The sequence below is a fragment of the Mustela erminea genome, chromosome 2, assembly GCF_009829155.1.
Source record: "Mustela erminea isolate mMusErm1 chromosome 2, mMusErm1.Pri, whole genome shotgun sequence".
NCBI classification, from domain to species: Eukaryota; Metazoa; Chordata; class Mammalia; order Carnivora; family Mustelidae; genus Mustela; species Mustela erminea.
Window position 1 is genome coordinate 68,973,490 of NC_045615.1, and position 961,687 is coordinate 69,935,176.

Below are 961,687 nucleotides of genomic sequence, written 5' to 3' on the forward strand. Positions count from 1 at the left end.
GTTTGCATATTTATTATCTGTTTTCCATTGGAAGGATTAATGATCTATTCCACTCTTGCTGAAAACATCTTCCCTTCTGCCCTGGCAAAATAACCCTACAGTGATTTTTCTCTTTCAAACTCTTAACAAAATCATGTTTCTTATGGAAAGAGGTAAGCCTCGGAGAGGTACCTAAGTCTAAATTCAAACGTGTGATCTGTAGGGAAATACACTCACTTCTTTTTTTTTTTTTTCTTTTTGAGAAAACTGTTTAAAAGTCCGGAGTTTGAATAGCTGCTTCTCAGTTGGAAAGGTCACTCCGAGTGCACTGTCCACAACATTAACTAGAAATGACCCTTGTCATCACTCTCAGCGTGTGGGACAGAAGAAACAAATGAAAAGACACACCCAAAAGATGGTTTCTAGAATAGGCCACTTGGATAATAGATGAGATGCTGTGCTCATGGGTCGCGTGGGCCTCCTGAGGCATTGTTCCCACTGAGCATTGTAGTGTGCTGGGTGGCTTCGAGATGACAAGGCCACAGGGAACCGCAGACTCTCAACTGGACCGCCATCACAGAGTGATGGAAACGCTGTCTACTTTCAAATCTCCCAGCTGAGAGCACTCCTTTAGCAACACACTTCAAGTTTTGGTTTTGCATTTTCCTGACAATGTATTCCTCTCTATGCACATTTTTTTCAGACAATAATTCAAGAAAAATGTTTTCATCAAATGATGTCCCCACAGTTTTCTCCCCCTGCTAGGTAACTGTTGTCAGGAAAGACTTCACTGAGCAGACTGTGCTTTGTCCTTGCCATGGGAAACAAAGAGTTAAGTGACAGAGCCAGCTGGTTGCTTGCCAGGGAGGTGAGAGAGGGAAGAGCAGCCTGCCTTCCCTTTTCTTCCCATGCCATCAAGCTTCATCTTCTACACTCCCATCCCCCTCTCCGGCCTCCTCCTGCCTGCCCCTTTCTACCTCCCTAAGACCAAAAACATACAAATTAAAAAGCAAGGACTTGTGACACTGAAGTTATTCATGAGGCTACCTACCGTCTGGTCTTTCCTCTTCTGGGCAATACTTAAACATCAACTCGTGGGGCACCTGGGTGGCTCAGTTGGTTAAGAAGCTGTCTTTGGCTCAGGTCATGATTCCAGGGTCCTTGGATCTAGCCCGGCTTTGGGCTCCCTGCCCAGTAGAGAATCTGCTTCTCTCTCTCCCTCTGCCTGCCGCTTTGCTTATTTCTCTCTCTGTCTCTGTCAAATAAATAAAATCTTTTTTAAAAAAAATCAGCTTGTGCTCAGTCCCTTCTGGTTCTACTTGCAGTCACTCTCATGAGGCCTCCTGGAAGAGCAGGGGGCAGGGAAATCACGGGAACATGCCCTAGCTCTGCTATGCACCAGAGAGTGGCCTCAGAGTTCCTGTAGGTGAAATAGGTATAAAAAGACACAGTTAGGGATGCTGTCGGGAGGACTAGAGACCATGCTTGTGAAGGACTTAGCGCCGTGGCCAGCACATTTTGGTGTTCAGTAAAGGATAGAGCTTTAGTATCATTATATCCACGCTCTTTCCCCAGGGCTGTCTGGAAGAATCCCACTCTCACCAACTTTGGCAGCCAAGACCTCTTCCCTGTGTGTAACCCCAGATTCTCCCCCAGACTCGGGACCAGTCCTCGTCTTAGGGACAAGTCATTTCTGATCAGGTTGGGGAGTGGAAAATGCAAATAACGGCACCAATGACAACAGAATTTCAGTCTGTTCGTGTTTACTGATGTTCATTCATCATTACCACGTCATCTTGAAATATCATTGAAACCATATCAAGTTGCTGTTTTTGAAGTCAAAATCATCTGATATTGGCAAGTTCGTATGATTTCAAATTAAATCATGCCCAAACAGCTTCCTCCTTTCTCCTCACGCTCACACACACACTCATGCATACACACACACGCGCGCACACACACACCAAGAGGCTCCATTATACCATCACAAACCTTTGAGGTGGGACCTCTGTTGTACAGGAACTTCTCATTTACGAATCTGCCTCCCCTATCAGATTATGAGCATGTGAAAGCAGAAATGGAACAGTCCCTTGAAGGGACTAGGCCTAGACCTGCACGTGGTTGTTAATCAGGCCTTGCTGAATGAAAGAAGTAAACCATTAAAAATCACAAGATTAATGAAGAGTTTAGTTTTATGGGAACGCCTGGGTGGCTCAGTTGGTTAAGTCACCGCCTTCAGCTCCTGTAGAGATCCCAGACTCCTGGGATCGAGTCCCATATCCGGCTTTTCCTGCTTTGCCGGGAGCTTGCTTCTGCCTCTCCCCGTGCTTGTGCTCTCTCTCTCTCCGTCAGATGAATAAATAAAATCTTTAAAAAAAAAAAAAAAAAGAGTGTAGTTTTATGATTGGCCCGTTGTGGCATAACTCGTGGCGGAATACAGTATTTAACGTTGCACCATGCACATAGCACGTGTTCCATAAATGTTTGTGAACTGAATGAATGATGGCAGGTGAAAAATCTCTTAATTAGATCCAGAGAGTCCTCTTTATTTGTACAATCCAAATAAGAAAGGCGTTCTCAGACACTGAAAAAGCTCTGCCGACATCTTTGTCTTACAAAAGACTCATCTGAATGATAATGAGTGTGGAAAATAGATTAGCTCTTGGGTGGACGGGGGGGGGGGGGGGGGGGGGGGGGGGGGGGAGGGTGGTGGTGTTTGTTTATTTGTTATTTGTTTTGGGGTTGGGTTTTTTTTTTTTTTGTCTGCATGCAAAAGTAAAAATGTTTGAGTGCCCCATCATTTAAGGAGATTAGGTCCCCTCTTATTTTTCATGATTTTGATTTTAGTACTTATTTAATTAAGAAAATTAAACTATCTGTGGGTTGCAAATTAAAATTGGCAAAAATTAATGGTTCCTTGTATTTATTAATGTTGATTTTTACTATTATTTTATGTATCTGCTAATTAGACAACTCTGGAGAATTGATTACCATCTGCTCTTGGACCTTAGTGATAAGGTATAATTATCATTACACGTACTCTACTACTGTGTAGCCAAAATGTGTTAGTAATCTAATTTTTTAAGATGATTAATTGGGGAACCTGACTGGCTCAGTCAGTAAAGCATGCAACTCTTGATCTCAGGGTCGTGAGCTAAAGCCCCACACTGGGAATAGGAGATTGCTTAAAAAAAAGATAATCAATAAACATTGCTAATTCACATTACATGTATTATATGATAGGCTTTAGATAAAGCATGAATTATCTTAGAAATACAGAAGGTCTAATTTATTGGTCCTGGCTCAGAAACCATCTGTTTTTAAGTGCACTAAGAAGGGTATTTTTCAAGGTGCATGAATTAAAGAATTTACCTCCTTCTTTAGACAGAGCAGATAAACATCATTAAGATTAAGGGCACATTATAAAACTGTAACAGACACTTAATTTTGCTGTATCAAAATGCTGCCACTGTTTCCTGGCTTTTTCCTGATTAACCTCAGGGTCAATCTTCATCACCCCCATGCAAGGGTTAAAAGAAGACTAATAGCATCAAACTCAAGATTTTAAGATCAGAAAAAGCACATGTGACGTCACTGCAGCTGTGTCTGGTGCAGAGTAAATACTCCATCGATGGTTGTTGTTGCTGTTGTTTTATCATCATTATTATCTACCACCATATTTTCATTTTCTAAACCAAAGCGGAGTCACAGTTACGCACAAAAGCAAAGTTTTGCTTTCCTCTTGAGCAAAAGCTACTCCTACTTGAATGCTCGTTGCTCTAATCCTTGTTTACTGATAGAATCTGCTTTCTGTGTCTTTATCTCGCGAGTCATCCAAGTGGTGTTTCTGTATTTTCCATGCTTCAGTCTCTGCTGTAAGTCCCTTCGACATCATGAGTCTTACATCCTGATTAGGAAAACATGTGTTTCCAAAGGCCTCCTCTTCCAGTAACATCACAAAATCGTTTGTGAACAGGGCTGCAGCACTTCAAAGTTTTGGGAGGGTTCTAGTCACCTGAAATCAACACATATTCATTTTTCTATTGCTGTGTAACAAATTACCACAAATGGAGCACCTTAAAACAACACAGCGTGCTATCTCACAGTTCTGTGGGTCAGAAATCCAGACTGGTGTCGCTAGGATCTCTGTTCAGGATCTCACAAGGTTAAAATGAATGTGTCAGCTAGCTGTGTTCTCATCTGGAGCTTAAGTTCCTTTTCCAGCCTCATTGTTACTGGCAGAATTCTGTTCCTTGCAGCTGTAAGAACTGCGGTCCCCATCTCCTTGCTGGCTTCTGGCTAGGGGATGCTCCCAGGTACTTGCGGCCACTCTCCAGTCCTTGCACAGAGCCCCCTCCACCTTCAAAGCCAAAAACAGTGCACCGAAATCCTTCTCATGCTTCAATTCTCTCTGACTTCTCTTGCTACCAGCTATAGAAAAACTTTCTGCTTAAAATAGAGTCACCTGAGTGAGTCAAGCTCACCTTGATAATCTTCAGATCTTAAGATCAACTGCCTGGGGATTTTACAACCGCAAAATCTCTTTAGAGCATTACCTAGAAAAGTATTTTGACTAACCAAGATGTGGGAACCTTGGGAGGCCATCTCTAAAATCCTCCCTACCACACACACAATGTGCATTGGGTTCTCCTGATTTTGAGATGTGGAGTTTCATGCACGTTTAAAAGTTTTTAATTGCAAGGAACAGACACTCTTTACATGTGAGATAGTAAGAGAAGTAGTTGCATGTGAAAATCCAAGAGCTGGAGCAGGCAGCGGACCCACAGCAGGTGTTAGTAAATTTTTGCCCTGGTGATTTTCCCCTGATTGACTCCCTCTGTCTTTCAAGTTTATATTTCCAGAGTTTGCTTCTATTTAGGATGTAGAATACCAGAAGAGAGACATGGTGCCTTCCCACCTTAGCAGCCAAAAAAAGCTAGAAAATCTACAAATTGTTCTTGAGCCCATATGAGAGCTGAGGTTACAAGGCAATCAAATAAATTAAATCCCAAATAATTGCAAGCCCCTCCAAGGAGAGATAGGAAACACAAACTCTTTTACTTTTGGCAAAACATAAAAGAAAGAGATGACCATCATATAAGTTAGTAAGGAGAAATTAACTAAACATATACTGAAGTCTTAAAGGATAAGTATATCGGTTTGGAAAAGCTGGGAGTTGAAGACACAAGGGGGCATTGCCCTAATCCACAAGTTCTTTTCCACTGGGGTCTCATGAGAAAAACTAGGGACAGAGTAAACATGGAGGAGGTGATCAGTTTTACAGGCATATAGGAAATTTGGGGCCATCACTGTGGCAAACGGATGACAAACCCACCCATCCAGCTGGGTCATTCTCTCATAAAAAGCAAAAAAGCCTGAGCCTACTGAAGGAAGGGGCAGACCTATTTTTTTCTAGGGGCTGAATAAAAGCAAAAGCCTTATGCCGATAGGCAAAAATAAGAAAAAAGTCTTAGGATACCGACTCTAGTATAAGAATAGGTGTATTAGGGCGCCTGGGTGGCTCAGTGGTTAAGCCGCTGCCTTCGGCTCAGGTCATGATCTCAGGGTCCTGGGATCGAGTTCCGCATCGGGCTCTCTGCTCGGCAGGGAGCCTGCTTCCTCCTCTCTCTCTCTCTGCCTACTTGTGATTTCTCTCTGTCAAATAAATAAATAAATAAATCTTTAAAAAAAAAAAAAAAAAAGAATAGGTGTATTATTTCTGGGAATGGATAAGAAACTCTTTTCTATCCATGACCTACAAATCAGAATTCAGCAGGCAAATACTGATAAAACCCTGTCCCTGAGAATCAGGCACAGAGAGGCATGTCCATATTCAGATTTAAGTGTTATTCAATCTTATATTACTTTTAAATGTTATTCAGCTTATATTACTATTCTACAAATGATGTCAAGACTTCATTGAAATGATATGAAATTTTGAACAGCATAAAAAAAACCCACTGTTAACAGGTAAAACAGTCAACAGAACTAATCATCAGACATGACTCAGATGGTGGAAGTATCAGTCAGAGATTTTTAAATCACTACGATTAATATTTAAAAGATTTAATAACAAAGTTGATAGCATGTATGAGAACAGAGAGGGAATCTCAGCAGAGACGTAAAAACTATTTTTTTTCAAGTCAATGGAAATTTTACATAAAGAAAAATAGAAACACATTATCAGGGTTGAAGAATTCCCTAGATGTGCTATCAGCCGACTGAGCACAACTAAAAAAGAGCCAGTAAATTTGAAGATAGATCAGTATATAATATATAAACTGGAATAAAAAGAGTTAAAAGAGTTAAAAAAAATGAGTAAAGCTACCAAGAGCTGTGTAACAATATCAAAAAAACTAACATACATGTAATTGGATTTCCAGAAAAAGAAGTCATTAGAGAATATGGCAGAAGAAATATTGAAGAGGTAATTTCTAAGAAACTTCCAAAATTAATAAAAAACAAAATTCTATAGGCCAAAAACCCAGAGAATTCCCCCAAAACATAAATACCAAAAGAAGCCACACTTAGATACTATAGTCAAAGTGCTGAAACCAAAAAATGCAGAGAAAATCTTGAAAGCAGCCAGTAGTCTGAGCTATGAAGGGGGTATTACGTTATTACATACAGAAGAACAGGGATAAGAAGTATAGAAGGTTTCTTGTCGTAAACTAGACAGGTCAGAAGACAATGGAGGAACATATTTGAAGTACTGATGAAAATCTCTTTTAAAAATGGAGACAAGTGGTGCCCGGGTGGCTCAATGGGTTAAAGCCTCTGGCTTTCACCTCAGGTCATGATCCCAAGGTCCTGGGATCCAGCCCCATGTCTGACTCCCTGCTCAATGGGGAGTCTGCTTCTTCCTCTCTCTCTCTCTGCTCCTCCTCCCTCTCATTCTCTCTTTCTCTCTCTCAAATAAATAAAATTCTTTAAAAATAGTTAAAGGTAGGGGCGCCTGGGTGGCTCAGTGGGTTAAGCCGCTGCCTTCGGCTCAGGTCATGATCCCAGGGTCCTGGGATCGAGCCCCGCATCGGGCTCTCTGCTCAGCCGCGAGCCTGCTTCCTCCTCTCTCTCTGCCTGCTTGTGATCTCTCTCTGTCGAATAAATAAATAAAATTAAAAAAAATAAATAAATAAATAAAAAATAAAAAAAAAAATAGTTAAAGGTAAAAATGAAGACAGAGGTTTTCAAATAAACAAGAGCTGAAGGATTTCTTCACAAGCAAAACTGTGCTATAAGAAATGTTTGAAGAATTTCCTCAGGAATCTATAAAAACTAAAGAAGAGTGGCAGAAATATTTACAATCAATTAATTAAGGAGAAATAAATAAATATAAGTGTATATGTAAAGGATGATTTTCTTATTTTCAGTCACTTAAAAAGATAATTGTGTAGAGCAAAAATTATAACAATGTATTATGGTAACACAAAGGGTAGGTAATAGTAGATATAACAAATATTGTAAGTTTCTTATACATAAAATGAAGTTATATTATTTGAAGATAGACAGTGATAAACTCATGGCAGATATTGTAAGCTCTAGATTAAGCATTATGAAAAAGTCCAAATGAGAATATAATTACTAATCAATAGCAAAGATAAAAAAGAATCATAAAAATAAATCAAAAACAAGACAGAAGTGTCTGTTCATGTCTGCCCATTTCTTGATTGGATTATTTGTTCTTTGGGTGTTGCGTTTGCTAAGTTCTTTATAAATTTCTGCAAAGAAGACATCCAGATGGCCAACAGACACATGAAAAAGTGCTCCATATCACTCGGCATCAGGAAAATACAAGTCAAAACCACAATGAGATATCACCTCACACCAGTCAGAATGGCTAAAATTAACAAGTCAGGAAATGACAGATGCTGGCGAGGATGAGGAGAAAGCGGAACCCTTCTACACTGTTGGTGGGAATGCAAGCTGGTGCAACCACTCTAGAAAACAGCATGGAGGTTCCTCAAAATGTTGAAAATAGAACTACCCTATGACCCAGCAATTGCACTACTGGGTATTTACCCTAAAGATACAAACGTAGTGATCCGAAGGGGCATGTGCACCCAAATGTTTATAGCAGCAATGTCTACAATAGCCAAACTATGGAAAGAACCTAGATGTCCATCAACAGATGAATGGATAAAGAAGATGTGGTATACATACACAATGGAATACTATGCAGTCATCAGAAGAAATGAAATCTTGCCATTTGCAACGACGTGGATGGAACTAGAGGGTATCATGCTTAGCGAAATAAGTCAATCGGAGAAAGACAACTATCTTATGATCTCCCTGATATGAGGAAGTGGAGATGCAACATGGGGGGTTAAGGGAGTAAGAGAAGAATAAATGAAACAAGATGGGATTGGGAGGGAGACAAACCATAAGTGACTCTTAATCTCACAAAACAAACTGAGGGTTGCTGGGGGGAGGGGCGTTGGGGGAAAGGGGTGGGGTTATGGACATTGGGGAGGGTATGTGCTATGGTGAGAGCTGGGAAATGTGTAAACCTGGCGATTCACAGACCTGTACCCCTGGGGATAAAAATATATTATATGTTTATAAAAAATAAAAAATTAAAAAAAAAAAAGACAGAAAAAGAGGAAAAAGGAGAACAAACAGAAAACAACTAGAAAGATGATAGATTTAAGCCAAACCATATCTTTAATAGTGAAAACATAGGGGTTGGGGGAATTCACCACCAAACATTAATCAAAAGAAAGCTGTAGTAGCTATATTAATATTAAAGTAGGCTTAAGAAAAAAATATTATTATTAGAAGTAATGAAGGATTTTGATTAGAATTAGTATTGAGTCTATAGATCAAATTGGGAATCTAAAATAGTGACTCTATTTTTTTTTTAAGATTTATTTATTTATTTTAGGAAGAGAGAGCTGGGGAAGGGACAGAAGGAGACACAGAGAGAGAGAGAGAGAGAGAGAGAAAGAATCTCTAGCAGACTCCCCACTGAGCACAGAGCCCGACATATGGGGCTTGATCCCATGACCCTTAGATGATGACCTGAGCCAAAATCAAGTTGCTTAACTGACTGGTTTGATTGTTGGCATCTGGAAGCCCCACCACTCTTTCTTACCTTTCTACCCCCCATCTGGTCAAGTGACCAGAAACCCCAGGTCCTTTCTCCTTTGACACCAGCAGGAAACTAAAAGTATGCAAATTTCAACTTACAGAAAAGGTTCTTAACCAGCCCCACCTTCTAATCACCATAAAAATCTAAGCCCATTCTTTCAAGCCATTTTAGACATATCTGGAAGCCTGTCTTGTTCTCCCCATAAAGTTTTCTTACGTGAGTGGTACTCTGTTCACACTCTTTTGGTGCATTTGTGGCATCATTAGTCTTCACATCCAAATTTTGCGGCTGCAGGCTGATCACAATAGGGGAAAATTAACTACTGTAACAACATAGAATCTTCTGTTCCATGAATACCATACATTTCTCCATTTATTTAAGTCCTCTTTAATGTTCCCATAAATGTTTTCTAGTTTGCATCAAGCACATCTTATCCATATTTTGCTATATTTATCTTTGAGTAGTTGACATTTTTCATGCTATTGCACAAAGTATTATTTACTTATTTCAAATTCCAAATGTTCTTTAATAGTTCATGGAAGCATAATTGAAGTGCCATCAGCAAGATGGCAAAGTAGATGTTCTCTGCCTTCAACCCTTCAACCTTCAACCCTTCAACCCTTCTATCTTCAACCACAGTGCACCGATTTTGACAGTCATCCACAGACAAAAGTCCATTCATAGGAGTTCAGGAGCCCAGGAGAGGAGTTGCACACCATTATAGCAGACGAGTCTGAGAATAGATGCATTGAAGAGGGTAGGAGAAACAGTACCACGTTGCTTCTGTCACTCTCACCCCAGGCAGGATGGCTCAATGTCAGGAGACACCTCTGCAGGCATGGTTTCTCCCACAGGGAAAACTGAAAATATGTGACTGAGAGCCTGGCTTTCCTAGCTATGCAGTATGCTACCCAAGACACCCACTTCTTTCTCACTGCACCCAAATTACTGAGGTGATTTGCAAGCCTAAGGGATTGGAAGAACTTAAGAGTATAGCAGCCAGGGCTCTGAACTCATTAAAGAGATCCTACTAATGGCTTCATGGTTCTTCTGTCTACAAACATATTCACAAACTCCATTAGGAAACCCACTCACCAAAAACTGTGGATGCTTCAAATATGGGGCCCCCAATTGCTCCCACATCCATTCCTAATGTTCCCCATGCATAACCCTACACTCCTTGGGCTCCTAACTCACAAGCATTTCAGAGCACTGCCCCAGGAGAAAACAGGAGACCCTCAGCACCTAGCCTGGTTTTGCAGGATTGAGAGAAGGTATACAATCCTAGTTATTTCCCCCAAGACAAGCAGAATGTGTGGAGTGGGTACACCCACAGAGGATGTCTGAAACCACTTCAGAATCCTAGCTGGACTAACATGTGAAGGTATCTCTGTCCAAAAACCTGTCAGTGAAGTCTGAAGAGGTACTGGCTCCTTCAAAAGTGAAAAAAGCAATGTAAGTCTTCAAGAAACCTGAAAAATCAAGGAAATACACCACCACCAAAGGAACACAATCTTCTAGCAACTCACCTGAAGGAAATGGAGATCTATGAATTGCCTGACAAAGAATTCAAAATGATTGTTTTAGGAAGCTCAATGAATGTAACTCAATGGGTACAGAGATAATGCTGTGAACTCAGTAAAACAATGCATGAATAAAGGGAGAAGTTCAAAGGAGATATAAGTTATGTAAAAGAGAAAGTAAGAAAGGAATCTCATTTACTATAGCATCAAAAAATAAAATACTTAGGAATAAATCTAACTAAGGAGGTAAAAAATTTGTATTTTGAAAGTTGTAAGACATTGATGAAGAAATTGAAGGCTCAGATAAATGGGAAGATACCTTATGTTCTTTAGATTGGAAGAATTAGTATTGTTAAAATGTCCATACTATCAAAATTAATCTATAGATTCAACGCAATCTCTATGAAAATTCCAATGCCATTTTTCATAGACATAGAAAAAAATTCCTAAATTTTTTCTGGAACCATAAAAGACCCCAAATACCCAAAGCAATCTTGAAAAGAAGAACACAGTTGGAGACATCACATTTCCCAATTTCAAACTATATTACATAATCATAGTAATCAAGGGTACGGTACCATTTTATGATTTTATGTCAGTACCATATATACAAACACATAGGCCATAGAACAGAATAGAGAGTGCAGAAATAAAACACAGTCAACTACTCTTTAACAGTGGTACCAAACATACACACTGGAAGAAGGATAGGCTATTCAATAAATGGTTTTGGAAAAACTGGATATCCACCTTCAAAAGAATGAAACTGGACCCCTATCTTATTCCACTCCCCAAAATTAACTTGAAATAGATTTTAAAAGCCTTCAATGTAAGATTTGAAACTATAAAACTCCTAGAAAAAAAAAAAACTATAGTAAAAGTTCCTTGAAATTGGTCTTGGCAATGATATTTTTGGATAAGAAGCCCAAAGTACAGGCAACAAAAGCAAAAATAAGCAAGTGGGCTACATCATACTAAAACGGAAAGGGGGAAAAATCAACAAAATGAAAAGGTAACCTGGGGCACCTGGGTGGCTCAGTCATTAGGCTCAGATCATGATCCCAGGGTCCTGGGATCAAGCCCCACATTGGGCTCCCTGCTCGTTAGGGAGCCTGCTTCTCCCTCTCCCTCTGCTGCTCTGCCTGCTTGTGCTCTCTTGCTTTCTCTGTCAAATAAATAAATTAAATATTTAAGAAAAAAAAAAGAAAAGGTAACCTAGTGAATGGGAGAAAATATTTGCCAACCATATATCCAATAAATGGTTAATATCCAAAATATATAAGGGACTCATACAATTCAATAACAAAAACAACAAACAAACAAAAAAGTAAAAAAATAAATGCTTTTTTTTTTTAAAGATTTTATTTATTTATTTGACAGACAGATCACAAGTAGGCAGAGAGGAAAGCAGAGAGAAGGAGGAAGCAGGCTCCCTGCTGAGCAGAGAATCGAATTCAGGGCTCTATCCCAGGTCCCTGAGATCATGACCTGAGCCGAAGGCAGAGGCCCAACCCACTGACCCACCCAGGTGCCCCAATAAATGCTATTTTTAAATGAGCAGAAGAACTGACTAAACATTTCTCCAAAGAAGTTACACAAATGGCCAATGAGTATATGAAAAGATGCTCAATATTACTAATCATCAGAGAAATGCAAATCAAACCAAAATATCATTTCATACCACTTAGTATGGCTAGGGTCAAAAAGGCAAGAGATACCAAGTGTTGGTGGGGATGTGAAGAAAAGGAAACCCTTGTACACTGTTGGTAGAACTGTAAATTGGTGCAGCCATTACAGAGAAGTATGGAAGCTCCTAAAAAAAATTTAAAATGGAATTGCTATATGGAATTGCTATAAGCAACCCCCACATCCGGGTATATATCCAAAGGAAATGAAACCAGTCTCTCAGAAAGATATCTGCACTCCCTTCTCCATGCAGCACTATTCACAATAGTGAAGATATGGCAACAACCTAAATGTCCGTCTACTGGTGAATGGATAAAGAAGATCTGAGACAGAAAATGCAATATTATTCAAGAAGCCATTTGGGACAACATAAATGAAACTGGAGGACGTTACACTAACTAAAATAAACCAGACAAAGACAAATGTTGTACAGTGATCACTTACATGTGGAGTCTTTAAAAAAAGGTTAATTTCATAAAAACAGAGTGTAGAATGGTGGATGCCAGGAGCTTAAGGGTAGGAGAAGTGGGGAAATGTTGACAAAAGTGTACAAGTTATAAGATGAGTAGGTTCTGAAGATATAATGTACAACATAGTGACTATAGTTAATAGTACAATATGCATATTTAAAATTTACTAAGAGTAATTCTTAAGTGTTCTCATCTCAAAAAGAGAAAAAGAAGGGTGACTGGCTTGCTCAGTCGGTGAACCATGAAACTCTTGATATCGGGGTGTGAGTTCAAGTCCCACATTGGGTGTAGAGATTACTAAAAGTATATATAATAAAAATAAATTTAAAAAGATATATAATTGACTTCTGTAGAATGTTCTTATCTCCTCTGGTCATACTCAATACTCTTGGTTCTAGTAGCTTTTTTGTAAATAGGTAATCTTGTCAACAGTGATTAGTGGTATTTTACTTCTTCCTTTCTAATCTTTATGCCTTGAATTTCTACTTTTAACCATTAGCACTAGGAATGCCAGTACAATATCGAATAAAAGTGGTGAGAGTAAGCATCCCTGCTTTGTTCCCAATCTTAAAAGGAAAACATATAGCCTTTTATCACTAACTATAATAACTGGAGGTTTTTTGTTGAGGTCCTTTATTGGGTTGCCAACATAATGTCTTTCTAGTCCTAGTTTTCTGGGAACATTTCTGATGAATTAATGTTGAATTTTGTCAATGGTTTTTTCTGCAATTATTAGTCATATGGATTTCCTTTTTTAATTTCTTAATATGGTGAATTACATTTCTTTTTTTTTTAAGATTTTATTTATTTATTTGACAGACAGAGATCACAAGTAGTCAGAGACGCAGGCAGAGAGAGAGGAGGAAGCAGGCTCCCTACTGAGCAGAGAGCCCGATGTGGGGCTTGATCCCAGGACCCTGAGATCACGACCCGTGCTGAAGGCAGAGGCTTAACCCACTGAGCCACCCAGGCGCCCCTGGTGAATTACATCTCTGAGGAATTAATGTTGAATTTTGTCAAAGGTTTTTTTCTGCAATTATTAGTCATATGAATTTCCTTTTTTAGTTTCTTAATATGGTGAATTACATTGAATACTCAAAAGTTGAGCCAATTTTTGCACACTTGGGATAAACCTTACTTGATCCTGATGTATTTTTTATATATATTGTTAGATTCAGCTTACTAAAATTTGAGACTTTTTTTTTTAAGATTTTTGTTTATTTATTTGACAGAGAGAGACACAGCGAGAGAGGGAACACAAGCAGGGGCAAGTGGGAGAGGGAGAAGTAGACTTCCTGCAGAGCAGGGAGCTAGATGCGGGGCTCAATCCCAGGACGCTGGGATCATGACCTGAGCAGCAGGCAGATGCTTAATGACTAAACCACCAAGGCGCCCCCTTAATTATTTATCTAATAAGCAAAATAAGTTAATACTTAATAAACTAAGCTATAAAAACTAGCTATCTAATAAAAAAATTTTTCTTTTATTATAATGTCTTTGGTTTTTTATCAGGGCAATCCCTGTCTCATAGAATGTGCTGAGAATTTTTCCAGTCTCTTTTATTTTCTGGATACATTTGTATCCAGAAGATACAAATGGACTGGACTTGGTGTTATTTCTTCCTTAAATGTTTGGAAGAACTCATGGGTAAAAACTAACTGTGTCTGGTATTTTCTTTTGTTTTTTTTTGTTTGTTTGTTTTTGTGGGTAGTTTGTAAGATGTACATTCAATTTCTTTAACAGGTTAGAGACCTGACACTAAGAGGAAAGTCGTCATGTTCTGGTATGGGTCATCTGGTACAAAGTACCTCCGCCATCAGCAGCTAAGGAAATAGAGATTATGCCTTTCTGCTTTGTTTTAAAGATTTAAAAGAGTGGGAATTTAACTGTGTTTAATGGGGATTTAACTGAACTTCTGTTTAGATGATGAACAAGTTCTGGAAGTGGGTAGTGGGGATGGTTGCACCATATTGTGAGGGTATTTAATGCTGCTAGTTGTACTTGAAAGTGGTTAAAATGGTAGGTTTTAGGGCACCTGGGTGCCTCAGTTGGTTAAGCAACTGCTTTTGGCTCAGGTCATGATCCTGGAGTCCCGGGATCAAGTGCCACATTGGACTTCCAACTCATGGGGAGTCTGCTTCTCCCTCTGACCTTCTCCCCTCTCATGCTCTCTCTCACTGTCTATCTTGCAATTAAATAAATAAAAACTTTTTTTAAAATGGTAGATTTTATGTTATATTTTACCAAAATAAAAAGTAATATGTGTTCAATGTTGAAAAATAGAAAATATCAAATAAACGAAAGTTATAAATTTTTAAATATTCATAATCCAAAGAGATTACTATTAATATTTAAAGTTTGAATGTCTTTGTCTATAAAACAAAAATAATAGTGCCTACATCAAAGGGTTATTGTGAGGTTTTTACACAATAATCCATGTAAAAAACTTAGCAACTGCCTTCACATGGGGTATGTTCATGATGAAACGTAGCTGTTATTTTACCTATTATGTGATAATTTTACACACATTATTATAAACTGCTACTTTAAATCTAATGATATATTGGGAGAATATGTCAACATGAATAAAAAGACATGATGTCTTATTCCTGTGCACTCTTCCACTTTAAGAAAATTAATGCCCCCACGTAGTTTAGTTACAAGGCTCTTATTTACTACAGCAATGTGTAAACTAAAGAAAAACTGGAAATAGTCTAAATATCCTGTGATTGGGAATATAGTTTACAGGTGTGGAACCAAGAGTTCAGAAAAGCTAAAGAACTTACTCAAAATTACACAGAGAGCTCGAACCCAAACCCAACCCTTTCATTACAAATGCTGTGCTTTTTCTTTCAATAGATTCCTTTTGATCATCAAACCATTAACCATTAGTATAGTATAGGCAAGAGGGTCTTTTGTTAGACCTTGAATATTTTGAGAGATAGAACTTTTTTCAGCTTGTAGGAATTCTCACTCTCCCCTCTATCCATTGCCCCAGCAAAAGACCATTGTTAGAACCTTCTTCTGACACATGCTCCTGCTTTATTTTCAAATCATCAACTGATCAGGAACCGTAAGCACACCAGAAGTTTTGAATACGTGGTCACTTTCTCCTGGGAGATCTTTGGCCAAATTACCCTCCATAGGCCTAAAGTCCCTTAATACTCAAAGTATATTTAATGACTTTTCCTTCTTTGCATAAAAAAAATAAAATAACAGGGGCACCTGGGTGGCTCAGTCTATTTAAACAACCGACTCTTGACTTTGAGCTCAGGTCATGATCTCAGCGTGGTGAGATAGAGCTCTGCACGGGACTCCACACTCAGCTCTGCCTTCTTCCCACTCGTGTGCACGTTTTCCCTCTCTCTCAAAAAAATAAATCTTTAAAGAAATGAAATAGGGGTGCCTTGGTGGCTCAGTCAAAGCGTCCACCTTTGGCTCAGGTCTTGATCTTGAAGTCCTGGGATCAAGCCCTGCATCGGGCTCCCTGTTTATCAGAGAGTCTGTTTCTCCCTTAGCCCATCCTGCTGTTTTTGTTCTCTCCCTCTCTCTCTCTCAAATAAATAAATAAAATCTTTTTTAAAAATGAAATAACACATTGTAAACTATTTTCTTTTCTTTTCTTTTCTTTTTTTTAGATTTTATTTATTTATTTGACAGATAGAGATCACAAGTAGGCAGAGAGGCAGGCAGAGAGAGAGGGGGAAGCAGGCTCCCTGCTGAGCAGAGAGCCCGATGCTGGACTCAAAACCCTGAGATCATGCCCTGAGCCGAAGGCAGAGGCTTTAACCCACTGAGTCACCCAGGCACCCTGTGAACTATTTTCACTTAAGTCACACCTTGATCACTGTGTATCTTTCTCAGAAAGAAAAAAAACTTTACAACACAACAAAAAATAGAATGGGATCTTTGTCAAGTTCCTTTGGGTAAGTTTTCTCCAGAAGTTACACCAGTTTACTATTTAATGTTGCCACCGAAAAAGAACCAAGCGTCACCTTGACTCAAACAAGGAAATGAAGTGAGGATTAGATGTTTCCATTGTCAATCTTATTTGCCTGAGCAGAAGCATTAAGATGACTATAAGGTGACTTTGAAGTAGATTCCAGGTTAAGGGCAAACCCAACTGGAGAGTCTAGATTTGCTTAGATAGATAAGAAAGAAAGAAATTTCCCAAGGAAGGAGCTGAAACTGATTGGATTAATCTACTGAGAGGCAGGAAATAAAAGGGCAGCAATTTACCCCATGACGGTCTCCAGATCCCTTGGTGTCCTGAAATTGCTACCCCTTTGTTTATTGTTAAAGCAAAGTAAAGCCTGGTTTAAAGAAAGGAGTCCTACCCCAAACTGGCAAGTGCCAAATATACACTCTGACAGAACTTTAGGTGGCTTGTCTTGACCATATTTCATGTGTTCATTGGTTATTTTTAATTACCGGGGTGATACAAACTTAGAAAATTTTATACCCTATTGTATATAGTATGAAGGAAAAGGGCCTCCCTTACTCCACCAATCCAATCCCACTCCTCTACAGCTACCGTTATTATTTGGTGCATATTCCTTCATATGGTTTTCCGTGTTTGTAAAAACAAGTGGGTATAGATTAAATATAGTGGGTATAGATGTAGTGGTTTTCCATGTTTGTAAAAACAAGTGGGTATAGATGTTGATATTTTAATTTAGATTGGATGACTCCGTGCCTGCATTGAACAAGGCATTACAATCCACAGAGTTAATTCTGCAGCAGCTTGAGAAAGTACTCGGCCTTCTAGCCACTTGTTCTGCTGGACAGTTCCAGCACTGCCCCACCCCAGCCCACCCCCACCTACTTGCCTTCTCAGCTGAGAAGGAAAGGCAAAGAATTACAGTTCTCACAGTTGCCCCTCAAGCAGAGTTCCTGGAGTTCAGTGCCAAGGGTATGAAGAAGGGATGCTGACTCCACTGACATCCAGGACCTGGAGAAATGGCTGGCTAAAATGGCCTGAGGGGCAGATCCAAAGCACAGGATGTGAATGTGTACCTGTGTGGCCAGCAGTTTTGGAAAGGGGCGTGATAGCTTGCAGTTGGTAAAGAAGGGGTATAGAATGTCATTAAAAACATTTTCTTGGGGGCACCTGAGTGGCTCAGTGGGTTAAAGCCTCTGCCTTTGGCTCAGGTCATGATCTCAGGGTCCTGGGATCAAGCCCCACATCGGGCTCTCTGCTCAGTAGGGAGCCTCCTTCCTCCTCTCTCTCTGCCTGCCTCCCTGCCTACTTGTGATCTCTGTCCGTCAAATAAATAAATAAAATCTTGAAAAAAATCACTGTCCTTGTGCTCTTAAAAAACAAACAAACAAACAAAAATACCATTTTCTTATTCTGGAAACACATTACTGTTGAAGGTAACTTGGAATTTTTTTTTAAGTGTAGTTCTCCCTCATTGCTTTCTAGTCACCTACTCAACTTGTGTGCCTTCCCTTTGCTAAGGTGTATGTCATGTCCTTTTTGTGTATGCTTGATGTAGGGTCAGGGTGTTTGTGACCATAATAGGTAGATCCGCATAGAGGGTATATTATCGTGAGGGTATGGTTATCATCTGAAACGGTTCTTATCCTCTACTTCTGTGCTTTGGTCCCTTTTCCTGAAACAAACTTGTCTATGTATGGAGCCAGTTGATTTCCAGTTCCCCTTGACATTCATGGGCAGTACGTCATCTGGTCCTTTGTGACTTTTCAGATGTGTGGTTATAGTTCCAAGTAGTCTCCCTACCTCTGGAAACAGGTAGAAGATAGCAAGGCTGTGTTGACAGTGGGTCTGTTCATCATCAGCTCGGTGACTTGTCCACACTCCAGACTCATAGCACTTAGGTTTCAAAAACGTCTTGAACCCTTGGACTCTTCCCAGATGATGGAACTGTAAAGGCTAAATCCTCAAATGCCAAGTGCCTGGTGTGTTCTAGTGGTCTCCCTTAACTGGGGAGCATAAGGAGATTTAGAAACTGTTCTGTTTTTCTGGATGGCCGGGGCTCCTGGGCTATATTCTTATGCCATTTGCCTAGCCCCGATGTACTCTTAGCTGGAAGGCTGTGGAACACGTGTGAATAAAAAGAGTTCTCCATTAAAAAAAAAAAAAAAAGATTGGATGATTCCATACATAATATTCTATAACTTGACATTTTCATCTACTAAAATATTATGGATAATTTACCTCTTCCCAGTTTTGCTTAAGGCAGACTTTCCCAGGAATAATGTACATGGGAAGCATGACCATAGCTAATTCAAGCCTCTTACCGAAGAACCCTCACAAATTATATGCACGTAGCTTAACCAAGGCCATCTGGAAATAATCCTTCATATTTGTATTCATTGTCTTACTCCTCGGTTCCTGAATGCCCATCCCAGACTAGTGCCAAACTGGCTGCATCAGAGTCAGTTTAGTTTGGAGGGGGGAACACCCGGGTGGCTCACTGTGTTGGGTGTCTGCCTTCCACTCGGGTCATGATCCCAGGGTCCTGGGGCTGAGCTCCACATCGGGGTCCCTGCTCAGCAAGGGTGACTGCTTCTCCCTCTCTCTCTGCCCTTGCTCATGCTCTCTCTTTCTCTCAAATAAATAAATAAATCTTTTTTTTTACAAAAAGGAATATATTCTGACCCCCTAACTTTTACCACATCCATAATACTTCACAGTATTGTTGCAAGTATGCTTTTCTCAGCTCTGGAAGATCCTAGATACAGCTTGAAAAGAAGAATTACTTGGGGTACCTGGGTGGCTCAGTGGGTTAAGCCTCTGCCTTCGGCTCAGGTCATGATCTCAGGGTCCTGGGATCGAGCCCTGCATCAGGCTCTCTGCTCAGCAGGGAGCCTGCTTCCTCCTCTCTCTCTGCCTACTTGTGATCTCTCTCTCTGTCAAATAAATAAATAAAATCTTAAAAAAAAAAGAAAGAAAGAAAGAAAGAAAAGATGAACTACTGTATGAGGAAGAAAAATTTTTATTTAGGCAGATCCATTTATGACCACATCTATGACAGAGGTTGGGGGAAAGGTTAACATTTGAGAAAAACGACTTTCTTCTTATCAAAGAAAAAGAAAGAGGGACACAGAGATGTATCTTCATCAAGTATGCATGTAAATAACAGATTTAGAACTGCCTGTTCTTTGTCTATAAAAATTACTTGATCAGCATTAGCATGACAAATATTTATTGAGCTCCTGCTATGTGGGAGGCAGCGTTACAGGTAATGGAGATAACACTGATCAAAGCGTGCACGCGCACACACACACACACACACACACACACACACACACTTGTCCTCCTGGAGCTTGTATTCTTTTTTTTTTTTTTTTTAAAGATTTTATTTATTTATTTGACAGAGAGAAATCACAAGTAGATGGAGAGGCAGGCAGAGAGAGAGAGGGAAGCAGGCTCCCTGCTGAGCAGAGAGCCCGATGCGGGACTTGATCCCAGGACCCTGAGATCATGACCTGAGCCGAAGGCAGCGGCTTAACCCACTGAGCCACCCAGGCGCCCTGGAGCTTGTATTCTAATGAAGGAAGACAATGTAAGCAAAACACAAAATACATTACTTGTTGGTGATAAGTGTAAGAAAAGTCAGGGTGGGTAAGTCGGTGCTAGGTGAACGCTAGCTCACAGGAGGGAAGTAAAAATCCCAGCTGCCAGGCTTGAGGCTGGCTCCTTCAGGTTCCACTACCTCTCCTCTGAGGCCTGCCTTCTCCCCTCCTCAGCAAACCAGACCATCATGTTAATAAGAGTTGATTTGTAAATAGCGTCTCCCTCACCCCATCTCTACCCCGCTTTGGCCAGGCTCCTACTTTTCTGCTCAATGGCACAGATGCGGCTTTGAGCTGACTGGGACCAGGCAGCTATTAGCAGCAAATCCAGTGAGGGAAATTAATGAAGGGGACAACTAATAAAAGACAGCTCAGGACAGCCAGACTAACTTGCTCGGAGCAGTAATTAACTTTTTTTTTCTTTTTCTCTCCCCCCCCTCCCTTTTTTTTCCTTAGCTCATGAAGGTAAATATGCCATCAGCCCTGGTCCAACTCTTCTTTATTAAAATGGCGAGAGCAGAGCTATTCATCGGGACCTGAGACTTAATCTGTTTTTGCCCCAAGAAGAACAATTTTAAATTACTTGTGGGATGTGTTTATAGATCCATGATGGCCAAATCAAGAGACGCCTTTAAAGATGAGAAATAAAGAAGGCAGATGAAGGAATATGAGTCTCTGAATAAAAGAAATAGTCATCCTCTGCCTGGAAGCAGCTTAAAAGACAGCAATCTTTTTGAAAGGTTTGCTTTTCTCCCCCACCTAAAATGACTGGCTTCTGTTCAGTGCAAGTGCTGAATGAAACACAAGATTGGATTCAAGGTGCGTGGCAAGTCTTATGCATCGATTTTAAATACTAGCCCAGCTTGAGGGACTTCTCAGTTGTCTTCCTCAAGCCTCTAGTTTCCATTTTCAAAGACACATTTATTAAAGGCATCTTAAAATTTGGTTCCCCCATCTATTTTTGGAAATCAATCTGGTTCTTTTTAAAGTAAATCTTTCTAAAAACATATCAAGATAAAACTGTTGGGGTGTGTCCAAAAGTGTTTCTAAAAGCAAATCTATTGTATCTTATAAGATCTTTGAAAATCGGAGCAAGAAGAGGCTTTGGACATACCCCGTCTTACCACAGGCAACTCAGGCTAAGGGACTTACTCATGGTCATGTAGTCACTCAGTAACAGAAAAGAACTCTCACCAGGAATACTGCCTCTTGACTCAATCCAGAACTCTGGCTTCTCCAAAATGGAAAAGCCTCATCACATATACTCTGAGTTAATAAGTTAATTACAGTACTTCAGTTAAACATGTTTGTTTAACCATGTGTCCCCTTATAGGGTTGGGTACAATAGGATCAAAAGACGTTATCACAGTGAGTTTTATCCGTAGCGTCCCAGGAATCACTCTACTTTTCAAAGGAACCTCCAGAACTTATCAAACCACCCGAATCATATTCTGGATAGAATGAGACAAAAACATAATCACCTTCAGGGCTCTCTCAAGAATAGGTGGCTTCATACAAGAGGGGCAGTTACCCCGTTAATGGGTACCCTCTTGCAAAATTGCCCTCAATCAGCCAACATTACACAAAGGAGAGTACAGCTCCATATCATTAATTATTTCCCACAACATAGCAGAAAAGGCAGGTGTGGTAAATGATAGAACTTTATACAATGTTCACTTTTACATCAGCAATGCGGAAAAATAAAATTAAAGTTTATTAAAATGAGATAGAGAAAAGTGGGGTCGGGGACAACACATGCTTCAAAAATGAAAATAGCTTTTATTACATAGGTATGTCGAGTAGTCAGATTCATGGAAAGAGATAGAATAAGTGGTTGTCAGAGTAAGGAAAATGGGAAGTTGTTGTTTATTGGCTACAGAGTTTCAGTTTTGCAAAATGAGAAGTTCTGGAGGGTACTTGCGCAACCATGTGAATATACATGAAACTATTAGACGGTACACCTACAAAATGGTTAAGGTGATTTTAAAAATCACTTTTAGGCTGCAGAGTCCAAGGAATGAAAACTTTTCTGCATGACCCAAAATTAAAATTAAAATGGCTTTTATAAGAGAATCTTCAGGGTGCCTGGGTGGCTTAGCAGGTTAAGCGTCTGCTTTCAGCTCAAGTCCTAATCTCAGGGTCCTGGGCCTGATCAGGTCCTTGCTTGGAGGGGAGTCTGCTTCTCCCTCTCCCTCCGCAGCTCCCCCGATTGTGCTCTCTCTCTCTCTCTCTCAAATAAATAAATAAAATCTTTAAAAGAGGGGTGCCTGTGTGACTCTGTTGTTAAGCAGGTGCCTTGGCTCATGTCATGATCCCAGGGTCCTAGGATCAAGCCCCGCATCAGGCTCCCTGCTCAGCGGGAAGCCTGCTTCTCCCTCTCCCACTTCCCCCTGCTTGTGTTCCCTCTTTCACTGTGTTTCTCTCTGTCAAATAAATAAATAAAATCCTTTTTAAAAAAAACCTTTAAGGGGCGCCTGGGTGGCTCAGTGGGTTAAGCCGCTGCCTTCGGCTCAGGTCATGATCTCAGGGTCCTGGGATCGAGTCCCGCATTGGGCTCTCTGCTCGGCGGGGAGCCTGCTTCCCTCTCTCTCTCTCTCTCTGCCTGCCTCTCCATCTACTTGTGATTTCTCTCTGTCAAATAAATAAATAAAATCTTTAAAAAAAAAAAAAAAACTTTAAAATAAGAAAAAAAAATCTTCCAATTTTTCAGAGATAAGCCACCAAATTTTAGTCAGCTAAAAGCATTTTTCTTGCTACAAATAAACTCTACAGGTCTCAAATAAACATACACCCATTTTAATCAGAGTGGGCTGTTACAATACAATAATAACCACCAAGTCCTGGTGGCATTTATTTACTTATCTATCTATCTATTTATTTATTTTTAATGTATATTTATTTGAGAGAGAGAGAGAGAGCAGGTGTGCAGGGGGCGGGAGAAGCAGAGGGAGGGAGAGCTCCTGAAGCAGGCTCCCTGCCCAGCGTGGAGACCGCGATGGGGCTCCATCAGAGTTCTGAGCTGAAGTCAAGAGTCAGATGCCAAACTGAGCCACCCAGAAGCCTCTCCTAGTGGCTTTTAACTCACAAGTTTTCCTCCCTCACTCAATACCCACTGTGACTTCAGGTGACTCTTGAGGACCACTGTTCTTTATATGGTCACTCAAAGCTGAACCAGCTTTAATATTTTGTCCTCACCATCTCAAAAGAAGAGGAAGATGGGGGGGCGGGATGTGAGGGTACAGCCAGCCGTAAAAGGCCTGAGCATGCCCAGTAGGGCTAGAGCATCAGTTAACAGTAAGGCTTGGACATCAGTTACTGGTGGAGAGTAGGCACATCCTCCACGATGTCTGGCAGCAGTGTTTTGTCAGATGGAAGGAAATGAAATGACAGGCTTTAAATAAGAGTTGCAGAGTAGTGTGAAGATAGTACCACTGAAACTGTGTTTCCTGGAACAGGCAGGAATAGTGGCCAGTGTATGCCAGAGGCACTGTCAGGACAAAAATAATTCTCCTCAAACAATGATACAATGTTGAAGGGTGCAGCTGGGAATGTTACAGTTTCTGTGAGAAGCAGTCAGGATGCTCTGTGGAATAATCCTTAGCTGCCTTGTTTAATGTTGCTTTGAGACTCCTAATCCCTTCAAACATACTATCGAAATTTCTAAAATTAAAAAAAAAAAAAATCTAGGATGCCTGGGTGGCTCAGTCGGTTAAGCGGCTGCCTTCGGCTTGGGTCGTGATCCCAGTGTCCTGGGATGCAGTCCTGCATCAGGATCCTTGCTAGGCAGGGAGCCTGCTTCTCCCTCTGCCTGTGCTCGCTCACGCGCTCTCTCTCTCTGACAAGTAAGTAAATAAAATCTAAAAAAAAAAAAAAAAGAAAAGAAAAAGAAAGAAAAAAATCTAAAATTCAAAACAGTATTGTGAATACCAAAAAGTTGAGAAGCCTAATGTTTATGAACAATTTCCTTCTAGTCCCCTACAAGGGGTCTTATAATATCACTTAATTTGCAGGGGTAGAAAAAGGGAGCCCTTGAAGAAAATTGAATTCTGGTCTCTTTTAGGTAGAAAGATACAGAAGCAGCAATTATCTAGAGAGCTATACCCAGCAGGTTCCACCCTAGAGGTTTGCTCCAGCCTGTTTTGTAATGTCTTATCATCATTATCATCTTACACATGTTACGGAAGACGTGAGTGTCCAAGACATTCAGAGCAATGTGAAGGTGTGGAGGGAACCACTGGCTAGGGCCTGCATCAGGTCAGTTTCATCTGCTATTGTTCAGAAGACTTTGACTTTGAAAAAGCTCTGGAAAGTCTAGAAATCTCTCCCCAGTATAGGAGAGCAGAATAGTCTACATTTCTAGAACAGTTTTACTCAAGTAGAACTGAATGAAGCCTTTTTAAAATTATTTGATCACACACACACATACAAAAAGCAAAAACAAAAACCACCTCACTTTTTACTGAACTCCTTCTGAACTTCCCAGACTGAAGACATTGTTGGATGGACTCTTCAGTTCCCCTGAAAAGGATAGGAATTTCTTTTGCAAATGCCAACAAGAGCTCAGTAAAGGCTTGCCTGTGCACATATCCACTGCATTGGACATGGTGACTCATTTTCTTCCAACTCAAGAGAAACACTAGGTTTGAACTCAGGGCATCAGGATGTTTTACTGCTCCACCAGCAAAATCATGTCTTCCTCCTTGTCTATTTCCAAGTTCCTGCCATGACAGTTTGAGAGTTAAAGAAAATAAAATTCGTTTGATTTTTTAAAAATTTCTTTGATCATGTTCTAGGCACTGTGATAGGAAAAGAAGAATGAATGCATTAATACCATACTTATCTAAAGTTATGGCTAGACTTTCCTCCACATAGTTTCAAAGGTATGTTCAAGGTTTTAGCAGCATTTGATTTCTTTTCTGAAATTATCTGGAAAGCAAGTCAAGAAAAAAATGAACCATATCCTCACACTCGATGAGTTTCCTTGTATTTGTTTGGATGTGGTGTTTCAGTAGATACAAAAGGTTGAAAAACACAAAATCAAATTCAAGTTATACCCAGAATCCCTCATTTTTAATTATTCAGTGCATACCGAGATTTATGTATTACAGAGAGAAAGCAACAGCAAGCCTGTGGGGTTACTCTTTTGTCACACTGGCACTAGTTGGGTTTCTTTCTGCTTTTCTTAGACCAAGGAGGCAATAAACCCCCTTGAGAGTCATAGAACTGCCCGCAGAGCCCTGACCATGCGGAGAAGCTTTTATGCCAAAATACAATGCACAAAGGGATCATAAACACGTTTGAAAAGGAAGATGACCTCTTTGTCACAAGGAATTAGGCTTTATTGCAAGCTGCTGCCATGGAAACCAGCCTGAGTCCTCTCTGCTTCTGTTGAAGGTTCCAGTTTCCATTTTACATGGACTCCAGCACTTTCACTTCATTGTTTCTAGATCAAATAAAATAGGTGAAAGTTTTGATTCTTTACTCCAGGGTTGAACATCTCCAGCTATGCCTCCAGGCACTGGAGTGAAGAGAAAGGAGAGAAGGTGATGATAGAATCATCAGAAAGAAAGGAGAGATGAAGAAAGATGTTGGTGACCCCCCCTGCTCTGTAATTCAACGTGATCAGAGAAGAAATACACTCGTTTCTGAATTTTTGAAACCCGGGTTACAGTCCAAACGGCCTCCCTCGGAGATGGGTCCTTGAAATAAATTTAACTTTTTGTATCTTGATTTCCTACATCCCTGGAATTCAATGTACACCTCTATCTACAGAGGGTATCATCGAACGTGAATCTAAAGCACTTTCCCCAAAGTCCAATCAAAGTTAAAAGTATGCTTCTTTGGGCAGGAACCTTACTTAGATCCTAAGTCCTTTTCTTTCTTAAGTAATACGATTTTTGTTTCGTGAGAATCTTGACATGAAATCCTAATGCTTACACAGTTACAGTCTTGAAAAGTAAAAGGGAAAAATAAGTAAAAAGAGAATTGATGATGAGCTAATAACCACCGATGAAGCTCTGAGTCCAAAAGCTTGTAGAACACCTGAAAAATGGCGAGGAGTCAGCTCGGTGAGAGGCGGGGGCTAAAGAGGGAGAGGAAAGCTCCGCAGATCCCGCTTTCCCGCCTGCATTCCCCACCCCCACCCCTGCTAGATTCCAGCGCTCAGATCCCAGGAGGCTGAGCGTCTCTCCCGCAGGTGAGACCTACCCATGCTGGAGCGCAGAGCTGGCGCCTGTCCGGGTGCTCAGGGAGCCCGGGCCTTTCACCGGGTGTTCCTAGTCAATAATCCAAGTTGACTTTCCCCTCTTTGCGCTTTGAGCTGCTGGAGAAGGCGGGTGAGAGCGAAGGCAGACAGGAGCACTCCCATCGCCCTCCCTCCTCCTCCAGCCCTGGCACCAAGGGGAGGGGTGGTGGGGGGAGTTGTAGTTTGTTGTAGTGCACACACCATCAGGACCCTTTCCCACTCCATCCTCCCAACTCACGCCACCTTGCAGGGAAATAATAGCTTCGGCCGCACCGGCTTTCCCGTTCTGCTTTCCGGATGACTGAATTTCTTTGCTCCTCTCTCCCATCGGGGACCATCTGAAACTGCCCCCAAGTTGCGTTCCCAGGAGACCCCCTCGGATTCGATTCCGGGACTAAAGAGCAAACTCACTTCAGCGTCCTCCGTAAGAGGAGCTCATCCAGGCTGGATAAACCAAACTGAGAAAAGAAAACCGTGGAAGTGGGGTGGGGGAGTGCAAGAGAACCCCTTCTGCAGTCCTCGCTCCTCCCTACCCGGGCGGACCTTGCGGGTGCCCACTGCGTGCCACGTGGGGGCGGCCCTAAGGAACGTGCATCCCCCCAACACACACCCCCAAAGGCTTTGAGGAAAAACTGCCGAGAACAATGAACCCTAAAGGACAGGGAGAAGTAGGGGGGGGTGAGAACCCTCGGTTTTCACTCCCCATTTTTTGACATTCCTTAGGTTTCATCATTAAAAGGGATCCTTTAAAAAAGGAGCTTAACGCTGCGGTTCCGACAATTTGCCCCACACACTGTTAGCGAAGTGAAAGATCTGGATCGAGCTTTGTTGCTTCGCTACCAATAGTAGACTTGGGGAGACCAAGCCTCCGAATTCTGGCCACATCAAAGCAGTGATTATGCAAATACCCCCCTTTTTTAAGGAATAAAATGGAAGGGGAATTATTTATCACACAATGAACCCCCTGCCAGGGAGGGAAACAATAGATCAGACCAGATAGCCCTTCTAGCCCCAGGCTGGGGGAGCGGGAAGGGGGGGTGCCGGAGCCCTCACGTTTTATTGGTCTAACCTAATTTCACTAATTCTCTTTTCACACATTTTCTTTTGCAGATTCGGAGGCCAGGACTTTCACGCTCCCGGGAGCGCCCTGCATCGGTTCGATTCAAGGGCTGCCTGCTTTATTTAATTAATACATTCAAAGCTCGCCTGGGAGCCCTAGTGCCGAGGGGGTGCGAGGGGCTGGGGGAGGCCGAGCACGAGGAGGAGGCGCTTTTAACGGGTTCCAGGTGTCGGTGCCCAGAAGTCACAACCTGCCCAAGGCTGTGCAATGCAGGGGGTGCACCAGGCGAACTGCAAGCGGAGGGCGAGGCGGGTGGGGGGCTCACAGCTCCCAGCCTCTCCCTCAGGTCTGGCCTGCCGCAGCCAGGAGCCACTGCCCCCTGGACCGGCTGGTGTGCGCAGCTACAGCGGGCCTCGGGCCCAGATGTCCTTCATGCGTAATCGGGCTAAACTCAGGGAAGGACCGACTGGACCCTCGCTTTCTGCGGGACAAGGCCGCCTGCTGCCCTCGCCTCAGCCCGGCCTGCAAGGCTCGGCCCGGGAGGGCGCCCACCCGACCCCTGCTCAGGTGCAGCCGGACTTCGGGATCCTCAACCCTGCGCCCCACTACCGCCTCCGCTGAGCCTGGGCCAGGGTCCCGCGGTGGGCCCAGCAGTTAACAGACCGTCTCTCTGCTGCTTTTTTTCCTCCTTGTTGGCCCTCAGCTGGATTTATTTAAAATCTGGTGAAGGAAAAATTAGTCCTGTAACAAGGCCTGGGGCAGTTCAGAACAAATAAATCAACCAGTGCGGGAACCCTGACGGCGTCGAAGCGAAGTTTCCAAAGAGGACAGGACAGATCGTCGCACCTCTCAGCCCTTAGGTAAACACGCGCAGCGCACTCGCAGGCACTGGAAAGATCTAGCAACTCTGGCGGTGCGGGGCTGTCATTGGAAGAACGTCTCCTTGGCCTTGTTTGAAACGTTCGCCACCAGAGAGCAACCAGAGAGGGAATGGCTGCTCAGCCGCCCACCAGCCCGCTCGATGCAGACCGAGCTCCTCCTGTCGTGGTCACAACGTGGACAGGAAATGGAAAAAATACAAGAGCGACTCTAATCCCCACTGCAGAAGCAGCGGCCTCAACCCTGTAATTCTCATTCTTACAGAGGAGGGGAAAGGACGGCTGGGCCTCCGCCCACGGGCTGTGGAAGCTGCTGCGCGACATCCAGCGCGAAATGAGGCAGAAAGATCATCCGTAACCGCGAAAAGAGATTGGGCGCCGTCGAAAATCATTGCACCGATTTAGTGTAAAATAAGGTCTGCTCTACAGGAGGAAGGGAGAGCCTGAGTATAGGTTACAAATGGTAGACGGAATTCCCTCCGTGTATGACATGCTGCGGATGTGTGTGGGGACCCACAAGCTCCTGCTAAACGTGTCTCGGGTCCTGTGTACGGGTGGCTGCTCGATTCAGCTAAATAGAGGGCTCAGTTGTTCGCTGTACTGCGCTTACTCAAAGCTGCGGTTACTGGACTGTCTCGCCATCCATGCCTCTCCAACTAAACAATTAGGGTCACCCGTTTACGGGATCACCCCACCAATTGAGGTTTTCCATAGTCTTGGGAGCCTAACTGCCCCCTGAGGGTTTGTCTCCACGGACCTGTGTCATGACATGTTTCTTTGGCAAATTTCCAAAAGAAGCACAATATATTGTCATAAGCATCATCACTAGAACAATTATTTGGTATTAAAACTCATGTTTTAAAACTACCCTACTAAAATTGCCTTACTTCCTGGCTTAGCTTTTTAAATATTAGAAACATAAATGTGAATATAAAAGATATAGCATTGCCTTCTCATATCACATCATGAAGTGAGGCTAGGAATAACAAGATCTTTAAATTAGAAGAGTTTTCCAACAAGTCTCTTTTATATCCAGCTATGAAATCAAGACAAAGCAAACCCTTGGCTTGGTTCTTCCTTTGATTAAAAAAATATGGTTATTAATATATTAAACACTTAAAATTTTGTACTTGGATAAAGAGGAGGAGTGGTTTCAGATAGTTATCTCAGGAGAAATTATCATTGCTTAATGCAGAGTGGAAGATTTAGCCCAAACCAGAAGCAAATATGAAGTTCATGGTGGTGCGGGGGTGGGGATGGAAGGCTGCAGGGAGGCATGAGCAACCAACATTTCTTTGCTAAGCTGATTTTTTTTTTTTAAAGCTTGTGTCCTCCAGTGGACACCCTCCACCAAGGAAGGGGCTTAACCCTAGGATGTGATCAACCTTCACTTGGTCATCTTTGACCCATGGTGCTATTCATTTCTGCTTTGGAAATTGAAGTACAAGTTGTTGAGCTATGTGTTTGGGAGATTAGGAAACCATTTTTGCTTTCCCTCTGAAGAAGTTTTGACTATGTGATTATTTTAACAAAAATGGAAAGCTTAGCTATTTCCCACAGACACAATTTTATCCCAGCTCACTCTGAATATATTTTCTCCAGGAGTTTGCATTTAAAACCAACAAGTTTGTTAAAATGGCTAATACAAAATCAGCTTCCAATAATGAATGATAAATACATCATAAATGTTAGAGTTGGAAGGGACCTTGGAAATCACTGTCCAGTCCCTACAATTTACAGGTGATAATTGAAACTCAAAGTGTAAGAACACATTTCTACACATTCTTACAAGAAACTTCAGCTCCACTTTTTTTTTTTTTTTTTTTACATCAAAGTTTCTGAACTTTGGAACTTATCATGATTTAATTATCTTCTAACTCTATCCCTCTTTTTTACTTATCTTGTTCACTCTTAAAAATCAAGTTTTGTTTGTATGCAGTTAACTCTGATGTCAGTATTAGTGTCTCAAATATGACTCAGCTTCTTGTGATCTCTTAGATTTTATATGTCAGTGAAATTCTACACACAAACACTGATGAAAAATACAACTACTCTATCTCAATCTGCTACAAGGAGAATTTCAGAAAAGCACAACACATTCTTCTAAAAACCACAAAAGAAGGAAAAAGTTAGAATACAGCACACGAAAATTATGAAAATTATATATTTTATTTATAGTTTAATCACAAGAACAATTTTTGTTCAAGGTGTAAATACATACTAGAATAAACTCTGTAAAATATACAAAAAATACATACTTTTCCCATGAAATTTTTCTTTATAATAAATAGAAGGGAACACGTGTGTGGCTGATCCTGATAATGCTCCGTGTCTGCTCAGGTTTTCAGTCTGTTGATTTATTTTTAATCTCTTGAAAGAATGGGGGAGTTCCTTCTCCCCTAAAAGGTCGAGATAAATAATGCATGAAACAATCCTCCCTCCCGATTTTTCCCTCTTCCTCCACATTTTTCCTTTTGATAGAGAGTTCAGCCTAAATTTCCACGCTTGCATTCAATCATTACAAAGCCTACAAATTATACAATGACTTCTAACCTGGCCCTCTAACAAAACAACTTTTTTCCCCCTTATAAATCATAAGAGACAGATGGCAAAATGGAGAAGAAAAAGGAAAGAGAAGAACGTGACAATAGGCATTGTGACGAATCTGGGAAACAGAACAAAGTGCACATCAGAGAGGGAAAGTTTGGTTTGACAGGTGAAATTCCCACAGCCCGCAGACAGCAATGGGAATAAAGCAGATGCCAGCCATTGCAAATCTGTGGATAATATTATTACCGGTAAAATCATTCAGATGCTAAGATACATTTGTTTCTACTCGACATTAACATCTCTATGTAGAAGCAAAGGTGAAGAGATCAGAGGAACCAGTTGCATTCCCCCTGGGAGATTCACACGAACCGCTCCGAGTCCCTCTGGTGTTAGAGAGGGGGAGGAGCGTCAGTCCACTCTGCAAACTCTTTAGACATGCCACCTTCGTCGCTTTCCAGCATCTTTCTAGCCGTAGAAACGCCCCCCCCCCAATTCTACCATCCTCTTTGACAATGAGCTCCAACACACCGTCAATAAATTAGAGACCATCTGAAGGAAGGAAACCCTTAGCCAAGGAATGCAGCAAACAGCCCAGGACTCAGAATGCCTACATCTGCCCCGTAAAGTGAGATGGTTTCCAGGGCATATAGAAGTAGGGACAGGAGAGGGGTGGGAGGAGGGCTTGGTCAGGGACAAGAACGGGAACCTACTAAGGCCTGGCGCGGGTAGCAAGGAGGGTAGTTCTAGATACAGTCCCTGACTATGGGGAGGTGAGGTGCGTAGCGGTGCTTTTCGGGAGGTGGGGGCTGCCAATAGTCCATGTCAGAACCCGCCGGGCTGGCAGGAGATAAAGTGCAGCTGTAGGGGGAGGTGGAGTTGGAGGACGCCGAAGAGGACGGCGCTGGGCTGTTGGTGCAGCTCCAGGTGGAGGCAGGCGACGGGCTGTCTCCGCTGCTGCTCAGGGAGGCGCTAGCGCCTCCCGGGCTCAGCAACACAGTCTCGGAAAAGAGCGCCCCCGGCAGGCCTCCGCCGCCGCCCCCGCAGTGGTCGGCCAGGCGCAGGGTCTCGGTGAGCGCCCAGATGTAATTGTGGGCGAAGCGCAGGGTCTCGATCTTGGTGAGCTTGGCGTCCTCGGGAAACGTGGGGAGGACCTCGCGCAGCGCGTCCAGCGCGGCATTGAGGTTGTGCATGCGGTTGCGCTCACGGTTGTTGGCCTTCAGTCTACGGGTCTTCTTGATGCGCTGCACCGTCTCGGCCGTCTTGGCGCCGCGGGAAACGGCTCGCGCCCTGGAGGGGCGCCGCTTGCACTCATGAACCAGACCCAGCAGCCGCGCGGGCCGGCAGCCCTCGGCTCCGGCCGGAGAGCCGCCCAGCCCCCCGGACCCGACCTCCGCTCCGCGCGGCCGGCGCGCCCCGCCCGACGCGCCCAGCTCCTCCTCTTCCTCCTCGTCGGCGCTGGACGACAACGGGGTGAGGGCAGCAGAGGCGGGGGAGGCCGAGCCGAGCAGCACCAGCACGTCCTCTTCCTCCTTCAACTCCAAGGTCTCGGATTTGACAAACATCCTACCGAAGAGAGCGGAGAGGGAGAAAGAACCAAACGAGCTGTAAATACAGAGGCCGAGGCACGTTCTCTGTGTCAGTGGGACCTACTCCTGCGCGCACCCGCGAGGACTGGTTCGGAACCGCGCCAAGGAAGAACGTAGTTAGGGAGGAAACCCCGCCAGTGCTCTCCAAACTCTTGAGAGCCCCTCGTTGTGATCCCGCCGCCAGCCAACCGGGCCCCCCCGCACTCGGCGGGCCGACTTCAGGGATGTGTAGAAGTCCGGAAAGGGACAGCGACCCCCGGGACATATTCTACGCGAGCAAAGGGCATTCGGACGTGGTGAAACCGGGTGCCGGAAACACCCGGGCAAGCTGGAAGCCACAGGGAGGATACTTACGTAGTTCGCTCCCTAAATGAGTCTCAGGGTCGCTAGTACTTTGGCGTGTGCTGAAGCGATTCTCCGCGCCGCCGGGAGCGCGGCGCTGCGTCCTCCTCCTCGCTTGAAAACGGCGGCTCCGGTGCGGCTCCGCGGGGGACCGGTCCGAAGGACGAGTTTGCCAAGAGCCCCGGCGGCCGCGGCGATCCGCCTGGGTCTCGTGTGTTGTGGTGGTGGTGCGTGTCTGTCTGTCAGTCAGTCCTCGGCCGTGCGGCTCCTGGCACGCGACTCCCGGGCACTCCAGTTAAAGCGAAGCTGCTTGTGGTTCAGTGGCTGCGTGTCTGGCACACGACTCTCCTTAAAACCCCTTATATACCACCAAGAAAACAATCAGATCTGCCCCCAGGGCCCCCAGCTCCCCCCCCAACTCCGGGCCGCCGCCTCCTCCTCCCCTTGTGGCGACCCCCCCCCCGTCTCCCCCGCTTTTCCCTCCCCCGGCTTATTCTTTTCATTGCATTATCATCATTCATTTCTTTCTCTTTCTTCACCCACTTCCCCCCTCCCCGGCCCTGCCATCCATCCTCCTCCTCCCATCGCCCCCGCCTCTTTCCCCCCTTTATCTAATCAGCATAAAATGGTTCTAAAGCTCCTGTTGGAGCTCGAGGCTGCGGTCGGAGCGGCTGAAGCCGCGGTGGCGGCTTCAGCTCAAGCTGCGGCTGTTGTCGCCGCCGCTGCCCATTGTGATTGGTGGCTCGCGCTCGGCTGGAGCGTGCCGCTAATTTATTAATGAATGGAGGTCGCGAGGCGCAGCTGGCCAATCACTGCGCCCCGGACTCCGGGAGGCCTGCGAGCCACGCGCACCGGAGCCCGCTCCCTTTCAGCCGCTCATTAGGGGCCGGGGCGCCGGGGGCCGTTGGGGAGACCCAGGCTACCGCCCCCGCCCCCGTCCTTGCGACCGCACCCCCCACCCCACACCCCCGCCCCGGCGCGCGCTCTCGCGCAGTACCCGGCGCTGCCCGGCCTTTCAGCTCCCGGACCTCGGGATCCGAGGAATTAGTTAATGGGGGTCAGAATGCCGGGGAAAGCAGCTACCTTCTGGTGCTGCCGGGTGCCTCTTGGCAAAGCCTCTTAGGAGCTGTATCAAATAGGAAATGGTTTTAAAAACGCAGTCATTTGGTTAAGGGGGGAAATACGCAGTAGGGGTGGCGAGTTGTGGGCACGTGGTGGGCACGTAGGTTCCAGAGAGACTAGAGTGCGAGGGTGAAGGAAGAGGACGGTGGCGGGTTCATCGAGGGCGTCTCGTAGGGAGAGAGATCGAGTGTGGGAGCGGTTGATGGGCTTTAAGAGGACGTGAGAATAAAAGCGCTCACGTGTTAGAGCTGAAAGGACTCTCCTCATTTTACCTTTAACAACTGGGTCTCCGGGAACTGACAGAGGTTTTGTTTGTTTAGTTTTGTTGGGGGAGGGTTAACCCCTGTTTACCGCAGGACCAGACAACCAGGTGACTCCCCGCGATGGTGGCAGCGAGCGGAGTGGGAGGAGCGGCCGACCTGCCGCTCCCGCGGGCGCCTGGGCCGCGCTGACATTTCCGTGACCTCTGCTCCGCGCTTGGGGGCGTTGTAGGGACAGGGGGCCCGTCCTTCCCATACTCCCGGCTTTTCAACGGGAAAATAGAACTGACGGTGACTGGGCTTCGGAAGAAACTTGTTCTACATTGCTTGTCAGCCCTCCCTCTCTCCTCCTCCCTGCGCTCACGCCCACCCTCCTGTCGACGCAGCGGACTTTTCTTAGAGACGGAGCCGAGTCCTCAGAAGTGTGTGCTGGGCCGGGCAGTAGACTATGCTTGAGTAGTGGCGATGGATCTGGACTCTGGTCGATGGGAGAGGACTCCATTAAGATCCCTTTTGCAAATTAAGTTTAAGCAAGGAGCATTTGGAATGTTGGGCGTTGAAAAGTGGCGAGACAAAAAGATAATTGTCTGCGGGTCTCTGTCTCATTCGGTCTGTAGGAATTGGAAACAAGTTTATTTGAGAAAAGGGCATGATGAAAATGGTTGTCCGTGTTTTGGCATGGTTTTAATTTGTTTGATATTTTCTGCAGGGGTAAGCAGGATTGGAAAGCACAAAGTAAAGAAAATGAAAATTAGAATCCCACGAAAGAGACTTTTGCCCAGCTCAGCTCTACAAACTCCAGACTTCCTTTTGTCTCAAAATGTTTTTAAAACTGCCACGATTTTCACTTTCCTCACTCATATTTGTGTTTTGCCTCTCCCTCCTTTTGAAAAACAAGTTCCCTAAATTTAAAAGCATTATTTCCTCCAGGTTACCTCCTCCATGTTTTCCGAGGAGCTTGATTTCATTTGTGAGAAGTGCAAAAAATTATCAAGAAGGGAGAGACACGTTCAGTCTCCAACATACAGTATTTGCCTCTCTGGCACTTCTTTGGGTCTCTGGTTCTAAATCATGACCCTGCAGAATCAGAACTTCATGAAAGAGTTGGATCAAGCAGAAGATGTGTCCGTGGTAAAAGTTACCAGAAGTGCCTAACGTGGTTGCATTTACACCTTAGCATTATTTCCCAGGTGATGCTCGCTGATCCCAAACAAACATGTAGATACTCTTCACAGTGCCCCTAAAAAAAAGCCTTCAAGACTGCAGTGGATGCCAATGTAACAGAAAACAAAGAAAGGTTTATTTTAGTATCAGTAGAAAGGTACCTCCTTGGACAGTTGTTTTAATATTTTAGTTTGGCTAGAAGTGCTGGTTTGATCTGATGAAAAGATATTGGGGGGGGGGGGAAACAGAATCAGAAACCAGTTAAGAAGAGGCTTAAAGGAAAGACTGATCAGTCTTGTATAACTGAACAGACACAGAGATCAAGCTGGGTCTAGTGCTTAGTGTGAGTGAAACACAATGGATTTCTTTAGTTGATTGTTAACAGCATTTGGGTGTATGACCCCCCAGTTTTTATGTTCTCCCACGATTTTATGTTTTTATGATGCACCCAAAGGGTACATGCTTTCTATTGTCAAAATCCAAACTTCCTATACTGTCTACGAGAAGTTGATAATGCATATTTAAGTGTGTCCTATGCAGATATTTAGAAAAATAAAATATTTTTAGGATAGATTTCACATTTATGATTACAGAAATTTCCTTCGAAAGGGAAAATTGTGCCAAGAAACTTAAGGTTGTACACATGTTCAAACACTGACATCAATCAACCTCTAATCCATGTAAATATAAAGATATCATGGGCATTACAGAATTTTATCTTTGAAATAAGGGCTTCTTTACTGTGCAAACTACAAGAGTTTCCAAAAAATTACCCTTTAGATCATCTTGGAATTCTAAGAATTTTGGTTGTATATTTGTATTATAGCTTTTGAGAGAAGCATTCAGTAATAGAACACTTCTGGAAAGATTTCTCACTATGAAGAATATTATTTTTAAAAAGAAAAGAAACAGCCCCAAGAACAGTCTAACAACGCTAGTGAAATTCAGAAGCCGGCCGTTCACACACAGTTGCAGAATTCTATTTGTTCAATATTTTGTTGGGTTTTGCTGAAAGAAAGAAATTTCGATTTGTACTCAGATTTGCGAGGACGTTACCAACGCGGAACATCCTTAGCTGGACTCTTCTAGCACTCTTTTAACTTAAATAAATTCAAGAGGCACTTGTGTGGTCTAAAAGATTGTCCAGATGAAACGAGGCTGAAATGTTATGCGAAGGGGGAGGGGAGAGCGTGAATAGCATCAGTGAGGTTGGTGACCGAGGGCCGCTCCTGTCCACTGCGTGAACTGTCCTGAAGGGTCAAACTGTTCATCTTCAGCCCTCTTTCAGTGTGCAATCCTACTTTAAGAGAACAAAAGCTCAAAGCAGGCAGTTATCAAGAAATGGGAGCACAATGATTTAAACTCATCCCTAAGCCTTCGAAAGAAAGGGGGTCGAATGCGTGTAGCCAGAGAAAAGTGAAGTAAGGGGAGGGGTGAAAGGGTGGAGATCTTTAGAAAGTCTTTGTTGCTTCTAAGAAGCTTGAACTTTAAGGCGACCCAAAAGCCCTAAAGTTTAGGGTAGGTGTTGCTGTGGGGCCATAGGCTACATCCCATCCACACTTCGACCTCACAAGTGGCCAAAGAGGACAATTGGTCTCCTCCCCAAACTCTTGCTGCGGCAGGTGAATGGGGGTGAGGGGGGTGGCGAGGCCGCGGCGGGGCGGGGTGGGGGGCGCTGTTCCCAGAGAATGCAAGAGGGAAAGTTTGCCTGCGCAACGGGCCTGTCCCCAGTTCCCAGTAAATCACCCTGCTTGCAAGGAGAGGGTGCGTCTACTCTCTGCTTAAAGGACAGGATGACATGCCTGCCAAGAGGGGTTTGTACCCTGAGTCCCGACCCTCCGAGTGAGCTCTCAGAAAGGCGGAAGGATGGCGAGTACAAGTTAGCCAATCCTGAACATCCTTAGTTTTTCCCTGGGGGGCTACCAACGCAGTTTCCGGGGCCGGGGGAGCCGGACTGGGAGAGATTAGCTTTCCCCGCCGAGGACTCCTTGTGATGCCAGAGTTCGTTATTTGTGCTGACAAGCGCTGGGAGCTAGGATGGGCTGGGATATTTTGGCGGTCCTCTTCCGGGGAGCCAAGGAAGCCCGCAGAAATAGCTGTGTAAACTCACGCCCCACCTTCATCGTGGACCGCTGCACGGAATTCTCGGTCTGCCCTGGTTTCCCCTCCGGATCGCGTCCGGGGAGGATTCCGCGTCAGCCTAGTCGGGGAGAGTTGCGAGCTTCACGGCGCCAGCCCTTCCCCCTTCCGTGCGCGCGTACCGCCGAGACATCCACGACACCGGATGCCAGGCGAGGAACACCGTCCCCCTGCCCCGGAGCCCCGCTGCCGAGATCCTTGCCCCAAGCCCGCACAAAGTGCTTTGATGTCTCAAACCAAATATTCAGGAAACCGGTCTTGACGCACAAGGCCGTCTTGGTGGTGACGAAATCTGCCCAGCAAGTGCCGTGAGGCTCCCCTTCTTCCGCCCCGGCCCTACCCTCTCTCTGCCGGCTCTGGAAAGGCAGCGCCCTGCAGGCTTCTCTTCATCCCTGATGCGACCCAAGTGCCCATCTTCTTTCCCAGAAGGAAAGAAATCACTGTTAGAAGATTTTGCCAATCCCCGCCAGCTTTCTGATTGTTTTCCTCAGGTAAGGGGAAAAGAACAGCCGGCGCGTGAATGGGGGCCTTGGGGGCCCACTAGTGAAAGAAGACTCCCCCACCCTAGCCCTCTGTGCCTGCAAAAAGGGACATTGGCTATCCAGGGGAAAGTGCAAGAAAGAGAGCACTAATCGCTGAACCAGGAGACAAACACGATTACCAGCTCCGAGCCTTGAGTCAGAAAGTCTCATAGACTTTAAGATGTTAATCCCCAGCATAATCCTTCCTTTGGCGTGTAGGAATAGTGCAGCCACAAGAGTTGTTTTGTTATTTATATTGGCGTTTAATAAAACTCAGCCAGTGGTGAATGGGCTGCCCACTCTCCAATGGTAATTAATTCCCTATTTCAGTGACCCAATTGTCCTGGGACAGAGCGTTGGGCCCGTCCCGGTGCCCCGGTCCCCCTTTGTGCGGATACACGGCCCTCGTGCTTCAACAGCTATGGAAACTCATTCTTTTGATGTCATTCAAGGAGTTTTCCTTGGGCATCTTCTAAACTTCAAGGACCCTTTTCTTTCTCCGTTTCATGAAAAGCAGTGCGAGCTTGACCACCTCTGTAGAATTTAATGATTTGGTGAAAGGGCCCTTTGGGGTTTGTATAAGGAGTTAGACTGAGAGAAAGGAAATTTGGCAGCCTGCTACCCAGCACGGACAGTACCAAACCTGGAAAACACAAAACTTATTCAGAGCAATGGATAAAGATCTGAAAGCTGATTTTTCCCCCTCTCCTTTACCCGCTAAAGAAAAAACAAAACCCCTCCAACACCGAATTCTCTTCTGGAAAGAAACGTATTCTTTATTGTGACTGATATAGATGAAAAGGGGGAGATTGCGGTAAATAGATTTGCATCTTTAGGAGTTTCTTTAATCGTATCTTTGGGGAATAGGGTATCAGCTTCCCACTTTAAACCACTCATGCAATCATCCCTCCCTCCTACGTTCAAAATATACTTAACGAGCACCCAGTGTGTGCCAAGCACTGTATCAACCTCTGGGAACAATGCGACGCGATTCCTACACCGTAAAGCTTGCATTCAAATTAGCAGGTAAAACAGAAAAAAAAAATACTTAAGTCAGGAGACCTTGTGTTATGTAGACAGTAAGACAGGGTAATAGTGTCAGGAGAGAGCGAGGCTACGTTTTGTTTGTTTTGCAAAGACCCATGGTATATTTTAAGAACCCAGCACCTTCGGGGTCGAGCCTTGTAGCTGATGTTATTCATGCTTTCATTCCCCCAAATAGTTCTCGAGCGCCTACTGTGTGCCAGGCGCCGTGCGAGACGCGGGGTACGCCCGGCGAGCGAACCAGACAGCTGCGGCCGGCTCGGTGGTTGGTCACGTCAGTGTGATAATGCCACCGCTGACACCGCGCAGCGCCGAGCGGCGACGGCCGGGTCTCCAGGCCGGGAGGGGGCGGCCGCGGCGCGCCCGGGCAGCGCTCCCTGCACAAGTAGCTCTTCTATGTCTTTATACGCACTTCCAAAAAAACTTCGCAAGTCACAGAAACAATACAGAATTCAACTAAGAAAATACAGAGTGAACCATATGGCCTGGGTGGCTCGAGTCGGCTGCATTTTCCTCCAAACAAAGAAGGGATTGAGAGTTGAAGGAAAGGAGAAAAAAACCAACTTTCCGGCTGATGAAGCTGTTGTCTGGAGGCAATGATCCCAAATCTGAAGGCTTTATTCCGGCTCCGACGGAGACGTGATATGTCATATGATTAGCATCTTTCATATTTACAAGAGTGGTATGGGCTGCCAGTCTTGAGAGAAAGGCCGGAGAAAGAAGGGGGCATATGCTGAAATGGATTTTGCATTTGAAAGAGAGAAAGGAGATCGGATAAATACACTTAAACGAGGATTTCGTTTTACTCCTGTTGAGTTCTAATGGATTGTTGATTGAGATTTTAGGGGCCTGGAACCGAGGTGTCAGCAGTAATTTAAAGAAGGCATTCAGTCCCCCAGCGCCTTTTTTCTCCATTTCCCCCTCCCACCCCTCCCACCGTCTCTCATTTACGCCTCCAAGCAGTACCGGGACGGAGGAGGCTTTTAAAACAAAACACAAAACAAGATCTCACTCGAGGGTGATATCCGAGGGAACCCGAACGCCGATGGGTTTGAGGAAGGCGCCCCCTACCGCCGGCCGCGCCCCCGGGGGTCATGCTCCCATCCTGTCACACCTAGAGTTTGCAGGTCGCGAGGCTGGTCCCGGAGAGCTGGGTGCGCGACGGGGTCCTGGCGCCCCCTGGCGGGACCACGGGGGACTACGACGGGGCCCCTGGTCCGCCGGCTGCAAACACGACTTTGGGCTGGGTATCAATTCGCAGTTCCTCGTGGTTCACCCTCTAGATTCTTCCATCTGGACTCGTGTTACAAACGCTTGGTACGGCTGCTTCGAACCATCAGACTCAAAATCGTCAGTGGTGTGGGCCTCGGAGTCGAAATAAACAAACAAGACACTCCCCCCCCCCAGCAATTGATAGCAGCCAAGTTTGAGAATAAGGGGGCCTAGGCCCCAAGACTTTTGAGGATTTCTCTATTCAACAGCTAGAAGTGATGCCAAGATGCAATAGACTAAGGGAAAGGCTTGGGTTCCAGACTGTTAAAAGTACTTCATATGCACTTACCAGGCATATGCTGTGTCTGTATATTATGTAATGTGTGTAGATCAATGTTTCTCCTCACACACACAGAGCCACTTGCCAGATTCCTTCTCAGATTGCTTGTCATTCCCCTGGTATGTTTTTCTCTTCCAAATTGATATTCCATACACATTTTACCCAGCTATCATGCATGAGGGGAGAAGGGGCTATGAGGTACATGGGGCCATTTGCCTTAAGCCTCATTCTCTGTATTCAGGTGCCCAAATTCCTATTTCTGCTCCCCATTTTTTTTTTCTTTTCCACTATAATTTACTTGCCCTTAACTTTGTCAGGCAAATTGTGCATTTCCAAGTGTCAATGATAACTTAAGGACTTATACTTTTACACTTCACCTGTGAATCTTATAAGCTTGCCCATATTTACCAATAATAGAGTCTGATTAATAAGTTATATTATTGTCACAATAATGAAATGTCATGCAGAATTTATAATATTTTGGACAGATATTTAATCTTTAAAATCATGATGTAATGCTTAGTATTAAGTCCAATTTGTAGACAACATGTATATCTGGATAATTGCAGGGAAATACAAACACATACATCCTGGAGAGAAAAATATTTATAGTGCAGTTTTTTTGTGCCATTGGGTAGTGTTTCCTTCTTTGTGTTTTCCAGGTAAATTTGGGGACATTTATAATCAGAAATTATTATTTACAAACCACTGGCCTTCTGGAGACCTCCTTTGCCTTTTGTAGCTATACTGAATTTGAGATCAACACTTTCTCAGGAAATGAGTCATTGGAAGGCTTAAGGGAATGTTTTAGGGCTAACTGCATTGGTCATTGGGATAAATTGCTAGCTGCTCCCAAAGAATCACGTAGTGTTTGATTTCTTCTCTGAATGAATATTCCTTTGGCCCCAGTATCATGAAATAGGCATCAACAGTGCTTACCTTCCCCCACAGCGATGCTTGGAAACAATTCTTTTGTTCAAAATAAGCTAATTAAGAAGTAATGTCTTATTAAAATAACAGCTTTTTCCTTCCCTCTTATTCCAATAGCTCAAAATGATTTTTCTTCTTCTCATAAAATAAAATGAAATCAAATAAGATATACAGACTTTTGGGGTAGGTGGGTGGCTCATCAGTTAAGCCTCTGACTCTTGATTTCAGCTCAGGTCATGACCCAGGGTGTGGGATTAAGCCCCATGTTGGACTCCATGCTGGGTGTAGGCGTGCTTAAGATTCTCTCCCTCTCCCTCTGCCCTTCACTCCCCCTCTAAAAAAATAAAATTAAAATAATACATAAAACATATTAAATAAAATGCATACAATCTAATAAGTCAGTAATACATTTCTTGGTTCTAAGCATTTGGCCAAGAAAGAATACCTAGTGATTTCAATCACAATTTGGTAATTGGAAATTTATGGAGAAAGAAATCTAACTAGAGAACACAGAGTAAATTTAATCATTGTAGAGAACCAAGTCAAAATTTAAGTCAACATAGCATTCACAGAGATGAGGGCTATTAGTCACTTTTCCTCCTCTTTCTTTTCGTCAGTCAGTATTGATTACATAGTACATAGTTTGTAGCTGTGCCATGGCTGTGTCAGATCAATGTCAGTGATCTTGGGGCGCCTGGGTGGCTCAGCGGGTTAAGCCGCTGCCTTCAGCTCAGGTCATGAACTCCAAGTCCTCTGTCGAGCCCCACATCCGGCTCTCTGCTCAGCAGGGAGCCTGCTTCCTCCTTTCTGCCTGCCTCTCTGCCTGCTTGTGGTCACTCTCAATAAATCTCTCTCAAATAAATAAATAAAATCTTTAAAAAAATATATCAGTGATCTTGACAAAATTATCTTCTAATGGAATTATTTCGTTTGCAGTTTTTTTCTCCATTTCATCTTACCCCATATTTTTACGTTGCAGTGAACAGCCAAAAAAAGAGACAGTGTTTTCTGGCTGATACTTGATGGAAACTGAGAAATTAGAAAATACTTCTTGTAGAGGGGTGGTAGACTTACAATGAGCTAGGCATTGTACCAGGTAACAACTTGAAATATATTATTTCATTTAGTGCTCACACAAATCCCAAGGAGGACATTATTGTTGTGACCATTTTCACAAACAAGGAAATTATTACCCAAAGGCACATATTAATTAAAAGTCAGGATCCCAGGCACAGAGTAGATCTGTCACACTGTGTATTCACACCTGAGGACTCCAAACCTACACCCTTTCCTTGAGAAATGAACAAAAGAACTATTTGAAACAATAATGACCGAAATTTCCCCCCGAATTGATACCAGACACCAGCTACAGATCTAGAAACCTCAGAGAATACCAAGCAGGATAAATACTCCACCCTCCCCCCAAAAAACCACATAGGCCTATCACTTTCAAATTACAGAAAATTAAAGATTTTTAAAAATCCTAAAAGGAGGTGGGGTGGGGCACACCTTACCGGTAGAAGAACAAAGACAGGAATTACAGCTGACTTGTCAGAAACCATGTAAACAAGAAGAGGGTGGAGTGAAATATTTAAACTGTTGAAATAATTGGGGTTTCTGAGTAGCTCAGTCAGTTGAGCTCCCAACTCCTGATTTCTGCTCAGGTGGTGATCTCAGGGTTGTGAGACTGAGCAGAGCATTGAGCTCCATGCTGGGTGTGAAGCAGGCTTAAGATTCTCTCTTTCCCTCTGCCCCATCCTTCCCCTGCTCACTTGCTCTCTCTTTCTCTCTCTCTCTCTCAAAAGGAAAAAAAAAAAAAAAAAGTGGACACACAAAAAAGCTCCACCCGCCTAAAATCCTGTTCCCTGAGAAGTTATCCTTTAAAAGTAAAGGCGAAAAAAAGACTTTCTCAGAAAAACAAAAATTGGAGGATTTTTTGCCATTAGGCCTGCCTGATCAGAAATGTTAAAAGAAATTCTTTAGAGAGAAGGAAAATAATACAGTTTAGAAACTCAGATCTACATAAAGTAGATAAGCATCAACTAAGGAATAAATGAAGGTAAAATGAAATCCTTTATTGTTCTTATTTTTAATTGAGCTAACAGATAACAATTTGTTCAAGCTAATAATAACAACAATGTATTCAGTTATGTATACTTATGTGTATATATATGCTTATGTCTGCTTATATATAAGTGAAATGAATAAAAGCAAAGATATAAGGCAGGGAGAAAAGAATTAGGATTATTTTATTATTATAAGGTACTTGTACTACCTTAGGGTTGGTATAGTGTTATTTGAAAATGGATTTGGATTGGTTGTAAATATCTATTGCAAACTCTAGGGCAATTACTAGAACAAGTAAAAAAAAAAAAACAAAAAGCAAAAAATAACAACAAAAAGAATACCTGATATAATAAGGAGGAGAAAATGGAGTCATATAAAATGTTCAACTAAAACAAAAAACAGGTATAAAAAGACAAGAAGACAAATATAGGAATAAAGATAAAGGGCAATGACAATAATATATATGTTAGATATTAATCCAGCTATATCAACAATCACATTTTGAATGTCAGTGGTCTAACTAAATGCACTAATTAAAAAACAGGGTTTGTAAGAGTGGATCTAAAAACACAACACAGGGGCGCCTGGGTGGCTCAGTGGGTTAAGCCGCTGCCTTCGGCTCAGGTCATGATCTCAAGGTCCTGGGATCGAGTCCCGCATTGGGCTCTCTGCTCAGCAGGGAGCCTGCTTCCCTCTCTCTCTCTCTGCCTGCCTCTCCATCTACTTGTGATTTCTCTCTGTCAAATAAATAAATAAAATCTTTAAAAAAAAAAAAAATAAAATAAAAAAAAAATAAAAAAAAAAATAAAAACACAACACAACTGTATATTGTTTACTGGAAAACCACTTTGAATATAGATAAATATAGATTAAAAGTAAGTGAAAGGAGAAAAATGTACCATACTAATACTAATCAAAAGAAAGTGGGAGCAGCTATATTAAGTTCAGACAAAACAGACTTAAAAGTAATGAAAGTTATCAGGGATAAAGGAGAGCATTATATAATGACAAAGGGGTCAGTTCTCCAAAAGACATAACAATCCTTAATGTGTATGCACTAACAACAGAGCATCAACTTAAGGAAAGCAAAAACTGATAGAACTCTAAGGAGAAATAGATGAAACTACTATTATAATTAGAGACTTCAATACCCTCCTCCCTCAGGAATAGACAGATTCAGCAGGCAGAAAATCAGTAAGAACATAGTTGAATTCAACAACACCATCAACATAATCAACATCTCTAGACTACTTTATTCAGCAATAGAATATACATTTGTCTCACATGAAAAGTTCATCAAGCTAGAGCAGATTCTGGACCATAAAACACCATAGCATAATAAAACATTTAGAAGTACAAAATCATACAATGTTTGTTCTTAGACCACAATGGCATTAAACCAGAAACGGAAAGATAAGAGAAGAATCCCAAAATATATGGAGAATAAACAACACTTTTTTTTTTTTCAGATCTTATTTATTTGAGAGAGAGAGAGAGAAAGCATGCACATGTGTATACATGAGGGACACAGAGAGAGGGAGAGTGAGAATCTCAGGCATACTCTGGCTGAGCATGAAGCCTGACTTGGGACTCAATCTCATGATCCTGAGATCATGACCCCAGCCACAATCAAGAGTTGGATGCTCAACCAACTAAGCCACCCAGGTACCCCTAAACAACACACTTCTATATAACATATGGGTCAGAGAAGAAATCTCAAGAGAAATATTTTGAACTAAATGAAAATGAAAACATAACTTATTAAAATTCGTGGGATGCAGCAAAAACAGTGCTTTAAGGAAATTTATAGCACTGAATGTACATATTAGATAAGAAAGAGCTAAAATCAATAACTTAATTTTCCACCCTAGGAAACTAGAAAAAGAATTAAATCCAAAGCAAGCAGAAAAAATATGAGAAGAATTAGAACAGAAATCAATGAAATTCCAAAGAGAAAGTCAGTAGGGTAAATAAATTAAACCAAAAGATGACTCTGAAAAGATCAATAAAATGGATAAGCTTCTATGCAGACTAAGAAAAAAAGAGGGCGGGGACACAAACTACTAATATCAGAAATGAAAGCGAAAACATCACAGATCTCTTATAAATGGGCCAATTCCTTGAAAGATACAATCTGCCAGAACTCATAGAAGATGCTCCACACCATATGTCACCAGTGTAATGTGAATTAAAACAACAATGAGATATCACTACACATCTACAAAATGGCCCAAATCCAGAACACCAACACCACCAAATGCTGGTGAGAATATGGAGCAACAGGAACTCTCATTCATTGCTGATGGGAATGCAAACTAGTATAGCCACTTTGGAAGACAGTTTGGTAGTTTCTTATAAAACTAAATATGGGGGAGCCTGGGTGGCTCAGTCAGCTAAGCGTCTTGTCTTCCGCTCAGGTCATGATCTCAGAGTCCTGGGATTGAGCCCCACCTTAGGCTCCTTGCTCAGTGGGGAGTGTGTATCTGCCTTTCCCTTTGCCCCTCCCGCTCCCCTGCTTGTGCTTTCTCATGGCTCTTGCTCTCAAATAAATAAATAAAATCTTAACAACAACAACAACAACTAAATATGCTCTTACTATATGATCCAGCAATCACACTGCTGAGTATTTATCCAAAGGAGTTGAAAACATGTCCAAACAAAAAACTGAACACACTGTTTATAGCAGCTTTATTCATAATTGCCAAAACTTGGAAGTAACCAAGATATCCTTCAGTAGGTAAATAGATAAATGACTTGTGATGCATCCACCAATGGAATACTATTCGGTGCTAAAAAGAAATGAGCTATCAAGCCTGAAAAGACATGAAGGAATTTCAAATGCATATTACTAAGAGAAAGAAGCCGAAATGAAGAGTACATAATTATATAGTTCTAACCCTACACATTTTGGAAAAGGCGAAACTATAAAAAAGATCAAAGATCAGTGGTTGCTAGGGTTGGGGAGATGAATAGGCAGAGCACAGAGGATTTTTAGGGCAGTGAAAATATTCTGTATGATAATATATGTCGTTATATTATTTGTCCAAACCCATAGAATTAGAAGTACAACACCAAGAATAAACCCTATTGTAAACTATAAATTTGGGTGATTATGACATGTCCATGTAGGTTCATCCTTGGTTAAAAAAAAAAAAAAAAAAAGGTACCATTCTGGCAAGTGATGTTGACAATGTGAGGAAGGTATCTGGGAAATATCTACACCTCCTTTTCAATTTTGTTGTTTTAAATGACTAAAAAAGTCATTAAAACAACAAAAGAGGGGCACTCGACTGGCTCCATCAGAAAAGCATGTGGTTCTTGATCTTGGGGTCATAGGTTTCAGCCTCAACTTGGGGATAGAGATAAATAAATTTATTTTAAAAAATTAAAAAACTAAAACAACAAAAGATAAATTCTAAGGAATCTCCTTGAATGTGGGGCAGGGGGCAAAGTCAAAGATATAGACAACATTAAGGATAAAATACTTAGAGGATCAGTCCAAGAGTCCATCATCTAACCGGCAAGTTTCAGAAAAAAAACAAAAAACAGAGAAAATACAGAAGGTGAAATTATCTCAGATGTGAAGGACCGGTGAACAGGTTCAAAACAACAAATACTGTATGTTCATAGAATATCACTCAGAATTAAAAGGAATGCTGATATACATAATAACATGTATATACCTCAAAAACGAGTAAAAAGAGTTCAAAGAGTAGCTTCTGTATGAGTTGATTTCTATGAAGTTTTAAGCAGGCAAAACTAATCTATAGAGACAGAGTAGATCAGTGGTAATATGGGCGGGGACGGATTGACTTCATGGGATTGTTGTATGTTAGAGAAATCATTCTGGTGGAAGAATGACTGGAGACAATGAGTTGAAGAGCTGATTAGGGACATGAACTTCTGGGCACATGGGATCTGTGAGATCAGTTATCATAAATGTGTTTTGGCACCCAGCTGCACATTAGTATAATTTTCTCTAGAGCACCCAGCAGCCCAGGTGTGAGATATGGAAAAGGATGTTTGGAGTAATAAATCCATGGTTAGAGTTTTATCAGGTAGAAAAAAAACTGCAGCAAAGAGTCAATGCACCAAGGCAGTTGAATGTAATTAAACACGATGTTGTCTGGGCAGACAGGAAAAGATCAAAAGAGACAAATAGATTGGCAGACCAGTAAGGAAATAGGAGGTGAGAAATCATGATGAAGCCAGGAAGTACATATTGGGGAAGTGAAGGAGAGGCTGTGGCCAGTTGGAGATTGAAGTCATTTAGGGTGATGATAAATTCTGAGCAATTTTTTAAAAGTATAGACAATATGGAATGAACTCTAAGGTAGTATCGTTCAGTGAAAAAGGCAAGGTACAAGAAAGTGTGTATAGTAAACTATCGTGTAAAAGGGTAACACCATTAATATTTATTTACTTTTATGTTAATAAAATATTTCTGGAAAGAAATATAAAAACCTTATAATACTGAATGACTCTGTGGAAGGAAACTGGGTAGCTGGGGGATACAAGGAGGTGGCAAAGTTTTCATTCTACTCCCTTTTGTTCCTCTTGAATATTGAGTCATGTGCATGTCATTACCTATTCAAAAATATATTTTAAAAGTAACAAAAGAAAGAAGGAAAAGGAAAACATAATGAATAAAAACAGAATACAAAGTAAGGTATGTATGCTTCAAGTATATAAATTAGGCATATATATATATATATATAATCTTACCATCTAATATTTGTGTATATATATATATACACAAATATTAGATGGTAAGATAAATAGGCTCAGTTTGATTTGTTTAAAAACATAGAAGAAAATGTTTAAAAACAAGAAAGGAAAATACATCACCTGGACATTCCAGATTTTCGATTACTCAATGGTTAAACACTGAGCACCTTTGTTCTGATGCTGGTCCCTAATTAGAAACGCAAACTATGGTTCTGAAGAGCCACTGACACTACAGTTATGAATGTAGTTCCTTTGTAATATGTTCTTTACTCTGTCCTTACTCCCTTATATTCAGTCAGCTTGCTTAGGCAGTATGCTTGGCACATGAAAGCAAGTCTTTTACAATAATGTCTAGATTCAGCTGTTACCCTCAAATGCTGTTCATTACACTTTGCCTGATGCTCTGATTTTGTACTCATGCGATATTTCCATGGGGTCTGGAAGGACATCACTATCCATTCAAAACACTGGTAGGGCCTGTGATACCTAAAAAGAGTCACAGACACTTGGAGATGTCTTCTGGTATACACATGTGTCCACACAAACACACCCATAACTCATCTATGATGAAAGATCTGGTATCTTTTCATGCTGCAGAATTTGTCAACCATGTGTCTTCCCTACTGGTTACAACTAGCCCTCTTCTATTTCTCAGTGCCTTACCTGGTCTTCAAAGATCTGGCCTCTACCTCACACCCCAAAGCCTGATACTGACTCTAGGGATAAGGAACCTGAAAATGTAGGAAATCATGTATCTGAGCTCCCAACATCATTATGGCCATGATAGTTCTTGGTTTATTTAGAAGCATACCCTCCAAAAGAAGGGTCAAAAGCGGCTGATTTTCTTACCTCAAGAATTCTGTCAAATTTCTCTATGAGGGAGAATTTTAGCTTGTCCCAGAGTGGTGTGTATAACTACTTCATCTCTACTCCATGCTTGGGCTGTGAAATGAAACAAGTTGCACATATACGTTCCAGAATATTGAACCAGAGTGCTCTCCATTGAATATAGGAGCAGCCACAGATGCTCAATGAGTACACTGACTTCAACTGGACCAAAAAATTCTTTCTATTCCCCAAAGCCACAAATCCATAATTCAGCCAATAAAATAAATGTACTCAAAATTTTTGTTTCAAAAGAGGTGACCTAAGACTCTCACTTAGGAAGTCTTCTCTTTACTGGCTCTTCAACCTGAAAGTTGACCACTTCCTGATTTTTCACATACACAGACACACACACACACATACACACACACACCCTCATTTACTCTAGTATCAGGACCAGATTTGCCTGTTTAGAAAGAAGAATAGGAATAAAAGTCAATAATTAAGAGACTAACAGAAGAGTTAAAAGATATCAACCTAAATATTATTTCAGGATGAAAAGAACTCAGAGGTTTGCAGAGATATTTGGATTGTATATTTCCTTTACTTTATAATCAACTCATGCTAATATAAACCAAAGATACAACTTGAGCTAAACACACATTTCACTCATGACTAATTACAAAGCAGGCATTTCAAATCAACATTGAGCTAATGTTTTTAGAATAATTATTTAGTTGTCAAGGTCCAATATCTGTCGAGTAAATCACCAATTTCCATTTCATTCTTATTTAATATAAAAAAATCAAATTAGTATAAAGCTATTTCACAGCTGCCTTTAAATTAAACCACAGTCAAGAGCATGCAGCATTTGGGGTTTGCATTGGCATTGCCAAACCAAACATTCGTTTTGTTCAAATATTAAAGAAACTTACTAAAAGTTACATTTTACTATGAAGTTTTAAGCTGGACTTCATAATCTCAGATTTTAACTTGTGCTTTTTCGCAAGTGACTCAAATACTAAAATGTATATTTCTAAGGACAGGGGTCAGCAGCAGAGCAGAATATGAACTATTCTTTCTAAATCAACTTTTGAGAATAAGAATTTTTAGAATCACTAGCTCAGCTCTTAAATTTTTTTGATGATAATCACTTTCTTGCATTAAGTAGCAAACTGGATCCTCTAGTAGCAATGTAGACCTTCAGAGACCTTCAAAGAGAAATCAGCAATCTCATTTCTTCAGAGTTTGGATGAATGCTTAAAAGTGCAATTGCTGTCACAATCAATACCACATTTGGGACAAGACTGGGCAAGTTATAAAACATTTTATTTGTTCGCTGGCTCTTTTTCCTCCCAAACATAAAAGAATAGTTCATAGAAGTGGGTTGGTCATTTTTTATTGTAAAATAATCCAAGTAAGCAATTTTCTTCATCTTTAAAATGAGTATTTAGTGACTTGGGTCACTGACATATTTTTTGAGTTGGCAAAAACAAACACTTCATTGCTGTTAATTATAATCAAGCCCTTGCCATTTTTCCATAGAGAATAAATAAATGGTACTTTGTTAATGTCAAAAATCATACAACAAATGGGTTAACATCCTAACTATATGGGTAACATCCTAACATTATTTACATGTTAGCAAAGATTGTGATCTCTGGGTAGTGGATCCCTAGGTGCTTTTAGTTTTCTATTGTATATTCTTTGTATTTTCCAAACTTTCTACAAAGAGAATGTATTCTTTTCATAATACAAAAATTCTTAGGGGTGACATCAACAAGTTGGTGATAGAGGTTGGTCCTGACTTTGCCCCCCCTCACAAAAAGAACTGTTCAAGAATAAGACACCACTGAGAGTCCTAGAACATAAAGGTAAGGCTGAAAGCATGCCTTGTACCACATGAAGAGGTCTTCTCTGAGCCTCTGAAGTTTCCAGGGAGGAAAAGAGACCCGTGGGACAACCCATCATCCCCAGTATTGTGGGTCATTTTAAGGGAGTCTCCGCTTTGATCTCACACCATGGGGATTGCAGGGGAATTTGCAGGGCCCAGCCACTGGGAATCTGACAAAGGGGAGAGGGGCTTACAACAACCAGCACAGGCAAACTGAGTCCATACCTACAGTGCTCAAGTCGTCATCCCAACCAGGAGTTTTGCTCATTTGTAGAACCAAGACCAGACCACATTCTGACCAGGGAACTCTGCAGTTTACAGATTGCCTGATTTGGTTCCTCACACAAGTTCTCCTTCCCCTTCCCTATCCCCTTCCCCTTCTCCTTCAAGATTTTATTTATTTATTTGACAGAGAAAGAGACACAGCAAAAGAGGGAACACAAGCGGTGGGGGAGTGAGAGAGGGAGAAGCAGGCTTCCCAAAGAGCAGAGAGCCCAACATGGGGCTCCATCCCAGGATCCTGGGATCAAGACCTGAGCTGAAGGCAGTTGCTTAACCAACTGAGCCACATCACATGAGTTGCCCCTCACATGAGTCCTGCCAGCCCTAAAGCTGGGCTTCCCCCCAAGCCCTGGCCAAGGAGCTGATCACAGGCCACTGGTGGAATGTCTTCTGGCCCCATCTTACCAGAAGCAGTGGCAACAACTCCTGGAATCTGTATGGTCCAACAGCCATAGAGCAAAGAAGTGGGCGGGCAGAGCTGACTGCTCCCAGAACAAAGCCAGTACTGGGAGTGAAGTGTCCTCACACTACAAATAAGGAGAGGGATTAATTCATAGCCAATATTGAAGGTAACTCCTGGCACCTCTCAAAGACAGAACCTGCTCAGGAAATTCAGAGTAACCTGAAGAAGCCCCCCCCTTCCCACCCAGACAAAGGAGCTTCAAGAAAGCCTCATCCCTCTGAACTGTGTGTTTCGACCCCATCTCATTATCAGGGTTGGTGACAACTCCTGGAAACTGCTGCTAACTGTGTGGCCCAGCAACACTCAAACCAAGAGGTATATAGCAGAGCCAACAGTTTGACAAGCAAAGCCAGTGGCCCTGTTCATTCAGGGAACTTTGAATGTAGGTTGGCTTAAGACACAAACAGCTTTAAAGCTGCTTCTCCCACAGCATGTGGGCATCTAATTCATAGCCACATCCATTGCTAAGTACAGCCTTCAGCCCATCTGACCAAAGAACCTAAAATATAGGAAACTACATAGTCCATTCAACAGCACTACTTACTCTAGGACTGGAACAGAAAGCACAGCTCAGGCTTCCCCCCATCTGCAGAGAAAAACCAGTGGCCTCACCTGACCAGGGAATTCAGTGTACAGACTGGCCTGATTTGGGTCGCTAAACAATGAGCAGTAGAGGGCCTGGATCCTGTCCTGTTGCCCTGCTAGAGCGAGGAAGCTAACTCACAGCGCTGTAACACTGAGTCTCAAACATGTAGTAAGCCTAACCTGAAAATCCAGGAAACCGCAGAGACCATCCTACAGTCTTACTTAGGTAGGGAGCCAAGCCAGCCATTTTATTCAATTGTTCTCAGCCAGTGGCACAAGCCCCACCAAATCCTCAGTGCTCAAACACTTACTTCACCCAAAAGTAGACAAGAGTATGCCCCACTTGCTCAAGGATAATATTAAGAAATCCAAACAGAGCTGACTGGTGAAGAATTATTTCTGCCAAAGCAGATCTGTAAAGACTAGAAGAGGAGCCTGATTACTAAATATACAGGTGCCAACATAAGGAGTCAAGGATCATGAAAAAAAAAAATCTTGAAAAATCAGGTAAATATGATAGCACTAAAGAAAATTAATAAAGTTCCAAAAAAAAGAAGATTAATAAAGCTCCAATAATTAACCCTAAAGAAATGGAAGTGTATAAATTGTCAAAGAATTGAAATAATCTTAAGAAAGTTCAGTGAACTACAAGAAAACACAGACAACTAAACAGAATTAGGAAAACAATGCATTAAAAAAAACAAGAGGTTTGACAAGGAAATAGCAATAACCATCCAATAAATATAGACTACCTCTAAACTTCTAAATGAGGATTGTTAAGTGAATTATGCACCATTATTACTATATTGTAGAATCTAACTATAACTATATATTCACCATTATTGGTGAGATTTATATTACCTGTTATTATGGTATTAATTAGCATTCTTTTATTTTTGCTCAAAGAACTTCCTTTAGGATTTCTTGTAACAGGTCTGGTGCTAATAAAGCCTCTGAGCTTTTGTTTGTTCAGGAAACTATTCCTTCATTTCCTTTTTTTTTTTTAATGATTTATTTATCTATTTGAAAGAGAGAGCAGAGGAGCAGAAGGGGTAGAGAAAGAGGGAGAGAGAGAACCCAAAGCAGACTCCATGCTGAGCATGGAGCCCAATATGGGGCTCGATCCCATGACCTGAGATCATGACATGAACCAAGATCATGAGTTGGATGCTTAAGTGATTGAGCCTCCTAGGCATCCCTTTACCCTTTTGTTTCTGAAAGACTTTGTTGGGTATAAAATTCTTGATTGCCAGGTCTTTTCTTTACATATTTTGAACATGTCATCTCATTTTCTCATGGCCAGTAAAGTTCCTGTTCAGAAATTTGTCAAAAGTCTTATACCAGAAGTTCCCTGGTATGTAACCTCTCTTTTCTCTTGCTGCATTTAAAATTGTCTTTGATGTTTGACAACTTAATTACAATGTGTCTCAGTGTAGCTCATTTGGGTTCAACCTATTTGGGATCCTTTGTGTCTCATGAATCTGAATGTCCATTTCTCTCCTCAGGGTCTCTGATTGCTTTAAATGTAGTTTCCGTCCTTTTCTCTTTCTCTTCTCCTTCTGGAATTCCCATAATGCGAACATTTTTTCTTTTCATTGTGTCTCATAATTCCCATAGGCTTTCTTCACTCTTTTTCATTCTTTTTTAGTTTTTGCTCCTCTGAATGGATAATTTTCAATATGCCTTTCAGTGTCCTCTATGTCACAAATTCTTTCTTTGGCTTGGCTAAGTCTACTTTTGAAACTCTCTACTAAATTCTTCAGTTCTATTTTTTAACCCTAGACTTCTGCTTTGTTTTTGTTTCAAAGGGTGCCTATTTATTTGCTGGACTTCTTGTTTTATTCATGCATTGTTTTCCTAATTTAAATGCACACTAAATGGATCATTTACCATGATCAAGTGGGATTTTATTCTTATAATGCAAAGAGGATTCAACATATACAAACCGATGTGATACACTACAATAATAGAATGAAAGAAAAGAATCATATGATAATCTCAATAAATGCAGAAAAAGCATATGGCAAAATTCAATATCCATTCACAATAAACTCTTAACAAATTAGGCATAGAGGAACATATTTCAACATAATAAAGGATATATATGACAAGCCCACAGCTAATGTCATACTCTAAGATGAAAGTAGAAAGCTTTTCCTCTAAGATCAGGAAAAAGACAAGGGTGTCTCCTATTATCACTCCTATTCAACATGGTACTGAAGTCCAGCTAGCAGAGTCAGGCAAGAAAAGATATTGGAGTTGGAAAGAAAGAAGCAAATCTGTCTGTGTTGCATGTAACAACATGATATACATGAAATTGTATATTAATCATGTATATCATAAAATATACATGATATACAGAAATTCTAAAGACTCAAAAAAAAACCCCTTCAATCTAATCAATAAATTCAGTAAAGCTGCAGAATACAAAATTAACATACAAAAATCAGTAGTGTTTCTATACACTAATACTAAATTTCCTGGAAAAGGAAACAAAGAAATTTATTTCACTTATTATAGCATCAAAAACAATGAAATACTTAGGAACAAAATTAACTAAGGAGGTAAAAGATCTCTACTCTGAAAAGTACAAGACACTAATGAAAGAAATCAAAGAACAAATAAATGGAAAGGCGTTCATAGGTTGGAAAAATTAATACTGTCAAAATGTCAAAACTTACTTAAAGCCATCCATAGATCCAATGCAATCCCTATCAAGATTCCAATGGTATTTTTTTTTAATCAAAGTAGAAAAAACACTCCTACAACTTACATGGAACTACAAAAGACCCCAAATAGCCAAAGAATTCCTGAGAAAGAACCAAACAAGAGGCATCACACTTCCTAATTTCAAGCTATACTATAAAGTTGTAGTCATCAAAACAGTATGGTACTGGCATAAAAACAGACAATTACACCAATGGAACAGAATCAAGAGCCCAGAAATAAAACCTAGCATATACAGAAAATAACTGACAAGGGAGCAAAGAATACCGATAAGGGAGAGACAATCTCTTCAATAAATGGTGCTGGAATAACTGGATGTTCACATATAAAAGAAGAAAACTGGAAACATACCTTACATGACTTACAAAAATTAATTCAGAATGGATTCAGCCATAAAAAATGAGAAACCCTATCATTCATGACAACATGGATGGACCCTGAAGGCATAATGCTAAGTAAAATAAGTCAGAGAAAGACAAATACTTTATAAGCTCACTTAAATGTTGCACATTTTTTTAAAGTTTTTTTTTTATCTGAGAGACAGAGTGAGGGCTTGGGCAGGGGGAGGGCCAGAGGGAGAGGGAGAAGCAGACTCCCTGCTGAGCAGGGAGCCCATCATAAGGCTTGATTCCAGGACCCTGGGATCATGACCTGAGCTGAAGGCAGATCCTTAACCAGCTGAGCCACCCAGGCACTCCTATTCATGGCATATTAAATATCAAAAAACCAATCTCCTAGAAAAAGAGATTGGACTTGTGATTACTAGAAGTGGAGGGTAGAGGGAGGAGGAAGTGAAGGAAGGTGATTAAAAGGTACAGAGTTCCAGTGATATCATAAATAAGTATAATGTACAACATGATGACTTTAGCTAACACTGCTATAAGATATACAGGAAAGTTGCTAAGATAATAAATCTTAACAGTTCTCATCACAAGGAAAATGCTTTTCTTTTTTTCCTTTCTTTTTATTGTATCTATATGAGAACATGGACATTAATTGAACCTGTGGTAATTCATTTCACAATATATGTAAATCAAAGCAACAAGCTATGTCTTAAACTTACACAGTCATGTATGTCAATTATTTCTCAATAAAACTGGGGGGGGGGGGAGTAGTATAGATAAGTGACCTTTAGGGCACCTGTGTGGCTCAGGCAGTTACGCATCTGCCTTCAGCTCAAGTCCTGATTCAGGGGTCCTGGGATCAAGTCCTGCAGCTGGCTCCCTGCTCAGTGGGGAACCTGCTATTCCCTCTGCCACTTCCTTCCCTGGCTGGTGAGCTCTCTCCCCCTTTCCTCTCTCTCTTTCTCTCATAAAAATAAAAAAAAAACTTAAAAAAAAAGATAAGTGAACTGTACAACTATAATTATTTTTAGAATGGAATATCAAAAGGAATGAGAATATTAAAAACTATCAATATTCAAACATGGGAAGGCATCTCATGAGAATATTTAATAAATCAGGTATAAAAGCATAATGTGATTCCATTTCTATAAAGTTGAAAAGTCTGCACATGATAACACACATTACAATTTTCTATGTTTTCTTAAGTTCGGATATCCTGAGGATGACAGTGTAGTAGCAGTAAGGGTACACAAAGGGGCTTCCTTGATGTTGATTATGTTCTATGACCCAAGTGCTGGTTACAAAGATGTATTCACTTTGTGAAAATTCAATTAACTGTATACTTGTAATTTATGCACTTTTCTATATATGTGTATTAAAAAATACTTCAAAATTTTTAAAAATTAAAATCCATTATATAATCTATCCATTACAGTCTATATGCCAATAGCTACCATGTAAATAAATGCACAGGAAAGAGACTAGAAGGGCATGAGCCAAAAGTATTCTCTCTTTCATTTGTTCACTCATCCAACAGATACTTATTGAGCACCTGCTATACCAGGTACGGTGCTGGGTATTGGCCATGGCCTGGTACCGGGCACTGCTAACTTCAGGAGTAAATTTCTAGTGTTTGTCTTCTTCTTTTTGTACTTCTAAAAAGTTTTACTGTGAATATATATTTACTTATAAAATAACAGGGCATCATATATATTTATTTTTAAAAGATTCTGATAGAAGGACAAGAACCGCATGTTCCTCTCAATAGATACAGAAAAAGCATTTGACAAAGTACAGCAGCCTTTCTTGATTAAAACTCTTCACAGTGTAGGGATAGAGGGTACATACCTCAATATCGTAAAAGCCATCTATGAAAAACCCACAGCAATTATCATTCTCTATGGGGAAAAACTGAGAGATTTTCCCCTAACGTCAGGAACATGACAGGGATGTCACCACTGCTATTCAACATAGTACTGGAAGTCCTAGCCTCAGCAATCAGACAACAAAAAGAAATAAGGCATCCAAATTAGCAAAAAAGTCAAACTCTCACGCTTTGCAGATGATATGATATTCCATGTGAAAAACTCAAAAGCCCCTACCCCAAAACTGCTAGAACTCATACAGGAATTCAGTAAGTGGGAGGATATAAAATCAATGCACAGAATCATTGCATTTCTAAACACCAACAAGACAGAAGAAAGAAATTAAGGAGTCAATCCCATTTACAATTGCACCAAAAATCATAAAATACCTAAAAATAAATCTAACCAAAGAGGTAAAGAATCTATACTCAGAAAACTATAGAGTACTCACGAAATAAACTGAGGAACACACAAAGAAATGGAAAAACATTCCATGCTCATGGATTGGAAGAACAAATAATGTGAAAATGTCTATGCAATCTAGAGCAATCTACACATCCAATGCAATTCCTATCAAAATATCATCAGCTTTTTTCCACAGAACTGGAACAAATAATCCTAAAATTTGTATGGAACCAGAAAAAACCCTGAATAGCCAAAAGAATGTTCAAAAAGAAAACCAAAACTTATGTCATCACAATTCTAGACTTCAAGCTCCATTACAAAGCTTTAATCATCAAGACAGTATGATACGGCACAAAAACAGACACATAGATCAAAGGAACAGAATAGACAGCCCAGAAATAGACCCTCACTCTATGGTCAATTAATCTTCAACAAAGCAGGAAAGAATATTCCATGGAAAAAAGACAGTCTCTTCAACAAATGGTATTGGGAAAATTGGACAGCCATATGCAGAAGAATGAAACTGGATGATTTTCTTATACCATACACGAAAAATAGACTCAAAATGGATGAAAGACCTCAATGTGAGACAGGAATCCATCAAAATCCTAGAGGAGAACACAGGCAGCAGCTTTTGTACAGCAAAGGAAAGAGTCAACAAAACCAAAAGACAACCGACAGAATGAGAGAAGATATTTGCAAATATCATATTAGATAAAGGGCTAGTATCCAAAATCTATAAAGAACTTATCAAACTCAACACCCAAAGAACAAATAATCCAGTCAAGAAATCGGCAGAAAACATGAACAGACATTTCTCCAAAGAAGACATCCACATGGCTAACAGACACATGAAAAAGTGCTCAACATCACTAAGCATCAGAGAAATACAAACAAAGCCACAAAGAGATACCACCTTATACCAGTCGAGAATGGCTAAAATTAACAAGTCAGGAAACAACAGATGTTGGTGAGGTTGTGAAGAAAGAGGAACCCTCCTACACTCTTTGTGGGAATGCAAGCTGGTGCAGCCTCTCTGGAAAACAGTACAGAGGTTCCTTAAAAAGTTGAAAATATGACCCAGCAATTGCACTACTGGGTATTTATCCCAAAGATAGAAATGTAGTGACCAAAGGGGCACCTGTCTCCCAATGTTTATAGCAGCAGTGTCTACAATAGCCAAACTATGGAAAGAGCCCAGATGTCCATCAACAGATAAATGGATAAAGAAGATGTGGTATATATATACAATGGAATATTATGTAGCCATCAAAAAAATTTTAAAAAAATCTTGGGATGCCTGGGTGCCTCAGATGGTTAGGTATCTGCCTTGGGCTCAGGTTATAATCCCAGGGTCCCAGGATCAAGTTCTTCATTGGGCTCCCTACTCAGAGAGAGTCTGCTTCTCCCTCTCCCTCTGCCTCTTACCCTGCTGTGCTCTCTCTCTCAAATGAATAAATAAAAATCTTTAAAATAAAATAAAATAAAATCTTGCCATTTGCAATGATGTGGATGGAACTGGAGGGTATTATACTAAGCGAAATAAGTCAGTCAGAGAAAGACAATTATCATATGATCTCACTGACATGTAGAATTTAAGAAACAAGGCAGAGGATCATAGGGGAAGAGAGAAAAAAATGAAACAAGATGAAACCAGAGAAGGAGATAAAACATAAGAGACTCTTAATCATAGGAAACAAACAGGGTTGCTGGAGGGGAATGGGTATTATATAAGACTGATGAATCACAGACCTGTACACCTGAAAAAAACAATACATTGTATATTTTTAAAAACAGTAAAAAAATTAAGAAAAATAAATTTAAAAAATATTCTGGGGGCGCCTGGATGGCTCAGTGGGTTAAGCCTCTGCCTTCGGCCCAGGTCATGATCCCAGGGTCCTAGAATTGAGCCCCATGTCGGGCTCTTTGCTCAGCGAGGAGCCTGCTTCCCCCTTTCTGCCTGCTGCTCTGCCTACTTGTGATCTCTCTCCCTTTGTCAAATAAATAAATAAAATCTTTAAAAAAAAATTCTGAGAGATCTATGGTTCAGAAAGGAGTGTTTTGATACAAGTGTGTAGCCATGTTCTAATAGATGAGTTTTTGAGATATTTATTTTTTTAATCGCTTCTCGGCCTTTTGGCTAATATCAGGTGTTGAGATATTTACTTATTTTTGAAGTAATACTGGTATTCCCCAGGAAGCCTTTTCTATGTCCTCTATAAAATCTATTCCTTTAGCAGACAGAAGCCATAATTTTAGAAAGAAATGTCTTTTTATTAGTAAGATTTTATATTGCCTTCAACATCTGCCTATCTAAATATATGTATTTTTTTTACATGTGGTTATTTAATGTTATTTAAATACTTTAAATAGTTTTTGATAACAAGGTTTTAGGATAATTAAAAAATATAAAAACTATATAGTGTAAAATGAATTTGGAATTCATATAAATACAAATTATCTATACCATGTCTTTTTGTGAATGAGATTTATCTTTAGATTTATCTTTTTCATTCTTTTTCTTCTGTTTTTCTTCTGCTTGTTTTTCAAAATAATCTTTAAGAAGATGGTTCAGCTGTGATTCATACTGGCTTGCATGTTGTAATCCATCTTCCCTTCCTTAAAAAGATGATACAAAACATGAGACAACAGTATTTCATAGTGGTCCCCTATTCTTTTAGTTATCTCCTACAGTGGCAAATCCAGAGCTTTCCTATCTGAACCACTCTAAGCGCTAACTCAAAAGTCAGTTTCAATTCAAAATGCTTGAATTAAACATATTTTTATTTTACCTTCACAGTGTTGGATAACACGTCCCCAGAGTCGATTTTTCCGTAAACAGGCTAAATTTCCCACGATCAATAAATGCCTCCTTCCTCTGGTCAATGCAACATTCATTCTTTTTTCTGAATCAATAAATCCTACTTGTCTTGTCCTTACACAGGACAGAATAATGATCTCCTTTTCAGCTCCCTGAAAAGCATCTACTGTGGATACCTGCACAGCTTTAATATCAGGATGGTCAAAGTCCGTAGCACTGAGTAAATGACAAAGCTATGGAGGAAAGAAGAAAGAGATCATTCAGGGCAGGGACTATGAAGAACTTAAGACCTGAACCTATTGACAGCAACCCTTTTTATTTAACTGGTAGTGGATAATTTTCATTTTCTTTTTTATGACTCACAAAGACTTAGTAGTTTCTAAAATGATACATAAATAACGAGAGGACAATATAAGTTAGGCAACAAAATCAAAAGTGTTGATTTATCTATTGCTGGGGAATTCATCTGGATATGCTAATTCAGAGTTGATAAATAATGAAACAGATGAAAAATATTTTTTTAAAAAAGCAAAAACTAGTTAGAAGTAATTAGCTTATGCGTACATTAATATCTGGTATCTATCTTTGATTAATAAAATGAAATGATAATGAAAGAACATTTTGGAAAACAAAGATTGAATCCCATCTGTCCCAAAACACAAAGCATACACTGTATTTTCTTCCCTCTAATTTGTTTATTTGCATTTTTGCCCCAACAGCTGTAAACTGAATTTAATTAAGCCTTGTTAGATTTACATTTAATTATACAGAAAAAAAGCCAGACCAGATAAAAATCAGAATTTTTTTAATATGTTAACTACAGTCCCAAAATTGTTTTTAACCAAAACAAACCACTACAAATGTAATATCAAATATTATAACATAAAATTATAATATTTAAGTATCATAATATGTAATACAAACCTTGTACATCTGGGATTTGTATAATGTTATCACCCCAATCATAGAGCCCACTATTCCACTTGCAATCAGTGATTGAATCAGTTTGAGTGTAAAAGCAGCTTCTGCCACATTATGAAAGCTGTTATCTCTTTCAATCTGGAATAAGAAACAGATCCTAAATTATATTTCCCAGAAAGCCTATGGAAAGACCAAGAAAACCATATAAACAACAACAATAAAATTAAAGCAGGAAACTAAACCATGTTGACTCTCATTAACATTAATGTCATTTACCTGTTCCAGTCCTTTAACGTTATAGAAACACAGGGTTGGGAGCCATTCCAATAAAGGGCTCCTCTCTGTTTCTGAAATGCCATTCATGAGGTTTCCTTCATAAAACAGATCATTAGAGATAGCACTGATCACAGGGTGACAACGGTATTGGGTTCTCAACAGAACTGGCTTATGCCCCTAAGAAATTTAAATGCACAAAAATAGAAAATTGAAGCATTTTTTTCCTTAAGGAAAAAAATAATATTTTAAAATTGGAAAGTATCACCATATTGTGCTCTTAGCAAGTGAATTACAACCATGATGAAACAGACTACAAATACAGTTTTCTTAATTACTAAAGATATTTTCATGGCAAACTATTATTATACCACAAAATTATAAAATATAAAACATGTCAAATCTTCAAATCATTACCTAATAAATATGGCACCTAACATTATGCTTTTATAATCTATGCAGAGTAGGGTGGACACTAAATTAAAAGAGAATCTTCAAAAAAAAATTAGAAAGTGTTGTTGATAACTCATTTAAGAATTTTCCTCCTTGGGTACAAGACATCTTTCATTTTGAATCTTAAAATAAGTTTTCAATTTTGTTAATGTATCATAAAATACACATTCCATGTACTTTAGGGGTCTCTGAAGCATACTCTTTCTTTGCAAAATGTTCTGTAGCACTGTTTGAACATTTTAAATAATACAAGGTACTCTAGTAATAAAAACACATAGGTAGGATTAATGGTCACATAGACAAGGTATTTTTTTTTTAAGATTTTATTTATTCATGAGAGACAGAGAGTGAGAAAGAGAGACGGAGGCAGAGGCAGAGGGAGAAGCAGACTTGGGAACGTGATGTGGGGCTTGATCTCAGGACCCTGGGATCATGACCTGAGTGGAAGGCAAATCCTTAACTGACTGAGCCATACAGGCACCCAAGAAGGTATGTTTTATGGGAAAAAAATAGTAAGTAAAAATCCAATCCTCAGTACTATTTAGGGCCTAAATTTGTGGATGAGTCCAAATCAGTGGGCATGTGGGTGTAGCATGCTACTCTTAATCTTGGGGTTGTGATTTCAAGCCTGAGGGTGGTCATGAAGCCTACTTTCAAAAAAAAATGCTCAAAGGACCATGCTTTAGAACTAGAAACAATGTTAGAGAAATGACTAAATTATGGTATATCCACATTACCTATTTGGTGATTAAACATATTTATGACAACAGTGATGATTACAAAGCTAGTTAGTAACATAGGGAAATGATTTATTATAATGCAAAGTTTAAAAAAGTTAGGATAGAAACTATATAGTATGGTCTCGACTATGTTAGAAAATATTTTTTTCCAGCTTTATTGTGATATAATTGACATATAACATTGGGTAAGTTGAAGGTGTACCAGGAGCTGACTTGATACACATATATTACAAACCGATTACCACCACAGTGTTAGCTAACAGCTCCATCACAGGACATAGATACCATTTCTTTTTTTATGGTGAGAATATTTAACATATATTCTCTTGGCAACTTTCAAGTATGTAATATAGTATTATTAACTATAATCAACATGCTGTTAATTAGATCCCTAGAAGTTATTCATACCCTATAACTAGAAATTTGTACCCTTTGACCAACATGACCCGTTTCCTACCTCTCTACCTTCCAGTTCCTGGTAACCATCATTCTACTCTGTTTGTACAATGTCAGCTTTTTTATTTTTATTTTTATGTTTTTTAAAGATTTTTATTTATTTATCTGACAGAGATCACAAGTAGGCAGAGAGGCAGGCAGAGAGAGAGGAAGAAGCAGGCTCTCCGCAGAGCAGAGAGCCAGATGTGGGGCTCAATCCCAGGACCCTGGAATCATGACCTGAGCCGAAGGCAGAGGCTTTAACCCACTGAGCCACCCAGGTGCCCCAGCTTTTTTAGATTCTACAAATAAATGATATATATTACTGGTCTCTCTCAGATTTATTTCACTTACCATAATGTTCTCAAGGTACATCAATGTTGTTACAAATGGCAGGATTTCCTTTTTTATGGCTGCATGATATTCCAATGTGTGTTTGCACATATCAAATATATGTATTTTTATAGTTTATATATATACATTTATCTGATATAAGCATATACCCCGAAGATAAAGGCTGGAAGGAACACTACTAAAATATTACAAAGGATTTTCTCTTGGGGGCAGTGAGGTTATTACAGTTTTGTTGTTGTCTTTTTTTAACCCTTTAGTTTTCTATAGTTTCTATACTTTTTATCATGATTAGTAGATATTATTTTTATTTCTTTTAATTAATTCTGAGGTAGTTCAAATACACAGAAAAGCAAAGCAATATAATACTCATGTATGTACTACACAGATGTGACATTAGTATTTAGTCCTTGTTGCCTCAGATCTCTCTTTTGTTAAGACATAAAATGTGACATATATAGCTAAAGCTCCCACCTCATTTCCTCTACCAGCTTCTCCAGAAACAGCTTCAAACTAACATTATGTATACATTAATATGTGGTATCTATCTTTTTTCTGAATCAATATCTTATGGCATTCCCATGGAAGTTCTATATGTTTACTACATAGGCATATACCTATGATTAATACATATTATTTGTTATGCTTTTGAAATTCACATAAATTGTGTTCTACACTATGTAACAGTTTGCACCTTGCTTCTCTATCCACTACGTTTATGAGCACTATCTATATGGATCAAGTTAATTCACCTTAACTGTTTTATATATTCCATTTTGTAAATTCTATTCCATTTTACTCTGTAAATAAATCACTTTTAAGTCCTTTATTTATCCTTTTAAAATCCCCTCTAAAAATCTACTTCATATTTTAAAAGTCATCGACAACAAATAAGTGAAAGAGCAAAGAGCATAACAGCATGCATACTATGCTAGCATTTGTTAAAACAGAGGGAAAATACTTTATGTATTTGCTTACACTGACATAAATTATCACTAGAAGGGTACAAGCAAAGGTGACAGTTGCTTTGTGGGAGAGAAACTGAGTGGCTGGGGGACAGGAGTAGAAGTCTTCACTGTACTTTCTGGTTCCTCTTAAATTCAAATCCCAAATCATGTGACAATGTTACCTATTCAAAAATGTTTTAAGAATCTAAATAATTTTGGGGGGCGCCTGGGTGGCTCAGTGGGTTAAAGCCTCTGCCTTCAGCTCAGGTCATGATCCCAGGGTCCTGGGATTGAGCCCTGCATCAGGCTCTCTGCTCAGCAGGGAGCCTGCTTCCTCCTCTCTTTCTCTCTGCCTGCTTCTCCGCCTACTTGTGATCTCTGTCTGTCAAATAAATAAATAAAATCTTTAAAAAAAAAAAGAATCTAAATAATTTTTTAATTAAGATTATTAAGAAGCCACTGGAAAGGTCTAATTCAAAAGAATCTGGACACTGACATTATGGAAGCGGTAGAAAGTTATGCAATTCAATTCAGTTACAATTAAAAGCTCAAGACCATTGAAAGCTTGAGTCTTCACAAATTAAGTACAACTCAACTCAAAACTTAAATCAACTTGAAACTCAGTGTATGGGGAAACTTCTGAAGAAAGTAGAATAAAACTGCCTTGCAGAATCCATTCTCTAATATCTAAAGGGACAACAAAAACACTAAAATAACAAAATAACTAAAAACAACAGCAAAGAAAAAATACAGTAGCCAGGCAACAAACGTTTATAGCCATCCCAATGTCATAAACGTTAAAAGGTTCCTGTCACCAAGAAAAAAACAAAATTTAAGTGGAAAGGAAAAATGCAATACAGATCTTCCTTGACTTATGATGCGGTAACATCCTGATAAACCCATCATAAGCTGAAAATATCATAAGTCAAGATGCGTTTAATACATCTACCCTGTGGAACATCATAGCTTAGCCTAGCCTACCTTAAACATGCTTAGAATACTTACATTAGCATACAGTTGGGCTAAATCACCTATCACAAAGCCTGATTTATAAAGAAGTGTCGGATATTTCTTGTAATTTAATACTGTACTGAAAGTGAAAAACAGAATGGTTGTATGGGTGCAGAATGGTTCTTACATGTATCAGTTGTTTATTTTTATGATCCTGATTGGGAGCTGAGGCCGAGCAACATGAGAAAGGATCTTGACACATATGCTAGCCTGGGTAAAGATCAAAATTCAAGATTCAAAGTATAGTCTCTACTAAATTTATCATTTTCACACCATCATAAAGTTGAAATTGGTAGGTCAAAACATTGTAAGTCAGGAACCATCTGTGTGGTGAGATTCCTAACTCCTCTAGAAGTCATAAAATAGAAATGGCTTCTAAGAATAATAATGAAACAGAGAAAGTGAAATGGGCAGTTTTTAGCGGAAGTGAAGGCTCTGAGGACTAAACATCAAACTGAGAGGACACGTGAAATCCAAGAATAGTCCTCATCTGGGAAAGGACAATACCTCCAACCATGTGGAGTGAATACTGGGACAGGATATTTAACAAAACCTTAGAATTGAGAGAGCACATGTAAGCTAAAAAAGACATTACACATTCTGATTTAGTTCTATTCCAGTCCCACTCCTACTCCACTTCCCTACCACCAGGATACTACAAAAGTAGAGAATACAAATCTGAGAGAGCTACTTAAAGATGAACATCAAGAAATCAAGTAGGAATGGCAACTATGCAAACATATGATGGCTTCTCCCCCAAAATTAACAAAATAAAGGAAGACAATGCAAACAATATGTATAGAGCCCAGCCTAGACAAAACACAACCAAGAATCAGAAGAAAATTTTCCTCAAGTATAAAAGCTTTAGAATATAATCAGAATATAATTGAGTGAAACAAAATCTCAAAGGTGAGATGATGAAAAGATAAGATTAAAAGGGAAATTTCAATCATAAAGAAAAAAACTAATTTCTAAAACTAATTTAAAGAACGGGTTCCCTCTCTTGCTGGGTCTCTCTCTCTCTGTCAAATAAATAAATAAATAAAATCTGAAGGAAAAAAAAAAAAGAAATTAAGGTAACATAAATGGAAGACAGATAAAGATACCCAATATCAGAATAACTGGGGAACCTCTGTTTTAGACTGAATGTGTTCCCCACCCCAATTACTATGTTGCAGCGTGGAACCCCAAAGTTATGGAATTTGGAGGTGGGGCCTTTGGAAGGTAATTAAGGTTTAGATGAGCATAAGGATGAGGTCCTCATGATAAGATTAGTCTCCTTATAAGAGGAAGAGGCCAGAGTTTTCTTTCTTTCCACCATGTGAAGATACAGCCAAGAACAGAGCTCTTATCAGGAACCAAATGAAGCTACCTTGACCTTGGCCTTCCCAAACTCCAGAATTGTGAGAAATAAATCTGTTGGTTAAGCCACCCAGTATATGGTATTTTGTTATAGCAGGCTGCACAGACAAGCTACTGACAGAGAATTCAACATGTGGAACAAAAACCTTTCCTGAAACAAAGAACGAAAAGAATTTCCACTTTGAGATAACATATTACAGAGTGATTAGTTACAGAAAGCTCCACACTAAGATATACTGTAGTAAGTTTATCAACTTTAAGGTTATAAAAATATTTTTTGAATCCAAGTAGAAAATATAAATCATTACAAGGGGAAAATAATCAGTTTGGCCCCCAAATTCACAGTAATAGCAACAATTCAATAAGCCAAGGTGCCATTTAACAATTTAAAGGAAATAGACACTTGAAACAAAAAGAACTCAGGAAAGTAGGCATCTATGAGCCATTCTGGAAAAAAAAAAAATGATGATGAAGTCCAAGGCACCCAGATGAATGAAAAGGTACTGAATTTTTTAAATATAAAACTGATTCTAAATAACTATACAAATTATGATTGTAAAACAAAAAGAATAATGATGTAATAACTAACAAAGACAGGAACATGGGAAGGGATAAAAAAAGGGGGGTAAAGCATGAGAGCACTAGTATCTCTATCATTTAGAGCAAAGAAATTAATCCATCTGTATAAAATCTGTTAGAGGATCTTTTAGAAAAACTCTCTCTTACGGATAAAGAAATATTTATTTGAGATTTAATTATATCTAGTTTCATTTCAGTTTTTCTCCTCTGCTAAGAAAGTACAGATTATTGGAAGTTCAAACAGCAAAATAACCCCCTAAATGCAATTTAAACTAGCAAGAATAGGGGTGCCTGGGAGGCTCAGTTGTTGAAGTGTCTGCCTCCAGCTCAGGTCATGATCCTGGGGTTCTGGGATAGTGTCCCACATCAGGGGGTCTGCTTCCCCCTCTTCCCCTGACCCTCCCCCAGCTTGTGCACACTCTCTCTCTCTCACTCTCTCAAATAAATAAATAAAATCTTTGAAAAAGAATAAGCTAGCAACAATGAAAATTAATTAATAATAAACTAGCAACAATGATAACATTTTTCTTTCGACAACAGATTTTCTATAACTCTTTTGGGTCATATTTTAATCTTCTGCTTTTAAAATAGCTCGATTTAGATTATTGCATCAAAACAATAGTAATAATGAATAGGTACAAAAATTATGGTATATACATACAATGAAACATTATTCAGCCATAAAAAAGTAATTAAATCCTATGCACCAATCAAATAGAATGGAGGATTTAGAAATAAACCCACACAAAGTCAACTGATTTTTAACAAGGGTGCCAAAACCATACAATGGGGAAAGGACTGTTTTTTCAACAAATGGTGCTGGGAAAACAGGATATCTGCAAGGAAAAGAAAAAAGTTGACCTGTACCTTATATACCATCTACAAAAAATTAACTCAAAAGGGATCAAAGAATTACATGTAAGAGCCAAAACTGTAACATTCTTAGAAGAAAACACTGGGGGAAGTCAGTATGACACTGGACTGGGCAACAATTTCATGGCTATGACACCAAAATCATAAGTGACATAAGGAAAAAATAGACAAATTGGACTTCATCAAAATTACAAACTTTTGTGCATCTAAGGATACTGTCAAGGGGCACTTGGATGGCTCAGTTGGTTAAGCACCCACCTCTTGATTTTGGGTCAGGTTATGATCTCCGGGTCATGAGACTGCACCCCATGTCAAACTCCACAGTGGCCTGGAGCCTATTTAAGATTCTCTGTCCCTCTGCCTACCCCCCAATTGACTTGCTCATACAAGTTCTCTCTCTCAAAAAAAAAAAAAAAAAAAAATTGTCAAGAAAACAAAGACTACCTAAGAATGGAAGAAAGCATTTGCAAATAAGGGTTTAATATCCAGAAAATATAAAGAACATACACAACTCAACATCAAAAAACCAAACATCCCAATTAAAAATTGGGCAAAATATTTCAATAAACATTTTTCCAAAGATAAGCACATGCAAAAATGCTTAATGTCCTTATTCATTAGGGAAACCACAATGAGAAAGCTTCTTCACATCTATTAGGAGAGCTATTATTTAAAAAGCCCCAAAAATATAAAACAAAAAAAACAAATATTGGTGAAGATGTGGAGAAACTGGAACATTTTGTTGAGAAATTCCTGTAGGGAATGTAAATGGTATAGCTGATATGGAAAACAGTTTGGCAGTTCCTCAAAAAGTTAAATACAAAATTATTGAGGATGTGGAGAATGGAGAAACTTCTTACACTGGGAATGCAAACCGATGCAGCCACCCTGAAAAACTGTATGGACATTCCTCAAAAAGTTAAAAATAGAACTACTATGTGATCCAGGGTATTTGCACTTCAATACAATACAAAATACAAATATAATACAATAAAATACAAATACAAAATAAAAATATAATACAAATAAAATACAAATGCAAAATATAAAAACACAAAAACACGAATTCAAAGGCATACATACACCCTGATGTTTACAGCAGCATTATCTACAATAACCAAACTATGGAAATAGCACAAGTGTCGACTGACTGATGAATGGAAAAAGAAAATGTGATATAGATATATATAGATATATATAGGTATATAGATACACACACACACACACACACACACACACACACACACAATGGAATATTATTACTCAGTCACACACACACAAAAAAGAATGGAATCTTCCCATTTACAATGACAGGGATGGAGCTAGAGAGTATAATGCTAAGCAAAGTAAGTCAGAGAAAGACAAATACCATTTGATTTCACTCATCTGTGGAATTTAAGTAACAAAACAAGCAAAGGGGAAAGAAAGAGAGGCAAACCAAGAAACAGACTCAACTACAGAGAACAAACTGATGGCTATTAGAGGGGAGGTGGATAGTGGGATGTGTTAAATAGGTGGTGGGGAGTAAGGAGGGCACTTGTGAGAAGTACTTGGTGTTGTATGGAAGTGGGGAATTACTATACAGTACATGTGTATTTTAACTAACTGGATTTGAATATAAACTTAAAAATAAAAAAGAAAATGGATTTTAAAAAACCATAAAATTATTGTATGACCCAGTAGTAACACTTCTGGGTACATAATCAAAAGAACTGAAAGCAAAGACTTGAATAGGTATTTATATACCAATGTTTATAACAGCATTATTCACAGTAGCTGAAAGATAGAAACAACCCACGTATCCATCCATAGATGAGTGAATAAATAAGATGTGGTATTACACATAATGGAATGTTATTTGGCCTTAACAAAGAATGAAATTCTGACACATACCACTACATGGATGAACCTTGAAAGTATTATGCTAAGTACATAAGCCAAACACAAATGGATAACTATTGTATGATTCTACTTATATAAAACACCCAGAGTAGGCAAATTCATAGAGAAAGAAAGTAGAATAGAGGTTATCAGCTCAGGAAAGAAGCATATTAAATAATGGGTACAAAGTTTCTGTTGGGATAATGAAAAAGTTCTAGAAATGAGCAGGGCAATGGCTGCACTACGTTATGAATATACTTTTTAAAAATGTAATATAGTACGGACATATGCTACAGTGTGGATGAACCTCAACAACACTGCTAAGTGACAGAAGCCAGGCACAAAAGGTCACATATTATATAAATTCCAAATTGTATAATACGAAAGTTGTAAGACTGTATGATATACAATCCCCTGAAGAGATAAATCTATGTAGACTAAAAATGGACTGGTGGTTGCCAGGGCTGGAAGAAGGAGAAAATGGACAGTAACTGTTCAAGGAGTATGGGATTTTATCTTGGGGTGATAAAAATATGTTGAAACTAGAGAGAGGTCATTACACAGTATTGTGAATGTACTAAATGTCACTGACTTATTTAGTTTAAAATGGTTAATTTTATGTTATGTGAATGTTACCTCAATTTAAAAATATATTAATAATTAATTTTTTAAAATTCTTTTAAATGTGAAGCAGCACTCTGCAACAGCTCTACAATAGGGGACAGGGACGATAGAGACATTATAGAGTTTTTTAAATTTTAGAGCAAAAGCAATGCATTTATTACCCACTACTAAAGTACATGGGGAAAAGATTAATTTTATAAAAGGGCATTCAAATTACAGGGTTCTACTTATCTTTAAGAGGGGTACTTTCTAAACAATTACAGTTAAAATTATTTTAGGGCATGGGGGTAGTTCTAATATCTTCATTATCTATCAATCTACACAGTGTATAATCAATAAATTATAATTTTGTATGAATTCAGCAGTAGTACCATTAAGCAAAGCCGATCAAAAAGAGTTTGTTCCAATCCTTTTTCATGAGCTGCATCAGAACCCTGAATAGTAGGAGGAAGCTGTTTGGGATCTCCAACAAGAATCAGCTTTTCACACTCAAACCTAAAAACAGAATTCCAAAAGTTAATCTAAGCAACAACAAAAAAGGATGCATTGATATCACTTATTGCACTATTTTTTTTTTTAAGATTAATTCATCTGAGAGAGAGAGAGAGAAAGGGCAGGGGTGGGGGAGCAGAGGCGGAGGAGGAGAGTGGGAGAAACTTAAGCACACTCCTCATTGAGCCCAGAGCCCAGTGAGGCTCAATGGGGCTCCAACTCATGACCCTAAGATAATGACTTTAGGCCCAAACCAAGAGTCAGAGGCTTAACCAACTGTGCTGCCCACATGCCCCTTATTGCACAATTTTCTAACATGTATTTCAAAAAACTGGAATATCACAAAGAGTTCTAAGAACTGGGGTACCTAGCTTGCTCAGTCAGTAGAATATGTGACTCTTGATCTCAGGGTTTTGAGTTCAAGCCCCATACTGGGTATAGAGATTACTCAAAAATAAAAAAATCTTAAAAAAAAAAAAAAAAAAAAAGAAGTTCTGGTAACCAACAAGGCTTGATAATGCTAATAAATGTATTAAAAGGATTTGAAGTTATTGAGTTAAAAATCCTTTACAACTTTTTTCCACATAAAACTCCCTTTATAAATGGGGCACCCGGGTGGCTCAGTGGGTTTAAGCCTCTGCCTTCGGCTCAGGTCATGATCCCAGGGTTCTGGGATGGAGCCCCACATCGGGCTCTCTACTCAGCAGGAAGCCTGCTTCCTCCTCTCTCTCTCTCTGCCTGCCTCTGCCTACTTGTGACCTCTGTCTGACAAATAAATAAATAAATAAATCTTAAAATTAAAAAAAAAAAAGAAAAAAACTCGTTAAATGTCTGCCTGCCTCTGCATGGAATTAGCATTTTGCAGAACACATTTTGAGAAACAATGACTTTTAAATTCTGTAAACTCAGAGGCTTTCTTAAAAGTCATTTGGCTTAAACTCTTGTTTTAGAGATGAAGTAAATTAGGCTCCTGGGGCTAAATGTCTTTCTAAATAGAGGTAGGATATCATGGGAAAATGTCTGGTTTTCATAGAAGAGTCTATATCAAAATCTCAGCTCTATTATATTCTATGGACATAAGTTATTCAACTTCTCCAAGCTTCATTATTCTGACTGGTAACTGGATGTATTAATACCTTGCAAAACTGTTATAAGGACTTAGTGAAGTATATAATGTGTTTAATGTACAGTAGGTGCTCCAAAGTATTACTCCACTATCCTCCCTGCAACGCCTTACTGTTCCTCCATTCCTCGCTCCTGAGTAGGGTGACCAACTCACCCTGGTTTGCTCAGGACTGTCCCAGTTTAAACTAAAATTCCTACAATTAAGGACCTCCAAGTCCCAGGGAAAACATACTAATTGGTACCCTGCTCCCTCATTAACCAGGGATAGAGCAAGGACTAGAACACAGGTCTACTGGGTCCAAGTTTAGCACTTTCTCTATCACCTTTAGGATCCCTCAATTAGAAATGTTTTAAAAGCATAATGTTTCAATTAGCTGATACAGCTTAGAAGATGTCATAGTCTTCTAAATTTTAGTACACGAATTTTTAACTTATTTTTCTTTATATACTTTATATCCTTTCATAATATAATTTTCAGAACCTAAACACTGGAATTTTAACAAAGTAAGTTATGGAAGAACATTCTTCAATAGCTTAGGTTCTCAAAGTAGGACTAAAATGGAACCTTTAATCTAGCTGGGAAATCTGTAAAGTCCTAGTAGAATCCTAGCACGAGAGCTATCAAGGCTTTGAAAATTATGTAATCTGGGGTGCCTGGGTGACTCAGTTGGAAAAGTGTCTCACTCTTGATTTCAGCTCAGGCCTCCTCCTGGGGTCCTGAGATCAAGCCCTGTGTCAGGCTCTGTGCTTAACGGAGAATCTGCTCTCTTCCTCTCTTTCCCCTAGTCCCACTATGTTCTCTCTTTCTCTTTTTTTTTTAAGATTGATTTTATTTATTTGTTTGTTTGACAGAGAGAGAATGCAATCTTGCCATTTGCAACAATATAGATGGACTAGAGGGTATAATGCTAAGAAAAGTAAGTCAATCAGAGAAAGAGGAATACCATATGATTTCATTCATATGTGGAATTGAAGAAATAAAACAAACAAAGGGAAAAAATAAGAAAGAGACAAATCAAGAAACAGACTTTTCATTATAGAGCACAAACCAGTGGTTACCAGAGGGGAGGCCGGTTGTGGGTAGGCTGGGGGGAGAGGGCTAAACAGGTGATGGGGATTAAGGAGGCACTTGCGATGAGCACAGGGTGTTACACGGAAGTGCTGAATCATTATATTTTACACCTGAAACTAATATTACACTGTATGTTAACTAACTGGAGTTAAAGTTAAAACTTCAAAAAAAGAATTACATGATCCAAATGTCTCAACTGTGATCTAACAAAATCTTGACACATTAACCAAATCCTCCCAAATTATCTTCTGCATTCTTTTAAATGAGTTTAGTACCTAAATTACTAAGAATTTTCACACAAGTTTAGTAAGAGTTTGAAGTGAGAAATTATTTGAAATAATTGTGAAATCTGTGTTTTTCAGAAATGTTTAGGTTACCTTGCAATAGGAAGGAGAGAGGCCGGTTCAGTTATTTGACTACACTCATCCAGCACAACTACAGGAAATTTAAGATCATTCATGCATGGGAATGGGCAGGCTGCACAGGTAATTCCAACTACTCGTACCTTTATTACAACAAGAATATTATTAATTAACAACTTTTTGAGAAAATAAGATAATGAATTTACCAAAGAACTTGTAAAGTTAAAATCAGAAATGAGCTGTCCTAATTTAATTACTGGCAATCAAGAATCACAAGTCACTTTACCTCCACATTTTTATTATTTCCACATAGGAAATGGAAATCACAGAACAAAGGCTACTTAAGCCACAAGTCCCTTAACAAGAACAAATAAAAGGCACACTTTGATATTTACTAGGAAGGTATTATATTATCAAGGATTTTAAAAATATTAAGGATGACATACAAATGTCATCCTTCTAGATGAAGCTGGATAAACACATCATCCATTACTATTATCAACACAGGCCAAAGTTCTCCACAAAGAGCACTGAACACGCTAATGAACTGTACTTTGCTTTACCTTCAAGCATGTTAGGATTTTGACTTATTTTAGAAAGTAAAAATGTCTAACTATTTCTAAACAACAGTAAATTAAAGTGTACTTGTGGTCTATAAGCATATTTGAATCTTATAATTCTCAAATATTATAGCAGAATACCATTATTCTCAAGGCAAAAAGCCTGATTAAAAAAAGCTAACATTTAATCTCTGAAACGAAATATAAACAAAAGGAAAATCACTGAATTTTCTGATTAGATGTGGTCAATTGCCCCTGTAATCTAATAGCTACATACACATACACACACACACACACACACACACACACTCACTCATACACACATACACACATGCATATATAATTTTTTTCCCTCTTAACAATCTGGAGAATAATTCCATTTCCTTTTTTTTTTTTTTTTTTTAAAGATTTTATATATTTATTTGACAGGGAGAGAGATAGTGAGAGAGGGAACACAAGAAGGGGGAGTGGGAAAAGGGAGAAGCAGGCTTCCCACTGAGCAGGGAGCGCAACGACTCAGGGATCGATCCCAGGATCCTGGGATCATGACCTGAGCAGAAGGCAGACACTTAAGGACTGAGCCACCCAGGCGCCTCTATAATTCCACTTCTTAGTAGCAAGGGCAGTCCACAAAAATGGACCATATTTTTTGTCAACAAACGTGACTGACAAAAATATGCTTTACAAATTAAATACTACCTCCATAGATCCCATAAAACAAGAAATATTATATACATTAATAATAACATTTATCACATATAATAGCCCTGTCAGTTAGATTTTCCTTTTGTTAAAAACAAGAACAAAATCATGAAGCCACATTTATGTTAGAAACTCCATACTTTTTAAATAGCTCTTTTAATATGATCCAGCAGAAGACACCACTGTAGCAGTATACACTGCTCATGTTATCACTTTCAAATATCATTCATTATTTAATTTCTGGAAACTATACCTGATAAAGACAACCTTAGACTAAGAACCTGAAAGTTGTGAACCAGGAAGCAATTTTTTTTAAAGAAATATCTAGTACAAAAACCTAAAGAACTAAGGTTTCTTTAAAATATTATATGATTTGTATCTTTAATTTGTTATATTGCTAAGATTCTAATCACAGAAGAAATTTTATTACTGATCTAGAAAATAGCAATTAAACTATGAAGCATTTTTAAAATTTAATTTTATTGTAAAGACACGTCACTTTAGAAATGTACTAGCTCTGAATGCCTAATTGGAGGTTGGAAATTTGCTAGACAAAATTTTTTTTTTTTAAAGATTTTATTTATTTATTTGACAGACAGAAATCACGAGTAGGAACAAAGGTAGGCAGATGGGGGGGGGAGCAGGCTCCCTGCTGAGCAGAGAGGCCGATGCGCAGTTCAATCCCAGGACCCTGGGATCATGACCTGAGTTGAAGGCAGAGGCTTTAATGCACTGAGCCACCCAGGTGTCCCTGTTACACAAAACTTTTTTAAAAATGTTTCCTTTAAAAGAGTTTTCACTGGGGCACCTGGGTGGCTCAGTCAGTTGTACATCTGACTCTTGGTTTCAGCTCAGGTCATGACCTCATGGGTCATGAGATCGAGCCCTGTATCAAGCTCCAAACTCTGCAGGGAGTCTGCTTAAAGACTCTCTCCCTCTGCCCCTCCCCTCACACGCATGTGCATGCAGACATGTATGCACTCTCTCTTTAAAATACATAACTCTTGGGGCGCCTGGGTGGCTCAGTGGGTTAAAGCCTCTGCCTTTAGTTCAGGTCAGGATCCCGGGGTCCTGGGATTGAGCCCCACATCGGGCTCTCTGCTGAGCGGGAAGCCTGCTTCCTCCTCTCTCTCTCTCTGCCTATTTGTGATCTCTGTCAAATAAATAAATAAAATATTTTTTTTTTTAAATAAATAAAATCTTTTAAAAAAAAAAAAAAGGCCTCTGCCTTTGGCTCAGGTCATGATCTTAGGGTCCTGGGATCGAGCCCCGCCTCGGGCTCTCTACTCAGCGGGGAGCCTGCTTCTCCCTCTCTGCCTGCTTCTCTGCCTACTTGTGAACTCTGTCTGTCAAATAAATAAATAAAATCTTTAAAAAAAAAAAAAGTAAAATACATAAATCTTTAAAAATAAATAAATAAAAGAGTTTTCATTTGTAAACAGATAATACCAATGAGCAATATACTATGCTATCTGGGCTTTCACATAGAAAATTATCAAAGAAATCATTAACGATTATTCTTACATATCAATATTATGTTGGATAAGCGAGTAAAATGATAATTTACATAAATGACTAATTTGCATGGATTGAACCCAGTCAAAATAAACCCTTCTGGATTTAGCTGGGGAAAAGGAAGTAGTTAACTCTATAACTCAAAATAACAGAAAGCTAGTCTGAAGTCTTCTAAGGACTTCTATAACCAAAACTTGTAGATTGGTTATTATTTGCAATTTCTCCCTCCCTCCCTGTGAGAGTATTACATATCCATACCCTTTACCATGTGACTTTGCAGAGAGAGAGAGATAGGGGGAGTATATTTCCACCTGAGAGAGATAGGGGGAGTATATTTCCCTGTCCCACTAAATGTTAGACTTGGCCATATGACTTGTTGCAGCAAGTGGAATATTAGCAGACATGACATGAACAAAAGTTTTAAATGTATTTGTGTAATCTAGGCTTCCTTCTTGAACTTCTGCCATCTGTCAGAAGAAGACCAACATACCATCGGCAGTTATTCTCAGAATAAGAGATCTGAACCAAAGCCTCAAGCTGGGCCTGGCCAACTGACCTTTAGAGTCATAATTTTGTTATCTTAAAGTATTGAGATTTTGTTTGTTAAGCAGCATTACTACTGAAATAGCTACACAATATGGGGACCCAAGTATGCTGATTTTTCTGAATCTCTTGCATAAAGTAACCAATGTCTACATGGTCCAAGAAGTCAACAACCCTCTTTTCTTCCCTTTCTCTTTCTTTTCCTCATGCTCTCCTTTCACTGGAGGAGGCTACTGACTGACTTCTTTCTCTTCAGCTACCAGCTGAAGGAAGCTGCCCACATCAAAAGGTGATAAAGGGCTGTGGCTACTTGTTACAGCTTGAGATCCTGTGTGTCCAGTCTTGGCTTCTAAAACTTAGAAGAAAGTATATGAACCTCCTAGATTCTCAGATATAGACAAACCCTGAAAGGCTTGGCTTTCTAGGAAGGCATTAAAGACAAATTTTGCACAGGGTCAGACCTTCTTTTCCTTCTCCATTTCACCTAGAAAAAACCCAAATTTCATTTAACTTGCCAGGAAATCTATTCCCATCTCTTCTCTTTCCTCTTTGAGCTTATAAAAAGATATACAAATACAGAAAAGGAGAAAGGATAACTCATTCATGGTTGGATCTGTTCACAAATTTGAAGAATGTTTTTCAATAAGATAAAACATCCACTGGATAGACATACACATACTTTTTATTTGACTCTAAGCTATCACGGTTTTATTTAAATGAAATATTCTTCATTAACAGGAATAAAAGAATTCTGAGTAGTATATACAAATTAAGAAACAAACTTACCTGCTTCAGCAGGGTTTTATTGGTCCCCAGTTTATGCTGTTCAATACTTTTTCTGACATAGACCCTTTCCAGAGGAGTCAAGTCTTCTTTCATTAGTGCATGTAGTTCTTTCAGTTGTTCATTTTCACTTTCTGAGCCAGCATGCAAACTAAAAAAAGAATTACATAAAAGAATACCCCTCTCTTTTTTTTAAATTAACATATAATGTATTATTTGTTTCAGGGGTTAGGAATATCCCTCTTTATCCCATTTTCACAACATTAGAAAAAAGTAAAATAGAGATTTTCTAAGTTAACAACGACAACAAAAAGATAAAGCTTTCTCCACTCTTTTTCAAAAACCAAACTTAAAATTATATAAAATTATTATACTTCTTTGAGCACTCTGACTTTTGAAAATCAGTATTCTTACCTATAAGGTAAAACTGGCTTGGCAATCTTCCTGACACTCCCAACTCTGACAAACTTTTCAAAGCCAAGACTGAGAAGCCTTGAAAGAAAACAAGATCAAATAGATTCTATTTAGAAGAATTTATAAAGCAAAGTTTCACCTAATATTTATGTTATTAAAATTATTTTTGTGTAACAGTGTATTTTATAGTTATAGAATTCAACCTGATGTGCCTAAATGAGAAAATGCAATGTAGCTAAAAGCTTTTTAATATAATGCATTTTATAAAGAATTTTTAAATTATACTGAAGGTTCATTAAATGTTTCTAAAATACTGATGTTGGGGCGCCTGGGTGGTTCAGTGGGTTAAGCCTCTGCCTTTGGCTCAGGTCACGATCTCAGGGTCCTGGGATCGAGCCCCACATTGTGCTCCCTGTTCGGCGGGAAGCCCGCTTCCCTTCCTCTCTCTCTGTCTGCCTCTCTGCCTACTTGTGATCTCTGTCTGTCAAATAAGTAAATTAAATTTAAAAAAAAAATTAAAAAAATAAAATACTGATGTTAGTATTTATCACAAATAAAACTGTCTCTGACATAATAATATGGAAATAATTATATGGAAAATAGCTACCATAGCATTTATTAGGAATGCGTGCCCTACTTTTACATACATTATCTCATTTAATACTCATTACAGCTCTGCATGATAGTACTCATTCTATAGATGAGGACTCCAAAGATGAGGTACTTTGCTGAGGCCACAGAGTTAATAAGTAGAGTCAGCCATGATTCAGCCTAGGCAAGTCTGTCTACCTTCGAAAGCTATGATCATTCTTCTACATACATCATCCCCAATTAGGGCTTTGTGAAGAAGCCACTCACTCTCACCTACCTTTCTGTCTCATTTATCTTAGAGCTCTGGCTCTAGGCTAGAAACAGAGTAGGGATCTCAATGAATATCCAGTTCTCTACAACATCTTCTGTCACCTCAAATGGGAATTTAAAGTGCTAGAAAGCTAAATAAACTATAGCTTTCCACACATAGTTTTCCTAAATAATTTGGAAGCAGTTTGTTTAATGTCAATACATGGATAAATTGCAACTTCTGCATATTTCATAGTCCTCATCTTGACAGTCAGTCTCAAAACACAGATTACATTTTTTCAATGCAATTTTATGTTAATTCTGTGATAACAGAGTATGCAGTATCCTCATCATACCACTAAAATAGGGTAAAAAGTATGTTTTTTGAGGGCACCTCGTTCACTCTGTCAGTTAAGCATCCTCTTGCTTTGGGCTCAGGTGATCTCAAGGTTATGAGATGAGCCTTACCTCGGGCTCTGCACTTAGCTGAAATCTGTCTGTCCCTCTCTCTCTGCTCCTCCCCCTACCTCGCACGTTCTCTTTCTCTCTAAAATACATAAAATCTTTAAAAAAAAAAAGTACATTTTATTTCTTCTCAAGAAACTCTTTGTCCCATCCTGTCCATTACTGTCAGAGTACATTGTCCAAATGTATTGCTAAATGTTATTTTAATGTGTGAGTCTAGCCTATATGCAGTTGAGGTGAATATCCTAATTATAGATCCATATTTCTCAGGTCCTTATCAGAGGCTTAAACATTGGAGAATTTCTCCTAAATGTTTTAGTATTCAGTACTTACCTTCCTTCTTCATTCTAACTTTATGATTTTTCTAACTTTTCTAACAGACTACAGTTAAATTTTCATCTCAAGCGGAGCAGTCTAAAGCTTTTTCCTGTTTAGCCCCCAAGTAACTCCTCATTTTCTTGAATCAAGAAATGTATTCAGGGTGCCTGAGTGGCTCAGTTGGTTGAGCAACTGCCTTCGTCTCAGGTCATGATCCTGGAGTCCCAGGATCGAGTTCCACATCAGGCTCCCTGCTTGGCAGGGAGTCTGCTTCTCCTGCTGACCTCTCTACTCTCATGCTCTCTCTCTCTCAAATAAATAAATAAAATCTTAAAAAAAAAAAAAAAGAAAGAAAAGAAATGTATTCAGTCTCTGTTTTAGATTACTTAGAAGACTGTACACTGGCAGATCCTTTCTGAAGGACAATTTTGAAAAATAAATTAGGAAGCTTAGAAAATATTTACATCTTGTGGTGCCTGGCTGGCTCAGTCAGTAAGCAAGCAATTCTTGATCTCAGGGTTGTGAAATTAAAAAAAAGAAAAAAAAATTTAGGGGCACTTGGGTGACTCAGTTAAGTGCTGACTGTTGATTTCAGCTCAGGTTATGATATCAGGGTCATGGGATTGAGCCCCACATCAGGCTCCTCACTCCTTGCTCAGTGTGGAGCCTGCTTAAAATTCATTCTCTCCCTCTTTCTCTGCAGCTCCCTCACCCCCCTGTATGCAAAATGTGTGTGCTCTCTCTCACTCTCTCAAATAAATCAATAAATCTTAAAAAAAAAAAAAAAGTTTACATCTTTTATCCTAGGCCTGAGACTGTTCTTTAAGGAAAGAATCAGAAATGAAGACAGATTAATATTTAAGGATCTTTACTGCAATATTACTTAAAATGGCAAAACTCTAAAAAAAAGTTTACCGATCAAAAATTGCTTGATTAGGAGTTCCTGGCTGGCTTAGTTGGAGAAATTTGGGACTCTTGATCTCAGGGTCCTGAGTTCAAGCCCCATGTTAGATGTAGAGATTACTTAAATAAAACTTTAAAAAATTGCTTAATTAAAGTGTAAGCATATCATTGCATTGCATATGACAAAGTTGAGAAAAATTGTTTTTTCTAAAAAGATGCAATAACATAAATAATCTTTTTAAAAAGATTTTATTTAGGGGCGCCTGGGTGGCTCAGAGGGTTAAGCCTCTGCCTTCGGCTCAGGTCATGATCTCAGGGTCCTGGGATCGAGCCCCGCATCAGGCTCTCTGTTCAGCGGGGAGCCTGCTTCCCCCTGTCTCTCTGCCTGCCTCTCTGCCCACTTGTGATCTCTGTCTGTCAAATAAATAAATAAATAAATATTAAAAAAAATAATAATAATAAATAAAAAGATTTTATTTATTCATTTTAGAGAGTGAGCAAGAGCGTGTGAGAGCAGAGGAGGGACAGAGGGAGAGGGAGAAAAATTCTGAAGCAGACTCTGCACTGAGCACAAAGTCCCATGTGGGGTTGGATCCCACAACACTGAGCTGAAACCAAGGGACAGACATTTAACAAACTGGGCTACCCAGGCGCCCCAATACTTTATCTTTATGTGAAAAAAACAGGACACAAAATACTACGTTATGTTGAATGCTAAGTATGGAAAATAAATGAGTATTTGTGTATACCTTAAAAATCTGTAAAGAAATATATTATCTGTATAGTCTGCATATTTTCCACCTTAAGCATTCACTTATGTAATTATAAAAGTTAATTTTTAAAAAGCCTACACATTTTAAAATGAGTTCTTTCTTCTAATCAAACTTTGTCATTTATGTCAAAATTATGTCAATATGTTATTGGGATATTGGTAAAATAAGTAATATTTTCTTTGCATTTAAAAAAAATTTTTTTAAGTATTGTATTTATTTTAGAGAGAGAGAGAAAGTGAGAGAGAGGATGCGTGACTAGGGAGAGGGGCAGAAGGAGGGAGAAGAACAAGCAGATTCTACATTTAGGGCAGGGCCCAAGACAGGGCTTGATCTCATGACCCTGAGATCATGACCTGAGCCAAAATTAAGAATCAGATACTTAACTGCTTAATTGACTGAGCCACACAGTACTCCTGTCTTTGCATTTTCAATAAAATTTTATACAATGACAAAAATTTTATACCTGCAAGACAGATTATGATTGCCTTCCTTAGATCCCTATTACTAAAATAAAAAATTAATTTGACTAAACTGATGAGCTATTTTACAATTATAGGTTCATAAAGACGGGTATTTAAGGACGACCTATAAGTTGGTTCAGCAATTTCAGCCCACTTCCAAGGTTCTTGAGTCAGGAACAAATGACTTTTATTCATGGCACTGGTAACAGCATAAGCAACCACAAATATGCACTGGTATCCCTTGGTCCCCAAGTCCAGTGGAAAGACACAGAAGGTCCAGATAGATTCTTGCACATGCATTGTGTTGAGCTGCAGAAAAGAAACACTGAACTCGGAGAGCCACTCTTCTTATAACAATCAGTAAGCAAATCGGCTCTTTGTCTTGGAGGGAGACACTACCTTGTCAATCAAGGCTGCTTGCTGCAAACATAACACTGAGAAATGTCTTGGGTAATCGTGGTCAGGGCTTTGCATCCTTAACATCCCAGGAGGAGTGCTCAGGGTCCTAGGGCAGATTGCCTCCCTCAACAATATACCCTTTAGCCCTACATGACCAAGCTTAATTTTTAGTGAGGATCCTGTCCTTGTGCCAACATGGTCAGGTTTGGTATTTGATTTTATCATATTTATAACCTAGTAATTTAGTTTATTACTCTTTCATTGATGCTCTCTCAGTCAGAGACTAAGGCCTTGAATTTTTGACATGCCCAGCAAAAATATGCATGGACACTCAGGGCCCAAGATGGATTGTCTCTCTCAACAATAACCTAAAATATTAACTACTTAGGGCCTCCTGGTTGGCTCAGTCGGAGGAGCATGTGACTGGATCTTGACGTCCTGAGTTCAAGCCCCACGCTAGAGGCAGAGTTACTTAAATAAATAAAACTTTTAAAAATTTAAAAGAGAATAAAATAATAAAATATTAGCTATTTATTTTCTTAAAGATTTTATTTATTCATTTGACAGAGATCACAGGCAGGCAGAGAGGCAGGCAGAGAGAGAGAGGAGGAAGCAGGCTCCCCAGTGAGCAGAGAGCCTGATTCGGGGCTCAATCCCAGGACCCTGGGATCTCTGCTGAAGACAGAGGCCTTAACCCACTGAGCCACCCAGGCATCCCCAATTAGCTATTTAAATATACTAGTCATACGTACCCAAGAAGTACTCTGTCCACAGCTACATTAGTGGAAGAAGAAATGAGAACTTTCCATGGTCTTGCATTTCCAACTGTAGGAACTTCACTCTTTTCAAACAGCTGTACAAGAAACAAAATCACCACTGCCAGCAAATAACTCTTTCCCGCTCCAAAAACACCTAATTATTTTGAAGGAAGGAGAAAAAAAATAAAGGCAATACTATAAATAAATTTCTGAAAGCACAAGAAACATTTCATCCATCTGCCCTCCTCTCTCCTTTGTTTAAATTAATTTGTTCAAAAAACATTCATTGAGTTACCACTATGTGCTTAGCAGAGGGGATAAGTAGATAGATAACCAAAGACCTCCATATTTAATGAGACCCTAGACAAAGTAAAGGAACAATGATAAAGTAGGGTAAAAAAAAAGAACATTTCTTCTTTTGCCATTCAAAAATTTATGGTATGTATAAAAGAACATTTCTTTCTGCTTTGGTGGAGATGGGAATGTTTCCTAAAAATAAGAAGTACAGAACTAAGTCTTTCAGCATAAGATATCTAGACTGCTTAAAGAAAGGTCACTCTAGGCAAAAGCATGACAAAGTATGTAGATGCTACCTATTTCTATACAGGCTATTGCAAATAGGCAAGAGATGAGGCTGACAAGATAGGCAGGAGGATAAATCACAAGGGTTCTGCGTGGTATGGCTAAAAAGTTCATTTTGTCTTGTAGGCCAGGGACAGTCCCTGGAGGATTTCAAGCAACAGAACTGACTTGGGCAGATTGTATTTTGTAAAAACTACTTGAGTGAAAATAATTACAAAAGGTAAAACTAAAGGTAGATCAATTAGAAAACTGACAATAATTGCTACAATATTGTTACAATACTTTAATACATGCTAACTTCCCTGAATGCCTCCCTTTCCTGAGTGCCTAAGCCCTTTACTAATCAGTTAAGTCATTTAATCTTCCAATCTAAAGAGACAGACGCTATTATCAACTCCATGTTACAAGGCAGGAAATTAAAAAGATAAGTAACCTACCCAAGATCATACAGCTAATAAATAAAACAGCCAGGATATAAATCCAGATTCTAGCTCAAGAACCCACTCATATATTACCAGTATATATGAAGGTATGATGAAGGCTGGGCTTAAGGGGATGCAAGTGATCTGGAGAGAAGAAAACTGGTATGAAAGAAAGGTAGACACTAGAAGGGAAACATCTCAGTAACTGATATGATGAGGGAAGATAAACAAAGAGTAGGAGGAGGATTAAGAGAGGCACTTCATCTAGGGAGAAAGAGTAATCAAGGATGACTCCCAGATTTCTAGCTTGGTCAACAGGGCGGTATGATGCAAATCCTCAAAGTAGCACAAAACTGCTCAGTGGAGATCTGTGAGAGGAAATGAGCTAAAAGGGTGACAATCTGGATAGAATGATTAGTTCTAAGAGGGGGAAAGTAAAGCTCCCTTACCGGGACAGAACCAAACGAGGTTAAAAATAGATTCAAACTTAGGTAAATTGGAGAAGAAGAGCAGGATATTGACAGGAGTTTCTGTTATAAGCTCTGTTTCCTGTTTTAGAGGAAAGATCAGTTTCAGAAGAGAGTGGGGGCAAGGGCAAGGAGGATGCCCCTTATATTCTTCATATAAGAATGAAGGTTTGGGGGCGCCTGGGTGGCTCAGTGGGTTAAAGCCTCTGCCTTCAGCTCAGGTCATGATCCCAGGATCCTGGGATCAAGCCCTGTATCAGGCTCTCTGCTCAGTGGGGAGCCTGCTTCCCTTCCTCTCTCTCTGCCTGCCTCTCTGCCTACTTGTGACCTCTGTAAAATAAATAAATAAAATCTTTTAAAGAATAATAAATAAATAAAATGTCAAATAAATAAATAAAATCTTTTAAAAAATAAAAGAATGAAGGTTTGGAATAGCTGCTGGGGGAGGATGAAAGAGTGAGCTGAGTAGGAATTAAGAAAAGGCTTTGCTGCTCAGAGTTGAAGTTCACTCTGATAGTACAACACATGGATACCTAGATCACATCTGGATGCTATAAATAATGAGTATATAATGCTACTCATTCATTAGATACGCTGCCTATTCTCCCTTTCAGGGTGGTCACTTCTACTCTCATCTAATAGTTTACTAAAGTAGGTTCAGATTCACAATAATCTATGTAGTTTTTCTGGAATCTTGTCTGACTAGGAAATTACAAACAGACTAAGTTACAAAAGCTTATATAACAGTATATTTACTAGAACTATTATCTTTCTTGCTTCTTACCATGTATAATCGTGATAGGGAGGGTATGGATTTGCAGTTCCTTCACTTCTTCAACATTTTCATGGGATGCCATCATTTGAGCTATCTGAATTAAAGCTGTAGCTTGATCCTTATTTAAATTGTGTGCCTGAATTAATTCACTAGCTAACCTCAATGTTGCTTCTAGGCTGAGAAGTTCAAATTTTGTGCTGACGTTTGAGAAGGCTGGTGGGATAAAATTTCTCTTATTGACTCTCTTGTTGCTAACTGTAGTTGATGAAGACCTAGTAAAAAGGCAGCAAAAAAGAGAAAAAGATTAAAAAGGAAAATAAGGGGTTTTTGAAATAAATAAACCTATTCATAGCTTAACCTTCACTGCATATGCATCACAAAGAACCTTTTCTTAAAGGTACAAATGGATATATGTCCCAATCTGAAGCGGGGGAAAGAGAAGAGAACTAACATTTGTTGATGACCAAATATGTGCAGGCACTATGCTAAGCATTTTATATATTATTGGACATAATCTTAAAAACAACATTAGGAAGTAACCACCCCAAATAGAGATAGAGAAATATTAATTTTTTTCCCCAAAACGCACACAGATAATAAGTGGTGTACTGATTTTAAACCCAATGTTCCACTATATAAGGTTGACTTAGATAATTAATATGGCCTCTATTTTAGGTAATACTACAATAAATAAATCGGTTTTATTTCTATTTCTATAAAGAATGAATTCATTTCAAAGATTAAATAATGATGATAGGATGCTTGGGTGGATCAGTCATTAAGTGTCTGCCTGTGGCTCAGGTCATGATTCCGGTGTCCTGGGATTGAGCCCCACGTCGGGCTCCCTGCTAAGCCGAAAAGCCAGCTTCACCCTCTCCTACTTCCCCTGCTTGTGTTCCCTTTCTCACTGTCTCTCTCTGTCAAATAAATAAACAAAAAATATTAAAAAAGGAAAAAAGTTAATAACATAATGGAACAGAAAGATTTTAATTATTTACCTAGAACTTCATTATGGTGAGAAAAATGAAACACCACAAGAGAGATCATAAAATTCCAAATTAGAAACTAGACTTTATCTACCATTTTAGTGAATTTAATAGACTATCACTTCCAATATCTTAAAAAGGGGGAATGGTTCTTGAAAAATTAGAAGTTATATGTTATGTCAAGAATAAAGTTAGTATCGATATACATTACTGAATTCAAACTATAAAAGGATTCTTTCAGATATTTAATAATTTGTGGCATAAAAATACAAATGCATAAAAAAATCAACATTCAAAAGATCCTTAATATATTATTCCTTGACAAACAGAAAAAAATTTTTATTAGTTTTTATTTTATGAGTTTTTATTTTTAACTATTGACAAGCAGTAATCTCATGGTCTCTGAAAGATAAGAAAAATAGTACTGGCAAAAATTTATGTACTGGGCTTTGACTGCATTTTCATATTCAAGTTTAGTCACACTTTGGAATACCAATGACCCAAAGGTAAAATAATGACTTACATTGTTAACAAATACTGTGTTAGAGGTAGAGTAGCTGGATTAAAGTTGTCCTGAATGTTTTTCAAAGTGGTCAGCTCTGTGCTAGCATTACAAACCAACAATGCATGGACCACCACTGTAGAAAGAATGCAGAAAATAAACATTAAATATTTTAAAAAATGGGTCATAAAAAAACTATCAAAACGTTCAGTTGGGTGGCTCAATTGGTTACGCATCTGACTCTTGATTTCAGCTCTGGTTGTGATCTCAACATTCTAGGCTCGATCCCTGTGTCAGGCTCTGTGCTGAGAGTGAAGCTTGCTTAGGATTCGCTCTCTCCCTCTTCCTCTGCCCTCCCCTCTCCCCAAATGTTCATTTAACTCAGAGCTCAGCTACTGAATTAATCACATGACATAAAATAAACCCTTAAGTACCTGTGGAGGTCCTTTCATCCATTAAATTATAACACTGCTTATACATACATTTTATATAGGTATTCATAAATTGCATAAGTTAAATCAAATTTAGCCTTCTATACATTAGCTAATGAGCAAGAACAACTGTTCTGAGTTAGTGCATGGTAACACTGCTCAACAGTTCCAACTAACAAGCATACCATCTTGTGCTGTATAGTAGGATTTGTGTAATTTCTGAACATTTTCTTTCATTTCTTCAACTATTTTATAGGAAAATACAGAAAGTCAGAAGGCTGATATGGGGGAACAACTGCAACAAATATGAAAATATGCATACGAAAGTGACAAATTAAGTAACAAATATTTACACAATTAGACTTTTACTGGACTCAAGCTAGTTGACTAGCTTTCTCAGTTCTTGAAAAAAATCAAAAGTTAAAAATGTATACAAAATACTTAAAATGGGGGGTGCCTGGGTGGCTCAATGGGTTAAGCCTCTGCCTTCAGCTCAGGTCATGGTCTAAGGTCATGGTCTCAGGTCCTGGGATCAAGCCCCACATCAGGCTGTCTGCTCAGCAGGAAACCTGCTTCCCTTCCTCTCTCTCTCTCTGCCTACTTGTGTTCTCTGTCACATAAATAAAATCTTTAAAAAAAAAATACTTGAAATAGGGACGGCTGGGTGGCTCAGTTGATTAAGCATCTGCCTTCAGCTCAGGTCATGATCCCAGGGTCCTGGGACTAAGTCCTATGTAGTCCCAAATTGGGCTCCTTGCTCAGCGGGGAACCTGCTTCTCCCTCTGCATGCCACTCCCACTGCTTGTGCTCCCTCATAAATAAATAAATCTCACAAATAAAATCTTTCCTAAAAAACTTTTTAAAAAATACTTGAAATGAATCATTAAATGTTGTGTCTCTAATTATAGACCAAATTGAACCATCAGGAATTATTCCAGAGATCAGGATATATCTGATCTCTGTAGAGAAATCTACAGATTCTTTGAACTGGACAGGGATTCAGCCCACTAAAACTTCCTTTATGAAAATAATAATAATAATAATGAGGCTAGTAGCCTACTATCTTATTAAAAATTTCTCAAAAATCATACCTTCCTATTCCACTGCTAGGAAAATCCCTACAAAATCTAAAAGACCTTCTCAATGTAAAAATAAATGATGTGTTTACTAAATGTACCCTATTAGAAAAATAAGCCAAAAGAATTAAAAAACCAAGAGAATCAGAACTTGATATGAGAAATTATTTGAGAAAATTCTTATTTTTTTTTTAATGTTTATATTTTTAAAAATTAGTTATATAAAAATCAACTTAAGGGGCGCTTGGGTGGCACAGTTAAGTATCCAACTCTTGATTTCAGCTGAGGGTCTTGGTCTCCCGGTCATGAGATCAAGCTCTGCACTGGACTCCGTGCTCAGTGTGGAGTCTGCTTGAGTTTCTCTCTCCCTTTTCCAATGCCCCCCACACCTCTCTCTCTCTCTCTCAAATAATAAATGGATTAATCTTAAAAAAAAAAAAATTCAACAAAATACTTAAGTGAGGGTTCAAGATTTTATTATATTGTTAGCTCTGTGACACTTGAACTGCAAAAATATATATTCAACTTTCATACCTATTTTCAGGAACACACTGCATACAATAGTAGGAAATAGAAATGGATACTTTTTCCTTTTTTGGAGAGAGTGTGCATGAGCTGGGGAGAGGGTTGGGGGAGGAACAAAGGGAGAGGGAGAGAGAAGATCTTAAGCAGGCTCCAAGCCCAGTGCAGAACCCCACGCTGACAACTCTGAGAACATGGCCTGAGCTGAAATCAAAGGTCAGACACTTACCCAACTGAGCCACCAGGTGCCCCGAGGTGGCTGGCTTTTTGTTCACCTTAATCAAATAATCCCACACAAAGTTAGCACCCTTGCTTACAATGTGTCTTATGTCTATCACTCTTCTTTTAATCTAAATTAATATGGGCATGATAACACTTACCATTAGTGGGCCAGTTAGAAGGGAAATAACCTTTCAAAGGTAGAAGCTCCACTTCATTGATAGATGATGGCCCAAAGAAAGCACTACATGCAATAAAAGTATCCAATTCAAAGTCCAGGGTTTTTGATACCACCCAAAGATCATCTGTAAAGATAAACATTTTTTAAAGAACTCAGAACTACACTCAATTCAAAAGTACTTTGGATTTCTTACATGCTTGGTCATATTATTTCTCAAAAAACAAAATTGGCTATTATCTACCAGAGTCTACCCAAACTAAAACCTGAATAAGTGACATTTTATTTTCATGTTTTAATGCAATTACTTTTATGTTTTTTTAAGTTATTTTATGATTATATTAAAAAACAATGTAAATAAAGTAACATAGCATCTAACTCATCTTTCTTATAAAACAACTTTATAGCTATATCAGACTTTCCCAAGGAAAAACATGAGTCTAAAAAGATGCTCTGCCATGTAATGGTTTTCATGCTCAAATAAAGTTGGCAATCTGTGGACAGAAGACAAGTTCTCTGAACAGCTTCTACTTAACAGATGCTCTAGATTAATTAATGTTCTTCTTTCTGTATAACACGCCATCTCCACAGCATACTGAGTACCCCTAGTAGGCTATTTCCCACGATACCTGTACATCATTTCTACCACCAGTTGAGCTGATACTTACAAAGAGTCAATTTTATTTTTTCTAAAATTTATTTATACCAGTTGGATTAGTTATAATATTATAACTTAATCAGGTATTATTTGAATCATTACGAATATGAAGAAAAATAATTGTTGCTTTAAGAAAATTAAATAATTCAGAAAGACTTAAGGATTTACTTTAAAAAGTCACAAAATACACAAGAAAAACTGCTCTTGACTCAAATATATTGAGACAAATGTAAAAGCTTAGAAAAGAAATTGAAAAAATCTGAATCACTCTCCACTTAGATTTCTTCACAAGTTCTTGCTTCATGTTTAAGAATTCTGAATGGGGGGCACCTGGGTGGCTCAGTGGGTTAAGCCTCTGCCTTCGGCTCAGGTCATGATCCCAGGGTCCTGAGATCGAGCCCCTCGGGCTCTCTGCTCAGCAGGGAGCCTGCTTCCCTTCCTCTCTCTCTGCCTGCCTCTCTGCCTACTTGTGATCTCTCTGTCAAATAAATAAATAAAATCTTTAAAAAAAAAAAAAAGAATTCTGAATGGTAATTCTTTATGGGTGGTGTATTTGTGGGTATGATTTATACAAGATAAAAAAAGATCACCAATCAAAACACCCAGTCTAAACAAAAGCCTTAATTCTTCATGAAAAGATTATTAAATAAAAATATATTCAAATATTTTAAGTTTCAATGTTTAATGTTCATGTGCATTATTTATTATAATCCCTAACTTAAACCAACTTTAAAAATTAACTGACAAATCACAAGTCTCAACCGCATCAGAAAAGATGATTGATTGGGCTACATTCCCATCTTGGAAAGTCCAATGCATATCAGCATATTTTAGGTTCTGAAAAATCTTAGTTAAGGTTATTTGCTTAATGCAGCATTTTCCAAATTTATTTAGCCACAGAATCCATTTTCTTTACATTGACTTTTATCAATATCCCCACAGAACTATTGTTTTAGAAAATGTTTATGCTTTAGAAAAATATATAAATTAGATATAGAATATGTAGTATTCTATATCTAATTTTTAAAAAGATATTTGCCAGGCACCTGGGTTGTTCAGGCCGTTAAGCATCTGACTCTGAATTTCAGCTCAGGCCATGATCTCAGGGTAGTGAGATGGAGCCTCACCTGGGGCTCTTCACTGAGCCTGGAGCCTCCTTAAAATTCTAGCACTTCCTCTCCCTCTGCCCTTCCCTTGTTCTCTCTCTCTCTCAAAAAACAAAACAAAAAAATGACCAACTGAGGTAACATAGAAATAATTTATTCCTTATTTGCTAATATTTATTTAATCCAACCATCACCATAACTTAAAAAGATCTCCAATTCAAGATAGTTGACAAAAAAAAAAAAAAAATTGTTTGCCTTTCCTTTCTCTCCATAGCCCACTGAAATGACAGGAAAAATTTGAAATACAAATCCAATACAATGTTAGAAAAGAGCCAGTGGGAATGACATGTCTACTTCAGAGCCCTGAGATTCTTATAGAAGCCACAAAGAGAATGAGAAAGGATTATGATAAAAAATCTTACAAAGCCAGGAAACTCCTGATTCTTTATAGGTGACAGAAAGGAATTCTGGGATTGGGGAAAGAGGAAGAATTTTCCCAGCCGATTCTCAGGATAACCCCAACCTCACCACCAAGGGGACAAAGAGGAATTGTGAGTCTTGAAGGTCAGCTGGGACATTAATTAATGGATGATGGCATAATCCTGTCACTCTTAGAGCAGTTGACTCCAGCATTTGTTCTGAGGCTAATTTAGTCTTTGGCTAAAACAAGACTGCCAGCTGGGGGGAGGGGGGTTGGGAGAAGGGTGGTGGGGTTATGGACATTGGGGAGGGTATGTGCTATGGTGAGTGCTGTGAAGTATGTAAACCTGGTGATTCACAGACCTGTACCCCTGGGGATAAAAATATATGTTTATAAAAAATAAAAATAAAATTTAAAAAAAAAAAAACAAAAAACAAGACTGCCAGAAGGACTTTAAGATAGAGAAACAGGGCAGCATACCCACTAACTACTGCCACCACGGATAGGTAAATAGACCAGAATCTATTAGCAGGTCATGTACCTAGGGGAATTTTTTTTTTTTTTTTAAATAAAATAAAAATAAGTCAGGGGCACTTGGCTGGTTTGGTGGAGCATGTGACTTTTGATCTTAGGGTTATATGTTTGAACCCCACATTGGGTGTTGAGAGGACTTAAAAAAATAAAATCTTAAAAACAACAATAACAAAAACCCCACACAGTAATACATATTATATTCTGGGTCAAAAGACATTTTAAATATCAAATAGATGTTATTATTATCACCATTTTATTGATGAAGGAAGAATGAGGCCCGAAAAAGTTAAATATATTATCCACAGATACAAGGACAGTAAATGGCAGATCTGGGACTAAACCCAACTCCCTAACCTCATTGAAGCTGACCATACTGGGGTCAGCCTTCACCCATAGGCAATGCCAGAAAGAGCAGCTGATACACCAGGGGAAAATTAGTTTAAAGGCCAAAATAATGAGACATTTAAGGAGAACAAAGACTTCAAAAAAAAACATACTGGATTACAGAGACCTACAGAAAAGGAAATACCAGAACAGATAGACAAAGAATTTAAATTTATCCTGAAAAAAGATTTTTTTTTATAAGAGATAAGAGATGATAGTAACAATGCAAACTATGACCAAGAAAATAATGAGAAAGAAACAAACAAAAATATTAGGCTGAAAAACATGGTAGTTAAAATAAAGTTATAACTGATGGGATAAAGAGCAGAATAGATACTTTTGAGGAATAACAAAGCAATTTAGAAGACCATATTGAGTATATTTCCCAGAAAGAAGAAAGGACAAAAGCCCAAACAATATAAAAGAAATGTTTAGAGAGTCAGAGATGCTAATATTGGAATAATAAAAGTTCTAGAAAAGAAATAAAAATAAAGTGAAGATTATATGAAGAAATAATGGAAATCAATTTTCCAGAATTTAAAAAATAGAAAAGATAAAAGACTTCAGTTTTTTTTTTAAGATTTTTATTTTTTCATTTGAAAGAGAGAGAGAGGGCAGAGAGAGCACAAGCAAGGGCAAGAGGGAGAAGCAGGTTCCCCACTGAGCAGGGAGCCCCACATGGGGCTCCATCCCAGGACCCTAGGATCATGACCTGAGCTGAAAGCGGACACTTAACCGACTGAGCCACCCAGATGCCCTGACTTCAGTATTTAAAACAAACACACACCCACACCCACACACGCCCCCATGGAGAGATGACTGACATACAAAAATCTATACATATTTAATGCCTATACTGGACGAGTTTAGAGATAGAAGACTTTATATTTAAAAGGCCAACAGTGTGCTCAAGAGGAGAAAATGGAAAAATTCATATGTAGACACATTATAGGGGAATATAAGACTATAAAAGTCAGAAAGAAAATTAAAATTCTAAAGCTTCCAACCAAAAAGAGCAAATAACATATAAAGAAGTAAGAATCATAATGGCATCAGATTTTCAACAGCAAGAACATAACCAAGTATATTAATACTTGGTTAACATATAAAATTGCTGCTTCCATAGGTCTAAATATTAAATGAAAAGAACTTATAACCTAGAATTCTAAATGTAGCAAAACTATCATTCAAATATGAATGTGTAATAAAAATATTCTCAAGTATTTAAGGCTTAGCAGGCTTACCATACAAAGACCTACATTCAAAACAGTTTTTGATGATATATATTAATAAGAGAAAAATCCAGAAAATGCTAAAAGGGAAACATGAAATAAATGTAATTAAATTACCTTGGACAAGTTTGTAGTCATTTTTTAAAAGGTAGTTATGTTCAAGGATGGGAAATAAATCCATATTAACCTAAAATTTATGGGTTTAAATTAGTGCTATTCAAAGTAGCCTATCTTAAATAGTTTTGTTATTGGTAAGCAACATGAAGTTTCTGCTAGAATGCAATCAACAAATCAACATTCCTTCATTCAGAAGGAATATATACTTATATAATGCTGAGAAGCTAGTATAATTTTTAAACAAAATTAAATAGATTTGAGGAGTCTTTAGTAAGGTTTTTTTAAAAAACTAAAATTTTTAAAAATGCTTTTTGGAAATGGTCCAATCTATTATATAATAATTCACAATACATGCTACTATTAAGCAGTATTTTATAAAACCTCTTTAATAGAAAGAATTTACAGAGCTGTTATGTAACGGAGATGCAAGGCTAGACATAGTCACCAACATGATCAATCAACTTACTTTTGCTAAAAGTTGAAGAATTTTCCTTCCGACTCAGCTTAAGATAAAGTTTGCTTTTAGGTTCACTATAAAATTCAGGATTTACAGTAGTAAACTTCTTTAGTTTGCCATACTGTTTTCTTTGAAAATCAAATCCTTTTCTGAAAAATGAGTAAAAAGTAAAAGTGAATTTAAGTATTAAGGGACAAATTTTTTACTGAGATATAATTGTCATATAACATTATAGTCATTTCAGGTATACAATAAAATGTTTCGATATATGCATATATTGTGAAACGATCACCACAATAAGGCTAGTTAACATCCATCACCACACAGATTTACAAATTTTTCTTGTGATGAGCACTTTTTAAAAAAGATTTATTTATGTATTTGACAATGAGAAGGGGCAGAGGGAGAGGGACTCTCAAGCAGACTCCCCGCTGAGCACAGAGGGGCTCGATCTCATAACCCTGAGATCAGGACCTGAGCCAAAATCAAGAGCTGGACGCTTAACTGATTGAGTCACCCAGGTGCCCAAGATGAGCACTTTTAAGATCTACTCTTTCAGCAACTTTTAAATATGTAATACATATTTATGTATTATGTATGTAATATAGTTACCATACTGTACATTATAATCCCAGGACTTAGTTTACAAGTGGGAGTTTAAAGTTACAGATCTTTTTCTTTTCATCTTTAACTTTTTTTTTTTAAGATTTTATTTATTTATTGGACAGAGAGAGAGAGGCAATGAGAGGGAATACAAGCTAGGGGGAGCAGGAGAGGGAAAAACAGGCTCCCCACTGAGCAGGGGCTTGATCCTAGGACCCTGGGATCATGACTTTAGCCGAAGTCAGATGCTTAACAACAGAGCCACCCAGGTGCCCCTTCTTTTCATCTTTAAAATACAACATTAAAAGGAAAGAACCAGGGTGAGTATATGTTTATATACTTTCATACATGTACACGAAATTAAAAAATATTGTGTCAAAGAAAGATAACAGCAACCATCACGGAATTATCAACAGTTTTAAAAGAGACTGAGATAGGAAAAGTATCCATGAAGTATATAAAAGATAGAGTACCTCAGTTTTGATAACTATAATATATTATCCCCTTTATTTCCATATTTTCTAAGTTATTGTGATGATTAAATGAAATAACATATGCAAAGTACTTAGAAGAGAGCACAGCATGTATAACCCCCCCAGAGATGTTATTAAATTACCATGCAAATGTTATAGCTACTTTTATAAGACATTTTTCCAAAACGCAGCATTCTATTATCCTACAAAACTACCTAGTTCAGCCTTGTGAATGACCACTATTATCTAGCTCTGATAAAAATTATTCTTGTGGTTTTTTAAGCAGGGTTTCCCTTAGGATTGTGTCCGTATATAAAAATGCTTGGAAAAATAGCATGCCTGCCAGTCACCTTCATGTTGCTGACACTGCTTGATGTTTAGAGGGGGCCAAAAATAGCTTTAGAAAATTATTCCCATTTTACAGTTAGAAAAACTGAGGTTTTAGATACTTTTAAATATTTTTCCTATCTCAATCTCTTTTAAAACTGATGACAATAAGGGCCCCTCAGTGGCTCAGTGGTTAAGCGTCCAACTCTTGATTTCAGCTCAGGTCCTGATCTCAGGGTTGTGGGAATAAGCCCCACATTGGACTCTGCGCTCAGCAGGGAGTCTGCTTGAGATTCCCTCTCCCTCTCCCATACCCCCAACTTGCTGTCTGTCTCACTCTCTCTCTAAAATAAATAAATAAGTCTTCAAAAAACAACAACAACAACAACAACAAAAAACTGATGACAATCATGTGAGGTTATTATCTTCTGATATAATTACAGGCATTATTTGGTACCAAGAAACATACCTCACCAAAAGTTGGCATTCCTCAAAGAGAGGTATCTTTTGACTTCTTAAGTATAGGCCAATACTCTTTATATCACTTAAAACCATGGTAGGTAGAGAGTCTTCTTGTGTTAAATATCCTGAGGTCACTTCTTCAAGCCACTTGAAAAATTTACATTGTTCAGCTTTGGGTCCATCACAGGTATAAAAGAGACGGCCCTAAGAGGAAAAAGATATTATAATTTAGGAAAAAAAATTTTATATTTTACTGTTTTTGTACTGTATTTGTCAAGACTTATATAAGACGTTGTTTGCCATTAATGTACTTTAATAAATTATTTATTATACAAGTTAATCTTCTTATTAATATCAATTTAAACAACACACTAAAATTTAAAACCACCTACTTTTCCATTTATTTTCTCCTCATCAAAAAATTACATTATTCTGAGAATATAAGCTTATTTGAAAAACAAAATTTATTGTTTTCCCAATTTAAAATGTTCACTATAGAAAACCAGAAAGAACTACAAGAAATATCTTGTGCATCTCTTTTTGGCCTTTTTTGTCACTCACATAAGTGTGTGCATATGCACACAAAAATATACATAGTATACTGTTTTTTAAAATAATAAAACTCAGATAATGATGGATAATGATGTATTTTCTACTCCATAACTTAACCTTTATACACAACATACTGGACACATGACAACAACGTCATCAAATTATCTTAAAAAGAAAAAAAGACTTTTGATGGTTCTATAATATTTTATTCTGTAGTTATATTTATGAATTCTTGCTTTTGACAACTGAATTTACATCTAAATATATATATGCAATACATAAACATTAGCTTGATTTCTCCGACTATAATACATTATCAGCAATGCAAATAAAATCACTATGCTTTTATATTCCTAAGGCCTTATCAGTTACTTGTACTGGGGATCCCATAATAAACTACTTAAACTTTCACTTCTTTCAGGCTCATCTCTGCATTCTCGAAGATCTCAGGTTGGGACATATTCCTTTCTCAGTGCTATAACTGTAATTTGGGCATATGCCTCCTACTATATCAATTACACTATTATACAAAATTTCCTTTTATATTTCTTTCTCCATCCACCACTATGTAGTAAGTTCCTAAGCAATGTGAAGGATGATCTTAACTCACACTTTTGCATCCTAGAACACAGATAATCTTTCAATAAAAATTTCCTGGGAATTTACTGTATGTTACTAACACCTCAAGTGGCTCCTAATCAAGACTTGCTCTTTAATCTTGTCATAAAGCAGTAGGTACCTAAACTTTTTACAAGTATTTGGTGGGGCAATAGGCAAGAAGAGGCAACAATACCTTATTTGGACCATCCTTTTTAACCATTACAAGTTTTGCAGGTTGATGATGATGGCAGAATGGCACATTACTTTCTACATTTTTCAGTTTCTCTCCCTTTAATGATGTGTAAAATGATATGTCAACTGTTGAAAGAGCTTTGTGTAACCTCTGTGCCAAGCCAAACAGCAATATATTTAGATGTTCTACCAAAAAAAAAAAAGAAAGAAAAAAGTACAAATGAAAATAAAATATAAAATAATTGTTTGTATCATGTCCACTGTTAGCTAAATTCAAAAAAGCCTTTTAACAGAGTAATCTATAATCTAATGCTAATATCCATTTTTTCAAAGGTAAGTTTTGTCCTTGTACAACCAAAAGAACTATCGAAACTAATCATGCTGGGGTGTCTGGATGGCTTAGTCAGTTAAAGGTATGCCTTTGGCTCAGATCATGATCTGAGGACCCTGGGATAAAGCCCCACATCAGACTCCCTGCTCAGCGAGAAACCTGCTTCTCTTTTTCCCACTCCCCCTGCTTGTGCTTCCTCTCTCACTGTCAAATAAATAAACAAAATCTTAAAAATGAAAAAAAAAAACCTATCATACATCATGTTTAAAATTTCTTAACAAAACCACTTGTAACACCTCTAGTTCAAAAAACATGAAAAATTATAACTTGAAAAAGATAATACCATCATTTCCCTCTTAATGAAACTCAATTTGACCTTAAACTAGCATATAAGTTACTGTTGAAAACTGGAGGAAACATATGGAAAATAACAAATCTCAAGTAGAGAATTTAATATGAAAATTCACAGTATAAAATATTATGCTTTCTATATTAAGCAGTGATCAATCATAATAAAATAGAAAAATAACAGTCATACCTATGAGACAAGATGTAAAAATCTGCTTATAATGAGCAGGAGACTGAAAAACAGCTGGTATTTGAATTTGCCTTTGGGGAAGATAAGCAGATTTTATTTTCTGTCCACTTGGGAAGCATAGCTCAGAGCCATTTATCTCCTGAAATTGAATAATTCAAGTTATTATAACAACTCCAGAAAAATACTGTTTATTAATAAGAAAGTTATTTTCTGTAGAGATGTATAACAAACACATTTTTCTTTTAATTTTCAGAATTCTTGAAAATCATTTGTTAATTCTAAATGAGACAGGGAATATAGCAAGAATGGCTATGCATGGCAATTTTAATCATATAAATAAGAATAAATGTTTCTGTCCCTTAATAAGTTTTTAGTTTTTGCTAGGAAAAACTTTGCTAATAAGAACAACACTTGTATGTTTCAATTTCCGGTTACAACTACAGTAATTGTGCAAAATCAATACATAATAAGATCTAACTTTACATTAACTATGGTCTGATTGGCAAAACTGAACTCATAGTGAAAAATCAGAACAATCACAGTAAGAACAGTAATCAAAGTGGAAATAGTTGAAGCTATAATTTATTAACTAGTTATTATGTGCAGATACTGCACCAGACACTTTCAAATATTTAAGTTCACTTAATGTTCACAACTACCAGGAAAGATTTTAAGTCAAAGAAGACATAATTATACCTAGAGTTCTGGAAAACTCAAAAAAGGAAAAAACAAAAAAGCCATCAGCTCCAGGAGTAAAATCATTGCTCGATATGATTTTGGTAATTCTTTTGTTAAAATTCAGACAACAGGGGCACCTGGGTGGCTCAGTGAGTTAAAGCCTCTGCCTTTGCCTCAGGTCATGATCCCAGGGTCCTGGGATTGAGCCCCTCATTGGGCTCTCTGCTCAGCAGGGAATCTGCTTCCCTCCTCTCTCTGCCTACTTGTGATATCTGTCAAATAAATAATCTTTTAAAAAAATAAAATAAAATAAAATAAAATTCAGACAATAACTATTGGAAAAAATGCACCAAGATACATCGGTACACTTCCTCACCTGTAAATCTGTTACACTGTAGATGTAGCAGGCAGACTCTCCTAAAATGTTTTGAATATTTTCAATCTTGGAAGTCTGCTTTATATTCAAACAGAGTGCTTTCTTTCTAGAAACCAAATCTTGACTGTTAAAATCCTGCTGCTGCTGATGGAGCATGCCTTTTAACATTTGCAAATGCATAGAGTCTAAAGAGATTTCATTCACAGTATCATTCTGTCTTTCACCTGTGTCACTAAAATGCGTCCCAGGAATAATCTCAGGAGAGAAGCCATCTGTTACTTTCATATCGACTCCGTTTGGAGTAGTCAAGTTGCACTGGGGTATGTTCTGATATTTCAGCCACTTGCTTTGAGTAGATATATTATTGAGAAGTAAAATGTCCCCTGGAGTCACTTCTCTAGATTCTTTAAAGAAAGAAGTTTCACTTTGGTCCTCAAGTGCAAAGCTAAAAGAACGAACTCCTGATTCTTCACACAAGTTGAATATGGGGGGGGGACCAGAAGATTCTTGCCTATCACAGTTGATCACATATGAATAAGAATCTAAATCAGGTGACCTTTCAGCAGGTGGCAAGGTAATAAGCGGAACTCGGGTTCTACTTACTAATGGAAGCTTTTGAAAGTTCTTATTCTCCAGAGAACTGGATTTTTTGATAACTGGAGGAAAAAAAAAAAAGTTGATTAAATAAAAAATGTATTACAGTCACCACCTAGGCCCTAAAAACCAGTAGCTATCTGTATAAAAAAGAAAAAGTACCAACTTGCCTTGAAAAAAAATCCTTAATTTTATTTCCACTTTCATAATATAAATATTTTAATGATTTTAGATTTCAAAGTTAAGAGACTCAAACTTTCTTAAGGTTGATGAACTTGCAATTCTTCTCTTTTTTCTTTTCCCCCTTAGCTAAGGCTTCCCTTCCACCACCAGTCACTAGATTATATTTACATAGCACTTAAGTTTTCAGAGTACTTTATAGCCAAGAAGGGATTTATTGTACTCATTTTATAGATGAGACTACCAAGACCTAGAGGTAACATGACTACTGATTGGCAGAGTCAGGACAAAAACCCAGAACTAATTGTTTGTTCTCAACTTTACATTCCTACTCCAGAAACTGAAGTTCATGGTTTATTTATCGGACCATACGACTCTAGCCTCCTTTTTATTTACTACACTCATGAATTAATATGTTCACTTTCAGGGTTACAAAGATATTTAGCTTTATTCTGATCTGTTGGTATGTGATAAGAGTTCAACTCTGGTAAACTCATGTAATGGCAGATTTTAGCTGAATTTTGGAATTCCTTCGGTGAGCAGTGTTAGTAATAGACATACTCCTAAAAATGTAAAAAGCAATGATAAATATTTTAGAATAAATAAGTGAATGAATAATACTACATAGGAAATATATAAGCTTAAAGTTTTTATCTGACAATCCTATGGTTTCCTATTTTATGATAATGTGCCTTCCTGAAAGACTTATTATTTGTTGGAAATAAACTATAGTGATCACTTGGAAAGGTAGTACAGCAATAGGTGAGCCAATGATATTCTTCTATAATGTTAGATTATAATTCTAAGAAGCCAATCAGCAACATTGACAGAAAAGTCAAAACTTCATTAAAGAGTAAAAGATTGGCATAAAAATAGACATACAGATCAATGAAAGCCAATAATAGTTCAGAAATAATTCCACGCTTACATGGTCAATTAATCTACAACAAAGGAGGCAAGAATATACAATGGGGAAAATCTCTTCAACAGCTGGTGCTGGGAAAACCAGACAGCTACATGTAAAAGAATAAAGCTGGATCACTTTCTTACACCATTAAAAAAATTAACTCAAAATGGATTAAAAGACATATGTGCGAGACCTAAAATCGTAAAACTCCTAAAGAAGTCAACATAGGCAGTAATTTCTTTGACATTTGCCAAGAAAAATGTTTCTACATATGTCTCTTCTGGTAAGAGAAACAAAAACAAAATTAAAAACTATTGGGACGACACTATAATAAAAAGCTTTTGGACAGCAGAGGAAATCATCAACAAAAGAAAAAGGCAATCTATAGAATGGAAGAAGATATTTACAAATGCTATTATCAGACAAGGGGTAAATATCCAAAAGATATAAAGAACTTCTACAACACAACACCAAAAAACCACAAGTAACTCCATTAAAGTGGGCAAAGGATCTGAATATACCTTTTCTTTTTTTCTTTTAAATTTATTTATCTTAGAGAGAGAAAGAGAGTGTGCACGAGCATGTGTACAAGCACGAGCTGGGGAGGGGCGCAGTGGGAGAAGATAGAATCCTTAAGCAGACTCCCTGCTGAGCATGGAGCCTGATTCAGCTTGATATCAGGACCTTGAGATTATCACCTGAGGCGAAGTCAAGAGTCCACTGCTTTATTGACAGCCATCTAGACATCCCTGAATAGACATGTTTCCAAAGACATACTGATGACCAACAGACACATGAAAAAATGTTCAACATCACTCATCATCAGGGAAGTACAAATTAAAACCACAATGAGATATTACATCTGTCAGAATGGCCAAAATAAGAAAAGACAAGAAATAACAAGTGTTGGCAAAAATGTGGAGAAAAAGAACCCAATGCACTGTTGGTGAGAATGCAAGTTGGTGCAGCCACAATGGAAAACAGTATGGAGGTTCCTCAAAAAATTAAAAATAGAATTACCATGTAATACAGTAATTCCACTACTGGATATTTACCCAAAGAAAATGAAAACACTAATTTGAAAAGATATATACATCCCCATGTCTACTGCATTAATTTCAATAGCCAAGATATGGAAACAGTGTCCATCCACAGATGAATGGATAAAGAAGATGCGGTACACATACACACACACACAGAGGGGAGGTGGGTGGGGGAAGGAGTGAAATAGATAAAGGAGATTAAGAGCACACTTATCTCGATAGGCATTGAGAAATGTATAAAATTCTTGCATCATTGTATTCTACACCTGAAGCTAATTAAATACTACATGTTTATACTTGAATAAAAAATCAAAAAATAAAAATTTTAAAAAATAAAGAAAGACCCATGGCTTAACTATGAAAATTATCTATTATTTCATTGTCACCTCACCTGTTTGGATACCCACTCCTCCCATACTGACTCTTCCTTACCTTGTTTTCTCTACTAACCATACCCACACCTAAACCTTTTCCATCACAACTACTCATTCACATTACAAAGTTTTTTTTTTTGTATCATCCACTCATGACCAAAAAAATTACCTACAACTTCACCTCTTACCCAACACAGCTTTGGAATCAGGTGCAGATCCGCTGGTGAAATTATAAGAAAAGAGAGAGAAAAAGAAAAGTTAAGGGAAAGAATCTACTTATCACAAAGTAGGAATTTACTCATAGGTAGGAGTTTAAAAAATAGAGACTTGAAAATGCAACTGCGGAAGCAGCAGCTGAAGAGACCCCTAAGCAAATCAGAGGAAAGAAAGAGGTTAGAACAAAGTCAACCAATGGTGTAGATGAGACATTGACAATGAACTGTTCCCCTGGAATGTGAATGGGCAATAGAGGGGCCTGGCTCTGGAGTTAGAGCTGTGAGAAGAACCGTAATGACAGAAGACAACTTCAGAGGTCCATAATGAGAAAATGACAGAAGAAAGAAGAAACCTGCAAGTTAGAAGGAAATACCGTATTTGGAAGTAAGAGCCATCTGGAATAGAAAAAGGGAAGGCTTGAGGGATACGACATAGAATCTGGTCCTAAGATACTTTTAGTTTAGTAACAATTGCTCAAATAAAAAACTTCATTTTACACAGAGAGGGATTAGAACACTTTGATAGTAACTAAGCTGAGGAAGTAAAGGTCACCAGGTAAAGTTCTTTCTTTCAGGGACTCCTCAGAGAATTCCAGCACAAAGTCTTCATTTCTTGAGTTCAAAGTAAAAGTAGAAACAGGGTTTAATGTAGAGATCTTTTGTTCTGGTGATATCGCCTATTCAGAAAGAAAAAACAAGACTACTGACCAAAATGTTATTACACTTTTTTCCCTATAGTTTGAATGAATTCTAGTAATCTACATTATAAAAATAATGCTTTCAAGCACATTATGTAGAGTTATAGCAGGACAAAGAGTCTTCCCAAAGGGGCAGGATAGAATAAACTCATTAAAGTCAATAATAATCATAAAAAGTAAAATAGAGAACATTAAAAACTATTGGATTTATGTTGTTCAGTCAGTTGGAGGCTCAGTCAGTTAAGTGTCTACCTTGGGCTCAGGTCACGATCCCACGGTCCTGGGATCAAGTCCCACATTAGGCTCCCCAGGTAGCCTGCTTCTCCCTTTGGCCCTCACCCTGTTTCTGCTCTCTCTCTCTCTCTCTGTGTCAAATAAGTAAATAAAATCTTTTAAATAAATAAAAAATAAAAACTCTTGGATTTATTTGAAATGGGTCAGATTCTGATTTCCTCTCATTAAAACTCTAATGGTTCCCAAACTCTCTCAAAGTACAAGAAGGTTCTGAAAATGTCCTGTGCAGCACCCCTGTAAGATGAGCCCCTTACTTCCACTTTGATCTAACTTCCTACCACTCTCCCCTTCATTCATTCATTCATTCATTCCAGGGCTATCTCCTTGTTATTCTATAAATTGGCCAGCATTCCCCATGCCTCCTTTGCATGGCATGTGCATGCTCTCCCTTCTTATTTATTCTAACAAACTATACTGATGTTTTATCACTAAAATAATGTTGATTATTGGTAAACTTTCTTGATCATGCTTAAAAAAAATCCTAAGATTTTTATCTTTTTAGTTTTTGCGGGATTCATTTCTTCTAAGATTACCGAAGATTTGTTTATTTATTTGAGAGAGAGAGAGAGTGAGCATGCATGAGCAGGGGGAGAGTGGTAGGAGAGGAGAGAGAATCTCTAGAGCAGACTCCCTGCCAAGCCAAGTGTGGCATCTGACTCGGCCCAATCCCAGGACCCTGAGATCATGACCTGAGTCGAAATCAAGAGTCAGCCACTTCACTGACTAAGTCACCCAGGCTTCCCAAGATTACCAAGGTTTTTTACTCTCAACCATTAAAATTCTCCTTACATTATACCTTATTTCCTTCCCATGAAGTCTTCTCTGCTGATTTAAAATTATAATCCAAATAATGATATGAACGTTCTGAATTTTTAGGAGAGAAATCTAAAATAACTGTGGAGAAGAAAAAAAAGCATGAATTTTTATGTAACAGTCTGTTCAATGTCAAATAAATTTCTAATGTTATATTTTACTTAGAATTTACTTACAGTCATTTTCAATTGAGTTCTTATTAGACTCAGCTCTCACTTGAAAATTATCTTCAATATGAAAGCCAATACCTCCTTTTGGAAAGTTTTCTTCATCTGGGAACTAGAAAACAGAGATCCATTCATCAGTTTATTTAGTAAAAAGATAAAGTGTGTGTGTGTACATATCTATATCTTTATCTACCTCCCTATATGCGCGCTCACACTCACACTCTCACACACACACATAGTTTGTGGTTATAATGTGAGACACAGAAGAACAGAAGCAGTACGTTATGAAGTCAATTCAGGGAAAGCAGAATACATTATATATCATCAATGCTTACATTCACATTTCTTATATCTTAACATCACTGAGATAAAGAATGCACCCTAACAGTGATGACCTTGTTACATCCCTATAGCACTGGCAATAGTCATAACACTGCTGGCATTACTATGCAAGTGAAACCATATGCACGTTAGTCATACTGTTCATACAATAATCACTTAAGCATGAGTTTGCATTAACATTACTAGTTATGTAATTTTGCCATTTAAACATCTTCAAAAGGATAACATTATCATTTGCCACTGAACAAAAGAGTATTGCATTCAGAGAGGGCAAGGAGGCAAAGCAGTGTGATATATCATTAAAATATCTACACCCAAATAAATCCAAGACTTCTTACAAGCAAAATATCAAAAATCTAAGTGGAAGTGAAAAAGTTCTAGAGATCTGCTTCACGACATTGTAAATACATTTCACATTACTTAACTGTACACATAAAAATAGGTAAGATTATAAATTTTATGATTTTTTTAACCATAATAAAAGTTTTTTTGTTTTTAAGTAGGCCCCACACCAAGCGCACAGCCCAACATGAAGCTCAAACTCACAACCCTGAGAGCAAGACCTGAGCTGAGATCAAGAGTCAGATGCTTAACCAACTGAGCCACCTAGGCGCCCCACCACAATAAAAAAGTTTTTAATAAAAAAGTCAAAGTGATGAAGCACAGTATAATGTTAACTGCTCTTCTTTATTAGTAGTATATAATGCTGTTTTTATTTTTTCATTTTTTTAAAGATTTTTAATTTTTTTTTTAAGATTTTTAAGATTTTATTTATTGGGGTGCCTGGGTGGCTCAGTTGGTTAAGTGGCTGCCTTCGGCTCAGGTTATGATCCCACGGGCCTGGGATCAAGCCCCCCATCAGGTTCCCTGCCCCGGAGGGAGTCTGCTTCTCCCTCTCCCTCTGCCTGCCTCTCTGCCTACTTGTATTCTCTGTCAAATAAATAAGTAAAATCTTCTTTTAAAAATTATTTATTTATTTATTTATTTATTTGACACAGAGAGAGTGAGAGAGCACAAGTAGGGGGAACAGCAGAGGCAGAGGGAGAAGAAGGCTCCCAGCTGAGCAGGGAGATGGATGAGGGATTTGATCCCAGGATCCTGGGATTATGATCTGAGCTGAAGCCAGATGCTTGACTGACTGAGCCACCCAGGTACCCCATAATGATGCTTCTTTTAATCAGTGATAGTACCTGGGAATTTGATGAAATACAGAATATTTTTTGAGGTTTAGAGACTACTATGTGCAATCTGCCACACTTAGGTAGGCCTGGTCATTTTGCCTTAAAATATATCTTATAGGGGCGCCTGGGTGGCTCAGTGGGTTAAGCCTCTGCCTTCAGCTCGGTCATAGTCTCAGGGTCCTGGGATGGAGCCCCGCATTGGACTCTCTGCTTGATGGGTAGGTAGCCTGCTTCCCTGTCTCTCTCTGCCTGCCTCTCTGCCTGCTGTGCTCTCTCTCTGTCAAATAAATAGATAAAATCTTTGGGAAAAAAAAAATGTTAATCTCTTAACCAGACACTGTTTTGAATATATGCGTATCATTCTTTTATGAACTCTATTTGGTAGCAATTGAGAGGTGAATAGTGTCATACTTTACAGAAGTGGGGGTAAGGATAATTTTTATTTGTTCAAAGATTTAAATATTTCTTCATAAAATTTAGTATTGATATAAAGACAATGATTTGGCAAGGTGCAACTATAAAAAATATTTTTACCTGCAAGAAATCAATCTGCATACAAGCACTAGTCAATTTGGGTGTCAATAAACAAGTGTCTGTCCTGTAGTTTTCATACTCAATACTATCTGGAAACTGACCGCATTCTAGCTGTGAGCTGTGTCCTCTGACCATCAGAGCACTAGTAGCTGATCCTTTCACTTGGTGCCCTTGAAACTCAACAGGCTACAAATAAATTATTAAAAATGAGTATTGCAATAAGTACATATTGATATATAGTCACAATGTATATATATACACAGGAAATAAATCACAATTTAGCTTTCTTATTAATATTAATGTAAATAATTATTTGGTGAATAATACTGAATAATACTGAAAACCAGAAAAACTCCTATTATCCTAACACATGCTAATTATAAAACACAATTTGGTTATTGATTTAATTGAATTCAAGTTCAACATTAATAAATATGAATTTTTTATAAGGAGCACAAAAGCTATAGTTATAATGGAGTAATTAAACCACAAAATACAGTTGGTCCTTTCTCTATGAGTGCCATGTACATTATACAACTTTCCATTATAGACTTACCACATTAAACTATAATGAAGTTTCTTTTCATCTATATCCTAACTGTACTATAAACTTCTTGAGGGGAGAAATCTGTTGCTTTCATCAGGGTACCATGTGCATTTAACACCATGCTTGGCATATCGGAAGCAGTCAATAAACATGTAATAGGAAGTAAAGAAAGAAATACAGAAAGCATTTTCCTTTGTTCAGGCATTTTGTAAACTATCAGGCTTCCCAGAAGAGGGATGGTGGGCTCTCTGCCTCCCAGAAGATCTGATCCTATTGCTCTGAGAACAAAGTCCTAAGAATATGCCAATACAGGGGCACCTGGGTGGCTCAGTGGGTTAAAGCCACTACCTTCGGCTCAGGTCATGATCCCAGGGTCATGGGATCCAGCCCCGCATCAGGCACTCTGCTCAGCAGGGAGCCTGCTTCCTCCTCTCTCTCTGCCTGCCTCTCTGCCTCCTTGTGATCTCTGTCTGTCAAATAAATAAATAAAATCTTAAAAAAAAAAAAAAAAAAGAATATGCCAATACAGGCGTGTACTTCAGAGAGGTATTGTCATGTCCTCAGAGACCTGATGATCTGCTCTCAGTCTTCAAATAGCTTTCTCTACTGCCCCCTTGAGGGGTTCTAGAATTTTTATTCCTCACTGGGTGACAAATCTACCCAGAAAGTGGAAAATTAAGATTGCTTGGAGCATCTGGGTGGCTCAGTGGGTTGAGTCTCTGCCTTCAGCTCGGGTCATGATCCCAGGGTCCTGGGATCAAACCCCACATCAGGCTCTCTGCTCCATGGGGAGCCTGCTTCTCCCTGTTTCTCTGCCTACTTGTGATCTCTCTGTCAAATAAATAAATAAAATCTTTAAGAAAAAATTAAGGTTGCTAATAGAATTTATTTCTAACTGATAAATTAACAAAATTATGATAGTAAATAATCTGAATATTCACTTATTTAAAAATGAAGATTCTAAATCACACATTTGAAAGGAAAATCAAATCTAAATATCCCTTATAAAGAACTTTTGTTGAAAATATTTTAAATTTTGTTTGTTTGTTTGTTTTTTTAAAGATTCATTTATTTATTTGACAGAAATCACAAGGAGGCAGAAAGGCAGGCAGAGAGAGAGGAGGAAGCAGGCTCCCTGCAAGCAGAGAGCCCGATGCGGGGCTCGATCCCAGGACCCTGGGATCATGACCCGAGCGGAAGGCAGAGGCTTTAACCCACTGAGCCACCCAGGCGTCCCGAAAATATTCTAAATTTTAAAACACACACAGTTCAACTAAAAAAGACTCACCTGTTATAGAGTCTATATAAATAGACTCTGTATATTTCTAATTTGTTTGATGGAGAATACACATTCTCCACAAGTAACAGACACCTTATTCTCTATGCTTCTATGTAGATCTCCTTTAAAGGTCTGTTGGGTATTAGGAATAAAATCAGTATTTATAAAGTCCATGTATTTATATGCTACTTTGTCTACAAATTTTTGATATGGAGTAGATGGCACTAGATAGAACTTGGGTTATATATACTTTTACAGAAGTAGGAGTGGTAAAGTAGCCTATATGTTGAAGGCTATAAAGATCTTCATTTTGTTCTCTGCAAAACATTCATTATTTACAGCTTATTTATCTTCCAATTTCTAGGGTATGCATCATATATATGCATGACGCATTATTAGTTCACTAGTAAAGAGAAAAGGCTCAAGTCAAACAAGGGGTACCAGTCATTAGTTTTTCTTGTTCCTAAAATCAGGTTAATTTACTATGCTCATTAACTTTCTGCCTATGAAAACTCTGAGAGTGGTATAAAAACAGCAGGAAAAGGCAGTGGATTAGAAAATCAAAGTTATTCACAAATTTTACCTTAGGGTCACAGGTTTTTCTCTCTAATTGTTTAGGGATAACATCTAGAAAAGCAGTCTCTTCATCTCCCAAGGAAAAGATCTAGAATAAAATATCAGTAAGTGTGTTAGCTAGTAGAGTTTTGTAGGCCGCTCATGAGTTTTATTGGAAAATACTCCCAAAACTTAAAGCTTGCTATTTCAAAGTACACTTGCCATTTCAATCTTACTTCTGTACATACAAACATATAACAAGCTACCTCTGGCAAGCAAGTTCTCCAGCAGGTAAGGTACATGCTAAGTAATTTTAAAACTCAGCAATAAAAAATTCTAATCCTAATTTTTTTTAAATTTATTTATTTTGAGGGGAGCCTGGGTGGCTCAGTCATTTAAGCGTCTATCTTCGGCTCAGGTCACAAGCCCCGTGTCCGGCTCTTTGCTCACTGGGGAGCCTGCTGCTCCCCCTGCTTGTGCGCTCTCTCTCCCTCTCTTTCTCTCTCCGTCAAATAAATAAAATCTTTCTAAATTTACTTATTTGGAGAGAGAGAGGGAACACACGTGCACACAAGAGGAAGGGGCAGAAGGAAAGAGAGAATCATTTTTAAGATTTTATTTATTTGAGAGAGAAAGAGAGAGCGCACTTGTGCATATGAGTGGTGGGAGGGGCAGAAAGAGAGGAACAGGCAGAACCCCACTGAACAGGAAGCGTGCCCTGGGACCTGAGATCGTGACCTGAGCTGAAGGCCGACACTTAACCAACTGAGCCACCCAGGTGCCTCAGGAGAGAGAAAATCTTGGGCGGAGTCCCCACCAAGCCTCGACCTCAGGGCTCAGTCTCATAGCCCTGAGATCAGGACCAGAGCTGAAATTAAGAGTCAGACATTTAACCAACTACGCCACCCAAGCAATCCTAATTCTAAAACTATAGCTGATTTTTTTTAAGATCGTATTTTATTTATTTGACAGAGAGACAGAGAGAGCACAAGCAGCCAGAGTGGCAGGCAGAGGGAGAGGGAGAAGAAGGATCCCTGCCAAGCAGGGAGCCCAATGTGGGGCTCGATCCCAGGACCCTGGCTGAAGGCAGACACTTAACCAACTGAACCACCCAGGAGCCCATAGTTGAATATTTTAACACTAGAAAAAATTATTGCGTACCTAATAATCACCCATCTAACCTAATACTTAATGTTAATGCAGATTATTTAATTCAAAAATTAGTTTGAAACCAAAAGAGGAAAAATTGTAAAAATCGTTATCAATTTAAAGAATGAATCAGGGGCACCTGGGTGGCTCAACTAGTTAAGCGTCTGCCTTCAGCTCAGGTCATGATCCCGAGGTCCTGGGATTGAGCCCCACATCAGGCTCTCTAGTCAGCAGGGACTCTGCTTCTCCCTCTATCCCTCACCCCGCTCATGTTCTCTCTCTCTCTTTCTCAAATAAATAAATAAAATTTAAAAAAAAAAAAAAAAAAAAGAAGAATAAAATCTGAGCACCTGGCTGGCTCAGCCGGTAGAGCATGTGACTCTCTTTTTTTTTTAGATTTATTTATTTTATAGAGAGCTCAAAAGTGAGGGGAGGGGCAGGAGGAGGAGAGAGAGAATCCTTAAGCAGGCTCCCCATTGAGCATGGAGCCTGATACAGAGTTTGATCCGAGTACCCTGGGATCACAACCTAAACCAAAATCCAGAGTCTGCCATTTAACTGACTGGCACCCAGGTGTCCCAGTAGAGCATGTGACTCTTAATCTCAGGGTCATGAGTTCTAGCCCACTTTGGGCATGAAGCCTACATTAAAAATAAGATAAAAAGATAAACCATTTCCTAGCAACCATTAAAACACAAGATATAGACAAGAGCAACTAGTCATTTTTAGTTCATCAAGAACTATATAATCATAATTTCTACTATGAATGAGATTTTAAAAAGGAAATTAACAGAAATAATTTTTATGTTTAAAAAGTATAGAGAAAACAATTCCTGAATAGACAAGAGGTAGTGCATTTCTTCAAATAATAGTTACCTTCCATTAATAACATATTTAGCACATCTGTCAACCAAGTAGTTCTTGAAAACATTCAACTCATATTTTAGAATTAGAATTTTCAAATATAGTGAGTTTAAAAAACCAATTAGCATAGCACGCTCTCTTCTGTTGCTATTTTAGCTAATTATAGAAATTAAATTAGCAGAAATAAAATAGCAGTGCCATTAAGTATATCCTTAAAGAGTACCCTAACTTTAAATTTTGAAAGTTTTTCTTCTTCTTTTTTTTCTTTTTTTTAAGATTTTATTTATTTATTTGACAGAGAGAGAGATCACAAGTAGGCAGAGAGGCAAGCAAAGAGATGGGGGAAGCAGGCTTACTACTGAGCAGAGAGCCCGTTTCGGGGCTTGATCCCTGGACCCTGGGATCATGACCTGAGCCAAAGGCAAAGGCTTAACCCACTGAGCCACTAAGACGCCCGCTGAAAGTTTTTCTATCACTAATGAACATGAAGAGGTTGCTTCAGAAAGTTATAGTATGAAAGGTATTACAAAAAGGCAAATATACTCCTATATTAATGCTAAAAAGATTGAAATAAAAAAAATTTTTTTACAAAATATTACAAGATCTTTTTCATTCCTATGAGATTACAACAGATTTTTTAAAAATATATGATATTTATTTTAAATGGCAACTCATAGGGATGCTGGGGTGGCTCAGTTGGCTGTGTGTGCCTTCAGCTGAGGTCATGATCCCAGGGTCCTGGGATCAATCTCCAAGTCAGCCTCCCTGCTCAATGGGGAGTCTGCTTCTCCTGCTGCTCCCCCTGCTCATGCTCCCACTCTTTTCCTCTCTAATAAATAAATAACATCTTTAAAAAATAAAAATAAATAGCAACTCATTGTGGAGAATGACAGTGTTATTTGCAGTTTATATTTTGTGATAACTGCCCTTGAAAAGGTTTAAACCCTATTTTTTCAAGTGAAGAAAAGAATTAAGAATGTGATCATTTCTAAGCTAAATATGTGGTTGTTCATTATTATTTTATACATTTGATTTTATTATATTAGGATAAAAAATGATTGAGCCACCCCTATATGAATTTTATTTGTTTTGTTTTGTTTAAGGCAACAGAGTTACAGGTACAGCTATAATTATCAATTACAATTCTTGAATTAAGTAATGATTACAAGTTTACAAACTTATTTGTGGGGGTGCCTGGGTGGCTCAGTGGGTTAAGCCTCTCCCTTCGGCTCAGGTCATGATCTCCGGGTCCTGGGACAGAGCCCCGCATCAGGCTCCCTGCTCAGGAGCCTGCTTCCCCTCTCCCCGACACCGCCTGCCTCTCTGCCTACTTGTGATCTCTCTCTGTCAAATAAATAAATAAAATCTTAAAAGAAAAAAACTTATTTGTGATAACAGATTTGTTACTTAACCAAATCCTACTGGCCACACCAGGATATTTGTACAAGACAGCAGGCTCATCTAAATAAGTTTACAAATGATACTGAAAACTGACAGGGGCGCCTGGGTGGCTCAGTGGGTTAAAGCGTCTGCCTTCGGCTCAGGTCAGGTCATGATCCCAAGGTCCTGGGATCAAGCCCTGCATCGGGCTCTCTGCTCAGCGGGGAGCCTGCTTCCCTCCTCTCTCTCTGCCTGCTTCTCTGCCTACTTGTGATCTCTGTCAATAAATAAAATCTTTAAAAAAAAAAACTGACAATATAAAATTATATGCCATATCTATAAATATAACTATAAATTCTGGCTACTTTATATTTTAAAAATTAACTCACCTGCCAAGACTGAAGTGGTTCACTTGGTTCAACTTCATTTTCTTTTATGATCTTAGGAAAAGAATACAAACAGAATAACTAAAAGGTACTAGTAAGTTATAAAATAAAATATAAATTTCTATTAGACATAAAAAATAGAAGAAAAAAGAGAATAAAAATTTAAAAATAAAAATAAAAAAACAAAAGAACACTATCACTAATAATCAAAGGAACAAAAACTATACATTAATTAAATATTATTCTGACTTAGCAAGAATTGAAAATATCTTTTTTTTTTAAAGTTTTATCAGGGCACCTGGGTGGCTCAAATGATGAAGCATCTGCCTTTAGCTGGGATCATGATCCCAGGGTCCTGGGATGGAGCCCGAAGTTGGGCTCCTGGCTCAGCAGGGGGTCTGCTTCTCCCTCCCATTCCCTCTGCCTCTGCTTCTCCCCCCCCTCATGCTCTCTCTCTCTCTCTCTTTCTCTCAAATGAATAAATAAAATCTTAAAAAAAGATTTACTTATTTATTAGAGAGGAAGAGAGAGTACGAGACTGAGGGGAAGGGAAGAGGAAAAGAGACAGAATCTCAAACAGCCCTCACACAGAGCAGAGCCCAATGCTGGACTTGACCCCACGATCCCAAGATCACAACCTAAGCCGAAATCAAGAGTTGGATGTCCAAGCAACCAAGCCACCTACATGTCTCAGCATTGAAAATATCTTAGTACTGGTGAATATGAAGTGAAATAAATATTCATACTATAAAAGAGGAAGATTTTTAGATTTGACAATATAAATCAAGAAAATTATTCTTAGGGGCACCTGGATGGCCCAGTGGGTTAAGCCTCTGCCTTCGGCTCAGGTCATGATCTCAGGGTCCTGGGATCGAGACCTGCATCAGGCTCTCTGCTCAGCAGGGTGCCTTTTTCCCCCTTCTCTCTGTGCCTGCCTCTCTGCCTACTTGTGATCTCTCTCTGTCAAATAAATAAATCTTAAAAGAAAAAAAAAATTGTTCTTAGCCTTTCAAGTTATCATCAATTCCACATGTGGGACTCAAATCTAAGGAAATAACTCAAAATGTAAACAACGATTTATGTGCAAAAACATTTGCTGAAGTTTTATTTATCCTAGCAAAATGCTAGAAATAATTTAAATCTTCAAAATAGGGCACTGCTTATCCAAAGCACAGACTATCCATAGGATAGGATGGTAAGTAACCTCTAAAAGATATTAAACTACTGATCTGTAATTAAGTGGCTAACGTGGTCTCTGTTCTGCAGGATGGCATTTGTTAAAGTTGTCAAGAATAAGTCTTACTTTAAGAGATACCAAGTGAAATTTCAAAGATGACGAGAGGATAAAACTGATTACTATGCTCAGAAACACTTGGTAATTCAGGATAAAAATAAACACAACACACCTCACTACAGGATGAAAATCTGTGTAACCAAAAAGAGATCTCATTTGTCAGATTACTCACACCCACATAGAAGGAGATATGATAGTTGTGCAGCGTAAGCTCATGAACTCCAGAGTATGGTGTGAAGGTTGGCCTGACAAATTATACCACAGCATATTATACTGGCCTGCTGTTGACCCACAGGCTTCTCAAGAGATTTGACGTGGAAAAGATCTCAGAAGCCGAAGTGGAGGTGACAAACACTGATGGTCAACCTGGTACTTTCACCTGCTATTTGAATGCAGAGTTTGCCAGAACTACTCCTGAAAATAAAGTTTTGGGGTTCTCGTGGGAGCTGTGAATGGAGGCTTGTCTCACATTACCAAATGATTTCCTAGTTATGATTCAGAAAGCAAGGAATTCAATGCAGAAGTACATCAGAAGCTCATCATGGGTCAGAACATTGCAGATGATATGCATTACTAATGGAAGAAGATGAAGATGCTTACAATAAATAGCTCTCTCAATACAAAAACAACAATGTAACTCCAGACATGATGGAGATACGGTTAAGAAAGCTCATGCTGCTATATGAGACAATCCAGTCTAGAAGAAGCCTAAGAAAGAAGTTAATTTAAAAAGATGAGGTGGAAGCTGGCCGGTTAGCTCAGTTGGTTAGAGCGTGGTGCTAATAAAAAGATGAGGTGGAACCATCCCCAAATGTCCCTTGCCCAAGAAGAAAAACTAGGTAGCTCAGAGGAAGGCAAGCTTCCTTAGAGCTCAGGAGCAGCCTGCTAAGAGCTAATACACCAAATCATAATTTTCTGTGAAGATTTTTCAGATAAGACAATAATAAGCTAACTTACCAAGCAGGTAAAAAATTAACTAAATAAATAAATAAGTAGAAGATATATTTAAGAGGTATCTTAATAAGGTAGGAAACATAAAATATTAAGGGGAAAAGACAGAAAACTGTTTACACACACAACAATCTAACCATATTTTTGAAAATGGGCCTAAAATGTTGTAAACATTAATAATAATTACCTATCAGTGATAGGGTGAGTTTTATTTTTCTTCATTTTTTCTGTATTTAAAAAAGGAGGAAAAAAAACAGTAACATGGACAATACAGTAAGATACAAAATGGGGGCAAAGGAAACATTTGACTTTCTTTTGTTTCAAACACGTCTTTTAGAAAGAGCAGTACCATATAATGAATATCCCTCCAAATACGTTAACCATCCCCAAGAAGAAACACTAATTTAGAGGATTTATTCTAGCATATCAATGTATTCTAGTAAGTACCATAATTTTTATAGTATTACCATGGTTCCTAAACTGCTCAACAAGGTACTTTGGGGTACCACAGTGAACTCAACAGGGGCTGCACAAAATGTTTTAAATTTAAGGGACGGGGTGTCTGGATGGGTCAGTGGGTTGAGCATCCAACTCTTGGTTTTGGCTCAGGTCATGATTTCAAGGTTGGGAGATTGAGCCCTTCAATGGGCTTTGCACTCAATAGAGTCTGCTTAAAAGACTCCCTCTCTCCCTCTCTTTACCCCTCTGTTCTTCCCCTGGCTTGTGTGCATTTTCTTTCTCTCTCTCTCTCTCTCCCTCCCTCTCTCTGTCTCTCAAATAAATAAATAAAATCTTTTAAAAATTATAAAAATTGGGGTGCCTGGTGGCTCAGGTGGTTACAGGTCTGCCTTCAGCTCAGGGCATGATCCCAGGGTCTTGCATCATGCCCTGCTTCAGGCTCCCTGCTTAGCACGGAGTATGCTTCTTCCTCATCCTCTGCCCCTCCACGCCATTCATGCTTTCTCTAGCTCTCTCTAGCTCTGTCTCTCAAATAAAATCTTTAAAAAATTATAAAAATTTTAAAATTTAAATAAATTTAAAGGGAAATACAGTTATCACTTGGCATTTGTTGATCAGTGAATGACTGTTAACTCAAGGTAGTTCAGTTCAACATCAGATCTTATGCCATCTCTTTCAATGGCATTTTATCTTTGTAAAATTGAGTTTTTAGAAACTGCTATGATGAAAATCAATTACCATGCAAGAATCAATGTGAACAAGAAAACTAATCTATTCTAAGGTTCTAATGTATGCCCAACAAGTGCAAACATTCCATTAGCAATTTTGTATATTTAAAAGTAAAATGCTTACATTGGGCTCTGTGCAGGGTGGAGCCCACTTAAAAAAAAAAAAAAGGCGGAATGAGGGACTGCCCCTGGGTGGCTCAGTCAGTTAAGTACCAACACTTGATCTCAGCTCAGCTCTTGACCTCAGCTCAGGTCTTGACCTCAGGGTCATGAGCTCATACCCCACACTGGGTTCTGAGCTGGGTGAAGAGCCTACTTAAAAAGTAAAATAAAATAAGGTAAGATAAAAGGCTCACAGTAATCATATATATTCACAATATATACATATGTTAAATCATTATGTTGTACACCTTAAACCAATACAACATTATATGTCAACAATACCAATTAAACGGGAAAAAAGTAAAAATAAAAAGCTTACTAAATTAGTAGGACATAATACTTACTTACTAAATTGCTTAATACTACTCACTACTTAATAAATGGAACTGCTAGACTTTCCCCCCCAAGAATATAATGAAAATAATTACTGAGATACAAGTTGGGGGCGGGCATGAGATAAGATATCTTGGGACCCTATATATAACTGCAGTCTCATCATAAAGAACAGTACAGAACATTCTATATCACAATAAAAGAATATAGGGGAAAAAATGTACCTGTTGAGAATCCTGGTTCAGATGAGGCAACTTTGGTAAAGCTTGTAAAACTCCTGCAGTCAATGGTTTCCTAACTATAACACATAAAATAAAATTATTTTATTCATCTCATATATAGTGTTTTAAACTTTTTAAAAACTTATTTCTAGGGGAACCTGGCTGGCTCAGTCAGTATAGCATGTGACTGATCTCAGGGTTGTAGGTTTAAACCCCACACTGGGTACAGAGGTTACTTAAAAATAATAAAATTAAAAAAAAAAAAAAAAACAGTGGCTCAGTCATTGGGCATCTGCCTTCGGCTGAGGTCATGATCACAGCGTCCTGGGATCGAGCCCCACATCAGGCTCCCTGCTCGGCAGGAAGCCTGCTTTTCCTTTCCAAGTCCTCCTGCCTGTGTTCCCTCTTTCGCTGTGTCTCTGTCAAATAAATAAATAAAATCTTTTTAAAAAAACAACCCTTACTTATAAAACTGAATGAAAGCAGGAATATAACTTAAACTTCAGGATGAGGTATTCTTGATAATTGTTGAATCTGGACTTTGGATATTTCAGGATTTAGTGACTATTCCCTCTGTATATCTATGTAGTATATGTGTAGTCAAACATTGTCAAGATAAAAATTCAAGAAAAAGGGCTGCCTGCGTGGCTCAGGCAGTTAAGCATTCACCTTTGACTCAAGTCATGATTGCAGGTCCTGGGGTTGAGCCCCACATCAGGCTCCATGCTGAGTAGAGAGCCTACTTCCCTGTCTCCCTCTGCCCCTCCCCCTGCTTGTGCTCTCTCTATATCAAATAAACAAAATCTTTTAAAAAATCTTTAAAAAAAAAAGTAAGAAATATGAAAATGTTGATTTTTTTTAATTCAAAAAAGAAAATTTTTTTGTTACTTTTTAATAGTAGGAATGCTTCTTTTTTTCTTTATTCAAACTAATTGAAAAATACCAACTCAATAGCCAATAACCTGTACTAAAAAATGCTAAAAATGAAATATTAACTGTTAGAATAAAGCCAAGACCATTACACTGCTGCTATGTGCAAACACAGATGAGAAAAAAGCACTTAATGCTATTTCTGAGTCTATCTTAAATGCATTTGACTTTGGTTTGAGAAAAAAACCTTCAATTATCTTCTAAGTACATTGTGCCAGGCACTGGGGAAACAGTAGTTTCTTAAAAAAGGAAGGCCACAGAAGATTAAAAAAAAAAAAAAAAAAACGATAAATTCAGATTATGATACAAAAGGGCTTCATAACAAAGGTTGATATGACAGAGAATAATGTTAGATAGGATGAATGGAAAGTTCTCTCACACGAAGTGACATCTAAATTGAGATCTGAATACACGAAAAAGCTACCAGCTATGCCAGAGGTAAAGATGTTCAGACAAAAGTCCTAACACATATAAAAAGAGTCTCCTGCCAACAGGAGAGTTGGCAAGTCTGCAGAATAGAAAAGAGGAGAAGATGGCCAGGCCATACCACCTGAGTATGTATTTAAAAATAGGATTTTTTTTCCTTAAAGAAAAAGGTACATATTCAATCATTTCAATTTCTCCTAAAGTCACCAGGAAGACTATAATTTTAAAGTGATTATTAGAAAGAAAGATTGGTTATAATTGTAAAAAAAAGATAATCAGAGGCACTTGGCTGGCTCAGTTGGGGGAGCATGCACCTTTTTTTTTTTTTAAGATTTTATTTATTTATTTGACAGAGAGAAACACAGCGAGAGAGGGAACATGAGCAAGGGGATTGTGAGAGGGAGAAGGTTTCCTACTGAGCAGGGAGCCCAATGCGGGGCTGGATCCCATGACCTGGGGCTCAACCCCAGGACCTGCTCAACCCCTGGGACCAAGACCTGGGCAGAAGGCAGATGCCCAAAGGCTGAGCCACCCAGGTGCCCTGAGCATACAACTCTTAATCTCAGGGTCATGAGTTCAAGCTTCTTGTTGGGTGTAGATTATTTAAATAAAAAAACTTTACTGTAAAAATAATCATAGCTAAATCTAGTGTAAACTTCATTTTTAGTTCATTGTCATTTCTGGTTTCATTGTTTTCCTGTTAAAATTCAGAATTAAATGAAATTAAAGTAAGTGGATTTTGGAACCTGATGCTATTTCTAAAACAGGCTTTAGCTGGGTGGCTCAGTGGGTTAAAGCCTCTGCCTTCGGCTCCCAGGGTCCTGGGATCAAGTCCCACATTGGGCTCTCTGCTCAGTAGGGAGCCTGCTTCCCTTCCTCTCTCTCTGCCTGCCTCTCTGCCTGCTTGTGATCTCTGTCTGTCAAATAAATAAATAAAATCTTTAAAAAATAATAAATAAATAAAAATTAAAAAAATAAAAAGGCATCTGGGGATGTCTGGGTGGCTCAGTCGTTAAGCATCTGCCTTCAGCTCAGGTCAAGATCCCAGGGCCCTGGGATTGAGCCCCAAGCACATGCTGCTCCCTGCTCTGCGGGAGGCCTGCTTCTCCGGCTCCCACTCCCCCTGCTTGTATTCCCTCTCTCACTGTCTCTGTCAAATAAATAAATAAAATCCTAAAATAAATAAATAAATAAAAAGGCACTTGGTGAAAATAGATGTGTTTTCCTTTACTGCATTCACTCAAGAATAAAACTCTAAATGAACATTTCTCTTTTTTTAATATTTTATTTATTATTTATTTGACAGAGATCAAAAGCAGGCAGAGAGAGAGAGGAGGAAGCAGGCTCCCTGCTGAGCAGAGAGCCTGATGTGGGGCTCAATCCCAGGACACAGGGATCATGACCTGAGCTGAAGGCAGAGGCTTTAACGCACTGAGCCAACCAGGCACCCCTAAATGAACATTTCTAAGATATATTCAATCATCCTACAAAAACTTCAGGAAATCTACAGGAAAAAAATCTACAATCTACAGGAAAAAAATCGTAACACTTTCACATATCCTAAATTGATAGTAAAACTGATTCTTACTCCATGAAGTCAATTGTTATATTCCAATAAATAGATTCAAGTTTCTCAGTGTCACAAGAAAACCAACTTACTCCTTTCTAGAGAAATCTATGATATCAGAAAACAAATAGTCAATCCTCATTACTCACAGGTCCTACCTACTTAATAAAATTTGTAACCCCGAAATCTGTACCCTGTGTTTTGGGGGTTATTTGTGGACATCCAGAGCTACAAAAAATGAGTTTCCTGACATACATTCCCAGCTGAGGTAGAACAAGGTGATACTCTGCCTCCTTGAGCTCTCACACTATGAACAAGTATCCTTTTTGCGGTCTATTTAGTACATTTTTTACACCTGGGGCTTCTTGTAAGTGACTTTGCTATTTCAAATGTTCCCTAAGCATACTGTCTAATGTTCCTAAGTGCAAGAAGGCTATGATGTCCTTTACGGAGAAAACGTGTGTTTAGGGAAGTTTTTTCCAGGAATCACTCATGGTGTAATTCACCATGAGTTCAATGTTAACGGATCAACATTAATTAATGCCTTTAAATAGAAACACTCATAAAAACAAGGTTTTGATCAATAGATAAAAATGCTCTGACCAGAGGTTTGATGGAAAATACCCCTAAAAACAATGACTCATTTTTCACTAATTCAGTGTTTCTGTTGATTCAATATTTTATTTATTTATTTGACAGAGAGATGGAGCACAAGCAGATGCAATAGCAGGCATAAGGAGAAGAATCAGGCTCCCCACTGAGCAAGGAACCCAATGTGGGGCTTGATCCCAGAACCCTGGAATCATGACCTAAGCCAAAGGCAGTTGCTTAACCAGCTGAGCCACCCAAGTGCCCTGTGTTTGTGCTGATTCAACAGAACATAACTACTGCAAATAATGAGACTCAACCATAATCCTCTTTCCAACTTGATGAGAAAAAAGATTTCCTAAAACTAAATTCATAATAGGAATCTATATCCTTATATATTACATAATTTCGTCTGCCCCTACTTATTTTTCATGAAAATTTTTTTCCTTTTTAATTTTTTGGAAAATAAACTATCAATTGCCATTAAACTTATCCTTCTCAGGAATCCCTTGAGATATTTAAATACGAATTCAATTTTTTAAAAAAAGAATTCAGTTTTAACTTTTGAGAATCTCCAAGTACACTGTTCACTCACATTTATATGTGTCTAATATTGATATTTACTAATATGTTCTATATTGGTTTTCTTTTTTTAAAAATGCTATTGGCAACATACCATAAGCAAAGTCAAAAGACCAGTGACATATAAAAGAGAGTATCTGCAACACACATCACCAATAAAGGGTTAGTATCCCCAATATATTAAGAAAAAAAACTCTTAAAAATCAATGAGAATAAAAATACCAACAGCCATTAAACATCTGGACAAAAAGGTAAAACAATTCATGAAAAAAGATGTACAAATGTTGCTTAAACATATGAAAAGATGTTAAATTTCACTTGTAGTAAGAGAAATACAAATTCAAAAACACTGAAATGCCATTTCTCATTTATCAGATTAGCAAAAATTCCAAAGCTTGGCAACACACTGGCAAGACTGTGGAGAAACAAGCACTCTCATACATTACTGGTGGGGATAAGACATGGAGAGAATTTTGAAGTATCTAATAAAGTCACACATTTACCCAGCAACCCTGTGGCTAGGAATCTGTCCTGAAGACACACCTCAAACAATATGCACACACACACAGGGAGAGCTAATTAATATAACATCATTTGTAATAGCAAAGTATTGGAGACAGGTTGCATAATGATGGCTCATACACACAGTGAAATATTACACAAAAAATGATATAAACAAAAAATGAGGATGTGTCTTATGAACTGATATGAAGCAAACTTCAGAATATATTAAGTGAAAAAATGCTAAAGAATATATAGAGTATACTATCTTTTGTTGAATAGGGAGGGAACAAGAATGTAAATACGGAGCACTTCTTTTTGCAAAAAGAAACACAGGTATGACATATTGGCTCTGTCTAGCAGGTAGGTAAGAACAGGATGAAAGGCACAAGGAAGGCGTCTGAGTTTATGTTGTTTTTTGTTTTTTTTTTTAAAGATTTTATTTATCTATTTGACAGAGAGAAATCACAAGTAGATGGAGAGGCAGGCAGAGAGAAAGAGAGGGAAGCAGGCTCCCTGCTGAGCAGAGAGCCCGATGCGGGACTCGATCCCAGGACCCTGAGATCATGACCTGAGCCGAAGGCAGCGGCTTAACCCACTGAGCCACCCAGGCGCCCTGAGTTTATGTTTTTATACAGCTTTGTTTCCTGAACTAGATTAATATTTTACATAATCAGAAATAAAAATAAATCAACAAAGATAGGCAAAAAAGTCCTCATACTGAATATAAACAGTGAATTTAACTATATTTACATCAAATTATAACATAACCACACTAAAGAAAATAACCCAAGTAACTTTTTAAAGATATTTATTTGAGAGAGAGAGAGAGAGTGCACCTGTGTATGTACACGAGCAGGGGAGGGACAGAGAAGGAACCTCAGACTCTCCACCGAGCACAGAACTGCATGTGAGGCTCAATTCCACCACCTCAGATCATGATCTGAGCCAAAACCAAGAGTTGGACGCTCAACCAACTGAGCTACCCAGATGTCCCACCCAAGTAACTTTTTAACTTAATACTCTATGTATTTTCAGTAAGATATATTGCAAAAACAAACCAAAAGAGGGGTGCCTGGGTACCTCAGTTAGGCATCTGCCTTCAGCTCAGGTCATGATCTTGGGATCCTGGGATGGGGCCCCACACTGGACTTCATGCTCAGTTGGGAGTCTGCTTCTCACTCTCCCCTCCCCACCATTCAGGCTCTTTCTTACTCTCTCTCAAATAAAATCTTAAAAAAAAAAAAAAAGAAAAGAAAAAAAGAAAAAGAATTTGTAAACTTTACACATTTGTAAAGGTTTTTTGTTAGTAGTAATACTAGTGTAAAAATTTGGAAGCCATTTGATGCGTATTATAGAATTGAGGAAGTAAACGTACTAATGTTGTTGGGAACCAGGGCCCCTTCTCATTTTGGTAGTAAAGAAATACAATTGTGAAACTGAGGAAGACAGGAAGAACCCAGTGTTTAAGAACTGGAATTAGAGAGATCAATATGAACTAATGATTATTTTTTAAAAAGTATCTCCTAACACATGTTCAAAAATGTCTGATTGGGGGCACCTGGGTGGCTCAGTGGGTTAAACCCTCTGCCTTCGGCTCAGGTCATGATCCAGGGGCCTGGGATCGAGCCCCACATTGGGCTCTCTGCTCAGCAGGGAGCCTGCTTCCCCCCTCCCTTCCTCCCCTCTGCCTCTCTGCCTACTTGTGATCTCTGTCAAATAAATAAATAAAATCTTTTTTAAAAAATGTATGATAGGAATGGATATTCACATACATACTTGCTTATATGTGCCTGTATATGCTTATTTCCAGAAGGATACCCTGGAAGGAAACTAGCTAATTCTTAGGAGTGCACTGAGGGACTATACTAGAAAGGTGATTTACTTTTCACCATTTTATCCTCTATTAGAATTGATTTTACCAAGTACACATATTGCCTATTTAAATACTATCTAATTCTTAGGCACCTGGGTGGCTCAGTAGACAAAACGTCTTTGGTTCAAGTCATGATCTCAGGGTCATGAGATCAAGCCCTGTGTCAGCTCTGTGCTGAACATGTAACCTGCTTAAGATTCTCTCTCTCCTTCTTCCTCTGCCCCTTCCCCTGCTCACACTCTTCCCCAGGCACACTCTTTTTCTCTTTAAAAAAAAAATTTTTTTTTTAATTTACTATGTAATTCTTTAATGTAGCCTCCAAAACAAATACTTTCCAACCTCTGAGCTATTCAGAAAACAATCCAAAACAAATATGCCAATCTAACCTTCAGGATTGTTATCTGGTTCATCAGTCATCTGGCTCAGAGTTCCTTGTTGTTTAAAGGTAGTACTTTTCTTTTTCAATATTTCCAAGCCTTCTAAAGCCGTACTGTGTTCAGACAATGACTTTAAAATGGAAATGTTATTTACTAATCCAGAGAGTTCTGAAGGATTTCTAGGACTATTGCAATATTGTTTGCTTTCTCCATCAGTTTCTACTTCAACATGGTCATGGTCTAAACTTCTAATCCTTCGCAAATCTTCAGATTCAGGAATATATGCTTCCATGTCTTTGGAAATAGGATGCTTTTTTCCCAGAGGGTAAAACAAAGAATTAGAAACTTGGGTACTTGATTTATCAAGAGCAACACATTCTTCAGAGTGATTATGATTAACATTTAATTCTTGGATACTGATGTCGCTGCTTGACGTTGACAGTAAAAGCCATTCATCATTTTTGTCTAAGTTACTTCCCATAATTAAAGGCTGAGGCTCAGCCTGTTCTGAGAATGGGCTGTTTTTAGGAGTCTGATCAGTGGCTATATGTAAATTTGAGCTTATATCTTTAGATTTATTCTGTAGTGAAGCATTATCATAGTTAATTCTGACTTTTTGAATAGATTTATTAGCATTTTCATTATTATCTAGAGATACATCATCAGTCCCCTCTAAAGATGAGTCAAAACTGCTTAATATATCACTACACTCTTCTATTTCTTTTCTAACGTTTCCAGTTTTCCAAGGTTCTCTGTCAACACCTACGCAAGCTTTATCACAAAACTCTGACAGCAGAGTCTCTTTAATAGGAAATGTCTCTGTATGTTTATCCCCAATAGATGTTAAAAGAGACAAATGTTCACTGCCAATTTTCTTACAGCTTGTATCTTCACATCTCTTCTGAACACTCGAACTGCTGTCATTAACCAAAGTTTCCTTTACCCAACCCTCTGAATCCTGGGAAATTTTGTTGTCTTCCTGTGATTCCTCCTCAGTGTCGCTGGTTTCAAAATTGTTCAGATTAAAACTCACCTCCACAAGTGGCTGTGTTACATTACTCATAGGTTCAGGAATACTGTTATGATTTCCATTATCAGTATTACTTTTAGAAAGCACATTGGTAAAGTCATCAGAGATCCTAGAATTGTTAGCTATAGAAGACTCAGTTTGCAGATGTCCAGATTCTGGCAGGAATGAGATTGGCCGTTCATACTTCTTTACCTCCTGAGCATTTTCTCTACCGAGAGTTGATCCTTTTAAACACATCTTGTCATTTTGACTAACAGGTATCTTATTATTCTTTTTAATGTCATATTCTGATAATAAGCCATCACACTCCACACTGCTACAAGTAACTGGTAAGCTGTTGCTTTTACAGAATGAAGGAATTTCCAATTTTACTTCCTGATCCAATGACTGATCACTATCATCTACTGGCTTGACTTCATTATACTTTTTACCTTTTTCAGCACATGTTTCAGAGACCTGTATCCTCTCTTGTACCAAAAGGTCTTTCAAATCTAAATTTGTATTGTCTCCCTGGGCCTTTGGTTTCCTTTCTATATTATTTCCATCTTCAGTAGAAGAATGTACAGGTGAGCTCTGGGAGGATAAATACATGGCCCATCGACTTTTATTTCTCATGGTATTTTCTGATTGATGCTGGTGGTGTGAACTGTCTGTGCTTTTCGTCTGAGCACACTTTTCTTGTTCAACTATGCACTTTGGTTTAATAGGAATGTTTACACTTCCTTGTAGTTGTATCTGAGGGAGATGTTCTGTAGTCCCAGAATTTAGTTCTTCAAATGTACCAGTTGATTTGGACTTCAGAAGAGCTAATATCTGTGCTTTGCTTCTGATGTTTTGTGAAACTCCGAAACAGTGAGAGGTCAAACCATCTTTTTTTAAGATCTCATTGGTCAGTCCAGAATCTGAATGCTTATTTACAGAATAGACAGGAGAGCAAAAGTAATTTTCTTCACATTTCATTTCTGGGTTATTCTTGAAGGATGGAGTAGAGACAACCGAAGAAAAATGTAAGCCATTTGTCTCTCTGTCTTTGTAAGTGACACTGTTCTCAGGGTCTCTTGGCATATTATTTATATCTTTCTTGCCAGCAGTAGAAAACAAAGGAGGTGCGCTATAGAAGGGAGAAAGAAAAATAGGGCCAGGTTTCTTAGCCTCAAGTGACTCTGTGGATTCACCATTTTCTGTAATAATCATTTTCTTTGGCACTTGACGTGGTCCTCGAAAACCCTAAAAATATTAAAACAATTATTAGCTGTTCCGTTATCTATAAAGAAACTTTGAAATGGACTGGCTTTTTTAAAAAAGGGAAAAAAAGAAGGGAAAGAAAAGAAAAAGGAATGGGTCTATTTTGCAAGGTAAAGTAATAAATATATAAAATTTGCAAGATTAAAATGTAAATACTCATTTGTATTAAGAGTTTTCTAATTAGGATTTACTTCCTCACTACCTAAACATTTATTATGAAATACCATTTTAATGATAGAGTACAATAGTTTCAAATTCACTACTTCTTGAAATAATATTAGAAATATATACTGATTTACTATTTTCAACAGAGAAACTTACAGTAAACTTTCTTTTTAGACCAGCAGGCTGACATCCAAGGGACCGGCCAGAGGATATTAATCTCCTTGGATTTAACTCTGATGCTTCCTTAATGACATCCTGTTTAACAGCTATGTTTCCAGCAACTTTAACCTCCTCAACTGTGATTAAGTATCGATCACTTTCTAGGTCATCTCCAGGCTTCACCTAAATTTTAAAAGAATAAATTTAAAATCACGTACATCTAATTATTTGTTCATGTGTTCTAGTAAGTCATTAGCACTAGCAAGGCACAAAAGATAATAGTTATTAAACATATGAATCAATATTTAAATCTTCATTTATTATTATAGACTAGTTAACTATCAATAAGCATAAAAAAGGATAATAATATAGCAAAATTAGAGCTATCAGGTATCCTGCATGGCTCAGTCGGTTGAGTGTCTGCCTTTGACTCAGGTCATAATCCCAGGGTCCTAGAATGGAGCCCAACATCAGGCTCCCTTGCTTAGTGAGGAGTCTGCGCCTCCCTGTGCCTCTCCCCACTGCTCATGGTCTCTCTCTCTCCTGCTCACTCTTTCTCTCTCAAATAAATAAAATCTTTAAAAAAAAATAAGATTATCAGCCTAGTTGGTAATACACGAAATCTGTGTATTATCACAGAAAATATGCTTAGTCTTTCCTAATGAAATAATTTAAAATGAAATAATAACAACAGTAGTTAGACCCAATTAACCATCTACTAAGATAGTGCTTTCTTATAGACTTTTTTGGTAAATACGGAAATACCACAACCACTATTAATTCCACAAAAAATTTTTTTAAAAATTTAACACCATGGCCAAAATCAACACAATAAGTATATATACACTAACACTTTTAAAATGACCATATTAAACTGAAGTTCACATAAATTATTTCTAATTTTTAGACCAACACAGTAAAGTCTATCCTATGGTCTATGTACTACAGCACAGAATTTAGACACAAGAGAAGCTAGGTTAGCTAGGAAGCATCTAAAAGTGGGATATGAACCCAGAATGACCAAACTTTAATATCCTTATTCTTTACACTAAAATATGCCTTCAGTTCCTTTTCTTTCTCCAAAAGGAAAAACAGAGTATTTGAGAAAATATTATATATAGGAATAATTTCTGAAAATATTACCCATTATAATTCTCAGCCTATTGAGACCATGTAATACAATTAGGTTACAGAGTCAGTTTCTGGGGTCCAGATCCCAGCCCTACCACTGCAATTCTATGAATATGGGCAAGTAATTGAATCTTTCAGTACTGTACTCCCAATCTAAAAAAAAATCACAAGAATTGTCTCAAGATTAAATGAAACAATATCTAAAAGTTTTTACCACAGAGGTGGCTAATAAATGTTAAAGAAGTACTAGCTATAATTAATACCATTAATACCATGACTATACTCTTTAACAATATTCATAAAGGAAGTAAAGAGATTTTTTTAAGTTAAATACAGAGATTTAAGTAACTTAAAAATAAGATAGAAACATTAAATACCTCAAGGCACTTAAGAAATATACTCTCCAAACATCCTCCTTTGTCATCATATAAAATTGCCTATATCAAAACAAAATAAATATTAAAAAATATATAATTCTGCTTTTCTTAAACATCTTCTTAAAAATCAAACACGGTTATATAAGTAAATCTTAAAATGAATGAATTACCCTCTTTGTTTTGCATTAGAAAGTACATCTATTTCGTATATTTCCTAAGCAACTCTTCAGTCAGTGGAAGACAGCAAAGGTTATGCATCAGAATTTCATGAACTTAATCTCTACCAGGAGGTTCCTGGAATGGAACTTGGAAGAAAACAGAATTGGAATGCCTGAGAGGGCAAAACAGGAAGCAAGATGAGTAAATGGGGTGCCTGAATGGCTCAGTTGGTTAAGCATCTACCTTTGGCTCAGGTCATAATCCCAGGGCCCTGGGATGGATCCCAGAGCTGGGCCCTCTGCTAAGCAAGGAGTCTGCTTCTCCCTCTGTGTGTGCGCACGCGCTCTCTCTCTCAAATTAATAAATAAAATCTTAAAAAAAAAAAGATGGGGCATGGGGGATAAGGGGAGATGATCAGTGCTTGAAATAAGTCATCAGCATTGGGATAAGAGACTTGTATAAAGTATAAGGAATAAAATTTGTTGAATGGAAGCTATAAGGGAGAAAAAGGAAGTTAAGGTAATTAATTTTCTGGCTTTCTCCTTGTATACTTAGCCATTTTTTATAGCAGTTTCTCCACCAGTCCCTTAAATATTGCTGTTTCCATCACTTTGAAGAATAGTTTGGCAGTTCCTTAAAAAGGTAAAGAGAGAGATGCCATGTGATCCAGCAAGTCCACTCCACTCTACATATGCAGAGAAATGAAAACCTACGTCTTCACAAAAATTTGCACACAAATGTTCATAGCAGCATTAGTCATAAACAGTCAAAAAGAGGAAACAACTTGATTGGATTATTGTGTATCAATTGAGGAATGGATAAATAAAATGTGATATATCCACACAATAGACTCCTACTGAGCAATAAAAGGAATAAAGTATTAAAGCATGCTTCAACACGAATGAACCTTGAAAACACGCTAAATGAAAGAAGTCATCTAATGAAAGACCACATATTGTACAATTCCATTTATGTGAGAAGTCCAGAACAGGCAAATCTACTGAGACAGTAAGTATACTAGTAGTTGCTTAGGACTGGGAGGTGGGTACCAAGGAGTAACCATAACCAGGTATAGGATTTCTTTTGGGGGTTACAAATGTTCTAAAATTATGTTATAGTAATGATTCCAAAATTCTGTGAATATACAAAGAAACAATGAACTGAATACTTTAAAGGGGTGAACTGAAAACCATGTGAATTATATCTCAATATAGCTATTTAAAAGATCAGCGTTTACAAAGGCTCTATCTTTTCCCCTCTATTCTTTATATTCTATATTCTCCATTTTTGTCTTTTAAGTAAGCTCCACACTAAGTGTGGAGCCCAACGCAGAACTTAAACTCACAAACCTGAGAGTGAGAACTGAGGTAGGATCAAGAGTTGGATGCTTAATGGACTGAGCCACCCAGGCACCCCTCTATACTCCATTCTTGAGTGATATCATCTACACAAACCAGACCATATCATTCTTCTGCTCAAATCCTCCCAATGTCTCCACAGCTCCCAAAGAATAAGAACAAAAGCTCTTACAATGACCAATAAGGCCTACATAATCCCCCTGATCTCCATTTTCATCCTTGCTCACTCTACTCCTTGTTGTCTGCCTAACCCACTAGACAAACATATTCATTTAGTTTACTGGTTTGTAACCTCCATATTTCTACGAAGTCGAAATATCAGGGTTCACATGTTGTTTCCTCTGTATCCCTAGAATAGTGTGTAACCCCTAACAGGTTAAAGGATTCATACATTTATTTCTTTAATAGAAATAAATGTATGAATCCACTCCAGAAGCTTCAAATATCATCTAAATGCCACATACTCCCAATCAGTATTAGTAGCCCAGAACCTTCCTGAGTTCCAGGTGTCTGAAGCCAATTACTTAGATGTTCCTATTACACTGTAAATTCATTAAGTTAAAAATAGAACTCAAAATCTTAATGTTGGGGTGCCTGAGTACCTCATTTGGCTAGGAATCCAACTCATTTTGGCTCAGGTCATGATCTCAAGGTCGTGAGATCATGTCCTGAGTTGGACTCTGCACTCAGGGCAAGGCCTGCCTCAGATTTTCCCTCTCCTGCACCTTGCCTCATTTGCACAAGTGCATGCATTCTCTATATATATACATGTATATATAATAAACAAATCTTTAAAAAAAAAATCTTAGAAGGATTTAATTGGGAGGTTTTGTTTGTTAGGGAAACTAAAATGCTAAAGAAAGAAACTTAGAGGCAGCTGTCTGGCTCAGTCAATACAACATGCAACTCTTGATCTTGGAGTTGTGAGTTCGAGTTCCAAGTTGGATGTAGAGATTATTTTAAAAGGAGGGGACAGGAGCATCTGGGTGGCTCAGTTTTTAAACATCTGCTTTCGGCTCAGGTCATGATCCTAGGGTCCTGAGACTGAGCTCCCTATCAGGCTCCCTGCTTGGTGGGAAGCCTGCTTTTCCCTCTCCCACTCTCCCGCCTTGTGCTTCCTCTCTCGCTGTGTCTCTCTGTCAAATAAATAAAACCTTAAAAAATAAATAAATAAAAGGAGGGGGCAGGGTAGCACTGGCTGGTTTGGTAGGGGCATTTGACTCTTGATCTCAGGTTTGTCAGTTCAAGCCCCATATTGTGAATGAAGATTATTTAAAAATAAAATCTTTGAAAAAAATCAAATAAATTTATAAATTTAAAATATTTAAAATGTTATGTTTGTTGATATTTTGATTATTAAAAGTATCTAGCTTGGGGCAACGAGATGGCTCGGTCAGTTGAACACCTGATTTTGCTTTTGGCTCGGTTCGTGATCTCAGGGTCATGATATGGGGCCCTGCATCAAGCTCTGCACTGGGTGTGCAGCCTGCTTGGGATTCTCACTCCCTCTCCCTCTCCCTCTGATCCACTCACGCTCACAACGCTCTCTCTCTCTCACTCTCTCAAAAAAATATATAAATAAAATAATAATAATAAAATAATAATTTTTAAAAAGTATCTAGTGGGGCATCTGGGTGGTTCAGTTGGCTATGTGTCTGCCTTCAGCTCAGGTCCTGATCCCAGGGTCTTGGGATTGAGTGCCACATTGGGCTCCCTGCTGAGCTGGGAGCCCACTTCTCCCTCTCCCTCTACCCACCCCCAACTCATGCTCTCTCTCTTCCTCTGCAAGCTCACTCTCAAATAAATATTTTTTAAAAAGAGTATTAGCTTGTTCAACTTAAGTTGACTGAACACTAAGCCCACTGAAAGTTAAACTGAAGTTAATCGGATTTGTAAAATGAACTTGAAGTCTTAAAGTAAAACTAGTTTTTCTTTTTCTGTTTTAATTGTTAATTCACAAATAAGTAGCCTTTCTACATTGAAAAGCTGCTCCTATTGATAACTTCACAGTGATAAATACATGGAGTAAGAACAGAATATGGAGTAAGTCCATCAGAGAAAGACAATTATCATATGATTTCACTCATGTGGAATTACGAAACAAAACACAGGATTACAGGGGAAGGGAGGCAAAAATAAAATAAGATGAAATCAGAGAGAGAGAGGCAAACTATAAGAGACTTTTTTTTTTTTGAAGATTTTATTTATTTAGGGGCTCCTGGGTGGCTCAGTGGGTTAAGCCTCTGCCTTCGGCGCAGGTCATGATCTCAGGATCCTGGGATCCAGCTCAGCAAGGAGTGTGCTTCCCCCCGACCCCACCTGCCTCTCTGCCTACTTGTGATCTCTCTCTCTGTGTCAAATAAATAAATAAAATCTTTAAAAAAAAAAAAAAAGATTTTGTTTATTTATTTGACAGAGAGAATGAGAGCACAAGCAGGGGGAACAGCAGAGGGAGAGGGAGAAGCAGACTTTCTGCTGAGCTGACAGCCCGACATGGGGATTGATCCCAGGGTTCTGGGATCATGACCTGAGCTGAAGGCAGATGTTTAACCAACTAAGCCACTCAGGCACCCCAAAAGACTCCTGACTATAGGAAACAAAACTGAGGGCTGCTGGAGGGGAGGCAGGTGGGAGGATGGGGTAACTGGGTGACGGGCATTAAGGAGGGCACGTGATGTAATGAGCACTGGGTGTTATATGTAACTGACAAATCACTGAACTCTACCTCTGAAACTAATAATACACTATGCCAATTAATTGAATTTAAATAAAATTTAATTATTTAAAAAATTTTACTTACTTATTTGTCTGAGAGAGAGTGCAAGCATGAGCAGGGGTAAGGGCAGTAGCAAAAGAGGCAAAGGGAGAAGCAGGCTCCCTGATGAGCAAGAAGCCCAACACCAGGCTTGATCACAGGACACTGGGATCATGACCTAAGCCGAAGGCAAACACTTAACCTACTGAGCCACCCAGGAATCCCTAAATAAAATAAAATAAAAATAAAAAAATAAATAAACAAGAATATGGAGATCTATAACTGCTGAGGAGTAGGGCTAATAAAGTTGTTCTTTCAATTCTGTAGTATTAAGAGAAACTATAATAGACTGGTTAGGATATGGGCTCTGGAGCCAAAAAGGCTAGGGTTAATTATGACTCCTCCACTCTCTAGCTGTGAGATCTATGGACAAACTACTTTATCTTTCTGTGTCTCAGTTTCAACCTCAGTAAAATATATACAAAAATAGTACTCTAAAAGTGGAGTTATGTAGACTAAATTGACACATTTATAGCATGTCTGGCAGATGACAATTTAAGCTTTTTAAAAAAATCGATCTGGGAGAGAGTGGCACTGGGGGTGTTGCTAAATAGATGAAGGGAGTCAAAAGATACAAAACTCTAGTTATAAAATAAACAATGTATAGCCTGATGACCATAATTAATAATACTGTATTGCTTTTTTTTTTAAAGATTTTACTTATTTATTTGACAGACAGAGAGCATGCACAAGTAGGGGGAGGAGCAGGCAGAGGAAGATGGAGAAGTGGGCTCCCTACTGAGCAGGGAGTCCAACGCAGGACTTGATCCCAGGATCCTGGGATCATGACCCAAGCCAAAGGCAGCTGTTCAACTGACTGAGCCATCCAGGTGCCCCACTGCATTGCATATTTAAAAGTTGCTAAGAGTACATCTTAAAAGTCCTTATCAAAAAATAAAAGAAAAAAATATTGTTAACTATGTATGGTGACAGATGGTGACTACACCTACTGGGATCATTCTGCAATGTATACAAATATCAAGTCATTATGTTGTATACTTGAAACTAATATTATGTTAAATGTCAATTATACCTCAATAAAAATAATAAGTAAATGGAGCAGATTGCTCTCCCTAAGTGGGTGGGCCTTATCCAATCAGTGTAAGGACTGAGTAAGAGAAAACTCCTGCCTGACTGTCCCTAAGCTGGGATATAAGTATTCTGCCTTTTGATTCAATCAGAAACACTGCCTCTTTTATACTGAAACTACACAATTGGCTTTGTTGGGTCTCCATCCTACCAACCACAGATCTTGGCACTTGTTAGCCTCCACAATCACATGACCCAATTCCCTAGAATAAATTTCTTTTTTCCCTTTCTCTTCATACACACACACACACACACACACACACACACACACACAGACAAACACACAGATTTGGGGATCTGAGTGGCTCAGTGAGTTAAGCATTTGTGTTTGGCTCAGATCATGATCTGAGGGTCCTCGGATAGACCAGGCTCCTGCTCAGTTGGGGGTCTGCTTCTCCCTCTCTGTCTACTCCCCAACCTCGTGCTGTCTCTCACTCTCTCTCAAAAAAAAAAATAAATAAAATCTTTAAAAAGAAAAGATTAAAAAAGAAAGATTTACATTTCTGTGTAAGTACATATATGGCTGAGTTCTAAAGAAAACTTCAAAGTTGGAGAAGAGAATGAGCCCACAGAAAATACTAAGATATCAGTAAGCAACCTCAGGAAAATGTGGTGTCACAGAAGTCAAACAAAGAATTATTATGACGAATGGAACAGCCAAGAGTGTTGCATAAGGTCATAAGAACTAGTAAGAGAAAATTACAATTTGGCGATACTTGGGATGAGAAAAAAGCACATAAAGAAGGATCACTATATCTAGTAAAGTGAAAGATCACCCAGGTAAATAATTCTCTCAAGACTGACAGGATCATATCATAACCAAAGTAAGATTCAAAGAAAATGTGAAAATAGAAGAATTCTACAAAATTTTTGGAAATTGGCAGCTTTCCTAAAACGGTGTGTCAAACTCTATATGTACCATCTCACTCTGAGCATTACAGTGTTTGAAATATATTTTAAAAGGTTTTTTGTACCATTAAACTCTTATTTTCTGCAAAGATAAAAATGTTTCAAAATACCTAAAAACTTTACAGAAAATCCATTTCAAATTTTAAAAATCAAAACAAAGTAAATACTATTTACTGAACTTTTACAAATTTTAATTTTAACAAATTAATCACCATAATGTGGCAATTATTGGACAACTTCTGTTTTCATACCATATCAGCTTATGGACATAGCCAACATTTTACCATCTACAGAGTCTTCTTAATATTCAATCAAAAGGCAAGAATCTAGCTTTTGAGTCAACTGCTTTGTACTTACTTTGTTTCCTAAGTGAGTGATCTTCAGAATTCCATCTTGCCATACTTTTGACTTCTTCATCTTTTGATGAGTATATAGTACCTTATTTCCAAAAGGACAAAAGAAATGGTTTCTACTTACATTTATTTAATGTTACATATTCTTATACCCTTCCTACATATAAAAAATATTTAGACATCCTTTATTGAAGTAAAAGTTACCATACGATAAAAACAAAACATTAAGGATCCTGCCCCAATCAGTTGGTAAAGCATGTGACTCTGATCTCAGGGTTTTGAGTTAAAGCTCCATACTGGGCATAGAGTTTATGGTTATTTTAAATTAAAAAAAAAAAAAAAATCAATCTTAAAAAAACTCGGTAGTAAAAGGCAAGGCAGGGTTGAAAGAAGTAAAATCTAAAGAGAAAACTGAAAAGTTAACTGAACAACAAAAATCATTTTGAGCTTTTCAGTCGTCAGTGGCAAGGAAAAAATTTGTTGGGTTACACAGAAATCATGATCTGTGCTCAAAATGTAGTCCAAAGATTCTTAGAGGTTCCCAAGACTTTTTCAAGGTTCTTGAAATCAAAACTGCTTCCGTGATGTTATTTGCCTTTTCACTCTTATTTCTTCAGACATGCATAGTGGTCTCCCAGGGTTATGTATGTATAATGTTGCGAAATTCAATTTCAGACTAAATGCAGAGGCAGATCTGAGAATCTAGCGGTCTATTAAATCAAATGCTAAGAGGACTTGCAAAAAAAACGTATAGCAATGCTACTCTTTTCAATGTGTTTTTTTCTGTTGTTGTTTTGGAAAATATACCTATTTCCATTTTTAAAAAGTAATTTATATTAAATGTAATGGGTTTTTTTTTTTAACGAATTAATAAATATTTTTAAAATGTCTGTTACAGGGGCGCCTGGGTGGCTCAGTGGGTTAAAGCCTCTGCCTTCGGCTCAGGTCATGATTCGAGGGTCCTATGATCGAGCCCCGCATTGGGCTCTTTGCTCACCAGGGAGCCTACTTCCTCTTCTCTCTCTCTGCCTGCCTGTTGCCTACTTGTGATCTCTGTCTGTCAAATAAATAAATAAAATCTTTAAAAAATAAAATAAAATAAAATGTCTGATACAAGTTCTCATATGAAAGACAGCAATAGGTATAAGCCCCATAATCAGAAACTCTCTGGGCTCCTCAATAATTTTTTTTTTTTAAAGACTTTATTTATTTGTTAGAGAGAGAGAGAAAGAGCGCGCGTGCGACCACAGGCAGAGTGCAAGGCAGAGGCCGAGGGAGAAGCAGGCTCCCTGCCGAGCAAGGAGCCCAATGTGGGACTCGATCCCAGGACGCTGGGATCATGACCTGAGCCGAAGGCAGCTGCCCAACCAACTGAGCCACCCAGGCGTCCCAATAAATAAAATCTTAAAAAAAAAAATTATTGAGGGGACGCCTGGGTGGCTCAGTTGGTTGGGCAGCTGCCTTCCGCTCAGGTCATTATCCCAACGTCCTGGGATCGAGTCCCACATTGGGCTCCTTGCTCGGCAGGGAGCCTGCTTCTCCCTCGGCCTCTGCCTGCCATTCTGTCTGCCTGTGCTCGCTCTCTCCCGTCTCTCTCTCTGATAAATAAATAAAATCTTAAAAAAAAAAAAAAAAATTAAAAAAAAAAAAAAGATTTTATTTATTTATTTGACAGAGATCACAAGTAGGCAGAGAAGCAGGCAGAGAGAGGAGGAAGCACTGAGCCACTCAGGCGCCCCTCCTCAATAATTGTTAAGAGGTTTAATAGCATCCTAAGACCAAACAGTTTAAGAATCACTGATCTAGGGGCGCCTGGATGGCTCAGTGTGTTAAGCCTCTGCCTTCGGCTCAGGTCATGACCCCAGGGTCCTGGGATGGAGCACCGCATCAGGCTCTCTGCTCAGCAGAGAGCCTGCTTCCCTTCCTCTCTCTCTGCCTGCCTCTCTGCCTACTTGTAATCTCTGTCTGTCAAATAAATAAATAAAATCTTTTCTAAAAATATTTAAAAATTAATAACATTAAAAAAAAAAAGATTCACTGATCTAGGGGTGCCTGGGTGGCTTAGTGGGTTAAGCCTCTGCCTTCGGCTCAGGTCATGATTCCATCGGGCTCTGCTTGGCAGGAAGCCTGCTTCCTCCTCTCTCTGCCTGCCTTTCTGCCTACTTGTGGTCTCTGTCTGTCAAATAAATAAATAAAAATCTCTAAAAAAAAAAAGGAATCACTGATCTAGATAGAAGAGGCATGGCACTTCTTCAGAAGAAATTATTTCCTGATCACAACAAAGAGCTTACAAGAATTTTTATATAACTAACGTGAGTAGTAGGCAAGAGATAAAATTGCCAGAAAAATCGAGGGCTATATTTGAGAAATACATACTTATACCAAAAAAATTATTCACTGTTTTTCTGATATTCAAATTTACCTAAGTGTCCTGCTTTTAGGTTTTGGGGTTTTTGTTTTTTGTTAAATCTGTCAACCCCAGCAAGACATCTGTGAAATGTGGAAGAAAGAAAAAAGGAAATAGTGGGGAGCCTGCCTGGGGGGCTCAGTCAGTGGAGTATGCAACTCTTAATCTCAGGGTTGTGAGTTCAAGCCACACTGGGTATAAAGATTACTTGAAAATAAAATCTTAAAAAAATTTTAAAATAGGGGACTTAAAAAAAAAAGAAAAAAGGAAATAGTGAAAACTGTAAGACTCACAGTAAATTCCTGGTTTTCCATTATTTCTTCTGAAATTAACACCAGTCAGGTCCAAAAAATAATGGTGCTTATTCAATTATTTATACAACCTAAAATGAAAATAGACAAAGAATATTTAACCCCGATGAAAAGAGTATCAAATACAACTGTTTCCCACAAACTCTTGACACAGAAATCTAAGAGTTCTAAGACTCTGTGATTACCAAATCATCTGATACCAATTACATAATAAAAGAGTGATCCCACCTAGTGGAAAAAGAATTTTCCAAGTAAAAAGACAGCCAAGTAAAATGTATAAAATAATTAATAGTATGCTAAGTTTTTTTCCAAGTGCCACAACATGGATCAGAAAATGATCCCTCTTTCCCCACATTTGAGTTTCTTATACAGAGCTTCAGCTTTCCATTTTCTGAATTGCTATGGCCACCACAAGATGGCCCCCTTGTGTTCTTAATGTTCCCTTTTATAGCTTAAAGTCAAGAAAATCAAAGTATCCAGGACCTAATACACAAATTTTCTATCTTAAAGTCAAGAAATCACAGGATCCAGGACCTAATACACAAATTTCCTCTGTAAGGAATAATCTTTTCACTATCACTACAATTAGGACTGTATTTATCCTATGCTACTGGATAAAACTGTTACTGTGGGCAAATTTGGAAATCTAAAATTACTGATGGTGAATTGAAGAAGTAAATAGAGATGTCAAAGAAAAAATCTTTTTTTCTAAAGGAGTGGTTCCAAAGGTATGATCCCTGAACCAACAGCATCAGCATCACCTGGTAAGTAGTTAGAAATTCAAGTTCCTGGGTCCTATCCTTGAACTTTTAAATCAGAAGGTCTGAGGTTGGACCCAGTGCTTCGTTTTAACATGCCTGCAGGTGATACGGATATATGCTCAAGTTTGAGAACAGAGGGCTAAAGACCTAGGATGATTAAATAAAACTATTATTTGCAATTCTGGATTCAATTCCCTCTTCATACATATAAGATAAACCACATACATATTATTTATAAATTACATGTATTTATTTAGTACATGCTTTAGTATTTGCCAGACATTGTTGGGTTGAGGTATTAAAATGAACAAATACTATTTCTAACCAAGGAATTTCCAGGACAGCAGGTTGATAAAAAGTAATTACAATAAAACATGTCAGAAATAAGCACAGGAGGGGCACCCAACTGGGTCTACGGCATCAAATAAGGTTTCTGGAAGAACATAAATATTTAAGCTATAAGCTGAAATAACCGTAACTGAAAGAAGATGCCAGGAATGTATTTCCAAACAAGAATCAATATATACAAGGGCCTGTAAAAGACAGAGCAAGGCATGACCAAGGAACTCAGTACAATTAAGGGGTCTATTTAAGACAGTGAACAGTGAGAGAGAAGACTGAAAAAAATGAGCAATAATAGGAGTCAGAGGAACTTCTATGCTATGCTGAGCTGTATAAACTTTATTCTATACAAGTGCAAAGGGTACAGTTTTAAGAATAAGATTACATAATGACTTGTGTTTTACAAAGATTACACTGGTTGCTGAGATAGGAGAGATAAAGGATTAGGCAAATGAGAGATGAATACTTGACCCATAACATAGTTCACAGGACAGGACACAGGCCTACAGAGAGAGGCACTGCCTTCCAGAGATAAAACTCCCATATCCCTCTAATCAAGCCCAAAGGAATTGCTAAATGCCTAATGAATGCCAAGAAAATAACAGAGGTCCAGCAAAATACATCATTCACTACTGCTTTTAGAGCAACTTGCTCCCAATACTGAATGTTTTGGACATTTTACATCTGTATGAGAATACAAGGTGTACAGTGCTTGGCATGTGGCAGTTATTGACATGAGATCTCTTTAATAAGAGTTATCACTTATTCAATGTAACTTTATGCTGGACACTTAACATGCTTTAAATGCTCACAATTTTATGATATAGATACTATTTTTTACATTTATTTTACAAGAAAGGAAACTTAGGTACATAATAGTAAGTAATTTGCTCAAGAACACAAAATAAGTAAATGGCAGATTCAGAATTCAAACTAAGTAGCCTAGAGGGCCCTGGCTGGCTCAGTCGCCAGAGCATGCAACTCTTGATTTCCAGGCCATGAGTTCAAGCTCCATGGAGGGCACAGAGTTTTCTTTTTTAAAAAAAAGAAGATGAATGAGAAATTTTTAAAACTAAGTAGTCTAAATTCTGGTGCTCCAACTCACAAATATGACATGACTGTTTATTGAGTACCTAGCATGTCAGGCAAAAATTGGACTATATTATATACATACTTGTCAATCTCAGAATCCTGAAGAGTAAATATTATCACCACAAAATACAGAAGAGTAATCCAGTGTTTACTAATTTAAGTTTACTTATAATCTATTTAGGAACTGCAAGATAAATTCCCCATTGTTTTCCTAAATTAGAGTTAATACTTCAGGACTTACAATTTAAAAGGGACTGTGAAGATCAATACCCTCATAAGTGGTAAATTAGATTATAACAAAACAAAGACAAGCTTTTTAAAAAAAAGGCTAACTTCATTTTTAAATATTTAGAAGAGGCCTAATTCCTACATTCGAAGTAGAGTCAACAGCCCCCCCTTTTTTTTTACATCAACTAGGAAATACGGCATTAGCTAACAAATGACGTATTTAAGTGAAGTGCAAATATAAAAAAAATTTCTGAACGTCTTCATCTAGCCACATCAAGTGTTACTGACCCATCTCCAACATGTGAAAGTTTAATGTACAAAGTTTTTAAGGCAGTATGGAGACCTCAGATGCTCTGGTAATTATATAACCACAAACACGCACACATACTCCCCCCAACATATATATTCCCATACGTCCTTACGTTGCTTTATACATTCATATATAAAATTCGGTGTTCTCAATAATATATGAGCCATTCCTCCTTTTAACTATGAGATGTTTTTGGTCTTTTTGTTTGGGAACAAGCAGGACCTTTGGAATCTCTAAACGGTTCATAGATTTAAAAGTTCCAGAGTCTCCAATCCAAGATCCTGTTAAGAAGCCATTCATCCAAAATAAGACAAGCCCACATTTCATTTGCCGAAATAATTACCATGATAATATGTAACCAAAAGGCACAGAGACTTAACCCTCTGTCAGTCCTAAATGCAAAAACCAAAACCCTCTCTGGTCTTTACATTTACGCTGGAACTGCAAAGCAGAGGCTGGGAAAAGCGGTAAAGACGAGGGCACTATTTAACAGAGATTCCGAGCAGGCTGTGACTGCCACTATCCAAACCTGGTTCCATAGAGCACCAGCAACGGTCCGCTTCTGGCGGAATAGATTCTTTCAACCTTTTGCCCTAAATTGCGACGCCGCCTCTCGCTCAAATCCCTTTCCCTAGCCACCCTCACCCGGGAGAAACAACTGACTTCACCTGTCCATAAAATCCACTTTCGAATTTCCCGGGCGAAAGTCTGTGACGTCATCAAGCGGGGACCACACCAGATCAGGACCCACCTCTCAGCCCGCCCACCAGAACTGGCGTTTTTAAACCGCCAATCAAAACTTTTCACTGTCTGCCAGCCTATTTGGCCAGCCGGGTAATCCGACGCACCGCCCTCTGCGCCAGCTCACGCCTGTGACGTAAACAACGGCGCACAGTCTCCGTGCTGGTCTTTTCCTAGGCGTGCCGGAGAACGGTGTCGCTCACCCTATGACGCGGAAATCAGGACTATAAGCATCTGGAGGCGACAAAGGTGAAGGACGGAATCACCGGCCCCGTATTTTGGGAATTGAACCGAGTAAGTTTCAGGTAGACCGTAGATAGTGTCCCAAGGGTTGACTGAGGTTTCAGTTCCTCTGAGTCCTTTCTAACCCAGTTCATTTTATCATCTTTCGTCCCTTTTACTTCGTCCCCTCCCACAAACCCATCAGTTTGCTTGGCCTAGTTCTCTTTGCGCACGCGCAGAAGTCCTTTGGCAGCCCTTGTAATTCCAGTTTTCAGAGGTTGGGGGCGCGTGTTGTCCGGCGATGGGAGATTGGGGGCCCGCCCGGCTTTTGGCGGCCCCTTTGGGAAAGGATGGGTGCCCAGGTCGGCCGCAGGCCAGGGTGAAATTGCCTTCGTTGATCTGAGCCTTGGCGGCCAAAAGATAGCGAATGTGAGGACTTGTTCTACAGTTAGTCATTTTCTTTTTCAGGATTCTAGTTTTTGTCATCAGAGAATCGAAAATCCAGGTACGGAAGGGAGCTAACAAATTTTAAGTGTCAAGTGGAGTGTACTGAGCGCCCCAAAAAATGTGCCTGAGGGAAAATGGATAAGGAGACAAATTAGGGGAGACATGGTGGTGGAAAGCTCCATGTAAGATGCCATTTCACGTGGGCCTTGAAAATTGAATAGGGGTTTTTAAAGCAAGTAAGACAAGACATTCAAAAAAGCAGAGGCATACAGGCAAGGGTGTTCTGGTACCGTTGAATGGTCAGCCATGACTAGAACAATGACTTAACGTTTTTGACACATCATTTCCTCTAAAAATGATGAAGGCTGTGGATGAGCTTCCCAGGAAGGTGCATACACATGTCAAGACATTATACATGTAATTTTGTTGGGAAATTGTGAAACACCTTGAAACGGCCAAAAAACGAGATACTGGATATCTTGTCTAGCTCACTCTTTCAGGTTATCTCTTTCATTGTCTTTGAGTTGCTTTACATTTGTGTAAGTTGTGGGAAATGATTATAATGGAAAGTAGTCTTGCAATTAATTAATTAATTTTGCAGTTATTGCTCTAGCCAGTTTTGCACCTATTAACGAATTTCTTTCAGTGTTCTTGATAGTTTTTTAATGGAATATTATTTAAATTATTAATTATTTATTTTAACTAGGCCTCACACCCATTTTGGGTCTTGAACTCACTGCCCTGGGACTGAGTCTCATGTTCTACTGACTGAGCAAGCTAAGTGCCCCCTCCCCAAACCAGTTTGCAATACTTAAACTAGTTCCATGATTAATTACTTAAATAAAATATCTGACATGTATTCATTTTAAATCAATTTATATTTAAATGCCTTTGCTTAAAATTTATCTTTTAACAGTTTCACAGAATTCACAGGAATGTTTGAAACACCTAAAATTCCATGGACTTTAGGTTGAGAATATCTGAGTCAGAACTAGAATGCATCATGACAGGCTGTAAAAGGTTCTACTAAAAGGTAGGCAAATATGAGGGAGTCAAACTTACCAGAGTTTATTTGCTTACCTGAGCTTGTTTTTAACTCAGCTAGTTTTGTCCAGTTCACTTAATCTTTAAGTCTCTGTAAAAAAAAAAAAAAAAAAGTTGGAAGACACCACCTAATTGTAATTGTGAGGATTTAAAACAATATATGTAAAGTAACTAGTAACTGGCATTTTTACACAGTACTTTTATTATTTCTTTAAAGCCCCTGTTTAGGGGCGCCTGGGTGGCTCAGGTCCTAGGATAGGGCTGGCTTTGGTCTCTCTGCTCCGCGGGGAGCCCGGGAGCCTGCTTCTCCCCACCGCCTGCTGCTCTTCCTACTTGTGAGCTCTCTGTCAAATAAATAAATAAGATCTTTAGAAAATAGATAAATAAAAAATAAGGCCCCTGTTTAAAAGCCAGTTAGATGTCCTTGATTTGTTTTTTAGACTTACATATTATGTTATAAATAGGCGCTGAGGAATTTTTAATCTTGAAAGTTTTAACATTAAAATCATAAAATTAGATCTGTGTTTTAGACAGGTTACATAGCTTATGAGAAGGATAAACGACCTCTAGAAGTGTTTATAAACTATTCCCATATTACAGTGACAGTTGTGGAAAATACTGGAAGGAGATAAAAGCCATTCCAGAAGTTGAATTGGTAGGACTTAGTGACAGATTTATAAATGATAAAATGGTAATAATGTTACATTTTATCAAGTGTGTGAGAAAGTAGACTTAGAGAAACTTGACTAACAAAAGTAACTTCTTGACTCCCCCACCCCCCACAGCCTTTGCATTGGAAAGTTATATTGTGCCATATCTTGTTGCTTTGTGTTAATCAGTATCTTCCTCTTATATATGTATGAACGTATATTTGTTTATCTACAGAATATATTTCTTAAAATCACAAATTGCAAACATGTTAGGTACACGAGGCAAGAGTTTTAGAACTTAATTTTCCAAGTCACAAAAATAATCCTTAGGTGAGGGTATGAAGGAAAGTCTCTGAGATGAGAATGATGAAAAAACTGATTTCAGGAAAATTTTTACTTTCTGCACTAATGCAGTTCCATCCTCTATTTCCTTAGATGGCGGTTCTAACAAGTAAAGGAATTGGAAAGCTGGTAGTCTGTCCTTTATGATTTGGAGTTTTTGCAAAAGGAAAAGTTAGCACTGGATCTTGCTGTATTGATAATTTGTAGTTTCCATTTTATTTTATTTATAAACCTACGTCTTTCGAAAGAACTTGAAATGCTAGGGTGCCTCAGATGGTCAGCCTTCTGCTCAGGTCGTGAACCTCCATCTGGGAACAAACCCCAAGTGGAGCCAAGGGCTCAGCAGGGAATCTGCTTCTCTTTCTGCCCCTGCCCCCTACTTGTGCACTCTTTTTCTCTCTCAAATGAAGATATAAAATCTCAAAAAAAAGAAAAAAAAAAACTTGAAATGCATAACACTTTGCTGTATGAGATCCTTTTAAATACATTATTTAACAAATGTTTTGGTTGTGGATCAAGCTAAAGTACTTGCCCTCATGGTTTTTGCATTCTAGTGTGTTAGACAGTAAAATTATAATTACAGGTAGGATACGAGGATACAAAGTGGTGACAGGAATGGGTAGGGTTAAGATTGTCAGGGCAGAAATGTTTTAGATTCAGTGAAAGAAAGGCCTCTTTGAGAAAATGACATTTATGGAGACCTGAATGAACAGAGAAGTAATCCCTACAGATGTAGCCGAGAGGGTAAAGAGAACTGTGAGAGTGAAGGCCTTGAAATGGGAATGGCCTTAGCATGTTTAGGGAATAGTATATCATAGTTAGAGTGAGCCTGTTGGGAAGAATTTTAAGGCCAGATGGAATAGTGCCGAATAGACCAGAGTAAGGACTTGGATTTTGAGTATGATAAGAAATCTCTGAAGGATTTTGTCCCAGGGATTGACATGCCCTGATTTAAATATTTAATGATTATTCTGACTACTCTCTGGAGAATTGATGATAATGGAAGAAGAGTAGACACAAGCACAAGTTACACTGTTCTTGCAGTAGTTCAGGCAAGACACAATAATAGTGTGGACCAAGAGGTTGTAATAAAAGAAATAAAAAATATTCTTATTCAGAATAGATTTTATAAAGGTAGAGCTAAAAAAAAGTGCTCCTGGATTTGTTGTGGTGTATGAGGAAAAGGATTTCAGAATTTGGGGCTCAGCAATATTGTGATTGTTGTGTTCTGAGATGGGACAACAAGGCAAAAATAGGTTTGTTAAAATTTGAGAGTTCAATTTTGTCATTTTCTTATAAAAGAAATACTTAAGGTAAATAAGTGGAGATGTCAAATGGACAATTGAGTATTGGAATGGGGGGAGCTAATGGGAGAAGTCAGCACTGGGAAATACAGGTTCATGAAACATCAGCATGTAGCTGAGGAGCTTAAAGCCGGAGACTCTCAGAAAAGATATTTGTGGAGTTAAGAAGGGAGCCCAGTATTGAATGCAATTGTGGGGAGCTTATAAGGGTAGAGCAAAGTAGAATGGTCCAGAAAAGGAAATTGAGAAGGAGGGGAACTCTCCTGGAAGCCAAATGAAAATGTCTTCACGGAGAGAGTTTAACTGCAGTTGCTGCTGAGAGGTCTAGTAGTCAGTGGAGATCACTGTTTTCAGTTTCCCTAGAAATGTTAGAAAGGAAAGCCTGACAGGATGGGTTAAAGGGAGAATATGGGGTGAGGAATGTGGTTATTCAGCACTAAATGACACCTAATTGTTTTTTTGAGTGATTAATTCAGACGAGTAGCTCCATTTTCTATGCATCTCAATAAATGTGTCTTTACTTACATATTTTCAAAATTGGCACTTAGTTAATCTACTGCAGCCTGTTTTAAAAGTGCCAAAATACTCTTTGGTTGGTTTTGGTGACAGTGCATGTTTAGTTGAAGTTTTGAAGTAAAATGCCTTAATGGCTTTGTACTCTCTTAACTGGGTGTCGCTTTGAAACATTTTCTATTTCTGTTCATCTCTGCAGGGTTGCTGCTGGAGTAACTGATTCTGACTGACAGGGTGAACAGATACAAATAGGCTTTGATATTATGTGTATTGAGTGTTAAAGAAAGGTATAAGGCAGGAACCCTTGGGTGGTTCAGTGGGTCCAGGGACGGCCTTCTGCTCCGGTCATGATCCCAGAGTCCTGGAATCCAGTTCCCCATCAGGCTCCTTGCTCAGCTGAGAGGCTGCTTCTACTTCTGCCTGCCCATTCTCCCTGCTTTTGTGTGTGCGCACTCTCTCTCTCTCCTTGATGAATATGACAAATAAATAAGATGTTTAAAAAGGGGGGAAAAAAAAGGCAGAAGAAGGAGGATACAAGGCAGAAGGGATAATAGGGATGGCATCTTCATGTCAGCTGGAGTCCCAGACCCAGCACTTAACCAAATTCCCCAATTAATCTACATCTACTTTTCCCCCCTTACCTATCACAGCATGTGTGATAAGGGCCCAAGTATTTTAGGTCACCTTGATATGTAAAAGCCTTAGCCCCTGTTTCCCACCTATCTCCAGTGTCATTCTTGTTGCATAGGTCCAAGGCCTTCATACCAACTAAGAGTGGCTCCCACCGGGGTGCAACAAAAGAGTCGGGAGAAAAACTCTCCCTGTACATCTTAACTCTCCTGTGTCCAAGAATACCATATCACGGGAGCCTGGGAAATATAGTATGGGAAAACCATGTTTAGGTGTTTTTCTCAGACAGGCCCGCACCATCCCACGCCCTATGTTAAGCCTTTGCTCATTTGCTTATTTTTATGTATGTACCTCTAGCAATGCAACGAAGATGACACAATTATTCAATAAATTTTTGAGCGACTATTCTGTGCCATGGAATGGCAATGCATCATAAACAAAACAGAAACCTGATTTCATTAATACTAAATTCTAGGAAGGAAAAAGAATAAAATTGTCTAATAATGTTAAAAGATAAGTGCAATGGGAAAAAAATAAGGCAAATTTGTCTGGAAATTTGCAGTTTTAAATATGGCTATGGTAGGAGACTTCATTGAGGTGACACCTGAATAAGACGTCAGCAAGTGGGGGAGTAAGCCATGTTATTTAGGCGTAAGTGAAAACGGCAAATCCAGAAGGCTCTCAGTTGAAGATTGGCAAGCCAAATTTTAGGAAAAGCCAAACACCAGTATCGCTGGAGCTGAGGGAACAAAGAGGCGTGCAAGGTTACTCAAGGAAGGAAGGGCTTGGGAATTGCTGTCCAGGAAGGAAAACATTGGAAAGGGAAGGTCCCATGGAAAAGAAAAAGCCAGTCCTGTAGCTTACCATTTGAATTCTGCTTCTAGTGAACAGAAATGAAGTTAAGGGAACCTGGCTGTCTCAGTAGAGCGTGGGACTTATCTTGGGGTTGTTGTAAATGCAAGGCGCACTTTGAGTTTACTTAAAAAATAAAACCTTGGGGCTTGTAGGTGGTTTTTAGGTCTTGATGCATCTGGCTTCTTGCTGAGTGGGGAGCCAGCTTCTCCCTCCGCCCCTCCCACTGCTCATGGGCTTAGCGACTGAGCCACCCAGGGGCCCCTGGAGACTTTATTTAGACACCTTTTTTGAGTTTGCAGAGATAAAGTGCATTAAAAAGTAAAGGTAGGGGCGCCTGGGTGGCTCAGTGGGTTAAGCCGCTGCCTTCGGCTCAGGTCATGATCTCAGGGTCCTGGGATTGAGTCCCGCATCAAAAGGGCAATTATAAGCAAATAGGTAAGAGACTAAATTCGATCAAAAAATTTAAAAACCACTCGCCAATGAAAATTATGTGTTATCCCAGATTTTGTCCTCAGCCAGCCAACTTCGTTGACCCCTCAGGCAATTTAAATACCAATCTGAATTAGCACTTGAGATTTAAATATTGGCCTTTTTCTTTTCAATTAACAGGAATGGAAACTGAAAGTGAAAATCAAGAGAAATCAATGGAAGAAAGTACTGAAAAGAAAAAAGAAGTAGAAAAAAAGAAAAGGTCACGAGTTAAGCAAGTGCTTGCAGATATTGCTAAGCAAGTAGACTTCTGGTTTGGAGATGCAAATCTTCACAAGGATAGATTTCTTCGAGAGCAAATAGAAAAGTCCAGAGATGGTTGTAAGTTTACTTGCCTTCACTATATACAGTGGAACCGGTTTTTATGTACTCTACCCCTAAATGATATGTAATACAATGTGGTACTACCATACTATGTACTACTTAACTGACATTGTTTTACATTTCCACGTGAAAAGCTCAGTTTAGCCTTAAAATAGTTAATTTCTATAGATTTTTGTGACGGAGCTTTTGGCAAGCTCAGGTATAGCATCTGACACTGCTAGGTCAAGTTTTGAGCCCAACCCTGGGGTTTATAGGTTTAATTCATCTGTGTTTCTAAGTTTAATTCATACAAGGTATTTTAATTCATACAAGGTATTTTATGGAGCCCAATTCAGAAAAATTTTTAAATTATAAAGGCAGTTTTAATTACATAAATACATTTGACACCCAGTTTAGTATTTATTTATATTTACATTAACTTTTGTTAGATGTTGACATATCACTCCTCGTGTCTTTCAACAAAATGAAAAAATTGACCACAGATGGAAAGTTAATAGCCAGAGCACTAAAAAGTTCATCTGTTGTAGAGGTAAGAATTGTTCATCTATTGTAGAGGGAAGTTAAAAATTGTTAAACTTATTTAACCAATAAATTAGTTTATTATTAACCTCATATACTCAATTTCAAAGCTGGACTTAGAAGGCACCAGAATAAGGAGAAAAAAGCCACTGGGTGAAAGACCAAAGGACGAGGATGAACGGACAGTGTATGTGGTAAGAAAAGCTCAAAGCTAGAGATCACAAATGACAAAAACATTTTTATATTAGGAGTGAAAAAATTTATTGACCTCGAGACAGTATTTATGTGTAATATTGCTTCTAATTACTACAGGAATTACTTCCCAAAAATGTTAATCACAGCTGGATTGAAAGAGTATTTGGGAAATGTGGCAATGTTGTTTATATCAGCATACCACATTATAAATCTACTGGAGATCCAAAGGGATTTGCCTTTGTGGAATTTGAAACAAAAGAACAAGCAGCAAAAGCTATTGAGGTAGGTCCAGAACCTAAAAAAGAAAGGCAAAAAAATTAGCAATTGTTTTAAATAGTAACAAAATTAAATGGCTTTAATGTATTGATTTTTCAGTTTCTTAACAACCCACCAGAAGAAGCACCAAGAAAACCGGGTATATTTCCTAAGACAGTAAAAAATAAGCCTATTCCTGGGCTTAGTGTATCAGGTAATTAAACTTAACATTAATATTTAAGTAAATGTAATGATATTATTAAGTAATTAAATAATAATATTATTACAGAAGAAAAGAAAAAGAAGAAGAAGAAGAAAGGCCGAATGAAGAAGGAAGACAATATGCAGACCAAAGAGTCAAATATGGACACAACTAAGGAGAGTGACAGTAAAATGAAAAGATCTAGGACAACGTCTGAGGGATCAGAAGTAGAGACAACTGAACCTCAAAAGCCGCCCTCAAAAAAAAAGAAAAAACGGGAAAGACAGGAAGTTTCCGGCTTACCTGTAGTCAGAACAGGGAAGAGGAAGAGAAGTAACTCTGAAGCAGAATACCCAACTCCCAAACCAAAAGTAAAGAAAACAAATCAGAAAGACAACATTAAAAAAGATACAGAAACTTCCAAAGAGAACAAAGGTACCAGAAGCCATAAGGTGTAAATGACCAAAAGGAAAAGTTGTTTTCTTAAACTTACATATGTTTTTTTTATATTTTAAGACTTGGAAGTCTCTACTGAAGAGGAGAAGGATACCGGAGATGTGAAAGATGGATCCCTTTTAAAAGCAAAAAGGAAGCATAAGAAGAAACATAAAGAGAGGCACAAAATGGGAGAAGAGGTTATACCATTAAGAGTCCTTTCAAAGTAAGGAGATTACAGTTCTGATGAAAATTGACGCTCTCCATCACCATTGCTAAAGTGCAATTCCAATTTGTATTGAACAGAGTTGCATATTAGCAACAGTCATGGCATGTAGCCAAGACCTGCAGATTATATAGTCAACGCAATTGAGGATTAAAAAGGAACCACCACACTAAAACATGGAAGCACTTATTTTTACCATGTCACAGCAAGTGCCTCCATGTTAAAGTAGAGGGCATTCCTTAACAGACTTAAACAGTTTAAATATACCCACAGTCCATGAAGTTTTCCCTAAATACAAAAAATGCAAAAGTAAGACTTACCATCACTAAAACATGGAAGCACTTACTTTTTTAGTTTCAAAGCAAGTACATCCACGTTTAAGTGGTGGGGAGCCCGGTCTTGAAAAAAATGTGAATCTGAACCTGTAAAGTAAGGTTTTAAAATTATGTCCGTTTGGAGACACCTCCACTGAAACATGGAAGCACTTACTTTTTGTTTTACACAGCAGGTACCCCCATGTTAAAGCAGAGGGGAATCCCCTTGGACTCTATAAATTAACCAGTTTGCCGTATTACATTCGGAGGCATAATTTGGGTTCACTTCTACTAAAACATGGAAGCACTTACTATTTTAAAAATAAAAGAAAGTATTTCCATGTTAAAGTTAAAGGGAGTCCAATTCAATGAAGGAATGAAAGCCAAGATGAAAAAAAAAAAAATGTAAAGTACTATACCTTTGAGAGGAAAGTGTTTCCTAGTTTTCCAGGCTTGTACTCTGGTCGCAACTATCCTCTTGAAGGTTAAAAGGCAAGGACTTCAGGCACTTGTATTTATACTATTCTTAACTGCTGAATTCCTTTTGCCTTTTTATCTCGGAGAATCATTACAAGAGGTTTTTGTTATTCTAATGTATCAGCTCTCAGGGAATGTATGATCCTGGGTGGGTCTGGATACTTTTTTTTTTTTTTTTGAAGTATACAGATGTCAATAATAACTGCTAAGACCATTACCACCAGATATCCTCCTCTTTAAAAAAAAAAAAAAAAAAAATCCCCTATCTGCTTGTTTGATGGCATAGATTAGAGTAACAATGAGTGCTCCTGTGGAGCCTTGGAGAGGCATTGTGTTTCTATCTGGAGGAGCTCTAGCTGTTTGAAGAAACATCTACATGTTAAAATGTATGTAAATAAATAAAATGCTTCCATGGGGTGTTTTTTTCTTCTTAGAAATTCCTTTTGATTCAAGTAAGTACTAAGGATTGTTATCTCTCAAATTGGAACCAGTTTAACAAATAATCTTTAAATTATAATCAGCCATTATTCCCTCAGAGATGACAAATTGTTGCTGTTTAATTAATTCAAAGCTTTTATTTTCATAAATAAAAACATTTGAAGCATATTCAAGAATTAAAATTGCCAAATTTAAAACATTTAATCTGAATGTTGAATCAGGGGAAACTCCCCTTTTCATATTTCCTGGATCACTTGGAACTCAAGAAGTAATTTGAATGTTATGTGTTTTAAAGAAGGAAAATACCAAAACTTAAAATACTTTTGGTATTTTAGAAGGAGTGGTTACAAGACACTGTGAATATATATTTAGATATTTTTATTTGCTCATCTCTGTTCACTACTTCAAAAGTACATTCTTTTCATTACAGGAGTGAATGGATGGATTTGAAAAAAGAGTATTTAGCACTGCAAAAGGCCAGCATGGCTTCCTTAAAAAAAACAATATCCCAGATAAAGTTGGAGTCAAAAATGGAAACAAACGGAGTACCTACTACATCTGAGATAAAAAATGAAAAAAGTAAACAAGCACTATGGATAGTTTTTGTAGCATTATATTGTATTTATATACTAACATACTAATTCTGATTTATTATAGGCTAAATCTTAAGTTTTAAATTTTAAGTTTTAAAACTTAAAAATGCAGTGGTAATTATTAGAACAATTACTGATTTGTCGTGTCCAAATGTGCTGTTTAAGCTTTTCATAAGAATATTTGAAGTGGTTGTTATAAAATCTGTTTTTTCGGGGCCCCTGGCTGGCCCACAAGATCATGCCACTCTTGATCTCAGGATCATGTGTTTGAGACCTACATTGGGTGTAGAGATGACTAAAAATCTTTCTTAATGATTTAAATTTGCATTCTTAATCAGATTTAGTAATGAGTAACTAGTTTATGAATTGGGCTAGTTTGTAACAGCAATAATTGTAATTTCTCATCTGTAATTTTATTCTAATATATTAAGATACAGTTTGAATTCTTATAAGTTGAAAATACAAATTTTCACATTTTAATCATTTTATAGATTATTTTACGTGTTCTCTTTTTATTTCTTTATCAAGTAAAGTACTTTATTCAGGTAAGGGAAAGGGGGCGGGTTTTTTTGTTTGTTTAAGGTTTTACAAGTGTTCCTCTAAAAGCACTTTGCAATTAGAGTGATAAAAGTTTTGGTATTTTATTTCATGGTAGTCTGCAATAAGCAGTATGGCAATTACCCTAATTACTTTACAGTTAAATTTAAATTAAGTAAATTTAAATTATTTAAATCAGCCTAAGAAATCATTGTTGTTTTCAAGTGGGCATACTAAGTATTAAATTAAGTGTAAGAGGCTTATTTCTGGTCTTTCCTTTTCAAATCAACAGCAAACAGTGAAGAGGGTTGTCCTCAGGAAAAGGTTAATGCAGCAGGACCACAGTTTGTGAGTGGCGTGATTGTGAAGATCGTTAGCACTGAGCCTCTACCTGGCAGGAAACAAGTCAGGGTAATGCTTTTGTGTGTCAAGGGTAGTTGTTGTCCTTTCCTCTTTAAAATGTACCCCTGTGAAAATGTTTTGCATTATAGAAAACAAAGCAAATCAAAATAGAATATATTCCTATGTGGAATAATACTTGGAGGATTTGATTCCACAGTAACTCTTGTGTTTGACTTGAAGCAAAATCTGAAGTCTGAAATTGAAATTCTTCAGTGGATTAGATTTGCAATGAGTACAGTTGAAACATCCTTCTATAGAACTGCACTTTGTGCTTATTTTTCTTGGTGCCCTTAATGGTTGATTATTGTATAGTTGAATGAGCAATCTTAACTGTAGACATTATAACTTTTAAGTTCTTAATATTCTTTTAAGAATAAAAATAGTAAGATGCTGTCATAATATTATTTCTTTAGGGGACATTGTCTGTTTTCAGAGAAAAAGGGTTTTAGAGAATACTTCCTGCCAAACCTTTTAAAGATTTGTTCAACATTACAGTTCATCTGAAATTATTTTAACTTTTAATCATCTGCTATTATTTGATTTTTGAAGCAAACTAGAGAGTTTGTAGTTTGTTTTCATTGGAGCTCTTAGCTTTCAGTAGGTTCTGAAAGATTTAGAATTGTATCTAAAAAAAGTCAGAACTATTTTCATATAAAAGAGTTAAACATGCTTATTTTTAACTTAACATAAACTCTTTTTGTCTATTAGTCTTCTTGGAAATTGAAATTTTTTCCTGGGAGAAATGCAGAATTTTTCTGGAGAAAAGAACGTTTGTTAATTTTATTTTTTTTAATGTTGTTATTACTTTCAGTCTGTGCTGTTTTAAAAATGTGAAACAGTTACAGGAGAGTTAAAATATATTGAAAAGCTACAAAAATTTTGCATACATATGCAATGTTTTATGTAATTTACAAATTATTATATCTACTGCTCTGCAATCTTTTTTTACTTCTGTATTTTATTTTTGAATGAGCAATAATCGCGCCTTGGATAAACCTCATTGGCTATGATACTGCCACTGCGCAAAGCTTGTATTTTATTTTTGAAAGCCTTTCTGTACCAACACAATATTTTTTTCTTATTGACAAATTCTGTGTAAAATGTCTTTGGCATAGCAGATATATTTGAAATTGTTACACTGACATGCATCATCGTGTAGTATGTTTACATTTTACATAGACTCTTACTAGTCACAGTTTTTAACTTGCATAAATGAGGTTGCTCACTGTAAGTATTTGTAAACACTCTTTATCTGGAATCCTGTTTCTATCCTGTAACATCCTTATCACTAACACATAAATTTAGTTTCTGTTTACAATATTGATGAGGTATTTGGCAAATCCCAAGTTGGTATTACCAACTTGAATTTCAGAGTATAGTAGCAATATAGAATTTCAGGTCAGAAGGCTTAAAAATTGAGGATGTAAATTATGCTGTGGCTAGTTAAGTTGCAAAAGATTTAAAAGTAAAATTAGGCAAGGTTTGCTATTTGGAATAATTGTCATAGACTTTATATTCATCAAAAACCTTTCTATTATCTAAATAGTAAGTATATCAAACATTCTTCATTTATTATCATCAAAATCATAAAAACAGGTTAGCAGTTGCTTATATTTTCCTGGAACAAAAACTGAGTTACATGGTGGTTACTGCTGTCTGACTTGCCCTTGTGATTACCAGGCTAATTTGTCTTTTAAAGAAGGGTTTTTAGTCCAGAGATTAGCCAAAGTTATAATGTGTATATCATAAATACCTTTTGAATTATAGTAATCTATCTGATAAATCAGTTACAAAACTTATTACCATTTAACACATTCAGATTTCATCAACTTGATACCAGTTATTTGTCTTGTGTTCTGTTTAAATTGAGTACTAGAGTATATAGAGAAATGGGAAGAATTGGCAAGTATATTTCTCTCCGGTTATCTTATTTTTTCATTAAATTAGCAATCATTTATTATGTGCCTATTTTGATGGGCAGTATGCTAATAGTAGGGATGAGTTAAGACTTAGTACCTGGCTTTGTAGGTTTTTACTGCTTATTCTTTATTATTAACTAACTTTTCTAATTTTATGATCAAATAATATTTTCACATATTACTCCGATTTTTCTGTAATTCAGACTTTAAAAACCAATATATGAAAGTAATCTAAATTCCTTGTGGCTTGAAATTTGCGTCAATAGGAAAGGAATCCAGATGGGTAAAACACTTTTATTTAAGCTGGGAACCTCCAGTAATTTCGTTAGCTTTCTGAATGGAAGTTGATGAATGAAGACTTATGTAACATTCCTGCATAATTGCATTGTTTACACCTCAGAACATGCTGGGGAAAAAATGATTAGAAATGCAGGAATCTTGTTAATTAGCCCTCACAGCAGGCATTATAGATAGAACTATTCCTTGCTGCCTGACTACTAGTTCAGAGGAGACCTGTTAGGTATTTCATCAGAAAGTATGAACTTTTGAGCTATATTACCAGAGATCTGCTCCGGAACCTAGGATTTTTGTGGGTTCCCATGGAAGTTTTTTTTCGTGAATTCGAAAAAGTTGAATGTTTATTTCATACATTTTAGGTCATGAGTGATTTTGTACAGATAAGTGTAAACACCTTGTCCACCAATCCATTGTGGATTTTTTGGTTTTTGATTCTATTCATTATTGTAACTACACCAAGACTTGCAACCTTTTTTTTGTTTGGGGATTGGCAGAAATTACTTGATACTCTCCTCTACAAATATGTTGTCCTTATGGAGTGTTCCCATTCTAGTTAATATTTTAGGATTGTGCTTAATTAAAAGAAAGTTATGATTAGCGTTCCCACTTTTGTTCAGATCAGTTTTTAAGAGTATCCATGTGTTTTACAGTGCCTGGCTGGCTCATTCAGTGGAGTGTACGACTGTTGATCTTAGGAATTTGAGTCCAAGCCCCATGCGAGGAGTAGATATTCGTTAAAAATAAAAAATCATTAAAAGAAAATATTTGTATGTATTTTAGAAGAAATGTTTAATGTAGGATAGTTACTCATTTTAAATTGTATATGGCTGACTTATAAACTACATACATTCTGGCACAACCATGGGAATAATTTTAGGATTATTGTGAAACATTTTTATTATTTATTTAAAGTCTTAAAATTTTAATGCAGGATACATTGGCAGCAATCTCAGAAGTTGTTTATGTTGATTTGCTAGAAGGGGATACAGAGTGCCATGCTAGATTTAAAACTCCTGAGGATGCTCAAGCTGTAATAAACGCATATACAGAAATTAAAAAGAAACACTGCTGGAACCTCGAGATCCTTTCTGGTAAAAACTCATAGATTTTTCTTTTTAAGTAGTTCTTATTGAAGGGTGATTGTATTCTATTTTCTTAGTTTCCTAGGAAAATTGGTTTAATTTTCATATTCTAATTTGCATAAAGTGGTATTAAATATAATAAGACAACTACAGTTTTTTTTTACTGAAATGTGATTAATGACTTGAATATGTTTCTTCATATGTATCAGTGATAATTGTGTTTGTTTGTTTTTAAGGTGACCATGAGCAAAGGTATTGGCAGAAGATTTTGGTAGATAGGCAGGCAAAACTTAATCAGCCTCGTGAAAAGAAAAGGGGCACTGAGAAGGTAATTCATTTTTCGGTTTTTGTTGTCATTGTCATTTTTCGGTAACCTAACTTCAACATTCAGTTGAATGTTCTCTGAAAGTGTAGCCTTAAAATAACTTTGGTTTTGCTAGACACAATAATGATTTATATGATATTTACTGCATTTTAGATTGTGGGAGAATACTTGTTTTTCTGGACTTTGAAATACATAAATTAGAGTTATTTTACCCATAAGGGTACATAATTTAGAGTCTTCTTGTTTTCCTTTCTTTATTCTAACAGTGGTGGCAATTTAATTTAAACAATATTTCTAGCTTCTGTGTTTTGTAGTTTAGTTGTAAATTATTATTTAAAGATTTCTTAATGGTAAAACACAATATATTTGAGAGTGTAGGGTTTTGGCGGGGTTTTTTTTTTTTTTTTTTAATTAAAGATTTCATATATATATATTTGACAGACAGAGATCACAGGTAGTCAGAGAGAGGGAGGGGGGAAGCAGGCTCCCCTCTGAGCAGAGGTCCTGATGTGGGGCTCCATCCCAGGACCCGGATCATGACCTGAGCTGAAGGCAGAGGCTTTAACCCACTGAGCCACACAGGAGGCCCAAGAGTGTAGTTTTTAAAGTTATGATCCTCCACAGATAATATTGGGAAACTTTATGCCTAAGGTTTGCTATAGCAATGATAAGCTTTATTCATTTTTCTCTAGAATACTCAAGAAGTGAAGCAAACTTAAATACATTAAATAATTTGAAGCAAAACTATCGGTAATTTTGCTTTAAATGACAGTAATTTGTCATACTACTGTTGCTTGTGAGCTGTAAGGTTTATTCTTTTAAAACAATTTATTAGGGGATGCCTGGGTGGCTCAGTCCGTGAAGGTGCTGCCTTCAGCTCAGGTCATGATCCCAGGGTCCTGGGATCATAAGGCTTCTCGCTCAGTGGGTAGCCTGCTTCTCTCTCTGCCTCTGCCTGCTTGTGAATGCATGTGTGCACACACTCTCGCTCTCTCGCTTTTTCTCTGACAAAGAAATAAAATATTTTTTAAAACAAATAAATAAAAGAAATTATATGTGTAAGGATTAGTACATCTGTAAGTACTTAGGACAAATTAAGACACATAAAAACTAATAACTATTACCAAAATTTTAAAATGCCTATGATGAGATAAAAATATGAAAAGTTTCACATTCTTCTATGAATCATTAGCACTTACCATCATCCTTCCTGTATTTTAGGTTTGTTGATTTGGGATTCTAATTCTATTTGTTTTAGTATATAAAAATCTAGTCCTTTTTCATCAGCGTTGCATTGCCTAGAATTCACTGGAATATAAGATTATTAGGGGGGAGGTTTCCTAATGGTCTTTGTTAATTCTGTTTGCATGAATACAGACTGAATTTGCTGAGAGGTGGGAAGGCCTTGTCTCTCTCACACCCCCCACACCCAGCCCCAGAGACTCTTTCAGGTCTATGAGGTGTTAATTTCAAGGCCTGCTTGAAATTATTTAAATGTTCAAATCATTGATCCAGAGCTCACAATTAAAATGAAATCACTTTGTTTAATAATAGTTATCCTTCTAATTGGTGTGAAGTTTCATTTAAGTTGTATATGTTTTTAAAAGTAGTAATTAGTCATTTGGTTTCCTTGAGAGATCTGAACTCCGTAAACTTAATTCAAGGCAAGGAAATAAACACTGACTAGGGAGTTTTATAAATTGTGTTGGAACATAATGTGTAGCTCTGTTACTCAGTTGGAAAGTTGTTTTCTGATCTCATTTATCTGTTGTACCACCAAGCTTTTTCTTAGCATGATTTGTTTCATAAATAGTACAGGATCCTAGTTGAAACTATGAAAGTAGCTAGTTGACTTCTATCACAACTTGAAAATAAGGTACTACACAAAGTGTGTATTGTACAGGACTTTTCAGAGGAAACAGTTAGTATGTCAGTTGACTTTTTTGATAATTCATTTAATTAATATTTTTTGATTGCTCATTTTTTTTGCCCACTATTCTAAGAACTGGAGATAGAGCCAACAGTAGCAAAATGCCCTGTTTTCATGAACTTTGCATATGACCAGTTTAGGTCAGGTGATGACAGGTGCTGTATAGAATAATCAAAGGGTATCATGAGATAGCTTTCCATCAGGTGAGGTTTTCTGGGAAGTTCTCTGAAAGTGACATGAACACAAACCTTAGGAAAGTGGAACAAGCAAGCAGGAGACTTCAAAGGCATAGCTTTCCAGGCACAGGCAGCAGAAACTGCAGAAGCCTTGAAGAGAAGGAAGAATACTGGGAGTAAGCACCTTATTAAAGGAAGTTAAATATTTAGAAAAAAATTTAGCAGCCAACCAAAAGTATGACATTAGTACTTTTCTCATATGGCAGCTTTACATTACTGTACATACAGTAATGTTACATTACTTGGTCCAAAATAGAATTAAAGAACAGCAATGGTAATAAACTTTGCTTCTTAATTTTCAGCTTATGATGCAGGGGAGACTGGGGACAGTTTCCTAAGCCCCAATCAGTTTATACAAAATTAAAAGACAAAAACAGGAGTAGGTGAAGGAAGAAGTTAGTTTTTACATATGGTATTTTCATGTAAAAATCAAATGTGGGTTCTCACAAGAGATCACTAAGATAAAGGAAATATGTGCCAGATAGGGTCTCACTCATTCTTGCTAAACCAAGCCTTTGTAGCCTTTCCTATCACTCTGAGCACATTAGTAAAATTAGATAACAGCTACCGGAGACAGAGTGAATCTTTTCTCATTTGTCTTTATCTTGTAAAGCATATTTGAAATGTTTTTATCACCAAGCTCTTTTCTTTACAAATTATCGGTGGTTAGATATTCAGCAGGTAAAGACAGAATTCACTATATCTGTGAGCAGAGTTATAAATAACTTACATTTTGACTCACATCTCAGATGAATAGGCTCTTAGTTTAATCAGCTAAAAAATTAAATAAATTAAAGTGACTCTCTGCCAGTGGCCGCAGTCACCAAACACTTGAATGAAACTCTAGTGAGTACTTAACTAGAATCTGTATTTTTTTTTTTAAGATTGGAGAAATTGCTTAAAAGTAAAATCTTTTGTTGGGTGCCTCGGTGACTCAGTTGGTTAAGGGACTGCCTTTAGCTCAGGTCATGATCCTGGAGTCCCTGAGCAAGTCCCGCATGGGCTCCCTGCTCAGCAGGGAGTCTGCTTCTCCCTCTGAACCTCCCCTCTCTCATGCTCTCATGTGCATGTGTGCGCGCGCTCTCTCTCAAATAAATAAATAATAAAACATTCTTTAAAACTTTTAAAAATGAAAATAAAATATTAAAGTATTTATGTAAGGGTGTAATAATAAGTACTTTTTAAAAAAGATTTTTATTTATTTGACAGAGTTCACAAGTAGGCAGAGAGGCAGGCGGGGGGGGGGGGGGGGAGCAGGCTCCCTGCTGAGCAGGCAACCAGATGTGGAGCTCCATCCCAGGACCCTGGGATCATGACCTGAGCCAAAGGCAGAGGCTTTAACCCACTGAGCCAGCCAGCCAGGTGCCCCAAAGACTCTCTTTCTGACCAAACTTTAGACAGACTTCTCTGAGCCTTCTTTTCCTCCAGGCCTAAAAGCTTAAAATTTGCCAGCATGGAGTGGCTGGGTTTGGGGGGGTTTTTTGTTTGTTTGTTTTGTTTGGGGTTTTTTTGTTTGTTTTTAAGAATTTATTTATTTATTTGACAGACAGAGATCACAAGTTGGCAGAGAGGCAGGCAGAGAGAGGAGAAAGCAGGCTTCATGCTGAGCAGAGAGCCTGATGCAGGGCTCAATCCCAGTACCCTGAGACCATGACATGAGCCTAAGGCAGAGGCTTTAATTCTCAGTGATGTGGAAGGAAAGTGGGAATGTTTTAGTAATTCTAAGATTTAAAATCTATCATACTTAATAAACCACAATCCTAAACAGTTCTCTCTGTAATTGATTTGGGCTAAGCTTAATTTATCTCATTTGTCTACCTTTCTCTCTTTTGAAACATTTTTATTCAAACTGATAGTTGTGAAACTTTTTTTACTCATAATTATCTTTTTGTTTTGTGTATCCAATACCTTATAATTTCTAATTTCTTTCTCCACAGTTAATCACCAAAGCTGAAAAGATTAGACTTGTGAAGACTCAACAAGCAAGTAAACATATTAGGTTTTCTGAATATGACTGAGAAACAGTTTTGGATCACCTCTTGAGATTTCATTGGATACTTGAACTTTTCGTAGTAAATCCATTTTATTTTGGTAGTAATAAATAGTGTTTTTCTGAATCCTATGTTAATTAGAAGAAACACCTTTGTTCTTTAACTTATAAGACTTTTTCTTTGGACAAGTACATTATATACCACAGTTTTTCATTAAACATTTTATTTGCTGAAATTATTTATACAAATCAACCTCAAAGTGATTCAATAAATATGTTTTGAACATTAATATTAATTTTGTTTTTATATTACAAAAACAATAATATTTGCAAAAATATTACTACATAGTTTAGAAAAAAATATTTGACAGTGGACGCACTGTACTTCTTATTTTGTAATTTGATTTTCCTTTTCAAATATTTTTTCATGTTGATTTATACAGAAACTTATGTGTGATATTTCATTCTGTTTATTGTACTTTCCTTATCTGAGCTTCCACTGAATGGGCCATATCAGCTGTTTCCAATTAAAATGTTAACCTTTAAAAGTATTGAGTTTGTTTCTCATAAATGAAGTTAAACATTTGATTTTCTCTAACCAAAATACCAGATACTGTGAACACGGCGAGGAAGAAATCTTCTAAGAATCAGCCTTAAGCATAACGGAACTCTCTTATCATTTTATTCAGAAAAATCTCAGACCTAGCATATTTAAGGCCTTCTTAGAACTGAACCTACAGGGTCTTTCATGACTGGCACCTTAATCCCTTATCAGAATATCAAAAACAGGGGCACCTAGGTGGCTCAGTGGGTTAAAGCCTCTGCCTTAGGCTCAGGTCATGGTCTCAGGGTCCTGGGATTGAGCCCCGCATGGGGCTCTCTGCTTAGCAGGGAGCCTGCTTCCTCCCTCTCTCTCTGCCTGCCTCTCTGCCTACTTGTGATCTCTGTCTATCAAATAAATAAATAAAATCTTAAAAAAAATATATATCAAAAACATACTCTAGACAGTCAAGGTGTGTATTTCCTTGGGCTATAAACCATTTGTAGTTCCATCAGCTTTGTCCAGAAGTAGGCCTAATTTTGGTGCCCTTTCTATGCATTGTGGAAGACAAAAAGTCAGGAAACTATTTCTATGGGCCAAGGATTTGAGAAGATTGGCTGCCTCAAAAGTAAGGGTGACACGGGCGCCTGGGTGGCTCAGTGGGTTAAGCTGCTGCCTTCGGCTCAGGTCATGATCTCAGGGTCCTGGGATCGAGTCCCGCATCGGGCTCTCTGCTCGGCAGGGAGCCTGCTTCCTCCTCCTCTCTCTCTCTCTCTGCCTGCCTCTCTGCCTACTTGTGATCTCTGTCAAATAAATAAATAAATAAATAAATAAATAAAAATTAAAAAAATGAAAAGTAAGGGTGACAATAGCTTATTACGAGTAAAGATTCTAGCAAGTTGCCACTGACTCCTTTTTTTCTTCATGAAGGAAATCTAACAGACACAGTCTAATGGAGGAAAAGAAAGATCTGTAAATAGTTGCTAAAGCTTACTATGAGGATTATGACCAAATATACTTCAGATGTTTCAGAATAATCAGAAGTTAGATATCTGTTTCAAGGATTAAGTTGAGATCAGTGAGGACTCTCTTTAGATGACTTTGGAAAGGTTGTCAAAATTTCAGAAATTTTCCCCATGGCAGTTTTTAAAACAATATAAGTGCTCATTCAGCAACTATCTTTGGCCAGTTTTAGCACTTGGGAGATACTAGTGAAGCAAATCAGATAAATTTTCATACATGGGCATTATAGTCGAACAGTAGATAGAGACAGTAAACAAAAATAAGTAAAGTTACATACTTCGTTAGGTAACTCCTTAGGACAAACAGAAAAGGTGAAGAAGGAGACACTCCATTTGTTTATTTTTGTTTATTCTTTAATTCATTTAATTAAAGGAATATTTATGTAGCCCCTACTACATATTAGACACTGACACTGTAGACTTTAGAGATAAAACGAAAAGGTAGGGTACTCTGCCCTTGAGGAGTATACAGTTGGGGAAGACAGACAAGCCAACGTAATTAGGATACAATGTAAATGATTTGACAAGTAGCCCCAGAAGACCTGGGATAGTTCTTGAAATGGAAGTCGCAGTTTTGAATGACCTTCCAAGGTTTTTCTGAACCTTTGGTCTTTTGGTAAGTTAATTTCCTTTTTATCTAACACATAGCACATATTAATTGCTTAATAGATACTGCTTAGTTGAGTTGAACTGAATGTATGTTTCAGGTGTTCCCCAAGGGCGGATGTTATGATTCCCTTGCATGAGGAATACTTTTCTTTCTATACTTTATGATTCTCCTATTCACATTTCTTTTTTTAAGTGCCTGCTTAGGTCCCTGTCTTTGTGCATTTAACTTCTTGTGCTTTATTAACTGCAAAACTTAATTTTATTTAATCACCTTGCATTAAATCAGTACCGCTAGCTTGTTGGCCATTGTCTGTTGTTACTAGTTGTTGAACCTAAAGCACTTATCAAAGGTTGTAATACATAGCTAGTCTGAGATTTAAGCAGTTTCTCTTACTCTAAAGACCACACATTTAACTACTATACCTCCTCTCTTCCTGGCCCTCCTGCCTGCCTTCCTTTATTCCTTATTTTATTCATTCCAGCCAATGTTTTGTATCTTATGGTAGTGATAGACTGTAGTTTACGTACCATGATTTCTGTGAACTTGTAGTTGTCTCCTCTTTTTTACTACTAAGAGCAATGCTGCAGTGAATATCATGTCCTCCTTTGTTAATGTGTGTGAGTGTATCTGTAGGATAGGTTTCTGGAATAGGAATTGCTGGAGCAGATATCTTTTTTAAGGCACCCGGCTGGCTCAGTTCATAGAGAATATGACTCTTAATTTCATAGTCATGAGTTCAAGCCCCACATTGGGCATGGAGCCTACTTAAAATTAAAATTAAAAAAAAAAAAAAAAAAAAAAAGTTACCTGATGTGGGACTTGATCCCAGAACTCTGGAATCACTATGCCAGCTGAAGGCAGACACTTAACCAATTGAGCCACTCAGGCACTCCAAAGTTATCTTTTACATAGTATGTCTGAAATAGTCCAAAATGGTATATAAATTATCATCACCAATAATTACATTTTGCTTTTTTTGTACCAAAGCCTTTTTTTTTTAATTTTTTTTTTATTTGACAGAGAAAGCATGAGCAGCAGGAAGTAGCAAGGGGAAAGGGAGAAACAGACTCCCCACTAAGCAGGAAGCTCGATGTGTGGGACTTGATCCCAGGACTCTGGGATCATGACCTGAGCTTAAGGCAGACGCTCAGCTGCCTGAGCCAGCCAGGTGCCCCTAGACTCATTAATACAGAATGTGGGATGTCAGGCTGACTCAATCAGTAGGGCATGCAGCTCGTGACTTCAGGGTCGGGAGTTGGAGTCCCATGTTGGGTGTAGGATTTACTTTAAGAGAAAAATACAGGTTCTAATCTGTCCTATTTTTTTTTTTAAGTCTTTCTTTTTTGCTGTTCTGAGAGGTGAAAATGTATCTCATTGCTGCCTTCATATTCATTTCCCTGATCACTCTGAGACTGAATACTTTTCACATGCGTGTTAAATATATATATATATATATATATATATATACACACACATACTTAGCAAATTGCTTCTCATAGATTTTATAGGATGGATAATTTTTTCTTAATAACTTATCTGCCAAACTTTTTTTTTTAAAGATTTTATTTATTTATTTGACAGAGATCACAAGTAGGCAGAGAGGCAGGCAGAGAGAGGGGGAAGCAGGCTCCCTGCTGAGCAGAGAGCCCTATACGGGACTCAATCCCAGGACCCTGAGATCATGACCTGAGCCGAAGGCAGTGGCTTAACCCACTGAGCTACCCAGGCACCCTCTGCCAAACTTTTTAAGTTAACATATCCTTGTAAATATTTTCTTCCATTCAAACACTTGCCTTTCAACTTGGTTTATAATACAGTCGTTATGTAAATATTTTATATTTTTACAGAGCCATATCTTTTAATTTGCTTTTAATAGGAAATTACTTCCCAGTCTGGGGCCTATGAGTCCTGTCTTATTTCTTACTCTCTGATGCCCAGAAGATTGACATATTAATAGGAATCAATCTTGAATTAACACAAGTGAGTTTGTTTGCAGCCAAATACAACCTCAATTAAAGTAATACCTTTCTTTAAAAAATAAATCACACATTTTATTTTTTAAATACCTTGGGAAGTTTAAAATATAACGAGCAATTAGGATAAAAAATAGGAAGGAGTTACACTAGGAAAGAGTCCACATTATCATTTTAACTTATTCCCCATGTGTCTATTGACTTATTTAAAGATATCACAATTAAGCTTGTCATTCATACAGTCCGCACACCATGCGTGACAAAACAAAACAAAAAGCTAACATTCATGTAGATTACCACAGTAGTCCAGGTCTGAGATCAATCAAACCTGGAGACGTGATTTTGTATTTACAGACTAGGTTGTCATTGAAAGAAGTACTTCGAGGACAGGAATTAAAACAGGGGTTTCTAGATGTTGTCTGTCACCCTGTGATTTTGCAACCATTATAGGAAAAACTTCTGTAACAATGCTTAAACCTATAATCATAACTATATTCTAACTACTGAAAGGTTTTAGAATTGCATTATCTTGCCTAACCAGGGCTTGGTCTTAAAAGTGTCTTGGGGACTTTGGTGGCTCAGTTGGTTGAGCATCTGGCTCTTGATTTCAGCTCAGGTCATGATTAGGGGTCATGAGATCGAACCCTGCGTTGGGCTCCATACTCAGCAGACAGCCTGCTTGAGATTCTCTCTCCTCTCTCCCTCAGCCCCTGCTCCCCCATGTGTGCATGTATACACTGTCTCTAAAAGAAATATATCTTTTTTTTTTTTTTAGTTGTGTTTTGGGAGCTCCTGGCTGGCTTTGTCTGTAGAACATGTGACTCTTGATCTTGGCGTCATGAGCTGAAGCCCCACATTGGGCGTAGAGTTTACTTAAAAAAAAAAAAGTTCAGGGGGACGCCTGGGTGTCTCAGTGGGTTAAGCCGCTGCCTTCTGCTCAGGTCATGATCCCAGGGTCCTGGGATGGAGCGCCCATCGGGCTCTTTGCTCAGCAGGGAGCCTGCCTCTCTCTCCGCCTCCGCCTACCTCTCTGCCTACTAGCGTGCTTTCGCCCTCTCTCTTTCCGACAAAAAAAATAAATAAAATCTTTAAAAAAAAAAAAAAGCTCTATACATAACATGGGGCTTGAACTCATGAGACTCAAGAGTCTCATGTGCTACCACTGAGCCAGCCAGATGCCCCAGGCATAGAGCTTACTGAAAAATAATGATAATGCTTTCATACTGAATAGCATGTTGAAATAATATTTTTTATTTATTGGGTTAAAATATAGTATTAAAATTAATTTCAGTTGCGTTTTTTTTGTTTTACCTTTAATGTGGCTAATAGAAAAATTGAAATTACTTGTGTGGCTCACATAGTCAGTTGGATAGCACTGACTTGGAGGAACCACAGTGTAACCGAAATCAACGATGGTATTTACAGTAACAACTAACACTGACTCACTGTTACTGAAAGATTCAACTGAGAATGTCTTTTTTTTTTTTTTTTTTTTTTTGAGCACACAAGAGAGCACAAGCAGGGGAAGCAGCAGGAGAGGGAGAAGTAGGCTCCACACTGAGCAGGGAGCCCAGTGCAGGGCTCAGATCCATCCTGGGACCTTGGGATCATGACCTGAGCCAAAGGCAGATGCTTAACTGACTGAGCCATCCAGGTCCCCCTCAACTGAGAATATCAAAACTTTTATTTTATTTTTTTTTAAGATTTTATTTATTTATTTGACAGAGAAAGAGCGAGAGAGGGACCAAAGGCCAAAGGCCGGGGGTAGGGGTGTGGGGGCAGGCGATGGGAGAGGGAGAAGAGGGAGAAGCAGGCTTCCGAGGAGCAGGGAGCCCAATGCAGGGAGCCAAAGGCAGACGCTTAATGACTGAGCCACCCAGGCACCCCATATCAAAACTTTTATAGCTCTACAAAAATACATAGCTGATACCAGGAAAGCAAAAGCTGTTTTATTTTTTGAGTGCATTTTATAAGCTTTGTTATCTTTTGATTGGAATAGATCTAAATTTATATTTCCTTAAATCTCTAGTGAGGTAACTTAAAAGTGTCTTGGGGACTTTGGTGGCTCAGTTGGTTGAGCATCTGGCTCTTGATTTCAGCTCAGGTCATGATTAGGGGTCATGAGATCGAACCCTGCGTTGGGCTCCATACTCAGCAGACAGCCTGCTTGAGATTCTCTCTCCTCTCTCCCTCAGCCCCTGCTCCCCCATGTGTGCATGTATACACTGTCTCTAAAAGAAATATATCTTTTTTTTTTTTTTAGTTGTGTTTTGGGAGCTCCTGGCTGGCTTTGTCTGTAGAACATGTGACTCTTGATCTTGGCGTCATGAGCTGAAGCCCCACATTGGGCGTAGAGTTTACTTAAAAAAAAAAAAGTTCAGGGGGACGCCTGGGTGGCTCAGTGGGTTAAGCCGCTGCCTTCGGCTCAGGTCATGATCTCAGGGTCCTGGGATCGAGTCCCGCATCGGGCTCTCTGCTCAGCGGGGAGCCTGCTTCCCTCTCTCTCTCTCTGCCTGCCTCTCTGACTACTTGTGATTTCTCTCTGTCAAATAAATAAATAAAATCTTTAAAAAAAAAAAAAAAAAAAAAATTGTCAGGGGTTCCTGGGTACCTACTTCTCCCTCTCCTTATGCCCCTCGTCCTTGCTTGTGCGCACCGTCTTTCTCTCTCTCTCTCAAGTAAATAAATAAAATCTTTTAAATAAATAAATAATGTCAGCGGGTGGGGGGAGGGGCACTTGGGTGACTCAGTTAAGCAACTGACTCCTAAGTTTTTGTTTTGTTTTTTAAAAGATTTTATTTATTTGAGAGAGAAGGAGCAAGAGAATATGAGAAGGGGGAGGGTCAGACAGAGAAGCAGACTCCCTGCTGAGCAGGGAGCCCAACTGGGGACTGGATCCAGGACTCCAGGATCATGACCTGAGCCAAAGGCAGTTGCCCAACCAACTGAGCCACACAGGCGCCCTGAGTCTTGATTTTGGCTCAGGTCTGGATCCCAGAGTCATGAAATCAAGCCACGCGTTGGTGTCAAGAGTCTGCTCGAGTTTCCCTTGCCACTCCTATTTGTGCTCTGTCTCTATCTCTCTCAAATCTTTAAAAGAAAAATTGTCAGGGGCACCTCATAGAACATGTGACTCTAGATCTCAGGATTGTGAGTTTACGTCCCATTTAGGCATACAGCTTTAAAAATGTCAGGATTTAAGGGATTTTTCCCCCCTATTTTTGAAGAACTTTTCATGGAATTACTTACAAAATAACCATTCAGACACACACCTGCCTAATCCTCATTTCAAATTAAGTGATATATACAAAAATTGGATGGATATATTAAAATTGATATTCTATGGGTTAACTAGCAAATTCATTATATGGTTGATAAATTAGATTTTGCCAATGGATATGGTCAAATAATAATGTATAACCCAAAGTAATAATAATGAATATCTTACAGTACTTAAGTATTACAAAATCCATTATTTGTGTTACAGTATAATCCACAAACTAAGGTGTGCAAGAAATACAACTTTATTTTCTTTTTTTTAAATTTAAATTTTATTTTATTTTTATTTTTTTAAAGATTTTATTTATTTATTTGACAGACAGAGATCACAAGTAGGCAGAGAGGCAGGCAGAGCTAGAGGAAGGAAAGCAGGCTCCCTGCTGAGCAGAGAGCCCAATGCAGGGCTCAATCCCAGGACCCTGGGACCATGACCTGAGCTGAAGGCAGAGGCTTTAACCCACTGAGCCACCTAGGCACCCCATACAACTTTATTTTCTTAAAATTCAACTTAATCTCTATTTCAAGCCTCACATCCCACAAAATTCTTTTTTTTTTTTTTTAAGATTTTTATTTATTTATTTGAGAGACACAATGAGAGAGGGAACACAAGCAGGGGGAGTATGAGAGGGAGAAACAGGCTTCCTGCTGAGCACAGAACCTGATGCTGGGCTTGATCCCAGAACCCCGGGATCACGACCTGGGCCTAAGGCAGCCGCTTAATGACTGAGCCACACAGGTGCCCCTACATCCCACAAGATTTTTAACCTCAGCCAATTTACGGTTCTCTTTCTTTTTCTTAGAGTTGAATCAGCATTCTAGGTACTTATGCAATACCAGATGAGAGGGGGCACCCATTTGTCTTCAGTCATATTATCTGAGAAGGCCACTATCTGAGTTAGTTCCAAATCATTCATTTATAGGTATCCCTGGTCCTGCATACTTAGCTCAACAGTTCTCATGCTACTTCTCAGGTATGCATAGGACTCAAAATGACAGAGCTTTTGTGCTGTGCTATAACTTGCCCAGTTCGGGCCAGTTCAGTTCTTCACCTGTCCGGGTAAGGATAGGTCCGTATGGGATCCAGCAACATGTTTATGGAAGTACGCAAGACAGGAAAAAGTAACAGAGAAAAGAATGAGTATTCAAGACCAAGTGAGAAGTTGTATTATTTACTTTTTTTTCTTTTTAAGGAGACTCTATACCCAATACGATACTTGAGCTCATGACCCCAAGATCAAGAGTTGCATGCTGTATCTACTAACTGAGCCAATCAGGCGCCCTTGCCCCTTTTATTTACCATTCTTTGTTGTTGCAAGAAATAGAAACTAAATCCACTAGATTAAGCAAAGGAAAAAATTATTGTAAATATGTGAGAGACTTGTGAAATCTGAGGAAGTGTATGAATAAGCCTCATGAAGTCCAGGAGCCCAGGCAGCTATGGGTTTCTTGACAGGACTTTTTAGAGAGGCTACTTCAGTTTCCTATTGATTCAGCAACTGTGATCCTCAGGCTCATGGACTCTCAGTTTAAAATTCCCATTTTCCTGAGGAGACAGACTCTGATCACCAAGCTTAAATCAAGTGCATTCTTGCATCAACCAATTATACTTACACTAGGACTACAGGTTTGGGATTTATTTTTTAAAAGGGCAAATGTCGTTAGCTGACCTTTGTTACCATCTAACCTACTAATTCTTTTATATCAGTAGAGTTAAGAAGACAGCAAGTATAAAAATACTAAAGGAGGAACTTGCCTGGTGTGTTTGCGACACAGCAAAAAAATCTCAGCAGCTGAAGAAAATTGGTAAAAAGAAAATGGGAGAACGTAAAGAATAGGATAGGTTGATAAGGATCCATCTGTAGAAATTTTTTGAGTGTCAGATTGCCCTGTAGCAACTGTAGATTTTAAATAAGGGAAAGATAACAGAAAGTATCAATCTAAAAAACAAAACAAAACAAAAAACAATAATTTTAAAAAAAGCATCGGGGGGCGCCTGGGTGGCTCAGTGGGTTAAGCCTCTGCCTTCGGCTCAGGTCATGATCCCAGGGTCCTGGGATTGAGCCCCACATCGGGCTCTCTCCTCAACAGATAGCCTGCTTCCTCCTCTCTCTCTGCCTGCCTCTCTGACTACTTGTGATCTCTGTCTGTCAAATAAATAAAATCTTTGAAAAAAAATAATAAAAGCATCAATATGTCAGCTATTGGAAGGAAAAAAGAAGACACAGATATCAGTGAATCAAGGTTAAAAACGACTAGAATACTTCAGTCATGAAGAAACAGAGTTCAGTGAAAATAAAAAAGATGCCGTGAATGCAAGGCCGGGGTCAGAGGAAGAGCTGACAATCCCTGGTGACTGATCAGATACAAATGTTGGTGGAAATGGAAGAGCAAAAGCTATTTATGATATTTTAGGCTAGGTAACCAAACACAGCAGTTAATTAAAAAAAAAAAAAAAGGTTAGGATGAGAGTTGAATTTTCAGGAGGTGGGCTGCTGGGGTGAGGATGGTAATTGTAAACTTTTTAGTATGTATTTGGTGGTGGGGTTCTTCATGAATATGTCCAACAAATTGTTGGACAAACAGAAACTATAATCAGATACTAGGAAGAGGCCAAATACAAGGAAGGACTTGGGTTTCTCCCTGTAGCTGTGCTGTCAAAGCCGTGATGCCGGAGCAATACTCTGGGAGTGTAAGGTTTTATGTCTTAGTCATATATTTGCAACAGTTCTATATTTAGTCATTTAAATATGCAAAATCACAGCTAAAATTCAGTAGAAGTAACCTAACTAATCACTATATGTTGCATAAATCACCAGTGTTTATGTCCTATAAATAGCAATTGCACGAACAACTACCTTGTCAACTTCTTAAATAGTATAGCATGAATAGAAAACTGAACTTTGGGGGCGCCTAGGTGATTCAATTAAGGGACTGCCTTCAAGGAGAATGGAGTTGGGAGAAATTGGAAAGGGAGGTGAACCATGAGAGACTATGGACTCTGAAAAACAATCTGAGGGGTTTGAAGTGGCGGGGGTGGGGTGGGAGGTTGGGGTACCGGGTGATGGGTATTATGAAGGGCACGGATTGCATGGAGCACTGGGTGTGGTGAAAAAATAATGAATACTGTTTTTCTGAAAATAAATAAATTAATTTATTAAAAAAAAAAGGGGGGGGGGACTGCCTTCAACTCTGGTCATGTTCTCAGGGTCCTGGAATTGAGCCCCATGTCAGGCTCCCCACTCAGCAAGGAGTCTGCTTATCCCTCTCCCTCTGTCCCTCCCTTTGCTCTCACTTTCATGCTCTGTCCCTCCGTCTGTCTCTCTCTAAAAAAAGCCAATAATCTTTAAAATAAATAATTTTTTTAAATGGAGTGGTGAAAATTTCTTTAAAAAAAAAAACCAAACTCTACTTTGAAGTTTAGTAAAGAGCAATGAAATTTTACAAAAGTAACTCATAGATAAACAGAAACATAAGCACCCTAGGAGCCCTCTTCCAGTCGCTCTTCCTCCTTCTGGAAAGGGAGGAGGCATAGATTAGTTTCACCTGATACTGTATTTTACATAAATAGAATCAAATGTTTAGATGTTCTTTTGTGTCATTGGTTTGCTCATTCCAGGAAAAATTCTAAATCATCAGAAAGAAACTAGTTCTTTACGTTGGCGTACATTTATGCAATTGAGTGCTCTGCGAAGGTTGAGATTGAAGTGGATGAAAGATGTTACAAGTCACTCATGAATTATGAGCCCATTTGGGTAAATACATTAATGTGTCCACATTACAGCAGCATGTATCCTATGTGTGCTGTTACATATATTAAACACATTTTGTTTTTAAGGTTTTTATTTCTTTGACAGAGAGATAACACAAGTAGGCAGAGAGACAGGCAGAGAGAGAGGGAGAAGGCCGGCTCTCTGCTGAGCATGGAGCCCAACGCAGGCCTCAGTCCCAGGGCTCTGGGATCATGACCCAAGGCAAAGGTGGCTGCTTAACCGACTGAGCTACACAGGCGCCCCTAAACACAGTTTAAATAATACACAGGAAATTGATAACTGATCTGTTTGGTGAAGAATTGAAGACAGACTTTTTAATTTTATGTCTTTGTGTCCTGTTTGCATTTTTTTTTTAAAGATGTTATTTATTTGAGAGACAGTGCCTGTGATCAGTGAGGGAAGAAAGGGGTTGGGCACAGCAGAGGGAGAGGGCCAACAGACTCTGTGCTGAGCATGACGCCCTGACTCTGGGGGTCCCATTCTGGGACCCTGAGATCATGACCCCAGCGGAAACCAAGAGTTAGCCTTATTAACCAACTGAGCCACCCAGGCACCCTTGTTTGCATATTTTAATAAACATGAATTTTATTCAATTTTTAAAATATGAATAGAAGTTGAAGAATCCTTCAAATACAATCCTCACATTTATTTGAGAACCCTTGTTGACAACTGTGCAATAAGACATTGGCCCTTGAACTTAAATTACAGTGTTGAAAATGGTCTGAAAACTTTAGGAGTAAGTGGTGACCCACTTAAAATTGTTGATTTAAACTATTAAAATTGTTGGTTTTAACTTTGAATCAGGCCATTTTCACAGTAATGATTTTCAAGCTCCCTAGAATAAAATCAGACTGTAATTAGTATGCATATCTATTACTCAGGAAATCCAAACAGTTTTAAAAGAAAGTAATGGAAAAAACAAAAAGAAGAGAATGTTTGGGAGCTTTAGCAGCTATTACTAAGGAAACCAACTCTATTTGCCCTGTCACTAGATTTTAAAAGAAAAAAAAAAAAGCCATAAAGGCAGCCAGAAACTCCAATAATTTTAAATTTTTATATTTTTAAAGTTAAAATTTATTTAAGTAATCTCTATACCCTACGTGGGGTTCAAACTCACAACCTTGAGATCAATAGTCAAATGCTCTACAGAAAGCCAGCCAGGCCTTTTGTTGAGGTTGTGGGTTAAAGCCTCCAGGTTGGGTATGGAGCCTAATTAAAAATGGAGGGACATCTGAATGTCTCACTTGGGCATCTGACTTTTGGTCTTGGCTTGGGTCTTAATCTCAGGGTCATGGGTTTGAGCCCTGTGTTAGGCCTACTTAAAGAAATTTAAAGAAAAATTTTCTAAGAAAAAAATTCTTCCTTTTTTTTTTTTTTTAAGATTTTATTTGTTTATTTAACAGACAGAGATCACAGGTAGACAGAGAGGCAGGCAGAGAGAGAGAGAGGGAAGCAGACTCCCTGCTGAGCAGAGAGCCCGATGCGGGACTCGATCCCAGGGCCCTGAAATCATGACCCGAGCCGAAGGCAGCGGCTTAACCCACTGAGCCACCCAGGCGCCCCTTCCCCTATTTTTATATTTGAGTTACATAAATAACACAAATTTACTAAGGAAAAAAACAGAAATATATATGAGAACAAAAAGAAAAAACAAGTCATCAGGGTTTTTTAAAAGTTTTTATTTACTTATTTGAGAGAGATAGAGAGAGCACAAGTGGGGGACAGGGGAGAGGTGGGTGGGGAAAGGGAGAAGCTGAGTGGGGAGCCCGATGTGGGGCTCCATCCCAAGACCCTGAGACAATGACCTGAGCCAAAGGCAGACACATAACCGACTGAACCCAGTCGTGACCAAAATTTTATACATGTTATTACACTGTTTCATAACTTCAGATGTTTACTGAAGAATATACTGTAAAGATTTTTCTGTCAATAGATACTATCTTGACTGAATTTTTTAAAATATTTTTTGTTTGTTTGTTTTATTTGACAGAGAGAGAGAGATCACAAGTAGGCAGAGAGGCAGGCATAGAGAGAGGAGGAAGCGGACTCCCTGCCGAGCAGAGAGCCCGATGCGGGGCTCGATCCCAGGACCCTGAGATCATGACCTGAGCCGAAGGCAGAGGCTTAACCCACTGAGCCACCCAGGTGCCCCTTGCCTGATTTTTTTTTTAATTCTTTTTTTCTAAGAGTTTTAATTTTAAGTAATGTCTACACGCAACAAGAGGCTCAAACTTACAACCCCAAGATCAAGAGTTGCATGTTCTTCCGATTAAGCCAGCCAGATGCCCATCCAAGGCAGGTTTTTAATCTGAATATATGGATAGTAGTAGTATGTACCATCTAGCACATTCTTGGTATATGGTAGTTGGTCAGTTGTGAATCTTTCAATAATAGCATCATTATTTTGAATAGCTACTCAGTACACCATTATGTTATCTACTATAGCTTAATATTTATTTTATTTTATTTTTAAATAATCTCTACACACAACATGGGACTCCAACTTACAGCCCTGAGATCAAGAGTCACAAAAAAAAAAAAGTCACTATTCTACTGACATGAGCCAGCCGGGTTAGCCCCCTGCTATAACCTATTAGTCAACTCATTATTGCTTGACATTTGGTTTTCTGATTTATTATTATTTTATGTGTGTATTTAGGCTAAATTCCTAGAAGTGTTGAGGCACCAGGGTGGCACACTCGATTGAGCAATCAACTCTTGAATTCAGCTCAGGTCACCATCTCAGAGTCCTGGGCGAGGGCCTGCATCAGGATCCGTGCTCCCTCCTTCTCCCTCTGCCCCTCCCACTCATGCTCTCAATCTCTCTCTAAAATAAATAAATAAATCTTTAAAAAAATTCCTAGAAGTGTTCACGATAGATAAGGGTTGGAATACAATGGAGGGTGTCCATGAATTCCTAAAAGACTGCTAAATACTGCTTTTTTTTTTTTTTAAGATTTGTTTATTTATTTGAGAGAGAACAGGAATGGGGAGAGGGGCAGGGGTAGATGGAGAGACTCTCAAGCAGACTCCCTGCTGAGTAGACAGCCTGAGGTGGGACTCCATCTCAGGACCCTAGATCATGACCTGACCTAAAGCCAGGGGTTGTAGGCTTAACCAGCTGCGTCACCTGTGTGGGCAGGACCTCAGAGAGGTCAAAAGTCTCTAGGGAGTGGCGCCTGGGTGGCTCAGTGGGTTGAGCCGCTGCCTTCTGCTCGGGTCATGATCTCAGAGTCCTGGGATCGAGCCCCACATCCGGCTCTCTGCTCAGCGGGGAGCCTGCTTCCTCCTCTCTCTCTGCCTGCCTCTCTGCCTGCTTGAGATCTCTCTCTGTCAAATAAATAAATAAAATCTTAAAAAAAAAGGAAAAGAAAAGAAAACTAAAAAGTCTCTAGGGAGTCTCATAATCAAATCCCATCCAGTTGGTTTGCCACTGGACACCGGATCATCTTCTCTCTCAGGTGGTAGGTCTCTCAGGAGCAAGCCGAAGTTGTGTGGTGGTACTCCAAGAGGATTGCTTTCATCACAAGGTTGTCTGAAGAGCTGAGGGATTGACATATGTGTCTCACACTGAAGTAATCAGGGCATGTCCCTCGCCTTCCACTTTATAGAACCTTATCCGCCATCTTCAGAATGAAATAGGAGAATCTGGAAGGTAGGAAAACATTAAACATTTTTAAGGCAGTATACATTTTTCATGTTCTGAATACATCTGTCGTGCTTCTGAGCACCACCTGAACTGTTGCTCTCTATCCATGCCAGCATAATAAATACTCATATGTGCTGTTTCTTTCCAATTATGGGTTCAGTATTTTGGTGGGCTGATAAGAAACACTGTCTCCTGGGGCCCCTGGCTGGCTCGGTCAGTGGAGCATGTGCCTCTTGCTCTCAGGGTTCGGAGTTCAAGTTCCACATTGGGCATAGAGCTTACTTTTTGTTTTATTTTTTAAAGATTTTATTTTACTTGACACAGAGAGAGAGGGAGATCACAAGTAGGCAGAGAGGCAGGCAGAGAGAGAGGGGGAAGCAGGCTCCCTGCCGAGCAGAGAGCCCGATGCGGGGCTTGATCCCAGGACCCTGGGATCACGACCCGAGCCGAAGGCAGAGGCTTTAACCCATTATATGATATAATATATCATATTTCAAATTCTCTTAGATTATTTTTAAAGGAGAAAAGCTGACCTCAGTGTCAATGAATAAATAGATTTTTCAGTTTAACAATGGACCATATTCTCTATTACATATTTATCCTCTCTAACCAAAAACTATCCACTTTGATTTTCCAGGTGGCCTGAAGTTCATCTCCCTATCCATATTTGGTTTTGAGTGTGTGGGAGGAGGGACCTAACCTATAGTGTATTTTATTTTATTCTTTAAAGATCTTATTTATTTTATTTGAGAGAGAAAGAAAATGTGAGCAGGGTGTAGGGGTAGAGCAGATGGAGAGGGAGAAGTAGGTTTCCACTGAGAGCAGGAATCCGGACACAGACCTCAAGCCCAAGACCCGAAGATCATGACCTGAGCTGAAGACAGACACTTAACCAACTGAGCCACCCAGGCGCCCCAAGTGTATATTTTTAAAGATTTTACTTTTAAGCAATCTCTACAACCAATATGGGGCTTGAACTCACAACCCTGAAATCAAGAGCTGCATGTTCCATTGACTGAGCCAGCCAGGCACTCCCCACAGTGTATTTAATCCTACATAATACATAGTGGGTACCATTTCTTTCTGACTGTAAAACAAGTGTAGTTAGGTGAAAAAACAAGTTGAAGAGTAGAATGATTTGACTTATATAAAACAAGTGTATACATACATACAGATATAAAATTTGTATATGTATACAAAAAATATGGACAAACATAAACCAAAATATTAACTAGATATATCTACAGAGTGGGCTGAGGTGTAGATTTTCACATTTAATTTGTACGTCTCTGTATTAATTAACACTAAAAACTAATACAGGTGTTTACTGTGCCAGACACTATAGCAAGCACTATAAATTTCTCAAGTCATACTTTCTTTTTTTTTTTAAGATTTTATTTATTTATTAGAGAGAGAGAGAATGAGAGAAAGCATGAGAGGGTGGAGAGTCAAAGGAAGAAGTAGACTCCCCACTGAGCAGGGAGCCCAAAGTGAGACTAAATCCCAGTACTCTAGGATCATAACCTGAGCCAAAAGCAGTCACTCAACTGACTGAGCCACTTAGGTGCCCCTAAGTCATACTTTCTTATAACAATCCTATGAGATAGATACATTTTATAGATGAAGAAACTGAGGATCAGAGAGATTAAGAAACTTGTCTAAGACCGCACAGCTAGTAAATGGCAAAACTGTAATTTCTTTCTTTCTTTTTTTTTTTTTAAGATCTTATTTATTTGAGAGAGCGAGAGTATATGAATGGGGGGGGGTGAGGGGCAGAAGGAGGAGATAAAGAGAGAGAAGCAGACTCTCCACTGAACAGGAAACTGGACTCAGGGCTCCATCCCAGGACCCCAAGATCATGCCCTGAGCCAATAACCAACTGAGCCCTCCAGATGCCACAGAACTGGGATTTCAAACCAGGTCTCACCAGTGCCTCAATAAGTGCCTGGTACATAGGAACCATCAAAAAAGAATATGTTTGGGGCGTTTCGGTGGCTCAATGGGTTAAAGCCTCTGCCTTCTGCTCAGGTCATGATCTCAGGGTCCTGGAATCAAGCCCCAAATCAGGCTCTCTGCTCAGCAGGGAGCCTGCTTCCCCCTCCCCCTCTGCCTGCCTCTCTGCCTACTCGTGATTTCTCTCTCTCTCTCTCTCTGTCAAATAAATAAAATTAAAAATCTTAAAAAAAATATGTTAGTCATCTCAAGAAATGCAGAAGTATTTGACAATTCAACATCTTTCATGATAACACTCTTAACAAATTAGGTACAGAAGGAATATATATCGATATAATAAACACTTTGCATGACAAGCCCATTGCTAACAATATACTCAGTGAAAAGCTAAAAGCTTTTCCTTTAAGATGTGGAACAAGAAAAAGGTATCCACTCTTACCACTTCTATATATACTGGGAGTCCTAGTTAAAGCAATCAGGCAACAAAAAGAACTAAAATGCATCCAAATAGAAAAGAAAGAAAGAAAATTATCAAGGCACCTGGGTGGCTCAGTCAAGTATCCGTCTTCAGCTCATGTTCAGGGTCCCAGGGTCCTAGGATCAAACCCCACGTTTCCCACATCAGACTATCTGCTTAGTGGGGAGTCTGCTTCTCCCTCTCCCTCTTCCTGCTGCTCCCCCTACTTGTCCTCTCTCTCTGTCGAATACATAAATAAATCTTAAAAATTATCTGTTTGAAGGTGCCATGCTCTTATGTATAAAAAGCACTCCACACTCCTCCGAAAACTGTTAAAACCCTTAAATGAATTCAGTAAAGTTGAAGGATAAAAAATCAACACACAAAAGTCAATTGCGTTTCCGTTCAGTAACAATGAACTATTCATACTTCCATGTACAGTAGCATCAAAAAGAATAAAACATGGGGTTCCTGGCTGGCTCAGAGAGTAGAGCATGCAAATCTTGATCTCAAGTTCGTAAGCTCAAGTCCCCCACTGGCAGTAGAATTTACTATAAAAAAAGTAAATTAAATATTTCAGAAGAAATTTAACCAAGGAGCTGAAAGACTTATATACTGAAAACTGTAACACATTGATGAAAGAAAACCAAGAAGACACAAATAAATGGAAAGATGCCTTATGTTTATGAATTGGAAGAATTAAAATTGTTAAAATGTCCTTACTAGGGGCGCCTGGGTGGCTCAGTGGGTTAAAGCCTCTGCCTTCGGCTCAGGTCATGATCCCAGGGTCCTGGGATCAAGCCTCGCATCAGCCTCTCTGCTTGGCAGGGAGCCTGCTTCCTCCTCTCTCTCTCTCTCTCTGCCTGCCTCTCTGCCTACCTGTAATCTCTGCCTGTCAAATAAATAAATAAAATCTTTAAAAAAAAAAAGTCCTTACTACAATCTATAAATTCATTGCAGTCCCTATCAAAATTCCAGTGGCATTTTTCACAGAAATTGGAAAAAAAAAAAAAAGCCTAAAATTTGTATGGGAACACAAAGCCAGAGCAATCCTAAGAAAGAACATAGCTAGGAAAAAAAGAAAAAAAAAAAAAAAAAGAACAAAGCTAGAGGCATTATACTCCCTGATTTTTCAAATTATATTACAAAGCTATAGTATTAAAAAAAAAAAGCATGTTACTGGCATAATAACAAACACACAGACCAATGGAACAGAATAGACAGTCCAGAAATAAACCCATGCACATAGTCAACTAATTTTTTACAAGGGCACCAATAATACACAATAGGTAAAGTATAATCATTTCAACAAATGATGTTGGGAAAACTGGACAGATAAATACAAAAGAATGAAATCAGATCCTTACACTATATACTCAGTGCAGAGTCTGCTTGAGATTCCCTCTCCCTCTGCCCCTCTCCCTTTATCCCACTCATGCATTTTCTCTCTCTAAAATAAATCTTAAAAAAAAAAATACTATATTGTGTACTTGAAATGTGACATAAAAGTAAATCTTCAGTGTTCTCACCACAAAAAAGGGAAGAAAAATTAAAAATTGGTAACTGTTGTGAGGTGATGGATGTGTTAACTAACTTGAGTATGGTTGGGGTGCCTGGGTGGCTCAGTCAGAAGCATCTGCCTTCGGCTGGGTCATGATCTCTTGGCATCCTGGGATCCAATCCTGTATCAGGCTCCCTGCTCAGTAGGAGGTCTACTTCTCCCACTCCCTTTGCTCCCCTCCCCCTGCTTATGCTCTCTGCTCTTTTTCTCACAAATAAATAAATAAAATCTTTAAAAAACCACAAAAACTTGTTTGCAGCTTTCATTTCACAATGTATATATTAAATAAATCATTGTGTTGTCCACCCTTAAAAAAGATAAAAGATTATAGATTAAGTTTACTTTAATTATAAAAGAATAAACTATTTTTTATTGCTGAAGAAATATTCATTTACATATAATATGAACTTCAAATTATTCCTATTAGTGACATTTTCTTGCACCCAGTCCATCTTGAAGTACTGCCAAGAAATATATGCCAAAATAGAGAATGTAATCTTTTTTTCTCCTTTTAGATTATTTATTTATTTATTTGACAGACAAAGATCACAAGTAGGCAGAGAAGCAGGCAGAGAGAGAGGAGGAAGCAGGCTCCCTGCTGAGCAGAAAGCCCAATGCAGGGCTCGATCCCAGGACCCTGGGAACATGACCTGAGCCAAAGGCAGAGGCCTTAACCCACTGAGCCACCCAGGCGCCCCGAGAATGTAATTCTTTTCATTTATTCTTTAAATCAGATTTTAACTAATTTAGACATCTTTCTCCATTGGTTTAATTTGTGAGGCCAACATCTATGAAATCATATGGAAGCATATTAACTATGGACCTGGGTTCTACTGAATATTGCCCATCATAGACAGCAACCTTGGTAGGATATATAGGGAGTATTTTATAATTTTTATGACTCTGGACTCAAAAACTTATCCTACCACTTACTAGCTAATTACTTTTGTTAAGTTATTTTACCTTTTTGTGCCTTAGCATGGAGCACTCTGGCATCTAGCAAGGGCTTTACACTTGGTCATTACTATAGGAATCAAAATTGAATCCCTATTCTTTTCTTTTCAAAGACATTTTATCTATATTAAAGATACTACTTTATATTGCAATTACCAATAACTTAATAGATATTAACTATTGTTTACATAAATGATAGAATAATCTTTTAAGAAGGACTATGAGAAAAATAAGCTTTTTTTTTTTTAAGATTTTATTTATCTGAGAAAGAGCACAAGAGATTGAGAGGACAAGTGGGGGGAGGGGCAGAAGGAGAAACAGACCCCCCTGCAGGGTAGGGAGCCTGACTCTGGCCTCCATCCCTGGAGTCTGGGATCATGGCCTGAGCTAAAGACGAATGCTTCACAAACCGAGTCAGCTAGACACCCAAGAAAAGTAAGCTTTCTATGCCATGGTACTTGTGAAATGTACTTTTGAATTTTTTTTAGGTGGGGTAGGGGCAATGGGAGAGGGAGAGAGAGAATCTTTTTTTTTAAAAGATTTTTATTTATGGGGCACCTGGGTGGCTCAGTCCTTGGGCGACTGCCTTTGGCTCGGTTCGTGATCCCAGGATCCTGGGATCCAGCCCTACACTGGGCTCCCGGCTCAGCCGGAAGCCTGCTTCTCCCTTATCCACTCTCCCTGCTTGTTTTTCCTCTCTTGCTGTTTCTCTCTCTGTCAACTGAATGGATAAAATATTTTTTTTTAAATTTATTTATTTGACAGAGAGAGATCACAAGGAGGCAGAGAGGCAGGCAGAGAGGGGTGGGGGGGAAGCAGGCTCCCCACTGAGCAGAGAGCCCACAGCAGGCCCGATCCTAGGACCCTGAGACCATGACCTGAGCCAAAAACAGAGACTTAACCCACTGAGCCACCCAGGCACCCCGAGAGAGAATCTTAAGCAGGCTCCACACCCAGTACAGAAACTTGTGCAAGGCTCCTTCTCATGACCCCGAAATTAGGGGGTCAGACACAACTGCTTGAGTTATCCAGATGCCCCTATTTCTTAATTTTTAAAGAATTTTCAGGTCTCAATGTAATAAATATCATTTTGACGTGCACAGTGAAAGAACAACAAAAAATGCTTATTGACTGACCTATAAGCAAACATAAGTAATCTTCCTTTTTTTGACAAATTTTGCACATTTCTTTGACCTAATTTTTTCTATTCATTCTTCTTTTCTCATTCTTACGTTTTCAGCCTTCAGTTTCTTTTCTAGTTCTTTGTATAAATTCCTCATTTTTGTTATTTTATTTTATTTTCCCTTATAAAACAGGTTCTTTTTTTTTTTTTTTAATATGTTATTTGTTTATTTGAAGGAGGTAGGAAGCAGGAGCATAAGCAGGAGGAGGGGCAAAGGGGAAAGGGAAGCAGACTTTTCACTGAGCAGGGAGAGCCAGCTAGGCTTGATCTCAGGACCCTAGGATCATGCCTGGAGCAGAAGACCGATGCTTAACCTACTGAGCCACCCAGGCACCCCAAAACACAGTTTCCATTAAGAATCAATAAAGGAGGGGTGCTCTCTCCCCACTCATTCTGTCTCTCTGTCTCTCAAATAAATAATCTTAAAAAAAAAAAGAAAAATTCAGTCTTAAATCTATATAAGTAATTAATTTAGAAACTTCTTTAATTTCTGTAATATAAGAACTAAAAATCCCTTGAATGTAGAATAGTTTCAACAGGTTAAATGTTTATTAATGATTCTAAAAGTTCAGATTCTTTCTGAATCAGGGATAGGTAGGTCTGAGAAAGGAGGGCTGCATTTGGAATAATCATTCCAAGCATTATCAGGTAAATATTCCTTGTGTTACAGATGAGAAGCAGAAGCCCTGAGTTATTGAATCACTTACCCAAAGTCACAGGACTAATGGAATTGTCCCAGATGCTGGAGTTAGGTGCTAAAGCCAACACTAGGAAAACACCACTACTTGTCAAATTTATCCAGGGGAAAAAGAATCCCCCAGGAATATGCCTCATTAGAAAAATTAATTTTTTTTTAAGTTCAACAGAGCCAATTTTCCCATTACTAGAAGCAGTCCCTATTCTTCCCGGTGGACAGTGTTGTATGAGAAGTTCGTGTCCTATGACAAGTGAATCTTTTTTTTAAAGTTATGTCTACACCCAGTTGTGGGGCTCGAACTCACAACCCTGAGGTCAAGAGTCACAACCCACTGAGCTGACAAGGCACCCCAAGTGAATCTTTATTTATTTATTTATTTTTAATTTATTTGAATTAATTTATTTTTATATTTATTCAAATAATTTAATTTATTTGAATTTAATTTATTAGACAGAGATCACAAGCAGGCAGAGAGGCAGGCAGAGAGAGAATGAGGGAGAAGGAAGCAGTCTCCCCACCGAGCACAGAGCCCATTTCGGGGCTCCATTCCAGATCCTGGGACCATGGCCTGAGCCAAAGGCAGAGGCTTTAACCCACTAAGCCACACAGGCGCCCCCACAATTGAATCTTTAAATGCTGAATCACACACAAGTGTAGCTCAATGTTCACACTCTGAAAAGAATTTAGAAAATGAAGCCTGGGAAGAGTTTATTCCTATTTCCCAAGTAAGACTTCTTCATAGGGGCACCTGGGTGGCTCAGTGGATGAAGCCTCTGCCTTCGGCTCAGGTCACGATCCCAGGGTCCTGGGATCGAGCCCTGAGACGGGCTCTCTGCTCAGTGGGGAGCCCGCATCCCCCTCTCTCTGCCTGCCTCTCTGCCTACTTGTGATCTCTGTCTGTCAAATAAATAAAATTTTTTTTAAAAGACTTCTTCATACAATTAAATTATGACACTGCCGTTCCTCTCTTCCTTTTCTTTGCTTCACTCCTTTCTCTCCCTCTCTCCTTCCTCAGTTTGGAGGGTTTGTTACTTAAGGCAAATGCATATATTTCTCGACCCCACCAAGGCTGATAGGCCCTTAGGAATACTAATGGTACTGGAACAATGAGAACAGAGAAGGAAGTGTAAGAATGATAAGCATCTGCTATCAAAGAATCTGCCTGGTGATTTTCTTCGGTTTACATCAGGTAGGAAGTATTACCCTTTTTTTCTCACCATTCCAATAACTTGCTCTCCCAAACCCCAGACCTCATTTCTCAATACTTAATATAATTTTGGCCAAAAAGTTAGTGCTGCTATTTAAACATTTGGAACTGAATCTATGGGTTCCACTTTTCAGTACTTTGCTCTGCCTAGCTCCTTAATGGGTTTGAAAAAGTTTCACCTGGAAATCATCCCTCCTGAGGCTATCAAGCCTTGGCAAAATTTTCACACCGATTTGTTATCCATCCGCTCTGCATTTGATTGAAATTCACCAGAGTATCCTGGAGTTATGTGGACCCCCGAGTGAAAAATTACAACTCAATTACAGATAGCTTCTTATATATGTAGAATATTAAAATTTTAAAAAAATAAAAGTTCGTGCTAGAACCAGACAGTGTAACATCACATTTTCCCTTTTCTTGAATACACTTGGTATATCTAAAAGATTAAGATTTTTAAGAGCTATTTTCAGCCTTGTTTCTACTCCAGTTAAAGGCCGTGAAATGTTGAGTAGAGATGCAATTGCGTTCAATGAAGCCGACAGCGTACACAAAGGTTCTGGGGAGCAAGGGCTGCCCTGGCTTGGCTGAGGTTGAACATTGAAGGTTTTGCAGCTCAGGGCAGGTGGAGCGGCTTCAGAAATGTATTTCAGAAATACAGTGTTGAGATTGGTTCGGGAAAACTTGAACTACTTTTCCATGATCGAGTTCAGGGTATCAGTCCAAGGCTATTCTTTCTGGCACACATTTACAATAGAACTATTTTACGCGGTGATGCTGGAGGAAATAGGACAGGGAGCTGTGAAAGCACATTAAGTATACAAACAACAGGAGAAAGGCTAACAGTGCAAATTATTATTATATTATCTTATGCACAGTAATTCTTGCTTTAAATGGCTTATATTGCCAACAGTATAACTCATGGATTTTACTTCTATATCGATGCTCATTTTAGATGTCAACTTTTTTCAAAATTGCTTTTATCACATCACTGCCTCATTTGTGAATCTATCAAGATTCCCTGTTTACTGGTTACCATATCTCTTAGCTTAGCATTCTGGGCTCACTGTCAACTCCCCAACCTCATCTTTTGTTATTCCCTAACATGACCTTCTTCTTGAGCCAAGTTAATTGGCAGATAGCACCCAGCACATGACTTGCTAGTTCCTCTCTGTGGGCCCCTGGAAAGGCCATTCTTTAAACCTGGAATAGCTTTCCCAGTCTCTGCCAATCTGTATCCATCACTTCCTCTCAGAGCCGATCCAAAACTTAAGTTTTCTCCAGGGAGCTTTCCCATTCTGATCACTTATTTACTGCATATTCCCAATCACTTAAGCTCTGAGGTGCTTCTTACTGTGGTCCTTGTTAATTTCCTTAAATTACTTCATGTGATTGTTGTCTTCACAGAACTGGGGCTGATTCTTTGTTTCTTTGTTATTTGAGCTGAATTTAACCCTCCGTACACTAACTGCTGTCTTCTATGGGAAGTTCAAATGCTATTGCCACTATTTGTCATACATGTCAGAGTTAATTGTTTAATATTTGTAAGCCACTGTAAAGGCTTTGTGCTCAAAGAAAGATTGCAAGGCATAAATATAGCAAGCATATGGGTTAAACTGATACATGGAATTGGGCACATAAACCAAGTGAGGAAAAAAAAAAGAAAGAAAAGAAAACAACAGCCTCAAATAATTTGGGACACCTGGGTGGCTCAGTTGGCTAAGCATCTGCCTTCGGCTCAGGTTATGATCCCAGCGCCCTGGGATAAGACTTGCATCGGGGTGCTTGCTCGGCTAGGAGCCTGCTTCTCCCTCTGCCTGCTCTGCCTCCCACTCCACCTGCTTGTGCTCTCTTTCTCTCCAACAAATAAATAAATAAAATCTTTTAAAAAAAAAAAAAAAGCCTTGAACAATTTAATAAAGCTAAAGCATAAATATACAGAAAATAAAATAAAATTAAGATTACTTCGACTCAGTAAAATGTTATGTACATTTATTTCTTACAATGTGAAGGGTGTTAGAGATTAGGTTTTTGGTTTTGTTTTTTCTTAAGATTTTATTTTATTTATTTGACAGAGAGAGAGCACAAGCAGGGGGAGCAGCAGCAGAGGGAGAGAGAGAAGAGGTCTCCCAGCTGAGCAAGGAGCCCAACAGGAAACTTGATCCCAGGACCCTGGGATCATGACCTGAGCCAAAGGCAGCCGCCTAACCAACTGAGCCACCCCGGCGTCCCTAGAGATTAGTTTTTGTTCTGTAAATTTGAGTATAATAAAACAATAAAAAAAGTAAGAGAGAGTGATGGAAGTTGAGTAGTTCTGCTTCTTCCATTTATGTGATGATGCTCCCCCTTCCCTCCCTTCCTGTCCTCCACGAGTCCACCATAATAGATGAAGAACTGGTTCTGTGCAGGACACTGGCAGTTATGACTGGCCAGCAGGTTCCTGACGCCCATTAAGTGTTGGAGAATGAGTGCACGAGGGCACGAGATTCCGTGGTGCTCAAACTTCAGGGTGCCATTGGCATCACCTGGAAGGCTTGTTAAACTCTCAACCAGCAGGGTGCCTGGGTGGCTCAGTGGGTTAAGCCTCTGCCTTCAGCCCAGGTTGTGATCCTAGGGTCCTGGGATCGAGACCCGTATTGGGCTCTCTGCTCGGCGGGGAGCCTGTTTCCTCCTCTCTCTCTGCCTTCCTCTCTGCCTACTTGTGATGTCTTTCTGTCAAATAAATGAATAAAATCTTTAAAAAAAAAAAAAAACACAAAACTCTCCACCAGCAGAGTTTCTGATCCAATAGGTCTGGGAAAGGTCTGAGAATTTGCATCTGAAACCAGTTCCCAGGTGACACTGATGCTGCTTGTCCAGGAACACTTTGAGGACCACTGTTTTCATGATTATCTGACGCTAACCACATGCCCTGTATTATTACCTCATACACCAAATTTTCGCATATCATTTGGCTTCTGCTTGCTTAAGCCCACATTGTATTCCCTTCTGAGTGAACCTAGTGTCTGCTTCTCCTTCATACCCCTTTTTTGTTTATATTTAATTTTCCTTCCCCAAAGCCTCTCTGAAATAAAGACCACCATCCTCTATAATAGAATTTCCCTCCATCACTGCTTCCTGTCCAACTTCCCCATGCCAAGAAAGAGAGAGCTATAATCAAAAGTTCCCAGAACACGTTTTTGATGACTGTGCTTTAGTTGGCATCCAAAGCTGATGTTTAATCCCACACTTGTGAGACTGCGTCCAGGCCTGAACAAGTGTTGGGTTTCACCACACCTCTGGCCCCAAACTGCCTATCACTGAAATGTCATCTCTTCTGATTATATACTTCTCTTTGGCGTGAAAAAGGAGGAGGGGACTCAAGACCTTCCTTATGTGGTTCTGCTCTGAAAAGGTTATTGGAAATTGATTTCTCGAAGACCCAGAAACTGTAGCAGAGGCCATGGTACTGGCTGGAGGCTGTTCGTGCTCTCAGAAGTGAGAATGCTGTCACTACATGACAAATGTTCTCGCGGCAGCTGGGAAGGCGTACAGAGCCTCCAGTGTGATACAATATATTTTTGCCTGGAGTCACGTAGTCCCTGCCTTTAAATATCCAGGTTACGCTTTGAAAGGATGAGCCAAATACCAGATCATTGAAAATTCCTGATTATTATATGTAAAATAGGCAATTGTTAACCTTCATTTCTTAAACTTTCCTATCTCAAAGTTGAAACCAGGAACGTAATGTGTGCTTTCTTGACAGGCTTTTATTTTGGCAGACTTCTTCTGGCAGTCTTTATTTTTTACAGTACAATGTGGCTATATTTAGTCAGTCATTCCCTTCTAGGCCCTTGAAGTACTTTTTTTTTCTTTCCTTTGGTTTTAGTACCCTTAGAGGAAAAGGAGAGATCTATTAATATAATTGAGAAATGGCCACAAAAAAGGTTTTCATATAGCAGTGGAATTTCTGAAATGAGGGTTGGGTTTTCCTCAGTTGCCTGGATTGATGCTGCCTTGTTTCTGGCCCACTAAAGAGGGTTAGCCTTCTGCAAAATGATCACGTAGACAAGTTTATCTTCTGATTCCAAGACTGCCCATTCTCAGGACTTGTGGCAGGCTCAGTCAGTGGAGCAAGCAACTCTTGATCTCAGGGTTGTGGGTTTGAGCCCCACACTGAGTATAGAGATTACTTAAAAATAAAATCTTAAAAAATAAAAAAGAAGGGCTGTCCATTCCATGTCCTTCACCTCCTTGAGTACGGTCCATCTGATTCTCAAGCTTCCGTTCACGACTGTACGTTTGTTAAAATATTTTCTTAGATCTTCCATGACATATATGATTCATTTATTCATTTAACAAATATTTATTGTACAGCTATTATGGGCTAAAGCATCAGCAATAAAATAACATATCTTCCCTTATTGAGCTTATATTCTAGTGGAGGGAAATAGCAAGAAATAGATCCATAAATTGATTTACATATAAATATACACACACACACACGCGTGCGCGCGCGTGCTATGTTGGATTATGATACTCACTATGAAGAGTAAAGCCAGGAAAGGAGATAGGGAATTCAAGTGGCTGGTGTATATGCAGACATTGCAATTTTAAATAGGGCACTCAAGATTGGTCTCACCGAAAAAATGACATCTGAGCAGAGGCATAAAAAGTGTGAGATAGGGAGAAATCAGCTTTCAAGCTCAGGAAGAGCAAATGCAAAGGCCCTGAGGTGGGAGTGTACCTCTGATATTAAGGTCTGACGAGCAGGCCAGCCTGGCTAGTGTGGAATGAATAAGGGGGAGAGGAGCAGGAGATGAGACCCAGCATCGGGCTGCAGGTGTTATAGAACCTTGGCAATCACAGCAAAAAACATTTCTTTTTATTCTCAGGGAGATGAGAAGCCACTGGAGGGTTTTGAGAAGAATAATGTCTAAAACATCTTAAAGTACTATCCCTTTCAGGACTACAAAATTGTAGAGATAAAGTAATAACAATACGTAATATGTGTATTATAATGATATTAGAAATAGTCAACATATATTGACTAATTAACATGTACAGGCACTATGATAAGTATTTCTTTTTTTTAAAAGATTTTTATTTAATCATTTGACAGAGAGAGACACAGTGAGAGAGGGGGAGTGGGAGAGGGAGAAGCAGGCCTCCGGCTGAGCAGGGAGCCTGATGTGGGGCTCCAGGCCCCCGGGATCATGACCTGAGCCGAAGGCCGACACTCAGTGACTGAGCCACCCAGGTGCCCTGATAAGTATTTAATAAGGAGATTCTGAAAGAATTTCAGAAATAGATTTTTTAAGGCAGGGGGCTGTTCTTCTTTATAAAAACACTTCATTTTTTCTCTTTCCTATCTACAGAAAAGACGAGCCATCCAGTGCCCTGAATTTTGTGGTGGTGTGAGAACGAAACTATTCTTTCAGTGAGAAGATGTAAAATAGGAAATAAAGAGAAAACTTTCAGATTACCTTGTTTCAGAAATATTATTCTTACTGTAAACCCATCATTAACGAAAACCCATCTTTGCTAACTCATTATAAAAAGAAATGCTGACCAACAAACACTTAGGTCTTCATATTCATTCAATGCTATATGCATGACTCTCCTTTTGAGTCCTAAATTCTTTCTAGGACCTGGCAGAGCAATTATTACTCTTCTTTTTTCTTTCTAAATTCTCTATTTAATTCAGATTCATATCAAGATTCTCTGAAGTTGATGGCTAATGCGATGTCCCATTAACTTTGCTGTCGATTCAGTAGGGCAGGCCCTATGGCAGCAGGCTGGAAAATTCCTGGTTGTCCTACTGGCCACTCTTTCAAATTCTTAATCCTTTTCTTTTCTTTGACATCCACCCAAGTAGACTCCTTAACGTGGGATAAGTAAATGGCAGTGTTGGACACCATTTTGCAGCATTAAAAGACCAAGGAGCTTTCTCTCTCCCTTGCAAAAATTCTCAGATACCTATGCTGGCAAGGAGTTGAACACGTCTACAGGTGCTCATCGATTTTCTTCAGTTACAGCAAACACATGAGACACCATTCTGGCTATGATAAGAAATACAGGTTTAAGAAACTATCTGCCTGGCCATATATTCCTCTTTTTGAATATATTTTTGCATTTAAGACATAACTTTTCTTTTTTTTAAGATTTTATTTATTTGACAGACAGAGATCACAAGTAGGCAGAGAGGCAGGCAGAGAGAGAGGGTGAAGCATTCTCCCTGACGAGCAGAGTCTGATGCAGAACTCTATCCCAGGACCCTGGGATCATGACCTAAGCTGAAGGCAGAGGCTTAACCTACTGAGCCACCCAGGCACCCCAAGACTTAACCTTTTAGTTAGATATTATCAGCTCATTTTGTCTAAGAAAATTGAAGCTTGGAGAATTAAAATCCTTGGTGAAGGGGCGCCTGGGTGACTCAGTGGGTTAAAGCTTCTGCCTTCAGCTCAGGTCATGATCCCAGGGTCGTGGGATAGAGCCCTGCATCAGACTCTCTGCTCGTCAGGGAGCCTGCTTCTTCCTCTCTCTCTGCCTGCTTCTCTGCCTGCTTGTGATCTCTGTCTGTCAAATAAATAAATAAAATCTTTAAAAAAAAAAAATCCTTGGTGAAGTTCTTACAACTAGTAAGTGGCAAAGTCAGGAAATTTCAAGTTTATCTGCCGTTAAAGTTCATGGGTTTTTTGTTTTTGTTTTTAAATATTTTATTTATTTATTTGACAGACAGATATCATAAGTAGGCAGAGAGGCAGGCAGCGGCAGGGGTGGGGTGGGGGGGAAGAGAAGCAGGCTCCCTGCTTAGCAGAGAGCCAGACGAGGGCTCAGGGATCACGACCCAAGCCAAAGGCAGAGGCCTAACCCACTGAACTATCCAGGTGCCCCTGTTTTTGTTTTTTAAGATTTTATTTATTTATTTGACACACACACACAGAAAGAGAGGTAGCTGGAGAGGGAACACAAGCAGGGTGGGTAGGAGAGGGAAAAGCAGGCTTCCTGCCAGGCGGGGAGCCATAGCAGAGCTTGATCCCAGGACTCAGGGCAGACACTTAACAACTGAGCCACCCAGGCGCCCTAAAGTTCATGTTTTATCAGCACAAGTGGGACTTGTGTTAAAAATAGGATATCTATTTTATAAAATAGAATAAATAAATATCAAGCATACAGGCCATATATATATATTCATTATTCTGTGGAACATTAAACATCATTAAACTGTTTCAATTGTGTATCCCTATGGCAAGGGATTTCTTCTATCTTTTACTGAGGCACCAATGTTACCAAACAAGGAAGTCTTGTAAGGCAGTGCCAATCCCTGGAACTCCGAAGAAATCACTTGGTACCAGCTGCTATGTCATGGTCATGTGCATCGTAGGGTTAGCACAGGAGAGCGGAAGTTTAAGCTTATACCTTAATGTGTGTCTCCTCAAGGGCAGGGTGGAGGAGGGAAGTCCAGGGCAAGCACTTGGGTTCGGCGTGAGGCCAGCTGCAAGATGAGAAGCAACAGCAGCTGAGGATCAGGGCCTCTCAACCTGTTCTTCTTCGACCTTGACTTATTTTTTCCATTTTCTTTTATATCCAGGATCAACCTTCCCTCACTTTGTGTTTTCTGTTCCCTGAACAGAATAGATAAGGCTTCTGAAATCCCTTTGAGAAAAACGCCATAAGGATATGAAACTTCAGTCCAAGGAAGCAACGTTTATTTTTTTCCCAAGATGAAAAATTGGTTTTTCCTCACTGCTAATGACAATACAGATAAGTGCAGATGGAATGCAAGGGGTGTTTACACTATACATATACATTTAAAAAAGATACGGAATGGTATATTCCAGACGTTACCGTTGTTCCTTGGACTACAGTGTTTGTATCTCCTTTTCCTCATCTATTTTATAAGGTTTTTTTTAAAAGCAATTAGGTATTGCCTTTTTAATAAAGGAGATGAAGATTACAGTTCATATGCATGTATGATGACTTACCAACATACTAAAAGTGAAAAACTAAGAAATTGGAAAGCCTCTGTGGGAACAAATGCCGCACCAAGATAGAATTGAAGAAACTCAAAATAATGGGTGAATAGTTAAGGAAAATCTAGCATGGAGACTTCTGCAAACACACGTCCACTCTTTGGGAAAGTGTGCTCAGTGAATGTGGGTGCTAAGGGAGGACGAAAACAATCACTTAACTTGCTAAATTAACCTAGTTAAATCCTGATGGTTAACAATAGTCAAATATAAACCATATTGATACCCAAATAAGTTCCACAGAACATTATTTTTATTAAAAAAAGTATTTTGGGGGGGCCAAGGTGGCTCACTTGCTCAGTATATGTCTTCCGCTCAGGTCATGCTCCCAGGGTCCTGCTCAGCCGGAAGCCTGCTTCTCCGTTTCCCACTCCCCCTGCTTGTGTTCCCTCTCTTGCTGTGTCTACCTCTGTCAAATAAATTAAAATCTTTTTTTTTTTTTAAGTATTTTTGTGAAAACTGGTTGGAAAAAATGTCAAATGAACAAGACAGGATATAAAAATCTATTTATAGTAGTACAAAGAAGGTATTTTTTTTTTTAATTAAAGTAATCTAAGCATTAAAAAAGCAACTGGAGGAATGCCTCGGTGGCTCAGTGGGTTAAGCCTCTGCCTTAGGCTCAGGTTATGATCTCATGGTCCTGGAATCAAGCCCCACATCAGGCTCTCTGCTCAGCAGGGAGCCCTGCTTCTCCTCTCTCTCTGCTACTCCCGCTGCTTGTGCTCTCTCTCTGCCAAAAAAAATAATCAATTTCCTTTTTTAAAAGAGATTTATTTATTTAATTATTTATTTATTTGACAGAGATCACAAGGAGGCAGAGAGGCACGTTGAGGGTGGGGGGAAGCAGGCTCCCCGCCAAGCAGAGAGCCTGACGTAGGGCTCGATTCCAGGACCCTGAGATCATGACCTGAGCTGAAGGCAAAGGGTTTAACCCACTGAGCCACCCAGGAGCCCCAGTAAATAAATTCTTTTAAAAAAAAAAAAGTAACTGGAAGGAAATCTACCGTCTATCCACAGCGATGATTGGGTAGTGGGACAATGAGTAAGCTGTTTTTCCTACTTCTTTCTCTCTGTATTTCTAAAATTTTTAAAATAACTGTACTACTTTTGATATGAAATAACAGTAAAGGGGTGCCTGGGTGGCTCAATAGTTAAGCGTATGCCTTCAGCTCAGGTCATGATCCCAGGGTCCTGGGATCAAGCCCTACATCGGGCTGCCTGTTCAGGGGGAAGCCTGCTTCCTCCCTCTCCCACTCCCTGTGCTTACATTCCCTCTCTTGCCACCTCTCTCTCTGTCAAATAAATAAATAAAATCTTTAAAAAATAAAATAAAATAAAATAATATGCTAGATGGAAACGTTTTCTTGCCTTGCCTTTCTAGCATCCAGCATATTTATTGGCATTCTGTCAGCCTGCAGACATACTGGATAAATAAATCTATAAAAGAATTAACACATGAATAAATGCAATAAGACAAGGCCCTGTGTATTTAGGCCACTTTAACTGCTATCTTGTCTCCACATTTCACATGCAAATCATTCTCAGATTTTGGCAGCCTTACCTCTATAAACAACCCAAATCTGACCTTTTTTATCACCTATGCTGATACCATTCGAGTCTAAACTACCATACTTGCATAGCTGGACAAGTACAACCACCTCTGAGCTGGCCTGCCTAGTTCCATTCCTGTTGCCTACAGTCTATTCCTTATAGAGCAGTAAGATTATGGCTCAGAATGCATAACTCCTGGGCTATAAACCTCCAGTGATAGTCAATGTCAATCAAAATAATCAAAAGGGGCCAATCCGGCCCTTTGCACCCGGCCCCTTGCACCCAGCCCCACCCCACTTCCCTCTGAACTCATCTTCTACCTCTTTTCACTCCATTCTCGCTACATTAGCTATTTTCCTCCTGCCCAAGGTCCTTTGCACCTGCTTTTCTCCCTGCCTGAAATGCTCTTTCCCAAAATAACTGCAAGTCTTGTTCCATCACTTCATTTAAGTCCTGTGCAAATGTCAGCATGTCAGAGGGGACTTCCCAGACTGTTGTATTAAAAATAGCACTATTCCCATCCATTAGTCTTCCGGCATTTTCTGTGACTTTGCCCTCCTTTTCTTCTTTACAGCCCCTTTAACCTGAAAAATTTCTATTTGCAACACGTTTCTCCCGTTCCATCTCCTTGGTAAGAATGTTAGCTCCATTAAAGCACGGGATTTTTTTGTTTCCTTCCCTGCTATACACAAAATTAATTTTTGTTTAAAGATTTTATTTCTTTGAGAGAGAGAGTGAGAGAGAGCATAGGAGGGAGGGGCAGAGGGAGAAGCAGACTCCTCACTGAGCAGGGAGCCCAACTCGGGACTGGAGCCTAGGACCTTAGGACCCTAGGGTCATGACCCGAGCCAAGGGCAGATGCCCAACCTACTGAGCTACCCAGTTTAATTAACTGGGTATTAACCAATTAATTAAATAATTAATTTTAAATATTTAATTAACCAATTAATTAAATAATTAATTTTTTGAAAATTAAAAAACAAGTACTAATCATCAAAAGATTAATGGTAAGTTCTTCCCTCTGCATTATCTCAAAGATTAGTAATAAGGGTACCTTAAGTTCATTTCTTCTTTAACTTCAGTTTTGAAAGCTAAAAAGTTCCAAAATGTCCCAGTGCTATAAGATATGCTAAGCAGAGCTGTACAATGGGAGCTGCTAGACATCTAGTATATAGGTACGCTGATGTACCTTGTATACCAAATCAGGAATATATTTTTTTTAGGATTTTATTTATTTATTTGAGAGAGAGAGAAAGATCACAAGAAGGCAGAAAGGCAGGCAGAGGGTGAGGAGGAAGCTAGGCTTCCCGCTGAGTAGGGAGCCCCATTCAGGGCTCGATCCCAGGACCCTGAGATCATGACCTGAGCTGAAGGCAGAGGCTTAACCCACTGAGCCACCCAGGCGCTCCCCCAAATCAGGAATATTTGATTGATTGCATTTAAGAAATATATATTTTTTTAAAGATTTTATTTATTTGATAGAGACAGATCACAAGTAGGCAGAGAGGCAGACAGAGAGAGAGAGGAGGAAGCAGGCTCTCCACTGACCAGAGAGCCCGATGCGGGACTCGATCCCAGGACCCTGAGATCATGACCTGAGCCGAAGGCAGAGGCTTAACCCACTGAGCCACCCAGGCGCCCCTGCATTTAAGAAATATTTTGAGGGGCGCCTAGGTGGCTCAGTGGGTTAAGCCACTGCCTTCATTACTCAGGTCATGATCCCAGAGTCCTGGGATCGAGTCCCACATCTGGTTTCCCTTGCTATGTGGGGAGCCTGCTTCTGTTTTCCTGCCTGCCACTCCCCCCTGCTGTGCTCACTCTCTCTGTCAAATAAATAAATAAAATCTTAAAAAAATATATTTTGAAGGGCACCTGGCTGCTCATTCAGTGGAGCATGTGACTCTTGATTTTGGAGTCATGAAATAAAGCCCCATGTTGGGTCTAAAGCTTACTTAAAAAAATAAATAGATGATAGATACATAGATAGATACATAGATAGATACATAGATAGATTAACATTACTCTAAACTGAAAATTAGATATAGCTTATGACAGAAGAAATATGGTAGTAGTCACTGCTTGATATTTTTCTGAGGTTGTGTCTTTATGAATATGATGGGGACCTGAAATTTGAATTCAAACTCCTTGCTGCAGTCTTTTTTTTTTTAAGATTTTTATTTATTTATTTGACAGAGAAAGAGAGAGAGAGAGAGAACACAAGCAGGGGAGTGGGAGAGGGAGAAGCAGGCTTCTCGTGGAGCAGGGAGCCCGATGTGGGTGGGGCTCGATCCCAGGTTCCTGGGATCATGACCTGAGCTGAAGACAGACACCCAACAACTGAGCCTCCCAGGCGCCCCTGCTTGTCACAGTCTTAATAATTACCTAGAAACACTGGTTCCATAGTGCATGCTCCATATATTTGTTTCAGACAATTGAGGTGGATTGAATATTATGATCCTTATTAAGGTACTGATCCACAATTATTCAGAACTTCAATGGCTTTGTGATATTGGCCAATGGACTTCACCTCTCCAAACTTCAGTATTCTAGTCTGTAAATGGGAATATTAACAGGGCACCTGGCTGGCTCATTCAGTGGAGCATGTGACTCTTGATTTTGGAGTCATGAAATAAAGCCCCATGTTGGGTCTAAAGCTTACTTAAAAAAATAAATAGGTAACTAGTAGGCTTGTTGTTAAAACTAAATAAGATAGTATCTATTAAAAATAGAACTACCTTATAACCTAGCAATTGCATTACTAGGTATTTACATAAAGGATACAAAAATGAGCTTCAAAGAGGTACATGACCCCAATGTTTATAGCATCATTATCAACAATAACCAAACTATGGAAAGAGACAGAGTGCCCATTGACTGATGAATTGATAAAGAAGATGTGGTGTAGATATACAATGGAATATTACTCAGCCATCAAAAAGTATGAAATCTTGCCATTTGCAACAACATGTATGCAACTAGAATGTATTATGCGAAGTGAAATAAGTCAGTCAGAGAAAGACAAATACCATATGAGTTCATTTATAGGTGGAATTTAAGAAACAAAGCAGATGAATATATTGGAACAGGGAAAAAGAGAGAAAGAGAGAAACAAACCATAAGAGACCAAATCATAGAGAACAAACTAAGGGTTGATGGAGGTGGGTGAGGGAAGGGCTATATGGGCGATGGGTATTAAGGAGAGCACTTGTTAGGATAAGCCCTGGGTGTTATATATAAGTGATGAGTCACTCAATTCTCCTGAAACCAAAACTACACTATATGTTAACTAACTAGAACTTAAATAAAAATTTGAAAAGAAACAAAAAATCAGATATGTCTATGAACTACTTAGCATGTACCTAAAACACAGTATGTGCTCAGCAAAAACCAGCTATCGTTATTATCACCAAAATACATATATATGAGTGAGGAAATCTCTGCTGTACTCTTCCAAACAAAGGCACCCATGAATATACGGACAACCTCACTTGTTATTAAAAAAACAAAACAAAACAAAAAAAGCCCCGAGGCACCTGGGTGGCTCAGTGGGTTAATCCTCTGCCTTCAGCTCAGGTCATGATCTCAGGGTCCTGGGATCGAGCCCTGAGTCAGGCTCTCTGCTCAGCGGGCAGCCTGCTTCCACTTCTCTCTGCCTGCCTCTCTGCCTACTTGTGATCTCTGTCTGTCAAATAAATAAAATCTTAAAAAAAAAAAATACAACAGTATGTAGTATTTCACCTATCAAATTCAAAGGTATTTTAAAAATCAGTGAATGCTGCTTATAGATATATTTCAAAAGGCCACTCATATACTCATCATTCATTTGAGTCCAATTTTGTAAAATCTTCCAAATTTGTATTATGTATTTTAAGCTTCAAAATGGGGACGCCTGGGTGGCTCAGTCCTTTAAGTGTCTGCCTTTGGCTCAGGTCATGATCTCCAGGTCCTGGGTTAGAGCCCCACATTGGGATGCCTGCTCAGCATGGAGTCTGCTTCTTCCTCTCCCTCTGTGCTTGTTCTCTCACTCTCTCAAATAAATAGGTAAAATTTTAAAAAGAAAAGCTTCAAAATATGTATAAAAATATAATGTATTTTTAATAATGTATATTTTTACATATACATTTTGAAGTGCTGAAAATGCATTTAAAGATCATAATTAATGAGGAGTGAGAATATTCAACTATAAGAGTTTTCATAACAGCATAGCATATATGTGTTATAATGAAATAAATTAGAACCAATCTGAATAGTCAAAAATAAAAAGCTGAATAATAATTTACTAAAGTAATAGAATTCTTTTTTTTTTTAGAGCCTATTTATTTGAGAGAGAAAGATAGAGTGTGAGAAAGACACAGTGACCGAGAGAGAGAGAACGAGCTGGGGGGAGGCACAGAGGGAGAACCAGGCTCCCTGCTGAGCATGGAGCCCTACATGAAACTCGATCTGGAGACCTAGAGATCATGACCTGAGCCAAAGGCAGAGATTCAACTGAATGAGCCACCCAGGTGCACGTAATTTACTAATGTAATAGATTTCTATGCAGTCATAAAGTAAAAAGAAGAAGTGAAATCACATTTGGCATTAAACAGATATTTGTAATATAGTACTAATTTAAACCAAATAAATTAGATGTTGCATTTGTTTGTTTGTTTATTTAGTAATCTCTATCCTCTACTCCAACATGGGACTAGACCTCAGGACCCTGAGAGTCGTGTGCTCTACAGACTGAGCCAAGCAGGTGCCCCAGATGTTGCATTTTTATAAATCAGTAGAAATCAGTAGAAAAAGAAGGATTAACCAAGATGTTACTAGGTCAGAACCAATTGGATTATAAAGAGTTTTTTATTTTTTCACCTTGTTATCTGTATTTTTAATTTTTTTCCATGATAATCTTATATTATTTGCACAATTAAGAATGTCCACAGAAAGGCATTTGTTGAATGACAGCATAGCAATTAAGCGCATTGGCTCTGAGTTAGATGGCCTGTGTTGTAGTCCAGTTGTTTCACCCACTGTATAAAGTTTGACAAATTATTTCACTTTCCTGAACCTCACTTCTCTCTCACAGGAGTCCTGAGGACTAAATAAGCCAGTGAGCCAAAGTTTAATAATACTTTGTAATAATAATGGCTAACATTTATTGACCACTTACTATGTGCCAACACTGTTCTACTCTCTACACATATTAAATCTCTTAATCTCTAAAACAATCTTCTAAGGTAGGTACCATTAATATCTCTATTTATAGATAAATAATAAGTTAATGAAGTAATAAATATAATAAGTATGATGATGATTATTTTAATTGTTCAGTTTAGGATTATGTATGTGTGTATTTATTTATTAAGTAGGTTCCACACCCAACATGAAGCTTCAACTCCCAGCTCTGAGGTAAAGGGTCAGTTCTTTACTGACTGAGTCAACCAGACACCTTAGGACCATGGATGTTTATCAACTTGAAAACAAAACTGATTATAAAATAAAAATGTACACCAAACCATAATTTTAACATACAGAGGCAACTTGATATTTCTGGCTGGCCTGTTTACTAGGGAGCATCATGGAGGGAGTCATCCCAAAGCCATCCATCCCAGCTCTGAGTATGTGATGCCATGATTAAGATAATTGCTAGAAAATTCAGATATAACTTAGGGAAACCTGGGTGGCTCAGGGTCTGACTCTTGATTTCAGCTCAGGTCATACTCTCAGGGTTGTGGGATCAAGGCCTGAGTCGGCCTCTGTGCTTAGCACAGTGTCTGCTTGGCCCTCTCCACTGCTCCTCCCCACTCCCTCTTCCCCTATCTCTAAAATAAGTAAAATCTCTAAAAAAAGAAAAAAAATACAGATGTAACTTAAACATAATAAATATTGAGCTAATGGCTCAAATCCATCTATTGTCCATGACTAAAGTAGTCCGTTGTATTCAGAAATATACCAAGTTATACTGTAGGCCTATTCTTGGACCCCAGGTTTTTTACACATCGCGGGTTAAATAACTGTCAACTGAAAACTGTTAAAGTAAAAAAGGATCACTTCAGTACCACATGGGCTCTCTAAGAGACTGCTATTTAATTTTTTAGACTTACTTTACTTAATAGGTATTTTATTATTTTTTTGAAGTTTTTGTTTATTTGACACAGAGAGAGAGAGAGCATAAGCATGGGGTAGTGGGAAAGGGGGAGAGAGAAGCAGGCTCCCCACTGAGCAGGGACCCTGACACGAGGCTGACACGAGGCTTGTTCCCAAGACTCCCAATCACAACTGGAGCCTTAAAGCAGATAGCTGAACGAACTGAGCCACCTTAATAAGTACTTGAGAAGGAAGCAGAGGTGCAGGATGGGAGCATATTAGTAGTAAATGTAGAAGAAAAAAGACCAAAGGATTCACCTTCCCTCAATTTGTAGTTCTACTGTGTGCCTCAAGGCATTCCAGGCTTTATGCAGATTCAGAGCACGAGGGTGATGATGGCGTGCTCGAGTCAGACCACCCAGTTCTAACTCCGCCCCTGATACTATCAGAAGTGATCTTGAGCAAATTGCTTAAACCAGTGCTGTCCCATAGAAGCTTATGAGACCTATATTCCTTATGAGACACATAAGTAATTAAAAATTTTTGTAACAGCCAAGTTACAGAAAATTAAAGAAACAAATGTAATTAATTTTGATAACATATTTTAGTTACACCAATATACACAAAATATTATTTCAACTTGTAACTAATGTAAACCTGTATTAATGATAGAGTTTACATTCTTTTAATTTGTACTAAGTCATCTATATTTCAGTTCAGATAAGCCACATTTTTCTTTCTTTCTTAAAAAACAAAACAAAACAGGGGTGCCTGGGTGGGTCAGAGGGTTAAAGCCTCTGCCTTCAGCTCAGGTCATGATCCCAGGGTCCTGGGATCGAGTCCCGCATTGGGCTCTCTGCTCAGCAGGGAGCCTGCCTCCCCCTCTCTCTCTGCCTGCCTCTCTGCCTACTTGTGATCTCTGTCTGTCAAATAAATAAATAAATAACCTTTAAAAAAAATAATAAGATATGGGGATGTAATGTACAGCAGGGCAAATATAGTTAATAATACTGTGTTAATATATTTGAAAATTGCTAAGAGAGTAAATTACAAAAAGTTTTCATCACGAGAAAAAATGTGTAGCTATGTAGCTATGTGTGGTGACTAGACCTATTGTGGTGGTCATTTTGCGATATATATATAAGCATTGAATCATTATGTTGTACAACGGAAGCTAAGACAATATTATTTGTCAGTTATATCTCAATAAAAAATAAAGACAACATATAAGAAAAAAAACCAAAATAATACCTGTCCCATGAGATTAAAAGAGTTAATGGATATAAAGTGCTTAGCACAAACTCAGAATTAAAAACAAAACAAAGCCAGATATCTCCTTCTCCAGAAGGGGCCTAGTAGACTGTTGGGAAGACCTGAAGCTCACTGCCATTGGGAACAGAGTAAAGGGGGGGAGATCTCAGGACAGCAGGCTGAGCAAGGTTGGAATCAGCTAAGCAGAGGTTACAAGGTTGTTTGAAAGAGGCACTGATTGATAGCATACATTTAAAAGGGATTACAAGATTTTCCTGGTAAAACATTAGTGATCTACCATTCTGTTGAGGCTTTAGCTTACTTTCCGTAATTCCTGATCTATATGCCTATCTTATTTTGGAGAAGTTTGTTTCTGCAAGAGAAAACGTCCAATAAGCCATTGCTCTTCAACTATTACCTTTTTCAGAATTTTTCATTTTGTTGTGGTAACTTCACTTCGCATGACAGCTACTCTCTTACAAATTTTTAAGTGTATAATGTATTATTGTTGACTAGTGGCTCAGTGGGTTAAAGCCTCTGCCTTTGGCTCAGGTCATGATCCCAGGGTCCTGGGATCGAGCCCTACATCCAGCTCTCTGCTCTGCAGGGAGCCTGCTTCCTCCTCTCTCTCTCTCTGCCTGCCTCTCTGCCTACTTGTGATCTCTGTCTGTCAAATAAATAAATAAAATCTTTAAAAAAAATTATCTTAATCTATTCACAACATAGAAAGCAGAGTATTTTTTTCTCCATTTTTCAGGTTCGGGATTATAGGTGAAATGAAGAGAGGATATCTGTTACCCAAAGGGTGAATAAAGATTTGGGTCTGGGTTATCTTTGTCCAAAGCTCATGCTCTTTTCATTTTACCATATACTGAGGAGTATCATAGACTGTGCCAGATTTTTAAAAATCAAATTGCTTTTACAATTTGTCTTTTTACCATACCACATCTTTTATTTATTCTTTTTTTTTTTCTTTTTTAAGTAGACTCCATGCCCAATGCGGGGCTTAAACTCACAACCCAGAGATCAAGAGTCATATGCTCTTCCAACTGAGCCAGCCAGGTGCCCCTATAATACTGTATTTTACTACTATTTCTAAACAGGTATATGTTTAAACATCAATTTCTATTTTGATGGATTTTAGTTTTTAAAATGGCACGATTCTGATACATTAATACCACTACTATCCAGAACCCAAAGAATCTAGAAGTAAGAAAGGTATTCTGAGTAGGTTAAAATAGTTGTCATGAAGTCCAATGCTTTAGCGCTCATGACTTCTTAAAAGAATCTTTAGGACCTCATTCTATATTTATTTGTATTTTGCATACAGTAACAGCAATTTTTATGATGTGTCATTTTTTTTTAAGATTTTATTTATTTATTTGATAGAGCGAGATCTCAAGTAGGCAGAGAGAGGAAGGAAGCAGGCTCCCTGCTAAGCAGAGAGCCCAATATAGGGCTCGATCCCAGGACCCTGGAATCATAACCTGAGCCAAAAGCAGAGGCTTTAACCCACTCAGCCACCCAGGCACCCCATATGATGTGTCCTCTAAACTTAAACAGGGGTACCGGGGTCAGTCAGTTGGTTGGGTGTCTGCCTATGGCTCAGGTCATGATCCTGGGGTCCTGGGATGGAACCCCACATCCTGCTCCCTGCTCAGTGAGGAATCTGCTTCTCCCTCTGCCTGCGGGTCTCCCTGTTTGTGCTCTCTCTTTCTGTCAAATGAAAAAATAAAATCGTTAAAATAAATAAATAAATAAAAATAAACTTCAACACATCAGAAAGGTGTTAGAAGAAAACATCTGTCTCAAGCGGCATATCAACAACAGGAACAAGCAAAAACTCATTTCATATCAGCAAGGAATGAAACTAAAAAAAAAAAAATTAAATACTTCAAAGAATAGTAATAAGGAGTCACTTAGTAAGATCAAGCCGTACTAGTATTTTTTCAGAAGGCAGGGAGGTTATAATAAAAAATTTCTACATAAATAAATTGATACAAAACATTTGTTTTGTATTAGTATTTTTTCAGAAGGCAGGGAGGTTATAATAAAAAATTTCTACATAAAATAATTGATACAAAAACATTTTTGGTCCTTATAAAGAGCACTGTAGCTAGCCTTTAAAATCTCTGTTCATCCATCCATCCAACCACGAGACACTATTCAAATCGAATCCACTATGTAGGGAATTTACATTCAAGCAGGAAGAGAGAAACATAAATCAACAAGGCTCAGTGACAGTAATAATTCCTGGCACATAGTAGGCTCTCAAATATTTGCTGAATGAATGAAAAAGTAACAGATAAAATGAGAGCATAAAACAGGAATTTAAAATCAATCAATGTGGGGTGGGGATAAGAGAATCCAGAAGAGGGATCCTGAGCTAGCGTTTTATAGAAGTGAGGAAAGAGCATCTGAGTCACAGGGAGCAGAGTGTTTGAAGGCAAGACGGAGAAATGTAGCGGGATATACGCAGGACACTGTGCACGATGTGCAACGTGTGCAAATGGAAGCTGATGGTACAAAAGCCACGGGCAGGGAGCAGACCATGAGGAGCTCTACGCCTTAAACTGAAGGGTTTAGATTTTATTCTGAGTCCTATGCAGGGCCTTTGAAAGGCTGATGCGCCACCGGATTAGACTTTTGTTTCAGAAAGATCTCTGTAGGATAGATCACCGGATCTCACAGGACCAGAGTTGGAGTAGTCAAGAAGTCTTTGCAGTAAAATGGAAAAAAAGTATCAAGAGCCTGAAATTGTGGCCACCGTGAAGAAAGAGAAAGAAGTTGGCATGAGAATTCAATAACTGATGTGGGGAAGATTGGTGGAAGAGAAGGAGATTCGGATAGTCCCAGAATTTCTGGTTTTCACTGAGAAAAGCAGCTAATGTTGGTTTTTGTCATGCTGTGTGGGGTGCTAGCTGGGTCTGAATAGTTGACCTATAAAGGATGTTTTATCTTCATCCTGGTCTTTCAGTATTATTTTTCTCCATATACCCTTTTGTACTTAAAAAAAAAAAAAAGATACATGGAAGTGAAGAAACTATTTCAAGGACGTCAACTGAAACTGCTCATGTGTCAAACTGGAAAAAAAAAAACAGAGGTAGAGGTAGATATCTTAAAAGCTAAAGAATGTATAAAGCACTTTTAGCATTAAGAGGAAAATAATTGTTTAGTTTGGGAATCTAGACGTTATTTTGTCACTGAAGTAAATTAGTCTTTCTCTCCTGTTCTCTCTGATCTATTTTTACAAAGTTACATTTATGTGCAAACCAATGCAATTTGCTATTCAAATTTTCCTAGTTGCCTGTGAATATTCTGCTCCCATTTACAGATTCTTAGATCACATTTTAATTGGTATAAAACTTAAGGGTCAAATGCACATTTGCTCGTCTATAAAATTACATCCAACTTGATTTCCTCTGCTTTTATTCCCTTCATTACCTCACCAAGAACTAATATCTATTAGGAAAAGAAATTCTATCATAGGGCAGAATTCTTAAATATTTTATAAAGTCATTTTCTGTCCTACTTTCTTCTTTAAGAAAAGTGCTTTAAAAAAAAAAAAAAAAAAAGAGTGGGCCACCTGAATGGCTCAGTTGGTTAAGCCTCTGCCTTCGGCTCAGGACATGATCCCAGGGTCCTGTGATCGAGCCCCACACCACATCAGGCTCCCTTTTAGCAGGGAGTGTGCTTGTCCCACTCCCCGTGCCTGCCGCTCTCCTTGCTTGTGCTCTCCCTCTCTCTCTGTCAAATAAGTAAATAAAATCTTAAAATAAATAAATAAATAAAAATTTGAGAAGAGAGGTTTATTTATTTTATAGAGAGCAAGATGTAGGGGCAGGGAGAGAGAAAGTCAAGCAGACTCCGTGCCCAGCATCGAGCCCCATGCAGGCCTGGATGCGGGCCTTGATCTCACGACCCTGAGATCAGGACCTGAGCCAAAACCAATGGTCACTATTATCTCTTTGGGGAGTGGGGGTGAGGAATAATACTTCCTGTCTGTCAATAGGACGTTGTTTCAAGCGCTAGAGCAAGTCCATGAAAGAGTACTTCACCTGTTTGACCTACTCAGCTGATTTTCACATTGGCTCTTTATGTACCAGGCATGCTGCCCTAGATGAACTGGAATATATCCCAGTGGAGAAGAAGGTCAGACGCTTTCTGGAGGGGTCTTTCAGGCTAAGATTACTGTTTTTGTCCCTTAAGGTCAAAGCAAATCACACTGACCAAACAGGAAAGCATGCAATCACAACGGTATTTTCTAACTGCATGTATTTTCTGTTGGAAAGGCTGTCCTGTATCTCATCCAGAACCTTACTCATAAACATACTATCACACTCCTGAAACCAAGACTGGGCATATATTAAATTCTTAACACAACCCTGGACTTTTAGAGTCACTTACATTTGATTTATTAAAATGTGTTGTTAAAGAGGGCGCTGTGGTGTCTGATAATACCACATTGTGTATGGTGTTAAGACTCATACTACACTGGGGCGCCTGGGTGGCTCAGTGGGTTAAGCCTGTCTTCAGCTTAGGTCATGATCCCAGAGTCCTGGGATGGAGCGCCACATCAGTCTCCCTGCTCCTCGGGAAGCCTGCTTCTCCTTCTCCCTCTGCTGTTCCTCACTGCTTGTGCTTTCTGTCTGTCTTTGTCAAATAAATAAATAAATAAATAAATAAATAAATAAATTCTTTTCTTCTTCTTTTTTTTTTTTTTAAGATTTTTATTTATTTATTTGACAGACAAGAGGTCACAAGTAGGCAGAGAGGCAGGCAGAGAGAGAGGAGGAAGCAGGCTCCCTGCTGAGCAGAGAGCCCAATGCCAGGCTCGATCCCAGGACCCTAAGACTATGACCTGAGCCGAAAGCAGAGGCTTTAACCCACTGAAACACCCAGGCGCCCCAATAAATAAATTCTAAAAAAAAAAAAAAAGACTCATACTACACTGCAATCAAAAGGAATGAACCACTGATGCATGCAGCAATTTGCTGACTCTCCAGGGAATTTCTCTGAGCAGTAAATGTCAACCTCAACTCTTTGGTCTCGCCTGCAGAAATGAGATGACGAAGGGGATGTCATCATTGGGGTAGCGTTGCTCGAAGACACACATGTTGTGCTGCTGCTGTGGTCTAACATCAGCCACCTTCAGAAGTCAGTCTGGGGCCACCGTGGCTATCCTGCCAAGTGGAAGAGGAGTGTCACTGGAGTGCCAAGGCTAAAAGACGAAATACCACTGGGACAGGTTGAATGAGGCACCTAAAAATTGTATTTTGCAGGGGCGCCTGGGTGGTTCTGTCGTTGGGCATCTGCCTTCAGCTCAGGGCAGGACACCAGGGTCCAGAGATCAAGCCCTGCCTTGGGCTCCCTGCTCGGTGGGGAGCCTGCTTTTCCCTCCCCCTCTCCCCCTGCTTGTGTTCCCTCTCTCGCTCTTTCTCTCTGTCAAATAAATAAATAAAATCTTTTAAAAAAGAAACTGTATTCTGCGAATTCAGGCCTAGGTATCATGAAGGAACAACACCTAAACCCCAGAGCCCAGTTCATCTTAAGTATTTTGACAAGGAAGATTCACACAATAAATGTTCTGTTTAAAAAAAAGAAAAAAAAAGTCAGGGGAGCCTGGGTAGCTTAGTCAGGTAAGCATCTGCCCTGGGCTTGGGTGGTGTTCCTGGGGTTCTAGGAACAAGCTTCCCCCTTCAGGTTCCCTGCTCAGTGGGGAGCCTGCTTCTCCCTCTTCCTCTGCCCCTCCCCCCCTTGCTCATGCTCTCTCTCACTCTCTCTCAAATGAATAAATAAAAATCTTAAAAAAAAAAGTCAGTCTCAAAAGGCAACATTCTGTATGATTCCACTTATATAACATTTTTCAAAAGATTTATTTATTGGGGCACCTGGGTGGTTCAGTTGGTTGAATGTCTGCCTTCAACTCAGGTCATGATCTCAGGGTCCTGGGACCACTCCCTGGGTAGGGCTCCCTGCTTAACAGGGAGTCTGCTTCTCTCTCTCCCTCTGCTGCTCTCCCTGCTAGCACTCTCTTGCTCTGTCAAGTAAATAAAATCTAAAAAAAAAAAAAAAAAAAAAAAAAAAGATGTATTTATTTATTTGAGGAGAGAGAGCACGAGGCCAGGAGGTGGGAGGAGGCACTGGGGAGGGAGATGCAGGCTCCCTGCTGAGCAGGTGAGCAGGGAGCCTGTCATGGGGTTCTATCTCAGGCCCCCCGGGATCATGACAGGAACTAAAGGCTGATGTTTAACCTACTGAGCCACACAGATGCCCCTATAAACATTTTTTAAATGACAACATTGTAGAAATAGAGGATGGATTAGTGGTTACAAGGGTTAAGGAGGGCCTGTTTATAAAAGGATAGCATGAAGAAGGATCCTTGTGTGTCAGAACTGTTCAGTATCTTGCCTGTGGAGGTAGATATCTGAGATAATGGGTTAGAAAGTTGTATAGAACTAAATACAAACATATGCATGCCCACAGGCAGGTATACACAAATGGGTACAAATAACACTGAGGAAACCCGCATAAGATTTGCTGATTGCATCAATGCACCTTAGTGGCTGTGATATGCTATCTGTAGCTTTGTGGAATGTTACTATGGAGGTAACTGGGGCAAAGTGCGCAAGGGATCTCGCTGTATTATTTCTTACAAATGCATGTGAATTGACAATGATCTCAATTAAAAAGTTCAATTTAGGGACTTCTGGGTTGTTCAGTTGGTTAAGCAATTGCCTTCGGCTCAGGTTATGATCCCAAGGTCCTGGGATCCAACCCCACATCGGGCTTCCTACTCCATGGGGAACCTGCTTCTCCCTCTCCCTCTGCTGCTCTGCCTGCTTGTGCTCTCTCACTCTCTGTCAAATAAATAAATAAAATCTATAAAAACAAAAGGTTCAATTTAATGAAAAGTAATGACAGGAATTCATGGTTTCGGGGTGCATGGGTGGCTCAGTGGGTTAAGCCTCTACCTTCAGCTCCTGTCATGATCTCAGGGTCCTGGGCTGGAGTCTCAGACCGGCCCTCTGCTCAGCAGGGAACCTGCTTCCCTTCCTCTCTCTCTGCCTGCCTCTCTGCCTACTTGTGATCTTTCTCTGTCAAATAAAATCTTAAAAAAAAAAAAAAGAATTCATGTTTTATTATATCAATATAGGCTCATCATATTTAATTTTAATTATTACATATCTGTTATGTAAGTTGATTATAGGTATCAAGTATTTAAAAGTTTTTAAAACTAAGTAGATTTATATATACTGACACGGAAACATGCTATATCGTAAAGAGGGAAAAAGCCTCTTCTGGGAGACAAAAGGGGGAAAAAAAAGCACACGTGAAGTAGATGTATAACATAATTCCCAAAATGTACTTATTCTTTCAGACATGTGTGCTAAGAGTCCTGGAAGGAAATATAAGAAACAATTTCTGTAGTTGACTATTGGGGCGTGGGACTGGAGTAACAGGAAGTAAAGGATTCTTATTTTTCACTTATGTGCTTAGTCTGTATGTTTGTATGTTGTATGTTGTTTACCATGAACATGCATTATTTCTATAATTAATATTTTACAAAAAAATGATTCCAACTTGATAACTATTTAGAATCTTCTTTTTTAAAGATTTTATTTATTTATTTGACAGACAGAGATCACAAGTAGGCAGAGAAGAAGGCAGAGAGAGAGGGGAAAGCAGGCTCCCTGCTGAGCAGAGAGCTGGGTGCAGGGCTCGATCCCAGGACCAGGATCATGACCTGAGCCGAAGGCAGAGGCTTTAACCCACTGAGCCACCCAGGCGTCCCTAACTATTTAGAATCTTAATAAAATTTTGTAAAATATGAGTGCCAAAAGATCTAGAATAACTTGAAGTAATAAGGTATATTGTTATTTAATATATCAGTGTAATGCAATAGAATAAATAGTATATATACAAGTATAAGTTGTCAAGTGAAGACCAATGAGTTCTTCAAAATTTGTCTCTCTATACTCCCTATTATTTTGAAGAAACCAAAAATAACCTGAAAATGAGAAAAAATAATCCTTTCCTTTTAGAGTTCTTTGTAAAAAAAAATCCCAATTTCTAGCGATTTTTCCATCTCTGGTGACTTTTTCAAAATATCAACAATTATTTATTTCATTCCTATTATGTTTAGGACACAGGCTGAGTCCTGGAAATAAAGGTCTGTGTATGACATGACCCCTGACATCAAGATGTCAATAACATAGCAACTTGGAAATAGACTATATCCATAAAATATAGACAACTATACAATTAGTATTATACTGTAAGTATTATATACACATAGAATTGTGTGATTGCTACAGACAATGAGTGCTAATAAATAATGAAAGGATGAGGTCACTACAGAAGTCTAGGGAAATCCAATAATACTTCAGCTAGAGGACAGAAATAAATATGGAGATTAATATCTTTTTTTTTTTTTAAGCAGGCTCCATGCCCAGTTAAGGATTTGAACTCATGACCCTGAGACCAAGAATTACATGCTCTACTGATTGATTTAGCCAGGTGTCTCTTTAGGGATTAATTTAAGAATTAGACTGATTCAGCTGAAAAAAAAACATTGATGTAAGGAAAAGATAGGAAATAAAATTGGAAATAAACAAAGGGGTCCTAAAGTGAAATCGTTGATGTCAGCTTCCTAACATTCAGCCTGTATTTAATACGACATAGGATTTGGGTCAAGATCTTTGTAGGCTAGAATATCTGAATTTCAGTCTATTGATTTGTTTTGTGAAGTTGAAGCTCTTGTTCTTTTAGTTGATTAGTTTTAAGATTGTTCTGGACTTTATATATATATTGGTTTAATATGTTTAATTCTCTTTAGAGGCCTAATTCTCTTTAGAGATTTAGTACTCTTCTCGATTTTGTCTGGAAGCTGTAGAAAGATTTAAGTTTTTTTTTTCTTTTTCTTTCTTTCTTTTTTTTTTTTTTTTGAGGGAGGAAGAGAATGTGTGAGCACACGTGGGGAAGGGCAGAGAGACAGAGAATCTTAAGCAGGCTCCCTGGAGCCCCTCTCAGGCTCACTACCCTGAGATCCCAACCTGAGCTGAAATCAATAGGTGGAGCACTTAATGGACTGAACCACCCACACACCAGCCACCATTTGTTTTTTTTTTTTAATTCCAGTTAGATAAAATACAGTGTAATATTAGTTTCAGGTGTAGGATTTAGTGATTCATCACTTATATACAACACCCAGTGTCTTTCCACAATAGATGCTCTGAATACCCATCACCCATTTAACCCATTCCCTCCACCTCCCCAGCAACCCTATTTGTTTAATTTAAAAAAAAATTTTTTTTTTTAATTATTATTTGAGTATAGTTGACAACATAGGCTTTTTTTTTTTTTTTCAAAGATTTTATTTATTTATTTGACAGACAGAGATCACAAGCAGGCAGAGAGGCAGGCAGAGAGAGAGAGGGAAGCAGGCTCCCTGCTGAGCAGAGAGCCCGATGTGGGGCTTGATCCCAGGACCCTGAGATCATGACCTGAGCCAAAGGCAGAGGCTTTAATCCACTGAGCCACCCAGGTGCCCCGACATGAGCTTTTTTTAACCTTAGATTTTAGTGTGGAAAGTAAGGTCTGGGGCTTTTAGACTATAAATCCCACCTTAACACCAATTATACTATATTAAAACTATCCTCTCTTATAAATAAGATGAGTCCTTAGATTATTTTCCCAGGTACACACGGGGTTAGAAGAGAAGAAAATACTTATAAATGAATTAAAACACTGTGGCCAGGCGGTAAGCTGAGGACAATGATACTGGACATTTGTATGCTCCAGCTACCAACCATCCCACTGTGCTCTTACATACATTTGATCCTCTGGAATGCAACCTTCATAGACATCAGAAGGGGTCAAGTAATGGCACATTAGTGGTGTACCCACAACTTCCTAGGAAGTTGATTCAGCGTTTTAGGTGATGTAGTCTGGTTACAAATTGAAGCATACATTTCATGTCATTTGTGGTCTTCTGTTTATTTTAGCAAATAGGGAGAAGCAGGTAGAGGGAAATCAAGCCTCAGAGTAGAAAGAAAAGAAAATTCTTTTTAGTCAGAATCAGAAAACACCTGTGGATTTTCATTCCCATCCCCCCCAAACACGTGTGAATTTTAATAAAGCTCCAATGTAGTATATTTCAGCAGAAAGTGTTCATCAAGGGCTCTGAATACAGATCTTACTAGCATGTGACTTGGGTCATAGATCTAAGTTCTGGGTCTCATTCTCCTTATTTATTGCATAAGGGTAGCACTGTCCTGACTACTTACTATAGTAGTTGTAAAGATAAAATATATGACAGATATAAGAGCCTAGAAATAAAAGAATAATTCTTTTTTTTTTTTTTAAGATTTTATTTATTTATTTGACAGAGAGAGAGATCACAAATAGGCAGAGAGACAGACAGAGAGAGAGATGAGGAGAAGCAGGCTCCCCGCTGAGCAGAGAGCCCCATGCGGGACTCGATCCCAGGCCCCTGGGATCATGACCTGAGCCGAAGGTAGAGGCTTAACCCACTGAGCCACCCAGGCGCCCCTAAAAGAATAATTCTAAATATGGGAATGTCAGATTAAGGAAGAAAATAATATCTAACATAGCCTTGCAGTCATTGAGTTTCCAGACACACTACATGATTTGTATCCTATTTAGGCCCCAACTCCCACCACATACACGCAACAGCCTATGAGGTTTAGTGAAGTAACTTATCTAATGTATAGATAATGTACCAATTATAACAGATTATAAATTACAGAATCCAAACTCAAAACCATGTTTGTCACACCAAAATGCATACCTTTACTTTTTAGATCTGCACAAATATCTATGTATGCTCCCAACGATGGTAAGGAATCTCTGTTCTGGAGTAGAGATCAGTAGGTATTTAGATATTTGAGAGATTGTAAGCCCTGTGTTTTCTGAAGCTTGATTGTAATGCTAATTAATGAAGTATAATATATTTATATTTATAATGATGTATATAATACTAATTTGGGTAGTTTTGTATATCTAAGAAAATAAAAGATCATGTAAATTTATGTTTAAATTTCTATATCTCGGGATACCTGCGTGGCTCAGTCTGTTAAGCACCTACTTTTGGCTCAGGTCATGATCCCAGGGTCCTCAAATGGAGAAAGATTTACTCCTGGGGTGCCAGGGTGGCTTAGTCGTTAAGAGTTTGCCTTTGGGATTAAAGCCTCTGTCTCCGGCTTGGGTCATGGTCCCCGGGTCCTGGGATGGAGCCCCACATCTGGCTCTCTGCTCAGCAGGGAGCCTGCTTCCCCCCTCTTTCTACCTGCCTCTCTGCCTACTTGTGATCTCTCTCTGTCAAATAAATACATAAAATCTTTAAAAAAAAAAAAAAAAAGAGAGTCTGCTTTTGGCTCAGGTCCTGGGATCAAGCCCCATATCGGGCTCCCTGCTCAGCGGGGAGCCTGCTTCTCCCTCTCCTACTCTCCCTACTTGTGCTCTCTCTGTGTCAAATACATAAATAAGCCTTTAAAAAAAATAAATTTCTATATCGCCATAAGAGGTTGTACTCTTTGAGGAAGCAAAGCACACACCTTTGAGAAATGCTGACTGTTTACTGAGAATTGTAAGGTCTTTTTTTTTTTTTCCTTAAGATTTATTTATTTATGTGCACCTGGATGGTTTAGTCAGTTAAGCGTCTGTGTTTAGCTCAGGTCACCATCCCAGGGCCCCCAGCCCCACCTCAGTCAGGGTCCCTACTCAGCAGGGAGCCTGCTTCTCCCTCTCCTTCTGCTCCTCCTCTCTGCCCCTGCACATGGGCTCTCTCTGTCTCTATCAAATAAATTTAGAGAGAGGGCATGTGGAAGAGTGGGGGAGGGGCAAAGGGAGGGGAAGAGAGAATCTCAAGCAGACTCCACACTGAGCGCAGAGCCCATCACAGGGCTGCATCCCATGACACTGAGATCATAACCTGAGCTGAAATCAAGAGTCAGATGCTTAACTGACTCCACTAACGAGGCGCCCCTGAGAATTGTAAGTTAAGGTCTATGTGGTTATGTTTCTTTGCTTCATGTTTGATAAAATGATCTCTTCAAATTACAAACACACAGACTTACACATTCATATACACATTCTCTCTCTCACACACACAAACAAACAGTTTGATGGAAACTCAAAGCAGGCAGGTAGCTGTGGTTACAAATTATGATTCAGTATTATTTCAAGTTGTGCTTCTTGAAATCACAACATTTATAGAGCACTTACTAAATGTGAAGAACCATACTATACACTGAAAATTCAAAAAAATATAAAACCCAGTCTTAACGTTTAAGATCTCATAGTCTGGTTGGGGAGGTAATTGGGCAGACAGAAACATTACATATGTGCAAGTATTAAAATAGAACTAGCGAAAATTGCTCTAGGGGCACTGAGAACAAAACTCCAGTCTATCTAGGGGAGTAAGGAAAGACTTTTTCTTGATCTAAGTCTTGTGTGGTGCACAGATATTAGGTGAAGAATAAAGGTGAGGGCATTCTGGGTGGAGGGGACCCAGCATGTGGGGGCATAGGCATAGTCAGGGCAGGCTTCCAAGGACAAGAATGAGGCAGCAACGGAGAGTGGATCAGGAGCAGAAGGAAACAGGCTCAAAAACGCCAGTTGTGGAAAAGATAAAGAAGGGCACTAAAGAAAAGCAAACAACTAATAATATGAAAGGATTTTACTATGAAAACTACTATACCTAAAACATTTGCCTGGGGCGCCTTGGTGGCTCAGTGGGTTAAGCCTCTGCCTTTGGCTCAGGTCGTGATCCCAAGGTCTTGGGATCGAGCCCCACATCAGGCTCTCTGCTTGTCAGGGAGTGTGCATCTCCGTCTGCCTGCCTCTCTGCCTACTTGTGCTCTCTCTTTCTCTCTCACTCTTGTCCTATCTCAAATAATAAATAAAAGCCTTTAAAAAAAAGAAACATTTCCTTGAAGTATTATTTGAATGGTTGAATGGCTTTCCATTATACATTCCTATATGTGGAAGCTCCATAATGTGGATACTTGATTCCCTTATTTGGGATATTTAGGTGATTTCTAGGTTGTTGTGATTCTTTATTTGTTTACGATTTTACTATTGTAAAGACTGCTGCAATGCAAAATCTTTGCTCATGTTTATGATTTTTTTCAAGATTTTATTTATTTATTTGACAGACAGAGAGAGAGAGAGAGAGCACAAGCAGGCAGAAAGAGAGGGAGAAGCAGGCTCTCCACTGAGAAGGGAGCCCGATGCGGGGCTCGATCCCAGGACCGTGGGCATGACCGTAGCAGAAGACGGCCGCTCAACTGACTGAGCCACCCAGGCACCCTCATGATTATTTTCAAACTAAAAAATTCTGTATATCTTTACAGCATTTAAAAAATATTTTATTTACTTACTTATTTTGCGGGAGGTAGGAGCAGGGGGAGGGGGACAAGCAGACTGAGCTAAGTGTGTTGCTTGACGTGGGGCTTGATCCAAGCCACTGAGAAGCTGACCTGAGCTGAAACAGAGTTGGACACTTAATGGACTGAGCTGCCCAGGGGCCCCTGTGGTCCCTGTGGCTTTTTTTGTACAGAGTGACAAGACACTTCTCAGAACATTCATATCAATTTGTATTTCTATCAGTATTGCATTGTATTTCTATTTGTATTTCTATTGTATTTCAATGCTTGAGTATTATTCTTTCTGAAGCTCTGGAGGGATTTTCATTACTTAAAATTCTCTTCTCTGCCAATTTATAAGCGAAAATAGTATTTTGTCACTTGAATTTGCATTTCTTTTCTTTCTAATGAGTCTAACAATTTTTTTCATCTGCTTATTGGAAATTATTATTCTTTTGTGAGCTCCTAAAAGTCTTCTTCTCCTTAGGTAAGACACTGGTCTTGTCTATATATTAAGGTTATTAACTCCCTCTGTCCACAAACACTGTGTAATTATTTTTTCCTTGAGTTTTTAAATTATTTTTAAATTTTCTGTTCTTTTAATTATTTTCTGTTCACACACTAATCTATATTCACAAATATTTTCATAACTGATAATAGTTTTATTGTATTTTTATTTCTTAAAGATTTTATTTATTCATTTGAGGGAGAGAAAGAGTGTGAGCAGAGGGAGGGGCAGAGCAAGAGGGAAAAGCAGACTCCCCGCTGAGCAGAGAGCCTGATGTGGAACTCTATCCCAGGACTCTGAGATCCTGACTTCATCAGAAAGCAGATACTCAACTGACTGAGTCATACAAGTGCCCTCAGAGTGAGTTTTAATATAAAGAAGTTTTACAATTTTATGTAGAAAAGCCTATCACTTCTCCTTTAAAAAAATTTTTTTATAGCTATCATTTTTAGGAATGTCTTCCTGAACACAAGAAAAGTATATTGATATTAAGAAGTGCTTTTACTTCAAAGCAAAGGGATATAGATTTTATCCTGAGGGCAATGCAAAGCCATCAGGGCTTTTGAAATGGGAGATTTTTTTTTTTTTTTTTTCCTAAGGGAGATACTCTGAATTATGCAGGATGTTCTGGAATAGAAAAATCTCTGACGGGCCATTATTAAGAAAGTACAACCATACCCTAAGTGTAGCTGAACTAACCCGGACTAATACCATGGTTATAGGGGAAAAAAAAAAAGCAGGACATTACCATATTAGAATTCGCAGGGTTAATGAAATGTAGAGAGGTTGAGAATGACACAAAAGTTCTTAGTTCGAGGGACTCCGTTGACAGTGAGACTCTTTATGCAGATTAGGAATGAAGAGGTTAGAGCAGGTTTTGAGCATTTGTGTATACAGATGGATGGATGGGATGGATAAGGGAAAATGCTTGTCTTGTATTTTGAATACTTACATTCTAAGGACTAAATGATGTCTTTTCTTTTTTTTTTTTTTTCAGATATTATTTTTTTATTTGACAGAGCTAGACACAGAGAGAGAGGGAACACAAGCAGGGGGAGTGGGAGAGAGAGAAGCAGGCTTCCTGCTAAGCGGGGAGCCTGATGTGGGGCTCGTTTCCAGGACCCTGGGATCATGACCTGAGCCAAAGGCAGATGCTGAATAACTAAGCCGCCCAGGCACCCCATGAATGATGTCTTTTCTTAACCCACTGGAGCTATCAGATAGTTTCCTGAAGCACTATTTTCTTCCTTCCTTCCTTCCTTCCTTCCTTCCTTCCTTCCTTCCTTCCTTCCTTCCTTTCTTTCTCTCTCTCTCTCTCTCTTTCTTTCTTTCTTTCAGATGCATTTATTTATTTGAGAGAGAACAAGCGTAAGCTCATGGGAGGGGCTGAGAGAGAAGGACAGAGAGTCCCAAGCAGGCCCCATGCTGAGTTCGGACACGGTCAGGAGGCTGGATCTCATGACCCTGAGATCACGACCCTGAGATCATGACTTTGAGATCAGGACTGAGTGGAAAACGAGTCAGACGCTTAACGGACCGCACCACTCAGGCACCCCTCTCCTGAAGCCCTCTTAACTGTTGCAGCTGGTAACAAGTGATGGTAGGATTTACAAAAGCAACAAAGGGAATTGTATCCTACTTATAAGATTATATTATCTATCTATCCACATCTATTACCTACTTAAAACTTTAATGTTACTTATCAATAAGTTCATTTTTTTGTTAATTTGAATTAAGTACCCTAAGCCACTAGAGAGTGAAAACCCTGCTTTGGATTACTATGTGCTCAGTCATGACACAGGACGGGGAGTCTTAGCATTACTTTTACTTGCCTCATTGAATTTTCCTCTATTCTCTGAAAACATAGGGTTTCCTTTTTACCCACCTTTATCCTCAGCCTCCTCCGATTTTTTAGGTAGATATCATTACATAAATTAATAGTAATGACTACATTATTGAGTGTTTTCATTGTGCGTTTAGAGTGTTTCTATACATTACTTTATTTAAGAGTCACAATGACCTTGTAAAGTAAGTACTATTATAATTTCCATTTCGCATATAAGAAAACTAAAGTATCAGGCGCCTGAATGGCTCAGTTGGTTAAGTAAGTGCCTTTGGGTCAGGTCATGATCCTGGAGTCCCAGGATAGAGTCCTGCACTGGGCTCCCAGCTCCATGGGGAGTCTGCTTCTCCCTCTGACCTTCTTCCCTCTCATGCTCTCTCTCACTGTCTCTCTCTCTCTCAAATAAATAAATAAAATCTAAAGAAAAAAAACCCTAAAGTATAGAAATGTTAATTAACTAGGATATCAAGGTCTAAGTGACTTTAGTTCACCATCCTAGCTACTATGCAATACTGATACCATAAAAATTATCACATTGAATAAAAGCAGTTTTTTAAAAAAGTATTTTCTCTTTCTCTTTTTTTAAAAAGACTTTGACAGGGAGAGAGAGAACACACAAGCAAGGGGAGTGGCAGCAGAGGGAGAGGGAAAAGCAGGCTCCCCGCTGAGCAAGGAGACTAATGTGGGCCTCCATTCCTGGACCCTGGGGTCATGACCTGAGTCCAAGGCAGAAGCTTAACCACCTGAGCCACACAGACATCAATAAAATTTTCTCTTATATAACTTTTTTAAAAAAAGATTTTGTTTTTAAGCAATCTCTACGCCCAACGTGGGACTCAAACTTACAGCCCTGTGATCAAGAGCTGCACGTTTCAAGGACCCAACCAAGCACCGCACTACCCTTTTTTTTTTTTTTTTAAATTAAGTAAACTCTACTCTCAGCAGGGGCTTGAATGCACAACCCAGAGATTAAGAGACACATGCTCAATCAATGAACCAGTCAAGGATCCCAGGAAAAAAGTTTTTAGGATGCTTCCTGAGAAGTTTTTCAAATTTGAACATGAATATAATTATTATCCACACATTTGAGAAATGGCAGTATAGTATTTGAGTTATAGTATAGTGTTTGGGCTTTAGAATTTGAACTAGAGTTCAAATCCTGGCCCTCCAGTCTCCAAATGACCTTGACAAAGATAATTCATTCAGTGAGTACTTATTGAACATTAATGTGTCAGGCGCTGGTCAAGTTGCTGGAGATTCTTGGTGTTTAAAATAATGAACAAGAGGGGCACCTGGGTGGCTCAGTTTGTTAAGCAGCTGCCTTCAGCTCAGGTCATGATCCCAGGGTCCAGGGATGGAACCCCACATCAGGCTCTCTGCTCAGCCGGAAGCCTGCTTCTCCCCCTCCTACTCCCCCTGCTTATATTCCCTCTCTTGCTGTCTCTCTCTCTCTCTGTGTCAAATAAATAAATAAATAAATAAATAAATAGAATAAATAAATAAACAAATGAATATTTGATTTATTTATTATAGAGAGAGAGCTAAAGGCAGAAGTAGCAGAGGGAGAGAGACAAGCTGACCACAGAGCCTGCCAGGGGTCTTAATTCCACCATCCTGAGATCATGACCTGAGCCGAGATCAAGAATTGTACACTGAACCAACTGAGACACCCAGTTGCCCAAAACATTTATTATTTAAAGGTGGGAATATGTTTGTATGGACATCCAGAAGAATGGAATTTGATGCATGAGAGGTGGAACAATTAATCTCTTGAGGAGGTCACCTTATCTGCAAAAAGCCATAATTTCCACTTCAATGGAAAGAATTGCTCATAATTGCTCACTCCAATGGGGCAGCTGAGCCAATAATTGGAAAAAATGATCAGATCTTGGAAAGTGGTTTGCACTTAGTCAATGGTAGCTCCAACTGTATCCCTGAGAAACAGTAATGCAAACAAAGCTGGGCCCTGTGTGGGATTCACTACTCCTGCCACAAGTTTTTGTGTAGACTGAGCTCTGCAAAACCTGGTCCTGTCTTTTACATTCTTCACAGGACTGCAGAGGACATGCTCTTCACCTTAGTGACGATGGGGCCATCACTACCCGGGATGGCAGCCGGAGGATGTTTTGTCATAGTGAATGAAGACGGGAGAGGAGAAGCTGGATCTTGGGGAAACGCCCAAAGAGTAAATGACACACGGCTTAAAGCACTTCGTCAGCCCATATCTGACATGGATTTAAGTCTCAGTGGCAATCCACACCCTGTTCAATCCATGAATTAATTTCCCTGATCCATCGAGAGTGGCTGGCAGAACAAAGAATGTGTGTCTGCGGAGGCTAGCGGTGAGTGCGTGCCTATCACAATGCGGAGGGGGAGAATGAGTGTGAACTGGCAATGCGTGTCTGGCATGAATGGAGAGAGCCGGCTGAGAGTGGAGATTGGCAGGGAAGAGCTGGACGTGCCCTGCAGGCCGGGGGCCTCCCGGGGGAACGTCCGCCTGTGATGCGGGAGCGCCCGCGGAGGAGCCTCCTTATCCCCACCCACCTCCCGAACTCCGGCAGTCAGTGGTGCATATAGACATATTTCTGGGAGCTGTCCATGAGCTCATCGCTCTCCCGGCGATAGCGGCAGCAGCGAGGGAAGCAGCCTCCTTTCTCCCGGAGCCGCTAGAATAAGCCCCGCCGCTCGCACACTCAGACACACGCGCGGAGCGCGACTCTGGGCAGCCGCCGCCGTCCGCCCAGCCTCGCGGCCAAGGTCGCGCCAGACCCCGGCCCGCCATGGCCCCGAGTCTCCCCGCTGGGAGGTAGGTGGGCGCGGGAAGACTTGAGGGGGCTCCGGCCGGGACTCCGCGAGGGCGAGCCCAGCCGGCAGCCGCTCCTTGCACTCTGCGGCGGAGGAGCCCGGGCGGGGCCGCGCGGCGCGGCGGCTGCGGAGCCTCCGGGTCCCTGTGGGGCCGCGGGCCTCAGGCCCGGCGCTGACGAGTCGCGGGAGACGCGGGAGACCCGAGCGTGACAGGAGGAAGAAACCCGGAGCGCCAGGAAGATGGCTTCTCCCACCTCCCCGGCCCCGGAAGGCGGGGCCTCCACCCCGCCGAACCCGCCGCGGATTCGTCAGGTGGGTGCACAAAGTGCGGGAGGGCGCACCCCATTGTCCTCTCCTCCCCCAAGGACGGGGACCTCGCCCCAGTGCAGAGGCTGACCGAGAGGTGGGGCTGACATAGGCGCACTTGGCCGCATCGCCCGGCCCAGGACCATTCTCTGAATCTTTTTTTTTTTTTAGTCCAACTTCACACACAGATACAGACACACGGACAGACAGAAAGACAGACAGGACAGACACACACACTCTTAGGAAAAACACGTCTTCCAAAAACAGACGTGTAACTTTTGCACACACCCCCCGCAAACTCATCCTCACCGCCCCCCCCCAGCCCACCCCCCCGCGCACAGAGGCACACACCCAAATGTCACATGATCTACTGCGGAGCTGCCCGATAGAAGAAACCCACCGTGCCCTCAGGGTGGCTGGCATTGCACCCCAGACCCAAATCCCCTGAGGACTCTAAGAGGGACTGCTGGAAGCATTCACTTCCCGCCCTTAGGAGAGCAGGAGCCTTGTCTAGAGGTTTCTCACCAGTTAACTTTGAGACAGAGCTACACCCGACAACTGCAGATCTGTGTTAGACGTGCAGTACTAGAAAACAAGTGTTCCTGCTCTCTCGTGTGCAAAGACAGTTTTCCCCAGCACTGCAAGGGGGGAATGCACATTGCTTTTGAATGAGTCCCGTTTTCTGTTTGTATGGTAATACTGAAACAAGGGAGTACTCCATCTGGTTGTGATCTGTGATTTGTGTCTTAAGAGTTTTGGGTTGTTTTTTTTTTTTGTTTGTTTCCTGCTGTCATTGTCTGAACTACAGCGTTACCACTTTAGGTTATCGCAGTATTAATGCAAGTGTCTGCTTGCCCTATTTGAGGTAGTGCATGGGCGTGAAAATAGGACCCACTGACTCCAAGCAGGCAACCTCTTTACGAAAGAGAGTTGGATTGCTGTTTAGAAGTAGGGTAAAATTGGTTGATGGAAACTGTATTGGGGGGAAGAGAATACCCCACAGAATGGTCTTTCTTCAGGGTGGTGTAGAAATGTTGAACACCAGGGGCTTCAGGATTTCTGAAAATCTGACGGTAAAATTTGGTTGACACTTGACAAGGTCTTTGCCACATTTGCATTTTATTATATATAGGTAGTGTTATTTTAGGGGCAACTTTTCTTTATGTGCATTTTTAATGCAATAACTAAAAATTAATTTATACTTTTTTATGGCACTCTGTGTCTCAATGAAATTGTTAGGGTTTAAAATTCTTATGGGATACAGGACTATAGTTTTATGACAATGCATTTTTAACTGCACTTGAAGCTATTTTTTTTTTTTCTGAAGAATTGTGGTGTCATGCTTCATTAAATCTGTATATGTGATAGTTATGCATCCAAGAATGGAGGTGAAATTATTGAAATTTGCAGTATAAGGGAAAGCACATCCTATGCAAAAAATCATTTTTGTATCTATTTGGCTAACTATGTATGTCTGTATATTTAAGCATTAAAGACAAATATATTAATTGAAATAGAATATATGTACTCATAAAAGCTCTATGAAATCTCATTTTATATTTAGAATACTTCTACTGATCTAAGAAATAGTATGTATGAAAATAGTTATAAGAAGAAATTTGCAAGAAAGGTCATTGTTATTTTGCAGAGTAGATACTCTACTTAGAGGACCTCATAATTAGAAGCTGTATAAATGACATAATGCTGCAACATTCAAGTAATATAATGATGTCCTCTGTTTAGACTTTCATTTATATGACCTTATAGAAGCACTGTTAGTGATTGGTGCATTAATTTGCATAGGATGTAGAAATAGGTTACTGAAATTATTGGTCATTCCTTTCTACATGATTCACCCAGGCAGGTGGAAAAAAAATACTGACAACCTCTGACTGCAGTAACACCGTTTGCCTGCAAGTGATTTTGAACAAGTTAGGAATAAAAAAAAAACAGAAGGGATAACAGTGTTTTCCTGCAAATGGTGAAATATGTTAGGCCCCAGTCCCAGTATATATTAACTGTGTCACTGTTTCTCAGACATCTTTCTCCTTGTTCTTTGATGATTCTTTTTCAACTCAATTCTGGATTGAATCAGAATTGAATGAAAATCTGTTTTTTTTCTTTTTAAACCATGATTGAGAGAAAAAGTGTAATTGAGAAAGCGTGGAAGGCCAAAAGAGTGAATTTTAATTACATAATGATGTTTAGAAATAAAAATATTTTAGAAAGGCTTTTGGTGATTATAAATATAATTGGTAAATTAGTGTATTTAACTTCTAATCTCAATGAAAATATGCTATGTGAAGATTCATTTATTCAACAAATATCTATTCAGTGTAAAGTAATATTTTATGCCCTAAAGATAAAGGAAGAGGATAAAAAAAAATCTTAACATTAGCAGTTGTACATATGTATTTTTAATGAAGACTAACATTAAGTCTGTTTATTTCTCAGCTTTTGTTTTGATCATTCCCCTAATACCTAAATACCTAAGTTTATGTATATCTAAAAAGTCACTGTATGACCGGATTCATGTTTTCATTCATTTAATATATTTCTGTTCTCTTTTAATTATTTAATGTGTTATTAGAATCACATATCAGATACTATATATATACCATTTTACAACTTGATCTTTTGGACAAAGATTTTTTTTTTTTAGTCTTTTGGGAAATACTGATGCAGCATGAAATAGCTAAAACAGTCCAGTGCCTTTACACAGTGTAGTTAAAATCTAGGTTCCAAAAATGAGAAGGTCAAGGAACAATGACCTTCAACTTCATTCTCGTCATGTTGAGGGAGAGAAAAGTTATCAAAGCTATCAAAAGTTATCAGCCTCTGTCTTAGGCTCCTAAGATTCTAGATATGTACTTCTTTTCCACTTAAGAAAAGGGTTATCTTGGGGCGCCTGGGTGGCTCAATGGGTTAAGCCGCTGCCTTCGGCTCAGGTTATGATCCCAGGATTCTGGGATAGAGCCCCACATCGGGCTCTCTGCTCAGCAGGGAGTCTGCTTCCCCCTCTCTCTCTGCCTGCCTCTCTGTCTACTTGTGATCTTCCTCTCTGTCAAATAAATAAATTAATAAATAAAATCTTAAAAAAAAAAAAGAAAAGAAAAGGGTTATCTTTATTTTATATATAAAACTGAGGCACAGAAGTTTCACTTACCCTTTAAATATCTAAGTCAAGTTAGTTACCAATAGAAAGACAAATTTCTTAGATTTCATCCTGTGTTTATTCTTTATTCATTTTCTTACTTTGTAAAAGAAAAGATTGAGGAAACATAGTTTTGGAACTAAGTTTTTAAATAGTTTGTCTATGTATATTATGTACATTAAGAGATCCACATGATTTCTATGGTCCTTGCCAGATAGTTTAAATCAATTAATTAAATGAGTATTTATTGAGATCTTGAAGTTAAGATACTTTGCTAGCATCTTTTTGGGCCTTAACTACCTTTCTGATGAACTCTGATGGGAGCTTCCAAGGCAATGATTGCTTTAAAAGTTGGAAAGCTCTAAGACATCCTTTATAATTGGTGCCAGTGTCTTTCTTGTTTAATGATCAATCCTTCTCCAAGATTTGTAGGCATTGGTGACATTGCATTAATGGCAGCAAACCAGTGTTCTTCATTGTTTGCTCTGGAAACTTAGAGAATTCACATATGATAATAATGCAATATTTATAATGAATCAGGCATGATGCTAAGCTAGGTACAATGTTCACAACAGTCCTATGAAGGAGGTATTGTTATTCACATTTTCCAGATGAGAATTGTGGGTTTAGAGAAACTGAACTACATGCTCAAGGTCATAGCTACTAAGCTGCAACTCAGGGACATAAAACTTGGTCTTGGGGCACCTGGGTGGGTCAGTTTGTTAGGCATCTGCCTTCAACTCAGGTCATGGTCCTAGGATCCTGGGATCGAATACCATGTAGATCTCTCTGCTCGGAAGGGAGTTGGCTTCTCCCTCTCTCACTGCCTGATACTCTGCCTGCTTGTGCTCGCTCTCTCTCTCTCTCTCTGTCAAATAAACAAGCAAAAATCTTTTAAAAAATAGAACTTGGTTTTAATTAATGATGCCTTGTTTTAGAATCACTATTATTTATTGTCTTCCTCCTCAAATTTTCAGACATTGTGACTATAGAGGAAGCGCATCTTGGTACTCTTGCTACTTTGAGCTATCTGTAACCATCCTCATGAAATTGCCCTTTAGGTCTCCTTTACCTTGAAAATAACTGTAGGAGGGTTGAAGTAATTTTCATTACTCTTTTTCTTCAAATGAGAATAACTTGAATTCCACGTTTGCTTCTGTATTCTCTAAGAGATCATTTCTTTAGTGTTATGGATCCTGAGAGGAGAGACTAAAGCCCTCATTTAGCTTGTGCTTACTCCTGAGAACTCCCCAATTATTCTTGCTAATTCCATGATGGTCCTGAGAAAAATAATTCTAAGAATGAGTTGGGTTAATGAGAGTCTTCTTAAGGAGGCATAAACAAGCAAATAAAACAGTAGGCTTCTATTTTCAAGGTCTTCGATGCTTCTGATATTAATTCTGTTCTTTCTTTATGGTTGTCAAGATAATTTGCATTTTGAATTTTCATGTTATGTAAAATATTTGAGTTCCAAAAGAGGATAATTTCCTTTAGACAGTGAGGGGATGGAAGACAAGGCAATAAAATAATATAGTGATACAATGATATAATTGGTTTATAGTTTTTAATTTTTAAAAATTTGCATACAGTAAAGTTCACTTTTTATACAGTTTTGTGAGTTTTGGCAAATACTTAAGTTGTGTTTCCACCACCACAGCCTAGGTACAGAACAATTCTATTTCCCTCAAACATTCCCTCATGCCATTTCCCCTGTAGTCAAACAGACCTTCCCTCCTCCAACCCCTGGCAGCCACTGGCCTGTCCTCTGTCCCTAATGCCATAGAAGTGGGACTATCTAAATAATAACCTTTTGAAAGTGACTTTTTTTTCTTTCAGCATACTGCTCTAAATATCCATCTACCTTCCTGTGTGCATTAATGTTTTGTTCCTTATTATTATGGAGTTGTGCTCCCTTGTACCACTGTTTAGCCATTCAGATAGATGAAGGACATTGGGTTGTTTCCAGATTGCAGGAATTATGAATAAAGTTGCCAATAAACATTTGTGTACAGGTATCATGTGAACATAAGAGTTTTTTGGTTTTTTTTTTTTTTTTTTACTATTTTATTTATTTATTTGACAGAGGGAGAGAGGTCACAAGTAGGCAGAGAGGCAGGCAGAGAGGAAGGGGAAGCAGGATCCCTGCTATCCCAGGACTCCGAGATCATGATCTGAGCCTAAAGCAGAGGCTTAACCCACTGAGCCACCCAGGCACCCCAACATAAGAGTTTTAATTTCTCACTTGTATACCTGGGAATAGGATTACTCAATCATATGGTCAGCGTATATTTAACTCTATATAAACTGCCAGACTGTTTCCAAAGTGGTAGTGCTGTTTTTGCATTCCTCCCAACGATGAGAGTTCCTCATTGAGAGAAATCCATGTCAGCATTTGGTGTTACCATTTTTTTGCTTTAGTCGTTCTAACAGGTGTGTAGAGGTATCACACTGTGATTTTAATTTGTGTTTCTCTGATGACTGATGTTGTTGAACATTTTTCATGTGCTTAGTTGCCATCCTTACATCTTGTTTTTTAAGATTTTGTTTATTTGACAGAGAGATATAGAGAGACAGAGAGCACAAGTGGGAGGAGGAGCAGGGGAAGACGGAGAAGCAGGCTCCCCTCTGAGCAGGGGCCCCATGTGGGGCTCTATCCCAGGACCCTGGGATCAGGACCTGAGGCTAAGACAGAGGGTTGTGGGTCGCTTAAGCCACTGAGCCACCTAGGCGCCCTCATCCTTACATTTTTTTGGTATCCAAATACTTTGACCATCTTTTAAATTGGGTTACTTTCTTACTGTTTAGAGTTATTTATATGTTCTGGATATAAGCTGTTAGATATGTGATTTGAAAACATTTTTTTTCTTAGTTTCTTGTCCTTTCTCTGTCTTTCTCAAGCAAAGGTTTTTAATTTTGGTAAATCCCAATGATCAGTTTTTTCTTTTATAGGTTGTGCTTTTATTATATTTAATAGCTTTTTCCCTAATCTAAACTCACAAAGATTTTCTCCCATATTTTCTTTTAAAAGTTATATGGTTTTAACATTTTACATTTAGGTCTATCACGCATATTGAGTTGATTTTTGTAACTTAAAGATTAAGATTTTTTTTTTTTTTTTTTGCCTACAGCTATCCAGTTGTTCAGCTCTATATGTTGATGAGACTACGCTTTTTTTTTTTTTTTAAGATTTGATTTATTTATTTATTAGAGAGAGAGAGAGAGAGACAGTGAGGGAGGGAACATAAGCAGGGGGAGTGGGAGAGGGAGAAGCAGGCTTCCCGCTGAGCAGAGAGCCCCAGGAGGGGCTCAATTCGAGGACTCTGGGATCATGACCCAAGCTGAAGGCATATGCTTAATGACTGAGCCACCCAGGTGCCCAAGACTATGCTTTATCTATTAAATTACTTTTGTGTCTTTGTAAAAAACCAGTTGACATATTGGCATGAGTCCATTTCTGGACTCTCTCTTCTGGATTTAGATTTTTTTTTTCATTAGAGAGGGAGTGCTCACAAGCAAGTGGGAGGGGCAGAGGGAGGAGGAGATGAAGAAGCAGACTCCCTGCTGAGCAGGGAGTCCTATGTGGCCCTTGATCTCAGGACCTCAAGATTAGGACCTGAGCTGAAGGCAGATAATTAACAGAGTGAGATACCCAGGTGCCTCTTTAGATATTTTGAGTTTTTCAGATTTTAGCAAAAAGTATGTATCATGACGTTTTTAGGAAACCTTAATGACATTAATATACTTTTGGCTTAGTTTTTAAAAATGTTATTTACATAATTTTCAATTTAAATATCACATGAAAATCTAAGGCAAGTCCTTATAGTCTGGGTGGGAAACTGTTTATGAAAGTGAAATGTATACAATAAAACTATATCATAAAAACAAATGGAAGGGGCACCTGGGTGGCTCAGTGGGTAAAGCCTCTGCCTTCAGCTCTGGTCATGATCTCAGGATCTTTGGATAGAGCCCTTCATCGGGCTCTCTGCTCAGCAGGGAGCCTGCTTCCCTTCCCCTCTCTCTCTGCCCACTTCTCTGCCTACTTGTGATTTCTGTCTGTCAAATAAATAAATAAAATCTTAAAAAAAAAAAAAAAGAAAAGAAATGGAAAATGAGAAGATAGTATGTTGTGTACCTACCTGATGAATAGAGAGAGTTTTCAGAGACTTTAGAAAAAAAATTCTAGGGATGCCTGGGTGGCTCAGTAGATTAAGCATCTGCCTTCAGCTCAGGTCCTGATCCCAGGGTCCTGGGACTGAGCTCCACTTCGGGCTCACAGCTCATCAGGGAGCCTGTTTTCCCTCTGCCTGTTGCTTCTCCTGCTTGTGCTCTCTCTCTCTCTCTCTCTTTGATGAATAAATAAATATAATCTTTTTTTTTTTTAAGATTTTATTTATTTATTTGACAGAGATCACAAGTAGGCAGAGAGGCAGAGAGAGAATGTGGAAGGGAAGCAGGCTCCCTGCTGAGCAGAGAGCCCTATGCCGGACTCCATCTCAGGATCCTGGGATCATGACCTGAGCCGAAGGCAGAGGCTTTAACCCACTTAGACACCCAGGCACCCCCTAAATATTTTTTTAAATTTTTTTTTAAGATTATTTATTTATTTATTTGAGAGAGAGACAGTGAGAGAGATCATGAGCAAGGAGAAGGTCAGAGAGAGAAGCAGACTCCCCGTGGAGCTGGGAGCCCGATGTGGGACTCGATACTGGGACTCCAGGATCATGACCTGAGCCGAAGGCAGTTGTCCAACCAACTGAGCCACCCAGGCATCCCGGCACCCCCTAAATAAATATAATCTTTTAAAAAAAAAGAAAAAAATTCTAAATTAGTTGTATTCAATATATATTGAATATGGGCAATGGAATGAAAAATAAATTGGGACTTTAAGCTTCATTCATTATAAATTTGTAGAACATTAGCATTCCATGTTTTTCAGAGTTATTTAAAAAAGAGTTATTTGGGGGCACTTGGGTGGCTCAGTGGGTTAAAGCCTCTGCCTTTGGCTCAGGTTATGATCTCAGGGTCCTGGGATCCAGCCCTGCATTGGGCTCTCTGCTCAGCAGGGAGCCTGCTTCGCCCTTTCTCTCTGCCTCCCTCTCTGCCTACTTGTGATCTCTGTCTGTCAAATAAATAAATAAAATCTTTTAAAAAAAAGTTATTTTATGGGTAGATTATGGTATATTAAGGAGCTAATTGGGGGGTGCCTGGCATTCTCTATTGGTAAACATGGGACTCTTTTTTTTTTTTTTTAATTTATTCATTTAACAGAGAGAGAGAGAGAGAGATCACAAGCAGGCAGAGAGAAAGGCAGAGAGAGAGGGGGAAGCAGGCTTCCCGCTGAGCGGAGAGCCCAATGCAGGTCTGGATCCCAGGACCCTGGGATCACGACCGGAGCCAAAGGCAGAGGCTTAACCCACTGAGCCACCCAGGTGCCCTAAGCATGAGACTCTTGATCTCAGGGTCGTGAGTTCAGGCCCCATGTTGGGTGTAGAACTTACTTAAAAAAAAAAAAAAAAAGAAAAAAAAGAGGGCCCCTGGGTGGCTCAGTTAGATGTCTGCCTTTAGCTCTTGGGTCTTGGGGTCGGGCTCGCTGCTCTGCTGGGAATCTGCTTCTCCATCTCCGGCCTCATCCCCATGCCCCCCTTCATGCTCTCTCTCAAAGAAATAAACAAATAAAATCTTTTTTTTTTTTTTTTAAAGGAGATAGTGACACATACAGCCTTGCGTTTAGTAGTCTGTAAACTTAGCTCTTTTTTTTTTTTTAGATTTATTTATTAGAGAGAGAGTTAAATTAGTTAAATAAACATTGCAGAGGGAATATTTTCCCACTTAAATCTTTATCAGTCACTATATGAAAACACTGAACACACTTTGCCTAACTTTCAGTTGCTCCATAGTCCCAGATTTGGGTTGTGCCATTAGAGTCTGGAGGGAGCTACATACACAGTATTACCCTTAGACACAAGCAGAAACCCTAACCTATGGAGGCTCCCACTCTGGGCATCCTCTAATGATACCCTTTCATACCAAATGAGGAGAACGTGGTTGCAAGGGAACTTGCTCACACTGAATCAGCCCTTTTGTCTTTGAAACTATGCTCCGGGTAGTCAGGAACCAGAATTTTCTGTTCCAGGGAACTCAAGTCTGCTTCCTGGGCTGGAACTGGTCTTTCCTTCCAGTCTGTTCTCTAGAGAGCAGACTGAGAGGTCAGTGTGTGCACCCCTGGCCCAAATACTGTGTATGGAGGGTGTAGATAGAGCTTGACAATGGACGCTGGGGTGGCCACGTGTCCAGGGCAAAGTCTGGTTTAGTCACTTAATGGCTGTGTAACATTAGGCAGACTACTTAACCTATTTGTGGCTAGTTCCCTCACTTCATAGGATTGTAGCAGTATTCATTGCATAAAATCAGTTTAAGAATTAGGGCGCCTGGGTGGCTCAGTGGGTTAAGCCGCTGCCTTCGGCTCAGGTCATGATCTCGGGGTCCTGGGATCGAGTCCCGCATCGGGCTCTCTGCTCAGCGGGGAGGAGCCTGCTTCCTTCTCTCTCTCTGCCTGCCTCTCTGCCTACTTGTGATCTCTGTCAAATAAATAAATAAAATCTTTAAAAAAAAAAAAAAAGAATTAAATAGTAAGGGGGCGCTTGGGTGGCTCAGTCGTTAAGCATCTGCCTTCGGCTCCGGTCCTGATCCCGTGGTTCTGGGATTGAGGCCCGAGTTAGCCTCCTTGTTTGACCGGAAGCCTGCTTCTCCTTCTCCCACAATGCCTATTGTGTTCCCTCTCTCGCTATGTCTCTCTCTGTCAAATAAATAAATAAAAACCTTTGGAAAAAAAAAAAAAGAATTAAATAACATAATGAATATAATGCACAATGCATTTTGCTTAATGCTTGGCACTTAGTAAATATTAAATACTTTTAGGTATTGTTGTTATACAAGAAATACTTAATATCAATCCCTTCCTTTTTCCCAGGACAGTGCTAGAAACAGACATAAAAGTCATTTTCCTGAGAAGTAGACATAAAAGTCAGAAATCGGGCTTGTATCGCTCCTCTGTTGCTCTTTGAGTAAATAAATTATTCTGAGTAATTCTGAGTAAATAAATTATTTAATTTTGCTAAGCCTTAGTTTTGTAATTTATAAAATGCAAATAATAATCATTCTTTCTTATAGGCCCATTATTAAACTCTAATGACTCTAAGTAAACCTTATTCCAAACAAAACTCTGCAACCCCCTACCCATGAAGCAACCACTTCTTACGTATTCCTTCTAGAAATATTCTGTGTTTATAGACAAATTCATCTGTGTACATACCTCTTTTCCTCTTTTGTTTGCATAAATGTGATCCTACTATACACATTGCTTTGTACTCTGCTTCTTTCATAAAAAATTATTTTGCTCATCACTCTATTTTTATACATACACTTCATTTTTTTATTCAGCTACATAGTATTTTATTAAATGACTATCATAATTCATTTCAGTCTTTCTCTATGATTGTACATTTAGGTTGTTTTCATCATTATGCAACAGTGAAATCTTGATTCATTGTGTTTAAGGATAATGTGTGTGTGTGTGTTTTAAAGATTTTATTTATTTATTTGACAGAGATCACAAGTAGGCAGAGAGGCAGGCAGAGACAGAGGGGGAAGCCAGCTCCCTGCTGAGCAGAGAGCCTGATGTGGGGATCCATCCGACCTGAGATCATGACCTGAGCCGAATGCAGAGGCTTAACCCACTGAGCCACCCCAGCACCCCAAAGGGAAATGTGTTTTCGAAGACATGTATTGGTAGCTAAATTCCCAAAAGTAAAATTGTTGGATAAGTGGCTATTTTTTTTAATCTTCTCTCACTTCTGATTACTATATTCAACAATACAAAAACAGTTACTAACCAAGCTTTATATTTTGCAAATCCTTTTCTGTTTCCTCCATCTTTAGTTGTTATATGCTTAAACGCCAACATATTAGGAAAAGAGCTCTCATAATCTTGTGATGAGTCATAATGGACTATACATACTTCAGTGAAAAGTTTATTTAACTCCATTCTCTTCTTAGATCACTTTGTTTATTTTTAGGATTATATATGTATATATAATATATTTATACTTTATAATATATAAATTATATCTTTATATAAAATATATCTTTATATAAATCTTTATATAAATATATATAAATTTATATATAGATATGTCTTTAATTATAATGCATATATTATACATGTATATTTATTTGTCTATTTTAACTAATCTCTATATCCAGCATGGGGTTTGATTTTATATTCTGAGATCAAGTGTCCTGTGGTCTACTGACTAAGTCAACCAGGTGTCCCTTTAGATAACTTAGATTATTAAGCTCCAGAGTGTTATTTTTTTTTTTTTCTAAAGATTTTATTTATTTATTTAACAGAGAGAGAGAGAGACCAGGAGAGAGGGAACACAAGCACAGGGAGTGGGAGAGGAAGAAGCAGACTTCCCGCAGAGCAGAGAGCCTGTTGCGGGGCTTGATTTCAGGACCCTGGAATCGTGAGCTGAGTCGAAGGCAGATGCGTAACAACTGAGTCACCCAGGCACCCCAGCTTGTCATTTTTTCAAAGATTTTATTACTTTATTTATTTATTAGAGAGAGGGAGAGAGAGCACACACAAGCACCGGAAAAGGGAGAGGCAGAGGGAGGAGAGAATCTCAAGGAGACTGTGCTAAGCAGGGAGCCCAACTCTGGGCTTAATATCACAACCCTGAGATCATGACCTGAGCCAAAATCAAATGTCTGATGCTTAACCAACTGAGCCACCCAGGCACTCCAAACTTCCGAGTGCTATTAGCAAGCACCATTTCTGTTCATTTTTCAGATTCCCTCTTTCATTATAATCCCTAGCAGCCATTTATTTATTTATTTATTTGATTTTTATTCATTTGAAAGAGAGAGCGCAAGTGGGAGGTGCGGGTGAATGGACTGCAGGAGAAGCCGACTCCTGATGCAGGGCTCCCTGCAGGGCTTCATGTGGGGCTTGATCCCAGGACGCTGGGATCATGGCCTGAGCTTGAGGCAGACGTTTAGCCAGCTGAGTAACCCAGTCATTTAATGACAAATATCTGTAACAGCTTGGGAAGTAGATAATCCATATTTTAGACTTCAGATTAGGTAAGTGGATACACAAAGAGCCTAATGTGCTCAGGATTATCTATCAGACGAATGACAGGCTGAACAAGGCCCTGATTAGTAACTATTTGCTTTTAATCGATGGAACTTTATTGCCTTTCAAACAAGAGCTATCGACAATCACATTTTCTATTTTAACTATCACTTGTTGGAAGATATATTAACGATGTGACTTTCCTTTACATTTTCACTGGAAATATTAAAAGGTTGCTCTTAAAATGAAAAACCAAATTTAGAAGTTTAGGTGTCAGGAGCTCCTGGGCAGCTCAGTCAGTGAAGCGTCTGCCTTCGGCTGGGGTCATGATCCCCGCATTCTGGGATCAAGCCCTGATTCGGGCTCCGTGCTCCGTGAGGAGTCATCTTCTCCTTCACCCTCTGCTGCTCTCCCTGCTCATTTGCTCTCTCACTCTCAAATAAATAAATAAAATCTTAGGAAAAATGAGAAGTTTAGGTGTTCCCTCGAATATACCCCTACATGGTCATTGTAAGACATAATTTCCTCAGATTTTTCAAAAGACAAGCTGTGATTATAGATGTTATGGTTCATTTGGAAAATTCTTCCTAAGAAGGACTTTAGATTTACCCCTGCTCTCAAGAATGTTACAATCCCGTAGAAGATGAAATCAAACAGTGTATACAGCTTACTATAGTACAGATAAAATACGGTAAATACAAAATAGACTACAGGGGTGACTGGATTAGATATCCGACTCTTGATTTTGGCTAAAGTCGTGGTCTCAGGATTGTGGAATCTAGCCCCATGTGGGCTCGAGCTCCGCGGGGAATCTGCTTGGAGTTCTCTCTCATCGTCTCCCTTTGTCTCCCCCCGCCGTAGTCTTTCTTTCTCTCCCTCTCTCAAATAAGTGAGTAAATCTTTAAGAAAAATAAGAGTACGAAACATCATAAGAGGACAGATAAAAAATGTTTATGTTGGTTAGAGGAAATCATATTGGGTTTAGTGAAGCAGTTGAAATTTGAGACGTATATTGACGAATCAATTTTAATTTTGATAGGTAGACATTATGTAAAAATGCATTTGAGATTTAGAATGAGTGCATGAAGAGACACATAGAAATTGGAAAAAATTGGGGCGCCTGAGTGGCTCAGTGGGTTAAAGCCTCTGCCTTCGGCTCAAGTCATGATCCCAAGGACCTGGGATCGAGCCCCACATTGGGCTCTCTGCTCGGTAGGGAGCCTGTTCCCTCCTCTCTCTCTGCCTACTTGTGATCTCTCTCTCTCTGTCAAATAAATAAATAAAATATTTTTTAAAAAAAAGGAATTGGAAAAAATTGAAAAGTAATCAATAGTATTCAAAACTGACTCTCTACAGAGTAGGAGAGAAGGAGTAATTAGTAAAAGATAAAATTGGAATCATAACTGGTATATTATAAAGTCTTTAATTTGGTAGAATTTGGTCTTTTACTCTTTAGAAAGTGAATACTTGCCTCCATCATCGTTGTCATCATCATCATCACCTAATCATGGATAAGCTGTATTTTCACAGTCTTAACTAAAGTGTGAATAAAATCACTTCAGGAAACATTGCTATTTTTATAAATTCGGTAATATAAAATCCAAGAAAAACAATATGTTTACATTCTGCATAAGTAACTTCATGCCAAGCTTCCTTAGACTCTTCCTGTCTTCCTATCAGATTGCCTTCTTTAGGTCTCAACTAAATAGAAATTCTGGAGCTGTCACTGCATGTAAAGATTTTAGTTGAAGGAATAATTTATTTCAAAGGCTGAACAATAATAGTTTTAATATTATAGTTCGAACTAAGATCCTTTTGTGCAAATATAATTTGTAGAACACTCAGAAGAAAATGAATATTGTAATAGATTTAATTATCTGGTTTGGCTTATTTGAGCACCAGGATCTTGACTAATATCCAGGTATTAGAGCAAATGTCTTTTTATAACAATGCTTAGACGAGGTGTGTTTTGTTTGTGTTTTTAAGTAAGCTCTACACCTAACATGGGGCTTGAATCATCATCCCGCAGATCAAGAATCCCACGCTCTACCAACTGAGCCAGTGAAATACCCCCAAGTTCTTTATTGTAGGATTTATGAAGGTGATAAACAATTATAGGGAATAAGGTAACTCAAAATATAAAATGAAAAGTACATGCATTTGGGATGCCTGGGTGGCTCAGTCAGTTAAGCGTCTGCCTTTGGTTTAGATCATGATCCTGCAGTCCTGGGATTGAGTCCCACATTGGACTTCTTGGCCAGCAGGGAGTCTACTTCTCCCTCTGCCTGCCACACCACCTGCTTATGCTTTCTCTCTGTCTCTCTGTCTCTCTCTCTCGCTTGCTTGCTGTCTCTTGTGACAAAGAAATAAAATCTTTAACAATAAAAAAGAAAGAAAGGAAGGAGAAAAGAAAATTGCATGCATTTAAAGATACCATGAGTGTGCCTGGCTGGTCACTCTTGTTCTTGGAGTTGTAAATTCAATCTCCACACTGGAGGTGAAGATTACTAAAAAAATAAATAAACTTAAAAAAAGATATAATAAGTTAAACACATCTGTAGTTATTAATATTACCCAGCAGGGTTTTGTTTTTTTTTTTCCCCTGTAGGGTTTTGATATGAAATTCTGTGCCTCTCACTAGGAAGTCTCAGTCCTGTTTTTTCCAGATACAGCCTGATCATATTCTGAATTCCATATTCTTTCCCAGAAACGTGTATGACACAATTGATAACTTCCTTGTTTGGGAGCCATTGTCATTATTTGCATTTTAATTTTATTTGATGCTAATGACATTTAATTTTAAAATTAAATTAAATGTTAATGTTACTTAAAGTACTAAGTTTTATAATCTGATTTCTGGAGCATTTTGTTTCTGTCACTTTACTCTGCAGTACTTCCACCATGATATACCTATTAACCTGATAATGGTATTTATCTCATCAGTGTCTTCTGTCTTAAGTATGTGTATTTGGTCATGACCACTATTTGGTGAGCTATAGGTAATGGGAGGGATATTTTAAGTTATACCTTACTAGCTAGATTTTTTTTTTTTTAGTAGACTCCATGCCCAGGGTGGGGCTCCATGCAGGGCTCAAACTCATAAACCTGAGATCAAGAGCCGGATGTTTAACTGCCTGAGCCCCCCAGCTGCCCCGCTATTAGATCCTTCCCTTCCTTTCCCTTCCCTCTCCTCCCCTCCATTCCCTTCCCTGATTTGTTTGTTTATTTTAGGAGAGGAGGGGCAAAGGGAGAAGAAGAAAGAGAAGCTGCAGCAGACTCCCCGCTGAGTGAGCTGCCTAACAGGGGGCCCAGTCCTAAGACACTGAGATCGTGACCTGAGCCGAAATCGAGTCAGACATTCATCCGACCGAGCCACTCAGGCACCCCCGGACTTGACTTTTCTTTTCAGTGAAATTACAGAAACATTCTTTTGTTTTACCTGAGTAGGTCTGAAAACAATGTTCTTTTTTTAAAAGTACATTGAGTACCAATATGGGGCTCAAAGTCATGGCTCCAAGATTGAGAGTCACATGCCCTACCAACTGAGACAACCAGGCACCTCAACAATTTTGTTCTTTTAAATGCTTTTTTCTTCTCTTTTAAATGCTTTATTTCACTTAGACTAATATAGCAACCAGTCTCCTTGAATCTTCTATACTGTCTTACATAGAAGTTATTTATCTCAACAGTTTTCCTTCATAGTGAATGGTAGCTTGCCAGCCACTTGATATTAAAAACTAGACTCCTAGAAATGCAATTTTTAAAAATCCATTAACCTTTATTCAACTTTTATGATAATAAATGTAGAATGATCATGTCATTTTTCTGCAGTGTATGATCTACTATAAATTGGGTTTGTCTGACCTTTTTCTGACCTGAAGAATAGGCTTATAAAACTAAAATCTTCCCAGAGGTTTTATGAATACTGAATTTCTCTTTTGATGTCTGTCTTTGCTTTCATATCCTAAGGTCATTTCACGCTAGTTCATTTCGGGATCAGACAAATCAAGTCAAATAAACCCTTTCTGGAGCTGGATTTAACTTGGTTTAACCAATGTGCTGCCTCATGTAATAAGCTGATAATCATGGATATTTGATGCATAGTATTATGATATTGCTCAAATTAGGTGAACTTGTAAATTTAAGTAACATATATTAACATAAATTATATGGATTAATCACTTGCATAATACTAGTTCATAAAGAAAAATGTTTGCTGGGGCGCCTGGGTGGCTTAGTGGGTTAAAGCCTCTGCCTTCAGCTCAGGTCATGATCCCAGGGTCCTGGGATCGAGCCTACTTGTGCTCGATCGAGCCTTCTCTGCCTAGTTATGATCTCCATCTATCAATAAATAAATAAAATCTTAAAAAAAAATTTGCTTTTTAAATTTGCACCATTGAACTCAAAGTAAATCAATATATTTGACACTGTTACCTATCCACGATAGTTATAAAGTATTTGTATAGTTTTGTTAGATGTGCTCAGTTTATGTAGACACCTAAGAATAATAATTGCTTTTTTAAAAAAATTTTTATTCTGAGAAGAAGTCCATAGACTTTTTTTTTCCTTAAGATTTTATTTATTTATTTGACAGACAGAGATCACAAGTAGGCAGAGAGGCAGGCAGTGAGAGAGAGGGGGAAGCAGGCCTTCTGCTCAGCAGAGAGCCTGATGTGAGGCTGAATCCCAGGACCCTGAGACCATGACCTGAGCCTAAAGCAGAGGCTTTAACCCACTGAGCCACCCAGACACCCCAATAATTACTATTTAATTAAAAGATTATTTATTTATTTATATGAGAGAGAGAGAGCATGAGTGAGAGAGCACAAGCAGTGGGAGCAGGAGAGGGGGAGGGAGAAGGAGACTCCTCACTGAGCAGGGAGCCTGACATGGGGCTGGGTCCCTGGACCCTGAGATGATGGCCAAAGGAAAGGCAGCTGCTTAACTGACTGAGCCACTCAGGCACCCCACGTAAGAATAATTACACACACATTTGTAATTGTGAGAAGCTCCTTTGTAGAAGAGTACCAGAGCTGTTGACTAAATCAGAATTCTAATTCCATAAGGAAAATTGGATGCCAACTAAGAAAACCCTCTGTAGGGGCACCTGGTTGGCTCAGTCATTAAGCGTCTGCCTTCGGCTCAGGTCATGATCCCAGGATTCTGGGATTGATTCCCCTATTGGGCTCCCTCCATGATGGGGAGCCTGCTTCTCCCTCTCCCACTTCCTCTGCTTGTGTTCCCTCTCTCACTGTGTTTCTCTCTGTCAAATAAATAAAATCTGAAAAAGAAAGAAAGAAAATCATCTGTATTTTCCTTTTTTAAAATTTTTACTTATTTATTTGACAGAGAGCACAAGCAGGGGGAGCAGCAGAGGGAGAGGGAGAAGCAGGCTTTCCATTGAGCAGGGATCCTGACATGGGCTCACAGACACTTAGCCAACCAAGCCACTCAGGTGCTCCTAAAATCCTATTTTCTTTCCTTTTTGCTTTTCCTTTATTTTATTTTATTTTATTTTTCTCAGTGTTCCAAAACTCATTGTTTATGCACCACACCCAGTGCTCCATGCAATACGTGCCCTCCTTAATACCCACCACCAGGCTCACCTCCACTCCCCTCCCAAAATCCTATTTTCAATAAAAGCTTGGGTTGTTTAATTCTTTCATTCAGAGTAAAAAATGTGGTATTTATAAATGCCTCTTTTCGTCACCTTTTTCAGTTACAAAAGACTAGACACATACCTCTACCTCTAAACATAGTATTTTCACATATTCTTGCTTTCTTTCTTCCTATTTCAGAGGAATAATGATCCTGACCTTGATTTATATATACTCCTTTTGCCTCTTCTGGGACGTTATTTTATCCAGGAGCTTGGTTCCTTTCTTTCTCCCAAGTTTTTGTCTTCATTGTTTTGGAGACTGGGGTGGGATTGAGCCTCCTGATGAAGTAAAAGAAACCAAACTGCTGGGGAGAGAAGGATGCTTTGGTTGAGAATTTAGCAAACTGACAGCCCTAAAGCTACTAGACTTCTCCGTGGTTTTGATTCTGTTGCTCGTTCCTCCTTCTGAAACACTTCCAGGGAGGACTGTAGAGACCATTCTTCGGAAGTATGATGCTCATCCTTACCTGAGCCTGAGTGGGAGCCAAGTTCTTTACGTGCATTCTTTCCTTTCATTCTCCCATCCACTCTATGAGAGACGTACAATATTTTATTTGTATTTATTTTTAAAGATTTTATTTATTTACTTAATTGACAGAGAGAGACACAGCGAGAGAGGGAACATAAGCAGGGGGAGTGGGAGAGGAAGAAGCAGGCTTCCCACCAATAGGGAGCCCGATTCGAGGCTCTGACCCAGAACCCGGGGATCGTGACCTGAGCCACCGCCCCACCCCCCCAAGATAGGTACAATAATGGTCCCAATTTAAAGACAAAGAAGCAGGCTCATTAGTTTATTTCCGATCACACAGCCAGGTAAATGGCAGAGTAAGGGATTTATACCCACATCTTTTAGGTATTATATCCTCCAGTAGAGCATGTAATACCATCTCCTCATGCCAGGTGCCATGTTAAGGCCTGGAAAGCAGAGGTGAAAACACTACTCGTAGAGCTCACAGTATAGTGGTAAGTAAACATATAGAATGTGATGATTTGGATGATGGAGGTATGATCCCAGGCAGTGGGTGGACACATGCCTTTGTTTACTTGGGGAATTCAGCAAAGGCCTCAAAGAGAAGCTGGTGCTTGAAGGAAGAGTAAGAGTGTGATTAAGAGAGACAAAGAATTCCAGGCAGAGGACATGGCAGGTGCAAAGGTGTAGAGTAGGAAGCATATTGCATTCTAGAGAGTTCTCAGAGGTTCTGAATGGCTGGAGCAGAGTGTTCGGAGAAGGTCACAGGAGATGAGACTGGTGACTCAGTCAAAAGCCTGTTCATAAAAAGCCTTATTTATGATAATGACTTATTCTTGATTTTCCTCCCAGTGCTTTCCCAGGAAGTTCTTTATTATTCTCCTCCATTTCCTTTCTTTCACTTGTCATTTCATTATTAGTGTCTCTCAGGGTTCTGCTTTCTTTCTTTTTTTTTTCTTTAAAGATTTTACTTATTTCTTTAAGAGAGAGTGAGGGAGAGCGCGAGAGCGGGCGAGAGAACATGATGAGTTGGTCGGGGGAGCAGAAGGAGAGGGAGAAGCAGACTCCCCGCTGAGCAGGGAGCCTGATGCAGGGCTTGATCCTGGGACTCCAGGATCATGACCTGAGCTGAAGGCAGATGCTTAAAGACTGAGCCACCCAGGAGCCCAAGGGTTCTGCTTTCTGTCTTTAGTTTTTTCTTACATATTTAAACTTCTTCCCAGATGATTCACTCTCATAGCATGCACGCCCACCCATTTGCAGATTTTTTTTTCATCACTATCTTAGTGGGAACTAATCTTTTTACTTAAAATTTTCATCTGACTTCTGTAAACCTTCTTGTCTTTATCCTGCAGGTCCTTCAAACAGAACATATCTAGTATATGTGCTGCCGAAGCAAGCACAAACAGAACATATCTAAAAGGATCTCACTATTTGTTCCCCACACCACAAGATTCACATATGTGGGCTGGATAAAAGGAAAAAAATTGAGTTTGGTTTTACAATGTATGATTAATAATTAAGGCATTTCAAAGCACCTTACTGTGTAATGGGTAACTCAGCTATTTCTTGTGTAGAGATTGTGTTGGCAAATGGAAAACCCATAATGTGCTTAAAAAGAGCTTAAATTTGTCTGTGACTGTTAGTGAAGGATAAAGGATATAATGAGTCCATGATTTTGAAGTTTTTGTGTTTTTTTAAATATTTTATTTATTTATTTGACAGACAGAGATCGCAAGTGGGCAGAGAGGCAGGCAGAGAGAGAGAGGAAGGGAAGCAGGCTCCCTGCTGAGCTGAGAGCCCGATGTGGGGCTCCATTCCAGGACCCTGAGATCGTGATCTGAGCCGAAGGCAGAGGCTTTAACCCAGTGAACCACCCAGGTGCCCCATGATTTCGAAGTTTTACTTATTGTTGTTTTTTTGAAAAGTACTGTGGAATTATGTCAGTATTTAGGACTCCTGCCCCCTCCCCCAACACCACCCCTGTCAGCATCTGTGAGCTCTTTTTATTCTCTCCTTGCTTTGAGAAAATAGATTCCCTAAATCCTCAAGTTCAAAACCCATGCTCCCAGGCCACTCTATTGGTTGGGTACATGAAAGATCAGATGCTGAGGAAAAGGTAGGACAGAAGATTGAGAGTTCCTTTGTATTTATTAAAAGTGGGTTTGCCAGGGATGCCTGGGTGGCTCAGTTGGTTAAGCCTCTACCTTAGGCTCAGGGTCATGATCCTGGGGTCCTGGGATCCAGCCCTCCATTGGGCTCCCTGCGTGGTAGAGAGCCTGCTTCTCCCTCTCCCTCTGACTGCCAATCCCCCTGCTTGTGTTCACTTTCTCTTTCTCTGTTAAATGAAGAAATAAAATATTAAAAAAAAAAAAAAGAAAGAAAAAAAAAGAAGTGGCTTTGCCATTGTTATAAAGGTATTGGGAGACTTCCTGATCATCCTGGAGGTGACTGTGAGTTTGGCTGCCCAAGGAAGGCAGTGTCTTTTCACACCTGGAGAAAGGTTGTAAGCTTCCAAATTGCAGTGTGGGGGAAGTGGAAAGTAGGGAAAATGATTCTAAAGCTTTGCTCTTTTTCAAAAAGGAAAGTAACAATGAAATTGCAAATCTTGAAATGAAAATGCCAGGATTTATTGTGTCTAGCTAGCAACTCATAGACAGGTGTGATTGAAGTGGCATTATGAGCATTAATAGAAAAGATACCAAGGGCACCTGACTGGCCCAGTTGGTAGGGCATGCAACTCTTGATCTCTGGGTTGTGAATTTGAGCCCCCCATTGCGCATAGCAATTACTTAAAAAAAGAAAGCTATCAAAAGCAAGTCATTGTTTGAATAAGTGAATCACCTGGGATCACACTAATCTATACTTATAGCATCTAGAATGATTTCTAAAAGTGAATTTCTTCGGTGTAAGGAGAGGGTGGTGGGGTACAGACACTGGGGAGGGTATGTGCTATGGTGAGTGCTGTGAAGTGTGTAAACCTGGCGATTCACATACCTGTACGCCTGGGGCTAATAATACATTATATGTTAAAAATAAATAAGTAAATAATTTTAAAAAGTGAATTTCTTCTAGAAGAAAATTGAAAAGCATCAGAGAGGGAATTTGCATATCTTGCATGCATTATTTCTAGACTTCATTTGTTGTCCTTAAATTTAATGGAAAAAAATAATCACATAAAAGATTTTGTTTTGGGGCGCCTGGGTGTCTCAGTGGGTTAAAGCCTCTGCCTGTGGCTCAGGTGATCTCAGGGTCCTGGGATTAAGCCCTGAATCGGGCTCTCTGCTCAGTGGGGAGCCTGTTTCCCTTCCCTCCTCCTCTGCCTGCCTCTCTGCCTACTTGTGATCTCTGTCTGTCAGATAAATAAATAAAATCTTAAAAAAAAAAAGATTTTGTTTTATTAATTTTTGTAAATGATTTTGCTTAAAAAAAAGATTTTGGGGCACCTGGCTGGCTCATTTGGTGGAGTATGTGACTCTTCATCTTGGAGTTTTAAGTTTGAGCTCCACATTGGGTATAGAGATTACTTAAAAATATAATCTTTATTTATTTTTAAAATATTTTATTTATGTATTTGACAGAGACCACAAGTAGGCAGAGCAACAGACAGAGTTGGGGGGGGGGGGAAGCAGGCTCCCTGCTGAGCAGAGAGCCCGATGTGGGGCTTGATCCCAGGACCCTGGGATCATGACCTGAGCCGAAGGTAGAGGCTTAACTTACTGAGCCACCCAGGTGCCCCCAAAAATATAATCTTTAAAAAAAAAATTTTCTTTCTTAACTTTTATGTCCACAGATCCCTGACCATGTGGACATATTATTTGCTAACCAGCTACCACCATGTGGCATTCCCTAAATTGCTTTAAGGCCAGCAGAAACAGCTCCAGTTCTCATGTGTTTGGTCTTCTATTTTCTTTTAGTTTATCCTTACTTCTGGCCTCCAAAGCTTTAAAGTTTGGACCACTTAACAGTCTCTTTCTCTCTCTCCCATCCTTCTCCCTCTCTGTTTCTCTGCAAATGATGAAGTATAGTCTGGAATTCTAGCTGCTTAAAGGGAGAGTCTACCTAAAACACACAAACACACCATTTAAAATGTTCTAGCTAATCTTACCTTAAGCCATAAAGAATCAACTGTTTACCTAACAAGGAGGCCAGAAGTTATTAGTTCCGGGATTGTTGGTTCAGTGGCTCAATAATGTTATCAGTGATTGAAGCCTCTCTGGTCTCTGTTTTTCAGTCCTCGGGTCTAAGCGATGTCATTCCTCTTAATCACAAGATGGCTGCCACTGTTCTAAACATCATGTCTTTTTTCACTTACTTGCTTACTTTAAAAAAAAAAATGATTTTATTTATTTATTTGACAGAGAGAGAAAGCTAGAAAGGGAGCACAGCAGGGGGAGTGGGAGGGAGAATTAAGTTTCCCGCTGAGCAAGAAGCCGGACACAGGGCTCTCTGTCCAAGGACCCTGGGATCAAGACCTGAGGCGAAGGCAGACACTTAACAGAAAGAGCCATCCAGGCATCCCCCCACCCTCCTGCCCATTTTTAAAATCTCTATGCCCCTCATGGGGCTTGTACTCAGATTCTTTACTGCCTGAGCCAGCCAGATGACTTCTCCCCCCAGCCAGCACATCCTGATGTAATGTCTAAAGCAGAAAACAAGATTGAGGGTGTGTGGGTGGCACAGGGTGGCCAGGTCTTTCTCTGGTTACATCTCTCTCTCTCTCTCTCTGTCTTTTTTTTTTTTTTTTTTTCTCTCTCTCTTTTTTTAATCAGGGAGAAAAATGTTTCCTAGAAGCCATCCTGCAAAAACCTCCTTTCATTTCATTGGTAGGACTGGATCATGGGCTCACCCCTGGAAAAATTTTTAGGAATGAAGGATAGAATACTGTGTATTGGGGTTGGGTACATTATCATTCAACTAGAATGGTTGGGAAAGATTAGAGAAAGGTGTTAGGTAGCAAACCAACAATATATGCTATATCTAAATAGCTAGAACTTGTTTGAATTTTAGATCCTATGAATTTGCAATTAATTTACTGGATGTTTACTGTGGCTAGGCTTAAAGACTGAGTCTTATGTTCAATTTATCTTCCTCAGTAGAAAGACAGTAGTTTCGAAGTTTTTTTCTGTTTAGCTATCTCTACAGGGGCTTGATATAAACTTTGTGGTTAATGTTTCCATGGTGATCAAAAACATTATCATCTAAGAGCATTCCTTTAGAATCTAACAGTGAAGGACACAGTTTAGATGATGATCACAGGAATAAAAAAAAAAATGGTCCTTGACAATTGTTGAGAGTGTGTTTTGAAAGAATTTATTCCTCAGTTGATGTGATGTATGAGTTACATTACTGAAATTACATCTGGGTTTAAATTTAAAACTATCTTCAATAGTGATAAGAGTCTCAATTTTTCACTTAAATTTCTGAGTGAATCTGTTGAGATGGTCTATGTAATAATTTCTACATCACAATTCTCTTATTTTTCAACTTGAAATTATACTAAGATAGGGGCACCTGACTGGCTCAGTTGGTAGAGCATGCCACTCTTGATCTTAGAGTTGTGAGTTCAAGCCCCACATTGGTCATAGAGCTTACTTAAAAAAGAAAAAGAAAATTATGCTAATGTAAAAGAAATCTTTAAGGTGTGGTGTCAGTTCATTTTACAGATATTTTTTAATATGTATTTTAAAAGATTTTGTTTATTGGAGCAAGAAAGTGTACATAAGAGAGAGCAGGAAGCGGGAGGGCGCAGAAGGAGAAGCAGACTCCGCGTGGAGCAGCGAACCCAAAGTGGGACTTGATCCCAGGACACTGAATCATAACCTGAGCTGAAGGCAGGTGCTTAACCAACTGAGCCACCCAACCACCCCTACATATATATTTTTTGATGCCTAATATGCCAAATAACACTGCCAGACAGTGTTACAGAATTTGGAAGGCAACAGTGACAAAATGAAGTCCCTGGCCTTGTGGAGCTTATATTGTAGCAGGGAGGACAGATAGAAAAGAAAGATGTAAAAATACATATATACCACCTCACACCTATTAGTATGGATACTATTAAAATATCACAAATGGGGACACCTGGGTGGCTCAGTCGTTAAGCATCTGCCTTAGGCTTAGGTCATGATCCCAGGGTCCTGGGATTGAGCTTCCCATCAGGCTCCCGGCTCAGTGAGAAGCCTCCTTCTCCCTCTCCCACCCCCTTGCTTGTGTTCCCTCTCTTGCTGTGTCTCTCTCTGTCAAATAAATAAATAAAATCTTAAAAAAAAAAGTAGCAAATAAGTGTTGGTGAGGATGTGGAGAAATTGGAACCCTTGTGCACTGCTGGTGGGAATGTAGAATTGTGCAGCTGCTGCGGAAAACAGCAAACAGTATGGTGGATCCTCAGAAAATTAAAAAAAAGAACTACCCTATGATTCAGTAATTCCACTTCTAGGTATATAACCAAATGGGTTGAAAGCAGGAACTTGAATAGATATTTGTACACCCATTTTCATAGATGCATTCTAGCTAAAAGGTGAAAGCCACCAAAGTGTCCATCAATGGAATAGTGGATAAACAAAATGTAGTATATACATCCAGCCTTAAATAGGAAGGAAATTCTGAAATGTGCTACAATATGGGTGAACCAATACTATATTGAGTGAAATAAGCCAGTCACAAGTATGATTATACTTATATGAGAAACACTTACAGGAATTACACTTATATAGGAAATTCATGGAGACAGAAAATAGAATGGTGGTTGTCAGGGATTGTGGGGAGGGTGGAATGGGAAGTTGTTTAATGGGTCTGAAGTTTCAGTTGTGTGGCAATGTGAGTGCACTTTACACTTAATGTGAATGCACTGTACACTTAAAAATGGTTAAGATGGTAAGTTTTATGTTATGAATATTTTACCACAGTTTAAATAAATAAATAAATAGGGGCGCCTGGGTGGCTCAGTGGGTTAAGCCGCTGCCTTCGGCTCAGGTCATGATCTCAGGGTCCTGGGATCGAGCCCCGCATCGGGCTCTCTGCTCAGCAGGGAGCCTGCTTCCCTCTCTCTCTCTCTCTGCCTGCCTCTCCATCTACTTGTGATTTCTCTCTGTCAAGTAAATAAATAAATAAATAAATAAATAAATAAGGGGCGCCTGAGTGGCTCAGTTGGTTAAGTGCCTGTCTCTGGCCAAGGTCATGATCCAAGGGTCCCCTAGGTCATGATCCAAGGGTTCCACATCGGGCTCTTCGCTCCACGGGGTGTCTGTTTCTCCCTCTCCCTCTGCCTCTTGCTCCCCCTGCTTGTGCTGTCCGTCTCTCTCTGTCAAATAAATGAATAAATAAAATCTTTAAAAAAATGATTTCAAAAAAATAAGAAGGGAAGGAAGAAAGGAAGAAAAAAAATATCAGGTAGTGATCAGGTCTGTGGAAGAGATACAACAAAGGCAGGTGTGGGAGCACAAGAGGTGAAGAGGGTGTAGATTACTACTTTACATTTAGTGTCAGAGAAGACCTCCCAGATGAGTGACAGTCATGCGGAGTTTTGAAGCATACGAAGGAGGGATCACACGTCTGGGGGAATAGCATTTTAAACAGATGTTAAGCAAAGGAGAATGGTGAAAGGTAGGACCAGTTTAATACATTCCAGGAGTAGAGAGATTGCCACTGTAGCTGGTGAGATAGAATGAGGCCTCGGAGCGGGGGATAGGCAGATCATGTTTCCGGTTATGACACTGAGTATGTATAAATGCATCTTGCTATGAATAAAATAGAGGTATTATATTTCTCTATACTTGTAGGCATAGTGTCATTTGTTTGAAAGCAGATGATTATGTTGACCTAAATCATGTACGTTCTTCTCTGCATACTCCTGCAGTTAACAGAGGAACGTTCATATTGGTGTACATAGTTCCTAAACTGTGTTAGTGAGATTCTTCTCCACTGCCCTCACCACCTCCCACTCTCTCCCATCTTGTCAGTCTTTTATTTATTTATTTATTTATTTTTAAAAAATTTTATTTATTTATTTGACAGAGAGAGGTCACAAGTAGACAGAGAGGCAGGCAGAGAGAGAGAAAGGGAAGCAGGCTCCCTGCTGAGCAGAGAGCCCGATGCGAGACTCGATCCCAGGACCCTGGGATCATGACCTGAGCTGAAGGCAGCGGCTTAACCCACTGAGCCACCCAGGCGCCCTCTTATCAGTCTTTTAAAGGAATATATTTTGGGGGTGGCTCAGTGGGTTAAGCCTCTGTCTTCGGCTCAGGTCATGTTCTCAGGATCCTGGGATGGAGCCCCACATCGGGCTCTCTGCTGAGCAGGGAGCCTGTTCTCCCTCTCTCTCTGCCTGCCTCTCTGCCTACTTGTGATCTCTGTCTGTCGAATAAATAAAAAGAAAAAAAGAAGGAAATAATATCTACCGAATATGGTTTCTGTAAGAACTAATTGAGATATTATAAGTAGAGCACATGGGATACATGCAGTTAATTGTTGTGAAATTATAAATCCTATATCATTAATAATGTCATTTGAATAGGAATTATCCATGCATTTGTAGTGGCTCTCCTCCATCTAGAAGGGGATTAAAGGTGGAAATCTGATCGAAAGGGGTGGAAACATTGGAGGACTCTGTCTTAAAGCTGCATTTGCATAGCAAGCATACTGTTTTAGTTAGGTTTTATGTTCTTTTGGGGCCTTTTGGGAGGAAGGACCCCACTGGACACCACTGTGCATTTAGTTATTCTGAAAATTAAAGTGTATTTAAACACTCCAAAATCAAAGGAAATGCTGTCATTTATATTAGTATGTATAGTAACTAATATCTACACATTTTATTTATATAACACATACCAAGTACCAGTTTTATTTATTTATTTAAAAAGATTTTATTTATTTATTTGACAGACAGAGATCACAAATAGGCAGAGAGGCAGACAGAGAGAGAAAGGAGGAAGCAGACTCCCTGCCAAGCAGAGAGCCCGATGCGGGGCTCAATCCCAGCACCCTGGGATCATGACCTGAGCCGAAGGCAGAGATTTTAACCCATTGAGCCACCCAGGCATCCCTCAAGTACCAGTTTTATAAATACTTTACTTGCATCAGTGTACCGTGGACCAGCTCAATAGGGCCTATTGTTATAATACCGGAAACTCTGTGAGCTGATTGACCTCACAATGGTAGCTTGACCTCTCATCAGTAGGAAATTGGCAATTGGTACAAAGTACTCTTACCCCCAGACCAATTTTTTAAAAAAATATTTTATTTATTTATTTGAGAGAGGGAGAGAGCATGAGAGGGGTGAAGGTCAGAGGGAGAAGCAGACTCCTGGTGGAGCTGGGAGTTGATGTGGGACTTGATCCCAGGATTCCAGGATCATGACCTGAGCCAAAGGCATTTGCTTAACCAACTGACTCACCCAAGCGTGCGCCCCAGACCAATTTTAACCATTTACCATCACACTATGGTGTGCTTTTTAAACTTTTTTTTACTTTTTTTACTCTCACAATGACTCTATAAAATGTGTACCATTATCATTCCTGCTTTACAGATGAAGAAACCGAGGGCAGGGAAGTTGAGGTCATTGGTCCATGGTCATGTAGATAATAAGTAGTACAATAGGGATTTTTATTATATCAATCAGGCTCTAAAATTCTTTGCATTGTTATTGTTGATTTGCTCCCAAAGCAGTATTCTCTCCTTGCTGTGTTTTCTACAAAATGGGATGCAGCCTCACATTTGAAGGTTGGAATGTACTCTTAGAAGTCATCTGCATGGGTCTTTACCAAGACTCTCTGGGCTCCTCTGAATCGGAAAGAGCCTGGGTCTCCCTGTACTTCTAAATAGTACTCATTATTCCTTCTGAGATTCAGATTCCTCATCTAGGAGTAAAGAACTTAGATTTGATTATATCTTAAGATGTCTTCCAAGTATAAAATTCTTGCTTAATCGAAGCTTATCCAATTCTGTCTCTTGACACTTGTTCCAGAGGAGACTCAATGTCTGCTCCACGTACAGCCTGTAATTCTACTGGTGAGCAAGCCTTGGAGTCCACTGGCAATTTTTCTCTAGCTGTTTTATACACATGCCTATTTTTGACAGAGATTAAGTAGGTTTTAGGCTAATAGCTTATCAAGATTTTGAAAATTAGACTTTAAGCTTTGTGAAGGCAGAAACCCTGTCTGTTTTGTTCACTGGCACAGATGGAGCATCTAGGTCAGATTAGACATTTGTTGAAAGAATACGGGAAATTTTCCTCAGTTCATTTCAGCAATTCAACTTCAAGTCAATCATCCAGGGTTAATATTATGAGTATAGGTTGAATATTGGAGGTGGACGAGATTAGAAAATTAGGAAACCAAGACCATTTATATTATGTGGTGTGATGTATGTTCTGTGTTTGTGTAACATGCATATATACACATAGAATATCTGTGGAAGGACTTGGAAGGAACTGATAACAGTGCTTTCCTTTAGGAGGGAAGAGTGTGAATTCCAATGTAAGCCTGCCTACACACCCTCCTTAAAAGAAATGCTATCGGGTGCCTGGCTGGCTTCGTCAGTAGACCATGACTCTTGGTCTCGGGGTCGGGAGTTCAAGACTGAACCACATGGTACATAAAAATTACCTTAAAAAAAAAAAAAAAAAGAGCAGTCAGTTAAATATCTGACTCTTGGTTTTGGCTCAGGTCATGACTTCAGGGTTGTGAGATCCAGCCCTGCATTGTGCTGTGTGCTTAGTACTCAGGGTGGAATCTGCTTGAAACTCCCCCTCCCCATCTCTCTCAAATAAATAAATAAATGAATAAATTTTTTTTTTAAGCAAGAAGAGGAAAGTAACTCCTCATATTGGCTCACTGATGGGACTTGTTGAGTTATATAAAACATTATACTTAGTGTAGTAAGTGATAGGAGCATTCCTGCTGTTCCCTCTTTCTAGTTAAGTTCAGGGCCAGAATGCACCTCAGGGATGGCTTAGTGACTTTGCATGGTATGTGTTCAAAGTTATTAATTGTCAAGAACTACTTACAGAGAAAGTGTGCTGGGAAGAACTCTGTTAGGGATATGTAAATCAATCAAAGACAAGCTACCTGCCACCAGATAGCTGTAATTCCCACTTTGTTTTTTGATAACAGAGATGTAGAGAGTAATCTGAGAACTTTTGAAGGAATCTGACCAAGGGAACATGTCCCTTCACTTTATCAAAGATGATCGCCACCATTTTTCTTTCAGGATCTCAAGGACTACTTGTCTAATTTTCTAATGTCATTTTAGTTATAATAGCACTTTGTTCCATTAAAAGTTTTTCCATTGGAAAAGATGTTCATGCTTATTTTTAAAACGTAAGAATAAAAAATAATACAGAGAAAGGCTTCTATTGTTTCACCACCGCGAAATACCCAGCACTGCTGTGAGACATTTCTTTCCATTTTCACATTTTATAGTACTTTGTTGGTGTGAGTAGGAAGTAATCTGGGCATTTTGCCCAGTTTGGCTTAATTTTTGTTTATTTGTGAAGTGCCTTAGATTGCATTACACTTATTAAATCATTACTGTTATTAGCTGTTACTAATGATACATCATAATGTGTTCTTATCAATCTAAAACTGAAGCAATAAAAGTCCATTCCCTCGGGCAATCTCATATATTTTCTCAATTATGAAGAAATGACGCACATTGGAAATATAACTCCAACTACAACAAATTAAAAATTCCCTTGATTGTGGTTCCTTAAGTATTTCTTCTCTGTACATATCGCTTAATGGGAAAACAGGGTGGTTCTTGTCCTGTCGTCCAACACACGGTGGCTTTTCTACCTTTCCAGATTATCTCTGTCTTTAATCTTCTCAGTCTCTACCTACCATGTTTTAGGTCATCTTCAAGGACTGCCACCAATTTTATTTTCTGCAGAGAGACATTCCTTGTCACACTAACCTTCACACCGAACAGCAATGAATCTCTCATTTCCTCAAACCCCTGCCCTACTTACTATCTGTACCGTTCATGTGGTATTGACATTCTATTTCCCTTCTTTTTTATTGTGGTAAACAAGTCTTCTTTTTTTGTTTTTTTTTAAAGATTTTATTTATTTATTTGACAGAGAGAGATCACAAGTAGGCAGAGAGGCAGGCAGAGAGAGAGGAGGAAGCAGGCTCCCTGCTGAGCAGAGAGCCTGATGCAGGGCTTGTTCCCAAGATCCTGGGATCATGACCTGAACCTAAAGCAGAGGCTTTAACCCACTCACCGAGGTGCCCCATGTGGTAAACAATTCTTAACGTGAAATTGACTGTCTTAACCATTGCTAAGTATACAGTACAGTACACACAATATTCATATTGTGGTGCAGCTGATCTCCAGAACTTTTTCAGTTTGCAAAACTGAAACTCTGTTCCTATTAAACAGCCGCTCCCGATTTCCCCTTACCACAGCCTCTAGTAACCACCATTCTACTTGTGTTTCTATGAATTTGGCTACTCTTGATATCTTGTATGAGTGGTATCATATAGTATTTGTCTTTTTATGACTGACATTTCATATATTCTATTTTCCTTGATTTTTTTTCTATTTTCCTTGATTTTGATTATATATATATATCTGTACAGGTGTGTGTATATATATATTTTTTTTTTTTTCTGTCATATTTTAAGCTACCAGAAAGATATAATCGTGTACATTTTCTGATCCTTTATATTGGCCAGTACAGGATAGTTTTCATTACTATGTTCAGTAAGTTTGTATTGAATGAGTAAAGACAGACTTTCAAATCTGACCCATACAGAGAATTGCTTTAACTACAGGCCTTGCATACTTTTTGTGGAGACCATTAGGAATACTTATGTAACATTTTTTATTCATAGGTTCTTTTTTTCTTTTCTTTTTTTTATTCTTTTCTCAACAAGTTTTAGCTTTGCTGGCAGATTTAATGTAGATAATTTGGGAGTCATTTCTACCGTTTTCCCCCAAATTATACCTTTTCTTTTAGGTCTTAGAATAGAAATAAACCCAAGGATCACCAGTCCCTTTCAATTAAATCATATATATGTTATATAATATATAGAATCTTTTACCTAACTTAATGACTTAAACTGATAAATTACCTCATTTACTTAACTTAATGACATAGCTGCTAAATATATCTTAAAGAAATAAAAAGTAAAACCCCAAAATTTATATAACAAAGTTCTCTATTTTACATATGAAGAAACCGAGTCCAGAGAACTGGGTGTACAAAAGAATGTGGCAGATTGTCACTTCCTCTCCATGAAGGCAAATTTCGGGCACACTAACCAGGTGGAGTCATGTAGGCTTTTCTTGGCAATCACATCATTTCTATAGGTGCTGAATGTTGGTAGGGTTAACTCTTTTTCTCCAAATCCTTTTTCGAGGTAAAGTGGGTGAGGAGTCATCCGGTTCTTCAGCACTGGTGAAGGGCTAACTTGCCTTGATTCTGGGCATTGTCTCAGTAGCCCTGGGGGAGCTGGGCTGAAGCTGGAAAAAAAGAGAAGTGGTTAGAGGATCGTGACAGCAATCCTTTCTTTATGGAGCATAATTAACATGCTTATGACCATTGGGTAGTGGTGGTGGCTCTTTCCAGAATGTCTCCTAGTGTTTTTAAGATCTTGGGCTCTGGAGATTCACTGTCTAGGTTCACATCCTGGTCTAGAATCTTGCTCGCCATGTGACTTCAGACTGGCCATGTTGTCCCCCAATCCTCAGTTTCCACATCTGTAAATTAGGTGTATCTGTGTGGCAGAGCTGTGAGAATTAAATGATATCTGGCACCTAGGAAATACTTCAGAAACGTCAGTTATTTTTCATGGCCAAGAGGAAAGTTCTAACAGGTCATACTGCTTGATTGATTGATTGATTTTTTTTTTTAAGATTTATTTATTTATTTGACAGACAGAGATCACAAGTAGGCAGAGAGGCAGGCAGAGAGGCAGGCAGAGAGCGGTGGGGGGGAAGCAGGCTCCCCGCTGAGCAGAGAGCCCCATGTGGGGCTCGATCCCAGGACCCTGGGACCATGACCCAAGCCGAAGGCAGAGGCTTTAACCCACTGAGCCACCCAGGTGCCCCACCATTCCAACTTTTAGTGGCTTCAAACTGTAGTGATCATTTATGTGTTCATCATTTTGCCATTTTTATAGGACTGGGTTGGAGTGGCTTGTCTCTTCTGCATGTGGTGTCAGCTGGGGCAGCTTGACTGGGTTTGGATGATCTGTTTCTAAGATTCTAAGAGGGCTCCTTCACATGAGTGGGAAGCTGCTGCTGGTTGTTGCCTGTGAGTTTGGTTGCAGCAGACATTCATTCTGGCTCAGGCGACTTCCTTGGATCTTATTGTTAGCTGGGTTCTCAGGGTCTTTCATGTGGCCTCAACATAGAGCTTCCTTGGGTTTCCCCCTAACTTGGTGGTCTCAGTGTAGCTGGACTGTGTACATGGGGATTAGCTTCCGAGTGCACAAAAAGAGGAAGCTACTACCGTTTTTGAGGGTTAGGTTTGATTAGTGGAAGAGTATCTTCCACTGTATCTTATTGGTGAAAGTGTGTCAGATTCAAGAAGACGGGACCAGCGGTGCCTGGGTGGCTCAGTCTGTTGGGCGTTTGCCTTTGGCTCATGTCATGATCCGGGGTCCTGGGATTCAGCCGCACATCGCTTCGGGCTCCCTGCTCGGCGGGAGGCCTGCTTCTCCCTCTCCCACTCCCCCTGCTTGTGTTCCCTCTCTTGCGGTGTCCCTCTCGGTCAAGTAAATAAAATCTTAAAAAAAAGAAGACAGAACTGCACAAGGATGTAAAGAGCAAGAGGTGTGCATCGTTGGGGCCCACTAGTACAGCAGACCACCATACCACTCTTCTAATATAACCTTTTGGCTACCTTTGGTGTATAAGAGAACATTCATTTATATTCATTTATTATTTCCACATTTACTGAGTGTCTATCCTGTGCCAGGCCGTGTAGTAGGCCCCACGATACCACTCATACAGGTAAGCAAAATGTACAAGATTTTTGTTTTGATAGAGCACGGGATTTCATTAACTCATCATTTCATGGGTCCTCTGAGAGTGGTAAGAAATACACTACCAGCATTTAAGCAGGGACCCTAACTTTGCCTGTGGGTTCAGGAAAATTCTCATTTGAGAGGTCAAAATAATACATTCTATAGGAGTTCGGTGAAAGGAGAGAAGCAGAGTTAAAGTAGGCAAAGAGGCATCTGTTTTGTCTGCTATTAAATGATGGGAAACACTTAAAATGGTTAAGCATGGCGGAGGATGAAAAGAACCCAGTGCTGAGCCTGGGGAAGACAGCGCATGTGTGTGAATGGTAAGAGGCGTGTTGGGTTGTACTACTTCACGGCTCTCTAATGTGGGGCCGGGGCACATGCTTACAAAACAGGAGTGTATTTGATTCTCATGAATCTAGGGATTGACCCTTCCACCTGGAGGTTATCAGCAAAATACCCAAGTGATTCCAGAGAGAGAGAGGCAAATGTGCGTGGGATGCAAGCTTTTAAAAGCTATCTCTGCCCACCCCCACCCTTGTGCCAAATTACCAAAGTCCTGATGTTCCCCAGGGCGGGGGTGGGGGGCGTGGGGGGGTTGATATCTCCTACTTCTCCACCAGTCACTTTTTCTGATAAATCTGTATTGTTTCCCTCTCTTTTATTAACAGAGGAAATTAGAGAATGACTGGTTTAATTCAAGCACGCTAAGAAGTTACCAGAAAAATATTTCTTAATAAAAATATCATCGTCATTGTTGAATATTACCATTGTCTAATTTCCTACTTCAAATAGGAATTTTTATTGATTAGAATAAAACAGGAGCAGATTTAATTAATTTAGGCCTACCCACCTATATGATAAGAAAGCTGGATTAGATCTGATTAGATCTGTTTCTGCTTTAGGAATGGAAAATATGTAGTTTGAGTTTTACTTTTCAAATATGTTTGTTTCATTTATAGACGTTTAAAAAAAAGGCATATAGGGACACCTGGGTGGCTCAGTGGGGTAAGCGTCTGCCTTCAGCTCAGGTCATGATCCCCATTCTGGGATCTAGTCCCCCACTGGGCGCTCTGCTCTGCAGAAAAGCCTGTTTCTCTGCAAGCAGAGGGCTGCTTGCTCTCGCCTGCGTGTCCTCTCTCTCTGTAAAGTGACTAGGTGAAATCTTAAAAACAAAAAAAACAAAAAAAAAATTGAAATATGTTAAATACAAAATTTAATAACTGCCAGCCACATTTTTGAGTTAAATTAAAATCGCCATTTGCTTCAAGTCTGGACCCCATAGTTAAATTTCAAAGAAAAATACATGACAGTGGTGCCTGGTTGTCCTTTAGTTGATAGTCCTGAATCTCAAGGGAGATGAATGCTGTCCGGAAATGTTACTGCGTTCACTTCCTCATCCCACGAACTCAGATTTCGGTGAGCATCGCTCTCGCCTGGGGGGCTTGTTGGAGGGAGATGCAGGAGTGCAGCCCTCCAGTTTCTCGGCCTTGAGAATCTGTAATTGCCAGCAAGTTCCCACCTCATACTGGTGCTGCTGGGCCAGGCAGCACACGTTGTAAACCGTGTCTTGGATCATTCACTCTCTCACTCTATTTCATAATTTCCTCTCTCCATTCTCATAAACATCTTCTTTCACAGTCATGCTCAGCTGATGGCCTTGCTCCCGGATTCATGGAGAAAATGGAAGCCATCAGGAGAGAACTCCACAAACTCCCATCAGTACCAGCAAGCTGTGCCCACCCCATAGAGCCAAGCACCTCAGTTCCCAGTTATTTCCTTAGAGAAGTCTTATGAAGTGTCTTTACAAAAAATATGGATTTGAATTTATATAACACATGCATCCTAATAAAATACAGCCGATATCACTTTATTTATTTATTTATTTTTAAAAGATTTTATTTATTTATTTGACAGAGATCACAAGTAGACAGAGAGGTGGGCAGAGAGAGAGGAGGAAGCAGCCTCCCCGCTGAGCAGAGAGCCCAATACGGGACTCTGTCCCAGGACCCTGAGATCATGACCTGAGCCGAAGGCAGAGGCTGCCTTCATTGAGCCACCCAGGCGCCCTGATACCACTCAATATATTCACTCTATATATTGGATTGCTCTGTATTTAGCTATTTGAGTTATACTGCAAAAAAACAAAATCTAGGGAGCCTGGGTGGCTCAGTTGTTAAGTGTCTGCCTTCAGCTTAGGTCATGATCCCAGAGTCCTGGGATCCAGCCCCACATGTGGTAGGCTCCCTGCACAGCGGGAAGCCTGCCTCTCCCTCTCCCACTTCCCCTGTTTGTGTTCCCTCTCTTGCTGTGCTTCTCTCTGTCAAATAAATAAAATCTTTTTTTCGTTTTTTAAAAAAATATTTTATTTATTTCTTTGAGAGAGAGAGAATGAGAGAGAGTGTGGGAGAGATGGGGAGAGTCAGAGGGAGAAGCAGACTCCCTGCTGTGCTGGGAGCCATATGTGGGACCCCTTTCTGGGACTCCAGATCAAGACATGAGCTGAAGGCAGTTGCCCAACCAACTGAGCCACCCAGGTGCCCGAAGAGTCTGTTTCTGAGGAAAAAAAAAAGAAAAAGAAAAGAAAAAAGAAAGAAAAACCACTGGAGTTCATGACCTGTAAGATCCCTTGCAGCTGAATCATTTTTAGACTTCATGTCATGTGGATTAATGAGATAGGAATTGAAAGGAGACAGTATAACCCTCAAAAAGGAAAGGAGGGGTTTCTTCATGGAAAAATTAAGTAGAGAAACACTGCAACAGTTATTTTGTTGCACAGAAGGTCCCTGTCGTGATGAACTTATATAGAGAGTTGCTTATTAGGAATCAGTCATCACATTAAAAGATACTGTGTTGGTGAGTGACATCATCTGAATTACTTTTTTTTTTTTTTTAAAGATTTTATTTATCTATTTGACAGACAGAGATCACAAGCAGGCAGAGAGGCAGGCAGAGAGAGAGAGAGAGGAGGAAGCAGGCTTCCTGCTGAGCAGAGAGCCCGATGTGGGACTCGATCCCAGGACCCTGAGATCATGACCTGAGCCGAAGGCAGCGGCTTAACCCACTGAGCCACCCAGGCGCCCCCTGAATTACGTTGTAAAAAAATCACTTGTTGGGGTGCCTGGGTGGCTCAGTGAATTAAGCCTCTGCCCCCCGCTCAGGTCATGATCCCACGGTGCTGGGATTGAGTCCTACATCGGGCTCCTGGCTCAGCTGGAAGGCTGCTTCTGCCTTTCTCTCTTTCCTTCCTCCTGCTTATGTTCTCTCTCTCTGTCTGTGTCAGATAAATACATAAATAAATGAATGAATAAGATCTTAAGAAAAATCACTTGCTACTGTTTGGTGATCAGGTGGAGTAAGGACAAGAGTGTTAGCAAGACTAGTTAAGATAGTACAGTAATCCATGGAAGAGATCATAGTGATTTGGATGAGTGCCATCAACGGAGATAGAGAAAAGTGTTGAATATTTAGGAAACAGAGTTCACAGACATTCTGATGAGTATGTGAGTGAAAGAAATGGAACAAGAAGATGCAAGGTTTGTCATTAATAATAGTTTGAATCATTTTTTATTTCCTCTTAATACTTTCTGTATTTCCCCAGTTGTCATCTTGCATTAATAATGAGAAAGAAGTAACAAATGTCTTTTACATTATTAAAAATGGTGAATAATGGCGCCTGGGTGGCTCAGTTGGTTCAACATCTGACTCTTGGTTTCAGCTCAGGTCAGGATCTCAGGGTTGTGAGATGGAGTCCCATGTTGGGGCTCTGTTCGCAGTGGGGAGTCTGTTTCCCCTCTCCCTCGTTGCGTATACACACTCTCTATAAAATAAATAAAATAAAATCTTTAAAAAATTAGTGAATTGGGGCCCTTGGGTGGCTCAGTTGTTAGGCATCTGCCTTCAGCTCAGGTCATGATCCCAGTGTCCTCCTAGAATTGAGCCCTGCATTGGGCTCCCTGCTCTGTGGGAAGCCTGCTTCTCTCTCTCCCACATCCCCCTGCTTATGTTCCCTCTCTTGCTATGTCTCTCTCTGTCAAATAAATAAATAAAATCTTAAAAAAAATAGTGAATAAATTTGTAAGTCATTTAGAAAGAAAGGCAGGCACAGAATGAATGTAACTTCTGAAATATCTGATTGCTGTGTACAATAATAACAAAAGCTATGCTAACGAAAGAAATTTTCTTTTTTTTAAAAAAAAGATTTTATTTATTTATTTGACAGAGATCACAAGTAGGCAGAGAATCAGGCAGATAGAGAGAGAAGCAGGCTCCCTGCTGAGCAGAAAGCCAGATGGGGGGCTCGATCCCAGGGTCCTGAGATCATGACCTGTGCCGAAGGCAAAGGCTGTAACCCACTGAGCCACCCAGGCGTCCCTGAAAGAAATTTTTTAATTTACCTTTTATGACAGTGTTTTATTCTCAGAACATATGGGAATATATATATACATATACATACACCCACACATATATAGGTATATATATGTGTGGGTGTGTATATATATATATAAACTTTTCTTATGTTCAAGTGTAAATTCCACAAGGACAGGCATTGTGTTTCATTTTTCACTATTTATTTTCCCAGATACCTAACTGAAGCTAAATAAATATTGGTGGGTGAATATATGTATGTGTGTATATATATATATTTAACATATTTTTAAGTTTATATGTAAATATTTTGTTTATAATAATCAATTTTGAGGGCACCTGGGTGGTTCAGTGGGTTAGAGCCTCTGCCTTCGGTTCGGGTCGTGGTCCCCGGGGTCCTGGGATCAAGCCCCACATCAGGCTCTCTGCTCGGCGGGGAGCGTGCTTCCCTTCTCTTTCTTTCTGCGTGCCTCTCTGCCTACTTCTGGTCTCCGTCTTTCAAATAAATAAGTAAAATCTTAAAAAAAATAATCAATTTTGACATATTTATTGAATGATAGGTACTTTAGGAAGACTGTCTTCAGTCTCTTCAGTATTAGCATGTGTTATTATATTTTCTTCAGAAGGATGTGGTGACTTCAACATACTCCAAATTGATTGGATCCCTGTTAATCCTAGGGGATTCTTTCTAGCTCCAAGAAAGCCCAGGCAAGTGTCAGGTTAATTTTTTAATTAGTGGTTTCTCTATTTACCTATTTCCATGAGGCTAACAGTTCGCCCTGAGTCAGAAACATGGTCTACTTTAGATGCACTTGCATACTTAGCTTTAATGCTCAGGCAGCACCAGCAGCACCAAAAAACACCAGTATGGTTTTTGTTTTTGTTTTTATATTCATCAGTAAAGTATGATTATAGTTTATAGTTTTAGGGCTGAGAGAAGAGCCATATAATACATTTTTATACTAAAATAATCAATTAAAATTAAATCTTTGCCAATACCCCGCCTGTAGGATGATCTGGTCTTATCTCTTGCATATCCCCCTGCTCATTTGCTTTCCTTCCTTTCTTGTCTCTTATTAGCTGTCTCTAGTCTCACACTGTCTTGCTTATCCTTTACTACCAGAGAGATCTTTATAAAACTCAAATTTTATAAGGATTTGTAAAGAATTATTTCTTTGTTTGAAAATATTAAATGATTCCTCATTGCCTTTAACACAAAGTCCAAATTCTTAACAAGGTTTCTAATATCCTCCAAGGTCTGGCTTGTCCTTCCTGAGCCAAGCCCCAGGTCTCTGAATGGGCCAGGCAATTTTTGTTTCTCATCTAAATTCCTTTGTTTTGATCCCAAGACTTGCCCCTCCCTGTCAACCAGGGAGTCTACTTCTCTTTCTAGAATCATCCCAAGAGTCACTCACCCCTCTCTGGGAACCTTTTCTGAGTCTCCCAGGTTGAATCAATCAGTCAGTCCTTCCTTGTGCTCTGCCTCCGCCTTTCTAGGCTTTCATAGCTGCCGCCTACAACAGCTTAATGCACTTATCTTTTGTGACATCTGTCACATCCTTGAGGGCATGGACTATGTCTTATTCATCTTATCCCCAGTGTCTAGCACAGTGCATAGTGCAGAGAAAGCACAAGATACATTTTATATGAATCGTTAGGTGAATGGTAATATTTTTCTTAGGAAATAAACCTTTTTTTGAAAAAGTTTTTTTTTTTTTAAAGACAATTTTATTTATTTATTTGACACAGAGAGAGCAAGCACAAGCAGGGGGAGTGGCAGGCAGAGGGAGAGGGAGAAACAGGCACTGATGCTGATGCAGGGGTCCATGCCAGGACCCTGAGATTATGACCTGAGCTGAAGTCAGACACTTTTTTTCCTTTTTCTTAAGATTTGATTTATCTGTTTGACAGAGAGACAGCAAGAGAGGGAATGCAAGCAGGGCAAATGGGAGAGGCCTGCTGTGCAGGGAGCCCAATGTGGGGCTCAATCCCAGGACCCTGGGATCATGAGCTGAATGCAGACACATAACCGACTGATACACTCAGGCGCCCCATGGAAAAAAAACCTTTTCAAGAAATAAAAATCTTGGGGTGCCTGGGTGGCTCGGTTGGTTAGGCATCTGCCTTTAGCTCAGGTCATGATCCCAGAGTCCTGAGATCAAGGCCCCCACATCAGGCTCCATGTTTGTCAGAGAGCCTGCTTCTCACTCTGCCTGCCTCTCTTTTTCTCTCTCTCTGACAAGTAAGTAAAATCTTTAAAAGAAAAGGAAAGAAAGAAAGAAAGAAAGAAAGAAAGAAAGAAAGATCGATCGATCTTGGTTACAGGCTGATTTTCCTAGCTTGGCTATTTGTTATTTATTTATTTCTAGCTTGGCTGTTTTATTTTCCAAATTCTCACCACCACCCACCAACCGGGTTCCTTTAAATGTGGTTAGCTGGAGGTATTTCTAGTGCAGGTTCTGATGAGGCGGCAAGAAAAGAGAAAAAGCAGAAACAAATGGCTGTTACCAAAGGGGCAAAGGCATTATTCTCCGAAGGATTATTATCTCATATGACAACCACTCTCTCCCTAGCAACAATCATTTATCATGCGCTTCTGTATCCAGAGATTCAGCTTTCCCTTTCTCACCCAGGAACAAATACCCAGGAGAAAGATTAGCCCAACTTCCTTTTCTTCAGTGATCTAAGTGCTCCCCATAGGGAGTCGATAGACTTCCCCTTTTCCAAAAGCACTTTCCAATAAAACATCTTCTTCTCCCAAAGTCCTACACTTGGTCCTACCCAGAGCACTTCCATTTCCTTCCGTGGTCATCCTGGCTGCCTGTGCTCTCTCCCTTAGGATGGGGACTGGGGAATGTGGGGGGCAGACCAGTTAAGCTGTCACCGGCCACAGCCAGCTCTCGCAATGCTGGGGTTCATCTAGCTGTCTCGGGCAAGCATTCATAGTCAGATTTCATTCTGGATATAATTTTATAATTTTAACTTTTTTTTTGGTTGTTGTTCTCTATTCCAGTTAGGTTTTATTATTCTTCCCGGAAAATGGCTGGTTTGTAAATCTTTGTAATTGACATTGGACTCAAAATAGTTCATAAAGCATTTCTTTTTTTTTTTTTTTACTAATGGGCATAAATACTTATGATATAACAATGTTTCAGGTACTAGATATTAAGTACCAGTATTGGCCCCTTCACTTGAATAGTTTACTGTTTAGAACAGAGAATTAAGCACTTAAATAAAATTATAATAAATACCACACAAACTTGAAGAAGGTCTTCATAGAGGAGATGAAATCCACTTGATGTTAGTTAGCATCGTGTTCTTCTTAAGCTTTTCACTGAAAAGAGTGTTTGTGTGGGTGGGGTGTGGAGTTGGAAGAACAGAGATCCTAGATCAGGCTGGTTCAGGTAGTTGGGGCCAGAATGTTAAGGGCCTTGTTTGTCTTGATAAGGAAGAGTTTGGGCTTTATCCTTTGAACAATGGTTACCCATAATAGATTTTCAAGTAGAGGGGTAACATGATCAGATATATTTTCATTCTTAGAACAAAGTAAAAGTAAAATTGAAAAAAACTTCTTAAGAATTTAATGTCAGATGATCCAGAATTCAATGACAACAATAATAACAGATTTTGGGGATTTCAGTCCTCATTCCACATCTCCTTTTGAGGTCTGTGGGGGCTACCATATCAGGTAAAAGCTCAAATATTGACTCGGATTCCTTGCATGAAGAATATGGAACTTTAATCTTCCTTAGGCTGTAAAAGCAAATCTTTTCCCGTATCAGTTCACTGCCTTGCTTGGTCAATAACACTGTTATTAGGGAATTGGCTTCTTCCCCAGTCTTGTCATTTTAATGGTAGTTCTACAGTCTTTCCTTTCCATTTGAGACAGAAATGTGAAAGGGCAGGGAATTCTCTTTGGCTGATATCCGGCAAGTCCATGATAGTAGAATTTTATATGATTCACTTTGTTAATTTGCTAAGTTATTATTTACATGATTTATTTTAATTCTGTGTAATGAATTTTATTTAAAAATGTGTAATTTTCTGTTTACAGCATACTGTATACTTACAAAACTTCAAACACTGTAGAAATATATTAGGGGCACGTGGGTGGCTCCAATGTTTATGCATTTGCCTTCTGCTCAAGTCATTTCCAGGTCCTGAGCCCCTCCTCAAGACTCCCTGATCAGTGGGAAGACTGCTTCTCCCTCTCTCTCTGCCTCTCCCCCTGTTTGTGCTCTCTCTCAAATGAATAAATAAAATCTAAAAAAAAAAAAAAAGAGAGAGATAGAAATATATTAAAGGAAAATGAAAATCTCATAGTTCTCTTCTGTAAAGATAACTTCCTTAGTATATACTCTTCTGGCTTTTTCACATGTCTGTTGCTTAAGCCAATACTTGTAGATGTATCTTTTACATTTTTCATTGAATATTTTGGATACAGTAGCACAAATTGATTTATTGAATGGTTGCAGAGTATTACATTTAATGCGTAATTTCACTCTTTGAGACATTTCCGTTTGCAGTTTTTCATGTTATCTGTAATATCTCCTTAGGATGAGATCCTAAATGTAGAATTTCGGGGTCAGACTATGTGTATCTTAAATTTTAGTATATATTGCCAAATTGCCCTCTGTAGTTATGACACATTTACTTTTCTGCTTAAAGAATATGAGAGTACCTGCTTCAGCAAATGCTAGCCAATATTAGATATTTTCTCTTATTTTTCATCTTTGTGAGGCTGATAGCCAAAATAAATTTCATTGGATTAACATGCATTTCTTCATTTGTTATCAGGTTAAATATATTTTTGTAAGTCTATTGGCCATTTTTATATCCTTATTTGTGAATGTCTGTAGAGTGCACACAGTCTTTGTCATTTTCTCTTGGTGTTTTGGTCTCTTTCTAAGGGACTTGAGGCCTTTTCATATAAGTGTCATGTATGACCAAATAGTTCTTTCTTAGTTTGATTGGAATCCTTGGGTTCCATTTATTATGTCTTTTCTTCATTATATTCATAAGTAGGTAATCAAAGGCATCAGTCCTTTTCTTCCTTCATTATTTACTTATCCCTTGACTGATTTTTAAAAATCAGTAACATGTATTCATCTATCACACAGTTCAAAACATATAAGCATCAACTGTAAATCCATACATAAAAACTCTAATAAACTTTCTTTCTTTCTTTTTTTTCTTTTTTACAATATAGTGTTAATCTCTTCCCCTCCCCTTCTCACTTCAGACCATTATGGTAGTCTACTGAATTTTTAATTATACAGTGGCCTAGATATTTTGGAAGTTCTTAGATGAGATCACACATATTTGGGATGACAATTGAGTTAGCATGTATAACCAGCTTTTGTTGATCATCATGTACAAAAATTAAGAAAACAGAAAAATTGTATTAATATTAGATTAGTTTTAAATATATTTAAAGAGCACATTTGTTTAAGTTAAAACTGCTTTGCTACCTTTCACCTATGATGTAAGTAAAGGAGAGTCTAAATTAAATGTTGTTTGATTTTTGGAGTAGCAGGGTTAACTTGGGAACCCCAAAATCCCTTTGAATAAGCTACCTCTCCTGACATGCATCATTATTTCTCTTCTATTAGAAAATACTGATGATGCATTCCTTGGATTAGGTACATTCTTTACGGTTAAGTAATATTAGTATCACATGAAGATTTGTAAAATATAGCCAAATACTTAACACATAGTAATCTAAAGGAATTTATTCATTTTTATAATTTAAAATAGGTTTAAATAATATATAATGTAAATAGCTTGGTGGAAGGTTATTAAAGTTATTCCTATTGTTTGATGACAAAAGACACGATACTATTTTCCGGTAAATACTTCAAATATATTGAAATATCCAATTTTAAGCAATAACTAGGTTTATAACCATATTCACATTTTAATAAAATCTTTAAAAAGAATTTCAGTATGTGTTACATTATTTTGGGAATTTTTTATAATTAATAGCATCAGTACACCCCTCCCTCCCCAAAAGAAGATAGGAACAGTAACCAGATCTTTTAAGGTTAAGGAATTCCTAAGAGCATAAATTATAATAAAGGATATCAACATCCTGAGGTGATACATTCTTCACCCGAACTGTGGGGATTTTCAAAGTGAGAAATTCTTTTGTATCTTTGAAAACAGGAAAATCAAAGGAATTTCTTTTAATCTGGCTTACATCCAGGTCAATGAGTGGCACTAATAAGGAACAAACACATTAGCACCAAAAGGACATGATAATTAGAAACGAAATCTTAATCCGTAGACCACAGGCTGGGATCTCTAAAGCTTCGCCACCGGACTTTAAATGTAAAAATCACATTCAGATGTGCAAAATGGTAATACACAAGAATATTTGCATGTGAAAATGAGGGGCTTATGCGCAAATTGATTAGGTGAATACCTTTTGTTGAGGAGATGGGAGACGGTTGTTTTCTCCTGGGAGCGTTGGGGGTTGGGAAAGAAGCCTTGTTTTACAGGAAAACTGAATTTAAGAGTAGATTTATTTTTCAAATTAGAAAGTAAATATCAAGTGCTGATGATTAAGCGAAGTGATTTTGCTCTCAAGTGATACATTTTCGCGTCGTTCTCTCAATTTTGGTTCTACTTACTGGAATCGAGCTCCCCTCTTAATACTGACAATGTAGAGAAGGTCGGAGAAGAGGAGTGACAGGCCAGAGTAACAACAGTTGTTAAATAATAGACTTTAACCCTCCAGTGTTTTAGGATTGGAAAAAAGAAATATTTTTAAAAATTTTTTATTTTTAAGTAATCTTTTTTAAAAAAATTTATTTATTTGACAGAGAGACAGAGATCACAAGTAGGCAGAGAGGCAGCCGGGGGGTGGGGGGGGTGGGGGGAAGCAGGCTCGATTCCAGGACCCTGGGATCATGACCTAAGGCAGAGGCTTTAACCCGCTGAGCCACAGAGGTGCCCCAGAAAAAAGAAATATTAATTGTGGGATAAAAATAGAAGTTGCTAATGATTTTAAATACTGATAACTGCCGACGTCATCTGTATAATCCCAGCACAATGGGTTAACTTCTATTAGAATGTTCCTAATGATGTTATCATATGTGTATTTGTGAATTTTTTTCATTGATGGAAAGATTTGGCTATTATCATAGAATATAAGTTCTCCATTAGCTACTGAGAGGTAGTAAAAGCTGTTTTCATACAGTTGTTTTGGTAAGGCATATTCCAAATGATTTCAATATCTTCAGTATATCAGGAAATTGTGGGATTAATATTGTATGATATATAACACTAAAAGCTCTTCTGGAAGAGTGTCTTGTTCTTCAATTTCCATACCACTCGACAAGGCATGCCCCAAGCAAAAACCAGTTTTTAATCGGAACTTGATTACCATCAGATCTGCCTCTTTACACAAACATCTCTACCGTGTAATGTTGTAAGATGGCAAATTAAAATGGTCACTGTGGGTTTTATAGAGTCAATGTGGCAGCACAAGTCAGAAATAACATTCAAGGTCCCCAAATGGAGGTGAATCTAATTCAGACTTGTTAGACCTGAGCCTGGTGTGGAAATGTAGAGAACACCTTCATAATCAACGGGCTGCAGTGTATTCCTTCTAGGAATGTGTGGGACCGAGTTTCAGTAATCCTTAGAGAAGGTTGGTGCATAGTGATCAATTCTTCCTTCCTCAAATCTGCTTTTTTTCTTGTTTGCTTTGTCTTTAACCTATAAGCATATGTTAATTTCACGCACAAATTCCTGTTTGACCTTCCTGTTTTTCCTCTGATTCTTGCTGCCCTTAGGCCTGATGTTTCTCACAATGTGATTTTGTCCTGGATATGTTCTGAAAGTGGATGAATGCAGGATACTCCTATATGAACATGCTTTCTAGTCCCCTAAGACAAGGCAATTGAAAACCACTTGTTTGGAGAACATCTTGAAACATACCTTGGAGTTTCTGGAAACAAGAATTATATGCAATCATTTTAGTTAATAGCAGTTAAAAGTAGATTATGTTCTTTGAAATAAACGTATAGGGCTGACTCATGAGTCTTGATCACCTGTAATTGATTCTTTACGACCTCTGCACATTTCAGTAGTTATCACCATATGTTAAATCTCCACTGATCTTACTGGTAACATATATGTGAGTATTTTAAGTTTCTGTTGCGAAAATGTCTTGGGTGACTGTGTTCAGGTATAAAAATAGATCCATAGATACTAATGACAAGTACTTATTTATGGATCAAAATAAACTTTGGAATTAGGGAGAAAATGTTACATGTAAAAATGTATTGAAAAGCATGGGCTGTTTACTCTAAAATTTCCCAAAGTCAGCTGTCCCCAACCCTGCAGAGCTTGTGAGCTAGATTGTCTGAATAGAGTCACCAGATTGAAAACAATCACAGCAGTATTTTTTCCAGAATTGCCCTAGATTTCTAGGATTGTTCCTGGATGATGCTGGATAATAGGAAGCACATTTCTGTATCTGACATTTGTCATAGAATATAAAGGGTGTTCATTTGAGGATTACTCACGTTTAGGCACCTTCTAACACATGATTTTCCTACTTCCACAGTTTTTTACTTCATATCTCAAGAAGGATGCCCCATGCCCAACTTTTTTGATTACCCTAGTGATCATGAATGAGAAAAATCCAAACAGATCAATACTATATACACACACCTGTTTGCTTCTATGCCATAGAGCATAGATACTATTAGGTTTTCTTTCATTTGTAAGAACATTTGCTTTCCGTTAAAGGAAGCAGATATTGAAGGAATAAATCTCCTTCAATTATTAATTCAGTTATTCTTCAGTTAAACTAAAGAATAATTAATAGGGGGAGTCACTGGTTATAGAAAGCCTGCAGGACACCCTTCCCCCTCTGTACATTAAGGAGAGATAGAGAAATGGAAGCTCTTCAGAAGCTCATGAAATAGGAAATGTCTACTTTTTTTTTTTTTTACAATAATTACCTTTCAAAGATTTATGTATTTATTTACATCTGGATGACTTACAGGTGCAGACAAGAATTTCAGCACACTTCTTTTTATGGATTTATTGTTTGCAGTCATATTTCTACACCGCGCATACTCACTTGTATATACACACATAGTTGTATATATTCTGTATATCTGTGGATTTGGAGATTTCTCCAATGCTGTCTCTACCACCTGCCTGCACAGTTTTTCAGATTTCAGCAGATGAAGCGAGACTGGCACTCTGAGGTCAGGATAAGCAGTTGATGAGTCAATGGGGAGCCCTACGGAGGAAAGGCCCTAGGGCTAGAAAAACCCATGGGGATGAGTGCGGGGATGGGGGGCACGGCTGTGGGGGCTCAGTCAGTGGAACCTGGATTCTTGGTTTAGGGTCAGGTCATGGTCTCAGGGTGTGTCTTTGGGCTTAGCAGAGTCTTCTCTCCCTCTCCCTTTGTCCCTCCCTGAGTGCTCTCTCTCGGAGCTGGATTTAAAAAAAAAAAAAAAAGGAGTGGGGATGAGAGGCTTGTGGAAAGCGAGGGACCAGACTCGTTGAAAGGTTCCTGAGAACAGCCCTGCTATGAAATAATAAAGGCGGGCGCCTGGGTGGCTCACTGGGTTAAGCCTCTGCCTTCGGCCAGGTCATGATCCCGGAGTCCTGGGATCCAGTCCTGCCATCGGGCTGTCTGCTCAGCAGGAAGCCTGCTTCCTCCTCTCTCTCTGCCTGCCTCTCTGCCTGCTTGTGATCTCTGTCTAATAAGTAAATAAATAAATCTTTAAAAGAAAGAAAGAAAGAAATAATAAAGGCAGTGTGTTGAGAAAGATAGGCCAAGCCAGGGGAGTGTTGCTTAAGAGAGCTGGTGAGAAAGGCTGTGTGTTATCTTCCCAGACCAGACTGAGAATGAAGCAAAAAACGCCTGTTGCCCTAAATTTAATGATCCAGAGAAAAAGCGCCTTTCCTGCTTCATCCTTGTCCCATCTGTGTCCTAGGTGTAAGTGGAGAGCTCAGCGTGGGCAGCCTCCGGGTGTCTCTCAGGGAGAGTTGGTGGGGTTGAAACAGATGGTAAAGAGCAGAGAGTAATGTTAATTTCATAAGGACCAGAAACTCAGAGTGAGGTTCCTAACAAGAGCTAGGTGTAGAGCTCAGGAGAGTCGATTTTCTTTTCCCCTTCAACTTCTGTTTCCTGAAAAAAACCGTAGTTCCTAGGAGTGGATGTCGGGTTGTGGTACTTTTAAGATGCCTTGGCTTTAATGGTAATTTACTCTCAGTTGATAAATCCTTAGAAATGGTGGCAAAAACACAAGAGCTTCCCCCAGACTTTATTCCCCCCATTCTTTTGTACTGAGAGTATAAGTAACTCACAAGAATTTCACAGCCTTCCTTAGACAGACCTCCCCCCTCTGGTGCAACATCCTTTCTTGAAATTTCAGTGCAAACTCCAGACGAAAAGATCCCCAAATTTGCCCCACTTCTTAAGTACTTAAGAATTCTCTTGGGATTCTTTATGTAGATGGACCTTACTTCCTACCTTAGAGATAAAATCTCTACCATCTGCTGTAAAATCCCTCCACACCTTAGGATATCTCTGGGTGCATTCCTGTCCCTGCATTTTTGCTAAAGCTGTTTCCTTTAGCTTTCCCCTCCCCTACTTCTAATTCCATCCCTCCCCCACTGCTACTTAATCCTTCTCATCCTTTAGGACCTAATCTAATCCATGGCTTCTCTGCCAAGTTTTCCCGACATTTCCTGCCCCCAGTGATATCTTTCTTCTTTGAACTTCAATGAAGTCTGCCATAAAAGGTCTTAGAATCACCAAACTGGCAACTCTTTAAGCCACCTTCCAGTCTAACTCACCAGTTTACGTATTTGCCTAGTCCTTTAGCTAGTTAATGGCTGAGCCAGGACTAGCCTTTCTGTTTTCAGATTCCAACACAGCATTAGCTGAGTCACCGTATTTTTAAAATTAAAGGTCGAGTGTTTCTTCCCTTTTTAAAAAAATTTATTTGACAGAGATCACAAGTAGGCAGAGAGAGAGAGGGAAGCAGGCTCCCCGCCGAGCAGGGATCCCGATGTGGGGCTTGATCCCAGGACCCTGGGATCACAACCCCAGCTGAACGCAAAGGCTTTAACCCACTGAACCACCTGGGTGCCCCTGTTTCTTCCCTTTAATGGGTTGCCTGATACTGATATATGGCATTACAAATGCTGGCAGGTTTTCTCCATATTTGCAAGCATTGTCATGTTTTATACTGTTACATTTCCTTGGTGGGAGGGGTTGGGATTGTTTTGGGGAACCAGGAGGCAGTATGGTCGAGCAGGAAGAGCTTGAGGTTGGGGAAAAGACTTGGGTTGAAATGATAGGCAGTAACTGGCCATTGGGGATCTGCTACTTTGTTCTTTGTTTATTTCTGTACATTTGAACAATCTTCTATTATTGCACGGACGTTGTTAAAACGCTTTCCAAGTATTCCCAGATAGTTTCTTCCATGAGGCTGTGAACAGCTTGAAGACCAGGCCTTGAGGGCATTCTGTCCTCCAACTTGTGAGTAATTGATCCCTAGTTAACATTGGTCTTCCTGCCTTGAAGCCACAGCACCTCTTTGGGCTTCTTTTTGTCATAAAACAGGGTGTTTGCTCCTGATGATTTCTAAAATCTTTTCCAGTTTGAAATTTCTTTTTTTCTTTTTAAAGATGTGTATTTATTTATTTATTTGACAGAGAGAGACATAGTGAGAGAGGGAACACAGTGAGGAGGGGTATGAGAGGGAGAAGCACCTCCCCACTGAGTAGGGAGCCAGAGGCAGGGCTGGATCCCAGAACCCTGGAATCATGACCTGAGCAGAAGGCTGTTGCTCAATGATAGAGCCACCCAGGCGCTCCTCCAGTTCGAAATTTCTATGGCCAGTCGAAAGCTTCTTATAAATTGAATGCAGAGATAGCTGTCAACTTGTGGGCACTGTTAGGCCCTTCTCATATTTTTGTTGTTTGTGTGTGTTGTGCGTGTGCCCAGGATCATGAACTGAGCCAAAGGCAGACGCTTAACTGACTGAGCCATCCCAGGTGCTCAAAGGACTAATTCTATTATGATGACAGTGGTTACCCTACAAATATTGACAGAAGAGGAGAATGGAAAAAAGTCTTTTACTTTTTACCTCAACTTCTTGTGTCCTGACAATTCACAAGTGGGAAAAACCCAAGAGGAAAACTCTAAGGCACATCAAAACTTAGAAGTAGCTAATATTTACTTTTTTTTTTTTTTTAAAGATTTTATTTATTTGTCAGAGACAGAGAGAAAGCAGGAGCAGGGGGCAGAGGCAGAGGGAGAAGCAGGCTCCCCGCTGTGCAAGGAGTCTGATGTGGGACTTGATTCCAGGACCCTGGGATCATGACCTGAGCCAAAGGCAGATGCCAAACTGTCTGCCACCCAGGTGACTTACACTTTTTTAAGATTTTAAGTCTCATGGTTTTCCTCCTCTCTCTCTCTGCCTGCCTCTCTGCCTACTTGTGATCTCTGTCTGTCAAATAAATAAATAAAATCTTAAAAAAAAAAAGTTCAAGTCTCATGGTTGACCAAGGTCTATGCCTTGTGGCGGGAACAACTCTTTTTCATTCTTTTCATTACCCTGTAAGACTGCAGAATGCGGGGCGCCTGGGTGCTCAGTGGGTTGTGCCTCTGCCTTTGCTCAGGTCTTGGTCTCAGGGTCCTGGAATGGAGGAGCCCTGTGTCATCGGGCTCTCTGCTCACCGGGGATCCTGCTTCCTTACCCCTCTCTCTATGCCTGCCTCTCTGCCTACTTGTGCTCTCTCTCTCTGTCAAATAAATAAATAAAATCTTAATAAATAAATAAAATCTTAATTAAAAAAAAGGACTGCAGAATGCTGTTGTGTGGAATAAATGTTTATTGAGTTGAAATAAGAGAAGTATTTATCTTAAGGTTATTGTTATATATAATTGAAACACGCATGTATTTCAGTACTTCTCGAAGTTGATTCCTAGAATCATTTGGTCTAGTCTTTGTCTAACTGAGGTTTATGGATGTGATTTGAATCGTTTGGGATTCAATCTCTCTGACCACGTGTTTACTAGCCCTGGAGGATGTTCACTCAGGTGGTCCCAGGGGAGGTCATTGGGTTCTAGGTCATTAGCATGTTATATGTAACTGACCTTTAAACTGTGAACCTGATTTCTATAGTTTAAAAAGGAGAGACTAGATTTTCCAAGATCAGGTGGTAAGTTCTTCACAAATATTTGTTGAATAGATGACTGTAGTCCTTCCAATATTGTCTTATCAACACTTTTATTCAGGACTATTCTGCTACTGAGAACAGTGGAGAAGATCAGAGCCTTAACTCTGTTTCAAGAAGTTTAAGTAATCAAAATATGCAGGATCCGTTCAGGTCTGTCTATGCTCCCTAACATCTTCTAAATGCCAGACAGAGTCAAATGTACTATTTAAAATGATTCTTTCAGGAAAGTCAGTTAGTTTATTCTTTAGATTTTCCTTTTCTAATTAAAGATATCCAAATTTATTCAATTGAGTATTCACTCTTTGACAAAACTAGAAATGGTTTCAACATTTTTAAATGGTTGAAAAAAATCAAAAGAATAATAATATTTTGTGACACAGGTGAATTCAATGAAATTCACATTTCAACGTCCCTACATAAAGATTTTTGGCATCACGGGCATTCTCATTCATTTATGTGCTGTCCACGGTCACTTTTGCAGTACATCCTGGCAGGTGAGTAGTTCAGACAGCAAAGCTCAGACAGACGTTATGGCTGGCAAAACCTGAAATATTTTCTATTCTGTTCTTAACGGAAAATGTTGCTGACCTCTGCTCAGTGCCATTCCTTTTCTAATTGTCAGAGACAGTGGTTCTAATATTCCATGATTCTGGGATTCTGGGACTCTAGAATTCTATAAAATAACTTTCAACTTCCCATTCATACCTGAAGGTCAAATTCAGACCAGTAGGGGCTCTGGCTGGCTCAGTCAGTTTAGCCTGCGACTCTTGATCTCAGGGATTCAGTTGCAGCCACACACTGGGTGTAGAGATTACTTAAAAATGAAATCTTAAATAAAATAAAATCTTTAAAAAAGTTTGATTGAATTCACCCAGGGAAATCCACTGGGGTTACTCCTATTTCCTCCTATTTGCAGTTTCTCAGCTTTACTCCTAGTTTAGCATGTTTTGGTAGGATGTGGGAAGCAACTGAACATCATTTTTAGGCAACTGTGTTTAAGCTTCAGACAGTCTGGGTTCAAATGTTAGTGCCTTTAAAAATTTTCAAGATAAATGGCTATTTTAACTTTGAGCTAAGGTCTACTGTTGCCCTTGAAGTAAATTTTAATGGAAAAATACCAATACAGTACTAGTTTTTATACAGTCAGACTCTTGAGGGTAAGAAAGAAGCTTGCCCACAGTTTATAGATAACAAAACTGGGACTCTAGAACGCTTTTTATGTTCTATCTTTATTGACATCTATATTCCGTAGTTCAATTAATGACCATAAATTCTTGCTGTGTGTGAGAAGGTAGAAAATGTGTAAGGTCCCTTCTAGCCCTTAACTGCTAACAGGTCAGGGAGGAGAAAGAGAAGGAATCAAAGAGTGGTAGTGATGCAGGGGGACAGGGAGGCCATATTAAGGCAATAAAATTAAGATGTTGCAATTCAAAATGACTGGAAGCACAACAGGTAAAATGATAATTCTAAAATGCAGTTAATTAGCATTCTTTTAACCCCCTTATTTGATTTACAACTTTGTCTAACATTACCAAACCTCTTATGCAAATTAACTGGTTTATTATTATTTTCCAACCTATGTTTATAAATATTCTACATTATCTATGTAACATCTTTTTTTTTTTTTCCTAGTAGTGATTGTTAAAATAAGTCACGTGTCTCTGGATAGTTTTAAACAAAGAAAAGAAAATGTCATTGACTTCTTAATGACTTTGGAAATATATTCAGGATAGAAAGACCCCTCAGTCCTTATAACAAAGGGCTTTCCTGGCTGGGAGCTCAAACAGCTCTTGAATGAGTCAGGAATGCAGGACTGGCTTCTGGCTACAGAGCCTTCACCAAACTAAAATGGGATCTAGTGACCGGCCAGTACAAAAGGGGCCTAGACAGGAAAGCTAGGATAGGTGGTTTTATTTATTTTCCTTAAAACACTCCTTCTCCTTATTGCAAAAACAAGGTTCAAGTAGTTTCTTTTCAGAGTGACCATTTCTTGTAGGATTCTGGAGAAACTGATATTATTTGTTGCTTCTGGGAAGAGGAACTTATGTTGGGGGAGGGGGAAGGATACTTTTGTATATTTTGTCTCTTAAAACATTTGAGTGTAGAAATAAAATAAGTGATGACTTGTAATTGTAAAAAATAAAAATTAAAAAAAATAAGCAAATAGAAGAAAAAAAAACCACCCTGATTTTATAACCCCCAAATGAACTTTGCTAACATTTTATGTTGTTTTTGTTTTTAAAGGAGATAGAAGTCTATTGAACACACCACATGGGAGCAGTGGGCAGGACAGCAAAGGAGAGACTGTCTGCCTCATTGCTAACATTTTGATGCATAGTTTTCCATTCCCCCCCATTACATCTGAATTTTAAAAAGAAAAACAGGTCATAGATGTTTTGAATTTTATCTTATTTACTTTTTCAAAAGATTTTTATTTATTTATTTGAGAGCCAGAGAGACAGCGGGAACGGAGTGGGGGAGGAGCAGACAGAGAGAGAGAAGCAGACTCCCCAGTGAGCAGGGAGCTTGAAGCAGGACTCCATCCCAGGACCCTGAGATCATGACCTGAGCTAAAGGCAGATGCTCAGCCACCTGAGCAAACCAGGTGCCCCTGTGTTGAATTTTAGTTACAGTAACTATGTGAGAAAAATGAACACATTTCCAACTCATTCTCTATGAAGGTAGGCTATTTCATACTGACAAATCTGGCACCACCACCACCCCCCCGCCTCCACTTTTTTATATGGTTTTCAGGTAAAGTTACAGGAAGTAAGTTCTATCAGTCTGTCAGGTGCAGGTGACAAGTAGTGGTATCAGCAGTTGAGGAAACCACTCTCTTTTCGATTAGAAGTCAGAAGAGTCAATTTAGTGTCTGGCTTCAGCTCAGTTCATCATCTCAGGGTCCTGGCATGGAGCCCCCGGTGAGGCTCCCTGCTCAGCGGGGAGTCTGCTTCTCCCTTTCCCTCTGCCCTTCCCAACCTCCCCACTGCGCTTGTGCTCTCTCTCACAAACAAACAAACAAACAAATAAATAAATAAAATCTTAAGAAAAGAGAATATTTTAGATCTGGAGGTAATCATAAAGATGGAATTCAAATCCCGTATTTTATTTACTTATTTATTATTATTTATCTTAAAAAGTATATTTGTTTGAGAGAGAGTCAGAGCGTGGGGCCAGGTGGGGGAGCAAAATCGTTGTGGAAGGTAAGGCTGCCAACGGATAGTTAGAAGTGGTCTAGATCTTAGGTGAGGGATCGCAGATTGTGTCACCATCTTATTCTTCTGGAAATCCAAAATTTCAGTGTGTGGACAAACCCCAAACAAGAGGAAGTCATAGAAGTGACTTGACTTCCCTTTACATTGAGGAAGTTCAGTTTTGTTTTAGGTAGGAACTTGATTTAAAGCAAAGGCCCAGATTAAGGGCAGAAGAATTAAAGAACAAACCAGCAAAAATAAAACTGCTTTGTTGAACTGATTAAAACTTTTTAAGCTGGCAAGAGACTCCATAATAAATAAGAGCAATTACATTGTTGTTTTAAGAGCAGTGTACTTCTTATTGCTTTTCTAACTTTTAAATATTTTATCTATCTATCTATTTATTTATTTATTTGACAGATCACAAATAGGCAGAGAGGCAGGCAGAGAGAGAGAGAGGAAGGGAAGCAGCTCCCCACTGAGCAGAGAGCCCAATGAGCTGAAGGCAGAGGCTTTAACCCACTGAGCCACCTATGTGCCCCGCTTTTCTAACTTGTAAAATTCCTTTTCCTAGTATGAAACTTTTAAAGCTTTTATAGAAGTAGAGAATAATTTAATAATCCTTTCTATAGCCATCACTCTGATTCAACAGTAGTCAACATTTGACACCTGCTTCATCCACCCCTATTTTTCCTATCTTTCCTTCCATCCTTTAGTTTTGTTACTGTAGTATTTTATTTTTTAATTTTTAAAAAATTTATACATTTTTGTATGCCTGGAGGCTCAGTGGTTAAGGGTCTGTCTTCAGCTCAGGTCATGATCTCAGGATCCTGGGATTAAGCCTCCCATTGGGTTCCCTGCTCAGCGGGAAGCCTGCTTCTCCCTCTCCCACTCCCCCGTTTGTATTCCTTCTCTCCCTGTGTCTCTCTCTGTCAAATAAATAAATAAAATCTTTAAAAAGCAAGCAAACAAAAAGTTATACATGTTTTATGTTGTTAGTCACTGTATAGTAAGTACATCGTTAGTTTTTTTTTTTTTTAAGATTTTATTTATTTGACAGACAGAGATCACAAGAGAGAGAGACATCTCACAGAGAGATAGAGGAAGAAGCAGCCTCTCTGCTGAGCGGAGAGCCCAATATTGGGCTCGATTCCAGGACCTTGGGATCATGACCTGAACCGAAGGCAGAGGCTTTAAACCACTGAGCCACCCAGGCACTCCTCATTGGTTTTTGATGTAGTGTTCCATGATTAACTGTTTGCATATAACACCCAGTGCGCCTTGCAATCCCTTCCCTCCTTAATATCCATCACCAGCCTCACCCATCCCCCACCCTGTCCCCTCTAAAACCCTCAGTTTGTTTCTCAATAGTATTTTTTATTTTATTTATTTTTTGTTGCTGTAGTAGTGTTTTAAAGCCAATTGCTGAATTCTCATCATTTCCCCATTTTGCATTTGTGGTTATGTCCTTCTGTAATTCCCATGTTCCAATTTCATTACTGACAGTTGAGGTTGGCACTTTTTTGAGATCTCATGCCGGCAGCGACATGTCTCATCAGTAACTGTCTAACAGGAGGAATGAGAGCCTACCTTGACAGACTACCATGTGCCAGGCACAGGTCCAGGTAGGAATTTTTTTGATCAGTCCTGTGAAATGTGAACTGCTCTCTTCCCTGGTTTTATAGATGAGGATTGGGGGTATACAGAGCTTATGATAGGTGACTTGTGGGCAGTTATCAGTAATCCACAGCTTACAGTTATGAATTCTTATAAATTGAAATTATGGAACTTCTCAGTCATGAATATCTTACACTTTTCTATATTTTACCCCCTAGATTTTTGGCTGAAACTTATTTTTGTGTCTGTGGTCATTCCGTCCTACCACAGGATTAAAGTCTGTGGATGGAGAAAGGGTGTGTGTGACGAAAAAATAAATATAACAGGTTTCTTAATTTTGGGTTGTTACTTGTAGGAGAGGAAGCTTTCCTTGCTCTTCAAAGTTTTCCTGGCTGTGTCTGAAATGTAGACGGACAAAGATTAGCTGGAGAAAGCACAGAAATTTATTTAATACAAGCTTTAGGTAACATGAGAGCACTTACAAGAACTGAATAATTGGGTAAACATGAATGTTTTAACATTAGGTTTGATGAAGAACGAAGTTGTGGAAAGATGTGATTGGACAAAGGGTATGAAGTAGTTGTAGGAAACGGAAGAAATTTAACAAGGGCTGTTCATTCAGATTTCTTTTGCGTCCGTTTCTCTTTAGAGATAGGGATGCTTCTTTCCATAGGGAGGTCATCTCTCACATGGGGTACTTAGGACTTGCTTCAGAGAAGGTTAGAAGTTCTTCCTACACCTACTCTTTTTGAGATTCCTTCAGTTTAAAGTGTGAGAATTGCAAAGGTGCAATATTTAGGGGTAGCTTTCCTGATTAAGAGCCGGGTGTAATCTTTTTAAGGATACATAGTTGGGGTTCCGGGCTGGTTTAATTGGTAGAGCATGCGACCCTTGATCTCAGGGCTACATGTTCTAACCCCACATTGGGTGTAGAAATTACTGGGGGGAAAAATGCATTGTTTTACGTTGAGTCTTAGTTACATACAAGTTTTGCTAGTAAGTTGGGAAAAAGGTGTTTTTTTTCTCTTTATAGTCTATCTGGAATTTGAAATACAAACCTAAATATATTTTGTTCTCTGATAAATTTTAAATGTTATTTCTTTCTACTTAGTTTTTCTATTTGTCATTTTTAGAGAACAGTACTATACATCAGATCTGTCAGAACAGTCTTTACAAGATAGCAGATCTAATTACTAAGTTTGAATAGCTATTATCTCTAGCTTTCTAGGAATTGTTATCAGACAATAAGAATAAAGGTGGGAGTTGCATAAAAATAAGAGGATTCCCTCTGCTCTGTCTCTTGGTAAATTCCATCTCAATACTGTAGATAAAGGGGGGGTGTGAGGCAATTAGCATGTGAAAGGAAAGCTCACTTTCTCTCCTACCCTCAACTTCTCTTGTTTTGGTTCGGTTCAGTAGTTTATCAGTCTAGCATTTTCCCCGTTATCCAGACTTGGAACCATATTTGATGAATAATGGTTAGTATAAGGGCGCCTTGGTGGCTCAGTATGTTAAGCGGCTGCCTTTGGATCTGGTCATAGCCCCAGGGTCCTGGGATCGAGCTCCGCATCAGCCTCCTTGCTTGGTAGGGAGTCTGCTTCACCCTCAGCCTCCTCCCCATCCCCACTTGTGCTCGTGCTCTCTCATTCTCTCTCTCTAATAAATAAATAAAATCTTAAAAAAAAAATGGCTGTAATAGCTCCATATGTTATAAAGGACTTTATGCTTTTCTGAGTACTTCTACATCCGTCATCTGCTAAATGTTGTTTCTCTCTTCCCTTCATTTTTTCCCCATCCCATTTGTTATCCAGTGCCTGTTGATTTCTTGACTATAATGTGTTTTAAATTCAACTCCTCCATTCCAGTAGCTGATACCATAAAAATCAGCATGGTGGGGCTAAAAGTATCCTTAAAGACCATTGAATATGAACTCCTCATCTTTTAATGAAGATATGGAGATACAGTGATGGTGAAATAACTTCCATAAAATTGTAGGAACCCCCCAGGTACCCTGACAACTTACCTTCCAGGCCCACAAATTAAGGTCTGACTGTTTAGTTTTTTCACCCTGCCCTACCTCAGTTCTAGTTCTTTGCTGTGAAGCTTGGAGGAAAATCTATTTCAAATTCCATTTTTATAAAGCTTTATAAAGCTTTCTCCACTAGACTTAATGGGATTTCGTATTTTATGTATTAAATCAAAGGTGCTTTAGGTTGGTTTAATCTGTGTTCGCTTTATTTATTTATATGATTTAAAAAAAGATTATTTATTTATTTGACACACAGAGAGAGTAAGAGACAGAACACAAGCTGGGGGAGTGGGAGAGGGAGAAGCAGGCTTTCCGCTGAGCAGGAAGCCTGATACCTGATTAATCCCAGGACCCTAGGATCAGGATGTGAGGCAAAGACAGATGTTTAACCATCAGAGCCACCCAGGCTCCCCAGTATGTATTCTTTTTTAAACAATTCTTTTTTTCCCTGAACACCTGTGTGTTTTCTTTATAGTAAATTCATTGCATTTGAATGTCTATTGCTTTTATAATGTCTTGACATTTTGGATATACATGATTGATTTGTCCAGTAGGCTTCACATATCTTCTGTTAGAAATGGTACCACTTACTTCTTTTGTATGCTTCTCCATGTGCCTAAGACGGTGTTCTGAGTTCGTACTCACTTAATAAAAATGAGGTGATCTTTCAAGGAAAACGTAAGGACAGTGCTTGGAAGTATTTCTTTCAGTAATGAATTATTAATGTTTACTGATATTCCTTTGCTATTTATTTCATTACTATACTCCTATTTCTGCATGTAACTATTTTTTATTTATTCTTATTTGTGAAATGATTACTTATTGTAAGGTAGCAAAATTATCTTTTTCCTCCACCAGTTGAGAGATGGGAATGTGCTTTCCTCTGGGACTTTGACCTTTATCAGGAGATGGTCAGAAAGCCCTTTAAGCCGGTGCCATTTCTCAAATTCTTTAAGCTTAAAATATTCAATATGTCAATTTGCCACATTCAGTATTCACTATTTAAAATAGTCAGATTTCAAGTTGCCATATTTTGCAGTGGCATGTCTTGAAGCCTGTGATATAAACTCTTTTGAGGGAAAAAAAACTGAGCCTCTGGTGCATGGCATGCAGTAAATTGTTAAGAAATACTTCCTTCCTGGGCATCTGGCAGACTCAGTTGGCAGAGCATTTAACTCTGGTTCTCAGGATCATGAGTTTGAGCCCCACATTGAGCATAGAGCTAAGGGTGGAGGGGGGGGATGGCACACACACACACACACACACACACACACATACATACATATTGTTTTTCCTTCATTTAACTGCACTAAATGCACCAAGTGTTGTAGGAGTACAGAGAAACACAGAAGAAGGAATCATTACTTCCTTCTTGTGAGAAAGTGAGATGGTGCTAGAGAAAGCTGGACTAAAATGAGAACTAGGCCTCAAATTACTGGGCTAAGATGATCTCCAAGTAGGAGATCATCTTGGGGTGCTTGGGTGGTTAAGCATCCTACTCTTGATTTTCAGCTCAGGTCATCATCTCAGGGCCCTGAGACTGAGTCCAAGGCCTGGCTTTTCACTCAGCAGGCATTTTGCTTCTCCCTCTCCCTCTGCTCCTCCATGCCCCTCTCTTTCTCTCATAAATAAATAAAATATTTTTCAAAAAATGGAAAAGAAATGGTTTTACCAAAGTAGGGAGAGTTCCAGCATTATAGGTGTAATTTTATCCAGTTGTCCCACTTGATTAGTCATTGAAAGATTGAAACCAGAGATATCTAAGGGTTAGTATTTCTTTGTAATTTATTACTTAAGTAAAAAAATGTTTTCTTAACTTTTGATTAAATCTTGGGAACATGAAAGGATGCAAAGATACATGCTAATTAAGGGAAAATTACTAAGCTCAAATCTGCACTCTTAATAAAGTGAGATAACCAATTTGGTTAGGCAGAGTGACATACAGTTTGAAATTGCAACAAGGATTGATAATATTATTCTGTTGAATCCTTTGTAAGAGGTTCAGATATTTAGTGGCAATGTTGAAGAATCATTTAAAAAATATTTAGTGGGAAAAGAATACAATTAAGCACAAGTTAGTTGTTCTAAATATTTTTACATTGTAACCTGTACTTTTTGTTGTTGTTTTTAATACTTCAAAGTTGAATTGTGTAGCAAATCTGAAAATTGGTTATTTTTTATTCTTTTGCTTCTTGGCTTTTGGTGCCCTCCAGTGGTAGGAATGAGCAGTTAAATACTGAAGTGTGTTGAAAATGCTCAGTACTACTTGATGTAGTTAATTTTATGCATATTCAACATTTCATTAGGAGAAAATGAAGCTTACAACTAATGGGAAGGAAGTACCAATTTGGACTAGTATAAAGTAATACCTCCTGGAAATATTGTTGGAACACATAATGAATATTCAGTGCATTTAAGGAAAAAAAAGAATCTATGTGCTACATTTCTCAAAAGGTACTTTAGTACATAGTTCGGAGTGCATCGTTTGGAGCTGAAGGCCATGGAAATTTTCTCTAGGAAGATAATTGTATCATGTCAAGAGGATATGGAGAACATACAAAGAAGAGTGATAATTTACACAGTTTCTTTCATCTATAGATTGGTGATGCTTAGGGAGTATTGCCTCTGGGAGGGGTAGTCTACAGCATTCAAAAGATAAGTCAGTGTGGTGGAATTTTCCCTTGTCCCAGAAATCAGATTGTAGAGTTACAAAGTACCAGATAAAGTGGTCAGGTTTCTTTTTGAAAACTCAAGGCAGAATCATCTAGTTGAAAACTTTCAAAGACCTTGGTTCTAGCTCAAGATCAGCCTTTGATTACCAGTCACTCATGGGAGAGAGGTGCCCACAATATTTTAAATGCCTTTGTTTCCATCCTGTTAGCGGTGGGCTCAATATCTAGAATTTTGATACTGAGTTTGGGCCCTTGCTCCAGCTCTGCCGGGCTGTTGCCATTATCCTTGCTGGGTGTCAGTTTCTCATCCACAAAGTGAGGATAGTAATAGTTTACTATTTATCACTTTTATTTGCGTCTTGAATGACATGTGTAGACAGAACCCTTGCTAACTTTAAATCAACCTTCCAAATTAGGTTATTATTGTTCCTAGAAGTCGTTAGTATTATTACTAGGCAGTGAGGAAACAGAACCATGGAAGGCCTTTCAGAAGTAACATTTTACCCAGGCTTTTAGTAAGTGCTAAAAAATTTAAAAGATTCTGCCAATCTCTTGAGTTTGTAATCCATAAAACTGTAATCCATAAAAGAGACTGGGCCTGAAAGGTGAATAAAGGCATGAAGAAATGGTCTTTCACAGGAAAGGCATTAGATATTCTCTCTGAATCTGTGAACAGTGTTTATTTTTCACTTTTCTCTTCTTGCTACGTAGCTGTTAGGTCTTCATTTGAGTCTTTGATGGGAAATTCTGTGGTGATTTCATTTGTTTATAAATTGTCCTTCATGACCACCTCAGTGGCTCAGAGATAGTGTCTGTTTTCAGCTGAGATCTTGATCCAGGGGTCCTGGAATCAGACCCCACTCCCTGCTCAGCGGGAAGCCTGCTTCTGCCACTCACACTCCCCCTGCTTGTGTGCTTGTGTTCCCTCCCTTCCTCTCTGTCAAATAAATAAAATCTTTTTTTTTTTAAATATTTTCTTTATTTATTTGACAGACAGAGGTCACAAGTAGGCAGAGAGGCAGGCAGAGAGAGAGGAAGGGAAGCAGACTCCCCGCTGATCAGAGAGCCCAATGCGGGGCTCGATCCCAGGACCCTGGGATCATGACCCGGGCCGAAGGCAGAGGCTTTAACCCACTGAGCCACCCAGGTGCCCCTAAAATATATTTTTTTTAAGATTTTATTTATTTGACACAGAGAGAGAGAGAGACGGGGAAGAGGTAGGAGGGACACAAGCAGGGGCAGTGAGAGAGGGAGAAGCAGGCTTCCGGTGGAGGAGGGAGCCCAATGTCGGGCTATATCCTAGGACCCTGGGATCCTGACCTGAGCTGAAGGCAGATGCTTAACGAATGAGCCACCCAGGCGCCCCAAATAAAGAAAATCTTTTAAAAATTATCCTTGAGGGGCGCCTAGGTGGCTCAGTGGGTTAATCCTCTGCCTTCAGCTCAGGTCATGATCTCAGGATCCTGGGATCGAGCCCCACATCGGGCTCTCTGCTTGGCAGGGGGCCTGCTTCCTCCTCTCTGCCTGTGCCTCTGCCTACTTGTGATCTCTGTCTGTCAAATAAAGAAATAAAATCTTTAAAAAAAAAATTATCCTTGAAACTTTTCAAAACATATTGTATATTATTTTTCACTTTGTTTATAAATAGCCATTAAGATCTAGGCCCGATGAAAAAGCTCTCCTTTTCCCTATTTGAATCTGCCAATGAGAATTAATACTGTACAGGACCCAAGGAAGTTTCTGGAATGGGGAGGATTCACTAATATAGGGATTCTTTCTCTACTTTGACTCGATCTATTATCTGGCAAACAGGAAATTTTCCCTTAAAGAAGCCATTCTCTTGGGAGTCACAAACTTTTCTTCCACTGAGGTATTTCCCAGTATCTTCTATCTGGTCTTGACTCCTCTCTCAATTCCCGTTAGTTAATTCAATAGTAGTCTTATTGGGGCGCCTGGGTGGCTCAGTGGGTTAAAGCCTCTGCCTTCGGCTCAGGTCATTATCCCAGTGTCCTGGGATCGAGCCCTGCATCGGGCTCTCTGCTCAGTGGGGAGCCTGCTTCCTCCTCTCTCTTTGCCTGCCTCTCTGCCTACTTGTGATCTCTCTCTGTCAAATAAATAAATAGAATCTAAAAAAAAAAAAAAAACCTTAAAAAAAAAATAGTAGTCTTATTAATGGAGGGCCCATACGTGATTGCTGAAGCTAATTTCAGGAGTTCCAGGGAATCTTGGACTATTAAGAATGCCAGAAGAACCTTGCTTATGTCAAATTATTAAAATAATTTGTCTCATTAACTTAAAGCAGTGACAACTACCAACGTTTCTGAGGTAGAGCCTCTCGGCATACCTTATCTTTTTTTTTTCCCCCACTGGAAGGTACCTGTCTTTTGCACTCAACATTTAGAAAACGTTTCTGTTTGTTTGTTTATTTTAAAGATTTTTATTATTTCTTTATTTCCTTATTCATCAGAGAGAGAGAAAGAGGCATAGGGAAAAGCAAGGTCTCCAAGGAGCAGAGAGCCCGATGCTGTACTCCATCCCAGGAGCATGGGATCCTAACCTGAGCCAAAGGCAGATGCTTAACTGACTGTGCCATCCAAACATCCCAGGAAATGTTGAGTGTTTACTATTTTGGTATTTTATTACAGTCTCTTATTTACTCCTCACAACTTTATGAGGGAGGTAGTACTATCAACCTCATATTATAAATAAGGAACCAGATGGAATAGAGAAGTAAAGTAATATGCTCAGAGTCAGTTCCTAGTATTTGACGGTGTAAAGATTGGACCCAAGAAGTGTTGACTCCAGAGTTCTTGCTGTCAACCACAGTACAAAGCTGGTGTTTTGTTTTGCTTACCGTCCTTTCTTGAAGCTGCCAACCGGTCCTTCTCCTTTCATCACCAAAATCACCTCTGCTATCTCTATTCCCTTATCAACTGCTTACTCTTCGACTCCCTGCGTTCTGCCTTTCTATTGATGCTTCTTCTTCTTCTTCTTCTTCTTTTTTTTTTTTTTTATTAAGATCAGCAATCAAGGGGCGCCTAGGTGGCTGAAGTGGGTTAAAGCCTCTTCCTCCTGCTCAGGTCATGATCCCAGGGTCCTGGGATCCAGCCCCGCATCCCGTCGGGCTCTCTGCGCAACCGGAAGCCTTCTTACCCACTCTCTCTGCCGGCCTGCCTCTCTGCCTACTTGTGATCTCTGTCAAATAAATAAATAAAATCTTTAAAAAAAAAAAATCAGCAATCCCCAGTTGTCTCACATGTTTTCATTTTTTAAGATTTTATTTATTTATTTGAAAGAGGGAGATAGAGCAGGGGAAGAAACAGAGGAGGAGCATATGGAGCAACAGAAGAAGAAGGAAAAGCAGGCTTTCCACTAGACAAAGAGCCCAATGAGGAGCTCGATTCCAGGAGCCTGGGGTCCTGACCTGAGCCAAAGGCAGATGCTTAACCCACTGAGCCACCCAGTGCCCCCTCACACTTAAATTTTAACATGACTCCCACATTTGCTCCTTCTGGGTCTCCTAATTATTTGTTCTCCCACGATCCTCCCAATATTTAGGCACTAAAAATAAGCAAAATCTTTGTATGTAGTTCCTTGTCCCATTGATCTCTTTTCTGCTGTGTCTCTCTAACCTATTGCTTCTTATATTCCAGTTGTTTCTGTATTTCTTTATATTTCTCAATGATTTTTTTTTTCCCCTTGTATTTTCCAACTGGTCTCCTCGACCCCATTTTTCAATTCTCTCTAAACCGGTTGTCCTGAGTGGTGGGTCTGGCACAGGATAAGGATCACCTTGGAAATTTTCTACAGCTTTTAAAATTCTTGTTCTACATAGTATGTACATCTGCAGAGAGGATGTATATGTTTTTTCAATATTCCTTGATAAAGTTCTAGTTTTCTTTTTTGAAAGATCTTATCTATTTATTTGACAGAGAGAGAGAGAGAGAGAGAGCACAAGCAGGGGAAGCAGCTGAGGGAGTGGGAGAAGCAGACTCCCCACTTAGCATCGAGCCCAATTTGGAACTCAATCCCAGGACCCTGGGAACATGACCTTAGCCAAAGGCAGACACTTTCCTTTCTCTTCCCTCTGCTTGTCTCTCTGCCTACTTGTGATCTCTGTCTGTCAAACAGATGAATGAAATCTTAAAAAAAAAAAAAAAAAAAAGATTCTTCCATATTTACTTCATCTTCTTTTGTCTGAAGCATTTTGGAATACTTAAAGACACGATGGTTGTTCACCCTTGATATTTATCTATACATTTCTAAAAGCATAAAGATTTGTCTTTGTAACTACATCAAACAAAATTGATAATTCATTAATGTCATCTAGGATCCAGACTATGTTCAGATTTCCCCAGTTGTCCCTAAAATGTCTTTTACTGATAATCCAAGCAAGATCCAAGCAAGTTCACATATTCATTGATTTGGTTGTTCTGTTTCTTAGGTTTCTTAATTTAGAACACTCTTCACTGCCCCTGACCCCACCCTTTTTGTGAGTTTGCTTTTTTGAGAGGGAACACCAATTGTCCATGAAATGTCACCCCTTTGGAATTGTCAGGTGGAATCTCTGTTTTATCATTAGCTTGTTTTATCTTGCTCCTCTGGTGATCTCAAAGCATTTTTTCTGTGTTGGTCCTTTCTGTGCTTTTTTGTAACATTTTTTTTCTGCTCATTGAAACCCTTGCCTTGTAATACTGGATACCAGTTTGTTCTGCCTTCTGGAACAAGTTTTCGTCTTCTATTTTTTTTCCTCTTTGGGACTTCTGACATGTCTTATACACAGGACATGCCTGACTGCTCTAAAATCCTTAGTTCTATGATGTCATGGTCTGGATCTTTCCCCAGAGTCAGCGGTTCTCAGTCAGGTACTGCCCTCTAGGAGAACTGGAATGTGTGACACTTTTCAACTGTCACAGTGAATGGTGCCTTACTGGCGGATATTGGTCACAGGCCGGGGTTGGAAATGTTCCCTTCTCTACTTGGAATAATCATGAGCAATTAAGAATTATCTTGCCTAAAATAATAATAATAGAGTCCATTTTGAAGAACACCTAGTTAATTTACTCTTGGGTTAACTGACAAGAGGTGATATACTAGCACCTAATAGGTGAAATATTTGTTGAATGAATGCATGGACGTTGAAATTTGACCTTTTATTTTTATTTATTTATTTTTAAAAATGATTTTATTTATTTATTTGAAAGAGAGGGAGAGAGAGAGGAGAAAAGTCAGCAGGAGAAGCAGACTCCCTGCTGAGCAGGGAGCCTTATGTGGGACTCGATCCTGGGACTCCAGGATCATGACCTGAGCTGAAGGTGGTCACTTAACCAATTGAGCCACCCAGACACCCTGAAATTTGACCTTTTAAAGCAGACTTTCATATATGTATGTAATCTCTACCCCCATTGTGGGAGCTGAACTCAGAACCCTGAGATCCAGAGTCACATGCTCTACCAGCTGAGCCAGCCAGGGACCTCAGACAATAGGAAGTTTTGAAAGTTTTTGAGAAGAGATTTAACAGGATAAGGCAGATGTTTTGGAAAAATAACTTAATATTATTTGTGAGAAAGAGAGTCACCAAGAGACTTGGGCCCCAGGAAAATAATGTTTTGAAGTTCCCAGAATAGGATTTTTATTGATATATAGCACAGTCTTCTACCAGCTTCTTCCTGTCATGAGTTTTGTCTACAAGGAGTATGGGGGACAGATTTTTGTAGGGATCAACCAGCAATGGATAGACTGGTTAATGATTCTTTGTAGCACAGACATTGGGGGTAAGAATGCAGAGTAGGGCATAAGAAATCATCCTAAAGTAGAATCAGGACTTGGCAATCAAATAGGGCATATGAGAGAAGACAACTAACAGATGTTTTTTAGGATTTCTGGGCTAAGACACTGGGTGTTAGGTATTAACTGATACAGGAAAATAGGAAAAGGAGAAGGCTGTAGGGTAGAGGTGATCAGGGAGAGGAGTAGGGGGAGGTAGAAGCTTATTGTTTTCTTGAGTTTGAGATACAGTGGGGATATTCAGATAGATGTAGCAGGTGGATGGGAACTCAGATCTGGAGCTTATAAGAAAGGTCAAAGCCAGCAAATATAGATTGATTGATTTTATTTTCAACATCCAACTTGGGAGCATGATCTCAGGACCTCAAGATCAAGAGTCACGTGCTTTACTCACTTAGGCAGTGCCCCGGCAAATACAGGTTTATAGTCACAGGCCAACAGGACTGAAGCCTTGTGGGGGACCGGGTTGCCTGGCACTAGTAGTTTTCCACACTTTTCAGCATCCATCAGAGCCACCCGAATGCCTTGCTAAAATTCATTGCTGGGTCTTATTCCTGGAGTTTCGGATTCAGTCTGGGTAGGACCCAAGATTTTGCAGCTCTAACGAATTTCCAAGTGACTGGGGACCACACTTTGAGAAGTACCAGCCTAAAGAAATAGGTCGTGAGGGGGTGCCTGGATGGCTCAGCTGGTTAAGTGTCTGCCTTTGACTCAGATCATGATCTCCAGGTCCTGGAATTGAGTCCCGCATCATCTTGCTCAGTGGGGAGCCTCCTTCTCCTCCTGCTTGGGCTCTCTTTCTCTTACAAAAATAAGTAAGTAAGTAAATAAATAAAATAAAATAAAATAAAAAAAGGTAGTGCGAGAAGAGGGTGGATGGTGGGATTTGGGGGCCTGCCCAGGTTAAGAAGGAAGTGAGGGAAGAGCTAGTGAGAGATGATATAGTCATATCTTACAGTTCTCTTGCATTGTAATAAAAACAATTGTACATTAAATCTGTGCATTATGCACATCTATTTGCACATTAAATATGCACATGTCAGGTATGCAGTTAGATAAGAAGTACCAGAGGGGAACTGGGAAAGAGAGAATGCTGTGAATCCTGGAAGTCTGGTCTTTGGAAGAATCCCTCTTCCTTTGTTTAATCTACTTCATCCAGGTCTCAGTGGCTAGTCCTTTTAGTCCATTCCTGGAATAAAAATGTCAAGCCAAATTTATAATCTGAGATTTTCTGTGAGTTGCTTCTAAAAAATTGAAATGGATTTTAATTTTTTTTATTACAAGGAAAATGAAATAAAAATAACATCAGTAACAAAAATAGCTCAGTGGGTGTTGGCATAATATATTCTTGTTAATTTTGTTTTTCCATATACAGTTTTATTTTGAGGGGGAAGCTGCAGCTGACCAGAAATAGGCATATAGAAGCCTGAAATGAGCAAAGTCACATTGTGGGGAACTTGCTCATCAAAGTAAAAATTTAAAAAGCCCCGTTAATAAAAATATTGGAAAGTATTGAAATTAGTTTTAAAAAATATATCCATGGGAGCATCTCGGTGGCTCAGTTTCTGCGTTCTGCTCAGGTCATGATCTCAGGGTCCTGGGATTGAGCCCCGCATTGGGCTTCCTGCTCTGTGGGGAGTCTGCTTCTCCCTCTCCCACTCCCCCTGCTTGTATTCCCTCTCTTGCTGTGTCTCTCTCTGTCAAATAAATAAATAAAATCTTTGAAAAAATATATATGGGGCACCTGGGTGGCTCAGTCTGTTAGGCTCAGGTCATGATCTCAGGGTCTTGGGATTGAGTCCCTGGCAGGCTCCCTGCTTGGCAGGGAGGGTGCTTCTCCCTTTTCCTCTGTGTGCTGTGCCGTTCTGCCTACTTGTGCTCTCTACCTCTCTACTTCTCTGTCAAATAAATAAATAAATAAATAAAATTAAAAAAAAATTTAAAAACCATAAAAAAATATATCCATGATCTCTTATTTGAGAAATAACCACCATGAAGATTAAGGTATATTTCTTTCTAGTATCCTATATATTGTGGGGAGGAAAAATTATTTTTCCTACTACCCTCTAAGTTTGCTTGCTGGGGCCCTGCATATTGGATTAAAAAATGATTAACAAGAGAAAAAAAATACATGCACATTTAAGTTTTATGTGAGATGGGAACCTTCACAAGGAAATGAAGCCCTGAAGAAACCATTAAATTGAGTGTTTTTATACTATATACTATAGTGTTTTTATATAGATTTACTGAAGAATGTATAGTCATGGAGAAACATGCTAGAACGAAAGGGTATAAGGTAAGGGTAGTAAGCTGGGGGAAACTTGGCAAGGCCTGTTCGTTCAGATTCTTCTTGGGGTCCCTCTGTTTTCAGAGATAAAGGATGCTTCTTTCCTCCAGATAAAGGGAGGACACCTTTTACATGAGAGTCTCATGGCCTGTGCTGGGGAGACCAGGAAGGTCAGAGAATCCTTCCTGCACCTGCTGTTTCTCAACCTTCTTCAGCTTAAAAGAGTCAGTATGCCACGTTACCGTATTTCAGGGTAGAATGTTCAGAACCCCCTCAATATTTGGAAAATGAAAATGAAATAATTGATTCAATTTTGTATCACATTCTTTTCCACTCAGTATTATAATGTGGACATTTGTCCATGTCATTAAGTGCCTTTGGAAATCTCATTTTCATTGACAGCACTGCCATCTGGTTTATCGTTCTATCATTATTTAACTATTGCCTCAAGTTGTTTCCTTTTATTTATTTTTATTTTTATTTTTTAAATTTATTTTTATTTTAAATTTTTTTTTTTAAGATTTTATTTATTTATTTGACACAGAGAGATCACAAGTAGGCAGAGAGGCAGGCAGAGAGAGAGAGGAGGAAGCAGGCTCCCTGCTGAGCAGAGAGCCTGATGCGGGACTCGATCCCAGGACCCTGAGATCATGACCTGAGCCGAAGGCAGTGGCTTAACCCACTGAGCCACCAGGCGCCCAAGTTGTTTCCTTTTAAAAAATCATTCTAATCAAAGCATAGTGAGGTAAATATTAATATCTGTGTATCACCTAGTGATAAGCATTCTTTTTCCCTTTTAGATTGCCTAAGAGAATCTCTCTTTCTCTTTTTTATTTATTTTTTAAAAATTTCAAAGGACTTATTTATTTGAGACAGATACAGAGAGAGAAAGCATGAGCAGGGAGAGAGGCAGAGGGAGAGGGAGAAGCAGACTCTTCGCTGAGCCAGGAGGCTGATGTGGGTCTTGATCCCAGGACCCCAGGATCATGACCTCAGCTAAAGGCAGACGTTTAACCATCTGAGCCACCCAGGCGCCCCTCTCTCTTTTTTTGAAGGTTTTATTTTTTTAAGCAGTCGCTACACCCAACGTGGGGCTCGAACTTATAGCCCCAAGATTAAGGGTTGCACACTCCACTGACTGAACCAGCCAGGCACTGCCCTAAAAGAGTGTCTTAGTTTAAAACTACTTTTTTGGACATTTAACTGCTTCATTCATTTTTGATCTGCCTTGTTACTTCCAGACCAATATTCCCAATCAACAGCTCTCATCAGAGCAAAGTGAAAACAAAGACTTTGCTGGTCTAGGGCCACAGCTAATTCTGGGATTGTCAAAACAGTTGTTCTCCATCTTGGTCGCAATCAAGACCAAGGTCCTGCTCTTTTTTTTTTTTTTTTTTAAAGATTTTATTTATTTATTTGACAGCCAGAGATCACAAGTAGGCAGAGAGGCAGGCAGAGAGAGGCGGGGAAGCAGACTTCCCAATGAGTAGAGAACCCGATGCGGAATTCGATCCCAGGACCCTGAGATCATGACCTGAGCCGAAGGCAGAGGTTTAACCCACTGAGCCACCCAGGCACCCAAGACCAAGGTCCTGCTCTTAACAGTGAGACCCTGAAGAGCAAGTGAGTGAGGATGGCTGTTAGCGGCCAACCGCACCCCACCCCAACTCTATTTTTCCCCAGATTTTATTGATTTATTTGAGAGAGAGAGGGAGAGAGCACAAGCAGAGGGGTGAGGCAGAGGGAGAAGCATACTCCCTGCTGAGCTCCATGGGAGCTCGATGCAGGACTCCATCCTAGAACCCCAGGGTCATGGCCTGAGTTGAAGGCAGACCCTCAACTGCTTGAGCCCTGCTAGTTGCCCCATCATCAGCCCTTTTCTTTCCTTTGCTTGCTGGAATTTGCTAGTTCATCAGATGAGGTTTGGAGAAAAGCACTCTGGAGACAGTATAACAGAGTTTGAGGCCCATCGTTATTGCCCGTTTTTGGGTCTTTAGGGGAAGTGTCCTGCGTAGTCTTGGTCAGCTTTTATCCATCAGGATAATAACTATTTGGCTCCCTCTCAAAACTGTGGGGAAAAAGATACCAGCTATGTATATGAAAGTGCTTTCAAAGGGATAAACTGGTTCACAAATACATATAAGTTAAATTTTGACAGTATCCTGCTCCTGCAAGGGCTGGCTAAACACAAATCCTGAAATATGACGATTTACAATCAACTGATTCAGTGAGGCCCTAATGTATTGAGGGCCGGGGAGACAGAGATAAAGAGATAAAGAGAAAACAGAGTTCATCTCCTGCAAGGGCTCATTATGTCCAGCTCACCCGAAGCAGGTCCCTGTGCCTTGCTTGCCCCCTTGCCATGGCTGCATGGCAACAGCTCTTTGGGAATGGATACCAGCCTACCAAAGGATACCAGATTTGCTAGCTAGAGTGTTCCTGTCTGTGCTCAGGAGGCGAGGGGGTGGGATGTGGGAATGGCTGACCATTATACAGTGAACCAGCACTCTGTTGCCCAAAGCTGATCTGCCGGTTTGCTGATCTTTTGTATGGTGGAAACTGAATGTATCAGGACTTCCGACTTCTCAGCATTATCATTTACAGGCAGCTCTAGTACTTGCCACTGAGTTCCAACTTGCTGAGCAAGCTTAAATTGCTTGTTCTTTGCAGAAAATTGGACCTCTAGGAGAATCTGGTTTGTACCAAATTGGTTGCGATCGGCAGCCTGCTCCTGTGCGAGTTTTCCGTATCATCCGGTTTTGTGAACTACAGCCCCCATTTTTCAGTTCTTCCTTCTTGGACTGTGGGACCACTTTTGGGTGAGGTTCTGGTGTGTCCTCTATAGCTATGCATATCATAATATCTGTGGAATAAGTATGTAGTTTTTTGATAATTCTGCTTTTTTTCATTAAAAACCAGTCACCTTTTTCTTATTGACAATGCGGTATAATAGTACAGAGATTTCTCATTTTCTTCTCATTGACTCACATAATTATCTCAATTACACAAATGCACGAGAGACATTTTTAGATTTTCTCAGAAGTCCTGGAGGGCGAGGGTTTCCCTCTACATGACTGTTTTACATAAAAATTTATACGTACTTTAATTTCAGACCTTTTCATGATTACTTTATCAGACAGTCTTGTCTTGCCTTCACCTGAACAGAATACTGAAGTAGGATGATGGAGGAAAATAAACAATTTGTGAGAGAGCCTGACTTCCTGACTTTCTGTTTTGTCAGAAGGAGGAGCTTGTTGCAGGGCATCTTTCAAGGTTTTCTTCTCCCAGGACCTGTGCCAGGAGAGGGCGTGGTGCCCCGTAGCCCCTCGCCGGCACCCAGCCATGAGCCCACAATGAAGACTGCACTTGGAAAAGCCCGTTAGCCCCAGAGAGGCTGACAGGAAATGAATTTGCTTCTGCATCTCCAGTCCAGGGCAGTGCCCTGAAGGGCTGCGAAACTACAGTATCCCGGACTAAAGATTTTCAAATTCTATTGCTGGCACACCATTAAGACTTCAATTTCGACCCAGCGTTGGAAACCTGAGTAACAAAAGTACAGTTGTTAAGGTAGAACACAATTGGGATTAGGAACGAAACAAGTGAATTCTAAAGGGAAGCTATATATTGAGTTAGCTGTAGAATAGATCTCTTAGTGTTTGTTATACTTTAGTAACTGTACGTTGGGGGCGCCAGGGTGGCTCAGTCGATTGACTTCTGCTTTCGGCTCAATCATGATCCCAGGGTCCTGGAATCCAGCCCCGTATGGGGCTCCCTGCTCGGTGAGTTCTCTCTTCTGTTCCCTGCCTGTTCAATGCTCTTTACATTCTCCAATGTAAATTCTGGAGAAATATAGTCCGATTGGACCAATTTCCATTGCCTTAGTAGGAAGAGTCCTCATGGGTTAGGGCTTTGGAGTTGTCCTCCGTGGGTCAAGCTCACTCTGGTCCAATCAGTTTGAAGAACAGAATAATATCACTGTCATGTGTAGGCAGTTTCAGTTGGAAGTATAAAATTTTTTTTGTGATTCTGGGGACTGTCATGTCCAGGACATGATTAAGATATTTCCACCTCTCTGCCTTTGCTAATACCTATTCTCTTATATGTAGGGTATTCTCTATGAATTTACACATATTTTGATTCTACTGAGCTAAAATATGAATGGTAAGTAAATCCTGTGCCAAAGATTGTAGTCTGTTAAAATATTCTATCTATGACATTTTAACAGATCATTACTGAGCACATATCATGTGCTGATTTTGTTTATTATTAAAATTACATATTGTATCATTTTAAGTAGAGTATAAACTTTCTGTGGACAGGGGCCATCTCTGGTATGTCTTTATTTTCCCCAACATGTTTTGGGCATAGATTCTATGTTTGGTGCCTTTTGCCTGTTTTAAAAAAGTCACATCCATTTCTAAAGAGAAGGTAATGTATATAGCTACTTGCAGTAAAGTAGTGCTCTCACTAAAAAGTCATTGTATATAGAGGATGCTCTGTTATAGTTATTATATAGTTAACCTGGGTGAGAACAACATGGGTTAGAAGGGCATGGGCCCACTTATATGCAGATTTTGTACAGTACAGTACTGTAAATATTTTCTCTTTAAGAGTTTTTAAAAAGACATACATTTATTTATTTATTGAGAAAGAGAGAGACAGGAAGAGTAAGAGAGAGAGAGAGAGAGAGAGAGAGTGTGTGGGAGCTATAGGAGGAGCAGAGGGAGAGGGACAAGCATAGAGCCTGATGTGGGGCTCAATCCCATGACCTCGAGATCATGACCCAAGCCAAGACCAAGAGTCGAATGCTTACCCAGCTGAGCCACCCGTGTGCCTCTTAAGATTTTTTTTTTTAAAGATTTTATTTATTTATTTGACAGACAGAGATCACAAGTAGGCAGAGAAGCAGGCACAGAGAGAGGAGGAAGCAGGCTACCCGCTGAGCAGAGAGCCCCATGCGGGGCTCGATCCCAGAACCCTGGGATCATGACCTGAGCCGAAGGCAGAGGCTTTAACCCACTGAGCCACCTAGGCGTCCCTTCTTTAAGATTTTTTAGGTAACATTTTCCTCTCTCTTCTCTTGCTTACTTTATTGTAAGAATACAGTATATAGTAGATATAACAAACAAAATATGTGTTGACTCATTGTATTACATAATCTTCTATAAGGCTTTCAGTCAACAGTAGGCTATTAGTACTTAAGGTTTGGGGGAGTCAAAGGTTACATGTGGTGGGGTGGGCACCCCTAACCTTAGTGTTGTTCAGAAGTCAACTGTACTGTGCTAAGATGACAGATTCAGAAAGAGATCAGAAGAGGCTTGAAGAAAACTTCTAATTTTAAAGGAGTCAAAGCCTGGGGCTCATAGCTTTTGGGAAAAGCCTCAAATGTTAGAAGACCACAAAGTATATAAGAGGAAGAAGGTAGGTAGACAAAGATGTCCAGAATATGAAGACCAAAATGCAGAATTACCTAAGGTGATACGTGATGACTAAATCACTGGGGATCCTTGATGTAGAGAAAGGGAAACGCTCCTACACTCTTGGTGGGAATGCAAGCTGGTGCAGTCACTCTGGAAAACAGGAAGGAGGTTCCTTAAAAAGATGAAAATAGAGCTACTCTGGGCCCAGCAATTGCATCACTGGGTATTTACTCGAAAGATACAAATGTAGTGATTTGAAGGGGCACCTGCACTCCAATGTTTATAGCAGCTGTGTCCACAATAGCGAAACTATGGAAAGAGCCCAGATGAATGGAAAAAGAAGAGGTGAGATACGCACACACACAATGTAATATTATGCAGCCATCAGAAAAACCCCGAAATCTTGTCATTTGCAACAACATGGAAGGAACTAGAGGGTATTATGTTATGTGAAGTAAGTCAATCAGAGAAAGACAATTATCATATGATCTCACTGATATGAGGAATTTGAGAAATAAGACAGAGGATCATAGGGAAGGGAGGGAAAAATGTAATGAGCCAAAACCAGAAAGGGAGACAAATCATAAGAGACTCTTAATCTCAGGAAACAAACTGAGGGTTGCTGGAGTGAAGGGGAGTGGGAGGGATGGGGTGGCTGGGTGATGGACACTGGGGAGGGTATGTGCAATGATGAGTGCTATGAATTGTGTAAGACTGATGAATCATAGACCTGTACCCCTAAAACAAATAATACATTCTATGTTAATAAAAAAAAAAATTGAAACCAAACAGTAAAGAATGTCTTAAAGAAAAAAAAATCGTTGGGGATCCTTGAATGAAGAGCACTGAGCATATCATCCAAGTCAATAGGTAAGACGACTGTCAGGGAAATGGTTATCATTTGAGACCAAGGAGGTGGGGAAGGCCTAGAAATGAAAGACTTTTCAACAGGTTATAGGAATGCAAATATAAAAATAATTACATTTATTAAATTTACTTTAAAAAAATTATTTATTTGAATTTGAGAAAGTGAGCAAAGGAGCAGAAACAAGGGGAGCAGAGGGAGAAGCAGGCTCCTTGAGCAGGGAACCTGATGTGGAACTCGATTCCAGGACCCTGGGATCATGACCTGAGCTGAAGGCAGGCGCTTAACCATTGGAGTCACCCATGCGCCCTACATTTTTTAAATTTAGGGTTGAATTTATACTGGGCTTCAGGATGGGGAGAGAAGCAATATGGACTAACAAGATCAATAGTGACCACTGAATGGTTGAATCTCACTAGTGATTTACCTCAGGTATATGTGGTTTATGTCCCCTAGCTCTCTTGTACTCCAGTGGATTTGTGCTTTTGATCTCCGTGTTTTGGATCATAGCAGTTGGTATTCAAAATAAATTTTTTTTTTAACAATTTAGATGTGAATATTTTATTTATTTATTTATTTATTTAAATTTTTTATTTTTTATAAACATATATTTGTATCCCCAGGGGTACAGGTCTGTGAATCGCCAGGTTTACACACTTCACAGCACTCACCAAAGCACATAGCCTCCCCAATGTCCATAACCCCACCCCCCTTCTCCAAACCCCCCTCCCCCCAGCAACCCTCAGTTTGTTTTGTGAGATTAAGAGTCACTTATGGTTTGTCTCCCTCCCAATCCCATCTTGTTTCATTGATTCTTCTCCTAACCACTTAAGCCCCCATGTTGCATCACCACTTCCTCATATCAGGGAGATCATATGATAGTTGTCTTTCTCTGCTTGACTTATTTCGCTAAGCATGATACGCTCTAGTTCCATCCATGTTGTCGCAAATGGCAAGATTTCATTTCTTTTGATGGCTGCATAGTATTCCATTGTGTATATATACCACATCTTCTTTATCCATTCATCTGTTGATGGACATCTAGGTTCTTTCCATAGTTTGGCTATTGTGGACATTGCTGCTATAAACATTCGGGTGCACGTGCCCCTTCGGATCACTACGTTTGTATCTTTAGGGTAAATACCCAGTAGTGCAATTGCTGGGTCATAGGGCAGTTCTATTTTCAACATTTTGAGGAACCTCCATGCTGTTTTCCAGAGTGGTTGCACCAGCTTGCATTCCCAACAGTGTAGGAGGGTTCCCCTTTCTCTGCATCCTCGCCAGCATCTGTCATTTCCTGACTTGTTGATTTTAGCCATTCTGACTGGTGTGAGGTGATATCTCATTGTGGTTTTGATTTGTATTTCCCTGATGCCGAGTGGTATGGAGCACTTTTTCATGTGTCTGTTGGCCATCTGGATGTCTTCTTTGCAGAAATGTCTGTTCATGTCCTCTGCCCATTTCTTGATTGGATTATTTGTTCTTTGGGTGTTGAGTTTGCTAAGTTCTTTATAGATTTTGGACACTAGTCCTTTATCTGATATGTCTTTTGCAAATATCTTCTCCCATTCTGTCAGTTGTCTTTTGATTTTGTTAACTGTTTCCTTTGCTGTGCAAAAGCTTTTGATCTTGATGAAATCCCAATAGTTCATTTTTGCCCTTGCTTCCCTTGCCTTTGGTGATGTTCCTAGGAAGATGTTGCTGCGGCTGAGGTCGAAGAGGTTGCTGCCTGTGTTCTCCTCAAGGATTTTGTTGGATTCCTTTTGCACATTGAGGTCCTTCATCCATTTTGAGTCTATTTTCGTGTGTGGTGTAAGGAAATGGTCCAATTTCATTTTTCTGCATGTGGCTGTCCAATTTTCCCAACACCATTTATTGAAGAGGCTGTCTTTTTTCCACTGGACATTCTTTCCTGCTTTGTCGAAGATTAGTTGACCATAGAGTTGAGGGTCTATTTCTGGGCTCTCTATTCTGTTCGATTGATCTATGTGTCTGTTTTTGTGCCAGTATAGATGTGACATATTTAAAAGAAAAGGCTCACCAGTTGGAATAAGCTAGAGAGAAAGAAAAAAAAAATCAGGGGTGGAAGAGGGCATGAACCAAAGGGTTCAGGACTTAAAGGCAAAGATCTCCCTCCCTTGATCCTTGGAAACAACATCAGAGAGTTTCACGATGGTTACAGCAAGTTATTCATTAAGGAATTCCCTGAACACCAAAGAATTAGGCTTATTTGGTCTACCAATATAAGAGAGACAGCTTATGTAAATGTGTGTTGGACTACTTAGTTTGCCATTCTGGAAAAAAAGAATAAGAGAAAACTCATTTAGACATATTAAACATAAGAAAGATAATTTAAAAAAACAAACAAACCCTTTTACTCATCAGAAGGAAGAATGAATTCTTTGTCCACAGTGACCTTGAGGTAAAAAGAAATAATCTGTCCTTGATGTATTCATTTATCTTTGTAAATATTGGGTCTCCAACCAATTGATCTTTTTTTAAAAAAAGATTTAAAAAAATTTATTTGAGAGAGAGAGCAAACAAGAACAAGCAGGGGGAGAGGGAGAAGCAGGCTACCCACCAAGCAGGGAGGCCAACCCCAGAATCCTGAGCTGAAGGCAGAGGCTTAACTGACTGAGCCACCCAGGCACCCCTCCAAGCACTTGATCTTGATGTCTAACTTGTTGATCTCTGAGCCAGCGCACCAGATTTCTAGTAGTGTGGGGTGAGGGGCGGTTAGAGGTAGTTAGCCTCATTGACTGTTCGCTTCCTCTTAAGTGTTTTTCAGGGTTTGCAGACATGAAGAGTAGCTTCTCCTCAGGAACATGCTACATATTAGGACTGATTTAGCTTAGTATAGCATCCCTGTGTTACTCATATTTATAGAGTATTTGAGAAGTCTTTCTAGCTGCCACATTTTAAAGAGTCTTGATAAATTGGAGCATTTCTAAGAAAGACAGGCCCTGAGAGACAGGGAAGAATTCTTAAAATATCTGGGAGTCTTCATGTAATCTTTTTTTAATTGAAAGGAGGGATTAAGTTTATTCCATGTATCTCCAGAAGGTGGAAGTTAGATTATTGGGTAGATCCTGGAGAAAGCAGATTTGTTCTTAAAATAAGAACTTTCTAACGTGTAGAGTTGTTTGAGTGGATCTGGCCACCTTCTGTAGCAAGCTGTCTTTGTCAGCTGGGGCTGCTGGAACAAACTACTGTGGTCTAGGTGCGCTAGACAAGAGAACATTATTTTTTTCAGAGTTCTGGAGATCAAGATCAAGGTTCCCACTAATTTGGTTTCTAATGGGAGCTCTTTTCTTGGCTTGCAGGTGGCTGCCTTTTTTGTGTCCTCACATGCATATGCACTTGTCTTTCCTTAGTGCATATATACAGAGAGAGAAAACACAGGAGTGAGTGGAAGGGCCAGTGTGTCTTATGAGGACACCAGTCATATTGGATCAGGGCCCCACCCTCTTGACCTTATTGAGCTTTAATCAGGTCCTTAGCAGCCAGTTTTTACACTTAGCCACACTGGGGTTAGGCCTTTGGCATATGAATTTTTGGGGAAATACAAACAAAACAGAACAACCCTGTGTTTGGAGTACTTAAATAGAAGCTAGTTCTCCAACTGTTAGGATGTTGTAGAGGGGAATCCTTAAACTTGGAGAGACTTGATCTGATGATCAGTTTTCTTGAATCTAAAGGAATAGGGTAGGGGCGCCTGGGTGGCTCAGTGGGTTAAGCCTCCGCCTTCGGCTTGGGTCATGATCCCAAGGTCCTGGGATCGAGCCCTGGGTCCTGAGATCGAGCCCTGCGTCCGGCTCTCTGCTCAGCAGGGAGCCTGCTCCCCTGCCCACCTCTGCCTGCCTCTCTGCCTACTTGTGATCTGTCAAATAAATAAATAAAATCTAAAAAAAAAAAAAGTAATAGGGTAAAGCTGTAGATTATTGGAGAGAGGCATATATAGGGGTGCACATTTGAAAAAAAAAAAAAAAAGATCTGAACTTATTCTGGGAGCGTCTAAGGAACCAGAATCATGAGTGTTGGAAAACCAAGGTAGAAATAAAGAAAACCTTTCAACCTCTAGAGCTGCGCAGACTTGATTAGGCATGGAAATTGAAAATGTTAGCGTCTGGGACACCTGGGTGGCTCAGTTGGTTAAGCAGCTTGCCTTCGGCTCAGGTCATGATCCCAGCGTCCTGGGATTGAGTCCCACAGCGGGCTCCTTGCTCGGCAGGGAGCCTGCTTCTCCCTCTGTCTCTGCCTGCCATTCTGTCTGCCTGTGCTCGCTCTCTCTCCCTCTCTCTCTGACAAATAACTAAAATCTTAAAAAAAAAAGTGTTTGCGTCTACCTACATTGAATTTCCAAATACCTTAATCTTCACCAATACTGAAAATAAAGGAGATACATACATATTTGTCATGTCGCTGGTTCTTTAAAGAACAAATTTGTAGTAACATTATAGATACATTGTGTCAGTAATGCTGGTGACTACTTTTAGAGAACTTAAACCACATTTCATTTGTTTTTGAACACGTTCTAACACATAGTTCCTTTTTCAATAAACAATGAAGTAAACTTTGCATCCAGTAGGATATCAGAATTGGACCTAATAACAACCAAACATTTGAATTACATGAAGACATTCTTATATATAGGTCGTATTGTGATGGAATTTGAATCCATTTAGCACTAAAAATGAACGGTCGTCTACATTGTTTAGTGTTTCTGATGACAGTAAAGTGGTTACTAGGAGAGGGTGGTTATCATCTTAGGTCTTTGGCATTTATTATTATCCTCACAAACATTAATACTTATGCTAATTACAGCACAAAAAAATTGGTTTGCTGCAAAATATGTGAGAATCATGCAGATGCTACACATTATATAATGTTACATTGTAGGGACCCAGGGCAGCCTGCCCCAAGATGGGCAACTTTGGCGTAAAGATGATTTGAGTCAAAAGTAATCAAAAGCCAGTGGATACAGGAAAAGCTCTCTGCCTCCCACTCAGCTGCCTAAATTTACATTGGTGAGGAGAGCCTGTAGCTGGAAGAGCACTGTTAGCAGAGACTCCCCTTTACTTCAGAAGCTTATCTGCATAATAGGGCAACCTTGTTTTTCCAAACATTTCCTTTCACCTTCTTGCTAATGAGCTTTCTCTCCTTTGTATCCCCAGGCCCTCACCGTCTCCTTAGCTCTACAGGCTTCAGGTTGCCTCATTGTCTTTGGAATTTCTTTTCTGTGTGGATTCCTCATATCTACACTGTTTAATTTGATTTTCTCTTGTTCATCTGCCTCACGTGGGTTTGATTCTAAGTCCAGTTTAGAAGGACTGTAGGGCAGAATAAAGTCTTCCTCCCAAAGCCATCCTCACTGGTTAGTTGATTTGCTACTAATTTGGAGACATGGAGCAATGAAGAGTCAACAGGAAGTAGAGACATAGAATAGTTTTGCCCTGATATAAAGGAGGTTGCATGTCATGCTATTCTTTATGTTTTTCTTTTATTGTAAGTTTGATACATGCTTATTATAGATGCTTCGGAAAAAAAGCATTATTTTTAAACTCACCATCTGTTACCTCAAAACCAGATTTTTTTGGGGACAATATGAATTCATTATTCCTTTTGATCCAAAATTTTAAAATAAAACAACAATGTGGTTTACTTTGAGAAGAACTTCAATTTGTACTATTAAAAACCTAAAAATATTTTTATAACTAAGAAAATCTTCAAATTAATTTGATATCTTTTGATGGGATTTATTAAATCATTTTGTCCAAGAAATTAAAATAAGTCACAAATGAGCCAAAAACTTAAGGTGTTAAGATGTTTCATATCAAAATTATTGATATGAAACTGGAATAATATTTATATTTTCTTCAAAGAATTTTAATTTTGTTATAGACATATTAGTATCAAACAATAACTTAGAAAAGCAGTTATAAGGCAAGTAGTTTTTAATCATTTTTATTTACCCTGAAAACCCCTTGTTAATGTGGGGTCTTCGATCTCATGGGGGCCACCAAATGTGGGCGACCCAGTCAAGTAGTCACAGGCAGTGTGGGCGGTGAAAGAATTTACCCAAGGCAGAGGTAAAAGCTTATGGAATGCATTGCAAGGAAGTGGTGGGCAGGACAGTAAAGCACAGACTGTCAGCCATGAGGCAGTGGTGGAGGGCTGTCATTAAAAGGGGAGGTGAGGAGGTATTGGAATGTATGGAATTTTCCCTTTTCGGTATCCTTGTCCAGGTGTAAGTAACCTATTGGTCAGCCAGGGCTTACGGATATTTGAGGTGGGTCACCCAATGGGCACGTTTGTATCCAACCAGGGAGCTGGGGGTCACTGTAGGCCTTTCTACCTGACTCAGGTTTCCACTCTTCAAGTTAATTGCTTAAAGGTGTCCTCTACAATTAACAATTTTATCTTATTATGCTGTTGCTTGTTAAAAATTAGAGAGGAACTATTTTATAATTTGGTTTATCACACGGCTGAATAATTGAATCGTAGAAACTCAGAGACTGCAATATCCTTGGAGATGATTTCATTCAATTTCATTTTTCATAGATGAGAAAACTAAAGCTCAGATAGAACTGAAATAACTTCCTCCATTTGGGTTACTAGCAACAACCCCCCCCCCCGACCCCCATCTATCATCATATTTCTTTTGTGAGGTTTACAGAATAACCAACTGCTGATTTCCCACCCCAATCCAATGTGTTGGAAGACATATTTATTAATGTAAAAGAAGGCTCTAAAGTACTTTATGACAAAAGTGTATTTTATTTTCAGACAAGCTATTTAAATAGAATACGAAATTCCTCTGGAAAGTTTTCTTGCAGTTAATAGTTTATCTGTACAGATTTCTAACTTGGATGTCTTATAAAATTAGTTGCTTTGAATTCTAAGATTTCACTTATGAGAATTTATGCATTAATACGGTATTTTGATAGACAAGTCTCCTGTTGCCTGGAAGACGAACCAAATCATTTTTTGGAAGATACTTAATTGGCTAAATGATTAATAAAAGCAGAGTATGTAGTTATCTTATTTGTTTATTGCTTTGCCTATTCTTAGCCACTTAAGTAAAACCAATCCCTTAACAAATACTCCTGGAAATGCAATTTAAGTATAATTAAGTCTTCAAGGTCTAGTGTGCTTGTAAGGGAGTATAATATTCCAAGCCTGAATTTATATTTAGTGATTTTCAGGCATCAGACTTAATTTCTCTTATCGAAGTTGGTGGCTCTGTTTCTTAAATGTTTTTTTTTAATTTTTATATTTTTGAACCAAGGGAGGTGCTAAATGTAGAGGAAAGAAGCACTTTTTTCTGTCATCCTAATTATTCTAGCTGGGAATCAATCTTAACTGCTTTCATCAAAGAATAGACTTGCTGCCAGGAGCTTGATTTATCTGTAAACATGAGAATTTAGGTATAGATTTTTGATTTCATAGTAACAGAGCTCTTTTCAAGGAAGAGCCATTGTCAGAAATTGACTCTATATTCTGTGAGACAGAATAATAAAATGAGTCTGGGCTATTGAGTCAGAAAATAATTAGGTTTGAATCCTAGTCCTAGGACTTGCAAGCAATATGACTTTGAGAAATACTGATTGTTCTAAGTCTTAATTTGGCTATCTACAAAATGAGGATAACAGTGTTTGTTGTGAGAATCAGATGAAATAATGAATGTCAAGCACCAATAACAGTGTCTGGTCCATGTTGCCTAAGTCTTAATTACTTTCCTGCCTCCCTGCAAATTCAATTCTACTTCTGCTGAATTCCTTTGCAGATTAAACTGCAAAATAATTGAGGTGGGGATAGAGAGCATTGGGCTACTAGGGAAGCCATGTTGTTGGTAGACATTACCTTCCAACAAATATAGGAGAGGGATCAAGATTACCATTCTCCATTGTGCGCCATTCCTAATCCCAGGTCTAATTGCAAACAGCACACATCCAATTAAATCCAATTCCCAGCAGCCTCATCTTTGGATATTATTCAGAGACTTGCCATGTGATAACTAGTCCTGTATTCCAGGGTGAGGTAATCCAGGATTGGCCCCAGTTGCTTATAGGGTCCCACTGCTCAGGTAAAGTGGGTTACTATTTTTTTTTATGAAAGATGAACAACAGCTACAGTTGCTAAAGTAAACCAGATGTCAAGATCCAGGGACAGGATCAGGAAGGACAACTAGATTACATTTAAAAAAAAATAATATATATCATAAGCTTTATCATTTTAGCCATTTTTAAGTGTATAGTTCAGAGACATTAAATTCATTTCACATTGCCGTGCAACCATCCCCACCATCCATTTCTAACACTTTTTTTGCTATGTCGAAACTGAAACTCTGTACCCATTAAATAAGAACTCCTTAGCCCCAGCCACTGGCAACCACTATTTTATACTTTCTGTCCCTATAAATTTTTTATTATTTTAATTTATTTATTTTTATTTATTTGACAGATCACAAGAGGCAGAGAGAGAGGGGGAAGCAGGCTCCCCGCTGAGCAGAGAGCCTGATGTGGGGTTCGATCCCAGGACCCTGGGATCCTGACCTGAGCCAAAGGCAGAGGCTTTAACCCACTGAGCCACCCAGGCGCTCCATGTCCCTATAAATTTGACTGTTGTAGATACCTGGTATTAGATGGAATCGTACAGTATTTGCACTTTTGTGATTGGCTCTTTTGCTTACCATACTGTCTTCAGGGTTCACCCATATTATAGCATGTGTCTGAATTTACATTTTATGGCTTGTTAACATTCCATTGCATGTATAGATCACATTTATTTTTTTTTAAGATTTGATTTATTTATTTGACAGAGAGAGATCACAAGTAGATGGAGAGGCAGGCAGAGAGAGAGAGGAGGAAGCAGGCTCCCTGCTGAGCAGAGAGCCCGATTGGGGACTCCATCCCAGGACCCTAACTAATATCATGACCCGAGCCGAAGGCAGTGGCTTAACCCACTGAGCCACCCAGGCGCCCCCTATAGATCACATTTTGTTCATCCATTCACTAGTGAACACTCTCCCTCTTGGCCATTGTGCGTAATGCTGCTATGAGCATCCGTCTACAAATATCTGTTAGACTGAGGCTCTGCTTTTGTTTTGTTTTGTTTTGGGAGGGGCGGGTATATATCAAAAGTGGGATTACTGGCTCATATAGTAGTTCCTTTTATAATTTTTAGAGAAATTGCCAAAGCTGTTTCCCATAAGACTGAACCATTTTACATTTCTAGCAGCAGTACACAAAGGTTTCAATTTCTCCATATCCTTGGCAACACTTGTTGTTTTCTGTTTTTCTTTCTCCTCCCCCTCCTCCTCCCCTCCCCTCTCCCTCTTCCTCCTCCTTGATAATGTTATCCTCATGGGTGTAAAGTGGTAGATTGCTCTTGAAAATAGGAATTGTGATATACAGCACATAAACTGTCTCATTTCCTAACCTAGGACCGATGCGCATAGTAGGTGTCTGTTGAATGAATGAGTGAGAATCCACATCATATATGAAATGAAATATCTATAGAAAAAAAATTCAGGAAGTATTATGATACAACGTGTTCATCTATCTACCTATTCAGTCAATGAACAGGAGTATGTGCCATGTACTGTGTTAATTGCTAGGAGTTCAGATTTTCTTTTGTCCTTCCTTTCTGTCTTCCTTCCTTCCTCTCTTTCTTTTTTAAGATTTTATTTATTTATTTGGCAGAGAGCACAAGCAGAGGGAGAGGCAGACAGAGGGAGAGGGAAAAGCAGGCTCTCTGCTATGCAGAGAGCCTGCCCCACGATGTGGGATTTGATCCCAGGGTTCTGGGTTCATGACCTGAGCTGGAGGCAGATGCTTAACCACTGAGCCACCCAGGTGCCCAGGAGTTGAAGCCAAGACAAATTCGGTTCCTTTTCTCAAAGAACTCACACTCTGTTATCTCTCTAGGGAGGAAGGCTGAGTCACCAAGATAAAACAGTTCAATTAAAAAATCTAACCCTTTTGGCATTAAAGTCTATATTTTTCAGGTCTCATCATGAATAGTAATGATACTGTATTCTAGTGTGTTTTCTTTCGCAAGTTAGCAAATAATACGTATAATACACACATATACATACAGATACATACATTTGTATTCTGTATTTATGGGTTTATGTCATGAGATTTAAACCCTCTGGAGTTTTGGAATTGAAGTAAAGCCCACATGGCTATAAAACATCCATTGTCTTTTTTTTTTTTTTTAAAGATTTTATTTATTTATTTGACACAGAGAGAGAGAGATCACAAGAAGACAGAGAGGCAGGCAGAGGGGGAGGGGGAAGCAGGCTCCCTGCAGAGCAGAGAGCCCAATGCGGGGCTCGATCCCAAGACCCTGGGATCATGACCCAAGCCGAAGGCAGAAGCGTAACCCACTGAGCCACCCAGGCGCCCCAAAACATCCATTGTCTTTAGTGAATTAACTTTTCATTTAGAATGGTGCTAGTTATTTGCCGTCTTTGGGAGAATTGAAAAATAATCACTCGAATAATTTTCTGTGTACTGTGTTCAGATGCAGAACCCCTGTAGGGAAAGTCGGCCTCAGTGACTTTCCACTTCTCAGTGAAATAATACAGTTCATCTGAACCTGCAAAGCTGAAGACTGTTCAGTGGTTCATGGTCCTGATAGAAATGTGTAGGGCACCAAAGAAGTCAGTTAGATTACTGCTTTTGCTCTCTCTATAAATTCAGAAGGATAGGAGAACATACATTTGCAATGGAGTCATATTATATTCCAACTCTCCACTGAACTGCCTCCCTGAACATGAATGTACAGTACTTTGCCACCGAGGCTCTGCATTGCTTTTGTACCTATTTAGTTCCATTCATTTAACAATTATCCGTGGTGATCTTATTGTATACTCATTACTATGGTAGATCCTGATAATCAAAGGTAAACTGATCCAGTGGCCTAGTGGTAGTGAAAGACAAATGAACAGATAATTATAATTGCTTGAGTGTTAATTAATAGCCCAGCAAGCAGAAGATGCTGAGGTAGCACAGAAAAGAGATCCTAGTGCAGTCCCAGAGGATTAGGGGAGACTTTCTGGAGGAGCTGATAACTACATTAAGACCTACCATTGAATAGGAGTTAGGGGAGCAAGGAAAAGAAAAGTTCTTTTTCAGACGAAACAGCACAAAGTCCCAGCATGGGTATGCATGCATTCTTAAGAAAATGCAAACAAGGTAAGAGTGGCTTGAGACCACATTGTGAGGGAGTGAGATGAAGCCAGGGAGATAAGCAGGAGCTCACTAATCTAGGGTATTATGAATCCTCTTTAGGACTGCATTCTGGGAGCAAGGGGACTCATTATAGAGTTTGAAGAAAGGGTTCATCACAAAGAAATTTATGTTCTGAAAAGTGCTCCAGCTGCAGTGTGGAGAATGAGTAAAGGAAGGGTACGATGGAAGTCTGGGAGACCATGAGCTTTTTGTACTAATCCAGGAATATAGAGAAGTTTATAAATTTCAGCACTCTTTTCCAGGATTTGGTGACTTTTTGGATATAGGATGTGAAGGAAAAGAGTGACTCCCTGACTAGGTGAGATGGAAAACAGAGGGAGTAGCGGTTTTCTCGGGAAGATGAGAAGTTCAGTTTTAGATAATTTATATTTGAGGTGCCTGTGAGACAACCAAGAAGGCTGCTGTGGTAGAAGTTTTAGGGAGAGATTAAGGGAAATTATTGTTGATGTTTAACTTCTGCTCTTATTGCCAATTCTCATTTAGGGTATCAGCATGCAATTAATAATTTAGGAATTAGAGGCATTTCCTGTGGAATTGGCTCCAAAAAGTGTAACAGCAAGGGGTACATGACTTGGTGCTTCTTGGGAGCATGATGGTTGAGGTAGCATTATTTTGATTATCATTTTCTGCCAATGGCTAAATGATTGCTCTTTCCTATTTATATAATTGCATATATATTTATGTATACACAGATAGGTGTGATCTTTTTCTCCCCATTGTTTCATATATATATATTCTTTTAAAGTTAACTTTTTTCCCCTTTGGTGAGAATAATTAAGATTTATTCTCTTATTCTACAAATTTCAAGAATACAGTACAGTATCATTAACCATAGTCACTATGCTGTGAATTAGATCTCCAGAACTTATTCACCTTGTGTATCTGAACTTGTAATCTTTTTATCTATTTATATTATTATGTTCAATTAGCCAGCATATAGTACAATAGAACATTACTCAACCATCAGAAGGGATGAATGAATACCCACCATTAGCATTGACATGGATGGAAGTGGAGGGGATTATGCTGAGTGAAGCAGGTCAAGCAGAGAAAGACAATTATCATATGGTTTCACTCATATGTGATGTAAGGAATAGCATGGAGGACCTCCCAGGAAGGGAGGGAAAACCGAATGGGAAGAAATCAGAGAGGGACACGAACCATGAGAGGCTCTGGACTCCGGGAAACAAACTGAGAGTTACAGAAGGGAGGGGAAGGGGAGGGGGGGTAACCGGGTGATGGGTATTAAGGAGGGCACATGATGTGATGAGCACTGGGTGTTACACGCAACTAAGGAATCGTTGAACACTACGTCAAAAACTAATGATGTACTCTATGCTGGGTAAGTACGATCTTGATATGTCTGTTGATGTGCTTATTTTGGGGAAGTAGGATTAGTTGGAGGAGAGGAGAATTGTTAATTTATATCATCTTAACATGCTAGAATTTTTTTTTTTGCATGAAGCACTTTATGAAAAAATTAAATCAAAATTATTAAGTAAATAATTGAGTAAAAATTTAGAGTAAACTACGTTGATAAAAAAATAATTGAGGGAGTGGGAAAATTTTGAAGACCAATGTAGAAGGCATAGAAAGGGAAAAAAAGTTTGGAGGTGAGATAAGAGGTTTTACATGGGGCGAGTCTTTCGCCTCTTACCTCCCTAAGTGGTATATTAGAAACCACCTGTAAAGAATTTTTGTCATTCAATTGCTGTGTCTTATTTATTCTCCTGTAACAAGCCCCCAAGCCTAACAATTTTAGCAAGACCGACGCTCAATTGTTATTCTGTGGTAGGCTGTGGAGGTTATTTATAGCGGACACCTGTTCTGATTGGTGTGATTGCTGATTGTTGTTATTACTCCTGCTTTAGTAGCTTATATTCTCTGACAGCGTTGATTTTGGAATCCTTTCTTTTTTTCCTTTTAGTTTAAAAATTATTTGTTTGTTCGTTTGTTTATTTACATAGGCTCTATGCCCATTGTGGGCCTTGAACTCACAAGCCTGAGATCATGAATCACATGCTCTACCAGCTGAGCCAACCAGGTGCCCCTTATTTTAGGAAGCTTTCCTTGACATCTGCCTCTTCCATTTTTCAGGTTAGAACTGTCAGCTCTTTCTCTGCTTCTCCAGTATTTTCTGGTAGATGTCCATAACGGCACCTGTAGTAGGCTGAACTATGGCCCCCAAAGATGTCAGGTCCTAATTCCTGAAATGCTTAAATGTCACCTTATTTGGAAAAAGGGGCTTTGCAGAAATGATGAAATTAAAGATCTAGAGATGGAACAGTTATTTTGGATTATCCAGGTGGGGCCTAAATGCCATCGCAGATGTGATTATAGGAGACAAGCAGGGGGAGATTTGACACAAACACAGAAGAGAAGGCAAGGCAGAGGTGGGGAAGGCATGGTTTTGGTTTGAAGATGTTTGCCTTGAACATTGGATGATGTGGCTATAAGCCAAGGAATGCCAGCAGCCACCAGAAGCTAAAAGAGATAAGGGACTGGTTTTCCCTTTGAGCCTTGATTTCAGGCTTTTCAACTCCAGAAATGTGAGAGAATGAATATTCCAAGGATCATGTGGAATGTACTTACAGATATTATTTGTTGTTTTTCTGAAATTCAAATTTAACTCAGTGGACCTCCTATATTTTATTTGGTAACCCTAGATAGAGATCATGTCTTAATCATCTCTGTGTTGTTTAGCAGTATTTAGTAAAATGAATGTTTTGTATAAATGACATGATAAGTTTGCAAATAGTGAAGAAATGTTTTTATTATTGAGATTTCCAAATATATTCAAAAGCAGAGAGGGAATGTGTGGCATAGCCTCATTATCTATTACCTAGGTTCCACAATCATCAATAATACATCATTGATTGTACAGTTTTTAGAAAATCCCTTGTTCAAAAGAAGCAGAACTGTTGGTATTGTTTTCTGTGTATATATTTCTATGTGTGTGTGTGTGTATGACAGGAGAGGGTGGGTGGCAATAGCCTGAATTTTATGATGCTACATTCTTCCAAAAGAATCCAGGACTTGGAGACTGGGGAGCATTATATATGAATAGAATCAAACAAGATTGCAGTGATTGAGGGAACCTCTGGTAAAGAACACCAGGTGAGATAGCGTACAGGCCAATATTTTCCAAATATAAATAGAAACATGGGCACAGAGACTAGCACTATAACTTCTGGTAGAATTGTTCTGCAGAAAACAAAGCGTCTCATGAGTACTCAACCAGCTTTGCTGACAATTTCACCTCTCAGAATAGTGAGGAAGCAATCCGAAGAATGGATATCTAGAACTTGACTGTGAAGGAAGGAATAGGTTGGAGACATGGAAGTGCCTGGCGCTGAGGGAGGGGTGTGACGTAATGACCGTATCTTCCCTGAATATGAAGTAGCTAGGGAAAAGAGGGCTGGATGTAGTCAGACCATCATGGTTTGTAGGAAAAGAAGGCTTCAAAAAGTCAGAGGAAAGACAGGTATAATTGCTGCATGTGGGTGTTGAATGACATACAGTTGCCAGAGAAACAAGAAGCTCTTTAAAAAATGAAATTTTAGGGCTGCCTGGCTGGCTTAGTCACTGAGTGTGTGACTCTTGATCTTGGACTGTGAGTTTGAGCTCTACATTGGGTGTAGAGATTACTTAAATTTTTAGAAAAACGTTTTAGGGGCACCTGTGTTGCTCAGTCATTAAGTGTCTGCCTTCAGCTCAGGTCATGGTCCTAGGGTCCTGGGATCGAGCTCCGGGTGGGGCTCCCTGCTCTGCATGAGGCCTGCTTCTCCTTCTTCCAGTCCCCCTGCTTGTGTTCCCTCTCCCACTGTCTCTCTGTCAAATAAATAAATAAAATCTTAAAAAAAAAACCCTTTTAAAAATGAAGTTTTACAGTATCCTTTAAAAAATTAAATTTTACAGTTAGGTTGCGTACATTTTTTAAAGTTTTACGTATTTATTTGAGAGAGACAGAGACCGTGAGAGAGAGAGAGAGCAGGAGTGGGAAGGAGGGGGGAAGCAGACTCCCCACTGAACAGGGAACCCCAATGTGGAGCTTGATCCCAGTTTGATCCCTGGTTTCATGACCTGAGCCGAAGGAAGAGGCTTAACTGACTGAGCCAGACAGGTGCCCCTGCACCTAACGTGGGGCTCGAACTTATGACCCTGGGATCAAGTGTTGCATGCTCTTCTGAGCCAACCAGGTGCCTCAAGTTTCATACATTTTTATATGGAGGGAGGAAATCAGAAGGCATTTGTAGCAATTGCTGTTGGTTGCCTACTTTCATAATAGGTGACCTAAATCCAGGGAAGCAAGCCAGGCCAACAAGTTAGCCAACAGATTCTGCCCCATCCCCACAGTTTTATTGATGTGTAATTGACAAATAAAATTGTATGTATGTATGTATGTATGTATTTAAAAATTTTATTTATTTGACACAGAGAGAGACAGCAAGAAAGGGAACATAGGCAGGGGAGTGGGAGAGGGAGAAGCAGGCTTCCTGCTGAGCAGGGAGCCCCATGCAAGGCTCAATCTCAGGACCTGAGCCAAAGACTGATGCTTAACCGACTGAGCCACTCAGGCACCCCAAAATTATATATATTTAAAGTGTATAATGTGATGATTTGTTTTATGTATACCTAACCACAAGCAGGTTTTAATACATTCATTTCCTTACTTACTTTTGTGTGTATGTTTGATAAGAATGCTTAAGATCTATTCAGGGCACCTGGGTGGCTCAGTGGGTTAAAGCCTCTGCCTTCGGCTCAGGTCATGATCCCAGGGTCCTGGGATCGAGCCCCGCATCAGGCTCTTTGCTCAGCGGGGAGCCTGCTTCCCTTCCTCTCTCTCTGCCTGCCTCTCCGCCTACTTGTTTCTACTACTACTGTCTGTCCAATGGATAAATTAAAAAAAAAAAAATCTAAGATCTATTCTTTTGGCAAATTTCAATTAGACAATACAGTATTATTAACTATAGTTATAATGTTGTATATTAGATCCCCAGAACTCACTTACTTAAAAACTGAAGACTTTGGAGGTGCCTGGGTGGCTCACATGGTTGAGTGTCTGCTTTTTGCTCAGATCATGATCTCCAGGTCCTAGGATCAAGCCCCATGTTTTAGGTTGTTTCCATATCTTGGCTATAGTGAGTAATGCTACAATGAACATGGGATTGCAGATATCTCTTTGAGACACTAATTTCATTTCCTTCAGATAAATACCCAGAAGTGGGATTGCAGGATCATATGGTTACTCTATTTTTAATTTTTGAGGACCCTTCATACTGTTTTCCATATGGGTATATCACACCCACCAACGGTGTACAAAAGTTTCCCTTTTCTCCACATCCTTTCCAATACTTGCTATTCCTTTTTTTTTTTTTTTTTTTTTTTTTTTTTGATAAAAGCCATTCCAACAGGTGTGAGGTAATATCTCATTTTGGTTTTGATTTGCATTTTCCTGATGATTAGTGATGTTGAGCACCACTCCATGTACCTGTTGGCTATATGTATTTCTTCTTTGGAAAAATATCTATTCAGAGCCTCTACCAATTTTTTAAAAAAGATTTTATTTATTTATTTTAGAGAAAGAGAGAGAGAAAGTGCATGAGCAGGGGGAAGAGCAGAAGGAGAGAGACAAGCAGACTCATGCTGGGCATGAAGTCTGTCTTGGGGCTGGATCCCACCCCGAGATCATAACCTGAGCCAAAGTCAAGAGTTGGCAGCCCAGGCGCCCTTCCTTTACCAACTTTTTCATTGGATTCTTTTTTTTTGGTGGTGGGGGGCGCTATTGAGTTATATGAGTTGTATGCTATTGAGATCTTTATATATTTTGGATATTAACCTCTTATTAGATATGTGATTTGTTATTAGATATGTTCTCCCATTCAGTAAGTTGCTTTTTCATTTTGTTGATGGCTGCCTTTGTTGTGCAGAAGTTTTTTAGTTTGATGTAGTCTCACTTGTTGATTTTTGCTTTTGTTGCCCGTGTTGCTGGTATTATGTCCAAAAAAAATCATTGCCAAGACCAACATCAGCGAACTTAACTGCCTATGTTTGCTTGTAGGAGTTTTATGGTTTCAGTTTTACATTTTTTTAAAAAAGATTTTTATTTATTTATTTGACAGAGATCACAAATAGACAGAGAGGCAGGCAGAGATAGAGGAAGGGAAGCAGGCTTCCCGCTGAGCAGAGAGCCCGATGCATGGCTCTATCCCAGGACCCTGGGATCATGACCTGAGCCGAAGGCAAAGGCTTTAACCCACTGAGCCACCCAGGTGCCCCTTCAGTTTTACATTTAAGTAATCCATTTTGGTTAATTTTTGCACATGATGTAAGACCGGGGTTTAGTTTCATATTTTTATGTGGCTTTCCAGGTTTCCTAGCACCATTTATTGAAGAAACTGTTCTTTCCCTATTAAGTATCTTAATTCCTTTGTCATAAATTAATTGACCATATATGTGGGGATTTATTTCTGGACTCTCTATTCTGTTCCATTAACGTATGTGTGTGTTTTTATGCCAATAACATAGTTTTGGTAACTGTAGCTTTGTCATATAGTTTGAAATCAGGGAGCATCATGCCTCCTGCTTTGTTGTTCTTTCTCAAGACTGCTTTGGGCTAATTGGGGTCTTTGTGGTTCCATACAAATTTTAGGATTCTTTGTTTATTTCTGTGGAAAATGCCACTGGTATTTTGGTAGGGACTGCATTGAATCTGTAGATTGCTTTGGGTCATGCGAACATTTGAACTATATTAATTCTTCCAATCCTTAAGTATGGAGTATCTTTCCATTTAACTGTGTCTTTTTCAATTTTTTCCATCGATGCTTTATAGTTTTCAAGTGTAAAGGTCTTTTGCTTTCTTGGTTAAATTTATTCCCAGGTATTTTATTCTTTTTGATGCAGTTGTAAATGGTGGTGTTCTAACAGTTGCAAAAATTAGGGGTCCGGACAAGTGTATGGGCTCCTTTCCAACTGTAGTGAGGCAGAGGGCTTTTGCCTTGATGGTACTCCCTGGCTTGCATTGCTGTTGTTCTCTGACAGCACCACTGTAGCACCTAGATGGTGCCCAACCTGAAGCCTGCACCTAAGGCCTAAGCTCCAGGACTAGCAGGTAGGCCTCTTTCACAGAAAGGCTAGGGGTGTTTTAGTATTTTATCTATGCAGTGTCCTGGAGATAGCCTGCCAAGAACTGCCTTTTTAATTGTCACAGTCTCCTGGGACTCAGGAATGCAGGCCCCCACCCCACCACTAGAGTCAGACCATCCAGAGGAATCCCCTCTGTAGCAACAGTAAAAACCAGGCAGTATAAAAACTGGGGTAGCAGGCTCATGTAACAGACACATACAACACATAGAACGTATAGATCAGCTACCTTGCAAGAGACGCTGGTGCTCCGGAGCATGGCAGAAGAGAGTGCAAGGACTGTGCCTGCCCTCTGAGGTCCCTGGAGAGGTTTACGGTCAAGCCTTAGATGTGTGTTTAATTAAAAGCCCGTCTTTCAGGCTGCAGCTCTGATGAGAAGCTAACAGGCTTCTTTCACAAAAATATTGAGCACCTGGATTTGTTGCCTCTTGCTGAGCCCTGGGGGCGGTAGCTGTTTAAGGGCTCTTTCTCCATTTGTTAAAGTCCTGTGGAACTTGGGAGTATAACCCCTGCTGGTCATTAGGGCCAGGTGATATAGAGGTGGCCCTAAAAGCAACACCAGTAATCGTGACATCAGACAAAGGTATAAGCTCCGTTCTGCAGGATAACCAGTGAGGTTATCCTCCAGGTAGGTAGGGAGGTAGAGGGAGAGTGCGAAGATTGTCTTCATTAGCCTTTGTACTGTAGGCTCCTTTGAATGTGCTGAACAGGAAGCCTGCCCTTGAAGCCAAAACTCCTGGACAAGAAATAGGCCTCTTTCAGAGAACGGCAAGGGGTATGTTTTAGTCTGCTATCAGTGTGGTGCCTTGGGAGTGGTAGTCTGCCAAGAAATAGCTCTCAGATTGTGACAGTCCTGTGGGACTCAAGACATAAGCCTTTCTGGCCTCTACAGCCAGGTCATAAAGGGGAATTCTTTGGTGGGGCAGGGGGAACAGCTGTAAAAAAACAAGCCGCCACATGTAAAAACTGGAGCACCATAAATGTGTCGAAGTTACCTCTGGGAGACACTGGTGCTCTGGAGTACAGCAGAGGGAGTGTGTGAAGGTGATACTCACTGGCTGGATTGAAGCAGAGGGGAAATTGCAAAGTTGGCACCCATCAATAAAAGAGGAGAAAAGGAAAAAAAGAAAAAGAAAAAGAGGGGGGAGGAGGATAAGGAGAAGGGGAAATTGAAAAAAACAAAAACAAAAACAAACAAACAAAAAACAAAAACAGAAAGAAAGAAGCTGGGAAAAGGCCCTTTCTGGCTTTAGGAAGTCAAAGGGTAAATGTCCAAGATGGCGCCTGCTGGCTAGAGCATTTAGATGGTACCTGTGGGAAAGGAATTAAAAAATCAGGATGCTACCTGATGGTTTTAAAAGTGCAGAGTCAGAGCAGGAAGATGGAGCCCACCAGCCTCCAACCCCCAGAAAATATCTCAGTTGGCCCTTGTCCCTCAGACCAATTCTTTAACGTTAGGAAATGAATCTCTTTCACCTAAAGTCTGGGCATTTTTCAAAGGGCTGGAGTGGGTGAGTCTGCACACAGGCCCTTGAAGAAGCTGATCCTCACTTTGACGTAGCTTCAGGATCTCATGGGCACAAGCCCATTGGTCTTCAAAGTCAGGGGTTTTGGGGGCTTAATCTCTCAGGTGCTGGTCTTAAAAGTTGGGGTATCTGATGTAGAGTAAAAACCTTCACTCTTTAGGGAGAAGCTCTTAATTCACATGCCTTCTTAACTGTGGGTTATCTTATGAGGGGGGTACTTTTACCCCTCCTTGCCCTGTTTCTAGTTTTTTTTTTTTCTTTTTTCTTTTTTCCAGAGGAGAGTGTTCCATATATAGCTATAGATTTGGCGAATCTGCAGGAGGAGAATGAGTTCAGTATCTTCCTATCTTGCCGTCTTAAATCAGAACCTTGTATATTTTCTTGTTGAGAGAGACTGGGTCAATTTTCTGGTAGAATTGTACCTTTTGGATTTATATGTTTGGTTACTTTCACTGAAATTTTAGTTTACTCCCCACCATATTTCCTATAAACTGGATATTTCTATCTAAAAGTTGTGACTAAAGTGAGGTTTCCGGTAAAACATTCTTGTCAAGAATATTTCATGAGTGATGCTGTCTCATATCAGGAGTCTCATACTACTAGTTGCCTTTATGATGTTATCGTCCATCATTGGATTCATGGTTAATGTAAAAACTGCCACCGTCACTCGATTGGGAAGTTAATGAATTTTCCTCTTGAGACAAGTAAATATTCTGTATGTTGACAAGTTGGCAGCTGATTATTATCCAGCCTTTGTCAACGTTATACTCAATGCTGCTTCTTCTTCTTCTTCTTCTTCTTTTTTTTTTAAATAAGCTTTATACCCAGTGTGGGGGTTGAACTCACGACCTCAGGATCAAGAGTCACACGTTCTACCAACTGAACCAGCCAGGCATCCCTATACTCAGTGCTTTTAGTACTTACTGCTGATTCTTGCCTGAACCGGATATTCTGTTATAGATTGCAAAATGGTGATTTTTCCAATTTTGTCAATCATTTCACATTCACTGATTAGGATTCTGCTGTCAAGAAGAGCTTCCCTTTGGGCACCTGGGTGGCTCAGTTGGTTGAGCAACTGCCTTCGGCTCAGGTCATGATCCTGGACTTCCAGGATCGAGTCCCGCATCGGACTCCCAGCTCCTTGGGGAGTCTGCTTCTCCCTCTGACCTTCTCCTCTCTCATGCTCTCTCTCACTCATTCTCCCTCAAATAAATAAATAAAATCTTAAAAAAAAAAAAAAAGAGCTTCCCCTCATCAACTGGAACCAGTCATTGCTCTGAAATAGAGTTCCATGTAGTAAAGAAATAATACTTAAATCTCTCTCTTTACCAATATTTGAGTAAGGAATGGGTATAACTTTCATCCCAGTTAGTGGCAAAAGTTTATTTTTCTTTTTGCGTTAAAGTATTATTAGGATTTTTATATATTCAAGTTCATTAATCAGGTATAATATTCTTTATAGTGCTGTCACAGATAGTGTAGTTTACACTAATATATTTGGTCCTATATGTTCTTCTTATAATGTGATATTGACTCTCCTCCATTATTTCTGCCCAGGCACTCTCTTAGGGTATGTGCTTTCAGTGAAATCCAACTATCCTGAAGCCACCACATTGCAGGAGAGAAAGCATATGGAAAGGGAACGTAGAGATATAGAGAGATGACTAAGGAATCCTAATTGTTCCACCCCTTACCTCTTCCAGGCCAGGCAAAAATCCTGTGAATGAATGAGTGAACCATCAGAAGATTTCAGCCTCTGGCTTTTGAGATGCTTAGTTGCCACGGAGTACAGTGGACACCAGCTGACCCACTGAACTCTGCCCACACTGAAAATTGGAGAGAATAATAAGTGTTGTTCTTTCTTTATTATTATTTTTTTTAAAAATAAGAGTTGTTTAAATGAAGTTCAGTGTGGTTTTTTGCATAGCCACAGTAGCTAGATGAATTTGGCCCATAGGAGCCTCCTCAAATTGATTCCCATGGCCTTTGACATGATGCCTGTGCTTTTCAATAATTTCCCTACTTCCTGGCATAAAATGATGTCTTAAGCTCCCCTTATATATTTTTTGCCTCCAGATCTGAAATCAGCCTTTTCCCCAAAGAGTTCTTGTTCTTTTTAGTGGGAAATGGTATTTAAGGGTTCAAAATATGGGCATTCAGAAAGCTTTCAAGAGAATAAATTTCAATAGAAAAATTACAAACTTGATGATAATAAAACATTTCAACATGTTTCCCGAAAGCAGACTTGAAAGACAAACTATGAAGGTCAACCAAATGGACAAGAGAAGTAATACAATTCTAACAAAAATAAAAACACGAACGGAGAGCCTGGCCGGCTCCGTCGTTAAAGCATGTGTGTGACTCTTGGTCTCAGGTTTGACTTTAAGCCCCATGGTAGGTGTAGGGGCTACTTAAAAAAACAAGCAAACATGAACTAGCAATTCTCAAAGGATGGAATGCCTATGTATAATAAATATTGAATCATGTTCAACTTACTTATACTAAAAAATAGAATATATACTATTTTTCCTTTATCAAATTAATGGATATTCTTTAAAAGAAATAAGCTTCTGGAACATGTGGGTGGCTCAGTCAGTTAAGCCTCTGTCTTCGGCTCAGGTCATGATCCCAGGGTCCTGGGATTAAGCCCCACATCGGGCTTCCTGCTCAGCAGGGAGCCTGCTTCCTCCTCTTTCTGCCATTCCCCTCCACTCATGTTCTCTCTTTCTCTCACTCTGTAGCAAATAAATAAGTAAAATACTAAAATGAATGAATGAATGAAATAAGCTTGGCATTGACAAGAATGCAGTAAAAAAAAGTAATCTTGTACCCATTGGTGGCAATGCCACTTGATTTTTGGACTTCTGCTAAGTAATTGGGCAATATGAATAAAACCGCAATATTAATAAGTTGCAATGATTTGCACTAGCTAGGATAGAGCCTAAGATATTGTGACAAAGAGATTCCAAAAATGTCTTGAAATTAAAATTTTTTTCTCTCGTACAACAGGTTGAGCATGAGTAGTCCAGGCTGGAAGGGCAGCTCTGCTTTCTGTGGGTCATTTAGAGCCCTGGTTCTTTCCACTGTCTTGTTTTGCCACTTCCTAAGTGCTTAAGTGACATGACTGAAGCTAGATCACAGGCAAGTCTGGGTTCCAACTTGCATGAAGGAGAGAGAAAGAATTCTAGGACAAGCAATTTTCTCTTAAGCTAGAGAGGTAGAATTCTGCTAACAAGGCCACATCTAGCTGGTAGGGAGGCTGGGAGCTGTAGCCTTTAGACAGGAACTAGATACCTAGTTTAAACACTGTTGTAGGAAGAGGACCACATCCTTTGATTCAGTAATTCTGTTTCTGGTGATGTATATTAATGAAATAAGTCAATTGCAGAAAATGTGTTAATTACTTAAAAATAACTCCGTCAAGGAGTAAGTAATGTCAAGTAAGTCAAGTAAGTAAGTAATGTTACTTACTAGAGAGGAAAATCACTTGAGAAACATCTATACATATTATTGGAGCATTTTAGAGGCCATGGCAAGTGATTAAATGAGGTGGAAACCAGTGGAGGGGGTTGAGTAAAAGAGTGAGTCAGTTTAAGAACATTCTGCTTGCTGTTTGGAGGACAGGGTGGAAACATTTGCCGTAGTCCAGGAGAAGAATAATGATGGTAGTTTGAACTAGGGTTTTAGTGGTAATAGTATAGTCAATTGAATATTAAACTTCTATTAGCTGTATGGATTTTGGAAGGAGCATTTTATCTGTGAGGACAAATTTCCCTCTTTACTTAGCCAATAAAATAAGAGATAACAGCAAAAGTGGGGTGTTGGTACAGACATATACCTGGAGTGTTATTTTAAAAATGTTCAAAGTTAGGGACGCCTCGGTGGCTTAGTCAGTTAAGTGGCTGCCTTTGGCTCAGGTGATGATCCCAAGGTTCTGGGATGGAGTCCCACAACAGGATCTCTGCTAAGTGGGGAGCCTGCTTCCCCCTTTCCCTGCTTTTCCCCCTGCTTGTGCCCTCTCGTGTGCTCTCTCTGTCAAATAAATAAATAAAATCTTAAAAAAATAAAGATGTTTGAAGTTTATATCTGTAAAGTTAAAGGTAAGAAAAATGCCAAGAAACTCTTAACAAAAAGATATTTCTTAAATAAAAAAAAGTATTCTTTAAAGATTATTTATTTATTTATTTGACAGACAGAGATTGCAAGTAGGCAGAGAGGCAGGCAGAGAGAGAGGAAGGGAAGCAGGCTCCCTGCTGAGCAGAGAACCTGATGCGGGCCGATTCCAGGACCCTGGAATCATGACGTGAGCCAAAGGCAGAGGCTTTAACCCACTGAGCCACCCAGGCGCCCCTTATTTTTATTTTCTTGTATCTTAGTTAATTAATATGTTCTTTCCTACAGAATAATCACAACTTATGGGGGCCCGGGTGACTCAGTGGGTTGAGCTTCTGCCTTTGGCTCAGGTCATGATCCCAGGGTCCTGGGATCAAGTCCCACATTGGGCTCTCTGCTCAGCAAGGAGCCTGCTTCCCTTCCTCTCTCTCTGCCTGCCTCTCTGACTACTTGTGATCTCTGTCAATATATCCTTTTTGTTATGGAAATAATTTAGTCTAATGATGCTCTATTAAGCTATATGATATTACACTAATAACCTGTCATTATATATATAATATTTAAGTTATCTGTTGTTTTGTATCAAGGATGTGATATTTTCTCCTGAAAAGATGTTCAGGTTGCTTGTGACCAAAGAATTCAATACAAGATTCCATGAAGCAACTAGTGTCCATTTGTTTTCTATTGGGAATAACCCATAGAAAGAATAAAGCTATTTAGGTCAATTCATTTTTTCTTACTACTTGTTGAACATCTACTGTGTTTAACACGTATTTATGTCACTGTAAATAATACCAAGGTGCATGACATTCAGTGGATTTAAAAGATGGTTAGAGAGATACTGCTTCTACATAAATATCGGAAATATAGTTGATAAACTAAATTCAAAGGAAGTTATACAGTTAAAGTAGACAAAGTGAATTCTCCTCTTGGCCAGGGAAGAATTACACTTCTGACACTGCTTCTTTTTGGCTATGATTTTGCTTCATAAAAGCTTAAGAAGTTTGGCTATTCTTACCTTAAATGTTACATTTATTACCATTTATAATAATGAAACCAAGATGAAACATGGCTCTGTTACTAGCTTTCAGATTTAGTATTAGACACAGAACATTTTATTTATTTTTTTTTTTTTATTTTTTTTTTTTTAGATTTTTGTTTATTTATTTATTTGACAGACAGAGATCACAAGTAGGCAGAGAGGCAGGCAGAGAGAGAGAGAGGAGGAAGCAGGCTCCCCGCTGAGCAGAGAGCCCGACGCGGGGCTCGATCCCACAACCCTGAGATCATGACCCGAGCCGAAGGCAGAGGCTTTAACCCACTGAGCCACCCAGGCGCCCCAAGACACAGAACATTTTATAAGGAGCCTTGAGAAAGCTATTACTCCTTTGACTTATCACAGAAATAGAATTAGAAGCCCTGTGCCAAATAAAAAGAAGTCTTATTTGAAACCAGGTACATTGTTCAAATACCTCGCCTCCAAATCTAATATCCCTGCTTTGTGCTATGTACCTAGTAGGTGATCAGTAAATTGTTACTGAATGAATGAATGCAGACATGTACAGATGATTCTGAGTTTCTGCCTGCTTACCTGTCTGTCTAGGTCTATTGGTCTATTTCTGTTGGACTGAATGTGAGCCTCCTCACAGTGGAATTATTACACATGGCACTGAATCTAGTGGTTACTTCGCTGAGAAATTCCATGAATTAAAGCCACTGGTAACTAGTTTAAATAAAATTCACATGAAACCCACCAATATTTTATGGATTTATAGACACACACACACACACACATTTACATATATTCTACAGAAAGATGGAGGGAGATAATAGCAATTTGCAGATGAAATTACTCCCATGGTTATTGGTATCTTGACAGTAGCTTATTTTTCATCTTTCCTGAACTAGGCGTGTAACTCCAGTTACTTCCCTATATCTGATAAATGTTGGCAGCAAACAAATCCAAGTGCTTTTCTTGCTTATATTTTTTTTTCTTCTGTTAGAAACAGAAGGAATCAGGCAAAAAAATATTTTGTGAGAAAATAACAATTCCTGACTTGGTACCACCTGCTTAAATGTAAGCCAGAGGCCCCCAAATGATGCAACCCAGGAGTGTAGAAGAGACTGGTGGATGGGCTGTCACGTCTGGCTGATCTGATGTCAGAGCAGATCATGTGGTGCTCTGCGGGCCGCTGGGACTGGCCCGCCGAAAGCACATGGATTACAGTCTGAGGCTGTAATGGGAAAGTCGGCTCCCGGGCTGCTGTCTCATAGACACCAGCCTGCAGGGAAGCTGGGGGCTCTCCGATTTTCCCTGCTCCGGGGCCCCTCCTGCTGCGTGACTCACAGGCACAGTGCAGAGAGAAGCTGCGGCTCCCAGTAAGTCCTTAAAGAAGATCTTTATTCAGAGCGTTCTGGAAGCGGGGAGGAAGTGTGGGTGTGGATGGGGGTTACTGGAAGCCCTTTGTAGAACACTCTCCTAGGATCTGGGCTGGGCAGCGTGGCTTTCCATGCCATCCTGGAGTGCATAGGCAGCGGTGATGTGTACATGTCCCCCAGCCCTGATTTCGGTTTGTTCTCCACGGGATGTGTTTTTCTGAACTGCATTTTCTCTTTTTGCAAATGTAGGATAGATTTGTGAGATCTGGTTAAAGTGAATGGATTTCAGATCCTCAGACCCTGGAGTGGTCTTGGCATTCTCTGTATGGTAAGCAGGGAGAAGGGAGAGAGGGTGGTGTCTCTCAGTCAGAATCACTGTTTATGTTAAGATCTCGGCTGTGCCTGTGCTGGAGAAATATTTAGCAGTTGCCCCCTTTCCTGCTTTGGGTAAGTAGGTGATGGGAAAGAAAGCAGGGTAAGCCAGCGGTGAGAAGCATGTAGATATGAGGAATTACTGGTAAACTGAAATGCTGTTAATATATTGCTTTTTTAATGGTCCGTTGTATATTAGGTCATGTCAAGTGGTAGAACAGGTACCAGTAGTGGAGGGATGACCGAGTTCTCTCTAACCTTTTCCCAGCAAGCAAATTGTTTTTCCTGCGTTCAAGGCTCTGTTTAAGAGTAGTGAGAAGTGCAAACAGTGCAGATTTCTAAGCCCTGTTTTTTGTTGTTTTGCTGATAACAAGCATCACGTTTCCACTCTCATGCATCAGGAGAGATCCTCACCTCCGTGATGTTTAGGCGTGGCCTTTTTGGAGAGCAAGGGAATACATGCAGTAACATCTTATTGTTCCTTCTGGGCATATCACATTAAATTTGTTTTAGAGACTGAAAGTATGTGTGGCTGGAAGGGGCTATAAAGGGAAAATTAGGAGAAGAGATTGTTTATTTGCCTTGGTACTTTCTGTGAACACTTGACAGAGTTTGAGGTCAAGGTGGAGGATATCTAATTGAAAGACATAAGCAAATCAATAATTGGGCTATGTCATTAAGCATCAGAAAATATTTACTCTTTTTTGTTTGTTTGTTTTCTTTGTAGGAAGAACCCTAGTCTTTTCTTTGAGTCTCTGCACAAACTGTAGGATTTGCAAAGCCTGTTTCTAGAAACATTTAGGCATTGAAGAAACTTTTGGGTAGGAAGGATGGTGGATGGGAGCAAAGACAGGATGCTTAGAGGAGATCTATTCTTTTTTTATAGGCTTTTGCGATAAATGGCTTAAGTCACAGAACATCAAAAACAAAACAAAAAAAAAGATGGGTGGCTTGCCCCACCCATCGTGTTGTGAACATGGATTATTCACTTGCCGTTTTATTCCAGTGAACTGCATAAGCACTAAGTACAGAGAAGGTTCTAATTCATCATTTGAGCCCCATGAAACAGAGTACAAGCAAATAAAATGGAGCCGTAGAAAAATGAAGATGCCCTCTTTCCTGCCCCACCCCATCTTGTTCTCCCTCCATATTGTTGAGTGAAGCTAGATTTATGTCGGGCAGGGTCCTTATTACTGTTCATAATTTTGTTAGTCATTTCAGAAGAGCTGACAAAAGGCACAGGCTATGCAGCTGGTACTTGCTGGAGGAGAGCAGGTTTGCACAGTGTGGGAAATGTTTTCAGAGGGCCTCTTACTGACCCAACCCAGACCACACCCCCTTTTTTGGCTCCCTGCCAAACACACTATCTCTGTAGGGAAGCCTGATGAACTGATGCCCATGCTGTGGCATGTTGATTATTTGGTTATAAAACCAAGGAGCTCTCATCTCTGCAGGTACACATCACCTGCTTCTCAGGGTAGAGACGCCAGTTTGTGGGAGTTTTAGAATTTCTTTTCTTCAAAAATTAATACCTTAGTATGAAAAGAAATAGAGGAAAATTATGCATTTCCCCATCTCACTCGCAAAAGCTCTGGCTAGTGTCTTTGTTTTTTTTTTCGTGTCTTCATCGTCGTTTTTGGCAGGCTGTGATTAATGCATAGGGGGCATCTACACCCCAGATTTCTACTCTTCAGGGAAGGCTTATGCAGTTGGGGACTTAGAATTGGAACAGACCTTAAGAACTGAGAGTTTATCCCCTTATTTTACAGAAGGGAGACTGGCCTGAGTTATACAAGTGATGAGTGACAGAATCAGGACCGGACCTCAGCTCTCCTGACTTGGTGCACCTTTCCCAATCACATAACTTAAGGAGGAAGCATTTTCCTACAAAATTAGGTGTTTTTCTTTCTTTTTTAAATTTTAGGTTATTTTTCATTTTATTTAGCAGTGGTACTACTGGAACAGTAAAATCACTACAATTTCACTTTTCTTTCCCAAGAATATCTTGGACTAGGTTGGAAAGTCCCCCAAAAGAAAATTTACTTTTTATTTTTTTTAGGGGAATAGTGCATTCTTTCTGGGTAATGTGATGAGATCTCAAATACCTGATTATTATTATTATTATTTTTAAAGATTTTATTTATTTTATTTGACAGACAGAGATTACAAGTAGGCAGAGAGGCAGGCAGAGAGAGAGAGGAGGAAGCAGGCTCCCTGCTGAGCAGAGAGCCTGATGCGGGGCTTGATCCCAGGACCCTGGGATCATGACCTGAGCCGAAGGCAGAGGCTTTAACCCACTGAGCCACCCAGGCGCCCCTCAAATACCTGATTATTAGTTTTCCAATCTTGCCTTGCTGGGCATGTGGACCATTCTAATTAGTAAAGAAATCATTATTCAATTATAGCAAACAAATGCCATGGTAACACTGAGAAGCTTCTTCCCATTTGGGTAGTTTTCTTTTTCTTTCTTTTTTTAAAAAAAGATTTTATTTTAAAAAACTCTCTATATCCACATGGGGCTCGAACTCACATCCCTGAGATCAAGAGTCACGTGCTCCACCGACTGAACCAGCCAGGCAATCCTGTGTTTTCTGAGTCATATTAATGTTCTTTCTTCATGCAAGCTCTGTTCATGGTCACAGATTTAAAATCATTTAAGAGATATTTCAGCATAGGGGCGCCTGGGTGGCTCAGTGGGTTAAGCCTCTGCCTTTGGCTAAGGTCATGATCCCAGGGTCCTGGGATGGAGCCCCGCATCATCGCATCATCCACATCATCGGGCTCTCTGCTCAGCAGGGAGCCAGCTTCCTCCTCTCTCTCTGCCTGCTTCTCTGCCTACTTGTGATCTCTGTCTGTCAAACAAATAAAATCTTAAAAAAAAAAAAGAGAGAGATTTCAGCTTAACTTTCTCTCTTTAGATTACTGCTAGACCTAAAAGAGATTTTCAAAAAATACTTGTTCATTGAATGATAGAGAATACAAAACATTACAGTGCCTGTTTAGGAGTATGTTAATATCTAAGAGGTAATGCAATGTTATGCTCTTCCATAATGGTATTAGAATATCCATCTGCTAATTACTCGGTCTAGATTTGGTCAGAGTGAGACTCATATATTTGTTTGAAATCAGTATAGATATGAATAAATGTCACATGTAATTCATCTATGCTAATGCTATTTGTAAAAGCACCAAACATGATTAGATTGGGTGTTGTTTAATTACATTTTTTAGAAACCTTGGCTATAATACCGAAGACCTCTGATTATATCCTTACTGTGTAATAACCAGTTTCTACTGGTCTAGTGAGGGCATCTTTTCATTCTAAACATTAAACTATAGTGATATATTGGAAGAAATTAGTTCTGGTGGCTTTGAGTGGTTTCAAGAAGAATAATTGGAGCACTGTTCCAAAGAGCCTCCACTCTGTAGCTCAGAAACAAATGGCTGCATGTGTGACATTTCTAAATGGTGACATCTTCAAGGAAGCCTCTGGCTGATTTCTTATTTTAAGTTTCAGGTTGTGTTGGGGAAAAAGAAAACAGAAAAGGCAATTGGGGCGTTAATATTTCTAATATGGAGAGACAAAGACTTCAGTTAAAGATACCACTTATTTTAAACGGATCTAACTAAGAGGAAATGCAGAAACGATGGTCAGGGGAGTCTCAGTACAGTGAAAAGCTGCTGTCCTTGTTGTAAATTCCACTCTTTAAGGTCTTGGATGCCTTTAACTGGTTCCATTTAGGCAGAAAGCACAAGCGAATATCTCTTGTTGTAAACAAAGCAACAGATTTAAGTTAATGCTAATGTGTTCACAGCCAGAGCCAAAAGCTTTTCAGGGTTATTATAACACACTGGGCTCTTAGCCCATCCATCTAAATGTCTAAAGTAGACTAAAGTTATGGATCAGCCCATTGTATACACCATCCCACATGAGAGCCAGATGCTACTGTTTACTGTGCTAGTAACCTTGCCAGCTTCAATGTGAAATCTGAGATTACTGTTTGGGGTCAATGGAAGTTATAGATTGATTTCTTTGATCCTGAATTTAAGCTCCTACACACCAGTCTGTTTTGATTAATGATGATTTTTTAGAACAATCTCTTAAACTTAATTTACACCCAACTCTCTAAACTGTTTAGATGAAGGGCTTCCTCATGAAAACTGTGTTTATTTATTATCTTTTGGGTCTTTGGGTTTGATGTAGGGCTTCAGCATATTTTTTGTCCTTTGTCTTGATCATGGAAAAGAAGTCATGAAATTCTTCTTCTTCTTTTTTTTTTTAAGATTTTTATTTATTTATTTGGACAGAGAGAGAGATCACAAGTAGGCAGAGAGGCAGGCAGAGAGGGGGAGGGGAAGCAGGCTCCCTGATGAGCAGAGAGCCCGATGGGGGCTTGATCCCAGGACCCTGAGATCATGACCTGAGCCGAAGGTGGAGGCTTAACCCACTGAGCCACCCAGGCGCCCCAAAAGAAGTCATGAAGTTCTGTTGCATAACACTGCACTTGAAAATACCACTACAACATGAATTTCAAGAAGATTTGGTAGAAATATAGTTCTGTGTATAATGACTTAGGAAAAGATTATCCATTGTCCTTGGTCAAAAAGAAAATTCCATCATTTAAAGCGCAGTATTGGGCTTAGTACATATTGTGAGATTTTTATTCCTTAATCTTTTTAAAAAATTTTTTTGAGATTTTTTTTTTTATTTGACAGAGATCACAAGTAGGCAGAGAGGCAGGCAGAGGTGGAGGGTGGGTGGGGGGTGGGGGGAGCAGGCTCCCTACTGAGCAGAGAGCCCAATGCGGGGCTCAATTCCAGTTCCCTGGGATCATGACCTGAGCTGAAGGCAGAGGCTTTAACCCATTGAGCCACCCAGGCACCCCTTTATTCTTTAATCTTTTTTTTTTTTTTAAGATTTTATTTATTTATTTGTCAGAGAGAGAGGAGCGAGAGTGAGCACAGGCAGAATGGCAGGCAGAGGCAGAAGGGGAAGCAGGCTCCCCGCCAAGCAAGGAGCCCGATGTGGGACTCGATCCCAGGACGCTGGGATCATGACCTGAGCCGAAGGCAGCTGCTTAACCAACTGAGCCACCCAGGCGTCCCTATTCTTTAATCTTAATCTTAATTTGATTTGTATGCGGTTAAGGTGGTTTTTGAGAAAGTACTGTAAGTAATAATAATAGCAACGGCCATATGCTGAGCACTTCCCTTACAGTAATCCAAACGGAACTGCTTGTGTCTTGCTTTTTAGCAAAGCAATTCCACAAATCCTTTCATGTTAGTCTTTGAGAATAGCCATTGCTGGGGTTTTTGTTTGTGACACTTAAAAGTATACCCTTCAATGTGGTATTCAAGTGCTAATGAAAAAAATAGGCTCCAAAAGTTTCACAGGATTAGATCTTTTCTCATCTTGATGTTGGAATATCAATGCTGCAATTCATTACTTTTCCTTATATTTTAATATCATTGGTTTAAAAAAACTTTACTTATTTATTTTTTATTAAAAAATTTTTAAAGATTTTATTTATTTATTTGAGAGAGGGAGAGAGAGAGAGAGAGAGAGAGAAAGACAGTGAGTGCACAGAGGGAGAGGGGAGAGGGAGAGGGAGAAGCAGACTCCCCCCTTGAGAAGGGACCACTCTCCCCATCTGAGGAGCTCCATCCTAGGACCCTGGGATCATGACCTGAGTTGAAGGCAGGTGCTTAACCGACTGAGCCACCCAGGTGCCCCATCATTGGGTTTTATAATAATGGAAACATTAAACCATCCCTAATGAAGAATGAAGCTGTGTTGAAAGTAGATTTTGTACCATATTGCAGTCACAGAATTGTTTTGTTTTGCTCAGAAAGGACTATTGCTCCTTAACATTGTACATTTTATGCTTACTAAAATGTTGTTGACATCCATATATGAACACATATTCTTTCTAGTTGTAAAGTTACTTATAGAATAATACTGCAGAATTTTAAACACCTGATTCTGATATTGTATGGTATCAATTTCAGAATAAACTAAATTCTGTAAGAACATTTGGCTCAGATGTTACTAAAAATAATTGCTCTAAAATCTCACACGGGGAATAACATTCCATGGTTTTCTACTTGTTGGGCATTTTTGCTTTGTTTCCATTTGGGATTGAAAAGAAATTTAGAAGAAATATTTTAAAAGGAGATGTGTTGGTGCTTTATAAGCTTCCGGTATGCTGCCCCAGTTAAATCTACATTATTGCTGTAAAGAGACTATATACTTGTGTTTAGGCACTAACCTGTTTAAATTATTTAAAATTTGATTTAGAAAAAGGCCAATCTCCCTAAAAATAGCTAGCACAGTATATGTTAGTTCATCAGTACTTAGCTAGACCAAGTAGTTTGGAAGGAGAGAAAATGACCCGTAGCACCTACGTAGTAAGGCAAGACTCATTTGGACATAGGACAGTTTTGAACGATGGTCTTATTTTCAGCTTGAACTACAAAAGAAAATAATAGAGAGAGCCTTGCTCTACTGAGGAAAATCTTGGAATATAGACTTAGAAAAGGTTTGAACCAGAATAAGCCAAACATGAAGTAGTAGGTAAAAGCAGATGACAGGAAACTGAAGTGGCAGTCTTTTATTTTTTGTTTTAATTTTTATTTATTTAATTTTAAAAAGATTTTATTTATTTATCTGACAGAGAGAGATCACAAGTAGATAGAGAGGCAGGCAGAGCGGGGAATAGTCTCCCCTCTGAGCAGAGAGCCTGATTCAGGTCTCGATCCCAGGACCCTCAGATGATGACCTAAGATAAAGGTAGAAGCTTAACCCACTGAGCTAGCCCGGCACCCCTGAAGTGGCAATCTTTTAGACCACAGTAGCTCTCAAACCAGAACACTGGAATATTGGGTTGAATAGATGGCTGATGATTTCTGATTTTAGTGATATCATGGCAATTTTCCATCATAAATCTGGTAGAACACCAAAAAGTTGGATTAGCTGAAGCTGTGACTGATAATCACAGTTAATGATTAGTTCTGGAGATACTTGGTGCATCCAGGGGACTGTACTTTTTATTTATTTTTATTTTTTCTTTTGTGAATGATTTATTGTTTTTGAAAATACGATATATTATCCCAAATTCAAAAGATACAAAACAACAGATAAGTTTTCCTTCTTCCCTGGTACTGCAGTTCCCCTCCTAAAACTGCTGTTTTTAGTTCTATATGTCTCTTCTGGTTATTTTCCTTGACTTTATATACATATACCTACATAATCTTGTTAAACAGAAGTAGTTGCATACTACATATACTACTCTGCTTTTTTTTTTTTTCCCACTTAGTATGTCTTGGGTATTGTTCCATATCAGTACATACAAAGTTACCTTCTTTTAAAAATTTTTTTATTAAGGATTTATTTGAGAGAGAGCACATGCAAGTGAGGGGAAGGACAAAGGGAAAGGGAGAGAGAGAATCCCAAGCAGACTCCCTACTGAGTGTGTAGCCTGACACTGACATCAAGAGTCAGTCACTTACACGCAAATTCGTGAAGTGTTCCATATTTTTCCAACTTTTGTAGCAACATGGACGGGACTGGAAGAGATTATGCTGAGTGAAATAAGTCAAGCAGAGAGAGTCAATTATCATATGGTTTCACTTATTTGTGGAGCATAACAAATAGCATGGAGGACAAGGGGAGATGGAGAAAAGAAGGGAGTTGAGGGAAATTGGAAGGGGAGGTGAACCATGAAAGACTATGGACTCTGAAAAACAATCTGAGGGGTTTGAAGGGGCGGGGGTGGGAGGTTGGGGGAACCAAGTGGTGGGTATTGGAGAGGGCACGGATTGCATGGAGCACTGGGTGTGGTGCAAAAATAATGAATACTGTTACGCTGAAAATAAATTAAAAAAAAAAAGATTAGCTGAGGAGAGAAAAAAAAAAAAAAAGTCAGTCACTTAACTGACTGAGCTACCCTGGTGCTCCCAAAGTTACCTTCTTCTGGAAACAAATGTTTTGTGAATAGTTTAAAACATATATAAAATTAGATTGTATAATAAACACACAGGTATCTATTACCCAGTCTCAATAGACATAAAAATATTTTGACAATCTTACTATATATTAAACAATATTAAGGGATTTATCATTAGTTTTGTTAGGTGTGATTATAGCCTAGTAATTATATTGAAAAGGATTTTCCTTATTGATTAGAGATGCATGCTTATGTATTTATGAGTGAGATGATATGTTGTCTGATGTTTGGGATTTACTTTGAAATTTACCTGAAGAGGGACATCTGGGTGGCTCAGTCAGTTAAGCCTCTGCCTTCAGTCAGGTCATGATCCCAGGGTCCTGGGATTGAGCCCCACATCAGGCTCTCTGCTCAATGGGGAGCCTGCTTCCTCCTCTCTCTCTGCCTCTCCACTCCTGCTTTCTCTCACTCTCTGAAATAAATTAATAAAATATTTAAAAAAATAAAACATACCAGAAGAAAAAAAAATGTGCAAGAGGAACATCTTAAGCTAAGATTGCCAAAATGTTGAAGTTGGATGAATGCAAATTCATTATTTCTCTTTTATTATGTATGTTGGAATAATTCCATAGTAAAAAATACATTTGCTAATTTGTTTTCATTTATAGCTCCACCTTTTTCTCAGGAGCATTTTAAAGTGAATCTTAAATATCACATAATTTTACCCGTAGATACTTTAGTATGTATTTCTAAGACAGAACTTAAAAAAATCACAATACCTTTGTCACATCTCAGAAAATTAACAGTAATTCTTTTTTAAAAAAGGTTTATATATTTATTTTAGAGAAAGAGAGGGAGAGAGAGCACACCAGTGAGGAGGGGGAGGGGGAGAAGCAGAGGGAGAGGCAAAGGGAGAGAGAGAATCTGCCAGCAGACTCCCTGCTGACAATGGAGCCTTCTTCAAAGCCCCATCCCAGGACCCTGAGATCATGACCTGAACTGAAAACAAAAGTCAACCACTTAACTGACTGAGCCACTCAGGCGCCACAACAATAATTCTTAATATAATCCAGAATCCAGTCTATTTTTCAGTTTCCCTGATCTCTAAAGTATCTTTTAATAGTTGTTTTATTTGAATAGGGAGTCAAATTGGGTCCACATATGACATCCATTAGAATTCATTTAAACTTTAGTATTTCTTTTCCTTAAGAAGAAGTCATTCATTTATTTAAAAAACTAGATTTTTTTTTTATCCTGTAGAAGACCCCACTTTCTGGATTGGACTGTCTCCTCCAGGTGCTATTCCACTTGTTCCTCTGTTCCTTGTATTTGATGTTTGACGAAGTTCATATTGAATATTTTGGCAAGAATTCTTTCTAAGTGGTTCTTGTTTCTTGCTGTATCACCTTGGGAGACTCATGCATCTCATGTTTCACTTTGAGCAATTCGAAGATTGAACAGAGGATTTGGGTGGTATCAGCCTGATCTGCCTGTATAAAGTTTCCCATTAATGTTTCACCAAATGTTTTTGGCATCCAGTGATTCTGTTTGCTTTAGTCCATTATTCCATTAAGGGTTGTAAATTGATTTTCTAATTCTTCCATTCATTTTACATTTATTACCTGGGATTGTTCAACAAAGACATTGCCCTCACCAACTTTTTGATTAGTCTAAATAGAGTTGATATATTCTTTTTAAAGACCATATAGCATTTTATTGTAACATAATTTAACTTGTCCCCTATTTATGGGTATTTAGAATTTTTTTAAGTAAACTTTACTGCCGATGTGGGGCTCAGACTCACGACCCCAAGACCAGGAGTCACATGCTCTACCAAGTGAGCCAGCAGGCACCCCTTAGAATGTTTCTTTTGCTCTTTCTTTATTTAAATATTTTTTCTTACTGTACCACCTCATATACTTATGTATTTATAGTGAAGAGTAAACTATCAAATTTTTAGAGAGTTATGTTTTAATTGAAAAATAGTTGGATTTTTACTTTCTGCATGTTAGTTTAGTCTAAATATGAGAGTTTGAGTCAGAGAGACCTGTATTTTAACCCTGTATCTCTTACTAATCATAGGAACTTGGGCAAGTTCCTTTTTCTTTCTAAGCCTCATATACTGGGAATAATAATAATATCTGACTCCTTGATTGTTTTAAGGAGTAAATAAAATAATCTATCAAAATGCTTGGTACAATACCTATCATACATTGAGTGTTGAATAAGATGAACTTTTTGTTAGTATTTGAGGATTAAATGAAATAACACATGCAAAGTCCATTATATAGGATCTGGAAATTAGATGCTCAATAAATAGGGCTATTCTTTTCCCTTTCTTCACTTTTGCCCTAGTAATGAAGATGGTTCTTTCTCCTGATTGTTTTCAGGAATTTGGGGGAGGGGGAAGAAAAGATGTTAGCTGCCCCCACGTATCTGGGTGGCTCAGTTGGTTAAACATCTGCCTTTGGCTCAGGTCTTGATCCCAGAGGCTGCGATTGAGTCCTGAGTCTTCCGGCTCCCTCTCCCTCTGCCTTCTCCCCCCTGCTCCCCCACCCCCGCCACGCCCAGGCTCGTGCTCTCTCCCTGTCAAATAAATAAATAAAATCTTAAAAAAAAAAAAAAAAAGATGTCAGCTGCCCTCAGCTTTTTGCTGAGAGAGGTCATTCTGTAATTCTGCTATTAGCCTTTCTGGAGACTCACCAGGAATCCTTTGGGTCACAGCTCCCTATCCTAGGAAGCAGTCTTGCATACTAAGAAATGCTAATTTTCAGGTCATCTCAGTCCAGAGAGAAGCAGGTAGAATGCAAACAACACTGCATTTTAACTTTGAGCTGTGGAAATAGTGTTTCTTCTCTCTTGCCCTCCCTGCCTCATCCATGGTTTCCAGTTCAGTTTTAGGATTAAAAAGTTTAGCCTGATGTAACTCTGTGTCTGTTTTATTCCCTGTGCTCTGTCTAAACTCAGTGTGGGAATTAAAACTAAATAGAATTGGGGTGCCCGGCTGCTTCAGTCAGTCGAGTGTGCAACTCTTGAAAATGGGTTGTGAGTTTGAGCCCCATGTTGGATGTGGAGATTACCTAAAAAAAATAAACCAAACCAAAACAAAAAACTAAATGGAATCATGAAAAATTAATCTTTCTTTTTTTTTTTAAGATTTTTAAAATTTATTTGACAGACAGAGATCACAAGTAGGCAGAGAGGCAGGCAGAGAGAGGGGAATACAGGCTCCCTGCTGAGCAGAGAGCCCGATGCGGGACTCAATCCCAGGACCCTGGGATCATGACCCGAGCCGAAGGCAGAGGCTTTAACCCTCTGAGCCACCCAGGTGCCCCAGAACATCTGACTCTTGATTTCAATTTGGATCACGATTTCAAGGGTGAGATCAAGCCCTGAGCTAAGCGTGGAACCTACTTAAGATTTTCTCTCTCCCTCTCCCTCTGTCTCTCCCTTCCCCCAAACTCCCTCTTAAATAAATAATTAAATCTTATAAAAAATGATAAATGCTATCTGGTGTATTAGTTAGGATTTGGACCGTCACAAACTCTCACAGAATGGCACTACTCCTTAAGTAAAATGTTATAGTATAAAGCAGAGGAAAAAGATCAAGAACAGGGAGGCTGCTTACGTTTTCCATTATCTTACGATTAACCCATGACGAGTTCGTTCAGATTTCATGACCAGTTTTAATAATGATTCATGTCTGCTCTTCATCTTGGGTACAGAGATTATTTTCTTTTAATTGAAGAATGACTTAAAAAATTATATGTAATAGTTGAAATTTTGTCTTGCTTTTTCTCTGTGCCTGGGACTGCTTCAGGGGGAAAACCTCATAAACATGCCTATTTTTCTGATCTTTCTCTGCTAGTTTTGCACTCCTCCTTGTATGCTGGGCAATGGATTGCTGTTACCAACCTACAAAGGAAAGTGTTTTTTCTCCTGCTCTGACATATTCATTCAACAGTAATTTATTAAGCGACTATTAGGTGCTTGGTCTGGTGCCTCGTGCTGTAGGTACAAAAATGAGTAAGACATGGTCTCAGTGTTACAGCTTGGCACAAACTGGGTTCCCCGAGTATGCTCTGTGGTCTCTCTTGGGGCCCTACCTCAGCTTGTTGAGTAAGACTCTTGGGATAGGCTTAGGAATCTGAATTTTTATCGGAAGAGTCTTAAGCATTGTTCAGAGCATGAAGTCAAGTGGTTCATGGGAAGAGTCGCAGCTAGTGTACAACGTGTTGCTTGCTTTGGAGAGAGCTTTCTACTCAGTATTAATACTTCTGGGAGGGTCCTCAGGAGGGAAACGCCTTCCTGGCTTGAAGGAGTTTCCGTTGTAGGAGGTAGACCGAAGGGTTAGTAGAAAGCCTTCTGGGAATGGTGTGAGTTCTTTCAGAAAATCATGACCCTGGATTGAGGGGCAATGATCTGGGTTAGGTTGGGAGGATAAGGGCCAAGGATTTAGTTCCCAAGAGGATTTGTAATTTTGCTCCCACAGAGTCCAAGGGGGAGAATACAGCTAACAGCTAATGTTGTGAGGGTTCATTGAAGCAGAGATAGAACTATAAGATCTAACACGTATACAGTATCTTGCTATGCCTTGCTTCTGTTTCAAGCACTTTGTATATGTTAATTCATTCAATCCTAACAACAAATTTATGACGTAGGTGCCAGTCTTCCCGTCTTCATTTTACAAATGAAGACACAGAGAGGTTATGTAATAGTTAAAGTCCTCTAGCAGAGCCAGGATTTCAACAGTTAGGTGTGGAGCAGAATATAAGCTCATCACCATGGCAGCCCCTGCCTCTCAGAAGCATCGTGGCTGGAAATGGCACGAACAGAAGTATACACCTTCCATACGGTTCTCCATGAGCATTGACGTCTTTCAGCTCGTCACCGAATAATACCCATCCTCCCTCATGGGCCACATGAGGAACATTTGTGGAAACCCTGACAGCTGCCCTCTTAAATGCCTTCAAGCCTGGTTTCTTCTGCTTTAGAGAAGAAATAATGTGCTTCTTTTGTTGTTACTTTGTAATCTAGATGCATGTTACAGTAGATCTGGTCCTTCATTTCACCACTTGGAGTGAAGACTGGGTGTACTTTTTTTAGAGACAAACCCACAGCATCTTAGCCTTTAAGCAAGTGTGTGATATATAAAAAAGAAATGTGGCAGGGCCTATTTAGAAGGATAAACAACTTCTCGGTTTTTTAAATTTGATTTTAATATCAGATTGGGTATTTAAAGGCTTTTGTGTCTGTATTCAGTAATATGATAATTATTAACAAATATAAAAAATGGTAACAAGGAAGAAGACCTTTTTTTCTTTTTAAAAGATTTTATTTATTTATTTGACAGACAGAGATTGCAAGTGGTCAGAGAGGCAGGCAGAGAGAGAGGAAGGGAAGCAGACTTTCTGCTGAGCAGAGAGCCCGATGTGGGGCTCGATCTTAGGACCCTGGAATCATGACCTGAGCCAAAGGCAGAGGCTTTCACCCACTGAGCCACCCAGGTGCCCCCGAAGAAGACATTTTAACTGCTCTCGAACTTCTGACATGAAGAGTTATTTAACTTGAATTCTTTTGTTTTTTTTTTTTTTTAAGATTTTATTTATTTATTTGATGGAGAGACACAGTGAGAGAGGGAACACAAGCAGGGGAAGTGGGAGAGGGAGAAGCAGGTTCCCCACTGAGCAGGAAGCCCGATTTGGGGCTCGATCCCCAGAACCCTGAGATCATGTCCTGAGCCAAAGGCAGACGTTTAAGTACTGAGCCACCCAGGCACCCCTTGAATTCTTTCTCAGGAACTATATAACCTATTGCATCTTTTACCAGATGACTGAGACCTGGCTTATAAACTGATCTAAAGACCCCCTGAATCAGAAGCAAGTCAATGAACTGTAAGACTTCTCTCTCTTTCTCTTTTTTTTTTTTTTTGAAATTTTGCTCCAGTGGCCTGGCAACGTAACCTTTTTTTCTGTTCTATTTGTTGAAAGAGCTATAGCCACAAAACATTATCTTACCAACCAAGTCATTCTCAGATACAGGTTTTTTGCATACACTCATCCAGTACCCTTGCCTATCTGTGCTAGCTCTGGTAGATTTCCTGAAGGGCACGGTTATTTCCGGCTGTGGAAAGATGCGTAAACCTCTCCTAAATCAGGAATTGCTGTAGACTCCACCGAATATCCAAACCCTAAGGAATTTCATTAGTTTAAATCTAATTATTTTTTATTAAAAGTAGTATGTGATTCCTGGGCACCTGTGTGGCTCAATCGGTTAGGCATCTGCCTTGGGCTCAGGGCATGACCTCAGGGTCCTGGGATGGAGTTCCCCCTGCTCTACAATGAGTCTGCTTCTTCCTTTGCCTCTCCCCGCACTCATTTTTCTCTTTTCCTCTCTCTCTCTCTCAAATAAAAATAAATGAAATCATAAAAAAAAAAAAGAAAAGTATTTGCTTTTTGTAAAAAAATTCAATAGTGAAAGACATGTTTGAAGTAAAGGTGAATGATCCTCACCTCAGATTATTTTTAGTGTCAACAGATACTTGCTGCTTCTTTTAAAATAACATTCCTAGGGGTGCCTGTCTGGCTCAGTTGTTAAGCGTCTGCTTTCAGCTCAGATCATGATCCTGGGGTCCTGAGATCCAGCCCTGCATTGGGCACCCTGCTCCACAGGAAGCCTGCTTCTCCCTCTCCCATTCCCCCTGCTTGTGTTACCTCTCTCGCTGTCTCTCTCTCTGTCAAATAAATAAATAAAATCTTAAAAAAAAAAACACAAAACATTTCCACTGAAGAAAGCAATAGTTTCAACTTGTGATGAATAGAGTTAGGATTCCTGAGTAATTACTTTTAATTACTCAAAGATTATATTAGTTTCTTATTGCTCCTGTAACAAATTTCCACAAATCTAGTGGCCAACACAAAAGCATTACTTTATATTCTGGAGATCAGAGGTCCCAAAATGGGTTTCACTGGGCTGAAACCAAGGTGTTGGCAGGGCTGTGGTTCCCCTAAAGACTTTAAGGAAGGTTTTGTTTCTTTGCCTTCTCCAAATTCTAGAGGTTACCTGCATATCTTGGCTCCTGACCGCATCCCAAAGAATGTCACTCCAACCTCTGGTTCTGTCACCATATGTACTTCTTCCTTGTTGACCCTCTTGTCTTTCTCTTGTAAGAATCTTACGTGGATAATTTTTCCATCTCAAAATCCATAGTTTTTTTTTGTATTTTATTTTATTTTATTTTATTTTATTTATTTGACAGAGAGAGACACAGCGAGAGAAGGAACACAAGCAGAGGGAGTGGGAGAGGGAGAAGTAGGCTTCCCACTGAGCAGGGAACCTGATATGTGGGCTCAATTCCAGGGCCATGGGATCATGACGTGAGCCGAAGGCAGAGGCTTAATGACTGAGCCATCCACGAGTTCCTCAAAATCCTTAGTTTAATCACATCAGGAGAATCCCTTTTGCCATATGTGGTAACATTCACAGGTTCCAAGAATTAAGATATGGATGTCTTTGGGGAGAGGGCATTATTAAGCCTACCATAGAGATGTACAACTTGTTGCTAAGGGATTTTGTATGGAAGAAATGCATATTAAATTAGCACTTCTCCTTCAACTCTTCTTTTTGTTTTCATCCAAATGCCAGAGGCTCCATTATGGTCTTGGTTTTGATTTATTTGAGAACACCTGACAGTGATGTGAAGAGGGTCCTAGAGCAACATTTTCCAAACTGAAGCTCTCGTGGTGCATGAAATGTTAAGAGATACTCCATGTTAAAAATTGTTCTGCATCAAATAAGATTTAAAAATATTGAATGCTCTATCCCACCCATTTTCATCTTTCATATACATTAGCTTATGAATAAGGTCCTGTAAATTCTTGCTGTTGTCTGTGATTCCAAATGTATTTTATAATGAAATCTTTTATTTCTCTCTTTTTTCTTTCTTTTTTAAAAGAATGCCTGATAATGATCCTCAAGGAAACCAATGTGTTATGTTTGGGAAATGTTGTCTTTTTTTTTTTTTTTAAAGATTTGTCTTAAATCTTTTTTTTAAGATTTTATTTATTTATTTGACAGAGATCACAAGCAGGCAGAGAGGCAGGCAGGGTTGGGGGTGCAGAGCAGGCTCCCTTCTGAGCAGAGAGCTGGATGTGGGGCTAGATCCAGGGACCCTGAGATCATGACCTGAGCCGAAGGTGGAGGCTTAACCCACTGAGCCACCCAGGCACCCCAGAAATGTTGTCCTTAGTACATCTTTCATTCTAAAACTTTACTATATTGCCCTGAAAATAATAAATAAAAGGGTATATTTTAGGTGATTCTAAATATCTCCTAAATGGCATCTTTCCTATTTTATCTTCTTTCTCTGCTACCTGTTTTGAATTTAGTTTCTTTAGATTTGAAAGCAACCGATTTTAATAATTTGAATCAAAGTTAAGAATAGCTTTATATTTTTATAAATAAATTTGAATAATATTACATGTAAGCAAAAATCTTGTGACTATGACAGCACAAGCAAAATTATTTTGAAGAGTAAGATAATGTCAATGTTTTTCAAGATGTGAAGAAAAATATACTATTGTGACTGTCTCAGAATCACAGAACTGGCACACATGAACTTTTTAAAAAAATTGCATTTATCCTTTTCCTATTTGGGGAAGATACTTCCTTTAACATGCTCCACAATTGTACTTCATAGTGAATGCTGGTTCACCTCAGAGCTCCCCACAATTGTGTGAAGACACCTTCAGCCTCCTCTTTTGGGTTCGTGATCAGATAGCCCTTAGCATGGGTTAACAGTTCAATCTTTGCCAGATAAGACTTTTTTTTTTTTTTTTTAAGTAAGCTTTGGAAGTAGGCTTTAAAAAAAATTTTTTTTTTTTTAATTTTTATTAGCATATAATGTATTATTAGCCTCAGGGATACAGGTCTGGAAATGCCAGGTTTACACACTTCATAGCACATGCTTTCCCCAATGTCCATAACCCTACCACCCTCTCCTTACCCACCTCCCCCCAGCAACCAAATTTATTTATTTATTTTTTAAGTAAAGCTTGAATTCATGATCCCAAGATCAAGAGTGGCATGCTCTACTGACTAAGCCAGCCAGGCACCCTGCAAGAAAAGACTTTAATTGCATTTTCTTTGTCCCTTTCTTATGACACTAATTATTTTTTCTGATACTTTGTTAGTTACATGCATGTTATGGCTTATATGCCCAAAGTAGAGGGTTTTTTTTTTTTTTTAAAGATTTTTATTTATTTATTTGACAGATCACAAGTAGGCAGAGAGAGAGAGGAGGAAGCAGAGAGCCCGTTGTGGGGCTCGATCCCAGGACCCTGGGATCATGACCTGAGCCGAAGGCAGAGGCTTTAACCCACTGAGCCACCCAGGTGCCCCCCAAAGTAGAGTTCTTAAGGGTAGGGGCCATCACTGTATCTTTCACGGTGACTGGCTCAGTGCTTCCCACTCTGTAGGAACTAAACGAATATTTGTCAATGGATGACTCAGTCAGTGAATGAATGCATTAACTCAGGTTGGAAATATCACAATACAATCACCCATCAGTTGATCTACCCATTTATGTCCTTCCCTCATTAACATTTGGGGAAACTCACATAGATATATATATATAAAATATGGAAAAAGCTAAATGAATAATAGGTAATATAACTAAGGCCAAGGAAGGATAAGGGTTAGAAAGTAACACTTACTTTTTAGTAAGATATAGAAGTGAGCCTAGTTCTGGAAAACATGTGCCATAAAATCTAATGCATTTGTAAGGGGAGGACATTAATTTGATAGTGAGCTTAGGAAGAAGTTGATTTTTTGATTTTCAGTATCTAGATAATTTTAATGTCAGTTGCTGACACGAAACATAGTTGTTCCTAGAGTGAGGATTGGAGAAAAATTCTTCCCATGGGATATCAGAAGGAGTTTACTGAACAATAGAAAGAATATTATATTCAACTCATCTTTACACTAAACATAGCAGTGCATTTCAGAGAGAGTTTCTTATATTACCCTTGGTTTCTACTGATAGCGTCCTCATCACCATGGCATAACCAAATAAGGAGTACAGCTGTAGAAAGGGATAAACAGTGGTTCAGGAACTCCTATTATGCTAAAAAAAAAAAAAATAGCAAAAATAGCTATCAAACTTTTTTTTCCCCTAATCTCTAATTAGCAGTTAATGTGGGTATAAAATTTCACTAGCAGAGAAAAGAAACTAGTACAGAATAATGCAACATGAATTGCCTAATTGTTAGAATAAATAAACTGTAATCAGTCTTTTTAATCACTTTTCTGAAGGTGGGGCTCAAATATTGGTGACCATTACTTAAAGTGTTGGTTGCCTTTTCTTTGTACAAGATACTACAGAGCGCAACAAATCAGACTAACTGTTTAACAAAAGGGAAAAGTCAGTGAAACTTAGACTCTATTTCTTCCTTAGGTTGCAATTTAAGTTTCTTTTCAGTAGAAGGAAACTGACTCTAGTGAGAATTCACAGATACCAATTATCCCAGAAAATGATGTCTTAAAAGGAAGGTGTGAGAATAGAAACCAATTAAAGAAGGGCAGGCACCTGGAGCCCTCTCTAGGGAAAGGGAAAGTTGGATGGAAGTGTTGTAACTGCAGGGATGTGATAGATGGAAATAGCACGTCTTCTGGGAAATTAACTGACACTCACTCCCCTTCTTATGTGTGGACTGGATACTGCCAGCATGTCCCAGAGGCATCCCCAGTGTCGGTTTAGAAATACCTGTCAACACCCATCAATTTACTGAAAAGAGTTTATGAGAATGTGGGATTCCCAATAGTTATTTTTAAATCTTGGGTATTTTCTTGGAATGTTGTCTTAACATTGGAGGTTCTGGGGACATCTGGGTGGCTCAGTTGGTTGGACGACTGCCTTTGGCTCAGGTCATGATCCCAGAGTTCCGGGATTGAGTCCCGTATCGGGCTCCCAGCTCCATGGGGAGTCTGCTTCTCCCTCTGACCTTCTCCTCGCTCATGCTCTCTCTCACTGTCTCTCTCTCAAATAAATAAATAAAATCTTTAAACAAACAAACAACAACAACAACAAAAACCATTGGAGGTTCTGAGGGTAGGATAAAAACTTGCTTGGACCTCTTTGACCTGACTTCTGGTGTTAGGGCTGATAAGGGTGTCCAGCCAGATCAAGGATGGCAAATAAGCCTTCTCACTTGGTTTCTAATTCTTTTGAGTCACCATCACTTTACACTGACTGACATTTAAGGGTTTTGTTAAGTTTGTATAAGAAATTATAATCCTAACCTGCGAAGTACTTTTTTCCCATCTTTTTTCTTCCCTTTACTTTTTGAAACAGTGGTCTTCCTCAATTGTATCTGCTTCTTTCCTTCCTACTAACTCTTTTTTTTTTTTTTTTTTTAAGAGTCCGGGGAGGGCAGAGAGAATCTTAAGCAGACTGCCCTCCCAGTGAGGAGCCCAACCTGGGGCTCAGTCTTACAACCTGAGATCATGACCTGAGCTGAAATCAAGAGTGAGACTTTGACTGAGCCACCCAGGTGCTCCTCTTCCTATTAACTCTTTTTTTTTTTAAACAGATTTTTTATTTATTTGAGAGATAAAGAGAGTGAGAGAGTGAACACAAGCCGGGGAAAGGCAGATAGAGAGGGAGAAGCAGGCTCCCCACTGAGCAGGGAGCCCCACATGGGGCTTGATCCCAGGACCCTGGGATCTCGGCTGAGCTGAAGGCAGACGCTTAACTGACTGAGCCACCCAGGTGCCCCTTCCTGTTAACTCTAAACAGGCCATCCAGCCCTACAAATTCACTGACTTTATTCTGGCAGAAGTCACCAAATCCATTAGCTTCTTTTGAGTCCTCCTTCTAGTATTCCCCTCCCCTGTTTACATTTCTGAACCAGCCTTCTTGTCTGAAGGGTTCTCCTCTCTCTTAATCTCCTCCTACCTCTGTGGCTATTTCTTTTTAGTCTCATGAATGGGACTTTCATCACTTTTTAGATTGTTATTTACAACTGTGCTCTTCCAGGTTTTTTTTTTCCTTCTTTTCCTGCCTGATCTCATTCATCTGAGGTTTCAACAAGATACAGATGATTCCTGCATTAGTTAGAGTGAGGCTGAGCTGCTGTAACGAAAAGGTAGATGGGCGATTGTGCTCCATGAGCTCACCACCTTCTCTCTTGTTGCTCTACCATCCCCTAAGGTCTTGTTCTTATCTGCAAAATCAAAAGCAGCTCAATAGCCTTGTGTCTGTGTTCCAACATCCAGGAATTGAAGATAACATTTTCCTCATAAGGAAGTGATAAAGAAGTTGTGCATGACATTTCTGCTCAAATTACATTGGTGAGGATAGCAGTCACTTGACCACATGTAGCTTCAAGGGAGGCTGGGAAGTGAGTGGCATGTATTCTGTAAAAAACTGTCAGCCTTTTTTTTTTTTTTTAAAGATTTATTTATTTAATTTAGAGAGAGAGGGAGAGAGTGTGGGGCAGGAGAGGATAGAGTGGGAGGGAGACAGAAACTGAAGAGGACTCCATGCTGGGTGTGGAGCCTGTTGTAGGGCTTGATCTTTAGGCCCTGAGATTAGGATCTGAGCTGAAATGAAGAGTTAAATGCTTAACCAACTACTCCACCCAGGGTCCCCAGTAAAAACTGTCAGTTTTGATAACTATGAGGAAAAATGAGAGAAGGGATATTGGGACAAAAGTAATGGTTTCTGCTAAAATACCTTCAGACCTACTCTTTGATTTTCCAGATCCATAGATTTGTCACTTTATGAGGTCATCTGCTTTTTTTAATGGCTCATTGTATTTTTAAGAAATAACAGTGTTGGAGTGCCTGGGTGGCTCAGTCAGTTAACCATCTGCCTTTGGCTCAGTTTGTGATCCCTGGGTCCTGGGATTGAGCCCTGCATTGGGCTCCCAGCTCAGTAGGGGGTCTGCTTCTCCCTCTTCCTCTCACACCCTTCCTAGCTTGTGTTCTCTCTCTATCTCAAATAAATAAACAAACAGATAAATCTTTGAAAAATAAAAATAGCAGCTTTGGGTTGCCTGTCTCAGTTGATAGAACATGTGACTCTTGATTTTGGGGTTGTGAGTTCAAGCCCCATGTTGGGTGTAGAGTTTATATTAAAAAAGTAAAAATGGGGAGGGGAGTGCTTGGATGGCTCAGTCATTAAGCATCTGCCTTCAGCTCAGGTCATGATCCCAGGGTCCTGGGATCAAGCCCCACATTGGGCTTCCTGCTAAGCGGGAAACCTGCTTTTCCCTCTCCCACACTCCCTGCTTGTGTTTCCTCTCTCTGTGTGTCTCTCTCTGTCAAATAATACATAAAATCTTAAAAAAAGAAAAAAAAAAAAAGCAAAAGTAGGGGCACCTGGGTGTCTCAGTTGGTTAAATGTCTGACTTTTGGTTTCAGCTCAGATCATGATCTTGGGGTCCTAGGATCGAGCCCTATGTTGGGCTCTGCACTCAATGAGGAGTCTGCTTGGGATTCTCTCTCTCTCCCTTTGTCCCTCCCCCAGCTATCTCTGTCTATTTCATTCTATCTCTATCTTACTCTAAAATAAAGAAAACCTAAAAAAAATAAGTAAATAAAAATTTAAAAAGTAGAAATACAGGGATGCCTGGGGGGCTCAGTTGGTTGGGCAGCTGCCTTCGGCTCAGGTCATGATCCCAGCGTCCTGGGATGGAGTCCCACATGGGGCTCCTTGCTCAGTAGGGAGCCTGCTTCTCCCTCTGCCTCTGCCTGCCATTCTGTCTGCCTGTGCTCGGTCACTCTCCCTCTCTCTCTCTGATAAATAAATAAAATCTTAAAAAAAAAAAGTAGAAATACAAATATTGAGGCATAATTGATATATAAAATTATTAATGGTTATTATTCAGTTGTATGAACTAAAAATGTCAGTCATTCTTGATTCCTCTGTATGTCTTATTTCTCACAGGAAATTGTCATCAAGTTCTGTGTATTTTAATTACTGAATCTATCCTTCTACCACTATGTATGTTTAGCCACTAAAAGCCCTATCTTACGTGTGTGCGTACACACACACACACACACACACACACACACACACATTTCTTTTTTCCCCTACTTTTTAACAAGTAATCTCTGTGCCCATTGTGGGCCTCAAACTCACAGTCCTGAGATTAAGAGTCACATGCTCTACTGACTGAGCCGGCAAGTGCCCTAGTCTCATATACATTTTTGGTAACAATATTGTATAATTTTTGATAGCTCCGCACTGGCCTCCAGGCCAAGAGTTTTCTCCTTAGATGACCATCTCTCCCACACAGCCACTGTATTCTTTCTAAATCACATATGGGATGATTTTGTCTTTGTTTGTTTGTTTGTTTGTTTACTTGATTAGAGAGCAGAGTGAGCTAGAACACAAGTGTAGGGAAGGGGGAGAGGCTTAGGGAGAGGGGTAAGCAGGTTTCCCGCTGAGCAGGGAGCCTGATAAGAAGCTCCATTCCAGGACCCTGGGATCATGACCTGAGCCGAAGGCAAATGCTTAACTGACTGAGCCACCCAGGTGACCCTCACTCTTTTTTTTTTTTTTTTAAAGATTTATTCATTTATTTTAGAGAGAGAGAAATCCTGTGTGTGTGCCTGCTCGGAGGCATCAGAGCAGGGTGAGGGACAGAAGGAAAGGGAGAGAAGCAGACTCCTTGCTGAATGCAGAGCTCAACACTGGGCTGGATCTCAGAATCCTAAAATCATGACCTAAGCCAAAATCAAGAGTTGGATGCTTAAATGACTGCTTCAACCAAAAGTCCCCATTTTCATTTTTAAAAGTCTATAATGACCTTCCATTTGCTACTATGGGTTCGCTTTGTTTATTTATTTATTCATTTTTTTAAAAAAGATTTAATTTATTTATTTGACAGAGAGAGATCACAAGTAGACAGAGAGGCAGGCAGAGAGAGAAAGAGGGAAGCAGGCTCCCTGCTGAGCAGAGAGCCCAATGTGGGGCTCGATCCCAGGACCCTGACATCATGACCTGGGCCAAAGACAGAGGTTTAACCCATTGGCCACTCAGGCACCCCTATAGATCTGTTTTAAATATGATTTTTAAGACTAGAACCCTTTTTCTATTTCTAGAAAAAAATAAATCCTACGACAAATTACCCGATATAAAAAAAAAATGGAGAACTCCTTGGATGGGCTTAAAATTGCTGGCCTGCAGAATTTTTTTTTTTTTTTTAAGATTTTATTTATTTACTTGACAGACAGAGACACAGCAAGAGAGGGAACACAAACAGGGGAAGCAGGAGAGAGAGAAACAAGTTTCCCGCCGAGCAGGGAGCCAATGTGGGGCTTGATCCCAGGACCCAGGGATCCTGACCTGAGCTGAAGGCAGACGCTAATTAACTGAGCCACCCAAGTGCCTGGGGTTTACAGAATTTTAATTCAGATTACTTGCTAATATTAGAACGCCCTTCACAAGCCAGTACCAACTGACTTTCCTCAAATGTATTTTTGGCTAGTATTCCCATCATCTTCTCTGCTCTAGTCATATGGCGTTAATCACTCCTCTCACTTGTGGCAGAATTCCTGGGTCCGTGTTCACTTTTGTTCCTTCAGTCATGAGTAGTGTCTCCCTATTTTTCCCTGGGCACATCATTACTCATCTAAAAGAGTAGCTTTAGAGCTAGGCAGACTTGGATGAAGAGCTCATTTGATTCCTAGTCTTCTCCTTGGAAAAATGGATTTAATAAGAGAATCTGCATAAAGTACACAGGCCATTAGGGGAGCTTCAAGATGTCAGTTCTTTCCATCTCTTTCTCAAAATCTCACTTCTGTATTTTACGGGATCGTCGCAGGAAAAAGTAGTTCTCCTCAGTTTGTGCTTTCATATGATTTGATAAAGCTTCTATTAGAGATCTTTTATTATTATATATTTATGTATGTATGTGCTTGTCATACCTGCTGGACTTTCAGCTGTTTGAAGGTAGGAGTCTTGCCTCACTCACCTTTGATCCTCAGTGCCTGGAAAAAATAGACATGGAGTACATGTTTAATTGAATTGCACCAAATTGAGTTGAAATGCATTTATGGTAGAAAAATAAAGGTCATCCAGTTTCCTTGCCTCTGACTCACCCTACCCATAAGGAATGGAGCAAGAGTTTGATGGATGTGCATACACTGTTTTGTAATAAGAAGGAACAGTCTTCTGGTTCTGAGCATGGAATAGCAATTGTGGGACTATGGAACAATCTGCAAAATTGCATTTATCCTGGAGTGTTTTGTTTTGGCATCAAGAGGGTAGAATGTGGTTTCATAGTCCATGTTTATTGAACCATGGAAGGGATTTACATGAGCATCTGTATGGAGGCCAAAGTTAAAGTGGGGCATAGTCCCAAAAAAGTGACATGTAAGACAAATTGATGTATTCAGGCATTCAGAGTTGACAACATAATCTGCTATTTTTATAGAGGACATTTTGGCACTAGTTGCAAAGTGCGTCTACATGTGACAAGTCAAGCCCGATGTCACCTCTCCACTCCAAACGAATAAACGAATTTTTCTTTTTTCCCCCTCTATTTCTTTCTTTCTTTCTTTTTTTTAATTTGGTTTAAAGACCGTATGACATTAAATATATCATCATGACCATTTTTAAGTGTATGGTTTAGTAGTGTTAAGTATGTTCACATTATTGTGTAAGAGATCTCAAGAACTTTTTTTTTCATCTTGTAATGTGGAAATTCTACACCCACTAAACACTAATTTTCTCTTGCATCTTCCCCATGCCCTTGGCAGCCACCTTGACCATTCTATTTCTGATTTTGACTACTTTAGATACTTCGTAGGAGGGGAATTGTGCTGTAGTTGTTCTTTCATGACTGGCTTATTTTGCTTAGCATAATGTTCCTTGGAGTTCATCCATGTTGTGGCATGCTACAGGATTTTCTTCTTTTTTAAAGCTCCATAATAGTCCATGGCGTGTATATACCATATTTTCTTTATTCATCACTAAATGGACAGCTGGGTTACTTCCATCTTTTGGCTTGTGATGAACATGAGTATGCAATTATCTCTTCAGGGTCCTACTGTGAATTCTTTTAGATAAATATGCAAAGGTGGGTCATGTGGTAATTCTAGTTTTCATTTTTTTTTTTTTTGAGGGGCCTCCATACTATTTTCAGTAATGTCTGTACCATTTTACATTCCCACCAGTAGCGTACAAGTGTTCCAAAGTCTCATTCTCACAGACACTTGTTATTTTCTGTTCTTTTCACGGTGGTCATCCTGGTAAGTGTGAAGTGATATCTCATATGGTTTTGATTTGCATTTTCCTATTGACTAGTGATGGTGAGCATCTTTTGATGGGCTTATTGGCCATTTGTATGCTTTTTTTTTTCTTTTTGAGAAATGTCCATTTAAGTCCTTTCTCATTTTATAGAGACTCATTATATAAACCCATTATTTGGGATTTTTTGGTTGAAGTTCTTGAATTGTAGAGGTTTCTTATATGTTCTAAATAATAACCTCTTATCAGATACAGAATTTATAATTATTTTCTCATATTCTCTAGGTTCCTTATTCACTCTGTTGATTATTTCCTTTGATGTGCAGAAGTTTTTAAGTTTGATATAATGCCATTTCTCTATTTTTTTTTATTCTTTTGCCTGTGCTTTTGGTGTCATAGATAACCTTTTTATTTCTTTTAGTGATATTTAATGACCAGTCTTTATGGTAGACAGCTTTGAGATCTTGCAATTATTTCTCTCTCAGACCCTATAATTAAAAGTTGCCAAAGGCCACTCAGGTCTCTATAGTTGTCACCTTTATTCATTCTCTCTCCCTCCCCCTATTACATTGTACACACCTGGTTTATCATCCCAGTCTGAATTTCTCTTTCTTCTGCTTGTTTGATATCTCTTACTTTCCAAACTGGAAATATGCTGTCTCTGGTTTATGCTTCTTAAGGAAGAGTCCAAGTCATTAGGAATACATAGGCTTTCCTCATTGTTCTCTAGAAATGTCTAAATTTTTCTAAAATTGGGCTCTAACCTACCTTTCTTGCTTTACCTTTTCTTCCTTTTTCTCCTTACCTACACATATTTTATAGTTTTGTCAAATAGGAGTTGATTTTTTTTTCTCTTATTGCCGCATGATTTCCCGCCATTAATTGTGCCATTCTTTTTTGCTTGAAATATATTGGAATACTTTAGTGAGTCTTCTTTGGTCATTCATTTGTCTGCCTGCCATCTTCTGCTCTTATTTCTTTACACTCACTCCTAGAAAGTTCAGCTTCAACTAAGACCCATATATGTTGATACTTCTCAAATCAGCCTCTCTGTGTATGATCTCTTTACCTGAAGGATGTTGTTAAATTTTAGTGGACCAAAGAATAGCTTTCATCCTCCACAGCCAAGATCTGAGTCAATTAAGGGATAGACGAGGAGTAAAATAGATAAAACCAAAATATAATCTTCGTCACTAATAGAGCTACCATTGGAAAATGTGGCTTATGGTTGTGAAAATTGACCTCCTAATACTGGACCTAGTCCACTTTAAAACTTAAAGGTGGGGTAGAGCAGAATGCCCTGCCTATTGACAGTTGCCACCCCAAAATAAAGAGAAGAAGGACGAGCAATACTATCTACCCATGTCCAATTTCCTCAATTACCCTCATCTAGGAAGGAGTGAGTGAGGAGGTGGAGTGGGGCCAAGAGGGCTAAACTATGGGACATTTGCCCACATGGAGGAAACATAGGGAGTGGAAAGAATATTTCTCCTCTACTCTCTTGCCCACATATATCTTTATCCAGATATCCCACCATCACTTCAAATCCATGTTCACTATATCCACCCTCAAGGCACCCCTCCTCCCCAACTGCTCCTGTTATACTAGAACATCGAGTCAGCTTTGACTTGACTTTCCTTATATGCCAAAAGTTGATTATTATAATATCATTGTTTTTCTTTAAAATGCTTCTTTTATTTATTCTCTTATTTATTCTCCACCAGTAGCTTGTGACAAATCTTTAGCATCATTGAATAGGTATGCACAGTATCTAAGTTTTCTTTTTTGCTTCTGGTTTGCTTCCTAAAGACTGTTCATAAGTCTGTGGCATTTTGGACTAGATGCAAACTGGCATTTAAGTGTCTCTCCACTGCCCTATCACATGATATTCTTTTAAAAGATACTTCAGCATACAAACAATGCTTTAGGAAAGATGATGTTTTTGAAACACGCTGTGCTCATTCCTGCTGCATCTTTTCCCAAGTGGACAGCTGTGTCTGAGAACAGCTTCTTGACCTTTTATATTCCTAAATCTCCAGTTCAACTCTCATCTCTCCCAGATATCTCTCTTTGTACTCTGGTCTGCATCTCTGTTAATATACTTAAAATGTGTGTGGTTTTTTTTTTTTTTTTTTTTTTTTTTTTTGGTAATTCTCAAAGTGTTCGTATTTTGGCTTTATCTTTCCAACTAATTTTTATGGAAGTATAGAAAGGCCTATACTTCAATATCTGCTCACCCTTCCTCTATACCCCTACAATGTTTAGTATAAACTATAGTATAGACTCATAGTATAGACTCATAGTAAATAATCAATGAAATTGATCAGTATAGAAAGTTAGAATAGCATATTATTTAATATGTTTGAAGTTAAATTTCTAGGCTAAGATGTGAGCCTTTTATGAAAAACATCAACAACAAAATTTCTCCCATATTTCCTAGTTAGAAATTTCTATAAATGAATAGACATTTACATGAGTCCTATTTAAAATTCTGATGCATTTCTTTCTTTTTTTTTCTTCTGATGCATTTCTTATGGGATAATAGGACCCTTTTCTTTGGTGAATCCTAAGTAAGAGTATTGGAATGGAATACTGACAGGAAAGAAAAAAAAACCCAAAAAACAAAAAACAAACCTCTCAAGATAACACATGGCCTCAATCAAGAAAGCATTGGAAGAAATTAAGCAGGCATTTGGAGAAAAGACATATTGTCATCTGGGCTCTTTGCTTTTAAAAGAAAACATTTGAGTGAATGTAATATTTAAATCCATTTTGTAGACCCCACTTCTTGGAAAATAAAATAAGTTATTTATTTATAGTGACTCCAGTTTGTGTCTGATGTGTATAATGGTAAATTTGAATTGATTTTGTACAACAGCATAAAACACATGATAGAAAGGCCAATAAGCACTCTAAAAATATCTACTAGAGTTTAGTTTCCTAAAGGAACTCCTTTTAAAAATTTTTTTAAATATTTATTTATTTCTTTGTTTATTTGTTCTTTTAGAGAAAGAGCACGCACATGCCTGCACATGCAAGCAGCGGGGAGGGGCTGAGGGAGAGACAGAGGGAGAGGAAGAGGGAGAGAAACAGTCTCCCTGCTGCGTGCAGAGCCCAACACAGAGCTCAGTCTCATAATTCTGAGATCATGACCTGAGCCTAAATAAAGAATTGGAATCTTAACTGACTGAGCCACCTAGGCACCCCTAAAGGAACTTTAAAAAAAAGAAACTTTTGTTTTACCTACATCCATACAAACTGCTCCCTTTTTATTTTATTTTATTTTATTTTATTTTATTTTATTTTATTTTATTTTATTTATTTGACAGAGAGAGAGAGAGATCACAAGTAGGCAGAGGCAGGTAGAGAGAGAGGTGGAAGCAGGCTCCCTGCCAAGCAGAGAATCTGATGTGGGGCTCGATCCCAGGACTCTGGGATCATGACCTGAGCCGAAGGCAGAGGCTTTAACCCACTGAGCCACCCAGGCGCCCCCAAACTGCTCCCTTTAAAAAATATAGAATAACTGGAGAGAGGTTGATTCCTTGAGCTTTTAATTTTCTTGGATTTAAATTATTAAAACATGTTTTCCTTTTAATATTAAAAGAACACCTATTAAAATTGGCTGATCGATTGAGTCTTTCATCTTCCTGAGTATTTTGGACAGTTGGGAATAAGGGGAAATCTAGGGGAAATTAGGAAAGTTTCTAAATTGACAGGATTTTAGTATTTTGGAGAAGGTGCCATTTCTAGGATCGGCCACAAGATGGTGTAGAACTAAATACCTAAGCATTCATAAATGTCATTCATTCATTCATTCATTCATTCATTCAGTAAACAAGTGTTTAATAATCCCCAACTACAGCTATGGTGAGTGCTGTGATACATTAATAGAAAAAAAAAAGTTAAAAAAAAAATTCCTGGGCGCCTGGGTGGCTCAGTGGGTTGAAGCCTCTGCCTTTGGCTCAGGTCATGATCCCAGAGTCCTGGGATCAAGTCCCGCATTGGACTCTCTGCTCAGCAGGCAACCTGTTCCCTTCTCTCTCTCTCTCTCTGCCTACTTGTGATCTCTCTCTGTCAAATAAATAAACAAAATCTTAAAACAAACAAACAAAAAATCCCCAACTACATGCATAGAATAACTACAGGAGATACTGGAATGATTTATATAAGTTCCTGTCCTCAAGGAGCCTAGAGTCTAATGGAGGAAGGTGTATGTGTAAGAGAAGGAGAGTAGAGTGTTACAGGGCCAATGTTGAGCTATAAATGGCCAAAAATGGGGAACCAAAGGAAGAAATGGACACTTCTATAGATGTTAGATGGTGGTTGGAAAGGCACCAGAGAGGAAATGATTTTTTTTTTTTAATTTTAAAAATTAACATATAATGTATTATTTGTTTCAGGGGTACAGGTCTGTGATTCATCAGTGTTACACAATTCACAGAGCTCACCATAGCACACACCCTCCCCAATGTCCATCACCCAGCCACCCCATCCCTCTCACCCACCTTCACCCCAGCAGCCCTCAGTGTATTTCCTGAGATTAAGAGTCTCTTATGGTTTGTCTCCCTCTCTGGTTTCATCCCATTTCATTTTTGAGGAAATGATTTTTTTTTTTTAAAGATTTAATTTATTTATTTGACAGAGAGAGACACAGCGAGAGAGGGAACACAAGCAGAGAGAGCGGGAGAGGGAGAAGCAGGCCTCCCACCCAGCAGGGAGCCCAAGGACCCTGGGATCATGACCTGAGCTGAAGGCAGAGGCTTAACGACTGAGCCACCCAGGCGCCCCAGAGGAAATGATTCTTTAACAGAATCTTATAAACCTGGGAGGGAGATACTAGGAAGTAGATTATATAGATTGCAGAATTTGGGGGAGGTGGTGCCTGGAAATAGAGAGAGATACATAAATGAAGAACCAAAAATTAAAAAAAACAGTCTGGCATATTTAAGGAATTTTAAGCAGTTGATTATGGTTAAGGTCTAGAGTAGGAGACTTTAGATAATGCAGGCCGGATAACCACAGGGCCTGACATGCCTTCCTTGGTGAGGTTATGTTTTTGGGAGGTCACTTTTACCTAGTTTACATAGTTTATGTGAATGGTGGTCACGAGACAGGGACACAAGTTGGGAGAATATAGTAGCCTACAGGGAAGAGATGATAGGACCAATATTGTGGGAATGAGTGCTTAACTCGACATGATTCGGGATGGGATGGCTGTCTGGAAGAGGTAGTATTCTAGGAAGGCATCAGTGAGTTCTGGCTTAAGAGAATGTGATCGCTAATTGCCCAAAAGCGGGGTTATAAGAGGAAGAAGGGTCTCAGGACGAAAACTATGAGTTCGTATTGGACTTGTGTCTTGATGGTTCATTCAGTTTGGGACTCATGATACAGAGATGGGGGTAGGGGTGAGGAAAGAGAAGGGGACGGAGCACCACTGTGCTGAGATGGGACTCAGTGTGGGAGTAGAGAGTGTGGGAGTGGGGTAGAATGAAAGACGAGCCGCTGTGATCTGATTTTGGTTACTTACATTCCGGCATTATTTGTGTTTCTGATTGGTTATCAGAGACTTAGGTTGAGCACATATTGCCCAACTGCGAAAAGACTTTAATTTGTTTCTAAATATTAAGCTCCTAATGACACACGTTTGACTTTGTTGTTTCCTTGCTTAATCCTACAAATACATTGATTAAGACATGCTTTGTACTCTCTGGGTATGGGCCGTGAATATGGGTTCTGCATTGGCTATATGACACTGGGCAAGTTCATTATTCTTTCCTCAGTTTCCTCATTTTTAAAGTGGAAAACTTTATTCACTAGGGAGCTAATGTATAATACTTTTCCCCAGGAGTTATAAGTTAATTGAAGATGCTGAGGACTCAGGCAGATGGACAGCAAAATACTAACTTTGGTACTGAAAAAGCTCTCTGAGAGAGGTGGCTTAGGTGTGTGGGAACAGGCAGCTTCCTAATATTTACTTTCTCTCATAGAGACCTTAGAGGATAAATTGCATTATTAGCAGGAGGACCTTCTGCCTTTTTTTGTGAAAATTAAGAACAAGTGCATAGACCTGGGGTCATCTTCCAGAGAGACACACCCCTGGCCTTGTGCAAATTCCTGGTGGGTTGCCCTGCCTCCTGGGCTCACCTTAGCAGTAGCACCAATAGCCCAAAGCCCTGTATCCATCTGTCTTCTCTCAACAGCCGTCAGCTGGCTCAGACTGAGGTGCTACCAACATTTCTACTCTATTCCTTGTGAATTTTAGACATCTGCTGGGGGCGCCTGAGTGGCTCAGTGGGTTAAGCCTCTGCCTTCGGCTCAGGTCATGATCTCAGGGTCCTGGGATCGAGTCCCGCCATTGAGCTCTCTGCTCAGCAGGGAGCCTGCTTCCCGCCACCCCCCCTGCCCTGTCTGCCTTTCTGACTACTTGCGATCTCTGTCAAATAAATAAATAAAATCTTAAAAAAAAAAAGAGAGAACCCTAAGAAAGTGTTCTGAAATTGTCTTATCATCTATCCACATCTAGTTAATTAATTTAATTAATATTTTAAAAAAGATTTTATTTATTTATTTGCGAGAGAGATAGAGAACAGGGGGAGAGGCAGAGGGAGAAGCAGACTCCCTGTGGAGTAGGGAGCCTGATGCAGGACTCGATCCCAGGACTCTGGGATCATGACCTGAGCTGAAGGCAGACGCTCAACCAACTGAGCCACCCCAGGTGCCCCTTCATCTATCCACATTTTAATGACTGCATCTACTTTAACCTATTTTGCTAATTTTCAGACTTCAGAGTGCTTAGAAGTCTGTTCAAAAATGTCCTCAGTGGGGATGAAACAGCTTGATGTGATGGAATACATCAGTTCTTTGGACTTGGGCTGACTATCTTTGGTTCTTATGTCCCTGTTACCATCTGGATGGCCTTTGGAGGGATATGAGAGATCTCTTGTAATCGCTTTTCTGGGACTTAATTTAAGTTTCATGAACAGTCTGAGACACTTAGATGTGGGTGGCTGACCAAGATATGAGTTAATGCAGAATCACTGTACCTCTATTCAGCTTGTTCATTTCTATCCATACTCCAAACAGAAATATATCATTAATATTTTGGGACTTCCCATTTTTGGAGTGTCATTTAGATGTTTGATTTTCTTTGGACTATTCCTGTCTGACATTCTGGATGAAATTGTGGCCTTGCATAACTTAACTTGCATTTGGTAAGCAAAAAGTCCCAAGTATACTTTTAATAAAATATATTTTATTCAAATAAACTGTTCCCAATGTTTTATAGCTCTTTGTGGATAGGCTATACTTCTTGCCAATGTTTTCCTGTGCCCCAGCTGCCTCTAAATAAGAATTTTTTTTTAAAGATTTTATTTACTTGTTTGACAGACAGAGATCACAAATAGGCAGAGAGAGAGAGAGAGAGAGAGAGAGAGAGGAGGAGGAAGCAGGCTCCCTGCTAAGCAGAGAGCCTGATGCGGAGCTCGATCCCAGGACCCTGAGATCATGACCTGAGCCGAAGGCAGAGGCTTTAACCCACTGAGCCACCCAGGTGCCCCTCTAAAGAAGAATTTTTAAGGAAGTGTATTGTTAGAGAAAAAACTCATTCTGACACTTGCTCTTGCTAAAATGGCAGGGAAAACTATTCAGGACTATTGTGAAAGGTGTCAAGACCATTGTAGTAGGAAAGAGAGATTGTAATAGGAGAGAGAGATGGAGCTGCTCTCCAAACCCAGCAGACACCTGGAAATTTATAGTCAAGGAACAGAGAAGGAAGTCAGTCGGTGGGAAATTACTAAGAGGAGACATCAAGGAAAGGGGATTCTTTCCAAACTGACTTAACAGGATTCTTGCTGAGGATAAGCCATGGTAACCAGATATAAAGGGTGAGAGATGAGGAATTTGATCAAATAATTGAGAATGAGGGATTCTTTATAAACTGTCTTAGCAGGCTTCTTGCTAAAATTTGGCTATTCAGGCCCATCAAGGATGGGGTCCAAAATGGAGGCTTAGCAGAGGAAAGGGCCCAGAGAAACCTGTCTAAAGTCTGTTTAAAGAGAGAAAATGCAAAAATATGCAAAAGAATATGCAATATGCAAAAAAGAAAAAGAGTTTCAAAAAAAGTTAGAAAAGACTTATAGATAAAATTAGTTTTAATGTTAATATTTCATTTATTTATTTATTTGACAGAGAGGAAGGGAGAGAGAGCACAAGGAGGGGGAGTGGCAGGCAGAGGGAGAGGGAGAAGCAGGCTTCCCGCTGAGCAGGGAGCCAGATGTCGGCTCCATCCCAGAACTTTGGGATTGTGACCTGAGCTGAGGGCAGATGCTTAACCAACTGAGCCACCTGGATGCCCCAGTTCTTGCATGTATAAGCTAGTCTGCCTTCTGAGTTTGTCACCGTATATTATTGAAAATATAATCTCTCCCAAAACAGCCATAGCACCAAGGGCAGATGCTCATGGTGTGTAGGCACACTGAAAAAACATTAGGGAATACTCATCTAGTATTCTTTTGCATGTCATTTGTAAGTTTACAAGAATATATTTGCCCGGATTTTGGCACCCTGGGTATTCCATCTTTTCCACATTGTACAGGGCTCTGAATGGGTTTTTCCAAAAAAGAAATAATAGGTTACTGCGCTGCAATGATTTACTTAATCACCTCTTACTGATGGGAAAGAAAATAAAACACTACCACTCTGAGTTGGCTAGGCTTTAAGTGTCGTTAAATATGCAAGTGGAGGGTTATGGATAATGAGAGATCCAGTGTTGGGCAAACTTTGATATGTATACACATCACTTGGGATCTTATTAACATGCAGATTCTGATTAAATAGATCAAGGGTACAACTTCAGATTTTGTATTTCTATCAGGCTCCCAGAGGAATCTGACCGATTCCTCAGTCAGATGAGCAGCAATGATCTAACTCAAAAGGAAAAGCACTAAACGCTCTTTTGAGCTATTTATTTACTTTTCTCTACTCTAGAATTAGAAGAGGTGGTTCCTAGTTTCAGAACACATATATACACTTATAAGGGAGGGAGATAAAAATATGTCCTCTACTCTCTCATGTTTTTTTACTAGGATGTGCAAATTGGACTGACAAAAGATTTTTAACAGATAAGGTATACACATTTTATTTGATGGTAATATTTTAATATCCTGGGGTGCCTGGGTGGCTCAGTGGATTAAAGCCTCTGCCTTCAGCTCAGGTCATGATTTCGGGATCCTGGGATCGAGCCCCTCATCAGGCTCTCTGCTCAGCAGGGAGCCTGCTTCCTCCTCTCTCTCTGCCTACTTCTCTGCCTACTTGTGATCTCTGTCTGTCAAATACATAAATAAAATCTTTTAAAAAAATTTAAAAATTTTAAATTTTTTTGTGCACAGACGCCTTCCTAAATGAAACGAAAATTCAAAGAAGCAGTTTGGCTTGAGAGCCTCTATACCATTTTAACAAAGGGTGATAAGTCATGGAGAAGTGATTAAAGAAAAGAAAAGGTGTTTGGGCTCATGAGGACAGTAAATTGTGGGAAGGTAAATATATGGGGAAAATGATGGAATGTGAGGGTTGTTTTAGTAAGCTTTGCTTGTGCAGACCCATCTCAATGTTGTCTTTCTGTCTTCAGTGATAATGACTGTTTTCTTCCTCCTGATAGACAAGTGAAGGGGGAACACCTTCACAAAGGGATTTTTGTGTCCTATTTTTAGGCATATGGGGGGGGAGCGAAGACCTTTTCTACATTTGCTGCCTTTTAATTGCCTTCAGTTCAAAACAGTCCTTATGCCAGAGTGGCATATTTTGGGTGGCATATTTTGATTCCCATCATATTCTCGTCAGATGGTGGAGAAAATCAGAATTGTAAATTACTTATAGGCAGTGAAGATGACTGTTATTTCATGGAAAGATAATGCATTATTTATAGATATCACTGCTTCTCAGATCCTTTGTTAGGAGGAGAAAAAACCCTATTTTTATGGATACAAACTCCTAATGAGTGACAATATTGTAATTCATAAAAATAACCTCAGTAACAAAACTAACAAAACTGTCATATATTGAGCACAGACTATGTGCTAGACTTTTTTTTAGGTGCTCCTTCTATAATATCTTTATAAGTCCTTACAATGACCTTGCAAAATTGCTATTATAAGGTATGTTTTGATTGATGGATGAGGAACCATAGTTGAGAGAATTAAGGTACCTTCAAGTGATAGAAATCTGAACTCAGATCTTCCTCACTCCAAAATTGTGTCTAATCTGATAGTAGCAAATCTGTAAGAGCAAATCTGATAGTAGTAATAGGAATAATATCAAAGTCCCTTATTCTCCAGGGATCGTTCTTATAATCCTCATAATCCATCTTAGTTCGTGTATTGACTGAAAGAACGGGAAAATTAGAAAAGAAGATGAGGTTGGCAAAAATGATTCTGTCTAGGACTATGGCTGTAACATCTTTGGATATTTACTCTCTTCTTTTCTCCTTTCAAATGTCTCTTTTTGGGGCACCTGGGTGGCTCAAGTCAATTAAGTGTCTGCCTTCAGCACAGGTCATGATCCCAGGGTCCTGGGATTGGAGCCCCAGGTTGGGCTTCCTGATCACTGGAGAATCTGCTTTTCCCTCTCCTCCCTGATGGTTATGTTTTCTCTCTCTCTCTCTTTCAAATAAAAAAATAAAATAAAATGTCTCTTGTCTTGACCTTCTCTCCATATTGTAGGTAATCTTCTTTCCCGCCTTTGGATTGAGGGAGGCATGCAGTCCATACTATTTGGCCAGCCAACAATTTTCAGGTTCTTTTGGAAAGTACTCTCAGTGGCTTCTATTGGTTAATGTTAAGGGAGCTGTGGATCCCTTCCATAAAATCTTTATGATAAAAGGAGAGCAAGTCTCAGATCAAATTCCTACTTATAAATACCTCCATGAGTGAGACCACTAGAAGGGTTATAGAACTTGTTACTGGAGTTTGCCCCAGTTTCTGTCCTCAGGTATGCTGCACTCTTGTCCAGAACTTCTTAGGAAAACCTCATTCTAAGGAAAACACAAGAAGTTCTCATAATAGCACCAGTTCAGTTTGTGGGAGATGAGGTGGCCAAGCCCTCCCAGAAGGGGAGTGAGTGGGTACCAGTGGGATTCCAAATGTTGAGTGTGCTATCCAGATAAGGCAGTGGGGCCTAAGCAAGTCTGTTCATTTTACAAGGAAAAATTATTTCACTTTTTAAAAAGATTTTATTTATTTATTTGGCAGAGAGAAAGACAGAGAGAGAGGGAACACAAGCAGGGCGAGTGGGAGAGGGAGGAGCAGGCTCCCCGCAGAGCAAGGAGTCCGATATGGGCTCAATCCCAGGACCCTCGGATCATGACCTGAGCTGAAAGCAGATGCCCTGAGCCAGCCAGGCACCCCTGGAAAAATTATTTCCAACCTCGTTTGTATTAATTAACAAACCTTCTGGGTTAGATTATAAGAAGGATATTTGAAGTGCTTAAGAAACTTCCTCTGGAGCATTGGTTCATGATTACATACTACAAATGCTAACCAATCACTTCTAAGGAATGGATTAAAAACTAACATACAAGTATTTTCAGTGAATTACCACACTAGCAGCATAATTCTTTTTTAAGATTTTATTTATTTATTTGACAGAGATTACAAATAGGCAGAGAGGCAGGCAGAGAGAGAGGGGGGAAGCAGGCTCCCTGCTGAGCAGAGAACCCGATGCTGGGCTTGATCCCAGGACTGTGAGATCATGACCTGAGCTGAAGGCAGAGGCTTAACCCACTGAGCCACCCAGGAGCCCCCTGGCAGCATAATTCTCAGCATAATTTCTTTTTTCTTCACAGAAGAGGGTTCTTGTAAAAAGCAGCAGAAAAACCTTTGATGGTTGAACTGAGAAGGCCTGAGAACAAAACCAAAAGCAAGGAGCCTGAAGAATCCTGTTTACTGAAAATCCCATGTGATTCACAGCTTACTTAACAATCAGAGGCTGTGCCTCTGGTCACCCTAGGTCTCTAGGGTTCCCATCCTGTCAGCGGTTATGTACAGCTACCAACATCACCCTTGAATATCATCCTTTTCTTTCCTAGTTTATCATTTTGCTAAAAAACCTGGGGATTATAGAAGTAAATGCAGCAGTGACAACTTTTATAGTACCTTATTCTAGAGAGGGATATGGTGTGGGTAATTTCCCATCAGTTTCCTGTCTGTTTGGGGAAAACAAACACAGATAGATGTAGGCAGTAGTGGGGTCCAATGGCCCATCTCTCTGGAGAGTATGGTCATTCACAGTTCTCAGGTCTTTCTGGCACACATAGTAGCCTCCATGAGTGGTAAAGATGATTGGGAGTTGTCTTCTGTCCAGTCCACATCTTAGTACCAGGTAATCTGATACAACAAAGGCATGTGTCCCATGAACATACACTTGATTGTGAGCAAGCGCAAGGCAATCAGCCAACCTGGAAGATCACCTCTGGTCTCCCCTGTCTCCCCTGTCTTGCATTCCTGCAATCACTAGCATATGGAAGGTTCATCGGAGGCAAATGTTCTGAGGTCCTGGCAGTAGGGTTCCTAACCTTGTGGTTGTATCAGGTGCCAGAACTCGTTGCTGTGTGACAGACACAGGAACAAATGAAGTTCTAAGTACAAAAGCTGCCTCAGAGTTGTTATGCAGCGAGGCTAGACAGGTGCTCACTCACCGTGCAGGGCAGAGCTGTCCGTTCAGTGATTCCAGTCGGTCTCCATTGCATGGACAGCTGTCATTTACCTAATGGATGGTATTGAAGACTCTTGTGTTAATTAATAACCTCTCTTGCACACATTGAGATGGAGATACTCAAAATGTGTGCCCAAGCAGCTTGGGAGTCTGGTTTCCTTCTGGGGTCTGTCCAATGCCAGCAACCACCCCAGGAAAACGTGACTTAACTGTCCTCATGGTGTAGATTAAAGCCAGTGTACATCGCACCGCCTACCCTGATGTTTTGTGAAGTAAGTGACAGACACATATGCCTGACCAAGTACTGAACAGTCCCTGCGCAAAGCCAAGGAGGGAACTTGGTGTTGTTTCTTAGTTGTATTCTCTCAAAGGATTATAGTTTTACACAAGATAGTTATGATCATCTGTTTCAATATTTACATTAAAATACCATGACTTTGAAATTCCTGGTCCTCTTCGTTGTGCTTTCTGGATTTGGGGAAAGGATAAAGAGAAGTAGGCCCAGTTAGATGTCTGTCTTTCTGGATTATCCGGCCTAAGCAGGATTCTTCTTGTATCCAGGGCGGCTCGAGCCCTCAGGGGAGGAGAACTCTCTTGGCTGAAGCCTGTACCCTTTTTCCATTGCCTCTTATTTGCTGCCAGCTTATATGGCTGGAAGCCAGAGAATTTTGTTCCGCTGCCTGAAGTCTCTTTAATAAAGCTCTGCTGAGGAGCCTGTATGTGTGCAAAAGGCTCGGAGGGCAGCTGCATTGCTGCCTCTCTGGGACCACCCTGCCTGGACCCCAAGCCCTTTCTGAGGCTTTCTTTCACCTGGCTGGTTTCAAGTTAGATCATTAAGAGGGCTAGCATCAAGAGATTCATTTTCCTGAACTGATGACCTTTATTACTTGAAAAAAATCATGAAAAGATAAAATTTAAGCTGCTTACTAAATTTGTCCTGGTATCCATGTTTGTTTGCTACCTAACAGATATGAATGCACTGGCTGCTTGCTGCTCTGCCAATAATAGAGCAACCATTCTCTGCAAAATAAGAGGGTGTTGTTCTGCCTAGTAGGGTGGTACATACCAGCAAATGCAATCCATCCTATGGGGACAAATGGGTCTAGTGAAAGGAGGATTCATGTCCATGTTTTATCTTTACAGTGTTCTGCCATTCACACAATAAGACATCTGTTTGCTTACATGCTATTTATTGAACTTCTCTTCCCAGTCACCTTGGAATCCACACAGTGTCTTGGAGCCAGATATACCATTTAATGCCACCCAAGATTGTTTTTATTTATTAACATATGATAATGTATTATTTGCTTCAAGGGTACAGGTCTGTGATTCATCAGTCTTACACACTTCACAGCTCTCACCATAGCACATACCCTCCCCAAAGTCCATAACCTAACCACCCTTTCTCTACCCCACTTCCGCCAGCAACCCTCAGTTTGTTTCCTGAGATTAAGAGTCTCTTATGGTTTGTCTTCATCTCTGGTTTTGTCATGTTGCATTTTTTTCCCTCCTTTCCCCTATGAGCCTCTGTCTTGTTTCTCAAATTCCTCATATCAGTGAGATCATATGATAATTGTCTTTCTTTGATTGACTTATATCACTTAGCTTAATAGCCTCTAGTTCCATTCCCGTCTTGCAAATGGCAAGATTTTGTGTTTTTTGATGGCTGCATAATATTCCATTGTGTATATATATCACATCTTTTTAAAAAATTTTTAAAAATTTTTTATTAACGTATAATGTATTATTAGGCCCAGGGGTACAGGTCTGTGAATCGCCAGGTTTACATACTTCACAGCACTCACCATAGCACATATCTTCCCCAATGTTCATAACCCAACCACCCTCTCCCTGTCCCACTACCCCCCAGCAACCCTCAGTTTGTTTTGTGAGATTAAGAGTCTCTTATGGTTTGTCTCCCTCCCGATCCCGTCTTGTTTCACTTTTTCCTTCCCTACCCCACCAAGCCCCCCACTTTGCCTCCCAACTTTAAAAAAAAGCTTTTATTTATTTGACAGAGAGAAAGACACAGTGAGAGAGGGAACACAAGCAGGGGGAGTGGGAGAGGGAGAAGCAGGTGTCCAGCTGAGCCCAGAGCCCGATGCAGGGCTTGATCCCAGGACCTTGGGATCATGACCCCAGCTGAAGGCAGATGCTTAATGACTGAGCCACCCAGATGCCCTCTACCACATCTTCTTTATTCATTCATTTGTTGATGGACATCTAGGCTCTTTCCTTAGTTTAGCTATTGTAATGTCACCCAAATTTTTAAATAGACGTTATTTGCTTTGTTTGTTTGTTTTTTAAATGGTGGTTGGAATTTTTTTTTAAAGTTTATTTAAGTAATTCCTGTACCCAACATGGGGCTTGAACTCACGACCCCAAGATCAAGAGCCACCTGCTCTTCTGACTGAACAAGCCACCTAGGTGCATCTGGTTTTGTTGTTGCTGTTTGTTTTAAGTTTTTGTTTGAGCACTAGAAAACAATTGAAAAGACCTGGGCTCTGGATCCACCCAGCTACTGACTGGAAAAAAATGACACTTGAACCCTCTGGACCTTAGATTAAATATCTGGAAAAACGAAGTGGTTGGAAGAAATGATTTCTGGTGTCTTTAGGTCTAAAAGTCTATCACCATATGTTTTACAAAACAAAGCAATGATTGCTAAATTAGGGGCCTGCTCCATTACATGAGTTTCGTAAATACATTACAGTATATAATAAGTTAACATTTTAAAGTGGAAAGATTTTACAATGACTGTTTTTCAGATATAAGACTTGCTTTCTAAGGTTGGGTGACTGGGGCTATTGTGATTTGGGATTCCCTAGCCCTAGGGGCTGCCAAAGGGTACAAAAGAATTACTTCACTGTTAATTCTGCTGGACTTTTCTAACGGTAAACAAACTTCCTTTGACATGCACAAGTTTCCAAAGCTGTGCTTAGGGAAGGTAGTTGAAGCTAAAAGAAGCAAAGCCCTTCCATTTAATTCAGTGGGTGAACGTGAAAACCAAGCTTAAGTCTTAGAAGAACTGTGCTTTCCTCAGAGGCAAAGCATTCCCCCTAGAGACTCTGATGTGGGGTTCTATTGGAGGGGCCAGGGAGGTCCTTGTGAGAGTGCAAACCAATTAAGTAGAAATATTGAACTGAAATAGCTTTTTATCATCTGGGTGAGAAGCCACAGATTTAAAGAAAAGGACTATTGTTTGACAAAATCCTAATTAGCTGGGCTACACTCAAGCTCTTGGATTTATGTTATTAGGGAAAGGAGAGGTTGATGTTGTATATGGAGTACTCATTAGGTTGGAATTCCTTAAAATTTGGAACTTAAATCCATTTCTTAGGAATACAGGATTCTTGCAAAGTCTGTGTGTTTTCGCCTAACTAGGTTTTAGACTGAGACCCAAACTAAATATGTGATTATTCTCATTGACTGAGGGTTGTCTTAAATATCTTCTTTACTGCAGGTGTGGTGGGTAGCACACATATTTTAGCCTATTAAAGAACGTAAACTCCAAAGTAAATAATAGGTGGGTTTCCAATTCAGCTGTACAAAATCTCATCTGTACACTACATAGCTATTTGCTTTGAGGGTAGTTACTTGAATTACTTGAGTTTAGGTCTAAACTGGGCTGTGTCCAGGGTTACTGAGAGGATTAAATAAAATTTAAAGGCTTTGTTAGTGTCCCAAACAACCCGATTGGGCTTCTCATTCTTACTTGGTTTAATAGTTAGAATGTGGCTTTTTCATGGTGGCAATATTTTATTGTAAATATGAACTAAGATAATTCTTCTTTGTTAAAAATAAGCGAGAGAATTAGAGGAACGGATGGGAGCAGGACTCACAGCTAGGTGGAGAACGTAACCAAGAAAATGCTTCCTTATAAAAATTAAGAGCTGCAAGAACTTGGCACTGAGTTCAAATGTTGACTCCTAGGTGAAATCTAGAGTGCGCCGCTCTTTAACGGAAGGCAGCAAGTTCTTTAATTTCTTTGCCTTAATGTCCTTTTCTAACAATGGTGAGGATCACAGTACTAATCAGGTGTTATAAAGATCTAGGGAAATAAATGATGTAAAGAAAATATCCTGCACATAATCAGCACCCAGTAAAAGCCACCATCGTTAACTCTGCCACTGCATTAAATGCCTGAGCCCTCAGCTTGCAAAAAGGAACACAGAGTTTTAATATAGTGCTGTTTGACAGATTTAAGAAACAGTGCTTTCCCTTAAAGTACATTAATTTCATTATTTTTTAGCATCTACTTATTATTTTTAGATTTTATAAAGAGATAGAGATGGGTTTGTCCAATAAAAACAGTGCTAAGCAACATTTTTAATCATGCTAATCTTCCATGTGAAAGCTGGGCTTCATTTCTGGAGTGTTCCTGGCCCGGGCAGATCGGAGTTTTAATTTTTGGAATGCTAACAAGGGCAGCTGTATTCCAAAATCCCAGTTGTTTTTATGGGATTTTTTTTTTTTTTTTTAAATCACAGAAACAAAACTAGTGGGAAAATGTTTATGACTCTGGTTTGAGTCTAAATCCCTTGCAAAGGATTATTTCTCTTCAAATTAGATGGCAATAAAAATTAGTCAAATACACAAATATGAGATCTTATGGCTTATAACTTATTGTTAGACTAATTAGGTTATTATTATTTTTTTTTTGCAATTGTTTTATGTATTTGACTTACAAAACATTTTTAAGGCACGAGATACATGTTTTCCCTATGGATGAAAAATTAAATGAGAATCATTTACTCTAGAGGATTCAGAGAGTTCCAGGGTTTGAGTTTTCCTGTACACAGTTTTTGTTTATAAAATATCACATGTACCTTCAGTGACAAAGTAAATTTTTTGGAATTTATCAAATGCTTTGGCATTTCATAATTTATTCTAACCTATGTTTCTTTCTTGAACAAAAGGTTAGAAAGTTATCTTTTCTTTTTTCTCAAACTGTGCTATATTTCACTTTTGAAAAAATGATTTTGAGATAAAAATATTGTCAGTATGATTATAACCATGGTCTTTCAGAAGAGAAAAAGGCTAGTAGGAACAGTGGCAATATGTGGGTCACAGAAATGTTGGTGGTTTAAAGTTCTTTTTATCGTTCAGCTATTTTTATGTAACCAATTTTAATGACCATGTATTATTCCTAAATTAAAAAGTCATAATTTCTGACTTTATGTAAGATGTAATAAATCCAATAGACTGAGATCTCAGCATTATCTTAAAAATGACAAAATCTTGTTTTTCTTAACCCATTAGGGAAAATACCCGACTTTAAAGTATCTTTGGGATGCCTGGGGGGCTCAGTCGATAAACCTCTGCCTTCAGCTCAGGTCCTGATCTTAGGATCCTGGGATTGGGCCCCTTATCGGGCTCCCTGCTCAGTGGAGAGACTACTTCTTCCTCTCTCACTCCCCCTGTTTGTGTTCCATCTCTCTCTCACACACTCACACACACATACACTCTCTCTCTGTGTTAAATAAATAAAATCTTTTAAAAAATAACATATCTTTATATTAATAAATAAAGTATCTTTATATTATTTTGATATGGTTTTGGCTATAGCTGCTCAACTCCATTTTATGGATTATGAGGAAAATAATGTGTTTATAAACAAAAGATCAAAAGCTAAACATTAAGCTGTTATTGAAAGAATTAATAAAAAAGATAAAAGGTGATACAGTCAGGGTCCTCAAGAGCCTTACATGCATGTGGGAATACATGCGAGTAGAAAAACTGTCTCAATGTTGAGGTCATGGGAAGAAGCAGCAAGGATTAGACAAGGTGTTGTGGAGAAGAGTTAAAAATTATTTGTAGAGAGAAGAAAACAAATAAGAAATAATAAGAAAGGACTAAAATAAGGGTTCTGGTTAATTCATGCCTATATTTCATTCATTTAGCACTCAACAAAGATTTGGTTCTAGGAGGGAACGAGATATTCCCTACCCAGATATATCACAGATTATCAATGTCATATTCTGTTGCTATGACATTATGATATTTGGGAAGGACCAGTAAAATTGTCATTAAATAGTAAGGATTTTTTTTAGATCAGCTTTACTGAGGTATAATTGACATATAAAATTGTAAGATCTTTATAGTGCACACCTTGTTTATTTAATATATGTAAACATTGTAAAGGATGACCCATCTAGTTAACTGACATATTGCTAAGGATTAAAAACAAAACAAAACAAAACAGGTTTTTAAAAAAAGGGTCCTGCCAACATCTGTATCTATGACTTTTCCTTTTGTGTTCCTCCACTAATGATAAATTCCAATTTGAAATAGAACGTTTTTACTTTAGATGTGTTTATATGGTCAAAGTGGTCTCAGACTGCTAATGATTTTACAGATTGTCACTCATTTACTCAATAAGTATTTGTTGAGATCCTTTTAGATACCAGGCATGAATCTGGGCAGGGGAATATACTAGTGAACAACACAGAGAAAAATCCCTGATCCCACTGATCTTGAGGACCGTCTCTTTATTTTAACTTCCGCTACTCTGTGTCTTTAAGATGACTTTGCCATATGGGCTGATTTTATGGGTTAATAGTTTGAGGCAATTACATTTCTCATCTGTGACTGTTGCCATAAGATACTGCCTATAAATAAAAAAACCAGGCTCTTTCTTTTAGTAGGATTTTTTTGTTTTGTTTTGTTTTTTAAAGATTTTATTTGTTTATTTGACAGAGAGAGATCACAAGTAGGCAGAGAGGCAGGCAGAGAGAGTGGGGGAAGCAGGCTCCCTGCTGAGCAGAGAGCCCGATGCAGGGTTCGATCCCAGGACCCCGAGACCATGACTGGAGTCAAAGGCAGAGGGTCAACCCACTGAGCCACCCAGGAGCCCCAAAAGGGTTTTAGAAAAGGGAAAAAGGCAGATGTTCAACAGGTCATTGTGGTACCAAGATTTTTTTTTTAATGTTTACTTAGCCAAAAGTGGTTCATTAACTCATGCTATGTTTGGAAATTATATAAAAAGCAAAGCAAATGCTGTTCTGATGTCATTTTGATTTGAGTGGCTGTTAAGAGTAGAAACTAGGGATTCATTAACCTTAGAAATGAACATTGGTAAAGGCCTGTGTATTGTAATTACTATGGTCCACCCAACGCTATGGGCATTCTGTTGCAAGTAATGTGGAGAACTCTCACTAGCATTATAAGTCATTAATTCCCAAAAGCATTAGAGCCAGTCGTGAAACATGATGTGGAGAGATTTTAGAAATGCAGTAAATAAAATAACCTTCCCATCTTTCATCTTCTCCCAACTCTTTGAAAGCTCTGTTACTGCAATTACAATGAATATATGAATATATATATTGCAGTAATCTCATTCTATTTGCTGCTGGTTTTACCTATGAAAAATAGATGAATAAACTACTTATAAAATGCTTAAGGCAGAATAAAATGTGGTGTGGGGATGTGGATATGGGGAACACGATGAATTGTATGAATTAAGTTTTGTGGCAGCTAGAATTTATAACCCATGAGATGACAGAAAATACGGGATAGCTAATCTAATTGTATACTATAACCTTAAAAATGGAAACACTGTCATTTACCTAAGATTAATTTCCTGACATATATCCTTGAAATGCTGAAGCTGGATGAATTTTACAAATTTCCTTGCAACTTTATAAAGATCTATTATTGGTAAGGATGGTCTAGTAGGTTCTTATGTATTCATTCCAAAATAATCATTGCTCCAGATTGTACGTATGTATGTATATATATGTATTTATTTATTGAAAGAGAGAGAGAGAGAGAGCAAGTGTGCAGGCGCACCTGCATGGTGGAGGGGTGTGGAGTAGAGGGAGAGGGAGAGAGCCAATTTTAAGTAGGCTTCACGTCAAGCATAGAGCCTGACATGGGGCTTGATCTTAAGACCCTGAGATCATCACCTGAGCAGAAATCAATGGTCTCATGCTTAACCAACTGAACCACCCAGGCCCCTGCATTGCTCCAAGTTTTAAAGAAGTTAAGTACCCCATTATTTTCCATAGCAATGTGCGTTTCAGTTGTCTAATAATGTTTTGTAGGAAAATAAGATTAATTACATGCATGGACCCACAGACACGCACAGTTGGCTTTTAACTCTTTGATGGATGTTATTGCTACATTTATGATGCATTCTGTTTTTATAAGAGTCAGCATTGCAGTTTTCCTAAGTACCAGTCATAACCTGTTTTTAGTTTGGGTGCAGTATATGGCACAGGAAGGGGACACACTTTTTGGAGAATTAAGTATTCTTAACTGTCAGTTATTGGACATGCACTTTGTGCCTGTAGTTTGTGAATTTCCCACCTCCTGTGAACGTCGACAGGAAAATCTTTAAAGGAGCACCATACAATGGCTGCTTCTTATCCAGCTCGTAGGTAAGAACATCAAAATCCAGGTTGTAACAAGAGACCTAGTTAAGGTTTTAGTCGACATACATGAGGGGACCATTTATGTGAGATTATGTAATGACAGTGAGAAGATCAAGTGACTGGGGCACATCGGTGGCTCAGTCAGATAGAGCTCTGATTCTTATTTACTGCTCAGGGCATGATCTTGGGGTCCTGGGATCTATCCTGTGTTAGGCTCTGTGCTTCGTGGGGACCCTGCTTCTCTCTCCCCTCTGCCCCTCCCCTTTTCATCCTCTCTCTGTCTCTCAAATAAATAAATAAATCTTAAACAAACAAAAAAAAGGGGGCACCTGGGTGGCTCAGTGGGTTAAGCCTCTGCCTTCAGCTCAGGTCTTGATCTCAGGGCCCTGGGATCAAGCCTCACATCAGGCTCTCTGCTCAGTGGAGAGCCTGCTTCTCCCTCTCTCTCTGCCTGCCTCTCTGCCTACTTGTGATCTCTCTCTCTGTCAAATAAATAAATAAAAAATCTTAAAAAAAAAAAAAAAGAAAAAAGGTGAGTGACTTAGCCCAAGCTACATTTTGGGTTGGATAATAGTTGGAAGTGTGGATTGAAAAACTGAGGGACCAGAGGCAGGAAAACTAGTTAGTTTTTAGGATTTTAGGCAGGAAACCCTTAAATGAATGAAGGTGATTCTGAGAAATTATGTTTAAGCTCTCTAATCACTTTTAATTTTTGCTTTTATCATTAAAGCAAATGTGAAATAGTTCCTGGGCATTTGGGATTCCCCCCTCCAGTCTTTCCAGTATTTTAAAGTCGTTTCTTGCATAAGCATAATCAGTCCTTTGCCAATGCTATTTTTCAAGTAAGTTTGTAGTTTCAATAAATAGGAAGCCAGTCTATAAACTGAGCAAAAAGCAACTTAAAGGGACTCACTACTGTAATCACCACAGTATCTCTTCTTTAAAAGAGGGACTCCTACTTGGAGTTTCTGTGTGCTTTGAGTCATGTTAATTTAAATCAATGCAATTTTGCATATGTTGTGGGGGCATTTTGGGAGATTGTGTAGCATTATCAATCAGGATTCCTGCAGAAAGCACATTTGAAATAGGATAAATTAAGGAGGTTTTATTTATGTTGGAACTATTTACAGAGGTAACTGAAGAGGACGAGGAAACCAGGGGAATGCAAGATATTTTTATTTATTTATTTATATTTTGGGGGAGAATGTAGTTTTTTTTTAATTTAATTTTTTTTTTAGCGTTCCAAGATTCATTGTTTATGCACCACACCCAGTGCTCCATACAATATGTGTCCTCCTTAATACCATCACCAGGCTCACCCAACCCCCTACTCTCCTCCCCTCCAGAACCCTCAGTTTGTTTCTCAGAGTCCACAGTGAAAGATATTTTAAAAGCAAGAAAAAAATGTAGGGGATGAAGGACACAGGTGTAGGCTTTAACTTTAAAATGAGATACTTCCTCCAGCTCTGCAGGAAAGGATTAAACAAACAGATGTGGAAGTGGATATATGGGAGCCAGAAGGTGATGGGAAAGTGGATGTCGTGTGTCTGGTATGAGGCTAGAGTTCTTTTCTTGGGTTCTTACTGATTGCACAAGGCCTGTTGGTTGGGAAGGGGGAATGGTATCTTTACGTTCTAATCAAACAGAGTAATTTCTTCACTGTAGAGAAACATGACCCATAAGCAGGTCTACATAGGGTGACTGTTTATCTCCCCATGAAACTACATATCAGATACCACATAATGCATTATTCCAAATCCCTCTTGTCCCCAGTAGCAGAGACTATCTGTCACACTGGACAAACGACAAGTGTACTATAGTTGTACTGACAGCTACAAATAACACAGAGCCATATACTCAGTCCATAATTTTTAATAGTTTTATGGAGTTATGTACATTATATTTAATACGTAGAATTTGATAAGTTTCAACATAGGCAAACAACCATGACACCATGAGCACAGACCAGGTGATGAATGAGTCCAACCCCCCATTGCCCCAGGCTCCTTTGCGTCACTCCCTCTCCCGCCCTTCCCTTACCCCAGGCTTGTCACTATATTGACGTGCAGTTGTGTTCTGTAAATGGAATTATACAGTACCTACTTTTTTCATTGAATTTTTTTTTTTACTTGCCATAATTATTTTGGGATTCATCTATATAAAATATTACAGTAATTACTTGGGCTCTCAATTTAGCATTCAACCCTTTCACCTCCTTTTGGTGAACATTCTTTCCAGGTCTTTCTGGTGTTAATCTTTTTCTTACCAAGTTTTTTAGCCAACAGTCTTCTCCACCTTTCCATGAGTGGGTGACTTTTTTTTTGTCTTCATTGCGATAAATAAGACCTTCAGAGCAAAACTCTGTTCTTTTTTCCGTTTTTGCTTTAACCCCTCAAGTCTTACGAATGAGGTGTCCACTTGTGCTCTGTTCTCATTCCCTTCTTTCTCATTCCTATTTTACTCTATCACCCATCTCCTCTTTCTTCTGAACCTTCAACTTCTTTCTACTGTTGCCTTAATTCCTTAAGCCTGTAAGTCTTTTTCTCTTTGTTCTTTTTTTTTTTAAATTTTTAAAATTTTATTTATTTATTTGACAGAGAGAGAGAGATCACTAGTAGGCAGAGAGGCAGGCAGAGAGAGAGGGAAACAGGCTCCCCGCTGAGCAGAGAGCCCGATGTGGGGCTCGATCCCAGGACCCTGAGATCATGACCTGAGTAAAAAGCAGAGGCTTAACCCATCGGGCCACCCAGGTACCCTCTTTCTTTTCTTTTTTTTAAAGATTTTATTTATTTGAGAGAGAGAGAGCGATGGAGAGAGAGAAGGAGCAGGGGGAGGGGGCAGCGGGATAAGGAGAAACAGACCCTTTGCTGAGCAGGGAACCCGATGTGGACTGATCCCAGGACCCGGGTTCATGAACTGAACTAAAGGGAGATGCTTAACTGACTGAGCCCCAGGCGCACTCCTGTAAGTCTTTCTCATCCTAAAATAAAACAATCACAACAACCAGAATAACCACAATATTAGAAGAATTCTCTATTGTTTCCATATCAGTCTTATGGCTTACTGCTTTGTCTTGCTTTCCTTGTTTAGTCAAGCTTTTTAATAGTATGTTCTATATAGGACTGCTATAGAATTTGCAGAACTCAGCACCAACTGAAAATGCAAGGTCGCTTTAAAATTATCAAGAATTTCTAGATGGCAGTAGCAGAGTATTAAACCAGGCATGGGCTCTGGGGCCCTATGTAACTGCACAGGTTGTGCAGCATGAAACTGGCTCTGGGTCTACATGCTTCAATTCTACTTACTGAATTCCCGTTCACATCTCAACCCACTGCAAGCTATTTTTCTCCCTCTTTCTTAATGCCTCATAAGATCACCACCTAGTCAAAATCAGTAGATATCCTTCAGTTCTTATTTTGAACATTTGCTTTAACCTAATCTTCCTATGTATTTCCATCTTCCTTCCATTCATTGTGGTTGCTGGAAAATTATTATTATTATTATTATTTTTAAATATTTTATTTATTTATTTGACAGACAGAGATCACAAGTAGGCAGAGAGGCAGTCAGAGAGAGAGAGAGGAGGAAGCAGACTCCCTGCTGAGCAGAGAGCCCGATATGGGGCTCAATCCCAGAACCCTGGGATCACGACCCGAGCTGAAAGCAGAGGCTTTAACCCACTGAGCCACCCTGGTGCCCTGGAAAATTATTTAGGGAATGAATGAATGACCATTCTTGGACTCCTGCTCATTGGATTCTTAGGATCCTCTCTTCTCACTTACTTCATACCTTCACCCTAGTTAATCCCTCCAGGCTTATGTGTAAGCTGGTGACCTCAAAATTTATATGTCTAGCTCTTCTCCTAACTTCACACACACACACACACACACACACACACACACACACACACACACAAATATATATACATATATTTGCTGCCTCTGAGATATTTTCACCTGGCTGATAAGTTGATATTTCAAATTCAGTATGTCTAAAACCAAACTTGTTACCATTTCTTACTCCAAACTTTCTTTTTCTCTGTGGTTCTTATTTTTAATGGGATGTCTAATAGGCACAAAATACTAGGAAGGACTCATTAATGGAGAGATTATATTTTCTTGTCTTTTCTCTTTTTCCTCTACTTTTTTTTTGAGGCAGAGTTTATATTTTCTGACCAATTAAGGAGTTTAGGAAAGATATCAAGTCTGAAATAAGACTTGTCAGTTGAGTGCATGTGGAAAGAAAAGTGAGACAGAAGTTGCATAAAAGGTAAAATGTTATGTTTTTTCTTTGGGAAAAAAGTGGACGTGATTGTGATAGTCAACATCTAAGATGGCCTCCAGCGATACCCACATCCTGAACTGGGCCGACTTGTAGAGCATGCAGGACTTTGCTGAAATAGTGAAGTTGGACTTCTGAGGCTGGGTTGTGAAAGATATTGGGGCTTCTGTCTTGTTCTCTGGGACCACTAGTTTTAGAGGAAGCCACTTTCCGTGGTGTGGAGCAAGGAGCTCTGTGGAGAGGTCCATTTTTGATGAACTGAGCCCTCCATACAAGAGCCATATGAGTGCCTCCTCATAGGTGCGGATCCTCTACCCCAGGCAAACCTTCACATGCCTGTTGTCCTGGCCCTATGTGTCGATGCAAGTTTTGGGGTAATTTGTTACTTAGCAATAGATAACTAATAAAGAGGGCTTTTCTTTGTATCCATTTTTATAGGTGTTACACTTTTGAACCATGGAAATATATTATTAATATAAAATAACACAGTAATAGAACTACAAAGGGAGGTCTAAAAATAAAATTCCTGCTTAAATCCTCCAGGGTTTCCCTTCACATTTTGAATGCCTTGTACTTACCTGCCCAGTCTGTGTGATCTGGCTCCTGGTTCCTTCTTTAGCATCTCCAGCCAAGAGACACTGAGGGCTGGTTCCCCTGGACTTCTAATAATGTTCTGACATTTCTGAATTCCAGGCTCACCAAAAATCAGGTTCTTGAATTGAAACTAAAGCACTTTTTAGCATAAGTGATATCCCTTACATGTTTCTGACATAGTGGCGTGCACGCGCACACACACACACACACACACAGAGTTTTAAGAGGTACAATTAAAATACAATAAACAGTACATATTTAAAGAATACACTTTCGTCAATTTAAAATAAATTTTGAAGCCATCACTGCCGTCAGGGTAGTGAACATTATGCTTAAGATTTTCCTCCAGTCCCCTTTTTAGTCTTTCCCTCTCTCTCACCTTATCCCTTATGCCCCAAACTACTCATATCTACAGATTTTACAACATTTCCATCACTACAGAAAGTTCTATTGGAAAGAGCTTGTGTAAGCCTTGTAAAGAATACCCTATTTTGTTTTGTTGTTAATATACTGGTTGTTTACAAAGCCCATGAGTGTTGGAAGCTAGTATTGCAGGAAACCAATTCTATCTACTGACAGTTGTTGATGAGATAGTTCTTGGGTTTTAGAGATCTGTCTGCCAGATCAGCTGAGGTATATCAAGTTTACACCATTGTGCAGTGTGAAATGCCAACAGCAAAACATCATATTCCTCTAGGAAACTAGCTCCTGACTGTAATTAGAAAAGTTAGCTTTATGGGTTGAAAGAGAAGTTTGTAGTCTTTGATTGAGGTAGGGGAGAAACAGAACTTGTTCCTTTTATTTATTTTTATTATTTTTAAAGTATTTTATTATTTATTTGAGAGAGAGAGAGAGCACAAGCAGGGAGAGCAGCAGATGGAAAGGGAGAAGCAGGTTCCCTGCTGAGGAGGTAGCCCGATGTGGGGATCTATCCCAGGACCCTGGGATCATGACCTGAGCCAAAGTAGACGCTTAACCGACTGAGCCACCTAATGCCCCATTTTCCTTTCATTTAGTTATCAGATACAAGTTTGACCAGAGCATCCTGTATCTATACCTTCTGATCCTGTTTCCTTTTCCTTTTTTCTTTGTAAGCATTGGTAACTTCCCTATAAATCCTTCAAAGAGGTTGATGGAATTAGGAAGGATCTTACTTGGTTCCTTAATCCTTCATTTGGAGGCCTATACTCAGGGAAAAATGGAATAATACAGTCTTTCTTTGTTTCTTGTTACAAAAGTTTATTCTTAAGACTAGATATATAAATAAGTTAAAAGAAGAGAGTAAAAATCATGACTATGCTTAATCACACAGAAATCCCTACTTAATATTTTAGTATGAACAGAATTTTCATTCACCTTTATAAAAATGCAAATTACTACATAAATATAGTTTAAGTCTTATGTTACTAAATCAGGAGTGTATTATGTTACCAAGTATGTTCTGAAGCATAATTTTAAATAAATAACGGAAGTGTATACTGTTGTTTAATGAATATTTGAATGCAGGGCACCTGGGTCGCTCCGTCATTAAGCCTCTGCCTTCCACTCAAGTCATGATCCCAGGGTCCTGGGATCGAGCCCCCCATCAACCTCCCTGCGCAGGGGGAAGCCTGCTTCTATCTCTCCCACTCCCCCTGCTTGTGTTCTGTCTCTCACTGTCTCTCTGTTAAATAAATTAAAAAAAAAAAAAAGAATATTTGAATGCATCAGCTGCTGTGAATGAAGACTTTTTTTCCCTTTAAGCCTTTGACCCTTGAATTGTTTTTATAGTCCCATATATAGGGAAAAATACACAGAAGTAATTCCCAGCAATTTTAGAGTCAGGATTACCAGTTTACAAAAGAAGAAAAAGATTAAATCATTTTTTCGTTGCTGAAGTATTCATTATTTAGTTTAAAGTGTTTTCCATCTCAAATTCTGAATGACGTTTACTAATTTTCAATGCTTGGAAACCTGATCTTAGGAATGGAATGTGGCAGCTGTTCGATGGTTCAGAACAATAAGAATGTTGGTTTAGAATCAGAATCACAGGATGGCATTTCTAATTGAAACTTTATGTAGAAAAATTTCTGTATGCAAAATGAAATTTCCCAAATTAGAATTAAGCAAGAATACCTGGTCTCATGCACCAATAAGCAAAAGGTTAAAACATGGAACAAAAAAACCTAGGTTTTGTTGATTTCATTCCTTAATATAAGCAGATAATACTTAATATAGTTAGGAACCCTAAACTATTTCTAGGTAAATTCCATGAAGGTGACAGCATTTTTTACAAAGGATCTAATCCTTAATTGGCCTCTAACAAAATAGAATGGAAGTGCTTGTAAAGTCACAGTCTGGATCAACCTCTCTCTTCTTTCCACGGAGAACACATTGAATGGGGCCATGATATGCTGAATGATTTGCTATATAGCTAGTGAGCACTTCCTGGTTTGCTCAGGAGTTGGGCACCTACACAGTCACTTATGTTTACTCTCACTCATTTGTTATTACAATTATGAAATTTAGTTAAGTATTACATAAGCAGATGAAACCTGTTTGGAAAAAAAAAGTTGTTTCTGTGAAAACTGGAATGCTTTGTCAAGACTTGATAAAGGTGAATAAAGGTGGGCTAGGAAACTGAAAAAGATTAGGGAGAAATTCATCAAAAATCTTGAAAGATCTGTATTCAGATTGCTTCTCATTTGGCTTGATACTTTCCCTCCACTTGAAGAAGCTGAATTTTGGAATAGGAGATTGCAAGGAAGAGGACTTGGAACTACATATTGCAAGCATGCAGTCAAACAATTGGCTTTGGCCCTACTCAATAAAATAGTAAATAAATGTACTTTGAATGAACTTAAAATGTCTAAGTGATTTCCATATCTCTTTTATGATTCTTAATTCTAAGTTTTTCAATTTATAATCAACACATGGAGCTGATTGCTCTAGATAAAGAGATAGAAGAGTGATTGTTTTCCAGTAGAGATGTAAAAAATAAAGAAATGAAGGTTCAACCAAATGTAGTCTCATTTAATAAATTCCCCTGAGTATGAAAATGTTATTTAGATGTCTTAATATATTTGGTAGTTATAGAAAAACTTAAAATTCTGATAACACATTTTCAAAAAAGTAATACTCAACAATACAAATTTGTAGCCTTTAAAATTCTCTTAAGTAGTGGTATCACAAAAATGAAACGAACTGACCTATTTTGACTTAAGTTAATAAACTTTTTAGTCTGTGAGTAATAGAATACATCATGAATTTTATTATTTAGACCAGGGATTGCAGGGTTGTTTTGGTGTGTGTACAGTGCTAGATAGTAAACATTTTTGTCTTTGTGGATTATATAGTTATACTCAGTTCTGCTTTTATACAAAAAGTGGCCATAGACAATGTGTAAATGAATCAGTATGGCTGTGTCCCAATAAAACTATTTGTGAGCATTGAAATTTGAATTTCTACATGTCATGAAATATTAGTCTTGTTTAGATTTTTTTCAACCATTTCAAAATTTTAAAACCATTTTTAGCGCATAGGCTATAAAAATCATGTGGCAGGCTGGACTTGGCCTTCAGACCCTCAATTGCCAATGCCTAACCTAGACCTCATTCTAGTTATCCACCATTACCTTCTCACAGAGAAAAAAAAGACCTTCTAATCATGTTGTGTTAGTACACGTTGTGTTCATAATTGCTTATGCATTTTTTTGCTCATATTTCTTTTTACATGGAATGTCTTCTGTTATTTTAATCCAAAATCAGCTAATTCCTCTGTCTCCCTCATAATTTCCCAGACCCTCTAGCCCTAAGGTGTCCACCTTGCCACCAAATTCTTTTAAGTACCTTTAGACTCTTTCACCTGATTAGTGTGAACTATTATTATTATTAATATTTCAAAGATATGGCTTTGATTTTTTTAAAAAGAATTAATTTATTTATTATTTTAGAGCGAGTGAGAGAGAGATGTGTGTGTGTGGGGAGAGGGGAAAAGGGAGGGGAAGAGAGAGAATCCCAAGCAGACTCCTGCTGAGCCAGGAGCCTGACGGGGGCTCTATCCCAGGACCTGGAGATCGTGACCTGAGCCAAAGGCAGATGCTTAACCATCTAAGCTACCCAGGGGCCCCTGCAAAGCTGATTCTGATGGGACCACACAGATCTGTCAGTAATTTCATTGCCTTTCAGAAAAAATGCTGAACACACAGGAAGATGACATAATCTAGACTTCCTACAATGTATTACCCACAATGTTCACCATACAATAAAAAATTGCTATTTATGCAAAGAAGCAGAACAATGAGACCCATAATCAAGAAAAAAAATTAGTCAATAGCAGTAGTACCTGAGATGACCCAGATATTGCCATCCCACAAAAAGCCTATAGTGTCTTTTCCCGTGTTTTTTCTTTGTTGTTGTTGTTTATATTTAATTCATCCTTCAAGTTCCTATTCAAACAGTAGGAGTTTTTCAAGAAGCTTCTCTGAATTCCTCCAACTTGAAATATTTTATTTCTTTTTTGACTTCTCACTGGTTTATGTCTCTTCCAGGGTACCTTATTATATTATGTTATATTATACTATATTTACCTTCATGTATACTTTCTTTTCATGGTTAAGATCAGGTTTTTTGTTTTTGTTTTTAATTTTTAAAATTTTTATTTAAGATATTATTATTTGAGAGAGACAGAGACACAGAGAGAGCATGAGCAGGACACAGAGGCACATTCTAGCCCAACTCAGGGCTCCATTCCAGGACCCTGAGATCGTGACGTGAGCCGAAGGCAGATGCTTAACCAACTGAGCCACCCAGGCACCCCTGTTTTTATTTTTTAAATCTTTTCTGTCACTAATGGAATTGCCCACCCAAATCATATAGTAAGCACTCAGTAATCACTTTTGAATATATGAGTAAAAGATGTATTTGTTCTCTATACTATTTAAAAAATATTCACTTTCTGAAATTTTTGTCTTTTTTATTTACTCATGTACAGATCTATATGAATGGAAAATCCTCTGTGTTATCATGGATCATGAGTTTTTATAGAGGCTTCCACAAATTAGCAGGGTAAAGTGATTGGTCTTTTCTCCCTTTGTATAAATGGAAAAAGTAATTAATTGCTTATTGTTTTTATCCCAGAATATTGAATATAAATATATGTCTATCTTCTCCACTAGAATGCAAGCTCTTTGGGAATAGAAACTCTGTTTTGTATCTTCTCTATTTCCAACAATTTCTGGCACATAGTAAATGCCCAGCAAATATTTTTTAGATGTCTACCATTGGCTAGTATTGGGCCAGACTTTGATAAATATGATAGACATTTTATCATTTCATGATAATTTATTTTAAGCCATTTGACTGTCAAACTGAAAGGTTTTGGGGGTACCTGAGTCGCTTAGTCATTTAAGCCTCTGTCCCTTAATTTTGGCTGAGGTAGTGATTTCAGGGTTGGTTTTGTTTTGTTTTATTCAAAGTGTTTTTTTTTTTAATTTTTTAAAAAGATTTTATTTATTTATTTGACAGACAGAGATCACAAGTAGGCAGAGAGGCAGGCAGAGAGAGAGGAGGAAGCAGGCTCCCTGCTGAGCAGGGAGCCCGATGTGGGGCTCGATCCCAGGACCCTGGGATCATGACCTGAGCTGAAGGCAGAGGCTTTATTTATTTACTTTTTAAAAAAGACTTTATTTATTTATTTGACACAGAGAGAGATCTCAAGTAGGCAGAGATGCAGGCAGAGAGGGGGGCGGGAAGCAGGCTCCCCACTGAGCAGAGAGCCCAACACGGGGCTCGATCCCAGGACCCTAGCATGACCTGAGCCGCAGGCAGAGGCCTCAACCACTGAGCCACCCAGGCGCCCCGATCTCAGGGTTGTGAGATCAAGCCCCATATTGGGCTTCATACTCAGTGGGAAGAAGCTTTCAGAGTTTTAAAATAATTTTTCTCAGAAATTTTACTTGTAATATAAGGCCTATTAACTAAAATCTGTCTTCTAACAAAATTTAAGGTAAGTAGTCTTTTCCTTTGTTACTTACTTTCAAGATGATTTCAGCCGTACATTTTTTAAGAAAGATTTATTTATTTAGAGATAGTGAGAGGAGGGTAGAGGTAGAGAGTCTTCAAGAAGACTCCCTACTGGGGCACCTGGGTGGCTCAGTGGGTTAAAGCCTCTGCCTTCAGCTCAGGTCATGATCCCAGGGTCCTGGGATCGAGTGCCGCATCGGGCTCTCTGCTCAGCAGGGAGCCTGCTTCCCTTCCTCTACCTCTGCCGGTCTCTCTGCCTACTTGTGATCTCTGTCTGTCAAATAAATAAAATCTTTTAAAAAAATATATAACTAAGATAAATACCCAATATCAAAGCAGATTTTTGGGGGGATGTTTTAGCAATGTAAACTCTGAAGTTTTAGCGATGTGAGCTCTGAATTATTTTAATTTTGATATTTTCTTTTGACTATACAGAAAGGGAGCCCTATTTGTTTTCTAACCTCTCACCCTCCCACCCCCCAAAAAAGAAACAAACCAGCAATGCTCAAAGAGATAAATCCAGCCTTTGTTCTACCAGATTCTTTCAATCTGGCACTGGCACCACTACTGGCTTGGTTTGATTATAGCTAATCCACTGCCTACAACATGACAAATGTTTTTGGTCCAAGTTGAATGGTAAAGTCTTTTCAAATGGGAAAAGCAGTTGTCAGCTGTCGTTGTTGTGGTACCAACATGTATCATGTCAGGACAGCCAAACAAAGAAGAGGATGATTCAGAATGCTGACCCGGGTACACTGAACCTTATTAACTCTGGTGGTTTCCTGGAAGGCCTGTTAATTGTGGTGGAAAAAGAAATCTGGGCATAAACTGCATATTATCTTTGGTCCCTGGAACTGATGTAGATTTATCAACTAGCTAACATCAAGTGGTGTTAGAAAATTGTGAATTGCAATTTCTAAATCCCCTATGAATGACCTGTTTCTCTTCTCCTTGAAATCTCAATTTATGAAGTTTTCCTTAAAAATTTTTTCCAGATTATTAAGCTTGTTTGATGGAAATGATTTCATGTACAGTTCTTGCATTCTATGAGAGCTGTTTCTCTTGAAGTACTCATTCAAAAAGATAAACTTGAAATCCACTTGAACACTATGCCTATAATTGTCTCTTTTATGGGAGATTTTGCCCTCTTTTCTCTTTGTGGTGAAGAGGCATGATGTTTTATCTGTAATAGAATTCTATAGACTGTGGTACACGTTTAGGCACGTATGCTCCACACGGCCTATCTTGATCTTTCTAGGTACGCTGAAGCCCACAATTCTGCACAGCTACACTGAGTAGATTAGAATAAACTTATCTCAGCTTTATGTTAGATGTCCTACTTTAGATTTTTTTGGTTATTATATATTTTTTCAATTTTTATGTTTTTTTTTCTCTTCTTGTGGGTTACTGATTGTTATCCTTTCTTTCTTATTTTTTTAACCACCAGTTTCTACTTTACAAAATTAATGTGAGGGCTGAAAACACACCATGATGTTTTATTTACTAGTAAAGCATGTCATGATTCAATAGGTTTATGTTTTAATTTGTCCTTGGAAAGAACTGAGTTTATGGTCTTTCTTTCACATCCCAGCTGTTAGGGAATTACTAAATCCAGAGGGAGTTGCATGAGTTATTTAATTGGCATGAGTTATTTGAGTTTAAAGAAGCACAGTCACCCCACAATGTAATGTTAACCAGTGCTGGATGAATCCACATTCTTCAAGGACTCAGGGCTGCAAAGGTCCTCGGAACTGTGATGTTTTCTTAGTTGAGTGCCATTTTAAATTTATTTCTTCTTTTCTAGCTTGTTAAGTGAAAACACATCATTCTTTAACATCTTGCCTCATTACTACCTTAAAGAGCCATGCTAAGAAGAAAGACCACTTAAAAGATGAAATAAACACATTAAATAGGCTTAGGAAATGTTACAATAATAATATTGAGTAGTTTACAATATATTCAGACCCCCTCCATCCTTTCTCACCTCTTTTTCTTCCTTTAAACACAGTACAAGGAAGCACATACATCGTGTTCCTTGCCAAATAGTTTTGTTCTTTCACAGTGGGAGAAAAGAAAGAGCTTCCTTCTACCTTGCTGCTCTGGGATTTTGTCTCCTCTTCCTTCAAAACGAGTCTTAAAATTTGGTTCCTTGGTCTTTGAAGTCTTAGATCTTAGAATAAAAATAAGTATCCAGAGCATGGTGTGGTTTTGTTACTTCAGCCTGCATGGTAAGACCACCTACAGTGACTAGATACTTGGGCCATAGAATGTTATGTGGCCTTGAAGGAATGCGTTATGAGATGGATTCGTTTTCATGCATAATTCCCAATGCTATCACTCAGAAGAATAAAGATTGTAGTGAGAATTAATGCTATAAATTTCTATTGGCTTTATAATGTTAGGCGCCCTTCCAAAGGCTGTTTAATCCCTCTAAGAACTCATTTTCATTTGCAGTGGAAAAAAGCATGTATAGTATAAGAGAAGGTGTGTTCTGAAGAATATGGGAACGGGCTATGTTTTTGAGATCTTATATCTACTAGGTGTAAAGTTACTGTTCCAGGTACTTTTTCTATGTAATATCTATCTGCTTTTCTCCCCAGCTCTGGGAGTTAGGGTTTTTAAGTTACAGATATGATTAACAGAGACTTAGCAAGGTTACATGCCTGATAACATAAAACTAACTGGTTAGCAGACCCTGGTCTTGAATCAATTTCTTTTGGCTACTAGTCCCCCCCCCTTCCTTTTCCATATTCCCTTTGTGTCCCAGTAAATACATTATAGAATTAGTTTATCCGGTTCAGCAAAATGTACTAAATTAATAATCTTGTTTTATTGTTTTCTATCCCAGCCATGTCCAGTTAGCAATCACTCTTTCACTGGAAATAGGTTAATAATTTAATTTATTCTTCATAGAAGCACAGTGTAGGAGTGAAAGGGGTGCTGGTAATTATTCTGGAAAAACAGGCTTATACCAGAATAATCCCTGGCAAATTAGGAGCATACATGCCCTAGTTTTAAAACAAAAACAAAAACAGAGACAAAAGGAGTAGCCACTCTTGTGACAGAGCCAAGTTCAAACCCTGGTTCTGTTTTACCAGCCAGATGATTTTTGTCAGTGCCTCACCACTGTGTCTCAGTTTTCTCACATGTAAAACAAGAATAATATTATTAGTATGTATTTTATAAGAGCATGTGTTTTAAATGAGGTAATACACGTATATTAATTGAAATAGTACACACCTGCTATTATCTATTGTTATACATAGAGATAATGACTTTTATAACTGTATTTTGAGTACTATCTAAAGACTTCTCAAACATAAATATAGCTTCACTCTTTCTTAGAATTAAACCCTTCCGTTTTCCAGAAGTGCTACAGATTAAGTCCTCAACAAGTACTTATTAAAAAGATGAATATGCAGTAGCATCCATTTGTGTTACAAAGATAATCTGTATTTCAAAGAGATAAAAAGAAGAGAGATGGGTTAGGTAAAATTTGATGATGGCAGTGGGAGAATGGGAGTTTGCGTGGGAGAAGTATTGCATGGAATTCCTGGGAAAAGGTCTCGGACGGGATGTGGGATGGATGTGAGATGTTCTGGACAGCTCAGGGCCGGTGACACTCTTCTGGATTCCAGGTGGAAGGAAGAAGTAGAAATGGAAAAGGCCTTCAGATGAATGTTATTTGCACAAGGATTTTATTGACATTGTACGCTATGAAAAGAAAACTAGCTTTGGCATGGCAGGAAAATTTGGTCCTTGAAAGAAGACTAGATTATCAGAGCAAGTCCCTTGGGCACGCTGCCTCAGCTGCTTCATATTGGGGAGCTAGAGATAATAATATTTACTTTATGGAGCTGTCATAAGGATCAGAACAGAGTATGTGTTTGCATGTGTGTGTGTGTATGCCTCTATGTAATGTTTGTTCTTGGTAGAAACAAATGAGGGCTATAATTTTTCAGGATCTTAACAATACCTGACTCATAGCATTTTGGAGTCAAGTATTTGATGGCTCTTTGTGACTGTAAAGTGCTTTACAAGATAGGGACTTGCTTTGAGTGTCGACATTGTCCTAGTTTCAAGCCCTGGCCCTTGGGTGTGCTGCTATGAGGAAATCGTGGTGTTCTGTGTTCACGTGGTCAGAACAGCGAAGATTTAGTCCAGGTTGTGACTGATGTGTATGCTAAGAGTGTACTGAGGTTAAACTTTAAAGCGTAATTGCTCTTTTTATCCTCAGGTCATAGGATATGAGGCTTTAGTGCTTTTGAGCTTAATCACAATTTCTGAAAAAATGGTTTGACTCCACATACTTAATACTGCTGTGACAGTGGCCTTTAAAGTGGGGGAGAGGGTGAATCTTCATGCGTTTTAAGTATCTTACCCATATTTTTTCTAAGTTATTCATTAAAACCGATAATATATCTCTCAACTGCTCATTTTCATTATGTTTTGTTTAAGTGTCTAAGTTTTTCTTTTTTAATTAAAATTTTCTTATGTTTCCCTTAGAGCTTATTCTGATATTCTAACTCTAATCTTGTGCATATGCCTAGGAATTTGAACTTCAGTTTTCTCAGGTATAAAGTGAAGATAATATCACTTCACATGGTTGTTGACTAGGCTAATATGATAACCTTTATAAGGTGCTTAAAAAAGGACATTATACCCACCAGTGTGAGACTTTATTATTATTGTGAATATAAATAATAATGCACCTTTAAATCTTAACTTGCTATAAAGGACTTCAGGACATACTATCATAATAATTACCACTTGTCACTCTGCATTTTGCATATATTTTCTATTCTGTAATGGTCTTGCAAATTCTTCTCTTTGTAGAGGTGGAGAAAATCTCCATGGAGATTATTTTTTCAACATCACACAGATAGGAAATGGCAAAGTCAGAATATAAATAAACACAAGCCTGTTTGACCCCAAAGGTGGTACATTTTCTACCATGTCATGTTGATTCCTACTCTCTAGGCTCTGTGATGTTTCAGTTCAAGATTTTTAGTTGACAACTATAAGCATATTCTTTTTCTAAACCTAATTATTTCATTTCTTGAGCACCTACTATGTGCCAGGTAAGTCATAGGCTCTAGTAAGTGACTACAACACTGGCTCTATCTTTGAAAAATCCAGTCTAGTGGGGAAACAGGACTCCATGCGTTTACATAGATAGAAGGGATCTGTTAGTCTTTTATTTTTAAGGAGATTGAAATTGACTGACATAAAATCTTCTTGACTATTTTCTCTGACTGTGCTATAGAATGTTCATAATTGCCTAAGAGTTAGATTTAGAAAACATAGTAAAATGCAAATGTTCAAAGATTCATGTCTGTCTTCATTGGAAGCATGATATTCTCTTGGATGAAGTCACTGCCCCAATTTTTCCACCATCCCACCGCTGAGGGCAGCATGACTTCACAGGAATGAAAACAAGAGGGAAGTTTGTTATACTCCCTTTTACCTATGGTTTCTTTGATTCACATCAGTGAAATAGGCTTTAGAACAGCAGAACTCATATATAGGATAAAGTTGCATGATCTGAATGCCAAGTTTGATATATAACATTCCTTTTTTTTCTTGGTCTTCGTGACTACAAAGTGATAACATTTTGAGGAATTCACTAAGGCCTGGCAGGGTTAATGAACAAATTATACTGCTGATCAGGATGCTGGTGCATTAGACACATTTTTTGTGATAGTTTAGTAAGGCCACTCCCAAAGGAGATGCTTAGAAATGAAGCATCCATGTGCTGGTAAATGACTAAAGGTAATTTAGTTTTCCTGAATGCTCTTACATGTGTTTTCCTAATGGAGATTTTTATTGTGATAAGCATTGAGCCACTTAGTATATCATTGCTATCATATTCCCTTTGTCTGGGCAAAGAAACAGATGGTACTAAAAACAGGCTTATTAGCCTAATGTCACAGTGGATGACGTCAATACAGGAGTACTTAGGGAGATATCGATGAACTGATCATAAAGACTTTGAATCCTCTCTTTCACAGACTTGAGTAGGCAAGCCTGTTTTCAATTTAAAAGAAAAAAAACATTCAAAGCGGAATTTGCAAAAGGAATTTACATCTATTAATGAAGATCGGGGTTATTTTCTCCACCAATTTTATGATCTTTTAGGTGAACAATGTCATTGATTTCTCCCCATAGTGGCAGAAAGCTAGCATTGTCTATTCTTCAGGAAATTAGATAGATTTTTATTTTATTGAAAGATTTAATTTATTTATTTGACACAGAGAGAGAGAGAGAGAGCGCACAAGCAGGGGGAGCAGCAGGCAGAGGGAAAGGGACAATCAGGCTCTTCACAGAGCAGGGGGCACCTGAGGGGGCAGGACTCGATCCCAGGACCCCAGGACCCCAGGACCATGACCTGAGCTGAAGACAGTCGCTTAACCAACTGAGTCACCCCAGTGCCCATAATGTATTTATTTATTTTTTAAAGATTTTATTTATTTATTTGAGATAGAGAGGGGGTAGGAACAGGGGAGCAGAGAGGGAGGGAGAAACAGACGCCCTACTGAGCAGGGATCCCAACGTGGGGCTCGATCCCAGGACCCTTGGATCACAACCTGAACTGAAGGCAGATAGATGCTTAATGACTGAGCTACGCAGCTGCCCCCTAAATAGATTTTCAAACTGCTCCACTGAAGTCACAGTTTTACTATCGTGCTTATATAGCATCAGACCTTGCAGATGCTGGCTCTTCTGTGTTTTTCAGAAAAGTGATACAATCATCATAAGAACCCAAAGGAACACTTTTAATTCATGAGCAACTGCAATTGTGTAGTTCACTTACTTTGAAATTATACAAAATGTGTTCCCAAACTAGAGAGTAATGCAGGACTCCTATGTTTTAAAAAAATGCCAACAGCAGCAACAACAAACAAAATAAGACATCAAGTCTATTTTCCTAAGTATTTATGAATTCCAAAGTCAGAATATGAAGAGTAGCTTAAAAATAGTTTTCTTGGATGGCAGCAATTTCAGAAACAAGCTAGAAGACTGTTCAACTCTGAGAGTCAGTGTCAAAGTGAAAGCATTCAAACCGTGTGTGTTTCAATGTTGGCACATTGTGTCCTCTGCATTGCAAACTAATTGGGTTGTGTCTGCGAGCCCAACTCTCATTTCAACCCAGCAGGCTGCATAATAGAAGCATTTGTTCTCATTCTCTTGTCACCCTACTGCTTCAGCTCCAGACCAGGCCATTATGCCCGAACTCCAGCAGAGCACAAGGATCTCACGTTAGAATGCTTTGAAGGGTCAGCAGGATAGCTGGACTTGGGAGTAAAGCCCCGACTTATGTCCAATGGTTATTTAGAGAGCTCAGCTGTCTGCACAGTGCAGCGACAAGGGAAGGAGCTGCAATGCACTTTCAAAAGCTTTTTTTTTTTTTTTTTAAATATGTGATATAGACTATGGTCTGAAAAAGTTGTTTAGAGCCAAGTTGTTTATTCACCAGGGACATATTCTCAAGCGCAAACATGAATTTCTCCTACATGCAATCTGTTGCCAAGCTCTTTGGTTTGTCTAAGCAATAGCAGTTCTGAGAGGTAAAATACGTGCATTGGAAGCAAAGTGCAAATCACTTCACCAGAAGAAAATAGAGAGAGGTAGAAAAAAGGATTGAGGAACACAGGATACACCTCAGTTCACTGAGCCTTCTCCTTCCTTGCAGAAAGTATGAGTGAATGTGTGGGTGCTGGTAACCCTTTTCTCCAGGTAGAGAAAGACAGCCTTTGAGTTCTCATTTAGTTAATCTCATCTGCTACAAAATGGTAAAGAGTTTTCAGTCAAGTTTGTGATTTCATCTAGGGGGCTGGTTGGGAAAAAAAAAAAACAAAAACCTTATAAATGCTGGGCTCATACGGCCAGCTTTGTTGGTTGTCATTTCCGCTGTCAACATCCTGAGACCTTATCAGGCTCTTCTCCCGGTCTTAAACTTTGGAGACCTGGCTATGGCCACTTAACCTAAGAGCAGCTCCTTCCACTGAGGCATCACTGACTTCATAGGAAATTGTTCTGTAGAGGAGAACAAACCATTTACCTGCAAGTGAAAGGATGCTCCCAGCTTATTAACCATGTGCAGACATGCTGGGGAAGATTATTCCTCCATCATGAAAGCCTTTTTTTCAGTCTCCCTTCTCCAGTGCAGCCTCCCCTTGGTTCTCTTCTAGCTGATCTGACAAGTCCTATTTCTCTTCTAGCCGGGCCTTCTCCCTGAGCTTCACCGATGACTGGCCATTGAGAAACTGGCCAGTTCTGTAGAGATCTCGTTATTCAGGTTTTCACTCAGGTGAAATGAAAACCATATCTGCCTTGAGAAACCTTGTACGGCCACAACTTCTGGTCATCCCTTACAGATGTTTCTTACCTCTCATGGGTTTCCCACGAGCCTTGTGTTCATTGACCTAGTCTACCAGTTCTCTCTCTCTTTGCTCAATGCTTCTGATTTATGTCTTCATCCTTGCTTTTTTCCATTGGCCCCTTCTCCATAATAGGAATTCAAGTGAAAAAAAAAAATCACTTGTCTGAAGCAAAAATTATTCGCATACATGATTATAAAGAAATAGGCTTATTTTTTTGAGCTCGTAGGATCAGTTTCTTTACTTTTCACATTTCAAAAAAGTATTAAGGGGATTGCTTATCAGAAATGAGTTGGCCTTGAAATTTCCTCTTGAGTGCAAATGAAGGGATTAGAGCAGATGATCTTGTCAGGGTCTCACTAGTCCTAAAAATTTCCATGCACTGATGATGATCTGTCTTCGTGTGGGAGAGGACAGATGGATGCTCAGCTTTCCATACTGCACATCTTTTTGATCAATGAGTTGAACATCTGTTTGGGACCTCTCACACCAACGCACTGCAATTCCCGTTGCTCAGTGTTTCAGTTAGCAGCAGCAGAAGGCCTCTCCAGAAGGTGTCAGGCCTCCTGTCTCTGGAAGAGCTTTTTATTCTTATTATTTCCAAGAATAATATAAGAGCTAGTTCCTTCTATATTTACTTTTTGAGACTGGCTGATCTATTTTGGAGTAATGGAGAAAATATGTGTATCCCTCTCAAGTATCTGAAAAGAACAGAGATTTAATATCTAAACATAGTATTAATTCATAAAGCATAACATATAAATCAAAAAGGTAAGAATATATTTTGACTTGTTTCATCAAGAGAGAAACCAATCTTTTAAAAAAAAAAATTCATAGGGGCGCCTGGGTGGCTCAGTAGGTTAAGCCTCTGCCTTCGGCTCAGGTCATGATCTCAGGGTCCTGGGATCGAGCCCCATATCGGGCTCTCTGCTCAGCGGGGAGCCTGCTTCTCCCTCTCTCTCTGCCTGCCTCTCTGCCTACTTGTGATCTCAGTCTGTCAAATAAATAAATAAAATCTTAAAAAAAAAAAATAAAAAAAATTCATAGACTTCATATTTAGATCAGTTTTTTGTCTAAAAACAGATATCATGGGATCATGACCTGAGCTGAAGGCAGACACTTAACTGATTGAGCCACTTAGGTGCTCCGTCACCTATTATTAGCATCTTACAAAAATATAGTACATTTCTTACAGCTAATAATAAATTATTATTAATTATAGTTATTGGTTATATTATTACTGAGCTCTCCTTAGTTTTTAACCAAATGCACCTTTTCTGTTCCAGGATCCCATCAAGGAAGCTACATGACATACACTCATGTCTTCTTAGTCTTCTCTTGTCTCTGGCAGTTTCTTTAGGCTTTCCTTGTTTTGGTGACGTTGAGAATTTGGGGTACTGATTAGGTATATTGTAGGGTACACCTCCACTGGAATTTGTCTGATGTTTTCCTGGTGATATGATTGGAGTAGATGTTTTGGAGAGAAAGATTAGAGAATAAAGTGCCATTCTCATCACAGCATGTCAGGGGTAATGTTATCAACCTGAGTCATCTGGCTGAAATACTGTTTGTCAGCTTTCTCTGAGGCCAACTATTTTTAAACTAGTGTTGACTGTTTTTTGAAATAAAAGTTCTAGGTTCTAGATTTGAAAATTAATTCGGAAATTATTATGAGGAAATGGCCTTTATTATAATGAAAACAAATGAAATAATACAGTTGTTTTCCTTCTCCTGTCTAAAGAACACAGAGCTACATATCTAAGCTCATGACTTACTCAGACCATTCTCCAAGGGCGATTAATTTTTTGAAACATCAAGAGATAAAAAGGGAGGAAACAGGAGATGATTTCCCCCCCCCCCCCCACTCTGGAAAGTGTCAGTTCTGTGAAAGAATTGCTGCCCTGTTGATCGTGACTGCTGGCTCCTGTATTTCTCATCTGAGAGATGTTGGAAGAAGTACCATTCAGGGGTACTTTCAGCATTTTGGAGCACCGTGCTCAGGGAAGGAAAAGGCATTTCTCTACCCTCGTCTGAATCTTTCTAGCCTTAGTCTCCTCAGGTTGATGGGACTGTGAAGCCTTTCCTAATGGGCTTGGGCTCATTATTCTTACTTAAAATAGGAAGAAATATTACAAAGGATAACTTAGGTATGTAGTTACTTGAATATCCTCTCACCTATTTTAATATTAGTGAAAGGAAAGTAGCTTCCTTAACAAAATCCGGATGTGATCATAGTAGTTAGATATAATCGAATTTGGATTCCTCTAGCATTTAGATTCTAAATACCACATAATTGAATTCAGCAAAAGGAGTCACATTTAAATAAAACCATTGCATAGATTAATGTGTATTTACGTATTTTTTTTTACTGGTGTCCAAAATGATTTTTACACTATTTATTTATATATTTCTCCATTTTTTTTCTCATTATATTAATTGCTAATATAGTGAGCATGCATATACAATTACCTTTATTTCCTTCTTTGGTCCACAGATAAAAACGCTATTTTCTTAGCCATTACTGTAGAAAACTAGATAAAAAAACATGGCTTTCTTTGCAGAATTGGGGTTCCAAGTAGGCATTTACTAAAGACAGTTATTTTATTTTATTTTATTTTTTATAAGATTTTATTTATTTATTGACAGAAAGACAGAGAGGGAACACAGAGAGAGAGAGAGACAGAGAGAGGAACACTAGATCAAAATCATGGTTTTCTTTGCAGAATTGGGGCCAAGTAGGCACTTACTAAAGACAGTTATTTTATTTTATTTATTTTTTTTAAAGATTTTGTTTATTTATTTATTGACACAAAGAGAGGGAACAGATGAGAGGGAGAAGCAGGCTTCTCAATGAGCAGGGAGCCCCATGTGGGACTTGATCCTAGGAACTCGAGATCACAACCTGAGCTGAGGGCAGGCACTTAACGACAGAGCCGCCCAGGTGCCCCTAAAGGCAGTTATTTTATTATTAAAAGTAAATTATAAGTGGTGTGAGAATGCTATTTCTCCCTTAAACTTTCTTATATTCAGAATTCCTCTTTCTTTAGTTTCAGTGCTACTAGTTTAGTTCCTATTCCCATTTCCTCTGCTTTTTCTTAATCCATTAACCACCCTACGGCCAGGATGTGTTTCCTAAATATTAAATTTAATTATGTCTCTTGTGTCTCCACTGTAGCTTGTACATATCTGCACATCAGGCACGAAGACACTAGTTTTTCCCTTGGCCTCGCCTACATGATTATGAGTTTTCCGAGCACAGGGACAGTGTCCCAGTCACCTTTGAATAACTGTCAGCCCCCTGTAGACACAATAACCATGAGCTGAGTAAACGAATGAGCAAACTGTCTTTGGAGGTCATCTGGTGGACATCTCCATGCCTAGACTAAAATTTTGGTGTTTGTTTCTGTTTTTACAGCCCACATTCTGTAAGACTCTTAAAAAAATCTCGTATGGAAGTTTTCAAACATAGACCAACATAAGGGGAATAGCAGAATGAATTCCCATGTATCCACTCAGCTTCAAAAATCTTCATCATCATGCTGATTTTGTTTCATCTGCCTCCCACCACACATTTTTTTGTTTGTTGTTTGATTTTGCTGGAGTATTTGAAAGCAAACACCAGACATCATTCCATTTACTTGTAAATATTTCATTACGTCTTAGGTTCGTAAAATTTTTTCTTTTATCATGCCATTATCACACTTCTTTAATATAATTTAATATCAAATATCTAATGTACTTAATTCCTCAAACCTGCCTTTTTTACAGTTGATTTTTTCAAATCAGGACCTCAGTAAGGCCTGTACATTGCATTTGATTTTGATGAGGCATTGTTTAATATTCACCCATAGAGGAGTGAGATTTATGTCAAAGATGGGTAAGTTATAGTGTGCATAAGGAATGTATTTCTGCTATGTTTTTCTCTCTGTTCTATATAAGTATTTAATAGCATTAGGCCTAGAAATAGACATATGCATGGTTGAGACTTTTTGCTCACTCATACATTCATTTATTCAGTAAATAATTATTGAGTGTCTACTCAATGTCAGGCACTGTTCTAGGCACAGAGAGTCAACAATTAAAATGACAGCATGAAGCTTATATTCCCTTGGCTGGAGCCTCTGCAGGAGTTAGCTTTAGATTTGACCTGGGGAGGGAGGAAGAAGTTCACCAATAAATCCAGAGACTTAATTGATGTAAATTTAATAGGTAGGAGCTAGGATTTAATTCTTAAGCCTTGAGGTGTTTTGTGATTATCAGTCTTTATTAGAACATTCTTCCATCATAGTTATCCCTTTCTCTCCCCTTTCTCTCTCTCTTTCTTTCTTTCTTTCGTGCTTGCTTGCTTGCTTTCAATTAACATATAATGTATTATTTGCTTCAGGGGTACAAGTCTGTGACTCATCAGTCTTACACAATTCACAGTGTTCACCATAGCATATACCCTCCCCAATGTCCATCACCCAGCCACCCTATCCCTGCCACCCCCTTCCCCTCCAGCAGCCTTCAGCTTGTTTCCTGAGATTAAGAGTCTTTTATGATTTGTCTCCCTCCCTGGCCCCATCTTGTTTTATTTTTCTCTCCCTTCCCCCCATGACTCCTCCCCCCAGCCCTGTCTCTTAAATTCCTCATATCAGAAAGATCATATGATAGTTCTCTTTCTCTAATTGGCTTATTTCGCTTAGCATAATACCCTTGAGTTCCATCCATGTCATTGCAAATGGCAAAATTTTGTTGCTCTTGATGGCTGCATAGTATTCCGTTGTATATACATATATATACCCCACATCTTCTTTATCCATTCATCTGTTGATGGACATCTGGGCTCTTTCCATACTTTGACTATTGCAGACATTACTGCAATAAACATTCGGGTGCACGTGCCCCTTCAGATCACTACTTTGTATCTTTAGGGTAAATACCCAGCAGTGAGATTCCTGGATTGTAGGGTAGCTCTACTTTCATCTTTTTGAGAAACCTCCATGCTCTTTTCCAGAGTGGCTGCACCAGCTTGCATTTTCACCAACAGTGTAGGAGGGTTCCCTTTTCTCTATATCCTCGCCAGCATCTGTCATTTCCTGACTGGTTAATTTTAGCCATTCCGACTGGTGTGAGGTGGTATCTCACTGTTGTTTTGATTTGTGTTTCCCTGATGTTAAGTGAGGTTGAGCACTTTTTCATGTGTCTGTTGGCCATTTAGATGTCTTCTTTGCAGAATTGTCTGTTCATGTCTTCTGTCCATTTTGTGATTGGATTATTTGTTCTTTGGGTGTTGAGTTTGATTAGTTCTTTACAGATTTTGGATACTAGCCATTTATCTGATATGCCATTTGTGAGTATCTTCTCCCACTCTGTCAGTTGTCTTTTGGTTTTCTTGACTGTTTCCTTTGCTGTGCAAAAGCTTTTGATCTTGATGAAGTCCCAGTAGTTCATTTTTGCCCTTGCTTCCCTTGCCTTTGCCAATGTTTCTAGGAAGAAGTTGCTGTGGCTGATGTTGAAGAAGTTGCTGCCTGTGTTCTCCTCAAGGATTTTGATGGATTCGTGTCTCACATTGAGGTCTTTCATCCATTTTGAGTCTATTTTTATGTGTGGTGTAAGGAAATGGTTCAGTTTCATTTGCCTGCATGTGGCTGTCCAGTTTTCCCAACACATTTTTTGAAGAGAGTGTCTTTTTTCCATTGGACATTCTTTTCTGCTTTGTTAAAGATTAGTTGACCATAGAATTGAGGGTTTATTTCTGGGCTCCCTACTCTGCTCTATTGATCTATGTGTCTCTTTTTGTGCCAGTATCATACTGTCTTGATGATTACGGCTATGTAATAGAGCTTGAAGTCCGGAATTGTGATGGCACCAACTTTGGTTTTCTTTTTCAACATTCCTCTGGCTATTCAGGGTCTTTTCTGGTTCCATATAAATTTTAGGATTATTTGTTTCATTTCTTTAAAAAAAGTTGATGGTATTTTAATAGTGATTTCATTAAATGTGTAGATTGCTTTGGGTAGCATAGACATTTTCACAATATTTGTTTCTTCCAATCCATGAGCATGGAATATTTTTCTATTTCTTTGTGTCTTCCTCAATTTCTTTCATGAGTACTTTATAGTTTTCTGAGTACAGATTCTTTGCCTCTTAAGGTATCTTATGGTTTTGGGTACAATTGTAAATGGGATCGACTCCTTAGTTTCTCTTTCTTCTGTCCTGTTGTTGATGTATAGATGTGCAACTGATTTCTTTTTTTTTTTTTTTTTAAAGATTTTATTTATTTATTTGACAGAGAGAGATCACAGGTAGGTAGAGAGACTGGCAGAGAGAGAGAGAGAGCGGGAAGCAGGCTCCCTGCTGAGCAGAGAGCCCGATGCGGGACTCGATCCCAGGACCCTGAGATCATGACCTGAGCCGAAGGCAGCGGCTTAACCCACTGAGCCACCCAGGCGCCCCGCAACTGATTTCTTTGCATTGATTTTATATCCTGCCATTTTACTGAATTCCTGTATGAGTTCTAGCAGTTTTGGAATGTAGTCTTTTGGGTTTTGGGTTTTCCACATAAAGTATCATATCATCTGCAAAGAGTGAGAGTTTGATGTCTTCTTTGCCGATTTGGATGCCTTTTATTTCTTTTTGTTGTCTGATTGCTGAGGCTAGGACTTGTAGTATTATGCTGTATAGCAGTGGTGATAGTGGATAGCCCTCCCGTGTTTCTGACCTTAGGAGAAAGGTCTCAGTTTTTCCCCATTGAGAATGGTATTAACTTTGGGTTTTTCATAGATGGCTTTTATGATACTGAGGTATGTACTCTTCTATCCATACACTGTGAAGAGTTTTGATGAAGAAAGGATGCTGTACTTTGTCAAATGCTTTTTCAGTGTCTCTTGAGAGTATCTTATGGTTCTTGTTCTTTCTTTAATGTATTGTATCACACTGATTGATTTACAGATGTTGAATCAGACTTGCAGTCCAGGAATAAATCCCACTTGGTCATGGTGAATAATCCTTTTAATGTACTGTTGGATCCTATTGGCTAGTATTTTGGTGAGAATTTTTGCAGCCGTGTTCTTCAGGGATATTGGTCTGTAATTTTCCTTTTGATGGGTTCTTTGTCTGGTTTTGGCATCAAGGTGATGCTGGGCTCATAAAAAAAGTTTGGAAGTTTTCCTTCCATTTCTATTTTTTGGAAACAGTTTCAGGAGAATAGGTATTAACTCTACTTTAGATCTGGAGATGTCTTTGGGTCTAAAATGAGTTTCTTGCAGACAGCATATTGATTTTTCTTTTTTTAATCCATTCTGATACCCTGTGTCTTTTGATTGGGGCATTTAGCCCATTTACATTCAGGCTAACTATGAAAGATATGTATTTAGTGCCATTGTATTCCCTATAAGGTGACTGTTACTGTATATTTTCTCTGTTCCTTTCTGTTCTACTACTTTTAGGCTCTCTCTTTGGTTAAAGGATTCTTTTCAATATTTCCTGTAAGGCTGGTTTGGTGTTTCCAAATTCTTTTAGTTTTTGTTTGTCCTGGAAGCTTTTTATCTCTCCTTCTTTTTTCAATGATAGCCTAGTTGGATATAGTATTCTTGGCTGTTTATTTTTCTCATTTAGTGCTCTGAATATATTATGCCAGTTCTTTCTGGCCTGCCAGGTCTCTGTGGATAAGTCTGCTGCCAATCTAATATTTCTACCATTGTATGTTACAGACTTCTTGTCCTGAGCAGCTTTCAGGATTTTCTCTTTGTCACTAAGACTAGTAAGTATTACTATTAGATGACGGGATGTTGACCTATTTTTATTGATTTTGAGGGGGGTTCTCTGTGCCTCCTGGATTTTGATGATGCTTGTTCCCTCTGCCATATTAGGGAAATTCTCTATTATAATTTGCTCCAATATACCTTCTGCTCCCCTCTCTCTTCTTCTGGAATCCCAATTATTCTAATATTGTTTCATCTTATGGTATGACTTATCTCTCGAATTCTCTCCTTGTGGTCCAGTAGTTGTTTGTCTCTCTTTTTCTCAGCTTCTTTATTCTCCATCGTTTGGTTTTCTATATCACTAATTCTCTCTTCTGCCTCATTTATCCTAGCAGTAAGAGCCTCCATTTTTTACTGCACCTCATTAATAGCTTTTTAAAATTTCTACTTGGTTAGATTTTAGTTCTTTTATTTCTCTAGAAAGGTATTTTATTTCTCCGGAAAGGAATTCTCTAATATCTTTTATGCTTTTTTCGAGCCCAGCTAGCACATTGATAGTTGTCATTCTGAACTCTAGTTCTGACATATTACTAATGTCCATATTGATTAGGTCCCTGGCAGTTGGTGCTGCCTCTTGTTCTTTTTTTTTTGAGGTGAATTTTTCTGCCTTGTCATTTTACTCAGGTAAGACTAGATGAATGAGAGAACAAACTATTAAAAGGCTAGCAATGACCCCAGAAAAATAAACACTAACCAAATCAGAAGAGACCCAAAACCAGGGGGAGAAGAAAGGAGGAAAAAAAAAAAAAAAGAAAAAAATATAATAGACTGGTGAATACAACAGAACCACACACCTGATTTTGGTTGTATTTTGGCCTGTTAGAAGAAACTGCCTCCCAAAATGTTAAATAAAGAAAAACTTATATGTATATATATATATAAATAAGGGTAAACCTGATGGAGGGATGGAATATGACTATAAAAATAAAAATTTAAAAAGATTTTTAAAAAGGAATCAATAAGATAAGTTGATTGAAAAAAAAAAGGAGAGAATGTGATCAGGCTGGAGACTAGAACAAAGCCATACGCTAGATTTAGGGTATATTTTGATCTGTTAGAAGAAACTGTATCTCAAAGTTTTTAAGAAATAAAAACTTATATGTATACAAACAATAGGGTTACATACAATGAAGGGATAGAATATGGTTATACAATGAAAATTTAAAAAACTTTAAAAGGTATTGATAAGATAAAATAGTTTAAAAAGGTTAAAATGGGAAAGAGGAAACATTAAAAAAATGGAATAAAAAATAAAATTAAAAAAAAATTTAACTTTGAAGAATAAGGAATCATGGGAAAAAAGCCACGAATTTTATGTGCTGTATTCCCCTCAACTCTGAAGTTTTGCAGTTCTCATTGATTGGTGAACTTGGTCTTTGCTGTATGTTTTTGCTGATCTTCTGGGGGAGGGGCCTGTTGCCATGATTCTCAAATGTCTTTGCCTGAGGTGGAATCGCACTGCCCTTGCCAGTGGCCAGGCTGTGCAATTTGCATGGGTTCCCTCTCGGTAGCTTTTGTTCCCTGAACGCTTTCTGTAGAGTGTTGGACGACAAGAATGAAAATGGCGGCTTCCCAGTGTGCAGCCCAGGAGGAGCTGAGAGCTCAGGCCCCACTCCTCAGACAAAAGCAGTCAATCCTTCCCCTCTCCCTGGGCTCTGGTCGCACTCCAAGCTCACCCAGCCTGTGACCGAATGTTTCTGTCTCTGGCATTTGGTCCCATTTGGAGTTTCCATACCCAGCAGATTCCTGCAGCATGTTCCCACTTTACTCCCCCTGGGGGAGGGAGGTGAATCTCCCTGGATCTGACCCTTATGGGGTCCCCGCTTGCAGATTAGTGGCCTAGGTGTCAGGGATCTTGGTTTATGGCAACCCTGAGATGAGAGCCCACTCCTCTGCTCCGTCTCTATAGCTGGTTTCCTGCTCCAATACCTGGGAGCTCTGCCGCACTCAGGCACCCCCAGTGTTTTTGTGACCCTGAGGGACCTGAGAGCAGTGTCCCCACGAGGGCTCTATTCCCCACGTAGCCTCTGGAATGACGTCCCTCCACGGGCTGGACTTCTGAAAGTTCTGATATTGTGCTCTGCTGCTCTATTGCTTGCTGGAAGCCAGCTGACAGAGGCTTCCTCCACCCCGCAATCTGTCTTCCTGTATATCCTCTCGGATTCACTTCTCTGTTCCTCCTACCTCCCAGAAAGTAGTCACTTTTCTATTCCTAGAATTGTTGCTATTCTTCTCTTCGATCTCCTATTGAGTTTGCAGGTGTCCAGAATGATTTGACAACTATCTAGCTGAATTCCTGGGACCCAATGGAAATTTAGGTCTCCTACTTCTCTGCCATCTTGCTCCTCCCCCTAGTTATCTCTTTTAACCCCTAGACAAGCCATTCTGCCCATGTGCTAGATGAATCTCCATAAAACTGCATTTTGATCTTGTCATTCCCTTACTAAAACACCTAAAGCATGACTTGTCATACTGTGACAATAAAGGTCAATTTGCATAGCTTCATATTTAAAATTTAAGCCTAACTTACACTTTCAGTTTTACCTTTTTCTTACGTTAAGTCTACTATAACCAGACTGCTCTCCTGAACTTGCCTTGAGGGCTCTTGCTCTGTATCTTTACTTAGGCCAATATTAACTTATTACATCCTCCTTTGGGTCTTTCTCTTCCTTTCCTTCTCCTTTCTTCCAAATTTCTTTTCTAGTCTCTCCTTTTAACTTCCCTGAAACTCAGGTTAATTTTCATCATCTCTGTAAGGATCACACACCATCAAGCCATTTAATGTTACCCCAATATGACACTTAGTTTGCATTGCCTTGATTTATAAAACCACCTGTAGTAAGACCTTGGCTTTATACATCAGGAAGCCCCGGATTTGATTTGATTTGTTTTTCAGTCCAGCTGCTTATTAGCAATATGGTCTTGGGCAAGTCCCTTCACTTCAGAGTTTCATTTTCCTTGTCTACAGAATGTAAATAGAGGATGTTTTCATGGGGTTGTTTTAAATAATACTTGAGATAATGTGTGTAAGTTAGTCAATACAATTATTGATACTTTGGAAACACTCTATAAGTGATAGGGTATTATTATTATTAATTCTGTTTTTCTCTAATTATGCCATCTCCAACTAGATGAGGAGTCACTTAAATAATGCCTTGTGTACTGCTGATACTGCTCCTTGTCTGTTGGGTAGTCATTTCAGATCTATCCCTTTTAGTTCCTGGATTTCCTGCACAGTCCTCTAAATATTCACCCAGTTGTTCAGCTATGGTTTTTGATGGTCATTTGGGACTCGGAATGGAAGCATACATTCCAGAAAATGGCTAGAACATGTAGGAAAGCAACTATACCTCTTATTCTATTTTAGTAGTTGTTAAAATTAGGGGAAAATGTGATTGAAATTAGAGAGTCTTTATTTTCATTTGGGTGGTTTATTAAGTTTAGGGGAAAAAAGATGTGAATACCATGCTGAGAGTATCTTTCTAGTTAATATTTTATTTGTTGCAAATGGTTTTCAGTGTTTTGTTTTGTTTTGTTTTTGCCAACCTCAAAGCAAAATACTCTGCCTTGAAAGAAGAAAATTAAGAGGCGTGATATATTTCATTAAGGAAAGCTGTTCATAGTCAGAGGTCAGGAGAATCAAATTGAATTGTGGATCCGAGGGAGGCCAAGAAAAGAGCGTTTTTAAACCTAGCTAAACACAAGGTACTGCATCATTATAGGGGGAAAGTTACAGGCTCACAGTGAAGAAGAGAGCACTTAAATTGCTCTCGATTCTCCTGGAGAAGAAGAAACATGTATGCAAAAGCCCAAGAACCTGGTTCTCAGTTTCCAAAGGAAATAATGCGTGTTATGTCAGTGGAGCTCAGACTGTTCAAAGGCTAAAAAGCATGGCCCGACAGGAGCTGGAAGCAGGGACTTCATGCAGCAGCTCTGTGTCTTTGGCAGTCTCTTGCAATTGGGACTGAAATTAAAAGTAGTTGAGTGCAACCAGTTCTAAATATCAGATGGAACACTTTGCTCAGCAGGCAGGGCATGATGCTGATTTTCCCATTGTGTTATGCATTGTTGTGTGAGATGTTGAATCAGGTCCTTGTTAGTGCATTCCTTAATGTAAGAGCTGGAGAGCAGCTCGGTCCACAGTTAATATTCTGTGATGTTATTGCCTATTGGCCTTGGACTTCAATTGAATGAGGTTTTTATCAACTTGGTTTTTTTTCTCTTTTGACACTTGGAGGCAATGTTCTTTCAATTTGATTGGTTTTTTCTATGGACACTTCTTGTGAATGCTTAAAAGTTGTGCTTTCTAAATTGGTAGTAAGGCACAGAGACGGTTGTTCGCACAAATAGAAATATGGGAAGACATTTTCAAAAGAGTATTGCGTTAACTATCTGATCTCTATGGTTACATATAGAATTCTAAGGGATTTTTAAAAAAGTTTTATTTATTTGTCAGAGAGAGAGAGAGAGAACAAATGGGGGAGTGGCAGGCAGAGGAAGAAGCAGGCTCCCCGTTGAGCCCCGACATGGGACTGGATCCCTGGGATCACGACCTGAGCGGAAGGCAGACACTTAACTGACGGAGCCACCCGGGCAGCCCTCTAAGGGAATTTTACATGATAGTTTTGACTTAAGTTTCTGAATACTTGTTTATAATTTTAGTAGCTCCTAATAGGTTATGTGAATGTGGACACTGCATCTGTTGAAACTCTAGTCTTTTTTTTTTTTTTTTAAGAATTTATTTGTTTATTTATTTGAGAGAGAGTGAGCAAGCAGGGGGAGGGACAGAGGGAGAAGAAGAGAATCTCAACAGACTCTTCACTGAGTGCAGAGCCCAGAGCAGGGCTGGATCTCAACTGTGAGATCATGACCTGAGGGGAGATCAAGAGTCAGACACTAAACCCACTGAGCCACCCAGGTGCCCCCAAACTCTAACCTTTTACCCTACCTACATAGGGTAGGTCAAATAAGATAGGACAGGGAAGGAGATAGGGTAGGCTTTGAATGCTCCATGTGCTGGGGTCTGTTATTGAGAGTTCAGGGAGCGGTCTGGGAAGCTGAAGAGTGATGTGCTTGGCTCTGTAATGGCTCCAGAATCGTCCATAAGTGAGAGAATGCAAATAGTACTAAAGCATCCAGGAAATTGCTTCACATAGGGCAGTATTCCTCAAACTTTCGCTTACATCGCAAACCTGGAGGGCTTGCTGAAACACAATATTATTGGTCCCCATTTTCAGAATTTCTTAATCAGAAGAAGGTCTAAGGTGGGGCTCAAGCATTTACCTCTCTAACAAGTTCCTGCGTGATGCTAAGTTACTGCTGGTCTGTGGCCCCCTGAAACAAGGCAGTGATTCTTGTCGTATTTCTCAAACTTTAATATATAGCAGGATCACCTTGGAGAAGTTGTAAAATCTGTAAATTCTTTAAAAATTATACTGGTGAAGGGTACCAGTCTGTATCAGTTGGTGATCCTGTGACTTTTGATCCTGGGGTTCTAAGTTACGTGTAGAGATTACTGAAAATCTTTAAAAAGGCGAGAAATTATACTGGTGAGGCTCGAGATTCTGAATTTTTAAAAAAGCACCCTTAGTGATCCTGCAGACATTGATCCAGGGCACTGGCCTGGGCACTGGAACTCCAAGGAAAATCTCTAACCCTTTAGTGTTTGAGTCCTTCATATTGTCATAACCCATTGTGTCTTGAATGTCAGTTAGTGACTGTTAAAGTTCTAATCTCCTTGAAAAGCAAGATTAAGTAAAATGGAAACATTACCGTATTTCAATGGCTTAATGGTATCATAGGCCAAATCACATCTCATGAAAATAGGGTATTGTGATATGCTAAGCATTTCTAAATGTGAAATGCTATAACTTCACTTGATACAACATGACTTCGGCATGGAAAAGTTGTCTAATCTCCTGATATTAAGTAAAATGTAAGTAAGCCAAATCTCTTAAAGGAATCCACAGGATATAATGAAAAAGAAGATCTTTGCGATGGGTAGATCCTGGCTGTAACACTTAGAAAACCTGGGCAAGTTACTTAACATTTTTGATGATTAGTTTTCTCATCTGTAAAAGGGACGTAGTAATTTCTGTCTTACATGTCATGAAGAATAAATAGATAATATTTATATAGAGAGAGGGCTAATGCAGCTTCTGACGTATTGCAGATATTTAATAAATGGTAGTTAAAGAAGAAATGATAGGACAGGCATCTCTCATCTTGTAGTTTCTTTCCCCCATGCAGTTTAACTGTGATATGGGAGATGCTTATCTACCTTAACATTCCGTGGTCAGCAGTTTCAGCCAGTGCTTTTGTATGGATTTTAGACTGACTCTGAAAGTAAATATCATCCCTGAAGTTTTTTTCATATAATGAATGTAACCTTAGAGATAGAAATTAACAGTATGAAATTTTAAAACTAATTTTGGATATTACATGATGAAAAAATGCCCTTTCTTTGATTAAATAGATATATGGTGCATGCTTATTGGATATAAGGCTAAGAAAATTTTTAAAAAGATTTTATTTATTTATTTGACAGAGAGAGAGTGATCACAAGTAGGCAGAGAGGCAGGCAGAGAGAGAAGGGGAAGCAGGCTCCCCGCAGAGCAGAGAGCCCAATGTGGGACTCGATCCCAGGACCCTGGGATCATGACCTGAGCGGAAGGCAGAGGCTTAACCCACTGAGCCACCCAGGCGCCCCTAAGAAAATATTTTTTAAAAAGATGAGGTGATGGGATGCCTGGGTGGCTCAGTGGGTTAAGCCTCTGCCTTCCGCTCAGGTCATGATCCCAGGGTCCTGGGATCGAGCCCCACATCGGGCTCTCTGCTCAGTGGGGAGCCTGCTTCCCCTTCTCTCTCTGCCTGCCTCTCTGCCTACTTGTGATCTCTCTGTCAAAGAAATAAAATCTTTAAAAAAAAAAAAAAAGATGAGGTGAGTCTCTATATTCTGGCGTGACCAAGGTCCACGAGAACCAAAAAACAAGTTCTAAAACAGTATGATATAATTTTTCAGATACTAACAACATGTTTGTATAGAAAGCAGTTCTGGAAGTAACGTGCTTCTTCTTAAGCCTGATTATTCCAAGAGTATCTTTCTCTCTCTATGCCTATATGTAGAGTATTTTTCCTCTGTATTTCCCTTTACTCTTTTTTATGAGAAGGAGTAGATGGGGCACTCAGCTAGGATTCTTGAAGAGAATTAATTAAGAGACAGTTTAAAGAGAAGTGAGTCGGGTTCAGGAACCAGAAAGGGTGGTGAAGGGCCAGGGGGCAACTGTTCTCACCTAGGCTAGACCTGAAGGACCGTCGAGGTTGAGGAAACTGTTTAGTAACCGATAGAAGAGGGGCCATCTGATGGCAGCCACAGTGCCAGCAGGATGCAGGCACTGCCAGAATCTGAAAGCAGGGAGGGAATGTGAAGAAAATGTGGATCAGTGTCTCTCCCATGCCACTTTGGGATCTCTTGTCAGTGCATCCCACTGGCCAAACCCAAATAGGAGCCAGTGGTCAATAAAGCTTGTGTGACGTAGTCTTTAGAGGTCAACTTCACAGGACAAGAGCAAGGCTGAGAGAAGACATGAACAGATGGGCGCTCAGAGGTGCCTAGAAAATAACCAGCACAAGCAGTTGTTTTTTGTAATAAAATTTGTAAATGAATTATGTTGATCTAAAAGCATTGAGACAGGGAAAATGAGATCAAATTTTGCTTGTATGTAAAGAGGAACATCAAGAAATTTGGTCTGGTTGTAGGGTGAGTCAAAGGAAGTAGTGATCATGATGGAAAAGGTATATTTTTAAATAAGATTTTTATTTATTCATTTGAGAGAGGGAGAGAGCCAGAGAGCACAAGGTGGGGGCTGGACAGAAGAGGCAGAGGGAGAGGCAGACTAGAAACCTGATATGGGGCTAGATCCCAGGACCTAGAGATCATGACCTGAGCTGAAGGCAGACACTTAGCCACCAGAGCCACCCGGGTGCCCCTGGAAAAGGTATTTTGAATTAAATTGATTAGATGATTTTTAATGACAGTTTCAAGATTACTGACATTATTCACTGGATTTTAAAGTAAATTTGGAAAGCTCTTTTTCAATTATTACAAATTAAAAGGAAGTCTTTAGAATATGATGAAAAGCTGGATCTTACTAGGGAAAAAGAATGAAAATAGAGGACAGGACGTTAAAATGGAGAGAACGTTGACTTAGCATCCGGGAGACAATGGCTAGAATCCTGGATCAGCACTGATCGTTTGTGAACATTTTCACTGTACACTCTGAACCTATTCCTCACGGACTCAGTGTGTATAATATTTCACATGGTTATTGTGTGACTAAAGGAACAGATGTATGTAAAATGCTTAGAATGAAGTCAAGACATAACCTCTCAAAAAATTATAATACCGCCTTTGGAGTGCCCAATTTATGCCAGGAGCATCTCTAATCCTCCAAGTAACCTCATTTCATGAGAAGAACTGAGGCTCAGAGTTTAAGCAGTTTTCAAGTTAGCATGGGGCAGAATTAGGCCTTGAGCTGGGCATGTAGGATCCCAGGGCCAGGCTCCTACTGTCATGGCAGTTCACATCCTTTCACCTTTTCTCCCATATGGCACAAATGCACTTAAAATAGCTTTCTGAGAGAAGCTAAAGGGTATCCTTGTACAGTACATTCTTTCTGAAAGTCTGTTCAAGAAGATGATTTAGGTTGATTCCTATAATCTAAGGTATAAAATACTTGAATATTGTGTGTGATCAACGCCTGCTTTTGAAATGTAGCTCAGGAGGTCATCTTAATCATCCTCCTTGTCATCAACTCCAGATTGTTCTGCATATCCTAGTCCATCTGCCCAATTATATGAACATGTATAATGGGGGTACTCAGGAAAAATTGATGCATTTTCCTAATAGTTTTAAGAAATTATTATGTAATCAGAGAAATGTCAAAAACTTTAAAGAGCTTATAAACTCTAAAGTGAACAAACACAAAATGAAAGAGTAAGGATTAATAAGATTTATGTGTATCAGAGAGAAAATAAAACAAGAAAAAAGATCCTGTTGACAATTACAGGAAAAAGTATTAAATACTTCAAAATGAGCTTAGAAAAGGGTGTGAATGGACTATACAAAGAAAACTGGAAAGCCTTTTTGGGAGACGAAAAGAAAGATTTGAAGAAGGATTGGATGAGATGACAAACAGTTGTTGGGGTTGTCAATTCATTTCATCTATTTATAGACTGAATGCTCTCCTAGTAAGTCCATGGTAGGACTTTAAGGAATTAAACTCAACAAACTGATACCAAGCTTTAACTGGAAAATACATAGGCGTCAACTGAAAAGTTTGTTCTGGAGAAAAAAAAAAAAAAAAGAGCAACAAAGAAGGATGTATCCCACCAGATATAGGGGCACATATAAATCATTAAAAATTAGGACTAAAGGGAAGCATGGGTATCTCAGTTGGTTAAGTCATCTGCCTTTGGCTCAGGTTGTGATCCCAGGGGCGTGGGATCAAGCCCCACATTGGGCTCCCTGCTTGGTGGGAAGCCTGCTTCTTCCTCTCCCTCTGTCTGTCATTCCCCCACTTGTGCTCTCTGGCTTTCTCTATCCCTCTATCAAATAAATGAATTAAAAAAAAATTTTTTTTAAGGTTTTCTTTATTTATTTGACAGAGAGAGAGTGAGAGAGGGAACAGAATTGGGCGGGGGGTGGTTGGGAGAGGGAGAAGCAGGCTTCCCATCAAGCAGGGAGCCTGACACGGGGCTTGATTCCAGAACCCTGGGATCATGACCTGAGCCAAAAAGGCAGACACTTAATGACTGAGCCACCCAGGTGTCCCAATAAGTCAAATATTTAAAAATTTTAAAAACAAAATTAGGACTAAGGATGAATGGAGCTGGAAAGAAATAGAAGAAGGATATACATACACACATACAAACACACACCTATACTGAAATTATTTTTTATAGAAATTTGGCAGTAAACTTAAATGTCATTAAAAAGATAATGGGCAAGTAAATTGGCAGACATTAAAATGATATGTATGAAGACTAGGCAGTGACATGGAAAAATAATTATAAATAATAATAAAGAAGAGTATAATATTTTGTATTTATAGTGTGTTAGATATATTAATTTTGAAGGAGACATACTTATATTCATACTAGGATTATATTCACCTGTTTAAAGCAAAAGAACATGAATAAATAAGAACATTGTTGAGTTCAGATAATGGAATAAGAATAATTTTTGTTGTTCCTTAAATTCTTTTACTTTTTGTAATGTTTTTACAATTTACAATGTAATGTGGATTTTTGTTTTTGTTTTTGTAATGTTTTAACAAAAATTTTGATATAGGTTATGTAAACTTTCATACAGAATATGACCAATGGGGTGCCTGGGTGGCTTAGTCAGTTAAGTGACTGACTTTGGCTAAGGCCATGATCTCAGGGTCCTTGGATCCCTGTCCTGTGTTCAGCCCCATGCTCAGAGGCAGTCTGCTTGGCCCTTTCCCTCTGCCTCTCCCTCTGCTTGTGCTCTCTCTGTCCGTCTTTCAAATAATAAATAAAAATTTAAAAAATGAGATAGAATATGACCAAAGCATCAATCAAAGTGTTGTTTGGCATTCTAAACTTGAATCAGTAAAGACAGATCTCAATTATGAATACAAGAGTTTTATCTTTTTTTTTTTTTTTTAAAGATTATTTCTATGTTTATTTGACAGAGAGAGAGTGTGTGTGAACACAAGTAGGGGCAGAAGGAGACCAAGAAGCAGGCTCCCCACCCAGTAGGGAGTTCCATGTGGGGCTGGATGCAGGGTTGGATTCTAGGACTCTGGGATCATGACCTGAGCCAAAGGCAGATGCTTAACTGACTGAGCCACCCAGGCACCCCACAAGAGTTTTATCTTGTTTACGATTATCTTGACTGTATTAAATCTGCTAATGTTACTTAAATTTCCTTATGATTAGATGTACATTTTCAGAATTTCTTTAATCTGTTCCTCTTACATATGCTATTTTTACATCTTTTCATCTACTTTGTTTTGCTACGTTTCTGAGCTCTTGAAATATTTACGTATTTTTTGTTTAGCTCTTTTGCATTTATAATAGAGTGAGTTTTCTAATAAAGTAAATTTTTTAGTGCCTACTGCAAACCTGTTTTTATTAGAAATGAAAAAACTCTTCTTAATGACAAATTAAAATGATTTCAAACTTATATTTCCTTTTTTGTTTTTTTAGGTAAGTAACTGAACAGGGACATGAAGAACAGATATTTCAAATGACAGCCATGTTGCAAAAGGTACTTTTGATATTTTAATATTACTGTAAAAGGAATTCTATAAAAAGACACAGAGGTTGGAAAGTAAATGCAATTTTGGAGAAAATTTTTTTTTTAAAGTAAACAGATGTTTAAAGATATTATAGCTTTAATGGTATTTTAATTATGAGAAATGTAATATATGGTATGACTTTTTTCTGTAGTCATGGAAATTATTGTCAGTATTATTTGGGAGTGGAAAGATAAATGAATTGATCATTATGTCCACATATTCACTGGTGGAAAGAGGGAGGTGGGGAGCAAAGTTTGACACAATAGAGAAAATGAAAACATTGGGATTTGTGCATCATAGTCATCTATTTTTTTCTAAGGGCTTATGGTTTCTTCTCTGTGATCAAAACATTATCTCCAGAATTGCTCATAAAATTGATTGCTCTAAGCTTGTCAATAAACCAGTTTGATTCTGGATGATTTAAATTCTGGATAATTTAAATCATGGTAGAGGATTCTCCAGATCTATTTATGTAAAAAAATTAAATAAGGGAGAAAATGAAGAAATAAGGAAATATTACACTCAGAGAAATATTAGAATATAAAAATTCCTCATCTTGGTTATCTATCACATACATAAGTTTGTGGAAATCTGATTTTTTTAAAGTCATTTTCTTTTCTAGAAGAAATCTTTGAAATACTGTAGAAACCATCGTGTCTAGTTACAGGGGAAACAGTTGCATTATGAACTGTTAGTTGATCTGTGTGATGCCATGAACATTGGCAATCATGCAAGAGACCCGTGATACATGAGATGGAGTGAAGCATGTATTGTCCCTTTATACTAAATTAACAGCTCATTTCAAAAAACAGAAGATATATGAGAATATCAAGGGAGGAGAAATCAATGCAACTTATTATAAAATCACGATTTTAAAAAATTTCTGATTTTGCTTGGGAATTTTCTGAAGTGTCTTATAAATCTCAGGACAGGTGCCACTGAAGAGGGTTAATTTGAAAAGAAGTTTGAAAAAAGTGGGGGAAATAATTTTATACCAAACGTTTATATTCTTTTAAAGGTGATCATTAAATTAGCATAAATTTTCTCTACCTTGTGGCTATTTTTTGGAGTGTCAAATGAGAATTAGGGAATTTTATTAATTCTGATAATAGGAGAGCACCAGTCAGCTTGGGCTAGTTTCAGGAAAGGCAGATACTACCTTGTCTTATTGTATTAATATGTTATGATATAATTTGCTTCACGAGATACCAGTGAGACTTCCACGTATAAATGCCAAGTCAGCAGTTGGCTAGATGAGTTTAGAAACTCAGAGGAGATATCTGTGGTAGATTTTGGGAATCACTCTCACAGTTGGTAACTAAGACTGTGGGAACAAATGGGCCATTCTTAAAGAGATTATAGTGTGTTAAAGACCCTAGGACTAATTCCAATACTTGAAAGAAAGGTGAGACTAATCGGTTGACAGAAGTGTCAAATGTTGCTGACAGGTCAAAAAAGACGAAGACTTCAATAAACCCATTAGGTTTTTCCACATAAATATCCTAAGTGACTTTGGCAAGGGAGGCTGTGGTGGGATGGTAGGGGCAGAAGCTAGATTGGAGGTGGGTTGAGGAATAAATAGGAGGTGAGGAGATGGAGTTAGCAAAAACAATAGCTCTTTGAAAATTTTGTGTGTGAATGAAAGTGGAGAGAATCCAGGAGCTGGACAGGGATGTTGGGATGAAAGAGTCTTGAACATGTTTAAGTGTTAATGGGGACGATGGAGAAGAAGGGGAGAGACTGAAGGTATGGGTTTCTTGAGCATGGCAGAAAGGATGAAGCAGGGAGCCCAGGAAAAAGCATTACACAGAAGTGGTGGGAGGATACCTACCTCAACATAACTAAGGCAATGATAGTACGATGTTTATAGCTACGGATAGGCTCATTGACTTGTGAGGGGAAAATTAGGGAGTATTAGCAATGGTCTCTGTTTTCTCCATGAAGAAGGTATGGCTAGAATAGTAAGGATCTGAGGAAAGGAGGAACGTTTGAAATAGTGTTTGTAGAGAATAGTAAGGCAGAGGGAAAGTTGCATTGGAGAGTGTCTTATTAGACTAGGCTGATATCAATAACTTGGAATTTGTAGTATTATCAGATTCTCTAAATTTTGCCAGTGGTTTTAAACTTCCAATTAGTAAGCTTTTCAACCTTCAGCCAACTTTGTAGACTGTGACAAGTGTTTGGTGGTAAAAGGACTTATTTAAACCTAACAAATGATTACCTTCTTCCATAGAATAAGATGGAACCAAATTTAAGTACATTCATCTAAGTATGGTCTTTTCCCTTAATTTTCATGGATGTATATCATGTATATTTATAAATGTACTATATGTATGAATATTACTTTCAAAAAATTAGAAATCAGAGATGCTTTGCTTCAAGGAAAGTAGTAAGAAATATAGTGATTGTTCTTTTTTTAGGTCCTGAATTTTGGTATGTGTCTCCTAATGACAGTATTTTCATGGCAAATTTAGGAACGCTATTTGACTTTGAAGAAAAGATTACTTTTTTTTTTTTTTTTAAATCCAAAGCTTATGTCTTGGTTGCCATGACAGAAGAGAGCCTACTGTCCCTACTCAGGTGTCATTAGCTTGGTACATTCTTTCTCTTCTGGAAAGTATCCTTTGGACAGTCAGGTTAGGCTGTGGAAGTATTAAACAGGCCCAGAAGATGAAAAACTTCAGTCTGTTGACTTTGAGTTATAAGAATGTTAATTTTCACATTTAAGCAGAAACTCTAAATTCCCATTTTGATTTTTAAGAGTGTTTACTTGAGGGCATAGAACCCTTTATTAAGCTGAAGAGATCTTCTAGTTCTGGAACTTCCAAATGTTTTTTTAGCTGCAAAACGACTTTGAAAACTAAAATTTGGTGTAAACAAAGATATAAGGAGAACTGTTCTAGTTCCAGTAGATATGGGGGACTGGGGACACACCTATACTCACCACCTCCTTCCCCCTTTCCTTATCTCCCTTTCAGGTAGGTCTTCTGAGACATCACCAATGAACCTCCATGGAACATTGAAAATTAAAATTCTAGATAATCACAATTGTAGTGAATTACATCAAAATATAAGGTTCTTAGGATAAATTGTGGTTTGGGGATATTTTTTTTTTCTGTAATAAAATAAGCAGGTTACTGTCAACTTTGACCCATATTGTATAATTATCTTATATTGCTAATTTTAGTGATAGCAGATACTAATTTTGGCCAAAGATGCTCCATAAAAACCATTTCTAAGTATGTTGTCAATCTGGGATTGAGAAAGCCAGACACTCTGTTTAATTAAATCTGCTGGTAGGGTGACCACAGTTTGTAAATAGGAAACACTTTACTAAGCTCATGAGTAGAGCTGTTCTTTATTGTCCTCAAAGGGTATACATATGACTATGCGAGAGAGGGTTTAATTGCCTTGATCTTGAGCCACCATGAAAAGTTCAAGTAGCCAATATGATACTCTTCTTTTAGGGTATGACTTTGTCTGAGGCTGATGGTATTTACAGACATGGAATTGAATGTTTATAAGAAAATAACAGTTACCCTGTCTAGTTGGAAACCAGAGCATGGATAAGATACAGGGAACAGCCAAATGAAGGCTAAATTGAAGTATGTAGAACTTGCTAACAGTTATAAAGACAGACTAAAAAACTAATGGGGACAGTACAAAACATATGACATGTGACACATACAATACCAAATAGTTTATCTGTGTTATTTTTGAGAGTTGTAGCAACCCAATAAAAGTGGTATTATTTAAAAAAAATTTTTTTAAATGTAATTTCATTTTTTCAGTGAAAGTTGGTATTATGACTTGGTTTTCTATTTGATGAAACAGAGGCTCATAGAAGTTAAGTAGCTTGTCCAGTTTGCACAGTAAATTACCAGCCAATGTGGTAGAGCCAAAATTTTATTTCAAGGCTAAAGTGGCCTGGTGAAGTCAGACCCAAAAGCCAGCTGGGATAAGAACTAGCTGAAGTTTTGAAGGGAAAGTTCAAAATAGATAGAGACAGCAAGAAAAGGGCTGGTCCTCCATGCCAGAAAATGCTACCCAAGAAGTTAAATATTTCCCATGGTTTACTGAGAAAGAAGTGGGTCTGAGCATCCACAGAGGAATTTATATCCTTGAAACCTACTGCCTTTTTAATTGCCTCCACACAGTCCTCCCTCTAAATAACTGTGTGATTAGAGGACAATCTCTGCAGGGCTCAGGCCACTTGGGACTTTAGACCAGCAAGAGCTTTTAATATAAAGATCAGTGGGATGAACTCTGGCTGGCTGAGGACTCCCTCTGGTATCCCTGACTTTGGAAATCTTACCCATTATCCTTTCATTGCAAGATTCATTTCCTGGGGAAGGAAAAGGAGCTCAGGACTCTGGATTATGTCCCTGACATCTATTTAGGTATATATCCCTGAGTCATAAATTAGAGTATGTATCTCCTAGTATCTGAAATCTTGTTGTAGTTCTAGAGAAGCAAGGAACAAAAGGAAATGAGACAAAAGGGTTAAATATGACATCATACGAGCTAACTACAAATTTCTAGTCTTGAGTTTTTACTTTTTTTTGAAGGCTTGTTTAAATATGTAGGACTCAAATAAATAAATAAATAATAAAAATTTAAAAAAGGGATGTGTGGTTGGGTTGGTCAGAAGAGCATCAACTCTGGATCTCTGGGTCATGAACATGAACCCCCAGCTGGGTGTAGAGATTAAAAAAAAAAAAACAAAAAAAAAATCAAACTTAAATATGTAGGGCTACTGGCAGAAAATAGCAGAGATTAATCTTTTCAGATATTAGGGAATAGAATACCCTGCATTGACATAATTATTGATAATATGTGTATTTTTGTTTGCCTGTGATGTCAATGGTTTTATTTCAAGTGATGCCAGTTTATCTTTTCATGTAAATAGTACGTAATATTTGAGACCTTTCCTATGGTGATGGAATATTTGTCCTTTGTTCTGGTCAATAAAATTATGACATGATTTGCTTAAATTTAGATAACTCCAAACTCTCAAGCTCTGTATTTTCTGAGTTATTTTTTCCTGAATAATGTATATCATTGAGAGAATGATAGAATTACATTTGCTCATCTTAATCCATTTCAGTGTTACCAACCATCAAATCAAAGTGGGAGCTTTCTAGTATCTCCTTTTTTTATTTTTTATTTTGTTTAAAGATTTTATTTATTTATTTGGCAGAGAGACACACAGTGAAAGAGAGAACACAAGAAGGGTCAGTGGGAGAGGGAGAAGCAGGCTTCCCGCAGAGCAGGGAGCCTGTTGCCGGGCTGGATCCCAGGACCCTGTGATCATGACCTGAGCAAAGGCAGACTCTTAATGACTGAGCCACCCAGGCGTCCTCTAGTCTCTCCTTCTAAGCTGAGTTTAATTGATATAATATCATTACAGTACCGTAATTGTGTTTGACTTACAGTTCTTGTGACTGGAGAATAGAACCTTTTTTTTTTTTTTTTTTTTTTTGGTTTGTTTGTTTCATTCTGTTTCCTCTTTTGTTATGTTTGGTTTTGATTAAAGCTGTTTATAGCTGGCATAAAATCCTTTTTTCTGTCCTCATTGTGAAAAAAAGAGAAAACGAAGACTCAGAAAACCAAAGTACTACTAATGTTTCTATGTACTACTAACATACTAAGAAAAGAACATAATTTGGGGGTAAGTATTCACTCTATGATGAATTTTTCTGTACCACATTTCTCAGCCACTCCTTCACTCTGTGGTCAGTCTCTGTACAACAGAGATCTTATAGAAAGGACTGGAATCTGATCAAGTGAACAACTTGCTGTAATGAACTCATTGATGGCTTACTTCTTTTAAAGCAAAATTTGCCTCCTGCTCCCATAATACCCCCATTTAATTTGTATAAACTAATTGTAATTCTAGCTATGCTAGTAACTCTTTTTTACAGTTACTGTAGTGGTCATATATTAAACAGAGGCACAGCAGTAAAATATATGTTAATTTTTGTTGTCAACCATATCTTTAGTGTTTAAAATTTTTCGACAAATAACCATAGAGTAAGCATGTTCTTCTTGGGTAAGTTAGAGGGACTTTTTTTTTTTCCCCCACGAACTTCTATGAATCACATCAATCTTATGGCTGAGGACACATGCTTACAGGCAGAGCATATAAGGAAAGCAGGACCTTACCCTGATCAGTGAACTAAAGCTGAAAAAACTGATCTCACAGAAAAGAGCATGCCCTTCTCAGCATGCATCTGGCCCTTTTCATTTTGCTTTCATCAGCTGGGGCTGTTCAGTGGTGCAAAGAAAACATTGTAAAATGCTTACAGCTTTTAGAAGTGCTTCTGAACTCTTCAAATAATGGTAAGAGTTGCAAATCTTATAGGAAGAGCCTATCCCAGAAAAGCTTTATTCAGCTCCACAGGGAATGGTGAACTTGAGTTACTGAGAGCTGCTCTAAAGTAAAATACTTAGAATAAGGAAGTACTGAAGTACTCATTGTTGTGAAGCTTAAAGGAAACAAATGTGTGTTTCATTGCATGTCTAAACCTAATATCTATAAAGGGTGTCTGTGGCCACCAGCAGGAGGAAAGAGTGAAATTTTGCAGATGGAGAAAAAGGAACTTTCAATAACTAAGCTTAGTTTTTGGCAAAAATCCAATGCACTGGGAATTCTCCAGCAAAATGGGTTGAACTTGGCAGATCTGCAAATATGCATATTTCTACTCGGAACAATCAAGCAAACATAGAGACTTCCAGAGGAACTAATTATCTTTTGTCTTTTTTACCTTAGAAAGAGGGTAATATTTGGAAGACAATTGCTAAGAGATTTTAGAAGCAACATTTAAAAAATAGTAAAAGAAAAAACTATATTTAGCCTTTTCAAAAGTGTTTTTAATACCCATTTGTGCTCCCAAAATAATTTATCATAATTGACAGAAGCCCAAGCCATATGGTTTATAATTTGAGGACTTTTATTTATTTTGTCATTTGCCTTTTAAGCAAAAAGGAAATTCTATTTGAATATCTTTTGTTTTTCTTGCTACTTATTGTTATAGTTTCATCATTATGAGCTGAATCAATGTAGCCAACTTTCTGAGTATGTATCCATGTGAGACAAACCTTGTTTACTGACTCAGATTATTTACATTGTAGAAAAACAAGCTACAGAAGAGTATAATGAGCTTATCTACAAAGAGTATTTTCTGGCAAATATTGCTGTATACAAAATGTACTATATATTTCAATATTAATATGTAATATATGTTTTATATTCGATTATATGCATGTAAATGAATTGCGTGATGACCTGGTCTTTCAGTACAAGGTATTACAGCAATTACAAGCAATTTGACTGTGTGTTCTAAATTCAAATATAGATATTTTAAGCATTTTATTTAAAAAATTAAATCACACAAAACAGTAGAGAGAACTGATTTACTTTAAATGTAAATGCCTGATTTTCACATTTTGTAATTGTTCAGTTACAGTTGGGGTATTGTAAAATATTTGGGCTTAAAATAGGCAAAGAGAAATTTACTTTTAAGGGTAGGTAGAGAGCTTTTTTGTTATTATTTTTTAAATTTCTTTTCAGCATAACAGAATTTATTGTTTTTGCACCACACCCAGTGCTCCATGCAATACGTGCCCTCCTTAATACCCTCTACCTGGCTCCCCCAACCTCCCACCCCCCCACACCGCCTCTTCAAAACCCTCAGATTGTTTTTCAGAGTCCATAGTCTCTCATGGTTCACCTCCCCTTCCAATTTTCCTCAACTCCCATCCCCTCTACATCTCCCCATGTCCTCCATGTTATTTGTTATGCTCCACAAATAAGTGAAACCATATAATACTTGACTTGATAGAGAGCTTTTTAAATAGAATGAATAAATTTATTTTTTCTGAGGTGGAATGATGGCCAAGGTAAGAAAAACAAAAAGACAAAGAAAGATAAAAAAACTATTTCTGTCATAAATATCTGTGCATATTTTATGTGGTTATCATGACAGTTATTTGTAAGTATGGATGAGGAAGGGAAGATTAGTTCTTTTTTGTTGTTGAATATGAACACTAAGAGCTAGAAAATGTCGCAAGTCTATCGAGACAATTAGGGTAGGAACTTACAGATCTATTGACTTTGCAGAAAGTGTAGAGTTAATTTTAAGGTAGTATTGTTATGAGAGTAGCAATGACACAACATTTTTTCTATTTGTAAACATTGCCCTGAAAGGACTGAAATTAGGGAGTTGCAAAAACATCCATGTGATAGAAAAGATTGTAAGTGGTGGTTACAAAATACATCATTAGCCATTGTTAGTGAATGGAAATAATAGCAATTAGGTTCCCCCACCCCACCCCCTACCAATGTATGTAGAGTTCTGGTTTGGGTCCATCAGTTTCAGCTCCTGTAAATCTACATTAAAATTCCATATGGTCTATATCCTTCAGGAACATAGCTAATTTAAAAATATTTTTATAGGGGCACCTGGATGGCTCAGTTGGTTAAGCAGAGGCCTTTGGCTCAGGTCATGATCTCAGGGTCCTGGGATTGAGCCCCATGTCTGGCTCCCTGCTTAACAGCGAGTCTCCTTCTCCCTCTGCCTCTACTCCATGCCTTGTTCTTCATGCTCTCTCTTGTTTGCTCTCTCAAATAAATAAAAATCTTTAAAAACAAACAAAAATTATAGTACAGGTATGCATAAACTCTTACATTGCTGTTACAGGCTTCCTAGATTATGTGTGTGTGTATATATATATTTATACCTGTATTTCTATATCCCTTTAGCTGACCAGTATTTCATATTTTATTATTACTATTTTCTGCTTAGTAAAATCTGTAAGAGATAAATCAATTTAGTGAAGTTACAGGTCATCAACTATATGAAAGGTTTAATGAATAAATGAAATTTGATTAACAAGAGACAAAAATGAAGAACAATAATGGCAGAGTAGTAACAAACATAAAATATTATAGAAGCACTATATTAAAAATTTTAAATTTTATGTTCATATGTTTGATGGAAACTGTGGGTGGATATATCAGATATGTAGGCAAAGTAAGGACCCAGGGGTAGGGATTCTCATTTTAAATTAGCCACGTAATAGTTTATTATAATTAATCACCTACAGCTTAAGATTACATAGATGACATGGGCTGAAATGCTGATGGCTTTTTAGATGTGTTAAATTTTGTGTGGTTCTGTTTCTATTACCTTTTCTCAGTGGATGTTTGTGTAGTTGATTGGAAATATACTTTTTGGCTTAAACCTGAGTGTATTTGAGGCCAGGTCAACAGAGTGATTGATTAACTGATCCTGTCAACAATATGGTTTATATACTTGCTTTAAAAATTTAGACACAAATGTTTGATATATTTTAAACAAGTGAGAAATGAACTATATTTTTCCATTAGTAAATCTATTTTAGTTAGATGTTCCATACGTGGGGGCTGGGTCTTAGCATCCCCTGAGAAAAGCCACTGGTTTTATCATATATTCTGTGAATCATGGGTGGTAATTCATTACTTTTTTTTTATTGTGGTGAAAAACACAACATTATCAATATGATTTTTAAAAAGTGTAACCCTACTCTTTTACTTATTATATTGTCAATGACACGAAAAGAAGCTGAAGTTGTCTCTATATAATTTGTTTTTGCCAAGTTATTCAGGTAAAAAAAAAAAAAGAAAAACAATATGTAGCTAAAATATTTCAATAATTATTTGAGTCAGCTAGAAAAATAGTTCACATTCTGGAGCAAGTTAACTAAAAGCATGTTTATTTAATTACTATACTAATGATTATGTCTTGTTTTTGTTAGCAAATTTGAGTATGGTATTTTACAGATATGTGAACATAATATTTATGGCTCAGGGGGGAAAAATGGCCCATTTTTAATGATGTTTTTTCAGTAACATAAATTTGGGAAAAAAGAGAAATTAGTTATGAGGTCCAGGAATTTCCAAACAGGGCTGCCTCACTGGCTCAGTTGTTAAAGCATGTGACTCTTGATCTTGAGGTCCTGAGTTGAAACTCCATGATGGGTCTAGAGCTTACTTTAAAAAAAAAAAAAAAATTTCCAAACATACTTCCTATTAAGAGATGACCAAAACTCTGATACTTGATATAAAAGCATTGCTTTATAAGCCATTCATTCCTTCTTCAGTTTCCAGGCAAAATTCCACTGGTATAATATCAAATGTGAGAAAAACCATTTAGTTGCCAATTTATTTTGAGGGGCATGGGGAGAGTTATTTATTGTGATTTTCTTTTTCCTGTCCCTCTCATTTTCTTCCATGAGAAGCTATTTATCTTTTCAGAGGATTCCCAAAGGACAAAAATGTATATTCTTAGAAATGTAACATGAGAAATATTACACAAGTCAGAGAGCTGAGTAGTGGATAGCCTATACGATGGTTTCTAGGTGACTAAATTTGTAAGCAGCCTAATTTATTTTAATATTATGAAGAGCAATTCAGCCATGTGACCACAAGTGGAGTAGAGATAGTTTATTTGTGAATTAAGTATTTTCCAGTTCCTAGAAATGATTACATCTAGAAAAACATGATTTAAATAAAAATACTGGACTGGAAATCCAGTGAAGTCTCCAAGGTTTCTTTCAGATCTATAATTTTATGATATAATGTGTCAATCAATGATTGGAACAAGACTATTACATAGGCTCTGGTTTCCTATGTAACAATAAAAGAATTATTTGCTTGCAAGTACATAGTTGTTCACATCTATTGTTGCTAGGTTCTTCCTGCTGTAACTATTCAAATTATTTGTAACATTGGAATAATGCTTTGGATATTAAGTATTTATATATTGTTTAGTATTTGTATAAAAAGCCAGCAATAGGCACTTAGCTATCCTTCTGCAATATAAAGCTTTATGACAAAATGGAGCTTATTGTAAAGACTTTTGAACAGTATAATTCCTTTCTCTGTTGAATAAAGTCATTATTATCCACTTTCTAAGTGAAGTAATGAGGACACTGAGAGGATAAGAGATTTGTTCAATATAATACATCCTTAATAAAAGCTTTTAAAAATAAATGCAATCCTGGGGCGGCAGGGTGGCTCAGTGGGTTAAGCATCTGCCTTCTGCTCAGGTCATGATCTTGGGGTCCTGTGATCCAGCCCTGATGTAGCCCTGCGTATGGCTCCCTGCTCATCAGGGAGTCTCCTTCTCGCTAGTCCTTTGCCCCTCCCCCTGCTCGTGCTCTTTCTCTCTCAAATAAATAAAATCTTTAAAAAAGTGCAATCCAGGGGTGCGTGGGTGGCTCAGTCGTTAAGTGTCTGGCTTGAGCACAGATCATAATCCCAGGGACCTGGGATCAGGCTGTATCAGGCTCCCTACTCAGCAGGAAGCCTGCTTCTCCCTCTCCCACTCCCCTGGCTTCTGTTCACTCTATTGCTGTGTCTTTGTCAAATAAATAAATAAAAATCATTTAAAAAAATAAGAAAAATTAAAAAGTGGAATCATTATCATTCTAAAAACAAAAGTGGTAGAAAGGAAGGAAAAGAGAGATAGAGGGAAAGAATGAGAAAGTGAGACTTGCCAATCTATCATGAGAACTTTAAGTCATTATTAGCCCCTTCTAAATGACATAATGTTGGAAAATTGATCTTACTTTGTATCTTTTACTTATTTTTCTAAAACTACATTTTTAAATAGGATTATTTAAAAAAATATTTTATTTATTTATTTGACAGAGATTACTGGTAGGCAGAGAGGCAGGCAGAGAGAGAGGAAGGGAAGCAGGCTCCCTGCTGAGCAGAGAGCCCGATGTGGGGCTCAATCCTAGGACCCTGGGACCATGACCTGAGCCAAAGGCAGAGGCTTTAACCCACTGAGCCACCCAGGCGCCCCTTAAATAGTATTAATTTTTGAATAATACATTTCAAGAAATAGATGTTCTTGAATTTTCCTCAATTAGATTTTGGATTCTAAATGAGGTCAATACCTTGAATTGTTTAATTGCTTTAAAAAAATCTCTTTGTATCCTCTGTTCCCTTCATTTGTATTGCCCTTATTTGTAAATTTGTTAGACATGTATTATAAACTTTATAGATGTACCTATTTTTATTCAGTAACTTGAAGACCCTATTTGGAAACCATAGAGAAATAATAATACAGTACCCGGAGTGGAGTTTAACAAGAGATCCAAGCTTATAAAAACAGGACAGTTTGCTATGAAATTTAGTTATAAGAGCATCTTCAAGGCATTTTTTTCTACATTTATATTCTCTTATAGTAGGGAAACTTTCACAGATGTTTTATCCTGTCTTCTTTTGTTTTCTTTTTTTATTTTTTAACATTTATTTTTTGTTTAAGAGAGAGAGAGAGAATGAATGTGAATGTGTGAGCAGGAGGAGAAGCAGAGGGAGAGAGAGAGAGAAGGAGAGAGAATCTGAAGCAGACTTAGAGCACAGAACTGGACACAGGGTTTGATCCCAGGAACCTGAGATTATAACCTGAGTGGAAATCAGGAGTCAGCTGCTCAACCCATGGAGCCATCCAGGAGCCCCTAACCTCTGTTCTTTTCAATGGACATGATATCCTTACTGCTTCCTTTCTGCTGAAAACCTCAGGTGCATCATTCTTTGAGGTAGATTTTTATTATTTCCATTCTGTCGAAGTGGAAATTGATATAGGTGTGGTTACATAACTTGTTTGGGTCACATTAATTGTGATATGACTAGGTTTCAAACCTACCCTTGTCTGATTTCAAAACTCATGATTTTATTCATGAAATCAAACTGTATCTGAGTATGTAGATATATGTAAACATAGTAACAAAAGGTCCATTTGTGTTAACTTTATTGCATCTGGTCATTTACAGAGTTAGCATAGGCTGAAGTTTGATATAGTTGCATAAGATATCTAGTGTGAACTAAAATCTGATATTTTTTTTCCCCCACACCTGCTTAATTTTCCTTCTGTGAGCTGGAGGAGAAAAGGTTCCAGCACATGCATATTGAGACTTGGAAAGAATGATACCAGTTGTTTCCTAAATGTAGAGATGGAAGGTGCTTTAGAGAGTTAGTCCCCCTCAAATTCCTATCTCATGACTAAAATAATAGTAATAATAGTCTAGGTAAGAGCATAATGTTTCCTTCATTGGAGGAAAAAAAATTATTGGGGATGCTTGAACATGTGAATTTGAAGATGAATCCTGCTTTTGGAAAGTTAAATGCAGCAGTCTACGGTTAACAGTAATGACTGGTGCTTCTAGGGGGCCCATGTCCCAGTGACTACTGCTTCCTTCTGAATAGCTACTGGAAAATATATCTAGACTAAAGTCTGTGACTAAATTTAGCATCCATGTTTTCTGATTTTCTCAAGATGATAAGTCTCTTTCTCCTGAATTGAATTGAGTTTCAGAAATTAGATTTTGATTTCTTCTCTAGTTATTTCTGCTCTTTCCACTTCCTTGTGTAGTTTTTTTTTTTTTTTTAGCGATAGCTCCTCTGGACAGGGACTAATTTGCTTTCTTAGCCTCAGGATCCTCAGTATCTGAAAGCTTAAGATGGGAGCTCAGTAAACATATTGGGATATACAAATGAGTGGTAAATGTCAAACCCCAACTAATGAAATCTTATTGAGAACATAAGACCTTATAGAGCATGAAGGCTCCAAAAAGATTTTTTTTTTTTTTTAAAGTGTAAGTTATGGGTGTCTGGATGGTGCAGTTGGCTAAGCATGCAACTCTTGGTTTCAGCTCAGGTCTTGATCTCAGGGTCGTGAGATGGAGTCCTGCACTGGGCTCTGCGCCCAATGCAGGACTCCATCTGTGGGGAGTCTGCTTGAAAGATTCTCATCCTCTCCCTCTGTCCCCCCTTCTCTCTCTCTCTCTCTCTCTCTCTCAAAATAAATAAATAAGTCTTAAAAAATAAAGGGTAAGTTAAAATTCTCAAAGAAAAATATTAGATGGAGGGGTGCCTGGGTGGCTTAGTGGGTTAAGCCACTGCCTTCAGCTCTGGTCATGATCCTGGAGTCCTGGGATTGAGTCCCATATCGGGCTTCCCTGCCTTGCAGGGAGCCTGCTTCTCCCTCTTCTTCTGCCTCTCCCCCTGCTTGCTCTGTCAAATAAATAAATAAAATCTTAAAAAAAAAGAAAAAGAAAAATATTGGATGGAATGTATTTTGAGTAATAGTTTGGGGTTTTAAAAACTTATAACTAGATAATATGAATTATTTTTCAGTTTCTGTTAGGTTTCAGACTTGTGTTTGCTTTTATTATTTAGGTATTGCAACTTTGTAGGCATATGACTTTGCTTAGTGTAATTATTAAGTATAAGTAGACTTAGTAAGATGGTTGCCTGCTATCACCAAATTTTATATCTAGAATATCAAAAATTAGTATATGCCAATTTTTTTCTTTCTTCCTACTTTTTAATGTTTTTAATTGAATTTAGCTGTTGCATTGAGAAAAACTGATGTGTGTGTTTCATTAAAACAAAAAAGTTTTTCTTATTATCTAAATGTATTTTAGAGATCAAACAATACATTTAGCTTATGGATTCTAAATGTTACAGTTTCTGAGTTAATAAATCCATTGCGTAAATCTATTGTTCTTTTGTGTTCTGATGTGATTTTGCAGAAAAAATAGTTTATAAATATAACTAATAAAAATCTGCTTTGATTTGGTTGTTGAAGGTTAATGCACTAAGTGTACTACTGCATCTTTATTATTGAGCAGGTCTGTGAGTGGGGTTATTTATCAAAATCGTCTTTGATGTAATTATAATTTTTAAAAAAGATGTATTTATTTATTTTTAGGAGAAAGAGATAGAGAGCAGGAGGAGGGGCAGAAGGAGAGGGAGAGAGAGATAATCTTGGACAGATTGAACGCTGAGTGTGGAGCCAGACCTGGAGCTCAGTCCCAGGACCCTGAGATCATGACCTGAGCCAAAGTCAAGATCAGATGCTCAACAAACTGAGCCACCCAGGCGTCCCTGATGTACATTATAATTCTATACCTAACCTGTAGTTATGAAGCAGAAGAAATTGATCTAGAAAGACTTGATGAATAACTAATACATAAATTAAAACTTCTGCATTTAAACTATTTAAGTATTTCAATGAAACATTTGTAATCTATGCATATTTTGTGGCATAGCAATATGGCTAGAGTAAAAGTGTTAACTAAGACTATAATCTCAGTGGTTAAGATTGAGTCACGTCCATCTTTTCCATTCCCAGCACAAAGCCTGACACAAAAACATAAAAAGCAAAAATCTTGATTACGCCTTTGTTGGGTGAGTAGATAATGATTATTTCTGAGAATATCTTTTTTTAAAAAAAGATTTTATTTATTTATTTGAGAGAGCACGAGCTGGGTTGGAGGAGGGAGGAGCAGGCTCCCCGCTGAGCAGGGAGCTGGATGCGGGGCTTGATCCCGTGACCTGGGGGTCATGACCTGAGCCGAAGACAGCCACTTAAGTGACTGAGCCACCCAGGTGTCCCTCTGAGAGTATCTTTGACAATTATAGTAACATCAGGATTTCTATTCAATGTATTTTAATGAGTGATTCACTGGTCCAATTTCCTATCTCCTTACTATATATAAAGTACTTGAAAAGCACTTCTGTGGAATTAAGATGACATAAACAGGGCTTTGCTTTTAAGGAATTTATACTCATAAAGGAATTATATAGTGACAACTTAAACTTAAATTTAAATTATACAACTTAAATTATATAGTGACAACTTAAATTCAGTGCTTTACATACTATGGGAGCAGTGAGGAGGCACGTCTTGGGTCAAGGCCAGTTTGTGTTCTGGCAAGAAGGAAGAGCACGTGCCAGGGTACACGTGTGTGTGGAATAAGCCAGTTCCAGAAATGCAAGTAATTCAGGGTTACTAGAACTCAGGGTTTCTGCACAAGGTAGATTTGAGTAGTGAGGCTTAAGAGTCACACAACTGTTTTCAGCTACCATCTTTCTGCCGGAGCACCCAAGCATCACAATAAAAGAGCTCATAACAGTCTCTTTAGTGATGACTTGTTTGGGTCTAAGCCCAGTTGCCATATCTTCTTACATCCAGGTCAGTTCTACAAGCTTTCCATGCTCCCAACTTCCAATGTGGTTTCTTACTCTTCTATTGTAGGTTGTGCTTCTTAACTTTAGATTCGATAGTGAATCCTACCCTCCACCACCAAGACCACCATGGGTGGCACTCCTCTTGTTGGTACCATTTGTTTGATCATATTGGAGGTAAAATTGGTAAAATAAAAAGGGTGGGGCTCAAATCACAAGGGACTTTTCTTCCATGCATTGCATGTTGAGAGTCTGATGAGAAAGATGTAGCATCATCAGTAAACTCCAACTGCTTGGTTGTTAAGATGAATTATTAGATGACATAGATCTTGGGGAGCTCATCATGGTTCTGCATTGAATCCTGACTTCATAGCTCAGAAACTAAGGGTGTCAGCCTAAGCAATTTCTTAGGGTTAAGCCACATTAACTGACCTTATAGAAAGTTACATAAAACAGAAGAATTCCAGTGTATTATTGCATAAATTTGAATAGTAGTGCCAACATGAGTGTGGTATTCTAAATTTATAGGCAAGTAAAATTATATGGGAACCAAATATTAACCGGGATGTTTTTACATAAACATGAGACCGGAAGAAAAGGGGTCTAATTTTATAATTTGGTTGCCAGTGGCATCAGCCTAGTATCCAGAGACACCCTCCACCTTAGAAGGACTGTCTGGCTATTAGGATTAAGGTGCAGAGATTGGGGCTCATGCATCACTTCCTTTGCTTGGCTGGCACTATCAGCATCTTTCCTCTCTGAGTCAGATTTGACACTGAGTCCACTGCTGCCCAGAGCCTCCAGCAATATCTTCAGGAGGTAAATAGGTGTTATTTCATGGGCCATCTGATTGATTGGATGTGGCTGCCTGGAGCAGTCTCAAGAAGGACTCCCAAGACTCAGACAAGCTCAGTGGGCTGGAGTACCTGGGAAGTTGTGCTGGAGGGCTGCTCTGGGTTCGCAGGGACTGGAGATAACTCACTGGATTTGCCTTCGTTGCATGAGTAGTCCAGATTCTGCAGAGCACTGGAGGAACATAAGCAGGAAAGTGGTACCATCAGATTTTCACTTAAGGAGGGACAAGAAGATCAGGTCACCTGCCCAGATTTGTTGCATGCAGCATCACTCCGGGTGTAAGCTATGTGACCGGAAGTAGTTGAGTAGGATGAAGGCAACATTTAATTCCAGACGCTGGTTTTCTATGATTGCCTTCATGGTGACTGATGTATTTCTTGTCCAAGTGAATATTCTTTTACCTGTCTGAAGATTTAGGAGAAACAGATAAAAAAAAATCTTGGTTTTGTTGAGCAAAATTGAGGGAATTTTTAAATTCAATCAAGTCTCCTTAGTGATAAAACAGAAAATGGTTTCTTGGTTTCTTGGCAATGGTTAGATTAGAGGATAAGAGCATCATATTTTATTAATGAAATCTTGTGCCTTCTTATTTGAATGCTACTGGTATTATTCAGACCTTTCTACTAAATGCTTTTAATGCTTACCACCACACTTCGATGTCATAGCTCAATATTTATAGTTTTGTTTGTTATTTCACAAATAAACATAATCAATTTGATAAGAGACTTTAATTGATGGAGTAATTTTCATCAGTTTTGCTGTGGTTGTGATTAGGCAGGCCTTTTTTTTTTTTTAAGATTTTATTTATATGACACAGAGAGAGAGACAGTAAGAGAGGGAACAGAAGCAGAAGGAGTGGGAGAGGGAGAAGAAGGCTTCTTGCTGAGCGGGGAGCCCGATGTGAGGCCCAATCCCAGCACCCTGGGATCAGGTCCCCAGCTGAAGGCAGACACTTAAGGACTGAGCCACCTAGGAGCTCCAAAGGTCTTTTATGAACCACATGCATTTTATGTGTTAGGCACTTTGTGGATGTTATTTTGCATCCCCACATCTAATCTTTGAGGGATCATTATTAATATTCTCTTTTGAAATGTCCATTATAAGGAACAGAGATCAAATAATTTCCTTGAAGTCTGATAGCTAAAAGTGATGTTTAAATGATATTTGAACCCTGGTGTTTGAACCCAGGTCTGTTCTAATGACCAAGCCTAAAGTCATTATAGCTACATAGGAACATGCGTAAGGGAATGTCGTTTGCAAAATACAATAATTTGAATATTATTGGCACTGTTTATTCCAAGGGTTCTGTAGGGCATAAATCACTTGGCACTATTTACACTCTCAGAACCTCTTAACATGAAGATTACGCCACATTCTAACAAATAAAATAAAAAATCATGGCATTAAAACTAATAATGTTACCTATTAACTTTTTAGTATTTTACATTCTATATTTACATTGTTTGGCATGTTGGTTTTGGATTGCAAATAATTTTTTATATCCTTTAATTTTCATGCTGATTACTTTATACTTTTGAAAAATTGTTAAAGTTTTTCCATGGCAATTAATTCTCCTGTGTTCCCACCTGTTTGCTTGCTTGGCTGTTGTTTTCTTGGCTACCTCTGAAACTGGGATTAGTGTTTGCATATCATCATTTCAGCATAATTATTTGAGTTCTATATTCTGTTAGTCAGGGATGGCAATATGCTCTGCTTTAATGAACTCCTGATTATTTATGCTTTCTATTAAATTTCTATTTTCTTCTACTTTATAGTTAATAAAATTTTATCATTTTTTAATATTCAGAACCCTTTTTGGGCCGATTAAAGTGAAGCTATTCCTACTTTAGTAGAAATTTTTTAGTATCCTGGAATGTGCATATTAATATTATCCTCTAGCTTTAGCTCCATACCAAAAATTGGCAGAAGCATCTTTTCCATTAGATGAATTTATAGATAACAGGGAAGACCGGTAGCAGCTCTAGGGAGTGGGGAATGGCATTAAAGAAATCATTATTTTTCTATTTATACTTCCATTAGTTTTAGTCATGTTTCATTTCTTCAGTGTATATGTTTTTATTTATAAGAATTAACTATGTTTGGGGCACCTGGGTCGTTCAGTCAGTTAAGCGTCTGCCTTCAGCTCAGGTCATGATCCCAGGGTTCTGGGATCAAGCTGCCTATGGGGCTTATTGCTCAATGGGGAGCCTGCTTCTCTCTCTGTTTGCTGCTGCCCCTGCTTGTGCTCTCTCTCTGACAAATAAATAAATAATTCTTTTAAAAAATTAGCTATGTTTTAAAAGTGATATTTTAAAATAAATTAAAAAACTTAACATAAGCTCACTCATTGATAGTCGTTAATATTGGTTGAAGTCCAAACTTTCAGGTGGAGAAATAGAGCAATTAGTTTATTTTATGAGGGTCAACAGGATAATTAATATATTTGCTAATTTTAATAAATATTGAAATATTTTTTTTAAGATTTTATTTATCTACTTGACAGAGGGAGAGAGAGATCACAAGTAGGCAGAGAGGCAGAGAGAGGGGGAAGCAGGCTCCCTGCTGAGCAGAGAGCCTGATATGGGGCTTGATCCCAGGACCCTGGGATCATGACCCGAGCTGAAGGCAGAGGCTTAACCCACTGAGCCACCCAGGCGCCCCTGAAATATTTTTAATGCACCTTAATCTTACAGGTTTGAGTTGCATAGACTTTTTAATATTCTCTTTAGTTTTCCTAAGACAAAATAAGTGCATTACTAAACTAATTCCCTTAGCAAAAATAAGTAGAAAGCCAGTATTTTGTCAATACTTCCCTAATAGGGAATAACCCTGTTTGCTTTAGTGTACTAAGTGTCTTGCTAATGCATGCAAATGTAGCTGAGCGAGGCCAAGTTAAAGTTCCAGTTGGGAAATACACAAGCGAACTTTAAATGCATTGTCAATATCTGCTATCAATGAAGATTGAACACTCTTGTCTAGACAAGAGTAAGTATCACTTTAATCGATGAATCTGTCCATCTGCATACGGTTTTATTAACTCATGCACCTATTAATAAATTTACCATAGTTTATAGTGAATAATAAAATTTTTTTTTTTTTTTTTTTTTTTTTTTTTTTTGTGAATAATAAAATTATAGAACTTTAGGTCTCCTGAAAAGGGCCCTTACTGATCATTTGATCGTCCAGTGATCTTATTTTAAGTACAGTTGAGGTTAAGGTTCTGCCCCTGTCTGGTTAGTGGCAAAGCAAGACGCAGAACTCACATCCCCACCACTAAGCCCAGAATGTTTTTCACTGCTTTATTCTGCATCTGATTTATGTGGTATATATAACACCCACTAAACTTTTTATAAGATAGAAAGTCAATCTGCATTTCCAGTGTTGAGGAGACTTAGCTCATTTTTCTTTTCACAAATATTTATAAAATTTTATGTGCTAGCAGGCTGGTAGTTACTGATGTTGTTGGGGGAGAGACACAAACTCCTAACATTTGACTGAGAAATGTCAGTGTATACATTCAACCTTTCCATAGCCAAACAGAATGTGTTCCTTACTGGATAGCAATTAGTTAAGAAATAATAAATGTTTCCAAAACTTGACGCACATATGCAGAAGATAGAGAATGTAACACTGGTGAGAAAAGATGCATTTTATTTTTTTTAAGACCTGTGCTTTTAAAATCTGAACAAAGTAGAACAATCTTCAAGGATTTTTGGCTAATAACAATTATATTATTTTCAGTTATAAATAATGCAATTTCAGCATTAATATTTTAAATTCCCTTGGACTTTTGGAAAGATTTACCATTTAGTTATAAGTAGTGTTCAGATTGGCACAGAGAAGCCATTTATTTGCTTTCTTTCCTCAAAGATATAGTATGTATAGATTTTAATACTGCCATCAAGGGTGGTCTGTTCCATTAGTTAATTGAATTGTCATATTTACTTTCTAGATTTGCTTTGATTTTGGCTATCCCATATTGCATACGCACATACTTAGGGATCTAGAATTTCCCATTCCAACTGCACTCCCTCCCTTTCTGTTTAAATTTTTTTTTAAGATTTTATTTATTTATTTGACAGACAGAGATTACAAGTAGGCAGAGTGGCAGGCAGGGAGAGGAGGAAGTAGGCTCCCTGCTGAGCAGAGAGCTGGATGTGGGGATGTGGGGCTCTATCCCAGGACTCTGAGATCATGACCTGAGCCGAAGGCAGAGGTTTTAATCCACTGAGCCACCCAGGTGCCCCCTCCCTTTCTGTTTAATATTGCTTTGAATGCCACATATAAAATTGTTAAATGTTATATTTTAGAAATCCAACCTTAAATTACACCTTTGGCTTGGAAAGCTCAAGGGATTTCTGGTTAAGAAATATTCAGGAAATCCTATTTTATTATTGAATACATCATGTTATCAGAGTGTTTTTAATGGTGATTAGTACAAATGAATAATTCTGTGTATTATGTTCTTATGAGAACATTTTCTGCATTTGGTTTCTTTTGTCTTTTTTATAGTTACTGTGACCTCTGATTCAGCAGTAAGGTATTTTGAGAATGTAAGACACTATTTCTCTCATTTTTATCAAAACTTTAAGAGCAAATTTGAGATACAATACTTACCATTGTTTGCATTTTTCTCCATTTGTTTCTGTGTTTAAATGTTTGTTACCGTGCTCGCTTCGGCAGCACATATACTAAATGTTTGTTACCATGACAGCTAAGATGAATTTATCACTTGCTTCTTGTTAGATGTCAAACAGCATGAGCTGTGTCTGGCTTAGAACTCACAGAAGTTCAGGTGTAGTTCCTTTGTCCTTGCACATGTTTGCCTGGGACCTGGCATCTGGGAACAGAACTCTGGTCTGGAAGTCAGGAGACTCCCATGCTAGTCCAGCTCCAGTGCTGTTAATCTTGTGGCCTTGAACAACTGACCAACAACTCTGGGCCTCAGTTTCCCGAATTGTTAAATGAAGAAGTAGAACTGGATAATATTTAAGGTCCTTTTTAGTTCAAATATTAAAATTAATGAAACTGTAAGGCTACTGTGATTGACCTTTGGAGTGTTCATATGCATCAATCTCTAGTACCCTTGGTTCCCTTTAACTGGACAGTTGGGTGCATGGGGAGACTGGTTCTTATCTTTGGGAGTTTTGAGGAGAGAAAGCAGTGTTTGAGTGGATCTGTACTGGGCAGTACTGAGTCACCTTGTACTAACCTCAGGAGTTTTCTTGAGTTGTTTCTTAGTCCTCTTTTTCATGTAGCCCAAGAGATCTAGAGAAACTCATGATGCCACGTTCAGTTCTGGTGACAAGGTTCTTTACCATCACTAATAGCCATATTTAAGATAAAATATTAAGAATATTTATCTTAAATATTTATCTTAATATTTAATATTCACCAACTATGAAATCACATACAATGAACTTAGCCTAACTAGGATGTACACTGCCAAACATTGAAGTGTTCTCAGTTGATGTTCTGTAGTCAGATGATACAAAGAATTGAAAGACGACTTGATTTAATGACACTTGAGCAGGAAAAACTCACTTCTCCTATGTATCTCTCCTTTACTACTTACACAGAACATCTCACTTGATAACTTCAAGTCACCAGATGTGTGTGAGGTTTTCCCGTACCAAGAAGTTCTGTGACACTAGCTGGATGTCCTACAATTTAACTCAAATCTGACTTTCTTTACTTGGAGGTACAGTTAGATTACACAGGAAGGAGTTGTTCTACAAGACTGCCATCATGCCTCAGATGCCAGTGGCAAACCCAGGTTGTTGCCAGTGCTCTCACCTACCAACTACACATTGGACATTTTCATAATTCTTTCCTCTGGTTCAATTAATATTTTAGCACAGCTCATAGAACTCAGGGAAATAGTGTACTTACTGTTTACTGATTTATTATGAAAGACTATGTTAATGATATGAATGAACATCCAGATGAAAGAGATGTGTAGAGTAAGGTTTGTGGGAACAGGCATGATGTTCCATGCTGTCTCCCAGTGTGCCACTCTCCTGGCATCTCCATGTGTTCACCAACCTGGAAGTTCTCTCAACCCCCTGTTTTGGGGATTCTTTTTTGGAGGCTTCATCACATAGGGATGATCCATCATTAACTCCATTCCCTTCTCCCCAGTCTCTGGGGCGGGACTGAAAATTCCAAGCCTCTAATAATGGCTTGGTCTTTCTGGTGACTGGTTCCCATTCAGAGTCCCACCAAGAACCAAAATCACCTCTTCAGAACAAAAGACACTGTATCGCCCATGAAATACCAAGAAATTTAGGAACTCTGTATCAGGATGATACAAAGGGTTAAAGATCAAATATAGAACAGAAGATGCTCCTAGTGCTCTTATCATTTGGGACATTACAAGGATTTTTAGGAACTCTACACCACCAAGTGGTGGCAGAGACCAATATATATATTTTGTGTTATCGCATAACACTAAAGTTCATATTAAACGGTGCAGTTTTCGCTTGGGAATATTTGAGATAATACAAAAAACTGCTCAGCCTGGTGTGATGGAGTCCGAGATGGGGTGAGTCACTCATTTTGAAGAAAGGTTTCATAAAGAGCATATGTGGAATATTAAAATGAAAGTCTTGAAGTTTGATGCTGACTTAATGCATTAAACAATTCAGGCAGCTCAATATTGATGTTGCATTTTAGTTAAAGTATGGTCAAACACTGAAGAACAGCTATAATTAAAAATGACTGTGTAATATTCATTGTCACTGACATCAGCCTAGCAAATCCCAAGATGCTGTAGGGGAGAGAAGATATTAAAGGTTCAATTACTTTAGATTGTCTCCTCTTTTTCTAGTATTATGAAGGGTTTATTTGAGAGAGAGAGCACAGAGGGAGAGTGAAAGGGAGAAGCAGACTTCCCACTGAGCAGGGAGGCCTATGTGGGGCTACATCTCAGGACCCTGAGATCATGACTGGGCAGAAGGCAGATGCTTAACTGACTGAGCCACCCAGGCGCCCCAAGAAAAAGCTTCTTATATATTGCTAGGATTATTTTCCTAACCATACAAAATATAATACTTTAATTTATTGTTAGGAAGGCATTGATTTAAAAATCACAAGTTACATACTTCTAAAATGGAGGTGCAATTTTGTTAATCAATGTACTTTAGTGGATGCATTATTTTATTCTTAACATACTTGTATTTTGGCATTTGATAGCAGTAGGTTCAAAGCCAACCCCTCTTACCACACAGCACTAACCTAGAAATCAGAGAAATTAAATTTATATTCCAACACTTTAAATAATTGCTGTAAGGGATAATATTGAAAAGTTATATTCAAATTGTCTTTAATAGTGTTACTTCTTGGCCTTTTCAAATAAAAGGCCAAAACAGGTCCTCTAGTAGAAGTGATGTATGTTTTGAGTACTTAAACTGCTAACTAAAATATTAAACTCTGTAACATGGAATTACTTTTGGAATGCTGCTGCTGATTAAGCTGATTGTTGCTATATTGTTTCAAATGAGCAGTGAGCTAATAAAATCGCAACAAATAGCAAGCTCAAGTAATACATGAAATTGGGGGTAAATAATACAAGCTAGATACTTTCGAAAAGAAAAAAAGACCGTCCTTTGCAGGTATGAATTGGATGTCAAGCAAAAGAAGTTCATGACTGCTCTAAAATTAGAATGTTCATTTTAAATACCTCAAAGGGCCAATTGCTGATATTTGAACAAAATGGGAACCAAAATATTAACATTAAGCAATCTCTTGGGTAAAGTTGTTAAAAAAAAAAAAAAAGGATTGTTCACTTTTGGCATGTTGCTAGGCTTTAGATATTGGAAGAGAAAGAAAGGAGGAATTTGGAAAAGAATATAATGAAACGCCCAAATTCTTGGAATTTGATTCAGACCAAAAGGAAATGATTTCTGAAATTCAGCACAGATTTAAAAATAATGATTCTTCCAGTTGTGAAACATTTTAGTCACACCTTTGTTTGAATGTCCCAAAATATGATTCTTTAAATTTTGGCATAAAAAATGAAAGGTTGTTATGTAAAAATGATTTTTTAAATTTAATTAATTTATTAACTTAATTTTTTCCAGTTTTATTGAGAAATAATTGAAATATATCACTATAAGGTTAAGACATACAGGATGAATGGTTTGATTTATATGGATTGTGAAACGATGACCACAACAGGTTCGGTTAATACCCATCTTCCCATATAGATATAATAGAAAGAAAAGAAGGAAAAAATTTTTCTCATTGTGATGAGAACTCTTAGGATTTATTCTCTTAATAACTTTCCTATGTCATATAGCAATGTTAGCTATAGTCATCATATTGTCCATCACATTCCTCATGCTTATTTATCTAATGACTGGAAGTTTGAATCTTTTGATGACTTTTCTCTAATTCATCCTCCCCATACCTTCCACTTCTGGTAACCATAAGTCTGTCCGGTATCTTTTTCTGTGAGTTTTGTTTTTCTTTTTCAAGTTTCGTATAAGTGAGCTCACACATTATTTGTCTTTATCTGACTTATTTCACTTAGCATACTGCCCTCAGGGTCCATATATGTTGTTGCAAATGGTAGGGTTTCATTTTTATGGCTGAATAATAGTCCCATGTGAGTGTGTGTGTGTGTGTGTGTGTGTGTGTGTGTATCACAATTTCTTTATCCATTTACTCACTGATGGACATTTAGGTCATTTCCGTCTTGGCCATTGTAAATAATGCTGCTATGAAAAAGGGGGTACAGTTATGTTTCTGAGTTAGTGTTTCTGTTTCCTTTGGATGTATTCCCAGAAGTGGTATTGCTGGATCATAGCACTTATATTTTTAATTTGGGGGATCCTCAAAATATTTTCAAAAATATCTTCTATAGCAGCTGTACCAATTTACAGTCTCACCGGTAGCGCACAAGGACTATCTTTTCTTCACACTCACACCAGCATTTGTTATCTGTTGTCTGTTTGATGAAGGCCATTCTAACAGGAGTCAGGCGATACCTTATTATGGCTTTCATTTGCACAAAAATGATTTTGAAATTAATTTAAAAACCTGAGTGCATACTGACATTTTAGATTTTTTTAGATTTTTTTTAGATTTCTTGAAGCATCTCCAGAAAAATCTTAATTGTCTATTGATGGCTAACACTTCATCTGAGACAGTTAGTAAATGATATGGCTATTGCATGGTAAGAAAACAGCTTTTTAAAGGCTAGCTCACAATTATTATAATTATCCCAAACTGAAGATAATTAAAATATTTAATAATAAGGAAATTATTAAATAAATTATGGTATATTCATGAAATGGAATATTATGCATCCATTTGAAAGTAGTTTTTAAAATAAAGTTTAATGACATGAATGCAGAAGAATAAAATTGGACCATTTCCTTATACCACACACAAAAAAAGACTCAAAATGGATGAAAGACCTCAATGTGAGACATGAATCCATCAAAATTCTTGAGGAGAACACAGGCAGCAACCTCTTCGACCTCAGCCGCAGCAACTTCTTCCTAGGAACATTGCCAAAGGCAAGGGAAGCAAGGGCAAAAATGAACTACTGGGACTTCATCAAGATCAAAAGCTTTTGCACAGCAAAGGAAACAGTTAACAAAACCAAAAGACAACCAACAGAAAGGGAGAAGATATTTGCAAATGACATATCAGATAAAGGACTAGTATCCAAAATCTATAAAGTACTATCAAACTCAACACCCACAGAACAAATAATCCAATCACGAAATGGACAGAGGACATGAACAGACATTTCTGCAAAGAAGACATCCAGATGGCCAACAGACACATGAAAGAGTGCTCAACCTCACTCAGCATCAGGGAAATACAAATCAAAACCACAATGAGATACCACCTCACACCAGTCAGAATGGCTAAAATTAACCAGTCAGGAAACAACAGATGTGGCGAGGATGCAGAAAAAGGGGAACCCTCCTACACTGTTGGTGGGAATGCAAGCTGGTGCAGCCACTCTGGAAAACAGCATGGAGGTTCCTCAAAAAGATGAAAATAGAGCTACCCTATGACCCAGCAATCACACTGCTGGGTATTTACCCTAAAAATACAAATGTAGTGATCTGAAGGGGCATGTGCACCCGAATGTTTATAGCAGCAATGTCCACAGTAGCCAAACTTTGGAAAGAACCTAGATGTCTATTGACAGATGAATGGATAAAGAAAATGTGATATATATATAGGAATACTATGCAGCCATCAAAAAATGAAATCTTGCCATTTGCAATGACATGGATGGAACTAGAGGGTATTATGCTGAGCAAAATAAGCCAATCAGAGAAAGAGAACTATCATATGATCTCCCTGATATGAGGAATTTGAGAGGCAGGGCAGGGGGTCATGGGGGGTAGGGAGTGAAAAAATGAAATAAGATAGGATCGGGAGGGAGACAAACCATAAGAGACTCTTAATCTCATGAAACAAACTGAGGATTGCTGGGGCTTGGGGGGGTTAGGATAGGGTGGCTGGGTTATGGGTACTGGGGAGGGTATTTGCTATGGTGAGTGCTGTGAAATGTGTAAGCCTGATGATTCACAGACCTGTACCCCTGTGGCAAATAATTCAATATAAGTTAATTAAAAAAAAAAAGGAAGTTTAATGACATGCAAACTCATATATTAATTTAGAAATTCAGGATAAAATATGTATTCAGTATGCTCTTACCTATATAATCTATTTGCAGAGAAACATGCAAAATAAATACGTATATATCAATAGCAGTTTTATCTGGATACTTGTTCTTTTTCTTCAAATTTTTCTTGAATTTCAAATTTTTCTTACACTTTGTCTTACATATTTATTACCTTTTATAATTAGGACCACACTTTTTTTTTTTTAAGATTTTATCTATTTCTATGACAGAGAGAGAGACAGTGAGAGAGGGAACAGAAGCAGGGGGGGTGGGAGAGGAAGAAGCAGGCTTCTGGATGGGCTGAGGGAGAACGAAGCTTCCTGCTGAGCAGGAAGCACAGTGGGGGGCTGGATCCCAGGACTTTGGGATCATGACCTGAGGCAAAAGCAGACACTCAACGACTGAGCCGCCCATGTTCCCCTTGGATTACACTTTAAAAAACTTACTTATTGCAAATGTTACGGCAAATTGCAGTGGTGGAAATAATTATTTTCAATAGCATATGATAAAAGCTAGTTTTTGCTGAAATTTATGGGGAAGAAAAGAACAAAGAATGCAAAAAATACCTATGTTACCTTGAAAGTAGCATCAAATGCTTCAGTTCCAAGCATATCAGTCACTGTCTTAAAAGAACAACATCCGTTTTCCATCTGCCTTAGTAAATTGTGTGACATTTTTAGAAATGTGTATCCTTTCATTTTATCATTAGTACTAAAGATATGTCTGATACAGAATATAAGTAATTTAATTATTAAAGTTATACAACATGAAATGAGTTTCTTTGCTGGACTTGCCCGGTAATCAATACATTTTTCCACAATTGAATGGAACTATGGTCAGCTAAGGGAGAAAGTTTGTAGTGATCATGAAAAGAAGATATAGTAGTATGTTGCTTTTACTTATTTATTTTTAAAGATTTTATTTCTTTATTAGAGAGAGAGTGAGAGAGGGAGAGAGAGCATGAGCAGGGGGAAGGGCAGAGGGAAAAACAGGCTCCCGGCTGAGCAGGGAGTTGGATGCTGGACTCCATCCCATTCTGGGATCATGACCTGAGCTGAAGGCAGATGCTTAACTCACTGAGCCATCCAGGTGCCCTAATACTTTGCTTTTAATAGAATAGTTATAAGTAACATTAGGCTTTAGTTTGTGTTCTGGAACCCTGCACTGTTTAGAAATAACTTCCCTAAACTTCTTCTTTTTAGTTAACTAAAAGTGTGTCTTCCCTGTGGCTATACTTCAGAACCATTTAAACAGTTCAGAGACTTGACTTCTGTGCCTGGAAGACCGATTTTGGTGATTTTCAATAGAGTCGGGGTAATTACATTTAAATAAAACATAAAACTTCCTCTAGTAATTTTGATGTGTAGCCCAAATTGAGAATGACTGGGAATGTATGTGCAAGTCACTGTGGATACAACGAAATAAAACATCAGGCTAGTCCTCACCTTGTTTACTCTCTGAAAGAGCAGTTCAGAGTCTACTCTTTCAAATGAGTAAAGTATTCATTTTTCTAATACAAAAAATGTTCTCCTGTCATAAGCTCTCCACCCACATGTTGATAGATTTTGTGTGTATTGTCTGAGGTTCTGCAGTTCCAGGAATACAAGGGCAAAGAGCAGGCTGATTGATTGATTCAGTTATGTCAGAATAAATGGTCGAGGACTGAAAATGGGCAGACAAGATTAATGGGTGTTTGTTCAGTGGAGTGCTGGGTGTTGTCTAGTAGACCTTCCAGGAATTATCTGCTTTTATAAGGGTGTGCATATTTAATTATCTATCAAGGCCCTTTGCAACTTTGTAGAAGTATAATTTGTAGACAAATGGTAGTAATGCAAATGACTTTTTAATAGAAGGGCTAATAAATTTTGTCTGGTAGAAGGAATACAATTCATTTTTACCTGTAGAAAATATAAACCCAAGCATAGTATTTTTTTAAAAAGATTTTATTTATTTATTTGACAGACAGAGATCACAGAAAAGGCAAAGAGGGAGGCAGAGAGAAAGGAGGAAGCAGGCTCCCTGCTGAGCAGAGATTCCCGATGAGGGGCTCGATCCCAGGACCCTGGGATCATGACCTGAGCTGAAGGCAGAGGCTTTAACCCACTGAGCCACCCAGATGCCCCAACCAAGCATAGTATTTTATTGCTATATAGAACATTAACCAGTTTTGCCTGTATTAGGAAAATCATTTCAGTATTTAGCATATATAGTTGTCTGTATATAAGTCTGCTCTTCAGCAAACCCACAGCTGGGTTTACCTTTTTACTCAGAGGCAAAAAGCAGAAAGCTTTTCCTCTAAGATCAGGAACAAGACAAGAATGTCCACTCTTGCTACTTTTATTCAACATAGTACTGGAAGTCCTAGCAACGATAATGAGACAAAAGAAAGAAATAAAAGGCATCCAGATTGGTTAGGAAGAAGTAAAACTGTTACTATTTGTGGATGGCTATATATATGACTATATACATATACAAATATGTATATACAACTATGTGTGTGTGTGTGTGTATGTGTACATACACTGATATCTGTGTATGCCATGTATATATATATATAACATATATATCTATATCTACTCGACCAAAATACTGTTAGAAATAATGAAAGAACTTGGTAAAGTTGTCTGTTAAAAAACTAGTATAAAGAAATCGGTTGCATTTCTGTACACTAATAACAAACTAGCAGAAAGAGAAATTAAGAAAACAATCCCACTTACAATTGCATCAAAAAAGAAAATTCTTAGGAATAAATTTAATCAAGGAGATAAAAGACCTATAGTCTGAAAACTCCAAGAAAATGATGATAGAATTAAAGATGATACAAATAAATGGAGATATACTGTGTTCGTGGATTAGAAAAATTAATATTGTTAAAGTGTCCCTGCTATCCAACCTACAGATTCAATGCAATCCTTATAAAAATGCCAATAGCATTGTTTACAGAACTGGAACAAATAATACTAAAATTTTTATGGAACCACTGAAACCCCAAAAGCCAAAGCAATCTTGAGAGGGAAGAATAAAGCTGGAGGCATTCCACTTCCGGATTTCAAACTATACTACAAAACTGTCACAATCAAAATAGTATGATATTGGCACAAAAATAGACTCATAGATTAATAGAACAGAACTGAAAGCCCCCAAATAAGCCCATGCTAATATGGTCAACTAATTTATGACAAAAAAGGGAAGAACACATACAATGGGAAAAAAAACAGTCTCTTCAATAAATGATAACTGGGAAAACTGGACAACTACATACAAAAGAGTGAAACTGGACCACTTTCCTATACCATATATGAAATAGGTTCAAAATGGATTAAAGACCTGAAACCATAGAACTTCTAGAAGAAAACATAGGGAGTAAATCCTTGGACATTAGTCTTAGCAATATTTTGGGGGGATCTGTCTTCTCAGACAAGGGCAACAAAAGCAAAAATAAACTATTGGGTTTATATCAAACTGAAATTTTTTTGCACAGCAAGGAAAACCATCAACCAAATGAAAAGGCAGCCTACTAAATGGGAGAAGATACTTGCAAATGATATATCTGATAAGAGGTTAATATCCAAAATATACAAAGAAGTCATATAACGCAACAGCAAAATATTACAAATAAATAAACCGCCAAACAATCTGATTAAAAAGTGATCTGGGGATCTGAGTAGGCATTTTCTCAAAGAAGGTATTCAGATGTTGTATGCCTGAAACTAATATTATCTTTTATATCAACTATACTTCAATTAAAAAATAATAAAAATTTTGTTCTTTGGATTCTCCTATGAACCAGTTTTAACATCTTACTCATTTAAAAATTTCTCATTAATTAGCTACATTATGGGGTGCCTGGGTGGCTCAGTGGTTAAGCCTCTGCTTTCAGCTCAGGTCATGATCTCAGGGTCCTGGGGATCGAGCCCCACATGAGGCTCTCTGCTCAGTGGGAAGCCTGACTTCCCCTCTCTTTCTGCCTGCCTCTCTGCCTACTTGTGATCTCTCTGTCACATAAATAAATAAATAAAATCTTTTTAAAAACAATTAGCTACATTATACCTTTGATATGTATCACCTTACATTTGAATATAAGATGATAATTCGGATTTTACCTTTTTGAAAATGATGATTTCACAACTATAAATATCTGCATGACTTAGGCTTGCCTTTGGAATGGATTTCCCATCAGGGTTATTGCTATACTTTATGATATTTCAAGCAGGGCTGTTTTCTCACTCATCACTACTTGCCACTAGAGATACTAGAGATAAGATATTCATCCTCCTTGACTGTCACTGCTTCTTTTTTTTTTTTTTTTTAAGATCTTATTTATTTATTTGGCAGAGAGAGATACAGTGAGAGAGGGAACACAAGTGGGGGGAGTGGGAGAGGGAGAAGCAGCCTCCCCCCAAGCAGGGAGCTCAGTGTGGGGCTTGATCCCTGGACCCCAGAATCACGTCCTGAGCCAAAGGCAGACGCCCAATGACTGAGCCACGCAGCTGCCCCTGTCACTGCTTCATTCATAAATTATGTTGATAGATTGGTAATTTCTTCTCTGATATTACCCAGGGAAAAAATGTATAGAATCATCTACCTTGGCTTTTTCTGAATAACATATTCTGGCAGATTTGTTGACAAATATCAACTCTCTTGAAGCTGTTGATTACATCATAACCATTTTTATGTCTTTTGCTAAGCTATGGTCATAAATTCTACTGTGTCCACTGGAGAAGCATTTCTCACTACCATGGCAACAGACTAAATATATGTAAGTTACATGTAAACTGTAAGTTTTAAGTAACCTGTACTTATTTCTTTGAACTGTTATATGGAGATGTGACTTTGCTGTTGAAACAATTCAGAGATAACATCTCTTGCTTTCCAGACCAATAAACTTTCTCATACCAAATGATCATAGCCAATATAAGGCTATTTCTAGACACTCTCTGTACTTAAGAAAGCCCTTGCTGTGCCATTAACCTATAAAGTTTATAAGCATTTTCTGATTTTCTAATGGCCCTGTTCTAATCAAAATAATCTCATTTTGATTAACAAAATCAAAAAAGAAATTAATGCATACACTTTTGGAAATATCAGAAAAAAGTATTTGCTAAAGAGTAGAATCATCTATGACAATACATTTAAGTTTTGAAATAATGCAAATATAGAGAAAAGAATAATATGTTGGATTTCAGACTAAAACAGTTACTGGGTTTTTTTGTGTTTCAAACTAGCTTTGGAAATAATTGCAATTGACAGAGCAAGTACTTTTCATTTTCCTAATCTAATACAATTAGGGTTTGTTCTAAATAGGAAAATAATATATTCTCCTATCAATAACACTTCTGATAGAGATCACAAGAGCACTGTGAGATATTTCCATTGTTAACCATGAAAATACACATTTTTCTTAAAACATCGCAGGTAAAATTTTTTGGTCATAGTAATTGTTTTGGATTAAATTGTGTTTCCTCCAAATTTGTATGTTGCTAACCTCTAGTACTTCAGAATGTGACTGTATTGGAGATAGGATCTTTAAAGAAATAAATGAAAATGAGGTCACTGTGTGAGCCCTAATCTAATATGACTGTGGTGTCCTTAAAAGAAAAGTTTAGGACCCAGACACATCCAGAGGGGAAACCATGTGAAGATCCAGGGAATGGGCAGCCACCTATTAGCTAAAGAGAGAGGATTCAGAAAAAAACCAACTCTACTATCACTTTGATTTTGGATTTCTAGCTTCTGGAGTTGTGAGAAAATAAATTTCTAATAAGTGACCTAGTCTTTTTTTTTTTTTTAAACTTTATTCATAGGGTGTCTGGATGGCTCAGTAGTTAAGCATCTGCCTTCAACTGGGGCCATGATCCTAAGGTCCTAGGGTCAAGTCCCGCATTGGGCTCCCTGCTCAGTGGGAAGCCAGCTTCTCCCTCTCCCATTGCTCCTGCTTGTCAAGTTCCTGCTCTTACTGTCTCTCTCTGTTGAATAAATAAATAAAATCTTAAAAAAAAAATGATTTTATTTATTCATTTGAGAGAGAAAGAGAGCAGGGGGAGGAGCAGAGGGAGAGTGAGAATCAGAACCATTACAGGGCTCCATCCCAGGACGCTGGGATCATGACCTGAGTTGAAGGCAGACGCTTAACTAACTGAGCTCCCCAGGCACCCCATTAACTTATCCAGTCTTAAGTTTTTTTTTTTTTTTTAATTGAGTTCAAGGTAAAATAGAGCAACCATGTATATCAAAATCTCGAAGTAAGCTAATTTGTGTTAACCCGTCAAAATTTATTTGTTGTTTTATTGGGGGGTAGTCAGTCAACTTTGTATTTTTAGGAAGTCCCTGATTTATACTAGTACACATTTCTTAGTTTGAAAATGATTGACCTGGAGTGCCTGGCTGGTTCACTGCCTCTTGATCTTAGGTTGTGAATTCAAGCCCCACACTGGATGTGGAGCCCAATTTATAATTAAAAAAAAAAAAATTTTTTTTTTACCTGCAATTTATTCCTTAGACATATATCTATACTAATAAGGTCTTGCAATGATGAAACCAATTGCTTTCAGGAGTATGAAAAAATGTCAAAATGACAAGGGCTTTGTGGGAAGGAAGCTCCTAAACTAGTAGACTTGCTATAACTGTTTTCTATTTTTTATTTTTTTGGATTCATTCTGTTACTGTGTTCATGTGCAGCTATTGCATGAATCTTCCTTTTTTGTTTCTGTCATGTCAACATAGCCACTAGCCAGCTGGCCAAGCTTATTTTCCCTAAAGACATCTTCCATTTCTTACCCTCCAATGACTGGTTCCTAGGTGAACTCCAAGACAAATGAGGTCTGGATTACAATGAACTATTGTTCTTGCATCCTGAGGTAGGCTCCTCCTTTGCCATTCTTACCCTCACAATCTGCACTACAGACAGCCTCGGGTCTTTCTCTGATGGCCACAAACCTGAGGATATTTCTCTGTGGAATGAGGACTGACACAGTGGCCTGTTTGCTCCAGAACATGGTGGTCTGTAGGAGGATGGAAGAATCTCCCTACCCAGTTTGCATTTAATTAGACGTTGCCCAGTGAAGAGACTGGGATAGAGTCTCTGACAGGGGAAGTACAGTCTCTTTTGAGCGGTGTGTCTTGCCACTAGCAGGATAATGCACTTTTTGCTTCCAGGCCAGTAAACTAGAGTTGGTGAATAGGATGGTACCAAAACGGTAGAGGAATAGAATATTTGGTTGTGGGAGATTTTATCAGAATGAGAGCTCACTTTTTAATAGTAATTTTCTGCTTATTGGAAATATTCAAGTGCTGTGGAGGGGCGCTATGTGTGAATGCAAGGCAGAGGAGTTAGGGTATGAGGGGCAGAGAGAGGGGGCTGCACTGAACTGTAAATGGGGTAAGGAAGAGATATAAGGACAGGCTCTAAGTGATGAAGGACAACATACAGAAATAACAAATGGGGTCTCCAGACATTTACAAATGTGATGTCCTTCAGGAGGGAAACTAAATTAAGCAAGGATTGAGAGTAGCTACCAAGGTTTGGTCAGAGCACACTTGCAATAGGACATAGGGGCTTCAGGGTATCAGAGCTGTGGACAAGCAGGCAGTTTGAATTGTAACATTCTTTAGTCCTTTTCTCTTACAGTGATAAGAACTTAAAAACCTACTGTAGAGGGGCACCTGGGTGGCTCAGTGTGTTAAAGCCTCTGCCTTCGGCACAGGTCATGATCCCAGGGTCCTGGGATGGAGCCCCGCATCAGGCTCTCTGCTCAGTGGGGAGCCTGCTTCCCTTCCTCTCTCTCTGCCTGCCTCTCTGCCTACTTGTGATCTCTCTCTCTCTCTGTCAAATAAATAAATAAATAATATTAAAAAAAAAAAAAACCCACTGTAGAGTCTGTGTAAGGCTAGGGAAAAAGCCTGGGTGCAGATGATAGGGGAACATTTCTGGCAAAGTGGTTAAGCAGAGCAGGGCCATGGGGACCAGAGTGTTAGCAGTTGGAAATAGAGGTCGGCACCATAAAAAATTAGTCTTCCCTCAAATCCCGTTTTGTCATACACACAGCATAGATCTATAGGGATTCAAGGAGCCATATGTTTGTTGTAAGTTATATACAACCTTCCTTGCATACTACTTATTTTGTGTACAGTTCAAACATTTCTGCTTAATTCCTTAAAGGTTCCTCTGCCACTTGAAATAACTGGAGGTTGGTCTTGATGCCTTGATTAGAGAATCATGTGATAATCCCATCAAACAGCATCTGTACTGATTCGTAGCCTCAAGCCATGTATTTCTAATTATCATATAGCAATTGTACATTTTTAACAGACAAAATAAATTTTTACTCATATTTGGGAGGTATCACGAAATCAAACAATAAAACCTAATAGTGACTCTAGAAAATGGAAAATTGCTGCTTAATATAAATAGGTTCTGGTTTCTGTTTAATTCCTATTTTAAAAAATGGATGTTTTAAAATATGTCTTTTTTTTTTTTTTTTAAAGTAGGCTCCATGCCCAGTGTAGAGCCCAGTGCAGAGCCCAGTGCAGGGCCTGAACTCACAACCCCAAGATCAAGACTGAGCTGAGATCAAGGTCGGCCACTTAACCAACTGAGACACCCAGGTGCTGCTAAAGTGTATCTTTTAAAAGACACCCTTGTACCATAGTGTTCCTACTGCTAAGAACCATTCATTTATCAACAAGTATTAATTTGTCATTTAGTAAGTGCAAGGGTTAACCTGTAGCCTGGTAAAAGTGATAAAGATAAAATATTTGGCTGAACTGTTGAATAGTCTTTTTTAAAAAAAAATTATTTATTTTGGTGGAGGGGAGAGCAGATAGAGAGGGAGAGAATCTCAGGCAGGCTCCATGATCAGTATGGATCTGGACGCAGGGCCCAAATCTCACAACCACGGTATCGTGACTGTGAGATCATGACTTGAGCAGAGTCAGATCTCAAGATCTGAGCCACCCAGCAGCCCCTGAAATGTTAAATAGTCTTAGGTAGTCTAACCTTGTTCTCCTGTCTGCAGGTGTGGCTTTTTGCCTGGCAAAGGTATAAGGTTTTGTGATCCAAAGTTTCAGAGTTTTTGTAATCAGATTTTGTAGGATGGTTTATGGCCCATGAGAAAGAAAACTTTTTGAAAATATTTACCAGATCGCCATATATAATTTTATTCTTTAAAAATCTCTTTCAATTAGTTTTTTTTTTTAAAGATTTTATTTATTTATTTGACACAGAGAGAGAGAGAGATCACAAGTAGGCAGAGAGGCAGGCAGAGAGAGAGAGGGGGAAGCAGGCTCCCTGATGAGCAGAGAGCCCGATCTGGGGCTCGATCCCAGAACCCTGAGATCATGACCTGAAGTAAAGGCAGAGGCTTAACCCACCAAGCCACCCAGGCACCTCTCAATTAGTTTTCAAAGTAGTTCATACTAGATAAAATGAAAGTTTCCCTGATGGAAAGCTAAAGGAAAATAATGTGTTAGTAGAAAACTTTGATTGCAAGTATACTTTTCCTTCATTTAATCTAAGGAGTCAACATTCTGTTATCTTTGATATTCTTTTTTTTTTTTTTTTAAGATTTTACTTATTTATTTGACTGAGAGAGAAAGAGACAGTGAGAGAGGGAATACATGCAGGAGGGAGTCTGAGAGGGAAAAGCAGGCTTCCCACCGAGCGGGGAGCCCAGTGTGAGGCTCCATCCCAGGACGCTGGGATCATGACCTGAGCTAAAGGCAGCTGCTTAACGACTGAGCCACCCAGGCACCCCATCTTTGATATTCTTCTATTTTTTCCCTATATTCAGGAAATGTAATAATCAGTTAGTTGATCATTCAACACTGCATTTTCCCTTTCATCTTTACTTCCTTAAGCATACACTTTTCATGAACAAATTAACTGCAGAAAAATCTAGTTGTTTTGGATATACACAGGGAAATTTAAATGTGGAGTGAGAGTTACGTATCAAGAAATTATTATTTTTTAAGTAGGCTCTACCGCCCAACATGGAAGTTAACTTACAACTCTGAGGTCAAGAGTTACATGCTCAGGGTGCCTGGGTGGCTCAGTCATTAAGCAGCTGCCTTCAGCTCAGGTCATGATCCCAGGGTCCTGGGATGGAGCCCCACACCAGCCTCCCTGTACGTGTTCCCATTCCCCCTGCTTGTATTCCCTGTCTTGCTGTGTCTCTCTCTGTCAAATAAATAAATAAAATCGTTTAAAAAAAAAAATAGAGTTACATGCTCTACGAATTGAGCCAGCCAGGCACTCCAATATTAAGAAATTATTGTTAGTTTTGTTAGATGTGATACCAGTTCATGGTTATGTAAGCAAATGTCCTTATATTTTATTTTATTTTACTTATTTTTTTTTTTAAGATTTAATTTATTTATTTGAGAGAGAGAGACAGAGAGAGAACTAGCCAGGAGAGGAGTGGATGGAGAGGGAAAAGCAGATTCTCGGCTGAGCAAGGGAGCCTGACTCAAGGCTCAATCCTGGGACTCCAGGATCATGACCTGAGCTGAAGGCAACTGGTTAACTGACTGAGCCACATAGGTGCCCCATTTTATTTTATTTATTTTTGTTAGAAGATTTTATTCATTTATTTGAGAGGAGAGAGAGAGCATGAGGTTGGGGGTGGGCGTGTCAGAGGGAGAGAGAGAAGCAGACTCCCTGCGGGGCTGTGAGCCTGACATGGGGCTCAAATCCAGGACCCTGAGATCACAACCTCAGCTGAAGGCAGACATTGAACTCTTTGAGCCACCCAGGCATCCCGCAAATGTCCTTATATTTTAAAGATGCATACTACAAGATTTAGTGATGAAACACCAGGATGTCTGGAATGTTCTTTAAAATAGGTTATCAAAGGATAAGAAAAACTTGTTTGAGAGTAGTGCTAGTAATTGTTAAATCTAGGGAGAAAGAATATGGATGTTCATTCTATACATCTCTTTCTGCTTTTATGTATGTCTAAAATTTTTCATAATGAGTTCATAATGAGTTTTTCAAAAGCAAAACTAGCTGGCTAGCTCAGTTGGTAGAACACGAGACTCTTGATTTTGGGGTTGTGAGTTTGAGCTCCGCACTGGGTGCAGAGATTATTCAAAAATTAAAAAAAAAATCTTTTAAAAAACCAAATCAGGGGCGCCTGGATGGCTCAGTGGGTTAAAGCCTCTGCCTTCAGCTCAGGTCATGTCCCAGGGTCCTGGGATCGAGTCCTGCCCCGCATCGGGCTCCCTGCTCAGTGGGGAGCCTGCTTCCCCCTCTCTCTCTGCCTGCCTCTCTGCCTACTTGTGATTTCTGTCTGTCAAATAAATAAATAAAATCTTTAAAAAACAAAAAAAAAACCAAATCAAACCAAAACAAAGCCAGAAATAGGTATTCTGATATCAGATGCACATCCTGTAGCTTTGGATATGTTAAATAACCCTTTCATTTTCAGATTTTTCAGCTTTAAAATTGAAGGGAAAAAGCTTTTTACAGTGATGACTGAACAATATAATTCAGGTGAAAGAACTCTGAAAACAGCAGAAAATGATTTTCTAAAATAAAGTACACATTATTAATGGAAACTTAATCACTAACTTGGGCCTATCCCTTGCAAATAATTTTTTAAGAAGCAAACTGAAAAGTTATGATAGCTGTAAAGGAGATCAACTAAGAGGATGACCATCTGGAAACCATGTCATACGAGATGGCCAAAGACACTGGGGAGATCGAGCTTAGAGGAGGGAAGATTATGTAAGGGGTGGGGGAGTTGGGCCCATTAGTGGTTTTTGAATATTTGAAGAGTTGTGGAAATGGAGTCAGTGTGGTTCTGGAAGGCAGAATTGTGATCGGTTTAAGTAGAAGTTTTGGGTTTGGAATTTGGAAGAACTTCTTAAGGGAGATTCCGGTTAGAATGTAACTGTCTTGTAAATAAGACTATTCTTGTGGTTAAAGTTTTCAGTTGAAGCTAGAGACCGACTCTAGAGCCTTGCTAAGGTGTTTTTGTCTTTAAATGGGAAGTTAGAATCTCTTGAGCCGTGAAAAACTTTCCAGCTGTCTGTGGTTTCATTGATCCCTGTTGCTTTATATCTTTCTTATTTTTCATTTTATCCAAGACTTTACTCTCTCTTAACTTTTTTTTTCCTTCTCCCTCTGGTCCCCTAATCCCTCTTTACTTGAATTTTTAGTCAACATCTCTACTTTTTCAACATTTAAGTCAATTCAATGGTATTTATTAGATTCCACTATCACATTTCCTCTTTCAGTCATTAAAGTCATGATCAATCCACCTCCTTCCTTTCCCCAGTATTTATTGTCTTTATTTTTCATATTTGTTAAGCAGACAGTTACAGATTAGGAAAGTGATATCAAATTACTTTATAATAAATAAAGCATGAGCATTTTCTATATGCCAGGTAATATTTTGGGTACTAGAGATACAACACTGAGCAAAATAAGCAAAAGAAGTTTGTATTCTAGTAGAGTCTTTATTCTTGCTCTTATGAAGTTTATATTGTAGTAGAAGAAGACAGAAAACAAATAAGTGATAAAGTATTTGTTAGTCATAAGTACTAGAGAGAAAAATATATGAGCGTGAAGGGAATGGGGGATGCAGAGGAGAGGATGTTCTTTATACAGGACGGACAGGGAATTCCTTCGTGCTTAGATGACATCTGAGCCAGACCTAAAGGAAGAGAACAAACTGTGAATATGTGAATACTGGAGGAAAGAACATACCATGTTCAGGGAACAGTGAAGACAAAGTATTTGAGTAGGAGCATGCTTGGCTAATTCTAGGTATTCCAAGGGGGGGGCCACTGTGACTGGAATAAAGTGAGCAGGGGAGAGAGAGTGTAGACACTGAAGTCAGAGGTGTGTGTGTGTGTGTGTGTGTGTGTGAAGGATACAGTTGCCGTGTTAAAACGTATAGTGCTTGTTAGGTCTAGCTTAGATTTTCTAGGGGAGAAGTGACATGATCCAAATTGCATTTTAAATGTTTTCTTGCACTTAGAATTTACTGCTTTTGGAAATAAAAGTTAAAAAAATCTTCAAGTCAGACTGTGAGAGCACATACAATATCATCATTTGCTTATTTGAGTCAATGTTTTTGGGTACCTCTTATGGGACTATAGCACCTCCTAGAGAGCTCAGTCTTGGGAGAAAAAGATATTAAAGTCACTTCCCTGCCTTTGAGACCATCTGTCTGGCATCTTGTCCTCTCAGTTCTGCGATTTTTGAAGCATAGAATAAACATAAAAAGGATAACAACAGATGCCTTTTGAGGGTCTTCCTTGGTCAATATTATGAGAAATATAAAAATGTATAAGACCCTTGAGTCAAGGAGTTTATAATCCTTCATAGTAAGAGAGAAAGGCAGACATACAGAAATTGACATCTTAAAATGACACAGCAGTAGCAGGGATGTAAATAGAGAAAGTTTACTTTTCCTGAGGCTGCTTAGTCTCAGGGAGACTGTTACTAATTAATTTGCTGTTAGTTCAAAATGACAATATCAGTGACCCTTGTCACCCTCTGTCAGCAGTAGATGCTTTTCTTCTGGAGCATTATTTGGTCTGTTTCTGATACGGTGTTAACTGAAGATGTGTGAGTGGAACAGCTTTTGTATTGTACGACACTAAATATCAGATGATTTGGCCCCCAAGTATAAAGAGTGCTTATGTGATTTGAGAAGTAGGAATGACAATAATAATACTAATAATAATTCACAGTTATTGAGCTCTTACAATGTGCTAGGTCCTACTCTAAGCATTTTGCATGTATTCACTCATTTTACTCTTGCAACTATAGGAAGTACTATTACTATTCCTATTTTACAAATGTGGGACTGATAACTTCCCCCAATTTTTTTATTGGCAAGTGCGGAGCCAGAATTAAAACCAAAACAGTCTGTATTCTACAGAGACCATGTCCCAAAGTACTTTATTGATAAATTTTATTTTCACTTCAATAGTTTTTTCTTTATTTCCAAGAAATAGATCCAAACTTGTTTTTGAAGAGCTTACAAGTTTCCGAGCGGGGCTTTGAAGGATTGGATAACATTGTGATAGGTGTTGAAAATCCTATCTTTCATTTTTTTTTCTTTTAAAGATTTAAAAAAAAATTATTTATTCGAAAGACAGAGATCACAAGTAGGCAGAGAGGCAGGCAGAGAGAGAGGAGGAAGCAGGCTCCCCACTGAGCAGGGAGCCTGATTTAGGGCTCCATCCCAGGACCCTGGGATAATGAACCTGGCAGAAGGCAGAAGCTTTAACCCATTGAGCCACGCAGGTGACCCCCAAATCATTTCATTTCTTACCTTTTGGAAGGCAGGCTCAATGTTGGAGCGACTATAAACCACCCAGAATATATGAGTATAGACTTTAACTAAATGATCATAGTTTTTCATTTCTTTTAATTTGGGCATTTTTAGGTCTGATTAGCTTCAGTTCCTTGTATGAAGCAGTTATAGTCATTACTTTGTTATGCTCTGTAAAGAATTCCTGTTTTAGTCCTAGCATACCCCAAATGTTCCATTGTCTATGATATTTTCAGTGCTATAACAGCTCTTCAAACAGCTCGTGCGATGGGTGTGGTGTATTTGGTGTGGTCGTTGGGGGAAGATACTGTGTGGCCTTTGGCAAGTTATTCTCTCTCTCTCTATTTCTTAGCTATAAATGAGGATAATAATGGTGTCTACCTTGTTAAATAATTTAATATTTTAAAGTAGTTGAAACAGTTTATGATACATAGTAAGCCATAAATGAAAAAAAGTAAAACCAAGAATACTATTTACTGTGGGGCGCCTGGGTGGCTCAATTCCTTAAGCATCTGCTTTTGGCTCAGGTCATGATCTCAGGGTCCTGTGTTGGAGGAGTCCTGCATCAGGCTCCATGCTCACTCTGCTCCTCCCTCCCTACTGGCCCCCATGCTCATGCTCTCTCCCACTCTCTCTCAAATAAGTAAATGAAATCTTAAAAAAAAATAAAAAAGAATACTATTTACTATGTTCATAATTCCAAAAGTCATGTATTTTCTCTAAGCCAAAATATCTTGGCGAAATGTGTCTAAAATAGCAAACTTTTAATCATTTAAATCATTTGATCCTCACGGGACCCTTGTAAGTGAGTAAGGATATATTATTGCTCTTTATGTTTTCTAATGAGAAACTTGGAGTTCGTGGTGATTAGGTGAATCGTCCCTGGTTGCTCTTCTCAAGTTGAAGGGGAGCTAAAGCTAGGACTTGAATGCATATCTGTAGAACTTTCTCTAGACTTCTTGTTCCATCATATATACCAATTTCTTCTGAACCATTTGAGTCACTGATGGTAAAGGGTCTGTCCACCACTGTGTGTTGGGAGTAAGACTGAGTGATAGATCATAGCTTATAGCTTGTCTGGTTATATTAGAAGATGCTCCAGCAAACTCAGACTCTTAGCTTATCTTTTTTGTATATTTTCCCCCCAAAATGGTATATTTTAAGCTGTCTTTTGGTCACAGAAAAAGTTGAGTTAAAAGAACAGAACCAAAGGAAACAACGAATGCATTCCCATGGAAACAAGGGGAAGTTGCTTTTATTCTGATCAATGAGACATTGCCACCTAGTGGATTTTTTCTGGATAAGTGATCTAGGAAAGAAAAATTGGAGGAAGCAAGATCATAAATGGAAAAAGCTGAAATAAATGATGTAAAATATAATGTCTCTTTGCCATCTCAGAGTCTCTGGTATATTGTTAACCTCTCATCAGTGGTCTAGTACACTGAAATGGAAATGCCATAAGTTTTCTGCTTTGTTCACTAATGTATCTACCAAAACTCAGAATAGTGCCTACCAAATATAGTAGGAACTCAATAAATATTTATTAAATGAATTGTTGAAGTTGACTTCTTCTTCTTTTTTTTAAATTAAAAACATTGTTCATAAGGGTGCCTGAATGGATCCGTTATGCATCCAACTCTTGATTTTGGCTCAGGTCATGATGTCAGTGTTGTGAGATTGAGCCCCACATTGGACTCCGCTCTGGACAAGGAGCCTGCTAGAATTCTCTCTCTGCAAACACCTCCCCAACTCCTGGCCCCATGCATGCTCTCTCTCTTAAAAAAAATAAAAATGAAAATATTATTCATATATTTCCTTTTGCTGGATAATTTTCTATAGTTCATATATGAAAACAGTTTGTCAGTTTTATTTGCTCTTTATAATTTTCTATCCTATTTCTTACTGTAAAGTTCATTTGCTACTATTTGGTAGAAATTGAAACAAATGTCTTTTTTTTTTTTTTTTTTTTTTTCCAGCATAACAGTATTCATTATTTTTGCACCACACCCCGTGCTCCATGCAATCCGTGCCCTCTATAATACCCACCACCTGGTACCCCAACCTCCCACCCCCCCGTCCCTTCAAAACCCTCAGATTGTTTTTCAGAGTCCATAGTCTCTCATGGTTCACCTCCCCTTCCAATTTCCCCCAACTCCCTTCTCCACTCTAAGTCCCCATGTCCTCCATGCTATTTGTTATGCTCCACAAATAAGTGAAACCATATGATAATTGACTCTCTCTGCTTGACTTATTTCACTCAGCATAATCTCTTCCAGTCCCGTCCATGTTGCTACAAAAGTTGGGTATTCATCCTTTCTGATGGAGGCATAATACTCTATCCCCAGGGGTACAGGTCTGTGAATCACCAGGTTTACACACTTCACAGCACTCACCAAAGCACATACCCTCCCCAATGTCCATAATCCCACCCCCTTCTCCCAAAACCCCTCCCCCCAGCAACCCTCAGTTTGTTTTGTGAGATCAAGAGTCACTTATGGTTTGTCTCCCTCCCAATCCCATCTTGTTTCATTGAAACAAATGTCTTTTTAAAACTAAAATAAGACTTGTGGGAATATCTTCTTGGCTCTAGTGTTTAAATATGCTTGGGAAATAGCAAGCTAGTCAGTCGAAAATGGGAACGCTAGTAAGCATATTAATCAAGTCAAATTCAAAAGAGACTATAAATTTAAAAACAATAATATCAGGGAACACCCATTCTTTGAAATTTAAATTTTATTTCAAAATTGGACTTTTATTTATTTATTTTTAAAGATGTTATTTATTTATTTGAGAGAGAGAGACAGAGATAGTGACACGGATAACAAGAGGGAGAGCATGAGCTGGGAGGAGAGGGAGAAGCAGACTCCTGCTGAGCAGAGCTGAGGGAGCCTGATCAGGGACTCGATCCCAGGACCCTGGGAGCATGAACTGAGCCAAAGGCAGATGCTTAACTCACTGAGCCTCACAGGTGTCCCAGTTGGACATTCATTTAAAACAAATTAAAAAAAAAATTGGACATTCATTAAAATATTTCAAAATTCAAAGGTACAGAAAAGACATACTATGAAAATTCTCCCCCCTATCTCTGTCCTCCAGTTACCTGATTCCCTTACTGGGAAGCCACCAATGCTATTTTTCCATGTGTCCTTCCTGAGACTTTTTAGGTGTTTGCAAGTGAATATGCCTTTCTATAAAATTGGTAAGTAGATTATGATATGATATGATACTTACTATGTTAAGTAGAACTATACAGATTGTACCTATTGTTATAAAGAACAAAATTTGTCGGAAAACTTAAATCTCAACGGTCATAATATGCTTTTATTAATGGAAATGGCAGTGTTTTCCTATGAAAGAAAACTTCCTGTTGGTAGACCCTGGATTATATTTATTTATTTATTTTTTAAGATTTATTTATTTATTTGGGAGGGGACGAGAGAGAAAGCATGAGAGGGAGGGGAAGAGAGAGAGAGGGAGAGTCTTAACCAGACTCTGAGCTGAGTGTGGAGCCCAATGGGGGCTCAATCTTACAATCCTGAGATCATGACCTAAACTGAAACCAATAGTCAGTCGCTCAACTGACTGCGCCACCCAGGAGCCCCCCTGGATTATGTTTAAATGGTAGTTTTTATTTTAGCTTTGTCAATATCTTTTGTTTGTTTTTATAATAAATTTATATTTGCATGTCAATTATTTATACAGATTCTCAGTATGTTGGGTGATAGTTTTACTAGGTTGTAAGTGTCCATCAAATCATCCTGTGTTTCCAGTGCCTTAATAATTTGCTGTAATCCTATCGGCAGACAGAAAAAATACAATTATAGGCATTCTGCCTTATCAAATGTTATTTATCTGTGAGCTGGACCAATTTTTTCCCCCTAATTTCTTTAGTACGCTATTAAGAAAATGGTAGAGAGATGCGAGATACATACTCATTTGACAAGTAATTTTTTTTTAACCTTATTTATTTATTTTAGAGAGAGAGAGAGCGAAAACAGGTGGGAGGGGCAAAGGGAGAGAGAAGCTCAAGCCTGCTCTGTACTGAGCATGGAGCCCAACCCTGAGATGATGACCTGAGCTGTAACCCAGAATTGGATGCTTAACAGACTGTGCCACCCAGATATCCCTGACAAGTCATTCTTCTTCTTCTTCTTCTTCTTCTTCTTCTTCTTCTTCTTCTTCTTCTTCTTCTTTTTTTAAAAGATTTTATTTATTTATTTATTTGTCAGAGAGAGAGAGAGAGAGAGCACGCACAAGCAGGCAGAGTGGCAGGCAGAGGCAGAGAGAGAAGCAGGCTCCCTGCCGAGCAAGGAGCCCCCTGCGGGACTTGATCCCAGGACCTTGGGATCATAACCTGAGCCAAAGGCAGTGGCCCAACTGACTGAGCCACCCAGGTGTCCCCTGACAAGTCATTCTTAAATACTTTATGCTAGAGACTGCAGAAATCACCCAATAATTATGTAGAGTATTTATGGGACTAGCCCTACCTTGGAACACATAAATCTAGTGACATTTACTAATGTGGCTCTATCTGAACACACACAGGGAATGTCTAATTACTTAAAAAAAAAAAATAACTGACACCAGAGCACTTTCAGTATTTGGTTATAATGAGAAGTGACGCCATTAGGATTTTCAAGAATCTCTCAAATGCTGCTGCCATTGTACAGAAAATGAGAACACCCATTAGTATTACGTGCGGGGGTTCAGGCTGTCTGACATATGCTCTGTTGAACAACTGTTGTAGGACTCCATTCGGCATCACAGCCTTTGAATTATAAGTACAATACTAGCCCAGTATTTACATTTCAAATAAAGGAACCAGTAGTGTTGGAATCTACTGAAAATCTTTGAACTTTTTTTTGCATGGAAAAACAGCATTTTTAGTTCAGACAGTTTAAAGCACATTGATTCGGCTCTGAAGCATCCGTTCTGTCTTGGTGAAAGCATAGCAAAACAAGAATTCTGATGTCAAGGAATATGGTTTATTTATGTTCTGGAACACAGACTTTAATACTTGCATTGCCATTAAGAAGGTAAGATCAGTGGGAAAAAGGGACAGATACTTTCTACCCCCTCCTGTTGTTGTTGACAAGACTTTGCATTTTTAAAGATTGGGGAAAATGCGTGCTGAAAAATGGTCAGAGGAGTCTGGCTACTTTTTCATGAAGTTATTAAATGTATCATTAAGATGCTTTATTTATTTTTTTTCATTTAGAGATTCATATTGGTCATTTATATAATAGTCTATTATACGCTCAAAAATACTCTGAAATTAAAAAAAAGCTCTAAAATCAGATGTTATTTGTAGAAAATTAGGAAAATGAAGAAAACAAACAAAAAATAAATGTCTATAATAATCTATAAAACACTATGCCTAGTAATAAAAGCAATAGTAATAGCTACCATCTATGCCAGACCCTATTCTAAGTGTAAGTATTACTTTCTATAATCAACATGTTAAATTATGATTAAGTTATTTAAAAATATGTTTACTTCTAGGATTTTTTTTTTTTTTTTTTAGTACCCATACTCTGTCATCCAGGGAGATAGGGGCAGAGGGAGAGGGAGAAGCAGACTTTCTGTTGAGTGGGGAACTCCATGCAGGGCTTGATCTCAGGACTCCTGAGATCATGACTTGAGCTGAATTCAGATGCTTAACTCACTGAACCACCCAGGAGCCCTTTTTTTAAATATTAAAAAAAATTTTGGGGGGGGGGTGCTTTTTAAAACTGACTGCAATCTGAAGTATCAGCCCCAAAACAAACTGGTAACTTGAACACGATTTTACTTGCCCAATATATAAATGGCTAAACCTGGTAACCATTTTCACAGCCCTTAATCTCTCTCCTTTCTCCAGATTTCTGTGAACAGGGGCGGGGCAGAGCCTAAGTCTCATAATGGATCCCTAACTCAGAATAGATTTAAGCAGTAAGAAGAGGCTTTAGCAGGTGGCTAATTCTCATTCTAGGTCTTAGGTGCTGATGTCTCAAATGTAAAATCTGAAAGGAAAGGGAGTTCTCATACTCTCATCATAAACTGGAAGTTTCTCTCTTCCTCCCTTTTGCTTCTCTTTTCTTCTTTTCCTCCCTCTTTCCTTCTCTCATTCTCTCCCTCCCTTCTTTTTTTTTTTTTAATTTATTTTCAGCATAACAGTATTCATTGTTTTTGCACCACACCCAGTGCTCCATGCAATCCGTGCCCCCTCCAATACCCACCACCTGGATCCCCCAACCTCCCACCCCCGCCCCTTCAACACCCTCAGATTGTTTTTCAGAGTCCATAGTCTCTCATGGTTCACCTCCCCTTCCAATTTCCCCCAACTCCCTTCTCCTCTCTAACTCCCCATGTCCTCCATGCTATTTGTTATGCTCCACAAATAAGTGAAACCATATGATAATTGACTCTCTCTGCTTGACTTATTTCACTCAGCATAATCTCTTCCAGTCCCGTCCATGTTGCTACAAAAGTTGGGTATTCGTCCTTTCTGATGGAGGCATAATACTCCATAGTGTATATGGACCACATCTTCCTTATCCATTCGTCCGTTGAAGAGCATCTTGGTTCTTTCCACAGTTTGGCGACCATGGCCATTGCTGCTATAAACATTGGGGTACAGATGGCCCTTCTTTTCACGACATCTGTATCCTTGGGGTAAATACCCAGGAGTGCAATTGCAGGGTCATATCTCCCTCCCTTCTTTCTTTCATCTACTTGTGAATATAGGTGGCCTCAATGAACAATCTAATGATTAAACAACTGCTGGAAAAAATGAGAGATTCTGGGAGAACCAGATTCTTGTTATTCTCCTTTCTGTTTACTTCCACTCGTAGCCATTGGGCCATGGAGGAGGAAGCCCTTGACTGGGAGTTGTATTACCTGAACTCCAGTCCCAGATGTGTTTTCTGTAGGATTCTGCCTCCTCATCTTCACAATAATGATGAGGCATCCAAGGACCCTTTCAAGCTCTAAACCCTTCTATTGGTTGTATATGCATATTTTGTATATAAGATGATAATGTCAGCATTAATGAAGTTTCATAAAAATAATAGTAAAATGGAGCCTATAACTTTCTTCTCCTCCACCTTGTTTTGCTGTAAACATTTGCAGGATGGAGCAGGGATGGTGGAAAGAGAAGATTACTGTGAGAGAACATAATTTAATTTGTTATCTGGCATTCTTGGGTAACAATTTTTAATTAGGAAAGCAGAGTTGTATTCAGTAACAAGGTTTATGGATTCAAACCTAATATGTATGTCAGATATAATTTAGATGTCTTCAGACTCTTTATATGAAATGGGAATGGGTTTTGGCAGCCCTTGACTAGAGAAACATTAGGTATATTTTGAGATTTTTTCAGTCCATTGAACTAATATTTATACTTAGCAAGGACTAGAGAATAGAGGTAGAAAGGTTATTTATATAGAAATCAGCCATTAAGTCTGCTTCCCTTCTTGGACAAGACTTTTAATCATTGTTCTGGTAGGGTTTGGTCTTGGTATATATCTCTTTGTTATGGCCTTTTCCTAATTGACAAGAAATAGTGCGTTGAATTAGCTGCCTTGTCTATTTGTTTACCATGATCTCGCCCACCACAGACTACCACACCAGTATTTTCATTTCCAGTTAGTAAATTGAGGAAATAATTTTTGCAATTGACTGACCTGCCAAACATAGTATTTTCTTTAACTTGGGTAAATAAAATCACCCATTAATTTGGAGTTTGTAAAAAATGCAAACATTCTACCAGGAGGATATGGGAGATTATTATTAGTGAATACATTTAAAGAATGTTACAACATATAAAGGGTACTCTTAATTTTAAGAGTCTAGGGTCTTCCAAGCCCCAGTTTTCTCTTTTTATGTCCATTTCTTCTTGCCTTGGTGGGGCTCTCTAGTGGACAGATTGCTGAGGTTTGATGAGCAGGTAGTTGCTTACATATGGGAATTGGGAAGTGATTTCAAGGTTAAGGCTTAACATAGAAAAATAAATGAAAAAAACTACAGCTTGTTTGCACTGAAGAGAGCTGAGGCAGATAGCACAGAATGGAAATACGGCTGGCTTGTAGAGGACGTCTGAGGGAATGAGAGGTGACACAGCCTCCCATGGCCTTTGAAGATGATAACTTGCCTTTGAGGAAGCATATGATTTCGTGCAGATAGCTCTCTTTCTAAGGGCTGGTTACCTTTTAGGAAAAGATACCTTATTGAAAAACGCAATGCTGTAGTGAGAGCTAACATTTTCAGACTGAGAGAGCTATATCCAAGGTTTTATGCAAGTTATTACATAATATTTAACCGTCTGTGTACCAGTCAGAATGCACTAGGATAAAGTATAAGTTAGTGACCTAAAAACCACAAAGAGTTATCTCTTGTTCATACCCCATGTGCATCCTGCATTGGTGGGGACTCTGCACTGCATTGTCCTCATTCAGGGCACAGGCTGGCTGAGTTTCTACCATCTGGAATATTGGTGTCTGCCATGGTGTTGGAAATCAACAGGGTGGAATGTGTGTTGATTGTGAAAACCTTCTCCTTGGAAAAGAGAAATGTTACTTCTACTCATACGTTATTGACCAAAGCAAGCCAAGGAAAGAGTAGTTCAACCTTATACCCAGAAGGAGGAGAGCCAGGAATATTGGGGAATTGCACCAAACTCCATCAAAAAGAGCAAATAATATCTCCAAATATTATTTATAACAAGATTTTAAAAGTGATAAATTAGGTAAGGAAAAATGGACATAGTGACTAATCACAAAAACTTATTTAATAAACCCTTGGGTCATAGCTACCATTTCTGATTGGTAACCACATAGCAGTCACTCTAAGAAATCAACATATTATTTTCTGGAAATATCTATTAATTGCAAATTCCCACTAAAGAAAAGTTTATTTCCTTTGTAAAAGTCACATTTGTCAAGTCACATTTTCCAAGCAGCACAGCTCAGAAACAACAGAGTTTTGTCCGGCCTTGAAGTTCATGTACTCATCTATGTACTCTGCTAGCTGGCCACAAACTAGAACATCCCATGGTACCTGAACACCTGGTGGCTCAGGAGACAGCGATGGGGGGAGAGTTGGAGCTGCTGGATCAGCTGGCCTGGGGGGGGACGGGGGAGGGGTGGGGAGAGTGACTGATCTTGTAATTTTACCAGAACACAGAAGTGTTTTATGGACTTTTGCTACAGAAGCTCAGTTATTGTTTTCCCTGGGCTTGGGAGAGGGCTTTTTAAGAGGCCAGGAGCCAGGGATATCCCAGAAGGTGAAGAGCAGAGTGCTTCCTGGAAAGAAGCCCTTGCTGGGCAGAAGAGCCTCCTTATGCTGGGATGCAGTGTGGGTGGAGGGTGGGGCGGGTTTTCATTGGCCTGAGTGCTGAGGGACTGTACGGCCTCGGTCTTGGGGATTCTGTTAGCCTACCCCCACCCTAAGTGCTGCAAAAGCCAGAACAGGGTGTCAATGGCACTGGCCGTGAAGATTCTTGTGAATTAAAGACTACCTCTAATTTGATCAGGGTACAGACAGCTAATGGACCTTTATAGGAGTGCTTAAAGCAAATCACCCAGGGAGGGAGATGGCACTTGGGGGAGAATTAAAATGCAAATTGGGTAAAATTGCCAGTCAGTCAGATGCGGCTGTCTATTATTCACTGTTTCTAGCTTATAAATAAATGAGGTCTATATCATTTACATACCTTGTATATATAATTTATATACAGGAATAGTGCCAGATTAACAAATTTTGGAATTTGTAATAGTAAACATCTGCTTTTTCTTAAAATTGACTACGCAAGAGTGCCAGGTATAATGCCAAATACAGATTTTGTGGACTCCTTACAACAATCCTAGAAGGCAGGCGTTATTATACCACTTGATAGGTAAACAGCTGAAGCCTGAAGAGATGACGTAATTTCCTCAAAGTTGTCTGGGTGGAAAGTGGTGGTGCTCAGCTTCAAACATCTACTTTCCTTTGAAATACACTTACATGGGTAATTACGTTCAGTGGATCAATTCTTTCAAGTTGAAGAATTATATCTTTCTTAAGGTTTTTACTCACCCCACATTTTCTAAGCTACCTTTCCCAATTAACACTGATACACAGAAACAGCAAAGCGGTATTTTCTCTCAAACGTTTCACTCACCAATAGATACTGCATGCTTATTAAATCCATGTTAGAGCCACATCATATCGTATGCCCTTTGGGAGTAGGAACCATAGCTACACAGTTGTTTAACTCCCATTATTCTTAGTGTGGTGCCTTTCCATTAATGGCTGATTTTATGAAGTGTAGTTTTTTTATGGTTAGGCATTTTATGTAGCTCATTAACTGATGATATATGCCCCCAATTTTAATAAAAATCTTTGCTTTAGTATCTTGCTATCAAATAAGTTGCTTACAGTTTGTTCTGACTTATGCCAAAAATGACAACAGTTTTTTAACTCTATTTTTATAACCTTAAATATGGGAAAAGGAAACATGCAGGCATCTGGAGCAAAAGTGCAGAGGGAAGATGGCGGAAACTCTTACAACTGAAGGTTATCATTTTATTGTTTTCAGAGAAATAAAGGGCATATATTTAACATAGCTGTTAGACTGAAAAAGTCCAAGATTTATAAAGTGAAAGAAACCAATGCGATTTACAGTAATGAGACAGAGAGCTTGTGGGAAGTAATGGAGGTCACACGGGGTGGTCTGTCAGGTCTGCTTGAGTTCACGTCCAGGCTCTCTCACTAATAGCTATGTCACCCGTGGCAATTTAAATAATTGTTTTGAATCTCAGAAAATTTATTACGTGGAGTTTGTAATTTCTAACTTGTAATGTTGCTCTGAGGATCAAGTGTGAGTAAAACATTGAGACCTGAGCAGGCACTCTGTAAATAGTAATTACTGTTATTATCATGGTTGAAGCCCTACACTCAGAACAGTTTTGATAAGTCAAAGAATTTAATGAAGATGCCATATTTTCTGTTTTTTTGGAGAACACTCTGTGGCTAATTGGAGAATCTTATAGTATCTGCCAACCTTACGACCAGACCTAAAGTTTCTGGTCCCATTAAGTGCTCAGAGCCTGTCTCCCTTGTCATTTAATTATATGCATTTCCTGTTGTATACATGTAGACCCATGATCATCATTTTCCTCTTTGCATTTTTCTGCCCAAATTAGAAATTAGAGTAGGGAAAGATGGGAGATGGAACTAACTGTTGGGAGTGTTATCACAGAGGATCAGTTGTGTGCCATTTGCTGGGGCTAACTGGGCATTAACACCCAATAAGACTGTTTGAAGGGCTGGCAAGCTGCCTTTTATCTACCTCCTAAAAATCATCACCTTAGGCAAGTCAAATGTCTGCTTTCTATCTATAGTTCATTTTTATGAGAATTGACACAAATTTTAACTGTTTTTTTTTTTAAGATTTTATTTATTTATTTAACAGACAGAGATCACAAATAGGCAGAAAGGCAGGCAGAGAGAGAGGAGGAAGCAGGCTCCCTGCAAGCAGAGAGCCCTATGTGGGGCTTGATCCCAGGGCCCTGAGATCATGACCTGAGCCGAAGGCAGAGGCTTTAACCCACTGAACCACCCAGGCACCCCTTAACTGTTTTGATTAAAGTTGAACATATTTGCTACTTGTGTTTGAACAATTTAATAGTAACAATAATTAGTCATTAAAGCTGGCCCTGTTGAAGAGAGAGACAGATCAATGAGTCAGAATAAAATTCAGAAAGAAACCCAATTATATGATAAATGTGTATGTAACTGGCTTGATTCAGTGAAGGAGTGGTACACAGGAAACAGCTTTGATTCTTCTCCCAACATTTCATTCAGACAGGCTCTGTCATCCCTCTTTACTGGCCCTAGATATCTCAAGTCACCTGATAGCTTTTGTCACTCTTGTGTGACCAAATGGTCTCATTTTCAGATGTTAAAAAGCCTTGGGTGCCTGGCTGGCTTTAGCATTGGACTCTTGATCTCAGGGTCATGAGTTGGGAGCTGCACATGGGGTGTGGAGATTATTAAAAAATAAAATAAAATAAAAATAAAAAGTCTGGTCCAGATACATAAGAACTTTGCTTTGCTATCTAGTTTAAGGGCTTTGTCTTCTTTCAGCTCAGGTCTGACTTCCGATTGACTCTGGAATTGGCAGGGGACGAGGAAGAGTGTGGCCTGTTCTTTCACTCTCCTTGCCCTCTATTCTGCCCACTTTCAGATCTGCTGGGGTTAGAAGAAAGAGCGTAATGCATAATGTCTGTGGTACTTTCCTTATATCAAATGCCCTTTTCATTTCAAGTATTCACATGTTGTCTCTTTTGTGAGGCCATAAGAGTTCTTTGAAGATTATATGTGGGATTTCTCCAGCGACTCTCAGAGTTTCTCTCATCCCTGAGCTTTTGCTCTAAGTAGCATAATTCCAGCCATTTCCTGTTAGGCTCTTTTGCTCTAGTAGGTAGCAACTTTCTAGGGCCACGCCTGTCAAGTCAAGATGGGGCAAGTCTAACTAACTGCTCAAATCTACTTTCATTGGTTTCATCTTGAAGGAAGAGATTGCTATCTCCTCAGCTAGGTAAAATTTACAACCATCTAAAAACTTTTTTTGCAACCATCTCTAGAATGGTTCTTTTTTGTTTTTTTTGAAAAAGATTTTATTAAAGATTTTTTTAAAGATCACAAGTAGGCAGAGAAGCAGGCAGAGAGGGAGGAGGAAGCAGGCTCCCCACTGAGCAGAGAGCCCGATGTGAGGCTTGATCCCAGGACCCTGGGAGCACAACCTGAGCTGAAGGAAGAGGCTTTAACCCACTGAGCCACCCAGGTGCCGCTGGAATGGTTCTTTTGGTCCCTCCTTTTCCTTTACAGCTTGAGAGAGGGAAAATCTTACAGAGCACTCTCCTGAAATTCTCTTCAAAGATAGTCTTCCTAATGAATCCGTAGCCAATATGTTTATAGGCTGGGGTTTATGGTCTTTTAATTCTCATAAAGATGATGGGTCTATTGCTTATTTTTAGAATATTTGTGGATATTGCTGACCTATTATCTCAGTTTGAGACTATAGTTTAAATCCTGAGCCAAGCTAAAGAGTTTCATTTAATCTTTTTTCAAATGTAATAATCAATTATATTAGAGAAAGTTTTTTCTAAATGGCATTTGTATTTCTTGCTAAGCACTTGGGACAGATGTACTTTGATCTCTATTTTAATACCATACACAAAAATCTGAGATGGATTAAAGATTGAAATGCTGGATAAAGTTGATAAAAGTACTAGAAAAAAAAGAGATATTGTCATTTGGTCTGGGAAAGACCTTTCTAAGTTTCATGTCCAAGCTAAGAAAACTTAAAGGAAAAAAGTGCTCAACTGGGATATGTAAAAATTAAAAGCCTTTCCATGGCATCACCATTAACAGTTAAGAGACTAGTTCTACAATGGAGAGATACTTTGCAAAAGAATTAATACTCTGACTATATAAAGAAAAATAACATTAAGAAAAATAGAGAAAAATGAACAAGGCTAGAAATAGGCAACAATATAGAAGAAATACAATTGACCAATAAATATAACTGTGATTACATGCTGTTCTCACATATTTTTTTTAAAAAAATTAATAGAAAGTAAATCAAAACAATTACATGCAGTATTACCATTGAATAGAAAGGGTTTAAAACTGAAAATATCAAGCATGGGTGAAATAGTGTATTTTCATTCCTGGAGGTGTAGATGAGCATATTATTTCTGCAGGAAAACTTGACAGTTTGCACTACATTTAAAAATGTGCACGCTGTAAAATTTATTTAGAGAATCAGAGGAAGAGAGAGAGCATGCAGATGTGTGTGTGTACAAGCAGAGGGGAGGGGCAGACAGAGAGAGAGAGAGAGAGTCCCAAGCTGACACCTGTTGAGTGGGGAGCCCCATACAGGGCTGGATCTAACGACCTGAAATCATGATCTGAGGGGTGCCACAAATGTGTACCTATTTGGTCAAGTAATTCTGCAATTTGAAATTTATCCCAAGAAAATTATTAGACAAGTTCACAAAAATACATGTATGTGGTTGTTTATTGAAGTATTATTTATAATAGGGAACAGTTATTAGCCAGTGAAATGTCTATTAATAATAGGAAGTTGATATACTGAAGTATATCCAACTAGCAAAATACCATGAAGTCACCGAAAATGATGTTTTACATCTATATATCTTGACATTAAAAAATGTGATACACTGGAAAAAATAAAATTATAAAGAAGTATGTTCAAAATAGTCTTACAAAGTATACCAAAATATTGACACAACTTGATTTTTGAGTCATATTATGGGTCATTTTGTTTACTTTATATGCCCTCGTTTATTTTCTGAACTTTTTATACTGAACATGGGTTATTTTCATAGCCAGCTCTTATAAGATAGCTTTTAAAAAGGTCATAAGTTACTTTTATAATATTATTTAATGAATCAAATGAAAAGAAAACAGACAAAGTAATATCTTTGTAAAATTTCTAGTTTTTTTGTTTTTTTTTTTTTTGTAAATTTTCTAGTTTGTTTTGTTTTGTTAATTCTTGTTACTGCCACCTAGTGGATAAATGTTAGTTTACTTTTTGACTATTTGAGATTGTACCTTGTTTTTTTCCAAATATAGCTCTTTTTACTTAAGAGCTTAAAAAATAAATAGTGAGGTATAGTCAGTGTTTAACAACTGACTCTCCAGAAAACAAGGTTGGTGGATTTTACCTACATAAAGGATACACACAGGGGCACCTGGGTGGCTTAGTGGGCTAAAAGCCTCTGCCTTCAGCTCAGGTCATGATCCCAGGGTCCTGATATCGAGCCTGCTTCCCTTCCTCTCTCTGCCTGCCTCTCTGCCTACTTGTGATCTGTCAAATTAATAAATAAAATCTTAAAAAAAAATAAAGGATACACACAATTTATGTTAAAGTAACACACAGTTTACAAGTAATAATAAAACAAGAAATACTCTATTTAAATTATGTATATCTAATTGATTACCACAAAATGCTTTTATTGATTTTTGCTGAATTCATGTGTTTATTGCCAACCTATAATTGCAGCATAATCATCAATTGACACATAGAGTTGTATTCTAATCCATCAATTCTTTTCCCAATTATCATTAAATATTATATATGATCTACTGTTTAACTGTATTTTACCCTTTTAAAAATTGTATTCATTAAACTCTGACCTCAGGTTTAGCACTAAATCAAGCCCTTATGTATTGAACTTGTAAATTTTGATTGTATAAATATTCCCACCAAGGATCACTGCACATGGATCTGGGAACAGATGCACAGTAGCACACCAATATAGAGTACTTTTACCATACAGATATGCTAGGTGTAACTTCAAAAGCATCATTAATATTAAGATATAATAAATGTGGTATAGTTAGTAGGAAGTGGAGAGTCTTAAATGTGTATTTATTTCTATTTTTAATATGATTTCTTTAATTTTTAGTTTTATATAACTTAAACGACAGTTAAAAATGAGCTTGCAAAATTCTTGAAAATTTAACACTTGGCTCTTGCAAGCCTGTGTGAGTCAGCTCCAGTCCGTCCCTGAATATAGCTGTTATCTTTGCCTTCTATCTTTATTGTTCTAGGAAAACTGCTGCAGAACCATGAAAGAGAACCATTCTTTGAGTTTCTAATTTGTATTTGTGCAGCATATTATGGCTTGTTTTATTGTTATCTGCCATTAGTGCATGTTAAGGAAGAGTAATTGCTTCCTTAACATGCACTAGCTATGGAGATTTTTCTTCTTTACTGTGTGTTTTAAGCTCTTGAGCTTCTTGTTAAAAAGAAGAAGAAAAAGAAAGCATTAAAGGTATATGCAAAGTTCTTAATTACTTTGTGAAATTATTACTATACAGATACAATGATCTAAACCAAAATATCTCTTGGAGATACTTTTATGATGTAATCTTTTTATTTTATTTATTAAAAAGATTTTATTTATTTATTTATTTGACAGACAGAGATCACAAGTAGGCAGAGAGGCAGGCACAGAGAAGGGGAAGCAGGCTCCCCGCTGAGCAGAGAGCCCAATGCGGGGCTTGATTCCAGGACCCTGAGACCACAACCTGAGCCCAAGGCAGAGGTTTAACCCACTGAGCCACCCAGATGCCCTTAATCTTTTTATTTTTAAATTGCTTCTCCATGTTGTCTCTCTCAATTCTCTTAACCAACTTGTTGAGGAGGGTATTACTACTCTCATTTTACAGGTTGGGAAATGGGGATGCAGAGAGGTAAGGAGACTTTATCAAGGTCAGGAGAGAGTAGGAGAGCTATAATTATAAAGATAACAGAAGCAACCATGTCACTACAGAAAGGCTGACTGAGTACTGAAAATATGCTAAACAATATTCTAAATACATTGCAGGTGGTCTTTCATTTAATCCTCTCAAGAACCCTATAAATCTCCATTGTTCAAGTAAGGAAACCAGACCAGAGAGGTAGAACAACTTGCCCAAGATTATAAAAGAAGTGGGGAACATGGGGTTCACAGGCAGGTGTGTCTGACCCCAGAACGTGGCTCTAAGAAGTTCTATAATCTCCTGCCCCCATTCCCAATCTGTCCTCTGCATATGTAAATAAAGAACTAGAAATGCAGTTTCATATTCTATCCATTCCTCAGGCAGATATAACTTCTTATAGTTTAAATATTACAAAAATAGTTTCAGGAGAATATCATTAAATGCCACCTTTCGGGGCACCTGATCTCTGTCAAGTAAATAAATAAAATCTAAAAAAATAATATGCCAACTTTCTCCTTAAACATGATTGTTTTTCCTTTTTTTTTTTTTTAAGATTTTTAAAATTTATTTTTGTGAGAGAGAGAGAGAGAGAGGGAAGGAGAGAAGGAGAAAGAAAGAGCAAGCACCGGAGCACAAGCTGGGGGAGGGGTAGAGGGAGAGGTAGACTTCCCACTGAGCAGGCGGCCTGATGCAGGACTAGATCCCAGGACCTAGGATCATGACCTGAGCAGAAGGTAGGTGCCTAACCCATTGAGTCACACAGGAGCCCTGTTTTTCCTTTCTTTCTTTTTTCTTTCTTTCTTTCTTTCTTTCTTTCTTTCTTTCTTTCTTTCTTTCTTTCTTTCTTTCTTTCAAAGATTGTGTTTATGTATTTGACAGAAAGAGACATAGTGAGAGAAGGAACACAAGCAGGGGGAGTGGGAGAGGGAGAAGCGGGCTTCCCGCTGAGCAGAGAGCCTGATGTGGGTCTGGATCCCAGGACCCTTGGATCATGACCTGAGCGGAAGGCAGACACTTAACAACTGAGCCACCCAGGCACCCCTTCCTTTTTATTTCTTAAAGTTGCTCTTATTTTAAGGTGCTACAAGGGATTTTTAATATCTTCCTTTTAAGTAAGCAAAAGAAATTATGACGATTGGCATTAAAATTTTCCCCCAAATTTGTGGTAGAAATAATACTGACTGAAACAACTGCACTACTTCTAAAACACAGATATTATATTTGATTATGGTGTTACTGTTTTTCTTTGTGTCCATATTTCCCTTTCCCCCTTTTTTTTCCTCTGACAGTTTTGACCTGCCCTGCTTACCCTTGACCTCACTTGAGAAACTTCTCATCCAAGAATTAATGTATAGTAGTAATTTCTCTTCTTCGACTATTTTGATACCTAGGAGACGAATACACCATAGCTATTCTTAATAGTAAATAATTTAAACCGATTTCTCATAACAAATATACTTTATCTTACCACATCCTTATTGTGTATGCAACACAACACAGCTTGTTGATTTTGGTTATATGAGTTTCCCTTGACTAACTTGATAACTAAATATCCTACCATTTGGGGGACTGTGTTTTTTTTTTTTTTTTTACATAGCTGCTATATAGTACAGTTTCATTGTTTTCAGCTACATATGTTCCTATTTTGCACCATTCCAGAAAGAAGTAAAGTGCTATATTCAGATAATTGATGCTATGGGAACTTAAGGGCTAGAATTCTTTTCTTAAGTTCCAATGGGGGAGATGTTCATAGCACAGGCCACCCTGCTTACTGTTCCCAAGTCTTCTCATATGGCTGTGGGGAGACTCCCATCGTTAGTTTTTGGAGAGGATTACATATTTTATTGTGCACTAATTTCAGAGCTTTGGCATTAGAGTTTCTCACATGGGACTCTTTCATATAGATATTAATTTCCAATTAAGGAAATTAAACTTTTGGCATTCACTAGAGGTCCACTTATTGATTATTCCCTGGCTCTCCATTCTGCTAGAAGGTATTTCTTTTGCTTGCTTGTCACTAAAGCTTGCCTTCTGAACTTGGGTAAAAATTTCAGGCATTTGGTGGTTTAGTAAGTATCTCATATGTTTTGGAAATAAAAACTAGCCACAGAGAGCTTATCTGCTCTGTTCAAATATCTCAATTTTTCAGTTTCTTTCTTTCTTTTTTTTTTAATTTTATTTATTTATTTGACACAGAGAGAGATCACAAGTAGGCAGAGAGAGAGAGAGAGAAGCAGGCTCCGCTGAGCAGAGAGCCCGATTTGGGGCTCGATCCCAGGATCCTGGGATCATGACCTGAGCCGAAGGCAGAGGCTTTAACCCACTGAGCCACCCAAGCGCCCCTCAATTTTTCAGTTTCTTTTAGGTGGTCGAAGTCATATGAACAGATATTTTCTTCTTTTGTGTAAATGTAAAGACAAAAAAAAAAAAAAAGACTAGAATATAGGCTAGGTTGGCACTTCATTAAAAAAAATGCAGTGACTTAAGTCTTTGTTTTAAACATAAACAAGATTTCAGTATTTGATTGCTATTACTATGTGAATAATTTGGTTTCTTTTTATGGAATTGAATTTACTGATTTATGGAATTAAATTCACTGGATGATACCCACGTTTCTCTCCGCCCTCTCCCTCCCTCCTTTTCCCCTTATTCCTCCCTCCTCCCCTCCCTCCTCCCCTCCCTCCTCCCCTCCCTCCTCCCCTCCCTCCTCCCCTCTCTCCTCCCCTCCCTTCCCTTCCCTCCTCCTCTCCTTCTTTCCATTCTTCCAAAAGCCAGTTCAGTACTATGTCGACCCTGAAGAGCATAGTTCCCTCTACAGAATTACAATGGCAAAAAGCCCTTGCATTGAATTACTTTCTGGACGAAGACAGAATATTATTTGAACTCTGGTTCTGCCTTTTACTGTCTATGGAGACAATGAGATAAAGTATTTAAATGGAAGAGATTGTGCACTAGGAATCTAGATGGTTCATATCTAATATATAATTCAAATACAAATACACTAGTAAGAACTCTAAACTGTTAAACAGGTGGTGGCTTTGGGAATGGCTTTAGCTCTCTAGACGAGTAATTCCTGACTTTCATCCTCCATTGATTTCTTAATAGTTTTAATTTTATTCAACATTTAACATTTAGTTCTAAACAATACAAATAGTGAAATATAGGTACAGTCTTTAAGAACACAAAGTCTTGGGGCATCTGAGTGGCTCAGTGGGTTGGGCCTCTGCCTTTGGCTCACGGTCCTGGGATTGAGCCCCGAGTTGGGCTTTCTGCTCAGCCAGGAGCCTGCTTCCCCATCTCTCTCTGCCTGCTGCTCTGTCTGCTTGTGATCTCTCTCTCTGTCAAATGAATAAATAAAATCTGAAAAAAAAAAAAAAAAGAACACAAAGTCTTCTTAAACTAGGAAGGTGCTAATTTTAAATATTTTAGTTTTTATTTTTAGAGAGTGAGAGAGAGCATGCATAAGCAGGGGGAGGAACAGAGGGAGAAGGGGAGAGAGAGAGAATCTTTTTTTTTTTAAGTTGCTTATTTTTATTTTTTTAATAAACATATAATGTATTTTTATTCCCAGGGGTACAGGTCTGTGAATCGCCAGGTTTACACACTTCACAGCACTCACCATAGCACATACCCTCCCCAAGAGAGAGAGAATCTTAAGCTGGCTCCATGCTCAGTGTGGAACCCAGCACAGGGCTAGATCTCATAACCCTGAGATCATGAGGAAGGTGCTAATTTTAGAAATGAAAAAGTTCAGAGAGTTATCTGGCCATCTTTTCATTTTGCATGTAAATCCAGTATTATAAATAGGGTTTGTTTGCTGGTGTGAGTGTAAGATGGGATATTTTTAGAAAAGAATTTGGAAATATATATTAAACAGATGAAAATGTACATAAGCAAAAAGTAAACTTTAAGAATCAGTCCTAAGCAAGTAATCCTAAATATGCAAAAAACAAACAAACAAAAAAACAAAAACAAAAACAGAACAAAACCAAAAAACAAAAACAAAAAAACCCCAAAATCCAAACAACAATATCCTTATATGGCCAGATATGTTTATAATTGTGACAAATATAAATTTTTGGCAAGAGATATGAAGTTTTACCAACTCTGCTTACATTACAATTATGTTAACAAAACCAGACACTAATATGGAAACTTACAACAATGTGAGTAAAAAAAGAGATGGAAACCATTCTTTGATAAAATCATGTAAAATTCATTAAAAACAGGCATCAACTTTGGAAGCTGTTTGGAAGAAAATACTCGATATATTAATAGTGGTTCTGGTATGAATATATTTCTTTTCTTTTTTTTTTTAAGTTAAAAAGATCATATTGCCTATGTAATAAAAAAAGGTATGGGAGCGCCTGTGAGACTCTGTTGGTTTAAGAGACCAGCTCTTGATTTAGACTCAGGTCTTGATCTCAGGGTCCTGGGATTGGGCCCTGTGTGGGACTCCCTCTTCAGTGTGAGTCTCCTGTCCCTCTCCTGCTTCTCTCCCCCACCCCTCTCTCTAAAATAAAGAAATAAATAGACAAATGAATAAATAAATAAATGAAATCTTAAAATGATTTTAAAATGAAAGAAGAGGCATTCCTGACCCAGGACTAGGCATCAGATTTAGCTAGTCCTAATGATTGAACAAAACATCTCTAACTCATAATAATTTATGATTATGCTCAAGGTTAAAGTTTTTAATAGGGAGAGGGCCAGAAACTTAAAGATCACATGTTCTAAATTTCCATTTGGCATGTAGATGTGAGAACATGAGTAACAAGGAAGACTAAAACCCTAGTCTTTTAATTCTTGGTTCAAATCTTTTAAACCACAGAACATCTTAATGTAACTTTTTTAGAAAAATGAAAGTGAAGTTATTGTACAGTTGATGAGGTAAGGAATTAGCAATTTATTACATAGTACACATACAGCCTGATATAATGGGATTCTAGTCTACAGTGTCATAAATACTACTTATTGAAAATAAACATGCTGTATGGAGTAGAATGCTGGGCATAGTAGAACATTATATATATAATGACCAATATTTATGTTTTAATCTTTGGTAATAAATAGTATTTGAGGGATAAGCAGAAACAAAGGACTCTTATCCCTATTTAGGAAAGTTTATGTGGATACCATCTTGTTCTTTAAATAATTTTTTTTCTCTAGCAAATATGGGCATTTATTTACTTACACATTTGCCTAATAGATGCTTATCAAGCACCTACTGTGGGCTAGTTGTGGTACTTCGTGCAGGAGAGATAATGGTTAGTATAAACATATACAAACATTAAAAATAATTCCTTTTCTATTCTTCCATCCAAATAGAGCCATTCCATTTTATAAATCTTAGGCATCCTTAAGGTAATCATTGTGGATGATCCCGCAATCATTACCACCTATGGTCTTGATGAAGAAATTGAATGAAGAATATTAAGTTTATAAAGACATTGAGTGCTTTGGGTGTTAAGTTTATTTTATTTTATTTTATTTTTAAGATTTCATTTTTAAGTAAATTCTACACTCAGTGTGGGGCTGGAACTCACAACCCCGAGATCAAGAGTCACACCAGGTGTTAAATTTAATGGCTAAAGGTAGAAAGACACTGGCCATACTATATATTTTTTATAATACATTTTTAAAAAATGGCCTTTTAAATTCCCCAGATGCGAATGAATCTGCAATGTTGCCTTTGCTTTAAAGATTTAATATATACTACACAAAATCGGTTGTTTGGTATTCTGATTTGACTTTACTTGAAAATCATGTTATGATGACTTATTACTAATATGTAGAGCCAAGTGTTTATCCCCATCCATTGATAATGGTTATCTTATTGGGGAAAAGGGAGGTTAAAAGGCAGAGTGGAACCCTAACTGAACCTCCAATGAAGCAGATTTTCTACAGGAAAAAAAAGTTCATTTTAAGATGTTAATTTTTGGGAAGCCCTCCCCACTGCCACAGATAAGAGAATGCTCAACAGGGATTTTGAAAGTTATCTTCGAGTCTCTAATGGTTTCATCAGTGTTTGTCTAATTGTATTGCTGCAAAGGTGAAAAAGTGAAATTTTGGAACCTCATGAAAATATTATGGGACATATGCATTGAATAGGTAGATAGATAATGTTTTTTTCTATTTGAGAAAGTCTCCGTCTATAGTGTAATTGCCTTTCCTGACCAGAATTCCTACCTCAAATGTGTCCATGTGTAGGAATATATGCGTAGTACAGTTTTTGTGTTTATAATTCTCAGTGTTGCAATTCAAGTGCTGGCATTGAGATCAAAGAGCAGAAGTAAAAGGAACACTAGATAGTAGACCCCAGGAAGATTGGGAAAATTGCCAAATCCAGTTCCAATTACTTGCTGGGTCCTTGAGGAGAACTAGTTTGAGGAACCCCCTCCTTTGAAATCTGTCTCAGAGCTGTCAACAATTATAAATGTGCCTACAATCTGAAGGCCAAGGCTTAGACTGATTTAATGTTAAGCCCCTCAAGTAGTTTGAAACCAGAAAAACAAAGTGCCTAATAATAACTACATTTCTGTCTGAGAGCCTTCTTATTTATTTATTAAGATTTTATTTATTTCACAGAGAGACTGAGAGAGCACAAGTAGGGCAGACAGTGGGGAAAGAGAGGGAGAAGCGGACTCCCTGATGAGCAGGGAGCCCTGTGTAGGGCTCGATCCCAGAACACTGGGATCACGACCAAAGGCAGACACCTACCCATCTGAGTCACCCAGGCGCCCCTCCAAGAGGCTTCTTCTGGGGCGTGGTTGTTGATAGGATGACTGTAGATGAAATGTATGTAGGGTAGATTTTATTTATTTGTTTGTTTGCTTATTTATTTGTTTTTTCAAGATTGCTTTTTCTATTTTAGAGAGAGAGAGAAAGGAAGAGAGAAAGTGAGGAGAGTGGGGTATGGGGAGAGGAAAGGAGACTCTCCACGGAGCCCAGTGTGGGGCTGGATCTCACCACCATCCTGACCTGAGCCGAAACCATGAGTCAGACCCTCAACCCCCGAGCCAGCCAGGGGTCCCTGTAACGTGGGTTTTATTTTTTATATATTTATTTAAAAAAAAATATTTATTTATTTATTTGACAGAGATCGCAAGTAGGCAGAGAGGCAGGCAGAGAGAGGAGGAAGTAGACTCCCTACTCAGAGAGCCCAACACGGGGCTTGAGCCCAGGTTCCTGAGATCATGACCTGAGCTGAAGGCAGAGGCTTTAACCCACTGAGCCACCGAGGCACCCCTGTAGTGTAGGTTTAAAACCAGAGAAGTAACAGTGTTAATATCTGCTGTAATTTTTAAAAAATATTATTGTTTTCTTCTGGAATTTCCAAAACCTCTCAAAAGCAGAGAAAATAGATGAGTATTATACCAGACACATAAAATGCTTCTGTTTTCATTTTTTCAAGATTTTATTTTTAAGCCATCTCTACATCCATCGTGGGGCTTGAAGCCCACAATCCTGAGACCAAAAGTCACATGCTCCACTGACTGAGCCAGCTGATTGACCCAGAAGTTTCTGTTTTCTGACAGTTTTCCTGGCTCTCAAATATAAACACTGCTCGTTTTCTTCTGTTGTTTGCCGTATTTTAAGAACCAGAACCCAAAACATCCTTTATTAATTAATTTAAAAAAATCCTTCATTTTAAAAGATTTCATTCGTTCTGAATTTTGGGGCAATCATAACCTTCCAAATTAGATTGTATTTAATTCAAGACCAGGATTAAATCAATTGAATATTGATTATACAAGCACTATTATCTTGATAAATTTTGGGGGACATATAGGAGAAGGAAAAAAAAAGTGAATTGGGGTAAATCAGAGGGAGAGATGAGGCATGACAGACTGTGGACCCTGAGAAATAAACTGGGGATTTTGGAGGGGAGGTGGGTGGGGGTTTAGGTGAGGTTGGTTGTGGGTATTAAGGAGGGCACGAATTGCATGGAGCACTGGGTGTGGTGCATAAACAATGAATCTTGGAACACTGAAAAAATAAAATAAAAAAAGAAAAACCTATGAGCACTATTACCTTGATATATTTTTTCTTTAAAAATAATAAGTTAATTGAATCACTAAATTGTACACCTGAAATGTAATATATATTTTAATATTATATAAATCTAATACTGTATATTAACCATACTGGAACTAAAATAAAACTTAATAAATTAAAAAAATAAAATGATAAATTAGTGAGTTCTTCTTCATTAATGGTTCTTCACTAGTGTTTTCCTCAACGATAGCGTTTTTATAATAAGAGTAATTTATTTTACATAATTTATTTTACATATTTTACATAATGGTCTGCCAAGTTTCCTCCCATGCTTTTTGCCATTATACCTTCACAGTATCCCTAGGGGGATACTGAGAGTAGATATCATCACTCTAATTTACAGATAAAAGCAAGGTTCAGAAAGCTCCATTTTTTCCTTTAGGACATAACATCCACAATATTCTCGGTTTGCCACTTTGCCTTAAATCATGAGACACTTTCACAAATAATCACATACATAAGGTATTTGCAATATTGAATTTCTGTGTCAGTCTCCTTAGCATTGTTATTTTTTTAAGACCTATTAAAATTTTTTAGTTTATGTAAATTATTTAAATAACTGCTATTATAATAGTGGGCTTAATGGAGACAAATAAGGCCACAGATACAATTCCATTACAAAAACGTCACCACGGAGAACAGTTCTGTACAAAAGCTAGTTCCTTGTCTGGGCAGACAGCCCGCAGAAAGTGTTTATCTGATCTAGTTGCACGAATTCTGTCCAAAGAAAAACAAGTGCTTTCTCTGGATTCTAAAAGTCAGTATAACAATAGCAAAAAAAACTCCTATGTGCTCCTTGCAGTGTACATAGGAAAAAAAGAACTGAATTAAGTTTTTATTTTTTTATTTTTTATTTTTTAGGTATATATAATGATAGTTACTCGTTTCTATCTCAAAAATATTACTAAACAGAACCCTTCTTTACTTGGAAGCTACAAACATAAAGTTTCGTGAACATAGATGGAGAAAGGAAAAGTATGTGTAATAAGTTCCCTGTTTCTTTAATGAACTCTAAATACTTTAAAATGCCATAGAGACTGGGCCTGGCTAACCTGTAGGTATTGTAGGTTGAAAATACCATTGGCTTTCTGCAGGCTGTGACTTATATACTATAACCAGAATGAAAGCATGCTACCTTTCCCTTCATCATGTTTAAGCCTGTTGAACCGTGTGTCTCTGGTTAACTTCCTGTTAGCCGTTTTCTCGCTTTAAATTAGTGCGAGGTATTGTGCTGATGATCTTCAGATAAAAATTGCAGGCATGATTATAATGATCAGAGCTGACTGAACTGTTTCCGAAAGTGAAAATAATGCCGTCGTTCTTAAGCCTGTCTGCCCATCGTAATGACTTGAGGGCCTTTTCACTATACGGATATTGGGCCCCTCTCCAGAGATTTTGATTTAATTCGTCTTGCTTGGGGCCTGGGTTTGCGAATTTTTCTAAAGCTTTCAAAGTACCTACAATGTACAGCTGTAGTTGAAAACCACTAATCTAGTTGGTGGTCCTGAAATTTTGGTTCCTTGTAGATAATGAGGACTAATTAAGGAAACATGCCTGAGCCCCATCCCAACTTAATGAATCAGAATCTATGGGGAGAGGACCGCCATCATCTGTATTTTTAAAAGCCTTTGAGAATCACTGATTTATGGCAAGAGGAGAATGGCATGACTTCACTAAACCTTAATTGGACTTAAATATGGAGTCACTCAGTGATAAGAAAGGAAACTACTTCGGGAATCTCTAGTATGTTACTGCTAATCATTTGTGTGCTGAAGTGTAATTCCTTTTTATACCCCTGCTTTTTTTCCCCCAACTAATAGATGAATATTTCCTGATTATTTACTTTGTTTCCCATCATATTTTTTTTTTTATATACTGCTTCACAGACAATTCCCTAGGAGAAATGTTTAATAGGCAGTGGCACGTTCTGGCTCTGTTGTCTTGGTGATGAGATTGACCTTTTTAAGTGATTTGAAGCTGTCCTCTCTCTGAAAGCAATAAGAATGTATTTTGACTTAATACTTTCTCTTTCAAAGCCAAGCGTATTTCTAAGTATATGTTGGTTTTCTTGGTGTACTCTTTTAGTTTTTAATGATTTTGATGATAATAAAGCCATTTCCATCTTTATAGTTGTGCCATACAAGGCAAGAACATTCTTTTCTGGAAACGAAATATATTTCATGCATCTATTGTCTCAACTTCTTTTTTTTTTTTTTTTTTAAAGATTTATTTATTTGAGAGAGAGCGAAAGAGCACAAGTAGGGTAAAGGCAAAGGGAGAGGGAGAGGCAGACTCCTTGCTGAGCGGGGAGACCAATGCGGGGCCCGATCCTAGGACCCTGAGACCATGACCCGCGTCAAAGGCAGATGCTTAACCTGCTGAGCAAATGAGGAGCCCTACCTCTTAACTTCTGCTAGTCAAAGTATCACAGCACCAAAGGTAATTACAGCTCCTGGGTTGAGTAGGTTTTGGTAAGATTACTTAGATTTTAATCATTCTTGAAATTACAGAAATAATTTATTAGTTCAAAATTCTGATAACTAAAAATAATTAATAGGCTACAGTAAGAGAGCAGCACTTGGTTTCATAGTGGATGTTCAAAGAAGGAACAAGGTCGAATTGCATTTCCAATTCAGTCACTATTTCTCTCCATGACATTTTTTGGTCTCAGTGGGTGCCTCTATATGATGGGAATAATAAAACATTTATAACTTCTCACGTATTTGCTTCAAGGTAGAATAATAGCATACAAATTTCTTCATAAAATACGGGGAAAAACTATGCCTATATAGAATGTGATAATTGCAAGAAACAAACAATTATAATTTTATAATTCAAAATATCTAATGTTACTTTGAAATAGCAAAATGAAAATTGCAAGTAATAGCACCCACATATCAGCACAAGTTCATTATTTCTGTCCTTTAACAGTCCCTTTTCTAGTCTTTATCCCTATTCGTTATAGTAGCCAACTATTTATACTTACTAATGTTGATGTTTTCTAACCACTTCTATGATCCGTATAGTCATCGTACTTACCATGTTAATGCCTGCATTATATTGGTTGTTCAACTCTCTTCTGGATTCTTATGTTATTTACAAAAAGAATGACATTTTCAATTTTTACTATCCTTTTATCTTAGATGATATTTTGAATCACATTTGTTAAGATATTTCTTTTATAGGAAACAATGCAGTACTATATCTTATAATAATTTTACAAAGCCATCAGAATTCACAAAAAGAATTTTATGACACTTTCAAATTTAGAAAAACTCAAATTTAATATATTTAAATAGGATTATATGTCACATTAAGTATAAAGAGTATAAAGCTTTTAAAACTTAAAATCTATAAACATTTTTGATTATAATACATTAACTACCTGCATCAACTAAAGTTAAAACACTTTAGGCAGAAACTACAGTGATATGTTTCCATTTCCTTATGAACACTTTTTCTGTGACACCAAATTATATTGTAAATGTTTGATTAAATTTATGATACCTTCTGCTTCTTCCTAAAAGATTATATGACATTAAAAAATTAAAATATAGTAAAATAATTTTTGTTTATTCAGTACGAGTATAACTCTTTTCATATGCACTTTTCATTAAAAAGTAATCCATAGGGTGCCTGGGTGGCTCAGTCATTAGGCGCCTGCCTGCGGCTCAGGTCATGATCCCAGAGTCCTGGGGTCTAGCCCCACATTGGGCTCCCTGCTCAGTGGGAAGCCTGCTTCTCCCTCTCCCACTCCCCCTGGCTTGTGTTCCCTCTCTCACTGTCAATGTCTGTCAAATAAATAAAAGGTTTAAAAAAAATAAAAGTAATCCATATTACCAGTAGAAAATAGAGAAAATTAGTGTGACGTTAGTCACATTAATCATATAAATTAAAGATGATGCTTTGTTTTTCATTCTAGTGTTTTAAAAATAAATATATACATATATATTATATATATGCAGTATTTAAAAGCAAATTTGTGGCCATATTAAAACTAAATATTTTAACTTAGTTATATAATAAGAATTTCTTATGTTTGTAAATATTCACAGAAAATATTCTCTTATCAGTGTTGCTTTTTTTTTTTTTTTGCTATTTCAATGTTGTAGTGAACATTTTTGTTCCTAGAATAGATTTTTAGAGTATTAAAGAGGTCCATATTTGAGTATCACTGGAAACCGTAACCATCAGTAAGATGGTAGATGTAGAAAATAATGTGTTTTACATAAATTTTTAAAAAATCTATTATGAAGTTGTTTTGCAAACATTTAAGAAACTTGATCTGTGGTGTTTGATTGACAATGCATAAAATGCTATAAAACCTTATTAAATGAAATTGTGACTCCCTCTGACCCCCTCTTCCTGGAATGGCAAAATCTCATTTTCAGCCTGAACAAGCACTGTCAATAGATATAGGAAAATATAAGAAAGCTTGATGAGAGCTTGGGGGTAGCATGTCAGGGAAAATTGCTGGCTGTTTTGGAGTAATAGTTATTTGGTGATGTTCTTAAGACACGTACAGTTCTGAGTTGTAGGAGAAAATGTCTTCTTTACAGACAATTTAGACCTTTTCCTCAGTTGAATCCTCATGAAAGAAGTACTTATAAATTTTAAATGTTGAAATATTATGGCATTGTACTGAGTTCCAAATAAGGAAGTCAATGCAATGTCATCTCTACCCTCCAGGAAGATACAATTTGTAAGCTTGTGTTTATGGCTTTAGCTTACCCCTATCAGAGACAAAGGAAGGCTGGATTAGCTCTTAAGTCTTCCTGGGCCTGGAAACCAAGAGTCAAGATTAGACTAATCCAGCTCATTACTTTTGCAAGTGAGTAAAATGATGCTAAAAGAAGTTAAACTGTTTCTCCAATAATTCTCAAAGTTAAACTGTTTCTCCAATAATTGTCACACAGTTCCGGGCCAGAGCTCAAACTTGCCTTTGCAAGACCTAGTTTGATCGCTATTTAGTATAGAGATTCAGAAGTCACTCCTTCCTTTTATAAACAAAATAGTTTAAATGACAAAAGTTACCCAGTATTATAATGGCTTTTGCTTTTTTTTTTTAATCTGTGAAAAAGTCTACTGAAATGATGTGTACATTTCCAAAGGTGTGAAAAAATAAAAATGATCACTGATAAAACAAAAATTGTAGTAAATCAAAAGTGTTAACGATATCATATTTCTCCTTGAAAATAAAAAAACAGTGTCAGGTCAGTATATTTTTGATGTTATACTGATTTTTATTGTAGTTAGATCCTTCATTTTTGTTCTGTAATCACACTCAGATTTTAAATACAAAACCCTCTGTGAGGGCGGCAGAAATGGAGAGATAGCAGCTTGCTTATTTTAATATTTAATCATCTCCCCTCTCAGCTTGAGGTGACTAGAAAGAGGCTTGTGGATATGTCAAGGAAGGCTGTGGAATCCATTGTCTCCCATGAAGAAAAATCTAACTGATCCATTTCATCTACTCTGCAGGCATCTTTCCCTAGTAGTTGATAGTAGATTCAATTATGCTAGTAGGTAAAATATTAGATAATACTTACTTGGGTTTTTTTTTTCCCCCATCTTTGGCTTTCTTTATTCCAGAGAGATTTACTCAGTAAATTCACAGAATGTGTAAATTTCAAAAGCATTAAACTCTTTTTCAGTTGATGATTTACTTGAAGGTCTTCCCTATGAATCATTAATTAGTATTTAACATTAATTAATAGTAGATTAGTGTAATTCTTGAACTGAAATTGTTATACTGCACAGGTTTCAGAGAGGTAGTAGTGCTATTGAATAATGGTCAGATAAATTGATCCTCTCAGCCACAGACTCTGCTTACAGAGGTTAGGGCTGACTGGGATATCTATCACTTCATCGTTGACAGGGCTCACTGGACTGGCTGGACAGTGCTGTTTCCTCCTACCTTAGCTCTCAGACTGCCGCCCTTGACAGAAGAAGATGGCCATCCCAGAGAAAAGAGTGTCTTGAGTTGAGGAATTTTTTTTGCAACCGTAGGCTAGACTTTTTCTTCTGCTTGTCTCTACTAAGTTTATGCTGCCACCCAAATTTGGAACAGAGAATGGGAATGGGAAATGGGAATACAGAATTTCTGCAAGGATGGATTCCCCCTAGTACTATCACCTCCCCACACCCCCAATCTTTTCCGCATTGTGATTCCTGTTGCCTATAGCAACCACCATTACAACCTTTAAAGCAACTTTTACAATGGGAAGAAATCTCAAGTTAGAAATCTTATGCTTTTTCCATACAGGACACATTCCTTCATTCCTTCATTAGCTTAGTATAGGTTAAAGCATTAATCTATTCCAGAGAGGTTAATATTTTTATTGGCTCTTTAGTTGTTCATTTTCCTCTTGATACTGACCTTTCTTGATTGTTCATACCATTTCAAACTGGTGATAGAGCCCTGGGAAAAGCAGGGTCTTTTTGTGCCTTGGCCTTAGATCCATCTCCACATCCTGAATTCAGAATTGCCTCTTAATAGCTATGGAATCGAATTAATTACCTAGCACATTGTATGTCTAGGAACTATGCTGGGTACTCTGCATTGTTTGATCTTCACCTTAAGCTTGTAGGGTAGGTACCATCATCCATATTCTACAGACAGGAAGATGGAGGCTCTGAGATACATTTACCCAAAGCCGCATAGTTAATAAATGGTGGCATTGAAACCTCAGACTTCAGGCACTGGAGTTCTTTTTGTGAATCCATACTATCTCTGTTAATGAGAACTACTTCAGCTTAACTAAATACTCTTTGCCTTGGATATGCTGCGTCTCATTTCTCCTGAGGAAGAGTCTACCATTTCCTGAGAATCCAGGGTATAGGTGTTGACCAGAATTTCCCTCCTTACTTCCAAGTCTCTCTCAAATTCTTACCATTTCAGCCTTTGTTTCTGACTTCTCATGTCTTTGCCTTCCAAGTCTCTTTCAAATTCTTACCATTTCAGCCTTTCTTTCTGACTTCTCATGTCTTTGCCTTTGCTCAGAACTTTAATATCAAGCAAGATAGTGTAGATTCTGCAAGGGAAAGCTTAAGGGATATGAAGAATAAGGAGGAAAAGTGAGCTTCAGGGTAATACTCTGAAGAGGCAGAATACGAACTGAATGGTATGGAGAAGAAAAACTCAAGCAAACTTCATCTAGCCAGTTTTTCAAAATATGTTAGGACATTTTCTCTATAGAATGTTGGTTCTTTCATTTAACCCAACTTTTGCCCTGTAGAGTGATCCGTATCTTCTTATTCTGTCCTTGGTAGATACGGGTAGCAATTTATTCAGCAAATTCCTTTTAAACTTGATAAGGAGTGTCGTATTTCTTCATAGCTGAGCCCTCACATAATACTTTAATATGATCCCACTAGTGGTAAGTATAAGAGGCCCGGTGTCTTCTTCTGCTTACTGTTTTTGATGCAAGTGCCTGTCATATTGCTTTATTTGACAATACTGCTAAACTGTAGGCATATATGTATGTATGTGTGTGTGTGTGTGTGTGTGTGTGTGTATAGAGAGAGAGAAAGAGAAAATATTTATATGGTGTTTTCATATATAAATATAATCTCATTTTAATTTATTTCTATCTGACTTCATTCTACAAATGATAATAATTCAGGCGACCTTACAACAAAAATACATATAACAAAATGAGAAAATAGAAATGGAAATTTAAATTTATGATTACATAAAATATGCTGAAGTATAATTTTAAAAAATGAAAAATCCTGACTCAAGAAAATACAAAATGAATGCATGTCATAGATTTCATTCATTTTTTTTTTTTTTAAAGATTGTATTTATTTATTTGACAGAGAGAGAGATCACAAGTAGGCAGAGAGTCAGGTAGAGAGAGAGAGAAGCAGGCTCTCTGCTGAGCAAAGAGCCTGATGCTGGGCTCAATCCCAGGACACTAAGATCATGAGCTGAGCCGAAGGCAGCGGCTTAATCCACTGAGCCACCCAGGCGCCCCTCATTCATCTTTTTAATTGATGAGGAAAACAGTACAATGTTAAAAAACAATCCAATGACATTTGGTTTTTATTATATTTATTGCAATTTACTAGATTACTAGATTAGTTATAAAACTGGCTACATCCAATAGCACCATAAACCATAACCTTTGGGTTCGACTGGTCAGCCATTATTTGCATTTCTCCTAAACAGAATCTGCAAGTTAACCTCTGTCCCTACTCAACTGTAAATAGCTACTAAATAGAATGTCAACCCCAGCACTGCCCTGAAAACATACCTGATAATTTCTTTAGCCTTTTTCCAAATTTGGGGTAATTTTTCTGACAAGTAATTTTTAAAATTTGTGTAAAGGACCGTAATCAAGGTGGGAAGTGAAATGTAAGTGCATAGGCAATAAGGGCCTATATAATTGCTGTATTTGAAATTTGCATTTAGTTGCATGTTCTGTGGAAGCCAAATTGAATGGAAGATGTGAAACGTTAGAGGATTTTATAATGAGGAAGAAGAAATACATCAATTCCTTCAGAGAAAAAAAATTTCTCTTCAGGAAAAGACACTTGTATCCTGGGGAGCTTCATACTGGGATTGGAATTGGAATTACACATCCCCACATCCTCATACAGCCATCTAGCAAGTGAAATAACAGATGTCAGAGGGTTATTTTCTTGGAGTACCCCATGATGGAAGCCTTGGATGTACCATTGAAATCCACCCAGAGAAACCAGTTCCAGTGGAGGGAGAACAGAGAAGAAATGGTCATTAAGTTCAAGAGTCAGTAGTTTAAGATGGCGTTTTTGATGCATCTCTAGCAGTGGTTCTTCATCAAGGGGATATGAAAGGATCACTCAAGGTTCAAGGGGGCTCTTTTCACATTCTGTCAACAACAGTGTTAAGTTAAAGGGAGAGGAGTCTTGCCAGGGCAGGAAAATAAAGAAAACCTACTTAGCATAGTGCCTGACATGAAGTAAATGTTTGCTAACCATGGCCGCTACTATCATTGCTCTAACTATTACTATTATAAAATAAACTTAAATTGCTTCTGAGATATCTAAGTGGGCATATCAGGTAGACTGATGTTCAGAGGACAGAGGGGACTGGTGATAAGTGTTTGAGAGTTGCCAGTGTACAGGAGTTACTGTAAGCCAGGGGAGGGCCTGGAAAAGACGGGTTGATGAGTGGTAGTGGCCTTGGCAGTAGGATAGCACAAATAGTGAATGGCGGGGGTGGTGGTGGTAGTAATCAGTCTTCCACAAATATAATTTCCTTAGTAAGACTTGATATGAGTAGGACAACCGAGAGTTGAGGTTATTTTCTCTGGAATGCACATTTTTCATATTTTTATTTTCAAAATCAAATGAGTAGATGTCGAGTTTCACAAAACTCTAGCAAATAAGGTAGGCATTCCTATCCCCATTTATGACTAAATGAAGTGATGTGCTCAAGATTTAAACATATATGTAGTATATTTATCTAGTAGATGGCAGAGTTAGGTCTTGGCTTCAGAACTTCTGACCCGTTTATTGCTTTTCTATCTTCTCTTTCCTCCCCCATGATGTTTATCTCTACTCTCCTTGCCGAGTTTTGTTGTGTTGCTTTTGATAAAGGTTCCAATTAGATACAGTCACAGAGAGAGGATTAGTATTTTCTCAGACGCTAGTCTCTGCCTTCCTCTCAGCCTGGCTTCCTATGCAGAGTTAATGAGCATGTTCCTTGTGCCGTTATTGAGAATATTGACTGAAATCTTAAATAATGCTGATGCAGGACCACTTCTGACCATTGTTCCTTCAGTCTAAAAGGCCACACTTTAGGTGATGGGTTGTGTTCTCCATTAAGAAACCAGATTAAAACCAGAAACTTGTTTCTTACGGGCCACTGCACCATTGTTAGGGGGTCAGTCACTGTCCACGTGACTGGATAGATAATTGAAAATAAGAAATATTTCATTGTAATCTTACGAAAGCCTCAAACTACTTATGTCACCATAGAAAGAGCCATTAAAAGGTATAAGAACTCACGCAGTACCTCACGCTGACCTTGCCACTTAATTCTCTGAGGCATAAAAATTATTTGCAACATCAGTCAGCTTTTGATTTGCCGTGTATTTGAAAAACAATTCAAATCATGTATTGGAAAGAGGCCAGAGACCCATCTGCTGAGAGTTTGTCTTTCTAAATTGGGTGCAGTGCGTAGTACTGAGGGAAAATGACACACCTCTCTTATGAATATTTTCATGAACCTTCTCAGTCTCTAGAGAATCCACCCATGCACTGTTAAATTGTGTCATTTGTGAGAACACAATGACAAGGGCCTAAATTGGAAAGCAATACAGATTTAGCAAGAAAATGTCTTCCATTCAAGGGGGTCCTTGTTAATTTCCTGTGTCCAATATAAGGAGCTGGAGGGATTGAAAAAAACAGTATAAAGTGCTAATCCAAAAGGCCTATTTTCTCTTGTTACTGAGTTAAAATACTACCTGATATTTCATACAGATCATTAGATAGAGTGAAATGAATGTTTGTAAAGAAATAAAATGTGAAGAGAGGGAACATAAAAAAGAGGAAGCGAAGACAGAGATGAACCTGGATGAGTCCTGTTTCTCCTTTCATCTCCACATTATGTATAAACGACAGCACTAATAGACTTTGCTAAGTGCTTTCTGTGCATCGGGGACTACATATGGATTATCGGGATAATTTTACTATTTCACTTCATAGCTGAGGACAATGAAGTCTGGAGAGATTAACAAACAAATTGGTCTAGTTTCCCTAGCTAGTTTTCTATGAAGAACTCACATTCTCCATAGAAATTCCTTTTCAGTTTCTCTTCTCCCACTTTCCAATTTAGCTCTTGGTCTTAACTGTGGCAAAAGTAGAAAGAAGAAAGGAAGTGAACATTGGTGTGGTCTCTGCCTACTTGAGATAGGGAGGCAGGGTTATCTACAGAAGAGTGCGCATGCTATAAGAAGCAATTTGGCGGATGATCTAGTTCAAAATTTTCATTTTTGGATGGCTTAGCTATATTTAAAGATAATAAAGTGAAACATTTAGTTAAAAGTGAGTCTGGATTAGATGGGGCACCTGGATTGCCCAGTCGGTTAAACGGCTGCCTTTGGCCCAGGTCATGATCCCAGGGTCCTGGGATCGAGCTCCACCTTATATTTTCTGCTCCATGAGGTGCCTTCTTCTCCCTCTCCCTCTTTTGGCCACTCCCCCTGCTTGTTTTCTCCCCGTCAAACAAATAAATAAATCTTAAAAAAAAAAAAAAAGTTAATCTGGATTAGAAACTGATTTTACCCATTCCTGGGCCAGCACTTTTCATATATCGCATTGCTTTTCTTCATTTCAAACCCTTTTTTCCTTCCATTGCAAAAAGTTGAAGTTACTTATCTGACTGACATTATCTTTAGTACAGGAATATACTATTTAGGAACTTCCATTTAGCTACTTGTTTAAGATGAGTATATTCTGTTGAGGTTTATGTTCACTTAGCAGGAATCATAATTTTTCTAAGTTTATGATATTTATTTCTTATGAATTTTTTTTTTCCTGGCTAGGGTAAATCTGGAGATGCTAGTGTTCCTTCAAATAAAATGATATGTTCATAGTTTTCAGATTGTCAAGTATAGATGAGATAAATATAAACTTGGAAGGCAAAAAAAACCCTTTTGAATCTTAACATTTTAGAAAATATTACACACAACTTTAAATAATTTTCCATTGTTTGGTGTATCCAATAATCCAGAGAAAATGGGTTTAATTGAACTGGGGGGATATAAATCAAAAGGAAGGGCTGACAGTTTTATTTAATGTGAACTATGAATTGAAAGCAAACACCATCAACTGCTCTAAATTTTATTTCTTTTAGAAATTATAAACAGCAGGACTGGGAGCAAATAAATTTCCTTTCACAAGTCTTCATTTCTTTTTTGTTTTTGCACAAATGCATCCCTTAATGTTGACAATAATCGGGTAACATGGCTCAGGGGCGGTTCCCCTACGTCAGATTATTATCAGATATTTTATTTAAACTATCAGATTAAAGATTAGAGCACCAATTCATTGCTTTTTAGAGAATTTTCTAAAATTGGTAACTGGGTACCATCTATGGGTGCATTTGGGTATGACTAATCTTGTGTCTGGTACTAGTCAATCAGTAGGGTTTTTTAAAATTAGTATTATTCAGAAAGCCTCAGATGCCTAAGTAGTTATATTTAGTTGATATTTCTCAATTTGAAAATTTAATGTGCCAACACGTGCTCCTGACATGTCTTCATTTTATGTTATTTTTTTCCTGAAATCCACAAAGTTTTTATGCCTTTCTTTTATAAGCAAAAAAGTGGGAAGTTTAGTTAGGAAGCAGTTTAGAAATTCAGAGTTTATTATAAATAGCCCTGGATTTACTAGTTGCGTAATTTTGAGCTGGCTTCCTTTCTGAGAGATACCTTCCTCATCTGCCCTGTGGGAATAACCGCAGAGGCCTCGGAGTGTTACATCTGGTAAAGTACAAGAAATCGCTTAACAAATTTTACAATGAAGCATAAGGTGACAGTTGAAAGGTAAGGTGACATTAATGCTGATATTGGCTTCTTTCTAAAGACACTCATTCTAATCCAGAGACACTTAAAATTTCCTTTTGTTCTTTGTTCTTCCCTTCAAGAGAGCTCCAGAATCGCCAGCTTAGAGTTGACTACGTCTTTGTGTCCCTACCATACTGGGAATTTGTCTCTTTTATGGAGTCTACATCCCTGAATCTCTGCCCACACCAGGGCAATGCATTTACATACCTGCTCGCATCTCCCATGGGCTCAGTTCTTCAAGACCAGAGAGAGAGGGTTTTAGTTATTTTTGGATCCTTAGCATCTCGTACTGGGGCTTGTCAACGGTGAGCCCTTGCAAGTCATTGTTGAGTTAGGTTTAATGTGGAAGACTGGAAAACAGGGATTTTATGCTCTATTCTTACTCTTGGTTTTCTTGAAGGGGAGGTTTGTTCCTCTAAAAGAATAGTTTATTCTAGGTCCAAGTATATTTTAAAAACCATTTTAAAAACTCCTTTTTATGAAAGGCGCAAACAGTAGGAATTAGACTGTATCCATATGTCTTTCTTCCATCTTTATTGCAGTCTTTAAAGAAATGAGTTGACAGTGTCAGTTTGGCTGTTTCCATATGGAAAAAAAAATTGCTTTCAAGTTACTTATTATGAACAATTACCTTTCTTCCTTAAAAAATATTGTTGGATTGAACAATAGCAAAGCATACTTTTCTTTTTACATAAGGCACAGACTTGTTAGAAAGTAGTTTGTGGACATTGAAGAATAGTTCTATATTAATTTCAAAATATAAAGAAATTTGAAAAGTAAATTTTAATCATTGACCGTAATATCTTTTCTGAATTTCTTTGAAACATAATTTCTCCCCATATCTACCTTTATTTTTCTTTAAGCACTCAATAAGTATTAATTGATTTTTTTCATAAAATTCTGATAAAGTTTTTTTGAAGTTTGTTTTTTGTTGCTTTCACTTAAAAATTCACTCTACTCTGAGTTTGCAATGAAAATTTTTTCCTTTTTAAAAAATTGTGGTAAGATATGCATAACATACAATTTAAACATTTTTAGGTATACAGTTCAGTGGCATTAAGTACATTCACATTGCTATGCGAATATTACCACCTTCTGTTCTAGAGTTTTTGCATCTTCCCAAACTGAAACTCCATATTCATTAAACAGTAACTCCTCATTTCTCCCTTTCTCCAGCCCCTGACAACCACCATTCTACTTTGTATCTCTATGAATTTGATTACTTTAGTTACTTGATATAAGTGAATTTATAAGGTATTTGTCCTTTTGTGTCTCATGTATTTCACTTATCATAATGTATTTCACTTATCATAATTTCACTTCACATCTGTGTTGTAACATATGTCAGAATTTCCTTCCTTTTTAAAGCTGAATAATATCCTACTGTATGTATACACCACATTTTGTTCATTCATTCAGCCATCGATGGACATTTGAGTTGTGTCCATCCACTTAAAAAAAATTACCCAGTAATTTGATGCTTCTGGGACTGTGATTTTAGCAATTTGAAAATGCTTCAACAAATATAAATTTTATGTAGTCATTTGACCTTTAACACTAGTGAGACCAGATTGTGTGTTTAGGCCCTCACATGGGCTCAAATCTTAACTCTGCAATTCATGAACCATGTGACCTTTAGTAAGTTATTATAGCCTCCCAGGGATCAGTTGTCCACATTTTTACAATGGAAATAATAGCATAACAATGGATGTGAATGGTATGTGAAGAAAGGACACCACTTCTGCCTTTTAGAAGAGTATTGCAAACTAGCCATGCCACTTGGATTCATTTAAACGTACTTGCTGAGTGCTCTAATTAAGACATCATGCTAAGTGATCTAGTGTATGCTAGCAGGTGTTGTAGTTCTTCCTCTTCAGGGTACTTTGGGTTGAGGTGGGAGTGATAGTAGGAATTAGCACAATAAAGCAGAATTCGTGTCATTAGAGCTGACTTTAAAGTGAATTTTTTTAATTGTGAAATTTTTAACCAGGAGAGATTATCTCAGAATAGAGGAAATTAGGAAAGGTTTCAATGATTATACAATAATGATTATGTGCCAGAGACCCTGTGTGTGTGTGTGTATTTCATTTAATATTTATGAATAACGTATGTAGTAGGATTATTATTCCCAGTTTTACAGACAAAGGTACTAAGGATTAAAGAATTTATAGCTGGTAAGAGACAGAGTCAAATTATTAAGAACTCAGTTGAATTAAGATCTGCGTGATTGTGAAGCTTGTGCACACCTGTACTCATTATTTTACTACAGCATACTTCGGCCAGTGTAAATGTTTGAGATGGATCTGGAAGGAAAAGTGGGCGAAGAGTGTGGAGGAAGGACATTCTGGATAAAAATGGGGGAGATGTGCATGCTTAAGATTTTACTGGTACATGAGTAGGAGAAGAGTGAGCAGTAAGGCTGGATAAAGCAATTTGAGTATGAAATTGTGGCGTAGGTATCTAGGGAGAATGGCAGTTTGGTGTTTGACTTGATAAGCAATGGCAAGATATTGAAGATTTATGTACAGAAATGTCAGGGTTACCTTCATGAAAACTAACTAGTAGAAGTGTAGAAAGGATCAAAAGGGGGAAGTGGGATGGAGATTGAGAACAGTGAAGAGGCCATTGGAGAATTTATATCAGAAGAATTTACATAAAGGGTCTGGATTGTGGTGATAGCTTGGAATGAAAAAGGGGATAAATTCAAGAGACATTGCACTTGGTGCCTGGGTGGCTCAGTCGTTCAGTGTCTGCCTTTGGCTCAGGTCATGATCCCAGGGTCCTGGGATTGAGCCCCGAATTGGGCTCCCTGCTCTGCGGGAAGCCTGCTTCTCCCTCTCCCACTCCCCCTGCTTGTGTTCCCTCTCTCTCTGTGTCTCTCTCTGTCAAATGAATAAATAAAAATCCTTAAAAAAATGAGACATTGCAAATGTGAAATCCACGGGACTCAGCACCTTATTAGATGAGAAATGGAAGAGAGAATGGCTGACTAAAATTTCAGGCTGAGAGGGCTAATTGAATGACGGTTCTGATAGCAGGAATAATAAAATCAGAAGAAGGAAGTGGTTCAGAGAAGGGGGTGAATTCTCTTTGGGGTAGTTTGAGTTGAAGAGTCTAGTGATTAATCCTTTTGCTAATATACCTAAGGAAGGAATATTAGGGGACATCAACTTTGGTGGACATGAAAAGAGGCCTTGCAAAATTTAAAGTCAGGCAAGTTTGAGTTAAAGATAGGAATTTGGGATTGTGAATTACTTCCCTTTCCTTAGAAACAAATCCTTAAACTTCAAGACTAAGAGGACTCCAGATTGTATGATGTTATCTTTATTCTTCAATATTCATAAAATGCGTTTTCCTGAGAGTGGGGATGTAAAAGGGTTCTCTGCCTTTTGACAGTTGTCTCTGCCAGCATGATCCTTGTGGAAGCAGCATAACTTTCACTTTGACTCAGAGAACAGCTGGGACAAAGTTTAAAAATGCCAACAACTCTTTACCAAAGTTGGCCCTTCTCAGTGTGTTCTGTGACACAACAGTCATCATTCCATGGGGACAAAAAAAAGGTCTCCGGTCAAAAGAGTTTGGACATGCTAGAGTTAAGCAAAGGTAAATCATCTTTTACAAGAGGATTTTTTAATTTTACGTCATTTCATTTTGACTGGACTTTTTGGTTTTGAGATTGTTAATATTCACTGTCCGTCAATGAGAGAAAGCTATAGAATGCTGAACATTTGAGAGGTTTTGAAATACAGAGTGTGTTTTAAAAATCCTAAGAATAACAGAAATAAATAAATAAATAAATAAATAAAAGTATTCCTAGCTTCTCTTTAGTTGGGACAAGCTACAGGTGTGTTTCTTCTCCTAGCTTCCGGTCTTCCTCCATGTGACCGTCCTCAAACCTACTGTGCAGGATCCCAATCCTAACATCTTTTATCTTAAGATTTTTTTTTTTTAAGATTTTTATCTATTTATTTGACAGATCACAAGTAGGCAGAGAAGCAGGCAGAGAAAGAGAGAGAGAGGAGGTAGCAGGCTCCCTGCTGAGCAGAGAGCCCGATGTGGGGCTCCATCCCAGGATCCTGGGATCATGACCTGAGCCAAAGGCAGAGGCTTTAACCCACTGAGCCACCCAAGGCATCCCTATCTTAAGATTTTTGACCAAGACAGACAAGTCAATCTCTTTTTCCCTCCCAGCTGGGCCCTATCTTGATTCTTTTTCTGGTGATATGCTTCTCCTGTGGGTCTTTGACATGAAGGATGACCTCACTTGAGTAGTTTATTCTCTACAATTAGTATGAAGTGGTATTAATTTGTAAGTTTTAACTAAAAAATTCCATTTCAGTACAATATAACCATACAGTGCTTATTATGGGCTGAATTTGTCCCCTTTCACTGATTCATATGTTGGTGTTCTAACCCCCAGTATCTCAGAATGTGATTGTATTTGGAGATTGTTCCCAGAGGTGATTAAGTTAAAATGAGGCCATTAAGCTGAACCCTAATCTAATATGACAAGTCTTTATAAAAAGAAGTAACTTGGACACACATATTTACAGAGAAAGGATGGTGTGAAGATACAGAAAGGAGACAGTCATTGTCAAGCCAAAGAGAGAGGCCAGAAACAGATCCCTCAAGCCTTCACAAGGAACCTTGATCTCAGACTTCTAGCTGCCATATTCTGAGAAAATACATTTCTGTTGTTTAAGCTGTTCTGTCTGTGGTACTTTGTTACAGTAACCCTAGCAGACTAATACACAATTCATTTATAAAAACATATAGGTACAGTTATGAGGAATGTTAAAGGGAAAGCCTGGAGCTAACATTTCCTTACAATGAGGTAGGCATCTTTATAGAGGACATTTTTAAAGCCCAGTGAAGGATGAGGTCATGGAGGGAAAGATGACAGAGACAAAAATTGATCAAAGGAAGAAACTTTAAGAAGTGTCTATTTTAAACAGAAAGATAGAAGAGGAGTAGAATGCAGGATATGTGGGCATTGAGAAGCAGCAGGCCAAGCATAAAGTTGATGGACTGTAGAAGCTGAAGGGGGGAAAGGTCTTTTTTTTTTAATTAATTTTTAAATTTTTATTTAATGATTTTATTTATTTATTTGACAGAGAGAGAGAGAGATCACAAGTAGGCAGAGAGGCAGGCAGAGAGAGGGGGGGGAAGCAGGCTTCCCGCTGAGCAGAGAGCCCAATGTGGGGCTCAATCCCAGGACCCTGAGATCATGACCTGAGCCAAAGGCGGAGGTAGGGTACCCACTGAGCCACCCAGGCTCCCCTGAAGGGGGTAAAGGTTTTAGTTAGTTTTTAGTTACAGATCTCCAACATCAAATTTTGAACCATGATCATCACCTTTGGCAGACACTGAAAAGTCATATTATTGTCTTATGTAGAACTATCAATATATTTTATTACAGCATTATTTACAGTGGTCAGGATATAGAAGCATCTTAAGCATACACTGATAGATGAATGGATAGAGAAGACGTGGTGTATATATAATGGAATATTATTCAGCCATAAAGAAGAATGAGATCTTGCCATTTGCAATAACATGGGTGAACCAGGAGGGTGTTACGCTAAGTGAAATAAGTCAGAGAAAGATAGCTACCATGTGATTTCACTTATATGTATAATCTAAAAAACAAAACAAATAAACAACTTTAAGGTATAGAGAACGAGCAAGTAGTTGGTTGCCAGAGGTGATAATGGTGAGGGGTATGGGTGAGACAGATTAAAGGGCATTAAGAGGTACAAACTTGCATTTTTGGATTCAGTAAATCATAGAGATGAAAGGTAGAGCATGGGGAATATAGTCAGTTAATAGTTTAAAAAGGAAAAAAAGCCCCTGGGTCACTCAGTTGGTTAAATGTCTGCCTTTGGCTCAGGTCATGATCCTGCTGTTTAAGGTTCCTGCTCAGCGGGAAGTCTGCTTCTCCCTCTCCCTCTGCTCTTTCTGCCCCTTCCCTTGCTCCTTCTCTCCCCTCTCATTCACTCTCTCTTTCAAAAAAATAAATAAAATTAAAAAAAGAAAACAGAAGCATAGTTTGTTGCTATGCTGTTGAAAAATAAATTTGAATTGGTACAAGAAATTAAAAAAATTATTAATAAATGTCTTTTGGGGAAATATCTTAGGGCAATTTCTAGGACCTCTGTCCTAGGGGAAAAGTCACAGATAACATGGGAGCCAGCACTAAAAAAGGGCTTTTGAAAATTCATAGAGGACAGAAGGCACCATGGGTGTGAATTGTGACTCTTATTATGATAAATCAATCCCTGTTGGAAGCTGTCCCCGTAGATGGGGGGAAAATGACATAAATGCTGACCAAATTCAAAACTAAATTACTGAGAACGTGCTGCTTACAGCTTTCAGGTAAGCAGTTCTAGAAAGTCCCATCATTTAGTATACACTGTATGGTTCTTCATGGTAGCTGAAGGAGAGAGCCCAAATGAAAAAGCCGTTTTGCAATCTGTGCAGTAGAATTCATTCTTTCATCCCTTGTTACTGATTGCAGAACTGTATTATATTCTGCTTGAAGAATGCAACAGTATACACCATGGCAACCAGTGCACAAGGCCCATAAGGCATTTCAGCCACCCCAACAAGACTAATAATAGTAATCATTTTCATTTTTCTCATTAACTCTAAGCAGTATTTTTAGGCATCTTTAAAGTCAAAATTCCCTTTTCTTGTCTTGAAGAAAAACTGTCTCACTGAATTTCAAAATAATATGCATTTCTGAATATAATGGCTTTATTCTCTCATGTTGTTATATATTTCATTTTATTCAACGTCTTAGTTTCTTTCTTATTTTCTAGTTCACATGTGCATATCATAAGATAATTATTCAGACAGTGGCAAAAATGATTATGTTCCCTTAGCATTTGGGTGCATTAAATGTCTATTAATTTGAAGTGCATGGACTTCTAACATCACTGTGCTAAAATTAAGAAACTGAACTCCCTTTATAAATATATTTCCTGTGTTTCTATTCCTCTTTCTTCATATTTTGGTGGATAAAATAGAACGCAGTGGGTGCTGAGTTCTAGAAGAAGAGTGAATAGCTATCTTTTTCATTTCCTCTCTTCCATTGTGCTTCCATGATTCATTAGACACTTCAGGAATTTTCAGGACTTCAGGGTCAACATTGAACAACCCACATATTTTATTCTAGATATATGGAAATTAATGAGACAAAATCTACTTAACAGAGTTTATCCATATTTTTAGCATTCTAGGCTCTTGGCTGAAGAATAAAGAGGACTATGCATGTAGAGCTCTTTAGAAATTTATCCAAATCTAGTAGATTAGTATTCTAAAAAAAATTCAGCTTTATTGAGGTATAATTGAAAATAGAATTGTAAGATATTTAAAGCACACATCATGTTGATTTGATGTGTGTATAACGTTGTGAAAAGGTCCTCCCATCTAGTTAATTAACACAGCCTACACCTCACATTTTTATATTATTTTGATGAAGACATTTAAGTTCTGTTCTCTTAGCAAATTTAAATTGTACTATATAGTGTTATTAACTACAGCCACCATCTTTTACATTAGATCTCAGACATTATTTATTTTATATGTAGAAGTTCCTATCCTTTTACAAACCCTCCCTATCTCCCACCCTGTGGCAACCACTTTTCTACTCTCTGTTTCTATGAGTTTGACTTTTTTCAAGATTCTGCATGTAAGTGATAACCGTGTGGGATTTGTCTTTGTCTGTCTGGCTTATTTCACTTAGCATAATGCCCTCGAGGTCCCTGCATGTTGTCGCAGATGTTACTATTATTAAAGTTCACAGTAGCGGTCAAGAGTGAGCTCAGGCACCCCACCCTGGGGAGAACATTCAGACAGTCTCTGGATTTAAGTTGTACAATCATGTTACCAGTATCTCTTGTAGCCATATGTAGTACCTGATGAATGGAGCCCAGTGAGCTAACTCTTCTATAGCTCCAATTCCCCTCTACCCTGCCCAGCATGTTATTATGAAAATGTTCAAATATACAGAAATCACTGTATAGTGAATATATTTATAGATCCACGACCTCAATTCTACAATTAAACTTTTATGTAGCTTTTTAGAACAACGGCAGTGTTGTCATTTGAAACTGGACTCTACTCCTATTTCTGTTTTCTAGAAGATAGAATTATTTGTATCTCTAACCTGTCTATTAAATTATCTAAGGGCCTCCCTCAAAATATTCACTTATGAAATACTGTTCAATGCCTGAGCCACTCCACCTGAGATAAGGTTCTAGGTGTCAATCAAGGCCGTCTGTAAACGTGTCATGTTTGGCTCTGACAGGTGAGTGATTTGCCTTACAGCTTAGACTACCCCACAACACCCATCCGTGCCACAACACTGAGGATTCTAACTCCGGCCTGTTTCTTCTCTGCCTCTCTCTAGTCATTTTCCTATGAAAACAAGGTGAAAAACAAGGCAGTGAGAGCAGAAAGGCTCTAGGCAGGGCTCTCATAGGAGTGTGCTTTCTTTCTATCTGGGCTTTTACAGAAAGAGAACTCTTGCCCAGCTTTACTGAGCATCGTCCTCATTCTTCCTATTTGTAACATGGTTCTCATCTGAAGATGTATGAGGACGTTTGCTATTCCATACAGACCTTCGTGGTTTAATGTTAGCTCTTTGAAGCTACCAGCTTTAGAGGTCTGCACATTGTGTTAATAATACAGAAGTCTACCTTGAGTCTCATTGTCAAGCTGTCTAGTGGACATTCTGAGTGGAGCCCACAGCTGTCCCTGGAAGGCATGATTTGGGACTGAGAGTCAGACAGCGTAGGCTCTGATTAAAGTGATATACTCTCATCCAGGTTAACAGAATCAGAGGGCTCAAGATCCAAGTAACTTCAGTTTAGCTCTCTTGTTTCTGTTTATAAGCAACTGATGCACTACATTTAAAGAAATGTATAACTTCTATATATAAAGAGGCAGTTCTTTTCCTGGTTGAGTAAGTAATGCCTGTGTATACCATGCAAATGTATTTTAGGATTTAAAACATAGTAGAAGCTTCGTCTATAAAAAATATAAACTTAGAGAATTTGAAGTACTTACAATGCTAGTTTTACATGAAGGCATGTGTTTTGGTAACCCATATGAACGTAAAAGCCCCGGAAAGGTAGTCAACAGTGTGTTTTCTCATACGTTACTCTCATCAGGGAACTGTTGAGAGGTGGGAGAAGAAACACAGGCATAGAAGAAAAGGTGTTTGATTTGGGAGAAGAATCTTCCTGGTAATGTTCAGCTTGGAAAATCTTCAACACATCTGAGATGCCCCCTATTCTGTGTCTGCAACAGATATCTTTGTAGGTGACATTTTTATAGAAGGGAGTAACACGGTGCTTTTAAGGCATTTCATTGTTAAACATTTCCAATGATTTAGCTTTGTGAAATATCAAACGGGCAAAAATCGCTAGAGTAGTAGCATAATGGGTGAGGAAGTAGGTGGAGCCGTGTAGTGTGAGCCCTGAGCGCTTGCAGATAAGCTGTGATCCACCTTTTCTGTGCCGTGTTCCTTTTCTGTTCAAATTGCACTTAACTTGCACCTTCGCACATTAGATAGACCTCAAAACGCGTTGCGCGTATCTAAGTCCATTTCTCACATATCAGCTATCTAAGGATTTCAAGATCTTCGTGGGTCTCTCATTCCATACTCCCATCCTGTTCGTACTTGGTTGGCATACAGGGCAAATATCTGCTTTTCTGCTTGAGGTTCCTCTCCCCCAGTGCTGTGGGCAGGGCTCGGCTGGAAGCAGGTGGCAGTACAGCTTGGGGATGCCCGCTGAACTCACCTTTTCTGGTTGTTGGGGGCAGGAGAGAAACAATAACCCTTGATCCTTTGCTTCTGGCACTAACCAGGTTCAGATCAGAGGCAGGTCTTTGGGGAATGGAAAGCCTGACTAAATGTGGCGAGATGTGGAAATGACCAGCTGGCTTCCTGGTCAGCAATTTCCAGACAACTGTCAAAATTATCACCTACCAACAAGATTGCATGGCCCCGTGGGAGACAGTACCAGAAAGAAATTTAATTCAGGAATTATTTGTCGTGCTCGGTTTCTGAGGTGACAACTATAATGAGCAGGTCTTTTGTCCAACTTTGAGACAACTCTATAACATCTTTCTTCACAGATATATTATATATGAAAATAAGGAATTTTATATGTATTTCAGGTTCCAGGAAGTGACAACATTATGCAACAGCAAAGGATAAAGAAACAGGGGAGGTGACTAAGATACCAGAGCAGACAGACGTAGCATGACAAAGGAGGAATGGGTTCCAAATTAAGATGTAGTTTATACTCTACCATTTCCTCAGTGTTCTAGGGAAAAGGATTCCGTGGTTTATGCTGTGGAGTAGTAGTAGCTGAATGCACGTGGCTGCTATGTGAAGAGAGAAATCTTTTAGAAACTGGTAAGGAAGCATACTTCAAGCCAGTTAATTTGTTCCGTAGATATTTGTTGAACATCTACTGTATGCCAGGCACTATTTCAACAACTGGGGTGCACCATTAAACAAAACAGGACACTGCTGTCACGTGTCCTCAATAGACCTTTGTACTCGTTACTGTTGTGACCACATCAGAAGTATCCCCTACAGGATAAAGACTAAAATACCTTGAGTGGGTGATCCACTTCTGACTTAATGTACACTTGTTATTCCACGTTTTGAGATGCAGAAGCAAGGATCTAGGAGGTCAGTGGAAAGAAGGATTGGGCTGAGAAGAAGTCAGCATACATTTATTCACTGCGGGAGAGGAAACTATTTGCTACAGACCAATCAAATACAGTTACCTCCAATCTCCAGGCATGGAAATGGAATAGTACCTGGACATGCAATGACTGATTAATTTGGGATGTATCTTGGTATTTCTTTTTATTAAATAGCAAGAGTTATAATATGTACAGTGCCTTATTGTCTACGGTCTTCTTTCCTCCTCACTTATCTTATTGGAACCTAACAGAAATCCTTTGGGTATTCAGGAAAGGTAGTATTAGCCTAATTGAGTACATGAGGACAGGTGGATGGGTTAGTTGAAGGAGGTTAGAGTTTTTGAGGCACTCACAGTTTTTAACCAGAGACCAATATATAAGCTTTTGCTGGGTAACCCAAATGGTATAAATAAATAAATAAATAAATAGATAGATAGATAGATAGATAGATAAATAAAAATACTCTGATGGGAGGAAAAAGTTCTTGGTCTTTAAACAAACTTATGAGAGGAAGAAGATTTTCTAGGTGTGCCAGGCCCCATGGGAGTGATTCTGCTGACTCTGTATAAGCAAATGCTACAATGCTATTTTAATTTATGTGTAGCTTTATCTCTAAGTTGTTTTTCTCTTCAAGTAGATAAAATCCAACACTAGGACTAGAGATAACCTGAGAGATCTAGTTGTCACATTTTAAATGAAAAAATTGGGATACAAAGAGTTATCAGTTCCCAAGTTAAAAATTCTTACTTACTAAGATAGCATATTATAGATAACTTTAATAAGACAATTTATATTATTATACTGGTGAAAGTATAGACACAAACATGATAAAACATGTGGTCTTATTGATTCATTGATTCCTCTTAGCAATAACATTTACCTACCTAATTTCCTTCTAAGTGGTGTTTTGTGTTTATTGTAGCTAATTGATTCTGGGGATAAAAATAAGCTCTGGTGCCTCTGAAAGACTCAGCAGCCTTGTATAGTACATTCTCATTATACTTTCATAATGTAAGTCTCTGGATTACCAGATGTTAACATAAATGAATAGTTTTAGAAAATATCCTGAAGCTTTGTGGTATAGTCTTGCCAACTCACCAGAAATGGTGGAAATTCATCAGACATCTTTGGAAGAATATAGTTTTAAAAAGGAATGAAGTGAAGTCAGGGCACTTGATGGTTTAATGACGACATGTAGTATGTTAATATTCTGCTTAGTTTTTTAAAAATTTAAATTCACTTAGCCAACATGTAGTACATCATTACTTTTTACTCTGCTTAGTTTTGTACTGTAAAAGTGATACAGGAGGTGCCTGGGTGGCTCAGAAGGTTGGGTGTCTGCCTTTGGTTCAGGACGTGATCGCAGGATCCTGGGATCAAGTCCTGCATTGGGCTCCCTGCTCATCGGGGAGCCTGCTTCTCCCTCTCTCTCTACCTGCTGCTCCCTCTGCTGTGCTCTCTTACTCTCTGACAAATAAATAAATAAAATCTTTTAAAAAATAACGTAAAAGTAATACATGCTGTTAATTAATTATAAGGAAGCTCACATACACATGCATGTGTGTACATTTTTGACTTTGGATAGTTTATGACTGTACCCTTCCAAGATGAGATTGAAATTTAACATTTAATTTCATAGCTCAATAGGCATTGTTGAAATTAACAGTATTTTAGTAAACTAACAGTTTTCTAAAATAATGTGGGTACTGAACCAAAACGATAGCTTTGAGGCCATAAGAAGGCCGGCATAATCCAAGTCTCGAATAGTCAATGTATGAAAGTCGTTTCTTTTAGACGTTAGACAATGCCCCATTCTCAGTAATTATTCTGTGATTAATTCCAGATACTTCTTTGTCCTTTAATGTCCAGCATGTTTGCAAGAGGAATTTTTTTTTTTAAGATTTTATTCATTTATTTGACAGAGAGATCACAAGCAGGCAGAGAGGCAGAGAGAGAGAGAGAAAAGGAAGCAGACTCCCTCCTGAGCAGAGAGGTCGATGTGGGGCTCGGTCCCAGGACCCCAAGATCATGACCTGAGCCGAAGGCAGCGGCTTAACCCACTGAGCCACCCAGGCACCCCAAGAGGAATTTTTTATACTTGTCTTGGTATATCTGAGAGTTACATGTCCATGCTTGGGTCTGTTCCAGGGAGAGAGATTCCAATATATCATCTCTAATGCACCCATGTAGATCAGCATTTCATGTTTTCAAGTGATAGGCACTCCAAAAAAAGAGAAGACACCAATGTAAGATTGGGCGGGGGGGAGGGGCACACAGTGGGCAAGCAGTGCAGAGTCTGCTTGAGAGTGCTCTCCCTTCCCCTCTGCTCCTCCCCCACCTGCATGCTCTCTCTAAAATAAATACATAAATAAAAAATTTTTAATAAGGATTTTTTTTTTAAGATTTTATTTATTTATTTGACAGACAGAGATCACAAGTAGGCAGAGAGAGAGAGAGAGAAGGGGAAGCAGGCTCCCTGCTGAGCAGAGAGCTGAATGCGGGGCTCGATCCCAGGACCCTGGGACCACAACCCGAGCTGAAGGCAGAGTCTTTAACCCACTGAGCCACCGAGGCACCCCTAAAAATAAAAGTTTTGACAGCACTCAGAATACAAGTTTTCATGAACAAGTCTCATTAGTTTAAAAAGTTCTTTAGGAGGGATCAGTTGGTTCAGGGAAATACTTTAGTAGGAGACAGCTATAAGGTTATTTGGGGTAAGAAGATGTTTGTAGCTTAGACTAGGGGTGTGGAAATGAAGAGAAATAAATGAATTTGACAAATATTTAGGATGTGTAGCATGCACACACCAGGAAATAGATATAAAAAAACAATGAATGATTTCTCATGTTTTCTATACTGCCTTTCTTTAAAACACCATTCCTACTTAACAGTTTATCGGTGCCTATGCATACTTCTATACATGTGCTGGGGAGAACAAGGAATAATACGGGTCAGGGGTAAGACGAAAATTGCCAACGAATAGTCTTTCAGCACATCTTGGTGTCACCTCCAAGTTCTGTTTGGGATATTCAGTCAATTCGATGTTCAGCTCTCAGTAAGTGCCATTTCCCCTCTGTCACCATGCATTCCCTTCCTTTCTTCCCTCCACAGCTGAAATGAGAGGTACAAACTCTCTGGTGGGGAGAGTTTTGGTGCTTTGTTGTCTTCTCTCTGCCTTCATCAAGTTGTTCACTTTGTTTGGTCCCTGGGGTCCCGAGACTATACTCTGAAATGAAGTCTGTTCTGCGATTAGAGAAGTAGAACACTTGCCGTCAATAGTCTTGGATTATCCCAGATGCGCTGGGTGTTTTTCCTCCCAACTCCCCTGAGGTTTGCTTTGTAAGTAGGAGGCCAGAATACTTGTTTTAGTATTCCTAGACATTTTCATTTCTCCATATCACTTACCCATCTTTTTCCCAATTCATACCCACCCTCAGTATCTAAATAGTCTTTCCCATTTCTTGCAAGAAATGCAAGAAAGTTTTGACTTTCTTGTCAAATGCAAGAAACTCATGACCTGAGTTTCCATGTCATGCGTTTCCTTATCATACATCCTCCTTGAAAAAGACCTTATCAGAATGAAGTTTATATTTTGTTCCTCTAAGTATACTTTATATTCCCCAAACCTTATTCTTGGTGTGTAAATATAACCTTTCGGTAGTGGAAGGACTTTGCCTATTTCTATAAAATCTGAATTTCAAGAGGAACATTTTAGCATTCACACAAACTAAATTCTAATTTGAAAGTCAGAGTGAAGCAAGGAGCTATTTATTCTTGACTTTCTGCCCTACATAGTATGTAATAACTAAAAGATGGAAAATGTAGGAGTCCATAATCAAATTATATTTATATCTAATAAAAAATTGAAATGTTTAGAAAAAAAATTCTTTGTGATATAAACTGGGTTTTAAAATTTTTTTAAAAAAAGATTTTATTTATTTATTTTGACAGACAGAGATCACAAGTAGGCAGGCAGAGAGAGAGAGGGGAAGCAGGCTCCCTGCTGAACAGAGAGCCCGATGTGGGGCACGATCCCAGGACCCTGGGATCATGACCTGAGCCGAAGGCAGAGGCTTTAACCCACTGAGCCTCCCAGTGCCCCTAAACTGGGTTTTTCACAAGACGATCTATTCTTCTGGGTATGGTAAGGATTCCACCTCCTTTCCAACTTCATATACAGCTGGTGGAAATGTAAAATAGAACAATTACTGTCCAGAACAATTTGACAGTTTCTTAAAAAGTTAAACATATATTTATCATATCCAGCCATTTCACTCCTAAATATTCACCCAAGATAAAGAAAAGCATGAATCCAAAAAAAAAAAAGAGAGAGAAAAGCATGAATCTATACAAAGACTAGTATGCAAATATTTATAGCAGCTTTTTTTATAATAGCCCCAAACTTGAGACAACTCATCAACTAGTAAAAGAAAAGAAAAAAAAAGTAAACTATTGATACATACAGCACAGATGATCTCGAAATAAGTATCTAAGTGAAACAAGTCAGGCATAAAACAAACACATATTGCATTATTCCACATATATACAATTCTAGAAAGTACCAATTATTCCCTAGTGACAGAAAGCAGATCAGTGAATTCTTGGGCATAAGGATGAGAGTAGGTAGAGGCAGATTACAAAAGGCTATGAGGAAGCCTTTGGAACGATGAGGTTAATTTATATATTAGGACCCACAGAATGGAGGCAGTTCCAGTGGCCCAGCCCATGTCATAAATCCAAACCTAACTTCGTTTACAGTTACTACAGATGCCTCCCTGTCAAGGAAACCTGACATACATCAATCACAGTCCTCCAGCTCAGCTTCGTCTGGTCTCCCTTACTTAGAAAACAGGACCTGTGTCCCCTTGAAGAAAGGACATTGAACTCGTTACTAAATTGTTTTAGTTTTGTAATTTGACAGGAAGTAATGAAAATGTTCATTATTTTAATTGTGGTAGAAGCTTACAGGTGTATCTATTCATTAAAACTCATATAATTGTGCTTTTTATACACAGGTTATTGTACATCAATTATAGCTCAATAAAACTATATTAAAAAAAGGAAAACATATATGCTCATATAAAACATGTCCTATGCTTAGAGCATGCAGTAGGAGTAGTTCTTTTTATTGTGCCATTCACTTAACTTTAGAATACTTCATTTATTTTAATCCACATAAATTTTAGCGTTCTTTCATAATGCTCTCTGTCTGGCATGTATTTTCACTGGTCAAAATTATGATGAAATTAATTTTCCTGTGGTAAGGCAATGTAAAGATTTCAAATTGCATGTACATCCCGGTTCCATGGAATTTCTGACAGACCAACTCCAGCAGTCCCTCTCCCTCAACACTACTGAGGTAAAATATGCTTAACAGACACAACCACCTCTTCACTTAGAACCCTTCTGATGCAGAGGTGATGTCTCCATCAACTGTCTTGGATTTTTTTCCCCAATTTCTAGTTAAATACTTGAAAAAGACTCAATAGAAATTTCCTGTTTTGGGAGAATGTAGCATTGTGTCCTTTTCCCACAGTATATGCGTACACAAATGTTTTGGCTATTATTTTCTAATTGTGGGATCAGTTTTCACAACATTGGTGCCATTGACTACTTTGTCTAATTAGATAGGGTGTGGGAAATAGCAATTTATACAAAGGTCTTCTTTTTAGCATGTCCTAAATAGGATGGTCTTAATTCTTCATATTTGATTCTTAAAAGCTTCTGGAATTATACAAACTCTGTTAGTTGAGACTAATATTTTTATACAGAGTCTGACACATTGTGAGTGTTTCATAAATCTTAGATAATCCAGTAATAATAAATAATAGCCACTTTCAAGGTACATTTGGTTGTTTAGCCAAGGGCAAACTGACTCTTTCGAGCAGAAGTCAATTATGCCTGCCTTCTTATAGGTGCAATTTTCCCCTCTCCCACTGAGCCCTTAGGGTATAATTCAGAAGAGGTTTTGTGCCCAAAATGAGTGATGGTCTTTAACGACTGTAATAGTTGGTTCCATTTGCCAGAAGTGTCCTCGCCTTTCATTTCGTCTCAGCCACATGCATCATATGAATTTGCTGGGTTTTCCAGGATGACTTTCAGGTTGAAATGTTAGTGAATGAGAAGAAAAGTGCTCAGCAAGCCTAGTTTAGAGTCAGTGCTGGGTGTCTTTTTGTTTTGGTCTGTTTTAATTAATTTCATCTTTTGTTTTTTGAGGGACTGTCTTTTATTTTATAAATGGCTGCTGTGTGTTTGTGACACATTGCGTCGATCAACTTTTCCCAAATGGTGCTGTACAGAGCACGAGAGGTGCATGGGATATTAAAAGGAGGTTGGTTAAAAAAATTAGAGTGTCTCATTAAATAAATTTGGTAACCATGTGTTAAACAAAGTTGAACAGTTTTCTCTGCTGTAGGATTTCTCAGAACCTTTCATATGTCGCTGAATTAAGATAAACACATAGTACACAATATTGGCTAAACATATTTGATTACAGCACCTTTTTTAAAAATTCAAAAAAAATGCCTCATTTTCATCTTGCAGAACATGAACACACTTTGAAATTAATTTGGAGAAATCTTTCTGTATATGTTCTTCTTCACATGTATTATAATTGCACATCAAAGTCCAAAATCCAAAAAATGACATACATATTAATTAGGAATAATTAGATACTGTTACACATGTATTATACAAAATGCCACATATATGTGCATTATGCCTTTTTGAACATTAAAATAATTTCCTGTCATGCATTGCACCTCTCCCATTTTCCTCTGCAGTTTTCATTAAGGAGTACCTAAAATGTTGTACTGCAAAAGGAGTAGGAAATTTCTATCAAAGTCCTCCTCTTTATCCCCACCTTCTCCTCCTCTTCATTAAATAAATAAATAAATAAATAGGAAGGAAAGAAAGGAAAAGAAAGAAGAGCTCACATATAACTGTCACAATGCCAAATATGAAGTATTTTGCTGTGAACTTTAATTTTATTCAAGGCTCCTAGAATTCTTTTTGGTTTTTCTTGGCTAACATTGTAGCAAAGTTAATTTGAGGATGTAATATCTGAATGGTCTAAGAAATGACTGACTTCTAGAGAGATAATGGGACTTATTCAATAAAATATATTTAAGTTGGTACAATTGAGAGTGAAGTTTGTCTTTTTTTCTTCTTTTCTTTTTGCTTTTTAAAAATATTTCCTTCCTTTAAAAAAAAAATAGTTAAGACCTGTGCCGAGCATGGGGCTTGAACTCACACCCCTGGGGTGCTCTACTGACTGATCCAGCCAGGTGGCCCAAAGTTTGTGTTTTTTTTTTCAATTTATTGTCCAGTATTTTCCCCATCATACTACACAGACCAATGTTGTTTATGGAGGAAGGTAATCTGATCAGTGAGCTTCAAATTTTTCAGGGATGTAGAATGATATGAAAAAAATCCATAGAAGTTGAGACTAGAATAGAAGTTGAGAAAAACTAAATATATTAGCTAGAGTTACATTTTGAGTAAACCAGGAAAACTAGATGTGTGCCCACAGGTTCTGGTGAGAAAGTGTAGGCGGTTCACATCAACAAGTAAATCCACTCAAAACTCCCAGTACCTTTTTTTAAAAAAATTTAATTTAATTTAATTTTTTGCCAGTGTTCCAAAATGCATTGTTTATGCACCACACCCAGTGCTCCACGCAATACGTGCCCTCCTTAATACCCACCACCAGGCTCAAACCAACCCCCCACCAAACCCTCAGTTTGTCTCTCAGAGTCCACAGTCTCTCATGGTTTGTCTCCCCCTCCAATTCCCCAAGTCACTTCTCTCCATTTTCATTCTCCGAGTTATTCCTTATACTCCACAAGTAAGTGAAAACATATGATAATTGACTCTCTCTGCTTGACTTATTTCACTCAGCATAATCTCTTCCAGTCCCGTCCATGTTGATACAAAAGTTGGGTATTCATCCTTTCTGATGGAAAACTCCCCGTACTTTTACATGGCTCCTCTTTACAGGCTTCATGACTAAACAATGACATTAGGATTGTTGATTTCATGATCATCTTCCTCATTACCCATATTGTCATCACCGTGAAGAAGAAGGCCTACTTTTATATTTTTTTAAAGATTTATTTATTTATTTATTTATGTGAGAGCGTGAGAGAGCCAGGGTGGGGAGAACAGAGAGAGAGGGAGACAAATTCTTAAGCAGACTCCCGACAGAGCACAGAGCCCCGCGCAGGGTGCAGTCTCCAGACCCTGAGTTGAAACCAAGAGTTGGTCGCTTAACCAACTGCACCACCCTGCACCCCAGAATGGCTAGTTTTATATATATATATATATTTCTGATTATTTACAAAAGACACAGGAATAATTTTTACAATATTTTGAGCTCATGTTTGAGATGAATGTTGAACATCTTTCTGCTTTTCAATGCATTTTCTTGCTCCCTTTCACTTTTCCTTAATAATAATGTAAAGTAATGTAATGTAATGTAAACCTTTATAATTAGCTATTAATAAAAATACCTTCATTAAAAAGAAAAAACATGAATCGTAAAGCAAAACTTCCAAAGGGAAGATTGTGATCAATGGCTGGTGTATTCTTAAATATTCTAGGACTGTGTCAGATTACTAAATATTTAACTAAGATTTCTCCTTTCCACCCCAGATTCAAAACATTTCAAATGTCCCTATGTTTTTGATTGGGTGAAAGTTATTCAAATATTATTTTACCTCTGATTCTAGTGACCATGCATTCTTTATGAATTTGATCCTGTACAGGATTCTGGAACACCACTGAGTAAATCCCGCTTACTAGTCTGGTCGTTTCTCAGTCAGCCTTGCAAGGATTTCCTTTCTCCACCTGACACTCAATATTTGGGATTTCCTGGTGTTCCCTAGTCAGGCTTCTGTCCTCTCCCTCAGCTCTCAGGGGGTGAATGTGAGAAAAAATGTCACCAAATGAGTATGTTGACTGTAACAGTGTGTTTCATTTCCCTTTATTTGTCTATATCCTCTCTCTCCTTCTGGCCAGGCATGTGCTCACGCCAAAAGCAGGAATCCTCTCTCTTACTTTCCATATTCTGTCATTTAGAAGCTCTAAAATTCTACTTCCTAAGCATCTCTTTAATCCATTCCTTGATCTCCTTATTTCAGACCCTTGTCATTCAGACATTTGTCAAGGTAGGAAACTTGAAAATGGAAATAACCTCTGTTTTCCTAATTACCCAATTAGTCCCTTTCTGGACCTCGTCTATTTTTACCCCTTCAGTGTCTGTAAAGCCCAACCCCCCTGGCAGGATGTAAATCCCCTTTGTGATGGGGGCCCTTGCCCACCTTCTCGGCCTCATCTACTCCCACTCTGTCTGAGTCTGACAGATTTGCTCTGGGAAGCTGTTTGCAATACATCAAGTTACCGCTTTCTCTCCGGCCTCTGCTTTTCTGTACAAACTCCTCCTTCTGAAGTGCGTTCGCCTCTTTGTCTATTGGGAGACAACTATTTATCCTTTAGGTGACACTCTTCTCTGCAGTCATCTCCGTGATCCCATTCCTGTAGCATGCATTTACTAAAAGCTTTCTAACTATATGATATAAAAACAATAAGTATAAGAAAGGAGTTTCATAAATTGATAACTACTTGTAAATAATTTCTGCATGCAAAGATTACCATAAGTAAAATTAGAAATAATCTCCAAATCAGGGGAAAATATTTGTAATTCATATCACAGACATAAGGCTAGTTTACCTAATATATAGAGGACTCTCACATATCAATAAGAAAAAGTGCTATGAACAAATAAAGATAGGTAAAATAAAGGAGGAGATAGTTAATAGAAAAGAAAATATAAATCTCTCTTCAACATAAGAAAAAAAGCACGAGAATAGTACATTTTGAAACACAGTGAGATACCATTTATTATTTTTCAGATTAGTAAATACAAAAACATTTTGTGTTTAAAATGTTCCCACCTTTAAAAGATGTGGGAAAACAGTCTTTTCTCTTTGATTGTTGGTAGGCGTGTAAATGAATACAACTTTTATAGAGGGAAATTACAAATCCAATGGTTTCATCCAGATTTAATTCACAGATATATCTGGGGTGTTAAGGTATTTCCTATTTTAAAATGTAAATAAAATTTTAAATTTAAAATTAAAATTAAAATTAAAATTTAAATTTAAAATTAAAGGAACTTTTGATTTAGAAAAACCATCATTTCACCTTCTTTAGGTGTAGGTTCTCCCTCCATTTTGTTTCAAACGTACAGGACTGTCATGAATCCATGGTGAATCTGACAAACACATTTCTCTAGAAACTACAGTCATTAAAAATTGCTAACAATTAGTATAAAATGTAGAAGGAAAATGTCTACTCTCCGTATCTTCTATTTGGAAACTGAAATGCTAGCATTTTATTTAGCCTACGAAAGTAAATGGTCTTAAGAAATTACTGATGCAACATATTTTGCTTATATATCACACATTGCTTTTCCAAAACACTTACTTTTTTAAAAAAAAGTCAATTATGTCTTTTAGAGTAGATGCTTTGATCGAATGTTGTTCACTTATTTTAGCTTATCAGAAAAATAAAAAATATATGTACTATATGGAATTACCTGACTTGATGGTTTTGTAGAGCTGTTAGTGTAAATATTTGACCTTTATCTTGGCCTATGGGGAGCAGAGTAAGCATTAAGCTTCTCAAAATGGAGTTCTCACACATATGGCTACATGCTGTGCTGTCCTGGAGAAGCAGGTGGCTAAGTCTGGCCCTCACCACGAGTCCCCAAAGATTTACTTGTACCTGACAACTACACAGAGAAACTGTATCTAATTGATAGTTCCATCATAGGATCCCCACACTATCATGTGCCTAAATGGTGGGGATGTCTTTTTTCCCCATGTGCTTCCTTGAGAGTGTTTTATTCTCCCCATCCGAGAGGGAAAGTATGCCTCAGAGAAAGAACTCTGAAAGACTTCGATGTAAGGAAATATTATGTAGAATCACACTGCATTTAATTAATGACATGGGTTGCCAAACAGAACATGCATATTGAATTTATTGATGCTGAAGAAGTTTGTACCTTGAAGTACAGCATTAAGATTTTAAAAACAGAAGCACAGAGGTGAAAGTGAATAAATAAGATGATGTTATATAAGCACAAGGATAGCTAAAATGAACACCAGCATTGGAATGGATTGCCAACTAAATATGAGACAATACTGTCATATTGTAATGTGGCATCAAAAACAAAACAAAACAAAACAAAACAAAATGCAGCCTTTGGGAATTGCAAAATGTTTCTTCTGAAGACCATGTAAATCTAGGCTAGTGAGTTCACCCATTCCAGCCCATCTCTGTCAGCCTCCAGTTTCAGGAACAGTATACATTTGCATTTTTGGAGCTGCCATTATGTGCAGTTTTAATATTTACTTTTTTTTTTTTTTAAAGATTGTATTTACTCATTTGAGAGAGAGAGAGCACACAAGCAGGGGTAGAGGCAGAGGAAGAGAAAGAAGCAGACTCCCCTGTACGCTGGGAGCCCAACGTGGGGCTCGATCTCAGGATCTGGAGATCATGACCTGAGCCGAAGGCAGATGCTTGGCCGTCAGAGCCACCCAGGCACCCCAATTCTTACCTCTTACAATAGTTTTATCCTGGCAGTGTTGTACCCACACCATTCACTTTTTAAGATTTTGCATTTTTTTTTCTCTGAATGGAATTTTCTTATTTTTCCTTTTAAACTATGTTTTTAGTGAAAATAAACGCAGGTTGTGATTTCAGGATTTCTCAATTGCACAGGATGCTGGACACTGCTTAAAGCAATGTGTGCTACACTTTATTGTGTTTTGAAAGCAGTTAAGTGGAGTTTATTGTACGTAAGTCTTGTATTTGTTAGAGAAAAACCTCACATGATCACCATCTGTTTGTTTTTGCATGACTGACCTTAGAATTTAGTTTTGATATGCCAATGGAAATGTTATTTTAGTTTTAGTTAGGATTGGAGTTTTTAGACAGGAAATTTAATTCTCATACCAGAAAGAATATTTGTGACCTCTGATTATAAGCGACTTTTAGGCTAAAATTTTGAAAGGCACTTACAAAAAAACAAAATAGAGTAGGTGATATAAGATTTTCAGTTTAATTCAGGCTTGTGACGAAGTTGGGGTCCCTGAAATAGGCCTTTGTTATTGGGGGCCTTACTGTGGAATAAATGAATCCAAATACTGTTTGGAGATCACAGGGCAGAAATTGTTGAACCAAGGGGTCGTTTTCAATTTTGTATCATTCATGGAGTGATTTTATTATGGAGCATTTCAGACACTCCCTTACTTCAAGTAAGCACAATCCTTGCTGGCTGGCGGCAGATCGGACTCTGATTCTGTATTGCATGTCTCAGTGGTGAATAGGAGCAATCTGGTCCAGCTGCCCCACAGACTGAGCCTGTTTATTAGGGAAAAGGGCTCAGTGACCAGAGCTAACAAAGACAAGCTGGGGAATAAAGCAAAAAACTTGCAGCTGCTGATCTTCAGCTGCCTCACTTAAGGGGCCTCAGAGAAAGAATTCAATTTGTCCAAACCAGCGTGTTTTAAATAACAATACAACACACCTGCCCACAGACGTCTACTTGGAGGGCTGTCAGGAACTGGTTCTTCCACTATGCCTGAACCCAAGATTTTAAATGATGAACATGTGGAGATGCAATGAAAGGAGAACACTGCTCTGGTTAGTGAGGTTTTAGCATGTTTGTTGGCTTTGTTTCTTGGAGCTGCTACTGGAATTAAAACAAGAGCTACACAAGGTGCATGTGGTGTCCAGTGGATTCCTCAGAACAATGGCAAATCCAGATTGTTCTTTGATTTACGTGTATTCTGGGAACTCGAGTGTCCAGAAGATCTGGAACTGTTTTAGATATAAATTAGTTCTTTTTATTTTTTTATTGGTAAGTTTTTTTTTTTTTAAGATTTTATTTATTTATTTGACAGAGATCACAAGTAGGCAGAGAGACAGGCAGAGAGAGAGAGAGGAGGAAGCAGGCTCACTGCTGAGCAGAGAGCCGGATGCGGGGCTCCATCCCAGGACCCTGAGATCATGACCTGAGCCGAGGGCAGAGGCTTTAACCCACTGAGCCACCCAGGCATCCCTATGAGTAAGTTTATGCCCAATGTGGGGCATGAACTCCCAGCCCTGAGATCGAGTCATGTGTTCTATGGGTTGAGCCAGCCAGGTGCCCAACGTCAGTTATTATTATATTTTTATGGGTTTGGTGTGTGTTTCTTCATTCCCCAGATCCCTTTTTTTTTGGTTGAGGTATCTCCAAATTTAAAACAAAGGGCCCAGTTGTTAATCTGGAAAAGACACAATAAATACAAAACAGAGTATGTAAAAATTCTGCAAATACCAGGAAATTTAGAGGTAGTTCATCTGAAAACATGTCTGGAGGTTGAAGAAAAACAATTGAGAATGTTTTATGTAAATGTGACTGACATGTTTTTCTGTTTCCCAACACCCTATGATTCTAGAAACTGCAGTTGGGTCAGGGGATGCCGGGTGCATGCTCTTGCTCAGTGCTGGAGCTTTCCTGAGGGTAGAAAAGTCTTAGGAATGGTTTTGGAATTTTTAGCATTGGATTGTTGTATGTCCTTTATAAAGTAATCCACAGTAACTCGCTGTGATAAATTATTTCTGGAAATACTTAATTGTATATTGAAGAAATGTTTTGCCTTAGTAAAATAGGTATGTGGTTCTAATTCTCATCTTATCCTCATAAATGAACCCAAAGATTTGTCAGATTCCCTGTTTTCCAAGGCTTCATTGTTAGGAGAGATTGCACACACACATACATACACACACACCCACCCATACACACACACACTTGCTATGATAGAAGAACAAATAACATAATAATTTACACATGGTAGAAGCAAAAGAAGAAATGTGGAACCTCTGCTGGGGTTTACTTTTATCTTTCACTTTTATTTTGCCTGCTTCTCATTTTGGAAGAACTGCTCTTTGTGATCTTGACTGAAGAAATTCTTGATAGCGGGAAGATTGGGTACTTTTTGCAATGACAAGTGCTTTGAGGGATGTGTTTGGTATAATGTGAATCAATTCAATCACTAATACACCGATCACTTAAAAATCGTTCCCTCTATTTTCTCACAGAAAATTTCAAACATAAAGATAAACCCCAAAGGGGAAAAAGAAGATACCCCTATGTACTTCCACCAAATTGTTAAATTGGGTCTTTTTTCATCTTTTAATGCACACATGTTTACAAAAACTCATTTGTTTACTCAGTTATTCATTCAACAAATATATGCTGAGCACAGACTAGGTGCCTGACATTGTGCTAGATGCTGTGAGCACTCTAGTTAACAAGACAGGTAAGGTCTCTGTCCTGGGACTAGTTGGGGGAGATAGCCACTGGATATGCAAGTGAAGAAACGAATGAGTTCATCAATGGTTGTGGTAAGTGCTGTGAGGGAAATAAATGCACATGAGAAGGACAGTCAACCAAGGGGTCCTCTTTAGATGTGGTAGATGGGAATGAACTCAGGAGGAGATTTGTAAGTTCAGATCTGAAGGATGAGAAGGGACAAACCACATAGGAGTCACGGAGAGAATATTTCAGGTAGAGGGGACACTAGCTGTCCACACAGTTTTTAATATGTATTTTTCCACTAAATATGAATGTCTGAAATTCTTAATAGAGAACTCTTGTGGTGATATTTTAGAATTCAGAATTTTTTTAAAGTACGCTGTGTGTGAAGCCTAGTGTGGGGCTTGAATTCAGGACCCTGAGACTGAGACCTGAGCTGAGATGAAGAGTCAATGCTTCATTGACTGAGCCAGCAAGGTGCCCCTAGAATTCAGATTTTTTTTGAACTTGGAAATACTATGGTTAAGTACATTTATTTGAAAACATTTTCAGCAGTGTCTGGAGCAGCACTGTGTAATCAAACAAATGAATATTTCTGTAGTGAAGCATAAGAATAATCACACTGTGTGAGACCAGTGAATAACTCTGAATAGTCTCACTTTCAATTAGCTTTTGGTGTCTGATGAGTTCTAGTGAGATTGGATTTTTCTGCCATTTAGGTTATATATAAACTTTTGATATTTGGCATTTTTTAGAATTTAAGATAATAGGTAAGGGAGATTGTGAAATGGTATTTCATGGTACAAAACACCATAATTAAAGCCACATTTTTATATATTTAGATGGTCTCTACTTAAAGTATTTGTTATTTTAGCCTGCTGGGATGAACATTCTTCTAGCTGTGTATTTGTACACATTTCTGATGATTTTCTTAGGCAGCATTGAATTGTTATATAAGGGATGTACAAAAAATTTTTATGCATATTTTTATATAGATTTGATGTTTTACAGTAACTTACCAAAATTGAAGACCTCTCAAAAGGGCTTCCTAACTCTATAGCTTAGCTGAGAGTAATTATTTTCATAACATCAAACCCATGGCTCAAATTTAATAATTTTTAAAGCCAGTGACAACAACAATAAAGTGTATCTTTGCTTCTGGTTGGTTTTCACCTTAATTCCTTTTCACTACTCAATTTATAAAAGTAACCACATATGTAGATAGAGAGATTGGATTATTAACCACTAAAATGTAGCCACTCAGGGGAGGGGAGAGTGTATTTGGTTTATTTTCCATGTCAAAACAGAATAATTCAGGATCTGTGCTTGTAGAAAAGCATCCTTCATTTAATTACAGAAGCATGGGTTGTATTTGCAGATTTCCGGGCTGTCATTGTCTTCTCTGAGCCTTCATGCATCTGACCTTCCTGATTAAGATCAGCCTTGGGATAACTCCAGAATTTAGTCTTCAAATCTTATTCTGCTCAGAATGTGACAGATCCTTCCTTTCAGAGCAGTAACTCAGCAGCCCCTCACATCAGCTCTGACTTAAGCATGTGTGATATCAAGACCACACTTCTGCTGTGTACTCTTATAATAAACCTTACCCTCTTTCTCAATAGTCCCTGTGCTTTTTCAAGTGTGATGCCAGTTCCAAAGAGAGGTTTAGAATCAAAATGTCAAATTGTTGTTGTTTGTTGTTGCAAAAGTAATTTTATCATCTTTATTAATTCAGTATGAAGGAATACATGCTTTTCAGACAAATTGTGTAAACTTTAGCTACTAAAATATGAAATTCAAGGATTCTGCCATTATTTACATATACGTACTCCAAGGGCCAAATGAAATCCTTCTTTACTTACTACTATATACAATACACTTTTCTACATGCTTAATGTATGCCTACAGGATGTCTTCAAGGCCCAAGTGCATTATTTATTAACTCTATTCCATTGGATCTCACAGGCCTCTCAAGCGTAGATGTCTATCACTGAGATCTGAATATTTAAAAAATTGGAATGTCAACATTATTCTTCTTGGAATAAATGAAGGGACCGTGGGTGTGAGTTGTGGCTGGTTGCTAAGAATATCTAATCAGGTTGCATTGCTATAGCAACAGTGTTGCTAGGACTTTGAAGTTCCCCGGCAATCAGTTGGAATTCATAAGTGAAAGACATTGTTTATCTCGGTGGTATTTTAAAGTGATCCTAGCTAGCATAAGGCAGGAATCCCATACTTGGGGAAGGAATCATACCCCCAATGAACTGAACTCCAGATTCTGATCAGTTCAGAGTATGTAATCTACAGTAAGAGGGTGGTAATCTAACAGCCTGTTTTTTAAAGTGTTTTAACTTCATGGACATCACCTAATTCAAGGTCATTTCCATCTGACCATTCCAAGGGCTCCCAAAGTGGCCACACCATCAATGATCACATATTGATTATTTGAGAGGAAAAGCATCATTTTGTGTTTCTGTCATACATCAGAACATGGATGACTCCAAAAAATTCTATTAGTGTTCCTATTTCTCTTTTCTAAAATGAAAATAGTTTTTTTCTAATTATAGTTTACATCTTATCTAAAATGAGGACCATTCAGAACACATGAAGCAGATAGTTAAAAATCTCTTAGAGCTGACTACTTTTAACATCTTGTGGTAAAAATCATGTACATCCATGGTTGCTAAATAAATAGATAATAAAACATGTGTATGTTTCCTTGGCAGTGTGCTTTTTCAAAGGTAACCTTACACTGGATTTTTAAACTGCTTTAAAGCTGTCTTCATGTATGCCCTATTGTAGTTTTGAACACGTTTTTTTGCTTCACAAGTCCATTCAAAACATTGAAATTGTCAAGGGGTTAGTCCCAGATTTGAAAGCCTCTGAGTTTATGAAATAACTGCTCTGTCCTATTCAAAATATTTGGTTAAGGATTTTGTTAATCACCATCTTAGTGGAATGTAAAGCCAGCGATTTTTTTCTTGTTTCAGTCACTAAACTTTCAAGTGAGGGAAAGAGATTATATGACTCTTTCATTTCAACTTTGTAAAATAGAATTTGATTCAATTTAAGGAATTAAAATAACGGCCTATTCAGGTTGATCATGGAGGGTTAAAAAACTGGTTTTAGGTTGGCTGAATATGTGATTGGTTGAGTTATACACTGTAAGTGGCATTCTCTGTCATTTGTCACTTCACAGAGACCCAGAAATGAAAATAAAACAGAAAATGTTTGAAGATTCCATAGGATGGCTTGCTAATCAATTAAGACTGAGGTGCTTATGGACCAAAAATTTTTGAAAAATCACTAAGTGCCAGGCACTGTTATAAAAGTTTCATTATTGGGATGCCTGGGTTGCTCAGTGGGTTAAAGCCTCTGCCTTCAGCTCAGGTCATGATCCCAGGGTCCTGGGATCGAGTCTAGCATCGGGCTTTCTGCTCAGCGGGGAGCCTGCTTCCTCCTCTCTCTTTGCCTGCCTCTCTGCCTCCTTGTGGTTTCTGTCTGTCAAATAAATAAATAAATCTTAAAAAAAAAAGTTTCATTATTAATTCACTTAAGTTTTAGGATACCATATGAAGGTTCTATTACTTATGAGAATTCTGTAAGATTTCTGTTATTCCCATTCTTTTTTTTTTTTTAAGATTTTATTTATTTACGAAAGTGAGAATGAGAGAGAGAGAGCATGAGAGAGGGGAGGGTTAGAGGGAGAAGCAGACTCCCTATTGAGTGGGAAGCCTGATGCGGGTCTCGATCCTTAGACTCCAGGATCATGACCTGAGATGAATGCAGTCATTCAACCAACTAAGCCTCCCAGGTGCCCTGTTATTCCCATTCTATAGGTAAGATCACTGAGGCAGAGTAGAGCTAAACAGATTCCCAAGGTTGCATGGCTGCTAGATATCAGAGCCAGAACTCAAAACTGAGTTCACTTCCAGAGCTCTCTTTTAAAACCATTGCTTTCCTCTGGGGGGTACTGAGTGGCTGTTTAAGCTAAGCTATTCTATTGGATTCACAGCCCGTTATTTCATCCACAGTTTTGCTGGTCCAGAAACTTGTTTGTGGTTTTTGTTGGTTTATCCAGAGGTATACTGTCTTCAGTGGTTTGTTCATAATGAATCAATGAACAGGGTATGGATTATAAACCATTTAAACCATTTGCAAGGCAAGATACAACTTTTCCAGATACATAAACTAGTCATCTCTTCAGAACATAACCTCATTTTCTTTGTATAAATCTTTTTTTAAAAAAGATTTTATTTATTTATTTGACAGAGAGGGAGGTAGCAAGAGGAGGAACACAAGCAGGGGGAGTGGGAGAGGGAGAGGCAGGCTTCCGGACAAGCAGGGAACCAGATGTGGGACTCGATCCCAGGACCATGGGATCACCACCTGAGCCTAAGGCAGATGCTTAATGACTGAGCCACCCCTCTTTGTATAAATCTATTTGGGGAAGCAAATTACAAATGGGAAAGTTCTGGTGAAAATGGAATTGGAGTAAGTATTTCTCAAGAGAAGTAAGTTTTCATTTTCATTGTATCTGATTTTCTTTAATTCTAGGAATATATGACGTCAAGGAAAAAAAAAAAGAGGGTTGTGCACTTTGTCTTCACAATAGGACTGATGAAACTACCCAATACCCCATTGGTATTAACTGGTTTTTCTTCAAGCCTTTAGCTCACCTTTTGTTATGATAAAAGACAGTTTACTTCTTTATTTGCTGCCCAGTAGACTTGAAGAGGTTAAGGTGGTATTGCAAAGTGGTTTAGGAGCACAACTTTTGCAGGCTGACAGTCTGGGTTCAGTCCTGACTTTGCCACTTAGTAGCTGTGTGGCTCTGGGGAAGCTACTTCTCCAAGCCTTGGTTAGCTCATCTTTATAACTAGAAATCATAAGTACCTGTGTGTTATAGATTGAATGTGTCCCTCTCCCACCCAAATTCATATGTTGAAAAGCTAAAGCCCAGGGTGATGGTATAGGAGGTGGGAGCTTTGGGAGGGATTGGGCCCTTGTGGATAGGATTCATGCCCTTATTAAAGACACTCCAGGATGCTCCCCTGTCTCTTCCACCATGTGGGGGTGCAGTGAGAATTCAGCAGTCTGAAGCTTGAAGGAGGCCATATTGGCCCTCTGATCTTGGACTTCCAGCATCCATAACTGTGAGAAATAAATTTCTGTTGCTTATAAGCCACTAGTCTGTGGTATTTTATTATAGCAACCTGAAGGCCCAAGATATTCTCTTAAAGTTACTCTGTAGATTAAATGAGAAAATGTATGTGAGGTGCTTGGTACTGTGTCAGTCATGTGGTGCTCATAAGCCAATACTCTGGCCATATTGATTGGATTGGGGCAATATATCCATAAGTGAAGCTCACATAATACTTTTTCTATTGTTCATGGAGCAGGTTTTTTTAATTTTTTTTTTTTAAGAGAAGAAGGTAGTGATCATTTTAAAGATTTTATTTATTTATTTGACAGAGAGAGATCACAAGTAGGTAGAGAGGCAGGCAGAGAGAGAGGAGGAAAAGCAGGCTTCCTGCTGAGCAGAGAGCCCAATGTGGGGCTCGATCCCAGGACCCTGGGATCATGACCTGAGTCAAAGGCAGAGACTTTAACCCACTGAGCCACCCAGGCGCCCCTATGGAGCAGGTTTAAAGAAATTGTTAGAAATAGCCCTGGCACCTAATAATGTGTAACGTTTGGCAAATCCCTAACCTCTTTCAAGACTTAATTTCCTCCTATTTTGAGAAGATGTAATAATACCTAGTTCTCAGGGTCATGATAAAGTTTAAGGATAAGATGAGAAAAGACTTAGCTCAGAGCCCTAAATAGATGCTGATGACTATTTTCTAAAATGCTGTGACTAGTTGAAATTTTGAAAGGTCTTACTTTCCTGATCATGGGTCTAAACTTTGAGAACATTAACCTGTAGTTCTCTATATGCAATTTACTGCATTTTTAGTTGTTGGGGTAAATGTTATGGTTTATTATATTCACGAAATCATTCATAGTATTGGTACTGTTAGGTGATTGTTTGTTTTTGCTTCTTGCAGTTTTTTTGCTCTTAGTTTTACCCCATGAATAATGAAAAATATATTGGTTGTTAGATCACATTGAATCATGTTCCATTTTCTGTGCAAACTACATGGTCTAATGGTTATTGTTATGTTGGGTGCCATTTCACAAAAGGAATTTAGAAATACCATGAAAACCTGACAGATTCTGAGTTCCTCGTTGGGTATATTTTCTTTTGTCTGTCATGTTTTTTACTTTTTTGAATTTTTGTTTATTTCCTAGATGATTGAAGACAATTCAGCATACATTTAAAAAGTCTTGCTCAATTGGTGTTATATTTAACTAATGAATCATTGAACACTATACCAAAAACTAATTATGTGCTATATAGTAGCTAACTGAACATAATAATAATAAAAAAAAAAAAGTGTTGCTCAAAGTTGGATGATTAGCATCTTGTGCAAGTAAGTAGACAAGCAAGTAAGGAGATAATAATATGGTCTTTAGAAGTCAGTATTAGCAAAACACACAAAAACTTTTTCAGGGGAAAAAAAGATAGAGAAGCAGTCAAGAGAATCATCAGAGAAAATTCTTATGAGATAGCTTTTTTCTTTTCAAAACTCTCCAGTAGATGATAGGTTTCCTATCTTTGAGGGCAATTAGGAGAGGTCAGGAGGCCTTAGAGAGATAGAAGCCTCATCTGATGTGTAACCCCTAGAATCTTTTATGAATATTTTTAATGTACAGGAAGCACAAATTCTGGTAGGTTCTTCACCTATCAAGTTTCTGTTCAGCTCATAGCTCATATGCCAGATGGTGATGCAAGACACTTTTGATGGAATGGTAAAACTGTCACACTGTTTTTGATAACAGTCCCTTTTCTTTTTCAGAGTCCCTCTGCCTCTTTGCTCTGGCATGCTCTTCTCCAGGTCTCGCTTCCTTTGCTGGTCTAACGTCTTGGTCCTGCAAAGGGCTAAAATGCTACAAAAGGCATTAGCTCTTAATGTCACGCCTCCTTTCACCTCTTGTTGCAAGAGCTATGACCTATCGCCCCCACCATAGATTTGTGCTTTTTACAAGGGCTGTGTTTAGACCCTAAGGAATGGAAAATTACGGAAAAGGAGGATGGGTCCAGGATAAGAGAGAGGAAAGGATTCTGGTTTTTTAGTGACTACTACAACATTCTGTCAGAGAGGCTAGTTGTGGAGAGACTGTGGGAAAGCAGTGAGGGCAGGCAGGTTCAAAGAGCCTACTTTTGTTACTGTCATTCCCTGACCTGCTGAGTCTGAGCTCAGAGGAGTGTGGATTGTCTCTGACTGCGCACCTTCCATCAGCTTGGAGGGCTTGGGGGCCACGTCTCCGTACCCTCAGCCTGAGTCTTCTCTCCAGCAGGTGAAGGAGAATTACCATGAGCATTTTCTACCGTTCCCTTCACTGTTTTTCTAAGCAGGTATAGATACGTGGCAGACAATTCTGAGAAACGGGGCACACAATTTCTGAAAATTTTGTGGGCACCTACAGCAAATAAATAGTACTTAATTTTTAGGTTAAAAGTGTCTCAAAGTCTTTGCAGCTATTTTTTTTTTTTTTTACCTTAACATATGCTGCTGGATTGTCTTTTGCAAAAGTTTATCTTTCTGTTTTGTTTAGCTAAATATTAAACTTATTTCATATTCCTTGAGTACATTATATTTTATATAGGTTAAATTTTTCTAAGCACCCAATTCATTTCAAGAAATGTCTTGAAGGGGGGCACCTGGGTGGCTCAGTCAGTTAATAAGCATCTGCCTTCAGCTCAGGTCATGATCTTGGGGTCCTGGGATCCAGACCTACATCAGGCTCCCGGCTTGGCAAAGGGTCTGCTTTTCCCTCTCCCTTTGCCCCTCCCACCCTGCTTGTGGGCTCTCTCTCTCCCTCTCAAATAAATAAATAAAAATCTTAAAAAAAAAAAAAAAAGAAAGAAAAATATCTTGGGTGTGTGAAAACTCTGACTTGGTCACTTTTCTGTTTTGTAAACAACATTCTGGTTTACAAGATGAACTCTACAGAAAATAAAAATAGGAAAAAACAAAGGGGGAAGCCCCGTGTGCTGCATGTATGAACACAATAGTTTTTTTTTCAAAGTTTTTATTTAAATTCCAGTTAGTGAATATGCAGTATAATATTAGTTTCGGGTGGACAATATAGTGATTCTACACTTGTGTACAACACCCACTGCTCATCACAGCAAGTGTGCTCCTAAATCCCCATTGCCTATTTCATTCACCACCCCCCCACCTCCCTCTTGATAACCATCAGTTGGTTCTGTGTAGTTAAGAGTGTTTCTTGGTTTGTCTGTCTCTTTCTTTTGTTCCCCTTTGCTCATTTGTTTTTGTTTCTTAAATTCTACATGAGCGAAATCACATGGTATTTCTCTTCCTCTAACTTATTTCACTTAGAATAATACTCTTTAGCTCCCACCATGTCATTGCAAATGGCAAGATTTCATTCTTTTTTGTGGCTGACTAGTAGTCCATTATATATATATCACATATTCTTTATCCATTCTTCAATCAGTGGATTCTTAGGCTATTTCCATATTTTGACTATTGTAGTTAATGCTGCTATAAACTCTGGGGTGCACATATCTCTTTGAATTAGTATTTTTGTGTCCGTTGGGTAAATACCTTGTAGTAGGCATGGTAGTTTTTGATCTTTTTTTTTTTTTTCTGTAAAGAGAAAGTTCTGTGAGACTGACGTTTCTACTTTGACCTATCATAAAAAAGCTAAAACCAACATTGCAGAAATAAGAACTATAATACATTTTCTGAAGACTCTAAAATTTAGTTAATGGACTCTTACTTAAGAACTATGCTACAACTATAAATCTTTTAGAAACCCATATTATTTGGGTTCCATCCAAACCTTGGATTTGCATCTCTCATTAACATGAAGATTTTCATATGGGCCCTTTAATGCTCCAATTGTTTCAAGTGCACTTGAAAATGGATTAGAAAAACTTGGCAAGTGAACGTTGCATTTTAGCCGCAGCATGCAGTTTTTATGGAGGCTCCTGTTAACTAGACAGTCTGATCCAAAGGTGTATGATGCAATGAGATCCATACCAATTGCTTTGAAAAGCTTTTTCTCTCTACCGTTATTTCAGTGTCAAATGACCCATGAGACTCGATCCTCAGATGTTGAAAACATTCATTTTCCAAATAATTGGATGTGGTGGGTGTAAAAGCAAAGGGCTGCTGAGACACTCTTTCTTATGTGGACTTAATGGGATACAAAGAAGAAAAGTTCAAAGCAGTATGTGTGAAAACAATGAGAATTTATCACAATTATTGATGATAATTCCCTTGAAGATAACAAGATGAAATGTTTAGTGCATTACATTTTTAAAGGGTGCTTTAGTTGTCAGTCAGTCTCGTGTCCGCATGTTCAAACTGATGAGAACAGTATTCTGTAGCTGGAGGCAACTGGCTAAAATTAATGATATAAAACACAGGCACCTTGACAGCAAGTCATTTTGCAAAGCTAGTGTTTGTGACTCGGAGAAAACTTGAAATTAAGTCTATCTTGGAGTAAGGGCCGTACTTTGAGGGATTTTAGTCATTGACCATCAATCAAAACACCAGCTTATAATCAAAATGCATGGTTTTAACTTTGGTAGCAAAATCTCTAAGGAATTGTATTGAGTCATTGTCATAGGAGTTGATCACATTCTCCTAGGAGAAAAGTCTATGTGAATGGAAGATAAATTAAATCATTCTTTACTATTTGACAGCTTATCAGTTCAGAACTTTAGTTTAGGCATAGGGTCTAAAGGATGCTTTACCACTTGTCCTAAACATGGTAAGTGAGATGATTTTTGGGGAAAGATAGCCAGGGCCAACCAAGGCAAAATTATAAAGAATATACCGATTCTAGCAGCAACATGGTTTCTTTTGCAGTCATCCTACAGAATCACAGGAGCCTGAGGCTGGGGGAATGTTTCCACAGATTGTCCTGGGCTGTCCCTCAGCCATCGTCAGGCAACTGCATTCTTTCCTTTCTTCCTGAAGGGCTAATTTCTGGGTGGAACCATCCTTTTCATTTCCCCCATTTGCTTGGGATGCGAATGAGCGGGAGTTGGGTTGTTGATTCTTGCAAGGATATCAATTTCTCCTTTCAATTCTATAATTCTCTGTGATTAGCTATTATTTCTTTCATCTAAGTTGTTGCATGAATCAAGGTAAAGCTAAATCTCCTAAACTATTGGACTTTCTCCCAGATCAACCAGTTTAGGGGAACACTGTGGCCATCTTATTCCTGAGCAATGATAGGATTTTAAAGCTTTTTATTTAAATTAGCAACTAAAGATGTGTGTACATACTAACATTTAAAGATACACGTACTTACAGACTCTTTACATAAAAAGAACTAGTTAATGATCTGTCGGTAGGTTTTGGATTTTAAACTATCACCATTAAAAGTATTTTGTATTTCTCAATAATATCGAGTTAAAAGTTCCCATCAGTTCTGTCACTACACATACAGTGTGAAATAGATACACAGAGAACATGTTACTTTAACCTCACTTGTAAATAAACTTGTGAACACACTTTTTGTATCTAAAATCTGCCCTAGATACATACAAGTCAGTTCTTACAAGCAAAATTCTTTCAGATAAATGATTTTATTTGATCTCGTATAGCCTTTAATTTTATGGACAGAAATAAATACAGTGAAACAAAACACACATAAAAACCAGAAAAAAATTTTATTCCAGAAAAAAATTGTACTTTAAAAAAAAATATTTTATTTATTTATTTATTTGATAGAGAGAGAGACACACACACACACACACACTTCGAGAGAGAGAACACAAGCAGGGGGAGTGGGAGAAGGAGAAGCAGGCTTCCTGCTGAGCAGAGAGCCCAGTGTGGGGCTCGATCCCAGAGTTCTGGGAGCTGAACTGAAGGCAGATGCTTAATAACTGAGCCACCCAGGCATCCCCAAAATTGTACTTTTTAACGATTGAGCAAATATAACTATTTTGGTGCATGTGTTTAAATTTTTTTGAAAGAATGGATTCAATCTTAGAAAGTAAGAGGTATGTTATTTATGAACACAGATTCATAGCCATTTCAAGCCTAAAAATACTTTTGTACAGGAGAAAATTACAATTCAACAAATTTTAGTACTTATAAGAATGTGGGTTTGGATATTATGATGTTGTAGGGAGAGAGCTCGAATTGTTTTCTTTTCTTTCTTTTTTTTTTTTTTAAGGATTTTATTTTTTTATTTGAGAAACACCGAGATAGAAAGAACACAGAGGGAGAGTGTGAGGGAGAAGCAGACTTCCCGCTGGGCAGGAAGCCCTGCGCAGCTGAATCCCAGGACCCTGGAATTATGACCTGGGCGGAAGGCAAACCCTTGACCCACTGAGCCACCCAGGCAGCCCAACATTTTTTCTGTTCCTAGCAGAGTTATATCACTACTTTAACTGTTTTTTTTTTTTAATGTTTCTTCTTCTTTTTTAAATGTTTCTTAAAAATCCAGGGAAATATTGTATGTATTCCTTACTATAATTGAATATATTTGTATTGTGGATTTTATTTCTAAAGTAAGTGTGGGCTAGAGGCATTTCTTATCATCTAATAAATGTAGTGCAGATATGTAGATAAGGGAGCAAGCTTTGAAGATTGGATATTGTTTATTGCATTAAAGATATATTGGTCTTACTGTGATTCAGAAGGCCAGTGTAACTGGTCATTCAGTCATTAGATTGACACCAGCTGTGTAGAATTTTTCTATTTTAAATGTTCATCATTTAGAAAATTTATATGCAAGACATTTCTCATTTTCACTGTCTTTGATTTTTTAAAAAATATTTTATTTATTTGACAGAGAGAGAGAGAGATCACAATTAGGCAGAGAGGCAGGCAGAGAGGGGGGTTGGAAGCAAGCTCCCTGCTGAGCAGAGAGCCCCATGCAGGGCTCGATCCTAGGACCCTGAGATCATGACCTGAGTTGAAGGCAGAGGTTTAACCCACTGAGCCACCCAGACGCCCCTGATTTTTATTTATTTATTTTTTTGAGCCCCTGAGCCAAAGAAATCCTTTACTTTTTTTTTTTTTTTTTTTTTTTTTTTTTTTGCTTATGAGTAGTTTTAATGATAAGATGTTTCTGGTTTATGTTCTACCAAAAGACAGGGAGGGATTCTTAATGAATTAATTTGAAAAATGGAGAAAATAATGTAGTAGTTCATTTAGAGGATAGGAATATAAATTCAGGGTATTGCTTCGGGTTAAAGAAATAGAAATAACATGATTTTTCTTTCTCTTTACTCTTTTCCACAGATATTCATTTATTATAAGGCAGGACTATAGCATTAATTAATAAATAATAATGGCATGGAGCATATTCTTTGGAATGCAGTTCATGGCTTCTTGCCGAGGACAGCAGAACAGCTGTTTCTGCTGAATTATTGGAATGTGAGAAGCAATAATGTAAAACCCTTCAAAGCACAGAGAGTAAGGGGATTTTTTTCCCTCTTACATACCAATACACAAAGAGAGAATTCAAAGAGCCCTGTGCACTTTGAGCATAACACTTCTTCCCTTTGCACATTCCCATTCTTCCACTAGATTCTTAGTGTGAGATGTTTCAGGGCTTTTTGGTCACACAGACTGTTCTGTTCTCCCATGAGCCACTCAGAACCAGACCCTCTTAGAGTCTCCCTAGGATGAACACTGGTCAGAACTCTGCAGTGAGAGAGTGGAGAGCAGGGTCAAGTGGAGGGAAGCTTGGGTGTGGCTCTGGTGTGGTGGGGAAGGGCTTTGGAGCTGAAGGACCTTAGATCCCAGATCTGCCTCTTCTTAGCTCTGGGACCTTTGTCAATTTACTTACCATCTCTGTTCCTCAAGTTGTTGTTGTTGTTTTTAATCAATACACGAGGATAATAATAGGATCAATCCTATAGGGTCCTTGAGGAGTATTATCAGAAAAGATTTATGTGAAGCAAAATGTCTGATTCATGGTAAACATTGAATAATGGTAGCTATTTTTATGAGGCATTTTATTCCAAAGCATTTTTCAATAGGTTCATCGTATAGATGGTAGCATTTATGGTATTGAATGATCTATTTAAAAACTATACTGGAAAGAAAATTGAGCAGATCCTGATCAGATGCTGCGCAATACCTGCAATATGATTTAGAAAAGTCATTTAACCTCCCTACATCTCAGTTTTCATATCTGAAAAATGGAGGTAATAATGGCTTATATTGATTCTATGCTTATCACATGCTAGGTACTGTGCAAAGTGCTTTTTTTTTTTATTTTAAGATTTTATTTATGTATTTGGGGTGGGGGAGCAGCAGAGGGAAAGGGAGCAGCAGGGCAGGGAGGCTGACGCAGGTCTCAATCCCAGGACACTGGGATCATGACCTGAGCTGAAGGCGGACACTGAACCGGCTGAGCCATCCAGGAGCCCTGTGCTAAATGCTTTACATGTCTTAGCTGATTTCATCTTCCTAACAACCTTACTTGATAGGAACTATTAACAACTTTATATAGAGGAAGAGACAAGAGAGAAATCTGATTCCATTCATTTGAACAGTTCCTGCTGGGCACCTCATATGTGCCAGACATTTTTTCTTGAACCTGGAGATGTAGCCATGAACAACATAGACAAAAAAGGCAAAAGCAGGTGCCTTTATAGGCCTATGTTCTAATGGGGGAAGTGAATGAACGGTAATTTTAGAGAAGAAAATATATCATAGATTGGAGTGATGAGTGCAAAGGAAATAATAATAAAAAAAAAGAAAAAGAAAGCATGAAACATGTGGGGTGATTTGTAATTTTAGGTAGGGTCACCAGGAATGATCTCATGACAAAAAAGTGAGATTTTGAGGGTAAAGAACCTGAAAGGATTGGGGTAGAATTCTAGGGAGAGGAAAGAAGCAAGTGTCTACATTTTCGAATGCTCCCTTAACACTGCTAGTATAAACCTACCCACTTATTTAAGCTCTTGAGAGGATCAAATGAAATAATATGAATAAGATTTATAAACAATAAAGCACCAGATAAATAATTATTACTCAAAAGAGGAAGAGAACATTGTGATACAATTTAGTATCAGACAGAGGTCTATTAGGTCTTCTCTACTCTTTTTGTTCCTTAAAACTATGTTTTCTAATACAGAAGATGATGTGAATTCACTTCCCAAGGCAAATCTCCGTAGAGAAAAACACATCGTCTGTCATCTACCAGGTGTAGACGCATCACTGAATTTCAATAGCTCCTTGGAAAGTTTCAGAATAGTTTTCTGCCTGTAATGGAGACCAAGCATGTTTTCTAAAACCATCCTGATTTCTCAAATGAAGGCAATTTGGGCTATCCGACATTTCTTTCTCCTCTTGTGATATTAAGTTCAAATGATGCAGCTCTTTCAAAGTTGTTTTCAGTCCATTAATCATTAGTCACCCATATGATTCAGCCCAACCTGACTCAAAACTAGCACTGAAAGCACTTGTGAATTTTGTTTACCAGCTTCATGGTTCTCTAATGACCCAGCTGACACCAAGTTAGCCAGAATGACTGACTATTTATTCCACTAATTAAATCCAGTATATCCACTCATTTTCCATTGTCTCTTTTTAAGGTACGCTGGCTTTAAGTAAGAATAGTTCCAGTAAATTTACTGAAGTTTAGGAGTCTGCAATATAAAAAGGATTTATTATGAGAAGCTCATATGATTAAAAGAAGCTTTTCTTTCAGGCCTTCAGAACTTTCAAGTCATATAACCCACAGCTTTAAGCCTTGTATAAATGCTGATGATAGTGAGTACTACTGTCAGTTAAGCAACTATTGATACCCTGGGTGATGCTTCATGTTTCATTCCTGTTATTTAAAAAAAAATAAACTTTAAATGTATAATATCCCCATCAGCTTTATGGTGAAATAGCTTCCCATATGTATGGGGGAAAATGATATAGAGACCCTTTGGTGATTGATACTGAGTTGAGAAAGCATATTCATAGTGGAATCAGGGAAAAATTCCAGACAGGCTCCTAAGGAGCAGAGAGCTAAATTTTGGGATATTTTTTTACTTACCTCTCCTGGATTGAATCCCATTTTATCTATCTTGTATGATTTCTTTTTTTAAGTCAAGAAACATTATCTTGGAAAATGTTTATCTTTATAGAAGATGACTTTCTGAAATATATACAAGTATTTATAAATTATTGGCTGAAATATTTTATTATGTATTTATGGCAACCTATTTCCCTATGTGATTGTTTGCTAAATCTGTGTTACATACAAGTATGTATTAGGCAATTTGAGTCATAGCTTTTGAGGAACTTGGAGTCTAAAAGGAAAAGAAAAAACACTTAGAAAAAACTGTTTTAAGAATTAACTATGTTTTAAAATATTAACAATAATAACTAAAGTAATGCTTAAACAACATAACACTAAGCTTGTCACTTTGAAGCCAGCAGTCCCTGGATAGCTTTCTCATTTTCTCTCACTTCCTTTTTCCCCTAAACATTTGCAGCTTTCTTTTTCCTGTTTAGATAATTTTTTATTAATAAGATAAAAACTTTGGGACTCTTTGCTGTCCAGGGGATCGAGCAAGTTTGCTTCTACGAAGAATATGTGTGTGTACACATGTATATGTTTGTGTGAATTTCTTCCATATGGGGAGGGAAAATAGGACGGATTATCAATTTGTACGTATAATATTGCTCATCATATGTATTTGAAAACACACATAAATCTATAGTTCAGTATTTATGGCAAATTCAATGTCATTGTTTCCATCATTTATGAAGTGCATATTTTACCAGATTGCAAACTACAAGTTGAAAGGCATTATTTCTATTAAGTTCTATCATCCTTTAATTGTATATTTCTTATCTATAGCGTATTTGATGCTCATTTCTAGTACAATGGCATTTTCCAGTTGGAAGGGTACAAACCCTTCACTTTTCACAGAGTCACAGAATGGTCCAGAGATTTATCCAGTGCCTAGTACTTAGTAGGCCTAGAATCCTGGTCACATCTGTAGGCATTGCCAGGAAGTAGGCACAGATTGTATGTGGAATTTCAGAATGTGTTGCATCCATTTAGAGCTGAACATGATAAAGAAATTTAAAGAAATTTAAAAACTGAGGCCCCTGGGTGGCTCAGTCAGTTAAGCATCTGCATTCGGCTCGGGTCATGATATTGGAGTCCAGGGATGGAGTCCTAGGGCCGAACATTCGGCCTCCCTGCTCAGCCAGGAGTCTGCTTCTTCCTCTCCCTCTGTCCCTCCCCCTGCTTTTGTGCTTTCTTTCTCTCTCTCTCACGCACTCTCTCAAATAAACAAAATAAAAATAAACTACATTTAAAAACTAAAAATAATTGCTACTTCTTCTGTCAATGTGGCTGACACTAATTGTTTAACCTTGCGGGAGTTATGGGAGTGGCTTTAGTGTCATAAGAGCCATGACCTATTTTTAGCAGAAACTTTGTATCACCTTTCATTGACTGGATGATGTAATAATAAGTCCTGAAAAATTAGCCAAAGTTGCCTCATTATGCTTTTTCCATGCTGATGGGAACAGTGCTGCTGAATTTCAAGAGGTTAGCATAATTAGTTCAATGAAGCTACAGAAGAAGGGAAGATTTCCCTTCTATTATGTGAATCATATAGAGTTAATAAATGTTAAACCTGATTTTTTAAAAATCTGTACATAGTTCTAGGGGGTGTCTAATATTCAAAACTAGTTTGGAGTATGGATGGGAGAGGAAGAGAGGAGTGAGTGAGTCCATAATTGAGGAGCAAAAAATAGGGTATTCAGATTACAGGCTTACATTTCCCACTGCTCTGTATTTCATCATGAAGTCCCCATCTTGTTCCTCATAAACCCCACCAGTAATCTAACCCAGCAAGCGCCCGGACCTACACGTGTGGTGCAACTACCCCAGCCCACCCTCTCCATCTCCCAACCTCTCAACCTCCCCACTTCGTCTCTGCCTCCTGGGGTTTGGCCCAGTGTTCCACGCATGCGCACTCTGCGCCGCTGCCCCGCGTGCTGTGAACCCACGCGCTGGTAGCTGCTGTCCACACTCCTTTCAGGTCCCTGAATAAATGTCACTCTCTTAGAGACTTTGTGTCTCAACACCTCATCTGAAAGAGCCCTAGCCCCATCACTCTTATCAACTCACCTCTTTGTATCACTACTGGCTGCATTCTGTCTTCATTTGTTTGTTTTCTGCCTCCGCCCACTGGCATGTAAGCTCAGTAAGAGTGGGGGTCTTGGATTGGTTCCCTGCTGGGACTCCAGCACCTAGCCTAGTTCCTGTCACTTGGTGGGCGCTTGATAAATAATTGGGGGGAAATCAATACGTTTTCTTCAGAAGAAGATAATTTTGAAAGGCAACAGGGAAGGAAACCGATAAAAATCCCTTCCTTCATGGAACTTAAAATATTTGTTTTGTATGAAGAGTAGACTTATTTTAGTAACTTTATGTACACTGCAGCGCATTAACACAGAGCATATGTTCATATCAGGCTTAAAGAGACCGGGGAATGAGAATAGGAACAAAAGAAAATAGATATAAAGGAATCCTTTAATTTGTTAACAGCATGAAATTATGTATTTACCCTCCCTAAGAGCATCGTCCTTCATTGTAGAGGTACGGTTTAATAATGAATAGTAGACGTGGGCGCCTGGATGGCTCAGGTCATGATCTCAGGGTCCTGGAATCCAGTGCCGCATTGGGCTCTGCTCCGCCGGGAGCCTGCTTCCTCCTCTCTCTCTGCCGCCTCTCTGCCTACTTGTGATCTCAGTCTGTCAAATAAATAAATAAATTCTTAAAAAAAAGAAAATGAGTAGTAGATGCTGATGTATTTTACTCTTACTTAAAAATTAGTGACATACTAGACATACCCTCAGACAGACACAGGTGACAGCATGTTAAACTTTATTCCAGATTTCTTTTCCTCCTTTAATTTTTTTCCTCTCTACTTGATGTAGTTTGTCAATGTGCCACATTAAAAAAAAAATACTTTTAAAAGGATGCAAACATTTTCCTTGATCTACAAAAACAAACAAATGAAACACTCCAAAAAGAGAGGGGGGAAAAAAAAACCCAAACAACAACCCAAGACACTCAAGGGAATACGTCTCTAACTGCCCCTGCCAGGAGTTGTGTAACTATAGCAGTAGTCACGTGGTTTGTCGCCAGCCTGATAATTGTGAAGTACTCCAGGACAAACCATTCTCCTGTAGAGCTTGTGTAATAAAGACTCCAAGGACATTATACAAATTTCAGTACATCTCCACTTTCCAGCCTTACAAAGAGCATGCAGTGAATGCCATGTACAAATTATTTTTTTAAAATATTTTATTTATTTATTTGACAGACAGAGATCACAAGTAGGCAGAGAGGCAGGCAGAGAGAGAGGGAAGCAGGCTCCCCGCGGAACAGAGATCCCAATATGGGGCTCGATCCCAGGACCCTGGGACCACAACCCGAGCTGAAGGCAGAGGCTTTAACCCACTGAGCCACCCAGGTGCCCCCCATGTACAAATTATTAACGCTAGAAGATAACTACAATTCAGGTTATTGATTCTAAATTGTGGTTAGTCACAAAATTTTAGGCCCTGTGGTAGTAGTAAAAAGTATGAAGAATGTGTTCTTTTTTTTTTTTTTTTTGAGTTTTTTAAAGATTTTATTTGAGAGAGAGGGAGGGAGACCACAAGCTGGGTGAAGAGCAGAGGGGAGAAGCAGACTCCACACTGAGCAGGGAACCCAATGCAGGACCTGATTCTAGGATGCCAGGATCATGACCTGAGCTGAAGGCAGACACTTAACCGACTAAGTACCCCAGGTGCCCCAAGAATATGTTATATTTTTTAAAAGATTTTATTTATTTATTTGAGAGAGAGAGAGAGAATGGGCAGGGCAGAAGGAGAGGGGAAGCAGACTCCCCACTGAGCCTGGAGCCGAAAGAGAGGCTTTTTCCCAGGATCATGAGCTGAAGGAGCTGCCTAACCAGCTAAGCCCCCAAGGTGCCCGGAAGAATATGTCATTATACATGCTAAAGATTAATCTTTTCCAGCATACTTTTTTCTTTTTGGTTTTAAACTAAAAGAAATCTTTCTTTTTTTTAATTTAATTTAATTTAATTTTTTATTTTTTATTTTTTTTAAATTTTTTATTTTTTATAAACATATATTTTTATCCCAGGGGTACAGGTCTGTGAATCGCCAGGTTTACACACTTCACAGCACTCACCAAAGCATATACCCTCCCCAATATCCATAACCCCACCCCCCTTCTCCCAACCCCACTCCCCCCCAAACCCTCAGTTTGTTTTGTGAGATTAAGAGTCACTTATGGTTTGTCTCCCTCCCAATCCCATCTTGTTTCATTTATTCTTTCTTTTTTTAAAAAAAGATTTTTAAGTAGTTTTAGATTCGCATTAAAATTAAGAGTAAGATATAGAGATTTCCCATAAATCCCCTTGTCCCATGCATCCCCTTATCTAGTTGTGTTAATTTTTAGAAGATATGTGCATGTCAGTTTTGTACCTTTTGGTTTCTGTAGCATACAACTGATACTCTTGGAATGTCTTCTCATTATTATTTAAAAACTGAAATTCTGAAAGTCATTATTTTTTCCTAATTCTAACATTAATAATCCTTGTACAAAGTACTCCCCATTATTCCTTCCCCCCCCTCATTATTTTCCTTTGCTCTTTTCTGCCTTCTTCCCTATTTATCCTAAACATAACAGCCAAGATCAATCCTTAGATGCCACTCTTATCACATTGTGTTTTTTTTTTTTTTTAAAACAAGACAGCATCCATAAAGTGGCTGACTCCATGAACTCCCCCATCCTCACCCTCCACAACACACACCCATGATGTAAGAATTGTGACAGCACAGGCAGTTGTGTGTGTGTATTTTGGGAGTCTCCCTGGGTTTTCTTATGTACTTTACTGCATTCTTGCTGACCCTTCCTCACATATTTATTTCCTGACAGGCCCATTTCAAGCTGTATTCTTCATTGTGTTCAGATAAATGTTCATTTCTCTTTTTGTACCTTTATGGATAACCTCCAAACTCCTGTTGTATAATGTTTCTTTTATTCAAAACTTTGCTACAGATTAATCTCTGTGACATTTTCTAGGGCTTCTCTTTGATCATACCTACATTTCTTCAAAATGAATAAAGCTGTCTCCTCATGCAGTTGTAATTAGCTTTGTATGTTGTTTCTTGGGTTCTTGTGTGAATGGTTAATGAGTACCTCTTTCTTTTGCTGTGTGAAATCTGAAAATATAAATTGCTAAGGGGGCCCAAGGCTGGGGGGAAGGGAATTATTTTGTGGAAAAGAAGTTTTTGGGCTATGTGGATGTATGGGTGGTATAACTAATAGCTATGTAATTTTAAATAGTGAGAAGTTATACAAAGGTGAACTTTATATAGATGATTTCATATTTATGTGTGCTCATTTCCTAATTTATAAGATAAGGAAAAGAGGGATATGAATTAAAATAGGAACAGGCAAGTTAAGTAAATAAACAAAGTTGGATGGGCATAGTTTCTTAGTCATTTTGCACTTTGACATTTGATAGACACAGAGTATGAGATAAATTTCTTAAAGAAAAACAAACCCCACCCACACAAGTGCTGTGACATACGGCAGCTGTCACTTGGGACCTGAGATGTGGAAAGCAAATGCCCTCTCTAAAGGGAACTGCTGTAATTTAGCTCTATTTATTGTTTCCATGTAGAGATGTGAGCTCCATGTTGCCAGAGCTGAGCTTTCAGAAGAAGTAAAAAATCAAGGGTGCCTGGCTGACTCAGTTTGAAGACCATGTGACTCTTGATCTCAGGGTCACGACTTTGAGCCCCACATTGTGTGTAGAGATTCCTTAAATAAACTCTTAAAGAATTTTTTTCAAAAAGTAAGAAATCAGGGTTTTGATATCAAGCCTCCTGACTTTTTATTTTTAATTATATATATGGGTGAGAAAGAGAGAGGCAGAGGGGAGAGAAACTCCCTACTGAGTGTAGAGCCTTATGCAGGGCTTGATCTCAGGACCCTGAGATCATGACCTGAGCTGAACCAAGAGTCTGACGCTTAGCCCACTGAGCCACTCAGGCACGCCCTCCTGACTTTTTTTGAAGTGAGTTCTGATAAAAACAAAAAACTGTGTGGGCCAAACCAAACACCATGAGGCCACACAATGAAGCCATCTCCAGCCCAAGGAATGCCATCATCTATGTTCTAAAAACTAGACTATCTCTAAGATTTCTTCTTGTGCCAAAGAGCTTTATTCTAACTTCCTTTGGAGGGGGGAAGGCATCAACAAAGCACTGCTGCTGAGGATAAACAACAGATAATCAGAAATTTATGTATATGCGTATAAATATATATATACACAGTTATTATATATAATATATTATTGTTATTATTATTATTAACATATAATGTATTATTTGTTTCAGGGGTACAGATCTGTAATTCATCAGTCTTAAACGTCACACAGCACTTACCACAACACATAACCTTCCCAAGGTCCATCACCCAGTCACCACATCCCTCCCCTCCCTCTCCCCTCCAGCAACCCTCAGTTCATTTCCTGAGATTAAGAGGTTCTTATGCTTTGTTTCCTTCTCTGGTATTGTCTTGTTTCATTTTTTTCTCTCTTATCCTATGATCCTTTGCCTTGTTTCTTAACTTCCACATATCAGTGAGATCGTATGATAATTATCTTTCTGATTGACTTGTTATGCTTCGTGTAATACCCTCTGGTTCCACCCACATTGTTGTAAATGGCAAGATATCATTTTTGATGGCTGAATAATATTCCATCACATATATATATATATATATATATATATATATATATATACACACACCATATATATATAATCTTTTTTTATCTATTCATCTGTCACTAGGCTCTTTCCATAGTTTGGTTATTGTGAACATTGCTACTGTAAACATTGGGGTGCACATGCACATTTGTATATTTGGGGTGAATACCCAGTAGTACAATACTGGGTCATAGGGTAGCTCTAGCTAATCAGAAATATTTTTATCAAAAGTTTCATTAGATTGGATTTTTATGCAGAAATTTGACCTATTAAGGTATTTTCAGTGAACAGAAGAACATTGATAATCCTGAGAACAGCTATTTATAGGAAAGGGCCCAAATGCTAAGCTGCGAAACATAGTAAAATCTGGTTAGAGAAGATCTAATGGGAAGCAAAGAAAAATGACAGAAGTGACTGGAGAGGGTGGGATTATGTCTGGAAGTGCAGAATCAAGGAGAAAGAAGTTATTCATAGTAGTGAACTGTGCTGACTGGCTTTTTGGAGGGAAAAATAAAATGATTAGTCCAGGGAAGAAGCAATTTGATTTGGCTGAGAGGAGGTTATTGGAAACCTTGGAAAGTGTGGCCCTTTGCAGGAGTGGGATGGAAGCCAGACTGGAGAAGGTTAATGGAGTTAGAGGTGAGAAACTGGAAGCTCCAGAGGTATGCCACTTTTCCCAGAGCTTGGATACAAAGAGAAAAAGGACTGGGATGAGAGTGGAGGAGTTTGTTTCTTTCAGAGAAGACAGTGCATTATAAATGGGGAGCGTCTGCGCTTGCTTGAAGTTGGATGGTGATACACTCTCTTCATTGTCATTGCTGTCTTGGAAAGTAAGTACTTGCTTTGTGAGCGACATATGTGAGCTCCTCTGTGGTGTGAATAGTTGAAACATAACATTTCTTGGTAACTTGTGGGTGGAATGGTTAATACGTTTTTGAGTCATTGTTACAGTATATGCAGCATATATTCAAATGCTCAATAACTTCACTAACTCAATGGTGGCAGGAGATAATAGTATCTCCCCTAGGCGTGAACATCACTCTAGCATGTAATAATGTCTCCAGACTCATGGACTTAGTTCCTTAAAGGTGGGTTGTACTTTGAGCAATATCATTCTGGGTTCAACCTGAGCCAAGAGTATTTTGTGGTTATTTTTGCTGACCATGGAGAACCTGATCTCTACCTGTTTACGTGCAGCCCTTCTACTGAACTCTGTCTGTCCCCTTCCTGAAGCTCCCATTACCTGAGCTGAACCACATGCTCATGTCCCCAGGATTCTAACACTGTATCAGGTTGCCAAGAGCTAAGGAAGAGCTCATGTCCCCAGGTGCCTTAAAGCCATTTTGCTTTATCTTTTTTTGTTTGTTTGTTTGTTTTCATTTTCACAAATTTTAAAATTCCTGCCAGCCTGTTGTATGATAAAAATTAAACATAAATCTCCTGTAGAGATTCTTCAAGTAGAAGATAAATAGAAATGAGTCTTCTTTTTGTTGTAATTCCCCAAAAGACAGAAATATAGCTCAGATACAGGGGCGCCTGGGTGGCTCAGTTGTTAGGCGTCTGCCTTCGGCTTGGGTCATCATCCCAGGGTCCTGGGCCCTGCTTCAGGCTCCCTGCTGGGTGGGAAGCCTGCTTCTCCTTCTCTTACTCCCTCTGCTTGTGTCCCTCTCTCTCTGTGTTTCTCTTTGTCGAATAAATAAAATCTTAAAAAAAAAAAGCAAAAGGAATATAGCTCAGATAGAGTAAGGAAGACTAGTGGGTTTATTTAGAAACGGTGACTTCAGGTGAAATGATTTCTTTGTTTGTAGTACACTATGGTGTTGCCATGTAATGTGGTGGCATTGTTTTGTTGATGTTACAAGTAACAAAACTATAGTGGTATAAAATATGCATTTCTCTAACTTGTCCATTTGTTTATTTCAAATTTCAAATTTGTTTCTTCTGCTCTGGTAAAGCTATTAAAGTAGGTGACTGACAGCTATCCATCCTGCAAACACTTATTTAGCCTCTTCGGTAGATTATGCCCTAGTGGTGACAGTAAACAATTTGCACGTGTCAACTTTTATTTAGCAATAAGACATGGCCAACTAAGCAATCAGAATGGAGTGACATGTGCCATGGCTGGGGAGTGCAAAATACTATGAGAGCATAGACTGGACAAGCAACGATCTAACAGGATAGGGCTTTCTTAGGAAATCACCTTTGGAAAGGACCCAATGGAGTCATAAGAGGGAGCCAGACAAAGGTACAGTTCTGAACAGAGAGAAAGGCAGGTGGTTCAAGAGGTAAGCCAGGGCATTACAAGTCAGAAAAATGGAGAGAACATTTGCTAACTCTCTTTCATCCAAAAGACAGATATATTAAGCATGTATTAATGTGCCAGGCACTGTATTAGGCACTGGGAGTTAGGATACTTGAAGTGACTGTCTTCATGGTGTTTATTATGTAGGCAGGAACTAACTTAGCATTAATACAGTAACAAATAATTTCAGAGCATTGTGTAAGTGCCAGAGTAGAGACATGTGCAGTAGCACAAAGGAGAAATAATCAATTATGTTGGGAGTCTTGAAGAAAGGCTGGAGATTTATTTTACAGCAATCCAAATGTAAGGGGGTCTCTTGTTAAGTTTTACTTAGGGGCTTAATTCAGAACTTAACCTTGTACTGCCAAGACAATATGTTTGCTCTGCAGCAGATTTCAGAATAAGAAACCTAGAATAAGTGAGAAGAATGATGCTTATGGAAGTCTATGCATTCTATTCAGGGCAAAAGAAAACATGCGTTGTTTCCATGATGGAGAAAAACAATTTGCTAACTCAAAGCTTGCAAGGGATCCCTCAAAGGCCATCTAATTATTATAATTTGCTTATATGAACCCAATATGCACAGTCTTCTCAGATAGGGGATTGAAGTACTCAGTCAACACAAGTATTATGTATTAATATACATTAATATCTTGAGATGAACATGTTACTATGTGTTCTGTTAGTGCAACTCAGCTTCTGAAGGCTTGATCAGATCTGGTATCAACACAGCTGAGTGAATTTAGAAGATGAAAATAAAAACCTGGCTTCAGAATAATTGGAAAAACTCCAGGCACTTTTAACATATGAAAGTAGATTATGTATTACTTGTGATTTTTCCTAGAAAAATAATATTTTAAGAAAGCAAAATTATTCTAAAGCAAGTATTTTTGTGATACATGGGGATTTGGGGATTTTTAAAAAGATACTACAAATGAATATGGCAGAAGTTTCCCTAAAATAAAATGGACCTATGGAGCTTCCAAGACCATGTGCTTAGTGGGTCTGAGACTCCATGAGTTGGAGTGGTCTGCTCAGAATTACACACACACAAGTAGAGCCTCACCTGTGCATCTCTCCTCATCCTTCTTGTGCCTTTCTCAGTACCTCCATGCTTCAGGATGACAAGCTTATCTTGACAGCCCAAATACCTTCCTTCAAGATGCCCTGGTAAATTAAGGAGGTAGTGTTATGAGGGATGCCTGTTGCCTTATTCTTAAGTTGTAAATGAGAGGAATAACAAAGTGTATATACCTTATCACTTGATTAATAGTCACATGGTTTTCCATTTCTATTTGAACTTGAAATGTAAGATGTGGTGGACCTTTTGGTTTAGCTGCTACTGAGGTACCCTTTTTTTTTTTAATGAAAGTAAATAATGATATTTATTACCTAGGATAAAATATGCATATTAGAAATAATATCTAGTGTGCTATGTGAATTATAAATATCAAAAGGCAACAAGATGATGACGTATAGGTGGGTAATTTTGAAAACAAAGCCAGGAGAACTGAAAATTAGAAGAGAGTGTATTTTTTATGTCTTAGTAGAAACAATAATCAGATAACCTATAAGGGGAGGGACCAGTTATCCAGAGAATGGAGAGGCTTATATTTGATTCACTTGATAGTTTTCTAAACAGAGTGGTCATCTCTAGCCTGCCTAAACTGTTGAGAAGGAGGGGGAGCGTGAAGCAAGAGCCTGCGTAGTTCTCCATAGCTCAGTTCTCTTCTTATGAGATGTCAAGTAATGGGGTTGGGTTTGAGGTCACTTGATTTGATATCTTTACAGATGACCTGGAAAAAAGAATCTAGAATATGTCTGTCAGATTTGTACTTGATTCTTAAATTAGGTGAAACCTCAAAGGATAGAAATAAATTCAAATAGTTTTGCAAACAGAATAAAAGTTATATACAGAGAAGCATGGTGCCCTTTATAATGCAAATATAGGATTGGACTCAGCATAAGAAAGGAAAGACCAGGGCACAAATCTGGAAAAAAGCTAAATACTAGTCAGCAATATGCTGCCATTTTTAAAAAATGTCTGCACCATGCTGACTATGGTTCTTATTAATTTCGTGTTTGTGAATGGCCAAGGTGCTTTAAGGACTAAAGTTGTGTTAAAATGTACTCCAAATGATAGAAAAGAAAGAAAAAGGGGTCACACACAAGTATAGGTTTAAGAAAACAGAAGTTCTATTCAGAAAAATGAAAGAAAAGGAGAAGTTAAGAAATTAGTCATATGGATGCTTTTAAGTACAGGAAGGGAATTTTTTGTTTTTTTTGTGTGTTTTTTTTGGGGGGGGTGAGGGTGAGGTCGATCCTTTCCTTTTTATACTGACATAAATGGAAAATTGGTTCAGTGAAAACAAAAAGACATTTTGGTGACTATCAGAGTAATAAATACTGGAAGAGACAAAGAGAATAGTGAAATTACCATCCTGGAAAGCTTGACTGAGATAATGAATGGTTGTTTTTCCTTAAGATTTGAGATATTTACTTGCTTGAAAAATACTTAGCAGATGACTGGAACTGTCTTGTCTGCCAACTCTGTGACTGTAATTTGAAGTTTGCCAAAAAGACTTTGAAATAAATTATAAATTTTAATTAAAATAAACCAAAGGAGGAATTAGGTAACATTATTATTTTTGAGTCTCCTCTAGAGATGCATTAGAAAAAAATCTTAATTTTATAATTAATTTATTATTTGGCTCAAAATTTCTCTTTATTTCTTCTCGTTTAGAGATATTTATCTTTCTCTGAACTAGCCATTCATCTTGCCTTGGATTTATTTATTTAAGGGGAGAGAGAATGCTCTGGGGAGTGTTGCAGAATAATGGGCAGATGGGCTGATTTCTTGCTTATTAGTAAGCTGGAATGGTTTGACTATAAACTTCTTCCTAAGAGATAGGAGCCACTTAAAATGAGGCTTACCCAATCATGGAAATATAATTAAAGATAAAGATATTATTTTATCTCTCACATCCCCCACCTTATTTCTGTTTTTTGGTATTCTGGTTTGACTTGATGACTTCGAGTTATCCCTGATGAAGCCTTAAGTAGACCAGTGGTTTGTTCTTTTGTTCTTTTGTTATCAGAGTTGGACAGATGTAACTGCAGGATTCAGCAGGAGGTAGCTAGAGAAGCCTCTCATTAAAGAAGAATTGGGAAATCCCATCTGAACACCCCTCCTCCCATTATTTAGAGCAGGGGGAACACATGATGAATAAAACAGTGAAATTCTTAATATCAAATGCAAGGGTATGCAAAAACTGCCATACACTTACTTACACGTGCTTTCTTCTTTATTATTTTCTTCTCTAAAACAAAATTTATATTTACTGAAGTTAGACACAGCATGTTTTGAGGTAGTCACAGTGAGATGTAATTACTATGTGATCAAGTTGTAGTTTAACTCTTATGGAGCCCAGTAGAGTACTTTGGAAATAAGGAACTTCTGAAATCAAAGCTTCCCAAACATCCATGGCAAGAATGTTAGTGCTATCACACATATTTCAAGGCATGATTTTTGATTCTGATTAATAGTTCTATTTACTGTACTACTCGTTGGCTACATAATTTGAAAATATATGCAGCTTCAATCGTGTGTCTGCAGCTTTGGGAGGGAGGAAAACATAGAATGTTGTGAATTCCTCTCTCTCTCTTTTTTCCCCTGTTTTTCTGATTGGTTTCCATGTATGGAAAACCTCAGACCTGGGCACAAACTGTGTGGAGGGTCACGGGCATGGGTTAACTGTGAGGAATGTGAAATGGGAGAAATGGGAACTGGAGAGTCTGCATTGCAGCCCCCTCTCTACCACCAACTGGGGTTTGCTGTGGTTAGTAACCTCTTCAAGCCACAGGTCCCCTCCCATTTAAAACAGGAGAACCTCTTCATAGAGGATTATGGTGTACACTAAGGACAATAGTCTAGGTAAAGTCAACTTTGCATGTTAAGTCTGCAGTATGAGTTTGGTTTCTCATTGGGGGAACTGAATTCCATTTTCTGTGTAAGCATAAGAGGGATTCCAGAGCAATGAGATATCAGTCCTTCTTGTCTCTGAGTCTTTTTTCTGTTGCCAACTCTTCTTTATTCCCACCTTCATCTTAGCAATGAGTCAGGCTGTGACATAACTAAGAAATGTTGCCCAAAGTAGCTTCTTCTGCTTTCCAAAGTCAATGATACTACGGAAAGAATGAAGAATCAACTTGGAGAGAAAGAAGGTACTCTTTTGTAATTAAATAAATGTCACTTGTATTATGTTATCCAAAGAGACAGTCACCCTGTAGCATTTTCTTTCTGATAGGATGGTGTTCCTAGGCTGAATTAGAACTCAATCAAATAGTTGTAGATACATCATTTCTGAAAACATCTACTGTCAGCTAGGTGAAATATTCTTCTCCAATCCATGAAAACAGTGAGTTCCTCCAGAAGAGCCAAATTTTGAAAAGAGTTTTAAAAGTGGTCCAGTCGACATTCACTACACCACAAAACAGCTTCCACTGTCAGGAAAAGCATAGGCATGCACACTTGTGGAATCACACGTACTCCTCTATTTGCCCACATAGGACGTTTAAATTAGATTATACTTTCCCGTGTTTGGAAAACTACTTATTATCTGGAGTTGAGAAACATGGTCGAGATCCAAGGAACGTCATGTGGCCACCAGTGTCACACAGTTTAACTGTGTTAACCTCACAGTTAACATCACAGTCCTGTATTATATAAGGTAAGGATGATGGAGTGTGTACCAGAATTTCAGGTTCCTAGAAGAATCTTGGGCAAAAATCAAGAAGAACCAAAAAAAAAAAAAAAAAAAAAAAATCAAGAAGAACCTTGGAAATCATACCTGTAGTTTACCTTTCTAGAAATAAAGGCGTACAGATTCAGGTGACTTGCCAGCAGTTGTAATTGTGGTCCACCCAGGAATGGGATTCGTGTGTCCCGACTACTTATCCTATAGAGCAGACCAAAAAGTCATGGTCTGTATAATGGCATGTTATGGAAAACACCTCTCTTTAGGGAATTAAATCTAAAAACATAGAGACATACTTCAAAAAAATTCTCCACATCAAATGTAACTTTGTGTTTTTATCATGTGCTTTTATTAAATGTTTGTAGAAGAGAGATTTCTTTCTCTAATAACATTAGCTGACACTTTGAAAAAGAAGTTTGTGGATTCGATTTCAAGTTTGGTCATCATCTTCATCCAGCATTATCGAGAAGTCCAGCCAGGTATGTGACTCTTTATGGTAAAAAGCAAATTAAGTGGGTATTTTCCATTTGTTGTAGGAGCATAGGTTCTGGTACAGACAACAACACAGGGACAATCTAACTGCCCGTGTGTTACTAGCACTTGATCCCTGTGTTGCCAGCCTCCAGTAGTCACCTGTCTTCCTTCTGTCTCCTACGGTGTCTTGCGTGCCTGATGTGTCTGAGTTTAGGAAAAGCTGTCTTAGTGATCCCGAAGAATGTGTCTTGATTTATTGGCTGAACCTCTCCTGCCAGCCACATCTTCATACCTAGCTGGGCGATCTGGGGGATCATCTCTTTTCCTACTTTTTCTGTTTTTCTGTGAGTGTGTTGCCATACCATTAACTAGGAGAATATAATGAGTAATTTGCTGGGAATTACCAAAAAAGTTCAAGAGGAAGAGGCTCTAACACTTAAGGCTGAGGTTGAGTGGTGAAACAGGAAAACCTTGAAGATGGGGTAAATATGAAGTTTAAAATTATACCAAGAGAAGGAATCAAGATCAATTTTAATTATGTCACAAATATTCTTTAGGTAGGCCAAGCAGAGGAATCCCTGCTGTTTGTATTTTTGTTTAACTTGTAACCAGATGGAGTTTTCCAGTTAAACTAATAATAAGTGAATAGTCTTGATTTATCTGCAGTCTATTCAATTGATCATGAAATATGCACTGCCTGCAATGTGACCAGTACTACCAGAAAGAAGTATTGATGAGAAGAGACTGCAGCCAATATAAAGGAATCTCCTGGGGGTGGTTTTAACATTCCTAGGTTAAAGTGAAGGCAGAACAGAGAGTTCTCAATGAGAAGAGAATGCTTTTTCATGCATACCCATGGGGGTAAGAATCACATCTTAATTATCTGTGTATCTTTAGAATGGAGAAGAGAACCTGGCATGGAGCATGTGTACAATAATGTTTGCTGAAGGAGTATTAACAGTCTTTCTGGGCAAATATAGAGAATGAGTAAATTACTTGATTCTTTTTCATCTCAGAAAATCCCTCTCTCTACTTTTCCCCACTATCATGATGAGGAAGTGTATTTGGAATCTCTAGTGGAGTATGAATTTCATTTTCCTATAGAAGGAATGTTTAAATGGCAGCTTAGATATAATTAAAAACTGTTTTGGGGAGCACAAGGAATTTTGTTGGTCATCAAGGAACACATCAAGTCATATCTACCATACTTTCTAGGACCAAATGTGTTCAAAATTGGGAACACCACCATTTTTCTCAATTAGGTTCATATCGACCTTTTTGAAAAAGTTTTATTTAAATTCCAGTTAGTTAGCATACAGTATAATATTAGTTTCAGGTGTATAGTATAGTCATTCCGCAATTCCATACAACACCCAGTGTTCATCACAATTACACTCCTTAATCCCCACCACCTACTTAACTCATCCCTCATCCAACTCCCTTCTGGTAACCATCAGTTTGTTCTATATAGTTAGGAGTCTGTCTCTTGGTTTGCCTCTCTTTTTCTCTCTTTTTTTGTTTTCCTTTGCTTGTTTGTTTTGTTTCTTAAATTCCACATATGAGTGAAATCATATGGTATTTTTCTTTCTCTGACTGATATTTGTAGTAGCATTATTTACAATAGCCAAATTAGAAAACAGCCAAAGTGCCCATTGATTGATGAATGGATAAAGAAGGTGTGGTGTATGTATACATATATGCAGAATGGAATATTATTCAGCCATAGGAAAAATGAAATCTTGCCATCTGCAATGACGTGGATGGAGCTGGAAAGTATTATGCTAAGCAAAGTAAGTCAGCCCACTTGTTTTTTTTTAAATTGGCTCTTCTGGTTCTAGCTGCTATGAGTTTGTAGAGGAAACAACAAATACCAATAGTGCCTTTCATATAGGATATAAAGATACTTATCAAAGGGGATATATGTATCCCCTGGATTCATTGGTGGTTATTTTATTTTATTTGATGTTGCAAGGCATTTGGTTGGGCATACACAACAAATGCACATTCAGCAGTTAACTACTTTGTGTGATTAATGCACAGAAGAGGCATAGTGATCTTGAGAGAAGGAAAGTTCGATGTCATTTGTTGTTAGAAAAAGCTCCATGGTCAGGGTGCCTGGGTGGCACAGTTGGTTGAGCTTCTGACTCTTGATTTCGGCCCAGGTCTGATCTCAGGGTGGTGAGATTGGGCTCTTTGCTCAGCCTGAGTGTGCTTGGGTTTATCTCTCCCTTTGACTCTCCCCACAGCACATGCTCTCGCTCTCTCTCTAAAATAAGTAAATGAATCTTAGAAAGAAAGAAAGAAAGAAAGAAAGAAAGAAAGAAAGAAAGAAAGAAAGAAGGAAGGAAGGAAAGAACAAACAAACTCCATGGTCAGTTTGGGACTTGAGGTAGATAGATTTTAGGGAGAAGGAAAAAAAGTAAGAATAGGTATTTTTTCTTTTTTTAATCTGGGAAGTCTTCACTGACCCACCAAGTTGGGATCCGATGCTCCTTCTAGAAGCTCTGGTAATATTTTCTTAATAAAAATCTGATCATGGGTGCCTGGGTAGTTCAGTCAGTTGAGCCTCTGACTCCTGGTTTCAGCTCAAGTCATGATCTCAGAGTTGTGGGATGGATCCTCGTGTTGGGCTCAGCATCCAACAAGGAGTCTGCTTGGAATTTTCTCTCTCCTTCTCCCTCTGCCCTCACTCTATTCATGCACCCTCCCTCAACCCTCAGAATAAATAAATAAATCTTAAAAAATTCTGTTCACGTTATTTTCATCTAACTGCTTTTATAAGCCACCTTGTAAACAGGAAAATATAAATGAATTTGAGGAATAATTGGAGATGTTTGAATTTAGTAGGAGGACATTGAAGACTAGAAAACAGTGCTTTATGAAGAATGAAAGTGCAACAGTCTGGAGGTCAGATTTGAGGCAGAAACCTGAAGGTGATGAGACAGCAAATCCTGCTGATTAAAATAGTTAGGATACGAGAGAAAAAGAGGTGGTACTCAGGTGATAGGCAAAGAACGGAAGTAATACATAAGATGTATTTCCAAAGTAGAAACAATACATAAGATGTATTTCCAAAGTAGAAACAAAAGGTTTTATTTCCCGGGTATGAGAGACTAGAAAGAAGGGAAAAGTGATTACAGTTTCAAGCCTACTAGACACTTCTTTATTTCTGTCCAGACTGGTGGGTGAAACTCCACAGCATTTGTACTAGTGCCAAAGTTGTTTTCCGGGTCTAATTTGTGTCATAAATGTTAGCATTTCTGTTTTCCTCATTTTCCAACTTTGTTTGTTGACCTTGAGAAAAGTTAAGTTCTTCAGTTTCATTTGTTTTCTAGTGGAAAAAAGAAAAGACAATTGAAAATGAAGACAGCTACATTACATTCTGTTTGATACTGTATCACTGGCCATTTCATCTGCTCACTAAATTCTCTTTGAGTCATTTTTTCCCTTTAAACGTAGGTTCGTAGATTCAAGGACATTAGCAATAAAAAAAAAAAGAGAGAGAAAGAGAGAGAGAGGTGTAGAAAACTATCTTGGAGAAAAATAGCAGAGTGATCACACTTTGGGAGAGATGTAGAAAATGAAGCCCAGGTGAAATAGATGTTTTGTTGTGAACAAATGACAGTTAATGACAACGTGGGGATTAAAGCCTCCATGTACTGACTTTCAAACTATTGTTCCTTATTGTATACCATAATAATTCTGGCAAAAGTACAGATGATGTGTGAAATCTTCCAAACGATAAAACTAAGCTGTTAAAACTTACTGCACAGACGTATATGTATGACTGCAGAGAATTTGCAGGAAATCTTGCTTAGTTTCCATTTAAATTTAGACTGTCACGAAGGGCAATTTGGCATTTATCTCTTCAACTGCAGGATAACCTGTATGTTTTGAGACTTCCTGTTGAAGAGAGAATTTTCTGTGGGCTTCTTACATTTCTGTACATCTTGCAAGCAGAGCATTGACTGTCTTTGTTCCAGACTATTTTTTCAAGGATGTTGGTACAGTGAACAGCCTTGGAAGTTAGAGACACAAAGATCAGGCATGCTTACTATCCAGTATAATAAAGGTAATGGGCTCCCTCTGGAGCAAAGTACAGATTTGGTTACTGCCTACTATATGAGATTCAGGTTTCCTAAAGTCAGGGTTCCTCTTTTCTGTTTGACCCACTGAGTATGCAGATATCCATCTGGACCATATCCATCTAGACTATATCTCAATTCTGTGAGAATTGGGAGTAAGGAAAACTGACACCCATCCTTTGTGCTGTGCTATGAGTAATAAAGTTCTTTGTCTCTGACCCAGGAGTCTTGTATCTTCTGGCAGTATCCATAAAAATAATAGCAGGCTAGCTTTTTCACTTATAAGTAGGATCTCAAATCCTTCACAGTTCTTGACAATTTCCAGGTGTAGAGGTTTATGGACCCAGGAAAAACCTGATAATTGGCTAGGTATAAATGAAATTTGAAATGTTGTATATGAGTTTTTACTCAGATTCCTAGAGTTTTAGATAGAACAGCTTAAGATCCGAGTGTGCTATTAACATCCTGGGGCTCACTGATAAGATTCGTGAAGTAGTACTTGCTCTCACCCACTACAAACTATATAGCATTGAATATAGCATTATTGTTATATTCTAAATGCTTTTGTATATTGATAGGCTGAAAAATGTTATTTTGGGGAAAATTATGCAAGATAAGCTGGCCAACACATATTATGTAGTAATTTGTGTAGAGAGTCCATATGACCAAAATGGATGGCTTGACCATACTTTGGTTCCGAAATTTTGCTTGTGTGACTTGAAGAACTTCCTGGAAGAAGACCCTTCTTCTGACTTGAAATTTGACACCCCTTTCTAGGTCCAATTATTACCATATCATCAATGACCCAAATAGTTTGTTCTTGGGAGCTAAGCAGACTGAATAATTAAAATGGACATTGGCTGTTTTAGTTTTGCTTCTAAGCTAGAAACACCAAATGTGAGGCTTACACAGAAGAGGACATTGTGACTGAATGGCAAAAGGAACCCATCAGATACATAGGCTTTGTTAAGGCCCTGAATATAATGCCCAACATTTACACAAATCAGTACTAAAGACTAAATTTGGGACTGTGGTAACTGCATGGTTAACAAGTTAATAATCTTGCCTCCAGCTCTAATGTATGTTTAACCATTTTCCTGGTATTGGGTTTAAAGCTAACAATGAATATGATTGCGCTGCATGTCTCTTTTTTAGACATTTGTTCAAGTTAGTTCTAACCTATAATAAACTTTTATTTCCTTTGTAAGCTCTTTAAAATCATTTTTGTACAATAGAATTTATGATTGTTTTAGATAATAGTGATGTTGTATAAAAGAATAGAATGGGTGCAAGAGTAGGAGAGAGGCCAAGGGAAGCACAGTGAAAGTAAAGAGACAAGTGCGAAAGAAGCTGTACTTCAAATATACAATACTTCTTGTGAATGCATTAGGTACAGTGGCACATGTTTAGAAAGTATACACATGAAACTCATCTTCAGAGATCAACAGAGACTTTGCTTTGAGAGGACATAGTAGGTTTTGACCTAGTAATAGGTAGTTGACCATTCTAGAAATTAACATTGGTAATCTTATTAGTAGGAAAAAAAAAAAAGGATGCAGAACAGTGCATTTCTAGTTAGCAGAGTCTGCTCATTTGGGAAAAGACCTTGTGTTTATTGTATGCAAAGTCAGCCCTTATACTTCATCTCCCTCATGGCCTACTTGACTTGCTAGCCATCTGTGGCAGATTACATTTTCCAAGATGGCTCCCATCCCATATGTTCTTCTGCAATGTGACCTGTCCACTCCCTCTCATCAAGAGGTGAGTCCTTTTTTTTTTTTTTTTTTTTAACTGCTTGAATTTGGATGGGCCCAGCAGCTTCCTTGACCAATAAAATATGGCAGAGCCCTTAACTAGCCTGGTGCTTTCTGCTTCCTGCCTCTTCAAAGCTAGTTGTCCTGGAAGAATACAAACATTTTGACACCATTCAACAGTAGGAAGCCCATACCATGTGGAGTGACTCGAGCACATGAGATGCCACATAAAGAGAGGGGCCAAAGAGCACCAAGGAACCTGATAGGTGAGTGAGGATGCTGAGGTAGAACTGGATCTTCCGGTCCTAGCTGCCTTACTTGGCAGCCCATGAATCACAATGAATAAGTCTTTCCTGAATCCCTGGCCCACGAGTTTGTGAGCAAAATAAAATATTGTAAGACCCTTAGTTTATAAGGTAGTTTGTAACAGTAATAAATATTTGGAATACCATCAGTCTTGACTAAAGGGCATTAGAAGTTAGGGAGTACTGACAGATAACAAACTCTTTATTTTGACCTTTTAAAAGAATTGTCTTGTTTGTTTGTTTGTTTAAAGTGGGAGAAATAGGGGCACCTGGCTGGCTGAGTTGGTAGAACATGAGACTCTTTATCTCAGAGTTGTGAGTTCAAGCCCTATGTTGGCTGTGGAGCCAACTTAAAAAAATTGGGAGAAATAGTAGTGGTCATTCATTAACAATTTATTCACAGGAATGATAAGAGCACACTGACCTCATTGGTCATCTGCCTTATCTGATTATATCCACTTGTCTAAAGGCTTGCTGAAGCTTTCCATTTCATATTTTCATTGCTTTTCTCTCATTCTTTTTTTTTTTTTTTCTTGAAGATTTTATTTATTTGGCAGAGAGAGAGGGAGACACAAGTAGGTAGAGAGGCAGGCAAAAAGAGAGGGGGAAACAGGCTCCCTGTTGAGCAGAGAGTCCAAAGCGGGGCTCAATCTCAGGACCCTGAGATCATGACCTGAGCTGAAGGCAGAGTCTTTAACCCACTGAGCCACCCAGGTGCCCCGCTTTTCTCTCATTCTTGAGATTCTTTGGCAAACGGTAACATTGTGAGAAAACAAGCTCATCTACCAATTAGTCCTCCTTTGCCTCTTCCTACTGTAATTCAGGTTTATAGCAAACCTTTACCTTAACTTGGGATATTGTGCAACACTAAAAAAAAAAGGTTATTTTGTCTTACTCACCTCTCTGCTTCTAATGCCTGAGAAATTTCTAATTGCCTGGTGTATAATGGGTTGTATAATTTTTTTCCCCCATTCTGAGAACAACTGGGCAATCAGTGGGCCTGAGTGTTTGCTGGGGAAGGAGGGCTTCATAAAGCTCATTTTGGTGTTGAGACCTCCACTAGAAGACATCTACACTGGTTTAGGAATGAGGAAACTTGGAATTTTATTCAAAGTGTTGCTAAGTGTAGGTACCGCCTTGGGTAAATAACATAACCTAGTTGGGCTCCATTTTCTTACTTGTTGAAAATGAGGAGCTAGATGTCATGGTCTCTAGGTTACCTTCTACATCATGATCTTTGTGTTTTTGTCACTCCCATTACCACCACAGTTATACTGCTTTTAAAATCTGATTTATATTTATGTAAAACTTAAATATGAAGTCTCTAGATAATTTTTGTGTTCAGAATTTATCAACGGACTCATACTAAAAAAAAAAAAACTTGTCATAACTTATATCTAAGCTGGTTTAAGATTTAAAATGTTTACAGTAATAAAGTTAAATTGCACTAGAAAAAATATATCTGTCAAGGACACAACCTACCCCAATGTGCCATTCATTTGCATCTACAGGGAAACCCAATTATAATAGCTATTTTCAAGAACTAATATCACTGGAGACTGAGCAGAGCTACCCTGTAGTAGAGCAAGCAGGTAACAGCACGTCCTAAAAAACTGACCTAGACAGGAACATGTACATAGTGAGCTCACCCACATTTTGTTATTCTCCTGTGGCATACTACATTTGATCTAAAATATTGTTGCTAATGTTTATGTAAAGTGAGATTATAATTAATCACTATGCTAATTTTAATGATCTTCTGCCTCAGGTGGATTGAGGTGCTAAAATTGTATGTCATGGGTTCCAAAAGCTCTCTTTTCTAGGTTGGACATGGTACCTTTTGCAACCAAATATCTCTTTGGCAAACGTTATATAAGACTGGCATAGAGTGAAAGAAGCAGGTTCCTAATTGATTGTTGTTGCTGCTTTAAGATCTGTCTCAATGACACATTTGTTGAACTCCATACAACCCAGGTCAGGATACATACCATATTTACATGAGAAACATGGGTCCTTTTTCCTAATCATTCCTTGAGGGAGTGGACTATTTTTCCCTGGTCTGTTGTTATACCTTATGCAGGAGCTGATGGTTCCTTAATTTCAAATAATAGCAGGTAAGATTTGACTTGGGCTTTTAAAATCTACTCACATGTAAAGGTTGCTCAGTGAGGTGGCATGATCGTGGTCCTCCCTATGCTACTAACTAGTTCTAGAGCCTCGGGAGCAATCTCTAATCTTTCCGAATTTTGTTCTCTGATTTGTTAAATGAAATGGGTTTCAAAAAATTTTCTTCGAGGCTTCTTCCCAGTCTAAGATTTTGATGAAGATGAAGTCTCTTTCCCTTGCTGTTTAGGCAGGAGGCCTCTCTACAGCTGTCTTCTTGCTTCTTACTTTCTCCTTGGGCTTATGAATGAAACACCATTAATGGTGACAGACTAGTGTGTCTGTCCACTCTGCCACCATCTCTTTTTCCTCCCAGACTGCCGATAGAGCCTTTGAAACACAGGCCTTCACATCCATTCTCTGTTTGGCTCCCACACAATAGTTCCTTACAAAGAATACTCTTTAAAACAGAAACAAAACCACAAAAGCTTATGATTTTGCTCCTCTCCTTAAACCATGGGAGATGGCTTCATGTGGCTTTTCAGTCTGAATCCCAAGCCCTTAACATGGCTTACTAGACTCTCTGCTCTGTGATCCCTCCGTAAACCTCTGCTACTTTGCATGCCAGCCTCACCTTTTACTTTGCAGCAGCTTGGAGTTGTCCCACGGAAGACTAAAGTGGTGGTTTTGTGAATATGAATACTTTGTTGTGTTATAAATTTATTGGAATAAGCACAATGAGTATATACTTTTACCAAGGGACTTGGTGACATCAGGCTGAAGGAAGTTGCCAGGTATGGCTTCTTAAGTGTTCCTAGTTCTTCATGGGGGATATGCTCAGTTTTGTGGTCATGGCATTTTTCATCTCCAGAGCAAGGATTGGTTTTCTATCTCTAAACACATTCCCTGAAACTCTAGAGAGAATATGTTATATGGTCGCCAAATCTGCTTTTTCTGGCTATATTACCTGGTTTTAACATCCCTGAGCTAACAGGGCCATCTTGCTACATGGTTCATACATTGTATAGTAATGATTAGATGTCACACATGGATACTTACCTGGAGCAAGAGTCGGTGTATGGAGAGGCACACTTGGTGATACTTTAAGGCATAGGATGGAGTCACTACTGCAGGTCTGCCTTCTGATTACTGTACAACCACATGGGCCTTTCTCAGTTCTGCCAATGCCATGTTCTTCCCATTCTTTCCAAACCCACATTACACCTTCTTTTCTACTTCGATAATTCCTACTCGTCTTTTAAGTCCTCTCAGTATTTGAATCACTTCCTCTCAGAAGCGTGTCCTGTTCTTTCAGAAGGTTGGAGATCCCTGTTTTATACTTCCATCATGCACTTACTCTCCTCTATAAAGAGAGTCCCTGCACTTCTAGTTCAATGATTGTCCCACTTTTAGACTGTAAGCTCTTTAAATGCAAAGATTATCTAATTTATGCTAATGCCCCAACATTAAGCATGAGGCCTAAAATATAGGTGTCAGTCACCCAATAAAATATCTGTTGCATGACTAAAGGAATAAATGAACAATGGAAGGGGAAGTCATAGATGAGAAGAAGAAGTGGATCACAAGGAAGGAGAGGAAGTCCTTCCTGCTGCTGCTGGTGGTGGAACTGCAAAGAGCTGGGAAGGGAAAATGAGAAGGTCTCCTGCCTGGCCTGTAAGCCTGACTTCAGCTTCCAAGGAGGTCTAACTATTAGGGTCCACCCAGGTTTCCTGTGGAAGAGAGACCATATTGAATACGACCTGTGCAGAACACCTGGCAATTCAGGAGAATCACCAGAAGACAGCAGCCCTGACATTCAGAAGTGGATCTGAGCCCAACAGTATCTACAGCCCAACACATACTAGGACTTTTTATGGTGAACTTTGAGAAACTATGTTTGTCCTTTGTTTTCTATCCTTTCCTTCCTATTCTTCCCCATTGATAACAAAAGTACTAAAAAAGGAAAGAAAAAGAAGAATCTTTAGAGAACCTCAAGAAGCTTTGTGCTTGCTGGTAAAATGGACAAGCATTCTATGTTTTCATCCTCAGTGGATCAGAAGCAACGACATTTGGAAACAGGAAAAGAAACAAAGAGTTTATTCAGGAAGAGAGATAGGAGAAAAAGGAGAGTGGACCAAAGCTGCTTTGAGATTGTGATCCCCTGGGACCCATCAGGTATCCCCTTTCTCATATCCACCCCTAATCAATAATGTTTTTCTTTTCATCTCTTTTGATTCCCCTCTAATTACTTATGATTCTTTTTTCGTCAGAGTAGCTCCTTTGCTTCTGGACATTGGATCCATTTCCCATGGCTAAAGGGTTTGATGCACTGAGAGTATCATTCACACAACAGGCGACCAAAAATAGGAGTGTAGCTCCAGAATCCCTGGAAAACATAAGTAGATCTGGTTAGGTACCATAGGCTAACTGTTGTAACAAACAACACCATAATCTCAGTGATGAAATACTTATGAGAAAAAGTTACTCAGGTCTACTGAGGGTCAGTGAGGAGGGAATAAGAAGAAGTGAAACTCTGCTCCACACAGTGACTCAGGGAATCAGGCTGTTTTCCTACCTGTTGCTCTTCCACCTTCTAGATTATGTATTCCTCTGTATTTAGCCACTAGATGGGTAAAGAGAGATCGCTCATGGGAGGGTTGTCTTAGCTAGACCGGAAAGTGGCAAACACTTCCATCTTGTCTGCAGGCTTGAACTAAGTTACATGGCTGCACCCAGTGGCAAAGGTAGCCAGAAAATATGGTTATACTCTCCTAGGGTCGTTAAAACAAAGTATTGGGTGGCTTAAAAATCACAAAACTTTATTCACATAGTTGTGGAGGGTAGAAGTCTAAAATCAAGGTGTCATCAGGGCCAGACTGCTTCTGAAGGCTTTAGAGAAGAATCTTTCCTTACCTCCTCCTAGCTTCTTTCTGGTGGCTAGCTGGCAGTGTGTCGTCATTGGCTTGCAGCTACATTTCTCCAATTTCTTCCCAGGTCTTCACATGGCTGTCTTCCCTCTGTGTCTCTCTGTCTTCTCTCTTTCTATGAGGGTGTCAGTCCTTGGAATAAGGCCACTCTAATCCATTACAACCTCATCTTAACATGACTACATCTACAGAGACTCTAATCCCATGTAAGGTTACATACACAGGTACTGAGAGTTAAGACTTAATCACGTGTTCATAGTTTTTGTTGTGGGGGTATGTGGTTTGCAGGACACAATTCAACTATGACAGTGGCCTAAGGGAAAAGAGAAATTGATAAACCACTATTCAATCTCTCTCTGTCTTGTTGTTAAGATTCTCTACCACAAGTAATAGTGAATAGGAAAGCCTTTTGAAGGCTTTTTTTCAAATAAAGATTTTATTTATTTATTTGTCAGAGAGAGAGGGAGGAGCAGGCAGAGGGAGAAGCAGACTCTCCACTGAGCCAGGAGCCTGATGTCGGGCTCCATCATAGGACTGTGTGATCATGACCTGAGCTAAAGACAGATGCTTTACTGACTGAGCCACTCAGGCATCCCTTGAAGACTTTTTTTGATGGTCTTAGAGAACCAAGCCTTTATTTATAACTTTGTTTCTGTAAAAAAAAAAAATTGTATTTTTAACACCTGACAACTCTGACTGACCAAGGAACTTTTGGAAGTTAACCTACGTTTAAGACATAATTGCTTATACTTCAGGGGACTTTCCCCCACTCAAATAGTGTTACAAGTTTTTTTGAAGTAGGATGCGTCACATTTTGTAATACTTTTAACTCTGGTGGTTCAACAAAATAGAGTAGGCATATTAAAATTAATATACAGTCACGTCTAAAACTCTGTGCCTATAAAATATGCTTAGCCTAAAATCAATAAAGATTTCCTTTTTCTACTTAGGCCACTGTCATCTAACTGTGGTTTCTGCTCTTGGCATTTTCCATCTTAGTCTTTGCTCATCTTACCACACTTGATTAAGTGTGCACTTTGTTAAATCAGCCATGATTTAATAAAAGAACAGTGGCCTTAGAATCAGAACTTTAGCGCTGTGATTTTTCCTTTTAGCTCTGTATTTTATTAATTTTGTTATCTTGGGAAAGTCACCAAAACCACTTCCTCCCTCAGTGTTTTCACCTGTACTGTGATTGATATTAACCCTTTCCCTGTGTGGTGGTGAGAATCCCATTGAAGTCACTTAATATTTGAGGGTGTGTCACATGCCAGTATTGCTGTAAGTGCTTGACATGCTTCAGTGAGAACAAAGTTCTCAGGCTTCATGGGGCTTCTATCCTAGGAACTGAAAATTATATGAATTATAAAATGCTTTACCAATGTAAGGTGTTATCATCATTGCTATCTTAGCAGCAGCAACTCCAATTTCTCAAATATCTTTAAAAAATCTTATTATGCATTAGCTCCTAGATATCAGGAAATACATAAAAAGAAAATCTAAGAAATAAAGAATTTACCCATTGGAAATTTAACCATAAATATAAACTGGGTGGTAAATATTGAAAATGTTTCTTTATTGCATTCAAAGTTCTTGGACCCCTATTATTATATGGGTCATGCAGTGACTTAGGCTCCATGTGGAATGTAAAAATAGGCATTAATCCTGCCCTCAACACAGGGCGTGTGGGTGGTTCTGTTGGGTGAAGGACTGACTCTCAGTTTCAGCTCAGGTCCTGATCTCAGTGTCATGATATCGAGCCTCAAGTCAGGCTCTGTGCTCAGCTGGGAATCTGCTGAAGATTCTCTCTCTTTCCCTCGGCCCCTCCCTCCACTCGTACTCTTCTCTCTCTCAATAAATAAATAAATCTTAAATAAATCTTATAAATAAATAATCTTAAATTAACAATCATAATTAAATCATATAATCATAAGTAAAAAAATCATTAATAAATAAATCTTTTAAAAAATCCTGCCTTCAAGGAGTTTAGAATCCAGTCAAACACATGCCCTATGAGAATACAAAGTTAGTATCGAACAGCGAGGCACCAAAAAAATTGATCAGAAGTCTCAAAAGTGGAACTGAAACATCTACAACACCATAACATCTTATTGACATTCTTCGTATGTAGGATATTTACTTTCTACTGCTGTAATGAACATGGCACTACTAGAAGCTGTTTTATTTATCTATGTAGTGAGATTTCACTTTACACTTTCAATATAGATATTGACATCTATGGTATGCTATATGGTACAGTGTTTGTGCAGTACTTTCACTCTGTAATGGAAATATATTATATAAAAGCTTAAGTGATATTTCAGAACAACACCAAACACCCAGAAGTTAATAGCTCATTATTAAAATTGGAGGCCTGATTTGCGACGACGTGGATGGAACTAGAGGGTATTATGCTTAGCGAAATAAGTCAATCGGAGAAAGACAACTATCATATGATCTCCCTGATATGAGGAAGGGGAGATGCAACATGGGGGGTATGGGGGTAGGAAAAGAATAAATGAAACAAGATGGGATCGGGAGGGAGAAAAACCATACGAGACTTTTAATCTCACAAAAAAAACTGAGGGTTGCCAAGGGGAGGGGGTTAGGGATAGGGTGGCTGGGTTATGGACATTGGGGAAGGTATGTGCTATAGTGAGTGCTGTGAAGTGTGTAAACCTGGCGAGTCACAGACCTTTACCCCTGGGGCTGATAATACATTATTTGTTAATAAAAATATAAAAAAAAATTTTTAAAAATTGGAGGCCTCAATCTGACTATTTAAAGCTATGTACTATGTATTTGGGTGTTTATAGAGAAGACACTGTTATGAGAGGCTGTCTGAACATAATCAGATGTTACTCATTCATAAAGCATTGAAATGTGAAGTACACTTCTTTGCAATTTACATTGCAATGATGCACCACAATTGCAGATATGTTGCCAGTTTTGTTGACCTTCCTATCCCCAGTGGTTAGGACAGTCTATCCCTAATGCTTAGTTCCTGGTACATGGTAAACATTTGACAGATGCTTATTGAGTAAATGAACCCAATTTCCAGGCTGAGGGTGCTCCTAAGCAAGGTCAAGTAAGTGGGGCACCATGGGGATGGGTGAAGGAATAAGTGGGATGGCTGAGGGGAAAGCAGCGGATTGGGAGGATACGGTGGGGGATTTCTGTGCGGGCTCTGACAACAGTGGGAGTTGGGCTTTCAGAGGCTTCTCTAGAGGTTCCTCTTGGGTTTTGTTTCAGAAAAAAGAGGCCCATTGCCCCTTTCCTGGCTGGGGGATCCAAGGTGTCACTGGTGGGGTGTGTCTGGTCAAGCAGAAGGAGGATAGAGAGAGGAAGGGGCAGAAAGACTCGGTTGACTCTAGATGAGGGTGTGCAAAGGTCTTTGGGGGGGTACTGAAACAGAGAGGAAGGACAGTCCCAAAGCAGTGGGGAGAGAAGGTAATTTGTCTTCTCATGCTTATTGGAAAGCTGACTTCTTAATTTTGGTAGCCATTTCCATGTAAGAAACATTTTTCAGGTTGATTTTTCTAGGTTGAAGATTACGTATATTTGTAATAATAATGGTAGGATCAACAACGCAATAACACATTTACATAGGCACCTTCCATTTTCAAAGTGTATTTATATGCTTTATCTCATTAGGTTGATCCTTACTTTATTTTTACATATAAGTATTCTGTGTATTATACAGTGAGTTTGTTTTCTAGGAATTGGGATGAGTGTTTAGTGTGTGCATGTGTATTTGTACAAAATATGCTGGGCTCTGGTTGCATCCACAATTTAATAAGTACAAATATACAAATATGGCACCTTGATCCAGAAGACAAAATTGGGTTTCCTGTGATAAAAACCAGCTCTGTTTTCTTTTCTTATCAAGAATAATTCTGGAACTTTATATATGAGCTCCTTGAAAGCAGGGATTGTGTTTTATTTATCAGTTAATAAGGAGAATTAGGTTAAGATTAGTTATACAGTGTTTTAACTGCTTGAATTTCTTGTATTTGTGTTACCCCCACATATTACATATGTATTTGACAAACCTTAATTAACTGCCTTAAATATATTATGCATCATGCTTGGTTCTGGGAAATTTAATGATCTCCTTCCAACCCAAGCATGTGCACCCAAGCGCGTGCACACGCACACACACACACACACACTCACACTCACATTCACTATCCCTGGCTTGAAGAAGCTCCTGATGGGAACGTGGAGTTAGGAGATGTGTCGCAGGTGCTTGTCCGAAGGGTACAGTGGAAGGAGGCGGCCCAGAGGAGGGAGTGGTCTGTGTTAGTTGGTTGATGGGGATCAGCTTCTCAAAGCTTCATGACAAAAGTCATCCTTGAGCCGAATTTTAGAAGAGTATCATTTGGAATCAAGTGAATAATATCACAAAACTGTAACTTTCTTACCTGCACTTTAGGATATTAACATTTAATCCTTTTCCTTGAGTAGCCTCTTCACTGGCTGAAATGTATCTCTTCAGGTTCAGAGACACATTTGAGACTGTTAGAGTTTTCTCATCATGCATTGTGTCTGTTCCGTGTTGAAGTACCTGTAGGAAGAAAATTAAGTGCAGGTTTTGTGTGTGGGTTGAGAGCAGATCGAATTGAAGGTGTGTCAGGAACCAACTAGCAGAGTCCCCATATCACTCGAGTCCCTGGCATTGTTTTTTCAAGGCTTTCTTCATTGTAGCCGGTCCGGGTCCCTGATGGTAATTGGTTGAATCAGATTTAACAATGCAGTTAGATAAACAGTTGTGGCAGCTGCTGCCATGGCAACGTCACCGTCCTTACCCTCCCAGCGCGCGCCCCTTCCCCACCCCTCCTCCTCCTCCTGCTTTCCTCCAGTAAGTGCATACTCGCTAGTGGTCTGTGCAAGCAGCAGGGTTTAATGGCAGAGCTATTTTCTTTCCAAACTGTTCAAAATGATGAACGAAGATGCAGCTCAGAAAAGCGACAGTGGAGAGAAGTTCAACGGCGGTAGTCAGAGAAGAAAAAAACCCAAAAAGGTAAATGGCCGGAATTAGGAATGTCTGTAGAGAGATGTGTGTGTGTATGTGTTAGTGTGTAATGTCAATGAGATTACAGAAACCGTGGAGCATTATGAGTAACTATAGACTATAGCAGTGCCAAACATTGCTTTTTAAAGAGGCAGGTGCAGACTGCTGCTTTCTGAGAACAGGAAAGGAACCAGGGTTCGTAATGGATACATTGACTAGAGCATGGTGAAGTGAACAGAGATAAGGTGTGTTCTTCATGTGTATTATTGAGGCTTGTGGCCACTGTTGGATGCTTCTGGTGTTCACTGGCTATATACAGAAAGAGTCATTTTATTTTTTAGAATGAGTGAGTTTAAAAGCAAATGTTAAGCAAGGTGGGTTGTGAAGCAAAAGGAAGATTTTTGGCCAGATGTGTGCTCGGGGATGATCTTCAGATGGCCAGACAGCAAATGCCTTTTGGTTCCGTGCTGAGTGTGTTCTTTCTAAGGAGAAGAGACTGTTGTGACAGGAGAAATATGATCCTCAGTGTGATATTTCTTTGGTGTGTTTAGCTCCTCTACGGTTTTCCCAGACATGATAGTGTGATAGCTCTTTCATTGATTAAGATAAACGGCCAAGATAAAGATATTATGGGCTGGGGGTGTTGGGTACACAAAGCAGTCTGTAGGATTTCTTAGCCTGGCACACATTCCCACACCCTTGATTTTCGTGGAAACGATACCAGTGAGAAACAGTGGGAAAAGATGCAAACTATTCAGCCCCACCCAATGCCAGCACTTCTTTCTTTATGGCCTGACTCCTTCTGGTAAACTGTTGCAGCCTCACCGAGCAATATGAGCCCCACCTCGGACAGAGATGTCTTTAAAAAATAAATTCCCCTAAAATCCATTTATTTCTTGAGGTAATAAGATGGGCAGAATCTAAAATGATCATAATGTAAATGCATTCCAACGTTAGACGCTTTGCCTCTTGAATGAGCACGTTAAAAACATTATCATGGACAAATGAACATTTTTCATTTTGATGAAATGCAATGCATTTTAAAATTGCACTGCACTTTGAAATTTTAGATCTCTGGTACCTACATGTCTCGTGATCTAAGAAATTGGAAATCATTACACCTCTGATAATTAAAAGATCATGGTATTAGTAAACAAGAGATTAGTGTCTTTCTATGGTGCCTTGTAATTTGATAAAAATAAGCATATCCCCGTATAAAATTTTTAAAAGAATAGCATAAGGATTGTGTGATGCAGTCTGATAAAGGCAAAGGATAATTCGGGGCAGACAGGAACGTTGGGGGAATGTCCTTTTGTACCTGACGATTCTGGATCCTCTAGCCCTCAATGGCATTTTTTGTAGAGCATTAGCTAATTGATCAACATTTTAAAAAGGGAAAAAAAACACATAGAAAAGAAAAAGAGAGCAAGAGGTAGGGAAAAAGAAAGAAGGAGTTTTTGCTTGAATTCACACTCTCATTTCAAATTCCTCTGCAATTTCTCTCTGAAGTCACTGTGCTGCATTGGAAACATTATACTCAGAACTACGAAAGGGGTGGGGAGTCTGTATCATGGAGATTTTAAGTGTTGATCCTAAATTCACACGGCAAAAGCCATCTTAAAATATTTGAGGGGGTAGAGCTAATGAAATCATTATAGGTGATAACTTTAATATGTATTCAGTATATTTTCTCAAATATATTTATTTAGGAATAAATTCTTTTCAAACTTGCAGTTGAAAGGATAGGAATTAGTAGCAAGTTTTGAATATGTGTATGAATTTTTACACACATTCAGAGACGTATATTAAATGAACTATTAAAGCACAGTGAATATTGAGGATTAAAAGTAATTTCACCTAATAAGAAAGCATACACACCATACACACACACATGCACACCCAAGTAAACATCCTTCAGTTTGTCAAGTCAGATATAAGTGGGTTTGAATCTGAGCTCTATCCTTTTATATAGTGTGTTTGGAGCATATCATTTAATTTCTTCGATGTAGGTCCTAATCTATAAAATGTGAATTATTCTACATATCTTTTGGTATTTTGTGAGGATTAGAAATAATGTACATCAAATTCCTTGAGCAGTATTTAATATACAGTTCATGGCAATGACTTGTAGGTGTTGTTACTGTTTCTTGAATGGAAATTATTTATTGGAATAAGCCCTAGAGAAGGAAAGTCTGTTTATATTTTTAAGAGAGGCAGAATATAATATTCATACTTTGCAAAGGCTAGTAGTCATTTTTCAAAAGGTCAAAAGTTATATACTATAATTGGAAACTTTTTATCTCATACAAATTATTTGAGACTTACATAAACATACTCAGGTCTTTAGATTACTGCTTCACATCTTTTTTTCACAGCAGGCATCTTGAATTTTCATATTTATAAACTAGACCATTAAATATGCTTTGATGAGGGAATAATAATCAAGAGATAAGCATCTCTAATAAGGAAAAAATCTGAAAAAAGCAAGAATTTGAGCAAAGCCAGTGCCATATCACTTTAATTGTCTGTTTTCCTACTACTGGTTCACATTGAATCCATCGTAGGATCCTGTATAAGCACCCAGGACTGTGGACCACCGGGTTTACTGTGGCTTGGGTGTTGATCTAACATGATGAATCATATGCCTTGAAAACATGCCTCTTTCTCTAGTAAATATTTAACAGATGAGCCATAATGCACTTGTTTATTCTACATCTCACTAAAGTAATTCCTCTGAGGGAGAGAACTAAAGGGTCTTTTACCACAAAACCCACAATGTGAGAAAACAAGCTCAAGGAATTTATTTTCTATTAGGATTTTAGTGAGTACCTTGAAGATGGAAATTATTCTAGCTTTTCTTAAAAATTTCTATTCTGGTTTCAGTAATTGAGCTTGTCAATGCCCTCCACACAGAGACCACCAGGAACACACCTGTGGTTGAATGTGTGTTGGGTTACAACTCATTGCGTTGAGGGAGGATGCACATCATGAGGAACTGAGTTAGAAAGGTCTCTAACTCTGGGTTTGGGCTGTAGCTGGTTTAAAAAAAAAAAAGAAAAAGAAAAAACATTAGCAATCTCTCATTTAGCAGGAGAGGGGCACGTTGGTATTTTGTGGCTTGGACAGTGTTCATATTTTGTCTGTGTTCAGGCATGATAAGGGGGTGGTGCCATTTCTGACCTGCCCCATTCCAGTCACAGCATGGCCTTGTCTGAAAATGATGCTTCTGTGACATTGTTTGTGTTCAGTAGAAGAACACAAAGGCCAATGGGATAGTATCAGGTTAGCTGCTGGATGCTGCTTTTCTTTTTCTCAAGCTTGAACACAAAGATACTTTTGGAGAGGGAGAGAGATTTATTTGTTGCTGGATGCTCTTTAGTGTTCAAGGAAAATAAATCAGATATTCTTGTTGCTAAAGTATTCAGAGAAATCTTTTTCATCTGCTACTTCAGCAGATAGTATCCTTCAGGCCCAGTGATTTCACACAAACGAATATTGCCCCAGGTACAGAGTTGGTGTAGATGTTCTAGCGGCTGTTCTATGGAAAAGAGGAAATGGGAACTACTCTAATTCTTAGCTGGAATCCTGGACTAAAAGGAAGCGCTGAGACCTATAGGGTCTCTGGATGAGAGGTTTTAGCCTAGTCTAAACCCTGGACAATGTGGCAAAAATTTCTTATTCCAGAAGATATTTTGGTAGATTAGGTTAAAATAATTCAAGACCGTATTAGAGTGCAGTACCCCACACTTTCCAATTTTGCATCAGTGACAAGGCAGTGGATTTGTACCAGAAGAAGCTGTAGGAGCCTTTGATAATTTACATAAATGAAAATGGAAATGCCCCAGCATCAATCACACGTGACAGAGCCATCTGAAACCACTAAGCCTTGTGAATTATTTTAAACGAGTAAACAACTAAATGGCTTAATAACAATTCACTCATTTGTTGGAACACCTATATAAAGATTCAAATATAAATACTATTGTTTTGAATAGAATAATGCAGTAAAATGGCTTTGTAGCATATTTTATATTCACTTGAGATGTTTTGTTCTGGGCTGTTATTTTAGAATAGTCATAAGCATTGCAACATTTTTTGGTTATATATCTTTTTATTGCTGTTTACTTGCCACTACCTAAATAGGGAGATGAAAGTGATACCAGATGTATGATTGAAATGTTGCACCATTGAAATGTGAATGAGAGACATAGAAAAAAAAAGTTTATTTTTACAGCAGACACAGAATGCATGGCTTTTTTAGTGGAATCAGGTAGCAGATCCAGCATTTGGGTGTTCAAATGTTCTTGCAGTCAGATTAGTTTTGACTTTAGCTGGTGCCTTACCTTGTTCAATCAAGGCTAGAAAGGCTTTCATGTATAATTCATCCTGAAAAATAGCCCCATTTCTTCAATTTTCCCAAATAACTTATGATTTACCTTTTTTTTTTTAAGAACATGAGTTTATAACCCAAAATAGCATATGTTGCCTGAAGACAGCAATTCCCCATCACTGAAGGTATTTAGAATGACCATCTGTCAGAGATGATGGAGATTTTTTTACTGGAAAGAAAAATCCCTTACAACCTGGTATTCTGTGGTTTTCTTTCCATGTTTTTGTTTCTAGCTCTTTCTACCTACCTTTATGATACTGATTTTCCACTGATAATTTCATATGTAAGTCATAGCTAAGATATTCATTGCCAAGTATCTTTTTTAGATACTAGTAAAGTGTTGTCTGCTGCCCACAGCTACCAGAATTACCTGGGTTGCCTTCTAAAAGAAGAGAATTCTCAGGACCCACTTCAGACTGGCTCAATCACTTTTGGTGATTTGAACAGACTTCCAGCTCCTTGATTTAATGTACACTGGAGGTTAGAACCATTGCTTTAGAACGTGGTCAGCGGGCGTGAAGTGGAGTTATTTTAGAAGGAAGAATCTCTAATTTCAGTGAGATGTGTTAGGTTATTACATGGCTCTTAGATTTATTTCTTTGAAGTGTAGACAACAATGACAAGGACATGAGAATAGAAAGCACTTTTCTTCCTATTCTATTCTACATCTGGGACATAGAATTATTTCACATCCACCATCTCATTTGATCTTTGAAATAATTCTCAGTGAGTATTTTTACCCCAGTTTTGTAGATGAGGAATTGGAGACTCAGATTTTATGTGGGGATGGCACTGGAGAAATGATAGGCATTTTTCCTACTTTTCAGCAAATGACATATTTTGAACCATTTCTCCCATGGAAACCAGGTGCTAAGATATACCTCTGTGTCTCCTGCAAAGCTTCTAAGGTACCTACAGTTTCATCATCTGCTAAGATATCCTCCGGATTCCACCTTCAGTGTTACTTCCTGTCTTTTACCCATTGAATACATTCTCTAAAATGCTGACTCGGATCGGGGAATAATGCATAAGGGTGATTTCTTTCCTGGCTGTTTGTAATATTCTTCCAATCAGGACTCCTCTTTCTCCTCCTTTTGGTCGCATTACATTTTATAATACGTGGGTGTGGATGTTTCTTTCAGACTATATAGACATGTACTAGACTTTGAAAATCCACAATAATGAATGGGATAATATAAATAAACAGGTATCTTTATGTGGTTTAGGTGTATTTAATTAAGCTAGCATAAAAAGATCTTGCTTTCACAACTTTGTTCTAATTCTTGGGAAACTTTGTTAGTATGATATTTTCAATAATTGTCCTATGAAAGAACATTTAAAGAAATTTAAAGAAAATATGGAAGAACAAATTTTCTCATATACTCTTTCCTGAAGTATTTCTGGTTTCTTTTTCCTTCTCAATAAAGTTTCTGAAGAGACAAGTGAATGCATATTGAAATAGGATTAAGATTTTTAAGTCTGCATTTGTTACTATCTTGTCCCAATTTAGAGCATACTAAAGTATAAATATGCCTACAGCTTTGTTTCTTTCCTGCTTGTATTGTGTTCTAATTCCTGTTGGTAGCAGAAATAAAACCACTATTTTTATCTCAGTGGGCACTGGCAGGATTCATCACAACAAATAAACTTACCATCTCAATTTCCTTTTACTTGAAAGGGTCGAGTTGGGATTGCTACCAAATGAGACCATCTTTTTTTTTTTTTTTTCCATTTAAGATTTATGTATTTATTTGAAAGAGAGGAAAAGAGATGGTGGAGGGAAGGACAGAGAGAGGGAATCTCAAGCAGACTCCCCACTGAGTGTAGAGCTAGACACGGGGCTCCGTCTCACAACCCTGAGATCATGACCTGAGGGGAAATCAAGTCAACACTTAACCGACCAAAGCACCCAGGCACCCTGAGACCATCTTTTGATAGAAAAAAATTAACTATTTTATACACTTGAGACCAAGTACATATGAGAGAATATTCCTCTTCAAAATCCATTAATACCTGCCAATGCTTTATGGAGCATCAATTTTTAAAAGCCAGAGGGAGACAGTAAAATATATTCTAATTAATGATACACCTAAATCTAGAGGGAGAGCTTCTACTTAGTTCTCAGACCTGGTTTTTAGTTACGTTTTTCTGTTAACTCACAAACAACTATCATCTTCTACCCACTAATTTGTGTTTGTACTCATTAAGACAAAGACCTGATTTCTAACGTTTGCTTAGTGAGCTTCAATTTTTAAGAATCAGCTTGTTTAACTCAGTTTAATTTAGGTGTTTCCTCCTAAACCATAGAAAGCTCCCTTCTTTCAACAATTGTTGAATGAACATTGAACATTGAACATTCAACATTGTATCGGTTTGCTAGGTGTAGAGCACTGGATTTGCTGTTATGGCATTTCGGGGATGAAAGACAATGATTGTTACCTTCATGGAGTTTGTGTTCTGTTTGGGGAGACATTTCTATTAAAAAAAAAAAAAAGTAATGAGCAATTCAGAAATATTAGAAGTACTATGTAATACTTATACTTAACAAGTATTGTAAGTATTATATTGTGCAATGCTAAAAATAAATTCTGTAGGAGCCTGGAGAAGGTAAGAGATCAGTGTGATTTTATTAAAAATTAAGCTGTACAAGTGGGTGAGTCATTGCCTTGAGCCTTGGATTATGGCTAATGCTTAAGTATGACGAGTGAGGATAGATAGGCAACCCAAATGGGGCAACCTCAACCTTATAATTACAAGTCACACTAAATATTAGGAAACTGTTGAGATATTTGTTGTAGTTTAGAGCCATAAATTTTGTGGGTGAACTCTCCCTGACCTGTCCTTACGTTCTGTGCCTTGGTCAATTTTAGGCTCACGTTTTATAATCCATCTTGTGTGGGAGGCTTATTCTGTGTCCTTCTCTTATAGCACATATTTCTTTAATCACTTATCTATGAAGCCTTGCCCCACATGTATTTGTATTTATAAATTATTTCTTTAGTCAGTTATAAATTCCAATAAATAAGCCTCCAGATTAATAAGGCATCTCAATTCAGTAGGGACACTTTTTGTAATTATACACATAATCAACCTGTGCCTTTACCTTTAGAGAAACTGCTGTGGTTACCCTAGGATTGTAATTGTCTAGAATACTTACTTAAGAACTCCTAAGACTTTACATTTACACGGTAGCTGAAAATGGCTTTTCTGATTTGGTTATTATTACATTTGCTCTATGTTTGCCTTAGCCCACTTTGTGTACTGGCATAATTTTGAGTTTGTTCTGGGTGACCAGGTCCTATTGGACTTTCAGATCCTTGCACATAAAGTTCATGGCTTTTCCCTCCTTTCCACTTGCTGTCTGTCCACACGTTTCTGTGCTTGGTCTTGGTTCATCTGCACTGGCTGTTAGAGTGATTCATGGTCTATTATTTTACCTCCAGCTGCCTTGGATGTTCTCTCCATAAGATCAGAACAATTTTCACCACTGCCACCTCAGAGAACACTCTAGGTTAAAAAGAAAAAAGTAAGGGGGTATATTAGAAATAAAACTATGGAAACAGAAATAAGTGTTAGGATCTGTGTTGATTTGGAAAGTTTGAAGAATTTAAAGATGAAAGGTGGACCACTGTAGAATGTTTTACTGAGCACTAGTAAGTGATACCCTTTTATACATATTTTAATGTAATGTAGTAATTTATTATACTATTAAAGATCATTAACAACATTTTAAGAATAACTATTTCTCTGTAAAAGTTGAGCCAGTGTACGTAAGGGTGTTCTAACTGGAAAAAAAAATACCAAAAATTTTTTAAATAATAGAAGCATTATGAAAACTTTATATGAGAAGTTTAATATTTTCTGTGTGATGATTTCAGTTCTCTTTTCACATAATACTTATCCCTAAAGATTCCTTTTCTCAAATGTTCTACATGTTTGCCCTGAATTCAGAGGGTGTGATGGCAGGATGCCTCCTTTATTTTATAGTATTGTCTTGTAATCATTGCACTGGGGTGAGGAGTGGGAGCAGGGGAGTGGCAATAGAGATAAAGCCCAGTATTTTAAAATGAAAATGGGGAAAAAAATAAAACAAGTACAGACATTTTGGATTCAGTGGTTTGGAGATGCCATCAGAAGTAGTAGACATATTCATTCTATTGGCTTCTTAAATTAGTATGAATGTCTGCTGTAATTTATTCACATCCAGTCTGACCTGTATCAGATTAGAGTGACATGATTGTTGTATTTTCCATATAGCTGTCACAATAAATCATTTCAATATCCTCTTGAATCAGTCAGATTCAAAAGGCTAGGTCTACGTAAGAATTTGAAATGTGTATATTGTTGGTATGAACTGTAGTAAATATGTTTGCTAATTGTTCATGTTACTTAAACTTTGTATGATCTATCACATATTATTGTTTGTATAGAAAAGCTGTTCATAAGCTCATATATAAATGGCCAATGAATATGCTTTATAAGTAGCCTATAGGAATTTGTTCTGCCTGAACATGAAGAGATTATTATTATAATGGTGTATTCCTATAGATCATTCTTCTGTCCTAGTACTTTGATTGGGCTATATGCCACACATGTGTGCTTTGCTGGGTCACACAGCATGTAATGATCATGTATGTCTGTGACAGAGTTAAGGCAACTTAGTTACACATAGCGTTGTGATAATTCTTCTAAATCTCATGAAGAAAAGCCTTTCATTATGGATGTGAGATTCCCACCTTCTGCAGAAAGTCAAGATTACTGTTCTAGCCTAATGATAATTGTTATCCTGTGTGGTACAAGATGAGAAAGATTAAGTTATGTACGTAGCTCCTTCTCTACCCGTTTGAGAAGGCATGTGTGGAAATCTGTGGATTCAGTAGGATAAAATACATTCACACCTAAGACTTATCTGCAGATCAGTTTTGTTTTTGTTTTTGGTATGTGTTTCAAGGTACTATAGTTTGATGATTTTGAGAACATAAATCTGATATTAGAGTAGAGTTTACATTGCAGAGTTTACCTCCAGGTTCTTTCAAAGGGATTTGGTTCTCCCAGTACAATGTACAGAACAAAATAAAACAAGTGACAGGAGCAAAATAAAGTGTATGTGTAAAATTCTTTTTTGAGAAATTTGTATTTGTACTTTGAGAACTCAGAAATTGGCAACACTTTCCTTGTCATTTGATTTATAGCAGTGACTGTGAAAAACCTTACTTTGAATTACCCATTTGTTTTCCTGATTTTAGATACTTTTGAAAACCACTTTATTAAAGCATTAATAAAATGCCAGTAAGTAACATACTGAGTAACTCTTACTCACTTAATAAGAGACTCAGAATAAGTCCATGTACTGAGGTGTTTAAAATGAGGTGTTAAAATGAGTTTGAACTGCTCAGCTAGTTAGGACATAGTGCTAATCTAGCCACTGCTATTCCACACAAGCCAACTATTTTCATTTAGTCTCAAAAGCATAGACTTCATTCTTAACCTCAAGAGTAACAGATCAAGGGGATACATACAGTCCAGGAGAATGTTGCCAGATGTGTACAAACCTAAATCTACTACCCCAAAAGAACACACTTAAAAAATGAACATTCTATAGACACAGATTTATGTGTCAAAATTACCCCCTAATTACTTCTCTTCTCAATATGAAAAAGAATTCTAGACCTTTTCTCGAAGGCCCATGTGAGGAGTAACGATAGTGATATAATAAAAGAAAATGGAGGTTCTCTATTGCTTTGTGATAAAGTTAACCTAATTCAAACTTGTTTGAATAAATTATGTTTTTTTCCAGTACACTGAACAGTTTAACTATAGAAAAAATCCTCATTAGGAAAAATAGTTTACCTCATTGAAAATTTTATAATAACAATAGGATGAACATTTTTCAATAATAAGAAGCAATAATTAAATATATTGAGAGCTTATCATGGTGTTCTGCACTATCCATCATACTAAGAGTTCTATGTAGATTATCAAGTTTTATCTGCACAATAATTCAATGAGTTGGCAGTATCCCATATTAAAGAGGAGGAGATTGATGTCTAGAGGGATTGAAAAACTTCCATATAACTGAATATGGATAAAACTGAATCCATATAACTACTAAATGATGGACCCAAGATGCTACCTTAAGTCAAAATGACCTTCCTGCCTTCTCCAAACCCCTGTGCTATGATGATAGAGCAACATTTTAGACAATTAAGATAGGATCAAGAATTCAAAAAATAGAGGCTTCTTTATGTTCAAAACCCAGTGGCCCAATCTGCCTTCACTGATTAGTCAGTGAATCCAAAATGCTATTTTGATGGATTTTTTTTCAAATATAGTTCAAAACAGAAGTATAAATTCAAACAGGAAAACGTTTTTTATGTGTAGTCGTTGAGTAAAATTATCAGATGCACTCATAATATTCAAGCCAGATTTGAGTTCCTGGTCCTAGCACTGGAACACTGAAGAATGAAGCTTTCTATGTTGATATTTCCGTCTGCATTTAAACTATTTTTGTCAAATGGCTGATACCCTTAACTAGCCTTTTCAATATAAGGGGGAATTTGTTAGTGAGTTCATGTTGTTTGTCCTAATTCAAAAGGTCACTAATCTGTCATGTGCTTCATAATCTCATTACACAGCAGGGACTTCTTTCCAGTTGTTAAAGAATCAGTAGGAGTGATTGGGCTATTACACGGGGCAATCAAGCATTCATATACTGGTTCATGTAGGAATAGGAATTTTAAACTATTTTTTGAGTAGGTAGGAAATATCTTCCAACAGGAAACTCTTCCAGTTGACCTGACCCAAGTGGCTTCCATGCCTGATTTGTGAAGGTAGTTCTTGGGCTATAGCAGCAGGTTGTATGTGGTTTGGGAACTTACTCTTATTTTGACAAACTGCCTTATAAGATAAAAAACTATTATTGCAACAATTTTCTGAATCACCCACTGGCCAGAGTCCAGTGGAAGAGTGAAGTTTGGCTCTTTATTGCTTCCTTCTGATAATAATATTAAGGGATGATTATTTTGAAAAGTCTTAATTTATAATTTATCACATATGAAGAAAACTAGCTGAATAGAAGTAATTTATCCTTTGCAGAGCAATGAAAAATTTTCTCTTTTGAAAAAAAAAAATTGGGAGATGGATTTTGAGGGTTGCCTATATAACAAAGGCAAGAGTCTGGGAAAAATGATATACACACATAAATATACATTTGGATTATTCTAGGTTTCAGATACGATACTATGGGAAGTAGCTTTGAAACTTTGGATTATTTAAAACAATAGGTTTAATTAACTGTACTCTAATTCATAGTTACCTGGTGTTAAAGTGTTTTCATTATTGCTATCATCATAAAAAATTTTCATAATGATAACTATCCATGTCATGTACAGATTTTAGATTCTTATCCAAAGTCGGATTATTAATTTGGAAGTCATAAATTGAATTTCCAGTGTTCAAACAGGCTTCCCTGCCCCTAATGTGGATTTGACTGTTTTCCTGTGTATCTGTCAGGATCTATGATGGCCGTCTCATGTTCTGACCAAGGAGTCAAGGGTTATGTGGAGAGTATCCTGGAATGGCCTAGTCTATAATCTAAATATCATGTACATTTCCATTTAATACCTTAAAGGTAATGTTTTTGGAATTATTACTGTTTGGAATGGTTTCTCAAGCTCATTTCAAGGTAATAGATGATAGGTGAGTTTGGATCATATCATATTCTTTATATCTGCTGTCTATAGCTCTTTGTATGCTTCTATATGAACATATATCACCTTTTTACAGTATCTTTTTTTAACATCCAGAAGAGCCTGTTTTTAAGTAGAGCTTGTTCAATACTACATGAATTACTGAAGTGAACAGTTGTGATTAATTTAATAAACTAAGAATATGTGGTCCAACATGGAACTTCTGGAATATTTCTGATACAGATGATTATATCACAGGGTGATTGATACTTAGGAGGGTATAGCTGGCTAAGTCTTTCAACATATTGAATGTTTTGGAATATGAGAAGGATCCTTGGCATCTGTTTCATGACAACTGTCTAGTACACATTTATTTACTATTTGTCCAGTAATTTTAAGGCTGTATAGCTCAGATATTTAATACTAGGATTTTGTCTTTTTAAATCTTTTTTTTTTTTAAAGATTTTATTTATTTGAGAGAGAGTAAGAGCTAGAGAGAGAGTACACACAGAGGGAGAGGGAGAGAGAGAAGCAGGCTCCCCAGTGAGCAGTGAGCCCAATGTGGGACTAGATCCCATGACCCTGGGATCAAGACCTAAGCCAAAGGCAGATGCTTAGCCAACTGAGCTGCCCAGGCATCCTGAATTTTGTATTTTTAGAAGACTTTGTCTTTTTAAAAGATTTTTATTTATTAGCACGCGAGAGGGGGCACACAAGTCAGGGAGGGGCAGAAGGAGTGGGGCAGGGACAAGCAAACTCCCACTTGAGTGAGGAACTTGACACGGGGATGGCTCCCAGGACCCTGAGATCATGACCTGAGTTGAAGTTAGACGCATAACCAACTGAGCCACTCAGGCGCCCCTTGCCTTTTCTTTCTACAATACCAATTTGATTGTTTTCCCTGGGCCTACCATGATGACAAGTAATTATGTCTGTTGACCCTAAACTGACCTCAAGGAAATGAGGTGCTTATACCAATTTAGGTAATGGATGACAAGTGTCTGTGTTATAGTTGACCAAAATTCAAGTTCTATAGTGTAATATCTACTTGGAATTGGAAATTCTGAAATTGAGTATGAATATATCCAGTGGAATATGTATGATTATTTATATATATGTGTATGAATAACAAATATCATCTTTGGATATTGCCAAATAATAACAAAAATGTCACAAAATTTGCCATGTTTCCTAAATAAACAGTATTAGGTCGTCATTTAGTAAAAGTTTTCAAATTATAACTGCAGCCAATATTGCAGATAACATTTGATAATTGTCATTATTAAAATAAATTCTGGGAAAGGTAGATTTCAATATTGCTTTCTCAAAAAATATATTGTAGTTCTTGACTTCACCTTCTTCCATGTGTCTGTGAAGGTCTGTATTTCTTTAATGATGCAGATATATCTTTTCTTAGTATAAAATTAATTGCTTTTTGTTACAATAAAAAACTGTTTTTGTGTGGCTACGTTCTCAGTTGAGAGAGGATGAAAAAGACCAAATAGACTGATAAATAGAATATAAATCTATGATATTAATTGAAGATTATTTTTGTTGGCTGGCAGTTGTAGGTAGGTATTTTTTATATTATAATTTTAAAAATTCTTGAAAATTAATAGCATATGTGAAAGTCAAAGAACTGAATTATGGAGAGTGGTATTTTGTCTCATATAAAAAATTCTGCTTTTTAAAAAAATTATGAAACTGAACTCCATGTAAATATAAAAGTAAGGCTGAAATATCAGTGTCTGTTAATTCTTGCTAATTTTCAACTAAATACATTGAAGGTTTTAGATTACGAAGGGAAAATACTCTTTTGTTTCTCTATTTCATTTGATGGTTCAAATGGCAATTTACTTTTTTTTTTAAGTGGTAGGTAAAAAGCTCACCCCTCCGATGATTTTAAAGTAATGCTTTATTTTTGAGTTGACCTAAAACATTAAACTGAAACTTGAGTTTTTTATAAATACACACAGACACAAACTCTTTTTTTCCAGTAGATACACACAAATGCCTTTCTTCCCATGGAAAATTACTTTTGCACCTTATAGTAATACTGTCCAATTGAAACTGTATTGCTTTTAGGTGTTAAAGATCTGTATTCTTTATTTGAAAGAAGTTCTGTCTTGTTAATTCTTGAGGAACATGAGGTGCTTTAGAATGTGATTATGATACAGATGCGTTTTCCTGTGAGTCTCACAGGAGAAAAAGGTCCCTTTTACCTACCTCATCGTCTCTCTGCACAGATTAAGCTCCCTCAAGAATACTCTGGGTGGCTTATCATGATGATGGGATTTTGTGCCTGATTTAGTTATGTTTCCCATAGGCAGGTGCCAGTTCTGTGAGAACATACATAACATAACAGCAGGTGGTACCAGGTCAGGATTCAGCTGGGATTGAGGAGGAGGGGCTCTACATTCCACAGGGTTACTTCAGCCCCTTTTTGTCTCCATGGCTGAAACTGGACCCCCCCCCCCCCCCCGCCAGCCCCAGGTTGCCCACCTCGCTCTAAGAGCTTCAATCTGTGGCACTGGTCCTTGCCACAGAGTACTAGTCCTTGCTGCCCCAGTTTAAGAAAATCCAAACTGCCGTGAAAATTATAGCCCTGTATGGTTCTTGGAAAAGTTAACTTTTGTGATCTAAGCCACGATTGACAATTAATTTCCTTGTGCATCTGCAGAGCATCTAACAAATAAGAAATGTTAGACTTGAACTTTAAACAAGTACCTTACCTCTCAAATTCTACAGAAACATATCACATCACTTATCCTGTGTCTATAATAAAGGTAATGATTATTTTGCTATTGCAGTCACTATAAATATAGGAATGTGCTCTCGTGTGTGTGTGACAGAATGTGTATGAATTCAGGTGACTTTGGTGTTTGGTTATTACTAGTTTTCTTTGAAAGTACTAGAGGCAGCCTGGGTCCGAGAACCCGGGTGGAGTCGGGCAGGTCCCACAGGACCAGGCAAAAGGGCCCTTGGCTTGGCGTGGGATAGAAATTGAATGCAAGGAGGAGAAAGTAAAAACAGATTTTATTGAATAATGTGAGTGACAGAGAATAGCAGGCAGAGTGTCTAGGAGACTTGGAAAGGAAAGGAAAATGAGTTCTGTGGTTGTTTGGGGTTAGGGATTTATATTGGAAAGGGATCTAGAGGAATCCAGGGTAGAGTCTGATCAAAGGTGAGTGTCATGTGAACAATAGATGTTATTCTGGAAATTATTATTATTGTTTTTTTAAGATTTTATTTATTTATTAGAGAGAGAGAATGTGCCCTTGGGCACAGGAATGGTATGTCCCCTTTATTAAGTAGATAATTTTTAAATGTTTATTTATATAAGTAATCTCTACATCCCACATGGGGCTCGAACTTACAACCCTAAGGTCAAGAGTCATGCACTCTTCCAACTCAGCCAGCCAGGTGCCCCTAAATGGATAGTTATTATATTAGATGCTACCTGCAGTAATGGGAATATACAGAGCCTATATAGAAGTACAGAAGTGGCCCCTGTGAGGAAGGGGAAGAGGTCAGGCAGGAACTCCTGCAAGTTGTGGTGACTGAGCCCCTATAGGCTATGATGTTTGAGCTGAGCTTTAAAGGTTAAGTAGGAGAAAACCAGGCACAGGGGTGTCAGAAGCATTTCTGACAGAAGGTATGACATGGGGGGGCGGGGGGGGAATCCATGAGCCATGTCATGGTATAGTGAGAACAGGGCTGCATACCCAGGGAGGAAGGGCATAATGGGATACAGCATAGACTCTGATCCCGGACCACATGTTCTGACGTGTTTGAAGTGTGTAAGTAACTCTCTTCTCTGTGCCCCTTTCTTCATCTATAAAAACTGAGTTAGTTACAGGACCAGCCTAATAGGGTTTCTGTGAAAATTATGCAAGTTCATGTCTATAAAGTGCTTAGAATAGGACTTGGCAAGAGTGAACACCATGTAAGATTTTTGTCATTAGATCATAAAGTGAAAAGTAGGTAGGACTTAGGATAAATGAGGCTAAAGGTGTAGGCAGGAGTAAGAATGTTGTACCTCATGTTAATGAGCTTGGTCTATATGCCGGATAGCTGAAGAGGAGATTTTGAAAGGCTTTAGGCAGTAGGGTGCCATAGCCGGATTTTTTTTTTTTTTCCATTGCTTTGGAGACTGCAGAGAATGGGAAAGTCTGGAGGCAGATTTTATTTGGGGGGTGGTTAACATTGGGGAGATATGATATGGGAATGAACTGAGATGTGTGGCAAGGAAGAGAGAGATAAAGGCAAATTAGTCTGAATAGGCCATTGAATAGACATGGGGGTGAAGATCTGGAGAAACTCCAGTAAAAAATGATTCCTGGATATCCCTCTCTGGTGGTCTGGTAGCTGGTGGTACTAGGAACTGACATGGCTAATAGTAAGGAAGGAACAGGTTCAGAGGGAAAAGTACTGGGTTTTCACATGTAAGGCCCAAGGTTCCTGTGGGACACGCAGATGAAAAAGTCTAGTAAGTATTTGAAGTGTGACACTTGGAGGAAAGATCAGGATAGATACAATTTTAAGAACCACCAGCAACGTGGGTAGAAATCATAAGACGTAACGAAATCACTTAGCGGTTGAGGACAGAGTTGTGACAGGGAAGGCTAAGAGAGGTTTTTAGGAGGAGGACAATAAAAGGAGATAGAAGAATTCCTGGGGAAACTGGGAAAGAGAAAATGTGCATTTTTTGCCTCTAGGTATGATTTCCCCACATGTGAATGCCAGGCTTAGATTAGACCAGATGTTTCTCTGAGGCTACCCTTGATGAGTCAAAGCCTCAAGCATATCTAAGGCAGCCTGGTTTGCCACACCCAGGCTGCATGGCCATGGTGAAAATAACTGGTCACATCTTTCCCTCTGGTTAGGTGGACCACACTTGCTCTCCTTCTATACTATAGTATACTACTATACTGCTGTATACTGGTCACATGATCACTGGTCTCTCTGGGGCCACTCAGCGATGCCAGTTGCTTTTCTAAGCATGATGCGGGTCTGTCTAGTTCCTGGGCAAATACAAACTAAAGAGATCATTTGAGAGACTATTCTCACAGAAAATCAAAACAAAATATCTCCATTGTATACTTATTTCTTTTTCCTGTTTTCTCCCGAGTTTTGGAAAGATGTAAACTTGACAGCCACATGTTTGCAACAAAACAAACGTGCCAGTAATTGACTGTGAGTAGCAGATAGAGGTCTTTAAGTTTTTTCTGCCCTTATGTGTGAATTTCACCCACACAGTAAAAGAATTATAAATATATTAAAAAATGGAGGCAGTTAGTTGTATCTGTACTGGATGGTTGCATATAAGGGATGCTGGAAATTATTATGAGAATATTCACCTTTTTAAAAGATTATTTATTTATTTATTTATTTGACAGATTGCGCAAGCAGAGGGAGTAGCAGACAGAGGGCTAGGGAGAAGCAGGATCTTCACTGAGCAGGGAGCCTGATGTGGGGCTCGATCCCAGGACACCGGGATCTTGATCTGAGCCAAAGGCAGACGCCTAACCGACTGAGCCACCCAGGGGCTCCAGGAATATTTACTTTTTAAAAACTGTTTGCTTACCAGATCCCTGGTAGTCCTTTAAATTTATTTTACCCTTTTTGCTTCTACCACTTGATACATTCTGAATGTCACATAAATAGGCTTGTCATAGAAGCCTTGGAAAATTTTGGGGTAACTGGGTAGCTGAGTTGGTTAAATTTCTGCCTTTTGATCTCAACTTAGGTCTCAATCCAGGGTTATGAGTTCAAGCCTCATATTGAGCCCCACACTGGGCATATAGCCTACTAATAAAAAATAAACTGGAAAATTTCAACTTACAACATAAGATGAAAAAATAAAAATAAACAATTTTATATTATCGCATACATATACAAATATATAACATTATTTTAGTAATGGATTTAAAAAGTGCCTTTTGAGGGGCACCTGGGTGGCTCAGCAGGTTAAAGCCTCTGACTTCGGCTCAGGTCATGATCCCAGGATCCTGGGATCGAGCCCTACATCGGGATCTCTGCTCAGCAGGAACCTGCTCCCCCCCACCTCTGCCTGCCTCTCTGCCTACTTGTGATCTCTGTCAAATAAATAAATAAAATCTTTTTTTCTTTTAAAGTGTCTTTTGAAACTCCTTAATGTATTTTCCAGATTTCAGATAGAGAATTTGATATCACATGAGGATAAAATGAATGATCAGAAATGAATCATACGATTGTATATTCGGATATTTGTATATTTGGATATTTGTATTACAGTGAGAACAATGACATGGCTAAGAGTAAAAAAAAATGTAGACAATTCGACAAAACACGAAAAATAAACCACCACTTTTAGATTTAAGGGAACATGAGCAAGGTATAAAGTCAAGTAAGGGATTTCAGACTCACAGATGAAGCACACTGGAAATGAAGGTTGGAGTCCTGACAGTAACGAGTGATGTAAGCAGATCGCGGAAGAGTAAAAGCAGGAGCGGGAACTGGTGGCCAGGGCATGTCATCTGCGAGCAGAGAATGAGCAAGGTCAGGGAGAAACAAAGAAAAGAACATTTATGCCCTAATTAGCCAGCAATTTGTTATAAAACAGCCTTGCCACCTGGAGAGTAGAATTAAAAAATGTATTGGCACAAACTGTCAAGTGAGCCAAATGAGAGCAGGCTGCTTTCCAGGTCCCAGGCTCAGGCTACCGCGGCACGCCTGGCCAAGTCTTAGGGAGAAGAAAGCATGCTGTAGTCAAGTCACAGATCATACAAAGATCAGCATAAGTTCATGAGGCTTGCATGGTGTAGTCAGTCCTTTATTTATTTATTTTTATTTTTATTTATTTATTTATTTATTTTTTTGGTGCAAAATGGTGGTTTTATTAAAGCACAGGGACAGGACACACACGACCATATAGGACAAGGGGAGAGCTGCTCATCTCTTTATTGCATCATCATTTATGCTACACTTTTGAAGGGCAATGTTTCCCTTTAATCTTGGGGCCACGTATGACTCATTATTTGTTCTTATGGTGAATATCCACTGTATTTCTCTGACGCATCACTTTTGCCTTCACCTCTGCTGTGATGTGGTGTGAGTGCCTACTCTCTCCTCCTTCTCGAGCCCTTCACAAGGACTGCCTGAGGTTCTTCTATTACCTGTAATGCTCCTGCCAGAGTTGTCTCCGCGCTTTCGTCTTGTTTTCTAGGCATGGGGGCTTCCCAGCCTTATGTCATGCCATGAACTGATCAGTATCCCAGCGTGGACACCTGACCAGAACGATCTAACCGGTCTCATCCCCAGCCCGGCTGGATGCCCAGGTCAACACTGTCACTTCACTCATGTGCTGAGTCAGTCCACATTTCAGTCTTTACACCACTTGTCTCTTTTGTCCCTGACCCCGGCTGGACACTGCAGAGAACTGGCACACAATTTCTCCTCTCCATACCTTTCTGCTCAGAGGGGCGATGTCTTTATTCTCCAAACTAAAATGTAGCTTCCTTTGTTCATCTCCCTTTTCTTGGTGCGCTTTTTCTTCTTCTCGACAAAGTTGATCAGCTCTATGCCTAGAATGCCAGCATTGTCACTTTATCATTTAAAAACTCTTGGCATCGTCAAAGTCATGAGACGATGAGTCCTAACTGGAAGCGTAGTGTTCATTCTCTAAGCACATGATTATGTGGAATCCTTTACTCTGAGATTAGTCAGTGTAAATGGCATCGTCCCATGTTTAAACTTTTTCTTTTAATCCTGACTGAACTTAGTTTAGTAACTCTGAATTTGAACCCCAACAAAAATGTACTTTAATTTCCTGGTTTGGGCACATCAGATAATCAGTAAATTCACTGGAAGACAAAGTGTCCATTTACCCTATGAGTCTATCAGTACAATTTAAGAACCAACCAATCAAACACTTTTTAAAAAATAAGTTTTATTTTTAAATAATCTCTATACCCATTGTGAGGCTTGAACTCACAATGCTGAGTTGCACGCTCCACAGACTAAGCCAGCCAGGCGCCCCTCAAACACTCTTTTTTGTCCTCCGGTCATAATCGTTCCTGCTTAGTCAGACTATACTGCATTTCCTTCCATAGAGATCCTATAGTCCCATTCCCTTGTGTAACTTTCCTGATTTTACTCACTGCTGCCACTGAATGCATCGAGTCTTTAAAAAACCCGTAAGCACTAATTAAATTAATTTATGAAGTATGTCATTAACATCCATTCTGCCTTGATCTTTTCTGTCTAAGACAATAAGCCCTTGGGACATTTCAAATGCTTATGTTTAGTTGCTTAGTAAATCCTTAGTACCCATCATAACATCAGATTTTGATGACAGTAATGGTGATGGATAAAGGAGGCTATCACACCCCAGAGAAGTTATGAGCCAAGAATGTCTAGTTAGATTTATTTAGAAGGAAGTAACGGGCAGGATAAAGCACTAAGAATAAGATTGGGTTCATTTTAAATTGAGATGACAACCATCCCATAGTCCTAAAATAATGACTCCTTCTCTTATATACTGTACATGTCTAAATTGCCTCACATTTATTTAAAAACAAAGCCTTAAATGAAATTGCAGCTGACAGAAGCTTAGGCCTTATGTCTTTCAGTCAGATTAGGGACAAGAACTGGCAGATAGCATGGTTTCAAAGTCAGTCAGCTGACAGAATAGTAAGCTAGATAATAAATTGCAATTATAGTTCACTGTGATAAAGACCACGATACACATTTTTCAAGAGTGGTACAGAGAGGGGCCCCAGGCCCTCATGGTCAGTAGAGCATGTGACTCTCTATCTTGGGATTGTGAGTTCAAGTCCCATGTTGGGAATAGAGTTTACTTTGAAGAAGAAGAAGAAAAAAAGAGTGGTACAGAGATTCACTGTGTGGCTCCCTACTCAAATGAAGGGATCAGGCAGAGCTTTGTAAGAATCTCCATGTATTTCACACCTTTGTTTTACCTGAACTATAGCCTACCTTAGCTGCCAAGATGACTCTTCCCAGACTTAACTCAAATCCACATTCCCCTTAAGTCAGACTTCCTCTTTTCTTGATCAACTACTGGGTTCACTCTTTCTTACTCTGGTTTTCTTAGTCCTGGTAAGATTCATTTCTTTCTTTTAGTTGTTAAAGTAGCTTTATAGTCTGGTCTAGGCTTCTATAACAATATACCTAGTCCTTCCCCCACTATGAATGAAATCAACACTGTGCAGCCGGGGAGATCAGACAGAAGGACAAGTACCTTGAGCAAGCCTTTATAAGCTAAACCACCCACTTTGACCAGCCCTTTTACCATTGCCCTATCAATATACGTAGAAAATGACTCTTGCTTCATGCTAACCTAAGGGTTACTTGGTAAAGAAAAGGAGACCAATAAAACAACAGCTTTTATAATAATCCTTACATGCTCAAACCAGCTCCCTTTTCTTAGGCACCTTCAGCACAGAGGGAAGGATTCAGAGACTCAGTCCCACGGAGTCCTAAAATCGGCAAACTCAAACAGCGTATCAAGTTGGATTTCTAGGGGGACACTGTGTTTCCAGTGCTAAAGAGTTCTGGTGTCAGTCCCTTAAGGTGTTCAAATGTGAATCATCCTACCGGACTGGTCTTTGTGATATCCAGTTAAAACAAGCATGAAATATCATCAGGATTTTAAGGCACCTGTGACTGCTTTTTTAGAGTTATGGGTGGGAAATGGGGCATGAGAATACCTCAGCTGCGTTGTGTAGGGAAGTTGTCGGAGTTGTTTAGGCAGTAACAATGCCTGTGTGATACTCAGCCAAAATATAAGTGCACGATAGTACCATGATGACTTCTCTGCTATTCTTTTTTTTTTCCCCCTAAAACAGTTACTTCAAAAAATAAGGTGTTTTTTTTTTCCCCTGTCCTGCCCTTCCGGCTTCTGAAACATGTGTCTAGACTTTTTATGGGGTGTCTTTACTTTACTATAGTATCTTTACTCAAACTGTTTCTATGACACGATTTATGACAATTATGTCTTGCTGTTAGTAGACCTATCTTCTCAGCTGTATCACAGAGATTGTGCCTTTTAATTCTTGGAATTTTGCACAAAACCTGGCACATAGGTGGGGCTCGGTTAATTTATTTTTTAAATATTGTGTCAATAACATTATTATTAGTTGAAAATATGCAATTTAGATCTCTACTGAATGAGACTGAAGAATGCCGGAACAGATATATGTGGATAACATGTCCAAAGCAACCCAGTATACCTGGATCATCTGTGTAATTCAGATGAATCTAGGTCTCGACCTGAATTATTTAAATAATTCCCTCTGCAGAAGACTACAGGCTGGTGTAGAACAAAGCAAGGAGAATGGCCTTCTTTCCTATAGTCAGCTTTTAAAACACCCCACTCTCTTGTTTCCATGGCAAGAAAATCTCCTGGGTGCATTGCCAGGAGGTTCTCCCTTAGAAATTGAAAAGAAGAAAGAAACGAAGGGAAAGAAGCAACCCGTCGCAGTGTTTTCTGAAAACAGCCTCTCTCTCCTGCTGATCATCGACTGCTGCCCGGCCATGGAAACACCTCAGCCAATGGTGCCCAAGCCGCCTCTACTCAGCATGCTGGAAGCCTGTGATTAATTTTGTTTGACAGCGGCAAAAAGTGTGTCCTACCTTGGATGCCAGCTGATTATTTCCAGTATGGTTGCTGCTGAAAATTCCATTAATGATTTGCAAAATCTATTCAATTTGAAGAGAGGAGAAAAGTAAATTGGACCCAGTCTTTAGGAAAATCCTAATCTACAGAGTGAACTTTCGATGACAGAGGAACTGAGGAATATAACGGCAGCTTCAAAATTTTTTTTTGCATGAGGGATTTCGTCTGTTATTGGCAATGTATCATTAAAGAATGTGTTGTGGAAACATAAAAATTTTTGATTGATGTGCTTTCCTTTTCTTTCCAGTATTTAAATACGACAAATTCAGGGACGCCTGGGTGGCTCAGTTGGTTAAGCGGCTGCCTTCGGCCCGGGTCATGATCCCAGCGTTCTGGGATTGAGTCCCACATGGGCTCCTTGCTCAGCAGGGGGCCTGCTTCTCCCTCTGCCTCTGTATGCCATTTGTCTGCCTATGCCCTCTCTCCCTCTCTCTCTCTCTGACAAATAAATAAATAAAATCTTTAAAAAAAAATAATAAATACGACAAATTCAGATATGCAGCTTGTGTGTATTAGTTAAGTACCTATAATATTCAGGGTCCTCAGGAAAATTTATTGAGTTGAATCGAGTGTGCTATTATAAATGTTTGTGAGTGAGACGTAGGGCAAACCCTTGCAGAGCCTCCCATCTAAGATAGTGATTCTTAACTGTGGCTACATGTTAGTATCCCAATGAAGGACTTTAAAAAGTTTGATGCCTGGGTCTCACTCCCCAGAGAATTTGATCTAATTCATCTGGGGGTGAGTCTTATGGCCTCAGTATTTTTTCCTATGTCTCCTCATGTCCATAATGTGCAACCAGATTTGAGAAGGAATAACTGATCTGAAGGGAAGCAAAAAGGTAATAATGGCCAAGTCCCAGTCCATGTACAAAAGACATTGTTTCTAGTCGTTTGTCTATGTGAAAAGTATAAAAATTTAAAAGGAGGGAAAATTGTATTTCATTGAGGCTATCAGGGAAAACTTCACAAAGGAATGTTCAATGGTCTTTAAGTCTGTAAATTTTTGATGGTCAGAGATAGGCACACAGGGTGAAGGTGAAAGGCAAGGCCAAACTTAAGCCAGTTCTTTGAACATGAAGTAACTAATGCGTTATTGCTATTATCGAAGTTACAGTGGATTTGTCATTTTAGCGAGCTAGTGACTCAAATAAATTTATGAAATGGTGGGGTATTTCACTGTTTTTTTTTTTTTCCTCGGTACTCTAGACATTACTTCTAAAACAACCATATCAAAAGCACCTAATATGTGGGGGAGCGGGCATAGATTTTAAAATGTGCATTAGTACCTTGCTGTTGAAAGTATGTGGTCCGCAGATCAGTAGCGTTAGCATATCTGTAATTTGTTAGGAACGTAGAATCTTGGGCCCTACTCCAGACCTAATGCATCAAAATTTGTGTTCTAAAAAAGATTTTTGTATGGACACCAAAGTCTGAGAAACACTATTTTAGTATCTAAGTTACAAATACATAATTAGCTATAATCCATTGAGGGAAGGAGAGAAATAGACCTATGTTTTAATCAGTTAAATTTCTGGTTGACTATGTGAACAATGAACAGTATTGACAGGCAATAATCTCATTTAATCAGATAGCTTTTTCTATTTATCGTGCTGTATATCCACGTGTAATAATTTACTTAAGTGTGGAAAATACATTTAAATTCCTGCGACTTTGTCTTGGTAGTCCTCTCCAGTTCCAGGCCCCTTGTCTTGAGTAAGGATCTTTTCTTTTCTTTTTTTTAAGATTTTATTTATTTATTTATTTATTTATTTGTCAGAGAGAGAGAGAGAGAGCGAGCGAGTGCACAGCAGGCAGAGTGGCAGGCAGAGGTGGAGAGAGAAGCAGGCTCCCCGCTGAGCAAGGAGCCCTACGAGACACAATTCCAGGACACTGGGATCCTGACCTGGGCCGTAGGCAGCGGCTTAACCGACTGAGCCACCCAGGTGTCCTGAGTAAGGATTTTTTCACTTTAGACCTTGGTAATATATCCTGTGCTTTTCTAATGGATGTCCTCAAAATCCCCTCTGAAAACCAGTTGGGATCTAAGATGCTGTTTCCCTGCCATCCCACTGCACATGGGTTTGGGTGGCATATGGCAGATGGGAAAGAAAGGCAAGGGGCTGGAAAACTCCACCCATGGAAACATGGGTGCCAGAGTAAACCTGCAGCCCACAGAAAGAGGGTCTGCTTGGGGGGGTCTAAGCATTATTTACCTCTTTAATCTGAATTAAATAACTGTAAATAATGATCCAGAGAAGTTTTTCTAAATAGCAGAATGTTTTATGGATGGCTATTTTACAACACTGCCTCTAATCCAAGAAAAGGTAATATATTTACAAGTTATTATTAAAACATTCCTTTTCCCAAAATAGTATTACTTTAGTGATCTGATTAAATACCCTCAGGTTGATATTTAGCAACAAGAGCTATAATATGCTTTAGTTAACAGAAATCATCTGCCCCCTTTCTGGAACTTCAGCGTGCAAAAGAATATCTGAGAATGTTGATCAGAAAAGATATTCCAAGCCCTCCTGAGATTCTGATTCAATAACCTGGATGAAGGCTCAGGAATCTGCACTGAAACAAGCATCCCAGGAAATTCTGTTGTTGGTGCTAAGAATATTGCGTTTTGAAAAAAAATTTCTCCAAGGTGTTATATTCTTAAGAATTGCTGACTTTCTTCCAAAATCAGTAATATTTAAATTCCAACTGCCAGTCTATTACCAAGCATAGTTAACTGTAGATTGAACCACTTAATCAGGTAAGCTTTCTGAAGGAAATGATATTAGAAATCGATTTTGTATTCACTGTAGGGTTTCATATTCTAAGCATTGAAATATGTACTCCATTATATTTAATTATTGATCATATAGCATTTTTGTAGGGAATAATTCAGTTCTTCTTCTTCTCCTTCATCATCATCTTCTTCTACAGAAACCTATAAATTAGTATCTGACCACTGACGCTTGGAGATTTTTCTTTCCTTAGCTACTTATCATTATAGGAGGAAAGGTCAGAGAGAGAGAAGTGGGAGGGAAGGAGAAAAAGGAAGTAAATGTTGTTTATTGTGAGGTGCTTCAGGGGACTCAGAAATATTAGAGAACAATTGTCCTGTTGTAAATCTGTTGCATGGATTGATGTCAGGAACTTTTAATTTTGAAGAGTGGGGCATTTGTATCATTTCTCATGCTCCGTTTATCAGTGAATATTTGAAATTATGACTAGCCAAGGACTTCATTGCATTCCCACGTAAAATGGAGCTAAGAGCATTTGTAATATATATGGAGATACAGAAGTTTAAATGTTGAGGTTGATACATTTGAAGTATCTTTTTGACAAATAAGGGAGAAAAACACCATTTTATTTACGTAAGACACCTTGATATCTTCTATTTGAGATTTATGGTATGACCAAAAAGATGATTAAATTACCTTTATGTCTCATATCAGGTTATCTCTTGTTCCTAATTTTATGTTGCATCCAACAACAACAGTAAGTGTTTGTAACATTTTAGACTTTGTTATATTCCAACGCAGTTTATCTCCAACCAGTCATGCAGGGTTTTGTCACGGGAGGTTGTCGAATCTCATTCTCTGTATGTCTTTGAAAATAAAATATATTTCAGAAATATTTACATACTTTTGGGTTACCAAATTAAAATAGAAATATAAAACATAATTTTCAAAGCTAATGAGCTTGAAAGGTCCCTTTTATATAATTACTGGTGCTTTCTTGAAGACAACTTGTGTCTAATCATAAAATCTGAAGTATCAGGGATCCTAGTAATTCCTTCACTAGGAATTTGTCTAAGGGAATAATTAGAAACTTGAATGATTTGTATAAGTAGGTATTGTAGCATCATTTATCAGTAGCATAATAGACATGACTGTTGACCTGTAGAAACATGGGCAAACATATCGTGGTGTATCCATATGAGAGGAAAAGACAGCCATTTAAATTAGTATTTTCCAAAAATATTTAACATATGAAGATTCTGAATATACAATGTTAAGAGAAAAAGAGCAGGATATAAGAAGGTTAATTTTGAAAATAAAAAAAAAAAAAAAAGCACATTAAAAATTTGGATGGAGGGCGCCTGGGTGGCTCAGTGGGTTAAGCCACTGTCTTCGGCTCAGGTCATGATCTCAGGGTCCTGGGATCGAGTCCCGCATCGGGCTCTCTGCTCAGCAGGGAGCCTGCTTCCCTCTCTCTCTGCCTGCCTCTCCGTCTACTTGTGATTTCTCTCTGTCAAAATAAATAAATAAAAAATCTTTAAAAAAAAAAAAATTTGGATGGAAACATTTCCAAGTGCAACAATGGTCTTTTCTTGAGTATTGAACTGTAGGTGATTTCAACTTTTTTTCTTGGTAACTTTCTGCATAGTCCAAAATCTTTTCAATGAGTTTATGTTACTTTTACAATTAGGAAAAAAATTGGAATATAACTTAAATAGTCTGGGTTGTTTTAAGGGTGGTTCTGTTTACGAGCAGGTGGTGAAGGGGGAGACCTGGCTGGCTCAGTCCATAGAGCATGTGATTCTTGATCTCAGGGTGATGAGTTCACACCCCACGTGGGGCTTAGAGCTTACTTAATAAACAAGACAAAACAAACCAGAAAACCCCAGGTGGATGGGCTAAGTGAACCTTTAGTGTCCCTTCAGTTCTATGGGCCATCTGCCCAGTTCTGTTAACCAATAACCACCGAAAGGAGTTCTATCCAATTCGTAAAGGCAGAAAGAAACTATGCCTTCGTGAGTTCAGTCTGTATCTCTGTGCATATCTCCTGCCTTAAACTGATGGACTATTTATTTGAGTTCAAGCTGTCCCCAAGGAAGGCTGCTTCTACTTTGCTTCTATGCAAGTGTTGTTCACTTTTTACAACCAGCTGCTGAATTGGAGCCAGCAGCCGGCCCACCGTGTGTTGCACAGAGCAACAGCCTGAGTCCAAGATTCTCAGGAGTAAGCCTGCCTGGGTATCTTGAATATGCCTGCATACAAAGCAGACATCACTGAGTATGGTTCTCTCTGCTTCTGCTCCTGTAATGAATACGTAAAATAGGAAGACAAAACAAGGGCCATATCTTAGTGGGTTGACCTTGGGAAAATGCTGTTGCTGTTGAGTTTGTCTTTAAAATAGAAATCCTAATGGCTTTCTCTGATTATCTCCTATATAATATTGTATGCAAGGGGTTTCTACACTGCAGTCTTAAAATACTAGTTGTTACACGATCATACTCACCTTTTCCATACTATTTCTTTTCCTTTGTACATAGTGATGCTAAAGAGACAGTAGGTGAGCAGCAGCCCTCCTGCCTTGCCCAGGACATGGGCTGCTTTGTAATGTGATCTAGAAATGGAGTGTGACTGGATGGCCTGATGCTATTTATTATCACCACTTAAAGGGAACCCATATGCTGGTGGCATATTGAGCTGACAAGCTGTGATGTCATTGGCAGGAGCAGCACTTCCAGAAGGCAGAGTTGCTGAGGATTGTTGATGACATGATCGTATGAACATACTGAATGCTGCTGGTCAGTCGTAGCAATGGCGTCTGGGGAAATAAGGTCAAGGGAACTGAAGCGCTGAGTTACTCATGATTTAGGGTCACGGCCTTTTGGAGATGTTGGCTGGACACGGATGGATTATGGATTGTTGTTGTTCTAAAATTAAGCTGAAGTCCCATAGAGTTGTTGGCACTTTTTTTTTTAATCGGCCTTCAAAAAGTTTATTAATTTTTGTGGTGGATGGATATTTCCTTTTCTTTGCCAAAATCGAAAAATACCCAGGTGTGAGCCCATCCTGCTAGGTTTTCTTTAGCTGTTTTATTCCTGAATTTATAAAGTAGTATACCTGCCCTTTTTTTGAGAAAGGAGAAATATTATTGATGTATTTTACAATGGGCAGTACACTGTTCTGATTCTCTTTCTACCTTATTGATTACACTTTCCCTGACACCCTACCTGAGGTCATTCAATAATTTTTTTTTTTCTTCTGGAACTTGGTAAGCAAAGAAAGGTAAGTAGGCACTACATATTTTGAAAGCCTTAAAAGCCAAAGTACACGTCCTTTAGGTAGTGGAGTTTTGATGAAGACAGAATTATGGTAATATTTATATTATGGAAAGGTCACGTTGGCAGCTACGGGACTGCACGCTGGGAGGCATGTAAGGAAGCTATTATAATCCAGATGACAGATGAATATATCTTCAGTGAGGACATTAGTCAGGGATTAGAGAGATTCAAGAAATACTTAGGAGGTGAAATCAACAGGTATACATTGGGTGTGAAGAGGACTCCAGATTTCTAGATTGGGTCCCCAGGGTGATACATCAAGAAGTAGCCACCAGTGCTTTTTGTCTGCTTACATTGTTTCCTGAACTTCTAACTTCCACACCTTTAAATTGCATTTACTTGTGTTTTATGTTTGGTTTTCTCTTCTAGAATGTTGGATACTTGAGGACAGGGATCATGCTTTATTTGCCTTGGGTTTCTTACTGCTCAGCATTTAAAGGGGTGACGAATATAATTAAAACTGTGTATCTTTAAAAACCATGTTTAATTTATGTTGACTTTCTTTTTCATTAATCTGAATCACTGTGTTGTCGTAAAAAATGATCCGATCAGAGGAAATAAATATTTCAATTGCACGTGGGTCCTTGTCCTAATTGACTTTCCCTCAGTATACCATAAATACCCAAATTTACTAAAGCAAAAAATATTTAAAAATAACCAAAGATGAAAAACCAAAGCCGTTTTAACTATTGATTTAAGAGGAGAGCCAGTCGCTAGTCCAGCATTCTTAACGTCTTGCTTCAGAAGGTGTAGCTCTAACTAACCTGGGTGTGATCCTTCGTGACCTTGGAAAGTGATGAACATGGTACATGGGTTATCTGGGCCTTAAGGTGATCTCTGAAGCACAACTGTTGATATTACTCTCCTATGGAAGAGATTTGTGTGTTGTTATGGTGGTGGAATCAGTTTCATTTCTGAAAGGAATCTGTCATTCTACAGTCAACCTAGAATGGTGGTATTTTCCATTGTTACTCTTTATCACTAGAGAACTTTGAAAATCAGGAATAATAAAATCAAGTACAAAAGCTCCGGGCAGCCTTTTTAAACTCTCGGGAAGCAGTTTTGTTTATCAAGTACACAATTCGTTAGTCCTTCTTTTCATATAGTTTTGAGAATATGTGTTCAATGCAGTTAATATAAACTCTATCTGTAAGACTTAGATTCTAATCAAAGTTAAAAGTCACTGTCTAAATTGAGCCATGACCAATTTTTATATGATTATGAATTATGGTGAGGCAACATAAGAAAACCAATCTCATGACTTTATATTCTTACGTATTATAATGTTCAAGCCTGGAGTACATGCAAGGCCCTTAGAATCCCTTCAAAGGGAGAGAAAGACGTTCCCCTACTTGGAAAAAAATCTGTCACACCTGTAACTGGCTTGGTCAGCTTCATTTGATTTCCTAAATCTGTGCTCTGGCACCTGTTAGTTAGTGAGAGAGTGACTGGTGATTTTGTTTTCTTTTTCACACCCTTGTCTCTTTAGGACTGTATTTGGAATCAGTCTCCCTAGGAGAGAGAGGCAAAGGGAGATGGAAAAGGAGATGAAACCAGGGATGATTTGGAGAACAAATAGCAGAGATGGGAAGGTAGAGGATGGGCAGAGGAAAAAGAACCACAGGAAAGTCCTTTGGGTATAGTGTGATAACCCCCACATTGATCTGTTATCAATGCATTGACCATATGAACAAAATTGTATGGAATCATTTTAATCTATAAATCACATGAGCAAACTGTTTTCAAGCCCTCCAAAGGCATTACTTATAAAACATATATTATTCTTACTGGACTACAGAAATTTATTTTGTATGTTTCAAAGAAGTTGAAATTCTCTTTTAAAAAAAACGTTGAGTTTTCACTAACTCAGAATGTCTTTTTTTTTTTAAGATTTTATTAATTTATTTGAGAGAGAGTGCGCATGCACACTGTAGCGGGGGGTGGGGTGAAAGGGCAGAGAGAAGGAGAAGCAGACTCCCCTCTGAGCAGGGAGCCTGATGCGGGGCTCCATTCCAAGATCTGAGATCATGACTTGACCTGAAGGCAGATGGTTAACCAACTGAGCCATAGAGATGCCTCATAATGTCTTTTCTTTTAATTAGTCCTATTAATAAAATTTTACTGCATGTATCTAGTACCACTCACCACTTTACATTTTAAAAACTCAGCATTAATTGACATCATTGGGAAGTTCCTCTGGACATTGATTGCTTTTAAGTTTGAAAGGAGTATACTTCTAAAAAGTCATTAGTTTCTTCAAAGAAACAGGATCCCATTCCAGGGTTACATTCCTTGATGCCCAGCTAGAATGATGGGGCATTTCTCGCAATTAATAAAGCTGGCTTGCATTTAATTTAAGCACTAGTTCAACTACTTTGATCCTAACAGCATGACATGTAGAATCATTTAGCAATAAAAGTAATCAGAAGCCAATAATTTAATAGAAAGATCTATTTTATAATATGAAAAATACATTATCACTGACAATTCTTGTGAAAATTTTTTCTATCATGGCAATTATTCCTTGCAGAATCTTGTTTTGCTTTGCTTTTCTGCTGTAGAATCAAGGTGTTTTGATGATATGACTCTATATAGGAATCACCCTGGGAAATAATTTCCCTTGAAGGAATTATTTAAATCACTTGTGGAGAATACATAATAGTTGTTGGTTTAGACTTCAAATAATTTTGCATGGTAAGTGATAAAGTGCTGTTTTTGATGATGAGGAATTATTTATTATTAACCTGCAAAATTGGCCACTCATCTGACAAGTCTCCACTTAGATGTTTTGTTCTTTAAGGAAATCTTTTTTACCTATAATTAAGTGAACTCAATCATTACATTCAAAATTTTTTATCATATTTTTCATAAAATAACTTGACTCTATTTGTATTCCCAGCAATTAGTAGAGTGGCTGTATATTCTAAGTGCTCAATAAATATTTGCTAAAAAAAATAATACACGAAAACTTATATGTAAATACAGAAGTTTTACATTTTATTTTAACTTGGATTTCAATTTGCATGATTTGTATTTTGCATCTAAATATGCAGCAAATGTCTACAATAATTCAGCTTTATTTGCTACCAGAAGGCATTACTTCTTATTTCTTTAGGATTATATTTATTTTTAGATTTTATGAAAGTTACACATTTTATTAATTTATATAATAATTAATTTTATGTCACTGTTAATGATGAAATGCCCATCATTATTAAAACTTAATGAAAGGGGTGCATGGGTTGCTTTGTTGGTTATGTGTCTGCCTTCAGTTCAGGTCATGATCCCAGGGTCTTGGAATCGAGCCCCACATTGGGGCTCCCTGGTCAGCTGGGTGCCTGCTTCTCCTTCTACCTCCGCCACTTCTTGTGCTCTCTTTCTCACTGTCAAATAAAAAGGAATCTGTAAACAAACAAACAAACAAACAAACAAACAAAAAACAACTTAATGAAAGATGTTTAGTTTTAACACACAATTTCCTCTACCATTTTATCCATTGGACTGTTTATAAAACCAATTCATCTTCAATATTTGAAACATATAGGAAAGTGTTCCTCGATTGTGGATAATTGTTTCAGTTGTGAGTTTTATACAAGCAAGGAGAGAAAATATGGTTGAGATATTCTGACTTAAAATACTTTGCATCTTATGAATATTATGTGCAGGATGTCTTGGTAGTTTATTCCCAGGTCTCTTTTTAAATTCTGTATATTTAGTGCTCATTGTTATGTTTCTTGAAATAAAATATCATGTAAATTCCGCTATAAATGTTGAGCTGGCTTTATAAAAGTGGTCTTGCTTAAAACTACAAAATCTGTCTGAGAGTCACCTAGGAAGGTGGGAATATGTCTAGGCAGCTTGGGCACAGGAATCTGAGTCACTCTCAGGTACATGCCCTGAGCCTCTTCTTAAGAGACTATGCATGTCTTTATCATTTCTCAACTCCTCTTGCAGTTAATAGCACAAGTGACTTTCATCCGGTTTTCAATTGTATTCTCAAAGTCCATGGCTATTAGGAGTGGAAAGGCAGGATTATTATTATTCTTCCCACTGTGTAATCTATAAAACTGTCTGGGCCAAGCAAAATCATGTTGGCATTGAAGGTCAAAGCCACAACATAGATATGTTTATTTATAGTGGTAGTGTTGCTTAGACAACAAGAAATCTAGCCCATAGGCATTAAGAAATCTTAATGGCATTGAAGAAACTAGCCAATAGCAAGCTTAAAATATTTGATTTTGGATATCTGGTATTTTGAGTCAGTTCATTTGAGGATCTTTTCCCCCCTAAGACTATAGCTCCAGTGGATATTGAGATTTTATGCTAAATTTAGCTGATAAAAGAGTTATGCCTGATCGTTGCTATAACATACACGCCTGCGATTTCATGACTTAGCACAAAAGAAGCATAGTTTTGGCTCACATGAAATCTAGTGGGGGATGAGGCTTTGTATGTTTTATATGCAGTTGTTGGGGTTTGGGCTTGTGTTGGTTTGCTTAGAAACTCAGGTTGATAGAGGCTCTACTTCTTCTAACATTGGGCTTCTGAGATGTCTGTCAGGGTTGATATCCACCTGCTAACTGGGGAAGTTAGAGTATGGAGGATTGTGCTGGTGGTTTTATAGGCCTGAAGGAGGACTTTGCAGCCCTGAAAGGGGTATGTATCTCTTCTGCTTAGGTTCTATAATCTCTCTTATGGTCTAACCAAATGCAGCTCCACGAAGAGGCAGCACGAGTTTCTGGTGAATAGCCACCTTTCTCTACTAAGGTCAGAGAGGGATGGTGATTGTTGTGTTCAAGCAACAACTGAATATTGTTCTTAGAATATTGATATTGAAGATAAGGCTATTTTTAAAAATGGAAACCAGGGGGCGCCTGGGTGGCTCCGTCAGTTGAGCCTCCAACTCTTGATTTTGGCTCAGGTCATGATCTCAGGGCAGTGAGATCAAGCCCCAAGTTGGGCTCTGTGCTCAGTAGGGACTCTGTTTGAGGACTCTCTCTTTCGCTCTACTCCTCCCCCTCTGCCTCTCTAAAATAAATAAATGAATCTAAAAAGCAAAAAACCAGAAACTAAATACTAGTAATTCGTAATTGAGTAAGTTTAGGACTTGAGGGGTTTTAGAACTGGAGGGGTTGCTATGTCATCCAACAGAATCCCATTTAGGTGATTAAGGAGATATTCTTAGATTTCAGAAATTCAGAACAGTTGTTCCCCTTTTTTCTTCTGGTGATTATTTTTAAGTGAAGGGATAAAAATCCCTCTTTCTGCAGTTGCTTAAATAAAATTGCCAAGCAGAATGATAGTTTTATTTAGAAGATATATACAACACATCCTTTTGTGTTATAATGATTATATAAATATTCTAGGATGCTAAAATACATTTCTGTGATTAAGAATAGCTATGTCCTCGTATACTTTACCAAGTATTTCTAGGTCTTTATGCCACTTGAGCCCCTCAGTGACCCTTTGAGAAAGTTAGATTAGGTATTTTTAGCTTTCCTTTTAGACAAGGAATATAATACTCACACAGTTGGTTTTTTCTTTTTCTTTCTTTCTTTCTTTTTTTTTTTTTTTTTTAAGATACTCATAGAGTTTAAATGGTTGTCTCAAAAGCCTTTGGATTGTAAAGGTATAAAGATTAAATGAGTGAGAACTATAACCCCATGATGCTGTTGGATGACCCATAGTGGTATCTATCTGGACACTGGAAAGAACCATTATTGTAGATTTTTCAGTTTGTACAATCTATACACATGAGCACAGATGCAGATAATGTGAGGATCATCAAGGTGACTGAAATGACAGATCAGCATTGCTGGCTTTTTGCATTTTGCTGTGCAGGCATATTTTGTATATTGGCTTTTAAATATTTATAGGGTAGAATTCCAACAGTGGACAAATATGCCTTTTTCTTTTTCTTTTTTTTTTTTTAAGATTTTATTTATTTATTTGACAGAGATCACAGGTAGGCAGAGAGACAGGCAGAGAGAGGGGAAGGGAAGCAGGCCCCCCGCTGAGCAGAGAGCCTGATCTGATGCAGGGCTCAATCCCAGGACCCTAAGATCATGACCTGAGCCAAAGGCAGAGGCTTTAACCCACTGAGCCACCCAGGCCCCCCTGCCTTTTTCTTTTAATCCACAAGGCAAGAACAATCAAAACTATAGCTCCAATGTGTGTATTTCTAAATGAACCCAGAGCTATTTCTACTATTTTCAAGACATTCTTTTATTTAGTACAATTGACTTCTCCTTTTATTCATTGCTTCTTTATTGAGTTTTTATTGCCTAGAATTGTTCAGTACAGAGATAAAAGATAAGGTCCATTTTCCCAAGATCACAGTCTCATGAGGGATAGACAGAGAGGAAACAGTGGCTTCTCCTACTCGAATAAAGATGATGAAAGAAGGGAGCCTTATGAGCCCTAGGAGCAGAGGCTAACGGCTTTAAGGAGATGGAATGGGTGTTATAGAAGGTATTCTGGAGGAGGTTATATTTGACTTGATTCTGGAAGGATGAGTAAGAGTTCAATTGGACATGTATTGCTTTTTAAAATGTAAAATACAAAGTTCAGTTACATTTAAATATTTAACTTAAATTCAGAAATAAGTCTAAAATATTATAGCCACATCTGGGCTTCAGAAAAAAATATTTAAAGGCCAGCTGGGTAGAAGGTCAAAAACACTGGGAAATAAAACCAATAAAAAACATTGGGCACTAAAGTCAGCATGCAATAATTAATATGGTTGGACTCATCATGAACTTGAACTTATTCTGTATTTCCTCACTTATTGTGACCTGTGTATATTTCTTGATTTGGAAACTTTATCCTTTTCTTTAACTCTATCCCTGTTCTGACTCTGGCTATCTTGTATGAAATAGGACCCTATACCTGCTGTGATGCACTTATTATATGTATTTTTTCTGTAAGTATATAAATATTATATATATGTTGATTATTTATGACTAGTCTCATTGTATCAGCCCTCATCTTTCATAGTTATCTATAGCGCTTAGATTTCTGTGTTGTTTTCTTTTATCCCATCATCCCTGGTGGCAGCATGCATTGCTTATCTGGAAATCATCTATGTTTGCAAATTTTGACTTTGCATATGAAATAAAAACCTTTATCTAATTTTCTTCTAAGAGAAATAGGCTCTCATCTACTGGAACAGTTCATGAGAAGTTCTACAAGACTGAAAGGGAAAGATGGAAAGCAGAGAAGGCCTCGCAAGAGCGTAGTAACTCTGAGCTTCTGTAATTTCTAAGTCAGTTTAGTTTATTTTTAATATGACAGAGAGCTGATCCAGTGTTAAATGACTAATCATTAATCAGAAGGTTAGAATGGACTGGTGTAATATATTATGCTTAAGATTAACATAAAACTGCTTCAGAATACATGAAGAACCACTATACTCTATTAATATAGGTCCTGAACACATTTTGCTTGCTTTTGAAATATGTATCAAAAGTTGATAAAAGGCAGCCAAGTCTTCAAGACTTTCCTTTTTTTTTTTTGCTTTTAAACACTCTTCTATTTTTATTGAAAAATCAACATGATAAAATTAAAGAGCCTTTGAAAAGAGGTTTCATTGCTCTATTACCTTAACACAATCACTTTGTGTTCCATGCTTTGCTTATATTCATAGAGAGATATTTTCCCTGTAGTTACAGTTCAGTGTAACTCGAACATTTATCATTTATGTATTTAGCAAATGTTGATTAAGTACCTGTCCTGTGATAGGGCATGTTGGAGGTGCAGGGGGAAACTGCTGTGAATAAAATAAAATCCCTACCCCTATGGTGATTATATTCCATGGAGGGAGGGCGGGGAGACTAGGCATTTGACACAATAACCAACAGATCAGTAATGCCAGAGGGCAGTAAATGCTATGAAGCCAACTAAAGCCTGGGAAGAGGATAGAGAGTGTGGAGTGGGTATATAAACTGGAGTGGCTAAAGAAAGGAAGACTCCTCTGAGGGGGTGATATTTGATCAGAGACCTAAGAAATGTGAGGGGGTTACCTCTGTGGCTATAGGGTGAGTCCATGCCTGGCAGAGGAAATGGGAAGTGTCTGTGCTTGAGAAAGGAACTTGCTTGGCAGGCTCAATGTGGAGCAGAAGAGCCAGTAAGTCTGAAACATAGAGAGCAAGAAGGAGAATGGTCAGAGGTCACCAGGAATCACACTGTGAGTGCACTGTTGGTGGCAGGTATATGTTGGGTGACAGGAATATGGACGTGAATAAAACAGCCTTTAACTGCCAGAAATTGGTTTTCAAACAGCCCACATATGTATAAGCAGGGAATTTCAATAAAATGTGTTAGGTGCCATTATGAGGAAAAGAACAAAGCGTAGTGAGTAGCATAACTAACTGTGCGGGGGAGGCAAGGATGCTGAAATGGAGTTTGGAGGGTGAGAGGAATTTTCTAGGAAAAGAAGGGAAGAAAAGGCATTCTAGATGTAGAGGGTATCACACACCAAAGCCAACGAGTTGTGAAACGTCTTGGCATATTTTAGGTTTTGGAAAATGTTTAATGAGATTTATGGGGCACCTTCCTAGCTCAGTTGGAAGACTGTGCAACTCTTGATCTTTGGATTGTTGAGTTTGAGCCCCACATTGGTTGTAGCGATTACTTAAAAATAAATTATTTAAAAAAATGTTTACCAAGGGACGCCTGGGTGGCTCAGTTGGTTAAGCATCTGCTTTTGGCTTAGGTCATGATCCCAGGGTCCTGGGATTGAGTTCCACATAGGTCTCCTTGCTCCGTGGAGAACCTGCTTCTCCCTTTGCCTGCCACTCCCCTTGCTTGTGCTCTCTCTGGAAAAAATAAATAAATAAATAAATAAAATCTTAAAAAAATGTTTAATGAGATTTTTAAAAACGTATTTTGGAGAGTCATGGGAAGTGAAGCTAGAAAACAGAACAAAATTACGAAGTTCCCAAGTTAAAAAAAAAATTCAAACATTACAATAAAGTATTTCAGACTGCTTTTCCTTTTTTTTTTTTTTTTGCATTTTTAAAATTTTTTAAAAAAACATATAATGTACTTTTATCCCCAGGGGTACAGATCTGTGAATCGCCAGGTTTACACACTTCACATGCTTTTCCTTATTAATTTGAGTTATTTTATTCTATAAAAGTTTAAAATTTTATTCACTGCATTAAGTTCATTGTTTTTCTCTATGATTTTTTGCCACTCTTTAAAAGTGGGGGAAATTGTTAACCATCAATTAGTAACATCAAAGGGAGAGGACTTATCCATTTCCTCAGTTGAAGCAAATAAAGAGCATTTCCCAAGCTACTTTGATTTTCAGTTTTTGGGAAACAAATCAAGATCTCAAAGTTATATGTATGTTAATACTTATTTTAAAAAAATAATGTGTTTCCTAGTTTCCTCAAAAACATTGACTTTCCATAAGTTCTAGAAATACATGTAGTAATATATCTTTAACTGTAATTCCTTGGTCAAGTAATATTACTTTTCAAGAGATTTCACATATTTTGAATGACTGTTATTATTGTTTAAAATTTATTTACTTTATTATCTTCCACCCTGACTGGAAACCTTTAGAAATGAATTCATATATGTGTATATATATGTGTGTGCATGTGTGTGTGTGTAGTATATAGTATTTTATATATATATATATATAATAGCACATTGGGAAAGTTTATGTTCAGAATAAAGTTTACTTTCAGTACCTAGTGTATGTGTGTATATATATGTATATATACATATGCATATGTATATATACACACTAATCTAGTTATGTGTATGTGTGTGTGTATATATATATATATATATATATATATACACACTAGATGCTGAACATAAACTTTCCCAATGTGCTATTTTATCCTCTGAACCTCAACAGATTTCATTTCAAACTGGTTTCATTGGTACTCTCTGTTTGGTTTAGTTTTTATTTCATAATAGATGTAACTCTGCAATCCTGCTAGACTTGGAGGGAGATAGGAAAAGGTGGACCCAAAAGAATGGCAGTGAGAACCCAAAGATTATAGGATATTGCCTATTAATGGTGGTGGAAGGGTGCTCTCTTAAGCTACAGAAGTAATGGAATGGTCTGATAGTTAAGATAAAGCACAAGTCAGATTTATTTGAGTTGTCAACAGTGAGCGATGATGAACTTGCTGATCTTGACATTCTTGGACCCCAGGCACTCCATGGCTTCTACAATATTCATATCTTCTTTCACTTTGCCAAAGATCACATGCTTGCCATCAACCACACAGTCTTGGCAGTGCAGATAAAAAATTGGGAATCGTTTGTATTGGGTTTAGTATTTGCTATGGGCAAGATACCAGGACCTGTACGCTTTGGGATGAAGTCCTCATCAATTAATTTTCCCCTGTAGGTGCATTTGCCACTAGTGCTATTATGGTGTGTGAAATTGCTACCTTGACACATAAATTCCCAAATAATTCTGTGAAATATGGAATCCTTATAACCAAGTCCCCGTGCTCAGAATGCCAAAGGTTTCTGCTGTCTTTGGAACCTTTTTTTTGCAAATAGCTTGCAGGCAGTGCAGCCAAGAGGCTTGTCCTTGACTGCCATGTCCGAGAACAGGGTGGGTTGACCTTGGCTAGGTGGCAGCAGTGTTGGTGGCATCTGCAAAACCTCATGGGTGCTCTTTTTGAAGATTGAAATGCTTCTAGAATTCCCAGAATAGCATTGTATGCTGTCTGTAAGAAATCAGAAACCATGAATTTTTTTTTATATGTTTGAATTGCTGTGTCAGCTATCCCTTGATGCTCTTCATTATAATAAGTACTATGGTGAACAAGTAATGTTTTGGGAACTGCAGGCTGTATAGAACTTGAGCTCAGGGACTGTGGGGTTCTCTAGAGGAGCAGGCAGCTCCCTAAGAGGCGCAATTGGGTCACTGGGAGTTTTCACAGGCGCCTTTTCGGCTCGATGAGACGGCTTTCATTAGTATTAGTGTCATCCTTCATTTTTGAACGTAACTCTGCAGTGGAAGTGTTTACCAATACAAGGTGAAGACTTTTAGAGCACACCACCATCGACAATTGGCCTCAAGTGTCTAAAAGCTTGATCATAGTCTTATTTGAATGGACTTCATGTAACAAATCTCAAAAACCTCGGGATATTAATCTTTTACAAAATGGTATTTAGAAAAGAAGAACCTTTGATGTCTCCAAAAGACACTGAAACAAGTCAGATGACCTGAGCTGGGATGGAAACTAACATTTATCTGCATATGGGCCTTCTGCTAGTGGAACACATTAGTTCATTGACCTGCTACAATTGCTAGACAAAGTTAGCACCATATTACACCAGTGTGCAAACTGAGGCTCAGAGAAGTTGGATGGCTTCTTTATCATTATTATCATTAATTGTATCATTAATTAGAATCCAGGACTTTCTGGCTCTAGTGTGCATGGTGTCACCTATCAGTTCTGTTTAAATGCATCATTTGATCTTTCTGATCCTTAGTTCTGCTCTAGTTAATTTTCATAGCATAATGAACCACTCCAACACTTAATGGTTTAAAACAACAACAATTTCAATTCTCTCCTACTCCAGTAGGCTCCACTGGCTTTCTTATAGAGCTGTCTCAGGGCAGCATTCCAAGAAGGTGAAAATGGAAGTTGCAAGATGTCTTAAGAACTAGGCTCTAGAACTCTAGAACTCTCATGGTGTCACTTCCTTACATTCTGTTAGTCAAAACAAGTCATAAGACCGGCCCAGGTTTAACAGATGGAAAATAGATTTTATCTCATGATTATCTCTTGATGGGAGGAGCTTTAAATATTCTACAACCATATTTAATCAGCCACTGTTCTTTTCTGTTTTTAATTTTTTAAGATGTTGTATTATGTCGCACTATTACCAAAGCACTTCAAAATGTTAGAAAGTCAGGTTTTAGATTCTTAAATGTGTCTTCTAATTTTGTCCTACTTTACCATTGTGAAGAAGATATTTGAAAGAAGAAAAATGAGTGTGAAAGCCTATAAATAGAGCCCTCTGTAAGCTAAGGTGTTATTAAGATTTATAGAAGATGCTAGGATTTACAGTTGAAAGGGGTTTTTTATAGATTAAAAATAAAGGAAAAAGAGATTTGAGACATAATCTGTAACTCATAGGGCATAGAAATTTTCCTCAAGCCTCAGAAGCATAATTGGTTTTCTGAAATGTAATAAAATGTGATTTTTCAAAATTAAACGCTTTGTTGCTTGTGTGTGTAGAATCAGGCAATGAGCAAAAGTTGTGTGAAGTCAAAGTCTTGCCATCCTTTGGGTAGTTAATAGTATTAAACCCAGACACTCTCACACCAAGAAGTCTGTGGAATCATATTATGGACATGGAATCATCCTGACTAAAGCAGAAATGCCAGATAACTCAATCCTAATTCCTTCTTCTAAAATCTAATTCCTTTTGGCATCCCAAAATATTGTTGCAGTGTGCTAAAATGAGTTCTAAAATGGGAAACCTAAGTGGCGCTACAGAACTGAGATCCTCCAGGGATTTCTTTCTAAGGGAGGGCTGGGTGAGATTCTGGGACTTTATTTAGGAAGAAGTTCTTACAAATTAACAATCTTGGGAGATACAGGTTTCCGTTTATGGAACAAAGAAGTCACGAGAATAAAAGGTACAGCATACAGAATATAGTCAATGGTATAGTCATGCAATAGCGTTGCATGGTGACAGACGGTGTTAAAAACAGCGCACATGTGAGCATTGCATCCTGTATCCAGTTGTTGAATCACTATGGTGTGTACCTGGAGCTAACGTAAAATCATGCTTCAACCATAGTTAAATTTAAAAAAATGTATGGATGCGTCAAAAAATATTACCTTGACCCCACTTCCCATACTTGCATAGCCTGCTTGCCTGTGTGAGGCATTTGAGTTTGAAACAGTGACAGAATTATGGCTGAAAAGAGTCAAACACCCTGATGTTTGATAACTAAAGAATCTGGGGGTTTCCCCTTGGCATATTGATGGTACATCAGTGACAACGAGTGGAGACTCTCTGGTATAGGGGTGCAAAGCGAAAAGATGAACGCAAGAGTTCCATTTATCTGCCTCCTGTTCAGGCTCTGAATAACCATGATGCAGAGTCTGCCCGTCTATGAGCCAGACCATAAAACCGGGTTTTGGCAGTAAGACTTCAGCACAGATTGCACCTGCTGCTTTAAAAATGCTGCTTATCCATCATCCTCAGCATCGTATCCATGTCCAATCCAACACAGCCTGCAATTTTGACTGCTCTCTATATTCCTGTAAAACGACTTCAAAGAATGGAGAAAAACAATTTATAACTCCAGATTGCCTGGAATTCTGAATTCAGAAATTTAGGCAAACTGAAGAGTAGTCCAGTTCTTTGATCGAATTTTGGATTGGCCATAGTCTTGGTAAGAGGTGACACTTGATGTCTGTATTTTTTTTTAAAGGTTCTGAGTTGTGTTTGTCATGATTAAATTTTTCTCAGAGTACAGTTAATGATTTTCACACCAACTGGCAATTTTAAGATTGATTAGAAAGAAAAATTAACAAATGGTGGCAGTTCAACTTCCTGAAACAAAGAAATGAAATAGATCAACATGAATAATTTTGAAAATTATCCAGATTTGTTTTGAGTAATAATAGCTAACATTATTGAGTGCTTATTATGTGCAGTATCTTAAGAATTCCACACTAATTAAGTCATTATCCCTGTGAGACACCCCCACTTCATCGAGGAGAATATTGAGGCGTAGAGAGGAAATAAAATTTGTCTATATTCACAGAGTAGAGGGATTTTTTTTTTTTTTCCTGGCAGTTTTATCTCCATGTCTGGTCTTAGTCACTCTCTTCTACCACCTCTTGGGTTGTCTTTCTCAGACATACATCCAGTCCAAAGAATTTCCCAAAGGCCTGGGTTTTTAGACATTGTTACAAAGTGCAAGAGTCTAAACATTACTGGGCTTTTGGAATATTTTGTATGAAATGTAAATATTTATAGTCATAGTGTAATGACAGATATAAAAACAAAATCCATCAATACAAAGATTGGTGGAAACTGTGGATTTTCCTTATAAAATAAAATCATGTGTTTCCACTCTAAACATTATTTTTTGGGCGCCTGGGTGTCTCATTCAGTTAAATGACTGCCTTTGGCTCACGTCATGATCCTGGAATCCCAGGATCAAGTCCCAAATCGCACTGGGCTCCCTGCTCAGTGGGGAGTCTTTTTCTCCCTCTGGCCCTCCCCACTCTTGTGCTCTCTCTCTCTCAAATAAATAAAGAAATCTTTTTAAAAAAGCATTATTTTTCTCTTCTAAGATGGCTGAGTAGAGCCCATGTACATTCTCAAAATTATTTTTTCAACGTGGTCATGTGCAAAGATAAAAATTAAGGTTAGAATATTTTAATTTCTTCAGAATAGTATCTGGCCACAAGATTACCATCTACTTTGTCCAAGTATACACTTCATTTTATACAGTACGTCTTAGAGGGCAAAACTGCCCTCCTTCCTGACTGTGAGGACTGGAATTTAATAAATATTAAACTTAGTAAACACAAGGAAGAAATAGTGAGAAGAAGTAACTTAATATACAGGCAAAAACAATGGTACGAATCCTTGCTATTTGTAATTTGGCAATAGACCAAGAGCATGGACATCACCTGAGAGCTTGTAAGAAATGTAGAATCTGGGGTGTCTGGGTGGCTCAGTGGGTTAAAACCTCTGCCTTCGGCTCAGGTCATGATCCCAGGGTCCTGGGATAGAGCCCCATGCTCTCTGCTCAGCAGGGAGTCTACCCCACCCCGCCCCGCCTCTGCGTGCCTCTCTGCCTGCTTGTGATCTCTGTCAGATGAATTTAAAAAAAATAAAAATAAAAATAAAAATAAAAGACATGCAGAATCTCTGGTGCCAGCCCAGACCCAGGGAATCTATGTTTACATCAACAGATGATTCAGATGCGCACTAAAATTTGAAAAGCCCTGAGCTAAAACTTTTGTATTCCATTAGTAATTAGTTGTATAAATACGAATAAATCACTTACTATTCTCTGTATTTTAATTTCCTCCATTCTTACCACTTAGTATACATTGATTTTGACCAAGTTAGTTCTGTAATCTTTGTTTAGTTGCCTGTAAAGTAGAGGTACTAATAATGCCTACCTTGTATTATTGTAAGAATTAAATGACGTAATAGTTGTAAGGTTTGTAGAATACTGTCTGCATGTATTATATAGTTAATAAATGATTGCTGTGGTTATTTTAGTTATTTCCCTAATGTACTATATTATAGATTATATGACAAGTTGAATAATAAATTTCTTCCTAAATTTCCTATATAGATATATAAATGTGCTTTTTTCCATATTCTCCACTTCATGACATATTGCAAAACTGTTTTTCAAAGTGGTTGTACCAATATAGATATGCTTTTAAAAATTGAGAAATTGGGGCACCTGGGTGGCTCAGGTGGTTAAGAGTCTGACTTTTTATCTTGGCTCTGGTCTTGATTTCAGGGTCATGAGTTTAAGGTCCACATTAGGCTCCTTGCTGGGCATGGAACCAACTTAAAAAAAAAAAAAAAGAAAAGAAAAAGAACTGAAAAATTAAAAGCAGCAAAATTTTCCAAGAGTTAAAATGCCCAGTTGAAAAAACACTGGCATGGGGATTGGACAAGCTGTAATCCAGTTGCAGTTCTATTTTTTTTTTTTAAAGATTTATTTATTCATTTATTTATTTATTTGACAGAGAGCACAAGCAGAGGGAACAGCAGAGGTAGAGGGAGAAGCAGGTTCCCCACGGAGCAGGGAGCCCGACCTGAGCCAAAGGCAGCCGCTTACCAAATTGAGCCACCCAGGTGCCCCTGGTCCCAATTCTTTTGACCTTTAACCTGTCATTTAATCTTTTTGGCTTTTATGGTAATTAGAATATTAAGTGCTTTAAAATACTTATAGTACTACTCTATGGATTTTATAGAACTGGCAAAACACAATAATTATGCATATGCTATTTTTAAAAAGATTTTATTTCTGTATTTGATTTTATTTCTGTATTTCTGTATTGAGAGAGAAGGAGAAAAGGAGCTTGAGCAGGGAGAATGGCCGAGGGAGAAGCAGGGAGCCCAAGGCTCCAGAGGCTCCAAGGCTCAGATCCTGGATCATGATCTGAGCTGAAGGCAGAAGCCTAACCCACTAAGCCACCCCAGTGTCACTGTACATATGCTAGATCTCTCTCTTTTTTTTTATACTTTTATTTATTTATTTGACAGAGAGAGACACAGTGAGAAAGAGAGCACAAGCAGGGGAGTGGGAGAGGGAGAAGCAGGGAGCCTGATGCGGGGCTCAATCCCAAAACCCTGGGATCATGCCTGAGCCAAAGGCAGCTGCTTAACCAACTGAACCACCCAGGTGCCCCTGCATATGTCATCTTAATCTATAAGAATCTGTGATAGGAATTTGGGATGACTGCTGTTTTGTGGCATTGATGTTGGAAAATTTTAGAAGCTTCAGAATCTTCCAGGTTATTAAATTACTGTTTCAGCCACAAATATATGCTCTCTCTCTATTTAATCCCAAATTCATTATTTCTACAAGAAATATTTTGCTATTTGAAAGTCTGCTCATTATATAAATAGTATCGACACATTTATTAAAGCTTCGGATAAAAGTCTTCTGTCCTCTCTTCTATCACCTTATTGTCCAGTCGCTATGTGACCACACTGGCTGAATCATTGCAAGCTTGCCACAAATCTTCACTGGATGAAAGGCAGTGACTTCACCCTAATTGTTCTCCTTTTGAAAATTCATTGAAATTTGTTGCTTGCCTTTTTTAGTGATAGAGTTTGTAGCAAAATATCAACTTTATGATAACTAAGAAGTATTTGGAATTCACTGTGATTCTTCTTTGATGAAAATCTGTCTCACATTCCTAATTAATTCAGCCAGTGTTTGTGTTGGACCTGAGTGTACAATGAAACTCTCACAAATGAATAGAATTCTTGAACCTTCCATAGTTGGTTGGTTTTGTTTCTCTTTCTCAATTAGTGATGGTAAATTTTCCTGGTGAACATGTGGCCAGTGCACTAAATAAATCTTTGCTTGTTTCTTTAAGATTTTATTTATTTATCTGAGGGAGAGAGAGAGCATGAGCAATGGGGAGGGATAGAGGGAGAGAAAGAAGCAGACTCCCCACTGAGTGGGGATCCTAGTAAGGGGCTTGAATGCAGGACTCGGAGATCATGACCTGAACTAAAGGCAGATGCCCAACTGACTGAGCCACTCAGGTGTCCCTCACTAAATAAATATTTAAATTGAATTGGATGTTGAAATGATTGCAAATTAAATAAAGTCATTTTTTCCTGCTTATTTAAATGTATCTGCAAGTCATATTCTATTGAATTGCTCTGTGATTTAAAAAGAATAGTTTCTTAAAAACCAAGGGGATGCTATTTTGCTTAATCATTAGATTCATAAATAAGTAAAAACTCTTATCAACTTATCTCTGAGGCAGAGACTTTAAGTCATTAGGAAAGAGATGGTCTTGAGGGAATCCCACTTACATAAAGTTTAAACATTTGGACATTTAACTGAAAACCTTTGATTATATATTTAAAATAATTACCTCAGCACCAAGAGGCCCAGAAAGAACTTACTGTCATAGAAAACAGTATATTGCTCTCATGAATATATATATAAAGTTAAAGCTACACTGGGTCTCAGTTATCTTTTTTTTTTAGCAGATTTTTTTGTTTTTTTAAGATTTTTAAAAATTTATTTACTTGACAGAGAGATAGAGTACAAGTAGGTAGAGTGACAGGCAGAGGGAGAGGGAGAAGCAGGCTCTCTGCTGAGCAGGGAGCCCCATGGGGGCTCTATGCCAGGCTTGATGTGGGGCTGGATCCCAGGACCCCAGGATCATGACCTGCTTAACTGACTGAGCTGCCCAGGCACCCCTTTTTAGCAGCTTTTAAAGATATAATTGACATAGTTGTTTAGTGTGCATATTTAGTGTAGTGTACAAATGGATGTTTTGACATATATATAAACCGTAAAACCATCACCACAATCGAGATAATCAACATATTTATTGATCTTTGGATTGATGGAGGTATTTCCTTGAAATCAGAACCAGATTCCATTTTTTCTCCAGGAAAGATTTTTTACTACTGGGTTGAATTTAAGCATTAAAATGAGACTTGTATACACACAAAATTTATTTGTGTGTAGTCCCAAAGCATTGTTCTCCAACTGTAGTTTGGATCTATTCATTTTAGAATCTAGGGTGTGGCTGGAGTGCAAACTGTAGCATGACTGGCCTCCAGTGGTGTCTTTGAAGAACAGCAAGGCCGCTCGATTCAAAGCAACAGGTGAGGTTTAGGCAAGAGCAGTTCCATGTTGGCTAAGATCATACACGTGCATTAATTGGCAGGGCTGGTGAAATGGAACGTCCACCACAGGAGGTGGGAACTGTCTTCCTCTAACTTTGGGATTCCCCCGTCTGGAAAAAGTGTTCTGATGCTAGCAGAAGCTTTCATGCGATTGTTGTTCAGAACCTTTTCCTAGAGGAAGATTTACGCTGATTTTCATTTTCTAAGAGAAGAGACTGACTTCTCCCTGGCTATCTTCTCTCTGCTCTGCGGATACTTCCTCAGAATAGATCTTTATTGTATTACCTGTTTTTTCTTTCGTGCCTTTTTTTTTTTTTCTTATGGCTTTTAATTTTGGTTAAATACTCCAGAAACTCTGAAATTACACCTATATAAGTAAAAATTAAGGATCCACAGAACAATGGCATTGTTCATGGGAAGTGATTTTAATGGTGAATATAGGTAACTGGGAGGTTTGCCTGTGATTAGTAACAGGCATGGAGACAAGAACTATTACAGATCTTAAAATACTATGTTTTGGCATGTCCTTTCTTGCTAATATTTCTCTCTTTTAGTCTGTCGTCCACAGCAGTAGAAAGAGGAATCATAAATAAAATGAGGGAAACCAGGGGCCCCTGGGTGGCTCAGTGGGTTAGGCCTCTGCCTTCGGCTTGGGTCATGATCCCAGGGTCCTGGGATTGAGACCCACATCAGGCTCTCTGCTCAGCAAGGGGCCCGCTCCCCCCACCCCCGCCGCCCACCGCCTGCCTCTCTGCCTACTTGTGATCTCTGTCTGTCAAATAAATAAATAAAATCTTAAAAAAAAAAATGAGGGAAACCAGGGCAATAGTCTAGGTTAGAATAAGTGAAGCAGATATTGCGTTTTTCTTTTATAAGTGTAATAACAGTTCTTCTGTAGAAAATCAAATCCTTCAGCATAGGAAAAAGAGAACTTCAGATACTTGGATTGGCCAGGACCAGTTATGAGTGAGGCATGAATATCTGCACCACCACTCATTTTTTCTCAGACTTTTCTGCTCACCCCCTCCAGGCCGCCGTCAGTACCTTTCTTCCTTCTGATTTCTAGCCAAGGGCAGGAACTCTGGAATCTTTATTTACATCTCACTGTCTATGTATGTTCACATTTATGTTCTTTTATACTTTTGGTCCTTGAGGGTTTGTATTAGTTAACTGTAATTTAGACAATGGCAGATGGAGACCATGTCTGGAACATGTCCAGATTTTCTTAGGTCTCTTCACCTGTGGATACAAATGAAGTCAGTTTAATGGTCACATATTTTCTTTGATGACCTGTAATAGCATTGCAGTCTCCTGAAAATCCTGCTCTTCTTGCCCCATTCACCACTCTTTTATTTCTTTTAGGAGGGAGTGGGGGCATTTCCGGGGGGGGGGCGGCGTCTAACATGTGCTTATGAACGAGTCGTGTGAACCGTCTCATCAGCTGCTGTAGAGTGTCTGAACACATCGTTCCTTTTCTTTCACTTCCCACTGCTCTATCTCCAGGCTCCACTGAGTCACCAGCACACTTCAGGTGCCAAGGATACGTGTTACATGATTGAAATTCATCCCCCATTGTATTATGTTGAAGGGTGATTGAAGTAATGTAGCTTGTGCCCCAGTGCCTTACAAAATCCATCCCAATTCTTCATAAAGTTCAAATATGCAGAAGATTTGGGAGCTGACAAGGAGTTAAATGTCTGTGACAGCAGCCAGCTCTTCCTGTTTTATGTTCCTGCATGACTCTCCTGTGATTTGCTTCTTCTTCCATTTGGATGAGTTCTTTACCAAAAGGCTCTTTATCAATTAGAATTAATTGATTAAATAATAGATTTGCCATTAGAACCAGTGAAGATCCACAGTAAGAGTGACTTAAATAACTTACGAGTTCATTTCTTTCTCATAAAATAAATTGAGACACGAATAATCTGGGGCTGGTAAGGTACACACTCTACTGGGTCAGAAGTCCAGGATTCTTTCCTCTCTTCTGCTCTGTCGTCCTCACCATGAGGCTTCTACCTCATAGCCTGAACTGATGATTCAAGATCTCACCATCATGTCCGGCAAAGTGGAGAGAGGTAGGGAGGGGTAGTCATGCTTTGTCCTTAAGGACACTTCCAAAAGTCCCAAGCAAGTCCTTTTAAAAAAAGCCTACTGGACATCACATAGTTTTATGACCACACTTGGCTTCTGATGAGGCTGGAAAATGTGCAGTGTTTACTATGGCAAGCATGTGCCTGACTCTTCTTGTGATGATTTTATCAAAGCAAGAAGGGAGAACAGCTATTAAGGAAAAACAAGTGGACTTAGCCACAGTACCATGCAAACAGGCCTCTGGAACACCCAGCCTACCAGTCAGCCTTGGGCTAAACCGGTATTAATCACCTCTAAGGCTGTCATGGGCTATTTTATTTAGCCCTCCGTATGGCAAAATATTATCACTCCTTTAATTTCTTTTCTGGCTAAGATTTTCTGTTATTTACAAAATTATCCAGTGTGCTTTTCCTTTTCCTTTTTCTTTTTATCTCATTGGATTAGCGTAAAGTGAGACACTCTTTCTCTCTGTGTTGTGCTAGAATTATTTATATGATGTGATTGATTTCTTGACTGTGATCTTCGTACCAAATTGTGTCAAATGGCATGCTTTGATGACGAGTATTCATTCCCTTGATAACAAAACCGGATAAAGACACAACAAAAATGGGAAACCATAGACCAATATCTGTCATGAAAATAGATGTAAAATTTCTCAATAAAATACTGGCCAAGAGGGGCGCCTGAGTGCCTCAGTCAGTTAAGCATCTGCCTTCAGCTCAGGTCATGATTCCTGGGTCCTGGAATTAAGCCCCGCATCAGGCTCCCTGCTCAGCAGGAAGCCTGCTTCTCCCTCTCCCACTCCCCCTGCTTGTGTTCCCTCACCCACTGTGTCTCTCTGTCAAATAAATAAATAAAATCTTAAAAAACAACAACAAAGTTTACATGTAAAGGCAAAAGATCCATAAAAACCAACACAATACTAAAGAAGAGTAAGAGTCAAAGGACTGAGATGACCCAACCTGAAGACTTATTTTTTTTTTTAAGATTTTATTTATTTATTTGACAGATAGAGATCACAAGTAGGCAGAGAGGCAGGCAGAGAGAGAGGGAGGAGGAAGCTTAGCAGGGAGCCTGATGTGGGTCTTGATCCCAGCACCCTGGGATTACGACCTGAGCTGAAAGTAGAGGCTCTAACCCACTGAGCCACCCAGGTGCCCTAACCTGAAGACTTATTAAGGAGCTGCAGAAATGAAGACAGTATGGTATTAGTGAGCAAATAGACACAGTGGAGTGGAAATAGACACAGTGAGTGGAACAGAATACAGAGCTCAGAAACAGACTGTTTCAAATATAGTCAATTGATCTTTGACAAAGGAGCAAAGGTAATTCAAGGGAAAAGGTAGTCTTTAACTAATGGTACTGAAATAATTGGATATCTGCATTCAAAAAATGAATCTAGATGCAAATGTTACACTTTTCATAAAAATTAACTCAAAATGGATCAAGACTTAATTGTAAAACTCCAAACCATCAACCTTCTATAAGATAACATATGGAAAAAAATCTAGGTTACCTTAGGCTTTTAGATATAACACCAAGAGCATGATCTATAAAAGCAAAAGTTAATAAGTAGGGTTTCATTAAAATTTAAATCTTCTGTTCTGTAAAAGACACTATTACAAGAATAAAAAGACACGCTGCGGACTGGGAAAAAAATCTTTACAGAACACATACATGGAATAAAGGACTTATATAAAAAATATGTAAAGAACTCTTCAAAGTAATTCAACCATAAGAAAACAAACAACTCAAATGAAAAATGGACAAAGGAATGGAACAGACACTTTACTAAAGACGACAGTACAGGGATGTCTGGGCGGCTCAGTCAGTTAAATGTCTGCCTTCTGCTAGGGTCATAATCCCAGGGTTTGGGGATCAAGTCCTGCATCAGGCTCCTTGCTCAGCAGGGAGCCTGCTTCTCCCTCTGCCTGCCCCTCTCCTTGCTTATGCTCTCTCTGACAAACACATAAATAAAATCTTGAAAAAAAAGATAAAAGTATTTTCAAAAAGACAATACAGATGGCAAATAAAGCATATTAAGATATGCTGGACATTATTATATGTTTAGAGAATTACCAAAAAAAACAATGAGACATTAATGTACACCTATTAGAATTTTTAAATTCCAAAAAACTGATAATATCATATGCTGGTAAGGATGTGGAGTAACAGGGACCCTCATTTATTACTGTGGGAATACAAACATCAGTTCTTTAGGAAGTCAATTTGACAGTTTCTTAGCAAAGCTGAACATAGTTTACCATGCAATCCAGCAGTTATGCGCCTAGGTGTTGAGCCAAATGAGATGAAAACTTCTATCTACAAAAGACACTGCACTTGCATGTTTATAGCACCTTTAGTCATAATTATGCAAAACCTGAAACCATCAAGATGTCCCTTAATATGTGATCAGATAAATAAACTGTTGCAGCTATACAGTGGAACACTTTAGTGATCAAAAGAAATGAACTATCAAGTCACAACAAGACATGGAGGGATCTTACATGCATATTGCTAAGTGAAAGGACTAAGTCTGAAAGGGCTCCATATTATTTGATTCCAACTGCATGATATTCTGGAAAAGACGACACTATAGAGGTAATAGAAAGATCAGTGTTTGCTGGGGTTTCTGTGCTGAGATGGAGTAGTAATAACTCAATGATGCATGGGGATTTGGAGGTGGTGAGACTATTTTGTACCATTCTTTAATGTTGGCTATATGACTGACATCCCAAGTTATTTTGCCCTTAAGTCTTAAGTTTTCTCCTCTTTGGACCAAAAGAAAAGGATGTCGCAGAGAGAGGGAAGGCAGAAAGAATGAAACAGGACAGAAGAAGAAATTAATACAGCATATATGCAACATGTAATTACTTTGTTCTGTTCACAGAATTACTTTTCCTCCCTGTTATATTTACCTAAGTTAATTGCTTTCATTTACTTAGAAAACCCAACTGTAAAATATCTGTTTAATATCTGAAACATCTGAAATTCAGTAGGGAACCCAGGGGAACTTTTCATCAAGCTTATGTAAATATATCCTTGTTTTGTCTACTCCTCATGAGATTAGATCACAAGTAGAGCTTTTTTTTTTTTTTGGTATTGCTGTAATCTATAACATAAAATGCAATTGATCTTAGTGTGGAACACAGATACGATGATAGCATTTATACCAAGGCGACTTGAAACTTTTCATCTTCTTTCACTTATTTCATTTCTTTATAACATATAAGAAAAGCCATTTATATTCATATCAGAAAAGACTTGCCATTAAATGCTAAGAAATAAAGGTGTAAGTGGCTAGGAATGGGCTGAATTTGATAGCCTTCATGGTCCAAAAACATCAACTGTTTCAAAAAATAGTGTTATCTAAGACTAAAGTGTTCTTTGAAGTGGAAAATGTCTGTTTTTGAAATAAAGGAAAATATTAGTGATGTTTTAACAACTTTTGAAAGTAGTCAGAAGTTGCTCTAGTATACATCATCATGAATCTATTTTAAGTGACTAAAATATCCTGTTTAGCACTAAGCAAAATCCCGTTAAAATAGGTGCTTAGTACTTTCGAAGCACATAGGATTTCTGGAAATGCATTACTGAATATTATTTGTGCCTTTAACGATTCATCAACATTTAGGAGGAGAAGCTTTTATTGTGAGTGTTTTAAAAGTCAGCTATACAAAGTTGATAGAGTATGTACATTAGACATATCCATCAGTCACTTTTCAGGAAATGGAATATGTATGCAAATCTGGACATTTATTTAAATATTAAAACAAGAGGAAGATTAAGCCTAGTTTTGTAATAAAAGACTAATATTTGAATTTTAGCAAGTTAAAAAAATTAGTTATTATTTTTGTCCCCTTCTTTCTTCATACCTGTCATTCTTTCCCTCAGAAGATACACAAACTGCTTATCCAGGCAGTAATTTTTAAAATATCAACAATCTCAGAAATCTGGGGTTCTGTGGTATTTGATAGTGTTAGAACAGGCTGACGTGTGAATCTCCTTTATCCACATTATCATTCTCTGGCCCGTTTCTCTTTTCTTATTTTTCTTTTTAAATTTTATTTATTTATTTGAGAGAGAGAGAGAGAGAGAGAGATGACGAGTAGGCAGAGAGGCAGGCAGAGAGAGAGAGAGAGGGAAGCAGGCTCCCTGCCCTGCAGAGAGCCCGATGTGGGGCTCGATCCCAGGACTCTGAGATCATGACCTGGGCTGAAGGCAGAGGCTTAACCCACTGAACCACCCAGATGCCTCCTGTTTCTCTTTTCAGTAATAAGCTAGGAGTAGAACCTCTACCTAATGTTTCTGTTCTCTGAGTGAAATACCAGAATCCTTTTTTTTTCAAAAGTTAGATGCTGTCTGTATATGGGTGTGTGTGTGTGTGTGTGTGTGTGTGTGTATGTGATTTTGATGGAGACATGGTGGGAATTCGGACTAGGAAAAGGGGGAAAAAAAGAAAAGGAGGTTTTTGCCCTTTTAAAAATTTTGATAAACTTTATTATCACAAAGAACTTTACAAATCTAGACAGCTGCTTTGAAAAAGAAAATAATTGTGAAAAACATAAGAAAAAACTGAAAGAGAAGGTAGGGTCATTAAAAAAAAAGGCAAGTGAAGTGAGTCTGTGAATTCAAATTAGTAAAATAAGGTATAATGGGTGAGGGTGAAGAACCTAATTTGATAAAAGTGTAGTATTGTTACTGGACAGAGAACCAATTCTGAACTCAAGTTGGGCTAGTCAATACATGAAAATCAGTACTCAAGAAGACAAGCGATGGTGGGAAAGGAAAGGCTGCTTTATTCGGGAAGCTGGAAGCCTGGGAGATGTGAGCCTCATGTCTCAAAGACCATCTTCCCCACCCAGGTGTGGAAAAAGGGAGGGAGGGTGCCTATGTTCAGGAGAAGCAGGTACCCGGGCTGGTCTTTGTTGGCATGACCCTGAACAGACAAGCTGTCATCTGGGGCAGCTGTTTTCAAATGGAAAAGTCTGGTTCTTCACTCTTCAAGGCCAGTGGTCCACAAATCTCAAGGAAAGAAGTTTAGTTCTGCTGCAGGCGGCTTGGGTCTGTAAGGCCGTTAAGCCAGCAAGCAAAGAGTACCAAGACTGGAGCAAGTTAACCCTTAAGACCAGTTGGAATGCTGTTACAGGATCCGGGGACCCCTCCTGGCCGTGGCTAATTAAGGACAATGAACAGCAGAAATAGGAAATAGCTAGACTTCAAATAGGGAGTGGTTGGGTTGGGTGTTTGTAGAAAATAGCCCCAGGAAGTAGGTGATAATCCAAACAGATTGAGAAGGTCTAATGGACATGACTGCAGTACCCCAGCAGGCAGGTAAAGAGTGGAAACAGAAATTCAGAAGGGGAGGTTTGGAGATTCATTAGAATGATGGGCAGTTGGTAACAGGCAAATCTTGTCCCTAGGTAGCGCTTCTAAAGTCCTACGCATTTTACCGACCTAGTTTGGGATTACATTTTGACACCTAAGCATAAACATAGTTATCTAAAATGAGATGCAAAAGTGAATTGATCCTACAGTCTGGCAAATTGGACAGGAATTCCTTAATCCCTTTTTGCCTCAAGATAGGATTAGCAGAATTTGGAAGTGTATGAGTGTGGGGAAATTGAAGAGACTGTGCACCAGGCAAAAACCTTAGGAATGATTTAGGAAGCTGCAGAGATAGAGACTAGGCATGTGAAGAGAGGGTTAAAAATAAAGTTTTAAATAATACAGAGGAAGACAGGATTTTTTTTTATTTATTTTAAAAATTTTAATAAACACATAATATATTTTTATCCCCAGGAGGAAGACAGGATTTTAAAAAGATTAGCTATGTGAGGTAAAATTAATCGGAAATTGATCCAAATAGTCTTGAGACTATTTCAAGACTCATTCATTTTAAAACTTACTATTGAGGTTTGCAAACATCGTATCAGTGATTTTCCGGTTGGGTTTGATATAAGCATGAGGGTTCATTTGTAAAACAATTTTTGTAAAGATAGTCGTAGTCTAGGACCTGACATGCTTCAGAAATTTAATATCCAAATTAAGAGCTGAATATTCTGGAGTGATTCTGCCATTATGTTGAAAAATTTTCTTATTCTAAACAAAAAGCCTGATCTGTATTACTTCGATGTCTATAAGACTAGAACTGACTTAATGCATATTAGTGTACAGTTGGAGACTGCATGAATGAATAATTTTTAAAATTATAAATATAGCAATCTAGCCTAGAATGAGGTTAAGAGAAATACCAGTTAGGGATGTGACAACTGAGAACTCAGAAATTCCTTGCTTGTGCTCAGATTTTATTTGCTTTGTTTTAATTTCTATTTTATTAAAAAAAAAAAACCCTACACAATATTTGGATTTATAATCTGCATTTGATTCTTCTAGTTTAATATTACATTGTATGGCTTGGCAGAAAGGATATTTCCTGTCTCTTTTGTAAAACAGAAAAATATCCATTAAACAAAACAAACAAAATATATATATATTTATATATATATTAAGGCAAGCGTTAGCGTAGTCCTCTAAATCTCATGAAGCGGAATTCCTCAAATAGTACTTTCCTGTACAAGATTTAATCTTTTTATCCAGCAGAGGGCTATCAAACTCCATTAATTTCTATTTACACACAAAACAGCATATAGTTTATTTCACTCTTCTGTTTTTTTTCTTTTTTTTTTTAAGCAGTAAATTCTTTTCTCAAAATGGAGATTGTTGACGCGCCTGGGTGGCACAGTCCGTTCAGTGTGGGACTCTTGGTTTTGGCTCAGGTCAGGATCTCGGGGTCATGAGAATATTCTCGGGAAATGGAGTTCCGTGTAGGCCTTTGTGCTCAGTGCAGAGTCTGCTTAGGATTCTCTCTCTTCCTTTCCCTCTCCTCCTCATGCCCCGTTCTTTTTCTCTCCCCCTCTCTCTCTCTCAAATAGACAAATAAATCTTTAAAAAAAAAAATGGAAATTATCAATATGTAAGGGAGATTTGCCTGGAGCTAATTGCATAAGGGGCGGGAGCTGTCTCTACAGAAATCCCAGCGAGGTGTGGGGGGTAATGGAAACTCCCAGCTCTGATCTATCCAAAACAACATTCTTTCAAATTCAAAGTCAGCTCTTCTTGGGTAGAGTTGTAAGTATTTTTCTCTCTGTAAAAATCCAAATGCTGACACGGAAGGGAAAATACACAGCAGAATGATGTCCCAGGTATGGAAGTTCCTCATACTGGGATTGTCTTTAGTTGTAATTACAACTGTGAGGTTGTAGTCTTGCTTGCTTTTATTTTGTTTCAGGAAAGATAGCACTTTCTCTCCAATCTTATGAGTGAAAAAACCATTTATTTTTAACAAATTTTCTTTCACAGTATTTCATTTGGTATGCCATATTGATGGACTGGTTGACTATGTACTTCTTTATTTATTATGGTAATGGGGCCAGTTTTGCCTTCTACCAATACTGAATTTTAGGGATTAATTATAAGATTGAAAAAGCATTCTATCTCCTGACCATTGCCACTTTGCCTTAGTAATAAATCCATTGGCGGAAGAGCCTTCCGTTTGGAACTATGCCTACTATTGGTCTAACAGTAATTATTCCTTGTTTTGCTTTTCCATTCAAAACAAAGCTTTTGCATGGTGTCCCTTTATTGGTGTTTAGGCCTGGTCCTGAACTGGTGCTGAATTCATTGAAGTAAAATGAGTATAAAGAGCTGTGTTATCATAGGGTTAACAAATACTTTCTCAGGCATATTTTTTTTATAAGATTTTTCTATTTATTTGAGGTAAGAAGGACAGAGGGAGAGAATCTTCCTGAAGACTCCCCACTGAGTGTGGAGCTTTCAGGCACATATTTTGTCTTTGTTTCTTCAGGCTGCTATAACAAAGTCCTATGTAACTTCTAAACAACAGAAATTTCTCTCTCACAGTTCTGGAGGCTGGAAATCCAAGATTGGGGTCAGGTGAGATTAGGACCTCTTCCAGTTGGCAGAGTTCTTGTCTCCTAACTGGGTGGCAAGGAGGTAAAGAGCTCTGGGAGCCCTTTTATAAAGGTGTTAATATCACTCATGGCCTAATCACTTCCTAAAGGACCTCCCTACTAATATCAGCACATTTTGCATTAGGATTTCAAAGTATGAATTTTGTGGGAGGGACACAAACATTCAGACCAAAACCCATGTTCACTGATTTTTAGACTCGTACTAAAAAAAGATGGTTAAATAGAATATTAAAGTGATGAATACTGCTTCAGAATATCTACCTTTAGCCCCTAACAGGAAGTCATTGAAGTCTCAGCTCGTGCCTTAGTGTACTAATTCTGAATATGTAAAACATTAAATCAAAACCTTCAGTGAACAACGCTTAGTTGGTTTATTTAGTATTTAATATTAGTAATGTGCTTATAGGAAATAAAAAAGGTAGGCTTTAAAAAAGAGATAGTTAAAGAATCATGAACAATGATACATACATCCTTTAAATGTTTTATTTTAACTTGAAGCATGTAGATTTGAATTCTTTTACCAATTATTTAATGTAGGATGATTACTTTTTGTTTAAGAGTTTTCTACCATGTGGGGTTTCGCTTTGTCTTTTTTGAGTAAATGGTATGTACTGGTAGGTATTATCTGTACTTTCTAGTTGCTGTCTTTTAATGGGAGTCAGAATTGAAAGACACTTGCAAACCAATCTGATTGTGGAATTTCTAGAGGTTCCCAAAGCCTCCTCCCCAACCGTTTGCATTTGTATGGCCATATTCCTAACTCAGCAGTGGTATTTGTCAGGGATTCATCTTTATCAAGTCCTTGCAAAGCATTCATATTAATTTTCTTAAAACAAGAGCTTTGCTGCACCCATATCTTATTAGATAGTAGGGAGACCTATTTAAATTATGTTATTGTAATAACAAATAAACTGGGATAAAAAGGTTGGTAGTAAACATATGTGGCTCTTGGTAAATATAAAATTTTGTGGAGGGAGAAGTATGCACACATAGTATAGAATAGCTAGTAAGCGCTAAGCTTTTTTTTTTTTTCTCAGAAAGCTTCTCTTTCTTTCTTTCTTTCTTTCTTTCTTTCTTTCCTTCCTTCCTTCCTTCCTTCCTTCTTTCTATTTTCTTCTTCTTTCAACTTTTTATTTAAATTCTAGTTAGTTAACATATAGTGTACTTTGGTTTCAGGAGTTGAATTTTACTGATTCATTACTATATGAATCATTACTATATCACCCAGTGCCCATCACAAGTGCCCTCCTTAATGCCCATCACACATTTAGCCCAGTGCTCTACCCACCTCACCTCCAGCAACCTTCTGTTTGTTCTCTTAACTATAGAGTCCCTTATGGTTTGCCTTCCCCTCTGTTTTCATCTAATTTTACATTTCCTTCCCTTCCTCTGTGTTTATCTGTTTGTTTCTTAAATGCCACCTGTGAATGAAAGCACATGGTATTTGTCTTTCTCTGACTGGCTTATTTTACTTAGTGTAATATACCCTAGCTCCATCCACATTATTGCAAATGGCAAGATTTCATTCTCTTTTTAATGGCTGAGTAATATTCCTCCGTATGTGTGTGTTTATGTGTGTGGTGTATACCACATCTTTATCCAATCATCCGTTGATGAACATTTGGGCTCTTTCTGTATTTGGCTCTTGTTGATAATGCTGTAAACTACAAACTTTTAATATGCAGTGGGCATCACTCAGTGTTTATAGAGGGAATGGAGACATTGTTAAGTAAAGGTTAAGAACTTCTGTGTCTTTCCAGAAATGGGGAAAGAAAAGGTTAATTTGCTTTCTGTGAAGACACTGAGAGCTAAGTTTATCACAGGACTTGAAACAGTAAGAACTAAACATGTTTTTATCTTACTAAATTAATTAGGTTAAATATTGGCTGAAGCTTCTACGTAAACCATCAAGTTTATTTTCATATAAAATTTTCAACATGTGAAATATAATCTATTGTATTTTTTCATGCATCCAATTCATCAGATTTTGGTGACTTTTTTGTATTCTCAAATGTTTAGGGATGCAATTTTCTCTTAAGATTTATTCATTATCAAAACTTTCTATTAAAAAATATAGCTTCTTGGGGCACCTGGGTGGCTCAGTGGGTTAAGCCTCTGCCTTCAGATCAGGTCATGGTCCCAGGGTCCTGGGATCGAGCCCCATGTTGGGCTCTCTGCTCAGCAGGGAGCCTGCTTCCCCCTCTCTCTCTGCCTGCCTCTCCGTCTACTTGTGATCTCTCTCTGTCAAATAAATAAAAATCTTTTAAAAAAATAAATAAAAAGCTCAACAAATTCTTTAAAAAAATAAATTTAAAAAATTAAAAAAAAAAGAAAAAATATAGCTTCCGAAGTCCTGTAACACTATAGTCCTACAGTACGTATTGTTCCTACAATTTATTTGATGCTCTAAATGCTCATTTACCTAACATTTATTATTGTCTGTTCTTAGGCAAATTAGTATAGCTTGGTGGAGAGTTAGAGAAAAAAAAAAGTTAAATAACCTTGAATCAATGAATTTAGATTACTTAACTTCCCAGCCAAGTGATGCTACATTGGAGAAACCAGACTGTTGGTTTGTTTGTTTATTTTTATAGCTAATCTCTTTTTTGTCAGTGGCTTGTCTGTACATAGTTCTATTATTTGAAATCTTTATGGGTCTGTTTCTCTGTTTTGTTGTTTCTGCTGTATGCTAGGTTGTTTTGAATTTTTGCTGGTCACTGTACTTGGAAAATTATTTATGAAAATAATCTGAGGCCAAGGATGAAGGTCACTTCTTCACAGAAGATATGTATTTACCGTAGTCTCTTGGTTAAAAATAATTTGGAGATCACCCTAAAATAAGTTTAAGGCTTGAGTTTTGTTATAACTCCAGGCAATGAAACCCAGATTGTAAATATGCTAGAGCACTGGTTATTTATTATTCTACCTGTAGCCCAAGAGTTTAGATTTTTGAGGTATCAGGTGATTAGAGGGAGGCTCCCCCTATTAGACCTCACACCTTATATAGACACTGGCCTTTGATTTCTGCCCCCTTGCTTAGGATGTTTTCAAAATGAAAGTTCACATTTTCTAGGAAAATACACTCAGGAAAAAAAAGCAATTTCTCTGCTTGTTTATCTCCCAGTGGTTCCATTTTCCTTCAGAAATCCCTTATTATCATGCCAGCTATTTGTTGCTTTTAAGAAGTTATTTATATTGTATCCAGCATTCTTAGCTTGTTTCAGTGGGAGGGTTGGTCTGAATGACCTGGCTTCTATTTGCTGGAAACATATGCTGTATAGGTAGGTGCTTCCTCTTTTAGTAATTGGTTTGATTTAGAGGTGATAAAAACACCATGTCACCAAGGTTTGATTCTGCCTTACCTTTGAAAATGTGGTTCCAGAGAAAGTTTGATTGAATTTTATGCTTTGGTTTCCATATTTATGGACTATGACTTTGCATGAGTAGGTATAAAATGAAAAGTGCTGGTCATGCCTAAAGCAAGAAACATTGACTGCCTAGCAACAGATTTTATTTATAGGTCAATTAAACAAGGGTTGCAATAAAAGGGATAGCTTATATCTGTTGGTGAAGAAATGAAAATGGTGCATGGGAACTCTTCCTGTATCAGTATATATGCTGGGAGGGTGGGGAGATAGTTAACTAAATGTGGTGGCATCCGGAAGCGGTAATAATCCAGATGTTTATATCATCATAAAAATTACTAACCACCCATGGATACAACAAGAGTACTTTTTAGCACTTCAGTTTTCTGGTACCAAGAGTCCAGCCACAAGGGAGATTGTTTTTTGAATGGTTGTGCTATTGGAACAACATAATTTTTTAAGTTTTTTATATTTATTGCTGTATCCACTGCACAAAAACTCTACTGGGTATAGAATTGATTGTAGGAATTGCCAAAAGTGTTTGTGGCCATTTTTTAATGATAAGGGTACTGGGTTGGAAAACTAGAGATCTGAAACATCTGTGACTGATTTTATTGCTCTTCTTCAGCTTTGAATATATTCTAAGCTTGCATTTTGCCATCTTTCTATTGTTAATTTTGAAAAATAATGAGATATTTTTGCTATTAATATACTGGCTGGGAATGCTGAGTAAGAAAGCTATAATCCATGGTCCATAAAAACTATAGGAATTAATAACCCAATCATTTAAAACCCACATTTACTAGCTTTCAAGTCTTACCACCTTATATGCAAATATAAATTATTTCACAAAAATTTAAGAGACACGTGGCTTAAATTTGGAGTCACATAAACGATAACAATTAAAAATAGTTTTGTCTCAATACCATATGATTTCACTCATATGTGGACTTTAAGAAACCAAACAAATGAACATAGGGGAAGGGAAGAGAATAATATTAAACAGAGAGGAAGGCAAACCATAAGAAACTCTTAACTATAGAGAACAAACTGAGGGTTGCTGGATGGGAGGTAGGTGGGGGCTGGGCTAAATGGGTGATGGGCATGAAGGAGGGCACTTGTTGGGATGAGCACTAGGTGTTTTATGTGGTTGATGAATCACTGGCTTCTGCTCCTGAAGCCAGTGCTGCCCTGAATGTTAATTAACTTGAATTTAAACAAAAATAAATAAATAATTAAAATAAATACATTAACAGGTAACCATTAGAAAATAGTTTTGTCTCCATCAAGAAAAATGAATCTTTGCCTTTTGTAAATAATTAATTAAAACAGGGTCTATCACACCACCCCAATAAACACTTCTAATTCACATTATGCAAATGTGAAAGTTTCAAGCATTGATCTCACTCCTCTCTCCATAACCAATAAGGTTATTTCTTTTGAGATGCTAAAACTACTAGCCTGTAATTCCTCAGTAAAAATGCAATTCTTAAAATAAAAAGAAAAATTTCTTTATGGATAAAAGGCACACAAATCTTGTCTTCAGAGATCTTCAGGACAAACAGGCTTACATCTTAACCACAATTTAGTGCTTTTTATTTGACCAAAATAAAAGGGCTAAGAAATATGCCCGTAGTTCTTACAAAAAGCTGGTACAAACTCAAAAGGCAAGTTATATGTCTTTTAAACCACAACAGTAAATTCTCAGGAGGCGTTAGGCCGAGATCAGTATGTTTTTCAGAACAGAAGTTTATTTATGAGAAGAAACCAGCCCTGAGAAGATATTTAAAGATATGCAGAAATGGTTTAAAACTTGAGGCCAAGCATTTGAAGATTGAGAAGCAGCTTTCTATTTGAGATCTGAATATCTGTAGTTATAGTCACTGTAGATTGTACACAGTGAGTGACTCTGATGTTGTAGGAAGTCTGAAAATAATTCACTTAAAACAGCTGGATTTTTAAGACTTTATCATTTCCACTAGTGGATCCCCAGTGCTTCTCGACTGGCTCACATTAGGCCCTCAATTACTGTTTTGATTAGAAGGGGGCACCAGAGATAGATGCCTGTGGTGAAGAGGTGACCATGAGAAAAATTTTAATTTAAACGAAGTATCTTTAAAAGGCAAATATTAATTGCCAGGCTTTCAATCTAAGATAATATATAGTAAGCTAAAAGGAAGACAGATTTTAGCCTTGTAAAGCTTTTCCAATTTCTGAATGAAGTTACTTCTTTACTTCCTGTCAAAGTAAGCACAGAGAAAGTAAATTTGATTAAGAAGCCTCAATGAAGGGATTTTTCTGTCAGAAGAGTTTTTCACAACGAGTAAATCCAAGCCCATCTACACAGGCTGACTCCAGTTTACACAGGCTAGGCTAATGCATATTCATTTTTGGTCACCTGGGCTTCACTTTGGGGCTGACTGAATGGAGCTGGGGATAGGGGTTGGGGGGATGCAGGGAGACATAGGCTGTCACTCTCTTATCCTTATGAACTGTGGCTTTTTTGATTTTCCTTTCTCTGTGCCTTTTCCTTCTCTCTGCTCACTGGAGATGTGGCTGCTGCTGGTATTCCCCTGACCATTCTCAGAGTCATAGGGCAGCAGTCCATGGTGACAAAATGCTAACTATTTATGATCTTCACTTGTGTGGCTTTCTCTTCTTTATGTAAAGGGATCTCCAAAGGGAATCTTTTCACTTCTTCGGTACCCTTGTTATTAGCTGGAAAGTTCCTTCCTTCCTCTTTCCCTTCTTCCTTCCTTCCTTTCTTTCTTTCTTTCTCTCTCTTTCTTTCTTTCTTTCTTTCTTTCTTTCTTTCTTTCTTTCTTTCTTTCTTTCAAGATTTTATCTATTTGAGAGTGAGAGAGAAAGCAGGAGCAGTGTTGGGGGGTGGGGTGGGCAGAAGGAGAAGCAGACTCCTGGCTGAGCAGAGAGCCTGCCTCAGGGCTCGATCCAGGGACTTGAGCTGAAGGAAGCAGCCTAACCAATGGAGCCACCCAAGCACCCTTAGTTGGAAATTTTCTATGAAACATCAGAAGTATTAAGAGCTTGTTCCAGAGCTTGGAAGATGGGGGTCCTGAGACCGCTTCTGCATCCTCATCTTCAACTGTAGAATCCATTTATTTTGACTTGGAACTGGGGTGTCCTTGCTTCCATTCCTCAGGAAGAAGTAGAAGAACTAGGCCATTTGGATATTCTAATTTTAATCAAATTCCCTTCCTAAAGAAACTGTTATTGAGAGAGACTAGTATTAGCAAACTCCGCTTTATTAATTTTGTGTTGTCATATCAGCCTTTGTATTTGGCTTCAGGTAAAACAAAGTGGGAGTGAGGTATCAATGCTATCATTGGTTCCGTTTGCTTTACTTTGCCCTGACCATTCAAGAGTCTCAACACACATGAATCCTTAAATTTAGATAAACACCGTTGAACTTGAAGAGAGTGAACTCTAGGCTCATAGCTCAAGTGAGCAGAACCTTTTTCCCCTCCTCCTGATTAGGTGATGCTTTAACTGTCTTTGGGGTGCATCTGCTTCTTTTCCCACTTACCACCCACACTCCATTTGTGGTAGAGTGACAATATATGCTGTTTAATTGCATAGCTGCTTCTCCTGGGTGAGCTGGGAGAGAGAAGGGGGATTAAGTTGCATATGGCTAGCTCAGTTGTTATTGAACGATGCCCTGACTGATGCCTAATGTCTGCGGAGGATTTTCTTTGGATCCTGATCAATGGAGTGCTGGACACTGAGGACAGCAAATGGCCATTTTCTCTCCTGTCTTTCAAATGAAGCATGTCCTCTCTGAAGGGCAATCTATCTAGGCTGGCTCTCAAGTTTAAATGTAAACGACACTGTGTTCTTCACTTTGAAGGCAGACACAGGCTTGTCCCATTGATGGCCAAGAGGCTTTGTGGAAGGAAGCAGCTTTTGTTACAAGTTTAAAATTCAGCCAGTATTCTATCTCTGCGGGAAGCTTAACGGGAAGATTCCTTTAATGTGGTGCGCGCGTCCTTTATATGGCTGGGAGCTCCTGGGACTGGAACCTGGTGCCCTGTCTGTGCAGAGGTCAGCTGGTGAGTGTGCCCTGCTCTCTTCCCTCAGAAAGACCGACACTGATTTCTTTTCCAATCAAATAGGAGTCATAGGAAAGTTTGAGCAACACAAATATACAAGAAGGTGTGGTTTTTAAAAATCATATTCTCGACGGCTCACTATTGAGTGAGTTAGTCGTAGAGAGACAACATTATCACTGCGTGGGAATGTCTAATGTGCCTGGTGTTCCAAAGAGGATTCTGTGCTGCCGTCCATCTCATGTGGAGGCAGTGTGTTCTATGATGGGGGAAAAGATAAATGGAACGCTGCCCACTAAGAGAGGTTTGTTTTATTTTTATTTGAAAATATTCATACTAGTCTGAGATTTCCTGCCTTGTGATTTGAGTAGTAGAGCCCGCGGTGGTGCTTTTTGAGCGGGCCCCTTCTCCTGAGGTGGGCTGATTTCAGAGTACTTAAATTTGACCCTCCTGCCACTGCAAACTGTCCTGGGAAAGCTATCAAGTTATTTGCCTTCTAGTCCTTAACTGTAAAAACACAGTGACTCTGCTTCTTTGCATTGCATCTAAAGTTATAATAAGAATGTGTAAGCGAAGTAGTATAGTTACTGTGTTCAAAGCTTTCGCAATCAGGTGCTTTGTGATATATTTGTGTCAGTCAAACCAACACCTAACAAAGTAACACCTGATTCATTACCTTTTCTTCAAGAGATAAAGTAACGAAAGAGCCATCAAACACTGTTGTAGAAAAAGGGAAGGAGGGGCGTCTGGCTGGGTCAGCCCAGAGAGCATGCAACGCTTGATCTCAGGGTCATGAGCTTGAGCCCCAAGTTGGGTATAGAGTTTACTAAAAGAAAGAAAAAAAAAGAAGAAGAAAGGGTGGCTCAGTCCTTAAGCTTCTGCCTTTGGCTCAGGTCATGATCTCAGGGTCTTGGGATAGAGCCCCACATTGGGCTCCCTGCTCAGCAGGAAACCTGCTTCTCCCTCTCCCACTCCTCCTGCTTGTATTGCCTCTCTGTGTCTCTCTCTGTCAAATAAATAAATAAAATCTTAAAAAAAGGGGGGGGAGGGAATCTTGGGGAGTAAGACTATTAATTCTGCCTACAAACTTCATGTTGTTATCAGATTAAAGTTTTAAAAATGTATAATTTCCCTGGCATTAGGAAACAACATAATTCAATTTTTACTCTTCAATTTTATAAGTAGGTCTGTTGAGCTCATTAAAGGCTAATGAAATAAATGGGGTTTTGGTTTTTGTGTGTTTTTTGCTGTTGTTTCTTTGTACTTTTGTGTTGTTTGTTTGTTTGTTTTGTTTTTACAACAGGTACTCCCCACTTTTTTCTCTAGTTGTACTTGTGATTTTCCATCTTTCTTTTGGGAAATCTACAGAGGGGAGAATATATTGTGATATAGAATAAAGAGGTTCTAAAGGGACTGGGAAGGGCATTGTCCCAAAAGAAGCCCAAAGAGTCACCCCTCACTAACAGGAAACCACTTTATGTCTGTGGCTCAGCCACATTTTGTTGGGACACATGTTTTTTAAATTAAAAGGACATCCATGAATCAAAAAGATTAGCTTAGTTGTAAACATTTAAAAAAGTATTTAGAAGAAGGAAAAAATGCCAGATGGTGTTAAGAACACCCTGTGCTCCAGGCTCACTGCTTTCCCTGAACCACCTTCATTCTTAATGACTGCTTTGACACCATCACCCGCTGATTATCTTCAAGCACCTCAGAAGAAAGGAAAATGTTTCAATTATATCAAGGGGCAGTCAATGACTACACCATGTTAAGAACATATAGGAATCCTCCCCAAACTCCACATATTATCTGCCCAGGAAGCGTTAAATGTCTATGTGGTTTCCTTGCAAAAATGTACACGATTTTCCAGACTGGGGAGTTAATAGAAGCTGATTTTTTTTTTTTTTTAAGATTTTATTTATTGTTTAACAGAGAGTGAGAGAGAGAAAGCATAAGGCAGGGGGCCCGGCAGTCAGAAGGAAAGGGAAAGGGAGAAGAGCAGACTCCCCGCCAAGCAAGGGCCTGATACGGGGCTCCATCCGCAGACCCTGGGATGACGACCTGAGCTGAAGGCAGATGCTTAACCGACTGAGCCACCAAAGTGCCCCTGATATCTATCTATATAGATATAGACAGGATAGGATAGATAGATTTTTTAATTTTTTTTTTTTTAAAGGAGATGAATTTCTCGCTGTTTAAACCAGAGAGGGTTATACTTCCTGTATGTAAGAAACTAAATAGTTGTGCTGGCTGGAAGTTAACTGACCTGTGAACCATCGCCGTGCCCATGCAGGCTGGTCCATGCCACTGCAGTTCTTTTCTTTCTTGACTGACTTCTGGATCAGATGAAGTGCTGGGTTCATTCTGAGTTACCAAGTTGTATCTTCCCTCAGGGTGCCTCTCTTTTGGGTATGTAAACAGGAACCTCTAGAGATATTAATCCCACTTTACTTCATCACATTACTTAATGTGAATTTGGTGTTTAACAAAAGCCTTTGGTAACTAAATAACGAGTACCCCTGCGCCTCTTCGAATGAGGGAAAGTGGTCTTAGGTGTCGCCCGCTTCCCCTCTCCCCTTCTCGGCCTTCGCCTCTTTGGAGGGGCCCCCTCTCTCTCCTGGGATAACCTGGCTGAGCCCAGATTATGCTGTGTGCTCACTGACAGCTCCTTTCGACTCCAGGCTTAATGCAGCTCCCTAATGCAGCCTCACGTGGGTCTGTAAATGACACGGTGCTGCACCAGGCTACTCCCAGCCCTTCCCAGACTGCTCACCCGTGTACGTCTCTAGCGGGGGCAAGTAACTCCAACCGTGCTCGTCCTCTCCCAAAACGGCGTTGGTTCTTTTCTTGAAATGAACCTTGGAGGAGGGAAGGGCCGGGATTTAAAAGGCAGGAATTCCTGTCATGTGCTACAGCGGAGCTGCCGTAGCAACAGCAGCAGCAGCACCAGCACCAGCAGCAGCAGCGAGTCATTGAGTGAGACTGCACCATTTTCTTCTCACCCTGCATAGAGGTGTGGTTGGAAGCGGCAGTAAACTGCACCCCCACCCCCAGCAGTTCCTCAGAGGTGGCCTCTTCCTGGCTCCAGTCGGAAGACACAGACTGTCTGGAGGAGTCCCCAAAGACTGTTCCAATTGGTGATGTGTGTCTAAGGAAGGCTTTTTCAACTAGTAGGATGCTTGCCGGCACTTGCGGCCACCCTACTGCTCAAGAGCTCCGAGTCTAGTGCTCCGCCTTCCCCGGGGACCGAGTGTGGGTGCACACCTATGCCTGTGTGTGTGCAGGTGGGCGCTGCTGGGGGGCTTGGCCTGGGACCTTGGCACGTTCTGGTGAATTATGGGTGCTGCAGAGGCTGGAGCAAGATTATGACCTAGCTCGGGGGCGGAGTGGATTATTTCGTGAGTGCTCTGGCTGCCAGCCATTGCCCTGTTGGGCAAAATCACATCTCCATCTAGCTCTAAAATCACCTGGCTTGCTGGGGAGTGGAAACCGAGCTGCGGTAACTGCTTCTGCTGATTTTCTCTGCAAAATGGCTCACGCTGCTGCTTCTATTAAAAAAGTTCGAGAGGCCGAACTGGATGAAAAGGAAAAAAACCTTGAGAGAGAGAGAAAAAAACAACGGAAAATCCCCAGGGAACGTATGGAACGGAAAAGAAAGGTATGAGGAGCATCCCTTTAACCCCTTCCCTCTGAGGCTCTGGGTAGAACCATCCAGCCTCAGAACTGGCAACTTCATCTTCCCTTCCCTCCATCATTCCCCTGCACCATTTCCAAGCTCAGTTTGCAGCCTATAGCTCATGTCCAAATTTGCTGCATTGGGAGGAGATGCCTGAGCAGGGCAAATTTCCTTCCCTTTAACCACGCAAAGCCTTCACGTCGTTTTTCTCAGTTATGGGTACTTGATCTCAGAGCCAGGTGCTTTATTTCTCCAAGTAACTCCGAGCACTTGTCATAGTAGAAGGAAGGGGCTGATTTATGGTTGGAAGGTTAAAGTATTTTCCCCTTTTGGTTCCTCATCTCTACTACTACATCTTCAGCACTGCGCCTTCTCACGGACTGTATATTCGATGTAGGTCTCTGATTAAGAATAAACCATAGGTTTTATTTCACTCATTTTTCTTTCCCCCTTCTGAAGGTTGACACTGTTCTGTGTGAAACTGCTCTAAGAATACTGGTGCAGTGAGCTGTGTCCCTGCATCTTTAAAATTTTAATTCGTTTATTTTCTGGTTTCCATCATTAATCTTATGATTCATAGCAATTAAGCGAAAAGACTAAGGTTAAATAATGGGAAGAAACGTTGTTTCTCTTTACATTAAACTCTGGACCTGTCACATTCTTTTAAAATGTTCTTTTCTTTAAAATAGAAATAATCATACAACCTGGTGGAACCGAAATAGTCCTTTGGCCAGTGGTCTGGTTCTAAAGGGAAAGATCTCTGTAAATGTCTTAATTAACGAAGTAGGTCACTGAATAATTTCAGGATGTAATAAATGGCATATTGCATTAGCAAAGCATAAAAATAGTGATTTGTACACAAGCTGTTGTTAAACATAACTCCAGGGTTGGGAATGCATTGCAGATCTAGATGCTTAATAATCCATATGCTCAATGCCTTTTTGCCCCCCTTCCTCAGTAATAGGAAGTTATGTTTACCTTTCCATTTTGGGGGATGTTATTTTTGCCACATTTTTGGAAAGACACTTGAGGACCCACATTGAACTGAGCCCTTACTACATAGGGATTTATCCCATTTCAGTTTTATTACTTATTTTATCGCTAGTTAGCATAAGTTACTATTATTAGGCAACATAATTAGATAAAATTGGCAGTATAGTTTCCCTTTTGGGGGAAAACTTTAATATTGCTTGTCTGACCTTTAGAAGGCCTTGCCTCAAGGATGCAGTCATTCTTTATTATAATATCAAAAGTATTATTGACCCTTTCTGTGGGAGTTGGCTTCCTTCTTGACAACTACTACAGTTCTGCTTCTAATCCTCCAAGTGAAACATTGCTATATGAAGCAATTTCCTGTGATTGTATCTTTTTTTCTTTTTCTTTTTCTTTCTTTCTTTCTTTTTTTTTAATCTTGTGTTCTCCCAAAAATAGTGTATTACTTCCCGGTCAGGAGTGTTTGTTCAGCCTTCAGTTGTGACCTAGTAACGTCATGTCGCTAGAGTACCATGCATACACCTAGGAAATTTCTCGGTCTCACTCTGGTTTGTTTCTGTTTCTGGTTCATTTTTCCCCTTTTCTATACTTTATTAAAATTGAAAGACTACCTCACTGAAATGAAGTAGTGCCAAGAGTTATTGATAATCTCAGTTGCTTGGATGCTGCTTTGCTTTAGCTTGAATCCAACATGGTGGGCAAGATCATTGGTTAATAATGTGGTCATAGGACAGGATTATCTGATCTTCACATCTAGATAATACCATTAAGCTAGAACCAAAGAAACTTGGAGGAATAATGGCATAGTTATCATTTGTTCCTGTTCTTGACCTCTTTCTCTTTTTTTAAAACATACCTACCCGCCCTCTTCCTTTTTCTACTGCAGATGCATGTGGTATTTTATGAGTATTTACACAGCACAACAAATGCTTGCTTAAAGAGTGGCTGAGATATTTAGCTGTATCAGATTAATTTTTTAGCTCCCCACCCATAACTACTTGAGCCAGTTCTAAATTCTGGTTTGAGAGAAGAAAAATTTACCTCACTGTTATGCTTTAAGGTTTGGAGAATAGTAGTTCGTAAAGAAATGAGAAAGGGATAGTTGCCTATATTAGTGGCACTCTGGAACAGCATCTCCAGAAAATGACCTAAAAATTATACTTTATTTGCTCTTGCCATTTTACAATTATAAAGAAATACATCAGTTGTAATGAGGATTAAAAGTATCAGTTACATATCTGTTTGTAAAAATTATTTTGCTAATAAACTTGTTTACTTACAAAATTCAGATGAGACTTGTCTCAGTGCAGACAAGAGCCAGTTATGGAGCTTGAAAAAAATATGTAAGCTGATTATGAAAAGATTTCTACTGACAGATGAATTATTAAGTATTAAATCAATTAGGCTGCTTCATATTTGTATATCATTTTAGGATTCTTTCTAAACTTGCTGTTGATTAAAAGAATCTTTGCATTATGATTTTGTACCCCATAAAACATTTTAAATAAATTTTAATTACTGTAAACTTGAAATACATTGCATGCTTTGCTATAAGCTCTCTACCACATTGTTGGTTGTGTGGTTTTTTAAAATGGCTACGTTTGTATAATAGGAGATCTAGTTTCAACTTCATTATAGGCAGAATTTATCTTAGAATAAAAATGTTCAGTCTTCAAGCTATAGTCTAGATAGTTAATATTTAAATATATTGTGTACCAAATGTGTTTTGTCATACTATGATAGAGCTAGAATATAACTTACCTTTAAGCAAAGGGACCAAGATTAAGATTAGTTGAAGCAAACTAAGTTTTTTGTTTTTTGTTTTTTGTTTTCGCTCAAAAGAGTACACTGACATTCTAGGTTTTTCTAGGAATAAGGATATTCCTATTCTAATTATTAGCTTATATTAAGTCATTTCTTTGTATGTCCACTGTCTTATTTTTACACTAGAATCTGAGAATTTTAAACTTGAGAATGATTCCCAAAGTCATGATTTCTCCCAGACTTATAAGACTGAGTTGTAGGGAGTGACTGTGAGTATAATATTCTTTCTAAAGTCATGAATACAGGACTGAGGAGTTGTTTGGGGCAACAGTCCTTCCAGCTGTCCTCCCTTGCTCCCTCTCTCTCACAGCTGGAAAAAATATATTCTCTCTACAATCACACATATATTTTTTTTAATTTGGAAAAACATTATTTCAGAGAATCTGCAAAAAAACAAAACAATTCCATCCTTGAAATAAAACATATACTTAAATAATATTTCTCATTTAAACTTATGATAACGAGCAATTTTCAAACAATTGGTATATTTTCTATGTCTCAGCATGGACAAACCATTTTCCAATTCATCACAGTGTCTACAGCACTCACTGGAATTGTATGTCATAGAAGGCAATTTGAATGACCAGTTCTCAGCATTGTAATGCTTAAGAAGTTCTTCCTTTTTATTTTAGTTTATACCGTTCAAAAAGCCAGAGTTCATGTTCCCCATAAAGTTGTAAGAGAATAATATTTATTTATTTATTTATTAAGGACTTTATTTATTTGACAGAGAAAGAGAGATCACAAGTAGGCAGAGAGGCAGGCAGAGAGAGAAAAAAGGAGGAAGCAGGCTGAGCAGAGAGCCTAATGTGGGGCTCCATCCCAGGACCGGACCATGACCTGAGCTGAAGGCAGAGGCTTTAACCCGCTGATCCACCCAGGTGCCCCGAGAATAGTATTTATTGATATCCAATGTGGCCCTGTCTCAGCACTTTACACACATTGTACTGCTTAATCCTAAAACAGGTCTATACATTAGGGATTATTCTTGCCATTTTACAAATAAGGAAACTGAGACTCAGGCTCATGGAACTTGCTTAATCATATGTAACTATTATGTGCCAGAGCTGGGATTTGAACTCAGGGTCCAAAGTACTTTGGGAAAAAGAAGTAATGATTTCTTGGTTTTGTATCTACACTGAATGTAGGATAAGTAAATCATTTAATCTGCCAGTGCTTCAATTTCTTCATCTTCAAAATGTCTTCCTACAACTGAAAGGAATTTAATTACTGTGAGGATAAGTTAAATGATCTGTTTGAGATGAAACTATAAATTTAAGTTTATGATTCTATCATGATTGCATCAAGATATTTCATGAGATTTCTTGGAAAATCAACTAATAAGAGTCAGCATTTGCTCCTTAGATACAGCACTTGATGTCAATGATAGACAATGGTATATTATCACTCTTTGTTACAATTTTATCAGAATCTTGAAATGTATTTTCACATTTTTTAAGCTGACACAGAAAGGTGATTTTGTAGGGGATTACACAGAAAGCAAACTTTTTTCCAAGTCCTTTTTATTGAATTTCATAGAAGATGTTCTGATCAGTTCTTTGCTTTTATTTTTTATGTCGATAATTTTTATCTTGAAGAGAACAAGTTTCACTGTTTTAGGATAACCTTTGGAAACCTGCTCCCCCACCTCCCACCCACCACTATATTCTCCTTGTCCACATAGTTATTAAGTTGATGACAACGAGAGTACTTGTTCAGTAGATACAATGCACTTATCACCAAGTTGTAGAGGTACATGAAGAGATGGAGACTTGTTAAAGTTACTAATTAGTGTACTTCAGTCAAATGGAAGAATGTTATTTGCAAGTGTGGAGAGGAATGTGTTCGAGAACTTTTGAATTGCATTATGAGTTGTAAATGAACGTTGAAGACAATGGGTGACTGTGCCATTTCCCTGGTGGTTTGTGGTGAACCCTGTTGTGTAGGAGGAAGATGTCTAGCCCAGTCATCTTTCCTGTCTTTGAGTCTTCTGCTAGGCACTCAGTAGCCTGATTCCAAATGGAAGGCCAACTCTGAGAGCAATGATACTTAGCCAAGAACCAAGTACACAAAGATTTCTGGGCACCAAACCAAATATAATATGATTAAAAATACAATGACAACATAATAATGTGGTCCTGTATAATGTATTACATGCTAGAACTATTCAAAAATGGCAAATCCCAATAACATTTTTTAAGGGGCAATAGGAAGAGGGAGAGAGAGAATCTTAAGCAGGTTCCATGCCTAACACAAAGCCCATTGCAGGGCTTCATCTCACAACCCTAAGATCATGACCTGAACTGAAATCAAGAGTCAGACGCTTCACGACTGAGCCACCCATGTGCATCCCCAATAACATTTTTTAGGACTTACGTCAAATTGTCTTGATTTCTTACAACCCCTTCATCAATATATCAGTACTAACAGAAACCACACTAACATAAGGTAGATTGGTGAGGTCTTGAGCTTTATCTGGACATTTGCTATTCTTATGTCCTAATGTCTACTCATAAATAAAAACAAAGCTTTTGCTGAATTTGATTTCCATTGAGTCTAAATAAATATACTCAGGTCTTTCTATTCACATCTAGAGGCTTTATGGAATCAGGATTTTTTTAAAAAGCACTTTCTTCTTCTTTAACACTGTTTCTTTTCCCATTCTTAGTTGCAATTCACAAAACCCTGTCTTGGCTAGAACAATTATCTTTACAGAAATGACCTGCACTCTTAATGGTATTCTTTGCCAGTACTGTAAGTCTGGGTTTTTATTAGTTTAATTATAAAGAACTTCTTTTAACCGTTGAGTGGTGACAACCAGCTTAGGGTGACAGCTTAGGGTGACTTTGTAGGATTGTGGCAAAAATAGACCCAGTTACAAGGCTTGAGATAAGTGTTTAAGAAGACTGTTACAAGGCACAATCTTAATGTAAAGAAGCTACTATAAGTGAGTTTAATTTATTTATGGAATCTAAAATCTTTAAACAGAACCCAATATAATTTTTCCCCTTTCTTGTTACATTAATCTGAGTTCATATAAATGATTTTATCTTAAAAAAAGTTCAAATTAATTCATTGGTGATCTTTATTATCTAACTTTTAATTTTATAAGTTACCTTATTCATCAGTAATGATATTTCCAGCACATTTTGACATCGTACAGAATACCGAAAACTTTTTATAGAGGTATTGAAGGAGTCAGTGAAAATACAGGGAAGTTAAGAATTCTGCTCACATATTTAATGATCTTTTTGTGTTTGTGTTTTCCATTATGTCACCCTTTCTCATTTGTATTTCTCAAAATAATTTCTTCCTCACAAAAAAAAAAAAACTTTTATTCTCAGTGACAGGGACACTGTACATTAAATTAGGAATAGTACAAAGAAGGCAATTCGCAAAATCTGAAGTTCTACATAAATTGCTAGTGGAATCATCAGCTATTTGAGTGTGACCCTTTTTCTCCAGAAATGACTCATGATTTTAAGTGTGTACAGTGTTATGGAAAATCTCATCAGAGTGCTCTAGCTTCATCCTAGTTATAATAATCAGAATCTTGGGGATAGACTAAGAGAGAAAGGAAATTGTAATCTATATATTTTTTTAAAGCTACCCAGGTGATTCCTACGAGAATTAGAATCCACTGGAATAAATATTTCTATCCCTCCCCTTCCCTGGGCCCTACTCTTAACTCTGTTCCATTTTTAAATTTGGAACAATAACAAATTTACCAGTATAACTGCCATTGAGAAAAATTTTCCCTTTGTTAATAGGAGGCACCCTGGCAACCTTTTTAAAGTCTAATGAGACTAATTGGTCTATATAATAACCAATTAATTCTGAACACAGGAAGAACCAAGTGTTTAAGAGACAAGCTGTAAAGCTTCATGATGTGTATGACCATCTCTGCTCGAAATGGAGTAAACTTCAGGAATGAGGCTTGTGTGTTTGAGTTAACTAAGGTCAAAGAAAATCAGAGTTAGGTCAGCTAGGTTTTTGAAGGAAGGCCACTAAAATGTGATTTAAAAGTTACTTCTTAAACAGATTTTGCTATTTTGAATAAACTCAAGCAAATGTCCTAGGGATTTAACTGGTAACTTAGCAGCCTTGGCATCCTCAAACCTTTAGAGATGTCAACACTTCTGGAACTCCTCATGTGCGTCAACAGCTACTTTTTGTTTCTTATACCTGACTTTGATAGATTTCCTGTATCATATCAAAAATCATATACATTGGCATGAATGTGGGGAAAGAAGAAGGAATGAGCAACTCATAGAGGAATTATCTCCTCTAATTCTTCATATATTTCTCTTTATATTTCTAATTCATCAACTTCTTACAGTGCCAGGTTTTTTGCTTATTTGTTTCTTATGTTTTTGTTTTTTGCATGAATATTTTACCAACTGCTTTCTCACTCTCTTCCCAGTTCACCATAGCTGCCACCAGGGCACCAAAGAGGGATTTCCCACCAGTTTGTGCAGAATTCTGGAATGGACTTTTTAGCATGTACTGTTGGAGTTACTGCTTCTGTTTCCCCTTTATCTTTCCCATTAGGGCCTCACTGCAATTCAACCTAGCCTTTTCTAGAGGAGTTCCCTTACTGTATATCATAACTATGCTGCTTATGTCATGGGGAACACCTCAGTAGAAGTATTGGTCTCAGGTTGGGATACCAGGATCGAGAGAGGGAGCCCCACATAGGCTTCTGCGCTCATCAGGGAGTCTGCTTCTCATCCTCGCCCTCTCCCTCTGCCCCTCCCCCTGCCTATGTGCATTGGCCTGCACATGTGCTCTCTCTCAAATAAATAAATAAATCTAAAACAAAAACAAAAACAAGGCAGAAGTGTAGACTGACAGTGACCTCTCTTTTTATGTGTCTGTATGGGAGTAATGATGATTTTCCCAAATGCCTATATTATATATCAGGGGAGTGATTTAAAGTCTAGGTTAAATTTTTTAAAAAATTATATTAACATTACAAACATGAATTCTGAGAATCTGCATTAGTTTTATTATGAATACAAAGATCAAACATTACTTTTGTGTTTGAAACCAAGTACAGCTGTCAACGCTTTCAAGACATTAAGCAAAATAAAAGATAGATTTAAGGTGTAAGGGTATAAAGAATAAGCAACATACCAGAAAGGTGTTTACTAACATAATAAGTGGTATTTATGCAGAATTACCAGATACTTCTAAAGCTCATAAAGATAAATTTAGGAGACCTGTGTTTAATTCTATCTAACTGTGATGTTAGGTAAACAATTGATCTGACCTTAGTTTTCCTGCTATAAAATGATAAGAACCTGAGATGTGTTAAATTCTTTCTCTTCTTGTATGACTACACCATTTTTAATTGTGTCTTTGCTGCTTTTCATTTTTACAAATGACTGAGGTATTCAGGGGGAATCTCCAAGTTTTTCTTTATTTAATAGGGATTTTTGTTGTTGTTGTTTTTGAGCTCAATCTATGTCCAAGACACAGTGCCTTCATCCAAGGGATTCTCAGACCACCTGGGGTAATAGGTACCTTCACAGGTAACAAGAATAAAATGTTAGTTGGGCCATTAAGTTGGATTGGATATTGTCTATTTTCTCTATGTATTTAAGTTTTCTTTAGTAGGCCTTGTGTTCATAAGTTCTTATCTGGCAGAAGAAATAATGGAAGGAGATAGTTCCTGTTGTGGTACTTGACATTTTCTGAAATTTGTTAAGACAGGATATGTATGAAATGAAGTAATCTTATGAAAGAGTGTGGTCATTTTTCTGTTGTATTTCAGATGCTGATTTGATTCACTTGGCGGAAAAAAAGTTTACTGTGGCTCCCTTATTTTCTGTGAATCCTCTGAATACTGATAAATACCATGACTTACAAATCCACAGAGCAATATTATCATGGTGTCTTTAATCATTTGACAAAGATATAATGGCAGTCATGATGGCTGCCGTTATGCTGCAGGGCGCTGTGTTGAACCAGAGCCCACTGTAAACACGTGAACCTCAGCAGTTCACACACCCATTCAACTGTACAGCTCAGTGAAAATAAGACACTGCCTGAGTTCTTCCAGGAGCAGAAGTACAAACTTCCTCCTTATTTATGGTTCCTGCCTCAAACTGGGCCAGAATGCTTAATTAAACCATGTCACATTCTGAAACAACTGAAACCCATAAAGTGTAAGTGGGACAGCTTACCTGGAAACAGTAACTCCCTTGAGAGTAGGGGTCACTTGGGAACTGAGAAGCTTTTGTTCAGGATGGTCACCTACAAAGCACGGGGCTTCGGTGTGGGTTCTGAGGGACAGGACTCCAAGACTGGGTGTGGGTGGTGGTGGGGGGGAAGACATCCGTGTAAGCACAAGTTGTCCTTACTGGGGAGAAGGCAGATGACAAAGGACCAAGTGACAGATGCCGACTCTGACTATAAACACTTTATCAAATTGTATAAGGGCCTTTTATATAACATAAACCACTCATACTCAGTTATTTAACACAAAAAGCAGTATTTCTGAACTTCTGGCTTTTCTGCTAGAGAATAGCACTGGAGAGATAGAAGAATTTGTAATAAAATAATATGAGAAATATTTTGCCATGAAGGAAGCTGGATAACTGAGATGCATTCCTCTTTCATCACTGAAATCGGCCTTCTCACGTGATCTTTCTGGGTTATGTATTCCATAGTGAGTCGTATAAGAGCTTTTGAAATGATTTAGTCACTCCAATGATCTATAAAATTCTATAAAATTTGATTAGTCAAGAAACTCAGATAATTATGCTTTCTAGTTTTGATTACATTTTCTACTTAGAGTCAACTAGAAGCGCTTTCAGATAGTACTTGTTTGGTTCTCTTCCTTCTTGTGCTGGATAAAAAAATTAACATGCTTCATTTTCCACCAATTATCTCCTCTATTTTCAATGCAAGTTTGATGTATGTAGCACCTGTAATATAATGCAGGATACTGCAGTCCCTTGGATCAAAGAATTATTACATGAATAACTAGTATGAGCTAAATTTTATGTTAAGAGTCATCAAGACTGTGGATGTTAAAGAATATTTTTTTCTCAAGCAATTTCTCTTCTACATAGGTATTTAAGGTTAATGTCAATGGGGACAATGTAGAGGACAGTACTAGATCAGGTGTTACAGCTTCTTATTTTTATAGAGGTTGCGAACTTCAAGCTGGGCCTTGGGAAGATAGTTAAGGTTGGCTTACCTGGAGAGAACATCTGAGTACACACATAGGAGTTGATGAACAGCCTGGCATGACATGACCACAGTGACAAGGGCTGGGTAGGAGTTGGTAGGTAGTTAGAAATAATGCTGACTTCACAAGAAGGAAGAGGTAATTAAACTCAATAAGGCAAAAAAGAAAAAAAAGAAAAGAAAAGAAAGAAACTATGGAAGTTCATATGATAATGTAAGATTATGGGGAGGAAGTGGACGTTATCCAGGATGCTGTGAAGTAATCCAGGAGAGAGGAACAGGGCAGGATTAGAAGAGTTGCACAGGAAAACTCAGTGGGGAGGGAAACAGGACAGATATTAGCACTCAACTGGGAATAGTGGGGAAAAAAAAGATAAATAAACATGATTTAAGATTACACATTTCAATGATATTTAAAAGATGGTGGTGTCATTGACAGAAACAAAAAAGAAGTTCAAATATAACTCAGGAGGAAAATAAAAATGCATTGCTTTCCATATGGTGAATTTGAAAAGATAGCAAGAAGATATCTGTCATACTTAAATACAAAAAAATTGTATATGTAAAAGGTCAAAAAATAAAAAATCTTTCTGGTTTGGTATAGGGAAAGAAGTGTGGAATGTCAAGTCAGAATATACTGTTCAGCTCTACCACATTCTGGTGATCTGACCCTCAAATTAGTTTTCTTTTTGGTCAATCTGGGTTAATAATAATTAACTCTAATAATTAACAAATGTATATCACAAAGTAGTTGTAAGGACTAAAAGGAAACCATGTTTCTGACATCACTATGCTTAATGCTATTATTCATTATTATATTACTAGGTTCCCCATTCTTTTATGTGGGAGAAGGAAAAAAAGGATCAGTATAAACTCATTGCTTTTAATATTTAATTTTAATTTAATTTAACTTTTAATTTATTTTTTAAATTTAAAATTTTTATTTTAAATTATTAGATTTAAATTATTTAATTTATATATACATATTCATATATATATGTATACATAAAAGGGAATTGTATATAGAAGTGTGCTGTGTCTATACATACATATGTTTCCTAGCTCTGTCCACTGGGAGGGTCTGACAGCAATGATGCCTCAGTAGTGATGAGCCATGTATCACCCAGATTTTTTCTAAATACCATTTTCCAATGGAAGGAACCAAAATCTTCCCGGGGAAATGGCCAATTCAAGAAAAGAAATGCTCAGAAAATGACAGGGCATGCCCACCTGAAGGAGCTCCCAATGACCTGCTGTAGAGAAGTTTGTGCAACAAAATAATAATGAAAATAAGGCATTATAACTGATAGAATAAAATAAATACCTATGAATTCTTTCTAACAGGATAAGAAGTTGAATAAATGAACAGATAAGTAGGGAGAAGGAAGTGTTTTCTTCTAGTAGAATTTCACTTAACAAATCTGGGGGAAATCATGTAAATTATAACTAATACAAAGCTCAGCAATCTAGTCTATTTGATAGTTCAAACTATCAAGTGTTCTATTAGTGAATTGTTTTTAACTACAGAATTCAGTGAAATTTAGCTGATTGTGTCCAAGTCATCACAGAAGGAAAAATTTAAGAGACATAATCAACTTGTATAGTTTAAAATAGCTTTTGCTCTCTCTTGAACTCCCAGACACATTCAGAAAAAGAGATTGTTATATTTTTAATAGAGACAGTGAAATTATAAATGCAAAACAGGATTGTGTTGGGTTTTTAAAACATGTATTTCTGCAGGGTTTTGCATGATCTGCTGTTTTAGGAAATGGTACATGTAAAGAACTTCTGTATAGTATGTTGAATGGTATAACCAAAATTATCAGAACAGTGTTTTGTTCGTGATAGTTTTTTTCCCCAAATATCTGAAGTTGGCCTTTATAAATCCCATGTCTGCACCCTTGATGTAGATGATGTTGACACTGATGCAGGGCCTTCCTTATTTTTCATTTCATTCCTGAATTCTTTTTGAGTAAAATGATCATTTGAAAGATCTTTTCTTTTGGTGGAAGTGTGTTTATTTGCTGGTGATATTAAATATGTAATATATCAAATTACATTGACAACTAACATTTGTTTAGCATTTTTCATCTTCCTACTGGTATGGAAGATTTCATTCTACTTAGCATGACTTACTTGGATAGTTGTCTTACTTCTTTGCTTCTTTTTTGTAACTAAGACACACCAGAAATCTTTACGGGAACCTGTGTAATATGCTGCTTCTGATTGCAGTGGGCATAACATATGACCGAGTTATCCTTTTCACTTTGGCCAATGAGAACTAACTTTCTCTTTTATTTACCATACTTGATTCTCTAATAATCTTCATGAGCAGGCAGCTGCTCTCCGTCTACAGATAATATTCTCACAACTAATGAATCACTCCCTGGTCTCTCCAAAAAGGGCCCTTCATTTCTCATTTTAATTAACTTTGCTACTGGATGACCAAATTCAATAAAATTTTTCCTTCTGTTTTCTCTGCCTTTAGTAATTCACTTGCCTTTCTTAATCTAGCATGGTAAAATATTTAGATATGTAATGTTGGTTCCCTCCTGACATAAGTTCTTAGTTATAATCAAGTGCATAATGATATTGTAAATTGAGCATGTATTTTAAGGGCCATAGAGTACTTGACTACTGATCGGAGACCACATAAGTACTCCTGTTAACATCACACACGTGTTCTCTTTGTAAATGAGAATCTTTGTATGATAACTTTGTATGTATATCTTTGTATGATATCGTGATACCTAAATATGTTTACCTAGGGGAACTTTAGGTTCTTTTTCTAAGCCCATGCCCTTTGCTGTTGTAATAAACAAGATGAGAACAATATCCTGCCTAGAACAGCCTAACGCCCTGGTGTTACAGTATTTTACCAGCTTGCTGAGCCAATAATGATTACTGATTTTCTTCCTGTATCATGTCACATTGCCTTAGACACAGTAAATGCCCAACTGATTCTAAACATTAAATTACTCTTTTTGTGACCTAAACTCAACTTTGTCATAGGTTAGTCTTATGAATCAAACCTAGACAGAGAAGCTTATGTGGGTATGTAACAAACCCTTGTTACAGAATGACACATAACCAGAGCTCTTAACGTTTTGTGATCAACTCTTCTCAAGTGCATATATTAACAAGGAAATTCAAGACATTACAAAAGAGGGGACAAAAGAATTTTCTGGAGAAATATCTTTTATATCTTTCTTTGTACCAGTGATATTTAAATGTTAGTTCACTGTGTCTGCATCTAAAAGTCATACTAATGTTTAAGAACTACAAAAACCCTTTAATTAATAGTTTTGTAAACTATTAATTTAACTATTTGCAATACAAGTTTTCTCACCTTTGTAGGACTTGAAACATGAGTCTGGAGTACATGAAGTCCATTGCATCAGGCCGGCAACATCCTCTGCTAACTCCTATTTGCACTGTTTCTCCCCCAAGCCTTGATTCTTGTTTACACTCAGTACATATTAATGACAAGTTCCGCTGCCCTAAAGCAGGGTTAAACTCCCTTGTTTAACTTTCCTTGTTCTCTTCCTGCTCTGTTTTTGATGACTGTCACTCAAGCTCCTGTGATGAGGAGTCTGCGTACTAGTGACTCGGGTATACAGGTTATCCAGATGTAGGTTACATCTGACTGGCTGACATCTAGCTTCCATTTCTTCTAAGATGGATCAGTGCTCCATTGATCTGTAAAAAGGTTTGAAGGGTCCCTCCTCTGATATGTGTAGGTTTCCTCCATTTGAAAGCTGCTAAAAGGCATGTCCATGGTTGTAATGCAAAAGGAGCAAAAAGCAAGGCCTTAAAGTGTGATGCTCATTTAGACTTTAAAGACCAGTCACGTGATTGTGTCATGTCAGAGTATTTTACAGATTTTCAAGTGGAGAGAAACCTGTAGAACAGAACACCAAAGACACACTTCTGTTCCAACAAGCAGCATATTGTAACCAAGTTTAAAACCTAACATTCCTGCACACCAAAGCACAGTAGAGTTAAAAGGGATCTTTGTGATTCCACATATGCTAAAGAAGCAGTGTTTCTCTGTGTGAAACCACATGGATTTTCCTGGATGACTCAGGGATAAAAACACATCCGGGCAAGATATGACAGTGAAATGTATAGACAAAAGCTTTAAGGGTTCAAAGGCTTTTTCTTTTTTTTCCTTCTCTTTCCTCTTTGAGCTCAATTATCATTTCATGCCATGGAGTAAATAGGTCAAGAATTTGACCTAACAGAGTAGTAAAGTTGACTAGGAAAATGCCTCTACCATATAAAAGAAAGAAGAAAGAAATAGAATACTATTCTGAGATGTCACAACTATCAGACCAGAAATTCTAATACAACTTCCTTAGAGGGTTGTTTGTTGTTATTGTTGTTTTTCTAATGAGCTCATTTCAAAGTAGGTTCTTATTTGAGAAAACCCATGTTTGCAGTTCTGTTCTTAAGGTGATGTGTATGTATATATGCATCATGCATATATATACATATATATCTGTATTTCTCAAATTTTATTTTTATTATGTGTTTTAATATCTCTCTCTTTACTTTTTATCTTCTGAATTTCCAATGTATTGAAATTACAGTGTTGCTGTTTTCCTATAGTATGTACTTCAGGGAATGATTGTTTTAATAAGATTTGACAAAGGGATGGGTCCTTTTCCTAAGTATATGAAATTGAAAACAAATTTTGTAAGTTAAAAAGTATTGAAATTTAAAGTATATTGGATCCTTCCACAGAGCACCATTGTACTTTGCAGCTATAACCTGAGGTTTGGTGGTACATTTTCCACCAGACACAGCCCATGAGGGCATTTGGGATCTGGCTTTAGAACAGATGTAGCTGCAGACACTGGACCCCACAGAGTACGCCAGGCATAGGATCACATACCACTGAGATACACAGAAATATTTCCAACCTCTCAAGAAACAAAGCAAAGAGGGTAGGGGGAGCCTCAGAAGAGTTGTAATATGGTTTACATGGGGACGAGGTCTCTACTAATGAGATTATAGGAAGACAGGATGGTTAGAATTATCAAGTGCTCAAACCGTCTGTACTACCTGTATCTCTGACAATCAAAATATTATCAAAGGAGATGTCTAAGTCCTAGATCTTCAACAGGAATCTGTTGTAAGAGTGGGGGACAGATGAAGTAGGTCTTGCAGACCCAAAATTCAAATGGCTAATGTGAAGTTAGTTTATCAAACAGCAGATGGAAGTAGTTCTAGAATTTCCTGAAAGTTGGTTTTTTCACTGGACCACAGAGAAAACCCAAGGTCAGAAATACATAGGGAACTAAGAAAGGAAGACTAATGCGTGTACCGTTGGCTACAGACACAAAAAGGTCGTTAGCACATAAAGGTCTTTAAATGTCATTTCCCCTCTGCTGAACAATGAGGTCAGGGGGTCTGTAGGATGCCTTTAGAACACAGAAGATCCATCTCTTCTCATCTTAATGTGGGATAATAATAAACCGAGATATATTGGGTTATAAAACAAAGCAGCAAAAATTGAATATTACCAAAATAGAAATAAAATATTTTAGTAAAACTGACATTTTAAAATGTCAGTGGTTAAGGGAAGCTACGTTTACTCTTATTGATGATTCTTTTTTTAGGAAGAATTTAGCACAAAGTCAAATTGTCATGACATCCTTCTTGATCAAATACAATGTGACCTATGTGTTTAATAAAATTTGATAAAATTTGAATGTAACTTTGCCATATAGTCTAATGAGTTATCAAAATGTGAAGTCATAAGTGAATGATATTTCCATAGGGATTTAGACCCTAGAAATTTTCATTTTAAACAGTGGAATGTCATTAAAAAAAGAAGGCAAGACTGAATTTTTATGGTGCTCTCTTCTTCAAGATGCGCCTTTACTGCAGTTAACATGTATCTGAATTACTGTTGTCTACTAGTGGCAACGAGTGAGAGTTCTGCCTGAACACTTGGTTGTTTATCATGAAGAAAAGCAGGAAATGCACGTTTTTTCTATGACTGCTTGCTATAGGCTGTTAACTGTCAGGTATTTTTGTGTTTATGAATTTGCTGTATTATTGGTAGTTGTCTACCAAAGGTTAGTGTTTGCGTTGAAAGTAAAACATGTTAGAAGTAAAGGAATATATGAAGAAATTAAGAAAAACAGTGGAGAGAAGGAGAAAGAATTGAGCATGATAGATAAAAAGCAATGTCGGAGAAGGTCATGGTCAAAAGGAAGTGAGGTCTGTGAAGAGGGTTAAATGTGACGATAAGGGCAGAGATCTATGGGGGGCCCATCATCATCAATAAAAATGGCAACCAATCATGAAAGAACACAGAGCAGCTCTACAGATGGAAAGAATGGAATGAAAAGAGGTTTCCACCGTACATAATACCTTAGAGGCCACAGAGTAACATTAATACTTTAGAGGCCAAGCCAACAGTAACAGTGTGTGTGTGTTTGTGTGTGTGTCTGTATGTGTGTGCGTAGACAGTCATTGTAAGAGAATCTATTTGTACCTCTAGAGAACAACTGGGACAGTTCTCTGGCTTTAGCAGTGATTACTCTGTGTAGGTTTTAGACATGACTGACATGTCGGCAATATCCACTATTGTGATCAATAGTCTTATCCTAACTTAATAAACTATCTTTTGGTTTATGGCCACTGTAGCTCTTGCGGCCATTTGCAATAATGTGATTATGAGTAAGTTTGGTGCCTAGTCCCCTTCATGACAAAATCAAACATCTGAAAACATAATCTAACGAGAGCTGACAGAATAGTAATATGAACAAACAAAGGAGCATTTACTGGTAATTGAATAGATTGCTGCAGATTGCCATTTCAGAGATTTATTGAAGAATTTATGTTTACATCAGAAATACTGCCCATTTGCCTCTTTTTATTTAAATGACGTGTTCTGGCCTGGCATCGAGCACTGAATAAATATTTATGGGATGAATGAAACAAATGTTTGTGAAAAACAATCATTTTGAATGTGTCAAGAAAGATTTTTTATCATTTGTCCAGTAATCAATTATGAGTGTCTGCTGTATTAGAGGCACTGTCAGAAGTACTAGGAACAAACAGACAAATAAAATATAATGTCTGTCCACCATGAGCTCATAGTCTAGTGAAGAAGACAAGCATGCACAAAGATGATTACAGTTCAGAGTAGCAATCACTGTGATCACTCCATGTTTACAACTGACTCTTCATTTTGTTGATCAGGAAGGGTTCCAAGAGAAGTCTTGTAAATATAGAGGGAAGGACGGAGGTGATTCAGAGGAAGGATTAGTTGTTTATAAAAGTCCAGAAGAAAATATAAAAGAAAAGGCAAAGATGAGATGGGGGAGGAGGACCAGGTCATATAGGACTCGGTATAGCACATAGAAGGTTTTGCCTTTTATCATGGAGAATATGGGAGGTGTCCTGAATAGATGTGAGCTTTGGGAAACTCACTCTGGTTATTGTGTGGGGGAATGGATTGGAATAGAGTGAGGCTAGAAGCAGGAAACTATTTAGGAGACAGTTAACGTAATTTAGCCAGGAAATGATGAGCTCCTGACCTAAAATGGTGGCTAACAGATGGAAAAAAAAGCAGAGTCTTTAGGCCTAGATATATAGGAAAGGGAATGTCAAGAACATCAGTATTTCCAGCTTGAGCAGCAAAGAATATAGGGGTGCTAGTGGGTTGAGCCAGACAAGGCAGGGCCCGGAGCAAGTTTGAGGAGAACACATTGGTGTGGGAGAGAGATTCTTCATTGACCTAGGAAAGCCCTGAGAATATTTAAATACTAGCTCTTAAGAACTGGAAAAATGAAAAACGTATTTATTGAAAATATTTTTAATAACTATTCTTAAGGAAAAAGCCCTTCTTAAGTTTTAGAGATAGATCTGCATTTTCTTATCATATTTATAATCTTTCCTTCCCTCCTCCCTTCTTCCTTCTTTATTTCTTTCTTATCTTCCTGTAGAGAAGATAAATCATATGCTGACCTCATAGCATGATTTATAAACATATGATTCTAAAGATTTAACATATACAAACATCAGCCTAAGATTCTATTTATTGTAGCTCATTATTACACAGATTGGAATACTAAAGTTAAAAGTGGCAGCTGGCAGAGCTCAGCCAGGAATTCATTCCTTACAACATATGGCCAATAACATTGTAGTTCAGAGGACATAAGACCACAATGACACAGTTTTAGAAGAATTGAGTTAATGATATTGATTTTATAATATTTTTATTTTTGTATTCACAGGGTTTTTGATTGCCTGTAAAATTATTCTGCCTTCCAAAAAAAGTGGGACATAATTTAAAAACTTTACCAAAAAATTTCCCATTATTCAGGGGAACAAATGATATACAATCAGGATACTTATTCTAGCATGAATAATAGGTAAAGGATTATAAACAATTATTTATACTTTAAGATGTATAGAATAAATTTGCTTTAGAGAAATCTTGAAATAGAACCCAAATAAAATGTCAGTTGAACAGTGAAATTCAGATTATTTTTGGTGCTCTAAGTTTTCTCAGCCTTTGAAACAAATTGAATTTAGTCTATCATTCTGTAATTATAGTTAATTTAGTTCTTGATTAAATGCACACTCAACATGTAGTTTTTTTTTTCCAAACCCTAATAGTACCATATTTTATAATCACAGAAACTTCTTGGTTTAATGTTTTACTGTTGTACAAGGAAATCAGTTACCATCCTCATAAGTCAGGTTTAATTGGTAATTTTGACAAATGCTTATATCTGCTCCGGTTTGAACTAGTATTAGAAATTTAGTTTGAAATTGAATTTGCTCTTAATTGATAAAAGCCTGCCTATAGCCTGACAGTGTATTTAATTTTATTAATTTTTAAAAAAGATTTTATTTATTTCTTTGAGAGAAAGAGAGTGCAGTATGCGCTGTGTGTGTTGGGGGTGGGGCATGGGGCAGACGGGGAGGGAGCCGAAGAGGAAGGGAGAGGGAAAGAGCATCAAGCAGACCCCACACCGAGCCTGGAGCCTGACATGGGGCTGGATCTCACGACTCTGGGATCATGACCTGAGCCAAAACCAAGAGCTGCCGCTTAAAACTGAGGCACCCAGGTGCCCCAGCCTAGCAGTGTATTTTATTTTATTTTATTTTTTTAAAGATTTTATTTATTTATTTGACAGTCAGAGATCACAAGTAGGCAGAGAGGCAGACAGAGAGAGAGGGGGAAGCAGACACCCTGCCAAGCAGAGAGCCTGATGTGGGGCTGGATCCCAGGACCCTGAGATCATGACCTGAGCCGAAGGCAGCGGCTTAACCCACTGAGCCACCCAGGCGCCCCATAGCAGTGTATTTCAAATGTTTGTGTTTCCTGTTGCATTTCAAGTGGGGCATATACGTGTGTGTGTGTGTATTGTGTGTGCATGTGTACATGTGCATTTATTTTGTTGGGAAGTTATTATTATAAAATACTCTGAGACCAATAGATTAAAATATTTGAGTATATGATTCCATTGAACTGGGCTCTGTTTTAAATTGAAGATCTTTTTTCAGTAATGACAAATGTATCAAAACATTTAAGCCTTCATGTTGTATTTAATAACCCAAAAAGTTTTTGAAAAGTCACTGTTTTTCAGAACCTCTCGGGTAAATGTACAAAAGGTGACTATCAATATATGGAACTTAATGCCTGGGAACCATCAAAGGGAAACTGTCCATATACAAAGTGAACTGAGACTTGAGAAGTATGGAAAGGATAAATGAATTTTTATTTGCTGATCTCAGTCATGGATAATTTATTTGAACATAGCGGTGGAGTTTCCTATATACTTAAGACATTATTTGGAGAAGTTGATTATAAATTCTCATGAGGACCACACTCCTATTTATCTTGTCCTAATGATCAAGCATTGTGTCTAACTAACAGGGCATGTGAGAGACCATTTTGATAGATCGGTCTAGACCACTGTGGAATGCATCATGTAGAGCATAACTGGTCAGCTTGTTGTGAAGAGTTAGGTCCTCTCAGCACGTTGTTCCTTTGGGCGCTAGACTTTACCCCGTGAAGTGATCACCAGTTGTGCTATGCACTGTTCATTCATCTTAAAATCCCCTTAACAGAATCCTTTCCAGATTACCCCTATCCACTCTCCCTCCATTCCAGATGGAAACTTCCAGGAAATGATGGTAAACTAAAATACTGACTTACGTTTCAGAAAGTAACTGTTAAAGTCAGATTGCAGTGGAGACCCTGCCCTGCTTTTTTATTTTCATCCTTCACTTTTTCTACAAGTAAGCCTTTTGGGGAGCCCCTGCTATAGTAGTTAACCATTTTCTGAGTGGTATGTGGATATGCATTTTTTTTTTTCCAGAAAAAGTAGGAGCACACAATGGCTAAATTGTTTTCTTCATGTTGTGTTTCAAAATGCAGTCCAATATGACTGAACTGAACAAGTCACATGGCCCTCTAGGCTTGCTCTGCACACCCTCAACGTCTTGCCTCATAGTGTCTTTAATGTCAGTCAAGGGCATTTATGGAGTGCCTGCTTTATGCCGGGCATTGTGTGGAGTAACTTTTAGAAAACTTCTCACTGTTTATTAAAGAATGTCCTTCTTTATACACTAGGAGTCAAGAGGCAGCAGCCTGGAATGAAAATAATAGCTAGGAGGAATGTAAAATTAAATTGGTTAATTGATGTTTGTGGGCACATAAATAGCTTGGCGATAATTCATTTTGATTAATTTGTGGACAGCATACACAGTCAAACTTGTTTATACTGACCTCAATTAGAAAAGTGATGCCACGTGTTAACATAGAGAATCTGTGGTAGATCTATAAATTATGCAACGGGTTTCCTGATTGATCAGTTATATAACAGATCCAATGGGTAAAAATCATTACATGTTTAACTTTTAGCTAAAGAAATGTTATTGAATGTGTCCAAACACAGGAGAAAATAATGTGCTGTCTCTGTTGCTGCACAGAATGTTCCAGTTTTTTTTTCCACAGGTCAGTGATTCCCAAAGTGAGAAGAATTTGTCCCTGGTTTCCCGTGAATGGGCTTGGAGAATTCTGCACACAATAGTAGTAGTGAAATGTTAGTTTAATCAGATAAATATATTTGACCAAAACAATCAGTTTTGAATTATGGCTAGCGTGGTTTGAAAAAAAGAAAAAGAAAAAGCTGGTAGTGGGCGAGTGTGAGGGGAGGTGGGTTATAATCTAAACAGTTTTCTAAGTTCAGCAAAGGCCACACGTATCTTACATGTTAATGGTCTGCCAAATACGAAGTGGTAACACTATCATATTAGGACAGTTGATGCTGTAGTGATAGTTTAGATTAAGAGAGTGGACTTGGCTTTTTTCATTTGTGTGATATATATCCTTGAATAACCCTTACAACTTGCAAGAGAGAAAAAAAAATTAAATTCCATAGTTCTGAGTGAAACATTCTTTTGGATTTGCCTCTTTAGAGACTCCAGGCAAAATATGTTCTTCAATGTTTTTTTTAAAGATTTACTTATTTATTTGACAGATTGAGAGAGCATAAGCAGAGGGAACAGCAGAGGGAGAGGGAGAAGCAGGCCCCCCACTGAGCAGGGAGCCCAACTCAGGGCTCAATCCCAGGACGCTGGGATCATGACCTGAGCCTGAAAGCAGACGCCTAACTGAATGTTCTTCAATATTTTTAATATGACAGCACTTGCCCTTTAAGGACAAGTAAATTGAAATCTATGAGGGAGACTAAAATCTCTTCTATTTTATGCAGTTGATTTGCAAAAAACTTGTCCTACAAAATCCTATAAAGCTGTCCTATAACATCAGGTTCGGAGAATGAGATCACCTCCAGATGTAAGTTGTTTTATAGTTGTGAGATGCAGAAAACTGGCAGGGTGAGCTTTCCAAAATGTTTCTAGTTTTCCAGTAGGGCTAATATTCAGGAAAGGTGAAGCAGGAGCTTAAGGGTCCTCACCTTGAAAAAGAGCTTCTAAACACTGACAGAGTTTGCCATATTTCACACAATGGTCCTTTCATCTCCCCTTGTGTGTGTCCCATGGAAATGTCATTGCATGCAGTCAGCTCAGAGAACCAGGGACCCGTGATGCAAGATATTGAGTTGTTCTTTTTCTTTTTCTTTTTTTTTGTTTTCTCATGCTAGCTAACCAAATAGGTGGTCAGCTTCAACTACCATCTGTTAAGTACATGTTCAAATGTAAACAAGTGCTTTTGCGTGGAAGTAAAGAACTTCAGAGCTGGAAGGGACCTAGCAGTCATCTAGTCTGACCTCCCTCTTTTCAAAAAAAGAAAACTAAAGCCCAGATTTGATAAAGGTTACACAAATCCATGCAGGTAAATGAGTGGTAGAACCCAAATCGGCGATTAGTTTTTCCTAGCGCAGAGGTCTTTTCATTCCTCTGTAGTAGCTGTGAAATTTAGACTCTTTAGGTTAAAGTAGAGAACTGATGCAGTTAGTTCTTCTCTAAGGTGTTAGTTTTCTGTTGATTTCATAATCTTTGCTTCTTATTTAAAAGGTGAAATTTAAAACTGCAGTGAATGGTTTTTAGCTTTGCTGTGTAGGGACTTCAGCAGCTACTTTCAGAAGATTACAGATGAGAGGCTGGCCTTTGTTCTCAGTTCTTAATCGCTTTTCTCTTTTGATGGATTTGAACCACAGCAATACTGATGAAATAATAACAGTAAGAGTGCCTGGAAATTTAAGAAGGATATTGCAAATATGTCACATCGTGAGGGGTTTGAATTTCACATTCTAAATCATGCACCAAAGTCAAGTATCCTGCTCGAAGTGTGGCCAAACATGCAAATATTTGCTTTCTGAGTAATTTGCCCTAATGACTTTGAAGCATTTTTGAGAAACAGTGGTGACATTGTTCTGCCCTGGCAGAAAGCGTATCCCTTGTCAAATGTCCACAGAGATCCTAAAAGTCTACGGGGCCATGATTAAGTCACGAGTACTGCACAGTATTTGCTAACCTTACCATCTAGTTGGCAAAATGTTAGGTATATAGGTTGTCACAAGCTTTCGTGACAAGTCTGTCTGGCAGCTGCTTTTAGTTAACCACTAGGAAATAGAACTAGCAATATTTGTTTAAAGATTTATTTATTTATTTATTTGAGGGAGAGAATGCACACACAAGTAGGGGTTAGAGCAGAGGGAGAGAATCTTCAGGCAGATTCCCCACGGACCACAGAGCCTGATGCGGGGCTAGATCTCACCACCCATGAGATCATGATCCATGAGATCATGACCTGAGCCAAAACCAAGAGTTGGACACTCAACTGAGTGAACCACCCAGAGGCCCCTAGAACTAGCAATATTTTAACCTCTCAAGCAATGCCCTCTTTTGCAAACTCCTCTCACCTTTTTTTTTTTTTTTTTGGATTATGCAGAAAGGAGCGTTGGCCAAGCCTGGAGTGGTCACGTATGAAGCTGTTCGTTGAAGATCTTTTTTCACAGCTATGATATCTTCCAGACTGATAGCTTAACTGTTTGGTCAGCAAATAGGAAGTTTTAGCAATCACAGGAGCACCAGCAGTGTCTAATTGTCTTTCCTTAGCCTGTACTTGTTTAGACACTAAATTTTACTCACTGGAGTAGTGAGATTTTGATACTGCTCTGAGGCATATTTTGGGCAGCCCTAATGATAAAGAGCATGGGTGTTATTATATCCAGTAAGTAGGACATTTTTCTATTAGGAAACAATGGGAAGATTTTCTGGGGATAAAGGAGAGAGGGTAGAAACCTAATTACTAGTCGTTTAGAAAGAGTATCTTGTTGTCAACATGTTTCTTTTTTAGTTTATGTCCTCAGTGTACATTATGAACATTTTTTTTTCTTCTGAAATGAAGCAGTACAAATTCTTTTCTAGGAAAATAAACTCCAAACAATGTTATTATTTCTTCAAAGACTACTGAGAGTGTTTATTATGGATGTGGAAATGAAAATGAAATTGAAGATTTGTCATGTATAAAAATGTTTGAAATTATTAAATCTGTTTCTGTGAATGTGTAAAAAGGTCAGTGTAGTGTAATTAAATATTGATATGATCAATTGTGCTCCTATCTGTAGCTGACTTTTTTCATTTACTTAGCAAACATTTAAACTACTGTGTGTATTTTACATCTGTGAGAAGGTCAGTGAGAGACAAGCCATATTCTGTAAAAAGAGCAAATAGCTGATAGTGGTCCCAACTTTATTAAAAAAGGTAGAACAAGTTAAGGAACTAACATAGGTGTAATTAAGACTTTTAGGGGAAAGTGAATTTTAAGATGAGCTTTGAAAGAGACAATGAACGGGGACTGGTGGCGAAAGGGATGCTTGACTGCTTGGCTGAAAGAGAGGAAAATCCAAGGCATGGTGGTAGAATGGGTGATGTATTAATGAGACAGAAGGATTCCAGGAAACAATTCATGCTGTTAAAGCACGGCAAAATTATTTACTGAGCACCTACAGACATCTTTCCTTGAGCTAGAGAAGTTAATATTGCTTTTACATGTGTTAAGTACAGGGATTCAGACCTCAATTCTAGAATGAAGGAATGAGGCCACAGAGAAATTTTAGGATTTGCTCAATTCTGTATGAAAAGATTGTTGAATATTAAATTTTTATGTTTTAAAAATAGTCAACTAATTTCAAAAGAGAGAAAAGAAGTTTTACCTCTTGGGGTGCCTGGGTGGCTCAGTGGGTTGGGCCTCTGCCTTCGGCTCAGGTCGTGATCTCAGGGTTCTGGGATTGAGCCCCGCATCAGACTCAGCTTGGTGGAGAGCCTGCTTCCTCCCTCTCTCTCTGCCTGCCTCTCTGCCTGCTTGTAATATCTCTCTCTCTCTCTCTCTCTCTGTGTGTCAAATAAATAAATAAATAAATAAAATCTTTATTTTTTCCTTTTTTTTTTTTTTAAAGATTTTATTTATTTATTTGGCAAAAAGAGATCACGGGTAGGCAGAGAGGCAGGCAGAGAGAGAGGAGGAAGCAGGCTCCCTGCTGAGCAAAGAGCTGGATGCGGGGCTCGATCTCAGGATCCTGGGGTCATGACCTGAGCCAAAGGCAGAGGCTTTAACCCACTGAGCCACCCAGGCACCCCTAAATAAATAAAATCTTAAAATAAAAAAATAAGTATACCTCTTTTAACAGCTGGTAAAATCTTGGTTTATATTCTGAATAAAATAGTTCATATATATTTAAGAAGAAGCACCTATTATATGACTTTTAAGGCAGTGTAAGGCTCTAAGAGGCTAGTAAATTTTAAAACATCAGTTTAAAAGAGTTTGTAAAAACAGTATTATACACAGTGCTTACTTAATTTCAACAGTTACATTGTTCAATTATGTATAACCGTGATAATGGATTACCATGTTATGATGAATCATGATTTTAGTCTTTATAAAAATAATTTCAGCAACACAAAAGGTTTTGCTTGGTACATCTCAGCTACCAGTCTGATCTTGTTACTGATACTAAAATTTCATCTTTATGAATGCTTTCACCTAAACCTTTAACACTTTTCCCTAGGGTTTTTTTTTTTTTTTTAAGGTTTTTATTTAAATTCCAGTTAGTTAACAGGTTGGGTAATATTAGTTTTAGGTGTACACTATAGCGATTCAACACTTTCATATATCACCCGGGCTCATCACAATAAGTGCACTCCTTAATCTCCTTTAAAATTCTAACATTTAAAATATTTAGATTGTGCTTGTCTTTCACATGAATGGAGAAATTATGCCCCCATTTTTATCATAATATTATTTGTTCTGTCAATAAATTAAAAAAAAACTGTTTTAAAATATGTCATCACCTATAGCTGAAAGACAAAAATAATTTCACCGAATACTGAAATTCGGTGAAACTGGAATGTAGGGATAGGATCTTTATAGTAAATAACATACTCTAGGTTCATAAATTCTGGGATAAAGAGCTATTCAAATAGGATTGGTAAAACAAAACAAAATGAAACAAAAAAATATCCCAGCATAGGGCTATAAGAATCAGTAATCCCAAAAAGCCATTCTTGGATTTGAGTTTGTTAAAGGGTGTTGTGTTTTTGTTTCTTTGTTTTGTGTGTGTGTGTGTGTGTGTGTTTGTGTGTGTGTGTGTATGTTTGTTTGGTTAAGGTTTTTGGACAGTGATATAGAGTGATAGGGTATTTCGGGAATGCTGTTTTTATGGAATAAATGATCATAATGACAGATATTTTTAGTTAAGAGAAATGGCAAATCGGAAAGGTAAGTTTTATTCTATCAATGTGATGTGGTTAATTTCTAAATATCTTCCACATCCTGTTTTCCCCAAATGATTGCTTTCAATTCAGTAGATTTAACTTTTAATACTTAATATATAACTTGGGTAGATGGTACAAAATGTTAATCTTTCTCCTGCCATTGAATAGTTTAAAATATATTTAGAAGATATGAAAAGAGAAAGCAAATATCAAATGAGGAAGGATAGGACGAATAGTAAAACACTATATAAATAAAGTTTTAGAGGAAACTTAATGGGGAGAATAAAATTTAATCAGTAATAGTCTGTAACAAAGTCTTGATGTTTATCATAATTGGCTTCATAAAAATCTCTGCATTTGCTGTGCTCATCTCCGTGGGAAACAACTTCTTTCAAAACTCTGTAATATGGTTTCAGGGATAGTATGTAGGTTTTTGAAAGCCATTTTCAGTTTGTGTGTGTTTTTTTTTTTTTTTTATAAACCTGGGGGGAACATTTCCAAAGTATTAAAAATTGAAAAGAATTATAAGTAAATCAAAATGTTTGCTCTACTGTGGCATGATCATGAATAATGGAAAACTGTAGATATGTTGTGAAATTCAGAACATCTATATCATTGTAAAACAAGCCATTTTGACGGATGTGTTTCTGATGAAGTTTAAGTGCTGAAAGGATGGCCAGTTGTTTTCTGTAAATGATCATGAAAATGATAATGTCTGTCAGCTGAGAGTATGCCTCTTAGTTTAAACAATCATGAAAATAGTTTCTACCTGTTGTGCTGGTAAAGTGAGATCATTCACAGATTTGGTGTTCATGCCACCAGAAAGACAGAGGGGGGGAGGAAATCAAAGGACTCAAAGGCATTTAGGGAGTAATGCAAAAATTCTCCATGTAGAGACATTTCACACAGCAGGAACTTAAGTCCATGTGTAGAACAGGCTGCTCACATGGTGAAAAACAAAACAACACCGCCCCCTCCCCTGCTCGGTCTCAGCTCACCCCCCTCACTCCATTGACATGCATAGCTGGCCTGGTAGGTGTAAAAATAGACTGGCAGAGCCTGAATTGGAAATGGTCACTGAATGCAGCCTGCAGTTGCTGGGGTTTTGAGTTCTCTCTGCCACCAGCAAGCCAGCCAGCAGATGGGGAGAATTGGTGAGGGGCGTGTAGGGGAACTGAGCAGAGGAGCCAAGGGTCGTCCGGATGCATTGTCCACAGTAGCGTCCCCCTGGGAGCCCTGGACAGACCACAGAGGGCAAGCACAGGCCCAGTGACAGCAGGAACTGTAGAGCTGAGATGGGTAATGCAGCTCTCTGCCCGTCCTGTCATGCGGATAAGAGCGTAAGAGCGCAAGGACACATGCAGGAACTGGATAAAACCCCAGACTACTATGGCTGTAACAGCGAGGACACCAGAGAACTTGAGGTCTGGGTAAGTTCTAAGCCACACACGAGGAGGAGGGGAAGATGGTGGCATAAGGTTCGACCGTGGACCTCATTGGTCCACCTCCAAACTTCCTGGAAGGAAGACGACAGAGTAAAACCGAGGTGATCCAACTACCCAGCTGCCTCTGGTTCGGTGGCACGCTGTTGTGTCCCCTTCGTGGGCCATGGGGCGCCCCGTGTCTGTGCCTCTGGAGTTCGGCTTTAGCTATGAACTGACATTTGGAAATAAGCGGTGATGCTGTCGTTTTCATTTGAAATTTTGTGCAAAGCCAAAGATGTATTTTATTGCAGAGTGACTTAGAGAAATATTGCTCCGATTCACTTATATTCAGGCTGTCACATTCTTCGGCCTATTTATATATTCATGTATAGTTCATTTTCCATGAGATCACAGGGCATTTTTTAAGCAGGTGCTAACTTGGAATCCCAGTTGCAGCCCATAAAGGTATTTTACTTCCAATACCTGACTAACTTCAGTGAAAAGTCCTTTGAATGCCACTCTAATGATGATACTGTTTTGTGCAGAGGCTTAAAAGTTGAGCAATCAAATGTCAAAGCTAGCTTTCAGATTGTAATAATTCATAGTCACGATATGTTTCTTAGAATGGTTACAAAGGCCTGTTGTGATTTTTAGCTGAGAGGGCCAACAATCTCTAGCTGAAATATTTTGATTTTTAAATTTGCTGGAGAGTAAAGATTATCTTTGATCTGTCAGACCCAGGAATTTGACCTTATTGCAAGTTATTTAATTTGGAGTGAAACCATGAGACTAGGATTATTGAGGATTTCTGAGTGAAAGAGACGGAGGGGTTGTACTCCTCTTCAGGACGTGACACCTGATATTTCCGGGGATGAGAAGAACAAGTAGGTGAGGAGTCTGAGGTGCTCTTTGGCTGTTACTTTGATCTGGAAGAATCTCATAATTTCCTAGCATTGAATTCTGTCAGACTCCAGGGAAACTGAAACAGAACTAAGAATTTATCAATAAAACAACATGCAGAGGCAGTGTTTGCAGTTAACAGAAGTGAAAAGAAAGTCTGTCAGCACTATAATGAAAAAGAAGACAGTGCTTCCGGGATTGGGAATGAAGTCCCCACAGGCAGGAGAATAAACAGTCCCAAGGGGAGGGGAGGACACCTGCCTTCACAATCACGCAGCTGAGGTTTCTCCTTCTGGGTTATGGGTTAAATTACCCACATCCACCAGGAGAGTCACTCCGGATCGCTAAGCAGTGCTTCTAGTGCAATTTCTGAACTGAGGTGGGGAAAAAAAGGTAAACTTTTTGGGTAACTTTTTAGTGACCCAACGTTTGCTTAGTTGTAACGTGTAAATATAGTCCCTAAGAAGTAACTGTCTTGTTTAAAAGGTAGTTTCTATGAATATTTTTTTTATTAATTTAGAATTTAAACCATTCTTTCAAATGTTAGTTAATAATTCTTTCCACATTTTTAAGTTATATGAATGTATTCCATTTTCTCACCCTTTAAACATCATTAAGAAAAATGTAATGTCTGAAAATATAGGTGCTTTAAAAATTAAATATAGGCAAACAAGTGACAACATGCTTCTGAGGTCCAAGGGCTGAAATGAGAAATTCACTCAAAACTTCAGAGTTCAGAAAACAGTTCAGTTTTCAAAGAAATAATCACCAGCAACATCATTCTTTCATTATAATCCTTCTATTTCTATTCATGTAGATACTGGTCCTGAAAAATGTGAGTTGATTTAAAAAATAAACTATAATCTGATTACTCTGACTTAAAAAACATAACAGGCTGATCATTGAATAAACTTTTCTGTCAATGATTTTATAGATGGGAACGTATAATGCTTGCTATAACTTGGAAAGTTATGGTAGAGGTGGAAATGCACCTGTTGTCTTCCTTCCCAAGTGACAGTCTACTCAGAAATTTCTCCACTTTGTGGGGCCATAATAATAATAATAATAACAACAACAATAATAATTCTTAATACAGAGGTTGGCTTAAGCTAAATATGTGGTTTTGTCTGGCTGAAGTTTTCCAAACTTAGGAAACTCTATCATCTTTCTTTACTGTTAAATGGGTACTATAAGACTGAAGTCACTCCTTCCCTAATCATCTAGATAGATATTCTCCTTAGTCAATTTCCATCATTCATGCTTGTCACAATTAATGGTAAACAGTTGTTAAGAGCTTTAGAACTTAATAATTTTTATTTTTATAATATTATTTTTTGGTGAAGGAAGACAGAAACAGAGGTACTTGGCACCTTTTTCATAGAAATAAACTTAGAAATGTTTTAGATAATTTATTATGTCATTAGGCCAAATATTTCAAATTAATAAATTCTCTAATTTTTTTCATAATCAGAACAAAACGTATGAAAAAATATAATTTTTGAGATACTAAAACTGCTGGGTTTTATATAAATCAATACTTCATTCTTTTCTGTAAATTTTACTTAGAATTTTGAATATTCTGACATTTGTATAGATAAGTATAGCAATGAGGAATAAATCAATTATCAGGAATTGTGTTGGAAGTCAGGAACCAAAAATAATTTCTTCTTGAACCATACTATTGTATGTCCATAATTGCAATTCCACTTATAAGTTTATAGATTTTTAAATATTTCCTTTTATAAAAAAGAAAAGAAAATCAGACCAGAATAATTTCCAGAAATATTACACAGCAAGCACAAAAATTATACGAAAAAATATAAAACTAAATATTATTTTGGTATTATGATAACTTTAAAAAATGTAGTGAAAAAGATGAACAGCTAATGTTACAAAAATTTTTAAAGTTCTATAACTGGACAAATAATATGTTTTTTTCCTAATGTATATACAAGTTAATGTTTAAATTCCAGAGGACAGGTCAACTAAATTTTTTCTGGAAAGAACTATAGGGAATGAACATTATAGATGTTGCTGGCTACCTGGTCTCTGGGTCTCTGGGCAGGAACTTCTCTGTAGAGAGAAAGCAGCCGTGGACAAACGGGAAACAAGTTGGTCTGGCTGTATTCAAACAATTACTTAATTTTTCTATTATTATTCAATTGCTAACTTTTCAGTTACTAAATATTAATGTAGTCATAATTTTTTTCATTTGTAAAGATACAAATTAAAATAATCATAAGTGACCATTCTGTTAACAAAGATATAAAATGTAATAATATGAAGTTTTAGAAGATTGTGTTGAGACTGAGCAACATTCCTGAATATGCTGTAAATTTTTCTAATTATTTGAAATGCAATTTGGAAATACATTTCAAACTAGTTATAATTTCTGGTTTTCACTTTTCTAGTGCAGCGAGGACTGTAGCAGCAGGGAGGTATTTGTGTGGAGATAAAAGTGTAGGCAAAACTTCTGGGCAGATTCCTACCCCCAACGGCAGGTGGACTGGACTCCACCAGTTTCATTTGTGTGAGTATTCCCAGTGCCTGTGAGCATCCCTCCTTTCACTCAAACTTCAGGGACGAGATAATTCTACCTCCAGAGACCTTTTTCCAAATGCACGAGAAATATCTGCCTTCCTAATGAAGATATTAGGCTCCTGAGCATATGCTAAGGGTTTCTTCTGAAATGCTGTTGCCTCTTACATTAGACCTGAAAGGACTTAAAAATCTGTTACTATTACAGTTCGGTTGTTTTGTTTTTCAGTTTAAAAATTTTTGTAAATTTGAATACAATTGACACACCGTGTTATGTTAGTTTTGGGTGTACAACATAGTGATTCAACTCTGTGTTATGCTATGCTCTCCGCAAGTATGCATACCATCTGTCACCATACAAAGCTATTACAGTACCATTGACTATATTCCCTGTGTTGTACCCTTTATTCCCATTACTTTTTCATTTCACAACTGGCAACCTGTATCTCCTATTCTCCTTCACCCATTTTTCTCATCTTCCCACCCCCCACTCCCATCTGGCAACCATCAGTTTGTTCTCTGTATTTATAGCTCTGATTCTGTTTTTCATTTAGTCTTTTGTTCTGTTTTGTTTTTTTTTTATATTCCACATGTAAATGAAATCATATGGCATTTGTCTTTCTTATTCTGATTTATTTCACTTAGCAGAATACTCTCTAGATCCATCCATGTTGTTATGGATGGCAAGATCTCATCCTTTTTTATGGCTGTGTAATAGTTCATTATATGTGTGTGTGTGTGTGTGTGTGTGTGTGTGTATCCCATTATATATTATATAATTATATATCTTACATCTTCTTTATTCGTTCATGTACCAATGAACCCTTGGGTTGTTTTCATATATTGGCTATTGTAAATAATGCTGTGATAAACACATGAATACCTATAACTTTTTGAATTAGTGTTTTCATTTTCTTGGGGTATTATTTTTAGTAGCTTTTTTTATAACCACTGTAAGAAAGCTTTCTTCATATAGTTTTGATATTAAGCCTAAGAAGAGCCAAGACTATAATAAAATCTATTCTGACAAAACATTTCAAAAAATATGAGATGATATAGAGCATGGTTATGTAATTTTTGGCTGATTTATTTAAAGATTGATGTTGAAAGAAGATAAGACATGGTTCTATCCTCTAGGAACTCCTAGTCAAGTTTTAGAGATAGAATTTGCCCACATGTAATCAATTAACTCTAAAGGCCAGTAGGCAATTATGCGAAAATGCAAGTGGTGAAATGAGTGCCTATAAGATGCTGAAGAAGGAGAGAACCAGTGCAGGCCAGTGTTTGGGGAGCGCCTCATGGACAGTGCTGATATTCAGTCACTATGGATCAGAACACCTGTACCAGTTGTTTACACCTTGAAATGCTTCCAGTAAAGGCTAATTAAACCATTGCTTCTATGGATCCACCAAGCTGTGCCTTCTACTGAGGCTACCTGGAACTTATTTCCAGGATTCCCCAGTCCACTCCATCCCCCAATTGAGCAAACAAAGGAATGGTGCCTAGACCAGCAAGGAGCCTCCAGGACCACCTTCCTCTAGGTCTAGAGCCAGCATCCACTGAGATTGGTTGGTGCCCAAGCTGTACCAGTTAAGTATTTGGAATATCCCTTCTGCTAATGGAGAAGTTAGAAGTCTGTAGTAGATCTTGGAAGCAGAGTACAATCTTGGTTCCTGTTGAGAAGAAAGGATACTCAGGGGCACCTGGGTGGCTCAGTGGTTAAGCAGCTGCCTTCGGCTCAGGTCATGATCCCAGAGTCCTGGGATTGAGCCCTGTATCAGGCTCCCTGCTCAACGGGGAGCCTGCTTCCTGCTCAATGGGAAGTCAGCTTCTCCCTCTTCCTCTACTGTCCCCCCTGCTTGTGCTTTCTTTCTCTCTCTCTCTCTGTCAAGTAAATAAATAAATAACATCTTTCAAAAAAGAGAGAAGAGAAGAAAAGAAACTATACTCAGTAAGCATGTATTGAGCATCCACTAAAAGCTGGGTACTGGGTCCACATTATCTTGGTTTAAGAAATGTAATCTAAGATGGACAAAACTGGAGTCCCAATATTGCTATGACATGGTAAGAAAGCACTGGGCGTTCTGGAATATCTAAGGGTGACAACTCAATTAGAGGGTCTCAGAAAAGTCAAATCTTGAACATTATGGGCAGATCCCAAACTCAGCGTTGCAGTCAATAGTAATGCTGGTATGATAGAGAAGCCACGTGTGAACCCCCCACAGCTTTGACAAACCTAGTTTCTATTGACCATGTGTAGAACTCATGAAATTTGGATAGTAAGCATGGGATCAAATTATCAAGAGCTCGGGCGTCTGGGTGGCTCAGTGGGTTAAGCCGCTGCCTTCGGCTCAGGTCATGATCTCGGGGTCCTGGGATCGAGTCCCGCATTGGGCTCTCTGCTCAGCAGGGAGCCTGCTTCCCTCTCTCACTCTCTGCCTGCCTCTCTGCCTACTTGTGATCTCTGTCTGTCAAATAAATAAATAAAATCTTTTAAAAAAAAAAATTATCAAGAGCTCCACAAGCCAAGCTTTAGAATTTGGATTCTATTCTAGGGAACGATCACTGATTGAAATCTGCTTTAGAAAAAGTGATTAGATGGTGGTTTGCATCCTAGAAGGTCCACTCCCTTTGCAGTGCCTAGCAGAGTACCTGGCACCTCATAGATGCTTAATAAATGTTTGTGGAAAATATGAATAAATTAATGACTAGGAAATCACCTAGTTAGCAGATCTTGCTGTGGGCATTTTCCAGCTGCAGGTGGCAAGCCTCTAGATGAAACCAGAGGCTGTGAAAAATGGAACAGTGATAGAGGCACCAAAAAAAGACTTTTCTAAAAACATTTAAAGTACTTGGTGACTAAGAAGTTTTCATTACAACTTTCTGCTCAAAAAAAGAATGTACCTTTACTTTAAATGCATTACACACTACTGCCATGAAATATTAATTGTAAGGAACATATTTACTATATAAAAGTATATATTTTCCTAAATTATTATGCATTCTTAAATCATACAAAAAAATGCAAGTTTGAGATTCAATGAAAGATGACCTTGTGGTAAGAGGGATCATTATCAACAATAGCTAATAAAATATTTCCCTTGTATATTTCTTATAATGAGGCTCATCCAAACCAAACATAATTCCTGAATTGAACCATGTAATAATTTTTAGTTGTCTTTCTTCTGCTGTATTTATTAAGAGTAGTCCCACTGTAGATAGTGGTTTTTTCAAGGTCACGTGTATGACGGAGGGAGAATACCCCAGGGAGAAAGCTGTCTTTCCAACCGTATTTTGCTTCCTTCCCACACAGACATCTGCCGTATTTCTTACCCACTTTCAATTGCTGTTTTAGATTTAATGCCCTTTTAGTGGGTGAAACTTAAAATGTATTATGCCACAAGAAATATCTACTGGTTTACTGATTCCTTCACTTTCATTTGAAAGTTCTCCTTGAAATTGGGGACATATTAGATCACATTTGACTGTCAGAAGTTGAAGTGTTTGGCTTTTCAAAACTTACATTCATATCATATTTGTGTGGGCTTTTGTGACTGTAATAAAATACTTTTGTGCCTTTCTTTATATTTGCTTATGAGACGTAAAAATACTAAAATGATCATTTGAAGTATAATCATTTCAGTAGTGTCTTCGAGCTAATGAGTTGTACCTAAAAGCTATGCAAAAGTCAGGTATTTAAACAGTAGAGATTTTGAATTGAAATAATGTTTTTGATGAATTATAAATGTTGCTGACATTTTAAGTTTTGAGATTTTTTGGTACTCTCTATCTACCTTAATTATCAACGAGTTACAAAAGGGAGCTTTGAAGTATAATCTTGTGTCATACCTGGTACTCTAACATTTTCTATAGTCTGGTTAACAACTCTATTAAATAAACATATCATGTACTTAAAATTAAATTTCTAAGATTGATAATTTCCCTAAATAAGAATTCTCAGTTTATCAAGGATAAGTTCAAGAAATTGAATCTCCAGGCAGAAATAATATATTAAAAATAGAGTTGGGGCGCCTGGGTGGCTCAGTGGCTTAAGCCTCTGCCTTTGGCCCAGGTCATGATCTCGGGGTCCTGGGATCAAGTCCCGCATGGGGCTCTCTGCTCAGCGGGGAGCCTGCTTCCCTTTCTCTCTCTGCCTGCCTCTCTGCCTACTTGTGATCTCTCTGTCAAATAAATAAAAAAAATCTTAAAAAAAAAATAGAGTTGAAGTCTCTTTAGATTTACTACTTTAGTATTGTATCTTTCTAGGTTGTTGACTTTCTAAAGGAAATTAGAAAGCATCTACTAAGACCTCTAGTAAAACAGAAGTGCACATGGTTAAGTGTCTGCCTTCTGCTTAGGTCATGATCCCAGGGTCCTGGGTTCAAGCCCCACAACCTAGCTCCCTGCTCAGTGGGGCATCTGCTTCTCTCTCTCTCTTTGCCTCACCCCCCTCCCCCACAATGCTTGTGTGTGCGTATGCATGCTCTTTCTCTCTCTCTCAAATTAATAGGTAAAATTTAAAAAAAAAAAAAAGAAAAAGAAGTAAAGAAAATTGTGACTCTTAACTTTCTGGAGATCACTGGTTGTCACATACAGCTTTTTTCCTCCCAGATTTACAAAAGGAAAATGGCAATTTTCAGAAATAACAGGCATTCAAAAAATTTCTACCCATAAGGTGTATGTTTTACAAACTTGGCCATATATCTGTAATATATAATAATTTTTTAAAATGGCTTATCATATTCAGCTTCCTATGCATTGCTACTTCAAACATTTTGACCGACTAAATGATTGATGATGACATAAGGGATAAGGCGTATTTGGGTTGTGTAATAAATACATAGAATGAAAGGTCTAGTTAATCCCTTATGTCAGCACCTCCTGAAGTGTATTCTGTGAACCGCTCAGATCAGAAGAATCATCTGGGGCGTTTTAAAGTGATGTAGGTTGCTGAGCCCCACTCCAGACCTCCAGAATTAGAATCTCTGAGGTGGGAGCCAAGAATATCTATTTAACAAGATTAAGCATGATCTCTAAGTAACCCTTGAGTGCACTAAAGTATGATAACTACTGCTTTATGTTCTGAGAGGTTGCTTTTCCTGAAGAAACAGGGCTGAGTATATACCATCAGCGCAAAAGGGCAACAAGAGTATAAAAGCCCTTCACATCTTATTAAGATTCTTCTAATCCAGGTTAATTCAACTGACAGCCAAAATTCTATTTAGTGGCAGTTACAGAAACCAAGACCACACAGGGTACATGGGAATGGAGTCAGCTCTGCTAGCAAATGTCTCACAAACTTATCTATATGTCTGTAATACATGATATTGTATGAACTCCTGCAGTTCTCCTATATGGTTTTAAAAGGAGGAAAGTCTTGCATTGCACTGCAGTGGAATTTTATCTATATTTATTTGTTTATTTTTAAGATTTTATTTATTTGGCAGAGGGAGAAAGAGTGAAAGAGGTAACACAAGCAGGGGGAGTGGGAGAGAGAGAAGCCTGTTTCCCGCAGAGTGGGGAGCCTGATTCGGGACTTGATCCCCGGACCCTGGGATCATGACCTGAGCTGAAGGCAGACCCTTAACCAAGTGAGCCACCAAGGCGTCCTGCAGTGGAATTTTAAATGATAGCACTTCGAGTACATTTAAGCTCCACTTTTAAAAGCTAGTAATTACTCTACACCTATATAGAATCCTTTTATTCATTGTTTAACCATGTAAATTCCTGTCAGAAATCTAGACACTGAGGTTCTATAAGACTCTGATGTGCAAATGTGTCCAATTTTTTAAAAATCATAATTTGATTCCACTCTTGAGCAGCCAGATTGAATAGCACGATTGTTCCAAATGATCTGATTCTCTCCTGGGATCCATATCTAGTACAATATCCTTGTTGAATTCCACACTTATGCCTAAAAAGTCATGCAGCACATGACAGTTGATTAACAAAGTTCTTCTGGTCTCATTAAAATTTCTTAGTACATCAACGAATGTGAAGTGTCAAATAGTCTTTCCATATATTTTCAACTTTTAAAATTATATATGCATTTCTAAATATCTGTAAAATTAAGTATTAAGTCAGTGTCTTTCAAGAAAGTAAATAATGAATCTCATTGTCTACATGCTCTTTCTTCCTTTCCTTCTTTCTTCCTCTTTCTCCCTTCCTTCCTCCTCTCTCTATTATTATATAATATATAAATACAGACTGAAATCAGTCTTTTCTTTGGTGCTAACTTACATATACTCACCAATTAATTTTTTGAAGAATTAAGCAAGAATTAAGATGGACATGTTAACTTCCATTCCTGTTTAAAATGTGACCCACATAGGGGCACCTGTGTGGTACAGTCGGTTAAGCATCCAACTCTTCGTTTCGGCTCAGGTCGTGATCTTGGGAACATAAGATCGAGCTCCGTATCAGACTCTGCACTCAATGTGGAGTCTGCTAAAGTTTCTCTCTCCTTCTCCCTCTGCCCTGCCCCCTCACCACTCCTCTGCATGTGCTCACTCATGTCCACTCTCTATCTTTCAAATAAATAAATCTTAAAAAAAAAAAATGTGACCTCTGTGGTTACAGCTACATGTCAGAGTCTAGTCATGGACAATTTCAGCCAAGTTATTGATCCTGGGTTGCTTTCTGGCCCATACCTAACCTCTTGATCCAGCTTTGGGAATAGACCTATTCAGGATCAAAAGTTGACTTAGATGTGGAAAATGACAGGAGAATGAATGAATGAATGAATGAATGAAAGAAATATAGGAATATGGGGGGATTCTATATTAATTATTAATAATAATAGCTACCATTTATTTAGTTCTTATTATTTGCCAGGTTCTGTAATGATGCTCTGCATACCACTGAGCATAAATGACATTTACTCCTGATGATAGTTCTGTAAGTCCAGTATTAAAGTTTCCTTTCGTGAAGTGTTTGCTACCTCAATACACTCTCCTTAGGGATTTTACATATATTACCTTATTTAATGCACATGATTCTATGCATTTTATAGACCAGAAAACTGAAGTTTGAGGTTAGTAACTTGCTCAGGGCCAGAGAGCTCATGGTGAGTGGTGGAACCAGGATTGAAAAGTAGACCTAAACTCACTCTGTTATGCTGGTTTTTCAAGGAAAGAAAAATGTTAAAAAGGAGATGTTTAAGGAAGTATAAAGTGGGTTTAAATATTTTCAGCAACTAGAAAAAATTGCCCATTTGGGAAATTTCAAGTAAGATTATAACTTTTGCTTAATACCAAAATAAATTAGATAATTAAAAGTTAAATGGAAAAAAAGTAATTTTTTAAAGATAGGAGAAAATGAAGAGAAGTATTTCATTGATTTCAGTATTGGAAAGCACAAAAGCAATGAAATAAATATTAAAAGTGAGGTTTATACTTTTTAATTTATAAAATTTAAAACTTCTGAAAGTTAAAAGATACATTAAGAAAATCACAAACTCAGAAAAACTTGCAACAAATATGACAAGATGTTAACTTGTCATTATAAAGTTTTTAAAAGTAAAAAAGACGTTTAAAACTGTAAGAGGACCTAAAGGTGAACAAACAAATCAAGGAAGACAGAAAATGTAATAGGCACTAAGTATATAATTAAGTTTTCAAATTCTTCGGAAATAGAAAAGATAAGTCAAAACCGTAATGATACACATACCAGTTGAGCAAAGCAACTCTCTGTGTGTTGTGTTGACATAGGCTCTTCCACTGTCAGGTATGACTGTGTCTTTTTTTTTTTTAAAGATTTTATTTATTTATTTGACAGAGAGAGTGAGCACAGGCAGATAGAGTGACAGGCAGAGGCAGAGGGAGAAGCAGGCTCCCTGCTGAGCAAGGAGCCCGATGTGGGACTCGATCCCAGGAGGCTGGGATCATGACCTGAGCCGAAGGCAGCTGCTTAACCAACTAAGCCACCCAGGTGTCCCATGACTGTGTCTTTTGATTCAGGCTCTCTCAAGGATAGTTGTGCAGTATTACAATATGTACCAAGAATTGGCGTCTTTGAAATGATTATTCCACCTTTAGGAATTTAAACAACGGACATAATCAAAACAGGCACAAAGACTTACATAAAAACCTCTTACCATAGCCTTTTTGACAATAATGAAAATCAAAAGTACTAGTTGTACAAAGGAGAAGCTAAAAACAATTATAATCTACCTGTAAAACTATTGTATGAGATTTAGAATATCTTCTGTTTTTAAAAGATTTTATTTATTTAACAGACAGAAATCACAAGTAGGCAGAGAGGCAGGCAGAGAGAGAGGGAAGCAGGCTCCCCGCCGAGCAGAGAGCACAATGGGGGACTCGATCCCAGGACTCGGATTGTGATCTGAGCTGAAGGCAGAGGCTTTACCCTCTGAGCCATCCAGGTGCCCCTAGATTTAGAATATCTTTTAAAGGTTTTGAATGATGTAGGCAATACTTGGTAATGTTTTAAAAGTAGAAGATAGGGTAATACTATCCCAACTTCGCAAAACATCATCTATACACACGTCTATATTGTACGTGTAGAAAAATTCTAGAAGAAAGTACATCAAGATATGCACTATTAAGTTTGAATAATGGGATTATGGCTGCTGGCTGATTTTTTTCAAAGTTTATTTTTCCATTGTTCTAAATATGAGAATTTGTATTTTATATTTATCCCCCTACTTTGTTTAAGGGAAGAGAGATTATAAGATCAAGAAAGGTAGTAAAGAACATAAGAAGTTATATGATTTTAGACAAATACTTTTCCAGTATATATATTTACTTTTTAGGTTTTTTAACAAATTATTATTTTATTTGATATCCTACTGCTATTTAGCTTTTTATCAATCTGGAGGAGCTGCCTTTTTACGGGTACATTTTTACTAGTTAATTTTTACAGGGAAAGTAAAATTTACTATTAACCTCTCTTATAGGTGTAATCAACATTTAAACAGCAGGTGTGGTGATTAATTAAGAACAGCTGAAAGAGGTTTCATCCCTGTTGGAAGCAGTCCAGGTTTAAATCCCACTCGGGGAAATATGTCAGTATGAGCTAGTAAAAGTCTGCATGCTGCTTTAAAAACAGAGGAACAAATGTTGTCTTTGAAGCTTACCATGCTGTGGAGCTTGAAAAAACTTCCTTTTTGTGGTAATAGTGATCACTGTGATAGAAACATTGCTGTAGATTCACTCGTCAAATAGAATATGCAGTAATATTTTCAAATAGTGTAACAGTGCCCTTAAAAGTCATGACTCTTGGGTACTTGGGTGGCTCAGTCATTGAGTGTTTGCCTTTGGCTCAGGTCATGATCCCAGGGTGCTGGGATCGGGCTCCCTGCTCAGCAGGGAGCCTGCTTCTCCCTCTCCCACTCCCCCTGCTTGTGTTCCCTCTGTAGCTTACGTGTACAGGCTCTCTCTCTGTCAGATAAATAAATAAAATCTTGAAAAAAAAAAAGTCATGACTCTGGGTTGGCAATGTTAAAGAAAAGAAATCTTGGTATTCCAGTGGTGTCGGCACCTTATGATTCCAATTTTGGGCCCTGCGCCTAGCACAGGACAGGGAACTGGACAGCAAGAGAGATCAGAACATGATCATTGGGCCAGGAATGCAGCTTCAGTAACTTTTCCCCAAAACAGAAAGCCACAGGTAATCCTGTAAGTCAGTCAACAGTGGAAAGTGAACAGTCAAACTCAGGCGGGGGTTGGGGTGATAGGGAGACAGTAATGCTTGGTGGTTATGATTATGGCCTCCTGAGTGAGACTGGGGTCGAGTCTCAGCTCTGGCATTTATTACCAAAAGTCCATGGACAAGTGGCTTAAATGCGGTGAGCCTCAGTTTCCTTATTTGGGTGGTTTAGGAGACCCAACAAGACTATAAATGTTTTTGGCATACGGTACAAGTAACCATTAATATTATAGTGGAAAGAATGAGAAAAAAATACAAAAGGCACGAAGTACTGTCCATTCCTTTAAGGGGTTTGCAGTCTGGTTGAGGAGCAGAGTATACGCACACAAAAGCAAACTGCATGTTGTTGCCTCTCTCACAAGTGGACAATTTAGAAGAAGTGAGTCCAGGTGCCATGTAGAATCTTAACATTGTGTGTGTCCGTCCCTATTCTGCAGGAGATGCTCATAAATTTCAATAAGGAAATCACTAAAATGACATAAATATACGTGAATCAGGTAAAAATGTTGAAGAATTGACTCACTTGTTCGTAATGCTTTTCAACAATTATCTTAAAAAAAAACAGGGAAAACCCAGTCACAACATGTATGATCAAGTATCTTACTTGAAATCATAACCAGAGACAAAGATTTTAGGTCAGGCTAGATCTTCGTAATAAGTGCTAAATTAATAGTTACATTTAAGAGAAGATGTTATCAGTAGAAGAAGAAACTCAGTTCCTAAAATGCCCCACAATTTTTGTATGTGGGAAAAATAAACCAAATAGAAATGGAGCTTCTCAGCTATAGAGGATTGTATCCTGTAGTGATGCCACAGGAGTTGAATATATACCCCAGTTCTCATCATACTTCACGTTAGGTGCTGGGTTCCTCTTCCAAATATTGCTAATCAGAAATGGCCCAATGTAAACATCTTTTAAATGAAATTCTTAATATCTCTTATTTTCACAAGTCTTGTCCTTTAATTAGGGAGACAAAAGTAGCCTGCCACTTGGTTCTTGGTCAAGGACCAGTAACATCGTATTTATGGTGTTGATATTTATGAAGAGTTTTGACATTTCATCTAAGTTAATTTTGTTGGATGAATAAGATCTTTTTGGCTAAGGTTAATGCCGGCTTTGCAAAAGAAAGTTCTAATGCTGTCTTTTTATACATCCCAAAGTAACCTTATTCTCCTTTAGAAATTTTCTAAATTTAAGTTTTGAGCAACTAAAGTTAGAATAACTTATGTTTATCTTACCTGTTATCAGATTTGTATAAGCTTTGTATACATCATAATACTTCCCAAGGTTTCATTATCAACATAGTCATCTTTATTGGCTAATATATTTTTGGCATTGACCTAGCCTTTGAAAATTCTAAGAATTACAAGACATGGTTCCTGCCTTCAAGTACAATTGTAGTTCTGTTCTGAAGATGGGATATATGATTCTCCACACACACACACACACACACACACATACATGTGCACATACCACACATGCACACATACCACACACACATATGCATACATATATGACAGTTTAATATCATATGTTATACCACAGGTAGGTATTTATATAAGAATGTAGAAGTGGAATTAAATACATAGGTTTCCTGTGACCAAAATGAGGTATATTTTATGTGTGTAATAATTCTAAGAGAAAACAACTTCTCTGTATCTTGGTCAGAATAATTCCAACGAACCAGTGATCTTTTTTTTATTTAGAAAGTTAATTAGTCTTACAGTAACTATTGAGGTTTTTGAAAAATATTACTGAATGTTGTTATGCATTCAGAAATACTGAGTAGTCAGGAATTCTCTTCTCTGGATAATTCAGACAATAGTAAAAGCTTATGTAGTGCTTTATATAAAGTCTTTTTTTCCCCCAGAGGAGAATAAAATTAGACTTTCTTATTTCTAAAAAGACAGAATACTATTGGTTCTGTGTCATCAGTAACATTAAGATAGTGGTTCCTTTTTTAAAAAAAATTCTTTGCTAATGTCATTGTTGTCAGAGTCAGAGAATGTTGAGCTCCAGAGCCTATGTAATCAAGTCTGTTGCTGAGGACAGTAATTTTGTCATGACTTCAGCCAAAAACCCAATAATGGTACAGATGGAAGCCATCCTTATTCATCATTCTTCATTCGTTTACCCTTAGGAAAAGTTTGGCATTATTCGGCTTTATGGTGGATATCTGATAAATTATAAAGGAGACCTCAAAGAAATTTAGTCTTAGGGAATTAATTTTGGATAAATTAATATAACAAGTATGAATTTTGCTAATCAAGATTTGAATCCAAGTTTTAAAATTTAGTAAATCTGGGCGCCTGGGTGGCTCAGTGGGTTAAGCCGCTGCCTTCGGCTCAGGTCATGATCTCAGAGTCCTGGGATCGAGTCCCGCATCGGGCTCTCTGCTGAGCAGAGAGCCTGCTTCCCTCTCTCTCTCTCTCTGGCTGCCTCTCCGTCTACTTGTGATTTCTCTCTGTCAAATTAATAAATAAAATCTTTAAAAAAAAAAAAATTTAGTAAATCTGCACAAGTATTTACTTGATACAGCAAAATTTCCACTAGTTAGTTCATATTGACCAATGCTGCTTCAGGCCCCTCTTTGGTCAAGTTAACTTTGTGGAACTTCTTCCTTTCTTTTGTTTCATTTCCACAAATGTTTATTGAGCTACTCTTTGTTGGGCACTGTGTGGTTTAAGTTTTGGGCTCCCTCTACCCTGGAAGGCCAGGCTAGTTAGGAAAAGGTAAATAGGAAAGCTCGGGCCCTGGTGAATGATTGAATGCTGAGGGTGTTTTGGGACCCCAGAGTAATACTTAAGGGAAGTGGGTGGGTTGAGAAGGTGTTCTAAGAAGCTGTCCTGAGCCTCTGGGAAATAGGCCGACAGGGTCCACTTAATACAAATTCTTGTAAAGTCAAATAATAGAAAACAACTAGTAGAGAATTCTTTCTCATTAAACCTGGCTTAGGCCTGATTTTTCTTTTAAAAGGGTCTTGGGCATCTGAACCAAAGCTTAGTTCTATCAGACAAATTAACCCAGCTTTTGTTTTTAGTTATGTTTAAATCAGGAGTTTCCTTTTCAAAATTCTGCTTAGAGTTGATGCCAGTGCTCTTATACCAACAGATCAAGAATTTGTTTTGAAAGCTGCTTCCGAAGAAGTGCAGATATTCTTTGAAATTCAGTAATAACTAGAGGAGTTTTTATTGACTCATTTCCAACAGAGGGATTTTGTAGTATAAGCTGAAATGTTTAGGGGAAAAAAAAAAAAGAGTGGTGCAAGCTACAAATACTTGATTTGTTAATCTTTTCCCACTGTTATGTGTTATGTACTGTAATTAATCAAACACATTTCTCTTCTGAGACAGTTTTCCATCCTATGTTTTATGTTTCAGTGTTAAATTACATAAGCTCTACAACTTGCATAGAGTTAGAATTGAATAGCTCAAACCATTAACTTGACAATTGCAGTTCATAGCACGGGGGTAAATTTAGAAAGTTACAGCAGGTCACGTCTATTAAGGATAGAGCAATACCTCTGTTGTATCCCAGTCTTATGGGGAAATGTCAGCTGCATGATACCAGTATTCTGAGCTCATTAGAAAGCTCCTGTACAGAAGTCAATTTTAGTCTCATATATATATATATATATATATATATATATATATATATGTATCTATGTATATATCTGTATCCATACATATATATGTATTTATGTGTATATATACTGCTATGTACATATATACTGCAATTTCTAGTTTATTAGCCCTTCCTGGATTTTCATGCAAGAGGTTGATAGGCCAACACTGTTCACTTCCTGAGGCAATACAAAGGGTTTCCTTAGTTGTAGGAGTTTTATGGACAGAGAAATGGTAAGGAGTAAAGCAAGATCCCGTATCACTACAAAAAACCAGGGCCATCTTCTAGAGGTTACTCTATGGCCTAGCTCTTTAGTTCAGACTCTCCTGGACTTTTTTTTTTTTTTTAAAGAATTTATTTATTTATTTGACAGACAGAGATCACAAGTAGGCAGAGAGGCAGGCAGAGAGAAAGAGGGGGAAGCAGGCTCCCTGCTGAGCAGAGAACGTGATATGGGGCTCCATCCCAGGATCCCGAGATCATGACCTGAGCTGAAGGCAGAGGCTTTAGCCCACTGAGCCACCCAGGCACGCCTGGACTTTTTCTTTTTAAGGTTTTATGTTTAAGTGATCTCTGCCAAACATGGGGCTCAAACTCACAACCCTGGGATCACGAGTCACATATTCTTCTGACTGAGCCACCTGGGTGCCCCTCTCCTGGATTTTTCAGTCTTGTATTTCCAATATATAGTAGTAAACTATGTAGGGATAGCACTTCAAATATAATTAGTCTTAAACCAAACTATTGTATTCTCTCCAATTTTTGGGTATTCTATCTCCCAAGTTCCTGTTCTTGATTGACGTGTCACTTACTACCTGCCAAAGTTAGATGTCTCTATGTTTTCCTTAATTTCTTCTCTTCTATAAACCCTCCAATTTGATTTCCCCAAATTTTATAGCTTCTTTCCCATATATGACAAATTGTGTCTTTTTCACATTGCTGTTCCTGGTAACACTGTGTGTCAGGATTGCAGTAGTATTCCAAATTGTCTCACAAACTCCATTCTCGTTCCCCTCTTAACTCATTTTAATTTATTTTTTTTAAAAAGATTTTATTTATTTATTTGAGAGAGTGAGTGAGAGAGAGAGCGCATGAGAGGGGAGAAGGTCAGAGGGACAAGCAGACTCCCCATGGAGCTGGGAGCCCAATGCGGGACTCAATCCCGGGATTCCGGGATCATGACCTGAGCCGAAGGCAGTCACTTAACCAACTGAGCTACCCAGGCGCCCCCTTAACTCATGTTAAAACAACATTCTGATCCTGGCTCCCCCCAGCCCCTCAATCTAAAAGGTGACAGTCTTATGTCATACAAGAACGTTCATGGTCTGGCCACTGCCTGACTTTTAGAATTTTACTTGTTTCTTGTTTTCAAATTGTTGTTTGTAATTCAAATGCACTGAATTACTTAGAGTTCTTTGCATACTATGTTCTTTTATGCTACTATGACTTTGGGCATGCAAGTCCCTGTGCATGCTGTGTTTCCCACCTGACTTGTTACCAGGAACTTTATCAAGTAGTATATTATCATTCCTATTCTATGTCTATATAGGTTTGTTAGCAAACATATTAGTTCATAATATGTTTATAAACAAAACAAGCATTTATTGCTTCGACTCCTACCCCTAAATTCATCTCCCTGCATCCATTTTTGCCCACTTCTAATTTATGGACTACTGCAGCTAAAATGTCTCTTTTAAAATTTTTTGAGAGGGTGGATCATATTCTTCTACATTCAATCCTTTACATCTAACACAGCGCCTGGAACACAGTAGGTATTTCAAAATATTTAATTCCTAATTAAATAATTTATTGTAAAGGACTGATTAAACTATTTTAATTATTTGTTATCAAAATAATTTGTGGTCTGACTAATTTGTTTACACTTTTTTCAAACTGAAGCTATGATTTTTCCAGTGTGTACACATTTAGGTAGGTACAACCATAGACCCTGCTGTAATTTAACCAAGGCCATTTAGTGAGTCTAACTTAGAAGTTATTTCCTTCAGGCACCTGGGTGGCTCAGTTGGTTGGGTGACTACCTTCGGCTCAAGCTATGATCTTGGGGTCTTGGGATTCAGTCCTGCATGAGGATCCCCACTCAGCGTGGAGCCTGTTTCTCCCTCTTCTACTCCCCCTGCTTGTGTTCTCTCTCTTTCAAATAAACAAATAAATAAAATATTTTAAAGAAAGTTATTTCCTTCTTAAACAGTGCATATATTACAAAATCTTTAGATTTTATTTTAAAGATTTATTTGAGAGAGAGAGTACACACGCATGTGTGAGCTCAGAGAGAGGGAAGCAGAGAGAGAGAATTCCAAGCAGACTCCTGGCGGAGCACTGACCCTGACATGGGGCTCAGTCCAGGACCCTGAGATTGTGACCTGAGCTGAAATCAAGAGTTAGCTGCTTAACCGACTGAGCCATACAGATACCCTACAACTTCTTTAGTTTTTTTAAAATTTAGTTTAAAAAAAGTTTGTTGACATTCTGCTGTCTACCACTGAACCAGTATGATGGGGGCCAGGAAATGGGTGTAAAAATGATTGTGCAATATTACATTCACATAATGCTGACTTATTTGAATTGTAGTTTTGCCTTCTAAAGTTCATCATTGGCACTCAGTATCCATGTAGATCATCACAAACATGCAAAAGAGGCTAAAGCCATGCCCCTTTGGGTCCTACATATTTTAGAGAATGAGGCAGATAAACAACTTCTCAAAAATTATATGCATTGTAGAAAGATGGGCCCTTGCCAACTTACAGATGACAGTGACCTTAATAGCAGTTTAAGGAAAGGGACTAGAGACATACAAATTATTTCTAATAAGCAACATAATTATCATGCTGAAATTCCTGACACACAATAATTAGAAAGATTTTTCCAAAAGGGGGGGGGGAACAAACCTCCAAGGATGGCACAACAAGAATTCTTGGGTCTGTTATTCCTAGAAAATAAATATATTGTCTTGAGACAAGAAATTATATTAGAAAGTAATGAATTCAAAATTCTGTGTTAAACAGCAGGACTTATGTGGTCAAAAAAAAGGAAAATAAGAAATTTAAATGGGTAACTGATGCATTTGGTCTAACTTGGTCTTTTTTAAAAAACAGTATAAACGATTTCAGAACTGCATTTAAACAAGTAGAGTCAGATTGTCACAGTGTGGGGTTGTTAAGCTGTAATTAAGTGATCTCCCTAGAAAAAAATCAATCTGACCGATACTTACAGATGTACTCTAGGCTGCTATAAACACAAAGCCCTTCTATGTTTCTATGTACTACTTAATGGGGCTACACGAAAATAAACTGTGTTAAGGATATATACCATGACAAGGAAAAAATGCAATTAAGATAGTGGTTATATTATAAAATAAGCCATTCTGAAGTTTTCATTGTAAGAATGTACCTTTTTTTTTTCCTGAATAATTCAATGCTAAAGAAGCAGTCTAGTTTTTATTATGTGTCATCCGTGAGGGTGCAGTCTGCACCTCATCTGTGTCGTGTCACGAGGCTGTTTCTGTTTGAGTGATGTCTGCTTCAGAGCAGATGGTCTGAAGAATTATCAGACAAATGGGGATACAGATGCAGTGCCTACCTCAAAAGGGCAATAGTAAATTAATGCTGTAGGATGCCTGGATGATAAAAAATTGATGAAAGGTATTTTCACTTGGTTGGGTTTGTTTTTTCATATCCTGACAGTTCTAAGAGGCTTCAGGGGAGACTAAAACCTAATTTAGGTCCATTTATCCTGATCTGTAAGTACAGCAGTGGGATGAACTCTAACATTTCTTTCCCCCCAAAGGTCCTGTAAAATTTGAACATGCTGATTAGTCAGGGAATGAAAAGAGTTTTGTGTGGAGAAGATTCCTTAAAGAGTTTAATATTGTTACCCAGTCATATCAAAAGCTTTCTTTTTTTTTCTCTTGATATAAATGTTAATTACAGTTGGTTATTATTCCTTTATAAATTCTACTCATTTTATAACCAGTGATGGTCCAAAAAGAAATTCCTTTGGAAATTTTGTGAACATTGCATCAAAGCTTGATAAGCTCTTCCATGTTTTGGCCCATATTCATTGGGACATATTGAGTTTAATTTTGGCAGAACATTTTTACAGAGATGTCCAGCTAGTTGGAAATTAGAAAATAGATTTGGTCTGGGATATGAGTTATTTAATTGTTTCATTACTTCACACACAATTAATACTAGCTGGAGATCCCTGAGCAATAACAGAGAACTGTTCAGGATTCAGTCGTATGTAGATGTAGTATGTATTATTCAACTTCTATTGTGGATCTCGAAGTATCCATTATTTTTATTGTTGGTATGTCAAATGCAGATTTCCATGTTACTTTAGCTATTGAAAATATTAGGGAATACTATGGAGAACCTATAATATTCAGTATAGGATTTGTGGACTATGTTGCTTGCCTTTGCATCATCAGCATCTGGAATGGAAAAAAAGCAGGACTTTGCAAATATACCAGTTCAAAGAGTGGCATATTAGCTTTCACTCAGTAGTTTATTAGCTAAAGCAATCATTAAGGTTCTTACATGACAGAGGCAGTGATGTCTGAAATCTGTCCATGTAATCGACACCTCCCAAGAGTTACCTGACCCCTTGAAAAAAATCCGCAGCATTCAGCGGCACTGCTCCTCAAATTAAGTCTTTAAGATGAATCTCAAGTACTTAATCTGACATCTGAACTAAAGCTACAGCAAACTGTTTTCCCTATTGTTTTGATTTTTCTTAGTAGAGATTTGTAAATCTTGTGAATTCTACAAACTTACCATTCTTTCCATTTAAACTCCAAAGAAATTGACATGTTGTATTTAGTGATGGAATGTCTGAGTTTTGTAGGTGTTTCAGTCATGGGCAGAAACATATGCTGGCATGCAAGAATTACCAAAGCCTGTGGATTTTCTGCCTTTTGAGAAGTTACTTTAATTCACCATGAAGTTCAATGGGGAAACAAGAATTACAGGCAGTTCAGAATGTTTCCACCTACCAGAGGTGCCGGGGTGGCTCAGTTGGCTAAGTGTCGGACTCTTGATTTTGGCTCAGGTCATGATTTCGGCATCCTGGAATTGAGATCCGGGTCTGGCTCCCAGCCCAGTGGGGAATCCATTTGTCTCCCTCACCCTCTGCCCACACCACCCCCACCCACTTGTGCTCATGCTCGCTCTCTCTGTCTCTCTCTCTCAAAAATAAATAAATAAAAAATTTAAAAGAATGGTTCTACCTATATTTGTAAAAGTTCCCTTTTTAGTGAAAGTGTTGATGTGTCTCATTATAAAAAGCATCTTAATAATGAGCCTGCATATGGAAATATTTTCTAAAGCCAAACTAGTGTCAGCAAAACGAAGTCATTTTTCAAGTCAGACTTCTGGGTAACAAAATACTAACTGGGAAATTCATATTCCTCTGTTCAATAATTCTTTTAAAAATAGACATATATAAGAACTTTTGAAAAGTTCAAAATCATGTAGGGGATTTGAAGTATAAAATAATTATCAAGTATACATCACAAATATCTTTTCTGGTTTAGAATTATGGTTTGTACTAGCTTGGGATTTTTATGTTCCTGTGTAGTAATTCTAATTCATTGAGGAAGGACATCATATTATTATTTTGTTTTAGTTTTCAGAAAAATAATTGTCACAGAAAAGTGAGTGTACAGAAATTTTTTAAGGCATAAAATTATCTGTGGCAAGTTACTTTGCTTATATTTATTCTGGAAGATTTAAAAACTGAGATCTCAGAACCAGATCTGGTCTTCTTGATTTGTAGTAAGCATTTTGAAGACTGGAGGAGTACTGTTTGTATGATATGTACAAAAGATAAGAAAAATGGAATAACCACTACTGCTAAAGGAAGAATGTAGTCAATGTATGATCAAATCGTATCAAAAGGTTTTATAGTTGCAAAGCTCCATAGACATCGTAACAACTAATAAAAAAATGCTCTAAAATTTGACTTAGGAAACATTTCAGTTAAAGAACAAAATTGTGGATTTTTAGTACTCTGCACTGTTTTTTTTTTTTTGACCTTAATAGGTCAAAAAAGTAGTACCTTAAATATATTATCATTAAAGCCTTGCATAATATGAACATTCTGCCTTAGAAAAATTGTCTCCATGGTGACAAAAAAGATACTGCTTTTGAATACTAACATTTTCATCTATTTAGTCTTCAGTGATTTTTGTTACCATTATGTAAGTTGAAAACAACTTAGTTTTCAATGTCACCATCTTTTTTAAGTAAACATTTCATTTAATTATTACATACATTCAAAAATGCATAAATTATAATGTTCATCTTGGTATTTGTCATACCCATTTACAATACCCAGAACTAGAAAGTAGAACTAGAACATTATCAGCAACCAATGTGTTGTACTGCCTCCTTCCAGAATCTACTATTCTTTTTTTTTTTTTTTAAGATTTATTCTTTTTTTTTTTTTTTTAAGAGAGAGTGACAGGTGGGGAGGGCCAAGGGAAGAGGTAAGGAGAGCCCCAGGCAAACTCCACACACAATGTGGAGAAACCAAGAATCAGCCAAGAATCACCCAAGCAAGAATCAGCTGCCCAGCCAACTCCACCACCCAGGTGCCCCCAGATTCTACTATTCTAACTCCTAACAGTATAGATTAGTTTTGTCAATTTTTTGAACTTTAATAAATGGATTCATATAAATGTTCTTTTTTTAAGTCTGACTTGTCTTGCTTGACATTGTTTTTATGAGAGCTGTTGAAGCAATGTATAGATGTGGTTTATATTCATTCCTATTCCTATTGCTGCATAATATTCCAGCTTTATTCTCTTTTAAAATTTAAGAGTTGTACAAGGGGTCTATGAATCTTCACATAGTACTGTGAAATAGCCTTAATGTGTTGAAAGGGATGGAATTGGTATGCTGTATTTGGTTCTTATTTTTTACAAGTGATAATCTTAAGGAAAGCATTTATGAGTGAAATAATTTATCTAGTGTGCTAGTAAAAATCAGTGTTAAGGGGTGCCTGGGTGGCTCAGACATTTAAGTGTCTGCCTTTAGCTTGGGTCATGATCCTGGGATTCTGGGATGGAGCCCTGTCTCAGGCTCCCTGCTCAGTGGGGAGTCTGCTTCTTCTGCTCTCTCTGCCACCACCCCGACCCCAGCTCCTATGAGGGCTCACTCTCATAAATAAATAAAATCTTTAAAAAAAATCAATGTCAAATGCAATACTAAAGGAAAAATATACCTTGTCTTTATATCAAGATGTAATTTCAAACAATCTCATGTACGATGAGATATATGCTTAAAATATTCAGGTAGAATTTTTCTGTTTCATTAAACTTAGTTATTGTTCTGGTCCCAAGTCTCAATTTTATGTGTCATAATTATTTTAAATAATATTTTAAAAGCAAAATGATATCTATATTCCAGTGAAAACACCTATATTTCCACCCATTTTCTTAGCACATACGTTGCTGGAATAAGAACAATCTGAGGAAGTTGCATTAACACTTTTTGAATATTAGATGACCTGTCAGTATTTTGTACTTAGTAGCAATTTAAAGACATACTGAAATGACACTAAAAATGTAGGTTAATCTGCATGCTGGAGCTAGAGTGTACAAAACTTATGGTCTATAGCAGATTTTGTTGTTAGTGGCAGCTGAATTGAAGTTATCAAGTGGAATTTTGTGGTGTCGTGTTTTACCTGTCAGATGTGTGTTCTAACTGCAGAAAGACGACTTGTGAAATCATTTCTAAAAATTACTAGTACACTTAGTATGCAGTTCTCAATTGCCCCCAATTTTGGTTTATAACAAGACAGTGATAATAATTTGATCTACTAAAAGACCTCAATTATTTATACAATCTAGCACTCCTACAGAAGTATGGTTATTTAAGTAAGAGCATTGATATATCACAAAGAGGATGCCTTGTAAAATCTTTATTATTGGAAACAGACCACACCTCTCCCATTCTGGTTCCCTTTTTGTCCTTTTGTGCCTGCACACATCAAAGTCTTTTGAAATACTTTGGTCTTCTGGCAACAGGCTTCATATTTAAAGAAGATCATGCGTATGCATCTATATTTAGATTTGCTGTTCTTATTTTCATTTATCATTTACAAGAAAAACCACGATTATAAAACAAGCTCAGTGTGTCCTCTGTGCCTGTCATTGGGCTAAGCGCCATCACATCATTTTATTTAATTCTTCCAGCAACTCTATGAAGTACCCTTATTTTTTAATAAGGAAACTGAGATACACAAAGACTTATCATACAACTTGTGATTTGGTGGACATGGAGTTAACTTTTCCAGCATTCCTAGGACAAGAACTAAGGAATCGTAGAACTCTCTATTTCATGATATTCCTATTAAGGTTTTTCCCCCCAAGTGATTTTAATAAATTTTATTTATTTTGTATTACTCTAAAAATGTGGATCTCAGCTAGGCCGATAAACCATCCTGTTTTTATAAAGGAATAGCTGCATCCTAAGAAAATAAGCAAATTATTAAAATTCCACAGGGAAATGTGCTTTCCTTGAGGTTAATCAGCCAATATGTGTGGAGGGTCTATTGTAAGCCAGACTAAAGGAAGTTCTCTGCTTTGCTGTCTTTGGTTGGGCCAGTAGAGGCTGCTGGCCGACTTACACTATTTGACTGGTGTTTCTCAAACTTTAGTAATGTTGTCTACTCTTTCAAAGTATAAAAACAAGTTCATGACCTCTAGGGTTGTTATCTTACATAGTGTTAATTTAAATGTAAACGCAAAGGACACAAAACTCCTAAAACCCTTAAACCATTACTAAAAGGAAGGTTTTACAAATGAAGCATAAACAAAACCACAAAATGAGCATTCTTCAAATCCCTGATTCCAATTTAATAGAATGGGTAGAACTGACTAAAACCAAATAAGATATTGGGCTTAATAGTCAAGAGGTTAGCCTCAGATTATCTATATTTTAATATGCTTCTGAATTTGACTTTGATGAAAATAACATAACGGGTATCTTTTCTATATAGGTTGAACAAACTATCATTAATCCTGTAAGGTTTTGTTTTTCACTTCAGAGTAATAAAACTTCAAGCTATCAGAGAAATTTACTAATGTCAGTTTCACTGGCATGCCATTTGATAAACATTTAAAGCTCTATTTACTTGGAGATGAAATTAGTATTGCGGTGCAGGTTTGTACATCCGTAATCCAGTGAAAGTGAGAATTGGGAACTGAGAAATGTCTCACCACGGATGTTCTATTACACTCGCTGCTAATGGTTGATGTGAGTTGAACCGTGCAAAGACAGCGTCTGAGCCTTATGTTTGTTTGCTACTTTAATGTGGCTGCTGACTGCTGTTCTTTTGTTTCATCATGTGTGCCGTCCTGCCGTGTGTAATGATCAGATTCTCTGATCATACTCTGCCCTTCAGCAAACCGTTTTGCATATCTGCATCTATGTGTCATCTCTACTTCTCTTGTTATGCGCTGAATGATAAGCACAAAGGTTTATACCCAAATTACATGGTTGTATTCTTTAAAGGGTAACCGTCTAGATGACCTGGAACATGCTTTTATTTATGTTAGGTTATTATTGAAATGTAAGCACAGAACTTAAAAAAAAACAAAAACAAAAACAAAAAAACACCTTGTGGCAAACTTGTGGAAGCCTGTGAGTATGCCTCTGGACTTTGGGGAAGTACTTCTTTAGGATACAGTGTGTCTCTGTGAAGGCACATTCCTCTTGCCTCTCATGTCCACCCTGCTGGGTGTAAGAAAGTATTCTGTTTTTCTAACATTCTGATACAAAAAATGTACAGAACTGTGTCAAGAGGAATTTTAAAGGAAATTTTTCTTTCTTGGCTTGAGATGCCACACCAGGGTAGTAAAAGGGGCAAGTTTTAATGACATCCATCTGTAGCAGATTAAAATAAGTGCGGCTCAGCACTTGAATTTTTTGTCCAGAATCAGACTTTTTAAGCATAATTAAAATTGGTTTTACGATTTGGGAGTCCTAGGGACATAAAGCAGCAGAGCCGAAAGAGGTTAGTTTTACATTTGTTGGAGACTTTCCCCCAAGGAGCTGCTATTGCCTCATTTTCTCTTTATTGAGCTGTTATGTGTGAAATCTTCTGGTTGATCCAAGAGACAACAATCTATTTTGAAAGTATACTTCCCCCTACTTATGCTTAATTTGGAAATAATTCCTTTAGTTGTACTCAGAGGGAAACATGGTATAGTAAAAGTTGCTGTATCTTTCACCTTGAGTCTCTGAATCCTCTTTCATCTCTGTGTTGACTGAAGGTACCAGACTGACTACTGTTTATCTTAAGCTCTTGTGTCAAGTGCTTTAATCACAGATTGACCTCATTGTAAGGGATGGTATGCTTGTGTCTATGTGGAAGTGGGAAAAGAATATATATTTTCATGCAGGTCTGTGCTTTTCATCTAAAATATCTGTACATAAAATTTGAAATCTCCTTTTAATTTTGTTCTTGAAACCCATGTTCTGGAACTGTTTTCTAATAACACTTTCATTTATTGCATTTGCAAAATGCATTTATAATGCATTTTCTCACTTCCAGAAAATCAAATTTTTTAACAGGTTCTGAAAGAAGCCAACTCATAGCAAAGGCCACCATGACTCACTGTTGAAGGCATCCCTGGCCGGATGGCTCAGATGTCACATTTCCATTGGGTCTAGACCCTCCAGAACACTGGGAATTTATTTTGCTAAAATTCCAGGGATTGGATGCAAGTCTTTGACTTGCACCTACATTTGAGAAGTTTGCTTCAGAAAAGTGAAAAGCAGTTATGAAAACCAGTTATGTAAGGGCAAAAGCAATCTTCCATGTCATGCCCATTCCCTAAGGAAGGTTCTAGGAGGGTCTATTGGGCACTGCCCACTGCTCCAGCTCCCTTCTGACCAACACCTTCCTTTAAGTGTCCGCAGTCATGTCTGCAGGGGTTTCTTCAACCCTTCGGGATCAAGTGCTCCCTCTAGCTCTACTTATGCATGATATTCTTTTTTTCAAAGGAATGATAGGGGCACCCTGATCTTAGTTCCTGAGTTTAATCATATTAGGCTTGTAGATAGAGATAGTCAGCTGGCTTTTTTTTTTTTTCTTTAAGATTTTATTTATTCATTTGACAGAGATCACAAGCAGGCAGAGAAGCAGGTGGAGAGAGAGGAGGAAGCAGGCTTCCCACTGAGCAGAGAGCCCGAAGCGGGGCTCCATCCCAGGGCTCTGGGATCACAACCTGAGCCGAAGGCAGAGACTTTAACCCACTGAGCCACTCAGGCACCCCCTGGCTTTTTTGATGCAATGTGTACTTTACCACCTCTTTCCTCATTCCCAAATGCTTACGGTTTTAAGTAGTTTTTTCTCAAGCCAGTTCTTAATTTTTTTAAAGATTGTATTTATTTATTTGACAGAGAGAGAGATAGAGAGAGAGAAATCACAAGTAGGCAGAGAGGCAGGCGGGTGTATGTGGGGGGGGGGGGTGGAGTAGGCTCCCCTGCTGAGCAGAGAGCCTAATGCAGTGCTCAATCCCAGGACCCTGAGATTATGACCTGACCCGAAAGCAGAGGCTTAACCCACTGAACCACCCAGGCGCTCCTAGCTCTTACTTTTCCTAGATGTATAGATGGCTGAGAGATGTGGGGACAGGGATGTCAGCCAGGAATTCTCTCTCCAGCTGGGGAACTCTTTTTAGCAAGTGGCATGATTTACAGAGCAGATATGTAGACCAAGAGCTTAACAGTGGTTCTCACAACTGAAACAAACCTGTAGCTCCTAGGTTAGGTATCTGTAGTAACTTCTGCCTTGATGCTTTGGAGGGGTGAGATAGAGTAGCTGTTAAGACTAGCTCTGGGCTGATAAACACAAGTTAAATCTTGCATCTTCCACTGAATAATTGGGTGACCTTGGAAACCTTCTAAACCTTTTCCTCACTTATTAAATGAGCATAAGAATAGGTTCTCTCTCATAATACTATCATGAATATTAAGGATATACTACATTTAGCTGATTTCCTTAGCTCTGTGCCTGACCCCCAGTGAATGATAAATGTCAACTATAATTATTAATTATTAAGCCCCATGTACAACATGGCAGTAGTTTCCAGGCATAATTTTTAATATTATATATAACATATAGTACATAGATCTATTTTTTAAAACTATATATGGCAAATAATGTCATACTTTTTATGCCCAAATATTATTTAACTTTAGTTGTTTTACAGTAAATGATGTTTCCTGTGAGATATTGACAGAACATAATGCCTAGCATTATCTTTCCCTTGTAAGTGCTGTGGCAAGAAACCCGAGGTAGAAAATCTCCCTGGAGTTTAGAATTTGCCACAAACCACAAAATAATTTCATAGAGCAGGCATTTTAAAATGAGTCACAACTCAGTCACTTCAGCATTGCAGATATACTTAGGGCACCCTGCCATGGGCAGGGCTCTCAGGAGGGACAAAGAGTGAGGCATGGTGGCCTTGTAGGGAGGGAAGAATGGTCAGATAGCAGCCAGACCATGATCCACTTCTGAAGCATCAGAGCATGAATTCCAGATGTATAGATTTCCGTCATACCTTCCACTCTTCATACATTATCTGTCTGATTTGTAAATACATGTCATTATGGTATTTGGGTTAAATGTGAGGTAATTTGGTCCTACCACTTTCCATCTTCCCATGTGTAAATCATTTTAACAATATGCAAATAATTCCCAATTTGAGACTCCCAGAGAAAATACTTCCATTTCTATCTCTGTACATCATCACCAGTCATAATGAATAGGTCTGAAAGAGTGTGCCAGGAGCCCCTGCCAAACACATTCTTTGAGGGAGAGAGGCAGGGGAGCCTACCGGGAGAGTGCGGGATTATGAGCTGTCACAACTGTGTCTCACGTCCTAGTAGGTCAGGACATCCCTTTTCATGTTACCACATCTTCTTTAGTCAGATACCATACCACCGGAAGAGTTATAAAGTTACACCAGTGTTTTAGGACCTAACAAAGTTTATCAAAGTTATTGGGTTAAGATTCGCAAGTCAGGCTCTGCAAGTGAGCGAGTGCGGCTGGCTGATTGTAGCTTCAGGTCTGGAGCAACTCTCCTCTGGACATTCTGTGGTGAAAATTCAGCTGTTTCTTCCAGGATCAGATTTTGAGAGGCCCTGGGGGAAGAAGAGGAGTTAAAAAGCAGACTCCATTATAAGTGCTTATCTTTACCAAGGGATTTTCCTCTGGTATTGTGTCAGCTGGGTTAAATTTAATCTTGTTTTTCCAAAATCACTGGGATCACAAAATTTGCATTGGCTTAGTCCACACCTGCCAACTAGTGCTATCCTCTTTCCTCAAAGCATCCTTGGAGCTTTCTGTTTTTCCCTTGTAATGAGGACAGATGACTGCCAAATGACCCATACTCAGCATTCTTCCTCAGACTCATCTGAGAAACCAAAACGGTAAAGGAAAAAGAAAAAAAAAAAAGGCCAGTCTCTTTAATTTCTTTTACTTTTCCAACTCCTTTTTGGCTTGACATTAGGCTCACTATAAGGTCACAAGCATCCTGAAGCTAAAATGAATGGGTAGCTTTGGATTTGGGAGTCATGTAAATTCATCTTCAAATGTGGCTGAAGATTTAAAATAAAGCAGTAATGATTTTTATTTCGAGTTCTTTTACATCTTTAATATAGCAGAACATATTTCCCTTTGACTTTAAAAACATCTCTAGAAATACTACAAAGTTGCCACCCTATCCTGGGAATTATTATTCAGTGTTTTAAACTCAAGATTGGAGTGTTTGCAACCAAAGCTTTTCTTACTTGCATTGTAAACATTTTTGACTTTTTCTGTCTTTTGTATGTCCTTATTTAACAATAATTCACTGGTTGTCTTTTTTTTTTTTTTTTTTTTTTCTTTCTCGTAGTCTGACAGCAATGCAAGCTTCCTCCGTGCTGCCAGAGCAGGCAACCTGGACAAAGTAGTGGAATATCTCAAGGGGGGCATAGACATCAATACCTGCAATCAGGTAAGGTCATGGCTCTGTGCACAGTGAAGTAACACTCGTGGTCTATAGATGTATGCCAGGAGCCCCAGGTTGTTTTTCTGTCTGTTGCATTTACTAAAATATCAGTGACTCAGACTTACGAAAGCCCATTTTCATCCCTTCACCAGCTTCTGAAGCCTCAGACGGTTGTTATCTAGACCTAAGACTGCAGCAAAGGAGATAGATCAAAAATAACAACCAAATGTCAGTCAGGGCTGCTCTCAGCTGGAATATTGACCGAGACTAATGTTTTATTTCTCATTTATCATCAACCGCTAATCCAGACTCTAGTTTCTTTTCTTCTTTGCCGTATGCGTTTTACTCACGGACAACTGAGTGTTAAAATGTGGGATAAAGAAATAAAAGAAAAGGGGCGCTTGGGTGGCTCTGTCAGTCAAGCATCTGACTTGATTTCAGCTCAGAGCATGATCTCTGGGGTTGTGAGATGGAGCCCCGCATCACTCTTCACCCCCAGCATAGAGGCTGCTTAAGATCCTCTCCCTCTCCCTTTGCCCCTCCCCACCCTTACATGCACATGCTCTCTTTCTCTCTGTCTCAAAAAAAAAAGAGATGACAGAATAAAATAAAAATTACTTCCCCCTTCTCTCTAATTAGTTTTAAAATATGGGTTAGAATGAGAAGAGTTTGAAACTGTTAGCCTAAATGAAGTGTTTGGATTATTCATTTATCGTATTCATTCAATAAGGACTCTAGATAATAGTATACATTTTGGATATTATTTGGTTCCATGGATGTTGAGTTTTTTGTGCTATTTTTGACGAAGATTTTTATGCCATGAATAAAGTGTCTAGTAGCCTTCAGTGTTCACTACAGTGTGCTAAATGTTGGTGTGTGTGTGTATGTGTGTGTTTGACAATGCTGACTGGGAGGTGAATAGTACTGGCTGATTTAAAGCTAACAGAAAGTAAATGATACTCAGTTTTTATCTGCTTCATAGACCAACCTAACTCCTTGAGCTACCTCAACAAGTTTTTAATGCCTAACATATTTTTCTTATAGTGGCCAGTTCTCCAATAACATGTTGCTATAAAAGGGAAGAACATTTATTTTTGTAAAAAGGTAACACAGCATCATGAAACCACACAAAACTGAGAGCCCAGTGACTGAAATTTAAATTCCATTTCCACTTTTATTAGGTCATTTCAATTCAGAAATGAACACTTTTTTAATCTCTAAAACAAGGGAATAACACACTCACTCTTATATCACTGGGTTGCAAGGTGAATTAAATTGTGAAATTATGGAAAGAAATTTTTAGGGTGTACATTTACTAATTATAATTACTATATAGAATTCACCAAGAATCAGAAAAATTAAAGTTGAACTCCATACAGCATATGAGATCAAGTCTCCTCAATCATCTGAATTTGCTAGGTATAAAGTAAGTCTTGTTGTCTGATGTTGGTCTTTATTATTATTCAAGAATGTAGAGTAAGTAGAGATTAGAGAAATAAAGTGACTAATGTTAACTAGATACTGTGTATCAGGCTTTCTGCTGGGGGTTTTACATGTGATGCTTCATCAACAGCAGAGACAAATGTTATGAAGTAGGCATTTGCTGAAATTTACAAATGCAGAAACAGAACCTGCAAGTGGTTAAGTGATGGTCCCAGGTTTGCGCAGATCTGTCTGTCTCCCATGTGCTAGTGTTTTTCATAGCAAGATATGGTCCAGAGATAGCGGGATCCTCCTTCAGAGTGTATAGTGTAGTATCATTTATCTTGAAACTCAGATCTTTTTTTAATCTACCCTTGTTAATGTAAAAAGAACTTGATTCATCCTTAAATAAACATAATAATAGTTAAAATAATTTTAGTTTTTATTTATTTATTTATTTAAAAGATTTTATTTATTTATTTGAGAGAGAAAGAAAGAGGTCACAAGTAGGCAGAGAGGTGGAAGCAGACTGCCCACTGAGCAGAGAGCCTGGTGTGGGCCTCAATCCAGGACCCTGAGATCATGGCCTGAGCCGAAGGCAGAGGTTTAACCTACTGAGCCACCCAGGTGCCCTAATTTTAGTTTTTATATATATTTTTTAAATTATAAGCACACTTTTTCAAAAGATTTTATTTATCTATTTGGCAAGGAGAGAGATCACAAGCAGATAGAGAGGCAGGCAGAGCCAGAGGGGGAGGCAGGCTCCCCAACGAGCAGAGAGCCCAATGTGGGACTCGATCCCAGGACCCTGAGATCATGACCTGAGCCAAAGGCAGAGGCTTAACCCACTGAGTCACCCAGGTGCCCCTAGTTTTTATATTTTTGAAGATTTATTTACTAGAGAGAGAGACAGAGACAGAGACAGAGACAGAGACATAGGAAAAGAAAAAAAATTGGAGGAGGGGCAGAGGGAAATAATCCCAAGGAGTCTCCCTGCTGAGTGCAGAGCCTGATGGTGGGCTCGATCTCATGACCCATGAGATCATGACCTGAGCTGGAACCAAGAGCTGACCACCAAACAACTGAGCCACCCAAGTGCCCCATAGGTAAAAGAACTTTTAAGTCAAAGAGCACCACTACCAGGATTATGACTAAAATGCAAATAAAATGTAGAAAATAATTTCTAAACAACTAGGAAGGCAAAACAGGCAACTCTTTAGCCAAAATACTGCTATGTTTAAATATGTAAAAGCTCAAAGCTAAAAGGGCATATGAAAGAAGAGAAGAAAAAGTGTCCATTATTTTGCTAGTAAGCCTGGGTTTCTGGGGAGCGTCATGGCATGTAACATAGAAACCAGGACTTTCTGTACCCTGCTGTATTTCTCAATGAAAGGCAATCTGGGCTGCACAGCTTTCCAAAAATATCACATGTGTTGGCGTTCTGAGATTCCTTAAACTAAAATTTGGATGAAAAATTTTTCTTTATAAAATTTATCTCTTAACTACCATGAGAATTTTTGAAATTTAATCCAAAAAATATGATTTGGCTTTTAATCATTTCAAGGATATGAGAAAAATTCTTAATTTTGGCACAGAGCAATTTTATAAAAAACAAAAACAAAAACAAAACTTCAAGTCTTCATTTTTCTTTTCTAAGTAGTTACAATCTCTTACCTCTGTTTTCTTTAAAAGATTAGACTAGTTACTTATTTATTTTGTTATCTCTTGTACACTTAGAAAAGTGAATAAATCTTAGCATTTGCTCCCTATCTGAAACTCATGTATATTTAATGCTTTTCTTATTTTAGTCCTTGTTCACAGTCTAATAATATTACAAACAAGGTTAACATGCAGACATTAAAAATAGACTCTATAATCTTTTCATAAAAAATGTATAGCCAGTTAAAAATCAATAAAGGGCTCAGAAGATTCAGGTACTTTTCCCATGTATAACATTTATTGGTTTCACTGCAGTGACTTTAAAATAAAGTATATCACTTATCATTTATTGGCCATACTCCTAGATATGACACCGAAAGTTAACAGTTTTTGACGTGTCCTGATTTTTGGTCTTGACCCTTTACTGCCGAAGTGTAAAGATCCAAAATTATCAGTTAGATCCTGTACTTCCTTTCTCAGAAACAGAAGGCAAGGTCAAACAAAGCACCATTTTCAAAATAATATTAATGTTCCAAAATACCAGGCCTTTACCAACAAGAAGGTACACCCAACAGTGACTTTGTCCTATGTTCACATAGTTATGACTCAGACCACAAAGCACTTTTGGAAATCACTTTAAGAATATGGGTGCTGGAATCCAAATTCTCATTTTATTCACTTAACCAGCTATGTGACTCTGGGCATTCAGTTTTTTCAGGACTCAGTTTTCTCGATGTGAAGTCGGGATCATTAACAACACTGGAGTCAAGGATTGTTGTGATCATTAAATGAGATGTTTGCAAAATGCTTAGGAAAATATGCATTCAATAAATAGTGGCAAATGATAATCCTTATTATAATAGTATAATATTTTTATATTGATTCTCCACCTAAGCCTTAGCAAAAGTGATGCTAGTTCTCATAGGCAGAACAGATCATAAAAGGTATTCCCGTAGCTTGTGTCATCAAATAGGAAAGGTCACATTTAGTAGCAATTTGGTAACAGTTTCTTTTTATCTGGCTTAAATTAAATATTTTTTCTGGTATTAAAATCTTTTTTTACCAATGCCATTTGGATCCATCCAGTCTGGACCTTCTTTAAAAAAATACCAAAACCAATTATATTAGCCTGTGAATTTATAAAGGCAACAAAGATGAAAACTTGAGAATTGAACTCCTAGAATTAATGGACTATGGAATGAACTATATCTAGTTTCTTAACCAGTCAAATGGGGCACAGATATATCTGCAAATAATACTGTCATGTATTTATCATTCGACCTCTCATCTAGAAGAAGCAAATAGTGGTGCATCTGTCTGGTTCTGGTTATACGTGCCCTTTTGTTTTTGGATTCTGTATTATTCTCTAATTCTCTTTAGGGCATTAATACTGGTCCTTGCTCTATACCGAGTAATGCTGATTCAGACTAGATCTGAATAATGTCTGCCCAGTATTTTGAGCACTTAGAGTTTTCAGGGTTTTTTATTTTAAGATTTTATATATTTATTTTTGAGAGAGAGAATGAGAGAGCAGGGTGTGAGGGGGAGCAGAGGGGGAGCAGACTCTGAGCTGAGCATGAAACCCAGTGTGGGGCCTAATCCCACAACCCTGAGGTCATAACCGGAGCCAAAACCAAGAGTCAGACACTCAGCTGACTGAGCCAACCAAGCACCCCAGAATTTTCATTTCAGTGCTAATAGTTGTTCAATGCAAAGTAATTCCAGTAGAGACTTTTCATCAGCTACTTGTCCCTAACTCTAAAACATTTTGTCTCACAAATTTATGAAGAGGTTTGAAGTGCAACTCTTATTTCATTTAACAAATGCCGGGGATAGCTTCATGCAAAGTATTTCTGTGACTTTCTTCTGAAGTATTCTCCTTCAGTGGTTTAGATGAAAGCAGAACAATTTATGTTATGGAAATTCTATTGAATGCTCTTTTCCTATGACTAAAAGACATGGACTTTTTTTAAAAAAGATTTTATTTATTTATTTGACAGAGGGAGAGGGAGAAGCAGACTTCCCGCTGAGTAGGGAGCATGATGTGGGACATGATCTCAGGACCCTGGGATCATCACCTGAGCCGAAGCCAGGCACTTAAGTGACTGAACCACCCAGGAACCCCAAAGACATGGATTTTAACACATACCCCAGGAGCCCCTCCATTCTCCCTAATTCATCTCAGATATTATAATAACATTATAGTCACATTCTTTCTGCCAATCTGAATTAAGGCTCATGGTTTGTTCATCTATTTATTCAAACATGTGATGTGTGTTTACTGTATGGCAGGCACTGTTCTAGGTGCAGTGAAAGCAGAGACCAAAACCTGCTCTTGTATAGCTTAGAATCTACAACATGAGAAAAGAGAGATAATCACCAAACGAAAAAGTAAAATATGTGAAAAGAGAGACTGTAATAAAATGGCAAGGAAAGAATACAACAAGGGAAAAGGAGAGGGAGTGAAAAGGAAGCGGTGTGTCATTTTAGGTAGGACGGTCAAAAGAATGCCAAGGAAGCCCTGCACTGTTGGGAGGGAATATATTTTAGAAGAAGGCTTGACCAGTGAGAATACCCTAGGGAGGGAGCATGCCTGGTGTGCTCTGGGTCCACCAAGAAGGGTGGGGTAGCCAGAGTAGTAGGAGTAGTAGGAATAGGAGATCAGGGGAGAAGTAGGTCAGGGAAAGCCATCAGTGGCACCAAGTCATCATATAAGACCTTGTAGGCTACTTTAAGAACTTTGGCTTTAATTCCAAGAGAGAAGAGAAGTGATTAGAGGGTTTTTTAGCAGAGAAGTGACCTAAGCTGACTTAGGTTTAAATAGTAACCCTCAGACTGAAAAGGAGAAAGGGCAGAGGAGGAAACATTTTGGTAATACTTGAGGTCAGAGATGAAATGTTCTAGACCCGCAGAGAGATGGTAAGACCTGGTTGGGTTCTGGATATATATTGAAGATAGAGCTGATGGATTTTTGGGGTGGATTTAATGTAGGATAAGCACAAAAGACAGGAGTCAGGGATGAAGGTTGAGGTCACAAAGAGAAAAATGAGGGTTGAAGATTCATTAACTGAGAGGAGAGAGAAGGTAGGAAACACTCATCAAGGAGAGTGGAGGAGGGGCACCTGGGTGGCTCAGTGGGTTAAGCCGCTGCCTTCGGCTCAGGTCATGATCTCAGGGTCCTGGGATCGAGTCCCGCATCGGGCTCCCTGCTCAGCAGGGAGCCTGCTTCCCTCTCTCTCTCTGCCTGCCTCTCTGTCTACTGTGATCTCTCTCTGTCAAATAAATAAGTAAAATCTTTAAAAAAAAAAAAAAAAAAAAAAAAGAGAGTGGAGGAGAGAGTAAGGGCAGCAGAGCGTGACTGCCAGGCAGCACTGAGGACCTGCTCAGGGGATGGGGTCCAGCTCGCATGGGTGGTGGTTTTCCCGCAGCCATAGTCAGACATGGACTCACAGGCAGTTATTTATAGAGTGTCATACATGACAAGGAATGTGGCGTAGCTAAGCATGTGGAGTCCAGATAGAGAAAGGCGAGTCAACTGAGGGTGCATGGAAGGGGACGAATAAGATGATTTTAAAGATTATTCATGGAACGTAGCTCCAGCAAGTGAGGATGGGCACACAAGATGTATCCGGTTTATAGTTGATAAATGATACATGAATGAATGGACCCAGACATTTGGCCAGTCACTTAAATTAATCTGAGTCTCAAATTATCCATTCTTGAAGTGAAAAATAATAATACCTATGGTGTCAAATAACAGTTACCTTTGTTGCATGTCTATAATGTGCTTATCACTGTACTGCACACCGTATAATCTATCTGCTTAACATACTTCTCTATCTCAGAAGGAGACTACTGGGGGCTCACATTATATGTGTGAAAACCCATTGTGTTAGGTACACTCAGGAGACCAAAGTAGGGCTCTGTCGATTGTAGTTAGATGGAATTTAATTAAGTCGTATGGCCGTGACTGATGATTTCACTCAGACTAGAGCAGCCGGATGGACAGGTTTGGAGGAAGTTCTAATAAGTTCATTGTTTCCTACTTAATCAGAATTGTCATTATTTCTTTCAGAGAACTTGTAATTCTGTGTAATACTTAGGAAAGTTCTGGTCATGCTTCTTCAAACTTCTATTCTGCTTTCTAGATGGAAGGAAAGTTTTATCAGATTATGTTTACAAACCATTTCTTAAGGCAATATTCCTTCAAAGTGGAGAGGAGCCTTTTTTTGGAAACTTGAGAATATATCCACATGCTTCGGTTTGAGAAATACTTCATTAAAATTTGGGTGTTCCTTCAGTAATCACTTGACATCAATTGACACAGTCATAAACATGACCAAGAAATTACTAGATGATATTTAGTTAAATGTGATTATCCAGATGATCCAGAATATACTTCTATTACGTTTTTTGATTGGCGCTAAAATGAAAATGTCAAATAAAACATTCTCAGAGAAGCCTGAGATCCTTAAGAACACATCAAGGGATTCCAGACTGAGAAAAGCCCCTTTAGATGAAGTGCTTCTCTCAGGATCTAATTTCCTCTTACGCATGTTCGTGTTAACCAGCTTCAGCTTCAGAGAGTGAACTTTTCCTGGTTGTGTTTCCAGAGGCTAAGAGATAGATATATTTGTACCTGATCTGTCGATGCACTGACTACATTTACTGAACAGAGTAGAATAACTGGGTGAATGAAGCAGACTCCTACTTAACCTCCATAGGGTACATACTATTCATTAGCTCCCCCAGTGCACAAACACTGAGGTATCCTTTTTCTTGTGCTATGTGCCACATTAAGTATAGAGGTTACATAGGTCAATAGGATTTGATTCTCGCCCATGATAAACCATGCCGGGAAGATAAACAGAGAACACAAATGCAATAAATTGGAAAAAGAACCGAACTTTGCGAATGCTCAGAGGATAAACTAAGCCAGCTTGTGAGTCTTAGAAAACTGGAAATTGATATGAGATGCAATTTGTAGGAATCATTTTGTAATGATGGAAAGCAGCGTAATGCTGTGTTCCTTGGAAGATTCCTAAAGCCAACTTCATTGTTTGATGGCTCCTTCCTTACTCTCTCCGTGTTCTTAACCACATTTGGTTAGTTTTTAATTAAAATTGTAAAAAATGGGGAGAAAATTAGAAGTCAGTGTAATTCTCTAATAATATGACTAGATTTTTATTTTATATGGGTACCTTGAAATGTAAATTTGGTTTCTAGCACAGTTCGGCATACCGTAAGTGTTCAGTAAATGTTTTAATATGTGAATAATATTCAATGGTTATTTTGTTTTGAATTTAAGCTTTCTCTAGTCTACATTAAATTTAAACTCTGTACCATGTTTTTATCTGAGTTTAATATTTTGTACAAATTTATTTCTTCACTTGTGCCTCCTTCGAAGTAGGAGGATGGGGAGGCACCTGGCTGACTCAGTCAGTAGAGCATACAAATCTTAATATCAGGGTTGTAAGCTCAAGCCCTGTGTTGACTGTAGAGATTACTTAAAATAAAATATCTAAAAAAAAAGAAGAAGAAGAAGTAGGAGGGTAGGGCACATACTGGTATTAGCTCTGGAACTTTTTTTAGGTCCTGTTCCCTCTTTTTGCTTTCCTTCCCTCTGAGATTCTGCCACTCTTTCCCTCTCTTCAGTCTCATCCTTGCCCCCTGGAGGCACATCCCCTCCAGGCTGCGGCACTGAGAAGTTCTTATATTTCATTTAAAAAAAAAAAAAAAAAGCTACTGATTGGTTCTGTTACATACTCCTTTTTGCTTACTGATTTTGATAAATTCTATCTTAGAGGGAGAAAATCCAGGTTTGGTTTGCTTTTTGTTTTAAGATGTTACTTATTTATTTGACAGGGAGAGAGTGAGAGCACAAACTGGAAGACAAAGGGAGAGGGAGAAGCAGTCTTCCTGCTGAGCAGGAAGCCTGATGCTGGGCTGGATTCCAAGACCCTGGGATCATGACCTGCCAGAGGCAGCTGCTTAACTGACTGAGCCACTCAGGCACCCCAAAATCCAGGTTTTCAATGCCCTCTTTCAAGATGAGTTGATTGAAATATTAAATGAGTCAGTGATAAATATACAAAGGCAAGATTTATTCTCTTGGATATTTTCTTTAAAGTCTTCTGGAAATTATACTCTCATTACTTGTCATCTGATCTAAGAACCACAAAATTTTATTACAGTAAGAAACTTAAGGGCTCAACCATTCTAAACCCTTTCCTTCAGTTTTACTTAAAATTAAAACTAGCTAAACTTGACATGGATATAATAACATTTTAGAATACATTATAGAATTCTTTTCTAATTTGTCACATTTGGACTTTCTATGTCTAGAAAGAGGATAATTTTTCTCCTTAACTACTGACTTCTTATGGGAGACTGAGATATTTCCTATTCCACAGAATATCAAATAGAATTAATGAGAAACTCAAGTCTAAAGAAAGCTAAATAGAATTGTAATGCAGGATCCATAGTTTGGTTTTTTTTTTTTTTTTTTAATAATTGTAGGGGTTAAGAGTATAGTTTCTGAGCTAGAATCACCAGATAGTTCAAAAGCTCATAACGCTCAATTTAAGGTTAAGTGAGTTAATGTAATTAAAAGCTTAAAACAGAGCCTGACATGTAAGAAGAAGTTATAATAAGTTTTAGCTATTATTTAAAAAATTTGCTGTCAACTTTCAGAGTTAATATTTAAATCCCTTTAACCCATGACTATCATAATAAGTAGCTCAAATAGTGTTCTTCCTTTGAGCTTCATATGCTGTTACGCTTTAGCACATGCAAAGTCAAATATGAAAGAAATAATTTGTCCAGTATTTCTCACAGAAATTAACTAAAGAAATGAGACCATGTGAAAACATTTAAATTAGGAGAGTTAAAGCTTTCAGTAAAAAAATAGCACCTCTTTGAATTATTGGCAAGGGTGATTAAGAATGGACCAGGTTCCCGTCTGTTTCCTAGGTTTCATTGGAACTGAAAATACTTTTTAAAGTCAATCAATTAAAAAAAAATAATAAAGTCATTCAATTCTGCATGTATTAATAATTTCCCTAGTCCAGGTAAACATTATATGTCAGTCTCAAAAATGGTCAATTCAACTCATTGTATTTAACCAACTCTCAGCTAGAAAACAGGAGTGAGGAGTATATGCATTTATTACTTTTGGCACCTAACCAGGAAATTATAATATTTTACATTTGTATATTATTTTATAGATTCAAAATAGCATAAACATACTTTATCTTATATTCTTCTTAAACTATCTGAAGTAGGCAGAGTTGGAAATTTCACCATTTTATGAATGAAGAAACAACTTTATTATTTTTTTAAAGATTTTATTTATTTATTTGACAGTGAGAGATCACAAGCAGGCAGAGAGGCAGGCAAAGAGAGAGAGAGAGAGGGAAGCAGGCTCCTTGCTGAGCAAGGAACCCAATGTAGGACTCAATCTGAGGACCCTGAGATCAGGGCCTGAGCTGAAGGCAGTGGCTTAACCCACTGAGCCACCCAGGCACCCCCAAATGAAGAAACTTTAAATCATGTTGTTCATACCGGAGAGAAGCTAGGAACTCATATTTCACTTTGCCTCCAGTGCACCTTGCCCCCTGCCACAGCCCCAGATGCACCTGTGGTTCTGCATAGACTTTGCCCCTGTCCTCAAAGCAAAGAGCTTTCCCTTGTATCATCATCATCCTTCATGTTGGATCACAGCGTTCACATACAATAGGAATAATTAAGTTCCAAAAATTCAAATAAGCATGCCTCGGAAACCAATCCTCTCTTAGAACGGTCCTGATGAGCGTCAGGTTTTCACTTTTTTGGTCTGCAAGGACATCTAGTTTCCCCAAGATACCCTCATGTCTTGGGTCTTGCCAAAACCTGCTTAGTTTTTTGTTTGTTTTGTTTTGTTTTGTTTTCTGTCTAGAGCACCTGTGTACACTCTCTCTCTGACACACATGTGTGTGCATGTATGCACGTGCGTTGTGGAAGGTTTCACCAGAAACAAAACAGAACAAAATAAACCCCACAGTCAACACTTGCTCATTGGCAGGGCATTCTATTTTTCTTTCTTGGACTTTATGTTTTAACATTTTAAGTTTTTCATTGTTTCATTCATCAAGTATGTATTTCTCAGCTCCATAGCTTCTTTGTCCCTCTTGATCTTCGTAAGATTTTGAAGAATTTTCAGAACTCTTTCTTCTTCCAGGCTAGCTCATCATCATACTTAAATCCATTCTCTGTATTCTGGGGATTATATGGTAGAAAGATTTGATGGGGCTGGACAGGGGTAAAGACCGGTAGCCAACAACAGAGCAACCATCCAGAAGCACTATGGATATCTGGGTGGCCCTGAATCATAGATGACATGGAGATCTAGAAGTAGATTTTACAAAGTGATACTTTCTTTCTCTCTATTTTAAAGTTTTAATTTTTTAAAAAAATTGTATTTATTTATTGGAGAGAGAGCACACAAGCAGGGGGAGTTCCAGAGGGAGAGGGAGAAGCAGGCTCCTTGCTGAGAGCATGACCTGAGCCTGAGGCAGATGCTTAACCAACTGAGCCACCCAGGCACATCACAAAATGATATTTTCAAAGCATTCTTATTCTAAGCATTTTCCCTATGAAATGATCAACGAGCTACCAAATTCCGAGCCTCATTGTCAGTTAGAAAATACCTTACTAAAAATTCATCATTTTGGGAATTATAAAGAGAAAGCCTTGGAGAGCTGAGAATAACTCACTAGTAAAACAAGTTTCCTCATGGATCATCATAGTTTCGTTTCCTTTTTAAATCAGAAACTTTTGGAGACCAACGAAAGACATGATAGAATCAGTTAAATTGTGTATGATGAAGAGGACACATTGGTTGCTGTGCTGTTCCCAATCTTCATAAAAACTGAATGAATCTTTAATTCTATAACAGTGAGTACTGTAGAGCAACTACCGTGGAGGAGGTAGGAAAGGTAAAGCTAGATTATGGCTGGGTATAAGGAGTGAAAATTGGGTTGGGAATATATAAACAAGTTATTGTTGTTTTGATTTTGAGTTCTTTTTCTCCATGTATAGATAACTTCTTTTGCTGATGTCATTTATGCCAATGGAACTGTGAAATTATAAATCATATTTCATAATTATTTGTATCTCTGTATGTGAGCATTTTGTTCCTCTTGTAAAAAAGCTGATTTAAGATGTCACTGATAGAGGAGTCCCCTTTAGAGACTAGGGGTCAACTTTTTCCTTTCTTTTCTCTACTATTGCCCTTTGATTGTCCCCATTTTACTCTCCATCTTTTTCTTCTAATATTTTTTAAGAACTCATATATTTCAGTTGCCTCCTTCCAAATATTTACATTTTAATAGAATTAAGGAAGTTATGTAAGTTAGTTGTAGTTTTCTGATATGCATATACAGATTGGAGTACCCTTAACTCAAATTGTAAGATTTGCAAAATAGAGTAGCCAGAGGTTTGAGGAGGGGAGGGAAACAACAACAAAAAAGCCACAGACAAGTCTATGTAGCATAGAGATGATTTTCAGTTGTTTAATTAAAAATATTTTGGGCTCTTTGGGAACAGAATATATGACACATATCCACTGCTTCTCCCTTAGAACCTAGAACCTAGAGATGAGCACTTGGTGGATACCTGGCAAACACTTGTTGAATATGGATTTGTACTAAGATACAAAACAGCTAAATGGATTTTGTTGCAAACATTTAGCTTTTATGTATGTTTAGCTGTACCTGCTTGAATCTGTTCTTCACTTTTCCAGATGGACTACTCTATATCTTTTCTGTATGTGCCAGCAAACATAACTAACACTCGAATGGCTCTATAAAAATTTTTATTATCTGTCTGTTTTACCTGGGGTTTCATGCACTAGTTTTATATGATCATAGAAAAGCAGCCGATGGGTAAAATAGCTCATAAAATCAAGAGAAATGGTGAATACAGCTTACTATAAAATCTGATTATAAATAATGTTATAAAATTGCTTTATAAAATTTTAATAGAAGTGCTAAACAAAAAAATCTGCCTTTTAAGATTGATTAATTTGCATATGGTTGGGGCACCTGGGTGGCTCAGTTGGTTGAGCATGGGACTCTTGATTTTGGTTCAGGTCGTGATCTCAGGGCTAAGAAAACGTTGTTCCTCAAAGGACTGCTGCCTCCTTCAACTTGCCTTTAGCCCTAGAAAGTGGTGGTGGGGGGGGTCTATCAATCTGACCACAACTGCTGCCTTCCCACCTGCCCCCTTTATGCACATTCTGACTGCCCCTCCCCCCATCAGCAGCTGCACTCCCAGATCCTCTGCTATCACCTGCAGCAGGATGGCCAGACATGCAGCAGGCAACATAGCACACGAGCTCCATCCCTCAGAAGCCCCAGACCAACAAGTCTGTCTACAACAGCTATAACTGGGGGGCCCACTGAGGCCCTGACCCTCATCTTCTCCCAGTCCCATCTTCTGAGAGAGCTTCTCAGCCGGCAACTACGGAAACAAGATCAAAGAGAGAAAGGACTGGGGGGCGGTATCTACTGCCCCCCAACCCCCAGTGGCCCACCCCATGCCTCAGCTTCATGTCTGTCCCATTCCCATACCATCCTCACTCTGCTGTATGTATTATCGGATTTGTATTTTCTGCTTTTTTTTTTTTTTTTCTCTTTTCCTTTCCTCCTCCCTCCTTACATTCAAGATTATGGAACTTTGCTGTGGGCCTTGCCTGCCTGCCTGCCTGCCTTCCTTCCTTCTCCGCCTCCTGTTCACCCTGGTGATGTATGGGTGAGGTGGGGAGGTGGGACCCCCAAATATATGTCAGCCCAACAGCCCTGAGTCTCCTCCTTTATTATTAGGAAAGAAAACAACAAAAAGTGGCATCATGAATATGAACAACATTGTCAGATGAATTAGTTGAAGTATTTTTTTTTTTGTACTATGTCCTCAAATTTTTTTTAAAAAGATTCTATTTATTTATTTATTTATTTGTCAGAGAGAGAGAGAGAGAGAGAGTGCACAAGCAGGCAGAGTAGCAGGCAGAGGCGGAGAGAGAAGCAGGCTCCCTGCTGAGCAAAGAACCGGATGCGGGACTCCATCCCAGGATACTAGAATCATGACCTGAGCCAAAGGCAGCCACTTAAACGACTGAGCCACCCAGGTGTCCCCTATGTCCTCAGATTTAATGGATTAATGTGCCTTGTATGTATAAAAAGAAAACCTCTGGAGAAAAAAAAAAAAAAAGAAGACACCCAGCTGGTCCTAAAGTCACTGGCCTCATCCTATCAGTGGCCCTGTCCGTGCTTTTGCCTGAGCACAAGTCTGAGCCCCTCCCACTAGAAGGAATGTGGGATGGAAGCCTACCACCCCCACTGTGCATTTCTGGACTCCTATCCCTAAGTCCGTGGACCTGGGCCCCTTGACTTGGCCTCACGGCATTGGAGGTCCCAGAGACCCTGGGTAAGGACAAAAAGGAAAGAAAGCCAGAGAAGTTGAAATGCTACATTTGTTTGGCACCTGGGGGGATCTTAGCCTGCTGGAATGGAATGCAGATGACTTCCTTATTTTCTTTGGGGATCTGAGCAATGAGGTGAATGATGACCTCTTGGCATGACAGTCAACTGCTTCCCATCCTTTCTGAAGGCTGAGGTGATCTGCGACAAGTCTGAGGCGAGACCAGGGGTTAGTCAGCTGTCAAGGAGCCCAGCAACTATGCACAGACCATATGCACACCGGGTGTGAGATGAATGGGAAGTAGTGAGCTCGTGCCCCATCACGCTGCACGGGGGCAGGTGGGAGGACTGGAAGCTGGACTTGGTATGCAAGAAGCAGAAGGAGAAGAAATCGAGTGTATGATGGGGTCTGTGGCCAGGCACCTTCTCCCTCCCTCCTGGGGACTGGCTCCTTTCCACAGTTCTCTTTGGAAAACCCCCAACTATTCACCCACACATCCTCCCCCAAAGCAGCTTCAATAAAATTATATTCATTTTTTTAAAAAGGCTAAAACAGTGGCACACAACTTGTGCTTATAATCATTGTCCTCACATTTTCATTGTTATCATTATCATCATTTTTATAGATCAGATCATTAGAGGACAAAGAGGTCAAGTGTAGGAGCAGAGCAAGGAACAGACTGCATTTCTGATTCCCAACACCATGTAATTATTTCTGCAGCTGACCACACTGTCTTAGAAAAGAAAATAGAAAGATAAAAGGAACGGAAGAAAGAAAAAAAAATCAATTTCAGTCAGTTGCATACAGATGAGAAACATTTAGCCTTTTAACAACCTTAAAAGGAAAGATTTCCAGCCAGTGACAAGGATACTCTTCCGTTGTCTCACTCAGTTAGTGTTGTTTTTCTGTTTTTTTAATCTATTTTCTTCCAGATGTGTTGATCCACCAAGTAGCTAATTAGAATTATCAACCATATTAATCAAAGCATAATTGCTGTCTGTGACCACTGTGAGATAAGGAGTCAAACTCGGTAGAAGCACTTGGCATGATGCTGTTTTAAGATGCAAAAGGCCTGAAGAATTTTTACATTAATGTTTCGGTGGCACAACCCATACACACATACACTCATATGCGACATCATTAAAAACGAAACTAAACAGTTTAAGATAAAAGCAAAACCAAGGAAAAAGAGGAATTAGAGAACTTGTGGTAATTAATTCTGATGGATACTGAATTTATTCTGTGTTTCCTGGAAATCAGTAAAAGAGACCAACGCACTGATTTATGCAGTTTTCCTAAATTAAAGTTTAGTAAAAAGAAGCACAGAAGCTTTTCCTATTACTAAACTTTTTCCTGTTACTGAAACTCAATGATGGTTAATCCAGAGAACCCATATAAAATAAACACAAGGATATAAATATTGCTCAGATGGACATTTCTTATATTCACTTTACATATAAACCAAATATGTAGCAATATATTCTAAGTCAGCAAAGCCATTTCTGTAGGGAATAGAGATAACATACTCCAGGTGCATTGTTTTCTGGTGATCTAACTGAATATCTAACCTGACATTAATTTAAAATTGAGAATGAATAGTTATTGTTTCTGCTCAATATGAATTGTTTCAGAAGATTCTTTGGCTATAACTCAGTAAGCTCATGATCAGTGTTCTAATAAATGCAGAAACTGACAATATGTTTTGGATATGTGCCTCAAATACTATATGTGTGGGAAGCACTACTGGGAAAGTCCCAGAACCTACTCTGTATGTGCTCCCAAATATAAAAGATCTGACTAGGAATGGCTGGGTGGCTCAGTTGGTTAAGCGTCTGCCTTTGGCTGAGGTCATCATCTCAGAGTGCTAGGATTGAGCCCCACATTGGGCTCTCTGCTCAGTGGGGAGTCTGCTAGTTCCTCTGGTCCTCCCCCTCACCATTTTTTTTCTCTCTCAAATAAATAAATAAAATCTTAAAAAAAAAAAAAATCTGACTTCTTGGGCCCGTCTATCTCCTCATTTCCTTACCTGACAAAGTGAAGAATTTCGAACAACAACATAACATCCTTTGAAATATAGGCCAGTACTACTAATTGACCATGGTAAGTGAAAGCATGTCAGTGTGGCTCCTGTGGGAAATTTGATTTTTAGAAACATGACTTCAGGGATTAACCAAAATGGGTTAACTGCAAAATAAATGTATTCTCTAGGAGTTAGCTGAGTTGTACTATTGAATGGGATTATTTATCACTTTTCATTTAAACATGATTAACTTATACATTAGCTTATAGTCACAAGATAAAATATTTTTCATTTAAGTCTAGTTGATGCTGAGTTGCTTTTTCTGATCACAGTTATTCAACATATTCAATTGCTAATTAAATCTATTTTTGGTTAGAAATTCTGGAACCAAAAAATTAAGCGTGAAGCAAATTGCTTGTCGTCTATTTTCTACAGCTAATTCAATAATATGATAGCAGTAATGTGATAGTCCCAACTTGGTTGCATTCTAAAAGAAGGTAGATTAAAAATTTATAGCATTTATAACTAGAATGTCAGGCATCATCTGTATCTTTATAACTGCTCTAATTTCAGTAGTATTCGTATCACAGAAATTTAAAAGACCCATGTATATCCTGAATTCAATTTATATATTATATACAGTTTGGTTTCTGAACTAATGCCTCATATGGAAAATTTTAATCATATTCTTGGCAATGTTGTCAATGAAATGCAACCATATTTCAGTGATGTAGTAGGATCTTTGTGTCTCCTGAAAGGGTACTTTTTCATTGGAAAATTTTTTTAACTTAGAGCATCAGCTTTGTCATTAATTGAGAAGAAAGCTAGCCAATTATTTAAGAAGTTAAAGCAAGTTAAAGCTTTTAGCTGAGTGGATACTATAGAGTCAAAGGAGAAGGATACCCCAGAAGGGAAATTGAGAAGGTTATTGAAAATCCTCTAAACATCGGAGTTGACCAGTCATGGAATTGAAGAAAATTTTACACCTTTTATTTATTTTTTTTAATTTTTAAAATATTTTTAAAATTTATTTTATTTTTTTAATTTGTTTTTAAAGATTTCATTTACTTATTTGACAGAGAGGGAGAGATCACAAGCAGGGGGGTGGCAGAGAGGGAAGGACAAACTCAGCAAGGAGCCTGATATGGGGCTCGATCCCAGGACCCTGTTATCATGACCTGAGCTGAAGGCAGACACTTAACCAACTGAGCCACCCTGGTGCCCCAATTTACTTATTTTAGAAAGAGAGAGAAAAGGAGAGAGCACGTGCATGAGTGTGTTAGTGGGGGAGGGGCAGAGGCAGAGGCAGAGAGAATCTCCAACACTTTCCACTCAGAGTGCAGAGAGCCCAGTGTGGGGCTTGATCTCACAACCCTGAGAAATCATGACCTGAGCCAAACCAAGAGTCAGATCAGGCATCCCAACTTTACACCTTTTAAACACCTTAATTCTCGAACATTTTTATTTTAAAAGTAGAATGTTGTATTCAGAATGCCACTGTTGAGATCATTTTCAAACCAGTCTAGGCACCCATTTTAACTAATCACGAATTGATGAGTAGTTAAAAATGCTTGACTCTTTTTTAAAAATCATTTATCTTTATTTTCATAATTTAATATTTAGCAACATTACATAGTATATATTGAGCAATTGATTTACTAAGCTTTCTCTTTATAAAATTTATAAAAAAAGATTGCCTGATTTATAGGCTGATCCCACATACTGCCCATATTATAGAATTTTGACTTAAATGAAGGTCAGATTCAGGCCATTGTATCTTAGAGAAACTGACCATTGGGGAGTCATTTTTCTAGTTCACATTGTTCTTGAGATGAAACTGCTGTCAAATCTAAAACTTTGGCATGCAAACAGTGATATAGCTGGTAAATGTCTAACAACTGGCTCTGAGGGATGGGAGAAGGGGAGCCCTGATACATATTATTTGTTGATTTGCAGAGTGAAACATTTCCATGACAGAATAGGAAGACATGATACTGAGAAATACTAAATTAAGGAGCTAAGAGAGAAATCCCTGGCAAATATTGAAAACATTGAGGAGATGCTTTATTTTTCTCTTCCTTCTGTCCTCCTTTTTCAGCTGATCACAGCTCAGAAGCCTTGGGCTTGGTCTGGGAAATCTTGTAACTGGGGTGCAAGGATATATGAGCATCTGGCTTTGGGTGTCCCAAATATACCAGGCTTTGCCAATCAGCCCTGACAAAATCCAGCGGCAGAGAGATGAGTGGGGGTGAAACAAGGCAGGGATTTATTTCAGTGAGGCCAGCACCAAGAAGACAGTGGACCAATGTCCCAAAGACTGTCTGTCTCCAAAGTGCCGAAAATAATTCTAGGTTTATGTAAGAGAAGTGTGGGATCGAAGTTGCTGGGTGTGTAGATGGGCAGGAAAGGTCCGTCCATCATAGTTGAGCGGTCAGTCATGCGGGGTCTCAATGGTGTCAGATCAAGGCAGTTGTACTGCTTGATGGGGTAGTTTCAGTTCCTATCACAGGATGCTTAGCTCACCAAGTCTTTTGCCTGCGTTAAAAGATAAGCAGGAAAGAACTTAATGAGGTAGGAAGTATAGACAGAGGCCAGAATGGAGGCAATGCAAGTCCTCTTTCAATTTCATCTATTTGGAGTGGTTAAAGACTCTGAGGAACGTAAGGTGGAAATCCTTCATGTTCCATCAACTGGAATTTCAATTAACAAGTTAAACTTTTCCTTTAAGTTAAATAATCATTGACATCAGATTAAATAATTACTAAAAAGTCAAAGTGAGTCAATGAGAAAATTCTAATGGGGTATCAAACTTAACAAAATTACTTTTTCCCCCCAAACCAAAAGAGAATTGCAGAAGAACAAATGAAACGATTCCCCATTCTTCCAGTCTTGAAGAGGAACTTCTTCAAGTTTCTCTTCATCCTAAAGACCCATTAGGATGGGTCAACACAGGGGGCAGCTTGCTGTCTAGTTCAGTCAATAGAGCATGCAACTTTTGAGCTAAGGATTATGAGTTTGAGCCCCATGTTGGGTGTAGAGATTATTTAAAAAAAAAGAAAGGAAGAAAGAGTGGATCAATACAGAAAGTCATACATGGAGAGGTTTTATTATTTGAACAAGACAACTGTTTGCCCCTCAGGTAAGAACTTACTGAATGATATGACATCAGATTTTAGAAAAAAGAAAGTGTAACTGAGCCAACGTGAGTTCTCTCCTTAGTGAGTCAGAGATACACCAGCTGGAGTTGTCGCACGAAGTAAACTTTATTTTCAGCAAATAAGGAGATCATGGGGAATAACTTCCAAAGCTGTGATTTCACCGAGCCAGGGTGAATGGGTTCCTTTTATTTAGGGTTAGGATGAATATTTAGATAGGGAAGCCCTGTCCTCATATGTAGAGGCAGGCATAAGACCCTGTATGCCCCTTAAGGAAACATACCTATATAGACATTGCGAGTTATGTAAATGAAGCTTATGTTCCTCTTTGGGGGGAAACAGTAGTATTATAATGAGGTAAAGTTGGTTGACAATCATCTTAGAGGTCACTCCAAGTCACCTGTGTAGGCTTGAGTCAGGAGTTAAGCTCAAACTGGTCTGGGTGGTCTTGGCCAACTGGTGGTCTTGCCAGGGCAGTTCCATGGCTGGAGAGGTAGTTTTGGTTTCCAGTTGCCTGAGTTAAGAGATAAGCTGGAAAGGAGCTCAAAGAAAACCATGGGACAAAGGTGGTGGGTACAAGCAGGTGGACAATAAAGATCAGGTCTTGGAGTCTAGCTGGTGACAATGACAATTCCAGGACAGAGTAAATCCAGATGTTCTATGGGTAGGACTCAAACACCTGGAAAAAATATTCCCAAAACAATCATTTGGAGAAAAATCTAGTCCCATTTGAACAAAAATCCTGATCTATAGAAAGCTTATAAATTCTAGGGACAACTCAGGCTTTTCCTTTTGAATATATTAAGCAGTTTTGACTCTGTTGGGGGTGCCTGGGTCGCTCAGTTGGTTAAGCATCTGCTTCAGCTTAGGTCATGGTCCCAGTGTTCTGTGGGATTAAGCATCCAGTGGGGCTCCCTGTTCAGTGGGGAGTCTGCTTCTCCCTCTCTCTCTGCCCCTCCCACCCCCAATTGTTCTCTTTCTCTCTCTCAAATAAATAAAATCTTTAAAAAACATAGTTTTGATTATTTGCAAATGTAATCTTTACCAAAGTCTTAGGTAAATGACAGGATTAGAGTCTCAAAGTTCCTTTCAAACTCTCAAGTGGAAACTTCAGGTGGACCAGAGGTAAAAATTGAGGAAAAGGAAGGACAACTTCTTATAATAGACATCTGAAAATGAAAAATTCTTTAAATATAAATTTGCTAGGGGGAGTCTGGGTGGCTCAGTCAGTTGAGGATCCAACTCCACTCTTGGTTTCAGCCCAGGTCAACATCTCCGGGTACTGAGATTGAGCCCGGGGTGGTCTCCAGGCTGGGCGGGGAGTCTGCTTGAGATTCTCTCTCGGCCTCCCCCTCTGCCTCCATCCTGCCCTGCCTCCTGATCATGTGTGTGCTAATGCTGTCTCTCAAATAAATAAATAAAATATATTTTTTAAAATGAATAGGTATTAATTTGTTAGGCCATCTAACAACTCTCAGTGATTTTAACATTTGTTTCTTACTGACTGAAATAACAGATCCAACTCGAAAGACATTTATGTAATGGCTCATGACACAGAGTAAAACATTTCTTCCTGTACGCAACTTAGGAAAACTAAACAAATGCCATGCTGAAAAATATATAGAATAATAAGATAACAGTAAAGTTAAAGGGTCTAAAATATCTGATTGATTATCTCCTTAAAAATTCCTACCTGCAGGGGCACCTGGGTGGCTCAGTGGTTAAGCCTCTGCTTTCAGCTCAGGTCATGATCTCGGGGTCCTCGGATCAAGCCCTACATCGGGCTCTCTGCTCAGCAGGGAGCCTGCTTCCCTCTCTCTCTCTGCCTGCCTTTCTGACTACTTGTGATCTTTGTAAAATAAATAAATAAAATCTTAAAAATAAAAAAATTCCTACCTACGATCACACTGCTTTCCCTTCATTGTGTCATAATGAGTTTACAATTTGTGAAGTAGTTTATGTCTATTTAAATTAAGTACTTCCTGTTACCAATGAGACTGGGTGTTGAATAACTCAGAAAACAACTTTGGTCAGGTGAAGAGGTGGAAAATAATTTTTATTTGTTGAATCATTTGTATATAGTTAACACAGTTAACATTATTTTTTTCTTTTATTTTTAATTTATTTTCAGCATAACAGTATTCATTGTTTTTGTACCACACCCAGTGCTCCATGCAATCCGTGCCCTCTCTAATACCCACCACCTGGTTCCCCCAACCTCCCACCCCCCGTCCCTTCAAACCCCTCAGATTGTTTTTCAGAGTCCATAGTCTCTCATGGTTCACCTCCCCTTCCAATTTCCCCCAACTCCCTTCTCCTAACTCCCCAAGTCCACCATGCTATCTGTTATGCTCCACAAATAAGTGAAACCATATGATAATTGACAGTTAACAATATTTGCATGCTGATAGATCAGAGTCCTAGAACTGTCTTTTTCAAGTTTCTGTTAAATTGTTGATTCATTTGCTAAATTTTCTAGGAAAAACAAATTTTGAAAGCACTTTAATTTTTATCATTTTGTGCCAGTAATATATGGAAACCATGACATGCCTGTAATGATAGGACGACTATATCCGCTGCTCAAAGTGAAATGTTGTTGAAAACCAGGACCATGTTTGCAAAGGAGAAAAACAAAGATTACTTTGTTTTTGAACCAGATATAAAAGCCTGAATGCCTTCCATAAGAAAAAAGTTCAGTATAAGATATATAGTGACCGCAAACAGGAAATTTGTCGTCCAGCAATTTGTATATGTATTTGGTTTCCTATTATGTATTAAAAAACAAAATTCAACCAATTAGATTTGAAGATCTAGTTAGCTTTATTAAACAGTTAATGAAAAGGGCAGTATCCCATCTAGCAAGTATAGGGAAGCTCTAAGAAGTAGTACTAAATGGAAGGTTTTTATAGGAAGGAAGGTGGGGCAAGAAAATTCTTAGCAAGAACAAAGTAATGTTCCAGGCAAGGTCACTTCCCCTTAGGGAAAAAGCAGGGGGTCTTAACATTCAGATTACCTCATCTTCCTTTGGGGAATGGAGAGGACCCACGTGACAGATCACCTCATTGGTACTGATCACGGAATTCTAGATTGACTGATTAAGTCATTTCTGGGGGAGATCAATATAATGTATGTAGATACCATATTTAGTAAAATTATCAATGAGTTTTTTCAGTGCTCTGGTGAGTAATTTTTCAAGAATTTAGATAAATGTGAATCAGTTATTACAGTAGTATCATATTACAAGGAAAATATAAAATTTGGGAGGAAAAATCCTAAAGGCAAATTAGTGATATGGTACTAAATGTCTTTTAAGTACAAAGTTGTTATTGCAGAGTTGTTTTACCTTAGAATTGTCCTACAGCTTTTTAATCACTTTTTATGAAAAAGATATTTCCTTCCCATTTGTTAAAAAGTAAGATTTGTTTAAACTCTGTGTTCTAGAAACTGGAAAGAATTTTATTTCTGGCTGGTGCAACAAATGATACAGAGTTGCTCTTTTTCTTTTTTTTTTTTCTCATTAGAAAATTATTTAGATACTTCTTAGTTAAAAAAAAAAAGTTTGCTGGGATAAGGTTGCTAAATCCACATTTCTAATGAATATTTACCTCTTTTCCTCTGTGAATCACTAACACTGGAAATTCGTCTGTCTGATGAATCTCAAGCTAATGCAAAAAGAAAAAGTACAACCAAGTCTGTCTAGTCTCTGGGTTAGATCCATGCATGGAAATCAGCTACTGTTCACAACCATTATTCCACTTCTGAAGTCTTGTTTGCTTCTCTTTCAGAATGGACTCAATGCTCTCCACCTGGCTGCCAAGGAGGGTCACGTGGGCCTGGTTCAGGAGCTGCTGGGAAGAGGATCCTCTGTGGATTCTGCCACCAAGGTAATATTTGTGCTGGGAGAATTTATTTCCTCGGAACAGAGGAAATGACTTAAAGTTGTTTTCTCTGGTTATGCATTGCAGAGGTTTGCTGGAACACCAAGATGCTTGACAATACAGAACTGATATGCAACTCTTATTACTAAACTTTGTAGAAAGTTGGAATTGGTTCATTTTAGGGTTTTATCAAACATGAGACTGAACAATTCTATGTACCTGGTTTCTAATATTTTGTCTTTTTTCACAGAGAGAGTAGATTGATATAATCCTTTATAGACAATAACACCTATTTTCCTAAAATTAATTGATTAAAAAATATAAATTGATGTAGTAATCTTCTCAGTGGAAATGGACAAGATATTTTCATGCTTTGTTATATCTTTTATTATATTCATTTAACTTGGTAAGAGAATATGCAGAATCTTTTATACTGTGATGGAGAAGAGTTTGAATCATGGATTGAATTATTGGGAAAATTAGATTTTGTCACTGTAATGTGTGTATGTAGAGAAATTGGACTCCTTTTTAAAGAACTGTACAAGGTGTTTGATATGTTAGAAGCTGTTGGGTTTTTTTGTGGTTGATATTCCTTTTACTAAAATATATTTGAATCTTGTCTTTGGGGCATCATTTCAGAAACAAGAGATATTTTTTAAAAATATCATCAGTGGTGTCAAATCCTTGTCTTTGGAAGATAAAATTTTAATGTGGAGAAAGCCAGTAGCCAGTCAGAATCAAGCCTGTTGACCAGGGCTTGAGTGTGACAATATGGTTGTGAGAGAAGCAGAGTAGCTTCAGGCCCTCGAGCCTCCAGCTGGGGCATTACTCTGATCAGGGAGAGACAAAAAGAGCGCTGGAATAAATTAGGAATATGGCCAGTTAACCTGGATTTCTAACACCTCATGCGTGCATAGTTGCCAAAGTGTAGACTGGCCCTGCTCACAATATACAGAGATTCCAGTGGAAATTTAAACACAAAATCTCTCTGGCAATTCCAGAGAAAAGTTAGAATACAAGTTTACTATAGGCAATAAATTGTCACACACACGCACATGTGCACAAATCCCAAATTTGATTCCGTAAGTGCTCAGTCTTCTGTTCTTAAACACTGCCCCAGAACTGTGAAGGCTAGAAAAGGAAAACGTGATTGTGGGAGGCTCGGTGTTTTGATGACAGACAACCATCCCTTCCCAAGGTGGGCTACTATCTTGATAGAAGGACAAGCTTTAACCACTTGAAGTAATTAATTAGCCAAACCCAAAGTGCCTGTACATTTGATTTCTACAAAATTTGGAAACCTCTGACATTGCCTATTCCATTTCTCCAACACAGAAGGGAAACACGGCCCTTCACATTGCGTCTCTGGCCGGACAAGCAGAAGTTGTCAAAGTCCTTGTCAAGGAAGGAGCCAATATTAACGCCCAGTCTCAGGTATTCCATTCAGATTTTCTCTTGTGGAAATGAATTCAAATTAGAACAGCTCTGTGAAATTGATTTAATGCGTTGAGCCAGCTGTTGGGCGGTAGATAGATTTACTATAAATACTTCTATTATTTATTTCAGCCAATTATTTTATTAACTCATGCAATGATAGTTCTTCTTTCTTTGATGTATCATGATCTCCCTCTTAATATCACTGAAAATTTGACAACCATGGTCTCTCATTGTAAGTGCATTAAAAAAGACTATAAAGTGGTTTTTTTCCACAATGACAGTGACATCTGTGAAATATGAATTATTCATGTGAGTTCTATGTTGTGCTATAAAAGTATTTTCTCTCCTTAAATTTTAAACAGTCTCAGGACATTAGCATTCCAGTAGGAGATCTGCTATGAAGTGGGAATCACACTAATTACCTCACACCCCAAATATGGACTTCACAAAACTCCTGAAGGAAACAGGGAAAATTCGTGACCCACAGCCTTATGATGCATGTAATAACAATAAACTGGATCCCTATTTCCTGAGTGAAAAAATATTGCTTTGCCCAAAGCTTTACCTTTGGTATCTATTATGTTTCTATGTAGAAACTGAGGTGCTTTTTTTTTTTTTTTTTTAAATGAATAGAAATCTGTCAGCTGCAAGTTTATTTCTCTCTCTACTTATATGGACCACCAACTTAATAAAATCAATTTTGGTACAATACTTTAAGCTACCGCTTTAAAACTGTATATATTTGAATGAGGTACATTTCTTTATAAATCCATTTCTTCTCTCTCTTTTTTAAGTTTTTAGCCTTTCTGATATAACAGGCCATGCCACAGGGACTATTGGCAAAATAAATCAGTTCCTGTTCGTCTATTCTTTGGGATAATCTCACCAGCTTGCTTTTGAAGGCCTCTGTGTAGAAATATCTCTACCTGTTTAGTTCATTCATTCATTCATCATGTAGTCATGGTTCTAAGAGGTATAAATGGCACAAGTTCTAGACCCATCAAATACTATGGGGCAAAAGTGAGAATCAGCCCTATTTTCTTGGACTTTGATTATAGGGAAGAACCTGTTGAAATTATGACAGAGAAGACATTATTTTTATTTCTGTAATAGCATGCTACTTTAAATAACCACATTTTTCTTTTAAAACCCAAATATGCACCTCTTTTTAAACATTTATTGAAAATATGCCATATTCTAGAAACTTTACTAAAAGAACAAAAATTTTCAAAAGATTTTATTTATTTATTTATTTGAGAGAGAGAGACTGAGAGAGAGTGCACGAGAGGGGAGGGGTAGAGGGAGAGGGAAAAGCTGACTCCCCACTGAGCAGGAAACCTAGCTTCAGGCTCCATCCTAGGATCCTGGGGTCATGAGCTGAGCTAAAGGCAGCTGCTTAACCAACTGAACCAGCCAAGGGCCCCTATATGAAAAATAAATTTAAATTGTTACCATCTGTAAAGAATTCCCATATATTTTATAAAGTATAATGGCATCTTGGTCTTAGAGACAGAGGACTTGCAAAAGATTTTACTGCTCTAAAGTAAGGGATTAAAACCTTTTCTTTAGAATAGCAAGAGAACATCTTTTTGCTCTAGAGCAAAGATTCTCAAACATTAGCTGGCATCATAATCACCTGCAGGGCTTGTTGAAACCCATGATTCTGGGCCCAACCTCAGGTTCTGTTTCAGTTCTGGAGTGGGACCTGAGAATTTGCATTTCTCGTAAGCTCTCACATAATGCTGACACTGCTGGTTCAGGAACACTTTGAGAAGCAGTGCTTTAGAGAATGTAAGAGAAAACTGGATATAAGGACTTTGAGGTGAGATTCACTAACTGTAGATCTATTAGCATTAATCAAGAATTTGTGTATTTAGGAAGCATGGAAATGAAAGCCTGGTCAAGTTCGACTGCCCATAGGAGGTTCCTTTTAATGGAAAGTTTACCTGCTAACTGTTAGTGCTATTAGTATCTATAAAAAGAGCTTAGTTACTTTTCTCAAAATGACTAGTTGAACATTGCGATTTCGTAAAAGTTGATAGGTAGAAAATCCTGTGAGATAAATGCTTGTTAAAAGTTTTATCAGTTATCATACTGTGATTAGTGGAAATGTATATGCTTTGGAGAGTTTTCAAGGAGAACAGGCTAAAACCATTTAATTAGTAATTTGCTTTCAAGAGTAAATGAGCTCGTTCTTTATAGCCATAATCATGCCAGTTGATAACAGATCCTACAGGAAGATTTATATTGTCATTGAGAGACTAAAGTAATCTTTATTTGTATTGTATTTAATTTGCTCAATTTAGATTCATATTATAAGGAATCCTGACAAATAGCTTCAAACTGATTTTATTTTGTGAGAAAGTTTTGGAGAAAAATTAATGATTAAAACTTATTTAATTATTTAGAAAAACAATTAAGTGACTCAGTGATTTGATAAGCCCTCTGACATTATTTACTATATTGAATTTAGGTGGCCTTTACTACCAATTAACAAAAAATACTATTACTTAAAATAGAATTTAATGATTGAAATTAAGATACAGGAATTTATATAAAACAGGTTGATTATTTTGTTCCTGCGTGTGAACAAGTCCAAAGGCATGGTTTCAAGGGCCATTGAGAGAGGATAGGAGTCCTTATCATATCTCATTCTCATTAGACCTGTCTTGTTTAAGATGGAGATTTCTCACATGGTGACAGTGGACCTCAGGTGGATGGATAGGATTATGCTCATGGTAGACAGACACTTCCTTTTGAGAATCAGAGAAGGGTCATAGGAATACCAAATGCTCAAGATAAATTTTGAATTTTATACTCAAATTATACCTTCTATATCTTTCTGAGAACATAGTGCAAGGCAGATGCAGGATATTCTGTTATTATAGGAGCATTGATAGCTGCATAGTACTTTACCTTTGACAAACTTCTGAGCGATTTGGAAATGGACCACTAGGATTATTGAATCAAGAAGGTAAAAAGCTCTTTGGAAAGCTCCAAGGAATAAGTTTTCAGTAAACATTCACAGGGCTCATAGGTTATGGAGAGGTACACATCTGTGGATTTTTCTGCATTTGCTACCTGAACTGTAAAATCCTTGGGAGGCTTACCTTCACATAACACAGTGCCAGTTTTGGTAGGCAGAGTCCTTAACTCGGGAAGAATTCCAGAATACCAGCAGAAGCAATTTACGTATTTTAAGTAGAAGTATGTGATCAATATAATAACCCTCAACCCATGTTTAAGTTTCTGTGCTCAGCAGAGGTAGCAGTGTGGTCTCAACTAAGTCGATTCTCCATATGATTTTAAATATTGCTCAGTCTATGTAGCTCCGTGGCGTGATTCTTTGCTCTCCTGCATTCGGTAGCATGAAGATTCATTAAGACTTCCATGAAAGCTCTTTGGTAGAATAATGGGGCTGGAAGTTAAATTAGAATGATTGCAGGAATGCTATTTACATTGAGGATGGTTGCTTGCTTTCTGACCCATCTTTACTCTCCTATAATCTTTATTAGGCATATTAACATCTTGTAGACCATCTTACAAAAGTAATGCTGGGATGCTTCCTAGCTACTTGTACTGGTATTTGTTTGTCACTTTTATGGTCTATAAACCTATTAGTCTCAGAGATACAACTTTTTCTTATATTATATTTATTTATTTATGATTTTCCTTATTTATTTTGGAAAGAGAGAGACCAAGTATGCATGAGTGGGAAGAGGGGCAGAGGGAGAGGGAGAGAACCTCAAGCAGGCTCTGCACTGAGCTTGGAGCCCCATGTGGGGCTGGATCTCACACCCTGAGATCATGACCTGAGCCGGAACCAAGAGTCAGACATTGAACCAACTGAGCCAGCCAGGAGCCCCAGAGATACAACTTTAAAAAAAAAAAAATTGTTCCAATTATATATTATAAAGGAAACTTCGAAAAATTTTTTAAAAAGACTCTCAGAGTGATGAGTTCGTTTAAATTTTTGTAGCTCTTTTTGCCTGAATGATATTTGCCTACCTCAGGTTTGCTTTTTGTGATATATATCTATAGTTTCTGCAAGGTGATATATTTCTTGGGAGAGGGTAATTTTTCTCACTCTTTTTACATTTTTAGAATTTGATGTAATAACCTTGTGCATTTATGACTGGAGGGTAAACATACACATGTATATTCTTCCTGTGTAAGAATAAGCTTTGTTGTGTATTCCAATCATTCTTAACTGTAGACATTAATAACAATACAATAAATAATATTGACTGCTGGACACTATCTCCAGTGTGTTGTGTACATTCTCCTGATCTTCATTTATTCTGTCATTATCGATGACAGACTGAGACAAAGATAATTTACTCACTTGCTTATAACCTTCATCCCTGGCAAAGCTGCTTCTCAGCTCCTATAACACTTGTACATTCCCTACAGATCCTATAAAACAGTTTTTATCATTCTTTCTTCTTCTGGTCCAAACCCTATTAAGGTGCAAGTAAGCAGATTTTCCTGAAGTAGCATCCATGTGAAAGGTGTGAGGTGAAGGATTTCCCCTCAGTGTTTTCTGAGAACTATAAATGTGAAAGCTCTGCAAAAATGTTCCAAACATGAAGAGATTCTGTTGTTGATGCCAAGGAAATCTGGCCTGAGAAATTTCCCCTCTTTAACTTTCTCTACAATAAAATGCCACTTTTTGTTTCTCACATAGGAGTATTTCTCCTTTAGACTTTTATTTTCTAATGTAAAATCATTAAAATCAGAATGTCCCTTGTAATTAGTTACTTTAAAAATATCCTTTTTTTAAAAACATGGCAGGCTGGTTCATGTGATGCATGCATATTTTATTTACTACAGTAATAAAATAAGCACACTGGATTCTAGAATATGTAATATCTCCATACAGCAAAAATTAAGTGAAATTGTGGAATATGAGTATGGTAAAACTTTGATACCATAGCTTTCTGACTATCTTTTACCTTATACAGTGGGTCCTGGGGTGTTTGAGTTCCCTAAGAGTTATAGAGAGAAAGGAGAATATGATCTCATTAGAAGAGAGGGTGGGCCAGAAATTCCCACAAGACTCTTTAAGTGGAAGTATGTGTCTAGGGAGGTAAAAGTGGGTCTGGATAGATTCCAGATGCCACCAAATTACAACCCCATAGTAATACCTTTCACTCAGTCTCTTAATTTTAAAGTGTATTTTTTATGTGTTATTTAATCTCTTTTTATCTTTACAATGATGTGAATTAGCAGCAATTATTTTCATTTGGATAGAAGGAAAACAGAGACACAAGCAGGAAATCTAAGGTCTTGTACCACATTAGTGATGGAGTCACAAACCCAGGGCCATTTGGAATGGATACCTTCCTTCCAATAATCTACAGAGTTTACTGGTTAAAGCTTTCTCCACAATTTCTGCCTCTTCTGGGGGAGGTTCATGGCATTATGTAGCCCCCAGAAGAGCCAGGTTCCTGGTTTAGATGCAATCCATTCTTTCCAGGTCTAATTGCTCAGATGCTGGGAATAACTAAAAACGTTCCACAAAAGCTAGGCTTTTGCAAATAAAAGGGGTTCATGTACACTGGGACACCTATCCACAGTTGGGACTTTTTCACTCAGCCATCCATTGTCATAGTGTTCTTTTATCAAACACAATTCTTAATCCAATGGAAGGCTTAAATATACTTCCTGAAGTTTAGTTTGTGATATCTTTTTGATACATTTTTCTTACCAGTGTTTGCATTGTTCTACTTTTTAAAAAAAAATTCTTATGTTTCAATATCATGAGGATTCTAGGACCATTTTTTTTTCTTTTCATTTTATTTTATTGGTAAGTTAGCCAACTAAGATATTGTGACTTGGCTTTCTTCATACCATATTTTACTCAAAATTTACCTCTATTTTTCTTGAATCCTTTTGCTTATTTATGTTCACTACTCCTTGTTCTTTCAATCCTGGAAATTTCATTCAAAAAAGAAGACTTTCCTATTAGTAACACAACATGATTAGACTTTATTTTTTTAGCTTTTAGATTTTTAGACCATGACCATTAATGCCAGTTGCAAGATTACATGATCATTAGTTATACTCGTAGAATTTAATGGCTGCATGTGCCCACTATATGCAATGACAAATATCTTGTTCAGATATAGCTTCCAATAATTTTTTTCTTCATTGGCCATCACCCACTGTTACAAATAATTTGAATTAGGCTGTGAAGAGGAAGAAAACCTACACAGTTGGCCAGCATACCCATTACACTGAATTGCTTCCATATGGCCATGGAGCTATCCCTGGCTCTCACAACAAAAACTCATAATGGAACATTCTGTTCAGTCACACACACACACACACGCACACACACGCACACACACACATGCACACAGTGTATAAAATGGGATCTGGAATCAGATTCAAAAAAAATTGTTTTGTTTTCAACATTTTTTTCTCCAAATGTATACATGTGGTTCTCTCTTAATAAGGTTCTTGGTTATTTTAATTAAGAAAATTATTGTAGCATAACTTTTTTGAAGTTAAGGTAAAAGCATGTACTTGCATTTGGCTGGGGATAAGAAAGAACTTAGGACACTAAGAGCTAATAAAGTCTAATCATGTTTGTGTTACAGAACCTTTTTGACTCTGCAAATCAGTTTATTGGGTGATTACACATTTGCAAATGCATCTGTGTTGCTTATCATTCCAAGTTAAACAAAGGAAGTATGCTTTCTCCAATTCCTCATTCTCTGATATGTTTAGAGAAATGATGAGAATTGACGTCTTTAAAATTTTGCATAAAATGGAATTATTATCTCACATTCTAGTAGAATTTCAACATTAAAAGTTCTAGTCTTTTCATACACACACATACACACGCCTGAAAAGACATGATATTATTTTCATTTGCAATAAAATAAACAATGTTCCATTTTTGAAAGAAAATTAATACATGCATATTTTGTCTTCATGTTCATTTATCTAGGGACAGGTGGTATGAAAAGGTTGAATACTCGTTATCAGTTTGTCCTGAGACTTGAATGAAGTAAGACATAAACATCATTGAATCTATATCTATGGTAGATGTCCTATTTATTTCTCACTTCACAAGCCTATCCATGTCCACTATTATTGTATTTTAAAGGAACTACATTTGTAGAAAGGTAAGACTTATAAAGAGAAGACTAAAATGGCTAAGATGACTCTACATTTCTCTTAATAGAAATCAAGTTCAAATTTCATACAGAAGACCCTTCTTTTTCTATCCTTCAGAGTTTAAATGGAGGATAAGCAACTCTGGCAGCAAATAGTTAAAATAGTCTTGTAGCACTACTTACCTCAGATCCCACAGCACAGCATATATGTTCCACAGCAGGTAAGATGCTGGAAGACCTCAAAGCAATGATCCTTCCAGGCAAAGATCACAAAATAAAACAAAAATGTGAAAACATGACACTAAATAAATTAAATAAAACTTGCCAATAGAAAATTGAGAGTAATCATTCACTCCGCCACTCAGCAGGTGTTTGTGTATTCAACATGTGCTCACTAATATTTGCTAGAGATACAAAGATGGGGTTGGGAGTGGGAGAGACCTGAGGAAGTGATGGCTGAATTGATTTCGGGTGTATTTTTTTTAAACTCGTAGATAATTTTATTTTTAAAATCTATTTTTTCCAGCTTCAGTTAAGTATAATTGACAAATAAAATTATACGGTATTTGATGTGTATAATGTGATGATTTGATTAATGGATGCATTGTGAGAGGAAGCCAGGTTAATTAACATGTTCATGGCCTCACACTTACCTTTATTTCCCTTTCTCTCTCTCCCGCCCCCTTTTTATGAGAATATTTAAGTTTTCCTCTTGTAGCAAATTCCAGTTGTACAGTACAGTGTTATCAACTATATAGTAATCATATTATATATTAGAAAAAAATATTATATATTAGAGTCTTGGAACTTACTGGTCTTAAAACTGAAAGTTTGTGTATTTTATCAGCCTCTCCCAGTTTCCCTCACACACCCCCCCCCCCCCGCCTCTCCCCCTGCAAACCACACTACCCACCCCAGCCCCGTTCCAAGTCCCTGAGAACCATTTTTGTACTTTCTGTTCCTGTAAATTCAACTTAAAAAAAAAAATAGAAGAAGAAATAGATTCCACATATAAGTGATACCATGCAGTATTTATCTTTCTCTGTCTGGTTTATTTCACTTAGCGTAATGCCCTCCAGGAACTGTTCTCTTACAAAGAGGAATTAACATAAAAATCAGGGAAAGAGGAGATGCAGTGTGCTATGGGAAAATGAAATAACACAGGCAAGAGCCTAAAAGAAATCTGGGAGCTGAAACATGAAAGGGAAATGGGGTATATGTGAGGCTGAGAGAGAAAATCAGATCCTGCAGCACTCTGTGAGCCATGTTAAGAATTTTGTTTTAAAATGTTTATCCTAAGCCCAGTATGAGGTAGAGGTGGGAGGTAGAAAAAGATGAAATTTGGATTTTGAAAAGATCACCCCGATGCCGTTTGGAGAATGATAAAAGGGGCATCATAATAATAGAACCTCCCTCGTAGAGGTTATGAGAATTGAATTAGTTAATCCATGTACAGCACTTAGAACAATGCCTGGCATAAGAACTCAATGAATATCATTGTTAATAGATTCACTGAACGCTCATTTGTGCAAGAGCATTCGCTCTGTATGCCCTCTGCTCCCTGTAGCGCAGAGAAGATGGCAACAAAGTTCCTTGATGTAGCTTAAGAGAGTGCTACTAAAAATGAAATCTGTAGCTCCTATGACTGGTTCTTTTCACCTGCTTTTTGGAACACTGTCAGTTCTGGTGCATGAAATTGCATGATCCTAAACACCGATGCAATAGTAACTTAATAGTTTAAGTAATTCAGTAGTGAGGACATTTAGAATGTAGACATTGACTACCTACAGACAGAGGCAGCTTCAGACAAATGGATAAAATATGAGAATTTTCATCTCAGATACATATGCTGGGTGGTAAAAATGAAAGTACAACTAGCAAAATATGGTTTTAACCAAGTATTATTTTTTAAAACACTTTCAGAGGGTAATCCCAAATGTGGAAAATTCTACATAGATTATCATAAGCTAAAAAAGTGTTGTTTATATTGAAGACAATATATCCATGAATCTAGTGTAGAAATTGAAGGTGTGGAAAAACAGCTTTAAATTGCTGTTTTAAAAACATCTGATGATCTTGATAGATCTGGGTTGGTTTTCTTTAAATATAAAGTTCCATTCTACATCTTTTATTTGGGCAGTTACCACTTTTCAGGACTAATGATAGTAATTTATGGGTCATTTTAGTTCTCTCTATTACAGATATTTCTGTGCCTAGTATTTTAATATTATTTTAAATGATGTATTTAATATATATTCAAATTAATAGATTAAATTTTATTTTTAATAACTTAAAGAAATTGCCCAGCTAGGAATATCAGGCTGCTTCCTGAGGAAATATACAAAAGTGCTGCAAAAACATTTAGAATGATAAGATATTAAAAGTATTCTCATTAAAGCCAGTAACAAGAAAAGGATTCTTGTCAGTGATACTATCAACACGGTGTTCAAGCCCTCGCCAATGTAATAAGATAAGAATAAGAGTGGAACAGGAAAAGATGAGAATGTTGTTTTATACAGAATATGTGATCATTTAGATAACGCAAAAGAGTCTGCAAATCAACCTAGATATTTTTACATTAACTAATTTATTAAAAGCCTACTGCCTGCATAATTCTATCCTATGCACGTCACAGACTTGCACTTTCATGTTCTTTGGCTAAGATTTTTTTCTGCCTAAAAGTTGAAATGAATTGCTCTTTTAAAAAGTTAATACTAAGATAGAGTACTAAGTTCCTCATCTAAAAATGGAAGCACTTTGAATATTCTATATAAAATTGGATTTTTGAGGCACAGCTTAAAGCTTCATTAGAATGTGCATGCATGATCAAGTTCAACTGTATTTTCTGTTCTTTTCAGATCACTGAGAGATACTTTTTGTTTAATGATTTTTAAAGATCACAAAGTTGTACCAAAAGTACGCATATTTTGATCTGCAAATAGTAGCCCGATGGTATCTTATTAACTATTTGTCTGAACATAACCTGGTACAGTATTTTACACTGTAACCCTTTAAAATTTTATGTTTAAATAATGTAAGTTGACTTGAAGATATGAATAGCAGTAATATAAGAAGTAGAATAACAGCTGGACTTGAAATGCAAATCAGCAAAGGCATATCGTTTCAGGAGAGCAAGATAAAGACATTTCTAAGTGGAGACAAACACAGAAGGAGGCCAAATTCCATTCCAAGATAGGAAAAGGAAGGCCATAAAATATGTTCAAGTAATCCAGGAATACTACATGTACAGATGTAGACTTCACATGAGATTCTATCGTGGTTAGGAAACCTACCCTATTACCTACTATTTGTATTACCTGGGTTGGTTACTTAACCTCTCAATGACTCTATATTCCCATCTGTAAAACGGGGATACTAGTATTTACTGCACAAGGTAAATATAAAGATTAAATGGGTTAATACATGGGAAGTGCTTAGAACAGTGCCTGGTCCAAAATAAATGTAATATAAATGTTAGCTTTTATCTTGATCATTAGATATAATGGGTTAGCTGCCTGAACTGTTGAATAAGTAATTCATGGATTAGAGCATAAGTTAAATCGGGTTGAATTTTAATTAGTTAATCTGTTATTTTGGCTGATTGACCATTGGAGCAGAGAAGTCATTATGTTCTGGAGGTGGTGACAGAGAAAAGATTATACAGAAATTTCATCAATAGTGATTAGAAATCTGTAACTTGTCCTTGCTGTAACACAGGTTTGGAATAAAGGGCAGGAAGCTGAATTATTAGAAAAAACACTTGCTGCAAACAGCAAGAAAGAAAAATGACTGTGTTCATTGAACACATACCATACGGCAAGCACTGTTCTACCCACTAGGGATGCAACAGAAATCTCTACTTTATTCACTTTGGGTCATTAAAACACCCAAATTTAAAAGCACCACTTTTTTGTGTGTGTTTGGTGTTTTCTTTCCTAATAATTTTTTCTATTTTCTGTTATTTTAACATAACTTCTGTTTTTAATCCCAGTATTTGTTTAACAAATTTGCTTAAATATGATTTAATAAAGGAATAAGCTGTTCTTCATCTCTTAAACATGAAAAACACATTTTGAAGGCAAAGATAAATGATTGCTTTACTTAGAAAATTCATTTTTTTCTATTTCAACTGTTAAACCAGGCTACTCTCCCTATGTTTTTTTAGTACATTTCAAGTCCCAGCCTCTTACTGTATTACTTTATATGAGAAGCAGGGAATTCTTGGCCAAATTATCTCATTACTAATATTTGTCATAATCTTTCAATGTATGTAGAAAATCGTTTAAAAATATAAATTTTCATAAACTGTTTACCAATTTTTTATCACCTTCTGGTTTTATAGTTAGAAACTGAGGCCAAGCTATCAGATACCATCGGCAATCTCAGACAAGATAAGCCTTCCCAAATAGTGCTGTTTTTTAACAACAAGAAAGGGAAGCACTATCTCCTGATGTATTAAATTCTAATTTTAGACCTTTAAAGGTGCTTCTATGTAAACAACCTGTTGCTGTACTTAATATGATTTAGTAAAGATTCACTTGCTACCAAGAAAGGGTAAGAATACATTTCAGTGGCAGTGAAGAAACCTTAAGAACACAAATGAGGAGCTATCCCTTTTTGCAGTTAGTTCTGTTAAAATATCATCATCTGAACACATAATAATAATTTCTGTCTCAGTGGGCATGACAGTTGTTGTGGGCAGGCATGCTCCAGAAAACGCATCTGACAGATCAGCCTCATTGGTTGTTTCTGGGTACATTTTGAAGCCAATTTATCCAGGCAGAACTATCAAAAAATATTTTCGCCTAGAATTTTTAATGGGAGGATAAAGAATGTATACGGCATGCTTACATATTTTTATGGGTGAGCTTTGAGGGGTGACATCTTCCCTCAGAATTCTTCTGATACAAACTGTAGTTTCTCTATTTTGAGATCAAGAACTTTGCACCCAGCTTTTTTAAAGCAGATCAAACACTTTGATGCAAAGTGTTGCTATAGGTACCTCTAGGTTGGAGTTAGGCAGCCTCTGTTTCAGGAAGGATGCGTCGCCACACAGTTTTCAGGAGCAGCATGAATCCACCTGGCCACCTCAGATTCTAATTAGAATTTATTTTCCTGGTTGAGAACTGCCTCTCCTTTCCATGATGCTTCTTTCCACGGCATGTATGTGCCTGAGAGAACTCTTCCAAGGAACGGCCTCAGGCACATTTAGACCACCAACTTCTTCTTTTTTAAAAAAAATATTTTATTTATTTATTTGAGAGAGAATGAGAGAGAGAGCGCATGAGAAGGGGGAGGGTCAGAGGGAGAAGCAGACGCCCCGCTGAGCAGGGAGCCGGATGCGGGACTCGATCCTCCAACTCCAGGATCATGACCCGAGCCGAAGGCAGTCGCTCAACCAACTGAGCCACCCAGGCATTCCTAGACAACCAACTTCTGTGTGTTCTCTGTTCCTCGTATGAAAATCAAGATTCTAGATGGCAATCAGCAGGTTTCGGTTTTCAAAAATATGACAGTTCCCATCATCTATTATATTTTCCTTATTTCCATGGCTGGTAAAATCCAAAAGTTCAAATCCAAAAGTTTATTGCATCCAGCTCATTCTGGGTTTTGCTTATCCCCACTAGACCTCTGCAGCTAAAGTTTATTTAGGTCAGCTCTTAGACTCTTATCTTCACTACGGATATATATGTTAACTGTACATAAATACAAAGTGGGTTGGTTGTTTTTTTTTTTTTTTTAGGATTGTATTTATTTATTTGAGAGAGAGACAGGGTGAGATCAAGAGAGAGAGAGAGAGAGAGTGCAAGAGCAAGAGAGAGCAGGAGCAGGGGTAGGGGAAAGGAAGAATCAGGCTCCCCGTTGAGCAAGGAGCCCTAGATCTCGGGACCCTGAGATCAGGATCTAAGCCGAAGGCAGATGCTTAACCAACTGAGCCACCCAGGCAGCCTTTTATACAAAGTGTTTTAAATAACCTTAAGTCTTTTGTGAATATAATTTTATTTCAAGGTATAAATTATTTTAAAAGTGCTACAAAGGACACTAAGCCTGGGCATGTGACCGAGTGGTTCAGGTGTTGTCTATGTGAGTTTTTGGATCCTTACATTGACAATAATTGTTCTTTGAGGTTATATCTTGGGCAAGTTGTGAACTAGAACTTCTGTTAAGCAGCTGTTAAATGTTGAATATATCACTTGAGGCTGCTTATTTTAATGGATCTATTTCCTTTCATGGTCTCCCCACTATTCTAACTCCCTACTAACTTTTAAAAGAGCTCAGAGAAGGGCAAATCAGCACACACCAAAACCCACACTTAATAAAGGAAAAGTTCTATACTAAGGCTTTGCTGCTCTTAAACTTCTCTATTTCTCAAATGTTACTGAACCTGGGTATACCGCTAGGTCTTGTTTTAATTTCTATTGGTATAATATGTATAGTATAATATGAATGAAACTTTGGTTATCCCTGTTACTATCAGGTAAGAGGTAAGAATAGCATTATAATTCTGACCACTTTTGAGTGACTGAAAAAACTTACAGCAAATATTTTGCAGAGAAAAGGAGATTGTTACTTTAAAAAATTTAGAAAAAGGGACGCCTAGGTGGCTCAGTTGGTTGAGCAGCTGCCTTTGGCTCAGGTCGTGATCCCAGCGTCCTGGGATCGAGTCCCACATCGGGCTCCTTGCTCGGCAGGGAGCCTGCTTCTCCCTCTGCCTCTGCTGCCACTCTGTCTGCCTGTGCTCGCTCTCTCTCCCTCTCTCTCTCTCTGATGAATAAATAAAATCTCTAAAAAAAAAAATTTAAAAAAAATGCTTGAATCCTAATGGAGTGTGTCAATGTGTTTTATGTGTCCACATACTCTCAACTATGTTTTAATTTTTAAATTGGAATACAAAGTACTCCAATCAACTCAAATGAAAGTTTGCATTATATATACAGAAATAACAATGGAAGAAAACCTACTACTGAATACCTTATTTTGTTTGCCACTCACATAGAAAAAATTATTTTAAAATCTCATCTCTTGGAAGAGAAAATTTATTTCTTTACTGAAAATAACCCACTTTTTTTTTTTTTTGGTAGTTTAATCTTATTCCTAAAAATCGATTTTATACTTTTTCTGCAGATGTATCTCAGGGTTACTGAAAAACACATTTTTAACATAAGAGTAAATTCTGCTTTTAATACTTTTATTTCTATGATATACTTTATGATATTCCAGGTTACCAAGAAAATGCATTTAAAAAAAATGACAGTAGGATAAGCTATATTTTAGTACAGATGTCTGTATCAACTAGAATGTCTTGTTGCAGGCAAGAAAAAACTTACTTTGTACTTGGGTAATTCAAAAAAGGGACTTCCTTGGCTTTCATAAATACAAAGTTAAAATAGGTAAAGTAAACTCCAATAGTATATTGATTTGTTTCAGGTTTTTTTTGTTTGTTTGTTTTTTCCTCCCACTGGCTTACTTATAACTAAGGGCTCAGATTCTCTTCTCTTTGCTGTGATTTCTTCAATGCAAGCTTTCTATGCTGGTCTCCTTTGTGGACCTAAGATTGCAGCCATACTTTTTCTTGTTCAGAGTCAAAATAAGGGAGCCTTGTCCCAGCTTTCCAAAAGAGAATCCTGAATTTGACTGATTGGACCATTTTACTTCTTTTGCCCAAACTTGAACCAGTCATTGTATCCAATAGAAAGGATTGTGTTGATTGGCTTCAGTCATCTGATATGCTGCTTGGAGCTAGTAGATGAAAAGAAGAATTCAGCTCCATTGGAATTATAGGGGGGAAACATAGATACTTTAAGGAAAAAACCAGGATGCTATCAAAAAAGAGAAAGGATATTGGGTAGGCATGGTAGTGGGTAGATGCCCTCTACTATATTTTGGGTATTCCATTTTAATAAATTCACTTGCTTTCTTCCTTTTTAATATTTTCTTTACTTTAAAAATTCATTTGCTTTTTCCATGATTACTTAAAAGGTCCATTTGACGTCTTGTTTTTTGGTTTATAAATCCAAAGACATAAGCAATATAATGATTCACTTATAGCTTAAAAGTTCAATGAGGTATCTATTCATTTTTGCAAAGTAAAACATGAGATAAAGGCTTTCAGTATTTTGGAATTATATGAGAGTAAGTTAAAATTATTATCAGCCACCTCAGCTCCTTTGTAGAATGCAGTAGTGGTGAGTCACCTGGTACCTTTAAATGTTAAACTTGAATAAAGGAGAAATGTACAAATCTGAGTTTTCTATAATTGTCAGGAACTGAATAAATTAAAGTAAGAGTAAACTGTTAGTCAGCAGCTGTTTATTGGGTGATTATTGTATCCTCAGGAGAGTTCTCATTTCTTTGGAGGATTCTAAACAATGTCAGACAGGAAGCTGCTTTTAAAAAGTGTATAGACGACATACAAAGTCAAGACAAACACACAGAAAACAAAGGCAAATAACAGAAGATAATATATAATTTGGTACTAAATTATATGGAACCAACTATATCCCAGAGGGAAAACCGGAAATTGGCTAAATGCTGTTGAGGAAAAGTTCACAGAGAACTTTGAGCCAGGCATTGAAAAGAAGATTAAGGGAAATTCTCTGTTACAGAGGGGAAATTGAAACGGAAGACTTTCCACATGCAAAGCTTAGTAACAACATTGTTAAGGGTACAATTAAACTTGGTGAGGGTAGAAATATTGGTAAGACAAGCTCATCTGGAAAAATGTCAGAATATATATTAAAGGTTTGCTCTTAATATCACTATGGGGCAATGGTACAAAAAGTCCTAATCTTCCATTGTGGTCTATGAAAACTGATCTTAAATCATGTTTGGTAAAATAGTTCACGTTTTCTTGGTTATCTATCCATGAGGAACTGAAAAGCAGGGATTATGGTAGACTGAATACAGTATTTTCAGTGGTGTTTCTGATTGCTAACAATACCCAGATATAAAATAGTGTCTGTCAAATATATTGCTAAGGCACATGGCAAGATAGTATAGTATAAAGTGCATGAGCTTTAGAATTAGTTATATGTGTCTTCAAATCCCAGTTTGAGTAGTCTTCAAATCCCCCATTTTGAGTAGTGTGAAACTTAAGGCATGCTTCTTAATACCTATGAATGTTCATTTCCTTGAATTTTACAGAGATATATTACTTATTTCACTGGAAAAATTCTTACACCCAAGAGAACATTTGGACATTCTTCATTAAGCAGTTCATGATAATTACAATACTGTCATTAGTCAGAGTTTCCCTGATTATCTCTAGTGAATGGCTTAGGAGAAAATGGAAGAAGACATATTCTCTAATTACTAGGTAAAAGCGCGGGTGATCTCTGTGACAATTTGATCTCGGTTGAAGGGAAGAGCTGAGGGGAATGGAAGGAGAACGGGGTTTGGAGTTCTCCAGAGTTCAAACCCTAATTGCACCATTTGTGAGGATGTCCTTGGGTAAATGACTGCCACTGGGGAGCGTTATCTGTTAAATGACCCTAAGAGCATGGTTGTGGGGATAAAACAAGATGACATAATAAATACTTCATAAAGTTGAACCTCCTTCAAAAGATTTAGAGCATTAGTCATTTTAATGTCATTTAATAGTTTAGTTGTAATCCATTAAAAAGGACTTTTGGAGAGAAGAAAGTGGTTAAAATAACCTGTACTATCTTAATCCTAGCAAAGAATTGTTAAGTTCAAATCACCTGAGAAAATTCATATGATATTTTAATTAATAAAATGCCTTCCTCACTACCAAGCAAATGTATAATCATATCTTTTGTTCTTTTGCCCTAAGTACACCCCCAGAGTACACAAAATAGTCTTTATTTTTGTGACTACAATTAATACCCATTGGTTTTCGTAAATCCTTTGCAGCTGTGCATTTACGATATATTTAGGGAAATAATTTGAATCATCCTGACCTTAAAGCTGGGTGATAATTTGGGAATGTTTCCCAACCTTATCTCTCATAATGCTAGTTCACTGGAGGAAGATGATACATGGTGTCTGGGATGGTAACTAGAGGAGTAATTACCAACCTATGCCAGCCTTCATCTTGTGATGAAGAGTTTCCTAGGATGTCATGGCTATGGGTGCTGAAGAATTCTACCCTGTGAAAAAACCTAAATCTTGACACCAAGCTTCCTGCAAAAAGACAATAAGCTTTCATCAAAAGGAGAAGTCTAGTTTTGCTAAGTTCAAACCCAGAGCTATCTGTAACCATTTCTATTTCCTACTTTTGGAATTGGGTATGTAATTTGTTGATCAGTTTTCTAGTAGCTATAAGGGTTATATGTAATACTTTTAGAAAACTGGCAAAAGGCACATGGGATTCAGGGTATTATAAAGATTTAGAGCTGTAATTTTTAGAGTCTCTTAGACTGTAGATTGTTCCATCTAAGCAAATACACACAAGTGACCTACTTCACTCGCTTCTCTCTTTTTAGAACTATTTTATTTATTTTTTTGTCAGAGAGAGTGCGAGCACACAAGCAGGGAGAATGGCAGACAGAGGGAGAAGCAGGCTCCTGGCTGAGCAAGGAGCCCAATGTGGGACTCAATGCCAGGACCCTGGGATCATGACCTGAGCTGAAGGTAGATGCTTAACCAACAGAGCCCCCCACCTGCCCCAGACATCCTGAATTTATTCCTTCTTATAATGTAAAGACTTAATCTTATCCAGTTGCAAAATACTATAAAGTAGGGTAACACATGACTTCCATTGCTTTGTCTTTGTGTTTCACAAAGTTACTTGAAAATAACTGTCTAGGATATGAATTCCTTTCCTAAAGAGAAAGGAAGCAATGTAAAGTATGAGTAGTAAGAGGTATGATTGACACAGTAGAGAGACCATGGTCAGATCATGTATGACCTTGTTGGACATGTATTAGCTACCAGTTGCTGTGTAACAAATCATCTCTAAATATATGGCTTAAAATAGCAATAAACATTATTATCATAATAGTTTCTGTGAATCAGGAATTTAGTAGTGGTTTAGCTATGTAATCATGGCTCAGTGTCACTCATGACGTTGGGATGAAAATGTTGACCACCTGAAGGCTTTCGTGGGGCTGGAGGATTCACTACCAGTGTGTTTTTTCACCTTGGTACTGGTTGCTGGTGGGAGGCAAGTTGATGCAGGCTGGCAGGTTGGTGCTGGTTGTTGGTGGGAGGTCTCCATTCCTTCTCACTTGAGTCTCTCCATAGACTGCTTGCATGTCATCATGATTTGGCAGCTCATTACCTCCAGAGCAGGTGATCCAAAAGAGGGTAAGGCAATAGAGCAATGACTTTTTTTTTTTTTTATAAACATATATTTTTATCCCCAGGGGTACAGGTCTGTGAATCACCAGGTTTACACACTTCACAGCACTCACCAAAGCACATACCCTCCCCAATGTCCATAATCCCACCCCCTTCTCCCAAACCCCCTCCCCCCAGCAACCCTCAGTTTGTTTTGTGAGATTAAGAGTCACTTATGGTTTGTCTCCCTCCCATTCCCATCTTGTTTCATTTATTCTTCTCCTACCCACTTAAGCCCCCATGTTGCATCACCACTTCCTCATATCAGGGAGATCATATGATAGTTGTCTTTCTCTGCTTGACTTATTTCGCTAAGCATGATACGCTCTAGTTCCATCCATGTTGTCGCAAATGGCAAGATTTCATTTCTTTTGATGGCTGCATAGTATTCCATTGTGTATATATACCACATCTTCTTGATCCATTCATTGGTTGATGGACATCTAGGTTCTTTCCATAGTTTGGCTATTGTGGACATTGCTGCTATAAACATTCGGGTGCACGTGCCCCTTTGGATCACTACGTTTGTATCTTTAGGGTAAATACCCAATAGTGCAATTGCTGGGTCATAGGGCAGTTCTATTTTCAACATTTTGAGGAACCTCCATGCTGTTTTCCAGAGTAGCTGCACCAGCTTGCATTCCCACCAACAGTGTAGGAGGGTTCCCCTGTCTCTGCATCCTCGCCAGCATCTGTCATTTCCTGATTTGTTGATTTTAGCCATTCTGACTGGTGTGAGGTGATATCTCATTGTGGTTTTGATTTGTATTTCCCTGATGCCGAATGATATGGAGCACTTTTTCATGTGTCTGTTGGCCATCTGGATGTCTTCTTTGCAGAAATGTCTGTTCATGTCCTCTGCCCATTTCTTGATTGGATTATTTGTTCTTTGGGTGTTGAGTTTGCTAAGTTCTTTATAGATTCTGGACACTAGTCCTTTATCTGATATGTCGTTTGCAAATATCTTCTCCCATTCTGTCAGTTGTCTTTTGATTTTGTTAACTGTTTCCTTTGCTGTGCAAAAGCTTTTGATCTTGATGAAATCCCAATAGTTCATTTTTGCCCTTGCTTCCCTTGCCTTTGGCGTTGTTCCTAGGAAGATGTTGCTGCGGCTGAGGTCGAAGAGGTTGCTGCCTGTGTTCTCCTCAAGGATTTTGATGGATTCCTTTCGCACATTGAGGTCCTTCATCCATTTTGAGTCTATTTTTGTGTGTGGTGTAAGGAAATGGTCCAATTTCATTTTTCTGCATGTGGCTGTCCAGTTTTCCCAGCACCATTTATTGAAGAGGCTGTCTTTTTTCCATTGGACATTCTTTCCTGCTTTGTCGAAGATTAGTTGACTGTAGAGTTGAGGGTCTATTTCTGGGCTCTCTATTCTGTTCCATTGATCTATGTGTCTGTTTGTGTGCCAGTACCATGCTGTCTTGATGATGACAGCTTTGTAATAGAGCTTGAAGTCCGGAATTGTGATGCCACCAACGTTGGCTTTCTTTTTCAATATCCCTTTGGCTATTCGAGGTCTTTTCTGGTTCCATATAAATTTTAGAATTATTTGTTCCATTTCTTTGAAAAAGATGGATGGTACTTTGATAGGAATTGCATTAAATGTGTAGATTGCTTTAGGTAGCATAGACATTTTCACAATATTTATTCTTCCAATCCAGGAGCATGGAGCATTTTTCCATTTCTTTGTGTCTTCCTCAATTTCTTTCATGAGTACTTTACAGTTTTCTGAGTATAGATTCTTAGCCTCTTTGTTTAGGTTTATTCCTAGGTATCTTATGGTTTTGGGTGCAATTGTAAATGGGATTGACTCCTTAATTTCTCTTTCTTCTGTCTTGCTGTTGGTGTAGAGAAATGCAACTGATTTCTGTGCATTGATTTTATATCCTGACACTTTACTGAATTCCTGTACAAGTTTTAGCAGTTTTGGAGTGGAGTCTTTTGGGTTTTCCACATATAGTATCATATCATCCGTGAAGAGTGATAATTTGACTTCTTTGTCGATTTGGATGCCTTTAATTTCCTTTTGTTGTCTGATTGCTGAGGCTAGGACCTCTAGTACTATGTTGAATAGCAGTGGTGATAATGGACATCCCTGCCGTGTTCCTGACCTTAGCGGAAAAGCTTTCAGTTTTTCTCCATTGAGAATGATATTTGCGGTGGGTTTTTCATAGATGGCTTTGATGATATTGAGGTATGTGCCCTCTATCCCTACACTTTGAAGAGTTTTGATCAGGAAGGGATGCTGTACTTTGTCAAATGCTTTTTCAGCATCTATTGAGAGTATCATATGGTTCTTGTTCTTTCTTTTATTGATGTGTTGTATCACATTGACTGATTTGCGGATGTTGAACCAACCTTGCAGCCCTGGAATAAATCCCACTTGGTCGTGGTGAATAATCCTTTTAACGTACTGTTGAATCCTATTGGCTAGTATTTTGTTGAGTATTTTCGCATCTGTGTTCATCAAGGATATTGGTCTATAGCTCTCTTTTTTGATGGGATCCTTGTCTGGTTTTGGGATCAAGGTGATGCTGGCCTCATAAAATGAGTTTGGAAGTTTTCCTTCCATTTCTATCTTTTGGAACAGTTTCAGGAGAATAGGAATTAGTTCTTCTTTAAATGTTTGGTAGAATTCCCCCGGGAAACCATCTGGCCCTGGGCTTTTGTTTGTTTGGAGATTTTTAATGACTGTTTCAATCTCCTTACTGGTTATGGGTCTATTCAGGCTTTCTATTTCTTCCTGGTTCAGTTGTGGTAGTTTATATGTCTAGGAATGTATCCGTTTCTTCCAGATTGTCAAATTTATTGGCGTAGAGTTGCTGATAGTATGTTCTTATAACAGTTTGTATTTCTTTGGTGTTAGTTGTGATCTCTCCTCTTTCATTCATGATTTTATTTATTTGGGTCCTTTCTCTTTTCTTTTTGATAAGTCGGGCCAGGGGTTTATCAATTTTATTAATTCTTTCAAAGAACCAGCTCCTAGTTTCATTGATTTGTTCTATTGTTTTTTTGGTTTCTATTTCATTGATTTCTGCTCTGATCTTTATGATTTCTCTTCTCCTGCTGGGCTTAGGGTTTCTTTCTTGTTCTTTCTCCTGCTCCTTTAGGTGTAGGGTTAGGTTGTGTACCTGAGACCTTTCTTGTCTCTTGAGAAAGGCTTGTACCACTATGTATTTTCCTCTCAGGACTGCCTTTGTTGTGTCCCACAGATTTTGAACCGTTGTGTTTTCATTATCATTTGTTTCCATGATTTTTTTCAATTCTTCTTTAATTTCCCGGTTGACCCATTCATTCTTTAGAAGGATGCTGTTTAGTCTCCATGTATTTGGGTTCTTTTCAAACTTCCTTTTGTGGTTGAGTTCTAGCTTTAGAGCATTGTGGTCTGAAAATATGCAGGGAATGATCCCAATCTTTTGATACCGGTTGAGTCCTGATTTAGGACCAAGGATGTGATCTATTCTGGAGAATGTTCCATGTGCACTAGAGAAGAATGTGTATTCTGTTGCTTTGGGATGAAATGTTCTGAATATATCTGTGATGTCCATCTGGTCCAGTGTGTCGTTTAAGGCCTTTATTTCCTTGCTGATCTTTTGCTTGGATGATCTGTCCATTTCAATGAGGGGAGTATTAAAGTCCCCTACTATTATTGTATTATTGTTGATGTGTTTCTTTGATTTTGTTATTAATTGGTTTATATAGTTGGCTGCTCCCACGTTGGGGGCATAGATATTTAAAATTGTTAAATCTTCTTGTTGGACAGACCCTTTGAGTATGATATAGTGTCCCTCCTCATCTCTTATTATAGTCTTTGGCTTAAAATCTAATTGATCTGATATAAGGATTGCCACTCCTGCTTTCTTCTGATGTCCATTAGCATGGTAAATTCTTTTCCACCCCCTCACTTTAAATCTGGAGGTGTCTTCGGGCTTAAAATGAATTTCTTGGAGGCAACATATAGATGGGTTTTGTTTTTTTATCCATTCTGATACCCTGTGTCTTTTGACAGGGGCATTTAGCCCATTCACATTCAGGGTAACTATTGAGAGATATGAATTTAGTGCCATTGTATTGCCTGTAAGGTGACTGTTACTGTATATGGTCTCTGTTCCTTTCTGATCTACCACTTGTAGGCTCTCTCTTTGCTTAGAGGACCCCTTTCAATATTTCCTGTAGAGCCGGTTTGGTGTTTGCAAATTCTTTCAGTTTTTGTTTGTCCTGGAAGGTTTTAATCTCTCCTTCTATTTTCAATGATAGCCTGGCTGGATATAGTATTCTTGACTGCATGTTTTTCTCGTTTAGTGCTCTGAAAATATCATGCCAGCTCTTTCTGGCCTGCCAGGTCTCTGTGGATAAGTCTGCTGCCAATCTAATATTTTTACCATTGTACGTTACAGACTTATTTTCCCGGGCTGCTTTCAGGATTTTCTCTTTGTCACTGAGACTTGTCAATTTTACTATTAGGTGACGGGGTGTGGGCCTATTCTTATTGATTTTGAGGGGCGTTCTCTGTACCTCCTGAATTTTGATGCTCGTTCCCTTTGCCATATTGGGGAAGTTCTCCCCAATAATTCTCTCCAGTATACCTTCTGCTCCCCTCTCTCTTTCTTCTTCTTCTGGAATCCCAATTATTCTAATGTTGTTTCGTCTTATGGTGTCACTTATCTCTCGAATTCTCCCCTTGTGGTCCAGTAGCTGTTTGTCCCTCTTTTGCTCAGCTTCTTTATTCTCTGTCATTTGATCTTCTATATCACTAATTCTTTCTTCTGCCTCATTTATCCTAGCAGTGAGAGCCTCCATTTTTGATTGCACCTCATTAATAGCTTTTTTGATTTCAACTTGGTTAGATTTTAGTTCTTTTATTTCTCCAGAAAGGGCTTTTATATCTCTCTAGAGGGTTTCTCTAATATCTTCCATGCCTTTTTCGAGCCCGGCTAGAACCTTGAGAATTGTCATTCTGAACTCTAGATCTGACATATTACCAATGTCTGTATTGATTAGGTCCCTAGCCTTCGGTTCTGCCTCTTGTTTTTTTTTTTTTGTGTTGAATTTTTCCGTCTTGTCATTTTGTCCAGATAAGAGTATATGAAGGAGCAAGTAAAATACTAAAAGGGTGGCAACAACCCCAGGAAAATATGCTTTAACCAATTAGAAGAGATCCCAAATCGTGAGGGGGGAGAAAGGGGATAAAAAGAGGTTCAAAAAGGAAGAAAGAAAAAAAAAGAAAAAAGAAAAAAAAAGAAAAGAAAAGAATTAAAAAAAAAGAAAACAAATAAAGAAAAATATAAAAAAGAGAAAACATATATATTAGATAAACTAGTTAAAAAACGTTAAAAAAGAAAAAGATAAAAGTTAAAAAAAAATTTTACCAGAAGGCGAGAAAAAAAACAAAAAATGAAAAAGAAAAAAATTAAATTAACTGCAAGACTAAAAAAAAATCACAGGGAAAAAGCCATGAGTTCCGTGCTTTGCTTTCTCCTCCTCTGGAATTCTGCTGCTCTCCTTGGTATTGAAACCGTACTCCTTGGTAGGTGAACTTGGTCTCGGCTGGATTTCTTGTTGATCTTCTGGGGGAGGGGCCTGTTGTAGTGATTCTCAAGTGTCTTTGCCCCAGGCGGAATTGCACCGCCCTTAACAGGGGCCGGGGTGAGTAATCCGCTCGGGTTTGCTTTCAGGAGCTTTTGTTCCCTGAGCGCTTTCCGTAGAGTTCCGGAGGATGGGAATACAAATGGCAGCCTCCTGGTCTCCCGCCCCGAGGAGCCGAGAGCTCGGGCCCCACTCCTCAGTGCGCCCTCAGAGAACAGCGCCCAGTTACTCCCGTCTGCCTGACCTCCGGCCGCGTTCCGAGCTCACCGAGCCTGCGACCGGTTCAAGGTAACACTGAGCTGCGAGCTTACTGTCGGCTCTGTCTCTGTAGCCGGCTTTCCCGTTCCAATACCCGCAAGCTCTGCGACACTCAGACACCCCCATCCTTCTGTGACCCTGCGGGACCTGAGTCCACGCTGACCCCGCGTGGGCTTCGCCCTGGTTTAGCCTCTGGAGCGATGTCCCTCAGCGGAACAGACTTTTAAAAGTCCTGATTTTGTGCGCCGTTGCTCCGCCGCTTGCCGGGAGCCGGCCCCTCCCCCCGGGGTCTATCTTCCTGTCGCTTTGGATTCACTTCTCCGCCGGTCCTACCTTTCAGAAAGTGGTTGTTTTTCTGTTTCCAGAATTGCTGTTCTTCTTCTCTTCGATCTGCCAATGGATTTTCAGGTGTTTGCAATCTTTAGATAAGCTATCTAGCTGATCTCCGGCTAGCTGAAGTAGTCTCAGCCTGCTACTTCTCCGCCATCTTGACTCCTCCTCCTAGAGCAATGACTTTTAAACCCTAGCCTCAAAGTCTTACACAATATTTCCACCATAATCAATGCACTGGAAGTGAATTAGCCCAAGTTACTTGGCTAAGTTGGCCCACATTCAAAGGAAGGGGAGTTAAGCTTTGCCCATTTAACAAATATTTATTGAACATCTACTATGTGCTGAGCATTGTTATGGCACTGAATCAGGCCTCTTCAAGAGGGTGATTCTTGTTTCAAGGTCTGAAAGATGAGAAGGAAAAGGTAAGAGTTTCCAAGCATCCTTCCATCAGCTGTGTCCATTTATCTATTGTTGTCTCCTTAATCTACGCAGCTAGTCAGTCCAGTTGGTGGTCTGCTCCATCTCTGGGTTAAAATTTCCTCAACTGTAAAATGATGTGTTCCCTTTCAGCTATGACATTTTCATCTAGGAAAATAGGACAGTTTCTTTTAGTCATTAAAATATACTTGATAACTTTGGCAACATAAGACCAAAAGTAAGAACAAGTCAAATAACAATAAGTTGGTACAGAGATAGGCTATTTGAAATTTCCATAATCACTTTCCACTCTCTTAGTTTATGATTGATCTGTGAAATTACCTAAGGTATACCTTACCTAGGTAGTAATGTGAATTGCAGTTTTCTATAATATTGTCTGGTTAAGAGATCTTTGATTACTTTTTTAAAATAATTTTTAGACCTTTAAAAATTCTCATCAAGATGCATTCCTGCATTGGCTTTTACTCAGGTTGGGTAATTTTGCTTACTGTTTTTCACTATTCACGAGATTTGTTATTAGATTTCAAGATTTGTTATTAGGTTATTAACTGCTTACTCTTTAGTATATAAAATTGTATATATATAAAACTGGCTCAGTGTATACTAATGCCAAAAGAAGCACAAAGAAAATGCTATCAGAGCACTAAAGAGTGAGCAATTAATACTATGAAGAAAGGTACTTTATGCATATGCAATATATACTTTACATATATACATTTCACATATATGGACATATACTTTACATATATATGTAACATGCAAGAGTATTACATGGAGCTACAGATAATTCTATATACATGTATTCTGTGAACTCTGTTATATCTTCTGCTCATGAGGACAGAAACAGTATTGTATTTATATTTGTTTCTCTTAAGACACCTCATCCAGTCCGAGGGGAAAAACTATAGAATAAACTTGACCCTATCAAAAAGGCCCTCTGATGGGCACCTGGGTGGCTCAATGGGTTAAAGCCTCTGCTTTCAGCTCAGGTCATGATCTCAGGGTCCTGGGATCAAGCCCCGCATAGGGCTCTCTGCTCAGTGGAGAGCCTGCTTCCCCCTCTCTCTCTGTCTGCCTCTCTGCCTACTTGTGATCTCTGTTTGTCAAATAAATAAATAAAATCTTAAAAAAAAAAATTAGCCCTGTTTAAAAAAAAAAAGACCCTCTGAAATGAATGGTAACATTGACTCCAGTTAAGATTAAAATTAATTTTATATGATCAGTCATTTCGAGTCATCCAATTAATCTTCATTTGTCTGAGAAAAAAGAATAAGGTTATATGTGCTGACAAAATGAAGTCTGAAAAGTTAAGAATATTAAAAATTGGTAATGATGATAGTTCTTAGAATTTTGGTCTTTTTTCGAAACACTGATTCTAAACCATTCATTACTTTGCTTATGGACATTATTTGTCTCTGTATAATTTCTATGAAATGACATACAAAGGGATGCCTGGGTGGCTCAGTTGGTTAAGCAGCTGCCTTCGGCTCAGGTCGTGATCCCAGGGTCCTGGGATCAAGTCCCACATCGGGCTCCTTGCTCGGCAGGGAACCTGCTTCTTCCTCTGCCTCTGTCTGCCTCTCTGTCTGCCTGTGCTCACTCGCTCTCTCTCCCTCTGTCTCTGACAAATAAATAAATAAAATCTTAAAAAAAATGACATACAAATATCAATAGGTTGATATTTGATTTTTAATGTTCTGAAAAGCTTCAATAAATCCACAGTTGATAGGTAGATATATAAATATTAGTTCACGTTCATTCCATTTTCCCAGATAATCCAATTACCTAACGAAATTCTCACCAGTGGGAAAAATCTGATTACTGGTTTGTAGTTATATCACTAGTGAAAACAGGAAAAGCTTATTTTGTAATATTATATGTAGTTGAATTCTTGAAACACAGCATAATTTCTGGATTTGAAGAAAACTGTTATAAATTCTCAATAAATCAGAAATTTAATCAAAGATGATCAATCATATAAAGTAAAACCACTTTTAATCTTTAAGTAGAATATAAATACATAAATAATTATATGTAATCACATTTTTAAATACCAAAATCAAATTAATATTCCTAATCCTTACTTCTCAGCTGGATTATTACGAAAGTCTTATTTCTACTTTTCCAGAGTATACTCTGGCCATTTTCCAATTCCTCCCCAATCCTGGCAGTTCATCTCTTTAAAATGAAAATGTAATCATGCCAAACTTCAGCTTAAAACCATGATTCTCGAGGCTTCAGAATAAAATTCAGACTCCTTAGCGTGGCACATGGGAACTGATCCCTGCTTGTCTCAGCCTCCTCCTCCTCCTAGTCACACTGAATTATTTGCCGATCCCTAGATGTTCAGTGTTTTCTCATGGGGTTTCCGATGTTTGAAATCCCTTTCCTGTTTCTATGCCTAACGTCAGCTTTCGTGATTCAGTTCAAACCAAATCACTCACCGTGTCTCCCAAATGTCACTCCTAGTGACTTCCTTTGGATATAATTTCCTCATCCAGCTTAATTCTTTTCCCTTCAACGTTCTCTTTAAACCTCTCATGTAACAGCTTCTTTTTCTTCTCCTTCTCCTCCTCCTCCTCTTTCCTCTCCCTCCTTCTTTTCTTTTCCCTTCCCTTTCCCTCCCCTCTCCTTTCTTTATTTCTTTTCTTTTCTTTTTTTTTTTTTTAAGATTTTTATTTATTTATTTGACAGACAGAGATCACAAGTAGGCAGAGAGGCAGGCAGAGAGAAAGGGAGAAGCAGGCTTCCTGCTGAGCAGAGAGCCCGATGTGGGGCTTGATCTCAGGACTCTGAGATCATGACCTGAGCTGAAGGCAGAGGCTTAACCCACTGAGCCACCAAGGTACCCTCTTTCTTTCTTTCTTTTCAAGTAAGCTCCACACCCAGCATGGAGCTCAAGACAAGGCTTGAACTCAGGACTCTGAGATCATGACCTGAGGGTCGATTGCTTAACTGACTGAGCTACCCAGACACCCCACTTCTATAATTTTTTTTTTTTAAAGAAACTAATTCTATGTGAGTTCACTGAACTGTAACAGATTACTTGTCCTTCTCAGCCTCTGGACTGTGAGCTCCTAATTAACAGGGACTTTTCCTTTCATCTCTGAATCACTATGGTAAACCCAATGCCTGGTGGTAAAGAGCCACCAAACATATTTTTGTTGAATAAATATAAATGAATGACAAATAATAATTTGCTATGGAGAGGAATAATGTTCAAAATATTTAATAACCAGTTGGTAGAGGCACCTGTTGGTCATACTGAAACTAATACAACAGCTGGTGATTTTGTGGTCGTTAGCATCTTCCAAGTATCAGCCCAGGTTGTAGATGTCCTTGACTTTCTTATACAAACAGGGAGAAAATACATATACTTTTGTCCCTATATGCAGCCAGACTACTTTAGAAAGAATATAGATATAATACATTGGAAAGCGCCTGCATGTATGAACATAGGCCAGGAATCCTGTGTTGTTAACCTATTTATATGCAGAGATAAAAGCCTTCCTATAAAATGTACGATGCTGTTAACATGTTGCCATGCCCTGTCCCAATTACCCAGAGGCAGGTTTCACATTCTCAGGCCAAGTCTTTCTTGTGAAGTAGCATCAGTGAGTTAGGAAAGGGTAATTTCCCACATCTTTAGCACCTGTGGTAAGTCTTTATCGCCTTCTCACTTCACATATTTGGTAATAGTAAATAGCTCCCTCCCTCACCTAGCCAAGATGTTGTCTTGGCTCCTGTTCCTTAATCTTTTAAATACACAGTTCCAGATACTACAAAAGCTGATTATCCCCTTCCTTTCATTCTTGTTTTCTACCACTCCAAACCAGAGTAGATATGGTCCACTCTGTTCAACAGGGTGGACTCTCTGAAATGCAGATGTGATCACAGTGCCTCCTGCCCCAAACCATTCAGTTGTTCTGCATCACCTCTAACAGTGTTCTTCAGGTAATTTCAAAAACTGAGCTTTTAAAAAAAATTGCTGGTGCTTTGGCTTCATACATGGAGACTCCAGTTCAGTAGGGGACAGGGTGGTGCCTAGGCATTCTTACACATTTCCTCAGGAGATTCTGTCACAGAGCCAGGCTGAGGATCGCACATCTGTGGGATCAAGTCCCAACTTTTATAGGGAAGAAGACTATTCATGAGTGGTTTCTGTCTGTTAACAACAAACAAGTTTCGGTTCACTTGTTAGCTTTGAGATTTTGGCCAAGTTACCCAAATGTCTGAGCCTCAGTACCTCATTTCATTTTTTTAAAAGATTTTATATATTTTATTTATTAATTTGAGAGAGAGAGAGAGGATTTATTATTGAGAGAGAGTGGGGAGCCCCATGCAGGACTCAATCCTGAGACTCCAGGATCATGACCTGAGCCCAAGGCTGCCGCTTAGCCAACTGAGCCACCCAGGTGCCCCGTCAGTTACCTCATTCCAAATGGGGATGATAAGGGCACCTGGCCAGCTCAGTCGATGGAACATATGACTCTTAATACCGGAGTCATGAGTTTGAGCCCCACACTGGGGGTAGAGTTTACTTTAAAAAAAAAAAAAAAAAAAGTACAGCTAAGAGTACCAAGGTTGCAGCATTATTCTTAGTATTAAGGATACTATTAGGCCATTTAATTTATCATCCAAACTGAGATGCTATTAATAATTACTCCAGGATACTATACATAAATTTAGATAGTCCCAGGCAAACAGAAACACATGATCAATGTAATTTGAGGTGACATATTCAAAGCATCTCTCACAGTGAATGGCCGTTAGCAGAAGTTCAATAAATTATTTTTATCATTCTTCATATATACATCCCCCCCACCCCCCACACACACACTGCTGAAAGCCCTTGTGTCCCAAAGCACAAATGTGATTCATGGTATACCCTAACCAAGATCCTGAATGTTTGTCTGTCACTGCCCTTCTTCCCACTCCCATGTACTGTTTGTGGATATTCCCCCCTTTTCTCTCTCTACCACTAGCCCACTATTAGCACTTCCAGGGCCCAGGACCGGAGTGAGAAAGACACTTACAATACACTTTTTTAAAATTAAAAGCTGTACATCAAGCTGTTACATATGTATCTCTTATCTTTCTACATTGACAAATATATCTTTTTAACAACAAGATGTGTCCAAAATTAGACTTCTTGGATACCTTGGAGTTCCAAGCAGGATTGTGGCTGGGGGTGTGTGGATTCTAAACCCGGGTCTGCAGCCGGTTCCTCCTCCTGGCCCATCCCTGGCTCCATCCATACCACACGAGCATCATGTGGATGGATCATGTCCCTTCCTTCCATCTCCAAAGCCAGCCATATAGCGTCTTCTCTCCTCTCTGACCTTCTGCCTCCCCCTCTTTAAAAACCCTATGATTCCATTATACCCAACTGGACAATCCAGGATAATCTCCTCACCTTGAGATCCTTAATTTAGTCACATCTGCAAAGTTCCTTTTGCCATATAAGGTAACATTTACAACTTCCAGGGATTAAGATGAGGGCGGATTTGAGGAGTATTAGTCAGTCTGTCACAGGGTGGGCATGGCAGCAGATCCTTGAGAGAATGAACCCAAAGATGGAGTCTGAGTTAGAACTGCCACCACACAGTTGGCTACATAAGCAAGGATTATGGGTAGCTGCGTGCCTGTGTTTGGTCTGGACACAGGGAAGCTGTAGGACCAGGGTGGGCATGTCCCCCTGGGCCCCCAGATCCCCAGCCCTGCTCAGCTAGAGGAGGCCTGTCTAGAGCGCAGGACCCAGGACAGGAGCCAAAGAAAGGTACATTTCTTTCCCCTATTGATTTGGCAACCACAGTCCATCTCCCTTTCTCCTGATCTATACACAAGATTCTGTCAGAGGAAAACATGTAAGCAAATTGTTTTATTCTATTAAAAGTTCTTTTTCTTTATTTTTTATTTTTTATTTTTTTTTTGCATCCTGCCTTTTACTTGTCATGAAAGAGCTCCATCCCACACCCACTCATTGTTTTTAACCATCCTCACTGGCTTTCCCTTCCTTTGAATCTCTAATTCTGTCCTTCCGCCACCTCTTCAGTGTTCTTAAAATACCCAAGATTTCACCTGTTTGCTGTGTCTTAAAAAATATGCTATCCAGCCAGCAAGTTATTCCTGAATCCTACAAAATTGTCAATTCATTCCTCTTACAGTATTTCTCGGTTTTAAAATTTCCTCCTCCACTTGAAGCCTGCAGATTTTCTTTATAATCAAATTTAAAATGTCTTTTCTTGTTCTACTTGTATACTCTGGATTTTTATATTTGCTGGGTCTTGGCCATTTTAAATAATGTTTCCACACTTATGCAATGCCTACAGAAGAAGTTTTCAAAATAGTTATTTTTCTCCTTTTAATTTTTTGAAAATCCCTGAAGTCTCATTTGTGTTTTGCTTATTCTCATTAATCTGTGGAATTTTTAAGGGAATCAACAACATTTAAGACTCTGACGTTGTTTTGAGAGAATTATTAGATTGGAGAGTTTATGAATTACTTCAAGTTTTATATTTTGTTCTTCCAAAGCTTTATTTTTTTTTTTACATGAGGTATTACCTATTGCAAAGGATCTGATTTAAAAAATTGTCAGTTTAAACTTAATTTTAGGGGCGCATGGGTGACTCAGTGGGTTAAAGCCTCTGCCTTAAGCTCAGGTCATGATCCCAGGATCCTGGGATGGAGCGCCCTCCCCACCCCCAAATCTGGCTCTCTGCTCAGCGGGTAGCCTGCCTCCCCACCCCCCACCCCGCCTGCCTCTCTGCCTACTTGTGATCTCAGTTAAATAAATTTTAAAAATTTTTTAAAAAAATAAACTTAATTTTAAACTCAAGTTATATAATTTCAGTGATTTTTTTTAAAAACTATGACTACACAATATTGTTATAATATTACCATAGTATATGCTTCATGAGGGCAGATGTCTGTCTTATTACTGTTATCCCAGTGATATCCCAGCTACAGTGGTCAGATTTTAGTAAATAACTGAACAAATGAATATAGGAATTAATGATAGAATTTCAGAACAGCTTTAAAAAATAGTTCAGATGTGCAAGATAAACCATCCCACTTTAACTGGAATACTGAAATATAGGGTTGTTGGTTTTTTTTTTTTTTTTTTTTTCAGTCAGATTTGCAATCACTCCCAGACATTCTGGAATGAGCAATCAATTTATACGTTTAAAGGTGCTAGCTAAACTGTGTGCATTCGAGATAATGGTGGTCTGTTTACATAGTTTATGAATTAATAAATGCAGATGATATTACATAAATATTTTATAAATACACTACCTATAGTGAGAATTTGATTATGTTATAGGATTATATTAGGATACTCGATATTTTTAGCTCTAACAGTGTTAGGTGATGGGAATGTAAATCTCCAGAGCAGAAATGAAGACAGGAAGTGAGGGCAATAGGCTTCCATGTCACTTTGAACTCATTCTTTGAGGAACTGTGTGTGGGAATTGGTTCTACTCTGATTGCAGTTAGTTTTATAGTAGTAAATATATGTATACTTTATTGTGGAGGTAGGTTATATGTTTCATCATTTCAAAAGTTTACTCCACAGTATTCTTTTTCCTTGTCTGGTATTCTTCCCCAGTTTAAACTTTACAAATGGTTAAAGATGTCTTTTTTATTGTTTGTCCTCAGAATGGCTTCACTCCTTTATACATGGCTGCCCAGGAGAACCACATTGATGTTGTAAAATATCTGCTTGAAAATGGAGCTAATCAGAGCACTGCTACTGAGGTGAGACTGTCAACCCTCAGGTTCAAATTCTCTGATCTCAGTGTCCATGTCCTTTATATCCACCTGCAAAGGATCTCCATTATTTTGTCTAAATGATGCTAGGAATGTTTGCGTTGCTTTTGTCAGCTGCAACAGTGACCATGGGTGAACGACCCAGCACACATGGATGAATGAGTTTATGTCTTGATTTGGGATTCATATCGATTTGCTTTTCCATGAGCTCATGTTTCCATCCATTTGCTGTTCTCTGGGTTTGGGGATCTTGTATATTATTCTAAAATTCGATGACAGTGAATTCTACGGATCTCTTTTCATCGGTATTTTATCTTTTAGGATCCAATTCAGTTCTTTAAAGGAATAATTTTTAATGATCAGAAATGATTCATGGGTATTTGTATGAGCATGATTTTATGAATTCGTATTTTTCTGAAGCACAAATTATGGCATGTGGTTGTGTGACTGTGATTATAGCTACAAAGAAATAAAATGTTCAAAGTCAATTCAGTATCAACATATTCAGGAAATCTAGACATAAGAAGGAGTTAGAATGGGCCAACTTAGAACATCACTTTCCTTTACCTATGCATGTCCTCCAGTAAACAGAACTTGCTTTCTTATTTTCCTTCCCTTTTTTTTTTTGTGTTGGCAGATTAAGGAGCAAGTTCAGGGGTTGCTTAGAACAGTGATTTTTTAGCGATGCTCCAGAAACCCTTGAGTTTGAAGAAATTGCCTCAAGGGGCCACCCAGAAGGCTGGAAGTGGGTGACACAGAAGAGCAGAGAAAAGAGTTCCACGGGGCCATGCCTCTCCTCACCCCTTTCCGCCAGATCATGCAGGCTTTGATTTTCCTTTTCCACATCTGTGCCACCACTGATAAAACTTTAAAACTCCTGACCTGAAGTGAAAATTGACTGATAGACACTTGTCACCCAGAAACTAACTTGATAATTATTAATGTCTGATATGATTTCCTTTCTGAACAATTAAGGCTTTCAGTGAAATAAACATGGATTCCCTCCTACCCTGCTGTCTGGGAAGAAATCATTGTAAACTATTTCCAGTCCCTCTGGCAGGAAACTTTTTATGGAGCCAATGGCAATAACTTTCTGACAGCTTATTCTCATTAGTTAAAGACAAAATTCCAAGTAATCACTATTAATGGGACCATGTTTCTTTTTCGCTTGTGTTTGGAAAACAGAACTACCCAATGTAAAATGACTTCAAGTTCTCTATTTAGCACATACAGATTTTATACTCTTACACATGGTACAGTGTGATTTTTATGTTCGGGGCCATTTTTTTTCCCCTAAGACCCTAATTATGTCAATGAATAACATGTGAATATCTTCAGGCAAAGCTTCAGTAACTGTATGAGACTTTCTCTCTATATCAGGACCACAGAAAAATGTACCAAAATAAGGAAATCTGTGTTTATTTTATTTTATTGAATGCAGAATCACTTCCCAGAGGAACCTTGACACTACAGACTTCATCTGTTCACCATATAGCCTTATTATTTCCAGCATATGGTTTGGGGAAATTCAGCTTGCTGGTAGTCTTAGCTGTCTCAAGGCTCCTTGGGTCTAGACCTCTGGAGCATTTTAGTCTGGTTCCAAAAATAGCCCTTTATGTACATTGCATCAGAGGAGGCCATGTTACACTGTGATTCGCAGAAAACTAAAACCCTCTCTGAGTTCTAAACAAAAATGCCGCTTTTGCAAGTGAATCATATGAGGTTTTGAATCCTACCTTAGACATGTGTATGCCTGGTTTTATTTCATATTTTAATATTTAAATAATGACATCTATAAGCTAAGTTGATTAGTCCCCCCTGCTGACTATTATCAAGAAACTATTATCTATCATCAAGAAACATACATATGCATAAACTTCCCCACATTCCCTTTTAGTCTGTCATTCTGTAGAAAACTACTATCCTTATGGGGCTTTATGGCTGATTACGTTTTCTTATTTTGTTGTATTGCCAAACACCTTCTACAGAGGCATTTTCACATGTGTGAATACGCATAAAGAAGACGTTTACTGTAACCTGTTAGTAGACCTAATTTGTAAAAATTAATACTAATCAAGACACTGTGACCACTTGAAAAATCAGATAATTATGAATTATTCAATATGGCAATGAAACCTATGTTTGAAAATAACTATTTAAATGTTTGAAGTTTCCTGTAATTGTAGCAATCAGCATTGGTAAATAAATGATGAAGAATGAAGCTACTGAATTTTAATATGGGTTTCTTTTTCGTAGAGTTAGTTGAGGTACTTGAGAAAATCATTTCAGATATTTACCCTTCCCCCATGAAGTATGGATTAGAATGAAATCATAGTGGTGGACATCCAAAGTTAAGTTCTCTGAGGGGAATCCTCTGTCCCTCCAGTACCATTTTTATAAATGTTTGCTAGCTTCCTTCTTCCTGAGTGTTACCGAAATTGAAGGCTAAAAACTTTTTGATTAGGTTCTGTACTGTCAGCAAATGCATTGTCTCTAAGAAAAAACAAATTTCACGCTCTTTTTTACATAAACTATCACATTGTTAGAGTGGATAATCAAATATGTATATGATGATATCTTTCCTCCTTCACAGAGTGCTTAATTTGTGCCAAACAAAGTTCTAAATTTAGGCTACTAGTATTACAACACTACATGGTTTACTCTTCCATTCTGTTATGTGATGTGTTTATTTAAAATTCAATTCTTATTAAAACAAATTCAAGTCTTTTTGTGGTAGTGCAATAGGAAATCATCTTACCTCAAAAATCTGCAGTTTTGAAAGATTATTGTTGGAAACAAATCGAGTGGTTAGATTATGATAAATTGCTGTTATCCCTAAAATGCAATCGTTAATGTACAATCCTATTACCCTCATCTCTTCTATGAATGGAAACTTCTGAGACTTATTTTCAAGCTTTTGTGGAGTAAGGGAGGTTTTAACAAAAACAGAGTCTAGCCTATATAGATATTTTTCTCTTTTTTTAGAAGAGGAGCCAAGCACCAATGCAATCACATGAGGGTTTATTTGACAAGCTTAAGCTTTTGCCCAAGTATACCCAACACAGCAGAGTAGGGACTTGGACCCCGAGCCAGATTACAGTCAGAGGGGTTTTTTGTTGTTGTTGTTTTGTTTTGTTTTAATTTTTAATTTTTTATAAACATATAATGAGTTTTTAAAAGCAGAGTAGGGGTGGACTCAGTGGTGGGTGAGGACAAAAGGGGTGTTCAGAAGGGCTATCAGGGTAAAGAAGACTGTCAGGATATTGAAGGCCTGGTTACTATCAAGCCAAGGCCGTTTTTCCCTTTAATGAGGCACTAGCGTGAAGACAATTGGGAGTTTCCTGGTGGAATGTCACATTCTTGTATCAAGCCTCCTTGTTAGTGAGATTTGGGTTTAAAAGAAATTTTGCTTTATTTACTTTTCCTTCTACCACAGCCTCCTTCAGTTTTGTTTATGGAGGGGAGGATGACATTAGGGCTTAAGGAACTGAGTTATTTGTCTCTGGAAATTGGGCTAGACTTGAGGTGGCTACAGCCTTGTTTTTCTTGGCCTCCACATATCTAAATTATCTAAATAATATAAAATTCAACTAAATGCAAAATTAATGAATTAGCCTTACTTACCAAAAGATTTTAGATTACTTTATATCCCAAAGTTGTCAAATTAATTGGCGATAGACCATTCCATTGATAGTTATCGTTCTCCCCAATCAATATAGAGATATTTAGTAACTTGCATAGTTTATCACATAATTTATTTCCCTGTCTTGGCTACCATATCTTTGATTGTCAATCAGATTTGTTTTCCATTATCTCTACCCTTTCCATCTTTTCCTTTCTATAAGGTGGTCTTACTTAAGGTTGTTCTAATTTTTATTTTCCCATTCTAAACATACATTTAAGCACCTCTTATGCACAGTATGCTTTGTGAGGGAATGCAGATGTTTTTCAAGATATGTAGAATAGAAACTAAGAAAACAATCCGATGAAGCCAGTCATAGTATGGTGAATGACTGATTGTCAGTTGCTTTAATCTTTTTTAAATCAGTTTCAGGGGTAGGATGTAGTGATTCATCAGTTGCACGTAACACTCAGCACTCATTACATCAAGTGCCCTCCTTAATACCCATCACCCAGTTGTCCCATCTCCCCCCGACCTCTCCTCCAGCAACCCTAGTTTGTTTCCTAGGATTGTCTCCTTCCCTATTTTCATCTTACTTTATTTTTCCTTCCCTTCCCCTATGTTCATCTGTTTTGTTTCTTAAATTCCACATCCGAATGAAATCATATGGTATTTGTCTTTCTCTGATTGACTTATTTCCCTTAGCATAATACCCTCTAGTTCCATCCATATCATTGCAAATGGCAAGATTTTATTCTTTTTGATGGCTGAGTGATGTTCTATGGTGTGTGTGTGTACATAGTGTACATACCACCTTCTCTTTATCTATTCATCTGTCAATGGATCTCTGAGCTCTTTCCATATTTCGACTATTGTGGACATTGCTGCTATAAACTTTGGGGTGCCTGTTCCCCTTCGAATCATTAGGTTTGTATCCTTTGGATAAATGCTTCATAGTGCAATTGCTAGGTCATAGGGTAGCTCTGTTTTTAACTTTTTAAGGAACCTCCGTGCTGTTTCCAGAGTAGCTGCATCAGTTTGCATTCCCACCAGCAATGTAAGAGGGTTCCCCTTTCTCTGCATCCTTGCCAATGTCTGTTGTTTTCCTGAGTTGTTAATTTTAGCCATGCTTTAATCTACACGGTAGTATTTCATCCTTTTGCATTTCTTCTCTACCTTAATTATTATTTTAAACATTAGAGGCATTGCTGAGAGTTGGATCTCATGCTTCCAAAAGTGAATGGAAAATTTTTTCTTCTTCCATTTTACTAGGATGGCTTCACGCCACTCGCGGTGGCACTCCAGCAAGGACACAACCAGGCAGTGGCCATCCTCTTAGAGAATGATACCAAAGGGAAAGTGAGGCTGCCAGCTCTGCATATTGCAGCTAGGAAAGATGACACCAAATCCGCTGCCCTCCTGCTTCAGAACGATCACAACGCTGACGTACAATCCAAGGTAAAAGCTGAACGCATTTGTGGAAAGGACCTCTTCAGCTGCCAGGTTCCTCCCGGGGGATGATAAAGAAGTAGGCCATGGTGATAATGCAAAATTACTTCCGGTTATCCAAAGAGATAAATTACTTCCAGAGGTATTTCAAAAAGAAGGGGGCTGCCTATTGGGTAGAGTAACAAGAAGAATTTTTAAGATGATTTTCTTTTAAAATGAGGTTCAGCTTTTTTAGAAGTCTGCATATTTATTCTCTTTGTAATCAAAAATAATAGAAGCAGAATTTTAGAGCGATAACATTGTTTTGTGTAGTGTTACGGATGTCTTTTCTCAGGAGGATGTATTTTGGCATGTTGAAACAATGTATCCAACTGCAGCCAGCAGATTGACTGTTTCCTTAATTTTGCTCTGTGTAATATCTTCCCTCTTTTTCCCACACAACACTGCTTCAGATGATGGTGAATAGGACAACTGAGGTACAGTATTACGGTTATACCAAAATATATCTTGATTTTATTGATTTTAGTTTTTTGCCCAATTAGGATAAACGCTCACTAATTCATACTAATGATTGGAATTTCCATTAGTAGGAAATTAATTTAAAAACTTTTCTCATAATTAAGGGAAATGAATAATTCAAAAAATTTAATGTGACATATATCAGAAGCTATTTTATCAGTGTAGCTATTTAAGTGGCTTATTAGAATAGAGCATAAAATGAAACTCTTCCTTAATATGTGTTTTCTGAGTGAGCTTTATTATTAAATACTATTTTGCCAGTAAGAAATATGACCTTCTCTTAATGAGATTTCTCAGGCTAGAGTTTAGCAAAGTGAAATTTAAGGAGGTTTCTTTGCCACTGTTTTATTCTTTTATCTCCTTACAGCTGCCCTTTTCTCCCATATTTTTTTTAACTACTTCGTATATAATCAATAGTGGTAATTGAGAGTATCATGATCAGAACATTTGCTTTTATCTCTCTAAGTCTTAACAGTACTTGATATGAAATCATCTATTTTCCACATAAAAGAGTAAGTTACATCGATCACCAGGAACATTCAGTGCAGAAGCTTTTCTGTATTTGTGTGTGTGTGTGTGTGTGTGTGTGTGTGTGTGTGTTTAGCAGCCTCTCCTTGACCATTGCCAAAAGAGGCACTAACACAAACATCGTTGAAAGCATATTGTAAAAATAAACCTGTATTCAAAGACAAGTGACTGTGTAGGTTGATTTTCACTTTTTTTGAGGGGACTCTTTTAGACAAACATCTTATGATCACTGGGTTGTGGACCTGGAGAGGTTTTGAGCATTCATTTAACTTTTATTGAGAGTAGTGTATTTCTAGAACTAATATCATGTTTATTAAAAAATTTACCTATTGATAAGATGTGAATATATGTGATATAGGTGCAAATACTTGAGTTAGTCATAATTTCTTCTGTCCCATATCTGTGCATGGAACTTAGGACATAGATTTAAAAAAAAAAAAAGAGCCCAATTTCTTGGTGCCCAATTTCTTGCTCAAGACTGGAATCATATAAATTGATATCTTAATTACTGATTTTAATACCTTTAATTTTTAGGTGATTTTTGGTGATTGTTTAAGAGGTATTTTTGACAGCAATTTTGGCTCTAAATATTGTGTTGAAAGCAGCAGTTTGGGGAGATTTGTACTGAGTTAGAAATATTTCTTTGAGGACAACAGAGTGACAAAGAGGGGAACCCTTCCACTGATACCCCTGTAGAAAGGTGAACTGAGCTTCCTACCTTCATGGTAATCAGGCAAGAGTTCTTCAGGGAGGCTTATACAAGCTTTGTGTTGGTTGGTCAAAAGTCAGAGTCTGAGCCATCATCACAGATGGCTGATGAGGCTGTGTCACATAATAAATTGGTTTATTTTTGCAAATAAGAAAAATAATTTGAAAATGATTCACTAGCAATCACTGTGTTGCCCCTCCCCCCCGGAATTAAATTGTAACTTAAAAGATAGACTTACATTCAGCATATGTCTGGATGACAGGAAATATCAAGATAAAAATGAAAAACTTCTAGTCAATTACTTCTTAAAATACAAAAATTTGACATTTTATAAAATAACAGTCTGGTTGTAAACTGATTTTTCCCTCCATTTTGACATGAATATTTGGTATCACATAGGCACAAAACTATCTTTACCACAAGTGTGGGATTTTGACTGATAGTTACTATTCTTATTTTGTGTCCTGGTTCTCTATCATCAGAAATTATTTGCAACTAATTCAGCTGATCGCACAGAGGATTTTCTATTACCTAAGATAGATGAATGCTTGTTTAGGACATCTGAAAAGCAAAGTCACCGAAAACTGTTTATCAAATGAATAGGAAAATAATGGTTGTGATTTAGATAATATTTCTTAAAATGTGTATATAAATCAAATTTCATTTCAAATGAGAGGGACTGATACAAAATAACTTAAGAACTGCAGGGTTTGAGATCCAGTTCTGTAACAATAGTCTTTATTAACAATATCCTATCATCTTTTATTGAGTAAAGAAAATGATGAAATTATGGAGAGCAGGGAGAATACATGTTTGCATACTTTAATAATAAAAAGAGTTAATATGCATCTATTGTGAAAATGGCAACAATTTCTAACTAAATTTCATCAGAAAAAGAAATGAAAGGAAGTATACTTTTCTTCCATGAAGATTTTCGACTCATTTTTTAAACATTCTGAGAGTAAACAGTTCTCTAATGGCTATGTAATTGATTTAACCTGCTTATTTTATTTCATAACAATCTTGTTAAAATTTGTTTTAATTAACATTCAAAATTTCGATTGGCTGACTTTTTTTCTTTATTTGATATTTACATTGATGCCAGGTATATTGTTTAGTTTTTGTTTTTTAACTTTTTTTCATTGTAACAACCTTGTCTCACTAAGCACAGTTGTTAAAGAAGACAGAAGGATGACGGTGTAAATGATGTGGAACAAATAGTGTATCCTCTATAAGAGTTTCTCACATTTTCATAGCTTCAAAGGCACAATGCCAACTAATGCTGTTTGTTGTTGTTGTTTTGTTGTTTTTATTAAAAAGCCCTGAGCAAAACAAAACAATAGTTTTGAGTCTTTCTCTGGAGAAAATTTTTTTACTCATAATTACTTTAATCCAATGGCTGAAACTTTATGGTTTAATCATATTCTGTTTTTCTCTAAAGTTAAACCAACCCAAGAAACAAATTGTTGTGTATAAACAATAAATCTTGTAAGCAGATAAATCATTAAGCTAATTAGAGATAATGTTGCCAAGAAATGCAGGGTATTTGTTTACCTGCTTATTTTGTTAGTTATTTACTACCTTATTGCACTAAAATTTGAAGAGCCTTATTAGAGCAATTATTATCTGGTATTGCTCACATACTAGGTAAACAACTACCATGAGATTTTCTTCACTAATCCAGGGACTGCGACATATGGAGGTGAAATGCTTTACTGACTGTCATTTTCTTTGCTTTCCATAGAGTGGTTTTACCCCTTTGCACATTGCCGCCCACTATGGAAATGTCAACGTGGCAACTCTTCTTCTAAATCGGGGAGCTGCTGTGGACTTTACAGCTAGGGTATGGATTAAAATAGCTTCTCATTTTAGATAGCAGTGAATGGACATTATACTAAAGTAAAAATGGAAAATAGTAATAGCTTGTTTCTTTTTCCTTGTCTGGATCTGTGCTGGATTTATTAGATTTTTCATTTTTTTTTCTTTGAATCACATGAAGTCATCATGACCAAATAAGTGAAAAATAAGAATGTATCAGTTCACACATAAATGCTCTCATTTTTCTCATATTTTGATAGGGATTACATTGAATATGTAGATTGCTTTGGGTAGCATAGACATTTTATAATATTTGTTCCCTTCAGGCTCTCCATGTCTTCTATTCTTTTTAGATTTTATTTATTTATTTCACAGAGATCACAAGTAGGCAGAGAGGCAGGCGGGGGGCGGGGGTGGTGCGGGGGAGCAGGCTCCCTGCTGAGCAGAGAGCCCCATGCGGGGCTCGATCCCAGGACTCTGGGATCACAACCTGAGCTGAAGGCAGAGGCTTTAACCCACTGAGCCACCCAGGCTCCCTTCACTCCATGTCTTCTGTTCGGGAATTTTAATCCATTTACATTTAATTATTGATAAAAAGGATTTAATATTGCCCTTTTGTTAATTGTTTTCTACTTGTCTTGTAGCTCTTTTTCTCTCTTTTCCTCTCTTGCTATCATCTTTTATGATTTGTTGACTTTTGGTATTATTATACTTTGATACGTTTTTCTTTTATTGTGTAACTTGTATAGTTGTTTTTTTTTTTTCCTTGTGTGTGGTTATCTTGGGGCTTACAAAAAAATTTTATAGTTTTAACACTTTATTTTAAGCTGGAAACAATTTCAATTGCATTTAAAAAGTTTAATTTCCTTCTCCCACTTTATGTTACCACAGTTGACATCTTTTCATATTGTATGTTTTAATATATTTTTTAATTTGGTTATTTTTAATACTTTTTGACATGTTATACTAGAATTAAAAGTGATTCACCTACTTAAAAAGTGATGTGGAATAAGTAGCATATTTATTTGTGGCAGTTAAGGAGGATATTTATTCTGACATCAGTGTGAGTAGTTATATTTAAAGATCACTCCATGAATCATGAATGAGCAACACAAGTCAATCAATCATTAAACTGTTAGAACGTTAAGTATCAAATGTATAAATACATTTATACAGTGTTTTAATGATTATGGGGCACATAATTTGACCAAAAATGTTTTTAGTGAATTGAGAGTTTGCCCATGTAGTCTTACCAAAATACATAACAAGACATCATGTTGCATTATATATTTAATGGTAAGCTTTCACTGGAAAGAATTCACTTACATGATAATTACAAAACACTGTACTTAATATAAATCAGTAAATGCAATATTTGAATATTTGTAAAATTTTGACATGCAAAAACTCAGGTACATATTCTTGCCATAATGATGACAGAGAGTAGCTCATAAAGTAAACAACTATAATTCATTTATATGGTGTTTTGTCCTGAGAAGGCTTCTGTACTGAAACTATGTTGAGCTATTTTCAAGTTGTTTTTCATACTGAATTATTCTGAAGAAGGTGTTTTTAAGAATCATTTTTCCAGTGGTTATTGAATATGTATATTTGTATTCTATTTTGAAGCAAAGGAAATTGAAGATCCTGGAATTTTCAGGGCTTGGATACTGTAACAAAAAAGATATAGACTTTGACTAGGGCTCTGTCCTAAGTAGAATTTGACATTTTTTTCTTATGTCAAAGCACTCCCTTTGTCTCTTGACAATGTGTACAGAGTAATGTGTATATTCGATACATATGTTATAGGCACGGACTAACTTAGTTATGTAGTTTCATTCCATTTTTCATCCTCTAACTATAGTGCTCTGTGGTTTGTGTGCTTTTTTGTCCCTTAAAAATCAAAGACATTGAAACTTTTTAGTAACCTCGAATCAAATTACGACATGGGTCTCAGCCTTACTTTGCGCCCACTAACACAGTCTTCATCGTCATGCCCTGTCATACCCAACATGCTCTTGTTTGGTCTTTTCATGGTGTAGAATGGAATCACTCCTCTGCATGTGGCTTCCAAAAGGGGAAACACAAACATGGTGAAGCTCTTACTGGATCGTGGTGGTCAGATCGATGCCAAAACTAGGGTGAGTGTCTCTGTTCTTTCAATTTCCTACCATTTTTGTCTTTGTATTATTTAAGCAGGCACCTTAAAATACCAGTCCTGAAATATAAGCAATGTGTTTTCAAGGAAATTGCTTTCTTGGATTCGATTTAAATTTCATACAATATTTAAAGGTTTCTCATTGTCAAGTGGAATTAATATTTGCTCAAAAGTGTTGGGGAAACAGAATGCTAGGCACTCAATGAGACAGTTTTTCAAGTCCTTGGTTATTTTGGGTAACAAAGATGAAAAATTGAACTGAAGTTTCTCTGATTATTATTAGGTTTACATTTCTAAAACCCAAACACAAAAGCCTATGTTATGCTGTGAGGATGTGGCTTTTACATAAATACAAGGATACATGTTGATAATCTTTTGCTTCTAATTTTCTAATTTTTAAATCATTTTTCTTAAGTGATTATCCTATACTGACCTGAGCAGGAGATCTGCTATGTGCTTACAAAACAAAGGCATCTGGTTATTTTTTCCTTTAATTTTATTTATTTAGAGAGAATGAGAGAAGGAGAGAGCATGAGAGAGGGGGTGGTCAGAGGGAGAAGCAGACACCCTGACAAGCAGGGAGTCCAATGTGGGACTTGATCCCAGGACTCCAGGATCATGACCTTAGCCGAAGGAAGTCGCCCAACCAGCTGAGCCACCCAGGCACCCAAGGCAGATGTCTGGTTATTATGTTGCATCTTTACTCATTCCAGTTTGATAAGAGGTAGGGCCCTTCATTCATTTCAAATTTGTCAAGAAGAATATAAATCTAAGTTTTATATACTGCCAATAAATAGATGATAAGATAGGCTGGAGAAGATCATTGTTCAGAGTTTGGCCTCTGAAGGCAGACTACCTGATTTCAAATTTACTTCTACTACTTACTAGATATAGGATATTGGCAGTTTACTTATTACCTCCTCTGAACATAGGCTGATATTGGTACCTATCTTATATGGTTGTATGAAGATTAACTCTTAGATATTATTATTTATCTTTTTGAAAGTGGGGTGGGTCAATTACTTAGCTCTTCATAATTTTTTATTATGTTAATGACATTATATGTAGTTACTTCCTTAAACATTAAATTGGTACTTCAGTATTAGTTCCCTGGAATAGATTTGGTTAATTATAGACTTCAGCAAAACTTTAAACATTCTTATAATGTGAACAGTTTGAAGTATATGGTGTGAGAAGTCTGTAAAAGATAGTGATAGGATATGTCCCTTGCGATATTTTATCTTCACTGTTTAATCCTGGGACTTTATATTCTCATAGTCACAAGGCTAAGCATCAAATCTAGTTCCTTTGCAAATCTTAAGGATAGTGAGTGTTTTTATTTAATAAGCCTTATCATCTTTGAGCTTCTGGGGACTATACCAGTCCCAGACTATAAATTCTTTTCTTTTTTTTTTTTTAAGTTTTTTTTTTTATTTGAGAGTAAGAGGGCATGTGCACATGCACACAAGTGTGGGGAGGAGTGGAAGGGGAGGGAGAGAATCTCAAGCAGACTCCCTGCTGAGAGCCAAGCCAGTCCCCAGGGCTGGATCCCAGGACCCTGAGATCATAACCTCAGCCAAAATCAAGAGTCAGACACCTAACCAACTGTGCCACCCATGTGCCCCTATAATTTCTGGTTTTTAATGACCTTAAATGAAATGTTGTTTTCATAATCTCACTTCTCTAAGACGTTTGGTCCAGATCATCTATGTCATATTATCATGTGGGAGCTCTGGAGTGGTTTGCTTTGTCTGTCAAGATCTTTATTGTACTGTCTACTGTCTTTGCATCAGAGTTTCATATGATTTCTACCCTTTGCTTTGTTGGCATGCCTTTTCCCTGATGTGCTGTAGGTATGCAGAATTGGAACAATTATGCACAATGCTTCATGTTCTGCCTACTTGTTCTTCATGCTTAAAGGAGAGAGGTTCTTTGCTTCCTCTTTTAAGTTTATTACTAACGTAATGTCTCCCTTACCTATTTCTATTGAGACTCTCTAATAATTGAGAGTACCAGTATAAAGAAAGCACTTGGTAAATGCAACAGAATTTTATCTTGGCCAGTGTCTTAAGGATCCACATTATTCTTATTAATATTTTTCTTGTATATTCATTCATTTTTGAGACAATTGATTTTATTTTTTTTTTTATCATTGCAGTAGGTACTTAGTTCTGTAAAATATGTTTAATTTGCATGGCCTACAAACATTTGCATATGTAATTTAAGTCTAACTCCAAATAGGCAGTGCATTTTCATAAAAAGAATACTAAGGAAAAAAAAAAATAAGATATGGAGAGAAATAGAGTCTTATGCTAGTTCTGCCGTTAAATAATTGTCCTTAAGCAAGTTAATCAAATGTAAGCCTTGGTTCCTTCTGTGAAGGGAATATTTGGGCTGTATTTCATCCAGTGTAGCCTTTAGATACACAAATAAATTGTATTTCATTCAAGAATTTATAAAGCAAAAATTTTATAATTGTGTACATCATGTGTACATTGTTTATTCATTCCTTAAATGTAAGTTAAAGTACTTCCTTGTCTCTTAAGGAGTAAGATTTTAAAAGCAGTTGTATTCTTTTAATTCTGTTTGTAACTAAAATACAAGTATAATACTTTATTATTAAAACAGAGGAGTCTGGTTAGCTTTTTCTTTTGTCTTTTGAAAATATATTTTAATATAGAAAAATTTTACATTTACTTTTTGACTATCTTCTTAGGTAGTACAATAGAGCTTCTATATAAGGAATTAAAAATAATATTTTTCTTTATTTTTTTTATAATAGGGGTCTCAGTTTACCTTAGCAATCATATTAGTCATAAACATTCTGAATCTAGTATATTATATCAAGAATTTTCCACTTGATCTTCTCATTATTTTTCTCAGTTAAAAGGTTATCATTATCTGGAGAAAAGCAAGATATTTAGAGGATTAGAGGTAATTAAAAAAAAATCTTCCCCACTGTTTCTTCCCTACTTCTACCAGCACTTTGTCAATCACTGAGAGACATTTTGCATCTAGTTGACATTCTCACCATTGACTAGGATCTGGTGTGAAACAGACATTTTCACCAGAGCTCTGGTTTTTCTGGTGTTTGAAAAACCTCATTTTAATGTTAAAACAGACTTCATAGCTAGTTGAAAATGATATTATTAATCCAATTTTTATTAAGAGCATTATTCTTTTTTATTTTTAATCTTATATATTATTTAAATGTGGAGATACTCCATATAAGGTTAAAATGTTGAAATACATGTTGCAGTGCAAACAATACAAGTATATAAAAACATTAAAAGATGAACAAAAAACAATATATCAGGAAAAAGAATCACAATAATTAAAGCAGCAGTAGTGCTACTAATTATCGTTGCACATGATGTTCTAGGCACCCTACTAAGTACTCTACAAATATCATTTTATTTCCTCTTCCTAACAGTTTATGAAGGTTGTGTTAACTGCTTGTAGGAAAATATGGAGGTCTTCATTTGGAAAATGAGACTGCCAAGGGGAAAAATGATTTTCAGAGGATTTATGTCACTTGACCTAGGATACACAGGGTAGTCATTAGCAGAGCCTGTGTTAATATACAGACTTCAGGATACATCTACAATTAAACAGAGACAGAAGAAGGAAAAAGATAAGGAAAGAAATGGTTGTAAAAAGCTCAGGCGATAGATTACCAGCTGGAAAAGTGGCGCCCCTCTACTGTTGACTGATCTAACCTTTTAAGGATTATCAGCATCATAGTGTGATCTGAACTGATTCTAGTGAGGGGGGCGGAAAAAAAGGAAAGAAAACAAGGAAAGGGATTCCGGGGGGAAGTAGCCTTCAAATATAGTCTGAAGAATTTAAGTTAAAGATATTGAACAAATCAATATTCCTAAGAGTTAATTTAAAAAATTAAGTAAAAAAGTCCTTGAATACAAAATTTTGATAAGATTTTTTTTTTTTTTTTTGCAATAATGAGGTAGTGTAGTTATAGAAAATATCTAAGATCCATTTACACTGAGCATGTTGGGAGAATTGAATTTGATACAATGTCCATATCCTTTACAAGGGAGATAAATTATATCAGATTTAGAATCAATGTAATCCTTATTACTCTTTGGTTCATATGGATTTATTTTCCTATTGTTATTCTGTGCCGGGAATGGCCAGCAATCCCTGTACCAACAGATGAAAAGATTACTCCAGACTTTACTGTGAAAGAGAGGAGAAGCCAAGGGGATCAGCATTCCGAGAGGAAGACACTTGGTTCTTCTTCGCTCTGGCTTTTGTTGGTCCTTCAGGATAATCACAGATCCTTACCCTGTTTCTCAAGCAAGTGATGTGGGTCTTATTGAAACTGGAAGGATCTGTTTATGGGAGAGATAAGATATGCTAATCTGCTTGGTCTATGAATTCTGTTAACCTCAGCCTAAAGGACAATGCATACGTATCTCTTAGAACACAGGGTGGCTGTTTGGGTTCTTAAAGCTTCTGGAAGGCAACTCCCAGGGGTATTCCAACAGCAAGAGTGGTCACACAGGCCTCAGCATTCCCAAGGCGCATACTCTTCTCTGAAAGCTTCCCTTGCCCCCAGCAGCGTGATCGTGATCGTTGTAGGTGTTACATTTTAGCAAGCCAGGTATTATGGCTGATTTCATGCTCTACATTAACCCAACAATTCTGAGTATTTAAAGTTTTCAACATGATTACACGATGCATCTTTCATGTTTTCTGTAGAAAACAATCCCTTTTCTGAAGATGGTTTAAGGCACAGTCCCTCATCTTTCAGAAGAGGTCATAAGTTAAATGGGATAAAGGAAATTACCCCATTTTATATGCTGTGAAGCCGAGCCTCAGAAAGAATCCTCCGTGGTGGCTGACCTGAGACTCACACCTGAGTCTCTGTGATTCCAGAGCCCAGATGCCGGGCCACTGCATATAATGCCTTCATTCGTGTTGTTGTATTTCTCAAACTCTGGTTCTCCACAAGGCCCCCTCCAAGAATCTGGTTGAGAAGTCAAGCTATCTCTAATAGTTATATAACTTAAATAGCGGCTAATGCACTGTACTTCCACCACAAGGTATGTTATCGAGATACAAAAGCATAATCATCTTAACCACTTTGCCTGAACAGTTTCTTTTTTTAGACTTCTTTCTGGTGAACTTTAAAATAACTCGGCATCCCAACTACAGTAGTTAGTTCCCACCCCCCCACCCCAAAAGGCAGTCTTTTCATGCTACTTCTTACATATCCAAAATTGCAAGGTCTCTGTTGGATATTCAGTATCTTAATACTAGCTAAGTAGATTTAACAAAGCAAAGTATCATTCGACTCAAGGTCCTAGCCAAAAACAGAAAGCACTTTCACATTTGATCATTTGAATATAGATTATTAAAGGATTTATTTCTAAGATTGTAGGTGGACTATAGGGAAGGCATGAGGGGTAGTATAGTCTTCCAGGAGCTAGGAATAGAAGAGCTCATGACCAATCCCACCACAGCAAGGTGAGAGTTGATGTACCAAGACTTCAAAGGAGAGAATTGGATGGCCAGGGCTGTTTTTGGCTTGAGTGTAACCTTTGGTGAAGAGACACAGCCAGGCTGAGATCTTTTACAGAATGGTTGTCTTGCTGTGTTCCCCATACCCAGCCAGAAGCCAGAGGGCAAGGTAGCCCCCTACTACAACCTAGAGTGCTTTTTCTGTCCAACATGGAGCAGAGGAGAGAAAGGTAGAGCATGGATCTGGAGGGTAAAGTGATGATATCTAGCATAGAAATTCCAGAATGTTGGGACGGGAAGAGAGTTGTAACCCAGATGAATTGTATTTATTAGGAGGAAAGCATAATCCAGAGTGATGGTCCTGGAAACAGAGACAAAAGATAGGCTCTTAGAGTTCTGGATAAATCAGAAGCTCTTGAAGTCCTCTTAATTACTCACCACTTCTCATTTTCTCTGACTGTCACCTACCTTTTCAACATCTCTCCTTAGGACAACCTTTTTCTCCCTTAAGCTTGAAATCTTCATCTAATTTCTGTACTCAGGATTTCATTTTCTCTCTCACTTCTTGCCCATTCTTACAACCCACCCACTCTCCTTTCTGTCCATGCCACCCAAGAGAAGTAAAATCCAAGAGACAGAAGGAATTTGAGGATTGTTCTGGAATCAGAAACTACCTGAGAAGTATCAAGGTCAGAAAGTTGTATAAATAACAACATAGAGTTGGGCCATAATTTTGTTTGACTCCATTTTAATGCTATTATTGTTAATAATCAATTTCATCTCTAAGAAATAATTGTGTAATTTGGGTTGAAAAATTTGTACGGAAAACTTTCGAAGAATGAAAAAAAATGTCTATGAGCCACAGGACGTGTTTTAGGAGGATTTATAAAAATAGTGAAATTCAAGAGATCAAAGATGGACAAATCAGATTAAGAAGAATTTGGGAGCAAAAGTTCTGTTAGGACAACCAAAATGAAGATAATTTAGTGATACCATCTCAGCCTTGTAGTTCCAAGCAAGTAGGGCTTTTAAGTTCAACAATTGCTGCAAAATCCGCTTTTGCATCTTCCTGAATATGAAAACACAGGACCAGCAGCATGTTGTTTCACATTGAACCTCTGCATGTGAGATCTCTCTTGCCCTCTCCCTCTCCATTTCTTCCCTATATTTCTTTGTCTCTCTAGCCCTCTGTTGAGATCTCTCACTGTGTTGATTTCTCTCTCTTCTCTATCATTTAACCAGTAGCAATTCTATTACGGATCTCTTGAGGCAGTAGGAATGAGATCAGGAAACGTTCTCTTTGCAGCGGCATAAAAGACAATCTCGACTTTTTTTTTTTTTTTTTACGTTAACTCCAGATTAATTCTTTAATTCTTTTGGCAGGATGGTTTGACACCCCTTCACTGTGCTGCAAGGAGTGGGCATGACCAAGTGGTAGAGCTTCTGCTGGAACGGGGTGCTCCCTTGCTGGCAAGGACTAAGGTGGGTCATTAGGAGTAAGATGGGATCTAAGGAACTCTTTAAGCCACTCTTCTAAAAGTCTCTGTTCTTCTTGAAATCAAAGCATCAGGCCAACATTTTCTAGTTACTCAATAATTATGTGCTAGGAATGAGGAATATATATAAAACTGTTTGAAAATTATTTAAAATTAAGAAATACATGCATTAAGATGTATTGATTGTATACCTTCAGGTTCTTCCTATGTTTTTACCTGCTACTCTTTCTACATTTGGTGGACATTTGAATATACTCTATGTAGATGAGTGATGTAAATGAGCATGTTGTATATAAATGAGAATATTTCTTATGTTCTATAGGTATACTTTTATGATTCTATAAGATTATGTAAAATACATATAAAATTGTCTTAAAGTAGCACAGTTAGCAATACAAGATAATCTTTTAGCTCTCCAGTCTTTATCTCTTAGGCAATACGAGTAAAAAGAAAGACTTACCAGTGGTGTTGGATGATTATATTCAGGATTAGTAGGTGATATGGAAAGCACAATCTAGAATAGGCCATCTACAAAGAACCATTAAACAAGCATAATGTTCTCCATGTCTCAGTACATCTAGCATTTCTTGTCTTTTGTCATCAGTATGCTCAACCATGAAGAAAACTCTGATGGAAAACCCCACTGGGAGCTGATTTGTTGGAGTTTTTCATTATAAGATATATTTTTCAAGCGTTATTACTGCATAAGTCCCCATTTTTGTGTGTGTCTTTTTTTTTTTTTTTAAAGATTTTTATTTATTTATTTGACAGACAGAGATCACAAGTAGGCAGAGAGGCAGGCAGCGAGAGAGAGGGGGAAGCAGTATCCCTGCTGAGCAGAGAACCCGACGTGGGGCTCGATCCCAGGACCCCGGGATTATGACCTCAGCTGAAGGCAGAGGCTTTAACCCACTGAGCCACCCAGGCGCCCCTAAGTCCCCATTTTTTTGCCAAAAAAATATCAGGAGACACAAATATAATGATAATTACACAGAACTGTTTAATAAGATATGCTGTAACCCTCAGATCCTCAGTACAACAAGAATTTAGACAAAGGACACTTCTTACATTTGCTCTGTATTCCACCTCTACTATAGCCCCTGAACAGGGTTGGTACCAACCGATGCTCTTACCAGGGTAAGCTGAGAAAAATCAGACAGCCAACATCAGCAAGTCTTTTTCAGTTTATATTTTAATTGTATATTTATTTGAAATTATTTAGAGCAAAAACCAATCCACACATTTTTAAAATATGTGTAGGTGAACCTAATCTAAAGATGTGTCCGACAGGCCATGAAATGGTGACTTCAAATTGTATGTAGTATTTTCACTCTCAGACTGATACCATGAGTGTTGTAGAGTTTTATCTTTAAAATGTGACATTTGGGGCTGAGTAATGCAGAGATAATTGACTGTGGAAAGGTTTTGTTTTATTTATTTATTTATTTATTTATTTATTTATTTATGAGCAAGAGAGAGGAAGAGCATGAGCTGGGGTGGGGAGTGGCGGGGAAGCAGGAGCCGAGGGAGAAGGAGAAGCAGGCTTTCCACTGAGCAGGGAGCCCAATGTGGGGCTCAACCCTGAGATCAATGTGGGGCTCAACCCTGAGATCATGACCTGAGTTAAAGGCAGACACTTAACCAACTGAGCCACACAGCTGCCCCTGTAGAAAGTTTTATTGAGTAAACTGATTGAAATTTAAATGGAAGCATAGTAACAACAAAATTTCGCCACTCATGTTACAACCAATCAAAAGCATCTATCGAATTGAGAATAGGCAGATTTGCTCTCCCACAAACTATTAAATAATCTTATCTACAGAGTTCACCTATAATTGTCATGTCACTATTGAAACCAATGGGATTACCTAGATGAGATTTTTTTATAGGCCTTCTTATAATCTCAAACATCATGGATATGTAGGGATCTAGCATAGAATGTCTGTGGCTGCATGATTATATCCACTTTTATTCAGTCATTCATTCATCCACACATCCACTATCAGAGTAAGTAGCTACAGTGTGCCAGGCAGTGTTCTGATCAGTGAGGAATTGTCAAGATAACTATCAGGATAAATGACACACAGTATATTTGTTCAAATATTTGTTCAAAAAGCTCAAAATTGAGCGGGTAAGATAGATAAGGAGATAATAACAGAAAGTAGAGCTGTGTTCAGAGTAGAGAACACAGAGAAGATGACCTAACCAGGTGGGGGAGATGATACCATTTTAGCCCGAAAGTAGAATGGGTGTCTAAGGCCAGACTCTGCTTCCCCTTCCATTAAAACTCCCAGTTCTGAATCATCTTTTATTCTTACCTGAAGCAAATATTCATCTATCTAGTTGTCACTCCACCTCATTTTTGGAAAATGACAAACTACGACTCTTCTCTACAACCCCTATTCTAATTCATGTAGACTTTAATGATCGTATGGCAGTAGATAATCTTTCTAGTGGACCTCTCAGTTTGGTAGCTGTAAACCCTCTGGAATTTCTGTTATAACCTCTGCCTTTCCAAACACTGCCTCTAGATTTCGGCCTCCTTTCTCTGGGACCCCAACTCCAAAAGTGTGTTTATTCTCCTGAGTCTGTCAGCCATTGTTTTATTGTCTCTTATTCACCTTATGCCCTCGCCTCTGCCCAACAGAACTATTCATACCCTGACAGTCATACTCCTTTGTCATACTCCCTTGCTATATTTTACCCTGAGTAAATCCATCTCGCATTCTTGCAGCTGAGTGTGGTGGTGGGAAACACCCAACTGGGTGCTGCCTGGGCTGGCTTTAAATTCATGATTGCTTACCTCAGTTTACCCTTTAATGCTGCCTGACAATCGGTATTTTTCCCAAGTATATTTACTCTCATTCCCTGCTGCCTTATTATTCTATACTTTTTTCTTTCTTTAGTCTTCTTGGACTTCTTTCCTTGTCTTCACTTTCCAAGCACTGAAACAATTGTCTTCCTATCTACCCGATTACAGGAATCAGCTCATACAGTCTATGTTCTCTCCTACTGCTATCATCTGACATGGTTGTTTGCTCCTCCCTTCTCAAAACACCTTCCTTTCCTAATTTGCCTTCTAGAACATTACACCCAGACTCTGTCTTCACTTCCGCTCAGTCTCTTTTCCTGTTCCCTCTTCCTTCCCAAGTCTCAGAGTGTTAGAACCCCCAGAGCGCACTCTTTGTGTATTTGTTTATCTGTACTCACTAAGAAATCTCATCCAGTTTCGTCTTTCAATACTTCTATACACTGAAGACACACAACTCTGTAACTCCAGAATTCTGTATTGTAGATGTCAACTCACTATTGCTGCTCAGATGTCTACTGTGCATCTCCAATTTAGTAAGTTCGAAACTCAGCTGCTGATATTTTCCCCACCTTATTTCTAATCCCCTTGTAGTCTTCTTATCTCAACTAATGGCCATCACGTTCTTTCAGTTGCTCAGGTCAAACTCGGTATGCAGTTCTTGGCTCTTCTCTCTGCTCATAACCTGTCACTAAACCTTGTCACATCTGCCTTCAAGATATCTCATAATCCAGCAATTTCTTAACAGTCTAATAACCATCGCCCTGGTCCTGATCACCATCAGTCCTACCTGGATTGATTGCAAAAGGCTCTAACTGTCCCCCCGCCCCTTTTCTCTTTTAAGCCTGTTCAGTATATTCTCAGCACAGCAACAGAGTAATCCTGTTTCCTAAACCTTCCACGAGCTCCCCCATCTCACTCGAGGTGTGAGTCAAAAACTCTGTTCTGACTAGCAGGTTTCTTACCTGAGTTTCCCTCCTTATTCACCTGCCTTTAGCTGCATCCTCCGCTCTACTCTTCATCAGTCATGCTGGGTATGGTCTCAACAGGACATGCCTGTTTTTGCCCCCCCCCCCCCCCGAGATTCTCCCCCCAGATCAGCAGGGCCTGCTCTCTTACTGTCATCATGTCTTTCATTAAAAATCACCTTCTCAGTGAGGCCATTTCTGGCTAGCCTATCCATAATGCACTCCTATAGACAAACTCCCTTGGTTATCCTGTGCTTTGGTTTTCCTCTTCACACTAGTAGTCTTCTAACATACTATTTTAATTCTTATTCTTTTTGAATTGTCTGACTCCTGGCTAAAATGGGACCTTCATGAAGACAGGGGTTCCTAGGCTGTGGTACTCCATGTTGTACCTCACTACTCGATCAGGCCTTGAGTAGGTGCTTAGCAAATATTTGTAAAATGTGCCACAGAATTAAATGGTGAAGATTTTCTTTTCCACATAGCTTTTAAGTGGATCAAACAACACTGAAGATTGATGGAATATCAGAGAAACATGCCACCCATCCCTCCAAACATTGCCAAGGCTGAATTTCTCCTATACTTCGCCCTTGTGCTACCTTTCCCCCAGTGCATACATACCTTCTTATCAACCTGCTGTTCTTTCTCAGTTAATTTTCTGAGTTTTTTAATATAAAAGCAGTAATTATGAGTGAAGAGTATTTCAAAAACCAAGAAAGTATGTAAATAATTTCAAAATCACATCCACTTCTACCACCCACAAACCACCACAATTAAGGTATTTGATTTGAGTTCTCCCTCATTGTTGAAATCACCTTCCTTGTTGAAAATATTGGGCCACTGGCAGATTCTGGCTTTTTATCTAGACACAGTTTTTGCTTCTTTGAATGTAATGACTGCCAAGCTGGATACTTGGTCAACAATTACTTCCTAGTGACTGTATTTGCATTATTTGCATTGATTATTAAGAAAAGACCATATTCCCCTCACTTTAATGGGCATATGTTTTCTAACTTAGTTTATTCCCTAATTTTCATTTTTTTTTTCTTGTAAGCTTAATTATTTAACTTTAAAAAACAAGAGTCTCACCTAGACTGATAATCCTCAGTGAATATGTCCCTGCTATTGACCTTGTCCAAGAAGTAAGACTAAAGCTGTTTTGGGCAGTATCACTTACGACAAGTTTATATTATCCTCCAAGTTTAAAAATTGGGACACATGGTCTACATTTGCTTCACACTTTTCTAGCTCTTATCTGACTGCTTTCTCCAAGTTTAATTCATGTCTTATGATAGGAAGAAGGAATCATAGAATTTCAGAGCAACATGGATCTAAGAGATGATCGAAACCCCTTTCTTTCCCTCATGCACCCACTTGCTCCTCCGTCATCTGCACCCCCCTCCATTTCGAAGTAAAGAAACTCTTGCAGAGAGACTAACTGAATGGAATCGAATACAAATAATTTGAACCTCAGCTAGCACTTGTTTTGTATATCTAATATTGCCTTAATAATTGTGAGATCCATCTGAATTGTCACATAATACTATGTATTCATTCTTAAAAGGTATATTAATTTGTGTTTTTGCCCAAGAATAGCATAACTATGAAATTAAATGTTCTCTTAGCTTCCCTTGACACCACACATAATCCACCATACATGTAGATGTCAAAGGGAGATTATTTTTTTTCCTCTGCCACGCACTATGCCAAATATCAAGAATTGACACTGCTATGTTTTACAACCTGGAAATCATGGCTGAAATGTGGGCTTGGTTTTGTTTTGTTTTGACGTACAGAATGGGCTGTCTCCACTTCACATGGCTGCACAGGGGGACCACGTGGAATGTGTGAAGCACCTGTTACAGCACAAGGCGCCTGTTGATGATGTCACCCTAGACTACCTGACAGCCCTCCATGTTGCTGCACACTGTGGCCACTACCGTGTGACCAAACTCCTTCTGGACAAGAGAGCCAATCCAAACGCCAGAGCCCTGGTAACCTGGCCTAGTTCGCATTAACAGAATATAGATTGAGACAAATATACCACAGGGATTGACCAGTACACACCAGCCAAAGCATGGTTTCAGATACATAGTTAATTCTGCTAAGTTCATTAGCTCCCACAAGTGGCCTACCTACTTCATGCCTTCATAGTTTGCTGTTAAATGATGGGGAGCAAGGACAGATTTAGGAAAACACCAAGGTAACATTTCCACGACTAGCGAGCTACAGATAGATATGAAACCTCTGGAGTGATAAGCAATTGTAAGTGAAAAATAGGAAATCATAAAATAAATTCTAAACACCTCGATATAGAGTCAGAATAAAAGTGTAAAAAAGTTGAATGTTATTAATCTCTATTTGGAAAAAAAAAAGGCATTTAACATAGAGTAAAATGTAAGCCTATGGCAATATAGTGTTCACTTAGAGGATTTCCTTATTGACCTCATTCCCTAAACACGGTCTAATGTAAAAGTGATGCTTAGCATTTTACTGTTCTGGGAAGCATTTTATATACATTATTCCAGGAATTGCTCAAGTGACTCTATGCGAGGCGGTCCCTAGAGCAGCCTCTGTATTTCCCAAGGTCTAATACTGAATAAATCTTCCTTGCTTCACTTACATTCTAACAATAATCATTGGAAGTATTAGGCATGCGCTAATTTATGCTCTTGTTTCCTAATTCTCAAACTAAAAGCAATCGTTTTACCCTATACATTTACATAGTTAATGTTGGCTAAATTAGTCTTCAGATAATATTTAAAATGAGAGAATGCTGTGAGAATTATTAAATAATAAATCTTATTTTTATTAGAAAATTTTCCATTGGAATCCATTTATTCCTAAATGCCCAGGAAGCAAATATACTTTTTTTTAAATCTATTTATTTATTTATTTATTTATTTATTTATTTATTTATTTTATTTCCAGCATAACAGTATTCATTATTTTTGCAACACACCCCGTGCTCCATGCAATCCGTGCCCTCCATAATACCCACCACCTGGTACCCCAACCTCCCACCCCCCGTCCCTTCAAAACCCTCAGATTGTTTTTCAGAGTACATAGTCTCTCATGGTTTACCTCCCCTTCCAATTTCCCCCAACTCCCTTCTCCACTCTAAGTCCCCATGTCCTCCATGCTATTTGTTATGCTCCCCAAATAAGTGAAACCATATGATAATTGACTCTCTCTGCTTGACTTATTTCACTCAGCAAATATACTATTAAGTTTATGTGCAATTATGAGAGGATACTTATTTTCTCATAAGGAAGAAAATACGCATTTTCAACTGGGTAGTGGTCAATAGCTTATAAAACATTATAGTCTCATAATTAAAAACCATTTGAGTGCTACACATACTTTTGGTTATTTATGTCCAGCTTACTACATAGCTCATAGACAGGAAATGGCTTAACAAACATTGTGAAGAGTACTAAGTCATTAGGTTAAGTAAGACAATATGCTTTCATGGGAACTGCTAAGTGTAGAAAAATATTGACTGATGATCAGTCTCCACTGAGATAAGCAAAATAATTAATTGGCAGAATAGATACAACTATACTACATAGGATCATTGTTCAAGTAAAAATATAGTACTTACACATAAGGATTAAGCATGGGACTAGTTAACACATTTTTATGTACTTATCCCCAGTTCCTGCACATTGCCTAGTTTGGAAAGTTAAAAATGTCTTAGAGAATTCTCCACATTCCTTTGCCTCTGAGACATATCTTCTTCCAGTTATTCCTGAAATTCTCCATTCTTTTCTTGAAAATATTTAAGAACTTAATGACCACGTTTTTATAAAATAAAATGTATCTGCTTGGCATTTGTTATAAAAACTTTTTAATATAAGAAATATAATTTCTGGATGTAAAATATTATCAGCGTAGTGGGTTTTGGTAATATATAGCAATTCCTTACAAAAGTTTCTTAATGGAAGATATATAACTTTTGAATATGAAAAATTATGAATGCAAATAATGATTTCTGCTAATTTGCAACACCCCCTCCAAGAAGAAAATGGTAGCAGTGCTGAAACATTTATTGTAGAGACAGTCATGCCTGTAGTTGAAGTAAAACAGACCAACAATTTGTAGCTTTAAGAAATGGCCTTTCATCAGAAAAATACATGCTTATCTTCCACGCACCTTCAAGTCATTTCACAACCCAACCAACTTCTAAAGCATCATTGCCTCTCTGGTTTTCCTTCTTTGCAGAGCAGGCCCTTGTCGTTTTCTTCACTTCTGTTTTTCTCGATGAGCACACAAAAAGAATTGCATACAGGCCCGCCACATAGCAGCCAAGTTCAGTGCCTACAGGAACACACACACCCACTTCTCCTCGCAAATCCCAGCACCTACACAGCTCAGAAGAAATGGTGAACATTATGTGACGATGTAACATTACTGCCTGCCATGTGCCAGCATGGAGTTGTGTGAGGATCGTTTCTGCATGTTTTCAACTAACTTGATTGTCTTTTGCACAGAATGGTTTTACTCCACTGCACATTGCCTGCAAGAAAAACCGCATCAAAGTCATGGAACTGCTGGTGAAATATGGGGCTTCAATTCAAGCTATAACAGAGGTAGAACAATGTTTCAGCTTGTCACGAAACATTCCTTCTCTTACTCCTTCTTCCCCTTCCTGTCACCCATCCTCTGTCCTCTTCACTCAAGTCTTATTTATCTGACGAAGTCCCCAGAGCCCCCACCGGTGCAGAGGAGTAAAACTGCTGTTGCTTTGTTTCGCAGTCTGGCCTCACACCAATACATGTGGCTGCCTTCATGGGCCACTTGAACATTGTCCTCCTTCTGCTGCAGAACGGAGCCTCTCCAGATGTCACTAACATTGTGAGTATGGCTTGGGTCAGAATAACCACAGGGAGAGAGAGCGAGAGGAAGAGAGAGGATGGCTGTGTGTAGAGATGTTTGTGTGTATGTCGTCAAGGAGAGCGGCTGAGCTTTGAGCAGGGCCTCCGTGATCCCAGGTTACCGAAATACTCAATAGAACTTCGCTGAGAAGAAGTGGGTTAGGGAAACAAAATGAGAGCTGCGGAAGCTGTTTCAGCTCATTGGTGCAGATGGATTAAACACGCATCTGAGATACATTTATGAAAACGAGATACGTTTCGAATGAAGGATTGGTTGGAATAAAATCCACAGGACTCGTTCCAGTTACTTGAGTGAATTGTGTTCCTGGTAATTTTGATTAACACGTCAAGTCAGTACCACAGTCAGTCATAGCAAATGGTTAACCAGAGATAGACCCATAGGAGGGATTTCTTTTTGATACCAAGTTCTCCCTCCTTCAATTACAGGGATTTTTCATTTTCTAACCTTGATTTTTCATTTTGATTTGATTTTGTTGGCTAGAGTGGAGTCCTCTCTTACCTGAAATAATGATACCATTGAAGCTTTTTCCTGTATTTTGAAATGAATGTTAGTATCCAGGCAACTTTTATTCTGCCAATAACTATTGGATATCCCAGAATTCCTCTACCTAATTTATATTAGGATTTTTACTTCCAACTTCCTTATTATTTCTTTCATTTTCTTGGAGTCTGCCCCCTTAAACTTTGATCATTTAATGCAGATTTTCTCCTTAATCTGTACAAGATGTAGTCATGGATTTGAAGCTGACAGGGACCACTGGAATATTGAGATTTTTCTTAAAGTATGCAATAGAAATAACTCTCCCCACATAAATATCAGTGCTTAATACTGAGTCATATTTTCAAAAGCAATTGATTGACTATTGTTAAAATTTGTTATATCATTCCATTTGAGTTGTGGAACAGAATGTTCAGTTTCATTTTTCATTTGTATTCGTTCTCCCATTCTCATTTTTTTGCATTTTACACACTGTTTCTATGCTTGAATTTCTGATACATGGACAAAATCCATGTGAAATAAATTTATCTAGTTTAAATATTATTTAATACTCACTCTTTATATAATTCTCAGTTGGAGCATAAAACCATTAAATAACTGAAATATAGTCCATGTTTGTTTCCCTAATTATAGCTTACTGGATCCTAAAGTAATAATATTATACACTAATCTTTAATTACTCAATTAAGGATAAGAGTAATTTCAAAACATGCTGGTTTGAGTTGAACTTCTAGTCGCTACTGAGAACTTTAAAAGAAATCAACATCATTTTTTTTCTGTGTAGTAGTGATGAACACCTCTTTTTTTTTTTTTTTAACTGAGAGCTGTATGAACTAGTAACTTTCAAGAAAAGTACACTGTATTCTTTCTCACAATACTATATTTTCCTTATTCATATTTCATTGCCTTCAGGATCAAGGAGCAATGGTGATATTGTGTTAAATTATGTTATCATATTATAATAGTAAAATACACTAGTATATTCTATGTGATAATTTATTGAAATCCCCTAGGTTAATATTTTAGAGGGGAGAGTTTTGTAAAATCTTTTAAGAAAACCCACATGAAATGGTTGTGGGATTCTGTAGCCACTCTTAAATTGGCTCTTAACTGGCCAATTCCAAATCATTGATGGTTATGGATTTACTCCATATTCCTATGCTCCCCCTCTGGGAAAAAAAAAAGTAATATAGGCTACCTGTAGATTTTTAAATTAAAATAAATAAAATATCAATTAAAACAATAAAAGTATTTATATCCTCTAGGTTTGTGAAGACTCCCAAATTTTGTAATTGCTGTATTAAACTTATCTTCTGCCTATTACTCATTATAAAGTTCATTTTGTTTTATCTTCTCATTTGTCTATTAAACATCCTTTCTCTTCTCTTCAGTCCCCTCCAATACTCGAGAGGCACTTGTTAAAATAATCCTCTTCTCAAGATCAAGATATTTCCTCTTTGGTTTTTGTTTGTTCTTTTTAATTTTTTTTTGTATTATATGTCCTTCAGGGTGTAGATAACACATAGATAGATAGAGTTGCCAGATAAAATACAGGACTTCCAATTAAATTTGAATTTCAGATAAATGACAAATTTTTTTTTCATATAAGTATGTCCTGTGCAATAGTGGAGACATATTTATACTAAAATAATTATTCATTTTTTGTCTGGAATTGAAATTTAATTGGTCATCCTGTATTTTTGTTTGCTAAATCTGGCAACCCTACATGTAGAGGAATTTAATATCTCTAGCACTGGGATGCCTGTGAACTTGTACATTCTCAAAACATGAGGATATAGCTAGCAGGATATAGCAGGTTGATTAAGAAACTGTGTGAACACTTACTGCCTGCTTGCTGTGTCAGAGTTGGTCATTTCCTGACCCCAAAGTACCCACCCTTGGAGCCTTTGTGTGTTGCCTGAAAATCATGTTGCATTTTTGAATGCAATGCTTTCTGTTGTGCTTTGATGCTTTCCAACTGATGCAGCCAAAGTGGAAGTCCATGTAGCTGTTGGCAAAATGTGTTTTAACAACCGAGAAGAGGGGCATGAAACTGAGTACCTGCTTTGGACGTGAGCGTACCCATTCTCTTGCCAGTCTTGTTTTTGTCTCAAAATTCACTCCAAGTGTGAGATGTACCAGTAACTCAATCAGGTGCAGATATTATTATCGCAAATCCTCCTTTCTGAAAAACTCACAAATGCACTTTAAAACCTAGAAAGCTGAACTACCAGTTGTAATACATCCATAATCCAAAGTATTCATTGACAACCATGGGAGTAGGAAACTAAGCACATTCAGGGCTGTCTAGAGTACAATGTGAGGTCTTAAGAAGTTTTCTCCTATAAAAATTGATGGACTCATGGCTAAGTTCACAGTTCATATTATATTTAAAATTTCCCCCAATACTTAAAGTGAATGAGCTTAAGATAAAGAAAACAAGGATATTGAGTAAGGTGAGGTGCCAAACAATCAAGAAATGGAAATTACTAAAATAACCTTTCTATATAGCTTATATCATTATAATATAGCTTTCATTTTTTATATGTAGTTATATATAAAAAAGAGTAATATAAAATGGTAAGGACAACTTATAATGAAAATCAATTACCCCAAAGTCATTAAATAATTTTGAACAGAACCATTGCTTTAAATCGGAGAGACATGTGTGTATGTATATACAGATATATATATATATATATAACTTTTCTTTGACTATAATGTTTAATATTTTAGGTTTTATATCTAATTCATTGATTTCAAATGTATAAATAGCATAAGAATAACTCATTCCAAGGGTATAATAAGGATATTGGAAATATTAAGACTAATATTGGAAGTATTAGAAACATTTTACATTCTGAAACCAATTATTGATAAAGTTTGACTTGTAAACTAAACATATGAATCTCTCATTAACTCATGATACGTCTTTGACTTAACTTCTTGTAAAGAAACTTATTTTTGTCTTTATTTCTTGTAAAATTTAGTAAAATTGCTATACTTTTATAAGACTTAAAGTAAGAATGTGAGGGCTTTTTTTGTTGAGTAGTTAGACCTTACCTTCATCTATTTAGAGACAGGTTTTAAGTGATACAGAAAACAAATTAGAAATCATGGTTGTCCAAAGAGGAAGAAATCTTGCCATATACCCAAGGTTTGAAGACAAATATTGGTATTCCAATAATGTGATTTTATAAGCCAACATACTCCAGATACATTTACTTTGCAAAAGTCAAAACATGTCACCATTATACAAGGCCATTAGAGGATAAATGAATTATCAACAAAAAGGAAAAAAAATTAGAGTAGACATCCAGTGTAATGCTTTCAAAATCAAATCATTTGAAATGAATTTTTCATATCTTCATAAGGAATGGGTCTCAGATACCAGGAAAAAATGAACTGTGAGCTATGTACCAAACTCAAGTTCTGCAAGGAATCAGAAGAAACTGTTTACTGGAATTAGTCAAAAGTATCCAATTACCACAACCAACTTCAAGATCAATTTAGCTTATCTGGAATGGTTTACTTTACTTGGTTGAAATTGGCTTTATTTTCTAGAATGGTTATGGTGACTAGAAGTAATCATTTCGGTTCCAATGTCTTGTTTTGTTTATAACCCTAAAATTATTTGGAAGAATGAACCCCTGCCTTCTTCAGAACTACATGGGGTTTTAAAATATGTTGATTAAAACAAAAACAAAAACAAAAACCTTCTCTCTTATAGGCAGTAATTAGCAGGCTTCTCAATGACAAAATTTCTTTCATCTAATCATCATCCTCCATGCTACAGCTTAAGCTGCCATTTCCTGGTCAGTGTGTCATATCTTTTTGGGGGATGAAGATACTTGAGGAATAACCTAATACCCAGTGCTGCCCACTTCAACAAATGACACTGTTAACAGATGCTTTACTCATCTCTTGGTAGTTCTCTCAAATAACTGTCTATAATAGAATATGCTCATTAATAATAGAGGGACATCCTGGGCAAATCAAATTCCTTCTGTAAACAGTCATTGTCCAGCCTTATAACGCAAAGACAAATCCAACGTGAAATACTTTATTTCAGAAGTAAATTTTGAATTCTGAAAAGAAATGACTTACGTATGGTACAAATGACATGATTTTCTTTGCACTGTGTTGACCTGGTCTTTAAGGAATTTCTCCTTAAAATGGGATCAAGTTGTAATCACGTAGTCAAATATGATGATGACAGATTTTAGGTTTGATGGATAAAAGACAACTTCGTATCATGTAAAGCAGTTTAAGTTATGCCAGATCGACTATGAAGTTAAACTTCAGGGTATACTGGATGTCTGGGTAAGTTCCTCGTTTGTCACGGACTGAAAAAAAATGAAATAAACATTTGTTTTATCCTTATGAAGACAGGGAAGATACAAAACTGTATTTTTCCAGACTAAATAATTATGAAATAATTATGCCTTTTCATAGATTTCCTAAACCTTTGGATTGATTGCTGAGTTTCACAAAAAGGCACATTTTTATCCTTTACCATACAAGCAGTGGGTTTACTTATGACTTAATGATCTTTGTTTCCTGGCAGCGTGGGGAGACTGCATTGCACATGGCAGCCCGGGCAGGGCAGGTTGAAGTGGTCCGATGCCTACTGAGAAATGGTGCCCTTGTCGATGCCAGAGCCAGGGTAGGTGCCAGTGCTCGGGGTTTCCTCCTGTTGTGTGCATGAGTTCCATCTTTAAGAGAGAATGCTATTCCCCATTTCCTTGATTTAGAAGTGCCATTGATTGTAAATGAAAGCATCATCTCAATAGTTTTTCAGGCAGAAAAGGGAATAATATTGTAAATATTCATAATGAAATGCACCCCAATTTCAGAAACATTAACATTTGGAAAAAATACATAATTTAGAATCTAAAAATTGTGGCATTGACTAACATAGTAATTGTTTAACCTATGAAAATATTTTTACATATATTTTTTCTTTACATGAATTTTTTTTTAAATGACCTATATTATAGAGATACTATGAGTATTAAAACTGATTTCATACTATAAAGTCAATCGAATTTCCAGACATTACTTACTAGTTACTTAAAAACAAATTACATTCAAAGTTTTAATGTTGTACCTTTATCTGTTTAGTTTCTTCCTTTCTATAATGAGCTCTACTTTTCTTCTTACTCTGATTTTATGTAGTTAAGACATTCTGCTCTTCTGCCATTCCAAAATAGAAGAATTCTGACCCTGGAGATTACTAGGAGATTACTAGTCAGATTCTCTTGTTTCTAACTGACTTCTTATTCCTTTACAGGTTGATTTTTCCTTCCTTTTTTTTTTTTTTTTTAAATTCACTTTCCAATTGCTTTTTTCACCTTCTTCTTCTACACTGAATATACTAGCAATTTTTATTAATATACTATCTTCAATTTCCTTTTCCACATCATTCCATTACCTTCTGCACTAGCATCTTTGGGATTCTCATAGAATATCTGAAGTCTTTCTCTCCTTCAATATTTGATGTACTTGGGCTAGAACTCACTTCAACTTGAATTGTGCCATCATGATTCCCTTTTGGAAATGGTATTGTATTGGAATGAAAGCATCTGGTTAGAGTCCCATACATTGTCATTTCAGGCAAGTCTTTGTGTTTCTAGGTCTTTATCATTAAAATATAGAGGTTGGGCTTAGACAGCTTGAAACTCCTTCCCAGACTTTCTTAAAATTCTCTGAATTTATGAATTTTTTAATAGCATTTTTCCACAGACCTTCATGAAAAATCCAGTGAAACATAGGCAGCTTTGACATTAATCTTGTCCTTTCGGATTTTATCTGCCTTTTTATCCAATATGTGAGTAGTGTAATTTATGTTCTTTGGTAATCATCATCAGTATTTTATGTTATTTATTTAGAGCTTTTGTTGTTCAAACCGTATTCTTCCAAGCCATGGCATTTTTATGGTTTCTCCCTGACCCCAAGACTTTTTAAGAGCAGTTTTAGGTTCAAAGCAAATTGTGAGGAAGTTACAGAGACCTCCCGTATATGCTCTGATCCCACAGGTGCATAGGCTCCTGCATTACCAGCTTTCCCCACTAGAATGGTACATTGTTACGATTGATGGACACACATCGTCACATCATAATCCCCCAACGTCCATAGTGTACATTAGGGTTTATTCTTGCTGTTGCACATTCTGCAGGTTTGGACAAATGTATAATGACATGTATCCATCCTTATCATGCAGACTAGTTTTATTGCCCTAAAAAACTTATGTGCTCTGCCTATTCTCATTTCCTTTCCAGGTTACCTGGCATTCAGCTAATTAAAAGAAAAAAAAATATATGTACTCTGAGTATCATGAACTTCACTATTTGATGAACTCTAAAAAAAATCAATGTACTCTGAGTATCATGAACTTCATTAATTTTATCAGAAATTGTGATAATATTTCTGGTAAATGTTCGTAATCCATATTTAATAATAAAAGGGTTTCCTGTTTACCTTTCAAAATAAAACAGCTTAATATTTGTCTATATTCAGCTTTTAATTTATTTTTAATGGAAATTTGCTTATTTTCATGTGTCTTTCTCAATTTTTTTTATGTTATCAATTTAACCCGTTATTGCCTTATGCTTTTCTAGATACCATTTGAAACCCCTTCCTCCAAACTACTGGCTACAGACTCTTTACTTTGAAATATTGTAACATTTATTCATTTAAAAAATTTTTTTACACATACATTCCATCAATTCTATTGTTCTGGTGTGTCTTTTGTTTTTTTGTTTTTGTTTTAAGAGAGAGTACATGTGAGTGCGGAGGGACAGAGGGAGAAGAAGAGAGAGAATCTTAAGCAGGGTCCATATGGGGCTCAGTCTCACCACCCCGAGATCATGACCTGAGCCAAAATCAAGAATTGGACACTTAACTGACTGAGCCACCTAGAAGCCCCCAGTTCTATCATTTTACTTTTCTTTCGATGGTCTACATATGTAAATAAACCTCTTTAACTTTTTATTCCTCCTTATTTAAATATCAAATGTCAGGATCCTCTGTTTTTCAGCTTTACCTCCTATCCTAAGTTGCAGCTAAAATTCTTCCTTATAGCATCCTTCTGGTTGCTGATGGGAGAAACTACCATAATGTGGTAGAGCCATGCTACTAAAGGGTCATTATGTATGACATCACCTGGAGATCTCGTTAAAATATGGAAGGAACTCATAGGTTGGGGTGAAGCCCCAAATCTGCATTTCTAAAAACTCACAGGCGATGTTCCCCATCCTGGAATTATACTGAGCAGCAAGAAGCTAAGGTTTTCCTTTTCACATGTTCTATTTTAAGTTCTACTTTCACCATGAGTTTCTATTTTTTTAGACCTTTAGGTTTCCCTGGAAATCTTTGATTTAGTTAACATTTGTACAGTGATATATACTTCATGAAGCATTTTAATACGAATTATCTTAGCACAGAGCAACCATGTGTTGTAGGGTGGCTTAGGGTCCCAAAATCCAAAATTGTGCTGCCTTTCCTGAGGTCACGGGGTTAGAAAGGGTAAAAAAAAGAGTTCCTCCTTGATTATGTATCTTTCTCCTAGCTTTTTTCTGCAGATCTCATTATCTTGTTTTGGGCTGGAAAGAGAGCCCTTATTTCTCCTATCTAAACAAACAACAGGATTCTAACTAGCCACATTTACCACCTGGACTGAGCACTATCAAGCCTGGGCTCCACGCCCATTCATGTGGCCCATTCACGAATTGGAGTGAGATGATTGGCAGCCCCTCCAGAGCCACATGTACTGGGGGGTAGGTACCCTCTTTCCCCAAAGGAGGGAGGGCTCTTCCCAGAAAAAGGGTGTAGTGGGTATTGAACAGAAAAATGAAACTCTATCTCTTCTGTTTTACCTTTTGGTTGCTCAGCAAGCATACCCACATACATGCACTTCTGAAACTCTCTCTCTCTCTTAACGTACTACACTGCTCCGTAATTCACTCCCTCCCAAAGGGGAGATGGTCGGCAGTTATACACAGTCACTACACTCAACTCCAAGAGCAAGATCTCTGAATAATCTGTATTCTCCTTAATCAGGTTTAGAAATAATATCTCATGGTTGTGTAATCATGGTGCTGCTCCTACTATATAGTGAAAGAAAAATCATTTACTACAACATCTCTCATTTAAAAGTGCGAGCTACATCCTCTTCTAAATCAAGACCATAAGGCGATTTTGCTGGACAGACTAAGAGAACAGGGATTGCAGTGGTGTAAATTTCATTGGTCAGTCAGTGTTTGCCCCCAGACCTTGCTCTCACAAAGGTCCTTCCTTGTCCAGGATCCTCCATGGATATGACTGAGAGAACCACTGGGGTCCACCCCTTGGGGAGCTCTCTTACTTGAGGAGCCCATGTTCTGTTGGCACAATATGGAGGACTGGCATTTGCTTTAGGGATTGAGCAATCACAGGGCCCTGAGGCTTAAACTCACTTGAAACTTAATTCACTCTATTACTTGAGTTAGCTGACAGTCGATTTGGTTCCTGAGAATCCTGTTAACTAGAAATGAATAGCAGAACTTTTATCAAATCTTTCAACTTTGCCCAAACTATTGCTATTTCTGTCTTTTGGTAAAGGAGTTCGGGCTCAGCAGGTCTTCCTAATTTTGGAAGACTATAGCTTGTGAGAGTAAGGCAGAGCTCATCCCTTCCTGGTCCAGGCTGTATCATAGTGAATAACACTTTATTTTGAGGGAATTATTGACCCTTACATATGGAAGAGCCTAGAGGATCAAGCTAACCCTCCCTTTTTAAAGTCCTTTCCATGAATATTATTTTCTGCACTTGTCCAATTCTTTGCCTTGGCTTGCATTTACTTTAGTTTGGAGCAGCAAATGCAACTTTTGCAGTTCAACTGGGAAATAATTACTCAAACCTTAAAAGGTCTCATATCTCTAGTTACCAGTGGAAAGACTTTCTGACCAAACTTATTTGTTCTTCCCTTTTTTATTCTCAGGACTATACTAAAAGTTGAAGAAAGTAGGGAAGACAGTTTATTTCTTAAAAAAATTAAAAACAAAACCAAACAAGATCAAGTGCCTAAATGCTCTGGGGTCTGAGAATCAAGGGACAAGAGTTGATAATTTAACCAAATAGTTGGCTGCTGCCAGCTCTGAATGATGGTGTCCTCATTGTCCCAGCTCTCCAACTCACTCATCAAGAAAACCTTTTAGGTTATGTCATTTGCAATACTCACCTCTATCAAATTGTATTAGGCAGAAGTGCAAGAAGGGAAACCCAGAAGCAACAGATGTTCATGATAGCTATTAGGTTCTTTGGTTCTTTTATTGTTGTTTTGTTCTCCATCTATCTTTGTAATTTAATTTTCCCCATTTGTCTATTTTCTTCTTTGTTGTGTTTCAGAAGACAGTTGTATCTTCTAAAGTGCTTTCCATCTTCTTTCCTATTGAGAGTCACCCCATTCTGTTAGTTTTCTCAGTGGCCAACTTACTGTGTCTATTTCTGTAGGATGTATAGGCCAATGAGTGTCTTTGGAATCCAATGCCTGAATTCAAGTCTTGTTTTAATAGCCTGGTGATCTTGAACAATCCTGGAGAACCACTTTAATTCCTCTTAATCTCTGTTTTCCAGAAAATGGTCAAATAATACATTTTTGGCCTTCGTTTCCGATCTTCTGTAAGAATAGGATCAAGTATGCATGGTACATGAAGGAAGGTTGTAAATTGCATTTTCAAAAAAGATTCCAATTCTATTACTAAAACACTTGTATTATAGTTATTTATTATTTACTTCTCACAACCTGAAATTCATACAATGCTACTTCATCTCCTTCTGTGGCTCCCTCTGAATACTTTTTTTTCTTATACTTCAAGACACATTTATTTAAAAGCTCTCCCCCACTCTATTATATCTTTTTTCCCATTCATTCTTAGTTTAGGAAGCTGACCCAGCTCTTTTTTCCTCACTTTGATTATGACATGCCCTTGAACACATTGTAAAGACATACCTTTTTTTTCAACACTAAGGTTATGCTCAATTTTCTTTTTTATAAAAGAATGGTTTGGCTTAGTTCTCTTAACATTGAAATGAAAATATTTTCCTGACTACACATTAGAGTCAGGTGATTTCTTGAGCCTCCCCCAACATATCTTCCCTATTCCTTGTACCAGCTATGTCCTCTCCGTGTTTCTAAATGAAAAGCATGTGGCAAATACTTAACCCCATTTGCTTCTTGCTGGAGTTCCATTTCATCTTGAAGTCCTGGATGCAAGTCCCTGAACCATCTGCACTGTTTCCTGGAACAACATAAAAAAAAAAAAAATCAGATTGTAATATCTTCTTTATCTGCAGTCTTTCCTTGAAGAAAATGACCAGCATTTCTGTCCTTGGCTTTGTTTGAGTGGAGTAAGAACAGTTTTCCCAGAATCCCTCATTCTTTTTCTCTTGATATGGTTCCCAGAATAAATACTGTCTCTTAGTGAAAGCTTTTGGATGAGAATCTAGGTCTTAGTCCTTCTGGACTAGATTTCTTTCTTATTCAGAACCACAGATCGGTTTATATTTAAGCATAAATGAGGGTGGAAGCCTTAATGAGTTGAGTAACATGTTGATGTGCTCAGGAAACAATGACCAAGTTTATGGAAGTTCATACTACTAAAAAAATCTAAGAAAGATTTTTGTGACCAGATAGGTTACCTCCATAACCAAAGGTAAAATAAATCATGGTCAGAGTAGTAATCATTTTCTTTTGGATAGCAGTTCCTAGAGATACCAAGAAGACATCAGGAAACATCTGAGTGGAATATGTTCTCGGTGAAGTCTGGCTTGTTCGGGCACTAATGTTTTACTTGACTTGAGTTGTAGGAGGAACAGACACCTTTGCACATTGCCTCTCGCCTGGGTAAGACAGAAATTGTCCAGCTGCTTCTACAACATATGGCTCATCCAGATGCAGCCACGACAAATGGGTACACACCCTTGCACATCTCTGCCAGAGAAGGCCAGGTAGATGTGGCATCGGTCCTCCTAGAAGCAGGAGCAGCCCACTCCTTAGCTACCAAGGTAAGAGGATGGCTCCCTGACAACATGGACTAAGGGGGATCCTGAGTCAGGGTTCCTCTCTTCTACTATATACAGTATCAAGAAGGGTAGGTCTTCTTTAGGCCTCTGACTTACTTTCTATTTGAATATTTTAGATTCATTTTCTAAATTATCAAAGGGGTTTGTGAAATTCCATATCATAGTTTCAACAAAGAGTGTTAGAGCCCATCCTTCTAAGTACTATTGTTACTAATACAAGTATCTAGTGCTTTAACTAAGATTATTTCCATAGAGCAAGGGCTACTTCTCTTCTTTTTCCATTAGAAAATCTATAATGTATTCCTTTTTTTTTTTTTTTTAAGATTTTATTTATTTAACAGAGAGATCACAAGTAGGCAGAGAAGCAGACAGAGGGAGGGGGGAAGCAGGCTCCCTGCTGAGCAGAGAGCCCTATGTGGGGCTCGATCCCAGAACCCTGAGATCATGACCTGAACTGAAGGCAGAGGCCTAACCCCCTGAGCCATTGAGGTGCTCCTATAATGTATTCCAAAGAGAAAAAAATAGAAGGTTCCCAAACACATTGAACTAGTAAGGAAGGAAATTGCATTAAATTGGCAATACTATATTTGCTAAGAGTTTTAGTACTATCTAGAGGTTCCACCTTACTTGGTTCTGCATTTTTCCAACCCTGGTATCAGCTGTCATTCCCATTTTGCTCTCTAGTATTTGTCAGCTATATTCTTGCCTGGGTATTAACAGCATCTAAATAGAGCTGGGCTGGAAAAGCACTTTATCAGTTGTATATTCTTTGTACACACCAGCCTGAATTTTATTTGTTCAAAGTTTCATCCTAGGGCAGAATAATGTTTTTTTTTCCCTACTTGATACATTCTATTTGAAATTCACTATTTGGATGCAACTTAGAATAAAACATGAACACTCTCAGCTAATCAGAGCAGAAGAAATTGGACAAGTACAGAAGAGTATAAAATGAGACAAGTTGAAAGCTCACAACAAGTGTAGTTTTTGTGAGGCCAATAATTCCCATAAATACGACAGTGATTCATATTATTTAAAAGACATTTTCAATTTGCTCATAACAAATAGGCACAAGGACTACATCTAAGGGAGAAGTATGAACTCAAGTAGTGTTGTGGCATCTCTCCTCCTAGAAATAGGAGCAGCCCACTAGCCATTATGACTTGATCTGGTTGCTTGTGGCTATAAAACATGTTTTAATGTAAAAAAAAATTGACCATTGTTCAAATGCTGAACTCTGAAGAGTTGAAAGGATTTTAAAAGTCATTTAAAGAAAAAGTCAGAAACTAGGCAACAAACAAGATAGTGCTAACAACAACCCAAGAGAGACTGGGTGATCGTCTCATCAGAGGAAGGTGACAAATAAATTCAGATATGTAAAATACAGGAATAGAGAGTGAGGCATAGTGCCTTGCAAAGATTTTTAGGAATTAGAAAATACATCTAAAGCAATAGTAAAGTGTGGTGGTTAAATGGAAGGAACTATTAAACTGAGCAGTTCAGCAGTGGAACTCACTGGGGTTCTGATGAAGAGTTGACTCATCATCATTAAAGCTATTTGAGTGTTTCTAAATATCAGAGGGTAAATGAAATCCTGATGAGATTAACACAGGGGAAGAAGGAAGATGTGTGACTCAAGAGATGCTTTCCAACCCCTATTTTGTGATTCTACAGTAAAGATTCTATGTAGTTTTGTCTAATAATAGGTTCCAAATTTATAAAGGGGCTGGATCACTATTCCAGCAGGACTTTAAGGACAGGCACTTCTTTTTCTTCTTTATCATCTTTTTGTTTTGTTTTTCTCAAAGAATTCCACTTCATCTGGAGTGTTATCCCAGTCATTGTGTACACTGAGCAGAGGGAGAACATTAACAATAAATGTTGGCTGAAATGGACTAAGGCAAAGGGAGGAAATACTTCCTATAGTTGTCCCACAGTTGGAGAAAGTAAAAGAATCACTCTCCTCCAAGGACTGATTAGTACCAAATGTTCAAAAAAAGGCAAAAAGAAAAACAACATCTTAATTAAACATAATTCATGTGGCGACACTGTGAAAGGGCAATATTGTTTCTTGGGAGAAATTCTATATTGTGATGAGGGCTTCAGTGGTCCTAAGGATAAGCCATACCTTAGACCACCTACGGCAAGCACATTTGGTTGGTGTGTTTTACAGGCCCCGGTCAGCATTAGAACTCTCCCACGCTCACTTTAGTGCCAGAAGAGCATGTGGTTAGACTGTCTGGCCAAGAGGATGGGTTTGAGATCATGGTGTAGGAACCGTGCCATCCTTGAGATCTGAGTCCAGGGACTTGGCTGCTTTTGTAACACCCAGCCAATGACAGAGAAGGACATTAGGTTAGGCACAAAAGACGTTGAATCTGTACACATAAACATGGGTAACAGAGCATTCTTTTAAAAAAACTTTACACTGTGGTGTGTTTAAAAGTCTGACGTTAATCAGCTCAACATTTTGCCAGAAGTGGAGTGTATTTTACAAAAGGAATTGGTCTTTTATACAGTGTGGGCCTTCTGGGAAAGGGGATAACAGGATGGGAGGTGTTTTTTATTTATTTTTTTTTTTATTTTAAAAAATTATTTATTTATTTATTTGACAGAGAGAGAGAGAGAGAGATCATAAGTAGACAGAGAAGCAGTCTGGGCTGGGGGGTGGGCAGGAAGCAGGCTCCCCACTGAGGAGAGAGGCCAATGTGGGGCTGGATCCCAGGACCAGGGCAGCGGCTCAACCCACTGAGCCACCCAGGCGCCCCGGAGGTTCTTTTTAGCAGTGAGCATCTTTTTGTCTGTCGACCATTTATCTTGCTATTTCTGCAGAAAATGCAAATCAACTGAATCACAATAATATATATTTATGTATATTTTTTTTACCATGGCTGCTGAAATATCCTAAAATTTAAAGGAAGAAATTTGGAATGCAGGTATTATTAGAAAGGATAGGAAAAGAAGGATTGGAGAGAAGGCAGCTATTGTCTCGATCCTATTAATTTTAGAAGCAGGAAAAAGATAAGCCTTCCCCACCCCAACCCCCAATCACTAATCAGAGCCATTTTAGGGACACTAGTGGCTCTTTAAAATCTGAAACATATAGGGGCGTCTGGGTGGCTCAGTGGGTTAAAGCCTCTGCCTTCGCTCAGGTCATGATTCCAGGATCCTGGGATCAAGCCCCGCATGGAGCCCTGCATGGGGCTCTCTGCTCATTGGGGAGCCTGCCTCTTCCTCCTTGGCTTCCTCTCTGCCTACTTGTGATCTCTGTCTGTCAAAAAAAAAAAAAAAAAAAAAAGTCTTAAAATCTGAAACATATAAAGGCAAATTTCAATTTGCAAGCCCTTACAATAAAATTTGTTTTGTTCAATCTATCAAGTCAAACACTCGCATGCTAAATTTCCTTCTTCTAGTCCTTGTTTATGGCTAACAGATTTAATGCTTCTAGCATTTTTTCTCAAATAGGGACTCAATATAATTTGCTTAGTATGTTAACAAATTAAAAAAGGATTTTGTTAGGAGTCACAAAAATAAATATTACATTTTACTTTTGTTCCTTGCATTTTCAGAAGGGTTTTACTCCCCTGCATGTAGCAGCGAAGTATGGAAGCCTGGATGTGGCAAAACTTCTCTTGCAACGCCGAGCTGCCGCAGATTCTGCAGGGAAGGTAAAGGATTTTACTAGTACATGACAGTTACACTCGCATTGGAAGATTCGGAGATCTGTACTTCAAGATACTTTTCTCACCCTTCTGAAAGGACCATGAAGGCAACTGATGAAACAATGTCAAATAGACATAAGGGGTATCTGTCCGTGACCTGTCCACATCCACGCTAATTTAGAAGGCATTTAGATGTGTGTCTCTGATGTATGTTCTTGTCACAACAGGGCCCAGAACATCTCTGAATTTAGAAGAATTCTTGCAAGGTTAATGTAGTAATTCTTTTTTTTTTTTTAAGATTTTATTTATTTATTTGACAGAGAGAGAGTGATCATAAGGAGGCAGAGAGGCAGGCAGAAAGAGAGGGAGAAGCAGGCTCCCCACTGAGCAGAGAGCCCGATGTGGGGCTCGATCCCAGGACCCTGAGATCATGACCTGAGCTGAAGGCAGAGGCTTAACCCACTGAGCCACCCAGGTGCCCCTAATGTAGTAATTCTTGCATAGCATTTCAGGCTTTTATTTATGGGGGATATCTAGCTAACCTGTGCCAACTTACGCTCCACCAAACATTTTCAGTTTTAGCTAAGTTTCTAATATGAAAATCATTAGTATTGATTTGGTTTTTTAATTGACCATATTAATTAATTAACATGGACTTCATCTGTGCCAGTTTCCATGCATTTAGTAGCTTCAGGGCAGCTCACGCTAATTTATTAATGCTGAATTTAAACACACCCTTTACAGAATGGCCTTACCCCGCTCCATGTTGCTGCTCATTATGACAACCAGAAGGTGGCACTGCTGTTACTGGAGAAGGGTGCTTCCCCTCATGCCACAGCCAAGGTGAGGACCGCAGAGAGGGATTTACAGAGATAGGGTGGAACTGTAATCTGACTGCACATGCGAACTGTTTTTTGGTTTTGGTTTTTTGTTTTGTTTTTAATTCCAATATAGTTAACGTACAGTTTTATATTCGTTTCAGGTATACAATATAGTGGTTCAACGCTTCGGTACATTACCCACAGCTAATCATGACAGAGTGCCTTTCTAAATCCCCATACCTTTTTCAACCACCTTACCCCCACCCCCACTCGCTACCCCCCCACCCCCTCCATTACCATCAGCTTGTTCTCTATAGTTAAGAGTTTGTTTCTTTGTCTCTTTCTCTCTCTCTTTTCTGTTGCTCGTCTGTTTTATTTCTTAAATGCCACATATGAGTAAAATCGAATGGCATTTGTCTTTCTCTGACTGACTGATTCCACTTAGCGCTCTACTCTCTAGCTCCTTCCAGGTCCTTGCAGGGAATTGCTCTTTAAATACGCCGTATGGTATAACTGCAAATACTCCCAGTGATAGTAGCTTTTGGTATTGACTATTTTTTTTTTTAATTTCTACTGATTACTTCCACAAAGCCTTTTAAGATTTTTTAAAAAGTCAGCATAGATCAAGGGGATGTGCCTATGAACAAGTAGAGATGAATGACTCTTATTGCCAAGACTCAGTGTCTTAGAGACTAAAGTTTTGAATTTTGAGAAACAAAGCATAGTAAAGGCAGTACAGGTTTTTGCTTTTCCCCTATAACCGGAATATTATGATATAACATAGCTTTTTTTTTTCTTATTCCTTTAGACTGCAGTTTTTTTCATTGTGATATATGAAAGAATATTTTTCTTTTTTCTCTAACATTTCATCCATGTTAACTATAATATATATCCTTTTAAGTTCCTAGGCTAGGAATTCCTTCTTGATGTCTCTGTATCACCAGTTTCCGAGACAGTGCCCCTAAGAATTGTACCTATGGACGGAGCATTTCTCACCGTTTGAGTTGCCCCTTCTTTACGCTGAAAATATACATGAACCTCATATAATACACAAAGCAATTATTACATCTTTCATTAATTCATTCAGCAAACATATATTGAAAACATACCAGGATTTACTGAAAAAGTATTGTGTTGGGAAAATACTCACACTGTGTTCGAGAGCATCATAAAACAGCACAACTACCATTTCTTTGCCAAATACTCTGTCTACCACTTTGCATGTAATATCTCACTTAATCTCATGATAATGCTGTGAGAATGGTATCATAATAATTTCTGTTTTGTGGCTAAAGAAGAGAGATTTGAGTAGGTTAATTTGTTTATCCAAACTCATATGACTGATACCTGATAGAGCTAAGATTTGACCTCAAGCAGTTTGACTTTAGAACCATTACTCTTTCTTTTTTTAAGTTGGAGTTCAAACTCACAATCCTGAGATCAAGAGTTACATGTTCTTTTGACTGACCCAGCCAAGTGCCCCTAGAACCAGCATTCTTAACCATTAGGTCCACTGTGTCCCAAAGTAGTGGAGAGAGAATTATTCTACTTCTATTATATAAGTATGTATATATGTACTCACATGTCTATTTAAATTATACATATACACATATAATAAAATGAGATATTCTATATTAAAAAGTATACTCTATATAAGACCATGTATTTTTTATATAAGTAAATATAAAATATTATAAATATGCATAACTTATACACATACCCACATATACATCTACATACATACATTTATACATATATGTATCCATGCATATTTTATTGGTACAGATATGCACTAACAATAAAATATTTAAACTATCAGAAGAGGAGTGCAAATATTTATAATTATGTATATCATTCTTATTCCTTTATACCCTTCTCTCAGTAGGCTCATCAGTTATCATTTATTTGATGTCTTTCTTCCTACTAGATGATAAACTACTTGAGGACAGTAATCATGTCATATTCATCTACATATCCCTGAATTATCTCATACAGTATTATGGATTCTCAATAAATTTAAGTGAAAGAATGAAGACTAGGCAAATATTTCAATGGAATAAAAATACCTACTCCCTTAACATGACAGTACTTTTTTCATTAACTATCTAAGCTGGCCATTGTCAGCATCAATATGAAAGATTTCATCAATACCCAACAACACTTTATTTGAACTCTTACTATGTACAAAGAAAGGATTGTAGTAAAACTTTGTTCTCCTCCCACAAGGGATTTTCAATCTACTTGGGAGAGAAGTCCTAAATTATAAAGTAATCTGTGTGGTTTTCCCAAAAAGACAAATATAGCCCTGATCTCTAGCCTGTACAGTGTATGGTCCTTACTCTTAATGTACACACATAGAGTCCGCAAGACTGGGTAGAGCAATCCTCTCCTCCAGCGTCCATAGTACAGTGGTGCTCAGGAGGCTCTTCTAGTATCTTTCACTTATCTGTCCCAGCCTATTGATGAGCATGAGTCCTTCGGTTCTGGGGCCACTCCGAGAGGCTTTCAGTTGGTTGTAACCCCAACCCCATCTCTACTTTTTTTTTTTTAAGATTTTATTTATTTATTTGACAGAGATCACACGTAGGCAGAGAGTAGGCAGAGAGAGAGGAGGTAGCAGGCTCCCCACTGAGCGAAGAGCCCGATGCGAGGCTCGATCCCAGGACCCTGGGATCATGACCTGAGCTGAAGGCAGAGGCCCAACCCACTGAGCCACCCAAGTGCCCCCCCATCTCCACTTTTTTAAGAAAAGATTTTAGTTATTTATTTGAGACAGATAGCAAGAGAGAGCAAGCACACAGCAGGGAGCAGGTGCAGGAGAGGGAGAAGCAAACTCCCCACTGAGCAGGGAGCCCAATATGGGGCCTGGATCCCAGGATCATGATCGGAGCCAAAGGCTGATGCTTAACCGACTGAGCCATCAGGCGCCCCTCCCAACCCACATCTCCCCTTTCGACTCTCTATTCACTGCAACCGCTGCCCCAGCCACAGATATAATCCCTTGGACTCTAGAACCTGTTTGCTTCTTTCTACCAGAGCCCAGAAGCTTTTCTTAGTTTTCACTGGATTTTTTGTTTATTTGGTTCTAAAAACTTCTACTCTGTGTGGAGTAGGAGGGCTGTAGATCAAGTAGATCTTGTAGATCTCGTAGATCAAGTATCTGGGGGCAGTCAGTCTCTTATATTGCCAAAAGGGACACATTTCTCTTATGTTGTTTTGATAAAACCTCCTCTCCTCCTCCACGTAAGCCTCTGACTTTCTAATCTTGGTAGATTTACTCTGATAATTCACCTAACTTTGGTAGAGCCCACATGTAGGAATGGGGGACATTTGGACTGACGAAAACACACTGTAGCAAAAAAACAACAACAACTAAAAACAAAACAAAAAAAACCACTCAAATGCTAAACTAACAGTGTCCACAAATATTTACATATTCTTTAATAGAGCTCATGGTCCAAGTGTTCTAGAACATCTGGAGCATCTGGGACCTATGACCAGACCATGACTAGTCTTCCAAGGGGAGCTGCCAAATTTCTTCAGCATCTTAAAGAGAAATATCATTGATCTGAACTGAAAGATGCTTATTTTTGCTTGGAGGAATGGGGGCAGAGTAGATAGATAAGATCAGATCATTGAGGATCGAGATTTGATGATGGTGTATAAAGACATTTAAGTTATCAAAACTCCTTTTAATTTTTGGTACCCTTTGCAGTTAGATTTCAGGAAATAACATAACCTAAAATTACCTCTTACGATAGATTCGCAAGAAGCAATCGATCATTATGCTGACTTTACCTCCATTATATCACAGTTCGTGGCAAGGCCACTGTTTTTAATTTCTATTACACGTTTTTCATGGAAAATTCTACCAGACTTGAAAAAGGAAAGGAAAGGAAACAATATAGGTTCCAGACTAACATTTGTTCTAGAGGTCTATTTGCTTGTTATTTGTTTTAATTAAGTATAGGGTTAAAGTTTGGCTCTTGTAAGCCGAGTATGAATTCCTCTGGTCCTCTCCACAAACTGCCACATAAAACCTGTAACCTCATATTTCTACTTTTGAGCCCATAGAGACAAGTGGAAGGTCTAGGATTTTGATTGATAGGATTTTGATTGATAGGATTTTGATTGGATTGATTGATAGGATTAATATAAGCCTATTTTGTTGCTTACTCTATTTTCCACCAGAATGCAACCACTTAAAGACACGGATTGTGTCTTACCCACCTTGGTATCCCCATACCTAGCACACTGTCTGGTACATGCTCCCAACTTACTAAATAGCTATCAAATGAATAAAAAGTACAATCTGCTCAGAAGCATTATAGCAGGAGTGTTATAACAAGATCACCGAAAGAATTCCATTTTATTCTGTACTACTAAAGCTGTATCTGAAGTATAGCATTCAGTTCCCAGTCACACAACTTGAGAGCACTATTGACAAATGAGATCAGTCTAGAACAGGTCATCCTTAATGGAGAGGTCTAGTAGCAATGGGGCTTTTATCAGGAATAGTTGAAGGACTGGGGAAGTTTAACCTGGAGAAGAAGACTAAAAGGAGATATGAAAACCAGCTCCAGGAATTTGAAGGACAGTCATGTAGGACAGGAGCCTGGCTTGTTCTTTTGTTGCTCTGCAGGAAAGAACCAAAATTGTAAGAAGGAGATGTTAAGCTTTGGGGCTTTTGTGTCTATACGTGTCTTACAGTAGAATGTGTGTCTTGTGATATTGGATGTAAAGATTTGGGTGTTGTGGGATGGGAGCTTGCAATGGGAAAGAATTTGGATTTACTATAAACTTACTTTTTAACTTTTCTATTGATTAGAGATTCTTATTTCCATTGGAGATATATAGTAGGACAGGTGTTAAGCTTATGATGTATATTTGTGGTTTTGGGTTTTTTTTTTCCCTAGAATGGCTATACTCCTTTACATATTGCTGCCAAGAAGAATCAAATGCAGATAGCTTCCACACTCCTGAACTATGGAGCAGAGACTAACATTGTAACAAAACAAGGAGTAACCCCACTCCACCTGGCCTCACAGGAGGGGCACACGGATATGGTCACATTGCTTCTGGATAAGGGAGCCAATATCCACATGTCAACCAAGGTACTGTTTTTGTCTCTTGTTTTAGCCAAGAATCTTTCAGATGAATATAAACAGAAACCTATCAAAGACAACTTGGAACAAAAAGAAGGGATGTAGTAAAAGGAAACAGAGATTACTTATAGAATTCAAGGACAATAACAGTTGAGGCTTATGAGGAAAAAAACCACACTGAAGCAAGAAGCAGACTCAGCCTATATGGCTGCATTTTTGAATCTTGACTTTTTCCTTGCAAGTCAGTTTCATTTACCTCTCTCTGCAGATCTACTTTCTCTGTTTCTCTGTGCGTGTGACCAAAGAGGTGACCCTGTAGCTCCCAAGAGGTAATATCACTGTAGTTTAAGCAGTCTGTCCAGATTTACCATGGTACCTGCTGGTCTTAATTCCAAATTTTAGACAGAGAAAGGGAGAGGGAGAGAGAGATACAGAGAAAGAGAGAGAGGTGACAGTTCATCTGGGCTCTGGCCCAAACAACTGATTCTAAGCTGTTGGTCCGTGGCCACTACCCAAGCATTCTCCAGCCAGGCTGAGCATCAGAGGCACCAGGGGGTGGGGGCATGAAGGAAACTCAGTAAAATAAAGATTTCTGAGCCAACTTTAGCTTAGTTTGGGTGGTTGTGGCAGCAGTGGCCAGAGAATCAGTGTTTTTAATAAAGAACCTCGGTCATTTCAGCCTTTGTAGGCAGGCATTTGAACTGTAATAGAATAAGAGTCAGGAATATAAGGGGAAAAGACATTATTCAAATATGGAAATATTTGGATTTTTTACGAGTGTATGTCTGTCTATACATCTCTGTCTTTCTCTACATATGTATCTGTAGCTCTGCCTACCTACCTATCTATTTAATGTGTATCTATCTTATACTTAAGTATACTCTACTGGAGTCAGCTTCTGAGAAACTAAAATTGAAGCCTATATTTTTAAGTTAGGTCATCATTTACATCTCTTAATACTTTTTATAACACAAGGTATGGGTTTAGTGAAACTTAGGTTTCTTAGGGTTTTCCACAAATACACAGTACTGTGTTTTCTACATTTCGCTGTTGAGCTAATTAGTGCTTTTGGAAACTCAGTTGTAAATTGGTCTTCATAATGTTATCAATAGGTTATATAGCATTATTTCCTTTAGAAATAGTTATGAAAAAGACAGGTTGTCTTGAATGCCTCTAGAGTCCTATTCTGTGTCTTTATCACTCGAAAATATTCCAGTAAATCCCTTGCCATTATATACTTCTTTGTTCTCTATCAAAAGTCCTCACAGATCCTTTTTTTAAAGTGTAGTGAGAGCTAATTAAAAAGTCATTCCCCAAAAGATATTTACATTTTAACAGAAATGAACATCCTGAAGCCTTGTGGTGAAATTCAGTGTCTCAGCTGTTATCAAAGTCTGGGGCATGGATTTTTCTTGTAGGCATTGAAATCATGCCATTCAGGAAGACATTTCCCCTCCTGGGGATATTCTCACTATGAGACTAATTGTAGAATACTTCACTTAGCATCAGTATATGAAAGGGACAGACAGTGTTTATTGTCCATTAAAAACTAACCTTCATTGAAAATAAACACAGGATATCCATAAACAAGTGTTTATTGTCCGTTAAAAACAAATCTTCATTTGGAAATAAACACCAGATATCCATAAACAAATCAAGGAAAATTTTGAGTAGAATGAAGTTCTAGATATTTCATGAAACTGATCATGCGATGCTTCTGATAGTGCTGTTTTTATTTTAAGAAGTGCTATTTTTAATATATATTCATATCTGGAATCAGTTAAGTATGTCCTCCCTGATGGTATTCTTCTAAACATACTACTTCCTTTGAGAGGGTTTTAGCAGTCAATCAGCAAATATTTAATGAATATTTTTGACTTAAGTACTCCTCAGTGAAGAAATATATTCAACTGTGGACCACAAAGTAATTATGTTATCTTTATAACAATGATTTCAATATTAGATTTGGGGTGCTGTTCTAAAAAGAGGTGTGATGTATTTGTCACTAGAGCAAATCACATGTAATAATAAAAACGAGTTGTAGAGTCCTCTAGTGCATCTTAGGAAATAAATTCCTTCATTTGAAAAGAACTCCTTCAACATCTTCTATTTTCTTGATTTATTAGAAAAGTTTTCATAAGTTGATTTAGGTATGGAAATTTACCATAATAAATTATAGAGAATTTTCATATTGGTTATTAATCTATAATCTTATATTGTAGAAAACAACATTTGACATGCCATTAAAAATGTCTTCGAGATATTTGATGATCATGTTCTTTAATAATCACTTCAATAACATTTTTAAAAGACCACTTGTCTCCATAAAGAGAAATATTTTAATGTTTACTGTTTTCATATGGAGAAAATCAGAATGTGGAACAATCTTTTGTTTTGCCCCAATATTCATACTGTTTATACTTTAGGGCTGCATAGTATTTGTTTAGAAGTGAGGACATTTTAATATAGAAGGGCATATCTTCAATCTTATCCTGATGGTTTATGAAACTCAAAGCTGAGCTCAGCTGGAACTGTAAGAATTAAAAAGCCCCAAGCCCTCAAACAAACAAACACACACAACCTTCTCTTAAGTTGGAGAATGTTTTTCCCTCTGTACATATCACTTATGTTTTTTAAAGATCAGAGGACTTGTCCATTTCTAGGAGTACACCCTGGCTAGAGATCGTGGATTTTGAAGAACCCGGCTGACTGTGGAAAGGCAGATCTGCAAAGCCACAGTCAGGGGGTCCGGTAGAATCTAATTAAACATGAACTGGGAGAGCGGGGGAAGGGAGAGTTGCCAGCTCAGAGCACAAGTGAGCTAACTCAGTGTCCAGCTGCAGGAGTAACAGGAGGGATGAATATACTAGGTATTCGAGCAGTAGCAGAGGAAGAGAAAATAGGGTATGAATATACTGTTAGCTAGGATATAGGGCAGAAACATTTGTTCACTGATGTATTCAAATATGTAGAATATTTCCTGGCATATGGAAGGTACTCAGAAAACACCTTTTAAATACACAAATGATTTAGATTTTAAAGATTCTCTCTCAATTTCAGCTTTGTGTGCTGGAAGTTAAGGGCACACGTAGTGAGGCTGCTAGATTGTGGCACTGACTGGAGAAAACACTCTTCCCCTCTCCTTCCTCCATGCTTCCATCTTGTATTAGTTCTTAACTGTATTTGAATTGGATATAAAATTAATCAGGATATTTACTGGATGTATAAATGCCAAACATTATACATAAAACTGGCCAATTTATGGTGCTATCTATAAATGATGGGGTTACTTTTTATTTAGCAGTTAGAGGAACCTCCAAAATAGTATACTATTGAGTACTGGAGAAAACTGTTCTGAACTCATTTCCTGTAACTCTCTACATTTTTTACCTTGATATGATATTTTATTGATGAAAATATAGAATCCATCAATCCTCTATGGTTAAAAAGTAGAAGTAGTAGCTGGTTGATTAATTATTTAAGGGAATAAATAGATTCAGCAGGAGGCACAGATGGATTTGAAATGAATGTTGTTTGGAAGCTTATTAGCTGAGTTATTTTAGAGTGTCACATCATAATAGAAGCACCTAAATAAAGAAAATGTAATTTGTTGAAAGTGTTGACTAACTTAGAGAATATGTCTCAGAAAGTTATATTAACTTGGAGGGTTTGTTTTAGAGATCAAAAGTTGCAGGCTCTAGGGAGAGGCTATGAATTTTCCAGGATTTTTTTCAAGACACGATATCATAGATGATGAAACACACTTTCTTCTTTAAGTGTACCCATTTGCTTCCATTCTCTCTATAGAGTGGACTCACGTCTTTACACCTTGCAGCCCAGGAAGACAAAGTGAATGTTGCTGAAATTCTTACTAAGCATGGGGCTGACCAGGATGCTCACACAAAGGTAAAGTGAATCACTTTCCATATTGTGGTGGGTTCTGACTTGGATGCCTCCCGGTAGCCGCCACTCAGATTTCCCCCATTCCAATCACCCTTCCTCAAAAGTCCATTCTGAACTATGATTCTCTTTTACTCACAAATCTATAATGGCTCTCCAGTTTTGCTGGAATCAAGTCCAAGTGGAGATCATGATATCAGGACCCTTTATAAAAAGATTCTAATTTTGCTGGCGTAAGTCAGCCTCTCTCCTTTATTGCTCTGGCAATCTGGATGACCTGCTCTTTTCCTCCTGTATTTGCTTGCCTCCAGCCCTTGGTCTTGAAAATGGCTTTTCCTTCTCTATGCCGTGAAAATTTTCAAGCCCACTTTAAGCTATATTTTTGTGCATCTCCTTCACATCCTCCCGTCAGACTCCGTTTTTCTTCTCTATTTTCAGACCTAATTATTCGTGTCTTTCTCTTAGCTCTTTGTCAGATGAAGTCACACACCTGTCTGATTTCCTTCGCTGGTGTTAAGTTCCTTGTGCTCAGGGATCTGCTTCTCTCCATATTTGTATCCACAGGAAGTGTAAATAAACTGCTCAGTAATATTTATACAATGGAATAGACTTTTTACCCTTCCCGCCATTACTGAGATTCTACCTAATCCCTCTCCCTTTGAGTATTAATCGCTAGAGTATGTATGCATTTATTTATTTATCTATTTATGTATTTGTTATAGCTTGGTTACACTCCTTTAATTGTGGCCTGTCACTATGGAAATGTGAAAATGGTCAACTTTCTTCTGAAGCAGGGTGCAAATGTCAATGCAAAAACAAAGGTAAATAAAATACTTATATTCATTTTCATTTTCCTATAAGCAAAGAGGTTCAGGCATATAAATACTTCACTAGCTCCCCATAGCTTCAAATGTATCTTTTCCATTTTAGTTCTTTTAAAGGGACTTTGAATAAGCAATATAGCTTTGTACAGTTGTTTGCGACTTTTCATTCTCCGAACCTTTGTCAGCCATGTAGGTTAGCTTCAGAACTACTTTTGTTATAGAGCTGAAGTAGCATTTATCCAGTTAACAGTTTACTACAGTAAAAAAGAAGCCTGCTGGGTAGAACACTTTGATGATCTAGAAAATTCTTTATGTTATTTTAAGGCCTTGGTCCCCCTTCCTGAAACATCCTCCTTCTGCATGAGGAAATGTAGATAGACAGCCTAGATTGTGTCTTTCATTTAGAAAAAATTTTAAAAAGATTTTGTATATTTATTAAAGAGAGAAAATAAGAGAGCATGTTAGTGTGGGAAGGGGCAGAGGGAGAGAGAGAATCTCAAGCAGACTGCCCGATGAGTGTGGACCCCAACCTGGAGCTCAATCCCAGAACCCTGAGATCATGAGTCTGGCATTCAAATGACTGAGCCACCCAGGCATCCCTCATTTAAAAAATTTTTAAACTAATATTCATTAAGTGCATGCTAGAAGTCACATATACATTATTTATGACTTTTTATATATTAATTCATTTAATCCTTAAATAACCTCATAGGTGCTATTAGCATCTCTATTTTACATAGTGAATTTGAATAACTTATCTAAGGTCACAAAGTATTAGTTGGAAGAATTGGAATTCCAACTGAGACAACCTGCCTCATGGCCAAAGCTCTGTTCTAACTTCCCTCCCACTCCAGATCATTAACGTCAACTCACTATACCTAAAATCTTATCAGTGGTCATTCACTCTCTTACCTGGCATTTATTCCATGCTATCAAATCCTGTTGCTTCCTTCTCCCAAGGAGTTCTCTGATCTAGTCATCCCTTTTCATGATTTTAAGTCTCTATGATGTGACCCAATGTAATGTAGGTTGCCAGATGACCATTTCATAACTTCCCTACAACTAAACTAGCTTTTTAGTGCTTCACTTTCTCCCAACGAAATATTTTCCTGTTTTACCCAGTCTTTTCCTCTCCTAAGATGCTCTCTTATTTAAATCTTATCTATCCTTAAACTACAACCTTTATAATGCTTTCTCACACTACTTGAACATTTTGATTACTACATCCTATGAATAACAATAGTGCTTCCTTTTTTTTTTTTTTTTAAGATTTTATTTATTTATTTGACAGAGAGATCACAAGTAGGCAGGGAGGCAGGCAGAGAGAGGAGGAAGCAGGTTCTCTGCTGAGCAGAGAGCCTGATGCGGAGCTCGAACCCAGGACCCTGAGATCATGACATGAGCCAAAGGCAGAGGCGTAACCCACTGAGACACCCAGGCGTCCCAAGTGTTTCTTTTTTTTAAATGCTCATATAAAACATATTTTTATTATTAGTACATACTTTTAAATCTCTTTGTGTTTTTATCGGTGATGCATTATAAAAGATGTGGTATGTGGTTTAAAACAAGTGAGGTCACCTCCTCTTGACCCCTGAGGGAAGGATCCCTCCCTCTAAATATAGAGGAGATAGCTGAGAACAGGACACCCAATATCATTTAACATTTAAATCCGTTTTCTTTCACTTAAAAAAAGGCTTTTAAACTTGTGATACCTTTCACTTATTTTTCCCAAGTCCCCACCCCTGCCTCTAGCAACCACCAATCTGCTCTCTGTATCTATGAGTTCGGGTTTTGTTTTGTTTGGTTTAGATTCCACACATAAGTGAGATCATGCAGTATTGTGTCTAACTTATCTCACTTAGCATGATGCCCTCCAGGTCCATGCATGTTGTCCCAAATGGCAAAATTTCATTTCTTTTTATGGCTGATTCATATTACATTGTGTGTGTGTGCACGTGCAATTTTATTTATTTCTTTATTCATTCATCCACTGATGGGTACTTAGGTTGCAGCATATCTTGGCTATAATAAATAGGCTGCAAGGAATATGGGAGTGCATACAGCTTTCTGAGTAAGTGTTTTTGTTTTCTTACCCAGAAGAGGGATTGCTAGACCATATGGTAATTCTATTTTTCATTTTTTGAGGCACCTCCGTACTGTTTTCCACAGTGGCTGCCCTAGCTTACATCCCCATTATTCCCACCAACTCTCTTACATTTGGGATATCACATGGAAATGCTTAGTGAGGCAATGATGTGTAAGGTCTGGGTTGGATGTTGTCAAGGATAACACAGAGTTGAATTGATCGTAAATAGTTTTACCCAGTGGCAGCTGAAGGGCCCTATCTAGTAAAACAAGGTTGGAACATAACACCAGACTTCAGTGCACTCAAGTTGTTTCAAGGGAAAGAGAAAAGAATAATACAACTGCTGCTAGTATGTATAAAACAAATTGCAGCTCCAGGTTCCTTGGTCCAAAGAAATATGTAATTACATGTTTGCTTATTTTTTTAAGTTTATGTATCAGAAATTCTTAATGCAGCTATGTGAGTGGGCTCAGCCAAATTAGTGTGAGTTTTCAAAGTCATCATTCAAAATGCTAATGATTAGAAAAGTAAGAAGTTTTAGAAGTCAGTCTTTTTATATTCTCTTAGAAGCAGAAACAAAAGTGTATCTGTACATCGCCATATTTACAGGTGAATTAAAGATAGCTATTTTTAAAATTATAAACAATACTATTGACCTTCGACATTCAAAATTTCATCTGAGGGACGCCTGGGTGTCTCAGTGGGTTAAGTCTCTGCATTTGGCTCAGGTCATGATCTCAGGGTCCTGGGATCGAGCCCTGCATCAGGCTCTCTGCTTAGTGGGCAGCCTGCTTCCTCCTTTCTCTCTCTTCCTGTCTCTCTGCCTGCTTCTGATCTCTGTCAAGTAAATAAATAAAATCTTAAAAAAAAAAATTTCATCTGACTCTAGCAAGAGCAGCTGCTGCCTAGTTTCTGAGCAATTCTTGAGTTCTCATGACATTGTACTTTGAGCTTATTTAAAAGCTCCAATAAGAATTCTCAGGCATCAGCACCCAACACCATTTTTTCCTGTGTCAGATCACACATAAGCACACAGGAAGGACATTCCTGTTGGGATCCAGATCTTCTCCTGAAAGGAATAAATGCAACTATGCAATGAGACTTTGGAGGAACTTGAAAAGTTAGCGTAATTTTTTGTTAAGTGTGTGATTGTTGAGATAATATTTACAAGCCAGACCTATTGTCTAGAGAACATTGGTTATCTACCTGGGGTTTGTTATGCATTCAAATAGACATTTGGTTGAGAGAAAAATCTCATTTTAATTTTTCAGGTTTTAATTTATTTATTTATTATTTATTATTGTTATTTTTTTTTTTTTTAGTGAACTCTATAGATTTTACTTGCTTTTAGAAGTAAATATAACTTTTAATATGTCTTCAAGGGAGTGGATAGCTACATAAATGGAAAAATGTTCTTTTAATAAACATCTCAGGATTTTTTTCACACAGAATGGCATTTTTGGGAAATTTGTGTTTTCTGCCTCACATCTCATGTAACTATGGTTTTAAAAATTTGTTGCTATAAAAATGTAAACATATGTGTTGCCTTTAGTCCTCAAACATTCATGATCTGGTATAACAATCTGGAAAAGTGAACTTGTTCTATGAGACTATTAGTTGTTTAAAATGAAAATGAAATCCTACAAACATCTGCTTGAGGAAAAGTATATTTGGTTGGTTATATGATTAATTTGCAAAGAGTGCATAGAACGTCAGCACGTACAAGAAAATTTTCTTTATAAAATATGCTGCAAAGATCATAGAGCTCTTCAATGAGAAAGAAAAAAAGTGAAATGTTTGTCAGCGTTTTCATGAACTTTAGATGAGTTAAAGAAAAGTTTATGGACAACATATATAATCCTTCACCAGATTTGAAATCTTGGCTCTTCCCATTTGTTAATGAGGAAATGGAGGGTTAGAGGGGTTTGGTAGAACTGGGTCTAGATCTCCTAGCAGAATGGGCCCAAGACCGTGGATAAAATGTAGTCGAATGTTCGCATAAAAGTTTTTGAGTTGCCCTTATAAACTTGTTATGCAAAATAAAAAAAAATAAAAAAAAATAAAGTTTTTGAGTTGCTCCAGACTTCCCTTGGAAATATACTTGTGCACCAGAGGTTTTGGGTAAAGGTTAAATTAAATCAGGCCTGGGAGACACCTTTCTGGACACTGTGTGTTGAGGACTCTGTAAATTGTGAGCTCTTAGGGGCAAGAATGCTACTCTGGCATTATTAATTTACATAAGCACAGTGTCTCCTACTTAGCATAAAGCATGCGGTTAGTAAATGCTTGCTGAATGAATTCACTTGGTTGCTACTGAAGAGGTGAACAAATTCGGTTGGAGAAGAAGAATTTTCAGGGAAAAAAAAATGCCACTTACTTCATGCTTCTCAAATGTGCGTGGATTATCTCATTTGAGAGCAGAGACCCTGCAATAGTGATAAGTTTCTCAGGGTCCCTATAATTGGCTTCTATTTCCAGGTTTCCTGGGGTGATGCCATTGGAGGGAGAGATAGCTGACATGGCAGAGCTGATGATGTTCCAGACTGAAAGACATGCAGACTGATAGACGCTCACAAATATAGGGACATCCCCGTGGATGGAAAGGCCACAGCAAAAGCATAGAAGGAGTCACGGGGCACCTTGTGTATATAGACGGACACTTTATGTAGGCAGGAGTAGCCAAAGTGCATGTTGGTCATGAAGCAGCAGGGACACTAGGTAAAAGGGACATATACTCCTACAAGTTTATGGTATGAATGAGCTACTCAGAACTTCGAAACCAGATAATGGATAGAATTTTATCTGGGTGAGGCAGGTAGATAATAAAAAAAGTAGTCTGATATCCATTGGCTATCATGATCTACACAGGTTCGGAACCTGGAATAATTGCAAAGAAATTACTTAACTGTTATTTTCCATTTCATCGTCTCTGAAATTGGAAGAAAACATTTATTCAATCATGTATTCATTCACTTAGTCACTCATGGTGGTGTATGAGACACTACCTATGTACCAAGCACCCTCATTTTTAGGATGACAATAAAGATTCAAAGACAACTACAAGGCCTGGCGTCTGGCACAAAATAAATGTTCAGTGAGTGGTATTAGTGTTTTGTTTGCCTCCAAGGATTCCAGTGCCTTTGTTTAATGAATGTGAATATGCAGCCAACCTGTTCCATACCTGCCACCCGTTAGAATTCTGAGCAAGACTGTCTTCACACTAACCTCAGCAGCAGTTCCTCACAAATCATGGATTACAGAGCTTTCATCTAAACTTCCAGTTTAGACCAGAATGTTAAAAAGAACTTCATTTTTAAAGTCATTTTTTTTTAAGATTTTTTTTTTTTTTAATTTGACAGAGATCACAAGTAGGCAGAGACGCAGGCAGAGAGAGAGAGAGGAGGAAGCAGGCTCCCTGCTGAGCAGAGAGCCCGATGCGGGACTCGATCCCAGGACCCTGAGATCATGACCTGAGCCGAAGGCAGCGGCTTAACCCACTGAGCCACCCAGGCGCCCCTTTAAAGTCATTTATTTTTAATTGAGGGTGGGCCACTCATCATCCAATGAAATCTTCCATTCTCTAAGCATGGTCTTCTTTGACCAAAGCTGCTCTCTGAAAGGAAGATAAGATTTAGATTTACCCCCATCAATTTAGAATCCCTAAAGCCGGCACAAAGATTCATGATTAGAAAAGTCATGGTAGGGGCGCCTGGGTGGCTCAGGGGGTTGAGCCCCTGCCTTCGGCTCAGGTCATGATCTCAGGGTCCTGGGATGGCCAGCATCAGGCTCTCTGCAGGGCAGGGAGCCTGCTTCCCCTCCCCTCCCCCCTGCCTGCCTCTCTGCCTACTTGTGATCTGTCAAAAAAAAAAAAAGTCATGACAAACAAGCATTTTTTTTGTATTTGTATTTGTATTAGAGTCCTCAGATTTCTGTTAAAAACGTTACTTTCTTTATCCCTAAGGAAGAAATCATTGTGATAACGTTCTTTTGTCATTATAAATCTCTCAGTATACCCATTTTTAATGCCAATTAGTTAAAATATAATAATAGCTCTGATTTCGAGTTTGTCAGCCCTTCTATTTCATAAGCTAGTCTTTTCGCTTTGTTTAGCAGACCATAAGGTGAGAAGGAGTGTTTGTTGCTGACACATGGGTTGGTGGGGATAGGGAGCTCCAAATAAACAGCATCCTTGACGGTTTTGTTATAAGACTAAGAAATTCAACATGAAGTCTAACCGAACTTTCCTTCTCCTGCTGCAAACCTATGCTGGGTCCATGGCCCCCGTCACCTACAGAACGGCTACACGCCTCTGCACCAGGCCGCCCAGCAGGGCCACACGCACATCATCAACGTCCTGCTGCAGCACGGGGCCAAGCCCAACGCCACCACCGCGGTAAGCCAGGCGCCGCCGCCCAGCACCACGCCGCCGCCGCTGCCTCCTCCTCGCCGGCCCCGGCGGCCCCTTGTCTGAGCTGGGTTCAGACACACGCCCCTTCGATAAGGCCCCCGCACTCTGGAAAGCCCGGGAATTCTGGAAGGGCTTTCGAGAAATCAGCGTGACTCTCCGGCAGCGCTTCCCGGGGAGGGAGCGCAGTCGGCCTGACTCGGCCGTCTCTCCCGGGAGAGTGGGGCCCTGCGCCGAGGCCGCTGGAACGTGCTCTGCTCGCAGCTGGTGCTCAGATGTGAGCGCGAAGGCCGCCCCCCCACCCCCGCCCCTTGCTCCCGCCCGGCCTTCTTAAGGGAGCCCGGCCCGCGAGGCTCCTGGCTCAGACAAAGCTCTTCGGGATGTGGAGCCATTGAAATGTAAACTAAGCGGTGCAATTAAACAAACCGGGGTCCCCCGTGGCCCGCGCTGGAGCCCGAGTTGCTCGCTAGGGTTATTTTGCTGCACGGCGAGCTTCTGCACAGCTGTAGCTCAATGCGTGACCGAGTTCCCTGGGGTGACGTCCTACCTGCAGCAGATGGCCTGACCTCTGACGGGGAGTAACGGTACTCGGTTCTGGCTAAATCATTTTCGGAGGCAGCGTCCGCAGTTCACGGGGTCCTTTCCTAAACACAGTGCAGTATCTTGTAGAGAATGTTTGACAACCTCAGGGTTAAAGCGTCAAGTGCTTCTTATTAGAAGAGCAGGCAGATGCAGCTTGTTGTGTTACCATGGTGACCCGGGCCATAGTCTAAAGAAGTTACAAAGAGATTCAGATGTAATGGTAAAAACTAGTGATTTTCCTAAGCTGTGCCTGGTTTTGGAAGGAAATGCTGGCTCAGGCGGAGCAGCCGGTGAGCTCATTGGCTCGCAGCGCGGTCCTCCCTCTCAGTTCTCCCTCTTTCTCTCTTTCATTGCACTCTCTTCAGAATGGCAACACCGCCTTGGCGATTGCTAAGCGTCTGGGCTACATCTCCGTGGTCGACACCCTGAAGGTTGTAACAGAGGAGGTCACCACCACCACCACGGTGAGTAGGAGCTCGTGGGCGTGGGTTCCACCGTCTTGGTTTTCAAACCACATACTTTTGCGCTTACAAACTATGTGGAGCTTTTGGTTTGGAACTTTGGGTGAATGTGTGGTACACCATAGAGGAATGCAGATGTAAGTGCATTGACACAGCTAGTGGGGCGGGGGGAGTTGGCTTTCTTTCCTTAACATAAATCCATGTAAAATATAAACATAATTGTATACTATTGAGTTCCTTTTTTGGGAATTTTGGAATTTTGGCGGCAGTGGGGGGTGCCGGGCGCTGCCTTGCGCTTTCACTGTAGTTGGGTGTGACACCTACTTCTGGCTAAGTGGTAGGACATCCAGAGCAAATCTTAGCCAGGCCAGCCTGTGGAAGGACCCATAACCTCCTCATGCCATGCTAACGATTGGGCCTAATGCATTCCCATGAGAACGGTTCCTCCTTCCTTCTTATTTCTGATTATCATATTTTTTAATTGAAAAAGGGAGTTGGTTGTACTTAGTAGGTCAGCTGCATCTGTATCACGACAGGGCATATATTTAAAATTTTTTATTTTTGCTAGTTGGGATATGATTGCTGATTATTTTGGAGGAGCTGGGATCATTGATGGCCTTGTGGGAGAATGAAGTCTCTGGGACTAATGAGTCCTAAGGCTCTTGTACCATTCGGTTAAAGCAAAACTGAAAGGAGGCTGCCCCACAGGGGGACTCACAGCTGAAAGAGGAAGTGCTGTTCTTTTTCGCACTTTTTATTAACTTCTTTTTTTCTTAAGCATGAACTCTAAGAACAACAGCTCTTTAATTTCTCTTTTTAAAATAGAAACATAGGGTGACGGTGGAGCATTAGATGTGTTCTTCAGAGACAATAAGATCACAAAACAACATAAAAAGTCTGAATGGGGTTCTAGTAAATGCCTTAAGTAAGAAAGGATATGTGTAGAGTTTTAGAACACTTGTTTTTTTGGATAGATACGTGGAAAAAGAAAGAAATTTTATTCTTCAGACTGACACCAAGTTCCTGTTGACACTGAAGCAGATGGAATATAGTTGGTTTGATACGAAATTTTTAATAGAGTGGAGTATGATTTATTAATGAACTGCAAGACATAGCCTGAATTTAGATGGGAGAGAATAGTACTGCTTGTTTTCTCAAGCAGAATCTTAAAACGTTTGGCTAATACACCACAATATTTTTTAAAGATTTAAGGCATGGCTTTAATAAATTGTATAAGAGAAAAACAAGTCTTGTCATTACCCATCACTATACTTCTGAGGTGCTATATATGGCTGAATCTTACTGATCTTTTCTTACTGTATGATTTTTTTATACCAGGAAAATCTTCCTATTAGGAACCTATACATATGTGTCTTTATTTGGCATCTTTGAAACAATGTGAAAATCACAGATTAGTGAAGCCTGTAGTGGCAAGAATGGCCAAGTACATCTGTTCTTAGAAGTTAGGTTTTCTGTAAACTTTATTAACTTTTCTGGTTATCATTTACATACATTTTTATCAAGTGACCACTAGATGGCAAGCTTGCATCTTTTTTGCTACTTGACCTGCTTTTCTTCCATTCATTTCATTTACTAATCATTTCTCCAATATTTATTGGATATAAAATATGCTCTGAGCTCTATGCTGAGTGGTGAAGAGTCATCAGTGGTGAAAACATTACCCCCCTCCCCCCAGCAGCTTGCAGTTTAGTGGGAGTGGAGAATGGGACTTACGTTTTGTAAGAAAATAAATTCTTCTTTAACATCACAAAACTATGGAACTTACATGTTCGGTTTCAAATAGATCCCAGGCTCATAAATATTATTTGGAGGGAATTACTTTAACTATATAGATCTATTTGAAAAGAGAAACAATTAGCTTGCTAAATACTCTGACTAAGCAAGTTCAGATACCTTTCAAAAATTAGACATAGAGTCATATCTCTGCCACATCCAGCGTTAGTGGAATACAAAAACTACTTTTAGAACTCCCTGTGAGCTTTTCTTCTGTTCTGGTAACTATTATTCTCTACCCTGCCCAGCTGAGCATTTCCCCAATTAAAAACCTCTATATTTAGAAGTCAAGTTTCTAGGTAAAAAGCCAACAAACAAATATAAAACATAATGGCATGTTTGCTTTTAGTTGGGGTAAGAAGTCATTGCCCGTATTAACTAAACAAGTACCCACTTTTTCTAAATGGGTAATTGTATTGGTAACATGTTTTGATGCTGCCCTGTTCTTACTTTCTGCCTCTCTTAGAATTGATTCTGCTCTTAGAATTGTGAGTTTTATTGTTTTGTGAAATTGAGTTTCGGGTGAAGGATTGAAAATATGGACTTACTCCTGTCTCTTATGTGGGCCTTCTTGCTTTGCACTTTCTCTCTTTGGGAAGAGATTTTCATTCATACTTTTTTTTTCCCATAACGATATTAATGGTATTAAAAATGAGTATTTAGTGATTACAAATATGGCAGGCATTGAGGGTAGATCTAGGATTCAAATTTAGATTGTGAGATTCTAAGGTCCGTGTTCTTAACAACTCTGACGTTACTGATCTTGACTTTACTAAATGTAGTTTAACATGTATTTTGTGAAAGAAGTGTTTTCACCTAGTTTCTATAGAAATAGTTTTCTATTAAAAACAACCTTTCTAGGGGTGCCTGGGTGGCTCAGTGGGTTAGGCCGCTGCCTTCGGCTCCGGTCATGATCTCAGGGTCCTGGGATTGAGTCCCACATCGGGCTCTCTGCTCAGCAGGGAGCCTGCTTCCTCCTCTCTCTCTCTCTGCCTGCCTCTCTGCCTACTTGTGATCTCTCTCTCTGTCAAATAAATAAATAAATAATCTTTAAAAAAAAAAAAAAACCTTTCTAAAGAGTGCTTTTTGTTTCTTTCCATGGAGGCAATAATTCAATATTACTTTCTAAAGTGAATTTGGAATTGCTCACTGGTGGTGGGCTGATAATAGCACGCTAGACAATTTAATAATTATTTGAAATTAATAAAATTAAATTTAGTTTGATGTTATTACCATTTAAGTATAATAGTTAAATTACAGTTACACAACTAACATACAAATCTCACATCACTAGATTTACACCGTGTGCCTTTGAGCAGCCCTGTGAGTTTTCTTCCATCAAAGAAAGTTTCCTGTGCTAATCCTTCCGAAGTTCTTTACCCCACAGTGTGAATAAAGTCATTGTGTAGAGAGAGGAGAAGGCAGAAGTCTGTACAGGAGAAGCCACTGCTTCAGAAATTTTTGAGACATTTTGGAGTTGTGGTTTGTTTCCTTAACCTTTGCTTTTCTAACTTTACTTTGGGGAACCCGGCAGTCGCTGTGAGGTGGTTTAGCATTCTCCCAGGATCACATTCATTGCGCGTGTGCTGGAATGGGCGTCAGAGGGCAGAGGACACATTTTGGGCAGCAGAAGCCACCAAACTCAATCGCCTAAGGCAGTTTGGAAGACCGAGATGGGGCTCCTCCCTCTGCTTATTGATCAGCTGTCATTGAGTATTTGTATTATTTGCATAATTTTAAAATGATATGCTTTAAGTTGCATATAATCACTGATATGTAGACCCAGAATTACTGAAATAAAATAACATCATAAATTGCTGAATAAACTACTAAAATAAAAATGACATTATAGTTCTATTACCATTTAAACAATGGAGAAATTTTTGACAGTAAAGAAAATGTACATATTCGAAGTCTTAAATTTTATCCGATGCTGTAAATCAGTTAAAATGGGAATCTTAGAAATAGCAATGCAGTAAATACACATGAAGTCATCGGACACCTTTTGAGGTGGTGTCAAGATCTTTTCTTTGAGTATGGGTCCTCTGACTAGAAGGAGGCTAAAAGATCATTCTCACACAAAGAATAGCAGTATTACATACTATATCCTACTATATCCTATAATACATATATCTTGACAGTATTCATCGTGTGTGTGTGTGTGTGTGTGTATTTTTAAAGATTGATGTATTGTTTTTTAGAGAGTGTGCACCAGGGTGGGAAGGGAGAGAATCTCTAGCAGATTCTGCATCGAGTGCAGAGCCCGTCACCAGGCTCGATCTCATGACCCTGAGCTAAGGACCTGAGCCAGACACAATCGCCTGAGCCACCCAGGTGCCCCACATTCATCCTGTATATTATCTTAAAGTGACATTATACTGAGGGCAGAACCTTTTTAAACTTTTGACATACCTTTTTTTTTTTTTTTTTCCTCGTCTGCTTTGTCTTAACCACACCTAATTGAGTACAAATTATTTTTGGTGACTGATCTTTGTTGAGGTTCCCAAACCATTTACATTGGTTTTTGTAGAAAAATGTTTACACACTCTTTCAGTTATTACAGACACTCTATTAACATGTACCCTTGGTATAAATAGGTTTGTGAACAAAACCAAATTTAGCCTGTCACCCTACTGATGGGAGCCATTGTGTGTGGGCCTTAGTAGGTGGCATATTAGCCACGATCCCTCATCACGATGTGGTGACTTGGTGAGTATGTGATACAAAGGAAATGGTTGATGAGGGGTGTGGGCTAAGGGGAGGCCAGTTAAGCACACTGTTGTGTAAAACAAACCAAATATCTATTTACAAAACAGCACGTTAAGGACTCATGTTTTATTTTTTACATCTTTCCCACATCGTGATAAATATTAAAACTCTTTATTAAGGCTTCCAACTATCCTATCCTATTTATATTGCCGTATTATCTGATTTAATTACATACTATTAAATTTGTGCATAGTACACTACCCATTTTAACTTTAAATTGGTTTCTAATCTTGACTATAGACTCTTAGATTCTGTAGCATACAGTTGCCCATGATCATTTAATTATATCTTTGTTTCCCATGTACTATTTAGATGCATTTTTGTAAAACCATATTTATATTTTGATAATCAAGTTTTCAAAGTTCACTGCGCTTTAAAGAAAAGATGTATCTATTTCTTATAACATTACTCATGAGTGAGAAGAATTATTTATCATCTACTCAACAAATATTTATTGATGGCCTTCTAAAAGGTCAAGCACTACATCATGATCAGATGCTTGCTGTACTTACTACATTGCATAGAGAGGGCATTTTTACTATCTGTACAGAAAAATATCTGTGACCAGTGTGATCACTGTGTGTTACTTTTTCTGTTGCCACGAATATTTGCTGGTAATAACTTTGACAGTATTCAATGACCAAACCAAAGCAATTGTATTTCCACTCTTAGAAATTCCAGTCCAGTCTTAGAAATTCGAAGAAAATATAGTCCTATTATCAGTGTCCGAAAATATAAACAAAGTATATCAGGCAATATAACTTAATCATTTAGAAATATTTCCATCACTTATTTTCAAATAGAGAAGCATCCTCTTGTGGAATGTTTCCTGTGAAGGGCAGATACTCTAGAACATCTCTGCAAAATAAACTTCCTGGTGTAGTCTAATATGGTAGCTATCCCTTCACATTTTTGAATCATTTTATTTACACTGAAGATCTTATAAAAAGAGTTTCAGAAAATGCTTAATGGATTATCATAGCTTAATAGGACATCCCTGTCTTTCCCATATTTTAAATGCAAATTACTTTCTGCAGTTTATACACTTTTCCAAACGGGTTGTGATTTGAGCTACACAATAGATCCGTCTGAGCAACTGTTTCACAGCTGAACTCGCAGGACTCTGACTTAATTGTCCTGCCATGGTATCAAAGTAATGGAGTTTTAAAATCTTCTCTAATGATTTTAATATGCAACTAGAGTTAAAAACCATGGATACGGAACATAAGTCTTAATTTATCCATGTTAAATTTGTAAGCTAATTACTATTAAAATAATTAAATGAGGGGGGCGCCTGGGTGGTGCAGTCAGTTAAGCACTGGCCTTGGTTTCACCTCAGACCATGGTCTCAGGGATGTGAGATTGAGCCTGGCATCCCGCTCTGTGCTCCATGTGGAGTCTGCTTTAGATTCTCTCTCTCTCTCTGCCCCCATCCCCCCCGCTCATGCACTCTCTCTCCCTCCAATAAATAAATTAATTTAAAAAATAAAATAAGCCATACAATAGTCTTCTTAAGTTTGTTTAACAAATACTTATTGACCAGCTATTAATATCCAGAATTTTGAATGGATGCTTTTGTCTTTCCTGAAGTTGAGGTTTTTTTCAGTAAATAAGACATTATGGAATTATTTAAATATCATAATCAACATTTGGGAAAGCTTTACTCTCCAATTGTGCCTTCATCCAGAGAACATGAGACTTCCCTTACTTTCTCGGTTTCTTCCCATTCTGGAACTGGTTTATCACCCCAAACAAAATCTATTTAGTTGTTGTGTGGATTTCACATATATTTTGCCTAATTTTGTATCATTGATTTTTTCAATATATATTTGAGAAGCACCTGCTAGATTTCAGATTCTTTGGATACAGACCAACTCTTCAATGACTCACTCTCGTGTGGGAGCAGAGAAGGCGCAGACTGCTGTGTGTGGTGTGGTGTCTCCCGTGTCGTGACCGTACACAGCAGGAGGCATTCACTGTGAAACAGACTCATCAGGGAGGATTGGGGAATGTTTCTCCAAGGGACATCTAATATGAGCCAAGAAAAGGGGAGAAAAATATTTCTGGTAAAGGAAGGAATATATGGAAAAATTTTGAGGTGTGAGAGACCATGACCTGCGAACATGGCTGTAGCATGAGGAGAGAGGGGAGGTCTCCCTGCCTCTCCTTACTACATCACCCAGCTCTCCTAGGCCATTTGCTTGTTTTTTGAGGAAATGGGGAACCACTGAAAGGGTTCACAGAATGCAGTATCACATTATGATTTCATCAATCCCTCCTGACGCACAGATATTATACAGGTAGATGTGAATACATTTTCAGATTAGTTGAATTTCCTCATAAATCTATTTGAAGTTCTCTACTGCTTTCTGAAAGAAAAGAAATTGGTGTCATTCAAAAAAGTCTGTAATATCCATGTAGCAAAGCTTAAAAACCTATGATAACCTATTTACTGTTGTATTTTAGTGACTTTAGTTGAAGAGTTGACTTATTTTGAGAGATTAGATTCTTAGAATTCCCATAATGGTGCCAGTCAGTGCACTTACTACATTTTCGGTGCAGACACTAGAGACAGGAGTTTGAGACTTCATTGTCTGTAGGTGGTATTTGAAGTAGTGTGATTTTTTTTTTTTTTTAAATCATTGTGGTATCCCTGGTGTCTAAAACAGTGCCTGGCATGTAGTAGGCACTCAAAATGTTTCCTTAGTGCCTAAATGACTAAAAAGTTCAGAGGATCTTCAGTTACAAGAGGAATTTAATACTGAATTATAATGATAAGAATGATGTTATACTAGCTGACATTTATTGAGGTCTAACATATTTCAAGCACTGTCCTTAGACCTCTTGTGTATATTATTTCATTTAGTCTTCAAAACAACTTTATGAAGTAGCAGTATTATCCCTGTTTTATAATGAGAAAATTGAGGTCCAGAGAAATGAGGGAACTTGTTAAGAAATGATAAAGTTAGCGTTCAAACCCAGGCAGCCAGTCTCCAGAATCTGGTCTCTTAACCTTACATTGCATATCAGGAATGGAAGGCGGTGGACTTGACAACTCGGGAGTGCCTTTGTGAAGGGGAATAAGTAACAAACCAGAATTATAGACCAGTGTAATACCAGAAGGATGATTGACTCTCTACTCTTGGTCCTCTGATCCCAGAAGAGATGCATCACATTTTCTGCCCAAATAGTTTGTCTTGCACATTGTTTTCTTTTCCAAAGGCTTTGTTTTTAATAAATTACTACGCTCATTGCTTCTTTTTAAAACTTTTCTGGAGACATTACTGAGTTCATTTTAGGGAAGTCCTGAAAACATTAACCTGCTTTCTCAATATGATTAATTAATGCCATCATTAAAGAATTTATTTTTCAAATAGGAACTCAAAATAATGAACTCTTTTATCAGTTATTTTTATTACCATATAATGTATTATTTGCCCCAGGGGTACAGGTCTATAAATTGTCAGGCTTACACATTTCACAGCACTCACCATAGCACATACCCTCCCCAATGTCCATAACCCAGCCACCCTATCCTAACCCTCCCCACCCCCCAGCAATCCTCAGTTTGAACTTGTATGACTTCACTGGAGTCAATGATCATTTATCTTCCAAAAGAACAAATGAATTTTCATGAAAGAGAATAAGCTCCCAAAACATACATGTGGGGAGATGAAATGCTCAAGGACTTATGGCTTGCTGATGCTATCCACGTGACCTCCTCTGTGATTGCTTTCTCTTTTGTTTGATTTTAACTTGCATATCAATATTTTTTTTTCTTCCCAGACTATCACTGAAAAACACAAGCTAAATGTTCCTGAGACGATGACTGAGGTTCTTGATGTTTCTGATGAAGAAGGTAAGACTTTTATTTGGTCTTCATTGTCTTACACAAAGGCAAGCAAGCTATCCTTTTTCTCTGGAACTAAGCTGGTACCGTGAGTGTGGGTGACAACCTCTTAACATTTCAAGTCACTTTTTCACTTCTGTTTCAAAACATCTACTTTTGTCATATGGGGAAAGAGGATAGTGATTTGTCCATTTTCAATGGGTATTATCTTTAATGTCTTACTAAGTAATGACTGGAAAAGGGGAAAGACGCTGGAAATTGGCCATATATTAGAAAAATCTACCTGATAATACAATTATTATTAATACATGTTTTAATTATGTTAACATGCTTTTTTTTTTATTAAAATGCCTTAAAGTGAAAGACTTTGAAGTATACTCTCAATGGTATATTGAGAAATCTGTTTCTGGTTGGTTCAAATAATCAGAATAAATTTTACTTCCAGAGGAGAGGAGGCTTAGATAAGTTTAAAAATAATATGTAAGTCATACTAATTCAACATAAGAATTTGTTTAAATCATAAAACATGCTCTGTATAGCTTTAGAGTTGACAAAAATTTTCAAAGGTAGTGGATTTCAGATGTTGTGAAGTCTGTTGCTCTAACGGGAGTACAGGGGACTGCCTGGGGTGGGGATGGGGCGTTGTGCTGCAAGTCTGTCCCTCCACAAGAGTTTCCAGCTCCTGACTTCTACTTCAGTTAGAGGAGTTGACTTTTCTTGAACAAAAAAATCTGCCAAAAAATCATGAATGCAGCAAATGAGGTACGTAGCCAAATTTCCATAGTACAGCTTTTGGTCAAATGTGTATGTTTGAAAGACTATTGCCGTAAAGAATAGTACTAGTTAAAACTTGCCACACACTGGAGAAGGTCCAAACGCTTCCCACTGTAGACAAAGAGAAACTCTGCCAAGGATTAATCTGAGGGAAAGAGCAGCCAAAACCCAGCAGCAGAGTGCACACAGCACACACCAAAGACTCTGAAGCATCAGGTCCTGGACAGTGGATGATCTCTTCTTAATACAGCATTGCTTTAAGGAGCAGGGAATATAACAGGCTTTCTGCAATGCAGAAGACAGAGATCTAGACAAAATGCCAAGATGGAGGGACTCATCTCAAAAGAAAGAACAAGAAGAGAGCACAGCCAGAGATCTAAGCAAAACAGATTTAAGTAATACCCTGAACCAGAATTTAAAATAACAACCATAAGGAGACTAGATGGGTTTGAGAAAAGCATAGAAGACTCTAGAGAATCCCTCACTGCAGAGATAAAAGAACTACAAAAATGAGTCAGGCTGAAAAGAATAGTACTATTCTCAATGTTAATTGCTTTTATTGAGAAATAGTAAAAGTAGATTTTTAGGTTCTTCAAGATATAATCAGAAGGTGAAACTTTACAAGGAGATGTCATTATCTGGAACTAGTTCGTTCACTGTTCGGTAACAGGTAGTGAGTTATCTTGGCTTTTGTGAGAGCTTAGGACATGAAGGAGCAAATGTTTGGTCACTGGGTTATTAAAAGTAAATTAATAATTGTCAAAGTTAGCATTTCAAGTATTATAACAATTTTATGTTCCTTCCTAATACTTGCCAGCTAATTTTAGCATTCATATATGCACATCACATTTTCTTTTGTGGGATCATCTTTTTTAACAGCCCTTAAACAGTTTGGTGACAACTTTATTGATGGGGAAGCTCTTAGTGATTCAGGTACCTTGAGAGGAAGCTATTGGAGTGAAAGCTTTGCTTTTCATTTTTCTTAACTGGAGAGAAGCAACTTGCTTAATATTTAAATATGCATGCCTAATTCTAACCTGTTTCTTTTGAAATAGCATGTGTGATGTGGATGGAGTTTTATATGTATGCACGTGAGCTTGTAGATTTTATTAACTCAGAAACTAAAGCCATAAATTGCTTATCCTATTAATGATGTTGCTGCTGTTGTTGAGACCTATTACTATAATTAAATTACCTAATGAGCATCATACAAATATTTTGCCAAAACTAATCTCTCTTCTAAGAATACACATTTAGAGAAAAAAATAATTCTTTGTAAGTTGACATTTAACTACCAGGAACCTGTTAAAACTAAGTTAGACTGCATGACTGAATAAACTTCATATCATTCTTGGCTGAAGATAAATTGTAGATGTGATTAGAAATATGTGTAATTGATAGTTATCATGTGCTTCTTGAAGGTAACTAGGAATAAAAATGAAAGCCCTTAAAATTATGTAGGAGGAGCTTCAGCATAGAGGGGGAAAATGACTGATATAAAATATTCTATCTCCCAAGAAGGATCCAAGGTATATGTGGTATCACTTGAAGCAGATCTCTTCCATGAACATCTAAATTTATAAATCAAATAAATTCAAGTGATTATTTAATTTAAAAATAGTTTATTTCCTAAATACTTGTTAAATAATTCCAATGCCAGTGCCTGCAAAGTATTGAGTGCGATCAAAGAAATTCCATTTATATGAAACAGTTTTGGGACCTGCTCATTGCCTAATGTAATATGTAGGTATAATATCCTGTATGCTTTTATTAAAACTGTTAGAGATTAAGAGTTTTTAGTGATAAAAGGTCTTGTTTTGAGAGGAATATTGGCTATTGATCAAGAATATCTTTTTTTTTTTACAAATTTATTACATGTTTTTTTTTTTAATTAATTTTTTATTTTTTATAAACATATATTTTTATCCCCAGGGATTCACAGACCTGTACCCCTGGGGATAAATATATATGTTTATAAAAAATAAAAAATTAATTAAAAAAAAAAAAAAGAATATCTTTTATGGTGAGAGAAGAAGCTTTCCTTCTTTTAGACAGCCAAAAACTTAGTAACATTCTTTTCCTCAGAAAGAAATTCAAGTTTAATAATTTTTATGTATAGGATATATCTGAGTATTGTGAAGTAATTTTTAGTGCAAAGAATTAGTATAAAGAAATTCGGCTTTCATATTGCCAAACCATTTAATGTTTTATGGGCTTCAGATATTTTCATGGAACCTGTCATTCATAAGGACAAAGTGCAGCCACATGTATTTTGAAGGTATTAGTCAATTCTTTCTTCTTCTTTTTTTTTTTTTTTTAATTTACAGCTCTTTTGTTTTGATAGTTGTGAGTATTATCAATACTCAAAAGGATGTTCAAGCCAAGTACAGCTGTCCTTTCAGGCTAACTTGGTAGAGTAATCGGGATATCCACCTGTGAATCCAATCAACAGATAGTAAAAGTGATTTTATTGTGTGTAAAGTTCTAGAACTGCTACCATTGGGGAATCAGAGGTCAACACAGTACATGTCTTTATAAAACATCGATGGAGAGATAATGTAGAAGTTAAATGAAGTAGAACAGAAGACACTATGTCACCCACTTTTCATATCTGCTTTGGAAACTAAAGTTGGAGAGACGCAGTGCAGTCCCGTGGACTTGCTGAAACTGAGAGATTTATAGGAAAGTGACACAGGTCTTCGAGACACAGTGCCTTTTAGAGGTTTTAGAGACACACTTCCACACAGTGTGAAGGCCCTGAGAGGAGAAAGTGCATGAGAGAGACACAGAGTAGCAAAATAATACAGTCATTTGGTTTGGCTCATGCATTAAAACATTCTGGACTTCACTGTGAATGTTTGAGTTCTTACCTGAAAAGTCTGGGAAATGAGGACTTGTTAAACATTTTGAATAATGACGGAAACAAATCTGATTATCACAAAGATTAAACCAGCAGTGATATACTAAAGGAGTGTATTAGGAAGAAATTGGAAGGAGACTCAGATATTTTGACAGAAGAAAAAACATTTACTAAACATCTACAAAGCTAGGGGCTTTGTCTCATTTAATCCCCAGAGCATCCACATAAGCTAGGCTATTGATTCCCCCTCATTTTTTTTTATTAAAGATTTTTATTTATTTATTTGACAGACAGAGATCACAAGTAGGCAGAGAGGCAGGCAGAGAGAGAGGAGGAAGCAGGTTCCCCGCTGAGCAGAGAGCACGATACGGGGCTCGATCCCAGGACCCTGGGATCATGACCTGAGCCGAAGGCAGAGGCTTTAACTCACTGAGCCTCCCAGGCACCCCCCTCATTTTTTTTTTTTTTCCAGGTGAGGAAAGGCTCACCTGAACAGGAGGAGACTAAGACTTAAACATATTAAATAGTTTGTGCCACAGCACATGGCCATCAAGTTGTGGGTGGGGAATGTAAACCCAGTGTGAGAGCCGTTATAATAGCTCAGTCAGATTATATATAAGTCCTGGTGGGACAACATGGTGGAGACATGGAAGGAAAAGATAGAAATGGGAATTCAATCTGAGAATATCGTACCATGCAGACAAAAAATGCAGCTGCAAATGTAATCCTGTACGTCTTCATAGGATCATGAGTTGATCCCTACCTTTGCTGACTCAGCTCCATGGCAGTAAGTTACATGGTGGGGCTCAGGGGTGATAACACTTACATAACTAAAATACCTGTAGAAATGTGACCCATGTGTCCCCTATACTCAAAGGTTTGTGTGCAAATGGTTTGTACAAACTTCTCCACCGGTTCTCTAGAATGATGAGTACTAATGGTAGTCAAGAGAACTCCAGAATGGCTGAGTGTTATGATGAAATGTACAGGAACCATCCATCGTCTCTTTTTGTCACACTTCAGCTGTGAACACTTGACAGCGGGCTCCTCCTCATGTAATATGAGTCTCCTCGTATTACATGACAGATTCTGCAGCCAACTATTTCTTTCACTTTCTCATAAATAAGAGTAGAGCTTATCTTCCCAAATGTTAACAAGTTGGCTGGTTTTTTTTTTCTGGAAATAATTTAGATTTATATGCAAACCAGGTAATGCCTGTGGCTTGGTAAACCAATTCATAGAATTGATGTTAGAATTTTTTTTCTCCCAGAAATAAACAAAGGGGGACCCCAACTTACTTGACTCATAAAGTATGGCCCTATATAGACTTACCAATTACATAAGAGGAAAGAAGTAGTAAGAACAATTAAGTCCTACAAATCTTATAATAAAATGTTTAATCTTGATTTGATCACTATTTAGACACTGATTTTCTTTCTGGACTTTTCATCATTGCTTACCATCACGAACATTTACTTTTGCCAAGTTACTTCACGTAGTATTCTCTAAATAAGTGATGTGTATTACTCCTTCATTCTCACTGTTTTTATTGCCCTCCATGACCTCTTACACATGAGCCTCTCATCTGAAGTAGCGTCAATCTCTGTCCATTAAAGTTGAATCCAAACAAATGATAATCTCTAATATCCTTCTTCAGTGACTCCTTCTCCAGCTTCACTGGAATTTCCTAGGAATATCACAAGAAATTACCACAAACTTGGTGGCTCAAATTTATCCTCTCACAGTTCTGGGAGTGAAAAGTTTATGGTGGGACCATACTAACCTCTGATACTCTATGGTAGAGTCTTTCTGGTGTCTTCAGGTGTCCAGTGGCTGTCAGTGATCCTTGGTGTTTGTTCCTTGGCTTGTAGACACATCACTCCAATCTTTGCCTTCCTGTGGCATTTCCCCCTGTGTCTCAAAGAACAGTCTCATTGGAGCTATCCAATGTGATGTCACCTCAGTCCTTCACTTAGATACATCTATAAAAGCCCTATCTCCAATTTAGGCTCCATTCTCAGGTTCCAAATAGAAGTGAGATTTGTGTGTTGGGCAGGGGGGGGGACGACACTGCTGAACCCACCACACCATCCTAAAGTGATCTCTCTTTCTCCTCTCATCTTTTTGGTTCTTAAGGTTGACCAATATCATGCATTTTGTGTTTGACCCTACTGTTATCTGTAGATTGCTATTATTGTTACATCTTGCTTTGTGAGATGTTAAAAAAATTTTTTTGTTGTTTTATTTAATAGATTTTTTTTTAAAAAAAGATTTTATTCATTGGAATGAGAGGGACAGAGAGAGCACAAGCAGGGGGAGAGGCAGGAAGAGAGGGAGAAGCAGATTCCCCACTGAGCATGGAGCCCAAGATGGGGGACTCAATCCCAGAGCCTAGATCATGACCTTAGATGAAAGCAGACACTTAACCTTCTGAGCCACCTAGGCACCCCGTGAGGGAACACTTTAGAGAGGAAAATGTATGTAAGGGTGGGCGGGCACCCTTTAAACAACATAATTTTAAAAACTTTACTCACGTTTTCCTTGGAGCCATCAGATTTACGAATATTTAAACACAGTACAGTTTTTTTTTCTTTCTTTATGATATATACATTTAAAAATATTTTTGCATAAATGAAATTGAGCTCGTATTTCATTGATGTGTCACATTTTTACCGTTTTGTGTTAATAAAAACAATAGCTAGCAATTAGTATATCTGGCATTTGATTGCACATTCTTATGTTATTTAATTCATACACCTACTGTGTGAGATAGATTATTAGTATCATTCCCATTTACTAGTTGTGGGAACTGAAGCTCTGGAAGATTAACAGGCCAGTAAATAACAGAATTAAAATTTGAAGCCAGGTCTATCCAATTCTGAGAACTCAACTTTTAATTAATACTCTGTGGAGCCTAACTCATTCTGCTAAAACTCTGTAAGAATCTGATGGTGTCACTGAAGAAGCCATGAAAATATTTTTAATGATGAGACTTGTAAGTGTCAAATGTTAAATGCATTGTCTTTGAGAGAAAAATCAAATGGTGAATAAATGATATCTCCATTTATTGGAAGGTCTTTTTTTAAAAATCTATCATTAGCTTTAAGTAATTTAGATAGCTAATAATCCTTTAATGTATATCTGAGATCTTAAGATCATATATATAAGCAGTAAAATGTCAGAGACCTATCCTTTTTTTTTGAGACATATCCTTCTTATAATTCTTTAGTGTTGTACCTTTATAAATTAGTGTTGATTTAGAACAATTACTTGAAACAAATGAGAATATAATAATGAATTTTTAACTTAGTTATAGGAATGAAGTTGTCCTTCAAGTTGTCCTTTACATAGGTCATCAGGTTTAAAGTGTGTCATTAATGTCTCAAGAAGTCATCAAAAATAGTTTCTCTCAGCCGTATTATTTCTCCATGTCAGTATGTTAATGGCATATAGCACGTCTGTGAATGAGATATTACTTATTCAGTTACCTGAAAAAGATATTTGTGAAAGTATTCTATTCCTAATCACAGACAGGGAATGTACCTTAGCATTTGGGCTTCTGAATATGAACTACCACACTTAGTCATTGCTTTCTGCCACTACCTGATTACTTAATTCTCTTTTTTCCCCTGTTGTTCACCTTTGGGAAGCCACCTAGTTTCCAACAAAACATCCTTTTTATGCTCAGTAATATTTTTAAAATTGAATTCCAGGTTTCTTGAAATGTCACAATCTGCTCACTTCGTTCTAGTGTTCTTTCCCTAATGTGCATATCTTGTTAATCTTATAAATCATATCCCTCCACATACTATATCACATGTGTGTTTTAGAGCAGTAGATATTTCTTGTTGTTGTTGTTAAGATCTTGTTTATTTGTTCGAGATAGAGATAGCGAGAAAGAGCATGAGTCGGGGGGCAGGGAGAGGGAGAAGCAGACTCCTCATTGGAACTCAAGGGAGGGCTCGATCTCAGGGAAACCAAGGGAGGGCTCCATCTCAGCACCCTGGAATCATGACCTGAGCTGAAAGCAGACGCTTAACTGACTGAGCCACCCAGGTGCCCCGAACAGTAGATATTTCTTAGCATATTGCCAATGACAGGAAGAGATTGTTAATGCCGGACATTAGGTACGAAATTATTGGAACTATGTCTAGAAGTTCAGTAGTCTACATAGTAGAATAAGTTAAATAATATAGCTATAAGCCAGCTATGGCAACAAAGAAATGAGTAAAGAAAACTGACTGATATTAAGAGAATTACAATTCAGGTCATTTCTTTTTTTCTTGATAAGCAATAGAAAAATGGGCCAAATATTGTTTCTTTGAGTTTTAGCACTTCATGGTTGCATGTGTTTTTTATTGGGTGTGTGGTGTTTTGGTGATGTAAGTGCTTTTCTGACATTTTTTTCCACGATCTTCGCCCTATTTTGTAGTTAATACAACATTCAACAAATAATCCTTCCTCTGTCTTCCTCTGACTGCTTCAAGGTGACGACACAATGACAGGTGATGGTGGAGAATACCTTCGGCCCGAGGATCTGAAAGAACTAGGTGACGACTCGCTACCCAGCAGTCAGTTCCTGGATGGCATGAATTACCTGCGGTACAGCTTGGAGGGAGCCCGCTCCGACAGGTAGTCCCCTAGTCCTGACCCTTGGTACCAACCAGAGGGCAATGCGACCCTTTTTCATGATGATAATTTAAAAAAATAGACATAATTAAGGATACTTATTAGGTACTGCATGTTATATCTTACTGCATTCTTGAGCAACTTGAAGTGCCCATTTTAAAGAGCAGGAAACAGAGGGCTAGAGAGTTTAAGTGACAGTAAAAGTCAAACAACTAGTAAGAAGCAGAGCAATAAGTAAAGAGCTCTCTACATTTCAGTATAGTGTTTGTAATCATTTACCACTTTTTTCTCAGGCGAATAAAAAGGACCATTTTACCTTATGGGTATTTTTGTTAGTGGTACAGATTCTGTGACTGAAAGGGTGTTGTGAAGAAAGATGAAAAAGAAACAAAAACAATCTGAGGGGTTTGAAGTGGCGGGGGGGGGTGGAGGTTGGGGGAACCAGGTGGTGGGTATTAGAGAGGGCACAGATTGCATGGAGCATGGGGTGTGGTGCAAAAACAATGAATACTGTTATGCTGAAAATAAATTAAAAAATAAATTTAAAAAAAAAAAGGAAAAAAAAAAAAAGAAACAAATTCAGAAGCAAAGTGCCTGAAATTGACTTTCATAAGAAAGAATTAGACCCAAATCCTCCAAGATCTTGAATACAAAAGCAATCTGAGCAAAATCTGAAGGAGCACAGGTTTTATAGACAAATCTGAAAAGGTTTATGTCATATTCTGCAGTATAAAATTTCTGATTATTACCCAACTGGTGTTTGTTATTTTTTGAGGCAAGCTGAATAAGAACATTCCATGGTACTTCATCAAAAGATTGACTGCCGATTTAGGTTAACATATGGTTGTCCGTGTAGTGTGAAGTTTTTCACTAGTCAGTTATCATAGGTTTGCAGTTTTCATCTTGGCTGTATTCTAAGCTGTAGTTAACATATTTGTAGTCTAAGAAATATATACCTTAAAGTGTAGTTAATTCTAAATGGATAATTAGCAAAAACAAATTTTTCTTGGAGTTTTCCAATGAACATCAATGCCTCTTCCCTACTTCCTTCTTTCTTTCTTTCTTTCTTTCTTTCTTTCTTTCTTTCTTTTTTTTAATGATTCAGTGTGCATATAATAAGTACCTTTCTGGGCTGGCTTGTGGTAGGTGCTAGAGGTACAGACATGACCGGACTTGAAAGCTAAAATCATAGTTTGATGGCATGTGAGAGAAACTAGGCTAGTAGTACCCATGGAGTATAACTAAAGCCCCAGGGCTCAGGCTTTCTAGAGGAGATGGGCTCAAACTGAGACAAAGTGATGGGTAATGATGGTGAGGAAAAGGTGGAGAGGGCATTCAAGCTTTAATGTGATCATGAGCAAAAGCTCATGGTATATGAGAGAAGGAACAGCACAGTTTTGGTAGAGCATAGTGTGAAGGAGGGGAGAGCTTGTCTGCATTTTGGATGGCTCCCTCTGACTATACACTAAAAGGATAAGTTTTAGAGAGAATTGTCAAAGGGCCAAACCTGGCAGTTACAAGCATCTGAAAATCTATGGCAGGAATATTAGCTGAAGCTGTTAAGAGAAGACTTGATCTTTAACCTTAGCAGTAGCAATCATGGAAAGAATTTGGGAAATGACAAATTTGAGAGCATATCTGTGAGGTAAAAGTAGCCAGATTTGGTGATGGATTTCATGGGATGGGTGAAAAAGAGGAAGAATGTTTGATTGACCCTTTGGCTTCAATGACGTAGATGGAGGGTGGTCTTTGGGGTCAAGAGACAGAAGAGGGAGCCACTTGAGGTGAAAGTGGGGGGACTGGTGACGGGACCGGTTTTTTTATATACTGGGTTCTGACAGACAGACTGAGGCATCACTAAAATTTCTAGGAAAAGATTTCAAATTTGGAGAACATGAAATATATGGCCTTAAACAAAGTCATAATAATCTATAAATAATCACATCACTGTCAGAGGGAAAAAAAAAAACCTTCATTTCCAGCATGGTCTATTTTATTAAGTTCTTGATCTGATCCTTTTTCCTTCTTGGAAAGTACTAGGTTATGGAAGATTTAGAACAATACTTTCCATAAAACAGGGTCCATGGTTTGATGATTCTGCTTAAACTGAACACTTACCAGCATGTAAAGATGGTGTATGGAACAAACAAACCATGGTCTGTTCTCCAGGTCCTCACTAGCATTTCTAGAACCCCAGATTGTATTCGTGATCTCCAACATGGAATTACAAGCAACATCTCATTTTCATGGATTTCTTGTTTCACTGATTTTTTAAAAAAAATTTCTTTATGCAATTCAATCGGAGTTTTCTTTTTTTGGTAACCATTTTTACTTTTCGTTATTTATTTGGTATGCTTTCAATAGTACCATGCCCAGGTAGGTATTAAATAGCATGAAAACACTGTGACACTTCCTGGATACATCCACATTTCCCTGCTCACTGTGCAATGTGCGTAGTGTGTGTGTGTGTGTGTGTGTGTGTGTATGTGTTGGCAGGAGGTGCTTATATTCTAGAATTATGGATTTGTTCTCAAATTAGGATTTTTAGCTATTGAATTGGATAGCTGAGTTAGAAGGGTGCATATATTACCAGAATACAAGTCTGTGACAAGACTCTGGCCTGACTTTTACTGTCACAGCCCCACCTTGTGGTTGATAAAACATTAGCATGGCTTCCCCAAAGGAATCTAAGTCTGTGTATGGTTGGAATGGTAGAAGAACTATTCTGATGCCTAAATTTTACATGAATGCAGGAGAACAAAAATATGAACAATTTAATGTAAATTGATAAAAATGTATCCAAGTTCTTATATTTAGATTTGATGTTCATTTTATTATTGCTTACAAATTAAATTTAATGTAAAATGCTAAGTATCAATGGGCCACAGAAGCTTTTCCATGCATTAAGCAATTGAAATTTTTAGATATTTACTAGTTTAATAAGGTTCAAAAGCTTCATTAATTGAACCTCTAATACCACAGCTTACTAAGATAGTGATTATTCCATTTTTGATGAAATTACAGACTACCTATTGTGTGTCCATAAAGTAGTTTACTGTAGTGCAGAGAATTAAAATTTAAGACCATAACTTTTGGCACAGTCCTTCATTGAACAGCACATACAGACTTCTATAGATATGTGTTATTATGAATTTATTAACTGAATGGGATGACCTCTGACTTAATGAACAAGAAATGTTTTGGATCATAAGATATTTAACCTTGTTTCTGATGTTTTAAGTCAGGATAGAAAATTTTTTACTCAGAGACTTGACTTATTCCCGATGTTTCTGCTGATCATTATTCCATTACAGTAATTTCTCTACTGCTGGAATATTCTAACTTTATTTACTTAAGCAAATTCTATATATAAGAGAAAAGAGCAGTTAGAAACTATAAAATTGATTAAACATTCAGTTAGCATTTTAGAAGGCAGTAAACAGTAAGCCAGGAACACAGCAGTAGAGATAGTTAGGCATAGTTCCAACTCATCCCTTCTCCCTGGCTCCCTCACTTCCCAACTTTTCTCACTCCCTGTCTTCAGATCCTAATATTTTTCTCTCTCTACCCTAATCTCCTTTTTGGTTGTAAGTCAGCTCTTTCTTTTTTTCCTTCTCCCTTCTCTTTCTTTTCTTTCTTTCCTGTTGGGACTTTAAGAAGGACAAAAAAATAACACCAATACCCCCTTCCCCCTCCTGATTCAAACCAATTGAGAGAGAGACCTGGGTATCAGGTAGATAAATATCAAAAATACACCTTTATTATCGGCATATTGGTTGCAAAATACAGCTCTGTGCTTAGAGCCAAACAAGCTCTTTCATACCTCATTCCTACAGAGACAGACATCCACCCAGCTATGGTCTCTCCCCAAAAGTGGCAGTTGGGACCTGGCTGCGTTTTTTCCAAGTTAAGATCTTTGCAGTGGTGGCAGTTATGTCACTAGGCAGTTACGTCAGTGACTGGGTCTCTACTTGCTGTTGTGAGCGGGCATGTCTAGTCCTATACCTTAGTGCCTCTTGCTCCTTTTTCACTGTTTATCCCTATCATTTTAAAACCTTTGCATGTAAAAAGTTACAGTTTGGATTTTTTAATCCTAAAGCCACAGACAGAGATTCAAGTTTAGGCCAGAGTCAGTCCTAGCAGCCTGCAGCCTGTTCATGAAGTGCACCATCAAAACCCAACTGCACACCTGTAAAACCAGCCCCAATATCGATCGGCTGCCAAGACTGAAAGCCCTGCAGTTGGGTACAAGAAGACATCTGGGTGGCCCCAGCCTTGGCTGCTGGAGCCTCAGTCTTCTCTAAGACCCTGTAAAACATAAAATTGTGAGTTACCAAGTTAGATTTAGATTTCATTTCATTATAAGCTAAGATTTGTAGAGGATCAGTCAACTCCTTTAATTCATGTCACTTGCCTTCTAATATTCCAGATCTGTTTTGGGGACATAAAAACTACAGCTAGGGGTGCCTGGGTGGCTCAGTCGGTTAGGCGACCTCACCTTCTGCTCAGGTGACGGAGTCCCAGGATCCAGTCGACATCAGGCTCTCTGCTCAGCAGGGATTCTGCTTCTCCCTCTGACCTTCCCCAAATCTCATGCTCACTCTCTCTCTCAAATAAATAATAATAATATTAGAAACATTTCTTAAAAATATTTATTTAAAAAAAAAAAACTACAGCAGAATAGGAAGGAGAAGGCCCTCAATTATTATGAATTATCTACCAAATGATGATTTCCTCAAAGATAATGGAAGTTGGCTATATTGACACCTCATAAAAATGACAGTATACAGCTTATAATATTAGGTCTATTTGAAAAATGAGATTAGCTTCTACTAAGAAATATGCTAACCAGACACTTAGTCCATAATTCTACAGTGCTTCACTGGCCAAATACCCACTAGCTGAAAGTAAATGAAACTTTGCTTCTATAAATATTGTGAAAGCTTGCATATCTTTTTCCCTATGGGCTTTGGGCTACTATTTTGAATGTGGATATTTAATTCCTGGACCAATACGAATAAAATACAGCTTCTGTGAGACATCAGTCTATTTGTTATTTGATCGTACAAATTGATTAAGAAGGAATGAATTGCACTTAATGCAAATGTCAGGTTTTGCCCATCACATTTGCATCTGTAATTCAGAACTCGGAAATTCCAACGTATCCAAAATATAAACCCTTGATTCCCAAGGCCTAAATCCCATGTTGAAGCCAAGCCTCGTTTTCAGTTGTGTCGCTGGCAGTTTGTTTCTGTGCTGACAGATGTGTTTGTGTCCTGGGCTGGTGCTTAGACTCAGTTTCTTGCGCTCTTGCGTCTTATTGCCACAGCAACCAGCACTCTTTGTGCCTCACTCACCACACAGAGGACGTGCAAAGGGAACAATGCCGCCCTTTGAAATAGCGTTGTTGGAGACACCAGAGACAAACAAGAGGAACTCCACTTCCGCAGGAAGCATGCCTCTGGCCGCAGTTCATTTCACTCTGTACCTTCCAGGGGAATGCACCCGCGGGCAGTCGCTCGCAGTTGGACAGGAGGGGAATGAGGCATGCAGAGAATGGAAAATGAGCAAAGAGGAAACCCGTGCTTTCTTTCTGTGCTCTCTGAGGGTGGTCTCGTTCCCCCTCCTCATATTTTTCTTAGTTGCAGGGAGGTTAACGTTTAACACAGACTGAACCAGTCTATTCTGGCATAATTTCCTGTGTGAATCTCTGGTCCTGGCAGTAAGTGAGCTAGAGTTTGCTGGTTTCAGACATTTCTGGGAAGAAAAGAAATCAGATTAGAAGTATCAAATTTTAACTTCTGGATTCCCTTGTGCCCTTGCCATTGAGTGCTAGGAACCAGTCAAAAGATGTGTTCCTTTAGTTGTTGGACAGAGAGGTAGGCGACACAGAGACCTGTGTTTCCTTCTCCCATGGTTGCAATTCGTGGCCCCCTGGAAGTTGCACCGTTAGCTAATAGCGCGCTTTTTTCACTCTCCTGCTCGGCTCATCCTTCCATCCTCCCAACCCTGCTCCTGCTGTTGGTATATGACCATGGCCTCCTGCCAACCTACCAGCCTCCGATCCTTCAGTTCCGACAGGTCTCACACCCTGAGCCATGCCTCTTACCTGAGGGACAGTGCCATGATTGACGACACAGTTGTCATCCCCAGTCACCAGGTATGTGACTTTTTACTTTGATGTTTCAGCTTTCCGGAGAGCTTTCCGACGGTACCTGTTGCGGGAAATGTCCAGAGAAAGTTTTTCTGTCTGAAAGGAAATTGTCTTAATTCAGTTGACAAGCTGGGATAAGAGTTGGAGGGCTTTTCTCAAGCGATATCTATACACGGCTTGTTACTTCAGCTAGACTGAATTCTTCTGTGGAGGTTAGATGTGAAAATGAATGTCTTTCTAAAAATCTCTGGTAAAGGAAAAAGTGAGATAGGGTGCATGGAAGGTAGGAAGTGAAAGGTACCTGTGAAAATATACCTTGTATTTAAAATTGTTATCTGTTATTAGAAAACCATTAGAGATTGTTATGGAATATTTTAATCTTAGATGTGATTTTTATCAGTTTTGGCTGGTTAGATGTAGAGAAGTAGATGGGAATACCTGCCCTTTGCCATGACGATTACACAAATGTGGTCTTATGTCATTAGTATAATTTAAATAGCAATGTGTTATAAAAGATACATTTTAATGGCTCGGTCTTCTATTTTTAAATGAAAAGATGGTAATATCACCTTCCTGTGATACCACTTTTTAGAGTTCATTATATTTTATTTAAGTGAAGGAAAGTATTTTTATTAAATCCAGTGCTCTCTGTATTTAGGTGTCAACTCTAGCCAAGGAGGCAGAAAGGAATTCTTACCGTCTCAGCTGGGGCACTGAGAACTTAGACAACGTGGCTCTTTCTTCCAGCCCTATTCATTCAGGGTGAGTAAATCAATATTATGTATCCAGATCAAGAGGTAAAAAGAGATGAGCGTGAAAATAACAGCTTTGTCCAGTAGCTTTAGCTGATGGCTAGCTTACAGGGGAAGTGACCTTTGTTTAAACTTGTAAATAACAAAGTTTTATGCAGTGTGGACTCTACCTACACAAATGAACCAGCAAAAAAGATTGAAGTCAGCATAGAAAAACTGACTGTTGTTTTAAAATAACTAGTAGAATTGCATCAGACAGCTTGCTCACTAACCAGAATAAACCAGTGGCCTCCTTACTGTACACATTTTGTCTTAAAGACACCTTAGAAAGAGGAGCAGGATCATTTGGTTTCTAGAAAGTTCTATGTACTAAGATTAACTGACTAGTTTAATAAATGCCTTTTCTCACATATCTGTGCATTTAAAATAATGATTATGGAAGTTTGAATCACACAAATATATAGAGGAGTTCATATGCTGTTTGAAGTAGAGATACATCAAAAAAGACGACTTAGCTTCTCAGCCACCTTCTAAAAGTCATCCAGGTAATATGTATATCATTACTAAAGAAATGCTGCCTGTTCATATAAACTCATGAAAAAGTAGGATTTTGAGTTAATAATTTTAAACATACTTAAAGAGGCTTGTAAGGTGTAAGAATTCAATTATGCAGAAAATAATTTTCTTAAGGAGTTTCAAATTGTAATCCTCTTGACAATTGGGTTTTCCCTGACATTTTGGTAGTTTCAACCTGTGTAGTAGTTTTATTATTATATACAAACTTTGAAAATTGTTTTTACTTAATCACTGTCATTTTCCTTTTTAAAAAGCCCCACTTTTATTTTATCTGTGCAGTCCTTCGATTTAACTTACTATCCCAAACTCTTTGTCCATAATCCCCAGAACTAATTTGAGTGGTAAATAGATCCTTTCTTGTTTTTATTATTCTAAAATATTTTCTCAGAAAAACATTTAAAGATACTTGTCACTGGAAATTTGGGGCCTTTTAGTCTAATTTTCTACTATAGGCTCCTTGAATATAAAATTAGTAATACAGATACTGAAATTAATCGTAATATTCTTTTCTTTGTTAAATAAGTAAAAGCCAGTATCCTGATGCAAGAGTCATTTCAAGGGAATAAAAACCAAGTTAAACCTCATCCAAATTTACTAACATATTTTTAGATATAAAATGAAATAATTAAAATCTGACATCTGTACATTATTCTAAAAGCATAACATTGCATTTTGCTACTAAATTTCTCAACCATCCTAAGGGGGAAAAGAGGCTTGGACCTACAGTATCAGAGGATAATAGAATCTAGAAACCATAATGAAATATTTGAAGACTATATCGAGCCTACGAAATGACAAGATTATTTTAGGCAAAGTGTGATTAATTATCAGTAGCCGAATTTGCAAGAGTCAAGGTGTTAAGTGATAATCCTTCAGTTTTCAAAATAAATACTTTAAAAAAGGAATTTCTTAGAATCTTTTAACTGCTGAAGGGCAATAAAATACTCAGCTTAAGTACATCAATATGCAAACTGATTGTATAAAATTAGATAAATGCATAAGCAATTCTAGTTGATAATGATGAAATAAGAGCATCCAGTGTTTAGAAGTTAACCACTTGTTGAGATAAGGGTCTTTAAACTCTTCATCTGTCATACACCAAATTTTTTATAAACTTCAAATATGACTACTGATTGTAAATAACTTCAACTCTGGCTGTACGTTAGAATCACCTTGGAGCTTTAAAAAACGTACCCCCTGTTGCTGGGGCCTTACCACGGGCATTTTCTACAATCACCAGTAGTCCAAATATGTGTGTTTTATGTATTTGCCACACCATTAGAAAGGAACAAATTTGCTTGATAAAGCTTTGATTGTTGGGGAGATCTAGGTAATTAACGTATACCTAGTTCTTTCAAAAAAAATTTTTTTTAATCACTTCCATTCACTTATTTGTTCTTCCCACATTGTTGAATTCTACAAAGTACCAAACGTTGTGCTGGGCAGTAAGGAAAACAGATAAGCAAGATCTAGCCCTTACTTTTAAGAAACACACCTCTCTGTAGTTGGAAGATGATCCGTGGGAGAGAGAGAACATGGTGGTTAAGAGTGTGCTTTGGGGTTAGACCGTGACCCTGACACTCAGTATGTGAAACTGGGCAGGTTCTGTAAAACATCTGAGTTTGTTATATTATGGACCTCATAGAGGAGGTTTGTGGATTAAATGCTTCTTAAATAATTAGCATTTTTCCTAGAAAGAGTAAGTGCTCAATAGATTATAGCCATTAGTATTTATACAACCCTCATATACATCTTCCAGATCCTTCACCAATTCCAAATCAGTTAAGCAGAATGTATTCTGAATCCTCTAAATGACAATACCACTATAGTACAATTTATAATTAGTAACGTTTAACCTGTTATTTTTATCAGGTAATCTGTCATCTAGCAGGGCCTCTAGAATTTGAACACAGTGCAACAGATGACTCTAATGGGATGAATACTTATGTTGAAAACACAAGGATTTTGAGTGTCATGGTGTTTGAAAGCTACCATGATATCATAATATCATAATATTAATATCATAATATCATCTAATAATGATTTTTTCCAACTTGTTCATTATACATGACACACCTGTGTAGTAGTTGTTTTTATGTATTTTTTAAGGAAATAAGTTTTTTCTTTAATTAATTTGGAGAATTTTTAAGCCACTTCAAAATCTGCCCAAAATGTAAGAAATAAATGATTTTTAGACAGAGGAGATAACAAAGTCAGCTTTTTTATGCATGTGCTACTTAGTTTGTGTATAATGTTCTATTTGATCCCATAAAGGGATTTTTGAGAAATTGAAGACACAACTTTTACCAATAATCAGTATTAGTAATTTTATTTTTCCAATGACTAATTGTCCATGACTACAAAAGAGTAGATATCAGTGCTTAAAAAAAAATCTGTTCTGCCCAATATATATAGCCAACATCTGGCCAAAGAAAGGCTGACAGTAAAAATTTTTGTTTTTGTTCTTTGGATTATTCACTGATTCACAATCTAATCAATAGTCATTTCTAGCATCCCAGTCATGATCATACCAACATAAGCGTGGGCAAGAATTTGAATTTTAAAATTCTTCTCCATTTCAGACGTGCATAATGAATTAACAAATGAAAGTCACAATTTCTAGTAATAGTTTTGTAATTCATTTTAAATGTTATTATTTCAGTGGTGTTATTTTTATAGTTCCTTAATGCCAGCCAAGTGCCAACAATTAAATGCCACTTCATGATGTTATGTTACAAAATATTATAGTAACTAGAAGTCCATAAGAAAGTGATCTTTTAAAGGACTTCTTTTTCATAAAAACATGTTGACAATTACGCTGTGAATCTAAAGCTACTCGAAAAAAATTAAAGCAGTTTAAAAAAAACCTGTGAAGGCAGTTGGCTCAAACAGTGGAACTTGATCTTAGAAAATCAAGAAAGTCAAGACTGTTTCTCATTTTACAGTATTAATATTTATCACCTACCTAGATCAGTTAATTTAATTGTTTATGTATTTCAAACACCCTAGTTTTTTTAAGGCACAGGAAGGTAAATTCCTTTGGATGAAGAAAATTATTATTATTTGTTAAGATTTTATTTATTTATTTGAGAGAGAGAATGAACGTGCATGAAAGGGGGAAGGGCAGAGGGAGAAGCAGACCCCTTGCTGAGCAGGGAGCCTTATGCCAGGCTCCATCCCGGAATTCCAGGATCATGACCTGAGCCAAAGGCAGTCACTTAACCCACTGAGCCACCCAGGCACCCCAAGGAAATTATTTTTAAGTGTCAAAACAAGTGTTTTGTAAGGTTGGATTTCTGGTCCATTAAGCATGTATCCTTTTGTATATTGTCAGGTGCTGAAAATGCAAGTGAATTGTATGAAAACTTAGGGAGCGTTTTGCAGAAGAGCAGACTTGGGCAGAAGAGGCATGAAAGGACTTAAAGTGGGATTAGACAATATGATTAGTGAGGACGGCAAAGCACAAAGCAGGGAATGAAGGTCTTAAGAAAAGCCCTCTTTGCATAGTTTTTTGTTACCTACTGTAGGTAATTCATGTTACCTGCTCTACCTTAGAGTAAATGCTACTGTTTGTGATTGAGGCTATTCTTTAAATTGTGCCCCTTTTGTTTGCATTTCTTTGGTAGAAGCCCAAAAGGGCGTTACCGTTATTTTGAACGTATTAGAAAAAGGATGAGCGAAAAGTTTGGAGACAAACTATGCCCATCAAATAGAAGACTCTGGGATGTTCATTGTAAGAACCCTTGATGTTTTGTAACCTTGTAGACCCTTAAACTTGGTCACATGGCCTCCGCAAGCCGGTACTGAATAAGGCTACAAATCCAAATCCAGAGATTTTATCATATCCCCAGGTCCCTCAACTGGGAGTCACCGTGAACCCCCATACCTTGCTCTTCTCTCCGCATTTGCATAGAACTATATCTCATTTGTATTTCCATCTTTTTTTCAATGAATACTGTATTGGTGTATAAGTAATATATTTCGGTTGAAAGTCACTTCTGATTTCCTTCTTTATATTTCACTTTATCCATTCCTTCTCTGTGCTGAAGTATCTGTTCTGTTGCAGCCGCTCCTCTCCATGTCTTGATCGTGACAACAGCAGGTGAACTTCTGCATAATTCCTTCTCTGACCATGTGGCCTCCCCTTCTGCCCCTTTCACCATCTCCTTCTGCATATACCCCATCTCAGGATGCTTTAGTGTGAAGATACCTAGCCAGAGAAAGAGACAGATTTATATTCTCCAAAGCGTGGCCATTGCTGAATTCCCTTTCTCTATGGTGGAAAGAAAGTGGGTCCTTTTTTTCTCTCTTTGGAAATCAGGCGGGGTTGCACCAAAATTAATGTAGACCTACTGTGAAAGCCTATTTTGGCCATGGGTCTCCATGTCTCCATTTCTTTTTGTGAGAAAAAGTGCTCCATAGAGCTGAAGAATGTCATTTCCGGAAATTATGCAAATTGGGTGAGCTATTCTAAAGTTCTATTAAAGGTTATGGTTTTAAGTGTCACTTAGCAGGGTTTGTTAGTTTTTTTTTTTTTTAAGCTATATTCTAGGTGACCCAAAGGCTGAAAGTTTATTAATAGTGCCTTTCCTTGCTACTACAGCTTTAAGTGAAACCTTTTGGTATTTTGGAAATTGTGCTATAGGGTGATGCTAGTCAGTGTTCTAAAAATATCTATTCTTTATATTTCAGTAAGGTTAGTTTTAAAGGTTCTTATCAGACTGCTGATGCTAGTATTTTTATTATACAGTCATGTACCATGATGCTACAGATCATCTACAGATAACACAATTTTTATTTCCCACTTTTGGAAATTTTGTATCCTTCCTTTTACTTTTTCTGAAACACACACTAAATATTATGTCTCTGTACATGAACACAGTGGATGATAAATAATTGGTGATTTTAACAAACTAGAACCAATTTTTTTCAAAGTGATTTTACATCCGTTTTCAGTCTAAGGAATTCAGAAGATGAGGAAAGAATTAAAGGAATTACAGAGGAGAAAGAACTCATGATGTTTTCTCACATAAACCCAGAAATCAGATTTAATTTAAGGTCCTCTTGCTATGTGTATGTGGATCACTGAAGCACCCTGAAGACTTTTTTTTCCCTCTATTTTCACCCAATAACTAACTCTGAATGCTGTAATCTCCTCCCTGTCCCCACCCCATGGTCCTGGACGAATTAAAAGTAAATCTAAGGATTAGTAACTTTTGGGGTGGAGGACGTTGTCCTCAAAAAACCAGAATCATTGTTTTCTGCTGCCTCCTCTGAAAGCATGTACTTGTTTAGCTAATCAAATTGTGTATTTGCAGGCAAATCATCTGCATAATAATGGTGGACTGCTTTTGCTTTTTATTCTTTTTAAATTGTGATAACACTGTATTCTCACAATTTAGAAAAACGTCAATAAGAATTTCTATTTTGCATGATTGCTGAATTTCCTTTGAAGAGTAAGATACGCAATTAAAGCTGAGTATATTCTGTGATAAATTTTGTCTGTACAGTCTTCAGTCAGTGTTGAGTGCAATGTGTGTACATATTTTCTCCAAAACTGTTCGTTGACTGTTTTAACCGTACAGCAAAAATAATATATTTTTCTTGGAGTAAAAGCAGTTTATTTTCCAAATAAAAATTCTTACAAAGCATCGGACAGTCATGAAACATTTCAGTAGGTTTTCCTAACTTTAGTTAACAGGAAATGGCACATAGAATTTTATCACCATAGAGTTTATTTGGCCAAAGTCTCTCATTTTGTGGATGAGAAAATTAGAACTTGAAGACAGGAAGTGACTTGCTTGATGTTACAGCAACAATTCAAGACAGAGATCGATTTAATGGTAGCTGGCATCCAGGAGAGAGCATGGTACTTGCCGGATTTTGTGCTCTGTGATAATAGTACCTTTATAGCTTACTTAACTAGTGAAGTTCATAAACTAGTAAAAATTCCACTGTCATATTAAACTGCTTTAGCAAAGTTCCCAGTTCATTCTAGATATCCGATAAAAGTTAGTTTCTTTCTTTTTTAGGTATTGTATCGCACTGTAATTTTTAAGACATTTGAAACACATAAAATCATCTGGGTGTAGGGCAAGGAAAGTGATGAGAACAAGCATTTATTGAATTATTATTGAATTCTAAATGCTTTTCCCAGGCATGGTTGAATCCTCACTGCACCCCTAGTGGTAATATTATGATTCTCCCTCATCGACAGACAAGGCTTCATTCTTTAAGCTCACAAACAGCAAAGCTGAGCATTAGTCCCTACGTATATCATTTCCTCTGGACGTATTTAATTACATGTTTTTACTTTAATTCCATTTATCTCCAAATGTTTGCAGGTTTATCTTGTCCCCTTTATAATCTCCTGAAGATATGAGAAAATCACATTTACTTAATCATCTCTAGTATGTGAGCTGATTCATCTCATGACTCATAGCTTCCAGCCCTGCACTTTTTCCTGTGGTACCAAAAAGTAAATGGTCTCTTACAGTCTGTTTTTTACATCGCAGAATAACCTTACTAATTCTACCACCTATCCAAATTGTGAAACCTTCTGATATTCTGGTGTTTTTAATAGAAGTGTTCAAATGCTTACCCAGTTGTATATTATAGACTATTGGGATTGACTAGCATGTTTTATCTAAAAGACATTCCATTAGCACTTGAATCGTTATTTCTCTTATTCCCTCTTATTTGAAACAAATCATTCTTTCAGTGTACAATTCTGCATATTCAGCTTTTTTGTTAGTTGTTATTCTGTAATTATATTATTTGAGTCTGATTTCTATGGAGTATTTTCTTGCTGAACTTTCTCTTCATTTTGACAACTAATTTTCAGTTCTTTCCTCTAAGCTTTCTGTTTCTCTCTCGACCTCTTTCTCTTTTGCTTTCCTCTCAGCCCTCCAGCTTCTGACTCTCTCTCACTGCCTCTTCCTCCTCTCCATCTCCCTTCTGCTCCTTCTTCTCTCCCGTCTTCTCTGGCTAAGGACAATTCTCTCACTAAAACTTGTCACTTTTGTTAGTCTGTTAGTTCCTTTAGTTAATTGAGAAAGACACAAAGGCTTGTTTTCTTTGGAAATGTGATTTTTCTTTTCTCCGAATTATGCACATTGACACCTTTCTTTTCCCAACTTGCTGTGAGTGGGTGCAGTGTTTAGGTGTTACTTTCCAGATCTAGAGGATGCTGAGACTCTTACAGTTAATTATATCTACTTGCAGATTTCAGTCTTTAAATTCTTTTATTTTGATTTTCCAACCTTTTTTCTTTCTTTATGAAATTTTCACTCCTAATGGAATTGTTTCCTCTGTTATATTTGAACTCTTGATTTTTGGTTGCTCCCATTTTCTACCAATCATGTGTCAGGGGAAATAAACATATTGAGTCTCTCTTTTTTTTCTTTTTTTCATATCGGATCTCTTATTTGGGAGCAGGAAAAGACCTGTAGAAGAAGAATATTTAATATTGAGTGTAGTCCTTCCCAAAGATTCTGTTATTTTTTGAGCTGAAATATCAGTGTAGTAATTTGAATGAGTTCTGACTGGATTGGCTGTCTAGAGTCCAAACAATTAAATTACCTTCAATTTTGCTGCCATTTCTCTTTATTAGAGATAAATATATACAACCTCTTACAACTTGCTCTTTTTATTCTTCCATTCATTCAATTATTCAACAATTATTTATTGACTGCGTACTATGTGCTCCATGTACATTGTGCTAGGTGCTGGGGGAACATCGGAAGAACAAGGTCATGGCCAGTATGTTACTTACATGGTTCTTGTACGTGGTCATAATTCACTTATTGACCAGGAAGCAAAGTAATTTTGAGTAAGAGCTGCTTGGCAGGAACCATTATGTTTTCACTTTCAGTATCCTTAGTTCCATGCAGGGCACCCACCAATACGAGGGTAACAAACATTGCATGCTTCTCAGACATGGGAAGGGAAATTATGGAGTAAACCAGAACAAAAGAGGATTTCAAAAGGAACAGTCAGTGACACAAAATCAGAGAAAGGAATCAAACATGTAGTTATTGAAACACTGTTACAGCTAAGAACATAGCTACTGTCACTCACTTGTTTTTAGAAGATGCACCCCTAGAAGTCATTCAACATGTTCTTCTAGTTGGGGACATCATATAGGCCATAAGTCATCACTGGAATAAATATAATGGAAATGCAATAGCGTATATTGTAAGTGTGAAAGCTTCCTAAATGCCTTCAAAAGGTAGAAAGACTGGTAAAATTGAGTAGATGTATTATAATAATTTCTTAGGAGTTTGAGTCCCTGTTTTGTTCATCAATGGTGACAGTAATCAAAAGATGAAAAAACAGTTAGGGAAAATCGGAAATACTGAAACGCATCTCGAGCAGCACTGATCAAAACTCAGCGTCTTTGCCCCTAGCTTTTATAAAAATTGACATTAATAGCCTAGTCCATTCAAAACAAATAAAATGGAGAAGAAACTTTTGTATTCATCTAGACATGTTATCAGTTTTTTCCCATCCTTTCGAGCAATACTACCTTTTAAAAAACTAATATAATTTTTTTAAAGAATTTATACTTAGACTAGTAATAAGAAAAGCAACCAACCTTTTTTCATTGTGTTTTAATAAAGACCAGAAACATCTACTCTTGAGTACTAAACCATTGATTATACTCCCCAGTTTTTGCCCTATGCTAAAAACTTAGAAGGCTGGTGTGAATGGTAGTTCTAGGCTGGCTCCTGCATGTGGGAAGGATGGTGACGGCTCTTCTCATGGTCTCATTCTGCATGATGGGCTTCAGGAAGGCACTCCGGCTCCTCTGCATCCATTTTTATTACTAGCAACAGGATTTCTGTTGAATAGCATGCTTCATGAGTTCTGTGTAGTGCGATGAAGAAGATGCTAACATATTTTTCATCACTTGTCAAAAAATAACATCAATGTATTGTGTTTCTCTCCTATAACTTACTTGGACAAAATATCTTCCAAATGTTTTAAATGTTGTCATGGATGCAATATCTAGATGTGGTGAATCTGGTGTAGTTCTTGGGCTGGTTAAGCTCAAGTAGATCCGTAATACACCTGTATGTTGCTTTCCTCTTTGTTTGGCGTATAAAATCTTGCAAATGCGATGAAAATTGGGAGAGACCAAAATGTAATCTGTATAAGGGTATATACACTGTTCGTTTGTGTCTTTGTGTGTATGTGTACAACACTCGGATTGCCTGGTTTAATTTTCAGTCCTTGAGGAAGTGAGTACCTCCAAGACTTTAATGAGTGTTAGGACTATCAGAGTGACAAGAAGTCGAACTAAACTCTATCAGGATCCATGAAGACCATCACACAGGAGATAACATGAAAGTTTAAAACTAATCCTTTCTCTTGGTACACTTAAAACGAGGAGTCACTTGGATTATAGTTCTTTTATGCATGAACAAGTAACTTAGTAAAATAACAAAATAATAGTGCTAGAAGCCTTTACATTTCTCAATTTTTAGCTGGGATTTTCCACATTGAGATTTACTATAATTTGGAAAATCATGAGGCACAGATCTCTTCCATCAGCAGGAGCCCAGGGTCTCTCACCCCAAAACACGGAGTGGAGGGGATTTATAATCCCACTTCCTGCCCATCCCATCTTTGCTTCAGTTAGACCAAGATGGCAGAGAGCTTTCTGAAGTAGGAAGTACATGTCAACCAGTGCTGATTCTATCTAAAACATTTAATTTTTGCTTTTCCTTCTTCATGAGAATGCAGTAAGTTAATAACCTGCATCCTGGGTGAGATGACGTTGGAGCAGGATGTGTGAACTTGAGCCTGGTCTTGGGAGAAGGCCTATGGATCTTTTTTTTAAGTCCTAGAATTATATTAAAATGGGTTGGACAAGATATAATTTTGAAAAGTCAGGTTGGATTAGTTTAGAAAAACTGCAGTTTGATCTCTCCTCTCTACTCTATCCTTACTATTTCCGCATGTGGATTTTTCAGGACATACCTAGACAGAAGCAGAGGTCTTTGCATTTATAATGAAAGAAGACTCATCAGTGTTCATTATATAATTTTATTCCACTTCCTAAGTCAATTGGACAGATCTTTAATTCTCAGTTTGTATTTAATATCACCGTTGTCAACAAAAACTAGCAGAATTCTTTAGGTACAGATCAAAGGAATGCAAAGGCTACAACAACGACACAACAGAAATAAAGGCATTAGCATAAAGTGAAAGAACTCTTAAGGACAAATAATGTGCCACCATGCAAATAAATGAAAAAGAACAAAGAATTAGGAGAAAAAAAATGAACTTGACAAAGCTCGACTGTCAGCTTCCAGCATTTCAAAACGCAGCTCATCTTCTATTTTAATTTTTAGTTTCCTGGTTAGTTTTATGGTGGATGCCCGAGGTGGTGCTATGCGAGGATGCAGACACAACGGGCTCCGTATCATTATTCCACCTCGGAAATGTACTGCCCCAACTCGAGTCACCTGCCGTCTGGTCAAACGCCACAGACTGGCGACAATGCCGCCAATGGTGGAAGGAGAAGGCCTGGCCAGTCGCCTGATCGAAGTTGGACCTTCTGGTGCTCAGTTCCTTGGGTAAGGGTTTCTGCTAAACCTCCCACTTAGTCACCGATGAGCTTGTGTCCTCTACATGAGATCACTAGGATGGAATGGAAAAAGGTACGTCGATAACATTATAAAAGAAGAGTGGCCCCTGCAGAATTATTTAAAAAATGGGAAGTAGCACCTCAGTGCTTGACTCCAATCACATGCCTCTTATTTTAAGGCATTAATGAGTTCGACATTCAGGTGAATTATGATTCCCTCTCTTTGGATGGGACAATAGCTTCTAGGCTCCCAATGTGAATAATCATGTTTTAACTGATGGTAGGTATTTTTGTTGTTGTTGTTGTTCTTAATTCTGAGATTCACATGGTAAAGCCCTAAAGAAAAAGCACTACCCTATTCCAAACATACATTTAAAGTCCTGTGTGGTTACGAAACAGAATGATTATCTTTGGAAAGCAGCGTTGTCTTTATAAGAGATCCAAAAATTTACTCCATCTGATGTGTCGTTTCTGTTATCAAAATTGCTATCTTGAGTCTTAAAATTATACCAACAGTCTCTGTAGTTGTAGTTTTCATTAAGACAACAAAATCTAGACCAACTTCTGCCAGGCTCTTTTTAGCAATTTTGAGCAGGGATTGGCATTTCTTCCTTCTGTTTGTACCACTGCTATTATATATGAAGTGGTGTCTCAGTGTGCCAAGAAATGACTGGCTACTGCTGAAAACCAACAAAAGGATCAAGTTTTGGAGGGGGACAAGTTTCAAAATATTTTGAAACAAATCAATATTGTATTTAAGTCTTGTCGTATCAAGTCTTTGTGCTCAAAACTTGGGAGAAAATCCTACTAATCATGAACTCTTTGCCAGGGTCGTTTGGGGGAGAGGATTTGCTTTAGAACTTGGGGAAACGTTCTAAAGCCTTGTAATTTGGAGCAAATGATTAGCAGGTTGCTGCAAATTATGTTCACACCTGAAAAGGGGTGTCTGTATTCCCCAATTATAGAAGCCACCTCCCATGTCCTCCTAAATGACCAGAGACTTAGAAGGAGCCTGTGAAGTTCTGGGTTGCATCGGAAATGCCAGTATGGTTGGAGTAATTGCCCAACGATCCCTTTCATCTTCTGTACCAGGCCCTTTCCCCTCCCTTATGCCCACGTAGTTTTAGGCTTTTTACTAAACTTCCCATCTGTTGAGGAATATCCATGAAAACATCTGCCCTCTCTACAGAGTCAGAGTTTTTATTATATTCCCAACAGCTTTGTCTTTCCTGTGGAGCACATTTTTTGTTTATTTTTTTTGGCTCGTGCCCTGGCAGTGAACGTAACTAGGGACAGATCCAACAACACCCAAGTGTCTCCTTCCACGCGCCTCCATTGTACACTCTGGGTCTCAGTTCCTTGCTCTTTGTGACCAATGGAGGGGGCAGAACCAAACGCAGTGTGAAACCAAACTTCACCCTGTTGATCAGCCGGTGACGCCGGGGTTCTGTGGAAAACAATACCTGAAGCTTACTTATGTTCTTTCTTTCACTGCTGCTTTGGATGTACTCAGTAAACTTCACCTGCCAACGGCTCCTCCCCCACTTAATGAGGGAGAAAGTTTGGTCAGCCGCATCCTTCAGCTGGGGCCTCCTGGAACCAAATTCCTTGGGTAGGAGTGACTTAAAACAAATCGATGGCTGCTGGCCCCCATTCTTCTTCTCCTTCTGCAATATGATTTCTCTTTTTGTCATTGTACCCATGACATGTCCCTCCCTATGATTTAAATTCTGTATAACCTATCTTGAGTGGACCATTTCTGACCCTTGTGGTATGTGACTTTTTATTTTTGAGTGATGTTTTTTATATCTTTTCCCTTAAAGTGCTGTGACCTTCATTTTCGTTTAAAGCATGAGATCTGCCTAGTTGTACTCTGTGCTAGTTATGATGTTGTGATAATAAATTCGAAGTCTGTATCAAAGCAACCTGGACTGAAAAATCAAAAGCCTCTATAAATTTTGAAAGTGAATGCGACCTAAAAACTTCAGGGCTGTGCATGTTCTGGATCCTGAGTCTAATAGGCATGGGACACAACTGGGCTGTCTGCTGAGGTGCTCAGTTAGGGCCACACTGTGTACACATGCCTATTGTTTTCTTGAATGAAAAAAAAAAAAAAAAAGCAAAAAACCATGAGTGCATGTCTCTTTAGTTCCTGAGTAGTTAACTTTCCTGACATCTTTTCATTTACAACACATCAAATTATGCAACATTTGAGCCATTTTCCTTCTCAAACCATTTTGTCATCTGCACCGTGTAGAAAATGTTTTAGGAGACTGGCACACATCATGGATATGCATGCACATTTCTTTTGGTTAAATGTGTTATACTTACATTGATCAAAGGAGAAGTTCCAGAATGCCACATGCACTCACAGGGAAACATTATTTGGCTTAAGGTAGCAGCATGTCCCTAAGGATTGGTGCCCCCAAGGTGGAGTGCTACAGTGTGACCATCTCCTAGCCAGTGGGCTCTGGAGGACAGCCTGCTATGCCCCATCCCGAGAAAGAGAACAATTCCAGGTCACTTTGCAACAGACAGAGTCAAGGTGCTTGTCTTGCTGTTGGTTAGCTCTTGTCCACACTGAATGTTCTGCCTTGCTGTGTCAGGCCTGTGATCGTGGAGATCCCCCATTTTGCTGCCCTTCGAGGAAAGGAGCGGGAACTGGTGGTCCTGCGCAGTGAGAACGGGGACAGCTGGAAAGAGCATTACTGTGAATACACTGAAGATGAGCTGAATGAAATCCTTAATGGCATGGATGAAGGTACTTTGTATTAAGGATTTTAAAAGAATTCTAAAGAGGAAGAATTTAAATGATCTGTTTCTTTCTGATGACCTAGGGTGGTGTGTATGTGTATGGGGCAGGGAGGGGAAGGGGGCTTGGGTATGTGTGGTCTTTGTGTTATTTTAGTGCATTAGAGGATAATATGATTTCCTTTTAAAACTTTTTATTAAGGAGATAACGAAAATTAAGTTCACTCAAACTTCTACATGTAATTCAAGCAAGGCATCAGCCAGGGTAGAATTTCATATACACACCTACACATAGAGTTAAGAATTTTTTACCCCCCATTGGGACTTTGATCTCTGTAAATCCCAAATCCAGCTTGCGCCATCTAGCCACAGGTTGAAATATCTCAGTGTGACTGAAGGGAATTGGCTCATCGTCTGGCCTCCTTAGGCTGCACAAAAATGAAGTTCCAGTCCTAATACGAAGATTTTTTAAAATCTTTTTTAAAAAAGATTTATTTTGAGAGAGAGAGAGAGAGAGTATGGGAGAGAGAATGAACGAATAGTGAGCAGGGGCAGAGGCAGAGGAAGAAGCAGACTTCCTATGTGGGGAGCAGGGAACCCTATGTGGGGCTCCATCCCAGGACTGTAGGATCATGACCTGAGCTGAAGGCACGTGCTTCACTGTCTGAGCCACCCAGGCACCCCATGGTTCCACTTTAAGTAACCACACAAATAGGGCAAGTTCTTTGCCTAAGCGCCAAGAGCGGTACAGAACTGGACACACAGTGGTCTGGCAATTTGTCAAGTTTACCAGGCTTGTAGACTATAGCCAGAAGCTTCAGGCATGGCTTCCGAATAGTAAGTGTAGCTGAACAGCAGCCACTTTAGTATTTGTTTCTGCATCCTGCTGAGGTGGAATAAAGTGGAATAACCCAAGAGGTTGATGGAAAATTATGCCCTCTAGATGCATAGGTCAGCCCTTTACAAGGAGGATTGAAAGATCAGACTTCTTCCTGATAAAGCTTGTTCCATGCAATATTTAGCTGTTTCTTTTCCTTGGAGCCATTTCCTTTGTCTGCATTTAGGTTTAGGATACTTTCCTCTGAGACATACCTGTCATTAACACTGCCACAAGCACTGGCGTCTTGTTCTTCACTGAGTACTCGTATAACTCTCCATAGGTGTGTAAAACCTGTTTTAAAACAAAGAATCAGATTTTTATATTTTTATGTCTCTGTGCTTGAAAATGCATTCTTTTGTATGTATGTGCTAGTGTTTGCCAGTCCACAACTCTCCTGAAAATTCAGTGATCCCCTTAGTGCAAATTTTCTGCCTTTTAAACTAGTCCGATTTTCGTATTGCCCTAGGTATCTACACTAATGCAATTTACAAAGAGCCCATTATCCTATCTTTCTGACAGTCGATGATATTTTTGGTAAGTTAATGGTTTCAGAGGAATACTCAAACCCTGAATTCATAATCACTGATTTTTTTTTTTAAACATCTGACTTTTTCAGAGACAGCCATGTCACTAGAATAAACACACAAACACAAACCTTACCCTTAAAGACAGATTTTAATCCCTGTACTCTTGCCCTGAGAACTGAAAGGGCCGTTTCTTCTTAAAACCACAGTAACTGGTATTGAGCTAACTTTGAAATTTGTGAAGAAAAGGAACCCAGAAGCCATTTCCTCTCCCTCCCGTGAAGCAAGAATAGGACAGATTTGTTTCCATTCCAGGTTTGCCCTCAAAACCCTTCATTTACAGAGGGTGCTGGGCCCTGCACTACTGCTTCTGGAACTGGATGCTTTTCTTTTCACAGTGCCCTGGAAAGACCTAGTTTCCACAGACAAATAAAACGTGCAGACTAAATGATGATAGGTCTTGAAAGACTGGAGGAGTTTTGTTTTTTTTTTTGCTGGTGTGTGTGTGTGTGTTTCTTTGTTTTGTTTTCTGGTGTTGTTAGGATAGATAGTCTTGCTTTTTAAAAATTTTCCTATTATTAAAAAAAAAAAAAGGTGTTTTGCTTCTTTGCTTGTTTACTATTAACTGTGCCCCGGAGTTTGCTAGAATGGTTTTGGAAGGAAATCTTTGCTATATGAAGATGGGTCATTTCTTGTCTCAGTGCTGGATAGCCCAGAAGACCTAGAAAAGAAGCGAATCTGCCGCATCATCACCCGTGACTTCCCACAGTACTTTGCGGTGGTATCGCGCATCAAACAGGACAGCAACCTGATTGGCCCAGAGGGAGGCGTGCTGAGCAGCACCGTGGTGCCGCAGGTGCAGGCCGTCTTCCCAGAGGGGGCGCTGACCAAGAGGATCCGTGTGGGCCTACAGGTATGCTCGTGTTGGATAGGAGTTAACCTAACATGGATTTTTACCCTAGTGATTCAAAGTCAGCTGGGAAATGTGGTGATTCAAAGTCAGGTGGGAAATACATGGTTAATGTGTCAAATGATCCACAGGTGAGCAACAGCTTCCCTTAGAGATGACAGGTCTCCTAAAGTTTTATATGAGGGCTTAGTACTAAACTTACAGTTGCTGTGTTTGAAGTCACCAGACTGATTTCTGAGCTAAGAAATGATGCATTGAGTAAGAAATTTGACATAGATATTGACATATTGATATATATATTGGTATCAATATATATCAATACATATTGATATTCTGTGCTATTTTCTTTCTTTTGAAAAGGCTCAACCTATGCACAGTGAGCTGGTTAAGAAGATTCTAGGCAACAAAGCTACCTTCAGCCCTATAGTCACTTTGGAACCTAGAAGAAGAAAATTTCACAAGCCAATTACCATGACCATTCCTGTCCCCAAAGCTTCAAGTGATGTCATGTTGAATGGTTTTGGGGGAGATGCACCAACCTTACGATTACTATGCAGCATAACAGGTGAGTCACATAAGACTCTGATAGTAGAAAGTTCTGAAAGAAGAAGCAGATTGTTGTAAATATTAAATTACCTTTGTCATTAGATACCTGTGAGGTTATATGCATTAATTCAGGAAAAGCATTCTAATTTACTAGGCAAGTGAAAGATGAAAGAAAATGAACTAATATTTATCAGATATAGCTTGTATGCCAAACTATTAGACATTTTATATGCATTGGCATTTTAGTCTTTACAGTGGCTCTGTGAGGAAGTGTTAACCCTATGCATTGAAAAGGAAACCAAGGCTGAAAGAAGTTCTATAACTTGCCTGGTATCATACCATAAATATTCAGTAGAGTTGGAATTCAAACCCAGATTTACGTACCTCAAGGCCTAAGGTTTACACCTTCATGTAAGACTTCACCTTATATTTTCCATGTAAGACTTCATCTTATATGAAAAATAAATAGCATCTTGAATAATTGTACTCAGAAGTTCAGGCATCTGTCTAGGAATGGGTTTGTCTTTATCATTGATCTGTTGAACTAACTTAGGAAAAACAAAGGTTTTTAATAATTAACTGAATTTTGGTCTTTTCAGTTAGAAATTGCAGTAGCTTTTGGACAACTACCACACTGTAGAAAGACATTCCTAGAACGCTGTTTTTTTTCTGCTCAATATTATCACCATAAATGCTGAGAGGAAAAAATCCACACAAATAACCTGTGTCAGGACTACATTATTGGACTGATAATTTCCCTATTTACCAATAACTACGTTGTGTTGGCATTCAGTAAATACACTATTGTCAATAGGAATAATCACCATCCCTGGCTGTTTAGGTATTGTTAGCATTTTTTTTTTTTCATTTCTCCTCCATATGGAGAGGAATGTTCACCCTTATTTTGCTCTCTAATTCTCCCTTCTTACTAGTGTTTTTTTTTTCCTGTACTTATGATAGCAAACCATTGACACCTTATCCCGTAATTTTAATAATATGACAAGGTTTTAAAAAGCACAGACTACAATGAGTATAAAGGGAAATCTTATGCTTCATTTTCATTTTGCCAATTACCCATTTGTGGTTGTTATCAGCATTCCTGGGTGTCATTCCCATACCTTTTGTTCCATGCGTATATGATTAACCTTTCTATAATGTGCAACATGATGGCATGGAAGCAAAAGAAAGAAGACTGAAAAATGTCTGTGACACATCTGCCCTTGTAAGTGATCAAATGAAGATACCACCTGGGCCTAGACACCGTCGAATCTGGTTATTCCAGCCATAGATCCTCAGATGGGGTTGTACGAAATATGTCCTTAACATTTATTTGTTAATTAAAAAAAACATGTTAACCACAGTGCTCGGATTTTTGTGTTTTGCTCTTTTATATGGTTCTGCTAAGAATTCCTATTTTAGAGGCCTGCTAGAATAAGTTTCCATGAACTTTCTCTGATAACACATTTTCTTCTTTAGGGAATTTTAGTGTTGCAGTTTATTCTCATCTCGAACATACATTCCTCCTACAGTGCCTTAAGACTATTTTATCCTTATCTATGCCAAGGTAATTTCCCAGTCGAATGAAAGTCCATGTCCGCCGCCTCCATGGTGATCTTTCTGTGCACAGAGGCCATCCTTCGACACTCATTCATTTGTTCCCTCACCTTGCAGGATTACTGAGTTCTTAATATTTTCCAAGCATTTTTTTTTTTTTTTTTGCCAACCTTGAACTGCAAATTGAGAAGAAATTTTATTTCTTAAAAATAATTCCAGAAAATATGAAGTTCAGGAACAAAAGATTATTTGGATTTTTTGTTATTTTATCAAAGTATTAACTCCTTGGTTGATAGAAGATGCTTTAAAATCATCAGCTGTTACAATTTAAAATGACCTTCAAAGCCTAGCATTACAATAAAAGCTTCGAAATATCAGTCAGATCTTAAAAATAGAGAACAAACTGCGGGTTGCTGGAGGGGAGGTGGGATTGGGGGATGGGCTAGATAGGTGATGGGTGTTAAGAAGGGCACTTGTGATGAGCAACTGGTGTTGTATGTAAGTGATGAATCACTAAATTCTACATCTGAGGCTAATACTACACTATGTGTTAACTATCTAGAATTTAAATAAAAACTTGAAACATTAAAAAAAAAAGTCAGAGAGTGGAACACTTAGTAGGTAATCTGAGGCAGTTATTCAAAGAACCCCCCTTAAATGAAGTTCCTTTGAAGGTAGTATTCCCTGTTTGTTTTCAGTGTGTCATTTTTTAGCATGTGGTTTTTAGACATGTTGTTCCCAATGTCATTCTGAGGGGTGGATGGGATGACGTGGGTGAACACAGCCAGAACCACAGAGACTTTATTTTACAATTCAGAGTCTGGAGTTTTGCCTGATTTTTTTAAATGATCATATTATTTCAGGTGGAACCACTCCTGCACAATGGGAAGATATTACAGGAACTACGCCCTTAACATTTGTCAATGAATGTGTTTCCTTTACAACCAATGTGTCTGCCAGGTATGGTGATGCAGCCCAGAAAAGCCTGATATGTCTTTTGTTTTGTTTCTTATGTTCTTTGAAACTGACTCTTTTTGGTCTGCTTTTTAACATTGTCTGCATTTACTTTCATATTTTAAACTAGACACTCCAGCAAATGAAATGGTGATGAGACAATAAAGGACAACCAGTCAGATTAAAATCTAAGAAAAAGAAAGGATTGTGACCATGACTCTGGTTTTAGCAGCCACCACTGATTTTTCCAGTCCCGAAGGTCTTAGGAAAGATAAATTTCCTGCTGTCAAAAAATAGCCTGAACTACTTTTTCCAACAGAATAATAAAAACACAAAGCCCATCATGGCTTGCTCGAATGGTTTAAAGGTTTCAGTGACTTTTACGCATTCAGACACATGCACATGTTACCCATGCATTACCCAATTACATATCACACATCTTTTAAAAGCTGAAGCTATCTAGTTTTATATCATGTACACACTAATTCCGTTGATAACTATCAGTTCTCATTTGCATTGGGATTCATGGATAGCTAAGCATTTTCCCATTTAATTTGATTACTGCAACAACTGTCTGACTTAAAAGAACAGGAGGTATTGTGGCCATTCTACAGATGAGAAAATTAAAGTCGAGAGTAGTTAAAACTTAAATTTCTATTCAAGGATATAAGAAAATTCATGAACAACTCAGTAACGGCATGTGGCATACCTGGGTGTGGTGGCACGTTTTTGTTGTTTCAGCCTCTCAGGCTCAGCTATTGAGTCTTGGGCTCCGTGTGCCAGTGTGATCTGCCGCTCAGGCTTCTACACTCTAATGCAAGACAATGGCAAGTTTTGAATGACCGGTACCCAGAGGTACTAAAGAATTCAGCGGAGGGTATTTGCATTGGAATAGAGAGGATGCTTAGAAGAGGTGACTCATGAGACATGTAGGAACCTTATGGGCAGAATGAAAGTGGAAGAGAGAGTAACATGAGCCAAGATGCCGAGATAGAATGCAGAAAGAAAGGGGAGAGCAACAGTGATCCATTTAGTCTGTGGTTCAGAAGTAATGCAGGATTGTGCATTGTTTATGGGAGGCCTCGTGGGATAGACCTAGAAGTCAGTACTGTGAGGGTACTTCGTGCCAATGAAGTATACACTTAAAATGATTAAAATGATGAACTTGGTATATATTTTATCAAAAGTCAATTAAAAAAGAGAGGTGGATCAAGAACTTGAAGACAAGAGTTGGTAAAACGGTAAGAAAATCTCAGCAATGTTGAAAGATTATGGGAAATGAGTCAAGAGAGGGAGGGTGATCATTGGTGGGGAAAAGTTTCAGAGCAAGAGGATGTGAACCAACCTTTGAAAGTGTGTATACATACCAAACTGAAAAAATGTCCACTGTGGCCTCTGCTTTCTTAGTGAAGTTACCTTTCATAGGGCCTCAGGTGAGGCAAGAGCTCAAGGAGTGTCCTAAAGGTTTAGCAAAGTTACTAAACAGAATAAAATAATATCTGAGGAAAAAGTTGCCAGGCAAGCCACAGACTTAGCTGAGGCTAGAACTCATAAATTGGTCACAAAACAGATGATTTCTTCTAGGAATTGCTCCAGAACTTCTAAACATTGCTGAACATAATTCCTAGAAGAAATCATCTGTTTTGTGACCAATTTATGAGTTCTAGCCTCAGCTAAGTCTGTGGCTTGCCTGGCAACTTTTTCCTCAGATATTATTTTATTCTGTTTAGTAACTTTGCTAAACCTTTAGGACACTCCTTGAGCTCTTGCCTCACCTGAGGCCCTATGAAAGGTAACTTCACTAAGAAAGCAGAGGCCACAATGAAACAAGATGAGATTGGGAGGGAGACAAACCATAAGTGACTTTTAATCTCACAAAACAAACTGAGGGTTGCTGGGGGGAGGGGGTTTGGGAGAAGGGGGTGGGATTATGGACATTGGGGAGGGTATGTGCTTTGGTGAGTGCTGTGAAGTGTGTAAACCTAGTGATTCACAGACCTGTACCCCTGGGGATAGAGTATTATGCCTCCATCAGAAAGGATGAATACCCAACTTTTGTAGCAACATGGACGGGACTGGAAGAGATTATGCTGAGTGAAATAAGTCAAGCAGAGAGAGTCAATTATCATATGGTTTCACTTATTTGTGGAGCATAACAAATAGCATGGAGGACATGGGGACTTAGAGTGGAGAAGGGAGTTGGGGGAAATTGGAAGGGGAGGTGAACCATGAGAGACTATGGACTCTGAAAAACAATCTGAGGGTTTTGAAGGGACGGGGGGGTGGGAGGTTGGGGTACCAGGTGGTGGGTATTATAGAGGGCACGGATTGCATGGAGCACGGGGTGTGGTGCAAAAATAATGAATACTGTTATGCTGGAAATAAAAAATAAAATAAAATAAAATAAAAAAAAAAAAAAAAAGAAGTTCTGGAGCAAAAACAATTTTTAAAAAATGGAATTATTTCACCTTGACAACTGGAGAGGTTGTTGGAAAAGAATGAAGAAAAGCTGGGTAGATTTTACTGGAAAGGGTTTCAGGAAATGAAATAAAGAATAGGAGAGGGAATCAAGGAAAAATAGAAACTCTCAATTCAGTGAGATCCTTGTCATGTCTGACACTGAGCTTACATGCTAGAAGATTCTAAAACTCTGAGGTATAGTTGAGAAGATTCAATACTCAAAGATCCTCCAAGGAAGAAAATTATAAATAAAGCATTTGTTAGTTGATCTTAAACACCTAATCTTTCTCTTTTCCCCACCCTCCCTTCTTCCTTCCTACCTATCCTTCTACCTTTCCTTCTTTCACTTTGTCTTCCCTTTAGTTTCTCTCTTCTCCGTCTCTCCCTTCTTTTTCCAAGAGACATTTAATGACTATTTTGATCATAATGAGAGGACTGTTGTTTTCTTATTCAATTGGTGTACTTTAAATTTCAGATAACCGACCTTATTCCATTTTGTAGGTTCTGGCTGATAGATTGTCGACAAATCCAGGAATCTGTTACCTTTGCATCACAAGTGTATAGGGAAATTATCTGTGTACCGTATATGGCCAAATTTGTCGTGTTTGCCAAATCACATGACCCCATTGAAGCCAGGTTGAGATGTTTCTGCATGACTGATGATAAAGTGGATAAGACCCTAGAACAACAAGAAAACTTTGCTGAGGTGGCCAGAAGCAGGGATGTAGAGGTACTGTATTTACAAAAATAATTTCTGTTAACCTGTTGTTTATGCCCTTACTAATAGATTATATTTGAAATAGTATTAATAAATAGAGCCATAAGGAAAAAAAGACCAGTCCACACTTTGATCAGTTAGTAGGTCAAGGTCCAAAATCTGCCATTTTTAGCCAGTTTGGATATAGGGATATACAGTGTATGTGAGGAGGTAAAGGGATTCTCATAAAATTATCTTGGGACAAATTATAAGTTACTGGTAAAGTATGTAAGTTACTATAATAGTTTAGGTATCTTTATCTTTCCTTGTTGCTTTTATTATTTTTAATACTTAAGAAAACAGTCAGGAAGCATATCCTTTGTATAAATGTGAATATATCAAATCCAGGGCTTTCTATATTACTTACTCGTATTTCAGAAATTTCTTTCTGTGGGCCTTTGGATATTGAGGTCAAGTAACCTAACTCATTACAGTGTCAAAAACTACCCGATCAGAAATTTAAATTTAGGACTCAAAGAGATACCAGTTTTGGGGGATGGGGTGGGTAACATGAAACAGTGTTAGAAATGAAAACATTAACATTAAATGCCACCATGCTTTTGAAGATTCCTGTACCAGTAGGAAGAGAGAGTATTAGCACGTGCTTTGTCACAGATAAGACAAAATGCCAGTCAGCAATTTAAAGATTATGTATGTATATTTTAAGAACTTTGATGTACCAAGTAGTACCACCACTTTTTGATGTAAATAACAAGTAATAATTATAGCTCTTATGTCCTGTGTTACTTTTGTCTGTTTTCACCAGGTACTAGAAGGAAAACCCATCTATGTTGATTGTTTTGGCAACCTGGTGCCATTAACCAAGAGTGGCCAACATCATATCTTCAGTTTTTTTGCCTTCAAAGAAAACCGACTTCCTCTCTTTGTCAAGGTAGTATATAGATGGCCTTTTCTAATGCATTTTACTTAAGATCAAGTGAGGATTTAATTTCCTTTAGAAGGAGATAATATTTGCTTTTCAGTCATTGAAGTAATTTTTAAAAACCATATCTGTGAAATTTTAAAGTCCTATAGAGCCAACCATTTTTATTTTTGAAGTTCAAACTCAAGCTTAATTTTTACTTATAGATGATGTTCAAGGCTGAGAATTAAGACAAATAGCCAATTCATTGATTAGAAAAACTGGCTACATTTTTTCCAAATTTTACAGAAAGTCTCTTTCTTTTTTGCTATCATCTCTTTTAAATATTTATTTTTAAATTTTAAAAACATATGAATTTCATGTGGAGACCAAAAGAATCCCTTAGTGACAGTACTTTGTGATAAAAGCTCTGAAGGAACCCAGGATCTCACTTGATCTAGTAACAGGTTATCTGAGATAGAGCTGTGAACTGGATATATTTTCATAAATTCATCCAACAAACATTTATGGAGACCCTTCAGTACATCATGAATTTGTTTTCTCTGTTTAAGAATATTAATCCAAGTTAGGAGTTTGGCAGCGATATATACATATTTCATTCCAGAGTCCAGTTATAAAAAGGGACAAAAATGTGTGATGGCAAAATGCAAAGGAAGTAATAATTCTGTACTCTATTTCTCCAGCTCTTCATTTTTTTCCCTTGCTTCTCACAGTTTATTTCACTGATCTGAAAGTCCTAATGCTCAACTCTCACAAGATGGAGGCTGGTTTCCAACAGTTTTTTACTGCAATGACTCTAGTTTGTTAGCAATGACTCGTTTTAATCCCTTATGATTTTCCAAGGATATGTCAGTAAATCTCTTTAAAATTGTTAGTCTGTGAAGCTTTCCCAAGATCTCTATTGAGTCCTTTGTTGTGCCATTTCTGGTTTGATTGTTTTACATGATTAAAGAAAGGCTCTTAGAAATCACCACATTAAACTACAGCTGCTGAGGGGCAAAGGATCCATTTAACTCAAATGGCTCAATTATTAAGCTAATACTTGATATTGTTGATGTGCAAAAGTCATTCTATAAACAACCAAATACAGAAATGAGCAAAGGACTTAGACATTTCTCCAAAGAAGGCAAACAGATGACCAATAAGCATATGAAAAGATGCTCAAGGAAATTCAAATTTAAGGCAATTCAGATTCAAATCACAAATGAGATACTTTGTACCCATTAGGATGGCAGTTGTTAAAAAATAAATCTATAAATGAAATAAAATGAAATGGTAAATACATGTTGACAAGGATGTGGAGAAATTGGGACCCCGATCATTGCTGGTAGGAATACAAAATGATGCAGCCACTGTGGAAAACAGTATGATGATTCCTCAAAAATTTAAACCTAGGTAAGAATATGATCCAGCAGTTCCACTTCTAGGTAGATACCCAAAGGAACTGAAAGTAGGGACTCGAACAGTTACTTGGCATCCCAGTGTTCATAAGAGCATTATTCACAGTAGCCAAAAGTTGGAAACATCATAAATATCCGTTGACAGGTGAATGGTTAAAATATGGTCTATAGATACATAATAATAATGGACCATTATTGAGCCTTAACAAAGAACATTTTGATACATGATGTAACAGGAATGAGCCTTGAGGATATATGCTAAGTGAAATTAACAAACACAACAGACAAATACTCTGTTTCCACTTATATGGTGCCTAGAGAGGTCAAAAGCCTAGAGTCAGAAAATTGAAGGGTGGTTGCCAGGGGTTGAGGGAAGGGAGGAATGGAAAATTCTTGTTTAATGGAAACAGAGTTTCAGTTTGTGAAGATGAGGAAGTTCCGAAGATGAATGGAGGTGATGGTTGTACAACAGTGTGAATGTACTTATTGCTACTGCACTGTGCATGTAAAAATGGTGGAAATGATCGGTTTTATGTTACGTCTATTTTAACACAATTCTTTTAAAGAATGAAATTCTGATATATGTTGCAACAGGTTAAAGCTTGAAAATCTTATGCTAAGTAAAATAATCCAGACTCAAGAGGAAGAAACATTGTATAACTCTATCCATTCAGGGTACCTGGAAGAGGCAGATTTAGAGACAGAAAGTAGAATAGAGGTGACTCAGGGTGGCAGAAGAGAAGTGTGGGGAGCTGTCATTTAATGGGTACAGAGTTTGTGTTTGTGATGATGACAAATTCTGCATAGTAAAGATTTGATGATTGCACAAGTTTGTAAATGTGCTTAATGCCCCTAAATTGAACACTTAAAAATGCTAAGTATAAAAATGGAAATGATAAATTTTATGGTCTATGTCTTTTACCACAATTTTTTAAAAGCTGAATGATTCTTTCAAAAATAATTCTAAGTGAATATAGAAATAGAGAAAGGAACAACTCTAAATCTTTGGCATTATCAAATAAATTTATTTTTTCCTCATTCTTTTGAGTATCATCTAATTAAAATAAATAGCATATATCATATGTGGGTGAAGTACGCATGCCTTTCTTGTTCAAGGTACGCGACACGACTCAGGAACCTTGCGGGCGACTATCATTTATGAAAGAGCCAAAATCCACAAGAGGCCTGGTGCATCAAGCTATTTGCAACTTAAACATCACCCTGCCAATTTATACAAAGGTATTGTCAAATCTGTTGTAGTGCAATTCAGTCTCTATAGGATTTAATTTTCAAATCCTTTAAAATAAGTCAAACAAAAGCACTGAATGCAAGCATGTAGAGCAGTCATTTTTGATTCCCTGTCAAATTTTTGATTTTCCATTTAAGTAAGGACAAAAAGTAGCTCTCCTTTATTTTGCATTAAATTTGCTCTGATGGAAATTTTTTTATACATACATATTGGCTAGGAAAGAGAAAATATGAATTTAAGATTTGGGACTAATTTTTAAAAATAAATTGGTTTTGTCTTCATTGTTTTTATGTGCCCTTCTGGGATGATACTAGTCCATTTGGCCCTAGCAATGTATTATGAGTCCATTAGCTTCTGTTCACTGCCAGTTCACGGGTAGATTATATATTATTAAATTCAGAGCAACCTCATGAGTTTTTAATCTTATTGCTGAAATAAATACTTGTTCATCTTGTAATCCATAATATTTGGGGGTATCAAACTAATTTTTCAACTATTTTTAACATGATTAATGTACAAAATGCTCCCATGTTACAAGAGATAGGTTCCTTGTTGAAAAGGAACAATTCATCAATTCCTGACCCAAATTCTCTTTTAACAGATATTACTTTCTATTCAGACTGCTCACCATTACAGAATTCCTAGCTTACTCTGATGAAGTTGAAGACAACAACTGAACGAATTAAATGCTGGGGATAACTTAATTTTTATTACTTAAAAAAATTTTAACAAATATCTTTTCAATGGGAAACCCCATTCTCCTCCCTGCCCCCCGCCATGGTGGTCTGTAGGGGGCTGTAGTGGTTGTCAGTGTGTCTACTAGAGGTTGGGGAGGGGGACAAGTAATGGCAGGTAAGACCTGGAGGAGATGTAGAAATCTATTTAAAACCCTAAATCTTGACTCCACAAAAGAAAGCATGTTCGACACTTCTTTTTACCCACAATGGTCTATTTTTCCTAACCAATTATTCTTGTAAATAGAGATCAGACACACAGAGAAAACCTCATAGCATCATGGTCTAACATTGCAGATTCTCATTGTATGATAAAAATAAAATATTATCTGTAGATGTAAACATACGTGTTACCCCAGTAATTAGAATAAGCAATAGGTATATCCACCCAATTGAACACAATCTCATTTCACTCCAGTGATGGAAAATGTACTTTGGGGTTTGTAGATTTGTGAGTCACCAAAGAGGAATGCCCGATAAGAAGCACAACAAAATATATACTGTAGGCAGCCCACCTGAGTGACATATACAGATGAATGAGCTTTGTCTCTGGTCTCAGTGAACTTTCAGTGTTCTATAATAGCATTGACTTTATTATTACATTGTATTTCTAAGTTGAAACATATCATTAATGCCATGATGGTCCAGAACAACTTTCCAGTTCGTAACTCAAAACAAAAAGGAAAACAATGCCAAACATTGTATACACTTCAGATAAACTTTAGAATTGAGTAGTTCTTTATTATAATAGAACTCCTAAATATTGCCTGTGTATTGGAAATATTTTCACCATATGCTTATTTGTGACCTTTAACATTTTCAGCCAATATCTGTAATGACTGGTATATACCATCGCCATTTCTCCAGACATATGCATCAAATCCATTATCTAGCAAGCTTTAAGGCCCTAGTAACCTAGTATCTGAAATAAGTGTATTTGTAATTTTAGTTATTTTGCCTAATAAATTAGTGTACTTATGATTTTGGGTTTTTTGCTTCTTGAATCTACAGACTTCCATATTTAAATCAATCCTTTTAAATTTTTGTGCCTGTCTTCTATAAACTGTCAGAAGAAAAAACAAGAGTATGCTGACTATATGCTTGCCTGTTGATGTTTGTTGGCAGTGTATTTAATCTTCTCTTCTAAATACTCTCTACTCTTCCTGCTCTCTTTTTCCCATCTTGCATGGCATCTTGGGGCCGCAAGGAATCAGAGTCAGATCAAGAACAGGAAGAAGAGGTAATTGTATGACATTGTCCCTTGTTGATGGCTGTATTTGCTATAACCGCTAATAAGAGCACGTAGTTAACCTGTGTTCTTAGAAGGGTTATACAGTTTTAGTAACTGAAGGGTCACAGTTTTAGTTAACCTCTTTGAGCCTCAGTTTTCTCATCTCTTGGATTGAATTCAACAATAGTAAAGCTTTCCCTGTAAATTGTTACCCTGTCTCTGTGCAGTAATTTATGTTTCTCTACTGACTCCTGAAGGCCAAGCTATTATTTCAGTTCTCAGAGGTTGGTTTGGCGATACCTGGAGGTCAAAACTTTTCTTTTTCCCCTAATATTACTAAGACATTATTATTATTATTATTATTATTATTATTATTATTTTTGCCTCCCATGTCTCCACAAGCTATAGAGGAGTTTTCCAGAGGCTACATTGACATGATGACATGATCACCCTGACTCTGGAGTGCGTCCTTATGTGCATTTGGGTTCTAGCATTTTCTCAGTGTTAATGTATAAAATGGAAATTTACTTGTATATATGAAACATAAAAGTTCTTCAAGGTCCTCAGTAATTTTTAGGAGTGTAAAGCAGTCTTAAGACAAAAACGTCTGAGAACCACTGAGACTAAAAACTTTAAGGAGTGTGCAGTTCAACCATTAGACTGTAATATTATAATGAGCACTTCTTAGAAGGTAGACTCTTTATTAAGTGTTCCTTCCATGTACCTCATTAACACTGATCCTCAAAATTGCCCTGTGAGTTCTGTGCTGTCTTATAATAGATGAAAAAAGTGAGTCTTCAAGAGGTTGCCTTGAAGAAAGAACCATTTGAATAAGACCTCTATGATAGTTCAGGCACATTTGTGTTTGTTTCCTGTATAAAGATGTGAATGCCCAAACATCATCATAGAAATGATAGGAAATTCAGTCTACTTTCCTATGTACATATTGGTTCCTGTTTCTAAGATAGACAAATGCAGTTGTTACTAGTTGCACGTAAAGATTTTCAAAGGAACTTGTATTCTATTTTTAGTGTTATTCTGATGGATTTGGAACACAAAAACATATAAAGAAAAATATAATAGGTACCCTTGTACCCACCAGTTTAAAATGTGAGGCCTTTTTAGAAAATATACACATATATATATACATATACACAATACAGGGCAGGTAATTGCCCTGAATTGACTTTTGACTCCTGCCCTGGCAGCGGAGCAGGACAAGAGGGGAGACGATAGCCTCATTGTCCTGCTGTATATAACTATATATGCAGTAATCGTGACAGGATAGATGTCATCCTTTCCCTCTATTGTCCAGCCACTCCTTGTCTCACATACTGTTTCCTCTCTGCAGTTGGTGACCCCCTTACCAAACCTGTTCAAAATGGTACCTACACACCTTCTTAGAAAAGCAGTGTAATCATAAAACCATTTTTTGCTATATTTAAGTGAGTTTCTTGCATTAGGTTTATGATTGTTCTATTGAGGACTTTTCAGGAGTTGTGCAGGACAATAGATCCAGTTGGTATTCTTTTCAGGATTTGGAATTTTGGCTTGTAATTAATGACAATGAAACTCCTGTAGAATGTATTACCCTGGCATGCTGTTCATTCTTCCTGCCTTTTTCTCAACTAAATTGACACTGTTTAACCGCCCCCCCCCCACCCCCTCACTCTTTTCCTGGCCTTTTCCCTCATACACATGTATTTCTAACATTAAACGCACCCTCGATCCTATCTTGCTGGAAATAACATATTTAAAAAAGCTTTCCACCTATAAAGTCTAGAAAGGAGATTTGTTTTTTCAAAGTTAGGATGAGAATCAAGGAGACTCTCAGGAAGAACTGTAGCAAATTACTTTGACCTCTAGCTTCTGTTATCTCCCCATGGGTGTGGTCATGAATAGGAGCTTATTTGCACATCAGGGGGAAACCAGATGCAGTTTGTAACCATTCAATTTATGTATGTTTTCTTTCAGATCGATATGACATCAGAAAAAAGTAAGATTTTAAATAAAATTGAGTTTGTTTGAAAGCTGGCTACACTAAAGAGAAGCATGAATTAAAATGCAGCTAGATGCCATTACTAACCACTATAATAATTATATTTTTATATTGTCCTTATTAATCATTAATGTATATTTAGAGAAGCAGCTTGGCCAGTTAAATTACAAAAAATATCTAATTTGTGAGCTAATTAGCAGTAAAATGCAATGATTATTCATCTAAGCATTCACTTTCTTTTGATACCCCTGTTACCCCTGCTATTGCTGTTACGCTTGTTTAGAAACCCACCCTACCGTTTTTGTCCTTTTGTTAGCATAACATTGTCATCTCATTTTTTTTTTTAAGCACTGACATGACAGTATCACTTTTTATATTAAGGAACATTGACTTCGGGAGAGCTCTCATTATTTTTATAGGCTACACCTGTGAAAGTGATACTGTCTCTTCTCAGTAGTTCTCAGCTACAGCTCAGCCTCCCCGACCCCACCACCTCGCACCTCTTACTGTGGTGAAGTGTAACGGACTTCTTTAGGGCTGAGGTCTAACAGACTTCTGTGAAACTTTCTGGAAAACAAAAACAAAAACAAAAAAAACCCAAGAATGCAAAAATCAAAACCTCCTGGATGAAATTACTAATCGCAACACTGTACCATTATAGGGCTAATTTTAAATAATGATGCAAATCCCAAACATATTTTAGTACAGAGAGAACTGGTTTTTACAGACCTTAAGGGAGCTATTAGAACTCATTTTGGGTTTGTAATAATTAATTAACATTTTAGTTTTGGGACCTATTTCTGGTGATTGGTTTCTTGTGTGGAAGAAGTTAAAATTTTCAGGTTTCTTTCTTGCTTCTATGCCCCCAAAGAGTTTAGGGAAAAAAATACAAATTTTTATTTTTTATTCACTTAAAAGTTCATTTTGATTCACTGAATTTCAGGTTGCTATTCCCAAAAGGAGAAAACTTAGAAGCACATTTAATATGGTCATCTGGCCCTATGCAATGATCTGGGACTTTTTTTGTTTGTTCGTTTTGAAGACCTAGTACAATGTAAGTTATTAGGATGCTTTTTTTTTTTTTTTTGAAGATTTATTTATTTAAGAGAGAGCAGGAGCAGGGGCTGAAGGACAGAGGGAGAAGCAGACTCTCTGCTTAGCAGGGAGCCGAAGGCAGGGCTTGATCCCAGGACTCCAGGATCATTACCTGAAGCAGAAGGCAGCCTCTCAATGGACTGAGGCACTCAGGCACCCCCAGAATGCTTTTAATTGAGAGTTTCTTTGCTCTTATGTTAAATCGTCATTCAGGACTAGATTATTTGAGGTTCTGGATGTTTTCATTTGGCTTGTACTTGAACAAATTTGCATTAATATAAATTATTTTAATATATATATGCATAGTCACAGAGTATATCTCCTCAACAAATACCGATTCTCTCAAGAGAAGACTCTTAGTTGTTAAAAAAGTGACATTATTGTTGCTTTAATTAAATTCTTTTTTTAAAAAAGATATTTTCTTATCCCATTTTCTTCTTCAGGACTACTATGTCTATTTAAATGGCCCTTTCCTTTGTCTCTTGAACACTAACTAGTAGAAATTCAAGTTTAATACATCCCGCTGGCTCAGTTACTTAAAAAAGAAAAGCGGGAAAGCTACAATATTGCTATAATGCCACAGATTCTCCTAAATGACTCCTAAGTGTTGTGAGTATTTTTAAAAGTTTAAATTTAGATGCATTTTTTTAGTTTAAAGATAATCCTTAAATAATCTTCATCTAGGTATAAAATAATCCATAAAGAAGGGCTCTAGTGAAGGAACTCTTTCCTAAGTCTTTTCAAGAGCAAATCCTAAAAGAGTTTGACCAACTTCTCCTTTTTGCTTTGAATGGGTGCAGGTCCCTACTACCTGTCCTTCAAATATACTACCGCATTCAGCACTGATGTACAGACTTGTAGGGAAAGGAATACGCTTCACCACAGTAATGTTTCCATATTGTTCTAATTTCTTAACCATCCTCCTGCCCGCGCATTTCAGCAAAGCCACCGCTCCCACCAGTTTCCTTCCACCTTTGCTTTGCATGGAAATAACTTGGCTTACATAAACTGTGCGTGTGTCCTGTGTGACTGTCTCTGATTTGGATTGCCATGCATCACATTTTAACTTTGGACTCACATATAAGTTTAATCACAGTTGTTGTTTTGTTGTTTTCTTCTTTCCTTTCCTTTATTTCCCTCCTTGGTCTGTCCTTTATGTGTCTAAACCAGGAGGTTGCTCCAAGGAAAGGACCATGCCTCTTAGCACAAGACCATTCGTTTCATTGTTAGGTGTGAATTTTCCTTAGATGAAATGCCGGTTTGCAGCTGATTCAGACATCTTTTATATAGTCATTGTATATTGGTAGAACAAAACACTGAATTCTGGATTTTCATATGATTAAAAAACATATATACATCATTAGGAGGCATTCTGAGTTTGCTACTACTGGCTTTCTCCTAGAGGAAATCAACTTTCTGCAATTTCTAATGCTTTTTTCCTTTTTTTTTCCCCATGTTTATATTTTTTTCAACATTGATCTGTAACATCTGAACAATCTTGAGATACTTCTGTGTAATTTCACTGCGTTCGTTCTTTGTTTTGATCTGTGATGGTGTGTGTGTGTCTGTCTGTCTGTCGTGGCTGTTATAGCTTTGTTGTATGTGTGGATGTGCTATGAGTGAGAAAATTAAGCAAGTTATTTCCTGCTCATTTTTCCTTTTCAGTTTTTTTTTTTTTTTTTAATTTTTCCGTTAGCCTTGCTTTGCTTTTGTATCCTGAGACCTTGTGGATCCACCATTCCCGGCCCATTCTGTTGTCCCTCCCGCCACAACAGGAAAAGACACTGTGTCGTTTCAGTCCTGATTACATTTGCCAATATATTTTTTTGATTTCCATTTTACTTTCAATGTTTTTCATTCACATCAAAGATGATGAGACAGAATCTACAGAAACATCTGTCCTGAAAAGTCACCTGGTTAATGAAGTTCCTGTCCTAGCCAGTCCGGACTTGCTCTCTGAAGTTTCTGAGATGAAACAAGATTTGATCAAAATGACCGCCATCTTGACCACAGATGTATCTGATAGGGCAGGTTCTATCAAAGTGAAGGAGCTGGTGAAGGCTGCTGAGGAAGAGCCAGGAGAGCCTTTTGAAATTGTTGAAAGAGTTAAAGAGGACTTAGAGAAAGTGAATGAAATCCTGAGAAGTGGAACCTGCGCCAGAGATGAAGGCAGTGTGCCGAGGTCTCAGTCGGAGAGAGAATTAGAGGAAGAGGAGTGGGTGATTGTCAGTGATGAGGAAATAGAGGAGGCTAAGCAAAAAGCACCTTTAGAAATCACGGAACACCCATGCGTAGAAGTTAGAATAGATAAAGAGCGCAACATCAAAGCAGAGAAAGACTCAACGGGGCTAGTGAACTACCTTACTGAGGATCTAAATTCCTATGTGTCTCCTCATGAAAAGCCACCACAGACAGTTCAAGGGATAGCAGGGGAGAAACGTGACGCTCTGGCTACTGGCAGGAGCTCTGAAAATGAAAGGAAAGATGCACCCCCACATGACACACAGAGTGCCCAGAAACAGCACAAACCAAGCCTGGGAATAAAGAAGCCAGTGAGAAGGAAATTAAAAGAAAAACAGAAACAAAAAGAGGAAAGTGTACAAGGTAGTGCAGAAAAAAGTGAACTTAAAAAATGTAGTTCAGAAGAGTCATTAGATGAAGATGCAGGTTTAGCCCCTGAACCCCTCCCCACTGTAAAGGCCACTTCACCTTTGATAGAAGAGACTCCCATTGGTTCCATAAAGGACAAAGTAAAGGCCCTTCAGAAACGAGTGGAAGATGAACAAAAAGGTCGAAGCAAGTTGCCTGTCAGAGTCAAAGGCAAAGAGGATGTGCCAAAAAAGATAACCCACAGGACACATCCAGCTGCATCACCCTCTCTGAAGTCAGAGAGGCACACACCGGCATCACCCTCCTCTAAAACAGAAAGACACTCTTCTCTTTCCTCCTCTACAAAAACTGAGAAGCACCCTCCGGTATCACCATCAAGTAAAGCTGAGAAACACTCACCTGTGTCACCCTCTGCAAAAACTGAAAGGCACTCCCCTGTGTCTTCAAATAAAACCGAGAAGCACTTGCCTGTGTCACCCTCGACAAAAACTGAAAGGCACTCCCCTGTGTCATCTACAAAAACAGAAAGACACCCACCTGTTTCACCTTCAGGTAAAATGGACAAACGCCCACCTATTTCTCCCTCTGGGAGAATGGAGAAACATGCACCAGTATCACCTGGGAGAACAGAAAAGCGCTTGCCTGTGTCACCAGCTGGACGAATGGAAAAGCATCCACCTGTATCAGCCTCCGGGAAAACTGAGAAACACTTGCCTGTGTCGCCTTCTGGGAAAACAGAAAAGCAACCACCTGTCTCCCCCACCTCAAAAACAGAACGAATCGAGGAGACAATGTCTGTTCGGGAGTTGATGAAAGCTTTCCAGTCAGGTCAGGACCCCTCTAAACACAAGACTGGACTGTTTGAGCACAAATCAGCGAAGCAAAAGCAGCCACAAGAGAAAGGCAAAGCTCGGGTAGAAAAAGAAAAGGGGCAGGTGCTAAACCACAGAGAAACACAGAAAACAGAGAGTCAGACAATCAAACGAGGCCAGAGATTTGTGGTAACAGGAGTTTCCGAATCCAAGAGAGCAGTCCGTGCTTCCTCTGTAGGGTTTAAGAGAGAAGATCTAGTTGTAGAGAAGGAGAAAGCCCTTAGCCACAAAAGACCTGAACCTGTTCAGTCAGCACCAGAAGAAGAAAGCCATAAAGAGAGTAACGTTCCCAAAGAAAAGCTGACTGATGAACAGGGAGACATGGACCTCCAGATCAGCCCAGATAGGAAAACTTCCACTGACTTTTCTGACGTCATTAAGCAAGAATTGGAAGACAATGACAAATACCAACAATTCCGAAGGACTGAGGAGACAGAAGAAGCACAGCTTCACTTAGATCAGGTACTCACTAGTCCTTTCAACACGACATTTCCATTAGATTACATGAAAGATGAATTTCTTCCAGCTCTGTCTTTACAAAGTGGTGCTTTGGATGGCAGTTCTGAGAGCCTTAAGCCTGAGGGAGTGGCAGGTTCTCCGTGTGGCAGCCTGATGGAAGGGACCCCTCAGATTAGTTCAGAAGAAAGCTATAAGCACGAGGGCCTCGCAGAGACCCCTGAGACAAGCCCAGAAAGCCTTTCTTTCTCACCAAAGAAAAGTGAGGAGCAAATTGGGGAAAGAAGCGAAACAACCAAGTTAGAAACACCAACAGCAGCTCTTTCAGAAAAAGACCATCCCTCAATCAAAGACGTCACTGATGGTTCTGAAGAACAAGGTGCTGTGGTCGCTGAAGGCACAGAGCCCTCAGCTGAGTGTTCACTGAAGGAGGCCACCCCAGACCCTTCCAAAGACACATGTCCCAGACAAGAAGATGATTCCCTTGGTAGCTGTAGTGTCTTACTAGCAAAAGAAACACCCAAAGGAGTGACTGAGGAAGCATCCTCTGATGAGGGTCAACTTACGAATGTTGGTTCTGCCCACAAGACGCACACTGATTCTGAAGCTCAGAAATCCACAACCACTGAGCCCTCAGATGAGACAAAGGCCTCTCCACTGCCTGATGCTTTTGTAAACACAGGCACAGGAACTGAATCAAAGACCCAGGGAGTTGCCAGAAGTCCCCAAGGGTTAGAACTTGCACTCCCCAGCCGAGACAGTGAGGTCCTCAGCCCTGGTGCCGATGAATCATTTGCAGTGAGCCACAGAGACTCCCTGGAAGCCAGCCCTGTGCTGGAGGATAACTCTTCACACAAAACTCCGGATTCTCTGGAGCCGAGTCCTCTGAAAGAATCCCCTTGCCGCGACTCTCTAGAAAGCAGCCCGGTAGAACCAAAGACGAAGGCTGGAGTTCTCCCAAGTCACTTCCCTCTTCCTGCAGCCGTAGCCAAAACAGAACTCATTACAGAGGTGGCCTCTGTGCGGTCCCGGCTGCTCCGAGACCCAGACGGCAGTGCCGAGGATGACAGTCTTGAGCAGACATCACTGGTAGAGAGCTCAGGGAAGAGCCCCCTCTCTCCAGACACTCCCAGCTCGGAAGAAATTAGCTATGAGGTCACACCCAAAGCCACAGATGCAAGCACACCCAAGCCAGCTGTAATTCATGAATGTGCAGAGGAGGATGACTTGGAAAATGGGGACAAAAAGAGATTCACACCTGAAGAGGAAATGTTTAAAATGGTAACCAAAATCAAAACGTTTGACGAACTTGAACAAGAAGCAAAGCAGAAAAGGGACTACAAGAAAGAACCCAAGCAAGAAGAATCTTCTTCATCCTCTGACCCAGATGCTGACTGTTCAGCAGATGTGGATGAACCAAAACATATGGCAACTGTAGAGGATGAAAGCGATGTCCCTGTGGTAGTAACATCAGAGAGCAGAAAAGCTTCTTCCTCCTCTGAGAGTGAACCTGAGTTGGCACAGCTGAAAAATGGTGGTGACACAGGCCTCTTACCAGAGCCAGTTATTCGAGTACAACCTCCTTCTCCACTTCCATCCAGTGTAGACTCCAATTCCAGTCCTGAAGAAGTACAGTTTCAACCCATTGTTTCCAAACAATATACTTTCAAAATGAATGAGGATACTCAGGAAGAGTGTGGTAAATCAGAAGAAGAAAAAGACTGTGAATCCTATGTACCTGAAGAGAGTCATAGTATTTCTACTAATGGCCCAGATAGGTCTTATGATGATCTGAACAGAGATGCTGATCAACCAGAAGTCTGTGAGGGCCATGGGTGTGAGACCAGGAGTCCTAGCAGCCCAGTCACTCCCGTATCTTCAGGTCTCTACAGCTCCCCTAGGGAGGATATCAATGAGCAGCTAGCTATCCATGAGGAATCAATACCTCTGCAAGACACTGATGAAAAAGACACAGAAGGAGAAGAGCTTGATGCTTCTCAAGTGGCATCTCTACAAGTAGATTGCCCCAGTGAAAGCTCTTCATCTTTGTCCTCCTCCTTGCCTCACTGTCCAGCATCTGAAGGACAACAATTAGATGAAGACATATCCTTTCTATCTCCTGCTACAAAAATAGAGGATATCAAAACTGACCAAGCTTTTGAGAGCTTACCGAATGACTTTTCCATGCAAGACTCATCAATTACTACTCAAACAGATATATTGTCCATGGATGTTCCAGTGTCTGACCCTGCTGAGCCTGATGAAATCTATGATCCTCAAATAATAAGCCCTTATGAAAATGTTCCTTCCCAATCTTTTTTCTCCAGTGAAGAAAGCAAAACTCAAACAAATGCGGGATACACAAGTTTTCAGTCTTCGGAAGTGCATTCTGTTACCATCACATCCTCTGTTGAAGACACGGTAGTAATAAGCTCCTCCAGTACAACTGTTTCAATCCAAGAATCTAATTTTGAGCACCAAAACATGGAAGAAGAATCCAAACAAGAAAGCACCTTGTGGGAACAGCGATCAGATCAAGCCCCTTCATCTTTAGAGCCTTCTGTACCAAATACATCAGCAGTTGATACTGACCAAATCAGCAAAGTCATCATCACAAAAACAGACGTGGATTCTGATTCCTGGAGTGAAATCCGTGAGGATGATGAAGCCTTTGAGGCTAGAGTGAAAGAGGAGGAACAAAAGATATTTGGTTTGATGGTAGACAGACAATCACAGGGTACTACCCCTGACACCACTCCTGCAAGGACCCCAACTGAAGAGGGGACTCCGACCAGCGAGCAAAACCCATTTCTCTTTCAGGAAGGAAAATTGTTTGAGATGACCCGAAGTGGCGCCATTGACATGACCAAAAGGTCCTATGCCGATGAAAGTTTTCACTTTTTCCAAATTGGGCAAGAATCCAGGGAAGAGACTCTCTCTGAAGACATGAAGGAAGGGAGTCCTGGGGCTGAGCTCCCACAGCGGGAGACATCAGCTGAGTCACTAGCTCTCTCAGAATCAAAAGAAACAATGAGTGATGAAGCAGACTTACTTCCAGATGACCTGAGTGAGGAAGTAGAGGAAAAGTCTGCTTCAGATGCTCAACTCAACACCCACATGGGGAATTCAACCTCCCCTGAAACATCAACAGAAGAGGCTCCTTCTGAAGGTGCTGAGGACCTTCCCACCACACAGATGGGTGATATGCCTCCTAAGTCTAGTGTGAAAAAGCCATCTTGCCCTGACTCCCCTGAACCAGTTGTACACGTTCAGTTAGATTTTTCCACAGTTACCAGGTCCTTGCATTCAGATCAGGATGATGATTCTCCTGATTCTTCCCCAGAGGAACAGAAATCAGTAATTGAAATCCCTACTGCACCCATGGAGAATGTGCCTTCTACTGAAAACAAATCCAAAATTCCTGTAAGGACTACACCCACATCAACCCCAGCACCTCCATCTGTGGAGAATGAGAGTTCCCTTTCTGAGGATTTTTTACCCAGCCTGGATGAGGAAAGTAAAGAGGATGAAACAAAACCAAAGTCTAAAATCCCCGTGAAGGCACCTGTCCAAAGAGTAGAGCAGCAGCTTTCACATCTAGATTCCTCTCTCCAGAAAACAGTGGCTCCTCAGGGTCAGGACATGACAAGCAGAACACCAGATAGTAGAAGCAAATCTGAATCTGATGCCAGTGCTTTGGACTCAGAGACCAAATGTCTAGTAAAAACTACAAGTTACACTGAGACAGAAACAGAGAACAGAGAGAGGGCAGAGGAGCTGGAGTTAGAATCAGAAGAGGGGGCCACCAGACCAAAGATATTTACATCCCGATTGCCAGTTAAGAGCAAAAGCAACACATCTTCCTGCAAGGGGGCTGTGAGCCCTATGAAAGAAAGTAAGGAGCATTTCTTTGACCTTTACAGGAACTCCATAGAATTCTTTGAGGAGATTAGTGATGAGGCTTCCAAGTTAGTGGATAGACTTACACAGTCAGAAAGGGAGCAAGAATTAGTTTCTGATGATGAAAGTAGTAGTGCCCTGGAAGTTTCAGTAATTGAAAATCTGCCACCTGTTGAGACCGAGCATTCAATTCCTGAGGACATCTTTGACACAAGGCCTATTTGGGATGAGTCCATTGAGACTCTGATTGAACGCATCCCTGATGAAAATGGCCATGACCATGCTGAAGGTATTTGCCAGCCACTGGGATTCCCTGTGCTACGCATGTCATAAATTTGATATAGTTTTTTTTTTTTGTATATCTTTTATTTGGTGATTTGTGTCTCATTTTCTTTAAGCTTTCTGTAGTGGTTACTGTGTTTGTGTAAGCCCTTTGTGTTTCGTGCTTTCTCTGTGTACTCTTGTCTATGAAAACAATCTCAAGATTGAGTAATGAGAATGCTTATGGAAAACATAAACATAATAAACAGGCAATGGTGATCTTGCCTTTCTCGAGCCGCTGCACGTCAGGCCATGCAAGCTTTGAGTTTTGTTGTTCTGGAATCCCAGGCTTAGCCTCAAATTAGGCATTTTCACTTTTGCAAATGAATATGTTGGGCTTTGTTTCATATGGTAAGGATTCATAGCTTTTTCTTCTTACCCTTAAGTATTTCAAAATAATTTGTACTCAACTTAATAAATTTGTAATCATTAGGAAGCCATTTGCCCAAGAAGATTTCACATTATCACGAAATCCCAATTGTTGTGGATCTGTTTTTGATTCAAAAGGTTGGATCTCAGATACCACTGGTAAACACTCAAAGCAAACAAATATAAAGCAACAAAACAAAACAAAAAAACCATGCTCTTTGTTTTAGTGTTAGGTGAATGGAGAATATATTCTGATTAGATGCAGCAGACAACAAAAACTCAAACTTTGCATGATGTAAATGACTGTGAGAAGATGATGACCCTTTGAATTATAAAAAAGGAAACCATAGATGGCTTTGAGAAGTAGCCTCTGGTCTTCCAATATCTCTGCAATAAAGACTATTATTCTTAAATTTGTGTCATAGGAAAATGTCATACCTAAAATGCTGCCCATCAATTAATGGAGGTTAAAAACCAAGGGGAAAATGACAGCTTGTGGGAATAATATATAAGCTTACCTAGTAGTAAGCAGACAGAAATTTCACACAAAAGACATCTATACCTATTGATACAACCGACACAAGTATATACGCTTTTACCCTTCCTTCTTCCAGGTCACCAGGATCAAGGAACATTTCTCTGGCCAGACTAAAAAAAAAACCAGGATGGCCTGATTTAACCCATGGTCTATGTCTCTTATAAATCTTGGATATGATTTCTTTCAGACATGACCCGGAAGTGATCTATGCTGCCACAGGCAATAATAGGAGGTCCTAACCAGTTACTCTACTTTGGCATCCTATTTATGATTTTTCTGGTTTTTGATGAACAAGACGACTGTCTTCTGGTGGGCAGTATTCTCTCAGATAATTTTAAAAAGAAAGTCCTAAGATTACTAGAAATCAACAACTTTTATAATATGTCCAGTGACTAGTCTTTATTAAAGAGATATGGAAGCAGTTGGTTTTCATGATTTATAATTAAATTGACTCCCCATTCCATTCCAGAAATCAGACAAACACACAATTTAAAATGATTTGAAATATAATAGCTAATTTGTGCTATTATCAAATATTTGGACCAGTGACTTCCTTTCTTTGGATGATCAGTACTGTGGTTGCTCTCCTGTCATAGACACCCTTTGGCCATTCTGTTTTTGACCTTCTATAGATCAACAGGATGAGCAGGAACGGATCGAGGAAAGGCTGGCTTATATTGCTGATCATCTTGGCTTCAGCTGGACAGGTAAAATTAGTGTGACTTATTTTTTCAACAGATCTTGCTTCGTTTAAGAAACACAGTTGCATCAGCCAAGTGTCATTAACAATGAAAAAGTATTTGTTTCCTTGGGTGAGACCACATGGAATAGTGAAAAGAATAATAAACTCTGAACTAGAAAATCCAGACAGGCCTTCTGTTATCTCTGGAATTTAGAAAAATAGAATTTTAAATCGGGGGATTTTGAGAATATACCAAATGTCACTCTCCTCCTTTGGGAGCCATGGATATCCAAATTTTGAGGGGATTATTGTGTTTCAGAGTCATTGTTAGATGCAGTTGTCACAAAATTTAGTTGGAGATTTAACCCAGGTCTCCTTATTTTAGATACCTTATATCAGATATCTTCATTGTGAACAGTACTAAATTTGCTTTGGTTGCATATTGAAATACATGGGAATAAGATGTTTCACTAATTTTCTGAGAAATAGGATATTTAAGTATAAAAATTGCAATGTATGTAAAATTATTAAAAGAAAATGAATTGTAAAATCAATATGAACAGAAATCCCTAAGACCCTTAACAAAGATAATTAATAACAGGGCAGAGAGAATAGTCATTTCCTCACTTTTTTTTTTTTTAGTTTTTTAAAAATTTAATTTAGTTTTATTTTTTATTTTCAGCATAACAGTATTCATTATTTTTTCACCGTACCCAGTGCCCCATGCAATCCGTGCCCTCTATAATACCCACCATCTGGTACCCCAACCTCCCACCCCCCGCCCCTTCAAAACCCTCAGATTGTTTTTCAGAGTCCATAGTCTCTCATTTCCTCACTTTTACACATTTAAGTAGTTGTTAAATACTGATCAGGTTTTTTTTTTTTTATTGAGGGATTTAGGGGGAAGGAAGGACATCAAAATATCCTTGATTGACTAATTAAATAGGTGACATCCAGAATTATGTATTTTGTTTCTTAAGTATGTGTGTGTTTGTGCATAAAACTTAGTATCTATGTACTTGTTGAAAATTCAAACCCCACAACCATACAGAATGGTAGAAAATTGAAAGTGTAAAGAAGTTTCTCATACCTGCCTCTGGTCTTCTAGCTTCATACCTCAAAAATAGCTGCTTCCATTTTCTCATGTATTCAGGAAAAAATATGCAGTAACCACATCTAGGTGTACTATTTTAAAATAAGCACAATTTTTCTCAATGGTATTCCTTGTAAATATTCCATCAGCATAGACATCTATCTCATTCTCAGAAATGCTATTTAGTTTTACTGTGTGATAGTATCATAATTTTATCAGTGGCCTTTATTGCTGGACATCTAGGTTGTTTCCTGTTAATGACAAATATCGTAGTGCATTGATATACATTGATATACATGATATTTCATGAGAATCTCTATAGGGCATGTTACTAGAAGTAGAATTGAATATCTGAATAAAGGGTATGTATTTTTTAATTCTGAAAGATATTTGCTGATTGCCATCCAAAGAGTACTTATTTGTGCACACACACACATACACACCACAGTGTATAAGTGTCCATGTACTATGTTAATGGTAGACTTTAAAGGAAAATTTTGTGGCTTTTTCCTTAGGTCAATTAATGCTTCCCAGAGCTTTTATTCAAGTGACATCAAATTAAAGAAAGTTTATCCAACCAATGTAATATAACCACAGCCAGTCTTTATCCAAATATCCAGAAATAGGATTTACAGTACTTAAAACATTATTTAATGATGATTAAAAGTGAGAAAGTCTGTTACTCCTGTTCTCAGTAATTTATTTTCCATTATCTTGGTTAAGAGTATAAGCCTGTATTAATGGTCCAGTCTGCATTTTGGAATTAAATGGGCCTGAATTAGGCATGTTTTATCATCCATTGCCTCAAATGTAGTGTTTCTACTGTGAATGTGATCAATTCCATACCTAGTTGTTTTTTTTTTTTTTTTTAAGATTTTTTATTTATTCATTTGATAGAGCTCACAAGTAGGCAGAGAGACAGGCAGAGAGAGAGGAAGGGAAGCAGGCCCCCTACTGAGCAGGATGCCAGACGAATTCCATACCTAGTTTTAAGGAGAACCTCCACAGTTAGGGACAGAAAAACAAAGTCATCTTGATTGTCAATTCTAATGCACAGGAGGAGAAAACGAACACTATTACGGCAATAGAAACAACACATCATTTACAAAATCACAGAGCCAGGTGTGGAGACGCTGAAGTTCTGGTGTTTATGGAGTAATATTTTCTTTTCTAGAATTAGCAAGAGAACTGGATTTCACTGAGGAGCAGATTCATCAAATCCGAATTGAGAACCCTAACTCCCTGCAGGACCAGAGCCATGCTCTCTTGAAGTACTGGCTGGAAAGGGATGGGAGGCAGGCTACAGGTAGGGGGGAGCTCTATGTGAAAAGCATTAGGCGAAAGGCTGAGCTCTAAGTCTTGCTCAACAAGCCCTTTCATATAAATTCAGTAAAACAATAAAATACTGAATGCCGTCAATCTGAAATACTGCCATAAGCAAATGAGAGCAAGCTATGACATTTCTAAAATACGCATCTTGCGTAACAGTTCTTACACTATATTCCCATGAATAATGTCAGTTTAGGGGAAACTCTGGCTGCTAATAGAAATGTTATGAAAGACCTAAAATTTTGTAAATATCGGGAGTGGACACTGTTCCTTTGTCATTGTTTTCAGCTCCTGAAAATTAGTGCATTGCCTTCAGCTCCTACTCTCTTTACTCCTAAATAACTTAATTGAGGGAAAGATGTCACGTAGGTATGCTTTATAATGATTTGCATATAATATTCTGACCACATCAAATCAAATGAGAGGTGATAAAGACCATTACTTCATCTCATTCTTCCGCTAGTCTAAATTTGCTACTTCCTTTAGTGTCTCTCTGAAGATCACCTAGAGAGCTCCCTTATTTATAACCAGTCTACTGGTTTTTGCCTTTCCCTCTCTTGCCATTCTCCTAGGTAGGATTGCCAGATTTGGCAAATGAAACTAGAGGACACCCAGTTACATTTCAGAGAGTTAACAAATAGTTTTTTAGTATCGGTACCCTCCATGCAATATTTGGGATATATTTATACTTTATAGTTTATTTGTTTTATCTGAAATTCAAATTTCACAGTGTGTCCCATAATAGTATCTGGCAATTCTCTTTTAGAGCTTATGCCTAATGCTTTCCCACCTTCCTATGCGTGTATCGTTTCTGTTTGCTTATTTTTTATAAAGACCTTTAATTAAGCTTTGGTTGTTTCCTATACAAATATCAAAATTCTAGTAAGACAACTAAATGAAAGAGATCTTAAAAACAGTACTTACCCCTCAAAAGTAATAAATGAGTTTTCTCTACTATCCCAGATACCAGTCTCATTGAATGCCTCACTAAGATCAACCGAATGGATATTGTTCATCTCATGGAGGCCAGCACAGAGCCTCTCCAGGAGCGCATCAGTCATAGCTATGCAGAAATTGAACAGACAATTGCACTGGATCATAGTGAAGGTCAGACAGTTTGTGGGTGTGGGTGCGTGTTGTGTCTGTGGTTAATTTGGGCAACTGGACCACATCTTCCCTTTTTTTAGAGGGCGGTCTGTGGACTTTGGTGATCACACATTTTTCTTATTTTATAGGTACCCATACTGCTCATTCTTTGTTATTTCACCATTGTCCTAATCAGTTGGGACTGCTCTAACAAAATGCCATGAACTCGGTGGTTTAAACAGGAGAAATTTATTTCTCACCATTCTAGAGAATGGAAGTCAGAGATCAGGATGACAGCATAGTCAGGTTCTGGTGAGGACTGTCCTTTGAGTCACAGATGGCTGTCTTCTTGCTATGTCCACACATGGGAGAAAGAGACCTAGCTAGCTCTTTGGCCTCTTCTTATAAGGGCACTAATCCTGTTCCTGAGGGCTCTACCCTCATGACCCAATTACAGCCCAAAGGCACCTCCAGATATTATTGCATTGGGATTAGGGTTTCATCATATGAATTTTAAGGGGATACAATCACTCAGTTCATAACAACATGGATGACCTATCCATTTCCCTTGTCTCAGTTCCTTGATGGCTTCTGATACTTGTGTCTGTTACTCTACATGAGCTACCCATTTCAGTGCTCACAACCAAGACTATATCATCACCACTGACTTTACTACTCCAGCGTCCTAACTTGAAACATTACATTTACTTCCTCTTTTGCTTCCACACCAACATTTCTTCAGACCCACTGGGACCTCCAGCCATTCGCCCCGCCATCTTGTCAGTACTCATTTTTTCACATTCTCATTCTCATTTATTCACATGCTCACTCACTTTCTTTCTTCTTCCCTCTCATCTCTATTTTATACCGAGAATTTTCCTCTTCTTTCCAGCTTCCAGCATTTCTCTTCTCCTTATTCACAACTGATGACCACGCTTCATATTTCCTAGAAAAAATGAGAATCATCTGAAGGAAATGTCCATTTCTTTCACAAATCTACCAACCTACATGCATCTCAGTGCCTGTACTCTGCCTTCTTTCTGCTGTGAAATGTCTTTGCTTTGCTAAAACTGTCATCTCTTCTTTTTTTCTGGATTTCATCTCTTTTTATCCAGTTAAGGACCTCATTGCTCTAGTTGTCCTCTGTGGCATTCTACAACTAGACCATGCTCAACAGCACTAAAACATGCTTTAATAGAGCCCATCTTCAAAAAACAAAACAAAGCAATTCCTTTCACCCTGTATCCCTCCCTGTTTGTTCTGTTTCTCCATTTATTTTATAGAAAATCTCTCCAAAAATAAAGTCCAAACTTCCTCTATCTGTTTCATGTCTTCTGGTTCTCTTTAGAGCTGTCTCTAGAGTCCATGCCACTCAGTCTTTTGTCATCACCACCCAACAGAAAACAGTCTCCTAAAACTCACCAGTTATTTCCTCATTGCCAAATATAGTGAGTAATTTTTCAGTCTTCACCTCATGTGCCCCTTAGTAATATTTGACAAAAAAATTAATCTCTTCTTAAAATATTTTCTTCATTCACTTTCCAGGATACCCTCCTTCCGTGTTTTTTTCCCCCAATTTTACTGGCTATTCTTCCTCAGTTCCTTTCTGTAGCTTCTTTTCCTAGATTTCAGTGATGGTGTGTGTTACTGTTCAGTGAAAGCTTGTCCTATCTCCCATCTCTCTCCTTTTCCATAAAACCCAGAGACCTGGGCTCTCTGCAGTTCCCTGGGCACCCTATGTGTTCTCAGGCTGTGGGGCTCAGCTACTTTTTGTTACCTCCACTCTAGTGGACTCTTCTCCTCTCAGAGCATCAATACCTCAGTACCTGTTTCTCTCACTTACTTTAGGCCTCTGCTCAAAATCGTCTCCTAACAGGACTCTTTCCTGACCAATCTATCTAACACACTAGCCCTATTTGCTCTGTACTTTTACCCTGGTTTCTTTTTCTTCTAAAATATGTCATAAATTTGTATCTGCAGAAATAAAAGTTCAGTGAGGACTTGTTCATTGCTTCATGTCTAACATCCTAAACAGCACCTACTATGCTGTCGATACTCCATATAGATCTGTTGAATGAATAAATAAATAGATGCAAGTCAGTCATACCTCTGCCAAAAATTTTTCAGGGGCTCCTCATTGCCCTGGATATGGTAAAATTCCTTAGCCTGGCTTGAGAGATGCTGTGTGAAAAGGGTACTCACCCCAGAACGTTGTTAATACAGGTCAATACTTCCAAAGCACCTAGAACAGTGCCCAATGCATAATCAGTATTTAGAATGTATTACCTATTGTTACTCTTTAATATTTACCTCTTTAATATAAGTGAGCTGCGATTAAATACTGAATTAAAATTGTTGTGCCCCGCAGGGTTCTCAGCCCTTCAGGAGGACCTATGCACCACACAGCACAAGCAGAAAGAGGAGCGAGTTGCTTCTAAAGAGAGCGAGTCCTGCGAGCACCCTCCCATTGTCTCAGAGGAAGACATTTCTGTCGGTTATTCCACTTTTCAGGATTGCATCCCCAAAGTAGAGGGGGACAGCTCAGCAACAGATCTCTTTCCCCAGACTCACAAGGAGCAAGCCCAACAGGATTTCTCAGGGAAAATGCAAGATCGGCCTGAAGAGTCATCTCTCGAGTGTCAGCAGGAGTACTTGTGAGTTTCAAAAGAAAAACCTGTCATGTGCAATTCCAAGGAACAAGCCCGTGTGACAGGAGTGCCAGGCATATACTGCTGTGAATTATTTTCAGATAGTTTGCAAAGAACCCCACCGATAACAAGGGCCAGAACTACAGACAAAGAGCAAACGATCTGAGACAGAATTGTGACAGCATTGTGTGGGAGGCCTGCTTGCACCAACTTCCTGTTCTGTGACCTTGGGCAAGTCCCAAAGCCCTTTTGGTTTCTGTTTTCACATCTTTAAATTAGAGTAATATGCACCATATTCATCTCATAGGGTCACAAGTCAAGGACGTGCCCGTGAAAGCGTTGTTTCAACTATACAATTTCATGTGAACCTCATTCTTATTGCTTGTAAGAGTCCTGCCCCTCAGACAGGACTGAAATGTTCTGGTATGTGCCAGTTGTCCCATATCCCGTTCAGAGCGTGAAAAGTCAGTGTAGGTGAAACAGCCCTCGGTATGTTTCTCCAGAGTGGTGGGGTGGCTAAGAGTAGAATTGGAAACACAGCAGAGATGATTCACACAGAATGAAAGACCATTAAAATAAGGTGGGGTGTGGTCAGAGTGGGACTAAAGAGAAGTTTTCCAGAGAGCTTCTGGTGAAAGGAAACGACGGAGCAGGCAGCTCAGAACTCAAGTTCTGGCCTTTCTAGAAGCAAAGGAGAAAGAGAGTTGTTTGAACGGCACTTGCTATTTAGAGGAAGAAAACAGATCTTGCAAAAGGCAAATGCGTCCCCTGAAATCTGAGACTAGTGTGTCAGGAGATTGCGTCATAGCATTGCTCTTGTCATTAAGTGAGCTTTGTGCTGGGGTCACTGGAACTTAAGAAGAGGGTGAAATGGGTAAGAAAATCAGCCCTTTTTCCACTGAGCCACCACCTGCCAACCACCTTTAGATTTTAGGGGAGAGCAGAAGAGAGGAAAAAAAAGGAAAAGGTGGGAAGCAAAGAGGGCATATCAGAGAGGCACTCTGGGCACTTAACATCTGTGGAGCAACAGAAATTTGCAATAAGTTAAACAGAAAAAGCAGAAAATTCTCTTACTTAGAAAATGAGATTACAAAGATTGCCTTGGAGTAACTCCAAATTACATCAGTAGAAAAAGTTTTAACTAGGTCTCTCCATCAAGTAATACAGTTTTCCAGAGGTATTGTAAGACTCTCTCTCTATTTACAATTATGATAGAGATATTAACGTGCGGTTTATACATTGGTTCTTAACATTTTTTTCCCAAACTTTGATTTTTGTCTCGAAAGCCTTATTATCTACAGAACTTTTTCATATAAACCTCCTCAAATCTTCAAGATCCCCTTGAGTTATCAAAGAAAAGATGAAATTATAATTTATATACTTTGTAGGGATTAGGAAATGGTAATACATTTCGGGATAATTTTTATCTTCAGAATACATCTTTCCCTGTCAATGCTAGATCAATGATCTGTAACTCTATACGATATGTTACATATGATTTTTATTCAAATTTCATTTCTTGGCCACATCTACAAAACTTATTTTAACTTCCACGGACCATGAAGATAAATCCCATTTTCCTTCTAATTCTCTTGCTTTGGGAGTAGGAAGAATGTGTATACTCTTCTGGTATAGCTTGGCTTTTCCATTTCAGTGTGACAACCCCAGGGACGGAAGTGTCAGAGACTCAAAAGGCCACGGCTGTATCTGGCTCTCCCAGCAAGACCCCTGAGGAAATTAAGACCCCTCCTGAGGAGGAGAGGCCATACCTCCAGACCCCAACATCTAGTGAGCAGGGAGACTCTCCCATCATACAAGAACCTGAAGAAGCCCCAGAACATGCGGAGGAGAGTTCTCAGAAAACCAGCCTTGTGATTGTGGAGTCTGCTAATAACCAGCCCCAGGATCTTGAAAGGCTCAATGAAGATGAAGCTTTCCATAAGGTAAGAATCTCTTTGTTTTCCTTGCCCACAGGAAGCAAAGCTACAAACCTTCCCCAGTTTCCATTTCTCTGCTGGCTTATTTTTTTCCCTGAAAAAAATTAACCTGGGTCATGTGAACTCCTCAATCCCTTTTAAAACCTGGGACCAGAGAATCTAGAAAAAAAAATGATACACATTCCAATTCTAGCTATTTGACCACGAGCTGTAATTTTACAACTGAAAAACCTTTTGCTAAGGAAAATGAACACTGGGATGAAACAAGATACCCGATAGAGCTTTTCAAAATTGATAACCACAGGGGTGCAGACTAGTGGGAGGGATTCGCGGGGCCTCAGGTAGATGCCAGCCACGGCATCTTGTGGGAACCAGACTCTGGGTAGATCTGCCCGTGCCATCAAACGATGAGCAGGCAGACTGTGGCTGTCCGTGGGGCTTACCTCCCCAAACAAGTTTTTCTTGTTAAAGGAAAAATTATTTCCAAAATAGATCTCCTTATGTCTGTTTTAAGAAGGACTTTGAAAAGGGACATGGTAGTAAACTTCCTGCTGATTCAGAACATCGGAATCCCTGACTGGGGCAAGAGTTGACGTCACACTCTTTCATTTGTCCTTACGTGAGTTTTGATGTTGCGAAGAAGAGTGGAGACCGTCTTAAGAAATTCATTTAAACCGTTTCTTCTCAAAATGCATTCTAAACTGTTCATATCCCTCAGCATTAATGGCGGGGGTTTGAGCCCTCCTCAGAGCTCCTGAATCAAAATGACTCTCAGGGAGGGAGGCAGGACCCAGAATCTGTTTGCATTAAACGTAATTTAATATAAATTAAATTATATATTTTTCCTTTCGGAATTCAAAAACATTTTCTACCTCAAAGTGTTTTTGAAGCATTAATATATGTCTTAGTAGTAAAGAATGAGTTAAATAAAAGAACTGAAACTTTTTGGGGAAACAAGTGATACAACTTATCTGCGGGCTTAAGGCCTACATTTATTTTGGTTCACTATGAGGATGACATCTGCTAGCAGGATTTGTCTAAAATCATAACTATAATTAGGAGAGGTTCAGGCAAATGAGAACTATGTCCCAATTTTGGCAGTTACCTTAAATAATAAATTCATCCCATGAATGGAATTTTATTTTAAGTTTACTTTTGCACAGAATTATTCATCTCCCAAGTTCTTGGCTTAAATGAATTCTAGTAAAAGTGTTTCAAAGATGCTATCTGGACTTAGAAGTTAATGAAATTGAGCCTAAGAATCCAGTGGCTAAATGAAGTATAGATTTCAAACAATTATCTGCATAATTCATTTATTTTTTTCAATGCACATAAATAAATTTTGATAAGTCCTTCTGTATTCCACTTTACACAGGTCTGTTCCATTTATTCTTAGTGAATATCCAGTTACCTCTGTGATGCTTCTTATTTTGACTCTTAACTTCTCATGACCTTATCTTGAGGATCCAATTTCAGTCACTTCTCGTGCTGATCATATTTCTAGGTGGCAGATTCCCGAATGTTTTTAAAGTAAAATTTGCTTAAAATTTTACAGATCTTCCTTTCGTGGAAAAGCATGTAGAAATACATCTGGTATTTAAAAATACGTCGAAAAAATTTCATTGAGTCTTCTTTAAAAAAAAAAAAATCATCCTATTAGGAAAGTGATTTGATAGAATGCTCCTGAGATATGTGTTCTAATCTAAAATTATGTCTTCAGCTCCATCTCTGACTCTGGGCCAGACCCATAACATCAGACTGGCCAGTCCATCTTAACTTCTCTGCAAAATGAGTCTAGTATTCATAGGCTGCCTTTTTTGTTGCCAGGGAGATGCTCCACTGGCTAGATAACAGCTACTGGGAAATTGTGGCTTTTTGCAGAAAGTTCTGCTACAAGCTTAAGTTATTTCTATACCTCTGAGTTAATCATTCCAAGCCTAAAGCCTGAGTGTAAGTGGCTTATAAATGTTTTTTTGTGTTGCTTGAGTTCTGTGTTTACATCTGGTGGCTTATCAGGAGTTTAAGTCCAAGCAGTGATGTGGACAAGCTGCACATTTCTTCTGACAGATTTTGACAGATGGGCACTCAGACAGCTTTCAGAATTCCATAATTTTTTTTTTCATTCATTGAACAAAAAATCTATTTTCTTATATACACCTGTTTGCCCTGCTGGCTTTTCCACCAAAGCCTCCAGGAATGAGACTTTCAGAAAACAAGTGTGAACTAAAGCAGAAACCAGTAGTGAAGACATTCCTTAGCGTGTTAAACAAAACCATGCTTCCATGCTTCCACCAGGAGCTAACAGAGGAATTAGGTGAGCTGGAGGCCAGCTCAGATGAGGAGGCGATGGTAACTACCAGGGTTGTCCGCCGACGAGTGATTATTCAGGTAATAGCTGTTACGTTACTGCACGTCCGGGACACTTCTGTCCCCATAACCCTTAGAGAGTGGTAGACCTGGAGCAATGAGGGCTCGGCATGCTCTTCAGGGAGTGCATGGCCATTCAAAAGCAGATCCCTAACTCTCCTAAGTTTGGTTTGTTAAAAAAAACAATGCAGTGGTGATGACGTTGGCAGCCCACCTCGAGAGAGCAAACAGCTAGAGTGAGAGCGCTTCTTTCGTTCTGCCCACCTCACCTCGCTTGTCCGTTTTTGTTTGTGTGTTTGTTGTACACCTAACTTTGGTCCAGTTCGCCTAAGCATGTTATCACCCGCCCTTTTTTTTCTTTCTTTCTTTCTTTTAAACATACTACTTGACAGGACTCGGCATCTCAGCAGTGCTTCTCAGTAGCTTCCTTCATTTTCTAACATGGCTCCCATTATAAGCCCTTGGGAAGAGTTTCCCAGAATCAGTGCCAAAGACAGAAGTGACCCTTTTCTCTCAACCGTTTAGGGAGATGATATGCCTGACATACCCCCGGAAACAGTCACAGAAGAAGAATACATCGATGAGCATGGACACACTGTGGTCAAGAAGGTACCGTCCTAATGTGACTGATTTCAAACCTCCTGCTTAAAACGTATCAGTCCCCCAGTACGGTCCCTCAAAAACAAGATCCATGAATAAAATATCTTTCAGGTCACTAGGAAAGTCATTAGGCGGTATGTGTCCTCTGATGGCACAGAGAAAGAGGAGGTTACGATGCAGGGAACGCCCCAGGGACCCATCAGCATTGAGGAAGGAGATGGCTATTCCAAAGTCATGAAACGCATTGTATTAAAGAGTGACACCGAACAGTCAGAGGTAAGAACATCAGATTCTCCAACGTGATTTTATGGACAAGTGTGAAATAGAGTCAGAAGAGGTGGGTGACATTGTTACCCACATTGGCCCCACGGCTCCCCATTACATGGCACCCTACTTTCAGTTGGACATTCATTTTTTTCTTCATGATTTTGTGGCATTTTAAAATAACCATCGAGGAGATTTGTAGCCATTGTATTCATGATCTCTGTTTGGTCTTTCTTATTTCTGTTTTCTGTTCAGTTCATGGTTGCGTACGTAACAATAGAAATCCAGAAGTCAAATTTTAAAAGACCAGAGTTCCGTCGGCTGGCAAGCAGTATGTCACGGAAAGTCCCTTGCAACTGCGTTGTGGCACTTGTTCCACAGACAGCGTGGCAGCCTCTGTAGGGCCCTGTTGATAAATATTTGATATTTAAACTTGTGCATTTCAGAGTCGCTAAAGGCAGGGTCCAGAAATTCCCTTTCCTCTAGTTTTCTCTTTCCATTCTACTCTCTTTGAGAAACATTTACTCTCTTTGATGTGTAATTTGGGACACCATCACTGTTTTGCATTCATTCACATCCTCAAAATGTTACTATCAGGCACAAAGTTTTTCCAGAAATCTACTTTTTTGGTTTCTCATATCTTTGAGAGTTTCTCCTATGGGGATTAGTTTTATCTTCTTAATGTCAAAACCATTTAAACATGGAGGAGAGAGTTTATCAACAGGCTGTTACGTCTGCATTGCACTGAGCAATTGGTTTCTTATTTACAAGACTTCCTGACGGGTTTTCGTTCAGGTGACTCATGAGTTTGGTGCTGTGTACATAGACTCTTCCACAGAAGCATCACCAGTTGATTACAGGCTTTTTCTTTCTTTCTGTAACTGCTTCTCTTTTCCAAAATACTGTTTTCTGGAAGACCGGTATATATCATTGTATGGTTTGGGGTTTTTTTGTTTGTTTGTTTGTTTTATATGAAAGAATTCATCACTGTGACATTGTGGCAGTCAGAAACCATGTATCGTGTGTCCTTCATTCATTAGGTAACTTTGTCTGAGCCCAGCATTTTGTCCAGTACCTCACAATTTCAGGCTGAACCAGTGGAAGGCCGTAGAGTCAGCAAAGTTGTTAAAACAACTATGGTACATGGAGAGAGGATGGAGAAACATCTGGGTGATTCTAGTTTAGCCACTGATCTTCCTTCAGCCAAAGATGACTTTGAAGAGGTATAGAAGCATTATCACTTTCATGTTTTTGTGTGGTGTATGTATATTTTATGTTTGCTTTGTGTTTAAAAAGAAAATGGTTATCATCATGTCATTCCATATGTATATTCATGGAAAGGTGCAGAAAAATTCAAGAGAGAATTCCTGTGTGAATAACTTGTACAGTGAGGTAATGTTTCCCCAACTTGTGGTATTCATCAGTGTCATCTTAAATGCTTTTAAAAAGCTAGATGACCAGAATTCCCTTCAGCTGAATCAGAATCAGAATCTCTGGAATTAGGTCATGATTGTACATCTTGCTAGGAAGTCCCAGAAGTAACTTCCCAATTAATAAGAAAAAGAAATAAATAGGTTGCAAATTATCTTTACTAACTAATATTCTCAAATATTTCTGAAGATTGACGTTAAAGAAGATTCAGTTTTATTTTAAACCTAGAAATAAAGTAAGTATTTGTCATTATTTAAGTTCTGATTTTCAGGAACTAGGAAATGGGTCCACAGTGACAGACCCACAGACCCTTACTAGGATTCAACAATTCAAAAATTCTGAAACCGAAACGAATTTTGTAGCTTAGTAGCAAGTTAATTTGGTGGCAGAATTTAATATGAACTAATACGGAGCTATTAGGACTTGGAAGGAGTTTTAGTCCTCCCTAGAGTGAATATTCATATGGTTTGCTGTTGATATATGTATGAGTTTGATTACAGGATACTGCCCCGGCCCCTTCTGGGGTATTGAAATGTACAGTGTATGTATCATATTACCTTTCTAAAATCCAAAAAGAAAAAAAAAATTCTGGGTTCTGAAACACATCTGGCCCCAAGGGTTTGACTAAGGGATTGTGGACCTATGCAAATAGCTACAAAACACTTTTTGCTATTGAGCCCTTTTGAAGTTAAATGTTACACGTGTGTCCTCTTTTTTACCCACAATATGCGCCAAGATTGTATATGAATGCGTTGAGGTATGAAAGGCATACCTTATTTAAATACTTTTAAGGACCTTGGATAATCAGAAGATGAATTGTGTGAGTTGTACACTTTGGGTCTTATTCATTTGTTGCTTGTGTTGCCTCTAATCATTATAGTGATCGGTAGAGTCTCCACTGGGAAGAGAAGGGGTGAGGTGAGGAGCAAATCAGAAGTCGGTCAGCGCAGACGTCATTTACCTGCATCTATAAAGCATCATAGTACATGTCCCTCACAAATGGGAGGACTTTAGATAAAACTCGATCCTTTTATTTGATCCCGAGATTGTTTTTATTTACCCTTTCAACTATAGCTTTTTATACTCATTAGCGATTAAGCACCGGAATAGATTCTTTTTAAGTCTATGGTTTACAATGGGTTTTGTCCTGTTTTCTTTTTTCTTTAGGCTTTGACTTACACAGGTAGCCACATGAAAGTGCACTTCCCCAGTTTAGTAGAGAATGAAATCCTGAAAGAGGATGGATCAGTCATTAAAAGGTTTGGGTTAGCATGGGGTTATGCTTTGCCAACTAACACCTGGAGTTTTTTTTTTCCCAATTTTAAGAAAATAAAAACAGCCCCTACATATACCCTAACATCCCTTGGGAACTTCCAACTCTTTCTGCATCATACACTTTTGTCAAGTGGTAGATCTGTCAGTTGTCATGCCTGTAGCGTCCTCTGGATGCTTTGAAAGTAATAGCAAGGCTTGAGGAGAACGAGACACCAGTTGACACAGTCACTCCCTGGGCATCCATTTCGCTGAGGCCTCCTGGCTGGGATCTTCCATTGTGTTGATAGACTTGGAGCTCATATGAGGAGAAATCTAATCAGCTGCTCGCAAATTAATCTTGTGACCAGCTACTTTCAGTTCAGTCTTAGCAGATCATAACGGCGTGGTACATGCTTTGGGTTTTTTAAAAATCTTTTTTTTTTTTAACCTCCTTCCAAAAGCTTTAAGCTGTTTCATGATTCTGCATGTGAGTGGCAAATAACATGAGCATGAGTTTGATATCCCCAAACCTGAATGTACCTAGCAATGCTGAAACCAGGAACTCTACGAAGTTTAGAAAGTGCCATAAAAGCAGTAAGCACCTCACTTTTGTGCTTAAGAAAGGGGGCCAGCTGTGAAACTCCCTGGTTAGCCTGTCCCTATCACCTATTTGATGTATGAACTCGAGCACCCTTGCCTCTTGCCTCATCTCCTGGCCCTTCTCTCTGGTCCTCTAGCAGCACCAAGCTAATGATGCGCTCTCAGCTTCGCAGTGAAAAGACACAATGGAAACTCAAGTTACTATTGTGCTTTCCACTTCATTGTAAAGAAGAAAAAGATTGTCATTTATAGTACTCTACAAAGCTATTTTTAGCCCGTAGAAACATAATAATTAGGAACAGTGAATTAAAGGTTCTGTCACAATTCCACCCTCCAATCCCATGTGAACAGCAGCAGCAGCTAAGAATTGAAGAGTGTAATTGCTCAGAGAACTTTAAAAATGCTATGTAAATCAAGGATAAAGTGCTTTTTGTACTCTGAACTTTTAAGTCTGTTATTCAGTTACTCAGACAAAACCACATAAACCATGTGCACACCCCAGCATCATGAGCTCTTTAAATTGGACTACATTTAGGGACCAGTTAATCCAAAGTTCTCAGTCATCTCAGTTATAGCTGGTGAATTTGAAGCCAGGGATACAGACAACTCAATTAAATTCTATAGCTATTTAGTTCCAGAACTGTATTTGTCATGTATAACACGTTTATCTTGTATGTTGCTGAAGACTTTTTATCATACCCACTGTCCCCCCCAAATACATGAGTAGATTCATTCCACTGCTTGAGTTATATGCATATGCATACTCACAAACACATTCATCTATACACATCTGCACAAAATAACCAGAGTTTGCCCTATGACAGGAACATCACTCCCCCACCCCCCTACCGCCCCCACCCCGCCAACCCCCACCACCAATGCAATGAAGGCTTCCTTAGCTCTTGGCAGAAATAATCAGATATTTGCCTTTTGGGAGATGCAAATTATGAGTGCTGAATAGTTATAAATCTAATTTCAACCACTGGAACCAAATTTGATCTTGTTATCAACAGGAACAAATTTGGTGTGCCTGGGTGACTCAGTCGGTTAAGCGTCTGATTCAGATCATGATGTCAGGGTCCTGGGATCAAGCTTCACATTGGGCTCCATGCTCACTGGGGAGTCTGCTGGAGGACTCTTTCTCCCTTTGCCTTTACCCTAGCTCTCTCTTTCTCTAAAATAAATAAGTAAATTTTTTTAAAAAGGAACAAATTTAAGTTTGCTTTCAGATACAAAATAACTCATGTGAGGGGTGCCTCGGTGGCTCAGTGGGTTAAGCCTCTGCCTTTGGCTCAGGTCACAATCCCAGCATCCTGGAATCGAGCCCCACATGGGGCTCTCTGCTCAGCGGGGAGCCTGCTTCCCCCTCTCTCTCTCTGCCTGCCTCTCTGCCTACTTGTGATCTCTGTCTGTCAAATAAATACATAAAATCTTTAAAGCAAAACAAAACAAAATAACTTGTGTGGTGTCGAAGGAAAGGAGAGAAGTTTGAAGGAAGGGTACGAAGAAGAGAACATGCGAGAAGAAGGAAGAAGGAAACAAAGATGCTCACAAGAAGGTTGAAAGTATTTTGGCTAATAGAAGTCTTAAAAGAAAGGTCAGGATGATCTTCAATGCATGGCAGCGTTAAAAGGTAGAATAATGGTAAGGGCAGAACTTCCAGCTCCTTAACACTAGGAATCAGTAAGAAAAATGCTGGGTAAAGACACAAACACTGCTCATTTCTTCCGTGGTTTTTCGTGAAGATGCGTAACATCATGGTTACAGATTCAGGCTCTGGAACCTTTGAGTCTTGGCCCTGCTTCATACTAACTATGTTATTTTGTATTTGGAGCATTGCTTAAAATCTCTGAGATTCATTATCCTTATTCATTTTAATAATAGTGCCTGGCACATAAAAATGCTCACCACATAGTAACGGAATGAATAATTATATTTAGAAGTAGTGAGAAGAAGAGAGGGTGTACAGATTACAGCAGAATCATTTTCAAGTAAGGATGCAGGAAAATGGTAGTACAAAATATCACAGTACATCAGAGCCCCTTTTGTCAAAGAATCACTAGTCAGGAGGGAGCCAAGAAAGCAGCAGACTCTTCAATGGCATAGAAGACCAAAAATGGGCAAAGTCTAAGGAGATCTGAGCAGATGGAGAAAGAATTTGTCTCTCGGTGTTTTTTCTCTTTCCTCTGTCTTCCCCACCATCTCTAGATGAAGTTTTGACACCTGGACAGACTCTCATCTCTCATTGGCAGTCACCTTCCTCTAGGTTGACAGAATAAGATTCCAGTTTTTAAAGATCTATAGCTCATGGAAACGTTTTTCTAGAACAGGATGCAACTCTTAAGGATTAAGCTGGCAGCTAAGATGTTTTAAAAAATCAAAAAGTATTTTTCTCAGCCTGTCAAAACGTACATATGGAATCCCTGCTTCAGGAGGAGCCGAGCTCTTTCTTTCTTTTTTTCCTTTTTTAAGATTTATTTTTTTATTTTAGAAAGAGAGAGCATGAGTGGAAGAGGCAGAAGGGAGGAGAGAGATTCTCAAACAGATCCCTTCTGAGTGTGGAGCCCAATGTGGGGTTCAATCCCACAACTCCAAGATCACAACCTGAGCCAAAATGGAGAGTTTGATGCCCAACCAACTATGCCACCCAAGCTCTTTCAAATCAGGGTACCTTAGCAAAACAAGAATGATTATACAGTTACTCTTGGAGAGAATCCTATTAAAGCATGGTTTTAGTTACTTGAAATAGTTCTTAAGGTTTTAAAAAACATTCTTTATTCCGAAAGACTTTAAAACATTTCATGACTCATGTCAGACGGGAGAGGCCACGTTTAAAAGAAAGATGTGGAAAGATGGCTAGTGTGGAAGTATCCATAGGTAGGACAGTAAAGTGCTTTTATGTCATGGTTACCCCCATTCCAAAGATGGCAGCTGCGTTTCAGTGAAGAAAGCATAATTCTCTCTTGTTTGCTTTCCTCCAGGACAACTATGAGTAAAGCCAGTACACAGAAGAGGGCTGTGGTGAAGGACCAGCATGGAAAACGCATTTACTTGGAGCACCTGGAGGATGTACCAGAAGCACTAGACCAAGATGACCTCCAGCATGACCTCCAGCAACTCCTTCGGCATTTCTGCAAGGAGGACTCGAAGCAAGAGGCCAAATGAGGGGCTGCCCAGTCCTCACACCAGAAACCATGCATTCATTCAATATGCAACTTCCCGTTTCATTAGCAGAGTGACCTCCCCAGCCTAATGGGATACCCTGACACTTCCACTTTTAGCAAATACACACCGCATTCTGTTTCAGTTTTTCCCCGTCCTCTTTCACTGTAAGCTGATTTGTGACCAAAGAGAGCATCCTTCAGTCTGGATGCTGTATCCACTACTTTGTTGTGTCTGTGCTAAACTGGGAACTGGCCACCTCCGTCGTTCTTTGCTCCTATACAAGCTTCACGAAAATCCATCGATCAGAAGAACTTCACCTACAGACCTCTTCAAGTGATGATGTCCGGGAGTCCTTCCGAGGGATACCCTCGTACCATGTATATAGCTCAAATGCTCAGATGAACAACATATTAAAATTAAAACCACTGCCTATCATAACTACACTGGGCATCATGGAATAAAAGGCCTCTAGAAATTGCTGAACAATGGTTAATTACCATATTGCTAACACAATCGAGTGATAATACAGTTGGACTGCAAAAGCAGCCCTTCAGACCTACCACGTCCTTAGAACTTCCAGAGTAGCCGTTGCTCCTAGTAAAAGATGGTTAATAACCTCAAGGACTATCCTAACCAAGCACTTACTGCTGGTGCTGGCCAGCCTTGGTTTATGATTCCCCAAGGGCCACACGAGGGAGGGGAGAAGGGGAGCAGAAGGCAAAAGGAAAGAAACAGTGAGGTATTCAGTGGCTAGCCACCACATCCTGTGGCATTCTAGCATCTTCAGGTCTTTTAGATTTTGGACACATTGGCAGGGTATTTTAAAAGCTATAACTACTGTAGTTTTCCAGTTTTCATTGCTGCTTTAGCAAACCACGCTGTCTTATTGGTGGTACTTTCTCCTGGCCACTGCACTGTAGATAATCCATTGGAAACAAGATTTACCCCCTACGCAAAAGGTTAAACTCCTTCACCCTGTTGGAGTGGTTTTCTTTCCCCCCCTCCGGGTTTATATCTTCTCTAATACCTGCATGTAGCATTTAAAAATCAAAACCACAGTCAAAACTCTTCTAATCACACTGATGGTTTTCATTCTTTTGACCCTGAGCAAGCACTTTTCACTCTTCTGCTGGGTCTGTTTTTTAGCTTGCAGACAAGGTTGAGAAATCCTTACAAATTTGGTTTTGGTTAAAATTTTTGATTTATTTATTTGAAATCCAAACTCCCTTGGAAACTCTTAAGTGCATTTGTGCACTTTTTTTGTTTGTTTCAGAGAAGGAACTTTAATCATCTGAGTGATTTCCATGTCCTATTCCTTATTCCTCTAGTGGTTGAAGCTGTGTAGCATTTTAACATATATATATATTCACAAATATATTCATATAAACAGTATACATTTCGAATCAGTTATTTGTTAAAGAAAAGTATATTCAATGAAGATGAAATTTAAAAAAAAAAGAGTCTATCCTCCAGGGATTGAACATTTTCCAATTCTATCTGGTCTTTTCCTGTTGTGCAAAAATGACTCATTGCTCCGAAAGTCAAAAACAAATGTGACAAACAATGGCACTTCATCATTTCAAGTAATGTTGCCAAGGGAGAAAATTTCCTGGGAGGGAGGTTTCCCACAAGCCAAATCTCTTAAAGCCTCAAACGCTAGCACTTTCTGGCAGTTGGATAGGAAATAAAGCTTTCTTTGGCAGCCAAAATGAGAGAGGCTCAATGGTGAAACTTTTTGAGACACGCCATGGCCTTCTTGTCAAAACCTTCACTGGAGCTCAAGAAAAGCATTTCTGTTGTGTTCTTTGCAGTGCAGATGACGTCTGTGTAACAACATAATGGTTATTCACCTTTTTTTGATTTTTGATTTTTGCTGTGTAATCAAAAAACTTGAATACTGTGAGAAGAAGTGAATTTTCAGTTGATGAATCAGCATCTTGTTCCCATGGTGATAACACTAATTGAATATATCTATGAGGGCATGTATTAGTTACTGGAAAAAAAAATACAACACTAACAATACATAGCTGCAATGTGTACAATGGCTGATTTAATTAAATAAAATGTACAAGTGTTAAATGTGGCAACAGTATTTCTTCTTCTTTACCACTTAATCTGTGATTTTAGGAGATACGATTACTAAAGCAATGACACAGATTTGAAACCAAAAAGGGCACAAATCCCTCTTTTCCTTGTAGTTTTTATTCGGGGATGAATATGCTATACGGCCCAACACCGCATTAAACAGGGAGAGGGACAGAGTTTGTCTTTGCCCTCAAAAAACGTTTGTTTTTGTTATGCAAACGGAGAAGATTTATATTTAGTTTTGGAATCGTTAGTAAATAAAAAACAGGGACTTGGGGGCCGGGAGGAAATGAGAGAGTAGACGGATTCCTAAGGCAGCGAGGCCCACGGGGCGGGAGTATCCCTTTTCAGTTCTCATTTATAAGGCAGTGGTGTGCCGGAAACACCCTCCTTTGAGAACAGCATTTCACTGGGGTGGGTGGCAGTGTTAGGTATCTCATAGCCTGAGAATTAAACATTAAATGGATATGTCAGTATAAGTAACAAAAGGGCAGAAATACACAAAACTGAAATTAGTTGTTATTTGGAGAGGTTTTTTGTTTTTTGAAAAATCCCTTTAGTGCTGCTGTAGTATTTTTTACTGTAAAAACAGTACAAAAAGGCATGGTTAGGAAATCGAAGAGGTTTTACATATTTAAGAATTTACATATTTAAAATATAAGGTGGGGCCAACCCTCCAGACTGAGGGATGATTAAGCACATCTCATGAATGACTCGAATTAGGTATAAAAAGGTGAAAATTACATCTAAGCACATTGAAAGCGGCTTGACTGGAATTTGAACTTTGGTTCCTAGTGGTGTGATTCCATTTATGTCAGCATGGAGGGTCCAGGTGTGGGCAAGGAGACCAGGACAGAAATAAAACAGATAAAGAGCATCTAACCAAGTATTTAGTGAGAACCAGCATCACTACAAGGTTTTCTTGAATAATGGAAAAAAGACGGCCAGCTTACTTTCATTATAAATGTCTTTGTCTTCGGTTGCCACTCTGCTTAAAAATAATACTCTTTTCCTTCAGCTAAAGTCTGATTTCTGTTTCTGATCTAATTAAAGCTAGAATTACAATCTTAGAATGAAAACCACCCACGTAAATACGTAATACAACTTTGGTTTCACTGCAGTAATGGAACATTTGAGAAAACCTTTGAAATATCTTCAGAAGAACCTTTATTCCTAACTCCTACACACAAATTATTCTTTCTTGGTTATCCTCAGACTCCCTGGGAAAAACAAAAGTACTCCTTTACTTTCAATAAGCTCCACAGAGTGGAATGGACGGTACATGTGAGTATCCCGTGGGCAGCGCTGCTCTGGTGGGCAGGGGCACTTGAAAGTGGTATCTGTCGTGCGCCAGCACGTCCCTTCGGCATGGGGGATGTCCAGTGGGTAGGCCCTGGGAGGGTTTCAGGGAGGCCGTATGACAAAATGGCGAAAAAGGTGATCTCAGTGTAAGACTGGATGGGAATCAATCCGGCTACGGCCGTACTTGGGCGACTCTGCGAGCTGACCCTCTGGAATCCTCACCAGTAAAACAGAAGAGAACCACGCCTGAGAATGCTCGTGCTATACCAGATGCAGGGAAGGGCAGCAGGCCCGTCCACTCCGTCATCCCTTTAATCTGGAGGTGCTGCAGGGGCCTACGTGCCCTGGCATCCCAGGAGATAGGGGCCTCTATTTGTGACCTTCCTCCTCTTTGGGAAGGCTGAGCCTCGATGGGGGAGTTGAAGGCCATCACCCCTCTAGATTCAAAAGTAGAGTTCACCACTTGCTCTTTGGTTCTCCCAGCGCAGTTTTTGTCAGTCAGGCCCCTTAGTGCACTTCCTCCTCTGAGGAAGAATTCTTCAGGTTTTCTCTTTCTCAACAGGCCTTCAGAACTCAGTTCTGGTTTCCAGTCCTTCTTCCAGTGCCCTCCACATACCCTATTTTGGTTCTCCATTTTTTCCTTTACCCTCAAAACTGAATTAGATAAAGGCACCCAAACTCCTCTACTGAATGTTCTCTACCGGCAACTGGTCCAGCATTGCTGCTGCAAAGATCCGTGCCGGCGGGGCCCTGGGCTGGCCTAGCAGTGGGGAGGAAAGGAATGGCACTCTCCGCGGGTGTGCAGAAACAACTGAGGGGCCACGTTGCATGACATCCACACCGGGCCAGTTTCTTCTGGGTGTTGATCGAACTCCGCTCTGATCCAGGCCAGGAGATAGAATATTCATGGCATTAGTAGAGCAGCACTTTCTGGATGAGCTGGACCTTGTGTGAATTTTTCCAGTGACTCACAAATATCTGTTACCTTCAACACCTTTCCAATCACACTGTCTCACCTCAAACAATCAGAGGGACAACTTAGACTCGTTCGAACAATCCAGTTACTGTTCAGACTAGTCTAGTAGTTTCCTAGGGCTGCCATGACAAAATACTCCAGGATGGTATTTATTTTCTCATGGTGCCGGAGGTTAGAAACCTGAGCTCATGGTCTCAACAGATCAGTTGCTACTGGGGTCTTTCTCTTTGGCCTGCAGATACCACCTACTTGCAATGTCCTCAAGTGGCCTTTCTTCTTTGGGAGTGCAAACCCAGTGTCACCTTATATATGTAAATGTCCTCCTTCTATCAGAACCCCAGTCAGACTTGATTAAGCCCACCCAAATGGCCTCATTTTAATGCAGTCACCTCTTTAAAGGTCTATTTCCAAATGCACTCACAATCTGAGGTACTAGATGTGAGTGCTTCAGCCTAGGAATTTGGAGAGGACAAAATTCAGCCTGTAACATTTGGGTTTAGTCCAAAAAGCAAAGCCCATGAGATATTCTGAGCAGGAAAGGATTTAATGGAGACAATTAGGAACTGATACAATTTTTGGAAGAGCTCCCCCCCACCTCCCCCCAAAATGAAGGCAGGGAAGCTGCTGCTGCCTTGAAGAAACCCATAGTGCAGAAATCAGAGCTTCTAGCTGCCATGGATGGGCTTGGCTTCATGTAGCAATGAAGTTTATGCTTTTCAGGAGAATGCCCAGACGTAGCTGCACAAAACCCTTCACCTGTCTTCTGCCAAAGTCCTACACACTGCCCATTCGCCTCTAAACAAGTAATGGCTTTCCTTCTCTTTCTCTTTCAAACCCTCGGCAAACACTTGTTATTGGCAGAATCTAACACACAGCCCCACTGGAAAGGGATTCGAGAGAATATAGTTCTGAGGCTCTTCCCTCAACCTGCAGAGAATAACGTAGAATAGGGTGGAAATGACGCCAAGCTGGTAACCTTTAACCATAGAGGCTAAGTCACAAAAAAATAGTCTTCATCCGTCCACCAACTCATGCATCCACGATCTGCTATATTCCAGGCATTGAGCTAAGTGCTCAGGTAGACTGAGGCCAAGATGACCGTGATCTTTACTATTTCCAGTCACCATTGAAAGTGCCCTTGAGATTTCTTTAGTTTCTACCCCAAACCCATGAAGTAAATACAGATGAGGAATCTGGGGAGCAGAAAGGTTGAGTACCTCTCCCGATAATGCAGCTAGAAAACAGCAAATCAGGGGTAAGATCCTAAGTAAACCATATTCCATCTTTGAAAGAAAATCCTTACCCCTTGAATTTATAATCTTACAGGGGAGACATATGGAGTCAATGCATTCATGAATAATTAATTAAACATTAATTTGCTTGGAGAGAAATACCTTTTACACAAAGAAACAAACCCCGTTTTGTACCATTCTGATTTCTGTCCTTCTGCAAAATCTCTTCCTTTTTTCTCAAACCCACTTTCCCTTCCTCACCTACCTCATGCTCAGCCGATGACCTTGACTCTGTTTTATAAGAAAGTAGGTGTGAATGGGCATGGAAAACTTCAGTGCTGTATGGGTCAGCGTTCCCTAAAGAAAAAGAAGTAATAGGATGTATGTATCTATAAGGAGACATTTATTATAAGGACTTGGTGCATGTGATTATAGAGATTAAGAAGCCCCAACATCTGCGGTCAGCAAACTGACACCCAGAAGAGGCAATGGCACAGTTCTAGTCCAAAAACTGGCAGACCCAGACCTAAGAGAGGATGTCTCAGTTCAAGTTGGAAGGCAGGAAAGAACTGATGTCCCAGGTCAAGGCAGTCAAGGGAGGGAGGGTCTTACACAAGGGAGGGCCAGGTTTTTTGTACCATCAGGGCTTTAGTTGATGGGATAAGGCCCACCAACATTGAGGAGGGCAGTTTGCTTTGCTCTGCCTACCAATTCAAAGGTTAATCTCATCCAGAAACATTATCAGAGACATATTCAGAATAATGTTTGGCCAAATGTCTGCCACCCATGACCCAGATAAGTTGATGCATAAAATTAATCATCACAAGTGTCCTTCCTATCCCTACCTCCAAAATTATGTATATCTACCTCCACCCTAGCACATGCTAAAAAACAAAGTCTAAGTTTTACAGATCTTAATGGCTTTATTCAGAGATTTATGAATTGGGCAGCACCTTCTCTAGCAGATAGAAAGGAGTTCCAAGGAGCTATACATCTGCACAAAATTAAACACTTTTAGGGCCTCATGGGTGGCTCAGTCAGTTAAGTGTCTGCCTTTGGCTCAGGTCATAGTCCCGGGGTTCTGGGATTGAACCCCACACTGGGCTCCCTGTTCAGTGGGGAGTCTGCTTCTCTCTCTCCCTCTGCCCTGCTCTATCTCATTCTCTCTCACTTGCTCTCTCTCTCAAGTAAATAAATAAAATATTTTTAAAAATAAACACTTTATAGGCAGAAGGGAGCAGCAACAAAGAAATTACACTAAGCAAAAAGTAGGTTAGTTATTGCAAAGTTACTTTTCTTTAGGGGATGGCTGGGGTCTACCAGGCAGACTACCTCACTAGCATTGATCAGGAGGTTCCTCACTGATATTTAAGATTCCATTTCTGGGAGACCTGAAACGGTAATTAAATCTTGATTTGGGGGGCACCTGGGTGGTTCAGTGGGTTAAAGCCTCTGTCTTCAGCTCAGGTCATGATCCCAGGGTCCTGGGATCGAGCCCTGCATTGGGCTCTCTGCTCAGCAGGGAGCCTGCTTCCTCCTCTCTCTCTCTGCCTGCCTCTCTGCCTACTTGTGATCTCTGTCTGTCAAATAAATAAAATCTTAAAAAAAAAAATCTTGATTTGGTGATGTGGGGCTCAGCATCAGTGACTCCATTTTCATTTTGTACCTGTGGTCTTGCTTTTAACACATTCTTGGTTCTCAGCAGTGTTCTCTATGGTTCTTTCTCCCAGCTGAGGCATGCATTCGGATTTCTCCTGGTTGCAAAGGAAAAAAAAGAAAAAAAAAATATATATATAATATATATAATAAATATAATATATATCATATAATTATAAATATTATATATTATAAACATTATAAATATAATATATAATATTTATAATATTATAATATTATATATTATAATATATAAATATATTATAATATATATTATTATATATTAAATAGATATATAATAAATATTATATATTATAAACATTATAAATATAATATATAATATTTATAATATATAATATTTATAATATTATTTATAATATTTATATATAATATTATATACACACACACACACACACACACACACACACACACATATATATCCTTCAATCCGGGCTTCGCATCTTAACTAGTGCTTTCTCTCTCTTTCACTCTTATTTTTCTACTTCTTTTCCTTGTTTCCCTCTTACATATGCTTCCCCAGTTTCTACTTCTCAAATTCCTTCAGTCTGGCTTTGAAGAATCTAAAAACTTCATGCATTAGAATCTATGGATCTGGTTCAGCAGAGGTCACAGGGAAATCAAAAGCCTGAAATGGAAGAGTCATCATTCGAATGCCTACAGTGGCCAGACAGGAAAATAACGTATGAATTGTCCAGGCATTGGGAAATGTGGCAAACTTGAGAGAGCATGCTGCATGTTATAAATATATTGAGATAAATATAAATCATCAATAATTAATGGACTATTTAGAATAGAAAAATAGTAAAAATATAAAATACATTTGAGAACTCTTTTTTTTTTTAATATTTTATTTGTTTATTTGACAGAGAGTTAGAGAGAGAGCACAAGTAAGCAGAGCATCAGGGAGAGGGGGAGAGAGAGAAGCAGGCTCTCTGCTGAGCAGGGAGCCCGATGTGGGGCTCGATCCCAGGACCCTGGAATCATGACCCGAGCTGAAGGCAGCCGCTTAACCAACTGAGCCACCTGGGCGCCCCTGAGAACTCTTTTTTGAGATAAGATAGATAATGGTCACTAAAATAAAGAAGAGGTAAAGAGGCAGAAATGTGCAATGGTAAAAAAGGAAATTGGAAAGGGTACTATTATGATTTATAATAAATATATATATTTGCTTTTCATTTATTTTTGACACAGAGCTCCTAAAACCCTTGGAATTTCCTGGGCAACGAGAATATTCTTTGTTACAATATTTGGTCTCTTACTTTCAATTCCTGAAATGACTTTAGAGCTGTAAGGTGAAATGTATGTTTTGTTATTCTTAACAAGCCCCTTTCCACCACACCTGAGTCTATGTTAATAGGTGACTTTTGGAAAGCACCTAGGGATGGGGGCTGGTTGCGGGGGTGGGGAGGGGAGGAGAGGGGAACAACCATTAACAGAGGGGAGGAGCTTTAGTTCCACCTCTGATTTCCAGGGAGGGGAGAAGGGCCTAGAGATTCAATCAATGGCCAATGGACAGTGATTTAATCAATCATGTCTTTGTAATGAAGACTCCATAAAACCCCCAAAAGGAGGGAGTCCAGAGAACTTCTAGGTTGGTTAACATGTAAAGACTTTGGGAGAGTGATGGACCTAGAGAGGGCATGGAAGCTCTGTACCGCTTGTCTAACACCATGCCATATGCATCTTTTCAGTCTGGGCGCTCCTAAATTATACCCTTTTATAATAAACCAGCAACCTCGTAAGTAAAATGTTTGTCAGGGTTCTGTGAGCTGCTCTAGTAAGTTCATCAATCCCAGAGTTTGAAGAAACCTTTAATCTATAACTGGTTGGTCAGAAGCACAAGTAATAACATGGGCTTTTGATTGGTGTGGGTCTGGGGGGTGTCCTGTAGGACTGAGCCCTTAGCCTATGGGATCTGAAACTATCCCCAGGGAGGTAGTTTGAGAATTGAGTTGAATTGTAGGACTCCCAGTTGGTGTCAGAGAATTCTTTGTTGGTATGGGAAACCCTCCCCCACCTCCCACATACTGGAATTAGGAGCAGAACCCCTCTAGCAAGATAATCAGAGAAGAAATAGCGATAAGAAAATGTTACCTAACTTTATGTAAGCAAATGTAGAAACCTGAATGAAAGAGATGATTTCGTTTAAATGGAAATTAATAAAATTTACCACAAAAGAGATAACAAGGGTAAACCCCAGTGGGATGATAACTTTATGTGTCTACTCAACTGGGCTAAGCATGCCTAGAAAGCCGGTACAACATTATTTCCAGGTGTTTCTACTTGCTGTTTCCAAGAAGATTAGTGTTTGAATGGGTAGATGAGTAATGAAAACCTGCCCTCAACAACGCAGGTGGGCATTATCTAATCCACTGAGGGCCTGAATGGAACAAAAGTGCAGAGGAAGGGCAAATTTGCTTTAGCTGGAACATGTAACTTCTGCCTTTGGACGTTGATGCTCCTGGGTCTTAGGCTACGGGACTTGTACTGAGACTTAAGCCATGGACCCTCTGGTTTACATGACTTTCAGTGAGGACTAGAACTACACCACTGGCTTCCCTGGGCCTCCAGCTTGCAGACAGGAGATACTGGGACCTCTCAGCCTCCATAACTGCAAGAACCAATTCCTCATGATAAACCTCTTTCTATCTGTATATGTCTTATTGATTTTATTTTTCTGTAGAACACTCTTAATATATCCAATGACCATGGAACAAATTGAGAAAGTAACCATAGATTTAACCCCACATGCAAACTCCAGATCTAGGTGCTGTCACATAATTAATAAACAGATAATTCCAATACCATTTAGACTGCTATAGGGCCCTGGAAGGGAAAAAAAGCTCCCCAATTTTTTTTTAACAAAGCATATATGTCATTGATAGCAAAACTGAACAAACTGCATTCCTAAAACATCCAAAATAACAAAAAAAAACTCAGACCAATTTCACTAAGAAATAACTATGCAAAAGCCACAAATAAAATAGCAAATAAAATTTGTCATACATTTTGAAAATTAAACTATAAATTAAACTGTCTTCATTCCAAGATTTAGAATGGTTTCTTACTAATAGCTGCTAATATAAGTATCCACATTGAAAAGTCAAAGGAGAAAAAAAATGTATTATTATTCCCAGGGATGGCCAAGAGGCATTTGTGAAAATTTATCATTCATTCTTGATTTTTCTGTTCTTTTAAGAAAATCAAAAGAGAGCTATTCTTTCTTAAAGCGATCAAAGGATTTATGTGTATGTATAAATAACACTTCTCTAACAAATGTTCAAATAAATTTATGTTAACAGAATTTAAGTTACGCTCATTTTAGCACAGCTTTTGCAATAATTTGCCATAATAGAGAAAACCTTATCTCTGACTCCACACCACACACAACTGGTTTGTTTCTTGTAAGGTGATATCAGTTATGGATTGTTTATGAATCCTGTCATATAAGAGGTTCAAAATTAATACATTCATTAAAATAAGTTTTTCTTTAAAGCATGAGAAATGAATGTGCAACAGAAGTTGCTTTTATTTATCATGTAATACAATTAGAAAGAATTTACATTTAAGATGAGTTCACAAATGAACTTGCAGTTTTACCCAAAATTTGCGCTTCATAGGAAATAATTTTTATTTCATGCTTTTTTGTGAATTTTCTTTAAAAAATGAGTTTTTTAAAAATGTATTAAAACACTAACAGGGGATATGTACCCCTCATGACAAAATTCATCTTGCTTAATGATGAATACGAAGAGTATTCCTATTTTAAAACTGTGAACAAAACAAAAAGTTTGTTATTTCCATAACTACATAGAATCAATCAGGAAGTATTAATTAATGCAAATTTAAAAAATCCAAAGAAATAAAGCATGAAAATTGGAAAAGAATATAGGCAATATAGGCAGATGATATGTTTGTGAAGTAGGAAAACTAAACAGTAAAACCAAGAGAAGGATTCGTCAACATTTTTGTCACCATTTCCAAAATGAATATAGAAAATATGTATATTTCCTTAACATAGAAAATTTCCAAATTAAAAATAAAAATGGAAGAAATAGTTTATGTAATTTACAACAGTAGTAAACAAGATTAGATGCCTAGTTATAAATTTAACAAGAAACATACAGGGCCTATTAAAAAATGCTTAAAGGTTTTACTTGGCTAGTTGGATGAACATATACTCTCTTATATATAATTGTAAAATATTGGGAAGATGTCACTTCTCCATTACTTTATTTTCTACTGTGATTGTAATAAAATTGCTTGTGAGATTTTAACTTGACTTTATGTGACAAAAAAGTAAACATGTGAAATTAATCAAAATTCTAGGGACTTAAAAAAAAAAAAAAGAATGTATGTAGCAAATTAGCCCTACCAGATATTAAAATGTACTTTAAGCTAGTTTCTAAAACAATTTAATATTAGTATAGTTACTAGCAGTGGGAGTGTAATATAACTAACATGAGTTTGCTCCTTTGTGAGTCACAGATAGAAACTACACTAGGTGAGTTGTCACACGAAGGAAACTTTGCAGCAGATAAGATCACAGGGATTAATTTAAAATGCCTAGAGGACTAATGGGAAGTTTTTGTTTGGGGTTAGAATGAATAGATAAGAAAGCTTTGTATGTAGAAGGAGGCACAGGGTCATGCAGGTGCTTTGACGAAACATGCCTATACATACATTGCATGTTGTATAAATGAGGCTTGTGCTCCTCCTCAGGCAGAGATTTTAATATTATAATAAAGTAAAGGTAACTGTTGGTCATTCCAGCTCACTCCATGGTCCATCTGCGCAGGTGCGAGATGGGGATTTAGCGCAAGCGGGTCTGGGCGGTCTGGGCCACAGGATCTTTTCTTCAGGCGGTCATTATTGTTTGAGGGTCGTCTTGATTTCCATCTGGGATATTATGCCCATCCTGTGGGGTCTTTTGCCTGAGTTAAGAGATAAGCCAGAAAGAAGAGCTTAAGGGAAAATGTGAGACAAAGGTCAGTGGGTCCAAGCAGGTAAGTAGTAAAGATCAGGTCTTGGGGTCTAGCTGGCGCACGTGAACAATGAAATAGAATGGAGAATCCAGAAAGAGAAATCGATCCAAAATAAAAAGAAATTTTCCATATAATATGTGTAATCTTTCAAATTGACCAGAAAAGAGTGGACCATTCTACATAGTGTTAGGTCAAATGACTAAGTATTTGGAGGAAGAAATAAAACTAAACCCCTCTTTCTTACTTCATTAAAAGCAAATTATAGATAGCTCAATTATTTAAATATAATTTTTTTAAAAGTAAAACTTATAACGAAAGCAAAGGCCAGTTGTTTACTACCTTCAATGAGGAAGATCTTTGTAGACAAACAAATAAACAAAAACAGAGGCCTGGGTGGGAAGAAAGCCCTGTACACTTGACTATTTAACATTTGGGTATTTAACGTTTCCACAAGGAAAAAATAAAAATAAGAGATAAATGGAAAATTATGAATTTACTCATTATATGAAGAGATTGCATATGTTAACAACTAACATAAAAATAGCAAAGACCATTTGTACAGGCATAGGAAGATATTCAAATGACTTGTTTAGGTGGGAAAATAACCCACTAGCAGCTATAATTATACATCATGAATTTAAACACTAAGGTGCTATTTTTAAATGTATCGATTTGGAGATAATTACAATTTTCATAAGACCAAGGGTTGGCTCAAGTGTGGGAAAATGGGTCACCCATTCCAGTGGGAATAAAAAATGTCTTCCAGAATTAAATATGTACAAATTCTTCGACTCCACAGTTCTACCTTAAAGGATTTATTGATAGTCTCCACGTGGAAGGAAAATATTTTGCCTTTTTAAAATAATAGTTAAAAAACTGGAGACAAATTTGATATCCACAGTAAGATTCATAATGGGACCAGTATGCTGTTGTTGTCTTCAAGTATGTTTATGTGAATAAGTGTGAATAGGTAAGGTCCAAAGGAGGGGGCATAATATGCCCACAGCTCTGTAAAACTTACTTATTTCTGTAGGTGTAAAGGTGTGACAGTCATTCTCCAAGCCTATAGGTAAGGGAGACTAACCCAATACTATGTAGCCTCTGGCTCTGTTTCATTTCATTCTTCTTTTTTAAAAATCACATGCTACTTGAAAGACAGGCGTGAGGGTCCGGTTATATAGATGATTAAGCCCAAGTGGAAACAGATACTGGTAATGAGCTGTTGTTAAAACAGCAGCAACCACAACAAAAACAACTAACACTTTAAGTAATTTTAAACAAACAGGGAGGTGAATTAAACAGAAAAATATTGTAAATACTCATAACGAGGGAAAATCCCTTGTATTATTTGTACGAAAAGAATTTCAGTTACTTGTAAATCTAAATAATAAAAACATCTAGAAGTTTTAGCTTTCACTTCAATATAGACAAAAATGTATGGAGACTTTGCTGCGTGTCTGGTGAGTCCTCTACCAGTAAAAAAGTGGTTCCTGTGGTATCTTTCCATCGTAGCAAGAAAGACAATTCCCCCAGTCCGCCATTAGAGGGCAGCAGATGATCGGTCATTTGCACATCAGCTCCAAGTGCCGGCTGCCACAGTTAAATGGAAATCTCCCAGTTCAGGAGCTTTGGGACTGAAAAAGTTGCTGATTTTCTAGATCTCAGCTTTACCAGCAAAATGTGTGTGTGTGTGTGTGTGTGTGTGTGTGTGTACAGAAGACTCTAAGTCGTTCCCAGGAATATCAGACTGTGATTTCACTCAGTAAACTGTGACTGCCGTTAAGGTAAAATGTAACTATGTTAAAGTGTAACTATTGAATAAGAACTGCTTAAGCCCAAACCTGTCTCCATACTATTCTATTCTTTTAGGAATAGCTAACGGTTTTTGAGAGTTCTTATGAGCCAGATCTGTTTTCAGTACTTTAGCTTGTCTTCTCTACATAGCACTCCTGTTGAGGTAAATGTGGTTATTATTCCCATTTTGCAGATGAGCAAGGTGAGGACAGAGAGGTAAAACAGCTTGCCCACAGCTAGGAATGGTAGGTCCAGAATGTGAGAGCTCTGACACCAGAGACCGAGTTTTTAACAGCTCCATCGTGTAATAAAACTACCAGCTTAATGGAAGGCAATCCAACTGTCTAATAAAATCTTCCAACAGTTGGGCGCCTGGGTGGCTCAGTGGGTTAAGCCGCTGCCTTCAGCTCAGGTCATGATCTCGGGGTCCTGGGATCGAGTCCCGCATCAGGCTCTCTGCTCAGCAGGAGCCTGCTTCCTCCTCTCTCTCTCTCTGCCTGCCTCTCTGCCTACTCGTGATCTCTCTCTGTCAAATAAATAAATAAAATCTTAAAAAAAAAAAAAAATCTTAACAGTTGCATCTGGCTGGCAATGTTTAGCTTTGTCCTTACAGAAAATGACTTTTGGGGGGACCTTTTTAGGGCATATAACCATACAATTGTACCCTATACTCTGTACTTCAGCAATACTTTGTTACTGTAAAAACATTGTAATGTGCCCATTGCAATGACTGTTGATCTCTGAGCTGATCTTTGCCTGCTCCCGATTCCCTAGCTGCTGGAAACCTCCCACACAGCTTTGCTGCCAGCCCCACTGCAGTTCTCACAAGCTGCTCCTTGAATTGTTCTTTCCTGTCCCCATGGGCCAGACTTCTTTATTCATTCATTTGTTTGTTCGTTCATATGAGAGAGAGAGAGAGAGAGAACACGCACACAAGCGCATGCCTGTGAGTTGGAGGGGCAGAGGGCAGGTCCTCAAGCAGACTCCCTGCTGAGTTCGCTCTGAAGTCTTTTAACCAACCTACATTTTTACACAGATTTTTTTTTTTCCTGCCAGTGACCTTAATGATTTCGAAGTACCTAAAAATAATTCTCTGAAAAGAATAATTCTCTGACTTTGTTTAATTCTTCAATAAGTTTGCAATGACAGTTGTTTTGTTTTGCTCTTTTAAGATCATTGTGCCCAGGTGTTTTGGGCGCTGAAAACTTCATTAGCAATCTCTAGACATACTGGTATCCCCAATAATTCTGAGAACCAGAATTAGATACCTATTGTAGGAAGGCAGGATTGCAAAAACCAGTCCAGTGTGGAAGGGCCCCTGCATCTGCTGAGGGATGCAGACGACCGGCTTGCTGGAGACACAGCTTCTCAGCAATTTTGGAATAAACAATTCAAGTCAGAACCACATAACTTCCATCTAGAAAACCCCCTTCCTGCTTGAGGGGGTCACTGGATTGAAAACATTCTTGCTTACTCTAAAACTAGGTTGTTTCTCCTCACAGGTGCTCTGGATTCAGGCCAGGGATTATGCCTGGCAGGTAATCATTTTATGCCTCTTGGGTCAGCTCTGCTGGCTTTTGTTTGGTTTTAAACTGGTCTTTGCATCAGTTTCCATAGAAGCTTTGGTACTTTAGGTAAAATGTCTTTCTGAAATGGACGTCTTTCTGTTTACAAAGGTATGTGGAATCAATGTCCTCAAAATACTTCAGCCTCCCACACGTTTCGAAAAGTAGCATCTCCCTCCTTGCCCTGTGGTTTTGATGGCGTCCCATCTCCTCTCAGTCCTGTCGCTCTGGGACATGGGGTTCTCTCTCCTTGACTAGAAGTGTGTTTAAACTTTTTCTGGCCTAATTAAAAAAAAAAAAACAAACTTCAGTAGAATCTGCTATGCTCCCCCTCTCCCCAAGTGCATTCCCTCTCAAGCGCTCATGCCCTTTCTCTCTCTCTCTCTTTCTTTCTTTCTTTCCCCCTTTCATTCTTTCTTTCTGTTTCTCTCTCTCCCTCCCTTCCTTCCCTCCTTCTTTCCTTTCCTTCCCTTTCCTTTTCTTCTTCTTCTTTTTTTTTTCTTTTCAAACCAAATGCTCAACTAACATTCTTAGAAAGGTGGAGAAGAGCCTGGAGAAATGTCTGAGTACAGCAGGGAAGAGAACGTGCAAAGGATGTTCAGAGAGTGTGAATAGACCAGTTTTCCTGACAGAGGAAGTTTTGGGGAATGATGAGAAGCAAATCTGAAATTTTTTTTTTTTTTTTTTTTTTTTTTTTTAGTTAAACTACAGAAAGTCTTGAATGCCAAGCTGTGAAGTTTTGGATGTGATATATTTGGCCATGTAAAACTATAGCAGATATTTGATAAGGAAAGTCCTGGGTAGAATGAGTGTATGGGTACAGACAAGAGAATTAAGAAGGCTGTTGTGTGGTCTAGGAATGAAGTCCTAATACACAGTGCAAAGAAAATAAGACCCTGGTCATGTGATCAGGATTAAACTTTTTGAAAAAAGGTCATTGGAAATAAAATATAGCTTACCAAGTTTCAGGGTTTGTTAAAATAAAGCTGTAACTAGTCTTAAAAATGTGTTTATAAATGTGTTTATACAAAACTGTGTTTACACATAGTTGAAAATTTTAAATGAGTGTTACTAGCATGTGGAGTAAAATGTTATTTTGCAGAGGAGAAATGCACCTACAAACAAATATATGCACAGCTAATGTTTTGAAAAAACCTTAGAGGGATTAAGAGGGACAGGTTGATCTTCTGTGTTGTGTGTGTGTGTGTGTGTGTGTGTGTGTGTGTGTGTGTGTGTGTGTGAGATTTGGCCTGGGGCCCTGCCTCCATCCTTCTCTCCCTCTGACTGCAGGTCCCATCTCGGAAGCCCGTCGCTGGCTGCTTGGTAACCACCCCCATTGGTAAGTGGGGCTCTGGAGGCTGCCTCTCTCTGCCCATGTCTTCATAACGAGTCCTCAGGCAACTCAAAGCCAGTCACCTTTTTTTGTCCACTTGGCTCTGTATATTCTTGTCCTATTCATATCTAAGAATTCAGAGCTGTGAGCATAGAGCTGTTTCTTCTCTCCGTTCTGCCCCCAGAGACCACTCTAGGCTTCCTAGTTCAATATCCCCAGTTCGGAGGACATGTTTGTATTTTTGCCAGTGGCTTCCCTAACACTCCATGTGCTTAGCTGGGGAGTGAAAGAGGAATTCACAGGACATCAGCAGTCTCTGAAAAGCCCTCCGTTTCAACAGGCCTGGCTCTTTCCCTACTTTCTCCCTGTTAGATTCTTACAAAGTAAGTGATGAGCTTGAGCTGCTGAACTGGTTTCACAAACTCAGCCTGTCCTGGATGGAGGGATAATCAGGCACCTGTAAGGTTGACCTTTGGGTATCTGAAAACTCTAAGCTCTGAGTCAGAAGGAAATTTATCATTTCACATCACACACACACACACACACACACACACAAACATACTCACATGCTTACACACTCAAGCACATGGAGAAAGGGCTAGATGGGCAATAATCAACTGAGTACAAGAATTAGCTTAATCTTTTTCTCTGTGTTTTTCTGTGTTTTCCAGCTTTCTAACTGGAAAATAAATTACTTTTTCAAGTAACAAAATAGTAAATATTGTAAAATAAAAGAAATCATAAGCAAAATATATTTTGTATTTTATCTGCTCCAATTAAAAAAAAAAACTCCTTAGAGAAAATATATTTTCTTTCCAATATGTTCTGGTGACCCATTGGAGTCATTTCTATTTGCAAAACTTTATGGTTTTGTTCTTTACTTTTCAGAAATCCTTACTAATTTATGTAATGAAGTCAGTGAGATATTTGTGTATTTTTAGTTATTGTACTTGAAAAGGAGACCCTACAATTGTGTTGGTTTCCCATTTCACTGAAAACTCCACCTGGGGCTTTATATTGCATTAGGAACTGTTGTGGTTCATAAATATTTATTTAGAAAATTTGATCAATGCCTGAATATTCTCTTTCCTTACATAATTCCAACATAAGTCCCGAATCACACATACAACATCAACAAAACTTTGCCTCTACCCCATTTATCTCAACACAGACTGGAGGTTCTGAACTGAGATTTTGGCCTCATATATCCCAACTGCCTTATCATCTCTAGTAAGGTTCACAGGTGACCCTGCTTTGATCAACAACAAACTCAGAAATAAATTTTTGAAATCAATTTTTATAAACCAAATCTGAAATATGTATAAAGAAGTCAATCTTCTTCTTCAATTATCTATCCCTCTAATTGGAGTGAGGTCTGAGGGCCATGGTGAGTCACGCCCCTCTCCTCTGAGTTCTTATCCAGATGAGGAAAGTTATAGGGGTAAATATCAGCTTTATTTGGTGAGTAAAAATAAAATAGGGTTAGGCATAGATTTAGAACCCAAATGGGGCTTTCTTCTCTGACTTTTCCATGCAGTTCCAGGGTGGGTAGAAAGACTTTGCCCTCACGACTGACTTTTCATGCGGTAGCATGGAACGTGTCCTGGAAGAAATGTGTTCTGCAAATGTCTGGACCTGCCAAAGCATGGTGAACAAAAAAACAAAAACGTTTTCACCTAAAATTGTTTATTCTTAGGAAATGGAGCTCGCTCTTTAGCAATATGAGGAATCATCTATGTCACGCTTACTACGGAACATGTCAGAATGCTTTTTTCCCCATTGCTAGAAATGTGAGACTCTGTAGATGAAATGGGACTGGTGAGTCACCTGTCACAAAGGCCATGGGGGTTATTGTCCTCACACTTCACATATATTTTCTTCTTTGGGGTTAAATGAGTAGACATAGTGGTCATCAGAATAAAGACTAGATCGTGAGGATTTTGACATTAAGAACTCCTCCCAAGAAGGTGCATTTGTTGCTGTTGTGCATTGGTTTGATACGATTTCAAATCCGCTTGTTTAGGACAAATACCAAAAGAAAAAAGTTTTTTGTTGTTGTTGTTTTTGTTTTTTGATACAAGAAAAAGAAAAAAAGGGGGGGTTGTTTTGTTTTTGTTTTTTTGCTATAAGAGAAGTTGTGTCAGGGTGGCATCATCTCATCTGTTCTCACTGATAACTCAGTGACCCAGTGGCTGAGGGGCCCTGCTGGGGGCTTATGGATAAAAAGCACATGAAGAAGCAACTGACGGTGGAAAGGGGACATTTAGACTGTAAATGCCGAGAGTTTGTGAGAACTATCTGGAGTGTTCAGTCTGGGCAAGCTGGTTTTTTTGCTGATCTAAATAGCTCTCCGAAGACCTTGGGGCATTGGCAGCTGCATTGTAAAGACAATTGTTTTACCAAGAGTAGCAAGTGTTGTGCGGCAGAGAGGAAAATCTCTGATCTATCAACACTGATGCTCTCGCTCCCTGGTAACAAGCTTGAGCGACAAGGGACTTTTTCTTCCACACTGGACCTCAGCTCTCCGTTGGCTGAGGGATCTCAGCTGGGTGTTTACTTGGGTAAAGAACCCCTCAACTAAATTTGGGCTTTATTCCTTTTATCTCCCCTAGCCTGGAACAACAGTGGGATCGATCATTGATTTGGAGCATGTTGTTTCCATATTGGCTTAAGGGACATTGTCCTGTGTGCTATTGGCTGTGAAATTCACCCAGTGAACCTGTGTTAAGTCAATTGTTGGCAAAGGCAAACTTGGTCTCTATGAATTGGTCTCCCAAGCAAAACATTGGTCTTCCTATTTGGCCTAGGGATGGACGGAGTACACAAATCATTACGGTGTCATGTGCTTCCCTGTCGGAGGAAGATCTGGTAACTGAGCCTCACTAAAAGGACCTGTGAGTCCTGCAATAAATGGAAACTGATGAATAGAGGCCTTATTTGTTTCTGGCCTCGACTCCTCAGGAGTGATCCAAGATTTTGTGCAGGGAACCAAGGTTTGGTGTTGATCCAGGATTTTGTTTTAGGAGCCAATCTGAATCAAGAGCAAATTGCGGGGGAGAGGTTCAAACACCTCTCCTTGACCGAGGAGGACAGACAGGAGCAGAAAAGAGGAATAAGTCTCCTGGTGCTTTGTTTCTCTATAGTGGTTCATAGTTCATAGTGGTTCACCTTCACCCTCAGCTGCTGCCTCAGTGGAGGTCAACCTTTTCTTCTGAACTTAAATCTCCCAGACATGGGGGGATGTGGGCATGAGGGGAAAGTTCTTCCTATCAAAGAAAAAGTAGGAAAGTTTATGCTCCCAGCAAATGCCTAATGCCCAGTACACAGTAGGTAATGCTATTCTATTCTATGAAATTGAAGTAGTTTGAAAATGGCTATTTGTGCCAGGAAAATAAATCACCTCTTATTAAATTGAGCACCAAAGCCAAACAAGACTAATAGATCAAAGCTCCTTTGGAAGCAGCATCAGCCGTCACTTGATCCAGTGGGATTCTCCAACTGTGGTGACCTTGAGTTCCAGATGTGAGTGCCACCTTGCTCTGTGGGAAGCTCAATCATAAGCATCAGGATCTATTAAGCCCTGGAGGGGAAGGCAGCTCTTTTGGACATGTGTGCAGTGGTTGATACATGGTGGGTGCTGAGCAAATAGAGGGGAATTTCTTTTAATAAGCCTGCAGAGGAGAGTAGACACTTGTGTGACTGGTTTTTTGAGCCAGGCTGAGACAGAAGCCATAGATCCTATGAGCAGGGAGAGGATAAGATTTGGTCTTATCAAGTCTACTACATTGGTTGGAGCAAGTTCCTCACAAAGTTGTGAAGGACACAAAGGTCACGCTCACCCACTCTTTCGGGGTCTTGATTTCTTCTTATATGTTCCTTCCTTTTTATATGTCCTCTCCTCTGTGACCCATGTCATAATCACTCTTCAGGAAACCTCTCACTGAAACTTCTCACTAAGGAGAAAATTGCCAAGAGAGCATTCATTTTGTATATCCCAGACAAATTTGTCTTGTATTAGGGTTGGACAAAAGAAAAAAGTCAAAATCCAAGGAGTACATTTTGGGCAGTGGAGTTTAAGGCAGTCACTTGGGTAGGATAAGTGGATAAGTTAAACCACCATATCAATGGGTCAAACACAAACAGAATTTTATTTCTCCTTTGCATAGCAGTTCAGCATGGATGTTCGAGTAACTGAATAGATTTCCTTCATGTGGTAATTCAGAGACCGTGTCCTAGGCCTCAGTTCTCTGTTAAAACCTCCCAACAGGAAGTGGCACAATCACCCATGTAATGTTTCAGGGGCGAGAACCTAGTCACACGGCCACACCTGCTTGCCTGTTAGAGGTCTATCACCCTGGAAGAAGAAGACGGTGCATTTGGCATATAACCAAGAGTCTCAGCCAAAATTGTTGATCCAGGGTGTGGAACTGGGTTGCTCTGGAGGGGTGCAGACAAGGAGGGAAGATGACGGCTATCAGTATACTGTGTCCTGCAGCAGCTACCACGTCAGCTGAAGCCCTATGCTGCTGCTGAAACTAATTCCCAGGATTTTTCTTTTTTTCTTTTCTTTTCTTTTTTCTTTTTTTTTTTTTTTTAAGATTTTATTTATTTGACAGACAGAGATCACAAGTAGGCAGAGAGGCAGGCAGAGAGAGAGGAGGAGGAAGCAGGCTCCCTGCTGAGCAGAGAGCCCGATGCAGGGCTCAATCCCAGGACCTTGGGATCATGACCCGAGCCGAAAGCAGAGGCTCTAACCCACTGAGCCACCCAGGCGCCCCAATTCCCAGGATTTTTCAAACAGATTTACTAACATCATTTTACCTCTTTGTGATCGCCCTCGTTTTGCAAAAGTAGAAATAGTCAGTGTGCTGCCGTATGTACGTCAGTGGCCACTGGACCCAGAGCCATTTACCGGCTCCTCCACTGCTCCAAGCAGACCCAAGGAGTCAATCCCAGGAGCCACTGCAGTGAAAGGGCTCCTCGTCACTGAGTTGAGGCCTTTACTTTGCTTGAGATCAGCCCCTGGGCCTCTGATTTCTCCTCCTTCCCCTGATTCTTCTCTTTTCCCTGGACTGTTTCAGTGTTGATTAGCATCTGAACCAGATGGTGAGGAGAAGGTGATGGAGGTGGCAAAATAAACATAAGCCTGTTAGTTACTTCTTACACTGTTGAACACAGGGTTGACCAGTAGCCGCTGAAGTGCAGTTAGAGCTGTGGAGAATCATCCTTTATCTTCTCCCCGTAGCATAAGTACAGATACTTAAGGATCTCTGACATTATTTAACAGTCTAAATTTATCACATATTTATGTGAAGAAGAGTTTAATACATTTTTCTAACTATAACGTTGTACTGTTGTAACGTGATTTATAATAAGAAATATATATTTGGTCTTCACCCCCATTTCTGGCTTGGGGATTCCCAAGTGGTGAGAGAGATCAAGTTGCCTTATTATGCTAATGAGACAACTTTTGGGAAGCACTCAAGTGTGAGGGCTGGTTTCCATTGGAGACAACCATGTGATTAGAGGGTTGGAACTTTCCATCCCACCTCCTGACCACTGGGGTGGAGAGAGGGGGCGGGAGTCTAAACCAGTTACCAATGGCCAAGGAGTCAATCAATCATGCCTGTGTAATCAAGCCTCAATAAAAACCAGGTTGGTGAACACACTGGCAGTGTTGAGAGAATGGTGTGCCTGCGGAGCGCATGGAAGCAAGCTCCTTGCTCCTTTCTGGGTAACTGGCCCTAGGCATCTCTTCCATCTGGATGTTCATCTGTATCTTTTCCCATATTCATTCATTCATTCATTCATTCATTCATTCATATATTTTTTAGAGAGAGAGAGCAAGAGCACCCGACCAGAGAAGGGGAGAGGGATGGAGAGAGAGAGAGGGAGAGAGAGAATCTCAAGCAGGCTCTACAATCAGCATGGAGATTGCTACAGGGCTCGTCTCACCGAACACATGAAATCATGACCAGAGCTGAAATCAAGAGTCTGACACTCAACTGACTGAGCCCCCCTGACACCCCCCCCATATCCTTTTATAATTAAGGTAAGTAAAATGTTCTTTTTAGTGCCGTGAGCTGCCCTAGTAAATTAAACCCAAGGAGAGAGTTGTCGAAAGTTCTAATCTATAGCTGGTAGGTCAAAAGCACAGGTGACAACCGGTCTTGCCTTTTGGTGTCTCAGGTAGGGGTGGGGCAGTCAGTGTTAATTGAGTTAAATTGTAGGGCACCTAGCTGGTGTGAAGATTTGCTTGATATGGGGGGAAAATCTGCTATACATTTCATGGTCATAAATGTCAGAAATGAAGTGTTTTGTGTGAATACGAAAGGAGACACATGGGAAGAAAAACCCAAGAGAAAGATTTGTAGGAGGGAAAGACTGGGTTCCCCCACCCCCACACTGTATGAGAGAACTGTCGGTTTTTCTTTTCAAACATGTTAACAAGAAATAATTGTAACAGTGAATGTTTATTGAGAGATTATGTGTCCAGTGAGGTCTTAAATACTTTTCGTGCATGGTTTTGTTTAATTCCCTCTATAACCCCGGTAGTAGGTACTTTTATTGCTCCTGTTTCATAGTTGAGAAAACTGGGCCATAGCCAAACACACATACCTAATAACTGACAGAAGCAGAGCTTTGTAATTGCATAGTCCAAGAATTGAAACTTTATGTTCTCTGCCCTCCCTACTCCAGTAGCAAACTGTGGTATGCTCATTTTTAAAAGAAAATACTGGAAACCTATTTTTCTTTTGAGGAAGTGAGTTAATCTGTGAAATTTTGCTTTCTTCCATGGAGTTAGAATGGAATTTGATATCGAATCAAGAGCTGAGAGGCCCCATTCTATGCCGATAACTCTGCCTTCAAAGCAACACTCCCTGAATGGTCTTCACCAAATCAGTGGATAATGAGCTATCATAGAATTTAGATGACCCATTACCTGCCCCCCACCCTGCCTGCTCTAAGGGGAGAAGAAAGTTGAAATGAAAATGAAAAAGGAAGGCAGAGACAGGGGGGCTACGCAGTGTACCCCTGCCCCCCATGCAGAGGACAGAATAGACACTGCTGGTACCAGTTCTTGTTGACTGGTCTACCTAGTTTACGAAGCAGATCTCCTGTGAGGTTAAATAGCAACTGTGGGCTGCCATCACGGATCCCACTAAATCTTCTTCTGTCCTTTCTGTTCTGTAATTCAACAAATTGTAAACATTGCTCTTGCAAGTGCCAAACAAGGGAGCAATGAGTACTTAGCAGGCAACTCAGGTCACCTGGGGACACACCGATTGCTGTGCCTAATGACAAATATCGGAAAGCCCAATTAGGCCCCAGAAAGTTCCCCTGAGCAATCCCTGACACACTGTTGACTTTTTGTGAGGCCTCAGCAATGCTGAGCACCTGCAAAGGGCTCATTAGCTACAGGAAATATCTTTTGCTGTTCAGCTGCCCCTCCAGCTCAGAAACATGAAACTTGGCAGGTAGAGCCTGCCAACAGCTCAGGGAAATTTATTCTTTGGTTTCCATTCACAGGCCTAAGCAACCTCTTCAGTCACCTGAAAAATCCCCAATAAGATGCCCCCGGATGCCCCCATATGTAGCAGCATGGCCATCCATACTACTTATTGTTGTAGAGTTCCAAACACTGTAAAGCACTTCAGAGAATTAGTCTCTCTGATACAGAATTCTAGGGGCCAATTCTCGGGGCCACCGCTCCGACAGAGCTCATACTTTCTTTTTTGTAACATCTAAAAATAACCTCTCACACTTATTATTACTATTTGTCTTAGTATGTTTGATTTGCCCTGTGGCGACCTTTTTGGATACATTTTTCCTGGATATATAAATTAATTTCATTTATATCTAAGCGACTTCAAAGAAAACTTCAAGGCAATTTTTTTTTCCCCAAGGCAAATTTTTAATTGGTTGCTCCTTCCTTCATTCAGTAAGTCCTTATTTACTATGCTTTATGCATCTGCACTTTAGATCCTGGGAAAATGACCACAAATAAGACCCCAGATCTCTTCCCTCGTGGCCAAAGGGGAGACCTTCCTAAATAAATTAAATGAATAAAGTTAATAACACCAGTGGTAAAGGTTCTGTTGAGATGACTAGATCAGGGAAGCACAATAGGAACTAGGGTGTAGGGATGGTGTTGTATTTAGCCACCTAGGCAGGGAAGATCTCACTAAGGTGACACTTGAGTAAAGACTTCAAAGTGGCAAGAAAATGAGGCCGCACTGAGCAGGGAAGAGGGAGTGTGGTTTTATATAGACGAATTTCTTTCGGTCCTTGTATTGCAAAGGGAGCAACAATTCTGTGTTGATGGGTTGTGTTTGTGACTAAAACTTATCGTGATGGACTACATTTCTGTGTTCCTCTCAAATTCACATGCTGAAACTGTAATCCCAGTGTGATGGTACATGGGCATGGGGGCCTTTGGGAGGCAATCCACTGAGGAGCACAGAGCCCTCAGAAAGGGAACTGGTACCCTTATAAGAGGTTGTTAAAGAGCTCGCCTCGTGCTCTACACTTGCCATGAGGATACAACAAGAATTTAGCAGTCTGCAACCTGGAAGAGTGCTCCCAACAGGAACTGACCATGTAGGCATCCTGCCCTTCCATCTCCAGCTTCCAGAACTGTGAGAAATAAATTTCTATTGTTCATAAGCCACCCAAACTATGGTAATTTGTTAGAACCACCCGAACGGATGAAGACACCTAGAAAATTAACTAATGAGTTTGGGAGGATAAAACATTGTGAAGAAATCTCGAAAGATTTGGTCTAAAATGGCTATGTTGATACAAACAGATTTGATGGTTTTATTTCAGTGTTGAATGCAGGCCAAACAAAAGTGTATTTTGTCAAATAACTGTCTTAACTACATTTCATTTTGAAACAGTTATGTTTATAGCAAGGAACAACAGAAAAAGGCTCTGACAGAGAAAAAGTGAGGGTATTAGGCTGTTATCAGTGAAATTCAGGAAAAAAAATCTTTCTTCAGGAGCACATTAATCTGACTTGATCTTCCAGCTTCTGTTTGTCAGTCAGATAAATCTAATAATTTGAAAGTATTTCCTTTAGCAAGGCTGATATGATCTACATCTCTAAATCTTCTCTTAATGACCAAGGACATCCCTAAACTATTTTTGTGTGTGAAAGCAAAAGTCTGGTCATCTCCTCCCTATATTGATAACCACAGTGGGGAATCCTTTATTGCCTATGCAATTATTACCATATTTGCCAACATAAGAAACCATAAGGAAGAAAATAAGAAAGCAAGGCTGCTGTAATTCCAGTGGTTTTGTTCAGTGATGACCCTGTCAAAGTCCCAAGAAGCAAAGTATGCATGTCTGTCCTGTGTCAGAGAAGGAGACCCACTCTGCTCTGGGTTTGCTGTGGGCACAACCCACCCTCAAATTCCTTGAAGGTCAGTCTAGCTTCTGAGCTCAACAAGTGTTCAGAAAAATTTTCAATGTGGGTGCAGTGATTCACTTAGTTTGAAGAGTTGAAAAGCTGATTCTGTTATTTTGAGTAAGAGACTGCACAGAGTACATGAAAGAAAAACACACACACACACACACACACACACACACAACCAAAACTCAAAGGAATGGGATCAAGGGTCTGTGGCAACGCACAGAAGGTTCCAGATAGGGCTGTGCACTCAGGTCTGGTCTGATGTGTAAGCTCTGCCCTTGCAGCGGCTTCTGTGCATGTAAGGCCAGGAAAGGCTAAGATCCACTAGGCATTTAAAATCTGTCATTTAAATATTGTCACCTTCCAGCTGAGAACCACGTTTTCATTTTCCCAGTTCTTTTTGAACACACTCGGTCTCTGTTGCTGGTTTGGGACTATAATACTGAGATGGCTCTCTCTTTGTAGAGACCTCAGGAAGCTGCCAGGATTTTTCAGGGTCTTCATAGTCTTTAGCAGTGGTTTTAACTTTTGGGGGTTTTGTGGGAGTTTTTTGTTTTGTTGGTTTTGGGGGGAGGTATGTTTGTTTGCTTTTAATCTGAACTGCATTATACCATTTGTCAGTTAAATGGGTTCTCCATCTAGTGTGTTGTTCTTAATGATTCTCTGTGGCGTCCTTTCCATTTCTCACTCCCTGATCACCAGACGTTAATAACAGAACTCTAAACAAATGAGCCACTATTTCCAAGGGACCATTTCTGCCAGTATTAGATTTTTTTTTTTTTTTTTTTTTTTGGTATTATGTGATGTTGTTGCCTAGGAGGCTTTTATTTCCAGTAACCACTGTTTTTGTTTCTTGAGTTCATGGAAGGTTAAAAAAGAAGGAGAAGGAGAAGGAGAAGAAATAAGCATTTTTGGAATATGTGTAGAAAAATTATCTTTAAAATCCCAGTTACCATAGCGTATAATTTGCTGTAAAATTCTTACTGTGAAACCCAGAAAAGCAACCTTTTAATGGACGTGATTACTATAAGCTTTATATTAAAACACCTGTGAGGGGAGATTTTAGAAGCTAAATCCTGTATCCTCGAGTCCATTTAAGTTCAGTAGGTAAACTACCCAAAACCAATTTCTGTCTGTGGAAAATAATTTTACCCAACTGTTTACCCACTTGAAGAAATCTCTAACAATGGACCAAGACATTTAACCAATGGACTGATATTTGGTTGAACCCTATGAAATAGCCCTTTTTTACCCCCATCTAAAATGGGATATTAGCAATTTCAGAGGGTCTGATTTAATAGACTCAAAGTGCTAGAAGAAGTTCAAAAATCCAGCAATCCAGATCTATACAAAGACCTGGAGAAGTAGGGGAGAAAAGCTTATAAGGATAGAGACCAATGAGGAAGTGGGGACCGATTCTCCAAGCTGGAGGCTCTGTTGCCATAGTTCAAATTTAATGCTGTCTGTTTTTGTGGAACATTTACAATGAGTTAGTCATTCATCTCTCTATTATCTATGTATGCTGTCTAGAGATACCTCATAGATTGACAACATCATGTATTTTCTTCATTTTGATGTGTCAGGGAATTGTTTCCCAGGATTGAAACAACCTTCCCAAGACTGCGCAAGATTCAAGACTCTTCTTGTCTGATCCTAAAATTTCTACTCTGAAACTTTTTTCTACTCCGACTTTTTTTTCTTGTGCCTAGAAAACCAGAGAAAGCTTAGATGCTGGAGAGTTTTGGGGGGACTCTCTTCCTCATATTATCAAGAGGAGAATCTATACCCAAAAGCAAATTCTGCAGTATTTCCCTTTTGCAGGCTTCTCTCTCTTTCGCTCTCTTTTTATATCAGAGATTTAAACCACCAGGTGTCGCAGTCTTGCAGATTTCAAAAGAAATCCTTTCTTGTCTGGCTATACCTTAAAGATTAGAGTGTTTTATTTACAGTTGGAGTGTGAGTTATAAATGCCATCTTTTATTTTTCTGCCAAGGATGCATCAGAGGTAGAAAATAGATCAGCTGCAAGAGCTATGCATGGATAGGAACGGGGCGGGAGGATGCTAGGGAAACAAGAGTGTTTTCTTCCCTCTTCCTTAGTGAGAGTGGAGAAATGCCTTTGTGTTTCATCCTACAGTCCTGATGCACTAAGCATATCTTGGAAGATGGTGAATAGTGAACCTTCCCCATTTCCTTTCCCAACGTCTGTCTGATTTATATTTAAAAAATAAAAACGCAGGTGTATTCTAAGAGATGACATGTAAAAACGAGGAAGGAAAAAGGTGTTTTTAAAAAGTAAGGCCTTGGACAAATCTACATCTGTGGTTTACAAGTGTTACTTTAGTTGGGGGGACTTAGATCCAGAATCTTTAGGAGCTGTGACGATGCCTATAACATCCTTCACCCCACAAAAGTACACCACACGTGCTTCCTTCATATTTGTAAGCTTGCCTTTTACCTTGGACATTTCGTATGTGGGAGCTTCCACTGGTATGTGTTTGTTTAAATTTCTCTGCTCCATCAATCTTAGAACCAATCTGGTGAAACTGCTGCAGTGCAGGGTTGAGACATGGGGAACTGGCTGGGTAGACAGTGGGCGTTCCACTAGGGGTCTGACACCACTAGCGATACTAAGAAACTTCTTAGAAGCTTGTGGGAGAAACTAGGTCTACTTTTCCGGGAGGTGTGTTATTGATTCATTCATTAGACTACTGTTTCTTCATCGCCTGACTTTAAGTCAGGCAATTTGCCAAGAGTTGAGGATACACAGATGGTTTGGGCATAATTTTTACCCTCAATGAGCAATGACAGTGGGTTCAGCCAAATAAACTGTCAATGACCCAGCACTGTCGGAGGGCTAGAGCAGGGCTGAGGGGAGCACAGGGTGCTAAGCTACACTGAAGGGAGTCAGATAAAGTGTCTGCAGAAGTGATAGGGCTGTTCATACTGAAACCTTAACCCCAGTGGGATTTTTCGGCCAACCGTATAAAGATTTATTAGGTGAACAATGCTTCAGGGTCTCAAATTGAGTACTTTCCTTCATGTACAGTATTTTGGTGGTCCATAAAATAAATGTATCTTCCCCAAATGACACCAGACCAATGTGAAGAGAGGTGATAAGCTGATGGACAACAGAAAAAGAGACCTGGGTAGATTTCTATATGTCCTATGTACGTGGTCAACCATGAAGAGGATAGCTCTTTGTAAGAACTTTTGGTAGTCAGAAGAATTGTATGTACCAAAGACAAAGTTTAAGTAACTTGTCTAAAAATTAATGGTCATTTCTACTGCTAAGGAAGAAAATCCATCAGTCCCTTATTCTGTTTTTTCAGTGGCTAATGAACAACATAAAACACCATTTCTGTAGAGCAAGTTGGCTATAAGAAGTGCTTAGAATGTAATAACCAGTAGCCAGCAACTAAGGTTAGTTAAATATCTGCGGATGTGAGGTTATCTCCATGAATGCTCTAAATCCTTTCAAATAAAATTGGTCCCTACCTTTTTAGTTTGTCTGCTAAGGCAGGATCCGTGGACTAGCTGCATTAGAATCCTATGGTGGCTTGTTACAGATGCAGATATGTGGGTTTCTCTTCCAGATCTATTGATTCAGAATTTCTTTAGGTAAGGACTTGAACATGAATTTTAAAAAGTAAATTTTTCAGTGATTTTTATGTGGGCCATAGTTCAGGAAGGCTTATAACAGAGTGCAATATGGAATAGATCTACATATAAAGTAAATATATATAGAGATAAAAGGAGTACATTTAATGGATGGATAGAAAGAGAGGGAATAATATTCATGATACTGCAGTCCTGAAAACCACTGAAATACAATCTACATTGAGCAAAAAGGCATGAAGTAAACGAGTTCAGAGTTTTTTCTTGGACCTGCTAAAATGACAAAGAAGAGAACCTTTCAGCTGGACTTCAAAAGAGGTAGCCTCACTGCTTGCCGAATTTGTCAAATAATAACATAGTCCTTCCATGTGGCCTGCAACTCCTAGACATTTGCGTATATAAATCACAAGAGGCTCACAGGTACCAAGGACAAAGACGTGGGGGGTGATCTGTGAAGAGTTAAAGCACACATGCCCCTTTTCTCTAGCCTGCCTTTCCAAAAGGAGCACAAAGTTTTCAGTATGCTCCATGCCTCCCAGCATTAGAATCATTGTTGCTACTAAATGCAAACCACAGGTGCTAACTGCTGACAAGTCTCAGATCCCGGAGTTTTAGGTAAAACTTTCTGGTGGGTGTAATTAGCATTTATACTCTGTGCCTCTTACTAGCAGTAAACTCAAGGACTGTTTCCTTGCACTAATGGCACCTTGGCAAAAATATAAATTTGAAATCAGAGTCTGTTTTATCCTATGATACTAGCCAGAATCTGGGGTGAGGGGTATCCTATCACAACCAAAAATAATTGTACAAATTTTATCAGCTTTACCATCAACTTTCTGAATTTTTTAAGTCTGGATTAATGGACTTGAACATTCAGAATCATCTCACCTTTCCTCGACCTCTCATTGTAGATGCTGATTTCTCCCTCTTGGCTTAGCCTCTTCCTTTTTTTTTTTTTTTTTTTTTTAAGCTTTTTATTTATTTATTTGAACAGAGAACACAAGTAGGCAGAGAGGCAAGCTGAGAGAGAGAGGGGGAAGCACGTTCCCTTTTGAGCAGAGATCCTCATCTGGGGCTCGATCCCAGGACCCTGAGATAATGACCTGAGCCCAAGGCAGAGGCTTAACCACTGAGCCACCGAGGCACCTCAGCCCCCTCCCTCTTTACTGGGTTTAAGCACCACATATTCCTAGCGATCTCTGCTAAACTAATAATTCCAGATTATGATCCATGTTGGCAACAGCTAACTTAGATAATTAGAAGAAAACATCGAAGGCTCAAAATTCTGCATAGAGTACTTAGGTTTTCTTGTTGTATAGGAAGAAAGAAAGAGAGACAGGAAAAGGGAAATATTGGGAAGAAAATCACACAAACATCAAAAAGCAAGATAATGCTAACAGGAGACATCAGGTGATAGTAATATTTTATAAAGGTTAGTCTTTGAGGGGGAGACACTTTTACCTATTATTTACAATAACATCGCTTCTCTTCCTTCTTGTTATGGGTTGTATTGTGTTCTCCCAAAAGATGTTAAGTCCTAACCTCCAGTATCTGTGAACATGAACTTATTTGGAAATGATGATCAAAGTAAGATGAGGTCATTAGGGTGGACCCTAGCCGATATGACTGATGTCCTTATAAAAAGAAGAAATTTAGCACAAAAAAAAGCAAGGATGGAGGGAAGACCATGTGAAGACTCAGGGAGGAAACCCATCTGCAACGAAGGAATGCCTGAGGTTACGGGAAATGCTGGGGGAAGGGAGAGGCAGGAAACAATATAGATGAAGGAACCAGCCCTTTCAATACTTTGTTGACTTCTAGCTTTGAAGTTCTAGCTTAGTTGACTTCTAGAACTTTGAAACAAAGTATTTTTGTTGGTTGTCACCCAGTTTATGGTGCTTTGCTGCAGCAGCCCCAGGAAATACATAAACTTCTTAAAAAATAGTTAAGAATTAAAGTGAACAAATTAGAATGCCATCGAGATATAGAACTTTGTTCTGTGGGATGTGAGAATTTTCTAAGCAATTTTCTAGTTCAGTAAATGATTGATAGAAATTGAGAGTGGGCAAATCCTTGAGACCAGCCATTTCTGTGAGCCTTGGTTCCTTTCATTGGAGGATGGTATACTTATTGCTCCTGGGGTATTGTTTCTTACAGGCCCTCTCAGCTCACGGAACAAGAAAACGTATGTGTGTATAATAACCCACACATACATTACAAACATATGTAACCATCTGTATCTACAGTGGACTAAATAGGAGTTCATACTCATCTCTCCAGCTGGAATCTGTTACATGGATCATTCTATTCCCTGTCCCTTATTTATCTTAACCTCCCATTCAAACCATCCATTTCCATGTATGTAATGTTTGCTTTCAGGGTTTGTGTATAGTGGTATCAGAATTATAAATCCATACACTCAGAGGAAGCAACTTTCTCAATTAGAGTAGGTAATCTTTTGCTTTTATTCTGACAGATTCCACTCTTTCTACATAGTAACCCAGGCGAGCACATTTTCCCTCATCCTCTTCAGTGAACATATTTCATCCATGGGTAATACAGTTAGATTGTATTGTCACATTCTGTGTGCTGTCCTTGGATCCCCCCAATTTCCTGTACATTATTTTAGAAAACTGTATAAAGATTCACTCTTCATACTGCAAAATTTGGTGGGTTTTGACAAATTCATGGTGTCACGTATTCCCCACTGCAATATCATATAGGATTTTTTTCACAGCCTTGAAAAAATGACTTGTGTCATTTTGAATGGGAACATTGAATATTCAACGTATATTCAGTGTCCCCAACTCCTAAATCTCTGCCCACCACTAATTTTTTTTAAACCATCACTGAAATTTAATCTTTCCCAGTATCTCCTGTAACTGGAATCATAGAGTATGTACATTTCCAGACTGGTTTCTTTCACTTATCAATATGGGTTTAAGATTCACACAAAACTTTTTGTAACTTGATAGCTTTCTTGTATTAATTGATGAAAAAATATTCCATTGTGTGGATGTACCAGTTAGTTTACCCATTCCCCTTTTGAAGGACTTGGTTGCTTCTGGTTTGAAGTCTGAATAAAATTGCTGTAAACATTCTATTACAGATTTTTGAGCAGACCTACATTTTCATTCATTTGGGTAAATGTACAGAGGAGTGAAATTACCGGATTGAATAGTAAATTTGTGTTTAGCTTTGAAAAAAGTTGTCAAATTGGCTTCTAAAGTGGCGGTACCATTTTACATTCCCACCAGCAATGAATGAGAGTTCCTGTTGCTTCATATCTTTGCCAGCAATTTGGGTTATCAAGTGTTTTGGATTTCAACCAATCTAATGAGTATGCAGTGCTGTTCTATTGCTGTTTTAATTTGCAATTTCCTAATGACATATAATGTTAAGCATTTTTCCATATTTATTTGGCATTTGTATATAGCCTTTGTTGATTTGTCCATTCAGATTTTTTTCATCTATTTTTAAAATGTGTTTGTTTTCTTGTCAACTGTTAAGAGTTTTCTTTGTATTTCTTTGTATGTTTGGGATACAAGTCTTTTATCAAACATGTATTTTGCAATTTTTTTTTTTTTTTTTTTTTTTGTCTCACATGTCTTTTCATTCTCTTAACAGTGTCTTCCACAGGAAGGAAGTTCAACATAACATTTTTTTCTTCCATGAAAAAAAATGGTGTTGTATCTAAAAAATTCCCACCAAACCCAACGTTATGTAAATTTTCTTCTTCTATAATTTTATATTTCAAAGAAGCTATAGAAGAACTACTATAGCTTACCATTTAATATTTAGGTTTGTGATGTATTTTGAGTTAACCTTTGTGAAAAGTATAAGGTCTATTGTTCTTGCTTCATTTGGGTATCTAATTGTTTAGCATCATTTGTTGAGAACACTAGTCATTCTGCATGGAATTGCATTTGCTCCTTTGTCAGAGATCTGTTGACTATATTTCTTTGGGTATATTTTTTGGCTTTCTAGTTCGGGCCAATGATTGGTATGTCTGTTCTTTCACTAATACCACACTGGTACTGATTACCTGGTTACTGGAGTTTTAAAGTATGCACTGAAATTGGATAGTGTAAGTCTTCCAGCTTTGTTTTTCTTCTCCAATATTGTGTTAGCTATGCTAAGTCTTTTGTCTTTTCATATAAACTGTGGAATCATTTTGTCAGTTGTCTACAAAACCATCTGATTTTGATTGGGATTGCTTTGAAGTTATAGAACAAGTTAGGAAGAAGAACTATCTTAACAATATTGAGTCTCCCAATCAGTGACCATACAGTATTTCTCTGATAATTTATATCTTTATTTCTTTCATCACAGTTTGTAGTTTTCTGCATATAGATTCTGCATATATTTTGTTAGTATGTCATTTTTTTAGTGCTATTGTAAACAGTATTTTTACTGAAGTATAGCTGACACACAATGTTAACATTAGATTCATGTGTACAACATAGTGATTCAATGAGTATATATATATATATTGCTATGCTCACCACAAGGATAGCTACCATCACCATAGAGTGCTATCACAATACCATTGAGTATATTCCCTGTTCCCTTTTATCCCTGTAAATGATTCACTCTATAACTGTAAGCCTTTATGTCCTACTCCCCTTCATTCATTTTGCCCATTCCCTTATTCTCCTTTCCTCTGGCAACCACCAGTTTGTTCTCTGTATTTATGGGTCTCTTCTGCTTTTTGTTTGTTTTTACATTTGTTTTGTTTTTTTAGATTTTACATATTTGTGAAGTCATATGGTATTTGTCTTCCTCTGACTTTTATCACTTACCTTAATACCCTCCATCTTGTCAGAAATGGCAAGATCTCATTTCTTTTTATGGCTGAGTAGTATTCCATTGTGTGCATGTGTTTATAGACACATTTTTATCAGTTCATCTATTGATGAACATGTGGGTCACTTTCATATGTTGGCTCTTATAAGTATGCTTCAATAAACATAGGGGTGCATATATCTTTTGAAATTAGTGTTTTTGTGTTTTTTTTGATAAATAGGTAGTAGTGGAATTACTGAATATTATGAGTATTTCTCCTTTTAATTTTTTGAGGAAGCCTCCATATTCTTTTCCACAGTTGTTGTACCAATTTATATTCTCACCAACAGTGTATGAGGGTCTCTTTTTTTCCACATTCTCACTAACACTTGTTATTTCTAGTCTTTTTGATTCTAGCCATTCTGACAGATATCATCATGGCTTTTATTTGCATTTCCCAGAGCATCTTTCCATGTGTCTGTTTACCATCCATTATGTCTCCTTTAGGAAAAGATCTATTCAGATGCTCTGTCCATTTTTTAATTGAAGTATCGATGTTAGGGCTTTTGTTTTTGTTTTTCTGTGTGCGTGTAGAGTTGTATAGTTTCTTTGTATATTTTGGATAGTAACCCTTTATTAGATATACCATTTGTAAATATTTTCTCCCATACAGTTGCCTTTTTGTTTTGTTGATAGTTTCTTTGTTGTACAAAAGCTTTTTATTTTGATAGTCTTGGTAGTTTATTTTTGCTTTTCTTTCCCTTGTCTGAGGAGATACATCCATAAATACCTAGACTAGTGCCCAAGAGATTATTAGCTATATTTTCTTTTAGGAGTTTCATGGTTGCAGGTCTCAAATTTAGGTCTCTACTCCATTTTAAGTTTATTTTTGTGAATAGTGTCAGAAAGTGGCCCAGTTTCATTCTTTTGCATGTAGCTGTCCAGTTTTCCCAACACCATTTATTGGTGTCCTTTCCCTATTGTATATTTTTGCCTCCTTTGTCATAGATTAATTGACCATATAAGCATAAGTTTATTTCGGGGTTCTCCTTTCTGTGCCATTGATCTATGTGTCTATTTTGGAGCCAGTACCGTATACTGTTTTGATTACTACAACTTTGTAATATATCTTGAAATCTGGGTTTATGATACCCTTGGCTTTGTTCTTTTCCAAGATTGATTTGGCTATTCAGGGCCGTTTGTGGTTCCAAACAAATTTTGGTATTATTCTAGTTTATTGTGAAAAATGCTCTTTGTATTTGATAGGGATTACCTTGAATCTCTAGATTGCTTTGGATGGTATGGACATATTAATGACACTAATTCTTCTAATCCATGAGCATGAAATATTTTTTTGTTTTTGTTTGTGTCATCTTCAATTTCTTTCATCAGTATTTTATAGTTCTCAGATTACAAGTCTTTTGCCATCTTGGTTAAGTTTATTCCCTTGACACAATTGTAAATGGAATTGTTTTCTTAATTTCTCTTTATGTTATGCTGTTATTATTGTATAGGAATGCAACTGATTTCTCTGTATTAATATTGTGTCAACTTCCACTGAATTCATTTATCATTCTAACAGTTTTTTTGGTGGATTCTTTAGGGTTTTCTATGAATAGAATTATGTCATCTTCAGATAGTGACAGTTTAACTTCTTTCTTACCAATTCCTTACCAAAAGGGATGCCTTTTATTTCTTGTCTGATTGCTGTCACTAGGACTTATAGTACTATGTTGAATAAAAGTGGTGAGAGTGGAATCCTTGTCTTCCTGACCTCAGAGGGAAAGCTCTGGGTTTTTTTTTTTTTTTTTTTTTCATTGAGTATGATGTTAGCTGTGGGTTTTTCACATATAGTCTCTATTATATGGAGGTATGTTACCTCTAATCCCACTTTTTAACATATATGGATGTTGAATTTTGTCAAATGCTTTATCTGTGTCTATTGAGATGACCATATGATTTTTGTCCTTTGTTTTATTAATGTGGTGTATCATATTGATTGATTTGCAAATATTGAACCACCCTTGCATCCCCACAATAAATCCCACTTGATTGTGGGAATGAGCTTCTTTTTTTTTTTTTTTTTTTTTTTAAGATTTTATTTATTTATTTGACAGAGAGAGATCACAAGTAGGCAGAGAGGCAGGCAGAGAGAGAGAGAGGAGGAAGCAGGCTCCCTGCTGAGCAGAGAGCCCGATGCGGGACTCGATCCCAGGACTCTGAGATCATGACCTGAGCCGAAGGCAGCGGCTTAACCCACTGAGCCACCCAGGCGCCCGGGAATGAGCTTCTTAATGTATTGTTAAATGTGGTTAGTCGAATTCACTTGTGAGTTTATTTGGTCTTTGGCTTTTTTTTGGGAGTTTCTTGACTAGCAGTTTAACTTCTTTATTAGTACTTGGTCTCTTCAGACTTACTTCCTGATTCAGTTTTGGAAGGTTTTATGTTTCTAGGAATTTATTGATTTCTCCAGGTTGTCTGATTTCATGGCATAGAGATTTCATAATAGTCTCTTTTAAGTCTTTATGTTTCTGTGGTGTTGGCTGTTTCTTCTCCTCTTTCATTTCTAATTTTATTTCTTTGGGTCCTATCTCATTTTTTCTTGATGAGTCTGGTTAAAGATTTATCAATTTTATTTATCTTCTCAAAGAACCAGCTCTTGGTTTTATTAATCTTTTCTATTTTTTTAAAATTTTATTTGCTAGTTCATGTATTTCTGCTCTGATCCTTATTATTTCCTTCTACTGGTGTCACTGTAAATTTCCCTCTTCAAACTGCTTTTGTTGCATCCTAGAGATTTTGGACTATTATGTTTTCATTTTAATTTGTTTCCTTATTTTTAAAAAATTCCTCTTTGATTTCTTCATTGACCCATTGTTTTTTTTTTTAGCAGCATATTGTTTAGCTCCACATGCTTGTATTTTGTCTAGTTTTTTTCCTTGTGATTGACTTCTAGTTTCATACCATTGTGGTTGAAAAAGATGCGTGCTGTGATAGACATTTTAAATTTATTGGGACTTATTTTGTGGCCTAATATGTGATCTATCCTTGAAAATGAATGTGTGTGCTCTTGAAAAAAATGTGTATTGTGTTATTTTTGGGTGGAATGTTCCATATATATTTGTTAAATCTGTCTGGTCTAATGTGTCATTCAAAGATACTGTTTCCTTATTTATTTACTGCTTAGGATGACTTGTCCTATTGATGTAAGTAGGATATTAAAAGTCCCCTTTTATTATTGTACTACTGTCAAAGTCTCTCATTATGTCTATCAATATTGGCTTTATTTTGGTGCTCCAATGTTGGGTATAGTTGAGTACGTAGGTATTAATGATTGTTATATCCCCTTGTTGGATTGACCCCTTTATTACTACTTAATACTACTCTTTGTCTCTGGTTACAGACTTTGATTTAGAGTATATTTATCCACATATTACCCTTCCTCCCACCTCCGACTTCCATTTGCTTCGTATCTTTTTCCCAGTCTCTTACTTTCAATCTGTATGTGCCTTTATGTCTGAAAGGAGACCCTTCCCTCCACACTTTATGTATATATTGCTTTATTTTACATCCTTTTATTCATAATTATCTTCTAATTATGGTCTTTTCTCTTCACTTAGAAAAATCTCTAAGATTTCTATAAGGCTGGTTTAGGGGTGATGAACTCCATTAACTTTTGATGTCTTGGAAACTCCATCTGGTCCTTCAGTTCTTAATGATAACCTTACCATGTACAGTACTCTTGGTTGTAGGGTTTTTTTCTTTCAGCATTTTGAGTATATCATGCCTCTTTCTTCTGGTCTGCCAAATTTCTGTTAAAAAAAACTCCAGCTGTTTGCCTGTACTTCCCTCTTGATGCTTTTAAAACTCTATCTTTAAGTTTTGGTATTTTAATTACAATGTGTTGTGTGGACCTTATTGGATTTGTCTTGATTGAAATTCTGTGCTTCTTAAACCTGAATGTTTCTTTCTTCAGGTTAGGGAAGTTTTTGGCTATTACTTCTTCAAATAAGTTTTCTGCCCCTTCCTCTCCCTCTTCTGGAATTCCTAGAATTTGAATGTTTGCTTATTTGTTGTCCGTGAGATCCTTTAACTTATCCTTGTTTGTTTGTTTTAATTTTCTTTCTTTTTTCTGTTCAGCTTGAGCACTTTCCATTACCCTGTCTTCCAGATCACTGATCCATTCTTCTGTATCTGCTAATACACTGATGATTCCCTCTAGTGTATTTTTCACTAGAAAATAGTGAATCAGTTATTGTAATCCTCATTTATGTTTGGTTCTTTTTTTTACATTTTCTATCTTTGTTCAAGTTCTCACTGAGTTCCTCTACCTTCCATCTAGTCCAGGGAGCATATTTATGACCATTACTTTAAACTCTTTATTAGGCATATTGCTTATCTCTGCCTTATTTAGTTTTTTTTCCTGTGGTTTTGTCTTATTCCTTCATTTGGAGAATTCCTCTGCTTCCTCATTTTGCTTGACTTTCTGTATTTGCTTCTATAAATTAGGCAGGACTGCTATATATCCTAAAGTTGAAATAATGGTCTTGTGTGTGATCATCCCCTTTATAGACTGGTGACTTTAACTGGATGGAACTGTGGCTGGATGGGCTTGGGGTCCTGGAACACTCCATGCTGGAGCTGCCCCAGTGGGATGGCTGGGGCTGAAGTATAGGCTGGGGGAGTCCCAGGCTCTTCATATAGAGGGTCCTCTGGCTGGGCAAATGAAAATGAAGTGATTGCAAGCCAGGGGATCCCAGAGCTTTCTTCACAGGGGTGTCCTGGGAGTTCTATGCAGGGGCATCCTGGCAGGACCGCTGGGGCTGGGACACGTTCTGCCTGGGAGAGTGTGGGCACCACTTAGTGGTGACCCGGTGGGGCATCTGGAACTAAGGTAGGCATGGGCCTGGGGTTCACAGAGTTCTCTGCACAGAGGGTGCCCTGGCAGGATCACTGGAGCTGAAGTAAGAGTGAGGTGAGGAGTCATGGGGTACTTTTGTCTGTGGTACCTAAGCAAGCTGTCTGAAGTCAAAGTGTATGGACTTGGAATGTTCAGGGTGCTCTGCACCTGTGTCATCTTGGCAAAATGGCTAGAACTGTAGTGAGTGCTGATCAGGTGTTTCCTGGTGTGCTCACACTGGGGTTGCTTTAGTGGGACAGCTGAGGCCTGGGGCTGACTAAAGTGGTAGGTTAGCTAGGGGACCCAGACTTTTCTCCTGTTCATGTTGTCAAGGTGAAGGGGGATCTTAATCCATGGTGTTTGCTAGCTCCTCCAACCCAAGAGCATTCCAGCACCTTCCCTGACATTCAGCAGAGTTCTAGGATTAGATCCTTTATCAAATAGTTGCTCTTTTAAACTGTGATATATATAAAATTTATTTTATTTTTTATTTTCACACATCTGGGGCTGGTGTGGCCTAAGGGGCTTGGACTTGCTGAAGCAATATGCTAGCTATGACCTCCAGACCCTGCTCCTGTCTGCACAATCAAGATGGGTGTGGAACATAAACCATAGCCCTTGCCAGCCTTTCTAACCTGGACAGAGTTTTGCTAGCTTCCCTGCCACTGGGGGAGTTCTAAGCCTGGATCTAATAATTATCACATTTTAAACCACAGCTTTTTTTTCTGTGCCCCAGGGCAGAAAAATCTGCCCAATGGTCCCTCAATATATCCGTCTGCACTGCAGTTCATAGTGTTGGTGAGTGGGAGATTCCTTTGTCCCTGTTGCTGTCTGTCTTGCCATTCTATATGTGGTTGCTCTACCTTTTACTGTGCAGAAGCTGTTCAGTCAGCCCGCAGTTCTCCTTCTGGAGGTATTGCTCTATAAATAGGCACAGATGTGGTATGTCCACAGAGGGAGGAGGTGAATTCAAGGTCTTCCTGTGTCACCATCTTGGAACAAAACTCATCTAAACAATATTTTTATTTTTAATTGAACATTGAATTGTTCATTCTTGGGGTATAGACAAGCAATTGAACTTCTTATATTAACTTTGTATTCTGTAACCTTGTTATATTCAGTTACTCATTCCAGGAGTTTCTTTTCATTTGGAACTTTTGACATAGCAATCTGTAATGACATTTTGTCATCTGCAAACAAATGCAGTTTTATTTCTTCCTTTCCAGTCTGTACACTTTTTATTTTCTTATTGTACTAGCTCAGACTTCTGGTAATATATTGAGTAGGAGGTACAAAAGAGGACATCTTTGCATTGTGCCTAATTTTGAGGAGAGAAATGTTCGTTTTTTTACTATTAAGTGTGACGTTAGCTGTTGGTATTTTGTAGATGTCAAGAAGGGCCACTTTTAAAAAAAAAATCCCAGCTTTATTGAGGTATGGTAAATAAAAGTTGTAAGCATGTAAATTGTACGATGTAATGTTTTGACATATATACACATCATGAAGTGATTACCGCAAGCTAATTAACATATCTACCACCTCACATAGTTATCCCCCCACCTTTGTGGTGAGAACACTTTAGATTTACTCTTAGCAAATTTCAAGTATACAATATGTTATTGTTCACAGTAGTCATCAGACTGTACATTAGGTCTCCAGAACTTGAAGTTTATTGCATCTGACCAACATTTCCCCTTTCCTTCTACTCCCCAACTCTTGCCAACCACAGTTCTACTCTGTCACTATGAATGGCCTTTTTTCCTAGATTCCAAATATAAGTGATGTCAGCACTTTCTGTGTCTGTGTCTGGCTTGTTTTACTTGGCATAATTGCTTCTAAATTCCTTCATGTTTTCACAAATGGCAGGATTTTTTTCTTTATTAAGGCCTTATAGTAATTTCTATTGTATATGTATGTACATTCTACTCATATATTGTATATATTATATATAGTATATAGTATATATATTATATATGTATATTTTATATATATGAGTAGAATACATGTATATTTAGAATATATGTAGAATATATGTATATATAGTATATATAGTATATATATTACATATATATGTATATATTACACACACACACACACACACAGACACACACACTACATTTTCTTGACTCATTCATCCAGGGATGGACTTAAATTTAAATTGTTACCATATGTTGGCTTCTGTGAATAATGCTTCAGTGAATGTGGGATGTAGATACCTGTTCAAGATAGTGATTTTATTTCCTTTTGAGATATTCCCAGACATTATATTGCAGGTTTGTATAGTAGTTATATTCTTAATTTTTTGAGGATACTCCATACTATTTTCCATAATAACTGTAAAACTTATGTTTTCATTAATAGCACACAAGGGTTCCCTATTCTCCATATCCTCACCAACACTTGTTATCTTTTGACTTTTTGTTAGTAGACCTCTTAACAAGTGTGAGATGATATCTCATTGTTGTTTTGATTTTAATTTCCCTGATTATTGGAGATGTTTAGCTTTTTATTCATGTAACTATTGGTCATATGTCTTTTGTCCATTTTTAAATGATATTTTGCTTTCATTATTGAGTTTTTTCCTTTTGTATTTTGGATATTTACCCCTTATTGGATAGATGCTTTCCAAATATTTATTCTCATTCTGTAGGTTGCCTTTTTACTTTGTTGGTTGTTTCCTTTAATGTACAGAACCTGTAAAGTTTGATGTAGTTTAACTTGTTTTACTTATTTTGCTTTTGTTACCTGTGTCTTATTGTCAAATTAAAAAAATCACTGCTAAGACCAATGTCAAGAAGATTTTCTCCATATTTTCTAGGACTTGTACAGTTTCAGATCAGTCTTTCATTCATTTTGAGTTGATTTTTCTGTGGGATGTAAGATAATGGTCTAGTTTCATTTGGATGTGGATATCCAGTTTTCCCAATAGTTTATTGAAGACTGTCACTTCCCTCTTGTGTATTCTTATATCTTTGTCAGTGATTAGTTAACTGTATATGTGTGAGTTTATTTCTGAGCTCTCTATTCTATTCCATCAGTTTGTGTCTTTGTACCAAAACCATAATGTTTTGATTACTCTAGCTTTGCAATATAATTTTAAATGAGGAGGTGTGATGCCTCTAGCTTTGTTTTTCTTGCTGAAGATTGCTTTACCTATATGGGGTCTTTTGTAATGCCATATGGATTTTATGATTTTTCAAAATTTTCTCTGAAAAATGCCATTGGAATTTGTATAGCTTCTGTTCAATCTGTAGATAACTTTAGATAGTGTGAACATTTTAATAATAATTCTTCTAATCCATGAACACAAGATGTTCTTTCATTTATTTGTGTCTTCAATTTATTTAATCAGTGTGTTACAGTTTTCAGTGTACAGATCTTTCACCTATTTGATTAAATTTATTCTTAGGTATTTTATTCTTTCTGATCTTTTAAATGAGATTGTGTTCTTCTATGTCTTCAAATAATTTGTTTTCGGTGTATATAAATGTCACTGATTTTTGCACAGACGCATGTTGGAAATATTATGTGTCTGGTTTCAGAACTCTGCAATAAAGTGAATATTGCAATAAAGTAAGCCAAATGAATTTTTTGCTTTCCCAGTACATAAAAAAGATGTTTATACTATACTGTAGTTTATTAAGTGTCCAGTAATATTATGTTTATTTTTTTTAAGATTTCATTTATTTATTTGACATGCAGAGATCACAAGTAGGCAGAGCAACAGGCAGAGAGAGAGGAAGGAAGCAGGCTTCCTGCTGAGCAGAGCCCGATGATGCAGGGCTTGATCCCAGGACCCTGAGATTATGACCTGAGCTGAAGGCAGATGCTTTAACCCACCGAGCCACCCAGGTGCCTCAGTAATATTATGTTTAAAAATCTTTATTTTAAGAACACTTTGTGCTAAAAAATGCTAACCATTATCTGAGCTTACAGAAAGTTGTATCTTTTTGCTAGCGGAGGATCTTGCTCTGATGTTGATGACTGTTGAATAATCAGGGTGGTGTTTGCTGATCGTTGGTGTGGCTGTAGTAATTTCTTAAAATAAGGTGAAAATGAAGTTTGCTGCATTGATTCACTCTTCCTTTCACTTGAACACTTAGAGGCCATTGTGGGGTTTTTAACTGGCTTAATTTCAATATTATTGTTTCTCAGGGAATAGGGAGGCCCAAGGAGAGAGTGAGGGTTGGAGAAGGCTGGTCAGTGGACTAGCCAGAACACACACAACATTGATTGATTAGGTTTACCATCTTGTACTGCCACAGTTCATAGTGCATCAAAACAATTATAATAGGAATATCAAAGATCACTGATCAGAGATCACTACAGCAAAAATAATAATAAAAAAGTTTGAAATTTTGTAAGAATTACCGAAATGTGACATGGAGACATGAAGTGAGTGGATGCTATTGGAAAATGGCGCCAATAGACTTGTTTAGCTGGGTTGCCACAAACCTTTACTTTGAAAACAAAAAGAGGGGTTGGGTGATATCAGAAAAGCACACGGAAGGTAAGTGCTGTAAAATGTGGTTTGCCTGTATATTGATTTCGTATCTTGCAGTTTGACTGAATTTGTTTATATGTCTTAACAGGTTTTTTTAGTGGAGTCTTTAGATTTTCCTCTACATGAGTTCATGTCATCTGCAAACAGATAATTTTACTTCCTCCTTTCCAATTTAGAGGACTTCCTTTCCAATTAGAGGACTTTTATTTCTTGTTGTTACCTAATTCCTTTAGCTTGGATTTCTAGTAGTCTGTTGAATAAAAGTGGTGAGAGGGGACCTGCCTTCTTATTCCTGATCTTAGAGAAAAAGCTGTCAGCTTTTTAATGTTGAGTATGGTATTAGCTATGGGCTTGTCTAAATAACCTTTATCATGTTGGGGTACATTTCGTCTCTACCTAATTTGTTGAGAGTCTTTATCACAAAGCAATGTTATATTCCATCAAAATTTTTTTCTGCATCTATTGAGAGGATTTTTTGTTTTTATCCTTTATATTTTTTTTTATCCTTTATATTGTTAATGTGGTACGTCACATTGATTTCCTTATGTTGATTCATTATTACATCTGAGGAATAAAGCTCACTTAATTATGCCAATGATATTTTAATGTGTAACAAATCAGAATTTGATTTGTTAGTAGTTTGTTAAGAATTTAAAAAAAATCTATGGTTATCAGTATTATTAGGCCTGTAATTTGCTTTTTCCTGAGAGTCCTTATCTGGCTGTGGTGTTAAGGTAATGCTAGACTTGCAAAATAAATTTGGAAGTGTTTCTACTACTTCAGTTTTTGAATGTGTTTTAAAAAGATTGGTATTAACTCTTTAAATGCTGGTAGAATTCACCAGTGAAGTTCTCTAATCATAGACTTTTCTCTGTTTGGAGATTTTGACACTGCTTCAATTCCTTACTTAATATATTTAGGTGCCCCAATACTAGGTAAAGCTGCATTTATAATGGTTACATCCTCTTAATGAATTGAACCCTTTATCATTGTATAATGACTGTCTTAATCTTATTGGATTTTGAACTTGAAATCTATTTCGTCTGATAAAATTATTGCTACTGTCTCTTTTGGGTTTCCATTTGTAAGGATATTTTTTCGTTCCTTCACTTTCAGTCTGTGGATGCCCTTAAAGCTGAAGTGAGTCTCTTGTAGGCAGCACATAATTAGTCAGGTCTTGTTATTTAATCCATTCAGCTCCTCTGTCATATGATTGGAGAATTAAATCCATTTATCTTTTTTAGCATTTTATTTTTTATTTTTTTAATTTCTTTTCAGCGTAACAGTATTCATTGTTTTTACACCACACCCAGTGCTCCATGCAATACATGCCTTCCATGATACCCACCACCAGGCTCACCCAAACCCCCACTCCCCTCCCCTCCAAAACCCTCAGTTTGTATCTCAGAGTCCACAGTTTCTCATGGTTTGTCTCCCCCTCCAATTTCCCCCAACTCACTTCTTTCCATCTCCCAATGTCCTCCATGTTATTCCTTATGCTCCACAAGTAAGTGAAACCATATGATAATTGAATCTCTCTACTTGACTTATTTCACTCAGCATAATATCTTCCAGTCCTGTCCATGTTGATATCAAAGTTGGGTATTCATCCTTTCTGATGGAGGCATAATACTCCACTGTATATATGGACCATATCTTTATCCATTCATCTGTTGAAGGACATCTTGGTTCTTTCCACAGTTTGGTGACTGTGGCCATTGCCGCTATGAACACTGGGATACAGATGGCCCTTCTTTTCACTACATCAGTATCTTTGGGGTAAATACCCAGTAGTGCAATTGCAGGGTCATAGGGAAGCTCTATTTTTAATTTCTTAAGGAATCTCCACACTGTTTTTCAAAGTAGCTTCACCAACTTGGATTCCCACCAACAGAGTAAGAGGGTTCTCTGTTCTCCACATCCCCTCCAGCACATGTTATTTACTGTTTTTTTTTTGTTTTTTTGTTTTTTTTTTTTTAATTTTGACCATTCTACCTGGTGTAAGATGGTATGTCAATGTGGTTTTGATTTGAATCTCCCTGATGGCTAATGATGATGAATATTTTTTCATGTGCCTGTTAGCCATTTGTATGTCTTCTTTGGAGAAGTGTCTCTTCATGTCTTCTGCCCATTTTTTGACATGATTATCTGTTTTGTGTGTGTTGAGTTTGAGGAGTTCTTTATAAATCTTGGATATCAGCCCTTTGTCTGTAGTGTCAGTTGCGAATATCTTCTCCCATTCTGTGGGTTGCCTTCTTGTTTTGTTGACTGTTTCCTTTGCTGTGCAGAAGATTTTGATCTTGATGAAGTCCCAAAAGTTCATTTTCACTTTTGTTTCCTTTGCCTTTGGAGACCTATCTTGAAAAAAGTTGCTGGGCCAACGTCGAGGAGGTTACTGCTTGAGTTCTCCTCTAGGATTCTGATGGATTCCTGCCTCACGTTGAGGTCTTTTATCCATTTTGAGTTTATCTTTGTGTATGGTGTAAGAGAATGGTCAAGTTTCATTCTTTTATACATAGCTGTCCAATTTTCCCAGCACCATTTGTTGACGAGACTGTCTTTTTTCCACTGTATATTTCTTCCTGCCTTGTTGAAGATTATTTGACCATAGAGTTGAGGGTCCATATCTGGGCCCTCTACTCTGTTCCACTGGTCTACGTGTCTGTTTTAGTACCAGCACCATGCTGTCTTGGTGATTAATGTTTTGTAGTAAAGCTTGAAATCAGGCAATGTGATTCCCCCAGTTTTGTTTTTCTTTTTCAACATTTCCTTAGCAATTCATGGCCTCTTTTGATTTCATACCAATTTTAGGATTGTTTGTTCCAGCTCTTTGAAAAATGCCGGTGGAATTTTTATCAGGATGGCATTCAAAGTACAGATGGCTCTAGGCAGTATAGACACTTTAACAATATTTATTCTTCCAATCCATGAGCATGGAATGCTTTTCTGTCTTTTTGTGTCTTCTTCAATTTCTTTCATGCATGTTCTGTAGTTCCTCTAGTACATATTCTTTGCCTCTTTGGTTAGGTTTATTCTCAGGTGTCTTATGGTTTTTGGTGCTATAGTAAATGGAATCGATTGTCTAATTTTCCTTTCTGTATTTTCATAGTTAGTATATAAGAAAGCAACTGGTTTCTATACAATGATCCTGCCTCATTACTGAATTGTATGAGTTCTAGTAGTTTGGGGGAGGAGTCTTTGGATTTTCCATATAAAGTATCATGTCATCTGAGAAGAGAGAGAGTTTGACTTCTTTGCCAATTTTAATACCTTTTATTTCTTTTTGTTGTCTGATTGCTGTTGTTAGGACTACTAGTACTATGTAAATTATTAATAGATTAAAACTTTTTGCCATTTTGTTAATTGCTTTCTAGCCATTAGTTTCTTTGTTCCTCTCTTTCTCTCTTGCTGGCTTCCTTTGTTATTTAATTTTCTGTATTGATGTGTTTCAATTGCTTTTTCTTTATGTTTTGTGTATTTACTGTAGCTTTATTATGAATGCCATAAGCCTTATATAAAACGTATTATAATTATAACAGTCTACTTTAAGCTGATAATTTTGCATTCAAAAACTACTATTTTACTCTTCTACCCACATTTTTTTTTTCAAATGTGGCATATTACTCATCCGCCCCCTTTTTTTGAGAAATGATTATATATCATTGTGTAAGTTTGAGGCATATGACACAATAGTTTGAGTTACATATATTGTTGGATGATTACATTAATATCAGCTAACCTCTATCTTCTATATAGATGAAATTAAAAAAACAAAAAAAATTCTCTGCTGTGATGAGAACCCAGAATTTACTCTCTTTTAACAACTCTCCTATATATCACAGAGCATGGCTCACTGTAGTCATCATTTTGTATTTTGCATCCTAGTACTTATATATCTGGAAGTTTGTACATTTCGACCATTTCCTCTAATTCCTTCTTCCTACAACCCCATCTCTGGTAACAAGTCTGATCTTTTCTGTGAGTTCAATCTCTACTTTCTCCTTTCCTTATATTTTTACATTTAAGTGGATAATATAGTATTTTTCTTTCTCTGTCTGACTTACTTCACTTAGCATAATACCTTCAAGTTCCACCCATGTTGTTGCAATGAGTAGGATTTCCTTGTTTGTTTGTTTGTTTGTTTTTTAAGAGGCCAAATAAAAATCCATTATATTTATATATATAATGGATATATAAATATAATGGATTTATATATATTAAATATAGTGGATATATATTACGTATATATATTATATTATATTATATATTATCATATTATAATAATTATAATATTATATTTTGTATTATGTATTATATATATAATGAATATATATATATCACAAATTTTTTATCCATTCATCCACCAATAGACACTTATTTTCATGTGTTGACTGTTATAATGATATTATAAACATCGGTGTTCAATTCTTTTTGAGTTAGTGTTTCCTTTCTTTGAATATATTCCCAGAAGCAGAATTACTGAATCTTATAGTAGTTCTAGTTTTAATTTTTGGGGGTTCCTCCATACTGTTTTCCATAGTGGCTGTACCAATTTATAATCCTACCAGTGGTGCACACAGATTCCCTTTTCTCCACATCTACACCAGAAGTTATCTCTTGTTTTTTTGATAATGACAGTTCTAACAGGTGTGAGGTGATAAGCCACTGTTGTCTTTGATTTTCCTGATGACTAGTGACATTGAATATCTTTTCATCTGTCTGTTTGCTTTTCATATATGTTGTTTGCAGAAGTGTTTATTGAGGTGCTTTCGCCATTTTTAACTTTTTTTTTGTTATTGATTTTAGTGCGTTTTAAAAATATTTTGGCTATTAACCATTTATCAGAGACATAATTTGTAATTTTTTTTTCCATTCTGTAGCTTGTCTTTTCACTTTATTGATGTTTTCCTTTGCTGTGTCGGAGCTTTTTAATTTGATGTGATCCCACTTGTTTTTTGTTTTCTTATGATTTAGGTGTCATATCCAAAATATCATTGCTAAGAACCATGTCAGGGAGGTTGGTTCCTATCTTTTCTTCTAGAAGGTTAATAGTTTCGGGTCTTATGTTTGAGTCTGTAATCCATTTTGATTTAATCTTTATAGATGGTATAACTTATAGGTCATTTCATTCTTATTCATGTGAATATTCAATTATCCCATCTTTGTTAATAGAAGAGATTGTCTTTATTCTATTGACAATCTATTCTATTCTTGGCTCCCTTTTCAAATATTAGTTGACTGTATATGCTCAGGTTTATATCTGGGCTCTTGATTCTGTTTCATTGGTCTGTATGTTTTTATGCCAGTGCCATATTGTTTTGATGATTGTAACTTTATAGATAACTTGATAGCAGGAAGTGTGATACATTTGCTTTGTTCTTTTTCAATAAATTTGGTTAATCAGGGTCTTTAGTGATTCCATATAAATTTTATGAGTGTTTTTTTCTATTTCTTTTAAAAAATGCCTTTAGAGTCTTGATAGGGATTGCATTGAATTTATTAATTGCTTTTGGTAGTATACACTTGTTAATAGTATTCTTCTTATCCATGATAGCTTTTTATTTATTTATGTCTTTTTTTATTACTTTAATCAATGTTTCTTAGTTTTATGTAGATATCTTTCATTTCCTTAAATTTATTTCTAAATATTTTATTCTTTTTGATGTTATTGTAAATGGGATGGATTTCTTTTTCAGAAAATTTGTTGTTAGCATATAGAAATACTACTGATTTTTGTACGTGAATTTTGTATCCTGCACTTTTACTGAATTCATTGATTAGACCTAACAGTTTTTTGGTAGAGTCTTTAGGACTTCCTGTATACAAAATCATGTCCTTTGTGAACAGAGACAATTTTATTTCTTCCTTTACAATTTTGATACCATGTGCTCGCTTCGGCAGCACATATACTAAAATTGGAACGATACAATTTTGATACCTTATATTTTTTTGCCTAATTGCTATAGCTAGGACTTCAGTACCATGTCAAATAGGAGTGGTGAGAGTAAACAATTTTAAAGGTCTTGTTCTGTTCCTAAAGAAAATCTTTCATCCTTTCACCATTGAGTGTGTTAGCTGTAGGATTGTCATATATGGCCTTTGCTCTATTGAGTGTGTTCCTTCTATGCCTAATTTGATAAGAGTGTTTATTATAAATAAATATTGAATTTTGTCAAATAATTCTTATGAATCTATTGAGATGATTATATGATTATTTTCTTGCATTCTTTTATGTGATGTATCACAGTGATATATTTGTGTATGTTGATCCATCTTTTCATCCCAGGGATAAATTCTGCTTAATTGTGGTGAGTGATCTATTTAATATGCTGCTGAATTTGGTTTACTGGTATTTTATTAAGAATTTTTGTATCTATATTAATCAGGGATAGTGGCCCATAGTTTTCTAATAGTGTCTGTTTCTGATTTCGGTTTCATGATGACACTGGCTGCTTATAATAAGTTTGGGAGTGTTCCTTCCATTTCATTTTTTTTTTTTCTTTTTGAAGAGTTTTTTTAAGAATTGGTCTTAATTCTTCAAGTCTTTCCCAAAATTCACTAGTAACACCATCTCATTCCATGCTTTTCTTTCTTGGGAGATTTTTGATTACTGATTCAATCTCTTTACTAATAATTGATCTAGTCAGATTTTGTATTTCTTCCTTATCTTGAAAATTGAGATGTAAGTTGATTTCTGACCCAACCAACTGATAAATATGTTTTGGAGGGTTTTAAATTTCTTCTAGTTGTCCAGTTTGTTGACATATAATTTAATTGTTCATAGTAGCCTCTTAGGATCTTGAATTTCATCAAATTCAGGGATCAGTAGTAATGTCTCCCTTTTCATTTATAATTTTGTGATGCAAGTCCTTTCTTTTTTATTTCTACTTTATTAGTTTGTTCATGTCAACTTCATTTGTCTTTTCAAAGAAACAATTCTTGGTTTCGTTAATTTTTTTCTATTTATTTCTGTAATCTATTTCTTTTTTTTTTTTTTGCTCTAATATTTATTATTTCCTTTCTTCTGCTAATTTTAGCCTGCTCCTTCACTTTCTACTGCCTCTAGGCATGAAGTAAAGTTGTTTATTTGGAATCTTTCTTGCTTCTCAATGAAGATGCATATTGCTATCAGCTTCCTTCTTAGAATTGCTTTTGGTGCATATCATAAGTTCTGTTATGCTTTACTTCCATTTCCTTTGTCTCAAGCTTTATTTCCACTTTAATCTTTTTAAAAATCTATTGTTCAAGAATTGTTTAATTTCCATGTGTTCATAATTTTTTTCCTTTTTTCTTGTTGATTTCTAGTTTCATGCCATTGTAGTCGAAGAAGATATTTTGTATGATTTCAATCATTTTGAATTTGCTGAAAATTGTTTTGTGATCTAACATGTGGTCTATCCAGAAAATGTTTTATGTGCTCTTGAGAAAAATGTATATTCTGTTTCTAGGATAGGATGTTTTATATGTATTTATTAGGTCCATTTGGTCTATAGTGTTATTTAAGTCTCTGTTTCCTTATTAATTGTCTGGATGATCTGATCTATCTATTGTTGAGAGTGAGGTATTAAAGTCCCCAGTTGTCATTGTAATACTGTTTATTTCTCCCTTTTAGTTCTGTTAGTTTTTGTTTTGTATATTTAGGTGCTCTAATGTTAGGCACATAAAAACTTATAATTGTTATTCTTGATGTTTTGAACCCTTTGTCATTATATAATGACCTACTTTGTCTTTTTTGGGGGGGCATTTTTAGTTTAAGTCTATTATGCCTGATATAAATTTAGTACCCCCTGCTGTTTTGTTTTCTTTTGTTTCCACTTGCATGAAATGTTTTTTCCCACCCCTTCTCAATCTACATGTTTCTTTAAGGCCAAAGTGAGTATCTTGTACACAGCATGCTATTGGATCTTGTTTTTTATCCATTTAGCCATTCTGTGTCTTTTTTTTTTTTTTTAAGATTTAATTTATTTATTTGACAGAGATCACAAGTAGACAGAGAGGCAGGCGGTGGGGGGGGAGGGGATCCAGGCTCCCCGCTGAACAGAGAGCCCAATGTGGGGCTCCATCCCAGGACCTTGAGATCATGACCTGAGCCTAAGGCAGAGGCCTAACCCACTGAGCCACCCAGGTGCCACTCTGTGTCTTTTGATTGGAGAATTGAATCCTTTTACATTTCAAGTAATTATTGATAAGAACTTACACTTGCCATTTTCTTAATTGTTTTCTGGTTGTTTTGTACTCCTTTGTTCCTTGTTTTTTATCCTCCTGTCTTTTTTGCACTTGTGTTTTGATGTTGTTGGTTTGCAACACACTTAGGGGCTTCTGTGATATAATCTGAAACTGTTCCCCCCACATAGAGGACAGGGAGAGACCAAGAAAGAGGTAGACCACGTTTAGGTTGATAGATGGCCGTTTTTTTTTCTTTTTAAAGATTTTATTTATTTATTTGACAGACAGCTTCCTACTGAGCAGGGAACCTGATATTGGACTTGCTCCCAGGACCCAAGAATCATGACCTGATTTGAAGGCAAACACTTAACTGACTGAGCTACCCAGGCTCCCAAATAGATGGAATTTTTTATAAGAAAAGGTAACTTACATTTGAGGCTTGTCTGGGGTGTCAGCAAGACAAAGGGATCCTTGCTGCTACCTATCAAACCTTAAAACTTTAAAAAGAGGCCTTAACTTGTTTCAGTCATTACACTGGGAAGATGTTCACAACCCCGTATCATAATCTCAAGACGCTGTCTTTGAAAGTCTCTGGGAAGAGGAAAGGTAAGTGGAACCCATATTCAAAGGACAAGAAAGAGGAGTGAGGAGCATTGTAGTGTCTGCATCCAGCTCATAGATCAATCAGTGGTCATGTCTTTTTGATGATAGTTACAAACAGATGTCTTTGGGTATCAGCATTCATTGACTTCTTCATCATGTTTGTGTAATTATCACAAGATTCTACCTTATGGTACCATGAGTCTTACACAAAATACTGTAAACCTTTAATATCTTATTTTAAACTAATAATTTAACTTCAATAGGATTCACCTAGTGATATTAAACTCCCTCAGTTTTTGTTTGTTTGGGAAAGAAAATCTGTATCACTTCTTTATTTCTAAAGGACTGCTTTGTTGTGTATAGAATTGTTTGTTGTCAGTTATTTTCTTTCAGTATTTTGGATATGACATCCCATTCTCTACTGACCTGAAGGGTTTCTGTTGAGAAATCTGCTTATAATGTAATGGGGGTTACCTTGTATGTAACTTCCCTTTTTTCTTGATGCTCTTAAAATTCTTTCTTTGGCTTCTGTCAATTTATTTATTTTTTTAAATATATTTTTAAAGTAATCTCTACCCCCAACATGGGGCTTGAACTCATGACCCCAAAAACAAGTCACATGCTGACTCTCAGCTCTCAGCTGAGCCAGCCAGGCATTTCTCACTTCTGTCAGTTTATAATATGTCTTGGTATAGACCTTTTCAGATTCAACCTATTTTGGATTCTTTTGGCCTCATGGATCTAGATGTCCATTTCTCTCTCCAGAGATTTGGAAAGTTTTCATCTACTATTGCTTTACAAATTTTTTTCTCTTTTTCTTCTTCTGGAATTATGCAAGTAGTGTTTCTTTTCATTGTGTCTTGTAATTCCTGTAGGCTTTCTTCATTCTTCTCTATTCTTTTATTCTTTTTATTCTTCTGACTGGATAATTTCCAATTATATCTTCCAGATTACCAGATTCTTTTTTCTGCATGGTCAACCTATTTTGAAACTACTGAATTCTTCAGTTATTGTATTTTTCAGCTCTAGGATTTCTGGGTGGTTTTGGCTTGATTTTGGCTTTTTTTTTTTTTTTTGATGGTTATTTCCTTGTCAATCTCCTCATTTTATTTGTGCATTATTTTCCTAATTTTATTTAGTTGCATGTGCTCCTATAGTTCACTAAGCTTACAGAGGAATTCTTTGTTGACAGTTCATAGATCTCTATTTCTTTAGTGTCAGTTATTGGAGCTTTATTAGTATCATTTAGTGGAGTCTTATTTGCCTGATTTTTAATTATCCTTTATTCTTTATGTCAGTATCCACTCATTTGAGTCATCAGGCTCCCCTTAAAGATTTTATGAGTTTGCTTTGGCAGAGAAAGTTTCTTACCAGTCAACTCAGTTTGGATTTCTGGGTGTATCTGCTGGTAACATCCTTACACAGGTGGGGCCTGTCATTATGGTATGTTTTTGAGTGAGGTTACTATCTGAGATCTGAGGACAGGGATGGGTATTGTGCCACTGGCTGAGAAGAGTTGAATAAGACTATTGGCTTGGTTTCCTATCCAAGTGAAGCTGTATGGTGGGCTCCATGGCTGCCTGGGTTCTCTAGTCAGGCTTACTAGATAGTCAGGACTAGATCCTATGTTCAGTAGTAGTTGAATTATGAATTATGAATTATCTTCCCTGCCCAAGAAGGGTAACAGGCTATGGCTCATAGCCTGTACAACTTATTGTTTGGAAGCCTGAATGAGGCCTAAGTATGTACTGAATTATTTGGATAGGAGAGGCCACAGGTTTTGCTCTGCAACTGGGAAAAGACATGAACTGTATTTTCTTTTCAAGTTCTACTGTGCATAGGACTTTTGAATGAGCTATGTAGTTTCCCACGGTCTCTTGTTAGTTTCCCTGGTCAGACAAGCTAAAGACCGTATCCAGTAATAATCAGGGCTACAAATTAGGTTCTCTACTCTCATGCCATGGGAAAAACAGCTCTAAAATTGTTAAAGCTCTTTGCTGTCTTAGATTGAGCAGACCTCCTCCCAAGTTCCCTGGCTGAATAGGGTCACTGGCTTTAATTTGCAAACTATAACCTCTGTTTTTCTTGGCTAAAGCACCACTAACCCCACAACTTTCAGGGTTTTTTTTTTTTTTTTATAGTATTTCTGTTCAGATGGGGCCAGAAGACACTCTCCACAGTAAGTGGGGCTATGTTTCAATCCCTTTTTCTGGGCTGGAAGAGAAGGGGATGCTCTAGCTACTCTCAATTTTCCAAACAGGTCGTCCAGTTGTGAAGGGCATTAGTCTTATCACTAAATTAATCCCCCTACCCATGTGTGGCACAAAAGACTCCACACTCAGTACTGACTTTGTTCTGGGGGCAATAAGCTCTGTACATCCCTTGACTCAAGTGCAAGTAGGCTGCATAGCTCTTAGGAGTTGTTACCAGCCCTCTGGTCAGATACTGGAAGCACTCCGTAGTGGGTGGGGATGCGACCCAGCATGTAGTCTGGGCATAGGAAAATTGGGAATTAGGGATGGGAAAACTCCTTTGGGAATTTGATTCAGGCAGTTCTAAGCTGTGCCAAGTTCCCTGGTCACAATGTACCCCCAATTTTTTTATGCAGATGGGTAAAACTGCTGGTCGAGATTACTACCTGGGTACAACAGGTATAAACTCTGTCTGCTAAGATATACATGTTGCTTGTTGCTCTATTCTCCATCACAGACAGTTTATGGTGACTAGGCCTCACATATTCTTCTGGAATTCCTGAGTAATGTGTAGGTTTGCAGAGTAAGGGTTCCCACAAAATGACTCAAGATGCTGGGGGAGGCTTTATTCCCCTAGGTTCTCCATTCCCACTGGAGGGTTTAGAGACTCTGGGGAGACCTTCACATGGTGCTGTGCTGTCCTGGGAAAGGGATGATGTGAGAGAAACATAGGATTTCTCTTATTCTTCTAATGAAGTTTTTATTGGTCTCCAAGATGCAGGGGGTGCTTTAGACTTAATCCTTGTATTCAAGAATTCTCTCCATAGTGTCTTATTCTTGAATAGATGTTAGCTGCTGTTCTTGTGAGGGGGAACAATGTTCAGTATTGCCTATGCTGCCATTTTGATGACACTTCCCCATGTTTATGATATTATAATTTATTTCTTTTCATATTGTGTATTTAACAAACAATTGTTGCTATAGTTATTTTTAATACTTTTGTTTTATACCTTGATACCTGCTCAAATTATCTTAGAGTTAAGATAGTTAAAAGTTAGAGTTAAGTGATTCACACACTACCATGGCAGTATTAAAATATTCTAAATATTTACCAGTTTTCTACTTCCATCTGCTTTATGTTTTTAACTATCATCATTTTTCTTCAGCTTAAAGAACTTCCTTTAGGGTTTTTTACAAGGCAGGTCTTGTGGTGATGAAATCACTCAGGTTTTGTTTGCCTAAGAAGGTTAACTTTTCTTTATTTGGGAAGGACAACATTGCCAGGTAAGATATTCTTGGTTGGTACTTTTTTTTTTTCTTTTCAGCACTTTGAATATATCATCTCACTGTCTCCTGGCCTGCAAGTTTTCTTCTGAGAAATCAACTGATTTGAGGTTCATTGTATGTGAAGAGTTTCTTTTCTCCTGATACTTTCAAAATTCTCTTTGTTTTTGACTTTTGACAATTTTATTATAATGTGTCCTGGTGAAGTCCTCTTTTGATTCAGTTTGGGGACCTATAAGTTTCATATACTTGTGTGTACATATCTCTTCCTAAATGTAAGGTGTTTTCAGCCTTTCTCTTCTTGTTGTTGTTGTTAATTATGCTTTTTATCCCTTTCTCATTCTCTTCTAATTCTTGGAGTTCCATAATGTGATTTGTTGAATAGTGTTGCATAAATCTCATAGATTTTCTTCATTCTTTTTTATTCTTTTTTCATTTTTTCCCTCTAAGTTGGTCATTTAAAATTAATTATCCTTAAATTCTTAGGGTTTTTTCCCCTCTGTTTGATCAGATCTTCTGTTGATACTCTCCATGACACTTTTCACTCCAGTCATTCTACTCTTCAGCTCCAGAATTTAGTTCTGTTTGGTTCTTTAAAAAAAATTTTTTTTTTATCTTTTTGTTGAACTTCTTGTTTTGTTCATGTGAACTTTTCCTCATTTTTTTAATCTGCACTATTATAGGTTGCTGAGCTTCCTTTAAAACAATTATTTTTAATTCTTCATCCAGCCTTCCATGATATCCTTTTCTTTAAAGATTGTTATTGGAAAATTATTCTATTCCTTTAGTGGTGTCATTTTTGCCTTGGTCTTTGCATTAATGTCTGCACATTTGATTGAGCATTCACCTCTTCCTACCATGGACTGGTTTTTGTAGGAGAAGAGCTTCACCCACCAGTGAGTCTGAGGTCACTGGTGCAATGGTTCTGATTCTGGGTAAGGAACAGCATCATAGTTTCCATGCAGCTACCTCAGTGAGACCAGGATTCTGGGAATCAGGTTCTCTTGCCGCAGAGCTCTTGCTCTGATGTCCTAGGCATAGGTACTTGTGGGGTGGCTGCTGAGTCACTATCTGAAGCATGAGTATATGTAGCGTAGCTGCAGTTTGGGACCTGGGCATAATGTAACAGGAGGGAGAGGTGGCAAGGGTCCTGGAATGGCATAACAGTGGCTCCTTCTTCGGGGAAAGGGGATACACAGAAATGTCTCTCTCTCCAGTGGTCTGTTGCCATGATAGATATTAGTTACCCCAGTGGCAAAAGCTGCATATGTATTCCATGGGGCAGGCTAGTGGGGTCCATGCTAATGAACATTATGAAGCCCTCTGCTGTAAAACCTGTGGGGAGTCTGCAAATGTCAGTTTTTGTAAGGGTCAATGTGGACCATGGTGGCACCTGACAAATGGCTGATACTGGTATTTTCCACCCTTCTTTGTTCCCAACCATTTCCTGATATCTCAGTTATGCTGGTGTCTCCAGAAATCCTTTGCATTATTCTCTCTCTCTCTCTTTTTTCCTCTGCTGTAGTGCTACAGATTCTCCTTGGACTGTTGAGCTTTCCCAAGGCTGTTTTCATGCATGCATTTTCAGTTGTACAATTATTGGGTTTTTTTGGGAAACAAAGACTCATATCTTACCCTACTATCTTGCTGACTTCACTCAAGGAAGGCTATTTCTGTTCCTAGTTTGCTGAGTTATTACCAAGAAGTGGTGTTGGATTTTGTCTTTTTTTTTTAATGTAACTGATACATCATAGGATTATTCTGTTTCTTTACCTATTAATGTGATGGATTACATTAATTAATTTTTACATATTGAACCAGACTTGCAAATTTGAAATAAATTCCTCTTCTTCATGTTATATGATTTTTAAAAGTACTGTTGTATTTAATTTTTTTGAGGATTTTTACATCTAAATTTATGAGGAGTATTGGTTATAGTTTTTCCTTCTTATAGTGTCTTTATCTCATTTTTATAATTATGGTTATACTAGCCTTGTGTGTGTACTCTGCTTGTATTTTCACAAAGAGATTGTGAAGATTTTGTATTTTTTTTTCTTCCTTTAATATTCTATAGGATTTACCAGTGAAACCATCTGGGCCTGGTACTTTCTTTTGTGTGTGGGGGGGTAGGTTTATAATTATTTATTTAATTACGTTAGCAGATATAGACCTATTCAAATGACCTTGTGTGAGTTTTGATAGTTTTGATAGTTTATGCCTTTCAAAGGATTGATCCATTTGCTTTATCAAATTTGTGAGCATGGAGCTTTTTATAGTTTTCCTTTGTTATCTTTTTGATGTCCAAGGGATCAGTATTAATGACCCTACTTTCATTCATGATATTGATAATTTGTATCTTTTCTTTTCTTTACTTAGTGAATAACTTTGTAAATCTCTGAATTTATAAAATTTGCTTCCATCCAAAAAATCATTACTCACCGTATCATGAAAATTTCTCTTATTTTAAAAATAAACTTTCTCAGTGTATATATTGGAATGACTCCCTCCTGATGAGATACACAATTCTTCAGATACCACTTTGCCCCAGGACAGGAAGCATTCACCAGAGATGGATTCTAAACTCACATTTTAAAATTTACAGCAGGTTAAAATTCCACCAAACTGAAGAAGCATCACAGATAAATAACCTCAAGGCTCTTAGTAAAGTTGTTAGAACACATTATTTTGAGACTATACTTCATGAGGTTAGCAGTCTTACTTGTTGGCATATTAAATCATAGTGTAAGAAATGTTACCATGCATTGTCTCGAAAAGTTTGCAAATATGTATAAAAAATTACTAGTCTACAATTTAGTACAAATTCAACAATATTCTAATTAAATTTTACTCTCACTCCATTCTCAGTTTCCTTGTTAAGTTCATCATACCCACATGCAAAGAAAGCAGTAATTTTCAAGAGACAACACTGTACCATTGCCTCATTCTCCTTGAATTTCTCTAGATGTCAGTAATTATTTTACTTAAGGGAGTGGTCATCTCCCAGACATAGAGAAATAGATGAAAATTTATTTAGTTTGATTTGGATTAATTAGAAGATATGATTTTAAACTCTCAAACTACACAGAAGATAGATCATATAAAATATAAAATCATCATAGGACAATGCCATTAAATCAACACAGATGTTTTGATTTATTTTTAAAACACAAGTAACATAGTCATTAAATAAAGTCTGGAATCAGAAAGAAACTGAATCATAGTTCTCCTGTCACTAACTGTAGTCTTGGACTATAAGAGTTATGTAATTCTCTCTAAACCTCAATTTTATCCTAAATAGAATGTGGGTAATAATTACTAGTTGTTATAGAAATAATAGATGCAAAGGGTTTTAGAAAAGTGCCTGGTATGAGTGTCTATAAATATTAATGATGATAATGATGTCAATGATAATGATGATCAGTTGAATAATTCAAAGAACAGGAAGTATATTTGCCTACCTTACTTCAGGGTGACCCTTTTAAAAAACATTTGTGTTGAGATTTAATTGACATAAAATCACCAGTTTAAAGTGTATTGGTTTTAAGACACCATTTAAAAGTGTATCAGTGGTTTTAGTGTATTTAGAGAGTTGTTCATTATCACCATCTAAGTTGAGAATGTTTTCATCATCCCCAAAAGCCATCCCATATCCATTAGCAATCATTTCCCACTCTAGCTCCACCCTAAGTCCCAAGCTACTACTAACCTTCTTTCTGTCTTATATAGAGTTACCTATTATAGATACTTATATAGAAGACATGTTACCATATGTGGTCTCTTATAACTGTTTTTTTTTTCCCCCACTCAACATTGTTTTTAAGATTTATCCAAGCTGTGGTATCTATCAGAACTTCATCATTGTTTTTTTTTTTAATTCCCAAGTAATATTCCATTGGATGGATGCACATTGTACTTATTCTCTCATTAGTTGATAGCTGTTTGGGTTTTTCCACTTTCTGGCTGTTATAAACAATGCTGCTCTAAATATTCATATATTATAAATTTTTGTGTGGACAAAAAGTGGTGATTATTTTAAAAAGACTTATTTACTTATTTTAGAGAGAGCATCTGAGCTAAGAGGAGAGGCACAGGGAGAGAATCTCAAGCAGACTCCCTACTGAGCACGGAACCTGACTCAGGGCTCCGTCTCACAATCCTGAGATCATGACCTGAACTGAAATCAAGAGTTGGATGCTTAACCAACTGAGTCACCCAGGTGACCCAGAAGTGGTGATTTTTAAGAAGAAATTTGAAAATTTCCTTTGGTAAATATGAAAAACCCTGCCCAGACCCCCTCTAAAGAAAGTCATGCTGCCGGGCGCCTGGGTGGCTCAGTGGGTTAAGCCGCTGCCTTCGGCTCAGGTCATGATCTCAGAGTCCTGGGATGGAGTCCCACATCAGGCTCCCTGCTCAGCAGAGAGCCTGCTTCCCTCTCTCTCTCTCTGCCTGCCTCTCCATCTACTTGTGATTTCTCTCTGTCAAATAAATAAATAAAATCTTTAAAAAAAAAAAAAAAGAAAGTCATGCTGCCCATTTTATGGTGTGTGTGAATGTCAGACAACCTGAACTGTCTGCTCCTTCATAGTCTGCTTCAGCTACAGAGAATCACCTCACTCAAGTTCATGCCCTTCCTGAGGCAGCCCACATAGAGTAACTTATTGGAAAAGGAATATAAGGACCAGCTATTTCAATTTGATATGGGACACTCTGATGGGTCCACTTGTTCAAGTTTCCATTGTTTTTGGCTAAGGTGTGTTGGCCTCCATTGTAGTTTGACGTCTTCCTATGTTCAGACTTGCTTCCTCCCATTTTCTTCAAAGATCTTGATCCTTAATAAGTATCTTGTGCCACTAACTCCGTCTCATCATTGCCTTCCTGGTAATTCAACCTGGAACATGTCTGAATGGAAAAGATGTTGGGAAAGAATTAATGATAATGATCACTTGATGATGATAATCATAAGTCCTTCCTATCTCCAATCCATTGATTCTAGGATTGCTTTGAAATAATAAGACCAAGATATCCAGAATGGTGGCATTTATGGCTCTTGGTAAAAAGTAGATACAAGAGATTTCAGAGAAAGAGATTCCTACATATCTAACATCAGGGTGACTGAAAGCCGAAAACAAACAAATGAGCAAAAATATAAACTCTGGAAAGTTCAAAGGATGAATCTGTGAATGGACTGACTTTTGCTCAAACATTTGCTATCCTATGGAACGATCCTTGACAAAGTAAAAATTCAATACTACTTGATTCATCAAACCTTCTAATCATTATTCTGTTGATCCAGACTACCCCAACTAGATATCTGCTAAAAAGAAAAAGATATAAAGATGATCATATCTCAGATTCTCTGTACTGTTTCACTTAGGGCTTATAGTTCAATTTATAAAGAAACAAAATTAAAATTTTGGATAATGAATTATTAATCTGACACTTGAATGTGTCTCAATGAGAAAAGGGATTCCTTGATCTTTAAGCATGCTTCCATCTAAGATTGAGTATGAAACAAAGTTCATATCCATGATTTAGTCAGAACATCTGTTCTCGGATGGCCTTATTTAAGGCAACCTTAAAAAGGGAGAAAAAGAGAGGGAGGGGTGAGAAAAGGAAGAGAGAGGGAGAGGAAACACTAAGCAATTATCTGTCTGAATTTCCTAGTTAAGGTAGATTTCCCAGGGAACTCAGAAAGAGGTTTGCTAGTAGTCCTTAACATGAATAAAGGACAATGGGATGTTAGTAGATCTTAAGCACCACAGACTTTTAAAGATTATTTTATATTTCTTCAAATATGTTGCCGCCAATCTTGCCTTCCTAATATGCACTCTATAACTGATGACTGTCATGTTCTTTTCTGTGGAAAATCATGTATCCATCCAACCCAAGCACAATCAGACTGCGTTAGGAAATGTGAAATTCAATTGACTAGCACATTTCAGACCAAGTTTAGTCACTGGCTCTTTATTTCCTCCACTTGTTTAGTTTACAATTCACATTTGGCTATTTCCTTAGAAATCTCACTTTGTTAGTGGTCTCTGGAGCCTGGGTCTATTTTGTTTTCTTTCTTGAACTTATTCCAGTGCTTTGTTCTGAGAAATCATGGTCACTTTTCCTCAAAGCACCTGAGAGTTTACTTGCTATAATCCATCCACAGTTGCATCTTTGACCTTTGGAGACTTCTTAAATTGCTATCCAGTTACAAGTGTAGCTGTATATTTCAGCTCCCAATGCCATCCTGCATGGAATCTTTCCCTCAGTTTTGTTGTCTTCTTACTAAATTCTTCTATGTTGTAATGTTTTTAATAATAGATTGTATTCACTTGTATTCTTTAAAGATCCCTCAAGTTCTTCATAACATATTGACAAATTATTTGTCTTTACTTTCATCCTAATGAAGAATTATTCTGCTGTCATTTCAACCTACAAGATGCACTCTTTAGAACCAGAATCTTAGCAAGGGTCTCCACATAAGAATGCTGGCACCATTATTGTATTAAAGATTGTGAAATTTTAGAGTGTCATATTTACAGGAAAAAAATGGTGCTTAGATTCCATGTAAGGTATTTGTGCTGTAGTCTGTCTATATATGTAGGAGAGAAAATGAGGGAAAATTCTAGTTTGAACTCTGTATTTTCTTGTGTGTGTGTGTGTGTGTGTGTGTGTGTGTGTGTGTGTGTAAACCTGTGAAAATGTAATCAGAGTCCTTACTTCAACAGTAAATTTGAATTGAACAGCTGAACCGTCTTCATGGCCCTTCTCTTAACAAAACATATTTACAGGTCCAAAAGCCACATGGTTGCTTCAGAATGTTCTCAACCACTGAACTGGCTCCTCTCCACACAAAGCCATTTCTGGGGTTTCTATTTCCTGTCCACTCAAGCCTCCCTTTTAGCAACAGGAGGGCACAGTCTCTCTTCTGGCTCCAGCTCTCTTCTGAAGAGGCATATTCAGTCAGGAACTCTTCACCATCACAACCCTATTTGTATTTCAGGACTAAGTGGAAGATGGTTTTGGTTTTCCATGCACTGTACATACTTTGATATTTTCTTCTGACAACAAGGTGCTTCTCGCTCTTTGAAGAACATGTACATTTAAAGGGTTAGTGTCGTTTTCCAATTTTTATTTTTTTGTTCATGTTCTTCTCTCCCATAGCAAAATTGGGCTTTGGAATTACTTGCTGGAATACTCACTGGCTGGCTGTGTAATTTAATTCATTTGGTTAACTATTTTTTGTTTTGTTTTGTTTTAAATCTGGTTGTTAGCAGACAGAAGGGCTATACCATGTTAATGAGGCCAAAAGTAATGACTCAGCCTGTGTCTGGAAGTGCTGATTTACCCTCATGGGATTGAGAGAAGAAACCTCTTTAATCAAGATGAGATGATCAGCCTTGCTGCCATGGTGATAGAATGCATGTTTCAGAGGTAGTCAGAACTGGATGGCACTCAGCATTCCCCTGGGGAGAAAGACACCAGTGCCAGAAACTCCATTCTGCTCCCAGGCGATTTGCGGAACCAATTGCTTACCATGATGACGGTTCTTAATTATGAGTCACAGCAGTATTAGGTCAGGCATGTCTGGAGGGCTGTTGTTTTAGCCTTACCCTTCTTAAATTTTGCCTGAGTAAAGTTCATTACAGTGTTATTTTCTGGACACTTATTTTTTTTAAATGACTTATTAATAAAGTTCCTTTTTTGTTGAGAAAACAGCATCCACAAACTCAAATCTGTTTGGTTTTATTTTGTGTTTGTATTTTTATTGGATTATAGTTGACATACAATGTTACATTAGTTTCAAGTGTATGACATAGTGACTTGACAACTTTATCTATTACGCTATGCTCATCACCAATGTAACTACTCTCTGTCACTATACAACACTATTACACTATGATTTCCTCTGTCCTCTATGCTGCGTCTTTCATTCCTTTGGCTTAGTCATCCCATGACTTGATGCCGGCTCTCCATTCCCATTCCTCTTCCATTTACCCCATCCCCTCACCCAGCTTCCCTCTGGCAACCACCAATTTGTTCTCTGTTTTTATGTACCTGTTTCTGCTTTGTTTGTTTGTTTTGTTTTTTGATTCCCGCATAAATGAAGTCATATGATGCTTCTCTCTGACTTACTTCACTTAGCATGACACACACACTTGAGGTCCACTCATGTTGCTGTAAATGGCAATATTTCATTTTTTCCTGGTGGTGTAATAATTCATTATTTGTATGTATTTGTGTGCATGTATATACACACCATGACTTCTTTATCTATTCTTCTGACAATAGGCACTTGTGTTGCTTCCATATCTTGCCTGTTATAAATAATGCTGCTGTAAACATAGGGGTGCATGTATCTTTTCATGTTAGTGTTTTCGTTCTCTTTGGGTAAATACCTTGTAGTGAAATTACTGGTCCACATCGTAATTCTGTTTTTAATTTTTTGAAGACTCCATACAATTTTCCACAGTGGCTGCACCAATTTACATTCCCACCAACAGTGTACAAGGGTTCCTTTTCCTCCACATCCTTGCCAACACTTGTTATTTCTTGTCTTTTTGATTCTAGTTATTCTGACAGATGTCATTGTGGTTTTGATTCATATTTCCCTGATCATGAGTGATGTTAATCATCTTTCCATATGTCTATTTACCATCTGTATGTCTCCTTTGGGAAAAATGTCTATTTAGGTCCTCTGTCCATTTTATTTTTGCCCATTTTTTAATTGAATTGTCTGATGTGTGTGTATGTGTGTGTGTGTGTGTGTGTTGAGTTGTATAGTTTCATTGTATATTTTGGATATTAACTCCTTATTAGATATATTATTTGCAAATATCTTCTCCCATTCAGAAGTGTAGCCCTAGGGGCACCTGGGTGGCTCAGTGGGTTAGGTCTCTGCCTTCAGCTTGGGTCGTGATCCCAGGGTCCTGGGATCGAGCCCTACATCGGGCTCTCCACTGAGTGGAGAGCCCGCTTCCCCCCCGCTCTCTGCCTGCCTCTCTGCCTAACTGTGATCTCTGTCAAACAAATAAATAAAATCTTTTAAAAAAAAAAGTATAGCCCTATAAAAAGTAGGTTAACTTTTCATTTTGTTGATGGTTTCCTTTGCTGTATAAAAGCTTTCTATTTTGATGTAGTCCCAATAGTTAATCTTGCTTTTGTTTCCCTTACCTGAGAAGACATATTTAGAAAAATGTTGGTATGGCTGATGTCAAAGTGATTACTGCCTATGTCTTCCTCTAGGAATTTTTTGACTTCAGGTATGCACTCAGGTCTTTCATCCATTTTGAGTTTGTTTTATGTGGTGTTAGGAAGTGGTCCAGTGCCATTCTCTTGCTGTCTAGTTTTCCCTTCACCATTAATTACAGGGACTGTCTTTTCCTGCTTGTATATTTTGCCTTCATCATAGATTAATTGAGCACATAAGCATGGGTTTATTTCTGGGCTCTCTATTCTGTTCCATTTATGTGTCTATTTTTGAGGCAAAACCACACTGTTTTACCTACTACGGCTTTGTAGTATAACTTGAAATCTGGGATTGGAATACCTCCAGCTTTGCATTTCCTTAAGATTTCTTTGGCTATTCAGGGTCTTTCGTTGTTCCATACAAATTTTAGTATTGTTCTAGTTTGTGAAAAATGCTGTTGGTATTTTGATAGAGATTGCATTAAATCTGTAGATTGCTTTGGATAGTATGGACATTTTAATGATATTCCAACTTATGTACATGGAATGTCTTTCCATTTGTTTGTGTTTAATTTCTTTCATCAATGTTTTATAGTTTTCAGAATATAGATCTTTCCCTTTGGGTTAAGTTTATTCCTAGATATTTTATTATTTTTGGTGCAATTATAAATGGGATTGTTGGGCGCCTGGGTGGCTCAGTGGGTTAAGCCGCTGCCTTCGGCTCAGGTCATGATCTCAGGGTCCTGGGATCGAGTCCCGCATCGGGTTCTCTGCTCCGCGGGGAGCCTGCTTCCTCCTCTCTCTCTCTCTGCCTGCCTCTCTGCCTACTTGTGATCTCTCTGTGTCAAATGAATAAATAAAATCTTTAAAAAAAAATAAACAAATGGGATTGTTTTCTTAATTTCTTTTTCTGCTACTTCTGCTACTATTATGAGAATATAGAAGTGCAAAAATTTTTTGTATATTAATTTTGTACCTGGCAATCCTAATGAATTTATTTCAGATCTAATAATTTTTTGGTAGAGTCCATAGGGTTTTCTATATATACTATCCTGTCTGAAAATAGTGACAGCTTTACTTCTGTCTTACCAATTTGGATGTCTTTTCTTTCTTTTTATTGTCTAATTGCTGTGGCTATAACTTCTAGTAGTATGTTGAATAGAAGTGGCAAGGTGGACATTCTTTTCTTGTTCCTGATGTTGGAGGAAAAGCATTCAGTTTCCCCCTTTTTAGGATGATATTTGTTGTGGGGTTTTCATAAGGCCTTTATTATGTAGAGGTATGTTCCTTTTTTTTTTTTTTTTTTTTTAAAGATTTTATGTATTTGACAGAGAGAAGTCACAAGTAGGCAGAGAGGCAGGCAGAGAGAGAGAGGGGAGGAAGCAGGCTCCCTGCAGAGCAGAGAGCCCGACGCGGGGCTCGATCTAAGGACCCTGGGATCATGACCTGAGCCGAAGGCAGAGGCTTTAACCCACTGAGCCACCCAGGCGCCCCAGAGGTATGTTCCTTTTAAAAATTTTGGTGAGCATTCTTATCATGAATAAATATTGTATTTTGTCAAATTCCACTTCTGCATCTATTGAGATGGTCATATGGTTTTAATTCTTTTTCTTGTTTGATGTGTCACAGTGATATTGGACAACGCTTGCATTCCTGGAATAAATCCTATCTCTTTGAATGATTTTTAAAAAAAATATTATTTAATTCTCTTTGCTAGTATTTTGCTGAAGATTTTTGCATCTATATTCATTGGAGAAATTGGCCTTCAGTTTTCTTTTTCTTTCTTTTAGTGTCTTTGATTTTTGTATCAGAGTAATGATGGCTTCATGTAACATGTTTGGAAACTTTCCTTCTTCTGTTTTTTTTGGAATAGTTTCAGGAGATAGATATTAACTCTTTTTTATTTTATTTTATTTTTTTTTATTTTTATTTTAACTCTTTTTTTATTTTTATTTTAACTCTTTTTATTTTATTTTTTATATATATATTTTAAATTTATTTATTTATTTGTGTGTGTGTGTGTGTGTGTGCGTGTAAGAGAGAGAGTGTATGCATTAACAAGGGGAGGAGTAGAGGAAGAGAAGAGAGAGAATCCCAAGAAGATTGTGCCAAGCCTAGAGCCTGTGGTAGCGCTCGATTCCATGATCCCAGGACCATGACCTAAGCTGAAACTAAGAGATGTTTAACCCACTGAGCCATCCAAGGACCCCTTAACTCTTCTTAGTGTTCGGTAGAATTTACCTATGAATCCATCTGCTCCTGGACTTTTGTTTGTTGGAGGTTTTTAAATTACCAGTTCATTGTTGTTAACAGTAATTGGATTGTTCAGATTCTCTAGTTCTTCCTGATTCAGTTTTGAAAGATTGTATGTTTCTAGGAATTTATCCATTTCTTCTAGGTTGTGCAATTTGTTAATGTATAATTCTTCATATTAGGCTCTTAGAATCCATTATATCTCTATGGTGTTAGTTGCTACTTCTTTCATTTTTTATTTAATTATTTGGGTACTCTTTTTTTTTTTCTTTTCTTGATGAGTATGGTGAAAGGTTTACCATTCTTTTTTTTTATCCTTTCTCGGTTTAATTGGTATTTTCTATTGCTGGTCTCTATTTCATTTATTTCTGCTTTGATCTTTATTATTTCCTTCCTTCTACTGACTTTGGGTTTTGATTGTTCTTTTTCTAATAACTTTAAGTATAAGGTTAGATTGTTTGAGATTTTTTTTCTTGTTCTTTGAAGTAGGCCTTTATCACCATAAATTTCTGTTTTAGAACTGCTTTTGCTATATCCCAAAGATTTTGAATCATTGTGTATTTATTTTCAAGTGTCTCCATATATTTTTTTATTTCCTTCTTGGTATTTTTCATTTGCCTGTTGGTTGTTTAGTAGCATTTTGTTTGGTCTCCACCTGTTTGTGTTTTTTTTTAGATTTTTCTTTGAATTGATTTCTAGTTTCATACCATTGTTGTCAGAAAAGATGGTCAATATTACTTCAATCTTCTTATATTTATTGATACTTACTCTGTGGCCTAATATGTGATCTATCCTGGAGAATGTTCCACGTGCAATTGAAAAGAATGTGTATTCTGTTGTCTTTAGATGGAATGTTCTTTATATATCTGTTAAGTCCATCTGGTCTAATGCATCATTCAAAGATACTGTTTATTTATTAATTATCTGCCTGGATGATATATCCATTGATATAGGTGGGGTGTTAAAGTCTCCTACTATTATTATACTACCATTAGTCTCTCCCTTTATGTGCTAATATTGGCTTTATGCATTAAGGTGCTCCACTGTTGGGTATATAAATATTTCATGTGTTATATCCTTTTGTTGGATTGACCCCTTTATCATTATGCAATGTTCTTCTTTGTCTCTTGTTTTAAAGTCCATTTTATTTGATATAAATATTACATCTCTGGACTTTTTTATTTTTGGTTTCCATTGGCATGGAATATATTTTTCCATCCTTTCATTTTCAGTCTGTTCATATCTTGAGTCTGAAGTGAGTCTCTTGCAGGCAGCATATAGATGGGTCTTTTTTTTTTTTAATCCATTTTATCACCATGTCTTTTGATTGGAGCATTTAAACCATTTAAATTTGAAATAATTCAGTATGTACTTACTGTCATTTTGTTAATTGTTTTTTGGTTGTTTTTGTAGTTCTTTGTTCCTTTCTTCTCTTGCTGTCTTTCCCTATGATTGAGAACTTTATTTAGTGTTATGCTTGGCTTTCTTTCTCTTTATTTACATATTTACTTTTGTATCTCTTAAAAGTTTTGGGTTTGTAGTTAGTTATCATGAGATTCATATGTAATGTGGTGAATATATATAGAAGTATATAATAAGATGACAGTCATTTAGGTTTGAGCACATTCTAAAAGGACTTCATTTTTATTACCCCCTCCACATTTTGTGTATATCTTGTTACACTTACATCATTTAGTTTTGTTAATCCACTTAACTGATTTTTAAAATATAATTGCCTTTGTCTTTTAACCTTAATATTAGCCTTACAAGTGATTGCTCTACTACCTTTGCTGTATATTTTTATTCATGAAATTTTTTCCTTTCATAATTTTCTTCTAATTATGGATTTCTCTTTTCCATTAAAGAAGCCGCTTTAAAATTTCTTTTAAGGCTAGTTTAGTGGTGATAAACTACTTGAACTTTTGTTTTCCAGGAAAACTCTTTATCTCTCTTTCAGTTTTGAATAAATTTGTGAGGTTGAATATTTTTGGTTGTGGGTTTTTTCCTTTGAGTAATATATAATATTACTCCCTTCTGACCTGCAAAGTTTTTGCTGGAAAATCAGCTGATTGCCTTATGGATCTTCCCTTGTACTTGATGAGTTGTTTTGCTCTTGCTGCTTTTAAATTCTCTCTTTATCTTTAACATTTGACATTTTAATTATCATATGTTGTGGTATGGACCTCCTTGGGTTCATCTTGTTTGGAGATATCTGTGCTTCCTGAACCTGGATATTTTTCCTTCCCCAGGTTATGAGAATTTTCAGCTATATTTTCTTCAAATAAATTTTCTGCCCCCTTTATCTCTTTTTTCACCTTCTGATACTCCTATAATGCTAATATTTGCTTGTTTGATGTCATCCAAGGGATCCCTTAATCTGTCCTTTTTAATTTTTTTTTTTTTTTTTCTGTTCAGCTTGGGCCACTTTCCATTACCCTGTCTTCCAGATGGCTGATTCATTCTTCTGTATCTACTATCTGTTGATTCCTTCTCATGTGTTTTTCATTTCACTTATTGTATTTTTCAAATAAGATTGCTCTTAAAAATATTTTTTCTTTTCAGAAATGTCTGTTCATGTCCTCTGCCCATTTATTGATTGGAAGACATCCAGATGGCCAACAGACACAGGAATAAGTGCTTCACATTACTTGGCATCAGGAAAATACAAATCAAAACCACAATGAGATATCACCTCACACCAGTCAGAATGGCTAAAGGTAAGAAGTCAGGAAATGACAGATGCTGGTGAGGATGCAGAGAAAGGGGAACCCTCCTACACTGTTGGTGGGAATGCAAGCTGGTGTTTCCATTCTGGAAAACAGCATGGAGGTTCCTCAAAAAGTTAAAAATAGAGTTACCTTACAACCTAGTAATCACACTTTTGGGTATTTATTCTAAAGATACGAAATGTAGTGATACGAAAGGACACATGCACCTGAATGTTTATAGCAGCAATGTCTACAATAGCCAAACTATGGAAAGAACTAGATGTCCATCAACAGATGAATGGATAAGATGTGGAAAATATATACAATGGAATACTATGCAGCCATCAAAAGAAATGAAATCTTGCCATTTGCGACGAGGTGGATGGAACTAGAGAGTATTATGCTTAGCGAAATAAGTCAATCAGAGAAAGACAATTATCATATGATCTCCCTGATATGAGGAAGTTGAGAGGCAACATGGGGGGTTTGAGGGTAGGAAAGGAATAAATGAAACAAGATGGGATCGGGAGGGAGACAAACCATAAGAGACTCTTAATCTCACAAAATAAACTGAGGGTTGCTGGGAGGAGAAGGGTAGGGAGAGTGTGGTGGGGTTATGGACATTGGGGAGGGTATGTGCTGTGGTGAGTGCTGTAAAGTGTGTGAACCTGGCGATTCACAGACCTGTACCCATGGGCTAATAATATATTACATGTTAATAAAAAATAAAAAATTATAAAAAAATTTTCTTTATTTTAATTCCAGAAAATTAATATACAGTGTTATATTAGTTTCAGGTGTGCAATATATAGTTATAAAAAATTTCCATGCATCACCCAGCACTCATCATGACAGGCTTGCCTTCCTTAGTATCCATTGCCCATTTCACCCATCCCTTTACCCACGTCCCTAGTAAACATCAGTTCTTTATAGTTACTTGATTTCTTTTCTCTCTCTTTTCTTTTCTTTTTCTTGATTTCTTTCTCTCTCTTTCTTTTCCTTTGTGCTTTATTCATTTGTTTTGTGTCTTAAAAATTTCACATATGAGTGACATCATATGGGATTTGTCTTTCTCTGACTTATTTTCCTTAGCATTATACTCTCTAGCTCCAGCCATGTCCTGCAAATGACAAGATTTTATTTTTTTTCTTGACTGAATAACATTCAATTATATCTATATATCTGTATATAGATATATACAGCACCTCTTCTCCATCCATTCATTTACTGATGGACATGAGCTACTTCCATAATTAGACTATTGTAAATAATGCTGCTATAAATGGTTGCATGTATCTTTTGAATTAGTGTTTTTATATTTTGGGGTATATACCTTATAGTGCAATTACTGCATGGTAGGGTAGTTCTATTTTTAACTTTTTGAGGAACTCCATATTGTTTTTTACAGTGGCTACCCAAGTTTGCTTTCCCAACAGTGCATGAGGGATCATTTTTCTCTACATCCTCACCAACACTTGTTGTTTCTTGTGGTTTTTATTTTAGCTATTCTGATAGGTATGAAGTGATAATCTCATTTTAGATTTGATTTGCAATTTCATGATGGTGAGTGATGTTGAAAATGCTTTCATGTGTCTGTTGGCCATCTGTATGTCTTCTTTGAAAAATGTCTGTTCATGTTTTCTTCCCATTTTTTAATTAGATTGTTTGCTTTCAGGGTGTTAAGTTTTATAAATTCTCTATATATTTTTGATACTAACCCTTTACCAGATATGTCATTTGCAAATATCTTTTCCCTTTCTAGGTTGCCTTTTGATTTGTTGATTGTTTCCTTTGCTATGCAAAAACATTTTATTTTAATGTAATTTCAGTAGTTTATTTTTGCTTTTATTTCCCTTATCTCAGGAGATATCTAGAAAGAAGTTGCTGCAGAATATTTTAAAGAGGTTATTGCCTATACTCTCTTCTAAGATTTTTGTGGTTTCAGATCTCACATTTAAGTTTTTAATCCATTTTTTTAAAAAGATTTTTTTAAGTAATCTCTATACCTAACATGGGGCTTGAACTAACAACCCCAAGATCAATAATCAGATGATCCACTAACTGAGCCATCCAGGTGCCCCATTTTTTAATCCATTTTGAATTTGTTTTTATAAATGGTGTAAGAAAGTGGTTCAGTTTCATTTTTTTGGATATTGCTATCTCGCTTTCCCAGCGCCATTTGTTGAAGAAATAGTCTTTTTCCCACTGGATCTTTTTTCCTGCTTTTTGAAGGTTAACTGTGTGAGTATAGGTCCATTTCTGTGTTTTCTTTCTATTCTGTTCTATTGATCGGTGTGTCTATTTTTGTGCAGGTAGAATACTCTTTTGATTAGTACAGCTTTGTAATATTACTTGAAGTCTGGAAATGTGATACCTCTCACCTTCTTTTTTGGTTTTTTTTTTAGTGTTGTTTTGGCTAATTGGGGTATTTTGTGGTTCCATGAAAATTTTAAGATTTTTTTTTGCTCTAGCTCTGTGAAAAATGCTGTTGGTGTTTTGATAGGAATTGCATTAAATGTGTAGATTGCTTTGGGTAGTATAGACATTTTAATAATATTTGTTCTTACAATCCATGAACATGAAATGTTTTTCTATTTCTTTATGTCATTTTCAATTTCTTTCATTACTGTCTTATAGTTTTCAGAGGGCAGATCTTTCACCTCTTTGGTTAGGTTTATTTCCAACTATCTTATTTTTAATGTTGCAATTGTGAATGGGAATGATTCCTTAATTCCTCTTTCTACTTCTTCATTATTGGCATATAGAAATGTAGCAGATTTCTGTGTGCTGATTTTATATCCTGCAACTTTACTGAACTCATTTATCAGTTCTGGCAGTTTTTTGGTGGAGTCTATATAGAGTATCATGTCATCTACAAATAGTAAAGTTTTACTTCTTCCTTATTGATGTGCTTACCTTGTATTTCTTTTTGCTGTCTGATTTCTGTGACTCAGACTTCTAAGACTATGTTGAATAAAAGGGGTGAGAATGGATATTCCTGCCTTGTTTCTGATCATAGAGGAAAAGCTCTCAGTACCCTCTCCCCACCCTGTTAGGATGATATTAGTTGCAGGTTTTTCATATATGGTCTTTCTTATGTTGTTGAGGTTTTTTTTTTTTTTTTAAATCATGAATACATTTTGTATTTTGTCAAGTGTTTTTGCTTGAAATGATCATATGGTTCTTATCCTTTCTTTTATTAAGGATGCATTTTGTTGACTGATTTGCAAATATTGAACCACCCTTATAGCCTAGCATTAAATTCCATTTGATCATGGGGAATGATTTTTTTAATATATTGTTGGATTTGGTTTGCTAGTATTTTCTTGAGGATTTTTGCATCTATGTTTATCAGAGACATTGGACTGTAGTTCTCTTTTTTGTGTGGTGGCTTTATCTGCTTTTGGAATCAGAGTGATACTGGACTCATAGAATGAATTTGGAAGTTTTCCTTTTATTTTTTGGAGTAGTTTGAGGAGAATAGGTATTAACTCTTCTTAACTGTTTGGTAGAATTCACCTGTGAAACCATCTGGTCCTGGACTTTTGTTTGTTAGGAAGTTTTTGATTACTAATTCAATTCCTTTGCTGTTTATTTGTCTTAAAACAAACTTTCTATTTCTTCCTGCTTAGTTTTGATAATTCATATGTTTCTAGGAATTTACCAGTTTCTTCTAGGTTGTCCAACTTGTTGCCATATAGTTTTTTATAAAATTCTCTTGCAATTGTTTGTATTTCTGTGGTTTTGGTTATTATTTCTCCTTTCCCATTTGTGGTTTTATTTATTTGGGTTCTTTGTCTTTCCTTTTTAATAAGTTTGACAGGAAAGTATCAATTTCATTACTTTTTTTAAAGAACCAGCTCCTGGTTTCAATGATCCATTCTACTGTTTGTTTGTTTGTTTGTTTGTTTAGTTTCTATAATATTTATTTCTTATTTAATATTTGTTGTTTCCTTCCTTCTGCTTTAGGCTTCTTTGTTGTTCTTTTTCTAGCTCTTTTAGGTATAAGTGTGGGTAGTTTATTTGAAAAATTTTTTTTTTTTGAGGTAGGCCTGTTTTGCTTTAAACTTAGAACCATTTTTGCTGCATCCTAAAGATTTAAAAATGTTTTGTTTTCATTTTCCTTTGTTTCCATGTACTTTTTGATTTCTTCATTGATTTCTTAGTTGGCCCATTCATTGTTTGGTGACATGTTATATAACCTTCATGCATTTGTGGTCTTTCCAAGTCTTTTTATTGTGATTGTTTTCTAGTTTCATAATGATGTGGTTAGAAAAGATGCATGGTATGATTTCAATCTTTTTTAATATGCTGAGACTTTTTGTGGCCTAATATATGACCTTTTCTGGAGAATGTTTTGTGTGCATTTGAAAAGAATGTGTATTCTGTTTTAGGATGTTTTAGGATGGAAAGTTCTGAACCTATCTGTCAAAACCATTTGGTCCAATGTGCTATTCAAAGCCACTGGGTTTTTTTCTTGTTGTTGTCATTGATTTTCTGTTTGAAAGATTTGTCTGTTGATGTAAGTGGGATGTTAAAGTCCCTACTATTATTGTATTACTATAGATTAGTTCCTTTATGTTTGTTAGTCACTATTTTATGTATTGGGTGGTACCATGTTGGGTGTGTAAAGATTTATAACTGTTATATTTTCTAGTTGGATTTTCCTCTTTATTACATACTGTTCTCCTTTTTTTTTTTCTAAACAGTCTTTATTTTAAAGTCTATTTCATCTGATAGAAGTATTGCTACCCTGGCTTTTTGTTGACACTCTTTTGCGTGATAAATGTTTCTCTATCCTTTCACTTTTCATTCTGCAGGCATCTCTAGATCTGGAAATGAGTCTCTTTTAGGCAGAATACAGATGCGTCTTGTTTTGTGTCCACTCTGTCACCCTGTCTTTTGATTGGAGCATTTAACCCATTTACATTTAAAATAGTTATTGATAGGTATCTATTTATTCCATTTTGCGACTTGTTTTGCTATTGTTTTTGTATGTTTTCTCTGGTCCTTTCTTCACTTTCTCCCTTTTATATTTTTTTGATTTTCTTTAGTGTGATGTACTTGGACTCCTTACTCTTTATTTTTTGCATATCTATTGCTTTTTAAAATTTTGGTAACCATTGGGTTTATATATATCATTTTTCTGTATATGGCAGTTCTATATTAAGCTGATGGCTTCTTCATTTTGAGCCTATTCTCTACTCCTTTCTCTACCACATTGCAGATATTTGGTATATTTTACATCCTTTATTTTGTGCTTCTCTTTACTGAGTTTTGCAAATATACTTAATTTTGTTTTGCTTTGGGTTTCCTATTCTTACTCTTATGTTTTGTTGTTGTTTTTCCCTACTCAGAGTTTCCTTAACATTTCTTCTAGGGGTGATTTGGTGGTCATGAAGTATTTTAACTTTTGTTTGTCTAGGAAACTCTTTACCCCTCCTTCTATTCTTTGTTGCAGATATTTCCGTTTCAGCATTTTGAATATATCATACCACTTTCTTCTGGCCTGCAGTTTCTGCTGAAAAATCAGCTGATAGCCTTATGGGGTTTCCTTTGTATGTAATAGTCTTTTTCTCTTTCAATCTTAAAATTCTTTACCATCTTTTTTCTTCTTCTTCTTCTTTTTTTTTTTTTGCATTTTCATTACTATGTATTTTAGTGTGGACCTCCTTTGGTTGATATTGTAGGGGGATCTCTGTGCCCCTGATTCTCATCTCTATTTCTCTCCCCAGATTTGAGACATTTTCAGCTATTATTTCTTCAAATACATGTTCTGCCACCATTTTTCTTCTCCTTCTGGGATCCTTATGGTGTGAATGTTGTTACACCTGATGGTGTCACTGAGTTCTCCAAGTCTATTCTCATTATGCAGTGTCTGTTGGTCTCTCACATGTCCAGCTTGATTTCTTTTCATTACTCTATCCTCCAGGTAACTGAGGTTCTTTGCTTCCTGAAGCCTATTATTTGTTTCATCTATTGTATTTCTTACTTCCTTTATTGTGTTCTTCAACTCTAATATGTTATTTTTTATCTCTTTATCAAAGGTCTCACTGATGTCCTCTACCCTTTGCTGAAGTCCCATGAGTATCTTTATGATTATTTCTTTAAATTCTCTATCATGCATATTACTTATTTCTGTTTCACTTAGATCTCCTACTGTGATTTTTGTCTCTCTCTTTTTTTAAAATTTGGAACATATTCCTCTATTTCCTCATTTTGTCTACCTCTATGTGTCTATTTCTGTATGTTAGGAAAGTTAGTACATCTTCTGTCTTGAAAGTAGTGGCTTTATGAAGAAGAGGTCTTCTGTAGTGCAGTGTGCCCTACAGAACCTGTCACTTCAGGGTAGTCTCCTGTATGTGTTGCTGTGTCCGACTGTTGTGTTTGAGTCACTTTTTCTATCAGTCCAAACATCTGCATTGACTCTCTACCTCTGGTGGTGTGTGCTTGATCTCTGAGGTATTAGTGAGACATAGGCATGCTGGCTCTGAGGGTGCTTGACCACAGGAGGGCTGGAGGATGGGGTGACAATGTTGGCAAAATTTGTACTGAGCCACTAGTCCTGGCTAGTTGAAGCAAGGTAGCTTCCAGGGGTGTGGTGCACAATGGAGGCAGTTGGGGATGTGGTACTCAGTGGAGGTGGTAACCAGGTGTGCAGTGGTTGAGTGGGAGCATGTGTGATGTTATCAAAATTTGCACTAAGCTCCTAGTCCTATGCTGGATCCTGAGAGTGTGGTGGGTGCTGGGAGCATTGCTTGTGGAAGCAGTAGCCAGGGACATGGTACTTGGTGGCTGGGCATGGTGTAGCAGATGTTAAGAAAATTTATGTTGAGCCCATGTACATTGAGCCCAGAGTTGAGGCCAGCATTCTTGGAGTAGGTGAGTCTTCAGGAGAGCTTCTGGGTGGGAGGCACTGTCAGCAGGTTAGGTAAAAACTATCTGTATAATGCTACCTCCTGTAGCTGGCTCTGTGTTTATGCTGGAGGCAGGGAAGGCAAATGGTGCCTACCAGCTTATTTGTTTCCAGAGAAGCCCCCCAACACACTTGAAGTCTATATAAACAGATCTCTGTCTTGTTTGCACCGGTCATGCAAACTGTCACTTCTACATTGATTGTCTGCTGGTTGTGGTCTCTTTAAGGGCAGGGACCCATCTATCACTTGCCTTTCTGGCTCACACAATACTGAGTCAGCTGAGTTTTAAGGCTACAGACTCCAAGTCCCTCTTGTTATACAAATACCCAGCATTCAGGCCCTCTGGTTTAAAAGGCCAGAAGTTATGGAGACTTGTCTTCCACATGTGGGCTTTCTTTTATTTTCCTCTCTGTGCCAGCTGTTCCCTCTATCTTGGGGAAAGCTCCCCACCACCCTTCCTGTCCTTTTTAAACTCTCCAGTGCAGCTTCTTCTGTACATTTAGTTGTGGAGTTTGTTCTGCTAGTCTTTGGATTGGTCTCTGGTTATTTACTCAGATGTGAGTGATGTCTAAGTTGTAAACTTGGGATCAAGTGTCCTCCTCTTCCAAAGCTCCCATCTAAAATCTTCTCTATCTCTTTGTTGAAGTTTTCACTGAATTCTTCCACCTTTCTCTTCAGTCCAGTGATAATCTTTATTATTAATTTACTTTATGCTCTTTATTATGCATATTGCTTGTTTCATTTCATTTAGTTCTTTTTCTATGATTTTGTCCTGTTATTTTGTTTAGAGCATATTCCTCTTCTCTCATTTTGTTTAACTTCCCTTGTTTCTATGAATTAGATGGAACAACTTCTCTTGAAGTTGAAGAAGTGGTCTTGTGTAAGAACCTTCCCTGTACAGACTGTGTATGGCTGGTGACTTTGGCTTGTGGCTGAATATGTGACTGCTATAGACTATGGATTCTGTGGTATTCTGTGTTTATGCTACGCTGGTGGAATGGCCAGAGCTGAAGTGGGCATAGGGTGGAGAGGTCCTGGAGTTCTCCACACACAGACTATATTGCCAGGACTGCTGAAGCTGAAATCAATGCTAGCTAAACTCTCTGTATAGAATATATCTTAGTAGGACAGCTGATGTTGAAATGGTTGTAAGCAGAAAAGACCAGGTGCATTCTGCTTGAAGTCCACCCCATTGGGCAGCTGGAGCTGAGGTGGGCATGAGCCAGAAGTTCTGCGATGCTCTGTGCTGACATTGCCCTCACAAGTCATTTGAAGCTGAAGTGGTGTGGGCCTGGAGAGTTTTGAGGTGCTTTGTTCTTCTGTCATTTTGGCAAGGTGGTTGAAGCTGTAGTGAGTACTGACAAGGGATATCCTGGTGTGTGCCATGTTGGGGCCATTTTGGTGAGATGTCTTGGGCTGGTGTAGGCTGCAGGCCTCGAGCTCATTGAGGTAATAGGCCAATTAGAGCACACAGATAGATAATGCTCCTGACCATCTTATCAAGGTAGAGGGGGAACATAAACTGTTGTACTTACTAGGTCCTCTGACCTGGATAGAGTTCATATCTTTCTCTTTGTTTGGTGGAATTATAGGACAGAATCTTTTATATTCTGGTAGCTCTTTTAAACCACAGATTTTTTTTTTCTGTGCCCCATGGCAGATGAATTTGCTCATGACCTCTCAGTAGTATCCATCCTCACTACAGTTCACACCATCAGTGGTGGCCATTCCTGTGTCAACATGTCTCCATCTCTCTTGACTTTGCCTTTTCCCATATGATCTCTCCATCTTTTTTTGTGCAGAAACTGTTCAGTCAGTCCTCAGTTTTTTTTCTCAGAAGCAACTGTTTGTAGATAGGTATAGATTTGGTGTGTTAGTGTGTCCATGGAGGAGGTGAGTTCAGGTTATTTCTACATTGTTGTCTTGAACTGAAAACCTCTTCAAACTCAAATCGGGAAAAGCACCTGCATTACCCTCCATCTTTGTTGTATCACCAACCCATGAGAAACTAAAGGCTATATGAGAGCTTTCACTATCATCATTATCATCATCATCACCATTAATGGATATTAGTTGAGTCCTATGTGCCAGGACCCACTAGTAATCGTTTATGTTCTAGAGGCATTCACATCTGGTTATTAAGATGTACATCTTTTTTTTTTTTTAAGATTTATTTATTTGATTGAGAGGGACAGAGAGACTGTGAGCAGGTTAGGGAGGAGCAGAGGAGGAAGGAAAGGGACAAGCAGACTGTGCTGAGTACAGAGCCTGACTCAAGGCTCAATCCCAGGACCCTGAGATCATGACCTGAGCCTAAACCAAGAGTTGGATGCTTAACTGACTCAGCCACCCAGGTGCCCCAAGATGCATTTCATTAAAATATTCTTTTTCTTTATCTGAAAAGATTTCATTTTTTTAAAAAAAGATTTTATTTATTTATTTCGCAGACAGAGATTGCAAGCAGGCAGAGAGGCAGGCAGAGAGAGAGAGGGGGAAGCAGGCTCCCTGCTGAGTAGAGAGCCCGATGCGGGGCTCAATCCCAGAACCCTGAGATCATGACCTGAGCCGAAGGCAGAGGCTTTAACCCACTGAGCCACCCAGGCGCCCCTAAAGATTTCATTTTAATTATAATAGGGCATTCTAAGGTGGTGCTGATAGCTGACAGCTGAATTCCCTGGTAAAATTTTTCCTCATCTGGAACCTTCCCGTGATCCACACAAATGGGATCCTCGTTTCACCACTTTTCATTGTTGACTCTTAGACCAACTCGATTGATCCTCTGAATATGAATTTCT

General features: G+C 38.2%; 4 protein-coding genes, 1 long non-coding RNA gene, 1 other non-coding gene and 2 pseudogenes across 56 annotated transcripts; 3 read left to right on the forward strand and 5 right to left on the reverse strand.

Moving 5' to 3' along the window:
• Positions 1 to 31,489: 31,489 nt before the first annotated feature.
• Positions 31,490 to 33,356, reverse strand: NEUROG2 (neurogenin 2). Its single transcript, XM_032333177.1, has 2 exons — positions 32,961 to 33,356; positions 31,490 to 32,583 (listed from the first exon to the last, which is right to left on the reverse strand). The coding sequence occupies exon 2, from the start codon at positions 32,580 to 32,582 to the stop codon at positions 31,764 to 31,766; it is 819 nt and encodes a 272-aa protein (XP_032189068.1). The 5' UTR covers position 32,583; positions 32,961 to 33,356; the 3' UTR covers positions 31,490 to 31,763.
• Positions 33,357 to 60,179: 26,823 nt separating this feature from the next.
• On the reverse strand, positions 60,180 to 141,383 carry ZGRF1 (zinc finger GRF-type containing 1). The gene is made up of 31 exons (XM_032333180.1): positions 140,995 to 141,383; positions 137,810 to 137,898; positions 135,114 to 135,194; positions 128,427 to 128,486; positions 126,916 to 127,101; positions 124,329 to 126,576; positions 117,476 to 117,549; positions 113,328 to 113,378; positions 109,574 to 109,654; positions 107,165 to 107,350; positions 105,117 to 105,219; positions 104,924 to 105,021; positions 103,666 to 103,812; positions 100,921 to 100,924; positions 99,823 to 100,478; positions 98,769 to 98,907; positions 97,901 to 98,085; positions 96,563 to 96,759; positions 94,700 to 94,839; positions 89,765 to 89,908; positions 87,377 to 87,491; positions 85,877 to 86,139; positions 83,616 to 83,775; positions 78,705 to 78,782; positions 78,294 to 78,441; positions 74,203 to 74,330; positions 71,508 to 71,631; positions 61,884 to 62,060; positions 61,611 to 61,745; positions 60,658 to 60,919; positions 60,180 to 60,484 (listed from the first exon to the last, which is right to left on the reverse strand). Exons 2-31 carry the CDS (start codon positions 137,828 to 137,830, stop codon positions 60,327 to 60,329), a joined length of 6,549 nt encoding a protein of 2,182 aa, XP_032189071.1. The 5' UTR covers positions 137,831 to 137,898; positions 140,995 to 141,383; the 3' UTR covers positions 60,180 to 60,326.
• LOC116584615 lies at positions 114,592 to 115,514 on the forward strand (annotated as a pseudogene).
• Positions 141,384 to 141,466: 83 nt separating the features above from the next.
• On the forward strand, positions 141,467 to 161,041 carry LARP7 (La ribonucleoprotein 7, transcriptional regulator). Its single transcript, XM_032333181.1, has 13 exons — positions 141,467 to 141,595; positions 147,918 to 148,118; positions 148,550 to 148,650; positions 148,751 to 148,834; positions 148,953 to 149,117; positions 149,211 to 149,304; positions 149,380 to 149,727; positions 149,809 to 149,953; positions 151,613 to 151,761; positions 152,605 to 152,723; positions 155,862 to 156,021; positions 156,249 to 156,340; positions 160,441 to 161,041. Exons 2-13 carry the CDS (start codon positions 147,920 to 147,922, stop codon positions 160,519 to 160,521), a joined length of 1,737 nt encoding a protein of 578 aa, XP_032189072.1. The 5' UTR covers positions 141,467 to 141,595; positions 147,918 to 147,919; the 3' UTR covers positions 160,522 to 161,041.
• On the reverse strand, positions 153,600 to 153,744 carry LOC116585360. Its single transcript, XR_004283568.1, has one exon. It is a non-coding gene; the product is annotated as a U4 spliceosomal RNA (small nuclear RNA).
• A 57,485-nt stretch (positions 161,042 to 218,526) lies between the features above and the next one.
• Positions 218,527 to 883,500, forward strand: ANK2 (ankyrin 2). 50 transcript variants are annotated; one of them, XM_032333196.1, is made up of 54 exons: positions 320,175 to 320,357; positions 405,251 to 405,311; positions 681,409 to 681,510; positions 705,003 to 705,101; positions 706,431 to 706,529; positions 739,238 to 739,336; positions 744,243 to 744,428; positions 744,872 to 744,895; positions 747,920 to 748,018; positions 750,036 to 750,134; positions 757,019 to 757,117; positions 762,705 to 762,902; positions 765,402 to 765,500; positions 765,667 to 765,765; positions 770,873 to 770,971; positions 777,154 to 777,351; positions 780,939 to 781,037; positions 781,776 to 781,874; positions 786,769 to 786,966; positions 790,765 to 790,863; positions 791,580 to 791,678; positions 798,062 to 798,160; positions 799,120 to 799,218; positions 807,565 to 807,637; positions 809,282 to 809,335; positions 815,750 to 815,894; positions 818,256 to 818,267; positions 821,949 to 822,051; positions 822,704 to 822,807; positions 827,440 to 827,475; positions 833,732 to 833,956; positions 835,481 to 835,579; positions 836,574 to 836,728; positions 838,824 to 839,035; positions 839,393 to 839,597; positions 841,996 to 842,092; positions 845,048 to 845,276; positions 846,070 to 846,195; positions 848,703 to 848,825; positions 850,777 to 850,809; positions 852,775 to 852,796; positions 855,764 to 858,243; positions 858,310 to 862,021; positions 863,593 to 863,667; positions 865,910 to 866,041; positions 867,028 to 867,171; positions 869,519 to 869,804; positions 871,453 to 871,741; positions 874,031 to 874,123; positions 874,628 to 874,711; positions 874,814 to 874,978; positions 876,007 to 876,189; positions 877,565 to 877,656; positions 881,233 to 883,500. In XM_032333196.1, the coding sequence occupies exons 2-54, from the start codon at positions 405,291 to 405,293 to the stop codon at positions 881,414 to 881,416; spliced, it is 12,384 nt and encodes a 4,127-aa protein (XP_032189087.1). In that variant the 5' UTR covers positions 320,175 to 320,357; positions 405,251 to 405,290; the 3' UTR covers positions 881,417 to 883,500. The 50 variants fall into 50 exon arrangements, with proteins under 50 accessions (XP_032189084.1, XP_032189087.1, XP_032189082.1 ...); XM_032333193.1 differs by lacking the exons at positions 320,175 to 320,357; positions 405,251 to 405,311 and adding an exon at positions 218,527 to 219,088; XM_032333191.1 differs by lacking the exons at positions 320,175 to 320,357; positions 405,251 to 405,311 and adding an exon at positions 554,359 to 554,718.
• LOC116584095 lies at positions 593,652 to 594,579 on the reverse strand (annotated as a pseudogene).
• On the reverse strand, positions 770,260 to 799,173 carry LOC116584618. Of its 2 annotated transcripts, none has more exons than XR_004283256.1 (4): positions 798,720 to 799,173; positions 776,510 to 776,585; positions 775,781 to 775,963; positions 770,260 to 770,651 (listed from the first exon to the last, which is right to left on the reverse strand). It is a non-coding gene; the product is annotated as an uncharacterized LOC116584618 (long non-coding RNA). The 2 variants fall into 2 exon arrangements; XR_004283255.1 differs by having other exon boundaries at positions 775,526 to 775,963.
• Positions 883,501 to 961,687: the final 78,187 nt, after the last annotated feature.

What these genes read in the sequence shown, in the direction of transcription:
- NEUROG2 (XM_032333177.1), bottom strand. Translation starts at nt 32,582, where the DNA reads ATGTTTGTCAAATCCGAGACCTTGGAGTTGAAGGAGGAAGAGGACGTG.
- ZGRF1 (XM_032333180.1), bottom strand. Translation starts at nt 137,830, where the DNA reads ATGGAAAACCAGGAATTTACT. An exon ending in TCACTCACTTAGGAAACAAA is followed by an intron (nt 128,487 to 135,113) that starts GTAAGTACAAAG and finishes GTTTTGATATAG; the next exon opens with GCAATTTTATATGATGACAA. An exon ending in GAAAAACCTGTGACCCTAAG is followed by an intron (nt 107,351 to 109,573) that starts GTAAAATTTGTG and finishes ATTTATTTGTAG; the next exon opens with CCTGTTGAGTTTCAAGGGCA.
- LARP7 (XM_032333181.1), top strand. Translation starts at nt 147,920, where the DNA reads ATGGAAACTGAAAGTGAAAATCAAGAGAAATCAATGGAAGAAAGTACT. An exon ending in TCCTGGGCTTAGTGTATCAG is followed by an intron (nt 149,305 to 149,379) that starts GTAATTAAACTT and finishes ATATTATTACAG; the next exon opens with AAGAAAAGAAAAAGAAGAAG. An exon ending in CCATTAAGAGTCCTTTCAAA is followed by an intron (nt 149,954 to 151,612) that starts GTAAGGAGATTA and finishes TTTTCATTACAG; the next exon opens with GAGTGAATGGATGGATTTGA.
- ANK2 (XM_032333182.1), top strand. Translation starts at nt 650,621, where the DNA reads ATGGGTAATGCAGCTCTCTGCCCGTCCTGTCATGCGGATAAGAGCGTA. An exon ending in TGATGTTTCTGATGAAGAAG is followed by an intron (nt 807,638 to 809,281) that starts GTAAGACTTTTA and finishes CTTTTTTAACAG; the next exon opens with CCCTTAAACAGTTTGGTGAC. An exon ending in CTGAAGGCACAGAGCCCTCA is followed by an intron (nt 858,244 to 858,309) that starts GCTGAGTGTTCA and finishes AGACAAGAAGAT; the next exon opens with GATTCCCTTGGTAGCTGTAG.